This window comes from Diabrotica virgifera, chromosome 4, assembly GCF_917563875.1.
Source record: "Diabrotica virgifera virgifera chromosome 4, PGI_DIABVI_V3a".
Classification (NCBI taxonomy): domain Eukaryota; kingdom Metazoa; phylum Arthropoda; class Insecta; order Coleoptera; family Chrysomelidae; genus Diabrotica; species Diabrotica virgifera.
Window position 1 is genome coordinate 215,869,534 of NC_065446.1, and position 990,489 is coordinate 216,860,022.

At 33.1% G+C, this 990,489-nt stretch overlaps 4 protein-coding genes and 2 long non-coding RNA genes across 13 annotated transcripts; 4 read left to right on the forward strand and 2 right to left on the reverse strand.

The window, feature by feature from the left end:
• Positions 1 to 4,344: 4,344 nt before the first annotated feature.
• On the reverse strand, positions 4,345 to 5,100 carry LOC114339178 (uncharacterized). Its single transcript, XR_003653868.1, has 2 exons — positions 5,003 to 5,100; positions 4,345 to 4,704 (listed from the first exon to the last, which is right to left on the reverse strand). It is a non-coding gene; the product is annotated as an uncharacterized LOC114339178 (long non-coding RNA).
• Positions 5,101 to 83,249: 78,149 nt separating this feature from the next.
• LOC126883805 (uncharacterized) lies at positions 83,250 to 86,717 on the forward strand. Its single transcript, XM_050649475.1, has 2 exons — positions 83,250 to 84,149; positions 86,580 to 86,717. Exons 1-2 carry the CDS (start codon positions 83,250 to 83,252, stop codon positions 86,715 to 86,717), a joined length of 1,038 nt encoding a protein of 345 aa, XP_050505432.1.
• A 54,048-nt stretch (positions 86,718 to 140,765) lies between these two features.
• Positions 140,766 to 308,619, forward strand: LOC126883294 (molybdenum cofactor sulfurase 3). 6 transcript variants are annotated; one of them, XM_050648649.1, is made up of 10 exons: positions 140,766 to 141,506; positions 232,016 to 232,172; positions 245,203 to 245,829; positions 250,989 to 251,265; positions 263,848 to 263,964; positions 271,369 to 271,603; positions 282,930 to 283,226; positions 294,437 to 294,625; positions 295,006 to 295,223; positions 304,319 to 308,619. In XM_050648649.1, exons 1-10 carry the CDS (start codon positions 141,425 to 141,427, stop codon positions 304,514 to 304,516), a joined length of 2,397 nt encoding a protein of 798 aa, XP_050504606.1. In that variant the 5' UTR covers positions 140,766 to 141,424; the 3' UTR covers positions 304,517 to 308,619. The 6 variants fall into 6 exon arrangements, with proteins under 6 accessions (XP_050504606.1, XP_050504611.1, XP_050504607.1 ...); XM_050648650.1 differs by lacking the exon at positions 140,766 to 141,506 and adding an exon at positions 142,408 to 142,494; XM_050648653.1 differs by lacking the exon at positions 140,766 to 141,506 and adding an exon at positions 142,475 to 142,494 and having other exon boundaries at positions 245,213 to 245,829.
• A 9,157-nt stretch (positions 308,620 to 317,776) lies between these two features.
• Positions 317,777 to 355,552, forward strand: LOC126883297 (cysteine and histidine-rich domain-containing protein morgana). Its single transcript, XM_050648659.1, has 6 exons — positions 317,777 to 317,984; positions 328,909 to 329,159; positions 333,323 to 333,470; positions 334,481 to 334,641; positions 344,575 to 344,769; positions 355,127 to 355,552. Exons 1-6 carry the CDS (start codon positions 317,906 to 317,908, stop codon positions 355,313 to 355,315), a joined length of 1,023 nt encoding a protein of 340 aa, XP_050504616.1. The 5' UTR covers positions 317,777 to 317,905; the 3' UTR covers positions 355,316 to 355,552.
• Positions 334,668 to 337,468, forward strand: LOC126883299 (uncharacterized). The gene is made up of 2 exons (XR_007697601.1): positions 334,668 to 335,656; positions 336,598 to 337,468. It is a non-coding gene; the product is annotated as an uncharacterized LOC126883299 (long non-coding RNA).
• A 27,045-nt stretch (positions 355,553 to 382,597) lies between the features above and the next one.
• LOC126883291 (uncharacterized) lies at positions 382,598 to 914,552 on the reverse strand. 3 transcript variants are annotated; one of them, XM_050648642.1, is made up of 8 exons: positions 914,224 to 914,552; positions 757,477 to 757,704; positions 560,731 to 560,823; positions 416,150 to 416,449; positions 406,439 to 406,567; positions 403,090 to 403,442; positions 390,333 to 391,975; positions 382,598 to 385,304 (listed from the first exon to the last, which is right to left on the reverse strand). In XM_050648642.1, exons 2-8 carry the CDS (start codon positions 757,654 to 757,656, stop codon positions 382,795 to 382,797), a joined length of 5,208 nt encoding a protein of 1,735 aa, XP_050504599.1. In that variant the 5' UTR covers positions 757,657 to 757,704; positions 914,224 to 914,552; the 3' UTR covers positions 382,598 to 382,794. The 3 variants fall into 3 exon arrangements, with proteins under 3 accessions (XP_050504599.1, XP_050504601.1, XP_050504600.1); XM_050648644.1 differs by lacking the exons at positions 757,477 to 757,704; positions 914,224 to 914,552 and adding an exon at positions 580,914 to 581,077; XM_050648643.1 differs by lacking the exons at positions 560,731 to 560,823; positions 757,477 to 757,704; positions 914,224 to 914,552 and adding an exon at positions 462,406 to 462,772.
• Between the last annotated feature and the right edge of the window lie 75,937 nt (positions 914,553 to 990,489).

Here is a 990,489-nt window from a genome sequence, read left to right on the forward strand (position 1 = left end):
ATAGAGATTACCATTCATATTACCATTCTCCTCCGTCAGAGGAAAAAGTTATAATAGGAGGAGATTTCAATGCACATGTGGGCCAAGCCATGGCAGGATAGGCTTTGGAACTACAAATGAAACTGCAAATGATATGCTAGAAATTGGCAACAGCACTAGATATGGCGATTGTTAACACATTCTTTAAAAAGAGAGAAACTCATCTTATTACGTACAAAAGTAAACAACATCAATCCCAAATAGACTATTTCATGATAAGGAAAGAAGCCGTACGTGAATGCAAGGACTGCAAGGTAATAGTTAATGAGACAGTAAGGCAACAACATAAGCTGCTTGTTCTGGACATCGAAGTAAAAAGTGAATTAAACCAAAATATCGGAGAGGACAACAAAAAATCAAGTAGTGGATGCTAAAAGATGAGAAAGAAGGTCTATTCAAGGAAATAATAGTAGACAAAATATGTTGGAATATGAAAGGAAGCCCTAATACAATTTGGAGAAAGATGGCCAGTAGTGTTAGAGAGAGAGCAAAGAAAGCAAAAGATTTTAATCAGATTAGATGTATCCGAGATGAAAATAATAAAATACTTTTTCAAGAAAAGGATGTCAAAAAGAGATGAAGAGAGCACTTTGACACCTTATTAAATGAAGAATTTGACAGACAGCCTGTGGAGTTAACGGAGATAGTAGCAACAATGGTCACCAAAATAACAAACGTGGAAGTGGCTCAAGCGCTTCAAAAAATAAAGAAAGGAAAAGCAGTAGGACCAGATGATATTCTTCTGAAGCTATTTCCTTGTGGTATTTTTACAATCAACTATTTTTAATGGGAAACACGTAGTATTTTGTATTTTGACAACGAAACCCGATTTGGGCTTCGAAACGTTACTAAAATCATTTTTGGTAAAATTGTAGCTTGTTTCCCATTAAAAATAGTTGACAGATGATATTCCTGGGGAAGTATGGAGAGCATTGGGAGAGACAGGAACAAGGTGGCTAGCAGGTTTATTTAATAGAATTATGGAAGTTGGACAAATGCCAGACGAATGGAGAAGCAGTATACTACTACCTGTCTACAAAACAAGGGAGATATACAACAATGTACAAATTACAGGGCTATAAAAGTGTAATTGATAGACGGATACGTGAAGAGACCGAAATATCCGAGAATCAATTTGGCTTTATGCAGGGCAGATCAACAACAGATGCAATTTTCATTATTAGGCAGTTGATGGAAAAATACAGGAGTAAAGAAACAAACGCTCATATGGTATTTATTGATCTTGAGAAAGCATATGATAGAGTTCCTCGAGAGATTCTGTGGTGGGCACTCAATAAGAAAGGAGTCCCTTTTGGATGTGAAAGGATGTGAAAGTGGGATTGCACCAAGGCTCAGTGCTTAGTCGGTATTTATTCTCATTAGTTTTGGACCAAATAACAGCGAAACTACAGGGTAATATTCCATGGTGCTTAATGTATGCTGATGATGTCGTGTTGGTAGGAAATAGTGAAAGAGACTTAGAACAAAAACTGGAACAGTGGAGATAAGCTCTCGAGGAAAAAGGTTTAAAACTTAGTAGGACAAAGACAGAGTATTTGGAATGCTCATTTAAAGATGGAGTTACTACAAATAAAATGGTATCTTTGGATGGTGAACTGATTGTAAAAAGCAATAGTTTTAAGTACCTGGGATCGGTATTACAGAGTAATGGAGAAATAGATGGAGAAGCATGCAGTAGAATTAGGGCTGGATGGATGAAGTGGAAGGAAGCAAGTGGTGTGCTGTGTGACAGGAAAATTCCAATGAAGTTGAAGGGAAAATTCTATAAAACAGCCATAGGGCCGGCTATGATGTACGGAACTGAATGTTGGGCAGTGAAAAAGAAAGAGGAACAGCGAATGTATGTGGCGGAAATGAGAATGCTTAGATGGATGAGTGGAGTGACAAAAAAAGATAAAATTAAAAATGAGTATATTAGGGGAAATCTGGGTGTGGCACCAATTGATGCCAAAATGAGAGAGCATAGGTTGAGATGGTTTGGTCATGTTTAACGTCGAGACGGTAATCACCCAATACGAAGAATTGCTGAAGTGCAGATTCCTGGAAGAAGTAGGAGAGGAAGACCAAAAAAGACGTGGGGGGAGACGATTAGGCAGGACATATTGGTAGAGGGGATTAATATTGATCTGACCCAAGATAGAATTGTGTGGAGAAATGCAATTAGGGAAGCCGACCCCTCATAGGGATAAGGCAAAGAGAATGATGATGATTACCATTCATGTTACCTCTTCAATATTTAAATTCATTTAAATTATAATTAACAATAGGATACTGCACACCACAATTCATTCTGACAGAATCATTCAGCCATCTGGTAGTTCATATTCATTACATACTTTTAATTCTTCTGTAGTTTTATTAAAAATTATATTTTGAATCATAATCAGGTACTTTAATTAATCACTTACTACTTTAATTTTACAGAAAAGTCACCGTTCTTCCCTTTCTGATAGATATGACTACCCACTAGAATAATACATTGCTACATACTAACTTAAACCTACAACAATAGCTAGATTTCTATATCTTGTTTTTGCTCACATATTTGTTCTTAATATGTATATCCTGATTTATAATTTTATATTTCTAATTCACATGAATAGACACCAGACACCATTCCTTTTCATTCCTTTTTATTTCATTAATTTCATTCCTTTTCCTCACCATCATATTAGGCAACCAACAATACTCGTTTATTTTATTTTTATTTGTTGTTTTATAATATATTTTATAATACAGTGGAACCCCGTTAACTCGGATTAATCGGGACCGCGGCCGATCCGGGTTATCGAAAATCCGGGTTAGCCGGAGAAAATGGTAAAAATTAATAAAATATGGTATGCTTACAGATAAACTCCGTTATAATTGTCACACAGACACTGGTAAACCACGTTCGCATTCCACACAAAACCACACATACAAAGCGTCGTCAAGAGTCTCATTCTTAGCTTTATTAGCATTGCACCGATTGTCCAAACTGTCTTTTGTTATCATTTTGAAAAAAAATTCTTCGATTTTAGTTCTATTTTTCTTCCAATCCGATACTGTAGATGTACCGACACCATATAATGCTGCAAGATTCGCCTTTATCAATTCTACTTAATGCTTCTAGTTTCTTTTCCATTGTCACTACAACATTTTTACGTTTTGTTGCCCTTATAGAAAAAAAAACACGCAAACACAAAATCTGAATAGATTTACGAACGATTACAGAACGAAAGAGAATAATACGACTTTACTACACACAATACCGTCTCTGATGTTATGTTATTTAATAACAGTGATGACTAAGACCATTGTTAAAAAAAGAATTTTAATAGTCTTTTCTAAACAATGCTAAGACAGTTTCAAATAAATAAAGGATACTACAGGTGCCTGTTGTTTTCGATAACACGACAATGAATGTGGTGTGCCATGAGTCATTTTTACTATGGTATATGTAGTTCAAATTACACAAATACCCATTATCTCTCAAATATTATATTACATACATTTTTATTGTTGAAATGTTTGTCTGATAAAAATCGGTCCGGCTTAGCCGGAGTTCCGGGTTATCGGGGGCCGACTTATCGGGGTTCCACTGTATGTCTTTTCTTTTCTTTCCCTTTACAAACTATTATGTTTACAGTAAAACATAATATTTTTCATTGATTTCGTTTTAAAACTAAATTAATTTTTCATACTACCTATGATGTCATAGATTCAACCACGAATTATACTTTTAGTCCTGTCGCCAGGGGGGGTACAACGGCCTTCTTAATTCAGATGGACTTACCCAAGTTTTTTTTTATGTATTTTGGCCCGTAGAGCACGAATTTTTTGGGTAACAGTTGATCCGGATGTCGATAAGATTGTTATAAACAAAGAAGTTGAGGAATTACATAATAGCGATTTCTCGCAAAACAAAACATTTTTTTGTATTTTTTGGGTCATTCTAACCAAAAAATGTTCCTACAAGTTTTTTCGTAGGATGCATAGTTTTCGAAATGAACGCGGTTGAACTTTTAAAAAATCGAAAAATTGCAATTTTTGGTTTAAAACCTCAACTTCTTGGTTTATAACAATCTTATCGACATCCGGATCAACTGTTACCCAAAAAATTCGTGTTCTACAGGTCAAAATACATAAAAAAACTTGGGTAAGTCCATCTGAATACAGGAGGCCGTTGTACCCCCCCTGGCGACAGGATTATTTCATCAACTTAATAATTTATAAGTTCTTTCTCTAATAGAGCGTTGCATATTAAGACTTTTATAATAGATTCTAATAGTAAAATAATTTAAATTGCATTTTAAGACATTTAATAACAACCATTACAGTATAACTAAAATTTAAATCCAAAACTACAATCATTTTAAAGTCATGATCAAAAACTGACTACTTTGACATGTCATGTCACTTTTGGCAACTTGAGTTTTATTTCATACACATCAGTTGGTCTGTGTCTTTTGAACTGGCAAGAACCACGCGTACCAATCGAGCAAGGCACCATGTTGCTATTTAAGTACTAGGAAAAAATCCATTAACATCGACTTGAAGTCGCTTTACTTTATACAATTATATATTTCGATGTCACCACTTTCATTAGGATTTGACGATTGTTGAGGCTCCCGGAGGGAGGACGGTGATTTTTAATCCCAACAACTAGAACAATAAAATACATATCAACAATCAAGAAGATAAACCAACGTGTGCCGTCTGCCATTCTAATCGTCAGAGAGAGTAGCAGATGACAAGAATAGATTAAATGAAATTTAGATGAGGAGAATAGTTAAAATTTGATTACGAAACGTGCATATATGTAAATTAAATATATAATATATTTAAAACTAAAATATCAGAAACCATGCTTTTGACATTGGAGGTCAGATATAAAAAATTTTAGAAAAAACCGGTAGATTTAGAAATGTAATTACAAGAAAAAATAATAATGAATTCTTACCCCAAGAGAAAGATGATTTGAATAAAAATAATTTATTTTTCACATTACATGGTTATTTAAGAAATAACTTTTCCCTTCCATTTTGTGTTTCGGGTAGGGATGAAGTGACACTGTCATTGAAAACGACGACCAAGTATTATGAAGTAGCAGGCATGTTCCGTATTGAAAGACAGTTACTTACAGAGTAAGAATGTACGGGGTACGTTCAGTATGTTCAATCGATGATTTAAATGAAAAGAGATATAGTAAATATAAGATAATAAAAGAAATTAATAAAAGAGGATAATAAAAGAGGATAATAAAAAAATATAATAAAAGAGGATGATAAAAGAGGGCGCCAACGAGTTTTTAACGAAGAAAACAGGTAACACAAATAGAAGAAAATTAGTACTAATGAAATATTAAAGAAAATAAAGTAAAATAATTATTTAAAAATAAAATATCAAAGATGTGACGTTTGTAACGTTAAAAGGGAAAACCTACAAATAAAAGACATACAGGAAGACCATATATGAAGTACAGGTCAAAGAAGATATCAACCGATTAAAGCTACGTAGATAACAAAAGTAAAATTGACGATTTATCTAATTTTAGTAAATTGTAGTTGTTATTTGTTATTGATATTATTTTTCATTTGACTGTATGTAAGCTTTGTCCATAAAATTGTAAAAATTTTCAGTGACAATATAGCATATTTCTATTCTATTCTAAAAATAGAAAGGAATGGACCTTAATCACCAAGTGGACGGAATCACACAGCAGCCTGTGAAGTAAGATGACAGAGAACAATAAAACGAAGAAAAGACGGAGTGATACCCTGCCAAAACTGATCAGATGAGTTTATATTAATAGGCGGGTTATTAAACTTCTGTATAAAACATTACACTAGAGGAAAGGCTGTAAATATGGGCTGGTCTTGTAATATGGGCTAGGTGGGTTTCACAGCTATTCGTTGCAGATCTCTACATTTTGACTATTTCAAATGGTATTTGACGAAGTTAAACTATCACCGTAGCGATAGCACCACTGTGGTAGATATTTCCCAGTTTATAATAATTGTTTGTCGGTTGGTGCGAGTGTCAAAACTTTTTCGGGTAAGTTGATAAATTCCAGTATTTAAAAATAAACACGAATTTCAAAAAAAAGTCTGTGTCACGTTGAAGCTCTATTATTAGTCTTCGATATATGCTAATGAGTTTTCTTCAAATTGTCTGCTTTTAGACATAACTTCTTTTGTTGTGCAAAGCAAGCGTGTTTACAATATGGGCTATGCCTCTGTTTTCATTATGGGCTAGTGGCCCATATTTAGAACAATGTAGCAATGTAGGCAAAACGAAGTAGGAAAAGGCAAAGAAAAAAGAAAAGGAAAAGAAATAAAAAAAGAAAAACGTAAGCAGCTTACCAAAGTCACAAAGAACCAAAAAAAGAAATCGGTTTCTAGTAGCGAGGATGAGGAGGAATATGTGCCTGCAGATGATGAAAGCGATTACAATGAGTTTCCTTCCACACAGCCTCCACAAGACGCAGCTGACGTAACGTGTATGTTTTGCGAAGTACTTTTTTCAGAGGATAATCTTGGTGAAATATGGGTCAAGTGCTTCTGTTCCATTTGTGGGCACATAACGAGTGCGCTGGGGCCGAAAAAGAAGAATATGTGTGTGACTTTTGCAAATAGTTTTAGCCTATGAGTTATTTAATGTATTTTTTGTATTTTAGATATTAAAATATATTTGTCACGCATTTATCTCATTTCACACAAATTTAAGACACATTTTTCGGGGTAGCCCATATTTAGGATCATTATTCAAACGGCGCAAAAGTACAATTTTTCATTATTTATACATTTCAAACAGTTGTATATTTTTTAATCAATTTGCACTTTGGGCAGGTTATAAGTAACTAAATGTAGGTATTCTTGCATACCTTTGGAAATAAAATAGAATTTTTATTCTTTTTTTACAAAGAAAAATAAAATGGGTAGCCCATATTTGCATCCTTTCCTCTACCTGTGCCAATACATATATGAATTGGAAGCATGGACGATCTCTAAGGCAGACGAAAACCTTGATATTTATTTACAGATACCGAATATTCCTGAGAGACGTCTATCATCTGTTAAAACGGCATTTGTAGGAGTAGGGTCAATTATGAGAGATTATACAAATACAAACAGATATATGATGGTAAAAACGTAATATCTTTCATAAAAATAGGTAGACTAACATGAGTAGGAGATTAATCAAGATTACAGCAGAACAACCATCATGTACGAAACGAAATGCCCCACCCTTTGTAAAGTAGATGAAGAGATAGGCTTCGTCTACTGTTTAGAGACTTTCTAATTTTCAGTTTTACTAAAGCTTATTTTAGTTCGTTTTCTGGTTTTAAATCACATCGTTCTCTCTGTTGATTCCAAGTAAACATCGAGTCTAGTATTACTCTAAATCTAATCGCCCTAAATTCTTGTTTCATTTGAAGTCCATTCTGTAGCTACATTCGAAGCCTGTTGTAAAGGGTGATTCATTTAGAGGTACTTTTTTAAAAAAGAAAAAACAATGAAAAAATGGATTTTATTTAAAAATCTTTATTGTCTTAAAAAAGAACCATTCTTTACAATTACTTCTTAAAGATAATTTCTTTCAAATGTTGACCATGACTGCGGTTTAGACGGTTCATTCTGAAGGTCTAATTCTTGATGACGCGTTCAAGCTTTTCGATTGGTATTTGACTAGTGACTCGAGTAATACTGTCCTCCAATGCCTCAATCGTAGCCGGTTTATTCATGTAGACTTTGGACTTAAGGTAGCCTCAGAGGAAAACGACTAGACGTGTGATGTCACAGGATATAGGCGGCCAAGTCACTGGTCAAATAAATTGCTCACCGAACCGTTTTCTCAGTAAAGCTATGCTTTCACGGGATGTATGGCAGTTGGCGCCATATTTTTGGCACCAAATGTCACTTAAGCTACGAACTTCAATTTCTGGTACCAAATAGTTCGTTATCATGGCGCGATAATGGTCTTCATTCACCCTAACATTCTGGCTGGTCCAAAACATGGACCGACGATGACACCGGCCCATAAACCACACCATACAGTGTTTTTTTCTGAATGCATTGGCAACTCTTGAACCTCTTTGGGTTGCTCGTCAACCCAAATACGGGCATTTTGTTTATTCACTACCTCATTAAGCCAAAAACGGGCCTCATCGGAAAACATTTTTATTGCATTAAGCGCACGAAGCACATTCCTCATTGAACGCCTATTTTCGTAATACAGCTAAATAATTTCTAGACGTTGTGCCGAGTTAAGTCTTTCTAGGATGAAATGTCAAACAATACTGAATAAGAAAGAAACTTTAGGTGATACCATTCATGCACGATCTCCCAACAATTCCTCACCAAAAAAAGTACCTTTAAATGAATCACCCAATATTATACCTCGGACTCTGTCATCAACTCTGCCCAGTATATTTCTGGTGTTTCAGGTGTTCCGTTATTTTTCATTGTTTGGTTTATTTCTTTAAGATATCTTTTCCATTTATCCTAAGTAATATCTTAAGTAATTCCACTTGTTTCAAAATTTTAATTTCCCAGTTTTTTTTGTGATCGCAAACTGTTCTCGATCAAATTAAAATACCATGTAAACTGTTATGTTGTAACTAAAATTTTTGTGCCACGTGTTTCTTCTTTATTTTATTAGTTTTTATAAAATAGCTTTATGCAAATGCAGAACAAAGTATTTTTGGTATATTCTGCGTTTAATCACTTTTAGAATTAGAATAATCTTTTTAGTTTATCAATGTATAGAGAACGAAAACAATGAACTACTTAGTCGTAATATATTTATCTACTTACAAATATAAATATATGTAATTAATAATAATCAGTAATATTTGCAAATAATAATATAAACACTTGCAATTATCTGTAACGAAGCTAAAAAAATATATTAATGAGTTGTGAAATATGGAATATAAAATGGTGTTCTAAACAGTTTAATAATTAAATAAATAAGCAAAATAATTCTTGCAATAAATGTATATTTGTTGCTGCTTTGAGCAATGCCGCAGTGAACAGCGGTTGCTTACCAGACATCTAACTTTCTTAGTATTCTTAGTCAAGACATTCCTCTCCCTACACTTCTATTACCCAGAACTTTTATTAACGAATTTATTTCAGTTACTTATTATCAATGGTTTCATTTCTCATGATATTCCTAATTTTCCTCTTAAGTTTTTGAACATTCAGTTATGACATTTTTCAAGCATAATATATATCTTCATCAAAAAATACTAGTTAGATGCCGATCTTGCTGAAGGTCTTTATTTATTTAGCGTATGGCTTAAATACATCGCAGAATATATTTAGATTTATGCAATGCATCACAAACAGATGTCCAGTTTTTTTATATATTCGATTGACCCTTCGGTTGTCATTACAAAGTCTATAGGGTCGCCTGTGAATGCTCTGCGTGGGCAGTCCTGAACAATGTGACTGATCGTCTGTCTTGCAGCTCCGCAGTCACAAGAAGGCGAGGGAAGTTTACACCATCTGTAGAGGGAATCGGTGCATCTTCCACAGTTTGTTCGAATGCTGAAGGTCTTTCCCTTAATCTTCAGACCTCTGCCTTTCCTTCCACTACCAATAACTCCAAAGCCTGTTCTTCTGGTTAGGTGGCCTAAGTAATGTTGGTAAGTTCAGTTTACTTTTTTTAAAAGCCTGTCTTTATATTAATCTCTTGCAAAATTGACAGGATCTGTGTTCTTTCCAGGAGAGGCGTAGAATTCTTCTGTAGACCCACACTTCTAAAGCTTCGATCAACTTATTTCTATCGTTTTTGTAGAGTCCATGTTTCAGCCGCTTATGTAGTGAAGAGAAAAATGAGAGCATTGGTCAATCTGTACCTAGTATTCCTTGGCATTTTTCAGCATATCGCCACTGTTGGTTATCAAGGAAACTAAATTTTCAAATTTGTCCACCACTCATTCGGCTATTTACATGTGATCCATGATCTGTGTGACCAACTCCAGTTCAGTTGAATTCGGGACAAGGCTGAAAAAATACATGAAATCCGGAACTTTTCAATGAAAATCGGGCCATTTTTTTAGTGTAGAACTTATAATCAATGAAATGATAATATTAAAGAATGATAGTATTAAAGAATGATAACATCAATAAATTGATAATATTAAAGAATGATTAATCATTTTTATGTTAAGAAAGATATTTTTGATAGAATTAAGTCACAATTGGTTGTAATAATAATTACATTTTTGTTAGTTTTTGACGTTTCCACTTCCAATCTGGAAATCGTTCTCAAAAAAGGAACAATTAGAAAATCAGTTAATGTTGGATTTCCATGTAAATATAAGAGGTTAATATAAACAGTTGATTCATGTGTATACATTAATTGTCATTGTTTTTGAATCGTCTTTTCAGAAGACGATAATTAAAATATAAAAACGAAAAAAGTCCACAGTTTGAGTTTTCGTAGGACTATAATATTATGTACCACGATAGAAGAAAATGGATAATATTGTATTAGTATTAACACTCTAGAAATTGCCGACTTTTTTCGTCCCACCAATTCAATTTGATGTGAATTCTTAGAAGAATGACGTATTCAAAATTTCAAAATAAAGTTTTACCAAAACGTTGAAAATTCGAATCACCTGGAAGCCTTTTCCGGGACGCCGGGACATGACTTCGTAATTCGGGCCATGTTCCGAATTTTTCGGGCTAGTTAGTCACACTATAGTATATCCATACCATGTTGCAGATATCTAGTATTACATCTATGCCAATCTCGCTGATTACTGTTCTGTTCCTCTGATCCTATGTTTCTTCTGTTTGGGTAAATATATGCATAGTTTAAAGTTTCTTTGTATAATTCTCAGCAGCAGTTCTCTATGTATGTTTTTACTTATGGTTTTTAATACCCTATAAGTCGTGGCTTGAACTATCAGGCCAAATATTTAACTTTTTTAAATCGATTTTTTAAATAGTTCATGAACTGCCGTCTTTGTTGGAGGTATGTTCCTACTTAGCTGCGCTATTTCTTGGGTGTTATTTCCTGTTTTTGTGTTATGCTGTATCATAAATATTTTTTCTTCCACTAATTCTAAGTTTTCCCCTTACATCTAATGTTTATTATTTTGGTTTTTATACGGTGTGCACCCTTTTTCCATGTATGTATATATCTTTTATTCTGTTCCTTGTCTGTTTTATTTATGCCGTTATTTATGTCTGCTAATATTTGTAGTTTTTCCTTGTTTATCAGTTTCCTGGAGTTTTTTCCCAATATTTGCTCTTAACTTCTTGTCTCATTTATTTTTCTAGTTTTGTAGAATTTGAGCTTGCAGTTTTTTTTAACAACTTATAAACTGATCCACTGTATTGTCTACATCCAGACATACCTTTTACATTCCTTACTGAGGTCTTACATCTTTTCCGCACAAGTATGAAGTTAATTTGAATTTTGGGTTCTTTGGATTAGTCCACGTTGATGGTTTTCTTAGGTGGTTTTTATAAAGTGTATTTGTTATCACTAGATTGTTTTCACTGCAAGTAGATTTGCACAAGTTTGACTTGAATGTTTGAAGTTGACAAGTTAATTTCAAGTCAAACTTGACAACTTAATTTCAAGTCAGACTCAAGTCAATCCTTCTGACAAATAATTCAAGTCAAGTCAAACTGGTCAATGGTTACTGGTTTGAAAATTCAAACTGTTTGTCAAACTAGTTTGAAATAATTTGAAAAATAATTTAATTTTTAGATATACTTTTTGTCGAGATAGAAATGTTAGTTGCCAATTAAGATAACAAAATTAAAAATACAATGTGTCCCATATGAAAGTAACTTGATACGGGAGGCGATTAAGTCAAAATAGAAGTCATAAATTCAAGAAAATTATCTACTAACGCGTAAAATTGATTGCTGGTAAGTTTCGTTTTATCGATAATCGTTGATAATTTTATGCATTTCATTCACTTTTTATATTTTCATTTGAGTGTTACTAGATTACGACAAAAAATTCGTTGGATAGTTTTTTTATCATACCAAGTGTAATTTAATCTACTTTAACAACAATTTATGAAGAAACAACAAAATATAAATATATTTTTACAGAGTAGGTTTAATGAATTTTTTGTGACTTTGCATCAGATGTAATTTTAAAGAACTAGTTCCGGTATTTGTCACTTTATAACGCTGTTCTTTATTTTACATAATATGCACTTTGCAATTTTTATTGTTTTCAATTGCCTGTCGCAGCATCAAATTAATCAGTATATTTATTTTTCTTAATTAATTCTGTTTCGTCTACAGATTTTTTTCTCTTAATTTTTGCAGTGGGAATTCTTTCAAAATCAGATTCCATTTGTTCTGGTACGTATTCTGAGCCGAAAAAGTCGAAACTATAACTATAGCTATAACTATAACTAATTTGTGGAGTAGCAGTGTACAGGGTCAGACCTATCCAAATAAGTCAAATCAAAAAGCTCTCAATTAGAATTGGAAATAAACACGTTGCGAAATATGATATTCAAACTTCAAACTGTTTGAAAAAGTTTGATTTCAAGTCAAACCTAAAGGTATCGAAATCAAGTCAAGTCAAACTTTTTTACAAAAGAGGTTTGGTTTTCAAGTCAAGTTTGTTGAGTAAAATCAAACTAGTTTGACTTGATGCATCTCTAACTAGAAGATTCTAGGATGCGTTCTCCTTCTTCAGTTGTTTTTAATGCCCAAGCCAAATGAGCCTACATCTCTCAGATATGGTTCACTTTCAGTTTTTCCCAACTTGGCATTGTCTCAAATATTATATAGTGGTTCCTTATATGAGATTTTCTTCAAGGTGTTTACTATATTATATTGTTGTAAATATCGTCATCGTCTTGATCTGGGTATGTGTTGTGCACATACTGCATATATACTTTAATAACCTAAAGATTTTCTGGTTTGGTCTCTGTTGTTATTTTTATGAGTATATCGTTTATTATTTCATACTGCCTGATATATTTCGGCACTCTCTTATGTATTAGTATGACTATAGTTTTAAAAGAGTATAATTGATAAATGTCCATAAAATTCCCAGCTATTTTGTTTTCACCCAAAAACTTTATTTTATCGCAAATAGATCCCAATACAGGAATAAGAAAGGTCACAAATTGACAATTATTAGATATGTCAGTACTAACGGAACTTCTTCTTCTTCTTTTAGTGCCGACTCCACTAATGAAGGTTGGCTATAACCACTGCAAATTTGTCTCTATCTTCTGCTTTTCTTAAAAGCGTCTGTGTTTAGCTCGGTCGAGTCGCGAATGTTTTTAGCCAGGACATTCATAATAAGCTGCAACAACTCGTACTTATCATTTCTAAGTATATGCCCAAATATGCTGTCTTTCGCCTTTTAATTGTGGTCAAAAGTTCTCTGTTTCTTTCCATTGTGCAACACCATTTCGTTCGTAATATAATCGATCCGTGGTATTTTCAAAATTCTCCTAAAAAGCCACATCTCAAAAGCTTCCAGCTTTCTCGTTAAGTCAACATTAACAGTCAAGGTTTCGACACTATTAAGAAGAGTAGAGTGGATATAACATTTTACACTCCGATATCGGATTTGCAGATTGAATCTTTGGTTACTCAGAAATTTCCTCATCTTCAAAAAGGCTGATCTTGATTGCTCTATTCTTGATTGAATTTGATTTCGGATTTAGATCTTTCTTAATCCAGACTCCTAAGTATTTCATTCAAGTACAAAAATTAGTTAACCAAATCTACATTAATCTGAACGGTAAAAGATATTGCTCAGCAGCCTTCTTGGAAATATCACAAGCATTTGACAAAGTGTGGCATAGCGGCCTACAATTTAAACTGAAAGATCTCTTACTCTACCCCCACTATCTACTACTAAAATCCTACCTATCAGACAGACATTTCTTCGTGAAACAAGGGAGTGAACTTACTGCATTACATCCAATATTATTCTGGCGTTCCTCAGGGTAGCGTCGTGGGACCTATATTGTTCCTCATGTATACAGCTCATCTGACAAGAACAAGAACCACCATGGTAGCAACATTCGCTGATGACACAGCGGTCTTGGCATCACACACCAATCCGGTCTCAGCCTCAATTAACCTCCAGAAAAACCTTGATAAAATCCAAAACTGGCTAAAAACTTGACATATCAGAGTTGCTGAAAGAAAATCTACACAAGTGGCATTCAATTTACGCAGAGATACATGTCCACCAGTAAAAATCAATGACTGCCACCTTCCACAAGCTGACGATGCTAAATGTCTTGGCATGCATTTGGACCGAAGGCTGACTTGGAAGAAGCATATATATTCACCAAAATAAAATAGCTAAGCCTTAAATTTAGGAAAATGTATTGGCTGATTGGCAACAAAATACTTTTATATAAGGCCATTCTCAAACCTGTGTGGACCTATGATATACAACTTTGGGGAACCGCCAGTAACTCCAACATTGACATCCTTCAAAGATTCCACCACATCCATTGATGCACCATTCCACATCCCCAATAGGGTCATTCTATACGACGTCAAGCTGGAATCCATCAAGAAAGTGATCTACCAGTTCAGTGTTCGTTGCAGTGAAAGAGTGTCAGTGCACCCTAACGTGTTGGCCATTCGTCTAAATGTGTCCGATGACAATGAAGTGCCTAGACTTGGACACCTGCTGCCTGCCGACATGTCTACAGGACTCAGGTAAGTTTAAGCTTCTTTAGGAAATATAAACACGAATAAGTACACTCATTGTCAACAAAAACACTAAATTTAAACTTAGCTAGTTTTTTAAGGAGACCACTCACTGGAAGGATACTCTACATGTCAATCTCACAATTGTCAAAGCAAACGCTTATTGCCCTTCCGGCAGATTGCAGAATCCATTAGGGGTTACGAAAAAAAAGTATTTCATTTTGTCCACTTGTTCAGTATCTTCATTTTTTATCTGGATCCTTGTAATGACTTTGCCCCTCTTACTGATAACCAGGAATTTTGTTTTCTTTATGTTTATTGTTAAAACCAAACTAACGGAACAATGAACACATAATAATGTGAAACAACACGACGCTAATAGATTAAAAAGGAATGATTATTAAGAAAAGGAAAAACATTCTTGTCTACAGGATATATCGAGTATTGTGTTAAAGAAAATAAGTAACAATCAGTTAATGTCTAATCAGTTAACAATCAGTCTAAAATCCTAAATACTTCTGGCAATTTGTAAAAAATAAGAGAAATTCCAATAGTTTTCCAAACAGTTTGCTTACTGCTCAGGGCTCTACTACTGACGTACAGAAAATTTGTAACGTATTTTCTGATTACTTTGCTTCTGTTTTTGTACCTAGTAATGTTAGCAATTTTGGTAATATTTACACTAACACGCCTTTAAATATCTGTAAATATACTATTACTCGCGAAATTATTGAAAATAAACTTGAAAATTTACCTCATAAAGGGCCTGGACCAGATGAGCTACCTACTGATTTTATTAAAAACTGTAAACAATCTTTAACAGAACCTTTATTTCTGTTGTTTAATAAATCACTTAATGCCGGTCAATTTCCTGATAAATGGAAAAATGCTTTTATTATTCCAATTCATAAATCCGGAAATAAAAGCAAAGTTGAAAATTACAGACCTATTTCTAAGTTAAATATTTTTAGTAAGGTATTTGAAAGTATAATTTCTGATTTTCTTTATTATGACGTAAAAAACCTACTTAATATTGAACAACATGGCTTTATGAAAAAACGTTCAGTCGATACAAACTTATTCTTATACATTGAATACATACTTCAAAGTCTAAATGAGAGAAAAAGCGTTGATTCAGTTTATACTGATTTCAGTAAATTTTTCGATAAAATCGATCATTCGATTCTTATTTTGAAACTATCTGAAATCGGTATACATGGTAATTTATTAAGATGGTTTGACTCATACGTCAGAAATAGATCACAACAAGTAACTTTAGGAGCTTTTAAATCCAATGCTGTGATCACTACGTCAGGAGTGCCTCAGGGGTCCCATTTAGGTCCTTTACTTTTTAATTTATATGTTAATGATATTTTTGCCTGTTTTAAATTTGCTAAATTTATTATGTATGCCGACGATTTAAAGATATATCACTGTATTTCATGTCCTAATGATAGAATTCAATTTCAAGAAGACTTAAACAATTTATCTGATTATTGTGTAAGAAATAACCTGTTTTTAAATGTTTCAAAATGTAATTATATACATTTTTTCTCGCAGCAGCCCTGACTTAAACTATAACACATATGAAATTTCTAACTGTGTATTGCATGCAGTAGACAGCGTTAAAGATCTTGGTGTACTTTTGGACCGTAAGCTACTCTTTGATCAACATATCTCTAATATTACTAGAAAAGCCAATAAGCAATTGGGCTTCATATATAGAACTTGTTTTGAGTTACAAAGCCCTTTTACCATTAGAACGTTATATATGGCATATGTCAATAGTATTTTAATGTTTGGTTCTATTATTTGGAATCCGCGTTATTCGGTATACATCTCTAAAGTAGAATCCATTCAAAACAAGTTTATTTCCTATTGTAAAAGGAAATTTTATCCTGATATTGATAGACAACGCATTCGCTCTAATTTAAAAATAATTTCTCTTGAGCATAGTAGACAAATTGTGGATGTCTTATTTGTTCACAAGGTCCTAAATAATAATGTAGATTGTATTGACCTTATAAATTTCCTGAAAATTCGTACTCCAAGCCACACTACTAGAAATAATTATACTTTTGTTACGGACCAAGCATGCACAAATTACTTTTTAAATTCACCTGCTCATAGAATGACAAATACTTATAATAAATTGTCTAGCGTTGTGGATATCGATATCTTCGTTCATAAAGCGGATATGATTAAAAAACTATTGAAGAATCACTTCCTTGAAACTTAGTCTTTTGGTGTATTCAGTCTTGTTATCGCTTATTTTCTCATTTTTTTTTCTTCTCTTTTGTTCATACATAATATATCATTTTCTGTATTTATGTTCTTACTTCAATGAATATTTTTACTTTTAGTTTGTAGTTATACAGAGTGGCCCAAAAGTCTGGAAACGGCCAATTATCTCGTAAATTGCTAGTCATAATTGTACAAAATTTGAGGTACACCTATTTTCGGATACGGAGATTCCATATTTGATATTTGCAATGTTGCCAGATTTGCCGTTTTTCTTATATTATTAGTAACTTTGGTTTTTCAAATTCATCATCCTGTATATTCAGTCACTATTGGAATCTCCTATTCAATACGAGCTCAACCATATGTAACACTAATGATTTTATGTAGTCTGGAAGGTCTTAAATACATAAAACAGAAGTCTGGCAACGCCTAACTGTCTCAATAAATTTTTTAATACTATTTTCAACTACATTAAAACGTAACAATTGATAGATTACAACATTTTTTAACATAATGGTTACTTTATCAAGTGTTCAAAATATGCTCCATTTGTGAGTTGACAGTACCCGAGTACCCTAATCGATGGTAGAATGCGTCTACCACATTTCTCCATGATTGTCTAGAAATTATTCGTGATTCATCAATAATTCGTTGCCTCAGCTCTGCAAGACTTGCTGGTTTAGTTTTGTAAACTGAATTTTTCAAGTATCCCCAATAAAAATAATCTTTAGGATTGAAATCAGGTGAACGTGGAGGCCATTCAATTCTACCTCGTCTACCAATCCATCGTCCAGGAAATATCTCATCTAAATAACGCCGAACATTTACACCAAAATGAGCTGAAGCTCCATCTTGCTGAAACCATATCTGATTAAAATTGGCCCCAAACAAGTTTCTCAGTGTAGGTACAATTTCATTTCTAAGTAACATTTCGTAAGAATGGCCCAATTAACTGAGTACCTACTATACCTGACCATACAGTTAACTTTTGTGGTCTTTGAGTATGGTTTTTACGCATCCAGTGTGGATTTACGTCGTTCCAGTATCTTAAATTGTGTCGATTTACACTTCCACACAGTGTAAAGGTTGCTTCATCGGAAAAACATATTCTGTTACGAAATTTTCATCATTTTCAATTTTATCCATCATTATCTCAGTAAACTGTAATCTACGATCGAAGTCATCTTCACTTAATTCTTGCAATAAGTTAATTTTGTATGGTTTAAATTTATTCTTACGTAATACACGTAAGACTGAAGAACGACCTACATCATGTACTTACTTATGCAACCCTGCGTGAGGATGTATGTGGATCTTCAACAAAACTTTGTATTATATCTAAAGTTTTGTTGTCATTCATAACTCTTTTCGGTCTACCTGATCGGTATCTATCTTTCACTTCTCCAGATTCCTCAAATCGCTTTACAGTTTTTTGTACCGTCGCCTTATGAACAGGAGAACGGTTTGGGAAAGTATCATTGAACAAGTTGGCTACTTCACAATAAGATATTTTTCTGTCACCGTACCCTCTCATCATTAGAATAGTAATTCATTATTTTTCGTTAAGCGCCATTTTAGAGAAGCAATTTATCTTGCAGAACTTTTCAAAACATAACTACTGTCAGTTTTAGTCAATAATGTAAATGGTGAACAAATGTCAAAATCACAGCATTCTACATTTAAATATTTAAATTTATTATAATCTACATATTTTGCACTGTTTTATGTATTTAAGACCTTCCAGACTACATAAAATCATAAGTGTTACATATGGTTGAACTCGTATTGAATAGGAGATTCCAATAATGACTGAATATACAGGGTGATGAATTTGAAAAACCAAAGTTACTAATAATATACGAGAAACGGCAAATCTGGCAACATTGCAAATATCAAATATGGAATCTCCGTATCCGAAAATAGGTGTACCTCAAATTTTGTACAATTATGACTAGCAATTTACGAGATAATTGGCCGTTTCCAGACTTTTGGGCCACTCTGTATATCAGTTTGTAAAATTGTAAATGTATCTGAAATTCTGTAGTGGATACTTTTATGGGTTTGTCCTGTCTGTATCCCAAATAAAAATAAATAAAAAAAAATAAATAAATAAAAATGTATCATCCGTTTGAAATCAATTTCAGTTAATGTATCATCCGTTTGAAAACAATTTCAAGTTGGTTTCATTGCAGGAACTTTTAATTATATCCTATGTCTTTAAGAATTTACGCTTTGATAAACGCTTTGTGAGTCTGATTAAATCTGAATGAACAGTCTCATTTTTATTATCGGAAATGCCCACTACTCGAATTAAAATCTAATATAAGAGATATTAGAGAGCGAGACAAGGCAATATACACACAAACACCGATTTCGCAAAATCGGAAATCCCTTTTTCCAAGAGTTACAAGTGGAAATTTTTGAAATACACCGCTAGTCTGAATACACAATCGTAGTCGACAAATCGTATCAGAGGGGTTCAGCAACATAGAATACAAAAATCTCTGTTACTTGATGTGTTGCTATATATTATTATAAATTAAACAAATTATTATTATAGGTGGTACTTAGTAAGTATCCTTTAGAGTAGGCAATCAAACATTCTGAAGTTGATTGTTTTAGTCTAGTTCTCGCCTTCATTCTATGTCCACTACAGTTTTCGCCATCTAACAACTCAGCTCTGCACTGTAGGGATGGGAAAAACCTACCGGTTTAAACCTAAAACCGGTTTTTTTACTTTGCAATAACCGGTTTTACCGGTTGTTTTTTTGTCCCGGTTATAACCGGTTTTTTCTTTTTAAAGTAAAAACCGGTTATTAGGTTTTTACGGTGATTAGAATTAGGTTAGATATTATTTTGGATCCCAATCATAATTATTATTCTCCAGTAATTATTCCAAACAAAACCATTATTCAAATTTTATTTTATAAAATACAGAAGCAAACTGAAAGTGCAATCTTACGTCAGCCAGAAATAATTATTAAGTTTTATTATAATATTTTCTTGAAAAGGTATTTGTAATCATAATATTTACATAAGAAGTGATCTGGTTGAATTAGACCCAAACATCATCTATTTTTCACACTTAACTCTTGACATTGAAACTGGGTGAATGACTTTTTCTGATTACCAAAAATAATGCTCTGACTATGAATATCGAATTACTGATTACGAATACGAATCTCCAAGAATTTCGCTACGTTTTCAGAAAGATACACTTATACTTACAGAAAGTATTAAATGAGTTAAAATGTACCTATTCTACAAATATACAAACGTGTTAAAAGTAATACATGTTCTTTCGATAGTATTACTAATTTTGATCATATTGATATCGAGTCGAATGGAGTATCGCAAACTAAAGTGTATTGTAAATGTAACTTTGTCTAACGGATTAAAAAAACCGAAAACCGGTTTTTCCAATAACCGGTTTTTTGGCCGGTTATAACCGCCAGGTTAAACCGTAAGCAAAAAAAACCGGTATAACCGAAATCCGGTGTTTTGTCAAAAACCGCCATCCCTACTGCACTGCAACGAATTCCGTCTGATAAGTCTTATTACCCATGCAGTAAAAGTCCTATTAAAAGTCGTACATAATCGAATCTAGAGAAAGTGCGAAACAATAATCGAAGACGATCAGTTTAGATTCATAGGCGGCATGGGAACGAGAAAAGCCCTCTTCAGTTTACTAGTTCTCGCTCAAAAATGCTACGACCAACAGAAAGATATATAGACCAGGGTAAAAAAATAAATATGAGCGATTTCAGGGTAAAAATCAATACAGGTATTTGAAGGTGCTAAATGGTAGGATGAATATAGTTAATTAGAATTACATACAGAGGTACTCGTAAATCGACCTCATTTTTTTATAAAAAAAAGGCCAAAGTCAGAAAATATGGTTGTTTGCCTATAGCATTTTTAGTATCACATTTACAGCAAAAGTTGTTTTACGAAATTTGTGTATCATGAAAAGCGATTAATTTGAATTTTTATAAGTTAAAATCCATAAAGAATTAACCGAGATAATTGCAAAAAACCATGTTTTTTGCACTATTTTGTAACTGTTATTAACTTTTACCAAAAAGGCAGTAAGGAACTTATTGTACCTTTATCACGAGGCAATTAAGTGCCTTTATTAGTGTACAAAATTTCAAGAAGATCTATTCGTTAGTTTACGAGTTATGTTAAATGTTTTTCGCAGATATCGAATGTTTAAACAATCATTGTTGCCCTAGGAGTATTTTCAGAGCTTTTCGGCAAAGTGCAATGAGTTCTTAAAGACTCAAAGTACTAAGAAAGTTAAAAAAAGAATATATTTGTTTTTTAAATGTTGTTAAACAAGTCGCTAAAAAATGGTGAGTTTTTTCCTTATAAACAATTAGAATATATTTGTTATTTTTTCTGATAAATAATTATAATTGATTGTATCAAAAATCTGGTAAAAAACACACATTAAAAAAGAAAACCCAACTTCCTAGGACCAATAATAGTCAAGTTATACTTTTTTTTAAATCACATCTCTATTGTTTATAAATATTAAGATTGAAATTTTTACAGAATGATAAGAAATATCTATATTTTATATTTCAATTGATAAGTCCGGAATATCTTCTATTTAAAACGAGTAATAACCCTTTAAAGTGAAGTTACACACGCTGACTGTGCTGGGACCGTGTGATGGGGAAGATTGTCGGAGTCCAGTTTCGCGCGTCGAGATTTTGCTATAGAAAGTTCAATTTGGAGCCCTTTTTTTTAATTGGAGTAACTCGACGAAAGAACAGCAACTAGCTAATTTTCGTTTACCGGAAAAATCGGAAAATTCTGGAAAATGCACTTTTTTATTCAACATGCATTTACAACGTTAACAAATATACAGGGTGTTTGGTAAAGAGGCCATAGCTAAACCTCAGGTTCCTGAGGTTAAAATAGGCCGATTTAAGCTAACTTACCTTAGTACAAAGTTTATAATAACCGAGATACAGCGTGTCAAAGTTAAACTTTTTTTTTTATTTATTATTGAATATTTCCTCACAGGTCTGAGATAACAACATGAAATTTGGTATGTGGGTGTTTTTTGGAACGAGAAAACTAAATTTCCTACCAAAAATTATGTATTGCCCAGAGGGCGCCACATACGCCTTTCAGCATTCATTTATTACGTTCAATTTTTTTTATCCCTCACTCTGTATAATTTTGACATTAAAATTTTTATTCTCCTATTAGTTTTACTTAAAAAGGGTATACCTCTTTCATCTCCCTAAACTCAACCGTTTTCGAGATAAGCGCATTTTAAATCTGCGATACATCATCATTTTTAGCATAATATCATTGTAGTTCCACCCGAAAAATAACTTAAAACCATAATAATTGTGCCAGTTCTCAAATTTATGTCATTGCATCGCAAATTCCATTTGAAGAAATTTGCGATACATTTTTGGATAATTTTATGGTTTTAACTTATTTTTCGGGTGTAACTACAATGATATTATGCTAAAAATGATGGTGTATAGCAGATTTAAAATGCGTTTATCTCGAAAACGGTTGAGTTTAGGGAGATGAAAAAAGTATACCTTTTTTAAGTAAAACTAATAGGAGAATAAAAATTTTAATGCCAAAATTATACAGAGTGGGGGATAAAAAAAATTGAACGTAATAAATGAGTGCTGAAAGGCGTATGTGGCGCCCTCTGGGCAATACATAATTTTTGGTAGGTAATTTAGTTTTCTCGATCCAAAAAACCCCCACATACCAAATTTCATGTTGTTATCTCATACCTGTCAGGAAATATTCAATAATAAATAAAAAAAAGTTTAACTTTGACACCCTGTATCTCGGTTATTATAAACTTTGTACTAAGGTAAGTTAGCTTAAATCGGCCTATTTTAACCTCAGCAACCTGAGGTTAAGCTATGGCCCATTATTTACCAAACACCCTGTAATTTCATAAATATTGTCATAAAATATTATAAATTTGTGAATAAGTATTAAAATAAAATTATAGTATTGTCCTTTTCATGATCATTTTTCAGTGCGTAACAAATGATAGGAAAAAGGGTAAGTCCGTGATAATACACATTTATGACATTTATTCTAACATGACATTTTAGTTAAATCTGACAGTTGTCACATTTTATTTTCAATTTGGAATAAAAACACATCAAATGTGATTCTTGCATTTATAAAATGGTATTTTCTTTGATTTGTATAGTCTTATAAATTATACAGATTATATTTGTAATATTATTATCTAATTAAAAAAAAATTATTTTTTTATTATGGCGCCATCTATCGACAACTAGAATAACTAGAATAAATGTTATAAAAATGTCACCGACGAAATGTAATCACCGGCGTGCCTTTTCTTCTGTCACATACAATTTAATGCGTTAGAAAGAAATCGAAAAACTGTGACGCACTGAAAGATGATCATAAGAAATACGTTATATATCTATTTATATACAGGGTGGTTCATTTTATTCGCCTCGGTGTCTGTACGAAAAACGACTTGATTTAAAAAAAATTTAATAGAAATATTCCGGGCCATTAACACTGCAATCTAAAAATAATGTGAATTATACAGGGTGCTTCAAAAAAGAGTGGTATATCAAAGATATATTTATTTATGGAACACCATTTTTTTATCGACCTGTTCAACAACAATTAAGAAACAAATGTATTCTTTTTTAACTTTCTTAGTACTTTTAGTCTTTAAGAACTCATTGCACTTTGCCAAAAAGCTCTGAAAATACTCCTAGGGCAACAATGATTGTTTAAACATTCGACGTCTGGGATAAACATTTAACATAACTCGTAAACTGACAAACAGACCTTCTTGAAATTTTGTACACTAATACAGGCACTTAATTGCCTCATGATCAAGGTATAATAAGTTCCTTGCGACCGATTTGGTAAAAGTTATTAACATTTACAAAATAGTGCAAAAAACGTGGTTTTTTGCAATTATCTCGATTAACTCTTTATGGATTTTAACTTGTAAAAATTTAAAATAATAATTTTTCATGATACACAACTTTTATAAGAACAAATTTTGCTGTAAATATGATACTAAAAATGCTATAGTCAAAAAACAATATTTTCTGACTTTGGCCTTTGTTTATAAAAAATGAGGTCGATTTACGAGTACCTCTGTATGTATTTTTAATTAACTATATCCCCCCTACGATTTAGCACCTTCAAATACATGTATTGATTTTTCCCCGTTTTTATTTTTCGGCCCTGGACTAACATATTTGTATGCTTTATAGACATAGAAAAAGCATTTGATAGAGTAAGACACTACCTACTACTAGAACGTTTCCAAGAAGTCCGTTTAGATGGAAAAGACATCAAATTACTAAAAAACTTGTACTGAAACCAAAACGCCGGAGTTAGGATCGAAGATTCCACATCCGCAGAACTAGAAATTAGGAGGTGAGTTAGACAGGGATGTGTTCTGTCACTCCTGCTGTTTAATCTTTATTCCGAGTTTCTTTTTAAACATGCACTGGAGGATTTCAAGGATGGAGTCAAGGTTAACGGCGTAATTATCAACAGCATCAGATACGCCGATGATACGGTGTTGATTGCGGATTCCGACTTAGGTCTACAACCACTCATCGACAAGACTAACTCGACATGTGAGCAATTTCGTATGAAAATAAACATTAAAAAAACCAAAGTGATGTTAATCCGAAAAAATCAAAACGTACCACAAACTGGCACAATAAATGGGCACATTTTAGAGCAGGTCAATAGATTTAACTACCTGGGATGTTGGATCGATAGCAGCAGGCGCGGATACAGGGGGGTCAACGGGTCCATGGACCCCCCTATTGTATTTAGTCGATAAGTATTTTTTTATTATTTATTATTTTTTTCTGTTAACTCTAAACTTTAAGCCATCAGTACAACACTAAATTACACGACAACTGCTTCTAAAGAATTGAAAGAAGCCATAAAATCTAATAAAACATCCTTCTCTGAAAAATAATCTGCAGGCGCATTTGTTTGGGTACCGGTACCGGTGGAACCATAAACAACGGAAATATTTTTCTCAATTCAAAGAATATCAAAAAGATATTTTAAAATGCGAATACATTACAGTGGGTATAAACTTTATCTCATGAAAAGTCACGTTTCAAATTTGCGATACAATAAAATATAGAAATTTGTATTTTACTAGATAATCCATGCGTACCTACCCATTGATGGTAGAAAGGTTAATCTTTATGGTAAAGAACGACCAGTGAGATTAATAGTCGTGAATTGTCTATCACTCCTTTTGATACCGTAGGTATCTGGGATTATTATAGTGTATTTTATCCTTAGAGTAAGTGTGAGTCGTATGGCTAAATCTGGAAAATACATATAATATTTGTATTTTATGTCAATCTGGCTCCCCCTATTATGAATTTCTAGGTCCGCGCCTGGATAGCAGCCTAAATCTTGCTCTAGAAATAAAATCTAAAATAGAACAGGCGAGAAAATCTTTCGAAAAAATTAAAAATCTGTCTACGACATTCTGGGATATCTTCTTCCGTTTTTGACGAAGTAAGTCTACAACGCTATTATAATTTTTTATCATACATTAGGATTGAGTTCTTGTGGAAGTTTTTCCACTCTTTTTTTCATTTCCATAAGTTTATTTTGACGTTTCGATTTCCACTTCGGAAATCGTTCTCAAAATGTATTCTTGACACACAATACGACGACACACAATAAACTTAGTAACAAAATGCTTAAGTACACACAACTTATCCAAAATATAGCTTTGTCTCACACGGTCCATGGATTCTTACTAAATTACAATTGAACCTTTATAGGCGATTGAGAGGCAATGAAACCGTAAAAAGACCAAAACCTATCAAAGTACCCCGCACAAACCTTATGGAAATTAGGTCACAGTTAATTTCGTTCATACTTTGGGAAAATACTATTTTCCCAAGTACAATACCTATTGGACCATCCTGATAAAAAGTTCTCATGGGTACAACTCAATCGTATGAAAGATTTTCAAGATATAGAGGCACAAACTCGGAAAATTATAAGATTTACTGGGTATTCCAATTCCCTGAATTACTGGTTATCTGGCAACATATAGACGTTTGCATCAAGGAAAAGTACTAGTAGTCTAGGATTTTTTCCTGGCTATCTAATGGCGACCTTTACTTTGACCTTGACCTTCAACGGAAATCATCTTCTAGAGTTTCGAGGGTTTTCGACATTAAATTGATATAAACAGATTACTTATGGGTTTTAGGGATCGCTAAACACGAATATGCCATCAGAATTGACCTCCGGAGGACGTGGTGGCCAGAGCTACTGCAAGGGAGGTCATCTTTTAAAGTTTCCATGGTTTTCGGCATTAAATTGATGCAAATGAATTACTGGAGGGTTTTTTGAGGTCGCTAAACACGAATATGCCACCAGAACCGATGAAAGGCGCTCCTGGAGTTTCGAGGTTCTTTGGTACTACATTAATGCAAACGGATTAGTTATAGGTTTTTGGGGTTGCTGAACACGAATGAGTGATCTGCTCAGATACAGGAGCACCTGGTGCTTAAGACTGGTTATCTTCTGGAGTTTCGGAGAAATCAATGGAGGAATCAAATGGATTACTCTTAGGTTTTTAACTCCAGAAGATAACCTGTCTTAGACACCAGGTGCTCCTGTGTCTGTGCTGATCACGCATTCGTGTTCAGCAACCCCACAAGCCTATAACTAATCCGTTTGCATTAATGTAGTACCAAATACCCTCGAAACTCCAGGAGCGCCTTTGATTGACCTTGGAAACCAGGTACTACGGGAGTCGGTTCTGGTGGCATATTCGTATTTAGCGACCTCAAAAAATTCTCCAGTAATTCATTTGCATCAATTAAATACCGAAAACCATCTAAACTCTAGAAGATGACGTCCCTTGCAGTAGCCCTGGCCATCACGTCCTCCGGTGGTCAATTCTGATGGCATATTCGTGTTTAGCGATCCCAAAAACCCATAAGTAATCTGTTTATATCAATTTAGTGCCGAAAACCCTCGAAACTCTAGAAGATGACGTCCGTTGAAGGTCAAGATCAAAGTAAAGGTCGCCATTGGATAGCCAGGAAAAAATCCTAGACTACTAGTACTTTTCCTTGATCCAAACTTCTACATATTGCCAGATAACCAGTAACTCAAGGAATTGGAATACCCAGTAAATCTTATAATTATCCCAGTTTGTGCCTCTATATCTTGAAAATTATTCATACGATTGAGTTGTGCCCATGAGAACTTTTTATGAGGATGCTTCAAAGAGTATTTTCCCAAAGTATGAACGAAATCCACTGGGACCTAATTTCCATAAGGTTTGTGCGGGGTACTTTAATGAATCTCAGTGAAACTTCTTGCATTCGATTCATCAAAGATTTAAAATTTAACTTTAACCACGCCTTCAAAGGCAATAACTTATTCTCCAGCAAATAGGACTCAATCAACGAAATTCTGATGATCATATCTCAGCTCAAAATTCTCCCATGCTTTTTCGCAACGTTCGCAATACTGCACATGGCGAACTTGTTGGATTACATAAACACACTCAGAGCCTCTTATCTGTAAAGGAGTTCACAGCAGAAACAAATCAGCTTCAAAATAACATATTCCAATCGCCAGAAATCACTTATAGAAGAAATTACGACTGTAATTTTTTTGATAAAAAATCGCCAATCCATTTCACGACAGAATAACGGCTAACAAAACATGACACTTCTAAAACCTGCATTCTCCGGAATGAGAAACTTAAAAAATATTAATGTGAATCGAGAACGAATTACGTAATACTACAGATTTATGAGAAATGAAAAAGAATCACACATTTCCACGCAACAAACAAACACAATTTCTGAAACGGATTTACCATACAGGGTGGAGCAACAGTATCAGGAATTCGAAAACGTTAATGCCCTTTCCGCCCGTTACAGTGTTCAGCGACACCAAAAACCCTCGAGTAACGGCTTTGCTTTGATTTTGTATAAAATTTTCATAGAATTCCAGGACAGGATGCCCATCTTGGGCACCAGGTACTTCTAAGAACAACGCTGACGTGATATTAGTGTTTAGCAACCCCAGAAACCCCCAGTCAAAAGTACCAGGTGCCTCAACAACCATCGCAGGTATGATATTCGTGTTTAGCGACCGCAAAAACTTCCTGGCAGCCAAATTGAACTCATATACATCAATTATATCCGATTTTCAATATTTTGCAAAATGCCTTTTTCTTGTTTAATAGTACAATTTTCATTTCGTCATTATCATTTTTGTTCAGAAAGTTTTCTAAGGCTCTTACGAAGTGAGTGCAAAAAGTTTCATTGAGGTTCATCCAACTGCGGAAATTTGGTAGGTTTGTTGCTTCATTTCCTCGCCTAATAATGGTTACACTTAACAATAAATCACATGCAAACCACAACCCACAACCGTAAACTAGTTTACACGTTTACAATTTTATTATCTACTTCAGATTCCGTCAAGTAAACTTTATTCTAACTCTCGGATTACTTCACACTAACAAGTTTTAGCTTGGAGCAGTTCAATGTGAACATTACACGGAAATTCTATTCTACATACACGAATCTGCACGGAAAACACATCCAAAGCTGCATTCGAACGACGTTATCGAATGCTAGTGGAAATTCTCAGTGTTGGCCATTTTCGCTGATTCTTTATTTTTGGTTGTTTTGTTTTCTGTAACTCTTGCTGCCATTTAAATTAACCTTTAGTTTTATTAGTGAGTAATAGTGAGTATGTTTCTGTATCAGAATATTTTATTAATGATATTAATTAACATTATCAACGTAAGCAGTAAAAGCGTAAAAGCGTTGAAAAAATAAGTTGTTTTAGCTTTATTATTTTGTTCTCTTGTTGGAATGACGCATAATAGCCCAGTCGAGATAGCATTTGACCTTGCACTTGGAGCTGCCCCAAATTTTATTTTTCTAATCTTTAGGGAGGGTCAATATTAGCATAAATTTAAAATCTCGACTGAATTCCACAGTTGCGTTAGCCGCCATCTTGATTTTAAACGAGAACCGTTTTTGCTCAATATCTCCGCCATTTTCAATTTTTTGACAAAAAGTGTAGAAACTGAAATTGTTGAAAATGCGATTTTCTATAATTTAATTTATTATAATTTTTTTTGTGCGGTCGATATTTTCCGAGTTATGAGGGGAAAATAGTAACAGTTGTAGCATAATTATTGAATTATTAAATTATCTCATTTATTATTAGTTTTACAACAAATATATACCTATACAAAAATGAAGAGAATTAAATTTTGTACAATTTTGATGCCGTTAATTTTTTTAATAAAATCAATATTTAAGGTAGTACGTATGTGGTAAATGTGCGAGCGTAAGACCTGATTGATTTTGTAGCAATTGTTTTTGTTCAATATCTCCGCCATTTTCAACTTTTCGACAAAAAGTGTAAGAACTGAAATTGTTGCAATTACGATTTACTACAATTTTTCGAGAGAACCAGTGGCGGGTCTACAAGGGGGAGAAATGGGAAAATTCCTCCCCAACAGGGTCCAAAATTAAAAAAAAAATTGTTGAAACATCAGGATATTTTAGCTGACATAAAACTTAAAATATCGACAGAAAAATTCAACCAATAAAACCCGCTAGTTAATAAAATTAATTGAACTTATGCATATAATGTCTTTTTATGTCTTTTATATACTTAGTTTGGTTGATGTTTCATTGGAAGTTTCAAAAATTGTATAAAATATAATTCTCTTTATTTTTGTTTTTTACAATTATGTCGTAAATTTAATAATAAATGAGGCAATTCGATAATTATGCTTCCCTCCGCTTCCATTATTGTCCCCCTTAACTCTGAGAATATTGATCGTATAAAAAAATTGTGCCAAAGAAATTGTAGGAAATTGCATTTCCAACAATTTTCTTTCCCACCATTTATGTCAACAAGTTGAAAATGGCGGAAATATTAAGCAACAACAGTTCTCATTTAAAATCAATATGGCGGCTAATGCAACCGCGGAATTCAGTCGAGATTTTAAATTTACACAACTATTGATCTCTCCTAAAGGATAGAATTATAAAATTTGGGGCAGCTCGCAAACAAAATTCAATTCAATAATTATGCTCCCCCCACCACTTTTTACTATTTTCCCATGTAATTCGGAAAATATCAACCGCATGAAAAAATTTGTTAAAAATAAATTGTAGGAAATTATATTTTGAACAATTTTAGTTGAAAATGGCGTAGATATTGAACAAAAACATTTGCTATAAAATCAATCCGGTCTTACGTTCGCGCCATTACCGCATACGTACTACCTTAAATATTAATTTTAGCAAAAAAATAAAAGAAATCAAAATTGTGTAGAATTTAATTCTCTTCATTTTAGTATAGGTACATATTTGTTGTAGAACTAACAATAAACGAGATAATTCAATAATACAATAATTATGCCCAAACTGTCACTATTTTCCCCTCATAACTCGGAAAATATCGACCGCACGAAAAAAAGTATAATAAATGAAATTATAGAAAATCACATTTCCAACAATTTTAGTTTCTACATTTTTTGTCAAAAAATTGAAAATAGCGGAGATATTGAGCAAAAACGGTTCTCATTTAAAATCAAGATGGCGGCTAACGCAACGGTGGAATTCAGTCGAGATTTTAAATTTGGACTAATATTGGCCCTCATTAAAGATTAGAAAAATAAAATTTGGGGCAGCTCCTAATGCAAGGTTAGGCCTGTTATTCGTCTAACCCGACTGGACTATAAAGGATTAAAATATGTATGTCTCTTTTTTGTATGAATTTAAAAAAGAATCTAAGAAAGTACGAAAACTAATAAAAACATGTAAAAAAGGATATAGAACAAAAATAAATTAGAGTATTGGTATAAAACGGACTCGTACCCCCTCCACGTTGCCGAAGTGTCATGGCGGCCGTCGAGTCCTATTTTGCTGGCGTTTACATTATTTCTTCTTCTTGTAGTTCCTTCTCCTATCGGAGGTTGGCTATCATCACAGCTATCCGCACCTTATTGGCGGCTGCTCTGAAAAGGTCTACTGAGCTGCAACTATACCACTCTCTTAAGTTTCTTAGCCAGGAAATTCTTCTTCTACCTATAGATCTTTTACCCTTTATTTTACCTTGCATTATGAGCCTTAATATCTCATATTTCGCATCTCTGGTAATGTGGCCTAAATATTCTAGCTTCCTTGTTTTCATGTTCTTTATCACCTCGCAATCCTTTTGCAGCCTTCTTAACACTTCTGCATTTGTAACTCGTTGGATCCATGGTAATTTCAAAATTCTTCTATAGCACCACATCTCAAAGGCTTCCAACTTCTTTATATTTTCTACTTTTAGTGTCCAGCTTTCCACTCCATACAACAAAGTCGAGAACACGTAGCATCTTAAGGCTCTTATCCTCAGCTCCAGAGGAAGGTCTCGATTAACAAACATTTTTCTTATTTTTATAAATGCTTGTCTCGCAATTTCAATGCGTGTCCCGATTTCTCTACCCTGGTCATTGTTTTCACTTACCCAGGTTCCCAGATATTTGTAGTTGTTTACTCTTTCTACTTGTTTTCCCTCGATATCCAACCTTTCTACTGTATGTTGCTTAGAAATAATCATGAACTTGGTTTTCTTAACGTTTATTTGTAGTCCATAGTCCATACTGACTTGATGTAATCTATTTACTAATAGTTGCAGTGCATCTAGACTGTCTGCAAAAATAGCGGTGTCGTCTGCGAATCTTATGTTGTTTAAGATTTTTTCGTTTATTGATATACCCTGTTCTTTCTCTGATATTGCTTCCTTAAAAATAGCTTCGCTGTACAGACTGAATATCAATGGAGACAACACGCAACCCTGTCTAACACCTCTCTTGATTTTTATGGCCTCTGTTTCGACCTTTTTGATTTTAACCGTTGCTTCTTGATTCCAGTACAGATTGACAATAACCCGTATATCTCGACTGTCCACATTCTTCTCTTTTAAAAGTTTTATGAGTTTCTGATGTCGTACTCTATCAAAAGCCTTTTGATAAGCTATAAAGCAGACATAGAGATCTTGGTTCATTCAGACTTACATTATTTACATTATAGAAAAGTTCGATTTTTCAGCTAATAATGTCGTTTTCTAATGAAACAGAAGCAACTTTCTAAAAAAGTTAAATATTTTAAATGTGTTTTAATTGGATGCAACAGTAAAAGTCGTATAATTAACTACCTTATAGTTCATTTTTTGCTTCCTCCAAAATAAGGTTATGCGGTTTTAACTGATTATTTAGATAATAAAGCGGCTGCAAATAGAGGGCTGTATCGTCGCCCCCGTTAGCGAAATTATTCCGATTTGATTTTTTTGCACAAACTAACTCAAAAAGAGGTCCTTATAACAAATCCACAGGGTGACGGGAGGTGCCGCGGTTGGAAAATTGTTAAAACAATTTTAACACAATGGTACTAAACAACACTTATATTATTTACTTTTGTTTTCCATAGTGAACATATAGACACATAGACCAGTAAGGATCTGTTTTTAGGTGGATGTGAGAGGTGGCATTCAGATTTTTGCGGATAAAGTTAGGCGATAACTTCGTTAATAATAATTGATTTATGCTCCTTCTCAAATGTGCCCGGAACATTAATAAAAGAAATAAAATATTTAAAAATTTCAAAAAATTTCGTTTTTTTTCTGGGACCCAGGACCATGTTCGGGACACTTGAGCAGCCAGGTTGCAAATGAGTTTTTTGGGTACTATATACCTATACCATTATAAATACAAAAATGCCCGTCACAGTTTGGACGAGAAATTTAGTTATTAACAAATAAAAGTCAAAAATGAGAGTTTTTTCGTTTAAATCGTTACAGGTAAAAATAGGGTAATTAAGTGGCTTATTTATAATATTTTTCTTTTAGTAGATAAGCCAAGGTTTAAAATAGCGTTTTTTGAATTTTGGTCCGATTATTTGTTGCTTCGCATATTGCAAAATAAAACTAAAATTTCGAAAATAAAAAATTTGCTATAACTTTTGCGAAAATGAATTTAAGACTTTCATATTGCATGAAAAGTTGAGTAAAACAGTCCATACAATGCACAAAAAATTTTAAGACGATGCGTCAATTAGTTTAAATTTTATTCAATTTGTTTATCCCAAAGAGCTTTTTTTCGCAATATTATGTAATATTGTCATATTTATATTGTCATAAGAATAGTCATATTTTCAACGTATTTAAAAAAAATCATTAAAAAGTCATTTTTATCACTCAGAAAAGATTTTACTAAAATAGAGTCATTTTTGGCTTAAAAACAATTTGAATGACTTTCTTAATATTGACTGTAGGCTAAAACTACAATTGAATTTGAAAAAATGCTATTTTTATACGAATTTTCAAAGAAAAACTTTTCGCCTAGGTTAATTACGGTCAAAGTTGCCACTTTTTTATTTAATTGAGGGCTACTTTTTCTATAACAATTAAGCAACCTAACTAGAGACATTTTGAAGTTGAAGATGTATATGTAGGTTATGTGTAAAAGTTTGAGTAAACTTTGAACCTCAACAGAGTGGTTAATAAAGCTTTAAAAATGGCGTCCGAACGGAATTAATTCGTGGTCCGTGGAGGGGAATTACTAAAATAGGTGCACTCAAAAAATGAAACTGATTCTGCAAACATATGCTGCGATTAATATCGCTGGAACTTGTTGATGGACTGTGATCATAATTTTTTTAATTTGTATGTACTCGTAGTCTTATAGAGTACGTTATGTACACACAACCCCACCTAAAATTACAAAATGTTAGGGGAAACTCCCCTTATCACTCAGGGATATGAAAAATAGATTACGACCGATTCTAAGACCTACCGAATATACATATATAATTTCATAAAATCGGTCAAGCGGCCTCGGAGGTGTATGGAAACTAACACTGTGGCAGGAGAATTTTATAGATGTAAATATATAGATGGCTATTAACAAATAGGGGTTGGTGATATAAGAGTGAACATTAAGGGTTGTATGTATTTTTTAATTCTACATCATATAAAATTAAGGTAGATAATTTTGTCCAAAAAAATAAAAAAAATATCAGGGGGCAACCCCCCTTATAACTTATGGGTATAAAAAATAGATTAAAACCTCTTCAACGTCCTACACGATAAAGGTGTAAAATTTTATAAAAATCGGCCCAGCCGCTTCGGAGTAGTATGGTAACTAACACTGTTACAGGAGAATTTGATGTATATAGAAGTAACTGCGAATTAAATAATAAAAATGGCTAACTTTGAACCTAATTAAACTAGGCAAAAAAGTTTTTTTCCTCAAAATTCGTATAAAAATACCAGCTTTTGAAATCCCAAAGTAGATTTACTCTATAGTCAATATTAACAAAGTTATTCAAATTGTTTAGAAGCCAAAAATGACTCTATTTTACTAAACTTTTGTCGGAGTGATAAAAACGACTTTTTAATGATTTTTTTTCGATACTTTAAAAATATAACTATTATTATTGCATGTGGTTTCCACAGATATGCTATGTCATTATTATTTTCTGAACAATTGCGAAAAAAAAGCTCTTTGCGATAAACAAATTGAATAAAATTTACACTAATTGAAGAATCGTCTTAAAATTTTTTGTGTGTTATACGGAATGATTGACTCAACTTTTCGTGCAATATGAAAGTCTTAAGGCCACTTTCGCAAAAGTTATAGCATATTATTTATTTTTGAAAAGGATCGGACGAAAATTCAAAAAGTGCCATTTTAAACTTTGGCTCACCTACAAAAAGAAAAATATTCTAAATAAGATATTTAATTACCCTATTTTTACCTGTAGCGATTTAAACGCAAAAACTGCCATTTTTGACCCTTATTTGTTAATAACTAAGTTTCTCGTCCGAACTGTGACGGGCATTTTTGTATTTATAATGTATTAGGTATATAGACCAGTAAGGATCTGTGAAAAAACGTCTACTTTTGGATGTGAAAGGTGGTATTCGGATTTTTGCAGATAAAGTTAGGTGACACCTTCAGTAATAATAATAATTGACTTATGCTCCTTCTCAAATATGCCCGGAACATTAATAAAAAAATTAAATTATTTAAAAATTTCGAAGAACGTCGATTCTTTGCTTATAACTTTAAAACGATTCGTTTTGGAACAAAGTCGTACAAAAATAAAATAAAGATAATTGAATTTTGTATGATATACGACTGGTAAAAAATGTCTTACGATATTATAGGCCTTGGGCCCGCATATACAATTATTATTTATGACCACACCGTTGAAACTTTTTGTACTTGTTATTAAGGTGGAGTCGGACAAATTTTGAGCTTGGCGCATTATGGTAGTGGGGCGTTTATCTGTCAAGCGGTGACGAAGTTGTCAATTTTATGCAAGAAAAAAATTTATTACCACATTGGTCATTCTATTTTAATCAATGGATTTTATCATATAAACAACGAAAACAATTTTGTCGGACAAAAATATTGGGGCATACGACGCGTCGGACACGCTAAATATGTCAAATTTATGAAAATAATAAATTTATTACCACATGGATAATTTTAACGGTATCTACCATAAAGCATTTTTACAATAATGTGGTAACTTTGTCGGACAATTTTCACGGGGCATATGCGCAGTCGGACGCGCCGAAGATGTCAATTTCCTGAAATTTTTTTATTTACAACCATTTTTCCGACAACATTAGTAGGTTATAAGTAATTATATTCCTTATCAAAAAATCAAAGTGTCGGACAAAAATATTGGGGCAACTCGACAGTCGGACAAAAAATTTAATTTTTATTAGTAAACTATACTTTCCAATTATGCTGGGTTCGTCCATCCCTTATTTTACAACCATTTTTCCGACAAAAGTAGTAGGTTACAAGTAATTATATTCTTAAACAAAAAATGTAATTGTCTGACAAAAATGTTGGGGCAAACGAACAGAAAACTTAATTCTTTTAGGCTATCGACGAGGAGGTATTATCAAAAAAAAATTTTAAAACAGAGTTTCTCGGTTACTTTTGAATCGATTTAGCTGAAAATTGGTACACACACTAAGTAAAGCATTTAAAAGGGTATGACGTAGGTCGGAACCCAAAATTTTCTTAAAAAATTTTCCGACAAGAGGGAAAATTTTAGAAAAATTGTGATCTGATAATGTGTGTATATACTCCTTGAACAACGACAAACATCGTTCTGTATTTTTTTCTCGAATTAAAAAAAAAATTTCAGCACATGTATCAGGTTATAAGTAGTTATATTCCAAATCAAAAAATCTAAGTGCCCGACAAATAGTGGGGCACATCCAAAGTCGGACAAAAAATTTAATTTTTATTAATAAACTATACTTTTAAACTATTCTGGGTTCGTGCATCCCTTATCTTTACAACCATTTTTCCGACAAAAGTAGTAGGATACAATTAATTATACTCTTAAACAAAAAATGTAATTGTCTGACAAAAATGTTGGGGCAAACGAACAGGAAACTTAACTCTTTTAGGCTATGGACGAGGAGGTATTATCCAAAAATATTTTAAAACAGTTTTTCTCGGTTATTTTTGAATCGATTTAGCTGAAAATTGGTACACACACTAAGTAAAACATTTAAAAGGGTATGGCGTAGAGCTGTACCCAAAGTTTTCCCAAAAAAATTTCGGACAAGAGGGAAAATTTTAGAAAAATTGTGATCTGATATTTGCGTACATACTCCTTGAACAACGACAAACATCGCTCTGTTGTTTTTTTTCTCGAAATAAAAAAAAATTTCCGACACAAGTATCAGGTTATAAGTAGTTATATTCCAAATCAAAAAATCTAAGTGTCCGACAAAAATATTGGGGCAAATCCAAAGTCGCACAAAAAATTTAATTTTTATTGATAAACTATACTTTTAAATTATGCTGGGTTCGTGTACCCCTTATCTTTACAACCATTTTTCCGACAAAGGTAGTAAGTTACAAGTAATTAGATTCTTAAACAAAAAATGTAATTGTTTGACAAAAATCTTGGGGCAAACGAACAGAAAACTTAATTTTTTAGGCTATCGACGAGAAAGTAATATCAAAAAATTTTAAAAGAGTTTTCTCGGTTATTTTTGAATCGATTTAGCTCAAAATTGGTACACACACTAAGCAAAACATTTAAAATGGTATGACGTAGAGCTGTACCCAAAATTTTCTTAAAAAATTTTCTGACAAGAGGGAAAATTTTAGAAAAATTGTGATCTGATATTTGCTTACATACTCCTTGAACAACGACAAACATCGTACTGTAGTTTTTTTTCCAATTAAAAAAAATTTCCGACACAAGTATCAGGTTATAAGTAGTTATATTCTAAATCAAAAAATCTAAGTGTCCGACAAAAATATTGGGTCAAATCCAAAGTCGGACAAAAAATTTAATTTTTATTAATAAACTGTCTTTTAAAAAATACTGGGTTCGTGCAACCCTTACCTTTAAAACCATTTTTCCGACAACATTAGTGGGTTATAAGCAATTATATTCTTAATCAAAAAATCAAAGTGTCGGACAAAAATATTGGGGCAACTCGACGGTCGGACAAAAAATGTAATTTTTATTAGTAAACTATACTTTCAAATTATGCTGGGTTCGTGCATCCCTTATCTTTACAACCATTTTTCCGACAAAAGTAGTAGGTTACAAGTAATTATATTCTTAAACAAAAAATGTAATTGTCTGACAAAAATGTTGGGGTAAACGAACAGAAAACTTAATTCTTTTAGGCTATCGACGAGGAGGTATTATCAAAAAAAAATTTTAAAACAGTGTTTCTCGGTTACTTTTGAATCGATTGAGCTGAAAATTGGTACACACACTAAGTAAAGCATTTAAAAGGGTATGACGTGGGTCGGAACCCAACATTTTCTAAAAAAATTTTCCGACAAGAGGGAAAATTTTAGAAAAATTGTGATCTGATAATTTGTGTACATACTCCTTGAACAACGACAAACATCGTTCTGTATTTTTTTCTCGTATTAAAAAAAATTTCAGCACATGTATCAGGTTATAAGTAGTTATATTCCAAATCAAAAAATCTAAGTGCCCGACATAAATAGTGGGGCATATCCAAAGTCGGACAAAAAATTTAATTTTTATTAATAAACTATAATTTTAAATTATTCTGGGTTCGTGCATCCCTTATCTTTACAACCATTTTTCCGATAAAAGTAGTAGAATACAAGTAATTATACTCTTAAACAAAAAATGTAGTTGTCTGACAAAAATGTTGGGGCAAACGAACAGGAAACTTAATTCTTTTGGGCTATGGACGAGGAGGTATTATCCAAAAATATTTTAAAACAGTTTTTCTCGGTTATTTTTGAATCCATTTAGCTGAAAATTGGTACACACACTAAGTAAAACATTTAAAAGGGTATGACGTAGAGCTGTACCCAAAATTTTCCCAAAACAATTTCGGACAAGAGGGAAAATTTTAGAAAAATTGTGATCTGATATTTGCGTACATACTCCTTGAACAAAGACAAACATCGTTCTGTAGTTTTTTTTCTCGAAATAAAAAAAAATTTCCGACACAAGTATCAGGTTATAAGTAGCTATATTCCAAATAAAAAAATCTAAGGTTCCGACAAAAATATTGGGGCAAATCCAAAGTCGGACAAAAAATTTAATTTTTATTAATAAACTGTCTTTTAAAAAATACTGGGTTCGTGCCACCCTTACCTTTAAAACCATTTTTCCGACAACATTAGTAGGTTATAAGTAATTATATTCTTAATAAAAAAATCAAAGTGTCCGACAAAAATATTGGGGCAACTCGACAGTCGGACTAAAAATTTTATTTTTATTAGTAAACTATACTTTCAAATTATGCTGGGTTCGTGCATCCCTTATCTTTACAACCATTTTTCCGACAAAAGTTGTAGGTTACAAGTAATTATATTCTAAAACAAAAAATGTAATTGTCTGACAAAAATGTTGGGGCAAACGAACAGAAAACTTAATTCTTTTAGGCTATCGACGAGGAGGTATTATCAAAAAAAAATTTTAAAACAATTTTTCTCGGTTACTTTTGAATCGATTTAGCTGAAAATTGGTACATACACTAAGTAAAGCATTTCAAAGGGTATGACGTAGGTCGGAATCCCAAATTTTCTTAAAAAATTTTCCGACAAGAGGGAAAATTTTAGAAAAATTGTGATCTGATAATTTGTGTACATACTCCTTGAACAACGACAAACATCGTTCTGTATTTTTTTCTGGAATTAAAAAAAAATTTCAGCACATGTATCAGGTTTTAAATAGTTATATTAAAAAATGAAAAAATCTAAGTGCCCGACATAAATAGTGGGGCACATCCAAAGTCGGACAAAAAATTTAATTTTTATTAATAAACTATACTTTTAAACTATTCTGGGTTCGTGCATCCCTTATCTTTACAACCATTTTTCCGACAAAAGTAGTAGGATACAAGTAATTATACTCTTAAACAAAAAATGTAATTGTCTGACAAAAATGTTGGGGCAAACGAACAGGAAACTTAACTCTTTTAGGCTATGGACGAGGAGGTATTATCCAAAAATATTTTAAAACAGTTTTTCTCGGTTATTTTTGAATCGATTTAGCTGAAAATTGGTACACACACTAAGTAAAACATTTAAAAGGGTATGACGTAAAGCTGTACCCAAAATTTTCCCAAAAAAATTTCGGACAAGAGGGAAAATTTTAGAAAAATTGTGATCTGATATTTGCGTACATACTCCTTGAACAACGACAAACATCGTTCTGTAGTTTTTTTTCTCGAAATAAAAAAAAAATTTCCGACACAAGTATCAGGTTATAAGTAGTTATATTCCAAATCAAAAAATTTAAGTGTCCGACAAAAATATTAGGGCAAATCCAAAGTCGGACAAAAAATTTAATTTTTATTGATAAACTATACTTTTAAATTATGCTGGGTTCGTGTACCCCTTATCTTTACAACCATTTTTCCGACAAAAGTAGTAAGTTACAAGTAATTATACTCTTAAACAAAAAATGTAGTTGTCTGACAAAAATGTTGGGGCAAACGAACAGGAAACTTAATTCTTTTGGGCTATGGACGAGGAGGTATTATCCAAAAATATTTTAAAACAGTTTTTCTCGGTTATTTTTGAATCCATTTAGCTGAAAATTGGTACACACACTAAGTAAAACATTTAAAAGGGTATGACGTAGAGCTGTACCCAAAATTTTCCCAAAACAATTTCGGACAAGAGGGAAAATTTTAGAAAAATTGTGATCTGATATTTGCGTACATACTCCTTGAACAAAGACAAACATCGTTCTGTAGTTTTTTTTCTCGAAATAAAAAAAAATTTCCGACACAAGTATCAGGTTATAAGTAGCTATATTCCAAATAAAAAAATCTAAGGTTCCGACAAAAATATTGGGGCAAATCCAAAGTCGGACAAAAAATTTAATTTTTATTAATAAACTGTCTTTTAAAAAATACTGGGTTCGTGCCACCCTTACCTTTAAAACCATTTTTCCGACAACATTAGTAGGTTATAAGTAATTATATTCTTAATAAAAAAATCAAAGTGTCCGACAAAAATATTGGGGCAACTCGACAGTCGGACTAAAAATTTTATTTTTATTAGTAAACTATACTTTCAAATTATGCTGGGTTCGTGCATCCCTTATCTTTACAACCATTTTTCCGACAAAAGTTGTAGGTTACAAGTAATTATATTCTAAAACAAAAAATGTAATTGTCTGACAAAAATGTTGGGGCAAACGAACAGAAAACTTAATTCTTTTAGGCTATCGACGAGGAGGTATTATCAAAAAAAAATTTTAAAACAATGTTTCTCGGTTACTTTTGAATCGATTTAGCTGAAAATTGGTACATACACTAAGTAAAGCATTTCAAAGGGTATGACGTAGGTCGGAATCCCAAATTTTCTTAAAAAATTTTCCGACAAGAGGGAAAATTTTAGAAAAATTGTGATCTGATAATTTGTGTACATACTCCTTGAACAACGACAAACATCGTTCTGTATTTTTTTCTGGAATTAAAAAAAAATTTCAGCACATGTATCAGGTTTTAAATAGTTATATTAAAAAATGAAAAAATCTAAGTGCCCGACATAAATAGTGGGGCACATCCAAAGTCGGACAAAAAATTTAATTTTTATTAATAAACTATACTTTTAAACTATTCTGGGTTCGTGCATCCCTTATCTTTACAACCATTTTTCCGACAAAAGTAGTAGGATACAAGTAATTATACTCTTAAACAAAAAATGTAATTGTCTGACAAAAATGTTGGGGCAAACGAACAGGAAACTTAACTCTTTTAGGCTATGGACGAGGAGGTATTATCCAAAAATATTTTAAAACAGTTTTTCTCGGTTATTTTTGAATCGATTTAGCTGAAAATTGGTACACACACTAAGTAAAACATTTAAAAGGGTATGACGTAAAGCTGTACCCAAAATTTTCCCAAAAAAATTTCGGACAAGAGGGAAAATTTTAGAAAAATTGTGATCTGATATTTGCGTACATACTCCTTGAACAACGACAAACATCGTTCTGTAGTTTTTTTTCTCGAAATAAAAAAAAAATTTCCTACACAAGTATCAGGTTATAAGTAGTTATATTCCAAATCAAAAAATTTAAGTGTCCGACAAAAATATTAGGGCAAATCCAAAGTCGGACAAAAAATTTAATTTTTATTGATAAACTATACTTTTAAATTATGCTGGGTTCGTGTACCCCTTATCTTTACAACCATTTTTCCGACAAAAGTAGTAAGTTACAAGTAATTATACTCTTAAACAAAAAATGTAATTGTCTGACAAAAATGTTGGGGCAAACGAACAGAAAACTTAATTCTTTTAGGCTATCGACGAGGAGGTATTATCAAAAAAAAATTTTAAAACAATGTTTCTCGGTTACTTTTGAATCGATTTAGCTGAAAATTGGTATATACACTAAGTAAAGTATTTCAAAGGGTATGACGTAGGTCGGAATCCCAAATTTTCTTAAAAAATTTTCCGACAAGAGGGAAAATTTTAGAAAAATTGTGATCTGATAATTTGTGTACATACTCCTTGAACAACGACAAACATCGTTCTGTATTTTTTTCTGGAATTAAAAAAAAATTTCAGCACATGTATCAGGTTTTAAGTAGTTATATTAAAAAATGAAAAAATCTAAGTGCCCGACATAAATAGTGGGGCACATCCAAAGTCGGACAAAAAATTTAATTTTTATTAATAAACTATACTTTTAAACTATTCTGGGTTCGTGCATCCCTTATCTTTACAACCATTTTTCCGACAAAAGTAGTAGGATACAAGTAATTATACTCTTAAACAAAAAATGTAATTGTCTGACAAAAATGTTGGGGCAAACGAACAGGAAACTTAACTCTTTTAGGCTATGGACGAGGAGGTATTATCCAAAAATATTTTAAAACAGTTTTTCTCGGTTATTTTTGAATCGATTTAGCTGAAAATTGGTACACACACTAAGTAAAACATTTAAAAGGGTATGACGTAAAGCTGTACCCAAAATTTTCCCAAAAAAATTTCGGACAAGAGTTAAAATTTTAGAAAAATTGTGATTTGATATTTGCGTACATACTCATTGAACAACGACAAACATCGTTCTGTATTTTTTTTTCCAATTAAAAAAATTTCCGACACCAGTATAAGGTTATAAGTAGTTATATTTTAAATCAAAAAATTTAAGTGTCCGACAAAAATATTAGGGCAAATCCAAAGTCGGACAAAAAATTTAATTTTTATTGATAAACTATACTTTTAAATTATGCTGGGTTCGTGTACCCCTTATCTTTACAACCATTTTTCCGACAAAAGTAGTAAGTTACAAGTAATTATACTCTTAAACAAAAAATGTAATTGTCTGACAAAAATCTTGGGGCAAACGAACAGAAAACTTAATTCTTTTAGGCTATCGACGAGAAAGTAATATCAAAAAATTTTAAAAGAGTTTTCCCGGTTATTTTTGAATCGATTTAGCTCAAAATTGGTACACACACTAAGTAAAACAATTAAAAGGGTATGACGTAGAGATGTGCCCAAAATTTTCTTAAAAAACTTTCCGACAAGAGGGAAAATTTTAGAGAAATTGTGATCTGATATTTGCTTACATACTCCTTGAACAACGACAAACATCGTTCTGTATTTTTTTTTCCAATTAAAAAAATTTCCGACACCAGTATAAGGTTATAAGTAGTTATATTTTAAATCAAAAAATCTTAGTGTCCGACAAAAATATTGGGTCAAATCCAAAGTCGGACAAAAAATTTAATTTTTATTAATAAACTGTCTTTTAAAAAATACTGGGTTCGTGCAACCCTTACCTTTAAAACCATTTTTCCGACAACATTAGTAGGTTATAAGTAATTATATTCTTAATCAAAAAATCAAAGTGTCGGACAAAAATATTGGGGCAACTCGACAGTCGGACAAAAAATTTAATTTTTATTAGTAAACTAAACTTTCAAATTATGCTGGGTTCGTGCATCCCTTATCTTTACAACCATTTTTCCGACAAAAGTAGTAGGTTACAAGTAATTATATTCTTAAACAAAAAATGTAATTGTCTGACAAAAATGTTGGGGCAAACGAACAGGAAACTTAATTCTTTTAGGCTATGGACGAGGAGGTATTATCCAAAAATATTTTAAAACAGTTTTTCTCGGTTATTTTTGAATCGACTTAGCTGAAAATTGGTACACACACTAAGTAAAACATTTAAAAGGGTATGGCGTAGAGCTGTACCAAAAATTTTCCCAAAAAAATTTCGGACAAGAGTTAAAATTTTAGAAAAATTGTGATTTGATATTTGCGTACATACTCATTGAACAACGACAAACATCGTTCTGTAGTTTTTTTTCTCGAAATAAAAAAAATTTCCGATATAAGTATCAGGTTATAAGTAGTTATATTCCAAATCAAAAAATCTAAGTGTCCGACAAAAATATTGGGGCAAATCCAAAGTCGGACAAAAAATTTAATTTTTATTGATAAACTATACTTTTAAATTATGCTGGGTTCGTGTATCCCTTATCTTTACAACCATTTTTCAGACAAAGGTAGTAAGTTACAAGTAATTATATTCTTAAACAAAAAATGTAATTGTCTGACAAAAATCTTGGGGCAAACGAACAGAAAACATAATTCTTTTGGGCTATCGACGAGAAGGTATTATCAAAAAAAATTTTAAAACAGTTTTCTCGGTTATTTTTGAATCGATTTAGCTCAAAATTGGTAAACACACTAAGTAAAACATTTAAAAGGGTATGACGTAGAGCTGTACCCAAAATTTTCCCAAAAAAATTTCCGACAAGAGGGAAAATTTTAGAAAAATTGTGATCTGATATTTTGTGTATATACTCCTTGAACAACGACAAACATCGTTCTCTATTTTTTTCTGGAATTAAAAAAAAATTTCAGCACATGTATCAGGTTTTAAGTAGTTATATTAAAAAATCAAAAAATCTAAGTGTCCGACATAACTAGTGGGGCAAATCCAAAATCGGACAAAAAATTAAATTTTTATTAATAAACTATACTTTTAAACTATTCTGGGTTCGTGCATCCCTTATCTTTACAACCATTTTTCCGACAAAAGTAGTAAGTTACAAGTAATTATACTCTTGAACAAAAAATGTAATTGTCTGACAAAAATGTTGGGGCAAACGAACAGGAAACTTAATTCTTTTAGGCTATGGACGAGGAGGTATTATCCAAAAATATTTTAAAACAGTTTTCTCGGTAATTTTTGAATAGATTTAGCTGAAAATTGGTACAAACACTAAGTAGAACATTTAAAAGGGTATGACGTAGAGTTGTACCCAAAATTTTGCCAAAAAAATTTCCGACAAGAGGGAAAATTTTAGAAAAATTTTGATATGATATTTGCGTACATACTCTTTGAACAACGACAAACATGGTTCTGTAGTTTTTTTTCTCGAAATAAAAAAAATTTCCGACATAAGTATCAGGTTATAAGTAGTTATATTACAAATAAAAAAATCTAGGTGTCCGACAAAAATATTGGGGCAAATCCAAATTCGTACAAAAAATTTAATTTTTATTGATAAACTATACTTTTAAACTATGCTGGGTTCGTGTATCCCTTATCTTTACCACCATTTTTCCGACAAAAGTAGTAAGTTACAAGTAATTATACTCTTAAACAAAAAATGTAATTGTCTGACAAAAATCTTGGGGCAAACGAACAGAAAACTTAATTCTTTTAGCCTATCGACGAGAAGGTATTATCAAGAAAGTTTTTAAAACAGTTTTCTTGGTTATTTTTGAATCGATTTAGCTCAAAATTGGTACACACACTAAGTAAAACATTTAAAATGGTAGATGCAGAGCTGTACTCAAAAAATTTTTCCAAAAAAATTTCCGACAAGAGGGAAAATTTTAGAAAAATTGTGATCTGATATTTGCGTACATACTCCTTGAACAACGACAAACATAGTTCTGTAGGTTTTTTTCTCGAAATAAAAAAAATTTCCGACACAAATCGGGTTATAAATAGTTATATTTCAAATCAAAAAATCTAAGTGTCGGACAAAAATATTGGGGCAAATCCAAAGTCGGACAAAAAATTTAATGTTTATTAATAAATTATACTTTTAAATTATGCTGGGTTCGTGCATCCCTTATATTTACAACCATTTTTCCGACAAAGTAGTAAGTTACAACTAATTATATTCTTAACCAAAACATGTAACTGTCTGACAAAAATGTTGGGGCAAACGAACAGAAAACTTCATTATTTTAGGCTATCGAGCAGGAGGTATTATCAAAAAAAATTTTAAAACAGTTTTTCTCGGTTATTTTTAGATCGATTTAGCTGAAAATTGTTACACACATTAAGTAAAAAATTTAAAAGGGTATGACTTGGAGAATGGAGAAGAAGACACAATGATGAACTCCAGACAATATACGGAGATGAAAACATAGTACGCTACATTAAATCAAACAGAATACGATGGGCGGGTCACGTACTAAGATCAAGTGAGGAAAGACTTCTAAACGCCACATTCTGGGAAATGCCCGATGGAAAAAGGTCAGTTGGTCGCCCAAGAAAGAGATGGAAGGACGCAGTAGCCAGCGATCTACGCAAAATGGGAGTACAGCAATAGGAAATAGCTGCTCAGGACCGACAACAATGGAGGGAAATAGTAAACGCGGCCAAGACTCACATAGAGTTGTAGAGCCAAATGATGATGATGATGATGATGACTTAGAGTTGTACCCAAAATTAATTTTGGGTATTAACTACAGTTACATTATTAACTACAGTTAAGAATTTAATTTTCACCATTGGCGCGCATACGGGTAATATGAGCCGAAAAATACGTAATTTAATATGAAGTCAAAAATGTATAAAAATTAGTTTTTTTTTTAAATTGTACCAAAACGCCCCATTATTTTTGTCCGACAAGTGATCCAATATGCATTACACATGTAAAAAAACAGTACAAAATAAAAATAACATCTGTGGTAATAAATAAAAAATTTTCAGGAAATTGACATTTTCAGCGCGTCCGACTGCGCATATGCCCCGTGAAAATTGTCCGAAAAGGTTACCACATTATTGTAAAAAGGTTTTATGGTAGATTTCGTTAAAATTAGCTATGTGGTAATAAATTTATTATTTTCATAAATTTTAAGTTATTTTTCGGGTGTAACTACAATGATATTATGCTAAAAATGATGGTGTATCGCATATTTCAAATGCGTTTATCTCGAAAACGGTTGAGTTTAGGAAGATGAAAGAAGTATACCTTTTTTAAGTAAAACTAATAGGAAAATAAAAATTTTAATGTCAAAATTATACAGAGTGAGGGATAAAAAAAATTGAACGTAATAAATGAGTGCTGAAAGGCATATGTGGCGCCCTCTGGGCAATGCATAATTTTTGGTAAGGAATATAGATTTCCCGACCCAAGAAACCCCCAGGTATAAAATTTCATGTTGTTATCTCATACCTATCAGGAAATATTCAATAATAAATAAAAAAAAAAGTTTAACTTTGACACCCTGTATCTCGGCTATTATAAACTTTGTACTAAGGTAAGTTAGCTTAAATCGGCCTATTTTAACCTCAGGGACCTGAGGTTAAGCTATGGCCCATTCTTTACCAAACACCCTGTATGCATAAAAATTACTTTTTATTTTAATTGTACCAAAACGCCCCATTATTTTTGTCCGACAAGTGATCCAATATGCATTACACATGTAAAAGAACAGTACAAAATAAAAATGACATCTGTGGTAATAAATAAAAAAATTTCAGGAAATTGACATCTTCGGCGCGTCCGACTGCGCATATGCCCCGTGAAAATTGTCCGACAAGGTTACCACATTATTGTAAAAAGGTTTTATGATAGATACCGTTAAAATTATCGATGTGGTAATAAATTTATTATTTTCATAAATTTGACATATTTAGCGTGTCCGACGCGTCATATGCCCCAATATTTTTGTCCGACAAAATTGTTTTCGTTGTTTATATGACAAAATCCATTGATTAAAATAGAATGACCAATGTGGTAATAAATTTTTTTCTTGCATAAAATTGACAACTTCGTCACCGCTTGACAGATAAACGCCCCACTACCATAATGCGCCAAGCTCAAAATTTGTCCGACTCCACCCAAATAACAAGTACAAAAAGTTTCAACGGTGTGGTCATAAATAATAATTGTATATGCGGGCCCAAGGCCTATTACCTTTTCTGCAATATAGCAATAAATACAAAATAAGGGGGCAAAATACGCCTGTTGTTATTCAATATTTTTAACCTCTTTGGTGGCACTTAGAACCTTAGTAATTCACTTAGGAAATTTTTTGTAACATACTTAAACTGTGTACCAAATTTCATTAAAATCGACCTAATCGATTTTGCATAATAAATTTGCAATCTAAATGTTTTTAAAAAAGTTCAAAATTTTTAAAATCTTTCTGAACAAAAAGTAGACCATTTAGAAGTTGGCTAATTTTTTTACATATAAAGAGGTGCTCTACCTATCTAACACACTTTACAGAATTAAAATCGGATTATTTAAGGGGCCTCAGCAATGTTTTAAACTTATAAACAATTTTTTGGCTTATAAAAAAATAGCTTTGTTTAATAATAAAAAAAAATCATTTCTAGCAATGCAAATAATTAAAACCGGTCTAATTTGACTTAAACTTTCAAATGCTGTCAGCAGAATTGCTATTTTATTTCTTAATCAAAATTTATTCGCGTTCAAAAATTTAAATTTTTCGATTTTTTGAAAGTTCCACTGCATTTATCTCGAAAACTATGCATCCTACGAAAAAACTTGTAAGAACATTTTTTACTTAGAATTGCCCAAGAAATACAAAAAAATGTTTTATTTTGCGAAAAAACGATGTTATGTAATTCCTCAAGTTCTTTGTTTATAACAATCTTATCGACATCCGGATCAACTGTTACCCAAAAAAATCGTGTTCTACGGGTCAAAAAATACATAAAAATCTTGGGTAAGTCGATCTAAATAAAGGAGCGCGTAGCACCCCCTCCTGGCCACAGCACTAATTTGTTTATAAGCCAAAAAATTGTTTATAACTTTAAAACATTGCTGAGGATGCTTAAATAATCCGATTTGAATTCTGTAAAGTGCATTAGACAGGTGGAGTACTTCTTTATATGTAAAAAAATTGACAAATATTTGTATGTTCTAGTTTTTGTTGTGCAAGATTTTAAAAAATTTTAATTTTTAAAAAAAAGTTTGATTGCAAAATTATTATTCAAAATCTAGTACGTCAATTTTAATGAAATTTGGTGTACGGTTTTAGCACATTACAAAAATTTTCTAAGCGAATTAGGATGATTCCAAGTGTAACCTAAGTAATGGAAAATCATTGAATAATGACAGGCTTGTTTTGTCCCCTTATTTTATATTTATTGATATTTTGCAGCAAGGGTGATAAATTAAGACATTTTTAGCCAATCGCGTCTGATAGAAAATTTAATTATCTTTGTTTTATTCCTATACGACTTTGTTCCAAAATGAATCGTTTTAAAGTTATAAACAAAAAAATTAGAAAAAAATCGATGTTATTCGAAATTTTTAAATATTTGAATTTTTTTATTAATGTTCCGGGCATATTTGAGAAGGAGCATAAATCAGTTATTATTAACGAAGTTATCACCTAACTTTATCCGCAAAAATCTGAATGCCACCTCTCACATCCACCTAAAAACAGATCCTTACTGGTCTAATATAGTACAAAAAAAAATCCATTTGCAAACTGGCTGCTCAAGTGTCCCGACAAAAACCTTATTTCTCTGGACTATATAGGAATAAAACAAAGATAATTAAATTTTCTAACAGATGCGATTGGTTAAAAATGTCATAATTTATCACCCTTGCTGCAAAATAGCAATAAATAAAAAATAAGGGGGCAAAACAAGCCTGTCCTTATTCAATGATTTTCCATCACTTAGGTTACACTTGGAACCTTCCTAATTCGCGTAGAAAATTTTTGTAATGTGCTAAAACCGTACACTAAATTTAATTAAAATTGACTTACTAAATATTGAATAATAATTTTGCAATCTAAACTTTTTTAAAAAATTAAAATTTTTTAAAATCTTGTACAAGAAAAACTATAACATACAAAGATTTGTCAATTTTTTTACATATAAAGAAGCACTCCACCTATCTAATGCACTTTACTGAATTGAAATCGGATTGTTTAAGCAGCCTCGGCAATGTTTTAAAGTTATAAACAATTTTTTGGCTTATAAACAAATTAGTCCTGTGGCCAGGAGGGGGTGCTACGAGCTCCTTTATTTAGTTGGACTTACAGAAGATTTTTATGTATTTTTTGACCCGTAGAACACGATTTTTTTGGGTAACAGTTGATCCGGATGTCGATAAGATTGTTATAAACAAAGAACTTGAGGAATTACATAACATCGATTTTTCGCAAAATAAAACATTTTTTGTATTTCTTGGGTATATACTCAAAGCAAAAAATGTTCTTATAAGTTTTTTCGTAGGATGCATAGTTTTCGAGATAAACGCAGTGGAACTTTCAAAAATTTGAAAAATTGCAATTTTTGAACGCGAATAACTTTTGATTAAAAAATAAAATAGCAATTCTGCTGACAGCATTTGAAAGTTTAAGTCAAATTATACCGGTTTTAATTATTTGCATTGCTAAAAATTAATTGTTTTATTATTAAACAAAGCTATTTGTTTATAAGCCAAAAAATTGTTTATAAGTTTAAAACATTGCTGAGGCCCCTTAAATAATCCGATTTTAATTCTGTAAAGTGTATTAGATAATAGGTAGAGCACCTCTTTATATGTAAAAAGATTAAACAACTTCTAAATGGTCTACTTTTTGTTCAGAAAGATTTAAAAAAATTTTAACTTTTTTAAAAACATTTAGATTGCAAATTTAGTATGCAAAATCTATTAGGTTGATTTTAATGAAGTTTGGTAAACGATTTAAGTATATTACAAAGAATTTCTTAAGCGAACTACTAAGGTTCTAAGTGCCACCAAAGTGGTTAAAAACATTGAATAACAACAGGCGTATTTTGCCCCCTTATTTTGTATTTATTGCTATATTGCAGAAAAGGTAATACGTTAAGACATTTTTGACCAGTCGTAGATCATACGAAATTCAATTATCTTTATTTTATTTCTCTACGACTTTGTTCCAAAACGAATCGTTTTAAAGTTATAAGCAAAGAAAGCAGAAAAAAAGACGTTTTTCAAATTTTTAAATATTTTAATTTTTTTATTAATGTTCCGGGCATATTTGAGAAGGAGCATAAGTCAATTATTATTACTGAAGGTGTCACCTAACTTTATCTGCAAAAATCCGAATGCCACCTCTCACATCCAAAAATAGACGTTTTTTCTCAGATCATTACTGGTCTAACACACAATTCAGTACTATCGCTTTAAAGTATTAAACTCCTATACTAAATTTACAATTAAGATGCAGTAGAAATAAACAAACCAAGACACGTTAAATGCTACTAGGAACACTCTCGAATCATAATTTACAATGTATAAACTTTGGAAATCATGATTTCGGATTTACAATGTATATAGGGTGAGGCAGATAACTGGCCTATTAGAAATATCTCGAGAACTAAAGGCAACAGAATCATGAAAATTGGAATAAAGGGGTTTTGAGGGATGATCTATTAAATGAAAATATTTTCATCTCTTTGCAACTTCCGGTTATACCGGAAGTTGCTTATAGCTTGGTTTTTTTAAATGGGACACCCTGTATATTTTTACATTTTTGGATTCTCCTCAATATCTTCTTTCTTAAAATATGAGATTTTGTAATATTGTACAGGGCATTTTAAAAGATTTACGTTTTTTTTAATTTCGTAGCAATATTCACACCCTGTAGAATTGTAATAGTTTGACATTAAAAACTCTGCTTACGCTTCCAGTATAGTCTATTATCGTCAAGGATCATTAGTACAGCTAATTTTGAAATATTAGTATACAGGGTTGGTCGAAACTCGGAATGAATATTTTCTGAGTTTTCTTAAATAGAACACCCTGTATTTTAGTATTGTAATGAAATGATATTTCATAGTACTTTTTTATTTTATAAGTATTCCCTATACCTAACTGCTTTAATTTGTGAGTTATTGGTGATTCAAGCTAAACATTAATTGCAACAAAAAATACGTAAAATTTTATTAGGTTGGCCATGAAAATATTCAATCACAAACAATTTTTCAGAAATAAATACATATTAATCCAGACCGATCCTTAAAATTATCAATAATGGTTTAGCTATCAAAATAGCTACGTAGTTAAGATTGTTGGTGCGACTAACAATTAAGCACAAATTAAAGCAGTTAGGTATAGGGAATGCTTAAGAAATAAAAAAGTACCATATAATATCATTTCATTACAATACTAAAATACAGGGTGTTCCATTTAAGAAAACTCAGAAAATACTCATTCCGGGTTTCGACCAACCCTGTATACTAAAATTAAAAATTTAGCTATACTAATGATTCTTAACAATAGTAGACTATATTAAAAATGATTTGAACGTAAGTAGAGTTTTAGTTGTCAAACTACTACAATTCTACAGGGTGTGAATATTGCTACGAAATTAATAAACAAACGTAATTATCTTTTAAAATACCCTGTAAAACATTACAAATCCTCATATTTTAAGAAAGAAGACATCGAAGAGAATCCAAAAATGTAAAAATATACAGGGTGTCCCATTTAAAAAACGAAGTTATAAGCAACTTCCGGTATAACTGAAAGTTGCAAAGAGATGAAAATATTTTCATTTAATAGATCATCCTTCAAAACCCCTGTATTCCAATTTTCATGATTCTGCTGCTTTTGGTTCTCGAGATATTTCTAATAGGCCAGTTATCTGCCTCACCCTGTATACGTTCTAAATTATGATTCGGGAGTGTTCCTAGTAGCATTTAAAATGTCTTGGTTTGCTTATTTCTACTGCATCTTGATTGTAAATTTAATATAAGTAAACAAAATGGTATATAATTTTTCGTACTTCCGGGCCTAAAGTGACAACTTCACTCCCTTGTGACAGGTACTAAAGTGTCACATTTAATCCCTCCGGGATTAAATATTGACGAAACTCCCGGAACGATTAAATCACAAACAAACGAATTTAAGGGATATTTTATTGAAAAATATAATTAATTAGAATGGTAATTAACGTTAATATTCAAATTAATATTGTGACAGTTCGTCATATTGACCAGTCTTATTGATTTCTTAAAATTTCTGAATATAAACAAATTTCCAAATTTACCTTAAGCATTAAATATTTATCATCCGGAGCCTCCCGTAAGAACTGATCTACCTGCTCAGACGTGAGAATTCTTGACTTCTTTGGCTTAAATCCCTCATTTCTTCTCTTCAAAAAAGCTAATAATTTTGGAAATTTACTTATATCAATATCTTCTCTAATGTTAATAACCGATTTCAGCATTGAGTAATGTGCCCAGAGAGTTGAGGCACAAACCGCTTTTGATTTATCATCGAAGTAGACTAACAGCGCATTTTCAGTAGGTTGTCTCACATTTTTTAAGCGGCACCACTTTTTAAAAGCATCGTACTGCTGCTCGTATAGTTTTCTAGATTTCGGTGGTAACAATTCTTCACCTACTTCGGCTGCTCTTTTATCAATATCAGATACACCTTCTTCACTCATGATACCAATAATTATCAATAACAATGTTTCTTTACAATGACACTAGTAATGACAATGTTTCTAAATTATAACTGTCACAACGCAATGTTACTATGGTAACTTATTTTAAAGACAGTTTATTAAATGAGTTGAAGAGAGAAAAAACTGATTGAAATTATTGAAATAATTAATAAAATCATACCGGAAGTACGAAAAGTATCGTATATACCTTGCGACTGAAGTACATTTAATCCTTCAGGTAAATTATGGCCCTCCCTGCGGTCGGGCCATAAACTTTACCTTCAGGATTAAATGTACTACTTCAGTCCCGCGGTATATAATGTACTATTATGAGACATTAGAAATGTCATTACAAAATATTATGATATGACGTCACAAGGGTTCGTGAGCTTTTTCGATCGTTTGAAATTATTTAAATGCACAGAAGATTACACAGAAGATACACAAAAGATGCACAGAAATCATGATGTTTTGAGGCGTGTAATTTTGGAAATCTTATTTTTTAACGAAACCGAACATTATTATGTATTAAAACAAAAATGTGCAAGTTCCCTATTGATAGATGTCCTATTAAAAACGTATTCGTTACGGCATTGGTTCAAGGCATTTCCTGAAGTTTTGCGATAGTCGCCGGCAAAATCAAATAATAAATTCCCTATAAAGGAGACATTTTCCGCTAGGGTGCGTTTGTGTCACGCGTAATATAGCAGGGCGGCTGGGCACACAAGGTCGAGAGATGAGGGTAGAATTTGAGTAGTTACTGGTACATCATCCTCCATCGTATGATATCAAATTTCAAAGAAAGAAACTACATCACACAACAACCTCATACAAAGTCCAAAGGGTGTGTTAATAGAATTGAACCGAATTAAATTAAAAAACTTTAAAAGATAATAATAATAAAAGGTTTTGCAAAAGTATTTCATGTTTATTTAAATATTTTGTTTCATGATTTTTAATATTTTTAACATATGACCTTATCTCTTCTTCTTCTTCAAGTGCCCTATCCTCAAAAGGGATCGCTCACTACACTTGCCTGTCTTCAGCTGTTCTCATTAGCTGTTCAAAATTTTAGCCATGTCCATCTTCGAATGCTTCTTAGCCACGATAGTCTCTTCCTTCTTAGTCCTCTCTTTCCCTCGATATTTCTCTTCCCTTTCAGTTTAGCATATGTACTTATTATTTCTCAGTATATGGCATAGCTATGAAGTTTTTATAAGTTTCACTGTGTTCAAAAGTTCTCGTTCTGTGCCTATTCTATGCAGCACTTTGTAATAATATTAGAACAATCTGTATTAAATCTGTTTAAACCTCATAAAAAAGTCAATAACCAAGGTATTATAAATTCATTCGATTCAGTGACCTCGAATAATATTGAAATATCATGGTTGTTATTATCTAAAGGTGTATATGAACATTACTCTGCTGATATAGAGTGGTAGATAGTAAGTACTAACGAAAAGGCGATGTCGACACGATATTAGGCTAGGTCGCGATAGTATTATTGTAAACAAGTTGTTATGGTTTAGTCATAGATAGTGTGGATTGAAAATAAATATTGTATTTGAACAAGAAATAGAGTTTTAATTAATAAGAAGGCACATGATCCGAACCCCAACATATTTATTTATTACAACTTCTTCGTTTGAGGTATGCGATGTCCATGAAATTTTGAGGGTTCTCAGGTAGATCCACATTTCAAAGGCCTCCAATTTATTTACGGTTGATGTTTTAAATGTCCAAGTTTTAACTGCATAGAGAGGAGTCGACCAAATTTAATATTTTGATAAACACAGTCGAATTTCGAGTGTTTTTCGAGAATCAGCAGTCTTTTGCTCTTTTCGAACAATTTCCTCGCCTTTTCTATTCTAGATCTTATTTCTATGACCTTATTCAAATCGATAATTTCACATCTTTAAATTCCCACGTTAAAATTGGCTGATTTATATAGTTTTTCTTTTAATCAGGGAACCACTTGCCTAAAATTACCTATAGATCTCTGGGAGGTCATTAATTTGAATTTTATTGCTTGAGAAAACTCAAACCGCTTTTAAAAGATCGATTTTTTGAGATGTTTATATAATTTTTTGTCTCTCTCAAAAATGGGGATGCACGCGCCATTTTACACAAAAGCTTGAGATAACAAATTTAAAGATTAAAAATAATCTACAGTGCACAGATTCTAAACGTGCCCTTTACACGAGCGGGACCCCCTCAAAAAAGCGCTTAGTTTTCGAGATACTGACCACGGAGGGCCGAAGGGCTAAGTTTATTCATACTTTATATTTTCGAGGGTGCTGAAAACGAAAATGAGGTTTATTTTGAATTTTATGTGGGGGAACATTGTCAAAATCGCAATTTTAACCTAAAAATAAAAAAAATTAAATCACTTTTTTTGCGTTTACCTCGCTACAACTCTGTTCCGTTTTAATATTTTTTTCTGAAGTTTTTAAAGTATATAGCTCTAATATTTCTGAAGACAACGGTACCTGTTTCAAGCTTTTATTATTATCCTGATAAAGGTTATGGGTTTTTAAAAGGAAAGGTGCGGATTTGTGCATTGCAAAGTTTAATTGCAAAAGTTGTGTGACGAAGTTTAAAATTTAGCTTTTTAATTGCGTTTATGTTAAAATAAAGAGTACAAAGAAGTTTTCTGGAAAGTTTTAGATCAAAATGTTAGAGGTGTAGCGAGTTAAACGCAAAAAACCGTAATTTCACTTTTTTTTTATTTCTATGGTAAATTGCGATTTTGACAATATTCCCCCACCTAAAATTTAAAATAAATTTCATTTTCGTTTTTAGCACCATCAAAAACATAATTTAAGACCAAAATTAGCCATTCACCACACATGGTCAGTATCTCGAAAAATAACCGTTATATCGGGGATTTCTAATGTCGATAATAAAAGTTACACTTTTTGTTTTCTATAAAACATTTTGATCAAAAATTTTCCAGAAAACTTCTTTGTACTCTCTACTTTAACATAAACGTGATTAAAAGGCTAAATTTTAAAATTCGTCACTCAACTTTTGCGATTAAACTTTGTAATGCACAAATCCGTACCTTTCCCTTTGAAAAATTCATAACCTTTAACAGAATAAGAATTAAAGCTTAAAGCAAGTAACGTTGTCTTCAGAAATGTTAGAGCTATATACTGTAAAAATTTCAGAAAAAAATATTAAAATTGAACATAGTTGTAGCGAGGTAAACGCAAAAAAAACGTGATTTATTTTTTTTTATTTTTAGGTTAAAATTGCGATTTTGACAATGTTCCCCCACAAAAAATTCAAAATAAACCTCATTTTCGTTTTCAGCACCCTCAAAAATATAAAGTATGAATAAAATTAGCCCTTCGGCCCTCCGTGGTCAGTACCTGGTCATTTTAGGGGTATCTCCCGCTCGCCTACTTTAGGGATGGCTTCTATGCGCTGTATTTATAGGTATGGATCCCGCGTATGAAAAAAAAGTTGATTAATAGCAAGCTGAAAATTTGTTAATAGCTTAAGGGTGTTTATTCGGATAAACTTTCATATATGGGAACACTGGAACAGGGGCAGTTTTAATTGTGGAACACTTTAAAAATTTGAAACGGTCAGACCACGAAAACGGCACGTTTATTTTGTCCGACAAAAAGACTTAAACTCTCCGAACAGAGATTAAACTCTCATGCAAAAATCAGACTGCTATTTATCACCTGTCATAATTCCTGTCATTTGACATATTCTACATGTTCCACTCATTAAAACGCCCATTTGGTGATTAATAGCAGTCTGATTTTTGCATGAGAGTTTAATGATAGGGTAACAAATCAATTGGAAGTTCTGTCAAACAAAATACATGTGCCGTTTTGGTGGTCTGACCGTTCCAAATTTTTAACCTGTTCCACAATTAAAACTGCCCCTGGTCCAGTGTTCCTATATATCAAAGTTTATCCGACTAGACACCCTTAAGCTATTAACAAATTTTCAGCTTGCTATTAATTAACTTTTTTTTCATACGCGGGATCCAGACCTATTATAGACGATGTATGAGAGAGAAAGTATTCGAAATAGTGAAATAAAATTTTTTATATTATTTATTGTTTTATTATTTCAAATACTTTCTGTCTTATACACCGACTATAATACAGCGCATAGAAGCCATTCCCCATCGGCACGTTTGAATCTGTGCACTTTAACTTATTATGCCTCTTGAACAGTGGACTTGACCCAGAGTTTCTCATTTCAGAGACATTCCCAGAGTTTTTCGTCCTCACTCAGGGCCGCCGCTACCATGTGTGCAAGGTGTGCATCCAATAGTGCCAACAATAGAGGCGGCCAAAGGCAGGTCACTGATGATATGTACTTTTTTTAAAATGAAAATAAATTCAAATAATTAAATAGTAATGATTCAGATAATTCTAATTAAAAACCCTATTATTCCAAACAATAATTATTATTATTATCTGATAATACTAAAATGCATTTCATTTATCGTTTATAGTTATTTTTTCGAGAATATAATTATTTTTTTATTCTATTAGATTGTAGCCCAGATATAACGCGCGTAGAACAAACAACAAATTATATAGTAAGGTGTGTTTCCACTTCAACACCAGTTCAGATATTTGAATAGGTCTTGGGCTTTTCTCCTGTAACTGACGTAACTAGACAAGGTCTCTTTGAATTTATAGAGAATAAACTTAACCTTTAACTACACGCGCTGGCGTATTTTGTACGCCAGATATAAGAATTCTACTGCAAATATATTTAAAAACTTAATTTTTGACCTTGTTTCTCTAATTTTCTCTCTAACCTATCACTGGAATGTGCTTTACAATTTGGTTTTAGTTTCGTTATAATAGGGGAGTGCATTTAGATTTTCACTTCGGAAAAAATCAAACAAGATAAAACTTTTTGTAATTTCTACAAGAAATGTTTAATAAACAACATATCAAAAAGTTCTACTCGAGAAGTGGGTGCTTCATTTTTTATTAAACAAATGAACAGTGAAGTTAGATGTTTTTTTAAATAACTCCGAAAATATAACTTTTAGAAAAAAACTGACTTGACCATTGAAAAATTCAGAAAATTTTACAAAAAAAACCTTATATAAAGATTTTTCTAAAATTAAATCTCTAGCTTATTTAATTTTTTATTTATAACGCTAAAGTCACCCTTCTCACACACATTGTCGCACTGTAAACTAGCGTTGGAAGAATTGCACGGTTGAGTTTTTTTAATGTAATTCTTTAACTAATAGATCAAATGAAATTTTACAAATTGTACATGAAAGAAGATGAAATAAGCTATCTTATGGTTGTAATATAAAGAAATAAAATTTATGGACATAAGTACGGTGTGAGCGGAAAATGAGCCTTACATGAAGTTTGTTTAAAAATGATTTAAAAATGTGTAACTAATACAGTTTTATTTATAAAACTCCCAAATTTGCACAACTTACCTCTCAATCATCTTACTAAACGGTGTTTTATTCAAAAAAAATCTCAAAAATTTAATTCAAATAATACGATGTCTCAAAAAATGTAATTTTTGAAAACTTCGTAGTTTTACAGAATTCCCACCAACTTAAGACGGTATTACTCAAGTTTGAATAAATCTAATACAATTTTTTTGCTATTTTTTAAAGTCTGGGATGTAATCTTTAAAAATCACTGAATTATTTTAGTTCAAAAATGAAATAAAAAATTTCTTTTTGAGAAAACTAAGAATGATAACAAAAATGTAATACAAAAACCGAAAATTACCAGCTGAAAAAATGTATATACAGAGTGATCAAAACTTTTTTCTGTAAAACTCACCTAAAATACATTTAATAATAAGCTTCAAACATAATAAATGTTCAACAAAAAAATTTTTTAGCTCTTATACAGTATGTCTGCGTAACTTGGAACCTATTGATAACTTTTTTAATATCAGTTTTACGAAAAAAGTTATTCTTTATAACATACTCTGCATTGTATATAACATAAGATGCAACCATCAAATATCAAATTTTGTTAATTTTGTACGTGGTATGTCAAAAAATATGAATTTCGCTCAAGAGTAAAGTACCTTTATATTTCACAATATCGAAAATTTTTAAAAAGAAAAGTTGTTTGGAATTAAAAACTATGTTCCAATATGTAACTATACCCTTCTAATCGAAAATTTGTTTTTTTTAATATTCTTTCTAATACATTTTAATTTTTAATATTGTGAAAATTATTTGTTTATCTCTTTTTTAAGAATGAAATTCCATATTTGTTTGATTGGATTCTACTTGTTTTTCATTTAAATATCCGCCATTTTGAAATTTTAATTTTTAATCTTTAATTCAGATTCAACAACCTGTAAAAAATAAAGACAATAAATTTTTTAGAAAAATGTTCTTTTTTATGTTCTTTTTAGAAAATCCGCATTTTGGATCCGCCATTTTTTAGTTTATAATGTTAACATTTAAGTTAGGTTTATCAAAGCTCTCAAAAATAAATATATGTAGAAATAAATACATTTTGTAAAGAAATTATGATTTTATAACTGTTTTTTAAGTTATTCGCCATTTTGGACCTGCCATTTTATAACTTAAATTATCAAAATTTGATTCAGGTTCAGCAACCTCTTAAAAATATCCACATATATGTAAACAAACACGTTTTATAAAAAAAATTCGGATTTTACAACTACTTTTTAAGGATTTTTAGGAAAAAATCCGCCATTTTGAATCCGCCATTTTGAATTTGCAAATTGTAATGTCATATTCGGGTTCAGCATAATCAAAACTAAAATAAAAACATTTTTTATCAAAAAAAAAATGTTGAATTCACCCATATGCTTAACATTATTTATACAAAACAATTGTTATTGTTTAAACAGTTAATAAACAATTAGCGGCGAAATTTGTGAGTAGAACTTTTTACTTCAACATATTTATAAACTAACAAAAAAAGTTTTAGAAAAATATAACCTTGTTTGATTTTTTCCGAAACATTGTATATTTTCGTTCTAATTGCACTCCCCTATAATCGGCGTTCTGGAAAGATCGTAATTTACAGTTTATTATTTGTTGTTTCTGGTTGTGGACAATATACGCCACGATTATATTAATATAAGTAGTAATATAAGTACATATTGCAATTGTTTTTTAGTCATTATGACACAAAATATATTTTTCTTTATAAACAATACTTTTTCTCCTGTAAAAAATCACATTTCAAAAAAAAATTTATTAGTAATTTTATTTATCATGGAATCCAGTTATTCCATGATTCCAGTTATAAATCCCAATTGGCTTGCTGAGAAGGAACTCCAAGTATTCACTGATGCCGAATAAGCTTTATAACAAACAACTAAGAGTATTTTTTCAAAAAAAAAAAAGTAAACAAATCCGCTGTTTTTAAGTGTATTTTCTTGTGGCGTATAAAGTACGCCACGCGTGTAGTTGATGCGCGGGTAGTTAAAGGTTAAAGATGTCAATATAAATATGAATAATTTGCGTGGACAGGGTTACAATAATGGAGCCAATATGTGTGGTAAACACATTGGATTGCAGAAAAAAATCTTAGAGAAATATCCTCGAGGATTTTTTATTCCCTGTTCTGTTCATAGCCTTAATCTGGTGGTGAATGATACAGTAAAAATAAGTTTTGAGTCGGTAGAATTTTTTAATATGGTACAGGAACTATAGGTATGTATTTTTTTCTTCTTCGAATATTAGATGGAACATTTTATTAAAGTACCTTCCAAGGTTGACATTAAAGCATTGTCGGACACACGATGGGAGAGTCGGATCGATGCAATCGTACCATTAAAATGCCAGATAAGTAAATATGATGCTTTAGAAGAATTGTAAACTGATAACAAAAGGAATATGAATACAAGAACTTTAGCAAAATCTCTTAAAAATAAAATTTGGAAATTCAAATTCATGTGTTATGTTGTGTGGCAAGATATTTTAAGTAAAATAAAAGTGGTTAGCAAAATCCTTTAAAATCCAAAAGTTGACATAAAATCTTCACTTGATGGTTTAACTTTAACTTGATGGTTTAATTTAAAAATATATTTCATAACTAAACGTTCTGACGAACATTTTAAAAATTTTGTAATCGAATCCAGAGAGATATCTACAAAAGCTGACATTGAAGAAGATTTCCCTAGCTCCTCTACCGAACGAATTAGAAGAAAAGTGAATCGCTTATTTCAGAAACAACCTTAGTCACATTTTGGCGATTTTGAGCTTACTACACCAACATGTATTTCTGTTGGTTACACACAATTTAATGCAGAATACACCTAAGTACCGCAAGCATAGTTGATTTGATAACGATTTAAAATATTTATATATTTCTGAAACAACCCAACAAGTCCCACAGAAATACATGTTGGTGTAATAAACTCCAAATCGCCAAAATGTGACTTAGGTTGTTTCTGAAATAATTGATTCAAGTGCACTTTGAGTATGAAGGAAATGATGAACCTATATTATCTCCGGAATTGTCATTTAAAATAAATTTTTATTTTAAGATTTTGGATACTGTCATAACAGCAATTAAAGAACTGTTTCAATTACTTTAACAACACACAGACATTTTTAGTGTATGTAATATATAATATGGCATATTATTTTAATGTGTTCCTTGCCAGGAGATCTAGAGATTCTAGATTGTCTGGCTGCCTATTGTGCTAGTTCATTTAGCATTACCCAGGGTGCACCTGTAGTATTCTACTACCGACGCGAACTAGCTTTACATCCCTATAAAGTCTATAAACTGTTGGAACGCTTAATCCACAACAGAATTAGTAACACCATATTGGGGGTGATACCTATTGAGCAAGCAGGGTTCAGACCTAACCGCAGCTGCACAAATCAGATCCTATCCCTAACAACACATATTGAAGCAGGTTTTCAAAGAAAACAAAAAACATCCGTTGCTTTCATTGACCTATCAGCTGCATACGACACCGTCTGGAGACAAGGACTAATCTGCAAACTGATCCGTGCCATCCCATGCCAAAAGTTAACCAAACTCATTGATAGCATGCTCACCGACAGACCTTTTCACGTCACAATGGGCAACTTAAGAAGTGTCCAAATGAAGCTCAGCAATGGACTGCCACAGGGATCTGTTTTGGCACCCTTACTCTTTAATTTATACATCGCGGACCTACCTAGGACAACTTCGCAGAAATTTGGCTACGCTGACGATTGGACCATTGCCGCAAGACATAATAACATTAATGTTACAAAAACAATACTAACGGATGACCTTGCTGTTATGGGTGAATATTTTCGCAAATGGAGGCTACGGCCCAATGCAACGAAAACTGAAGTGTGCTGTTTCCATCTGAATAATGCCCAAGCCAACATAAAACTCTCCGTTCACTTTGAAAACAGACTACTCACTCATAACTCAACACCAAAATATCTTGGAGTGACTCTTGACAGAACCTTAAGTTTTAAGGAACACCTACAAAGAACGGCAGAAAAACTGAAGACGCGAAATAATATAATCCAAAAGCTATGTGGCACCACATGGGGGTCCTCAGCCTCCGTACTCAGATCATCCGCTCTCGGACTCGTATACTCGGCTGCTGAATATGCTTCGCCGGTATGGCTCAATAGCAAACACACGAAGATCATTGACACCCAATTAAACCAGACAATGCGAATAATCTCAGGTACAATTCGACCAACACCGAACTATTGGCTTCCCATTCTGAGTCACATTCCACCGCCGAAACTAAGAAGAAGTCATTCTCTTCTCAGAGAATATCGAAAAATCGAGGCTAACCATCAACTGCCCATCCACCATGATAAGCTTGATATCGAAATAAACAGACTGCGCTCTAAATATCCCCCATTGTTAAGGGCCACCTCCCTACATCAGGAACATTTCGACCTCACCAACTTTTGGAGAAGACAATGGGAGAGCGACTCACCACAGGAATCACACCAAATGGCCTGTATCGATCAGAAACCGCCAGGCTTTGAACTGCCCCGCAATACATGGACGGCGCTGAACAGAATAAGAACAGGTACCGGTAGATGTGCTGACAGCTTGCATAGATGGGGAAAGACCCTTACTCCTGAATGTGACTGTGGTGCGCAACGGCAGACCGTCCGCCACATTATTGAGGAATGCCCCCGAAGGCGGTACCCTGGAGTTTTCGATGAGTTCCTGAATGCGACCGAAAATGTTTTACATTATATTAATACATTAGATGTTCGTTTGTGATACTTCATGTAATGTTTTATATACTTTTTTTAAATTATGTGTTCTTATTGTATCTACACATATGTCCGGACAGAAACTATTTTCATTTATTAATTTATAATAAACGAAAAAATTCCTGACCCTAGTGGGATTCGAACTCACTACCATTCGGAACTTTCGATCCAAAGGTTAGGCGCTCTTACCACTGAGTCACAGAGGGGTTGTCCAAAAGTTTGGAATATTGCAATATTTCGTCTTTTTATTAATTTTTACATATAAACTTTTCTAAATAGTTAAACATCATTTTGTTTCAATTCTTAACAATACTAAATAAATCTCAAAACCAGATAAACGATATACAAAAAAAATATTTATTCTCTTGGAGTAAATCTTAGAAAGTACAACTTACATTTAAAAATAAATTATGCAGTAAAGAAAAAAATAATTTTTAATAAAACTAATAATTAGTATTTCCTCCATTGGCCTGTATGCATGCCTGTAGGCGATTTGGCATGCTGCCGATTAACTGGTCGAGCTGGGCTTGCGGAATTCTTTCCCATTCTTCACGAGCAACATCTTTTAGTTCGCGAAGTGTAATAGGGGGATTGTTTCGCTTTTTGATGCATGTTTTGAGAATGTCCCAAGCATGTTCAATAACGTTCATATCGGGGGAATTCGAGGGCCACTGTAATGTAGATATTCCTTCTTCTTCCAGAAAATTTTGTACTGCTGCTGTTCGATGAGGAGGTGCGTTGTCATTCATAAACACAAATTCATCACCTACTGCCCCTCGGAATAGACGTACGACAGGATTTAAAACTTCCTCGATGTACACAGCACCAGTGACACTTCTCTCCAAAACCAGCAGTGGCGTCCGTGTACCACTCATAATGCCACCCCAAACCATAATACTGCCACCTTCAAACGGAACACGCGGTTGGGCTGTTTCTAGTCGGGCTTGTCGTCCTGGGGCCCTCCAAACCAGTGTTCTTCGCAAATCAGATACCAAGCCAATTTTTGACTCATCAGAGAACATCACGCTATTACAGTTAGGACCATGTTGCACCATTTCTCTACCCCATTGCAACTTTACTATTTTGTGTTGGTAGGTTAGTCTAGGAATATATAAGGGTCTTCTACGATACAATTTTACCGCGTTTAGTCGGCGTGTTATTGTTTGCCATGAAATATTCAGTCCTTGCAGCCTAGAAATTTCTCTGGATATACGAGAATATGGATATTCCAGACGATTTCTTCGAGCTATCAATGTTATCTGCCGATCTTGTGCTGCTGTTGTACATCGACTTCTACCACTTCTGGGACGATCTTTGACGTCATTTGTCTCGGATTTTTTTTTAATTTTAGATACAGCACTCTGAGTAACATCAACAATATTCGCGATATCACTTTGACTAAAGCCCTGTTGTAACAAAGCAATTACTCTAGATCTATCAAAGTGAGATATCACGTTTCTAGGCATTTTTAAACGGCTCAATTCAAATTTTAACACAGACTGAAATAATGTGTAAATACGCTAATCAGTTGAATGTGACCAAAATGGGCAAAATGATACAAAAACGATTAAAAGTTTTTATGATTTTCATGTAAAAACGCTCTAAAATGAATATAAACAACAGTTTTGAAACCACCGTAGGCGTAGATATATTATTTGTACGTATTCCAAACTTTTGGACATGTGTGTATGTCATACGATAAATAAATAATATGGCATAACCAAAGTTAAAAACGATGATGAACTTAAAACCATTTGTGAGAAAATGTATACAGCCCTTACTTACAGATACAAACAGCTCAGAGACTGACATTTAAAGCTATTCAACCATATATTACCGCATAAAAACTCCTAGTGATATTCTTGAATACATTTACGAAAATAATTTTATATCAACATTTCTAAACTTAACTAAAATCGTACCACGATTATAGAGTTCATAACGGGACCGTGCAAGTGCGGAAAAGCGACACCCTGATTCTAAATCAAATTTCGACCAAAAACAAGTCGCTTTCAATATGGCGACTGTCGAAATTATTTGACACGGAGATGAATGAATGGCCAAAAGCGAGGTTAGGTTTAGTTTAGATGTGTTTTGTTTATTTCTTGCAAGGAAAACTAAATCAAAAGGTATTATAATATAGCTGGGTTTAATTGAAATTTGCTTGTTTTGAGGAATTAGATAGAATAGTATTAAATTAGAAATATAATAATTGAGAATGTCCACAACATGAATCATCAACTCAATGAAAGATGTGAGGTAATAATCTGGGAAAATTAGTAAAAAACAAGGAAAATTAATTATGTACCAGCTATTTTATTGCTGGACATGCTGAAATCAAATCTTAAGATTTCCTATATTAGTAATATAGCTGTGCAAAGTCCACAGAAAGTGTGCTATTTTGTTTATAAACAAATTAGCGCTCCGAAATCTTTTTTTTTATTATTGCTCTATAACTCCGAAAATTTTAACTTTAAACCAAAACACTCACATAAAAATTGACAGTAATTTAATTCTGCACATTGATAATTTATTCCAATTTCCTTCGACGGAAATTTTCTTCGGAAAATTCGGGTTTTCCAAACAAAATCTTTAATTTTCAACTAAAATTTGAGGGAAGTAATTATTTATCAATAATTAAATAATTTGGTGACAGTGACATAAATCTTTTTTGTTATGAGTGTCTTGAAGATATGAAAATTTGTATGTACAAAGAGGACCGGAATTAAAAGGTATCTAATGGTTCAAAGATTAAAATCCTGTTGTTTATAACTCTGTCGCAAATGCCGGTCAAATTTGACCGGTTATACCTGGAATCACTCCTCGCAATTCAATTTGTTTTTCTTCGAAAAGGACACAGAAGCCGTGCTCTTTTCAACAGCGTTAACTTAATTTAATTTAATCTAATATTTTCTGAGGGGTTCTATTTGTTTATAAGCCAAAAAATTGTTTCTTTATAACATTCCTGAGACCGCTCAAATGGTCCAATTTCAATCCTGTAAGGTACGTTGAATAGGTATAGTGCTTTTTTATATGAAAATCATAGTTATTCTGGTGTATCATAATCTTTCTGGTTATTATTTCGACCGAAATTTTTTAATTAATATTTTAATTATTGCTAAACTATTGGTTAGATTGTCGCCGGTCTCCTGATATACAGAGAGGGGCTAAATTATGGAATAAATTCATTTTCTCTAAAATGGACGATTTTAGAGAAAAATCCCGAAACAGGTCGATTTTTATTTTTAAATTAAATTTCTTGGCATATATTTCAAACTAGTGACGTCATCCATCCGAGCGTGATGACGTACTTATTTTTTTAAATAGGAATATGGGTTCGTGTTGTAGCTCATTTACAAAGGCGTTCAATTCTCTATTCAGTATTATAAACATTAATATCAATATTTATACAGGGAGGCCAAAAAAAATTTTGAATTAAATTAATTGACGCAAGAAGAAGAATGCATGTAATTTATTTAACTCAAAATACATTCTATTGCTGTCAGAAAATAGAAAAAAATGTTTATTTTGCAAATAAACATTGCTTTTAGCTTAAATTAAAAGTTCAAACTGCCAATAGGTAGGAGGGAGGCTGTTTGTGATTTAATTTAAGCGAAAAGAAATGTTTATTTGTGAAATAAACCTTTTTTTCTATTTTCTGACAGCAGTACAATGTATTTTGAGTTAAATAAATTACATACATTCTTCTTTTTGCGCCAATTAATTTAATTCAAAATTTTTTTTTGGCAACCCTGTATAAACACCTAATGATATTAATGTTTATATTACTGAATAGAGAATTAAACGCCCTTTCAAATGACCTACCACACGACCCCTATTCCCATTAACAAAATTATCGATTACGTCATCACGCTCAGATGGATGACGTCACTAGTATGAAATATATGCCAAAAAATTGTAATTTAAAAATAAAAATCGACCTCTTTCGGGATTTTGCTCCAAAATCGTCCGTTTTAAAGAAATGAATTTATTCCATAATTTAGCCCCTCTGTATAATCTACTATAATAAATCTTTCATGTCTTCAATTATTTAATTATTGATAAATAATTAGGTACTTCCCTAAAATTTTAATTGAAAATGGCAGATTTTTTGGGAAAACTCGGATTTTCTGAGTAAAATTTTTGTTGAAGGAAATCGGAAAAAAAATAACTTTGTGCAGAACTAAATTACGGTGAATTTTTATTTGAGTGTTTTTGGCTCAAAGGAAAAATTATAGGAGTTACAGACCACTAATTGAAAAAAAAAAGAAGATTTAGGAGTGCTAATTTGTTTATAAATAAAATAACACACTTTCTGCGGACTTGTCATACCCCATATTACTAATATATGCAATCTTAAGATTCGATTTTAGCAATAAAATAGCTGGTAAATAATTTTTCCCAAAAATGGTATTATTTCGATAATTTTCCCAGACTATCAACAAAATCCAAGAAACCGAAGCGCCAACCCAAATTCTGAGCAGTCTCAACATGATAAGGTTAATATCCCCAGTTGCTGTCATGGCGGTGTCGAAATGAAATTGCGACTGTCGAAATGAATTAGAATCAGGCCCCAGGCCCGGATGATCCCATGAACGAGTTTCCGTCTGCCGCACGCATGACGTCACTCACAGAGTAATCGCTGGCGGGATATATAGAAACGTATAGAAACCAATATAAATAACGGCCAGGTTTTCTTATTTTATTCAAATTACAAAAGGAAAAAATCTGAACTTTACACAGAAGTTTTATAATATATGTAAATACAACTTTTTGTCCAAGAAATTTCAAAATAATTGCCCACAAATTATAATTCAAAAACATATTAGAAGACAACCAAATTTGTTTAAATAACTTAAAAACTAAACAAGTAATGACAAAATATGTTCGAGCATTGTTTTATTTTTAGTTAGGTTTGAGTAGAGCTTAATACTAGAAAAATAAATATGTGCTGTTTTCGACTTAACGTTTGTTTAAATAAAATTCTTATTCCTATTTATTACTAAACTTGGCAAGTATGCTAATAAAAACGTATGAAATATGCGCATAATATGCAGTATTTTAAATAAAATATGCATGTTGTTTTCACCCAATCATGAAAAAATGTGAAAACGTTGAATTATTCACGCCCGTCTGTCCGTCCGTCCGTCCGTAGACGCAACTCCTCCGTCATTATACCAGATAGAATGACAAGTGAGGTGTCGAATGAAAGCTTATATTCCAAGGATGGTACTAAAGGTGAGAAATTTGACCTAGGACTTCCGGTTTTAGAGTTGCAACCGGAAGTACTGTTTTAAAGTCACCGGCATAGTACAAGCGATATATTATTCGATGCGCCTAAGCAAGAGGAGAACAAATATATACTTCCGGTTTCATGACTGTCTGTCCCTCTGTCCGTCCATTCGCGAATATAACTCCTACGTTACTAATACAGATATAATGACAAATGAGGTGTCGAATGAAAGCTTAAAACCCAAAGCTTATGACCCCTAAAGATCAGAAATTTGACATCGGGTTTTTTGTTTTAGAGTTGCAACCGGAAGTACCGTTTTAAAGTCACCGAAATAGTATAATCGATATATTATTCGACGTGCCTTAGCAAGAGGAGAACAAATGTAGAGATACTTTTGGTTTTTATATAATTTCCGGTTAAAAAGTTCTAACCGAAGTGCCGTATATTATAGTCGCAGAAATAGTACATGTGACATGTCAATAAAATCGTATTGAAGAGTTGAGCATGAATCTTTAGTTCCGGTTTTGAAGTAATTTCCGTTTAAACAATTTTAACTGGAAGTTTAGTAAAAACGACTCAAAATTTCAAATATCCACTTCCGGTTCTACTTTCGATCACTCTGGGTGAAAATCTAAGACTTACAAAGTCCAAATAGTTGTTTATCTAGAAAATATGCATGTACCTAATAATAAAACAATTCAAATAATATAGAAAATAATATCCATTTTGTCTACTATTTTCATATTTTACCTGTTACAGTTAGAGCTCCATTTTCCCGGCCCTTTTGATTTCCCGGGAATATGGAAATTTAAAAATAAAGAGAAATTGTTTTTTTTATTCTTTATTATTTTTCAATGCAATTAGTCTAGTATAAAAACGTATATATTTGATTAAATATTAAATATTTTCAGAAAAATTCAAAAATTTAAAAGAAAATTCAAAACTTCAAAAGGAAATTTGAAAAACAGGAAAATTATGAATTTGTGTATAATCTAAATTTTCGTTGTTTTTGTTATTGAAATAAGTTTTAAGAAAATAATTAAATTGTTCAGTGTTTGATCTTTTCGGCTGCCTCCTTTTTTATACAGAAATTTGCTGAAGTTATAAACACACATTCCCTTACTGTTGATGAAGGTCAGAAGGTCTGATGCTTTTTAGTGCAGTGAGTAATTTTTTAAATGTCCGATCAGCTGATTTGAATTGTCGTACAACGCGACCTCTTTTTTAACGACCGTTTATAATTCTTCATAAACACAAATTTAATTTAAAATAAATATTTACCTTAAGGCTGTATGACACTATGCATTTTCTTGTATCATTTCTAATATCGTTTCTGATATCGTTTCTTGTATACATTTTCTTGTATCATTTCTTATATGTACATTTGTGCCCTGTATGACACTATGCAAGTTCTTGTATCGAAAATTGTATGAAATTCGGCACGTGATTGGTCAAAATTTTGTTTGTCACCCTGTGTCACGTTATGGTAGTACTGCATCTACAGCTGATTTTAAGGATTTTATAAAATTTATAAACTTTTAATTAACATTAACATTTTAATGTTAACCAGAATGTTACGTTGACTGTTTGAGGTTGATTATTTGTGTTTCTATTTTGTTTTGATATTTATGTTAAAATATTTTCATTAGAATTATCTTCAGTCATTGATTAATAACTACATGGGTGATTTATAATCACTGCTTCAGTTCGATCCAAATCGTCTATTAAAAAATTATGCACCATGAAACCTAAATTTATAGTTTGAACTTTACTAGGAGCTAAATATATGGTTATTAGTAGAACAGTAGTCCATACCAAACGGTATATTAAGTATCAATAAAAGATTTATAAATAACACAAAAACACAAATAAATTCATCAATACATGATCCCATTTTCATTTCAGCCGCCATTATGAGTAAGTAATTATGACATTTTAGATGTTTTACCAGCAGGTTTTACGTTTTTGCTCTTTGCGCAGAAATTGGCGCAGTTCTTGTACAAAAATCTCAAATTCTTGTATCGTTTCTGATATCGTTTCTTGTATCTGTGTATGACACTATGCATTTTTTGACATATCAGAAACGATATTAGAAATGATACAAGAAAATGTATAGTGTCATACAGCCTTTATAATTCTGGACGCTTCAAAATGAATCAGATCGGTTGGATAAACAATATAATGTTTATGCTGACCGATATGGTACATTCTGATTTAACGCCAAAATTGGAAGGTTTAGCATATAATTAAAAAAGAAATATTTTAAGTGGAATACTACAGACAGAGATAATTACTTTTAAACACTTCTCATTTTATAATGGGATTCAAAAAGAAGTCACAAAAGCTCAAATAAACACAAATTTAACGAATTTATAAGTGAAAACGTATATTTACTGCACGCTAACTTTTAAAACAACTCTGTGAGTGACGTAGTTCGCGCCAAGGAGGATCCGTCCACGACTGCGCACCATCCTATCTCTGGTTAAGTGTATCGTGCAACTACCTAACATAATTAGATTCGCATAATCAAGGTGATTTTATTTCCATTTTGGAAGAAAGAAATGTAAGTAAATCAAAGAATTAAAACTTAAAAAAATAAGTATATAAAGTCATAAGGATTAGAAATACATTTCCATAGTTTAATCAGACAACAATATTGTTTTAGAAAAAAAAACATTGATTATGGTGAAAAAGTTTACTGGAGAGCTTGAACAAGAGGTAAATCAATTTTAAATTAGTGGAAAACTGATGATTTGTACGTAAAGAAGACAAAGACAAATTTAAATAAAGACAAGCCAGCTAATGAAACAGATGCAGTGGTAATTTTGTTTACATAATTATTATATGTACACAGCGATATGTACATAATCGATGGTGTCACCCCCAATCATAAAAATAAATATTGTTAAAATCAACAAAAATCCGATATGCGTATGTTTTGAATAATGAAAATATTAAGAATTATAGTTAATGAAATTGCAGTACATAGTATGTAACAGTTTATTTATTTTTTGTTTTACATTGTATGAATGAATTAAAAGTATTTTTCCACCTACCTCTACCGAAAGTATACTTTTCCGGACCTGATTGTAGGGAGCAAAGTTGTACTTTTCCTCCCTAGGGAGGAAAAGTAAAAGTGACGTCATGGTATTTCATTCGTGAAATATAACTTATTGACGCCCTGTACAATATATTTTCTATTACGTAAGTATCTATACATTTTAATGTTTATTTATAAAACACCCTGTATTTTGTAGGATGGTAAAAAACAGTAAATTTTTATTTTGATTTAACAATGTTTACATTAATAATTTGACTTATATTTGACAGTTGACAGTTATATTGTACCTACTTGTTAGTTTTAGTTCTAATAAATTTTGTTGGTTAGTTACATAAATAAATTAAGTAAAAATGAATAAATGACTTGTTAATTGAGGAAGGTGGAAAAACCATATGTATAACATGGGAGTAAAGTGCGTTTTCCTCCCTTGAATGATTACTGCCCTCCGCTACGCGTCGGGCAGTAAACTTCATTCTCGGGAGGAAAAGCAGCACTTTCCTCCCTTGTTATACAAATAGCTATTTCTCTCTCGCTTTATTAGCGGCATCTCTGAAAACAGATTTTGTATATTTTATGTTTTGTGTTGCTTCATGTTCGATAGTTAATAAACCGAGGTTATTTAGCCTTGTTTGCGTCACTGTTGCTCGCAAGTATTTCTTGATTAATTTTGGCGTATCTACTAAAACTTCTCTAACATAAAGCAACCGATTATCCAAATGGTCATAAACAATTTTAATGCGACCATTAAGTTTGCTAGGGATTCCATAAAAACACATTCCACAATGACTTTTAAAAAGTCTACGGCTAACCATTTAGAGGCTGTAGTATTGGCCGCTTGTAAATGTCTTCTGAGCCTTGGTATTTCTAGCAGGTCTGCTTCTGATACCTCTTCATAGTAAAAGTCACAAATTATTGAAACAGCTAATTTCAACTGTTCACTGTTCTTGAAAAGCAAAGTGTGTGTCTGCACAATCTCGAACAATGGAGCCGCATCATGAATGGACTTTGATCTGGTTTAGAGTTCAACATTGAATAGGTCAGAGCATTTCAACATAATTTTTTGAAGTTTGGCTTGAAGTGTGAGTCCTGTATCGGTAGCTAAGTCACCATCGATTCGTTTTTGACGTCGAATTCGTTTTGCGGTAGGAATGTCGTCTTCATATTTTTTCGTGGCAAAATCTATTGCTTCATCTATAATATATATATTTAGCACCACGTTTTTCTTCAATATAAAGACAAAATGCTCCTATTTTGGTCGCTGATTGATCAACGGTTATGCCTTTACATTGCAATTCAATTTGACAAAAATTGATTTCTCAGTACATCATTCCAAAAGAAAAGATAACAAAGAAATGTGAAATTACACACAGCGTGCATAAGTTTATGTGCAGCACCTGTGGTGTCGAAATTTTCTTGTTCATGACATAATTCCTCAATAATTGCAGCAACAACACTATCAAAATGTTCTGCCAATACGTTAACTGCAACATAGTGAGCACTCCAACTCATTGAGGAAAGTCGTTTAACAGATGCTTTGCTGTGCACTTCCCAGCAGCTAGTAGAAGCAGAAAAAAAAAATAAAAATTGCCTCTACACATCCGAAAAATCTGTTTTGTGAAAAAGAGTGCTGGCAACATAAATTAATTAAATGATCAATACATCCAAAGAAAATGGCCTTTTTGTTTGTTGCTTTGATAACAGCTTGTATTCCTCCGCTCATAACAGCTGCATTATCGTATTCCTGTGAACGACACTTAATATTATCTAAACTAAACCATCAAGCTTCTTGAGAATTTCGTTACTTAGATCAACTGCTTTTTTTCTTTTAACGGTTCAAATCCACTTTTACCTCGATTTTTCTTGGTTTCGTGTGTTCACAAAATAATATCAAATGGTATTTTGATTGCAAAGTGAGTATACGAGTAGTTACAAATTACCGATTCATTCTTTTGTGATCGGGGCGGACCGCCCCCTCCGCCCCACCCTAGCTACGCCACTGTATGTACATACATGATTATTAATATCTATTACTGTTCAATGCTGTAAAAATTTGTTAATGTGGGGAAAACTTTTATTTCAATTCAATACTATATTTCTGTAGTGTTATAGCAAAAATTTGATATTATGTCTGATTTTAGCCAGAATGAGATTATTTGCTTGATATGCTATTTAGTAACATTTCTTCAAGTTGGTAGTTTGGTATGTGTATGATAAAGGTAAAACCCCTCCTTGGTTCCACATATCTTTTGTATAAAAGATATATCCCCTTTTAACTTACAGTAGAACCCCGATTATCTGGGTGGGGATTATCCGTGCTATGATTTTCTATTACTCAAGTTGCATTTTTGAGGTTTTATCAAAATAGCGTCATTGTAAATCACTTGACGGAAACTATATGACGAAAGAGAGATAATGAAAGATTTATTTTTCTGTTATCTTTTTATGGTGAGTACATATGTGTAAGTGTATACGTATGTATTATACTTAAGAAATACATGTTCAGATTATCCGTGCTTTTTAATTATCAGTGCTACACCTTCGGTCCCGAGGAGCATGGATAATCGGGGTTCTACTGTATTAGGTAGACCAGAACGGGTTGGCAGAACATGATTTAAACTTTCAAAATGCTCTTCTGAAAAATTAGGCTAGATGTACATATCAATCATTGTCAAAACGCTACAGATTTATAATCCATCCAACTGGTATATTGAATAGTAAACTACAGTGGTGTCATGGTGTGGGAACGCGTGGGAACGCCGTTCCCACACTGGTTAAGAGAAGAAGAAAAAATAAATAGAGAATTTAGGTTTTGTAAACAAAAATTAGCAGTGCGTTCCGGCACTGCTAATTTTGCCATGACACCACTGGTAAACTAGGGATAAACCAACTATGTATATCAAAACACAATATTTTTAAAGATTGGATAATTTACATGGTAAATTGAAGAATCCCAATAACAAGAATAAAACCTAATTTTAATATTTGTTAGCAGATACCTTTCACTTTTCTAAATAAAAAAATTAGTTACAGATATGACAAACATCTAGAATATGGAATCCTGCGTTCTTAAAGAAAAAAGCTAGTTCCAGAAGTAAGCTACCAATAATAAACTAGAAAATGTACTACAAAAAAGAACAACGCTAATACTCAACATCGCTCAATTGCTTCAGATAGAAAAAGAGGAGGAAAGGGTACAACACAAGCGTGCCAGAGGAAATGAAAGCGCAGAAGCAAGACACAAAAATTTCATTGATTTATTAAATTTAAAAATTAAATTATACAAAGGACAATTAAATAAAGAATAAAAAAAATGATACATGTATATTAATGATCCTTCTATTTCCCCATAAAGCTTGTTACTGACCAGGAGGTATACTATAATAGATATATTACATCTCATATTGCTCACTATTATAATTAGTGAGCCTGCATAAACTGAACCATAATATACATTATAGTTCCGTGTATGCAGCTTCACTCATTACTATAGTGAGTGACATTATGAGATATATTTTAGTATAGCTTCCCGTCCGTGACAAGCTTAACACAAAAAATTTTTAAGGTTATTTCTGGTCTATACTTAGCAATTAATTTTCAAAATTGTCTTCATTTTCATCTCTCTATGTTATAAATATATTGCTTCAGTGTAAGATAGGACAATTGAATCAATTTAATTGTTTTGTTTTCTGCCCTATACAAAAAGGGATGTATTTGTGGACTCGTTAAAAATGGTTTCAGGGGACAAGCAGAATCTCCAAATAACAACCCATTGCTATGATCTGAATTTAAACAGCAATAATACAGAATTATTTATGTTTGGCACAAAAAATATTAGTAAGAAGTTACATATTTAAAACATATTCAGCTGGTCTGTTTCTCCAAACATAACAGTGGGTGAGTACGAGAGGAACATGGACGAGATCATGCAGGAAGTGGGAACACAGGAGGAGAATGCGTAGTGCTGGGAGACTTTAATGCAGCGGAGTGGGGATCTCCTATCACCGACACTCGCGGCAGGATACTGACCGACTGCGTGGGTAATCTGGATCTGGTAGTACTGAACACAGGTCTGGAGCCTACGTTTGTTAGGAGGGGTAAGGATATAAGATTTGTTAGTACATCGACGTGACCATAGCGACACAAGGAAGACTACACCGGAACGGAGCATCAGTACATCGGATTCCCGATAGTCGGGATGGGGACCACTAACGCGGTCCGTGTATACGAGGAGCTGATCAAATGGAGAGTGAGTATGATGCAGGGTCAATCACCGACGGTCGAAAACCTGGAGAGAGTAATACTCTGGGCTAATTAGCAAAATACAAGGAGAAGTTATTTACCAGCAATTTTATTGCTGGAATCGAATCTTATGATTGTACGCAATATAAAAGCTCTTTTCGTATAATTCCAGAAGCCCATGGAAATATAATAAACAGTTTAGCAACAATTGAATTGTTAATTAAAAATTTACGGTCGCTATAATAACCACAATAATTATGATACATAAGAATAACTATGATTTTTGTATAAAAAGACACTATACCTATCTAATGTACTTTATAGAATTGAAATTGACTATTTAAGCGGCCTCAGGAATATTTTAAAATTATAAACAATTTTTTGGCTTATAAACAATTAGAATATCTCGGGAACGGGAAATATTCAATTAAATTAAGTTATGAAAACGGTATTGAAAAAAAAAGCGGCAGGACGCTTCTTTTAAAAGAAAAAAACGTTTAATTGTGATTAGTGGTTCCTGAGATACAACCGGTCAACGTTTACCGGTATTTACGGCAAAGATATAAACAATAGGATCCTAATTTTCAAACCATCATCTTTTTAGTTTTGTCCTTTTTCTCCACACCAATTTTCATATCTTTAAAATACTCATAACATATATTATTATAATAAAAACTATCGATATTACGAGTCAAAATTGCCAAAAATAGCAAAATTTCAATCAAAAATTAGGTTGGAGAAAATGTAATCTCAAAGTTCAAAATCGGTATACGTTAAAAAAATGCATTTTCTCGGCTTCCCATGGGGCAATTTTCTTCATTCTTTTTTTGTTCCCAAGTAACTCGAGGAGAGCCATCTAACTAAACTTGCTTTTGTTTCGTTATAATAGATTAATTTATTTGTAAGAAAAGAATACTATATATTTTTTCCAGTTGTAGACTTTTTTTAGGTAAACTTACTACAAGTGTACCTTGTACCATTAAAAAAAAAACAAATATTCTCAAAAATAAACAACCATTTTCAATTTCGTTGCAAAGCGAAAATCCAGCAGCACCATATTCTAGTCCAATCAGAGAGTGCAGCAAGCATCTCTACCGGTTTCGAAACTTATTAGTCTCTCATCAGGAGGTACATATGCTGCTCTCTCCGATCCAACCAAAACAAACCCCGGCGGCGTGCAGTCCCGGATTGCAACGAACGAAATGGCATAGATGCCCTAGCGGCAACTGCTAGCAAAAGACTAAGTTTTCACTCTAATGGCATATAAAACAACATAATGTTGCTCTACATCCCACCAGACTGAAAACAATGGGAACCTTCTCTGGTTATATTAAAAATATTCTCATTTGAAAGCTGTATAATTATTTAAACAATCTTTATTTAAACAAATTAAATTTTTTTGTTATAATCAATAAATTAATTTATTATAATAAAACAAAAGCAAGTTTGACATTTAATAATGCGTTAGTTAGGTGGCTCTACTCGAGTTACTTGGGAACAAAAAAAAAAAAAGAATGAAGAAAATTGCTCCATGGGAAGCCGAGAAAATGCATTTTTTTAACGTATACCGATTTTGAACTTTGAGATTACATTTTTTCCAACCTAATTGAAGAGCTTATTTCCAAAGTGTCTTAAATCCATGTAAAGTAAAACTGAGAAATTACAGATTATCGTTCAAATTTAACATACAACTTATACAATTTTCATATGCACTTTTAAATAGTAAATAAGTCGTTTTGGTACATAAAACTTCATTCTAGACCTGAAGAAATCTAAAAAGATTAAAAAAAAATTAAAAAATCGAAATTTTGGATTTAAGACACTTTGGAAATAAGCTCTTCAATTTTTGATTGAAATTTTGCTATTTTTGACAATTTTTACTCGTAATATCGATAGTTTTTATTATAATAATATTTGTTATGAGTATTTTAAAACTATGAAAATTGGTGTGGAGAAAGAGGACAAAACTAAAAAGGTGATGGTTTGAAAATTATGATCCTATTATTTATATCTTTGCCGTAAATGCCGGTAAACTTTGACCGGTTGTATCTCAGGAACCACTAATTACAATTAAACGTTTTTTTTAAAGAAGCGTCCTGCCGCTTTTTTTCAATACCGTTTTCATGACTTAATTTAATTGAATATTTCCCGAGATATTCTAATTGTTTATAAGCCAAAAATTGTTTATAATTTTAAAATATTCCTGAGGCCGCTTAAATAGTCCAATTTTAATTCTGTAAAGTACATTAGATAGATACAGTGTCTTTATACAAAAAATCATAGTTATTCTTATGTATCATAATTATTGTGGTTATTATAGCGACCGTAAATTTTTAATTAACAATTCAATTGTTGCTAAACTGTTCATTAAATTTCCATGGGCTTCTGGAATTATTATCTATATTTATATGAAAAGAGCTTTTATATTGCCAAGTTATTTAATTATTGATAAACAATTACTTATCTAAAATTTTAGTTAAAAATTAAAGATTTTGTTTAAAAAATCCGCATATTCCGGTGAAAATTTTCGTCGAAGTAAATCGGCAAAAACACGTCTCTGTGCAGAATTTAATTACGGTGACTTTTTATTTGTGAAAATTTTGTGAAAATCAACAGAGTAAGAAAGAAAGTTCGTAAAGAAAATCTGTGCAATTTTCAGGTAGATCGGACAGGTAGTTTTTCAGTTAGAATGTCCACCGCATTTAAAAAAGCAGTTTTGATAAAAGTGCTAAAGTTTTGACAGCTGCATCTTCATCTTTTATTTGTCTACCAAATCGTAAAGTGATACACACTGAAATGTTTTTTGAATCGCGGAGTAATCTACAAAAGAAAAGGGGAACAGTTGTTTAACCGTTGATTGATAAATACGGAAGGATACGAAAGCCTATGCATTATTTTGTTGTCTTTAAAACCTGCCCGTACAGTGGCGCGCCTAGCTTAAATTTGTTGGAACTAGCCTTAGAGGAAGTGTAAAATTCTCCCTACTCAAGGAACTAGCCAAGAACACGCGGTTATTTTACGTGGCCCGTATTCAAAATTTTGACGCAGCAGTCACTATCATATTAATCTGTATTATTTTTTTTTGTTTTTGTTTTTGTTTCTGCAAAAATGTTGAAAATATAAATGACTATAAAGTTTTTTTCACTAGTCTTGACCTCACAAGTAAATACTTTTCGAGTTATTTGCGAGTAAATATATTCATTTCTCAAAAAATAGTACGTTTTTAGATGGATTTTCGCAAATAACTTAAAAAGGAAGTATTTCACCAAAAAACATTCATAGCAAAAATACAGCTTATCAAAAAGTGAAAAAAAATGTTTTATATAAATATGACATATGAAGTCGTAGACCCAGTAAAAGCAGAGCTGTAGCTAATGAAAAGTAGGTTCTTATTATTTGTCAAATTCAAAATTGAATATTTCTACATGAAATAACCAAAAAATTAAGAACTTTTCGGGGAAAACTCATCATAACTTTTTTAAAAAGTTTAAAAACAGATTTTTTTTTTGAGTTTCTAGTATCAGAAGTAAACAAGTTGATCCCTTTTTTCGTAAAAAAAAATCTAAAAATCACCTTCTAATTAGCATCTCAAATGAAATTAATCAGTAGCGCTTCATAAGTTACTTTGTTACTTTACGTATGTATGCTTATAGAGTTTCAATTTTAACTATTTATGGGAAATAAGCCACAATATTATTAAAAAATGATTTTTATTAACGTTTCGACGCCCAAATCGGGTGCCGTTGTCAAAATACAAAATACTATTGTATTTTGACAACGGCACCCGATTTGGGCGTCGAAACGTTAGTAAAAATAATTTTTTAATAATATTGTGGCTTATTTCCCATAAATAGTTAAAATTGTAAAAATGCCACAAGAAAATAGCTTCAGAACAACATTATGCTTATAGAGAATCTGTAAGTTTCATCGGTTCAAAGTGCTTATTTTTGAAAGGCTGTAGTTAAAAGGGCTTCAATGAGTTACTAATCACGAGTATATGCAAATTCGGAACAGCCATATCTTAACCAATTTTTGTATTACAGAAAAACAAAATATTCAGAAAAGCAAAACCTTTACATTTTGGGATATTTCGTATCACTGATAATTAGAAAGTTATTTAAAAAAAAGGCATTTTTTTTCAAAATAAAAAAAATACTGTAAAACTAAATTTACGATGGAACTTACAGATCATATTATAAACAATACATAAGTAAAGTCACTTGTGAAGCAGTAACAATAATTTGATTTTATTCGTCTTGAGGGGCCAAACGAAAAACACAAACAACTTTTTTTCTTTTTAAATCGTGTTCTGTTGTGATTTATAGCAAATTTATAGTATCTCTTTCGAAATAAAAATTTTATGCAAGTTCCCTTTTAGAGGGTTATTTTCACGCTTTTTTAAAACTATCTTTTACAAAAAAGGACCAACTTTATTTTCAGCGTAACGTGCTTACTTTAATGCTAGAAACTTTTTTAAAAACAAAAACAACAGTTTTTTTTAAACACTTTAAAAAAGTTGCGATGAGTCTTCCCAGAAATATGCTTTATTTTTTGGTTATTTCACGTTGAAATATTCGATTTGGAATTTGACGAATAAGAACTTAGTTGTCATTAGCTACAACTCTGCTGCTACTGAGTATAAAGATTTTATACAGACATTTTTTTTAAATTTTTTATAAACTATATTTTTATTGAATACTTTTTTCGATAAAATACTTACTTATTGTGTTATTTGCGTAAAACCGTCTAAAAACGTGTTTTTGTTTTTGTTAAAAAACGAACATATTAACTCGCAAATAACTCTAAAAGTATTAGCTTAGTGAAAAAACTCAATAGAACAAAACTTGCTACAATTAATCAGTTTATCCACTTGATAGATTCTAGATAGTATTAGACTTATTGATATTATAGCTACCTAGCCTTATACAAAGTGGATTTAGAAAGCCACATCTACATTAGACAACCTAGTGGATATTGAATCTGTAATTCATGGATCATTTGGATGTGATCAAGTATGTTTGGCTTATGGCTACCTTTTATTATAGTTTATAACGCGTGCCATTTGGGGATTAGATATAAGAATTCTATTAAGTTGGTCAATTCCAGGAAATATAAAATTTATTAGTAATTTCCTATATAGACGAAACTTATTCGAATAGATAACATTCTTTTAGACTCAAAAATCCAATTAAACGACATTCCTCAATGGTCTACTCGTTGCACTTTTCCTTATTGCCATCAATGACATCGCTAAATCACTTAACCCACTAGTCATTTAGAAATTAGAGAATTGGTCAAACACTACTGGCCTAGAATTTTCTCCCACTAAAACGAAAACTCCAAAGAAGCACATTATACTACCAAAAATCTACGTAAAGAATTGCTTCTTCTACTTTTTCTTTTATATAGGCAGTACTGCCTGTTTTTCTTCAACGGTGCCTTTCATTCTGTCACTAAATTATCATTCCACCTTTTCCTTGGGCGTCCTATACTTCTTCGGCCTAACGGTGACTTGTCCCTGGCTATTCTTACTATCCTTGATTCAGACATCCTGCTTATGTGTTGATTCCACTCTTCTTTTCTATTCTTTACCCAGGTATTTATATTGTCTACCCCACATATGCATCTGATTTCCTCACTTCTTACCCTGTCCCATAGTCCTTTTCCAGCAATCCTTCTTAAGATCTTCATTTTGTTGGTCTCCAGACGTCTTTGTATTTTGCTTGCATCTGATCTTGTTTCGGCAGTGTAAGTCATAACTGGTCTAATAACTTCAGTCAATTGACTTATATATTCGGTCCTTTGTTTCCACTCTAAGGTGTTTGTTTCTCGAAATTGTGTCGTTTAGGCATCCGGCCGTTCTACTGGCTTTAATTATTAGTCTTTAACCTCTTCTTCGATATTATTGTCGGCTGATAGATTAATTCCCAGGTATTTACTTTTATTGTCTAAGTCCAATTTGCATCTTATTGGTTCTTTGGATATTACTAAGCTTTTTGTTTTTTTGGGCTGATATTTTCATATTCATTTCTTTTGCGTTAATGTTGAATTCGTGCAGTAATCTTTGTAAGTCGTCTTCGCACCCTGCTACTAACACGGTGTCATCAGCGTAACAGAGTATTTTTATCTCTTTATCGCCCATTTTTTACCCTCTTTTTTTCTTCACTTGTTTTATTATTGCATCCAGCGTTATGTTAAACAGTAGAAGGCTTAGTGAATCACCTTGCTTGATTCCTGTGTTTGCTTCTATATGGGTTCTGTTATTATTCCGTTGACTTTCATTTCTATTTTATTTCGTACATAAATGTTTTCTATCAGTTTTATAATATCCAGTGGTCAATTTTTGTCATATAGTAGGTGTGTCACATCTTTTAATTGTATTCTATTAAACGCTTTCTCTAGGTATATAAAACAGAAAAACCCTCGGTTGTTATATTCTAATGATTTCTCCGCTATTTATCTTATCACAAAAACTGCATCGTTATGATCTTCCACTTCTAAATCCTTGTTCAACCGATATATTTATGCACGCCATTATTGTCTTCATCAGTATTTTTGTTATGAGTTTCAGTATAGTGCTCCGTAAATTTATCCCTCTATAATTACTGGGGTCTGCCCTATCACTTTTCTTAAATAACGCTATCATCTGAGTGGTACTCCATTCTTCTGGAATTCTTCCTGTAATTTATTATTTTACTTATCAGGATATTCAGTTCTTTGTGAAGTCTCTCTCCTCCGTATTTTAAAAGTTCATTAGCTATTCCATCTTTCCCTGGTGCTTTTCGATTTTTCATCTGTTTTAAGGCGTTCGTTATATATTCCTCTTTAATTTCTGTTTGCTCATCCGATTCTAATCCTGGTTTTCCAGTTCTTCATGATTAGCTGTGTTGTATTAGTTGGTAAGCTGTTCTCCTTTTTAGTTATATCTCTGATTTGTTCTTTGTAATTTTAAGTTGGTACCTACTGTTATCTTTTATAGGTTATTTTGATATTTTTATGTTGGCGACACTGAATACAAAATGACAGTCACGATGTAATAAAAATTTGTACTTTGAAGATAAAAATTAATAAAAACCATAATTAAATAAAGTAGTTTTTATTTGAAATATAAGTAAGTAAAAAAATAACACTACATGAAAGCAAAACATGGTGTCAGAAGTGATTTAAAGCCATTGGATTGAAAGGAAAAAGGCAGGGAAGTTGCAGGTTCGTTTCCCTCCAAAATTTGAGACTACAAAATCGATAAAAATATACAAAATTGCAAAACAGTACCTACAATGGAGTATTCTAAGCCTCCTGAATCCTTCAACGTGAATGAACCACAAGGTTGGACAAAGTGGAAACAAAAATTTGAAATCTTTTTGTTGGCTTCTGGAAGAAGCGAGGCTGCAGAGAAAATAAAAGTGGCATTGTTGCTGAATATCCTTGGTGAAAGTTGTCTGGATATTTTCAACACATTTCCCGAAAACAAAAGAGACAATTTTGATGATGTTATATCTTGTTTTGATAACCACTTTCTGCCCAAACAAAATATTTGTATGGAAACCTTCAAGTTTAATAATATCCAGCAAAAAGAAGGTCAGGGCATTGATTCATTTTTAACAGAACTTAAGAAGCAAGCTGCAAATTGTGGATTTATTTGTGAGAAAGACAATTGCAAGCAAAGTTATGCAGATCGAATGATTAAAGATAGGATGGTCTTGGGCGTGCTTGATAAACAAGTTCAGAGACATTTGCTGAGAGAGACAACCGTGACTCTGGACAAAATGCAAGAATATTGTAGGAGCATAGAGGTGACCTTAAAGCATGTCGAACTGTTAAATACAAAAGAAGAAACAGAAGAAATAAACGCAGTTAAATTTAAGTTTACAAGAAACTGTATACGGTGCGATACAAAGCATGAGGTGAGAAAGTGCCCTGCATATAACCAAACCTGTGAGATTTGCAATAGAAAAGGACACTTTTCTAACCTTTGTTTCTGGAAAAATAAGCAGAGAAATGATGAGCAACCAAGCTCGTCAAATGAACAGGGAAAAAAGGCATCTGAGGTACAAAAAAATGTAAAAATTCAAGAAACAAACTGTGTCGAAACTGAGGTCGATGGTTTTGATAACAATGACGAAAAGATTGAAGAAGAGTCAATATTTATTTTTGAACAAAAACAAGACTCAAATAAAGTAAGTTGGTATGAAAATATTCAGGTGAATAATATAAATATAAGATTCAAATTAGATACAGGGGCTGAATCAAGTATTTTGCCACTAAAATTTTTTAAGAACCTTAATATTAGTGAGTCAAAAATATTACCGACAACCATGACCATAATTTCATATGGCAATTTTAAATCAAAGCCTGTAGCCTGTAGGTCATATAACCTTAAAATGTTTGTATAAGGATACTTTTAAGAACATAAAATTTTTAATAGTGGATCTTGATTCAGAACCTTTATTAGGATTAAATGATTGTATAGATTTTAATATGATTTCTCGAATAAATTCTGTACATACGAAAATTTTTAATGAAAATGAACTGCTGCCTAAAAATGGAGAGGAGTTGTACTCTAACTTTAAAGATCTTTTTGGAGGTTTGGGTTGCATGCCAGGTTTAGTAGATATAAAATTAAAAGATAATGCTGTACCTGCGATCCAAACATAGAGGAAGGTCCCATTAGCCTTGCATGACAGGTTGAAAAAATCACTAGATGATCTTGAACAGAAAAGTATAATATCTAAAGTTGATTATCCTACGGAATGGGTAAATTCGCTAATGATTGTAGAAAAACCTAATGTGTCCCTTCGTCTTTGTTTGGATCCAAAACCAATAAACAAATATATTTGTAGAGAGCACTATGTTATTCCCAGATGTGACGAAATCCTCTCTAAGTTAGAAGGAAAAACAATTTTTTCAGTAATAGACATGAATGATGGTTTTTGGCAGGTCCAATTAACTGAAAAAGGTTCAGATCTCTGCACATTTAATACTCCATTCGGAAGGTACAAATTTCACAGAGTGCCCTTTGGCCTAAGTAGCATTCCAGAGATATTTCAACGTAAAAATATGGAAATTTTTGGAGATATTCCCAATGTAAGTATTTATTATGATGACATTATTATGGCTCTAATCAGCAAGATCATGATGTTGCATTTAAAAAAGTCCTTGAAAAAGCTTTAAAATATAATGTAAAATTCAATTTCGATAACAGTATAAAATGTCGGAAGTTAATTTTTTGGGTCAAAACATATCAAAACAAGGGATTAAACCTTCACAAAAAAATATAGAGGCAGTGTAAGCTATTGAAACACCATTAAATAAAAAAGATTTGTTGAGAATTCTTGGTCTTTTTAAATTTTTTTCAAAATTTATCCCTAATTTGTCACAGTTAACTTCTGGGATGAGAAATCTGACAAGAAATGACATAAATTTTGAATGGTTAGATGTTCATTAACAAGAATTGGATACTTTAAAAACTTTAGTAACAAATAAACCGATTTTGAAAATATTTGATGAAAATTTGCCTATAGAAATACAAACAGATGCTTCAAGTCAAGGTCTTGGAGTTGTCCATGTATTTGTATCAATATGTTTTACTTCTATCAATTCTTTCATCTCTGCTGTTTGACCTCTTATCATTTTCCACATTTCTTTTTGCATCCCGTATAAGTCGTGTTACATCTCTTTTGAAAATGCTTACCAATGTTCTGTTTTCTTCCTTCTTACTATTGAGTTTAACTAATTTCAAACTCTTTTATATTCTTCATATGTTTGTCTCGTTCTTTTGAATTTGTATTCTAGCTAGATTTTCTTTTTTTCTTGGCATTTTATTTTTATTTTTTTACAGATCCATGGTGTTCTCCTTTTCTTTCGTATATGTTTACTTATCTTACGTTCTCCAAGGGCGTCCGTTGTTGTCATTTTGATATTATCTCTAATCTTCCTCCAACTTTCTTCTAAGTCTTCATCTGGTGTTATGTAGTTTTCGTTGAGTACTTTTTATAGTCTTCTCTGGTATAGATCTCGTGTTGACAAGTCTTGTAGCTGTTCTACCTTTATTCTTGTCTCACATTCAATAGGGTCTTTTTTCCTGTTTTTTTTTTTGTAGATGTATTCTGATTTTTCCAAGTACTAGGTTGTGATCACTTCCGATATTAGCTGCACTTAAACATCTTATGTCTAGTACTTGAGAATGATGGATGTTTCTGTTTGTCAATATATAATCAATATCGGATCTGTGTGCTCTTGTATTTTTGAATGTATATTTTTGTTGATCTTTGTGTCTGAAGAACGTATTGTTTATTCGAAATTCGTTCTGAGAGCAAAAGTTAATAAGTAGGTCCTAAAGAGTTTACAATAAATTATTCAGAATTGATTAACTTCTTGGGAATAAAACTGGATAATCGTCTATCTTGGTAAGACAATTTACACTCACTCCGACTGTCAGCTCAAACGGGCTCAACTTAATGAAAAATATCTCTCATAAACAATGGGATGTCGACTTCCAAACTCTTATGACTGTTCACTGAAATTTGGGTTTCAACCTGAGATACAATACGCTAAAGTGTTACGTTTGGCTTGTTTTCTTGTATGGAATGAAATCATGGATAATAAAGGCCAGCTCCACTAACAAACTTGAAGTCTTTGAAATGAGGTGCCTGCACCGAATGCTTAAAATATCATGGGCATACTTAGGGACATATTGCGAGGAGAAAGATATACTTGTCGGCAACTGGAACTCGAAGAAAACATAGAGGGTAAGAGAGGTCTAGAAAAAGATGTCATGGCTGGGCAATATTCGCCAAATGATATTAATGAAATTACTCTTAATAGAATAATGTAATCGTGACTATCTAATATCTCACCTGACAATACAATGCACGGTGGACGCCTACGCAGAAATACACGGCACCTTTAAGAAGTAAAGTTAATAATAAATAATTCAATAATTATACTTAGTCACTATTTTCCCCCTAACTCGGAAAATATCGACCGCACGAAAAAACTTGGAAGAAATTGTAGGAAATCGCGATTGCAACAATTTACAAGTCCTTACCATTTTTCTCTCGAAGAGTTTAAAGTGGCCGAGCGGGTTACTAAGTCAATTTCATTTAAGTAAATACGGTTGCAATATCTCCAAACAAAATATACAATCATCAGAAGAGACTGTAATTAACGAAAATAACTACCTAATTTTTTATCGAGATTATGAGGCAAATAAGAAATGTACAATATCTAAAATCACCCAGTGAGTATTTTTCTCGTTAAATAAATTTTTTATTAAATAAATTATATTATATATATTATATAAAATTATTAAATAAACTTTAGAATATTCAATGATTTGTTTCAAGAATTCAAATTAAAATACAAATTACAACACAATTATTCTTGCTAATTTAAAAACGAGTTTAGAAAGTAATACATAGGTACACTCCAATAATTATTTTAAAGATCGCCATTGTTATCGTTGAATGAGAACTCAAATTTAAAGGCATCAAAAGAAATAAATATTTTTTACTGTAATCCGATCGACCCGACCGACCCCAAATTCCGATAACCAAAGCTACCTGAGTACGTCTCATCGTTGTCTAAGGTAAATTCAATCTCGTACCTAGAAAGCTGCTAACGCCATCTATTTCTAAAACCACTGATGTCGTACATAAACGCTCATTTAGTTTCGTATCTTCCAGTATATTTATCAGCCAACGGTTTAACGTTTCTCACTACGCTCAAGCATGCCGGCGCGAAGCCGCAGCGAAGTGAGTCGAAAGTAGTGATATTCAACATGCTGTATCTCTAGTAATTTTACTCCGATCAATCTGAAATTTTCAGAGAGTATTCTTGAAAATATGCAATTTTATTTGAAATAATAAAAATTAAATACTTCAAACCATACCCCTCCCTTAACGCGTTTGAAATGTGGACATTTAGAAGAGTGTTAAAGATTTCATGGGTAGAGTCACGAATATAGAAGTGTTAAGGAGAATAGGCAGAGAAAGAGGCAAATGAAAAACACAATAAAAGAAATGAAATTGCAATGTATCGGACATGTGACGAGAGACGAAAGATACATCTTGAGACTCATAATTTAAGGAAAAAGGGAGGGTATGAGAAACTTAGGAAGGAGACGTGTTTCTTGGTTGATGAACCTGAGAGAATTGTTTGGTTGCAGCTCAAGGCAACTGTATAGAACAACTCCCTCGAAGGTCAGAATAGCCATGATGATTGCCAACATTCGTCACGGAGTTGGCACTTAAAGAAGAAGAAGGATTGTCTGCAGTGTGCACTCTCAAATGTTTTTTTAAATTACCTGGTTGACTAAATTGCTTGGAACAAATTTCACACTTGTGAGGTTTGTCTCCACTGTGCACTAACAAATGTCTTTTTAAATTACTTGTGTGAGAAAATTGTTTAAAACAAATTTCACACTTGTGATGTTTTTCTCCAGTGTGCACTCTCAAATGTGTTTTTAAATGATTTGCTTGACTAAACTGTTTAGAACAAATTTTACACTTGTGAGGTTTTTCTCCAGTGTGCACTCTCATATGTTCTTTTAAATTACCTGCTTGACTAAACTGCGTAAAACAAATTTCACACTTGTGAGGTTTTTCTCCAGTGTGCACTCTCAAATGTTGTTTTAAATTAACTGCTAGACTAAACTGCTTCAAACAAATTTCACACTTGTGAGGTTTTTCTCCAGTGTGCACTCTCAAATGGTATTTCAAATGACTTAACGAAGTAAACTGCTCAAAACAAATTTCACACTTGTGAGGTTTTTCTCCAGTGTGCACTCTCAAATGTGTTTTTAAAGTACTTAAATCACAAAATTTCTTAAAACAAATTTCACACCTGTACGGTTTTTCTCCAGTGTGCACTCTCGAATGTACTTTTAAATTACCTACTTTACTAAACTGCTTAAAACAAATTTCACACCTGTGAGGTTTTTCCTCAGTGTGCACTCTCAAATGTATTTCTAAACGACTTGCTTCACTAAACTGCTTAAAACAAATTTCACATTTGTAAGGTCTTTCGTTCATGTATTTAGTTAATGTTTTTCCTTCAGCATGAATGTTTGCTTCGTACGATGAATGTTCAGGTAGTGCTTCCATGATTTCCATTTTGGTGTCTTGGAGATAATCTAAAAATGAAACTGACTATAATATAAATATTTCAGTACAATATTTACATTCAAAAAATGAATGTAAAGATAATCAAATTAACACCCAAGTTATTTTTTTTTTCAACTTTCTACACGTGGGAGACAATTAACGAAAGAATATTAAAAGTAGAATTGACAGGCATATACGGAGAAAACTGCACAATATTAGCTGTATATTGACCAAGCGAAGACGAGAACTCAGCAGTAAAAGATACATTTTGGGACGAGCTAACAAGAATGGCAGCTAATCTGGAAAGCTCAACGTAGGTGGCATTTGTGTAGTTGGAGGTCAAGTCAACTTACGTCAATTCGTCAAATCAATCGATGTGAAATCAATCTATGTGTGAATTTAATTTGAGAAAATAAAATGCCTCATGTGCTGTACCTTTGTGCTCATCGAGAACATCAGGACACAGGTTTCCCAAAGATATTCTGATGAGAAAAAAATTGATTGTAGCAATAAGAGGGGATAAATATGTGCCGACAATAATTGCACGTAATATAAACATTTTGTTGAAACGTATTGCGTATTGCCCCTGGATTTGTCCTCAGACGCGGGTTAGTATTCGGCCAATCAGCGCGCTGAGAACATCTCTGACCAAAACCTCAAAATGCCATTGGTTCGATTACTTGGGGAAAATCCATCTCCTACGTCATAATCCCCAGAACAAAAGAAATCTGGGTATAAAAGGAGGTGGATTTCCTATCGAAATTCTCTGCTCTCAACTACCTCTCGATACAACCCAAGACTCCTCTTCAGAAGAGCACAGGCTCTGTTGGACGGTGTCGGCGAATGGTGTTGTAAGTGGAGAGTCACGCTCAACGCGAACAAAACAACAACAATTGTGTTTCGCGCCCCTACTGTGTCAAATAGAATCATTCGCAATGAAGACGACCAATATCCTCTGAGTTTGTTGGGAGAAAGGCTTGTTGTTAGCCCGACTGTGAACTATTTGGGAGTACTGTTTACCAGGACTCTCAACTGGGACGCAGATCTAAAGGCAACTTTAGATAGGGTAAGGAACAGGGCCAGACTTCTCAACGCTCTCTCGGGAAAAATTGGCAAGACACACAAGAAGACTCTCATTCACACTTACAAGACCTTTATTCGACCCGTCATGGAGTACAAATCATGTATCTACTCTCTTTGCTCAAGACAAAAACAAGAGAGGTTGTTGAGGACGGAGCGCAGAGTCTTGCGTAGATGTAACTATGAGCACTGGCGATATCCCTCAAACGAAATCCATAACATCTCGAACATCCCCAAAATCACCGAGAGAATAAACTCTCTGAACAGGAACTTCACAATCAAAGTAATCAACGGCCCCCCTTCCGACACACAAGAATCTCTCAAATGTTCCTGTTCATCTTCCGGCCACGTACTCTACCGAAAGCCCAAACGCAAAAAGATTCACGTACCGTCCGCTCTAATGCAAACATGCATTGACGAACTCCCGGTAGAGTACGAAAACATCCTTGAGGCTACCCCGTTAGCCTTCCGTACCCACCTCTAACATTTCCTCTTCCTTACCCCGAACAGGGAGAAGTTGGTTTTTTGCGGTTTCCCAACTTCATTGCACAATTATACCTGTTCGTCCCAAGAAAATAGCCGCAACTATTTTCTCCACTCGAACGCTCACTGTCCACGCTGCGCTCAAAGCCACCTCCTGACCGCCGACGAGGGACGCAGGTTCGCCTGTCGTTGTACAATGGTTTCTAGGGAGCTTGGTCGAAAGCAAAGCACGGACAGTACACGTAAATGTCTATGGAACCAACAACAATCCATCAAACTTTCTTCTCTGTTGACTTCTGGCCTTCTGGACAACACCGTCTGGCATAACCCAGGATCCAAGAACACCAGGACACGGCGCTTGCCCCGGTGTGGTTTTCGGACTGTTTGCTTTGCTGCCAACACAATACATTCACCTCAAACCCTGAAGAGGACAAAATCCTAAACGGGGAAGCACATTGAACGCATTTCTTCTAAACATTATCTAGACAAGCAAATCAAACAATGTGGCATGGTGGCTATCGAAATTCAGTCTGAGATTTACCTCGTAATCGAAGACTTTTAGGTTCGGTGTAGCAATACATCCACCTAGAATCTGCCTTTTATTTCTTTGCTATTTTTAATGTGAGAAAGTTGATTATTGTTTGATATTTTATATATTGCTTATTTTGTGTTATTTCAGTGGTATCTCTGTCCGCAGACCAAGCACTTGAAAAATCGCATTTCTTTGCCATTTTATAGTTGCATTGTTACTGTTGGAAAATAGTCTCTTATGGTATTCCTCTTGTAGGTCAAGCATTCGAGACATTTTCCCGTTTACTTGTATCATATTATTTGATGTTTGTTTTATGTTCTGTGCTAAGTCGATTTCCTTTCGTAAGTTACGGAAAAACTTAGAATATTGCCATTTTATAGTTGCATATAATTTTTTCTCTTTTCTAAGTGTTTCTTCCATAAGTCAAGAAACACTTAGGCATTTACTTGCTATATCTGTTTATTTTTCTCTACTTTTTCTAAGTCTTTCTTCTTGTAAGAAAACACTTAGACATATTTCTTTATGCATTTATTTCTATCAACTCTACTCTTAGGCTATTGATTATGTACTATACTACTATAGAAAGGAACTACAACGTTAACGGGGTTTTATTATTTCATATGGTCAATCAATCTCTATATATGAAAAAACCGCGGAGTGCTACCATTTAAAGGGGTGCGTTTTTGAGAAATGGGTGAATTAGTCCCTGGGCACAGGTTACATTAGGGTAAGTTCTATGCACTTTTGGTACAAACACGTCTACATAAAAATTGTTCCTGGTTAAATTTCCTATCTAAATATAACTTTTTCAAGTCAAAGATACTTTTTTTTTGCAAAAATATAGTCAAAAGAAAAAGCACAAAGAAACCCAAAAGAAAGAAATTTTGTTTTTTGTCCCATAATGTTTGTCTACGGGGATATAGGTATAGGTCATTAGGATTTACAGTTTTCGAAATATGATTTTTCAAACTTCGCCACTCACAGCAATTTTGGGCAATTTTCCTTGTTATTTCGCAAATATTGTTCTGTAACTTTTTTATACGCAACTTTAGGCATATGCAATGGTACATGTAAGAGGAATAGAAATCAATTACCTTTAAAATGTTCTACTGTATAATGTTGTACGACTTCTTTTAAAGAGGTTATCTTTTTCAAGATTTTATACTTTTAACGAGTTTTTATATTTTTTACGATTATTTTTTAAATTTCCCATTATAACTTTTGTTTTCTACATTTAGGTATATATTATATAATAAAAAAGAAAGCTTATTCTGTTTACTTTAAAATGGTGTATTATAAAAAATTCTAGGATTATTTTTGAATAAGATATGCTTTTTCAAAATGTAATAAGTACATACTTGTAACGATTTTTGATTTTAGGATTATTTTTTAAATTTCTCATTATAACTTTTTTATGTGATTGTGTGTTATGATTGAATCTTATTTTTTATAGGTAATACTTTGGATCCACTTGACTCGGCCGGGCAAACTTCAAAATATGGATTAATACTTTGCTTGAAAAAATAGCATGTAAATGTACCAAAGGATGTACAAAAAACTGCGGTTGTAGGAAGATAGGAATTAGTTGTTCAATATTCTGGAAAAGGGTGCATGTGCATGGGTACTAATTGTGGGAACTCGTAAGATAACTGTGCTGTCAGAGGAAGATATTGAAGCTAATGCTAACGAAGAGATGGACTTTGATTTTGAAAATTTTTTAAATGTCAACGTTTAAATAATTTTAACTAAAGTGATTTTTTCTAAGACTAATGTTTATGTAATTTTTGTAAAAGAAATAATTTTAAATAATACAGGTAAAAAAATATCAAAGAATCACTTGGTTTCCATTATTTAAATATAGATGATACACCATTTTAAAGAACAGAAAGTAAGCCCTCTTTATTGAGCAATATATAGTATATTCATGTACAAGAAAAAAAGTTATAATGAGAAATTTAAAAAATAATCCTAAAATCAAAAATCGTTGCAAGTACTTATTACATTTTGAAAAATAATATCTGTAGTTTTTTTACATTTTTGAATTTTTTGAGGTACACCATTAAAGTAAAAAAATTAAGCTTTTTTATTATATAATATATACCTAAATGTAGAAAAAAATAGTTATAATGAGAAATTTCAAAAATAATCGTAAAAAATGATATTTTTTATATTAGGTATTATATAATATATTATAATATTATATAATATATAATATATTATATAATAATATTATATTATAAAATAAAAGTATAAAACCTTGAAAAACCATAATCTCTTTCAAAGAAAGTCGTACAACGTTATACAGTAGACCATTTTAAAGGTAATTGATTTCTATTTCTATTACGTGTACCATTGCATTTAGCTAAAGTTACGTAGAAAAAAGTTACAGAACAATATTTGCTAAATAACAAGGAAAATTCCCCAAAATTACCTCTACTAAACAACATTTTAAAGAAGAAATATGTAGTTTGTTTTTCTGTAAAGCAATGTCTATACCTATATCCTCGTGGACAAAAGTTATGGGACAAAAAACAAAATTTCTTTCTTTTGGGTTTCTTTGTGCTTTTTCTTTTGAATATATTTTTGTAAAAAAAAAGTATCATTGACTTTAAAAAATGATATTTAGATAGGAAATTTAACCAGGAACAATTTTTATGTAGGTATGTTTGTACCAAAAGTGCATAGAACTCACCCTAATGTAACCTGTGCCCAGGGACTAATTCACCCATTTCTCAAAAACGCACCCCTTTAAATGGTAGCACTCTGCGGTTTTTTCATAAATAGATATCCATTGACCATATGAAATAATAAAACCCCGTTAACGTTGTAGTTCCTTTTAGCTATCTTATTTTGAATATAATCAATAGCCTATCTTTGTTCTTCCGTAAGTCAAGAACACTGATAGAGATATTATTCTGTGCTATTTCTGATATTTTATTGACTTATCTTATTTTCTTATTTCTCGAAAAATACTAGCCTTGTGGTACTCCTTTTACAGGTTAAGCACTTGTAGTATTTTTCGCATTTCTTTACAACTCTACTCTTTGTTCTTCCGTAAGTCAAGAACACTGACAGAGACATTATTCTGTGCTATTTCTGATATTTTATTGACTTGTCTTATTTTCTTCTTTCTCGAAAAATACTAGCCTTGTGGTACTCCTTTACAGGTTAAGCACTTGTAGTATTTTTCACATCTGTGCATATATAACTTGTCTGATTCTTAATATCTGACTGCCCTAGTGATATTCCTACCTCTGTAGGTCACACACCTGAGCATCATCTCACTGAGACAGTGGTATTTTCCCTGCGAATCACGCACTTGTTCTCTGTACGCACGAGAAAAACAACAAAGCATCATGGTAGACACTAGAAACTCATCTCGGTCTAATTCTCAGGACCGAAAGGAGTCCCAGGAGTCCGGTACAGCCTATTCTGCGCAAACCAGCGACCCTAGGGAACAGATTCGGCAGTAAAATTCGAATGCTTCACTATAAAAGTGAGATCAACATAAATATTTTTATTTTGGTATGAGCTATAGAAATAAAACATTAAGACGATGATAAATGAGGCGCTCAGAGCAACAGTAGCCTAACCCCAAAAACGAAGTTTTGAGATAAATGCAATCTTTGCATTCGCATTTCCATTATGCTTATGGGATAGCGCTACATAATTTGTAGAACATTTAACCAAATATAAAGGTAGATTGTGTAGATCATTGTTAATCTGATGATTTAATGTTGCAGCTTTTATTGATATTTGAATGCTATGCTGGAACAACGTTGTAACCGCCAATAGTTTCAAATGTGGGTTTTCCATGGAATAATGTTCTAAATGTGCAAAATAATGTACTGCTGACCGTGGGGAATATTATGAGACTTAACTTGCCTGTTTTGCTAGTTTGAAAATTAGTCAATCTTCAACTTTTGGTGTAACAACGTTGTATATGTTAAAGTGGGTCATCTTTTACATCAAATTTTTTGAATTTGTTTTGTAAATTACCGTTTTCAATCGTGTAATTTGTCATTTCAAGCTAAAATGGATGTTAGTATAATCAAGTCAGTGATTACCCAAATTAATAGAGAGAAAACACGTTTCTTAATTTCACGCGTACTTCATTTTTTATTTCTAAAACTGTGTCGCGAGATTTACGAATACAATATTTTTTTACTTGTTATAATATAACATGCATTCAACCATTTTTTTAACTATTAGGTATATACCACGTTATACCAATCAATAAAGTGCCAATCCGTAATTGTTTCCTCTCTAACTGTTTTTAAAATTTTACCGACATAACTTGCGTTATGAATAGTTGCGCAAAGCGGGAGATCTTGTTACCTACCACTAGCAAAAATTTGTACATATAAGGGTGTCACGAATCTGTAAGGAGTACGTTAGTGCGTCGCTGAGTAAAAAAGGTTGAGAACCGCTGCAGTATAGTCTATCATATTACGCTCATACATATATTTTTTTTTCAAAATAATCAATTATAAAGTTGGAAATAAATCCTTTGTAAAAGGTATAAAATTTTTTTATTAAAATCCCTTAAAAGGGCTACATCACAACAAAACGTTTTCGATTTTTATAAAAACTCATCATCAGTGTTCGATAAACTGGATGCTAGCTGAGCCACAAAAGAAAAATATCTGGGTAAAAACCCTTTACATATAATATAGATGCCTTAAAAGTGCATACTTCAATAAAAAGCCCAGAGGTTTTTACCCAGATATTTTTCTTTTGTGGCTCAGCTAGCATCCAGTTTATCGAACACTGATGATGATTTTTTATAAAAATCGAAAACGTTTTGTTGTGATGTAGCCGTTTTAAGGGATTTTAATTAAAAAATTTTATACCTTTTACAAAGGATTTCTTTTCAATTTTGTAATTGATGGTATACAGCCAACTACAGGAAAAACATTTTCTTTTCCTTGTGGATTTTTTAATTATAAAGTGTTTTTTTCAATTTGTCAACAAAATGTGATTTGGCGTTTACAACGTTGTTCCAGCATAGCATTCATTTAATCTAAAAACGCTCAATCTGTGGCTTAGGCCACTGCTGCCCTGAGCGCCTCAAATATAGTTTACCTTTCGATAAGGGCTTCCTTTTTTCCAATAACTCTCGCATTCCTTCTCCACAATTCGTTTTTCAATGCACAAACAGTCCAAGATCCGTTTTTTATATCCGCATAAACAAAAACACCATACACAAACTTCAGGAATCGTCAAAACGTTGACCCCCAACTACACTAGCGCCGCAAAGGGGGAACAACTGTGTCCATAGCTGCCATTACACAAGAATGCGCAGGAAGAATATTCATCGCTGGAGACTTCAACAGCAGAGTTGTTAAACAAGATCACAAATATAACAAAGTAATCGGTGCACATGGGGAAGATACGAGGAACAATAATGGCAAGAGACTGCTTGAATACTGTCAACTACATAATCTAATATGTAATAACAAACACATTCTTCGAACATAAAACGAGACGACAACTTGAAGAAAGAAAGGCTGCTGGTGAAGTTAATTTAAGTATAAAATATCTCAATGGTGTCCCTAAAATAATAGAAACCAAACGAAAAAACTAGTCTCATGCCCATTAACAGTATATTTTCAAAATGTTGGTGGCCTTCGAACCAACATTTTTACATAATCATTTTTAATAATAATAATAATAATAATAATGACTTTTTTTTCCTGTGGGAGTTTTTTGTCAGTTCTTCTATCAGGCGCGGCCCCCTGCGAATGGGGGATGCTTTCTGGGTATTCGTAGCGCCAATACCCAGAGAGTAGCAGGAATACTTGCCGTGGAACAAAAACTGACACCTGGCAGTAGGTATAAAATGCACACCCATGAGAATGGAGATTAATAATTTATGTTTAGGATCGCTGCCTGGGGATCGTCAGGGCACGTCTGGAGCCGGCGCTGGACGTGACAGCATGCGGGACGTCGGTGGCAGGGTGTTGAGGAGGCGGGCCCCTGCCATACAATCAGCTACAGCCCAACCACAACCACAACCACAAGCGAGCCAAACAACAACAAGAGCTCCACCCGCCGAAGGTGCTGCGCTGGATCATCAGCCGGCGCTCACTCAAGCGGGACGACCGAGGCAGCGCATGAAATGGACTGTGTCCATTAATGAAAACATTTTGCGCTTCTACTACAAGGTGATAAACCTCGGTCAAGAAACAATCGGCTACCGACAACAGTTGTATGCCGAATTTTGCAGGACATACCCAGATATTCAAGTATCGGAGCAACGAGTATCAGACCAATACCGGGTAATTATAAGAAACAACCTTATCCCAGAGGCTAGACGCAATACCATCAGAAGCGAAGTCGAACGGGAGATTCAGAACGATGTTGTAATTGAAGATCAAGTCCCTGTTGAAGTTCATGAGCAGATTTCTGAGCTTGCCATACAAGAAACTCAACCTGACAATACAGAGCAGGAAAACAACGAGTTACGTGATAACCTAGTAAGCGAAATGGCACGTGCGGTACAGGAGTTTAATGGAACAAACCCACTTAGCAGACCACCGCTACCACGAATAAACTCTTGTAAGAAACTAGGTGCGCTGTTACAAATTGTGAACACTGAAGTCCTACCCAATTATGTCGCAGAAGCCCACACATTAGAATATTTGCACATGCTAATCTACTGTGCAGCAACAGCAATTGCTAATGTAATGGGCGTTAAGATCAGAACACGACGGGGTACTAATAACGAAAGAACTGGTAACAGAATTGCACCTTGGGAAAAAAGACTGCTCGGAAAGATTGAATTACTACGTAAGGATATTGGTATAATCACAGAATACATACGAGGTGTAACAAGTAGAAAAGTCATCAGGAGAGCTGAAGAAATAATGCTGAGTACCGCAAGACACTCAAGATATGATCCAAAAAACAACACAGCCCATCAGTGTCTGGATACATTAAAACAAAAACTATCCGTTTATTCAGGGCGACTAAAGAGGTACAAAGTTAGTAACAACCGCAAAAGCGACAATGCTCTTTTTGAGAGTTCTGAGAAGGCGTTCTATCGAAAACTCAATTCCACTGTAGAACGTGTCGATAAGACTTACCCAAGCCAAGAAGAAATTCATGAGTTTTGGGGAAATCAACTTTCCACACCAGCTGCTCTTAACAACAATGATGGATGGATAGAAGATACGACACAGAACTGCCAACACTACATTACTACCCTTTACGAACCCTTCACTACTGAAGAGGTCTCAAATATCATCAAAGAGCTTCATAACTGGAAATCTCCTGGACCAGATGGAGTTCAAAACTTTTGGCTCAAGAAGTTTTGGAGTGTTCATGAATGCTTATCAACATTAATTAATCATGTTATTTCTAATCCGCAGGATATACCAGCATTCCTAACTCAGGGTACCACTTATTTAATACCGAAGGATCAAAATAACACCCAAGATCCAGCCAAATACCGCCCAATTACTTGTCTTCCAACTTTGTATAAATTGGTCACATCCTGTGTAGCCCGGCGTATCTACCAACACTGTGCTCTGAACAATATCATAGAACCTCAACAGAAAGGATGCGCTAAGGGTTCCATGGGATGCAAAGAACAACTCATCATCGACTCAGTCATTTCTAACCAGGCATATTCCAAAAAGAGGAATCTTTTTACTGCCTTTATTGATTACAAGAAGGCCTTTGATTCAGTGCCGCATGAATGGCTTATAGATATATTGAGAATATATAAAGTCGATGATAATATAGTGACCTTTTTAGAGCATATAATGACAGAGTGGAAAACTAGAATTCACCTTCAAATACCTGGTGAAATTAACATCGAAACTAAAAATATCGCAATCAGCCGCGGCCTGTTTCAAGGAGATTCGTTGAGTCCTCTGTGGTTCTGTCTAGCTATGAACCCACTATCTCAACTATTGAACTCCACAGACGCAGGTTTTAGCATCAAAAATAACAACAATGTGGTGGCGAAGCTTAATCATTTATTGTACATGGATGATTTGAAATTAATGGCTTCCACTCGAAACCAACTCGATGAGATGCTAAAAACTGTAGAAACTTTTTCTAATGATATTAGTATGCACTTCGGACTAGACAAGTGCCGTATTTTAAATATAGTCAGAGGAAAAGTACAGCCCGGAGGATTCGATATGCAAAATGGCCAGAACGTCGAGGCCATGGGTGAAAACGATATGTATAAATATCTTGGAGTAAAGCAAGCGCGGAAAATTGACCATAAACAAATGAAAACAGAGATAACTACAGAGTTTATACGAAGGGTAAAACAGCTGCTTCGCTCACAACTTAACAGTAGAAATCTGTTTAAGGCACTAAACACCTACGCATGTTCCGCGCTTAGCTATTCGTTTGGCATTGTTAAGTGGACAAAAACGGATATAGAGAATATTCAGCGAAAAGTAAGAACACACCTCACAAAGGCACAAAAACACCATCCTAAAAGTGCAGTAGAAAGAACAACATTACCACGGAATCTAGGAGGAAGAGGACTTATGGATATAGGTGAGCAATTAGATAAACAAATTGCTAATTTAAGAAATTATTTTCAGTTGCAAGCTGAGACATCTACTTTACATCGCGCTATTTGCGCAGTAGATGACACAACACCGATCAAACTGAGGGAACCAGAAATGCGCATAAACCACCTCACTAAAGACGAAAAAATGCGCACCTGGATGGGTAAACCTCTGCACGGGCGACCTCCCAATGAGGTCAGCCAAGACTATGTCGACAATACAGCGTCGAACTATTGGTTGACATCAGGAAAGATGTTCCCTGAAACGGAGGGTTCATTACTGGCCATCCAGGATCAGGTTATACCAACCAGAAATTACCTGAAATATATCGTCAAAGACCCTCAGGTTCAAAACGACAGATGCCGATATGGATGTCAAGCCCAAGAAACCATCCAACATATTACAGGGGGCTGCCAGGCATTTGCTGCAACTGAATACAAGGAACGGCATGACGCAGTGGGAAAAATCCTTCATCAGGAGATAGCTTTCAAGCTGGGACTTCTCCAAACGGACCATCTCCCGTATTATCAATACGTCCCTGAGAGTATGCTTGAGGATGGCAACTACAAGCTATACTGGGACCGCACTGTGCTCACAGACCAAACAGTGGCACATAATAGACCAGATCTTGTACTAGTTAATAAATTAACAAAACAAACAACACTAATTGATGTGGCGATACCTAACAACAATAATCTACGTAGTAAATTTACTGAAAAGATCGCCAAGTACAGAGATCTGGAAATTCAAATACGAAGGCAATGGAGAATGCAAAGTACCCAGACGATACCGATTATCATGTCTACTACTGGAGTCATTCCGAAAACCCTCCTCGAAAGCATCAAAAAGCTGGGTCTGAATGAACATCTTTATAAGACCATGCAGAAAGCTGTACTACTCGCGACGGCCAGAAGTGTACGAAAATTTTTGGGAGATACACCTGCATTCCAAGTCACCTAGGGCTCGGTAACACAGAAAGAGTCCCACCAGAGCTCAATCCTTTTGATACCGTAGGTATCTGGGATGAGTCAATTTTCCCCTTAGAGGGAGTGTGAGCCGTATGGCTAAATCTGGATAATGACTTTGCTTTTTTTCAAAAAAAATACAAATTTTATTGAAAGTAACTTGAACGAAAACATAACTAACAGAGTCAGATTAAATGTAACGGTTTTAGTGTCTACAGATATGATTGATCTATGAGGACCAGTGCCAAGAAAAGTGGTGGTGGTCTTCTAGTTTTTGTCAGTAACAAACTACAATATCATTGTATCTAATTAACTTTTACTGTAACTTTTCGGTGATTATAATTTGCCTAATGCCTTATGGTCAAACGACGAATTTGGACTTGTGGTCCAGTGTCCAATGGGTGATTCTGCGTTAAATGTGGCACAAACATTTGGATATCTTAGACTATTTCAGATTAATACTGTACCTAATGATAGGAATGTTTTCTTAGATTTAGCTTTTAGTAATGAGAGATATTGTAATTACAAGGGCTTCAGATAAACTTTTTGACAGTAGTCTTCATCATATTGGATATGAGTGTTCTTTACCTATTAGCTCTTCTAAGAACGGTAATCTGGTTTATAATGAATCTTATTATGATTTTAGAAATGCTAACTATAGAGAACTTAATAGTTTCTTGGTTTCTTTTGACTGGCAAATAATTCTTAACACAAATGATGTAAATTTATCCACTAATACTTTTTATGAAATACTTGCTATAGGTATAGCTTACTTTGTTCCTTTGAAAAAGTATAGAACATCATCATTTCCAAAATGGTTTACAGTTGATTTGAGAAAATTAACACATTCTATACAGGGTGTTTCAATAATAATTGTCCATATAGTAACTGGAGAAACCTTAGCACAAAATACGAAGATTTAACATAAAACACTTAAATAAAATGTGGTTCCTTACTAAGTTACAGGGTGTTTTATCTAAAAATTTAAAATTTTTTTTTGCTAAGCATTTTAAAACTATTCGACGTATCCTTTTCATACTTGGCAGGAAGTATAGGTACTGTACAAACTACGAGATTATGCTCAACAAACGTTTCTGTCTATTACCAGACGCGTACGACGGGGGAAAGTGAATGGTTGACCCTTTCCAAATTCTACGCCACTGGCGGAATTGCTATTTTAGTTCAATTTTTGGATTCTCCAATACTTTCTATGAAAATAATATACTCTTCATTCGTAACGATAAAGTCATTAGTTTTCGAGATCTTTGAAGTTAAAAATGAAACGAAACGGTTATTTTGATTAATGTATTGTGTCGCTTCATTTTTAATTTCAAATATCTCGAAAACTAATCATTTATCGTTACGAATGAAGCGTATATTATTTACATAGAAAGTATTGAAAAATTAAAAAATTACACTAAAATAGCGATTTTGTCAGTGGCGTAGAATTTAGGAAGGGTCAACCAGCCACTATCCCCTGTCGTACGCCTCTGGTAGTAGCTAGAAAGATTTATTTATCTTAAGGGTTTACAGTACCTACACTTTCTGCCAGGATTCATTAGAATGAAAGATTCATCTCAATGATCTAGATTCATTAAGGGCCGGTTGTTCGAACGCTAATCAAGAAGTTGATTATAATCAAGTCTCCTTAACAACCATCAAATAACAAAATCCGTTGTTCGTACGCCAATCAATTGATTGTAATCAATTATGTTAATTATCATTATGATCATTAACATAATTGATTACTTAATTCATTATTAATTATTAATTAACATAACAATTGTTAACATAATTGATTAACTAATCAATTAATCTCATAATTGTACTCAATTATGTTTTCAGCAACCCAATAAAAGTTGACTTTGACAGTTGGTGATAGTAATTAAATATTTGATAATGATCAGTTGATTCCATTTTTGATTAGCGTTCGAACAACCGGCCCTTAGTCTGATACAATTATAATTACTTTGAGTTTTTTAACTTGGATATACCCAGTTATAAGATCTAACCTGTCTTAAAAATTTAACTTATGTTTTTGTACTGTTAATGGGGGTTTCCCGTAAATAAATAAAAATATTCACAAATACACACAGGAAGTTATAAGCAGAGGAGAAAAATCAATAATCGATTATGTAATAGTGGAAAACGACTACAGGGCAAACATTACCGACACCAAAATAAGAAGAGGTGCAGAAATCAATAGTGATCACTAAAGCTCGGATTTATAGACAACAAAAATTGAAGAAAAAGGCGCCTATATAGGCAAAGATTTTTATTAAAAAAGGCAGGAATATTAACATTTAGGCAAAATATAGGCAATAAAGGAATATAACTTAGGGAGCGTTCAAGTATTACGTAACGCAATTTTTGAAGATTTTTGACCCCCCCTCCCCCCCAGGTAACGCACCGTAACGTTTTTATGTACCCCCCCTCCCCCTACCTAAACGTTACGTAACACCCAAGTCACCATTTGAACCTAAATGGAAAACTAGGTTGCGAAAAGTACCGGAATTATTATTTTAATCGCATTTGAGGTAATAATAAAAACTTACAATCATCATCCAGCCTCAAAAGTCCACTGCTGAACATAGGCCTCCTCCCCTCATTTCCAACCACGTCTATCCTGCGAGGCTCTCATCCAGTTTTTATTTAGCTTTCTTACGTCGTCTGTCCATCTTGTAGGCGGTCAACCGGCGCTTCTCTTGTCTTCTCTTGGCCTCCATTCCAATAACCTTTTTGTCCATCGCCCATGTGTCATTCTCGCTATGTGTCCTGCCCATCTCCACTTCAAGTTAGCTATCCTTTTGATGACGTCAGTCACCTTTGTTCTTCTCCTGATTTCTTCGTTTCTGATTTTGTCTCGCAGAGTTATTCCTAACATTGACCGCTCCATCTTCTCTGCGTTACTCTTAGTTTGGTAGCCGAGGCTTTAAGTAAGGTAAGTGTTTCTGATCCGTACGTCAAGACTGGGAGGACGCACTGATCAAATACCTTTCTCTTTAGGCATATGAGCAACTCACTCTTAAAAGTTTCTCTCAGTTTTCCAAATGCTGCCCACCCAAGAACGATTCTTCTTTTTAGTTCATGTGTCTGGTTATCCCTGCCAATCGTAATTTCATGTCCCATGACATGAAATATGTCCAAAACTTAGAATAATAATCTTTTATTACTAATTTTACATTTACATTTACATTTTCCCTGCTTGGCCCCATCCTTACATACATTTTTGGCTTCATCCTTTATTGTTCTTCTCATGCATTCTTCTATTTGATCTTCTTTAATAAAAACTTAAAATAAAATAACATATTTATTATTTCAATACAGTGGAACCCCGATAAGTCGGCCCCCGATAACCCGGAAGTCCGGCTAACCCGGACCGATTTTCATCAGACAAAAATTTAACAAATAAACAATTTAACAATTTTATCAAATAAAAATGTATGTAGGCCAAATATTATTTGAGAGATAACCTGTCTGTATTCCTTTTCCTTTATTTATGCCAAACTGTCTTAGCATTGTTTAAAATAGACGTGACTATTTAAAAATTCCTTTTTAAAACAATGGGCTTAGTCTGTTCTTAAATAACAACATTGTTCCTTGTAACCGTATTGTGTGTAGTAGTCGTATTAATCACTTCCGTTCTGTAATCGTGCTTCAGATTGTGTTTGTGTGATTTTTGTCTACGTAATGGTAACAAAACGTAAAAATGTTGTAGTGACAATGGAAAAGAAACTAGAAACATTAGGTAGGATTGATAAAGGCGAATCTTTAAAATAAATTTATTGCAGCATCATAATATGATATTATGATACCATAGGTCTGGATCCCGCGTATGAAAAAAAAGTTGATTAATAGCAAGCTAAAAATTTGTTAATAGCTTAAGGGTGTCTAGTAGGATAAACTTTGATATATGGGAACACTGTAACAGGGGCAGTATTAATTGTGGAACAGGTCAAAAATTTGGAACGGTCAGAACACGAAAATGGCACATTTGTTTTGTCCGACAGAACAGACATAAACTCTCCGAACAGAGATTAAACTCTCATGCAAAAATCAGACTGCTATTTATCACCTGTCATAATTCCTGTCATTTGACATATTCTACATGTTCCACTCATTAAAACGCCAATTTGGTGATAAATAGCAGTCTGATTTTTGCATGACAGTTTAATCTCTGTTCGGAGAGTTTAAGTCTGTTCTGTCGGACAAAATACATGTGCCGTTTTCGTGGTCTGACCGTTCCAAAGTTTTAACCTGTTCCACAGTTAAAACTTCCCCTGTTCCAGTGTCCCCTATGTGTCCCATATATTAATGTTTGTCCGACTAGACACCCTTAAGCTAATAACAAATTTTCAGCTTGCTATTTATCAACTTTTTTTTCGTACGCTGGATCCAGACCTACCATATTATGGTGTCGGTACATCTCTACAGTATGACTGAGTTTTTTACCAAGAAATGAACAAAACTCTACACTCTATACAACTATACGTAATTTAGATGTGTACTGTGCATATGTATTTCATGTTTTTGTAATTATAATGGAGGTTATTTATTAATTTTTACTATATTCTCCGGCTAACCCGGATTTTCGATAACCCGGATCGGCCGCGGTCCCGATTAATCCGAGTTATCGAGGTTCCACTGTATTTTATTTTGCTTAGTAAAAATTTTTGTATAACAAATAATATACGATGTTGCCAGTAGTTTCGGAAAAATAGTGAAAAAAATGTGTAAAACTTTTTGTTCTTCAACGCCCTATATCGTGAAAACGCATGCCGTTACAAAAATTTTATACTAAGCAAACCCCAATTATTTTTCAGTTTTTCACCTATCTTAGAGATCGTGTTACCTTTTTCTGAAACACTCTGTATATGTAAGAAGGCACTTATGGAATAAAATTATTTCTGTCCATGTTTTAATCAATTTTAAAAAACGCTTAGACCCGTAGATTTTAATATATAAAAATGTGTGCTTTTTAAACATAAATTTAAATGTACAGGGTGATTTATGCAAGACTACCGTAGTCCATAAGCTTTATTTTTTAACACCCTGTATATTTTTATATGTTTAAAAGCTGCTTAACAATCTGAATTTATGGTCTTTATGAATAATACAGGGTGATCATTTAAAATTATAATGTATGGAAACCACTTATGGAATAAAATTGTTTTTGTCATGTGTTATTATTTTAGAAAATTATAAAAACGCTAGAATACGGCAACTTTTAAATTCAACTATGGACTATTTAAACATAAATTTGAATATACAGGTTGATTCACTCAAGTCTAGCATAGTCCATTATCTTTAATTTTAATTAAACACCCTGTATATTTTTGTTTTTAGAAGCTGCTTAACAACCTCATCTCAAAAATGAGTATTATGTAGGGTCTATTATGAATAATGCAAGGTGAAATTTTGAAATTCTGTCACTTGAAATTTTTGAAATCACACTTTAAATAAGGGTACTATTTTTTTAAATATCTATCAATTTTCTAAACTAAGCATCAATATAGTGGGTTTTGTATTTAATGCTTTTTATTTAAAGACATTTTTAAATAATTTGAAAATTTGCGTATTTAAAACATTAATGAATACCTACTGCAGAAAACGATTTCAGAAAACATACAAGATTTATTAACAAGTTCCCTTCTGCAACCTCTTAAATAACATCTGTATCTTTTAATCTTTTGTTGTGGAGACAGGTCCATCTAATTATTGGAAACAAATGTTACTGTGCTTCATCTGTGTTACAAATTTTAAGGTTTTTTCACTTGAAAACGTACTATTATGTATTGTCCTCTTGTCGGAACGAGCGTGAGAGTGCAACATAAAACAATTCAGGGGTCTATGTAAAACATAAATGAAATTCCGTAGTTTTTTTTCATTTAAGTTAAAAAAGAATCCACAAGGAAAAAGTTTTCCTGTAGTTGGCTGTATACAAAAAATAGTAAATCCTTTATAAAAGGTATATATTTACCTTAAAATATATACCTTTTATAAAGGATTTACTAATTTTTAAAAAAAGAATGTTACGTAACGCGCTGTTCGAACCCCCCTCCCCCCATGTAACGCGCTGTAACGTTTTACAAGACCCCCCTCCCCCCAAACTGCGTTACGTAATACTTGAACGCTCCCTTATTATTTATTGTACAAAGTGAATTAACGTAATATTAACTTAAGGCAGGTATATTTACACATCATAATCATAACATTAGTATAAATAAACTAGTAACTAAATAACTGTTAATTAATAATTAAACATTGTAACCACTTAAAATTTTATCATTAATGATAAAATTTATTAATAGATATTTATTAATTAATAGAAACAACTAAATGTTTTTCAATATTTTCGGTCTTAAAACTATGTCTTCGATCACTTAAAATTAATTTGTACATTGAAAACGAACGTTCGACATCGACAGATGTAATTGGAGCATATTTCAGAGCGGATAATAAATCTGGCGTAATTTGTAATTCCACGGAAAATGTCCCATTCAAAACTTTAACAACATTAGATAAAAACGAAAAACCTTCATTCTTGTCGAAAACATATTTCATTTTTTTTAAAATTAATTGACTGTTACTTCCAGGTGCCGATTTAATTTTCGTCTTTAAATTATCTATTAATTTTACTGACACATAAATTTATCTCTTGTTTTTCTAATAAGGTAATTGTGGTAACTATTAATTTATAATTGTCATTGATATACGCGAGTTCCTGTTTCAATTTGGGATTTTTTAATATTTTTTTTGCTTCTCGAATGGCTTCGGAAATATCATCATCAAATTCTGACATAACTAATTCTATTTCATTGCAGTGTTCAAAGTAAAAAAACTGCTTCGAGCCAGGTTCCCCACCTTGTAATTACTGGTTTAGGTGGCAAAGGGACATCGGGACGTCTTTCTTTATATATTTGCACCCTCAACGGAGCTTTTACAAAAACTTTTTTCATAAAATTTATAAAATTATTTACCAACGGAAACAGATTTCTTATTTCTTCAGCAATTCTATTTACCCCGTGGGCTACACAAGTGCAATAAATTAAATTAGGATAAAAAATATTTAAATTAACAGCAGCTTTTAACATATATGCCGCAGCATCTGAAAGCATTAAAACTATTTTATTCATTGGTGTAGGGTTGGGTAAAAAGAGGTTTGTTAAACTATCTTGTATAAATCGACTTATTGTTAAATTGTTTGTTTTTCCAATTCTTTAACGGCAACTAAATAAGGTTTTCTCGTAAATTTTTAACTTTAAATTAGCTATATACCTGCCGCATACATCTGTCGTTTCATCCACAATAATATACAAAAAAATAGCCCTCTAACTCCCGCTTAATTTTTGAAATACATTCCACATAACATTTTTCCACAGTATGTTTTCTCAATGTACTCTCGTCCGGTAAGGATTTATTAAGATATTTTTCGAAAAAGCATTTAAAACTAGGGTTATTAACTTTATATACAGGACATACTCTGAACGCCATAAAATCAGGGGTACCACAGGGCAGTGTACTCGGACCTATCCTGTATTTGTTGTACACAAGTGATCTTCCTACTACACCGATGGTTACAATAGCCACATTTGCGGACGATACAGCTGCTCTCTCTTCACATGAAGACCCAAAGATGGCATCAAGACAACTTTAAATCTGCCTTAACAAGATACAAAAATGGCTGTCGAAATGGCGCATGAAAGCTAACGAACTAAAATCTACACATGTAACATTTACACTCCGTAAAGAAACTTGCCCACCAGTACAACTTAACAACAACAATTTACCTCAAGCCGAAGATGTAAAATACTTGGGAATCCACCTAGACAGAAGACTAACATGGCGAAAACATATTTTCACTAAACGCAAACAGTTAGGACTAAAGCTAAGCCGTCTATATTGGATTATCGGCAGAAACTCGAAGTTGTCTCTAGAAAACAAACTACTGGTCTACAAAGCCATTATAAAGCCCATTTGGACCTACAATATCCAGCTCTGGGGAGCAGCTTCTAATAGCAACCTAAATATAATACAGAGGTTCCAAAACAAGACGATAAGGCTGATTCTTGATGCTCCATACTACGTACCCAACTACGTGATCCAACGAGACTTAGCAATTCCAACAGTGCAAGAGGTGATAAGTGAATATAGTGCAACATATCGTGAAAGAGTGTCTGAACATCCTAACGAGTTAGTCAAGCGGTTGTTTGAAGACTTACATGAACATGAAGAAAGAAGATTAAAAAAATTCAAACCAAGAGACTTAATTAATGGGTTTAAGTAATTAGTAATATACATATCTTTGTAAATAATAACATATTGTAAATATTAGAGGTAATGCCACAAAGTTAGCAATAGCTACATTATAAAACAGGGTGCTTAATGGAGCATCCTGTACATGTCATAATCATTTATCAACAAAGACGCTTATTGTCATTACTGATAGATTGCAGAATAAAGGAGTTAAAAAAAATATATATAGGAATGTTGGATGCAATCATCATCTGGCATAAATCAAATTTAAATGCGTCTTCCTCCTTTTTTTTGAACTGCTTAAACTATCCCGCAGAGATATTTGGGCTAACTTAGAGGAATTTAATTTTTCCAAATTACGTTTATGAAGTGGGGTTCCACAATGCTGGTCAATAAAGTACTTTTTTCTACTTGAAATCTGACAATTTAAAAAAAAATAATTGGAATTCTAAAACCGCTTTAGAATTTAGTTATGTTGTGGGACGAGAAAAAATAAAACTTACTGATTTGCCGCATGGTCCATCTCCTTCTAGAGAAAGTTCCGAATAAGGTGCGATTCATAGCCTTAATTTAGATGTCATCTTTTCACACAAATGTCTAAAACGTTTTAAAACATGTTCTTTGCTTTTCGGTATACGCAACAAAACTAAACTAGGATATAGCAATTTGTAACTAAACTCTGATACAGTAACCGACTGTACAACTGATAATAAACTAATAAAGCTTAGGGATTTCCAAATAGTTAACCCTTAAGTCTCGATCAGGTACATTTTCCTAGAAATCTGTTATATAAACAAACCATTGATATTTTATTATTGACCCAAAATTTTATTATAGGATGGTTTAGTAATAGAATAATATCATGGGTAGTACCACGAAATTTAAAAAAAGGCACAAATAGGCGGAAATTACGAAAAAAGGCAAAAAGTGCAAAAAACAATTATAATAGGCAAAATAGGCAAAAAAAAGGCATTTTGCCTATAATCCGAGCTTTAGTGATCACTATCTGGTGGTAACAAAAATTACACACCAATTATGAATTATGAAGAACGAGGAACAGAAAAGAAATTCTTCTTTTTCTTATGCAATCCACTAATGCAGTGGTCGGAGAACTTTTTTAATCATTACCCCAAAATAGTTTTGTGTAAGTGGATATTACCCCATGGCGAAGAGCAAAACAAACGAAATTGCCTCTTTTTAGCATCTTTCATATTATAGCCCCCCATAACAATTTAAAAGCATACACTTTTACTTACAAAAGTTTCATTTTTATCCCTAAAAATTTCATTTTACCCCATATTTGGGGTAAATTACCCCAAAATTTACCCCTGTTCCCAGATTGCTGCACTAATGGATACTCGCGATCACGTTTGACCATTTTTCTCTATCCAAAAAAAATAGAGAAAGAAAAGTAGAATTTGAATCAATAAGACCTTATACAAGTTGACAGAAGAAAATGCAAGAACTACTTAAATATGAAGAAATAATAAATCGAGAAATTGAAAAAAGGCAATTAAAATGAGAAATGAAGATGTGGATCAATTATGGAATAGTATAAAAGAAATTATTATTGAGACATCCAAGGAGGCTTGCGGCGTAAATAGAACAACTAACAACAAGAAACAGACATCATGGTGGAATGAACAAATTAAATCAGAAACAAAGGAAAAGAATAGAAGGTGGAAAATATACCTATCAAGCAAAACCACTGAAACACATGAGTAATATAAAGAACAGCAAAAAATAGTAAAAAATATGATAAAAGATGCAAAAGAAGAAAGTTGGAAACAATTCGGGCAAAAATAGAAGCAGATAGTAAAAGTAACCAAAAGCTATAAGACCATGTATAAGACCATAAAGCTATAAGTATAAGACCATGAAAACTCTAAGAAGGGGAAAAATACAGTTCAATTAAAAATTAGAGACGAAACAGGAAACATTTTGACACAGGAAGAAAAAATAATGGAAAGGTGAAAAAGGTATTTTCAAGAACTATTGTCAAAAGAAAACTAAACCCCAGAATGTACCACTAACGTGTCAAACACTGGAGAAACCATAGAAGGAATGCAAGATATTGCAATAACATGGGAAGAATTTACACAAGCACTGACAAAATTGAAGATTGAAGAGCTCTTGGGAGGTTGCCTTGTTGGATTCTTCGAAAAGATGTTCGTGGACTAAGTCATAGGTGACTGGGTATCTCATTCTTTGATTTCTCTATAAAACATCGAGTAAGCACAATACAACACAACCATAAAATATTTTCTTCATCTATAACACTGGGTCCAATAGACCGATAACTACAAATACTTAAAATACAACAACGCATCAACAGCAGTTTATATCCGTTTGGCTACAAACTGCCACTTTCTGGGAATACCTAAATTAGAAGGCCTCTAACTCCTACGCAAGCAGAAGGAACTAAAAAAATAATCTTTTTTAGTCTACTAGACAGGGTGTTACATACGAAGTCACAGTATATAGAGGTTCCAAAGTAAAATCACTCCTCTGTCGGCGCTTTGATCTCACGAAGTAATACAGGCAGTACGCAATTGGTAATTCACCAGTGGTGGATGCTGGTTTTCCCTGTTAAAATCCATACGTTTCTATGTGACTAGCAATGTGAGAGTGGGGCAAAAGCGACTAAGAACATTGCATGGTTGCCATGCACGACTACAGATTTTACTTCCAATTTTTCGGAGAGTGGTTCTACTGTCCCTCTTTATACTGTGACGAAGGGCTAAATAAAACAGGGTAATTATTTAGTGTTGACTCACCGCTCCCACAAGTCTGACAACTGTATATATGGTATCTGCCTTACCTTCTTATCATTTTAAAATTAACAATTAACTGCGCTCGGCTTTAATTTTTGTATTTATCTCATTTAAAAATGTGAAATTTTCACATCAATTTCAAATTATGGCCGCCATTACAGTATGCGCAGATCGCTTACGTATGGATTGATGACAGTTTATTTCTGCAATGTTGCCTAATTTAAAATTTTTTATAATTTCTTGTGCAAAGACGGAAGGTGCTTTATTTTTTTTAAATTTTATTAATAATTAACAAAACACTCTACACTCTAATACCCGAAAGTTAGGTTTGGACCGAAGGGTTAGGTCTTCCTCCTTTGAGAAATTGTACTGTATAATACATAATATATTAATTTTTTAATTTTATTATTTTTTTTTTTATTTTTTTTTTTATTTATTTAACGGAAAATCTCCTTTTTACAATATAAAGATATATAAATATTTTTAACACTAACCTACTAACAAGTAAATATATCATAATAACATATTACCTACATAAAATACTTAAAATATATAAAATACAAAAATTACATAAATTACACAAATACTCCCTCAGTTGGTTCCTAACAAATAAATATATCACAACATATTACATTAAATACTTCCTCAGTTGGTTCTTAAACCTGGTTTGACTAACTCCCAGCAGATCTGTAGTTTTATTAATTTCATTACCCAGTCTATGAAATCTAGGTATAGGACTATTATATCCGTAGTTGGTATAATGAAAACTAATTGAGAATAATGGTTTATCTCTAATATTTACAGTGTTTAATTTAAAGTTGATTAGCTCCAACAAATCCGGGCAAGTTATATTACCCTCCAAGATTTTATGAAGAAATAAAAGATCATTAATAATTAAAGTTTTTTCAATAGACAACAACTTTAAATGATTATTTATTCTCTGATAAGAAGAAAATTGAGGCATATGTAATCTCCACCGACAAGTTTTCAAAAACCTATTCTGGACTGCTTCCAAAGATAAAATATGTGATCGATAATGAGGTGACCACACTGGTGAAACATACAATAGGATGCTGCGTACTAAAGATAAATACAAAGTCCTGAATGTAGAAACAGAAAATTCTCTAGAGTTTCTAGTTATAAATCCTAAAGTTTTCAAAGCTCTACTAGTAATAGATCTTAAGTGTGAGATAAATGTCAAAGAACTGTCAAAAATTACTCCTAGATCCTTGATTTCCCTAATTTTCTCTAAAGGAACAGAATTAATATTATAAACAAAATTTACAGGATTTGTTGATCTTGAGAAAGTTATTGTAAAACATTTGCGTGGATTTAAAGACATGGCATTATTGGTAGCCCAATTAATAAAGCAATTTAAATCATCTTGTAACTTGAAACAGTCAGATAATTCAGAAATTTCCATAAATAATTTCAGGTCATCAGCAAATAATAAAAACTTACAATATTTAAAACATGAAGCTACATCGTTAATGAAAATATTAAATAGTAAGGGTCCCAAATGTGATCCCTGTGGGACGCCAGAACTTGCGTTTATAGGAATCGAAGTAAAATTTTTTATTTTCACATACTGAATCCTGCATTGTAGGTAACTTTCCAACCAATTCACTAAATAGTCTGGAAATCCGATTTTAATGAGTTTTTGTAAGAGTAAATCGTGGTTCACTGTATCAAATGCCTTCGAAAAGTCAGTGTAAATCGAATCAACTTGGCACCTCTTTTCAAAGGCAGAAGTGATACAATGTTGATAAAGCAGTAAGTTTGTGTTGGTAGACTTACCACTCGTAAAACCGTGCTGTTGTTCGATCAGAATATTTTTACAATACCATGACAAGGGTTTATATAACAACAGTTCAAATAATTTAGGTATTGCAGAAAGTAATACTATGGGACGATAATTAGCAATATCATTTTTCAGACCATTTTTGAATACAGGGGTAATAAAACTATCCCGCCATTTAACAGGAAATTGTTGTAATTTTAACGAAGAATTAAATAAATAATTTAGTGGTTTGGAAAGACTACATTTACAATTTATCAAAAAATAGGCAGGGATACCATCCGGACCACTAACCAGTTTACCTTTTAAAGAGCTAATTCCTTCATAAACTTCGCTTAGGGAAAATTGTATAAATGGAATGTCAGGCTGCCTAAAAATATCGTATTGCACATTTGACACATCTATATTATCACTTTTATAAACACTAGAGAAATGAGTAGCAAATAAATTACTAATGTCTGTACCACTTTCAGCAATTGTACCATTATAATGCATTTTATTGGGGATACCGTGATCTTGTTTCAATGAGTTAATGTGATTCCAGAAGTATTTTGTATTTTCACTAACCTTCAGATCAGTACTAGAAATATAATTATCATAACATGTTCTTGTCAAAGTTTTACACTGAGCTCGAAGATTAGAAAAGTTTAAATAATCACCAGCTGAGTTAGTACTTTTAAACTTAGCATGAGCTGCCTTCCTACAAGATATCAACTTTTTAAGTTCAGATGAGAACCAACGAGGATATACAGATGGTTTGTATCTTCTAATAGGTACAAACAAATCTAATGCTAATTTTAGAATCTGATAAAAAATTTCAATGCTAATGTTAATATCATCATTAGCTAAGAAATACTCCCAATTAATTGGAGCAAAATAATCATTTAAAGCTATATAATCAGCATTCTTAAAATCATAATACAGAATATCGCAAGACAAAGGATTAATATCACTAACAGTTAATTCACAGGAAAGTGCAACATGGTGGTAATTGTTTGACAATAAAGTGTCCACCGCTGTGTCAACAGTAATTGATTCCAGAGCATCATCATTACAAAAACATAAGTCAAGTAATACTCCATGCTGATTTGCAACTACATTGGCCTGCCTTAAATTCAAATATGAAAAACTTTCACAAACCGTTAATGCAGGATATTCTGCAGGGCAAGAGACAGAAAGACCATCCTCAGTAGAATAATTCCAAGTTGCATGTGGAAGATTATAGTCTCCAAAAAGATATAAGCTACTATTAGGGTTGTTTTCAACAATAAACTCTACTGCAGAGCAATGATCCACATAAATATCCTGATTTGATGATGGTGGAATGTAAACAGCTCCAATAATAACAGTTTCGTTATGGCTTGACAAAGAAACAAACAGATGTTCAACATTAATAAAGTGAGTGGTAAGATGCGTAGATTTAAACTTACTATTAACTAAAATTAAAACTCCACCACCTCTATTCTTTGAACTAGTATTTAAGTTTCTATCAGCTCTGAAAACACTATAATTGTTGAAACAAAGCTCATGATCAGTAAAATTATCTGTCAACCATGTCTCGACCAAAATAATAACATCATATACACAATGTGCAATAGCGTTACGTAGCTCAACTAGCTTTGTACGGATCCCACCAACATTCTGGTAATAAAGTAATAAAGGAGAACGTTTCAGTTTTTTGGAGCTTTTTTCACAATTGTTGGCATACCACGGATATATTTAATAGAAATATCAAGTTCACCATTATCTTTTCTTGCCTGAAGTTCAGACCGAACCATTTTTAGCTGGTCTTGCTGAAATTTAGTGTTATCGTAACTAATTTTAACTCCATCGGTAAGTTTATTTTTAGATTTCATTGCATCTTTTATTACATAAGAATTATTTGTAACAACTTTAATAGGCCTGGATCTACCATGATTTATTTTGCCAACTCGTATTACTTTAAGCACAACATTGGAATTTATACCTAGTTCATGAAGGATAGGTTCCAAACTGGCTTTATCACTATCAATCCTTTCTTGTAAATTGGTACTAGAAGACTCTTTAACATTATACACCATTAAGTTGTTTGCCCTAGTAATACGGTCCTGAACTTCATAGGATACTGTGTCTGAGTTTATGGAACTAGCGCCTGAATTTTTTAAAACTTGAACTTCCTTTTCCAAATTGGCAATCTTATCCACCAAGGAAGAAACTTTGTTCTCAAGAGCAGCAAATTTATTAATTAATTGGGGAACTTTCTTGAATGCAGATTTACAATCATCACAAAAGAAGATCAATGAACGTTTTTGAACTACAATAGCCCGCTGTTCACTGGCACACAAACTAGAACATTTTTCTTCCAAATGGAAATAAACACCACAGCTATCGCAAGGGGCCGATTTTTCATCATCAGCAATATTAAGACCGCATTTTTCACATTTCAGTGGCATTCTAACCTCAATTTATTTGCCGTTAAATAAAACTATAAAAAATGATATTTCCACTCGGAAAAATTATAACAGGATTACAAGTACACCATAAATTCAAGATCCAACAACTTTTTTTGTTTCAATTTTAGTTTAAAAACACAAAAATACAAGAATTATTACAGACAAAAATGACAAGCATGTGCACGATTTATAGGTTAGTGCAATAATATTAATAATTAATATTATATTAATTGCAGACATAAACTGTATATTATGTCAATTGCAGACATAAACATTGCAGAAATAAACTGTCATCAATCCATACGTAAGCGATCTGCGCATACTGTAATGGCGGCCATAATTTGAAATTGATGTGAAAATTTCACATTTTTAAATGAGATCAATACAAAAATTAAAGCCGAGCGCAGTTAATTGTTAATTTTAAAATGATAAGAAGGTAAGGCAGATACCATATATACAGTTGTCAGACTTGTGGGAGCGGTGAGTCAACACTAAATAATTACCTAAAACAGTATTTCAGTTCTATGAAGGATACACAAGACAGAACATCCTTAAATTGTATTTAAGATCAAAATTATATTTATACTAGGTCTAAATATGGAAGAAAGGATTAAATATAATATTTTACTAACCTGTTTCATTTTGTTGGTTTTCTTCAAATGGGTTAAGTTTATTCCCATGTTTTTCTATTTCAGTTTTTATGGAATGTTCCTCCAAGTCTAAATAATCATAGGTGTCATGTGTACTTAGCCCACTGGATTCCTCTTTAAGTTTAGGTTCACATTTGAAGCCATCCAAAACCAAAAGGTCATCATCCAAGTCATTATACTCTATTTCTACTTTACAGGATTCATCACTAATCTCTTGTTTTACCTCCATTTGATTACAATTGAGTTATGTATTTAATTAATAATTTCACACACAAAAAGTGAAATCACTACAACAAATCCCTAATGAAACTGAATGAAACACTCCATTATCTCCTGTGCAACTAAACTAAAATGACAATAACAAGAACAAAAAAAAATGCTATTAAAAATAAAATGACATTTATTATAATGACAATGACATATGACATATAACATCTGTCGTTATGACTCGTTTTTTGGTTACAGCGTTGCCAGGTCCATAAACTTATAAAATATTATGCATCGGAAAAACCGAATATCCAATAAATTAGTTTTTTTTATGCAAGCCAGATGATGCAACTGATGGAACTCGGTGGTTATGTCACTAGTCAGATTCGTTACAGCTTTGCCAAGTCCATAAACTTATAAAATATGGACCATGATATCAGATCAACGGCATATGCAATTGTCGTAATAAGGCAACTGATGGAAAAAATACTAGAATAAAGAAACGAACACTCATAATATGAGTATTATTATAACATATTATGGTATTCATTGATCTTGAGAAAGCATATTGAGTTCCTCAAAGGATTCTATAGTGGGCACTCAATAAGAAAGAAATCTCTAGGAGAGGCCCAGCCTCGCTGCTTAATCCTTATTTATTTTCTTTAGTTTTGGATCAGATAACTAGATACAGACTAACATTCCCTGGTGCTTAAAGGCCGCGTCTCACCATCAAATAATTTGATCAAACAGGGCCCTGATTCTAATTCATTTCGACAGTCGCAATTTCATTTCGACACCGGCGATTCTTAAGGCGGCTGCACAATTGACCGGGAATGGGAACGAGAACGGAAACGGGAACGAGAACGGAAACTGAAAGCATCAGCAGATTCGGTAACAGCTGTTTTGTGTCACTGTCACTTGTGCTATTAATTTATTTTTCTTCTCAAAATAAATTTTGTAGAACGATCTTTTTCTAATTTTATTAAAAGAACATGTCTGTTAACTCTAAAAATATGGATTTATTTGATGACGAGCTTTTATATTTTCGTTTTTTATAATCTTGGAACTAATTTACACAATATATGTGTGCAATCGCAAAGGTTTGTCAGCATAAAGATAAAAAGCATATCATTCAAATATTTCTATTATTATTGTATCTAATTACCATATAAGTACGTGTACTATGCTATGATCTACATCAATCATACGGATGAGGACATTTTTCCAATAAAGAAATCAATCGTTCGTCATTTATTTTAATGCAAAATGTATAAAAATGGTCACTAAAACTTGATCACACACGATCACACACTTCTAATAACAAATTTTTATTGGGCATTTGACAGTATTTTTAATACTGACTTCTGATTGGTTCCGGGAATACAACGGGAACGAGAAAGTTAAAACATGGTCAACTTTCCCGTTCCCGTTACCGGACAGCTTCTCGTTGTCGGTTATTGTGCATCTACAACATTAATTTACATAGAGGTTAACTTTTTTCCCGTTCCCGTTTCCGTTCTCGTTCCCGTTCCCGGGCAATTGTGCAGCCGCCTTTATTCATTTCGATATTAGTTACAACTGGGGATATTAATCTTATCATGTTGAGACTGCTCAGAATTTGGGTTGGCGCTCCCGTTTATTGGAACTTGTTGATAGTCTGGGAAAATTATCGAAAAAATGCCATTTTTGGGAAAAATTATTTACCAGCTATTTTATTGCTGAAATCGAATCTTAAGATTGCATATACAGTGCGTTCATAAAGTAACGCATAAATTCATTATTTCGTAAACCAGCGACATTAATGAAAAATCCTGAAACGGGTCGATTTTTATTTTTAGATTCAGATTTTTGGCATATATATCATACTAGTGACGTCATCCATCTGGGCGCGATGACGTAATCGATGATTTTTTTAAATGAGAATGGTCATGTGATAGCTCATTTAAAAGGGTATTCAATTCTCTATTCACTAATATAAACATTTATCTAATTATTTATACAAGGTGTTCAAAAAACATTTTTTTAATTAAAATAATTGAAACAAAAAGAAGAATGTACGTAATTTATTTAATTCAAAATACGTTTTACTGTTGTCAGAAAACAGGAAAAAAATGTTTATTTGAGAAATAAATATTGTTTTTTGCTTAAATTCAATGTTAAAGCTGCCACCCACCTGTCGCTTGGCAGTTTGAACATTTCGTTTAAGCGAAAATCAATGTTTATTTGTCAAATAAAATTTTTTTCTGTTTACTGACAGTAGTAAAATGTATTTTGAATTAAATAATTACATTATATTCTTCTTTTTGTCTCACTTATTTTAATTAAAAAATGTTTTTTGAACACACTGTATAAATAATTATGTTAATGTTTATATTCTTGGATAGAGAATTGAATACCCTTTTAAATGAGCTATCATATGACCAATATTCTCATTTAAAAAAATCATCGATTACGTCATCACGCCCAGATGGATGACTTCACTAGTATGATATATATGCCAAAAAACCGTAATTTAAAAATAAAAATCGACGTGTTTCGGGAATTTTCCTTAAAGTAACCAGTTTACGAAATAACGAATTTATGCGTTACTTTATTAGTAATATGGGGTATGACAAGTCCGCAGAAAGTGTGTTATTTTATTTATAAACAAATTAGCACTTCTAAATCTTCTTTATTTTTCAATTAGTGGTCTGTAACTCCTAAAAATTTTCCTTTGAGCCAAAAACACTCAAATAAAAATTCACCGTAATTTAGTTCTGCACAGTTATTTTTTTTTCCGATTTCCTTCAACAAAAATTTTACTCAGAAAATCCGAGTTTTCCCAAAAAATCTGCAATTTTCAATTAAAATTTTAGGGAAGTACCTAATTATTTATTAATAATTAAATAATTGATGACATGAAAGATTTATTATAGTAAATTATACAGAGGGGCTAAATTATGGAATAAATTCATTTCTTTAAAACGGACGATTTTGGAGCAAAATTTCGAAAGAGGTCGATTTTTATTTTTAAATTACAATTTTTTGGCATATATTTCTTACTAGTGACGTCATCCATCGGAGCGTGATGACGTAATCGATAATTTTGTTAATGGGAATAGGGGCCGTGTGGTAGGTCATTTGAAAGGGCGTTCAATTCTCTATTCAGTAATATAAACATTATTATCATTAGGTATTTATACAGGGTTGCCAAAAAAAATTTTTGAATTAAATTAATTGGCGCAAAAAGAAGAATGTATGTAATTTATTTAACTCAAAATACATTGTACTGCTGTCAGAAAATAGAAGAAAAGGTTTATTTCACAAATAAGCATTTCTTTTCGCTTAAATTAAATCACAAACAGCCTCCCTCCTACCTATTGGCAGTTTGAACATTTAATTTAAGCTAAAAGCAATGTTTATTTGCAAAATAAACATTTTTTTCTATTTTCTGACAGCAATAGAATGTATTTTGAGTTAAATAAATTACATGCATTCTTCTTCTTGCGTCAATTAATTTAATTCAAAAATTTTTTTGGCCTCCCTGTATAAATAATGATATTAATGTTTATAATACTGAATAGAGAATTGAACGCCTTTGTAAATGAGCTACAACACGAACCCCTATTCCTATTTAAAAAAATAATCGATTACGTCATCACGCTCGGATGGATGACGTCACTAGTTTGAAATATATGCCAAGAAATTTAATTTAAAAATAAAAATCGACCTGTTTCGGGATTTTTCTCTAAAATCGTCCATTTTAGAGAAAATGAATTTATTCCATAATTTAGCCCCTCTCTGTATATCAGGAGACCGGCGACAATCTAACCAATAGTTTAGCAATAATTAAAATGTTAATTAAAAAATTTCGGTCGAAATAATAACCAGAAAGATTATGATACACCAGAATAACTATGATTTTCGTATAAAAAAGCACTATACCTATTCAACGTTCCTTACAGGATTGAAATTGGACCATTTGAGCGGTCTCAGGAATGTTATAAAGAAACAATTTTTTGGCTTATAAACAAATAGAACCCCTCAGAAAATATTAGATTTAATTAAATTAAGTTAACGCTGTTGAAAAGGGCACGGCTTCTGTGTCCTTTTCGAAGAAAAACAAATTGAATTGCGAGGAGTGATTCCAGGTATAACCGGTCAAATTTGACCGGCATTTGCGACAGAGTTATAAACAACAGGATTTTAATCTTTGAACCATTAGATACCTTTTAATTCCGGTCCTCTTTGTAATTTTCATATCTTCAAGACACTTATAACAAAAAAGATTTATGTCACTGTCACCAAATTATTTAATTTTGTTCTGAAGCTATTTCCTTGTGGCATTTTTATGATTAATTATTTATATGGGAAATAAGCCACAATTAAAATGAAAAAAATAATTTTATTAACGTTTCGACGCCCAAATCGGGTGCCGTTGTCAAAATACAAAATACTGCTAATGGAAACAAAAATGTTGTTGCTTAGTAAAAAAATTCTTCTAATAATTTATTTAATTTGACTCATTTATATCGGCAATTCAGATACATATGATACATTTTAAAGTAGAAGACTTTAAAATGATATTGCCAATATTTATGAGTTGCGTTCCTGGGACGACTTTACTGAAAGATAGTTCATTCAATTACATGAAATCAACCCCAACTCAAGAATATCCGTCACAAAAAAAATCATAGCATGTGATCTGTCTTTAAAAAGACAACCACATGCAACGGTGACATTAAAATTCTAGTGTTAGAGATCTCATAGTAAATCACGAGGGAAAACCAGGAAAAACCTCGTGATACTATCCCGACATCGTAAGTATTTGGTCTTACATTTAAATTACTCTCAAAATTAATACCAAATTCTGACTTTACTATAATTTTGTTTAAATTATAAATAATATCAATAATATATGGATATATAAGTAATACTAAAATATAAAATATGTACTAACTCGACTATTGACTTATTAATTGTGGTATTTTCTTTCTATTGACTTCCTCTTTCAGTATGGGCATCCACATCCTACTGCTTTCCACCGAGGAATTTGCGACACAATTGGTTTCGTTTAGCATAATTAGAGCCGTTTCTTTGATTTTTCTCTTTTTACTATCTGTTTCTTTCAGGACTATACTTGAATCTCTCCACTGAACTCTATGTTCATTATCCCATACGTGTTGACATATTTGAGATCTATCAAACTCTCTATTTTTAATATAAGATTGATGTTCACTTATTCTAACGTTTAATGGTCTTGATGTTTCACCTATATAAAACTGTTCGCATTCACAAGGTATTTTATAAATACAATTCTTTGTCCTTTCTTGTTCATTGTTAGGTTTAGTCTTAGATAGAACAGATCTCAATGTGTTGTTTGTTTTGAATGTTGTTGAAATGTTGAATTTATTTCCTATTGTTTTAAGTTTCTCGGATAGTCCTTTTATGTATGGTATTGATATTTTCCTCGTATTATTTCTTGTGAATGTTGTAGGATCCCGTTCTATGTTGTTCTGTTCCATTCGATCCAATCTTGACAATTCCTTATTTATAAACGATAAAGGATAATCAGTTTTTAATAAAACAGATGTTAAGAATTGTTTTTCTTCTAAAAATGAATTTTCGTTAGAACAAGTAATTTTGGCTCTATCATATAAGGATTTTATGATTCCCTTTTTAACGCTGATGTTGTGATTTGATTTGTAATTGAGATATCTGTTGGTATGTGTTGGTTTTCTATACACTTGAGTCTCATATCCAGTATCCTTCTTTGAGACTAAAACATCAAGGAAAGGCAGGGTGTTATTATATTCCTTTTCCATTGTAAATTTTATTGTCTCTTCTTGATCGTTTATAATATTCAGGAATGTATCCAACAATTCTGATCTATGAGGCCATATTGAAAACACATCATCTACATATCTCCACCATACAGTGGGTTTTAAATTTTGTTTAGAAATGATATTAGTTTCGAAATCCCCCATAAATATATTAGCCAATAATGGAGATAAAGAGGAGCCCATTGCTAGACCAAAATTTTGTTTATAAAATTCATTATTTAGTTGAAAATAGGTATTATTAGTACATAATGTCAATAACTCCATTATAGCTGATACATTTAGTTTTGTCCTATTTGTCAATGTATCATCATTCTCTAATTTCGTTTTGATTATGTTTAAAGTTTTATCTAATGGCACATTTGTAAATAAACTGTTTATGTCAAAACTTACTAAAGTATTATTTGGATTAAACTCAATAGTTGATAATTTGTTTAAAAAATGTTTTGTATTTTTTATAAATGTGTCATCATTATTAGCAAATGGTTTTATAATGTTTAATAAAAATTTTGATAGTTCACTACAAGGAGAACTGATGGTACCAGCGGCGGCTCGTGGGTCAATCTTCAGGGGGGTCATTTTGGTTTGAAAACTTCAAACTGTTGATTTTTTAAAGTATTTAAAAGATCTTTTAGCATTTATATTTTAGATAAAAAATACAGACTTAGATAAAACTCAATACTATTTACCCTAGTTTTCCGAAAATTAAATTTGTCTTTTTTTAGAGTAAATCTTTTAAAAAATATAGGAAAAATGGTATGAACAGGTTATTGACTGATATATAGATAGGAATATTTATAGTATAATAAATTGTAAATTTATTAAAACGAAACTTACTTTAAATATTTTTATATTTTAAGTCAATTCTTCTATCCTTTAGTTCTGCAAAATAGTCTATGACCTTCTCATTGAAATTTGGAATGCTCTTGACAAGCGTTTTCTCGATGCTCAGCATAGACAAGGCACTAAGTCTAGGTTGTCCCATCGTATTACGCAGGAATGTTTTTACTCTTTTTAAAGTAGAAAAACATCTCTCACTTTCCACGGTTGTCATAGGGAGTGTGCACAAAATATTTAATAACTTCACTGCTTCAGAAAATGTTTCAGACAAATTCATGTTAATAAAAAGCTGAAGTATGGCTACTGCACCAGCACTATTGCGAAAATCCTCACGACAATATAAGACTTCAAGTTCCGATTTTAGTTTGGAAATATTCACTGTGGGATAATTAGCCGTCACCATTTTTAAAATATTTTGCGGAAAGTTGGTAGTGTATGCTTCAAATTTCTCTATGTAGAATAACTGTGAAATCATGAGATGATCATTGAAACTAAACCTGTGATTTATTTCAGATATAATAATATCACAAATTTCAAGTGCAGTTCGTCGCTTTGGATCCTCTGCAGTAGTTTTTCTTTTTTTTGCTGTTGATGTGCTTGGTACTTCTGATTCCAAAATAGTATTTCTAATTATTTGGATATTGTTGTTAAAAGACAGGATACAATTTTTGACAGATATAACATCAATGTCTCGCATTTGCAATTGTTTAAACAATATATCAACATGGGGCATTATTTTATGGAAAAAATTTAACCAAAATAAAAAATGCTCATCTTCCAAATGTCTTTTTAAACCAGTTGCTTGATTTATATTGTTACCATCTTGCTCCTCATCAATAATTTCCTCTAAGCAAGATTTTAAATCATCTTTATAAGTGTATACAATTTCAACACATTTTGTATTGAAAGCCCATCGAGTAGGCGCAGCTTTAGGTAGCCTTACTTTAACCACTCTATCCAGAACCATCGTACGTTTTGGAGATCGGCCGAAAAAGGACGAAAATCCGTGTAAATTTGCAAAAAATATTTTTATCGGTTTGTGTTGACTCGCCGCTTTTTGGAGGATAAGATTAAATTGATGGGCATAGCAGTGAATGAAGTGTGCATTTGGGTATATTTCTTTAATTTTTGTTTGTACTCCTCCCAGTTTACCGCTCATGACTGATGCACCATCGTAACTTTGGGCAATCAATTTTTCAGGTGCTTCATTAATTTTTAATAATTGAAGTTCTTCCAATATTACATTAGTTAAATGTTGTGCTGTAGTACCTAGGGGGTTAACAAATTTCCAAAATCTTTCATGTACAATACCAGTTAATACATATCGCAATATGATAATCATCTGCGTTTTATTGGAGCTGTCTGTGGTCTCATCTACTTGAATGGCCACAAAATTTGTCTGGCCAATCTCCTTCATGATATGAGTATGCACAATGGCTAACATTGATTCTAAAATATCGTTCTGAATTGTTTTCGATGTTCCTTTAAATACTGTACTTTTTTCAATGTGTTCTTTAAACATTAAATCCAGTTCAGAAACAAAATCGATAAGGCCCAGAAAAATTCCACGATTATTGGAGCTGTCACTTTCGTCATGACCGCGCAATGCAATTTCGAAAACTCCACAAAATTTTACACAGTCGATTAGTTTGTTTAAAATATACCTATTTTTAGATACCAATTCATTAAAGTCATGCACAGATTTACGATATACACTATCAAGTTGCTGTCTTATGTTAACACGTCCTAAACTTGCGTAACTCATTGATGAATTTATATGAGTAGTTGAAGAGGCATGTTTTGTAATTTTCACTTTTAAATGCTTAATGTCAGTTACTCCATTTTTCGCCCATACAGCGTCATTCGAAAACAGTAAACACGGATAGCAAAAAAATGCATTTCTCACACTGCAGCCACAAATCCAATCACACAAATTGTACATTGATTCTTTAAAATATCTTTGAATGTCCTTACCCCTATCCTTTGTTGTTTGTTTTAAATTCATGTTTGGTTTTGGTCGACCACTTTCTTTTTTCTCAAGCCGCCGTTCATAATTTAGTGTTCCAGCAGATTTTAAGGCAATTATTTCGTCAACAACACTCATCTTGTTTTTGTTACAATCACAAAAAAATCCAACAAAACAAAATAAATTACGCAAATACGCCGCGATCGATATAGACCTGCCGTGAAGTGCGGTCAGCAGACGGTAACTAACTAAACGTGAGGCCGTCGACTCTACTAGAGGTATACGACGGAAAGGTCACTCCCACTCTCGCCCACGAAATTGCTATCTGCCGTCTCTTTTCTATTTTACATGCATTTGTCCATAAGCCATAAGAACTGTATATAGACAATTTAAAATACGGCCCAGCCACGGGCTTGTGTATAGCGCGAGGCGCGACGTTATTATATCTATTATATTTGTTTTGCCAATGCAGACTGCTGAGAGAGAATTTTATATTTCAGAGTGAAGTTTTAGATAAAAGATATTTTTAATAAAATTGGTATTTTTATGAGATTATTTTAGGGGGGTCATTGACCAATTGACCCTAAGGAGGAGCCGCGCTTGGATGGTACTACAAATGGGTCTAAGTGGTATGTTCGCTTTATGAATTTTCGGCACTCCATAAAAATGTGGTGACTTACTGTAATGAGGTGTCATTAATTTTCTTTGATAGTATGTTAGATCATTTTTAAATTTGAATAAAGTTCTATAGATTTTGTTTTCCAGTGTTTTCGTTGGATCCTTCGTTAATTTGGTATAAGGTCCATTTGTAATTAGATCTGTAATTTTGTCCTCATATTGTATTTTATTCATTATTACAGTTGCATTGCCTTTATCCGCTGGTAGGATTGTTATGGAGTCATCATTTCTTAAAGTTTTTAAAGCTTTCATTTCCTCTTTGCTGATGTTCTGTTCAATTTGATTAGACTATTCCAATTCAAGTTTACATAGTACCCTATATTGTTCTTTTTCGTGAGTTGGTAGACACTGGGATATTTTCTCCACTGAGCTGATTATGTCTAATTTTGGAATAGATGGATGAGTAACAGCATAGTTTAAACCTTTTGACAATACCAAATTTTCCGTTGCATTTAAATGTCTATTTGATAGATTGACAAAGAATTGTATTTATAAAATACCTTGTGAATGCGAACAGTTTTATAGGTGAAACATCAAGACCATTAAACGTTAGAATAAGTGAACATCAATCTTATATTAAAAATAGAGAGTTTGATAGATCTCAAATATGTCAACACGCATGGGATAATGAACATAGAGTTCAGTGGAGAGATTCAAGTATAGTCCTGAAAGAAACAGATAGTAAAAAGAGAAAAATCAAAGAAACGGCTCTAATTATGCTAAACGAAACCAATTGTGTCGCAAATTCCTCGGTGGAATGCAGTAGGATGTGGATACACATACTGAAAGAGGAAGTCAATAGAAAGAAAATACCACAATTAATAAGTCAATAGTCGAGTACATATTTTATATTTTAGTATTACTTATATATCCATATATTATTGATATTATTTATAATTTAAACAAAATTATAGTAAAGTCAGAATTTGGTATTAATTTTGAGAGTAATTTAAATGTAAGACCAAATACTTACGATGTCGGGATAGTATCACGAGGTTTTTCCTGGTTTTCCCTCGTGATTTACTATGAGATCTCTAACACTAGAATTTTAATGTCACCGTTGCATGTGGTTGTCTTTTTAAAGACAGATCACATGCTATGATTTTTTTTGTGACGGATATTCTTGAGTTGGGGTTGATTTCATGTAATCGAATGAACTATCTTTCAGTAAAGTCGTCCCAGGAACGCAACTCATAAATATTGGCAATATCATTTTAAAGTCTTCTACTTTAAAATGTATCATATGTATCTGAATTGCCGATATAAATGAGTCAAATTAAATAAATTATTAGAAGAATTTTTTTTACTAAGCAACAACATTTTTGTTTCCATTAGTAGTATTTTGTATTTTGACAACGGCACCCGATTTGGGCGTCGAAACGTTAATAAAATTATTTTTTTCATTTTAATTGTGGCTTATTTCCCATATAAATAATTAATCAATTATTTAATTATTGATAAATAATTACTTCCCTCACATTTTAGTTGAAAATTAAAGATTTTGTTTGGAAAACCCGAATTTTCCGAGGAAAATTTCCGTCGAAGGAAATTGGAATAAATTATCAATGTGCAGAATTACTGTCAATTTTTATGTGAGTGTTTTGGTTTAAAGTTAAAATTTTCGGAGTTATAGAGCAATAATAAAAAAAGATTTCGGAGCGCTAATTTGTTTATAAACAAAATAGCACACTTTCTGTGGACTTTGCACAGCTATATTACTAATATAGGAAGTCTTAAGATTTGATTTCAGCATGTCCAGCAATAAAATAGCTGGTAATTAATTTTTCTTGTTTTTTACTAATTTTCCCAGATTATTACCTTACATCTTTCATTGAGTTGATGATTCATGTTGTGGACATTCTCAATTATTATATTTCTAATTTAATACTATTCTATCTAATTCCTCAAAACAAGCAAATTTCAATTAAACCCAGCTATATTATAATACCTTTTGCTTTAGTTTTCCTTGCAAGAAATAAACAAAACACATCTAAACTAAACCTAACCTCGCTTTTGGCCAATCATTCATCTCCGTGTCAAATAATTTCGACAGTCGAAATTATAATATCAACACCCTTTTTAAAGTCGCTATTAATTTCGATAGTCGCTATTTCATGACGTCACTTCGTTAGTTCAACTAAAATCCACAAGGCTCGCACAATCGCATTTCAACCGTCGCCATATTGAAAGCGACTTGTTTAGTGTCGAAATTTGATTTAGAATCAGGCCCAGAATTTACGTACACTCGATACGCATCGTATCCGCCATGTTTTACCGTAGGGAGTGATTACGAAACCTCTTTCCCTACGCTGTCGATGCGAGTCAACTCGAAGGCACTGCTCGATACCAACGACCCTGTCGAGTTGCCAACTCGAACTATCTATCTCTCTCTGATAGATCGCTGATCTCCTATAACGCTTTCTCTCTTGCCGATCCAAGTATAAAAATTAAGAAAAGTGAATACATAACGACATAACCTACTTACTTCATACTTTGATTTCTTCAATTTAAAAATAATGTAAATCGTTAATCAAACGATATTTAGATTATACGATTTTGATAATAATTCTCATGTTTTGAACATTAAAAAAATATATTGTTTAAATCTCCCAGTGAGGTGTTATTACACTCATTACATGGACAGAAGTTCTCTAATACTTATTCCTATTTTAAAAATATGTGAAGGAAACGTCCATGGTTAATTGTTATCCTTGTAATATTTGCAGAGTAAGATTTAATGGCGAAAAGGTAAGATAAGGAATGCTCTGAGACATAATTCGATGAAGGGAATAGGTAGTTAGCAGTGATCGACCATTACGACCTTTAGTAATATTTTTATGTAACGTCTCCCATATTTCCCTGGCCATTTAATCTTTAATAACGATAAAAAATCATAATTAATCTCAAATTCTACTCAAGTTCGAAAATCATATATTTATATATCTAGGTACACGTTATCACTGTATCATCCTTAGAATATAAAATAAACGTTTATAACAAATAAATATGTAATAAAAACTTTATTTTATATTCTATTGTAATAATTATTGAGGTTAATGAGAGAAATTCCTTGGCATTTATAACGTGCACATCATTCCATTTGTTCAAAATATTATCCCGCAGGTTCAAAAATACGATAATTGCCGATCATTTTCTGACAGTCTACTCGAACCCAGTTCGTAATCACTTTTTGGCTTCGATGCGTATTGGCATCGAGTTTGCCTACGGTTCGTTTTGCGATCTCGCATCGAGTGTTCGTGTTCGTAATCCCGCCGCTGGTTTCTTCGCTCTGCACTTTTATTCGCACTTTTAATTATATTGGCCAATCATAAGGTACTGGTTGCTGGATAATTGTCAAGGCCATAGTCCAAAAAAATAATAAGAAGAAAAAATAAGATTCAGGTTATGTTATCAAAACGTAAACAATTGTATGTAGTAAATAAAATTAGTTATTAAAATGCAGTAATGCAAGCAAAATACAATTAATTGCATTTACCTTTATATAATAATTGCATATCATATCAATATTGTGGAGCAATATATAATTTTTCTTCTTCGTTGACAGTAGATATGAAATATACGTCAATTTGACAATTTCAATTGACAATGAATTATTTAAGAAAGTTACAATATTTCTTCGCTATTCTCGCACGATCGTTTCTCGTATCGCCTCCAAGTACTTGCACACCGCGAACCACTGTAACTACTGGTGAGCGGTAGCAAACTTAAAATTATTAAAAACTATTTGCGATCCTCAATGAAGCAAGATGAAGAAGCAAGATCCTCAATGAAGATCTTCTGCTTTAGCAATGGTATCTATCGAACATGAAGTGTGTGCGACATGGGATATTAAAGACATTGTCAAAAAGTTTCCCGAAACGAAAGCCCGAAAAGTTCGTTTTAGTTTTTTATGTGTTTATGTTATATGTACAGTAGAAAGTCAATAATCCGGATTAATTGGGACCGGACCCCATCCGGATTATCAAATTATCCGGATTATCGAAATGACCCCAAAAAAGGCCAGTATACACATTAAAGTACAACGAACGTTTTAAAATTTTATGTTTTCTCTTGTACAGTAAAGTGTCTAGAGGTGAAATTAATCAAAACATTTTTTTATGTTTAAACACTGTATTGTAATTAATTTATAATAGCACCATGTGTACAGTAAAAACATCAGACACTATTTGGGCTTTTAAAAAAATGTGTAAAATATTTTTGAACTGCGGTAGAGGTTCGTTTTTCGCAGCGAAGTTCTTAATTTATTTTAAAAGAATCAGATATTTTTGCTAGATACAAATCCGGATTATTGACGGTCCGGATTTTTGACGTCCGGATTATCGACGTTCTACTGGTAGAACGTCAATACTCCGGATTAATTGGGACCGGACCCCATCCGGATTATCAAATTATCCGGATTATCGAAATTACCTCAAAAAAAGGCCAGTATACACAATAAAGTACAACAAACGTTATAAAATTTTGTGTTTTCTCTTGTACAGTAAAGTGTCTAGAGGTGAAATTAATCAAAACATTTTTTTATGTTTAAACTCTGTATTGTAATTAATTTATAATAGCACCATGTGTACAGTAAAAACATCAGACACTATTCGGGCTTTTAAAAAAATGTTTAAAATATTTTTGAACTGCGGTAGAGGTTCGTTTTTCGCAGCGAAGTTCTTAATTTATTTTAAAAGAATCAGATATTTTTGCTAGATACAAATCCGGATTATTGACGGTCCGGATTTTTGACGTCCGGATTATCGACGTTATACTGTACTGACACAATATCCATGTCAGACTGACAGAAATATCCATGTCATAAATATGTAACTTCGAGATAGAATTGTACATCATTCAACAAATACATAGCAGTAAACAAATGGGTAAAAGGAACAAACAATTAACAAAATCTAAAATCAAAAACTGGATAAAAAAGCCCTGAAATTAGTCTTCCCATTATCATAGAAAAAACCCAGTACCTACCTTCTGCTCTATCACATATACATTTATAAGATATCAACAAATATGTAGCGAAACACATAAAAAGAAAGGAATAACACCAGCTTTCAGAACTAACAACTTAAACAAATATTTTAAATAGGAAAATCGTGTGGGAAGATTGAAAACAGAAGTTTTGTGTTTATTGTTAGATATGAATTTCCACCAAGTAACCATGGAACCCATCAATTGTTTTAATTGCACCTTAAGCACACTACACTCTAAAATAAATGTGTAGTAAAGTGTTCAATCTGATAAAATAATAGCGTCTTTTCCGTTGGCATTGGTCCATTTTAATTCGTATCTACTTATCTAATCTATTTGAAAATATTTTCATTTAACCTAACCTATTTCTTTTTAGTTTAGACTTGCTTCATTTTTTTCTATCACATATTTAAATGATAAATAATTATTTAATTGAAATCTACACTAACATTTGTTTAAAAGCACATTTAGATACTATGAAAGTATGAAATCTAGTAGTTGAAAAAATAATGATATTATTTATTATCTTTTTTCTTAGCCGTGATAAGTCCACTGCAACTACACATGATTTAAATTTTGGCACTAAATTCAATATGACATTGCTTGCACATGCGCAAATAGAGGAACGAATTGGACAAATTACCGTCTTCTCATGATTTGGAGTGATCGTGAGTGGGCTATGATTTTGGCGTCAATCCATTTGACTGATGCTAGTTGGCATGACTCCAAATGGATTGACCGTGAATGCCGAGAGACTTAAAATGAAAGATATTCGTGAACCGGTATACACACTGAGCAGGGCCGCCGAGAGAGATGAGCGGGTCCCGGTATGAAGTGAAGAGCGAAAAAAATTATTTAATTTTTATAGAAATAAAATTATAAATAATAAGAAACAGTTCAAATATAATTTTTATTAAATTTTGATTATATTTTTATAATAGTGAAAATATAATACCCGAGCTTTTCCAGTTTTTGATTGGCAAAGATGTCTAAGGTTTGTTCCAACACGACCGAGAACCGTCACGAAACGGTAACGCTCCTGCGCAGTAAACAAAATCCGTTCCAACAAAAATATGATCGTCATCGAATCGTCCTTCCCACTGTTCCAACAAGAATTGTGATCTTTTAGTGACGGTTTCGTGATGATCATTTCAGTAATCGGGTAATAGGGTTTTTCTTGATTGTCATTTGTTTCGAGCTTCTGCCACGTGTCACATAATATTAATACCTATATCTACGGCATACGTCTTTGGTTTTTATCATTGGATATACCAACAACAATATACATATTGATAGATAAATCAGTTATCAGTCAGGTAACCGTTCCAAGATCGGTTTCCAAATTACCGTCATGGGACGATAATTGGGCGATACAATTACGAACATGCGCACAACAAACGATACAAGTAGTTTCGTGACGGTTTCTGGACCGTCCAAAAGTTCATGTTGAACAAACCTAATAATTTTCGAAAAATGGCATGGTTTTACCAAATCATTCTCAAGACACAACGTTGCTAGGCCAGTTAACCGACCCTGTTTCATTGTAGATCTCATAGCATTTGTTATGCGAGAAAGAAAACTAAAAGATCTTTTCCCTTCTGCGACTATCACCGGTAATGTGCAAAAGATTCTTGGCGCAATACCGACGTTAGGAAATACTGAATCTAATTTGAGATGTTTAATTTTATTAAGTAAATCTGTTGGAGAAAGTTGAGATCCACAAATATTATCCTTGTATATCGCTCTATCGTCTTCTTTATAAAACTCGCGCAATATGTCAATTTTTTTCTTAATATTGTCGTTATCTTCGTCTCGGAATGTCCATAAAATGTTAAATAGTGAATGAATGTCAATTACCGCATTAAATGTTCTGGTTAAGTTGCTTATAATTTATAATACAATCTATGACAATCTATAATATATAAAAGAAAGTCGAGTTATGTTAGTTACACCGTTAATAACTCGAGAACGGCTCAACAGATTTTTATGAAATTTTACAAGTGTATTCTACCGGACTGGGAATAGGCATAACTCTGATTTCATGCCCGTACGTCATAAGGGGGCTTGCCCCCCTGATTTTTTTTTAAATTTTTTGACAAACCGTTTTTTCTTAATTTTGTATGATGTAGAAGCAAAAGATACATACAATCCTAAATTTTCACTTTTTTATCTTCAACCGTTATTTGTTAATAGCCATTTAAATATTTTACATCTATATACAGTATGTCCCTGTAAGTTGTATCCATATGGAAAACTTTTTTATTATTAATTTACGAAAAAAAGTTATTCTTTATAAAAAGCTCTGCATGGTCCAAAGCCTAAGATTTAACCATCAAATATCAAATTTTTTGAATATTATACGAGGTATGTCAAAAAGTTTGAATTTCACTCAAGAGTAAAGTAGCTTTATTTTTCACAATATTGAAAATTGCTATTATGAAAAGTTGTCTGGAATTAAAAACTATATTCTAGTATGCAATTACATCCTTCTAATTGAAAAATTTCTTTTTGAAAAGTTATGAATAACTAACATTATTTTCAGCTATTTCAATTCAGATAACTCTTTTATTATTAATTTTGCGAAAAAAAGTGATTCTTAATAAAAAGTTCTGCATGGTCTAAAAACTAAAATACAACCATCTTATGTCAAATTTTATCAATTTTATACGAGGTATGTCAAAAAATATGAATTTCGCTCAAGAGTAAAATACGTTTATTTTTCACAATATCGAAAATTTTTATTATGAAAAGTTATTTAGAATTAAAAACATGTTTCAGTATGTAATTATATCCTTCTAAATGAAATATTCTGAACTATAAAGGTACTTTACTTTTGATCTAAAGGCTATAGCGGGATAAGATGGTCAAAAATGACCCCGCACCGATCAGTCCCGCTATTAATTTTTTCGATAAAGGATATAAAATTATGCCCTGATGCAAATTTTTAGCTTCCCAAAGGTCCTAGAACCTCTTAAATCGAAAAAAGAAGAATTTTTAGGTTTTATTTTTTTGTGAGCGCAATTTTAACTTAAAAAATCTGAAAAAATTCGAGATGATGTATATTTTGAATACAAAACAGCCTGATTTTTTTCAGATTTTTGTAGTAAAAAATGAGCTTAGGAAAAATTTTTGAAATTTTCAAAAAAATTTTAGGTTATGTAAATATCATTTGGCCAACCTGTAAATAGTATTTTTTTGTGTGTTTTTCATCGTTCTTTCGAATGGCAGAGTCAGAATTTTTAATATCTGAGCGGAAAGAACAAAAAAATTGAAAAAACCGTTTTTTGCTGTCTCGAGATGCATCTCGGGACAGCCAATTTTAGGATTTAGGATTCTGACTACAACAACTAAAAAAAGCACTAAAAGTGTGAATTTTGTCATAAAATTTGGTATGTGGGCTTATAATAATATTTGGAACAGCTTTTAGGAATAACTTTTTTCGATATCTCTAACGATAAGCAAATCGAATCGCATATCGAAAATTCACCCTGTTCGTGGATTCGCAGTAGACCGCGTTTAAAATTTAAATTTCAGTTGACCATTTTAAAAATTGTGAACCATTAACCTGTATGACTGTGCCAAATTTCAAATCTGTATATGTTTTGATTGCCGAAATATAGGGATGTCTTCATCTTAAATGCGACACACTGTATATTATCGTATATAATATCACAAGAGAGAAAATTTTGCCGGCAATATTTTCGACTGGTATGAAAGTTTGTTGCCTGGCAATTTTCGCGAATTAAATTTTGACTTAAATCACGAGACGTTAGTCGAGTGATTTTGTCAAAATTTCATAAGCGAAAATTACCAGAAGGCAACGAACTTAAATGAAACCAGGAGAAAATTTTGCCGGGAAAAATTTTCTCTCGAATGATGTTCGACAAGACTATTTCACGAGACAATTAATGCACCATATCAACGAAATATAATCTTTTTTTTACGTCTTGGCGTAGTAACGTATTTATTTTTTATTACCAGACACTTTCGTGACGGATCTGTCATAATTTTGTCGCTGAGAAATCACGTCGCTAAGGAGTTTTGTCAGTAGAAAACGATACGTTGCTATGCCGTTTTATCAGTAAAAACAGTCTAGTGAAATAGTCAATTTGATAATTTATTGCAACTAATATAGTTGTATTTTTTATACCTAGATTCAAAATATACATTCAAAATATGTACTGACTAATTCACTAATTTTATCATAAAAAGTCAAATTGATTGCATTGAAGTATTGAACCAATTAATACGTCTTAATATAATATTATTATAATAATTATAATATACAGAGTGAGTTTTATGTATAGAAACCCTCAATTATCTCGGAAACATCTTGCATAATTTTTATAGGTTTTGGTGGGTAGGGGTTTTCTAATACAGCCGATATTACAGTGATAATTACATTGTTGTCAGATCTTCCGTTTTTCTGGAAATCTAATGAACTTTCTTATTTTTTTGCGTTTTGAAGTCCTTAAGAAATACTGATTATTTTTCATGTTATATTCTCTATACCTAAATGCAATAGTTTCGGAGTTATTGCTACATGTATTTAAAAAAAAATTAAACAAATTATAAAAATCAATTTTTTTGGCCCGTGTAGTTTACATTCTTTGGATCATTGGGAAGAAAAAAGGTCTTTTGTAATTTTTCTCTAAAGTTAATGGTTTTGGAGCTCCAAACAATTTAAAACTGAAAAAAAAAAAATGAATAATGACGATTTTCAAGGTTCAAAAACACAAATAAAAAATATTATTTTTGAACTGCTGGGTAGTCAAATTCAAGCTAAGCCCTTTTTCTAGGGGCTCGCTATAAAATTTTTTGGCCCGTTTTATTCTAAAACATTGGTTTTTAATAATTGTTAGTGAAGCGCATATGAGAGGACGGGCGATTGGGGTGCATTAACAACTAAAAAACAATATTTTAGAATGAAACAAGCTTACATTACTTATTCGTAACTGATAAAATAAGGCTTGAACTTGAATTTGTGTACAGGACAGTTTCAAAAATAATATTTTTGATATGTGCTTTTGAACCTTGAAAATCGTCATTATTCGATTTTTTTCAGTTTTAAATTGTTTATAACTCGAACTCGTTTAACTTTAAAGAAAAATTACAAAAGAACTTTTTTGTTCCCAATAGTCCAAAGAACGTAAAATAATGTATACCCGGGCCGAAAAAATTGATTTTTATAATTTGTTTAATTTTTTTTAAATAAATGTAGCAATAACTCGAAATTATAGCGAAATTATAAATGAAGCGAAATTATGATCTTTAGGTATAGGGAATATAACATGAAAAATAATTAATATTTCTTATGGACTTAGAAAAGCAAAAAATAGAAAGGGTATTCCAATTGAAGTAAAAAAAATTAGATTTTTAGAAAAACGGGAGATCTGACAACAATGTAATTATCACTATAATATCGGCCGCATTAGAAAACCCCTACCCACCAAAATTTATAAAAATTGTACTAACCGATTCCGAGATATTTGAGGGTTTCCGTACATAAACCTCACTCTGTATATTATATTATTACATATTAATTGGTTCAATACTTCAATGCAATCAATTTGAACTTTTTATGATAAAATTAGTGAATTAGTCAGTATTTTGAATGTATATTTTGAATCTAGGTAGAAAAATACGACTATATCAGTTGCAATAAATTATCAAATTGATAATATACAGTGTATCGCATTTAAAATAAAGACACCCCTAATATTTCGGCTATCAAAATATATTCAGATTTGAAATTTGACACAGTCATACAGGTTGATGGTTCACAATTTTTAAAATAGTCAACTGAAATTTAAATTTTAAACGCGGTCTACTGCGAATCCACAAACAGAGTGAATTTTCGATATGCGATTCGGTTTCCTTCGCGTTAGAGATATCGAAAAAAATTATTTGGAAAAGCTGTTCTAAATATTATTATAAGCCCACATACCAAATTTTATGACAAAATTCACACTTTTAGTGCTTTTTTTAGTTGTAGTCAGGATCCTAAATCCTAAAATTGGCTGTCCCGAGATGCACCTCGAGACAGCAAAAACGGTTTTTTCAATTTTTTTGTTCTTTCCGCTCAGATATTAAAAATTCTGTCTCTGCCATTCGAAAGAACGACGAAAAACACACAAAAAAATATTATTTAAAAGTTGGCCAAATGATATTTACATAACCTAAAATTTTTTTGAAAATTTCAAAAATTTTTCCTGAGCTTATTTTTTGTTACAAAAATCTGAAAAAAATCAGGCTATTTTGTGTTCAAAATATACATCATCTCGAATTTTTTCAGATTTTTTAAGTTAAAATTGCGCTCACAAAAAAATAAAGCCTAAAAATTTTTCTTTTCTCGATTTAAGAGGTTCTAGGACATTTGGGAAGCTAAAAATTTGCATGAGGGCATAATTTTATATCCTTTATCGAAAAAATAAGTAGCAGGACTGATCGGTGCGGGGGCATTTTTGACTATCTTATCCCGCTATAGCCTTTATCTTTTTTGACATACCTCGTATAAAATTGAAAAAATTTGATAAAATATGGTTGTATTATAGTTTTTAGACCATCCAGAACTTTTTATGGAGAATCACTTTTTTTCGTAAAATTAATAATAAAAGGGTTATCAGAATTGAAATAACTGAAAATAATGTTGGCTATCCATAATTTTTCAAAAAAAAAAAATTTCAATTGGAAGGATGTAACTGAATATTAGAATATAGTTTTTAATTCCAAACAACTTTTCATAACAGCAATTTTCAATATTGTGAAAAATAAAGCTACTTTACTCTTGAGTGAAATTCAAACTTTTTGACATACCTCGTATAATATTCAAAAAATTTGATATTTGATGGTTAAATCTTAGGTTTTGGACCATGCAGAGCTTTTTATAAAGAATAACTTTTTTTCGTTAAATTAATAATAAAAAAGTTTTTCATATGGATACAACTTACAGGGACATACTGTATATAAAAGAAAGTCGAGTTATGTTAGTTTCACCGTTAATAACTCGAGAACGGCTCAACAGATTTTTATGAAATTTTACACGTGTATTCTACCGGACTGGGAATAGGCATAACTCTGATTTCATGCTCGTACGTCATAAGGGGGCTTGCCCCCCCCCTGATATATTTTTTTAATTTTTTGACAAACCGTTTTTTCTTAATTTTGTATGACGTAGAAGCAAAAGATACATACAATCCTAAATTTTCACTTTTTTATCTTCAACCGTTATTTTTTAATAGCCATTTAAATATTTTTCTTCTATTTATATAAAAGAAAGTCGAGTTATAACCCGGTCTATATAGACATTTCAAATAACAAAAATTGCCGGAGAGCCAAATTTTGGTGGAGAGCTAGGGTATACCATAACAAATAAAGTTTAAAAAGTCCCCATCGATCCCATGTGTGCGTCAAAAGTTATTCGGGGTCAAAGGTCAAAATTTGAGATTTTTTGATTTTTTTCAAAAACGGTAAGTTTTATCAAAAAAAAACCTTAAACCAAAGTTGTAGATCTTAAAATTCTCTACAAAAATAGTCCTTACTATTTTTTTCCTAAGAGTTGCCATTCCTGAGATATCGCGATTCAAAGAGTCACATTATACATGATATGCACACGTTTCCACACCACCTGTGAGGTAGTGTACTCGGCGCGTTTTTTTACCGTGGTTTCCCCTGTAGGCCTACTCCACTAACTGTTTTGACAATTTTAGGATAATTTAAGGAAACAATACCGGTCAAGTTCTAGATATTACCTTATTATTGATATTGATTATTGATATTGCTATTGATTATTAGGTTAACTATTGTTTTGATTTCTTTAGACATTTTAATCAGATTCATATTCTTGAAAGCCTACTTCAACAGTCAAGTCTTCTTCGATTTCATCTTCTTCCTCTTCCTCTTGCTGGATGGTCAAAAATTGTTCAAATGTGACTGAGTCATTGGTCTCTTCATTAAAATCACAGGAGTCTTCCTCTGTTGTACTAAACTGGACATTTGAGCAAGACTGACCTTGGCAGTTGATACACACTAGAGAACACAGCAACCCGACTTTTTTACATCCACATTTGGCACTACAACCTTTTTTGCAATTGCAAAAAATAGTGTTAAGGAGTTTTTCTGGAACAGGTGGGAGTAAGGTTTTAATCGGTTTCAGAGTATTATCTATTAATTTCCAACCCCAGTCTTCTGGATTCAGTTCATTGCCTAGCCATGTTTGAACTTGATAATATACTCGATACAAATGTTGAAAAGCAGATGCTGATGTTGGAGGAAGACATGATAGTTGTACTTGTTTCTTGTTTCGCGAATTTTTTACAAAAGTTAGGTATCGGTATTTATCAAGGCAAATAATTTTTTTTGGAGCTCCATAAACCGCAAGAAGAAAGCGAATTCCTTCCGTAATTATTGTTTGCGGTGTAGAATCAAGTTCTTTAAAAACTTTACAGCAGTCAGTCAAATCTTTTTTTTTTTTTTCGAATAATTTAAGTACTGACGTTTTGCCCCTTCTGTACATTGCGGACGTAGTGTCGCAGCCGGTTATCGCATGTAAAAATAAATTTTACTTTTGGCATTTGGGATAAGCCGAAAAACTATTCGAAGAATATATCTCTGTTCGCTGTTGAGCCCTTCCAGGTTTCAGAAATTAAATAACTTTATCTACTGGAGTCCTTGCAGTAATCAGTACCAACAAATCAACATCTTCACCAACTACAATTGTTGTGTTTGTTGCCTTAAATTTTTCAATTGCTGTCTCAATTATAAGGACATCTGCGTCATTTTTAGCTTGTTTCACTTCAATATTCAATATGTAAAAGTTTATTGCAAATAAAGCAAAACTGAGACATTTTTAAAACTATAAAATTGTACAAATAACGGTAACGGTACTAAATGGTAGACGCTTGTAATAAGTACTTATATTCACTTAAACTGAACCTTTAGCACTAAAAGAAACAGATAATATTATGAACCAGACCTATGGACAATACTGTAGCCATTGCCTATAATAGACAATCTGTTCTTTTTTAAACAATGGTATAGCCAAATGTTTTTCAAGGCCACGTGGATAGAGGAAATTCAGTTTGGGACTGATTACCTTTTGAAGAAATATTTTCAGAATAGTATAATATACTATATAAAAGAGACACAAATAGGCATTTATACTTGTCTTAAGGGCCACATATGTATATACGTGGCTTATATGTACATATAATGTATAAAGTAACTTTTAAAATCGCGATATCTCAGGAATGGTGACTCTTAGGAAAAAAATTGTAACGACAATTTTTGTAGAGAATGTTAAGATCTACAACTTTGGTTTGAGGTTTTTTTTTGATAAAACTTACCGTTTTCGAAAAAAATCCAAAAAATCTCAAATTTTGATCTTTGACCCCGAATCACTTTTGACGCACACATGGGATCGATGGGGACTTTTTAAACTTTATTTGTTATGGTATACCCTAGCTCTCCACCAAAATTTGGCTCTCCGGCAATTTTTGTTATTTGCCAAGCATTTTGATGTCTAAGTTGACCGGATTATTATGTTAGTTTCACCGTTAATAACTCGAGAACGGCTTAACAGATTTTTATGAAATTTTACACGTGTATTCTACCGGACTGGGAATAGGCATAACTCTGATTTCATGCTCGTATTAAATATTTCACAGCGAAATATTGCGTCGGGCTCAAAATTATCAGTCGCACTATTCCCTATATTTCAAAATAGAGGTAAAGGTCATGATTAAATGTAACCGAGTATTAACTAAACGCATTATGCACATAAAGTGAGGAACAAAAAAACGGAAAAAAGTACGTCTTTGGTCTGGTCGACCGACGCCGGGCCCCTTACATCGCCGGGCCCCGGTAAAATGTACCGGCTGTACCCCCCTCTCGGCGGGCCTGACACTGAGACGACCGCACTATCACATATTAAGAAATGCGGTATAATCTCACATTTATATGATAAATTTCGGCAAACAAATTTTTATATAAATTGGGATAAGCAGTCGACCTTGTATAATAAATTTTACGCTTGTGAATTCTGAAAACAGTTTCTCCACACTCAACAATACAACAACTATTAACTAACACGCGACGTAGTCTCCAATTATTGCGACAAACAAGTCTTACTTAAACAACACTATTCTTAACAACACTTTATTGACAATCGCAAGGCATTTTGAGAGTATCGCACATAAATATTTTGGATTAGCTTCGTGTCTTATCTTATTGTAGAGGTATATCCCTCATTGATGATAAAGTTATCGTTATTAATAAAATTCCCGTGATCTGGTGAAAGTGTTGTGTTTGTTATATGTACATAGTGTATAGTGGGTCATCGCGTCGACATGGAGGATTTCTTAAAATACGAAGCCGTGTATTCGAAAAAGCAAGAAGAAAATATCGCAAGTGAATTTAAAAGAATCGACAGTGAGTATTATTTTAGTACTTATATCTATAATATAGATAACATTATCATAGAATATTGTTTACTAGTAATCAGCTGGTGTAAGTTTATGTACTATTATTTGTTTAGCAAACTTGATCTAGTGAAGTGAAGCGGAGATTTTTTGCTAATTAATTGTTGCAGGTCTACGCCAAAAATAAATTTTTTGCTTCACCCCCTAACGAGCAACAATGGCTACTGCGGTTTTATACTTAAGCTACAATACCCAACACTCATATTTCTGGAACGAAAATAGGTAGAGGGTCGCTTCCGGCGGCATATTTTATTTCTAATTAATTGCGGAAAATGAGGTATACAAGAATTTACACACTCACCCCCTCCAACCCGTACCGTTATCATCATTTCCCGGATTTCGCAAAAAGTGAAAATAACCAGTTTAAATACCTAAAACCAGGTGAATATTTTTTGCTAATTTATTGCTGCAGGTCTACGCCAAAAATGAATTTCTTGCTTGATCCCCTAACGAGCAACAATGGCTATTGCGGTGTAATACTTGAGCTACACTACCCAACACTCATATTTCAGGAAGGAAAGTAGATAGAGGGTCGCATCCGGAGTTTCTGAATACCCACTTGGTTCTAGATCTTTAAACTGGTTATTTTCACTTTTTGTGAAATCCAGAGAATGATAATAACGGTAGGGGTTGGAGGGGGTGAGTTTGTAAATGCTTGTATAGCCCATTTTTCAGCAATTATTTAGCAATAAATAATGCCGCCGGAAGAGACTCTGTATCTGCTTTCGTTCCTGAAATATGAGTGGTGGGTATTGCAGCTTAAGTATTAAACCGCAGTAGCCATTGGCGCTCGTTAGGGGATGAAGCAAAAAATTCATTTTTGGCGTAGACCTGCAGCAATTAGCAAAAAATACCCGCTTGGTTTTAGATCTTTAAACTGGTTATTTTAAATTTTTGTGAAATCCGGGGAATGATGATAACGGTAGGGGTTGAAGGGGGTGAGTTTGTAAATTCTTGTATTTTTTGTAATTCTTTCAGCAATTAATTAGCAATAAAATATGTCGCCGGAAGCAACCTTCTATCTACATTCGTTTCTGAATTATGAGTGTTGGGTATGGTAGCTTAATATTAAGTTACAATATCCACCTGTTTCTCTGAAGGGGTTGAAGCAATAAATGTTTAATTTGCATAATAAATTAGCAATAAAATAGTAATAAAATATGGGGTAAGTCTCATAGCTCCCTTATGAAATAGTTATTGTAGCTTAATAGACATGTTAAATATTACATCATACATATCCCAGTTTTTACAAAATCGGCAGAAAATCTTTTCATATTCAATTTTTACTACAAAATCTTTTGTTTGTAAAGTGTCCATGTTAAAAAAGTGTTTCCTTATCAATTGCATTGTTAGTTTAAAATTATTATTTTACCTTATTTGTTCTAATAATCTAGTAACATAAAACAATGAAACTTAAACCAATCATAAATCTATTATTGTATTAGTCAACAACATTTTTTTAATTTATTTTGGGGCCTCGGTTTATACTTATGAAAAAATAAATCCCGTCTGATCAACTATTTTGTAAAAGTATTAAAAGAATTACTTTATCTAAGTTACACTTGTGACTTACGATAGTAATATAAAATAATGAAAACAAAAAAGGTTAAATTAATTGTATTTTTCTAATATAAATTCTTCTTCTTCTTGTGCCGTCTTCTAACGATGGTTGGCGATCACTTCTTTAAACGCTTCTCTGTCTTTTGCAACGTGAAATATCTGTTCAACACTGAGGTTACTCCAATCTCTGATATTCCTCAGCCAAGATTTTTTCTTGCTTCCCAACCCTTTTTTCCCCTCTACTCTTCCTTGCATGATGACGTGTAGCAGAAAGTATTTATCGTTACGAAGTATGTGGCCCAGATATGATGTTTTTCTTATTTTAATTGTGTTCATAAGCTTTCTGCCATGTCCAATTCTTCTTAACACTTCTTCGTTTGACATTTTGCAGTCCAAGGATATATAAATACATATACCAGGGGTGGCCAAACTGTGGCTCGCGGACTATTTCTGGCTCGCGGACTATTTGTGGCTCTCAATAGATGTACCTGAATTACTTTTAATTTTTGTGTTAAATGTCTTAAATTACTGAAAACAAATATAAAAGACTAAGTGTAATATCAAGTCTTAGATAAGGAGACCCCGTATCACCGTTGTTATTCAATTTGTCCTTGGAATATGTAATAATTAAAATATCATCTGAGCTGACAGGAGGATTTGCGAATCGATGATCAAAACTATTGTTTGCCTTTGCTGATGATCTAGGGGCTGTCGCTCATTCTACAAGGGACGTGAGAGAGGTGTTTTTACAACTCAAGGAAGAAGCGGGGTAGTCTGTGCCTTCGAGTAAATGAAAATAGGGCGAAATACATGCTAGTAACTAAAAACCAAGATCAAGAGTTAGGCAGAACATAACTATTATTGACGACAACTTCGATGTAGTAAAAGCGTTTAAATATCTAGGATAGCTACGTGGAGTAAGCATTATATTACTCGATATTATCATTATTAAGATCTAAGCTGCTAAAAAGACAATCTAAATTAAGATCATGCTTGCAAATTATTCGCCCAATTATTAAATTATGGAAGTGAAACATGGCCTCTCCATCAGCGGGAAATCAATATGCTGCTGGTTTTTGAAAGGAAAGTGTTCAGAATGATATTTGGCCTTCAAAGAGATGAATTGACAGGAGAGTGGAGGTTAAATACAGTAATTTTTGATGACCAGTCAGTAGAAGATGAGTAGGCCGTCCCAGAAAAAGATGAAAGGATGATGAAGTATCCTGAAATAGTAAAGGCTGCTTTTAGAATTATAATATTTGCATATTTGAAACAACAATGTTAACCATTTAAATTCGTGACCATTTAAAAACTTTAAAATGCATGAAATCCAAATCCATCTGCACTGAGAGAAAAATTTAATACATTTTTTACACTTTTTAAATAATGGTTTAATTGCGGCTCGCGAAAAATTTCAAATTTTCAAAAATTGCTCGGACTATCAAGGAATTTGGCCATCCCTGACATATAAATTTTTTATAAGAATAGAATTGTTACGAGTATGCTATAAATTAAAGACTATGACTAAATGTTTAAGAGCACAGAGATAACAAAAACAATAAAAATTCAAAAGTTACAATATTTCGGCCATGTAATGTAATGACACACCCAGATACAGGCGCGGATCTAGAAATTCATAATAGGGGGGCCAGACTTACCTCATCAAATATTATATTTTTCAGATTTAGCCGTACGACTCACAGTTACTCTAAGGATAAAATACACTATATAATCCCAGATACCTACGGTATCAAAAGGATTGATAGACAATTCACGACAGTTAATCTCACTGGTCGTTCTTTACCATAAAGATTAACCTTTCTACCATCAATGGGTAGGTACGCATGGATTGTCTAGTAAAATACAAATTTTTATATCTTTGTTGTATCGCAAATTTGAAACGTGACTTTTCATGAGATGAGGTTTATACACAGTGTAATGTATTTGCATTTTAAAATATCATTTTTGTTATACTTTGAATTGAGAAAAATAGTTCCGTTGTTTATGGTTCCACTGGTACCCAAACAAATGCGCCTGCAGATTATTTTTCAGAGAAGGGTGTTTTATTTGATTTTATGGCTCCTTTTAATACTTTGGAAGCGGTTGTCGTGTAATTTAGTGTTGTACTGATGGCTTAAAGTTTAGAGTTAACAGAAAAAAAAATAATAAGTAATAAAAAAATACTTATATACTAAATACAATAGGGGGGACATAGACCCGCAGACCTCCCCCCTGTATCCGCGCCTGCTCAGATAGGTATAACCTTCTACACCTCATAATACAGAGCAAGATCGTCGGAAGAAGGGGCCCAAGCCGAAGAAGAACATCCTGGCTCCGAAATTTTAGGGAGTGATACCAAGAGCCCACCGCTAATCTGTTTAGAGTTGCCGTGAACAAAGTGATTATTGCCAATATGATCGCCAACTTTCGATAAAGGAGCAGGGTATTGAAAACAGAAGAGATGCTATAAATTACAGGACAAGTGCATACTAAAAAGACACAGAATTAAACAAGAAAATACTCAGAAAGATTTTACAGTAAAAGATCAGAAACTCTCTAAATTTTTTCACCAAAGGGATTAAAGATATTCAAACAAACCTTTAGTACAATAAAGAGAAACCAATTATGTACTTGGAAATTAGGGGCCAAACTAGGAATTAGTAAAGATGATGCTAAATAATACCACAAAAAACGAAGTCGCGTTGAAAAAATTGAACTCTGAAATTTGAAGTAAAAGAAAATTGGTTGCACTATATTTGAAAAAGGAAATATTATTAGAAAAAATATTTACCATTTGCTTTTTGTTTTTCTGTCTTCCTAAATATTTTTATTATGATACCGATTAATTGATGACACTATATTTTCTTCTGTATTTCTGCAGTTGCTTTCCGTGAATTTTTTATTGCTTTAATGTTGACTTTTGAGCAGATTTTAAGAATTTTATCATTCAGTAAACTATTTAGATGGGAAATAAGCCACAATTAAATTGAAAAAATAATTTTATGAACGTTTCGAAGCCCAAATCGGGTTTCGTTGTCAAAATACAAAATACTACTAAATTAAACAAAAATGTTGATGCTAAGTAAAAAAATTCTTCTAATAATTTATTTAATCTGACTCATTTTTATTGGCAATTCAGACGTATATTATATATTTTAAAGTAGAAGACTTTAAAATCATATCGCCAATATTTATGAGCTGCGTTCCTGGGACGACTTTACTAAAAGATAGTTCATTCGATTACATGAAAGCAATTCCAACTCAAGAATATCCGTCACAAAAAAATTAAAGCATGTGATCTGTCTTTAAAAAGTCAACCAAATGCAACGATGACAGTCAAATTCTCGCGTTAGAGATTCCATAGTAAATCACGTGGGAAAACCAGGAAAAAACCTCGTGATACTATCCGGACATCGTAAGTATTTGGTCTTACATTTAATTTACTTTCAAAAACAAATACCAAATTCTGACTTTAATATGTTTAAATTATAAATAATATTAATAATACATAGGTATACAATAAGTAATACTAAAATATAAAATTTGTACTAACTCGATATGTTATTGACTTACTAATCGTGGTATTTTCTTTCTATTGACTTCCTCTTTTAGTATGGGTAACCACATCCTACTGCATTCTACCGAGGAATTTGCGACACAATTGGTTTCATTTAGCATAATTAGAGCCACTTCTTTGATTTTTCTCTTTTTACTATCTGATTCTTTGAGGACTATACTTGAATCTCTCCACTGAACTCTATGTTCATTATCCCATGCGTGTTGACATATTTGAGATCTATCAAATTCTCTATTTTTAATATAAGACTGATGTTCACTTATTCTAACGTTTAATGGTGTTGATGTTTCACCTAAATAAAATAAAATTGTTCGCATTCACAAGGTATTTTATAATTTCAATTCTTTGTTCTGTCTTGTTAATTGTTAGGTTTAGTTTTAGATAGAACAGATCTCAATGTGTTTGTTGTTTTGAATGTTGTTGAAATGTTGAATTTATTTCCTATTGTTTTAAGTTTCTCGGATAGTCCTTTTGTATAAATATGGTATTGATATTTTCCTCGTATTATTTCTTGTGAATGTTGTAGGATCCCGTTCTAAGTTGTTCTGTTCCATTCGATCCAATCTTGAAAATTCCTTATTTATAAACGATAAATATTAAATATATCAATATAACATAGAGTTCAGTGGAGAGATTCAAGTATAGTCCTCAAAGAATCAGATAGTAAAAAGAGAAAACTCAAAGAAGGGGCTCTAATTATGCTAAATGAAACCAATTGTGTCGCAAATTCCTCGGTAGAATGCAGTAGGATGTGGTTACCCATACTGAAAGAGGAAGTCAATAGAAAGAAAATACCACGATTAGTAAGTCGATAACATATCGAGTTAGTACAAATTTTATATTTTAGTATTAGTTATTGCATACCTATGTATTATTAATATTATTTATAATTTAAGCATATTAAAGTCAGAATTTGGTATTTGAAAGTAAATTAAATGCAAGACCAAATACTTACGATTTTCCTGGTTTTCCCTAGTGATTTACTATGGAATCTCTAACGCGAGAATTTGACTGTCATCGTTGCATTTGGTTGTCTTTTTAAAGACAGATCACATTCTATAATTTTTTTGTGACGGATATTCTTGAGTTGAGATTGATTTCATGTAATCGAGTGAACTATCTTTTAGAAAAGTCGTCCCAGGAATGCAACTCATAAATATTGGCGATATCATTTTAAAGTATTCTACTTTAAAATGTAAAATTTACGTCTGAATTGCCAATATAAATGAATCAGATTAAATAAATTATTAGAAGAATTTTTTTGCTTGGCAACAACATTTTTGTTTAATTTAGTACTATTTTGTATTTTGACAACTAAACCCGATTTGGGCTTCGAAACGTTAATAAAATTATTTTTTCGATTTCATTGTGACTTATTTTCCATCTAAATAGTTAATGATAAAAATGCCACAAGGAAATAGCTTCAGAACAACATTTATCATTCAGATTGATCGAAAAGAAAATTTGTACTGCTTTTAGATTTTACTTAATAGAACGAAGTTAGCCCCCCCCTTTTTTTAATTCATATGTTCTTGCAAAATCATTTTGCAATATTTAGAATTATTTTTTGTCATTTTTTTTAATTAAATTAATAGTGTAAATCTTCTTCTTTCATAAACTATACAAATTATTACTGTAACTTCATCATTTTCTGACTTATAGTGTTGCAAAAAAAATTAATTTGGGATAAACAAATTAAATAACCTTTAAACTATTTGACCGATTGCTTTGAAATTTAGGGTATGGTTTAAGCACCATAAATCACAGCATTTCGTGTAATAAGAAGGTTCTAAGTTAATTTTTACATAAGTTATGAATATTTATAAAAACTCAAAATTAATTATTTATTTTGCAATTTTCTAAGCAACCAATAAGGATAGACATATTCAGCGACCGCCATATTGAAGTTTTTTATACAATTTATGAATTTCTTACTCTCAAATTTGTTTGAAATGCCTAACTTTTTGGTAATAGACGAAAAAAGCGAAAATTTACTGTTTTTTTATCTTCATTTGTTTATAACTATGTATATCATCAAAATCGGCTGGAGGAAACATATAGGTTATTATTATAGTCAGTGGTTCCCAACCTTTTATGTCTGGCGACCCACCTTCTGATGTTTTTTCATATTCGCGACCCATCCCTCACCCATGATGATATAATGTACTCAGCTACTGTAAGAGCCACGCGCGCCGTAACCCACCTGAAATCTGCTTAAGACTAAGACCCACTAGTGGATCGCGACCCACCGGTTGGGAAACACTATTATAGATGTCCCTACTACTCAAAAAATTTAGCTTCGGCCTGGAGGGGGTTGTGTCACCAACAGGATATTTTTTTTCCTTATTTCTCTGAACTATAGTTTCTTCAGCTCCTTCCATCCTCTAAGTTCGGTTCGGAAAGGCCGCAACTGCACGTCGCTTACAAGTAACGCCCTACCCTCTAAATTTTTTTCCATATTCCTTTCTTCCATGGTTTTAGCAAGGTTTTTACTGCCGGATGCCCTTCATAGCGCAAACCCTCCTCCTTTATCCGGGCTTGGGACCGGCACTAATAGTTGCTGAGCTACTCAATTCACTCAGCAACTACCAGAGGGGGAGTTATATTTAAACTGATACCGTATCTAATTATTGTTTAGTTTCGCTATTTGCAAACAACATTTTCAATCGTTTTATATCCAATAATAGATGTGGAAAATGGTCGCTGAGATTTCGTCGTAATCAGTTTATACGCTATTCTGGATATCTGGAAGAAACTGGAGCACCGACAATCGCTCTGCATGTTTATAGTTACTGTTATGGTTTAGCAAACAACAATTGAGAAAAAAAGAAATATCATAAGATAGAATAAACCGCAAATTGTTTAGTAGAGGTTTTAACTTTAAATCGGTTTTATGGATCTCTTTAATCGCTATATACAGGGTTGCGAAAAAGTCTGACAACACGGTAATTTCTCGGAAACTGCTAGAACGATTTTTATGGATTTTGGTGGGTGAGGGTCTTTTAATGCGGCCGATATTATAGTGGCAATTACATTGTTGTGAAATCGTCCGTTTTTCTGGAAATCTAACGAACTTTCTTATTTCAAATGGAACTTGAATGGAAATGGAAATTTCTTGCATTTTGGAATTCTTAAGGGATAATGATTATTTTTCGGAATTGTTGCTACATTTATTTAAAAAAATTAAACAATTTATAAAAATCATTTTTTTCGGCCCGGGTAGACATCACTTTAGGTTCCTTGGTTGATTGTGAACAAAAAAGTTCTGTTGTAATTTTCTAAAGTTAATCGTTTCCGAGTTATAAATAATATAAAACTGAAAAAGTCGAAAAATGACGATTTTCTAGGTTCAAAAACACAAGTCAAAAATATTACTTTTGAAACTACGAAGTGCCTAAATTCAAGTTCAAGCCTTATTTTATCACTTACCGATAAGCAATTTGGTCTTGTTTCATTTTAAAATAATTATTTTTTAGTTGTTAATGCAGCCCGATAGCCCGTTCTCTCATATGCGCTTCATTAATAATTACATATAATAAAAACAATATTTTAGAATAAATCGTGCCAAACATGCTTATAGGTATCTGATCGAAGAAGGCTTGATCTTGAATTTAGGTATTTTGTAATTTCACAAATTATTTTTTTTACTTGTGTTTTTGAACCTAGAAAATCGTCATTTTTCGTTTTTTTTTCAGATTTAAATTGTTTATAACTCGAAAACGATTAGCTTTAGAGAAAAATTACAAAAGACCTTTTTTGTTCACAATGATCCAACGAACCTAAAATAATGCCTACCCGGGCCGAAAAAATTGATTTTAAAACGTTTTTATACACTTGGCTTCGTCTTTGTCACAATGTCCGCAAATTTTGTAATCCATTTTAAATATAGTTCTAGGCTACCTAGGCACATTAAATGTTGCCCTGTGAGACGAACCACCGTCGTTAATTAGCAATGGCAGCCCCAACAGTTACAAGACGCCCAAGAGGATGATCCATGTATAAAGAGAATATTGGATTGGATGCGTCAAGGTGAGAGACCTAGTTGGCAAAGCATTAGTGCATGTAGTCCGGAAGTCAAGGCCTACTGGAGCCAATGGAATTGCCTGGTACTAAAAGATGATCTTCTGTACAGAACCTTTGAGAACGATGGTGGTACAGAATCTAAGCTTCAGTTGATTATACCTAAAAGTAAAGTGTCAGAAGTATTGCGTCAGCTGTTGCATGACGGTACATCAGGTGGACACTTTGGTATTACGAAGACTTTGCAAAAGGTTCGAGAACGGTTCTATTGGGTGAACTGTAAAGATGATGTACGAAAATGGTGCCAGAAATGTGAACTGTGTGCATCCAGTAATGGTCCAGTTGGTAAAAAAGCACCCATGAGACAGTACAACATTGGTAGTCCTATGGAAAGAGTAACGATTGACATTGCAGGTCCATTTCCGGAAACCGATGCTGGAAATAAATATATCCTGGTAGCCATGGATTATTTTACGAAATGGACCGAGGCCTATGCATTACCGAATCAAGAAGCTGCTACCGTTCCAGAGGTACTTGTTAAAGAATTATTCAGTCGATTTAATGTTCCCTTGGAGATCCATTCCGACCAAGGGCGAAACTTTGAGTCGCCCCTTTTCCAAAACGTTTGTAAATTGATTGGTGTCAATAAGACCAGAACGACACCCCTGCATCCTCAATTAGATGGAATGGTCGAGAGGATGAACCGAACGATGGGTAAACATCCAAAGTTGTATTTGAACATCAGCGAGATTGGACCAACACATTCATTTATTCCTGATGGCCTACCGCTCGACCGTGAATGAAACTACAGGTCAGACACCAACCTGCCTGATGTTGGGTCGTAAAGTTCGTTTGCCCTGCGACCTAAAGTTTGGCTGCAGACCTTCCGACGAACATGTTGCAGGTGAAGAATAAGTCGACCGCCTGAAGTTACGAATGAACAACATTCATGAACTTGCCCGACAACACATCCAGATAGCCAGTGACAGAATAAAAGATCAATATGATTCTCGATAGAAAATCTGGATTGGAAGATTGTGAGAAGCATGCTTGAAGTGGTCTTCAGAGAAACTGGCGTACGAATTACTGTGTGCTGCATGAACCCGAAGATGTCATACCCTTCAAAGACAGTAGACTTTTACTTTTTTTCTAGGGGTGTATGTAGAGCTGGAGAGTCCTGTAGATTCCGCCATCCTGGGCCATCTAGAGTTGCTGATCGGGACGCTGAGATCTTAAAAGGGGAGCAGTGTAACAAAAGATTACTTTTGACCGACCCTCGTATAACAGGTCCCATCCCATCTTCACACACGCATTCTAAGTCGATCTTTCTAGATAAGACGCGATGTAGCGAGGCAGAAGACGAGCAGTTCTCCGAAGGTCGGGACAATAACTCGAGATGGGCAGAATCTTCGAGAAATAACGGCTGGGCTATAAATAGGAACGGATTTTGTAAATAGGTTTAGTTTAAGCTAGAGATTTGTAAAATAAACTTGTATAAATAAATTATTAAAGTCGTATATAAATACGAATCGCTCGTTTGATTGTTACAATATTTTAGGGTTTTTTAAGTGCATATTTCCCGAGCTCTAGTTATGAATAACCTGGTAAATAAAATCCAACCAACAAATAGTAGTGAGTTATATTAGAAACTACTAATATATCATTTAATCGTAAACCTATTATAGTATTCTCGTATACTAAAATTACTTCGACAGTTTTGACATCCCTTAAAAAGATCGATCTGAGGTGTCACGTACACGTGTCGTACTACAATTTACAACAGTCGACTGATTCTTAAAACTGAAAATAAAAGAGCAGTTTGAAGTTTTTGAATAATGGCGCCTATAATATTAATGGTAAATGAATTGAGCATATTATGGTGATATAAATTTTAGTAATTGAGCGTGCATAAAATAGTATATTCGTAAAAAATTGTTCTTTATTCATTTGTAAAAGGTATAATTATCACGATTTTGGCAACCCTTATACATATTTACAGAGTTTACGAGTATTACACATTTAGACAGCACGAATATCCTGTAATTGCTATGAAGCTGTGGTATGAGCTTTAAGGAAGGAGAGTAAAAATTAGTTGCCTCTAGTAGAAACAGTGGACGAGAGAAATGGCGAAAAAACTTGGTGAAGAATATCTGAATGAGGAATATAGGAGGAAAATGGAGGAATAGTGAAGGCATTGCGAGGAGATAGAACATACTGCAGGAATATCAAGACTCTATAAAGTTCTCTCAAAGCAGTCAGGTGAGTACACTCAGAATGATGAAGAGACCCTAAAATAACTTTTCAGGGTGAACTTTACTGAGCCTAAAACAAAACTGATACCACTAAATACATGGCAGCAGATTGTAGTGAAAACCTTGACTTATGGTTCTAGGAACCACTGGCGTGGTGAATGAGGACAGAATAAAATGAGCTCATTTGAGCCAGTTATCCAATACTTCTACAGAAGGGGCATAACCTTATGTACAAAACACATACCCTTATGTACAAAAAAGTATGCATTGTATTACAGGCTAACTTAAGACTGGGGTACATACCAAAAGCATGAAGGCTAATAAGACTGGCATTTATACTCAATGGCAAAACTAGACCGGAAATAGCTAAGTACTTGAGACCGATGTCTGATGTCATTCCTACTGAAAACTCTAAAGAAGTTGCTCGATAGGCACATTAGGGATTAGGGATGGACTCGAGTCTAGCCGAGCCGAGCTTTGGACAAACTTGAGCTCGTGATGGAAGCTCGGCTTGAACTTCGAGCTGCAGATTGAGCTCGTAGCTCGTGTCGGCTCGGCTAAAATTTATTCCATATTTTACGGATACACTGTATATTGAAAATACATATTTTTAGTCTGAATTACTTCTTCTTCTTCTTGTGCCACTCCTATCGGAGATTGGAAATCATCAACGCTATCCTGACTTTGTTTACAGCTGACCTAAAAAGTCCATTAATGGTGCAGCCAAACCACTCTCTCAAATTCCGCAATCATGACAATATTCTACGGCCTGGATTACGTTTTCCTTCTACTTTTTGTTGCATTATATTTTGAAGTAATGCGTATTTATGTCCTCTCATCAGGTGACCCAGATATTCGAGTTTTCTCAAATTAATTACTTATTCTCAAAAGTATTAGTTGTAGCAGAAATAAATGAATTATAAAAAGTGTTAAGTATTAGCTGAAATGTTGACAAGCTCGTTAAGGAAAGCTCGGCTTGGTTCGAAAAAAATTTGGTTCAGATCGAAGCTTGACTCAAAAGAAACAAACCGGCTTGAGCTCGAAGAGCCGAGCTAAGCTCGAGGTTGTGACCATCCCAATTAGGGATGGTGTATTAATTAGTTAAAAGTTCGATAGTATGCTTAGCGAACCGGACTCTACAGAAACGGCACTGCACTAGCTCGTACAGAGAATGGAGTACATGAAAATCAAGAGGTGATGTTATAGTGAAGAATGGGTATACAGGGTCGGCACAAGTAGCTAGAGGCTGTCCATAGGGGGAATTTTATCTCCTCCCTTGTGAAATATTTTCATGGATGGGTTGATAGGTAGGCTCATCATATCCTGAGCTATGCGAATAATAATCACAGTCAGAGATAGAATGCAACAGGCTGTGACTGTTGTTATAGAATGGACTTCAACTTTAGAGCTCAACGTAAGTTCCCAAAGTAAAAGTCCAAAATCTTGAAACATACTAGAAGGGGGAATTAAGAAGTATCGAGTTCTATAAGGCTAAATATACACATCTAAGTCTGTTACGTAAAGTACAAAGTACATATATTGGAGTAACTAGCTGACCCGGCAGACTTCGTACTGCCTCAATAGATAAAAACAAACTGTTGTATACAATAAACTTAAAATTAACAAAAGGAATTCGTAATTAATAAACAAAAATGCTCGATGTGAATGAGGTTTTATTATTATTTTTAATTAATTACACATGATGTTTGAAATAATAAAGTTTAGTTAGAAGTAACAAAATAAAGTTTGTAGTGCAACAGTTACAATCTTAAATTTGTTTATCTTATAATGAATATAACAGCTTTATTATATCTACATTCAAAACAACCATCTATTTATTATTAGGTTCGGGGAGATTCCAAGTCTATAGGTGTTGATTAAATAAAATTAAATTCAATTAAAATTAAATAAAAAGTAAATGAAGTAAATTAAAATTAAATGAAATTGAATAAACGTAAATAAAAATAAAAAAAACTGAATAAAATTAAATACAAATAAATAAAATCATATTAACTTAAATACAATTAAATAAAGTTAAAAAAGAATTAAATAAAAATAATAAATAAATTAAAAAATAATAATAAAATTAAATAAAAGAAAATATAGTCTAATAAAAATAAATAAAATTTAATAAAATGAAATAAAATAAAATAAACAAAAATAAATAAAATACTTAAACTAAATAAAATTAAACAAAATGAATTAAAATTAAATAAAATTTTATAAAATAAACAAAAATAAATAAAATACTTAAACTAAATAAAATTAAACAAAATGAATTAAAATTAAATAAAATTTTATAATTTGCTGCTTGTTCTTTTCGTGTGCTCAGAATTTTTCTCCTGCTTACGGTTCCGTTTAGAGATATTTTTTGAAAATTTCGCAAAATTAAAAAATTCATATTTTGCCCAATTTGAGTCCCAAAGTTAAACTGTGCCACTTCTCTTCTATGAAATTTGTCGCTCGTTCTTCTTCTGTCCTCAGAATATTCCTACGGCTTGAGATATTGTATTTCGGACACCGATTGTGCTAGACAAAAAATTTTAGTACGGTTCTGCTCGGAATTCAGCAAGGAGTCTACCTACTTAATTTCATATTTTTCACGTCATTATTGTGAGAGTTACGGCGTCATGGGCAACCCCCTAATGACATACGGGTATGAAATATAGACAGCAACCTACTCCCAGTACAGTCCAATATACCTGCAAAATTTCATAAAAATCGGTTAAGTCGTTTCGGAGGAGTATGGTAACAAACACTGCGACCGGCGAATTTTTATATAGATGTAAAATATTTAAATGGCTATTAAAAAATAACGGTCTGAGATAAAAAATTGAAAATTTAGGATTGTATGTATCTTTTGTTTCTACATCTCATAAAAATAGTAAAAAACGGTTTTTCCAAAAATTAAAAAAATATATCAGGGGGGGCAACACCCCTTATGACGTACGGGTATGAAACTCCATATTATCCTATTCCCAGACCGCTAGAATATACATGTAAAATTTCATAAAAATCTGTTCAGTCGTTCTCGAGTTATAAATGGTGTAACTAACACAACCTCGACTTTCTTTTATATATATAGATGTAAAATATTTAAATGGCTATTAAAAAATAACGGTCTGAGATAAAAAATTGAAAATTTAGGATTGTATGTATCTTTTGCTTCTACATCTCATAAAAATAGTAAAAAACGGTTTTTCCAAAAATTAAAAAAATATATCAAGGGGGGCAACACCCCTTATGACGTACGGGTATGAAACTCCATATTATCCTATTCCCAGACCGCTAGAATATACATGTAAAATTTCATAAAAATCTGTTCAGTCGTTCTCGAGTTATAAATGGTGTAACTAACACAACATCGACTTTCTTTTATATATATAGATGTAAAATATTTAAATGGCTATTAAAAAATAACGGTCTGAGATAAAAAATTGAAAATTTAGGATTGTATGTATCTTTTGCTTCTACATCTCATAAAAATAGTAAAAAACGGTTTTTCCAAAAATTAAAAAAATATATCAGGGGGGGCAACACCCTTTATGACGTACGGGTATGAAACTCCATATTATCCTATTCCCAGACCGCTAGAATATACATGTAAAATTTCATAAAAATCTGTTCAGTCGTTCTCGAGTTATAAATGGTGTAACTAACACAACCTCGACTTTCTTTTATATATATAGATGTAAAATATTTAAATGGCTATTAAAAAATAACGGTCTGAGATAAAAAATTGAAAATTTAGGATTGTATGTATCTCTTGCTTCTACATCTCATAAAAATAGTAAAAAACGGTTTTTCCAAAAATTAAAAAAATATATCAAGGGGGGCAACACCCCTTATGACGTACGGGTATGAAACTCCATATTATCCTATTCCCAGACCGCTAGAATATACATGTAAAATTTCATAAAAATCTGTTAAGTCGTTCTCGAGTTATAAATGGTGTAACTAACACAACATCGACTTTCTTTTATATATATAGATGTAAAATATTTAAATGGCTATTAAAAAATAACGGTCTGAGATAAAAAATTGAAAATTTAGGATTGTATGTATCTTTTGCTTCTACATCTCATAAAAATAGTAAAAAACGGTTTTTCCAAAAATTAAAAAAATATATCAGGGGGGGCAACACCCCTTATGACGTACGGGTATGAAACTCCATATTATCCTATTCCCAGACCGCTAGAATATACATGTAAAATTTCATAAAAATCTGTTCAGTCGTTCTCGAGTTATAAATGGTGTAACTAACACAACCTCGACTTTCTTTTATATATATATAGATGTAAAATATTTAAATGGCTATTAAAAAATAACGGTCTGAGATAAAAAATTGAAAATTTAGGATTGTATGTATCTTTTGCTTCTACATCTCATAAAAATAGTAAAAAACGGTTTTTCCAAAAATTAAAAAAATATATATCAGGGGGGGCAACACCCCTTATGACGTACGGGTATGAAACTCCATATTATCCTATTCCCAGACCGCTAGAATATACATGTAAAATTTCATAAAAATCTGTTCAGTCGTTCTCGAGTTATAAATGGTGTAACTAACACAACCTCGACTTTCTTTTATATATATAGATGTAAAATATTTAAATGGCTATTAAAAAATAACGGTCTGAGATAAAAAATTGAAAATTTAGGATTGTATGTATCTTTTGCTTCTACATCTCATAAAAATAATAAAAAACGGTTTTTCCAAAAATTAAAAAAATATATCAAGGGGGGCAACACCTTTTATGACGTACGGGTATGAAACTCCATATTATCCTATTCCCAGACCGCTAGAATATACATGTAAAATTTCATAAAAATCTGTTCAGTCGTTCTCGAGTTATAAATGGTGTAACTAACACAACATCGACTTTCTTTTATATATATAGATGTAAAATATTTAAATGGCTATTAAAAAATAACGGTCTGAGATAAAAAATTGAAAATTTAGGATTGTATGTATCTTTTGCTTCTACATCTCATAAAAATAGTAAAAAACGGTTTTTCCAAAAATTAAAAAAATATATCAGGGGGGGCAACACCCCTTATGACGTACGGGTATGAAACTCCATATTATCCTATTCCCAGACCGCTAGAATATACATGTAAAATTTCATAAAAATCTGTTCAGTCGTTCTCGAGAATGGTGTAACTAACACAACCTCGACTTTCTTTTATATATATAGATGTAAAATATTTAAATGGCTATTAAAAAATAACGGTCTGAGATAAAAAATTGAAAATTTAGGATTGTATGTATCTTTTGCTTCTACATCTCATAAAAATAGTAAAAAACGGTTTTTCCAAAAATTAAAAAAATATATCAAGGGGGGCAACACCCCTTATGACGTACGGGTATGAAACTCCATATTATCCTATTCCCAGACCGCTAGAATATACATGTAAAATTTCATAAAAATCTGTTCAGTCGTTCTCGAGTTATAAATGGTGTAACTAACACAACATCGACTTTCTTTTATATATATATAGATGTAAAATATTTAAATGGCTATTAAAAAATAACGATCTGAGATAAAAAATTGAAAATTTAGGATTGTATGTATCTTTTGCTTCTACATCTCATAAAAATAGTAAAAAACGGTTTTTCCAAAAATTAAAAAAATATATCAGGGGGGGCAACACCCCTTATGACGTACGGGTATGAAACTCCATATTATCCTATTCCCAGACCGCTAGAATATACATGTAAAATTTCATAAAAATCTGTTCAGTCGTTCTCGAGTTATAAATGGTGTAACTAACACAACCTCGACTTTCTTTTATATATATAGATGTAAAATATTTAAATGGCTATTAAAAAATAACGGTCTGAGATAAAAAATTGAAAATTTAGGATTGTATGTATCTTTTGCTTCTACATCTCATAAAAATAGTAAAAAACGGTTTTTCCAAAAATTAAAAAAATATATCAGGGGGGGCAACACCCCTTATGACGTACGGGTATGAAACTCCATATTATCCTATTCCCAGACCGCTAGAATATACATGTAAAATTTCATAAAAATCTGTTCAGTCGTTCTCGAGTTATAAATGGTGTAACTAACACAACCTCGACTTTCTTTTATATATATAGATGTAAAATATTTAAATGGCTATTAAAAAATAACGGTCTGAGATAAAAAATTGAAAATTTAGGATTGTATGTATCTTTTGCTTCTACATCTCATAAAAATAGTAAAAAACGGTTTTTCCAAAAATTAAAAAAATATATCAAGGGGGGCAACACCCCTTATGACGTACGGGTATGAAACTCCATATTATCCTATTCCCAGACCGCTAGAATATACATGTAAAATTTCATAAAAATCTGTTCAGTCGTTCTCGAGTTATAAATGGTGTAACTAACACAACATCGACTTTCTTTTATATATATAGATGTAAAATATTTAAATGGCTATTAAAAAATAACGGTCTGAGATAAAAAATTGAAAATTTAGGATTGTATGTATCTCTTGCTTCTACATCTCATAAAAATAGTAAAAAACGGTTTTTCCAAAAATTAAAAAAATATATCAAGGGGGGCAACACCCCTTATGACGTACGGGTATGAAACTCCATATTATCCTATTCCCAGACCGCTAGAATATACATGTAAAATTTCATAAAAATCTGTTCAGTCGTTCTCGAGTTATAAATGGTGTAACTAACACAACATCGACTTTCTTTTATATATATAGATGTAAAATATTTAAATGGCTATTAAAAAATAACGGTCTGAGATAAAAAATTGAAAATTTAGGATTGTATGTATCTTTTGCTTCTACATCTCATAAAAATAGTAAAAAACGGTTTTTCCAAAAATTAAAAAAATATATCAGGGGGGGCAACACCCCTTATGACGTACGGGTATGAAACTCCATATTATCCTATTCCCAGACCGCTAGAATATACATGTAAAATTTCATAAAAATCTGTTCAGTCGTTCTCGAGTTATAAATGGTGTAACTAACACAACCTCGACTTTCTTTTATATATATATAGATGTAAAATATTTAAATGGCTATTAAAAAATAACGGTCTGAGATAAAAAATTGAAAATTTAGGATTGTATGTATCTTTTGCTTCTACATCTCATAAAAATAGTAAAAAACGGTTTTTCCAAAAATTAAAAAAATATATCAGGGGGGGCAACACCCCTTATGACGTACGGGTATGAAACTCCATATTATCCTATTCCCAGACCGCTAGAATATACATGTAAAATTTCATAAAAATCTGTTCAGTCGTTCTCGAGTTATAAATGGTGTAACTAACACAACCTCGACTTTCTTTTATATATATAGATGTAAAATATTTAAATGGCTATTAAAAAATAACGGTCTGAGATAAAAAATTGAAAATTTAGGATTGTATGTATCTTTTGCTTCTACATCTCATAAAAATAATAAAAAACGGTTTTTCCAAAAATTAAAAAAATATATCAAGGGGGGCAACACCTTTTATGACGTACGGGTATGAAACTCCATATTATCCTATTCCCAGACCGCTAGAATATACATGTAAAATTTCATAAAAATCTGTTCAGTCGTTCTCGAGTTATAAATGGTGTAACTAACACAACATCGACTTTCTTTTATATATATAGATGTAAAATATTTAAATGGCTATTAAAAAATAACGGTCTGAGATAAAAAATTGAAAATTTAGGATTGTATGTATCTCTTGCTTCTACATCTCATAAAAATAGTAAAAAACGGTTTTTCCAAAAATTAAAAAAATATATCAAGGGGGGCAACACCCCTTATGACGTACGGGTATGAAACTCCATATTATCCTATTCCCAGACCGCTAGAATATACATGTAAAATTTCATAAAAATCTGTTCAGTCGTTCTCGAGTTATAAATGGTGTAACTAACACAACATCGACTTTCTTTTATATATATAGATGTAAAATATTTAAATGGCTATTAAAAAATAACGGTCTGAGATAAAAAATTGAAAATTTAGGATTGTATGTATCTTTTGCTTCTACATCTCATAAAAATAGTAAAAAACGGTTTTTCCAAAAATTAAAAAAATATATCAGGGGGGGCAACACCCCTTATGACGTACGGGTATGAAACTCCATATTATCCTATTCCCAGACCGCTAGAATATACATGTAAAATTTCATAAAAATCTGTTCAGTCGTTCTCGAGTTATAAATGGTGTAACTAACACAACCTCGACTTTCTTTTATATATATATATAGATGTAAAATATTTAAATGGCTATTAAAAAATAACGGTCTGAGATAAAAAATTGAAAATTTAGGATTGTATGTATCTTTTGCTTCTACATCTCATAAAAATAGTAAAAAACGGTTTTTCCAAAAATTAAAAAAATATATCAGGGGGGGCAACACCCCTTATGACGTACGGGTATGAAACTCCATATTATCCTATTCCCAGACCGCTAGAATATACATGTAAAATTTCATAAAAATCTGTTCAGTCGTTCTCGAGTTATAAATGGTGTAACTAACACAACCTCGACTTTCTTTTATATATATAGATGTAAAATATTTAAATGGCTATTAAAAAATAACGGTCTGAGATAAAAAATTGAAAATTTAGGATTGTATGTATCTTTTGCTTCTACATCTCATAAAAATAATAAAAAACGGTTTTTCCAAAAATTAAAAAAATATATCAAGGGGGGCAACACCTTTTATGACGTACGGGTATGAAACTCCATATTATCCTATTCCCAGACCGCTAGAATATACATGTAAAATTTCATAAAAATCTGTTCAGTCGTTCTCGAGTTATAAATGGTGTAACTAACACAACATCGACTTTCTTTTATATATATAGATGTAAAATATTTAAATGGCTATTAAAAAATAACGGTCTGAGATAAAAAATTGAAAATTTAGGATTGTATGTATCTTTTGCTTCTACATCTCATAAAAATAGTAAAAAACGGTTTTTCCAAAAATTAAAAAAATATATCAGGGGGGGCAACACCCCTTATGACGTACGGGTATGAAACTCCATATTATCCTATTCCCAGACCGCTAGAATATACATGTAAAATTTCATAAAAATCTGTTCAGTCGTTCTCGAGAATGGTGTAACTAACACAACCTCGACTTTCTTTTATATATATAGATGTAAAATATTTAAATGGCTATTAAAAAATAACGGTCTGAGATAAAAAATTGAAAATTTAGGATTGTATGTATCTTTTGCTTCTACATCTCATAAAAATAGTAAAAAACGGTTTTTCCAAAAATTAAAAAAATATATCAAGGGGGGCAACACCCCTTATGACGTACGGGTATGAAACTCCATATTATCCTATTCCCAGACCGCTAGAATATACATGTAAAATTTCATAAAAATCTGTTCAGTCGTTCTCGAGTTATAAATGGTGTAACTAACACAACATCGACTTTCTTTTATATATATAGATGTAAAATATTTAAATGGCTATTAAAAAATAACGATCTGAGATAAAAAATTGAAAATTTAGGATTGTATGTATCTTTTGCTTCTATATCTCATAAAAATAGTAAAAAACGGTTTTTCCAAAAATTAAAAAAATATATCAGGGGGGGCAACACCCCTTATGACGTACGGGTATGAAACTCCATATTATCCTATTCCCAGACCGCTAGAATATACATGTAAAATTTCATAAAAATCTGTTCAGTCGTTCTCGAGTTATAAATGGTGTAACTAACACAACCTCGACTTTCTTTTATATATATAGATGTAAAATATTTAAATGGCTATTAAAAAATAACGGTCTGAGATAAAAAATTGAAAATTTAGGATTGTATGTATCTTTTGCTTCTACATCTCATAAAAATAGTAAAAAACGGTTTTTCCAAAAATTAAAAAAATATATCAAGGGGGGCAACACCCCTTATGACGTACGGGTATGAAACTCCATATTATCCTATTCCCAGACCGCTAGAATATACATGTAAAATTTCATAAAAATCTGTTCAGTCGTTCTCGAGTTATAAATGGTGTAACTAACACAACATCGACTTTCTTTTATATATATAGATGTAAAATATTTAAATGGCTATTAAAAAATAACGGTCTGAGATAAAAAATTGAAAATTTAGGATTGTATGTATCTTTTGCTTCTACACCTCATAAAAATAGTAAAAAACGGTTTTTCCAAAAATTAAAAAAATATATCAGGGGGGGCAACACCCTTTATGACGTACGGGTATGAAACTCCATATTATCCTATTCCCAGACCGCTAGAATATACATGTAAAATTTCATAAAAATCTGTTCAGTCGTTCTCGAGTTATAAATGGTGTAACTAACACAACCTCGACTTTCTTTTATATATATAGATGTAAAATATTTAAATGGCTATTAAAAAATAACGGTCTGAGATAAAAAATTGAAAATTTAGGATTGTATGTATCTCTTGCTTCTACATCTCATAAAAATAGTAAAAAACGGTTTTTCCAAAAATTAAAAAAATATATCAAGGGGGGCAACACCCCTTATGACGTACGGGTATGAAACTCCATATTATCCTATTCCCAGACCGCTAGAATATACATGTAAAATTTCATAAAAATCTGTTCAGTCGTTCTCGAGTTATAAATGGTGTAACTAACACAACATCGACTTTCTTTTATATATATAGATGTAAAATATTTAAATGGCTATTAAAAAATAACGGTCTGAGATAAAAAATTGAAAATTTAGGATTGTATGTATCTTTTGCTTCTACATCTCATAAAAATAGTAAAAAACGGTTTTTCCAAAAATTAAAAAAATATATCAGGGGGGGCAACACCCCTTATGACGTACGGGTATGAAACTCCATATTATCCTATTCCCAGACCGCTAGAATATACATGTAAAATTTCATAAAAATCTGTTCAGTCGTTCTCGAGTTATAAATGGTGTAACTAACACAACCTCGACTTTCTTTTATATATATATAGATGTAAAATATTTAAATGGCTATTAAAAAATAACGGTCTGAGATAAAAAATTGAAAATTTAGGATTGTATGTATCTTTTGCTTCTACATCTCATAAAAATAGTAAAAAACGGTTTTTCCAAAAATTAAAAAAATATATCAGGGGGGGCAACACCCCTTATGACGTACGGGTATGAAACTCCATATTATCCTATTCCCAGACCGCTAGAATATACATGTAAAATTTCATAAAAATCTGTTCAGTCGTTCTCGAGTTATAAATGGTGTAACTAACACAACCTCGACTTTCTTTTATATATATAGATGTAAAATATTTAAATGGCTATTAAAAAATAACGGTCTGAGATAAAAAATTGAAAATTTAGGATTGTATGTATCTTTTGCTTCTACATCTCATAAAAATAATAAAAAACGGTTTTTCCAAAAATTAAAAAAATATATCAAGGGGGGCAACACCTTTTATGACGTACGGGTATGAAACTCCATATTATCCTATTCCCAGACCGCTAGAATATACATGTAAAATTTCATAAAAATCTGTTCAGTCGTTCTCGAGTTATAAATGGTGTAACTAACACAACATCGACTTTCTTTTATATATATAGATGTAAAATATTTAAATGGCTATTAAAAAATAACGGTCTGAGATAAAAAATTGAAAATTTAGGATTGTATGTATCTTTTGCTTCTACATCTCATAAAAATAGTAAAAAACGGTTTTTCCAAAAATTAAAAAAATATATCAGGGGGGGCAACACCCCTTATGACGTACGGGTATGAAACTCCATATTATCCTATTCCCAGACCGCTAGAATATACATGTAAAATTTCATAAAAATCTGTTCAGTCGTTCTCGAGAATGGTGTAACTAACACAACCTCGACTTTCTTTTATATATATAGATGTAAAATATTTAAATGGCTATTAAAAAATAACGGTCTGAGATAAAAAATTGAAAATTTAGGATTGTATGTATCTTTTGCTTCTACATCTCATAAAAATAGTAAAAAACGGTTTTTCCAAAAATTAAAAAAATATATCAAGGGGGGCAACACCCCTTATGACGTACGGGTATGAAACTCCATATTCTCCTATTCCCAGACCGCTAGAATATACATGTAAAATTTCATAAAAATCTGTTCAGTCGTTCTCGAGTTATAAATGGTGTAACTAACACAACCTCGACTTTCTTTTATATATATAGATGTAAAATATTTAAATGGCTATTAAAAAATAACGGTCTGAGATAAAAAATTGAAAATTTAGGATTGTATGTATCTTTTGCTTCTACATCTCATAAAAATAGTAAAAAACGGTTTTTCCAAAAATTAAAAAAATATATCAAGGGGGGCAACACCCCTTATGACGTACGGGTATGAAACTCCATATTATCCTATTCCCAGACCGCTAGAATATACATGTAAAATTTCATAAAAATCTGTTCAGTCGTTCTCGAGTTATAAATGGTGTAACTAACACAACATCGACTTTCTTTTATATATATAGATGTAAAATATTTAAATGGCTATTAAAAAATAACGGTCTGAGATAAAAAATTGAAAATTTAGGATTGTATGTATCTTTTGCTTCTACATCTCATAAAAATAGTAAAAAACGGTTTTTCCAAAAATTAAAAAAATATATCAGGGGGGGCAACACCCTTTATGACGTACGGGTATGAAACTCCATATTATCCTATTCCCAGACCGCTAGAATATACATGTAAAATTTCATAAAAATCTGTTCAGTCGTTCTCGAGTTATAAATGGTGTAACTAACACAACCTCGACTTTCTTTTATATATATAGATGTAAAATATTTAAATGGCTATTAAAAAATAACGGTCTGAGATAAAAAATTGAAAATTTAGGATTGTATGTATCTCTTGCTTCTACATCTCATAAAAATAGTAAAAAACGGTTTTTCCAAAAATTAAAAAAATATATCAAGGGGGGCAACACCCCTTATGACGTACGGGTATGAAACTCCATATTATCCTATTCCCAGACCGCTAGAATATACATGTAAAATTTCATAAAAATCTGTTCAGTCGTTCTCGAGTTATAAATGGTGTAACTAACACAACATCGACTTTCTTTTATATATATAGATGTAAAATATTTAAATGGCTATTAAAAAATAACGGTCTGAGATAAAAAATTGAAAATTTAGGATTGTATGTATCTTTTGCTTCTACATCTCATAAAAATAGTAAAAAACGGTTTTTCCAAAAATTAAAAAAATATATCAGGGGGGGCAACACCCCTTATGACGTACGGGTATGAAACTCCATATTATCCTATTCCCAGACCGCTAGAATATACATGTAAAATTTCATAAAAATCTGTTCAGTCGTTCTCGAGTTATAAATGGTGTAACTAACACAACCTCGACTTTCTTTTATATATATATAGATGTAAAATATTTAAATGGCTATTAAAAAATAACGGTCTGAGATAAAAAATTGAAAATTTAGGATTGTATGTATCTTTTGCTTCTACATCTCATAAAAATAGTAAAAAACGGTTTTTCCAAAAATTAAAAAAATATATCAGGGGGGGCAACACCCCTTATGACGTACGGGTATGAAACTCCATATTATCCTATTCCCAGACCGCTAGAATATACATGTAAAATTTCATAAAAATCTGTTCAGTCGTTCTCGAGTTATAAATGGTGTAACTAACACAACCTCGACTTTCTTTTATATATATAGATGTAAAATATTTAAATGGCTATTAAAAAATAACGGTCTGAGATAAAAAATTGAAAATTTAGGATTGTATGTATCTTTTGCTTCTACATCTCATAAAAATAATAAAAAACGGTTTTTCCAAAAATTAAAAAAATATATCAAGGGGGGCAACACCTTTTATGACGTACGGGTATGAAACTCCATATTATCCTATTCCCAGACCGCTAGAATATACATGTAAAATTTCATAAAAATCTGTTCAGTCGTTCTCGAGTTATAAATGGTGTAACTAACACAACATCGACTTTCTTTTATATATATAGATGTAAAATATTTAAATGGCTATTAAAAAATAACGGTCTGAGATAAAAAATTGAAAATTTAGGATTGTATGTATCTTTTGCTTCTACATCTCATAAAAATAGTAAAAAACGGTTTTTCCAAAAATTAAAAAAATATATCAGGGGGGGCAACACCCCTTATGACGTACGGGTATGAAACTCCATATTATCCTATTCCCAGACCGCTAGAATATACATGTAAAATTTCATAAAAATCTGTTCAGTCGTTCTCGAGAATGGTGTAACTAACACAACCTCGACTTTCTTTTATATATATAGATGTAAAATATTTAAATGGCTATTAAAAAATAACGGTCTGAGATAAAAAATTGAAAATTTAGGATTGTATGTATCTTTTGCTTCTACATCTCATAAAAATAGTAAAAAACGGTTTTTCCAAAAATTAAAAAAATATATCAAGGGGGGCAACACCCCTTATGACGTACGGGTATGAAACTCCATATTATCCTATTCCCAGACCGCTAGAATATACATGTAAAATTTCATAAAAATCTGTTCAGTCGTTCTCGAGTTATAAATGGTGTAACTAACACAACATCGACTTTCTTTTATATATATAGATGTAAAATATTTAAATGGCTATTAAAAAATAACGATCTGAGATAAAAAATTGAAAATTTAGGATTGTATGTATCTTTTGCTTCTACATCTCATAAAAATAGTAAAAAACGGTTTTTCCAAAAATTAAAAAAATATATCAGGGGGGGCAACACCCCTTATGACGTACGGGTATGAAACTCCATATTATCCTATTCCCAGACCGCTAGAATATACATGTAAAATTTCATAAAAATCTGTTCAGTCGTTCTCGAGTTATAAATGGTGTAACTAACACAACCTCGACTTTCTTTTATATATATAGATGTAAAATATTTAAATGGCTATTAAAAAATAACGGTCTGAGATAAAAAATTGAAAATTTAGGATTGTATGTATCTTTTGCTTCTACATCTCATAAAAATAGTAAAAAACGGTTTTTCCAAAAATTAAAAAAATATATCAGGGGGGGCAACACCCCTTATGACGTACGGGTATGAAACTCCATATTATCCTATTCCCAGACCGCTAGAATATACATGTAAAATTTCATAAAAATCTGTTCAGTCGTTCTCGAGTTATAAATGGTGTAACTAACACAACCTCGACTTTCTTTTATATATATAGATGTAAAATATTTAAATGGCTATTAAAAAATAACGGTCTGAGATAAAAAATTGAAAATTTAGGATTGTATGTATCTTTTGCTTCTACATCTCATAAAAATAGTAAAAAACGGTTTTTCCAAAAATTAAAAAAATATATCAAGGGGGGCAACACCCCTTATGACGTACGGGTATGAAACTCCATATTATCCTATTCCCAGACCGCTAGAATATACATGTAAAATTTCATAAAAATCTGTTCAGTCGTTCTCGAGTTATAAATGGTGTAACTAACACAACATCGACTTTCTTTTATATATATAGATGTAAAATATTTAAATGGCTATTAAAAAATAACGGTCTGAGATAAAAAATTGAAAATTTAGGATTGTATGTATCTTTTGCTTCTACATCTCATAAAAATAGTAAAAAACGGTTTTTCCAAAAATTAAAAAAATATATCAGGGGGGGCAACACCCTTTATGACGTACGGGTATGAAACTCCATATTATCCTATTCCCAGACCGCTAGAATATACATGTAAAATTTCATAAAAATCTGTTCAGTCGTTCTCGAGTTATAAATGGTGTAACTAACACAACCTCGACTTTCTTTTATATATATAGATGTAAAATATTTAAATGGCTATTAAAAAATAACGGTCTGAGATAAAAAATTGAAAATTTAGGATTGTATGTATCTCTTGCTTCTACATCTCATAAAAATAGTAAAAAACGGTTTTTCCAAAAATTAAAAAAATATATCAAGGGGGGCAACACCCCTTATGACGTACGGGTATGAAACTCCATATTATCCTATTCCCAGACCGCTAGAATATACATGTAAAATTTCATAAAAATCTGTTCAGTCGTTCTCGAGTTATAAATGGTGTAACTAACACAACATCGACTTTCTTTTATATATATAGATGTAAAATATTTAAATGGCTATTAAAAAATAACGGTCTGAGATAAAAAATTGAAAATTTAGGATTGTATGTATCTTTTGCTTCTACATCTCATAAAAATAGTAAAAAACGGTTTTTCCAAAAATTAAAAAAATATATCAGGGGGGGCAACACCCCTTATGACGTACGGGTATGAAACTCCATATTATCCTATTCCCAGACCGCTAGAATATACATGTAAAATTTCATAAAAATCTGTTCAGTCGTTCTCGAGTTATAAATGGTGTAACTAACACAACCTCGACTTTCTTTTATATATATATAGATGTAAAATATTTAAATGGCTATTAAAAAATAACGGTCTGAGATAAAAAATTGAAAATTTAGGATTGTATGTATCTTTTGCTTCTACATCTCATAAAAATAGTAAAAAACGGTTTTTCCAAAAATTAAAAAAATATATCAGGGGGGGCAACACCCCTTATGACGTACGGGTATGAAACTCCATATTATCCTATTCCCAGACCGCTAGAATATACATGTAAAATTTCATAAAAATCTGTTCAGTCGTTCTCGAGTTATAAATGGTGTAACTAACACAACCTCGACTTTCTTTTATATATATAGATGTAAAATATTTAAATGGCTATTAAAAAATAACGGTCTGAGATAAAAAATTGAAAATTTAGGATTGTATGTATCTTTTGCTTCTACATCTCATAAAAATAATAAAAAACGGTTTTTCCAAAAATTAAAAAAATATATCAAGGGGGGCAACACCTTTTATGACGTACGGGTATGAAACTCCATATTATCCTATTCCCAGACCGCTAGAATATACATGTAAAATTTCATAAAAATCTGTTCAGTCGTTCTCGAGTTATAAATGGTGTAACTAACACAACATCGACTTTCTTTTATATATATAGATGTAAAATATTTAAATGGCTATTAAAAAATAACGGTCTGAGATAAAAAATTGAAAATTTAGGATTGTATGTATCTTTTGCTTCTACATCTCATAAAAATAGTAAAAAACGGTTTTTCCAAAAATTAAAAAAATATATCAGGGGGGGCAACACCCCTTATGACGTACGGGTATGAAACTCCATATTATCCTATTCCCAGACCGCTAGAATATACATGTAAAATTTCATAAAAATCTGTTCAGTCGTTCTCGAGAATGGTGTAACTAACACAACCTCGACTTTCTTTTATATATATAGATGTAAAATATTTAAATGGCTATTAAAAAATAACGGTCTGAGATAAAAAATTGAAAATTTAGGATTGTATGTATCTTTTGCTTCTACATCTCATAAAAATAGTAAAAAACGGTTTTTCCAAAAATTAAAAAAATATATCAAGGGGGGCAACACCCCTTATGACGTACGGGTATGAAACTCCATATTATCCTATTCCCAGACCGCTAGAATATACATGTAAAATTTCATAAAAATCTGTTCAGTCGTTCTCGAGTTATAAATGGTGTAACTAACACAACATCGACTTTCTTTTATATATATAGATGTAAAATATTTAAATGGCTATTAAAAAATAACGATCTGAGATAAAAAATTGAAAATTTAGGATTGTATGTATCTTTTGCTTCTATATCTCATAAAAATAGTAAAAAACGGTTTTTCCAAAAATTAAAAAAATATATCAGGGGGGGCAACACCCCTTATGACGTACGGGTATGAAACTCCATATTATCCTATTCCCAGACCGCTAGAATATACATGTAAAATTTCATAAAAATCTGTTCAGTCGTTCTCGAGTTATAAATGGTGTAACTAACACAACCTCGACTTTCTTTTATATATATAGATGTAAAATATTTAAATGGCTATTAAAAAATAACGGTCTGAGATAAAAAATTGAAAATTTAGGATTGTATGTATCTTTTGCTTCTACATCTCATAAAAATAGTAAAAAACGGTTTTTCCAAAAATTAAAAAAATATATCAAGGGGGGCAACACCCCTTATGACGTACGGGTATGAAACTCCATATTATCCTATTCCCAGACCGCTAGAATATACATGTAAAATTTCATAAAAATCTGTTCAGTCGTTCTCGAGTTATAAATGGTGTAACTAACACAACATCGACTTTCTTTTATATATATAGATGTAAAATATTTAAATGGCTATTAAAAAATAACGGTCTGAGATAAAAAATTGAAAATTTAGGATTGTATGTATCTTTTGCTTCTACATCTCATAAAAATAGTAAAAAACGGTTTTTCCAAAAATTAAAAAAATATATCAGGGGGGGCAACACCCTTTATGACGTACGGGTATGAAACTCCATATTATCCTATTCCCAGACCGCTAGAATATACATGTAAAATTTCATAAAAATCTGTTCAGTCGTTCTCGAGTTATAAATGGTGTAACTAACACAACCTCGACTTTCTTTTATATATATAGATGTAAAATATTTAAATGGCTATTAAAAAATAACGGTCTGAGATAAAAAATTGAAAATTTAGGATTGTATGTATCTCTTGCTTCTACATCTCATAAAAATAGTAAAAAACGGTTTTTCCAAAAATTAAAAAAATATATCAAGGGGGGCAACACCCCTTATGACGTACGGGTATGAAACTCCATATTATCCTATTCCCAGACCGCTAGAATATACATGTAAAATTTCATAAAAATCTGTTCAGTCGTTCTCGAGTTATAAATGGTGTAACTAACACAACATCGACTTTCTTTTATATATATAGATGTAAAATATTTAAATGGCTATTAAAAAATAACGGTCTGAGATAAAAAATTGAAAATTTAGGATTGTATGTATCTTTTGCTTCTACATCTCATAAAAATAGTAAAAAACGGTTTTTCCAAAAATTAAAAAAATATATCAAGGGGGGCAACACCCCTTATGACGTACGGGTATGAAACTCCATATTATCCTATTCCCAGACCGCTAGAATATACATGTAAAATTTCATAAAAATCTGTTCAGTCGTTCTCGAGTTATAAATGGTGTAACTAACACAACATCGACTTTCTTTTATATATATAGATGTAAAATATTTAAATGGCTATTAAAAAATAACGGTCTGAGATAAAAAATTGAAAATTTAGGATTGTATGTATCTTTTGCTTCTACATCTCATAAAAATAGTAAAAAACGGTTTTTCCAAAAATTAAAAAAATATATCAGGGGGGGCAACACCCTTTATGACGTACGGGTATGAAACTCCATATTATCCTATTCCCAGACCGCTAGAATATACATGTAAAATTTCATAAAAATCTGTTCAGTCGTTCTCGAGTTATAAATGGTGTAACTAACACAACCTCGACTTTCTTTTATATATATAGATGTAAAATATTTAAATGGCTATTAAAAAATAACGGTCTGAGATAAAAAATTGAAAATTTAGGATTGTATGTATCTCTTGCTTCTACATCTCATAAAAATAGTAAAAAACGGTTTTTCCAAAAATTAAAAAAATATATCAAGGGGGGCAACACCCCTTATGACGTACGGGTATGAAACTCCATATTATCCTATTCCCAGACCGCTAGAATATACATGTAAAATTTCATAAAAATCTGTTCAGTCGTTCTCGAGTTATAAATGGTGTAACTAACACAACATCGACTTTCTTTTATATATATAGATGTAAAATATTTAAATGGCTATTAAAAAATAACGGTCTGAGATAAAAAATTGAAAATTTAGGATTGTATGTATCTTTTGCTTCTACATCTCATAAAAATAGTAAAAAACGGTTTTTCCAAAAATTAAAAAAATATATCAGGGGGGGCAACACCCCTTATGACGTACGGGTATGAAACTCCATATTATCCTATTCCCAGACCGCTAGAATATACATGTAAAATTTCATAAAAATCTGTTCAGTCGTTCTCGAGTTATAAATGGTGTAACTAACACAACCTCGACTTTCTTTTATATATATATAGATGTAAAATATTTAAATGGCTATTAAAAAATAACGGTCTGAGATAAAAAATTGAAAATTTAGGATTGTATGTATCTTTTGCTTCTACATCTCATAAAAATAGTAAAAAACGGTTTTTCCAAAAATTAAAAAAATATATCAGGGGGGGCAACACCCCTTATGACGTACGGGTATGAAACTCCATATTATCCTATTCCCAGACCGCTAGAATATACATGTAAAATTTCATAAAAATCTGTTCAGTCGTTCTCGAGTTATAAATGGTGTAACTAACACAACCTCGACTTTCTTTTATATATATAGATGTAAAATATTTAAATGGCTATTAAAAAATAACGGTCTGAGATAAAAAATTGAAAATTTAGGATTGTATGTATCTTTTGCTTCTACATCTCATAAAAATAATAAAAAACGGTTTTTCCAAAAATTAAAAAAATATATCAAGGGGGGCAACACCTTTTATGACGTACGGGTATGAAACTCCATATTATCCTATTCCCAGACCGCTAGAATATACATGTAAAATTTCATAAAAATCTGTTCAGTCGTTCTCGAGTTATAAATGGTGTAACTAACACAACATCGACTTTCTTTTATATATATAGATGTAAAATATTTAAATGGCTATTAAAAAATAACGGTCTGAGATAAAAAATTGAAAATTTAGGATTGTATGTATCTTTTGCTTCTACATCTCATAAAAATAGTAAAAAACGGTTTTTCCAAAAATTAAAAAAATATATCAGGGGGGGCAACACCCCTTATGACGTACGGGTATGAAACTCCATATTATCCTATTCCCAGACCGCTAGAATATACATGTAAAATTTCATAAAAATCTGTTCAGTCGTTCTCGAGTTATAAATGGTGTAACTAACACAACATCGACTTTCTTTTATATATATAGATGTAAAATATTTAAATGGCTATTAAAAAATAACGGTCTGAGATAAAAAATTGAAAATTTAGGATTGTATGTATCTTTTGCTTCTACATCTCATAAAAATAGTAAAAAACGGTTTTTCCAAAAATTAAAAAAATATATCAAGGGGGGCAACACCCCTTATGACGTACGGGTATGAAACTCCATATTATCCTATTCCCAGACCGCTAGAATATACATGTAAAATTTCATAAAAATCTGTTCAGTCGTTCTCGAGTTATAAATGGTGTAACTAACACAACATCGACTTTCTTTTATATATATAGATGTAAAATATTTAAATGGCTATTAAAAAATAACGATCTGAGATAAAAAATTGAAAATTTAGGATTGTATGTATCTTTTGCTTCTACATCTCATAAAAATAGTAAAAAACGGTTTTTCCAAAAATTAAAAAAATATATCAGGGGGGGCAACACCCCTTATGACGTACGGGTATGAAACTCCATATTATCCTATTCCCAGACCGCTAGAATATACATGTAAAATTTCATAAAAATCTGTTCAGTCGTTCTCGAGTTATAAATGGTGTAACTAACACAACCTCGACTTTCTTTTATATATATAGATGTAAAATATTTAAATGGCTATTAAAAAATAACGGTCTGAGATAAAAAATTGAAAATTTAGGATTGTATGTATCTTTTGCTTCTACATCTCATAAAAATAGTAAAAAACGGTTTTTCCAAAAATTAAAAAAATATATCAGGGGGGGCAACACCCCTTATGACGTACGGGTATGAAACTCCATATTATCCTATTCCCAGACCGCTAGAATATACATGTAAAATTTCATAAAAATCTGTTCAGTCGTTCTCGAGTTATAAATGGTGTAACTAACACAACCTCGACTTTCTTTTATATATATAGATGTAAAATATTTAAATGGCTATTAAAAAATAACGGTCTGAGATAAAAAATTGAAAATTTAGGATTGTATGTATCTTTTGCTTCTACATCTCATAAAAATAGTAAAAAACGGTTTTTCCAAAAATTAAAAAAATATATCAAGGGGGGCAACACCCCTTATGACGTACGGGTATGAAACTCCATATTATCCTATTCCCAGACCGCTAGAATATACATGTAAAATTTCATAAAAATCTGTTCAGTCGTTCTCGAGTTATAAATGGTGTAACTAACACAACATCGACTTTCTTTTATATATATAGATGTAAAATATTTAAATGGCTATTAAAAAATAACGGTCTGAGATAAAAAATTGAAAATTTAGGATTGTATGTATCTTTTGCTTCTACATCTCATAAAAATAGTAAAAAACGGTTTTTCCAAAAATTAAAAAAATATATCAGGGGGGGCAACACCCTTTATGACGTACGGGTATGAAACTCCATATTATCCTATTCCCAGACCGCTAGAATATACATGTAAAATTTCATAAAAATCTGTTCAGTCGTTCTCGAGTTATAAATGGTGTAACTAACACAACCTCGACTTTCTTTTATATATATAGATGTAAAATATTTAAATGGCTATTAAAAAATAACGGTCTGAGATAAAAAATTGAAAATTTAGGATTGTATGTATCTCTTGCTTCTACATCTCATAAAAATAGTAAAAAACGGTTTTTCCAAAAATTAAAAAAATATATCAAGGGGGGCAACACCCCTTATGACGTACGGGTATGAAACTCCATATTATCCTATTCCCAGACCGCTAGAATATACATGTAAAATTTCATAAAAATCTGTTCAGTCGTTCTCGAGTTATAAATGGTGTAACTAACACAACATCGACTTTCTTTTATATATATAGATGTAAAATATTTAAATGGCTATTAAAAAATAACGGTCTGAGATAAAAAATTGAAAATTTAGGATTGTATGTATCTTTTGCTTCTACATCTCATAAAAATAGTAAAAAACGGTTTTTCCAAAAATTAAAAAAATATATCAGGGGGGGCAACACCCCTTATGACGTACGGGTATGAAACTCCATATTATCCTATTCCCAGACCGCTAGAATATACATGTAAAATTTCATAAAAATCTGTTCAGTCGTTCTCGAGTTATAAATGGTGTAACTAACACAACCTCGACTTTCTTTTATATATATATAGATGTAAAATATTTAAATGGCTATTAAAAAATAACGGTCTGAGATAAAAAATTGAAAATTTAGGATTGTATGTATCTTTTGCTTCTACATCTCATAAAAATAGTAAAAAACGGTTTTTCCAAAAATTAAAAAAATATATCAGGGGGGGCAACACCCCTTATGACGTACGGGTATGAAACTCCATATTATCCTATTCCCAGACCGCTAGAATATACATGTAAAATTTCATAAAAATCTGTTCAGTCGTTCTCGAGTTATAAATGGTGTAACTAACACAACCTCGACTTTCTTTTATATATATAGATGTAAAATATTTAAATGGCTATTAAAAAATAACGGTCTGAGATAAAAAATTGAAAATTTAGGATTGTATGTATCTTTTGCTTCTACATCTCATAAAAATAATAAAAAACGGTTTTTCCAAAAATTAAAAAAATATATCAAGGGGGGCAACACCTTTTATGACGTACGGGTATGAAACTCCATATTATCCTATTCCCAGACCGCTAGAATATACATGTAAAATTTCATAAAAATCTGTTCAGTCGTTCTCGAGTTATAAATGGTGTAACTAACACAACATCGACTTTCTTTTATATATATAGATGTAAAATATTTAAATGGCTATTAAAAAATAACGGTCTGAGATAAAAAATTGAAAATTTAGGATTGTATGTATCTTTTGCTTCTACATCTCATAAAAATAGTAAAAAACGGTTTTTCCAAAAATTAAAAAAATATATCAGGGGGGGCAACACCCCTTATGACGTACGGGTATGAAACTCCATATTATCCTATTCCCAGACCGCTAGAATATACATGTAAAATTTCATAAAAATCTGTTCAGTCGTTCTCGAGAATGGTGTAACTAACACAACCTCGACTTTCTTTTATATATATAGATGTAAAATATTTAAATGGCTATTAAAAAATAACGGTCTGAGATAAAAAATTGAAAATTTAGGATTGTATGTATCTTTTGCTTCTACATCTCATAAAAATAGTAAAAAACGGTTTTTCCAAAAATTAAAAAAATATATCAAGGGGGGCAACACCCCTTATGACGTACGGGTATGAAACTCCATATTATCCTATTCCCAGACCGCTAGAATATACATGTAAAATTTCATAAAAATCTGTTCAGTCGTTCTCGAGTTATAAATGGTGTAACTAACACAACATCGACTTTCTTTTATATATATAGATGTAAAATATTTAAATGGCTATTAAAAAATAACGATCTGAGATAAAAAATTGAAAATTTAGGATTGTATGTATCTTTTGCTTCTACATCTCATAAAAATAGTAAAAAACGGTTTTTCCAAAAATTAAAAAAATATATCAGGGGGGGCAACACCCCTTATGACGTACGGGTATGAAACTCCATATTATCCTATTCCCAGACCGCTAGAATATACATGTAAAATTTCATAAAAATCTGTTCAGTCGTTCTCGAGTTATAAATGGTGTAACTAACACAACCTCGACTTTCTTTTATATATATAGATGTAAAATATTTAAATGGCTATTAAAAAATAACGGTCTGAGATAAAAAATTGAAAATTTAGGATTGTATGTATCTTTTGCTTCTACATCTCATAAAAATAGTAAAAAACGGTTTTTCCAAAAATTAAAAAAATATATCAAGGGGGGCAACACCCCTTATGACGTACGGGTATGAAACTCCATATTATCCTATTCCCAGACCGCTAGAATATACATGTAAAATTTCATAAAAATCTGTTCAGTCGTTCTCGAGTTATAAATGGTGTAACTAACACAACATCGACTTTCTTTTATATATATAGATGTAAAATATTTAAATGGCTATTAAAAAATAACGGTCTGAGATAAAAAATTGAAAATTTAGGATTGTATGTATCTTTTGCTTCTACATCTCATAAAAATAGTAAAAAACGGTTTTTCCAAAAATTAAAAAAATATATCAGGGGGGGCAACACCCTTTATGACGTACGGGTATGAAACTCCATATTATCCTATTCCCAGACCGCTAGAATATACATGTAAAATTTCATAAAAATCTGTTCAGTCGTTCTCGAGTTATAAATGGTGTAACTAACACAACCTCGACTTTCTTTTATATATATAGATGTAAAATATTTAAATGGCTATTAAAAAATAACGGTCTGAGATAAAAAATTGAAAATTTAGGATTGTATGTATCTCTTGCTTCTACATCTCATAAAAATAGTAAAAAACGGTTTTTCCAAAAATTAAAAAAATATATCAAGGGGGGCAACACCCCTTATGACGTACGGGTATGAAACTCCATATTATCCTATTCCCAGACCGCTAGAATATACATGTAAAATTTCATAAAAATCTGTTCAGTCGTTCTCGAGTTATAAATGGTGTAACTAACACAACATCGACTTTCTTTTATATATATAGATGTAAAATATTTAAATGGCTATTAAAAAATAACGGTCTGAGATAAAAAATTGAAAATTTAGGATTGTATGTATCTTTTGCTTCTACATCTCATAAAAATAGTAAAAAACGGTTTTTCCAAAAATTAAAAAAATATATCAAGGGGGGCAACACCCCTTATGACGTACGGGTATGAAACTCCATATTATCCTATTCCCAGACCGCTAGAATATACATGTAAAATTTCATAAAAATCTGTTCAGTCGTTCTCGAGTTATAAATGGTGTAACTAACACAACATCGACTTTCTTTTATATATATAGATGTAAAATATTTAAATGGCTATTAAAAAATAACGGTCTGAGATAAAAAATTGAAAATTTAGGATTGTATGTATCTTTTGCTTCTACATCTCATAAAAATAGTAAAAAACGGTTTTTCCAAAAATTAAAAAAATATATCAGGGGGGGCAACACCCTTTATGACGTACGGGTATGAAACTCCATATTATCCTATTCCCAGACCGCTAGAATATACATGTAAAATTTCATAAAAATCTGTTCAGTCGTTCTCGAGTTATAAATGGTGTAACTAACACAACCTCGACTTTCTTTTATATATATAGATGTAAAATATTTAAATGGCTATTAAAAAATAACGGTCTGAGATAAAAAATTGAAAATTTAGGATTGTATGTATCTCTTGCTTCTACATCTCATAAAAATAGTAAAAAACGGTTTTTCCAAAAATTAAAAAAATATATCAAGGGGGGCAACACCCCTTATGACGTACGGGTATGAAACTCCATATTATCCTATTCCCAGACCGCTAGAATATACATGTAAAATTTCATAAAAATCTGTTCAGTCGTTCTCGAGTTATAAATGGTGTAACTAACACAACATCGACTTTCTTTTATATATATAGATGTAAAATATTTAAATGGCTATTAAAAAATAACGGTCTGAGATAAAAAATTGAAAATTTAGGATTGTATGTATCTTTTGCTTCTACATCTCATAAAAATAGTAAAAAACGGTTTTTCCAAAAATTAAAAAAATATATCAGGGGGGGCAACACCCCTTATGACGTACGGGTATGAAACTCCATATTATCCTATTCCCAGACCGCTAGAATATACATGTAAAATTTCATAAAAATCTGTTCAGTCGTTCTCGAGTTATAAATGGTGTAACTAACACAACCTCGACTTTCTTTTATATATATATAGATGTAAAATATTTAAATGGCTATTAAAAAATAACGGTCTGAGATAAAAAATTGAAAATTTAGGATTGTATGTATCTTTTGCTTCTACATCTCATAAAAATAGTAAAAAACGGTTTTTCCAAAAATTAAAAAAATATATCAGGGGGGGCAACACCCCTTATGACGTACGGGTATGAAACTCCATATTATCCTATTCCCAGACCGCTAGAATATACATGTAAAATTTCATAAAAATCTGTTCAGTCGTTCTCGAGTTATAAATGGTGTAACTAACACAACCTCGACTTTCTTTTATATATATATAGATGTAAAATATTTAAATGGCTATTAAAAAATAACGGTCTGAGATAAAAAATTGAAAATTTAGGATTGTATGTATCTTTTGCTTCTACATCTCATAAAAATAATAAGAAACGGTTTTTCCAAAAATTAAAAAAATATATCAAGGGGGGCAACACCTTTTATGACGTACGGGTATGAAACTCCATATTATCCTATTCCCAGACCGCTAGAATATACATGTAAAATTTCATAAAAATCTGTTGAGTCGTTCTCGAGTTATAAATGGTGTAACTAACACAACATCGACTTTCTTTTATATATATAGATGTAAAATATTTAAATGGCTATTAAAAAATAACGGTCTGAGATAAAAAATTGAAAATTTAGGATTGTATGTATCTTTTGCTTCTACATCTCATAAAAATAGTAAAAAACGGTTTTTCCAAAAATTAAAAAAATATATCAGGGGGGGCAACACCCCTTATGACGTACGGGTATGAAACTCCATATTATCCTATTCCCAGACCGCTAGAATATACATGTAAAATTTCATAAAAATCTGTTCAGTCGTTCTCGAGAATGGTGTAACTAACACAACCTCGACTTTCTTTTATATATATAGATGTAAAATATTTAAATGGCTATTAAAAAATAACGGTCTGAGATAAAAAATTGAAAATTTAGGATTGTATGTATCTTTTGCTTCTACATCTCATAAAAATAGTAAAAAACGGTTTTTCCAAAAATTAAAAAAATATATCAAGGGGGGCAACACCCCTTATGACGTACGGGTATGAAACTCCATATTATCCTATTCCCAGACCGCTAGAATATACATGTAAAATTTCATAAAAATCTGTTCAGTCGTTCTCGAGTTATAAATGGTGTAACTAACACAACATCGACTTTCTTTTATATATATAGATGTAAAATATTTAAATGGCTATTAAAAAATAACGATCTGAGATAAAAAATTGAAAATTTAGGATTGTATGTATCTTTTGCTTCTACATCTCATAAAAATAGTAAAAAACGGTTTTTCCAAAAATTAAAAAAATATATCAGGGGGGGCAACACCCCTTATGACGTACGGGTATGAAACTCCATATTATCCTATTCCCAGACCGCTAGAATATACATGTAAAATTTCATAAAAATCTGTTCAGTCGTTCTCGAGTTATAAATGGTGTAACTAACACAACCTCGACTTTCTTTTATATATATAGATGTAAAATATTTAAATGGCTATTAAAAAATAACGGTCTGAGATAAAAAATTGAAAATTTAGGATTGTATGTATCTTTTGCTTCTACATCTCATAAAAATAGTAAAAAACGGTTTTTCCAAAAATTAAAAAAATATATCAGGGGGGGCAACACCCCTTATGACGTACGGGTATGAAACTCCATATTATCCTATTCCCAGACCGCTAGAATATACATGTAAAATTTCATAAAAATCTGTTCAGTCGTTCTCGAGTTATAAATGGTGTAACTAACACAACCTCGACTTTCTTTTATATATATAGATGTAAAATATTTAAATGGCTATTAAAAAATAACGGTCTGAGATAAAAAATTGAAAATTTAGGATTGTATGTATCTTTTGCTTCTACATCTCATAAAAATAGTAAAAAACGGTTTTTCCAAAAATTAAAAAAATATATCAAGGGGGGCAACACCCCTTATGACGTACGGGTATGAAACTCCATATTATCCTATTCCCAGACCGCTAGAATATACATGTAAAATTTCATAAAAATCTGTTCAGTCGTTCTCGAGTTATAAATGGTGTAACTAACACAACATCGACTTTCTTTTATATATATAGATGTAAAATATTTAAATGGCTATTAAAAAATAACGGTCTGAGATAAAAAATTGAAAATTTAGGATTGTATGTATCTTTTGCTTCTACATCTCATAAAAATAGTAAAAAACGGTTTTTCCAAAAATTAAAAAAATATATCAGGGGGGGCAACACCCTTTATGACGTACGGGTATGAAACTCCATATTATCCTATTCCCAGACCGCTAGAATATACATGTAAAATTTCATAAAAATCTGTTCAGTCGTTCTCGAGTTATAAATGGTGTAACTAACACAACCTCGACTTTCTTTTATATATATAGATGTAAAATATTTAAATGGCTATTAAAAAATAACGGTCTGAGATAAAAAATTGAAAATTTAGGATTGTATGTATCTCTTGCTTCTACATCTCATAAAAATAGTAAAAAACGGTTTTTCCAAAAATTAAAAAAATATATCAAGGGGGGCAACACCCCTTATGACGTACGGGTATGAAACTCCATATTATCCTATTCCCAGACCGCTAGAATATACATGTAAAATTTCATAAAAATCTGTTCAGTCGTTCTCGAGTTATAAATGGTGTAACTAACACAACATCGACTTTCTTTTATATATATAGATGTAAAATATTTAAATGGCTATTAAAAAATAACGGTCTGAGATAAAAAATTGAAAATTTAGGATTGTATGTATCTTTTGCTTCTACATCTCATAAAAATAGTAAAAAACGGTTTTTCCAAAAATTAAAAAAATATATCAGGGGGGGCAACACCCCTTATGACGTACGGGTATGAAACTCCATATTATCCTATTCCCAGACCGCTAGAATATACATGTAAAATTTCATAAAAATCTGTTCAGTCGTTCTCGAGTTATAAATGGTGTAACTAACACAACCTCGACTTTCTTTTATATATATATAGATGTAAAATATTTAAATGGCTATTAAAAAATAACGGTCTGAGATAAAAAATTGAAAATTTAGGATTGTATGTATCTTTTGCTTCTACATCTCATAAAAATAGTAAAAAACGGTTTTTCCAAAAATTAAAAAAATATATCAGGGGGGGCAACACCCCTTATGACGTACGGGTATGAAACTCCATATTATCCTATTCCCAGACCGCTAGAATATACATGTAAAATTTCATAAAAATCTGTTCAGTCGTTCTCGAGTTATAAATGGTGTAACTAACACAACCTCGACTTTCTTTTATATATATAGATGTAAAATATTTAAATGGCTATTAAAAAATAACGGTCTGAGATAAAAAATTGAAAATTTAGGATTGTATGTATCTTTTGCTTCTACATCTCATAAAAATAATAAAAAACGGTTTTTCCAAAAATTAAAAAAATATATCAAGGGGGGCAACACCTTTTATGACGTACGGGTATGAAACTCCATATTATCCTATTCCCAGACCGCTAGAATATACATGTAAAATTTCATAAAAATCTGTTCAGTCGTTCTCGAGTTATAAATGGTGTAACTAACACAACATCGACTTTCTTTTATATATATAGATGTAAAATATTTAAATGGCTATTAAAAAATAACGGTCTGAGATAAAAAATTGAAAATTTAGGATTGTATGTATCTTTTGCTTCTACATCTCATAAAAATAGTAAAAAACGGTTTTTCCAAAAATTAAAAAAATATATCAGGGGGGGCAACACCCCTTATGACGTACGGGTATGAAACTCCATATTATCCTATTCCCAGACCGCTAGAATATACATGTAAAATTTCATAAAAATCTGTTCAGTCGTTCTCGAGAATGGTGTAACTAACACAACCTCGACTTTCTTTTATATATATAGATGTAAAATATTTAAATGGCTATTAAAAAATAACGGTCTGAGATAAAAAATTGAAAATTTAGGATTGTATGTATCTTTTGCTTCTACATCTCATAAAAATAGTAAAAAACGGTTTTTCCAAAAATTAAAAAAATATATCAGGGGGGGCAACACCCCTTATGACGTACGGGTATGAAACTCCATATTATCCTATTCCCAGACCGCTAGAATATACATGTAAAATTTCATAAAAATCTGTTCAGTCGTTCTCGAGTTATAAATGGTGTAACTAACACAACCTCGACTTTCTTTTATATATATATAGATGTAAAATATTTAAATGGCTATTAAAAAATAACGGTCTGAGATAAAAAATTGAAAATTTAGGATTGTATGTATCTTTTGCTTCTACATCTCATAAAAATAGTAAAAAACGGTTTTTCCAAAAATTAAAAAAATATATCAGGGGGGGCAACACCCCTTATGACGTACGGGTATGAAACTCCATATTATCCTATTCCCAGACCGCTAGAATATACATGTAAAATTTCATAAAAATCTGTTCAGTCGTTCTCGAGTTATAAATGGTGTAACTAACACAACCTCGACTTTCTTTTATATATATAGATGTAAAATATTTAAATGGCTATTAAAAAATAACGGTCTGAGATAAAAAATTGAAAATTTAGGATTGTATGTATCTTTTGCTTCTACATCTCATAAAAATAATAAAAAACGGTTTTTCCAAAAATTAAAAAAATATATCAAGGGGGGCAACACCTTTTATGACGTACGGGTATGAAACTCCATATTATCCTATTCCCAGACCGCTAGAATATACATGTAAAATTTCATAAAAATCTGTTCAGTCGTTCTCGAGTTATAAATGGTGTAACTAACACAACATCGACTTTCAATTTTCCATATATATCAATTTATAATAAAAAACGGTTTTTCCAAAAATTAAAAAAATATATCAAGGGGGGCAACACCCCTTATGACGTACGGGTATGAAACTCCATATTATCCTATTCCCAGACCGCTAGAATATACATGTAAAATTTCATAAAAATCTGTTCAGTCGTTCTCGAGTTATAAATGGTGTAACTAACACAACATCGACTTTCTTTTATATATATAGATGTAAAATATTTAAATGGCTATTAAAAAATAACGGTCTGAGATAAAAAATTGAAAATTTAGGATTGTATGTATCTTTTGCTTCTACATCTCATAAAAATAGTAAAAAACGGTTTTTCCAAAAATTAAAAAAATATATCAGGGGGGGCAACACCCTTTATGACGTACGGGTATGAAACTCCATATTATCCTATTCCCAGACCGCTAGAATATACATGTAAAATTTCATAAAAATCTGTTCAGTCGTTCTCGAGTTATAAATGGTGTAACTAACACAACCTCGACTTTCTTTTATATATATAGATGTAAAATATTTAAATGGCTATTAAAAAATAACGGTCTGAGATAAAAAATTGAAAATTTAGGATTGTATGTATCTCTTGCTTCTACATCTCATAAAAATAGTAAAAAACGGTTTTTCCAAAAATTAAAAAAATATATCAAGGGGGGCAACACCCCTTATGACGTACGGGTATGAAACTCCATATTATCCTATTCCCAGACCGCTAGAATATACATGTAAAATTTCATAAAAATCTGTTCAGTCGTTCTCGAGTTATAAATGGTGTAACTAACACAACATCGGCTTTCTTTTATATATATAGATGTAAAATATTTAAATGGCTATTAAAAAATAACGGTCTGAGATAAAAAATTGAAAATTTAGGATTGTATGTATCTTTTGCTTCTACATCTCATAAAAATAGTAAAAAACGGTTTTTCCAAAAATTAAAAAAATATATCAGGGGGGGCAACACCCCTTATGACGTACGGGTATGAAACTCCATATTATCCTATTCCCAGACCGCTAGAATATACATGTAAAATTTCATAAAAATCTGTTCAGTCGTTCTCGAGTTATAAATGGTGTAACTAACACAACCTCGACTTTCTTTTATATATATATAGATGTAAAATATTTAAATGGCTATTAAAAAATAACGGTCTGAGATAAAAAATTGAAAATTTAGGATTGTATGTATCTTTTGCTTCTACATCTCATAAAAATAGTAAAAAACGGTTTTTCCAAAAATTAAAAAAATATATCAGGGGGGGCAACACCCCTTATGACGTACGGGTATGAAACTCCATATTATCCTATTCCCAGACCGCTAGAATATACATGTAAAATTTCATAAAAATCTGTTCAGTCGTTCTCGAGTTATAAATGGTGTAACTAACACAACCTCGACTTTCTTTTATATATATAGATGTAAAATATTTAAATGGCTATTAAAAAATAACGGTCTGAGATAAAAAATTGAAAATTTAGGATTGTATGTATCTTTTGCTTCTACATCTCATAAAAATAATAAAAAACGGTTTTTCCAAAAATTAAAAAAATATATCAAGGGGGGCAACACCTTTTATGACGTACGGGTATGAAACTCCATATTATCCTATTCCCAGACCGCTAGAATATACATGTAAAATTTCATAAAAATCTGTTCAGTCGTTCTCGAGTTATAAATGGTGTAACTAACACAACATCGACTTTCTTTTATATATATAGATGTAAAATATTTAAATGGCTATTAAAAAATAACGGTCTGAGATAAAAAATTGAAAATTTAGGATTGTATGTATCTTTTGCTTCTACATCTCATAAAAATAGTAAAAAACGGTTTTTCCAAAAATTAAAAAAATATATCAGGGGGGGCAACACCCCTTATGACGTACGGGTATGAAACTCCATATTATCCTATTCCCAGACCGCTAGAATATACATGTAAAATTTCATAAAAATCTGTTCAGTCGTTCTCGAGAATGGTGTAACTAACACAACCTCGACTTTCTTTTATATATATAGATGTAAAATATTTAAATGGCTATTAAAAAATAACGGTCTGAGATAAAAAATTGAAAATTTAGGATTGTATGTATCTTTTGCTTCTACATCTCATAAAAATAGTAAAAAACGGTTTTTCCAAAAATTAAAAAAATATATCAGGGGGGGCAACACCCCTTATGACGTACGGGTATGAAACTCCATATTATCCTATTCCCAGACCGCTAGAATATACATGTAAAATTTCATAAAAATCTGTTCAGTCGTTCTCGAGTTATAAATGGTGTAACTAACACAACCTCGACTTTCTTTTATATATATATAGATGTAAAATATTTAAATGGCTATTAAAAAATAACGGTCTGAGATAAAAAATTGAAAATTTAGGATTGTATGTATCTTTTGCTTCTACATCTCATAAAAATAGTAAAAAACGGTTTTTCCAAAAATTAAAAAAATATATCAGGGGGGGCAACACCCCTTATGACGTACGGGTATGAAACTCCATATTATCCTATTCCCAGACCGCTAGAATATACATGTAAAATTTCATAAAAATCTGTTCAGTCGTTCTCGAGTTATAAATGGTGTAACTAACACAACCTCGACTTTCTTTTATATATATAGATGTAAAATATTTAAATGGCTATTAAAAAATAACGGTCTGAGATAAAAAATTGAAAATTTAGGATTGTATGTATCTTTTGCTTCTACATCTCATAAAAATAATAAAAAACGGTTTTTCCAAAAATTAAAAAAATATATCAAGGGGGGCAACACCTTTTATGACGTACGGGTATGAAACTCCATATTATCCTATTCCCAGACCGCTAGAATATACATGTAAAATTTCATAAAAATCTGTTCAGTCGTTCTCGAGTTATAAATGGTGTAACTAACACAACATCGACTTTCTTTTATATATATAGATGTAAAATATTTAAATGGCTATTAAAAAATAACGGTCTGAGATAAAAAATTGAAAATTTAGGATTGTATGTATCTTTTGCTTCTACATCTCATAAAAATAGTAAAAAACGGTTTTTCCAAAAATTAAAAAAATATATCAGGGGGGGCAACACCCCTTATGACGTACGGGTATGAAACTCCATATTATCCTATTCCCAGACCGCTAGAATATACATGTAAAATTTCATAAAAATCTGTTCAGTCGTTCTCGAGAATGGTGTAACTAACACAACCTCGACTTTCTTTTATATATATAGATGTAAAATATTTAAATGGCTATTAAAAAATAACGGTCTGAGATAAAAAATTGAAAATTTAGGATTGTATGTATCTTTTGCTTCTACATCTCATAAAAATAGTAAAAAACGGTTTTTCCAAAAATTAAAAAAATATATCAAGGGGGGCAACACCCCTTATGACGTACGGGTATGAAACTCCATATTATCCTATTCCCAGACCGCTAGAATATACATGTAAAATTTCATAAAAATCTGTTCAGTCGTTCTCGAGTTATAAATGGTGTAACTAACACAACATCGACTTTCTTTTATATATATAGATGTAAAATATTTAAATGGCTATTAAAAAATAACGATCTGAGATAAAAAATTGAAAATTTAGGATTGTATGTATCTTTTGCTTCTACATCTCATAAAAATAGTAAAAAACGGTTTTTCCAAAAATTAAAAAAATATATCAGGGGGGGCAACACCCCTTATGACGTACGGGTATGAAACTCCATATTATCCTATTCCCAGACCGCTAGAATATACATGTAAAATTTCATAAAAATCTGTTCAGTCGTTCTCGAGTTATAAATGGTGTAACTAACACAACCTCGACTTTCTTTTATATATATAGATGTAAAATATTTAAATGGCTATTAAAAAATAACGGTCTGAGATAAAAAATTGAAAATTTAGGATTGTATGTATCTTTTGCTTCTACATCTCATAAAAATAGTAAAAAACGGTTTTTCCAAAAATTAAAAAAATATATCAGGGGGGGCAACACCCCTTATGACGTACGGGTATGAAACTCCATATTATCCTATTCCCAGACCGCTAGAATATACATGTAAAATTTCATAAAAATCTGTTCAGTCGTTCTCGAGTTATAAATGGTGTAACTAACACAACCTCGACTTTCTTTTATATATATAGATGTAAAATATTTAAATGGCTATTAAAAAATAACGGTCTGAGATAAAAAATTGAAAATTTAGGATTGTATGTATCTTTTGCTTCTACATCTCATAAAAATAGTAAAAAACGGTTTTTCCAAAAATTAAAAAAATATATCAAGGGGGGCAACACCCCTTATGACGTACGGGTATGAAACTCCATATTATCCTATTCCCAGACCGCTAGAATATACATGTAAAATTTCATAAAAATCTGTTCAGTCGTTCTCGAGTTATAAATGGTGTAACTAACACAACATCGACTTTCTTTTATATATATATAGATGTAAAATATTTAAATGGCTATTAAAAAATAACGGTCTGAGATAAAAAATTGAAAATTTAGGATTGTATGTATCTTTTGCTTCTACATCTCATAAAAATAGTAAAAAACGGTTTTTCCAAAAATTAAAAAAATATATCAGGGGGGGCAACACCCTTTATGACGTACGGGTATGAAACTCCATATTATCCTATTCCCAGACCGCTAGAATATACATGTAAAATTTCATAAAAATCTGTTCAGTCGTTCTCGAGTTATAAATGGTGTAACTAACACAACCTCGACTTTCTTTTATATATATATAGATGTAAAATATTTAAATGGCTATTAAAAAATAACGGTCTGAGATAAAAAATTGAAAATTTAGGATTGTATGTATCTCTTGCTTCTACATCTCATAAAAATAGTAAAAAACGGTTTTTCCAAAAATTAAAAAAATATATCAAGGGGGGCAACACCCCTTATGACGTACGGGTATGAAACTCCATATTATTATCCTATTCCCAGACCGCTAGAATATACATGTAAAATTTCATAAAAATCTGTTCAGTCGTTCTCGAGTTATAAATGGTGTAACTAACACAACATCGACTTTCTTTTATATATATAGATGTAAAATATTTAAATGGCTATTAAAAAATAACGGTCTGAGATAAAAAATTGAAAATTTAGGATTGTATGTATCTTTTGCTTCTACATCTCATAAAAATAGTAAAAAACGGTTTTTCCAAAAATTAAAAAAATGTATCAGGGGGGGGCAACACCCCTTATGACGTACGGGTATGAAACTCCATATTATCCTATTCCCAGACCGCTAGAATATACATGTAAAATTTCATAAAAATCTGTTCAGTCGTTCTCGAGTTATAAATGGTGTAACTAACACAACCTCGACTTTCTTTTATATATATATAGATGTAAAATATTTAAATGGCTATTAAAAAATAACGGTCTGAGATAAAAAATTGAAAATTTAGGATTGTATGTATCTTTTGCTTCTACATCTCATAAAAATAGTAAAAAACGGTTTTTCCAAAAATTAAAAAAATATATCAAGGGGGGGCAACACCCCTTATGACGTACGGGTATGAAACTCCATATTATCCTATTCCCAGACCGCTAGAATATACATGTAAAATTTCATAAAAATCTGTTCAGTCGTTCTCGAGTTATAAATGGTGTAACTAACACAACCTCGACTTTCTTTTATATATATAGATGTAAAATATTTAAATGGCTATTAAAAAATAACGGTCTGAGATAAAAAATTGAAAATTTAGGATTGTATGTATCTTTTGCTTCTACATCTCATAAAAATAATAAAAAACGGTTTTTCCAAAAATTAAAAAAAATATATCAAGGGGGGCAACACCTTTTATGACGTACGGGTATGAAACTCCATATTATCCTATTCCCAGACCGCTAGAATATACATGTAAAATTTCATAAAAATCTGTTCAGTCGTTCTCGAGTTATAAATGGTGTAACTAACACAACATCGACTTTCTTTTATATATATAGATGTAAAATATTTAAATGGCTATTAAAAAAATAACGGTCTGAGATAAAAAATTGAAAATTTAGGATTGTATGTATCTTTTGCTTCTACATCTCATAAAAATAGTAAAAAACGGTTTTTCCAAAAATTAAAAAAATATATCAGGGGGGGCAACACCCCTTATGACGTACGGGTATGAAACTCCATATTATCCTATTCCCAGACCGCTAGAATATACATGTAAAATTTCATAAAAATCTGTTCAGTCGTTCTCGAGAAGGTGTAACTAACACAACCTCGACTTTCTTTTATATATATAGATGTAAAATATTTAAATGGCTATTAAAAAATAACGGTCTGAGATAAAAAATTGAAAATTTAGGATTGTATGTATCTTTTGCTTCTACATCTCATAAAAATAGTAAAAAACGGTTTTTCCAAAAATTAAAAAAATATATCAAGGGGGGCAACACCCCTTATGACGTACGGGTATGAAACTCCATATTATCCTATTCCCAGACCGCTAGAATATACATGTAAAATTTCATAAAAATCTGTTCAGTCGTTCTCGAGTTATAAATGGTGTAACTAACACAACATCGACTTTCTTTTATATATATAGATGTAAAATATTTAAATGGCTATTAAAAAATAACGATCTGAGATAAAAAATTGAAAATTTAGGATTGTATGTATCTTTTGCTTCTACATCTCATAAAAATAGTAAAAAAACGGTTTTTCCAAAAATTAAAAAAATATATCAGGGGGGGCAACACCCCTTACGGGTATGAAACTCCATATTATCCTATTCCCAGACCGCTAGAATATACATGTAAAATTTCATAAAAATCTGTTCAGTCGTTCTCGAGTTATAAATGGTGTAACTAACACAACCTCGACTTTCTTTTATATATATAGATGTAAAATATTTAAATGGCTATTAAAAAATAACGGTCTGAGATAAAAAATTGAAAATTTAGGATTGTATGTATCTTTTGCTTCTACATCTCATAAAAATAGTAAAAAACGGTTTTTCCAAAAATTAAAAAAATATATCAAGGGGGCAACACCCCTTATGACGTACGGGTATGAAACTCCATATTATCCTATTCCCAGACCGCTAGAATATACATGTAAAATTTCATAAAAATCTGTTCAGTCGTTCTCGAGTTATAAATGGTGTAACTAACACAACATCGACTTTCTTTTATATATATAGATGTAAAATATTTAAATGGCTATTAAAAAATAACGGTCTGAGATAAAAAATTGAAAATTTAGGATTGTATGTATCTTTTGCTTCTACATCTCATAAAAATAGTAAAAAACGGTTTTTCCAAAAATTAAAAAAATATATCAGGGGGGGCAACACCCTTTATGACGTACGGGTATGAAACTCCATATTATCCTATTCCCAGACCGCTAGAATATACATGTAAAATTTCATAAAAATCTGTTCAGTCGTTCTCGAGTTATAAATGGTGTAACTAACACAACCTCGACTTTCTTTTATATATATAGATGTAAAATATTTAAATGGCTATTAAAAAATAACGGTCTGAGATAAAAAATTGAAAATTTAGGATTGTATGTATCTCTTGCTTCTACATCTCATAAAATTAGTAAAAAACGGTTTTTCCAAAAATTAAAAAAATATATCAAGGGGGGCAACACCCCTTATGACGTACGGGTATGAAACTCCATATTATCCTATTCCCAGACCGCTAGAATATACATGTAAAATTTCATAAAAATCTGTTCAGTCGTTCTCGAGTTATAAATGGTGTAACTAACACAACATCGACTTTCTTTTATATATATAGATGTAAAATATTTAAATGGCTATTAAAAAATAACGGTCTGAGATAAAAAATTGAAAATTTAGGATTGTATGTATCTTTTGCTTCTACATCTCATAAAAATAGTAAAAAACGGTTTTTCCAAAAATTAAAAAAATATATCAAGGGGGGCAACACCCCTTATGACGTACGGGTATGAAACTCCATATTATCCTATTCCCAGACCGCTAGAATATACATGTAAAATTTCATAAAAATCTGTTCAGTCGTTCTCGAGTTATAAATGGTGTAACTAACACAACATCGACTTTCTTTTATATATATAGATGTAAAATATTTAAATGGCTATTAAAAAATAACGGTCTGAGATAAAAAATTGAAAATTTAGGATTGTATGTATCTTTTGCTTCTACATCTCATAAAAATAGTAAAAAACGGTTTTTTCCAAAAATTAAAAAAATATATCAGGGGGGGCAACACCCTTTATGACGTACGGGTATGAAACTCTATATTATCCTATTCCCAGACCGCTAGAATATACATGTAAAATTTCATAAAAATCTGTTCAGTCGTTCTCGAGTTATAAATGGTGTAACTAACACAACCTCGACTTTCTTTTATATATATAGATGTAAAATATTTAAATGGCTATTAAAAAATAACGGTCTGAGATAAAAAATTGAAAATTTAGGATTGTATGTATCTCTTGCTTCTACATCTCATAAAAATAGTAAAAAACGGTTTTTCCAAAAATTAAAAAAATATATCAAGGGGGGCAACACCCCTTATGACGTACGGGTATGAAACTCCATATTATCCTATTCCCAGACCGCTAGAATATACATGTAAAATTTCATAAAAATCTGTTCAGTCGTTCTCGAGTTATAAATGGTGTAACTAACACAACATCGACTTTCTTTTATATATATAGATGTAAAATATTTAAATGGCTATTAAAAAATAACGGTCTGAGATAAAAAATTGAAAATTTAGGATTGTATGTATCTTTTGCTTCTACATCTCATAAAAATAGTAAAAAACGGTTTTTCCAAAAATTAAAAAAATATATCAGGGGGGGCAACACCCCTTATGACGTACGGGTATGAAACTCCATATTATCCTATTCCCAGACCGCTAGAATATACATGTAAAATTTCATAAAAATCTGTTCAGTCGTTCTCGAGTTATAAATGGTGTAACTAACACAACCTCGACTTTCTTTTATATATATATAGATGTAAAATATTTAAATGGCTATTAAAAAATAACGGTCTGAGATAAAAAATTGAAAATTTAGGATTGTATGTATCTTTTGCTTCTACATCTCATAAAAATAGTAAAAAACGGTTTTTCCAAAAATTAAAAAATATATCAGGGGGGGCAACACCCCTTATGACGTACGGGTATGAAACTCCATATTATCCTATTCCCAGACCGCTAGAATATACATGTAAAATTTCATAAAAATCTGTTCAGTCGTTCTCGAGTTATAAATGGTGTAACTAACACAACCTCGACTTTCTTTTATATATATAGATGTAAAATATTTAAATGGCTATTAAAAAATAACGGTCTGAGATAAAAAATTGAAAATTTAGGATTGTATGTATCTTTTGCTTCTACATCTCATAAAAATAATAAAAAACGGTTTTTCCAAAAATTAAAAAAATATATCAAGGGGGGCAACACCTTTTATGACGTACGGGTATGAAACTCCATATTATCCCTATTCCCAGACCGCTAGAATATACATGTAAAATTTCATAAAAATCTGTTCAGTCGTTCTCGAGTTATAAATGGTGTAACTAACACAACATCGACTTTCTTTTATATATATAGATGTAAAATATTTAAATGGCTATTAAAAAATAACGGTCTGAGATAAAAAATTGAAAATTTAGGATTGTATGTATCTTTTGCTTCTACATCTCATAAAAATAGTAAAAAACGGTTTTTCCAAAAATTAAAAAAATATATCAGGGGGGGCAACACCCCTTATGACGTACGGGTATGAAACTCCATATTATCCTATTCCCAGACCGCTAGAATATACATGTAAAATTTCATAAAAATCTGTTCAGTCGTTCTCGAGAATGGTGTAACTAACACAACCTCGACTTTCTTTTATATATATAGATGTAAAATATTTAAATGGCTATTAAAAAATAACGGTCTGAGATAAAAAATTGAAAATTTAGGATTGTATGTATCTTTTGCTTCTACATCTCATAAAAATAGTAAAAAACGGTTTTTCCAAAAATTAAAAAAATATATCAAGGGGGGCAACACCCCTTATGACGTACGGGTATGAAACTCCATATTATCCTATTCCCAGACCGCTAGAATATACATGTAAAATTTCATAAAAATCTGTTCAGTCGTTCTCGAGTTATAAATGGTGTAACTAACACAACATCGACTTTCTTTTATATATATAGATGTAAAATATTTAAATGGCTATTAAAAAATAACGATCTGAGATAAAAAATTGAAAATTTAGGATTGTATGTATCTTTTGCTTCTACATCTCATAAAAATAGTAAAAAACGGTTTTTCCAAAAATTAAAAAAATATATCAGGGGGGGCAACACCCCTTATGACGTACGGGTATGAAACTCCATATTATCCTATTCCCAGACCGCTAGAATATACATGTAAAATTTCATAAAAATCTGTTCAGTCGTTCTCGAGTTATAAATGGTGTAACTAACACAACATCGACTTTCTTTTATATATATAGATGTAAAATATTTAAATGGCTATTAAAAAATAACGGTCTGAGATAAAAAATTGAAAATTTAGGATTGTATGTATCTTTTGCTTCTACATCTCATAAAAATAGTAAAAAACGGTTTTTCCAAAAATTAAAAAAATATATCAGGGGGGGCAACACCCTTTATGACGTACGGGTATGAAACTCTATATTATCCTATTCCCAGACCGCTAGAATATACATGTAAAATTTCATAAAAATCTGTTCAGTCGTTCTCGAGTTATAAATGGTGTAACTAACACAACCTCGACTTTCTTTTATATATATAGATGTAAAATATTTAAATGGCTATTAAAAAATAACGGTCTGAGATAAAAAATTGAAAATTTAGGATTGTATGTATCTCTTGCTTCTACATCTCATAAAAATAGTAAAAAACGGTTTTTCCAAAAATTAAAAAAATATATCAAGGGGGGCAACACCCCTTATGACGTACGGGTATGAAACTCCATATTATCCTATTCCCAGACCGCTAGAATATACATGTAAAATTTCATAAAAATCTGTTCAGTCGTTCTCGAGTTATAAATGGTGTAACTAACACAACATCGACTTTCTTTTATATATATAGATGTAAAATATTTAAATGGCTATTAAAAAATAACGGTCTGAGATAAAAAATTGAAAATTTAGGATTGTATGTATCTTTTGCTTCTACATCTCATAAAAATAGTAAAAAACGGTTTTTCCAAAAATTAAAAAAATATATCAGGGGGGGCAACACCCCTTATGACGTACGGGTATGAAACTCCATATTATCCTATTCCCAGACCGCTAGAATATACATGTAAAATTTCATAAAAATCTGTTCAGTCGTTCTCGAGTTATAAATGGTGTAACTAACACAACCTCGACTTTCTTTTATATATATATAGATGTAAAATATTTAAATGGCTATTAAAAAATAACGGTCTGAGATAAAAAATTGAAAATTTAGGATTGTATGTATCTTTTGCTTCTACATCTCATAAAAATAGTAAAAAACGGTTTTTCCAAAAATTAAAAAAATATATCAGGGGGGGCAACACCCCTTATGACGTACGGGTATGAAACTCCATATTATCCTATTCCCAGACCGCTAGAATATACATGTAAAATTTCATAAAAATCTGTTCAGTCGTTCTCGAGTTATAAATGGTGTAACTAACACAACCTCGACTTTCTTTTATATATATAGATGTAAAATATTTAAATGGCTATTAAAAAATAACGGTCTGAGATAAAAAATTGAAAATTTAGGATTGTATGTATCTTTTGCTTCTACATCTCATAAAAATAATAAAAAACGGTTTTTCCAAAAATTAAAAAAATATATCAAGGGGGGCAACACCTTTTATGACGTACGGGTATGAAACTCCATATTATCCTATTCCCAGACCGCTAGAATATACATGTAAAATTTCATAAAAATCTGTTCAGTCGTTCTCGAGTTATAAATGGTGTAACTAACACAACATCGACTTTCTTTTATATATATAGATGTAAAATATTTAAATGGCTATTAAAAAATAACGGTCTGAGATAAAAAATTGAAAATTTAGGATTGTATGTATCTTTTGCTTCTACATCTCATAAAAATAGTAAAAAACGGTTTTTCCAAAAATTAAAAAAATATATCAGGGGGGGCAACACCCCTTATGACGTACGGGTATGAAACTCCATATTATCCTATTCCCAGACCGCTAGAATATACATGTAAAATTTCATAAAAATCTGTTCAGTCGTTCTCGAGAATGGTGTAACTAACACAACCTCGACTTTCTTTTATATATATAGATGTAAAATATTTAAATGGCTATTAAAAAATAACGGTCTGAGATAAAAAATTGAAAATTTAGGATTGTATGTATCTTTTGCTTCTACATCTCATAAAAATAGTAAAAAACGGTTTTTCCAAAAATTAAAAAAATATATCAAGGGGGGCAACACCCCTTATGACGTACGGGTATGAAACTCCATATTATCCTATTCCCAGACCGCTAGAATATACATGTAAAATTTCATAAAAATCTGTTCAGTCGTTCTCGAGTTATAAATGGTGTAACTAACACAACATCGACTTTCTTTTATATATATAGATGTAAAATATTTAAATGGCTATTAAAAAATAACGATCTGAGATAAAAAATTGAAAATTTAGGATTGTATGTATCTTTTGCTTCTACATCTCATAAAAATAGTAAAAAACGGTTTTTCCAAAAATTAAAAAAATATATCAGGGGGGGCAACACCCCTTATGACGTACGGGTATGAAACTCCATATTATCCTATTCCCAGACCGCTAGAATATACATGTAAAATTTCATAAAAATCTGTTCAGTCGTTCTCGAGTTATAAATGGTGTAACTAACACAACCTCGACTTTCTTTTATATATATAGATGTAAAATATTTAAATGGCTATTAAAAAATAACGGTCTGAGATAAAAAATTGAAAATTTAGGATTGTATGTATCTTTTGCTTCTACATCTCATAAAAATAGTAAAAAACGGTTTTTCCAAAAATTAAAAAAATATATCAGGGGGGGCAACACCCCTTATGACGTACGGGTATGAAACTCCATATTATCCTATTCCCAGACCGCTAGAATATACATGTAAAATTTCATAAAAATCTGTTCAGTCGTTCTCGAGTTATAAATGGTGTAACTAACACAACCTCGACTTTCTTTTATATATATAGATGTAAAATATTTAAATGGCTATTAAAAAATAACGGTCTGAGATAAAAAATTGAAAATTTAGGATTGTATGTATCTTTTGCTTCTACATCTCATAAAAATAGTAAAAAACGGTTTTTCCAAAAATTAAAAAAATATATCAAGGGGGGCAACACCCCTTATGACGTACGGGTATGAAACTCCATATTATCCTATTCCCAGACCGCTAGAATATACATGTAAAATTTCATAAAAATCTGTTCAGTCGTTCTCGAGTTATAAATGGTGTAACTAACACAACATCGACTTTCTTTTATATATATAGATGTAAAATATTTAAATGGCTATTAAAAAATAACGGTCTGAGATAAAAAATTGAAAATTTAGGATTGTATGTATCTTTTGCTTCTACATCTCATAAAAATAGTAAAAAACGGTTTTTCCAAAAATTAAAAAAATATATCAGGGGGGGCAACACCCTTTATGACGTACGGGTATGAAACTCCATATTATCCTATTCCCAGACCGCTAGAATATACATGTAAAATTTCATAAAAATCTGTTCAGTCGTTCTCGAGTTATAAATGGTGTAACTAACACAACCTCGACTTTCTTTTATATATATAGATGTAAAATATTTAAATGGCTATTAAAAAATAACGGTCTGAGATAAAAAATTGAAAATTTAGGATTGTATGTATCTCTTGCTTCTACATCTCATAAAAATAGTAAAAAACGGTTTTTCCAAAAATTAAAAAAATATATCAAGGGGGGCAACACCCCTTATGACGTACGGGTATGAAACTCCATATTATCCTATTCCCAGACCGCTAGAATATACATGTAAAATTTCATAAAAATCTGTTCAGTCGTTCTCGAGTTATAAATGGTGTAACTAACACAACATCGACTTTCTTTTATATATATAGATGTAAAATATTTAAATGGCTATTAAAAAATAACGGTCTGAGATAAAAAATTGAAAATTTAGGATTGTATGTATCTTTTGCTTCTACATCTCATAAAAATAGTAAAAAACGGTTTTTCCAAAAATTAAAAAAATATATCAGGGGGGGCAACACCCCTTATGACGTACGGGTATGAAACTCCATATTATCCTATTCCCAGACCGCTAGAATATACATGTAAAATTTCATAAAAATCTGTTCAGTCGTTCTCGAGTTATAAATGGTGTAACTAACACAACCTCGACTTTCTTTTATATATATATAGATGTAAAATATTTAAATGGCTATTAAAAAATAACGGTCTGAGATAAAAAATTGAAAATTTAGGATTGTATGTATCTTTTGCTTCTACATCTCATAAAAATAGTAAAAAACGGTTTTTCCAAAAATTAAAAAAATATATCAGGGGGGGCAACACCCCTTATGACGTACGGGTATGAAACTCCATATTATCCTATTCCCAGACCGCTAGAATATACATGTAAAATTTCATAAAAATCTGTTCAGTCGTTCTCGAGTTATAAATGGTGTAACTAACACAACCTCGACTTTCTTTTATATATATAGATGTAAAATATTTAAATGGCTATTAAAAAATAACGGTCTGAGATAAAAAATTGAAAATTTAGGATTGTATGTATCTTTTGCTTCTACATCTCATAAAAATAATAAAAAACGGTTTTTCCAAAAATTAAAAAAATATATCAAGGGGGGCAACACCTTTTATGACGTACGGGTATGAAACTCCATATTATCCTATTCCCAGACCGCTAGAATATACATGTAAAATTTCATAAAAATCTGTTCAGTCGTTCTCGAGTTATAAATGGTGTAACTAACACAACATCGACTTTCTTTTATATATATAGATGTAAAATATTTAAATGGCTATTAAAAAATAACGGTCTGAGATAAAAAATTGAAAATTTAGGATTGTATGTATCTTTTGCTTCTACATCTCATAAAAATAGTAAAAAACGGTTTTTCCAAAAATTAAAAAAATATATCAGGGGGGGCAACACCCCTTATGACGTACGGGTATGAAACTCCATATTATCCTATTCCCAGACCGCTAGAATATACATGTAAAATTTCATAAAAATCTGTTCAGTCGTTCTCGAGAATGGTGTAACTAACACAACCTCGACTTTCTTTTATATATATAGATGTAAAATATTTAAATGGCTATTAAAAAATAACGGTCTGAGATAAAAAATTGAAAATTTAGGATTGTATGTATCTTTTGCTTCTACATCTCATAAAAATAGTAAAAAACGGTTTTTCCAAAAATTAAAAAAATATATCAAGGGGGGCAACACCCCTTATGACGTACGGGTATGAAACTCCATATTATCCTATTCCCAGACCGCTAGAATATACATGTAAAATTTCATAAAAATCTGTTCAGTCGTTCTCGAGTTATAAATGGTGTAACTAACACAACATCGACTTTCTTTTATATATATAGATGTAAAATATTTAAATGGCTATTAAAAAATAACGATCTGAGATAAAAAATTGAAAATTTAGGATTGTATGTATCTTTTGCTTCTACATCTCATAAAAATAGTAAAAAACGGTTTTTCCAAAAATTAAAAAAATATATCAGGGGGGGCAACACCCCTTATGACGTACGGGTATGAAACTCCATATTATCCTATTCCCAGACCGCTAGAATATACATGTAAAATTTCATAAAAATCTGTTCAGTCGTTCTCGAGTTATAAATGGTGTAACTAACACAACCTCGACTTTCTTTTATATATATAGATGTAAAATATTTAAATGGCTATTAAAAAATAACGGTCTGAGATAAAAAATTGAAAATTTAGGATTGTATGTATCTTTTGCTTCTACATCTCATAAAAATAGTAAAAAACGGTTTTTCCAAAAATTAAAAAAATATATCAGGGGGGGCAACACCCCTTATGACGTACGGGTATGAAACTCCATATTATCCTATTCCCAGACCGCTAGAATATACATGTAAAATTTCATAAAAATCTGTTCAGTCGTTCTCGAGTTATAAATGGTGTAACTAACACAACCTCGACTTTCTTTTATATATATAGATGTAAAATATTTAAATGGCTATTAAAAAATAACGGTCTGAGATAAAAAATTGAAAATTTAGGATTGTATGTATCTTTTGCTTCTACATCTCATAAAAATAATAAAAAACGGTTTTTCCAAAAATTAAAAAAATATATCAAGGGGGGCAACACCCCTTATGACGTACGGGTATGAAACTCCATATTATCCTATTCCCAGACCGCTAGAATATACATGTAAAATTTCATAAAAATCTGTTCAGTCGTTCTCGAGTTATAAATGGTGTAACTAACACAACATCGACTTTCTTTTATATATATAGATGTAAAATATTTAAATGGCTATTAAAAAATAACGGTCTGAGATAAAAAATTGAAAATTTAGGATTGTATGTATCTTTTGCTTCTACATCTCATAAAAATAGTAAAAAACGGTTTTTCCAAAAATTAAAAAAATATATCAGGGGGGGCAACACCCCTTATGACGTACGGGTATGAAACTCCATATTATCCTATTCCCAGACCGCTAGAATATACATGTAAAATTTCATAAAAATCTGTTCAGTCGTTCTCGAGTTATAAATGGTGTAACTAACACAACCTCGACTTTCTTTTATATATATAGATGTAAAATATTTAAATGGCTATTAAAAAATAACGGTCTGAGATAAAAAATTGAAAATTTAGGATTGTATGTATCTTTTGCTTCTACATCTCATAAAAATAGTAAAAAACGGTTTTTCCAAAAATTAAAAAAATATATCAAGGGGGGCAACACCCCTTATGACGTACGGGTATGAAACTCCATATTATCCTATTCCCAGACCGCTAGAATATACATGTAAAATTTCATAAAAATCTGTTCAGTCGTTCTCGAGTTATAAATGGTGTAACTAACACAACATCGACTTTCTTTTATATATATAGATGTAAAATATTTAAATGGCTATTAAAAAATAACGGTCTGAGATAAAAAATTGAAAATTTAGGATTGTATGTATCTTTTGCTGCTACATCTCATAAAAATAGTAAAAAACGGTTTTTCCAAAAATTAAAAAAATATATCAGGGGGGGCAACACCCCTTATGACGTACGGGTATGAAACTCCATATTATCCTATTCCCAGACCGCTAGAATATACATGTAAAATTTCATAAAAATCTGTTCAGTCGTTCTCGAGTTATAAATGGTGTAACTAACACAACCTCGACTTTCTTTTATATATATAGATGTAAAATATTTAAATGGCTATTAAAAAATAACGGTCTGAGATAAAAAATTGAAAATTTAGGATTGTATGTATCTTTTGCTTCTACATCTCATAAAAATAGTAAAAAACGGTTTTTCCAAAAATTAAAAAAATATATCAGGGGGGGCAACACCCCTTATGACGTACGGGTATGAAACTCCATATTATCCTATTCCCAGACCGCTAGAATATACATGTAAAATTTCATAAAAATCTGTTCAGTCGTTCTCGAGTTATAAATGGTGTAACTAACACAACCTCGACTTTCTTTTATATATATAGATGTAAAATATTTAAATGGCTATTAAAAAATAACGGTCTGAGATAAAAAATTGAAAATTTAGGATTGTATGTATCTTTTGCTTCTACATCTCATAAAAATAATAAAAAACGGTTTTTCCAAAAATTAAAAAAATATATCAAGGGGGGCAACACCCCTTATGACGTACGGGTATGAAACTCCATATTATCCTATTCCCAGACCGCTAGAATATACATGTAAAATTTCATAAAAATCTGTTCAGTCGTTCTCGAGTTATAAATGGTGTAACTAACACAACATCGACTTTCTTTTATATATATAGATGTAAAATATTTAAATGGCTATTAAAAAATAACGGTCTGAGATAAAAAATTGAAAATTTAGGATTGTATGTATCTTTTGCTTCTACATCTCATAAAAATAGTAAAAAACGGTTTTTCCAAAAATTAAAAAAATATATCAGGGGGGGCAACACCCCTTATGACGTACGGGTATGAAACTCCATATTATCCTATTCCCAGACCGCTAGAATATACATGTAAAATTTCATAAAAATCTGTTCAGTCGTTCTCGAGTTATAAATGGTGTAACTAACACAACCTCGACTTTCTTTTATATATATAGATGTAAAATATTTAAATGGCTATTAAAAAATAACGGTCTGAGATAAAAAATTGAAAATTTAGGATTGTATGTATCTTTTGCTTCTACATCTCATAAAAATAGTAAAAAACGGTTTTTCCAAAAATTAAAAAAATATATCAGGGGGGGCAACACCCCTTATGACGTACGGGTATGAAACTCCATATTATCCTATTCCCAGACCGCTAGAATATACATGTAAAATTTCATAAAAATCTGTTCAGTCGTTCTCGAGTTATAAATGGTGTAACTAACACAACCTCGACTTTCTTTTATATATATAGATGTAAAATATTTAAATGGCTATTAAAAAATAACGGTCTGAGATAAAAAATTGAAAATTTAGGATTGTATGTATCTTTTGCTTCTACATCTCATAAAAATAGTAAAAAACGGTTTTTCCAAAAATTAAAAAAATATATCAAGGGGGGCAACACCCCTTATGACGTACGGGTATGAAACTCCATATTATCCTATTCCCAGACCGCTAGAATATACATGTAAAATTTCATAAAAATCTGTTCAGTCGTTCTCGAGTTATAAATGGTGTAACTAACACAACATCGACTTTCTTTTATATATATAGATGTAAAATATTTAAATGGCTATTAAAAAATAACGGTCTGAGATAAAAAATTGAAAATTTAGGATTGTATGTATCTTTTGCTTCTACATCTCATAAAAATAGTAAAAAACGGTTTTTCCAAAAATTAAAAAAATATATCAGGGGGGGCAACACCCCTTATGACGTACGGGTATGAAACTCCATATTATCCTATTCCCAGACCGCTAGAATATACATGTAAAATTTCATAAAAATCTGTTCAGTCGTTCTCGAGTTATAAATGGTGTAACTAACACAACCTCGACTTTCTTTTATATATATAGATGTAAAATATTTAAATGGCTATTAAAAAATAACGGTCTGAGATAAAAAATTGAAAATTTAGGATTGTATGTATCTTTTGCTTCTACATCTCATAAAAATAGTAAAAAACGGTTTTTCCAAAAATTAAAAAAATATATCAAGGGGGGCAACACCCCTTATGACGTACGGGTATGAAACTCCATATTATCCTATTCCCAGACCGCTAGAATATACATGTAAAATTTCATAAAAATCTGTTCAGTCGTTCTCGAGTTATAAATGGTGTAACTAACACAACATCGACTTTCTTTTATATATATAGATGTAAAATATTTAAATGGCTATTAAAAAATAACGGTCTGAGATAAAAAATTGAAAATTTAGGATTGTATGTATCTTTTGCTTCTACATCTCATAAAAATAGTAAAAAACGGTTTTTCCAAAAATTAAAAAAATATATCAGGGGGGGCAACACCCTTTATGACGTACGGGTATGAAACTCCATATTATCCTATTCCCAGACCGCTAGAATATACATGTAAAATTTCATAAAAATCTGTTCAGTCGTTCTCGAGTTATAAATGGTGTAACTAACACAACCTCGACTTTCTTTTATATATATAGATGTAAAATATTTAAATGGCTATTAAAAAATAACGGTCTGAGATAAAAAATTGAAAATTTAGGATTGTATGTATCTCTTGCTTCTACATCTCATAAAAATAGTAAAAAACGGTTTTTCCAAAAATTAAAAAAATATATCAAGGGGGGCAACACCCCTTATGACGTACGGGTATGAAACTCCATATTATCCTATTCCCAGACCGCTAGAATATACATGTAAAATTTCATAAAAATCTGTTCAGTCGTTCTCGAGTTATAAATGGTGTAACTAACACAACATCGACTTTCTTTTATATATATAGATGTAAAATATTTAAATGGCTATTAAAAAATAACGGTCTGAGATAAAAAATTGAAAATTTAGGATTGTATGTATCTTTTGCTTCTACATCTCATAAAAATAGTAAAAAACGGTTTTTCCAAAAATTAAAAAAATATATCAGGGGGGGCAACACCCCTTATGACGTACGGGTATGAAACTCCATATTATCCTATTCCCAGACCGCTAGAATATACATGTAAAATTTCATAAAAATCTGTTCAGTCGTTCTCGAGTTATAAATGGTGTAACTAACACAACCTCGACTTTCTTTTATATATATATAGATGTAAAATATTTAAATGGCTATTAAAAAATAACGGTCTGAGATAAAAAATTGAAAATTTAGGATTGTATGTATCTTTTGCTTCTACATCTCATAAAAATAGTGAAAAACGGTTTTTCCAAAAATTAAAAAAATATATCAGGGGGGGCAACACCCCTTATGACGTACGGGTATGAAACTCCATATTATCCTATTCCCAGACCGCTAGAATATACATGTAAAATTTCATAAAAATCTGTTCAGTCGTTCTCGAGTTATAAATGGTGTAACTAACACAACCTCGACTTTCTTTTATATATATAGATGTAAAATATTTAAATGGCTATTAAAAAATAACGGTCTGAGATAAAAAATTGAAAATTTAGGATTGTATGTATCTTTTGCTTCTACATCTCATAAAAATAATAAAAAACGGTTTTTCCAAAAATTAAAAAAATATATCAAGGGGGGCAACACCTTTTATGACGTACGGGTATGAAACTCCATATTATCCTATTCCCAGACCGCTAGAATATACATGTAAAATTTCATAAAAATCTGTTCAGTCGTTCTCGAGTTATAAATGGTGTAACTAACACAACATCGACTTTCTTTTATATATATAGATGTAAAATATTTAAATGGCTATTAAAAAATAACGGTCTGAGATAAAAAATTGAAAATTTAGGATTGTATGTATCTTTTGCTTCTACATCTCATAAAAATAGTAAAAAACGGTTTTTCCAAAAATTAAAAAAATATATCAGGGGGGGCAACACCCCTTATGACGTACGGGTATGAAACTCCATATTATCCTATTCCCAGACCGCTAGAATATACATGTAAAATTTCATAAAAATCTGTTCAGTCGTTCTCGAGAATGGTGTAACTAACACAACCTCGACTTTCTTTTATATATATAGATGTAAAATATTTAAATGGCTATTAAAAAATAACGGTCTGAGATAAAAAATTGAAAATTTAGGATTGTATGTATCTCTTGCTTCTACATCTCATAAAAATAGTAAAAAACGGTTTTTCCAAAAATTAAAAAAATATATCAAGGGGGGCAACACCCCTTATGACGTACGGGTATGAAACTCCATATTATCCTATTCCCAGACCGCTAGAATATACATGTAAAATTTCATAAAAATCTGTTCAGTCGTTCTCGAGTTATAAATGGTGTAACTAACACAACATCGACTTTCTTTTATATATATAGATGTAAAATATTTAAATGGCTATTAAAAAATAACGGTCTGAGATAAAAAATTGAAAATTTAGGATTGTATGTATCTTTTGCTTCTACATCTCATAAAAATAGTAAAAAACGGTTTTTCCAAAAATTAAAAAAATATATCAGGGGGGGCAACACCCCTTATGACGTACGGGTATGAAACTCCATATTATCCTATTCCCAGACCGCTAGAATATACATGTAAAATTTCATAAAAATCTGTTCAGTCGTTCTCGAGTTATAAATGGTGTAACTAACACAACCTCGACTTTCTTTTATATATATATAGATGTAAAATATTTAAATGGCTATTAAAAAATAACGGTCTGAGATAAAAAATTGAAAATTTAGGATTGTATGTATCTTTTGCTTCTACATCTCATAAAAATAGTAAAAAACGGTTTTTCCAAAAATTAAAAAAATATATCAGGGGGGGCAACACCCCTTATGACGTACGGGTATGAAACTCCATATTATCCTATTCCCAGACCGCTAGAATATACATGTAAAATTTCATAAAAATCTGTTCAGTCGTTCTCGAGTTATAAATGGTGTAACTAACACAACCTCGACTTTCTTTTATATATATAGATGTAAAATATTTAAATGGCTATTAAAAAATAACGGTCTGAGATAAAAAATTGAAAATTTAGGATTGTATGTATCTTTTGCTTCTACATCTCATAAAAATAATAAAAAACGGTTTTTCCAAAAATTAAAAAAATATATCAAGGGGGGCAACACCTTTTATGACGTACGGGTATGAAACTCCATATTATCCTATTCCCAGACCGCTAGAATATACATGTAAAATTTCATAAAAATCTGTTCAGTCGTTCTCGAGTTATAAATGGTGTAACTAACACAACATCGACTTTCTTTTATATATATAGATGTAAAATATTTAAATGGCTATTAAAAAATAACGGTCTGAGATAAAAAATTGAAAATTTAGGATTGTATGTATCTTTTGCTTCTACATCTCATAAAAATAGTAAAAAACGGTTTTTCCAAAAATTAAAAAAATATATCAGGGGGGGCAACACCCCTTATGACGTACGGGTATGAAACTCCATATTATCCTATTCCCAGACCGCTAGAATATACATGTAAAATTTCATAAAAATCTGTTCAGTCGTTCTCGAGAATGGTGTAACTAACACAACCTCGACTTTCTTTTATATATATAGATGTAAAATATTTAAATGGCTATTAAAAAATAACGGTCTGAGATAAAAAATTGAAAATTTAGGATTGTATGTATCTTTTGCTTCTACATCTCATAAAAATAGTAAAAAACGGTTTTTCCAAAAATTAAAAAAATATATCAGGGGGGGCAACACCCTTTATGACGTACGGGTATGAAACTCCATATTATCCTATTCCCAGACCGCTAGAATATACATGTAAAATTTCATAAAAATCTGTTCAGTCGTTCTCGAGTTATAAATGGTGTAACTAACACAACCTCGACTTTCTTTTATATATATAGATGTAAAATATTTAAATGGCTATTAAAAAATAACGGTCTGAGATAAAAAATTGAAAATTTAGGATTGTATGTATCTCTTGCTTCTACATCTCATAAAAATAGTAAAAAACGGTTTTTCCAAAAATTAAAAAAATATATCAAGGGGGGCAACACCCCTTATGACGTACGGGTATGAAACTCCATATTATCCTATTCCCAGACCGCTAGAATATACATGTAAAATTTCATAAAAATCTGTTCAGTCGTTCTCGAGTTATAAATGGTGTAACTAACACAACATCGACTTTCTTTTATATATATAGATGTAAAATATTTAAATGGCTATTAAAAAATAACGGTCTGAGATAAAAAATTGAAAATTTAGGATTGTATGTATCTTTTGCTTCTACATCTCATAAAAATAGTAAAAAACGGTTTTTCCAAAAATTAAAAAAATATATCAGGGGGGGCAACACCCCTTATGACGTACGGGTATGAAACTCCATATTATCCTATTCCCAGACCGCTAGAATATACATGTAAAATTTCATAAAAATCTGTTCAGTCGTTCTCGAGTTATAAATGGTGTAACTAACACAACCTCGACTTTCTTTTATATATATATAGATGTAAAATATTTAAATGGCTATTAAAAAATAACGGTCTGAGATAAAAAATTGAAAATTTAGGATTGTATGTATCTTTTGCTTCTACATCTCATAAAAATAGTAAAAAACGGTTTTTCCAAAAATTAAAAAAATATATCAGGGGGGGCAACACCCCTTATGACGTACGGGTATGAAACTCCATATTATCCTATTCCCAGACCGCTAGAATATACATGTAAAATTTCATAAAAATCTGTTCAGTCGTTCTCGAGTTATAAATGGTGTAACTAACACAACCTCGACTTTCTTTTATATATATAGATGTAAAATATTTAAATGGCTATTAAAAAATAACGGTCTGAGATAAAAAATTGAAAATTTAGGATTGTATGTATCTTTTGCTTCTACATCTCATAAAAATAATAAAAAACGGTTTTTCCAAAAATTAAAAAAATATATCAAGGGGGGCAACACCTTTTATGACGTACGGGTATGAAACTCCATATTATCCTATTCCCAGACCGCTAGAATATACATGTAAAATTTCATAAAAATCTGTTCAGTCGTTCTCGAGTTATAAATGGTGTAACTAACACAACATCGACTTTCTTTTATATATATAGATGTAAAATATTTAAATGGCTATTAAAAAATAACGGTCTGAGATAAAAAATTGAAAATTTAGGATTGTATGTATCTTTTGCTTCTACATCTCATAAAAATAGTAAAAAACGGTTTTTCCAAAAATTAAAAAAATATATCAGGGGGGGCAACACCCCTTATGACGTACGGGTATGAAACTCCATATTATCCTATTCCCAGACCGCTAGAATATACATGTAAAATTTCATAAAAATCTGTTCAGTCGTTCTCGAGAATGGTGTAACTAACACAACCTCGACTTTCTTTTATATATATAGATGTAAAATATTTAAATGGCTATTAAAAAATAACGGTCTGAGATAAAAAATTGAAAATTTAGGATTGTATGTATCTTTTGCTTCTACATCTCATAAAAATAGTAAAAAACGGTTTTTCCAAAAATTAAAAAAATATATCAAGGGGGGCAACACCCCTTATGACGTACGGGTATGAAACTCCATATTATCCTATTCCCAGACCGCTAGAATATACATGTAAAATTTCATAAAAATCTGTTCAGTCGTTCTCGAGTTATAAATGGTGTAACTAACACAACATCGACTTTCTTTTATATATATAGATGTAAAATATTTAAATGGCTATTAAAAAATAACGATCTGAGATAAAAAATTGAAAATTTAGGATTGTATGTATCTTTTGCTTCTACATCTCATAAAAATAGTAAAAAACGGTTTTTCCAAAAATTAAAAAAATATATCAGGGGGGGCAACACCCCTTATGACGTACGGGTATGAAACTCCATATTATCCTATTCCCAGACCGCTAGAATATACATGTAAAATTTCATAAAAATCTGTTCAGTCGTTCTCGAGTTATAAATGGTGTAACTAACACAACCTCGACTTTCTTTTATATATATAGATGTAAAATATTTAAATGGCTATTAAAAAATAACGGTCTGAGATAAAAAATTGAAAATTTAGGATTGTATGTATCTTTTGCTTCTACATCTCATAAAAATAGTAAAAAACGGTTTTTCCAAAAATTAAAAAAATATATCAGGGGGGGCAACACCCCTTATGACGTACGGGTATGAAACTCCATATTATCCTATTCCCAGACCGCTAGAATATACATGTAAAATTTCATAAAAATCTGTTCAGTCGTTCTCGAGTTATAAATGGTGTAACTAACACAACCTCGACTTTCTTTTATATATATAGATGTAAAATATTTAAATGGCTATTAAAAAATAACGGTCTGAGATAAAAAATTGAAAATTTAGGATTGTATGTATCTTTTGCTTCTACATCTCATAAAAATAGTAAAAAACGGTTTTTCCAAAAATTAAAAAAATATATCAAGGGGGGCAACACCCCTTATGACGTACGGGTATGAAACTCCATATTATCCTATTCCCAGACCGCTAGAATATACATGTAAAATTTCATAAAAATCTGTTCAGTCGTTCTCGAGTTATAAATGGTGTAACTAACACAACATCGACTTTCTTTTATATATATAGATGTAAAATATTTAAATGGCTATTAAAAAATAACGGTCTGAGATAAAAAATTGAAAATTTAGGATTGTATGTATCTTTTGCTTCTACATCTCATAAAAATAGTAAAAAACGGTTTTTCCAAAAATTAAAAAAATATATCAGGGGGGGCAACACCCTTTATGACGTACGGGTATGAAACTCCATATTATCCTATTCCCAGACCGCTAGAATATACATGTAAAATTTCATAAAAATCTGTTCAGTCGTTCTCGAGTTATAAATGGTGTAACTAACACAACCTCGACTTTCTTTTATATATATAGATGTAAAATATTTAAATGGCTATTAAAAAATAACGGTCTGAGATAAAAAATTGAAAATTTAGGATTGTATGTATCTCTTGCTTCTACATCTCATAAAAATAGTAAAAAACGGTTTTTCCAAAAATTAAAAAAATATATCAAGGGGGGCAACACCCCTTATGACGTACGGGTATGAAACTCCATATTATCCTATTCCCAGACCGCTAGAATATACATGTAAAATTTCATAAAAATCTGTTCAGTCGTTCTCGAGTTATAAATGGTGTAACTAACACAACATCGACTTTCTTTTATATATATAGATGTAAAATATTTAAATGGCTATTAAAAAATAACGGTCTGAGATAAAAAATTGAAAATTTAGGATTGTATGTATCTTTTGCTTCTACATCTCATAAAAATAGTAAAAAACGGTTTTTCCAAAAATTAAAAAAATATATCAGGGGGGGCAACACCCCTTATGACGTACGGGTATGAAACTCCATATTATCCTATTCCCAGACCGCTAGAATATACATGTAAAATTTCATAAAAATCTGTTCAGTCGTTCTCGAGTTATAAATGGTGTAACTAACACAACCTCGACTTTCTTTTATATATATATAGATGTAAAATATTTAAATGGCTATTAAAAAATAACGGTCTGAGATAAAAAATTGAAAATTTAGGATTGTATGTATCTTTTGCTTCTACATCTCATAAAAATAGTAAAAAACGGTTTTTCCAAAAATTAAAAAAATATATCAGGGGGGGCAACACCCCTTATGACGTACGGGTATGAAACTCCATATTATCCTATTCCCAGACCGCTAGAATATACATGTAAAATTTCATAAAAATCTGTTCAGTCGTTCTCGAGTTATAAATGGTGTAACTAACACAACCTCGACTTTCTTTTATATATATAGATGTAAAATATTTAAATGGCTATTAAAAAATAACGGTCTGAGATAAAAAATTGAAAATTTAGGATTGTATGTATCTTTTGCTTCTACATCTCATAAAAATAATAAAAAACGGTTTTTCCAAAAATTAAAAAAATATATCAAGGGGGGCAACACCTTTTATGACGTACGGGTATGAAACTCCATATTATCCTATTCCCAGACCGCTAGAATATACATGTAAAATTTCATAAAAATCTGTTCAGTCGTTCTCGAGTTATAAATGGTGTAACTAACACAACATCGACTTTCTTTTATATATATAGATGTAAAATATTTAAATGGCTATTAAAAAATAACGGTCTGAGATAAAAAATTGAAAATTTAGGATTGTATGTATCTTTTGCTTCTACATCTCATAAAAATAGTAAAAAACGGTTTTTCCAAAAATTAAAAAAATATATCAGGGGGGGCAACACCCCTTATGACGTACGGGTATGAAACTCCATATTATCCTATTCCCAGACCGCTAGAATATACATGTAAAATTTCATAAAAATCTGTTCAGTCGTTCTCGAGAATGGTGTAACTAACACAACCTCGACTTTCTTTTATATATATAGATGTAAAATATTTAAATGGCTATTAAAAAATAACGGTCTGAGATAAAAAATTGAAAATTTAGGATTGTATGTATCTTTTGCTTCTACATCTCATAAAAATAGTAAAAAACGGTTTTTCCAAAAATTAAAAAAATATATCAAGGGGGGCAACACCCCTTATGACGTACGGGTATGAAACTCCATATTATCCTATTCCCAGACCGCTAGAATATACATGTAAAATTTCATAAAAATCTGTTCAGTCGTTCTCGAGTTATAAATGGTGTAACTAACACAACATCGACTTTCTTTTATATATATAGATGTAAAATATTTAAATGGCTATTAAAAAATAACGATCTGAGATAAAAAATTGAAAATTTAGGATTGTATGTATCTTTTGCTTCTACATCTCATAAAAATAGTAAAAAACGGTTTTTCCAAAAATTAAAAAAATATATCAGGGGGGGCAACACCCCTTATGACGTACGGGTATGAAACTCCATATTATCCTATTCCCAGACCGCTAGAATATACATGTAAAATTTCATAAAAATCTGTTCAGTCGTTCTCGAGTTATAAATGGTGTAACTAACACAACCTCGACTTTCTTTTATATATATAGATGTAAAATATTTAAATGGCTATTAAAAAATAACGGTCTGAGATAAAAAATTGAAAATTTAGGATTGTATGTATCTTTTGCTTCTACATCTCATAAAAATAGTAAAAAACGGTTTTTCCAAAAATTAAAAAAATATATCAGGGGGGGCAACACCCCTTATGACGTACGGGTATGAAACTCCATATTATCCTATTCCCAGACCGCTAGAATATACATGTAAAATTTCATAAAAATCTGTTCAGTCGTTCTCGAGTTATAAATGGTGTAACTAACACAACCTCGACTTTCTTTTATATATATAGATGTAAAATATTTAAATGGCTATTAAAAAATAACGGTCTGAGATAAAAAATTGAAAATTTAGGATTGTATGTATCTTTTGCTTCTACATCTCATAAAAATAGTAAAAAACGGTTTTTCCAAAAATTAAAAAAATATATCAAGGGGGGCAACACCCCTTATGACGTACGGGTATGAAACTCCATATTATCCTATTCCCAGACCGCTAGAATATACATGTAAAATTTCATAAAAATCTGTTCAGTCGTTCTCGAGTTATAAATGGTGTAACTAACACAACATCGACTTTCTTTTATATATATAGATGTAAAATATTTAAATGGCTATTAAAAAATAACGGTCTGAGATAAAAAATTGAAAATTTAGGATTGTATGTATCTTTTGCTGCTACATCTCATAAAAATAGTAAAAAACGGTTTTTCCAAAAATTAAAAAAATATATCAGGGGGGGCAACACCCCTTATGACGTACGGGTATGAAACTCCATATTATCCTATTCCCAGACCGCTAGAATATACATGTAAAATTTCATAAAAATCTGTTCAGTCGTTCTCGAGTTATAAATGGTGTAACTAACACAACCTCGACTTTCTTTTATATATATAGATGTAAAATATTTAAATGGCTATTAAAAAATAACGGTCTGAGATAAAAAATTGAAAATTTAGGATTGTATGTATCTTTTGCTTCTACATCTCATAAAAATAGTAAAAAACGGTTTTTCCAAAAATTAAAAAAATATATCAGGGGGGGCAACACCCCTTATGACGTACGGGTATGAAACTCCATATTATCCTATTCCCAGACCGCTAGAATATACATGTAAAATTTCATAAAAATCTGTTCAGTCGTTCTCGAGTTATAAATGGTGTAACTAACACAACCTCGACTTTCTTTTATATATATAGATGTAAAATATTTAAATGGCTATTAAAAAATAACGGTCTGAGATAAAAAATTGAAAATTTAGGATTGTATGTATCTTTTGCTTCTACATCTCATAAAAATAATAAAAAACGGTTTTTCCAAAAATTAAAAAAATATATCAAGGGGGGCAACACCCCTTATGACGTACGGGTATGAAACTCCATATTATCCTATTCCCAGACCGCTAGAATATACATGTAAAATTTCATAAAAATCTGTTCAGTCGTTCTCGAGTTATAAATGGTGTAACTAACACAACATCGACTTTCTTTTATATATATAGATGTAAAATATTTAAATGGCTATTAAAAAATAACGGTCTGAGATAAAAAATTGAAAATTTAGGATTGTATGTATCTTTTGCTTCTACATCTCATAAAAATAGTAAAAAACGGTTTTTCCAAAAATTAAAAAAATATATCAGGGGGGGCAACACCCCTTATGACGTACGGGTATGAAACTCCATATTATCCTATTCCCAGACCGCTAGAATATACATGTAAAATTTCATAAAAATCTGTTCAGTCGTTCTCGAGTTATAAATGGTGTAACTAACACAACCTCGACTTTCTTTTATATATATAGATGTAAAATATTTAAATGGCTATTAAAAAATAACGGTCTGAGATAAAAAATTGAAAATTTAGGATTGTATGTATCTTTTGCTTCTACATCTCATAAAAATAGTAAAAAACGGTTTTTCCAAAAATTAAAAAAATATATCAGGGGGGGCAACACCCCTTATGACGTACGGGTATGAAACTCCATATTATCCTATTCCCAGACCGCTAGAATATACATGTAAAATTTCATAAAAATCTGTTCAGTCGTTCTCGAGTTATAAATGGTGTAACTAACACAACCTCGACTTTCTTTTATATATATAGATGTAAAATATTTAAATGGCTATTAAAAAATAACGGTCTGAGATAAAAAATTGAAAATTTAGGATTGTATGTATCTTTTGCTTCTACATCTCATAAAAATAGTAAAAAACGGTTTTTCCAAAAATTAAAAAAATATATCAAGGGGGGCAACACCCCTTATGACGTACGGGTATGAAACTCCATATTATCCTATTCCCAGACCGCTAGAATATACATGTAAAATTTCATAAAAATCTGTTCAGTCGTTCTCGAGTTATAAATGGTGTAACTAACACAACATCGACTTTCTTTTATATATATAGATGTAAAATATTTAAATGGCTATTAAAAAATAACGGTCTGAGATAAAAAATTGAAAATTTAGGATTGTATGTATCTTTTGCTTCTACATCTCATAAAAATAGTAAAAAACGGTTTTTCCAAAAATTAAAAAAATATATCAGGGGGGGCAACACCCCTTATGACGTACGGGTATGAAACTCCATATTATCCTATTCCCAGACCGCTAGAATATACATGTAAAATTTCATAAAAATCTGTTCAGTCGTTCTCGAGTTATAAATGGTGTAACTAACACAACCTCGACTTTCTTTTATATATATAGATGTAAAATATTTAAATGGCTATTAAAAAATAACGGTCTGAGATAAAAAATTGAAAATTTAGGATTGTATGTATCTTTTGCTTCTACATCTCATAAAAATAGTAAAAAACGGTTTTTCCAAAAATTAAAAAAATATATCAAGGGGGGCAACACCCCTTATGACGTACGGGTATGAAACTCCATATTATCCTATTCCCAGACCGCTAGAATATACATGTAAAATTTCATAAAAATCTGTTCAGTCGTTCTCGAGTTATAAATGGTGTAACTAACACAACATCGACTTTCTTTTATATATATAGATGTAAAATATTTAAATGGCTATTAAAAAATAACGGTCTGAGATAAAAAATTGAAAATTTAGGATTGTATGTATCTTTTGCTTCTACATCTCATAAAAATAGTAAAAAACGGTTTTTCCAAAAATTAAAAAAATATATCAGGGGGGGCAACACCCTTTATGACGTACGGGTATGAAACTCCATATTATCCTATTCCCAGACCGCTAGAATATACATGTAAAATTTCATAAAAATCTGTTCAGTCGTTCTCGAGTTATAAATGGTGTAACTAACACAACCTCGACTTTCTTTTATATATATAGATGTAAAATATTTAAATGGCTATTAAAAAATAACGGTCTGAGATAAAAAATTGAAAATTTAGGATTGTATGTATCTCTTGCTTCTACATCTCATAAAAATAGTAAAAAACGGTTTTTCCAAAAATTAAAAAAATATATCAAGGGGGGCAACACCCCTTATGACGTACGGGTATGAAACTCCATATTATCCTATTCCCAGACCGCTAGAATATACATGTAAAATTTCATAAAAATCTGTTCAGTCGTTCTCGAGTTATAAATGGTGTAACTAACACAACATCGACTTTCTTTTATATATATAGATGTAAAATATTTAAATGGCTATTAAAAAATAACGGTCTGAGATAAAAAATTGAAAATTTAGGATTGTATGTATCTTTTGCTTCTACATCTCATAAAAATAGTAAAAAACGGTTTTTCCAAAAATTAAAAAAATATATCAGGGGGGGCAACACCCCTTATGACGTACGGGTATGAAACTCCATATTATCCTATTCCCAGACCGCTAGAATATACATGTAAAATTTCATAAAAATCTGTTCAGTCGTTCTCGAGTTATAAATGGTGTAACTAACACAACCTCGACTTTCTTTTATATATATATAGATGTAAAATATTTAAATGGCTATTAAAAAATAACGGTCTGAGATAAAAAATTGAAAATTTAGGATTGTATGTATCTTTTGCTTCTACATCTCATAAAAATAGTAAAAAACGGTTTTTCCAAAAATTAAAAAAATATATCAGGGGGGGCAACACCCCTTATGACGTACGGGTATGAAACTCCATATTATCCTATTCCCAGACCGCTAGAATATACATGTAAAATTTCATAAAAATCTGTTCAGTCGTTCTCGAGTTATAAATGGTGTAACTAACACAACCTCGACTTTCTTTTATATATATAGATGTAAAATATTTAAATGGCTATTAAAAAATAACGGTCTGAGATAAAAAATTGAAAATTTAGGATTGTATGTATCTTTTGCTTCTACATCTCATAAAAATAATAAAAAACGGTTTTTCCAAAAATTAAAAAAATATATCAAGGGGGGCAACACCTTTTATGACGTACGGGTATGAAACTCCATATTATCCTATTCCCAGACCGCTAGAATATACATGTAAAATTTCATAAAAATCTGTTCAGTCGTTCTCGAGTTATAAATGGTGTAACTAACACAACATCGACTTTCTTTTATATATATAGATGTAAAATATTTAAATGGCTATTAAAAAATAACGGTCTGAGATAAAAAATTGAAAATTTAGGATTGTATGTATCTTTTGCTTCTACATCTCATAAAAATAGTAAAAAACGGTTTTTCCAAAAATTAAAAAAATATATCAGGGGGGGGCAACACCCCTTATGACGTACGGGTATGAAACTCCATATTATCCTATTCCCAGACCGCTAGAATATACATGTAAAATTTCATAAAAATCTGTTCAGTCGTTCTCGAGAATGGTGTAACTAACACAACCTCGACTTTCTTTTATATATATAGATGTAAAATATTTAAATGGCTATTAAAAAATAACGGTCTGAGATAAAAAATTGAAAATTTAGGATTGTATGTATCTCTTGCTTCTACATCTCATAAAAATAGTAAAAAACGGTTTTTCCAAAAATTAAAAAAATATATCAAGGGGGGCAACACCCCTTATGACGTACGGGTATGAAACTCCATATTATCCTATTCCCAGACCGCTAGAATATACATGTAAAATTTCATAAAAATCTGTTCAGTCGTTCTCGAGTTATAAATGGTGTAACTAACACAACATCGACTTTCTTTTATATATATAGATGTAAAATATTTAAATGGCTATTAAAAAATAACGGTCTGAGATAAAAAATTGAAAATTTAGGATTGTATGTATCTTTTGCTTCTACATCTCATAAAAATAGTAAAAAACGGTTTTTCCAAAAATTAAAAAAATATATCAGGGGGGGCAACACCCCTTATGACGTACGGGTATGAAACTCCATATTATCCTATTCCCAGACCGCTAGAATATACATGTAAAATTTCATAAAAATCTGTTCAGTCGTTCTCGAGTTATAAATGGTGTAACTAACACAACCTCGACTTTCTTTTATATATATATAGATGTAAAATATTTAAATGGCTATTAAAAAATAACGGTCTGAGATAAAAAATTGAAAATTTAGGATTGTATGTATCTTTTGCTTCTACATCTCATAAAAATAGTAAAAAACGGTTTTTCCAAAAATTAAAAAAATATATCAGGGGGGGCAACACCCCTTATGACGTACGGGTATGAAACTCCATATTATCCTATTCCCAGACCGCTAGAATATACATGTAAAATTTCATAAAAATCTGTTCAGTCGTTCTCGAGTTATAAATGGTGTAACTAACACAACCTCGACTTTCTTTTATATATATAGATGTAAAATATTTAAATGGCTATTAAAAAATAACGGTCTGAGATAAAAAATTGAAAATTTAGGATTGTATGTATCTTTTGCTTCTACATCTCATAAAAATAATAAAAAACGGTTTTTCCAAAAATTAAAAAAATATATCAAGGGGGGCAACACCTTTTATGACGTACGGGTATGAAACTCCATATTATCCTATTCCCAGACCGCTAGAATATACATGTAAAATTTCATAAAAATCTGTTCAGTCGTTCTCGAGTTATAAATGGTGTAACTAACACAACATCGACTTTCTTTTATATATATAGATGTAAAATATTTAAATGGCTATTAAAAAATAACGGTCTGAGATAAAAAATTGAAAATTTAGGATTGTATGTATCTTTTGCTTCTACATCTCATAAAAATAGTAAAAAACGGTTTTTCCAAAAATTAAAAAAATATATCAGGGGGGGCAACACCCCTTATGACGTACGGGTATGAAACTCCATATTATCCTATTCCCAGACCGCTAGAATATACATGTAAAATTTCATAAAAATCTGTTCAGTCGTTCTCGAGAATGGTGTAACTAACACAACCTCGACTTTCTTTTATATATATAGATGTAAAATATTTAAATGGCTATTAAAAAATAACGGTCTGAGATAAAAAATTGAAAATTTAGGATTGTATGTATCTTTTGCTTCTACATCTCATAAAAATAGTAAAAAACGGTTTTTCCAAAAATTAAAAAAATATATCAAGGGGGGCAACACCCCTTATGACGTACGGGTATGAAACTCCATATTATCCTATTCCCAGACCGCTAGAATATACATGTAAAATTTCATAAAAATCTGTTCAGTCGTTCTCGAGTTATAAATGGTGTAACTAACACAACATCGACTTTCTTTTATATATATAGATGTAAAATATTTAAATGGCTATTAAAAAATAACGATCTGAGATAAAAAATTGAAAATTTAGGATTGTATGTATCTTTTGCTTCTACATCTCATAAAAATAGTAAAAAACGGTTTTTCCAAAAATTAAAAAAATATATCAGGGGGGGCAACACCCCTTATGACGTACGGGTATGAAACTCCATATTATCCTATTCCCAGACCGCTAGAATATACATGTAAAATTTCATAAAAATCTGTTCAGTCGTTCTCGAGTTATAAATGGTGTAACTAACACAACCTCGACTTTCTTTTATATATATAGATGTAAAATATTTAAATGGCTATTAAAAAATAACGGTCTGAGATAAAAAATTGAAAATTTAGGATTGTATGTATCTTTTGCTTCTACATCTCATAAAAATAGTAAAAAACGGTTTTTCCAAAAATTAAAAAAATATATCAGGGGGGGCAACACCCCTTATGACGTACGGGTATGAAACTCCATATTATCCTATTCCCAGACCGCTAGAATATACATGTAAAATTTCATAAAAATCTGTTCAGTCGTTCTCGAGTTATAAATGGTGTAACTAACACAACCTCGACTTTCTTTTATATATATAGATGTAAAATATTTAAATGGCTATTAAAAAATAACGGTCTGAGATAAAAAATTGAAAATTTAGGATTGTATGTATCTTTTGCTTCTACATCTCATAAAAATAATAAAAAACGGTTTTTCCAAAAATTAAAAAAATATATCAAGGGGGGCAACACCCCTTATGACGTACGGGTATGAAACTCCATATTATCCTATTCCCAGACCGCTAGAATATACATGTAAAATTTCATAAAAATCTGTTCAGTCGTTCTCGAGTTATAAATGGTGTAACTAACACAACATCGACTTTCTTTTATATATATAGATGTAAAATATTTAAATGGCTATTAAAAAATAACGGTCTGAGATAAAAAATTGAAAATTTAGGATTGTATGTATCTTTTGCTTCTACATCTCATAAAAATAGTAAAAAACGGTTTTTCCAAAAATTAAAAAAATATATCAGGGGGGGCAACACCCCTTATGACGTACGGGTATGAAACTCCATATTATCCTATTCCCAGACCGCTAGAATATACATGTAAAATTTCATAAAAATCTGTTCAGTCGTTCTCGAGTTATAAATGGTGTAACTAACACAACCTCGACTTTCTTTTATATATATATAGATGTAAAATATTTAAATGGCTATTAAAAAATAACGGTCTGAGATAAAAAATTGAAAATTTAGGATTGTATGTATCTTTTGCTTCTACATCTCATAAAAATAGTAAAAAACGGTTTTTCCAAAAATTAAAAAAATATATCAAGGGGGGCAACACCCCTTATGACGTACGGGTATGAAACTCCATATTATCCTATTCCCAGACCGCTAGAATATACATGTAAAATTTCATAAAAATCTGTTCAGTCGTTCTCGAGTTATAAATGGTGTAACTAACACAACATCGACTTTCTTTTATATATATAGATGTAAAATATTTAAATGGCTATTAAAAAATAACGGTCTGAGATAAAAAATTGAAAATTTAGGATTGTATGTATCTTTTGCTTCTACATCTCATAAAAATAGTAAAAAACGGTTTTTCCAAAAATTAAAAAAATATATCAAGGGGGGCAACACCCCTTATGACGTACGGGTATGAAACTCCATATTATCCTATTCCCAGACCGCTAGAATATACATGTAAAATTTCATAAAAATCTGTTCAGTCGTTCTCGAGTTATAAATGGTGTAACTAACACAACATCGACTTTCTTTTATATATATAGATGTAAAATATTTAAATGGCTATTAAAAAATAACGGTCTGAGATAAAAAATTGAAAATTTAGGATTGTATGTATCTTTTGCTTCTACATCTCATAAAAATAGTAAAAAACGGTTTTTCCAAAAATTAAAAAAATATATCAGGGGGGGCAACACCCTTTATGACGTACGGGTATGAAACTCCATATTATCCTATTCCCAGACCGCTAGAATATACATGTAAAATTTCATAAAAATCTGTTCAGTCGTTCTCGAGTTATAAATGGTGTAACTAACACAACCTCGACTTTCTTTTATATATATAGATGTAAAATATTTAAATGGCTATTAAAAAATAACGGTCTGAGATAAAAAATTGAAAATTTAGGATTGTATGTATCTCTTGCTTCTACATCTCATAAAAATAGTAAAAAACGGTTTTTCCAAAAATTAAAAAAATATATCAAGGGGGGCAACACCCCTTATGACGTACGGGTATGAAACTCCATATTATCCTATTCCCAGACCGCTAGAATATACATGTAAAATTTCATAAAAATCTGTTCAGTCGTTCTCGAGTTATAAATGGTGTAACTAACACAACATCGACTTTCTTTTATATATATAGATGTAAAATATTTAAATGGCTATTAAAAAATAACGGTCTGAGATAAAAAATTGAAAATTTAGGATTGTATGTATCTTTTGCTTCTACATCTCATAAAAATAGTAAAAAACGGTTTTTCCAAAAATTAAAAAAATATATCAGGGGGGGCAACACCCCTTATGACGTACGGGTATGAAACTCCATATTATCCTATTCCCAGACCGCTAGAATATACATGTAAAATTTCATAAAAATCTGTTCAGTCGTTCTCGAGTTATAAATGGTGTAACTAACACAACCTCGACTTTCTTTTATATATATATAGATGTAAAATATTTAAATGGCTATTAAAAAATAACGGTCTGAGATAAAAAATTGAAAATTTAGGATTGTATGTATCTTTTGCTTCTACATCTCATAAAAATAGTAAAAAACGGTTTTTCCAAAAATTAAAAAAATATATCAGGGGGGGCAACACCCCTTATGACGTACGGGTATGAAACTCCATATTATCCTATTCCCAGACCGCTAGAATATACATGTAAAATTTCATAAAAATCTGTTCAGTCGTTCTCGAGTTATAAATGGTGTAACTAACACAACCTCGACTTTCTTTTATATATATAGATGTAAAATATTTAAATGGCTATTAAAAAATAACGGTCTGAGATAAAAAATTGAAAATTTAGGATTGTATGTATCTTTTGCTTCTACATCTCATAAAAATAATAAAAAACGGTTTTTCCAAAAATTAAAAAAATATATCAAGGGGGGCAACACCTTTTATGACGTACGGGTATGAAACTCCATATTATCCTATTCCCAGACCGCTAGAATATACATGTAAAATTTCATAAAAATCTGTTCAGTCGTTCTCGAGTTATAAATGGTGTAACTAACACAACATCGACTTTCTTTTATATATATAGATGTAAAATATTTAAATGGCTATTAAAAAATAACGGTCTGAGATAAAAAATTGAAAATTTAGGATTGTATGTATCTTTTGCTTCTACATCTCATAAAAATAGTAAAAAACGGTTTTTCCAAAAATTAAAAAAATATATCAGGGGGGGCAACACCCCTTATGACGTACGGGTATGAAACTCCATATTATCCTATTCCCAGACCGCTAGAATATACATGTAAAATTTCATAAAAATCTGTTCAGTCGTTCTCGAGAATGGTGTAACTAACACAACCTCGACTTTCTTTTATATATATAGATGTAAAATATTTAAATGGCTATTAAAAAATAACGGTCTGAGATAAAAAATTGAAAATTTAGGATTGTATGTATCTTTTGCTTCTACATCTCATAAAAATAGTAAAAAACGGTTTTTCCAAAAATTAAAAAAATATATCAAGGGGGGCAACACCCCTTATGACGTACGGGTATGAAACTCCATATTATCCTATTCCCAGACCGCTAGAATATACATGTAAAATTTCATAAAAATCTGTTCAGTCGTTCTCGAGTTATAAATGGTGTAACTAACACAACATCGACTTTCTTTTATATATATAGATGTAAAATATTTAAATGGCTATTAAAAAATAACGATCTGAGATAAAAAATTGAAAATTTAGGATTGTATGTATCTTTTGCTTCTACATCTCATAAAAATAGTAAAAAACGGTTTTTCCAAAAATTAAAAAAATATATCAGGGGGGGCAACACCCCTTATGACGTACGGGTATGAAACTCCATATTATCCTATTCCCAGACCGCTAGAATATACATGTAAAATTTCATAAAAATCTGTTCAGTCGTTCTCGAGTTATAAATGGTGTAACTAACACAACCACGACTTTCTTTTATATATATAGATGTAAAATATTTAAATGGCTATTAAAAAATAACGGTCTGAGATAAAAAATTGAAAATTTAGGATTGTATGTATCTTTTGCTTCTACATCTCATAAAAATAGTAAAAAACGGTTTTTCCAAAAATTAAAAAAATATATCAGGGGGGGCAACACCCCTTATGACGTACGGGTATGAAACTCCATATTATCCTATTCCCAGACCGCTAGAATATACATGTAAAATTTCATAAAAATCTGTTCAGTCGTTCTCGAGTTATAAATGGTGTAACTAACACAACCTCGACTTTCTTTTATATATATAGATGTAAAATATTTAAATGGCTATTAAAAAATAACGGTCTGAGATAAAAAATTGAAAATTTAGGATTGTATGTATCTTTTGCTTCTACATCTCATAAAAATAATAAAAAACGGTTTTTCCAAAAATTAAAAAAATATATCAAGGGGGGCAACACCCCTTATGACGTACGGGTATGAAACTCCATATTATCCTATTCCCAGACCGCTAGAATATACATGTAAAATTTCATAAAAATCTGTTCAGTCGTTCTCGAGTTATAAATGGTGTAACTAACACAACATCGACTTTCTTTTATATATATAGATGTAAAATATTTAAATGGCTATTAAAAAATAACGGTCTGAGATAAAAAATTGAAAATTTAGGATTGTATGTATCTTTTGCTTCTACATCTCATAAAAATAGTAAAAAACGGTTTTTCCAAAAATTAAAAAAATATATCAGGGGGGGCAACACCCCTTATGACGTACGGGTATGAAACTCCATATTATCCTATTCCCAGACCGCTAGAATATACATGTAAAATTTCATAAAAATCTGTTCAGTCGTTCTCGAGTTATAAATGGTGTAACTAACACAACCTCGACTTTCTTTTATATATATAGATGTAAAATATTTAAATGGCTATTAAAAAATAACGGTCTGAGATAAAAAATTGAAAATTTAGGATTGTATGTATCTTTTGCTTCTACATCTCATAAAAATAGTAAAAAACGGTTTTTCCAAAAATTAAAAAAATATATCAAGGGGGGCAACACCCCTTATGACGTACGGGTATGAAACTCCATATTATCCTATTCCCAGACCGCTAGAATATACATGTAAAATTTCATAAAAATCTGTTCAGTCGTTCTCGAGTTATAAATGGTGTAACTAACACAACATCGACTTTCTTTTATATATATAGATGTAAAATATTTAAATGGCTATTAAAAAATAACGGTCTGAGATAAAAAATTGAAAATTTAGGATTGTATGTATCTTTTGCTGCTACATCTCATAAAAATAGTAAAAAACGGTTTTTCCAAAAATTAAAAAAATATATCAGGGGGGGCAACACCCCTTATGACGTACGGGTATGAAACTCCATATTATCCTATTCCCAGACCGCTAGAATATACATGTAAAATTTCATAAAAATCTGTTCAGTCGTTCTCGAGTTATAAATGGTGTAACTAACACAACCTCGACTTTCTTTTATATATATAGATGTAAAATATTTAAATGGCTATTAAAAAATAACGGTCTGAGATAAAAAATTGAAAATTTAGGATTGTATGTATCTTTTGCTTCTACATCTCATAAAAATAGTAAAAAACGGTTTTTCCAAAAATTAAAAAAATATATCAGGGGGGGCAACACCCCTTATGACGTACGGGTATGAAACTCCATATTATCCTATTCCCAGACCGCTAGAATATACATGTAAAATTTCATAAAAATCTGTTCAGTCGTTCTCGAGTTATAAATGGTGTAACTAACACAACCTCGACTTTCTTTTATATATATAGATGTAAAATATTTAAATGGCTATTAAAAAATAACGGTCTGAGATAAAAAATTGAAAATTTAGGATTGTATGTATCTTTTGCTTCTACATCTCATAAAAATAATAAAAAACGGTTTTTCCAAAAATTAAAAAAATATATCAAGGGGGGCAACACCCCTTATGACGTACGGGTATGAAACTCCATATTATCCTATTCCCAGACCGCTAGAATATACATGTAAAATTTCATAAAAATCTGTTCAGTCGTTCTCGAGTTATAAATGGTGTAACTAACACAACATCGACTTTCTTTTATATATATAGATGTAAAATATTTAAATGGCTATTAAAAAATAACGGTCTGAGATAAAAAATTGAAAATTTAGGATTGTATGTATCTTTTGCTTCTACATCTCATAAAAATAGTAAAAAACGGTTTTTCCAAAAATTAAAAAAATATATCAGGGGGGGCAACACCCCTTATGACGTACGGGTATGAAACTCCATATTATCCTATTCCCAGACCGCTAGAATATACATGTAAAATTTCATAAAAATCTGTTCAGTCGTTCTCGAGTTATAAATGGTGTAACTAACACAACCTCGACTTTCTTTTATATATATAGATGTAAAATATTTAAATGGCTATTAAAAAATAACGGTCTGAGATAAAAAATTGAAAATTTAGGATTGTATGTATCTTTTGCTTCTACATCTCATAAAAATAGTAAAAAACGGTTTTTCCAAAAATTAAAAAAATATATCAGGGGGGGCAACACCCCTTATGACGTACGGGTATGAAACTCCATATTATCCTATTCCCAGACCGCTAGAATATACATGTAAAATTTCATAAAAATCTGTTCAGTCGTTCTCGAGTTATAAATGGTGTAACTAACACAACCTCGACTTTCTTTTATATATATAGATGTAAAATATTTAAATGGCTATTAAAAAATAACGGTCTGAGATAAAAAATTGAAAATTTAGGATTGTATGTATCTTTTGCTTCTACATCTCATAAAAATAGTAAAAAACGGTTTTTCCAAAAATTAAAAAAATATATCAAGGGGGGCAACACCCCTTATGACGTACGGGTATGAAACTCCATATTATCCTATTCCCAGACCGCTAGAATATACATGTAAAATTTCATAAAAATCTGTTCAGTCGTTCTCGAGTTATAAATGGTGTAACTAACACAACATCGACTTTCTTTTATATATATAGATGTAAAATATTTAAATGGCTATTAAAAAATAACGGTCTGAGATAAAAAATTGAAAATTTAGGATTGTATGTATCTTTTGCTTCTACATCTCATAAAAATAGTAAAAAACGGTTTTTCCAAAAATTAAAAAAATATATCAGGGGGGGCAACACCCCTTATGACGTACGGGTATGAAACTCCATATTATCCTATTCCCAGACCGCTAGAATATACATGTAAAATTTCATAAAAATCTGTTCAGTCGTTCTCGAGTTATAAATGGTGTAACTAACACAACCTCGACTTTCTTTTATATATATAGATGTAAAATATTTAAATGGCTATTAAAAAATAACGGTCTGAGATAAAAAATTGAAAATTTAGGATTGTATGTATCTTTTGCTTCTACATCTCATAAAAATAGTAAAAAACGGTTTTTCCAAAAATTAAAAAAATATATCAGGGGGGGCAACACCCCTTATGACGTACGGGTATGAAACTCCATATTATCCTATTCCCAGACCGCTAGAATATACATGTAAAATTTCATAAAAATCTGTTCAGTCGTTCTCGAGTTATAAATGGTGTAACTAACACAACCTCGACTTTCTTTTATATATATAGATGTAAAATATTTAAATGGCTATTAAAAAATAACGGTCTGAGATAAAAAATTGAAAATTTAGGATTGTATGTATCTTTTGCTTCTACATCTCATAAAAATAGTAAAAAACGGTTTTTCCAAAAATTAAAAAAATATATCAAGGGGGGCAACACCCCTTATGACGTACGGGTATGAAACTCCATATTATCCTATTCCCAGACCGCTAGAATATACATGTAAAATTTCATAAAAATCTGTTCAGTCGTTCTCGAGTTATAAATGGTGTAACTAACACAACATCGACTTTCTTTTATATATATAGATGTAAAATATTTAAATGGCTATTAAAAAATAACGGTCTGAGATAAAAAATTGAAAATTTAGGATTGTATGTATCTTTTGCTTCTACATCTCATAAAAATAGTAAAAAACGGTTTTTCCAAAAATTAAAAAAATATATCAGGGGGGGCAACACCCCTTATGACGTACGGGTATGAAACTCCATATTATCCTATTCCCAGACCGCTAGAATATACATGTAAAATTTCATAAAAATCTGTTCAGTCGTTCTCGAGTTATAAATGGTGTAACTAACACAACCTCGACTTTCTTTTATATATATAGATGTAAAATATTTAAATGGCTATTAAAAAATAACGGTCTGAGATAAAAAATTGAAAATTTAGGATTGTATGTATCTTTTGCTTCTACATCTCATAAAAATAGTAAAAAACGGTTTTTCCAAAAATTAAAAAAATATATCAAGGGGGGCAACACCCCTTATGACGTACGGGTATGAAACTCCATATTATCCTATTCCCAGACCGCTAGAATATACATGTAAAATTTCATAAAAATCTGTTCAGTCGTTCTCGAGTTATAAATGGTGTAACTAACACAACATCGACTTTCTTTTATATATATAGATATTAGACTCAAGGCTTACTTGAAATCAGCACATAGATTGAATAATCAAGAGAGCGGTAACTACGTTAATGGTAGTCAGAGGCACTCATGGAAAACATGTGGGATGATAGCTAAAGGTGTAGAGAAAAGTGCAAACGAAGCAAGGCGCAAAGACTACTTCTTCTTTCAGTAACCTGTCCGACTATAGAACGTTTGCGAGCATATTGGGAATAATAACTTTGTTTACGACAACTCAAAACAGATTAGCGGATGTCTCTTGATAGCACTCTCGGAGATTTCAAAGTCAGGATCTTCTTCGGCTGGTCCTCTTCATAGGGTTAGCTTGCCTTGTATTGAGGTGTAAAAGGTTATACCTCTTTGGATGTCTAATCAAATGATCTACAGATGCGAAGAAACACAAGATACAAATTAATATAAAGAAAAAAAAGGTATCAAAATAATCTTACCCTTTGACAGGGGTCTACTCTTATAAACACACTTAAAAATCTCTTATATTTTGACGTGTTGGTTTTGTCTACATAACGGAAAATATAAAAGAAATAAAAAAGTATGCCTTTATAGAAAAATATTTAAGTAGAAAATACACTACTTCGTGTTTTCTCTGTGGTTCCAATAGACGGCACATTTTTCGGTAAATTCTTTAGACGGATTATAACGGGTAGTTGAAGGGGTTAGTTTGAATATATGCAAACAAAAACCAACGGTGAGTTAGCCAAAACATAGCTAGAAGATCCTAACGGGGATTTATTAGCATGGCCAAAAATTATTTATTGGAAACTTTTTACGGAAATTAAAGTTATTTACAGAGTGTTGCCCGCATGCCTAAAGAGAAAGGTATTTGATCAGTGTGTCCTTCCAGTCTTGACATACGGAGCAGAAATACCCTAAAGCAAATTACCCTAACTAAAGCCTCAGCTACCAAACTAAGAGCAGTGGTGGATTTAGGGGGGGGCTAGAGGTGCTGTAGCACCGGGCCCCCAGATTGAAGGGGCCCCCAGAAGACCTACACATTTGTCTAAAATTACGTATTTGGCATTCTGACGCGCCGTCGTACTTATTATTTATTGTAAAAATTACTTTGAAATTATTGTTGTATTCACAATTTCATATAATCTTTTTTCTGAGAGAAAAGGAAAGGAACACCCGATAACCACCCTTTTATGACATGACATAAATGGCAACAGATTAGCAGGTATACTTTTACATCTCCTTTTCGGAAATCTTACAATACAATGCTTTTAAATCGCTCTGAAAGTTAAAGGTGTTTGACAAAAATAGATGTCTTTCAATGGGTGCCATAAAGTTAAGAAATGAAATATAAAATATACCTACTTTACCCTTTAAGCTTAACAACAAGTAAAGCTTTTGTTTACAACCAAGTAAAGTACCTGAAGAACGTCAAAGACGACAATTAGTAATTCACACCTACTTAGTGTCATAAAAGCATTTGTTGAAAATAAACAAAGAAAAAAAGCGTTACCATGTCTTAGCCTTGTATTTTCTGCATAATTTTAAATGTACTGAAGTTTATATTGTTTTAATTTTTAAAGTGCCTTGTCAAAAAAGAGTTGGGTAGGGCCCTATACAAGAATTAGCACCGGGCCCACTATTGAATAAATCCGCCCCTGACTAAGAGTGAGACAGAGAAGAATGGAGCGGTCCAAAATCGAAGACAAAGAGAGAACAAAGGTAACTGACGTCATCAAAAGGATTGCTAGACTTAAATGGAGTTGGGCAGGACACATAGAAAGAATGACAGATGGGCGATGGACAAAGAGGTTATTGGAATGGAGGCCAAGAAAAGACAAGAGAAGCGTCGGTTGACCGCCTACAAGATGGACCGACGATTTAAGAAGGATAAATAAAAACTGGATGAGAGCGACGCAGGATAGACAGGGTTAGAAACGAGGGGAGGAGGCCTATGTTCAGTAGTGGACTTTTGAGGCTGGATGATGACATAGTGTTTTTAATAAAATTGAACAAGATATAGTATACCGGATTTTTGACACATTACAATATAATATGTTATAGAAGGTAACATTAAGAAGTGTCTGGCCTTTTACTAGTCCAGAGAAATAAGATTTTTCTCGTGACATATCCCCCTCCAAGCCGAAACCAAATTTTTTGAGTAGTATGGATATCTATAATAATAAAAATACAAAAATAGACGGTTTAGTTTTGATTTAAATCTGTCTCCTGCCATCCCCCGATAGCGCTATTTCTAGGTCTACCTTTTGTCAAGGAGGCAATGCAAGAAGACAAATTCAAATAAAAACTTCCGTAGTTCTCGGTATACACTAAAACTATTTATACCGGAGTAAGGTTAGAACGCCCTCTAATAATAATAACAGCCTATAATGTTTAATGTAATATAATAATAGCCTATATGTTTCCTGCAGCCGATTTTGATGATATACATAGTTATAAACAAACGAAGATCAAAAAAACGGTAAATTTTCGCTTTTTTCGTCTTATACCAAAAAGTTTTAAAAGCATTTTAAACAAATTTAAGAGTAAGAAACTCATAAATCGTATAAAAAACTTCGATATGGCGTTCGCTGAATATGTCTATCCTTATTGGTTGCTTAGAAAATTGCTAAAAAAATCATAAATTCTTAGTTTTTATGAATATTCATAACTTATGTAAAAATTAACTTAAAACCTTCTTATTACACGGAATGCTGAGACTTCTGGTGCTTAAATTATACTTTATATATTTCAAAGTAATTGGTAAATAGTTTAAAAGTTATTTAATTTGTTTATCCCAAATTCATTTTTTGCAACACTATAAGCCAGAAAATTATGAGGTTACAGTAATACTTCGGACAGTTTATGAAAGAAGAACATTATTTATACTATTAACTTAATTTAAAAAAAAATGACAAAAAGTAATTTTAAACAGTGTAAAATTATTTTGCAAAAACATGTCGATTTTTTGCATACTTATAAACAATTGGAATAACTTTTTGACCGTTACCCGTAGAAAAATTATTTGTTTATATTTGGAAAGACTGAATTTTTATACACATTTAGAAAGAAAAACAATTGTCCTAGGAAAATTAGGGACGAAGGTAGCCCCCCTACCCCTTTTTTTAATTCACATGTTCTTGCAAAATAATTTTGCAATATTTATAATTATTTTTTGTCATTTCTTTTTAATTAAATTAATAGTGTAAATCTTCTTCTTTCATAAACTATCCAAAATATTACTGTAGCTTCAACATTTTCTGACTTATCGTGTTGCAAAAAAATCGAATTTGGGAAAAACAAATTAAATAACTTTTAAACTATTTTACCAATTACTTTGAAATTTAGGGTATGATTTAAGCACCAGAAGTCTCAGCATTCTGTGTAACAAGAAGGTTCTAAGTTAATTTTTACATAAGTTATTAATATTTATAAAAACTTAAAATTTATGATTTATTTTGCAATTTTCTAAGCAACCAATAAGGATAGACATATTCAGCGAACGACATGTTGAAGTTTTTTATACGATTTATGAGTTTTTTACTCTTAAATTTGTTTAAAATGCTTAACTTTTTGGTAAGAGACGAAAATTACCGTTTTTTGATCTTCATTTGTTTATAACTATGTATATCATCAAAATCGGCTGCAGGAAACATATAGGTTATTATTATATATGTCCATACTACTCAAAAATTGTGGTTTCGGCCTGGAGGGGGTTGTGTCACCAACAGGATATTTTTTCCTTATTTTTCTTATACTGAACTAGTTGCACAGCTGCTCAAATTGTACAAAAATATTTTGAATTACTTTTGTATTAATAAAACTGTTCTAAAACCAAGCAGCAGTAATTAGAGACTCTATTTTTGATTTAAATACACGTTATTTTTGTTTAAAACCAACTCATATCTGCTTCATCGATATAAATACTGTGACAGTTTCCATTTTCCGTAGATATCTGTTATCTGGATCATGCAGGAGCAGGGCTTTATTCTGAAAAACAATTGCAGCTGGTGTTCAATGACGTATGCAATAATATTTATGCCAACCCGCATTCGCTGCACTTATCAAGCAAATTGACAGAGGATAATATCGATATTATTCGGTTTAGGTAAGTGTATTAATCGTTCTGTCAACTAGTAAGGCTTGAAAATGGTCCATAATTTACTAGCATAAAAACTGTTTTCAAATCATCGCATTAACATCGCATTACATGTTTAACGGAAATTATAAACGATGCTATAATTATATGGGATTTACTGAAATTGAAATTATAATTGAAACAAACATCGAGGATCCTATGTTTGATGCATTAATCGGGTTAGGTATCAAATATTGTGTGCAAGAAAAATTACATTTTCTGTGTATATAACATTTTTCTTTATTTTGTAATAACACAAGTAGATACTAGTACAGACAAGCTAGCTACAGTTTTAGTGATTTTAGGATTAGTAGGGCCTTTATGCAATAATCATCTCAGTTTAGAACTAAAGCCGAACTCAAACGACTCGTGTACTTGGCGAATAATCGTTACTTGCGTTACTTACTATGTCTTTTGGGAGGGTTACTAGAACAATTCTTTGACAATTAATAGTAGTATTAACATTATTATTATTAGTATTTGACAAATAATACAATAATTGTACTAGTAACCCACTCACACAGCATTGCCAGTATACGCAAGTGACGATTATTCGCCAAGTACACGAGTCGTTTGAGTCCGGCGTAAGACAAAGAATGGTCAAGTGCTATGTTTGGTTCGTACTTTTGTATAGTGCAGAAGTGTGGACGCTGAAAGTATCGATCATGAACAGAATTGAAGCATTGGATATGTGGATTCATAGACGGATGCTGAAGATACCCTGGACAGCAATAAAAACTAATGAAGAAGTAATAAGGAAGGTCAACAAAGAGAGAGAACTGCTAAAGACTGTTAAACATCGAAAAATGTCTTATCTGGGACATATAGTGAGGGGAAGTCGATATAGAGTGTTACAACTGATCCTTAAAGGTAAAATAGAGGGCCGTAGAGGTGTAGGAAGAAAACAAGTTTCTTGGTTAAAAAACATTCGTGAATGGACTCAGATATCAACTGCAGGACAATTATTCCATATTGCAGAAGATCGAGAAGCCTTCGCAATGGTGATCGCCAACGTCGGATAATTCTGATATGGCACGTGAAGAAGAAGAAGAAGGGCCTTTATATGCAAATACAGTTGAACCCCGATAAGTCGGCCTCCGACAACCCGGAAGTTCGGCTAACCGGGACCGATTTTCATCAGACAAAACAAATATTTTTTTCACTTTGACGGAGATTTTACCAAGAAATAAACAATACTATACAGGGTGAGGCAGATAAAAGTCCTATTAGAAATATCTCGAGAACTAAAAGAAACAGAATCATGAAAATTGGAATGAAGGGGTTTTGAAGAGTGGTCTCTTTAATGAAAATATTTTCATCGATTTGCTACTTCCGGTTATACCGGAAGTGGCTTATAACATCGTTTTTTTAAATGGAACATCCTGTATATTTTTACATTTTTGGATTCTCCTGGATGTCTTTTTTCTTAAAATATGAGGTTTGGTAATGTTATACAGGGTAGTTTAAGAGATAATTACGTTTCTTTTCTTAATTTCCTAGCAATATTCACACCCTGTAGAATTGTAGTAGTTTGACATCAAAAACTCTATTTATGTTCAAATGATTTTTAATATAGTCTACTCTTGTTAAAAATTGTTAGTATAGATAATGTTGAATTGTACTATACAGGGTTGGTCGAAACTCGGAAAGAGTATTTTCTGAGTTTTCTTAAATGGAACACCCTATATTTTATTATTGTAATGAAATAATATTTTAGACTACTTTTTTATTTCTTAAGCATTCCCTATACCTAACTGCTTTAATTTGTGAGTTATTGGTGATTCAAGCCAAACATTAATTTCAACAAAAAATACGTGAAATTTTATTAGGTTGGCCGTGAAAATATTCAATCACAAATAATTTTTCGGAAATAAATACATATTAATCTAGACTGATCTTTAAAATTGCCAATAATGGTTGAGCTATCAAAATACCTACGTAGTTAACATCCTTGGCGCGATTAACAATTAAGCACAAATTAAAGCATTTAGGTATAGGGAATGCTTAAGAAATAAAAAAGTACCATAAAATGTCTTTTCATTGCAATACTAAAATATTATAATTATATAATTAGAGTCTAGTTCTATATTATATAATTATAATGTTCCATTTAAGAAAATTCAGAAAATCTTCATTCCGAGTTTCGACCAACCCTGTATACTAAAATTTAACATTTAGCTCTACTAATAAATTTTAATAATATTAGACTATATTAAAAATCATTTTAACATAAATAGAGTTTTTGATATTCAACTACTACAATTCTACAGGGTGTGAAAGTTGCTACGAAATTAATAAAAGAACGTAATTAGCTTTTAAACTACCCTGTATAACATACAAAACGGCATATTTTAAGAAAGAAGACATCGAGTAGAATCTAAAAATGTAAAAATATACAGGGTGTCCCATTTAAACAAACGAAATTTTAAGCAACTTCCGGTATAACCGGAAGTGGCAAATTGATAAAAATATTTTCATTAAATAGATCACCCTTCAAAACCCCTTCATTCCAATTTTCATGATTCTGTTGCCTTTAGTTCTCTAAATATTTCTAATAGGCCAGTTATCTGCCTCACCCTATATACAACTGTACGTAACTTAGATGTACTGTCCATATATATTTCATGTTTTTGCAAATATAATCGAGTTTATCTGTAAGTGTACCGTCCTATATTAATTTTTACTATTTTCTCCAGCTAACCCGGACCGGATTTTCGATAACCCGGATCGGCTGAGGTCCCGTTTAATCCGACTTATCGAGGTTCCACTGTAATCATAAAACAATTGGATATGCGGATGATTTGGTAATCATCTTACTAGGAAAGTACAATACGGTAGTCAGAGGTCGTATGAATGAGGGTCTAGATCTAATGAGACAATGAACTTATTTTGAGGGGCTAAATATAAGTCCCCACAAATTCATGATAGTCGCTTTTATACGCAGATAGATGGAAATTAACAGAATTAGGTCCTCTAAAGCTGCAGGGACAAGCAATTCAGCCAAAGGGTGAGATAAAGTATCTCGGGGTTGAACTTGAACTAGACTCTAAAGTTACCTGGAACTGGCAATTGGAAAAAATAACAAACAGTGCAGTGACAACGCTTATGAGGGTCATACGTAAGTATGGGAAGAAATAGGGATTAAAATCGGACATGATGCTGGGTATACACCATGATGATCAAACCCTCAATCACTTATGCAGCGATAATGTAGTGGACTAAAAGATACTTCAAACAGCTACAAAATCCAAACTCAAGAAGGTGCACAGACTTGCGTGTATGGGGATAACTGGTGCTATGGGTACTATTCCAACAGCAGCTATGGAGGCTCTATTAGCCCTGTCTTCCTTGCATTTGATAATACAAGATGAGGTAAGATTGGGAGCCTACAGAATAAAGCAATCATTGAAACCTCGGAATGAAGGAACAGGGAATACGTGTATCATAAGAACTGTGAAGAAAGACATCTCTAACGCGGAAGAAAGAAACCTTTAGTAACCGACGGGCTTAAGATTATCGAGGGTTTGGAACCAGGAATATACACCAAAATCCAAGAATTAGCGAAAGCTTTTCCTTGGGGAGGAACTGTGCCATTTTTTAAAGGAAGATTTATACCATACTGTAATGTGCAATGCCAAATAATAAGAGCTTAGAAGGTGTAAACCTCTGAGAAGTTATATCTTAGCGTATTAAAAAAACAATAAAAAAAAGAAAAAAAACAAATTTAAAATATAATAAAAAAAATATATACAAAAAAAATAAATATATAAAAATATTTACATCCAAAACAGTGTATTTGTTTAGATAGTAGTATGTTAGTTTCTTATGTACATATATTTAGAGATAGAAATACAGAAAAAATTCCTATGACTAAAAAAAAAATTTGTTTTTAAAATAAAATGTCTGGCTAATTGGCTCAGCCAAGGCCATCAAATTCACACAAAAAAAAACAATAAGAGGTCACTTGAAAAATAGCACTAGACCAGGCTGGTGTGTTACTGCCTCAGAAAACTGAATGAACTAAGAGACCGGAACAAAGTTGAGTTTATTTGAGTACCAGGGCATCAGGGCATCGAAGGCAACGAGAAAACAGATAAACTTGCTAAAAGAGGAACGAACGTATCAAACGGACTGGCTGTGACTCTGGGAGTACCAACAGCTTCACTACATAGAGCTGTTGTAGAAGTCTGGATCCGGAAAAGTCAAGGGAAAGTCCCAACAGATTGTAAAATTTTCATTGGTGGACATACTCACTAATATCTACTCCAACCCGCATTCGCTGCACTTATCAAGCAAATTCACAGAGGATAATATCGATGTTATTCGGTTTAGGTAAGTGTATTAATCGTTCTGTCAACTAGTAGGGCTTTAAAATGCTCCATTATTTACTGGCATAAAAACTATTTTCAAATCATCGCATGTTTAACGGAAATTATAAATGATGTTATAATTATATTAGTCCAGAAATCCACTGCTCATCCGCTAGGAAAAATATTCTGATTCAGATTTTTTGCACAATCTTACTCAAAAAGGACTCCTTTTAACAAATTTGCATGTTGCCAGGATCAAAAGGTGGTCAAAAATTTTTTAAACGTTTTTTTTTGTTTTTTCCTAAAATTATTTTTTTTGCATGGAAAAAAGTTTTTTTAGGTTTTTTGGATCATTTCAAACAGAAAAGGTATTTAGTGACTTTTCTCTAAAAATGATAGTTTTTGACATATAAGCGATTAAAAATTGAAAAATTGCGAAATCGGCCATTTTTAACCCTCAAAAACTATGTGAAAAACTGAAAATTTGAATATTGCCAAGGTAGGTAGATATTCTTTAAACATTGATTGATAAAATCCCGAAGAGTTTTTTGCAATAGAATATTCAAAACTACTTTGTTTTTTAATTGCTAATCAAGCGTGCCCGACACTATTTTCCACCGACAGTATGGTGCAAATGAAAGGAATAAATTCGTTATTTCGTAAACCGGCGACTTTAAGGAAAAATCCAGAAACAGGTCGATTTTTATTTTTAAGTTATGATATTGTGGCATATATGGTATACTAGTGACGTCATTCGTCTGGGCATGATGACGTAATCGATGATTTTTTTAAATGAGAATAGGGGTTCTTCAAACTCTAAGGTCTTCAAAGGTTCTTCAATTCTCTATTCAGTAATGTAAACATTTACATAATTATTTTTACAGGGTGTCCTTCTACTTCTTTTTTTTTTGTCAAATAATTTAATTTAATAAAAATTTTTTGAACACCCTCTATAAATAATTACGTAAATGTTTATATTACTGAATAGAGAATTGAAGAACCTTTCAAATGAGCTAGCACACGACCCCTATTCTTATTTAAAAAAATCATCGATTACGTCATCACGTCCAGATGGATGACGTCACTTGTATACCATATATGCCACAATATCATAACTTAAAAATAAAAATATCGACCTGTTTCGGTATTTTTCCTTAAAGTCGCCGGTTTACGAAATAACGAATTTATTCCTTTCATTTGCAACATACTGTCGCACAGTGGTGAATTTTGCCGGAAACCTGGCCAAAATGCAAAAATTTAAGTTTATATATTCCGAGAAATTTTATATGAATCTTGCTCGGTAGGTTTCTGAGGATCATAAACAGCCATTGAGGGTAGAACAATACAACCATATCACATATTATTATTAGTGTAAAGTTGGGATTGAACGAAAGCGGACCGAATAAAATTAAAGTGTGTTATACAATTGAGGCATTGTTAGGTTTTCGTTTAAAATTATAGACGTGTGTTATTTTGTTATTTTATAGTGGATGCTATTTCTGGAGGTAAGTGGAGTATTTCAATATACTTTTGAGATTCTTTTTCCTAACATAAACTTTATTTACAACATATTTACAAAATGATGGCAAGAATGTTCAATCGTTTTCTGTTAACCAAGTATTAAAATGGGAAAAGTAAAAAAGTCAGCTTTGGTCAGCAAAGATTTATTGCTTAATAAATAACTCAATATGTATATAAATATTCCTTAAGAAATCATCTGCAACAAGTTGCAAACTTAGCGGAATTCTTCATTTTCAAAGACTGTAACATGCTGGAGAATTTCTACATTAAGAGACTTTAATGTTATGGTCAGTTAATAAAGTAAGAACAAAATATGAAGCAGCCGATCCAGTAAATTTACAGTTTTTTTTACACAAGAACCGCCGTTTTTTGTTTTTTTTTTTGCTTTCTTCTTCTTTTTTTTTTAATCTTTAAATCCTTTTACCTTTATGTATAGGTCTATCTTGTTGCTTTCTTATTTTTATATTTTTTAATAATTTTGGTCGTGTGGGTCCAAAAATTTTGCCTTTTTTTAAATAAAATGCATAAACGATACTTTATATTAAGAAGCCAAAAATAGGTAGGTCAACTCTTAATACATTTTAATTGTTTTGTAAATGGATCCGATTAATTATATTTATTACCTATCAATGTGTGGCTTCTTAACACAAAGTTTCGTTTATGCATTTTATTTTTAAAAAGTTAAAATTTTTGGCTCACACGACCAAAATTATTAAAAAATATAAAAGTAAGGAAGTAAAAACATAGGATTATAAGAGTAAAAGGACTTAAAAGTTAAGAAAAAGAAGAAGAAAGCAAAAAAAAATAACAAAAAACGGCGGCTCTTGTGTAAAAAAACTGTAAATTTACTGGATCAGATACTTCATATTAAATTCTTACTTTATTAGCTGACCATATAACATTAAAGTCTCTTAATGTAGAAATTCTCTAGAATGTTACATTTTTTTATAAATGAAAAATTCCGCTAAGGGTGCACCTGGCTGCAGATGACTTTTTAAGGAATATTTATATACATTTTGAACTATTTATTAAGCAAAATATCTTTGCTAATCAAAGTAGACTTTTTTACTTTTCCCTTTTTAAAACTTGGAAAACTTTAAACGATTGAAGATTATTGCCAATATTTTGCAAATATGTTGTAAATAAAGTCTCTTGTAAAATAATACACGTCTATAGTTCTAAATGAAAAACCAAACAATGCCCCAATATTATTTTATAACACACTTAATTTTTATTTGGTCCGCTGTCGTTCAATCACACCTTTACATTAATATAAATATATGATCTCATAGGCGCCCATATCCATGGGTACAGCCCCGGCACCCTAGCTTTTCTGTTGCTTTAAACTACATTATATTGTCATCCAATTGTAATGTGCAACATCTTCACGTCTGGCCCCTTCCCTAAAAAATTTTTAGATGGGCGCCCATGCATGATCTGCATGTATTGTTCTACCCTTAACGGCCGTTTATGATTCTCAAAGGCCTACAGAGCAAGGTTCATATAAAATTTCTCGGGGTATACCATTAAACTTAAATATTTACATTTTGGCCAGGTTTTCGGCGAAATTCACCACTGTGTGTCGGTGGAAAATAGTGTCGCGCACGCTTGATTAGCAATTAAAAAACAAAGGAGTTTTGAATGTTGTATTGCAAAAAACTCTTCGGGATTTCATCAATCGATGTTTAAAGAATATCTAACTACCTTGGCAACATTCAAATTTTCAGTTTTTCACATAGTTTTTGAAGGTTAAAAATGGCCGATTTCGCAATTTTTCAATTTTTAATCGCTTATATGTCAAAAACTGTCATTTTTAGAGAAAAGTCACTAAAGACCTTTTCTGTTTGGAATGATCCAAAAAACCTAAAAAACTTTTTCCATGCCAAAAAAATAATTTTAGGAAAAAACAAAAAAAAAACGTTTAAAAAATTTTTGACAACCTTTTGGTCCTGGCAACATGCAAATTTGTTAAAAGGAGTCCTTTTTGATGGTAGGGGAGCCCAAGCGGGGATTTTTGCAGTTACTCGAGCGCGTCAGATTATCACATGGGGAGAAACCTTGTATCCTGTAAATGTACCTATACCATATATTGGCTCTTAACACAGGGAAGTTCGTTAAGGGGGGCCCGAAAAAGAAAATCTATCCTTAAAAAAACTCGAAATTGTCAGATTAAGATAAGGTAAGTTAAAAACATGCAAAAGAGTGTATATTTCAAAAATCTTACGATTTGTGCCGGGCGTAAGGAAATGGGTGAGTCCCAAAATTTCACAAGAAAAAAGCGAATATTTTGCGAAATAAATGACAGATCGAAAAACTAAAAAAATTGTGCTCAATATTTTTTAAAAATATATCGAATGATACTAAACACGACTTCCCACGGAGAGGGGTGGGGGTAAATTTAATATTTTAAATACGAATCCCGCGATATTTAGCGAAATGAACATCAGATCGAAAAACTGTAAAATACACTTATTCAATATTTTTGAAAAATCTATACAATGGCACCACACACGACATCCCACGGAGGTGGGGTGGGGGGTTACTTTAAAATCCTAAATAGGAGTCCCCATTTTTTATTGCAGATTTGGATTCCTTACGTAAAAATAAGTAACTTTTATTCGAAACATTTTTTCAAATTATGGATAGATGGCGTTATATTCGGAAAAAACGATTGTTGGAAATGGAAAATTAAATTAAAAAATGGCAAGCGCCCACTAAAATGGAAAACTTTACTTAACTTTTTTTGGTTTTAAGACCTACTTTTCACAACCCAATAGGTCCCCAAAGCGCTCGAGTGACTGCACATTTAGCATACTTTGCTCCCCTACCATGAGTAAGATTGTGCAGAAAATCCGAATCAGAATATTTTTCCTAGCGGATGCGCAGTGGCTTTCTGGACTATATGGGATTTACTGAAATTAAAATTATAATTGAAACAAACATCGAGGATCCAATGTTTGATGCATCAACTCGGGTTAAGTAGCAAATATAATGTGCAAGGAAAACTCCATTTTCAGTGTTGTTTATATTTTTCATTATTTTGTAATACCACAAGTAGATTAATAGTATAGACAAGCTAGTTAAAGTTTTAGCGGTTTTAGGATCAGTGGGGCTTTTAAATGCAAATAATCATAAAACAATTGGATATGCGGATGATTTGGTAATCATCTTACAAGGAAAGTACAATACGGTAGCCAGAGGTCGTACGAATGAGGGCCTAGATTTAATGACACATTGGACTTACATGGAGGGGCTAAATATAAGTCCTCACAAATCCATGATAGCCGCTTTCATACGCAGATAGACGGAAATTAATGGAATTAGATCCTCTAACGCTGCAGGTATAAGCAATTCAGCTAAACGTTGAGATAAAATATCTCGGGGCTATACTAGACTCTAAACTTACCTGGAACTGGCAATTAGAAAAAATAGCAAGCATTGAAGTGACGACGCTTATGTGGGTCATACGCATGTATAGGAAGAAATGGGGATTAAAATCATGACGCTGACATGATGCTGGGTATACACTATGGTGATCAAACCCTCGATTACTTATGCAGCGATAATGCAGTGGACTAAGATACTTCAAACAGCTGCAAAATCCAAACTCAAGAAGGTGCACAGTAGAGATGTTGAAAAAGTATCTATTCGTTACAAAGTACTCGTTACTTACGAATACCGAAAGTAACTATTACTATACAGAGAGGCAAATCGTTACTTTTATTACTGTGATTACTTCGTACCAATCGTATCAGAGCGAGTAACGACTATTGTATCTACTTTGATTACTCTGATTACTTCGTTACTTCGTGCCAATCGTATCAAAGCGGGTAACGATGATTGTATCTAATTTGATTACTCTGATTACTTCATTACTGCGTACCAATCGTATCACAGCGAGTAACGACTATTGTATCTACAACCAGTACCCTTGATTACTTTCTACCAATCGTATCCCAGCGAGTAACGGACGGGACCGGCATTTTATGAGTGTTATCGAATATCATTATCGGTATGAAGCATTTTAAGGGTGTGATTACAAAATACCTAGCTACTGAAAAATACGATTCTCGATATGATTACCAGTACTTAAATACAAAAGTAACAAAAGTAATTAAATCTGTATAAATTTCGTGGGGCTCAGTGGAGGCTGTTCTTCAGAGAGAATGGAAAGACCAAAGAGTAATGCGATAATTTATTAATGAGACCTACACTAAGGGTCGTTACCCCGGGAGAACTTTGAGTACTGACTTATGACTTATTCGCGTTTCAGTTGAGGACTCTAGGATGCTACATATTGACTGAAGTTAAAGGCACATCTTGATTGGTTGAAGTGATTCTTGAGAATGATTCTAAAGTGTGTATTCTTTCTCAGCGGTGGCACTTAGTATTGGTGTCAGGCCACGCGCTGAGTATGTTTACAAAATATTGAGAACAAAGAAATATATTCGATCATCAAATTAAATATGCAATGCCCGAATTATTGTTTACAATTTACAATTCGTGAACTAAATTAGAACTAAATAAATAACCTGCTAAATTTGTTAGATGACCTACCCCATAAAAGTAGAAAAATTTTATGCGGAGACTTTAACATTGATTATGCTGCTGCTTGTGCTACACAAATATCCTTGATCAACATATTTGAATCCTATGGTCTAACAATGCACGTTGATTCTCCTACAAGGATTACAAAAACTTCATCTACCATAATTGATTATACTGTCTCAGATTTCTCACCTCTTGATGTCCACTCTACACTTATTAATGCTGGACTATCTGATCATGATGCAGTTTATACGAAGTTTAATATCTTTAGCAAACCCTCCTCGAAAACCCGACGTTAAAGCAGGATTTTTTCTACCCGGAACTTTCGTAATTTCCAAAATTTATGCTTAACCTCTGAGTGGCGCTTTCCTGATATGGACGTGGATACTAATTTCAGTGATTTTTTAGATAAGCTTGTCTGTATCTTCAATAAAGGATTTCTTTTAATTCCAATTAAGCCAAAACATCGCAAACCCTGGACTACTAAAGGTATCCGAATATCTTCCAAGAATATGCGTTCTCTACTCTACATCAAGAAATTTACTACCAACGTCTCTATCACTAAATATATCACCAAGTACAGGGCAACCTATTTTAAACTTATAAAATCAGCTAAAAAAATCTACTACCAAAACCGCCTGGGAAGCTCTAAATATCTAAAATTCAGACCCTGAAAATCTAAATGAATACTTTGTTAATGTGAGTAAAAATATTACATCAACTATTTTGCCACAAAAAGATCCCATTTCCTATCTCCCTAATTCAGAAAGGTCTCGAATTCATTCTTTATAAAACCAGTCGATAAATCTGAACTGATCCAAACAATCAATAGTATCAAAAGCAAATCTTCCTGTAGTACTGGTGGTCTTTTTTTCTAATCTCCCAGAAAATGTGTTGGAAGTCCTCATTTCACTGATTAATGATTCTATGATTATTTTGAGAAAGGCAAATTTCCAGAGAGCCTAAAGACTGCCATCATTATTCCTCTTCATAAGGGTGGTGAAATATCTAATACCTGCAATTATAGACCTATTGCACTACTACCGATACTCTCCAAAATTATTGAGAGACTCATAAAAACCCGACTCATGTCCTTTCTCGTTGAAAACAACATTTTATCACAAAATCAGTTCGGCTTTTTAAATAATAAATGCACCACTGATGCCATGTTTTCTGTACTACATGAGTTTTTGTGACTACGCCAAAGCTCTTGATTGTGTAAATCACAACATTTTGTTAAAAAAAACCAAGTTTCTACGGAATTCGAGGTATTTCTTTAAATTGGTTCCAATCTTACTTGGATGATAGGAAACAACTGGTTAGAGCAAATGATACAGACTCTAGTCTCAAAAACATTGTATGTGGGGTACCTCAGGGATCAGTATTGGGTCCTCTACTTTTCCTTATCTTTATTAATGACATTACTAGTTTAAAAATCGATGGAAAAATCTTTCTTTTTGCTGATGATACTAGTGTCACTTGGAGCAACTCAAATATTGCATGCAACTTTTCATGCTGCTATAACTTCTGATCTCTTACAATAAAAACCTGGTCTAACTCTAACCTTACCTCTTAATAACAGCCAGATCAGTACTGTTGATTCTGTAAAATTTCTTGGTATTTTTTTAGACAGCAACCTTAAATGGTCCCTCCATATTAATTTGTTAAGGAAGAAACTATCTTCAGCTTGCTATGCTATAAGATCTGTTTCGAATGACAATTTGGCATCTTCCAAAATAACATATTTTTCTTTGTTCGAGTCACATCTTCGTTATGATCTTCCTTTTTGGGGTTCTGGTAGAGCTTCCCAATTCGAAATTATTTTCAAATTACAAAAAAGAGCAATAAGATATCTGTTTGGCCTCAGAAGAACAACATATTGTAGAAGTTACTTCAAAGATCACAGAATTTTAACCCTTCCATCTTTATATATTTTAGAAACTGTTTGCTTAATTCGTAAACATCTACATGTCTTTCCACCAAGACCTAATCATAACTACTTCACGAGAAATTCTACCTTTGACGTCTATTTGCCGACCCCGTCATCTGAGTTAGTAAAGAAATTTATATTATATTCCGCAAAAAAACTTTACAACCATCTCCCTCTACAAATTGAATCTGCAGCATCTTTCCCCAAATTCCGTAAAATTACAAAATGCCTACCTATTCGAAAGACCATATTATGCAGTAGAAGATTTTCTTAATCAATAACTAGAAATTACAGTACCCTTTGCACAAGTAGTATTTTTATTATTATTTTTCATCTATATTTGGGTGTCATATGCAGCAGTTTAACTTTTAAACTTAATTACGAGGTAGACTATGCAATTTGCAATTTATTTAAATTTTTAAAGTTTGCAATTGACTAACTGTTTAACTTCATTATTATTATTTTTTAATTTATACTGACGATTTATGTAATTTTAGTAAATTGAATTGTTATTGTTTTATTTTCTTGGCTTTTTGTAAGCTTTGTCGATAAAATTGTACAATTTTTCATGACAATAAAGCATATTTCTATTCTATTCTATTCTATAGAATATATTAAACAGGTAGCAAGTCATGTATTTATAGAAAATTTTTGAAAACACTTTATACTGATTATATAATAATATCTACAGAATTTTGCAGCATTTCAATACAACCGATGAAGAATACACCTTAATTTTTACATCTGGAGCAACCCAATCATTAAAAATAGTCGGCGAATCTTTCAATTATGGCCTAGAAGGGAAAGGATGCTTTACTTATCTAGAAAATAATCACACATCAGTTCTTGGTATGAGAAGTTATGCCAAAAGTATAAGAGAAATAAAAACTGAAGACGCCTTTAGAATATTTGCACAAAGTACAACAAATTCTAAAGTAGAATGTACGGAATTTAACAACCTTTTTATTTACCCCGCTGAATGCAACTTTTCTGGTACCAAATATCCTCTAGAATGGATAGAAAAAATCCAAAAAGGAGCACTTAATCCTTCAGTGGACTTCAAAAGTAGAAACTGGTATGTTCTGTTAGATGCCCCTTGTTTTTTGTCAACATCTACACTTGACTTATCCCAGTATAAACCTGATTTTGTTACTATATCGTTTTACAAAATTTTTGGATATCCAACTGGATTAGGAGGATTGTTGGTAAGAAAATCAAGTGAGAAAGTTTTGCATAAGAAATATTACGGTGGAGGTACTGTGGAGATGGTACTTAGTGAGCAAAATGTATCTGTTCCTAGGAAAAAATTAAGTGAAAGGTGAGTAAATTTTATAATTTTTATCATTTAGCAATTTAATTATTGTATACTGAAGGCGAAGCGAACAATGAAATCTACTGAATCTTAAAATATAGTGTTTCTTCTAAAACCTTTTTTCCCTGGGCCCATCTGATCCAAAAAATTTCCGTTATCACTGAAGCTGAAGCTCTTTGTGTTTGCTGACTGCCCATTGTAGTTTTCTACACCTAGTCTAGAATTTGTGTACCCTGTAGAAGTTGTACAGGTCTTTTGCTGGCGTGTCTTAAATATGCTTGTTATTCTAGGTCTCCTCTTGGTGTCTCATATACTTTTCGTCTTTTGCTGCCCAGCGCCTCGTAAACACATAATACATGTTTTACAGTTATTGGTTCCTTATCACAGATTCTGCAGTTAAGGCCTCCATTGTAAATGCCTATTTTATTCAGGAATTTCCTTACTGGTGCATACCAGATTAACATTCCCCTTACTATTCTCAGTTTGTTCCTCTCCGTATATGGGGTAGTACCTCTGTTCTTTTATACATGGTCTACCAATGAATATTTTCCCATATGTTTGTTTTGGGATTCTCTATCAATATCGCTCATGCCTTTCCCGGATGCAGTACGCTACATCTACACTCAAAAAAATTTAGTTCGTAATATTGATTAACAGTGATTATTGAATAGTATTTCGTTGTATTAACAACAATTTTTTTCGTTTCAACGAACTTTTAGACATTGACGAATGTATTTGGTTATTGTCACAATGATTGAATAATAATTGTGAAAATAACTAGAGTACATTAATTAATAACACTCAATTTTATTAGCCAATAACTTAGTTTCGTATATTTAATAAATAATGTTAATTCTGGCAGCAACTCACTTTCTTGATTTCGTAGATGACAAGCAATTACCTTGGTTTATCGTGACAACGTACAGATTTCATTAAAACAATGTACAAATGTTGTTAATATAGAGTAATATTATGATTATTGTATAGATGTAAACTGATTCTTGTGACAACGAATGCGTACATGGTGACAATAAACGTAGTTGTTGAGACAATAAATGTTTTGCTTGACCATTTGAAATATAACGGCTTTTCCTTATCGTGATACCCCTAGCTTCTCTGTGTTACCATTGTTTAAAAAAGAATTCTTTATTAAACAATGCTGTTACCTCTGCCGAAGTGCCGAATAATAATTTCATTTCGTTTCCAAGTGTAGTCCTTAGTAGAAGGAAGTTTTCGTGTGTCTATTATCGTGAAATTTCGGTCGAATTCTTTTTAAATTGTTTTCGAATCCTAAGAAAACTAATTTGTATTTTTAAAAATTTAAACGCAGAGTAAAATATTACAGTATTATCGAAGGTCTGAAGTCCCTGAGAACTTCTATAATGATTATTTTAATAAGTCACAGGGGTGAAAAAGAGAAAAGGACATCGCACACATCTTATGGAAAATATAATATCACTCAAATTCAATAAAACTTATACGAATAGATTCGTTTTAAAGTAACGGTCAAATCTTATCATTGCGCCAACTCTTAATTACGTATAATTACGGCGCAAATTGCAATTAAAGTTTATCGAAATCACATTTTTTGAGTCAGTAAAAGTGTCAGTTACCATCACTATTGCTCTGGGTGCTATTCAAAAGAGCTTAAAACCCCCGCTGGGCCTAAGCGGATTAGTGAAACTAATCCGCTGATTTATGGAGTACCGACAATTTGGGTGTTTTAAAATATTTTTTCTCTCTCTAACTTATGCACGTACCCATTTGATTTCAGATTTATTTATATCAATTTCTGCTCTTATTATTGAAAATACAGTAGACTCGCGATTATCCGAGGTAACTGGGACCGTGACTACCTCGGATACGGAAAAACTCGGTTAACACTGAGATTGGTTATATTGATAGAGAAACACGTAAATAATCATACTGTGGATATTTTAATGACAAAATTAATACAGTACTTTCTATAAAAGATAAAAACATTTACCTTATCAATATTACTGTTTAAAAAAGTCTTTGATTTTGCATAAGCTTTATTCCTCTTTTTGATATTGAGTCGGCGATGTTGCGCCAAGGTTGAAAATTGTAACTCACCTGTTATGACTTTTGCCTCGGTTAACCGAGGGGCTCGGATGACCGAGACTCGGATAATGGCGAGTCTACTGTATAGACTTGGCGCAATGATAAGATTTGACCGTTAATTTAAAACGAATCTATTCGTATAAATTTTATTGAATTTGAGTGACATTATATTTTCCATAAGATGTGTGCGATGTCCTTTAGTATGATTTTTAATTTTAAATATACCATTCAAAAGAAACTTTTTGTTTATTCTAAGGGACTTTCAGCCCTCGGTAATAATGTAATCTTTTATTCTGCGTTTAAATTTTTCAAAAATACATATTAGTTTTCTCAGGATTCCATAAAAAATGAATGCGTTTAAAAATAATTCGATCGAAATTTTGCACCTGCGCTCTCAAAAAGGATTAAAGTGATATACATTTTTGGAATCACTATTTCAAACGCTTTTAAATGAGCTTTCACATGATGTACTTTCCCATTTAAAAAAAATCAAAGTTATGCGTGTCACTTGAAGAGGAATCGAGTAAAGTTTGAAACATTGATGTTATAATATACAGTAAAACCTCGATATAACGGACATCTATTTAACGGACTTCGGATATAACGGACAAAAAAATCCGGTCGAGTTTGAAAAAAATTAGAAACGTCTCTGTATTTTACAAAGAATGTCAAGAACATTTTCGTTATAGCATTGTGCGGACACATTTCTAATTATAAAAATACAGCAAACTTCAAAAGTTGCTTGTTTGCAACTTAAAAAAGTAATTTGATTTATTTTAAACCTATTTTTATATAACGGACTTTCGGCATTAACGGACACCCCGTCCCCCCATTTAGTCCGTTATATCGAGGTTTTACTGTACTTTGATTATTTTAAAAATCGACCTGTCCGAGCGTTTTGCTTACGTGCTAAAAATAAATAAGTTAATAAGGGGGTGAAGTGTAACACTTATTCCAGAGCACTGTATAAGTGAAATCATAATATAATTTCTCATATTATGAGAGATCACACAGTGTAAAGTCCATTAGGTTTAGGACAAAAAAGGGGGATTTAAAAAATTATTATCAATTAATATCATGCATTGGGCTAATGCATTCAGTAATTATTAATATAAAATACGTTCACAGTAGGAATGAACGAAACTGATTGTAGGAATGAATAGAATTGCTTGTAAGAATATCCGTATTTATTGTGGGAATGAACGGAATTAATTGTAAGAATAAACGGAAATAATTGTAGAAATAAACGAAATACGTTAGGAGAAATAACACTGTTATTGGCACAACGAATAGTCTTCGTCGGTCAATTAACGACGTTGTTGTTTCAATTAATAGTGTTCGTTGACTCAATGAACAGAATTCGTAATATCAATAAAGGATATTATGGTATACATAATGAATGTTCATCCATTCAATAAACGTAATACATTGGATCAACGAACGAAAATAATGAATTGATGAACATCGCTTTGTTGTTCCAATAAATCCAAGAATTGGACAAATTTTAAGTATTGCGTTTGTTGTCTGAATTGACATTTTTATTGATATTACGTACCTTTTTCGTTGAGTGTATACGTACTGCAGCCTTTGGCGCTCTTAGAGTCACAACTGCTTTGATTGATCTGTTGGATCCTCTTTTAGCAAGTTCTTCTGCTTTTTCATTGCCTTCGATGCCCTTACGCCCTGTGACCTAGACAAGCTCAACTTTGTTCTGGTCTCCTTAATTAAGTTCTCTGATACAATCCCACGCCAGCCTGGACGTTATTTTATTGACACTTGACACACCAGTACTTTTATTGCCGCTTGGCTGTCGTATAATATATGGGTCTGCTTTTTTTCAAGAGCTCTCTCATTATTTCCCTTTGCACATTTCAGCTTCGCATAAATATCCGTTTGAAAACGGCACAATTACTCCACAATGTAGAGCTTTTGCGAATTCTTGGATTTTGGAGTATATTCCTGCTCTAACACTCTCTCTAGTCTTGGATCCGTATACCACATCCTACTCTATTGGTTGTGGTACTCCTTGTTTCTCCATATATTTCTGTCTGAAATAGACACCCTGTATAACCTCTCAAAATTGTATCTAATGCAGTTCCGCATTAAAGATGTCCTTCGTCAGAGTCCTTCTGATACTCTATGCACTGCCCCTTCATTGCGAAATTTCAGTGATAGGTTTTTATTCCGTAAGCTTCCAGTCTTGCCTCTTCTTGTATTACCAGTGCACCTTCTTTAGTTTGGATTTTGCAGCTGTTTGAAGTATCTTAGTCCACTAGATTATCGGTGCATACGTAATTGGGGTTTAATCACCATGGTGTATAACCCAGTGCACCATGTCCGGTTTCAATCCTCATTTCTTTCCATATGTGCGTCTGACTAGAGTTATCACTACATTGCTTTTTTATTTTTTCTTATTGCTTGTTCCAGGTAAGATTCGAGTCTAATACAAACCCGAGATACTTTATCTCTCCCTTAAATTTCTTGTATTTCTTATCCCTGCAGCTTTAGAGGACTTAATTCCTCTAATTTTCGTCTGCGTGTGAAAGGACATTTGACTTTTCGAAAGAAGTCCATTGTCTCGCTAGTTCTACTGCCTCGTTGAGACGATCGATCTCTTACTACCGTTTTTACTTCCCTTGCGAGATGATTACCAAATCATTTTTAAATCTTCCAATCACTATTTGCCTTTAAAATGTTTATTAGTCTGTCCATCACTAGATTCCACAGCAATGGTGACAGAACTCCTCCATGTGGGAATTCTCTGTCGACCCGGGCCAACATGGTCTCTCCCAGGATGGTGGTAGTTACAATTCTACTCCTGAGTATAGATTCTATCCAGTTCAAACAATTTTTCTCAGCTACTTTGCGACTCAGGGCATGGGTTATGGGTATTATTGAAGTGTTGTCAAAAGCCCTCTCTGTATTCAAAAAGGCTCCCATCATCACGTCTTTATTTTCAATTGTGTTATCCACTTTTTCTACAACTCTTTGGGTGCTATCTTGATTGAATTTGCATTTGAATGAAGTATTTTATTTATTTTTGGAATTGTACTTTAAGTTTAAATTAATATTATTTTTTTAAGGTTTGAAGATGGAACTCTGCCTTTTCTTTCAATACTTGCTCTAAAATATGGATTTGATACCATCAAAAGATTGAATCTATCTTTTGACTTAATATCAGAACATACATTTTCACTTGCACAATACGTTTATAAAAGACTTTTAACTTTACACCATTCAAATGGTGCACCAGTGGCTATTTTATATCACGATACGACTTTTGTTACATCACAGCATCAAGGACCGATTGTGAATTTCAATCTAGTTAGGTGCAATGGCGAACATGTCGGATATTCAGAGGTAAGTCAATATATATATACACAATGTATATATACAGAACAAATAAATAAAATTAAAATAAATATAAAACAACAAACTGTCAACAATATATTTATTTATTTCGGCAAAAAGGCGTTCCTATTTCTCGAAGAGGGTAGGTATGTTACGGACCGAGGCTTGTAAAGGACTGAACTAAAAACATTCATGTTGACACATGTGGGGAAGTTGACGGTTCGAATGCATTTAAAAAGTGATTTATTGACATAAAGAGGCTAGCTGGTCTGATACGGTAATTTATTAAATGTGGAATTTTTGTTTCCCATACATAAAATGAACAGGCCATTAACGTCTGGTTTCGTATAGATTTTATAAGCCAAAAGAAATGTGAATTTTAAATGGGACACATTATTTCGTATTAAGAGAAAAGTTATTAAAGATTAAAAATTAAAATTAGCAAAATAGTAATTGAAGCGTGTCGCCACAGTACCTACTGTGCACCCTATTAAATGATGTTAAATAAACGTTTCTTGCTACTACCAGAGGCGTACGACAAGTAAACGTTAACGATTGCCACTAACGGAATTGCTATTTTAGTATAATTTTTGGATTCTCTAATACTTTCCACGTAAATAATATACTCTTCATTCGTAAGGATAACATCCTTAGTTTTCGAGATATTTGAGGTAAAAATGAAGGGGCACGACGCATTAAATCAAAATATCTATGCCGTTTCATTTTCAACTCCAAATATCTCGAAAACGAATGACTTTATCGTTGCTAATAAAGAGTATATTATTTACATAGAAAGTAATGGAGAATCTAAATATTGCGCTAATATAGGAATTCCGCCAGTGACGCAGAATTTTAGAAGGGTCAACCATTCACTATCCCTGTCGTAGCCTCTGGTAGTAGCCAGAAACGTTTATCATAATTTCGTAGGATGGCAATATAATGATAACGTACCTACACTTTCTGCTTAGTCTGACAAGGATATTTCACATACGTTTAATGTAATGGGTAAAAATAGTTATTATATTTTTAAATAAAACACCCTGTGACTCAGTAACGAGCCATGTTTTATTTAGGTGATCTGGGTTAAATCTTAATATTTTGAGGTCTATCATCAATAACTCAGAGATTGGACATTCTTAATGAATCACCCTGTATAGAATAAACATACCGCAGGACATTTTATGATAGTACTGAAGCGGTATTTCAACAAAATCTTTGAAGGGATTAATTTCTATATTTGCAAACAAAAGCTAATGTCATGTTAGTCAGAATAGAAAGGTATACCGGAATTTTATCACAGCTCGTAAGTGGTAAATAACTTTTTAAAAAGTTTCATCGAAGGATATTTAGCGGTATTTATACAAAAAATTCGCAATACAGTCATAATATGATGAAGCAGAGAATACTTAGGTAAGAGTTACCCTGGTTACAAAACAATATAATTTCTCAGAAAATTCATGTGCAGAATAATTTTAATAAAATTTAATAAAATAAACTTAAATTTGACAAGATATAACGTAGCTACTGAATTAGACACATTACATAATTAGTAAATAATAAATATGCTTCAAGCTACACACTGTATTTATACATTTTAAATACAGGAATATAAAATGATACTTTAAAATTAAAAGCTTTATTGACTTTTGTCCAATAGCAATGACAAATAAATTAGAAAATTAATTTTAACAAATTGTCAATTATGTGACATAATAGATACGAAATGTTATATTTTACGTAAATAATTGGACAAATTACATATATTTTATAACATTTATTCAACTATTGAAATGTAAAATGATAAACATAGGACATAAATAAATAGCAGAATAAAATTATTAAAATAGAATAACGTAATGTTATTACTATAAATCTAAAATTATAGCGAAACAATAATAATTATTATGGATTTACATTATGGTTTCACTAATCTCGTAAATGACCAACATAATTCCAAAAAATTCAACTGATTATTCTCCTAAATTTACATAGTATTGTCACTAAATAACACTTTTATAAAAAAAATAATTTTTTATTTTAGCCCAGTAAATGAACGGGAAATTCGGCGATACCTTGTTATTTTCAGGGGCAACTCCGAATTGCATGAAAATTTGGATTTAGGTTCTACTTACCCTCCACTTCAAAGTTGAAATTGTGCCGTTGGTTGCTTTTACTTGGGGGGTGACAGTCACCCCTTCCCGGGGGTGAAAACACATACGTTCAAGATAAGACCGGAAATGGATAAATTGACTGATTTGAAGCAACTTTTGTTCTATAGAGTTTTTTACTTAAGTCAACACTTTTCGAGTTATTTGCCATTGAAAATGTTGATTTTTCGACAAAAAAACTACGTTTTCAGACGTTTTTTCGCAAATAACTCAAAAAGTAAATATTTTATCGAAAAAATAGCCATAGCAAAAGTGTAGCTTATAAAAAACCCAAAAAAATGGTGTATAGTCTGTTCGCTAACCTCAGACGCAACTTTCTAGATATTTAAGTCGGTAATTTTGCCAATTTTAGTAAAATTGGCAAAAAATAATTACTAAATAGTTAATAATCACTAAATAGTTAGTAATTTCGCCAATTTTTGCAAAATTGTCAAAAAACAAAAAAATTATCGACTAAAATATGCAGCCAGTTGCGTCTGAGTTTAGCGAACAGACTATATCAGTAAAGTCTATCAATCAAATAAAAACAAAGTTGTAGCTGATGAAAAATACGTTCTTATTCGTCTAATTCCAAATCGAATCTTTCAAGGTAAAATCACCGAAAAATTAAGTTTAAAGTGTTTATAAAAAGCTTTGTTTTAATTGTTAACAAAAGTTTTAGCATTAAAAATAAGCGAGTTACGCTCAAAATAAAGTTGGCCCTCTTTTTTTTTTGGTAAAAATCATGAAAATCTCGCCGTGTTTAGCTCCCCAAATGAAATTAATCGCTACCGCTTTACAAACAATTTACTTACCTATATATTTTTTATATGATCTGTCAGTCTCACCGGTTTAAAGTGTTTATTTTTGAAACTGTTATAATTGAGAAAGCTTGAATGGGTCACTAATCACGAGTGTATGCAAATTTTGAACAGCCATATATTAACCAATTTTTGTCTTACGGAGAAACAAAATGAAACTTGCATATTTATAATAGCAAAACCTACATTTTTTTACTCGTCAAGATTTTTCTTATCACTAATAATTTTTAAGTTATTTTGAAAAAATGAAATTTTTCAAAAATTTTTAGAAATTTTTTTTTTTTTACTATAAAACCAAATGTTTTCAAAACTAAGCACTTCAAACCAATCAAACTTACAGATCATATAAACGATACATATACAGTTAAAATAGATGGTAAAGCCAAACGATTAATTTCATTTAGGGTGCTAAATAGAGGGAGGTTTTCACGATTTTTTTTACCAAAAAAAAGGGGCCAACTTTTTTTTTTCACTGTAACTCGTTTATTTTTGATGCTGTAAACTTTTGTAAAAAAACAAATAATAAGCTTTTTTCGATACTTTAAAAATGTTAATAAGGTTTTCCCGAAAAACGCTTCTTTCTTCGGTGATTTCGCGTTGAATTATTCGATTTGGAATTAGACGAATAAGAACGTAATTTTCATGAGCTACAACTTTGCTTCTACTCAATTTGTAGACTTCACTGGTACACCATTTTTTCGTTTTTTATAGGCTACACTTTTGCTAAAATATCTTTTCAATAAAATATTTACTTTTTGAGTTATTTGGGAAAAACGGTCTGAAAACGTAGTTTTTTTGTCGAAAAATCAACATTTTAAATCGCGAATAACTCGAAAAGTATTGGCTTACGTAAAAAACTTGATAGAACAAAAGGTGCTTAAAATAAGTCAATTTATCCATTTCCGGCCTTATTTTAAACACGCGTTTTTCACTCCCCGAGAAGGGGTAAATGTCACCCCCCAGTAAAAGAAACCAACGGCACAAATTCAACTTTGAAGTGGGGGGTAAGTAGAACCTAAATCCAAATTTTAATGCAATTCGGAGTTGCCCCTGGAAATTACACTCCAAAACGGTCATTTATTGAGCTATTTCCACGTTTTTATTATTTATAGGAGACAATATAAACATATATTATAAGCTATTGATTATGTACTTTAGAAAGGAACTACAACGTTAACGGGGTTTTATTGTTTCATATGGTCAATGGACTTCTAAATATAAAAAAAACCGCGGAGTGCTACCATTGAAAAGGGTGCATTTTTGAGAAAGGGGTTAATTAGTCCCTAGACGCAGGGTACATTGGGGTGAGTTCTATGCACTTTTGGTACCAGCACGTCTACAGAAAAATTGTTCCAGATTAAATTTACTGTCGAAATATTACCTTTTAAAGTCAAAAATATGTTTTTTTACAAAAATATGTTCCAAAAAAAGCAAAAAAAGACACGAAAGAAAGCAATTTTGTTTTCTGCCCCAAAACTTTTTTCCACGGGGATATAGGTACACTTCGCGTCAAAAAAAACTGGTACAACTCTTATAACCGAAAATCGTGTTTTTCAAGTTGTGTAAGTTGATCTTGTCATAAGTATCATTCTAATTTCTAGGGCAACGTTGCCAGTTCAACGAAAATATTATATCAAACTAGGTAAAAACGGGGCTGAGCGACAGACCGCATTTTTTAATATACTAAAAACTAAAACAATGGTAATTTTCCGTCATCTCAATTAAGTATCCATACATTGATTCGTGTTTTATTAAAATTTATGAAAATATTTCAATTCAAAAATAATGACAGATATAAATCTTGACATGACTAAATTATTATGTTTAATGTCAAATCGAGAGGTGTGATTGGTTTCTCGTAAATTGTTGGACAAAACTGCATTAAGTTGTGTAGAATAAATAAAACACACTGGAAAAATTAAAAATTTAATTTGAAATTAATACAAAATGAATAACTTTTACGGTGAACAAGTATGGAATTTAAATATATGTATTACAATTCGAAATATACATTTTAAACGTTATTTTTTTGTATTTAGATTTAGTGCAATTCCGTTATCTGTGATGGCAACAACGAAGTGATTCACGAACAATAATTGTCAGTCTGAACACCGGTTTACATTGGGAAAAAAAGTGTACCAGTTTAATATGACGCGAAGTGTACTTATAGGCAATGCTTCAGAGAAAAAAAACTTTCATCCTTTCTCTTTAAAATGACGTTTGGTAGAACTTTCTATAATTTATAGTTTCGGAAATATGATTTTTCAAAGTTCACGGCTCACAGCATTTTTTGGCCATTTTCCCCATTATTTCGCAAACATTTTGTTCTGTAACTTTTTTCTACGCATGTCTAGGTATATGCGATGGTACATTTAGTAGGAAGAGAAGTCAGTTACCATTAAAATGATCTATTGTATAAGGTTATACCACAGGTTGTACGGCTATTTTTAAGCTGTTTTTTTAAATTTTTATACTTTTAACGATTTTTGATTTTGTTACGGTTATTTTTTAAATTTTACATTATAACTTTTTCTCTTGCACATTTAGGTAGGTATATATATTGTCGAATAAAAAAAGAAAGCTTATGTTTTTATTTTAAAATGGTGTACATATTGTTAAAAATTCCAGAAATATTTTTAAACAATATCCGTAATTTGAGAAAAATTTTGAATTTTTTTTTGTAATTAGAAGAATATAATTGCATATTAGAACATAATTTTTAACTCCAAATAACTTTTCTTAATAACACTTCTCCATATTGTAAAAAATATAAAGATACTTTACTCTTGAGCGAAATTCATATTTTTTAACATAGCTCATATACTATTAACAAAATTTGATATTTGATTATTGCATCTTAGGTTTTAGGCTATGCAGAGCATTTTATGAAGAATAATTTTTATTCATAAAATTAATAATAAAAAATGGATGAAAACCTTTGGATCGAAAGTTTCGAATGGTAGTGAGTTCGAATCCCACCAGGGTCAGGAATTTTTTCATTTATTATAAATTAATAAATGAAAATAGTTTCTGTCCTTGTGGGATCGGTACTCACCGGAGGGACCGCAGACGTTCGGATACAATTAGCGTCTCTTTGCAAAGACAATGACGTCGACTTTGCAAAGTAACAAGACACTTACTCAACACACACACTTCACATTACACCTGAGTTAGTGATAAGTTATACAATTACGTGGCTAAACGTTCTAGTTCTAAACCAAGGCCAGAATCAGAGAAAAAAAATAATAATAAAAAAGTTTTCCATTATGGTTACAACTTAGTGGGACATATTGCATGTGTATATGTCACACTTTGAAAAAGCATATCTTGTTTAAAAACAGTCCTAGAATTTGTACAATACACCATTTTTTTTTAAGTAAAGAAAATAAGTTTTCGTTTGTATTTAGCAATGTACATACTTAAATGTAGAAGAAAAAAGTTATAATGAGAAATATAAAAATAATCGTAAAACATAGCAAAAATCGTTAAAAGTATAAAACTTTGAAAACCCATATCTTGCTTAAAAATAGTCATATCACCTTCTATAGTAGACCATTTTAAAGGCAATTAACTTCTCTTCCTACTAAATGTACCTAAAGCTGCGTAGAAAAAAGTTACTGAACAATGTTTGCGAAATAATAGGGAAAATGGCCCAAAAATGCTGTGAGTGGCGAACTTTGAAAAATCATTTTTCGGAAATTATAAATCTTATATATTTCTGTCTAACTTCATTTTAAAGAGGAAGGAGAGAAGTTTTTTTCTGTGAAGAAATGCCTATACCTATATCCCCGTGAAATGTGGCAAAAAACAAAATTGCTTCCTTTCGTGTTTTTTTTGCTTTTTTTAAATATATTTTTATAAAAATTATATTTTTTACTTTAAAAGGTGATATTTCGATAGTAAATTTAATATGGAACAATTTTTCTGTAGACGTGTTTGTACCAAAAGTGTATAGAACTCATCCTAATGCACCCTGTGCCTAGAGACTAGTTCACCCCATTCTCAAAAACTCACCCCTTTGAATGGTAGCACTCCGCGGTTTTTTCATATTTAGAGATCCATTGACTATATGAAACAATAAAACCCCGTTAACATTGTAGTTAACTATTAAGTGGTGAGCGGCCGTGGAGTAACGGCATAATCGCTGGCCTCATACGCCAGTGTACGTGGGTTCGATCCCTGCCAAAGACAAACCATTTTCATTTCCAATAATGACACGAGCCGTCTCACCGTGCCTCGGAGAGTACGTTAAGCCGTCGGTCCCCCTGGGCTAGTGTACATCGACACTAGTTACTTAAAACAGGGTTAAAGATGTAATTGGCGCTGGAACTATCCAAAAGGATCTCCCCGGCAAAAATGCCATACGATATTATTATTATTATACTATTAAGTGGTTTAATAGTTAATAGCCTAATGCTTTGTAGTTAATAGCCTAATAAACTATTTTGTTGTTTCAATTCCTATGTCATGAAAGAATTTTGTAATAGATTTTTTCTACAACCGTGTTAAAAATGCAATTTTTAGCACTTCATACGAGCGTTAAAAATGCTACTTTAAGGCACTAGTGCTTTAAAAATTTTAAGGCACTGCAGTTCGTATTTGGGACCGTGCAAGTTCCGCAAAGCGACCCCTATTTCTACGCTCTGCAACTTTATTCGCACTTTTAATTATATTGTCCAATTATATTAGTCCTGGTTACTGGATAATTGTCAAGGCCATAGCCCAAAAAAATAATAAGAAGAAAAATAAGATTCAGGTTATGCTATCAAAACGTAAACAATTGTATGTAGTAAATAAAATTAGTTATTAAAATGCAGTACTGCAAGCAAAATACAATTAATTAAATTTACCTTTATATAATAATTGCATATCATATCAATATTGTGGAGCAATATATAATTTTTCTGCTTCAATGACAGAAGGTATGATATAAACGTCAATTTGACAATTTCAATTGACAATATGAATTATTTAAGATAGTTGCAATATTTCTCCGCGACTCGCGCACGGTCGTTTCTCGTTTCCCTTCCAAGTACTTGCACACCGCGATTTTGATGTAATGTCAAAAAAATATAAAAATGGAATGTCAGTCAAGTTCAAGTAAAAGTTTTTGTAGATATTGTCATGCATATATTTTTCTAGAAAAAATATTGTATGATATGCGTGTTAAAAAGTACATTTTTAAGGCACCCATGTGAACTTTCACATGCATGCCTTAAACGTGTACTTTTAACACTTATATCATAAATAACTATATAAACTGATATAAATCAAAGAAAATTTTTAAAATGGTAAAAAATAATGAAACATGTTTCGAAAGAATAATTGTGATAGTGATATACCTTTTTTTATTTATTTACGCTGCCACCACAAGGGTTATTAGCGATCCAACAAATATAACAAAAGTAAAGTTAGTAAAAATTACAATAATTGATACAGTCCAGAGTCTTTAAGATAACTTATTGTGTTATTAACGTTCATATTTACTTCTAATGCTTCCTTCATATTCTTTGGGATAGTGTACTTGTCTCTTGTTGCTTCATATGTTTTGCACTCAGTTAACAATTGTGCTTCACGGAGAGTGTTAGTTGTTTCACAGTTTTCACACATAGTTCACAGTTTCACAGTTCGCGTAAAGAGGTGTTTATGTGTTAGGTTGCTGTGTCCCAGCCGCAAACGTGTTATTCTCACTTGGTCGGGTCTGTTCGCTGTTGGTTGGAGCCACGGTTTCACTAATTGTTTGATTCCTTTGAGTTTATTTTGCGATGCACTCCACTTATTTTGTCACGCACTTAACGCTTTATACTTTATTTTTGACTTCAAGTCATCGGAAGAAACCTCGTTAATAAGAATGGAGTCCTGGCTGACGGATGCTAAGCGGGCTAGTAGATTTACTTCTTCATTTCCTTGTATACCTAAATGTAATGGGACAAACTTAAAGTCGACAGTGATCTTATTTTTATTTAGGATCGCTATTTCTGATTGGATATGTGAGGCAATTGGATTATTGGTTTGATAGTGGGAAGGAAGCTTAGTGAATCGGTTATTATGAGAGACGGGGACTGTTTCGACTCTTTTATGTGGATAAGTGCTTGTAATATTGCATACAACCCTGCAGTGAATGACGAAGTAATAGAATTGAATTTAAATTTGAATGATGTATTGAGTGTGAGGATGGCTGCACTAACACCGTCTGATGATTTGGATGCGTCAATGTATAACTTATAGTGATTTTTATGTTTCCATTTCTATTAAGAATGATTGTTTGATCAGGTCTGTTATAGTCTCACTTTTTTGTATATACTAAGGTTAGTATTAATTTTGGGAATTAGTATTAACCAAGGTGGAAAAGTTGGGAAATTTGTTGGGAGAATTTCAGGGAATTGAAGATGTTGGTCATAAAGGTTTCTTCTAACTCTTTCGTAAAATGGTGGATCTAATCTTCTTGCAGAGAAAGTTTCTTGAAATCGATCTGTGAACGTATTGGTATAAGTAGGGTGTTCTTTATTACTGGCTATTTTAGAAGCATATGAGAGAAAAAGATATTTGCATCGTAAACTTAGGGGTGGTTCACCTGTTAAGCATTGTAAACTTTCAACTGGTGTCGTTCGAAACGCACCTGTAGCTATTCGTAGAGCTGTGTTTTGAACAGTTTCTAGGGTTTTTAATACTGATACTTTGCTTGATGAATAAACTATCCCACCATAGTCGAGTTTGGATCTAACTAAAGATACATGTAATAGTTTAATTTGATCTGCTCCCCAGTTTTTGCTGGAAATAGTTTTCATAAAATTTAATCCTGCTTGGCATGATTTTTAAAACCAAACCATACCTAAAAATCGGACATTGTCTGTGAAACTGAGGGTTTGGTTATATAGCTTCAGATGTGGAGTTCGAGTGTTATGTTTTCGTGTGAATAGAATACATTTAGTTTTTGTCGGTAAGAATTGTAATCTGATAGACGTAGACCATGATTCTAACTGATTGATTGTTTGTTGTAAATGTTTTTGTACAGATGTAGAGTTTTTCCTTTGGCAAATAAAACTAAGTCATCAGCGTATAGTCTTCCTTTGACAATCGGTGCGCATTGTTGAAGTATGTCGTTTATGGCTATTAGGAAAAGGATTGAGCTTATAACTGATCCTTGTGGTACTCCGTTCTCTTGAACTTTTTTATCTGAGTTAACGTTGTCTGATCGAACTATGAAGCTGTCTTCTAAGTTTTTCGATGATAGATATATGCATATTCTACCTTTGATATACGGGATGCGAAAATTATATTTCTTGGTTCTATATGCTGACTCAATCCTTCAAAATAGTCATTAATTGTACAATTTTCTAGAGTGTTAAATAAAATAGCTTGATCTGGGATTAATATACTACGTGGTTGACTAACTGCTTTTGAGTATGATGCAATATGTGGTGGTTGACTGGAAGATGACATATTTTAATGGATTTAAATTCAAACTAAAACCGGTGCTATTTTACAGCTTTCGGTGTGATACCAGTTCATGGAAATTGGATAATATAAAAATAATTGTCGTGATTTACTTAAATATTTGAATTCAGATAGATGAAAATAATACATGTTATCTACTAACAATTCCAATATTCTGCATACAAATTACTTTCACTTAGTTTTTACTTTAATTACTTTTAAATTTGCTTTAGTAATTACTATTTAACTAGCACTATAATTGAGTGCCAAAAACACTTGTTATTTGGTCGCTGGTCAAACATCGAATCGCTGTGATATACCTTAATATAGCTAATATTATATTAACTTAATAAAATAGGAAATATGACTATGCTAATTTAAGTAAACTAAAAAAATAAAAAAAAATAGGAAGCACCAGGGTTTGAACCGGGGACTTCTCGAAGTGCAGTCGAACGCTCTACCACTGATCTATATCCGCTATTGACTTACGTACTTTACAACAGGATCTAAATGTCATTAAAATAACTTAAAAACCAAAATAAAACTCAATGCATCCATGCAAAAGCTGTTAAATATTGCATTGTCATCGAGTTCTGAGCTACTCTGACAATTTCAGATGTCTGGCTAGTCGGAAAGAATATTTAAAATCGATTAAAAAATTTTTGTGGACACAGTGGAAAAGAAACAAAGAACAAGTGAAGTATGTATTGTTATGATCTGCTTCTTATTAATTTTATATGAATTATTATTTATTTGATTAATTATTTAATTGTCGCAAATCATACATAAAAAATGAATAAAAAATCTCAGGGTGCCTTTTTATGATATTAAAAAAATGTCTAAATTAGCAACATATAAAGCAACATATAAAATAAACATACAGAATTGTCTTTTATTTATCAAAATCAATACTCTAAAAATCTATCAAATGTAAAACCTGTGGACACATATGTCCGAATGAAATTTTTACCATTTAAATTTATTCTAGTTAAAAAAAAACAATTTATCAGTTTGTTCCCTATGACTTTGGTAAAACAAACTAAACAAAACAATTTATGTATTCGCAAGATCACCTATACTTCCTATTTACTTTTTAAAATATTGGAATTTTAATTCATATGTTTTTTACTCAAGATTTTAGTTTCTGAACATAAAAATATCTTTCACATAAGTTGACTGACCTTTTGCTTCACTCACTCTGATGTCTTCTCGTGACCCAAAAACAGCTCTCCCTCGTTGACTATGTTAAAGGCTACTCATCAAAGCCCTCTCCGTTCTCCAGCTTCAAAACTATCAGCATACCAGCACCAATTCTCCAACAAGCCGGGCGTCTTTTGACACGTACTCCATTCAAACAAAACTCCAAAAATTCTCTGATCTCCTTCTCACAATAATACAGAGTCAAAGAGGTATTTCGTCTCAATTTGATCTGTCTCTCGTTCCACTTTTCAACACTATTCTCCACTATCAAACAGCCACTGGTACTTGCTAACTATCTATCCACGAAAACGTCGAACTACTCCTCAGCGATGCCAATAACATAATGACTTCTTTTTCAAACTCACTCAATCATTCAAACCACTTTTCCCCTTCCAACTTGCCAAGAATCAGAAACATTTCTCTTTTCCATTCGACAAACAAACAGTCATTTTCAAAATTATTCCGACCATCCTAATTACTTTCGGGGAACCCTACAATATTTACTCGGGTTAAAACAAAGATATTAAAATTCCAAACTTTCTTTTAAACCATTTTTCTAGAAAATGATAATTACCTCTACCTGTGGATTCTATAGTTCCCGTAATAAACAATCTTTTTCCATTTTAAATCTAAATACATCGTCCTTTTCACTTTAATTATTCACAAAAGTCTTTAATGGTTGATCGGAAAGCTCATTAAAAAAGAAATCCACTTACATCCAAACTAAATTCTAATAAATATTTACAGATCAATATACAGGGTGTATTAAATTTATGTGCCCTCGATATTTAAAAAAATTTTAATTTAATTTTCATTTTGCCTTTGATTGATAAATTGAAAACACAGTAGTATATAAAAACGTTTTAGTAAAAAAACGTGTTAATAAAAAATAGTACAAATCGATTATCTAGTATCTTTTTAATTTGCAAATTTCTTTTACTTATTAGATTACTTTCAACATGTGTGTCAAAACAATTTTGTTTTAGGTTTTACATATGGCTAATTTGCATGGAATTCATTTAAGAACCGGCTGCCATTGTAATCCTGGTGGTTGTCAAAGATTTTTAAATTTAGAAGCAGCTGATGTCATACGAAATTTTAAGGTAATTATAATTGTGATCAATGGTATTTTTTTAGTTCTAATTAGACGCAGGTAAATAATTGAAGCACTTATTATAAAGGATGCTTGAAATGCCAAAGTAGGCAAAGGGAAATGCGAACATTTGATTGGAGAGTATGGACTTGGCGAAGGCAATGAAAGAAAACAGGTTGGTGGAATTTGTCCAAGAAAAGAAATACATAGTAATAAAAACACATTATCAAGCTTCCTTGAAAACGTGTATTACGTGAGATAAAAAGAAATAAAACTAGTCGAGTTGGGAAATTTAGCGATATTAACCAATAAATTTACATTATATTGATTGTTTCCAATCTTTACACGTATCAGAAAAAGAAATCACAATCATACGACCTACGTATGCTAAAAGACCCTGACACGAAAATGAGGGTCCAAGCCACGTTAAGCGAGCAAGTGACTGCAATTAGACACGCATCGAACGAAAAACAAATGATCAAACAGATGACCGAAATAGTTCAAAATGTAAAGGATAGACACTTAAAGGCAGGTAAATTAACCAAGAAGAAATCATGGATGACAGATGAGATCCTGAAACTAATAGACGAAAGAAGAAATGCAAAATATGACCCCGACACATACAAAACAATCAATATATCAATAAGAAGGAAAATTAGAGAAGCTAAAAAAAAAGAAGCAATGGAGAGATGCCAAGAAATTGAGATTCTACAATCAAAGTACGATAGTCACAATGTACATAGGAAAGTTAAAGAACTCACAGGTGGACTAAGACGGAGACAGAGAGGAAATCTAACTGATTCTGACGGAAACATCATCTTAGATAAACAGAGTAAAATTAGAACGTGGAAAAAATATCTAGAAGAACTATTTGAAGACCAAAGAGATAACACCTTTGAGCTAGAAGAAGAGGTAAATGATGGACCAAGATTATTACAGCAGGAAGTTTATTCTGCCATAACACAGCTAAAGTATGGCAAAGCAGCAGGTCCCGATAATATACAAGCAGAACTACTCAAACTGATGGACAATGAATCAATAGCAATAATCACAAAGATATTCAACAACATATACAACTCTGGACAAATACCAACAGAATGGTTGAAGTCTGAGTTTATTGCACTTCCAAAAAAACCAGGAGCCAAAAAGTGCGAAGAATACCGTACGATAAGCCTGATGAGTCATCTCCTAAAATTGTTCCTAAAGGTAATCCATACGAGAATTTACAAGCTATGTAAAAGTCAAATTTCGCCCAACCAGTTCGGGTTCATAAATGCTTTTGGTACGAGAGAGGCTTTGTTTTCAATACAAGTCTTATTCCAGAGATGCAGAGACGTAAATTGCGACGTATACGCATGTCTGGTTAATTACGAGAAGGCGTTTGATCGAGTACAACACGCCAAGATGATGCAAATACTAAAAGAAGCAGGAATTAACAACCAAGATCTGAAAATAATTAGAAACCTTTACTGTAATCAGACTGCAAACCTCAGAGTTGACGGCGAACTCACCCAATATGTCAAAATCATGCGTGGAGTGAGGCAAGGCTGGATTTTGTCCCCCCTAATTTTCAATCTTGAAAACTGAAAAAGGTATTCTACTAAACGGGTACCGGCTAAATAATATCAGGTATGCGACTTTAATGCCAAGATAGGAAGAGATAGAGGCGACGATTTAATAGGCCCGTACGGTCTGGGAGAGAGAAATGACCGAGGCGAACGACTATATCAATTTTGCCAAGAGGAAGATATGAAAATATCTAATACCTGGTTCAAGCTACCACCTAGACGCTTATATATATGGAAAGCCCCAGCGGACCGCCCCGAGAGTATAGTTCGAAACCAGATCGATTACATAATGGTTAACAAAAGATTTGGATCATCAATAACTAGAACTTGTACATACCCTGGCGCCGATGTTCCATCAGACCATGTCCTTCTCTTAGCAGAAATAAAAATAAAAATCACTAATATGAGGAGACGCCAACCAAAACCAACAATAGACTATGCTAAACTTAAAGATGAGAATACCAGAAGAGAATTAAGTATGAAATTAAACAAAGAACTAACAAAGAATACAAAAGTAGAACTAGAAAGAGAAGTTAATTTGGATAACACATGGAGAGCCATAGAGGAAACAATGACGGATACAGTTAAAAAAGAATTAGGTTATAAACAAAAAATACAAAAGAAAAGTTGGATGACTGACGAAATCCTGGCAATGTTTGAAGAAAAAAGAAAACATAAAAACCAAGGGAACCGAGACAAATATCGAGTACAACAACAACGCATAAGAAGAGAGATAAGAACGGCAAAAAATAAGTGGCTAAAGAAACAGTGTGAGGAAATGGAACAGTTACAAAAACAACATGATGACCACAATCTACATAAGAAACTAAAGGAGGTAGCTGGAATATACAGAAAAAAGAAGTTTTTTAACTTAGAAAATGAACAAGGAAAAATGGCACAAGATGATAGAGAGGGGAAACTCATATGGGAAAAATACATCAAAAATCTCTTTGCAGACGAGAGGCCTGAGATAGAAGTCGTTCAGGAACAAGTGATAGATATTAACAACCTATCTGGTCCCGAGATCACAATTGAAGAAATTACTAGAGCAATAAATACCTCGAAAGACGGGAAAGCAGTTGGACCTGATCAAATTCCTGTTGAGTTACTCAGATTGTTAGATGAAGAGGGAATTACGATACTCCAAAGGTTTTTCAACCAAATCTATAAAAAAGGAAAATTCCCTGTCCAATGGCTTGTATCTACCTTTATTCCTTTGCCAAAAAAGAACAACGCAACAAAGTGTCAAGAGCACCGACTGATAAGTCTGATGAGTCATTCTTTAAAAATATTCCTCAAAGTTCTTCACTACAGAATCTCCACAAAATGCGATAAGGTTAATGGTTGCTCACAATTTGGATTTCGAAAGGCCTTGTTACTAGGGAAGCACTAGTTGCAACCCAAGTGCTAGCTCAGAACTGCTACGATCAAAGGAAAGATGTAATGATGTGTTTTATAGATTATGAAAAAGCCTTCGATCGAGTACATCATAAACTCGTACATATACTATAACAACTCGACATAGATCAAAAAGACATTCGAGGCATAGAGGCTCTTTACTGGAATCAAACAGCTGTCGTCAAGATGGATAATAAAACAAGGCAAGCTCAAAAAATTCTCAGAGGTGTAAGACAGGGATGCATTCTGTCCCCACTACTATTCAATCTATATTCAGAAAGTATCTTCCAGGAAGCTCTTGAGGAATGCGAAAGCGGCATCAAAGTAAATGGTACCTGGGTCAATAATATACGATATTCGGATGACTCGGTCTTAATAGCAGACAATATAGAAGACCTCCAAAACCTTCTTAATAAAATTGGAGAGCATAGCGAGAACATGGGACTTAGCATCAACATAAAAGACGAAGTTCCTTATAATCAGCCGTCAATTATGTCAACATCAAAATTCAAGACTAGCATATAACAACCAAGATGTAGAGCGCGTAAGAAAGTTTAAGTACCTGGGAACCTGGCTATGTGAAGACTGGATGTCGGATATGGAAATTAAATGTCGGACAGAAAGAGCCAGAAGTGCATTCATGAAATTCAGAAACGTCTTTACGAACTGTGAATTTGACCTAAACCTAAGACTAAGATTCACAAAATGCTATATATGGTCGGTGCTCCTATATGGCATGGAAGGATGGACTTTAAAAATAAACACAATGAATAAGCTAGAGGCATTTGAGATGTGGATCTATCGACGAATCCTTAAAGTTGCCTGGACCGCAAGAATAACAAATGAAGAAATCCTGAGAAGAATTGGTACAGAACGACAACTGATGTGCACAATTAAACAGAGAAAAACGGCATACCTGGGGCACCTAATTAAAAATAAAAGATACCAGTTTCTGCAAACCTTAATTGAAGGAAAGATCGAAGGAAGAAGTGGAGTGGACAGGAAGAAAATGTCATGGCTCCGTAATGTCAAACAATGGACAGGACTATAAAACATAGGAGACCTAATACATACTGCAAGGGATAGAGAAAAATGGTCAAACGTGATCGCGAACATCCATTAGTGGATTGCATAAGAAGAAGAAGAATGCAGATGACACCATAGTATTTGCGGACAACCTAGAAGACCTACAAGTCCTCATGGACAAAATCACGTATTACAGTCAACAATATGGACTCAATATAAACGTAAAGAAAACAAAGCTTATGATCGTCAGCAAGAAAAAGATAACAGAAGGTCAACTCTATATCAACCAAACCCCTGTAGAAAGAGTGAGGCACTACAACTATCTCGGCACCATAATAATAAATGAAGAATGGACCAATAACCAAGAAATAAGAGCGCGCATCGGAGAAGCTAGATCAATCTTCAACCGTATGGGGGCGTTTTTCAAGAGCCAGAACCTTTCTCTTGGTATAAAAGTAAGAATGCTGAGATGTTACGTCTTCTCTGTCCTTTTTTATGGTGTTGAATCATGGACTTTGAACGAGGATATGTGCCGAAAATTGGAAGCATTTGAGATGTGGCTATATCGGAGAATTCTTAAAATCCCATGGGCTGATCGGGTCACAAATGAGGAGGTTCTTAGAAGAATGGGGAAGAACCGAGAAGTACTAACCACCATCAAATCTCGAAAGTTGGAATACTTTGGACACATTATGCGAAATGAATCCAGATATGCCCTCCTACAAGCCATCCTTCAAGGAAAAATATTTGTAAAGCGAGGTCCAGGAAGAAGAAGAACATCCTGGTTAAAGAACCTCAGAACCTGGTTCAACATAACATCTCTGCAGCTTTTCCGCGTTGCTGCAGATAAAGTGAAGATTGCCATGATGATCGCCAACATTCGTCACGGATAAGCACATCAAGAAGAAGACACGTATCAGAGCAGTGTGTCAACTAAAACTGTCACTGTGACAGTGGTAGTTGCAAAACTCGTGTGATACGTCTAAAGGTAGGAAACAATCAATATAATGTAAATTTATAGGTTAATGTCGCTAAATTTTCCAACTCAATTAGTTTCATTTCCTTTTATCTCACAACTTATTACGTTTTCCATCTTTTGTGCTATTTTGCCGGTTATTAGCTCGATCATCATTGTATAGGTACCTGGAAGTCTCCTCAGGATACGAGAGAAGAACCCAGATAGGCTATATTATGATAGGAAGAAGATAGAGAAATATCGGTACTCACCGGAGGGACCGCAGACGTTCGGATACAATTAGCGTCTCTTTGCAAAGACAATGACGTCGATTTTGCAAAGTAACAAGACACTTACTCAACACATACACTTCACATTACACCTGAGTTAGTGATAAGTTACACAATTACGTGGCTAAAAGTTCTAGTTCTAAACCAAGGTCAGAATCAGAGAAAAAAAAGATAGAGAAATTCTGTTTCTATACTATGATAGGAAGAAGATATGTAAATTTTGTTAAAATCACAAAGACGTATCCAGGTTATGAAGAAGATTCTGATTAGAACTCAGTTGTTGCCGAATCCAGGTTAAATCTACAACAATTTAAACAGAGTCAAAATGAATACAAGATAAATTTCTCTAGACTATGAACCAAGAAACAAAATTTAACGTTGAAAAAAGAATCAATCAAGAACTACTGGAAGCTACAACTGATAACAGAAAAAGTCAGGATGCAAACATCAAATGGAAGAACAAAAGATACTATATTACAAATAAGTAAAGACGAACTCAATGAAAGTTGTCAGAAAAGGAAAAAATACTGGATGACTTACGAAATACTTAAGGTTATGGAGATTAGAAGGATCATAATAACTGAAGGAAAAACAAGGCAACGGAAAACTGTATCAATGAGAAATTTAGTTTGGCTGGGTATCCATTCTTTCTTTATCTTCATATATCACTTCAAAATATTGTAAGTTATTGTAATCTAGTGCAAGTAGATTCCTTGGAAACATATTGTTTACTTTCTTTAACGATTATATTCATTCCTAAATTAAAAAGTAGTGGAATTAAGCTATCTCCTTGTCAGATATCAAAGTTAATATCACTTCCGATTTCCGATGTAAGTTCATTCTCGACATTATAACGAATACTTTTTTTCGATTGTGTTTACGTTTTAGTTTTTTATGTTTTTCCAGAGAGGTCATGTTTGTGGATATCAGCGAGATCTTATCTATGGTTAACCTACAGGAACTGTTAGAATATAATTTGGTTGCATGTCCAACAAAAGAGATCATCATCATCATCTTTGGCTTAACAGTTATTTGTGAATCCTCGCCGGCTCTAAGATCCATCGCCGTTCTGTTCGGTTTCTGACTATCTGTTGCCATCTTCTGATTTTTAATATCCCTAAATCGGTTTCAACTGCGTCTAACCACCTAATTGGCGGTCAGCCTCTGCCTCTTCTTCCTACAGCTATTTCTATGCTAGCTCTTTAGCAATCGTGTTGTTTGACATTCCTATTATGTGTCCAGCCTATCTAAGTCGCTGAGCTTTAATGAATGTTACGACATCTGGTTCTTTAAAGAGTTGGTATAATTCGAAGTTATATCTTTTGCGAAAATTAAGTCATTTCTTTGCAATAATCATCTCAGTTTAGAACTAAGACAAAGAATGGTTAAGTGCTATGTTTGGTCCGTACTTTTGTATAGTGCAGAAGTGTGGACGCTAAAAGTATCGATCATGAACAGAATTAAAGCATTGGAAATGTGGATTCATAGACGGATGCTGAAGATACCATGGACAGCAAGAAAAATTAATGGAGAAGTACTAAGGAGGGTCAACAAAGATAGAGAACTGCTAAAGACTGTTAAACATCGAAAAATGTCTTATCTGGGACATATAGTGAGGGGACGTTGATATAAAATATTACAACTGATCCTTAAAGGCAAAATAGAGGGCCGTAGAGGTGTAGGAAGAAAACAGGTTGCTTGGTTAAAAACACTCGCGAATGGACTCACATATCAAATTCAGGACAATTATTCCATATTGCAGAAGATCGAGAAGCCTTCGCAATGGTGAACGCCAACGTCGGATAATTCTGATATGGCACGTGAAGAAGAAGAATATTTTGCGCCACTACCTTTGGTCGTTTATAGCTCGAAATATTTTGCGGAGTATTTTATGTTCGAATATTTCCAAAGGTCTATCATCCTTCTTTGTTAGGGTCCATATTTCTGCTCCATATGTGAGGGTTGGCCTTAGAAGTCTTTTATATATAATAATTTTAGTTCTTCTATGAATGTTTTTTGGATGGAATTGTTTTTGGAGTCCATAGTATGGACTAATTTCTGTTAACATCTCGTATAGTCCTTTAATTTGTTCGCCTGTTTTGTTAAGCAAGCCAAGGTATTTGAAGCTGACTACACTTTCGATTATATCTACGTTTTATTTTATTACATTTTTCCAGGCAGGTCACGTTTGTGGAGATCAGCGAGATCTTATCGATGGTTACCCTACAGGAACTGTTAGAATATCATTTGGTTACATGTCCACCAAAAGAGATGCCGACCAGTTTTTAAAACTTATTGAAGATTGTTTTGTAACGCAACCAATAGTACAAAAAATACCGTCCAGTTATAAATATCTGAAGGAAACCTATTTAAACCTCTTTTATTCCAAAGACTCTAATAGTAATGAGTCAGGTTAGTATTTTTATCCTAGAGTTGTTTTTAATTTTAATTTTTAATCGAAAATTAATTTATTTGCTATAGAAATTTTGCTCAAGAAATAGCTATTTTGTTCAAGAAATTCACATGAAAGCCTAATAGGTATTAAATATTAAATCAAAAGAATATACCAGTCCTAAAAGAAAGAAGTATGCGACAGCGAGGTATACTATCCCCATTATGTGTGTGTTTAGTTCGAAATATGCAAATCTATCTATCCCCATTGTCCACGGTAACGTATCTGTAACATATTTCAGTATAAAATTTAAGTTTTGTTAAATGTCTTTAAAAATCTTTATTACCTCATAAATTTCACCCTTTTGTATATATTCTGTTGTCCCTATTAAGGATCCATTAGACATTTCCTCTCAATATAAGTTAACAGGTAGAGGTGAGAATATACAACATTGTATCACTCCTCTTTTAAATTTTATTTCCTCCGACGGTTATTGTTCAACTTTTGTAAATCTTAATTGTCCAATCTAGCTGTTTCCAATATTTCTAGCATTTTGTCATGTTGGACTTTGTCAAAAAATTTTTCAAAATCTATTACGCAGATGTATACATTTTGATTTATATCTCTGCATCTCTCAATCAGTAGTTACTTAGATACTGAACAAGACTTCTCTCGTTCCCAAGCCAATCCTAGATTTGAACTGAGTACCTATTGCTGATTCTCTTTTCTAATTCTGTGTGTTTTTTTTTGGTATTGTGACAAATATCGACTTACGTTGGTAACATCCCAATGTCATAACTTCTGTTGAAAGGACCACACAGTGCTTTAATTCCATTTTCTTCCAAAAACCTTAGTATTTCGATGATGAAGAATCGAAACCTCTTATGTCACTTTTTACAACAATTATGTTATTAAATTATGTTTTTTGCATTGTAATCACTTATAGGTCTGGATCCCGCGTATGAAAAAAAGTTGATTAAAACCAAGCTGAAAATTTGTTAATAGCTTAAGGGTGTCTAGTCGGACAAACTTTGATATATGGGAACACTGGAACAGGGAAAGTTTTAATTGTGGAACAGGTTAAAAATTTGGAACGGTCTGACCACGAAAACGGCACATGTATTTTGTCCGACAGAACAGACTTAAACTCTCCGAACAGAGATTAAACTCTCATGCAAAAAGCAGACTGCTATTTGGATGTAGATATAGAACAGGGAACCAAGCATCATTAAGTAACAACTGAGAAAATCAACAAAATTTATTGTCATCAGTTAGAATCGATTATTTTGAACAACGGTTATTTTAAGATATTTTAGGTTACGCCCAATGTTAGTATAGGTAATTTATACTTTTGCTGTCTGAAAGTAGTTTCAAAAATATCATTCATAAAATAAATATGCTATTTGGTTCCTTTTAAAAAAATTAAATTTCAATATTTTTTATACAATTTTAAAAAGAACCAGTCACTTGGTTCCATGCATAAATGGGATTATTTTTTTTTATAAAGAAACATAAAATATATTGAAACGAATGGGTTTCAATGAACACAAGAAAATGTCAAGTCACCAAATAAAACAGATTTATTTTCCAACAAAGTAATGTGGTTCCTTGTACAAAATCGTAAACACAATATTTAATGCTACAAACAGGTATCAATAAAGGCAAAAGAAAATAAAAAAATAATAATTATTATTTTTGATAGAACTTTAACAAAATCTGCCTCATTATTCAGTTTCAGTTTCAAACTCAAAATCAACGTCGCCATCATAACCATCTACATCATCTATAATAGCGTCATTAGTAAGCAATGATGTAAAAAAGTTTTGCTGGTTATACGGTAACAAGTATTTTTTTGAAACTGACTATAAAGAACGGTATCTAAATATATTTTGATTTATTACAAAACACCAAAGTAATTATGTCTGACTACCTAATTTGTGTTCATCGAATAAGATGATTAGAAATATTATCGTGCAAATAGTACTTCAAAAAACATCTTAAAAAATACGGAAACATTTAGGTACATACCTATATGCACATCACTTCGGATTCCATAAATATCATATTTCTGAACAAGGAACAAATAAGAAGAGAATCCATATTATTCTTACTAGACATTTTAGAACATGGAACCAAACAACAATAAAAAGTACCAAACCCCCACATTTCACTTAACTTCATTATTGAAAAAGGAGCCAGGTAACATATTCGAGGTTATAAAATCCATATAAAAATGTAATAATTTGTAAACTTACCTGCTGTTTATTATGTGAATTGGCTTTTAAAAGATTTACATATTTGTTTCCACGCGACATTCTTATAAACTTTCAGATTATTTCGAAATCACTAAATCGTAGTCTAAAAACTGTGGATCTTTGTTCTAAAATTACTATTTCGCGAACCTGTACAAGAACATAGACCTTTGGTCAATAGATGGCGCTAGGGGTATTATTTAAGATTTATATTCTGTAGCTGGGTGCAGGGGTATTGTGTAAATCTATTTAATGACAGAAACCAATATTTCAAAATTTGGCGGTTGGTTCCCTGTTCTATATCTACATCCATTTATCACCAAATGGGCGTTTTAATGAGTGGAACATGTAGAATATGTCAAATGACAGGAATTATGACAGGTGATAAATAGCATTCTGATTTTTGCATGAGAGTTTAATCTCTGTTCGGAGAGTTTAAGTCTGTTCTGTCGGACAAAATAAATGTGCCGTTTTCGTGGTCTGACCGTTTCAAATTTTTAACCTGTTCCACAATTAAAACTGCCCCTGTTCCAGTGTTCTCATATATCAAAGTTTATCCTTCTAGACACCCTTAAGCTATTAACAAATTTTCAGCTTGCTATTAATCAACTTTTTTTTTCATACGCGGGATCCAGATCTATTAGCCATTGTACATACTTCAAAAACCAAAATTTGATTGCATTTTAAAAATAAATATGACCATATGAAGCATATATAAATTGTTAACTGTGTTTATACTTCAACAAAGCACAGAATTCAAATAAAAATTGACAATTATTCTTGAACATCGATTTATTTTTTGCCGTTTGTATTGCCTCCCTTTCTGTTATAGATGGACCTGTTATGGCCATCGTTGTACAGTGTTCTATTTTTTTATTTTTAAATAATTCAGAAATGTAATGTTTCCATCAGCGGGGTGAACTAGGTAACCCAAATCAGAATATGTAGTTCTAAATTTAACCTAGTTTAAGTATCTAGGCATCACACTATCTAGCTACGGAAGGCTCGAAACAGAAGTGGAAGATCAAGAGAATAGAGCAAACAGGGCCGCAGGTTGCCTGAATGACACAATATGGAGAAATAAACATATCGGAAAAGAAATGAAAGGCAGAATTTACAAAACAGCCATCAGACCAATAATGACATACGCAGCATAAACACGACCCGACACAGAGAGGACAAAAAGATTGCTCGAAACTGCGGAGATGAAAACCCTCCGAAGAATCGATGGTAAAACTCTATGGGACAGAGCTAGAAGTACAGATATACGACGGAGATGCAAGGTGGACAACATTAATAATTGGGTAAGAAACAGAGAATAGAATGGAATGACCACATAAGCCGAATGACAAGAAATAGAGTAGTAAGGACAGCGAGAGACGGTTCCCCAATAGGAAGACTATCAGTGGGAAGACCACGAAAACGATGGAATGACAACTTACTAGGGGCACATTGAAAAAACAGTCAGAATCATGTTTATATAAAAAGAAGAAGAAGAAATTTAACCTATATTTGATCTAAAGCCTAAACGAAGGTGGCAAGCAGGATCCTCGGGGAGGCCGAGAAAATGCCAATGCAGATGGGGAATATAAAAAAATGTAATTGTATATAATATTTTCAGGCCAATATGTGACATCATTATATTCTTTCTCATATCTCCTTTTTAAGGATGTAGTGATGTCATATAATTTGTTTGACTATTTCTGCCAGATTATCTCTCTTATGTGCGTGTTGTCTTGCTTCGGAGAATGATTAACCAGTCATGTCCACCTCAACTGAAGTAATGTCCTTTATTTGGTTCCAACATCGTACTGAAGATCATCCTTTAGATGTTTTTCCCGCTGCGTTGCCTTAAACTATCATTCGTTCCATGCCTTCTCTTCTTCTAGTTATACATCCAAAATATCTCAGTATACCTATTTTGATTGATAGTTATGGTGAGTCTAGTTTTTATGTTAAGTTCTATAGTGCAGTCACTGAAGGTGGATATGAGCTATTACCTCCGATTTCGTTGAAACTCCATCGATTTGCATGAAAATTGGTGAGTAGTTAGAGGATATCTCAAGGAACAAAGGTGACATGATGCCAACTTGCGCTTTTACCCTGGGGGTGGATGCCACCCCTCCTCGTGGGTGAAAATTATTTTATTAAAAATAACCCCGCAATTCGATAGAGAGGCAAATTATAAGCAAAATTTGTTATATAAAGTTATTAAAATAAATCAAAACTTTTTGAGTTAATAAAGACCAAAGAGTTGAATTTTTCGTGAAACAAATACATGTTTTTAACCGATTTTTCATAAATAACTCAAAAAGTTATTATTATTAAAATTGAGGCTAATAAAAAATCAAATAAACTCCTTACTAGAAAAACCTTTCAATGTTAACTAAAAGTGAGTTATAGGTAATTGAATGTATATTTCTTTCGTCGGGTACCCAAATATAAGTATTCAAGCTTAAATACCGGGAAAATGATGCATATTATAACATAAACTTATAAAACATTTGTCAAAGTTCTTAGAAATATCTATCAAATAAGCCGTCGAACAAGTTAATAGCATTAAAATTTATGCACCAAAAATGTTTCAAAATTTATCTTTTAAAAATATTTCCAAAAAATGTTATTGCTTTTTTGTAAATAACTCCGTTAATTTTTTAAGATATCAGGTTCACCTAAAAACTAGTTAAAAGTCGATTCCAATAGCTATTAAAAAACGTCAAATTTAGTCTTTTCAACTTCTTACTTTTTTAAAAATTAAAGGTCAAATTGCCCCGGTTACATGGTTCTCGCAGCAAAATTGACATTTTAAACGTTTCTATCTCGGTTATTTTTTTACTCTACGGAAATAGTAAAATGGGTAAAGTATTTGGAACAGAAAAAACTAAAATTTAGTTATATATCAGTTTTTACGTAAATTGAGTATTTTTGGAGTTATTATCAAAAGAAAATTAGAAGTACGATAGTTTTAAAAATTCTGATTTCTTAATAGACCAGGGCGCATCTGTAAAAATATTAGTACATTTGGACGTTGAGAGGTGACTCAAATTTTTTTGCAGAAATTGCTTGCAGATAAATCAGATAATAATATTTGAGTTATCCTCCCTCTCAAAAAGGTCCGGAACATTGTTTAAATAATCAAAATGTCAAAAAAGTAAGGAAAAATTCGATTTTTTTCTTGGTTTTTTGATTATAACTTTAAAAGTATTCATTTTCGAGAAAAGTTGTACTGACATAAAAGTTGCGGAATTAAATTTCCTACAAAATAGAATTAGTTAAAAATTTAAAAAATAGTCGCCATTGTTGCAAAATAGAAATAATTGTAAAAAAAACATATTTCACCCTGAAAAAATATATGATATAGTAAAACAATACTGTATATTTCATTAAGATCGGTTCCATAGATTTAGCAAATAAAGCAGCGAGCAAGTTAAAAATTTTTTTGCATATAGAAGTGTACTGTACCTTTCATTTGCAATTTTGCAAAATTAAAATCGATTAACACCACGGCGTCAGGAATTTTTTTAAATAAACATTAATTATTGGTGCTACGCGCAGGACAGCGGATAGTTTGTTTTGATTGGGCATTCCAATGACCTTTGATAATGATTGATACATTTTAATTTTTATTACATTTCGATATAAATAAATAAATTGTTTATTGCAAAATAAAAACACATACTCTATCCTTTGAAATAACACTTTTATTAGCAAAAACTTTCTTTGTTAATATATTTTAACTTAAATAATAAAAGTTTATTATTTTTAAACATATGCAATTGTTTAAACAATATTTCACAACCAATAATAAAATTAGTTTGATTTTTGTGGAATTAAAATATTAAAATACAGCAAAATATAGAGTAAGAAAATAATATATTAGATAAAGATTGGAAGAAATTTTGGTTGAAATCAACTTGTGTGAATCGAACACCGCTGTCCTGCGCGTAGCACCAAAAATTATTTTTTATTTCAAAACTTTCTGACGCCGTGGTAACTAATCGATTTTAATTTTGAAAATTGCAAATGAAAGGTACAATACACTTCTATAAGCAAAAAAAAATTCAACTTGCTATCTGCTTTATTTTCAGTCCTGTAACATTTTGAAAGAATGAATTTTTTTGCGAAAGCTGGATTGCAAAATTTATTTTGCAAAGTCTATTGAACCGATCTTAATGAAATTACAGTATTGTTTAACTGTATCATAAAGTTTTTCTGGGTGAAATATGAAGGTCCTAAGTGTAGCATAAATGGTTGAAAGACGTAAAATGCGAATACTTGTTTTTGTATGTTTTTTTCTCAATTTTTGCTATTTTGCAACTAGGGTGACTATTTTTTAAATTTTTAACCAACTCTGTATTGTAGGAAATTTAATTACGCAACTTTTATGTCAGTACAACTTTTCTCGAAAATGAATATTTTTAAAGTTATAATCAAAAAACGAAGAAAAATCGAATTTTTCCTTCAATTTTTGACATTTTGATTATTTAAACAATGTTCCGGACCTTTTTGAGAGGGAGGATAACTCAAATAATATTATTTGATTTATTTTCAAGCAATTTCTGCAAAAAAATTTGAGTCACCTCTCAACGTCCATCTCAAAACAGATGCGCCCTGGACTATAAATTATATCTTTTTTTTCAAAAATATGCATTCTAAACCAGTCAAAATTGTTGAAATCATTAACTGTATTAACCTAAAAAAATTCTTGTGAGGATTACTACAAATTTTAATTTTTGTGGAAATGGCGTGTTTTATTTTTCACTTTTTCCTGAAAAAATCGAAAGGATTCTCTTATTTTCATTACAACTTGCTTAATTTTGATGCTATTAACTTCTACTGGAGCTCATTTGATAGGTATTCCGACTTACTTTGACAAGTCCTTAATAAGTATATTCTATAAAATGCATCGTTTTCCCGTTATGTAAGCTTGAATACTTAGATTTGAGTACTCGTCGAAAAAAATATACATTCAATTACCCATAACTCACTTTAAAATAACATTAGTTTGGTTCTTTAAGTGGGGAGTGTATTAATTTTTTTATTATCTTAACTTTTGGTAATAATAACTTTTTTACAAAAACTTATAGCTTTTGAGTAAATACGTGAAAAAGAGCTTTAAAACATGTATTTTTTTTTAAGAAAGAATAAAATCTTTAAATAATTGATGGATTCGACCGTTACTTGATGGAAGTTCATTTTATCTCACAATAAAACACTGAAAAACGTTTGTTTTCTATACTTCCACAAAATTTATTACAACTATTTTATTACTACAGCTGTTTCGGCAAAGTGCCTTTCTCAAGTGATATATTTTACAATGTGTTTGTCTTTTTAAGTCTTTAACTGAAGAGGTTGAGGAGTGGGGAGCTGTTTGTCTCGAGTTGGTCATTCAGAATTATATCTGTATTTTTCAATTTATTAATTTCCATTGATTCTAAAAGTGATAGCTTAAGGCCTTTATTTTGAATATGTAGAATTTGAAACTCTTCATTGAAAGAATGATTATGATCTAGAAGGTGAAGTGCGTATGTAGAAGTGTCTGTTTTTCTATTGTTGAAAGCCCTTTTGTGTTCTGCTATCCGTTTGTCAAAAGTTCTGCCAGTTTGACCGATGTAAGTTTTTGGACAGTCACCACAAGTTAGTTTGTACACACCACTCTGTAGTTGCTTTCTCTTTCGGCTTTTATTGTTTTTAATATGTTTGCTTAAGTTGTTGTTAGTTCTGAAAGCTGGTGTTATTCCTTTCTTTTTTATGTATCTGGCTATTTTTGTTGTTATTTTGCCAGTATATGTGAGAGAGCAGAAGGTACTGGGTTTTTTCTGTGGTGATGGATACACTAATTTCAAGGCTTTCTTATGGAGTTTTTGGTTTAAAATGTTGTTAACTGTTTGTTCGTTATAGCCATTGTTTACTGCTATTTGTCTAATGATGTTTAGTTTTGTCTCGAAGTTATTTTTTGTCACATACTAGCCTGCTTTACAGGAACTAACAGACAACTTGACCAATTTCTATCATACATTAATTCACTTCATAGTAATATTGAGTTCACAATAGAAACAGAACAGAATAATTCCATAAACTTTCTAGATGTAACGATTACCAGACTACACAACAAACATGAGTTCTCCGTATATCATAAACCTACCCATACTGACACAACTATACACAATTCATCATCTCATCCTACACAACACAAATTAGCAGCCTACCATAGCATGATACATAGACTGACAGAAATTCCTATGACAAAAAATAACTTCGAGACAGAACTAAATATCATTAGACAAATAGCAGTAAACAATGGCTATAACGAACAAACAGTTAACAACATTTTAAACCAAAAACTCCATAAGAAAGCCTTGAAATTAGTGTATCCACCACCACAGAAAAAACCCAGTACCTTCTGCTCTCTCACATATACTGGCAAAATAACAACAAAAATAGCCAGATACATAAAAAAGAAAGGAATAACACTAGCTTTCAGAACTAACAACAACTTAAGCAAACATATTAAAAACAATAAAAGCCGAAAGAGAAAGCAACTACAGAGTGGTTTGTACAAACTAACTTGTGGTGACTGTCCGAAAACTTACATCGGTCAAACTGGCAGAACTTTTGACAAACGGATAGCAGAACACAAAAAGGGCTTTCAACAATAGAAAAACAGACACTTCTACATACGCACTTCACCTTCTAGATCATAATCATTCTTTCAATGAAGAGTTTCAAATTCTACATATTCAAAATAAAGGCCTTAAGCTATCACTTTTAGAATCAATGGAAATTATTAAATTGAAAAATACAGATATAATTCTGAATGACCAACTCGAGACAAACAGCTCCCCACTCCTCAACCTCTTCAGTTAAAGACTTAAAAAGACAAACACATTGTAAAATATATCACTTGAGAAAGGCACTTTGCCGAAACAGCTGTAGTAATAACATAGTTGTAATAAATTTTGTGAAAGTATGAAAAACAAACGTTTTTCAGTATTTTATTGTGAAATAAAATCTTTGATATTTAATAACTCAAAAAGTATTGATTTATGTTAATAACTTTATATAACAAATTTTGCTTAGAAGTTGACCCTCTATCGATTTCTGGTATTATTTTTAATAAAAAAAATTTCACCCCCGTGAAGGGGTGGCATCCACCCCCAGGGTAAAAGCGCAAGTTGGCATTACGTCACCTTTGTTCCTTGGAGTATCCTCTAATTACTCACCAATTTTCATGAAAATCGATGGAGGTTCAACGAAATCGGAGGTGAAAACCTTCAGTGACTCCACTACTAGTAATATTGAATTATTTGTGCGATATGCGGTCCATGGTACGCGCAACCTTGTGACGGGTAGCTCTTTCAAGACGACAGACTCAGTAAAATACATTTTAAAAACAAAATAAATATATTCAAGGTATGTCATTATATACAGATCAAAATAAAAATAAAATATATTTCTGTATATTGTCCCGTTGCATAGAAGTCCCCCCTGGATATACGTCTGCAAAAGAAAAGCAAAATTAATAACAAAACGAAATATCCTTACACCTCACTCCAGTGTAAGATACAAAACAGTCACGCGATTAAAATACTAATAATTTATCGGGAGCTCGTTCACTTCCCGGCTGCCGTTTCATTATGAGAGCGAATCACTTCAACGCGGTGCACCTCGCTGCTCAAGTGGGCCTGCCTCAGTTTGCGAGATCACGTCAGTACGGTGCACCTCGCTACTCGGATCGGTCTGCCTCGCTCACTTCGCTTGGCTGGTGTTGGAGCCCAGAGCTGTCGCTTCAAGACTGGAGAATGTCCATTCGGTGGCCTCCTTAAGTATCTCTCTGCCTGGGCTGTTTCGGAGAAGTGGAAATGAGGGGGGTATCGTGCTGCGCGGCTAGTGGAACTCCCACGGTTCTAGCTGTCGGTGCGTGCTCGCGGCGTATCATTACAACCTTCTACAGTAGATACACATTTCAAAAGCTTATACGCTTTGAATCGGCTTTTTTGGCGGTCCTAGTTTCTAAATCTAGGTGGCGACAGGAAATATTAATGCGCAAACAAAGCATAATTTTGTGTTTTTTGTAATGTTAGTGTTCTTCCATATTTTTGTGAGTTTGGCTGTTGCCGATCTGGCCATTTTGAAGTAATAAAGGAGCCTAAGTAATTAAATTGTCCGAGCCCTTCGTAACCTGTCATGTTTCTTATTTCTGTGTGGTTATTTCTGATTATATCGATGATCATTATTTAGGTTTTCTGTATATTTATTTTCCAACAATATTGCTTTGAAAAAAAATGAATAACCATTTTCAATTTCGTTGCAACACGAAACTACAGCCGCATCATTGTTCTAGTTCAATCAGAGAGTGCAGCAAGCACCTCTACCGGTTTCGAAACTTATTAGTCTCTCATCAGGAGGCACATAATATGCTGGTCTCTCTGGCCCAACTAGGACAAACCCCGGCGTGCAGTCACGGATTGCAACGAACGAAAAGGCAGGGATGCCCTAGCGGCATCTGCTAGCAAAAATCTAAGTTTTCAATCTAATAGCACATAAAACAACATCCAAAAATGTTACTCTACATCCTACCAGATTAAAAACAATGGGAATCTTCTCTGGTAACACCTCCGAGGCTTCTACAATTTGCAAGCCATAACGGATGCTGAGACTAAGGAAGATGAGGGAATTTTACAATTTATAATTCACGTCCCATCTGCTCAGCGCGGTAAAGTTCCAACGAGAATGGTTCCCTTCGTACTAATCAGAGTAAACATGTAAATCAAAAATGAATAACCATTTTCAATTTCGTTGCAACACGAAACTACAGCCGCATCATTATTCCAGTTCAATCAGAGAGTGCAGCAAGCACCTCTACCGGTTTCGAAACTTATTAGTCTCTCATCAGGAGGCACATATGCTGCTCTCTCTGACCCAACTAGGACAAACCCCGGCAAATATTGCTTTGCTTACTCACCGTGCCTAGCCTATTTATAATTTCTTCCAGTTCTTCTAGTGAAGACGCCAATATAACGGTGTAATCAGCATAACATAGGTTTTTCCTTTTTCTTCGTAAGTGTTTTAATTTTTTTAATTGTTATTTTAGAAATTCCTGGTAAAGTATTACCGAAGACCAGTGACAAACAAATTAAGCAAATGCCTCATAGCACTGACAACGCCAAAGCTACTTTAGATCAAATTATACTGTACCCAGTAAAATCCTGTGGAGCATTTGTAGTTAAAACAAATTGGATCGTAACTAAAAAAGGATTTAAATTTGACAGAGAATGGATGATTGTCAACTCATCGGATGTTTGTCTCACGCAGAAACAAAATAAGAAGATGTGCTTGATAAGACCGAGTATAAATCTAAAAAAGAATACTTTAAATTTAAATTATAACGGTAAGTTTAATATTAGGAGTCAGGGGCGTCATTTGATAGGGACAGGGGGGGCATTTGCCCCCTGATCCTGAAAATGACTGAAATTTACAAAAAATAGATCAATTTTTTATTATGTTTGCATATATAATGTATTGTATATATAATGCTTGCCCCCCCTACCAAAATTTCAAATGACGCTCCTGTTAGGAGTGCTATAAAATATACTCAACCAAACTTGTATGGAATCACTTTGTATTTGAAATCTGCAGCTTTTAAAAGCTATAGGTGTAATTATTTTAGTTGAAACGATAAGAAGAAGAGTTGCTGTGCTCAAGGACTATATAGCAGAAAAAAAATACGGGATCCCGAGTTAACCAGGCAGCACAAGGTTGATCACGTAAATTGGTGTCTTTAACACCAAATAGGGGTCGCCAAGTTCTTGAAAATTTCAAGATCTTGTCTTGATCTGGTCTTGATTTCAAGACAAGATCAAGACAAGAAGTAATTTTAGATTTCAAGACAAGACAAGAAATCGTATGACAATACCAAGATTTCTTGTCAAGAAAACAAGAAATCTTGAAATATCTTCACTAATATTGAAAGCTCTAAAACGTGTTTATTGTGAAAAAGATACTTATTTTAACACAACATATTTTAATTTATTGAACACTTTTTTTGCTAAAACGATTTACAAAAATATAAATTAAAAAACAAAAATTATTCTTAAGCGTCGATGACACGGAGCGAGTTTGCAAGCTGCTAGCGAACTAACTGGCTTGTATTTAGCTTATAAAGTAGCCTTGTGTCATCGAATTTTTTTACTAATTGCTAGTGACTATCCGATTGTAAAAAAGCTGCGAGCAAAATAGAAAACCGGTCTAATTTTTCGCTATTCGCCGGCGTGTTAGCTTGTAAGCTGGTTAACTAGCCTTGTGTCATCATTGCTGCTAGTAAACTTGTTGCCAATAGAGTGTCTGCGTGTTTGTAGCTTCAGCAAAAATGTCAACGGAATTAGTTCGCGCGGGCATACTTATTTTAGCTTATGCAGTCAAGAATGTACGAAACTAAAGAAAAACTAAAAGCAGAAAAGAAAATGGGTAAAATCATTTATAGGCAAACGCGATAAATATGGTGTTGTTCTGAAGCTATTTTCTTGTGGCATTTTTTATAATCAATTACTTTTAATGGGAAATAAGCCACAATTTTGCCAAAAAAATGATTTTATTAACGTTTCGAAGCCCAAATCAACGAAACCCGATTTGGGCTTCGAAGCGTTAATAAAATCATTTTTTTGGCAAAATTGTGGCTTATTTCCCATTAAAAGTAATTAAATAGGGTGTTTCCTAAGATTTATTGAGAGAATTGTATGACGAAGATCCTTTGGCTTATAAAAATAATGTTGAGAACAAATAGTTCAACATTTGATGATTTGATTCCATTTTGGTAGCTAGTTGGCTACTGAGCGGGTGTAAAGTTATGTTTGTCATCGACACTCGCTCATAGGCGTAACCAGGATGACCCTAAGGGGGGTTACAACTACCTGAAAGGGGGGGTTACAACTGCTGGAAGGTCTCTGAGGGCTATGGTGTTAAGCGTATAGAGCTCAAAGTACATCCCAATGGGGGGGGGTTATAACCCCCAAACCCCCTGGTTACGCCTATGCACTCGCTAAATCGCTCACTCGCTAGCTTTTAAACTCGCTTACTAGCAGCTTGTAAACTAGCCCCGTATCATCGACGCTTTACCTAATCCTGTTGAAAATAAAATTGCAAACTAGATTTTATTTTAAATAACAAATTTAGCACATTTTTAAATCGGAATTAATAAGTCATGCATTGAGGCAGAGCAACTGCACATCAATTTTGCTTTCGTCAGCAGATGCAGATCGGGGACTCCCCGGAGTCAAGAGCCAGTGGCAGTGGAGGCCGTGTTAGCCCGCAACTCAATAAAAAAGTCGCCGGGGAATCACCAGACCGGATAATCAAGAAATTTCAAGATCTTGAAATTTCTTGAGTCAAGACAAGATATAAGATATCAAGAAAACATCAAGACAAGATTTTTTTTAAATTCCTTGATTTTTTTTCAAGACAAAACAAGAAGTTGTTATCAAGACAAGAATTCTTGTCTTGTCGACCCCTAACACAAAAACTGGAACATTGGAAATTTGAAAAGTGTGCTATTTTCAAATGAAAGTAGGATCTGTAAAATGAGATTATTCACGAATTCGTGAACTTTGTGGGCGAGGAATTCAAGCAAGAACGGAAACTGACAGATTTGTTCACAAATATAAAAGACGAAGGGTCATGTTCTGGGAGGAATTATGATCGGTAAAAAATCCTTTAATTTTCATCAAACCAACTTTAATAGCTCGCAGGTATGTTGATTTGGTTCTATAACCTGCAGTTAGGCTCCGGAGATTAGCAATTATAGTCCACTCGGGTTAGACGAATTACAGGCCTAACCTTGCATTAGGAGCTGCCCCAAATTTTATTTTTCTAATCTTTAGGGGGGTCAATAGTAGTGTAAATTTAAAATCTCGATTGAATTCCGCCGTTGCGTTAGCCGCCATCTTGATTTTAAACGAGAACCGTTTTTGCTCAATAGCTCCGCCATTTTAAACTTTTCGACAAAAAGTGTAACAACCAAAATTATTGAAAATATGATTTTCTATCTTTTCTATTGTTACAAATTTTTCGTACCGTCGATATTTTCCGAGTTATGGCGGAAAATAGTGACAGTTAGAGCATAATTATTGAATTATCTCGTTTATTATTAGTTTTACGACAAAAATGTTCCTATACAAAAATAGAGAGAATTAAATTCTACATAATTTTTATTTCTTTCATTTTTTGCTAAAGTTAATATTTAAGCTAGTACGTACGCGGTAATGGCGCGAGCGTAAGACCTGGTTGATTTTGTAGCAATTGTTTTTGTTCAATATCTACGCCATTTTCAACTAAATTTGTTCCAAATATGATTTCCTACAATTTTTTTTGAACAATTTTTTTCATGCGGTTGATATTTTCCGAGTTAATTGGGAAAATAGTAAAACGGGGTGGGGGGACCATAATTACTGAATTGAATCTTGTTTCCAAGGTGCCCCAAATTTTATAATTGTATCCTTTAGGGGAGATCAATAGTTGTGTAAATTTAAAATCTCGAGTGAATTCCGCGGTTTCATTAGCCGCCATATTGATTTTAAAGGAGAACCGTTGTTGCTTAATATCTCCGCCATTTTCAACTTTTCGACAAAAACGGTAGGAACCAAAAATTGTTGGAAACGCAATTTCCTACAATTTGTTTCCCACAATTTTTTTATGCGATCAACATTCTCCGAGTTAAGGGGGAAAATAGTGGAAGGAGAGGGGAAGCATAATTATTGAATTGTCTCATTTATTATTAACTTTACGACATAATTGTACATAAAGAAAAATAAAAATAATTATATTCTATACAATTTTTGAAACTTCCAATGAAACACCAACCAAACTAAGTACATAAAAGTCATAAATAATAACTTATATGCATTAAGTTCACTTAATTTTATTAACTAGCGGGTTTTATTGGTTGAATTTAGTTGAATAATATTTCAACAATTTTTTTTAATTTTGAACCATGTTGGGGGAATATCCCTATTCCCCCCTCGTAGACCTGCCACTGGTTCTCTCGAAAAATTGTAGTAAATCGTAATTGCAACAATATCAGTCCTTACACTTTTTGTCGAAAAGTTGAAAATGGCGGAGATATTTAACAAAAACATTTGCTATAAAATCGTACTACCTTAAATATTGATTTTATCAAAAAAATTAGAGATCAAAATTGTACAAAATTTAATTCTCTTCATTTTTGTATGGGTTCAAATTTGTTGTAAAACTAGTAACAAGAATAAAAAACCGCTAAACGCCGTAAAAATGAGTGGCGCATAAAATATTCCAGCTACAAAAGATCTGATATGAATGTTACGTGGCGCTAAAATGGATTTTCATTTGATGCAAAACAAAATTGTAGTTTTATTTTAAAATATTTTTCCATAATATTTGCTAAATTTGAAGTAAACGCGCCACAAAAGAGTAACTTTGATACAGTTTGAATTTTGAAACTCTTTTTGGCGCGTTTACTTCAAATTTAGCAAATATTATGGAAAAATATTTTAAAATAAAACTAAAATTTTGTTTTGCATCAAATTAAAATCCATTTTCGCGCCACGTAACATTCATATCATAATCTTTTGTAGCTGGAATGTCTTATGCGCCACTCATTTTTACGGCGTTTAGCGGTTTTTTATTCTTGTATCAGGAGTTTTTCAAAGGTATTTATAAATTAAATGTATGAAGTTGAATGCAATGTTCCTCTATTACACGTCAAGCTTTATAAATTGTTACCTTTGTTGCATTATCTCCCAAATGATCTAGTGTCCATCGAATGTACACTAGATTTTTTTCTATTCGAAATAGATTAAAAAAAAATATATTGAGATGGCCGGTAAATGAAGTCGGATTGCCCGTTGCCAGATCAAATTTAGCGTCGTAACCACTACAACTACATAAACCATTTGGGGAATAATCGTTAATTGGATTATACTTTTGTATCTTAATAACTTCTAAACGGCTTAACCGATTTTGATCAGTAAACAGGAGTTTGAAACGTATTAACCAGTAGTATCTGATGGATCTAAGGTCAAGTATGATAACTCTGAAGCTATTACAGGAATTATTCAGCTTTCGAAACCGTTTTTCCCACAGGAAATAGATTTTATCATATTTATGAAGTTACATCGTTAGATTCGTCTTGAGTTTTTCTACAAACGCTAAGTTATTGGCGCAATTCGTACGTTGAAATGTTAAGTAATTGTCGAAAAACCAAAATTTTCGAAGTTTAGTTTTTCAGTTTTTCGGCTATACTGAGCCGTGTATATGTCTGATCCTGGCGGCTTAGACACCATTTGGAAGCTTAAGTCAACACTATTGATTTGATGTATTTGCGGTTCTCCTGCCTCTTCGTGATCCGAATATATAAAAAATATGCCGTTTTGTACCTACCAAGTCCTATAGCTGGCTTATGGGTGGTCAAAAGTAACAAACTACAACGGTTCTAAATCGGCCCTGACCCCCTCTTTAAACACAGAGAAAAATATCAAATCGGTTTAACGCGTTGGAAATTTAATGATCAGTTCTATTAGAAGCCGCAAAAGTTGGACAAATTTTTAAACTTTTTGGGAGTTTTGGTGACGAGAACGAAAAAGAGGCCCTAAATAGGAAGGGCCGTAAAATCTACACCCTTGGACCAAAATCGATATATATATAGTTTAGCTCTCCAGGCCTAGAAGGCCCATGGCTTGGTTTACTATTCCTTTCCAATCTCTCCTATTTGCTGCTTTATTTTTCCAATTTGTGATTTTCAGTTCTTCTATGTCTTTTTCAACATCTTTCTTCCATCTGGTTTTCGGTCTACCTTTCTTCTTCTTTCCTCCTATTCCTCCCGTTAGTATTTTTTTGGGAAGTCTCGTGTTTGGCATCCTTTGGATATGTCCCAACCATCTCAGTCTTTGTGATTTTACGATCCCTACTATGTTTGGTTCACCATACATCCTCTCCAATTCCACATTTGGTCTTCTTATCCACATTCCATTCCATATCTTTCCGCCAAATATTTTTCTTAGGACTTTTCTTTCCCATACTTTAAGCATGACTTGCTCGGATTTGTTCATCGTCCATGTTTCACTGGCATACAAGACTATAGGTCTTATCACTGTCTTGTATATTCTTATCTTAGCCCCTCTAGATATGTTCTTATTTCTCAATAAGTTGTTTAGAGCAAAGATACAACGATTGCCAGCCATAATTCTCGCTTGGATTTCTTCTTTTATATTTGGTCTCCTAGTGAATGTCGCTCCTAGATATTGGAATCTCTCTACTTCCTCGAATTTATATATTTTTGCCTCTGTGTTTATTGTCAGGTATTGTCCTTGTGTGTATTCTCGTTCTGTCCATTCCATATATTTAGTCTTTTCTTCGTTTATGTATATCCCTTTCTTTCTTCCTATCGCCTCTAGTCTTTTTAGTATTTCTTTTAATTCTTGTTTGCTTCTGGCTATCATTACTATGTCATCAGCGAATGCCAAGCATTGGTGTTTTCGTTGGTATACAAGTCCTGTCCTGTTAATTTCGGCTTCTCTGATGACTATTTCAAGAAGGATACTAAACAACAGTGATGACAGTGGGTCTCCTTGTCGTACCCCTTCACCGACCCTAAACTTATCTGTTTCCTTTCCATTTATTTTAACCCTGTTCTCTGTTTCTCTGAGTGTAACTTTTACCATCTTTATTAATTTTTTACTAATTCCAATTTCACATAGTGCTTTGTATATTTCTTTTCGTTTAACTCTGTCAAAAGCTTGTTTAAAGTCAATGAATAGGGCCATTGTAGATTTTCCGTATTCGTAGCTTTCCGCTTGTATCTCACGCAGCAGGAAAATTTGATCCACCGTGCTGCGTCCTCTTCTGAATCCACATTGATATTCTCCTATGTCATTATCTATCTTTTGTGTTATCTTGTCTTTTATATGTACTGCAAGTATTTTATATGCAACGTTTAGTAGGGCTACTCCCCTGTAATTATGGCATAAACTTTTGTCGCCTTTTTTGTGAATTGGACACAGTGTGGCTTCAGTCCATTCTTTTGGTATGTGTTCTTGTTCCCAAATTTCTTTTATCAGCTTTTCCAAATGCTTAATTAGTACTGGTCCTCCATATTTAAACATTTCAGCTGTTATTTCATCCTTACCTGGGCTCTTGTTTTTCTTTAGTTTTTCTATTATTTCTTTTATTTCTTTTTCATTAGGCGGTCTTTCCTGTATTTCTTCTTGATCAATATTTTCATTCGGTCCTTCTTCTTCTTCTTCTGCATATTCTGTTGTGGGAATTTCATTTAGAAGCTCTTCGAAGTATTCTCTCCATCTGCTCAGTATTTCTTCGTCGCTTACTAAATTCCTTCCATTTTTGCTTTTGTAGTGTACAGGTTTTCTTTGGAACCCCTTTTTCTCATTTTTTACTCCTTGATATAAGTTCCTGACTTCTCCATTTTTATAGTTTTCTTCTATGCATTTCAATTTATCTTCGTTGTACTTTCTTTTCTTTGCTCTTATGATTCTTTTAGTTCGTTTTCTTTGTTCGTTGTATTGTATCTCCATCTCTGGTGTTTTCACTTGCATCATTTTGAGTCTTAACTTATTTCTTTCATCCAGTTCTATTTTACATTCTTCATCAAACCATTCTTTGAATCCATCTTTTATATTTCTATTACTGACTTGCGCTGCTTTGGTCATACATACTTTTATTTGCGTCCATTTTTGTTCGATGTTTTCATTTTTTGCAATATTTTCCAGTTCTCTAGTGACTAGTCTTTCATATTTACTTTGTTCTTCTTCTGACAGTAGTCTAATAGGTTTAGTTACTTTGTACCTTTTTTTCTGTTGATTTCTAAGAACTGGTATAACCTGTTTAAGTTGTATTCCGACTATAAAGTGATCTGTGTCTGCATCCGGTCCTCTATATGTTCTTATGTTCTTTATACATTTTTCCATGTCTTTTTCGATGAGCACATGATCTATTTGATTTATGGTTTTTCCATCTGGTGATCTCCATGTTCCTTGATATATTCTTTTGTGTTGAAAGTACGTGCTCATAACGATCATGTTTTTTTCTTTTGCAAAATCTATTAAGAGGTGACCATTTTCATTCGTTGTTTCATGCAGACTATATTTTCCTATGGTGGGTGTGTATATTTCTTCTTTTCCTATTTTGGCATTAGCATCACCTAGTACTATTTTTATATCGTATTTGGGAATATTTTCGAATACTGTATCTATTTGACTGTAGAAGTCTTCCTTTATCTCTATGTTTTTCTCTTCAGTCGGTGCATGTATGTTTATAAATGTTATTTTTTGGTATTTTCCTCTTATTCTTAGTATGCATATTCTCTCTGAAATTGGTTTAAAGTCAACGATTAGATCTTTCAGCTTTTTGTTTACTACAAATCCTGTGCCTAACATTCTATTTTCGCCTCCGCTATTGAAAAATAAATAGTCATTTATTTCCATTGAGTTTTGGCCTAGTTGTTTCGTTTCTTGTAGTGCTACTATTTCGAATTTATATTTTTTACATTCATCTACTAGGTGTTTCAGTTTTCCTTCTTCGTATGTTCCTCTTACATTCCATGTTCCTACTAATATATGTTCTTTTATGGGCTGCTTTTCATTAATAATCTGTACATTTTGTCTATTTCGTGTACCTGTACTTTGCCATGTCGTCTCCGTTATTTCAGTCTGCTTTCGTTGTATTGCTAGTTTTTTGGTTGTATATTTTTCTCTTTTATGAGTTGTTGTTGGCTGTTATTCCATGTCCATATTTCACCATTAATGATTAGCTTCTGGTATCCTATTTTTACATTTTTTCCATTATGCCTCTCTACCATAGCCTTGCTTCTAATTTCTTTCTGAATAATTCTTTCTTCTTTTGACATATCATCATTAATATAGATTCTTTCGTCCTTTTTGGTTTTTAATTTACTTTTATTTTTCATTACTTCTATTTTGTTTTTCACGCTGTTGAGTTCCACTATGACAGTATTTTCTCCTATTTTCCTTGCTCCATTTACATCTACTGAAACTTGTAGCTCTTTTTCCATAAAATTCTCCATAGCCCCTCGTAAAACTTTCTGATCATTTGTATCAATTTTTATTCCTTGTATTATTACATTTTTTCTCTTTCTTTCTCTTTCCAATTTCTCTATTTTTTCATTTGCTATACTAATTTCTTTTTCTAATTGACCTATTTGATTTATAGCTTTTTCGTTTGTTTCTCGCAGCTTTTTTATTTCATCTTTGTAGCCGCTTTGTTGATCTTTCAGTTCTTTAATTTCATTCTTTAGTTGTGTGATTTCGTCTCCAGATCTATATTGTTCTTTTTTTATGTCTTTTATATCCATTGCTAATTCCCTCATCATTTTCATCATTTGTTCCATTCCACTTATGTTATCTTCATCTGTTTTTTGTGATGTTCTAGCTGTTATTTTTGATTTTTTGCTGGGATGTTCCTCCTCTTCCCTTCTCCTTTTCATTTCATCATCTAATTCGCTATCTGAACTCATTGTTCTTAATTCCTAGTTATTTTTCGTGCTAGAGTTATTAGTCAATGCGTCACGGGTGAAGTTTCGTGGAGAACTCTACTCACAGTTCAAATTCCCACCCGCACCCGCGCTAGCCGTTACTAATTTTCCAGCACTTTTATTCCTAGGTAAAATCAAAATCAAAATCCGGCCCTGGTTATCTGTTTATAATAAAATTAATTATATTATAATAAAGTTTTCTACTTACAGCTGATTCTGTTTATTAATATGCTTTATTTTCCTGTAGAAATACACCATTCACAATATTGTTTTGTTTCCACCTACTGCAAAACCTGCTTTGTTTATATTCGATATCACACAAGTTTTTATCACTTTACACAAGAATTTAATTCCTTATCGTTGGAATTACTTTTTTCCGATTTTTTCACTGTATAATTAGTTAACTAATTAGGTTGTTTATTTATGTACCTACATATATTGGTTTATAGTTACACTGCACTTTTGTATAACACAATTGTTTTATTGCTATATCTGCCCGAGAATCGAGTTAAGATACGAGCTAAACACGTGTGTTCTATTCGCTGGTCAGCGACCGACCGGACCAACCAAAATCGATGGTTGACATATAAACGGGTGAGTCTTTTCTGAACTTTAAGATGGGAGTTGGCCCAATTTTCAATTCAGTCAGATTTAGAAAATCGAAAATTTTGTGTATATATAGTGTCGCGTGTAGGGTGGTGTGGGTGTGCGCCACTGTCGAGAACTGCCGTTCTCTGGTAATGTTCAAAATTAGACATGCGTTGGAAGGTAATGATCAGTACTGTTAGAAGCCGCAAAAGTCGGACTTAAATTTTCGAAGTTTTTGGGAGTTTTGGGGACCAGAACGAAAAACAGACCCTAAATAGGAAGGTCCGTAAAATCGACACCCTTGGACCAAAATGGATGGTTGACATATGAATGAGTTAGTCTTTTTCTGAACTTGAAGATGGGAGTTGGCAAAATTTTCAATTCAGTCAGGACTAATTATACATTTGGAGCTCTATAACTTCTGAACGACTTAACTGATGTTGATCACTAAACATGAATTTGAAACGTATTGACAAGTAGTATCTGATGCATCTAAGATCGAGTATGATAACTGAACGTATTACAGGAATTATTGAGCTTGAAAAACCGTTTTTTCCCATAAGAAATAGTGATCATACTTATGAAGTATACAACTTAAAAATTCGAATTTTCCCAGATATAAGGTATACACAGTTAGACGCGTCCTGAGTCCTTCTACAAACGCTAAGTTATTGGCGAAATTCGTAGGTTGAAATTTTGAGTAATTGTCGAAAAACCAAAATTTTCAAAGTTTAATTTTTCAGTTTTTTGGTTATGGTGAGCCTTGCGTATGTCTCAGCTTGATCGCTTAGACGCCATTTGAAAGCTTAACTCAACCCTATTGATTTGGTGTATTTGCGGTTTTCCTGTCTTTTCTTGAACCTAAGATATATACGCCCAAAAATATGCTATTTTGTATTTACCTAGTCCTCTAGCTAACTTACGGGTAGTCAGAAGTCAAAAATTAGACCGGTTCTGAATCGGCCCTCACACCCTCTTGAAACACAGAAAAAAAAATTCAGATCGGTTTAACTTTTCCACACACATACATACAAACATACATACATATCCACAAACATTTTCCATTTTTTAAATAAAAATTGAATCATATTTCTGAGCTCGATAACTTTTGAATGGTATAACCGATTTTTAAAATTAAACATGCGTTGGAAAGGTAATGATCTATGCTATCAAAAGCCGCAAAGGTCGGGCTTAAATTTTTGAAATTTTTGGGAGTTTTGGGGACGAGAACGAAAAACAGGCTTTAAAAGGGAAGGGCCGTAAAATCCACACCCTTGGACCAAAATGGAGAAGTAACATATGGATGGACGAGTCTTTTCCTAAACTTTAAGATGGGATTTGGCCCAATTTTCAATTCAGTCAGGTTTAGAAAATCGAAAATTTCGTGTATATATATAGTGTCGCTTGTAGGGGTGTTGTGCGCCACTGGTGAGAACTGCCGTTCTCTGTGGATAATGCTAATATTTTTTTTATTTTAGATAAATCAAGTATCGAAATTGATATCGACGAAGCGAAGAATAAAGAACAAACATATTTATGTCAAAGTAAAGTTTGTGGAGACCGTGTAGTGGGATGGGACTGTGGAGATGACGTATCTGATTGGCTATCAGAGAATCTTGGAGTATCTGGATTAAGATTGTTGAGACAGTATGAACCAAAAGAAGAAGGTACTATTTTATACAATACTCACGGTAGATTCCTCCTCTTGCATTTACACACACACACGCACTCACACATGCACGTACACAATACAAGTTTTTCTCTTTCAGTATGTCATTATAAGTTAATTTAGACCCTATTTTTATGATAGGATCGATCTTTGAACCCTACTTTGATCAGGGAAGAGATTAACTTGTCTAGATAGGAGCTGCCTGACTACTGCCTAAGTTGCTTTAAGATACTCTTTCGTTATGAGTTTCTTTAAGATAACTGGGCACCCAATCCCTTTACTCTAAGTTTTCATATCATTAATTGACAAATGTTAATTGTCTAACAAAAAACTGTTATATATAATAAATAAAATCTTATCGTTTCAAATGATTTCCAGGTTCTCGTCATCAACTCTCCTTTGCAAACCAGGCTCAGTATTTGTTAACAAATTCAAAAAGTGTAGAATGGTTACGCAATCAGGTTCCTGAAGGAGAACTAACGGAAAATCTTGACGCCACCATTTTAAGATTTAGGCCGAATATAGTAGTAAGCCTGAGCAAGCCTTTTGAAGAAAATGAAGTAGAGGAAATTGTAATAAACAAGGTACCTTTTAAGGTAAGTGTGTACAGATTCGGCAATATTTAGCGTGTATTATGACATTTAATAGTATGAAATAATATAAGTGAAACTGTACTATGTTTTTGTTGATGGACAGTGAAAAGAAATATAGATTTCCCTCTCACTGTCTGCCAATTTAGTGACAGATTCACGGCTCATATGAAGCAAGGCAATTAAAGAAACTGTAAATTTGTTACTCCGGCTTTTGGAAATAAATTACAATGCAAAAAAACAAAAAAGTCAAGTCAAATCCACGAATTTAAAAAGTTTGGCTGTATCAATGGAAACTGTACAAATATTGGAGAAATACTAATGGGGCATTCATCTAGAAGCTGGGTCCAGGGTTTCGCAGAGGATATTGTAATAGTGATTAGGCGAATTGCCCGGTGCTGATAAGGATTAGATACGTTATGCCCTTCACTGCATAGAGAATTCGTTTCTGAAAGAGGATCTCTCTGTGAACCCTTCCAAAACTAGTTTTGTTGCTCTTTCTACATTTACTTCCTCTTTTAGGTGTATTCTTATAGGGGTCCCGGATCAGAAAAACGAATTGTAATGTTGCAATCAATCATGTCCATCCTACTACAGTGGAACCTCGATTATCCATCAGGACACAGGATCAAGGGTATGACGGATAATCGAAAAGACGGTTAACAGAACATTAAAAAAATTCATAGTATTATGGTGACACACTGAATTATGGTGACATACAGATATCGACTAATTAATGCTTATAATTATTGTGCTGTGCGTTTTCATTTTCGGCTTGCGATTCAAAAAATAGAACTCTAAAAGCACGGTATCATTTATCCTTACCTATTTAAATTGCAATTTAATCCAGAGCCCTGGATAAGAACAAAAATTATTTACATAAAAAAATGCAGTGGTGGCATAACTGTACATGTACATTTCAACGAATTTCGTTTGGCATATCGCAATGCTCAAACAAAATGAATTGATGACTAAATTTTTACTTATGTATACAGTGGTACCTCGATATACGAGCGCCCCAATATAGGAGTGTTTTGAGATACGAGCCGCCGAGCGAGCGATGTTTTGCTTTGAGATGAGAGCAAAATTTGAGATACGAGGAACCGCTTTTTATTAAAATTCATGCCTCTTTTTGACTACCTACTTCTAACTTGAAGGAGGTGATAAAGGGTATAATGCCAGCTAAGGGCGTTACAATAATTTCCAAGCTCCGGACTTCTCTCCATGAAAAGATGGAGAAACTACTGATGGTATGGGTGACAGAGAAGCAGCTTCAAGGAGGAACCTTGACACAAAGCATCATATGTGAGAAGGCACGAGCGATTTATGAAAGGGAGGAAGAAACAAACCTCTTTGGACAGTTTTTTTAAACGAGCTGCAGATGAAAATGAGCAAAGTGTGACGAAGAAAGCGAAGACCACTGACGAAAATTAAGCGCTTCCGTAAGCACCTCACTTTTACTTTTGTTTTTACAGAATATGTATGTATTTTTTGTTACTTATAAATAAATGTTTCTTCTTGTAAAAACATTTTTCTTATTTAAAAACACTTAACAAAAACAACTAAGGTGGTTTTTTGGGAATGGAACGGATTAATGACATTTCGGTTAATTTCAATGGGGAAAATTGCTTTGACATACGAGCAATTTGACATACGAGCAAGGTTACGGAACGAATTACCCTCGTATGTCGAGGTACCACTGTACAATATAACTTATATATGGATCCTGACGGTTAACAGAGGTGACGGTTAATAGAGAGAAGGATAATCGAGGTTCCACTGTATATGGGTCCCCAGTGTGGCACGAGGTCCTAGAGAGGGCCACATGTAGAGCCATGCTTCTTAGAGCACAGAGGAAACCTCTGATCAGGGTGTGCAGCGCGTACAGAACCGTTTTAACCATTGCCTTACAGGTGGTGGCTGGGTATGTACCGGTGCACATCTTGGCCAGAGTAAGGGTCTGAATGAGGAGAAAGAAAGAGGAGCTTGGAGATGTGGCAGAGGAAATGGGCAACCGAAGTCGGAAAGGCTGCCTGGACGAGATGCCTGATTCCGGATGTAGTGAGGTGGTACGAGTGCCGACATCGGTGCGTCAAATATTACTTCACACAGTTCTTAACGGGGCACGGATCGTTCAGGAACTATACTTACCGTATAAGCATTGATTATAAACTATCCACTGTTTACTAAACTGGGTAGTTTATAATCAATGGTATAAGGAAAATAGCGGACGCTCTATGTCCTGAGTGTGGGGTGGTGGATAACGCCCGGCATGTCGTATTCGTGTGCCCTGCATATCATGCGGGGCGAACAGAGCTACATCTGGGCCTGGGGTCTCCTTTAGGTGAGCCACAAGAGCTCATAGATAGAGTTATCAGGAGCAAGAGAGACTTCGACTTGGTCATTGCTTTTGTCACAAAAACCATGAAGCATAAAGAAGAAAAGAGAGATGACTACAGGCGGGATGACCCATATTATTTATTTACAAAAAGCGTTTGTGTTGTGGTTGGTAGTCAGCGGGGATGGGGACCCTATACACCCTAACCATGCTGACTGCCTATTTTATTTTATATTGTTTTACTTTTACCTGATTTTATCTATTGATTTATTATTTTATCGGATTTTATTTATTACTCTATTTAATTTTATTTTATAAGTTTTATCGTTCTTTAAACAATTATTTTCACCTGTTTTTTCCTGTTCATGTTCTCTCCCTTTTCCTTTCTCTTCGTTTCTCCTTCTTTTCTCTTTCCTCATACTTTCTCTCTGCTCTTTTCGTTTTTCTTATCTGTTTTATTCTTGTTTCTTCTTTTTATGTTATATTTGTCTGTATAGTTGTGGGGCAGTCAGTGCGGAAGGACCTTTTACATCCGACCTACACAGACTACCCATCTTAATGTCAGAATGAATGGGTGGATGAGTAATGGGTATGTAGTTGAAAGTAAGGAATGATTGGAGTTGAATGAAAGGAAGTATGAATGTGTGGATGAGAAATAACGTGCATAGATGAAAGCATGAATGACTGGAGTTGCTCGTAACTGCCAATTGATATTCTTTGGTTAGTTCCATCCTGGATTGGGGGTCATCCCGGCTGCCCTATCCGCGCACGGGTTGCGCTAGGCGGTCGCCTCACCGACCGGTCTGGTGCGGGGCGTGGGCGGTGGGGAGCGTTGGGCGGCCATCCAATCCATGGAATGCACGCTGGGATGTCAGAGGGGAGCTATGGATAAGGTCGACGGGTCAGATATTTCATGATTTAATTATCAGAGCGGTTCCAGACCCGTCGGCTGGAGAAAGAGGGGGTGGGTTTAGTCGGTAGGCGGCCCGTCAATATAAAGATAGGACGGACTTAATCCGACAAACCCGGTTCACCTTCCCAGACGGTCTTGAGAAGATTCCCACCTCCCAAAAAAAAGGTGTATTCTTGTAAAGATTGTCATATCTTCTTTTAGTTTTTTTTTATCTGTATCAATCTTTAATGTTTATAGGCCCCAGGTCGACTCAGCCTGAATAAAATGAGTACCTTTGGTAAAACCAGGGGTAATAATAGGCGGTTGAAGCGTAGCACTGGCCCTGTTACTTTCCTTGTATACCGTATGTCCTAGATATAGCAGACCACCCTGCTATACTCCCAAAGACACAGCGGTATAAAACAGGAGACTACTATATCAATCTTTAATCTAGTTAATATTGTTTCTTTTCGATTCCTTTTCTAGCCGTTACAATATATTTTCTACCTCATTTAGACGTTGCGTTGCTTTGAATTTTCTAATTCCTTTTTTATTTTCAACTCTGTTATAATTGTATTATCTATTCTTTATCTTCTCTATTTTCTTTTCTCATTTTTCTTAGCTCTTTGCTAAGAGTATATCCTCTTTTAGTATGTATGCAACATCTACGTCGTCGCTCTCAGACTCTTCTTTCTCTTTCAGCTAGCAGGGGATCTTGTTGTTTTCTTACTCTTCATAAAGAGAGATATCAAACACCTTTCTTTCCTTTTTGCATAATCTGACGCCGGCTGTTTTCATCTTTTACAAGATGCAGGATTGCGGCAGAATTTCCACCTCGATGGTTCAGAGAAATCATTCCTATCTATCCCGTCTTTTCTATAATTTTAATATATTCGTTTAGATTGATTAGCCGTGAAAAACTGTTTAAGCTCAAATGCGATATGCCCTTCATTACATAGAGAATTTGTTTCTGAAAGATAATCTGTCTGTGAACCTTTCCAAAACTAAACTAGAAGCATTTACAAGCAAGTAGTACTTACTGGACTGATTGATCTCAAATTATTTGGGGAGGAACTAGAAAGAAACAATGAGTATCCCAGTATATAGGGGTAACTCTGGATGCCAAACTCAATTGAAACAGTCAAACTAACAACATAACCAACAGGCCTACGCGACTCTTCTGGAATTGCAGAGGAGACTGCAGCATTGTAGGTAAAATGTGGGGGCTGAAACCAAAGAAAGATAATCTTTTGGTTATACACAACAGTGATACGACTATACGACCAACAGATACATATGACAGGAGCCTTGAATAGTACAGGAACAGCACCTTTAAAGGCTACCACAGGTCTTCTTTCGTTGGAGTTATACAGGGTGTCCCGAAAAGATTGGTCATAAATTATACCACACATTCTGGGGTCAAAAATAGTTCGATTTAACCTAACTTACCTTAGTACAAATGTGCTCATAAAAAAAGTTACAGCCATTTGAAGTTACAAAATGAAAATCGTTTGTTTTCAATATATCGAAAACTGTTAGAGATTTTTTACTGAAAATTGACATGTATTATTCTTATGGCAGGAACATCTTAAAACAAAATTATAGTGAAATTTGTCTACCCCATAAAAAATTTATGGGGATTTTGTTCCCTTAAACCCCCCCAAACTTTTGTGTACGTTCCAATTAATTCATTATTGTGGTACCGTTAGTTAAACACAACGTTTTTAAAACTTTTTTGCCTCCTAGCATTTTTTCGATAAGCCAGTTTTTATCGAGATGCGGCTTCTTTTTCAATATATTTACGTAAAAATTTTATGGGGGTTTTGTTCCTTTAAACCCCCTAAATGTTTGTGTACGTTCCAATTAAACTATTATTGTGGTACCATTAGTTAAACACAGTGTTTTTAAGACTTTTGCCCCTTAGTCTTTTTTTATGTCACCTTTTATCGAGATGTAGCTTCTTTTTCATAATATACCTAAAAATGTAAATTATAAATAAATTTTCAGATTATATTATATTATTAACAGGTCTCTATAACCGTACTTAACCATATACAAATATGTGGTGGATTCGACAAATATTCAAAATATCTCGATAAACACTAAGTTATCGAAAAAGTACTAAGAGGCAAAAAAGTTTTAGAAACATTGTGTTTAACCGATGGTGCCACAATAATAGTTCAATTGGAACACACACAACAGTTTGGGGGGGTTTAAGGGAACAAAATCCCATAAAATTTTTATGGGGTGCACAAATTTCACTTTAATTTTTTTTTAAGATTCTGCTGCCATAAAAATGCCACATGTCCATTTTCAATAAAAAATCTCTGAGAGTTTTCGATATATGAAAAAAAATCGATTTTCACTTTCTAATTTCAAAGGGCTGTAACTTTTTTTGTGTGCACTATTGTATATAGGTAAGTGAGGTTCAATCAATCTATTTTCGACCCCAGAATCTGTGGTATAATTTATGACCAATCTTTTTGGGACACCCTGTATATTTCAGCGGTAGCCTTTATGACCACCCTGATACTTAAAGCAAACAATACTTGGAGGTCGAATTATGTATTGAATAGTCACACAAATACTACTGGGATTATACTTGAGACATCCATCTTTAAGGTCATGATGACACCAGAACTAACCTTAGTCAGTGGCGGATCTACGGGGAGGGAAAATGGGCATATCCCCCCCTCCCCTATGAAGGTCCAACATTAACCCGGCATCTGCCACGTGGCTTTGCAAGACACCCCTTACACACACAGGGCACAGCACCCCTTAAAAATTTTCTGTGATCTACTTGTTTGTAAACAAAATAATGTGGTATCATGTTAAACATGTTTTATTAACTTTTTAGCTACTAATATATTATAAAAGTTAAAAAATAAAATTAAAAAGGTGTGTTACAAGGAACTTAGCAAGTACCAACCCATAATAAATGAAGTGAAGTAAAATATCTAAAAAAAAATAAGATTTATTAAGAGACTATATTATTAATTTAAATCAGTTATTATCATAAAAAAATGTAAATCTGGCCTGTTTATCAAAAACACAAAAAACATTTAAAACTTCAACTGCCAGATAATGACACCCCGATTCGACTTTAGAGGTACAAGTTCAGAATGATACTAAATAACCACTTCAAACGCAAACAGATCTATGCTATTTAATATTATAGAAAGCTACTATGACGCGCAGCACGGTTAACAAACTTTAAATACCAAATATTTGATGAAAATGTGTTATGGGGTGCTGGTGGCACCCCACGTGGCAGGTGCCGGGTTAAAGAAAAAATATGCTGAAACATCAAAATTAGCTGACATAAAACTTAAATCACAGATAAACAAAAAAGACGCTAGTTAGGAAAATTAAGGGAGCTTAATGCACACAAGTTATTATTTATGTCTTTTATGTAGTTTGGGTTTATCTTTTTTATGTCTTTTGGTGTTTCATTGGAAGTTTCCTCCTAAGGCAAATTTCCCCTACCAAGACAAATGTCTGGATCCGCCACTGACTTACCTGAACCCTGAACCTTACCTCAATATGTGGCTCCCTAGGGGGCGTGCCCACAGGTTACAAAGTTCTTCCTTGGATGGATAGAAAATTTAATAATGCGACAGTAGGTAAAGTTCATACCAAACCCTTCTTTCAGTGCGTCAACGATAAAATGTCGAAATATACGTACAGTCCGTCTAATTTACTTGCCGTTGCACGTCATTATTTACGTTAGAGATCTAAGTTGACATTGTTGCCCAATTACAAAAAATTCTTGAATTCATTTTAAATCAAATACATCACACAATTTTTGCGGAAGTGGATTATACAGCAAAACAAATTAATATTCAATGTAAATAAATAAAAACTTTAGAAATAGAAAACAACATTTAAGTTATAATCTTACGTTAAAGTACATAATAAAAACAGTAAATATAATGAAACAACTACTTATAGTAAAGAATATAAACAAATATGAAGTGTCATCACCGCAAATGTCAAATAAATGTTACCAATAGGGCTTTTCATCGATTGTCATTTGTTTCGAGCTTCTGTCATATGTCACATAATATTAATATATCTACGTCGTACGCCTTTGGTTTGTATCATTGGATATATCAATAACGTATGACGTAGATATATTAATATTTAGTGACACATGACAGAAGCTCGAAACAAATGACTGTGAATGAAAAGCCCTATTTATGAAAAAATATCACCTTCGTTCGATCATAGTTACAGTGTATTCCGAACAAATGTGCTTCATAAAAACGCTTTATAATCCATTTATACAAATTAAATGAAACATGTTATTGTGTATTTCTTTAAGTTAACATTAATAGAAATCTTTAAATATTATTTCTACGCGTATATAATAAAATATGCCTAGTGGCTGTAACGCCAGTGTACTCGGCAAAGTGATTCTAAAAAAGAACACACCTACCGCCTAAATATTTCGTGTTGGTATCATATGTGACGTCTCGGGCTATGACGCGGATGACGTGCAACGGTAAGTAAATTAGATGAAGTATACTAACCCTTTCAGTCACACTGTACCTCAAGAGGTACATTTATTATGTATGATTTTAAACATCAATGGGAATTGACTTATATCCAAGGAAATATTTTACAGATCAAATATCATGTCTAATTCGTAGACGCCTGCATTCTGCGCGCGATATTGTTTTTGCTTGACAGTTATAACTTGATTTAAATTAGTTCGTTTGAGTAACATTTGCAATATGTTAGGACAGTCTGTTTGTGTATGTTGTTTTTGCTGTTTATTTTCGAGAATAAACGCGGATATATGTTTGATAGGTAAGTAAACACTGTAATTTATCATAGTATGTATTAGTTTCTAAAATGTAGGTAATACAAAGTAGTAATCTGGGCACCTCAATTAGATGTACCTTATGAGGTACAAACTGCTTCTAAGGATGTTTTTGTGATAGAACGAATAATATATATTTTCGTGTAAAACATGTTATTTCCTGAAATATTTATTTTCAGATATTGCTAATATAGTAAAAAACCACTTACAAATGAGGAGTTACCATATTTCTTGAAAATGACTATGATTCAGATAATCCGAATCTTGACGAGGAAGATGATGGATGGGAGGATGATACTCAAATGGAAACTAATGATGAAATAGTTCAATTTTTGAATGAAAGTGCTCATTCAGATGAATAAGAAGCTAATTCTCAAGATGTAGAGGATGATTTGGAGCAAGAGCCAAACAACGACCAAGAAGTTATAGAAGATGAAGTAAATGGCAGAAATTGTTTTGCTGATTTTCATAATAGATAGGCTCTTAAGTAATACTCTAAACAACTACTCTTTTTTTGTATTTTGTTAGATGATAATAATAAATTTGTTTCTAGTATTAGAATAAATTAAATACTAATTAGTTGATTTTGTTTTTTTTTTTGTAACATCCTTAAAGGCAACATGTACCTTGTGAGGTGCAGGTGGTAACAAGAAAAACGGATGGAGGGGGAGTATTTTTTGTTACGTATTGTTTTAGTTACCTCTCTCAAGCATATCTACCAAATTTTATAATTTTTGGATGCCTCTTTCTAGGTGTATGACTGAAAGGGCTAACCTAGAATGACAATTGTAATTTTACCCCTTGACTTTCTGAAAGTATGCAACTATCCGTCAACGAATACATAATTTTCTGAGTTCTATGTATGTACTATGTATAATAATCACGATAGAGAGAATTCGTCAAACTATGATGCACTGAAAGAAGGGTTTGGTATGAACTTTATAGTTGTGTCTTTTGTGTATGCAAATGTCTACTTATATTTTGCTCATTTCCGAAAAATTTCCATAAATTTAAAGAAAATTTGTTAAATTAACATAAATTTATAGTTTGCAGGTAAATGCACGAGATGCCAAATGATCTGTATTGACCAATGTACTGGAGGCATTTCGAAAGAGCCGCTTCTTACCTTATCCAAAACGTTTAAGGGAAAAATTAATTTTGGAATTTATCTGAACAAAGATGACGTCAATGACGATGAAAGCAACATCAGCGTTGGCAACGAAGTATTTATAAAGAAGGCATAGAATTAATTTATTTATTAGAATTATAGAACTACAGTTTTTTACGATAAGAATGAAATGACGTCACACAGTGCTCAGGTGCGTCGTTGTCAAACTATCTTTTTATTTCCCATATTCTTCTTAAACACACATAACCTAACTTTTCGTTTTTTTTTTCTTTAAAAAACAATTTTCTGGGCATAACTTCCTAATAGTCGAGGCATTGAAGCACAAAAAAGACTTTACTGTCGATTTTTGGCGCAGTAAGACGGATTTTAATGCAGTTTGGTGCGTTGGATTCGTGAGAATGTCAGGAAATTTTGTGAACTAATGTAATGAATAAAAAATCTCAAATTGCATTTGTGCATAAGAAAAATGCATTTCGGTAAATAGTGGGAAAAATTGACTCAATTTTCTTACTCGGGGTTTTTTGGGTCGCTGAAAACGAATATGAGGTCGGCGAGAGTGTGCAAACTACCTGGTGCCTGCAGCGCGTGTAATAAACGTCTTCTTCTGGAGTATTGTGGTAATTTATCATATAATTGGCTTAAACTCATTACTAGGGCGTTTTTGGGGTCGCTGAAAATGAATATGAGGTCGGTGAGAGTGTGCAAACTACCTGGTGCCTGCCGCGGGTGTAATAAACGTCTTCTAGAGTATTGTGGTAATTTATCATATAATTGGCTTAAACTCATTACTAGTGGGTTTTTGGGGTCGCTGAAAATGAATATGAGGTCGGCGAGAGTGTGCAAACTACCTGGTGCCTGCAGCAGGTGTAATAAATGTCTTCTTCTGGACTATTATGGTAATTTGTTAAATAATTGGCCCAAGCTTTTTACTCTGGGCTCTTTGGGGTCTTATGTACTTAATGGCTATTGCCAGAAATAAAAAGATTGTCATTAGAAAAATTCTTTCATCTGTTAATGCATTTACCTAGCATTTAAAAAGGATATATTTACAAACACAAATTTAGCTGCATGGGGACCATTAAAGTATTACGTAACGCAGGTTGGGGGGAGGGGGGTTAAAAATCTTCAAAAATTACGTTACGTAATACGTAAACACCCCATTAAGACGCGTTACGTAGGGGAGGAGGGGGGGTCAAAAATCTTCAAAACCCGCGTTACGTAATACTTGAACGCTCCTATGGAGAGGACAGTAACATGAACCCAACCGATTGGGGATGGAAATTACAAAATAATGTATTAATTCCAGTTAGAATGACTCAGCCACCTGGTCCTCCAAACATTTTAAATTTAATATTCTCTAGTTGTAAGTCAGACTGCGGCAACTCATACGGGTGCAGGAAGCATGGGTTAGTTTGTAATTTATCCTGCAAAAATTGTGTAGGCTCTGATTGCACAAATATTGCATTGGGCTCGAGAGAGGAAGGCAATAATGAAGAAGAAGATGATAATGATGAAGAAAATGAATTTTAAAGGATAAATTACGATAAATTTTGTATAATGAACTTTTTTAACCATAAATATATTATAATAATAAAAATTTATGTTTATTTATAATAAAAATACCACCCTTTTCGATCACTATAATTACATCGAAGAAAATAGATTACCCCAAAAACCCCCGAGTAACAAGTTGAAACTAATTATATGATAAATTACCATAATACTTCAGAGGAAGACGTTTATTATACCCGGTGCAGGCACCAGGTACTTTGCACACTCTCGTCGACCTCATATTCATTTTCAGCGACCCCAAAAACCCCCGAGTTACAAGTTTGGGCCAATTATCTAACAAATTACCATAATACTCCAGAGGAAGACGTTTATTACACCCGCTGCAGGCACCAGGTAGTTTGCACACTCTCGCCGACCTCATATTCGTTTTCAGCGACCCCAAAAACCCCCGAGTAAGAAAATTGAGTCAATTTTCCCACTATTTACCGAAATGCATTTTTCTTATGCACAAATGCAATTTGAGATTTCTTATTTATTACATTAGTTCACAAAATTTCCTGACATTCTCACGAATCCAACGCAGCAATCCGCATTAAAATCCGTCTTACTGCAAAAAAATCGACACTTCAATCCTTCAATGCCTCGACTATAAAGCAAAGCTGTATAATAGTCCAGGGCGCATCTGTTTTGAGATGGACGTTGAGAGGTGACTCATATTTTTTTGCAGAAATTTCTTGGAATTAACTCCTATAATAATAATTGAGTTATCCTCCCACTCAAAAATGTCCGGAACATTGTTTAAATAATCAAAATGTCAAAAAATGAAGGAAAAATTCGATTATTTTCTTCGTTTTTTGATAATAACTTTCAAAATATTCACATCCGAGAAAAGTTGTACTTATATAAAAGTTGCATAATTAAATTTCCTACAATATAGGATTGGTTACAAATTTTAAAAATTGTCACCCTTGTTGTAAAATAGCAATAATTGCGAAAAACCATAAAAAACAACTATTTGCATTTTACGTTTTTCAGCCATTTGTGCTACACTTAGGACCTTCATATTTTACCCAGAAAAACTTTATGATATAATACAACAACAACAACAACAATACTGTAGATTTCATTAAGATCGGTTTAAGAGATTTTGCAAAATAAATTTTGCAATCCCGCTTTCGCAAATAAAATTTATTTTTTCAAAATGTTGCAGGACTGAAAATAAAGCAGATATCAAGTTGATTTTTTTTACATATAGAAGAATACTGTACCTTTCATTTGCAATTTTTAAAATTAAAATCCGTTGACAGCCACGGTGTCAGGAATTTTTTTTAATAAACATTAATTTTTGGTGCTACGCGCAGGACAGCGATGTTCGATTCACACAAGTTGATTTCCACCAAAATTTCTTCCAATCTTTATCCAATATATTATTTTCTTACTCTATATTTTGTTGTATTTTAATATTTTAATTCCACAAAAATCAAACTAATTCGATTATTGTTTGTGAAATATTGTTTAGTTTAAACAATAATTGCATATGTTTAAAAATAATAAACTTTTATTCTATAACTTAAAATATATGAACAAAGAAAGTGTTTGCCAAAAAAGTGTTATTTCAAACGACAGAGTATGTGATTTTATTTTGCAATAAACAAATTTATTTATTTATATCGAAATGTACTAAAAATGAAAATTTATCAATAATTATCAAAGCTCATTGGAATACCCAAGCGGTGCAAACTATCCGCTGCCCTGAGCGTAGCACCAAAAAATAATGTTTATTTAAAAAATTCCTGACGCCGTAGTGGCCAACCGATTTTAATTTTGCAAATTGCAAATGAAAGGTATTCTTCTATATGTAAAAAAATTCAACTTGCTGTCTGCTTTATTTTCAGTCCTGCAACATTTTGAAAAAATTAATTTTTTTTTTTTTTTTGTAAGCTGGATTGCAAAATTTATTTTGCAAAATCTATTGAACCAATCTTAATGAAATTGACAGTATTGATTTATCATAAAGTTTTTCTGCGTAAAATATGAAGGTCCTAAGTGTAGCATAAATGGTTGAAAAACGTAAAATGCGAATACTTGTATTTTTATCGTTTTTTCGCAATTATCGCTATTTTGCAACAAGGGTGACAATTTTTAAAAATTTTAACGAATCCTATATTGTAGGAAATTTAATTAAGTATGCAACTTTTATGTCAGTACAACTTTTCTCGGAAATGAATACTTTTAAAGTTATAATCAAAAAACGAAGAAAAAAATTGAATTTTTTCTTAATTTTTTGACATTTTGATTATTTAAGCAATGTTCCGGATCTTTTTGAGTGGGAGGGTAACTCAAATATTATTATATGAGTTATTTTCAAGCAATATCTGCAAAAAAATATAAGTCACCTTTCAACGTCCAAATTAATGTACTAATATTTTTACAGATGCGCCCTGGTCTAGTAGGCATTTTGAAAATTTATAAAGGTTTATTACTTTAATTAGTTTTTAAACGAACTTTTTTAATTTAATATGTCTGTTAAAGATTATATCAGAATCTATGCATATGGAGTTCGCTATATGGTTTGACATTTAAAAGTTACCTACTATTAGAATGACATCATTTTATTCGTATCGCAAAAAACTGTATTTTGTTTGTTAATAAAGTTGAATATATGTATATAGTTTTCAATATAATTTTGATAATACTCAGTTCAAATGCGATTTTTTCTTTCCATTAGAATGTAGGTCGCAATGTTTACTTTCTATAAGCTGTTTCACTAGGAACATGTACCTTCTGTGCAGTAGCTTAAATAAGATAAATTACTAGCTGTCTGCCTCCCATCGGACGCCTCCCCAGGTGGTCAATAGGTGCACGCTCTAACCGATCCTTGGACCAGCGGTCAGGTGGAAAATAAAATTCCACCCGTGAACCAAAACAGACTAAGGTTATCAGAAGAGTCCATGGACGTTACGACGACGACTCTGCAAACTAAAAATGGAATTGAGATGAGCAACAGAGAATACCCGGACCCTGTACCGAGCTGTAATACTCACATACAAAGTAGATGTTTTGGCACTGCAGGAAATGCCATAGACGGAAACCGACACTTTTTACAAGAAAACCCACTCCATATTATATTATAGCTGCAATGAAAATCAACACATAGATGTAGTGACAATATTGACTTTAAATCCTACAGTCAAAGAATGTGCTATTTACGCTTACACAATGCTATTACGCTTACACAATGCAATTACGTCGACTGAAACAAAGTAGATGTTTTGGCACTGCAGGAAATGCCATAACAATTCTTATTTACTCATCACAACACTTCCAAGCCTTGCTGTTTGATATGTGGAATTTGTGTGGCAGTGCCAAAAAAATTTAATCTGGAGCGCCATTATAAGCAAGTTCATGGCGATTTCACCAACAATTATCCTGTCGGATCACGCCTACGAACCGAATTCATCGCCAAGAAAAAATCTTTAGCCGGGCAACAATCTTTGTTCCAAAAAAGAAGTAATGAAATGGAAACAATGGTGAAGACTTCATATGAACTCTCGCTGTTATTAGCACGCAAGAAAAAGCCATATTCCGACGGATAAGAGGTAATTAAAAATAGTTTACTAATATTCGCTCAAAATGTCGGTGATTCAAACATAAAACATATGGTGGACCAAATCGCTTTGTCCAGAAACACCGTCATGCGCCGAATTGATGATATGGGCCAGGATGTTGAAACACAAATTATCGGCGGACTACGAGACTGCAAATATTTTTCACTGGCTTTGGATGAAAGCTGTGACATCAACAGGTAATGCGCAGTTGAGCATATTTGTACGCTTCGTGACAGATAGTTTCGATGTTGTGGAGGAGCTATTAGATTTGCGCCAACTGGTCTCCACAACAGGACAGGATGTCTTGGATCCAGTGAAAAATGTTATTGAAGGTAGCAAAGTGGAGTGGTCGAAATTGGAGTCGGTTTGTACAGATGGAGCGCCTTCCATGGTTGGTCGAATCAAAGGATTTGCAACGCTACTTGAAAACTTTTTAGGAAGAAATGTTTTCAAATTCCATTGTATAATCCACCAAGAAGCGTTATGTGCCAAGGACCTCGATCTATCCTCGGTGATTGAGCCTGTATCGCGGTGTATCAATAAAATACATGCTCGAGCTAGTAATCGAGTGCTCTCTGTTGAAAAATGAAGACTGGCTATGGGATTTAGCTTTACTTGCGGACATAATGGTACATTTGAACATATTAAATTTAAGATTACAAGGAAAAGATTGCATTTTTCCAACCTTAATTAGCCACGTAAGCTCGTTCAAAAACAAAATATCACTTTTTATTCAGATTTTAATGAAAAAAAACTCACTCATTTTAAATTCATGAAGGAATTAGCCATCAAATTAAATAATGTTCCAAATTACGATAAGTTTAAAAATTTAATGTCAAGTCTTCAAAGCTCATTTATTACGAGATTTCAGGATTTCCAGGAGGAAAATAAAAATATTCAATTTTTCACAAATCCTTTTTCCATTTCACTTAAAGACGTTGAAAATTATCCGCCGGAATTCCAAATGTAAATAATAGATTTGCAAAGTAATATTTTGTTGAAAAATAAACATAACGAGCTTGTTTCAAGTACAAGTAATTCAAATTATATTGAATTTTGGAAATACGTTTCCACAGCTGATTTTCCATATCTTCACAATTTTGCTTTGCGGTATTGTTTTCGTTTTGGTTCGACGTATGTTTGTGAAGAAATGTTTTCAATTATGAATGTTATTAAATCACAATATCGTTCAAAATTAACCAATAATCATTTGGAAAATCTAATTTTATTAGCTGTAACAAAAATTGACCCCAACATTCAAGATTTAATTAAGAAAATCCAGATTCACAAGCCACATTAACCACATCAACCATAAACATGTACTGTACTACTAGTAATAAATTAATAAACAATCTCGAGTAGTTGATAATTATATTTTTTACTATTTAAAATAAAAAAAGGTCGTAGAAAAAGTATGGTATTCTACTCGCATGTAACGGCTATTACTCACTCTGATGAATTACGACACTCGCTTTCGCTCGTCTCGCAAACTTCATCATCGTGAGTAATAGCCATCATTACATGCTCGTGGAATAATATACTATTGTAGCTACATATATTTTTTGTTATTTCATACAAATTCCACCTACCTATTGAATTTTTTGTTAGAAAATTTTTGGTGGCACGACTAACTATTCATAAACAGATAGTGGCACACTGTTAAGAAAGTTTGGCCACTCCTGGCTTACACAATGCATTTACACAATGCTATTACGCTTACACAATGCAATTACGTTGACTGAAGAAAAATTCGAAGAAATGAAAGAATAGTTCTTCGAAGACCTAGAGCAATCCTTCATAAGATCTCCTAGAAATGACACTAAGACAGTGTTAGGTGACATGAATGCAAGACAAGGGCGAAATTTCATCCCCACTATAGGAAGGTATAGCCTATACAAGGTCAGTAGCGATAATGAATTACGACTGATAAACTTAGCTGCAGCACTGAACATGACAGTCATTAGCATCAATATTGAGCACTGAGACAAGGTAACCTGGACCTCCGCCATGGGATGGAATACATCTTAATGGATTCAAGACACGGAACAGGCAATGAACTGCATAAGTTATAGAGACGCAAACATAGACTGAGATCATTCCCTAATGGTTTCAACATTGAGGTCGAAAGTTTCAAACGTCAGCAAAGAGAAATAGAATGGCTAGAAATAAATGGAATGAGCAAAAGCTGAGAGATGCAAAAGTTACAGAACAGGATCTAAAAATACATCACTATTGGCTACGGAATCAAAATGTAAATGAAGAATACTAGAAAGATATAGCCTCCTACTAAGTAGGTAAGTACCTATACCAAAATAAAGGAACATATGAAGCAGTAGCAAAAGATGAACTAGGGGCAGAAACTTGTGCCCGAAAAATCGCTTTTTGACGATGAATACAATAATGTAATAAGAGAAAAAAATTAAGCCTACAGAAAAATATGTATCCGACGAACTAGAACAACTGTAGAGAATTACCAGGCAAAGAAAAGAGAAGCAAAGACGATACACAAAAGAAAGAAATGAAACCACTTAAATGAGAAACTTAAATATATAGAAAACCTTAACAGAGAGAAAGGATTCAAAGCATTCTAAGTATAAGAAAGTAAACATCGACAAAAAAGAATTCAAGGAAACTACAAACCAATGGCTAGACGAAATCAAAGCCAAAGTAGGGAGAAACTGGCACCAAATAGCACAAAACAGAGAATAGTGGGTCCAGGGAGGCCTTTGTCCAGGAGTGGATGCAACAGGCTAAAGAATAAGAAAAAACCAATGCAGAAGTTTGAATGATAACCTATTAACAACAAGAAAAGTGTAATTGTAATTGTGTAATCGATGGGCAAAATACTTTAACTGGGTACCTAATGTAAAGGAAGAAGAAAAAGGGAAGCTAAAGAGATGAGGTAACCAACGATTTTTAAATAAAAAAGGCGCAGTTAAAATACTAGCCAGACATAAAAAATATCTGGTTATAAGTACCTAAGTCGAAGAACCAACGCACAGAAATGCGTTAGTCATGCCTGGTCAAATAACCAGGTAGGTACTACGAGCACAGAATAGGAAAGAACTGTTTAATATTCTGTGCTACGAGTGTCAAAGTTCACATATCTGGGATAGTACATAGGGCTTTTCATCTATTGTCATTTGTTTCGAGCTTCTGTCATATGTTGTATAATCTGTGTATAATATTAATATACACGGATTATACGACATATGACAGAAGCTCGAAACAAATATGACTGTGAATTAAAACCCCTATTGAACTAAAAGAGATTCTAGACAGGCACCGGGACCGTACCGCTAAAAACAGAAAACCGAACCGAAACCGATATTTTTTTAGTGGACTAGAACCGAAACTGAACCCTTATTTGATATTAAATATAATTTTCGGAACCGAACCGTAACACTTAATTTTTCAAACGGTTTTATCGGTTTTCTTCGGTTTTGTTGGTTACAATATTTTTATTTTTGTTTTTGTTATGACTTAATGCAAACAATTTTGTAGTGTTTTCTAATTTTGTTAATAAATAAAAATACATTTCAAGATTTTTTATTATTTTTAAAATCAACTCTAAAACCATAAAAAAACTATGTTATAATAATTTCTTCTTTTAATTCTGGTCAACAAATGTTTCTGAAGTTGTTGAGGAAAATAAAAATTTTTGTATTTCAGAATATTGTCAAATATTTTATTTAACTAAATTGATACCGTTTTAGCAAATTCTAAAATAATAAAATTAATCTATCCATTATTAACTGTTGCACCTGATCAGTGGTCACTAATAATTGATAATCGGTGATAAATCTTTGGAGTTGGTTGTGATGGGAAAATATAATTTTAATAATGTCAACAATTATTAGATTATGTAATGGCATACAGAGATATAACTGAATTAAGCCATATTGGTAGGGGAGCCCAAGCGGAGATTTTTGCAGTTACTCGAGCGCGTCAGAAAATCACATGAGGAGAAATCTTACACCTACTCTGTAAATGTACCCCTACCATATATTGGATCTTAATTCAGGGGAGTTCGTTAAGGGGATCCGAAAAAAAATTTACCCCGAGAATAAATCGAAATTGTCAGATTAAGATAAGTTAAGTTAAGTACATGCAGAATATATTGTATGTAGAATATAGAATAGTACATGCAGTGTATATTTAAAAAATCTGACGGTTTGAGCGGGGCGTAAGGAAATGGGTGAGTCACAAAGCTTCACAAAAAAAAAAGCGAATATTACGAGAAATAAACGTCAGATCGAAAAACTAAAAATTACGTGTTCAATATTTTTCAAAAATTTATCGAATGATACCAAACACGACCCCCCCCCCCACGGAGAGGAGTGGGAGATAAATTTAAAATTATAAATAGGAAACCCCGCGAAACGAACATCAAATCTAAAAAGTGCAAAATACACGTACCTATTTAATATTTTGACACCAAACACGACCCCCCACGGAGGTGGGTGGGGGGTTACTAATCTTAAATAGAAGTCCCCATTTTTTATTTCAGATTTGGATTTCTTACATAAGAATAAGTAACTTATATTCGAATTATATTTTCGAATTATGGATAGATGGTGCTATAATTGGAAAAAGATTGTTGGAAATGGAAAACTAAATTAAAAAATGGAAAGTCCCCACTTAAATAGAAAACTTTACTTAACTTTTTTTGGTTTTAGGACCTAATCTTCACAACCCAATAGGTCCCCATATCGCTCGAGTAACTGCAAATTTAGCATTTTTCCTCCCCTACTATATCTTACATAAACAAAATTTATATAGAGAAATTACACCATAATACATTTTTTACTTTTTTATCAGACTGTGAAATTGAAAAATTTAAAGGAACCGAAAAAAACCGTTTGGACCGAAAAAATTGGTCAGAACCGAATCTAAATATTTTAACAAAACCGGAACCGGACCGGACCTAAAATTTTGAATTTTACTAGAACCGGAACCGGACCGGAACCTTTTATTTCATTTCGGTCCGGGTCCCTGATTCTAGAAAGAGAACTAAATAAAATGGATTCACTCTCAGGAAATAAAATCCGAAATTACTTAAAATTCTGTTTCCACTTTCGGCGATTTGAAATTACATACATTCATTTTTGAAAGGATTGTACAAAGGGGTTTGTGGTACATTCTCAAGTAGCTAAACCTTCATAAAAACCATTGAATATTCATTGAATATTAAAAAAACCTAAGAAACTCAAATTACACCCAAAAGATGTTTGTTGTGTCTGCAGACGTAGGGACTATTTAAAAACAGTATATTTGAAAATATTAAGTAATGAAAAATCAATCAGACAGTTTGAAGAAAAATCAATCAGACAATACAGCATTCGGTAAAGGCACAGTATAAAGACGGACAGTAGAACCACTCTCCGAAAAATTGGAAGTAAAATCTGTAGTCGCGCATGGCGACCGCGCAATGTTCTTAGTCGCTTTTGCCCCACTCTCGCATTGCTAGTCGCATAGAAACGTACGGATTTTAACAGGGAAAACCCGCATCCACCACTGGTGAATTACCAATTGCGTACTGCCGGTATTACTTCTTGAGATCAAAGCGCCGACAGAGGAGTGGTTTTACTGTGGAACCTCTATATTCGCTCCGAGCGTTAACAAAGTGTCAAAGCAAAATCGACCGACCTGCTCATGGTGGCGGTTTTTTGAAATTTTATAAGGACGCTTTGTGTATGTTTAAATGAGACATTTAAAAAAATGTCGTGTCAGGCTAGTGATATTATGTATTAATATAAACAGAAAATAAAAACGCACTATTAATTCTTCACTTTCCAATATTGATTATCAGTTTGATTTTGTATGCATAACCTCACTATCGCAGTTTATGTCAATAAATATTTATTAACGAAAAAGAAAATATTTTGTTGCACTATAAATTACAGTACAAATTAATAACTAATGAATTCTAACAATTGTATTCGGTTATTATCACTACAAAATAAAATATTCAAGTTTAACAAAATAATCCCATAAGACTCAATGTTAAAACGTCCTTACAAAATCTGACAGCGTATCACGTGACTGTGCGTAGAGGGGAGACGCACGAAGCCAATACTGTGGTACTGTGGTAAAGGTAACTCCATAGCCACCTTTACTTTACAAGCCATGAAGTTGAAACTTGGCAACATCTAAGCGTAGACCGGTTAATTCTGACAGTTCTCATTTATTTTTAAATGTTTTTAAATAATATTCACTGTATTTACAGAAAAACTCAAACATTTTACAATATTTCGTGCTCCAAATTATAAAGAATATTAAAAGGTATGTATTAAGATGATTTTAGTTCAATATAATATATTTTTATATAATATATTTTATAGTATAATATATTTTTATATAAACTTAGTGCATATAGAAATGCGTCCACTTAAAATTTTTGTCATTTTTGATGTCTTATATTTACTAAACTTGTTGGCCGATTCAAGTGATTTTTTTAATATGTTATAGCCTGATTCTTTAACAATACCGCTGTAATAATATTGTTGCTAAGCAGTTAATTTTTTATTGTATAACGGGCATTTATAAAATAGTGAAATTAAAACTCAACTATAGCCTCAGGTTTTCTTAACATTCTGTTTTTTATTCATTCGCTTATGTTGGATAATAAAAAAAGTTAGCTACTTTAACAACTAGATAATATGTCTTTTATCAATACAGGGTGTTTCTAAATAAGTGCGACAAACTTTAAAGGGAAAGTAACAAAATTCAAAATTTTGACCCCTGTCAAAATTTTCAATGTATTTTAAATGTAATCATTTTTTTCGAATCTTGAAAAATCTAATAAGTATTTTTGAAAAATTTAAACGCAGAATGAAAGATTACTTTATCACCGAGGGCCGAAAGTCCCTTAGAATGAATATTCCATAGGGTGATGCGAACTTTGAAAAAAAAGAGACAGTTTAATTCGTACACCCTGTATATATACAATGAAAATTTACTTATTTAGCAACAATATTATTACAGGGGTATTGTTAAAGAATCAGGTTATAACATATTAAAAAATCAATTTAAATCGGCCAACAGGTTCGGGAAATACGAGACATCAAAAATGACCAAATTTTTGAGTGGGCTGATTTCTATGCACGCAAGTTTATATAAATTTCTTTAAGTTTGGTATTTTACATACGGCATACCTACTTATAATTTTTGTTTTTGTAGATGCCAAGCCGTTGCTGTGTGCCAGAGTGCAAAAGCAATTACGATAGCAGTCTTAAAAAGAATGAACAACCAGAAAGCACTTTTTTTATTTCCAAAGGATCCAAAGCTGCGAGAACTTTGGTTACAGTGTATCCACAGGAAAAATTTTGTTATTGGAACATCAGCGGTAGTATGTGCCAAACATTTTTATTCTGATGACATCGAGAGAGTTAGAGAATGGGTAGATAAGGAAGGCAACAAACATGTAGAGAAATTAACGAATCCTAAGTTAAAACCTTCTGCAGTTCCTCGCATTTTTCCAATTCAGGATGTTTCTAAATAAGTGCGAAAAACTTTAAAGGGAAAGGAACAAAATGCAAAATTTTGACGCCTGTCAAAATTTTCAGTGTATTTTAAATGCAATCATTTTTTCGAATTCTGAGAAAACTAATAAGTATTTTTGAAAAATTTAAACGCTGAATGAAAGATTACTTTATTACCGAGGGCCGAAAGTCCCTTAGAATGAATGAAAGGTTGTTTTTGAATGGCATATTTGAAACTAAAAATCACACTAAATTTTCTTAATTTTTCGCCCCTGTAACTTATTAAAATAAACATAGAAGTTTTCAGGGACTTTCGGCCCTCGGTCCTAACGTAATCTTTCATTCTGCGTTTAAATTTTTGAAAAATACTCATTAGTTTTCTTAGGATTCGAAAAAAATTAATCCCATGTATATTCTTGTTATTGTTTTTTTTTTTTGTATAATAAACGTTACTTACAAGGAAGTACTTTTAATTTTATTTTGTACAAACTTCTAATTAATAATATTTTCTTGTTCGACTCAAAAAATACTATAAATTTTACCAGAATTTCTACTTTAAAATTGTGTTTTCAAAAGCGGTAGTCCGAAAGTCGGACTACGCACGTCATCAATTGCGATGTTGCCTTTTTCTCTTCATAGCTTGTAAAGTAAAGGTGGCTATGGTAACTCGGTTAAGGTTTAACAATCACGGGACATTGGGACATTCTGTATATTGTGCGAAAAATGTTGCTAACTTCACTCACACACTCACTACTGTCACTGTCAGAATGACTCTCCAACAAACTGTCAGTATTGACAGTTCATTTGGGAATCTCACGTTTGGATGTTTATAAATTATTGTAAAAGGTTTATAAACGTATATAAAGGCTTATTCGTAAGTTAATTTAAAAATAAATAACAATGTCTAACGAAAAAGCATTGCTTCAATGTTACAATAGAGGTTGTGGTCAAAAATTCGATCCAGACAAAACTAATGAAGGTAAGTAAGGTTAGGTTCGCAAAGAATATAGGCTTTTCTAGAATTCCATATATTTATAAAACTAATATCCTTAAATTTGAGATTTGAAAACCATATATGGTAAAAAGGGCACAAGTTAAATTACAAAAATTCTTTCACAAGTCTGTCATTTAAGAATTCCTGTTCCTCCTAAAATACAATATTTTTTAGCAATTTTTTTCTGTAAAAACCTACTCTGTTAGAAGAAATAACTTTTTCCTAATTTTTGCAGAAGAAGAAATTAATACAATAATACTAATCCTTGTAGAAACTAATTTGAAATTCATATCTAATGAAATTGGCTATTTGCAAGTTGTTAAGTCTTCATACCATAGAATGCAGACTTATTTATTCCTACTTATGAACGGGTTGTCACAGCTGATAAAAAGCTGTTTAAGTGAAGTAAAAAAAGACAAACATACTCACAATCATTTAATTATCACGACGACCAGTTTCGATCTCTACAATATACAGAAAATCTTCAGGTCAGCGTCAAAAGTGATTAAATGCTACAATTAAAGAAAGCCATAGTTAGAACAGTGTCTGGTTGTACTAAAAGATGCTAATAGAAAGCCAAAATTTTTGAAAAGTATGTAAATGTTGATATTTTTGAACAAAAAACAAATACATACGCATGCACACCCATGAGCAAACAAGTACTCCTAAGCCTGCACACACATGTAAATGCATGAAGTTTATGAATATTTGTTAAAATTTGATCTACTTACATGCCGATCTGTATTGGGACCATGCAAGTTCGGCAAAGTGACACCTGCTTTCTACGCTCAGCAACATTATTCGCACTTTTAATTATATTGGCCAATTATATTAGTCCTGGTTACTGGATAATTGTCAATGCCATAGTCCAAAAAAATAATAAGAAAAAATAAGATTCAGGTTATGTTATTAAAACGTAAACAATTGTATGTAGTAAATAAAATTAGTTATTAAAATGCAGTACTGCAAGCAAAATACAGTTAATTAAATTTACCTTTATACATACAGGGTGTCCCGAAAAGATTGGTCATAAATCATACCACATATTCTGGGGTCAAAAATAGGTTGATTTAACCTAACTTACCTTAGTACAAAAATGTGCACATAAAAAAGTTACAGTCCTTTGAAGTTTCAAAATGAAAATCAATTTTTTCCCATATATCGAAAACTATTCGAGATTTTTTATTGAAAATGGACATTATTATAGCAAGAACATCTTAAAAAAAAATTATAGTGAAATTTGTGCACCCCATAAATATTTTATGGGGGTTTTGTTCCCTTAAACCCCCCCCCCCCCCCAAACTTTTGTGTACATTCCAGTTAAATTATTATTGTGCTACCATTAGTTAAACATAATGTTTTTAAAACTTTTTGCCTCTTTGTACTTTCTCGAAAAGCCAGTGTTTATCGAGATATTTTGAATATTTGTCGAATCCACCACATATTTGTATATATGGTTAATTACGATTATAGAGACCTGTTAATAATCTGAAAATGTATTTATAATTTACATTTTTAAGTATATTTTGAAAAAGAAGCTACATCTCGATAAAAGGTGACTTATGAAAAAAAGACAAGAGACAAAAGTTTTAAAAACACTGTGCTTAACTAATGGTACCACAATAATATTTTAATTGGAATGTACACAACGATTTGGGGGGTTTAAAGGAACAAAACCCCCATAAAATTTTTACATAAATATATTGAAAAAGAAGCAGCATCTCAAAAAAAACTCGCTTATCGAAAAAATACAAGAGGCAAAAAAGTTTTAAAAATGTTGTGTTTAACTAATGGTACCACAATAATGAATTAATTGGAACGTACATAAAAGTTTGGGGGGGTTTAAGGGAACAAAATCCCCATAAATTTTTTATGGGGTGGACAAATTTTACTATAATTTTGTTTTAAGATGTTCCTGCCATAAGAATCATACATGTCCATTTTCAATAAACAATCTCTAATAGTTTCCGATATATTGAAAAAAATCGATTTTCATTTTGTAACTTCAAAGGGCTGTAACTTTTTTTATGAGCACATTTGTACTAAGGTAAGTTAGGTTTAACGGAAGATCTATTAACAACATAAGATATGCAGATGACACCGTGATTATAGCAAGCTCTGCTGAACAACTCCAACTACTACTGAACAAAACAAACAATTTCTGTAAAGAATATGGACTAAAAATGAATATAAAAAAGACCAAATACATGATAATAACTAAGAAAACAAACATACAAACAAGCATACATTTGGGAAATGTACCGATAGAAAGGGTTGATAAATACAAATACCTAGGAACCTGGATTTCAGAGAAAAATGATCAAACAACAGAAATAAGGACCAGGATAGAAATAGCAAGAAATGCGTTTGTAAAAATGAAAACAGTTCTCTGCAACAAAGACCTTAGCTTAGAACTGAGAGCAAGAGCTTTGAGATGCTACGTGTTCTCGATACTACAATATGGACTTGAAAGCTGGACATTAAAGCAAGAACACATAAATAAGCTACAGTCATTTGAAATGTGGTGTTACAGAAGAATGCTTAGAATAGCATGGACACAGAGGAAAACGAACACGGAAGTACTGCGAGAAATGGGTAAAGAATGCGAAATAATAAACACAATAAAAATAAGAAAGTTACAATATCTGGGACACGTAATGAGGTGACCGCGATATGAAATGCGAAGACTGATAATACAGGGAAAGATAAGAGGCGGAAGGAGTATAGGAAGAAGGAGAGTGTCATGGTTAAAGAATTTAAGGGACTGGTTTAGATGCAGTTCTATAGAACTCTTTAGAGCAGCGGTGGATAGAGTAAAGATAGTGATGATGATATCCAACCTCCGATTAGGAGACGCACTTGAAGAAGAAGAAGAAGTTAGGTTTAATCGAACTATTTTTGACCCCAGAATGTGTGGTATAATTTATGACCAATATTTTCGGGACACCCTGTATAATAATGGCATATCATGTCAATATTGTGGAGCAATATATAATTTTTCTTCTTCAATGACAGTAGGTATGAAATATACATAAATTTGACAATTTCAATTGACAATATGAATTATTTAATACAGTTGCAATATTTCTCCTCTATTCTCGCACGATCGTTTCTTATATCCCCTCCAACTACCTGCACACCGAGAATATTGTAAAGATCGAAGCCAGTTGTCGAAGTGATAATTAAATGATTGTGAGTATGTCTGTCTTTTTTTACTTCATTTAAAATGAACTCACATATGCAACCCATTCAACATTTAAAAAGCTGTTTATTGCTGGATTTAAGGATTGATATGAGGTTCTATATAAGAGTAATATTCCACCAGTTTATACTGAAAAGTCCCATGTATTGTTCTTGATAAAATCCAATACAGAATTTCGTTATCCCTGTTTAAATCCGAAATTCAGAAGAGATGGTCTTATTATGACTATATTTTTACTGATTTTTCGAAAATTTAACACTGCATAGGTACTATACTAACAAAGAGAATTCAGGAAAACAGTTTAAATACAGTAAAACCTCGATATAACGGACTAATTGGGGGGACGGGATGTCCGTTAAAGCCGAAAGTCCGTTGTATAAAAATCGGTTTAAAATCGATCAAATTTTTTTTGAAATTATGTAGGTACATACTGTATTTAGATACAGTGTACAAATCTGTAAGTTTTGAAAAAAAGAAATAAAGTTTTGTTCGCTACTTTCTTACTTTTCTACTGCATCTAAAAACTTTCTGCAATATACTCATTTGGTTGACAAAATTCACTGATTCATGGGTTGAATAAACGATGTATTTTTTGGCAAAACCTAGAATTTATTAAAGTTGCCATCTTCTGAATTTGTTGCTGAAAAATATCCTAACAGCACAACCCGTGGAATGAGAAGACGGGGTAGACCAAAGCTGAGGTGGATGGACGGGGTAACACAAGATGCCGAGAAGATCGGAGTCGGCAACTGGAAAATGCAAGCAAGGGACAGAACAAAATGGCATAGAAAGCCTGAAAAGGTCGAGGCCCTCCAAGGGCTGTAGCACCAAGATGATATCGATGATGATGATGATCTTCTGAATTTAGAATACTTTCAGGGGGATTAGCAGGAGCTTTTTTTAAAATCGATAAACATTTAACCTCTTTAGGCGGTATTACCAGTTTCTTCTCTTGAAATTTTCTCACTGCAGGTACAAATCCTTTAAAAACTAATTTTTGAAAATATCTCTGGTGAACCAGCTCTAGCTCTATTAGAGCTATAATATGAAGCGAGCAGATGATGAATTTTGATAATTATATCTTTGACAACACTAGGTTTACGAAATTTACCAAATAAGTATTATTACAGTAGTCAATCCATGCGATCCATCGGCACAAAGCAGTGCTGAGATGTTTCCTTTTTGTTTTTCCATGTAGAATTCGATTTTTCATATTTTTTTGCATTCAATTTTTTTTTACATTTGATCTGATTTCTTGCCCGTTATACCGGAAGTCCGTTAAATAGAGGTCCTTTCTATCGAGGTTTTACTGTACCTATAAGTTACCTGATCAAAGCCACTATCCACACAGCTGAAATGCTGGCATTAAAGTTTGCTCTTCCTCACATATTTACAAAGAAAATTAAGGACTGAGTATTCTAGGCAATATCCATAAACTATCTTCTTCTTCACGTGCTATATCAGAATTATCTGACATTGGCGATCACCATTGCAAAGGCTTCTTGATCTTCTGCAATATGGAATAATTGTCCTGCATTTGATATCTTGAGTCCATTCACGAATATTTTTTAACCAAGAAACTTGTTTTCTTCCTACACCTCTACGGCCCTCTATTTTGCCTTTAAGGGTCAGTTGTAATATTTTATATCGACTTCCCCTCACTATATGTCCCAGATAAGACATTTTTCGGTGTTTAACAGTCTTTAGCAGTTCTCTATCTTTGTTGACCTTCCTTAGTACTTCTTCATTAGTTTTTCTTGTTGTCCAGGGTATCTTCAGCATCCGTCTATGAATCCACATTTCCAATGCTTCAATTATGTTCATGATCGATACTTTTAGCGTCCACACTTCTGCACTATACAAAAGTACGGACCAAACATAGCACTTGACCATTCTTTGTCTTAGTTCTAAACTGAGATGATTATTGCAAAGAAATGACTTCATTTTCATAAAAGCAGTTTTAGTCATTGCTATTCTACGTTTTATTTCTATGTCTGGATCTAGTTGGTCTGTTATCACAGTTCCCAAATATGTCATTTTGTGAACTTTCTCAACTTGGACTCCGTTTAATTGAAGCTTTGCATCGGGATGTGGGTCACGACTAAACACTAAAAATTTAGTTTTGTTTGAGTTTATTTTAATGCCCATTTCCTCTCCTACCTCGTGAATACGATCAAGCAGAATTTGGAGACCTTCAATATTATCTGACAGAATTACTGTATCGTCTGCATATCTTATCACATTAAGTAGTTCTCCGTTGATTTTTATTCCATATGGCTGTCTCTCAAGTGCCTTTTTAAGTAAATGGTCCGAGTAAACATTAAACAATGTTGGTGACAAAATGCAACCTTGTCTGACTCCTCGTTGTATGGAGATTTCATCGGTGTAGTTATCTCCAATTTTGACTGTAGCAGTTTGATTCCAGTACAAATTTTTAATGACACGAATATCTTTGTCATCTATTTCGATATTTTTCAGTATTTGCATTAATTTTACATGCTACTTTATCGAATGCCTTTTCGAAGTCCACGAAACATGCAAATACATCTACATAAGAATACATCTTCTTCTTAGCCCTCTATATTCCACATTTGGACATAGGCCTCTCCTAACTTCTTCCAGCGGTCTCTATCCTGAGCAACATATATTTCCAATTTTTTCCGGCTACTCTTTTAATATCATCAACAGTGGTAGTCTTCCTCTCGGTCGTCTACTTTTGTAAGGTTGTATTGTTGCATTCCACCGTTGGTCTTTTTGTCTAGCAGAGTAGCCTGCGAAGCTCCATTTAAGTTTGGCACTTTTGTTGTTATGTCCTTAAATTTTGTTTTTGATTTTACCCAGTCTTTCCTCTTTTTATCTGACAGTGGCATACCTAACATTGCTCTTTCTGTTGTGGCTAGTTTATTCATATTTACCATATTATTTCATATTTATTCATATTTATTTTATACATTAGTACCGTTGCCCAAAAGTCTATGAAAATGCTTGGTTTCATTAAAAGAACATCTCGTGATTTCACAGATATAAATTCAATGAAAATTTTATATTGCTCACTTTTTAGATCTCATCTTGATTTTTGTTCTTCTGTGTGGTCTCCATATTATCTAGTTCATAAAAATAAACTTGATAGAGTTCAGCATACCTTTCTCAGATACGTAGCTTTTAAACAACATATATATCGTAGCTACACAGATATTGGATTATTATTGAATATTACTTCATTAGAAACCCGTAGAAAAAGAAAAGATCTGACAATCTTATTCAATATTATTAATGGTAATAGTAGCTGTCCCGATCTTCTGTCAAAAATTTGTCTTTTTGTACCCACTCGGTCAACAAGACAAAGTCAAACTTTTCACATAAGCTTTCATAGATATAACTATACTTACAACAATTTTTTACACTAACACTTAGACTTTCGAATTCTCTAAATGACTTAAATATATTCTGCAATTCCTTGGGTAGATTTAAAAACCATTTGTTAAACATACAATGTTAGTGATATAATTTCTATCAGCAATTTTTTAAGCTTAAACTTTGTTTGTTTTTTATATTGTAATGTTCTTTTTTTTCCTTTAACTTATTAGCTTTGTTATCCAATACATATTATAATGTTTGTTCTTTGTGTTGACACTGTTTATGGTTTTGCTTTTGTCTTTGTAATATTTTTTTTGTAATAATATTTTCTGAATTGGGCTTGCCCCTAAATAAATAAATAAATAAATAATTTGCCTTGATTAGGGTCCAGATTTGACATCCATATGTCATGATAGGAAGGATGCACTGGTTGAACAATTTGGTCCTCAAGTATTGGTGTATTTTGCGGTTCTTAAGTATCCAACTAAGTTCGCCAAACCCTGTGCATGCTAGTCTTGCTCTCTTAGTAATTTCCACACTTTGGTTCTCTTTGTCAAGTTTCAGGGTTAGGCCTAGGTAGATAACGAGCGATCCACAATTATTGGGATCAAAGCTATCCGTGCAAAAAATTACGTATGTCTCGTTTTAATCTGAAAGACCGCCGGAGTGTGACGTCACGGCCAACTGCGGCTATATTCAGTGTTGTTATGATCACTTTTCCAAACAAAGAATAAAGATTGAAAACACGTTGAAAAGATACCCAATCTCAAAACCTTTCAATTCGTATAAAGTTAAAATTTTGCTTCCTCTGCAACTTTTTATGTTTAATTATAGTGTTTTTTAAGTAGACGTACGTACACTGACAAGTATCTGTCAAAGTTAACGTAAACTGGAAAGTATATCTGAATTAATAATAGAAATACACTGTTTAGCTATCTCTGTCGTTCATAGCCACCTATGGTGATAATAATTTTGGATCACACTTTATATTCCTGAATTTTTTCTATGTCACTGCCATTTATATTTATATGTCAAGGGTTGTCAGGTCCGATTTGTTTTTAATCGGTACATAAGCAAAAACAAATCGGGATTTAGGGTTGTAGATCGGGACAAATAAACAATAATAGCCCAGTAAATGACCGATTTGGAGTGTAATTTTCAGAGTCAACTCCGAATTGCATGAAAATCTGGTTTTAAGTTCTACTTACTGTCTACTTCAAAGTTGAACTTGTACCATTGGTTGCTTTTACTTGGGGGGTGACAGTTACAGTTACCCCTTCTCGGTGGTAAAAAAACGCGCGTTTAAAGGAAGTCCCAAAATGGATCAACTGACTAACTCTAAAAAACTTTTGTTCTATATAATTTTTTAACTAAGTCAATACTTTTCAAGTAATATTATCGAAAAAAATATTCTTAGCAAAAATGTAGCTTTTAAAAAAGCAAAAAAAAATTGTATGTTTAGAAAGTCTATAAAACCAGTAAAAGCGAAGTTATATGTAGCTCATCAAAAATACGTTCTAATTCATCAAATTCCAAAACGAATTTTTCAACTTGTAATAACCAAAAACTTAAGCAATTTTTGGGCAAAACGTATTAAAATTTTTTAAAGTGTTTAAAAAAATGTTTAATTTTGTTTTATATAAAAGTCTCTAGCATTAAAAGCGAGTTACGCTCAAAATAAAGTTGGCCCCTTTTTTTGATAAAAAAAATCGTGAAAACCTCCTCCTATTTAGCACCGTAAATAAAATTAATTGTTACCGCTTTACCATTTACTTTATATGTGTATTGTTTATACGATCTGTAAGGTTTACCGGTTGGGAGTGCTTAGTTTTGAAGAAAAAAAAGGTTTTATAGTAAAAAAAGATATTCCTAAAATATTGTAAAATGCCCTTTTTTCAAAATAACTTTAAAAGTATTGGGGATACTAAAAAGCTCAAGGAGTAAAAAGTAGGTAGGTTTTGCTTTTATAAATATGATAGATTTATTTTGTTTTTCTGTAAGACAAAAATTAGTTAAAATAATTCTGTTCATATTTTGCATACACTGATGATTAGTGACTCGTTCAGGCCCTTTCAATCATGTAAAAAATACATAAGTAAAGTAAATTGTTTGTAATGCGGTAACGATTTGGATGCGAAAAAAAAGGAGTCAACTTGATTTGGAGCATAACTCGCTTAGTTTTTGATGCTATAAACTTTTTTAAAACATAAAAATAAAGCTTTATTAAAAAAAGTTTTCATTGGTTTTTCCCGAAAAGTGCTTCATTTCTTGGTTATTTCACGTCGAAATATTTGATTTGGAATTTGACGAATAAGAAAGTATTTTTCATGAGCTACAACTTTGCTTTTGCTGGGTTTATAGACTTTACGAGTTCACACTTTTTTTCATTTTTTTATATTATGCTACATGTTTTTGCTAAGAATATTTTTTTCGATCAAATACTTTTGAGTTATTTGTGAAAATCGCCTGAAATCGTGATTTTTTTGTCGAAAAATAAACATTTTCAATCGTAAATAACTCGAAAAGTATTAACTAAGTTGAAATTTTATAGATCTAAAATTGCTTAGAATTAGTCAATTTATCCATCTCCGGACTTATTCTAAACGCATGGTTTTTCACCCCCCAACTAGGGGTGACTGTCACCCCAGTGTAAAAGCAACCAACGGCACAAGCCGTCCAAATTTTCATGCAATTCGGAGTTGCTCCTGAAAATTACACGGTATCGCCGTATTTCCCGTTCATCACTGGACTGCAAGGTGTTTCTATAATCTGTATTTAATCCTACATAATAATAATAATTCAGTAAATTATTTATTTTTTATTAAAATTATATTTTTCATTCGATTTTTCCAATTTTAGGAGTGCCTTGTTTTTTATAACATACATAGTTATAAAATTCACTGGAAGTCTTCCTGAAATTGGTTTTCGTGGGTGAAAATCGGGACATTTAGTGTCCTGATCAGGTACAAATCGGTACGCGTCCCCAGACCCCTGAAAATCGGGACGTCCCGCGCAAATCGGGACACCTGGTAACGCTAGTCTGGGGTCATATGTGTTTGTCTTTATTTTTGTTTTCCTCATATTCATTTTTAGGCCGATGTATTGGGAGCTGCCTGCGAGTTTCTCCATCATAATTTGCAGTTCCTTGGATGAGCTCTCTATAATCACAATGTCATCAGTGAATCTGAGGTGGTTATCTTGTTGCCATTAACGTTAATGCCATAGATTGGCTAATTTGTAGTTTTGAAGACGTCTTTTAGGACTAGGTTGAAAAGCTTTGGTGATATTACGTCTCTTTGTCTCACTCCTCTCTTAATGGGGATAGGATTTGTATTTTCGTCTAGTTGTACTATCATAGTTGCATTCTCATCAATTTTATATTATGTATTAGTTGCCTATATCTCGAATCTATTCTACAAATAACAATATTAAACGTTATTTCTGGATTTTGGTTAACACGTTGACGGACAGTGCGTCAAATGTATAAGCAAGTGTTGTGACACTATATGTATTTTGCAAAGTAGAGTAGGGAAAAACGCAACGTCTATAGACGTTGTGTCACATTACATCAATGGAAATTAGACGTCTATAGACATTCTGTCTGTCAACGTGTTAATTAACTAGGTATAAAATTTTATTTACGAATTTATATTAACAACAATAATTAATCAATAATTACTGAAAATATTCGACAGATAGGCAAAATAAAATTACATTGTATTTCCATGTAGATGAGGCCTTAGGAGGTTAATAATATAGCATACATATAAATTACTTGTTACATAATTTTAAAAGTCTTTTCTTTTTTTTTCACTGATGTTATTAATAATATTATTTTGTTGTTCTTCTTTATTTTCCTTAGAGAAAGATACTTCAGGATCTATATTTTCTACATTTACACAGATCCGTGAATACAAATTGTTCTAATTGGCAATGCCAAAGAAAATAAAAAGTATTGATATTTGCGATTTAGTAAATAATGTTATTCGTTATAGTTATTAGTAAGTACTCAGCATATTAATTTTTATAACTTTGTTCCTGGAATCTTGTAATTTTTTATTTGAATGTATTCTGACAATTAACTAACTCTGGTATAACCCGCTTATTGGAATAGCTTTCATGTCAAGCAAGCATTCCTACAACCGGAATATTCTAATAACCGATCATCAGTAGTAGAAACGTTTTGGGGCCTCAAATTTCTATTCCTTAAACCATTATATTCCTATAACTGATATTCTAATAAGCGCGTTCAACTGTAAATTTATTTTGATCTAAGAACAAATACATGTGTTAGAACTTTAAAGTGCTATTTAATTATTTATAATCTTCACCAATCTATTATTACTATAGACTCTTGCAGACATCATCCTGGTGAACCTGTATTCCATGATGCATACAAAGGATGGAGCTGTTGCAATAAGAAATGTACAGATTTTACGGAATTTTTGAACATACAAGGTTGTACACTATCCAAACATTCTAACATCAAGCCAGTAGAACCTGAAAAACCAGTAGCTAAAGATGTAGATGTAAATGAAGTCATTGAGGTTAAGCCCATAGTTCAATCAACAATGGAAAGGCCTTCCTTTAATACTCCTTTAGTAAGTATTTTAGTACCTTCTTATTTTTTTTATTATTATCCCGGTTATTTATAGCATTCTTCGGCTTCCGGTTCCCAGTTTCTAGCTTCGTCCGTCGTTGCATTCGTCAGGGTGAAGGTTCCTTTCCGACATTGCCTTCTGAATGCCACCTAGCCAGGATTGTTTCGGTCTTCCTCTCTTCCTTCTTTCCCTTTACGTCCATTTTAAAATTTGTTTTCATAGCCTGTTGTTGTCCATCCTTTCTAAATGACCGTACCAGATCAGTTGTCTTCTTTGAATTTATTTGACTCCCATTATATTTCTGATTTGGTCATTTTGTATTCTTTCAAGCGTTGATTTTCTAGCAGACATTTGTTACACCAGTCCTTTGTATCATTGTGTACTTCTGCTATTCGGCTCCTTCATCATCATCATCATCAATGGCGCTACAACTCTTCGTGAGTCTTTGCCGCGTTTACTATTGCCTTCCATGTTTGTCGGTCCTGTGCCACTAATCGGCTCCTTGGATTCACCAACTGTGTTATTTTCTTAGAACCATCATTATTCTTCAATATTTAAGCAAGCCATCTTCCACAGTAAGGGAGTCCCACTGGGCCCAATACATCTTGATCACTGAGACTAGGTTTGTTATTTCTTGGCAAGACTGACGATGGTTTTCTTTTTTCCATTTTCGAATTTCCACTAATGCTGTTAGCACTGCTGCTTTGTTGAATTCTGTTTTGTTGCAATGGAAACATTCTCTGGGCACGGCCTTCTAAAGAGAGAATCAGCGTTTCTGCAGCTAACCCTGGTCAGTGCACAATCTTGAAATCATATTCTTCTTCTTCTTAGGGTGACTGTCCGTTCCGAACGTTGGCGATCATTCTGGGTATGATGACTTTGTTAGTTGCTATACGGAATAGTTGTGTTGAGGTCTTTCTATAACATGTCTAAGGTTAGCAAGACAGGATATTCATCTTCGTCCAGGGGCCCTTTTTCCTTCAATTTTACCTTGTAAAATACACTGGAGTAGTTCGTATCTGCCTTGATTTCTCATTATATGTCCTAAGTACTGCAGCTTACGGCCCTTCACGATGTTGACTAAATCTGCGGTTGTGTTCATCCTCCGTAGTACTTCTTCATTGGTGACTTTGTCTGTCCATAGTATGTCCATATTCTTGAAGTCATTCAATCCATCGGGCTATCTGACCCTCTGAATTCTTAAACTGGTGGATTTACACCAGTTTAACCACATGAGCTTACATGAACTTCGTATGTGTCCCATTTTACCACATTTCCAACACTTCGTTTTCTTGTATATAATGGCTTTCATCAGATTAACAAATTATTCAAATTTGTCTTCATCTTCTTCCTCTGATTCATATTTGAGGGCTGTGGACAAGATCTCTGCATTTCATGATCACGAACAAAATCAATAAATGTTTGAACAGCCAACTTTTCCATCATGTCTTGAGGAGCTGTTGAATAAGCATGTCGCACTAACCTGGAAATATCTATCTCATATTCTTGAAAAACCTTATCGCATATTTATCGACTCCTCTACGGCTAGGGTCTAAAGCACATCCCAGGAATCTCTTGTAGCTGATTCGAACTGTTTCATGTAGTTATTTCATGACGTTTTTCTGTCGAAAGTTGGAATTTTCTGACCCTCTTCTTCCAGAGCATCCTTCAGCCGTTGTACTAACTTTTTGCTGACAGAATTTAATTCTCTAATTTCCAATTCTCGTCATAAATCTGTCACTAAATTTCCCTCTTTTGACACCAATGTAATGTTTATTTAGTTTATTTAAAGTCTTCTAACACCAACTAAAACATGACGAATTTATAACGTTTATTTATTTAACGAATATGATCCTTCAGATAATCAAGATTAAATTGACGAAATTAACAAAAACATAAGTAAGAACCTTCTCGAAGCCGGACTACAGGTCGCCAAAAAAACAAAGACTAAAGAAGACAAAATAAGCAACGGAGCCAAACAACTAATGACGGAAAGAAAACAACTACTAGCGCAAAACAAACGCCATACTCAAGAATACATAGAACTTAATAAAACAATTAGAAAAGAACTAAAACGCGACATACAAAAATGGAACGAGAACTTAATAGAGCGAGTCATTGAAAACAACAGAGGCTTAAAATGTCTAAGACCCGCACTGAGCGTTCAAAAAATCATCAAAATAAAAGACGCCAATAATAAGGAAGAGAAGGGCAAATATAAAATAACAAAAATAGTCGAAGACTTCTATAAAACCTTGTACAGCTCGCAAAGCCAGCCTAATGAATCAACAAAGGAGAACGTCAAAAGAAAAATAAAAAACGTGGGATCAGAAGTACTACCAAATATAAAGGGATTCGAAATAGAAAGAGCTTTAAAAGAACTAAAAAATAATAAAGCTCCAGGACACGACGGTATAATTGCCGAGCTCTTGAAAACAAGCAAAACAGTAACAATCCCCATACTATTTAATAAATGTCTCCATAACTCCCTAAAGACTGGAACGAAAGTCTAGTATGTAATACTTTTACACAAAAAGGGGACAAATGTGACCTACAGAATTATAGACCTACATCGTTGCTCAGTCAAGTATACAAACTATTTATGAGAATTATTAACAACCGGTTGACCTACAAAATGGACAGTTACCAACCAGTGGAACAGGCTGGCTTCCGCAAAGGATGTAGTACATCAGACCATCTGCTGGCAATGAGAACATTGATAGAGAAGGCAAATGAATACCAACTACCCGTATTTCTTGCTTTCTAGACTATGAAAAGGCGTTTGATAGTATAGAGATGTGGGCCATAGAACAAGCTATTAATAATTGTAGAATAGATTCGTGATATAGACAGCTTATACATAATATATATGAAAATGCAACTATGATAGTACAACTAGATGAAAATACAAATCCCATCCCCATTAAGAGAGGCGTGAGACATGGAGACGTAATACCGCCAAAGCTTTTCAACCTAGCCCTGGAAGACGTCTTCAAAACGACAAATTGGTCAACCTATGGCATTAACGTTAATGGCAAGAAGCTAAACCACCTCAGATTCGCTGACGACATTGTGATTATAGCGAGCTCATTCGAGAAACTGCAAATTATGATATGAGGAACTCACAGGCAGCTCGCAATACGTCGACCTGAAAATGAGCATGAGAAAACAAAAATAATGACAAACACGGATGACCCCAGACGTATAACTATAAATGGCAGTGAGATAGAAAAAGTCCAGGAATATATCTATCTAGGCCAAATCCTGAAACTTGACAAAGAGATCCAAAGTGCGGAAATTACTAGGAGAGCAAGATTAGCATGGACAGGATTTGGAAAAGTTAGTTGGATACTTAAGAACCGCAAAATACCCCAATACTTGAGGAGCAAAGTGTTCAACCAGTGCATCCTTCCTATCATGACATATGGATGTCAAACCTGGACCCTAACCAAGGCAAATATGAATAAATGAAAGAAGTGAAAGAAGTATATTACGTACAAAACCTATCAGTCTTTCAACTTTTTAAATATGAATAAACTAGCCACAACAGAAAGAGCAATGTTAGGTATACGACTGTTAGATAAAAAGAGGAACGACTGAGTCAGATCAAAGCAAAAGTCGAGGACATAACAACAAAAGTTGCCAAACTTAAATGGAGCTTCGCAGGCCACACTGCTAGACAAAAAGACCAACGTTGGAATGCAACAGTACAACATTGGAGACCTTACCAAAGTAAACGACCGAGAGGAAGACCACAGATGAGGTGGGTTGATGATATTAAAAGAGTAGTCGGAACAAATTGGAAATATGTTGCTCAGGATAGAGACCGATGGAAGGAGTTGAGAGATGCCTATGTCCAAACGTGGAAGATAGAAAGCTAAGAAGAAGAAGAAGAAGATTTATTTAACGGTACATATATATTTATTAGATTATTTATGAGACTCCTAAAATCTAATTGGTCTTATATAATATGTAGTCTGGTTCATTCTTCGAAATGTTTCTAGAATTTAGTGGAACTCCCTTGACGTCAGAACAGCCCCAAATCTTCTCCGATCACGTGAGTAGCAAGGGCTAGCAAAGATATAAAACAATATTTGTTTTTGAGATTATTTGAAAGTATTCAATTATTTATGTTTGGTAGTAATGAGTTCAATTCGTTGTAGGTCACAATAAAGGCACAAGTAGCACCATCTCTTCAACAACAACTCAAAATATTAGAAACCAAACAAGAGGTAAAGACAACAAACTTATCAGGAGAAATTGTTATAGGAACCACATGTAAAAATGGAGGCTGTGGAACAACATATGAAGGTAGGATTGGTTGATGTGTTTATGTTAATATGTTAAGAATTTGTATTGCATTATTTACAATAGTATTGTTAAGGAATGAGTTTTTCTTTCATAATTAGGTAATAATAGTCACCAAAATAACAAACAAGGAGGTTATTCATACACTTCACAAAATAAAGGAAGGTAAATCTATATTGGAATCAGATTTCCAATGGTAAGAGTTGATAAAAAGTACACCCAAGATATCAAAATACAGAGAGGAGTCTGCCTGGGTTGAGTGCTGTCCCCACTATTCTTCATTGTCACAGGGCGGTATTTAATGAAGCGCTCTCACATTCAATAGAAGGCATATCTATCAATGAAGAATTTTTGAAACTTTCGTGATACAGAAATAATGACCGATAACAATGATCTACAGAGCGTAATGCAACGTGTTAATGAATGCTGTCATGAATATGGACTGAAGATGAATTTGAAGAAAACTAAATGATCATTATCACTAAATCAGCAGATGCAAACATACATTTGAATATTGAAGAGACTGTATTTGAGAGTCTGGAAAGCTACAAATACTTAGTGCATCATTCATGAAACTTACAAAAGTTTCTTTGTTGTCGGGATATAAGGTTAGAACTACGTCTAAAGATGCTTCGAAACATGGATACTAAAACAAGTGCAACTGAATAAGTTGTCTTTGAATTTTGGTGTTAGAGAAGAATATTTGACTACTTAGGACATATGGCTTAGACTTAGGGGTGATAAGAGGGCAAAAATACTCATTATTACAACTTATGCTAGGCAACATTCGAGGAAAGTGAATTGTAGGAAGACAAAGAATATCTTGGCCGAAGAACCTAAGGGAATGGTTTAAATGCAGTAGTGCATTCAGAACAGGGTCTGCATCTGCAAGTGATGTATATCCACATTTAGGAAGCTCAAGCTCTGCTTGTATTGGATTACATCAATCAACTTTTCATATTCTATAAAGCATAATATCTATACCTCCCAATAATGGTTAAAATTATTTTTAGGGCCACAAACAAATGACACAACTTGTACTTATCATCCAGGAGTGCCAATATTTCACGAAGGCTTAAAGTTTTGGTCCTGTTGTCAAAAGAGAACAACTGATTTTGATGCATTTTTAAATCAAGTTGGCTGTGAAACTGGGACTCACATATGGAGTAAAGAAGTAAGTATGCAATGTATTACATTAAATATTCAGATTTTATGAGACATTGTATTTTATCTATATTAAATATAGATAAAAGTCGTTTAAAAAAAACCTGCAAGTAAAAACTTGTAGTGTAATTTGGTATAATATAGGCTGTTCAATAAGTTTTGCGGTTCGATGAGAGAGGACGTTGCTACTAAACCATTTAGTTTCGACGTGTAGTGATGTTGAAAAAGTAACTATTCGTTACAAAGTACTTGTTACTTACGAATACCGAAAGTAACGATTACTATACAGAGAGGCAAATCGTTACTTTGATTACTCTGATTACTTCGTATCAGAGCCAGAGCTAGTAACGACTATTGTGTCTACTTTGATTACTCTGATTACTTCGTTACTTCATACCAATCGTATTAGAGCGAGTAACGACTATTGTATTTACTTTGATTACTCTGATTACTTCGTACCAATCGTATCAGAGCGAGTAACGACTATTATATCTACTTTGATTACTTTCATTACTCTGATTACTTCGTACCAATCGTAACAGAGCGAGTAACGACTATTGTATCTACTTTGATTACTCTGATTACTTCGTACTTCGTTAAGGTCGTTATTATATCGGAATACCTATACACAATACCTACCTACTGAAAATACGATTCTCGATATGATTACCGGTACTCAAATGCAAAAGTAACACAAGTAATCATAGTAATCAAATCATTTTTATCCCTTAAACAGATTTTTGAAGGTCGTTGTTATATCGGAATACCTATACAAACCTACCTACTGAGAAATACGATTCTCGGTATGATTACCGGTACTCAAATACAAAAGTAATCCTAGTAATCAAATCATTTTTATCCCTTAAACAGATCGGTGAAGGTCGTTGTTATATCGGAATACCTATAACAAATACCTACTACTGAGAAATACGATTCTCGATATGATTACCGGTACTCAAATACAAAAGTAACAAAAGTAATCATAGTAATCAAATCATTTTTATCCCTTAAACAGATCGGTGAAGGTCGTTGTTATATCAGAATACGTATACAAAATAGCTACCTACTGAGAAATACGATTCTAGATATGATTACCGGTACTCAAATACAAAAGTAATCATAGTAATCAAAGTAACGAATGCTGTAAATGATTACTTTATACAAAATACCTACCTACTGAGAAATACGATTCTCGATATGATTACCGGTACTCAAATACAAAAGTAACACAAGTAATCATAGTAATCAAATCATTTTTATCCCTTAAACAGATTGGTGAAGGTCGTTGTTATATCGGAATACCTATACAAACCTACCTACTGAGGAATACGATTCTAGATATGATTACCGGTACTCAAATACAAAAGTAACAAAAGTAATCATAGTAATCAAATCATTTTTATCCCTTAAACAGATCGGTGAAGGTCGTTGTTATATCGGAATACCTATACAAAATAGCTACCTACTGAGAAATACGATTCTAGATATGATTACCGGTACTCAAATACAAAAGTAACGCAAGTAATCATAGTAATCAAATCATTTTTATCCCTTAAACAGATTGGTGAAGGTCGTTGTTATATCGGAATACCTATACAAACCTATCTACTGAGGAATACGATTCTAGATATGATTACCGGTACTCAAATACAAAAGTAACAAAAGTAATCATAGTAATCAAATCATTTTTATCCCTTAAACAGATCGGTGAAGGTCGTTGTTATATCGGAATACCTATACAAACCTACCTACTGAGAAATACGATTCTAAATATGATTACCGGTACTCAAATACAAAAGTAACAAAAGTAATCATAGTAATCAAAGTAACGAATGCTGTAAATGATTACTTTATACAAAATACCTACCTACTGAGAAATACGATTCTCGATATGATTACCGGTACTCAAATACAAAAGTAATCATAGTAATCAAATCATGTTTATCCCTTAAACAGATCGGCTAAGGTCGTTGTTATATCGGAATACCTATACAAAATAGCTACCTACTGAGAAATACGATTCTAGATATTACCGGTACTCAAATACAAAAGTAATAAAAGTAATCAGAGTAATCAAAGTAACGAATGCTGTAAATGATTACTTTATACAAAATACCTACCTACTGAGAAATACGATTCTCGATATGATTACCGGTACTCAAATACAAAAGTAACAAAAGTAATCATAGTAATCATATCATTTTTATCCCTTAAACAGATCGGTGAAGGTCGTTGTTATATCGGAATACCTATACAAAATAGCTACCTACTGAGAAATACGATTCTAGATATGATTACCGGTACTCAAATACAAAAGTAACAAAAGTAATAATAGTAATCAAAGTAACGAATACTGTAAATGATTACTTTATACAAAATACCTACCTACTGAGAAATACGATTCTCGATATGAATACCGGTACAAAAGTAATCATAGTAATCAAAGTAACGAATACTGTAAATGATTACTTTATACAAAAGTAACGATTTGTAACGAATACTCGAAAGTAACTATAATCAAGATCACTATCGACGTGTCACAATATTTTTACAATGGAAAAAGATGGCACTGGTAGTGCAGTGATTAAATGTTTATTCTTGGAAGGTATAAAAGCAAGGGAAATGTGTGAACAAATGTTGAAAGTGTATTCGCGGTGTGCAAGTACTTGGAGGGGATACGCGAAAGGATCGTGCGAGAATAGCGGAGAAATATTGTAACTTTCTTAAATAATTCATTGTCAATTGAAATTGTCAAATTGACGTATATTTCATATCTACTGTCAATAAAGAAGAAATATTATATATTGCTCCACAATATTGATATGATATGCAATTATTATATAAAGGTAAATTTAATTAATTTTATTTTGCTTGCAGTACTGCATTTTATTAACTAATTTTATTTACTACATACAATTATTGTTTACGTTTTAATAACATAACCTGAATCTTATTTTTTCTTCTTGTTATTTTTTTTTTGGACTATGGCCTTTACAATTATCCAGTAACCAGGACTAATATAATTGGCCAATATAATTAAAAGTGCGAATAATGTTGATGAGCGTAGAAACCAGGTGTCGCTTTGCCGAACTTGCACGGTCCCAATAGGTAAGGACTTTTCGCAACTCAATTAGTATAATTAGTCTTGTTTTATTAGGCAACAGAAATGTATGATTGAAAAAATTGTAAGTGATATTATTACCTTAGGATTATCAAATTCTGACAGTTTTTGTGTGTTATTTTCTGTTAATTGGTTTGTGTAGTCTGTATCCTAGATGTGATTGTTGAAATTTAGTTTTTTTTTAATTTTTGTCCATGCTTGTTACCGTGATGATTATGTGTTGCATATGTATTGTGTATGAGTTTGTCGATCATTTGTCCTTCGACTTCCTTTATTCCGCTATTGTTGGTATAGTATTATATTGTTTTCAATTCTGTTGGTTCTATTAGTACAGTAGAAAGCTGGGTTGTTTAATTTACACGTGGTCATACAAGCCTGGAAGATGATCCACGTCAAAGACGTCCAAAAACAGCAGAAATCAGAAATCGTAGAAAAAATTAAGGATGTCGTATGACTGAAAAAGATTTAGTAGAAGCCCGAGACATCTCTTTGAGTAGTGTAAGCAATATTTTGACTGGGATGTTGGGTTTCAAAAAGCTGTGTTCATAATGGGAACCGCAATCTCTAACAATGGAAGAAAAATACATTCGAATGCGACAATGCGACTTTCTCAGCAAGATTTAGAGTGTTTTCGAAAGCATAAACTGGATTTTGTGTGTCGATTCATCACTATGGATTAGACTTGAGTCTGTCACCATGATCCTAAATCAAAAGAAGAGGCTAAAGACTGGTGTGAACCTTGTTCTTTGGCTCCGAAACGAATTCGTGTCCAGAAATCTGTCAAAAAGGTGTTAGCATTAGTGTTTTGGGATGCGAGAGGAATGTTGGTTGTGGAGTACTTGCACATTGGTGAAACAATAAATTCTGGATTTTCGTAAACTTAAACACCAGCTGAAGGAAAAAATTCGTTAAAAAAGACCCGGTTTGCAGAAGAAAAAATCCTTTTTCATCGGGACAGTGTTCCGTGTCATATGAGCATTTTGACAATGGCTAAATCCATGACGTTAGAAATTTTGGAGAATCCACCGTATTCACCAGATTTGACCCTCAGCGACTTTCATCTGTTTTAATAACGTGGAGAAAGCGTTTTTTCATCAAGTGATGAGGTAATAACTGCTGGGAAGCGTATTTTACAGCACTTCTAGATTCTCACTTCAAGGATGGAATTCATAAATTGGAATCTTCTTGGAACAAATGTATTGATGTACAGGTAGACTATACTGAATAATAAAGTACAGTGGAACCTCGATAACTCGGATTAATCGGGACCGCGGCCGATCCGGGTTATCGAAAATCCGGGTTAGCCGGAGAATATGGTAAAAATTAATAAAATACGGTATACTTACAGATAAACTCCGTTAGTATTGAAATAACATGAAATATATATAAATATGCACAGTACCTACACATCTAAATTACTAAAAACACGAAAACACAAACCTAAGCCAGCAAACGGAAGCGAACAATACAATACTGTATTCATACAGTCACAATCGGAACGATGTTTTGTTATTATGTATTAAGAACAGTGAAAACTAAGACCATTTATTAAAAAAGAATTTTTTAAATAGTCTTTCTTAAACAATGCTAACACAGTTTGAAATAAAAAATAAAGGAATACTACAGACAGGTGCCTGTTGTTTCTGCCGGCTTGTGCCATGAGTCATTTTTACTATCATATAGTTCAAATTACACAAATACACATCTGTCAAATATTATATTACATACATACATTTTTATTGTTGAAATGTTTATCTGATAATTAACTATTTTGATGGGAAAGCCACAATTAAATTGAAAATATAATTTTATTAACATTTCGACGCCCAGAACGGGTGTCAGTGTCAAAATACAAAATATGTACTGAAAATCAAAATGTTTATCTGATGAAAATCGGTCCGGGTTAGCCGGACTTCCGGGTTATCGGGGGCCGACTTATCGGGGTTCCACTGTATATTTCAAACCATAAAATTGTGTTTTTCTGAACGAACTTATTGAACAGCCTATTATTTGTAAAAATTCTAAAATTATGAAAATGTTCAAAAGGGTTAAATACAATTTTCAAAATATTTTCGGTCCAATCAGACTGTCATCAGTGAAACCTGACTGTCATCAGTGAAAATGGGTGATAACATTTTGATTCTTAATATAAAAATCATGGGGTATGCTTACTTGAAATATTTACAAAAAGACACTTCCAAAACGGTATAAAAACCATTAAATTATCTTTTAAATAGGAAGAGGACTTTTTAAATGTTGTAAAAATTAGAATTAAAAGACATAACGGCGATGATTTAAGATGTAATCGAAAGAAAACATCGTAGACGTAATAAAGATGGACAAGGCATACTGAGCAAAATAGCGTAACTCGCGGGCAGTCGATCGGTGGTCTATCTATCTCTTTTAACCAAGCGATCCCGCGCATGTGACAGACAAAGATGTCTAGACCACAAGTGAATATTGACCAATGACGTCCTTGATATCGGCGTTACACGTCGATGCACAGAGCGGCCCATATCTTACCTAGTCTATTTTTATTATTTCTATGGGGAACATACTGACTCTTACTCGAAATGGCGACCACCTATAAGATACCAGCCAACTGAGTTGGAGGATCATGAAGTGAAATTAACTGTAAATAATTACACTTTTATAAAAAAAACTTTTTTATAATACTTAAAACCTTTTTATTATTTATAGGCAAGAATATAAAATACTTTAACGATAAACGATTTAACTATAACATGCTTAAAATTCTAAAAATTACACTCTAATAAAAAAATACTTTTTATAATATCACTGTTTTGTTATTGTACATATAGGACACAACATGTTTGGAAAGAATAATTAACTTATAAAATATGATTTTTTAGTAGGTGTATTAACTGTTATTTATAATTATGATTCCAAAAATTACACTAGTAGTATAAAATAGTATTTTTTATAATACCACGGTTGTTTAAAATGGTATATATAATTTTAAGTATATAAACTTTTAATTATTTATTAAAAAAATTAAAAAAGATACGCAACAGCCGGGTTTCAACTGGGGACCTCGCGATCTGCAGTCTAATGCCACTGAGGCAACATCAATTTGTAGATATCGATTTATTAACGTATTTTAAAATATCATTACATTAGTCACATTTTTAAAATAGTTTGAAATAAAAAAAAATCGATTTATCCATACAGTGTGATTGGTCAATGGGGTAAAGCTTTGTAAATCCGTTGTAAGTAGTAGATAGTAATAAAAGTTAATAACAAAAATTGTAGCAAACTTTGATTACAGATTGATAATCAGCAATCGTAAATTGTAAGTTTTAGGGCCGGTTGTTCGAACGCTAATCAAGAAGTTGATTATAATCAATCAGTTTATTGTAATCAATTTTCTTGATGGGAATCAAATCGAGACCTCAAAAATACATGTAAAACACTAATCATTCATTGATTGCAGGTAAAGCAGTAATTAAAATATAGCCGCAGCTGTTAAATGATTAAAAATTACTTATTATTATTGATTTGTAAGTAAAAACAAGATATTAACATCAGAAAGAGTTTAATTGTGGTTTATTTTAGATTAAAACCAAAATATAAAATAAATCAGTCAAAAATGTCAACACAGCCTCAAAATGTGACATCTGTCAGAAGTACGCTTAATCAAATATAATTGAAATTAAATATTTGTTAATGATCATTTTTGATTAGCGTTCGAACAACTGGCCCTTAGACAATTATTCAGTCATGGCTTACTTAAAATTTGGAAAGATTTAGACCCCTAATTATTAATAATTTTGCTCTGAAAAATGATATCTGGAAAACTAATAAATTTACGCATAGGGAATGTTATACAAAAATTATAGTATGATAATGGTACTTTTCGATAATGATATAAAATACAGGGTGTTCTATTTAAAATTACTGAGAAAATAATGTACTTGCGTTTTGACTCACCCTGTATTCAATATAAAGAAAATTAGCAAAACAACCATTTTCGAAAATTTTGACAATAAATAAAAAATATGACGTCAATAAACCATTGACCTTGTGCTTGCTTTTATTTATACAGGTAGTTAAACTTGTTACGATTTTCATATAAAATTGGTTATAACTTTGTAAATACCCCGTATAACATACCAAGCCTTTATATTTTTGTAATCGAAAAGTTACGAAGATTTCGAATATAAAATAAAATACAGGGTGTTCTATTTAAAAAAACATAAGTTTGGTCTGCCACTTTGTTATCGAACACCCTGTAACATTCTAACTAATTTTGTAATGTGAAGCTCAAAGTTCGCTACAATTTTTGTTATTAAGTTTTATCGCTATACATTACTACAACGGATCTACGGAGCTTCACCCCACTAATTATTAATCACCCTGTATAATAGCAGTGTAAACTATTGCATTGTTAGCTAGTTCTAAGCTATCCTGAAAATTTGAGGTGTCTAGGTAGCCTAGAACTATTTTTAAAATGGATTATAAAATTTGCGGAGTCCGTGACACCAACCAAGCCAAGTATATAAAAAGGTTTTAAAACGACAAAACAGTTAAGTCAAGACTTTAAGGATTGATAGTTTGTGTTTAGCCAATACAAACCAATCAATACAATTTTGAAAATTGTAATCATTTTGGATATTATCATTATTTTAGTAATATTACAAATACAGTAGACTCCCGTAAGTTAGGCCACGGTTAGTTCCGTCTCCGCTTAGTCCGGCCGGCTCTCTGCCTGTAGCGGCCACCAATTTTTTCTGCAAGATTTAAAAAATCATCGGTGACCTAAACTTCTGCCCAGAAAACCTGTGCACCCCGAAAGAAAAATCTGCTGCGTAGTTTAAAGTCAACAAAGAGATGATAACGGTCGCCTTGTGTTCAAATGCTTCGAGCATCCACAATGACCCCTATTTGTCATTGTCATCGCAGTTTTCGGCGATACTTCCTCTGGAAGCACTTAATGGCCCCTTGATCTATCGGCTGTTGAAGACTGGGAACAGCAGTTTAACTTCTTTTTCATCGTCACACTGAATATCTTCCTGGTGAGTAAGTGCGTTGTCAGGAAGCAGAAGTGCTTTGATGGGCAGTTTTAATTTTGTCAAATATTTTTTTTACTTTATGAACAAATTCCTAAACGAACTATTCCCTGAACAAATATGTGTCCACCCACGCTGATTTCTGCGACCGATAATACACTGGGAGAGTTTCCACGTTTATGTTGTTAAAATCTTGGAAAAAACTTTGGCCAAATCTAGAAGATAAGATTGACCAAGCAAACACTACAGCAGATGAGCCAAACAACATTCTTGTTAACGAACCTGATGACAATGCAGCTCTATTGCACAACCTTCAGCTACTACCCAACTGTGGTCCCATTGTTGAAGAAGATGTTTTGGAGTGGATCAAGTTTGAAAAGGAGCTACACAACGAGGTTTTGAACGAAGACGAAATCGCCGAGTGTGCCATTCGCCAGGAAAATGAGAAAGTTAACGACGCAGATGCTGCTTAGATAGAAGAGGAAGATGAAGAAAATAAAATAAGCCACGTTGAAGATAAAGCAGCTTTGCAACTGGCAGCTACCTATATCGAACAGCAAAAAGAAGCAACTGCCATCGATATAATCTTTATTAAAAAGTGGCGTGACTTTGCACATAAAAAATCATTAAAAAAGATAAAAATAGAAGATTTTTTTTAAGCGTTTACGAAGCCAAACCGCCAATGTATAATATTTTTAAATATTATTAGGCCTACTTACAATTCTGTAACTTTGTTTTGTAGTGTTTTGTAACCTTCTGTGTTTTCATATGTGTTAAATAATAATATACACCCATACCTCGCTATACGGCCGCTCTGTATACGGCATTTCGCTATAACGGCCCCATGTTGTCATTCTCGAGCAAACGCAATCTCAATGCACACTCTTTTCTATTTCCACTTGTTTATGCATAATTTGAAAATAAAATGAGATGAGGCCGCATCTAAGCAATATCTTAACATTTTAAATGGAATTATAGAAAAAGGTGGTTATAAACTTGAACAAGTGTTTAAAGTAGACAAAACAGGATTTGTTGGAAGCAAATGCCTGATAGCACGTACATTTCAAAAACCGAAAAATCTGCGCCTGGTTATAAATGGTCTAAAGAACGATTAACTTTGCTACTTGGTGCAAATGCCACTGGTGATTTTAAGCTAAAACCACTTCAAATTTGTCCAAAAATCCAAGGCCTATTACAGGACTAAATAAAAATCATTTACCCGTTATATGGAGATACAACAAGAAAGCTTGGAGTTTGTAGATTATTTTTAGTTTTTGGAATCTATTATTATTTTATATACCAGTGTATGTACTTTGTTATGTATTTTTGATTTAAATAAAATAAACAGATAAAATGAATTTTTAACGGTAAACCATGTAACATATTTAACAAATTTGGAACCGATCCCATTAATTTTTATGAATTTGTATTAGAATGATTGATTCGTTATACGGCATTTCGCTTTGCGGCCATGTTTCGTGGAACGTATCTAGGCCGTAAAGCGAGGTATGGGTGTATGTCAGAGTATCCCTCTGTGTTGTATTCTACAGAATGTGCAAGTGTTTTGTGTTTGCTAGATCCGTACACACAATAAATGGGCACTTTTTAGGTAGGCATCGGTTAGTTCGGCCACTTTTAATTTGTTCCAGTCCCGAGGTGGTCGAACTTACGGGAGTCTACTATATACCAGTTACATTAGAAGTTTTTACTTCATGCAACTTTTTTTAAAACTATAGTATACAGCCAAGCAATGGAAATTATCTCTTTACAAAATATTTTTTATTTTGTGCAGGCGGCAGGTGATGAAACTGTACAATGTCGGTGGGATTTTCATCAAACCGGCTCCCACGTGGTTGTCTCAATTTATGCCAAAGAGTATTGTCTAAAGGAGAGCATAGTTAAGCTTAATCCAGTAAGGATGTATGCCAAACTGGTCTTCCCACAACAGTCTAATGCAAGTTTTCTTCTTGATAATGAGCTAAAAGGGGTAAGTGATAGTATTTTTGTAGATCATATGTTTTTTGTTTTTATCCAACTAAGAAAGTAAAGTATGTGTATATCATATATATGTAAGTAAAATAGTATAATTGTCAGAGATTTGATCTCTAATAACGAGACCAACAAGCTGAATTGTGTTGAGAATGCCAATTTTGGTACTCCAAAAAATTTGCAAAAAGTTTGCCAGTCCTGGCCATGGGCTCCACTTTAACTCCCCTCACAGGGGAAAACGGAAAACATCGATTTACCAAGAATCTGTACGCCGTAGAAAAAAATGTTTCAAACAAAAATGCATGGACAGGTCGCTGTGGAATAGGCAAAAAAAAATTTTTCGGAAATTTCAAACGGGCTAGTAAAAAAAAGTTTTGTATGGTAGTCCTAATACTGTGTACCAAACATAGGCCGAATTAAAATATTTTTGACCGGGCCCCCGGGGGCCTAAAAAAATTATTTTTTTTTTGCTTTATTTTTGGGGCGGGCTAGTGTCCAAAATATTAATATCGATGCTACTATCTCGTAAAGAAATTTTCATCATGATCTAAAAAAATTTAACCAGCCCCCAGGACTAAAAATATAAAAGAGGGGTAAACAATTCATATGTATTTACTATTTTTGCGCTGTGAACTGTGCAGCTCTTTGCTTGAATCAATATTTGGCACGAAAGGTTGTTACATTGAACTATTATGGACATATTTAACATTATTTTGTATATTATTATTTATTTAACCCAGAACTCATCACGATGATGTAGCTGCATGGCGAATTCCACCCGCCCACTATGAGCTGTATGTAATCTTCTGCATCGAAATTGATTTAGGGATTTGGGATACTATGAAAAAGCAATTTTTTACCAGCCTTCCTATATTTTAAAATTTTTCTGGCAGCAACCTCTCTAATACGTTAACGTGAATCTGTTAACATACAAATTTGAATGACTTCCGTTTCCGCAAATTAAGCATTGTCTTGAATAACTTTATTGATAATTGATGAGACATACTTGGAAAATCTCTCGAGGCCTGTATTAATTTCCATAGATGCCTGGCACCATATTTTAATCTTGTCTGAGTTTTTATCTCAAACCTCATACAAGAATATACTTGTCTTGTAATCCAAACTCAGCTAAAATCTTATAAGCTTTCACAAGGATCAGTTGCAGCTACATAAACTCTAAGAATGCGGTCCACTGTCGTGAACCAACGTGTTTGTGCCATCTTCTCTGGACTTCTCTCTGTCAAACTTTGAGAACATATTCCATCTCAAATTATTATTACTTATTATAATAATTGAAGAAAACTATATAATTATATATTTTGAATAAATACTGTTGATCTGGACTTAGATCATTTTCGTTTACAAGAGGCAGGATAGCTTCTATGGGTTTAAATTTAATAACAGGCATTTTTCCCAATTGGGAAGAGGGGATCCAATTAGCTCAGAATATGAATAGGGATCTTTTGTGTGGGCATCTAGCTTTTGCAGCAAATATCGCAAGGCAAGTTCAGTAGCGTGCAACGGGCATACATTCCGCTGTAATGGTTTATGCACTCGCCTTTCTATAATTCCAATGATTTCACCTTCCAGCCGTATTGACAATTGTACCATCACATCTCATAACACTTAAACTGCTTAGATCTATGTTATGGCTTTGTAAGTAATAATAGATATTCCTTTGACAATATCTATGACAGGAGACTGGCTAAGATCTAAGTACCCAAAATATAAATTACCGGGTCCTTCGATTAAAGCTATATGGTCTTCAGTTTTCATGATTCGTCTCGCGTTTCCGAAGACCATGGTTTGATATTTTCTTTCATCACAGTATAGCCCTTTAATTGACTTGTTTAAATTTTTATTCTCGCTCTGGAGTTGCCGTCTGTTTTCCTTAACTCCTCTCCGAATTTTATTTTTGTCGATGACCAACGTTGTATTATCTTTGAAAATTTGCTTTAGATCTTCTAAAACGGCATTTAAAAGCTTTAGTATTTTTTCCTGTCTTTATTATCTCTTTATTATTATCTTTATTATTTATCTCTCGCTTAACAATAGAATATGACAACAGAAGCTTTTTTAATAGCCCCTAGCATTTTTTTAACAAAATAAAAATTCTTTAAGGGCCGGGGGCCCGGTTAATTACTTTTTAAGCCGGCCCAAATTTGATATAGAGTTATATAAATAGTAGTTCCAACTTTTAGCCACTAGCCTTGTACAATAAAATTTTGACCCAAAAAAAATTTTTAAGGGCCAGGGGGCCCGGTTAATTATTTTTTAAACCGGCCCAAATTTGGTATATACCGGTATATAAATACTAGTCACAACTTTTGGCAACTAGCCGTATAGAAAAAGTAGAAAAAAAATTTTTCGGCCCGGCCTACTGTGGAACTTTCCATTATTAGAGTCTAATGTTCGAAATATTATCACCAAATGAAAACTTTCACATTCATTCAAAGCGCTAAATGTGTAGAAACCCTCACCCCCCCTGGAGTCTATTCTGCTGTTATTTAGAGCTTTTTCTATCACCCATATCTCAACACTATCGAACGCTTTTTCATAGTCTACAAAGGCTAAACATAAATCTACGTTGTATAGCGATACGCTTTAATTACTATGTTTGCTAATTTTATTTTCTTAATTTTTAATAACTTTTCTCAAAACGAAACAACATTAGTCATTTAAAATTCACATGTAATACACAAACCATATGCCAACAAGGGCCGTTGATTTCGAGAAACGAAAATGTATCCCTAAACAGATTGTATAAACTTAATGTTTTTTTCAAGGAAACACTAATTGATTACGATTCCAGATTGCCACACTCTTCATGTCAACTTCTTAAAATACAAAAAGGTTCTCATCTTTTAAAAGGCAGATGCAGTAATTTACGGCCCTTCTGGCCATATAGATCTTTCGTAATCCAGACTCAGTAGTCTGTATTTCATTTTATCCACTTCTTCAACATATTCATTTTTATATTGGGATCCTTGTTATGACTTTACCCCTCTAACTGATAACGATGGTTTTTGTTTATTGTTAAACCAAACTGTTTCCCAGTATCACAAATAGTGTTTAGTAGCGTCTGCAGATCTTCTCACTTTCAGCGTTAATGACTGTATCGTCAACATAACGAATGCTATTTATATTTTCACATTTATCTTGATCCCTTCAGTACAGTTTTCACATGCTTGTATAAATAACTCTTCGAAGTACATATATTATATTAAATAGTAATGGTGAAAGTACACTGCCCTGTCTCAGTCCTCTACTTATGGACTTTATGAAATTTATTTAATCTGAATAGACTTTATTTAAACGTCAATAGAACTCAGCTGATAATTTAACAACACTAATTCTAAAGCGGTATGAGGTTTATAGAAATATAGAGAGTACTTATACCATGATATACACACACCCAAACTTATATGGAATCATCTGATATTTCTTACTATTTCGTGCGAATTTAAAAAAACAAACACACGAAGTCAAACAATATTTATTTTAAAGCAATTTAATAACAAATACATAACAATTAAATAAAACAATAAAGTATTTAACAAACAAATTGAAAGTAGTTGTTTTAAAGTCAATAGCATACAAAATTTCAATGTAAAACGAATAGTGTTTAAATTGTTTTTATCTTTTTTTTTTGTATTTTGTGGTAGTCAGTGTTATCACCTCTAGTCCTTATGCAAGCTTCAGTTTGCGTGGGCACGCTCCTAATCAAATTATCAACATTTTGTTGTGGTAGGTTGCTCCAATTTTTCTTTTAAGCATATCCCACAAATATCTTAGAGGATCAAGCTCGGGTGAGCAAGCAGGCCACTCCAAACAGGGAATACCTTCTGCTTCAATTATGTCTGTAGTTGTAGTCACTCGAATGGTATGTAGAGGTCCGTTATCATGCAATAAAATTAAAATTTTCTCCTGTTGCACCTCTCCAGAGCCTGACTACAGGTGATCAACATACCTGTGAGCAGTTAAAGTTGATTGAATGAAAATTAAAGGAGTTTTTTTACGGATCACAATTCCTCTCCAGAACATTACACTTCCCCTTGTATATTTGTGAACAGATCTGACAGTTTTCGTTCTTGCTTGTCTTCCTCGACCTCTAAGTACACGATTTCATGGGTCATCTGATTTTACACAAATACTGACTTTTTTTGAAAATAGCACATTTTGTCAATTCCAGTTTTGGTGGTGAAGGCACCAATTTAGGCGATCAATATTGTGCTGCATGGATAACTGGGGAACCCATAACTGTCTCCTGCTGTATAATTCTTGGTACGAACTCTTCTTCTTATCGTTTCAACTGAAACAGTTACACCTGTAGCTTCCAAAAGCTGCCTTTGGAGCTGCAGGTGAGAAATGGTTGGGTGTCTTGCAGCTGATTGGACAATTAAACGATCTTGGAGAGCCGTTATTACTTTTGGCGACTTTCCCTTGCTTTATTTTTGATCTTTCCTAGTTCCTGTTACCTAGCATAAGTTTTGGACAGAACTCCCTGTATTACGCCTAGCTCTACAGCTATGTCCCTCTGAGAACATTACTTTTTCCACAAGACCAGTAATATTTCCTCGTTGTAAATTCTATAACCCCACATCAGGCATAGTTTCGTTTTTGGACGCAAAAGTTAGTTTATTTATTTTCGTTCAATTTGCAACTCAAGCAAATAACCTATACCGTACCGAGCTGTACTATCCGATTGTCTTATATATTTGTTTATTTTCAATAAAAACCTTTATTCTTCGCAACAATAACAAGTTTTTTCAAAAGAAATAAATATTACTTTGAAATACATGGTGATTCCATATAAGTTTGGGTGTGTGTATAGTACGTTCCTTAAAGGTAAAATTAAATATTTATATGGGAAATAAGCCACAATTAAAATGAAAAAAATAATTTTATTAACGTTTCGACGCCCAAATCGGGTGCCGTTGTCAAAATACAAAATATTATTAAAATAATGCCAATATTTATGAGTTGCGTTCCTGGGACGACTTACTGAAAGATAGTTCATTCAATTACCTGAAATCAATCCCAACTCAAGAATATCCGTCACAAAAAAATTATAGCATGTGATCTGTCTTTAAAAAGACAACCAAATGCAACGACAGTAAAATTCTCGCGTTAGAGATTTCATAGTAAATCACAAGGGAAACCAGGAAAAACCTGCGATACTATCCCGACATCGTAAGTATTTGGTCTTACATTTAATTTACTCAAAAAAAATAATACCAAATTCTGACTTGTAACATGTTTAATTATAAATAATATTAATAATACTAGTATATAAGTACAGTAGAACGTCAATAATCCGGATTAATTGGGACTGGACCCCATCCGGATTATCAAATTATCCGGATTATCGAAATTACCTCAAAAAAGGCCAGTATACACATTAAAGTACAACATACGTTTTAAAATTTTATGCTTTCTCTTGTACAGTAAAGTGTCTAGAGGTGAAATTAATCAAAACATTTTTTTATGTTTAAACACTGTATTGTAATTAATTTATAACAGCACCATGTGTACAGTAAAAACATCGGACACTATTTGGGCTTTTAAAAAATGTGTAAAATATTTTTGAACTGCGGTAGAGGTTCGTTTTTCGCAGCGAAGTTCTTAATTTATTTTAAAAGAATCATATATTTTTGCTAGATACAAATCCGGATTATTGACGGTCCGGATTTTTGACGTCCGGATTATCGACGTTCTACTGTAATACTAAAATATAAAATATGTACTAGCTCGATATTATTGACTTACTAATCTTGGTATTTTCTTTCTATTGACATTAGTAAATCACAATACTATGAAATCTCTAACGCGAGAATTTTACTGTCGTTGCATTTGGTTGTCTTTTTAAAGACAGATCACATGCTATAATTTTTTTGTGACGGATATTCTTGAATTGGGATTGATTTCATGTAATCGAATGAACTATCTTTCAGTAAGTCGTCCCAGGAACGCAACTCATAAATATTGGCAATATCATTTTAAAGTCTTCTACTTTAAAATGTATAATATATATCTGAATTGCCAATATAAATGAGTCAGATTAAATAAATTATTAGAAGAATTTTTTTACTTAGCAACAACATTTTTGTTTATTTTAATAATATTTTGTATTTTGACAACGGCACCCGATTTGGGCGTCGAAACGTTAATAAAATTATTTTTTTCATTTTAATTGTGGCTTATTTCCCATATAAATATTTAATCATAAAAATGCCACAAGGAAATAGCTTCAGAACAACATTAAAGGTAAAATATTGCAAAACCTCTAAATTTTAAAGAACCGCCTGGATTGACATGAAATTTGGTACACGCATAGCTAACATGTCAAAGAAAAAAAGTGATATTGTGCCGATGTGTGCTTTTGCCCTAGGGGCGAGTTTCACCACCTTTTGGGGGTGAAAAATATATGTTCGAAATAAGCCCGGAAATGGATAAAATGACTAATTCTAAGCAACTTTTGTTCTATAAAGTTTTTTCGTCAAGTTAATTCTTTTCGAGTTATTTGTGAGTAAATATGTTAATTTTTCTACAAAATAACCACGTTTTCAGACGGTTTTTCGCAAATAACTCAAAAAGTAAGTATTTGGTCGAAAAAAAAAATTTTTATCAAAAATATAGCACGTAAAAAAGTGAAAAACATGGTGTATATATTAGGTCACTATACTTAGTAGAAGCAGAGTTATAGCTAACGAAAAATAGGTTCGTATCGTCAAATTCCAAATCGTATATTTTAACGTGCCATAACCAAAAAACGAAACACTTTTTTGGGGAAAACTCATTTTAACTTTTTTATGTTTAAAAAATGCTTAGTTTTTGTTTTTTAAAAAAATTTTTAGTCCAAAAAATAAACAAGTTACGCTCAAAATAAAGTTGGTAACTTTTTTTGGTAAGAAATCGGTAAAATCACCCCCTAATTAGCATTTCAAATGAACCTAATTGTTACCACTTCACAAGTTTTTTACTCACGTATGTATTGGTCATATGATCTGTAAGTTTCATCGGTTCATAGTCCTTATTTTTGAAAGAGCTGTTGTTAAAAGGGCTTGAACGAGTCACGTATCACGAGTGTGTGCAAATTTATAAACACCGAATCTCAACCAATTTTTGTCTTACCGAAAAACAAAAAAATAGAAAATATTCAGAAAAGTAATGCCGACTTTTTTTATTGTTTAAGATTTTTGGTATCTCTAACAATTTTTAATTGAAAAAAAGAATTTTTTTCAAAATTAAAATTTTTAAAAATTTTAATTTAAAACCAAATTTTTTCAAAAATAAGCACTTTGAATCGATGAAACTTACAGATCATATTTATTATAAACACAACATAAGTAAAGTAACTTGTGAAGCGGTAACGATTAATTTCATTTAAATTACTAATTGGGGAGTGATCTTCCTGATTTTTTTTTTGCCAAAACAAAAGGGACCAACTTTATTTTGAGCGTAACTTGCTTACATTTGATGCTAGAAATATTTTTTTATAATAACAGAAATAAAGCTTTTTTTAAACACTTTAAGAAAGTTGTAATGTGTTTTCTAAAAGAATGCTTCATTATTTGGATATTTTACATTGAATTATTCTATTTGGAATTTTTCGAATATGAACCTATTTTTCATTATCTATAACTCTGCTTTTGCTAGGTATAGAGACCTAATATATACACCATTTTTTTCACTTTTTTATAGGCTATAGTTTTGTTAAGAATGTTTTTTTCGACAAAATGCTTACGTTTTAAAAACCATCCAAAAACGTGGTTATTTTCTTGAAAAATGAACATATATTCACTTGCAAATAACTCGAAAAGTATGGATTTGGTGAAAAAACTCTATAGAACAAAAGTTGCTTAAAATTAGCCAGTTTATCCATTTCGGGACATATCTTGGACGTATATTTTTTCACCCCCGAGATGGGGTGAAACTCACCCCCAGGTCAAAAGCACACATCGGCACCATAACATTTTTTTTCTTTTACATGTTTGGCTATGCCTATGCTAAATGTCATGTCAATCCAAGCTGTTCTTTAAAATTTACAGCAAAATCCGTGAAAGAATGTACTAATAATAATATTATTCTTCTTCTTCAAATGCAAATCCACTAATGGATGTTGGCGATCACATTTTCCATTAACTCTCTGTTTCTTGCAATGTGTATCAGAGATTGAATGTCGTTAATCCCTGTCCATTGCCTTATGTTTCGGAGCCAGGGCATTTTCTTGCGTCCTATTCCTCTCTTGCCTTCAATTTTACCCTGGATTATAAGTTGAAGGAACTGGTATTTTTCGTTTCGCATGATGTGACCCAAATATGCCGTTTTTCTTTTCTTGATGTTTTCGAAAAGCTGACGTTCTTGGTTGATTCTTTTAAGTACATCCACATTTGTGACTTTCGCCGTCCATGGTATCTTTGGGATACGGCGATAAAGCCACATTTCGAAGGCTTCTAATCTGTTTATATCCCTCGTTTTGAGTGTCCAGCCCTCTATGCCATATAGCAGCACCGACCACACGTAGCATTTAGTAAACCTTAGTCTCAGTGTAAGGTCGAACTCTGAGCAGGTCAGTACCTTCCTGAATTTTACGAAAGCTTGTCGAGCTTGCTCAATGCGACATTTTACTTCCCTGTCCGATGCGCAGTCTTCAAAAAGCCACGTTCCTAGGTATTTGAATTTGCTCACTCTCTCAATGGAGTTAGTATTCAGTGTTATGGTGGAGTTTTCAAATGCATCCAAGTTTCTGGAGATGATCATGAATTTGGTCTTTTTGGTATTAATCTCTAATCCCATTCGCTTACTGTATTCTCCGATTATAGTGACAAGTTGTTGAAGATCTGCTATGTTGTCGCAAATTAAGACAGCATCATCAGCATATCGTATGTTGTTGATCAATACTCCATTCACTTTGATTCCCATCTCTGCATCTTCCAAAGACTCTTGAAATATGGCTTCCGAGTAAATGCTAAATAAAAGAGGGGAAAGCACACATCCCTGCCGAACACCCCTTCTTATATGTATGGATTTGGATATAGAATTGTCTATTTTTAATTGTGCTGCCTGATACCAGTACAAGTTTTCAATGCATCTTATGTCTTTTTGGTCTATATCAAGCTTCTTGAGGATCTGCATTAACTTGTGATGTTGGACACGATCAAACGCTTTCTCGTAGTCTAAAAAGCACAGGAATACGGCCTTCCTCCGATCGTAACAATTTTGGACCAACACCTGTGTTGCTACTATTGCTTCTCTTGTTCCCAAACCTTGCCTAAACCCAAACTGAGAATCACTGATGTCCCATTCACATTTTTTGTATAATCTTTGATGTAGTATTGTTAAGAATATTTTTAAAGTGTGACTCATCGGGCTAATGAGTCTGTGATCCTCACATCTTTTTGCATTGACTTTTTTGGGTAGGGGAATAAATGTAGAGAGCAACCACTGCTGAGGATAGCAACCAGTTTCATAAATAAAATTAAATATTTTATGTAGTGCTGAAATTCCCCTTTCATCTAGTAGTTTGAGTATTTCTGAAGGGATTTCATCAGGTCCAGGTGCCTTATTGTTTTTTGAATATAATATTGCCTTTTCTATTTCCTCTTTAGTGATTGAAGGGCCAGTCAGCTGGTCGTCTGTATAAACTTCACTCATGGGTCTTTCGTCATGAAAGAGCTCCTGGATATAGTTTTCCCATATATGAATTTTCTCTTTTTCACCTAGCACTACCTGGTTATCCTGATTAACTATAATAGTTGGTCTTCGTTTTCTGTATATTCCAGCAGTCTCCTTAAGCTTTTTATGTAAATTCCGATCGTCGTACTGTCGTTGTAAATGTTCTAGATCGATACATTGTTGCTTAAGCCATTCATTTTTTGCTATTCTTATCTTTGCTTTTATTTGCCTGTTAATGTTTTTATACATATTGCTGCCATCTGGGTCATTCTTGTGTCGTCGTCGTTCATCCATTAGTAATAGTATTTCTTCTGTCATACATTCTTGCTTCTTGTTCTTTGGTTTGTACCCCAAGTTGCTTTTCATGATGTCTGTTACAGCACTTGTAATCGTATTCCATGTTGGTGTTAGATCTTCGGTAATGTTTGTCGTCAATATTTGAATTTGTGTGTTTATTTCATTACTTATTTCTGCTTGTATCATTGGATCTTTCAGTTTATCCAATGCGATCTGTTGTTGAGTTTCAGGCTTGTTTTTGCATGAAAGAGCGATCTTTATGACGGCCACTAATAGTACATGGTCAGAAGGCACATCTGCTCCAGGATATGTGCACGCTCTAATTATGCATGCTAATTATTATTAGATATACCAAAAACGTAAAATCTTTTTTGTTGCAGATTATTAATGTGGAAGCTAGTCAAGTAACTATGTACGGAACAAAAGTAGAAATAAAAATGAAGAAAGCCGAAGCGGGAAGCTGGAGTAAACTAGGCACACCTGTAACTGCAGAACAGGCCCAAAAAGCAGCAAATCCAGTAGGGAAAATTACGCGTGCCGTCGACGCTGTTGATCTAGATGATTTATAACTAAAGTGTAATCTAGTTTTTTGTACTTTTTTACATCATGAATGTAGACAACCTTGTAGTGAAAAAAACTTTATTTTTGCTAACTTTTTCAAGGAGTTGAGATTTTGGAATGTTATTTTAATATTTTATCACAGTTTTTATGTTAAAAATTCAGTTTTAAAGTATTTGCGACACATGCTAAGTTAAATATTAAATGTATAAATGTTAAAGCTTGAAATAAACAATTTTTTTAAATTATTTTTATTTGCTATTTATATCGTATTTTGTCTCCTTTTGGTTTCTTATTTTTATACTTACAATGGCAAATTGCTTATTTGAAATTGACTCCATGTTATTATGACTCTGTTTAACCAAGTCTAGAAAAAATAAAAAAAAAAGATTGAATTTACGGGAAAATTATTACAGGTATATCATAGGTTTAAGTCATAGGCCGAACAGTGTTAATGAAAGATATCTATCGAGATACTATCAGGTCCGCCCATTGACGATTTAAGTCATCATGGGGCCCTAGGCGGCCATAAGAAGTGGGCCCCTTTATACAATATAAAAAATAAAGATAAAAAATGAATAACCATTTTCAAAAAATGAATAACCATTTTCAATTTCGTTGCAAAACGAAAATACAGCCGAACCATATTCCAGTCCAATCAGAGAGTGCTGCAAGCACCTCTACCGGTTTCGAAACTTATTAGTCTCTCATCAGGAGGCACATATGCTGCCCTCCCCGATCCAACCAAAACAAACCCCAGCGTGCAGTCCCGAATTGCAACGAACGAAATGGCATAGATGCCCTAGCGGCAACTGCTAGCAAAAACTAAGTTTTCACTCTAATGGCATATAGCATATCCCACCAGAATGAAAACAATGGGAACCTTCTCTGGTTACACCTCCGAGGCTTCTACAATTTGCAAGCCATACGGATGCTGAGACTAAGGAAGATGAGGGAATTCTACAATTTACAATTCACGTCCCATCTGCTCAGCGCGGTAAAGTTCCAACGAGACTGGTTCCCTTCATACTCCACACAGAGTAAATGTAAATAAAAAATGAATAACCATTTTCAATTTCGTTGCAAAACGAAAATACAGATTAAAAATAAAGATAAAGTTTGCTAAAGATTTAAGTAAAATAGCTGCATCTGATAAAGGACCCGAAAAATTTTTTTGAATTAAATTAATTGAGACAAAAAGAAGAATGTGTATAATTTATTTAATTCGAAATACATTTTGCTGTTGTCCGAAAACAGGAAAAAATGTTTAATTGATAAATAAATATTTATTATAGATAAATATTATAGATCTTAGCAGTTTGAATATTTAATTTAAGCGAAAAGCAATGTTTATTTTTCAAATTAACATTTTTTTCTGTTTTCTGACAGCAATAAAATGAATTTCGAATTAAATAAATTACAATATACATATTATACATTCTTCTTTTTGTCTCAATTAATTTAATTAAAAAATATTTTTGGGCACCCTGTATAAATAATTATGTTAATGTTTATACTAGTGAATAAAGAATTCAATAACCTTTCAAATGAGCTATAACACGACCCCTGTTCTTATTTAAAAAAATCATTGCGTCGTCACGCCCAGATGGATGACGTCACTAGTATGACATATATTCCAAAAAATTATAATTTAAGAATAAAAATCGACCTGATTCGTAATTTATCTCCAGAGTCGCCCATTCTCGAGAAAATGAATTTATTCTAACTCAAACGTCCTCACTGTACCTATAACTTCAGAGGCTTATATCTTAAAACCATGATTTTTTGGAGCTATGCGTCCAATGAGTCTTTTGTTCTACACATTAAGGACTACCAGAACTTAAAGTTTCAGAGCATTTGACAGAGAGCCATTTCCCATAAGGTTTCTGCGGGGTCCTTTATAGTTGGATTTTTTAATGTTTACTAGCAGCACTATTTTTAAAACTTTCTAAAATTTTGGTCCACATAATGGTTAAAAGAGCTATTTGATACTTACTAATTTTCCTATATAACCTTTGAACTGCTTTAGCAGCATCAAATCTAGCTGACCATCTAGTAAATTCTAGTATACCTCTTTTAACCGACATTTCGCAACAACTTGTCAATAGTCAACGTAAATTTGGCATACACATAGCTAACATACCAAAGAAAAAAGTTATATTGTGCCGATGTGTGATTTTGCCCTGGGGATAAGTGCCACCCCTTCGGGGGCGAAAAAACATACGTTCAAAACAAGTGCGGAAATGGATAAACTGATTAATTCTAAGTAACTTTTGTTCTATAGAGTTTATTCACTAAGTCAATACGTTTCGAGTTATTTGCGAGTGAATATGTTCATGTTTAACAAAATAAAACATGTTTTTGGACGGTTTTTCGGAGATAACTCAAAAAGTAATTATTGCAAAAATGTTCTTAGGAAAAATATAGCGTATACAAACGTAAAAAATATGGTGTTATGTAGACCCAGTATAAGCAGAGTTGTAGATAATGAAAAGTAGGTTCTTATTCTTAAAATTCCAAATCGAATATTTCAACGTAAATAACCAAGAAATGAAGCACTTTTCGGTGAAAACTTATCACAACTTTTTAAAGCGTTAAAAAAAGCTTTATTTTTGTGTTTTTTTTTTAGTTTCTAGTATAAAAATTAAGCAAATTAAGCCCAAAATAATGTTGGTTCCTTTTTTTTGGCAAAAAAAATCTTGTCTTGAAATTTTGAAAATCTTGAAAAAAATCATCCCCTACTTTGTACATATGTATTATTTATATGATCTTTAAAGTGAAACAATTTTTATTTTTTTTTCAAAATAACAAAAAATATTATGGTATAGTTAGACCCAAACCCAGACATCCAAAGTTAAAGTTATCCTCCAACACAAAATTTTCTATATGGTCCACATAATGTTCAGAAAAAAGTCACACCATTTTGAGCGTCGGGTTTAGGGGGGAGAAATCTGCAAATTCGTAGTTTTTTAAGGTTTTCGTCAATATTTCTAAAACTAAGCGGTTTAGCATGAACAACCCTCTACAGAAAATTGTTCTACATTAAATTTGAAATAAAAAAGGCCCTATGCATAACCCTTCTAAAATGAATGGTTCCAAAGTTACGGAGGTAGTATAGTATAATTGGTCCAAAAAAAGGCCTAACCCAGACATCCAAAGTAAAAGTTTTCCTTCAACATCAAATTGTTCTATATGGTCCACATATTGTTCAGTAAAAAGTTACACCATTTTGAGCGTCCGGTTTGGGGGGGGGAGATGGGGGAGAAGTCCGTAAATTAGTAGTTTTTTTTACGTTTTTCGTCAATATTTCTAAAACTATGCTTTAGCGTAAGGAATGTTCTATAGAAAAATGTTCTACATAAAATTTAAAACAAAAAAGGTTCTATACATAATTGTTATAAAATCAACGGTTCCAGAGTTATGGAGGGTGAAAAGTGGAGGTTTTCGATACTTTTTATATTTACCGATTTCTCCCCCCCCCCCCCAAACCCAAACCCAAACCCAAATTTTACCCCTTGCAGATTTTTTCTGATGGATCTAAAAATTTTTGAAAATGCTATTTTATGCCTCCTTTGTGATTATATGTTACGTTTATTTGTTAAAAAAAGTCTAAATTTTTGTTCATAGCATTTATGGCCATTTGTTTCAATAGACGAAAAATGCTATCAAAGTTTCTGCTTTAATAGATTATTCTTTAAAAATCTTGTATTATATTATCAAAATCACTCATTTTACCATTTTTCTCATATGTAGAGACTCCAGAAAAACACATAATGCATAATTTTTTTGTTTTTTATTGTTAACTTTATTTTTTGACTCTATTTTAAAATGACCGGTAAAAAATACCGGATATCTGTTGTTACGTGCTAATAATGGGATGTCTGTAGTTAAGGGTTAAAAAGTATTATAAACAGCGGTATTATTTTATTAAAAGATATTTCAACAAACGGATAAATTTATTAAGGGGGTAGGCGCAAAATCTTGGTCCAATGCTTTTAAATGCATTTTTTTTCGAATTCTGAGAAAACTAATAAGTATTTTGAAAAATTTAAACTCATAACGAAAGATTACATTATTACCGAGGGCCGAAAGTCCCTGAAAACTTTTATAATGTTTATAATTATAATATACAGGTGTGAAAAAAAGAGAACATTTATTGTGATTTTTAATTTCAAGTATTTAATTCAAACTAAACTTTTTGTATATTCTAAGACACTTTCGGAACTCGGTAATAATGTAGTCTTTCATTCTGCGTTTAAATTTTTCAAAAATATTTATTGGTTTTTTCAGGATTCGAAAAAATGAAAAAAATGAATTTAAATAGCATTGGACCAAGATTTTGCGCCTACCCCCTTAAAAAGTAAATGGAAACGTTTCGGGACCTCTAATTTATATTCCATAAACAGGGATATTCCTATAACGGGTACTTACATTTTTACTTGTAGGATTTTTGAGATGCAAGATTCGATTCTTGATTTGACTCTCTGCCATAATGTGTCAATAGTCAAATAACAAAGCTAGCAATATATAATAATTATTAATTAAAGTGCTTATTAAAAATGGCAAATAGCCGAAAAGAGTTTTACCGAAAAATCCAGGAATTAAAAAGTTTCTATATAAATAAATATTATAATATATTTATGTTAAATTGTTGATCGTCTTGTATGATTTTAAAATTTTTAAATACGTCCTCGTATATTGCAACACAAACTCAACGTGGTCACCATTCGAGTACCACTCGAAAATTAAACCTGCTGTCGATTAGTGGCGAGGGGACTGGCGCTACGGCGCGGCACTTCCAAAATACCACCCCTTCAAGTTCAAATCCTTTTTATAAACGTTAAAAATTGCAAATTTTTAATTTTTTTGCCAGATAGCGTGCATCCAATAATGATGTTTTCTCTTCTTTGGATTTTTAGCATTGAGGTTGGCAAACTAAAGAAATAAAAGTTAATCGGTGCTACTATATAGTACTTAGTCTACCGCGCTGTATTATAATATTACAATGCTGACAAAAAAATCTTTACAAAGTGAATAAAACACATAAATCATAAGAATTATTATTCTAATTTCACAAATTATGTATTAATTAATTACAAATAATTGAACTTTCTAAGTCCTAGGTTTTCACCCATGGGGATCGAAAGTAGAACCGGAAGTCGATATTTGAACTCTTCGTGTAACTTTGCGTTGATGGATAAAATATTTCGCTAATTTTTAGTCATTTTTGCTAAACTTTCGGTCATAATTGTTTAAACGGAAATAATTTCAAAACCGGAACCAAAGATTTAAACTCGACTTTTCAATACACTTCAATTAATGTCACATGTACCATTTCTACGAATCTGATATGGTACTTCGGTTAAGAACTTTTTAACGGGAAATGATATGAACCCAAAAAGCATCCGGTTCTTCTTCTTCTTGAAGTACCGTCTCCTATCGGAGGTTGGCTACCATCACAGCAATCTTAACTTTGTTGGCTGCAGCTCTGAACTATTGTATTTGTATAAATCGTCCTACGCCCCACATTTCTCTTTCCCGAGATATTTCCTTGGATTATGAGCCTTAGCGGGGAGTACTTTTCCCGTCTAATTATGTGGCCTAACTTCCGGTTAGAACTTTTTAACCGGAAATGAGATAAAAACCAAATATATACATTTGTTCTCATCTTGCTAAGGCACGTCGAATAATATATCTTATACTATTTCCATTTGCCACCATTTCGGTGACTTTCCAACGGTATTTTCCTATTGCAGCTCTAAAGGCGCAACTCTGAGGTCAAATTTCAAATATACCACATGTACTATTTCTGTGTCTATAATATGGAATTTCCGGTTAGAACTTTTTAACCGGAAATGATTTAAAAACCAAAAGTATACATTTGTTCCCGTCTTGCTAAGGCACGTCGAATAATACATCGCTTATACTACTTCGACGACTTTAAAACAGTACTTCCGGTTTATTCTAAAACCGGAAGTCCTAGGTCAAATTTCTCACCTTTAGTACCCATAGTAACCATATAAATAATAAATATATAAATATTACAACCAAATATTTGTTCTCATCTTACTAACGCACGTCGAATAATATATCTTATACTATTTCAGTGACTTTCCAACGGTACTTCCTATTGCAACTCTACAACCGCAACTCCGAGGTCACATTTCAAATATATCACATGTAATATTTTTGTGTCCATAATATGGCACTTCCGGTTAGAACTTTTTAACCGGAAATGATATAAAAACCAAAAGTATACATTTGTTCCCATCTTGCTAAAGCACGTCGAATAATATATCGCTTATACTACTCCGGCGACTTTAAAAAAGCACTTCCGGTTTCATTTCTAAAACCGGAAATTCTAGGTCAGATTTTTCACATTTAGTACCATCCTTGGATTATAAGCTTTCATTTGACACCTCATTTGTCATTCTACCTGGTATAATGACGGAGGAGTTATATTCTCGGTCAGACGGACCGACGTACAGCAGCCTAGGTCAAATATCTCAACTTTAGTACCGTCCTTGGATTATAAGCTTTTATTTGACACCTTATTTGTCATTCTACCTGGTATAATGACGGAGAAGTTATATTCGCGGTCGGACAGACCGACGGACAGACAGCCTAGATCAAATTTATCACCTTAAGTACCATCCTTGGATTATAATCTTTCATTTGACACATTATTTGTCATTCTACCTGGTATAATGACGGTAGAGTTATATTCGCGGTCGGAAGGACCGACGTACAGCAGCCTAGGTCAAATATCTCACCTTTAGTACCATCCTTGGATTATAAGCTTTCATTTGACACCTCATTTGTCATTCTACTCATTTGTCATTCTACCTGGTATAATGACAGAGAGGTTATATTCGCGGTCGGACAGACCGACGGACAAACAGCCTAGATCAAATTTATCACCTTTAGTACTATCCTTGGATTAGAAGCTTTCATTTGACAACTCATTTGTCATTCTACCTGGTATAATGACGGAGGAGTTATATTCGCGGTCGGACGGACCGATAACCACCCAGCCTAGGTCAAATATCCTACTTTTAGTACCATCCTTGGATTATAAGCTTTCATTTGACACCTCATTTTTTGTCATTCTACCTGGTATAATGACAGAGAAGTTATATTCGCGGTCGGACAGACCGACGGACAAACAGCCTAGATCAAATTTATCACCTTTAGTACTATCCTTGGATCATAAGCTTTCATTTGACACCTCATTTGTCATTCTACCTGGTATAATGACGGAGAAGTTATATTCGCGGTCGGACAGACCGACGGACAAACAGCCTAGATCAAATTTATCACCTTTAGTACTATCCTTGGATTATAAGCTTTCATTTGACACCACATTTGTCATTCTAGCTGATATATTGACGGAGGAGTTGTGATTACAGAGAGACAGACAGACAGACAGACAGACAGACGGACAGACGGACGTGGATAATTCAAAGTTTTCACATTTTTTCAAAATTGGGTGAAAACAACAGTAAATTTAAATAAATACTACGACCATATAAATATTACAACCACCATGTATTTTGTTAAATTTTTTTGTCATTTCAAAAAATTTTCTAACTTAGATGTATTATTTTAGTAACAATTATTATTTATATGTTCACATTAAATACCAACAACAATGCTTTTTCAAACAAAACAAACAAATATGATTTTGCTTTTCTCATATCATCTTGAAAATGTTGATTACTGAAAAATGAAAAGGTAACTGCTATATCAAAATAGCTGGTCGGAGCATCTCTAATAGTCAATACCACGCCACGGGCTACGGACATTCCACCTCAATGGGCGCTTTGCCTAATAGTCAATACCACGCCACGGGCTACGGACATTCCACCTCAATGGGCGCTTTGCCTTACAATATTACCAACTTGAGTGCGTTCCGAATACTACCTATTTGCATACATCACATCCCCCTCTTTTTATAATGACAAAATAAACATAACTTTCTTTAACAAATCTTTAAATAAACATTTATAAATTTCCACAATTGTTTCATTCACCCTTTACCCCCTTTTATTTTATAATAAAATTACTTATAAATCTAGTCTATCAGGTTTTTTAACAATTCGACCTGAAGAGGTTTGTGGAGGTAAGTTTATTGGAGAGTGATGATCAGAATGGTTATCAGAGACACTTTCAAAATTTTGTGACTCACTAGTTTCAGATTCGTTATCTGAATGTTCATCGTCAGAAGTTGCAGGAATGCGAACTAAAAATTGTCTATTTCTTGCAATTTCTGACCCAGAATCTCTTAATTTAATCGAGTAGGTTTTATCTCTTAATTTATGTGTGATAAGACCTTCTCTCAATTTGTTTTTATCTTTAATATAAACTTTTTCATTATTTTTAAGCGGTTTTAAATTTATTGTCCCTCTATCATAATAAGCTTTTTGACTGTTTTGTCTTTTCTGAAAATCGCTGATTACTATTTTAGCATTACATAATTTTGGTTTTAGAATTTTGTCAGTGGTGGGAATCTGAGTTCTAAGTACTCGTGACATTAAAAGTTGAGATGGTGATGGTAAATTTGAATCAATTGGTGTATTTCTAAGTTGTAGCAATGTTAAATATGTATCTTTACCATCTCTAAGAGATTTTCTTAGCGCTTTTTTGTAGGTTTGAATATATCTTTCACTTAGACCATTAGATCTATGATTTTCTGGGCTTGACTTTATGCTTTTAAATTCCCATTCTTGACAAAATTTAACAAATTCATTGGCTGTGTATTGTGGTCCACCATCAGAGTAAAATATTTTTGGTATTCCATGACGAGCAAATATCGATTTTAAATGTGTAATTATAGTTGAACTGGTTGTATCGTTCAACAGACAAATTTCTGGATATTTACTGTAATAATCTACCACCATTAAATAACTTTTTTGACCTATGTAAAATATATCAGAGCCAACTTCCTCCCAGGGGAGTTCTGGGATATTGTGTGGAGTCAAAGGTTCTCTCTTTGCATTTTCAAATTGTGGGCAAATTGGACAACCTTTAACTTCATTCTCAATGTCAACTGTCATGGAAGGCCAATATAATGATTGTCTGGCTAACATTTTACATTTATTTATTCCTTGATGGCCATAGTGAATTCTTTTTAACATTTCTTTTCTCATTACATGAGGAATTATAATTTGACTATTCCTCATCAACAAACTATCAAAGAAGGTTATTTCATCTTTAATCTTAAAAAATGCTTTTAAATCTTTATGTACATTATTTAATTCTTTTGGCCAACCTTTTTTTATGAAAGTCTTTAGATCAATTAAAGTTTTGTCTTTGCTAGTCTCTTCTTTGATTTTTTGCAGTTGATTGTTTGAAACATTAATGTTTAATCTTACTAAACAAATTTGTGATTCTAGTTCAATATCTAAATCATTCTTTATTACAGGCAATTCCGAACAACATCTCGATAGCGTATCAGCTATATATAGTTCTTTACCTTTTTTATACATCAGATTATAGTCATACCTCTGCAATTTAAATAACATTCTTTGAAGTCGTGGTGGCGCATTCATTAAGGGTTTCTTTACTATGGATATCAATGGTTTGTGATCAGTTTCTATATCAAACTTGGAAGCATATATATAATTATGAAATTTCTCACATGCCACCAGAACTCCAAGAAGTTCTTTTTCAATTTGTGCATAATTTTGTTGTGTTAAAGTTAAAGCCTTTGATATGTAAGCTACTGGTTGACCTTTTTGTAAGAGTACAGCTCCTATTGAGTCTTTTGAACAGTCAACCGATATTAAACACTTTTCATTTATATCAAAATGTCTTAATACTGGGCTTTTTGAAATTATTTCCTTAATTTTACTAAAACATTCATCATGTTTATGTGACCAATGCCATTCTACATTTTCTTTAATTAATTCCCTAAGAGGTGCGGTTAAGTCTGACAAATTTTTTATGTGTTTAGACAAATACGTTATCATTCCTAATAATCTCTGTATGTCTTTTTTATTTTCTGGCTTTTTCATATCTTGAATGGCTTTAATTTTATCACTATCAACACTTTGACCATCTTTATTGTAATTAAATCCTAAAAATTTTACATTTTTTACACCAAAATTACATTTTTCATAATTAAATTTGACATTATTTATCCTAGCTCTTTCTAAAACTTGATATAAACATTTATCATGTTGTTGTTTTGATGAGCCATAAACAATTAAATCATCAATATATGTTTCTACACCCTCCATATTAAATATTTTACTGAATCTTTTGTGAAACACCTCACTTGCTGAACTAATGCCATAAGGCAGTCTTAAAAATTTATATCTACCATAGCAAGTGTTAAAAGTACATAATTTACTACTTTCATCATCAAGCTTTATGCTCCAAAATGCTTTTGAGGCATCAAGCTTGCTGAAATAAACGTTACCTTTTAAATTTGCAGCTATTTCATCAATCGTAGGGAGTTGAAAGTGCTCTCTTTTGATAGCTTTATTCAAGTCTCTAGGATCTATACAAACTCTTATGGAATTACTTTTTGGTTTTCTTACCAAGACTATCGAGTTGACCCAATCTGTAGGTTCATCAACCTTCTCAATTATTCCATTTTTCTCCATTTCAGCTAATTCAAGTTTTAGTTTCTCCTTTAATTGTAGTGGAATCTTTCTTGGAGGATGTATAACTGGTTGTGTAGTTTCATTTAGCATGATTTTGTATGGCTCATCCAAGAAGCCTATACCTGAAAAAACTTCTTAAAATTTTTTTTTCACATCACAGTAATCATTTTTAAATGTAACTTCTCTAGAATTCAAATTATTTTCAATTTTTTCTATAGTATTGATTCTTTTTAAAATATTTACAGCTTTACATGTAGGAAGACCTAATACCGTTGGTGAATTAATTTCTACCACATAAAACATTATGTTGTACATGTTATCTTTATACTTGCATTCTAAACTACATTTTCCAATGACCCTAAGTGTTTCATCCGAAAATGTCGTTAACCTGCAGTTTGTTTTCTGTAGTTCAACATTAACTTCTAGAGAATTTAACTTATTTATTGATATTTCGTTTGCCATTGCCCCTGTATCTAATCTACAGCTTAATTTACGCTTGTTAACTTCAAAATTTATCATGAAATCATCATCAAAACTGCTATTTTTAGTATTTACCAAGCCTATAAACAAATCATCTGATTCTGAATCATCTACATCTACATACTTAATTTGTTTTTGAAAACATTTTTTTGCATAATGCCCTATTTTATTACATAAATTACACTTAGCTTTATATGCTTTGCATGGTTGGCCTCTGTGCTCCATTCCGCACCTACTGCACCCTGAACTGCTTCCAGATTTACCATTGAACTGGCCGTCTTGGGACTTTGAATGAGTTGGATTCACTCTTCTGTCTTCCCACTGTTCTCTATTTACATATTTCTTATTGAAGTTTCTTTTCTTTATGTAGTGCACCTCCTCTGACTTCATTTTTTCAGACTGGATTTTCGAACTTTCTATACTTTTACACAGATTGATTGCTTTTTCCAAGCTCATCTCATCTTCTTCTAATAGTCTCTGTCTCATCGTTTCATCTGCTACCCCACAAGTTATGCAAGTCTTAATCAGACTGTCCTCCAAATTCTCTAGCTCACAATTTTTTGCCTTGTTTATAATATCTGTTATAAATTTGTCTACTGACTCACCTTCTTCTTGTTTTCTGGTGAACAGGCAATACCTTGCATTTGACACGTTGCTTTTTGGCTTGAAATGTGCTTCAAATTTTTTTATTAACAGTTCTAACTTGTCTTTTTCTTCTGTTGAGAACTTAAACGTGTTATATATTTTGAACCCTTCGTCCCCTATTAACTGTAATAGCTGTGCACACTGGGTTATTTCAGGTTTCTTTGTTAATTCTGTAGCTTGTAAATAGTTTTTGAATCTTTGTATGAAGAATTGCCAATTTTCATACACGTTACCTGACATTTGCATCGAATTTATAGCTGCCTTGAATTCCATTGCACTTATATCTGTTTTTCTTCGGTTTGGTTACGGTTTCGGCACCATGTAATGTTATAATCTAACACGTGGTAGGGTTCCTAGGTTAACTTTGGAGGATAGGTTATAATGAAACAACTTGTATCTATCGTGTCTAGATTCAGAATGGTTTTATTTCCGCTTCACTGTCCTTGTCACTGTCACGTCACTCTTACAATATTACCAACTTGAGTGCGTTCCGAATACTACCTATTTGCATACATCACAAGTACAGCCATTTCATAAATAAGCACTTTATACCAATAAAACTTACAGAGCATATAAACAATACATAAGTAAAGTAGCTTGTGAAACGGTAACGATTCATTTCATTTGGGATGCCAATTAGGAGGTGATGTTCACCAGTCGAATAACAAATGGAGAACTCCTGAGAAGAATTGGTACAGAACGACAACTGATGTGCACAATTAAACAGAGAAAGACGGCATACCTGGGACACATAATTAGAAATGAAAGATATCAGTTTCTGCAAACCTAATTGAAGGAAAGATCGAAGGAAGAAGAGGAGTGGGCAGGAAGAAAATGTCATGGCTCCGTAATGTCAAACAATGGACAAGACTAAAAAACATAGGAGACCTAATACATACTGCAAGGGATAGAGAAAAATGGTCAAACGTGATCGCGATCATCCATTAGTGGATTGCATAAGAAGAAGAAGAAATTCACCAGTCTTTTTACCCAAAAAAAGACATCAACTTTTATTTTGAGCGTATCTCGCTTACTTTTTATGCTAGAAACTTTTTTACAAAACAAAAATAAAGCTAGTTTAAACACTTTAAAGAAGTTATGAGGAGTTTTCCCTGAAAAGTTTTTGGTTATTTCACGTTGAAATATTCGATTTGGAATTTGACGAATAAGAACCTACTTTTCATTAGCAACAACTCTGCTTGTACTGGGTCTAAAGACGTCACACGTACACCATTTGTTCACTTTTATACAAGGTATATTTTTACTAACAATATTTTTTTCTATAAAATACTTATTTTTTTAGTTAATTGCGAAAAACCGTCTAAAAACGTGTTTTTTACTTTATCGTACTACATACGTAGGATAATTGATAAAATTATAGGATCGTGCAAAATAAATTTCAGATTTCACTTTTTTTCGACGTTTTGAGTCCCCCTGAGTTTAAAAAGCAAATAAAAAAAAACATGTGGGAAGTATGTACGTACGTATGTCGCCACCGCCCAGCAAAAACTACTGGACAGATTTCGATGAAATTCGGTATGAGTCAGTTTAAGAGAATTTTGTCGAGAAACTAAGCTTTAAAAAAAACCTCCCAAAGGGGGCCCGAAATAGGGGGGTTATTTGGGGTCCATTTTTGCAAATTTTGACCGAAACGAATGAAATTTAACTCAAAGTTAGCTCATGGATAGGTATAAATAGAAATACGGAATTTGACATTTCCAAATTTAAAATGGCGGCCAACATGGCCGACCGCCCACCCGATACATTTCCTTACCTATCTGAAAACTTGTTTAAGATAAGTTTAATTTGAAAAAGTCATTATATAGCCTAAAGATGTGGCTATATGAAAATATTATCGTTTTTAGAAAAAGTTATGGGTTGCCTATATTTAAGGGGTGAAAAATTGACATAACTTTGAACTAAGATTTTCTCAAAAATGGCTCCAAGGAATTTGTTTGTTTTTTGATGTATTTTTGATGTCCTATCGGTTAATTCAATGACATTAGTTAGATTTTTTAACTCCCCATAGGAGGGGAGTTATAAATTTTTTATTAAAAAATATTCGAGTGCCCGTAACTTCCTCTGTAATAGAAACTAAAATTTGAAATTTGGCAGACATATATGGTACTGTATTATCTATTATCACAATAAATCTTACCTAAAATATGGCTTCCGGTTGAAACGGAAATGAAAAAAAAATCGTAATTTTTTAGATCCGCCCTATATATTTTTACATATTTTGAAATAATGCAAAATTACCTTTCCAATGACATAAAACTCGTTGCTGTAGCTCAAAAACTCGAAAAGTTACATTAAATGGAAATTTTGCTATAATCTTGTGTGTGTCCTCTGTCACGCGATCATAGCAGAGCATTATTATGGGGCACTCAATGAGGGTATTTGGCTCAGAATTCCATCCTACTACATCGATGTACTTGATATTTTCACAGTAAGTATTGAATAGCTCAAGAAACAAAATCTACCCTATATACTATGGTGCTTTTATCTTGGGGCGGTTCCCACCCCTTCAATGGGGTGAAAAATTTGTTGGCCATAATAACCACGGAAGTGGCTAGAGAACCTATTTCTAAGCAAAAACTGGTCTATACTTTTTTTTGGGAACTCGATACTTTTTGAGTTATGCGTAGTTGAAAACTGGCCATTTTCATTGAAAAATGACACCTTTTCGGACGGTTTTTTGTGAATACCTTAAAAACTATGCATCGAACTAATAACACTTTATAAAACATTTTTTAGATTATAAATAACAAAGAGATTCGTTCCTTCGTAAATCTTCTATTTATAATGCAAAAAGAGATATGGTAGTTGAAAAGAGTTTGTTTTTTGGTGCATGTTCAAATTGGTGTATTCAACTTGAAATAACAGAGGAACGGTAGGTTTTAGGTGTATAATGCTATCAACGCCTTTTGTAGTGTTTGAAAAGGCCTTTAAAACGAGCACCGTTAAATGTCGGTTACATTCAAACTAAGCGAGATATGGTGCAAAAAAATATATGACTAATGTGCTTTAAGGAAAAATACGTACATAACGTACATACATAATAAGTACATATATTTAACCCCTCATCCACCAGAATTGAAATGCATCGTTTTTCTTCTGCAATACCTTTTAATATAGAGTTATTTCTACTTTCAAAAAGTTGGACGGATTTAAAATGAAAGGTTTTTGAAAAAAAAAATAAGATCAAATTATAATGCGCATTTTTAAATTTTCTTAAAACTCTTCCTTTTTCTCCATGTAATTCGAAAATATATAAAAATGTTCCACGCCCGAGAAGGGGTGGGAACCGCCTCCATGATAAAAGCGCCATAGTATATAAGATAGACTTTGAATTAGGAGATTGGGCTTCTCCCAAAATGGCATTATAATAGATGCAGTAGGATAGAATTCGGAGGTAATATCTTGTTCTTACTCTCGCGCATTGACTGGCGTAATAGAAATAGAATGAAAATGCAAATATTGTAAACTATTAATTTCTCTGAAAAATGAACTAATTTGAAATTAAAGTATGACTAATATTCTATTGATTTATGCAATAACCATAGTATGTCCCCGAAATATAGCATCGAACATTTTCTCAAATGCAGGAATTAATGATGCGTAGAACCATAAAATATTTTCAAGTATACAAGGTGTCCCTAAAATATCAAAATAACGAGTAACTTTGTTATTTTTATAGAATGCCAGTATCTACTACGATAACGATAATAGATCGGTACGATAAAGTTCTCGGGCGGCCTTTCCGTCCAGCGTTTTTTTTTTTTTTTTTGTTGAAAAATGAATACATTCATTGGCAAATAATTCGAAAAGTATTGACTTAAAGAAAAAACTCTATTGGACAAAGGAGTTTTTCTATGGATGGTATACAATGTGTAACTTCTCTCACTACTTACAAACATTCAAAACGAATAATTCCTCATACAATAAGAAATATTTTTTCTCATTGTTCTCAAGGTTCTCCTACGGTTTTCCATACATATGGCTGTTTCCATGGTAACATGCACAATATAAACACAATTTCTTGTCAAAAAATGTGTTTAAGCAAAACTTACCAGGAATAACCTTTCAAAACTGATGACATAATTTCTCCCTCGCTTGATTTGCGGCCCTCGCCTCGTGCCAACAAACTTCTGCGCTCGTGAGAAATATGTCTTTTGTCTTTTTTCTCACTTGTTGTACAATATACTATTACAGTGTAACCTCGATTATCCGTCAGGGCACCGGACCAAGGGTATGACGGATAATCGAAAAGACGGTTAACAGAACATTAAAAAAAATAAAAATTCATAGTACATATATAACTCTCAAATTGTATTTGTACGTTTTGTTTGACAATATAAGGTGGATTTATGTTAGTACAGTCGAATCAATTTGATTTAAAATATTCCGAAATCTTTGTTTGTTTTATTGTTACTTCACATTTTGCAACGGCTGAATTTCTTAATCGACGTAAAATCATCAAATCTAATAATTTTAATTATTGTGCTGTGCGTTTTTATTTTCGGCTTGCGATTTTAAGAGCACGGTATATTAATTTATCATTACATACCTATTTAAATTGAAATGTAATCCAGAGCCCTGAATAAAAACAAAAATGATTTACATAAAAAAAATAATGTGTGTACCTTGTACGCACGTAAGAAGTTATACTTCTATTATATGATTTCAGCGAAATAAAATATTTTTGGCGGTTTATTTTTATTTTATTAAATATTAAACTGAGTTTAATAGTTACTTACCACTTTCCAAAAATTAAAAAAAAAGGCAGCAATTGTCCGCATTTGAACCCGGGACCTCTCGATTCGTAGTCGAATGCTGTACCAACGAGGCTACGAAGGCATTGTTTTGACGGTTTCTCGGACATTATGACAAACCACGGTAACAAATTGACGAAGTGAAGTATTAAATAAAAATGTTTTAATAATACGTATTACCTTACTCCCGAGGAAGACAAATCCAAAGACACAAAAATTATAATAAATATATTTACTAAAAACACTAATATATTTTTTCCACACCTTTTTTGGACTGATACATATAACTTAAAAGATTTAGCAACAACATACTGTATCTGTGCGCATGCGCGCAGAATAATAAAAATTCACTCCCTATCGCGCCTAAAGAAGTATAACTTCAAAAATGCGGTGGTGGCATAACTGCACGTGTACATTTCAACGAATTTCGTTTGGCTTGTCGCTATGCTCAAACCTCAAACAAAATGAATTGATGACTAAATTTTTACTTTTGTAGTCAATATAACTTATGTATGGACCCTGACGGTTAACAGAGGTGACGATTAATAGAGAGACGGATAATCGAGGTTCCACTGTATTCACTTTCGGACGTATTTTGACCGCATATTTTTCACTCCCGAGAAGGGGTGGACTCACCCCCATGGCAAAAGCACACATCGGCACAATATCAATTTTTTCCTTGACATGTTAGCTATATGTATGCCAAATTTCATTTCAATCCAAGCTCTTCTTTAAATTTCAAAGGTATTTAGAATCCGGAGGTTTTTCAATATTTTACCGTGAGTGAATGGACTATAAGGCCCATCGGTGGGTAGAAATTGAAAACAAAAAATATTTCTTGAACCATACCAAAATAATTAACAGCTTCTAAACAAAATGTGCTTGCCAAATTGATTACCAAATTGAGGGAATTAGAATACGGGAATAATTATTAGAACATGGAATATAGAATGCCGTAGGAGATAACTGCTTAATTTTGGCTTGAAGTCGGTTGTATTTTCCTGACATATTTGACAGAAGACAAAACAAAAACTGAGTTTGATTGGAAATCATAATTTACCATTATCTTTTTTTTTGTCTCCGTTCGCCCTATTTGATTTATTTAACATTTTACATTTTTTTTTAATTACTGCTTAAATAATTCAATATTAATTAATGCATTTGAGGTGGACTTGGGCCCCATCAAGTGCGCGGGCCCTAGGCGGCCGCCTAGTCCGCGTAATGGTTAATCCGGTGCTGGAGTCCGCCCTATTTTCAACGAAAACTTTTCGTTTATAAATTCACAGAAGTCTGTTCGTTCGTGCGTTGCAGCTCCTGCAATACTTAGAGCCGATCTAGGGATGGATTCCAATGTAGTTATTACATGTAGAATATTTCATTCCATAGGATATCTCAAGAATTTGTCATTGGCTGCTGAATTTTATTGCAGTGAATAATAGTAATCTGACAACCAATTATATATATATATATATATATATATATATATATATATATATATATATATATATATATACATATATATATATACATATATATATATATATATATATATATATATATATATATATATATATATATATATATATATATACATATATATATATACATATATATATATATATATATATATATATATATATATATATATATATATATATATATATATATATATATATATATATATATATATATGCTACTGTGTGTGACATCTAGGAAGTAATGTCTAAATTTAAAACACTTCTAGTTTAGTCATAAATACTTAGATGTCACTATGAACGAACTAAGTTTATGACATGTAATTAAAATTAGAATCTACATAATTTAAAATACAACGATATTTGTTTTAATATAAATATTTTTTTTTATTTTTTACTCAGGGAATGTCGTATTAACCATTATGATACATGCCAGTTCCTAACAGCTATGTAATTAGCAATAGCAATACACCTTAGAGTACGGAAAATTTTTGAGAGGGTAAAAAATTTTCCATACTCTAAGCAATACACTAACGTCAGTGACGACATCTAGTTAGTGCAGCTCGAATTTTTAAAAAGTAACCTAGCGCTCTCGCCAAATCTTAAACTGATAAAAGTTCTCTCGCCAAAATTGTAAATTATTGTTTATCCAAAAATATTCGAAACCCCAAAATTATTTGTTGAATTATACTACCAAGGTACTACATGTGTTTTAATATTAAATATTATTAGGTGTGATTAGCCTCCAAAGATTAACACACATCTTCAATACAACAGCCAAGAAATATAATGGGGGTCCTGTCCTGAACATGGTAACACAAACATTGTTTACATTTCAGTCCCAAAAAATCATCTTTTTTATAGTAATTTATATCCAAATAAACTTGAAAATCAGCAAAAAGTAATAGTATATAGTGCAGTTACCTTATGGAATAAAACAGTGAGTTATTATTATTTTATTTATTCAAAACATTACAAAGCATACCGTTTGTAAGGTTAAGTGACGGCCGAAAAGCCAGTTATCATAGCCACTTTACACGATGCAACTAATTGCGCAATTAATTGCATCGTGTCATACGCGAATTGCATAGAAAAGCTGCAATTTCTTGCTGCAAGAAGTTGCAGCTAAATAGAACATGTCCTATTTTTCATGCAATTTTTCTGCAATTTGGTTATATTTTTAGTAACTTTTAAGGCTACACACTGTTTGTTTTGGCATTCTGTCATCCTAAATTTCAAACTAAACAATTTTTGACAAAACTAGAGGAACTTTTTACCAATTTCACGCTTCACAGATAACATTATTTTGGCGGATAACTTTAATTATGCAACATAGGGATTAAAGAAACTGTATTCTATTTTTATTTCTTTTGTATTTAACAACTTGTTTCCTTTTGTAAATGAATAATATATTATAGGTATACTTGCATTAGGTATTAATTGATTTTGTTATACGTAATACATATTATAATTTTCTCAAATTATAATCTAACATTTTTAATCTAATATAATCTGATAACTCTACTCAAAAAATTACATTTTTAATTTATAAAAGCAATAACCTAAAATTTATGGTATGTCAAAGTTTCTGTCCATTATTACAGAAAGCTAGTTGCAACTTATTGCAGAAGTTCTTGCTGCAAGAACTTGTGCAATAAATTTCGCAATTACTTGCATCATGTAAAGTGGCTATCAGAACCAGTTTTGGTTCTACAACTGGTTCGTAATTACTAATGAGTTTAACAAATGATACCAGATCCAACCTAACAAATTTGTCAACAATCATCGACTGACTATCAACAACCTCAAAACAAAACATCATATTCCGCTGTGCTTAACAACATTTCAGTTCAGTTCCCTTCAAAGCACCAATCAATTTTATCTAATGCGCTGCCTGATACTAAAATAGAAGAGTACTTAATAGCACTTGGTGAAGTTGTTCATCCACGCAATATTTTATTTTCATCAAGACTATCAAATAACAGAATATGTATTTATCTCTCCAGCGAATCGTTGGTGGAAAAATTTATGTCCGGTCCAGCAGAAATAACAATTAAAGGCGAAAATCTAAAAGTACGAAAATTGGTAACTCCGAACGAAAGACTGTTACTATCAAATGTTTGCCCTTCTATTCCACATATTCTATGTAATAGAGAATGAGTTAACCCGATTAGGTCTTAAATTAATGTCACCTTTAACCTTCCTTAAAATCGGTAGTCAACTTCCAGAATTTCAACACGTCCTCAGTTTAAGAAGACAAACTTATATTCAACCACTTGTAGATATAGACCTTCCTTCTTCTTTCTTAATTACATATGAATAAACTTCGTATCGCATATTTTTAAGTTTAGATAAACCTTCGTGTTTTATCTGTAAGGAAACAGATGAAACACATTGCAGCAAATTGTCCAAATCATAATCAATAAAATGATTCCTCTCATATCGAACACCAACCACAACAAACAATACAACAATAACCGCAAGAATCCCCCCAGTCTAATCCATCATCCTTGGAAATGGAACCAGATCATCCAGTCAGTAATTCTGGTGCCGAACCTTCACTTAACCAACAAAAAGATACTAATTTAATACCTCCCGTATTATTTATGGAATGGAAACTAATTGTATATCTAAGGATCAGTCAACGACCAATAAGAGAACAATTTCGGAAATTAATACTACTCCATCTCCCACTGAAGAATTGAATAAATAATTTAAAATACCAACACAAACCAAAAAGAAACAAAAAAAGCAAACTGAAGCTACCACATCGATTCAAGAAATGATGATGCCAACAAAAACAATATTTCACGATATGTCAAATAGTTTTAATTTAACATATGAACAAACTGTTGATTTTTTTAAAAATTGTACTAGCTCGACTGATCCCTTGAGTTTACTACAAACATACACAACGGCTATACCCAACTTTATTGGGATGATAACAACAAATAAGCCGTATCTTACAGAAAAAAGCATGAAAACCAAATCTATATATATATATATATATATATATATATATATATATATATATATATATATATATATATATATATATATATATATACACCGGTATTTTAGGCGTCAACGCCCTTCCGGTAGGGATCTATGGGGGAGTATCACCGAGCAGCAAGCCCTTATCCCTTGCCGTACGGCTCCCTCATAGGCCGATCAGATGCCCCTATATTCCAGTCTAAGCGCCAAATTCATATTTAGAATTTTATACAGACGCGTTAGCCTTTTTTGTTTTTCCGATGGCCTGGCTCGGCTTGAACTCACATACCTCACGTCGAAGTGAAGTGCGGGTCAGCCACTAGTCGCACTGAACTATCCGATCGACATGAAAACCAAATGCACTAAACCCATATAGCACACAACGTCCGATGGACGTCCATATAACGTACATTTAAAGTCCAAACGTCCATGGACCAAAACTGGACGTACTATGTACGCCCATTACGCGACGTCCATTGGACGTTTGATTTCAACGTACATTGGACATCCATTTGTGGTCCATGGAGATTTTACACAAAATGCGACTATTATTATGAGTAATTATATATAGCTTCTTGTTTTAATCAAAGCAATATTATTAGTAGAATACAAGAAGCTTCTAATAAATGTAGTCACATATTTTTTCATCATCGAATTAAAACACTGAACCACTAAAATTATTTTAATTAAACCTATATAATATTAGATGATGATAAAACGATGGTAAACTTTTTCAGAATAACGGAGCTACATCGCGCATCGGTAATTATAGAACTTACAATAATAATTAGACACTACCAATTTAAATCTTAAATGTGCATTTTTAACTCTTAAATTTCCCGCCAAACTAAATGAGAATCTTCTTGACAACGTTGTCGCTCTTCACGCTATCGGTCGTAAAAGGTAGTACTAGACAGGTACTTTTAGGGGATTATCGCTGTTAATTGTTGTGGAATACTGAAGGAGGATTTATTTATGATAATTCACAGAATGGCAAACCAGCTTGCAATATACAACCGTAACCGTACTGACTCTCAAGTTCTAAGAAAAAATAATGTTTGGAACATTTGGTTGGAAGGAACAGAACAGAAATAAACCTCTTTTAATGTGCATGCATTATAGGACGCCATTATCTGAATTTTGTCTTTATTAAGTTATTACATACAATATAATACTGTTTATCTTTGTACTGTGTATACATACTGTGATTTCTTTGTGTTTGCTGTTTATCGTGCAAGTGCAGTCGTGCATTAATAAAGTTCCTATAATAAAGTATACATAATAAAGTTATAATAAAAAGAAATAAAAAAGGTATTTTGTGTAATACTTTACACTATAAGTTTAGTATTATAGGAACTATTTCCTATACCTAAAGGCTTTTTGCTATGTATGTATTCAAAAAATTATGGACACTAGATTGCTTTCTGAAAAGTGCCCTACAAAAATGTCCATAAGACGTACATTGAATGAACATCAGATGTACATTGAATATACATAAAATGTACATTGAAAGCTTCAACAACGTACACTGTACGTTTGTAGCGGACGTTCTATGGACGTCCAATTTTGTGAACTCTGGACGTTCGTTGGACGTCCATCGGATGTCCATTGTACCTTAGCGGGACGTCCATTGGACGTTCCAATGTACACAGATGTACGTCCATTGGATGTCCATAAAACGTACTTGTGCTATCTGGGAATGCATTTAAAACCAAATGCACTAAATTATTAAACAAAATCCACAAAATGCTAGACGATGCCGATAATCAAGAAAGTGACGGTACAACAAATTCAACTCAAGAAATAAACTAAAATCTTCGATCTGGTTCTTCAATGGAATGTTAACGGTTTCTAGCCCCCTTTAGAAAGATATCTCTCTCTCCTTAATATTTAAATCCCAAAATTTTTTGATCAGACAAACACAGTCACTTCTCCTCCCTGGACCTTTCGTCCTACAATACCCACCCATGCAACAGTTATTCAATCGTTTCTCAACATACTTGCTTCTTTCCCAGATCATTGTCATATTTATACAGATTCATCCAAAACTATTGATGGTGTGGGATCAGCAGTTATAGATTCGAACACTATATTACAATTTAAATTATCTTCCACTTGCAGTATTTACTCTGGAGAACTATATTCAATTATGCAAGCCCTCATTCATATTCTTTTTCAAAAATTTCCAAAATCTGTCATAATTACCGACTCTCTCAGGGCATTACATACGATAGAACAGTTATATAAAAGTAATCCTATAGGCATTTTAATAAAAGAACAACTACATTATTTCCTAAAGAACACGAGGCAGAAAGTAGGCTTTATATGGGTTCCATCACACATTAGACTTCAAGGAAACGAAAAAAAAAACAGTTTTTCATACAAGAGAAGCAATACACAGTGCGTTTTCAGTGTTAGTGAACTTAGTGTCTGTTTCCGACTACAAATCGTTCCTTAAAGAAAAAGTGATAAACAAACGGGAAAACACTCAATAGATACCTAACAGTCTAAAAGCAGTGTTATGACCACACTGTAAGCTTACAAAAATTATTTGAAAGACATTAATGATTTAAACAAACTGTAACCACTGTTAACATTTACTAAATCCCATTTCTAATTTGTAAATTATGATATTGTTACTTAACTGTGAACATATGTAATAATCAAAAATACTCTGTATTAGGTTTAAGTAACTATGTATTAATAATTATAGTACAGCTAATAACCCAAAGTGGTTGATACTGTTCAACCATCAATTAAAAAAAAACGAAATGGAATATGATAATATCAGCAGAAAAAAACCAAATGTATGACATCTAAATACCCACTACGATGTAAAATCGCAATTGATGGGAAAATAATAAATCAGGAAGCAAGGTTTAGATATCTGGGAATAGATATAACCAGTTAGGGAGATGTTGAAGAGGAAGTACGACAACAAAGCTTAAAAGGAAGTAAAGCGGCGGGATATCGTTAATGACACAATCTGGAAGAACAAACACAAAAGCAAGAATCTATAAAGCAGCGATTAGACCTATATTGACATACACGGCGGAGACAAGGCCTGACACATCTAAAACGAGACGACTACTAGAAACAACAGAGATGAAAATACTCCGACGAATATCAGGGAAAAGTCTGTTGGATAGGGAGAGAAGCGAAAACATAAGAAGATCATGCAATGTAGAAGACATAAATGGATGGGTGACAAAACGGAAACAGGAGTGGAACGAACACATTAGTAGAATGGCAGAGGATAGGATAGTACGAATAGCACGAGATAAGTCACCAAATGGACGAAGAAGTATTGGCAGACCAAGAAAAAGATGTTGCGATAACTTAAACAATTTAGGAGGCTAATATTGAAAAAGAAACAGATTTTAAAGCCTACATACAAGAAGGAAGAAGAAGAAGATTATGTGTGATTGATGGATCTGTGAATAATTTCTGCACTTTAATATACTTACTAGATTTTTAAATCAGACCATGGACGAAGATTTCGGAGCCTCGAATATTTCTTGCAATCAATTGTAATGACAATATTTCTTCTTAGACCAGTTGTAATGATAATTACATTTTATATTTTCGTTGACGATTCTGAGAGATGTTCTACCAACGGTTTGATATTAAATTCTGATCTTTCTGTGTTTATTGTAGTTCATTATAGATTATAGATGATGTCTATGATCTGCTTCTTCAGTATTGGTAACCAGAGCCTTCTACATTCTATTGACCAGTTTGTTCTTATTTTTCTTCATCTGTTTATGCATCTTTCCATTGGAATCTGTGTTCATTATGCCAGGCATGTTTTCATATCAAAGATGTATCAGATTATCTGTTTTTAATGTATGATTCATGATCAGTTCTTCTTCTTCTACGGCACTACAGCCTAAATTGCCTTATTATTATTTATTTTGCTCAACAAGCCATGTAGGCCCTCGGCGTGAAATACACAATTACCTACATTTTTTTACTATATACAATAATAATTTGTCTATTAAAAATACATCATATAAATATATACATAATATATAGCTCTCATTTTAAAGTTCATGGCATATTGTTGTGTTACAATTTCTCTTGCCCTCTTCTTACCACTTCTCTCCTGTCTAATACCTTGTTTCTCCAGTTATCTATTTTTAATTCTCTTAAATCTGATTGGACGCTGTCAAACCATCTTTTACGGGGTCTTTCTTTCCTTTTTTTCCCCGACTGGTTTCCTGTTCAATATCATCCTGGTCATTCTGTGATTTTTCAATCTTGCACATGTCCCAGCCATCTTATTCTATGCGCCTTTATTATTGCGGTGATTTTTGTTTCCGTATACAGCTCTTCCAACCTTTATTTGTCCTTCTTCTCCATCCCATTTGTGTATTTATGCCACCGTAAATTGATCGGATAATTTTCCTCTCCCATCTTTCTAATCTTTCTTCATCTGCCTTTCTCAAAACCCATAATTCAGCTCCATATACAGCCGTAGCTCTAATCACTGCCTTGTAAATTCTTTGTTTTGTTTTTCTTGAAACAAAAACAAACTTAGACTTTATTAGGAATCTCAGCATTCCGTATTTCTGGTTGCCTTTTGTAATTCTGGATTCTATTTCTTTATCTTCATGTCCATTTTCCTTTACTTTCACACCAAGGTAGGTAAACTCTTCCACTCTGTCACCACTGTAAATGTAATCTTTCTCCCCTTGTATTTTTATAAACTCTTCATTGTCTTGCTGTGTATCCCCCATTATCATGTACGTTTTCTCTTCACTTATCTTTAGGCCAAACCTATTTGCTTCTTTTTCTATCTTTTTCACAATTATTTTCAATTCGTTCTTTGATTTTGCTAATATTGTTAGATCATCCGCGAAAGGTATACATTGATGTTCATTTTTAAATATTGTTTCTTCCATTTTTATGCTGTAATTCCTCATTATTACTTCAAGAACAAGATTGAATAACGTGGTTGACATCGGGTCACCTTGCCCAAGTCCTTGTTTGATTTCGAAGTCCTTCGAGACTTCGTCTTTCACACTACTTCACTTTTCGTTTTTGTCAACGTCATTTCAATCGAGCTAATCAATTTTTTGGGAATTTTTAATTCTTTCAGAGCACGGTACATTTCTTTTCTATTTATACGATCATATGCCTGCTTGAAATCTATGAACAGCGCATACAGGGTAGTTTTGTACTCATAGCAATTTGCTTGTAATTCTTTTAGCGTGAAAATCTGGTCTGTTACCGAACGGTTCGATCGAAAGCCTGCGTGGTACTCCCCCACAGTATCCTCCATGAATTCGTTCAGTGTTCCACGTATGCATTGTGCTAATATCTTATACCCTGTCTCTAGGAGTGCTATTCCCCTATAATTTTCACATGTTTGTTTATCTCCTTTTTTATGTATGGGGCAGATCCTAGCCAGCCTCCAGTCATTTGGTATTTTTTCCTCTTCCCATATCTTTTTCACCAGCCCATATAGTTGCTCGTACAGTTGTTCTCCTCCTGCCTTTAACATTTCAACTGTTATTTCTGTCGCTCCTGGACTTTTGTTGTTTTTAAGTTGGCTGATTATATTCATTACCTCTTGTTTTGATGGCGTCTCCACTATCGTATCGTTTTCATCCATGTTCTGTATTATGTCCATCTCGTCCTCTTCAACATTATTTAATAGCTCTTCGAAAGAATTTTTCCATCTTTCTAGCACCTGCGCTGTTTCATTTATTAGTAATCCTTCTTCATTCTTAATATAGATGCTTCGGCTTTGATATCCTTTGCCCATTCTTTTAACCTCTTGGTAAAATGACCTTATTTCTTTAGTTTGAAATTTTTCTTCAATTTCCTTTAGCTTATTTTCTTTGGATATTCTCTTCTTTCTCCTACATTTTCTTTTCATTTCCCTTCTTGCGTCCCTATACACATTTCTAAATTGCCTTGGCCTCCTTTATTCTTTGCGTCCACCCTTGTTTGTCTGTGGCTACTCTTCTCTACATATACACCGACTCCTAAAAGTGCGTGTGCGTCGCTGCTTACTGTGTCTTCCCAGCACTTTCTTGGCTTTCTAACTGGTCTCTTTCCCTGCATCCTAGCGTTCAGTGCGCTTTTTTGGTAGCCTATCCTATCATGCTGGTAATTTCCCTATTTCATATTCTTAATGTGATTTCTCTATAATTAATGTGATTTCACTACTCCAAATTCAGTCTTGGTCTTTAATAAGTATATAAGTAATGATCATTGCCACAAGTGGTTCCTCTGTAAGTCCAGTAATTTATTTAAAAACCCATGTATGACGTATCGGTATGAAGGTAGGATTCAACTACACAGACAATTATTAAAAAGTATTTATTGATATAAAAAAATATTTTCTAAAATTATTTGTCATACAATTACATAAAACTCTTATTCTGAGCGACAATTTGAGATCTTTATATAAAAACTTAATATAAAACTTTGTAACATTTGAACAAAATATCACATTTTACAACAAAATTTACAATAACTATGTACAATTTAACAAAAAGTGTTAACTCTTCGGTTTAAACCTCGACATGTAAAACTCACAGTCTTGGCAGTACAAATTCGAAGCAGCTACGTTCTTTTTCCTACACAAATTACATTTAGTTTTGTCCGTAGGTACACTATTATTAGCATTGTTCACTATAATGGGCGTAACTACTGCCCAAGGTGTAGGAGATTCAGCACCTTTAGTTCCAGGCTCAAAACTAACAGTCTTTTTCAGATTTTTAGGCTGCGGTACATATTGGTACTGCGATGATTTGTTTACCTCCTCTGGATGATAAGGTGGTACTCGTTGATAAGGATCCGTGGGTACTCGTTGATACGCGCTGTTTTGATGATCGTACTCAGTTGGTACCCTCTGGTAGATACTATGATGTTCTGAAGGTGGAGGTACTCTCTGGTATGGCGAATTTTGAGCGTAAGCCTCGTTTGGGTACCTTGGATAGTTATCAGGTACTCTCTGATAATACTGATCATATCCATTTCTAGAGTATTGATTATAGTTTTGTGGCATTGGAGGGGATTGATAAGGAGAATGGGAATTCACTGGGCTAGGATTGGTTACTCTCTGCCCTGGACGAACTGCATGGGCATACTGAGGGGACTTCGTATTATTATAACTATAGTATGCAGCATACGCTGCTGAGTTTGGAGGAATTGGTTGGTATGGAGATTGTCTGGCAGGATTTGAGTATTGAGCAGCACTAACATACTGTTGTTCTTCAGATCCATTTTGTTGATAATGATAAGGAATATGAGAGTTGTCATGATATGGTTCTGCTGTATAAACAGACCTGTTATGTGGATTGTTTTGAGAATTTTGCCTATTTAGCTGTGGATGTTCACTTTGCACAATTTGTCTCTGTACTTGCGGAAGATCATTCTGGCTAATCTGTCTTTGTATTTGTGAATGATCGTTTTGAACCATTTGTCTTTGTACTTGTGGATGATCATTTTGGGGAATTTGTCTATGAATATGTAAATTATCGTCTTGAGAATTTTGTCTATACAACTGTGGTTCGTTTTGTGAGTTCTGTCTGTGAAGCTGTGGATGGTTTGGTAAATTTTGTCTGATGTGTGGCGGCATTTCGTTTGGAGGATGCTGCCTTTGAAGCTGCGGTGAATTTTGTACAGTGTGCTGTGGCATGTGAGTATTTTGAGGTTGTTGATTCAACATTGGTTGAGGAGATTGTCGATATCCTTCAGGTACTGGTTTGGGAACATCATTTAACGGTCTTCTATCGTAAACAGCCAGATTCTGCGCTGAAGCTTCTTCTTTCTTAAGTTCGTTTTCCCTAAGGGATATAATTTCTTGGCGTATGGCTGCAGTCTCGGGTTTATTCATAGCTGTTCTTAGAACCCTTTCCAAAATTGGATTTGGAATAAAACTGTCATCTTCCTGTTCATCGGCAGTGGCTACAAGTATGACTTGATCACAAAAAGATACGCTTTTCTTCTTTGATAATCTCCTACGATTATCTTCATTTAGCCCGGAATCAGATTGCTGATTTAGCGTTTTCTGTACCACAGCATTTAGCATCTCAACTTCTCTTAGTTCCTCAGCAATTTGTTCGGGTGCTATGGATTCAATTTCATCTCTTTTCTTCATGGATAGTACCCCGTTATTATCATTCTTCACTGGATCTAGTTTACTAGATTCAAATCTTGAAGCTAAATCTTTAACTGATTGCTTATTTTCACCTGGAGCATATCGTATTGTATTCACAACATCTATGCCTTCACTTGGTTGATCTGAATGGGTCTTTTTGTTTCTCAAAGCTGCTTGTTTGGCCTGCAACTCTTTTAACCACGTTTCTCCTGAAGCTACTGACGATTTTGGGGCTACATCAGCGACACGAATTTCAAAATCTTGAGATAAAATTTGCTGTCTTTTATTCTGGAGTTGTGTAAGAAGTGTACTGGGTTGAACTACTTGTTGTAAGTGTTCATCCAAAGCAGAGAGGTCCAAAGGCGAAGGAGGTGGAGGGAAATCTTCACTGGCTTGCCTTGAATGGACTGCAGAGTTTAAAGGACTTGGGTAAGGTGGCAGATCTAAACTCGGGGTTGCAGTATGGTTAGGAAGACAGTCAACTTCATCTACGCCGCTGTCTCCATTGTAACTTCGTGAAGATTCTTGGTGGACGTCAGCTCTTGTAATAACTGTAGTACCACTGTTAGAGAAGCTTTCATCGCTGAAAGACCCATCTTTGTAATACGGTAAGGATACAGGAGCTTGATAACGGTAGTCTTGATGTTGGTAGTATAGTTCTTGTTGTTGCTGGCTCTCTTCACTGACTTCTGCTCCGTTTAACTTAGATGTACTAAGCTGGGAAGTAGTTCTGAGAGGAGGTGGTGGGGGCACCTTGGCCATTGTTAGAATTTTACCGGCACTTCCATGAAAACTTTTTCGCATTAACTTGCTTCTCTCAAGGTTTGGATTTGGGTTGTTCCCAGCAAATTCTAAGTGGCCTTCTGACAGGTAACCGTTCATACTGGTTGGATTTTCCAAAGAACCTGAAAATAAAATTGGAATGTTAGTAATTTCTCGAATAATTATTTTTCAAATTATGTGTTTATAATTATATTGGCCATTATGAATTTAATGCTAACATACTATGTTTGATGGTACGCGATTCAGAGAAACACAAAGAATCTATCCATAAATACCATACAATAGGATTGTAATATATTAGATCTTCATGCATCCTCAGTCATTCGGAAACTATGAAACTGAATACAGTTACAAATCTTACTTATAAAGGAACTGTTAAACATGATCAAGAAAATCGCGATAATGAAACTCAGTAAACTACTAAAGAAGGTCCAGGAATTGAACAGAAGTTGCACAGAAAGGAAAAGGTTTAAGTATCTGTTATCCTCGGCGCAAAAGATACCGACAGTAAGATGGAAAATCATAGTAATCTTTGTCTTATCTGTAGCGGCGTGGAAAAGCTGCACAGATGTTATGTTGAACCAAGTTCTGAGGGTTTTTAAGCAGAATGTTCTTCTCCTTCCTGGACCCCGCTTTCCAAATATTTTTCCTTGTAGGAGGGCATATCTGGATTCATTTGGCATAATGTGGTCAGCACCTCTTGGTTCTTCTTCATTCTTTTGAGGACCTCGTCATTTTTATAATTTTCTGCACATATCTTTAAGGTCCACGATTGCACGACATTAAAAAAGGACAGAGAAGACGTAGTATCACAGTACTAAGTACTATTCTTACTGTTATATCAAGAGAGAGGTTGTGGTGTTAGAATATACAACGTTAAAAGTAGATATTATTCTATAGTTGTACGTACTCTATGTATTGACAGTATAGACAGTTATAATGTAATGTCAAGAATATATAAAATAAAAATGTCAGTCATGTTCAAGTAAAATGTTTCCTATTGTCCTGTAATTGAGTGAATTATAAATCGTTGTTGGTCATTTATATCTAACTCAATTTATAACAGGTTTAGGCCCAGCTCACGTGTGAACTGTGAACAGGTGAATAAATATGACGACCAGGAATAACGAGTATAAAATTCAAGTCGACAAACTTGAGGGTCCTGAAGACTGGGCAAAATGGAAATGGCACGTTTCGATGTTATTACAAGCGTATGCACTTGAAGACATTGTGAACGGTATGCATAAGTGTCCCGAGGTTATTGAAAATTCAACTTCATTGGAAGTAGAGAAGCAACAACATTGGTTAAAAGACGATGCAAAAGCGGCAAGTTTATTAGCAGGTACTCTAGGAAAAACTGTTGCCGAGCTCGTGTTGACATTTACTCACGCTAGCGAAATATGGGACAAATTACGTGCGCGATTTGAACGTAGCAGTACGCAACGGTTAAACATGTTAATTGAAGACTTCTTTAGAGTCCAGCGTGATGAAAAAGAAGATATTAGTACACATGTTGCGAAGTTGCAGAAACTGTTTGTAGATTTGAATGATGAATTGCAGAAGCATGATGAACATGTTTTATCCGAAGAATGTTAAATGGTCGGATCTTATAAACTTTGGGTAAGGACTTTGATAATTTCAAAGATTTGTGGGACACGATACCATCAAAGAATCTTGAGAACTTTGAATTTATTGATTGAGAAATTGTGTGTCATTGAATTACGTGACCAAAGTGCCATATAATCTTTTGCGTTTGTTGTACGCAATATCCCGACCGAAAAATGCAAACAGAGCCAAAGTACAACTACTACTAAAAAGAGAAATGTACATCGTGCAAAAGAAAAATTTCCATGTCATAAATGCAAGAAATTAGGCCATTGGGCGAGAGAGTGTCCATTGAAAGAATCGGTTGAGAATTTAGGCAAGAATGAAAGTAATGATACTTCTTTTTTGTCTGTTGTTTTAAGTGCCTCATCAACCAATAGTTGTATTGGTCACAAATCATATCACTACAGATAAGCAATATTTCTCATCTTATACAGAGTTTGCCGAACCCGAAAAGATATCACTTGGTAAGAAGGATGTATGTATGTTAGCCCATGGACAAGGAACGGTGAAAATTCAAACGCTTCTGAATAATAAATGGAAAGGTGCTGAATTGAAGAATGGTTTTTATGTTCCTGAAGCAGGCGCTCATTTGTTTTCTGTGAAAGCTGCTGCACAAAGGGGGTTCGTTACAGTACTCGACGAGAAAGGTGTAAATCTACATGATAAAAATACTCTTGAATCTGTAATGACTGGGTACTTCAGTAATGGCCTGTATGCACTTGATATACGTGTTATGAAACCGACCAATCCCATTCAAGTAAACTTAGTAGAGTCAACAGTGTGTTACAAGTGTGTCATGAAAGATTTGGTCATCAGCATAAGCAACACGTAAAGAAGGTCTTGAAGAAAATGAATATAGACATTGATGGGTGCAAAGAAAGCTTTTGCGATGGATGTGCAATTGGAAAAATGCATAGATTGCCATTTAAAACTAGGATCAATCGGCCACAAGTCACTGGTGAGCAAATACATGCAGATGTGAATGAACCCATGTCTCTAGAATCACTGGGAAGAGCACGTTATTACGTATGTTTTAAAGATGACTTTAGTAAGTTTCGGAAAGTTTTTTTATGAAACACAAAAGTGAGGTATGTACCTTCTTAGAAAAACTTTTAAATGAAGCAAATACAAATGGCCATGTTGTAAAGCAACTGAGATGCGATGGAGGGAGAGAGTTTGACAATAAAAAGGTATCTGAACTTCTTGCGAGTAGAGGTATAGAGCATTGCATCACTCCACTCTATACACCTCAGCAGAATGGTGTTGCTGAAAGGGAAAACCATTGTAGAGTGTGCTCGTTCCATGTTAAACCCATGCAAATTGCCCAAAGAATTGTGGGCAGAAGCATGCAATACTGCAGTGTATCTTCTGAATCGCAGAGGAAAGTTATCAATTGAGAATAAAAGTCCCTATGAATTGTGGTATGGAAAGCCAATTGTGAGTTTGAAAACATTTAAGAATATTTGGCAGTGAATGTTATGTTCACATAAACAAAAATTTCCGCAGTAAATTTGATGATAAGGCGACACATATGGTTTTGGTTACGTGAATGACAGGGATGGTTTTAGAATATGGATTCAATCTGAAAGAAGAATCGTATCGAGCCACGACGTACGATTTAAACCTGAGGTTACATGCAATCTGCGAATTTCTAAAGTTAAAACCGAATCAGTGAACCAAAATCAGTCGGAATGTTTTAGTGTAAATGAAAACTCCGAAGAAGTGAAAAGTGGTATCAATGAAATTGTGAAATCTGAGAATATGGAAAGTGTAGAAAGTGCGAGTCAAAATCAAGAAGTGAATAGAGAAGAAGATAGTGTTCAAGAATCTAAGCGTTACTCTACGAGTGTTAGAAATAAACCAAAATTGTTTGGCTTATCTACTTTTCACGTTGAGGGAGAGTGTTAGAATATACAACGTTAGAAGTAGATATTATTATATAGTTGTACGTACTCTATGTATTGACAGTATAGACAGTTATAATGTAATGTCAAGGATATAGAAAATAAAAATATCAGTCATGTTCAAGTAAAATGTTTTCCTATTGTCCTGTAATTGAGTGAATTATAATTATTGTTGATGGTCATTTAGTAAGTTCACCTAACTTAATTTTTAACATGTGCCTCTTGAAGAAGACCCCATCCCCGTTGAAGGTGGATCTAACTTTAGCGATTCACGCTCTTATCCCCTGGTTGTTGGTCCATTCTTCAACTTCATTTATTATCATGCCGAGGATTTGTTTGTGCGTCACTCTTTCTACTGGGGTTTTTTCTGTATGTGCCCTATACATTCTGTATTGTTTCTGTATGTGCCCCAAATAAGCTGTTTTTCTGCTTTTAATGGTGGTCAAAAGTTCTCTGTCTCTTCCCATTCTGTTCAACACCATTTCGTTCGTAATCTAATCGATCCATGGTATTTTCAAAATTCTCCTAAAAAGCCACATCTCAAACGCTTCCAGCTTTCTCATTAAGTCAACATTAACAGTCCAAGCTTCGGCACTATAAAGAAGAATAGAGTGGATATAACATTTTACCATCCGATATCGAATTTGTAGATTGAGTATATGGTTACTCGGAATTTTTCTCATCTTCAAAAAAGGCTGCTCTTCATGTAATCATTAAATAAACAAAAAATCAAAGAGGGGTCAAAAGGACCCCTTTTTCTACCATCTACAAAACATATACAGTGAACTCCCTCTATAACAGTAGACCCCCCTCTATAACGAGAATTGAAATGGCGGATTAATTACCTCGTTATAAAGCGGATCTCGTTATATCAGGTCGTTATATCGTTATATCTCTTATATCATTTCTTCACGAAATGAGGTTCTTCACCACTGAAATGATTTGATGCCTCTTAGGTAGTTTATTAGGTGTCGACGGTCGATCTTAATAATGAGGCTTCGCCATCATAAATTGTAAATTTTCTACAATATTCAATATCGGTCGATAGATAAACAGGATGTTGATTACAGGCGGTGGAGTTTATTACAGCACTGACCTCGAAAGGCACACAGATGTTGGGCATGTCTGTATACAGGCAGTTGGGGTATTTATTTATAGCTATTACTGCTCTAAAAACAGGTATAGAAACACATTCTTCGATTCCATTTTTCCTCGTTATAACCAAATGTGCCGCGTTATAGAGGTGTTATAGTTCAATAGGAATTTCATGGGACATCTAGTCTACCTCATTATAAGCGAAAACTCGTTAATACCGTGTTCGTTATAGAGAGAGTCTACTGTAGTTCCTTGGCAAATATAAAACAGGAAAACGACTGATAGTCTTAGACAAGATAAGCGTAATTTGATATTCCAATAATTTAAACTAGATGGGACAAGTGACCCTATTGATGGTAACAGAAAGTGGGAAAAGAAGTTGTTACATCAGAAATATTGAGAAATATAAGCTCAGGAAAAATTGTATGTATGTTATACTCTAACAAATGTCACAATTTACACACTGTTTTGACTGCGTTCTTTACAAAACCAATTCAAATATAAATGGAATAAATGAAAATAAAAGAGAATAAGAATATTTACCTTTTAAGCCTACGCTACTATCATCCACTGTGACAGTCGGAGCCTTGGCGGACGTTTCAACCTCAGAAGTGGTATCAGTCAAATCTGGCATGCTTCTGTTTTTGCGTTTTATCAATCCTCCCATTAAAAGCTTCCTTCTAATTTTATGTTGCTTCTTTGCTTTTCCGTCTTTGTCTTTCTTATCTTCTTCCTTCTCCTTGGCCTTTTTTAGGGTATCCTTACCATTGATAATCTCTGGTGCTATTGAGAAGTCTATTCTAGATAATTTATTTCTGTCTTCACTACGGGAACGCTTTTCCCTGCCTTTTTGATCTTTATTCTTGTTTCTTGAAAATATTGATCTTGATTCTCGAACAGGAGGTTTATCATATAACATGTATTCTTCATCTTCTACAGTGGTGTTAGATAATTTCGCTTTTAAAGCATCTTTCTTTTTTGGCAGAGTAGCATAAATCTCTATGCTTTTGGTGGCTTGATGCTTTTCTTTCTCTGGAACCAGCAGTTCTCTGCTATTTTGTCGTGAGTGGTTACTTTTATCTCTAGAATTTTGTCTAGAATGTCTTCCACTCCCACTGCTTCCTTCTCTTGTGTGTCTAATTTCTGGAGGAACATCTTTGCTTGTTGGATTAGGTACTTGAGTCATTCTCCTATGAAGGCTTCTGGCTCTCATTATACATGTGTTATGCTTCATGCGAGCTAAAGTCAATGTCTGTGGATTATTGTATGGGGCATTCATGGCTGCTCGCGCCTTCGTAGCAGCTGCATTACAGAGAGCTAAGGCGAGAACCAAATCATGTTCATCTTCTAATTGGCGAGATTTTACCAGCAGTTCATCTGCTTCGTCACAGAGGACATCACAACTTGGAGAATTCTGATTCAGACTAAGATTGTTGTAATCCTCGGGTATCTTAGCCAGATGTCCCATTTTCATCAAATGTTGTAAAGTAGTAACAGTTGAGCTGTCATTGGACGATAAAGAATAAGAATCATATCCTGCATCATATACTCCACTGCTACTACTAGAGTAATCAGTCTTGATTCTGGTGGGACTGCCAGGAACACTTCCACCATTGCTTGGTACCTTTCCAACTAAGTAAAGATAAGGATTTTCCATTGTTGTTGAAGAAGCAGAAGAAGCACTGTTGCGATCACCACTCCAATTTCCACTGTCTCGTCTTCTAGGTACGTTTAGGTGGTCTGGGATATTAATTCCTTCCATTCCAGATGAGGATCCATTACTTAGTGTTCTATGTACTTGAGGTTTTCCAAAATCCAACGATTTTCGGGTGACATATTCTGGATCTTTTCTTGTAACACAACCATCGACTACATCGACATCTTGGCACTGGGAGATGTTATTCTGAATCACCGCTAAATTCTGATAGTCATTGTAAGGTCGGGGTAATGGAGGCTTTTGATTTATCCCATTTATCCCTGAACCATCTGGATTCGGAGTTATGGCACGTCGAGTAGTTCCGATCATGGGTTTTTCTGGACTTGGTGTTACAGATCGACGAATGACAGATTGTGGCGGTTTCTTGTTTACCTTGTCGGCAAATAATGGGGTAATCTGCTTTGGAGCATTATCTGTGTTTACTGGAGTTCCGTCCGGCAGAGCGTAGAGGAGCAGCAGTGGTTGATACCTAAAAAAATAAGAGTTAAAGAGAATTTCGTAGGAAGTAAAGTTACAATAATTACAAAGAAAAGCAGTAAGTTCTTGTAGACTTAAATGTATGTTGTGTATGTATGTTGTGTACGTATGTATGTGACAACTATAACGTAACAAAGAAGACAACTATAATGTGACAAAGAAACAAAAGCACATAATATGTGCTTTTGTTTCTTGGTGTTAATTGATTTTAAGAAAGCATATGATAGAGTTCATAAGTAAGAAAAGAGTTCCTGGGGAATATGTAAAGAATGTGAGAGACATGCATGAGGGGTTAACAACTAGTGTTAGAGCAGATGTGGAAGAGTCCGGTGTTCGGTGCTTAGTCCTATTTATTCTGATGAGTGCTGTTTCAGATAACAGCGAAACTGCAGGGTAAGATTCTCTGGTGCTTAATGTATGATGATGATGTAGTGTTAGTAGAATATAGTGCAAGCGACTTGCAAACAAAAACTGGAACAGTGGAGACGAGCTTTTGAAGAAAAAGGTTTAAAACTTTTTAGGACAAAAACACAGTAGTAGTTAGAATGTTCATTTAAAGATGTGAGTTACTACAAATAAAATGGTAGATTTGGATGGTGAACTGAATTTTGGGCAGTTAAGAGGAAAGAAAGAGGAACAATGAATGCATGTGGCGGGAATGAGAATGCTAAATGAATAAGTGTAGTGCATAAAGGCAAAGAGAATGATGATCAATGTGACAACGCTTAAAGAAGATTTAGTTTTGATATAGTGTGACGCCTCACAACCCGGCCTAATTCTTCTCGATATTTCTCCAAGTTACGAGTAAACGCCAGATCTTCCACGACGATTCGGGGCGAACGCTGCCGAAGTATATATAGGACCGGAATTCGAGGACAGGCCAGTCAGTCAATGAACAAGCCGCGACGCGTAATATAATTGTACTCGATTCGGATTTAATGAAATGTATATATTAGTTATCGAAGTTATTATGTTCAGTTAATTAAATCATAAATTTGAGTTGTAAATAAATTAGATGTGTTAGTTGGTGTTATTAAAATAAATAAGTGATGTAAATAAAATATTATAAGTAAGTCTTCCTTTATTTAAATTAAACTTAGTGCCTAAAGATATAAATAAATAAAATAGTAGAGTCAATCGCGTAACAAAATGGTGCAGAAGTGAGGATACTTGAAATACATAAATTTAACGTAAATTTTCGGTTTAAATAGAGTGTGGATCATTTAAAAATAAAGAAAATATAAATCGTAATAAATAAAGTGTGTGATCATGTCTACCTTGTGTAAGCTAAAAATTGCAGACCTGAGACTTGAATTGGAAGAAAGGGATCTGAGTTCTACTGGGAAAAAGGCTGAGTTAGTCGAACGTTTAAAGAAAGCTCTTCAGGAGGAGGGTCAAGATCCAGAAACCTATTTGTTTGAAGACAAGCATGCTGCTGTGATCTCGTCGATTTCGAAAGTTTCCTCCGATGTTTCCCAAGTTTCCTCGGATGTTTCTAAAGTTTCGACAGACATTACATTGTTAGAGAACAAAGTTTCTAGTGAAATCTTCCAAGTTTCGACAGACATTACATCGCTAGAAAAAAAGGTTTCTAGTGAAATCTCCCAAGTTTCCTCGGATGTTTTGAAAGTTTCGACAGACATTGCATCGTTAGAGAAGAAAGTTTCGGGTGATATTTCATCCCTTGAAAGCAAGATGACTAACGAGATCTCTGCTAGCATCTCTAAAGTCACTTCGGATTTTGACGACAAGATATCGTCCATAAAATCTACTTTTGAAGAAAAGATCAAGGAAATAGATAAGAAAATGGAGGAAACGGAAAAGGCAGACAAAGGGATGGAACCCATCTTAACAGACATTAAAGATGATGAAACCAAATACAAATTGGAGCCACGGTCGATAGCTGAAGGGAGTGTGGGTCATGCTCGTGTTAAGGTGCCAAATTTCGACGGAAAGTCATCATGGAACAACTACATGAAACAGTTCGAATCGGCGGCCAGAGCGAACGGATGGTCCGAAAAAGAAAAGGCTGTAAACCTCACTATTGCTCTTCGAGGCGACGCTTTGGATGTCCTCCAGACCATAGCCGTAGAGGAGACAGATGACTTCGAGCAGCTTAAAAAGAGACTGAATATGCGATACGGGCACGAACATTTAGAGCATGTCTATCAGTCGCAGTTTAAAAATCGAAGACAAAAGAAAGATGAAGCTCTTCAAGAATACGAGGTCGATATTGCCAGGTTGGTACGATATGCATATCCAACAGCTCCCGAAGACATGATGGAAAAGTTGGCTGTTCAAACATTCATTGATGGCCTTCGTGATCATGAAATGCAAAGAACACTGCGATTAGCTCGTCACAAGACGCTGGTTGATGTCTTGTCTGCCGCCCTCGAATACGAATCAGCTACCCAGGCCTCTGGCGGGTACAGTAAAGTTAGGACTGTAAAAGAGGAAGAGGATGAAGACAAACTGGACCAGATTGTCAATATGATAAAGGGCATTTCATACAAGAAAACAAAGACCATAAGGTGCTGGAATTGTGGGGAAATGGGACACGTACGGAGTTCATGTAAGTACCCTAGGTACAATAACAGTCAAGAGACTCACCAGCAGGAAAACTAGAACGGGTCGGCCTTAGGGGGGCAGCTTCGACCCGCAACTTTTCCAAAGACCCTCTCATACTAATAGCTTCTTTGAAATGTCGTGAAGATAGTGTATATGTGGATGGGGAAATAAATGGTAAAAAGTATACATTGTTGGTGGATACCGGAGCGACCAGGACCATTATACGACCGTCAGTTATAAACAGTCATAAGAAGCTCTTACCAACGAGCTTGCGACTGCGGACTGCCACAGGTGAAAATGCCAACATCCACGGAGAAATCCAGATACAACTGGGGATCGGAGCAGAAAAGTTCGTCCATACTGTCATAGTTGCAGACATCGAAGATGTTATATTAGGAATGGACGTAATGAATTTGCATGGATTTCAATTGGATTTTAAGAATAGGGTAATCAAAGTTGGCAACGAGGAGGTATTTCTTCATCCACATGATGACAGAACTGTGCTAGCAGCCATTAAAGAAGATACAGTTGTGCCTGCGAGGAGTGAAACGATCATCGCAGCGCGGCTACAGGGAACTGTAGAAGAAGGAACGCCTGTTATGATGGAGCCATGGAACCACGACGAGGAGGTTGGCCGAGGAATCATAATTGGAAAGGAATTGGTTACTTCTGCTAAAGAAATTCCCGTGAGATTGATTAATGTCAATGACTACCCAGTGACCATCAAGAAGGAGACAAAAGTAGGAACTTGTGTACCCGTGACGTCCATAATCCGTCAGACGACAACATCAGATAATTCCAACAACAAGTTCGACCAAATGGTTGCAGTTGCAGGCCAGTCTCTAAACCAAGTGGAAAAAAGGAAATTAAGGGAATTTCTTCGGCAATATCGTGACATATTCGTACCGAAAGGAGGAAAGACAGGAAGAACGACAGTTGTCAAACACAAAATTGACACTGGTACCGCTAGGCCAATTCGTCAAACAGCTCGACGATTACCACAGGCGAAGAGAGAGGAAGCTGAAAGGATTGTTCAAGAAATGAAGAAAGACGGGGTGATAGAATCTTCTACGAGCCCATGGGTCTCTCCGGTGGTCCTGGTCAAGAAGAAAGATGGAACTACGAGGGTCTGTGTGGACTACCGTTTGTTGAACAATGTTACCAAGAAAGATAGTTATCCTCTGCCTCGGATCGACGACACGTTGGACACATTGGCTGGAAGTAAATTGTTTTCTACGTTGGACTTGAAGTCTGGATATTGGCAGGTAGAAATGGACCCAGTGGACAAGGAGAAGACGGCCTTTACGACAGGATCTGGATTATGGGAATTCAACGTTATGCCGTTCGGACTCTGTAATGCTCCTGCGACATTTGAGAGGCTTATGGAAAATGTGTTGAGAGGGTTATCTTGGAAGACGTGCCTAGTGTATTTAGACGACATAATCGTTTTGGGGGAGACGTTTGAAGACCACCTGAAGAATTTAGAAGACGTTTTTAATCGACTTAAAGCTGCCCAGTTAATGTTAAACCCCAAGAAATGCCAGCTATTTCAAAGTAAAGTCAATTATCTAGGCCATATAGTCAGCAAAGAAGGAGTGGCCGTGGACAAAGGAAAAATCGATTCCATTAAGGAATGGCCGGAACCAACTGATAAACATCAAGTGAGAAGTTTTCTGGGACTATGTACTTACTACCGGAGATTCATTAAAAAGTTTACAGATATCGCTAAGCCATTAACACGACTTACAGAGGAAGCAAGGGATTATTGCTGGGATGGAGACTGCCAAACGGCCTTTGAAACTTTGAAGAGGCATTTAATTACAGCGCCAATATTAGGGTATCCACTGCCAGAAGGAGAGTTCATCTTAGATAGGGATGCAAGCAATGTGGGAATTGGAGGAGTGCTGTCGCAGATCCAAGGAGGACAGGAACGAGTCCTTGGATATTTTAGTAAAGTGCTTTCAAAACCTGAACGAAATTATTGCGTCACGAGAAGAGAACTTGTAGCAGTAGTAAAATCAGTGGAACACTTCTATCAATACCTCTACGGAAGGAAGTTTCTAATCCGAACCGACCATGCCGCCCTTAAATGGTTAATGCAGTTTAAGAATCCAGAGGGTCAGATAGCCAGATGGATTGAACGACTTCAAGAATATGATTTCAAGATCGAGCATCGGGCCGGTGTTAGCCACAGGAACGCTGATTCTCTATCTAGAAGACCGTGTCCAGCAGAATGTTCCCATTGCAACAAAACAGAGTCAAAGGAAGCAGCAGTACTAAGAACAACAGTGGTCAACGACGAGTGGACGCCTACCAAGATCAAGGAAGAACAAGAAAAAGATCCAGTTTTACAGAAGATTCGAAAATGGAAAGAAGAAAATCGTCGACCATCTTGGCAAGAAATATCAAGCCTAGGCTCAGTAGTTAAGACGTATTGGGCCCAGTGGGACTCATTTATCTTGAAAGACAGCTTGCTTAAACGAGTAATAGAAAATGATGATGGTTCAGTGAGGAGAACACAGTTGGTGATTCCAAAGAGCAGAGTAGCCGAAGTACTTCGTCAGTTACACGACAGTCCATCAGGAGGGCATTTTGGTGTAAAGAAGACCCTTCAGAGAATTCGGGAACGATTTTTTGGATGAATAGTTCCGACGATGTGAAGGACTGGTGTAAGAAATGTACTACCTGTGCTACAAGTAACGGACCCTACCGGAAAAGAAAGGCTCCTATGAGACAGTACAATGTTGGAAGTCCGTTTGAAAGAATGGCTTTGGATATTGCCGGGCCATTTCCAGAAAGTGACAATGGATGCAAATACATGTTGGTGGTAATGGATTACTTCACGAAGTGGGTGGAGATCTACGCAATTCCAGACCAGAAGGCCGCCACTATTGCAGATGTGTTAATCAAAGACTGCATCAGCCGATTTGGAGTACCTCTGGAGATCCATAGTGACCAAGGAAGGAACTTTGAGAGCGATCTATTTCAAGGAATCTGTGATAAACTAGGCATGAAGAAGACAAGAACCACGGCCTATCACCCGCAATCGGATGGAATGGTGGAGCGTATGAATAGGACAGTGGGCAAGTATTTGACAAAGATGGTGTCCAATCATCAACGAGACTGGGACCAGTACCTTCCGTTCTTCGCAATGGCCTATAGATCTGCTGTTAATGAATCAACTGGCCAAACACCAGCAAAAGTCCTATTTGGACGTGAGATGCGTCTACCCTGTGATCTAGAGTTTGGATGTCGACCTGGAGAAGATGTTGCTGGTGAGGATTACGTGAATGAATTACGAAGAAGAATGGACGATATACATGAGTTGGTCCGTTCTAATCTTCAGATCGCTAGCGACCGAATGAAGAAACGATACGATACCCAAGCTGAGAAGGGATGTTTCAAGGAGAACGACAAAGTCTGGCTTTATAATCCAAAGAAGCGAACAGGTTGTTCTCCCAAGTTGCAGCAGTTCTGGGAAGGTCCGTACCTCATTGTCAAGAAAATCAATGACGTTATCTACCGAATAAGCAAGATTCCTAGGGGAAAGCCGATGATAGTCCACCATAACCGGTTGGCGCCGTACGAGGGAGACCACGACGTAGATGAAGAAGTGGAAGTCAACCAAGTTCGAGAAATACCTGACCTTACCTTTGAAGAGTTCATGGGTGCCTACGGAGGTACCGGTAAAGCAAGACATGGTGTTACCACTGAAGAAAAGCGAGATCTTCTCGCACTTCCCGATGACTATTCGCTGGCCCATACCATCCCGGCCAGTATCAAAGACGCACGAGGGTTGGCATCCGCCTTCCGAAGGAAGTTTGGTCGAGTTGCAGAACTTCAATGCCAACTGCCAGCTCCTGGCAAAGCATTGAAACTCCAAGATGCATCACGTTACCTATTCTATCTGGTAACAAAAGACACTGTCCATGACCAACCTACCTACCAAGATGTATGGGATGCATTAATTCAATTGAGAGAGCACGTGTTGGAGTCCGACGTGCCAAAGTTAGCCATGCCAAAGATAGAATGCCGCCAATTAGACTGGAGAGTTATCCGAAATATGGTAGAAGAAATTTTTAAAGACACCGAGGTCCAGGTGTTTCGCTGGCCCATACCATCCCGGCCAGTATCAAAGACGCACGAGGGTTGGCATCCGCCTTCCGAAGGAAGTTTGGTCGAGTTGCAGAACTTCAATGCCAACTGCCAGCTCCTGGCAAAGCATTGAAACTCCAAGATGCATCACGTTACCTATTCTATCTGGTAACAAAAGACACTGTCCATGACCAACCTACCTACCAAGATGTATGGGATGCATTAATTCAATTGAGAGAGCACGTGTTGGAGTCCGACGTGCCAAAGTTAGCCATGCCAAAGTTAGAATGCCGCCAATTAGACTGGAGAGTTATCCGAAATATGGTAGAAGAAATTTTTAAAGACACCGAGGTCCAGGTGTTAGTCTGTTGCAATCCGCATAGTTACTGGTGCGGAGAGAAGACCGTCCCCTGTCACTTTTATACAACTGGGAATTGTAAAAGAGGGTCCAGTTGCAGATACCAGCATCCAGTTCCAGTCCCGACAAGGTTCCATAAAAAACCATCTTTTAAGGAGGGGGCAATGTGACGCCTCACAACCCGGCCTAATTCTTCTCGATATTTCTCCAAGTTACGAGTAAACGCCAGATCTTCCACGGCGATTCGGGGCGAACGCTGCCGAAGTATATATAGGACCGGAATTCGAGGACAGGCCAGTCAGTCAATGAACAAGCCGCGACGCGTAATATAATTGTACTCGATTCGGATTTAATGAAATGTATATATTAGTTATCGAAGTTATTATGTTCAGTTAATTAAATCATAAATTTGAGTTGTAAATAAATTAGATGTGTTAGTTGGTGTTATTAAAATAAATAAGTGATGTAAATAAAATATTATAAGTAAGTCTTCCTTTATTTAAATTAAACTTAGTGCCTAAAGATATAAATAAATAAAATAGTAGAGTCAATCGCGTAACAATAGCTTTGATCTGTAGTTTTTTGTTCGACACCAATCGCCTTTGCAGCATGAAGTAAATAATATACGGGTTGTCCAGAAACTCTACCTACAAACGAAGACAGGAGATTCCTCAGATAATTTTAAGACGATTTAACCCAATTCACCTAGTCCGAAAATGCTTCCCAAGGGAGCTAGAGCTCTTTGAAGATGGCGTCTTGTAATTAGTTTTTCTTTAATACCTCCAGAACGCTTCTATTTAGAAAAACGAAAATTGGTACGCATGTTAACCTTCTAGAGATAAATCTATTCCATCCATATCGAATTTCTAGTACCAGTCATACGCGTCCGTTTTGGGTAGGGCAACGGTTATTTTATCACATAACTTTTTTGTCTTTAGCATTTTTGACTCTGTATTATTAACTTGTAAGGTATTCTAGTACTAAAAGGTACTGTTGTTTTAAGTCGGTAGGACACACCGACGATTTGAAAATTTTTCGTTTTTTGAATTAGAAAAAAAAATTGAAAAAATTTTTCAAACAAAAACGGCGTATTTTACCAACTTAAGGTAAGAGTAACTTTTAGTACTAGAATAGCCAGTGGTGCACTCAGTGGGAGGTTTTGGGGGTTAAAACCCCTCCCAGGGCATATAAAAAATATACAAAGAATAGAAAATGTAACTTGTCTTTCACAAACACAATACAAAAAAATATGGTGCCCAAGCCAACCCCCCCAGAGGAAAATTCTGGGTGCGCCACTGAGAATAGCTCTTAATTTAGTGTCAAAATGCTTAAAAATTACAGACAAAAAAGTTATGCGATAAAATAATTAATAATAAATAAAATCGATTTATCTCTTAAATATAAATAAACGTACCAGTTTTCGTTTTTCTAAATATGTAGTTGTTTTTTGATTTTTTTTTTTTGAAATTTAAAAAACGAAAAATTTTTAAATCGATTTTTCTAGAAAACGGTGCATCCTATGGACTTAAAGCAAGAGTACCTTTTAGTACTAGAATACCTCACACTTTAATAATCCAGAGTCAAAAATGGTTAAAAGTTGAAAGACAAAAAAATTATATGATAAAATAACCGTTGCCCTACCCTAAACGGACGCCTATGACCGGTACTAGAAATTCGCAATAGATGGAATCGATTTATCTTTGGAAGATAAATACGCGTACCAATTTTTATTTTTCTAAGTAGAAGCGTTCTGGGGGTATTTAGGAAAAACTAATTACAAGACGCCATCTTCAAAGAGCTCTAGCTCTTTGCCCTTAGGAAGCATTATCGGACTAGGTGAATTGAGTTAAATTATCTTAAAATTATCTGAGGAATCTCCTGTCTTTGTTTGTGGGTAGAGTTTCTGGACACCCTGTATAATTTGAAATGCTATAATTTCCTACAGGTTACACACTGAGTAACAGCATTGGTTCTTGGACTCCGTTTTATTTTTGATGTGGGTCAATGTTAGAACAATTTACACAATTCAAAATGTAGCTGTGCCTTCAAATTCCAAATCAAAAATTGGACTGGATTCTACAGAAAGGATCCAAGCCACACCTTGTTAAAACCGAGATATTAGCCAAAAACTTTACGATAAAATTTAAAATTCTCTATTAAAAATAATCATGGTTTAACATTAAAATCGTCAATATATCCATTAGATTTGATTTAACACATACTGTTTGATTCAAGAAAACCGGTTGTTTACAAAAAAAATACACTTTTGTGGCTTGGTTCCCTTCTACAAAACAACTTAACGTGAATTAAAAGTTAACAAACAATTATTTTCCATTACTGAGTTACATAATCAGGCGTATAATTTAAAAAAATGTTAATATGAATTTACTGGAATTTAACAATTTGTTCGATTTCAAAATCTGGAAGTCCCGTGACTTCAAGAAAACAGTTGTAAAAAAATCCACTTTCGTGGCTTGGTTCCCTTCTGCAAAACAACTTACAAGTTGTTGTAAGTGAATTCAAAGTTAACAAAAATTTATTGAAGTTATACTTCTTTAGGCGCGATTTCATTGAGGGTGAAATTTTATTAATCTGCGCGCATGCGCACACCTACAGTATGGTATTAGTCGTTATACGGGCTCTGATTGGGTGTTGAAATGATCTGTCAATAATTGTTCAATATGGAGGTTATCGGTAAACAAAAATATTGTATATATTAGTTTTTATTGTTGTGAGGACAGAAATAAAATCAAATTTATAATTATAGTGACTTTTTAAATAGTTTTGAAAAGCCGCAGGTACGTAATTCTAAATGTTTCAGTTGTATTCCAATAAAAAATTATCTTCATACCTATCTATTTGGAAAATGTAAAAAAAAATAATATAGTTACCTATTAGTAGGCAATGCTTTAATTTACATAATCTGATTACGAACAAACTTTCTACAAATCTTCATCTAATATATCGTTTTCTTACTCTATATTTTGCTGTATTTTAATTCGACAAAAATCAAACTAATAATTTGATTAAATTCATATAAATAAACAAAATGTTAAAAAGTTTATGGTGTAAACGTTTAGTTTGTGTATATTCCCACATGACGTGTGGTGCAGTGGGAAATCGCGTCGACACTCGTACGGCGCGATAGACGTGAAGTGAAGCCCCAAGCAAGTTGTTATTTTTTTTTTTATTTTTTTTTATAGATTTTATGATTGTAAGTATATTATTATATAATTTTTTTCAGAAAATACGTATTTAATTAAAATTTTTGGCAACAATTATTATTGTTCAGAAATCATTTGTGGCATTTTTCAATGTGTTTGTGTGTTTTATTCTTTTATTTTTTTAATTTTTGGTATTGTTTTAATCAAAATTTTTGGAAAGTAGTAGAGAAACTGTTTAAAGTATATTGATTTTGTTGAAATCATATAATAGAAGTATAACTTCTTACGTGCGTACAAAGTACACACATTCTTTTTTTCCATTATTGAGTTACATAATCAGGCGTATAATCTAAAAAATGTTAATATGAAATTACTGGGATTTAATAATTTGTTCTGGAAGTCCCGTGAATTCAAGAAAACAGTTGTTTTAAAAGACAATCCACTTGGTTCCCTTCTGCAAAATAACTTAAGTGAATTTGCATAAAGGAACCAATCCACATGGATCTGTTCTGCAGAACGCTGTTATGCTGCAACGATAATGTTGGTTGGTTCTTTCGCTCATAGAGGGCGGTATATAGTGTATAGGGCTTGGTTCTTTTCTGTACAAGTATCTACGGGGTATTTTACAAAAGACCGTTAACAGAAAAAGCACATATTTGTGGTTTGGTTCCTTTCTGCAGAATCCCGTCCAATTGATCCACAGATTTTGGGGAGTTTTTTGTTTTGGAATATAATCACGAGTTACAACATGTTGTGACATACATATAAAACTTGATATCTGTTTCAGAGCAAATGAGTTTAACTAACTTGATTCACTTTTATGAACTTGTTTACTTTACACATTATACTAAAAATAGTATGCACTAACTGCTTTTCTTTAGTTACAAGTAAGTAAAAAAGAAATGTTGAATAACAACCTACCTTCCTTTTCGGCATTTCTCAACAACCTGCTCCCATCTTGGCCCAACTTCCCGAACCGTCGCATCGTCAAAGTAAATCCATACTCGAAGTTTCGTATGGAAGAAAAATGTAGAGTAGTGTTTGCCATAGTAGGTTACAACACCTACAAGATTATGTACAGAAAGTTCAGCCCATCGGCTATCTACCACAGTGTTGAAGACATCTCCTAGTCTTAAAGTTGTGCCTATAGTTGAAAACACTTCCATGATGTGTTCCAAAGTTGGTCGTTCTGAGTTCCAAACGAGGCCGATAGATACTATTTCTGGGCGGTTCATCAGGGTCCTGCCTATTTGGATGACCGCTCCACAGGCACTCTGAAAATAAAAGATTATAATTAATATTTGTTATTAAAGGATGCAGGAAATGAAAAGGTATGAGTTTTTTTGTATAATTAAAGAGTATAAATGACATCAAAATTTGGAAGGTCAACCAAGCAAGATGGATGCACTTACAAAAAAATTAACAGTTAATGTAAACAAATGAGAAAAGAGAAAAAAACTCTTCGATGTATGACTAGGATTAACAGTTTAAAAATAAATCTATTACAGTAAGCTTAAAATCTAATTTCTTAAAACAAAATAAGGGATCATATGTACATTAAAATTATGATAAATTTAGAAGAGATCAGAATGAGTTGAGACAACCAAACAATCGAACTTAAGAGCCTAACATTCACAATAGCACACGTTATTGAAACAATAACAAATCTAAACTGGAACTGGGCAGGTCATGTAGCAAGAGCAGTTTATGATTGGTGGACAAAAATAATTTTAGAATGGAAATCCCAGATGGATATGAATATTAAGAATGTAGCAAAGTATGCAAGAAAATGTTCAAAAATATTTTATGTGATTGACCCTGGTAAGTGGTAAGATGCAGGCTCAATAGATCCCTTCATTTTCCTGAAGCTCAAAATAAGTAATAAAAAGGAATAATAAATATTTTACTACAACATGACCATCAGATTATGTTAAATAGACATCAAAAGTGACCAATATCTTGAAAATAAAACCTGTTTTGTTACAAATCGCACAATCTTTGCAAAAAGTTACAAAAAACACGAAACTTGGTAATAGAAACACCTTGAACAATTATTGTTCTATCAACATTACATTACATTGTTCAACAACTATTATAGACCAGGACTAATCTGTAAAAAAACGTGTATTTTTGGATGTGAGAGGTGGCATTCAGATTTTTGCAGATAAAGTTAGGTGACACCTTCAGTAATAATAATTGACCTATGCTCCTTCTCAAATATACCCGGAACATTAATAAAAAAAATTAAATTTTTTAAAAATTTCAAAAAACATCGATTTTTTTCTGCTTTCTTTGCTTATAACTTTAAAACGCTTTGTTTTAGAACAAAGTCGTACAGAAATAAAATAAATATAATTGAATTTTGTATGATATACGACTGGTCAAAAATGTGTTAAGGTATAACCTTTTCTGCAATATGGCAATAAATGCAAAATAAGGGGGCAAAATACCCCTGTTGTTATTCAATGTTTCTTAACCACTTTGGTGGCACTTAGAACCTTAGTAATTCGCTTAAAAAATTCTTATAACTTACTTAAATGGTCTACCAAATTTCATTAAAATCGACCTAATAGATTTTGCATAATAAATTTGCAATGTAAATGTTTTTAAAAAAGTTTTTAAAATCTTTCTGAACAAAAAGTAGACCATTTAGAAGTTGGCTAATTTTTTAGATAAAGAGGTGCTCTACCTATCTAATACACTTTACAGAATTAAAATTGTATTATTTAAGGGGCCTCAGCAATGCTTTAAAATTATGAACAATTTTTTGGCTTATAAACAAATAGCTTTGATTAATAAAAAAAAATAAATTTTTAGCAATGCAAATAATTAAAACCGGTATAATTTGACTTAAACTTTCAAATGCTGTCAGCAGAATTGCTATTTTATTTTTGAAGTTATTCTTCTTTTGGCGCGGTTGAGAGTAAAATTTCATAAATCTGCGCGCATGCGCACACAGACAGTATGGCGTTTAGTTGCTAATCTTTCAAGATAGGTATGTATGTATATTATGTATCAGCGCAAATAAGTCATTAAAAGAATATATTAGTGTTTTTAGTAAATGTATTATTTATTATAATTTTTGGATTTGTCTTTCTCTGTAGTAAGATGATAAAATATTAGTATGTGGGTATAACATTTTTATATGTCTATTTGTCACCGTGTTCTGTAATTATATCCGAAACTTACGTGTCACTTCAAGTGGCTCGCTGGCGTAGTTGGTAGAGCGGTGGGTCAGAGAACGGAAGCACACGGAAGGTCGCGAGTTTCAATCCTGGACGATCCATTTTTTTTAATTTTTGGTTGTTTTAATAAAAAAATTTTTAAAGTGGTATGAAAGTTAGTTTAATATTTAAATGAAATACAAATAACCTGCTAAGTATATTTACTTCGTTGAAATTATATAATAGAAGAATAACTTCTTACGTGCGTACAAAATACACACACATTCTTTTTTTAATCAAAAGTTATTCTCGTTCAAAAATTGCAATTTTTCGATTTTTGAATGTTCCACCGCGTTTATCTGGAAAACTATGCATCCTACGAAAAAACTTGTAAGAACATTTTTTGCTTAGAATTACCCAAGAAATACAAAAAAATGTTTTGTTTTGCGAAAAATCGATGTTATGTAATTCCTCAAGTTCTGTGTTTATAACAATCTTACCGACATCCGGAACAACTGTTACCCAAAAAATTCGTGTTCTACGGGTCAAAATACATAAAAAAACTTGTGTAAGTCCATCTAAATAAAGGAGCCCGTAGCACCCCCTCCTGGACACAGCACTAATTTGTTTATAAGCCAAAAAATTGTTTATAACTTTAAAACATTGCTGATGCTGCTTAAATAATCCGATTTCAATTCTGTAAAGTGCATTAGAAAGTTGGAGTGCTTCTTTATATGTAAAAAAATTGACAAATCTTTGTATGTTCTAGTTTTTGTTGTGCAAGATTTTAAAAAATTTTAATTTAAAAAAAAAACTAGATTGCAAAATTATTATGCAAAATCTAGTCAATTTTAATGAAATTTGGTGGACGGTTTTAGCACATTACAAAAATTTTCTAAGCGAATTAGGAAGATTCTAAGTGTAACTTAAGTGATGAAAAAACATTGAATAAGGGCAGGCTTGTTTTGCCCCCTTATTTTATATTTATTGCTATTTTGCAGCAAGGGTGTTAAATTAAGACATTTTTAACCAATCCTATCTGATAGAAAATTTAATTATCTTTGTTAACTTATTAAGGGTAACTTAGGTACTACTAACTAACTTACCGGACATGTCCGAACATCTCCCATGTTACCCGCTTTTCTTAGTAATTGCCCAAAGGGATCTGCGTTGGTTCTACCTCCATTTGCTCTCACTTGGTACACTAATGTAGATGTAGAGACGTAATGAACCATCTGAAAATACCAAAAAAAGGAATTTAAAATTACGATTCTATAAATACCATTTTAAATACATAATGTAACAGGAACGTTATTCAAATAGTTGTGATACTACTTACAAATATGTGACTATCATATTGTTTAATATAATATTAGCCGAAATTAAAAGACTACGAGATTGCACGTGCAATATGAATTTATCTTATTTGCCTTATATGTTAGGTATCTGTATGCCATCTAATATAAACAAAAAAAAGAAGGATCAGAAATTCTGATAGCGGCAATATAAGACAAGAGAGATCAACAAGATCAACGGTAAGAGTTTGAGGGTGGTTGAAAGTAACAATGGTCAAAAGGAACTTAAAAATTCAAGATAATCACTGTATCTACATTGGAAGTTTTATCTAGGTGTGGTCAATGATACGTAAATGTGTTAGTAATGCAAAGCAAAGAGCTATACGAGAGAAGAGACCTAGACCTTACTATGGCCGAGAGAAGACAGGAAAGAGAAAGGTCAATTGAAAAATTTCAAGAAGAATCTAACAAATTGGAGGATGTGGCACAGTGGACTAAGATGATGATCCCGAACATAAAAGATTGGGTGGATGTGGTCACAGGAGACTGGATTATTTCTTAACGCAGGTGCTCACAGGACACGGATGTTGGGCATACTTCTCTAGGTTCGGAAAGGCTGATACAGATGAATGACTGCACTGCGGACACAAAGACACTGTGACACATAGATGATGATGGAGTGCAACAGATGGATAGTACAAAGGAACAAAATAGAAAGAGAGACAGGTGTGAATTTTGTGAGTGAGAGAAATGATTGAGGGGAAGATTGAAAATGAAGCAGGTTGAACTAGTGTACACAAATATATCCGTGCAGTGATCAAAAAGATAGACGAGGAAGAAAGACAATGGGACTATGAGCAAAGGTAGGATAGAAATATGTGAGAAGTTGAAGGTACCTATAGGGAATAGGTTCTAGGAGTGATGAGGGTCTTCCACACGCCATCTGGAACGGTGTTCCTTCCAAAAGAAAACAGAAAGTCCAATTTATGGGATCAAAAGAGGGGAACGGGAAAAAGGGACAGGAAGCCTCCTTCTGACAATCTGTGAATAATTGAAGGTGTTCTTCAGAAGTCTTGATCCAGCTTATAGCGGTAATTCCGCTGTCGAAACCCTGGATGACACAGAAGGATCTATTTTAGCAGGTAGCGTTTTAAAGTACCTCGGGAATTATCGCTGGGACTACGAAAAATGAATCCTGCACTAAGGTCAGTGAGATGGACTCCTGGACTGAGATCTTTTGAAGATTTCAGAACCCTCTCTATAAAGACGAAAAAAACACCTAGTTAGATAAGAGTAGTTTAGTGGGCTCATGGTTAAAAAAATATTTTGCCGACTTAAATGCTTAACATTTTGGTAGTCAACATCCATTACCTTTCCACAGTCAACAATAACGGCCGGTTTCACAAAGTAAAGTTAACTTGTGGTTAAGAGATAACCTCAAAATTACCCCAAAATATGCGTTTCAGTTTCATAATTGTTACCCTCCTGGGTATACCCATAAGGGTAACCCACTCCAACCTCTGGTTAAAAATTCTGTGAGTTAACCATACTTCGCTGTTGACCTGAAACTAAAACGCATATTTTGGGGTAACCTCTGGTTATCTCTTAACCACAAGTTAACTTTACTTTGTGAAACCGGCCGTAAGAGGTAATCTTGTGGGGGTTGACATGTAGTTTTTGTGATTGTATTGTCTTTGTATGTGATAATCTTCTAATTATTAATTGGTTTAGCCATTAAAATCTCCACAAAAAGGGAACATTCAATATTATTAACTTAACGTTGATACTTTACATAAATAACTATATCAAAAGTACCTAATTTAATAATTTCAATAACAGCAATTGTAGAACTTAAACAATTCAGAAATCAATATAAAAATGAAATTAAGAAAGCCAAAGTGAGGTCAAATGACCAAATAATATTAAATTCAAAAAATCCACAGAAAACCATGTGGAACATGATAAACAAATATCGAGGAAAATCAGGGTCTTCATTAGAAGATCACAAGATCACGCCAAACCAGTTCAATGATTATTTTTCCCAAATTGCCACTAATATAGTTAAAGACATTCCAAAATTAAATATTGACTTTATTAATAAAATTAATTATGTCAATCATACAAACACCTTTTCATTTCTTGAAATTACCTTTAATCAAACGAGGGATATAATAAACAGCTTAAAGAATAAAAATAGCCATGATATATATGGATTTAATGTTAACCTTATTAAAATGATTAAAAATATTATTATAAGCCCACTCACTAAACTAATAAATCTATGCTTTAAAGAAAATAAATTTCCATCAGTCCTTAAAAAAGCAATTGTTACACCAATTTATAAAAAAGGGGACGTTAAGAATCCAGAAAACTATAGACCTGTTTCGCTGCTTCCAATAATCTCTAAAATTGTTGAAAAAGCTATGGCAGTACAAATAACCACATTTTTTGAAAATAATAACTATTTCTCAGACTCTCAGTTCGGTTTTAGAAAGGACAAATCCACAGTAATTGGCATACTGGACTTGGTCTCACATATTGTAGACTCCTTTCATAGGTTGCAGTTTAATACTGTTCTGTTTTGTGACTTGAGCAAGGCATTTGACTGTGTAGATCATGGAATGCTCTTGCAAAAACTCAAAAAATACAACTTCTGTCCTTACAGTGTAAAACTAGTTCAATCTTACTTAGAAAACAGAACACAGGTTGTGAGGGTCTCTGGGGTGTTATCGGGAAAGAGTGTTGTTAATATTGGGGTTCCCCAGGGCTCTGTTCTGGGACCCATTCTCTTTCTAATTTATATTAATGACCTTACGAGCATTAACACAAATGCAAAGTACACACTCTTCGCCGATGACACCACAGTGTCTTTTACAACTGATACACTTGGGGAGTCGCTTGAGGGTTCTATGTCTGCACAGTCAGTGACCAATGAATGGTTTTGCGTAAACCGATTACTGCTCAATGCAGCAAAAACCAACAGAGTTGTTTTTTCTCTCAGAGACACACAGAATGTAAATGATGGTATGAGCAGTGTCAGATTTCTGGGTGTATTATTAGATCCCAAGCTTCAATGGGGTGAACATATCAACAGTCTAAGTAAAAAGCTAGCAAAAAATCTGTTTGTACTCAGGAATCTGGCATCTAATGTTTCACATAAAGTCTTAATAACAGCGTACCATGCAATTTTTCAGTCTCATCTAGCCTATGCCATTTTAGTCTGGGGTCATTCAGCAGAAATGTTGACAGTCTTTGGTTGGCAGCGTAAGGCAGTTAGAGTTCTTGCTGGTCTTTGGTATAGGGATGATTGTAGGCAAGCATATAGGTCCCTAAGAATTCTCACTGTTCCATCTCTATATATACTTGAGAACCTAATGTTTATCAAGAGGGGAGGGGCGCACTTTGAAACCCATGAGAACATACACCAACATGACACCCGATATAAACACCATCTCGTGCCAGCCTACTGGAGATTGAGGAGGTGTCAAACTGGGCCAGGATACTGGACTATTAAATTTTTCAACAAACTTCCAGATAGTTTAAAGTGTCTTCCATTAAATCAATTTAAGAGTACAATTAAAGATATTTTGTTAGAAAATGTTTTTTATAGTAATGAGGAATTTCTTGCATTTAAATTTTAGGATTTTATGACTTTAAGCAATGTCCATTGTTAATGTAATCAAATTTAATGTGATTTTAATGTTAGTATTTAATGTTATTAATACTCTTAGTCGTATTGTGCATCTTTTTAATTTGTATTGCGTCCAAATCTTTGTGTAATTTTATTTGACATGTGTTAAACACTTGTGTTATTGACATGAATAAACGAATCTGAATCTGAAATAAAAGTCTGTAAAATTGATACAATAAAAACTATTTAATAAGAACAACTGTAAGAGAAATATCTTAATTAAGATTCAAGAAAAAACATGTACCTATGTATTTATTAAGAATTATAATGTATAAGAAACACGCGTAATAGATTTAATAGATTTGTTCCTCTGGATTAATGAGGCAGGTGTTATGATAAAAATAAGAATAATTCCAAGCAGCACGTAAACACCATGAAGTAATAGCAATAAATTATTACATACTTAGAATTTACTCAAGACAAAGGAATTTACTAATCAAGGCTCTATATAAATTCATACATATCTATACGATTTAGCTTCGGGCATGATTTCAAGAATATTATAACATCAAATACGAAATAGGTATTTCACGTATTCGTTTTATTCAAGTCAATATTGCAATCAACATTTTGATTTATTAAGGTTTGTTTTAAAATAATTATAGTTTGCTCCTATCAAATAAAATAATAGAAAGTGGCATACTAAATTACTATAATAATATGTATATATTATTATTACTTCTTGTCTTTCAGAGAGTGCATATCTGAAAATTCTCTCGGAGTAAACGTTGAAAAGCAAGAGGCCTGCGGCATCTCTACCGTACTGCTTATTAAATATGAAGAGCCTGTTATTCCAAACCGTCTACTAAAACTGATGTATGATTCCAATACTTTGTAATTATGCGAAAGTCTCTGCAATCCAAGTTAACGTCTCTCGGAACTTCTTCTCTTGGAAGTCAATAAAACAACAGTAAGTATATTATGTGTACAGATATATCACATCTTTGAGCAATTAGGTATTTATTAGAGATACGGCCATAGTTTTACCTTTAGAAAAATTTTCAATAAATGGCTTAACAAACTGATGGTTCTATAATCAACACGGGTTATTGCTGTTGTTTTCTTAGGCAGAGCTATGAACAATGAATTGGACCAACCGTTAGGGCGATGCCACATTATGCGTTTTGACCGGATGCGTTTCCACCACATCCAGTCAAAACGCATAGTGTGACAGGTCGGTCGGGTTGCGTTGGAAACGGATGCGTTTCCACCGCATCCGGTCAAAACGCATAATGTGACATCGCACTTAGGTAGGTATCCGCTGGTATAAATGCTATTGAAAAACGAAGTTATAGCCTCCAAAACAATGCTATCATTTATAAGCTTGTGTAATTCACTTAGAATTTCGTAGGACCTGTCGCTTTACCATTTTTTGATGACTGTATGGCTTGTATTACCTCAGAGCGTGTTATTAGGAGTCCGTCGCAGTTAGTAATATCTGCAGGTGAACTAATCTTATCATCTTTGAATAAGTTCGTAATGTAATCTTCCCATTCTTTAAGTTTGTCCTTTACTTCAAATATTACTTTACCATGTTTATTATGTAGCAGTGTAGTTTGTCATTGTACTTATTCAAATGATACTTATTAGTCCAGAAAGTCACTGCGCATCCGCTAAGAAAAATATTCTAATTCGGATTCTTTGCACAATCTTACTCAAAAAGGACTCCTTTTAACAAATTTGCATGTTGCCAGGACCAAAAAGTGGTCAAAAATTTTTTAAACGTTTTTTTTTTTGTTTTTTTTCCTAAAATTATTTTTTTTGCACGGAAAAAAGTTTTTTTAGGTTTTTTGGATCATTCCAAAGAGAAAAGGTCTTTAGTGACTTTTCTCTAAAGATGATAGTTTTTGACATATAAGCGATTAAAAATTGAAAAATTGCGAAATCGGCCATTTTTAACCCTCAAAAACTATGTGAAAAGCTGAAAATTTGAATGTTGCCAAGGTAGGAAGATATTCTTTAAACCCTTCTTTAAACCTTCTGATGAAATCCCGAAGAGTTTTTTGCAATACAATATTTAAAACTCATTTGTTTTTTAATTGCTAATCAAGCGTGCACGACACTATTTTCCACCGACAGTATGGTGCAAATGAAAGGAATAAATTCGTTATTTCGTAAACCGGCGACTTTAAAGAAAAATCCCGAAACAGGTCGATTTTTTAATTTTAAAATATGATATTGTGGCATATATGGTATACTAGTGACGTCATCCATCTGGACGTGATGACGTAATCGATTTTTTTAAATGAGAATAGGGGTCGTGTGCTAGCTCATTTGAAAGGTTCTTCAATTCTCTATTAAGTAATATAAACATTTACATAATTATTTATACAGGGTGTCCAAAAAATTTTTATTAAATTAAATTATTTGACAAAAAAAGAAGTAGAAGGACACCCTGTATAAAAAATTATGTAAATGTTTACATTACTTGATGGAGAATTGAAGAACCTTTCAAACGAGCTACCACACGACCCCTATTCTCATTTAAAAAAATCATCGATTACGTCATCACGCCCAGACGGATGACGTCACTAGTATACCATATATGCCACAATATCATAACTTAAAAATAAAAATCAACCTTTTTCGGGATTTTTCCTTAAAGTCGCCGATTTTCGAAATAACGAATTTTTCCTTTCATTTGCACCATACTGTCGGTGGAAAATAGTGTCGCGCACGCTTGATTCGCAATTAAAAAACAAAGGAGTTTTGAATATTGTATTGCAAAAAACTTACCGTGGCAACATTCAAATTTTCAGTTTTTCACATAGTTTTTGAGGGTTAAAAATGGCCGATTTCGCAATTTTTCAATTTTTAATCGCTTATATGTCAAAAACTATCATTTTTAGAAAAAAGTCACTAAAGACCTTTTCTGTTTGGAATGATCCAAAAAACCTAAAAAAAAATCCGAATTAGAATATTTTTCCTAGCGGATGCGCAGTGGCTTTCTGGACTATATGTAAGTATTCCACTTGTTTAATGATGTTATGAATTTATGTATGAACAGAATGCAGTTCAATTAAAAGTGTGCTACAAATTATGGGAACCAATAGACAACTCCTCAGTATTCTTAAAATATATATAAAAAAAGGTTGCCTACATCATATTAGATGAGGAAAATACAACCTCCTGCGTCTTATAAGGGAAGAAAAGAATGAGGGAAAACAAGTCCAAGAAGAACAAAGTTTTTCTGGTTAAAATTGTGAGAAATAGGCATATTCCATTCACTATAAATACACAATCCACTTAATATAGACGTTTTATTTAAGAGCGTAGGCACAAAATTTCGGACCAATGCTTTTTGAATGCATTTATAAATGTAGAACCTTAGTATATATTCTTCTTCTTACAGTGCCTGTCCGTTCCAGATGTTGGCGACCAGTATGGCTATCCTCACTTAGCTTGTGCTATTCTGAATAGTCCGGTTGTTGATGTATTAAACCACTTTCTCAGGCTTTGAAGCAAGATATTCTTCCTTCTGTGTGGTCCTCTCTTTCCAAATACCTTGGCCCGAAGATGAGTTGTAACAAGCCATATCTCTGTTCATTCCTCATAACATGGTAGTTTGCGCTCTTTGATGGTGTTAATAATTTCGCATTCCTTATCTATTCTACGTAGGACCTCAACATTAGTCACACGATACACCCACGAAATTCTTAAAATGCGTGTGTCGAATGACTCGAGTTTTTTTTTCTAAAGAAGCTTCGGAAATTACTTCATCATTATGAACGCTGATCTCACTTTTCCTATGCGTTGTTTTATTTCACTTGAGTGGTCTCATTAGCTGTTTATGTTGGTACCAAGGTATGTGTAGCTGTCCACTCTGTCAATTGGTTGTTGGTTAACCAAAAGCTGTGCATTTAATATTTCGCGCTTACTGACTACCATCCCTAACAACACAAAACATTCCAAGAATGTACCATCAAAGTTCTATTAATGTTTGAATGTCCTGGACATTCAAGGAACATTCGGTGAACATCTGACTAAATTATTGGTGGAATGTAACCACAATACATTCTATGAACATACTACCAATGTCCTATATTTTAAGTGAGGCCATTTACTATTCAATTTGCGTTCATTTTCAAATTTGCCGCGCGTTTTCTATGTAAGTAGGGTCGCGTGCCGCGCGCTCATCAAATTTTTACTTCACATTTCATGATAACCTACAAATTTATGATTGGATGGAAATTAGAATTTATAATTAGTGGCTTTTTTTGCTGTTCTGTATGTTTGTTTTGCTCTGGCTGGATCTCTTTTGTTTAAACAATTATGTAAGTATTATAAAATCCGTTTTCAATTTTCTTTATTCTTTATGAAACGAATTATTTAGGCATATTATTACCTGTAAATAGTACCTATTTCTTTTGATTTTCAATTGTAATGTAAAGAATAGAAAAGTTACCATTCATTTTAATTTTTTTAGAATCAGCTGAAAGTGGTCTACAAAAAAAACCAGGAAGGAAACGTATGGCTATGAAAGACAAAAAAAGATATATGTAAAAAGTGTATTGGCTAGTTGGAAGAAACTCCACATTGTCGATGCATAATAAGTTATTACTTTATAAACAAATATTAAGACCTGTATGGACTTATGGATGCCCACTATGGGGGTGTACTTACTAGACCAAGTAATATAAAAATTATACAAAGATTCCAGAACAAAATACTGAGAAATATTGTAGATGCTCCTTGGTATGTGACAAACAGTAATCTCCATAAGGACCTAATAATGGAACCTGGATATAATCATCCAAGAAGATGGCAGGAAGTCGCGAGCAACAACTTCATAAGTACGAGAATATTGAGGAAATCCAGCTCCTCGATACTACAGGGCAAACTAAAAGATTGAAGAGGACAAAGCCTTTTGAACTAGTTTGAGTGATAGGTGATAGTGAAAAGCAGAGCATAGTGCTTGTGTGCCTGTGTATGTTAAAATAGTGCACGATCTTGTTAGATTAGATAAGAGACGCTATGGGGTAAGCTCTTCATTTTAAGGAACAGTAGTACTTTAGGTTAAATTAAAATTGCTCATTGGTCAGTTATGACCAGATTGTAATTATTGTAATGTACAATTCAATACAATGAATCATCGTAGTGATGATTATGGAAAAAAATATATGACAAGATTTTGTGCAATAAAAATGTTTATATTTATCAAGGATGTATTATTTGGTATGGCCACATATTATACTTCTGGTATATCGTCGGTGATGTGACAATACCTCCTATCTGCTTTTTCATGAATTTTGTAGGAGACGAAAAACCATTTTTAGGGTCATCTCCTGTTTTCACATGTAAATTTTGACATGTTTTGTAGTAAATAGATAGTTGAATTTACTACAAAACATGTCAAAAAAATATCATATTATGAAAACAGAAGGTGACTGTAAAAAAAGTTTTTAGTCTCTCTTCAAAACTCATGAAAAAACAAATCGGAGGTATTATGTCACATCAGCGACTATATCCAGGGAATGTCTAAAAAATTGTGAATGTCCAAAGAACATTCGTAGACATTCATGGAATGTTCCAACAAGACATTCAAGGAATGTTTAAAATGCTGACACAGGACTTTCCTGGGACATGGGGACATTCTTGTGCTGTTGAGGACATTCCAGGAATGTTTTCAATGTCCTGTGTGTACATTCTAGGATCATATATGGAATGTTTGGTGTTATTAGGGATGTAATTTGTTTTTTTTTTTCGTATTGAGATCAAGTCCGTTTTCTCTACTTATATCTAATATGCGTGGCATTATTGTTTCTATATCTATATATCTTATATATCTTGGTATATATTATGCTTTCATAAATTATTAACGAATTACTAACCTGTGTATACGAAAGAGGCTCCGAAGTAGCACCACAGGAGGCACAAACACTTTGCTCCACAAGCGTCATCGCGAATTTTTGATGTGGAATACAATGCCTTGCACTGCACATATCCTCGGCCTCGCCTTGGGCAATATGCGTATGGATACGCAAAAGCATATTTTCGAAGCATTCAGCTGCATCGTCCATAAAGCCTAGCTGGAAGCGATTTTGGTCGAAGAAACTTTCGGCAAGCGCCCTGCGCAGCGTGTCTGGGGGAAGGGCAGTTTCGGTCGAAAATTGTAGTTGCGAGAAAAGCTCCTGTAACAAAAAATAACCTTATAAATAAATGCATAAATAATTCGTTCGATATTTTTAATACAATAAAATTGTAATGCTTCGCTAATGAAGATATTGTAATGTACACATAAAAATCTAGAAGGGTTGAGCTATTACTTTCGTTAATGAAGCATTAATCGTAAATCCGTAAAGGCCGTTCTTAGTGGACATCATCCCACTAAAAACCGAAAAACCAATTCACGTGGAAGAATCTTACCTTTGGTGACCAATTCTAACTTAGTGCTATGTGTTATGCTGTAGAATATTGAACCATGCATCACTATTGTTTTTTTTTTGTTAGGCATAATAATTTATTATTCTATTTTTAAATTTAGTATGGGCCATTGTGACCATATATGGGCCATGTTTCATTTAGGGCCATTGTGATTAATTTGATTAGTTATTTTTGATGAAATTATGGTCTTCTATAAGCTATATCTGTCAATTAAGTCATAGAATTGCTTGTGTTTTTTTTATTTAGCTAATGCCTCGACAACTAATGGCCGTTGACATGGTAGGTACGGTGAATTTTTGCAGTTAGGTACCTAGTGTCATGTGTAGTGTGTGTGTTGAGTAAGTGTCTGGTTAGTTTGCAAAGTCGACGTCATTGTCTTTGCAAAGAGACGCTAATTGTATCCGAACGTCTGCGGTCCCTCCTGATTGCTTGTGTTGTTCAATAATATAATGCAATATTTTGCAAGTAACTATTGTGTAATCATTGTTTTTTCGTGAAAATTTAATTGATGATTGATCTTCCTTTCCTAAAACCTCTATTTTCTAATATAAATCACAATAAACTTAAAATAATGCATATCCTGTATTTTCAATTATAAACGGCATTAATAGGGATGCAGTTAAACTATGCTGGTGGTATAATTATGCACTTATATGCTACGCTTATTTATAACATAGCGCTTGCAAACGATAACTCCAGTAATTCAATTTTGTATTAGACAATACTATTTAACGGATGTTTCTTCCTTTTTTATTAGTCTAGGTCTAGACCAAAAAACACCAAACACCGTCCTAAGAATATGGGTGAGTCATCAATTTAATTATCGACTTGGATTTCTTACCTAAAAGAACATTTCTGGTCTAGTACCCACAGCTTTAAACATTCGTTGCGTCATTGTTTCTCTTAGAACCATTGTTGGTTCTTCACACAAAGAACGTGCTAAATCATTAATGTACTTAAGAGTATTCATTCTAAATTAATAAAATGTTTGCCCTTTTAACAGTACACGCTGAAAAAGGCATGATTTGAAAGACAACATGTGTAATTTCAAAGTAATAGGTATTAGGCCAGGGTAATAAGACAAAAATATACCCTGTTCGTGACACTTCAGCAGCCAGGGTACTGAAGCGTTTTTTCGACAATTAATACCTATAGGAACAAATTGTAACTATTTCCTGCGTAGGATCTGGCGGCCATTTTTATTTATAAACAATTAACTGTCAAAAAATGGCATTTTTCCCTTTTTTTTTCAAATCAATGGAAAACAGTGAAACTTATGACTTTTTTAGTACAAATATCTTTGAGGTTATGGAAATAGCTTTAAAATGACATATTACAAAGTGTGATATACTCATTTATTGTTAATATAATTGCGAAAAAAGGTCGGAATTGCAAAAAAAATTATTTTCGCAATAACTGTTGTAAAAATTAGTGTACATGTTTGGAATTTTTGTCAAATGAGGGTTTTTTGGTGCTTAATATGTGATAAAAATTTCAAAGCGATTCATTCAATTGTTTAAATTTTATTTGAATTGTTTATCTCGGAGAGCATTTTTTTTGCAATAACATAAGTCAGAAAAAAATGACGTTAGAACCATCCCACAGGTGTCAAATGGAAGCATGAGCTATATTTTCAATTTGGTTTAAAAAAAGCGAATAAAAAATGCATTAATTAGTAATAAATAATTATGCAAAAGTATCGTAAATCGTTCCTTATAAACTTTTTGCATAACTTTTTCCAAAAAAATTAACTTTTTTTACCCTGTTTTAAGTCCACAACTACCAAGTAATGTTATTTATATCAAAATTGATAAAAAATTGTAACAAATATATATGACTTCTTATATAACAAAATAAAAAGTTTATAAGGAAAGATTTACGATACTTTTGCATAATTATTTATTACTAATAAATGCATTTTTTATCCGCTTTTCTTAAACCACGTTGAAAATATAGCTCATGCTCTTTCATTTGACCTCTGTGGAATGGTTCTAACTTCATTTTTTTCTGACTTATGTTATTGCAAAAAAAATGCTCTCTGGGATAAACAATTTAAATAAACTTTAAACAATTGAATGAATCGCGTTGAAATTTTTATCACATATTAAGCACCAAAGAACCCTTATATGACAAAAATTTCAAAGTTGTACACTAATTTTTACATAGATATTGCGAAATTAATTTTTTTTGCAATTCCGACCTTTTTTCGCAATTATGTTAACAATAAATGAGTATATCAAACTTTGTAATACGTCATTTTAAAGCTTTTTCCATAATCTCAAAGATATTTGCACTAAAAAAAACCATAAGTTTCCCTGTTTTCCATTGATTTGAAAAAAAGGGAAAATGCCATTTTTTGACACTTATTGTTTATAAATAAAAATGCCGCCAGATCCTACGCAGGAAATAGTTACAATTTGCTCTTATAGGTATTAACTGTCGAAAAAACGCTTCAGTACCCTGGCTGCTCGAGTGTCATGGGAAAAACCTTATTACCCTGGACTATATACATAACGTTCGTCGTGACTATCTAATTTATTTTATTTCTTTATACGTTCCCAGTTATTATTTTCGACGCTTACCCTTTTATTTATTTTTAATAAACTTACTAAATGCCCTTTACCTAAGACGACAACTACCTCTACTAGTGATGTTCTTCGCTAGAGCTGCAGAAAATCCCACAAACCCCTCAAGAAATTTCATCTATAATAGGCAACTGCCCTTTACAAATAATTCTAGAATGGTACCGTCCACAATACAGATGCTAATTCCTCATCTATCATCACATCCTCATGTGAACGGTCTTAAGTAAAATATATGTAGTATGTAGTTGTAATAACTTGTATAACTTTATTCTTTGTACTTCGATTTTCAATATTCTTACATCAGTTTGTAGGTACATGTATTGATGTCGTTTGTCATCATTCCGATAATAAATTTTTTTTACTTAGTTGGCATTATACGGGGGTGAATGGAAGCGTTGTTTTTTCTCCTAATTTTAAAAAATTCTGTGGAAAAATTGGAGGGCTGATTTTGATTCATACTCTTTTTGTATTATCTTGAAGGTATCACTAAGGTTCTGTTTTTTGAATTATCCGAATATCCCTTTTCTTGTAAGAGCTGTAAATAAAAACACTACTTTGAAGGTTTATTTAATTAAAAATATCAAATGCACTATAACTAACAAAACAAAACAAAATTAACAGTAAAACAAAAGAATTCAATAGCGGGTATATCCGCCTCTTGCAGCAACGACTGCTCGCAATCTGTTTAGCATCGAATAAAGATGTGTTATCCTTGCCTGGGGAATAGCCCGATATTCCTATACCAGGGCTATAACTGTACCAAATTTGCTGGAGGCCTAGGATGATGCCGAATAGCTTTTTTCATTTCATCCCATAAATTCTCAATAGGATTGAGACCTGGACTGCATGCGGGCCATTCTAATCTTATCTATCCAACCTCTATTTTATGAGTCAATCAGTGTTTTTATTTACAAAAAATGGTACAGCTCTTACAAAAAAAGAGATATTCGGATAATTCAAAAAACAAAATTTTAGTAATACCTCAGGGATAATATGACAGGACTATGAAACAAAGTCAGCTATTCCATTTTTCCACGGAAGTTTTTAAAGTTAGGAGAAAATACAACGCTTCCATTCTCCCCTGTGTAATGCCATGCCAGCAAATTTGTTTTGTTACCGGAATAATGCCAAATAATATCAATACATGTACCTACAAACTGGTGTAAGAATCTTGAAAATCAGAGAACAAATAATAAAGTTATAAATTGTCAAACTTAATCAAAAATTTTGGGTGACGGAATTTTGTGCCGGTGAGTGTATATTATATAACCTAAATCAGCGGTTCTCAATCTGTGGTACATGTACCACTGGTGGTACATAAAATTATTTGCGGTGGTACACAAAACACAAAAACTTAAAATAGTAGTACATAGTAAATCTTGATTATACAATCTAAAAATATAGAAATACAATAAAATAAACTTTAGATGGTACATGACTCATAAAGATTGAGAACCGCTGACCTAAATAATATTATTATCTCAAACAAGAGCAACTATAAAAATGTATTAAAATTTTTAAAAACACAAAGTTATACAATTTAATTTAAAAGAAAAATATATTCCACAAAGTGTATCGTAAGTAATATTGTACCCAATTTAAAAGTATTTAAAATGTAAAAGATGTAAATATTGTACCTGTGTCAATGGCCATTAGCAGTCAAGACAGATATTTCGAAATAAAAAAAATGCTACTCTGAACTGTACATGAATAATAAAACAAGTAGCCCAAAAACAACATTATTGTCGTATAGGTAAACCGTGGAATGTTACGTATAATACCACGGATAGAGCGTATTACAAATAAAGAAGCGTTGCAAAGAATGAACACATAACAGGAATAAATTTAAGGATAAAATTTAACAAATTTTTAGTGAAAATTATTCGTTGTTAAATCCTTTATAATAAAGCTTTGATGTCATTTTATTGTAAAATGACTAGAAAAAATTACCCAAAAGATTTGTTCCCAAATTTCTAATTATTTTTGTTTATAACTTTTTTGTTTTCCATTTTACGATAAAAAGTAATACGAATAAAGTTGTGGTCAATCTAATTTCCTACAAATAATGTGGGATAAAATTTCCTATAGGATTTGCTAGTTTACGTGTTTACGAGATACGGCTAGAAAACCCTTTTTCCAAGGGTGGCGACCCCATAAACTTGATCTTAAGATTATACTTATCCTCCCACCGACAACACATCAAAAAAATAAAATACCGTCTTCTAAAAAATGCAAGAAGCTAAGGCCTAAAAATGTAACATTTCAATGGACTGACAGAAATATATCTTGGGAGACTTTTTGAGATTTTGACTGCCGGGTGAAATCTTCAGATAGTGCGGTCTATGTAGACAAGATTTGAAAGTAAAATTTACGGTGTATGGTTCTCTTAAGATTTTTTAGACATGGCTGCCGACTACCAGTCGCCAACCTCGAAAAATACACAAGAAACTGTATGAAGTAACACGCCTATATTTTCTATTTTGCTCATATCTCTCGTCTAATGCATTGTGAAAGGTTTACTTATATACATGCAGAAATAAAAGGTAAATGTCTACAGCTGATTGTTTTCTTGCTAGTTGTTATGCTTGGTGATTGTGTGGTCTATTTTAAGTGATCATATAGTTTTTGTTGTCGTGTAATGGATATAATAAATGTATTATATTTTAGTTTTTGAATAATATGCTGCAAATATTTTTTGTACATCTTTATAAATTTTACAATCAGTCAAGGACCAGTAAGTAACTATTACCTAAATATAACATACCTTCTACGTATCTATTTAAAATTTAGTAACTTAGATTGAGGTCATCGTAGTTTTTTTATAACTAAAAACGTGATACAGCTGAAGAAGTTAGGTTCTGTTCTGTTATGGTTGTCATTATCTAAGAGCTGAAAAAATGCACTCTCCACGATTTTTTGTCCTACTCCAGTTGTATATAGTTATAAGTTATAATATTCTTCATGTTAAATATAACGAAAAGATCGCGAAGTAGTGGAAGATGCGGAAATCCAAATACTTAGAATTAATTGTACACAGACAACACCTTTTATTCGCTCTACTACTTAAACTTAACTAATTCCGAAGAACCTCCTAGAAAACAAAAAAACGCTTGGTCTGAATGAATCTCTCTATAAAGGGTCGTTTTCACGCTACGTCTTATTGTACGTTTTGTGTGTCATACAAAACGTACGACAAAACGTACGTTTTGTTTAGTGTATAATGTGGCGTGTAAACAGCAAAACGTACGTCCTGTCGAATCGAAAAATGTATAGGATTTGTCCTATCATACAAAACGTACAATAAGACGTAGCGTGAAAACAGCAAAACGTACGTCTTGTCGAATCGAAAAAATTAAATCCGCTTATTACGTACAATAAAGGTAGACTTCCGCACCAAGCGATCGAGACAGGAGACCGCGACAGGCGACAGATAGGCGAGGTCTCCCCACGACTGCTCTCAATGCAATTATATCAGGGTAGTTCTGCAGCCCGTGACCGAGACCAGCGACCAACTATCGTCTATCGCGACCTATCTGTCGCCTGTCGCGGTCTTCTGTCTCGGTCGCTTGGTGCGGAAGTCTACCTTAAGACGTAGCGTGAAAACGACCCTTAAGACCATGCAGAAAGCTGTACCACTGCCGACGCGCGACGTCCAGATGTCTACGAACATTTTTGGGAGATACTCCAGCATACCAAGACACCAAGGACTCCTTAAAAAAAGGCTCGTTTTCACGCCACGTCTTATTGTACGTTATGTGTGTCATGCAAAACGTACGACAAAACGTACGTTTTGTCCAGTGTATAATGTGGCGTGTGGCGTGAAAACAGCAAAAGGTACGTCTTGTCTAATCGAAAAAATTAAATCTGCTTATTGACAAAACCTACGTTTTGTCGTACGTTTTGCATGGCACACAAAACGTACAATAAGACGTAGCGTGAAAACGACGCTTTTTAACACTGAAAGAGAACCAAAACTCAATCCCTTTGTTAACGTAATCTGAAATGGGTGAATTTTCTCTTAGGGGTAGTGACAGTCGTATAGCTAAATCTGGATAGAAATACTATTTGTTATTCTTATTTAAATTATCATAATACGCTAGAAAACAACATTTTTAATCAAAATGACTGAACATATGAGTATATACGCCTGTTTCTGCGGAATAAAATGTAAATAAGTTTCCCATTAAGTAATTCTCAAGAATGAGCAAGTTCAAAGGTGTGGGAACTTTTTACACAAGCCATTATAATAGAAGTAATTAAAAGTAGTATCCGTAACAAAGACGCTTGAATCCATTCATAACATCCGTTTGTTTCGTTTCCTTCCGAAAGTGTTTTAACTAAGTAAGCTATGCAATGCACTTGTAGGTAGTGAATCAGTGCTCATTCATATTTGTTACTTTAATATTTCTTAATTTTTACTACAATGGGAATCTTATATGTATAAAACTAACATCTTTTTACTCCTATGAAGTAGAACTGTCTATCCCATATTGTTATGTGAATACATATTTACTGACTTTCTTCTTAAACAAATTGATGACAATTATATTTCTAGTGACAGATACATCTAATTCAATGTTATTCAAAATATGTATATTAGATGATTACATAGGTACATATTAACATTCAAAGTTTAGAAAGAACTAGATTACCAAATAGGTTGAAGGACCTCCTTTTAACTCCTGCAATATGTTTTCAAGACATTACATTCCTAAAAAATTGACATGCGTTACGTAAAAATGTTCCGCGTTCCATGTCATATGTCAGAAAATTGTTCCATATTCTGTCACGTTTTATGTCAAATGTCACGTTCCATGTCAAATGTCACAAATTACGTAAGGTTTTATGTCAGATCTCACGTTACATATCAAACGTCACATATTATGTAACGTTCTATGTCAAATGTCACTTAAATGCCATATATTATGTCACGTTCTATGTCAAATTGTAAATTAATTTTGAATGAAAAATGAAAGAATTCACGAATTTCTGACCATGACTGTATATAAATATATATTGTTCTCATTCTTGTACATGTGACGTAACCATAAAAGTTACACCTCTTTCACACATTGATTTCCCTATACCTATAGTGAGGACTGAACAAACTACAGCTACGGGCAGTAATAGTTTCTTTAAAAGATCAGAATACATCAAAATGCTAGAGAAGTGCAGAGAAAGTAACTTCTCAATATATGGAGCAGTACTGTATGACCAGATTCGTAACAGTGTTGGTTTGAGTGCGATGGATAAATAAAATATGATGGCCTAGGAATGCGGACAATAATTACATGATGAGAGGAAATAGAGGGCAACCGGGAAACTTGAGTAAAACCAAGCATTTACCAACTTAAAAATCCAAGCAAGAGACATATCAGATTGGCTCAGAAAGATTGAGAAGGTCGAAGGGGCTGTACCACCCTGGTGATGATGATGATGAATGATGATGATATAGTGATGAAAGAGAAAAAGCCTAAAGAGAGGGCGGAAGAAATCAGCGAGTAACGTAGATGCGACTAACAATGGCTGGAAGATCCAAAGGTTGTGTAAAGTAAACAAAGAATTTTCAGCAAGTCCTTCTCCACGAATTAAGCTTTTAGTAATAAAGTCAAAAATTATAACACCTTTGGTGGTATTAGAAGAAATATTTTAATGCCTTCTAAACTAATTAATAAAAATAACAAAATAAAGAAACCATAAGGAAAAGTAGGAAATTATACAGGAACAGTCTGATTGGTCTGACGAATTTGAATATATGTGAACGATGTACCTTTGGATACTTCATCATAGTTACTTAAATAATTATGTTGCTAAGTTCATCAGATTTTAAATATTATAATTACCTCGTGGATAATGTTCAGTTTAATGGTTCAATTTTCCTATTAATTTAACTCTCAGGTGTAAAATTAGTTAATACTAAACTGTCTAGAAGAGGCAATTTAAAGCCAATTTCCATTTAATAAAATAGACAAATTACACCTGCATATTTTTTATAGGTACTCAGTAAAACAACTTTCTTTTTGTATATTAAGAATATGCATGAATCGGATGCTACGTTTTGAACATTCACAAGAAGATTCTCCGTTATATCTCAACCTACTTCCTACACTAAAGATTTTACCATGCGCTGTTGCCGATCTTTTCCGAAAATGTATAAAAAGTCTTATTAAGGTTTATAGGAAATAGTCTAGGCGCCAGAGGGGTCACCGTGTCCTTTTTAATTGTGATGGACAAACTCAACGGTTTCTTATGGATTTTTGGCTGCTGATTACGAATTTCGAGGGTGGATTTCGATCCGATTGGTCAAAAAATTGTTATAAACAGTTTAATTGTTTATAAATTGTTTATAAGGCTCTGGCTCATAAACTAAAAGAGATAAAAAATAATGTTTCAAATAAAATTTGTTCGTTAATAAAAAACGAAGAAAAAAAGTTTACTCAACTTAAATTTAACAGTTAGAACTCAAGATATTGTAAAATAAGTGCACAATGCAAATTGCAAAATAAGTGTTTCTCGAAGCTTTATCGATCGTAACTCAGCTTTTGCGCATGCAAATAAGCCTTAGAAGGTCTCATTTTAAAGATTTAATAATAGGCTTCCAAAGAAAGTTTGTTAAATTACTGTATCTTCATTTGTTTTAAAGTTATACATGTTTGAAGTTATAATTTTCTTAAAAAAATTGTACAATAATTTGTTTATAAGGCTTTCAACTAAATTTGAGCTGTAAACATTTATATTTTAATTGACAATAATGATAGAAGAACTCGAAAGGAACATTTTGAGCTTTTTAAAATGTTCGTAAGTTTATTTTTGGTCAAGATATCGATATTTTAATGGCGCGCTATGAGGCGCAAAATCGGCTCACAGTTAAGTATGTAAGTATTTTTCGACGCTTTATCGATCGTAACTCGGCTTCTACACATGCAAATGAGCCAATATGTGATATCCATATTATAAAAATTGATCGAGTTCTTTTACAGCATCATCACTGCATAAAAACGAGCATTTATGTTGTGGCGGCATACACACAATTGACGTGCCTTGATGATGTTGCAAAAGAACTAGATCCACTTTATATGGATATCATATAGATAATTAGACACTGAAGCCACAGAAAGTTTTAGTTTTACGGCCTACAAGAACAGACTACTTAGTACCACCATGTAACTGTAAAATTGCTCTAAGAACTTATGCAGATGTAAAAAAGCTGAGATTCTCTGTATATTTCGATGCAGATGCATGAAAGATAATGTTTGTAAAAATAGTATTAACAAATAATATCAACTTACTTGTTAGTTATATTTCTGAAATATTAGTTTTTAATGCTTTTTTTTCTCATTTAGTACAAAAAATAAAAGACAATAAAATTAAATAGAATGAAAGGTGATACGAGGTACAGTATGATGATTTAATTATAAGAATTATATGATCAAATTTTATTAGGATCTTCAAAAATGAAAAATGAAGATAACACATATATATATAATATAAATTATAATTTGCATCGAGAAGTTAGCGCGTGAACCTTTACGCGGTGAGCCACTCTTGCGCCTCAGAGCGCGCTACTAAAATATTGATAACGTGTGATCCAAAATTATTGTCACCATAGGTGGCTCTGAACGACAGAGATATATATACAGTGCATTTCTATTATTAATTCAGATATACTTTCCAGTTTACGTCAGATGTGACAGATACTTGTCAGTGTACGTATGTCAACTTAAAAAAACACTATAATTGAACATAAAAAGTAGCAGAGGAAGCAAAATTTTAACTTTATACGAATAAGGTCTTGAGATTGGGTATCTTTTCAACGTGTTTTCAATCTTTATTCTTTGTTTGGAAAAGTGATCATAACAACACTGAATATAGCCGCAATTGGCCGTGACGTCACACTCCGGCGGTCTTTCAGATTAAAACAAGACATACGTAATTTTTTCCACGGATAGCTTTGATCCCAATAATTGTGGATCGCTCGTTATCTTGGCCAAAAATAAACATACGAACATTTTCTAAGCTCAAAATGTTCCTTTTGAGTTCTTCTATCATTATTATTAATTAAAGTATAAATGTTTATAGCTCAAATTTGCTTGAAACCCTTATAAACAAATTAATGTACATTTTTTTTTAAGAAAATTTTAACTTCAAACGGATATAACTTTAAAGCAAATGAAGACAAGGTAATTTAACAAACTTTGTTTGGAAGCATATTCATTAAACTTTAAAATGAGACCTTCTAAGGCTCATTTTCATGCGTAGAAGCCGAGTCACGATCGATAAAGCTTCGAAAAATACTTATTTTGCAATTTACAATTTGCATTGTGCACTAATTTTACAATATCTTGAGTTCTAATTGTTGGATTTAAGTTTAGTAAACGTTTTTTTCTTTGTTTTTCATTAACGAATAAATTTTATTTTAAACATTCTTTTTTATTTCGTTTAGTTTATGAGCCAGAGACTTATAAACAATTTATAAACAATTAAATTGTTTATAACAATTTTTTTACCACTCAGATCAAAATCCACCCTCGAAATTCGTAATCAGCAGCCAAAAATCCATAAGAAATCGTTGAGTTTGTCATCAGTATTGAAAAGGACACGGTGACCTCTATTTGGCGCCTAGACTAAAAAGTAACTAGGCTTTTTAGTACCACTGCCAATAGCTCAAGTAATTATGATATAAAACAAAAGATTTATGAAACATAAAATATAAGTCAAGGTATAAGTAAAACGTTCTCGTTTGCCTCCTTCAGAGACAAATGTAGCTTGTTCTTGTGGGATCTGTGGTAAAAGTATTGATTTTAATCTCTCGTTAATTATAGTCCGAAGAACTTTATTTGCGTTGGAGATTAGGGCTATAGTGAGGTGGTTACTACAGCCAGTTAGTGAACTTTTCTTGTAGATGGGTATGACAGTAGGCTTACACCAATCATCTGGCCATTTTCCTGTGTTCCAGATTTAATTCCTTCTGCCATTCATTCTGCCCCATTCCTTGTGCAATATAAGAGCCTTGGATCCTAAACATATTCTTCTTCTAGCACTCCGTATGCTCTATAAGAGCATCGGAGACCTTGTTGGCATCTATCCATCTTGACCCATTTCTTCCAGACCTTCCGGTCTTCTGCCATTTCCCTCATCTGTTACACTGTTTTGCCTCTCTTGGTTCCGATTTATTGGATTTGTTCCATCCATCCCTTTCCAGGTCTACCCTTTCTTCTTCCAAAAGATATTAAATACTGAAATTAATGAATTGCAAAAACAATTGCAATGCAAAAACGGCATGATGCAGCCAGTTCCGAAAGACATGTCTTCGAATGGTATTATTTTCGATATGACCCAATGTAAAACGTATAGATATAGAAGGAAGTCGAAATAACATAGGGCTAAGAGAAAAGAGAATCATGATTAGAAAAAATTGTACATCAGAATGAATGATTGTTGGATTGGTTGGAGAACTGATTCGGATTCTAAGCACATCAAATCAGGCTGAAAAAAAAAATATATCAAAAAATCCTCTGTACAAATTATATATGCCGACAAGCCTGGGACCCAGAAAACGGAGTATACTTTCCCGAAGGATTTTGATGTGCTAAGTACTAATATGAGCTCCAATATATGAGCTAATATAAGCTCCAAAATTAGCTGTTTTTGGCCATTGTTGAGGACGCAATTTAGATTTGAGAGTTAGTTCACAATATAAACTTGTACGGTTTAATAAATAAATGTTATAAATTAATCGTGTTTTAGTATTAGTATTAAAAGGCTTTAAACAAACATTACGTTGGTGTCAGAATTGGGTTATTTAAACAAATTCTGTAAAAAATGGCGACGAGAATGAGTTAAAACTAAATGCTATCAGCAAAAAGGCTGAATTAGTACAGAGACTAAAGGACGGTCTAAAAGAAGAGGGTCCTCATTCGGAAACGTATGTGTTGAGGACAAGCATTCGATTGCTGCTATAATTCCGTCGATTTAAAAAGTTTCTACCGATATTGCCAAAGTTTCAAGGTGACATTCTTAGAATGCAAAGTTGTTTATGATGTTTCGTAAGTTTCTGCTGATATTTACAAAGTTGTACGGACATTGTTTCTTTAGAAAATAAAGTTTCTTACGAGATTTCTTCTCTGGAAAGCAAAATTTCTGTCAACATCTCTTTGGAAATCTCTAAAATCACTTCTGAGATTTGTTCTATTGGCGATAAAATATCTTCGTTGAAAAACAAATAGGTCTGGATCCCGCGTATGAAAAAAAAAGTTGATTAATAGCAAGCTGAAAATATGTTAATAGCTTAAGGGTCTCTAGTCGGACAAACTTTGGTATATAGGAACACTGGACAGGGGAAGTTTTAATTGTGGAACAGGTTAAAAATTTGGAACGGTCAGACCACGAAAACGTCCCATGTATTTTGTCCCACAGAACTTCCGATTAATTTGTTATCCTTTCATTAAACTCTCATGCAAAAATCAGAATGCTATTTATCACCTGTCATAATTCCTGTCATTTTACATGTTCTACGTGTTCCACTCATTATAATGCCCATTTGGTGATAAATAGCATCCTGATTTTTGCATGAGAGTTTAATGAAAGGAAAGGGTAACAAATCAATGGGAAGTTGTGTCGGACAAAATACATGTGACGTTTTCGTGTTCTGACCGTTACAAATTTTTAACCTGTTCCACAATTCAAACTTCCCCTGTTCCAGTGTTCCCATATATCAAAGTTTGTCCGACTAGACACCCTTAAGCTATTAACAAATTTTCAGCTTGAGATTAATCAACTTTTTGTTCATACGCGGGATCCAGACCTAAAAGTTGCTGCAGATATTTTGTCTTTTAAAGAACAGATAGAGATTGAAAAGATTTCCTCTTTTGAACAGAAAGTTTACAACTTTCATTAGATGAAATAGTTCAAAAGCAGCTCCAAGAGCGAATAGAAGATCAGAAAAAAGGCTGTAGACCTGATTTTTGCTCTTCGAGGAGATGCCTTCGAGGAGACAGATGATTTAGAACAATTTAATAAGGGATTAAACATGCTAAATGGTTACGACAAGGACTCAAAATTCTTGTCAAGTGGCGCATAACTTGGTGACAAAATATGGATTGTTCATTATGATGCTGAAATCAAGCGGAAATCCACATAGTGGAAGACTCATCGCGAAAAGGGGTTCGAAATGTGGAAAGGAACTTCTGAATTCTGGATCCTTCATCACGACAATCCTTTGTTAAGGCTTATTAGCCCAGTAAATGACCGTTTTGGAGTGTAATTTTCAGGGGCAACTCCGAATTGCATGAAAATTTGGATTTAAATTCTACTTACCCTCCACTTCAAAGTTGAATTTGTGCCGTTGGTTGCTTTTACTTGGGGGGTGACAGTTACCCCTTCTCGGGGGGTGAAAAACGCGTGTTTAAAATAAGCCCGGAAATGGATAAATTGACAGATTATAAGCAACTTTCGTTCTATAAAGTTTTTTACGTAAGTCGATACTTTTTGAGTTATTCTCGATTGAAAATGTTGATTTTTCGACAGAAAAACTACGTTTTCAGACCATTTTTCGCAAATTACTCAAAAAGTAAATATTTTATCGAAAAAAATATTCTTAGAAAAAATGTAACTTATAAAAAAACGAAAGAAATGGTGTATCAGTAAAGTCTATAAATTGGGTAGAAGCAAAGTTGTAGCTCATGAAAAATACGTTCTTATTCGTCTAATTCCAAAACGAATAATTCAACGCGAAATCACTGAAAAATTAAGCACTTTTCGGGAAAAACTTATTAGCATTTTTAAAGTATCTAAAAAACGCTTCATATTTGTTTTTTACAAAAGTTTCTAGCATCAAAAATAAACGAGTTACACTAAAAAAAAAGTTTGCCCCTTTTTTTTGGTAGAAAAAATCGTAAAAACCTCCCTCTATATAGCACCCTAAATAAAATTAATCGTTACCGCTTTACCATTTATTTTAACTGTATGTGTATTGTTTATATGATCTATATGTTCGATTGATTTGAAGTGCTTCTTTTTAAAAAAAATATGGTTTTATAGTAAAAAATAATTTTCCAAAAATTTTTGAAAAATTTCCTTTTTTTCAAAATAACTCAAAAAGTATTAGTGATAATAAAAACCTTAAAGAGTAAAAAAATGTAGGTTTTGCTTTTATAAATATTTTGGCTTTATTTTGTTTTTCTGTAAGACAAAAATTGGTTATGGCTGTTTAAAATTTGCGTATATTCGTGATTAGTGACTCGTTCAAGCTCTTTCAACTAGAACCCTTTCAAAAATAAGCACTTTGAGCCGGTACAACTTTGAGCCTATGAAACAAGTCATATAAAAAAGTTAAGAAATTTGTAAAGCGATAATGATTAGGTTCATTTCGGATGCTAAATAGGTGAGCTTTTCACAATTTTTTCACCAAAAAATGGGATTAACTGTATTTTGAGCGTAACTGGCTTAGTTTTGACGCTAGAAACTTTTGTAAAAAATAAAAATAAAATTTTTTTTTGAACACTTTAAAAAAGTTCTAATGAGGTGTCCCCGAAAAGTATTTTATTTTTTGGTTATTTCACGTTGAAATATTAGATTTGAAATTTGACCAATAAGAAAAACTTTTCATGAGCTACAGCTTTTCTTTTACTGGATCGATAGACCCCATTTCAATTAGCTGGGGTAGCCTATCATCTTTTTTGTTTCAGTGTCATTACACTACATGGCCGAAATATTGAAACTTTTGAATTTTTATTGTTTTTGTTATCTCTGTGCTCTTTAACATTGGTCATACATAGTCTTTAATTTATAGCATACTCCTAACAATTTTACTCTTATAAAAATGTATATGTATTTATATACCCTTGGACTGCAAAAGTCTCAAACGAAGAAATGTTAAGACGAATTGGACATGGCAGAAATCTTCTGAACACAATTAAAATAAAAAAACATCGTACCTGGGCCACATACTTCGAAACGATAAATACTCTCTGCTACACGTCATCATGCAAGGAAGAGTAGAGGGGAAAAAGGGAAAAAAAAAGTTTGCCCCTTTTTTTTGGTAGAAAAAATCGTAAAAACCTCCCTCTATATAGCACCCTAAATAAAATTAATCGTTACCGCTTTACCATTTATTTTAACTGTATGTGTATTGTTTATATGATCTATATGTTTGATTGATTTGAAGTTTGTTTTATAGTAAAAAAAATTTTTTGAAAAATTTCCTTTTTTTCAAAATAACTCAAAAAGTATTAGTGATAATAAAAATCTTAAAGAGTAAAAAAATGTAGGTTTTACTATTATAAATATGCTAGTTTTATGTTGTTTTTCAGTAAGACAAAAATTGGTTAAGATATGGCTGTTCAAAATTTGCATACACTCGTGCTAAATGACCCGTTCAAACTTTTTCAACTATAACCCTTTCAAAAATAAGCACTTTAAATCCGTGAAACTAACAGATCATATAAAAAATAGATAAGTAAGTAAATTGTTTGTAAAGCGGTAGCGATTAATTTCATTTGGGGAGCTAAACACGGGGAGATTTTCAAGATTTTTTTACCAAAAAAAGGGCTAACTTTTTTTTTGAGCGTAGCTCCCTTATTTTTAATGCTAGAAACTTTTATAAACAATGCTAACTTTTTTTGAGCGTAACTCCCTTATTTTTAATGCTAGAAACTTTAATAAACAATTAGAATAAAGCTTTTTATGAACACTTTAAAAAATTTTGAATGGGTTTTTCCCGAAAAGTGCTTAATTTTTCGGTGACTTCACCTTAAAATATTCGATTTGGAATTAGACGAATAAGAACGTATTTTTCATGAGCTACAACTTTGTTTTTACTCGAGTGATAGACTTTACTGATACACCATTTTTTTCGGTGTTTTATAAGCTATACTTTTGCTAAGGATATTTTTTTCGATCAAATATTTACTTCTTGAGTTATTTGCGAAAAACCGTTTGAAAACGTAGTTTTTTTTGTCGAAAAATAAACATTTTCAATCGCAAACAACTCGAAAAGTATTGACTTACATAAAAAACTCTATATAACAAAAGTTGTTTAAAATCTCAGTCAATTTGTCCATTTCCGGTCTTATCTTCAACGTATGTTTTTTCACCCCCGAGAAGGGGTGACTGTCACCCCCAAGTGAAAGCAACCAACGGCACAATTTCAACTTTGAAGTGGACGGTAAGTAGAACTTAAATCCAAATTTTCACGCAATTCGGAGTTGCCCCTGAAAATTACACGGTATTGCCGTAATTCCTTCATTCATTTACTGAGCTATATTTGGTCAAAAACCACGTCACAGTCTTGGGGGGGCCACCCTATTCACCAGATTTTTGTCATAGCAGTGCATGGATGCGTAGAGTTATTGAAGCAGAAAAATGATAAAAACTTGATAAACAAAGATGTTATAAGTACCATAGAGTTATTGAAGCAGAAAAATGATAAAAACTTGATAAACAAAGATGTTATAAGTACCAACAGTCTTAATTTCCAGACCTCGTATACTTTTCACTTTTAATTAGAGAAGTTACTCAAGAAATCAAACGGATATTGCTTACCAATCATTTGACCATTTAGAGAAAGAAGCCCTTTTTAAGATCTGGTATCTCCATATTAAAGAAACCGGTCACATGTCACCATTCAAAATTGGTAACCAATTTATTAATTAAATGATTAAAGAAGTTATTTCGTTAATTGGCAACGTTGTAATATGTACCTGTTCAATATCCCCTGAGGCTGTGTCTGAGGATCTAGACCCACATAATCGACAAACTCACTGGTGTAACCGTAAACTCAATTCTAAAATATTGAGGTAATTAGTTTATATTTTAAGTAATAAACAACGCTTTGGGCAGTAAGAGTGAGATTCAAGTGAATGTGCCCTCAGGAAAATTAAATTTCAAAACAGGTTCTTTCCACGAAGAGCTGAGACTCTTAATATGTGACTTGTGTGTGTTCTGAAAAACTTATTTTCTTTCTTCTTTCTTTTGCACTGCGCATTACAGAATGCTTTAGTATAGCAAGCAAATTAAGATATTTTTAAGACTAGGTATTGGTTCTTAAAAATGTAGACATAGAATAACAGTTTTATAAAATTATAGATATTATAATATTCTTTAACCTACTTCACCTACACTAGACTCCGTTTCCAAATTATTGATAGCACAATTTTTATGACAGAGCTCAAAAGTCTATTTTATGTTGATTTAGTTTTTCTGCTTTGACTAGTCATTTCTGTATAATCACAAAATCTAATATATCTATAATACTAGGCTACTAGGCTTGTTCAATTTTAACGCATCTTTGCTAACTAGCAAATAGTGCAGACATAAATTATAAATTGTTTTTAAGTAATGTTTATATAATTAAAGTGATTATTGAAAATGGAGAAGATGGTCGAAACTTATAAGCAATAATAAAATGTTCTATTTATAACAGACCGATAAACCCATAAACTAAAAAAGTTTCTATTTAAGAATTCACGGTCAGAAAATAACAAACAATATAGTCCAGGACGCATCTGTTTTGAGGTGGACGTTGAGAGGTGACTCTAATTTTTTTGCAGAAATTGCTTGGAATTAACTCATATAATAATTGAGTTATCCTCCCACTCAGAAAGGTCCGGAACATTGTTTAAATAATCAAAATGTCAAAAAATGAGGAAAAAATTTGATTTTTTTCTTCGTTTTTCGATTATAACTTTTAAAGTATTCACTTCCGAGAAAAGTTGTACATACTGACATAAAAGTTGCGTAATTAAAATTCATACAATACAGGATTGGTTAGAAGTTTTAAAAAATGTCACCCTTGTTGCAAAATAGCAATAATTGTGAAAAAACCATAAAAAAACAAGTAGTAGCATTTTATGTTTTTCACGCATTTATGCTACACTTAGGACCTTCATATTTTACACAAAAAAACTTTATGATATAGTCAAACAATAAAGTAAATTTGATTAAGATCGGTTCAAAATATTTTGCAAAATAAATTTTGCAATCCAGCTTTCGCAAAAAAAAATCATATTTTCAAAATGTTGCAGGACTGAAAATAAAGCAGATAGCAAGTTGACATTTTTTTACATATAGAAGAATACTGTACTTTCATTTGCAATTTGCAAAATTAAAATCGATTAACTACCACGTAATTCACCAGTAATTTTTTTAAATAAACATTAAATTTTGGTGCTGCGCGCGAGACAGCGGTGTTTCACACAAGTTGATTTCCACCAAAATTTCTTCCAATCTTTATCTAATATATTATTTTCTTATTCTATATTTTGTTGTATTTTAATATTTTAATTTCACAAAAATCAAACTAATTTGATTATTTTTTGTGAAATATTGTTTAAACAATTGCATATGTTTAAAAATAATAGACTTTTATTCTCTAAGTTAAAATATATGAACAAAGAAAGTTTTTGCTAAAAGTGTTATTTCAAAGAACAGAGTATGTGTTTTTATTATGCGATAAACAAAATTATTTATTTATATTGAAATGTACTAAAACTTAAAATTTATCAATCATTATCAAAGGTAATTGAAATGCCCAATCAGAGCAAACTATCCACTGTTCTGCGCGTAGGACCAAAAGTGTATTTAAAAAGTTCCTGACGCCGCGTGGTGGTTAACTATTTTAATTTTGCAAATTGAAAATGAAAGGTACAGTATTCTTCTATATGTAAAAAAATTCAACTTGCTGTCTGCTTTATTTTCAGTCCTGTAACATTTTGAAAAAATGATTTTTTTGCGAAAGCTGGATTGCAAAATTTATTTTGCAAAATCTATTGAACCGATCTTAATGAAATTCACAGTAATGTTTTACTATATATCATAAAGTTTTTCTGGTTAAAAGATGAAGGTCCTGTGTATCGCAAATGGTTGAAAAACGTAAAATGCGAATACTTGTTTTTTTATGTTTTATTCACAATTATTGCTATTTTTCAACAAGTGTGACAATTTTTAAAATATGTAACCAATCCTATATTGTAGAAAATTTAATTACGCAACTTTTATGTCAGTGCAACTTTTCTCGGAAATGAATACTTTTAAAGTTATAATCAAAAAATGAAGAAAAAAATTGAATTTTTCTTCATTTTTTGACATTTTGATTATTTAAACAATGTTCCGGACCTTTTTGAATGGGAGGATAACTCATTAATAGATGAGTTATTTTCAAGCAATTTCTGTAAAAAAATATGAGTCACCTCTCAACGTCCAAATGTACTAATATTTTTACAGATGCGCCATGGTCTAGTATAACAAAAGAGAACAAAGATCTATCCGTGCTTATAACGAATATAATGTGTATTACTACAATGTTGTGAGTTTAGTGAAAAATTTAAATTAAGTTTGATTTTATACGCACTAAATCAAAATCGAGCATGGTATTATACAAGCAGGTATGCCTGACAACATAACAGCTTCAAAAAAATGAGTTTGGAATGTGAGACAGGGCCTTAGTCATATAGTGTTTGTGGCATACCTTCAGACCGACTCATCTTCGAAGAATTTCATTCTTCATTATGTATTTTATAGTGGGTTAGTAAATCTAATTATGCAATAGATTGTGAAGGTAATACTTTGTAGCTTTATGCTATTCTGATGAGTGTGGCATACGTTTTGTGTATGAATATATAGATTTCTAATGTTTTATTGTAAGTTTAGAAAAGAAATTTGCAAAATTTATCTATACAAAAATTGTTCGAGTGAAAATAAAAGTTCAATAATGCTCTGAAGATGAGAAAGAAATGAAAAAAGGCTATAATAGCATCAAACACTCGCAAATTAACCAAATATAGCCTGAGCCCTCTATTATTTATAATAATCATAGATAGATTAATGAATAATACGATATCTAGACCGAGGATCCTCCAAACAACAGTTGGATACAATCGACTTACCACTATTCAAATTGAAACGCTTCTCTACGCAGACGAAATAATACTTTTATAGTGGACAATCACAATGGAGAATCAAAAATGAATAACCATTTTCAATTTAATTGCAACACGAAACTACAGCCGCATCATTATTCCAGTTCAATCAGAGAGTGCAGCAAGCACCTCTACCGGTTTCGAAACTTATTAGTCTCTCATCAGGAGGCACATATACTGCTCTCTCTGACCCAACTAGGACAAACACCGGCGTGCAGTCACGGTTTGGGTTTGCAACGAACGAAATGGCAGGAATAGCACATAAAACAACATCCAAAAATGTTACTCTACATTCTACCAGATTGAAAACAATGGGAACCCTCTCTGGTAACACCTCCGAGGCTTCTGCAATTTGCAAGCCATAACGGATGCTGAGACTAAGGAAGATGAGGAAACTTTACAATTTATAATTCACGTTCCATCTGCTCAGCGCGGTAAAGGTCCAACGTTAAAGTTCAACGTTCCAAGTTCCCTCCGTACTCCAATCAGAGTAAACATGTAAATAAAAAATGAATAACCATTTTCAATTTCAATGTTTTCAATCTGGTAGGATGTACACTAACATTTTTGGATGTTGTTTTATGTGCTATTATATTGAAAACTTAGTTTTTTGCACAGTTGCCGCTAGAGCATCCCTGCCATTTCGTTCGTTGCAAACCGTGACTGCACCGGTGTTTGTCCTAGTTGGGTCAGAGAGAGCAGCATATGTGCCTCCTGATGAGAGACTAATAAGTTTTGAAAACGGTAGAGGTGCTTGTTGCACTCTCTTATTGAACTGGAATAATGATACGGCTGTAGTTTCGTGTTGCAACGAAATTGAAAATGGTTATTCATTTTTTATTTACATGTATACTCTGATTGGAGTACGAAGGGAACCATTCTCGTTGGAACTTTACCACGCTGAGCAGATGGGGCGTGAATTATAAATTGTAAAATTCCCTCATATTCCTTAGTCTCAGCATCCGTTATGGCTTGCAAATTGTAGAAGCCTCGGAGGTGTTACCAGAGAAGGTTCCCATTGTTTTCAATTTGATAGGATGTAGAGTAACATTTTTGAATGTTGTTTTATGTGCTATTAGATTGAAAACTTAGTTTTATTTTTCACAATGGAGAAGCTGAAGATGATAGTAAATATCCAGAAAAGCAAGATAATGAGCTTTAATGAAAAAAATGCAAAGAAAATAAGATACAAAGGCAAGATATAGAGCAGTGATACTCAACCTGCGGCCCCCTAGTGTTTTTTATGCGGCCCGAAAACTGACTAAAGGGCCCTGTGATCAAATTATTTGTCAAATTTCACGTGTTTTTCAAATTATTTGATAGTTTGGGGTGCCGATGTGTTTGAGGCGTGTTTGGGCGTGTGGCAGACAATTTAATGACTTTAATTTTAAATTATATTGACATTTTTAAGAACTCTGATTAAAAAGCAAGGTATTATTAACTTTTAATAATAAATTATTAAAGTTAATGAACAAATACTCATTTTAAAAATAATCAATACTTATTTACTACATTGCAACGACCTTTTTAGTAATCACAAAAAAAATTCAGGTCAAAAGAATTAACAAAAACTTTTTTTTAAAAAGTGTGACCTTGAAACAATGCCCTGTATATTAAAATTTTCAAAATTCGTTTGCCATTTGAAAAGAGCACAAAAAACTAAGTTTAATTGCTTGCTTCAATTTTTTGCCCAGATAATTTAATGACATTTATTTTGAAATTATATCGAAATTTTTGTTTTGAAAGTTCGAGTTCTTAAAAATTTCGATATAATTTCAAAATTAAAGTCATTGAATTGTCTGCGCAAAAAAATGGAAGCTCCATTAAAGATCTTTTTAAATGTGCAAACGGGTTTTGAAAATTTCAATATACAGAATGTTGTTTCAAGGTCACAATGGATTTATAATTTTGCTTAATCTGGACCTGGATTTTTCTTGTGATTAGTAGTTAGGTGGTTTGGGTTCTAAATGTGACATATGTGTACCAGATATCAAAAAAATATACAAGGTAGTTCTAAAGTTATGGGTCCAGAAAACAATGGGCAAAATCGATAAAACACCCTGTAACTCGGTTATAAAGTCGGTGGGGCAATAAATTTAGTATGTCTAGAACCGCCTCATTTACCTCTATTCACTATTCAAGTATTTTCGTTTCCTAATGAAACGCCCTGTATACTACCTCATCTTGATTGCGGCCCGCAAGCTGTGGCAATAGCTACTATGTGGCCCAGAAAGGAAAAAGGTTGAGTATCGCTGATCTAGAGGTTTCAACATTTGTATATTTAGGAAGTATCTTTTCGAATGATACAAAATTCGATCTGGAGATAACTGATAAACAGAAAAAGCCAAAAACCAACAAAATCTGCTATGCCCTAAACAAAACAATAAAAGGACTATATATAATTAAATAAACAACAAAACTAAAAACAGAATCAGAAATTATCAAATAAGAAACCAACTAGAGTAAGAATCCATAATAAGTAAAATAATCAGAAAACAATTGGAATGGTTTGGAATGGTTTTGGTACAAAGTATAGGAGACGAAAGATGGTCAAAGAGGATGTTAGAAACTAAAAGAGTAAAGAAATGAAGTTGAGAACGATGATAATAAACAATAAATGATAAGCGGGAAACGCCCAAGAAAAAATCGAATAAATGAATTTATGAAAGCAGTTGAAGACAAGGATGAACTACACAGAAATGAAAATGATATCGAAAATTAAAAAAGATTGAAATAAAAAAGAATTGATACCTACACAACAGAAAATTCGACAATCTAAATCTAAGGGGTAAAGGAAGTTAAAGACAAGAAGAAGAACAATAAAAACTTGCAAATACAAGAGCCACATTAATTATGTACCACTAAATATTTTTCCCCAGTTGCAGCTGGAAAAATTGATATACATAATTGATTTCCATAATTAAATGTGGTATGATATAAGGATATAGCCAAAAATTAATTAAAAATCCATGAATTAATTACTGTTCTGGTGATTTTATTGTATTATAGTTAATTAAAAAATCTTTTAAAGATGTAGGAAGAGATAGGTAGTTTTCAATATTTTATCTGTGTGAAATGTGAAAGGTGAGACGTTTCACTCATTGGTCAGTATTTCAAATTCGTTTGGTATAAATAATTCTAAAATATCCTTCATTTAGTTGCACACCTTGTGTTCATACAGAAGAAACAACGATATTATCTTCTTCCATTTAATTTATTTTGCAACTTTGAACATTTATGATTACATAATCTATTCAATTTTAAATGCCTCATTCCTCATTATAATAATCCTCTCTTTAGATTTATTATAATGGTTAGACAGTTAAAACCCATAATTAAATTAAAAACCTTAAGATTTTTCTATTTTTGTACAAAAATCGTCTCTATATTTAAGATTCAAGGTTCTTCGATCACAGATCATGTTCGTGCTTTGTCTGAATCTTTACCAATATGTATATTTTTCTTCATAATTTCTTTAGAAATCTGCCTGCGAGAGTGTTTCAAGTTACAATCCGGTGAGAATATTCGAAGAAATCTCAACCGGAAATATCTGAGTGAGTCAGAAGTTTTATACAAGAGCCCGTAGCATGTTCTCAGAACTTATGCGATAACTTTTTTACCTAACGTGTTACTTATCGATTTTACCGGTAGAACTCGAAAATTTAATTGGTACATAAGACAAGATTAAATTTTAATTTAAGTTTTGTATGTCTGTTTGATTTTAAACAAAAAAAATGGTTATTAGGTATTTGTAACACAGATTTTTTTATTTAGAACAGAGTTTTTCTATGGATGCTATACAATGTGCCACTTCTCTCACTACTTACATACATTCAAAATGAAACATTTCTCATGCAGTGAGAAAAGTCGGGCATTGTCGGTTTTGAAATAGGTCCAGATGCGGTCAAGGTAATTTTCGTTGCAAAAGTGGTCAATCCAAAATATTTTGGCAGGTAACGTTGCACTTGCGATCAGACATTTTACTTAGTGCTGATTCACATTATAGCTCAGGTCACGGTACGCTCACGCTCAGCTCAAGGTTCGGTCAACTATTCTTACACGCATTTTAATCATGCTATCCGCACTAAACACGACGGTCAAGTTCCATCCCTTTTTTTGGACCGCGTGGTTTCTCCGAGAGAATATTTTGATCGTGGCTTGAGCTGACCGTGAGCGGAGCGTGACTTGAGCTATAATGTGAATCAGCCTTAAAGGCTGATTCACATTATAGCTCAAGTCACGCTCCGCTCACGGTCAGCTCAAGCCACGATCAAAATATTCTCTCGGAGAAACCACGCGGTCCAAAAAAAGGGATGGAACTTGACCGTCGTGTTTAGTGCGGATAGCATGATTAAAATGCGTGTAAGAATAGTTGACCGAACCTTGAGCTGAGCGTGAGCGTACCGTGACCTGAGCTATAATGTGAATCACTAAAGGCTGATTCACATAATAGCTCAGGTCACGCTCCGCTCACGGTCAGCTCAAGCCACGATCAAAATATTCTCTCGGAGAAACCCTGCGATCAAAAAAAAAAGGATCGGAACTTGACCGTCGTGTTTAGTGCGGATAGCATGATTAAGATGCGTGTAAGAATAGTTGACCGAACCTTGAGCTGAGCGTGAGCGGACCGTGACCTGAGCTATAATGTGAATCAGACATAAGGCTAGAAATGTAAGAAGGTCGTAAATTAGTAACCACCCGAGTTATTAGCAGGCCAGGTCGACCCTATTGAAATATTTTAATCCGCTTATCTATATTTCGAACAATAGGTAATGAAAACAGTAATGACTAAACCACAATAATCCCCTCATTACGGATTTTTGGAAAGTTTGTATTTGCCTAATTATAAAGGTTGGGGGAGAATTACCAAAATCTAAATATAAAAACAAATGCATATTATTTGTATATTGTTAGTTTGAGAGATTGTTTATTGCAGTAAGTAACAACTTTAAATAATTGAAAATTTTGAAGTGATTGAAACCACCAAGGGAAAACCTTCTGCTCTTCACGCTGGATATCCATTTTTAATTTTTTAATACTTTTTAACATTTGACACAAACAGTAAGGAAGCCAATTTATATAGAAATAATCAACAATTCGCTAATATTTTATTTATGTGACACTAAGGTTTAGTAAATCAACTATCTTCATTTTTTTTAATTAGTGCAGATAATCTCACTAAACTCTCAAAAGAAGCAAGTTTTTTTATATCAAAATACTTTTTGCCGCAATAAAATTATTAGTAAGCATTTTCTCCTCTTATCAACGTCTGTGATAAATATTATTTAAATCATACAAAAATTTGGTTATAGAATTATTCATGTGATAGTGGTAGAAAAAGGTAAAAATAATATTTGTTTATTAGGCAATGACCGCACATGCAACGATAAAATTAACATATTTTTGTATCACCGCAAATGCAACGATAATAGCCGTGATCGCAAATGCTACGACCGCATCTGCAACGACACCGCCGGTTTTCACAGGATCGCCGTTTCCAAGGTAACATGCACAATACAAACACAATTATTTTTGTCAAACAAAATGTGTATTAGATGTAAATGTGTCAAATTGTAAATATAATAAATGCTTTCTCTTTAATAACTGCGTCTTAGTGCCATCGCCAATTAGAGTAAACAAAATCAAATCATTTATTGACATTGAAAAAAAAAGCCGATGCTGTCTGAGATCCAAGGTTGCGTCAACCTTGAGGTCAAATTTTTTAAAAATTAAGGTTAAAATGATGAGTTTTAGGGCACCATTGACACACTTTTTAGTGCTACGAAAACATTTAAAACTTCGTTATTAAAGTATTTTTATTTGTCTATCAACAAAAAATCAGCAATATTTTTTAAATTCTCGGGGGTGCGGGGTACGGCCCTCTCTAGATCCGCCCTGGTACGTCAAAATTAGAAATCGAAATATTTAACCGACCCGAGATATCGTTAGTTATATATAAAATTTCATGAAAATTATAAAATCAAGATTTTTTGCTTTTTTCTTGTTTATTTACATGTTCTCCCACTCCAATCAAAAAACTGTAGGCAGATTTTTCTAACAAACATTTTGATACCAAATTTGCACGGTTACCAGTGACTTGCACGGGTTTATCGAAAACTAAATCACTTTCGAAGGGTTCGCCGCTCACGTAATTGGAATCACAGCATATTTTTTCGGTGATAATACGCCTCTGTCGTTCAAACACTTTTATCGTTAATTTAAAAAACAAACAAGGATAAAAATAGAGAAAACGAGTATAATCTTAGCACACCTGCATTAAATGTTTCATAAGAATCGCCGAGGTGTTAACAAACAAAAACCTATTTGTTTACAGCGATAATGGCAGCACGCCCGTTAAAGTGCATCTAAAAAGAGCAAATAAATACTTAAAAAACACGACCACAGTTGACTAACGTTCGAAAAATGTGATACATTTATTGAAATGACTACAAAAAAATAAATAATGAGTAGGTACATGAAAATTTATAAACTGAATTTTACCATTCTATACATCTCAGAGAACGGCAGCTCTCGCCATTGGCGCACAACCCCCCTACATGCGACACTATAAAAATATACACGAAATTTTCGATTGTCTAAATCTAACAGAATTGAAAATTGGACCAAATCCCAAATTAAAGTTTAGGAAAAGACTCGCCCATCCATATGTCAACCATCCATTTTGGTCCAAGGGTGTGGATTTTACTGCCCTTCCCATTTAGGGTCTGTTTTTCGTTCTCGTCCCCAAAACTCCCATAAATTTCGTAAATTTAAGTCCGACCTTTGCGGCTTCTGATAGTAGTGATCATTACCTTTCCAACGCATGTCTCTTCATTCAAAAGTTACCGAGCTGAGAAGTATGACTCAATTTTTATTAAAAAGGGGAAAATGTTTGTGGGTATGTACATATGTATGTATGTGGGTGTGTGGAAAAGTTACACAGATCTGAATTTTTTTTCTGTGTTTCAAGAGGGGGTCTGGGCAGATTTAGAACCGTTATAGTTTGTGACTTTTGACCACCCATAAGCCAGCAATAGAATAATATAAAGAAAGAAAGAACTAGAAAAATAGAACGAAAACGGAATCCAGGCCGTAGAAGAATGTCATGGTTGCGGAATTTTAGAGAGTGGTTTGGCTGCACCACTAATGAACTTTTTAGGTCAGCTGTAAACAAGGTCAGGGTAGCCTTGATGATTTCCAATCTCCGATAGGAGTGGCATAAAAAGAAGAAGCCAGGTATAGGACTGGGTAGATACAAAACGGCATATTTTTTGGGGGTAAATATCTTAGGTTCTACGAAAAACAGGAAAACCGCAAATACACCAAAGTCATAGCGTTGAGTTAAGCTTTCAAACAGTGCCTAAGTGGTCAGGATCAGATATACACACGGCTCAGTATAGCCGAAAAACTAAAACTAAACTAAACTTTGAAAATTTTTGTTTATTGACAACTATTACTCAAAGTTACAACCAACGAATTGCGCCAATAACAGCGTTTGTAGGAGGACTCTAGACGGGTCTACGGTGTATACCATACCTCATATCTGGGAAATTTCGAATTTTTAAGTTATAGGATTCATAATTATGATCAAATTTATTTTATAAAAGAAAAAACGGTTTTTCAAGCTCAATAATTCCTGTAATACCTTCAGTTATCATACTTAACCTTGGATGCATCAAATTCTATTTATTTGTCAATACGTTTCAAACTCATGTTTAATGATCAAAACCAGTTAAGTCGGTTAGAAGTTATCGAGTTCCAAAAGAATAATCCATTTAACCATTATCGCCGAAATGGTTTATGTAGTTGTCGTGGTTACGACGCTAAATTTGATCGGGCAATACGAGTTCATTTGCCGGCCAACCCAATAGTTTTTTAAATCTATTTTAAAGAGAAAAAAATCCAGTGTACATTCGATGGACACAATTGTCCTATCACAAGTTTAGTGTCGTAATCACTGGATTATTTGGTAGATAATACGACAAAAGCGATCATTTTTAACGCGTTTTTAACGTGTAATCGAGGAGTATTACATTCAACTTCATACATTTAATTTATAAAATACTTTGAAAAACTCATGACACAAGAATTAAAAACCGCTGAACGCCGTAAAAATGAGTAGCGCACACGGTATTCCAGATACAAAAGAGCTGACATGAATATTACGTGGCGCAAAAATAGATTTTCATTTTTATTGAAAATAAAATTCTAGTTTTATTTTGAAAGATTTTTCCATATTTGCTAAATTTGAAGTAAAACATACCACAAAAGTGCTTTAAAATGCAAACTGTATCAAAGTTACTCTTTTATGGCGCGTTTTACTTTAAATTTAGCAAATATTATGGAAAAATCTTTCAAAATAAAACTAGAATTTTATTTTCCAGCAAAACGAAAATACATTTTTGTGTCACGTAATATTCATATCAGCTCTTTTGTAGCTGGAATATTGTGTGCGCCACTCATTTTTACGGCGTTTAGCAGATTTTTATTCTTGTAGGTATTATGCAAATGTATTATACAGGGGGAAACTTTGTTTTTTGAATAATGATATGTAATATAACTACTTGAAGTTATGGCAACTATTGAGTTATTAAAGTGAAATAAATCTCAGTTAGACCAACCATATAGTTTGTAAGTTATTCAGTAAGTTATTCAATTTCTTGATCCCGGAGAGCGAGTATTTGAAAAACTGTATTCAGCCCTATTCTGTAACTTTTAACAAATCGAATAGAAATGACCAAGTCGAATCGTAATTACCCAAAATCGGAATGTTTGATATCTATCGCGTCATTTTTGTGTTTGGATCGGTATTCTGTAACTCATATCGTAATCGGAATCTCTGACTTCTATTTCACGCGGTTCTGAGGAGGTGGCAGCCGCGCAGTAACCAGCGAAATTGTGTTCTGTGACCTATTTTGTTACTTGAGATATGACACCGTTGCCATTTCCTCAATGTTTTCATACTTTCTTCATACTATCCTCAAAGTTTTGAGAAGTAAATAAAATATTCGTGTAAATACTGGATGCAAAAAGCTTAAAAGAGGATAAATGGTTTTAAATTAAAGTTAATTAAAATTGATATAAAAAAGAAGATAAACTGATAAATAAAAAAGATAAGTGAAGATAAGAAGTATAAATGCTTTTAAATCAAAGATATTTAAATTGATGTTATTAATTCATTATTATTAATAAATTATTTAAAATTGATATTACTAATAATATGCAATCTTTAAGATTCGATTTCAGTTGAAATAACTGCTAAACAACTTTTCCCAAAAATGGCATCTTTTCTATAATTTGTTCAGGCTATGAGCGTTGACTGATAAATATACAAGTATACTGGTATAATATTTATTTATCAAGCTATTCTTGTGCATTATACCATTGATTGCAATTGTACAAGAAATATACGAACAAAATATGGCAACAATGTGAATGGGAAACATTCAGACGCCAAGTAGCAAATAAATAAGGTTAGGTCCAATTATTCATACTCGTACAACATGTCTAAATGAAATATATATAGTTCTCTAAACAAATAACACCACAGACTAAAAATTAAGCAGCTAAAAAAAGGTACAAATACTATAAATAATTATAAATAAGTAGTATGTAATTAATTATTTTTATATATAAAATATAAACGTCAAAACAAAACAAAATGCGCTTGCGTCAACCACAATTCCGATAATCGGAATCTCATCTCGACAGGGTAAATGCTGTCGAAGTGATTTCTATTCACATTACGATTGTAGAGATTCCGAAGTAGTTATGGAATACGGATTTGGACTATTTCTATTCGACTTGGTCACTTCTATTCGATTTTACTGACTTCTATCATCGAAATGAGTTACAGAATAGGTATGATTAAGGGGTGACTCATAGAGGTATTTAGCAGATCGCAATCTATTCTTTGAGGTTTCAATTTGAAGATACCTACAGTACAAAACGCTCTCTGTAAATTGTAACATATAAACAAACTTAATTCAAATGTAGGTAATAGTAACAATATTAAAAGAAGATCAAAACAGTTAAATCTAAACTACGAGTATTACCTCGAGCAAACCACTTCCGCTAATAAAGGTATACCTGAAGTCTACCATTAACGACAGTCCGCTTTGTCCTACGTTGCACGAGTTTGAACTTAATTTAAAGCAAAACATTGTTCCGTTGTTCTTGATAAGTACTTTCATTTAGTTTAGGTACCACTTAAACGCTGAAGGCCAAACTTGCCTGCTATGACGTATGCTACACTGCCATTGTTTCAGACTAATAAATCTGAGGTGTTCATTTATATTATAATATGTAGTATCATATGAGATTATAATAGTGATTTATTATATCTGAGTTATATGTTGAAATTGAATAATAATATGCACATTAAATGATTAATGTTGATTGTTGTCGTTCGGAGAAAAATAATAGATTTGAAAAGTTCGAACGATATTCAAGGAAAGTTACCCCTCAAGAAATATAATATATTATACAATTGATGCCGACTGTAATTTACTACATAGGTAAGTTCTTACCGTATAGTTATAGTTCCTCAAATTAGGCCCATAACGAAAAAAAAAATACAACTGAAAAATTTTTTTACAGTTTTTTATATTTATATAATCGGTTTAAAACGTCCTCCGACGTCTTCCTATGCCCAATCTCCATGCATCTCTATCTTCCCAAAGGTCTTCGTCTAAACCTCTCTCTCGGATCTCTCTGTCTATTCCTTCTCTCCAGTTCTTTCTGGGTCGGCCTCTTTTTCTCTTTCCATGTGGTGACCAATCTAGAATCTGTTTGGGCAGACGGTGTTCTGGCATTCTCTGCACATGTCCATACCACTTTAGTTGTTGTACCCTTATATCTTCGACATTCGTATGTGTGACTCCCATAATCTCTCGTATACGTTCGTTATTAATTCTTTCGAGTTTTGATTTTCCTGCGGCACGTCTCCAGTAGTCATCTCCGTGGCTTGTAGTGTTCTTTCAGTAGTTGTCTTTAACTGCCACACGTCACTTCCATACATTACTAAGCTCTTTATAATAGTGTTGTATATTCGATGTTTATTTTTTTTTTGGATATATGTATGTTGATTCCAAATAATACTATTTAGTTGAGATATGGCCCTTCTACCTTGAATGTTTCGTTTTTTATAGCCTGATCTGATTTGCCGTCATCCGTGATTTTTACTCCTAAATAAGAATATTTATTGTTGTACTTAATGTGTTGTCCGTCGTTTAAAACTAGATTCTGTTCGTTGCCACCGATGTTGTTCATGTACATTGTTTTATCTATGTTAACTTCTAATCCCCATTTTTTGTATTCTTCGATTAATTTTCGAGTCATGTATTACAGATCGTCTTATTAGTTAGCAATCACAATTTGATCATCAGCAAAACATAGAGTGTTCAGGTTGTTATTATTTAATGTATAATGTATACCCATGCCGCTGCACTTCCGCTTCCAAAGTTTTAATGCTTGTTCCAGATATATTTTGAAAAGTGTCGGCGCTAGGCAGCATCCCTGCTTCAGTCCTTTGTCTACTACAAAACCTTTGGAAACATTCGTTCCTATTTTAACTTTGGCGTTGGCGTTATCATCTAGTTTTTCCACTGCTGTTATGAGATTTGAGTTGATGTTCGTTTGTCTTAGAGTGTTCCATAACTTATTTTGGGGGATGCTATCGTAGGCTTTTTTTAGATCAACAAACAAAAAGTGGACGTCTTGATCTACAGCAACCTTTTTTTCTATAAGTTGAGTGATACAAAAAAGGTGGTCTATGGTCGATCTACCAGCTCTAAAACCCGCCTGTTTTTCTGCCTCCATATCATGTATTCTCTTTCTATTCTATTTTTGATCATTTTCCCATAGATTTTACTAATGGTACTAGTAACTGCAATTCCACGGTAATTGTCGAAATTTTATTTGTTTCCTTTTTTATGTAAAGTTGAAATGGTAGAGGTTTTAAATTCGGCTGTAACCTCTACTTTGTTTATGCAGTTTTGAAAGAGTATTGTCAGGTGCTCACATAGTTTTTCAGTTCCATATTTTATTAGTTCTGAGGGTATATTGCCAGGTTCGGGTGCTTTTTTGTTTTTGAATGAAGTAGATATCCTTTACTTACTTCCTTTTTCGTGATTCTTATAGAAGATGCTTCAACGCGTATTACAGTTTTTTGAAGGTTCTAAATGGTATATTATGAATAGTGTGACCAACTAGTCCGAAAAATCCGGGACATGGCCCGAATTACGAAGTCGTGCCTCGGCGTCCCGGACAAGGCTTCCGGGCCATCCGAATTTTCAACGTTTTGGTAAAACGCAATTTTGAAATTTTGAATATGTTATTCTTTTAAGAATTCACATCAAATTGAATTGGTGAGACGAAAAAAAGTCGACAATTTCTAGAGTGTTAATACTAATACCGCATGCATTTTATATCGTAGTATGATAGTTCTAGTTCTACGCAAACTCAAACTGTGGACGATTCAAAAACATGGCTTAATCCCATCAAAAATATCATTATTAACATAATAATGTTAAATAATCAATAAAAGGATGATATTAAATTTCTGTATTTAAAACAAATGGCCCGGTTTTCATTGAAAAGTCCCGGATTTTAGGTATATTCTTCAGCCATGACCCGGATTTGACAGATTGGGCGTTGGTCACACTAATTATGAGGGATAGCTAATGAGAATCCTTGAAGACGTACTTTCTGCGAAAGACAGGTATTGACGACAAGGATATTCGGATTGTGGCAAACCTATACTGACGTTAAAACATTGGCAACGAACTTACTGAGAGTGTGGAGATCAAAAGAGGTGTCCTAATGGCAGGGGTGTATCTTATCTCCACTCCTTATCAAAAGAGGGCATACAAATAAACGGTGAGTTAACCAACAATATAAGATATGCTGATGACACGGTGATCCTTGCCAGTAGCATAGATGAATTACAACAGGCAATGGAAAGAGTTAATTCAGTTAGTGACGATTATGGCCTCAGCCTCAACTTCAAGAAGACAAAATGGGTGCTACAAGCAAAAAACAACAACCTACTCGACAGTTACGGATAAACAACATACTAATTGACCATGGAGAATCTAATGTATACCTTGACAATATGAAAAAGATCCTCATGAGCAAAGATTTGTCTTTTTTCCTAAAACTACGTCTGGTTAAATGCTGCATTTTTCCGATCTTACTATGTATATGGTGTGTAGACCAGGATGCTGACGCCGGCAAGATACTCACGAAAAAACTAGAAGCATTCGAAATGTGGGTGTACCGACGCATTCTTCGTATATCCTGGACCGAACATGTCACCAACATAGAGGTAATCCACAGAATCGGAAAAGAGAAAAGAAATCATAAGCACAAGTAAACAAAAAAAAGCTTGAATATCTAGGCCACATATTAAGACATGATAAGTACCGTCTACTGCAATTGATTATCCAGGAGAAATTAGACAGTAATCGAGGGCCAGGCAGGAGAAGACACTCGTTGCTCCAAAATCTGCGGAAGTGGTTCAGGCTCACATCGGTCGAATTATTCAGAAGTGCCGTAAGCAAGATCAGAATTGCCATGTTAATAGCCAACGCTTGCAACGGACAAGACACTTGACGAAGATAGATCTCTTATTATTTCTTATTTAGTTTTTTATAACACCTAATTAAAATCAGGAATTAAACAGTTTTCCAATATTTTTAATAATTAATATAAATTTCAAGTTTTTCCGCCACTTCAATCTCAGACCATTCATTCTAATTACAAGTAAACGTCTAATTTGATCTAAGCTTACAGTCTTGCAGAGTAATTTCTGGTTTCCTTTTGCGTGTAATTATGCACTTGTTTTAATGAAGAGAACTGCACATTTATACAAATCAATTGCAACTAACGAGAATGAAATAACCAGTTGTTCTTATTTGGTAATTAAACAATTGCTCCTTTTTACCTGTTACGGTAATTTAATAACCGGAAATTTATATTATGTTCTTATAGAAAATATTTTGTTTTTTTATTTTTATGAGTACTCTTCTAAAGAAAGAATATGAAAAATGGGGCCTGAATATGAATATGTCAAAGACAGAGTATCTTGAAATACGGGATGATGAAGAAGATCCAGATTTAGAAATTAGAACCACAAAAACATGTAAAGAATATAAATATCTCAGATCTATAAGATCTAAAGAAGGCACTACCAAAAGAGACATCGAAAACAGAACGCAACAGGGCAAAGAAGCGGTAAACATTCTAAGCTCTCTACTATGGTCTAAGGATATAAGACAAAAAATGAAATTGACAATCTATCGTACCTTGGTAGAGCAGAGCCTATTATGACTTATGGGGCAGAAGTTTAACAAATCACGAAAAAAGATAGAAAAAGGATAGAAGTAGTAGAAATGGATTATCTAAGGAGAGCGTGTGGTATATCCAAAAAATATAACATCAGGAATGAAGATATTAGGAGACAAATATCGTATATTCCAGTGTAGATAGAATTGAAACGAGACAACTAGTGTGGTATAGTCACGTGAAACAAATGAATGAAGATAGATTGCCAAAGAAAGCTTTAAATTACATACCACAACAAAAAAGAAGAAGGGGGAGGCCTTCAGTTGCATAGGAAGAAAATGTACGGCACATCATGAGAGATAGAGCCATCAAAGAAGACGAATGGATGGACAGAAAAAGATGGCGGTCGTTACAACTTCCGGTGGAACTGTCATTTCTGTGATGTCATCGTTCGGAAGAAGTCTCTAACCATTTCATTGTCACTTGCTGCCATACTTTCACCATACATGTGAACAAGTCAAACCACAGCTCAGATGTTACCTTGGGCATATTAGTAAAATGCTTTAAACATCCATGCTTAAGTTAGCATTTTCAACCGATGGTTCCTTAACGGATTACTTGTACAGGGCTTTGACCCACATATTTTTGTAAAATCATAACTTGGTGGTTAGCATGTAAATTTCACGTGAGTACCTACAACCTACAACTTTTCTTAACCGTAGTCAAAATTTCAAAATCTTTGCATTATTTTACCAGGTTATATTCATTTTAGGTAAGCACTGCACTGATGATGATTGGTAAACCAATCGAAAACTAGTTATGTGATTGTGAAGTAGCCCTTTTTAGGAATTTTAAATATATACCTTTTATAAAGGATTTTACTGTTTTTTCTTCTGAAGAGCTTCAAATACGAAGAGAAGTAAGGCAGGGCTGCATTTTATCCCAACTAATATGAAGAAACGGTTATATCGAAACAATATTACTTTGAGTCTGAAACTACAACTACTGAAGACTGAAGAGTCTCTAGGGGTATGGTGTTAAGCGTATAGAGCTTAAAGTTCTTCCCAATGGGGGAGGGGTTATAACCTCCAACCCCCCCCCCCCTGGTTCGTCTATGTTCGTAAACAGTAGGTCGATTTTGCTTCTCTCTATCTAATATGTCCCAACTATCTAAATATCTGCACTATAATAGATCTAACTATATCTTCAGCCTTCATAGGAGGGGTTATAACCCCAACCCCCCTTGGTTCGTCTATGTTCGTAAACAGTAGGTCGATTTTGCTTCTCTCTATCTAATATATCCCAACTATCTAAATATCTGGGCTATAATAAATCTACAGCCTTCATAATGCCGCTTATTTTATATTAATATTATCACTCATTTAATCAATCATTCTTTTCAATATTGAAGTATATTTTGTAACTCTTTCCATAATATATCTCGTCACAATAATAAGATATAAAAATATGTAGAATTTGACGTGGGAAAGATAAAACTACACAAAATTGTGTAGATTTTTATATTCATTGAACTTTTCCTAACTGATTCCGTATGTAAAACATCTACCAGCTTAATTGGGTATCTGGTTCAAGGTTCTGGTTTCCATTCTTATGCCCGAGGCCAATTAAACAAAATCACTGCGATGATAAATTACCTAATAATATTATATGGCAGGTTTCAATCAAAACACCCACATACTGTTCTGGTTAATCAAATTTATTTATACTACAAATAAACCTTTGTTGCAGAGTTAATAAATTTGTTGAAAAAACGCGTTACACTTACTGCATTTATGTAAATTAGAATTAATTAAAAAGAGGTGTAATTATTTATCTGACGGTGACGGTAAACCAGGTCAGTCTTTTATTTGATCCGGAATTTACAAAATAATTATGCCGAATGGATTATGTAGATGAAAACAAATCAGATTGTAAAGTAACGTTTACACGTATCCAGTAACTGGCGCCAGTCTCACTGGAATGCGAGTGCTTGACTAAGACAGCGCTGGATAGGTTCGTTTACACGTATCCAGTAACTGGCGCCAATCTCACTGGCACTCTTATTAAAAATCCTAATACGGCCACTGAAACCACAGGTACGACAGCGCCAGCGACTGGAACGCTGTGTTTACACGTGTCTACAACCACTGGCACGGGGTTAGAGGGGACGCGGACGAGTGCCACTGGCACGAAAAATAGACCAGCCTTCTATTCGAGACAGCGCTGGACTGGAACAAAAAAGCGTTTACATGATGCCAGCACTGTCGTTCCAGTGCGACTGGCGCCAGTTACTGGATACATGTAAACGCGCCTTAAGGCCAGCGCTGTCTCGAATAGAAGGCTGGTCTATTTTTCGTGCCAGTGGCACTCGTCCGCGTCCCCTCTAACCCCGTGCCAGTGGTTGTAGACACGTGTAAATACAGCGTTCCAGTCGCTGGCGCTGTCGTACCTGTGGTTTCAGTGCCGTATTAGGATTTTTAATAAGAGTGCCAGTGAGATTGGCGCCAGTTACTGGATACGTGTAAACGAACCTATCCAGCGCTGTCTTAGTCAAGCACTCGCATTCCAGTGAGACTGGCGCCAGTTACTGGATACGTGTAAACGTTACTTTAATGTCAAACTCTTCGGTCCAGCACCCAACGCGCAACTGTTTTAAAATCGGTCTGAAACCGATTGCACTTGCAAATATTTTGTTATCTCGGCCTCGGCACCGTAAAAACACGGGGATTCGCCCACGAGGCCATCCGCCTGAAACTGGTTTCCAACTAGTTGTCAACTAGTTTTTCCAGATATTTTAAAACAATTGCGTTGTGGGCGCTGGATCTTAGTTACATTATCAGCTACTATTATATCTTCACAAATGATTCTGAATAGCCGGGTTCTGAGTAGCTGAAAGCAAAGCTTTACCTTGATAGAATTTAAAATTTTTATTACCTCCCTGAGCACGTCATTTAAATCAAAAGATTTACTACCTTAGCAGCAAGAGCCTGTCGATGAAGAAAACAGTGTGTCCAGGATATGTTTGGCATTGTCGTTTTTATTTTGCAATGAGTCCGCTACTTTTGCCAGTGATACCTCCAGCGCCATGCATCGCTACAAATAGCGATACATTTTTTCCAATCACTACTTATTGTAGTCGCAAGTGCTTTCTAAAAACATATCGTACAAACACTGGTCAGTAGTGATTGCAGATTTCTTCCATGATATTGTCATCTGCTTCAAAGTGCACAAATACTACAAACTGTGCACAGTCGGGAACATTTAAAGATTCGTCAAGCAGCAAAGCAAAATGTTGGCTGTTCTTTAATTGTTAGCCCGCGAGAATAAAAGCTAAATGTACCAAAATAGGAAAAAAATATTACCTAACGTATGTAGTTTTTAATTCATTTATTTCTTTGGTTTTCTATGACACCAGGGGGTCGCCAGAATATTTCAACCTGTAAAGAGGTCGCGAAATCAAAAAGATTGAAAAACACTGATTTAGAGTGTCACCAAGCCGTGACAGGGCTCAAGGAATGAGGAAGATGTATTCAAGCATACAATTCAGCATGTGATAGAACTGACAAACATTGGCTGTCTTATCTTTATGTAAACAATGATTGTGACCTGTGTTTGCGTGACGTTGTGTTTGCAGGACGAAGAAGAACTTGCGAGATTGGTATGGTGTTGATACAAGCATGCTATTTAGGCTGGCAGTGAATAAAACTAAGATAGCAATGATGGTAACCAACGTTCTGAAAGGACATGGTACATGAAGAAGAAAGAAGAATGATGTGACCAGAATGTTTTCCGATATCAAATCCAAAAATTATTTGAACATTTGCCCCAAGCAGTAACGGTATTACCTTAGTACCATTCAACAAAACTCACTTTTCACTGCCACATGTTACCAGCATTATTCTAACTTTATAAAAATTACGTAGGCGGCAACACTGTACGCTCCAATTAACCTGATCAATCGCTTGATCTTCTCACGATATTATTTATTTATGTTTTAAATCTTCCCATTTTCATCATTACAACTTTCTTATATGGAAACAATAGAAATGCGGGAAAATTACGCTCTACTACTAATTGAAGGTTATGCTCTTTAATTAGAGACAGAATAAGAGTACCTGTAATTTCATATTTGTTACGGAGTCTTAGATTTTTATATGTATGCAGTGCTCTTCATTAAGACAAGTGTATTAATTACACGCAAAAGGAAACTAGAGATTAATCGGTCGTTAAAGCTCATGATACACCATGGGCAGTGGTACTTAGTTAATTAATCCTAATAAATAGTCCTTTTGTTTAGGATGAGTTAACTTAGATATCTTTAAAACCACCTCGATGCTTTTCCGGTACGGAAATATAAAGTTCCATACTGCTCTGCTTATTCGACGTTGTGCTCTAAATGTTTAGGTACTGTAAGTAGAGGTAATTAAATAATAAATTAAAAGCAAACGTGGATTTGTGGACTTAATTGTAAATTCGCGAATTAATCGGGTAGATCCATGAATGAGTAGTACGGTAAAGGATACAAGGTCTCATGGCTTGGTGAACTTCGCGCACTGATCCTGCCAAAAACCGAAAATTGCTAAGAAATGGAGCAATTTACTAATGTTTAGGGGATGTTTAACCTGTTTATGGATTCACATAATTTTAATGGATGAACGAGGGCAGAACATGAATAATTGCCTGGAGGCCATGAATTGCCATAGAGGCTACCAAAGAAATATGGAGGAGAAAACCAATTCCATCACTCCACAGTGAATTCGGAGATGATGTGGAGAACTCTATTTCTCTCTCTCTCGAGAGAGAGAGAGAGAGAGAGAGAGAGAGAGAGAGAGAGAGAGAGAGAGAGAGAGAGAGAGAGAGAGAGAGAGAATGTGCATTGAATCATCACCGAGATGAAGATATTGACTTTATCGAAGAACCACAAGCAGATGTGCTAGAAGATCAATCACACCAACATCTCCCGTGAGTTAATCAGGAAAAACTCGCCAAAAAAAGCATCAGACCGGACAAAACAACAAACAGAGCTTTAAAGTATCTCTAAATCAAAGCAATAGTTGATATAAAAATAGGTACAGTAAAACCTCGATATAACGGACTAATTGGGGGGACAGGATGTCCATTAAAGCCGAAAGTCCGTTGTATAAAAATAGGTTTAAAATCAATCAATTTTTTTTTGAAATTATATAAGTACTGTATTTAGATACAGTGTACAAAGTTTTGAAAAAAAAAAGAATAAAGTTTTGTTCGCTACTTTTTTACTTTTCTACTTCATCTAAAAACTTTCTGCAATATACTCATTTCGTTTTGCAATATACTCATTTCGACAAAATTACTCACTGATTCATGGGTTGAATAAACGGGGTAGTTTTTGGCAAAACATACAATTTATTAAAGTTGCCATCTTCTGAATTTGTTGCTGAAAAATATTCTAACAGCCCGACCCGTGGGAATGAGAAGAAGGGGTAGATCAAAGCTGAGCTGGATGGACGGGGTAACACAAGATGCCGAGAATATCGGAGTCAACTGGAAAATGCAAGCAAGGGACAGCACAGAATGGCGTAGGAAGCTTGAGAAGGTCGAGGCTCTCTAAGAGCTTTAGCACCAATATGATGATGGTCTTCTGAATTTAGGATACTTTCAGGGGGATTAGCAGGAGCTTTTTCTAAAATCGATAAACATTTCACCTCTTTAGACGGTATTACCAGTTTCTTCTCTTAAAATTTTCTCACTGCAGGTACAAATCCTTTAAAAACCAATTTTTGAAAATATCTCTGGTGAACCATGCCCTATTACAGCTATAATATGAAGCGGACAGATGATGCCTTTTGATAATTATATCTTTGACAACACAAGGTTTACGAGATTTACCAACAATAACTATTATTAAAGTAGTCAATCCATGCGATTCATCGGCGTTAGCACAAAGCAGTGCTGAGATGTTTCCTTTTTGTTTTTCCTTGTAGAATTCGATTTTTCATATTTTTTGTATTCAATTTTTTTTTACATTTGATCTGATATCTTGTCCGTTATATCGGAAGTCCGTTAAATAGAGGTCCGTTCTATCGAGGTTTTACTGTACTACAAATGCAATATTTAGATATGCAAATCGATGGAAAGAAGCCCATATGATAATGATTCACAAACCAGGGAAGGAAGAGCAGCATTTCCCGCAATATTACACGCTAATTAGCTTCCTTCCAGAAGTCAACAAAATAGTCGAAAAACTCATACAAACCAGACACCAAAAAGAGACAGACCAACTTGGGATAATTCCTAGAGCTCAATTTTCAGATTCAGAGCACAACACTCCAGCGAACAGCAAGTACTTCTCCATTGCAACTGGATTCAACGATAAACAATATACAGGAGCTGTGTTCCTGGATGTAAGCAAAGCCTTTGAAAGAGTATGGCATGAAGGACCAGTATATACAATGAGAGAATATGGATACAACGGGGCCATAACAACAATAGTGACCTCGTACTTTGGAGACCAGAGGTTCAGGGTCCGAATGGGACAAGTTCTCTTCGAACAAGGAGCCTCGGAGGCCAGAGTGCTACAGGAGGCAGTATTGTCACCCCTACTATACAGAATATAACACGCTGACGTTCCAAGAACACCCGTAACTCATCCTATATGAAGACGACACTGCTATAGCATTGAAACAGATACCTGGATGTAGCCGTGAGAAACCTACAGATGGCAATGGATACCATAGAAGACTAGTGGATCCAATGGAAAATAGCAATAAATCCAGAGAAGACCCAAGCGGTGATCTTCAAAAAGAGAAGGGATAACCCAGAAAAACAACTAATAGTAAAAACAGACCCATCTAAAGGAAAAACGAAGCCAACAACCTAGGAGTCACATTGGATAAAAGCCTAACATTTACACCACATGTAAACGCATCAGAGGACTCGTAGGATGAAAACGCAAATTAACAACAAAAACAAAGATCGTAGGTACCTATAATCACATACGCATCGCTCGCATGGGAACCTGAACCTAGATAATGGAAGAAAAAGCCAGGGAAAAAATCACCCAAACCAGATCCCGCGAGAACCAATAGGGAATGATGTTTTCCATAGATGGAAATACAGAAGCCCAAAGCAAAATAACCAAGCCAGCTCTATCTGCAGGACTCATGAAGTTCAAATCGCACTAAAAAAACATTTTAACTAGAGTTAGGCATGAGGAAAATAAATAGATTTAGAAACCCCTCCTCATCTGATGAATTGTAACACCTACTACATGTCATTTTCGGAGGGTTTGCATATGTCTCACAGGTGGGTTCGATTCTACTGCTTGCTTGTTCATATAATTTTAAGCTATTGTTTCTTTATGCTGTCGTATAATCTAAGACTATACTTCGTTCGCTTCTAAGTTAAGCTCCGACGTCTGTTTCAGGTGTCTGAAATGTTTCATGGTTTTCTTTCCAAAACTGATTGGTACTAGTCACAAATTTTTTATTTTTTGAATACTAGAATCGCATATGGTTGTATCTACTAACTGTAATCAAATAAAAGTGACAACATAACAACAGCGGTTAATATGTAAGTAACCGTTTATTGAGTAACAATTCATCGCTCCATCTGAGTTCATTAAAACACGATTCCAATGTCAAAGACAAATTCACTATTTTCTCTTTGATCCTACGATACTTTCTATGTATGGAAAAGAAAATAAGATAAAAATGTCTTCATTTGGTCACGTTAATTAATCAGCCAAAACGATTCTTCCGGTTCTCAAACAAAACGACGCTCAATTAAAGATTCAGATTAAAATCAACACATGTCAACTACCCACTTATCCACCTGTATATTAGCCACATCGACCATATGTTAGTAGGTAACTTTCCTTTGTTGATTCTCTCAGATCGAATTACCATAAACACAAATCTTTAATCGCAAACAACTTTTTATATTGACGAATCTTAATTGGATGAGTTTTGTTCTTACGTCTGTCATACATTACGTTAAATGCAGGTTTTGTAAGAGACTGAATCAACTAATACGTCAGTCAAACATCCATTATATCTGTAATTTTTCATGCTTACTATTCAATAATAGGGCTTCATCCAATGGCAGATTTGTGTAAGCCATTTTAAACATGCACTAATGACTGTAATAGAAATATCTGAACTTAAAAATGACAACAGATCAATATTTCTGGCAGCCTCTAGACACGATAATGGGAGAAACAGATAAAGAAAAGAAGACAATTTCATACTAATAGACAGAAGAAAATACATGCATGTTCAAGAGTTTCAGAATTTACTTACCTGAGTGTAAGACTAAATGAAAGGGGACATGGGGAAGAAGAGTTATAGGCAAGAGTATCAAAAGAACACAAAAAGTATTGAGCATTGCGATATTAATGAAATCCAAATATCCATATCTCAAGAAAAACAAAAATTAGAGTCTACAAAACAGCTATCAAGACTACAGCGAATCAAATATGCATGCGAAAAATATGGGTACGTATTTAACAAATCAGAAATAGACCTTTTAGAAAGATGGGAGAGGAAAATACAAAGAGCAATAGAGGGAGGTGTGAATCACCTATACAAACTAGGTAAGGTGAATGAACCATGGTGCAGAAAGTGTGAAATGGAAGCAGAGACTGCCGTACACATAATATGCCATTGCAGTGTGCTAGGTGATATAAGACAGGACTTCACTGGTCAAATGAGGTTTGAACCAGAAGAGATCCTAAAACTACCAATACGAAAACTGTTGGCCTTCGTTGAGGCCACAGAACATATTAGAGTTTAAGGGAGAAAAACAACGTTAGGTACAAAGGTCTTATGACCAAGTACCAGAGACTAACTAGTCTCGCCTGAGTTAAGAAGAAGAAGTGGGAGGTGTGAAAATAGATCGTCAATGTAGAAGAACGAAGAATAAAGAACCTGCAAAAATAACGACGGAAATCAAAGCACATAGAATAACAATAATTATTTAGGACACATTGAAAGAATGGCTGGACTAAGAAATCAAAATCTCCGATGACCGAGACCGATAAGAAAGTACAACGTTGGGTAGAATACACTGAATACATCTTTGAACTGTTCGATGATGAAAGAGGGTACCTGGAACACATAGAACTTCTTCAGGAGAAATAGGTCCAAATATTACAAAGGAAGAAATAATACATGCGTTAAAAACAATGAAGAACAGGAAAAGCCCAGGACCTGACATGCTTCCTATCGACCTTTTAGAAATTATAGATGAGCAGCATATTGATGTTTTAGTGGTACTCTTGAACAAAATTTATAGCTCAGGCACATTACCCAAAGAATGGTTGACGTCAATCTTTATTTGCCTCCCTAAAAAGAAAAACGCAAGAGAATGCGGCGCGACGACCGCACCATTAGTTTGATGTCCCTTGTGCTAAAGTTGCTACTGAAAGTCATATATCATAACCGAATATATCATAAACTGGACATAGACATTAATGATACGCAATTTGGGTTTCGCAAAGGCCTGGGAACTCGTGAAGCTCTTTTTTCACTTAACATACTTATACAAAGGTACCTGGACGTCAATCAAGATATATATGCGTGTTTTATTGACTATAATAAAGCATTCGACAAAGTACGACATGAACAATTAATGCACGTCCTGGAATCAAAGAAGCTGGACTACAATGACCTCAGGATTATATCGAATTTATACTATAAGCAACGAGCAAAAGTACGTGTTAACGACCAGCTGTCGAGCTGTCAGAGGAAATTGAAATCAGACGTGGAGTGAGACAGGGATGCGTGTTGTCGCCAATTCTTTTTAATTGCTACTCGGAAGAGATCTTGAAAAAAGCTCTTGAGGGTGAAACAGCTGGAATAAAGGTAAATGGAGTTCCCATTAACAACATTAGATATGCGGATGACACTGTCATCTTAGCTGAAAATATTGGGGATCTTCAGAGGCTGGTGACCAGAAGAGCAGAGTTTGGACAAGAATACGGGCTAACAATGAATGTCAAGAAACAAAGTTTATGAGAATATCGAAAACTCAAAGAAATAACGAAAATCTCTTCATAAACGGATCCAATATCGAACGAGTCGACCAATATGCATACCTTGGAACAATGATCAACTCCACAGGAGATTACTTACAGGAAATCAAAGTCAGAATAGAAAAGGCTGGAGCAAATTTTAACAAAACGAGAAAAGTGCTCTAGAGATTTGAAGTTGCAGGGAAAGATTCAAGGAAAGAGAAGCATAGGGAGACGCAGAATATCGTGGCTGTGGCAACGTGAGAGAGTGGTACGGATGTACATCAAATGAACTTTTCAGAGCAGCCGTCTCTAAAATACGAATAGCTATGATGATTGCCGACCTCCGTCGCGGAGATGGCACTTAATGAAGAAGAAGAAAGAATGGGAAAGAATAGAATGCCGAAAATGGTACTATCACGAAAGCCAATACAAAAAAGAAGAAAATGTAGACCAAGAAAGAGATGGAAGGATAGAGTACATGAAGACTTTCAAAGAAGTAATACATATTGAGAATCTGAAAGAAAAAGCATTTGACAGAAAACAATGGAAGAAGTGGAACAAGAAGAAACATTAAATCCTAGGCCTATGCCTCCAAGGCCTGTTGTGCTTTATAAATAAATATATTGATGAATTGATGTAGGCAAAACCGTAACGATTGAAAACTATACTAGCAGATTGGCGAGATTGGTTGCTATTTAGCAGCGTCAAGTTGCTACCAGATTACCAGATAAGTAGAACACTATTGTCTTAACGGAAGATAAACAATGATTTTAATTACTGTAATGTAAATATCATTAATTATTTGTTTAAAAAACGGCATTCAGGATTACCGAATGTGTGCTAAAGGACAACACTTTACTGTTTGTATTTTTTAATAAGTCCTGGCACTGTTTTCGTTTTTGATGTAAAATTTAATGACTTACATGTAGTTCCTGCTTAGTTTGTTGGTCTAAAACACCAACAGAGTTTCCTTCTTCCTTCATCCTATTTCTTTTCAAACTATCAGTATTTCTTTTCAAACTATCAGTACTTCTATTCAAACTATCATTGTCCTTAGTGTCTTTCACTTTGCCATCTTTAAGGCCACTTTTAATCCGTTTCAGCGTATCATTGTCACTCACTGTATTCACACCAGCCATATCCTTATTGGGAGGCTTCTTGTACCGAAACTTGTTGATCATTATTTTTTAAATCGCGCACCAAGAGGAAGAACCAAACAAAAAAGAAGAAAATGGCGCGCATTACACGATTGATGACCTCCTCAGCCAGCAGCACGGTGAGACTAACAACCGTGCGTTGCAGAAGAGTGGCTAGAGAGAGAAAGGTGTTAACAACGTTGCCAGGTAAATGTCGATAGGTGCACGCTTGTTTACAGGGTTATTTAAAAGGTAAAAGGTTGGTTTAAATGTTCGTGGAATATTATTATATAAATGCTCATTTGAAATTATTATTTGATAACGATTTCTTAATGGAATATTATTTGAAATGTATTAAGGAGATATTAGAAGTTTGCTATATACAAGTGACATTACTGAAAGCATTATTGCAGAAAGCTTAATAATAAATTATCTAAATTATCTATAATAATAATAAAATATCTAACGATTATTAAAAAGACACCAAGTTATTAATTACAAAATAAAGAAACTTTATAAAAGCTTTCTAATCAATATTTTGATAAGGTTTAAAGAACCGCATAAAAGATGACTATTTTTAATGTGTGTGAAATGTTAAATTGTTACCTGAGGGGTTTCAAGTTTAATCCAGAATTATTGCGTCGGCTTACTGCCAAAACCAACTAACTCCACTTTTTGTCGATTCTGAGTTAAGTACGCCTTTGTACTTAATAATTATCAAAGAATGTACTGATGAAACCAGACACTTCAAAGCAGATTTTAAATGTGGGAAACAGAAGGGTCTCAAAACAACTAATTCCAATGATGACATTTTTATTCAGCCAAAAACAGATATGTGCAGTTGTCTGCACATCTCTGTTTAAATAAAATAGTATTTTATCATTTACAATATTCTAGTTCTGCCAAAACAAGACAAGTGCCTAATATGGAGGACAGTAATGTTCAAAGTTACCTAGAAGTTGACTAACTTTGTACAGCCAAAACCCGACAAGTGCCGAAAAAAAATGTTTTTTGTACTTTTTTTTAACTTTCACTTCATTTTAATAATTTTTTAAACAAAATGTTTCGTTTATAATGTTATTTACTTTAATATTTTTCAGTCATTAAATCATTTTTAAATTCAAACGATTTTTCATTTCAAATTAAAGTTTAAAACGTTGATTCCTCAAAACTTTAAAAAGTGGAGTTAGTTGGTTTTGGCAGTAAGCCGACGATGGAGCTTTAATCTTACTACCTTACTCCGTGGCGTTACAACCCTTCGTGGGTTTTAGCCTACTCGACAACATGCCTACACTGTTTTCTGTCTTGAGCAACCTCCATCCAATTCTCCACGCCCATAGTGCTTAGGTCTCCTGCTATATTATCTCGCTACCGGAGTCGAGGGCGTCCGCGTGGTCTCCTCCCAGTTGGGACTTCCCCCCACACCAGTCTTACTGTTCTTTGGTCAGAATGTCTTCTGAGGAATCTTGCCCATTGGAGTCTTCTGGACTTTATTTATTTTATGATGTTAAAGGCGTCTGGGTAAAGTTCTTCGAGCTCTTTGTTAGTTCTTATCCTATATTGTCCTGATGCTTCATCCAGCACAGGACCAAATATCTTCCTTGGGATTCTTCTTTCCCAAACAAGTAGTCTCTCTTCGTTTGCCTTTGTTATCGTCCACGTTTCGCTTCCATACATCACAACAGGTCGTATAATTGTTTTATAGACTTGTATCTTCGTACGTCTTGTTAGTTGTTTTGATTTTATAAGGTTTTGGAGGGCAAAAAGACATCTGTTGCCGGCCTGTATCCAGTTGTTTATTTCTTGTGATCCGTTATTGTCTTCAGTTATTGTTGTTCCAAGATACTTGAATTCTCTAACGCGATCAAAGTTAAAGTCATCAATGGTGATGTTCTGACCAATTCTGTCTCTGCTTTAGTTATTACGGCTCATATACATATATTTCGTCTTGTTTTCGTTGATTTGGAGCCCCATCTTCTCTGCTTCCTTCTCGAACCTCAAGAAAGTCTCCTTTATCCTTAATCGTGTGTTACCTATTAGATCGATATCGTCTGCAAATGCCAGTAGTAAGTTTGGTCCTTCTCGATGAAATACTGTATTGGGTTTTTCGATTCTTGCACTTCTGATTATGTGCTCCAGAGCTAAAGTAAAGAGTTGTGGTGAAAGTGCATCTCCCTGTTTTAGTCCATTGTTTATTTCAAATGTTTTCGAGTATTGTTGTCCAACTCTCACCTTACATCGTAACTGTTCCATACACATCTGTATCAACCTGACTAGTGGAAAGCCAAGTTCCTGCATCGCTGCCCACAGTCTAGTCCTGCATACTCTATCAAATGCTTGTTTAAAATCTATGAACATCTGATGAAGCTCACGATCAAATTCCCAGCATTTTTCTATTATGTTTTATTGTGAATATCTGGTCAATAGTAGAGTCTTCTTCTTCTTCAAGTGCCGTCTCCTAATCGGAGGTTGGATATCATCATCACTATCTTTACTCTATCCACCGCTGCTCTAAAGAGTTCTATAGAACTGCATCTAAACCAGTCCCTTAAATTCTTTAACCATGACACTCTCCTTCTTCCTATACTCCTTCCGCCTCTTATCTTTCCCTTTATTATCAGTCTTAGCATTTCATATCGCGGTCCCCTCATTACGTGTCCCAGATATTGTAACTTTCTTATTTTTATTGTGTTTATTATTTCGCATTCTTTACCCATTTCTCGCAGTACTTCCGTGTTCGTTTTCCTCTGTGTCCCTTCTGTAACACCACATTTCAAATGACTAGCTTATTTATGTGTTCTTGCTTTAATGTCCAGCTTTCAAGTCCATATTGTAGTATCGAGAACACGTAGCATCTCAAAGCTCTTGCTCTCAGTTCTAAGCTAAGGTCTTTGTTGCAGAGAACTGTTTTCATTTTTACAAACGCATTTCTTGCTATTTCTATCCTGGTCCTTATTTCTGTTGTTTGATCATTTTTCTCTGAAATCCAGGTTCCTAGGTATTTGTATTTATCAACCCTTTCTATCGGTACATTTCCCAAATATATGCTTGTTTGTATGTTTGTTTTCTTAGTTATTATCATGTATTTGGTCTTTTTTATATTCAGTTTTAGTCCATATTCTTTACAGAAATTGTTTGTTTTGTTCAGTAGTAGTTGGAGTTGTTCAGCAGAGCTTGCTATAATCACGGTGTCATCTGCATATCTTAATGGAGACATAATACATCCCTGCCGAACTCCTCTCCTGATTTCAATTTCTGGACTGGGTTCGTCATCTATTACAATTTGTGCTCTTTGATTCCAGTAAAGGTTTGTTATTATTCGTAAGTCCCTTTTGTCTATGTAGTAGAGTCTCTAATAGTAGAGTGGCCCGGTCTAAATCCGCATTGATAATCTCGAACGATTTCTTCTGTGTATTTTTTGGTTCTTTCTAGCAGGATGTTTCCAAGGATTTTATATGTGGTGTTTAGGAGTGTTATTCCCCGGTAGTTAATACATTGCCTTTTGTTTCCTTTTTTGTGTATTGGTACAATAACTCCTTTTTCCATTCATCTGGCATTGTTTCTTCTCGCCAAATGTTTTGAGTTAGCTTGTATATAGAACTGTACAACGCTTCTCCTCCATGTTTTAAGCACTCTACGGGTATACCATCGCTACCTGGTTTAATCTAGTTTACCCAAAACCATAATCTTAATCTTTGCAATGAGTCTTTACAATATCTTCTTCTTAAGTGCCGTCTCCCAATCTGAGGTTAGATATCATCATCCCTATCTTCACTCTATCTACCGTTGCTCTGAAGAGTTATATTGAACTTTATTTAAACCAGACCCTTAAATTTTTAAACCATGACAGTCTCCTTCGTCCTATACTCCTTCCTCCTCTTATCTTTCCCTGTATTATCAGTGTTAGTATTTCATATCGCTGTCCCCTCATTACGTGTCCCAGATATTGGAACTTTCTTATTTTTATTGTGTATTATTTCGTATTCTTTGCCCATGTCTCGCATAATTTCCGTATTCGTGTTGTTTTTGTCCATTAAGCATACTTCTGTAAAACCACATTTCAAATGATTGTAGCTATTTATGTGTTCTTGCTTCAATGTCCAGCTTTCAAGTCCATATTGTAGTATCGAAAACACGTAACATCCCAGAGCTCTCACTCCCAGTTCTAATCTAAGGTCTTTATTGCAGAGAATTTGTTGCATTTTTACGCACGCATTTCTTGATATTTCTATCCTAGATCCTAGTCCTCATGTTGTTTGATCAAACTTTTCTGAAACTGCTTGTTTTGTCTAGTAGTAGTTAGAATTGTTCGGCAGAGCTTGCTATAATGACGATATCATCAACATAATCTTATATTGTTAATAGTACTTCCTTTAATTATTATTCCTTCTTTCTTAAATAGTAATGCTTCTTTAAAAATGAATTCACTATACAAGTTGAATAGTAGTGGACACAGAATACATCCCTGCCTGACTCCTTTCCGGATTTCAGTTTCTGAACTGGGAACGTGATCCAGTACAATTTGTGCCCTTTGATTCCAGTAAAAGTTTATTATTATTCTTAAGTTCCTTTTGTGTATGTTTCTGTCTCTAGAATTTGGACTAATTTTTCGTGTCTTACTTTGTGAATTGATTTTTTAAAGCACTGTAAAATGCACATCCACATTCATATTAATGCATCTTGAGCTAACGAGCGATCCACAATTATTGGGATCAAAGCTAGCCGTGCAAAAAAATGTCTTGTTTTAATCTGAATTTATATCATTAGTTTATCAATTAATTTTGATTAGCATTATAAAACATAAAAAATCAGTCAAAACCGGTGACACAGAACTTTAATCAAAAATAAAAAGAATTAACAAAATTATAAGTAACAATAATCAATAAAATCAAATAATATGCTGTATATATGTCCACCACCAACATCTCTACATAACCCAACTTTTCTTGTTAAGTTGACGTACACTGCAAAGTTGACGTAAACTGGATAGTATATCTGAATCTGAATTAAGAATTGACATGCACTGTATAGCTTATCTCTGTCGTTCAGAGCCACCTATGGTGACAATAATTTTGGATCACACGTTATCACAAAAAAGAAATAACGCTTCTCTGGTTCCTAGTCTGTTTCTGAATCCAAACGGACTATTATCTATTCCTTCTTCCAGTTTTGTATTTATTTATATGACCATGTCAGAATAATTTAAGAACATGACTTCTTAATGATATTGTACTTCATGCACTGCAGTCTTTAACGTTTAAATTTTTAGGGATAGCGCAAAAGGTGAAGTGTTAAAGTCTACTATAATGTCTAAAGTTTCATCATTTATGCATTTTAAGCTTTCTACTGGGCCTGGACGTGGACATACTGCTTTGCCATTTATCGGTTTTTTAATGCCATTTTAACAAGCAGACATTAATTAAAGCAAAAAAGAACAACTTCATAATTTAAGGAAGCACAGCAACAAAACCTTTGGACTAGATTCCTGTTGGAGCACTGTCCGCTTAACGACATAACCCAAGTCAACTCGCACATACCAGGTTTTCGAGATGTTTCCAAACAGCAAAACCACTATCATTAAGACCAAATCAAGAATTTAAAAGACCGGCTGTAAGCCCTTATGACATATAATGTGGCAACTAAAGCGGTGACATCAAAAACGAAAAAATATAAATGAAACACTTCGTAGAATAGCTGGAAATACATTACTAGATAGAAAAATAGAGAAAAACATAAAACGCACATGCAAATGACTTAGCAACAACATCTCAACATCTCTTTGATAAATGGGTATTAAAATAAAAAAAACAGATTAGAAATTGGAACGTCCCTAGAATAGGTGACTAAAGATTAAAGAGCTAATTTGATAAAAATTAAGAAGGAAGAAAACTATATATAAGAAAATCATTATTAACCAAAACCTGATAGATCGAAGATCGAAGGGGCTTGAAATGAGTCGATAGAGTGATAAATTGGTTTTCACTTGTTTGTCTTTTGTTAATACTATAGCGCGCGACTGTGACTGTCACGCTAAACATCAAAATACATACTGTTGCTATAGCATTACTATTCTTTTCCATAAATAATTTTTCATATTCTTTTCCTAATAATAGCATTACCATAACTTTTCCAAAGACATTTCTATTCATTTCAACTCAACTAGTCCTTGTAAGTTATAACTCACATTCAGATACAAAAAACAAAACACTAAAGAATCTTTAGACATAATATAGCTGTTGTGGTAAGGAGTTCTATACTGATAGAGTTGTAATGTTGTTGCACAAAGGATCTCACGAGATTAAAGAGTGAGAAGGTATAAAAAATGAGTAAAATGACCAAATCCATTATAAATCTAAATAAATGTTTATTTTGGGAACAAAACAAAAATGGGAATGGTCAAACTTGAACCTGAGTAAATATAGAAAAAGTTTTTCCCAACTTCCGATATCAAAACAAAGATGTTTAACTTTTGTAGAAAAACTAGAGTTCCCTGAATAAAAGCAAAAAAAATTTGTGTTGAAAACAAAAAACACTGATATTAAACTCCCTAAGTACTCACGATTTATAACATTCATTCAGAAATAGCTTCTTGTCGATAAAATATAGGAGAAATGAGATATATTATGTAGTTTAAATTTTTAACACACATCTTCAATACAATAGCCAAGAAATACAATATGATACTATCAGCAGAAAAAACCAAATGTATGACAACATCTAAATACCCACTACGATGTAAAATCGAAATTGATGGGAAAATAATAAAACAAGAAGCAAGGTTTAGATATCTGGGAATAGATATAACCAGTTACGGAGATGTTGAAGAGGAAGTACGACAACAAAGCTTAAAAGCAAGTAAAGCGGCGGAATCTCTTAATGACACAATCTGGAAGAACAAACACCTAAGACAAGACACAAAGGCAAGAATCTATAAAGCAGTACTTAGACCTATATTGACATACACGGCGGAGACAAGACCTGACACATCTAAAACGAGACGACTACTAGAAACAACAGAGATGAAAATACTACTACGAATATCAGGGAAAAGTCTGTTGGAGAGGGAGAGAAGCGAAAACATAAGAAGATCATGTAATGTAGAAGACATTAATGGATGGGTGACAAAACGGAAACAGGAGTGGAACGAACACATTAGTAGAATGGCAGAGGATAGGATAGTAGATAGGAATGGCACGAGATAAGTCACCAAATGAACGAAGAAGTATTGGCAGACCAAGAAAAAGATGGTACGTTAATTTAAACAATTTAGGAGGCTAATATTGAACAAGAAACAGGCTTTAAAGCCTACATACAAGAAGGAAGAAGAAGAAATTTTTATCTTTGTCACAAATGAGAAGGTCCCCAGATGAATCAAGAAGAACTGACAGGTACTGACCACCATGAAATCTCGAAAGTAAGAATACTGCGGACATATAACGCGAAATGAATCCACATATGCCCTCCTACAAGCCATCGTGTAAGGAAAAATATTTGGAAAGCGAGGTCCAGGAAGAAGAAGAACATGCTGGTTAAAGAACCTCAGAATCTAGTTCAACACAACATAATATGTGCAGCTTTTCCGCGCTGATGCAGATGAGATAAATATTGCCATGATGATCGCCGACATTCGCCACGGAGAGACATCAAGAAATCGAAGAATCCTTCAGAAACCGTCAGTTTGTTATTTACAAATTTCGATAAAGATTACTTATTAAAAAAATTATTCTCTTTTGGGATTTGGCAACACTGCTTCATCTTAACACTTTGCCATTTGCGAACCGTAAGTTTGATTCCAGGTAAAAATAGGTGTTCTGGTTCCAAAAAAATCTTGGGTTTATTATATATGTGAGGTTTATGTAAACAATGTGGTTTTTTTCAGTATGGAGGAGTTTAATCTTTATTGGTTTTAGGAGTGTTTTATTATACTCTAGTGTGGGAAAACATAAATTCTATTCATATAAATATATTAGACATAATCTTATATTACATGTACCTATATAAAAAATGAAAATGCGAATCTAATTGTCTAACCATAAAACTAATGGTTCTTGTAATAAAACTTTACTTATAGTTAAATATTACGACAATATAAAATAAACAAGACAATAATTACTGACATAAAACAAGAAAAAAAACTATTAAGATCCAAAATTAGAACAGCATGCATATAATAAAAAAGAAATATAAAATATGTGCATAAAATTCAAGTGACAAATAATAATATAAGGATCAAATATGAAATATAACAACAAAGATACTACATTAAAACTAAAAATCAAAAATAAAATCAAAACAGAAATAGAAAAAAAGATTATATGAAGAACAAACAAAAATTTAATACAGGTTAGTTAGATTAATTGAATAAGGGAGAACTGTGAAAAATAAAACAAATCCAATAGTACATGAATTATAAAAAAAAAATTAAGTAATGCGAAAGAGGATACTAATAGAAACAGTACTAAGGAACAAGGGGTGGTTTGATAAAGAAGGCCCTTGTTCGGTAATGATATATAACCAATGCTTAGAAATGTTAAAAATAAGTGACACACAGTAAAAAAGAAAAAGAACAGGTAAGAGAATGTAAAAAAATCATAGGAAAAAAGAACAACATGACAACATTTTAAATAAAGAAACTGAACATAAAAATCAGAATAAAGAACTTCGCATAAAAAGTAGATTCATCACAAATATCAACCAAAATATACTGAGATATTTTGGACATATAACTAGAAGAAGAGAAGGCATGGAACGATGATAGTTGAAGGCAACGTAATTGTGAGACACCCGGTATAAACATACCAGTTAAATTTTAAAATATTTTCTGAATTTAATATGACTACAAAGTAAACAAGAAGTGTAGAACGTAAGACGCAATCTTTTGCATTAGAAACCAGCGTCTTGAGGTTTACTAGTTTACCTACTATCTATGAATTCATGACCTATCTAAGGTCATGAGTTAACGAGTCTCCAAAGGATGCTAGTGACCAGTTTGCTATTTGCTATATCTCGGAGGATCCAATAATTTTATGGAGGTCTATAAAGTGATGAGTTCATACACGGTGTTCTTTAATAATGCTTTCACTATTAGGTTCACAACATCTTTATTCAGTGTTATCCTTAATCCGTCTTTGATTATACAATACACCACCTCCATTTGTTTACAGGTGTTTCAGTTTGTTGCCGTGTAACTGGAAGTAATTATTTGCTTTCGTCTGAATACCTCAGGTGGTTGCCATGGTCCAATCTTATTTTTTACCTTCTGAAGCTTTGATGGTGTGGATTTCATTTGTTGTTCCACTTCTCGAACAGGTGCTTTATAAAATAGCTTTTTAAATTCATACTTACATGTTGCGCTGAGGTGGGGATACAGTCATCGTTTGTGGCTTTTTTGATGTTGCTTCATTATCTTCTATTCCAACATGTGATGGAACCCAGAGAGACAATGCTTATATCTTCAGTATGTAATTTATTTAGTTCTTCTTTTATTCTAATGAATGCTGCGTGTACCTATACTTTCCTAATTAATTATGTGTAGTGATGACATATCTGTTACGATTAATATTTCTGCATTTTGCATCTCTGAAGTGCCGCATCATCAGATTAGAGTTGGTGCTATTTTTTTGGAATTATAATAAGACTGCAATTGAGTGTTGGAATTTTTACAATCCAAGGTTTTTATTTTTGTTCGTCCTATTAATGTGTATTTGCCGTGTTGATGTTTATTCACATTAGCGGTGATGTCAATTACTGCAACTCGTTCTCCATTGTTTTTATTTTTGAAAAGATGCAGGATTGTTTAGTAAATGCATTCATGCCTGTCTTGTTAGATAAAATTGCTCAAATATATATTAGATTTTTAAAAGTTTACGAAAAGGTACCCAGACCAATCAAGTTATTTGCAATTCCACGATTTGAAACCATCAAAAAGTTAAGATCGTTACACTCAAAGACGACAGACACGTCTTAAAAGCAATAATAAAACTGAGGAAAACTAAAATTATACATTTCTATAGATATTTCTTAACTACCATCTTGGCTCCAGAGGGTCACTACGCTTTGTTGGATTTTTTCTCTTTATTACCTGCGAATACCTGTTAAAGCTTTTGTTAATACCTGTAGGAAGTATGGTTTTCAATTGTTAAGGAGTAGATAAACATAAATCAGAGTAATCGTAAAATAAGGTAAACAGCGTGGGATAGTAAAAGGAAAAGATACAGTTGCTTTAAGTAATACATACATTACATAGATGTGGGTATAATAGGCAAAAGATCTCTATTTTGACAAGAATACTTAATTATTATTTTTTGTTTAATACATCACTTTGGACAAGTCTCTTGGAAGTCAAGAAATATCTTCATAATCGTTTTTATCTTTAAAAACTGATAGTCCAGTCGACAGAAATTTGATCTCTACAAACAAGACTAACAAGTATGGATAACAAGACTATAAAGCTGGATTTTGCTGTGGATGTTAATTTTGGAACTCCAAAAAAGATGCAAAAAAGTTTGTCACTACTGCCCCCGGGCTTCCCCCTGAAAACCTCATAACCTTATGGTAGGGGAGCAAAGTATGCAGTCACTCGAGCGTTATGGGGACCTATTGGGTTGTGATTATTAGGTCCTAAAACCAAAAAAAGGTAAGTAAAATTTTTCATTTTAGTGGGGACTTTCCATTTTTTAATTTAATTTTCCATTTCCAACAAACGTTTTTCCGATTATAGCGCCATCTATCCATAATTCGAAAAAATGTCTCGAATAAAAGTTGCTTATTTTTACGTAAAGAATCCAAATCTGTAATAAAAATGTGGGGGTCCCATTTAAGATTTTAAAGTAACCCCCAATCCTACCTCCATGGGGATAGATTTTTCAAAAACATTTTGAAAGTGTATTTTGCGGTTTTTCGATCTGATGTTTATTTTACGAAATATCGCGGGGTTTGTATTTAAAATTTTAAATTTATGCCCCCCCCCCACCCCTTTTATTGGTGGGTCATGTTTAGTACCATTGGATAGATTTTTGAAAAATATTGACGACGTATTTTTTAGTTTTTCGATCTGACGTTCATTTCGCGAAATATTCGCTTTTTTGTGTGAAACTTTTATAGACTCACCCATTTCCTTACGCCCCGCTCAAATCGTCAGATTTTTGAAACATACACTCTTTTGCATGTACTTAACTTACCTTATCTTAATCTGACAATTTCGAGTATTTTTAAGGATAGATTTTTTTTTCGGGCCCCTCTTAACGAACTTCCCTGTGTTAAGAGCCAAAATATGGTAGAGGTACATCTGCAGGATACCAGGTTTCTTCCCATATGATAATCTGATGTGCTCGAGTAACTGCAAAAATCCCCGCTTGGGCTCCCCTACCATTATAGAGGAAAACGGAAAACTGGAAAACATCGCTTTCGTAAAAATTTTTTAAATAAAATTTGTTTTAACTCCATGGTAAAAATTCCATATCTTTTGATCAGAATGTCCTACGGGCAAAAATCAAAATGCGTGCATTGCGTATATATAATTTTTGCATTTGCTGCAAACGGAGTTTCTATAAAGCTGTCAAATAGTGTCAAATACATGAATATGGCGCGATTTTTTCCCATTTTTTACGATTCTCATGATATCCATAAAATTTATCATTTCCATTGGCCAATCACTATAGAATTTCCATTGTTAGAATCGTTTGTAATGTAGAGAAAGTTTAACTCAGCTTTTTTAGGCTTAATTCTAATGGCTCCATTTCTAACAATGGAGGCATTAGAATTATGCCTAAACAAGTTGAAAATGCGAGCATTATCATAACGAAAACTTTGTTTATTTACGTATTTAAATTCATAATATGGAAAATTGCTATTATGAAAAGTTGTTTAGAAAAAACTATGTTTTAATGTGCAATTATGAATTCTATTATCATTCTAATTTAAACGTTGTGAACTATACAGATACTTTACTCTGGATCGAAATTCATATTTTTTATATACCTCGTATAAAATTAATAAAATTTGATATAACATGATCTTAAATCTTAGAGCATGAAGAGCTTTTTCTTCGTCAAATTAAAAATAAAGGAGTTAGAAATGAAAATGATGTTGGTATCAGTAATTTGAGAAAAATCTTTAAATATTTTTTTTCATTAGGATGTAATTGCATATACGGGGTGTGTCCAGAAACTCTCCCGACAAACGAAAACTGGAGATTGCTCAGATGATTTTGAGACAATTTGACCCAATTCACTTAGTCCGAAAATGTCAAGGGAGCTTTACGGCCAAATTTGACCCTCTTATGTATTTCTAGTGCGATTAGCTAGTAATTTGAAATGACTGGGTGCAATCGCAATACACGTGCTCTGACAGAGAAGGAACTTAAAGCAGAGAAGCTAAAAATTATAGACAATAAACTACATATGGTGGCAGTAAATTTTTAGACCAGGCCAGTAAACACAGTAATCACGAAATAGACAATGAAGAGGAATGGGACGATGACCACGAAAAAATTAGAAAATTAATAATAAAGTTCCGAAAGTGGCAATGAAACTTCTGGTAAAGTCAGTGATAAGTCAAAAACCAATAGGGTCAAATGTGACCCTGCCATGATGTTACTATTTTTGTCCATGGTAGCTAAGGGTTAATCATAGTGAATATTGTTCATAACCTATCTAACCTAACTTAACTAAGAGTTTTGATTATTTCTTTTGACTCTCTTTAAGGAACACTTTATTTAAGAACAACTACTTCTTTAAACACAATTTAATTATGTTTCAAACAAAATCCAAAATTAAAACATAACCTTCAATGTACTACCGTCTACGGTTATCCGTTCTACACCATACATACTAATATCCTATAAAAGGTAATTGCTAAAACCAATGTGTACAACATCAGTATTTTCGCATTATACTGCTTTTTATATCATGCATACTGATTAATACTTCTTACCGTCTATTGGTATTTCAAATGCATGGGCATTTTCCAAGAAACCGTACCATTAACTACACAGCAATGGTGTTTTACATTCAATACTAACAGTTATGTAACGTTTAGCACATACGATTAAATGCAGAACGATGTAGTCTTAAAATGCAAACTGAATGGAATAATATTGATATAAAATTAATAAGTACCTACGTAACTAATAACATACAGCATGGTCCCTGTTCTCAATAAAAAAGGAAAAAGGGATATTTTCTACTTTGAGACATTATTATCAACTTATCTTAATTGAATATTAAGCAAAATTGTTGTAAAAACAATAGAAATCCGAAAGATTTCTTACGTTTGAAATCAATACGGAGTAATGGAAAACAGGGTGGATATTTCCTATTCTAAAGCAAGGTGACACCACACAATGCGACAACTACAGAGGAGTAACATTCCTAAATAGATGCTACACAATATTGACATCATTAATCAGACAAGGACTCTCAAAATACATTGAAACTTAAATGCAGACTACCAGCAGGGATTTAGAGAGGAAAGGTCAACATAATAGACGCAATACACATAGTCACACAGTCAATTGAGAAGTGTTAGGAACATGATATTGACTTACACATCCTTTTCATAAATTTCAAGCTAGCGTTTAACAGCTTAATAAGTTAATAAGACCCGACCTAATAGAAGGCATATAAAACATATCCCAATGAAACTCGAAGCTTACGAAAATGAAAATGGAAGGATCGACGGCAGCAATAATAATAGATGATGGCATCTCCAAAAATAAACAAATAGGAACAATAAGAGCTACCGAAATAAAAGGTACAATTATAAAAGCGTCGTCGCAACTTGAGACAACATTGATTAGCAGAAACTTAAACAGTTTAAAGGAAGAATTTGAAAACTCTTTGATTAAACTCTCATGCAAACGTCAGACTGCTATTTATCACCAACATAATTCCTGTCATTTGACATGTTCTACGTGTCTGAGTCTGACTTATTAAAATGCCCAACATATTTGTCGGACAAACATTTTTTCATATATTATACAGGGTGTCCCTAAAAGATTGGTCATAAATTATACCACACATTCTGGGGTCAAAAATAGTTCGATTGAACCTAACTTACCTTATTACAAATGTGCTCGTAAAAAAAGTTACAGCCCTTTGAAGTTACAAAATGAAAATCGATTTTTTTTTCAATAATTCGAAAACTGTTAGATATTTTTTATTGAAAATGGACATGTATCATTCTTATGGCAGGAACATCTTAAAACAAAATTATAGTGAAATTTGTCCACCCCATAAAAAATTTATGGGGATTTTGGATTTTGTTCCCTTAAACCCCCCCAAACTTTTGTGTACGTTCCAAGTAATTCATTATTGTGCTACCATTAGTTAAACACAACGTTTTTAAAACTTTTTTGCCTCTTTGTATTTTTTCGATAAGCCAGTTTTTATTGAGATGCGGCTTCTTTTTCAATATATTTACGTAAAAATTTTATGGGGGTTTTGTTCCTTTAAACCCCCCAAATGTTTGTGTACGTTCCAATTAAACTATTATTGTGGTATCATTAGTTAAACACAGTATTTTTTAAAACTTTTGCCTCTTAGTCTTTTTTTCATGTCACCTTTTATCGAGATGTAGCTTCTTTTTCAAAATATATCTAAAAATGTAAATTATAAATAAATTTTCAGATTATTAACAGGTCTCTACAAATCGTACTTAACCATATACAAATATGTGGTGGATTCGACAAATATTGTAAATATCTCGATAAACACTGGCTTATCGAAAAAGTACTAAGAGGCAAAAAGTTTTAAAAATAATGTGTTTAACTAATGGTGCCACAATAATAATTTAATTGGAACGTACACAAAAGTTTGGGGGGGTTTAAGGGAACAAAACCCCCATAAAATTTTTATGGGGTGCACAAATTTTACTTAAATTTTTTTTAAGATGTTGCTGCCATAAAAATGCCACATGTCCATTTACAATCAAAAATCTCTGAGAGTTTTCGATATATGAAAAAAAATCGATTTCCATTTTGTATCTTCAAAGGGCTGTAACGTTTTTTGTGTGCACTATTGTATATAGGTAAGTGAGGTTGAATCAACCTATTTTTGGCCCCAAAATCTGTGGTATAATTTATGAACAATCTTTTCGGGACACCCTGTATAAAGTTTCCTATTGAATAAACAACCTGCTAGTTTTCACGATCATAAACTTGTCAGGATGACACGTTCCACAATTAAAACTTCTTCTGTTCCAGTGTTCCCATACATCAAAGTTTGTCCGATTAGACACCGTTAAGCTATTAACAAATTTTCAGCTTGCTATTAATAAACTTGTTTTTTTGGTACGCGGCATCCAGGCCTATACGAAATAAAAGTTAAAACAAGTAAATAATTGTGTAACAATTTACGCAGAAATAATATTACAATGTATTTATAATTTAGTGTGTAGACAGACAACAGAATGTAACCACTTCGTATATATTAATTTTTTTTGTTATTATGACCATGGAATTTAAATCTTGCCCGACTCTGCTAATGGTTTTGAAAGGTTAAACGTCATTCTATTAAACAACTTTTCGACACCGTTCAAACTATAATCTCTTTGGGTCCATCCTTTTGGTTCATCAGCAATGACAAAGTTTCATTTTTAATGCGTTTGTGGTGACTAAGATATTAATCAAAATAAATCCATGTCAGAAGATGGTCACTTCTAAGAAACAGATTAATGGAAGACTTAATATATTGCCCCAGTCAAGGAAAAAAAAATGAAAAAATCTACATTGTATATTTGAAGATTCTAAATAGTCCAGGGTAATAAGGTTTTTTCCATGACACTCGAGCAGCCAGGGTACTGAAGCGTTTTTCGACAGGTAATACCTATAAGAGCAAACTGTAACTATTTCCTGCGTAGGATCTGGCGGCCAGTTTTATTTATAAACAATTAAGTGTCAAAAAATGGCATTTTTCCCTTTTTTTTCAAATCAATGGAAAACAGTGAAACTTATGGCTTTTTAGTACAAATATCTTTGAGATTATGGAAAAAGCTTTAAAATGACGTATTACACAGTTTGATTTATTGATTTATTGTTAATATAATTGCGAAAAAAGGTCGGAATTGCAAAAAAAATTAATTTCGCAATATCTATTGTAAAAATTAGTGTACAGCTTTGAAATTTTTGTCATATAAAGGCGGACACAGATATCCGCGCCGCGAACTCCGCGCCGTGTGTGCGCCGCGCGTTCGTGGCGCGGTTATTGTTCGTTAAAATTTTTCATTTTGACGATCCAGAGGAAACTTACGAACGTTTAGTAATTGTAGATAATCATGTCTCTGTCCTGTACTTCTACTACATCTTATTTTGGTATTGTTCTGAAACTATTTTCTTGTGTAATCTTATGCAATTTACTATTTTATGTGGAATAAGCCACAGTTTGGGAACATTTCGGGAACTGCCTTTTTCGCTTCCTGGCAACACAAATATAATGGTAGGGGAGCCCAAGCGGGGATTTTTGCAGTTACTCGAGCGCGTCAGATTATCATATGGGGAGAAACGTGGTACCCTGCAGATGTACCTCCACCATATATTGGCTCTTAACACAGGGGAGTTCGTTCAGGGGGGCCCGAAAAAAAATCTATCCTTAAAATACTCGAAATTGTCAGATTAAGATAAGGTAAGTTAAGTACATGCAAAAGAGTCTATATTTCAAAAATATGACGATTTGAGCGGGGCGTACGGAAATGGGTGAGTCAAAAAGTTTCACAAAAAAAAGCGAATATTTCGCGAAATGAACGTCAGATTGAAAAACTAAAAACTACGTGTTCAATATTTTTCAAAAATCTATCGAAAAATACCAAACTTGACCCCCACGGAGAGGGGTGGGGGGTAAATTTAAAATTTTAAATACAAATCCTGCGATCTTTCGCTAAATAAACATCATATCGAAAAACTGCAAAATACACTTTATCAATGTTTTTGAAAAATCTATCGAATGGTTCCAAACACGACCCCCCACGGAGGTGAGGTGGGGGGTTACTTTAAAATCTTAAATGGTAGACCCCGTTTCTTATTGCAGATTTGGATTGTTTGTATAAAAATAAACAACTTTTATTCGAAACATTTTTTTGAATTATGGATAGATGGCGCTATAATCGGAAAAAAGATTGTTGGAAATGGAAAATTAAATTAAAAAATGGGAAGTCTCCACTAAAATGGAAAATTTTACTTAACTTTTTTGGTTTTAGGACCTAATAATCACAACCCAATAGGTCCCCAAAGCGCTCGAGTGACTGCACATTTAGCATACTTTGCTCCCCTACCATAATATATCTGCTTGTTCCTACAACCAGAAACAAAATTAGAGAACTATAGGTAGGTACTTCCAAGTCATGCGATACCTTTTTCGTTTTCCGGTGACACAATTGTAATGTATCTGCTTGTTTCAACTGCGTAGCTTCACTAGAAACGAAATTAGAGAACTATAGGTTCTTCCAAGCCCTGTGTTAACTTTTTCGCTTTCCGGTGACCCAATTATAATATATCTGCTTGTTCCAACTCAGTTGCTTCACCAGAAGCAAAGTTAGGAAACTATAGGCTCTTCCAAGATGTGCGTTACCTTTTTCGCTTTCCGACGACACAATTATAACATATCTATTTGTTCCAACTCCGTTGCTTCACCAGAAGCGAAGTTAGGAAACTATAGGCTCTTCCAAGTTGTGCGTTACCTTTTTCGTTTTCCGGTGACCCAATTATAATATATATGCTTGTTCCAACTACGTTGCTTCACCAGAAGCGAAGTTAGAAAACTATTGGGTCTTCCAAGTTGTGCGTTACCTTTTTGGCTTTCCGGTGACCCAATTATAATATATCTGCTTGTTCCAACTCCGTTGCTTCACCAGAAGCGAAGTTAGAAAACTATTGGGTCTTCCAAGTTGTGCGTTACCTTTTTGGCTTTCCGGTGACCCAATTATAATATATCTGCTTGTTCCAACTCAGTTGCTTCACCAGAAGCGAAGTTAGGAAACTATAGGCTCTTCCAAGATGTGCGTTACCTTTTTCGCTTTCCGACGACACAATTATAACATATCTATTTGTTCCAACTCCGTTGCTTCACCAGAAGCGAAGTTAGGAAACTATAGGCTCTTCCAAGTTGTGCGTTACCTTTTTCGTTTTCCGGTGACCCAATTATAATATATATGCTTGTTCCAACTACGTTGCTTCACCAGAAGCGAAGTTAGAAAACTATTGGGTCTTCCAAGTTGTGCGTTACCTTTTTGGCTTTCCGGTGACCCAATTATAATATATCTGCTTGTTCCAACTCCGTTGCTTCACCAGAAGCGAAGTTAGAAAACTATTGGGTCTTCCAAGTTGTGCGTTACCTTTTTGGCTTTCCGGTGACCCAATTATAATATATCTGCTTGTTCCAACTCAGTTGCTTCACCAGAAGCGAAGTTAGGAAACTATAGGCTCTTCCAAGATGTGCGTTACCTTTTTCGCTTTCCGACGACACAATTATAACATATCTACTTGTTCCAACTCCGTTGCTTCACCAGAAGCGAAGTTGGGAAACTATAGGCTCTTCCAAGTTGTGCGTTACCTTTTTCGTTTTCCGGTGACATAATTATAATATATCTGCTTGTTCCAACTCCGTTGCTTCACCAGAAGCGAAGTTAGAAAACTATTGGGTCTTCCAAGTTGTGCGTTACCTTTTTGGCTTTCCGGTGACCCAATTATAATATATCTGCTTGTTCCAACTCTGTTGTTTCACCAGAAGCGAAGTTAGAAAACTATTGGGTCTTCCAAGTTGTGCCTTACCTTTTTCGCTTTCCGGTGACACAATTATAATATATCCGCTTGTTTCAACTGCGTTGCTTCACCAGACACGAAGTTGGAAAACTATAGGTTCTCCAAGTCGTGCATTACCTATTTCGCTTTCCGGTGACACATAATATATATCTGCTTATGAATGTTTGTTTGATATTGATAACTATTTCCGAAGTGAAAGTCGAAACGTCAAGTAAACTTGATTTCAAACTCGAATTGTGGCTTATGCACAAATAAATAGTAAATCTTATTTTTAATACATGTTATTTTTAGTACAACAATGAACTAACATTTTTTAAAAAGGTCCGCATGTACATTTTTTTATTTCAGCTTCTATTTCCGTTCAGATCGGATTTAAGTTGTTTCTTTAAATTAAATGGTTCTTTATTGAGGATCCCACAATAATGATTTTCCACGGTAAACATCAATTTCCTTCCGACAGTTCCGACTATTCCATTACTAACAAATATTCAACTCATGCGCGCCAAAACCAACAAACCACTCGCAAACCCGTCCAAATACGTATTGCGAACCATCAAAGCGTTTGTTGAAAAACCGACAGAATTTAGATCGTGGTGCGCCGTGTGCGTGCCGTTTGTGCGTCACTTGAAAACACGTACTAATCTGACGAATACGCTGCGCGCGAGCGGCTCGCACACCGAGCAGAGCGCATATGTATCTCCGCCTTAAGGGTTCTTTGGTGCTTAATATGTGATAAAAATTTCAATGCGATTCATTCAATTGTTTAAATTTTATTCAAATTGTTTATCCCAGAGAGCATTTTTTTTTGAAATAACATAAGTCAGAAAAAAATGACGTTAGGACCATTCTACAGGTGTCAAATGAAAGAGCATGAACTATATTTTTAACTTGGTTTAAAAAAAGCGAATAAAAAATGCATTTATTAGTAATAAATAATTATGCAAAAGTATCGTAAATCTTTCCTTATAAACTTTTTATTTTGTTATATAAGAAATTATATATATTTATTACAATTTTTTATCAATTATTATATAAATAACATTACTTAGTAGTTGTGCACTTAAAACAGGGTAAAAAAGTTAATTTTTTTGGAAAAAGTTATTCAAAAAGTTTATAAGGAAAGATTTACGATACTTTTGCATAATTATTTATTACTAATAAATGCATTTTTTATTCGCTTTTTTTAAACCAAGTTGAAAACATAGCTCATGCTCTTTCATTTGACATCTGTGGAATGGTTCTAACATCATTTTTTTCTGACTTATGTTATTGCAAAAAAATGCTCTCTGAGATAAACAATTCGAATAAAATTTAAACAATTGAATAAATCGCTTTGAAATTTTTATCTCATATTAAGCACCAAAGAACCCTCATTTGACAAAAATTTCAAACCTGTACACTAATTTTTACAGCAGTTATTGCAAAAATATTTTTTTTTGCAATTCCGACCTTTTTTTGATAATTATATTAACAATAAATGAGTATATCAAACTTTGTAATATGTCAAAGCTTTTTCCATAATCTCAAAGATATTTGTACTAAAAACATAAGTTTTACTGTTTTCCATTGATTTGAAAAAGAAGGGAAAATGCCATTTTTTGACAGTTAATTTTTTATAAATAAAAATGGCCGCCAGATCCTACGCAGGAAATAGTTACAATTTGTTCCTATAAGTATTAATTGTCGAAAAAACGCTTCAGTACCCTGGCTGCTGAAGTGTCACGAACAGGGTATATTTTTGTCTTATTACCCTGGCCCAAAATTAAAAGTCAAACAATTAGGCATGAACGTTATAGATTTAATGACATCATAACCCACCTATACAAACTTACGCCAAACAAATTCAACAAAATTTTCCTCATATATTAGTTTTTTCATTACCGTCAAGTTTAACAGGAAAGCGCTATCGCCAAATAAAAACATATATGTCTTTACCAAAACAGCTACCGGCTATATGGTTTCTCTTTGTCTTTAAATAAGAGTGTGAAACAAAGAAACTAACTGTACTATAAGTGTCAAATTGACATTGTACTATAGAAGGTTATGTAAGATTCTTGTTTGTTTATTTTTTTTTCTTCTTTTTTTATGGCCTTTGGGAGCTGTGCCCATTTAACCAGCAATATTTCTTAAAATTAACACCTAACTAAACCTACCATACAACAAGACTAGGATAGGGAAGGGAAAGTGAAGTTGGTTTAACAATAAACAGTAATTTGACATTATATTTAACCTTTAATATTATGACAAACGTCAGTTACCATTTCCAATCTCACCAAATATAATAATGACGTCATATAAACTCGTCACCAATTCTAGACAATGAAATGCTTGCTGTAAGAGGAATGGCATGTCAAAAAATCTGATTATTCCCTATATATTTTTTCAAATTTAAAATAAATATGTAAACAAGGGGAAAATTACGTACATTCCTTATTGTTTGACTTTTGCTATAAAAGGTATATTAGTATATTATGACGGGTAGCTGATAAAAAATCCGTGAACGTTTTGCTTTTTTTTCTTAAATAATATTAAAAAGTGAAAAACATATTTTTTGCCTATAAAGATAGTGTTCCTCTCAAGAAGATAGTATGTACTTCTTTTTAGCCATCGCTTCATTCCCATATGGAAATTAAAGTCGTTGAAAATTTTTAGATCTGCAAAATGTAGCACAAGCCCTAAAAAGTAGCAAACGTGCTAGAATGAATACAACATAGGAAGCACTGTAAATCGGATTACTATTGCAGATATTCATCGAGAATTATTGACATCGTAAACTGAGATTAAAAACTAATACTAACTTGAGAATAATTAAGTAAGCTGTAATAAGTGAATTGTTTAAATGCGAAAAAAATGAAAACGTTACAACAGTTAATGTACAGAAAATTAATGGTTTTTGAAATGTTCTGTATCAAATGCATTTGCAGCATTAAAAATCTCAGTTGAATAATATGTTTTGAAACTCTTTATAATGTATGTTCAATTTTATGAGTACATATTATAAAATGATTATGAAAAGAATATTACACAAGCTATTTTTGATGCTGTGGCGACTACTAATTTTCGATAAAGTCCGATAAAAATTTTCCAAAGGTTCTCAGGAATTGATTCTAACAAAAAATATCAACATGTTCCTCGATAAATTTGTATTATGTATTCTATGTCTATGCATAAAAGCATTTATATCTTGAATAATACTTCCATATCACCAATCAACAAGCAGTAGGGTAGAACTTATTACAAAAAAAAAAAAATCAAAATATATGGCTATTAGTAAACTATAAATGCTTTCCAAATGTAGCATTTCAAATGCTTTCATATTAACGAATCATAAACATCTGGAATACCTTAAAACAGAAGTATTCGACCAATGCGTCCTACCAGTGATGACATACGGGATGTCAAACATGGACAAAGACAAGGTCTAACATGTATAAATTAGCGAAGACCCAGAGAACGAAGGAAGGATAAATGTTGTCAATATGCTTGAAAGACGAAACGTAACCAGAGGATACAGAAATTTACAGGACAGACGGTCAAAGTTAGTTAAGATCGGAACTGATGACGTCCTAGTCGTTGCGAACTTTTCTGCACAATATCGGATAATGATAAGAGAATACGATTAGACAAAAAAATCACAGATAGCAGCATGCAGAAAGGACACATGGACGTATCTTTGCTTCTACTGGTCTGGTGGTGACTTGAACGATGTCATGTGATAGGTTTTGACGAATAGAATATTATGCACAGTACCTAAAGGCGGGTTGACACGATCCAAGTGTACTTGGTCCATGTTTACTTGAAACTTCATTTTTAGGAATAACTTTTTTTTTTCTGATTTTGGCCTTGGTTTAGAACGAGAACCTTTAGCCACGTAATTATATAACTTATCACTAAGTCAGGGGAGTAATGTGTAGTGTGTGTGTTGAGTAAGTGTCGTTGTTACTTTGCAAAGTCGACGTCATTGTCTTTGCAAAGAGACGCTAATTGTATCCGAACGTCTGCGGTCCCTCCGGTGAGTACCGATCCCACAAGGACAGAAACTATATTCATTTATTAATTTATAATAATTGGAAAATTTCTGACCCTGGTGAGATTCGAACCCACAACCTTTCGGATTTTTTCGATCCAAAGGCAGGCGCTCTTACCACTGAGCCACGGAAAGATTAGGAATACCTTAATTAATTTAAGTAAATTTAAAGATAATACGTAACACGAATGTTTATATTTTTGACAATTATTAGACCGTAATATCATACAATGACATTTTCTAACTACATTTTTTGTTTTACAATCGATTTGCTGTACATTATGCAAAGACTATGACACAATGACACCTAGGTGATATAGGACATCCTTATACCATTCAAATGAGGAAACTTTGTTTAATATTAACATTGATGTATACATGCTGTTCCATTTAAAATAAACCTCATACTACCTACACATTCAATAATGCAATACTGAAACTGTAAATTGTACACCCTGTAAAGGTAAAGATATCGTTAATAGTGAAATAGGGAATACATTCAAAGAATATCCAACTATTTAGATGTAAAGATGTAGGAGTTAATTTGTTAGATTTGCTTAGATAAGTTGTGAATAAGTCTTTTGAAAAGCCGGTTACTGCTTTTTATCAAAAATGAAATTTTTATATTTCTATATAGACCAGAGCATTTTAAGTCTGTTTACTATACATATTATACCTACTTTAGAGTGGTATAAATATTTTATTTTAAATAAAACTGCAATTTTTTTATCTACACATTATAATTAAAATACTGCCATTTAGTTGCAAATAATGTCAGCATATCAGGAACCACTCACTTCCGCCATCTTTGCAATAGTTATTTGACATTCAAGTCATTTAACTGTGGTAACCACAAGTACACTTGTACAAGTGTACTTGGTCCAAGTTGGAATCCAAGTATACTTGGATTCAACCCGCTTTAAACGGTTTAACGTAGCCAACGAAATACGTAGCCAATACCCTTATGAAATATAATATGTACTAATTAAAAGTTAAAGACAATGCATAGAGGGTTGCAATTTCTAGTACGCAATTATTTCGCAAAACGTAAGATAATTAACTGTTATAAGTAACTTGTTCCAATTGAATGTACCAGTTTTCAATAATTTAAATAATACATTTTGAAGATTTTGTCCTTTGGATTTGTTCATCAAATGTCTCACACATTTAAAATAAATTATAAGTATTTCAACAATGACAACAATAAATAAACACAAGATAACATCTAGTTTCTACCGATTGACACACTACTGTTATTTTTATTTCAATTACATAACGATAAATCAATACAGTTCCTTCTTTATAAGGATACATATTATTAATACATTCATTCCGGCCTGTAGTGGGCGCCTTCTGAAATTTTTAAACGGCCCATAGGCGCCTAAATTACAGATTTATAGCGCACTTACGGATCTGGTGTAGGTGTTTTCCTTGCTGAACATTGTAGTAAATCATTTACAAACTTTCCATCACAATTCATTAATGGAGTGTCGGTAATTGTTAGATAATTTCAAAGAATGCGTGAAGTCATTAACAGTGCAGGCCTTTATAGAAAAGTTCCAGAAAATGCCATTAGCAAGTAATTACCATTAAACATGTATAATAAGCAATAATTATCGTCAAAGTCTTTAAACCACTTTAGAGCAGGGATGTATTTTATTTGTGTTATATCTGTTGTATTATACATATATTATATAGCTGATATTTTTCTTTTTGTCTGTTGTTGCAGTTTTTCCGAGATCTGGATTTTTTATGATATCATTGCATCATCTTTTTTATTGGTTTATGGTTTTTACATCAAACTTTTCTCTACATATCTATAATTTTCATTGTTTTGTTTTAGTCCTATTTTATGTCGATAGGGTTTAATATATCTCAGAAGACTTTTGTAAATGTGGGTTTCCCGCACTAGACCGTTCGAATTCTCTTCAACCTGAACACAGCGTTACCGTTTCTTTTTGTTTGTCTCCGGAAAATTGTTTCCTCTATCATGTATATTCAGTAATGCAACAACGGAATAAATATATACTCGAGCCTGTCAGATTATCATATGGGGAGAAACTTGGTGCCCTGCAGATGTACTACGAGCCCCACCATATATTGGCTCTTAACACAGGTGAGTTCGTTAAGGGGGGCTCGAAAAAAAATCTATCCTTAAAAATACTCGAAATTGTCAGATAAGGATAAGGTAAGTTAAGTACATGCAAAAGAGTGTATATTTCAAAAAGCAGACGATTTGATCGGGGCGTAAGAAAATGGGTGAGTTAAAAAGCTTCACAAAAAAAGCGAATAATTCGCGAAATGAACGTTAGATCGAAAAACTAAAAAATACGTTTTCAATATTTTTCAAAAATCTATCGAATGATACCAAACATGACCCCCCACGGAGAGAAGGGGGTGGTAAAAAAATTTAAAATAAAAAATCCCGCAATATTTCGCAAAATAAATATTAGATCAAAAAAATGCAAAATACAAGTAATCAATATTTTTGAAAAATCTATCGAATGGTACCAAACACGACCCTCGACGGAGATGCGGTGGGGGGTTACTGTAAAATCTTAAATAGGAGCCCCAAATTTTTATTCCAGATTTGGATTGTTTACGTAAAAATAAGCAACTTTTATAGGAGACATTTTTTCGAATTATGGATAGATGGCGCTATAATCTGAACAACCGATTGTTGGAAATGGAAAATTAAATTAAAAAATGACAAGCGCCCACTAAAATGAAAAACTTTACCTAACTTTTTTTGGTTTTAGGAGCTACTCTTCACAACCCAATAAGTCCTCAAAGCGCTCGAGTGACTGCACATTTAGCATACTTTGCTCCTCTACTATAATAATTCGATAATATATTGCAATAAGTTCTTTGAATAGTTGCAAATTTTCAAATCGATACCTACCTACACTCCAAAACCTCTGAACTGTGTTTGATCGTTTTTCATATTTTGGCCTTTTTTATGTATCAGAACTCCTGAGACCTTTTTTTCATACATTCTGCATGAAGTTAAGACCTTAATAAAACAAAAAAGAAATACATTTTCTTCGCCAAGTTACTGCTATAAATAGTTTTTTGTCCATAAAGTACAATTGAAGATTTTCAGTTGAGAGGTTTTGGAGTTTAGGTATCGAAATGTTCTTTTCATTTGTTCAATTACTAGGGAGTACCCACCCACTTTTTCAAAAATTACATTTTTTCAGTGTTTTTGTAATGAAAATTATGACAGAAACTTTTAAAATTATCGTAGAAAAGCATAGGAAGGGAAGTAACGGATAGTCTGAACCTGGAACAGGAGACAATTGCAAGAAAACATTATACATGTAGAAAGAATAGTAAATGGAAGATAGGATAGGTACTGTGGCAAAACAGTATAAGAACAGAAAATAAAAAACGAATTTACAAAACAATATTAAAACCACTATTAACATATGGAGCTGAAGTCTGACAATTAACCAAGAAGTACAACGCTGAATGACTAGCCACTGAGATGGATTTTTGGAGGAGGCCAGCAAAAACATCTAGACTTGAACACATAAGAAACGACATTCGACAACAAATGGGAATAGAAATATCAATCATAAATGGCATCTAAAGGCAACAGTTAGTATGGTACGTAAGACAATGGAGGAAAGAAAATTCCCAAAAAAGTATTAGAATGAAAACTCACAAAAAACGAGAACGAGGAACATCAGCACCCAGATGAATAGAAAGCGTCACCAAGGCGATGTCGGAAAGAAATTTAAGAGATGAAAATTCTGAAAAACTCGACAATCTTTTTATTTTGTTCCTATTTAATTGCGACAAATTAATAGTTTCGCTATTCTACTCAGCATAGCACAAAAGTTTTGTTTTTACATACAGAGTCAGTGTGATTCGATTATGACTGACTAGAAGTGAAAAAACCCATTAAACCTGGTTTAAATATCAAATTATAAGTCGAGTAACTTTGATTTCATTATCTTAATTATGTCTTATATTTTTTCCAGTTTCCCACGGACTTCACATATGCTACGATTCTTAGTTTTGTGCTAGCTCCAATTAAAATCACGTTTTAATTATTGAGAATTATGTGCATAATGCATTATTTGAATGGGGAGAGAAGCAGAATTATGAAATTAATTAGAATGTTGACTTTTATTATTGCTGATGTGAGTTATTATGCGTAATTAGTGAACACGAAGATTTTGTTGTTTTTCCTGGGGATAAAAGAGAGCCTGGGAAAAAGTATTGTATAATTTATGGCCCCAGACAAGCGCCACACCGGCCTATTATATTTTTTCTATATATGGATAGTTATGTATAATGATAATGCTTGATATTCTCTTAATATTGTACAGATTAGGAAAAAGTCAAAAACATATTGACTTATTGACAAGAGAGAAAAGAAGCAGAAATCGAAGAACTATCGACATAATAGGGTGTTCAATAAGTTTTGCGGTTCGATAAGACAGGGCTCTGCTAATAGCCTATTTTTTTTTGTCGTGTTTGTACACTCTTCATATGAACGTATGTGAAGTTTTATTTTATTCTTTCTGTCAATTGATTCTTTGTTTACAAGCAGTTTAGTATAGACATAGACGTGTATCAGTATTTTTTTGAAGGTTTAAAAGCAAAGAAAAATGAACGAATGTTGAAAGTGTACAGTAATCCCTCTTCAACCGCGGGGGTTACGTTCCGAAGAGAAAGGTGTGGTTGGTGAAACCGTGGTTGGCGAGGGATCTATGATCCAAAGAAGAATATGACATATAATCCCAATTTGGATACGTATATTAGTACATAGAAAGAAATATGATGAAATTATGTAAATAATATATAAATGAAACAATAAAATAAGCAGTTAGTCATATCAACAAAAATAAAGACGCACAGATCAGCGTCTACATTCACCGGTATTTTAAACCTTCTGAACTATAAACTAATTGCCGTAGTATTACTACTAAAAACAAGCGCCAGTGGCGTATCATGAGTAATTTAATGCGACTTATCAAATTATAAAAAATATATAAAAACAATAAAATATTCTCATTAAAGATTCAACAAATATCGCAACCGCGGATAAGCGAAACCGCGGTTGATGAGTCCGCGGATAACGAGGGATTACTGTATAAGGACTCTTCGCCTTTAATTAGTACAGTAGAAAGATGGGTATAATCGGTTCGCAAAACTCAGACACAACTGGCTATTGATTTTAGTAAGTAATTTAGCCAATTTAGTAAAATTGGCAAATAAATAATTACTAAATAGTTAATAATTACTAAATAGTTATACTAAATAGTTAGCAAAAACAAAAAAAATACCAACTAAAATCACTAGCCAGTTGTGTATGAGTTTAGCGAACAGACTATAGCTGAATTTAAACGTGGTCGTACAAGGCTTGAAGACGATCCACGTCAAGGGCGTACAAAAACAGCGACAACACCAGAAGACTAAAAGACATTTAGTAGAAGCCCTAGGCATCGCATTGGACAGTGTAAGCAATATTTTGACTAAAGTATTGGGTTTCAGAAAGCTGTGTTCACAATGGGTCGGCATTCGCTAACAATGGAACAAAATCACATTCGATTGCAACTTTCTCAACAACATTTAGAGCGATTTCGAAAGGATAAAGTGGATTTTGTGCATCAATCTATCACTATGCATGCGACTTGGATCTATCACCATGATCCTAAATCAAACCAAGAGGATAAAGAGTGGTGTGAACCTAGTTCTTCGGCTCCCAAACGAGTCCATGTTTAGAAATCGGCCAAGAAGATGTTAGCATAAGTTTTTTGGGATGCGAAAGGAATCTTGTTTGTGGATTACTTGCAAACTGGTATTAAAACAATAAATTCTGAATATTATCGTAACCTTCTAGACAAGCGAAGGCAAAAATTGGTGAAAAAAGACCTGATTCGCAGAAGAAAAAATTATTTTTTATCAGGATAATGCACCGTGTCGTATGAACATTTTGACAATGGCTAAAATCAATGAATTAAAGTTCGAATTTCTGGAGCACCCACCATATTCACAAGATTTGGCCCTTAGCGAGTTCCATCGTTTATTGATTTGTCACTTGCTATCTTAATAAGTCTGGTCAAGATAGTAAGGGCCACTTCCATTCTATACGTGATTACTCCATTCTTTTGTCTGTTTTTCGAGTCAATCTCGGCAGCTTCCAATAGCACATCTGCTTTGTCTGTGTCGGGTGTTGCTATCAACACTGCCTGGGGTAATTGCGGGGTGGATAGAGTAGCTCTGCGGTTACCACAGCCGGTCCCAAGCCCGGATAAAATGTGGAGGGTGATTGGCAAGGTTAGCAACCTACCAATCGGAAAAACTAATACTGCTCAAAGAAACAATGTGAAGCCTCGGAACCGGATTGATAATATGAGGACGACCACGGCAAGAAATAAGGACACGAGAAAAACCTCCAAAACCCAGATGAGAATAACCACTTGGAACATAAGATCGCTCAACACTAGAGATCAAGAAATAACCCAAGAGCTAAAAGAGAAAAAAAATAGATATATGCGCTCTACAGGAGACCAAAAAGAAAAGGCCAGTCAAAATTTGGCGAATATATACTAATCTACAGTGGAGTAGCAAAAGAAAACAGGGCCAAAGAGGGTGTACCCTTACTAATACACCAAAGATACCAAAATAACATCAATGAGTGTCAATATGTATCAGAAAGGGTTGTCACAGCAAAAATTAGAATGGAGAAAGAAGACCTGAACATCATCGGAGTATACGGCCCAGAAAATAATAAGTCCCAAACAACAAGGGAAATATTCTATGATCAATTGCAACAAGTAGTAGATCAAGTTAGAGGAAAGTTAATAATACTGGGGGATTTTAACGCTCGAATAGACAACCAAGTAATACCTGGAATTAAACAAAAACGTAATGAGAATGTCAAAAACGAAAATGGAGAACTGATGATAAACTTCTGCACAAATAACGAACTTCGAATAAACAACCCTTTTTTTGACCACAAAGACCAACACAAATATACATTCAATAATACCCGTGGACAAAGATCTATGGTAGATTATGTTGTAACTAACAGAGATATACATCCATCAAAAATAATTGACGTAAGATGCTTCAACTCAGCAGATGTAGGTAGTGACCACAGCCTAGTATTATGTAAAATTAGAATCACCATGAAATGCTTCAAACCTAAGAGAGTGGCACCAACACAAACAAAAATCAAAGTCGAAGGACTAAGTACGGAATCCACGGAGTACTTATATAGAAAAAGAATATCAGAGAAGATTGCTGATAATGAAATACTAGACAACGATAACATCGAGGAAAACTGGGAAAAACTCAAAAGTAACATAATTAACGCAGCAACAGAATCACTTGGAGAGAGGAAAGTAACGAATACCAATATATCAAAAACCCCATGGTGGAGGAAGTGAAGATAAAATGTGAAGAAAAGAAGAAAGCCTTTTTACAATACAGAACACAACAAACACAACAGGCATACAACCACTATAAAAGAATTAGAAACGAAACAAACACTCTAGTCAGACAAATAAAAAGAGAACACTGGGAGAGTTTCTCAAAACAGATGGAACACGACTTCTACGGAACACAAAAGGAAACATGGAGAATGATCAGAGGACAAAGAAAAGAGATGAACGAACTAATAAAAACGAAACACATTCAGAAGGAAACTTGGGCAGACTATTTTCGATCTCTGTTTGCTAAAGATAACGATAACGAACCACCAACACCTGAAGTGACAACAAACGAAGAAACAACTATTGAAGAAGCAGAGGTAACGGAAGCATTAAGGAAATTAAAAAATAGAAAATCACCAGGAGAGGACAGAATATCGAATGAACTCCTAAAGTATGGAGGACAAGACCTGACCAAACAATTATTAAAACTAATCCAAAAAATAATAGAACAAAATAGAATACCACAAGAATGGAGATCAAGCATCCTAATACCTCTCTTCAAAAAGGGAGAAAAATCGGACCCGGAGAATTACAGAGGAATTAATTTATTAAACACAACACTAAAATTAACGACCAAAGTGATAACAAACAAACTGAATAAAATTATAACATTAGCGGAAGAACAACAAGGTTTTAGGTCGGGAAGATCATGCACCGACGATATATTTATAATGAGGCAGATTCAAGAAAAATCGTTAGAATACAACAAACCGGCATACTTATGTTTCGTGGACCTTAAGAAGGCATTCGACAGGGTCAAATTAAAGGACGTTATCCATTTATTGTACGCAAGAGAGGTACCTCTAGGAATAATTAAAACGATCGAAAATATCTACCAGAACAACACAATAAAAGTAAAAGTAGATGAAGAACTAACTGACCCAATTGAAGCTGACAATGGGATAAGACAGGGAGATTCCCTAAGTTCTCTGTTGTTCAACCTGATCATGGACGAAATAATAAAAAAAGTAGGAACAAAAAAAGGATACCAAATGGGAGAAAAACAACTTAAAATAATCTGCTATGCAGACGACGCAATACTAATGTCTCAAAGTGAAGATGATTTACAACGTATGCTGCACGAATTTAATATAACCGCTAGAAAATTTAACATGTTAATTTCCCCAAAAAAGACTAAATGCATGGTTATAACAGCAGATCTAATAAGGTGTAAATTAGAGGTGGAGGGTCAAATAATAGAACAACTCATGGAGTTTAACCCTTAATTTGGCAAGCCTTAATATAACAGTAATTTTTGTGAAATTGTTGTTTAGGTAGTGTGATATAGTGTATCACAAGGCATTTTGACCATTTTTATATTATTCTTTTTATAAATAAGGGAGATATGGAGTGTATCCCATAAGATACATAGTCAAATATCCAAATTTATTGTAAAAGTTCATTATGTATCTTATAAGAAACATAGTTTAAGATCGTGGGTGAAACATCACAATAGAAGCAGAAACTAAAAGTACTAATAATAATAATAATGGAAGCGAAAAGTAATAAACTAAGATATTAATTTTTCATTCTAGTCAAAAACAACCAAAACTGTTGTAAAACTTACTTATGTGCTATTATGAAAAGAATTAAAACAATTTCTATCCTTTACTAAACACAATCTAAGAGAACATTTTGAACATGACCAGTGTCTCTCTCCTGATTTACAATACCTGCCTTTGGTATCATAAATAGGAAAGTGATCAACTTTATCAATTTGTATTTGCTCTGATGGTCTCGGCAGAACGCACTTTTATTTTTTTTTAATTTCTTCGTTTCGCTCGGCACTCTCTTATTTTTTTCTGCCCTTTGCTCTTAGAGTCTCTGCTATGCACTGTCTAAAATATTTGAGAGTATAATCTTTGGACGTGTGTTGTAAAACATTTTTATCCCTTCTATACAGAATCCATGCGTTATTTATACAAATATCTAGCATTTGTGCAAATATGGAGAGGTACCAGCGACGAGTTTCTAGGGGAATTCTCTAAAGTTTTACCAGCATGTCCATCAGATCTACTCCACCCATGTGAGAATTGTAGTATTTTATGAGAGAGGGACAAGGGATTTCAATTTTTGCTCGCTGATTTTTATCATACCTCTTAATTGTTTGGACAGGTGTAGAAGATATATATGTACTAGCAAGGAAAACAGGTTTGTTGTCAAACCATTTCACAACATTTATTTTATTAATGCTGTCACTTCTTGAACAAAACGACCCTGTTCCTTTTTTCTTCAGAGTTATCATCTTCTAAAACACAATTTTTTAATCGATACTTTCTCATTGTTCCCAGGGCTAAAATTCCATAATCATGGCGAATAATGTAAAACAAATCAAAACTTGAAAAGAAATTGTCGACATAGATAACATTGAGCGCCGGTGATATCATTGATTTTGTTAGAGCAAGAACAACTTTATCAATCCTAAGGATTCTTCTTTTTGTGAAAAAGTATGCTGCCTAAAAGTATCATACTCAAAAGTATCATAAACTATGAAATCGTACACAAACCCTGAAATGCCGGCTCTAACAAATATTTTAAAACCCCATTTTTTGGTTTTGATTTTATGTACTGTCGTCTTGAACCAGTCTTTTTCCTTTTATAAGGGACCATAATCTCATAGATACTCTGGCGTTTCTCTTCTTCTATAGTACAACAATTTCTTCTCATTATGTCCAAAACTGGGCCAATTCGGTAGTACTGATGGTTGTTTATATGATCGTTATTAGGGAAGTGAATACACCGGCGAATTTTCTAATATTGTTTGAGAGGCATTATTTTTGATATTTTATCGTATGTGAAGTTTTCACTCTAGTAGTCCAAGTATGATGGCATACCTACTATACCCATCAAAATCTGTATCGCTATAAAGTCACTTATCTCATTTTTAGTAACGCTTATCGACTTGCCTGTTTGCTGAACAGAATAAAGGTTTGTATTGTTGACAATCAACTCTAATAGATCGTTTGAAAAAAACATTTTGAAATATTCTAATGGTGACTTTAATTCATCCACCTCAGAAAAGTTATTTTCGGGAATGTTCACAGGATATTGCAATTCTTCTTTCGTCCAGTGGTATTCCACCAACTTCTGTCGTTTCGTGCGTTTACTTTGTAGGTTGCCTTTAGGTTGGTTAGTATTGTTGTTAATCTCTTTAGATGGTCCAGATATCTGATGTTGTGATCGTGTTTTTAGAGAACTTAAAGCAGATTTAGGTATACTCCAAATAGATTTAGGCGTACTATAAGCAGATTAATGTGTTGATAGCTCTAGTTTTGAATGTTCAGTTTCGGATGCTGAATCTTTATCTGATAATGTATCAAAAATCTCTTGAACTTCAGAAGGTAAATTTTAGACTTCAGAACTTTCATCAGTTTCAAAACTTTGAATTCTAGATGGTTTAATATAACTTTCATTTTCTTCATCGCTCGAATCATCCATATCAGATGAAGGTGGTGGAAGTACTGCCAAAATTTTTTCGGACCTTGATGATGTCATATTGGTATTTCTCTGAAAGTAAGTTCCTATGTACACTATATAACTAAATGAATTCATTTTGAAACGTTACATTAAAACAAATTCTATTAATGTAATTGGAAATGAAGTGTGGGATAGGTACAAAACAAAAATATTTCACTATACTGAATATATGGCAAAGTAAACTATAAGATACATAACAAAAAAGTTCCATTAAGCTATATCTTTGGCAGAATAGATTATAGGATACAAAACAAAAATGCTCTTTTATGCTGTATCTTTGGCAAAGTAGATTATAGGATACAGCTTAAAAATGGTTCGGTATTGTCACTTTTGGATATTTATATATAAATATTCATATATGTATGATCACAACACATCATCATACTACAACTTCACCTCCTGCATTAAAACAACATACTTATTTTTACACTAATACTGAATAAAACTTACCAGCCTTTTTCTAATCGGCGTTCACTAGGCAACCATCTTATAAACAATTGTGACTTACTTTGAACGATCACTATAGATGGCAGTATTATTAGCTTTCTGAGTTTAGTAGACGTATAGGCAAAGCAATTAACAGACAATAGTGAGTAAATGATTTAAGAGGTAGACAATTTGAATATTTGAAAATGACGTAGACTATAAGATACAAATCCAAATTAAGGGTTAAATATCTAGGCATCACACTATGCAGCTACGGAAAGCTCGAAACAGAAGTGGAAGATCAGGTGAATAAAGCAAACAGAGCCGCAGGTTGCCTGAATGAAACAATATGGAGAAATAAAAACATTGGAAAACAAGTGAAAGGCAGAATTTACAAAACAGTCATCAGACCAACAATGACATACGCGGCAGAAACACGACCTGATACAGAAAGGACAAAAAGAATGCTAGAAACAGCAGAGATGAAAACATTGCGAAAAATCGATGGTAAGACGATGTGGGATAGAGCTAGAAGTGCAGATATACGAAGGAGATGCGAAGTGCAGATATACGAAGGAGATGCAAGGTGCACAACATTAATAACTGGGTGAAAAGCAGAAGAGTAGAATGGAACGACCACATAAGCCGAATGACAACAAATAGAGTAGTAAGGACGGCGAGAGACGGTTCCCCAATAGGAAGATGATCAGTGGGAAGACCACGAAAAAGATGGAATGACAACTTACTGGAGGCACATTGAAAAACAGACAGAGTAATGTCTATATAAAAAGAAGAAGAAGAAGGGTGTTGCTATCAGATGAATACGTCATTATTGGTGTCATAGCGAGTTTAAAAATTCTTCATTTTATCTCAATATTAATGTGTTGGTTTCGTCATATTCTGGCAATATAATAGCATTTTGTACTTGATCTCATAAAATTGTGAAGTTATTTAGATCTAACAACACAAAATACATGCATTTGTTATTTATGCATTTATTTGTTATTATTCAGATAAACTAAATTTTATGGAGATCTGGTCCCTAAACGTGTTTAATACTTTACTATATGTTGTTATTTTTAGTTCTGTATACCTACTGAGGTTGGGCCTGGAAATCCCACATAAAAAGGCAATAATTTGCTTATGCTACGTAGCTACGTGATATATGAGAATAGGACTACTTTTATTAAACGCTTGTCTTTTTTTAAATCTTGTTGTTTGGGGATACTTAGAGGGTTTAATGTTTTCGACTTTCAATATTTATAGCACAGAATCCCAATATGTATCTTCATCTTTTCGAGTTCTTTGTATGTTTTTCGATTGCAGTAAAATAAATAAGAAAAAAGTTTTTGCCGTCTGTCAGTCCAGGATTACTACAGCTAAAACTATACTGATAACTGACTGATTTGACTTTAGAATTAAAGCTTATATGGGGGAAAATTATGACACATTTATAAATAAAATAGTATATTATGCAACGAGCATTTAAATTATGAAGCGAGTATGAGGGTTACGAAACGAGCCGTATGCGGCGAGTTCCGTATAGAGTACGAGCTTCATAATGATAATTAAATGCAAGTTGTATACACTATTTTTTCTATGATAAATCCCAACAAAAAATATATTCAAATTTATTTATTTTGTAACACAAATAAATTCAGTAGTTTGTCAGTTTGACGGTTTGTTTACGTATTGAGAACTGTCAAAGCGTATGTATTTGACTCGCCATTGGTCACTGCGCGTGTACCACCTTTATCGCGAATGCCATATCGCGATTCTATTGGTTAAAAATCTGTATCTTAATGAAAATATGTATCATAATGAAGTTCATTATGATACAGGTAGTGACATCATAATTGATATATGTATTATAGTATGAGAATAGAAAATAGTTATTTATGATATAAGTGTTAAAAGTACACGTTTAAGGCACGCATGTGAAAGTTTGCAGAATGAGCGATAGCGAGTTCTGCAATTCACATGAGTGCCTTAAAAATGTACTTTTTAACACGCATATCATACAATATTTTTTCTACAAACGTAATTACAGTACAATATCTACAAAAACTTTTACTTGAACTTGACTGACATTCCATTTTTATATTTTTTTGACATTACATCAAAATTGCCTATACGGTCAATACGAATTGCAGTGCCATAAAAATTTTAAAGCACTAGTGCCTTAAGAGTAAACAGTAGCGATCAACAGGTAGCAAAAACGCGTTCCAAGATTGCGGCCGTAATTTTGAATATTTTTTCGATATATTTGGCACACGTATTCGTAATATAATAGAGAATGGCGGTACAGAGCTAAATTTGAAAAATATATTAATATGTGGAAATTACTCTGTAATTAAATACAATATTAAAAAAACGAGCCTGTACCGCCATTAAGAAGAACAAAAAAATACACTTTCTTCAAATAAACTTTTTTATCCGATGTCTAGATTTTGTGTCATTTTGGAATTACTAAATTCCAAAATGACACAAAATATAGGCATCGGATAAAAAAGTTTATTTGAAAAAAGTTTATTATTTTGTTCATCTTAATGGCGGTACAGGCTCGTTTTTTTAATATTGTATTTAATGGCAGAGTAATTTCCACATAATAATATATTTTTCAAATTTAGCTCTGTACCGCCATTCTCTATTATATTACGAATACGTGTGCCAAATATCTCGAAAAAATATTCAAAATTACGGCCGCAATCTTGGAATGCGTTTTTGCTACCTGTTGATCGCTACTGTTCCCTCTTAAAGTATCACTTTTAACGCTCGTATGGAGTGCTAAAAATTGCATTTTTAACACGGTTGTAGAAAAAATAATAAAAACGATTTATTATTTTTTTGGTTTCTGTCGTGACTGAGCGTTGAACTCATTGATATCATATTCGAAAACTGTTCAGGATATTGTCAAAAATGACTAAAAGAACTGGGCAAGGATAGATGCAAACAGTTCAGGACATAGATTGGACGGAATAATGCGAGGCCTGCTAGTTAACAGATACGATACCACTCCCATTATCACTCCTGCCAATAATTTTAAAGATGTATGGAAGACTACCGGATTGTCGTCGCAGACATATTAATATCAACAATAAGTGTGGTTTCGCAAATGGGTTCAGTTCCACCAGTCATCACAAAGGAAGGAAAAAAATCAATAATCGAGAGCAACAAATCGGATTCCTTCACATCAGTGTGGTTTCAGAAATAAACACTCAACTATTGAAGTCCACAGGACAATTGACATAATTGAGAAAGAATACCAGAAAAAAACTTATATGCTTTGGTATATTCCTTGACACTGCCCAGACATTTGGCAAAGTCTGGCAAGCGCTTATTAAAAAGCTACAATAAATTCTCCTGATACTTATCCGATCTTACCTAGAAGGAAGAATATTTAGAATTAAGCACGAAGTGTACTTTGAAATGAGGGAAATTAAAGAGGGTGTTCCTCAAGGTAGTGTACTGAGACAAGTTCTTTATTTTTTACACATGATATACCTGAACAGGGAAATACTAAAATCGCTACCTTTGCTGGTGATACAGCTATACTGGCAGTGGGTAAAAATAATAGAGAACGTAGAGAAAAACTTCTGACATTGATGCAACAAGAAAACCAATAGAGGGAAGAGTGAAAAAAAATCAATGAAAGCAAATCAGTTTCTGTTGATTGTGCCTATTTGAAAAATGATTAGGTATACATAGTAATAAACAACAAAGTGATCCCATGCTACAACTCAGCTGCACTGCATAATTTGCACTTGGATGGATGTTCGTTTAACCCTTTGATTGAATGAACATATTAAAAAGAAAAGGAAAAACTTGACCTCAAATTCAAAAAAAAAGTATTGGGTGTTTGGACGTAAATCTAAACTGTTAATATATAATAAAATACTACTATATAAACAAATCCCAAAGCCCGTCTGGGTGTATGGCATGCAACTCTGGTGTTGTGCAGACAAAAGCAATATAGTTATTAAAAGATTTCAAAATAAGATCCTAAGATACAGATTGGATGCACCATGGGTTTTATAGGAATAACTCACAGAGATCTGAAGATATTCTAAGAAGTAGTCAAGAGGTTTGCAAAGAAGCACAAAGAAAGACTCAACCTCCACGTTCAACGAGAGAGAAAGTGCTGCAGCTTCTTGACAATATTAACCAATAGAAGGTTTAAAAGAAGGAAGACTTTTCATCTAGTGCAATATTTTACTCTAGAGTTATTAAACATCAGAAAATGACAACAGGTCGACAGAAACTGAAGAGAGTGAGCGACGAAACTTAGAGCAGGCCAGGATCCACAAAGGATCAGTGGCGGCCGGTCAGGGTCGGCAGTGCCGACCCACACATTTATGGACACATTGTAGATTTTCTAAATATTTAATTTAATCTGAGTTGATGATATTTGTTTCCGTAAAATAAAAAAAGATCTGTGAGATAATACAGACTAAATTTTATTCATTGTTTTTAAAAGAATTCGATCAATCCGATACGTTAAAAGTGATCCCTACGCGTAAGAAACTTTTCAAATTAATAATCCCAGCCATGCATCCGATTGCGATTGTGTGAATTCTTTTTTAGGGACGGCGAGCCGTCCCTAGATTTACGATTTAAACCTTATCAGCCTACTTGTAAGAAGCGCTGTGGAATATTAGCCGATAGGCAATCAATTATACATTTCACCACAATTTCACCCGTATTTGAATGGCAGAGTCCGGCAGATCAATCTGCCGATCGGTGATGGGCAGACACCAGCAAGGCTTGTACCAAGGCACATACCCTGCTAATAGTGCGCTCGGGATGAAATTAATTATGAAACAACGTAGCTTTTGAAATTTTAAATCTCGGTTAGTTTTCACTGTAGCAGATTTTCGTAAACAGCTTTTGGAAGTTTTCAATTTTATTAATAAAGGCGACAATTCTGCAAGTGATGATATCTCGATCCGTGAAGCAATCGGTTTGAAAACTTTACTAAATGATTATTCTTTTAATATTTTTTTACATAAGAAAGTGTTTACCCAAACTGATGTGATATTCAATGTTGTTCAAAATCAGTCAACTGACATTATTTATTCCAAAAATAGAATAACAAAGCTGGTAAAAAATCTCAGAGATAGTAATTTTCCATATATACGCAGTGACGTTTTGGATTCGCTTGATATTTCCGAACACCCCCACAAAAGACAAAAGTATGACACAGATCTCGAAAAACAAGTATATTTTGAAATTTTTGATACTATTATTATTTGTGCAATTAGATAGGTACTCATTTTTTCAAATTTTGAAGATTTGCAAAAATTTAAAAGTTACGCCAAAGAATTTTCAAAATATCTATTAGACAAGTGTATTAAAACTATCCATAATTCTTTAATCAAATAAACTAAAATTAATTAAAAGTTTTATATGCTGATCCAAATATTTTCGGAAGATGGGATAAGTTACAAAATATGTATAATTTTATATACTGCAATTCATTGCAACCAACTGTTCCCGAAATTAATAAATTATTATCATGAATTCTCTCATTGCTACCAACTTTTGCCTTAAATGAACGGGATTTCTCTTGTCTCAAAAGTGTCAAAACGTATTGTCGAAACACCATGAAACAAAAGAGAATGTCAAGCTTTTCTCAAATGTCAATAGAAATAAAAAAATATGAAAAAAAATTTTTTTTAAGAAACGCTTTTCTTTAGTTACGAGTGACTAAAATTAAAAATATAAAAGAATCAAGTAAAAAGCAAAAAAAATAAAAAAAATTGAAAAAATCTAACACATTCGTCAAAGAAAAGCGTGGCGCGTCTTCATCGAATAAACAGTTTTCGCCCCACGCTTTTCTTTAACGAATGTGTTAGATTTTTTAATTTTTTTTTATTTTTTGCTTTTTACTTGATTCTTTTATATTTTTAATTTTAGTCACTCGTAACTAAAGAAAAGCGTTTCTTATTTTTTTTTCATATTTTTTTATTTTTTATTAGTCTTACACTTTTCAAACATTAAAATATATCGTCATGTTTATTAAAATATGTATAGGTAAAACATGTTATGATGTACTAACATAAACAGTAGTCGGAATCGGCAAAAAATTTGAAACTTTATTGTTTATTTATGAAGCATAACGTAAACAATTAACGTAAAAAGTGAAATTATGTATAGTTCATATCATTAGCTAGAATTTTGTAAAAGTTTCAAGTTTTTACATTGTAAAAAACAAGAGAATTTAAGCATTTTCCATTAAAATAGTTTTTTTTATTTAAACAATTAATAAACATAAAATTTTTATTTTTATTGACTATTCGTGTATTGTTCCCACGAATGCATATGTCTGCAAATTTCCATTCATTTGAATTGGAGAAAAGGCAGTCAATAACGTCTAAAGATTTGACACAAACTATTGAACTAAATAAAAGCGTTTAAAAACTAATAAAATCTCTCCAACACATTAATAAATTTTACGATGATGTTATTACCCATTTTGCTACGTGCAAACAACATAGACTAAAGTTAATTTATAAACATGTTTAGCTTCTAAATCTATGTGAAAAAAAAAACAAAAAAAAATAAAACAAAAAACAAAAACCAAAAATCTTCTATGATGATTGAAGCCTTTTAATTAGATGGTATACCTATCTGAGGAGACAAAAACCTTGCCGACCCTGTCCCTAAAGCCACGAGCCGCCACTGCAAAGGATTGTCGAACCGAAAATGATGAAGATGAATAGTGTGGTTCTAATGCAATAATCAGTGTAGTTCAAATTTTATACATCACTTGACATAATTCTTTTTTACAGTTATACATGCAACAAATCAAGTTTATTTGGCACAATATTCCAACTGTCAGAACAATCATCCTGGGTGGAACTACAATTAGATTCGAACAAAATCAAAACGTGAAGGACCAACATGGTAATCAATCACCACAGTTGAAAGCAAGTTGATTGGTAATATCCTCTATAAAAGAATTGCCTGTCTCAAAATTTATGCAGCCCTTGTAAAAGAATGTACAAGTACAAGTAAAAGAATGTATAAGGTTTCAATGGTTAAAAATACTATCATTTTTAAAATCTGGTGTAATGAGCTTTCCTCAAGTCTAGAAGTATCGTTTTTAAGATAAACAACAACTATTATTTAGAAATTATCTACAGAAAGGAATCTCCAGGTGTGGTACAAAAACTTGAAGCATTAAAAATCATTTATCACTAAGAAAAATGTACAAAAAAACCTGGCTCGTGCTATAAAATTATCAAATCTCGACCACACCAATAAATTGTAACGCGTTTCGTAGTGTGAAGCCGGCTTTGTTTGACTGATTGATGATAATCCAGCATTAAAATTCTCGATATAAGAGAAGAAAGCTTCTACGGTCAAGGCTACAAAGAAAATGGCGCTGATTTACTATCGTGTCTCTTCTTCTTGTATGTTCGTGACTTGAAGTTTATTGAGAATAGTACCAGAGGTGGTTCTGAAAACTGTTTGCTTTATTTTTCCTTTATTTTTGTTGATATACGCTACGGATGTTGATCTTATTGTAGCCTTAAATATTATAATAACCAGTTTAATTATTACTCGTTGGTTAAATTAATGTAGAATTATGGTATAGCATGTGTCACTGCCATTTTATCATTAAAAGATGATCTCAGAGTTATGTGGTGCACGTTGGACACGCACCATTTACTAGGTGCTCGTAAGATATTCTTTTCTATCTAATCTTTGACAAGCTCATTCCATCTGTAGTGTTTTCTGCAGCTACTCGCCATTTTGTTGAGGACGTTGGGTACATACAAATTCACTTTCAGAAATTATTCATGATATACAGGGTGTAACAAAAATACAGGTCATAAATTAAATCACATATTCTGGGACCAAAAATAGTTCTAATGAACCTAACTTACCTTAGTACAAATATGCACATAAAAAAGTTACAGCCTTTTGAAGTTACATGCAAAATGAAAATCGATTTTTTCGAATATATCGAAAACTATTGCAGATTTTTTTACTGAAAATGGACATGTGGCATTCTTATGGCAGGAAAATCTTAAAGAAAAATTATAGTCAAATTTGTCCACCCCATAAAAATTTTATGGGGATTTTGTTCCCTTAAACCCCTCCCCAAACTTTTGTGTACGTCTCAATTAAATTATTATTGTGGTACCACCATTAGTTAAATTCAATATCCTTAAAATTTTTTGTCTCTTAGTATTTTTTTGAGAAGGCACCTTTTATCGAGATGTGGCTTCTTTTTTAATATGGTTCAAAATATACCTAAAATGTAAATCATAAATAAATTTTCATATTATTAATAAGTCTCCATATAGACCAGGAAGGATCTGTTTTTAGGTGGATGTGAGAGGTGGCATTCGGGTTTTTGTGGATAAAGTTGGGTGATAACGTCGTTAATAATAATTGACGTATGCTCCTTCTCAAATATGCCCGGAACATTAATAAAAAAAAAATAAAATACACTCGGGTGCAAAATTAACCGGACACCTTAAAAATGGGTAATTTTTGATGTCTCGCAATTCCTAAACCTGTTGTCCGATTTAAGTGATTTTTTAATATGTTATAGCCTTATTCTTTAACAATACCGTTTTAATAATATTGTTGCTAAACAGGTAAATTTTCATTGTATACCGGGTGTACCAATGAAACTGTGTTTTTTTCTCAAACTTCGCATCGCCCTGTGGAGTATTCTAACATTTACAAAATACTCAAATTTAAACCCAACTATAGCCTCATGTTTTCTCAACATTCTGTTTTTTGAGTCATTCACTTATGTTGGACCGTTAAAAAGTTAGGTACTTTAACAGTTAGCCATGTTTTTTATCAAAACAGTATGTTTTTAAATAAACATGGCAAACTTTATGGAGTTATTCTACATGAAAAAATAATGACGGTTTGCTTTATAAACCTATGTCCGCAAATGCTTAATTCCTAAGATAGAGGGTGTTGAAATTTTTCTTATAAACTGACGATTTATTTATTGCTTTAAAACCGGTTGAGATATGCCAATGAAATTTGGTGGGTTTTAAGACGTAGTTATTATACAACTTTTGACATACAAGTTAGAATTTAATATTCACCATTGGCGCGCATACGGGTAATATGAGCTGTCATATTACCCGTATGCGGGCCAATGGTGAATATTAAATTCTCAGTTGAATGTAAAAAAATGTGCAATAACTACGTCTTAAAACCCACCAAATTTCATTTGCATATCTCAACCGGTTTTAAAGCAATAAATAAATCATCAGTTTGTAAGAAAAATTTCAACACCCCCTATCTCAGAAACGAAGCAATTGCGGACATACCGTTTATAAAGCAAACTGTCATTATTTTTTCATGCAGAATTACCCTTTAAAGGTTGCCATACTTATTTGAAAAGACCCCGTATTGATGAAAAACATGGCTAGTTGTTAAATTACCTAACTTTTTTATGGTCCAATGTACGCGAATGAATCAAAAAGCAAAATGTTTAGAAAACATGAGGCTATAGTTAGATTTCAATTTCAGTATTTTGTAAATGCTAGAATATTCCACAGGGTGATGCGAAGTTTAAGAAAAAAACACAGTTTCATTGGTACACCTCGTATACAATGAAAATTTACCTGTTTAGCAACAGTATTATTAAAACGGTATTGTTAAAGAATAAGGCTATAACATACTAAAAAATCACTTAAATCGGACAACAGGTTTAGGAATTGCGAGACATCAAAAATTACCCATTTTTAAGGTGTCCGGTTAATTTTGCACCCGAGTGTATTTAAAAATTTCAAAAAATTTCGTTTTTTTTCTACTTTCTTTGCTTATAACTTTAAAACGATTCATTTTGGAACAAAGTCGTATAGGAATAAAACAAAGATAATTAAATTTTCTATCAGATACGATTGGTTAAAAATGTCTAAATTTATCACCCTTGCTGCAAAATAGCAATAAATATAAAATAAGGGAGCAAAATAAGCCTGTCCTTATTCAATGTTTTTCCATCACTTAGGTTACACTTGGAACCCTCCTAATTCGCTTAGAAAATTTTTGTAATGTGCTAAAACCGTCCACCAAATTTCATTAAAATTGACTTGCACTAGATGTTGCATAATAATTTTGCAATCTAAACTTTTTTTAAAAAAATAAAAATTTTTAAAATCTTGCACAACAAAAACTAGAACATACAAAGATTTTTCAATTTTTTTACATATAAAGAACCACTCCACATATCTAATGCACTACAGAATTGAAATCGGATTATTTAAGCAGCCTCAGCAATGTTTTAAAGTTATAAACAATTTTTGGCTTATAAACAAATTAGTGCTGTGGCCAGGAGGGGGTGCTACGGGCTCCTTTATTTAGATGGACTTACCCAAGTTTTTTTATGTATTTTGACCCGTAAAACACGAATTTTTTGGGTAACAGCTGATCCGGATGTCGATAAGATTGTTATAAACAAAGAACTTGAGGAATTACATAACATCGATTTTTCGCAAAATAAAACATTTTTTTGTATTTCTCTAAGCAAAAAATGTTCTTAGAAGTTTTTTCGTAGGATGCATAGTTTTCGAGATAAACGCGGTGGAACTTTCAAAAAATCGAAAAATTGCAATTTTTGAACGCGAGTAACTTTTGATTAAAAAATAAAATAGCAATTCTGCTGAAAGCATTTGAAAGTTTAAGTCAAATTATACCGGTTTTAATTATTTGCATTGCTAAAAATTAATTTTTTTATTATTAAACAAAGCTATTTGTTTATAAGCCAAAAAATTGTTTATAATTTTAAAACATTGCTGAGGCCCCCTAAATAATCCGATTTTAATTCTGTAAAGTGTATTAGATAGGTAGAGCACCTCTTTATATATAAAAAAATTATCCAACTTCTAAATGGTCTACTTTTTGTTCAGAAAGATTTAAAAAAAATTGAACTTTTTAAAAACATTTAGATTTCAAATTTATTACGCAAAAGCTATTAGGTCGATTTTAATGAAATTTGGTAGACCGTTTAAGTAAGTTATAAGAATTTTCTAAGCGAATTACTAATTGAGGTTCTAGGTGCCACCAAGGTGGTTAAGAAACATTGAATAACAACAGGCGTATTTTGCCCCCTTATTTTGTATTTATTGCTATATTGCAGAAAAGCTAATACCTTAAGACATTTTTGACCAGTCTTATATCATACAAAATTCAATTATCTTTATTTTATTTCTGTTCGACGTTGTTCCAAAACGAATCGTTTTAAAGTTATAAGCAAAGAAAGCAGAAAAAAATCGATGTTTTTCGAAATTTTTAAATATTTTAATTTTTTATTAATGTTCCGGGCATATTTGAGAAGGAGCATAAATCAATTATTATTAACGAAGTTATCACCTAACTTTATCTGCAAAAATCCGAATGCCACCTCTCACATCCAAAAATAGACGTTTTTTTACAGATTATTCCTAGTCTAATAATCGTACTTTACAAATAATGTGGTGGATTTGACAAATATTCAAAATATCTCGATAAAAACGGACTTTTCGAAAAAGTACTAAGAGGCAAAAAAGTCTTAGAAACATTGTGTTTAACTAATGTTACTACATTAATAATTTAATTGGAACGTACACAAAAGTTTGGGGGGTTTAAAGGACCAAAACCCCCATAAAATTTTTATGGGGTGTCCAAATTTCACTATAATTTTTTCTTAAGATGCAACTGTCATAAGAATGCCACATGTTCATTTTCAATAAAAAATCTCTTTTTCTATATATGTATGTATTGGAAAAAATCAATTTTCATTTTGTAACTTCAAAGGGCTGTAACTTTTTTTATGTGCACATTTGTACTAAGGTAAGTTAGGTTCAATCAAACTATTTTTGGTCTCAGAATATGTGAATAAATTTATGACCTGTATTTTTGTTACCCCCGGATTAATTAGTCCAGTCATTGGACAGAAAATGCGACAAACATTTTGGTTCAAAATTATCTCAGTTACATTTCTTATTTGAAACATTTTTCTCTATGGTATACAGATTTTCGGTAGTCCTAAAATTCAAATTTTCAGCAAAATTCAGCTTGTTCGCCTCATTTTTATCTCGTTCGAGATCAAATTTGTCTTAGATAATAATGATAACTACGGAAATATTGATTCTTTTATAATTTTACAAATGAATCAATATTTGATTTCGGACATTTTTGTTAACCTTCGGATGACCAAGGGGGTAAATTTTGACCCCAATGTATGTTTTTATTTAATAAATTCAAAAATATTTTCAATCTTAATTTCATTATTTTTTTATTTAACTTTAATATCATTCTAGATACCCTCATATTTTGTAATAAAAAAAATTCTCGATATTTTACGAAAAAAAAAAATTTGCTGAATTTAGGGTCAAAGACGAACTCCCTTGGCCTTCCATGTTCCAATTTTATATTAAGTAAATACCGTCTATTATGTGGAATTGTTTGTAAGAAACATTCCAATATTGAAAAAAAGTTGTTTGTTAAACCTGTGGCGACGTAAATTAGTGTATATTTTAAATTTTTTTTAGATCTATGTTCAGAATGATGATTCCTGTTTTGGTTCAGTTGTGATTGGAATATGTTTTACTAATGTTTATTTATCATTTATTGATACAATACTGATATTAAAATTACGAATACATTATTTTATTTCTTAAAACAACTTATTTCTTTTGTTAATTGTCATTTTTGACTTGGGGTTATTTTTTACCCCCGTTCGTCATCCGTGTAACAAAAAAAGGTTGGTCATCGAAGGTTAATATACAAGAAAAAAACATTCCTATGTGCAAATAAAATAAAATACAGTCAAACCTGCCATATCCGGATCAATGTGGCGACAGACCGATCCGGGTATGAAAAAATCCGGATATCAAGATCACTACTTCTTTTGTAGTCTCTGAAACGTTTTCTCCTTCATACAATCCAGTAATCAACGCCGCCAATAACTTTCGTCGATAGACACGTTTTATAGATTCTATAATACATTATTTCGCCATCTTTTAGTTCTTCTTTTAGTGCGTTGTCCAACAGCAGGACTGCCTTTCTCGGTAGATTTCGGTAGATCCAGACGGCGCAGAACCGTCCGGATATGGGGAGGTCCGGATATGGCAGGTTGTACTGTATATGCTAAACAATGTCTACTTACGAAAAAAATAATGGAGAGAAAGACGGTATCCATACCTGAAAGAAAATAAAAAAGTTAAATTTTTATAAACTTTTTATTCATTTTTAATTAGGTGAATGACAACTTTATAAAAACAAAAAAACTGTGGTCTCGCAAAAAACCGAGCAAATTATAATTAAAAAGGGGGATTTTCCTTAGGTAGGCCTAACCATATACACACACCGGCAAAATTAGCCGAACACCTTAAAAATGGGACGTTTGAGGTCTCGAATTTCCTAAACCAATGGTCCGATTTGAGTGATTTTTTTAGTATGTTATAGCCCTATTATTTAAGAATATCGTTGTAATAATATTGTTGCTAGACAGCTAAATATCATTTTATACCGGGTGCACCAATCATGCTGTGTTTTTTCTTAAAGTTTGGAACACCCTGTGGAATATTCTAGCATATGTAAAATATTAAAATTAATACTCGATTGTAGACTTAGGCTTTCTTAACATTTTCCTTTTTGATTCATTTACTTATGTGAGATAATAAAAAAGTTATGTGCGTTAACAATTATCCATGTTTTTCATCAATAAATCCTCATAGTAGGGAAGGAAAGTATACTAAATTTGCAGTTACTCGAACGTTATGGAGACCTATTGGATTGTGAAGAGTATGTGCTAAAATCAAAAAAAAAGTTAAGTTGAGTTTTCCATAAAGTGGGGGACTTTTCATTCTTTAATTTAATTGTCCATTTGAAACAATCATTTTTCTCCGATTATAGCGTTATCTATTCATTAATTCGCAAAAATGTGTTGAATAAAAGTTGCTTATTTTTACGTAAAAAATCCAAATCTGCAATAAAAATTGGGGGATAATATTTAAGATTTTAAATTAAATCGCTAACCCCACCTCCGTGGGGGCTCGTGACACCCCACGGAGAGGGGTGATGGGTAAATTAAAAATTTTAAATACGAACCCTGCGATATTTCGCGAAATGAACATCAGATCGTAAAACTGCAAAATACACCTATTCAATATTTTTCAAAAATCTACCGAATGCCCCAAACACGACCCCCCACGGAGGTGGGGTGGGTGGTTACTTTAAAATATTAAATAGGAGCCCCCAATTTTTATTGCAGATTTGGATCCGTGACGTAAAAATAAGCAACATTTATTCGCAACATTTTTTCCAATTATGGATAGATGGCGCTATAATCGGAAAAAACGATTGGTGGAAATGGAAAATTAAATTAAAAAATGGAGAGTCCCACACTTTATGGAAAACTTAACTTGACTTTTTTTGGTTTTAGCACCCACTCTTCACAATCCAATAGGTCCCCATAACGCTCGAGTAACTGCAAATTTAGCATACTTTCCTCCCCTACTATGAGGATTTATTGATAAAAAACATGGCTAGTTGTTAAAGCTCATAGCTTTTTTATTTTTCAACATAAGCAAATGAATCAAAAAAGAAAATGTTAAGAAAGCCTACGTCTATAATCGAGTTTTAATCTCAATATTTTATATATTCTAGAATATCCCACAGGGTGTTCCGAACTTTAAGAAAAAAACACAGTATGATTGTTACACCCGGTATAAAATGACATTTACCTGTCTAGCAACAATATTATTACACCGATATTCTTAAATAATAAGGCTATAACATACTAAAAGAATCACTCAAATCGGACAACAGGTTTAGGAAATTCGAGACATCAAACATGTCCCATTTTTAAGGTGTTCGGCTAATTTTGCCGGTGTGTGTAGTTAAAAAACTCTAACATGAAGTAAAAACCACTTCTATGTAATAGGTATATTTATTAAAAATTTTAAAAATCCCAATGGATTGAATAAAATATGTCCAATTCTGAACGTTTTCGGACCTATCAGTCCATCATCAGTGAATTCAAATACTTGCTAAATAGCCGCAGATCCAAACAATGGTTGAAATTATAATTCAATCAACATTATGTTTGAAGTAATATTGATCAGGCTATTAGCCAACTATGAATTCACTGATGATGGACTGATAGGTCCGAAAACGTTCAGAATTGGACATATTTTATTCAATCCATTGGGATTTCTAAAATTTTTAATAAATGTACCTATTACATAGAAGCGGTTTTTACTTCAAGTTTTTCACATTATAATTATTCTAGACTGTATTGATGAACACCCAGAAATGATCAAGAGATTGATATCTGCTGAATTAGTGGAATGGGTCGTATGCAAGTGTGTGGAACAGTTAAGGAACAATGATTGCTTGATGTCCATCCATGTTACAACAGTTCAAGAATTACTTCCCCAAGACCAAAACCATCCCTAATGTAAAGGATTTTGTAATTGGCTTTTAGAAGAAAATATACGTAACGTAAACTTTAGATTTAAAAAAAAATATCTGTCTCTTCTTTTTGGAACATACACCGTTAGCGTTCAGACATATGCTATTGTATTTTGTACATTGTATATTTTGTACATTGTAAGTATGTTATTTTTGCAGGACGGTGCTCCATGACATTATAGCGACAAAGTAATCGTATTTTTATGGTGTAATTTATGACTATTCTTTTGTAACACCCTGTATAAAAATGACATATATCAGATTCATGTAACTTGCATTTTATTTACAATTATTATAAAAACAGAAATTTGAAAGATGAAAGTCACGATGAAGCGATTTTTACCATTTTTAAACAGATTTGGGTCAGGTAAATATCTAGGCAATTAAATAAGTATGTACAACATAAACGTGTGGAATGTAGAATTTTCTTATCAACCACTTTAGAAATACAAGTAATCTTAAAACGGATTCCAACGGAACGTGGCGTGGCACACCTAGCAAAATGGAAAATATGTAACAGAAAAAGATAAAAATTGAAGACGGGAATCAACGCAACTGAAAATAGCGTAATTTCGCTCAGAATTTTGTGAGTTACGATCCTTGGACAAAATAGTATAGTATAGTTGATCCAAAAGATGGCATAACCCAGACATCCAAAGTGAAAGTTATTCTTTAACACCAAATTGTTCTATATGGTCCACACAATGTCCAGAAAAAAGTCACACCATTTTGAGCGTCGGGTTTGGGGGGGAGAGGGGGGAGAAATCGGTAAATTCGTAGTTTTTCGCCAATATTTCTAAAACTATGCGGTTTAGCATGAACAACCCTCTATACAAAATTGTTCTACATTAAATTTGAAATAAAAAAGGTCCTATGCATAATCTTTCTAAAATGAATTGTTCAAAAGTTACGGAGGTAGTATAGTATAACTGGTCCAAAAAAAGGCCTAACCCAAACATCCAAAGTAAAAGTTTTCCTCCAACACCAAAAAGTTCTATGTAGTCCACATATTGTTCAGTAAAAAGTTACACCATTTTGAGCGTCCGGTTTGGAAGGGAGATGGGAGAGAAGCCGGTAAATTAGTAGTTTTTTTACGTTTTTCGTCAATATTTCTAAAACTATGCTTTAGCGTAAACAATTTTATATACAAGATTGTTCTACATGAAATTTAAAAAAAAAATATTCTACACATATTTGTTATAAAATCAACGGTTCCAGAGTTACGGAGGGTGAAAAGTCGAGGTTTTCGGTATTTTTTATATTTTTTGGGCAATATTTATGATATAACTATACCAAAAACCCAGACATTTAAAGTGAAAGTTATCCTTTAACACCAAATTGTTCTATATGGTCCACGTAATGTTCAGAAAAAAGTCACACCATTTTCAGCGTCGGGTTTAAGGGGGGAGAAATCGGTAAATATAAAAAATATCGAAAACCTCCACTTTTCACCCTCCGTAACTTTGGAACCGTTGATTTTATAACAATTATTTATATAACCTTTTTTGTTTTAAATTTTATGTAGAACATTTTTCTATAGAACATTCCTTACGCTAAAGCATAGTTTTAGAAATATTGACGAAAAACTTAAAAAAACTACTAATTTACCGACTTCTCCCCTATCTCGCCCCCAAACCGGACGCTCAAAATGGTGTAACTTTTTACTGAACAATATGTGGACCATATAGAACAATTTGGTGTTGAAGGAAAACTTTTACTTTGGATGTCTGGGTTAGGCCTTTTTTGGACCAATTATACTATACTACCTCCGTAACTTTTGAACCATTCATTTTAGAAAGATTATGCATAGGACCTTTTTTATTTCAAATTTAATGTAGAACAATTTTGTATAGAGGGTTGTTCATGCTAAACCGCATAGTTTTAGAAATATTGACGAAAACCTTAAAAAACTACGAATTTACCGATTTCTCCCCCCTCTCCCCCCAAACCCGACGCTCAAAATGGTGTGACTTTTTTCTGAACATTATGTGGACCATATAGAACAATTTGGTGTTAGAGGATAACTTTCACTTTGGATGTCTGGGTTTGGGTCTAACTATGCCATACTAAAAAGTAAACCCCCTATTTATGGCTAGCGCGGAGTGGCTTGGTTTGTCCGGTTGTTTGTCGGTAAACATGCATAGTTCAAAGAAAATCAGAAGCTAAAACAGGACCCCTTCAACTCGGCTATAACTGTACGGTCAGTGCCGTGGTAATTTTGTGTCTAACGACGTTGTGTTTTAATTTTTATCATTGTGTGAATTAATCAACCTACTAATATTTTTAACGCCATAACTGGTGGTGTACGATCGATCTTATCACAAAGTAAATATTTTTTAAATGTTGAATGGGTTACATGTAAGAGTTCATTTTGAATGAAGTAAAAAACATACGTACTCTCCATCATTTATTGTAACTTCCGACGACCGGTTTCGCTCTCGACAGTATGCAGTATGCAGAGCATCTTCAGGTCAACGGTTACAAGTCACTAAATGTTACAAATAAAAACCAGAGTTAGAACAATGTCTGGTTGTAAAAGATGCTAAAGATCCATAAGATCAAGCCAATATTGAACAACATACATAAAAGTAGTTAAGACAGCAGACAAATACATATGCATGTACACTCTGGCTCTGGGGCGGCAACAAACGTCCCCAAGCTGACAAGCACATGCAGATGTATGTCGTCTGTAATCATGCAATGATAACGTGTCGTACTTACATTCGGCTACAAGGAGCTACTTCCTCAGTATTCATTAACATGATATCTTGCTAAAGTTATGCTAACGGGATAAAACCCGTTAGCATAACTTAAGCAAGATACACGGGATAAAACCCGTTAGCATAACTTAAGCAAGATATTATGTTAATGAATACTGAGGAAGTAGCTCCTTGTAGCCGAATGTAAGTACGACACGTTATCATTGCATGATTACAGACGACATACATCTGCATGTGCTTGTCAGCTTGGAGACGTTTGTTGCCGCCCCCCGAGTGTACATATATATGTATTTGTCTGCTGTTTTAACTACTTTTATGTATGATGTTCAATATTGGCTTGATCTTATGGATCTTTAGCATCTTTTACAACCAGACATTGTTCTAGCTCTGGTTTTTATTTGTAGCAGTTAGTGACTTGTAACCGTTGACCTGAAGATGCTCTGCATACTGTAGAGAGCGGAACCGGTCGTCGGAAGTTACAATAAATAAGAGTACGTCTGTTTTTTACTTCATTTAAATATTTTTTATTTTGCAGTAACGTGGGATGCAAACTGTGCTCTCTTTTCTTTTATTGTTACATATTTGCTATTTCTCTTTACCCTAAATTGGTAAACTGGTGAAGCGTGCCTCACCACACCCCGTTGGAAGCCGCCTTTAGAGTATAACAGATATGTATGTATTTTACGAAAATTATATGAACCTTCATATTTATCTGCAGCGACCACGCAAAATGGAAGTGGGTAAAGGTAACAAATGACGTGGGCGTTAATATTTGATATTACTAGAGTAATAAAATGTAGTAACAGTCGTAAAGAAACAAATGTTATTATTAGTATTAGTAAGTCAATATATTCCCAGTACGGTGATTTCATACCTTTGTTTTGTAATAAATTCTCATTATCCTTAAAAAGTATCAATTTATTTTGAAATTTAAATGACTTAAATAACTTAAATGACTTTAATCTTCTACATCTGATCATACATACTCTAGAAAGGATTACCCAAAGCCTACATAATCAGTGTAACGTCATAAACGTCACATATTTTTTATTTTCATTCAAATAATTAGTTTATTTTAATTTCCAACTTGATTGACTCATGTGTGCACCTACTATCTGTTTTGTTTTACTATTTTTATTCTAGAAATAGATGGCCCTCAACTATTCTATCAACTAAATATTCTATCTCAATCTGGCTTTCTGTGGGAAGGGATCACAAATGGGCCCTGCTCCGATCTACCATAACCATACCCCTAAATAGAAATTGGACAAAGTCCAGTAATATTTGTTTTTTCATCATCATTGGTGCTACAGCACATTCCCAAGTCTATTTTACCAGTCAGTCCTATCCATAGTCAACCATTGCCAGTTTGCTGCACCACTTTTTCCAGCATCATCATCCATACCGTCCTTCCAAGTTTTGGCCTACCTTTTCTTCTACTTTCGACTGATTGTGAGATAAGGATTAGTCAAGGAGGGTTATTCTGCTGTGATCTTGATAAAAATGTCCTGTCCATCTGTCTTCCTATATTTATGAGAGATATTACGTCTTTATCGCCAGATATCTGTTTGTATTTGTGGTACATCTAATAGATGTAACTCCTCGTCCAAGTACCGTTTTCACAGATGCCACCAACTATCCCTCTCAGGATTATTGATTCAAATATCTTCTTCTTCTTCCTCTTTATAAGCAATTCTGCTTGTTCATTGGCGGATTGATACCTTTATGGAAGGTTGTCACTTAATCTTTTGCGCGGTCGGCCGATACTTCTTCTGCCGATTGGTGATTTATCTCGTGCTATTTTGACCACACGTGTCTCCCCCATTCTGGTTATGTGGTTGTTCCATTCTTTTTTTCTATTTAGTGTCCATTCGTTTAGTACGTTACATTGTCTTCTAATATCTTCGCTCCTCTTTCGATACCTCAGTGTATTTCCTGTAATTCTTCTCAGTACTCTCATCTCTGCCGTTTCCAGTAGTCTTTGTGTTGTGGCTGTATCGGGTCTGTTTCTGATGCATATGTCATTATTGGTCTTACACTGGCTTTATAAATTCTTGACTTCATCTCAGTGTTAATATGTCGGTTTCGCCATATGGTGTTATTAAGGCATCCTGCCAATCTATTTGCTTTTTGTACTTGATTTCTCACTTCTTTGTCTAGGTCTCCGTAACTTGACAATTTAATTCCAAGGTATTTTACTTCCATTACTTGTTCAATATTGATACCATCAATTTCTATTTTGCATCTGATTGGTTCTTTACTGATTACTATTGTTTTGGTTTTCTGAGATGAAATTGTCATATTGAATTCTTTTGCTCTTATGTTAAATCTGTGGACTAATCTTTGCAGACTATCTTCATCTTGGGCTATCAATATTGCGTCGTCTGCGTAGCAGAGTATTTTTACTTCTTTGTTTCCCATTCTATATCCTCTTCCTTTGTTGACGTTTTTGATGATTTCATCCATGATTAAATTGAAAAGCATAGGACTCAATGAGTCTTATTCCGCTGCCTATATCTATAGGTTCTGTAAGTTGTCCATCTATTCTGACTTCCATTTTATTGTTTTGGTAGATGTTCTCAATAGTTTTTATGATATCTAGAGGAACTTCTCTATTATACAGAAGATGCATTACATCTTTGAGTCTTATTCTGTCAAATGCTTTCTTTAAGTCTATGAGACATAGAAATGCTGGTATATAATAGCATTCATATATGAGCAAGAGATTTTCATCTGTCTTTGAAATGGTCTACGTTTCCGATACATATGTCAGCACTGGCAGTGTAAGGGTATTTTTTTTCTGGTTAAGTTTCCACTTTTCCTATGTCTACACAGCCCAAAATAGCATTTGTTTGCCAGAATTATTATACTCACGTTTGAAGTCTTCCATTATGTAGTTGTCATTGGTCACTTCAAAGGTAGAATTATTAAGAGTGAATTGGGACCAATGTTTCTGGCTTTATTGTTGGATATTTATTTGTAAGCCTGTGTTTTTTGAGACATTTCAGAAAGTGGTGTACATTTCTTCTATAGCTTGTATGAGCAATTAGATCATTAGGCCATAATTTGTGAGGATTTGTTAAAAACATTTCGTCTGTTGTCATTCTGGCGTCTCTAACTGCCTTTTTTAACACTATGTTAAAAAAAGCACGCCAGTGCATGCATATCTCTGTCCCAATCTGTATTTCTACTTTGCAAACAACTGTGTCCATTAACTATGTAGATGGGAAATAATGGGAAATGTCAGAAGGAAATAGCTTCAGAACAACATTAAGAAACTGTGTCCATGGTTTCATACGATTTGTGCAACATTTTTTAATGGTTTAAGATTAGGACAAAGGTATGGAGGATTAGTGAACAGTCAAAAATAAATAACTAATTTAATCTTGAACTCCTTTACATTCTATAAAATAATATGCTGCATTTGCAACTTGGTTCCAAATGCTTAATGATTATCTTTTGTGATATATGTGACTTGAAGAAGATTAACCTTCTTCTCCTTCGTTTTCTTTTTATTGGCTTCCATACTTTAAGATTAACCTTATATTTCAATAACACTTTTTTTTTTATTTAAAAATATGAATTTTATTTAACCATCCCACATTCGATTGCACTACCAATCATAATTTATTATAGATTCCTTAATTATAAAATTTAAAATCAAATTTTTCGTGCGTGAGCCGCAAACCCACATAGGCGTGACGTTTAGAACAAGACACCTACCTTTCGACAGATATATCGCAACCAAAAATGTATTGTAATCAACCACCAATTACTTTTAGGGCCAATAATAACACTGTCGCCAGGTTTTGACCGGTTGAATGAGTTACACTTGAGTTGGTCTGCCTTTTTATGGAAGTGCATCGTCGTTTGTAACGATTTTAAGTGCTGTTATGAATATATCTACGTCCGGTCTGTCAAGTCAACAGGCCTATCACTGCAATCCGGTTATTTTTGTTTGTTTTGGTTGTTTGGCCTACGTTGTTTCCTTTCAAAAGAGGATAAAGGAGTCTTTGCACAGTAATGGCACGCGAGTGACGCCAGACTCGTCATTATCTCGACAGCATTGCTGGCTGCAAAACCATTAGCTTGTTTAGGAACAAAAGATAAAATTTGATTTGAGATGTCAAAATGTTGGACATGAAAAATGTTTCATTTAAGTGCAGGTAGTATGGCGCATCTCCTGCCTCCTGCTGACTATATTTCCACAGAAGAATTTTAAAGATTTGTTATCAACAGTGCTGTTCCGTGGTTACTTTTTTTTTTAATTTTCTAATGCTAACAATGATCAAGTTTCTTAGCCTAAAAAGCTATTTTGATTACTGAGTGATACAACAAGCAAAACTTTATAGATATATTCTATTCTATTCATATTGAAAAAAGTGGAGAAAGCATGATTCTTCATTTGAAAATTATTCTTTTCTTCTTTAATAAACCTATGAAATAAACTTTTGTATTGGTTTCTAAATTACCAGCAATTTTATTGCTGGAATCGAATCTTATGATTGTAGTATATATTAACAATATAGGTATGCAAAGTCCGCAGATAGTTTATAAGCTACTTTTTTTATAAACAAAATGGCCCGAAAATCGTGTTTTTTTCAATTTTTGCCCTATAACTCCAAAGATTTTAACTTTACACCAAAAGCACCCAAATAAAAATTCACCGCAATTAAATTCTGCATAGAGACGTGTTTTTCCCGATTTACTTCGAAGAAAATTTTCCCCGGAAAATGCGGGTTTTTCCAACAAAATCTTTAATTTGCCACTAAAATTTTAGATAAATAATTGTTTATCAATAATTAAATAACTCGGTAACATAAAATCTCTTTTCGTGTTGATTATAATTCCAGAATCCGAAGGAAATTGAATGAACAGTTTAGCAACAATTGAGTTGTTAATTAAAAATTTACGGTAGCTATAATAAACACAATAATTAGGATACATAAGAATAACAATGTTTTTTGTATAAAAAGGCACTGTACCTCTCTAATGCACTTTACAGAATTAAAATTGGACTATTTAAGCGGCCTCAGGAATATTTTAAAATTATAAACAATTTTTTGGCTTATAAACAAATAAAATACCTCGGAAAATATTAAATTAAATTAAATCATGAAAACGGTATTGGAAGAAAGCAGCAAGGCGCTTCTTTTAAAAGAAAAAACGTTTAATTGTGATGAGTGGTTCCTGAGATAAAACCGGTCAAAGTTGACCGGCATTTACGGCAAAGATATAAATAATAGGATCGTAATTTTCGAACCATATCCTTTTTTATTTTTGTCCTCTTTCTCCAAACCAATTGTCATATCTGTAAAATACTCATAACATATATTATTATAATAAAAACTATCGATATTACGAGTAAAAATTGACAAAAATGGCAAAATTCCAATCAAAAATTAGGTTGAAGAAAATGTTATCTCTTTTTTTTCCACTTTTTTTCCAATACCGTTTTCATTATTTAATTTAATTTAATATTTCCAGAGATATTCTATTTGTTTATAAGCCAAAAATTACCACTGCTGAAAGCAGCTTCGGCTAGTCCACCCATAGGACCTTGACTTCTTATCAGTGCCAAAAAACTTGACTATGACTGTAATTATTTTACTGTTAGTAGTTAAAATATAATTTTATTAAAACTAGGTTAGATTAATAATGTATGGATCTTACTTTCAATATTCTTTTTAAATTTACACTGTAAGTTTCTTAACTCACTTATTTACACTTTGCAAATAATTTGGTGATTTTTCTGCTCGCAAAGTTTCAGTATTTGAAGTTTTTTGCGGAGCGGATTTAAATATACCTCACTGTCTCTTTACCAGAACCGGTATTAATAAATTGATTTAATTATAATTAAGGTACTTCGGTATCTATCAATCGAAAAATACAGAGTCGGCTTTCTGAACGAAAACAAGAAGATATTGAAGAATAAGAAGATATTGAAGAATAAGAAGATATCGAAGAATAAGAAGATATTGAAGATAAGAAGAAGACATTGTTGATAAATCTAATTTATTCAAGTGAACATTAATTGTTGATATAAATAAATAAATAAGATATTAAATGGTATTTAAATAGTTTCATAATTAAAGTAAAAAATTGAATAATATATAAATATTTTGTAATTAAAGTAAAAAATTTAATTAATTTGATTTAATCAAGTAGGTTTAATTTGATTTAATATTTGTATTTATAAATACATACCTACTTTAATAATTTGAATAGGAAGAAAGATGGCGGATGGTAATGATAGCATTAATGAGGACGGTAAAAGAAAAAGCAAAGAGGAGCCAGATATATTTAGCAGGAGTAGAAAAGTGAACCGAACACCAGACAGGTCGAAACCATCAACGAATGAAACCAGCAGCCAGAACGAAATGATGGAACTAATGAGACAATTAGCAAGCGATAACAAAAAGAAAAACAAGGACCTGGAAGATATAAAAAATACAATGGGTAATATGATTGAGGAACTAAAAGAAATTAGGAAGGAAAATAATGAATATAAATTGCAAATGAAAGAAATAATAAGAGAAAATGAAAATCTAAAGAAAGAAATAGCTACGATGAAACAAAAAATAGATAAAATAGAAATAACCTTGGAAGCATGTCAGAAAGAAAAGAAGAAAAATAACCTAATAATGAGAGGCTTACCACTAGACACAATAGGAACAGAGCAAATAGAGAACTTCATAGAAGCAAAAATGGGAGTAAAATCAGAAATAAATAGGGTACAAAAGATAAATGAAACAATGTGTGTTATAGAATGTAAAAAATTCGAAGATAAAATGAAAATACTGAAAGCCAAGGGTAAACTAATGAGCTATAAACAACATAGAGTATATATAGAATGTGACCTAACATTAAAAGAGATAGAAATACAAAGAAACCTTAGGAAGATAGCAGCAGAGGAAAAGACTAATGGGAAAAGGACAAAAATTGGATATGGATTCATAATTATTGAAGGCATTAAGTGGAAATGGAACCAAAAAACAAGCCGGATAGAAAAAGTAACATACAATACAGAACCAACTTGTTCAAAAAACTAGCTGTAGAAAACACGATGGACCGAGAAACAAAACAGGCAAAGAACAGGGACATGACCAGATTTAAAGATAATAACACAAACGTAAGGAAAAACAAACTGAAGTACAACTTAAACATAGAAAAGAACAGAACAATTTTGAAAATGGCATCATGGAATGTAAGAGGTATAAATGGGAAAGAAATAGAACTGGGGGAAGAAATTAGAGATAAGAACATTGAAATAGTAGCTATAACAGAGACAAAGAAAAAAGGAAGAGGATCAATAATATTAGAAAACGGAATGTTACTAATATACAGTGGAGTGGAAGAAACGAAGAGAGCTCAGGCAGGAGTAGCGTGCCTGATTAAGAAAGAGAGTATCAACAAAGTAAAAAATTGGATATATTACAACGAACGTATACTAAGAGTAGACATATATATGGATACAGAGGAAACCAATACAAACCTAATCATATGCTATGGACCAGATGAAGACGCAACAAAAAACGAAAAGAATGAGTTCTGGGACAAATTACAAGAAGTGATAAATGATTGTACAGAGAAAATGGTGATCACAGGAGACATGAACAGTAGAGTGGGGAAAGAAGCAGAAAAATGGAACAATGTCATCGGACCGTATGGGGAGGAAAAAATAAACAAAAATGGAAAATTACTACTTGAATTCTGTCTAGACAATAACCTGGTGATTATGAACACACACTTCCAACATAAAAGGATACACAAGATCACAAGAGAAGTCAAATCAAGAGACGAACAATCAATTATAGACTATACTATAGTGCAAAAAACAGAGAAGAACTGGATAAGAGACGTAAGGGTGAAAAGGAGTTATGAAATTGGTAGTGACCACTATCTACTAGAAACCACATTCAAAAGCAAAAGAAAAGAAATAAAAAGAAATGAGAACATAAACAGAGAACACAAAGAAATAATAAAAATTTATAAACTAAGGGAAGAAACAACGAAAATAAGATACACAGAAGGGCTAGAGAAAGAAATAGACAATGAACATATAATAACAGAAACAATAGAAGAAGAATGGGGAAAATTTAAAAATGCGATGATAAAAACAGCTAAATCAACATGTGGAACCACAAGAAATAACAACAGAGGGAAACGAACGTCTTGGTGGAACGATGAAGTGAAAAGAGAAATAAAAGAAAAGAAGAAATTATGGAAAGAATACATACAAGACAAAACACAACAAAAATATGAAAATTATAAGAGAAAAAGAACAAAAGTTAAAGAGATAGTTAGGAAAGAGAAAAAGAAAAGTTGGGAAAAATTCGGAGAAAAAATGGAAGAAAACAGCACAGAAAACGTAAAATTATTTTATAGAACACTGAAAAACCTAAGAAGCAACAAAGAAACGAAACTGAAACAAATAATGAACAAGGAAGGAATAATAATAAATGACGATAAAACAATAATGGAAAGATGGAGGGAACATTTCCAGCTGTTACTGAATGGAAATCAAGTGAACACAATGGAGAAGGAAAGCCACATAAAGAGAGTATCCATAAGAAACACGGAAAATCCAGAAACTATAGAAAAAGAAGAACTAGAAGAAGCAATAAGAAAGATAAAGATTGGAAAAGCACCAGGAAGCGATGAAGTAGCACCAGAAATGATGAAATATATAGGAATAAAAGCAAAAGAAAAATTGTTATACATATATAACCTAATATGGAAGAGAAAAGTAATACCCAGAGAATGGACAAATGCAGTAATTATACCTATATACAAAAAAGGAAACACAAGAGACTGTAAGAACTATAGAGGTATATCACTACTATGTGTAGCAGCAAAAGTATACGAAACCATAATAGAAAGGAAAATCAGAAAAGAAATAGAACATAAATTAGAGGACGTACAAAGTGGATTCAGGAAAGGACACAACACACAAGACCATATATTTACCATGCAACAAGTAATAGAAAAAGCATTAAAGAAAAATAGAGAAATATACCTGAGCTTTATAGACATGGAAAAAGCCTTCGACTCAGTCAAAAGAAAAGATATATGGGAAAGCCTAAAGAAGAAGGAAGTAAGCGAAGAACTGATAGAAGCAACAAAGAGTATATACATGAAAACAACAAATACAGTAAGAATGTTAAATATACAGTCAGAACCATTTGAAACAACTCAAGGAGTTAGACAAGGGGGAAGTCTCAGCCCAGTGCTATTCATAAATGTAATAGATGAGATAGTGAAAGAATGTAAGAAAACTTTCAAGAAATACTGCATCGGTTGGAACAGAATGCAAATGATAAACGCTGAGATGTGTATATTTGCAGACGACATAGTATTAATTGCGGAAACAGCAGAAAAACTGAAATACAACTTAGAGAAATGGAACCTAGAAGCAAGCAAATACAACTTAAACGTAAACAAAGAGAAGACTCAGATAATGAAAATATCAAGGAAACAAGGGACGGAAGATCAAATAGAAATAATGATAGACCAACATCAATTAATACAGACAAATTCATACAAATACTTAGGAACAGTAATCAACAACAAAGGAGACATAGAGGACGATCTTAACAAAAGAATGGAAAACACAGGAAAACTATTCCAAGCACTAAATAGAGGATTCCTTAATAATAAAGAAATATCAACAAAGACCAAGATGACAATATACAAAACAATATATAGACCTACGGTGACATATGGAGCAGAAAATTGGATATTAAACAAAAGACACCAGAGCAGAATACAGGCAGCAGAGATGAAATACCTCAGAAGAACGATAGGAGTAAAAAGAACAGATAGAATCAGAAATGAAGAAATAAGAGAAAGACTCAAAATCAAGCCGATACTCGACACAATCAAGAAGAAAAAATTGGCATGGTTCGGACATCTAACCCGGATGGACAATGATAGACAAGTGAAAAGAGTATGGGAAGCCAAACCAATAGGTAAGAATAGAAGAGGAAGGCCCATCAAAGAATGGAACAGTGACATTTCGCAGATACTGCAGAGTAAGGGTAAGACTTGGCAGGAAGCAACACAGATGGCATCCAATAGGAAGGAATGGAGAAAGTTCGTTAAGAGCTAGGACAATTCAGAAGATTGTAAAATATTGTAATTTATTGAATTGTAATTTAATGAATTGTATTATAAATGACCCTACACCGAAAGGTACTAATGGGTCTACTGATTAAGTAAAGTAAGTAAGTTATAAGCCAAAAAATTGTTTATAATTTTAAAATATTTCTGAGGCCGCTTAAATAGTAAAATTTCAATTCAGTAAAGTGCATTAGATAGGTACAGTGTCTTTTTATACAAAAATCATAGTTATTCTTATGTATCGTAATTATTGTGGTTATTGTTATTATAGCGACCGTAAATTTTTAATTAACAATTCAATTTTTGCTAAACTGTTCATTCAATTTCCTTCGGCTTTTGGAATTATAATCTATACAAAAAAAGATTTTATATTACCAAGTTATTTAATTATTGATAAACAATTACTTATCGAAAATTTTAGTTGAAAATTAAAGATCTTGTTGGAAAAACCCGCATTTTCCAGGGAAAATTTTCGTCGAAGTAAATCGGTAAAAACACGCCTCTATGCAGAATTTATTACGGTGAATTTTTATTTAGGTGTTTTTGGTGTAAAGTTAAAATCTTTGGAGTTATAGAGCAAAAATTGAAAAAAAAACACGATTTTCTGGCGTTATTTTGTTTATAAAAAAAGTAGCACACTATCTGCGGACTTTGTATACCTATATTATTAATATATGTATACAATCATAAGATTCGATTCCAGCAATAAAATTGATGGTAAATAACTTTTCCTTGTATTTTGCTAATAAGCCCAGAGTAAAATTGTTATCATTAATTACGCATATATCAGTAATACCTTCAAATCGGGGATTAGAAAGGCTTCAATAGGTCGTTTTATGATCGTATCAAGATTATTAATTTATTAATATGTATAAATGACTTACTAATTTACTATTTTTCTTCTTTAAATAAACAATCGTTTGTCATGTTGTTAAGAATTGATGTTGTCATGATAAAAGATGATAGAATTTTTCAGTTGATTTTTTTTTTGTTTTGTCGATAGCTTGTATATACCAACCAAATTGTTGTATATTATTCAACGACATGTTTTCTCCTTCATAGGAGTGGTTGTGAAATGTTCCGTATAGCCCAGGAAAGAGACCATCTTTCTTAGCAACTCTTCGAATAACTTTTATGGGATTCAATTTCTCAAAAAAAAAAATAAAAGGTAAATGCCAAATATTATAGTTGTTTATCTTAATCTCGAGTGCTATTTCCATTAACGGTGGTTAGTGATTATCTACTCTATCTATATCCTTGTTTGTTCCTCGAAGCCTATCCCAGTCCATTATCTGATGTTTCCCATCAAATACACTTCTTCCTTCTTATTTTCTATATAATTAAATAGTTTTAGAAACAAGATCTAAATATAGTAGACCAGAGCAATGATGTCGAAAGGCTCTGGCAACAAATAGAAAAATCAACTACAGAGTCACCTAAACTGTAAATTGTGTTTGATAAATAATGCCAAGAAAACTAATAGGCCTGGATCCCGCGTACCAAAAAAAGTTAATTAATAGCAAGCTAAAACGGTGTATAGTCTGACAATATTTGATGTAGCTACGGGAATGCTGGAACAGGGGAAGTTTTAATTATGGAACAGGTTATAGGTTTCGAACGTCAAACTACAAAAACTGCCCATGTATTTTGTCGGACAGAACTTCCAATTGATTTGTTACCGATTTGTTAAACTCTCATGCAAAAATAAGACTGCTATTTACCACCAACATAATTCCTGTCATTTGACATGTTCTACGTGTCGAACTTGTTAAAATGGCCAACATATTTGTCGGACAAACATTTTTTCACATATTAAATATACAGTTTGCTATTGAATAAACTTAAAAACAAACTGCTAGTTTCAGGGCCGCGCCAAGGCTTTCAAGCGCCCAGGGGTAAGTAATTTTAGGCGCCCCTTTCCTCCTCCCCTTGTAAGTAGTTTTTTGCAACTTAGTGAATAAGTCCATTTACTCACGGTTTTTGCTCCGGATTTTAAAGCACCGCTTGGATTGAAATGAAATTTGGCATAAGCGTAGCATGTCAAAGAAAAAAAGTGATATTGTGCCGATGTGTGGCTTTTACTCTGAGGGTTAGTTTTACCCCTTCTTGGGAGTGAAAAACTATACGTTTAAAAGAAGTACGGAAATGGATAAACTGAATAATTCTAAGTCACTTTTGTTCTATAGAGTTTTTTCACTAAGTCAATACTTTTCGATTATTTGCGAGTGAATATGTCCATTTTTCAACAAAAAAAACACGTTTTTCGTAAAAAACTCAAAAAGTATTTTATCGAAAACACATTCCTAGCAAAAATATAGCTTATAAAAAAGTGAAAAAAATGGTTTATGCATGAAGTCAGTAGACCCAGATGAAGCAGAATGGTAACTAATGAAAACTAGGTTCTTATTCGTCAAATTCCAAATCAAATACCTATTTCAACGAGAAATAAACAAAAAATGAAGCACTTTTCGGGGTAAACTCATTACAACTAAGTTTCATCGGTTCAAAGTGCTTTAAAAAAAATGGTTTTAAAGTATTTTTTTTAATTTTAAAAAAATTACATTTTTTTCAAAAAAATTTAAAAATTATTAGTGATAAGTACCAAAAATCCCAAAGAGTAAAAAAATGTACGTTTTGCTTTCCTGAATATTTTGGATTTTTTGTTTTTCTTTAAGACAAAAATTGGTTAATCAGCGGTAAAAAAATGTAAAACCGTGGAATTTTGAGAACCAACACCGATTTTAATGAAAATTTGGATGTAAGCTCGGTTGATCCTCTTCTTCAAAATCTACCCTATGCCGAACCGGGCTTTTGCCCGGGGGGTGAAAACAACCCCATCTACAGATTGAACTATAAGATATGGCTGTTCAAAATTTGCATACTCTCGTGATTAGGGACTCGTTCAAGCCGTTTCAACTACAGCCCTTTCAAAAATAAGCACTTTGAACCGACGAAACTTACAGATAATAGAAATATTACATAAGTAAAGTAACTTGTGACGCGGTAACGGTTAATTTCATTTAGTATGTTAATTAGGGGGTGATTTTCACGATTTTTTACCAAAAAAAGGGACCAACTTTATTTTGAGTGTAACTTGCTTACTTTTAATGGTAGAAACTTTTTTAAAAAACAAAAATAAACAAGTTATGATGAGTTTTCCCCGAAAAGTGCTTTTCGTGGGTTTCTAAACGTGTTTTTGTTTGTTGAAAAATGGACATATGCACTCGCAAATAACTCGAAAAGTATTGACTTAGTGAAAAAACTCTATACAACAAAAGTTGCTTAGAATTTGTCAGTTTATTAATTTCCGGACTTGTTTTAAACGTATACTTTTTCACACCCGAGAAGGGGTGAAACTCACCCCTAGGGCAAAAGCACATATCAGCACAATATCACTTTTTTATTTGGCAGGTAAGCTATGTGTATGCCAAACTTCATGTCAAGCCAAGCGGTTCTTTAAAATTCGGAAGTTTTGCAATATTTTATTGTGAGTGAATGGACTAGAATCGGTATTCGGTATTCGCTCCGTGCGTCACCATGGTGGGGGTACCTAGAAAGGATGTCAGCGTGAGTGGTGGCGAAAATGACATTATTGGAGCTATCTTTGTAATGTCATTGGCATTGTTGGTATAACAAATTTTATAAAAAATTGTAAATTAATGTTATCTATTTCTCATATGCTTAACGTCAATTTGTGAGATCTAAAAAGGTCAGGACCTCGGTTTTTGACCCTTCGCTTCGTTATCGAACGTATTCACTTCTTATCTGTTTAGTGTACAGATAGCGAATGATCGATAACGAAGCGAATGGTAAAAAATCGAGGTCCTGGTGAAGCTAGGTGTTGCGTCAGTCATGCACGGAGCGAATACCTACAAACTATTTGTTATGTGTTTAGGAAACTAATATACCTACCGATAAATTATTATGAATACTATAAATATTTACAAAACACAACGATTACACCATCAGAGAACAAATATGGTTGGTTCAGTTTAATAAGAGAAATAAGGGTTTGTACAATTATGGAATCAAAGTAATACTTACTGCCATTTTTATACCTACCTACGATTGGTAAGTTTTAAATTTTATAAGATAATAAAATATTACTAATATTTCTGGTAATTTCGGTCTTGTAAAAAATTTTTTCCGGCTCCTACTGGCGCCTTTTGAATGCGGCGCCGGGGGCTCCGCCCCCCTTCGCCCTTATGGACAGCGCGAGCCTGGCTAGTTTTTACAATCGTAAACTTGTCAGGATGGCACGTTCCACAATTAAAATCGAGTTTCACAATTAAAACTTCCCCTGTTCCAGTGTTCCCATACATCAAAGTTTGTCCGACTAGACACCGTTATGCTATTAACAAATTTTCAGCTTGCTATTAATAAACTTTTTTTAAACAAAATCAATGGGAAAATACCCAGTAGCTGGCTGTATACCATAATTAAAAATCATACAGAAGTAAAAAACTTCATTTGTACAATGGTATAAAAAGTTTATTAAAAACTATTAAAAGTCATCCAAAAGGATCTGCAAAACGTTTTCGATCTAGATCAGATCATCTTCAGTGCGTTCTGGAAAACTTTTTTTGGTACCCGGGATCCAAACCTAAGATAGACAATAAAAGCGAAAGCGAAACAATTTGTTTCAATAAGAAACAATATAAAGTAAAGTAAATAAAACCATTCGAAATCACGACGAGAAATAAGAAAAACTAATGAGAGACAAAAAGGAAATATGAACAACAGCAATACGAAGAAATGTAAAGTAATAGAAAAAAAGCAAATAGTCGAGCATTTTACAAATCGGTTAGAGTTGCACAAGTTTGACTTGAATGTTTGAACTTGACTTGAGTTTGACTTAATTTCAAGTCAAACTCAAGTCAATCCTTCTGACAAATAATTCAAGTCAATCGTACAGGTTTGAAAATTCAAACTGTTTGTCAAACTAGTTTGAAAGAGTTTGAAAAATAATTTATTTAGTAGATATACTTTTTTGTCGATATTGACATTTTAGTTGCCAATTAAGATAAGAAAATTAATAATACAATGAGTGCCACATAAAAGTATCTTGATACAGGCAGCGATTATAATAAAAATAGGGAAAATTTTTGGAAAATGATTCCTGTATGCTTAAAATTGCTTGCTGGCAAGTTTCGTTGTATCGATATAACTTTTTTATGTTTGAGTGTTACTAGATTAAAACAAAGAATTCGTTGGATAGTTTTTTTATCATACCAAGTGTAATTTAATCTACTTTGGAAGCTTTCAAGTATTACGTAACGCAAGTTGGCTGGTGGGGGGCATGTAAAACGTTACGGTGCGTTATACGGGGGAAGGGGGTTCGAACAGCTCGTTACGTAACATTGTTTTATAACTTAAATAAAAAAAAACTACGGAATGACAATCTCCCAACTTTTCAAATTTCTTTTATATCTTACATAGAACCCCTGGATTGTACTATATTGCCCCCTCACGCTCAACAATAGTATTCAAGTGAAAAAATCTTAAAATTTGTATTAACCAGATCAAGCACATTGACACGTGTTTGCAATAAATAGCTGGACCTTTCTTCGCAACAAAAGATGAACAAATACAGATGGGATATAGAGGTTGTAAGAGCTTCAAAAATTGCGTTTCGTAATACTTGAACCCTTTAACAAAAATTTATGAAGGAACAACAAAATATTATAATATGTTTGATAGAGTAGGTTTAATGAATTTTTTGCGACTTTGCAATGTTGTCTTAAAGAATTAGTTCACTATTTGTCATTTTATAACGCTGTTGTTTATTTTTACATAATACAAGTATGCAGATTCTTTTTTCTTAATTTTTGCACTGGGAATTCCTTCAAAATCAGACTCAATTTGATCTGGTACTTATTCTGAGCCGAAAAAGATTCATGTTCAGATATTATTTCACAAAGCACACACTTCAAAACGAACGTAATAAAGAAGCCAAGCATATACTTCTTAATAATATGAACTACAAACTAATTTTAGCGGAGTAGCAGATTCAGACCTATCCAAATAAGTCAAAACAAAAGTCGGTACGCTCTCAATTAGAATTGGAAATCAACACGTTGCGCAATATGATATTCAAACTTCAAACTGTTTGAAGAAGTTTGATTTCAAGTCAAACCTAAAGATATTGAAATCAAGTCAAGTCAAACTTTTTTACAAAAAAAAGTTTGGCTTTCAAGTCAAGTCAAGTTTGTAGAAGAAAATCAAACTAGTTTGACTTGATGCATCTCTAAAATCGGTATTAAATGAAAAGAGAGGCTTCAGACCGAACTGCGTGTCTGAACTGAGGAAAGATAATGAAATGATCAACGAAGAGGACCTGCTCCAAAAATGTCAAGAATATTTCAAAAATTTCCTATACATACATCAAGAAGAAGAATATGGAGAGGATCTATATCTTGTGGTAAACGTACCAGTAAATGACTCGAAAAACATTGCAAGCAATTAACAAATTGAAGAGCGCAAAAGCTTCAGCCTCCGACAATATACCGACCGAATTCCTTCTGTACGAGGCGAAACTTTACATAGATAATTATACAAACACTTATATCGAACAGAAAATACCAACAAAATGGCATGAAAGTGTAATGATCTCTATCCATAAAACGGAGACAAACCAAGTAGATACCTACCCTAATAATTACAGAAGCATCTCCTTACTTAATACGGCCTACAAAATCTTATCAAGCATCCTATTAACCTTCCGATGACCAACCTTTTTTTGTTACATGATGACATAATGACCTGGAATGAATGTTTTCAGCATTTAAATCTTCATCTAACAATACATCCTCGTTTTCTGATACTATGTCAGCTTCTATATCATCATAAAAATCGTCACCAGTAACAATTTCCTGTAACTCAGCCCCAGTAAGATATTTGCGGACACGAATGCCATGATTCGTACATAACAGGCACCACAGTCTAAAAATAGATTTTGATAACGCGCAGTGTAAAACTACTTGGAATTCCACATAATAGACGGTATTTTACTAACATCAACTTCAGAATATATTTTTTATTCATAAAATATAAGGAATTTTTTATTTCAAAATATGAGGATATCTAGAATGATATTAAAGTCAAATAAAAAATAATGAGATAAAAATTGAAAATACTTTTCAATTTATTAAATAAAAACATATGCTGGGGTCCAAATTTACCCCCCTTGGTCATCCGAAGGCTAAGTAGCCCAACACCTTTTGTAGAAAATTTCATGAAGGAATATCAAGCCGGATTCAGACAACATAGATCGATGACGGATCAGATTTTTACTCTAAGACAGCTACTTGAAAAAGGATGGAATTTCAATAGAACTATTTCTTCATGTATTTATGACAATCATACGACAGCATTAAGAAGGATCAGATGTGGAAATAGAATCTGAACTAAGCCATATAATGCTTAATGATACGACATACTTCGGGCCATACTTCTCTTCTCTTCCTCTATCTTTCCTCCATCTTAAGGAGGTAGTGGCATCATGTAATTTGTTTGACTGTTTCTGTTCAATTATCTCCCTCCTGCGCATATTGTTTTGTTTAGGAGAATGAGCAACCAGTCATGTGGCATATTTGGTCCGACCATCGTACTAGAAATCTTCCTCTGGATCTTTTGCCTGCTATGTTGCCTTCAATTATCATTCGGTCCCTGCCTTTTCTTCTTCTAGTTATATGTCCAAAATATCTCAGTATACTTTGGTAGACAGTTGTATTAGCGCGTCTTATCCAAGTTATACAAAATTTCCTCGCTCTTATGTACAGAACAAAAACAGCAGCGGCTGATTTTAAAAAATCTGGCAAAAAATGGAATTTCTACAATAATTATATCGGAACCAAATTCGTATGAGTTATTAGACATATAAACTATGTTATACGAATATAGGAAACTTTTTTAAACTGTCTCGGGAAAAAGAGTTTTTTAAACTTATATATTTTATGGTTCATTAATATGTAAAACGTTATTTCAACGGGTGTTCAGTGAAGTCATGCCATTTTCTTATGGTAATGCCCAGCTCTAGTTTACAATGTATTTAAGATAAAGTACTGAATACTAAAATTATGCAATATCCGTTGTAAAAGTGATTCATTTAAAAGAGACAGCCAACCTAACTGTTATATCCTTATACGAATCAGTTCCTTTTAATTTACGAAAGTTTTTTGAATCATCGTTTGACACACTTAGTTCTAGGTCTATTCACACCTTTCAAATTGTGGTATCCACCTTAGCAAAAAAACCAATATTTTGTAATAATTACGGATTAATCTGGTTTATGCTATATGTAAAATTAGGATTTACTATAAATAATTTTCCCATCGCTATATTATTTATAGTGAAGATGAGATTATGAGAATTTACTGTTACTCTTGCATCTGCTTCTTTCGCTGGCTGATGTTTTATCATTGTGTATATTCTCTTATGATTATTTTGTGGTTTTAGTCCTATTTTACATATGTGGTGAATAAAAATGATCTATGTTACCCTTTCTTCTATTATTAATTACTGTGACTCTGCCATAACTTTTATCCAGTTTTACTGTAACAATAAAACTCCAACTAACGTTGAAAACCAATTGTTTTAGTTTTGACTAGCTCTAGTCTGTCAACTGTAAGTCTTCTCTTTTGCAAAACTGAAAAATGAGTTGGATTGAGACAAATAAAAGACGACATTAACTAATCATATTAGAGCTTAATGGTGTCTAGTCGGACAAACTTTGATGTACGGGAGCACTGGAACAGGGTACGTTTTAATTGTGGAACAAGTTATAGGTTTCGAATGTCAGACTACGAAAACGTCCCATGTATTTTGCAGGACAGAACTTCCAATTGATTTGTTACCCTTTCATTAAACTCTCATGCAAAAATCAGACTGCTATTTTACAATCAACATAATTCCTGTCGGACTTATTAAAATGCCCAACATATTTGTCGGACAAACATTTTGTCATATATTATTATATTAAGTTTACTATGGAATAAACTAGTTTCCACAATCATAAAGTTGTCAGGATGACAAGTTCCACAATTAAAACTTCCCCTACTCCAGTGTTCCCGTACATCAAAGTTTGTCAGACTAGACACCGTTAAGCTATTAACAAATTTTCAGCTTGCTATTAATAAACTTTTTTTGGTATTATTGAACCTTGCTATTTGAACCTTTAGAATATGTGCAGTATATATGTGGTCCAAATTATCTACTTCTATCATTAAATGCACAATTGTTTCACATATCGCCTGCACTATATAGATCACCCTGTATTTTGCAGAATGGTAAAAACAGTAAATTGGTATTTTGATTTAACAATGTTTACATTAATAATTTGACTTATATTTGACAGTTGACAGTTATACTGTACCTATTTGTTAGTTTTAGTGCTCTAATAAATTTTGTCAGTTAGTCACATAAATAAATGATTTAAAAATGAAAAAATTACTTAATATTTGAGGAAGGTGAAAAAATCATATGTATAACATGGGAGTAAAGTGCCTTTTCCTCCCTCGAATGATTACTTACTGTAAACTTCAGTTTTCAGTAAACTTCATTCTCGGGAGGAAAAGCAGCACTTTCCTCCCTTGTTATACAAATAGCTATAATTTTACAAATTAATATTTTATCATATCAATTTACTATTTTAGTTGGGAATAAGCCACAAAATTGGCTTATTTTACACACTACATATAATAAATAAGGACAGGTAGACTGCATACTATAGTAGAACCGTCAGTGGTGTCATGGCAAAATTAGCAGTGCGGGAACGCAGTGCGGGAACGCAGTGCCGGAACGCACTGCTAATTTTTGTTTACAAAACCTAAATTCTCTATTATTTTTTTTCTTTTCTTAACCAGTGCGGAAACGGCGTTCCCACACGATGACACCACTGAGAACCGTATATTTTATAATAGTGCTTTACTTTTTACTTCGATATTCAAGGCAAATAGTGTCCCGATAACCGAAAAAATGAAGGTAAACTTCCTTTGAAATCGCATTTGAATATCAAAGAAAACAAAAACAAATAAAATAACAATCAGATGCTATTAGGTAGTTTTGAAAACTCCAATGTCGAGACTGTGTCATTTTTTGCATAATATATACAATTTACGTACTTTCACATATTTTTAGTTTCACTTCTAAAATTTAAAAACAATATTCAAATTAATAATGCAGCCGATTTTTCCTTTTGTAGTCAAGCATAACAGAATACGCTTCGTTTCTTACCCGCCAAAGCTATCTCTTATACTCGCGCCATCTATAGTCGCTCCGTCCAACTTCGCGTTCCTTTTCTTTGGCTGCAGCGCTTCAGCTTCTTTTAAACCACCTTAGGCTATGACCGGTTGACCTCCATCGCTATTGGCTCAAAGATTACCTAAGAAGGCATACAAATAGCTTTGCAGTTGACCAGACAAATTGTTGAAAAAGAAGTAAGCGGTGTTGTCAAGTCTCAAAATATTTACAAATACATCATACAAACGAAAATAATTTAATAAGAATTTTTTTTCATTCAGACTCCTATTGTTTTTTGTTTGTGCAATTTATTTAGTTCAATTTGTCCTTTGTTTTATTTGTTTTTTTTTTTGAGTTCTTACCTATAAAAACTATTTTAATTACCATGCCAATATAAGTTTCTCTCTTTAATCTTTTAAGTTTCTGTTATTTTTATATGTTACTGCTAACATCAATAGTTCATTAAATTATGAAATGAAGTTAGCATACTTATTTACTACTAATTCTTACTTTGATTAGGAGTGGTTGGCAATTAAGCACGCGTGCTCATAGCCAATGTTAATTTTAACTTACAGTAAAAATAAAAAAAACACAAAAAAATAGTGGTTGGACAAAGATTGTGAACAAAGCTTGCCATGAAAAGCCAATAAAAAATTTAAGTTACTAACAAGACCTACAAAAGAGAATAGGGAAGAATACAATAGAATTTAAGCACAAACGAGAAAACTCTTGACAAGAAAGAAAAAACAATATTGAGAAACACGAATACACCAATTGAGAAAGAAGGAACACAGAATAAGTCAGTCTCGGCACTTTTACATGGACTTAAAATAGGTCAATAGGGTAAATAGCCAAAGATTTATAGAAGATGAGACAGGACAATAGCTTACAGGTGATGGGGAGGTAGGTCGTCAACGAAGGGAATACTTCCTGCAAATATTAAATACGGAGATACCAACAATGCGAACAAAGACACTATCAGTCAGCTAAACCCGAGATAGCAATACCGGAGGGCAACACCAACGCTGGACGAGCAATGACAGCAATTTTATCTCTAAAAAATCATAAGGACTCTGACTCAGATGGCAAACAACCAGAATTACTTCGAAAAGGGGGAACATTTTGATCTTGAAATATCTGTCACACAAGTTAAGTCTGACAAAAAGAGAAATTGCCGAAATAGTGACATGAAAGCCGTAGTAACCATATACAAAAAGGAAGGTCAACACATTATATAGCAATTATACTTTCTTTAGATAATACATACATATAAAGTAATGTCTATAATATTACCGAGAAAATGATTTCCCTACGCAGAAGACATATTAAGTAATCATTACTAGTGTTGCTGACAAACAACAGAAGAGAATGGAGAAGAACTTATACTGCAGCGCCACGATAAAAGAGTCATAATTAATTTTTAGATTTTAATTATGTAGGCTGTATGTAGTTATTCTATAAGTTTATATTTATTTTTGAAATGTAAAATTTGAGTTTTGACACTGGCGTCAGCCGGTAAAAGAAATAAAGATTATGTTATGTATATATGTATGTACTAGCGTTGCTTCAAACCTGAACTGATCCACACAGATTGCCAAAAACACATCAGAGGAATTTTTTATTGACGCTGGTCTTAGTCAAGGTGATCCTCTTGCCCCTTTGTTGTTCAACGTCGCCTTGGAATATAAGAAGAGCTCAGTCATAGGTAACGAACGAATTTGCTGTCCAGATATTAAAAATACTATTGGCTTTTGCTGACGATGATTATACAATTGCACAAATCAAAAGCACAAATTTGCAAAGAAAGACCCAATTTATAAAACAAGGCCAAGGAAATTGGTCTTAAGGTTAATGAGGATATGGCCAAGTACATGGTGGTTACAGAAACCCAAGACCAAGAGGTAGACAAAATTATCCCATAAATCAATACAACGTCGAAGTCCTTAAACAATACTTCAAATACTCGAGAGCGACCATAACAGCCGAAAACAGTATAGTGGAAGCTAGGGTCTTTTCAGAAAATAAGGTATTTCCTAGCTAGGCTATTAAATCAAATATACTCTCCAGAGCCGTATAAATAAGAGTATAAAAAATATAACGCTACATCAAGACAAATCAAATACGAAGGAGGGATCTGTAGAACAACTTTCTGCTGATTACGCAATATTCGTAGGAGCTTCAGAAAACTGAAAGAGTAATCACTCAGACACTATATCTGTAAAATAGGCAAAGTGGGCAGAACTTCATTCCGCGAAAATGCAGAGGAAGCAGACAGACATATTGGAACATTTCTTTCTAGAGCCTGACTAGGTAACAAATATCTTTCCTAAAAGGATAATAGGTTCCCTGGAAGCCTAAGTCTGTTTGATTGAATATGGATGTAGAGTACTTACACACAAAAGATCGTATAGGTCGCAGTCTGGAAAGATATGTAATGGCAAATCAGTGAATTTAAAACCTACAATTTACTAAAATTTTTAAAAAATAGAAAATGATAACTATACGGAAGTAAACTTAAAATTTCAAACAATGGAAGAACGGTGAAGAAATAAATATGAAGAAAATTCATGACATACGAAATTTTATCCATGATTATGTTGTAATATTGTAAACAATAGATATAATTTCCTTATTGTAAAAAGCATTGGAAGAGCTACATTAATTTTGTTCATTGAATTTTGCAAACAGATGATTTATAAAGACTTTTATAAAAATGGCAACTATGTAAGAACTTTGTTTGGTTGACTGGTTTAAATCGCCTTAGCCGGCTTCATGGCCAACTTTGAATATATTTAAGAAACTCGAATGGCTATCATGCAAATGAACAAGGTGTGAACTTTATGTTGTAAATAAAAATGTCAATTAACTAGTAGAGATAACGATAGGTAAGCGAAACTATGAATAGGCTAGCGGTAGAATATACTGGGACAATGGTTTTCTTGTAATCTCGAAATTAGTTAACGTTTAACAATAGTTAGAACAAAGACAGACAGAAAGCAAAGCATCATTCGAAAGTTGACCTTTGACAGCTCTAGTGGAGTTCTATGAAGATTAGGCCTTATATTTTCGTTAGGTCTAGAGTCTAGATCTAGATGGAAGCTGTTTCCATTCCACCAGTGGTTAATTTTGTGGCAATTAACTGAATTAACAACATAAAAACTAATATAGGTATTAAAATGATAGTGGAATAACCTGTTCTGAATAACCCATTTTTTTTAAATTGCACTTTGGCACTATAATATTTATTTTGAGTTTCTTATTAAAAATAGAGTTTGATTCAAAATCGGAGCTCTTTAACTTCCATGTCTTTTTTGGAGTTACATATTTTCAACGGAAGATTTTTCCCTTGTGGTACCACCAAGAATTAACATATTGGATATCCCCTCCCCTTTCATTTAACGCCTCAAGCGTAGCAATCGGACTAATAACAATTAAGATACGATAAAGTGCCGTTTTGGCAATCTTTTTGTGGTTAATTTTTCTATGTCTTTGTATTCGTCATCTCCTCGCTTTCCAACGCGCCCTCTTACGTCACGATCCGACGAGCAAAAGCGCATCCACCACAAAACGAGACAAAAATGACCAGAATGGACCTTAGCAATTTTATTCGTTTTTCCATAAGATATAACATGGGACGCCTCCACCAAATAGGCCGTTCTGCCCTATCACTTTTTATTCTGATGCCACAAGAGTGAGGCAAATTAAGTATACATTATCAAAAATTGATTTACCGCCAATTGACAGAAAAGCAATATTTATTGCCACCATTGCCTTTCAACTTCCAGTCCGGAAATCGTTAATAAAAACGTATATAAACAAAAGAGGTCTGGATCCCGCGTACCAAAAAAAAGTTGATTAAGAGCAAGCTGAAAATTTGTTAATAGCTTAACGGTGTCTAGTCGGACAAACTTTGATATACGGGAACACTGGAACAGGGGAAGTTTTAATTGTGGAACAGGTTAAAAATTTGTAACGTCAGACTGCGAAAACGTCCCATGTATTTTGTCGGACAGAACTTCCAATTGATTTGATACCCTTTCATTAAACTCTCATGCAAAAATCAAACTGCTATTTATCACCTGTCATAATTCCTGTCATTTGACATGTTCTACGTGTCGGACTTATTAAAATGCCCAGTTGGTGATAAATACCAATCTGATGTTTGGATGAGAGTTTAATGAAAGGGTAACAAATTCACTGGAAGTTCTGTCCGACAAAATACATGGGACGTTTTCGTAGTCTGACGTTCTAAATTTTTAACCTGTTCCACAATTAAAACTTCCCCTGTTCCAGTGTTCCCGACAAAGTTTGTCCGACTAGACACCGTTAAGCTAGTAACAAATTTTCAGCTTGCTATTAATCAACTTTTTTTTGGTACGCGGGATCCAGGCCTATTTTGTTTACATACGTTTTTTTTAAACGTTTTCCTTAACACTTAATTTTTATTAACTTTAATAGGTCTGGATCCCGCGTATGAAAAAAAAGTTGATTAATAGCAAGCTGAAAATTTGTTAATAGCTTAAGGGTGTCTAGTCGAACAAACTTTGATATATGGGAACACTGGAACAGGGGCAGTTTTAATTGTGGAACATGTTAAAAATTTGGAACGGCCACACTACGAAAACGGCACATTTATTTTGTCCGACAGAACAGACTTAAACTCTCCGAACAGAGATTAAACTCTCATGCAAAAATCAGACTGCTATTTATCACTAAATGGGCGTTTTAATGAGTGGAACATGTAGAATATGTCAAATGACAGGAATTATGACAGGTGATAAATAGCAGTCTGATTTTTGCATGAGAGTTTAATCTCTGTTCGGAGAGTTTAAGTCTGTTCTGTCGGACAAAATAAATGTGCCGTTTTCGTGGTGTTACCGTTTAAAATTTTTAACCTGTTCCACAATTAAAACTGCCCCTGTTCCAGTGTTCCCATATATCAAAGTTTATCCAACTAGACACTCTTAAGCTATTAACAAATTTTCAGCTTGCTATTAATCAACTTTTTTTTCATACGCGGGATCCAGACCTATAACTGAAAGTGGTTAGTAAGTAAAATATGAAAACAAAGTATCAGTGAAATTATCGAGAACTGATCGCCTAGTTTGAGAATAACATCCGTATTACAAGAAAATATTAATTCATGTGGTAAACAACCTAATGAAGCACAAAATGTTTTCTGCTCCAATAAGCAATCTGATGATATTAAATATTTTATATTCTGATTGGAAGAGGTAAAATATGTATGGGCTATAATTTAGAAACTACTGGTCGTAGATATGTTTTCTGATCGTGTGTTTAAATTATGTTATCTATTGAAAATATTATCGGTATTTGGATGGTTAAATGAGGCCAGTTGTTGGTCCTTTCCCTATATCACCAACACCGATGAGCTCACAAGTACGCTGAATGAATTATATCAAGTATCTAAGCATATGGCACTCAAAATTAGTCACTGGAAACTTATCTGGAAATGATACACTCTGGAAGAGTGGGGTTGGAAACGCATTTAATGCATTTGAAACGTTTGGGTCTAGTATTTCATATTTGGCTAGTCTTGACATCCAGTCTTCACAGAATGGAATTCTCACCTAAATCCGCAAACAAGTTCCAAACACAACATAACAGCTTGTTATATTGCAGCATATTGGGAAAATAAAACGGCAATGGGCTGATCACAAATTGCTAAAGCCTTCGGATAAGTCGACACATACATATATATATATATATATATATATATATATATATATATATATATATATATATATATATATATATATATATATATATATATATATATATATATATAGATTCTTATTTTGGTGGAAGTGTGATTGATGTACTAAAAATCTTCGAGAGACGACACTTCGAATATTTTTCAATCCGTATGTATGGATTTTAGTTCTACTTCTATATCTAATTGGGAGACGTGCTTACAATGTTTTTTGTTATGGTATAATCTGAAAAATGGTTTTGGTGCAAAACACGGTCATATCTAGTGATGTCCAACTGAGTGTGTTTGTAACATTTACGTATGCATTTTACGTATGTATTTTAAGTCCTAAATTTTGTATTTTCAATATCTTAAATGAAGTTCTGAATATTCGAGCTGACTTACGATATGGTCCACTAAACCGATTTTTTGAAGTTTCAATCTGTTTTTAATTGTTTCACTTGGTGCTTTTGATGTTCTACTTTTTTTAAATTTAAACTTGGTATTCCTCGTTCATATCTAGCTTTTGTTGAGCATCATCATCAATGGTGCTATAGCCCTATGAAAGAGACTCGACCTTCCCAAGTCTATTACGCCAGTCAATCCTATCAATTGCCAGTTTGCTGCGCCTATTTTTCTCCCATTCTCATCTACACCATTCTTCAATCTTAGTTTTGGCCTACCCTTATTTCTACTTCCCACATGCTGTGACATAAGGATTCTTCTAGAAGGGTTATTCTGCAGTGATTTTGCTAGATATCCTGCCCATCTTAGTCTTCCTATTCTTATAAGAGATGCTACATCTTTACCACCAAATATATGTTTATATCTGTGGTATACCTCGTAGTTGTACCTCCTCCTCCAAACACCATTTTGACAGATGCCACCGAATATTCCTCTCAGGATCCTTCGTTCAAATACAAGCACAAGGTTTTTATCTGCCTTGGAGATGGTCCATGTCTCCGATCCATATGCCAACACTGGTTGTATAAGGGTTTTGTATATGGTTATTTTTGTTTTTTTGGCTTTTCTTTTTTGTTTTTTGAAGTTTTTGCTTGTCATATGTCTACTCAGTCCAAAATAGCATTTGTTTGTTAGGGTTATCCTTTGCTTGATTTCTTCCGCCATGACGTTCTCCTTGGTGGTCAGGGAGCCTAAGTATGTGAATTTGTCCACCACTTCAAAGGTAGAGTTATCAACCGTGAATTGGTGACCGATGTTTCTGGCTCTATTGTTGGGTGTTGATGCCATCATCTTAGTTTTCTCCTCGTTAGTTGCAGGCCCATATTTTTTGAGGCATTTGAGAAGGTGGTATACATTTCTTCCAGCTTGCTTGTTGTGCGGGCAACTAGGTCCTAGGTCCACATACCACATCATCTGCATATGCCAAAATTTGGGATGATTTATTAAAAATATTTCCCCTGTTGTCTATTGGGGCACCTGATTAGTCCGATGCCTAACTTCCACGTCTTTCTATCATCCCATTGGCCATCTCTAAGATCCCTTGCACTCATTGCTTTGGTTACCCCTTCTTTCCATGTCTTTTTGGGTCTTCCTCGTTTTTTGCGGTTTGGTGGTACCCACTGCATGATCATTTTGGGCAATCTTGTGTCTTCCATTCTTTGAACATGACCATACCAAATCAACTGTTTCCTCTCAATGTCTGTTGTTAAGTAGCCAACTATTCCAATTCGTCGTCTTACTTCCTCATTTCGAACTCTTTCCCTACGGGATATACCTAACGATCTTCTAAACACATCCATTTCTACAGCTTCTAATTTTTTCCTGTTGTTCTCGGTTATTCTCCAAGTTTCTGCTCCGTAAAGTAGGCTGCTTTTAATAAGTGTTTCATAGTTATTGTATTCGTTAATTCGCTGTATTCCTATTTCGGAGCTCCAAAGTATTGGAGCTTTGTTGTTGTCCCAATTGTTCTTCTAGCTTGTGTTACCCTTTTCTTTATTTCCTCATCGTCTTTTCCTGTTCTATCGAAGATTACTCCCAGGTACATGTATTCACTACAGGATGTGATTTGTTCATTATTCTTTAGTTCGATATTGAATAACTCAGCTCCTATGGGTAGGTATTTAGTTATTTCCACATTAATTTCCAAGCCTCCAAGTTCATATTCCTCCTTTAGTTTTCTTGCCATATACTGTAGGTCGTCTTTATCATTAGCTGTGATCACTTGGTCATCAGAAAATTGTAAGGTATATAAACAAACCTCTCCGAGGTCTATACCCATACCGTGGCATTTACGTTTCCACTGGTTTAGTGGAACCAGAACCTACAACCATTTTTATGAATTTTACATTTTATGTATATTGTGGAATTTTCGTTGGCTGTATGTGGTATTTAAAAAAACTGAGATACCATAGACAAACAGCTTTCAATTAAAACAATAAATAATTCATGTTGTGATTCACAAATTGTCGCTATTTCACTTTATATTCAGTAATAACCTAAATTAATATTAACCAAAGTAAGCTGGAAAAGTGTAGAATGTTAATTTCCTTCAGCGCATTCTCTATATATCTGTGTTACTTTACTTTATACGGTATTTAAGACATCAAGAATTCATCCGTAATAAATAATTGATGGTGGATAGTTGTTTTAGTAGCACAATCCAATCACCGACTTCCGCAGACAGCTGAAGGTAATTGTAGAATTAGAACTTGGTAATTATGAAACAATGCATTTTTGAAATATCGGTATTAATACTTATGTTTATGTAAATATATGTAGTTCGAGTAGTAAGTAGTAAAAGTCAAGGCTACTATAAGTTGCTTTATGAAAATATGCAAAAAATTAATGAGACGACTGAGATTATAGGAAAAACAACATATTACATAATTTACTATCTCGTATTATTGTCATAAGTAGGTACATACAGGGTAGCGAGAAAGTATGGAAACACGGTAATTTCTCGGAAACCGCTTGAACGATTGTTATAAATTTTGGTGGGTAAGGGTATTCTAATACCGCCGATATTATAGTGGCAATTACAGTGTTGTCAAGTCTTCCGTTTTTCTAGAAATCTAATGAACTTTCTTATTTTAAATGGAACACCCTGTATATTTTTTGCGTTTCTAAGTCCTTAAGAAATACTGATTCTTTTTCATGTTATGTTCCCTATACCTAAATGCCATAATTTCGGAGTTATTGCTACATTTATTAAAAAAAAATTTAACAAATTATACAAATTTATTTTTTGGACCGGGTAGGTATTATTTTAGGTTATTTGGGTCATTGGGAACAAAAAAGGTTTTTTGTAATTTTCCTTAAAAGTTAATTGTTTCCGAGTTATAAACAATTTAAAATTAAAAAAAACCGAAAAATGACGATTTTCTGGGTTTAAAAACATAAGTAAAAAATATTATTTTTGAAACTATGAAGCGCCTAAATTCAAGTTCAAACCTTATTTTATCAGATGCACATAAGTGATTTGGTCTGATTTCATTCTAAAACATTATTTTTTAGTTGTTAATGTAGCCCGATAGCCCGTCCTCTCATATAAGCTTTATTAACAATTAAAAAAACAATGTTTTAGAATAAAATATGCCAAAAATTCTTATAGGGATCTGACAGAAAAAGGTTTGAGCTTGACTTTAGGTACTTCGTAATTTTAAAAATGATTTTTTTACTTGTGTTTTTGAACCTTGAAAAACGTCATTTTTCGATTTTTTTCAGTTTTAAATTGTTTATAACTCGGAAACGATTAACTTTTGAGGAAAATTACAAAAGACCTTTTTTGTTCCCACTGATCCAAAGAACATAAAATAATGTCTCCATGGGCCGAAAAAAATGATTTTTATAAATTGTTAAAATATATATTTTTTTAATTAATGTAGCAATAACTCCGAAATTATTGCATTTAGATATAGGGAACATAATATGAAAAATAATCAGTATTTCTTAAGGACTCCAAAACGCAAAAAATATACAGGGTGTTCTATTTAAAATAAGAAAGTTTATTAGATTTCCAGAAAAACGGAAGATTTGACAACAATGTAATTACCACTATAATATCGGCCGCATTAGGACACCCCTACCCACTAAAATTTATAAAAATCGTTCTAGCGGTTTCCGAGAAATCACCGTGTTTCCATACTTTCTCGCTACCCTGTATAGAATAAAGACAGAAGCAACACTTAACGAAATAAACTGGGGAGAGATATAGTTTCTATAATAACGATATAAAAAAAGGGACAAGTTACAATTTTTGGACACACATAGAGAACAAATTAGTAATAATTCAGATAGCTTAGTGGCTATGTGGTGCGATCCTCGGTACAGATACCAGAAATTGTTCAATCTTTCAGAAAGTTACATGAATGGAAGATGTACAATAAGCGAATTAGCTGCAGTATGACCGATTTTAATAACAAAAATGGCTTCTGAAAAAGAATCAACTCATATAGCTTATAGGCAGCTATATTTGTTCGTTTCCTGCACATCCTCCCACATTTTCCGTGGACTCTCTTTTGGTCTTGCTCTCTGCATTTTACATAGCGTTATTTTTTAAGGATTAATTATCAATCATCATCATCATCCAGTCCTTTGCGTCCACGGCTGGACATAGGTCTCCCTCATTTTTGTCCATTGTGCCCTATTTTGAGCACTTTGCATCCATTTTCTTGACATTTTCTTGAGATCGTCAGTCCAACGAGTAGGTTGCATCAATGCCATCAATAAATTAATTAAGTGTACTAATTAAATAGTTAATCAAGTGTATCATCATACATTTTAAAAGCAGTGATGATATTTTTTCTGATGTTTCATATAAAATTAAATGAATGATATCTAGTTAAAATATAATTAAGACAAATAATATTAAAAATAATAGTTACAATTATTGAGGTTTTAAAAGGCAAATCAAATTACAGATAAAAGATTCATACGATTTAAGTGCGCCAATAATAATTTAGCAATTTCTTGCTTAGAAGAAAGCCATCATCAATTACGTACAGTCGGTTTCTTTAGTACATCCATTTGCAATAATATCTATGTAATTCTGTTATCACCGCTAATAAAATAGAAATTAAATTAAAAGCACTAATATTCTAGATAATAGCACTTATAATAGTACTCATGTGAGACTGTTGACAAAAAAATTGTAAAACAATGTTATTGTTTATAAAGATGGATGTTGTTTTAAAAACAACAACATAAATTTAAGATTAACCTTCAGGGTATAGTTAATTATAATGTATACCAAATAATGAAATAGGATGGCGAAAAAAAAAATATAGGGAATAAGTCTATAAAATAATGTGATCGAGAACAGTTTTTAGAATGTTTAAAAAAATTGCATAAATTGGGAATATTGAAAGGAAAAAAGAACACGACATAATAATAAAAGTGGAAAAGAAGGTTTTGTAGTTCAACTGTTTTTGACTGAGAACAAAGCACATAACCCGTTTAAAGCTTCTTCTTCTTGTTGTTCTTCTTTTTGTGTAGACTCTGTCTGTTTTTTCAATGTGCCTCTAGTAAGTTGTCGTTCCATCGTTTTCGTGGTGTTCCCACTGATCGTCTTCCTATTGGGGAACCATTCGGCTTATGTGGTCATTCCATTCTATTCTTCTGTTTCTTACCCAGTTATTAATGTTGTCCACCTTGCATCTCCGTCGTATATCTGCACTACTAGCTCTATCCCATAGTGACTTACCATCGATTTTTCGAAGGGTTTTCATCTTGTTGTTTCTAGTATTCTTTTTGTCCTTTCTGTATGATGTCGTGTTTCTTCTGCGTATGTCATTATTGGTCTGATAAGTGTATTGTAAATTCTGCCTTTCACTTCTTTTCCGGTATTTTTGTTTCTCCATATTGTTTCATTCAGGCAACCTGCGACACTGTTTGCTTTATTCACTTTTATCTTCCACTTCTGTTTCGAGCTTTTCGTAGTTAAATACATAGTGTGATCTAACAATAAAACACTGAAAACGTTTGTTTTCTATACTTCCATGAAATTTATTACAACTATGTGACTACAGCTGTTTCGGCAGAGTGCCTTTCTCAAGTGATTTAGATTACTATGGGTTTGCCTTTTTAAAGTCTTTAACTGAAGAGGTTGAGGAGTGGGGAGCTGTTTGTCTCGAGTTGATATACTATACGATATACTATACTATACGAGTGGATGATATACTAGTATGCTTTACAGGAACTAACAGGCAACTTGACCAATTTCTATCATACATTAATTCACATCAGGGTCAATCCAAGTCAAGTGGCCCAAAGGTAGTTGCTTGACTATTTTTAATATTTTTTATTTTTCTACCTTTTAAACTTCAGTCTGTAGAGAGTACAAAATTGCATTCATTTTATTTTTAAAAAATTTAGTTTGCCGATGACGGCCATTTTTGTTAAAGCGTGTGGATCATTTTCACGGAAAACATGGCTTCGCTCTTTAGCCAATATTTTTTCTGAGGTTTGTCCTAGAACAATAAATCAAAAAACAAACTTTTTAGAAAAGTATGCTCTAAAAAACAGCTTATAGCATTATTTAATTTCAAACTACCCTTAAGGCCTTAAGTGAACCTCAAAGTTTGAATAGGTAAACTGATAAAATTCCATTTTCAGCATTTTTTAACAGCATAAGGCAAGCCGATATTGGTTTGTAATTTTTTTCTGGAAAAGACGTACGTACATACTTTAAATAAAAAAAGTTTGAGCTTTGAGACTAGAGTAAATTTTTTCAAAAAAAATCTCAAACACGTAATTTTTTGAAAAATCTCAAAGTTTGACCCCTTATATCTCTGATGGGCACGGATTAAAAAATTTGAAATTGGGCTGAATGGTAGCCCCTAGTAAGTAGAATAAGGAGTAAAAATTTTAAGTTGCAGACTTACGTCATATAGGAGTTACAGACCTGAAAAAATGGTCAAAAATCAAAATGGTCAAAATTTGAGCGTTTGCGGGCAGGGTAATTAAAATTAAAATAAACTGTCTAATGAAATAAAAATTAATCTACTTTCACCAGATTTCACAATGAATATAAATTTATACAGGGTGGGCCAAAGAAAAGAGTCCACCTCGATAATTTGGCAATAGTTACCTATTAGATTTTAAGGAAATGCCGAAATAGGTCCATTTTTATTTTTATTATATTGCAACTTTTTGGGAATTATTTCATACTACGTGACGTCATCCATCAGAGCGTCATGACGTAATCGATGCTTTTTTAAATGGGAATAGGGGTCTTGTGGCAACTAAAAATACATTGTACTGCTGTCAGAAAATAAGAAAAATGTTTATTTCACAAATAAACATATCTTTTCGCTTAAATTAAATCACAAACAGCCTCCCACTTACCTCTTGACAGTTTGAACATTTAATTTAAGCTAAAAGCAATGTTTATTTGCCAAATAATAACCTTTTTTCTATTTTATGATAGCAATAAAATGTATTTTGAGTTAAATAAATTACATACATTCTACTTTTTGTGTCAATTAATTAAATTTAAAAATTATTTTTTGGCCACCCTGTATAAATAATTATATTATTGTTTATACTACTGAACAGATAATTGAACACTCTTTTAAATGAGATAACATACGACCCCTATTTATTACCATTAAAACAATAATCGATTACGTCATCACGCCCAGGTGGATGACGTCACTGACGATGACACGTCATGGAGACGTATGAAATATATATAAAAAAATTGTAATTTAAAAATAAAAATCGACCTGTTTCGGCATTCCCTTAAAACCTAATAACTGCCAAATATCAAGGTGAACTCTTTTCTTTGGCTCACCCTGTATAAATTTGTATTCATTGTGAAATCTGGTGAAAATAGATTAATTTTTATTTCATTAGGCAGTTTATTTGAATTTTAATTACCCTGCCCACAAACGCTCAAATTTTGATCATTTTGATTTTTGACCATTTTTTCAGGCCTGTAACTCCTATATGACGTAATTCTGCAACTCCAAATTTTTACTTCTTATTCTACTTGCTAGGGGCTAACATTCAGCCAAATTCAAATTTTTTCATCCGTGCCCATCAGAGATATAAGGTGTCAAACTTTGAGATTTTTCAAAAAATTACGTTTTTGAGATTTTTTTTGAAAAAATTTACTCAAGTCTCAAAGCTCAAACTTTTTTTATTTAAAGTATGTACGTATGTCTTTTGCAGAAAAAAATTACAAACCATTATCGGCTTGCCTTATGCTGTTAAAAAAATGCTGAAAATGGAATTTTATCAGTTTACCTCTTCAAACTTTGAGGTTCATTTAAGGCCTTAAGGGTAGTTTAAAATTAAATAATGCTTAGGCCGTTTTTTAGAGCATTCTTTTCTAAAAAGTTTGGTTTTTGAGTTATTGTTCTAGGACAAACCTCCGTGAAAATACTGGCTAAAGAACGAAGCCATGTTTTCCGTGAAAATGATCGATACGCTTTAATAAAAATGGCCGTCATCGGCAAACTAAATTTTTTAAAAATAAAATAACTGGAATTCTGTACTCTCTATGGACTGAAGTTTAAAAGGTGGAAAAATAAAAAATATTAAAAATAGTCAAGCAACAAACTTAATTTATATTGGACCACTTGGCATGGATTGAAAATGGAATTTTATCAGTTTACCTCTTCAAACATTCAGGTTCATTTAAGGCCTTAAGGGTAGTTTAAAATTAAATAATGCTTAGGCCGTTTTTTAGAGCATTCTTTTCTAAAAAGTTTGGTTTTTGAGTTATTGTTCTAGGACAAACCTCAGTGAAAATACTGGCTAAAGAACGAAGCCATGTTTTCCGTGAAAATGATCGATACGCTTTAATAAAAATGGCCGTCATCGGCAAACTAAATTTTTTAAAAATAAAATAACTGGAAGTCTGTACTCTCTATGGACTGAAGTTTAAAAGGTGGAAAAATAAAAAATATTAATAATAGTCAAGCAACCAACTTAATTTATATTGGACCACTTGGCATGGATTGACCCTTCATAGTAATATTGAGTTTACAATAGAAACCAAACAGAATAAGTTCATAAACTTTCTAGATGTAACAATTACCAGACTACACAACAAACATGAGTTCTCCGTATATCATAAACCTACCCATACTGACACAACTATACACAATTCATCATCCCATCCTACACAACACAAATTAGCAGCCTACCATAGCATGATACATAGACTGACAGAAATTCTCATGTCAAAAAATAACTTCGAGATAGAACTGAACATCATTAAACAAATAGCAGTAAACAATGGCTATAACGAACAAACAATTAACAAAATTTTAAACCAAAAACTCCATAAGAAAGCCCTGAAATTAGTCTACCCACCACCACAGAAAGAACCCTGTACCTTCTGCTCTATCACATATACTGGCAAGATAACAACAAAAATAGCCAGATACATAAAAAAGAAAGGAATAACACCAGCTTTCAGAACTAACAACAACTTAACCAAATATATTAAGAACAATAAGAGCCGAAAGAGAAAACAACTACAGAGTGGTGTTTACAGACTAACTTGTGGTGACTGTCCGAAAACTTACATCGGTCAAACTGGCAGAACCTTTGACAAACGGATAGCAGCACACAAAAGGGCTTTCAACAATAGAAAAACAGACATTTCTACATACGCACTTCACCTTCTAGATCATAATCATTCTTTTAATGAACAGTTTCAAATTCTGCATATTCAAAATAAAGGCCTTATGCTATCTTTATTAGAATCTATGGAAATTAATAAATTGAAAAAAACAGATATAATTCTGAATGACCAACTCGAGACAAACAGCCCCCCACTCCTCAACCTCTTCAGTTAAAGACTTTAAAAAGGCAAACCCATAGTAATCTAAATCCCTTGAGAAAGGCACTCTGCCGAAACAGCTGTAGTCACATAGTTGAAATAAATTTTGTGGAAGTATAGAAAACAAACGTTTTCAGTGTTTTTATTGTTAGATAAAATGAACTTCCATCAAGTAACATAACGGTCGAATCCATCAATTACATAGTGTGATGCTTAGATATTTAAACTCCATCACTTGTTCTATTATCTGACCCTCCAGCTCTAATTTACATCTTATTAGATTTGCTGTCAATCATGCATTTGGTCTTTTTGTGGGGAAATTAACATGTTAAATTTTCTAGCGGTTATATTAAAATAGAGGACTCATGGAGTCTCCCTGTGTTATCCCATTAACAGCTTCAGTTGGGTCAGTTAGTTCTTCTACCTTTACTTTTATTGTGTTTTTCTGGTAGAATGTTCCGTTTAAAACATTACTGTTTAATAGACGACCACTTTTGATTATATTAATTTTACCAAGGTTTACATTATTAGTGTCCCTCTCTATACAGACATACACAAAAAAACAAAATATTTATATTTGAAAAAGTTCGATCGTGTCATTATGAAATCGACTTTACGTGCAACTCATAATAAATAACAGGACCGTTAAAATATTTCGTAATGTTATATAGGTATGAATAGACCGGAAAACATCTAAAAGTAAAAAACAAAATTGTAAACGCATTGTTCCGTATATAGTTTAGCAATGCAACGATGGAATGTGCTTCCTGTTCATTTTTAAAAACAAAATTTTAGTAAAGTATTGGAAAAAATGGTGGCTAACATACACCACGGATAAGCAAATGAAAGAATAGTTGCAGAAATAGAATAAGTGTGTACTTAAAATGATCTGACCATAAATATAGTGCAGTCACTGAAGGTGGATATGAGCTATTACCTCCGATTTCGTTGAACCTCCATCGATTTGCATGAAAATTGGTGAGTGGTTAGAGGATATCTCAAGGAACAAAGGTGACATGGTGCCAACTTGCGCTTTTACCCTGGGGGTGGATGCCACCCCTCCTCGGGGTTGAAAATTATTTTATTAAAAATAATCCCACAATTCGATAGAGGGACAAATTATAAGCAAAATTTGTTATATAAAGTTATTAAAATAAATCAAAATTTTTTGAGTTATTAAAGACCAAACATTTTAATTTTTCGTGAGAAAATGCATGTTTTTAATTTTAACCGATTTTTCATAAATAACTCAAAAACTATAAGTTTTTACAAAAAAGTTGTTATTATTAAAATTTAGTCTAATAAAAAATCAAATAAACTCCTTACTAGAAAAACCTTTCAACGTTAACTAAAAGTGAGTTATAGGTAATTAAATGTATATTTCTTTCGTCGAGTACCCAAATCTAAGTATTCAAGCTTAAATACCGGGAAAATGATGCATTTTGTAACAAACTTATTAAACATTTGTCAAAGTTCTTAGAAATATCTATCAAATAAGCCCTCGAACATGTTGATAGCATTAAAATTTATGTACCAAAAAAGTTTCAAAATTTATCTTTTAAAATTTTTTTAAAAAAATGTTATTGTTTTTTTGTAAATAACTCCGTCAATTTTTAAGATATCAGGTTCACCTAAAAACTAATTAAAAATAGATTCCAAGAGCTATTAAAAAACGTCGAATTTAGTCCTTTATACCTCTTACTTTTTTAAAAATAAAAGGTTAAATGGCCCCGGTTACATAGTTCTCGCAGCAAAATTGAAATTTTAAACGTTTCTATCTTGGTTATTTTTTACTCTACGGAAATAGCAAAATGGGTAAAGTATTTGGAACGGAAAAAACTAAAATTTAGTTAAATATCATTTTTTACGTATATTGAGTATTTTTGGAGTTATTATCAAAAGAAAATGAAAAGTACGATAATTTTAAAAATTCTGATTTTTTTAAATTATATCTTTTTTTTCAAAGATATGCATTCTAAACCGGTCAAAATTGTTGAAATCATTAACTATGTTAACCTAAAGAAATTCTTGTGAGGATTACTACCAATTTTAATTTTTGTGGAAATGGCGTATGTTTTATTTTTCACTTTTTCCTAAAAAAATCGAAAGGGTTCTCTTATTTTCATCATAACTTGCTTAATTTTGATGCTACCGGAGCTCATTTGATAGGTATTCCAAAGTACTTTGACAAGTGCTTAACAAGTAGGTATATTCTATAAAATGCATCGTTTTACCGTTATGTAAGCTTGAATACTTAGATTTGAGTACTCGTCGAAAAAAATATACATTCAATTACCCATAACTCACTTTGAAATAACATCAGTTTAGTTCTTTAAGTGGGGAGTGTATTAAAATTTTTATTATCTTTAATTTTGGTAATAATAATTTTTTTACAAAAGCTTATAGTTTTTGAGTAATACGTGAAAAACAGCTTTAAAAGATGCATATTTTTTAAGAAAAAATAAAATCTTTGATATTTAATAACTCAAAAAGTATTGATTTATGTTAATAACTTTATAAAACAAATTTTGCTTAGACGTTGCCCCTCTACCGATTTCTGGTATTATTTTTAATAAAAAAAATTTCACCTCTGAGAAGGGGTGGCATCCACCCCCAGGGTAAAAGCGAAAGTTGGCATCATGTCACCTTTGTTCCTTGAAATATCTTCTAACTACTCACCAATTTTCATAAAAATCGATGAAGGTTCAACGAAATCGCAGGTGAAAACCTTCAGTGACCTTACTAATAATGGAAATATAATATCGAAGAATTAGCTAAAACAATAAAATGCTCGACACGGCAAATGTCAACGCTGCCTGTGCGCAAAATTATTGACGAATGTGATACAATGATGTGGTGATACATCGGGAAGAAGTCCTTACTGACCACAATTCAATATATTCTGCAAGAAAAATTGTGTGTCTACAAATTAGATCCTCTTTTAATACTGCATCTGTTGACCAAAGAACAGAATATAGCGAATTGATGTCAAAAACTCTAGATTGCTTAAATGCAGAAAACTAAAAAAACGAGTGTATGATTTACTCAAATGAACCACCGTTTGGGTGTTTCAAAGTAGAGAAAAGTCGACGGTTCTGTCAATAAAAGTCATCGCTGAGCTTGAAAAAACCAAACCAAAATTGCGGATCACCCTCCATCAAGGTAATGCAAATTCGCAAACAGCTCACAAGTTCGTTGTATTATTAGATCATCTTCCCTGCAGTCCCGACCTATGTAAGTCTCAATATTTTTACTTTTACGAAAATCAAGGACCGAATACGAGTCATATCATTCAGTCGTCAGAAGGTACAGTCAATGTCTTCAAAAGTCTTAATAGCTTTTAGATCTGTTTTAATTTAGCTGTATACAGTTGAGTCCCTGAATCTTTACCCGTGCGTCATCATTTAAAGCAGTGGTTCTCAATATTTTTGAGTCATGTACCACAAAATACTTTTTAATATTTTTGGTACCACCTAACTGAAATAACTACCTATCTAGATAGGTAATCTAATTAACTGTAATAGTGGTGATTTTGACAGTTTTGCGTTTTGTGTACCACCGCAAATAATGATATGTACCACCAGTGGTACATGTACCACAGATTGAGAACCGCTGATTTAAAGCATACGAAATAAGTCGATGATAAGTCGGAAATTGAAATTTCAACGAAAAACGAGTAGAAAATAAATGAAAATATATAAAAACATTCTCAATAAGGGCATTTTAATTTGGTGGTTTTGATCACATTAGTAATTCATTCTTCCCCTCCAGCCCTCCAGAAGTAGAAAAAAAGCTTTTAAAAGCGAAGTGTTGTGTGCCTTTCGGTATCCTGTGATCTGCTGATCTCTACAAGCTAGGATGGCGTTCATCCACTGAAAGATTAAGTCATCTGGGACACGATCATTGTCTCGAGGAATTAAAGTGTCAAATTACAGGCATATGTGGCTTTATATTAAAAAAAATAAATCTGAATACTAAATGGGGGAAATTGGGGTCACTGCGTAGACAATAGTTTTAGAAACAGGCAATTCGCATTTCGTAAAATATTTGGGGATCTTCTTACACAGCAATTGATCCTATTGCCTCAAGCTGCAATTAATGCTGCTGGAGGAAATTAGTTATTTATGATATAAGTGTTAAAAGTACACGTTTAAGGCACGCATGTGAAAGTTTGCAGAATAGTCCAGAAAGCCACTGCGCATCCGCTAGGAAAAATATTCTGATTCGGACTTTTTGCACAATCTTACACAAAAAGGACTCCTTTTAACAAATTTGCATGTTGCCAGGACCAAAAGGTGGTCAAAATAAACGTTTTTTTTTTTGTTTTTTTCCTAAAATTACTTTTTTGCATGGAAAAAGTTTTTTTTAGGTTTTTTGGATCATTCCAAACAGAAAAGGTCTTTAGTGACTTTTCTCTAAAAATGATAGTTTTTGACATATAAGCGATTAAAAATTTGAAACATTGCGAAATCGGTCACTTTTAACCCTCAAAAACTATGTGAAAAACTGAAAATTTGAATGTTTCCAAGGTAGGTAGATATTCTTTAAACATCGATTGATGAAATCCCGAAGAGTTTTTTGCAATACAATATTCAAAACTCCTTTGTTTTTTAATTGCTAATCAAGCGTGCGCGGCACTATTTTCCACCGACAGTATGGTGCAAATGAAAGGAATAAATTCGTTATTTCGTAAACCGTCGACTTTAAGGAAAAATCCCGAAACAGGTCGATTTTTATTTTTAAGTTATGATATTGTGGCATATATGGTATACTAGTGACGTCATCCATCTGGGCGTGATGACGTAATCGATGATTTTTTTAAATGAGAATAGGGGTCGTGTGCTAGCTCATTTGAAAGGTTCTTCAATTCTCTATTCAGTAATATAAACATTTACATAATTATTTGTACAGGGTGTCCAAAAATTTTTTATTAAATTAAATTATTTTTAACAAAAAAAGAAGTAGAAGGACACCCTGTATAAATAATTATGTAAATGTTTACATTACTGAATAGATAATTGAAGAACCTTTCAAATGAGCTACCACACGACCCCTATTCTCATTTAAAAAAATCATCGATTACGTCATCACGCCCAGATGGATGACGTCACTAGTATACCATATATGCCACAATATCATAACTTAAAAATAAAAATCGACCTGTTTCGGGATTTTTCCTTAAAATCGCCGGTTTACGAAATAACGAATTTATTCCTTTCATTTGCACCATACTGTCGGTGGAAAATAGTGTCGCGCAAGCTTGATTAGCAATTAAAAAACAAAGGAGTTTTGAATATTGTATTGCAAAAAACTCTTCGGGATTTCATCAAGCGATGTTTAAAGAATATCTACCTACCTTGGCAACATTCAAATTTTCAGTTTTTCACATAGTTTTTGAGGGTTAAAAATGGCCGATTTCGCCGATCATTTTTAGAGAAAAGTCACTAAAGACCTTTTCTGTTTGGAATGATCCAAAAAACCTAAAAAAAACTTTTTTCCATGCAAAAAAATAATTTTAGGAAAAAACAAAAAAAAACGTTTAAAAAATTTTTGACCACCCTTTGGTCCTGGCAACATGCAAATTTGTTAAAAGGAGTCCTTTTTGTGTAAGATTGTGCAAAAAATCCGAATCAGAATATTTTTATGCGCAGTGGCTTTCTGAACTAGAATGAGCGAAGCGAGTTCTGCAATTCACATGAGTGCCTTCAAAATGTACTTTTTAACACGCATATCATACAATATTTTTTCTACGAACGTAATTACAGGACAATATCTACGAAAACTTTTACTTGAAGTTGACTGACATACCATTTTTATATTTTTTTGACATTACATCAAAATTGCCTATACGGTCAATACGAACTGCAGTGCCATAAAAATTTTAAAGCACTAGTGCCTTAAAGTAGCATTTTTAACACGGTTGTAGAAAAAGATTATTAAAAACATTTGTTATTAGATTTTTATGTTTTATATTGACTTTTATGTTAAACATTTCCATTAATGCAGTTCACTTGTTAACTTTTATTTGATTATTTTATAAAAAAGAAATCATATTACACTGAAATTATTAAGCGGGCTCCACACTCTCGGCGAAGTTACCTCGCCAAAGTTGACCGAAGTCCGAAGTACCTCTCTACTCTCTACACACTCGTTCTACTTCGCGAGAAACACATTCAAGCGGTGCGATACCGACAAAGATCATGGTACAATAAAGTTTCAGCTTCAATTTCAAGGGAAATTTATTGTACCATGGACAAAGATCCGTTTGACTCGGACACGCCAGACCGACAGAGAAAGTAGAACGAAGCGAGGCAAAGTCTCACAAGGTGGCCGTCTACACTCTCGTACTTGTTGACCCTCGTTCGACTTCGGCGAGAGTGTGGAGCTCACATTAAGATGAGTTCATTGCTGACTAATCAAGCATTATAACGGTATGTTACATTTTACAATCCGTTCCTAAATCGGGCTCCACACTCTCGGCGAAGTTACTTCGCCAAAGTTGACCGAAGTCCGAAGTACCTCTCTACACACTCGTTCTACTTCGCGAGGGACACATTCAAGCGGTGCGACACCGACAAAGATCCCTTTGACTCGGACGCGCCAGACCGACAGAGAACGGAAGTAGAACGAAGCGAGGCAAAGTTGCACAAGGTGGCCGTCTACACTCTCGTACTTGTTGAACCTTGATCGACTTCGGCGAGAGTGTGCAGCTCACATTAGACATTTTCGATGTGTTTGTGTTTACATGCCACCTATCTTGATACTATGCCTCCATGCACTGCCTGAACCAAGATTTTTCGTGAAATCAGCTAAAAAGTGCACTTTAATGTTCATATTGGAATCTAGCAATTTGGAAAATTTCAGCGCCATTCGTTCGTATCTTTCCAAGAAAGTTTTTAACAAGAAAGTTTTAGTTTTTTTGAAAAACCACCAAACATTATTTTCAATTTCTTAATAAGCTACTGAAATTATTGTGGACTATTAACCCTCGAACAGCACAGTTCGTTCATCTAATGTAGACTGCACAGTGGGGTCTCGAAAACCCTAATAATTGTCGTTTTTAGTAATAAATGTTATTTATTTATTTTTTCTGCGGTATGTTTTACAAAACAATAAACAACAATATCTTATTTTCAAAATGTGTTTATTTCAAAAGAAACATTTCTCATTGGATCTGATAAACGTGAAAAAACATAATATAGTGCTTTTATTACATTTTTTTAAAAATATGGAGATATGACCAAAAAAATTAAACAAAATTCCAGTGAAATAAAACTTGTCTCTTAAAAATAAAACATAAATGTTGTTAAAAGATAATTATTTTTTAAGCTTAGCCAGGCACTTCAACTTTGGTTCTGACACACAACAATTGAGCTCGATGTTCTAAACAGTACGATGTTCTGATGTTCTAAACAATTTTTCCCAGTATGCTGGCGATATTTATTTGCGAGGTATTGGGTTCTGTTTGTTCTTCTTCATTATCGTCGTCACTTTGTTCGTTATCAGTGTCTGATGTTCAGGAACATAATCATCGTCTTCATCTGATGAGTCTCCAAAATTAATGGTCTCAGGTTCATCTTCATTCGCCCACAGGTTTTCAGCATCCTACTCTAATTCTTTTGTTGTCAGTGGACGCTAATATTTTCTCTTATAATCTGTCATACTAACATATAACAGAAAATCACCTCAAAATTTTAACAACCTTTAACTGCACACTGGGGTTCGAAGTATCCACAATTCCACTAAAAGCGTCACAGCAAACTATAAAATAAACTCACGCGGCGCACCGAGTGTCTCTCAACGTAGTCGGCTGTTAACTGAATTTACGTGCAAGGGATCGCCAGCGTTGCCACATTTTATTTACGAAATCTACTGCATGTTTGGCCAAAATCTACTAAAATCTACTAAATCAAAAACTAAAATCTACTAAATAAAAACTAAAGTATACTAAAACTTTATTAACATATTTGTATAAATAATTTATGATTTTTTTTTATAATAAAAACAACTTCTATACTAGTAATTTATGTGAATTTGATGGCAGTAATCGATTATTTATTTGAGTGAACTTAAATTTTTTTTTGTTAATTATTAAAAATATTGTACAAAATGAACATAATTATTAATTAAATTTATGTCAAAAAGTGAAATTCCGTAGTATTTTGTAATTATATCCATATAAAACAAATCAAAACTTTACCGATTTAGTAATTATTCAATATTGATAACTATCGATTAAAAATCGAAAGCGGCCATCATGTAAAAGTTATCTGTCATTTGTCATATGAATTTTTCATTTTGGCTATAATTTAAAAAATCTTAAATTGTAAATTACAAATGTAAGTAAATTCTACTTATGCAATAATTTTACAGCACCGAATAAATATAATAATATTGACCTATTGACCTCTATTGAATAGAGGTTATGTTTATATTTATATGTTTACTAACAAACAAACAACCCAGACGAGTACAAGGCACAAATTGGAATTGGAGACTGGAGAGGAAGTAAAAAGTAAAGTAAGTAAGAGCCGAAGACGAAGGAAGTCTGTTTGTTGTTTCCTGTTTCACATGTGCTCATGACGATGAAAGAAAAGCGACGTTGTCAGCTTTTTTTGGAACAAGAAAGCTTTAAAATTAATTTAAAAATGTGATAAATACATGATAAATAATAAAAAAAGCAAATTTCATTTTATTCATAACAAAATGTTGAAATCTACCAAAAATCTACTAAAAAATATTGCCTACTAGAATTCTTACAGAAATGTCAAAAATCTACCAAAAAAGTAGAAATCTACTAAATGTGGTAACGGGATCGCCAAAAGACGCAGACATGTGCAAGTTACATTGAACGATTCATGTGCCTGGGTTTTGCAGACCCCAGTGTGCTGTTCCAGGGTTAAAAACACCGGCCTTTATTTTTTCAAATTATAGGCTGGAAATGCTGAAATGAGATGCTTGAAAAGTCTCCTATAATTGGCAAAGTTTGAAATTGTTCCATGAGACCCAATTTTATATGTAAGGGTGGAAATATAATGTTCTTTTTGTCAACAAGTGGTTGATGTATTTTACAATGTTTGGATCACCAGGTTTTAGATCAGCTCTTGGCAGCTAATTCGACTGTACCCAATGTTTCTCACGAGATCTGCTATCGCAGATACATGGAAAAGCAAGGATACTTTTTATAAGGGGGATAAGCTAAGCAAGGTCGACACAAATAATCCATTGGTGCACGTGATACTGGAACAGATCAAGACTTTATGTCCTCATATTTTCACTCCAACGAACTGAACGGCCTACCGTGACTGAACCAAATAAATTTCCATTGTAAAGCAGAACACATTTCAAGCTTATCTTTGAGCTATCGGCAAACAGTTGCCATTGAGTTGTATTATAGGCTGAAATTCCCAACTCTTTCATTAAACCACGTGCATTATAGTAATACACAAATCGACCATCACGTCAAAAGTATTGTAGAAACGAACTTTCTTTTTATGGAAAATAGGTTACCTTAGCTCCCTTTTTAGGCAAGTTTCTCTCACGTAGTCTTGGTGCTAAGACCTCCAAACTTTTTTGGATAACCCTAAATTTTGTACTAAATCATTCAACTATTTCTAAGCAAATCCAATCCAGTGAGAAGGTTAGCTTTCAATGATCCATGCTAAATTTTGGGATAGAGAAAAAAATTCACGTGATAGAGACAAACTAATATAAAGTTTTGAAAACAACGTAACTGAATAACTATCAAACAGATCGAAAATCAAAGTCAACAGAGTTGGTTCCACTGTTATTGGTGATAGGTATTTTGATATGAACAAAGATGCTTATTTTTGTAATAATTTAACTTTTAGCTTCCTGTGTAATGAAGTAAATTTACTTTGAAGGTTTCTGTAGTGATATCATGCGAAAGGCATAATGCCATGTTTCATAATTAATTCTGATACATTCGACCCCCATCTCCCCTACTGTTCAACTTCCTAACTAAACTTACCTTAAGAGCACAAAATATACAAGATTCCGCCATACATGCATGGCCCGAGAGGTCCCGGAAACTCCTTCTGAAGATATCCAGATGCCACAGCACCTGCAAAAAAGCCACGCGTTAAACATATGTTGCTCGACTCATAAAATATCTTCTTCCTTTTATAATATAAAAAATATTAAACTGAGTGTTATGCGGATCGTTAATGGTAGGTTGTGTGTGACAATGGTGCACGTGGCCTGGTAATCACAGCTTACGTTGTGAGGAACAAGTGCTTTTTTATTGGGGTATTAGTAGTAAAGAGTTGTATTATTGAGGTGCAATGGCTTTTGTCAAGTAATAACACCATTTTTTCAACAACAAGAGAAAGATGAAGAATAAAAAATATGTTGATGCTTTTATTAACTTTCCTATTAGGCGAGGAAATGAAGTGTTAAATAGCACCAAACCTACCAATTTTCCACAGATCATCAAGTGCCATCTTCGCGACGGACGTCGGCAATCATCATAGCTATTCAGACTTTGGAGACGGCTGCTCTGTAAAGTTCATTTGAGCACCTCTCAGGTTGCGCAGCCACGATATTCTGCGTCTTCCTATGCTTCTTTTTCCTTGAATCTTGACCTGCATAATCAATTGGAGCAAGTTGTATCTCTCTCCACGTGTAATATGTCCCAGATATTTCAATTTTATGGTTTTGATTGTATTTAAGACTTCCATTTCTTTATTCATCTTTCTCAGAACCTCTTTGTTTATGACGTGTTCTGTCCATGTTATTTCCAGAATTCTTCTATATAACCACAACTCAAATGATTCCAGTTTTTTCATTGATGCCGCATTCAAGGTCCAAGCTTCCATTCCGTAAAACAGAGTCGAGAAAACGTAGCACCTAGCCAACCTTACTCTTAGCTCTAGTTTTAGATCTCTTGTGCAGAGCACTTTTCTCATTTTGATAAAATTCGCTCTAACCTTTTCTATTCTAATTTTAATCTCCTGGAAGTAATCATTTGTGGAGTTGATCATTGTTCCAAGATATGCATATTGGTCTACTCGTTCGACAATGGTTCCGTTTATGAGGAGATTCTCGTTATTTCTTTGAGTTTTAGATATTCTCATAAATTTTGTCTTCTTGATGTTCATTTGTTAGACGGTATTCTTGGCTATATTATATCGCTATTCTGTTAAAGATCTTCAATATTTTCGGCTAAGACGACAGTGTCATCCGCATTCGCATATCTAATGTTGTTAATGGGAACTCCGTTCACCTTTATTCCAGCTGTTTCACCCTCAAGAGCTTTTTAGAACTAGCATTAAATACGCATCCCTGTCTCACCCCACGTCTAATTTCAATTTCCTCTGACAGCTATTCGTTAACACGTACTTTTGCTCGCTGCTTATAGTATAAATTAGATACGATCCTGAGGTCATTTTAGTCTATCTTCTTTAATTTCAGGACATTCATTAATTGTTCATGTCGTACTTACCTCCACAGATAATCACCCAATATTATACCCAATAAGATGAATCGCTGTAAAACTTTTTTTATTCGATTGGGGAAAATGTCACGAAAGTTTGTTTCGGGCTTGTAAAATGAAAATTTTATTTTGTGCAGAAGGAAAAGGCATCTCCAAAGAGCATAGAAAAAAATTTGAAAAAACAATTTCAGAACCTTATTATTTTTAAGATTTCAATCAAAAATTATTTGACTAAATTAAAGTTGATGAATTATGTTTAAACTTTTTAATCATATGCTTGCATAAACCTCTGCATTCCTGTAGTTCTATTTTTTTTCGTTTGTTAGGTAATAATTACTAATATTTCTGATCCGTCTGGACATAACTTTTCACACTCATAAATTTCAAGAATAGAAAACAGAAGTAAGTATTTATACATACACGTCGATTTTTAAACAATCGTCCGTTTCTATAAATATGCAAGGAATGTTTACAAAATCAATCGGATTTAATTTCAGGCTGATCTTGAAAATAAACCAATCAACCACAGAAATAGACTGCCAGAGCCGGTTCATGGGAAATCTTTTTCTTACCGCACTGTGTTTCATATTGCTCTCTCATCATACAATTCGTTTTAGAAATTATGTAGTAGCTTTTTCACATAGTGCTTTCTTGAATGTTTTTACATAATCTTCTTTAGGAAGTTTTTTCACAGCGCTAACTCGATATATGGAGGTAAACGGTAAACTACTTTTTAAATTAATGTTAAATTACTGGTTTATTTTGGTTTCTTTTGTAATGAAACTCTTTCGAATATTTGGAAAAGTATTTTTAATGTTTCATCATCATCAATGGTGCTACAGCCCTATGAAAGAGCCTCGACCTTCCCAAGTCTATTACGCCAGTCAGTCCTATCCATTGCCAACCGTTGCCAGTTTGCTGCGCCTATATTTCTTCCATCCTCATCTACACCATCCTCCATCTGAGTTTTGGCCTACCCCTCTTTCTACTTCCCACAGGTTGTGACATAAGGATTCTTCTAGGAGGGTTGTTCTGCTCTGATCTTGCTAATGTCCTGCCCATCTTAGTCTTCCTATTCTTATAAGAGATACTACGTCTTTACCACCAAATATATTATTATCTTTATATCTGTGGTATACCTCGTAGTTGTACCTCCTCCTCCAAACACAATTTTCACAGATGCCACCGAATATTCCTTTCACGATCCTTCGTTCAAATATAAGCAGAAGGTTTTCATCTGCCTTGGAGATGGTCCATGTCTCCGATCCATATGTCAACACGGGTTTTGTATATGGTTATTTTTGTTTTTTGGCTTAAGTTTCTGCTTCTCATATGTCTACTCGGTCCAAAATAGCATTTGTTTGCGAGAATTATCCTTCGCTTGATTTTTTCCGTCATGAGGTTCTCCTTGGTGATCAGGGAGCCTAAGTATGTGAATTTGTCCACCACTTCAAAGGTAGAGTTATCAACCGTGAATTGGTGACCGATGTTTCTGGTTCTATTGTTGGGTGTTGATGCCATCATCTTAGTTTTCTCCTCGTTTATGAAACGGGCCTAAAGTTTATGAAAAAAATGAAATTTTACCTTTTCTTCGGAAATTTTTATTTATCCTCCATGTACGTTTTATTTATCGCTATAGTAAAATTTATTTACAGTTTGCATGGTTAAGTAATAAACACAACAGTTTTACGCATCTAACGAATATCTTCCGATCCCGCAAGGTCAATCAAAATCTATAAATATTTGAATTTTTCGATGATTTTGATAAATTAAAAAACATTTAGTTATCTCATTTTTCTCCTACATTGTGAAGTTTTTTGCTTGTTTATATATTGTATGACAATACTTAAACAACCCAGAACTCACAACGAGGAGGTGGTTGCACTTTTAGCTCCACACACACCCTTCTCTCCAACCAACCAATGAGTGTGATTTTTACATTATTTACTTAGTAAATTTCGTTTTCATGCTTGTATCCAGCTTTCAAACGTCAACTTTGTATTGCGATTTGGTGGTAGAATCTGGCAGCATGGACCTTGATTTAAGTGTTGCCATTATGAATCCACCTCTTGATTGGAGCCCACATACATTAGACCAGGGGTGACCAACTTAATCGGACTCGAGATCTACTGTCTGCCTTTCTAATTCTCTGGGATCTACGGACTAGGAATTTTTGTAATATTTAGGACTGGAATAAATAAGTAGGTAGATAATTTTTTCTTGCCGTCAATCGACTGACCTAGATGCTTCCGTGACCAACTTTAGGCACCTCTCATCAGCTTGCGTATGTCAGGGATAGTTTTGTACATTCTAGTCTGGTATGTCGCCCGATGTAATGCAAGAACTTATATCTTCATTTGACACTTCGAAGAAGTGGTGGAGAAGATGGTTTTGCAACAATCTGCAATAGTTTTGCAACATTATATTCCAGTCTATTATTTCAGTTTAGTCCCGTGCTTCAAAATTTCAAGTAGTAAGGAGAAAGGAAACACATTAGAGAGCTAGGGCTAAGGAGAGTGTTAAAAGCCGGATAGACTAAAGCCAAGGGCAAACGTATTAGAAATTTCATCCCTCCAACTTTAAATTTTGAAGCACAGGACTACACTGAAATATTAGATTGGAATGTTGCAAAACTATCTTCTCCACCAGTTCTTCAAAGCGTTTCAAATCAAGATATTCTACATTATATCAGGCAACACGACAGACTGCAATGTACAAAACCATCCCTGTCATACGCAAGCTGTCTAGCGGTACGTAGAGTTGGTCACGGAAGTATCGTCTAATGTATGTGGGACCCAATCAAGAGATGGATTCATCAAGGCAACACTTAAATCAAGGTCCATGCTGCCAGATTTTACCACCAAATCAAAATTCAAAGTTGACGTTTAAAAGCTGGATACAAACAAATGAAAAAGAAATGTACTATGTAAATAATGTAAAAACCACACACTCATTGGTTGTATGGAGAGAAGGGTGTGGGTGGAGTAAAAAGTGCAACCACCTTTTTGTTGTGAGTTCTGGGTCGTTTAACCCTGCTGTCCCGTTCGAGTCAACTACACAAATGTACTGTTCGGGTCAATAAGACCCAACTATGGTTTATGCTCCTTAATCGAAATAAAATAGGCTAATGGTGATAAATAAAATTTTATTAACAAGAAATTATGGTTAATTAAACAAAAATTGTGTGGTTAATGTAAATTAAACCTTATTAACAAAAATAAAAGGGATTTTTTTCTTTCAAAATAGCCTAATAACAAATATCTAAAAAAATTTAATTCAGTTTAAAACTGGGACAGTAATAAAAAGAATGGATTTTACAAATATGTTTATGATAAATATAGTCAGTTCGCTAAACTCAGACACAACTGGCTAGTGATTTTAGAAGGACATTTTTTTTGTTTTTTTGGCCAAGTTTGCCAGCATTGGCAAGTTTTCTAACTATTTAGTAATTATTTTTTTTGATAATTATACCAAATTGGCAAAATTACTTACTAAAATCACTAGCCAAATGTGTCTGAGTCTAGGGAACCGACTATACAACATAATAATTAGTCTTGTTATCGTCTTTAGGGCAAGTTTACAGAGTGCTCGTTTAGCAGGCGGAGTTAGATTGTCCATAGATGGTTCACTAGCATTTCCATTTTGTCTACTTGTTTCTGCTCGTGTCCTTTTTACCAGTTCGTGAGAGCCTTTAGTTATTGGTATATTTTTTCTGGAAATGATGACAGGTTTCATAAGTTTTTTCCCAATTCCTCAAGAAAATTAGCCGCTTTGCCAGTTTATTAATATTCCATTGGATTTTTATTGATGCCCGTAACACGAACACGTTGTAGGCAGAAATGTCCAGCAGATTATAAAAACAATCATTGGCAAGCGATTTATCTCTTCTTATATGTATACGTGCCAACAAGCTAATCTAGAATATCCACTGCTCCCTTATTAGAATTGTAATCTAAAATAACTTGGGGCTTTTTCATTTGATGAAAGTGATGCATGTTGCATAGATTCATGATACAAATTACTCATAAGAACGACATTTTTATTATTTTTAGGAATATTTTCAACAACAGTCTTGCGAAAAGCAAAAAAGACGAACTATGAACTTCTTTATTCACGATTACTGAAAGCTCCGGTTTAATTTACTTATAATTCCCGGAATTTTATATACTTTGTTTTAGAAGAAATTTTTCTAAATTTTACGATGTAAAAAAGTTATTACACGTAATATTGTGGCCTTACAAATTACTACTCAAGTCACACATCACACGCATTCCTGTATAGATCTGCAATATTAGAGCATAAGAAATTTTACTGTTCATAATTACATAAAACCTAAACGTTTGTGCCATATTTCGCTTGCTTGCTTGAAATGTACCATTTGAAGGGAGAGCGTCCTCTAAAGGCAACTAGTTGCTTATCAATGGTAACATTTTCATCAGGGTTAAAAAATTTTTGTACATTTTCTACCTGTTTCACAAATTTCACGTATTGCAGCAAGTTTTTCAAAACGTATCCTGTCTAGTAGTTTTGTTATCAAAACGTTTACTTCAAAACTTGCGTTACAAAACGCAAACTTTTTGTAAATATATAATGCGACATTGTTGATTGAAATATACTACGACCCGTTTCATCATTCCACAAACTTTTAGTTGATTCACTATGGGACTTATAAACTCGAGATAAAAATAAAAGACCAATGTATGCTTGGAAACCAACTTTTGTCATGTCTTTCCAGTTGGTTCCAAAGACCATGTTGGTCCGTCCATATTGGTCATATTTATAATTTGGTTTGCAACATCGTCTAGCCATACTACAGTTTATTTTACAAGTTCTAGCTTGCAGAAACCTGTTTTAATTTACAGACGTATCCGGCTGACAAACACACAGGTACTGCCAATATACAATACTGCAACTAAACACACATACACAGGCAATTTTTAACGGTTTAAATACGCGGGTCATATTGACCCGAACGTACCCTAGGTAACAATTTCATTTTTATCAAAAAAATCAGGAAGTTGATAGTTTATCTCATATGCAATTGAAAGACCTCATATTAGGTAATAAAGTCACGAAACACTAAATCGTTACGCCGCGTAATAATTTGTAAAATAAGAAATAAATTATTTTTTGGGTCAAATAGACCCGAACAGGACAGCAGGGTTAAATATTATTATACAATATATAAACAAGCGAAGAGCTTCACAATGTAACAGAAAAATGAGATAACTAAATGTTTTTTAATTTATCAAAATCATCAACAATTTCAAATTTTTATAGATTTTGATTGACCTTGCGGGATCGGAAGATATTCGTTAAGTGCGTAAAACTATTGTTTTTATTACTCAACCATGCAAACTGTAAATAAATTTTACTATAGCGATAAATAAAATGTACATGGAGAATAAATAAAAATTTCCGAAAAAACGGTATAATTTCATTTTTTCATAATCTTTAGGCCCGTTGCGGGATCGGAAGATAAATTCCGATTTGAATAATTTTTGTTTTGTTTTTCTTGTAATTACCAATCGCAACTTTTCCGCACTATAGCGATACTGGATTATCAACTTGACTTTTTTCGCATCACCCTAATATATATGCTTCATAGACTTTAGAACGGCCTTTAACCGAGTACAACATATGAAACTAATGGATAAACTAATACGACACATAATGTGTAATTAAAAATACAGTCTAATGCAGTATAGAGTAGAGGGAAAAGGGGAATAAGTAAAAGAAAAGTCATGGCTGGAAAATGTTCGGAACTGGGCAAACATGGATATAGAAGAATTATTCCACGCTGCTAAGGACAGAGAAACTTCCGTACAAACATCCTGAATATCTTGACCACATCAATCTACTACATACAAACAACTCTACGCTGAGTTCAGTTTTCTGAAGCTTTTAGTGTATTTTAGGTATCACACGGGAGGTCCTTTTGCAACCTTTTTGTCTGCCTGTCAAGTTATGAGGAAAAAAGGAAAAGTAGAAGAAGGATAAGTACAAGGCAGGAAAGAATTTCCTGGCTCTCTAGTCATAGAAAGTCCTACAAATGGTTTTCCCATTTTCGGACATCTTCACTATGCGGCTCTTTGGTTTTTCTTTCTAGATGTTGTCTGTTATAAACCTATCGTACTCCAGCCAATCGGCATATTCTACATCTTCCATTCCATCATGAATCTATTCTAGGATCCTGGAACCCTGTACCAGTTTACACAGGTCTAGTGGATGAGTACCATACATTTTTGGAGTCACATGGTTATCTACAAAAAGTTTTTGTCACCTGCTATCTAATACCTCACAATCATGCAAGATATGGTTGAATATTTAACTATTTATTATAGTAGAGTCAATATACTGAAGTCTTCATGAAACAATCCTATTGTATGAAGGTGTCCCTTGATTGGTGAATGACAAGTAAGGAAACCTGTTATGACTCTGGAGCTGATTTCTACTTGTTTTCCGTAGTACTTCAGCCTATTAGCTATTTGACCTTGTATATTTTCCCAGTATGAGTTATGTTGCCTTCGGATTTAGGGTTTTATCGATCTTCTAGCGAGTTATTAGCTCTTTCGTTGCTGTTTATTCCACGGTGACTTAGACTCCATACCTGTCTGTAGGGTTGGTTTCCGCATTCGCATACTAGCCTAAACTCCGCCTTAGGGCTTATGAATGCCCTTATGACTGCTTGGTTATCTGGGCATATAGTGGTCCGCTTTAGTTCGAAGACCCTTATGTTAATTTCTCTTGCACACTGCAATATTGCAAAAATCTCTGCCTCAAATACAGAAGAAGGCTCTTTGGTTTACCTTAGAATGGTTTTGCCGACAAAAGGAGTTCTGGCACCACGTGTAGCAGGACTATTACAAATTTTATGCATTACATTGCTGTACTACACAAGTTGCTTAAGGAACTATTTGAATATCCAAGCTGTTAGGAACTCACAAGTTGTAGATTTCACCATCAGTCATTGTTAGTCAATGAGTTTCGAATTAAGGTGTTTTTTCAGGCACTCTTGAATACAAAAATCTATCACAATTATTCATAGAGACATGGTAATCAAAAACAATATCCATAACTAAATTAATTATTTAGTCATATATTTTATATTATTATCTTAATTATGTTCAGATTGATTCGCTTTTTTAATCTCTTACACTAATTGATTTCATAGTTGCATGTCAAATGTATGTAATTGTGAGAAATCAGCTGATTGAATACATAAACTTTTAGTAAGTACGCAGATGTTTAAAGCCGGTCCTACTTTCTTGTAATTTGTATTAAGGTATGTTGAACTTTTTTGTTGGTATCCATCCGTGAGAAGTTCATCGGGGAGTCTAACTTGTCAAAAATAAAGCAAAATTAACAATGGAGATTTTGCATTAGTTACACATGTTTGTAAAGCATTTATTTATTTAAGTAGTGGACTGGTGATTGGGTCAAGAACCTTCTGACACGAAATTTGAATTAGACTTTTGAATTTGGATAAAATAAAGATTAAAACTGTGGTTTGGGAATTGTTAGGTGTTTTACATACAAAAAGATTATTTAATATTAAAGTTCCGGGATGTTACTGTTTTTATGTTTCTGTTAAAGCAGAGTAATTTATTGTTAGAATGTTAGATATTTTCCTGTAGGTAATATACGGTTATTAAGTTAACAATCATCTTAATTATTGATCTTTTACACCGATTTTTAATACGCCTGCAAAGTTTGCACTTGAACATGAACATACTTAATATATTGATAGCAACTAGTTGGAACGTATCTATGAAGAGGCAAAAGTAGTGAAACAAGTCATGTATATGTGAAAGGTAAACTTAAGTGCAGTGGCGGCTCGTCAGAGGAGGCTTAGCCTCCCCATAAATTTTTTACACACGCTACACTGTTTTGTTTATCTTGAATCGCGAAAAACAACAAGCACCCTCACTATTATACAACGTGTAAATTCCATTATCACCAAATATCCATACGCACGGAGCATTAGCATTAGAACGCTGATTACTTCTCAGTTTTTTTAATTATTATTGTAAGCAGGACCCTGGGTTATCCCGAGATGCATGAACGGAGCCAAGAAGCCGGCCAGCCTCCGTTGCTAATGCTCCGCGCAGCGCAGCAGGCGTTTAAGGAGACCCGGTCTCCTAACAGTGGCATCTACGGTTTACCAACAGAGGCTAACTAGCTTCTAGGCTCCGTTGCCGTTGCGTGCATCTCGGGACAACGAATTTTAGGGTCCTGACTAAAAATAATGAAAAAACTAAAAGTGCGAATTTTGTTATGAAATTTGGTATTTGGTGTTAGAATAACATTTGGAACAACTTGTTAAAATAACTTTTTCCCATATTTGTAACGCAAAGCAAAATATCGGTAATTTATCATGTTTTTGGATTCGCAGCAGGCCGCGTTTAGAATTAAAAAAATTCAGTTGAGTATCTTAAAAAATGTAAACCTTCAACCTGTATGGACTGCAAAACTTCAAATCTGTATTTATTTTGATATGCATATCTACTTACAAAGATGGAATTGTTAACAAATAAACGACACAAACTTTGGTATTAAACTTTTACAATTAGACTAATTACACTAGTCAACAAAAAAACAAAAAAAATTGCGACTGATGTTAAAATGGCTGTACCGGGGAGTTTAAAGCGTCCTGAATGCGAATTCAAACATTAAAATTTTCCACCACGTATAGATTTTGAATTATCTTCTTCTTAAGGTGCCGTGCATTTCTGCGTAGGGGTCCACGCATACACTGTCTTGTCCGGTGAAATGTTAGATGTTGAGTTATAGAATGCATTAAATATTGCTGTTTATTATAAAAATTGTTTTATACTATATACACATAAGTTCAGAACTAGAAACAAAAACCATAGTAAGTCTTTTGTACACAATTTTCTGCCTATCCCAATTTTCTCATAACACTATGTGGATTAATACAAACACACATTTTATCGTGCATAGTAAAAAACTAGGATAGCTCCTGGTTACGGTTCCTAAATATTGTAAGTTTTACTGGCTAGTAAATTCCATTAAAAAAATCCATTATTGTAATGTAGAACCTAGAGTTTGTTAAGCATGTCCTTTGGGCAAGTGAAGGTCTCGAACTAAATCATGTAATTCGGCTTGTTGACTGCAAAACGGTGCCTTTTCTTCGGTTTCGGGAAAATAAGAACAAGTCTTTTCTGATACATCATCGGGTTTACTTTTATCGCCATACATTTCCAAATCTTCTTCCCAATTTGCCGGGGGTCCTGGAACTGGTAAATCTTCTCCATGGAAAACCGGTTTTATTGCTGAGATAATATCTGGATATTCAATTTTATGGTTGCCTTTCCTTGGAAACCCAGACACTTTTGTCATGCAGAAGTAACAACAGTCGTTAAAACGGTTTTGAACTAATAAGTTTAAATGAGTAGGTTTACTGATTAAGGATTACCTTTGGTTTATTCTTTATTTAAATGTTAATGTGTTATTCGTAGACATTAGATATCCCAGTGTTGTCAAATTATGCACAATTTTTAGGAAAAACGTTATTTTGATAACATCACTCACCGATATATTACAAATGAAAAAAATTTTAGTAAAATACTCATAATTCAAAAATCGTAACTCATTTGTTTTTTAAAATCATAACTCAAAAATCTTACGTGTTAGAAACTTTTTATTAGCCGTGTTGAGCTGCCCCCCCCCCCACTTGCAAAAATTAAAAAACAAATAGCCCTGATTTATGAGCTATTTATGAGCTCTCATATTCCGCAAACTAAAAATTTTGAGCTCGTTCCACTGAGCAGGAATTTAATACCCTAGTGGGGGGGGGGGCTGAGTCAGCCCCCCCACTACTTAAAAATAGGAATATTGAATCGGTTTTTGCGGCAGAATTACGAGCTATTTATGAGCTCTTGAAATTATATAGTTTCGATTTTTGAGCTCACCCCCTTCACCCCCAAACAACCCTTGAATTGATTTAACTTAAGAGAAAGATGCTGAGAAAACTTAAAATATATCGTATTGCGGATATAATTCCTATAGCTTATATACTCTAAGAATAAACTATTAAATCAAGGGCATTTCGATTATTGAGCTACAACCCCTTCGCAAGAAAACCACCCTATCTTCCCGGCTTAAGAGAAAGTTGTACTTAAAATGCGTCAAACTAATTATTTGGCGACTACATATCATTTAATAATTTATAGGCTTCCAAATTACGCGCATTTAGATCAGTAAATTGCAATTTATTTTGTATAGTGCAGTCACTGAAGGTAAAAATCAACGATTACCTTCAATTTCGGTGAACCTTCATCGATTTTCACGAAAATTGGTCAGTGGTTAGAGGATACGTCAAGAAACAAAGGTGACATGGTGCCACCTTGCGCCTTTACCCTGAGGGTGGATACCGCCCCTTCTCGGGGGTGAAAATTATTTTATAAAAAATAACTGCACAAATCAATAAAAGAACAAATTAAAAGCAAAATTTATTATATAAAGTTAATAAAATAAGTCAATACTTTTTAAGTTATTAAAGATCAAAGATTTTAATTATTTGTGAAAAAAATGCATGTTTTGAAGAGGTTTTTTGTAAATCACTGAAAAACTGTAAGTTTTTACAAAAAAGTTAATAGTAGTTTAATTCGTATAGCTTATATTCTAAGAATAAACTCTTAAATCACGCACCTTTCGATTATGTAGCTACAACCCCTTCGCAAGAAAACGACCCCATTTTCCCGGCTTAAGAGAGAGTTGTTCTTAAAATAATTTAAATTGATTATTTGGCGACTACATATCGTTTAATAATTTATTAGCTTGCAAAATATACGCATCTTAATTATTGAATTGCCATTTTCTTTCTATAGTGCAGTCACTGAAGGTAAAAATCAACTATTACCTACGATTTCGGTAAATCTCCATTTATTTTCACGAATTGACAATAACAACTTTGGGTTTTAGCATGGGGTATATGTCACCCCTTCTCGGGAGTGAAAATTACTTTATTAAAAATAACCCCACAAATCGAGAGAGGGACAAATTGTTAGCAAAATTTGTTATATAATGTGATTAAAATAAATCAATACTTTTTGAGTTATTAAAGATCAAATATTTTAATTTTTGGAAAAAAAATGCATGCTTTAGAGCGATTTTTCATAAATGACTCAAAAACTGTAAGTTTTTACAAAAAAGTTTTCATCACTAAAATTGAAGCTAATAAAAAATATAATAAATTGCTTACTTGAAAAACCTTTAATGTTAATTTAAAGTAAGTTATTGGTAATTAAATGTATATTTTTTTCCGCGACTGTTCAAATCTAAGGGTTCAAGCTTAAATGACGGGAAAAAGATGCATTTTATAACACTTAGGTACTAAATACTTGTCAAAGTACTTAGAAATACCCATCAAAAATAAGATCCAGAAAAAGTTGATAGTATCAAAATCCGCTCACCAATTTTCGTGAAAATGAATGGAGATTTACCGAAATCGAAGGTCATAGTTGATTTTTACCTTCAGTGACTGCACTATAGAAAGAAAATGGCAATTCAATAATTGAGATGCGTATATTTTGCGAGCTCATAAATTATTAAACAATATATCGCACCCTCAGTAATATAAGGACTTAACTCAAAATTTGTGTTACCTGTGATTTTAAATGATAAGGGCACAAAATGAAATTCTCTACCGGTTAGCGTTGACAGAGGGAGAAGAAGTACATGAATGAATCGGTAAATATATTTGTGCCTCTCTCTCACTCTCCATGGCCACCTCTGGTTTTTATTGCTACAAGGGAGCAATCAGTAACATGTCTTTCTATGACGAAAATCCTGGTTAGTTTGTGTTTTAACATTTCGTATTATATAGAATAGTTTTTAGTTGAGCAGTTATATTATGCAAAATATAATAAATAAATGGGTCTAATTCATAATAGATCGCTATTTTACATACACAGTGACAGGGCATTAATAATATAAGGGATCAAACTTAAACAGTTCCTTATTTCTGTTATGTTTTTTTGTACTATATGGGACTAACTTGAAAGTATTTTTTTTTTCAAATACATGTAATTAATGGAATTTATTTATATTATTTTTTTTTTCTCATTGTTATTTATAGTGCAAGTATCAAACAACACATCTGCTAAATTTCACATTTATAACTTAAATAATAAACATGTTATTTGAAAAAATAGCTGTAATTTTTGAAACCAGAATCTTTAAACGCGATTTCCCAAAAATCTGCTTTTTTGAATTGTGCCTCTATATTACTGAGGGTGCGATATAGTCGACAAATAATTAATTTAAATTATTTTAAGTACAACCCTCTCTTAAGCCGGGAATATGGGATGGTTTTCTTTCGAAGGGGTTGTAGCTCAATAATCGAAAGGCGCGTGATTTTAGAGTTTATTCTTAGAATATAAGCTATACGAATTAAACTACTATTAACTTTTTTGTAAAAACTTACAGTTTTTCAGTGATTTACAAAAAACCTCTTCAAACCATGCATTTTTTTCACAAATAATTAAAATCTTTGATCTTTAATAACTTAAAAAGTATTGACTTATTTTATTAACTTTATATAATAAATTTTGCTTTTAATTTGTTCTTTTATTGATTTGTGCAGTTATTTTTTATAAAATAATTTTCACCCCCGAGAAGGGGCGGTATCCACCCTCAGGGTAAAGGCGCAAGGTGGTACCATGTCACCTTTGTTTCTTGACGTATCCTCTAACCACTGACCAATTTTCGTGAAAATCGATGAAGGTTCACCGAAATTGAAGGTAATCGTTGATTTTTACCTTCAGTGACTGCACTATACAAAATAAATTGCAATTTACTGATCTAAATGCGCGTAATTTGGAAGCTTATAAATTATTAAATGATATGTAGTCGCCAAATAATTAGTTTAACGCATTTTAAGTACAACTTTCTCTTAAGCCGGGAAGATAGGGTGGTTTTCTTGCGAAGGGGTTGTAGCTCAATAATCGAAATGCCCTTGATTTAATAGTTTATTCTTAGAGTATATAAGCTATAGGAATTATATCCGCAATACGATATATTTTAAGTTTTCTCAGCATCTTTCTCTTAAGTTAAATCAATTCAAGGGTTGTTTGGGGGTGAAGGGGATGAGCTCAAAAATCGAAACTATATAATTTCAAGAGCTCATAAATAGCTCGTAATTCTGCCGCAAAAACCGATTCAATATTCCTATTTTTAAGTAGTGGGGGGGGGGGCTGACTCAGCCCCCCCCCACTAGGGTATTAAATTCCTGCTCAGTGGAACGAGCTCAAAATTTTTAGTTTGCGGAATATGAGAGCTCATAAATATCTCATAAATCAGGGCTATTTGTTTTTTAATTTTTGCAAGTGGGGGGGGGCCAGCTCAACACGGGTCTTTTTATTATCATATTCATATTCAGAGAGCAAAAATTAACAAAAAACAGCATTTTGCATTCCAGTCGCAAATTGGTTGTAAACTAGTGTTATTTTTAAAATGATATGATATTTGAAATTATGAATTATGATGATATTATGAAATGTAAATAAAAAATGGTCAAAAAATGGGGCCTTACATTACATTTTTTGGCGCATTTTTTTGCTAGTGCAAATTTGTCTAGATATTTTAGAGTTAGGTATAGCGTATAGCCTCCCCTATTGTAAACATCACAAGCCGCCACTGCTTAAGTGTATGATGTTTTTGCCGCCTTATCCTGAAAATGAAGTTGTTCCTCTTTGGTTTTTTTATTTCAATACATAAAATACAACCATACTACATCAAACTAGCAATTATTGTAGTGTTAGGGTACCTATTAATTGCAATTAATTATAACCTTTTTTTTCGTCTTAAAAATGATGGGTTGCTGCATTTATATAAATTTATATCTACAGTGTTAGCCAAAAGTCCCCTCCCACTCCCTCGTATCTTTTGGTGAAAAAAGTTGACGTTGACATAAAAACAACTAGAGAATTGAAAAACCGCTATCATACGCTAAAACCTTGGGGGTGGTTGCCACCCCATCTCGGGGGTGGGAATAACTCTAAAAATATTCTATATATTTTTGGCGATAAAAAGTTTCTTCAAAAATGATTTTGTAGGATTTTTAAAGAGCTATAAGACTGTGTAAATTAAATTCCGTAAGATCCCTTAGTTTTTAATTGGGGCGGGTTTAAAGGGCTCGAATAAGGGGGTGTTTGCTGGTAAATAGAGGTTTTAAACAGCTATATCTGGCTAACTATTCACTGTAATGAAAACCTCTGCACAGGGTAATTTTAGTCATTAAAAAAGCTACAATTTAGTAGTTTATAATTTTTTTCGTATCTTCATTATTTTCGGAGATATTTTGAAGTAAAAGGTAAAAAAATACCAAATTGCAAAAAATCAATTTTTTCTTTAGGCATTTTAAATAGGTCAAACTCCTTGAGTGTATTGATAATATAAATATAAAAGGAACTACAGAAAGGTGAAGACCAATTTTGAATTAGGAAGGTAGTTAGGGGGTTGTTTTCACTGATTTTTTCGTAGAGAAAAGCAGGTACCGACATTTTTTTTATTATAAGTAGCTTAATTTTCATGTTAGAAACTTTTTATTATTGTTTTATGAAAGGTCTTATTGTATACTTGAAAAAATGTTATTTAAGTTTTCCTCGAAAAATGCAATTTTTCCCATTATTTGGCTTTGAATATTTCAAATTATGCATTTGACGAAAAAAGCTAACCTTTAACATGCCGTATCTCGGTTTGTATCGGTCTTAAAGATATTATAGAAAAAGAATTTGGTTTGTGTTACTAAAAGATACAATTTCGATTACTAAAATTTTTTTGATTAAATGCATATTTTTCGAGGTATTCTCAAAAAACCCTCTAAAATAGTCGATTTTTTCGTCGAAAAACTGTTATTTTCGAGCGCGAATAACTTGAAAAATATTAGTTTTACGAAGAAAATGTAAAACACATTTTTTTCTTAGAATCACTTTTTTCATCGAATTACATGGTTAATATGTAATAAAAAATTCCCACCCCCCGAGATAGGGTGGCAACCTGCCCCAAGGTTTTAACATATGATAGCGGCATGATATATAAAATGATCCTTGGACTATTCCCTACCTTCTGTGAAAATTTCAAGTAAATCCATGCTGGAAGAAAAAATTGCGAGCCAAAATGCTTCATTTCCTCAATCGACTATTGGGGCCGACCGACCGGCTCTGTCCCGTCATACAGCTGACCGACTATAATAACTTATTTATATTTAATTTAGAATGTGTGTACTGATTTTCAGCCTTAGTAAATGGAAATAATTACCTTCGTAGGAAAGCAACTTTCGATACCCTCTCAGTAACCCCTGCTCTACGTTTCGCTTGACCGACCGCAGTATGTTTCTCTGCACACTCACAGTAATCAACTGTGAAAAATCTAGCTTTAGTAAATTCAAAGAGATTTTTCAGCGCTGCCTCTTCGTCTATAGTTGGGGCCTAATATCAGTACGGCCAAGTGTCACCGTATATTTGACTAACTAGCAAGTATCTGACTACTACTGAATTCTATCTGAACACTACTAAAATAAGAAAAATTTCATACCTCCAACCTCCATAGCATTCTTCTAGTGTCTCAATTGCAAATAACTTAAGATATTAATTTTTATTGACGTCAAAGCTTATTGTGTGACTTTCAGGTAGAATCTCACGGTGATTTTCACAGTTAACATTGTTTATATAAAATACTTAAAACTATCAAATTAAACGTATTATAAGAATGATATGAACAAATTATGGATCTAGATCGAAAACCAGAAATAACAGTTTAAAATTAACTTCTAAACCTATATTTTTAAATTAAGAAAGTGGATCAATAATCATTTATATATAGTTTATTTTTAGTAGTCTCTGATATAAATAAGTACAGGTTTTATACAATGCAGTTCAGAATATGTGTAATAAATCATTTTATTACATTAACGCTGTAACACTGCACGTGTTTTATTTCTAAACATTAAAATGGTAAACACATTATTTGTATTATTATTTTGAACTATATTTACCAGGAGAGTTAAATGTCAAATACAATATGAGTTGTTTACGTGGTTCGATATTTGGTCCATTGCACATAGTTGTTCCATTATATCTTTGCACAAACGTCATGATTTATTTGTAAACAAATTAAATCAAAACATTAAGTGAGACGTACGTCGATATGTAATTATCATTGATATAAATTATACTGTCAATATAACAATGAGAAAATAGCTATTATCGTTGGACGTATTTTATAAAGTTATATTGTACATTTTTATATTTATGTAACTATGTTATAATATATTTACGATCCCTGCCAAAGACAAACCATTTTCATTTCCAATAATGACACGAGCCGTCTCACCGTGCCTCGGAGAGCACGTTAAGCCGTCGGTCCCCCTGGGCTAGTGTACACCCGCACTAATTACTTAAAACAGGGTTAAAGATGTAAATGGCGCCGGAACTGTCCGAAAGGATCTCCCCGGCAAAAATGCCATACGATATTATTGTTATTATAATATTTTTAACACAATATAATTTTATAAAATAAACACACTATAAGTTATAAATTAAAATAAACACAACAAATGCGCCAATGTCACTGTCACTGACAATGATAAACGTCAAAATTCATAGTAAACAAGGTATCAAAGACATGCCGTATTGTTTATCCTTGTTTAACATAATATTGTGGTTTCTGTTATATACTAGGTCTCTAAACATACCTAGTATAAAAAGTAATTCCTGAATAATTTCATGCATTTGCAAAGATATAATGGAAGAACTATATGTGCCACTGAAAACTTTTCATAAAATTTTGCAAAAAAATACACAGAAAATTGAACGAAGACACAAAAGATTCAAAGATGTAAATAATCGGCAGATGGCTCCAGTGCATCCGTGACATTTCTTTCCTTGCAATTCGGAAAGGTCCAAAGTATGATGAATGAAAAACTAATAGTATTCTTTAAGAGATATAACAGGGAACCACTTTGGTGGTACAACGAAGAGCGTTAACTCTCTGAATAGGTAGACATACTGGTAAATATTGAAGTGAACGAAAAAGCGGACCTACTTGCCAGGGAAGGAGCAAAAGAAAACATTCATAGCCCAGAAACTTTCGTTGTGATAGCAAGAAGAACAGCCAAAAGAACAATATCGGACTGGGTGGAACGGATTAAACGTAAACCACTGGTACGAACAAGTGGATCTTAAATATTTGAAGGCTCTTTTATACATGAATCTTCGAAGAAGAGATCAAAAAACCACTAGACTTGAAAATAGCTATGATCTGCGAATTATCTTAGGTCTCCTAACAGAACACCGTCGCCGTAAGGGGCGCATGAATAAAATAGGACTGACAGAAAGTGTGGACATTTTGTCAGGGTGAAAACTGAATATACTTTGTGTGCAACTGCCCAGTTGTACATCTGGAATGACCATCTTTGGCCGCAGGAAATCTCCTGAGTCGATCTTGGAGCATAATGGCTACAAACTGTAGCAAATGGAAAGGTTTCCTGAAGGTGGCAATCGCGATGGCTCGAATTGAGCTGTAGAGCCAAAGGATCGATGGATCTTTATAAACAACATGGAAGGGTTACAACATTAACTACAACATATTATGTACCACACCTGTGATACTTACGAGTAAAAAAAAACAGATGATTCTTAAAACAACCAATAAATGTAGATAACCTGGTCATAAACAACCATAGCTATGAAAAAATAGTAACAACACATACATTATTAGTTACGTGGTTAACTGAAAATGGAGGTAACACAATTGACGTTACAATAGAAACTGCAAGAATCAAGTTCATAATGGTGAAGAACTTACTTTGCAACCGTAATCTTTACATATGGATTTGTACAAGAAGTCTATGTTCTTCCATACTGCTGCATAACATGGAACATGAAACATGACCAATGAAATTATCTGAAACCAAAAGACTAAACTCTTTTGGTTGATTTGATTGGGCTGGTTTAGATGCACTATAGGAGAATACAAACAATGAGAAACTAATAACTGTAGTTATTATAAATGTATAGGTAAGTCTCATTATTACCAAAAAATGCAATTTTGAAAGGCACATAACCTATTGAAAACTGTTGTACCCTCGTTGTACCATTTTAATAATTTAGAGTTCTTTCTTCGGGTGGCTAATGCTTTCTTTTCACTGATGGAAGTCACAAGTAATGTTTAGTTCATGATGGTATTTGTGATGTATCATTTTAAGTGTTGTACTCACATTTTTTTTTTCAACATAATATGCTTTACAGTCAATTTTTTTTTATATTACAGGCCCAATTGATAAAAATATTCACGCTTTCTTTGATATTATTTATTGAGATGCTACAAATTGATATTGCCGTTGAGCGTAGAACTGGACAATATGGTTAGGTTAATACATTGGACCAGATGCAAATCCAGATTAATTTATCAAGCAACAAATTATGTTTTTACGAGTTTAAAACAAAGTGTTTTATGCACGACTGCAACTGTCATTAATAAAATGTTTACAATGTTTACAAGATTAGTGTTAAGTATGACAAGTTGTTTACGTACAAAATCATAAAATAAACTTGCTAATGAAATTTACATAACGTGTAAATATAGTATTTCCATTACAACCAACTCCCGGCTACTTTCACCATTTAAAACCCCGTATCTTAAGTCAAGATGGCCGGCCACCTGACAACAGTAAACAAACAAATCACAGTTACCTTAGAAACCTGGTACAGCGCCTTGGGCCGATGAGTTTTCCCCTTGGTCATCTTTTCACTGGCACATTTTCTCAAGAAATAATCCAAAAACACAAAGTTTAACTGCACTTTTTGGCGGAAAATCGTCAAAATCAAGCAGCGCGCGCAATATGTGTATGTTCGATTCGAAAAGTTGGTTGAGTCAGTTTCGTTGGTTGTTGGTCTTACCTGGTGCGGTGCACACAGGTGTAGCGGACCGCTGAAGGGGAACGCGTGGGGAGAAGGGGACAGGATTCGTGACCAAGAAAGTGCCGTTTGGTTTTCTATTGGATTTGACTGATTTATAGCTCATCTAATATTACATTAAGCAGCAATATATTATGTCTCCCGGTATACTATTGAATATTTATGAGTCACATCAATTGTAATATAATATGCAACATGGTCCATACAATCAAACTTCTAAGGAATCATCTGAGGTTTCTTATTATTTCGAGTGAATTTTAAAAAATCAACATTCGGAGTCAAAAAATATTTATTTTAATAGTTATTTATGATATAAGTGTTACAATTTTAAGGCACGCATGTGAAAGTTTGCAGAATGAGCGAATAGGTCTGGATCCCGCGTATGAAAAAAAGTTGATTAATAGCAAGCTGAAAATGTGTTAATAGCTTAAGGGTCTCTAGTCTGATAAACTTTGATATATGGGAACACTGGAACAGGGGCAGTTTTAATTGTGGAACAGGTTAAAAATTTGGAACGGTCAGACCACGAAAACGGCACATTTATTTTGTCCGACAGAATAGACTTAAACTCTCCGAACAGAGATTAAACTCTCATGCAAAAATCAGACTGCTATTTATCACCTGTCATAATTCCTGTCATTTGACATATTCTACATGTTCCACTCATTAAAACGCCCATTTGGTGATAAATAACAGTCTGATTTTTGCATGAGAGTTTAATCTCTGTTCGGAGAGTTTAAGTCTATTCTGTCGGACAAAATAAATGTGCCGTTTTCGTGGTCCGACCGTAGCAAATTTTTAACCTGTTCCACAATTAAAACTGCCCCTGTTCCAGTGTTCCCATTTATCAAAGTTTATCCGACTAGACACCCTTAAGCTATTAACAAATTTTGAGCTTGCTATTAATCAACTTTTTTTTCATACGCGGGATCCAGACCTAGAAGCGAATTCTGCAATTCACATGAATGCCTTAAAAATGTACTTTTTAACACGTATATCGTACAATATTTTTTCTACAAACGTTATAAATTTATAAAATACAATATTTTGGTTAATTGCTGAAACCATGAAACCTATGACCCGTAAAAGTTAGAACTGGTTGTCTACACTCGAGGGGAATGTCTAAAAATTCTTAGCGAAAATATTATATCGTTACATAAACTTGTTTTTTTTACAAACGTGTTAAAAATGCAATAATACAGTTTAAATTAAATTTTAAATTTTCAAATTGCGCAAGTTGTACTATTAATATTAATGTTAATAAATGAAATATAAATATTTTGACGTTTCACAATTTGACAATTCACTTTTAACTGCAGTGCCTTAAAATTTTTAAAGCACTAGTGCTTTAAAGTAGCATTTTTAACGCTCCTATGGAGTGCTAAAAATTGCATTTTTAACACGGTTGTAGAAAAAATAATTTAATCACCCATACATAATAATCAAAAGAAACTAATAAAGTTTTAAAATTTCAAATTGCAACTATTTGTTTTAAACTCAATAGCATAAAAAATTTCAATGTAACACGTATAATGTTTTAATTATTTTTATTTATTTATATTTTTTAGTAGTCACTCTTACCACCCCTAGCCCTTATGCAAGCTTAAATTTGCACGGGCACGCTCCTAATCAAATTGTCAACTAAGTTGTTCCATTCTTCAAGAGCAGCTTGTACTGACCGTGTATTGTTTTGTGGATTATCTCGGCGAGCTCTAATTTTTCTGTTAAGTATATCTCACAAATATTCTATAGGGTTCAGGTCGGGTAAGTAAGCAGGCCACTCCAGAACAGTGATATCTTCTACTTCAAGGAAGTATGTAATCATTCTGCTGGTATGAGGATTTGCATTATCATGCATTAAAATAAAATTTTCTTCCATTGCACCTCTCCAGAGCCTAACAACAGATTCTAGAAACCAATCAACATACCTGCGAGCTGTTAAAGTTGGTTGAGTCAGTTTCGTTGGTTGTTGGTCTTACCTGGCGCGGTGCACACAGGTGTAGCGGACCGCTGAAGGGGAACGCGTGGGGAGAAGAGGACAGGATTCGTGACCAAGAAAGTGCCGTTTGGTTTTCGATTGAATTTGACTGATTTATGGCACATCTAATACATTAAGCAGCAATATATGTCTCCCGGTATATTACTGAATATTTATGAGTCACATCAATTGTAATATAATATGCAACATGGTATTGCAGTAAGCCGAGTAAGCACATATTAAAGAAGAAAGTTTTAAGATAAAATATGAATCTTTTGACATCCTGGCACATTCTGGAATTACTTGTTATTAGAACACCAGCCCAGAGGTATTATTAAAATACCATTCACAGTATATTTTCATTTCGTATTACAATAGTGATGGATTTTATCGATGTTATTGTTCATATTGACCATTCATCTCTTAGAAAATAAAAAATATTTAAAAACAGAACATAAAATGCCAAAAGGGATCAGCACTATAAGGTAACATGTGATGGAAATCCACGTCAGAGTGTAATTAGAACAGTAGATTAACAACAAACCATGTTGAGATATTTTTCTGGCTAGCATCTGATTCGAACTAATCAATCCAGTAAACTGCATACTAGCACTGGCTGATATTAAGCCGACCATTCAACTTGATATAGGTACCGGGACACACAGGTGCGGAAGGGGCTGACGCCCTGACAAGACTGGGCTCATTAATTCTGCTTTTGAGCCGCGAACCTGAGGTGGGAGTGCCCTTCAGTACTGGTCGTGGTAGTCTCAATGATCTTCCTTTACGGAGGTTCCAGGACTCCTGGGCCAGTTGTTGAGGTATGAGAATTCTAGGCTCCACTTGTGTTACAGCCCAACTTCTCGTTCTAGACCGTAGAACATGCTCTCTGGTGGTTAGTTTGCTTACCGCCCACTGTATATTCAGGCATCATCTGCATCTGTTTGGATTGGCGGATGGCTCACGATGCCGTCTATGTGATGAGGAGGAGGTAGTTTCCCCAGTTTTCCTCTGGAAGCGCCCGGCGCTGGCCAGAGGAAGAAAACCTGGGTTCGGCCGTTATGCAACCGAGCCAAATGAAGGAGTTATTCCTAAAGAGACTTGTGGCATTCTGTCTTTCTAACTTGAGGCCACAAGGTTACTAAAGGATTATGAGTAAATATCCGGAACGACAGGAAGAGATTGATCAGATTTGAAGCCCTTGTTGATTTCGATTCTAGCAGATAGCAGATGGGAGCCCGGAATAGCCTGGGCCCCAGAAATTCCGAAGACCAGGTCCTTATGGGTCTAGTTGGTATGATAGGAGTGATACATTGGACCCACCTTATGAAGTCAATATGTCTGAAGGGCTTACAAATGGACCCCATGCCGATCTACCATAGCTATAACCAAACTGCACACCAAACTGCAGAGTGTGTATTCTAGCCTACTGAGCTATAAAGCCGATATTTTTTAGCATCTATTGAAGTTGTATCAGTATGTGTATATTATGTTTAACAATAGTTTCGCTTTGGTATTATCTTGAGGTTGAGCAATTGTTTCTAAAGGTACACCTTAAGGTGTTTATGGACCAATTTGTTGTTTAAGTTAAAACAGTAGTGATGTTGAAAAAGTAACTATTCGTTACAAAGTACTCATTGCTTACGAATACCGAAAGTAACTATTACTATACAGAGAGGCAAATCGTTACTTTGATTCCTCTAATTACTTGGTTACTTCGTACCAATCGTATCAGAGCGAGTAACGACTATTGTATCTACTTCGATTACTTTGATTGCTCTGATTACTTCGTTACTTCATACCAATCGTATTAGAGCGAGTAACGACTATTGTATCTACTTTGATTACTCTGATTACTTCGTTACTTCGTACCAATCGTATCAGAGCGAGTAGTGACTATTGTATCTACTTTGATTACTTTGATTACTCTGATTACTTCGTACCAATTGTATCAGAATGAGTAACGACTATTGTATCTACTTTGATTACTCTGATTACTTCGTAATTCGTGAAGGTCGCTATTATATCGGAATCCCTATACAAAATACCTATCTACTGAGAAATGCGATTCTCGATATGATTACCGGTACTCAAATACAAAAGTAATCATAGTAATCAAATCATTTTTATCCCTTAAGCCTTAAACAGATCGGCGAAGGTCGTTGTTGTATCGGAATACAGTAAAACCTCCGTTAACCGAAATAATTGGGGGGAAGGGCGTTTCGGATAACAAGGATTTCGGTTAAAAATAACATTGCATTTTGTATTCTTCTTATATCAAATTACATACATAGTTCTTGGTCAAAGTTGGTATTTAAACATACTATGAGGTGATTTCGTAATGTTTTCTTTATTGTAAAATAGAACAAAGCAATAAAATTAAGGAAAATTAACACGTTTGAAATGTTTTTAAAAAAAATTTTTTCTTTTCCTTTGTGTTTTCCTTTGACAATGATGTATTGCAGCTATGTTTATTACTTATATAGACGTTTCGGTTAAACGATGTTTCGGTTAAAAGGTTTCGGTTAACGAAAGTTTTACTGTACCTATATAAAATACCTACCTACTGAGTAATACGGTTCTCGATATGATTACCGGTACTCAAATAAAAAAGTAGCAAAAGTAATCATAGTAATCAAATCATTTTTATCCCTTAAACAGATCGGCGAAGGTCGTTGTTATATCGGAATACCTATACAAAATACCTACCTACTGAGAAATACGATTCTCTATATGATTACCGGTACTCAAATACAAAAGTAATCATAGTAATCAAAGTAACGAATACTATAAATGATTACTTTATACAAAAGTAACGATTTGTAACGAATACTCGAAAGTAACTATAATCAAAATCACTAGAAAACAGTAAATGTTACTCTTATTAGGATTAGGATTAAGTCTCCATTGTTTAAAGTACTTTATGATATACAGTCGTTAAAGAAGACAAAATGCATGGTTATAACAGCAAATTCAATAAGATGTAAATTGGAGCTGGAGAGTCAGATAATAGAACAAGTGATGGAGTTTAAATATCTAGGCATCACACTATCTGGCTACGGACGGCTCGAAACATAAGTGAAAAATCAAGTGAATAGAGCAAACAGAGCCGCAGGTTGCCTGAATGACACAAAATGAAGAAATAAAAATATCGGAAAAGAAATGAAAGGCAGAATTTACAAAACAGTCATCAGACCAATAATGACATACGCGGCAGAAACACGACCCGACACAGAAAGGACAAAAAGATTGCTCGAAACAGCGGAGATGAAAACCCTTGGAAAAATCGATGGTAAGACTCGATATGGGACAGAGCTAGAAGTACAGATATACGACGGAGATGCAAGGTGGACAACATTAATAACTGAGTAAGAAACAGAAGAATAGAATGGAATGACCATATAAGCCGAATTACAACAAATGAGGAGGTTTCAAGCAAAACCGAATAAATCCACTTTTTACGAAAATTTCGTTAGTGGCCAATACCGGTTCATTTTGTTAAATTACACCATATATAAAAATATATATGTATGTGCAAAAACGAATAAATCCTACTGAATTTTAGTGGTGATATTAATGTTTTCATGCAAAACCGAATAAATCCACTTTTTCTTCAAAACCAAATAAATCCAAAAATACGCATTTTTTACTTTATCTTCTTATGCAAATATTTCATTCGACCAATAGATGTTACTAGGGAGTTATTAGAGATGCGACGATGTAATATGGGTGGTCAGATATTTTGTCGTTGATTGATTCGCCTCTGCAAAATTACCTTAACAAGATTGTTGGAATATGAGACTTAACAAGAATCTGTTTGGAAAAGAAACAAATTAAAAAAACTAAATAAATTAAAATTTTAATTTCATGCTTTCAGCATTATCGATTTGAAGCCCAATCTGAACTTACGCGCGCAATTTACAAAAAGGAAAAGTCTTTAAACAAATTTTTGCTATCCGAAGTCAACTTGCGAATTGCCATTCCACCAGGGTTCAACAACTTATGGAAAAACAATTTGGACAGGAGTGGAAAAGTGACGAAACTTTACTTTCACTTTTATGTGAAAATAATAAAGTTGAACATACTAAGGAAGTACCTCGGGAAGAAGAAGGGCTAAGAAATGAGTAACTGTCTAGAAGAAGAGTTTGTACTTCACTTTTAAATGCACTATTGGATGTGCTGTTAGTCTACTAAACGCCATATGCTTTTGATTTATGTATTAGTAATAAAAATAGTACTTTTGTTAATTCTTGCTGATAAAGTTGTAAGCAAAATGAAATAAATCCAGTAATTTGAAGCAAAACCAAGTAAATCCACTTTTGTTTAAATTTTCTTTCGTACTAAATATCACTTTTTTAAATTTATATTGTAGGAAAAGTTTTATTATGACTTCTCTAATAGTATTTGCGAACAAGGTAAACAAAAACATAATTACTTTTTGCGTCCCAGAAAAATCCTATTCTTCCAAAAATCGTTGTTAGTGGATTTATTCGGTTTTGTTTTAAACCTCCTCAAATAAAGTAGTAAGGAGAGCGAGAGACGGTTCCCCAATAGGAAGTCGATCAGTGGGAAGACCACGAAAACGATGGAACGACAACTTACTAGAATAACAGAGTCTTGTCTATAAAAAAAGAAGAAGAAGAAGAAGAAGAAGATGTACAGTTTTATGCATATTAAAATTTTTTGAATCTAGTATAGTCATATCTCTAGTATAGTCATATTTCTTCTTTTTATGGTGTCGAAGCTTGGACTGTTAATGTTGACTTAATGAGAAAGCTAGAAGCTTTTGAGTTGTGGCTTTTCAGGAGAAGTCTCAATCAAGTATCGTGTCTCAATATGTGGCCTCAGTGGCGTAACAGAGGCCTCCGCAGCATGAAGCTTGCGGGGGGGGCCCAATCGGTCAGGGGCCCCAATCGGTCATGGGCCCCATCTTGTCGTCTGATATTAGGTAAACATCTGTTATTGTTATATTATTTTACGTTGTGTGTTTAAATTTAAGAACGTAAATTTCTCAATAGGCTTGTTCGGCAAGTGAATCACCTTAAATCTATAAATTTAATAGGTCTGGATCCCGCGTATGAAAAAAAGTTGATTAATAGCAAGCTGAAAATTTGTTAATAGCTTAAGGGTGTCTAGTCGGACAAACTTTGATATATGGGAACACTGGAACAGGGGAAGTTTTAATTGTGGAACAGGTTAAAAATTTGGAACGGTCAGACCACGAAAACGGCACATGTATTTTGTCCGACAGAACAGACTTAAAGTCTCCGAACAGAGATTAAACTCTGTTGCAAAAATCAGACTGCTATTTATCACTAAATGGGCGTTTTAATGAGTGGAACATGTAGAATATGTCAAATGACAGCAATTATGACAGGTGATAAATAGCAGTCTGATTTTTGCATGAGAGTTTAATTTCTATTCGGAGAGTTTAAGTCTATTCTGTCGGACAAAATAAATGTGCCGTTTTCGTGGTCTGACCGTTCCAAATTTTTAACCTGTTCCACAATTAAAACTGCCCCTGTTCCAGTGTTCCCATATATCAAAGTTTATTCGACTAGACACCCTTAAGCTATTAACAAATTTTCAGCTTGCTATTCATCAACTTTTTTTTCATACGCGGGATCCAGACCTATATTGCTTTCCGGTCTTACGAAACTTTTATGGTGACGACAATAAACTATATTGCTTTGTACGTGACCATTGAAAGATTTGAGAATTGCAATTTGCCAATTTTTAGAACAATATTTCTAAATCTAGAAATGAGCTTTCTCTTTACATTAAATGCTAAATTTTAGTATTTCGATACAATTATTATCGGTAGTAGTTTCCAGAGGCGTAACAGAGGCCCCCGCAGCAAGGTCTATCAATATTGCGTCGGCTGCATAACAGAGTATTTTTACTTCTTTGTTTCCCACTCTGTATCCTCTTCCGTTGTTGATGCTGTTGGCGATTTAATTCATGATTACATTGAAAAGACTTGGGCTCAATGAGTCCCCTGCCTTATTCCATAACGCATGTCTATAGGTTCTGTAAGTTGTCCATCTATTCTACAGGAACTTCTCTATTAATCTATTATACAGGAGATGGATTACATGTTTAAGTCTTGAAGCTTGCGGGGGGCCCCATCTTGTCGTCTAAGATATGTAAAAATTTGTCATTTTTATATTATTTTACGCATACATACGCAACATTTTTTTAAGCAGTGTAGTATTGAAAATAAAGTTGTCCATCAGATAGATATGTATTAATAAAATTGTAGATATATTCGCTGATAGTAGTGCACGACGAAAGTTGTTCCTTTTATCAATATCAACTATACCAATAAAGATGAAAAATGTAAGTGGTCATAAACAGTACAGTATACACCGATAGCCCAGTAAATGACCGATTTGGAGTGTAATTTTATCAGCGTCACGACAGATTTGCTTGAAAATTTGGATTTTGATTCTACTTACCCTCCACTTGGGAGGTAAAAACATAATTTTAAAATAAGTCCGGAAATTGTTAAATTGACTAATTATAATCAATAGTCCACAGTACATCGTCGTTGTTGGAAAATGACTACAAAAGTCTTAATTATCTTAACTGACTAACTAAATATCGTTTAGCGCTGTAGAAAACTCTTAATTTTCAATTTAAAATAATATATTAAATTAATAAAGATTGTCGATCTCTTGTTCGACAAATTTACAGCCGAGTTTCGTTAGTCCGACAACGTAAATATTATGTTAATGACGCGGGACGCGGAAACGCGCCCAACTTGCACTCTAAAATTTTTCAGAAAGTGGTAGACTCGCTTAAACGAAGCAGTTAAGAACATTTTTAAGACTTTTCTAATCATCTTCCAAAAAAAAAACCGATGTATGTACTGTGGACTGCAACTTTTGTTCAATATTTTTCGAGTTAGTGCGAGTGAAATTGTTTACTTTTCAACAAAAAAAAAAAACAAAATTTTTCTCGAATTAAATATTATCAAAAAATATTTTTAGTAAAAATGTAGTTTATAAAAAAATGGTCTATTCATGAAGTCAATCGATACAGTAAAAGCGAAGTTAAAGCTCATAAAAATTGTTCTTATTCGTCAAAATAACCAAAAAATTAAGACTTTTCGGGGAAAACTCATTAAAATTTTTTTAAATTTTTAAAAAAAGCTTTATTTTTATTTTTTTATAAACGTTTCTAGGATCAAAACTAAGCGAGTTACGCTCAAAATAAAGATGGCCCGTTTTTTGGTAAAAAAAATCGTGAAAATCTCCCCCTGTTTAGCACCTCAAATAAAATTTATCGTTAGCGCTTTACCATTTACTTTGTATATGTATTGTTTTTATGATCTGTAAGTTTGACCGGTTTGTACACAAGTCGTATTTAGTAACTTTTTAATGGGGGCCCCATTTCCAATCCTGCGCTGGGGCCCCGACGGAGTTTGTTACGCCACTGTGTGGCCTAGATATTCAAGTTTTTTTGTTTAATAATTCTTCTGACCATCAGTTACCTAATATTCTAAAATATTAAAATATACCAGGTGTTAATTTTAAAGTTTTTAGGTCTGTGATTTTATTACGGTTCTCTGTAGAAAACGGAAATAAATAAAAGGAAGTTCTTCTAACACAAACTTCAATGCAGCTGTTTTGTTTGCAAACGACCAATCTTCTGTTTTCTTAAACACTGCTTTCAAAGAAGATCACCGACATCCGTACAAAGTGCATAATAAAATCTGCTAATATCGTTTTAATAATTGTGCTACTCAGCAAAATTCCTAGAAAACAAGATTAGGAAATGCAGATTCAACTTCCTCAGCGTTCAGGATGCGACAAACAACAAAACGTACCATCTGACTTAATTACTATGCCCTTTAACAATACCAAGCAAAAATTCTCAAATAGCGTTATGATCGTCGGATATTACTATTGTTTAGCTATGTAATAATCAACTTTCTTTTGTTTGATAGTAAGATGGACGTGAACATTTTGTCTCTATCTCTTTCTTTGATCTTGTAGCTGTTTCGCTTTTACATTATGCCATGGCAGCCATGGTGAGTGGTTATATTCTTGGAGACTTGGTAGATTCGAGGGTCTGTAGACGCGCCATGTTCTTGGTGCCGTTTGTACCATGATTTCTAAATAGGAATTATATCAAAGTAAAGTTAGTAAATATGTTTAGCAGGCCTTGTATAAATTCTTAGGTTGGCCTTTAAGAAAAAGAGTTTTTTATATACATTTTATTCAGCTTCTGCTTCGGTTTGAATTGATTTTTTCTTCTAGTTATAGTAGGGGAGGAAAGTATGCTAAATGTGCAGTCACTCAAGCGCTTTGGGGACCTATTGGGTTGTGAAGAGTAGGTTCTAAAACCAAAAAAAGTTTAAGTAAAGTTTTTCATTTTAGGGGACTTTCCATTTTTAATTTAATTTTCCATTTCCAACAATCGTTTTTTACGATTATAGCGACATCTATTCATAATTTGAAAGAATGTTTCAAATAAAAGTTATATCATATTTAGGCATATCGTACTAGTGACGTCATCCATATGGGCGTTATGACGTAATCAATGATTTTTTAAATGAGAATAAGGGTCGTGTGCTAGCTCATTTGAAAGGGTATTCAATTCTCTATTCAGTAATATAAACTTTTTTTGAATTAACTTAATTGACACAAAAAGAAGAATGTGTGTAATTTATTTAATTTGAAATACATTTTACTGCTGTCAGAAAACAGATGTTTATTTCACAAATCAACATTGCTTAAATTAAATGTTCAAACTGCCACTCACCTGCCTCTTGGCAGTTTGAACATGTAATTTAAGCTAAACGTATGTTTATTTATCAAATCAACATTTTTTTTCTGACAGCAATAAAATATATTTTGAATTAAATAAATTACATAAGTATGTATTGTTCTTTTTGTGTCAAATAATTTAATACAAAAAAAAATTTTCGACACCTTATATAAATAATTATGTTAATATTTATATCTGTTTTCTGACAAAATATTCTGTTTTCTGACAGCAGTAATAGTTATTTTCCTAACTAGTGCGGAAAGTAATACTTTCACGCACGACACTGCCGTTGACCCGAACGACGCGATAGCGGAGTTCGGGCAAGCAGTCGAGTGCGGGGAAGACACTTTCCGCATGAGTTAGGAACAATATTTTTTCTAGGGCTGTACGTTTGGAAAAAAGCCACAAAAAATAGAAATATATCAATTTTTATTTAGGCGTGAAAATACGACGACGATATTGGTTTCCATGAGGACGATTCAAAACCAATTGTCTACTGATCTGACTTTTAAATATTATGTCAAAATAATTTTATCTACTCTATGTCATATTATGTATAAGTTTTTAGTTTGTGAAAACTGACATTATAGATAGCAGTGCGTGAAGGGATTAAAGTGTGCGTGAAGTAACAATGTATTTTAAATGGGATTTACTTTTTCGTACACTTTCAATGGGTTTTTTGGCACACTTTCATATAATCAAATATCCTTAACTTTCGCGTTGTCATGGTGATGACAATATGAGCAATGACTTACAACAAAATTTTGACAGTTTTGTGGTTTGAAAATAGTTAGGATTTTTAAATGTCAAAGTTCTAAAAATTGTAGAATAGAAATGAATTCCAGTGACGAAGAGTTACAGTTTTTTTATTTGTTTATCGTAGATAAAATATTGTATGAAACTGCGTGAAGTACTTTTTGCGAACTTACGCGATGTATAGCACTCGCTCCGTTGTCGCTCGTGCTCTAAAAATCGCGTGCGTTCGCAAAAAGCATACTTCACGAACTGTTTCATAAATAACTATTTTCTACCACCGTGTTAAAAATGCAATTTTTAGCACTCCATGTGAGCGTTAAAAATGCTACTTTAAAGCACTAGTGCTTTAAAAATTTTAAAGCACTGCAGTTAAAAGTGAATGGTCAAATTGTGCAACGTCAAAATATTTATATTTAATATATTAACATTAATATTAATAGTACAACTTGCGCAATTTGAAAAAGGTGGTTTAAAATGTTTTTTAAAATTTAACTTAAACTGTATTATTGCATTTTTAACACGTTTGTAGAAAAAAACTATTAAAATTTGTTAGAATATACAACAATAAAGATAAGATGTTATTCTATAGTTGTTATGATTTACGTATTGACAGTATAGGCAGTTTTGATGTAATGTCAAGAAAAATATAAAAATGGAATGTCAGTCAAGTTCAAGTAAAAGTTTTTGTAGATATTGTCCTTAATTGAGAATGAATAAATTATAATTGTTGATATATAAGACGTTTGTAGAAAAAATATTAAATGATATACGTGTTAAAAAGTACATTTTTAAGGCACTCGCCTTTCACATGCGTGCCTTAAAATTGTACTTTTAACACTTATATCACAAATAACTATTATTTCATCGAATTATCAGTAGTAATTGCACAAGAGCTCTAAAATTATTGAATTTTTCCCGAGTGACACTTTGACAGTTTTAATTTCAAGAGCCGAAGGCGAGTGAAATTATGAAGGCTCGTGAAATTATGTCAAAGTGTCACGAGGGCAAAAATTCTATATTAACTTTAGAGATCGAGTGCAATTTGTTGCGATTATTTCATGAATAAAACTGTTCAAAACCAAAATTTTATTGTAATTTATTTATGTAAGTACAAATTAGTACAATTAAACAAACAAGTTGTTATAAATATTAATTTGACGGTTGAAAGTCATCACTTTTATAATTTTTAAAACATTAATTGTCATTAATGTCACTGAATGTATTTTTTCGTAGCAACGAAGGGCATCTGACGTAATATACTTGACGATGGGAAATTATCAAAAATTATCGATTTAATTTAGATTTCTGTAGCTTTCTATTGGTCAGAATCCCCTATGAATGAAATAATCGCGCTAATTTCATTAAAACATGAACACAGTAAGATAAATTTGAAATAAATTATTAAATAATATCTAAATATTAGTTTATTGCATGTATTATAATATATTATAGAGCCATATTACAAGGTATTTTACTTCCACGCACGCCATGCGGGAAAGTGCAACTTTCGGAAACGAAATGCGTGCGTGAAAGTGGCCCTTTTAGCACGGCCGTAGAAAAAATGTATTTCAAATTAAATAAATTACAAACATTCTTCTTTTTGTGTCAATTAAGTTGATTCAAAAAATGTTTATTACTGAATAGAGAACTGAATACCCTTTCAAATGAGCTAGCACACGACCCTTATTCTCATTTAAAAAATCATTGATTACGTCATAACGCAAAGATGGATGGCGTCACTAGTATCATATAAATATGCCAAAAAATCATAATTTAAAAATAAAAATCGACATAATTCGAGATTTATTTGAATGAATCTAAAAAATGAATTTATTCCATAATTTTGTCCCTCCCCTATAATGTAGTCAATTACTAAATCATAAAAATGCTATAATAATCTGCTAAGTTGTATATAGTGTTACAAAAAATTAAATTTTACATTAAACAGCCCCTAAACAGTAATAATGTTTGAGGATTTCTTTATTAAAAAACTGTGTTATTGTTTGGGGTCAGTGTTTGCACATCTGCTTTAGCAACCTGTGCCCGAGAGAGTACAGCCCATTTAGATTTAGAAACATGTGATCGCATGTCCAATCATTCATTGAATGACTCATCATCCGAATATAGCGCAGGTGTTAATTTAAAGTAAATTTTCACCTGGATAAGCACCAGACAGACCCAGACGCAATTAGAGTATTTACACAGACATTAAATTAGTGAACCAATTTCAGGTAATTAAATATTTAAATTGGTACATGCCGTTACAACGGAGATTTTTACTGCTTTTTAGTTATGTAGATTAATGATTGATTAATTAAAGTCATCGTTTTTTTTTAGCAGTGGTTAGTTGTTTTAACTACATCTCTGGGAACAATAAAGAAGAAATCAATTTTATAAATGATTATAATTTGAATAACCACGAATAGATAGTGGTAGAAACGATGACTATGACTATTATGAAGACATATTGTAACGAAAGTACAATAGCAAATTGAAGATCGACGAAAGAGCCAAGAAATAACTACAGATAATAACTTGAGTATAACTATATTATTGAGTATAACTAAATGGATCTTAATCGAGCTCATCAGATACATATATGTAGCTTGGCAATAATGCCGATTTAGGTTTAGGCTTAATTCAATCACTGAATTCAGCAAGTATTGCTAAACGTACGTCAATTACAGCTTATATGCAATATGCCACACACATAGAACAAAACATCTTAAGAAAGTAAAAAACGTAAAGACTTTTTCTGCTTTCTCGGTTTTAATAAACAGCTCTCGGGCAGGCACAGACTTCGTAATGAAAGGCTCAAAGATATCCACAAGAAGCGGCAATCAACGGGACGAATAACTTGGTCCGTGATGGTTCTTGTCGATGTGAGAACCCGTCCTGCCTCGGGATACAAACTAGCTCTTGAGATAGGCTGTAGTAAAAAATCGTAATTTAAACTTACCTTTACGTTGTTTACTACAAGACCGGTTTAGATTTACACCTCGCGCGTGGATACATCTCCTAGCTTTAACTATTTTCCCGCGTTTTGTACATATTTCAGAAACAATCATGATATAGTAATGCTATATCAGAAAAACTCAGAAATAAAAAAAAGTAGAAAAGTCTTTGTTTTTTGTAGAAAAGTGAATTGGTTTTCTTTTCAAAATCCATGAAAAAGAAGAAGAAACTACATACATATCGCACATTCCGTTCTAAACCGTAACAACAAAAAACGTTGAAATTTTACAGGAGATGGAAAACAAAATCAAAGTCAAAGTTTTAAAGTTTTCAACCTAATAGTCCATTCTTTCACGGTTTTTGCTCTAAATTTTAAAGAACCGCTTGGATTGACATGAAATTTGGCATACGCATAGCTTACATGTCAAAGAAAAAAAGTGATACAGTAAAACCTCGATATAACGGACTAATTGTATAAACCGTATTGGCCGTTGTATAAAAATAGAGTTAAAATCAATCAAAAAAGCTTTTTTCGAAATAATGTGGGCACTGTATTTAGATATAGTGTACAAATCAGTAAGTTAAAAAAGGAATAAAGTTTTGTTCGCTACTTTTTTACTTTTCTACTTCATCTAAAACTTTTTGCAATATACTGATTTGGTTGACAAAATTACTCACTGATTCATGGGTTGAATAAGCGTACGCGATGTATTTTTTGGCAAAACATACAATAGTTGACATCTTCTGAATTTAGAATACTTTCAGGGGATTAGCATGAGCTTTGTCTAAAATCACATTTCACCTCTTTAGGCAGTATTACCAGTTTCTTCTCCTGAAATTTTCTCACTGCAGGTACTTTAAAAACCAATTTTTGAAAAATATCTCTGGTGAACCGTGTCCTATTAGAGCTATAATATGAAACGGGCAGATGATGCCTTTTGATGATTATATCTTTGACAACACTAGGTTTACGAGATTTACCAACAATTATAATAGTCAATCCATGCAATCGATCGGTGTTAGCACAAAGCAGTGCCGAGATCCTGTCGTTGTTGTTTTTCCTTCTAAAATTCGATTTGTCATATTTTTTGCATTCAAATTTTTTTACATTTGATCTGATTTCTTGTCCGTTATATCCGAAGTCCGTTAAATAGAGGTCCGTTCTATCGAGGTTTTACTGTATTGTGCCGATGTGTGCTTTTGCCCTGGGGGTGACTTTCACCCCCTGTTGGGGATGAAAAAATATAAGTCTAAAATAAGTCCGGAAATGGATAAACTGACTAATTTTAAGTAACTTTTGTTCTATAGAGCTTTTTCGCCAAGTCAACACTTTTCGAGTTATTTGCGAGTGAATATGTTCATTTTTCAACAAAATAGTTACATTTTTAGACGGTTTTTCGCAAATAACTCAAATATAATACTTCGAAGTGAAATATCCAAAAAATTGAGCACTTTTTGGGGAAAACCCATTATGTATAACTTTTTTAAAGTGTTTAAAAAAAGCTTTATGTATTTCTATTTTTATAGAAAGTTTCTAGCATTAAATTTAAGCAAGTTACGCTCAAAATAAAGTTGGTCGCTTTTGTTTTGGCAAAAAAAATCGGGAGGATCACCCCCTAATTAGCACCTTCTTAAATGAAATTAATCGTTACCGCTCCGCAAATTATTTTACTTATGTTGTGTTTATATGATCTGTAAGTTTCATCGATTCAAAGTGCTTATTAGGGAAAAATTTGGTTTTAAATTAAAATTTTTAAAAATTTTAATTTTGAAAAAAATTCTTTGTTTCAAAATAACTTAAAAATTGGTAGAGATACCAAAAATCTCGAAAGACAAAAAAAGTCAGCATTGCTTTTCTGAATATCATGTATTTTTTTGTTTTTCTGTTAGACCAAAATTGATTGAGATTTGGTGTTTCTAAATTTGCATAGGTACATTTGTGATCAGTGACTCTTTCAACCCCTTTTAACTACAGCCCTTTCAAAAATAAGGACTTTGAACCGATGAAACTTACAGATCATATAAACAATACATACACGAGTCATCAAACTTGTGAAGTCATAACGATTAAGTTCATTTGAGATACTAATTAGGGGGTGATTTTCCCGATTTTTTTTACCAAAAAAAAGTGACTAACTTTATTTTGAGCGTAACTTGTTTACTTTTGATGCTAGAAATTTTTTTATAAAACAAAAATGAAGCTTTTTTTAAACCCTTTAAATAAGTTGTAATGAGTTTTCCCCGAAATGTGCTTCATTTTTGGTTATTTCACGTTAAAGTATTCCATTTGGAATTTGACGAATATAAACCTATTTTTAATTAGCTATAACTCTGCTTCTACTAGGTATAGAAACGTGATATATACACCATTTTTTTTAAATTTTTTACAGGCTATATTTTTGCTACGAATGTTTTTTCGACAAAATACGTACTATTTGAGTTATTTGCAAAAAACCGTCTAAAAGTGTGGTTATTTTGTTGAAAAAATGAACATATTCACTGGCAAATAACTCGAAAAGTATTGACTTACTGAAAAAACTGTATAGAACAAAAGTTACTTAAAATTAGTCAGTTTATCAATTTCCGGACTTACTTTGGACGAATAGTTTTTCACTCCCAAGAGGGGGTGAAAAGCACCCCCGGGGCAAAAGCACATATCGGCACAGTAACACTTTTTTTCTTTGACTTGTTAGCCATGTGTGTGCCAAATTTCATGTCAATCCAAGCGGTTCTTTAAAATTTAGAGGTTTTGCAATATTTTACCGTTAAAGAACGTACTATAATAGAAATATTAAAAATATTCCTAAAAGATATTTATTTGAAAACTTATTGGTCCATTTCCCTATAACACCTCCATGACTTCTAAAAATTGCAAGCCAGATGGATGCTGAAGCGAAGAAGACAAGAGGGAATTCAAAAAACTTACAATTCACGACCCCGTCTGTTCAGCTGATAAATTCCAACGGAAAATGACCTAGTTACTCAAAGGAGTAAAACTAATATAAAATGAAATGAAAATTTATACAATTTTTATTCAGTTGCAATGCGAAGGCAAAACTGTCTTATTTTTCACTTAGAACAGACAGCGCAAACCAGCACTCTAAATCGACGATTTTCGACTCTATTTGAAGTCATCATCAGAGAGGCGTAGGTTTGCTGCTCTCTGCCCCAAGTGACGAAACTCCGTGAGCTTATCCCCGAAAAACAAAATATTTGACGAGAGACAGCTTAAGATTTAATTTGTTTCAGAGGTCACCTTTTTGAAAAAGCGTTTGACAGAGTACGCCACGATAGGCTAAGAGATATTCTTGAAAGAAAAGACATATATAATAAAGATCTGCGAATAATTCTCAACTTATATTGGAATCAGAAAGCTAACATCAAAATAGAAAATGAGATATCAAAAGCAATAGAAATACGTAAAGGAGTAAGACAGGGATGCATTTTGTCACCACTGCTATTTAATGTATATAGTGAAAGCATCTGTCAGGAAGCCCTTTTGCAAGCAAATGAAGGAATCGTAATCAATGGAGAGGTTGTAAATAATATTCGATACGCAGACGACACTGTACTAGTTGCAAGAACAGTAGAAGAATTACAACGATTACTTACAAACATAAATATTGCTTGCAACAATTATGGCATAAACATTAATATCAAAAAAACCAAGTATATGGTCTTCAGTAAAATCATGACACAACCAGCACATATTTGTATAAACGGCATTCAAATTGAAAAAGTATCAAGTTACAAATACTTGGGAACTTTAATAAACGAAACTGGAGACCAAAACAATGAAATAAAAAGACGTATCGAAATTGCCAGGACCACCTTCATAAAGATGAGAAAATTCTTCTGCAACAGAGATATAAGCATCCCTCTACGATTAAGAATGCTAAGAGGATACGTATTTAACACGCTATTATACGGTGTAGAGGCCTGGACTCTCAAACAGAACAACATAAAAAATATTGAAAGTTTCGAGATGTGGTGCTACCGTCTAATGCTGAAGATAAGTTGGGTTGAAAGAATCACAAATCTTGAAGTAATACGAAGAATAGGAAGAGACCCAGAAATTTTGTTAACGATAAAACGAAGAAAACTCGAGTATTTGGGTCACCTGATGAGGTCATAAATATGCATTACTTCAAAATATAATGCAAGGAAAAATAGAAGGAAAACCGAATCCAGGCCGTAGAAGAATGTCATGGTTGCGGAATCTGAGAGAGTGGTTTGGCTGCACCAGTAATGAACTGTTTAGGTCAGCTGTAAACAAAGTCAGGGTAGCCTTGATGATTTCCAATCTCCGATAGGAGTGGCACAAGAAGAAGAAGAGGTCACCACCATCCGTTGACGTACGTTTCTTCCTTTTGGAGTCCTTAGAACGGTTTGCGTTGCACCCTGAACCAAAACTAAACCCCGCTTTTTAACTGGAACGAGTAAATTCAAAAGACAGATTCACACCAAGTAATTTGATTTGTGGCGACAGATGAACAGACATGGATTTCTGACTACGATCGGTGGAAATATCTAGACGCGGGAGGGTAACAAATGTGAGTTCGAGAAATCATTGGAATTAAACACAAGATAATCGATTTTAAGCTGATACAGGCACATACGGAGAATACCAGAGAATAAAATACCAAGACCAGCTCTGGAATGGAAATCAAGAGGAAGTCGTACATCAGAAAAGTCAAGAAGACGAAATGAGAAACAAATGGAAGTAGTTAGGGAACAAAACTGGTGGATACGGTGGATGCTCTAGCAATTCGAACTTTAATTCATGGATTGTCAAAATGCTCATATGGTACAGTGCATTATCCTGGCGAAAAAGGATTGTTTTCTTCTGCAGAGGTCTTTTTTCACAAATTGTTTCCTTCAGCTGGTCTGAAAAGCTACTCTCTCTCTCTTGTCGTTTCCCCATTACTGAGGATCGTGATTTCTTCCAATATTCCTAACAATGTTTCTCCATTGGTCTCTATCTTCAGCTGCTCTAAGAGCTTCGCAGAATGAGTTTCTAGCTGAATTCTTAATTTGGTTGGACCATCTAGTTGGTGATCGTCCTCTTGATCTTCTCGTTTCCAGAAACAATTAATCTCTCAAAACTGTCGTCACCTCTGCGAACCACGTGACCACAGAATTGCAGTATTCGTTGCAGACATATTGTGGACAGCCTTTTTTTAATATTGAGTTGGTTTAGAATGGAAACGTTTGTCCTATGAGCTGTCCAAGGTATGCCCAGCATTATTGTCCAGCACCACATCTCAAAGGCATCAATTTTTTGGCGCTCGCATGCGCGAAAAGTCCAAGTCTCTGCTCCGTATAGAAATATTAAGAATACAAGAGCATTCACCAGTCTCATCTTGATATTTTGAGAGATAGATCTGTCTTTCCAAACTTTAGTTAGGCGACTCATCGCATTTTTTGCCATACCAATATGTCTCCGAACTTCTGCTTCACAGTTACCATCGTTAGTTATACTAGACCAGAGACAAAGGTGTTTACTATCTGGTATTCCTGCAACATGTTAGTCAGTTGAATAGTGTCGAATCTGTCGACCACCATTATTTTTGTCTTGGCTTAATTGATTTTCAGACCAACTTTATTGCTTTCGTACTCAACTCTTCGCAGGAGATCAAACATTTCTTGCTCACAGAAAAGCTACAATAATATTCAAAATGTATTCAAATGTTGAATGGGTTGAATGGGAAGAATAACGATCGGTTTCGCTCTCAACAATTTGCAGAACATCATCGGTCAACGGTTGCAAATAAACTAGATGATGCCGATACAAGGAATGATTTCTAAATTCTGCACTAGCATAACTTCTTGTTCAATTTTTACTAATAGGGAACTAATAGGATGGATTATGTTGCATAGATTAGCACATCTTTGGGCAAGTTCTTGTGGGTGGGGAGAAGAGAGATCTTGAGAGATCTTTCGCCACTTTCTCCCCACCCGCAAAATTTGCCCAAAGATGTGCTAATCTTCTTTAATCAGACTTTAGAAATCATTCCTTGTATCCGCATCATTTAGTTTACTTGTAACCGTTGACCTGAAGATGCTCTGCATATTTTAGAGAGCGAAACCGGACGAGTACGTCTCTCTTTTATTTCATTTAAAATTTATTTTGATGAACACCTTCTTGGCTGGTTACTGGAAATAAACACGTTTCAGAGCCGAAAAACCAGGTTCATACCACTCTTTAGTCTCTTGTTTTGATTCAGAATCATGGTGATAGAATGCTCTAAATCTTGCTGATAAAGTTACATTCGAATGTGTTTTTATTCCATTGTTAGCGAATGCGGACTCATTGTGAACACAGCTTTCTAAAACCCAATAATTCAGTCAAAATATTGCTTACACTGCCCAATGAGACACCTAGGGCTTCTTCTAAATCTCTTTCAGTTATTCGACCATTCTCCTATACGATATCCTGTATTTTTTCTACGATTTCTTGTGTTGTTGCTGTTTTTGGACGTCCTTGACATGGATCGTCTTCAAGGCTTGTACGACCGCGTTTAAATTCAGCAACCCATCGTTCTACTGTACTAATTGAAGGCGAAGAAGTCGTTATTATACTTTTAATATTCGTTTATAAATTTCCCTTGCTTTTAACCTTCCGTGACTAACATTGGGTCTGTAAGACCGACCAGTTACGAGTTTTTACGATTATATCCAAATCGGTCGTTATGAATCTTCGCCGCCATCAATAGCTGCCTGATTCAGGTGCCTGTTTTTAGTGTTGAAGTTTGAGTCTTCAGTGTCAACCAATTTTGCAATTATCGGCAAATCTTGTCTCAGAGACCCATGTTGGACCCATGATCTACTCGATGAAAAAAAAATGTTTAGATTAACGAAAGACCGTGCAAACAAGTGCTGATAATTTAGTAACCCAATTGTCAGGAGTAAAAAGTGAACCTAGGTACAAGAACACAGCAATGGAAATATTGAGGTTGTTTTTGACAAATCAGATGTTATGTGATTGTTTTTTTTTTGTTTGGTACTTTGCTAATGTTTAGCAGAAGAGGTTTAATAATTTAAAAATAGGTATCATTTATGTTTAATTTTACTCCTTCAGGGAGTAAAACACAATCCTACGCTTGAAAGTGTGTCAATAAAAACGGTACCCCGTCAAAATAGCCCCGTCAAAAAAGCTCCGACAAAATAGCCCCGACATAATATCCCGCACACAAAATAGCTCCGACAAAATAGCCTGCAGACAAAATAGCCGCGGAATAATAGCCCGCCGACAAAACAGCTCCGACAATATAGCCCCGAAAAAAAAGCTTCCTTCAGAATTCATCATGAAATAATTCCTTAAAAATACATTTTTTTACATCAGAGTGAGTAATAGCCATTACATGCGAGTAGAATACTATACTTTTTCTACGACCTTTTCTTTATTTAATTAGTAAAAAATGTAATTATCAACTTCTCGAGATTTAAATTATAATAATTTACAAAAATACCTAAATGCTATTTACCCCTATTACGTTGCTGAATAATTGGTTGCCTACTGTTACCAAATTCTTATTTATTGTAACAATACAACTAGAAATAGTCAATACAAGTTCTATTCGTTTCCGAAAAATTATAAGCTTAAATTTGTACCTACTGTCAGTGAATCTAATAAATAGGAAATGGCTGATGTCGGTGGACATATTTCATATAAAATATAGTTATATTGTATATTTACATTTAACTATAATATATAATATAATAATATAACTATACTAATATGTTATAACATATTTAACACAATATAACTTGAAAAATAAACACAATATTAGTTATAAATTCCAATTAACATAAACAAAATGCGCTAATGTCACTGTCACTAAAATAAATGATAAACGTCAAAATTTGTAGTAAACAAGATATAAACGTAAAAAATATACTGACATTGTTACAGTTAAAATTACTTTAAAAATTTTTCGAAGTTAATTATTGATATAAATTACAATAATTATTGTATTAAATAAACAAGTTTAAGTAATTTTATATGCAGTTTATATACGATTAATATTAAAAGTGGCATGCGCCCTTGAATCTAACTTCAGCCAGTGAGTAATGGCCCGTGAGTAACTTCAGCCCATGAGTAATGAATTATTACTCACGGGTACAGTGATGGGTGCTATTATCTATGAAAAAATAGCGAATAATGAGCATGTTATTAAACGGTCGTAGAAAAAAAATTTTTTTTCTGTTATCGGGCAACAGTAAAATGCATTTTAAATTAAATAAATTGAATACGTTCTTCCTTTTTGTCAAATAATTTAAATTTAAAAAAAGTTTTTGGACACCTTGTATAAATAATTATGTAATTGTTTATAAGAGGCTGTTTTAGCAGGGGCTGTTTTGACCGGGGCTATTTTGTGTGCGATCTATTTTGTCGGGGCTATTTTGTTTGCGGGCTATTTTGTCGAGGCTATTTTGTGTTCGGGCTATTTTGACGGGGCTTTTTTGACGGGGCTGTTTTGACCGGGCTATTTTGACGGGTCACGAATAAAAACATTTTTTCCACCTACCTCTATCGAAAGTATACTTTTCCTGACCTGACTGTAGGGAGCAAAGTCGTACTTTTCCTCCCTAGGGAGGGAAAGTACTTTTCCTCACTAGGGAGAAAAAGTAAAAGTGACGTCATGGTATGTCATTGATGAAATAACTTATTGACGCCCTATACAATATTCTATTATCTATTACGAAAGTATCTATACATTTTAACGTTTATTTATAGAGCACCCTGTATGTTGCAGAATGGTAAAAACAGTAAATTCTTATTTTGATTTAACAATGTTTACATTAATAATTTGACTTATATTTGACAGTTGACAGTTATACTGTAGGTACCTACTTGTTAGTTTTAGCGCTCTAATAAATTTTGTCAGTTAGTTACATAAATAAATTAGTAAATTATTTAAAAATGAAAAAATTACTTGATATTTGAGGAAGGTGGAAAAATCATATGTATAACATGGGAGTAAAGTGCCTTTTCCTCCCTCGAATGATTACTGCAGTAAACTTCATTATCGGGAGGAAAAGTAGCACTTTCCTCCCTTGTTATACAAATAGCTATTTTATGTCGGTCTCTGAGACCCGATGTTAGGTTTAATGTTCAGAAAACCTATGTTAGTTGCGGAAGGTTAAACATTCCAAAAAGAAAAATTCAATCACTACACTGTACTTGATTTTTCCATTGCGAAAAACTATGACACGTTGATCCTAAATGGCTGACAAAGAATGAATTGGCAGATTGAAATGAAACTTCACACTTCACATACCTTCATATGAAGAATTTACCAACATAACGAAAAGAAGTTAGGCTATTGCAACACCCTCTCTTATCGAACCGCAAAACTTATTGAACACCCTATTACATAGATACAATGCTATTATTGTCTAAATAGAAATAGTTTTTGCTTTCTATAAAAGTCACATTAACGAAGCACTTTTAAACAGAACTTAGTCATTCAGCCATATATGTATCAGCGCAAAACGAATATAAAATAGGTAAACAACAAAATCGAGACCATAATAAATTCATGAATCGTGTGGCAGACGATCTCGACACAAGAGTTGCAAATGCTACATCAACAAATCAGTGAAGTAGAAGAAGAGCGAGGGGGTATGCGTGGGAGATTGTTACACAAAGAACTGAAGGAAGAATCGGAAAGGTAACGAATTTATAAATAACAACTGACGATTGAGTTAGTTTTTTTTTTAATTTGCATTTAGATGAAACTTTTGTGTCGATTTCTATCACTTTAAAATTATTCATGAAAAATACATGTAATATTTTTGTGGGATACATTTAGGACTAAAGCAACAACCTACTTTTAAAAAATAACAGAAAAACGGTAATGAGTAAATAAATTCTTTCGTTATTGAGCAACACATTTTTAATTATTATTGTACACATAGGAACACTACAAAAGTATAGGAATGTTTTAATGTTTATTATTATTCAGAATTATGTTATGAGTATCTTATATTCTAATGGAAGTTGATTTAAAATTTATAGTAACAACACAATAAAAGTAAAAGTAGAAGAAGAACTAACTGACCCAATTGAAGCTGGCCCAATTGAAGCTGGGATAAGAAAGGGGGGTTCCCTGAACCATCTGTTATACCAAATACCACGGATACCAAATGGGAAAAAAACAACTTAAAATAATATGCCATGCAGATGACCAGATAATCTACAATACGAGATGACAAAAGACACAAAATACATGGTAGTTACACAAAATCTATTAAGACCTAAACAAGAACTAGGGCTTCAGGTAATAGAACAAGTTTAAATATCTATGCATCACACTGTCTTGCTACGAGAAGATCGAAACAGAGTGAAAAATCAAGTCAATAGAGCACACAAAGCCGCACTGCCGCAGGATGCCTGAATGAAACAATATGGAGAAATAAAAAATTTGGGAAAGAAATGAAAGGCAGAAATTACAAAACCGTCATCAGAACAATAATGTCATACGAGGCAGACACACGATCCGACACAGAACAAAAAGAATGCTAGAAAGAGCAAATGTGAAAACCCTTAGAAAACTCGATGGTAAACTATGGGACAGAGCTAGAAGTACAGATTTACGACGGAAATGTAAAGACGAGAACATTACGACTGGGCAAGAAAGAGGAGAGTAGAATGGAACGGTCATAAAGACTGAATGACAACAAATATAGTAGCAATGACGTTGAAAAACCATTCCACAATACCAAGACGATCAGTTGGAAGACCACGAAAACGAGGGAATGACAATTTACTGGCACATTGAAAACAGGCCGTCATATCTACACAAAAAGAAGAAGAAGAGGAGGAAGAAGGAGAGAAATTATGGCTTATGCAAATGATCCAGACCTAATTGCTCGTACAGGCAAGCTAGAACAAATTTACACCAATTTCTCAAAACCCTCAATAAATATGGGCCTACAAATAAATGAGAAAAACCAAAATGACGGCGTCAGCACCCAATAAACAGAGCACGAAAATTGTTCACCAGTTCAGTGTTTATAACATTAGCTTTGAAATAGAGGGCAAATTTACATAGTTACTTAGGCTTCCTGATGACCAATGACAACTCTATAATGGGAGAAATAAAACGAAGAATAAAATTGTAGTTAACGTGTGTTATTTTGGACTGCGTAGACATGGACCATCTCCACGACACTATTAAAACCCTATGCTTAAATACCCGATGGAGAGAAGATTGGGAAAGTAGGACAGATCCGCATTACCATAATCTACCGGACATCATAGGGAAACCTGGCGAATTTGAACGTCCCCGTAAGATTTGGGTAGCCCTTAATCGAATTCGAACAAACTGTGTAAGATGCGCCGACTCCCTCTACAGATGGGGTAAACTTCCCTCGCCCTCTTGTGACTGCGGCGCTACAAGACAGACGATCAGTCACATTGTTCAGGACTGCCCACGCAGAGCATACACAGGCGACCCTATGAACTTTGTAATGGCAACCGAAGGGGGCAATCGAATATATAAAAAAATTGGACATCTGTTTGTGATGCATTGTATAATGCATAGATAAATCTAAATATATTCTGTGATGTACTTAAGCCATACGCTAAATAAAAAAAAATAAATATTAAAACCCCTTGGTCATATTTGAACAAAGAATTCTTTTGCAGGAATTTATGGGGATAGTATTGTTGGACCATTCTTTTAGCAGCAAAAGTTGAACGGAGAACCACATCTAGAATTATTAGACGACACATTAATCCTATTTTGACAGATATAACCGAAGATGATAACAAGTACTCCGAAGATGATTTGTTTACTTTATAGCAATAGAGGATAAACATAAGGGGTTACCTTAACGAACGGTTTAGTAGGCAATGTCCAAAACGAACTATTAAATATTTTTAAACAGTGAAAAATCTCATAATTATGTCATATCTAAGAAGCAACAAATGCCAAATTTTCATTGCAAAAGGTCCAGTTTGTCTCCGTTTAGACACTTGACACATCACAACCTAGAGGGCATACCTGATTTCAGGACAATAACAAACGGGAGTTAAAAAGGATCTCTGCACATTCTCAATCCAGTATGAACTAGTAGACAGTTCATACCATATAAGGTATCAGAAGAATCTTCATGGCTGGTTAAATAATTTTACGTATTGGATTTCCGCTCTAGCCGTATTATACTACTTTTCCATTGAACTAGGAAGGCAAAATGTACTGTTCCTCTAGTAATCCAGCAACTTAACTACATAAAGCGCATTGCAATTATTGGTAACAGCTTACCATACGAAAAATTCGATTAATTTATTAAGTAAATAAGAATCAATTTCGTCCATTTTGGGGTAGCTCTGAAGCATTTGCTTAAGAGTGAAATCGAGCTTCAGCATCAGTCGATGTCAAAATTGGACAGCAGGTATTAAATATGAGAGCGCGTTCAACGTAGAAATATCAACCACTCAATACGAAAAACCTCTTGAGACTCTAGTCCTCGAAAGAGTAAAACAGGAAAATAGAAGATATCTATGAGGGATCAATATTGGTACAATCCCAAGATATAAATATTGAAGACATGTTATTAGAAAATTCGACCCTTAAAGGTGATCTAGGTGAAGAAAAAATAATGACGAAAATGTGTATCCATAAGAAAAATAAATAAAGAAGAAATTAATAATTCAACGGATGCTCCACTAAAATATATATTTTTAATAGTTCCTGAGTATCCATAAGATCCCCTGTATAGTAGACCATATGTTGCTCTCATATGGCAACACTACTTAATCTTCCTTTTCTATCTACTACGAGTACTACAAAGTATACAGCATCACCAGTTGGCGGGATTTTTTCCCGCGTCTAGCTACAACTACCTACCCCTTTCCCTCCGGTCCAGTACGACTCGTGAAGATGAAAGCCACTAGTCTATTTAGGTATAGGTACTCTCAGGTAAGTGGTTTCAGCCATAAGAAGAAAGAAGACGCTTCTTCGGCCGGTACTACATGTCGTACTATAAAAAAGGAAACAAAAACAGTTGAAGTACCACGAAGAACCGGTCTCGCTTGTAGGATTGGTTCGAGATGCAGTGTTGCCGAGTATTTCGAAGAAAAAGTTTTTAAAGTAGGTATAATAAATGCTTTTAAGATTTTGTAACAAATTGGTAATTTTATTTTGTATAGTCTTTAAAGGAAAAAAGCATCAATTTAAGGGATGATTTAAAATCATTTTTGTATTTTTGAACTTAGATTTTTATTATTGTTCCTATATTTAATAAAAGAAATGAAATATGAATTATGCGAACAGAATTATTGTTTATTCCTGCAATCAAAGAATGAAAATAAATACTAGAAAAACTTTTACCAGGGATACAAAATACTAGGAGTCTTCTATATAAATATAAAAAATATTTTTCATATAATTTTATTATTTTTTATATTCTGTTATTATTAAAGTAATATTCTATTACTTAAGTAATGTTAAAATATTCCTTCCTTCAAATGAAATAGAGAATGTGGAGAAATCCCCTTACGAATAATTCACACATCCATCATTTTGGGTTGGGAAAATTTTTGAATAGAATTAAATATCCAAACACATTCTCTATTTCATTTGATTGATTTCGTACGAGTGGTCGTTGAACCAATAACTTCTACATCTTTTGTTTTAAACATATAGTTTACTTTAAGTTATTAGGGAATTAAAACTTGAGATTGTCATTGTCAGATTTTGCGTAGATCTACACGCTTCTACTATGTCTAGGTCTCGAATGTTGTTTTTGAGTGGAATGTGTCTAAAGATATTCAACCTCTCATCTTTACTGATGAGCCCAGAGAGGTTGAAGAGGGCGAAACACATTTCTAACAACTAGTGTTTGGATCTTTAATTCTATTCAAAAATTTTCCCAACCCAAAATGGTGGATGTGTGAATTATTCGTAAGGGGATTTCTCCACATTCTCTATTTCATTTGATTGATTTCGTACGAGTGGTCGTTGAACCAATAACTTCTATATTCTTTCCTGTTTATGAAATATCAGGGATACAGGAAATATATATCAGAAAAATATTTGGTGTTTAGAAACAATTTAGGCAATTTTTTTAGTATTCAAGATTTAGCATACACCGATGAAGTTGTATGAATAAACCTGTAATAATATGCTTATTAGGCTACTACAAGGTACATTAGAAGTGTTACACCCAGAAGGAAGCATTTCTGGAATATTGGCAAGACTTTTTATTGACATGTAATAAAAAAAATGAATAATGTGTTTGGCGACCCCGTAGCTGAATACACTCCTGTACACGTCTAGGCATTGACAAAATGAGATGATCGATGTCTGCTTGTGGCACCTCGTTCCTCGTGAATTTCATGGATAACTGTGCCAGAGTCTGTGGAGGATGGTGAAAAAGTGGAGAGTCGCTTCCCCATCATATCCCACACATGTTCGATAGGATTTGAACCCAGTAAACGAGTTAACCACAACAAAAAATTAACACCAGCTTCCTGGAGAAAGTCTTCCTGAAAAGGGAGTTTCGACGGCCGTCTAGATAAGGCAGTAAAGTGGTTTGTAAGATGTCATCAACATAACGCGCATCTGTCATACTGACTCGAATAAATAAAAGTGGTGATCGGCTACCATAGGCAATAGCCCCCCAAACAATTACTCCAACTGTCCTGTGCAGTTGCCTCGTCAACAGCAACCCGATATCTCGTCGTTCTCCACGGCGGCGTCTTATCATCATACGACCATCATGCATACCTAAACAAAATCGCGATTCATCCCTGAATGCTGCATTATGCCATTCTGCCACCCAATGCTGCCGTTCTATGCACCAATTCAAACGTTGATGACAGCAGTGGCGGCCCGTGAGGTAGTGCCATAGAGCCATGGCCAGCGTTGCCAGGCCCAAAAAATTTATTTCCCCAAATTGTGTTTTAAAAGTTGCCAGATTTTTAACAGAATTCCCCAGATTTAAAGGTTTGTTACGCACATGCGCAATAACGAAAATTTCTGCGCAGTTACACATTTTCCGTTACTGCGCATACTCGTAACCGTTCATGAACGGTTTTGTATCGAGTTGGATAAACCTAGTTACAGTTGAGTCCGCGAGTCTTTACCCGTGCGTCTTCATTTAAACCATACGAAATAAGTCGGAAATCTATTTCACGTAACAACAACTGACAGAAAGTGGCTACTGTTCCGATTACGGGTTTTATTTTAAAATTTGACTTTATCAAATATATAGAATGTCAAATGTAAGTTTTGCTTAAAATTTTTTGTGCAGAATTACAGCTACATTTGAAGTAGCTTAATAAATTCTTTTATTATTACTAATTAATAAATAAATAAACAATTTATAAAAAACTCAATAACATATTTTATTTTTGTTATTTTATTCACTTTGACGGAAATCTACACACAATCATTTCTTTACTGTGTGAATGACGTTAGCTTTGTATGTTTTAAATATTAATTGCCAAAATATAATTATTTACCTTAAAATTTCAGATCCCAATATAAAATTAGTTGTGAAAACAACTGTTTGTGTAATATAAAGAAACTTCAAAACGCAAAAATTAGACAAAAACCGCAAAAAATTCAACTGACTGACAGCCACAAAAATAAACAAAGCAGAAACGTCAAACAAATTGTGCTTAAAATATGAAAACATACCGAATCGTCTTTTTTTGTAGCTATCTCTTTTCAATGCACTGAGTCTAGATGGTTCATAAAAATAACATGTGTTTTTACTTAATAACAAACGGCAGCTGGTTTGTCATGAGTTTCATGCGTGGAAGAGAATGATGCTAGATAAAAAGTTTGTGTTTTATCTCGCCAGGTATTAATGACGCACGGGTAAAGACTCGCGGACTCAACTGTAGTTAAATTTTTAACAATTCTTCTCCTACATGTATGCAACCCGTGTTGCGGTGTGTGTTGCCTGCCATGTAGGCACTAATTCACAGATGTAAGTCGGGAACCCCGGACCTACACAGGTGTTCATAATATGTAGATGAGAGAGTCAGGAACCCCAGGCAATATCATTGTTCGCGGTAGTCACAATTCACCAAACTGTATTGAGTGTGGCCTATATGTGGAATCAGTCACCACGATCTTGTCGTTGTAAAACATTTAATATTCACATAATTACTGGACTTTCTAAAATAACTCTTTTTTACTAAATTTAATAACATATTTTAGCCAATTTGATTTCCCCAGATATTAGTCATTTTAAAAAAGTTTTTCCCCAGTCCCCAAAGTTTATCAATTTTCCCCAGTTCTGGAGAAAAATCCCCAGACCTGGCATCCCTGGCCATGGCACTACCTTGCTAACTATGCAGAAACATATTTTTTATCTTAAAAACATTTTAATGCCTGTTTATTTTTTTTTTGTGAATATTTCTCTTTATTTTTATAAATTATTTCAAATCTGGCAACTGTGTAGCGCAATGCAAATCTACCGACTCTGGCCACCCACAGCTGACCGGATAAAGGATGAAAATCATAAAAATCCCAGTGCCGAACGGCATAGTGGCTCGTGAGAAAAAAGAAAGATTGTATGAGCATCCTGTGTAAGTGACAGAGAGAGAGAGCGGTATTGCACTTTTAACATACGTTTAAATTGGAGTCTCCGTGCCACGCTCGAAATCTCGAAAAGGAAGTTAGTGGATCTTAATATACAATGTTTTAGATCTACATATTTCTAGTTTCTTTACGCGTTCGCTTGACGCTATTGTGTTTATTGTCTACTACTGTATTGTATATTTGTGTTTATACTCTAATATATTTTTTAATTTGTAATTATTAGTTAGTGCGTTGTGATCGTGGGTGTCGTAGCTATAAAAATAATATTTTGATTATTTTCTACGTTTAATTTATTTATTGACAATGAATCAAATTAGTATATTAAAAAACTCTTTTGGTGGTTTTTCGTTAGAAAAAAAAACTGCAAATTAAAGAACTCGGTCGGCCTTTACCCGATTTAAAAATTGAAAAACAAAGTGGAAATGGACAAAAACTTCGCTGTCGTAAGTTTAATAAAATTATTTATGATAAAAATAGCTGGTTGTGTGGTTGCGAACAAACTAATAAACTGTTTTGTATGCGTTTTGTTTGGAGGTGACGAGACTTGGTCAAACAAAGGCACCGATGATCTTGTACATATATGGGAGAAATTGAAATCCCATGAAAAATCTAAAGTGCACATGAATAACGTTTTTAGCTTTTCAATGCTTGGTAAGTTAAATATAAAAACCCAATTAAATTCAGCTTATCGTGATACTCTATTTATATTTTATATCCTTTTTGACCATATCGTAAAACCGCCACAAAAAATTTAGGCAGTTGCCCGGATTCTGGCACTACCTTCCTAAAGTTATACGAGCCGCCACTGGATGACAGTGGTCCGCAGTCAAAGGAAGCACTCGCCGTGGACGGAATGAAACCAGTCCAAAGGCTCGAATGCTTTGAGCAACTCGCAGAGCCAGGAGTCTAAAGCGCCTATCTTGACGCCCTGTGGTACGTCTCGGTTGACCAGTTGGTCTTCTTGGCGTTCCTCTACCTTCGTTTGTCCACACACGACACACTCGCATAACTGTCATTGCCATACAATTAACACGACGGCCAATTTCGCGATACGACAAATCCATATCTCTATAGGTTATAATTATATCCCTGTCAAAATCGCTAAAATGGTGGTAATTTTGGTGTCTTCGAACTCGGGGCATATTATTGCACTAAATACAATTAGACTGAGGAATAATAACTAAAAATTTCTGTACCAACCGGTCTTCATAAATTGGTCTTTTCACACAAAAATTTGAAGATAAAACTTAAATTTATACAAAAACTATAAAAGATACAACATTGATATTGTTATCATCATAGCATGCTTTAAATATAGTCATTGTGCTGCCAAAAAATTAAGTTCAAGAAATGATTCCTGCTGGATTTAACACTTCTAATTTCACTGAGTATATTTTTCAGACACACCAAGATTACATACTCGTGTTTACTCTCGGTAAGCTAACTTCCCATGTTCAACCTAAGTAAAGGAGTCCAACTCTACAGGAGAATACTGAATGGAAAATCTCATCTATTAACGTCCAATGGAAAACTTGATGCATTAACATTTTTTTTTATAAAATATAAATTTATTAAATTTTATCGCAACTTGTAGTAGGCATACCATGGAGTATAATGTCGGTAAAAACCGGTAGGTGGATGCGACACATCACTTTTAATAATAAAAAGGCATTTTCCAATATAAAATAAATTATTTCCCAATAAACGTCTTCTTCACTTGATTTCTGTTAAAGAAGAATAATACTAGTTTTTATTCATTTATAAATACATAATATCTATTACAATTTACAATCTTCCTTTTTTATTGAGCTTCCACCATATTGGCGCGTTTACATGTATCCAGTGACTAGCGCCAGTTGCACTGGAACGACAGTGCTGGCATGGTAGTGGCATCATGTAAACGCTTTTTTGTTCCAGTCCAGCGCTGTCTCGAATAGAAAGGTGTTCTATTTTTCATGCCACTGGCATTCCAGTGAGACTGGCGCCAGTTACTGGATACGTGTAAACGTTACTTATAAGGAGGCGTTAATACTCGAGCGACAAAGATAAGCGATATATCGTAAGCGATATATCGTAAGCGATATCCGGTAGGCGATACACACAAACAAATACTTAACATCTAAATAGAGACGATAAAAGAGGTTCACTTCCGCGCGATTGCACAACATATCGCAAGTGATATATCGTTCGAAGTGCTACTCATGTCGGTCACCCTCGCGATTTGTTGCCTACGATATTCCAAACTGTTAACATGTCGGGAAGAAAAGAAGACATTTCTGTGATTCTTTTCATTAATTTAGTGAAAGCTAGGCGGAGCATTTGGAACTATTCCCTTCCTGCTTACAGTAAGACAGATGTGACGAGCACTGTATGAAGGGAAATTGCATCAGAAATAAAAGATACAGGTCTTTGAACTTTAATAATTCGTGTTGATACAGCTCTCTTGAAACAACAGCTGAGCTATGGTGAGCGTTGATCAGATTATAAAGATGTACCCAGTATTTTTTTTCTTCCCATTCTACGCCTAAACCAATAAGCCACTACAACGTCTTCGTCATTTGAGGTCATAATTTTAACTGAAATAAATTGTGCTGGCATCATCATCGCATGGATTTATCGTCCGTTATATTTGAACCTTCCTAGCAATATATCGTGGAGATAAAATATCGGCTATCGTCTGAGTATGAACACCACCTAAGGTTTTGTCCAACACCATCTGAGAGTTTGTTTCTGTAGCCCTATATTTTTCCCTCATCTGCCTTATCCTGAAAATTGCATCTGCAAGTATTCAAACTGATTTCCGGCTATTTCGGTTTCTTTAATAATTAGCTGTCTATCAGTTACTCTCCCCATATTCTTAGGGTATGACTAAATACTTTTATGGACTTGTAATTTGTGAATTACTCAACATTTTTGTAAAGAGATACTAATAAACTGGCCTACGTTCGTCTGGCATTTCTGCCAATTCCATAATTCTATTAAACAAAATTATTAGACAACTTCTTTCTATCTCTTCTAAAGCTGTCCCATGTATTCTTTTACTATTACTTTTACTGTATCCCATGTTGTTACTCTATCATTCCTGATGATTATGAATATGTTGAACTAAATCAAAATAAACAACGTATATATTAAAAAAAGTAAAGCGAGCATACCTGAATTACTTGGGCCACATAGACAGAAGAATGGAGACTATGGAACTCAGTGGCGGCTCGTCAGGGTCGGCAGTGCCGATCCACACATTTATGGGCACATTATAGATTTTTTTAAATATTTAATTTAATCAGAGTTGGTGATATTCGTTTCTGTGAAATAAAAAAATATCTGTGAGATAATACAGACTAAATTTTATTCATTGTTTTTAAAAGAATTCGATCGATCCGATACGTTAAGGGATCCCTGTGCGCTGTGAGTAAGAGATTTTTCAAATTAATGATCCTATAGCCATGCACCCGATTGCGATTGTGTGAATTCTTATAAGGCCTGCTTTGGCAAGCCGTCCCCAGATTGACGATTTGCTTGTAATAAGAAGCTATGGAATATTAGCCGATAGGCAACCAATTATACATTTCCCGTATTTATTTGAATGGCAAGTACGGCAGATACCAATCTGCCGAGCGGTGATCTGCAAACGGCAGCAAGGCACATATCTAGCCACGTACCTTGCTGGCGCGCCCGGGATAAAATTATGAAAAAGGAAGTAGTTTTACATCGTTTAATTATTGATATTGTAATTTTTTAAGTTGTTAAGAATTACCATTAAGGGGACAGGATGAATCGGAGTATTCTTTAAATCAAATTAATTATAGAGAACAAATAAAAATAGTTTAACAAATACGATCTGGAATTTTCTAAGTTACTTCCTGACTCGGAAGACATTTAGCGGCGTACCTAAAACAGCACAGAATGAAAGAATCAATTAGTAGTTACATTTTGATCCTTTTCGTAGAAGTAGACGAAACTACTGATAGAGGTAACATGTCATTCACAAGTATCAATTGTTCTTCGGCCATAAGACAGAATATATTTTTGGTGTTTTAAAGGACAGATTAAAATTTTTTGATATCAAAAATAAATTAGTAAGGCAAATTTATGACGGCGCTGCCTTGATGTCCGGTGAATTGTACAGTCTCCAGGCAAAAGTTAAAACTATTGCACCAGGCAAAACTATTATTTACCTCTTTGACGATTCAAAATTTAAAAGTTACGCCAAAGAATTTTCAAAATATCTATTAGACAAGTTCATTAAAAATTATCCATAATTCTTTAATCAAATAAAATAAGAAAATGGATTAACAGTTTTTATGCTGATCCAAATATTTTCGGAAGGTGGGATAAGTTACAAAACATGTATAATTTTTTATACTGCAATTCATTAGGTACAACAAACTGTTCCCGAAATTAATAAATTATTGTGCTCAAATGTGGGCAAATTCTGCCTCAAATGAACGGGATTTCTCTTGTCTCAAAAGACAAGACAAAACAAGAGAGAATGTCAAACTTGTCTCAAATGTCAATAGAAAAAAACTTTTAAAATCTCTCCAAAACAATAATAAATTTTACAATGACGTTATAACCCATTTTGCTACTTCGAAACAACATAGACTAGAGTTAATTTATAAACAGGTTTATATTCTAAATTTATAGGAAAAAAAAACAAAAAAAATGGCATACCTATCTGTGGAGACAAAACGTTGCCGACCCTGTCCCTAAAGCCACGAGCCGCTACTGATGGAACTATTGGTAGTAGAACTAGAAGGAAGGGTAGAAGGCCGAAGACCAAGATCAAGATCGACAAACTCGATGACAGACCAAATGAAGACTGTGGTAGGAAAATCTCCACATGAGTCCGTCCATCTAACACAGAATGGAAGCCAACCGAGACAGTAAGGAATGACAAGGGCTCAAGGAATGAGGAGGAGAAAACAATATATATTCTAAAAGATCTGCCTAATCCGCCTCTGCCTTGAGCCATATTTCTTTGAACTCGTTTACAATTTTTTAACTTGGCAACGTTGTTAAAGTACGGCTGGCCGAAGTGAACAAAGAATAAATCTGTGCTTCTGGTTGTAAGTATGTCTGTCGCGTGCCACTAAAAAAATATTGTGTTACACATTTCACAATCCCGTCACATTCTGTAAGTAAGTTCTTAGACAAACAAAAGCATGTGATAGACAAAAAATGAAAGCTGTGGCAATCGTAAAAAGTTATTACTTAAAAAAATATATATAAAGGAGTGTTATAGAAAGGCTTACTTACTAACAGACAATTATTGTGATATGAAAGTTGTAAAAAATACCAAATTAATGTTTATGCTAATTTAATTTTTATAGGAAAAGAAACCGTTTTATTTCAAATATTCCTTTCCGTTGTACAACTTGGCATGTCAAACATGGATTTTAACAAAAGGAAGTACATAAATGAATTAAACCAATTTGTGGCCTTTTGTTTATTCTACTAAAATTATTAGTTTACCAATAATTCTTTCTGTTTCGTTTTTTAAGTTGGCACATAGGCTATTGTATTTGTACTTAGATGCAACAACGCAAAAGAAAGGGCAATGGAACGAAACATGCTTGGAATATTACTGAGAGACAAAATTAGAAACACCGAGATAAGATGCAAAACGAAGATCAGGGATATCATGGAAGAAATTACAAAAAATCCACAAGGAAAAAGTTTTCCTGTAGTGGGCTGTATACCATGTAATACAAAAAACAGTAAAATCCTGTATAAAAGGTATATTTAAAATCCCTCAAAAGGGCCACATCAAAATCACATAACTAGTTTTCGACTGGTTTACCAGTCATCATCAGTGCTTACCTAAAATGAATATAACCTGATAAAATAATGCAAAGATATTGAAATTTGGACTACGGTTAAAAAATTATCGGTTATACTCACGTGCAATGTACATGCTAACCACCTAGATATTATTTAACAAAAATATGTGGGTCAAAGCCCAGTTAAAGTAGTCCGTCAAGGAAACATTGGTTTAAAATGCTACATTAAGCGTGGATGTTTAAAATATTCGCTAATCTGCCCCAGGTAACATCTGAGCTGTGGATTTGACTTGTTCACATGTTGAAAGTATGACGGCAAGTGACAATGAAATGGATAGAGACCTCCGAACGATGACAAGACAGAAATGACAGTTCCACAGGAAGTTGAACATTAACCTGTCATATTTAAAGACTATGGTTACAGCTTGTTAAAATTAGAAATGATGTAACAACACACTCCATTGTGAAAATTATCATTTAAAATTCAAAATTACAAAAATGAAATGGCACTGGCCAGGACACATAGGATATGATGACAACAAGTGGACACGAAGAATTCTAGAATGGAGACCAAGGAAGACGACAAGAAGCATGGGAAGCATGGGAAAAAAGTTGGAGGTGGCCCTGGAGGTGGTTTTCACCCCCTCTTGGGGGTGAAAAAATATTCGTCCAAAGAAAGTCAGGAAATGGATAAACTGGCTAATTTTAAGTAACTTTTCTTCTATATAGTTTTTTCACTAAGTCAATACTTTTCGAGTTATTTGTCAGTGAATATGTTCATTTTTTCAACAAAATAACCACGATTTTACTTCAGAAGAGATGGGCAGATGACATAGGAACAGTGGCATGCAAACAGTGGATTAGATAGGCGGAAGATAGAGAAAGATGGTAGCAATTGGGAGAGACCTACATTCAGGGCTGGGTGGAAAATGGTCGACAAAGAAGAAAACCATTAAATTCATTTTTCAAAAAGTTCTGAAAAGAAGACCATTAAATTCATTGAATAGAAGGTTTTCTTGTGGAATTTCTGAGTATTATGTTTATATTGGATTAAGCCACAATAGTCCGTTCTTTAACGGTAAAATATTGCAAAACCTCTAAATTTTAAAGAACCGCTTGTATTGACATGAAATTTGGCATACACATAGCTAACAAGTCAAAGAAAAAAAGTGATATTGTGCCGATATGTGCTTTTGCCCTTGAGGTGGTTTTCACCCCCTCTTGGGGGTGAAAAAATATTCGTCCAAAGAAAGTCAGGAAATGGATAAACTGGCTAATTTTAAGTAACTTTTCTTCTATATAGTTTTTTCACTAAGTCAATACTTTTCGAGTTATCAGTGAATATGTTCATTTTTTCAACAGAATAACCACGATTTTAGACGGTTTTTCGTAAATAACTCAAATAGTAAGTATTTTGTCGAAAAGACATTCTTAGCAAAAACATATCCTGTAAAAAATTTAAAAAAAATGGTGTATATATCACGTCTCTACACCTAGAAAAAGCAGAGTTATAGCTGCTAATAAAAAATAGGTTCATATTCGTCAAATTCCAAATGTAATACTTTAACGTGAAATAACCAAAAATTAAACACATTTCGGGGAAAATTCATTACAACTGATTTAAAGTGTTAAAAAAAAGCTTCATTTTTGTTTTATAAAAAAAATTCTAACATCAAAATTAAACAAGTTAGGCTCAAAATAAAGTTAGTCCCTTTTGGTTTGGTAAAAAAATCTAGAAAATCACCCCCTAATTAGTATCTTAAATGAACTTAATCGTTACGACTTCACAAGTTTCTTGACTCGTGTATATATTGTTTATATGATCTGTAAGTTTCATCGGTTCAAAGTCCTTATTATTGAAAGGGCTGTAGTTAAAAGGGGTTGAACGAGTCACTGATCACGAATGTATGCAAATTTAGAAACAACAAATCTTAATCAATTTTTGTCTAACAGAAAAACAAAAAAATATATGATATTCAGAAAAGCAAATCTGACTTTTTTTGTTTTTAGAGATTTTTGGTATCTCTAACAATTTTTAAGTTATTTTGAAAAAAAAACATATTTTTCAAAATTTAAATTTTTAAAAATTTTACTTTGACACCAAATTTTTTCAAAAATTAGCACTTTGACTCGATTAAACTTACAGATCATATAAACACAACATAAGTAAAATAATTTGTGGAGCGGTAACGATTAATTTCATTTAAGTTGCTAATTAGGGGGTGGTCTTTCCGATTTTTTTTTGCAAAAACAAAAGGAACCAACTTTATTTTGAGCGTAACTTACTTAAATTTAATGCTAGGAACTTTTTGTAAAAACAGAAATAAAGCCTTTTTTAAACACTTTAACCCGGCACCTGCCACGTGGCTTTGCAAGGCGTCAACTGCCACGTGGGGTGCTCACAGCACCCCTTAAAAATTTTCTGTGATCTACTTGTTTATAAACAAAATAATGTCTTGAGTTACACAAGTAATGTTTTATTAACTTAGTAGCTAACTTATTAGCTACTAATTATTATAAAAGTTAAAAAATAAAATTAAAAAGGTGTTATAAGCAAATTAGCGAGTACTAACCCATAAAAAATGAAGTGCAGTAAAATATCTAAGATAATTAAGATTTATTGAGTATAGAGACTATATTAATAATTTAAATCTTATATAGGCAGTTTATAACTTAATCTGCCAGATAATGACACCCCGATTCGACTTTAGAGCTACAAGTTCAGAATGACACTAAATAACCACTTCAAACGCAAACAGATCTATGCTATATAATATTATAGAAAGCTACTATGACGCACAGCACGGTTAACAAACTTGAAATACCAAATATTTGATGAAAATGTGTTATGGGGTGCTGGTAGCACCCCACATGGCAGGTGCCGGGTTAAAAAAGTTCTATTGGATTTTCCCCAAAAAGTGCTTAATTTTTTGGATATTTCACGTCGAAATATTCTATTTGAAATTTGGTGAATATGAATCTATTTTTCATTGGCTATAGATCAGGGCCTATCTGTAAAAATATTAGTACATTTGGACGTTGAGAGGTGACTCAAATTTTTTTGCAGAAATTGCTTGGAAATATATCAAATAATAATATTTCAGTTATCCTCCCTCTCAAAAAGGTCCGGAACATTGTTTAAATAATCGAAATGTCAAAAAATTAAGGAAAAATTCGATTTTTTTCTTGGTTTTTTGATTATAACTTTAAAAGTATTCATTTCCGAGAAAAATTGTACTAAGATAAAAGTTGCGTAATTAAATTTCCTACAATAATGAATTAGATAAAAGTTTAAAAAATAGTTACCCTTGTTGAAAAATAGCAATAATTGCGAAAAAAACCATACAAAAACAAGTATTCGCATTTTACGTTTTTCAATCATTTATGCTACACTTAGGACCTTCATATTTCATCCAAAAAAACTTTATGATACAGTAAAACAATAACGTAAATTTCATTAAGATCGGTTTAATAGATTTTGCAAAATAAATTGTGCAATCCAGCTTTCGCAAAAAAGTTTCATTTTTTCAAAATGTTACAGGACTGAAAATAAAGCAGATAGCAAGTTGAAAGTTTTTTTACGTATAGAAGTGTACTGTACCTTTCATTTCCAATTTTGCAAAATTAAAATCAATTAACACCACGGCGTCAGGAATTTTTTTAAATAAACATTAATTATTGGTGCTACGCGCAGGACACCGGATAGTTTGCTCTGATTGGGCATTCCAATGACCTTTGATAATGATTGATACATTTTAATTATTATTACATTTCGATATAAATAAATAAATTTGTTTATTGCAAAATAAAAACACATACTTTGTCATTTGAAATAACACTTTTATTAGCAAAAACTTACTTTGTTCATATATTTTAACTTAGAGAATAAAAGTTTATTATTTTTAAACATATGCAATTGTTTAAACAATATTTCACAAACAATAATAAAATTAGTTTGATTTTTGTGGAATTAAAATATTAAAATACAACAAAATATAGAGTAAGAAAATAATATGTTAGATAAAAATTGTACGAAATTTTGGTGGAAATCAACTTGTGTGAATCGAACACCGCGCTCCTGCGCGTAGCACCAAAAATCAATGTTTATTTAAAAAATTTCCTGACGCCGTGGTTATTAATCGATTTTAATTTTGCAAATTGCAAATAAAAGGTACAGTATACTTCTATAAGCAAAAAAAAATTCAACTTTATATCTGCTTTATTTTCAGTCCTGTAACATTTTGAAAAAATGAATTTTTTTGCGAAAGATGGATTGCAAAATTTATTTTGCAAAATCTATTAAACCGATCTTAATGAAATTTACAGTATTGTTTTAATGTATCATAAAGTTTTTCTGGGTGAAATATGAAGGTCCTAAGTGTAGCATAAATGGTTGAAAAACGTAAAATTCGAATACTTGTTTTTGTATGGTTTTTTCGCAATTATTGCTATTTTGCAACTAGGATGACTATTTTTTAAATTTTTAACCAATTTTATATGGTAGGAAATTTAATTACGCAACTTATATGTCAGTACAACTTTTCTCGGAAATGAATACTTTTAAAGTTATAATCAAAAAACGAAGAAAAATATCGAATTTTTCCTTCATTTTTTGACATTTTGATTATTTAAACAATGTTCCGGACCTTTTTGAGAGGGAGGATAACTCAAATATTATTGTTTGATTTATTTTCAAGCAATTTCTGCAAAAAAATTTGAGTCACCTCTCAACGTCCATCTCAAAACAGATGCGCTCTGGACTACTATAACTCTGGTTCTATGAGATCCAGAGACCTAACGCGTACACCATTTTTTTTTACTTTTCTATGTGCTATATTTTTGCTAAGAACATTTTTTTCGACAAAATACTAACTTTTTGAGTTATTTGCGAAAAACCGTCCAAAAATGTGGTTATTTTGTTGAAAAATGAACATATTCACTCGCAAATAACTCGAAAAGTGTTGACTTGGCGAAAAAGCTCTATAGAACAAAAGTTACTTAAAATTAGTCTGTTTACCCATTTTTGTACTTATTTTGGACATATATTTTTTCACCCCCAAGAGTATGCAGAAATTCCTCTATAATTAAATAAAATATTACAAAAACGAGTCTGTACCGCCATTAAAAAGAACAAAAAATATACTTTCTTCAAATAAACTTTTTTCCCATGCCTAGATTTTGTGTCACATTGATAAGATGGAAGCCCTCCCCATTTCTAAATATCTAGTAAACGTGATTAAAAGCTATCTATCCAATAGGCATATTACGATAAACAAAAGTACAAGTATGAAGCTCACGGCAGGTGTTCCACAAGGATCGGTCCTTGGACCGATACTTTGGAATATCCTATACGACGGGGTGCTGCGAATAGATTGTGGGCGCGATTGCGAAGCGGTCGCGTACGCCGACGATTTAGCCATACTAGTGCCCACGAATATCACTGGGAACTAGTGGATAGTGTCGAACGATGCTTTAGATGCGTGAATGACTGGATGACCGAGCAGGATCTTGAGCTTGCAGGCAGTAAGACAGAGGTGGTGATTCTTAAGTCTTAAGGCACCGAGAAGTGGACCAGACCTGTTGTTCCGTCTTGGAATCAACGCGGTCAAGCCCTCCTCATGCGCCAAGTATCTTGGAATAGACCTCCAACGGGGACTGAGATTTACTAAACACCTAGTAAGGGTGGTAGGGAAGGCCGAGGCACAAACTACGGCCCTTCGAAAAATAAGTTCGCAGAACTTTCGAAAAAAAATATTGATGACGCGCTGATATAGCCTCTTAAGATTAAGTTTGAATAACATTTAGTTCTTTTGCTAATTAACCATGTTAATTTTTTTCTCAAATTGTATATCTCATGTGTCCTTTTAGTATACCACCCATTATATTTCCGTCTATTACGTGTGCACTGTATTCAAATTCGTTCTTGTACAGTCGTATCCATAATTTCCTGTTAATCAGCCTAGACATGTTCTTGAAACGTCAAATTCGCGTCTAAAAAGCGCCTACCAGTACATTACTCACATCAACTAACAATGCGTTCAAAAGAACCGAAACCGCAGATAATCTTGAAATAAAAATCCTTAGTGAAAGTTCTCAGCTTCTATACGTTTATCTGAATTATAATTTCAATGACGTAATGCCCATTGCAAATTCAGATATTAACTAGGGACAGATGATTAGCAATAACAATAGTATAACCGCGATTATCTGTGTTTTAAGTAGCACAAGAATGAGATTTTGCAATTGAATTCATTGTTTCTCGCTATTGGGGGTCTAATTATTATTGACAGATCAGATAAGGGTCTGTTTTGTTTACAAAATTAGAGGAATTAGTAGATCATGGAGAGAGATATGTCAACAATAAGAACTGAGAATTGAAAAATTCGGTTGTTTGTGTTAAAATTAAGGGAAACACGTTCCTAATTTAGACGTCATGGGAACTATGCCAAGTATAGAGTATAGTGTATTCAATAAATTTACGACTTTAAGGATTAAGTATAAAAACAATGGATTAAAGGGTACACTGTGCTAAAACGAATAATAATAGATTCTCGCAATATTTAAGGCATTGTTAAGCTGTGGCCAAGCTGCTGATACTCCGAAAAATATTTATTGAACATACAGTGCTCTTCAGATAAAACTATCCACCTTAAATAACTTTTGAACCACTGATTTAAAAAAAAAGAATGTGTGTGTAGTGTGTACTTTGTACGCACGTAAGAAGTTATACTTCTATTATATGATTTAAACGAAATTAATATACTTTTTATTTATATTTTATTTAAATATTAAACTAATTTATACTTACTACTTCTCAAACATTTTTATTAAAACAGTGCCAAAAATTAAAATAATAAAAGAATAAAACACACACAAACACATTAAAAATGCCACAAATGATTTCTGAACATTAATTTAAATTTTTTTAACTAAATACGTATTTTCTGAAAATAAAATTATATAATAAATATACTTACAATCATAAGATGTATAAAAAAAAAAAATAAAAGTTTTTATTGGGATTCGAACCAGCTATCAGCGCGGTTGGTATATTGGGGTTCATTCGCCTTAAACGCTTCGCCACGGAGGCAATGTGTCATTATGTGCGAAGATCGACTAACTAAACGGATTAAGCTTTTGACATTTTTGAATTAAATTAAATTATTTTGATTTTGAATTGACATGATTTAGAATTGAAAAAATACAACAAAACATAGAGTAAGAAAACAATATATTAGGTGAACATTGATAGAAATTTTGATGGTAATCAAATTATGTAAATAAAAGTATTACATACTATGTATTTTGGTAGGTTCAAATAGGTAGGTACCTATGATACATTTACAATTATTACGTACCTGTTGCTTTTAAAAACTATTTAAATGTCACTACAATTATAAACTTTTTTGTTTCTGTCCTCACAACAATAAAACTAATATATTATACATTTGTTTACCTTCATATTGAACAATTATTTATTATTGACAGATCATTTCAACACCCAATCAGAGCCCGTATAACGACTAATACCATACTGTCGGTGTGCGCATGCGCGCAGATCAATATAAATTCACCCTCAATCTCAATCGCGCCTAAAGAAGTATAACTTCAAAAAACAAAAAGGCGTCAAATAATACCTGAAGGGGGAGACATTATGCCATACTTCAGCTTGCCCGGAAAGGCACCCTCTCACCCCCAGTAGCATCCCTTAATTTTTTTAAATAACTTCAACTTTTTTATTTTATATTTGTATTCTCCTCTTTGTACTGATTTCAAAAATGTGTAACACATGATGCTTAAAGTGATTAGTTTATGAGAAAAATAAATACAAAAGCAAGAAAACTGGATTGAAAAAAATTATTTTTTTAACAATTGAAGGGCTTAATGTGAAACAATGACAAGCCTCAAAAAGGTAAAAGTGAAATATTTGACTTTGAATGTTAAAAATAATATTAAAAAATCCAGTAACAACTTTTATTGTTTTAGTTTAGATATTTCGATGCATCATGCCCTATCTACGGGACTATGGTTGACAACAATATTAATCCTTTATTTAACAAAAAACAGCCTTTATTAAAAAAAATGTGGCTTGTTACATTATTTCATTAATAATAAATACCCAAATTTTAGATATTACGTAGATTCAGAATTTTCTATTTTTGACTGAGGTCGGGGTGGTTTCAACCCTACAGGTGTTAAACAGTGTTTATCTCTTTGTCTCCATCAACTTTTTGGAATTTTTGGCGAGTGTGTTTGGTTTTGTCCTTTTTATTGACGGACCTTGTTCATTATCCTACAACCAAATGCAATAATATAACAAGCCACGTCACAAGCCACTACATTAATCTTGAATGGTAATAATGTGACAAGCCACATTTAGGAAAAAATTACATATCGCTGGATTTTCATTACTTGAGTCACTTCTAGATTGTACATAGTCAGGGTCACGGTCACTGTCATCGAATGTCAAGTCAACTTTACTATTTTTCTTTCTAAAATCGTCAGAACTCAATAATTATCCGAAACGCTTCCGCCCATTTTGATGTGGCTTGTCATTATGTCGAGTAGATACTAGAGACAAACTAGGCCTATACAATAGTGTGACCATAGATTTATCCGGCCATCTATTAACGAAGAGCTGAGATAATTTGTTAGTGGCTTATTATACTATTACTTTAACCAAGAATAACACTAACTCTTTTTGAACTCATGTGTGGCTTATCATTGTTTCACATTAAGCCCTTCAATTGCAGATTTAAACTGCATATAGGAGAGCCTACAACAAAACCAAATTGCTGACAGACCGATTTGGTCCTGTCGATGAGACGTTGTAGACCCACAATTAACACCGTATCATCGGCGTAGCTGATGCTGTTGATATTTAGGTCATTTACCTTGACTCCGTACTTGGAATTCTACAGTGCTTCTTTAAATAGAAACTCGAATTGTTCAGAAGTGCGGCTAATAAAGTTAAAATAGCGATGATGATTTCCAACCTCCGATAGGGGAAGGAACCTGAAGAAGAAGAAGGCTTACAGAAGGAATTCGTTGCAGTGTTGTGGGTATCTTTTTCGGTAGTTGGATAAATCTAAATTACAAAGGATCTCGTATTTTTTTTAGTTGGATAAATATTGATTCTGTTCAGTGTGTGGTATTTATTCTGTATCATAAATGTGATTGAATAAAAGAACAAAAATTTAATATCATTGATTTTCGCTAATTAATTTTAACGTTTCTGGTTATATTCCATCTCAACCTGGGGTCTTATTTGTTTTGGGTTCATTAGTAGCATTTATAATTTCAGTTTTAAAAATGTTTGATCCATGGACCAATTTCTTATATTTTTGGAATGTTTGAATCTTACCAGTCGCTCATTTGATATATGGAGTATATTTATAGTATGATTTAGTATAATTTAAATCTCATTCGAAATGAGCTTTTCTGGAATGAGTGAATAATGGTAACCAATGTTCGAACAAAATTGTATGTCTTATTGTTTTGAGATACCCCCACATACTAGATCACACACACTACTATCATCCCATTACGTTTTGTTCCATTCTACTACGTTTTGTAGCAGCATTTTTGATATAATTCTAACATGATCAGGTAATGTTCCTTAAGCCCACCATTAAAATAGTTATTTACCTATGTACCAAGTCAGTAAAGTTACTCTTCATGGAACGAGTCTGATATTATGAGCAAAGCGAGCGAGGCGAATAACAGACGAGTTCGATAAAGAGTCTTTACTGACGTGGTGCATACAAAATTTTATCGCCAACAATTTGATATTGGTTTTAACACTTACTTACAATTTAAAATCTTTTTAAATTATAGACGTCATAATAATTTCATGACAGTGATGACAGATAACTTTTGCAAGATGGCCGCTTTCGATTTTTAATCGATAGTTATCAATATTGAATAATTAATAAATCGGTAAAGTTTTAATTTATTTTATATGAATATAAAAACTTTCGTTAAATTTGACCGAAACCACTTTTCCATAGGAGTGTTGCGGGGTCCTTTAAGTATAACAGAAAAAACCGTTTTGTATTGTTCAGTTCAAAAATGAATAAATCTTGTTGATCCATTTATTTTTCAAATTTCATAATCTCCTTTTTTGAGAATAAATGTATTCGAAATTTTTAAAATGTAATGACATAATGTAGATCAGTGAATTCAATTAATTTGTTTATAATCGCTATATACTACACTGTGTACTCACTACAATCTACAAACAATTTTTGGAATTATATAATCCGAAAGAATTTATTAATTGAACGACCAAACATCGTCAATTTCACCTAATGATTGACCATCATGGTCTATTGTGTGTACTAGATGAATTTAATGAAGATCAATTACAAAATTCTCGATTAATTAGAGCCTGCAGTAAAAAAAGTATCATTACAGAAGAACTAACTTTAAACAACCAGTTGTGGTTCTCTTGGGTGTCTTTAACTAATGATTAGAGATAATTAGATAAATGTCCAAGGGAAATTACTCGATCGCTTTTATAGAACATGTTCGATGATTCCGATTTAAGAAAATCTGAAAGAGAACATCTCAGTGAAAAACAAGATGAAGTTGTCTTTAAAATTTTATAATATAAAAAATATATAATAGAAGTAATAGAAATAATCGAAGTAATAAAAATAATAGAAATAATAATAAGTAATAAGAAGTAATAGAAATGTAACAGAAATAATATTTATTTTCTTGTCGACGTATTTATTTAAATCGTATCTTAAAAGCTTATTAAAAGTATTCATTTTAATTAATTAGTAAAATGTAGTAAACTTCTGGCATCCTTTTTGTGCACCAGTATTTTATTGATATCGTCTCAGATACATCTAATCTGATTAAAGTAATTTTTTTCTTTGCTTTATGGTTTACACAGTGGTCTTTTTCATCCTCTTTGGTGTAAAGAAACAATACCTATACATATTTCACTCTTCTGTTTTAGAAACTGGTGCCCAATTTCAGGCTATCCAAATATCTTGGAAATGCCCCAACTATCTTTCAGCCAGAAACACATACTTTAAAAATTAGTTCCCAAAAATATCAGTATCTCAACCGAGATATTGATACAAGTAGGTCAAAAGTTAGCCTGTAGATCAGACAGCTAAGCCGTCTTAAAGGCTCTAACTAAAGTCATTTACTTGTGAGTTAAAGTTGGTTTGGGACTATAAACAAGATCTCAAAAAGCTGGCGGAACGCACCAAATAACTTTGATGTGGATGCCAAAGGAATTGCAGGAAATGTGAAAGCTGACAACCTCGCAAAAGAAGGAACTAATACCCCATTCCAAAGTCCAGAATCCTTCTGTGGACTATCGAAAAGCTACATCAGAGAGGAACTCCGGACCTGGGAATTGACTCAACTACCACTACATTGGTCTAACACACCAGGGCAAAGGCAAGCAAAAAGGCTCGTAAAAGTGTCGCTTACTGCAACAAACCGCCTGATATAGGCAACAAATCACCTAGGAAGCTAATCAACTTTATCAAAAGTATTGGCATCCTAGAGTTTAACTAGATCAAGGTATGCATAAAAGATCTCTTATAAGTCGAAGTGCGGAGAGGCTGCATGGCCTTAACGATCTCACATAATCTAATCTAAAAATAAGGAAAAAGTTTTCCTGTATTTGGCTGTATACCATATATTACAAAAAACGACTAAAATCCTTTATAAAAGGCATATTTTTAAAAATCCCTGAAAAGGGATCAACGAACTAGTTTTCGATTGGATAACCAATCATCATCAGTGCTTACGTGATCTAACATGCTAACCACCTAAATACAATATTATAAAAATATATGGGTAAAAACCGTTTAAAATTAATCCTCTTCTTTTTATACTTGTTGTAGATCTGTCGATCTGTTAATTCCCACGTTGAAGTATCTCTTTAGAGGTAGACTGCCAGCTATCTCTCCATCTTTTTGGTGGTCTCCCCGGTGGACGTTTGCCTGCTGGTTTTCCTTCTAGAGCAATTCTTGGTGGTCTATGCTCCTCCATTCTTTTTAAATGACTGAACCATTCTCTTCGTCTTTGCCTGCCCCATCTGACTACATCTTGCACGCCATATTGTTCCCTGATGATGTTGTTTCGTATTCTATATCTTCTTGTCTTCCCTGCTATTGCTCTTAGTGTCTTCATTTCAGCTGTTCGTAGCATGCTTTTGGTTTTATTGGTGTCTTCTCTTGATTCAATGCCATAGATAGATCATAACAGGTCTGATGCAAGTTTTATAAATTCTAACTTTGCTGTCCATTCTCATATATGGGTTATTCCAGACCACATCTCTCAAGCATCCGGACAAGACAGCGGCCTTGTTAATTTGTCCTCTTAGGTCTCTGGCTGGGTCATGATAACTTGATAACTCTACACCTAGATATTTGAACTAGTTTAGCTGTTCTATGGTTTTCCCCTCTACCACGAGCTTGCATCTAATTGGGTCTTTCGCAATGGTAATGCATTTTGTTTTCGGCGTGGATATGTTCATGTTGAATCGTCGACATGCTTGATAGAATCGATAAAGTTGTCTTTGTAGGTCATCTTCGTCCTCTGCAATCAGGGCTGCATCATCCGCATAGCACACTATACTGATTCTACTGTGGCCGAGCCTGTATCCTAGTTGTAGCGATTCCACATCTCCTATTATTTCATCCATTAGCCTATTGAATAGAAATGGACTGAGGCTGTCTCCCTGCCTGATTCCTCCTGGTGTTGGTATGTTGGCCATAGTGGTGCCGTTTGTTTTAATTTTTGTCGTGTTGTTATTGTTCATTTATTTTATGACTTCAACAATGTTTGCCGGTATCCTTTTTTGCTTTAATTTTCTTTATTATATCGCTAAGTCTGACTCTGTCAAATGTTTTAAAATTAATCCGTCATGGAAACATAGATGAAATATGTGAACTTAAACATGGATGTTCAAAATATTCCATGAAAATATTCCTGAGCTCTAAATCGACTTGTTCACATCGTCCCTACCATTTCCAACTATCGAATGTGAAAAATCGGGTTTTTCAGATTCGATACCTTATCCTCGCAATATAGGGTGAGGCAGATAACTGGCCTATTAGAAATATCTCGGGAACTAAAGGCAACAGAATCATGAAAATTGGAATAAAGGGGTTTTGAGGGATGATCTATTAAATGAAAATATTTTCATCTCTTTGCAACTTCCGGTTATAACGGAAGTTGCTTATAACTTGGTATTTTTAAATGGGACACCCTGTATATTTTTACATTTTTGGATTATCTTCGATGTCTTCTTTCTTAAAATACGAGATTTTGTAATATTATACAGGGTATTTTAAAAGATATTCCTTTTTTTTTATTAATTTCGTAGCAATATTCACACCCTGTAGAATTGTAATAGTTTAACATTAAAAACTCTACTTACGTTCAAGTGATTTTTAATATAGTCTATTATCGTTAAGAATCATTAGTATAGCTAATTTTGAAATTTTAGTATACAGGGTTGGTCGAAACTCGGAATGAATATTTTCTGAGTTTTCTTAAATAGAACACCCTGTATTTTAGTATTGTAATGAAATGATATATCACAGTACTTTTTTCTTTTATAAGTATTCCCTATACCTAGGGTTACCATAATTTATTAAGGCCAAATCCGGACAGGGGTAGTACAAGGAGTTGTAGAAAATGTAAAATGTGAATTTGACCCTACCTCTACATTGTATATGCGAAATGCTTAGTCTGTATTGGGCCAAGGGATAGGATGTTTTTCATCTGTTCTTCTTTCGTACTTTTGAGAAGACATACATTTTCTCAAAAGTGGCTTGTCATTTTTTATTTTCTCATGGAATTCGGAACATGACATTACAGAATTTGCTTTAATATTGAGAAGCTCCTTTACAACAGGCAGAGATAATCTTCCTCTTTCAGCCGTCCATACGTTCCATAAGGAAACGTTGCTTTTAGAAAATGCTTCATATATTTCTTGCCATTTGTAATGAGTGCTTTTGGTTTCTTCTTTAGGTAGTAAAGTTCATTTAGGTTTCAGCTTTTTTAGAACTTCAAGAAGTGACGAGCGCTCATCAAATAATTCATCCACATTGACAGAATTCGGTACAACGCTGACTATAGTTAAAGCGCTCTCTTCCATCTCTTTCCAGGTAGCCTTGTAGCCTTAACCATTTGATTTAGCGCAGAATGAAATTTTCCACCGTGGGTTTCCCACCGTTGGGACAAGTATTTTCAATTTTTTTAGTAACGAAAAAAATCCGGACACATCTCATATCCGGACGCCAATCCGGACATGTCTTTCAAATCCGGACTGTCCGGACGAAATCCGGACGTATGGTAACCCTAGCTATACCTAACTGCTTTAATTTGTGAGTTATTGGTGATTCAAGCTAAACATTAATTGCAACAAAAAATAGGTAAAATTTTATTAGGTTGGCCTTGAAAATATTCAATCACAAATAATTTTTTAGAAATAAATACATATTAATCCAGACTGATCCTTAAAATTACCAATAATGGTTTAGCTATCAAAGAACCTACGTAGGTAAGATTGTTGGTGCGATTAACAATTAAGCACAAATTAAGACAGTTAGGTATAGGGAATACTTAAGAAATAAAAAAGTACCATAAAATATCATTTCATTATAATACTAAAATACAGGGTGTTCCATTTAAGGAAACTCAGAAAATACTCATTCCGAGTTTCGACCAACCCTGTATACTACAATTAAAAATTTAGCTATACTAATGGTTCTTAACAATAGTACACTATAATAAAAATCATTTGAACGTAAGTAGAATTTTAGTTGTAAAACTACTACAATTCTACAGGGTGTGAATATTGCTACGAAATTAATAAAAAAACGTAATTATCTTTTAAAATACCCTGTATAACATTAAAAATCCTCATATTTTAAGAAAGAAGACATCGAAGAGAATCCAAAAATGTAAAAATATACAGGGTGTTCCATTAAAAAAAACGAAGTTATAATCAACTTCCGGTATAACCGGAAGTTGCAGAGAGATGAAAATATTTTCATTTAATAGATCATCCTTCAAAACCGCTGTATTCCAATTTTCATGATCCTGTTGCCTTTAGTTCTCGAGATATTTCTAATAGGCCAGTTATCTGCCTCACCCTGTATACGTCATACATCTTGTGGCAGATTCTCGTTATTGTAGCTTGATTATGAGCGCGGGAAATATGATGTTTAAACTATCGAATGACCATTTTTCCATTTTTTTGACTGCAAACTGACGAAAATTGTATATTCGATACTTTTGTTTTGTATAGTATAAATATAACTAAAGGTATATATTTCTACAACGCTAAATGTCGAATATGTCACATTCGTTAGTTTGTGTTGTAATTTAAACAGTTATTCAATTATACTCTGTAAACTGTCGAAAATGCAAAATTGCTAAGAAGAACAAAATACACGTGTTTACAATTTGTCTGAATTTTGTTTCAGTATCGCTTCCAAGAAATTCTTGTGAGGCAGTTTATGATTTCATTTTAACGGATTTTCATTATTTGATTATACTGTTATTCGCTATTATACATTCGCTACTTTGAAACATCGGACCGAAACAAATATTTGATTAATACAAAAAGCAAAGTAACGAATGTGCTTTTTTGGAAAGAAAAAAATAATAAGCAGTTTAAATTTGTCATCAATCTAACAAGGAATAAATAATAATAACAATCTAATATAATCATAATAATAATAACAATCTAATAAACATTACATACAAAAAATATAAAAATTTTCCCATTTGTCAATGCGCTTTTTAGCTTTTAGGACTCTGTAAAAAAAGTTATTTTGCTCTCCTGAAAAGTACCACTTTTCATATTCGATAGTTGGAAATGGGACGACATGTTGACTGTTGTATGGTGGCAAAGGTATAAAAATATACCTTTTATAAAGGATTTTAGTCGTTTTTTTTAATCTAATCTAATCTAGCTTCTGCTACAGTTTCCGTTTTGGTAACGTTGTAATTTTGAAGATGTGTATTGTACCTTTTTCTTGCGACTTATACCAAGAAATTATATTCAAAATATTTTCTATAGAAAAATCTTAATACATAAAAAATCTACAATAGAAGACCGAGAAAAGACAAGACATCGGAAAGTTAATTCTTAGTAAGATTGCCGTTGTAGAATAATCGTCTCAAAGAGCAGTTATTTGCAGCGATTACATTAGATTTCATTTTTAAACTGTAATGAGGAACACAATGTTTTTTGTAATCTAACCATCATCAATAAAAATAAGATGAAGAACTTGTTTCATCTTGAATTAACTGTACCATAACGTTATCAGCATTTTACCAAGAGTGCTCTTGAAGTGTTAACGTAACAGTTCCAGCACTGTTTGCTCTAATTGCCATTTCTTTCAGCTATTCACTTACCTACACCTTTTAATGACACTTGGCGTAGACACTTTTATATAAAAATTACTGTACTCAAGTCATCGACCCATCACAACGTAACCATTATGTATGTTAAATAGAAAAGTTTCTCATAATATACCAAAACGTTAAAACATCTTGAAACTCTTGAGGGCCATTCCAAACCCGGCCACTTATCTTAGAGGCTCGTATTAATCACTACACATCTAATTTACCAATATAATGTTAATGTTCACCGACTGTTAATAAAATTTAACGACATTATTTAGAACGAAGTCTAAAATGTGTGAGAAGAATCATTTGCAGGTGGTCAAGGTACACTAGGAGAAATACTTTCTTAAAAAAGAATGTGTGTGTACGTTGTACGCACGTAAGAAGTTATACTTCTACTACATATTATGTGATTTTTAAGACAATACCAAAAATTTAAAAAAATAAAAGAATAAAACGCACACAAACACATTGAAAAATGCCACAAAGAAAAAATGATTTCTGAACAATAATAATTGTTGGCAAAAATTTTAAATACGCATTTTCTGAAAAAAAAATTATATAACAAATATACTTACAATCATAACATGCATAAAAAAATAAAACTTGCATCGGGAATTGAACCCGTGAATTTCGTGGCGCTTTGATTCTTAATCGAAGCGTAGACTCACTCGTCCAATCCCACATTATTTATCATGTGGAAAAATACGGTAACTGAACGTTTTACTGTTTGACAGTTGTTTCGAAAATTAAATTATGTAGTTTAAATTTTGTGGAAGAAAATATAAAAATATAACAAAACAGTAAGAAAACAATATATTAGATGAAGATTGGTAGAACTTTTGTTGGTAATCAAATTAAGTATGTAAATCAAAGCATTACATACCTACTAGATAAATAAATCTACGCCAAAAAATCATAATTTAAAAATAAAAATCGAACCTAATTTGGGATTTCTCTCTAAAATCCGCATTCTTGAGAAAATAAATGTATGTATTTCAACCTAATCCAAATGTATAATTACAATATGATTATAATAAAAACTACTTACCAAATTAGAATGAGTTTTCCTTGTCCAAAATAGTCCAAAAGTCCAAAAATATAGGTATATGAAAACTATTTAAAAAGGCAGTATAACTATTAACTAACTTTTGTTTGTTGTTTCTTTTCACACAAATTTTAAAACGCAACAACCATAAATAATCTAACTACAGCTGTGCCACAGCCGCCATATTGAATAATTTTTGACATGTCATTTGAACATCCAATCAGAACAAAGTTATAATGCGCATGCGAACGGTCGCTAGGTTTTACCATATAAAAATTCACCCTCTATCGCCGGTAAAGAAGTATAACTTCAAAAACTAATTAAAAATGCTTAATACCTATATTATATGTAATATATTTATATACTATTGGTTTATAACGTTATCCGTCTTCCGATACCCATTCGCCATTCCTCTCTGCCCGCACACTGATCTACTTGCAGACCTCTTTCATCCATGGCTTTGTCTATTCCTGCCTGCCAACTTTTCCTCGGTCTATTTCTTCTTCTTCTACCTTGCGGTTTCCAGTTTTGTACTTTTTTTGAGATTCTGTCCTAATGCATTATATGTACGTGACCAAACCATCTTAGTTGTACTTCGTTGATTTTGTCATTTATTGTATGCGTTACCTTCATTATTTTTCTCGTATCCCTTTATTGGTGACAAAATCCTTTATAAAAGGTATATTTGTATAAAAAAATCCTCTCGGGGTACATCACAAAAGGTTTCCTGAATGACAATTCCATCATCGGTTCAGTTTACAGATATACATACATGCTTTGAACCACTAAAAATATCTAGGTGAAATCTGAGAAAGCCCTTTAAATCGTATAAAGTTATAATTTTGTATAAAATATTAGTGAGGTTTGAACTTTTCCTTGATTTTACATAACGGCAACTAGTTCAGAGAAATAAGGAAAAAAAATATCCTGTTGGTGACACAACCCCCTCCAGGCCGAAACCAAATTTTTTGATTAGTATGGACATTTATATTAATAACCTATATGTTTCCTGCAGCCGATTTTGATGATATACATAGTTATAAACAAATGAAGATCAAAAAACGGTAAGTTTTCGCTTTTTTCGTCTATTACCAAAAAGTTAGGTATTTTAAACAAATTTAAGCGTGAGAAACTCATAAATCGTATAAAAAACTTCAATATGGTGTTCGCTGAATATATCTATCCTTATTGGTTGCTTGGAAAATTGCAAAATAAATCATAAATTTTGAGTTTTTATAAATATTCATAAATTATATAAAAATTAACTTAGAACGTTCTTATTACACGGAATGCTGATACTTCTGGTGCTTAAATCATATCCTAAATTTCAAAGCAATTGGTCAAATAGTTTAAAAGGTATTTAATTTGTTTTTCCCAAATTAATTTTTTTTGCAACGCTATAAGTCAGAAAATGATGAAATTACACTAATACTTTGGATAGTTTATGTAAGAAGAAGATTTATACTATTAATTTAATTTAAAAAAATGACAAAAAATAATTCTAAATACTGCAAAATTATTTTGCAAAAACATGTAAATTAAAAAAAAGGGGGGCTAACTTCGTCCCTAATTGTCCTAGGACAATTGTTTTTCTTTCTAAATGTGTATAAAAATTCAGTCTTTCCAAATATGAAAAAATAATTTTTCTACGGGTAACGGTTAAAAAGATATTCTAATTGTTTATAAGTAAGCAAAAAATCGACGTGTTTTTGCAAAATAATTTTACACTGTTTAAAATTACTTTTTGTCATTTTTTTTAATTAAGTCAATAGTATAAATGTTCTTCTTCCATAAACTGTCAGAAGTCTTACTGTAACCTCATAATTTTCTGACTTATAGTGTTGCAAAAAAAAAAGAATTTGGGATAAACAAATTAAATAACTTTTAAATTAATTTACCAATTGCTTTGAAATTTAAAATATAATTTAACCCTTTCGCTGCGGAGCTACTGAGAGTATTTGCATCTCGTCACTGCGGCGCTAATAGACGTCTCCCGCAGTGAAGCAAATATTTTTGGCTTTTAGGTTACAGTTGACTTAATTGTTGGAATTCTATCATTTGTTTTACTTTATTATTTTATTTCAACTATTTATTGCCAATTCTAGAACTATTATAATATATATAATAAATAATGTAGTAAAACAAATGATAGGGTTCATTTGTTCTTATGGTTCTTCCAATTCCGCCATCGAATAATGTTTACCCCTTTTTTGTGGCAGCGGCATGATGTAATAGTTATTACCAGTATTTTTTATCTCAAACAAAACGTAATAATTAGCGACAATTTCACTTTACGGTACTAACGCATTCGCAATACTAGACACCTTCTCAGTTACCCCTCCTACCAGAGTTGCCAGATGCGATTTTCTAAATCCCCCACTTTTAAACTCAAATTCCCCCAAATTGTAGCTCAAATCCCCCAAATTTAAATTTTTGCCGCATTTTAATAGCTTTGTTCGCGGAGACAGTCCATGACTGGTTTCTGACTGATACGCATGCGCAGTTCCGTTTTCAAGCCCTTAAAAACGGAACTGCGCATGCGAATCAGTCACAAACCAGTCATGGGCTGTCTCCGCAAATAAAGCTAATGAATTAGTAGTACGAGTAATACACGGTAGTACTCAAATGTAGAAAACAGTAAACCAAAATTAAACTACTTATCAACAGAGGGCGCTGAAATAATTCATATGTTCTATCATCTTCGATTATATGAGAGAAGAATATACAGTTCTTTCTATGTACATTCACAAATTTAATTTACCATGACCGTTAAAATTATCCATAATTCTTCCCCCAAAAATCCCCCAACCATTAATTCTTCCCCCAAAGAATCCCCCAACCATTTCTGCTTATAAAAATTCCCCCAGACGCTTTCAAATTACCCCAAAAATGGGGGGAAATACCCCAATCTGGCAACTCTGCCTCCTACTCATCCCGCTCGAGGCACTTTAGGTGGGCGGTTCACGCCCATTCATAAGAAAACATCTGATGACATTATATTTTATATTTTGTTTACGTTATTTTTTGTCTATCCGCAAATAATCGCTAACCGCAGCGAAGCGGTTAACCCTGTCGCATAAATGCGTTTCTCGCACATCTCGTGCACTACTGAAATTACGCAAATATGCGGTTTCCGCAGTCAAAGGGTTAAACACCAGAAGTCTCAGCAATTCGTGTAATAAGAAGGTTCTGAGTTAATTTTTACATAAGTTATGAATATTTATAAAAACTCAAAATTTATGATTTATTTTGCAATTTTTTAAGCAACCAATAAGGATAGACATATTCAGCGAACGCCATATTGAAATTTTTTAGACGAATTATGAGTTTCTTACTTCAAATTTGTTTAAAATGCTTATCTTTTTGGTTATAGACGAAAAAACCGAAAATTTACCGTTTTTTGATCTTCATTTGTTTCTAACTATGTATATCATCAAAATCGGCTGCAGGAAACATAAAGGTTATTAATATAGATGTCCATACTACTCAAAAAATTTGGTTTCGGCCTGGAGGGGGATGTGTCACGATAAAAATCTTATTTCTCTGGACTAAACGTAGAAGAAAATTATAAACGCATGCATAATATTAAAAAAATGGTGTAGATTCTTACAAAATCCTTTAGAACTGGATTACAAAAAAACTAGCATTGGCAACTAAAAAATAGTAAAATAAAGTTGAAAGTATGTACTTGAAAGTAGGACAACTGGATGAACTTGCTGCCATAGTAATAGCGACAGAATACTGAATGGACTGCTTTTAACTATAGAAACTTAAATACTGACATGCGGTAGATACCGCAAGAAAACTTTACGTCAAAGTAGCTCAAAGATTGAACCATACAAAAATTGCAGAAGTTAGGAGCAGGTACAACTACACACCACTTGACGGAACACAGATGGTTTTTTAGGAATCTTTTATAAAACAAGTTTTACAACAAAATATATTTTCGGCGGGTATGGCATACCGCATGTTAGTAGTTAAGGGTTAAGTTAGCATGACTTTTTACAAAATTATTATAGCATTCAGAGAGTACAAAGAGTATAATGCAGTGTTTAAAGTGCATCGTCTTGAATGATATTAAAGCTTATGGATTTAAATTAAAATTAATCTTAAAAAAAAATACTTTACGTGAATTAGGCTTTAAAAAAGTTGATTTAATCTTTCAGTTCCGCTGTAATATTTCCAACCTTAGCTCCTGTGCCGGTAGAAATAATCTCATATTCATAGAAATAATCTCATAGTCATATAATTCACACGAAGCGCGATTACGCGTCCAACGACACTAGTTAAAAAGCTTAGGATGATGATTCTGACGCCTTTCGTTTAAAGTTAAGGTTAACACTTTTTTGAGCCAGTCCGGCCCTTAATTATTTATTGTAAAGTCAGTATATTATCGAAATAGGTGTTGTATGTCCAAATGAATATTTACCCTACATACGAACTCCATACATTTTTCTCCGTGTAGTTTATCAAAGAACTCGAGTAACGTTACCTAATTCCTCCAGTTCTGGAGCAAACTGAAGAACTTGACCATATAAATTATTTTATATTCAGTTTAATTAATTGAGTTCATTTTTGAAGTCTTTCTTGAGATTTCATAAATCTTATTTTTTTAGTAGTGACTTTTGTAGGTTACAGTTTATCTTACACTATTTTAATAATTTTCACATTAATGTCTTGTTTGGTATTTAAAAATGTATACTTAATATAGTTTAGCATTGTCTAATGATTTAAAATTGGGTTATTTAATTGACATAATACAAAAAAACATACACATTTAAAAGAACCAATTTTAAGTTACTGTTTGTGTTAGCTAGATCAAATTAATCTTTTGTATTTCTTACTACAATAATTTTGGTTTGTTGTTTTCAGTAATTTTACAACATTAAAATGTAAAAACCTTGCATTATCCATGTCTGTCTGTCTGTCCGTCTGTAGACCTAATTCTTTCGTTTAATTCATTTTTTAAAATCATTTTTGAAGTTATACTTCTTTAGGCGCGATTGAGATTGAGGGTGAATTTATATTGATCTGCGCGCATGCGCACACCGACAGTTTGGTATTAGTCTTTATACGGGCTCTGAATGGGTGTTGAAATGATCTGTCAATAATTGTTCAATATGGAGGTTATCGGTATACAAAAATGTTGTATAATATATTAGTTTTTATTGTTGTAAGGACAGAAATAAAATCAAATTTATAATTATAGTGACTTTTTAAATAGTTTTGAAAAGCCACAGGTACGCAATTCTAAATGTTTCGGTTGTATTCCAGTAAAAAATTATCTTCATACCTATTTGGAAAATGTAAAAAAAATAATGTACTTACCTAGTACTTGCTATGCTATACCCCTAGTAGGCAATGCTTTAATTTACATAATCTGATTACGAACAAACTTTCTACAAATTTTCATCTAATGTATCGTTTTCTTACTCTATATATTGTTGTATTTTAATTCGACAAAAATCAAACTAATAAAAATTCATATAAACAAAATGTCAAAAAGTTGTTTAGTTTGTGTATATTCCCACATGACGTATACGCGAAGGTGGTGCAGTTTGAAATCGCTTCGACTCTCGTACGGCGAAATACACGGGAAGTAGGTTCAAGCCCACTGCAAGTTATATCATTTTTTTTTATAGATTTTATGATTGTAAGTATATTATTATATAATTTTTTTCAGAAAATACGTATTTAATTAAAATTTTTGGCAACAATTATTGTTCAGAAATCATTTGTGGCATTTTTCAATGTGTTTGTGTATGTTTTATTCTTTTATTTTTTAATTTTTGGTATTGTTTTAATAAAAATTTTTGGAAAGTAGTAGAGAAACTGTTTAAAGTATATTGATTTCGTTGAAATCATATAATAGAAGTATAACTTCTTACGTGCGTAAAGTCGGACAAACATAAGTTTGGGATTGCGACGTAGCGTTTCGCGCAGACAAGCAAACCATTTCTACCAGTGGCGGACGAAAACAGGCAGATTTGAAATAAATTTTTATAAGTAAATTATAATAGTACCTAAATTATATTTAATTAAAGCGAAGAATGAATTTGTTTATTTTTATTTTCATAGTTTTTAATAATTATGAAACTTATAATCAGTTGCATTTTATAAAATAATGAGCAAAATGTTCGTTTTAAACGAACGTCATAACTTTCCATTAGGACACTCCATCAGGGTTGCCAGATGAAATTTCAGAATATCCCTAGACGGGGGCTTCAATTTCCCCTAGAAATCCCTAAATCGTATTAATTCGACCTAAAAAAGAAGAAATTGACAAATGACAGCTGTCAATTTAATTTAGAACCTATTAAACACTATGTTTAATCCACTTTAATCATTGATTAGGTAATGTTTTAATGTTTACTTAGGAATATTTATGTCAGGGAACAATAAATAATGACAATAATAATAATATTTGAACAAAAAGATATTTAATAACAACAAAAAATGGCGCCAGCACAGTTTAATAAATCCCTAGATTTCAAAAAAAATCCCTCCAGAGCTCCAAAAGCTTCAAAAAATCCCTAGATTCGGGGAAAATCCCTAGACATGGTAACCAACAAAATTTTAAATTCTCTCTGTCAACATTTTTGCAATCAAGTAATCAAGTACTCCTATTATCTTCGGTTTTTCTCCACCTGTAATTTGTTCGAGATAATTTGAAAAATATCTTTTCAAAAGTATGATGGTTTAAATTTTAAATGTTTCAAATATACAGACGTGAGAACAATTCATTTGAGAAAAATAAAAAATTATGTAGAATCGTATGTAACCTTGGAGAGATTTATTTTTCGTTTACAGTTTTTCGGAAATCGAAATCTAAACAAATTATCGATTATAAATACTTGGTACTTTTGAAAAAACATTCTTCATAACCGTAAATTGTAGAAAGTTGAACTAAAACGATGTCAACAAAATATCAATTTAAAATACATTATCCATTATATAATTTTATTTTTTAAGCTGAATAATTACTTTTACTATGTTACCTAAAGCAATAAAGCCTAATCCAATTATCGTTTTCCTTAATGTTTCCTTTGACCCTGGAAATTCCATTTGTTTGTTCTTTAGTTTTTGATAGATATCTTAAATAACTAGAAATCGTTAAAATATTTGGAAAGTAAATCTTCTTTTATACTTTAAGTAAATAAAATCGTAAAAGAATTGTATCTATCTACCATTTTTGTTAAAAATATATCTATATATCAGTGTGTTTACGAAAAAACTTTTATTTCGTTCTAAACGGGTACAAAAAATTGTTTTATAATTTTACTTACTCTATTTTATTTACCATAAAAAATATAGGTATCAATTTCCCATTAACTAATAATTTTTTAACTTTTATACTATTTACCATTAATTGTAGGGGATCTTTTCTCGATGGTGTAGAAGTCGTATATAATATTTTTGATGGTTTTCACTTGTCCACTGCTCAATTCAATTTTTTTGGAACGACAACGTTTTCTTTTTGGACTTTTAAGAGATAAACTAGTCGCTCCATTTTTATTTACGTCTCTACCTTCTTTTCTTATTTTGGTTAAGGTGTTTTTGCTTATACCCGTCGCTGCTAGGATCCTATCCCTACAATTACCAATGTTAAATGTTACTAAACGAAAATATTGCGAAAACAATTTCAAAAGATTGGCGTGAAAGAAGAAACAGTGCCTAAAAACTTGTGTATTTGATCAGAGCATCCTTCCTGTTAGGACGTATGGCTCATAAACATGGACATTAACAAAGGCCAAAATAAACAAAATAGAAAGGACTCACAGAAAATATCTATTGTATTAATTCATGTTTTATTCCATGTTGGGAGTAACACTTCAAGACAGAAAACCAAACAAATGGATAAGAGAGAAAACAAACGTAAAAAATGTAACTCAGCATATTCAGGGTTAAAGTGGAGATTTGCAGGCCACAATGCGAGACAGGAAGATAAAAGATGGAATGCTGAAATACAAAACAGGAGACCGTGGACGCAGCTGCAGGAACTCACTGGAAAAGCGCAGCCAAGGACAGACAGATATTGAAAGATTTGGGGAAAGCCTATGTCCAAAGGTGGATAGAAATGGGCTAAAGAAGAAGAAGAAGAATCTGATGAAACTTCATAAATACAATTATAATAAGAAAGTAAGAATAATAGTAACTTCAATATCAAGAAAATAAAATGTCATTAACAATACTTACGTCAATTTACTTAAAGGTATTAACAGGTTTTCGGTTGTTTTGAAATGTGCTGCCTCTTGTTCCATAAATGTAGTAACATTATAAATGATTGCCTTTACTTGGCTATTCAATCCCAGCCCTTTGATTCCTATCTTTTTATGACGCATATTGTTAAATAACTAATGACTTAACTTAACGCACTAGAGATACACTAAATGTCTGAATACACTAATTACTACTACTAATATACCAAACACTAAGCTAAAAACTATTAATAAAATATCCAACACGATCAAACCAATAAGTTAAACACTCTCTGCGATACGTAATGCACTTCTAACTACGACACTGGCGATCAGCAAACTGGCCGTTTCCATGGTAACGCTAGTAAACAAGAACCACTGCGCATCATCGAGTTTTGAATCATATTCCCAAACTTATGTTTGTCCGAGTCTACAAAGTACACACATTCTTTTTTTATTTAAATTGTTGCTTATTTCCCATTTAGAATAGTTAATTCTACTTTAAACTTTTGTCCATTCCTGAAATGACCATCTGTCCACTTCATACATTTTGTTTTAGTTTCATTTCTGTACAGTCCCATTTTCTTCACTGCTTTTACTATTCTCTGTACTATCTATCTCCTGTAGCTCTTTTTTTCCTCTTGCCAGCACCACATCATCCGCAAATTCCAAAAATTGGTGTCTTTTTTGATATAGGAGTCCTTATCTATTGATTTTCGCTTCTCGCAGGATTTTTTCTTGGCAAAAGTTGAAGAGTAATGATGACAAACGATCGCCCTGCCTTAATCTTTGTAATAATATTGACGATTTATGTAATTTCAGTAAACTGTATTTATTATTGTTTTTTTTACTCTCTGTAAGCTTTGTCCATAACATTGTAAAATTTTCAGTGACAATAAAGCATGTGTCTATACTATTCTATACAAGCGTTTTTGCTTCTTTTGTTGAACATTTATTTAGCACTATCCCATATCAGTCGTGGAAGAGGGTCTCGCGACAAACTTTGATATGGGGCCCCTGTGGGACTAGCTACGCCACTGTTTGTGACGTCAGCAATATAATTCGATTTTCCGTGCTCCCACTACTGGTGTATTAGAATAGAATAGAATAGAATAGAAATATGCTTTATTGCCACTGAAAATTTTTACAATTTTATGGACAAAGCTTATATACAGTCAAAAGAAAAACATAATATAAATAACAAATAACAACTACAATTTACTAAAATTAGATAAATCGTCAATAATGTACAGTATAAAATATAAAAGCCAAGACAAAAACAATTTATTGCAAAATTTATATAAATTGCAAATTGAACATACAACAAATAAAACAAAATAGGTACAACATAAGGAACTGTCAAATTTATGCTACTGCATATGAAACCAAATTTTCTTAGTTATTCATTGAGAAATTCTTCTATTGAATAATATGGTCTTTTGGATAAATAGGCTTTTGTCATTTTACGGAACTTAGGGAAAGATGTTGCAGATTTAAGTTGTAACGGAAGATGATTGTACAGTTTCTTTGCGGAATATAATATAGATTTCTTTACTAACTCCGTGGATGGAATCGGTAAATAAATATCAAAGATTGAATTTCTGGTGGAGTAAAGGTGATTGAGCCTTGATGGAAAGACATGAAGGTGTTTACGAATTAAACAAACCGTTTCTAGAATATATAAAGATGGAAGTGTTAAAATTTCGTGATCTCTGAAGTAACTTGTGCAATGTGTAGATCTTCTGAGGCCAAACAGATATCTTATTGCCCTTTTTTGCAATCTAAAAATGACATCAAATTGAGCAGCTGTACTAGAACCCCAAAAAGGAAGACCATATCGAAGATGAGACTCGAACAACGAAAAATATGTTATTTTAGAAGATGCTAAATTGAGTTCCCTTGAGACAGATCTTATTGCATAGCAAGCTGAGGAGAGTCTCTTACTTAACGAATCGATATGAATTGACCATTTGAGGTTGCTGTCTAAAAAAATACCAAGAAATTTTACAGAATCAACGGTACTGATCTGGCTGTTATTAAGAGGCAAATGTTGAAGAGCTCCTTTATAGGATAATGCTACTGTTTTATTTACGTTAAAAGAGAGTAAATTAGAGTCAGACCAGGTCTTTATCGTCAGTAGATCCGAAGTTATAGTTTCATGAAGAGATGCAATAGTTGTGTTGCTTTAAGTGATACTGGTATCATCAGCAAAAAGAAAAAAAAAAGAAAAAAAAAAGAAAAAAAAAGAAAAGAAAAAAAGAAAAAAAAAGAAACAGAAAAAGAAAAAAGAAAAATTTTCCCATTGATTCTCTGCTTGGATCTTCCATAAATAATAAACAATAAATAACTTTTCATAAATTTCACGTCTTAAATCAATTATTTATCAAATACACGATCAATATATTATTTAATAAACAACTCAAAATATTCCTGAAGCCATGTCAAATATTTAGTAGCCTTGTTTGTCACTGTCTTGTCACCACATTCTATTCAACTGAGTGCATTGTATGAAAAAGATAGCGAATGTTCGATTTGGAAAATATCACCACGGATATGGTGTTCATTTTTTTTCGAATCCTGGAAAAACAAATAAATATTTTTGAAAAATTTAAACACAGAATGAAATATTAGATCGTCACCGAGGGTATTAGAGAGCCCCTTAGAATAAACAAAAAGTTTCTTTTGAACAAAATATTTAAAATTAAAAATCATACTAAATTTTGTGTTCTTTTTCAGCCCTGTAACTTATTAAAATAAACATTATAGAAGTTTTCACTGACTTTATACCCTCGGTAATGATAACATCTTTCATTCTGCGTTTAAATTTTTCAAAAATACCTATTAGTTTTCTAAGGATTCGAAAAAAAAAAGAATGCATTTAAATAGCATTGGAGCCGAAACTTTGCGCCTATCCCCTTAATTAAATTCTCTTATGTATGTCTTATCAATAATAAAACTCTTTATCATCAATAAACTTTTTTGCGTTCATTTATTATATTTCTTAAATCTCATTCATTGCTTTAGTACGTTTTTCTTTTTATGTTTTCCATCATCTTCAATAGTCATTAATAATACAAATATCTCTAATTTGTTACACTCAACTTTTAAGATGTACAGTTACTCACAATATTCAGCTCCTGGTAAATCTAAGGTGGGTCTGGCGATTAAAATTCTCTACTAATGCTGGTGTGATTACAAGTGTATCTAAACACATTATAGCGTGAAAGAAGAAGCATAATTATACACGAGCTTTCCTACTAATTGCGGTGAACTTAAAAGTAAATTATTAGTGTCGTTTAAACGAAGATCTATTAATATGCTGGTCATTGTTGGTTTTTAACTATTGTGCATTGTGGAATGGGTTCAATAAATTATAGCATAAATGGTTCCGCGATGACGAAGATGGCATTATGTAATTTTTTAAATGACTTTAAATCAATTCGTTTGAAATTGATGATCGTTGATTAGAAGAAGTTGAATAGTTTGGTGTTCTGTCTGTTGGTGTTCTATTAGAAAGTTTGGGAATGTTGTTTTCTGTCATTGATTGTAATGAGAATTATATTTTACTTTATGCTATGCAACAGATATTTCCAAGTGATCATGGGCGATAAGACTATTATAGTACGATAGTATCCAAATGAAATTGAACAATGGCCTCCTGAACAAAGCATCGGTGCTGGCCCCTTTACTCTTTAGCATTTATATAGCAGACATGCCGGAAATCACATCAAAGAAGTTGACATAAAGACGACTGGGCGCTTGCTACTGTACTGATTCATAAATAATTGGAGACTACTAAGTAAATATCGAAGGTTCCACATCCGCAGAAGTAGAAATTAGGAGGGGAGTTAGACAGGGATGTGTTCTGTCGCCTCTGCTGTTTAATCTTTACTCCGAGTTTCTATTTAAAGAGGCACTGGAGGACCCCAAGGATGGAGTCAAGGTGAATGGCGTAAATATCAACAGCATCAGATACGCCGATGATACGGTGTTGATTGCGGATTCCGACTTGGGTCTACAACGACTCATCGACAAGACTAACTCCACCTGTGAGCAATTTGGTATGGAAATAAATATTAAAAAAACCAAAGTGATGTCAATCCGAAAAAACCAAAACGTACCTCAACCTTGCACAATAAATGGACACATTTTAGAACAAGTCAATAGATTTAAGTATTTGGGATGTTGCATCGATAGCAGCCTAAATCCTGATCTAGAAATAAGATCGAGAATAGAACAGGCCTGGTTTAGCAGGTAGGCATTCGGCGTAGCCTCGGCGACGAGAGAGCGTTTTAAAGTACCTCGGGAACTATCGCTGGTACTACGAAGAATGAATCCTGCACTAAGGTCAGTCAGGCGGCGTTCTGGACTGAGGTGTCTTTTGAAGATTCCAGACCCCCCCCTCTTTAAAGATGAAAAAAAAGTGACTCAACATACTTATTGTATTGTAACTATTAGTTTGATATGTTAAAGTTTGTCTTACGTTTGAACTTACTACAAATGATAATCATATATTTTAAGAGCATGAGTGCGACAAGGGATAAAGACGAGATGGTATGGAAATAAATATTAAAAAAACCAAAGTGATGTCAATCCGAAAAAAACCAAAACGTACCTCAACCTTGCACAATAAATGGACACATTTTAGAACAAGTCAATAGATTTAAGTATTTGGGATGTTGCATCGATAGCAGCCTAAATCCTGATCTAGAAATAAGATCGAGAATAGAACAGGCCATCTTTCGAAAAAATAAAAAAACTGCTTTGTGATTCTCGAATAAAACTCGAAATTCGACTACGTTTGTCCAAATGCTACGTCTGATCGGCTTTTCTCTATGCAGTTGAAACATGGACCCTTAAAAGATCAACCGTAAATAAGTTGGAGGCCTTTGAAATGTGAATCTACCGGAGAATCTTCAAAATTTCATGTACATCGCATACCTCAAACGAAGAAGTGCTGCATAGAATAGACAAGGCAAGAGAACTTTTAAACACAGTGAAAGTTAGAAAAACTTCATATCTAGGCCACATACTGAGAAATAATAAGTACCAATATGCTCAACTTATACTGAAAGAAAAGATCAAAGGAAGGAGTGGACTAGGAATGAAAAGACTATCGTGGCTCAGTAACATTCGACAATGGACAGGTCTAAATTTTAAACAGCTAATAAGAACAGCTGAAGACAGAGAAGATTTTGCAATTGTAGTAACCAACCTCAATTGAGGAGACGGCACTTTAAGAAGAAAAAGAGTAAATATTAACAAACGACCTGGTTACCTTCAGAAGATATTTCCCAGCTGAAGATTGCAGCCCAATGCCGCCAAAACGGAAGTATCGTGCTTTTATAATTTAAAAACAGTGTGGCCAACTATGCCAATTAAAAGTTCATTTTGAAGACGGATTAGGTGTGATACTCGGTAGAACGCTGGGTTTTAAAGAACATCTTACAAAGACGACTGCAAAACTTAGAATACGAAATAATATTCGACAAAAGTTATCTACACTTAGGCCAGAGGGTTTCGACCAACCAAGACGAATCTAGGCCACACTGAGCATAATGAGAACAAACTGTGGCAGGTGCTCCGACTCACTTTTCAGGTGAGGGAAAATCATAAGACATATTAACAATAGACCAGGCTAGGGATATGCCACTCAATGCATCGGGGTGTAACGCCAATATCAAGTACGGTGGTGTAGCTATCTTTGTCTGTCGTAAGAGTGTGAGCGTATCTACCAAGAGGTGGGAGTAATGGAACGACACAGAAACAGAGGCAGCGTCATCATATGCTAGAGAGAGAAAGCTAAGCGCCGGTAGAGAGAGATAGATAGACCACCGACCCGAATTGCTCCGCGTTACGCTATTTTTCGGACCTTGCCTAATCTATATGTTATTATATCTATGGGGAAAATACCGTCTCCAAATTGTGATTGAGGTGCTACAAGACGAACGATTAAACATCTAGTGGAGATCTGATCCTACGGTGGCAATCCGTTCGACTTCTTAGTTGAGACCAAAGAGCCAATTGAATATATTTGCAAACTAAATTTATGTTTGTAAAAATTAATTACAAACATAAATTTAAAAAAAATTAAAAAAAAAATTAATTCAACTCCCTCTGTGGCTCACAGTGGTAAGAGCGCCTAGCCTTTGGATCGAAAGTTCCGAATGGTAGTGAGTTCGAATCTCACCAGGGTCAGGGATTTTTTCATTTATTATAAATTAATAAATGAAAATAGTTCGGTACTCACCGGAGGGACCGCAGACGTTCGGATACAATTAGCGACTCTTTGCAAAGACAATGACGTCGACTTTGCAAAGTAACAAGACACTTACTCAACACACACACTACACCTGAGTTAGTGATAAGTTATACAATTACTTAGCTAAAGGTTCTAGTTCTAAACCAAGGCCAGAATCAGAGAAAATAATTTATTATTGATATTTACTGTTTATAATATTTTGTCCTCTGTAATGTAGCCATACGTAAAATAAATAAAATTAGACTAAAGCAACATACAACATACCCTTTAATTATAAAGCCAGAGCACCAAGACGGATTTTGGTTAGTAGAATCCTGAAGTAAGCAGTTGTAGTCTGCTCGTAGTAGTCTGCAAGTACTAAAATCGACCAATTATAATTGACGATATAATTCTCATAACCGACGATACATCAAGATTGGTAAATTGAAAAAATTGTTCACAAGTTTGTCTTACTGAAATAGAAAATACAGTTTCATCTTATTAACGAACTGCACTGTTTCCTTGGGAACTTCTGGTGTCTATCTTATTGGATATGTTACAGTGCGTGTCCTTATTACGCATGAATTCATGTAAAACTACGAGATATGAATCATATGCGTTTTTATATTTTTATTAATAAGAAGGCTTCTATCACACGGAGATCTCTTTGCTTTTGATTGAGAAAAACATACTGAATAGAACTGAACCATGAACTTGTACCTAGTGACGATAATCGAGGAATCGATAGGGATAGATATCTCTTTTCATCTTTACTGTTAGGATATATCGGATTAAAATAATATAAAAATAAATTATATTCATGTCAGTGTGATTCAAATTTCAAGATCTCTTAATAATAAATAAAATTTGGAAGCTGGTTATTCTCTTAGTTAGGTTTAGCTTATCAGATCTTGTAGTGGTGGTCCATCTCGCAAACAAGTATTTTAGTGTTATTTTACTGTTTCTCAAATCATCTTGATCCGAATCGCAATCATTATGAATCGCAATCAACATGAATCATAACAATGTTACATGTCACGGAGTTACTTTATGATCAAGGACGAAAATTTGAAATATAATTTAAGAAAGTCAACGAATTTAAAAAGTCTGCTCGTAAAAGTTTATAGGCCTGGATCCCGCGTACCAAAAAAAGTTTATTAATAGCAAGCTGAAAATTTGTTAATTGCTTAACGGTGTCTAGTCGGACAAACTTTGATATCTGGGAACACTGGAACAGGGGAAGTTTTAATTGTGGAACAAGTTAAAAATATGGAACGTCAGACTACGAAAACGTCCCATGTATTTTGTCGGACAGAACTTCCAATTGATTTGTTACCCTTTCATTAAACTCTCATACAAAAATCAGACTGGTGTTTATCACCAACTGGGCATTTCAATAAGTCCTACACGTAGAACATGTCAAATGACAGGAATTATGACAGTTGACGAACAGCAGTCTGATTTTTGTATGAGAGTTTATTGAAAGGGTAAGAAATCAATTGGAAGTTCTGTTCGACAAAATACATGGGACGTATTCGTAGTCTGACGTTCCAAATTTTTAACCTGTTCCACAATTAAAACTTCCCCTGTTTCAGTGTTCCCGTGCATCAAAGTTTGTCCGACTAAACACCGTTAAGCTATTAACAAATTTTCAGCTTGCTATTAATCAACTTTTTTTTGGTACACGGGATCCAGGCCTATTAAATCTTCAGTGTGATAAAGCCCAGACCAGGCTCGATATGCATGCTAAAGGGACAACTTTAGAAAGAGGTGACTCAGTATGTTTATACAATCTCAAACGTAAAAAAGCATTTTGCCGGAACCTTCAACGATACTGTGAGGGCCAGTACATCGTCATGCAGAAAATAAATGATCTAATCTACCCCATCCAGTTTCCGTTAGAAGTAAACCCAAGGAAGTCGAGACATTACCTCAATGCCATGGACCTGATTCATTCTGTTGGTTTCAATCGACCCCGGATAAACCAGTTATTCGAGACGAATAACTATAAAGGAATGAGCAGTGTTAGGACTGTTCCGTCAGACTTCCATATAGAAAAAGAAGAAGAATTAAAAAACTAGAAAATTCTTGAATAGTCATCGAACTATCCCGAAATGTCTCGTAAGGTTTGGAAAGTCATAAAATGTATGGAAACAGGAAGTTAAAATTTCAATAAGTAGTTGAATTATGTAATTACCATTAATTTCCAAGTAAAATCTAAAATAGTGCAAACCATTGAGTTATTGGGTCTATAAAGAAAGATACTAGCAAGATTAATGTTGTTCTGAAGCTATTTCCTTGTGGCATTTTTATAATTAACTATTTAGATAAGAAATAAGCCACAATTAAATTGAAAAAAATAATTTTATTAACGTTTTGACGCCTAAATCGGGTGTGGTTGTCAAAATACAAAATATGTACTACTAAATTAAACAAAAATGTTGTTGCTTAGTAAAAAATTCTTCTAATAGTTTATTTTATCGTCAACCGTCACTAAATTCATTCATTATTGTACTCATTTGCCCTCATTTGCGGCAATAAAGTAGCACTTTATTGTACTGAAAGAAGAATTTTACTTTACCTGCCGCGATTAATCAAATTAACCGAGTTGAATGTAAGTGGTCGATGGCAGTAATCGAATGGAGAGTATTTGAGTGGACTTAAAATTTATTTACTTTAATTATTAAAAAAATTGTACGCAATTTGCTATATTATCAATTAAATTTATGTCAAAAAGTTAAATTCTGTAGTATTTTGTAATTATATTCATATACAATAAATTAAAACTTTACCGATTTAGTAATTATTCAATATTGATAACTATCGATTAAAAATCGAAAGTGGTCATCTTGCCAATTATCTGTCATCAATGTCATGAAATTATTTATTATGACGTCTAAAATTTAAAAAGTTCTTAAATTGTAAATTGCAAGTAAATGTTAAAACCAATATCAAATTATGTTGGCAAATATTATTTTATATCAATGAAACATATTATCCTAAACGATTGTGAAATATACCTACCAGCAAACGAGAAGTAAACTCAACCTTCTCAGGGACATATCTGAGCTTCTTAGAGACAATACAAATATCAACAATATCATAATACAGTTTTTGGGCAGATTGCAATTGCGCGCAGCGGTCAGGGTTCTCAACAGGGTGTCTAAGTTTTATTTACTTCTTCGTTTTGAACGGAAATTTTGCCAATTTTAAAAAATTAATTAATTAAAAAATTAATATATTATATATATATTATATATTATACAGTACAATTTTCAAAGGAGGAAGACCTAACCCTTCGGTCCAAACCTAAGGCTACGGCTCCACGGGCGAGAAATTGACGCTAGCAGTAGCAGTAAAATGAACTTAAGGTTCCGCGGAACGGAATGGGAATAGCCGAACTGAACCGACTACGCACAAGTCCTGTAGTCGGTACAGTTCGGCTACTCCTATTCCGTTCCGCGGAACCTTAAGTTCATTTTACTGCTACTGCTAGCGTCAATTTCTCGCCCGTGGAGCCGTAGCCTAACTTTCGGGTATTAGTCGGCGCACACAGTGGAGGCGGTTTCCGCTAGCGGGCAACGCTAGCGGGACCCGCTTTTAAACGTTTTCAAAAAGAATGCACGTCTTTAAATGTACACGAACATAGTCAAAGCAGGTCCGCGCGGCCAACCGCCTCAACCCGCCTGACCGCTTTTGCTAGAATGAGAATTTAGTTTTTTCCGCGCGGTTTTAATGTTTACTGCAATGATAATTTAGTTTATTCGCTCTTTTATAATAAGAATTAATAGTTCTCCATGGATTAGTTTTATAAATAATTGTACATTATAATAAACAAAAGTAATAAAGTCAATCTTATTGAAACCGTAATTTTGTGTGACTTAGGTATTTCTAAAACCATTCCAGTATTAACTATTAACTAAATCAGTACTTGAAAAATAAATTTACAACAAAACTACTTACCTCAATGTTATAACAAGCCTTTCTTCCGGAAGGATAGCCTGCTTATGTAAATTACACCAGTTTTTAATTAAACGATACTCCTTCTTCTTCTTAAAGTGCCCATCCGTTCCGGATGTTGGCGATCATCATGGCTATCTTGACTTTGTCTACCGCAGCGCGGAACAGTTCAGTGGTAGTGGTATTATACCACTTTTGTAAATTTTGAAGCCAGGAAATGCGTCTTCTTCCCGGTCCTCTTTTACCATTTACATACCTTCCCTTGGAGAATCAGTTGGAGAAGGCCGTAACGTTCTTGATTTCTCATTACATGTCCTAGATATTCTAATTTTTTTGTTTTGATGGTTATGAGAAATTCACACTCTTTCCCCATTCTACGCAGGAATTCCACGTTAGTAATTCGGTCAACGCAGGATACACGTAAGATGCTCCTATAACACCACATTTCGAAAGCTTCGAGCCGATTCATAGATGTAACAGTTAGTGTCCAAGCTTCCATTCCGTAGAGCAAAACTGTGAATATATAGCATTTCAACAGACGGTATTTTGTTTTTAATGATATGTCTCGACTGTTGAAAATGGGTCTCATTCTAAAGTATGCTGCTTTCGCTTTTATTATTCGCTGTTTAATTTCTGAGTAGTCCCATTCGCTATTTAAATTCGTACCCAGATATGTATATTCTCAACTCTTTCGATATTCTGTTGGTTGACTGTAAGTTGAGCGTTTAATATTGTTTTTAACGATACTCCACTTTCTCCAAAATATATTTAAAAGTCTCTTGAGTTATTCTCATATACTGGAAGAATCGTTCATTATCTTTTAATTTTTGAAATAGATGATATTCTCCATAAATTAATCTTTCTCGATTAATAGGATGTACATCAACTCTCTTTCTTTTCAGTTTATTGAAAACAGAATCTAAAGCAATTATATCATCATCGGAAGACGACATTTTGCTACAAGTAGTAGACGCAACTGCCAGATTTGAACGATCTCTCTCGCTTTTACCCGTCTTCACTGTGTTACCATACCCGCGCGCGAGAACCGCGCGGTTTGCCCGCTAGCGGAAACCACTTTCACTATGTGTGCCGCCTTAGAGTGTAGAGTACCCCAGGAGGTATTTGACCGCTGCGCGCAATCACAATATACCGCAGTTTTTAACGGAAATAGGAATAAAAAGCATTAAATTGTATCACAAATTTTTCAGGTATACTTTTTGTTAGTACATTGTGTATTTACTTAATATTATAATCTCTTTTTGATTTTAATATGTATTTTCCATTGTTGTCGTTTATAACCCCAGTGGTTCGGACGACATTAAATTAAAAAAATATATGTTGGCGATAAAATTTTGTATGCACCACGTCAGTAAAGACTTCTTATCGAACTCGTCTGTTACTCGCCTCGCTCTCGTAATATCAGACTCGTTCGATAAAGAGTCACTTTACTGACTTGGTACATAAATAATTATAATCTGACTCATTTATATCATTTATAATAATTAAAATAAAAAAGTATAAAAGTTAATAAAATTATTTTTAATTTAATTGTGGCTTATTTCCATTCTAAATAGTTAATTACTAGCAAGATTACTAGTAGGTAAAAAGTAAAGTAGTTAATTACTGCAAATAGGTAAAAAGTTTAGTAACAGTTACTTTTTATAAAAAATGTATCTACATACAGCTCTCCAGTATCTTCTCGTATTTAATTCCTTAACAGCATGCCGACTTACCTGAAAAATAAAAAAAAATTTAAGTAAATTAAGCTTTTACAGTTTATGTATTACGTATGAGTATTTAATAATAGAAGAAAAACTAAGAAATCTTAAAAAAATTATTTTGGACAAACAGCAACAACTGTTTTAACACGCATACGTACTTACTTGCGAGGAAAAAATAAATATGTCAATTTAATTGCATATTTGTCCAATTTGTAAAATTCTCATTTTTAGACTTTTTTAAAAACCGTATACAGGTTAAAAATTTTTCTATGAACAAAACGAACTAATTATTTAAAACTGGGCCTGATTTTTTCTAGTTTGAATAAATCAGTTGATTAGGTGATAGACTGCAACAAACGTAAGTTTAGGAATGTGACAGTATCTCGCGCAGCGGAATGGGACGTTTCATCGCCGCCGGTTCATCGCCGCCGTTTCGATGCCGCCGGTTCATCGCCAGTCCATTTCATCGCCGGCCGTTTCATCGCCAGTTAGTCAATTGATCTTGTATTATGGGAGATGACACGACACGACGTTAAATTTAGTTCAAAATTTATGACAAATAAATAGATAAAAAATATTATTATATTAATTTACTGTTCTATTTTTACTTCCCCTAAATTTGATACTAAACAGTATTAAATTTGTAGTGTTAAATTATATTTTATATTATATAAAAGTTTAAAAGTCTATTAACCCTTACACGCCCAACCTTTTTTAGGTTCCATGTACGCCCAAGGGTGGGTAAAAAATGTCCACCTCGAAAATAGCTAATATATTTATTGAGAGTTGTTGAAAATGGATTAAATTTAAGAATCTTATGCTTAATAAACATAGCATCTTCTAAAATATTAATATAAACAATTTACAAACCTTACAACAAAATTACAATGTACATCAAAATTAACATACCAGTAAAAGCCATTAATTCAGATTTGTCGGTTTTCTCTACATTTTTTCCTTTCAGCCTCCTCATTGGCGGATAATTATATCGAGAATGTAATTATACGTCGATAATTATATGGATCATGTTCCTACCAACGAGAAATTATAGAGAAACCTTTAGTAACAAGTTTTACCAAGGGTGTACTTTTTATGTCCACCCATATTTAACTCAAGATATTACTTTTATTTTCAAAAATATCGGTAAAACCAAATTAACATTCGACAATAATAAATTATTTTAACAATAAATAATTTTTGAAAAATTTTTAAACACGTAACAAATATGTTACAAGGCAATACGCATTAGGTGGACATTTTTTACCCACCCTTGGGCGTTTAAGGGTTAAAAGATTAAGTATGGCAACGGGAATGGTCATATCTCGCATTTCCTAGAATTCCTAATTAATACTAAAAATAAATAATAAATGTAACTGTCGAAAATTGGTCGAAAATTCGGAAATATATCAGTTAGCGATTAACTGACTGGCGATGAACCGGCGGCATCGTAACGGCCGGCGATGAATCGGCCGGCGATGAACTGGCGGCGATGAAACGTCCTAGACCCCTCGCGCAGTTGGACACAGGCTGCAAGTGGCGAAAGGAAACAGGTAGATTTAAAATAATTTTTCATATATTATTGTGTATTGTGATTGTGTTACACGGAGCACCAACGAAATGGATACGTGCCTTAATACTCAAAACACTCATCAGGATATTCTTTTAGTTTGTACCCCCTTTGTAAAAGAACAAATTTTATTAGAATACGGTGAATCCACCATTTCTGTTGCTTTTTAAGCCTACGTTGACGGCGCATTGCCAAAATTAATGTTTAACTTTTGTTGTAATGATAGATTATTAATACTATATTATCGGTATGAATTTATTTTATTTTATTTATTTTATTTACTTTATCTGCAATATACACGCACTAGAACGTTGTGCGCACGTCATACTATAGCTCATGAAGCTACTACAAGACCAAGACTAGGCGCTATGAGCGCTGTAAATTGCCGCTTATCATAGAGCCATGATTTTACTGCTGCACTGCCGCCGTTTGACTGCTTCTGCTAGCGTCAATCTGTAGCTCATCGAGCCCTAGCCTAAGAGAACGGTTCATTCTACACAAAAAGTGCTATTAGTTTGAAATTATTTCAGCTACATTTTTCGTCTGAAACATTTTTTCTACGTCGGCGTCGTACAAATTCTTGGTAAATCTATGTTTTCCACCCTACGGCCGATGCCGCACTGCAGAAAGTTTGGTAGGATGGTGCATGGTAGATACCTGCCTGGCGACCATCCAGCTTCAGCTACTTATACCACGAATAACAAAACGACGGTAGCCGCAGTGGCTTCCCACTACCATCTAACCATCCGGTGGGTCGCCAGGCGTCTATCCACCCATACATTGTTTGATATTCCATCCGGGTAGCCTGGCTACGGAGGAAAGCGTAATAAGTGCTGTGTATAAAAGAAGGGAAATTTGGGACCCAGCAGACCCACTATGTGACGAACCATGGCTTAAAATATCTGTTTTATTTATTCCTTGCAGTTGCATTAAAAAAATCCAATATTTAAGTCAGGTGAATTTAAAAAACAATGTGTACCTTTAAGCATCCTTTAAGTCAGTTTTTCTCCACTTTCTGAAAAGTGTAGTTAGTGAGTTTTACCTCTAATAGATATGCTAAAAAACAAACCGAATTTAACGTAACAAATGAAACAAACGATTCCTTGGCAGTCAGTTGAATACTGATTTCTGACTTCATTTCACTCTTTCACTGCGTCCAGGACGCAGCGCCCCTTTAAAATCCACCCTCCAAGCGACCATCTATAGCATCCTGCAGTGTGGCATCGGCCTAAGAGTGGGTTTTAGGGGCAAACCTTGGAGTAGGAGTGGCAAAATTTAGTGCTTCTTTTTTGGGGACCAAAAGGCCATTCTCAGCAAAACGCAGCTTGTTTATTTGTTTTTTAGAGGTTAAGTGGCATTTTCGTCCCTCACTCGTCTCTTTATTTTATTCTATCACTTTGTTAGAACTTAGAACAACATGTATGGAATTTTAAATCCATAAGGATTTTTTTAAAGACTTATTTTTAATAATTACTAACTTTATCCCGATTCTTTTTAAAAGGTAATCAATCATTTTTTGGTGCCAAGCACTGATTAGTTCTAATCGCCTACACTATAAATTAGAGAAGAAAAGCAGTCAAAATTTAAAGCTCATCATTAACAATCATCAACAACAAACATTTTGCCCTTATATGACTACTTAGGGTCAAAGTGAGCGTAAAAGACAAATGAAAATAGACGTGTGGGAATGCTCACCTGAGCGTGTCTACTCCACTTCCCCCTCAAGATCGTGTGAACGCTGCCAAAAGACTTTTGTGCCTTGTTCTTGGGAACACCTGATCTTATTATTTATTCTAGAGCGAAACAATAAGACGGAATCGGTCAAATCTAATTATAATTATCGGTAGTTCATGACAACGGTGGCTATATGGAGAACAATAAAAAAATGAAATGTTTTTTTATTGTAATTCGAAGTATTGGAGTTGGATATACGAAATTTTTTCGAATGGTAGGGGAGCCCAAGCAGGGATTTTTGCAGTTACTCGAGCGCGTCAGATTATTACATGGGGAGAAAAATTGTACCCTGAAAATGTACTTCTACCATATATTGGTTCTTAATGCAGGGGAGTTCGTTAAGGGTGAGCCGAAAAAAAATCTATCCCTAGAAAAACTCGAAATCGTCAGATTAAGATAAGGTCTGTTAAGTGCATGCAAAACAGTGTAAGTATATTTCAAAAATCTGACGATTTTTAAGAAAATGGGTGACCAGAGTCCCACAGTTGCACAAGAAAAAAGCGAATATTTCGCGAAATGAATGGCAGATCGAAAAACTAAAAAATACGTGCTCAATATTTTTCAAAAATCTATCGAATGATACCAAACACGACTTCCCACGGAGAGGGGTGGGGCGTAAATTTAATATTTTAAATACGAATCCCGCGATATTTCGCGAAATGAACATCAGATCGAAAAACTGCAAAATACACTAATTCAATATTTTTGAAAAATCTATCGAATGGCACCAAACACGACCCCCCGCGTAGGTGGGGTGAGGGGTTACTTAAAATCTTAAATAAGAGCCCCCATTTTTTATTGCAGATTTGGATTCCTTACGTAAAAATAAGTAACCTTTAGTCGAGGCATTTTTTCGAATTATAGATTCTTCTTCTTTGAGTGCCTCTCCTATCGGAGATTGTATATCATTAGGGCGATTCTAATTTTATTTACTACTGTTTTGAACAATTCGTTAGTGGTACAGCCAAACCACTCTCTCAAATTTCTCATCCAGGACATTCTTCTACGGCCTGGATTTCTTCGTCCTTGGATTTTTCCTTGCATTATGTTTTGTAGGAATGTGCACTTTTGTCCCCTCATCAGGTGGCCTAAGTATTCAATTTATAGATAGATTGCGCTATAATCTAAAAAAACGATTGTTGGAAATGGAAAATTAAATTAAAAATGGAAAGTCTCCACTAAAATGGAAAACTTAACTTAACTTTTTTTGGTTTTAGGACCTAATAATCACAACCCAATAGGTCACCATAACGCTCGAGTGACTGCACATTTAGCATACTTTGCTCTCCTACCATAATTCTCTCCGTATCATTTTTCTTTGTTTTCTCAGAAAATTACATAAATGCACTTCTTTTTGTGTGATTATGACGTCTGTTTTTTCAATGTGTCTCCAGTAAATTGTCATTCTATCGTTTTCGTGGTGTTCGCACTGATCGTCTCTATTGGGTTCAGTCTTTCATCTGAGACACCTGGGACAGGGAATTCCCTGTATCCCATTGCCAGCTTTAATTGGGTCAGTTAGTTCTTCTTCTACTTTTATTTTTTTGTGTTGTCCATGAAACCCAAAAAATAGTTATTTATGATGGAAGTGTTAAAAATACAATTTTAAGGCACGCATCTGAAGGTTTGCAGAATGAGCTAAGCGAATTCTGCAATTCACATGAGTGCCTTAAAAATGTAATTTTAACACGTATATCATACAATATTTTTTCTACAAAGGTCTTATATATCAACAAATATAATTTATTCATTCTCAATCACAGGACAATACCTACAAAAACTTTTACTTAAACTTGACTGACATTCCATTTTATATTTTTCTTGACATTACATCAAAACTGCCTATACTGTCAATACGTAAATCATAAAAACTATAGAATAACATCTACTTTTATTGTTGTATATTCTAACAAATTTTAATAGTTTTTTTTCTACAAACGTGTTTTAAAACGTCAGTTTAAATTAAATTTTAAAAAACCTTCTAAAAACCTTTTTTAAATTGCGCAAGTTGTACTGTTAATATCAATGCTAATAAATGAAATATAAAAAATATTTTGACGTTTGTTTTCAATTTTAACTGCAGTGCCTTAAAATTTTTAAAGCACTAGTCTTTAAAGTAACATTTTTAACGCTCCTAAGGAGTGCTAAAAGTTGCATTATTAACACGTTTGTAGAAAAAATCTATTATGAGTACCTACAATACAAAATACCAAACACAGCAAACTAAACGAACAAGAACAAAAAAATCAGATTGAAGGGCAATTGGACCTACAAGCAACACAATACTGCCTGCGGAGCCAGGAATGAACTGCAAATAACTGCTAAAAACAGGGTTGCCAGATGAAGTGAAGCAAAAATCGTGAAACTCGACTACTGAAAATCGTGTAAAGTCGGAAAATGCTTAATAAACCGTCCTTGAATGGTTACGAGTCTGCGCAGTAACGAAAACTGTGTTACTGCGCATAATTATTCGCTATCGCGCATGCGCGTAACTATTCAAGAACGGTTGGTGACTGGCTAATATTTATACCTTCCTAATATTTTCAGGGGATTCCCCTATATTTTACTTTAGTGTAAATGAGTACTTAACTTGAGACTCTTCCAATGATGTTTATGTTATCATTATGGTATGTTATGATTAGGTATGAAAGTATAGATTACAAATATCCGAGGATTTCTCTTTCTTTGCAAAATAATTTTTAAACAATACAGGGAAGTATTAACCCGCCATTACACGCGCTATGAGGGAATCCCTCACCATATTTGTTTATAAGCAATGAAATTGTGTAAACTAATACGATAACCTTAAGCACCCAGGAATGCCTTTAGCATGGTTCATGAGAGGGTATGAAAAAGTTATAGAATATTTCAGGCGGTCAGTGTGCTGTGTGATAGTTGAAAGAAGAGACATCCCTCTTCAAGTGAGGGAATTCCTCACTGCGCGTGCAATCACGGTGAAATCACTTTTCTGTTATCTCAAAGAAACTTTTAGGTTTTTATTTAATATTTAGGTTGGTTTAATTAAAATATTATTGTTTGGATTAGGTTAGGAACAGTGGCACACCGAGGGGGGGTTTGGGGGTTAAAATCCCACCCAGAGCATATAGAAATATATATAAAAGAAGGTAGGAAAATGTAACTTATCTTTCACAAATAATACAAAAAACTTTCGGTGCCCAAGCAAACCCCCCTCCCCTCAGAGGAAAATTCTAGGTGCGCCACTGGTTAAGAACCCATTTTTAAATTTACTTATTCTAATTGGGAAATAAGCCACAATTTAACTTGAAAAATTGATTTTATTGACGTTTCGAATTCCACCTCGGACGTCGTTATCAAAATATAAAATATTAATAGTTAATTACATAAATGCCACAAAAAAATAGCTTCAGAACAGTTGTTAATTTTAATTTGTATTTTTAGTAAAATGAATTCGCGTAAAGAACGTTAATTTCTTCAGTGGCTTGCTGAAATTGAAAATTAAGAAAACTTGCTTTTGATCTATATTATTTTTAGTTTTGTTTTGTTAAATTAATAAAAAAAATTGGTTTACGAGATTTTCTATAATATGTGAGTACAACCAATTTTATATTTATACATGTTGACATTCATTCTTTCTCGAAATAAGTCGAATTTATGTAGGTGAGGGCGACGCTCATACGCGTGCAACCACGTCACAATAGAAGACGCGTGTAACGGCGGGTTAAGTGAACTTTAATAAAAATGTATTAAAAATACTACTGAAAATTTTTAATGGTAAAAATCGTAAGATTTCGTACTTGATTCGTGTAATCGTGTAAAATAGGAACACATCGTGTAATTACACGATAATTCGTGTAATATGGCAAAAAAATAGATCTGGACTCTGGACTTGGACCTATACGTCTGCGACATGACCTTGACGATGCCCCTCATTCCCCTCTGGAGCGACAATATACAGCTCAGTGGAGCCGCACAGCGCACAGTATTATCGCTTTTGTATTCATTTCAATTCCATGTCAATATGTAGCTCGTGGAGACCTACTCGTGCTCGTGCACGAAATCAATTTTTTAAATGAAAGGGCTAGCCGGGTAAGATGATGAAAACTGCCCCCAACTCGATTCGAATTCCATATAGGCCACCGTTTAGCATATACAGGGTGTTTCATTGGGAAAGTAACATACGTTAACTGTAGAAAGAGGACACTTAGGCAGTCTCAAAAATACCATGCTTAATGGGTCTTACTCCATTAATAACAAACATACTGGGTGTTTTATCTATTTTGCCATTTTTTTAATTGGTTGATAACTTTTTAACCACACTGTATATGTATTTTATATTTGGCACGCAAATATCATTTTAGGTGTACAATAAATTAATTTATTTACAATTGTAAAAAATCCAGGTCCGGATTAAAAAATATTGGAAAAATGTTCCGACCACAAAACAACACCCTGTACATTAAATTTTTTTAAAATGGATTCTTCAGTTGAATAGAGGATAAAAAAATAAATTCAGTGGTATACTTTGAATTTTCGGCAAAATGATTTTTCTGGTGAAATTTTGAATTTGAATTCTGAAATTAAGTGAATTACGAGAGCTCTAAGTAGAAAAAAATTGAAATACAACTTACAATTTGTCAAACACACTGTATATTGATTTTATATTTAACACTCGAATATTCTTTTAGGTGACTAGTCAATTAATTTATTTACAATTATAAAAAATCCAGGTCCGGATTAAATAATATTGTGTAAATGTTCCGACCCAAAAAAACACCGTGTATATTAAATTTTTTTAAAATGGATTTTGCATTTGAAAAGGGGATGAAAAACAAAATTAGTGGTATACTTTGAATTTTCGGCAAAATGATTTTTCTGATAAAATTTTGAATTTGAATTCTGAAATTATGTCAATTGCGAGAGCTCTAAGTAGAAAAAATTAAAATGCGACTTAATTTTAATATATATATATATAATCGGTTTATAACGTTCTACGACGTCTTCCGATTCCCAATCGCCATTGCTCTCGATCGTAGCACATGTCTTCGTTCAAGCCTCTTTCTCCGATTTCCCTATGGATTCCTTCTATCCAGCTTTTCCTAGGTCTTCCTCTCTTCCGCCGTCCTTTTGGTGCCCATCGTAGCACTTGCTTGGGTAATCTGTCTTCTTCCATACGTTGTACGTGGCCAAACCATCTTAGTTGCTTTGTTTTTATATCGTCCATTATTGTATGCTTTACATCCATTATCTCCAATATTCTTGTATTTCTGATTTTTTGTATTCTTGATATACCAGCAGATCTTCTCCAGAAGTCCATTTCAGTTGTTCTGAGCATATTTTCGGATTTTTCTTTAAGTGGCCAAACTTCGCTGCTGTATGTTATAATGCTCTTAACAATGCTGTTATAGATGTTACGTTTATTTTCTTTGGAGATACTTTGGTCCCATAGGATTTTGTTCAATAATGCGATAGCTTTCCTTCCTTGTGTGCACCTTTCTTGGATATTCTTGTCCAACGTTCCATCTTGTGTAATTGTAAGACCCAAGTATTTATATTCCTGACAGTGATTAATAGTTATTTCATTTTCCAACGCTAGATCCTGCTGTATACCTCCAACGCACATATATTCCGTTTTCTTGGTATTCACTTCTAAACCCCAGTTCCGGTACTCTTCTATGATTTTTCGGGTCATATATTCAATATCGTGATAATCCTGGGCCATAAGAATCTGATCATCCGCAAAACATATAGTGTATAGCATGTTATCATCATTTAGCGGTATACCCATATTCTTACATTTCCTTTTCCAGGATTTCAAAAGTTGCTCTAAATATATTTTAAATAGTGTCGGCGATAGACAGCAGCCCTGTCTATTAATTAATACCATTATTTAATCTAAATTGGTAAAATGTTAATATTTTAGTGTTTTTTATTATGTGTGAAAAATAGTTTTTGGCGAATGCATCTTTAAATAATGAATAAATAATAAAGGGTCGATAAAGAATACATCACTTTAATCAACAAAATAGCTAAAAATTATAACAAAACAGCGAAAATTTGCAGCATAATAACTATTCAAAACTAAACTACTTATTCAAAATTACCACCATCAACAATTTTTGTAGTTAGATACCTAGTGTCATGTGTACTGTGTGTGTTGAGTAAGTGTCTTGTTACTTTGCAAAGGCAACGTCATTGTCTTTGCAAAGAGACGCTAATTGTATCCGAACGTCTGCGGTCCCTCCGGTGTGTACCGATCTCACAAGGACAGAAACTATTTTCATTTATTAATTTATAATAAACGAAAATTTTCTGACCCTGGTGAGATTCGAACTCACGACCATTCGGATCTTTCGATCCAAAGGTAGGCGCTCTTACCACTGAGCCACAGAGGGGGCCATCAAAAATTATTGTTATGTGTGCAAATTTTAATATTTTACCAATTTAGATTAAATAATGGTATTAATTAAAATTAAGTCATATTTTAATTTATTTTACTTTGAGCTTCGCAATTCACATAATTTCAGAATTCAAATTCAAAATTTTATCAGAAAAATCATTTTGCCGAAAATTCAAAGTATACCACTAATTTTGTTTTTCATCCTCTTTTCAAATGCAAAATCCATTTTAAAAAAATTTAATATACAAGGTGTTTTTTTGGGTCTGAACCTTTACACAATATTTTTTAATCCGGACCTGGATTTTTTTATAATTGTAAATAAATTAATTGACTGGTCACCTAAAAGAATATTTGCCTGTTAAAAATAAAATCAATATACAGTGTGGTTGACAAGTTGTAAGCTGTATTTCAATTTTTTTCTACTTAGAGCTCTCGCATTTCACTTAATTTCAGAATTCAAATTCAAAATTTCACCAGAAAAATCATTTTGCCGAAAATTCAAAGTATACCACTGAATTTAGTTTTTTATCCTCTTTTCAACTGCAAAATCCATTTTAAAAAAAATTAATGTACAGGGTGTTGTTTTGGGGCCGAAATATTTTTCCAATATTTTTTAATCCGGACCTGGATTTTTTACAATCGTAAATAAATTAATTTATTGTACGCCTTAAATGATATTTGCGTGCCAAATATAAAATAAATATACAGTGTGGTTAAAAAGTTATAAACCAATTAAGAAAATTGCAAAATAGATAAAACACCCAGTATCTTTGTTATTAATGGAGTAAGACCCATTACGTATGGTATTTTTGAGATTGTCTAAGTGTCCTCTTTCTACAGTTAACGTATGTTACTTTCCCAATAAAACACCCTGTATAGTGAAAATAACTTTCTGAAATTTTTAGCCCCCTAGGTGGTCATGTGACCCACCTAGAGCCTAATTATAGTTTTTATGTTTTTATTTTTATCTCAGCCGCATCAAGAACTAGCGAAAAACTTTAAATAAAAAAGTTGTAAGTTTTAAAAAGTTCAGTCCGAAAAAAAATTTTTATTTTTTTTTAATTTTGAATGAGTATAAAAAAATAACTAAGACATTCGTTTTCACGAAATAATTTTGAATGAGTATAAAAAAATAACTAAGACATTCGTTTTCACGAAAAAAATATATAACGTGTATTTTTGCATAATATTTCACCCTGCATTTTTTTCAAATTTTTAAAATTGGCGAAACGTACCTTTAAAAATAAAAAAACCGCATTTTCTTGGTTTTTTTTTCGTTTTTTTGATACAATTTTATAAATATTTTTTAAAAAAGGTAACACCGTCACTAAAATAGGTAAAAAACTGAAAATAATTGGGGTTTGCTTAATAAAAATTTTTCGTAATGCCATCCATTTTCAAGATACAGTTGAAGAAAACAAAATTTTACACATTTTTTACGATTTTGCCGAAACTAGTGGCAACATTGTAATAAAATTTGGCGAGTTTTAAGAGGTAGTTGTTGTGCATTTTTTGACATACAATTAAGAATTTTATATTTATCATTGGCGCGCATAGGGGTAATGGTCTGAACTTTTTAAAGAAAAAAGATAGTACGCCACTGACATATTTCAAATTAACAATCGTTTCTGAATTCAAAAAACCATAAAATCCTTTATAAAAGGTATATTTGGTAAAATCCTTATACAGGGCTACATCAAGAACATAACTAGTTTTCAATCGGTTGACCGATCATCATCAGCGTTTGCCTAAAATGTGTATGTATAACCTGATAAAATGATGCAAAGTATTTAAAATTTTGACTACGATTTTAAAAGTTATAGGTTATACTCACTCAGAATTTAACATGCTAACCAAAAAAGTAAAAAATATTTGGGTAAAAACCCTTTACAAATAATCCGCCCCGTCATAGGAACATAGAAAAATGATGTGTATTTAAACATGGATGTTTAAAATATCCAATGTTTCCTGCTCTAGGTACCATTGGGCTCGAATTTGACTTGTTCACATCATGACTGTATGGTAGCAAGTGACTTTGATAGCGGAAATTCTGAATGATGACATGACAGAAATGACAGTTCCACAGGATGTCATGTCATCATTCAGAATTTCCGCTATCAAAGTTACTTGCTAGCATACAGTCATGATGAAAACAAGTCAAATTCGAGCTCAATGGTACCTAGAGCATGAAACATTGGATATTTTAAACATCCATGTTTAAATTCACATCATTTTTCTATGTTCCTATGAAGGATTACTTGTAAAGGGTTTTTACCCAAAGATTTTTTACTTTGGTGGTCAGCATGTTGGATTCTGAGTGAGTATAACCTATAACTTTTTAAATCGTAGTCATTTTATCAGGTTATACACATTTTAGGCAAACACTGATGATGATGATCGGTCAACCGATTGAAATCTAGTTATGTTCTTGATGTAGCCCTGTATAGGGATTTTAACAAATATGTATACCTTTTATAAAGGATTTTATGGTTTTTTGTAATAAATGGTATACAGCCAACTACAGGAAATTTTTCCTCGTTGAATTGTTTTTGAATTCCTCGTTCAATTTGTGACAAAAAATCTATCTTTCTATTTTTTCATACGACGCGCCATGTTTATTCGAAAAATAAAACATCTTAACTCTTACAAAGTATTCGAACGTCTAGTAGTTTCTACATCTACATAAACTCGTACATCCATTATAAAAACTAATTCGAATACTTTGGAAGCGTTAAGATATTTTATTTTTTGCAGCAAAACGGCGCGTCGTATGAAAAAGCGAGAAGATAGTGAAGATAGTTTTTTTATCGCAAATTGAACGAGGAATTAAAAAATGATTGTTAATTTGAAATATGTCAGTGTCGTACTATCTTTTTTTCTTTGAAAAGTTCAGACCATTACCCCTATGCGCGCCAATGATGAATATCAAATCCTTAATTGTATGTCAAAACATGCACAATAGCACTCTTAAAACCCGCCAAGTTTTATTACAATGTTGCCAGTAGTTTCGACAAAATCGTAAAAAATGTGTAAAATTTTGTTTTCTTCAACGCCCTCTATCTTGAAAATGGATGGCGTTACAAAAAAATTTTTTTTAAGCAAACCCCAATTATTTTTTAGTTTTTTACCTATTCTAGTGACGGTGTTACCTTTTTTGAAAAGTATGTATAAAATTAAATCAAAAAACGAAAAAAACAACCGAAAAAATGCGGTTTTCTATTTAAGGTGCGTTTCACCAATTTTAAAAATTTGAAAAAATTCAGGGTGAAACCTTATGCAAAAATACACGTTATATATTTTTTTCGTAAAAACGAATGTCTTAGTTATTTTTTATACTCATTTAAAATTTTAAAATCGTTCTAAAATTTAAATTTCCCGCCCAAAATTAAAAAAAAAAAATTCGGACAGATCTTTTTAAAGCTTTCAACTTTTTTATTTAAAGTTTTTCGCTAGTTCTCGATGCGGCTGAGATAAAAAATAAAAACATAAAAGCCGTTATTAGGCTCTAGGTGGGTCACATGACCACTTAGGGCTTAGGGGGCTAAAAATTTCAGAAAGTGAGTTTCACTATATATGCTAAACGGTGACCTATATGGAATTCGAATCGAGTTGGGGACAGTTTTCATCATCTTACCCAGCTAGGCCCTTTATATCATGTTGGTAGTTAGTTACTATATACACACACATTAATTCCAGAAGGTTACTGACGATTTAAGTTATTTGAACATAAAAATGAAACATTTTTATTTTATACATAACTGGTTTTTTTACGTCATAAAACGAACAATGGCTTCCCTAGTTCTTGACCACATATTTTGGTTCAAACTTTAAGCGTTGTAGAGAACGACTGAAAATAAAACTTTGGCATGACATTCAACCGGTATCTATTAGAACAAGCTAGTTTCGACGTCTAAAGATATCCATCTTGATTTTAGAAAAACCTAACATCTCTTGAGACGTTAAAAGTCATCTTTATCTTTATATTATTCAGTCACAAAAACCATAGACTCGGCTGTATCTTTTATAGAATATTGATACAATTTAAAATGTAAACTACAGAGATGGACTGAACATACATGTGTAAAAATTATTAATGTGCAGAGACTAAATGGGCTGGACACATTGCTAGGATGAGGATGTCAGATAATAAGTACAGGAATAGATTGCCATTATAAAACCCAGAGAGCAGAAAAAGTACAGGACGACCGCGTGGAAGATGTATCAATGATGTGGAAGAAAACCTTAAGATTATAAGGGTCAAAAGATGGAAGTAAGTTGCTAGGAATAACGGGAGGAGCGACGTCTCTGCGAGCAGGCCAAGATCCACAAAAGATTGTCAAGCCAATTATGATGATGAGGGTGACATTCCAGTATTTAATAATAAGCTGTCATACATCTACAGGAAACCCTTTTTACTTACTTAACTAGTACAAAGTACAGATGCAAATATGTACTTATTGTCATCAATTTGATCAATTTTTTGTTTACGTTAACAGCTTTTATTACATTACGCCTAAAACAAGATGTCCTACAGTATTAATAATTACACACCGTTATGTCCGCAAAGTTCTATAATACTTGACAAAAATATGTCACATTCTTGAATAATTATATACCTCAATTAATTACACCTTAGGTAGGGTGATCGTGTAGCCAAAAGACTATTACAAACAGATATTAGGTATCCGAAAACTAATATATAAATTCTTCCGTTCTTGATAGTAATTATTATTATCCACAGCATCCTCGAAAATAATCTCTGCGGCTGCTGTCTTGGAAAATGTAAGCTCAGGGAGAGAGGTGAGTCAGTTACGAAAGGAATATTCAAGAAGAATGGTAGATTGAATGAGTCGGAATCGAATGAATCCATTTCGATTTTTAACAGTTATTGTTTTTATTTACTTTTAAAATGAACGCATTGGTAAATCGTTGAAAATACTCAAAAAATAAGGTGCAGATACTCTTACACGTTTTGAACATCTATGAGGAGGAGGTTAAAACTAAAAATCGTGATAAATATTCAGAAAACCATGATAAAAAATAAACAGTCACCTAGATGACTACAATTTTACTAACAAAAGAGAACAACATATCCCAGTCAGTATAAATAGAAACTAAATACCTTATGTATGCTCCTTTAGTATCTGCAAAATATTTGGGTATGACATTAGATTCAAAGCTAGTACGTTGGAAAGCACATGTTAAGAAAAAAAAAAGAATAATTAGAAATTAAGTTCAGAAATATGTAACAATAAAAAACTGAAAACGTTTGTTTTCTATACTTCCACAAAATTTATTATATCTAAGTGACTACAGCTGTTTCGGCGGAGTGCCTTTCTCAAGTAATATAGTTTACAGATATATTTATGAACCAACTTGAAACAACAATTTCTAATCATCCCGTATTTAAACAGTTCTTATATTGGTGGAGATACGTGGATGATATACTAGTATGCTTTACAGGAACTAACAGACAACTTGACCAATTTCTATCATATATTAATTCACTTCATAATAATATTGAGTTTACAGTAGAAACAGAACAGAATAACTCTATAAACTTTCTAGATGTAACGATTTCCAGACTACACAACAAACATGAGTTCTCCATATATCATAAACCTACCCATACTGACACAACTATACACAATTCATCATCCCATCCTACACAACACAAATTAGCAGCCTACCACAGCATGATACATAGACTGACAGAAATTCCCATGACAAAAAATAACTTCGAAATAGAACTAAACATCATTAAACAAATAGCAGTAAACAACGGCTATAACGAACAAACAGTTAACAAAATTTTAAACCAAAAACTCCATAAGAAAGTCCTGAAATTAGTGTATCCACCACCACAGAAAGAACCCAGTACCTTCTGCTCTCTCACATATACTGGCAAGATAACAACAACAATAGCCAGATACATAAAAAAGAAAGGAATAACACCAGCTTTCAGAACTAACAACAACTTAAGCAAATATATTAAGAACAATAAAAGCCGAAAGAGAAAGCAACTACAGAGTGGTGTGTACAAACTAACTTGTGGTGACTGTCCGAAAACGTACATCGGTCAAACTGGCAGAACTTTTGACAAACGGATAGCAGAACACAAAAGGGCATTCAACAATAGAAAAACAGACACTTCTACATACGCACTTCACCTTCTAGATCATAATCATTCTTTCAATGAAGAGTTTAAAATTCTACATATTCAAAATAAAGGCCTTAAGCTACCTTTTTTAGAATCTATGGAAATTAATAAACTGAAAAATACAGATATAATTCTGAATGACCAACTCGAGACAAACAGCTCCCCACTCCTCAACCTCTTCAGTTGAAGATTAAAAAGGCAAACACATTGTAAACTATATTACTTGAGAAAGGCACTCCGCCGAAACAGCTGTAGTCACTTAGATATAATAAATTTTGTGGAAGTATAGAAAACAAACGTTTTCAGTTTTTTATTGTTAGATAAAATGAACTTCCATCAAGTAACGGTCGAATCCATCAATTATTTTCAGAAATATGTATAGGGCAGTCAATGAGGGTATTTGGTTCCGAATTCCATCCTACTACATCGATTTACTTGATATTTTTAAAGTAAGTAGGGAATAACTTAAGAAACAAAGTCTACCCTATGCCGATGTGCGCTTTTATCTTGGGGGTGGTTCCCACCCCTTCTCAGGGATGAAAACTGTTTTGGTTAAAATAGCCACGAAAGAGGCTAGGAAACCTAATGTTAAGCAAAAACTGTTCTATAATTATTTTTCGAAAACTCAATACTTTTTTTTTTTATTCGTGGTTGAAAATTGGCTATTTTCATTGAAAAATGACACCTTTTCGAACGGATTTTTGCGAATACCTTAAAAACTAAGCATCTGACAAAAAAACTATATAAAATATTTCTGTAAGTTATAAAAAAACAAAGAGATTCGTTCCTTCATAAATCTTCTAGTTAAAATAAAAAGAGGGATATGGTAGGTAAAAAGAGTTTGTTTTTTTGCTGCATGCTCAAATCGATGTATTCAAGTTTAAATAACAGAGAAACTATCGATTTTAGGTGTATAATGATACTAATAACTTTTGTAGTGCTTGAAAAGACCTTTAAAATGAGCAATATTAAATGTCGATTACATTCAAACTAAGCGAGATATTCTGCAAAAAAGTTGATGACTAATGTATTTTAAGAAGAAATGGGAAGTATATTTAACCCCTCATCCATCAGAATTTAAATACATCATTTTCCTTCTACAATACTTTTTATTATAGTGTTATTTCTATGTTCAAATAGTTGGACTGGATTAAAATAAATGGTTTTTAAAAACTAAAATTATAAAGAGCATTTTTAAATTTTCTTAAAAATCTTCCTTTTCCTTCATGTAACTCGAAAAAGATAAGCGATACGAAAAAAAAAATACCACACAAAAATGTAGGGATTTTTCAGATAAAAATTTCCTTTTTATTTTTCATTACTGTATCTCTTATCATTTTCAAGTTACATGGAGAAAAAGGAAGATTTTTAAGAAATTTTAAAAATGCGTTCTATAATTTGCCCTTTTTTTTCAAAAACCATTTATTTTAAACCCGTCCAACTTTTTGAACATAGAAATAACACTATAAAAAAAGGTATTGTAGAAGGAAAACGATGCATTTACATTTTGGTGGATGGGGGTTAAAATTACTTCTCATTTTTTCTTAAAATACATTAGTTATCAATTTTGTTTGCAGCATATCTCGCTTAGTTTTAATGTAATGGAACTTTAATATAGCTCATTTTGAAGTCTTTTCAAGCACTACAAAAAGTATTAATAGCATTATACACCTAAAATCGATCGTTTCTCTGTTATTTCAAGTTGAAAACACCAATTTGAGAATGTACCAAAAAGAAACTATTTTCACCTACCATATCTCTTTTTATGTTATAACTAGAAGATTTATGAGGGCAAGTGTCTCTTTGTTTTTTTATAACCTACAAAAATGTTTAATATAGTTTTTTAGGTAGATGCATAATTTTTAAGCTATTCGCAAAAAACCGTTCGAAAAGGTATTATGTTTCAATGAAAATGGTTAATTTTCAACCACGAATATCTCAAAAAGTATTGAGTTTTCAAAAAAAAAATTATAGAACAATGTTTGCTTAGAATTAGATTCTCTAGCGAATTCCGTGGTCATTTTAACCATAAATTTTTCCACCCCTAATAAGGGGTGGGAACCACCCCCAAGATAAAAGCACACATCGGCATAGGGTAGACTTTGAATTAGGAGATAAGTAGAGGCTATTCCCAAAATTTCATTAAAATCCATGCAGTAGGATAGAATTCGGAGGTAATATCCTATTCTTGATCCCATTGACTGGCGTAGTACTGGTTGATGGGAAAAATTCCACTCTGTCTACTCTACTACCACAAATTGCTATTGTATAAGCAATTCCTTAAACCGATATGGACATATATGGGATGCTGGTATGGGGCTGTACAAAAGAAAGTAACATTCCAAATTATACAACGATATCAGAATAAAGCAACATCGTCAACGTTCCATGGTACTTCAGAAACTGTTATCTTCATCAAGACCTCCAGACAATAAGTTTGCCGAAAGTCATGAACAAAGGCTCTCCAACGATGTGAATGTCGAGGCCATCAAACTCCTAAACAACGCCAACCAGATAAGAAGACTTAAGAAAATGAAGCCGTTTAATTTAGTGCTATAAGTTAAATAAATGCGTTAAGAGGATCGGTACGTATTTTCGGCTGCAAAGCTATTCAAATGGGGATTCATTTTTTTCAAATCCTGGGAAAACTAATAAGTATTTTTGAAAAATTTAATCGCAGAATGAAAGATTACGTTATTAGCGAGGGCCGAAAGTCCCTGAGAACTTCTATAATGTTGATTTTAATAAGTTACAGGGGTGAAAAACTAAGAGAAAATTTAGTGTGATTTTTAATTTCAAATATATCATTCAAAATAAACTTTTTATTTATTCTAATGGACTTTCGGCCCTCGGTAATAATTTAGTCTTTCATTCTGCGTTTAAATTTTTCAAAAATATTTATTGGTTTTTTCAGGATTCGAAAAAAATGAACACAATGCCGTGGTAATATTTTCCAAATCTATCTTTGTCTTACAACGCACTCAGCCGAATATAATATTGTCAGTTGTCAGTCAGCATATATTGTCAGTCAGACACTGACAAACAGTGACAATTTTAAATATTTGACATTGCATCGGGAATATGTTGAGTTATTGATTAAATATTATTGATATATAGTGTATTTGATAAATAATTGATTTAAGACGTGAACTTAATAAAAAGTTATTTATTGTGTATTATTTGTGGAAGATCCAAGCAGAGAATACATCAGGATAATATATTCTGTGATCCAAGTATTTTGTTGTTAAATATGTTCAAAATTGTAAGCGTTCCATAACAATATATTATTAAAAAATCACTTTAACACTTTTCCTCTTTTCTCGACTGAGTATTAGTCTTTGTTGTACAAATAAATTATTACAATCACTGAATACATAGTTATCGAAAAAATTATCACATTTATTAACTGAATTAATAATTTGCCATTATAAAAATAACAGTTAGCCAAGAACATTCAAAACCCATCTCTTTAAATTAATGATGACATTTTCAAGTAGAATGACATTCTAGTAATTTTTACATATCCATACCAGTGTGAATTTTACTACACGTAATTTGCCGTGTAAAGACAGAAAAAGTAGGGATACACGTAAAATATTTGCGAATTATGTACCCATAGCCTATAGTGAAAAAGCAGAGTAAAGTGCGGCTAAAGTGTACACGTTAGTTGTACTATTCTGTATTAGAGCCTAAGGATTATTGGTGAATATGACCTTAGATAAGTTATTTGTAGTATTTTGTAGATAGAAAACTTGCTTATTGATCATAGTAAATGATCAGATAGCAAAAATCATAAGATTCCTGCTGGAGTTTTATTAAATAAAAAAAACTAGATGACTACGATAGATGCTAAATAAAACATAAAAGATAATAGCGGCGTAAATTGTAATTAAGGTTTATGGACATGAAATGATATGAAATGATTGCAATTTCGAGAAGAATCTAATTATGTAAATGTTATTGTATTTGAGTGCTTACTTATTATGTATTGTATACTCCTTCGTATTGGTTTTTTAATTGTATTGTAAAATTAGCATCAAATTAATAAAAGAATCGGATCCCACAAATTGAGTTGAATACCGAGGAATCGATTCACTAAAAGGAGCGGCCTGGCCAACTCTATCCCAGAGCTTCTTCTTCGTTGATACCTCCACATCATTATCTGACGACCGATTTGTTTTTGTTTTGGTTATTATCGCAGGAATGCGGATAAACACCTTTTGATAGATATATAACAACTATAAGCCGTATAAGATGGGAAGTCGGGAGTGGACGAAGTAGATTGTTCCAAAGGTGGAATTATTAAAAGTTCAAGGTAGGACGGACGGGTAGTCAGATTACATAGTATTTGAGTTTCAGAAGTTGTCTGTCACTGTGTTATTTATTAGTGCAATCATGTTAATCAGACCATGACAATCATCTGTAATAAAATATTATTTCTTGGCTTCAAAAAAATCGATCTCTTAAAATTCTAAAAATAGCACAATGATAATACACACAGGTGCAAAAAAATCGATCCACTTAAAAATTTGGTCTTTTTGAGGTCTCGAATTTCCTAAACCTGTTAACTCAGTTGTTCGAATATATTTTCCTAATTTAAACTCGTGCCCCAGATATTTACAGAGATACACTTGTTAAATTTACGTGCCATTTGCCATTAGTTGAGATGTGTTTTTGGCCAATACAAGGTCATGTATTGGGTTTTGGAAAAATTAATTTTAAGATCAGCTCATATACAAGAGCTGTGAAGGTCTTGAAGAAGATGGCAGGCATTTGGTTGGAAGTTCTAGACAACCTCAAGTTGTTCAGAAACTCCCCATTTATGTTGATAATATATTATACTCCCCGATATTTTCCCAATTATTGTTCCTCATAGCACTCTGGAACCTTTCTGTAACAAATGAGTGAATAGTTTAGGAGATATGGTGTCTTCCTGCCTGATACCCCTCTTCAAGGGAAGAAGTAAATTATGCTATGCTGAAAAAACTGCACAAAACAATTCTGCTGTAAGAACAAAAAATACTAGATAACAGTTTACGAATACGAGAAGATAAAAACAGAGAATACTGAAATAAAAAGTAGGCCTAGTAATCCTGTTGAAATACCCCTGAACCTTCGTATACAAGCGGCATCTAAAGGTGCGTATCGATTACGTTGGTGCTCCGTGTGGATACGGCATGCGCTTTTCTTCTTCTTCATGTATCATGTCCTTTCAGAACGTTGGTTACCATCATAGCTATCTTAATTTGATTCACTGCCACCCTAAATAGCATGCTTGTATCAACACCATACCAACCTCGCAAGTTCTTCAACCATGAGGTTCTTCTGCTATTTTTCCTTACATGATATTTTGTAGCAACCTATATTTGGGACCTCTCATTACATGTCCGAAATACTCCAGCTTTCTCTGCTTGATGCTTTTTATGATCTCAGTAGTCTTGCTGAGACGTTCTAGTATTGTGGAGTTTCGAATCTTCTCCACCCAGGAAACTTTTTAAAATTCTTCTATAGCACCACATTTCGAAAGCGTCATAGCGATTTAGATCGATTTTATTCACAGTCCAGGACTCGACACCATAAAGTAAGACCGAGAACACGTAGCAGCGAAGTAGGCGGATCCTCAATGCCAATTTTAGGTCTCTGTTACATAACACCTTGGACATCCTTCTAACTCTAGCCTGCTCTATCCTAGATCTAATTTCGCCGTGACTTTCTGCGTTACAATTTAGTAGTTGCTGTCCAAGGTAAACGATTTTATCAACTTGCTCAAGTTTGGTATTATTTACATATATAGACGGTTTTATATGCTGTTGTTTACTTATTACGAGTATTTTGGTTTTCCGTATGTTCAGATCCAGACCTGCCTCCCTACAACTCTCAACTACTATCAAGTAGTGTTTGCAGATCTTCTTGACTAGAAGCTAGGAGTACTGTATCGTCCGCATATCGCAAATTATTGATGACTTCACCGTTCACAAGTATTCCTTCTTGTTTTTCAGAAAGTGCTTTTCTGAAAATTCTTTCGGAGTAAACGTTGAAAAGCAGGGGTGACAAGAGGCATCCCTGCCGTACTCGTCTTTTAATATTAAGAGCCTGTGATTTCACACCATCTACTAAAACTGATGTTTGATTCCAGTATAAATTTGCAATTATTCGAACATCTCTGCCGTCCAAGCTCAATGTCTTTTAGAGCTTCGATCAATATGGAGTGCTTTACACGATCAAATGCCTTTTGGAAGTCAATAAAACAACAGTATATGTCTACAGATATATCTCGACATCTTTGAGCAAGTACGTTCATTCCAAACAATGCCTCTCTCGTTCCAAACCCAAACTGTTACGGAACCCAAACTGTGTGTCATGTGCTCCTCTACATATAAACCTCCACAGATTGGATCGCCGAAGGTCAAGATCGCCCGGTTGAATCGGTGGCGGTTTTTATGTAGAGGAGCGCATGCCGTATCCACACGGAGCACGGAGCTCCAACGTAATGGATACGTACCTTAATATTTTCTGTAAATAGTATTGTAACAGCACTTGCATCATGATTGATAGTTTCGTAAGGTAATAAATAATTAGCGTACATCCGGAATTCACTATGAATACGGTTAGATGTCTAGTTAACATTTAAATTGAGATTATAGGAAATGTCAAATTAAACTTTCGTAATCTCCGTAATGCTTGTTTGCATTAAAGATAATAACTAAGCTCAATAGGTCAATGTATATTTTACCATATTAAAATCTTTTTATACAAACTACATACTCGTGAGCGATAGAGTAAAAGGTGTTTTACACCTTTATGCATTAAAAAGCTTGTCTTATATACGGGTGTTTGTAAACAAAGTACGACAAACTCCAAGGGGTTGATTATGCATGAAAAAATAATGACAGCTTGTTTCCCGTATACGGGATAATAAAATTTTGTTTACAAACTGACGATTTATTATTACTCTGTAAACGGTGCGGTGGTTACTGCAAGGTGGCGCACTTATTTACTAACACCCCTAATAAAAAAAAGAATGTCTATTTTGCATCTACAGTTCAGGGATTAGGTACCTTAATTGCTAGAGTTGCAGGGTGTTTCTTATGCGTACAGTTATTAAGGCAGGTATTAGTCGAGGAAATGAAGCTGGAAAAATGGCAAAACCTCGCAATTTTTTCGTCCAACATCGATTTGTACAAATATTTGGGATTAGGCTCATTTCACCCTCTAGTTCATTTTCTATATTGAGCCGTTGTACCCTTTTGGTTTTTTAAGGGTGAAAACCACCCCTATTTGTAAAAAATTATAAAATAACATTTTAAACTTTAATATTGTCAACATTTGCTTCTTATTAGTTACATAATGATTGTTTTGTGCTTTAAGAAATAATACCACGATATTTCAACCCTTAAAACCACCCTTGTTGGAGCTATATATGAAAAGTTTACTTATTATAAAAGAATAACTTCGGCTTGGATCAATTTACATAAAAATTTGGGGTTAGGATCATCTTACCCTGTACTTCATATTCTATATCATGCTCAAGGGCGTTGATTATTTTTAGGAGTGTAAACTACCCTTATTGTCAAAAATTATATAAAAACATTGTAAACTTTAATATAGGTAAAATTTGGTTTTGACTGGTTAAATAATGATTGTGTTATGCTTTAGGATATAATACCATAATATTTCAACCCTTAAAAACCACCCTTAATAACACTGCAATTTTTATAAGTAGACAAATTAATAGATCTATACGGAAAAAAAGTAGAATTAAAGAATTACAAAAACATTTACTTACACAAAAATACGAATTTACAAATAAATAAAAATACACATACAAATAGTTTTTTAGTCATCCAGTATACGAACCGGCTCTGTGGTATTATATAGGTACATTGAAAATGCTCTATAAAGGGACTACTCGAATTTTTCGAAAAAAAAAATTAGTTTTATAAACATAGCTTCTTCATTTTTGGCGATAAAAAGTTTTTTCAATAACAGTTTTGTAGTATTTTTGAAGGGTAATAAGACTGTGTAAATTAAATTCCATAAGATCCCTTAATTTTTAATTGAGGTGGGTTTAAAGGGCTCGACTAAGGGATGTTTGCTCGTAAATAGATGTTTTAAACAGTTATATCTCGCTAACTGTTTACTGTAATGAAAAGGAAATTTTAGCTATTAAAAAAGCTACAATTTAGTAATCTATCATTTTTTTCGTATCTCCAGTATTTTCTGAGATATTTTGAAGAAAATGATAAAAAATGCAAAATTGCAAAAAATCAATTTTTCTTTATACTCCAATTTTTCTAAAATTAGGCCTTTTAAATAGGTCAAACTTCTTGGGTGTATTGATAATATAAATATAAACGGAATTACAGAAAGGCGAAGATCAATTTTTAGTTACAAGGGTAGTTAGGGGGTTGTTTTCACTGTTTTTTTCGTAGAGAAAAACAGGTACCGACTTTTTTTTTATCATAAGTTGCTCAATTTTTATGCTAGAAAGTTTTTATTATTTTTTTTTAAATCTTATTGTATGCTTGAAAAAACATCATGTATGTTTTCCACGAAAAATGCAAAGTTTTCCCGTTATTTTTCTTTGATTATTTCAAATTATGCATTTGACGAAAAAAGCTAACCTTTAACATGCCGTATCTCGGTTTGTATTGGTCGTAAAAATATTATAGAAAAAGAATTTCGTTTGTGTTAATAAAAGATACAATTTTGATATCTACAGTTTCTTTGATTAAATGCATATTTTTCGAGTTATTCTCAAAAAACCTTCTAAAAAAGTCGATTTTCCGTCGAAAAACTGTTACTTTCAACCAGGAATGACTCAAAAAATATTAGTTTTACGAAGAAAATGTAAAAAATATTTTTTTCTTAAAATTACTTTTTACATCGATTTACATGGTTATAATGTAATAAAAAATTCCCACCCCCGAGATGGGGTGGCAACTACCCCCAAGGTGCTAGCGTACAGCAGCATGATATAGAAAACGATCCTTGGACTATTTCCTACCTTCTGTGAAAATTTCAAGTAAATCCATGCTGGACGAAAAAATTGCGAGCCAAAATGCTTCATTTCCTCGACTATATAGCTTGAAATCAACATTTCAAGCACATTTTTGTGAATTTGAAAAGGAAATCTGGTAGAATTTAAATTAAATAAACATATTATTCAGTATAATTTAAAGAGTATTCAAAATAATGTTCAAGGCAAAATATTGAAAAATAAACCAACGCTGGCAAATTTTTACAGACACCATCAAAAAAATGGATTTTGCGGTGGGCATTAGAACTCATCACTGCATCGTGTGAAATAAAAAATTCAAAAATATTTTATTAGCTTAGCGTTTCTCGAGGTAAAGCTGTCGCGTTTTTTAGTTTTACCAATTTTTGCGTTTTTGGTATCAGTCAGAAGTCAAAATAACGAATTTTGTTGTAAAAAAGTGTGAAACTTAACATATTTATTATTCTTAAACAAAGAATAAGCATAGAACAAGAAATATGTCGACAGCGTTACCTCACGAAAAAGCAATGCAAAATTTCAGTTTTTTTCCACTGGCGTTGAAAAAGTAGTTTTGAGAAAAATGCTGTTAAAGTTTTGACAACTTTCATTTTCAATTTCTTTTGTATCTATCAAATTGTAGAGTGATGCACACCGGAATATGGTTTTGAATCGAGGAGTAACAAAAGTTACAAAGTTACAAAAGAGAAGGGGAACAGCTGGCAGGGTCGAAGGCAGGGACATTCATTCAATATATGGAATTTCCGATAATTTTCCTTCGATTAATCTGAAATTTTCAGCGAGTATTCTGGAAGTGATGTATTTTCATTTAAAATAATAAAAAAAATCGAAAATTTCAAAATTTTTAAAGTATACCCCTCTCCTCCTTGTAGTTCATTCCAAGCTGTTCGATACAAAGAATGACTTCGGAAACAATGGTAAATGGGAGAGAGCTTGATTTTTTGAAGTTTCAACTGCAGTGGTACTCTTGATGTGCTGTACATTTTCTTCCCAGGCAACTGAAGGCCTTCTCCTTCTTCTTCTTTGTTGTGGTATGTAATTTAAAGCTTTCTTTGGCCATCTATCTTCATTCATTCGTTTCACGTGACCATACCACACTAGTTGTCTCGTTTCAATTCTCTATCTACACTAGAATATATATAGGCGAGCGGGAGATACCCCTAAAATGACCAGGTACTGACCATGGAGGGCCGAAGGGCTAATTTTATTCATACTTTATATTTTCGAGGGTGCTGAAAACGAAAATTAGGTTTATTTTGAATTTTATGTGGAGGAACATTGTCAAAATCGCAATTTTAACCTAAAAATTAAAAAAAAAATAAATAACGATTTTTTGTGTTTACCTCGCTACAACTCTGTTCAATTTTAATATTTTTTTCTGAAATTTTTACAGTAGGTATATAGCTCTAACATTTCTGAAGACAACGGGACTTGTTTTAAGCTTTAATTCTTATTCTGATAAAGGTTATGAATTTTTCAAAGGGAAAGGTACGGATTTGTGCATTGCAAAGTTTAATCGCAAAAGTTGAGTGACGAAATTAAAAATTTAGCCTTTTTATCACGTTTATGTTAAAGTAGAGAGTACAAAGAATTTTTTTGGAAAATTTTTGATCAAAATGTTTTATAGAAAAAAAATAGTGCAACTTTTATTATCGACATTAGAAATCCCCGATATAACGGTTATTTTTCGAGATACTGACCAATTTTACCACAGAAATAAAAAAAAAGTGAAATCACGTTTTTTTGCGTTTAACTCGCTACAACTCTGGTCCATTTTAATATTTTTATCTAAGGTTTGTACACTATATGTTGCTCACTTTTTTGAAGACAACGGTATCTGCTTTAAGATTTTAGACTTATTCTAGTAAAAGTTATGAATTTTTTAAAGTACAAGGTACAGATTCTTGAATTGCAAAGTTTAATCGCAAAAGTTAAGAGGCAAAATTTAAAATTTATCTTATTAATTACGTTTATGTTAAAACATAGAGTACAAAGAAGTTTTCTGAAAAGTTTTAGTTACAAATGTTTAATAGAACAAAAATTGCGCCACTTTTCATATAGACGTTATACGTCCCCAAAATAGCGCTTATTTTTCGACATACTGACCATGGGAGGTGAAGGGCTAATTTTGGCCTTATTTTATGTTTTCGATTGTGCTGACAATGAAAAAGAGGTTTATTTTGAATTTTATGTGACGGAACATTGTCAAAATCGCAATTTTAACCTAAAAATGAAAAAAAAAGTGAAGTCACGAATTTTTACGTTTAACTCGCTACAACTCCGTTCCATTTTAATATTTTTTTTTCTAAAATTTCTACGGCATATATTTCTTACCTTTGTGAAGACTATGAAAATAACTGTAGTCTTTCGGTCTTTTTTTGTAAAAGTTATGAATTTTAAAAAATTAAAGGTGCAGATTCGTGAATTGCAGAGTTAAATCGCAAAAATTAAGTGACCAAATTTAAAATTTATCTATTTGATTACGTTTTTGTTAAACCATAGAGTTCAAAGAAGTTTTATGGGGAGTTTTAGGTCTAGATGTGTTATAGAAAAAATATGGTGTAACTTTTAATTTTAAGAAAAACGTGGTTAAACTTTTTTTTATTTTTAGGGCAAAATAGCGATTTTGACAATTTTCTCCCACCTAAAATTCAAAATAAACTTGATTTTCGTTTTCGGCACCATCAAAAACATAAAGTAAGACCAAAATTAGCCATTTACCACCAATGATCAGTATCTCGAAAAATTAGCGTTATTTTGGGGATTTATAACGTAGATGTTAAACGTTGCACCATTTGTTTTCTATAAAACATTTTGATCCAAAACTTTCCAGAAAACTTTTTTGTACTCATTTTGTATTTTTGAATTTGATTTAAAAGCTATATTTCAAATTTTGTCAGTCAAATTATGCGATTAAACTTTGCAATTCACGAATCTGCACCTTGTACTTTAAAAGATTCATAACTTTTACTAGAATAAGACTAAAAGCTTAAAGCAGAAACCATTGTCTTCAAAAAAAGTGAGTGGTATATAGTGTAGAAACTTTAGAAAAAAATATTAAAACGGACCAGAGTTGTAGCGAGCTAAACGCAAAAAACGTGATTTATTTTTTTTTTATTTTTAGGGTACAATTACAATTTTGACAATATTCCCCCACCTAAAATTTAAAATGAGTTTTATTTTCGTTTTCATCACGGTCAAAAACATAATCTAAGTCCAAAATTAGCCATTCTCCACCCATGGTCAGTACCTCGAAAAATAAGCGTTATATTGGGCATTTCTAATGTCGACATTAAAAGTTGCACCATTTTTTTTTTTCTATAAAACATTTTGATCTAAAACTTTCCAGAAAACTTCTTTGTACTCTTTATTTTAACATAAACGTAATTAAAAAGCTAAATTTTAAACTTCGTCACACAACTTTTGCAATTAAACTTTGCAATGCACAAATCCGCACCTTTTCCTTTGAAAAATTCATAACCATTATCAGGATAAGAATAAAAGCTTGAAACAGGTACCGTTGTCTTCAGAAATATTAGAGCTATATACCTACTGTAAAAATTTCAGAAAAAAATATTAAAACGGAACAGAGTTGTAGCGAGGTAAACGCTAAAAACGTGATTTCATTTTTTTTTATTTTTATAATAAAATTGCGATTTTGACAATGTTCCCCCACATAAAATTCAAAATAAACGTCATTTTCGTTTTCAGCACCCTCTAAAATATAAAGTATGAATAAACTTAGCCCTTCGGCTCTCCGTGGTCAGTATCTCGAAAACTAAGCGCTTTTTTGAGGGTGTCCCGCTCGTGTAACAGTATTTGTCCTCCGTCTAATATGTTCATTCCTGATGCGCTCTTTTTTGGATATACCACACGCTCTCCTTAGATAATCCATTTCTACTACTTCTATTCTTTTTCTATCTTTTTTCGTGATCTGCCAAATTTCTACCCCATAAGTCATAATAGGCTCTCTACCAAGGTACGATAGATTGTCAATTTCGTTTTTTGTCTTATCTCTACTTTAGACCATAGTAGAGAGCTTAGAATGTTTACCTCTTTTTTGCCCTGCTGCGTTCTCTTTTCGATGTCTCTTTTGGTAGTGCCTTCTTAGATATTACAGATCCGAGATATTTATATTCATTACATGTTTTTGTGGTTCTAATTTCTAACTCTGGATATTTAATTACTATTCTATGAAATGAAACAAATTACATCTCGTCTCTCAGTAGAACATATTAGAATCTTCTTCAAAAGTTTAGGTCAGGTTAGTTTAGGTGATGTTTTGGTGGAGCTTTAGAAGGTTTCTTTAGCATTAGAATTAGTTTAGCATTAGTGAGCTTTAGAATGCTATTAATTGTTATGTGGCAAGGAGATTTAGGGGCACAAAATTATTTTTCAAATTGGTTAGTGTGAGATATGTTTGAGGTATAAATATCTACTAAATTATAACTTCAGCACTAAATTATATTTTTCAGAAAAACTATAACACCTAATTTTAATATTGTATCCATAAGTACGGCCTCAAATTATCTTTTTCTACAGATTATATATTCAAATTGACCACAGAGTTGAAAATATAATTCTTCAAAACCACACAGAGAATGCATTTTTTCTACTACTCGTAAGAATAGTATTTTTATCTAAATTATAATTATGGCCTCACTGCTAAAAAAACAACACTTTTTGTGTCTGACGGCTATCAGTAAATACCGAGAAAGGCTCACGAAAGACCTAAAATTACTATAATCATCAGGGATGCATTACATGATGATCTTCTCTCGAAATCAGCCGGACTGACGAGGAACTCTTCTTTCTTTCTTAAGTTTTGGTTTTGTATTGTTATTTGCGTATAAGTAAACTATGGGTTTTAAAACCAGTCTACAAAAACTATTGTGTTTTATGGTTTTCAAAAAGAAGAGAAGTGATATTATTAAAGTGACAAAGCGTCAAATAATATACATAACATAACGATCACAATATATCGGGCATTGAAGAATCTTTATTACCTTTCTTAAAAGTTCTATTACTTATTTTTCAGTATCATCACTACAATATTCACCTCTTTATTACAGATTACAGAGTGCAATGAGAAACAATAATTGGGAAAATATTGGAGTCAACATAAATGGAGACATAAAAAGAGACACTGTCATGATGGGGAGGATTGTTCAGCTAGTATAAGAAGTGTTATTTTTTGTATGAGCGAATGTATTTACATTTTTTACACTAGAACAAGAAGTAAACCGATGTAATATTTCCTAAAACTGATCACCTCACTGTCCTAGCCTTTCACATATTGCATTTGACTTTTTTACTTTTGCTTAGACACTCACTGAGAGCAACTAACAATAACTTTAGATTTTTTAACACTAAAGAAATTATTCTCCTCACCTCTTTCATTATTTAATTCATTTTCCATTCTAAATCATTCTCTGCTATATTTGGAGAGATATAGCAGCAAATGAGACTCATTCTCTCCAACCTTACATACATGAAGCCCATGTGAGCTTCGATCTCTTCCATTCGTAACTTAAGATCCCGGATCCACACAGTTTCGTTTAGTTCCGACGTCACAAGGATGTCGACGAACATTCCCTCAGCGATGGGAGCAACTGCTAGGTCGTGCGTCAAGATATCGATTTGTATGCGCCATCCGAGCAGTGAGCCCATGTCTATTGCACCGCGTTCACAGACCTACGCCTGACCTCTTTGATCAAGTGCCTGAACTTCGGGCACTCCCTACTCTCAATCATATGACTTTTTACATTGCAGTTCACGCACCACGGTTTGTTTTCGTTACATTCTTGGACGATGTGACCTTCCTTGTTACACCCCCAACAACCCTTAATCTCTCTACCTGCCTTGAATTCTACCATTAGCTGTCCAAATGTCCGACGCCTGTGAAACCTCGCAGTGAAGATCCATTCTTTTACTAGGAAGGGTATTAATCCCACCACGCAAAATATTTTTCCAGAGTATTTGTACTTTCTCCTTGTGGAGGCCTCTATCGCATACACCACATTTTCGTTTGGTAGCATGTGTTGCCCGAGGAGACGATCCTCCTGACCTCTTCAGTCATCCCTCTTCCATCATTCAGTTCCAAAACCATACCCCCATTCTTAATCTTCCTCATCCACTTTACCACTACATCCTTCTTCTCTACCAGTATCGTGCAGAGTTCTCGTACCGTATCGGCAAAGGATTTGTCCTTGGCTTTACATATACTACTCCTTTCTTAACGGCAGGTCCTCTAACACCGTCTTTCCCTCCGAATAGGTCACCGTCAGGCTCCTGCTCTCACTTATCACTCCGATAGCTTGCAGGACATCTTCATCCCCAAGGCTGCGGGAGCCCACAAATCTACGCTGCTCCTGCCATTCTCCCCGTCAACAATATCAGCGATGACGCCGTCAGATTCCTTACCCTTACTGAGGATGAGTTTGTGGGCGCACCTTTGGGTGGAAACTCAACCCCCTCATTGACATGCTGGACCTTTACATATACCGTCCCAAAGCCTGCGACCATGTTACCGGATACAGGAGACCGTCTTGGCAACTCAATATAGAGTTTCTTGAGCTTATCAATCCCCCGCATCGTTAGCGTCAACGGTTATGACCTTATGACCAAGGTCATACGATCATAAGGTTACGTCACTCCTGGATACAAAGAGACTTCTTTCTTTTCGGATGATCCTCTTGAACAGAGCCGCCCGCCAATCCTCACTAATTACCCTAATGATGCCCAACTAAGAAAAACTTAAGATGTTTTAGCACTAAAAAGATTATGGTTATGGATCTATTTAGCTAAAATATAGCTTATTAAAATTGTTTGAATATATTTAAGTAACATCGTTCTCAAAAAACTTTTAACTCCTCATACAAGTTTTTCGCTAGTTTTGAGTATCTTCATTGTCTCTTTGTCAGAGTACGAGTATTAGAAATTATACTTTAGTCAACATAAAGCCGGGCTCAAACGACTCGTGTACTTGGCGAATAATCGTTACTTGCGTTACTTACTATGTCTTTTGGAGGGTTACTAGGACAATTTTTTGTCAATTAATAGTAGTATTAAATAGTACAATAATTGTACTAGTAACCCACTCACACAGCATTGCCAGTATACGCAAGTGACGATTATTCGCTAAGTACACGAGTCGTTCGAGTCCGGCTTAATACTTTCAAACAATTCCAACTACTACAATAATTGCACTAGATAAAAACCTATGAAATTATTAGCAAAGATCGTGTGCTAAAGTGATAATAAGAGACAGATGGGTGCACCTGTAAGACTAAAAACACCTGTGCAGATGATTCGAGCATTTATTATCTAACACTAATGATGTTGATAATGATGAGACAATCCATTGCAACATTAAATAGAATCTTTGGCATTCAGAACTTGAAGATATACATTTAGTTATTATGCGTTACACAGCCTTGGCATGTCAACTTTGAAATAAAAATAAATGAAGTGTGAGAGTATTAATATTACTCTCTATTATGTTATGTATATATATATATTATGTATGTAAAATTTTGGCAACAATTAATAATAATAATTATGGTACATCTCTCCATAAAGATAATTTATAATATGCATCACGTTTTGAAATGGTGTAAAAGGTGAAGCAACTGTACAAATGGATTAGTATTATCTGACGTCAATAATAGTATTTTTCTAAAATCCATTAAAGGAGACTTTTGGTTGTCAATGACATAGAAAAGAAAAATCTATTATTTTTCGTTCTTAATGCATAAATAACTAAAATATGTTTTTGATTTGTTATTAAATCGTAAGAAATTTGAAGCCTTAATGGGTTCACTACACCTTAGTATTTGAGTACCTACCTACTATCAAATTTATCGATAAGATTAGTATTAAACAAACCAGAATGCTAATTTAATTGAGTTGATAATCTCAACTCTAGGGAAATACATATATTTTAAGAAGACTAACATAATGGCGTAGTAAACCATGGTTACAGAACCTTAGTTACATAATGGTATCTGAACTCAAGACAATTTATGTAAACTATAATTTTCTTTAGTTAGTTTTTAACTTTTATAACTATATATCAAATGAGTATGTATGGTATGTTAAACAGTAAATGGTTTAAGTTCAATTAGTTACCACTATAAACAGCCCGGATTAACCCATAATAGTATAAAAGGCCCGGTTTCAGGTAAAATTTATTTTAGGCTTTATTATGGGAGTACCGTCTAGTCAGTGTTAATTGCAAAAGACCAACTCTGTCTACCTCGGTGGCTTATCGCTCCGGGTGGGTCTTAACAATGGGCCAGGTCAGATAAATTTAATAATATTTACGACCGCACTAATTGAACTCAAACCATTTACTGTTGAACAAACCATAGCTTATAAATTAAACCCCGTATTCTGATGTCAAAATAGCTCGGTTGAAGTGAAATTGATTCCAATATCTAATGAATGTTACAAACCGCTTAAAAAAGTTAGGGCACCCATGAATTCTACAAGGACAGGAAACCCATAGAGACCTAACTGCAGCGAGACCGAAAATCTCAGGAAAGAAACTTATTCCAGAGATACCACACAATAAGCATGGGAGCGCGGTATTTGTGAAAACTCAAACCATAATCTCATCTGTGGGAACAACGAACGTAAAACATTATAAAGATTATGACCATTCAGATTGGAAAATGCACAATAACCTCGGTACATAAACCTCCAGTTCAGCCCGTTATATTTCTAGCCCCATCTAACTTCAAATCACAACTCAGCTTATACTGGGAGACATTGACAGTCACAGTTTACTCTGGGGCTACGCAGATTCGGACGCAAAGGGAGACGCAGTAGAAGTATGTGCTGAAACGAGTGGTCTCGCATTAATCCATGATCCTAAACCTCCACCATCCTTTCAGAGCAAAGTTTGGAAAAGAGTACGACCTTGCAAGGTTACAGCAAACCAAGTCGCTACTCAACTTCTTGTGAATATAAAAACTAAGAAACGACATGGAGAACCAAACACTACAAGACTATGAAGAAGACACCAAAGCAGTGAAAGAAAATCTATAATGAAAGAAATAGATGATATTAGAGCATCCACCCTACAGTTCCGATTTATTGCCTTGTGATTTTCACATCTTTGGACCACTGAAAAAGGTGTTAAAAGGTAACGGTTTTCAGTCGGATAAAGAAGTACAACTTGCCGCAAAAGAATTCTTTGAACAACAACCACAAGAATTCTTTAAGCAGAGTATAGATCGGTTCGTGAAACAATGGCTTATGTGTCTTAAGTTTAGTGGTAATTATTTGTTGATATATTTGCCAATCTATCTATCTACCCAGTCCATAGAATAACAGATATAATAGAGAGGTCGCTGGAAGGAAAGAAAGTTTGCTCCGCTGTCTTCCTCGACGTGGCGCAAGCTTTTGATAAAGTATGGCACGAAGGATTTAAACACAAATTAAGCATGATTTTGCCAAAACAATACACAGAATTATTGGAATCTTATATATCATGGAGAGTTTTTAGGGTTAAGCAAGAAATCAATGCAGGTGTACCACAAGGTAGTGTGATAAGACCGGTCCTATACCTATTATACACTAGTGATATCCCTGGAGTAGATCATAATAAAATAGCTACCTTTGCTGATGATACTGCTGTCTTGGCCATAGGTGAAGACCATGAAGAAGCAGCATGAAAGTCTGTGTTAGCAGACTTAACAACTGGACTAAATTCTGGCGAATTAAATTAAATCAAATAAAGTCAGTGCATATTAATTTTACAAACAAGAAAAAACAATACAAAAAAATACATGCCTTTTAACGTAAACAATACTCAGATACCATATTATGCCGATATCGCAAAATATTTGGGTATTACATTAGGCTACGCTGGAGAGCCCATGTTAAAAAGAAACGAGAACAGGTTAATATAAAGTATTAAAAAAATGTATTGGCTATTGGGAAGACAATCCACTCTGTCAATCTACAACAAAATACTTTTGTATAAACAGATTCTAAAACCTATACGGACATATGGCATCCAGTTATGGGGCTGCGCTAGTAACAGTAATTTAGACAGCATCTAGCGATTCCAAAACAAAGTGCTAAGGAGCATTGTCAACACTCGTTGGTACTATAGGAACAGTGACCTCCATAGGGACCTAGACATGGATACTGCTAACAAGACCATTGAAAAATTTGCCAAGAGTCACAAACAACCACTTCTTCAACACGTCAATGCTGAGACCATCCAGCTCCTCGACAACACGGATCTAGCTAACAGGCTCAAGAGGAAGAAACCCTTCTAGTTAGTTAAGTGAAAAGTAGAGCACGGTGCAAGTGATGGTACAGCTTAATATTTGTGCAATAAATTAACAGAACCTAAGGGGTACTAGTGAATTTGTCCTTAGTCGTAAGTTTTTAGTAGTAATTTAGGTTAGAAATAAGTTGCTCAATGATCATATTATTTGATCAGATTGTAATGTTCTTAAGCATCTTATTGGTGTTTAATAATAATAATAAAAAAATATGTGCCAATAAATTTTTTCTGGACCAAAGATGGGGTTCAATTGAACAAGCCTCGTATATAGGTATATAACTATGTTTATATTGTATGAAAAAAAAATTTCAAATAATCACTACGATACAACTTTTTCATCACGATAATCATCTTATCTTATGTTATTAAATTCAAACTATATGAGACTCTAAAAGCATTTCCTTGTAAGAAATGTTTGCAACTGAAACCTCGCCGAACGAGTTTTAAAAAAGAGTTTGGTACTTAGTATATTGAAAGATGAAACTGGTATTCGCAGTTGCACTGAAAGAGAAGAAGAGATGAGCGCACGAGCCTTGGTGAAGAGGAAGAGGCCCTCCGGCATCATACTTGAGGCCACTGCGGTTCTATTTGTGGTTCGTTCAACTCCAGAAGATCCTTATTTATAGAATATACATGGAAATTAGTCATTATGCAATTAACTACCTGATGTTCAGTGATTAAATGTGTTTATGGCCGAATAAAATGATAAAAAGGGCTTGGGATATTTACATATGAATGATAATCGCTGGAAGTTTGTAAACATCAACAAAGAGATTCCTTCGTTTTCTATGTAATTTTGAAATTTACATCTGTCTAAGTTATATAAATTGGAAAAGTTATAAATCAGTATTAGTTTGTCAAAATTCTGTCACCAAATAAATATTCCTATCGAATATGAGGAAACAAGAACATCAAATGCATGTGCATTTTCCGCAGCCAGGAAACTTAATGCTGGTAGCATTTAGTTGATGTTTTTTCCAGTGAATAAATAGCACTTAAGTGGGATGAGACTTGAAATTTTCCATAAAATTGACCTAAATGAAACAAACATACAGTATATTTGCGACTGTTTTGGATTATCACTAGACACTCGATAGTCAATGGACCACTCTACTGCACAGCATAAGAAGTCCGAAAATAAATTGCTCTAGTAATGACAATATGAAACAAATAATTTCTATTTTGAATTTATAAAAATTCTTTTATAATCTTTTTACAGTATTAATAAGAAGTTACTTACAGTAAATCCTTGTGATACCGTGTGTTTACATTTAAATTAGACATAGGAGTACACCCAATACATGGCAACACTGCTTCACCGCTTCCCACATCCGAGTCGCGCGGATTTATTAGTCATTCGTCGATTCTACAGTGGCAATGCACCTCATTCTCATAAGCAATGTTGCCGATTTTAGCGTTTCATTCAGTCGCCTATCTCTAATCGCAAACTAAACGTATGGTATAAGTATAATCCATGTGTTGGGATTTTTTCAACATTAAGGAAGAATTTTCGCTGGTTTTGAATCTCGTTGGAAGCTAGGAATAACTAAGGCACTTTTCACAAATAAACTTTATTACACTAACACAAACTTTTGGTATTAAAGTAATAATTAATGTGGGATCGGACACAAGCCCTACTTCCCGTTCTTATATTTTTTTTATTATATATCAACAAAACCTTAGTAACGAACTTTCTTTTTTTTAATATTGCGCCCTTGTGTAAACTTTGAATCATAGAACAAAAAAACATAGAAAAACTTTGTGACGTGTACACAAGGCGCAAACCACTAAACAAAATGTTTAAATAAAGTATAGTTTTACTAAATATTAGTGTTAGGAACTTATTTCTCCAACAACATGTGTACTGCACATTTTACGCGGAAATGTTTGTTTGCCTATCAGTTTTGCTTTTTTTGCTCAACATTAGAGACAGTCCCATCTTAACAAGGCTATGAAAAGATTTAGATTTTCGAAACATATTTTTATTTTATATTTACCTGCAATTATTTGTTACAATCAGATTAGTTATTACCTAGGATTTAATACCTAGGTTCTAATCAGTGAGCTCTGGTTCGTTCCGGGAGCTGTAGATGTTTATTGAATCCCTAATCCCTCATAGCCTCTACTTGGATTTTAGACCATTCGGAAAAACTGCTACCTTACTTTAACGATACTCCCAAACCGGTTACAAATTAATGGTACTCTAATAAGCTTGTCATAATAGTATGTACTTGTGATTGGAAAGCATTTGTGTATTGACAGCGAAAATGGCGAGTTTTAGATTTAAATCAATTAATAATGCCGAAAAAGAAATGGAGGCCCTTTGTGACGTATTCAATCCGTACACAAACGTGTGTGCGATGCATTGTGTATTAGTGAGACAAAACTCAAGTCAGTTTTGAAAAATAGAAAAAGTGTAAATAGTGAAGTAGGGGTCGCACAATATAAATTTTGACCATACTCTAATACTAAAGATTTTTTGAGGGTTATAACTTTAAAATTCAAGAAATTATATATAAAATGCGTGAAAAGGAAGAACATGTTTCTGTAAAGACGTTATTAAAAAATTTAAAAAACAAAATTTGATTCTAAATTTCCAGAGTAAGTGTCTGGAGAGTTTTCAAGCTCTAGTTTTCAAGCTCTGGAGTTTTCAAGCTCTCTTTTCAAGTTCATTCACAAAGGAATCGTGTTTTAAGAAACTATAATAATATTAAAAAAGAACACGCTTCATTTGTTTATGTAGACGAAACGTGGATTTTTGTTAAGAGTGGAATAAACGGATTTGGCAGGACTCGATTATAAAGTCCATAAAATATACCGATACTGAGGGAAAGAGACATCATATATTGCAAATTTTAAATGCGCAGCTAACAAATTGCTGGACAGTACAGAAAAAGAATGTGTGTATACTTTGTACGCACGTAAGAAGTTATACTTCTATTATATGATTTAAACGAAATTAATATACTTTTTATTTATATTTTATTTAAATATTAAACTAATTTATACTTACTACTTCTCAAACATTTTTATTAAAACAGTGCCCAAAAATTAAAATAAAAGAATAAAACACACACAAACACATTAAAAATGCCACAAATGATTTCTGAATATTAATTGTCGGAAATTTTTTTAACTAAATACGTATTTTCTGAAAATAAAATTATATAATAAATATACTTACAATCATAAAATGTATAAAAAAATAAAAGTTTTTATTGGGATTCGAACCAGCTATCAGCGCGTTGGGTATATTGGGGTTCATTCGCCTTAAACGCTTCGCCACGGAGGCAATGTGTCATTATGTGCGAAGATCGACTAACTAAACGGATTAAGCTTTTGACATTTTTGAATTAAATTAAATTATTTTGATTTTGAATTGAAATGATTTAGAATTGAAAAAATACAACAAAACATAGAGTAAGAAAACAATATATTAGGTGAACATTGATAGAAATTTTGATGGTAATCAAATTATGTAAATAAAAGTATTACATACTATGTATTTTGGTAGGTTCAAATAGGTAGGTACACTTCGCGTCATATAAAACTGGTACACTTTTTTTCCCAATGTAAACCTGTGTTCAGACTGACAATTATTGTTCGTGAAGCACTTCGTTGTTGCCATCACAGATAACGGAATTGCACTAAATCTAAATACAAAAAAATAACGTTTAAAATGTATACATATTTCGAATTATAATACATATATTTAAATTACACATTTGTTCACTGTAAAAGTTATTCATTTTGTATTAATTTCAAATTAAATTTTTAATTTTTCCAGTGTGTTTTATTTATTCTACACAACTTAATGCAGTTTTGTCCTACAATTTACGAGAAACCAATAACACCTCTCGATTTGACATTAAACATAATAATTTAAAGTCATGTCAAGATTTATTATCTATCACTATTTTTGAATTGAAATATTTTCATAAATTATAATAAAACACGAATCAATGTATGGATACTTAATTGAGATGACGGAAAATTACAATAATTGTTTTAGTTTTTAGTATATTAAAAAATGCGGTCTGTCACACAGCCCCGTTTTTACCTAGTTTGATATAATATTTTCGTTGAACTGGCAACGTTGCCCTAGAAATTGGAATGACACTTGTGACAAGATCAACTTACACAACTTGAAAAACACGATTTTCGGTTATAAGAGTGGTACCAGTTTTTTTTGACGCGAAGTGTACCTATGATACATTTACAATTATTACGTACCTGTTGCTTTTAAAAACTATTTAAATGTCACTACAATTATAAACTTTTTTGTTTCTGTCCTCACAACAATAAAACTAATATATTATACATTTGTTTACCTTCATATTGAACAATTATTTATTATTGACAGAGCATTTCAACACCCAATCAGAGCCCGTATAACGACTAATACCATACTGTCGGTGTGCGCTTGCGCGCAGATCAATATAAATTCACCCTCAATCTCAATCGCGCCTAAAGAAGTATAACTTCAAAAATAAAAGAATTGTTAAGGAATGAAAATATTTCATTTTCTCGGGATTCTTTCAAACAGGAATTACTGTACTGAGCCAAAAGGAATGAAAAACCAAAAATATTTATAGTAGACAAGATTATAAATAGTTTTGGACATAATGTGTTAAAACTGTCCCTTGCCTTGACCATTGCGAGTTCAATCCTCCTGAACATATATTGTTTGGGGAATATACAAAACTTACTACGAAACTATATTGGACGTAAAAGTTTCAGTGACGCAGCACTCGCAGCAGTTTTGGAAACATTGCAAGAAGCATTAAATACTGGTGCCTACTGCTGCAATTTGGAAAAAAAAGTGTGGGGAAGTGTGAAAAAGTTAATAGAAGAATGTTGGATGCGTAAAAATTTCATCGGAGCAATTACCCCAGTCATCATTAAATGATATAAATGAAAATACCTACGAGAGTGATAATGAGTAATGAGCATGGATCTAATTCTTGATTACACTGTAAGGTAATATGTTTTCATTTTCTCATTAAGAAAATTTTTGAGTGTTTTGTTATTATTTTATCTACATACTACATACTACAATTTAGAAAAAATAGAATTAGGTAGTAATGTTCTTCTATTTTTACACTAATAATAATTATTGATATTGTATATTTCTCTAAATGAATGAAAAATAGATTATCAGTTAAAACCGCAACTTTGTTTGTCTTCGACAGTGCTAGGAGAATTTGCTATTAACTTTCTCAGCACAATGGATTATTTAAGTCACAGTTTTCATTCCTATTCCAAAATCAAGTCAGTTTTGACCACACCCTAAAGATCTTCCTGAAGTTTGTAAGTTTTAATGCGTGAAACGAAAGAACACGTTTCTGTAGAGACGCTGTGTTGAGAGAAAATGCTATTACCTTTCTCAGCACAGCGGATCGTTTAAGTCAAAACTTTCTTTCCAAATCCAAAATAGTCGTAAATTTATGAAATATACTTTAGCCTCTAAGGCTTGTTTAAACCTAACATTTCAAAAATAATAAGGTGTATAATATGTCTGTATTTAGTTTCTGTCAAAAAGACATGCTTATTGTACCAATTTAGAAAACAATTTCTGATTATAAAATGAATTATCATCACCTCTTGTATTGGTTGATGCCATAAATCATTTTTCTAACTCTTTGTACATTTCAAGTTTTAATATCCCTGCGTACTCTTTAATTGGCTTTTAATTAATTATACAGTTATAAATTAAGTAATCATCACTTACAAGTCAGCATTAATTCAACAAGCTTTTTTTGTCCGTGACAAAATTAAATGTACTAATAAATAAGCATCTTAATCAACGGCATCTTGATGTTGTTAATTAATTTTGATCTTAGATGAAAGACATTCTTTACCTGTCAACCAAGCCCAGAAACAACGAAATAATCAACAAATAAATTTTCTTTATACGTCGGATAATTTTTTAAAACAGACTCGGACTTTTTTAATTTTACTGTTGTATATTTGGTGTTAAAGAATAGATCTTGTTGAATATGACTTCTAATTAACTCGGTAAATTAATCACATTGGAATTTCTTCACTTTAATACAGACGGTATAATATAAGGCATATAGGTCAATTTTCAATAGACTTTTTTTATTACTGTACAGACATGCTATGTCTATGTATGCTATGCATGCATTACTTAGGCAGGCCTATTTAACGCATACATCAACGCTCTAGCAAACATGTCCATAAATGCAAAAAGTGCCGTTAAAATAGAGAATAAAATTTTAGACGCATTTCCTGTCACAAAGGGCTTAAGACAAGGATGTTCTTTGTCCCCACCCCTATTCAAAATGTATATTCATTAAGCGTTTAACAACTGGAGGAGAAAATGCAAAGGAATGGGAATAAAACTTGGAAACAAGTACATAACAAATCTTTTCTTCGCAGACGATCAAGTGATTATGGCAAACGATGAGGAAGACATGAATTTACGATAATAGAGGAATCATAAATAAAACGATAGGAATATCTTAGAATAAAGGACGAAGAAGGAGACTCACAACTCTCGGTTAGAGATATAAAAAAATGCGGAGAAATTAAATACCTAGGGACAATGATAGCGAAGGAAGGAACATCGAAACGGGAGATCACGCAGAAAATACAACAGAGCCGAAATGTAGTACAAGCACTAAACTCGTTACTTTGGTCTCCTAAAATTAGTTTACCAACATAAATGACAAGCTACAAATCGGTTGTAGAACCAATTTTGACGTACGGATCTAAATGTTGGCAAATGACAATGTTGAAATAAGAATTGCAAAATTTTGAGCAAATGCTTTTTAAATGCATTCATTTTTTTCGAATCCTTAAAAATTTAAACGCAGAATGAAATATTACATTATTACCGAGGGCCGAAAGTCCCTTAGAATAAACAAAAAGTATCTTTTGAATGAGATATTTGAAATTAAAAATCACACTCGATTTTCTCTTCTTCTTCACCCCTGTAACTTATTAAAATAAACATTATACAGAAGTTTTCAGGGACTTTCGGCCCTCGGTAATAATGTAATCTTTCATTCTACGTTTAAATTTTTAAAAAGTTATTAGTTTTCTTAGAGTTCGAAAAAAAAAATGAATGCATTTAAAAAGCATTGTCACGAAATTTTGCACCTATGCTCTTATAATATTAATTGCATTGACTAGTTTCTATTGCAACTCATTTTCGAATTTTTATATTCTTTGTCTAATTGCTTTTAAATTGCACTAGAACATAATTGAAGACATCCGCTGAAAAAAAATCGCCATAATAAAATTTGCCTAATCGATCTTTCTTTTACGAAAATAAGATGAAATGAAAGTTGAAGCCTTGAGGTCTTAAGTAATTAAGTTTTTATTGGATAATTTTATGGGTAGATATCTAATAATCTTTATAGTTTTACTAGTAATTTCCAGGAAATTGTTCCAAGTTTGCTAATTATTATTATATTAATGTTTCCATTAATGGACGCTGAAAACTAAAGCAATATAATCAAGACAAAAAGGCTAATTACACAATAATGCATTAGTGCTTCACTACGCTAGGCAGAATAAGATAATCAGAAAGAAGTGTTAAAAATATCGGCGTTATCGAAATGCCTCCAACTTTTTCAGGTAAATATTTTCATACATGAAATGCCTCCCAGGTACAATCGAAATGCCTCCGTTTCGTTAATCATTTAAGCTGATATTTTGTATATTTAATCTCTGTATAATGACACAATGTTGCCAAATCATAATTTAAATAGGTAGTATCTATTTATTTTGATTTTTCTAATTCTTAATGCAGTGTTCATAAAATTTGTTTCACATAAATAATTCATAGTACGACATACATATTTCTTTTTAGAAAAGAAAGTTGTTACCCGACAATCTAATATCCAGCTTTTCTGGGTAATTCCAATTGCGATTCTAATCTCTTCTTAACGATTCCATGAATAGGTACTTTTACCTTAATCTTTTTATTTGTTTATATTCTCTTTTGTAAATTGTGCTAATGGGCTAAATGTTGTAAAAATACTTGAAAGATTAGTTCCTGCATCAGTCAGTTTGTCTATTTCAAGCTTGTCAGTTCGTCGATTTCAAGATCAAATTGTGTTTAAGTTATAACATCCGAAATAATGGAATCAACGATAAGTGTCAGTCAAAAGGGTAAACCTTTACTATGTATCAATTGATGGTTTTACATTCGGTTTTCAAAAAATGTTGGCCAAAGGTACAGTAAAACGGTGAACATGTGCTAAAAAAAATCTGCAAAGCATTTGTGAAAACACGGGGATGTGAAAATACGATAATTGAATCAATATTAGATCATAACCACGAGAAGTTGTCTGCCGAACTTTACAATAGAAAAGTCGTAAGCAATTCAATAAAAAGAGCAGCCGTGGAAGATCTCAGTGAAAAACCAATGAAACTCATCTGTAAAGAACTTAAGAAGATAAATATAGAGACATTTACTATCAATGATATTAATAGGGTGAGACAAAATTTATATTATGCTAGAACCACAAATTCTTTAATTAAACTTAGCAAAAATATATCTGAATTTCATAAGGCTCTCGATTCATCTTCTATTATTACAAATAGAAATGAAAATTTTATAATTAAAAATGACAAAGAAAATCATATTGTTATATTAACATGTTTTTTAAATCTTCGTTTTCTTTCGACTGTTTCCAATTGGTATGTTGACGGAACTTTTGAATACTGTCCTCGTTTTTTCACTGAATTGTTTAGTATACAAGATAAAATGTCATCTTCATATATTATCTCGCTTTTAAATATATCATAGAAGATGTTTTAAAATTAATTGTCCTGTATCCCCTAAAGTAATAACTTCAGACTTTGAAATTTCCATTCATAATGGTATTCGTATGGCATTACCTGAAGCAGATCTTCATGGATGTCGTTTTCATTTGGGTCAGGCATGGTATAGAAAGGTCAAGCACTAAGCACTGGGATTAGCTCCAGAATACCAGAAAAAAGGTGTTGACTCAACCGATATTACACATGTTCTTATTTATATTTTTGGTCTTTCATTATTACATCCTGAAGATGTTAGTGATTTTTTTGCTATAGATTTGGCAGAAATTAAACCAGTCGATGAAAGAGTAACCCAGTTTTGGTATTTACTTTGTTGATAATTACATATCTGAAAATTCGACATTTCCTCCACATCTTAGGGCTTAGCACTGTGGTCCTTACAAAGAACCACAAACCCATGCGAAAGTTTTCATTTCAAGTAGGTATAATGCTTCTTTCTACTGCCTTATCCTAACATTAATAATTTTATTGATATAATTTTACACCAAAAAAAATGTTGCTGAAAGTACAGCAAAAATAAATTTTCTAAATGAAAAAATTTTAGAATTAAGAGAATGTAAAATAGGTAAATAGATTAGAATTTGTCAAAGTAGTATCATATAAATTTAGGAAAAATATTTTGTAATTTTATATTTCTACACAGTTCTTTATTTTTTGTTAAATTATTAATAATAAAAAATAATGGTTATTATAAAATATATATTATAATGGTTATAAAACTAATTATATATTATGTATAAGTTAGTTGAAATAATAATATACAGTGTGTCAATTTTAAAACTTACAATGGCTATATCTCACGAACAAAAGCTGAAAACGAAAAATGCTTGAAACCGTTTCTAGGATAGTAAGGGGGAACTAAAATGACATGAAAGAGAACTCACCACCATCAACCCCCTAGGCCCCACCCACCACAACCAAAAAAGTTTAAATTACAAACCCCTACTTGTGACACATCATTGAAAAGGCTATAAAAAATGCTATCCAATGGTATGAATAATAATTATACAGGGTGAAGCAATAATTGTGAAACTTTGGCTTAAATGAAAAATTTAATGAGGTTTTGTTGAACTACAAATTTGATAAAAATGTCAATTAAGTAAATGTTCAAAGTGGGTTCCGTTGTTTTGTAAACAATAATACAGTCTATTTTCAAATTTTGCACGAAATTTGACAAATGCTTTTTCTAGTAATAGGGCGACATGCTTTAGTAATTATTTCTCGCAATTTCCCAAGTGACGCAAGTTAAGTTTTATAAACAACTGATTTAAGGCAAAAATGGCAAATTAAGTTTTAATTAACAAAAAAAAGTACGAGCGGACACTTATTATTTAAAATAATAGTCCCGGAGATAGCATTACAAATACAAAAGTCATAGTAAGCCAGCTGATATTAACACCCTGTATAATTATTATTTATACCATTGGATAGTACTTTTTATAGTAGGATAGTATATTACTTTTTTCTATGGGGTTACCCTAAATCAGTTGTTTATACAACTCAACTTGCTTAACTTGGGGAATTGCGAGAAAGAATTACTCAAGCATGTGGCACTATTACTAGAACATTTGCTAAATTTCGTGCAGAATTTGAAAATAGGCTGTATTATTGTTTACCAAACAACGGAATTCACATTAAATATTTACTTAATTGACATTTTTAATAAATTTGTAATTCAACAAAACCTTATTAAATTTTTCATTTAAGCCAAAGTTTCACAATTATTGCTTCACCCTGTATAATTATTATTTATACCATTGAATAGTATTTTTTATAGCCTTTTCAATGATGTATCACAAGTAGGGGTTTGCAATTTAAACTTTTTTGGTTGTGATGGGTGGGGCCTAGGGGGTTGATGGGGGTGAGTTCTCTTTCATGTCATTTTAGTTCCCCCTTACTATCCTAGAAACGGTTTCAAGCATTTTTCGATATCAGCTTTTGTTCGTGAGATATAGCCATTGTAAGTTTTAAAATTGACACACTGTATAAATACCGCCTAGTGTCAATAATGTTTAATACATAAAGGTTGAAAATAAAATAAATTAAATAACAAAATACCAATTTTGCCAAAAATTTACAAAGGGACGAAGATGTGGCAACGTCTCACCTTCACATAAAGATTAGAAGCGTGTAATTTATTTAAAGCTTGGGAGGCAATTCGTATGTGACCATTTTAGCGACAGGTAAGAAATCCTATTTCGGGAGGCAATTCATATGCGGCCAAAAATATTGCACCCAACTTCATTAGTGCCATAACACTGAAATCGCAAACTGTTCAGGAGAGTAACAATAAGATGTTATGTGAACTCTTTATTTTTTTCTCTACAACTTCCTTATCTAAGTTAACCGAATTCTGCACTCGTGTTGATTATGTGTGTAGCTATCTAATGCTAGTACTTACATATGTTTAGTAATTGATATTGCTTTACCCTGGAATTCACCCTTAAAATATGATAAGGCACTATTCCGAAGGCACCCATATTCAAAATTCGATGCTTAGGGTGTATTAACCACAGGTTGTGGCACTAGAGGAGTTTTGAGTATTCTTTCTTGGCGAACAAATGCATTATCACATGTTAGGGCAATATTTGAAAATGAACGGTACTTAGGTATGACACATGCATTCTTGACTACAGAGCATAGCGTAAATTGTCTTGTGGCGCGCTTGCTAATGCTGAGAGAGCCAAAATCGGAAAAGGTAATAACGACACCAGCGGCCCTGATTCTAAATCAAATTTCGACACTAAACAAGTCGCTTTCAATATGGCGACGTCGAAATGCGACTGTGCGAGCCTTGTGGATTTTCGTTGAAATAACGAAATGATGTCATCAAATTGCGACCTATCGAAATTAATAGCGACTTTAAAAAATGGTCGCTATTATAATTTCGATGTCGAAATTATTTGACACGGAGATGAATGAATGGCCAAAAGCGAGGTTAGGTTTAGTTTAGATGTGCTTTGTTTATTTCTTGCAAGGAAAACTAAAGCAAAAGGTATTAATATTAATATGGATGGGTTTAACTGAAATTTGCTTGTTTTGAGGAATTAGATAGAATAGTATTAAATTAGAAATATAATAATTGAGAATGTCCACAACATGAATCATCAACTCAATGAAAAATGTAAGGTAATAATCTGGGAAAATTAGTAAAAAACAAGGAAAATTAATTACCAGCTATTTTCTTGCTGGACATGCTGAAATCAAATCTTAAGATTTCCTATATTAGTAATATAGCTGTGCAAAGTCCACAGAAAGTGTGCTATTTTGTTTATAAACAAATTAGCGTTCCGAAATCTTTTTTTTTTTAATTATTGCTCTATAACTCCGAAAATTTTAACTTTAAACCAAAACACTCGCATAAAAATTGACAATAATTTAATTCTGCACATTGATAATTTATTCCAATTTCCTTCGACGGAAATTTTCCTCGGAAAATTCGGGTTTTCCAAACAAAATCTTTAATTTTCAACTAAAATTTGAGGGAAGTAATTATTTATCAATAATTAAATAATTTGGTGACAGTGACATAAATCTTTTTTGTTATGAGTGTGTTGAAGATATGAAAATTTGTATGTACAAAGAGGACCGGAATTAAGAGGTATCCAATGGTTCAAAGATTAAAATCCTGTTGTTTATAACTCTGTCGCAAATGCCGGTCAAATTTGACCGGTTATACCTGGAATCACTCCTCGCAATTCAATTTTTTTTCTTCGAAAAGGGCACAGAAGCCGTGCCCTTTTCAACAGCGTTAACTTAATTTAATTTAATCTAATATTTTCTGAGGGGTTCTATTTGTTTATAAGCCAAAAAAATGTTTCTTTATAACATTCCTGAGACCGCTCAAATGGTCCAATTTCAATCCTGTAAGGTACGTTGAATAGGTATAGTGCTTTTTATACGAAAATCATAGTTATTCTGGTGTATCATAATCTTTCTGGTTATTATTTCGACCGAAATTTTTTAATTAACATTTTAATTATTGCTAAACTATTGGTTAGATTGTTGCCGGTCTCCTGATATACAGAGAGGGGCTAAATTATGGAATAAATTCATTTACTCTAAAAGGGACAATTTTAGAGAATAATCCCGAAACAGGTCGATTTTTATTTTTAAATTAAATTTTTTTGGCATATATTTCAAACTAGTGACGTCATCCATCCGAGCGTGATGACGTAATCGATTATTTTTTTAAATAGGAATAGGGGTTCGTGTTGTAGCTCATTTACAAAGGCGTTCAATTCTCTATTTAGTATTATAAACATTAATATCATTTTTATACAGGGAGGTCAAAAAAATTTTTGAATTAAATTAACTGACGCAAGAAGAAGAATGCATGTAATTTATTTAACTCAAAATACATTCAATTGCTGTCAGAAAATAGAAAAAAATGTTTATTTTGCAAATAAACATTGCTTTTAGCTTAAATTAAATGTTCAAACTGCCAATAGGTAGGAGAGAGGCTGTTTGTGATTTAATTTAAGCGAAAAGAAATGTTTATTTGTGAAATAAACCTTTTTTTCTATTTTCTGACAGCAGTACAATGTATTTTGAGTTAAATAAATTACATACATTCTTCTTTTTGCGCCAATTAATTCAATTCAAAAATTATTTTTTGGCAACCCTGTATAAATACCTAATGATATTAATGTTTATATTACTGAATAGAGAATTGAACGCCCTTTCAAATGACCTACCACACGACCCCTATTCCCCTTAACAAAATTATCGATTACGTCATCACGCTCAGATGGATTACGTCACTAGTATGAAATATATGCCAAAAAATTGTAATTTAAAAATAAAAATCGACCTCTTTCGGGATTTTGCTCCAAAATCGTCCGTTTTAAAGAAATGAATTTATTCCATAATTTAGCCCCTCTGTATAATCTACTATAATAAATCTTTCATGTCATCAATTATTTAATTATTGATAAATAATTAGGTACTTCCCTAAAATTTTAATTGAAAATTGCAGATTTTTTGGGAAAACTCGGATTTTCTGAGTAAAATATTGTTGAAGGAAATCGGAAAAAAATAACTTTGTGCAGAACTAAATTACGGTGAATTTTTATTTGAGTGTTTTTGGCTTAAAGGAAAAATCTTAGGAGTTACAGAGCACTAATTGAAAAAAAAAGAAGATTTAGGAGTGCTAATTTGTTTATAAATAAAATAACACACTTTCTGCGGACTTGTCATACCCCATATTACTAATATATGCAATCTTAAGATTCGATTTTAGCAATAAAATAGCTGGTAAATATTTTTTTCCCAAAAATGGCATTTTTTCGATAATTTTCCCAGACTATCAACAAATTCCAATAAACCGGAGCGCAACCCAAATTCTGAGCAGTGTCAACATGATAAGGTTAATATCCCCAGTTGTAACTAATATCGAAATGAATAAGAATCGCTATACTCTGCGGCTGTCATGGCGGTGTCGAAATGAAATTGCGACTGTCGAAATGAATTAGAATCAGGCCCCAGCACGCTATGCAGATTCTAGGATAACTAAATTATACGACATTATTATTTACCTATTATTTACCTATAAAAAACGAATTTACAACACAATATTAAAACCAATGTTAACACTGTTAATCTATGGAGCTGAAGTCTGGCAATAGGGAACTTGCATAAATTTTTAAATATTAAAAAACATAAGATAACATGATCTTAAAACGCTTGCATGCAAAAAAAAACAAATATTTTTAACCCATACGTTTATTACGAGGCTTTGAAAATGCTATGAAATTCAAATTTCTTAGGAGGCGCTTGAACGTGCTTCTATTGGTCTGACGTCACGGACCACGGTCAACCGGGCTAGGAGTCGAAAACAACGCGATTAGAGACCTATTACGGGAATTGTATATTACATTTTAATCGCATTTAATTGGAAATTACCAGGTAGTATTTGTATTCTTGAATAGTTCTACAATCAGTTGTATAGTTTCAACGTGAAATTTATAAATCATTAGAAATTGCTACTTTTCTAAAGGGTTTAAAACGCATAAGTACTATTACTCATGAGGGTTTGTCAAAACAAAGCGATTAGGTTATTCTGGGGATTGTATAGTACAGCGGTTCTCAATCTGTGGTACATGTACCACTGGTGGTACATATCAATATTTGAGGTGGTACACAAAACGCAAAAACAACCAAAATCAGCACCACTATTATAGTTAATTAAAACCTAGCTAAATAGGTATTTCAGTTAGGTGGTACCAAAAATAATAAAAGTTTTTGGTGGTACATGACTCAAAAAGATTGAGAACCGCTGGTATAGTACATTTTAATCGTCTTTAATTAATAATTGAACTGCTAAGGGTAAATTTAGTTTAATTGAACCGTATTGAACTAACTTGGGGATTAAAAATACAAGATCTTAAATATTTACTAATTAATTGAACAGATTTTGCAAATATTCTCAAAGCATTTCTTTCGCTTATGGCGAAATCATCATAAATGTGTGTCCTGTTCTTATCTTTTTTAGAGTTAAAAATAGATGCATTGTTTGTGTTTTATTTCCATTAACTAAAACGTATAAAATGAAACGTATACAATCTAGGTCTGTATTGAAACTTCATTACTGTACAATTCAGAGACAAACTTTTAAATTGTTTTGCTTCCTCTTCTTTCGCATCTTCATCACAAGATACAGAATCACTTTCATTGTACCAATAGTCATCACTACCACTATATTCACTATTATCTTCAAATACAGAACTTCCTGATTCATTTTTGTATCTTCAAATAATGTTTCAAGTCTTTTATAGGTGAAGTTCCTCCTTATTATGTATTTGCAATGGTGACAACCCGACTGTAACACTCCTTTGAAATTTACACTGAATACCTTTATTGAGTTACCGTTTTTGAGGTAAAGCTGGTTGGCTTAATTCAGGTCGTGATTCAACTAAGTTTGTGAAATTAGGATCACACTGTCTCTTATCATCATTGTCCTCTAGAACAGACTTAGATGTAGAAGCGGCATCTTCAAGAAGCTGTCGTTTAGACCTTTTAAGGGCTGCTTCCCTCACAGGCTGAGAAAAAGCTCGTTTTCTATCTGGTTGACAATCAAATATGTGCGGGACAACACCTGACTTAATAATTTCGGGACCACCCACAATCTTGAATTATATATAGTTATCCATGTCTTGTTCCAACTGTAACCAATAAACAAGTTTCAGTAGGCACATTTCATGAAACGACAACTAATATTTTTTCTTGAAATAGAAAATGTCTTATTAGGTACCTAATTAGATAAATACTCACATCGAAATGATCCTCACAGAAATAAAGACCTTTGCTACTTTGTAAAATCTTTTTATCTCGCAAGTCTGCCTTTAGCCATTTTAATCGACGTTTTTGGTTCTGCTAGTAGAGTAAAAAAATGTTTGTTGGATATTCTGACAGTTGTGCTTTGACATTCCGGCACTATATAGTACTTATATTACGCAGATTTGTTTTCAATTTTGATAAAGTATATTATACACTAAATACACTAAATACAATAATATAAACACTGAGCAAACAACACAGTTATTCGACACGCACAACTAGCAATGGCAAAATGCATTCAATGCAATAGCTCACCGAACAGGCAAACGAGAACAGTGGTTGGTGACGTCAGACCCCAGCTCGCACTTTGGAAGTTGTTTGAAACGGAAATTTTGGACGCGGAACTTTGATCAGTTGTTGTAAGTACACTATTCATTGTTAAGACGTAATATTTTGAATATAACATTTTTAAACATAAATTAACAATTTTATGCAAACATATTTTTATGTGCAAGTTCCCTATTAACCAAAAAAGTACAAAGATAAATTACTAGCCAGTGAAATGGATTTTTCGAGGTCAGCAAGAAGATCTAGACTAGAACACATAAGAAACGACGACATTAGACAACAAATGGAAATAGAAAAGACAATCATAGATCATAGATGACATAGAAAAACAACAGCTAGTATGGTACGGACATTGACGAAAGGAGAATCCCCAAAAAGTGTTAGAATGGACCCCCACAGAAAAACGAAAACGAGGAAGACCAGCAACTACATGGATAAAAGGCATCTCCAAGGCGATGTCTGAAAGAAGTCTAAGATAAGAAGACTGCCACAATAGAAAGGAGTGGCGATTAGGAACGGAAAGGCGTAGAACGCTATAAAACCGATTTATTATAAATATACAGGGTGTAACGAAAATAGAGGTCATAAATTAAATCACATATTCTGAGACCAAAAATAGTTCGAATGAACCTAATTTACCTTAGTACAAATTATATGCACATAAAAAAAGTTACAGCCCTTTGAAATTACAAAATGAAAATCGATTTTTTCGAATATATCAAAAACTATTAGATATTTTTTATTGAAAATGGACATGTGGCATTCTTATGGCAGAAACATCTTAAAAAAGAATTATAGTGAAATTTGTGCACCCCATAAAAATTTTATGGGGGTTTTGTTCCCTTAAACCCCCCAAACTTTTGTGTACGTTCCAATTAATTTATTTAAAAAACAAACAAAAAAGAAGTCAATCTTTGAACACACTCAGTGATCAAAAGATACAAAGTTGGTTCACCGACCAATCGTAACAAAATCAACAAATGAAATAGAGAATGTGGAAAAATCCCCTTACGAATAACTCACACATCCACTATTTCGGGCTGGGAAAAATTTTTTGAATAGAATCAAAGATCCAAACACCAGTTCTCAGAAATGTGTTTCGCCCTCTTCAACCTCCCTGGGCTCATCGGTAAAGATGAGAGGTTGAATATCTTTAGACACATTCCATCAAAAAACAACATCCGAGACATAGAACATAACAGGAGCGTATATCTACGCATCATCTGACAATGACAGTCTCAAGTTTTAATTCCCTAATTACTTAAAGTAAAATATATGTTTAAAAAACAAACAAAAAAGGATCTTTGATTCTATTCAGAAAATTTTTCCCAGCCCGAAATAGTGGATGTGTAAGTTATTCGTAAGGGGATTTTTCCACATTCTCTATTTCATTTGTTAATTAATTTATTATTGTGGTACCATTAGTTAAATTCAATATTTCTAAAACTTTTTTGCCTCTTAGTATTTTTTCGATAAGGCAGTTTTTATCGAGTTGCAGCTTCTTTTTTAATATGTTTACATAAAAATTCTATGGGGGTTTTGTTCCTTTAAACCCCCCAAATGTTTGTGTATGTTCCAATTAAACTTTTACTGCGGTACCATTAGTTAAACACAGTGTTTTTAAAACTTTTTTGCCTCTTTGTATTTTTTCGAGAAGGCACTTTTTGTCGAGATATTACTTCTTTTTTAATATGGTTCAAAATATACCTAAAAATGTAAATCATAAATAAATTTTCATATTATTACCAAGTCTCCTACCATAATCGTTCTTAGCCATAATATACAAAATATGTGGTGGATTTGACAAATATTCAAAATATCTCGATAAAAACTGACTTTTCGAAAAAGTACTGAGAGGCAAAAAAGTTTTTAAAATATTGTGTTTAACTAATGGTACTACAATAATAATTAAATTGGAACGTACACAAAAGTTTGGGGGGGTTTAAAGGAACAAAACCCCCATAAAATTTTTATGGGGTGTCCAAATTTTACTATATTTTTTTCTTAAGATGTTACTGCCATAAGAGTACCACATGTCCATTTTCAATAAAAAATCTCTAATAGTTTTCGACATATTGGAAAAAATCGATTTTCATTTTGTAACTTCAAAGGGCTGTAACTTTTTTTATGTGCACATTTGTACTAAGGTAAGTTAGGTTCAATCGAACTATTTTTGGTCCCAGAATATGTGATTAAATTTATGACCTGTATTTTTGTTACACCCTGACTAGAGTATGATATGCTATACTTCCCTGTCGAGAATCTCTATTGATTGCGATTTCTTTTATGGGATTACGGTTTTTATCCTGGCTCAATTTTCCTCCGTGCTTTTTGTGTGGGTTTGTTTTTCTTATTGTTATAATTATATAATTAAACTGAATGTAGAGGCATTCGTATTCATTGTTGTTGTGATTACTTTTGCGGATTTCTTTATTGGCGTCTGGATGTTTTTTTATTATGTGATTTTCTTTGTTGGCCCTGGGTGTTTGAAGCTTCTGTTCTCTAATACACGAGTTTTGCCTTCTAGACCAGGGCGCATCTGTAAACATATTAGTACATTTGGACGTTGAGAGGTGACTCAAATTTTTTTGCAGAAATTGCTTGAAAATAAATCAAATAATAATATTTGAGTTATCCTCCCTCTCAAAAAGGTCCGGAACATTGTTTAAATAATCAAAATGTCAAAAAATTAAATAAAAATTCGATTTTTTTCTTGGTTTTTTGATTATAACTTTAAAAGTATTCATTTTCTTCGAGAAAAGTTGTACTGACATAAAAGTTGCGTAATTAAATTTCCTACAATATATAATTGGTTAAAAGTTTAAAAAATAGTCACCCTTGCTGCAAAATAGCAATAATTTTGAAAAAAACATACAAAAACAAGTATTCGCATTTTACGTTTTTCAACCATTTATGCTACACTTAGGACCTTCATATTTCACCCTGAAAAACTTTATGATACAGTAAAACAATGCTGTAAATTTCATTAAGATCGGTTCAATAGATTTTGCAAAATAAATTTTGCAATCCAGCTTTCGTAAAAAAAATTCATTTTTTCAAAATGTTACAGGACTGAAAATAAAGCAGATAGCAAGTTGAAAATTTTTTTGCATATAGAAGTGTACTGTACCTTTCATTTACAATTTTCAAAAATTTACAATTTTTTTTAAATAAACATTAATTATTGGTGCTACGCTAGGACAGCTGATAGTTTGCTCTGATTGGGCATTCCAATGACCTTTGATAATGATTGATACATTTTAATTTTTATTACATTTCAATATAAATAAATAAATTTGTTTATTGCAAAATAAAAACACATACTCTATCCTTTGAAATGACACTTTTATTAGCAAAAACTTTCTTTGTTCATATATTTTAACTTAAATAATGAAAGTTTATTATTTTTAAACATATGCAATTGTTTAAACAATATTTCACAAAAAAATAATAAAATTAGTTTGATTTTTGTGGAATTAAAATATTAAAATACAACAAAATATAGAGTAAGAAAATAATATATTAGATAAAGATTGGAAGAAATTTTGGTGGAAATCAACTTGTGTGAATCGAACACCGCTGTCCTGCGCGTAGCACCAAAAATTATTGTTTATTTCAAAAATTTTCTGACGCCGTGGTAATTAATCGATTTTAATTTTGAAAATTACAAATGAAAGGTACAGTACACTTCTATAAGCAAAAAAAAATTTAACTTGCTATCTGCTTTATTTTCAGTCCTGTAACATTTTGAAAAAATAAATTTTGGATTGCAAAATTTATTTTGCAAAATCTATTGAACCGATCTTAATCAAATTTACAGTATTGTTTTACTGTATCGTAAAGTTTTTCTGAGTGAAACATGAAGGTCCTTCTTCTTCTTCTTGTGCCACTCCTATCGGAGATTGGAAATCATCAAGGCTACCCTGACTTTGTTTACAGCTGACCTAAAAAGTTCATTAGTGGTGCAGCCAAACCACTCTCTCAAATTCCGCATCCACGACATTCTTCTACGGCCTGGATTCCGTTTTCCTTCTATTTTTCCTTGCATTATATTTTGAAGTAATGCGTATTTATGACCTCTCATCAGGTGACCCAAATACTCGAGTTTTCTTCGTTTTATCGTTAATAAAATTTCTGGGTCTCTTCCTATCCTTCGTATTACTTCAAGATTTGTGATTCTTTCAACCCAACTTATCTTCAGCATTCGACGGTAGCACCACATCTCGAAACATTCAATATTTTTTATGTTGTTCTGTTTGAGAGTCCAGGCCTCTACACCGTATAATAGCGTGTTAAATACGTAGCCACTTAGCATTCTTAATCGTAGAGGGATGCTTATATCTCTGTTGCAGAAGAATTTTCCCATCTTTATGAAGGTGGCCCTGGCAATTTCGATACGTCTTTTATTTCATTGTTTTGGTCTCCAGTTTCGTTTATTAAAGTTCCCAAGTATTTATAACTTGATACTTTTTCAATTTGAATGCCGTTTATACTAATATGTGCTGGTTGTGTCATGATTTTACTGAAGACCATATACTTGGTTTTTTTGATATTAATGTTTATGCCATAATTGTTGCAAGCACTATTTATGTTTGTAAGTAATCGTTGTAATTCTTCTACTGTTCTTGCAACTAGTACAGTGTCGTCTGCGCATCGAATATTATTTACAACCTCTCCTAAGAAGGTCCTAAGTGTAGCATAAATGGTTGAAAAACGTAAAATGCAAATACTTGTTTTTGTATGTTTTTTTCGCAATTATTGCTATTTTGCAACTAGAGTGACTATTTTTTAAATTTTTAACCAATTCTATATTGTAGAAAATTTAATTACGCAACTTTTATGTCAGTACAACTTTTCTCGGAAATGAATACTTTTAAAGTTATAATCAAAAAACGAATAAAAAAATCGAATTTTTCCTTCAATTTTTGACATTTTGATTATTTAAACAATGTTCCGGACCTTTTTGAGAGGGAGGATAACTCAAATATTATTATTTGATTTATTTTCAAGCAATTTCTGCAAAAAAAATTGAGTCACCTCTCAACGTCCATCTCAAAACAGATGCGCCCTGGACTATTCGTTTCGATGTCCTTCGTGAGTCTTGGTCTTCGAAAAGTTAAATTAGATTGTTTTTTAAACTGCTCATATTTATCAAAAATAGACATTACCCAAATACGTCCAATGCTGTCAGTCCCTACCATTTTTGTGATCTACCTCTCGTATGTATATCAATCGAGAGAGACGATTTTGAGTATTACATTTTCATGTTTTACATGTTGTTTGACGTTTTGCGTTGTGTTCAACGAATCTATTCTTTGTAGTTTCCTGTTTTATCTTATTTTTGACTTCCGTTATTGCCGGATGTAATATATTTACTATTTTGTAGATTTCAAGCATCCCTTCATTCAAGAACCTACGTTTTCTATCCAGTCATCTTTGTTTTATCTATTTTATTACTGCTGTTGACTTTTCCCATAACTAAGACTATAATACATGTCAAACTCTTAAATATGTATGTTCTAATATTACCATAGGGTTTTCATAAAAATGTAAAATACTGCAGTAAGCCCAACACTGTTTGAACAAAGGTACAAAACAAGCAATAAATAATTGACCATAAAAGGTCGATAAATTTTTTTCTCGACAACTTCTATGCATGCCATTATTGAAACAACGGTGACCCGCTTGTGCGGGAATGTGTGTTTAGATTAAGAAAACTAGTTTTGATTTGACCTCAGAGGTTAATATTTTCCTTTCGTTTTGGTGCTATACGGATTTTAAAACTTTCTATGGTCCTCACTTTACATATATTATGTATAATGTTATCTCAGCGTGTAGCCCATTGATTCCACCAACAAAATAACAATTTTTTAAATAACATCACGAAAAAACGTTGCAAAATTGATAGTTTGTAACAGCAAAATAATAAGTCATCCCTAAAACATATTATTTTACTATTCTACTTGTCGTTATCATCATCTTTCTTTTCGGATTTAATCATATGCGGGGTAGGGCTGTAAGGGATAGTGACGCAACGTATAGTCTCTCCTCTCACCTGCCCGTGAGACAATCTCAATCCTGATCATCCGGTACATCCTGCTAGTCTAGATGACAAACGAGGCTCTGACGTCCGACTGATTGAAGTTAGAAGTAATTACCCACTTACTGGCCAACAGCTTCGGGTGGAAGAGTCAGTAAATGAAAGGGCACCGTCTTATCCTAGAAATGGAAAATCATTTCTAAAGGCGGACGAATCAGATATCAGGAAGGACTATGGGAAGAAAGAGAGTGTCATTGTTGAAAAATAGCGACAGAAAGATAGTGATGATTGGCACTTAAAGAAGAAGAAGGAGGATAGGGTAACTATCAGGGACATGTCTGATTTAACTATCTCCTACCAGGTTTACCTCTTCCATTCCTTCAATCATTAACCAAAATATATTAAGATATTTTGGATACATAACCAGGGGAAGTGAAGGTACGGGGTGAAGAATCTTCACTGAAGATTGGTGGTTGAAAAAAAAGTAGATGGTAAAAAACTGAAGGAAGATCGCCTCTTCAAATGTTAAACCGTTTACTCTCTCTCTCTCTCTCTCTGAAGCAGCACACCAGTCGCAGAAGACAGAAGAATGTATAGTAACCATACGTCGAATACCATAACGTCACCGCATCCTGTCGTGATAAAGGACAAAGGAAGAGTGTGGACAGTAAACAAGTACCTATTTGCAGAAAGAATTAAATGCAATGGATAAATGATGAAATGGTTGGAAGTGTGAGTCCATGATGCAAAGAGTTATGAAAGAAGGCAAGGGCGGATCCAGGACCGATTTTCGGGAGGGGCCATAAACTTTTTTTGAGGAGTACCAAAAGTACGGGGGGTAATTTTTAAAAATTAGGGTTACAATGATGAGTTTTAAGTCACTTTTCACACACTTTGAGAAGTGCCTTAAAACTCACCATTCCTGCCATAGTACCGATTCCTACACATTTTTTCGGATCCAAGTGCAGTTCTTTCAACAAGTTTAATACTATTATTTCCAATGCTTCTCCTGTCAGACCTTGTTCTTTCCCTCTTTCTTGATTTTCACTAATTATTTTTAGGTTCTCATAAGCGTCAATGAATTTGGCAAAGTCTTCACGAATGTTGTTATTGTGTATGTATCCCAAATTTAGAGAAAGCTGTTCCACGTGGGATACGGCAGTCGTTTCGTCAAATATTATTTGTTCAATTATTTCTTCACCACAACATGTTATTAATTGATTTTGACTGCTGATACTAATGCATGTTGCTCAGGAAGATGCTGTGGATAGGTGTTAGTTAAGAGTCTTATCTCCTGATGTGATTTTAAACCTTATGTGGTGCTAAGGCAAAACCCGATATGTCAAAAAACGTGATTTTGCAAGCAGATGAGTTTAAAAGTTCGCGGTGTTGTTGTAATAGTGGACATATCGGAAACAATTTTATTATCTACTGGTTACATGGATGCGTTTAGCCATGTAGGGTTTTGTCATCACATTTTTCATCGCTCAATGTACATATTGGCATTATAAATGAAAAATCGATAATTTTTGACATATCGGGTTTTGCCATAGTACCACAGCAATTCTCCTCATTCCTAGGTCCAGCATCTTCGTCCAGAAGCATAAGGCCACCATCACGATGGTCTCTTAGAGGAATATTTTGTCGACCTAAGAACACTATAGACTCTATTATTGGTCGTAGTCTTTCTTTATTTTTTGTTTCTGTTTAGACATCTGAGAGTCTATCTGGTTAATGACTGACTTTTGAGGGTTGCTATAACTTTTTAGAAAAATCCAGCTCAACCTGAACGCACTCCTTGTGGTATGATGTTTTTTCATGGGTTTATATGACTCCGTCTTTGCTCATGAGTTTGGCGAAAGATGTTAAAGGTTTCGTGAAAAGGCTTTGGGCTGTCATCCCGTTCTTGTGACCATATTTTTCATTAGAAAAATGAAACGCAATATTTTTAAAACAATTCCTTTTGACTGTGCGAAAATACCAACCAACTCCTTTGTTTTAAGTTCTAGTGACCCAAGTAACGCTTCACTTCTTTTTTATTCTTTGTGTGTATAGAATATGGAAATTTATACGATTTTGATGGCTGTCAAGATCGTTCTAACAATTCGCACTCTGTAAAATTATCAACATTTTGATTTATAAAAAACCCAAAAGTCATTCTTGAAGCTTCTCCGTTACTTCTTTTTTTCAATTATAGTCCAGAAAACGTATTTATCCCCTGTTTTGTACATATATATGTGTTTGAAATTAAAAACATTTGAACTGCAAATATTTAAATTTATATTATTCTAAATTCTCGGAGGGGGCCATGGCCCCCTCCCTGGATCCGCCCTTGAAAGAAGGTCAATACTCACAATCTTATACTGGATTTATTTGTTGGTAAAAAAGGCTACCTTTTTCGTGCACTTACAGTTTATGTCCCATCATCAGGCCACCAATACAGAAGTTTGTTTATTTTCAAACAAACTTTTTGAGTATAAATCTGTCTGTGAGTAAATGACTTTTTTTCATAACTCTTTGCAATGGATAAAGGTCTTTGTGAAGAGGTGGCTGACACACATCACAAGATCACCTAAGAATGAACAAAATAAAAGTAATGTGGACATATATCAGCTAAAAATACCATAAAAAACAACTGACCGTTTTGGGCAGTAAGAGAAGAATGTCATGTAATTTGTAATTGACTAAAAATAAAAACTAAAAAAATATACAATGGTAGTTAGATATTGTTTTGTTGTTTGTTTGGATTTATATGACTGCGGACAATAAATCTATTCGCCAAAGTTAGATATTAGTGAAGCAATGAATTCGAAACAAAAAAAACAACGATTTCAATTTTTAAAAATATTTTTTATTTTATTTATCTTCACTATGTTTTTCATACTGTTTGTCTCACAAACAATATTTATCTACAATTGTACAATCACACAATACAATTATTATTTGTTGGGGAGGAAATTAGAAAATTCCTACATAACCTCTGTTAAAACAAAAAGTGCCTTTGTTCGTTACATCCACACATCTTTAGCGTGAGTAGCATATTTAATCAAAAACCAACGAGATGTACATAAAAAATTAAAATTACCGTCCAATTGTGAACAAAATTACCATATTAAGATTAAGCATAGAATGCTAATATATTGTTCCTGTTTACATTATGATCCCGCCAGTGTCGTTTTGAAGGTGGTTCGATTGTGTATTTACATTATTTATTGCTTTTATTCAGTATTTATTGCTTTTATTTTATGGTTATATTACTACATCTGAACAATATTCAATATTTTTAAAATTCTATTCAACCTCTCTCGAAGCTGAGGTAACGTTCAAGAATGGTATAAGTGGTATTTTACAACATTATTTTTTGAAGATTTCTCGTAGCGTATGTTAATAGCAAGTGGCGCTGGCGCCTGATAATTTGTTTTTCTACGAGCGTGCAAAAATGTCTACTTTCGCGCACGCGTTTTACTTTTCCGCACGCGTGTAGATATTTTAGTATGGCCTTAAAATAATTATAGTACATGCAATAAACTAATATTTAGATATTATTTACTATTTTATTTCAAATGTATCTTATTGTGTTCCTGTTTTAATGAAATTAACGCGGCAATTCGATGAAATAAAATTATTTTGACATAATATTCGAAAGTCAAATCGGTAGAAGTGCGTTCGCGGGTACCGTGGACAAATTGTCGCCGACAATTTCTAACCTCACTTAATATAAATAATACCGTTAATAGATAAATATACAAGGTATATTTACTTTTAATTAATATTAATAACTAATTATTAAATTATACTAGGTAAATATACCTTGTATATTTTATCTATTAACGATATTATTTATATCATTTTAAAGTGCGCATGCGTCTTGCTGCTAATTTGTCGCCGACTAGTCGCCGACAGGCACCCTCGAACGCACTTAACAGTCGTTTTGAATCATCGTCATGGAAACCAAGATCGTCGTCATGCCAACTAATTATATTGAAAGTTTGGTTTTGACAACCTTGTCAAAGAATTAATTTGTGTATGTATTTTCATATTAATTAAATTAACTGATTAATATTTGGTCATTTTTTAAAGACTCGTAGAAAAAATATTGTTCCTAACTCTTGCAGAAAGTCTCTTTTCCGCACTCGACTGCTAGCAGAACTCCCGCTTCGCGTCGTTCGGCAAACTGCAGTCGCGTGCGGAAATGTATGACTTTCTACACTTGTTAAGGCCAAACTAGTTTGGCCTAGTGTATGTTTTTATATCAGGATAAACTAGTTTAGCCTAGTCTAAACCAATTTAATCTAGTCGAAAGTAATTGATTACAGATAGGTTGCTGATTTAAACATAAGTTTAGAAGACACTATTAAGAGTTGTAAGATTTTTAAGTATTTAGGGTAAATCATAAACCGAGATGACACTTGTATGAAAGATATAGAAATAAAAATTGTGCGGGGAAAACAAGCCACGAAAGCACTCCATGAAGTGATATAGAAGAACACTCTAACTAAAGAAAACAAAAAAGGATTTTGTATGGCATATTGCTGAATATTAAGAGCGGAAGAATTGCCAGTGACAACAATAATACGAAATAAAATACGAACAGTTGAATTGGAGTTTATGGCCTAGGCCAAACTAGTTTGTCCTGAAATCGGGTTTGGCCGGTAACAGATACTCTTAAAAAATATAAATCAGGAAGAAAAACATTACAAATAAAAAACATTTTGAGTGTTTTGAAGTGGATAAATGAGGGAAATAATGTTGGTCGGCTTTTGGAAAACTGGGCTTTATACTTAGGACTCGGGAAGTAAAAATGTTAAACAATCTCACTCAAATGACCATTAAGCTTAAGAGAAGAAATTAACATAACATGGGGAATAGAGAAAAAATAAGTCATCGAAGCAAAAAAAAAGAAGGAATTAAAAACGGAAAAGCTTGACGAGAAAACGAAAAAGAACCAGATGTGATGAAATGGATAGTATATGTAATGAAGCACTGAAGCAAAATGAATCAAATGAAGCAAAATTGAAACAGTCTGCGCAGACGGCATAACCCTTATAGCGGACAATCACAAGATGCAAAAATTCTTTGCAACTTCTTCTATTTCATAAAACATACATAGTGTAAGGCCTATTTTGGCAATCGTTCATGATTCATTCGAATTACAAAAGAAGCATGAAAGTAAACTAAATGCTCTTGAATTAAAGTATTGAGGAAAATAAGACTCAAAATCAGGAAGGACATAATCAGAAATGATCAAATAACAAAACCAACTTTTCTAATTGGGAAATAAGCCAGAATTTAACTTGAAAAATGATTTAATTGACGTTTCGATTTCCACTTAGGACTTAAGAGATCATTAGGAAACATTAGGTCCACAGGAAAAAACCTCAGTTTACTCTCAAAACTAACACCAAATTCTGATTTTATATGGATGTTTTTTTAAATTATAAATAATAGTAATAATACATAGATATATAAATAATACTAAAATATAAATTATGTACTATCCTCGATAATATTTTACTGACTTACTAATCCTGGTATTTTCTTTCTATTGATTTCCTCTTTTAATACGATTTTTCCTCGTGATTTACTATGGAATTACTAACACGAGAATTTTACTGTCACCATTGCATGTGGTTGTCTTTTTAAAGACAAGTCACATGCTATGATTTTTTGTGACGGATATTCTTATTCTTTAGTAAAAGTTGATTTCATGTAATCGAATGAACTATCTTTTAATAAAGTCGTCCCAGGAGCGCAACTCATAAATATTGGCAATATCATTTTAAAGTCTTCTACTTTAAAACTATAATATGCTTGAATTGCCGATATGAACGAGTAAGATTAAATTAAATTATTAGAAGAATTTTTTTACTAAGCAACAAAATTTGTTTAATTTATTAATATTTTGTATTTCGATAACGACCTCCGAATTGGAAGTCGAAACGTCAATAAAATCATTTTTCAAGTTAAGTTGTGGCTTCTTTCCAAATTAGAATAGTAAATTACATAAATTCCACAAAGAAATAGCTTCAGAACAATATTAAGAAACCAACCAAACTAACCAGAAAACAATAGGAACGGTTTGGGCAGGTACAGAGGATGGAAACGAAAGATGGCCAAAGAGAATCTATCTAAAAGAGTAAAGAAACGAAAGAGATAAAAACCAAGGAAAAGTTGGATAAATGAAACTATAAAAGTAGAAACAACCAGAGGGATGAACTACGCAGAAATGGAAATGATATATTATCGAGAATTAAAAAAGAATAGAAAAAGAGAACAGACACCAACTCAACAAACAATCCGATCCCTTAGGGTCAAAGGGGTTAGGAGAAAAAGAATAAGAAATAAAAAAAATACTTCAAAACAAACAATACTTATTTACATGCAAAAGATTTTGTGCAAAAATGTGAAAACATTATAAAAATGGCAGTTAAAAAATGAAATGAACTTCTGTGTAAAAAATCGTGTATAATTTTCATTAATAGTAACGTCCAACACCTTATCTTCTAATCTAAAATCCACTTGACTCAGTCTACTATCAAGTGTCTAACAACCTGTTCCTCCTAAACCACGAGACGTTACCGGTTACCGGAAGGAGTTCGATTGTGCAGAACTAACTCTCTTACATATAATAATTAGTCCTTCCGGTCTACGCACTGACCCGTGAAAGATACCAAACAATGGTTCCAACTCAAACTCTGACCCGCGCTGAGCCTTGAACCGTCGCCCGTCGTGGTCTACGCACTTGCTTGTGTTAAAAAGAAAAAGAAGGATTAGTAATGCCCTCCTCCGTAACGGAAAATTGTTGGATTCAAACTTATGGAAATGTTTAAGGTGATTTGTCAGAATTGTTAATTACACTCAATCTCATACAGTTTTTCAGACGAGTCATTCGATATTAAAAGTGAATGTTATCTACTCTTTGTCATATTATGTATAAGTTTTTAGTTTGTGAAAACTGTCATTATAGATAGCAGTGCGTGAAGGGTTTAAAGTGTGCGTGAAGTAACAATTTATGTTAAATGGGATTTACTTTTTCGCACTGTTTGTAACTTTCGAGTTGTCATGGTGACAATCCTTAACTTTCGCGTTGTCATGGTGATGACAATATGAGCAATGAATTACAACAAAAATTTTGACAGTTTTGTGGTTTGAAAGTAGTTAGAATTTTAAATGTCAAAGTTCTAAAAATTGTAGAATAGAATTGAATTCCAGTGACGAAGAGTTACAGCTTTTTTTTTACTTATGTATCGTAGATAAAATATTGTATGAAACTGTGCGTGAAGTACTTTTTGCGAACTTACGTGATTTATAGCACTCGCTCTGTTGTCGCTCGTGCTCTAAAAATTGCGTTCTTTCGCAAAAAGCATATTTCACGAACTGTTTCATAAATAACTATTTTCTACGGCCGTGCTAAAAGAGCCACTTTCACGCACGCATTTCGTTTCCGAAAGTTACACTTTCCCGCACGGCGTCCGTGAAAGTAAATTTTCCCGCACGGTGTGCGGGAAAGTAAAATACCTTGTAATATAGCATTATAATATATTATAATACATGCAATAAATATTTAAATATTATTTACCAATTTATTTCAAATTTATCTTATTGTGTTCATGTCTTAATGAAATTAGCGCCATAGTTCGATGAAATAAAATTACTTTGACATAATATTTAAAAGTCAGATCAGTAGACAACTACAATGGTTTTGAATCGTCGTCATGGAAATCAATATCGTCGTCGTGGTAACCCAATATATTGAAAGTTTGGTTTTGACAACTTTGTCAAAGAATTAATTTGTGTATTTTCACTTCTAAATAAAAATTGATATAACTCTATTTTTTGTGGCTTTTTTCCAAACGTTTTCCCTAGAAAAAATATTGTTCCTAACTCATGCGGAAAGTGTCTTCCCCGCACTCGACTGCTTGCTCGAACTCCGCTATCGCGTCGTTCGGGTCAACGGCAGTCTCGTGCGTGAAAGTATCACTTTCCGCACTAGTTAGGAAAATAAATATTTTCTTACTACTGTACTTTGCTTGCATACGTTTGATTAAAAAAAAATTAGGTACCCATATTTTTTTATTATTATTATATTTTTTTCATTATTCTGTCTCCTGCCATTGTCCATAATGTAGACTCAAGTCTACATTATAATAGTAAGCATGATAGTAGTAATAAGTAATCAAGAATAATTACTTATTTTAAACTGTTTTGTCCTTTTGTCGAGTTTGTTATTTGTATAATTGTATGTGAATGTTACGACGACATTTCTGCATATGCTGGATGGCCCCGAGTTTTTTTATTCTGTCTAAATCCCGAGCCGAGGATTAGCGGCGTGTAATTTGGGTTGCCTATATAAACTTGAATCAACGAAATGGGCCTTGAGTGTTATTTAAAACGCTGAAAAGACCGTTTAGTGATAATAAAAAGGGTGGGTTGTGATTGCGCGCAGCGGTCAAATACCTCCTGCCCTGCGGTTCTCTCACTCTAATACCCGTAAGTTAGGTTTGGACCGAAGGGTTAGGTCTTCCTCCTTTCAGGCAAAAACCGATATTTACTGCGGTTGCATGATATTTAATATTAAAATAGTATTGGATGTGGTAGAATGTAGACTCTTTGTATAATTATCAATTGAACAGTGAAGCTGTTAGATCAATTTTCCGATTCAATCATTTCTACTGTTCACAGTTCTGTGTTTGTGTTTGCTTTTGAGTAGGTATTTCATTTTCTTGACAACGAAAATGTTCGGTGTGGAAATAATTAATAAGTGCTTGGAATGCGGAAACGTGTATAAACGTAAACATGATTTAAAAAGACATGTAAAAAGTTCGCATCCCGACAAATTGGATGCAATTGCCCCTTTAAAAGTGCTTAAAGGCAACGTCTATAAATTTAGACATAAGCCAAGTTTAAACTTTCATGCCAAAAAAATGCACACAAATGTCATTGATTTGTACAGTTGTAATTTTTTGAATAATAAACATTCGCGATTCAAGTTTATATAGGCAACACAAATTACACGCCGCTAATCCTCGGCTCGGGATCTAGACTCGAGTTATTTTTTGGTGAAATGCCTCTGAAGATGGCTCTGCCAGCGTAATAGTCGAGGAAATGAAGCTGAAAAAATGGCAAAACCTCGCAATTTTTTCGTCCAGCATCGATTTGTACAAAAATTTGGGATTAGGCTCATTACACCCTCTAGTTGATTTTTCTATATTGAGCCGTTGTACGCTTTTGGTTTTTTAAGGGTGAAAACTACCCCTAATTGTAAAAAATTATAAAATAACATTTTAAACTGTAATATTGTCAACATTTGGTTCTTATTAGTTACATAATGATTGTTTTATGCTTTAAGATATAATATCATAATATTTTAACCCTTAAAACCACCCTTGTTGGAGCTATATATAAAAAATTTAATTATCCTAAAAGAATAATTTCGGCTTGCATCGATTTACATAAACATTTGGTATTAGGATCATCTCACCCTGTACTTTATATTCTATATCATGCTTAAGGGCGTTGATAATTTTTAGGGGTGTAAACTACCCCTTATTGTCAAAAATTATATAAAAACATTGTAAACTTTAATATGGGTAAAATTTTGTTTTGATTGGTTAAATAATGATTGTTTTGTACTTTAGGATATAATATCATACTATTTCAACCCTTAAAAACCACCCTTAATAACATTACAGTTTTTATAAGTAGATATATTAATAGATCGCTACAGGAAAAAAAGTAGAATTAAAGAATTACAAAAACATTTATTTACACAAAAATACGAATTTACAAAATATGTACAAATACAAATACAAATAGTTTTTTAGTCATCTTCCAGTATACGAACCGGTTCTGTGGTATTATACATATGTACAATGAAAATTATCCAAAGCGGACTATCCGAATTTTTCGAAAAAAAAAATCGTTTTATAACCAAAGCTCCTTCATTTTTGGCGATAAAAAATTTTCTCAAAAATGACTAGGATTTTTGAAGAGTTATAAGACTGTGTAAACTAAATTCTTTAAGATCCCTTAGTTTTTAATTAGTGTGGGTTTAAAGGGCTCGAATAAGGGGGTGTTTGCTCGTAAATAGAGGTTTTAAACAACTATATCTCGCTAGCTGTTCACTGTAATGAAAATCTATGTACAAGGAATTTTAGTTATTAAAAAAGCTACAATTTAGTAGTCTATCATTTTTTTTGTATCTCCAGTATTTTCGGAGACATTTTGAAGTAAAAGGTAAAAAATGGGAAATTCCAAAAAATTAATTTTTCTTTAAACTCCAATGTTTCTAAAATTAGGCCTTTTAAATAGGTTAAACTTCTTGGGTGTATTGATAATACAAATATAAAAGGAATTGCAGAAAGGTGAAGACCAATTTTTAATTAGGAGGGTAGTTAGAGATTTGTTATCACTGATTTTTTCGATAAATCGCTTAATTTTCAGTCTAGAAACTTTTTATTATTTTTTTAAAGGCATAACTGTATACTTGAATAAAGATTATTTAAGTTTTCCTTGAAAAATGCAAAGTACTTCCGTTATTTTACTTTGAATATTTCAAATTATGCATTTGACGAAAAAAGCTAACTTTTAACATGCCGTATCTCGGTTTGTCTTGGCCTTAAAGATGTTACAGAAAAATAATTTGGTTTGTGCTACTAAAAGATACAATTTTGATATCTATAGTATTCTTAAAAAACCCTGTCGAACAGTCGAACCCTGTTCTTAAAAAAGTCGATTTTTTCATCGAAAAACTGTTACTTTCAAGCGCGAATAACTCAAAAAATATTAGTTTACGAAGAAAATGTAAAAAGCATTTTTTTCTTAGAATTACTGTTTACATAGATATACAAGGTTAAAATGTAATAAAAAAATTCCCGCCCCCGATATGGGGTGGCAACCACCCCAAGGTTTTAGCGTACAGCGGCATGATATAGAAAATGATCCTTGGACTAGTCCCTACCTTCTGTGAAAATTTCAAGTAAATCCATGCTGGACGAAAAAATTGCGAGCCAAAATGCTTCATTTCCTCGACTATAAGTACTTGGGCAATATTTAATAAAGAAATGTGCTTGATATCTGTCTTTTATTTGTAAAATTCATATATTCGGGCATTCAACCCTATCTTATTTTAAATAATAGGTCAGATTAAAGTCGACACTTTTTGAATTATTTGAGAGTGAAAATGTTCATTTTTCAACAAAAAAAAAACATGTTTTTTAACGGTTTTTCGCAAATAACTCAAAAATTAAGTATTTTATCGAAAAAAATATTTAGTCTTAGCAAAAATGTATCTAGCTTATAAAAAACAAAAAAAATGGTGTATGTATGAAATCTGTAGACTCAGTGGAAGCAGAGTTGTAGCTCATGAAAAGTAGGTTGTTATTCGTCAAATTCCAAAGTAAATATTTCAACGTGAAATAGATAACCAAAAAATGTAGTACTTTTCGGGGAAAACTCATCAAAACTTTTTTAAATTATTGTTAAAAAAAAGCTTCCAAAGTTGAAGGACAAGGTTATTCGACAAAATGATGATGGCATTATAAGAGAGGGAGTAGAAAACTTAAAATACGATGAGCGATGATTTGACGAGTCATGATAAAACAAGATGTATGGAAAGAGCACTGGATAGATCTGTGTGAGGGAAAAGAGACTTATGTTTAAAAATAGCTGAAATGAAATTAAATCTACATAGACAGATAGAAAGATCATCACATACAATAAAACTGATCATCCTCATCGATTTTGCTTATCCAGCTGTAACGTTTTTAAAATTAGTTGAAAAACATTGAAATTAATCATTGAAAGAACAACCTTATTTCAGGGGTCATCGTTCTACTGTGTATTAGTTTAATAGTTTTAGTAAGTAACAGGGATATTCCACAAAAGAAAAACTAGTAGTAGTGTTCTGCGCTTTTGTTACTTTATGTATGGAGGCAGTTTATGTGCGTTGAGTTATACCATAATCATAGAAATCTCTCCATTATTGTATTCATATTTTAAACAAACATTTTAAATCCGAACGCTATAAATAAATTGATTTGGAATAGTTATTCATGTAATTATTATTTCGATCAATTAATAAAACTATTAAATGAGACCAGTAAATAATTTGTCTTTTAAAATCATCAACATTTTTTATATCAGAAAAAATTTCTTTGTATCTCATTTAAACTAGTTTTTATACAAATGAGGATTTGATGTAAATGATACCACCCGTTGGTATAAAATATTACCGTTGTGGGAGAATTGTAGGATTATTAATAATGTTTAATAATAATCAAAATATCTATTAAACCGTTTAAAAGATACGCTTCTGTGACGTGGGTACTTCCAAAAGAGATAAATGATGTGGCGATGGTTGAATTTATCTATCAGACAAGAACCCCATAAAGTTTTTTAACTTAGTTGATACTTAACTTCTGTGAATGTCACAAGTACCTCTCTATACAAAAAATCTTCTTATTTCGTCTATGAAAGTGGAGACAATAAAAAAGAATTTTACAAATTAGCGTAGACAGTGGTACTTGGTTCGATCAGTAGGTGTTGCTCGTTCTGACATACGGAACTGAAGCTTGGGCTTTTAACAACAACGTGTATTATAAAATAGGACATTCTGTATAACATATGCTTAAAACTCATTCAACTGTCATTAATCGATGTAGTATCTGTTCTTGGATTCAATAACCGCGAGTAACATTGGATTGTCATGTTTGTTATTATTTAAAGGTGTATATAAACATTAACTCGGGCGAGAAAGATATCATGATTATTGTTGTATCGGTGCTGGATTAACCATTAGGCGGACTAGGCGGCCGCCTAGGGCCCGGGCACTTGATGGGGCCCGCATCCCACACAAATGCATTAATTAATATTTAATTATTTAAGCAGTTATTTAAAAAAAAATAAAATGTTAAAAACATCAAATAGGGCTAAGTGAGACAAAAAAAAAAGAAAATGGTTAATTTATGATTTCCAATCAAACTCAGTTTTTTGCTTTGTCTTTTGTCAAATATCAGAAAAATACAACCGACTTCAAGACAAATTAAGCAGTTATCTTCAAAGGCATTTTTATATTCCATGTTCTAATCATTCCCTCAAAATCAATTCTGCAAGCAAATTTTGATAAAAGCTGGTAATTATTTTGGTATGGCATGTTTTTTTTTTCAATTTCTACCCACCGATGGGCCTTAATAGTCCATTCATTCACGGTAAAATATTGCAAAACCTCCGGATTTTAAAGAACCTTTGGATTTGAAACAAGAGCTTGGATTGACATGAAATTTGGTATAAGCATAGCTAACATGTCAAATAAAAAAGTGATATTGTGCCAATGTATGTTTTTGCTCTACGGTTGAGTCCATCCCTTCTCGGGGGTGAAAAATATACCGTAAAATACGTCCGGAAGTGGATAAACTGACTAATTCTAAGCAACTTCTGTTCAGTAGAGTTTTTTCATCAAGTCAATAAATACATTTCGAATTATTTGCAAGTGAATATCTTCATATTTCAACAAAAAATAACACGTTTTTAGACGGTTTTTCGCAAATAACTCAAAAAGTAAGTATTTTATCGAAAAAATATACTTAGCAAAAATATAGCTTTAAAAAATTGAAAAAAATGGTGTATGTGTACAGGTACAGTCTGTAGACCCAGTAGAAGCAGAGTTGTAGCTAATGAAAAGTAGGCTCTTATTCGTCAAATTCCAAATCGAATATTTCAACGTTAAATAATCAAAAAATGAACTTTTCATGGAAAACTCATCCTAACGTGTTTAAATGTTTTAAAAAAGCATTATTCTTGTTTTATAAAAAAATTTCTATAATAAAAAGTAAGCAAGATACGCTCAGAATAAAGTTGATTCCATTTTTTGGGTAAAAAAAACTGATGAAAATACCCCCTAATTAGCATCCCAAATGAACTGAATCCTTACCGCTTCACAAGCTACGTTACTTATGTATTGTTTATATGCTCTGTAAGTTTTATCGGTATAAAGTGCTTATTTATAAAAGGGCTGTAGTAGAAAGGGCTTGAACAAGTCACTAATCACGAGTGTATTCAATTTTTTTTTATTTAGCTTAATGCCTCGACAACTAATGGCCATTGGCATGGTACAGTGGATTTTTCCAATCAGGTACCTAGTGTAGTGGGTAGTGTGTGTGTTGAGTAAATGTCTTGTTATTTAGCAAAGTCGTCATTGTTTTTGCAAAGAGACGCTAATTGTATCCGAACGTCTGCGGTCCCTCCGGTGAGTACCGATTCCACAAGAATAGAAACTATTTTCATTTATTAATCTTTAATAAATGAAAAACTATCTACCCAGGGTATGCAAATTTTGAACAGTCATATCTTAACCAATTTTTATCTTCCAAAAAAGCAAAAATCTGAAATATTCAGAAAATCAAAACCTATATTTTTTACTCTTTAAGATTTTTGGTACCACTAATAATTTTAAGTTATTTTGAAAAAAAGACATTTTTTTTTCAAAATTTCAAAAAATTTGTTTTAGTTTAAATCCCAATGTTTTGAAATATAAGCACTCTAAACCGGTGAAACTTACAGATCATATAAATAATATACTTATAAGTTTTTTCAAGATTTTCATAAAGTTTCAAGATTTTTGTGCCAAAAAAAGGAATCAACAGTATTTTAAGCTTTACTTGCTTAATTTTGATACTTGAAACTTGTTATAAAAAACAAAAATAAAACTGTTTTAACACTTTAAGAAAGTTGTGATGATTTTTCACAGAAAAATGCTTCATTTTTTGGTAATTTACGTTGAAATATTTGATTTGGAATTTGTTGAATAAGAATCTACTTTTCACTAGCTCCAGTTCTGCTTATACTGGGTATATATATACTTCATACTTCAATTTGTATACGCTATATCTTTTCTAAGAATATTTTTTCGATAAAGTACTTAATTTTGGAGTTATTTGCGAAAAACCGTCTAAAAATATGTTTTTTTTTGTTGAAAAATGAACAAATTCACTAGCAAATAACTCAAAAAGTATTGATTTAGTTTAAAAACTCGATAGAACAAAAGTTACTTAGAATTAATCAGTTATCCATTATTTTGAAAGTATGTTTTTTCACCCCAGAAGGGGTGGCACTCATACCCAGGACAAAATCACATATCGACACAATATCCCGTTTTTTCTTTGGCATATTAGCTATGGAATATTAATGAGAAGTTGTTGCGAAATGTAAAAAAAAGAAAAATGATCTTTTTTACATTGTCGTAATTTATTTTTGGAGTAACTACTTCCCAAAACAACATAAATATCTGTAAATTTGTTTTAAGTAAATGGTCAATATAAAGGGGCCTACTACTTATGGCCGCCTAGGGCCCCATGATGCCTTAAACCGTCATTGGTTGTAGTTAGCAAGTATTCACGGTTATGATAGGTCGCGTCTTTATTGTAAATAACTTATGGTTGAATCACCGAGAGTTCGATTTAAATATAATGTTATCGAATAAACTTAGTTTTAATTAACTGGGACCAGAAGGCATCCAGAACGAAGAACGCTCAACATTAAGCTCAATGATCGCAAGTCCAAAAAAGATAGAGATAAGAAGACGATGAAAAGTAGCAGATGGGATCCAGAAGATTGCCATGTTAAAATAGATCTGGGCAGGACACATAGGAAGAATGGAAGACAACCGTTGGACAAAGCGACTTCTCGAATGGCGACCAAGGGCAAGCAAAAGAAGTAAAAGCAGATCTCAAACAAGATGGAATGATGACATCAAGCGAATCGCTGGCCACGAATGGATGCAAAAAACAGCAAACAGATATGAATGGACACACCTAAAATGGATGGAATAGCTGTTGATGATAATGAATAAACAGAAGAGTAGAATGGAACGACCACATAAACCGAAAAAAAAAATGGAATAGTAAAGACGGCGAGGGACCACGAAAACCACGAAAGAGTAATGTCTATGTTACAGTTCAAGTTGATTATCCAGTTGGAGTTAACTATTCCTAGTTCGAGTCAACTCAAACGGCTGGTTTCAGTAAAAGTTGATTATAAATATAAAATGAAGATTTTTATTCAACATTTACTAGTAAAAGTAGACACTCCAACTAGTTAAAGTATACTCTTCCCAATGCCATTTAGTAAAAGTTGTTTCACACAAACAACCGATTCTAGAAATTAAATAATGTTTTTGGATATTAGGCCAGGAAGCATGGAGTTACTTGAAATTTTCACAGAAGGTAGGGAATAGTCCAAGGATCAGTTTCCATATCATGCCGCTGTACGCTAAAAGCTTAGGGGTGGTTGCCACCCCATCTCGAGGGCGGAAATTTTTCATTACATTTTGACCATGGAAATCGATAAAAAATGCAATTCTAAGAAAAAAATATTCTTTACGCTTTCTTTATAAAACTAATATTTTTCGAGTTATTCCCGGTTGACGGTAACAGTTTTTCGACGAGGAGATCGACTTTTTTAAAGGGGTGAGAATAACTCAAAAAATATACATTTAATCAAAAAACTGTAGCTTTAAAAATTTTATCTTTTAAAAACACGAACAAAATCCTTTTTTTATAATTTTTCTGCAACCAATACAAACTGAGATATAGCATGTTAAAGGTTAGCTTTTTCGATAAATGCATAATTTGAAATATTCAATGCCAAATAACGGAAAAACTTTGCATTTTTCCCATTTTGCAAACGGAATTAGACTTTAATGCCCATCTTAAAGTTTACAATGTTTTTATATAATTGTTGAACATGAGGGGTACTTTACACCCCTAAAAATAATAAACGCCCTTGAGCATAATATAGAATATAAAGTACAGGGTGAGATGATCCTAATCCCAAATTTTTATGCAAATCGGTGCAAGCCGAAATCATTTTTTTAGGATAAATAAACTTTTTATATATAGCTCCAACAAGGGTGGTTTTAAAAGTTCAAATATGATATTATATCCTAAAGCATAAATTAATCATTATTTAACTAATAAAAACCAAATGTTGACCATATTAAAGTTTAAAATGTTATTTTATATTTTTTTACAATTAGAGATAGTTATCACCCTTAAAAAACCAAAAGCGTACAACGGCTCAATATCAAAAATGAACTAGAGGGTAAAATGAGCCTAATCCCAATTTTTTTTGTACAAATCGATGCTGGACGAAAAAATTGAGAGCTTTTGCCATTTTTTCAGCTTCATTTCCTGGCCAATATGTTTAAATCATGAAAAGTAGTTGAAACGGTCAAAACAAAAAGATGCACAGTGATCAAAAAAGCACGTGAGATTATACTCGCATAATCAACATTTACTGAATCGATTCAGGAATAGTCAACTCAAACTAGTAAAAGTTGAATCAAATATTTAAAATCAACTTTTACTGCTCGTTTTAGTTGGAGTTGACTCGAACTAGGAATAGTCAACTCTAACTGAGAATCAACTTGAACTGTAACATCTACACAAAAAGAAGAACAGTAAAACACTATTATTTTATGGTTTTTCTGTTTGACTGTAAATTGTAGATTTCAATGAAGTCGTAAACTTTTTCACATCAACACATGTTTTCTTTACCTTAATAATTTTTCGTAAATATATACCCAATATACTCATATTTTTCATGATATAAAACAAAAAAATTATAAAGAAATAACACGCTCTGTGAATTAAAAAATGTCTCAAACATTTAACTAGATAAGTGACAATAACCATCATTAGTGATTTAAAAATAGACCAATTTTCATATCTAATATGTAGTATTGTTGGTAAGCATTAGATCTTACATAACAATAACATGCCTCTAATAACGGACTTTTTGTACCTTTAGTAACGCTCCTTTTATGTTCTAACAGTACTCTTTGGAATATGTAATAATAATAATACATACGACTAACAATTCTCTCGCTTGTGCTCGAATGTTCAATTATATCTTGAATATTGATACACTATTATAATTATAATTACAATAATTCTAATTCTTGATGTAACAACAGCAGGTGGAAAATAGGTTGAGATTTTTTGATATTTTCTCACGTTGTATTAATTAATATTTTTGGTTAAGAGCAAACAGTAGCGATCAACAGGTAGCAACAAACGCGTTCCAAGATTGCGGCTCTAATTTTGAATATTTTGTCGAGATATTTGGCACACATATTCGTAATATAATAAATAGAGACTGGAAAATATGCACTAAAAAATGTCTAAAATATGCATGCAATATGCATTTTAAAACAAGCTGAATATGCACAATTAACATGCAAATATGCATTTATATATGCACTTATTTTTATATGAATAATTTTATGGTTTACGTTAAATACATAAATAAATAAAAAATAATAAAAATAAATAAATAGGTTTGAATTTAAACCAAATTGTATTATTATTTCTTAATATATTTTTTTAACTTCAGGTTTTGTGACAAATAAAACGGCAAAATATTTTATTTTGACCACAAGATAAATAAGAGTACAATAAAATAAATGTACATATTTTTATTGTTACAATATTGATTCATATTTTCTAAACTAATATTATAAAAAGAGTACAATAAAACAAATTTACATATTTTTATTGTTACAATAAATAATCATATATTGATTCATATTTTCTAAACTAATATTATGTCTTCTATCTGTTAATATTTGTTTATAGGCAGAAAAAGATCTCTCAACGTCACAAGATGTAATTGGGGCATATTTAAACTTTGCTATTAGAGACGGATCCATATTAATATTTTCATCGAAGTTTCCAAAATTGATTATATTATTTATTGAACGCAATACAGTGAAACCCTCATTTTTGTTTAAAACGTCATCAAGTTTATCTTTAATTTTTACTCCAATTTCCCCATTCAGATTTGTTATTTTCTGTTTAACCGAATCAACAATAGACATACTATTGTGAAGACATAAATTTTGAGCCTCTAATTTTGTAATTGAACTTTCAATGATATCGAAATTCGATTTTATATACAACAATTGATTTTTAATAGACTTTTCTTTAAAAATATTTTGACAGTTATCAATAGCGGTACAAGTCGGATCAAAACTTGAAATAACGCTTTTGATGTCGTCGTAGTGTTCAGATAAAAATATAGCACTTTTAAGCCAAGTTCCCCATCTGGTTAATACTGGTTCTGGTGGTAAAGGAATATCGGGAAGCATCTCCCTATATACCTGTACACGTAGTGGTGCTTTCAGAAATACTTTTTTTACATTATTTATTAAGGTGTTTACATTGGGAAATTCAATTCTAACTTTCTCTGCAACTCTGTTTAGGCCGTGCGCCAAACATGTACAGTGAATTAAATTAGGGAAAAAGATTTTAAGATTGGATGCAGCTTTCATCATATATGAGGCGGCATCACTAAGCATTAATAATATTTTTTCAAATGGTACTTGATCAGGTAAAAAAAAATTTGTTAGGGATTCGTTAACAAATCTAGCTATTGTAGCATAGTTTGTTTTTTCCAAACATTTTACACTAATTAAGTATGAGTTTTTAAAATCGCCAGAGTCGTTAAGAACTCCAACAATTAGATTCGCAATTTGTCGACCCTTTGTATCCGTTGTTTCGTCGACGGAAATCCAAAGATATTCGGCTTTTAACTGATTTTTAATACTCGTCATCACATCTTTGTAACATGCACTGACATATTTTTTCCGAAGAGTTGAAGAACTTGGTATTTGAGCTGGTTTATCTTTAATCTTGCAATAAGTTTTTAAAAAGTTTTGACACGATTTATGTTCTAACTTGTGCAGAGGGATATTGCAGTTCAAAAAAAAATGGCATAAATCCTTTGCAAAGGTTTCTTGCCCAACTGACGTATTCTGAATCTGCAAACTGTTCTGTAGAATCTGCTGGCGAGGTTTATTATCATTTTTTGATAGCTTAGTTTGGTGAAGTGAAGTTTTTATGTGTTGAACTACTTGGAATTTCTTTTGACATGGAATCTGGAATATAATGATAATGATGTTTTAGATGTTTTCGTAAATAGATACCTACATTAAAATGATCAAACTTTTTAAACCTCCCCCAATTTTTTTTTATTTCTCAAAGTGAAATTGAAATCGTCAAACAATAAAGTACAGTCAGTGTACCGTAGTATACAGGGTGGGCCACTCTCAACACCTCGCTCTGTATAAGCCAAACCGTTGCGAACTTTAAAAAACAGTTTTTGAAGAAATGGGACGGTTTGTCATTTTAGAATAGACAGACACATAGATGTGCAAAGAAGTTTGATAAGTTTAAAAATCTATTGAAGTGGAGAACTTACCTTTTTATCACAAATGGTGCAAAACATACTTTCACTGTCGATAACTTTTAGATGATTGTTACTTCCAATCCAACTTCTGAGAAGACTTGATTTTTCCCTTGCTACTTTAGGCATTTTCACAATAATAATAAAATGATTTTTTTACACAGTATAGTCAATAACTTGCAATCACAAAAGTTGAATAATCGGCGATTGATTTAAGACTAACCATTCATAAAATAAAATAATCTATCCTACCCTTAAAATGCTTAAAATTTCGTTTTGGTTGGTTTTCCCAGAATAATTCATAGTTGGCCGACACCAGCAGAAAGTACAGGTAATATTTGTAATGTTATTCAAAATATAATCGGTATTTACTTAGGTAATTTGTAAATTCTGAGAAGTCTATAAATCTTAAATATCCGGATAATGATACCTGCAGCTATAAATAACGCCCATTATGTTTATGGGTACAACAACAAAGGAGCTTAACAGCAAAATATTTACTTTCACATTTTATTTTAATGGATGTTGATGTTACTAATATATACCTTATTTTTAAATGGGGTAGAGTAAATTCCCATCAAAATATGCATTTATATGCTCTTAAATCTCCAAATATGCAAGGCATATGCATTTATGAAAAACATGAGAAATATGCAGCATATATATGCATATGCATTTTGCATATAATCCAGTCTTTAATAATAAAGAATGGCGGTACAGAGCCCAATTTCAGAAATATGTTAGTATGTGGAAATAACTCTATAACTAAATAAAATATTGAAAAAAGGAGCCTGTACCGCCATTAAGAAAGACAAAAAAATACACTTTCTTCAAATAAGCTTTTTTATTCCGTGCCTAGATTTTGTGTCATATTGGAACTACTAAAAATCGATTTTTTTATAACAAGAAATCGAACGTCACTTGCTTGGCAACATTTCGCGCCTACGTCTATAAAAATTATTTTTTCTACGACCGTTTAATAATGTGCTCATTATTCACTATTTTTGAATAGATAATGACACCCATTACTTTACCCGTGAGTAATATTTCATTACTCACGGGCTGAAGTTACACACGGGTCATTACTCACGGGTTGAAGTTAGATTCAAGTGGTGTATGGCACTTTTGATGTACTTATTATTAACAAATAAAATTACTTAAACTTGTTTATTTAATAAAATAATCATTGTAATTTATATCAACAATTAACTTCGAAAAATGTTTAAAGGATTTTTAACTGTAAAAAAGGTGCTGGAAAATTTGACAGGCCGTGTAATTTCAGTTGCCTATATCAACTTAAATCGGGGAAGTAGACCTCATATTTTTTAAATTTTATTAACTTAATTTTTAAATACTGCCTATCAGCCCTGCATAGGGATTACGAACACTCGATACGAATCGTATCCGCCATGTTTTACCATAAGGCGCTATGGTAAAACATGGCGGATACGATTCGTATCGAGTGTTCGAAATCCCACTGCTGATACCAAGTTAAAAAAATATGAGGTCCATTTCCCCGATTTAAGTTGATATAGGCAACTGAAATTACACGGCCTGTCAAAATTTCAAGCACCTTCTCTGTCTCTCTCTAGGACCTCTCTCTTGTATGTTGGTGGCAATCTCGCTTCACTATTTGTATGGGACAGGGCCATTTCATCCGTATTGACAGTTCATTGGTACTAATTCCGTAAAAGGGTTTACGGACATGAAATTTATATTAATGAACTACTGTTGATTGCACAATAGATTTTTATTGGGAGCAAATGTTCCTTTTCATGTAATTGCCTTAAAATATGTCATATTTTTAAAAACCACACCATTATATACCACGCATGACATTATTGACAACTACTGTTTCGTAAGCTCAAGAAAGGTAATTCTAACAGTGTTGCCATAGTTATATAAAATATGTTTTCCTATGAAAAATAAAATCATTTGATTTTAAAAAATAATGTTAGTAGTTGATAATTATATTTTTTACTAATCCAAATAAAAAAGGTCGTAGAAAAAGTATAGTACTTTACTCGCATGTAATGGCTATTACTCACTCTGATGAATTACGACACTCGCCTACGGCTCGTGTCGCAAACTTCATCATCGTGAGTAATAGCCATCATTACATGCTCGTTAAATAATATACTAGTTTTTGATAGTATAAACGCCACTGTCAGTGTCGAATTACCGACGCAATGTTGCCTCACTTTTGAAAGTTCGCAGAACTTTCGCAATCTTGGACCGCGTTTGTTGCTACCTGTTGATCGCTACTGTGTGCTCTTAATGTCCGATTTACATTTAAACGGGTTACATACACTTATTATATGTATAATAAATATATAAACTAAGTTAGTATCAATATCTATAATAGAAGGTAAACGTTTTCGTTATAATATGTATTATAAACGTTATAGATTATAGAGTGTAAACGAGACCAAAAAAATTCTGCACATGGACACGAAAAAGAGGGAAGCATCACTGAGAACAAGTTTTTAAGAAATAACGGAGAAACTCTAATCCAAACGAAAGATTCAGAGAATTACAGGAAAATGACCAAAATCTTAGAAGACTACAACAAAAAAAATCAATAGAATGGATTACATAACTTGCAAAGTTCTCATCAGAGGCCTACCGGATAATTTTACACCGCCAAAAAAGCCTCTGCCAATATTCATAACACAGGTGGATAAAGAAAACAAGGAGAAGCTATCCAAGGTACAATTCCTCTGTAATATGAAAGTCACAATAGAGGACTAAAGAAGAACTGGAGGCGCAACCCAATACTACATCTGGGGTTCAGGGTTTCCTTGTCCGGGATTTCCACCATGGACAAGGTGCCTGCAAGAAGCTACCAAAATGCGTAAAATACTGAAAGGAACATCGCAACTATGAATGCAAGATGGAGAAAGAAATAAAAGCGAAGTGCGCTAATTGCAATGGAGAGCATCCGGCCAGCTTCAGAGGATGCCCTAGGCCCTAGAGTACCAACTTGGGGAAGAGAGAGATAACCATGCCAACGTACACCCAGACCTCCAGGATACCCACCACTGCCACCACCACTCATTCAGGTAATGTAAATACTAATAATATATTCACTTTACAGATTCCACACCCACCCAAGATTACAGGCATCCCAGAAGGCAGAGAGGCAGAATTTCATGTATGTTCCTGAAAAAATGAGCACCAACGAAATAAGGGGATGTCTGAGGATAGGCCCATGGAACCCAGGCGGACTAATAACAAGAAAGAACATTATAGACCACATAATAAACGGGATTGAAAAGCTCTATAAGGTCATAAACAAAAAGTTCTCTGTATACTACATTTACAAGAATGAATACAGAGCAAACTCGGGGGAACAGCAATACTTACTGATAAAGAAAGGTATAAAATACACGCACCTGCCGAAACCAGCTGGACTCGACACCATGGAAGCAACTTCGATCTCAGTTCAAATGAAACAAACCAGAATAAGGATCACGTCAGCATACGTCACACTCAGCTTATTCGACGAAGACCTGGTCGCATTCTTTAACACAGAAGAATCAACAATTATAATTGGCGACCTTAATGGCAGATCCCCTAACTGGAATGATAGAGCTACTAACAGAATCGGGAGAAAACTAGTCAACTATCTCGAAAACAGAGATGGAACAGAGATGGACAGGAGATCACAATCCCAATATACTAGAGATTTGCACTTAGGAAGAAGTCCACCCCTCAACTTACAAAAAGAAAAAAAAATGTGGCCAACCTTTAAAAGATTAGTCAGCGAAGCAGTCTAACAACATCTTAAGCATCTGCTGAGGAGAGCATGGTGGAGAACCTAGGTGATAATCACCATAATCCCCCAAGATCTGATGATAGCTGATATTGCAACAAACGTTACCTCATATTCCATGCTCTGGATATCAAGCCTTTTCAAGGAAAAGCAAGATGCAGAAGATATGAGTATAAGCATCCTTCAAAGCTCTTTTGAAAGATGCTGTTGTCTAAGTATCTCCCAGAAACCGACTATCAAGATCTTGACGATCCATCGAGGAGGACATGGCGGAAACCCTAGGTGGTATTTCTTCACCATGCCCCCACTTCCATGGCGAAACCTATTATCACCGGGCAGCAAAAATAACCAATATTTACTTACAGTACATAATGTTAAACAGTATTTTATGGGACCAACACATCAGCAAAAAAAACAAAAAAGGATATATGAGACTATTAGTGGAGTCACTGAAGGTGGATATGAGCTATTACCTCCGATTTCGTTGAACCTCCATCGATTTGCATGAAAATTGGTGAGTGGTTAGAGGATACCTCAAGGAACAAAGGTGACATGGTGCCAACTTGCGCATTTACCATGGGGGTGGATTCCACCCCTTCCCGCGGGTGAAAATTATTTTATTAAAAATAACCCCATATTTCGATAGAGGGACAAATTTCAAGCAACATTTGTTATAGAAAGTTTTTAAAATAAATCAAAACTTTTTCAGTTATTAAAGATCAAAGATTTTAATTTTTCTTGAGAAAAATGCATGTTTTTAACCAATTTTTCATCAATAACTCAAAAAGTGTAAGTTTTTACAAAAAAGTTATAATGATCAAAATTGAAGCTAATAAAAAATGAAATAAGCCGCTTACTACAAAAATCTTTTTATGTTAACTAAAAGTGAGTTATAGGTAATTTAATATATTTTTTTTTCGGCGAGTAAAAAACTCTAAGTATTTAAGCTGAAATAACGGGAAATTGATGCATTTTATAACATAAACTTATTAAACATTTGTCAAAGTACTTAAAAATATCTATTAAATGAGCCCCCGAATATGTTGATAGCGTTAAAATTTATGCTCCAAAATTTTTTCAAAATTTATCTTTTAACTCCGTTCGTGCTTACAATATCAGGTTCATATAAAAACTGTGAGAAAGTTAATTCCAAGTGCTATTTAAGCACGTTGAACCTAATCTTCTAAGCCCCTTACTTTTTTAAAAAGTAAAGGTTCAATAACCCCGGTTGCATGGTTCCCACAGAAAAATTTAAGATTTAAACGTTTCTATCTCGGTTATTTTTTACCTTATGGAAATAGTAAAACAGGTAAAATATTTGGCATAGAAAAAACAAAAATTTAGTTGTATATAATTTGTTACGTATATTGAGTATTTTTGGAGTTATTATCAAAAGAATATGAGAATTACAGTAATTTTAAAAATTATGATTTTTTTAAATTATAACTTTTTTTCAAAAATATGCATTCTAAACCGGCCAAAATTATGAAAAACATTACTTATGCAAATATAAAGAAGTTGTTGTAAGGATTACTATAAATTTTAATTTTTGTGGAAATGGCATATGTTTTATTTTTCACTTTTTCCTAAAAAATTCGAAACGGTTCTTTTATTTTCATTATAACTTGCTTAATTTTGACGCTATTACTAAAGACTGGATTATATGCAAAATGCATATGCATATATATGCTGCATATTTCTCATGTTTTTCATAAATGCATATGCCTTGCATATTTGGAGATTTAAGAGCATATAAATGCATATTTTGATGGGAATTTACTCTACCCCATTTAAAAATAAGGTATATATTAGTAACATCAACATCCATTAAAATAAAATGTGAAAGTAAATATTTTGCTGTTAAGCTCCTTTGTTGTTGTACCCATAAACATAATGGGCGTTATTTATAGCTGCAGGTATCATTATCCGGATATTTAAGATTTATAGACTTCTCAGAATTTACAAATTACCTAAGTAAATACCGATTATATTTTGAATAACATTACAAATATTACCTGTACTTTCTGCTGGTGTCGGCCAACTATGAATTATTCTGGGAAAACCAACCAAAACGAAATTTTAAGCATTTTAAGGGTAGGATAGATTATTTTATTTTATGAATGGTTAGTCTTAAATCAATCGCCGATTATTCAACTTTTGTGATTGCAAGTTATTGACTATACTGTGTAAAAAAATCATTTTATTATTATTGTGAAAATGCCTAAAGTAGCAAGGGAAAAATCAAGTCTTCTCAGAAGTTGGATTGGAAGTAACAATCATCTAAAAGTTATCGACAGTGAAAGTATGTTTTGCACCATTTGTGATAAAAAGGTAAGTTCTCCACTTCAATAGATTTTTAAACTTATCAAACTTCTTTGCACATCTATGTGTCTGTCTATTCTAAAATGACAAACCGTCCCATTTCTTCAAAAACTGTTTTTTAAAGTTCGCAACGGTTTGGCTTATACAGAGCGAGGTGTTGAGAGTGGCCCACCCTGTATACTACGGTACACTGACTGTACTTTATTGTTTGACGATTTCAATTTCACTTTGAGAAATAAAAAAAAATTGGGGGAGGTTTAAAAAGTTTGATCATTTTAATGTAGGTATCTATTTACGAAAACATCTAAAACATCATTATCATTATATTCCAGATTCCATGTCAAAAGAAATTCCAAGTAGTTCAACACATAAAAACTTCACTTCACCAAACTAAGCTATCAAAAAATGATAATAAACCTCGCCAGCAGATTCTACAGAACAGTTTGCAGATTCAGAATACGTCAGTTGGGCAAGAAACCTTTGCAAAGGATTTATGCCATTTTTTTTTGAACTGCAATATCCCTCTGCACAAGTTAGAACATAAATCGTGTCAAAACTTTTTAAAAACTTATTGCAAGATTAAAGATAAACCAGCTCAAATACCAAGTTCTTCAACTCTTCGGAAAAAATATGTCAGTGCATGTTACAAAGATGTGATGACGAGTATTAAAAATCAGTTAAAAGCCGAATATCTTTGGATTTCCGTCGACGAAACAACGGATACAAAGGGTCGACAAATTGCGAATCTAATTGTTGGAGTTCTTAACGACTCTGGCGATTTTAAAAACTCATACTTAATTAGTGTAAAATGTTTGGAAAAAACAAACTATGCTACAATAGCTAGATTTGTTAACGAATCCCTAACAAATTTTTTTTTACCTGATCAAGTACCATTTGAAAAAATATTATTAATGCTTAGTGATGCCGCCTCATATATGATGAAAGCTGCATCCAATCTTAAAATCTTTTTCCCTAATTTAATTCACTGTACATGTTTGGCGCACGGCCTAAACAGAGTTGCAGAGAAAGTTAGAATTGAATTTCCCAATGTAAACACCTTAATAAATAATGTAAAAAAAGTATTTCTGAAAGCACCACTACGTGTACAGGTATATAGGGAGATGCTTCCCGATATTCCTTTACCACCAGAACCAGTATTAACCAGATGGGGAACTTGGCTTAAAAGTGCTATATTTTTATCTGAACACTACGACGACATCAAAAGCGTTATTTCAAGTTTTGATCCGACTTGTACCGCTATTGATAACTGTCAAAATATTTTTAAAGAAAAGTCTATTAAAAATCAATTGTTGTATATAAAATCGAATTTCGATATCATTGAAAGTTCAATTACAAAATTAGAGGCTCAAAATTTATGTCTTCACAATAGTATGTCTATTGTTGATTCGGTTAAACAGAAAATAACAAATCTGAATGGGGAAATTGGAGTAAAAATTAAAGATAAACTTGATGACGTTTTAAACAAAAATGAGGGTTTCACTGTATTGCGTTCAATAAATAATATAATCAATTTTGGAAACTTCGATGAAAATATTAATATGGATCCGTCTCTAATAGCAAAGTTTAAATATGCCCCAATTACATCTTGTGACGTTGAGAGATCTTTTTCTGCCTATAAACAAATATTAACAGATAGAAGACATAATATTAGTTTAGAAAATATGAATCAATATATGATTATTTATTGTAACAATAAAAATATGTAAATTTGTTTTATTGTACTCTTTTTATAATATTAGTTTAGAAAATATGAATCAATATTGTAACAATAAAAATATGTACATTTATTTTATTGTACTCTTATTTATCTTGTGGTCAAAATAAAATATTTTGCCGTTTTATTTGTCACAAAACCTGAAGTTAAAAAAATATATTAAGAAATAATAATACAATTTGGTTTAAATTCAAACCTATTTATTTATTTTTATTATTTTTTATTTATTTATGTATTTAACGTAAACCATAAAATTATTCATATAAAAATAAGTGCATATATAAATGCATATTTGCATGTTAATTGTGCATATTCAGCTTGTTTTAAAATGCATATTGCATGCATATTTTAGACATTTTTTAGTGCATATTTTCCAGTCTCTAGCTATTACTTGTTATGAAGCTCATTAAATAGGTATTCCGAAGTACTTTGGCAAATGTTTAGCAGGAATATTTTATACATTGCATCGTTTTCCCGTTATTTAAGCATGAATACTTAGATTTGAGTACTCGTCGAAAAAAATACACATTTAATTGCCAATAACTCACTTTGAACTAGCATTAGTTTAGTTATTTATGTGAGAAATGTATTCAATTTTTTATTACCTTCAATTTCAGTAATAATAACTTTTTTGTAAAAGCTTATAGTTTTTGATTTATACGTGAAAAACCGATTTAAAACATACATTTTTTTACGAAAAAATAAAATTTTTGGTCTTTAAAAACTCAAAGTGTTGATTTATGTTAATAACTTTATATAACAAATTTTGCTTATAATTTATCCCTCTATCGACCTATGGTATTATTTTTAATAAAATAAGTTTCACCCCCGAGAAGGGGTGGCATGCACCCCCAGGGTAAAAGCGCAAGTTGGCATCATGTCACCTTTGTTCCTTGAGGTATCCTCTAATTACACACCAATTTTCATGAAAATCGATGGAGGTTCAACGAAATCGGAGGTGAAAACCTTCAGTGACTGCACTATATAGTGAAAAGCATCACTCTATACAGCTGTGAGGTATAATAAGCCTGGATCCCGCGTACCAAAAAAAGTTGATTATAATAGCAAGCTGAAAATTTGTTAATAGCTTAACGGTGTCTAGTCGGACAAACTTTGATGTACGGGAACACTGGAATAGGAGAAGTTTTAATTGTGGAACAGTTTAAAAATTTGGAACGTCAGATTACGAAAACGTCCCATGTATGTTGTCGGACAGAACATCCAATTGATTTGTAACCCTTTCATTAAACTCTCATGATAAAATCAGGCTGCTATTACTAACCAACATGATTCCTGTATTTGACATGTTCTTCGTGTTCCACTCATTAAAATGCCCAGTTGGTGATAAACACCAGTCTGATTTTTGCATTAGAGTTTAATGAAAGGGTAACAAATCAATAGGGATGTTCACTAATTTTTAAATATAGTTAAATTCAATAGATTACAAGGTATATAAAAACGTAACAATCATAAAACTGTTTAAAAATGTATATTTTTTAAGATAAATGAGCATCCGTCAAAATAACTGTCAAAGTCGTGTTCGTTTTTTGGAGTTCGTCCCAAAGAATTATTAATTTTGGCAGTTTTTTGGTACATTCCGGCCTTGTTTCCACGTGCAGAGTTTTATCAGTAGTTTCTGTTTTGTGGTACTTTGCTGAAAACTAGAGTTTTGAAGACAGATTTGCTGTATAGAAAATGTCAGGTAACGGGGGCGGTCCTGGTCCGCCCTCGGTTAATTTAAATACTAATATTCAAATAATTAATAATGATAATCAAATTAATGTTTCTTCAATGGATACAGTATCCTCAGGTTTCGAAAAATATGACTTTGATAATAAATATCAACCAACGGATGCAGGTCCGTATCAGGTATTTTTGGAACATACCGATAAGAATCTTGGTCGTCTTTTTCCTATCAGAATTGGCTTTTATTTACAACAAGTAATTGAATTTAGAAATGATGTTATTGATATTCATTCTGTAGGTTTAAAACGTGTTAAGGTAATTTTTAGAACATACAAAATCGCTAATTTATTAATTAATCACGAAATACTAACAAAAAATAAGTTGATTGCTTATATTCCAAAATTTTTCACGCATAAACGAGGCATAATACGTGGCGTTGATACCTTTTTTACTGAAGAATACTTGAAAAAAGCAATTAATTCTATAGTTCCAGTGGCGGAAGTGCGAAGAATGAAACGAAAAATTATAAACCCTGAAACCAAACAAGAAGAATTTGTCAATAGACAATTGGTAGTAATAAATTTTAAAGGTAATAAAATTCCGTCCTTTATTAATATAAATATGGTTAATTTCCCTGTAGAACCATACATCCATCCAGTTGTCCAATGTGGAAAATGTTTACGTTACGGACACAATATCGTTCAATGTAAAGGCAAATATCGTTGTTCTCGATGTGCAAATGAGCATTCTTCCGCTGAATGTAATTCCGAGTTGCAAATGTGCGTTCACTGTAAATCTTCTGATCATCCTTCAATTTCAAGAGATTGCCCAATGTACAAAAAACAACACGACATAAAAAAAGTAATGGCTTTCGAAAATAAAAGTTTTAAGGATGCCGAATTATCGATTAACAATCCAGCTTATGCCAAAATTAATACCAACAATAGGTTTGATATATTAAATAATCTTGAAAATTTTCCCGATTTAGCACCAGCAAACAAAACAATTTATTATGCTCCTTTAAATAAACCAAAATCAAATTCAACCGCATTAGAATCAAAAACAATTAAAAGGCGAAGAACTGACACTTCTTCTCAGATTCCAAGCACTAGTAATTCAGATTTAGAAAATTCCCATCAAAAAAGACAAACTTCTCTTCCTCCATATACACCCGCTCCACAACAGAATAATTTCATGTTTCGTCGAGATAAACTTATCTCACAGATATATTCATTAATTACAAATATAATTAATAATCAAGGAAAATTTGAATTACATAAAATCAGGGACAATATCATTACAATATTCGATAATAATGAAGATAATTTAGAATCCATTCTCACAGATAGTGAAAATGGCTACTAAAAATATTACAGAAAAACTAACTATATTACAATGGAATTGTAGATCCATTTATAGTAACAAAGGCAGTCTTATGCATCATATTAACAACTACCATACAGATATAATAGTTCTATCAGAAATATGGCTCACATCCGGTCATCATTTTAGACTTAACGGATATAACTTTATCAATAAATGTCGTGAAGATGGTTACGGTGGCGTAGGTATTTTCATCAGACAGGGAATAGATTACCAAGAATCCGAAATTAATAATAATTTCGATGACAGTATAGAAGCATGCGCAGTTTTTTTGAACAAAATTAATCTTTCATTAGTATCAATCTATAGATCATCAGATGTTAGAATAGAAATAAATGACTGGATCAACCTATTCCTTCAGTTTAATATTGCAAAAACTATTTTTCTGGGAGATTTTAATGCTCACCACGGTATGTGGGGGCCAATTGCAGACGACATAAATGGTAGAATATTAGTGGAGGCCATGGATTATTGTGAAATAATTACATTAAATGACGGAACACCAACAAGAATATCCCCAACTAGTAATCATTCAGCCGTTGACTTAACTCTAACATCTCCCCTTTTAGCCGACCGTATAGCTTGGTCAGTATATTCAGATTCATTAGGTTCAGATCACTACCCAATCAATATAGAAATTCAAATCAATCCCTCCTCCTTTGTCATCAACCCATCAACAAAATGGAATGACTCTCGTGCTGACTGGTCTGTTTTTGGAAATATTTTTGAATTAGAAATTAGTAAGCTCAATAATTTAGATAGGAATTCAACTTCGGTAGACAAAATCGAATTTTTCCTCAATGCAATCACGGTCGCAGCATCGAAATCTATGCCTATTAAGAAATCTTTCACACCTTCTGTACCAAGACCTTATTGGTGGGATGAGGAATGTTCTGCGATTGTTAAAAAACGAAAAGAAGCTCTCAGCGAGTTTAAAAAACAAGGTAATTTTATCAATTATCTACAATATCAAGACATTTCTGCTAATGTCAAACGTACGTTCAAACTTAAACAAAAAAACAGTTGGAAAATGTTTTTGAATAAATTAAATAAAAACACTCCTCTGACTGAGATATGGAACACTGTAAGATCTATTTGCAATAAACACCATCAAAAAAGAAAACCACAATTAGACGAAAGCCTTATTCTAAAAGTTCTTGATACATTGGCTCCTTCATCTGCTGCAGGTCCAATTTTTAACGACAACATTAATCAATTTCACTTCCATCAAGACTCAGACACCTTCTCAAAAAATTTTAGCTTTTCGGAATTAGAATTAGCCTTAAAAAAATAAAAAATACTGCACCTGGACTTGACGGGTTTACTTATACGATAATAAATAAATTGCCTGAAAGTGGTAAACTTCTTCTCTTAGAAATTTTTAATGATTGGTGGTTGAAACAAAAGTACTCAGACAGTCTTAAAAATATAATTGTGTGTCTTCTAGCGAAACCTAAGAAACCACCTGACTTACCTTCGTCCTACCGACCTATTTCATTGTTATCGTGTATTACAAAAACTTTCGAAAGGCTTATAAAATTTAGACTCGAACATTTTGTCGAAAACAGATCAATTTTACCAAAAAATCAGTATGGATTTCGTAGAGGTATAGGCACAATTGATGCAATATCCCATTTAGTTACAGATGCTCAATTGTGTCTATCAAAAAATAATTACATGTTGTGTCTTTTTGTGGACCTTAAAGGGGCTTATGATGTGGTAGATTTGGAAATATTATATTCAAAAATGGTAACGTTTGGCATCAATAAAAGAGTCTCTATAAATATTTTAAATTTGTTTGCTAAAAGAAAAGTATTTTTGCGAGATAGTCATAACGTTTTACATGGTCCAAGAGTACTTTACAACGGGCTTCCGCAAGGCTCTATTTTAAGTCCCCTTTTGTTTAACTTATACACTGCAGACTTGCATGATTTGATGAGCGATGGCATACAAATTATTCAATACGCGGACGATTTATGCATTTATGTCACCCATAATACCTACGATCGCTGCATGATAGACTTAAGACGTACTTTTGACAGGTTACAAAACTGGTTCGACGATATGGGTTTTAGTGTTTCACCAGAAAAGACAGCTGTGATGTGTTTCACAAGGCACAGATATCAGTTAGTCGATAATTTCTCTATAGGTAAATACACTATTCCTATCGTAAAAGAATATAAATATTTAGGTATAATTATAGATAGTAAACTTCTATGGACCAGTCACATTAAGTATGTCAAACAAAGATGTGAAAAGGGAATTAATCTTCTGCGCTTCCTCTCCAAACAGAGCTGGGGCGCGGATCAACAAATTTCCTTAATGTTCTACAAGTCTTATATTCGCTCGATTTTGGATTATGGGTGTACTCTCTATGGTTCTACCTCCAATACGAACCAACTTACCCTTGATCGAATACAATATAGAGCTCTGAAAATATGTTTGGGAGCAATGGCATCTTCACCAAATCATGCCATTCTGGCAGAGTCTCAAGAACTTCCTCTTAGTTTTCGAAGACAGTTTTTAGCAAATAAAAGTCTATTAAAATATAGATGTTACAACAGTGATTTGATCGCAAAAATTAACTTTCTTGTAATTGAGAATTTGACAAATCATTATTGGAAAAAGAAAAACTCTCCTCCTTTGGCAGATGCATTTATTGATACAAACTTATTTCAAAATGATATTGTTAAACTTAATAAAATACCATTGTATGCACACAGTTTCGATTCTATAATTGACAAACCTATCACCATATTCCCTCGGTATTCAGATTGTAATATCTTAAACCAAGCCATGATAAAATCCATTGTAAATGGTCTCGGGTCGAACTTAACTAAAATATATACAGATGGGTCAAAAACGGAGCTAAACACAGGTTCGGCATTTTTTGTTTCAAAAAACATAAATCATATTGAAAAGTACAGAATCTCAAATTATTGTTCCATTTTTACCGCCGAGGCCTTTGCTTTTGAAAAGGCATTAAAATGGTGTGCAACTCAAACATGCACGAATGTGGCAATAATTTCAGACTCAAAATCAGCATTGCAAGCTATTAGCGGTCACCCAATAAACCAATTCCGAAATGCCTTAATTTTTAACATTAAAAAATTAATTATGGATCTTAAACAAAATAATGTAACTGTTTCGTTTATTTGGACGAAAGGACATTGCGGAGTCGAAGGTAATGAAATTGCGGATATAGCCGCAAAAAGTAGTCACAGTTGCCACCATATGGACAAAGTATTTGATTTAAAAGATTTGAATAATGCTCTCCAACCTAATATCAGAAGGAAATGGGAAACTGATTACAAAAGAATTGCAAATAAATCTACAAACCCTTATTTCAGAATTCACCCTACACTTCCAAAAGACATTCCTCATTTCACCTTTAATTATAATAGAGCACAAATGTCAGTATTGACTCGTTTAAAATTGAATCATGCTCGCTTTCCATCTCACTTATATAAAATTGGAATACTTAACTCTCCTGTCTGTAGTTGTGACAATGTATCCATTGGTGATCTAAATCATATATTTCTAGAATGTTCTCTGAACTCTCAATCTTCTTCAATTCTGTATCAAGAACTAATTCATCACGAGTGTCCATTGCCACTAAATATTACAGCTCTCCTTTCTTCCCCAGATAAAGCGCTACTAGATTCCATCATTAATTTTATCAGAAATTCAAAAATAGCGGTATAGTTTAGAAATAGACAATATGAAATCATTTAATGTAATTAAGAATTTACATGTTTTGTGGCAAATAGATTTTGTCTGATGCCAGGATCTCTCACACACACACAAGATAAATGAGTTCATAATGTTGATTTTCTTGGAGGCTAGAAAAACGGTACCCTGCAGCGAGGCTACGGTCTGTGACGTCAGCAGTCGTAACGTCTTTGATCGACGACTAGTTTTGTATACTTATTTACTCAGTGTATTTGAATGTGCGCAGTTTTTTACTTATTTAATTATTAAAAATAAAGCCAAATAAGTGGTGTTTTGTTCCTGGGTGTGTAAATACATGTGTAAATACAAAAAACAGTTCTGACAAGATTTTTATTACCGTTCCAGCCAATTTAAAACAGAAAAAGAAATGGTTTGTTGCAGCTAGAACTTAAAATAACTAACTTAAAGAACTAACTTAATAAAATAAACATTATAGAAGTTTTCGAGAGACTTTCGGCCCTTGGTAATAATGTAATTGTTCTTTCTGCATTTACATTTTTCAAAAATACTTATTAGTTTTCTCAGGATTCGAAAAAAATGAATGAATTTGAATAGCATTGGACCAAGATTTTGCACCTACCCCCTTAAAGAGTAAATGAAAAAGTTTCGGGACCTCAAATTTGTATTCCTTAAACTGGGATATTCCTAAAAACGGGATTCTAATAATACATACAGTAAAAGTAAACCTTGAAATAACTACATGTGGATGTAGGTATGACTTTATATTATATTAAGGTGGTATGACACAATGTTAAAATTTATATAGTTTTTAGGTACAGTTACCGTCACTATTTCAAAACCAATCTTCAACTTAGGGGTATGTACGTGAACTGTAGACTTTCTATTTTAATAGTATCTAGTTAAAATTTCCAAAGAAAGTAGTGTATTTTTTATAACTGTACTTAAAGGAGTCCATGTCATAACTTACTTAGTAACTTGTTGTAAAAATTCGTTTTGCATAATAATTTTTGAACTTCGGTAGAAAATAACTATCAGAAACGATTAACTACGCAAAAAGCTTTATTTTAAACAAAATTTCATTGTCCGTACTGCCATAATTTTTAAATTAACTGTACCTAAAGGTAAAAATTATTGTTAAAAGCTGCAATCTGGGGATTTTGTTCATATTACAGCATTAAGTTGGCATTTTTCTAGTGATAAATTAGTTCCGCTGTCACTTAATAGATGAGAAGATGAGTTCACGTGTCATTTAGTAGATGGCAGCAGTGATTTATTAAATGCCGACAGATGCGCGTTTGCCGGATTTTAAGAAAATCTGCAAACAATTGAAAACGAGTTTTGTAACCACGGAAATACGATGAATCACGCGGTTTTGTTTAGAAAAGTGGCCCCACCCCCTCTCAGTACACATTTCACATTTTGGGCCTTGTTTGACTTTCAATCATGATTGTATAACGTCTCAGTGCCTTAACAATACAAATATACATATTTTATGCTTGAAACCGTGACGTTATACAAATGGTTGAAAGTTAAACGAGGCTCAAAATGTCTTGAAGTGTTTACTGGGGGATTATACCAGTTTTGACATAATACATAGATAACCTAAGCTCTAGTATGTAATGGGGGGCGTATCTAAAAACAATTTAAGTTTTATTCACTTTCTGGCAAAATTTAATTTGTATAATAACGCAAATAATGCATTGTTCGGATACAATTAGCTTTTTGTAAAGACGATGACATCGACATTTTTACACACATTACACATGCCAATGGCCATTAGTATTTGTTGAGGCATTATCCTAATAAAAAAATTGTAGACAAAACAATATTGTATAATCATTGATTAAATTATGTCAAAAATTTCCGTAAGTGAAAAAAAAATATTGAAATTTACTGGAGTAATAATTAGATAAACCGATATGCAGACGATACAGTTGTGGTTGCTAGCAGTATTGATGAACTTCAGCATCTTATGGACAGGATACCTACAAAGAGCGAGTGAAAAAAGAGAATTTAACCTTCAACATAAATAAAACAAAAATAGACACTGGTGAGCAAAACTCAAAAATCTGCCAGACAATTGAAAATAAAAAACCAATTCAACACTTAGAATTATATGTATACCTTGGAACAGTCGTCAACTCGAAATGGGATCAAAAAACCGAAATATATTCAGAGTATAACCAGAGCTACATTTAACATGAGAAATATATTCAATCATTGCGACATATCTGTCCCACTAAAAATATGGCTGCTAAAATGCTATGTATTTCCAGTCTTGTTGTATGGAGCAGAGCTGGACAATAACGTAAACATTATCGAAAAGGCTAGATGTATTCGAAATGTGGGTGTACCGACGTATCCTCAAAATATTCTGGACGACTCACACCACCAACGAATAGGTATTGCGCCGAATGGGAAAACAAAAAGAAATATCTTTCACAATTAAAAAACGAAAACGTGAACACCTCGGTCATATATTATGAGACATGATAAATATCGTATACTGCAGCTGATAATATAGGGTAAAATAGAGAGTAAACGTGGACCCGGAAGAAGAAGACACTCATGGCTTCAAAACTTACGCCAATGGTTTGGACTAACATCGATCGAGTTATAGACACGCTGTAAACAAAATTAAAATTGCTATGATGATAGCCAACTTCCACAACGGACAAGGCACATGAAGAACAAGAATTAGAAATGAGTTGAAAATGTAAAATTTTCCGAGGAAAAAAACTTCCCGTGTTGACATTCCAACATACAAATCAATGGTATCACCCTTCAGAGCTCCCAAAGCTTCATATACCTGGGCACAGAGCTAAACAGTCAGCTATATCACTCAAAAAAATTAGAAGACGCATTGAAATAGCAAGATCTGGCTTCACGAACATGCTTAAAATGCTCTGTAACCCCAAGCTATCAGTCACAATAAGATTGAGAACACTAAAGTGTTATGTGTGGTCTCTATTACTATATGGCTGTGAGACCTGGACATTAAAACAGTATGATGTCAACAAACTGAATTCATTCGAAATGTGGATGTACCGCCGAATGCTAAGAATAAGCTGGACCACCAAAACTACAAATGAAGAAGTACTGGAACTATATTTTGAGCATTTGCTTAGTTTTGATGCTACAAACTAAAAAAAAAACAAAAATAAATATTTTTTAAACACTTTAAAAAAGTTGTAATGAGTTTTCCCCAAAAAAGTGCATCATTTTTTGGTTATTTCACTTTGAAATTTGGCGGATATGAAACTATTTTTTATTAGCTACAACTTTGTTTCAACTGGATCCATAGAGTTCATAATATATAGATCTGGATCCCGCGTACCTAAAAAAAGTTGATTAATAGCAAGCTGAAAATTTGTTAATAGCTTAACGGTGTCTAGTCGGACAAACTTTGATGTATGGTAACACTGGAACAGGGGAAGTTTTATTTGTGGAACAGCTTAAAAATTTGGAACGTCAGACTACGAAAACGTTCCATGTATTTTGTCGGACAGAACTTCCAATTGATTTGTTAGCATTTCATTAAACTTTCATGTAAAAATCAGACTGGTGTTTATCACCAACTGTGTATTTTAATGAGTGGAACACGAAGAACATGTCAAATGACAGTAATCAAGTCGGTTGTTTAGCAGTCTGATGTTTGCATGAGAGTTTAATGAAAGGGTAACAAATCAATTGGATGTTCTGTCCGACAAAATACCTGGGACGTTTTCGTAACCCCCTGTTACGAAGTTCCCCTGTTCCAGTGTTCCCTCCCGTACATCAAAGTTTGTCCGACTAGACACCGTTAAGCTATTAACAAATTTTCAGCTTGCTATTAATCAAGTTTTTTTGGTACGCGGGATCCAGGTCTAATACACCATTTTTTTATACTTTTTTAGAAGCTACATATTTTTGCTAAGAATGTTTTTTTCGGATAAAATACTTATTTTTTGAGTTATTTGTAAAAGCCGCCTAATAACGTGTTTTTTACTCGCAAATAACTCGAATATTAATTTAGTGAAAAAATCCTATAGAACAAAAGTTGCTTAGAATTAGTCAGTTTATCCATTTTCAGACTTATTTTGAACGTATATTTTTTCACCCCCGAGATGGAATAAAACGGTGCCACTTCGGTATGCGGTCTACCGTCTAATATGTGGTCTACGGCAATTTAGCTGATTCGGCATGCGGTCTACGTACAAAAACAAATTAGAGAAACTATTACAAACATTACTATTTTATTATTACTAACAGCTTCACTGTTCAATTGGTAATTATACAAAGAGTCTACATTCTACCACATCCAATACTATTTTAATATTAAATATCATGCAACCGCAGTAAATATCGGTTTTTGCCTGAAAGGAGGAAGACCTAACCCTTCGGTCCAAACCCAACTTACAGGTATTAGAGTGAGAGAACCGCAGGGCAGGAGGTATTTGACCGCTGCGCGCAATCACAACCCACCCTTTTTATTATCACTAAACGGTCTTTTCAGCGTTTTAAATTAACACTCAAGGCCCATTTCGTTGATTCAAGTTTATATAGGCAACCCAAATTACACGCCGCTAATCCTCGGTTCGGGATTTAGACAGAATAACACGTGAAGTGTGAAGTAAAGCACAAGTATGACAAGTAAAGTATAAATATAAATAATAAATAAAAAGTTTGTAATAGTTTCTCTAATTTGTTTTTGTACGTAGACCGCATGCCGAATCAGCTAAACTGCCGTAGATCGCATATCAGACGGTAGACCGAATACCAAACTAGAAACTCTGCCGTAGACCGCATACCGAAGTAGCACCAATAAAACTCACCCTCAGGGCAAAATCTTACATCGGCACACTATCACTTTTCTTGGTTGACATGTTACCTATCTGTATGCCAAATTTCATGTTAATCCAAGCGATTATTTAAAATTGAGAGCAAAAAGTGTGATTCAATGTATATATCAGTGGCGGCTCGTCAGAGGAGGCAAGGGAGGCTCAGCCTCCCCATAAATTTTTTACACACTCTATACTGTTTTGTTTATCATGAATCGCGAAAACAACAATTACTCTCACTATTATACAACGTGTAAATTCCATATTATCACTAATTATCCATACGTACGGAGCATTAGCATTAGAACGCATGATCGCGTCTCAGTTTTATTACATATTATTGTAGGCAGGACCCTGGGTTATCCCGAGATGCACGAACGGAGCCGAGAAGCCCAGCTTTCTCCGTTGCTAATGCTCCGTGCAGCGCAGCAGGCGTTTAAGGAGACCCGGTCTCCTAACAGTGGCATCTACGGCGCCATCACACGTTGCCCGGAGATATACCAAGGGAGGCAGTGTAGCTTCTCAGCTCCGTTGGGTGGTTGGGTGCGTCTCAGGACAACGAATTTTAGGGTCCTGACTAAATATAATGAAAAATCTAAAAGTGCGAATTTTGTTATGAAATTTGGTATGTGGGGTTATAATAATATTTGGAACAACTTGCTCAAATAACTTTTTCCGATATCTCTAACTCAAAGCAAAATATCGGTAATTTATCGTGTTTTTGAATTCGCAGTAGGCCGCGTTTAGAATTAAAAAAATTCAGTTGAGTATCTTAAAAATTTGAAGCTTCATTATGTATGGACTGCAAGACTTCAAATCTGTATTTATTTTGATATGCATAGGTATCTATTTACAAATAGATGGAATTGTTAACAAATAAACGACACAAACTTTGGTATTAAACTTTTACTATTAGACTAACTATTTTTAAAATGATGATATCATGAAATTATGAATTAGGATGATATTATGAAATGTAAATAAAAAATGGTCAAAAGATGGGGCCTTAAATTACATTTTTTGGCGCATTTTTTTGCTAGTGCAAATTTGTCTAGATATTTTACAGTTAGGTATAGCCTCCCCTATTGTAAAAATCACGAGCCGCCACTGATATTATATTAGTCTAGTAAAATAAGATTACACTACATGTAAATCAAAATGTAAATTCGTTCAGGTCGGAACAAATTGTATCTATTTCAAAGTTTAGGTGAGCACAAAAGATATTTTCAAGAAAGTATCCAAATCAGATAAGGGGATAATTGTTTAAATAATTAAAAAGGAGTCATTTTTGCACAATATTTACTTTTTTAACTGCTGAGGCAATTTACATTTTAACGAAGGGTTTTTGTTCTACAAAGCTGAATTACAAATCTTTCACCTAAGACTTACTAAATTAAATTTCACCCCATATTTATTTAAATAATTATATATAAAATTTAAAAATCAAATTTGCAAAAAAAAATTTTTTGCGTTTTAAATAAGCACTCTAAATTATTTTATTTAATAGGAGCAGTTCCGCTATGTTACCAGTATTAAGCAAAAAAAATTGATTAAAAAATATTTAATAATTTATGAGATATTTAATTTGTTTATTAAATGTTACTATATTTTCAATTGCAAAAACGCGGTTGTTATCAAAAGAATATAAACCTGTTTAAAATATCATTACTTTTATTTTTATGTATGTTTTCCATAAATGTATTGATAAATTCAACTTTCAATTTATCTCCCCTCTAAAATGACATTTGAAAGTTGTTTTAGACTCTCAAAGAATTAAGATTTAACTAAAATCACTTAAATAAAATATGGCTCCTTATTGAGTTACAGGGTGTTTTATTTAAAAATTTAAAAATTATTTTTGCTTAGTATTTTAAAACTATTCGACGTATCCTTTTCATACTTGGTAGAAAGTGTAGGTACTTTACACCCTATGAAATTATGTTAAATACAGGTTTCCGGCTATTACCAGAGGCGTACGACAGGGGATAGCAAATGGTTGACCCTTCCCAAATTCTGGTATATATTTATATCTGGTATATATACCGCCACTGGTATATATTTACTACATACTTGTATTTCAAACAATTGCAAATTTCTTTATCAGTTTAAAATAAAAATTTTTTACCAGGTAAAGAATTAATAATTGTCACAAAATTACAAATAAGTGATAAAATATTTCCAAACGAAACGTTTTGTATCTATTAGCATTGTTTAAAAAAAGATAAAAATTTGTCTAGTTATACAATGCTATCTATTAATAGTAAGAATTTACCATTTCCAGGTAAAGAATTAAACACCCTCATCACTGTAAATACAATACAAGTACGATTGAAGGCGAACAGTACCGATCGATCGGTAACGATCATAAGTTCTATTTAGTACGTGGCAACAACGCCGTCGTTAATAGAATTAAAATTCGTCGTTATTAAAATGTTCCAATATATATACGTGTTGCCATCTACTGAAAGAATTGTTAAACGTTTAGTTCCTATGATCACCAACCATTTTGACTGTGGCGTTTACATACCCCCTTAAAATCATTAATAATCTAGTGAAAAGATTGGTTGAAATGAAAATGTATAATACCCAAGTTCAAAAATATTTTTTACCTTGGAACAGTTGTCAACTCGAAATACGAAACAACCGAAATAAGACCTAGAGTTGAAAAGGACATAGCAACATTTAACAACATGCATGAGAAATATTTTCACCCATTGCGACATAATATCTCTCCCACTAAAAATGCGGCTGCTAAAATGTTATTATTTCCGGTCTTGCTATATGGCGCAGAGGCCTGGACAATAATGGAAACATTAATGAAAAAGCTAGAGGCATTCGAGATGTGGGTGTACCCACGTATCCTCAAAATATTGCGTCGAATGGGAAAACAAAAAGAAATCTCTTTTACAATTAAGAAACGAAATCTTAAATATTTCGGTCATATCATGAGGCATGATAAATATCGTATACTCCAACTGACAACGCAAGGTAAAATAGAGAGCAAACGCGGACCCGGAAGAAAAGACACTCATGACTTAAAAACTTACGCCAATGATTTGGACAAAAATCGATCGAGTTATTCAGAAACGCCTCAAATGAAATTAAAATTGACATGATGATAGCCAACGTCCACAACGGACAAGGCACATGAAGAAGAATAAAAATATTTTTAATACACCTAACCAAGGTAAAGTAATAACCAGCCAATGTATGTATACAATATGCATGCGTACAATGCATGCATACAACTTTCTCTATTTTTTTTTTGTGGAGTATTAAGCATTTATTTTTTTAGCCTAAAGAAGACATGGAAAATTATATGGAATATACACTCAGTAAAGCTGTGGGAGATTTATTTTTTTGCAAGATGCCAATAAATCATAAACCATTGTTACATTTACACTACAGTCGGTAGTTTATACGAATCGGCTTTCTGAAAACCTTCTTCCATTTTATTTGTTTATTTTTGTAAAACCCAAAATATGTTCTTACAAACAGTCTATCCATTTTAAACTAAACAAATTCACTATAAAACTCCACTTTAACCCTGATAAAACAAGAAGAGAACAAAATAAAATGACCTGAAACGTCAAACAGGTAAACAGTAACACTATGAGAATGGCGCGCGCTTGGGGTATGCAACTAGTGACGTCAGGCCAATAGAGAAGCGTTCTTGAAATTTAAAATGATGCTAGATTTCTAATAAAGATTTTTTATAGAAAGGCTTTTTCAATTTTGTTGAAATTTTGGACAATTATTCCTAGGGTGTTTCTTAATCGTTTTACATGTTTGAAATGACTTTTTAATTTTTCGTGAACATCCCTATTGGATGTTCTGTCCGACAAAATACATGGAACGTTTTATTTTAACCTGTTCCACAATTAAAACTTCCCCTGTTCCAGTGTTCCCATACATTAAAGTTTGTCCGACTAGACACCGTTAAGATATTAACAAATTTTCAGCTTGCTATTAATCAGCTTTTTTTGGTACGCAGGATCCAGGTCTATAACGCTACGAGCAACCGAAATGGATTTTTGGAGAAGAGCAGCAGGAAGATCTAGAAGAGAAAGGATTACCAACGAACGCATTAGAGAAATAATGGGAATCAAACGAAAAATCACGGATGGCTTAACGACAAAACAAATTATCTGGTTCGGTCATACAAAGAATGGATGAACAACGAATACCAAAGGAAATACTATAATGGCAAGCAGAAAGAAAACGAGGCAGACCGAGAAAAAGTCGAAGCGAAGGAATTGACAAAGAGCTGAGAGAGAGAGCCATAGAAGAGGATCTATGGAACAACCGGACGATTGGAAGTCGGAAACAGCGGAGAACGTTATAAACCGACATGTAGTAGTAGTAGCAAAAAATTCGGAATATAATTAGATATCATAAAAAAACTGATCCCTCAGAAGTTGTGTTTCAATAACCTATACCACAGATGAGGAAATGGTTCTCCACAAAAACAACTAATCTATTTAAAGCATCAGTTAATAAAACAATTATAGCCAGCATGATCGCCAATATTCGAAACGAATAGGCACCAAAAGAAGAAGATACCACAGATACACGATCTTAATAAATACTACCGACTCATATATTTGCCGTAATAAACAATTTACATATTTATAAAAACGTTTCAAAGATTTATAAAAAGTCTTACCTGTACGGCGCTATTCAAAAAGCAATTATTTTGTCCCGGTCCATTAAGCAGACCTTTCGTACTCGTAAATGTCATCGAATCGCGAGAGGGCGTCGCTATCGATATCGGCAGCGTCGTCGGAAGCGGATGATGCGGATGCACCGGATGCGGATGGTGAACTGTGACGGACGGTGACGCCATTGTCGATTTGGCGAGTTTTTAATTTACACCGTGAAGCGCTCCATTTTCCTGAAAAAGAATAAAACATTAGTAAAGTGTGAAAAAGAGTTATTAATTCATTTAATCAAACTTAACTACTCTTTTTGTATGTTATTAAAATTGGTGTAAATAAAAGAAGTTGTTCGTTCTAAAATCAGAAGTGTTGATATCTAAAGGTAATTCGATATTAACACGTTGGCTGCCATAGTAGTGCGGCAGATTCGTGCAAATATTATAAGTAGAGAGCGGAATATATGCAAAGTGCATATAGATGCATATATTGCATATTTTCAGACAACAAACACAACATTGCATATTTAAGCTAAACACGATTTATTTTGCTATTTTAAAAATAAATTATGTAAAAGTTTAAAATTTTCCTCTCTTAGTTGGAATTTTATAACTTCGATATGAACGAACTCGTTATTTATCTATCTATCGCTCATTATTATCTATCTGGACTTTCCCATTACTACCTGAATTTAACAATTATGGGTGTTCCCAGAAAAATATTATTTTATTAGCGTAGCAAGTCGTAGGTACCTACCTGCTTTTAAGGGTCTAATATTTATTTTGTCAGTTTCCGGCCAACATTTGTTTAAAGTAAACGTTGTATCGTATTTAGTGTTTTTGAAGTGATTGGTATATATTAAATTTAAATATGTTTCAAAAAAGTGCTTGGATAAAGTGTTTTCCCGAGTTAAAGCTAAGTGGAGACAAAGTATTTTGCAAGGTCTGTTCCAAAATCGTAAGTTACATTCATTTTCACATTTCATTTTTTAAATGAGGAACTGACAAACAAAAGCATCATGTCCCACAAAAGAAATTTTTCTGGAAAGAGTGTTTTATCCGACAAATTCGCTTTTACTTCTATAAAGACGGACATAGAGAGAAGCATCAAAATACAAAAATCCATCAAATTGTAGGCAATTCCGCTTTTGTTCTTCAGCTTCTCGTATGAAAATTTATTTCTTTTTGGTGCTTGAACATTTTTTTTCTTTTACAGATTTTCTGTGAGAAGAAGTTTCAAATCGACCAACATTTAAAAACTGCTACTCATAAGTTGAAGCTAAAAAAGATTGCATTAGGACCCGTTCAGCAGTCCATTCATACATCTCTTCAAAATGTTCAAGATCAAGATGAATCAAAAAAAGAAAAACGTTTGTTTAATCAAGACCTGTGTAAAGCTTTGTTGGCAGCAAACATTCCGTTAAAAAAATTACAAAATATACATTTTAGGCAATTTTTGCAAAAATATTGTAACTTCAATATTCCTAACGAGGCAACGCTAAGAAAGGGCAATGTGAATGCATTGTATGATGGAGTAATTGAGGAAATTAAAGTTTCTTTAAGCGATAACACCTTTTACGTAATTGTCGATGAAAGTACAGATGCATGTGGTCGATATTATGGTGCATCTTATAATCGGCGCCTTAAAAGAGGATGAACCAGGAAAACCTTATTTAATAGCTGCAAAACAACTGGAGAAAACCAATAATGTGACTGTAAGCCGTTTCATTCAGCAAACACTCTCTGCTTTCTTTTTGCCAACAGAAATAAAAAGTGAACATTTTCTAATATTTTTATCAGATGCCGCTCCGTATATGGTAAAGGTAGGACAAAATTTGAAAATATTTTACCCAAATATGGTACACGTCACTTGTCTTCTACATGGCACAAACAGAGTAGCAGAAGTTCTTAGAGGTGAATTTGATTTAGTCAATAAATTAATTTCAAACGTTAAAAAAGTATTTTTGAAAGCACCTTTACTTGTGCAAATGTATAAAGAAAAATTACCAGGTGTAAACTTACCTCCAGAGCCCGTAATTACAAGATGGGGAACATGGATTAAAGCAGCAATTTTCTACGCAAATCATTTTGATGCCATAAAAGACGTTTAGTATAGTATAGTTGATCCAAAAGATGGCATAACCCAGACATCCAAAGTGAAAGTTATCCTTCAACACCAAATTGTTCTATATGGTCCACACAATGTCCAGAAAAAAGTCACACCATTTTGAGCGTCGGGTTTGGGGGGGAGAGGGGGGAGAAATCGGTAAATTCGTAGTTTTTTAAGTTTTTCGCCAATATTTCTAAAACTATGCGGTTTAGCATGAACAACCTTCTATACAAAATTGTTCTACATTAAATTTGAAATAAAAAAGGCCTCATGCATAATCTTTCTAAAATGAATGGTTCCAAAGTTACGGAGGTAGTATAGTATAACTGGTCCAAAAAAAGGCCTAACCCAGACATCCAAAGTGAAAGTTATCCTCCAACACCAAATGGTTCTATATGGTCCACATAATGTCCAGAAAAAAGTCACACCATTTTGAGCGTCGGGTTTGGGGGGGAGAGGGGGGAGAAATCGGTAAATTCGTAGTTTTTTAAGTTTTTCGCCAATATTTCTAAAACTATGCGGTTTAGCATGAACAACCTTCTATACAAAATTGTTCTACATTAAATTTGAAATAAAAAAGGCCTCATGCATAATCTTTCTAAAATGAATGGTTCCAAAGTTACGGAGGTAGTATAGTATAACTGGTCCAAAAAAAGGCCTAACCCAAACATCCAAAGTAAAAGTTTTCCTCAACACCAAAATGTTCTATATGGTCCACATATTGTTCAGTAAAAAGTTACACCATTTTGAGCGTCCGGTATGGGAGGGAGATGGGAGAGAAGCCGGTAAATTAGTAGTTTTTTTACGTTTTTCGTCAATATTTCTAAAACTATGCTTTAGCGTAAACAATGTTATATAAAAAAATGTTCTACATGAAATTTAAAACAAAAAATATTCTATACATAATTGTTATAAAAGCAACGGTTCCAGAGTTACGGAGGGTGAAAAGTCGAGGTTTTCGATGCTTTTTATATTTTTTGGGCAATATTTATGATTTAACTATACCAAAAACCCAGACATATAAAGTGAAAGTTATCCTCCAACACCAAATTGTTCTATATGGTCCACATAATGTTCAGAAAAAAGTCACACCATTTTGAGCGTTGGGTTTGGGAGGGAGGGGGGGGGGGGGGAGAAATCGGTAAATATAAAAAGTATCGAAAACCTCAAATTTTCACCCTCCGTAACTCTGGAACCGTGGATTTTATAACAATTATGTATAAACCTTTTTTGTTTTAAATTTTATGTAGAACATTTTTCTGTAGAACATTCCTTACGCTAAAGCATAGTTTTAGAAATATTGACGAAAAACTTAAAAAAAAGAACTACTAATTTACCGACTTCTCCCCCATCTCCCTCCAAACCAGACGTTCAAAATGGTGTAACTTTTTACTGAACAATATGTGGACCATATAGAAAAATTTGGTGTTGAAGGAAAACTTTTACTTTGGATGTCTGGGTTAGGCCTTTTTTTGGACCAACTATACTATACTACCTCCGTAACTTTGGAACCGTTCATTTTAGAAGGGTTATGCATAGGGCCTTTTTTATTTCAAATTTAATGTAGAACAATTTTGTGTAGAGGGTTGTTCATGCTAAACCGCTTAGTTTTAGAAATAGTGACGAAAAACGTAAAAAACTACGAATTTGCAGATTTCTCCCCCCTCTCCCCCCCAAACCCGACGCTAAAAATGGTGTGACATTTTTCAGAACATTATGTGGACCATATAGAAAAATTTGGTGTTGGAGGATAACTTTCACTTTGGATGTCTGGGTTTGGGTCTAACTATACCATACTAGTTGTGTTACGATATTCAAAATGACTCGCAGTGTGTAACTGAAAGTCAAGAACTTTTAAGTAACGTACAAATTGCTAAAGAACTTATGTTCATAAAAGTTAATTTTAGTTTTTTACCAGATCTAATAAAGTCATTAGAACAAAGGAATTTACAATTAAGTGATTCGGTTAATCTTGTTAACACTTTTTCTGCTCATTGTCAAAAAATTCCCGGAAATACAGGGATTACAATTAGAAATAAATTAAAAAATGTTTTAGAAAAAAATGAGGGCTTCCATTGTTTGAGGAAAGTTGTACGTATTTTTGAAGGCAACTTTTCTGAAGATCTTACGACTTGGCAAATTAGTTTACTGCCTAAATTAAAATATTGTCCTATAACATCAGTAGATGTAGAACGAACTTTTTCTGTGTCCAAACACGTTGTTAGTGATAGAAGGCAAAAGTTGCTAGTTGAAAATTTTGAAAAATATTTGATTATAAATTCATACTATAATTTAGATTCTTAATTTAATTATAATATGTATCAGTTTTTGTGTGTCATTTCATTTGTTTTTATGTGAAAAATAAATATGTATTAAACATAAATGTAGGTTGAATTTTTTAAACATAAATGTTTATATTTAATATATTGTTTTATTTTTGAGTATTTTTAATATGCATTTGCATATTTAGACAAATTTAGAAAAAATACCTGCATATTTGTAGTAAAAGTAATGCATATATATGCGCATATTTTGGTAATGTTGTGTTGCATATATTCCGCTCTCTAATTATAAGAATTGTGCATTTAATGATAGAAGCATATAATTTGGACCACATATACTACACATAAGTATAAGGTTCAAAATTAGATATGAGGCCATCTCAGATTTTACCTTTTACAAAAATGGCGGGCATTCAAAATAGCGACGATACATATATTTGATTAATAGAACGATAGCTATTAAACGAAAAGTCCGACTTCAACCAAATTTGGTATATGGGTTCTTTTTTTGACGTATAAGATCGAGCTCCTGAACCGGAAGAATCGGTTTACCAGAAGTTGTGTTTCTCCTGATTTTTTATGTAAAAATATATGTTGTTTTTTTTTTCAATTCTTTCACCTGTATACCTATATTAATTTTTCAAAAAGGTAATACCGGCATTGAAAAGAGCGTAAAAATATTTTTCAGGAAATATGTTGAACTTTTTAGTTATGTTAATTACCATGTAATAAATGCATATCTTAATCTTCACATGTACCTATGTGCGGCAGATTCGTGCAAATATTATAAGAATTATTGTGCATTTAATGGTAGGAGCATATAATTTGGACCACATATACTACACATACACATACTTTGACTTTCATTTAATTTTAAAATAATTCTGTTAGGTTATAATATTCCTTGAGATAAAAAGTTGTTCAAATAGATTCAGGATAGCCAATATAAATGATAAATTATACTAATACATAAGAAATTGACACGTTAAGCTTAATCTACCTTCTAGTGTTCAGAATATCCTTTCAGTTCTTGTTAGCCTGATTGATATTTGCCATCTTTAATTAGTGATTTATATTCCAAATTTTTTTAGCATACTAATAGTTTTCAAATTGTCGACATGACAAGAGCAAAATTTACATAGCAATTATTCATATATTCATTACCCATTTGGGTGGCACCTAGAAATATATTTGTTTTTAATTATATAATGTATTCTAATAGAGGTTGATTGTATTATAATTAACTGGGTACGTTTTAACGAGTACCAGGCAAGCCTATGTCGTTTATACTGTGAGATGAGGAGAGAATTTTTGTAGTCCTTATTTCAGAATACATATTTACTTTGGATAAATAATGCAGAAGAAAGTTGTCACACTTTTCCTACTCTATTTGTTTGGTTGCGAACATTTAAATCTTTGTTATTTATTTAAAAAAGAAGAAAAGAGACGTTATTTAAATTACTAATAGGCAACGTCTTATATTAATAAAAAATAAATCTGGTGGTGCTAGACATTGAAGAGAAAAGCAAAACGAATCTAAAATATCGGAGAGCACCTCAAAATATCAAATCGTGGATGTTGAAATGTATATTCAGAGCAATAAAAGAAAAGTAAAAACTGTATAAAGAGTGGCGAAACAATAAACCTAATTTATTTTGACAAATCGTCAAAATTACAAGGTTATCAAAAATCAAAGAAATTTACCTATGGCCAAAGAAATTTTAAAATTGTGTGTATGAAGTATATGAAAATTTACACTCTGAGTTAACACCAAGATGTTGAAACGGAGATACATATTATCAAATACAAAAACATAAAACAAATAAACCAAAAAGTTTGTGCACTGAAAAGATACCAAAGGAGCTGAGAGAAATAAAATCCAAAGGGGAATTAAATTCCTAATAAATCATAAAAAATTATAATATAATGTAATTCATTTATAAATTTAAAACAACTTAAGTGATTTTACCCATATACAGTGCAGTACTTTAAGGAAAAATCCCGAAACAGTTCGATTTTTATTTTTACATCACGATTTTTTGGCATAATATATCATACTAGTGACGTCATCCATCTGGGCGTGATGACGAAATCGATGTATTTTTTTTTAAATAAGAATAGGGGTCATGTGATAGCTCATTTGAAAGGGTATTTAATTCTCTATTTACTAATATAAACAATAACATAATTATTTATACAGTGTGTTCAACTTTTTTTAAATTAAATTAATTGATACAAAAAGATTAATGTATGTAATTCGTTTAATTTTAAATACATTTTACTGCTATCAGAAAACATAAAAATGTTTTATTTAAAAAATAAACATTGATTTTCGCTTAAACGAAATGTTCAAATTGCCAAGAGGCAGGTGGGTGGCAGCTTTAACATTGAATTTAAGCGAAAATCAATAGGTATTTATTTTATCATTCTCTTTTCCTTATCCCTATGCGGGGTCGGCTTCCCTAATTGCATTTCTCCACACAATTCTATCTTGGGTCATATCAATATTAATCCCCTTTACCAACATGTCCTGCCTTATCGTCTGCCCCCAGGTCTTCTTTGGTCTTCCTCTCCTACTCCTTCCAGGAATCTGCACTTCAGCTATTCTTCGTATTGAGTGATTAACGTCTCGACGTTGAACATGACCAAACCATCTTAACCTATGCTCTCTCATTTTGGCATCAATTGGTGCCACACCTAGACTTCCCCTAATATACTCATTTCTAATTTTATCCGTCTTTGTCACTCCACTCATCCATCTAAGCATTCTCATTTCCGCCACATGCATTCGTTGTTCCTCTTTCTTTTTCACTGCCCAACATTCAGTTCCATGCATCATAGCCGGTCTTATGGCTTGTTTTATAGAATTTTCCCTTCAGCTTCATTGGAATTTTTCTGTCACACAACACACCACTCGCTTCTTTTCACTTCATCCATACAGCCCTAATTCTACTGCATGCATCTCCATCTATTTCTCCATTACTCCGTAATACCGATCCTAGGTACTTAAAACTATTGCTTTTCACAATCATTTCACCATCCAAAGATATCCTTTTGTATTTGTAGTAACTCCATCCTTAAATGAACATTCCAAATACTCTGTTTTTGTTTTACTAAGTTTTAAACGTTTTTCCTCCAGAGCTTGTCTCCACTGTTCCAGTTTTTGTTCTAAGTCTCTTTCACTATTTCCTATTAAGACTACATCATCAGCATACATTAGGCACCATGGAATACTACCCTGTAGTTTCGCTGTTATCTGGTCCAAAACTAATGAGAATAAATAAGGACTAAGCACCGAGCCTTGGTGCAGTCCTACTTTCACCTGAAATTTATCAGTCTCTGAAATTTATAGTCGTTACTCCCTCATACATATCTCTCACAATCTTTACATATTAGCCAGGGCCTCCTTTCTTATTGAGAGCCCACCACAATCAATATTTTATTTGTCAAATAAATATGTTTTTCCTGTTTTCTGACAACAGGAAAACATATTTTGATTTAAATAAATTACATATATTCTTCTTTTTGACTCAATTAATTTAATTTAAAAAAATATTTTTGAAAACCGTGTATAAATAATTAGGTTAATGTTTATATTAGTGAATAAAGAATTGCATAGCCTTTCAAATGAACTATCACATGACCCCTATTCTCATTAAAAAAATCATCGATAACGTCATCAAGCCCAGACGGATGACGTCACTAGTATGATATATATGACAAGAAATTGTAATTTAAAAATGAAAATCGACCTTTTTCGGGATTTTTCCTTTGAAGTCGCCGGTTTACGAAATAATGAATTTATGCGTTAATTTATGGACGCACTGTATTTTGGTGGTTTAAAGTTTAAAACATGTAATGTGACCTATAAAGTATAACCATCTTGTATTTTTTTTAACCTTAGTCAAAATTTAACTTCACGTTTGCTTTAACTTAAAAGGTTTATACTCGCTACAAATAGGAAGTTTATTATTTTTCTGAGAGAAATACTTTGGAAATTTATTACACGGAAAATTTGACACAAGATCAGTAGAACCAGCGAAGACAGTAACACCAATAAAAGCTACCATTCCTCAAGCAATACAAAAAAAGAAAGGTAATCAGACCATGAATACCTATATGGGAAAGAGCAGTCTTGAACAAACCGAAATATTCAAAAAGCAGTTTGGATTTATGCAAGGCAAATGCAATGTCGTCGACCTAATCTGTAAACTGCGTAACTAACTCCCTTTATCTAAATTTTACAGGTGACACAAAAAACTATCTTTCTAAATATGACTAATGCGAATACTGCGTATCTTCCATTTTAAAAGATAGGATGGTAAAACGGAAATATTTTGTAGATACACATATCACTAACATTTGTATATTGTTTAATAAGTATTTAATATTACTTATTACCAACTTTTTCTTGAAAATATCACTTTCTAAACAGACGTGAGGTATGACAAACTAGGGACTTACGTATTTTTCGTACTAAATTTGGCGGCAAGGGAGATACGGAGTATATGAAAAGGTCATTTATTGCCATTTACTCATCTGGAAAAAATATGCACGTGCGTCCTTTTTTAAACGATAAGTAGGGACTTTTTGAAACAGATGGAAGTATTAACTTATTTTCAGAGAATTAAGGAGTTGCGCAGTTTACAGATTAGGACGACGATGTTTATTCTAAGGCAGCTAATGTAAAAATATTGTAATATAGAAACAATCGTCCTTCTGGAAAATTGATTTATTTGCTGGTGACCTAGCATCCATTCCAGTGTAACACTCTTATAACCCGCTAATCTGTTAAGTTCCTTTCGGTATTGCCACACTAGCCTAGATTCCACTTTAGGGTTTATAGGAACCCCTATGACTGTTTGGCTATCTTTGTATATGTATATTGGGATGGTCGACTTACAATGACGCCTATTGGCGACCACCAACAGAACAAATAGAAAAGACTTTAGAAGAAAAGAAAATGAATTAAAATCGGATGAGAGCGACATAATATGATAGATGGGATTGGAAACCAACCAGAGGAGGAGGCTTATGTTTATCCGTGGACATTTTAGACTGGATGATGATGACCTAAATTTTCTGTTATTTTATGTCTCTCCGTTTTATTTGTATGAGAATTTATACCAGTATGTGTGTATTTTATGTTAAATTAATTTTATAGCTGCTCTTCGCAACTAAAAAACGAACCTACATTGTTTTTTTTATAACCTGTACCAAACTTAATCACAAGATACATTACATCAAAATGAATCGTTATATAAAAGTAAAACTTTTATCTTAACCGACTAAACATAATTAATGAAAACTAATATGCATAAAAATGACCATGTCTAATAGCGAACTATTTGAAATACTTTTAGGCGTGTCAACTTTCTTAGAAAAACCTATCGGACCAGTCATCTAAACAGCGAAGGAACAACATTTTACAGATGATCTCATATTTTAAAACATAATATAATATATTTGTTAACCGTGTAGTGTAGAGTGTAGACTGTAGAACTGTTCAGACGTTATACTGAAGCGACAATCGAAAATTATAATGTCGTTCACTATGAAAGAACTTTGTTTTTAATTCAAAAAATTAACTGTTGAGAGAGAAGAAAAAATAGTACACCATAGCTATCAACTCAAACAAGAAAGAGCATATAGAGTCGTCCTAAGGAGAAAATAAAAGCTGAATTATTAAGGCAAGGCCACACAGTCAGAAATGTTTTAAACATCCGGCACAGAGTAACAAAAGAACCCCTACCATTATTTTTCGTTGATTTGGAACCAAAAAACAACAATAATAAAGTTTTTAATGTGGAATTTATATACAATACCAGAATTAGAGTAGAAGCTCCGAAACACAAGAACATCATTGTGCAATGCACTCGATGTCAGGCATACGAACACTCTAAGTCATACTGTTATAAACCTTATAAATGTGTTAAATGTGGAGGACCACACGACACCAAAAGTTGCACAAAACCGAAAGACACACCTGCAACGTGTACTCTTTGCAAGGGCAACCACCCAGCGATCTATAAAAGCTGCACTGTTTATCGAGACCTATTAAAAGCAAAGAACATGAATAACGACATAACTAGACCTAGAAACACACAAGGATATATAAATCCCAATCTAACACTGCATCAAATGACACAACAATATGCGCAAAATGGAATCAATTATGCTCAAGTAACCTCAGGAAACATCAACAGACCAAAATGGTGAAGATTTAACACACATGATGACAAGCTTCTTAAATGAATTCAAAAATCTATTCAATCAACTTCTGAACCAAAATAGCATGATCCTGAACATGCTAACAACAGTCATTAGTAAAATAACGAATTAATGGCTCCATCAATTAGAATAGCCGCCTGGAACACCAACGGGCTACCAAACCATGTACAGGAACTCATAGCATTTTTAAAAGTATGTAAATAAATTAGATGTTCTTCTTATCTCAGAATCACACTCAAAATTACGCCACACCTAAAATACAAGGAACCATACTAAAAATAGAACATTTATATGGCCACTTGGCATTGCACCAATTTACTGTCCTCCTAGACACTCCATATCAATTAAAGAATACGATACCTTTTTTCAAGAACTAGGACCCCGATTTATAGCAGCTGGAGACTGGAACGTCAAACACATGGTATGGGGATCGAGGCTTATAACACCAAAGGGTCGAAATTTATTGGCGTGCTCGCAGAACAGATCAGAACGGGATTCCTGACCTGCTAGACGTTGCCGTTATCAAAGGTATCTCAAATATACATTACAAAATAGAACCCAGTCTCGATTTAAGTAAGTTCAGATCACATTGTAATAATCATAACACTAAGTACAACTATAATATGGAAGGATTAAAACATCGAATTAAAGAACCCCATGCAATAGAAAAAGTAGTGCAACATTTAACAGAAGTAATACAAGATGCTGCATGGAAGTCAACTCCAGATGATAAAAAAATTACCACCCATGATCATAACATTCCTTTACAAATAAAAGAAATTTTAAATGAAAAAAGAAGAGCTAGAGCCAAATGGCAGCGGACAAGGAATCCTCTGGATAAAACACAATTAAATCGGTTAACACATCAACTGCGTACATCTTTAATCCAGGCCCGTAATGATACTTTTAAATATTGCATCTCCAACCTAACACCTAATGTCCATTCATTATGGCAAGCGACCAAAAAATTCAAGAGACCAATAGCATCTATTCCACCAATTAGAAAATCTGATCTAAGCTGGGCAAAAACTGATGAAGAAAAATCAAACACATTAGCACAACACCTCGCCCAGGTATTTAGTCTACATAGAGAAGTCAATGTTGAAGATGAAGAAGTATACACATTTCTCGACGCTCCTTGTCAATTATCATTACCACTGAAACCATGTACACCAACAGAGATCTGGAAGGCGATAAATAAAATAAACCCTCATAAGGCTCCAGGTTATGACTTAATTAATGGTGATGTACTAAAGCATTTGCCTAGAAAAGCGATAGTCCTGCTAACTATATTATATATATATACTATTATATATACTAACTATATTCATATGTATAAAAAAAAAAAAAAAGTCCTGCTAACTATTGTATATAACAGCATAAGACTGTGTCACTTTCCTATTCAATGGAAATATGCACAAATCATTATGATTGCGAAACCGGGCAAACCGCCTACAGAACCCTCCTCCTATCGTCCTATAAGCCTTCTACCAATAATGTCAAAAATTTTCGAAAGACTTCTCTTAGACCGAATTTTCGAAAGAATAAATATAAATAACATAATACCTGACCATCAATTTGGCTTTCGACAGAACCACTCAACAATACAGCAGTGCCATAGGATTGTAAAGTATATAAAAGAAACTTTAGAGGGAAAGAAAATGTGTGCAGCAGTATTCCTTGATGTGGAAAAGGCGTTTGATAAGGTGTGGCATAAAGGCCTGTTGTATAAAGTGAAAAAGAATATGCCTAATGAAATATACCTGATATTAAAATCATATCTCAGCGAGCGATTTTTCCAAATCAAAGTAAATACCTCACTTTCCAAATATCATCCTATACAATCCGGAGTACCTCAAGGTAGTGTCCTCGGTCCCTTCCTTTATCTCCTTTACACTGCTGATATACCTGCTGATGATGACATTACTATGGCCACATTTGCCGACGATACAGGAATCCTTACATCAGTCGATAACCCCGATAGAGCTTGTAACAAACTGCAAAACTATTTAAATTCACTTCAAACATGGTTAACAAAATGGAAGATTAAAGTAAACGGTGAAAAGTCGTCACAAATTACGTTCACAACAAGAAGGATCGACTGTCCACAGGTTCATATTAACAACATTCCTATCCCCTTAAAATCAGATGCCAAGTACCTGGGACTCGATTTGGACCGAAAGCTGACATGGAAGAACCATATCAAAACCAAGAAAGCTCAACTAAATTTAAAAGTCAGACAAATGTATTGGCTGCTAGGAAAAAATACCCAGTTATCATTAGAAAACAAAGTATTATTATACAAAATTATACTAAAGCCGATATGTAGTTATGGTATAGAGTTATGGGGCTGCAGCAAACCGAGCAACACTAAAATATTGCAAACTGTTCAATCAAAGTCGCTGCGAATGATAGCGAATGCACCATGGTACGTTTCCAAAACTATCCATAATGACCTTGGGATACCATTCATCGAAGATGTTATTAAACTACAGGCACAGGCAAACAAAGCCAAGAAAGAAATTCCGAAAAATACATTTTATTTAGTTAGACATAATAGACCTCTAAGAAGACAAGCTTTGAAACGGAATGTATTACCTACCGACTATTTTTTTGCAATACACACACAACCTTTTTTTATTTGATTTTATATATTATGTACTCTTCAAAGTTCAAAGTGGTCCAGAAATTGTTATTTAACAAATAATAAAAAATTTGATATAGTAATTGAGTCAATACTCGCAATCTTTAGTTTGTATTTTTTTTTATTGGTTGTTATATAATCATGGGGCAACCGGTTTCGAGTCTTACAATATATGACTCATCATCAGGCCCAGTACAAAAAGTCTTCTCAATACAAACTACAAGCTAAAAAACACAAAACGAGAGACATGTACACATATACATATTAGTGATGTAACGAATGTCATTTTTTGAACATTCGCGAATACGAATGCGAATGCGAATATCTGCTACCGACATTCGCGAATGCGGATGCGAATGCGAATATTCAGTTTTTTTTAATTTGTTTCTATTTTTGTAATGTTTCCTAAATTTATAATGAAAAGTTAATTGATATTTAGTGTAAATCAATCTGAATCTTAAGCTTTATTACATAATACCAAATAATAAAAAAGTGAAGGCTGATAATGTGATTATACAAGGTTAAGTTCTATCTATCTATTGCCCTTCATTTGTCCAAAGTTGAACGTAGGCCTTCCCCTTATTTTTCCACTCTTGTTGGTTCAGTGCTAATCTTGTCCATCTGGTCCCTGCGTATCTTTTTAGGTCATCCAACCATCTCATCTGTGGTCTGCCCTTTCTCTTTTATGGTCCCAAGGTCTCCAGTGGGTTATTGATTCATTCCATCTTCCATCTCTTTGTCTGCTGTTATGTCCTGCATATTTTCATTTGAGAGTAGCTGCATGTTTGAGGTTAAGTTACCTTTTCTTAATAAAAAAAGAGAAGTGAATAGATTTTGATTTTATTAACCTAATATTATCTTAAAATTATTTTTTTCTGGTTTTCATATTCGCAAAACATTCGCACAAATTTCGCGAATGCGGATGCGAATGCGAATATGCAAAAACATGCGAATATTCGCGAATGCGAATGCGAATACGAATATTCGTTACATCACTAAATACATATATAAAACATGAAAAACAACTTTGTCTTGGTCTTAATCACATACAATAAAGCCAAGCAACTGTTTAGTATTGAACTGAACAGTCTATATCAGAGGTTCCCAAACTATTTTTTCTCGTAGACCCCTTTAAAAATTTACTGGTTTCGGTGGACCCCCTGCTGCTACATTTTTACCATATTCCCAAAACTCGTCCGAAATGTGAAGATATAACGATGGAAATTGGCGTAACGGGTGAGCTCCAGCTCTAAAATCATCATCATTCATCATCACCCAGCTCTTTGCGTCCACTGCTGGACATAGGCCTCCCTCATTTTTGTCCATTGTGCTCTATTTTGAGCACTTTGCATCCAATTTCTTGACATTTTCTTGAGATCGTCAGTCCAATGAGTAGGTGGTCTTCCTCTACTTTTTTTTTCTAATCTCGGCCTCCACTCAAGTAATGTCTTCGTCCACCTCGCATCACTGATTCGGGCGACGTGTCCGACCCAGTTCCATTTCAGGGTGGCAATTCGATAAATTACATCGCTAACTCCTGTTCTCCGTCTTCGAAAATAGTGCTAAATTCGGAGTGATAAAAATAAAGAAAAAATAGTAGGTATATTTTCTTACGATCTATTTATTAAAATGATAATGATAACAGACTTAAAAGAATTAAAATAAAACACTAATAACGTTACGTAACTTTAAATATGCAAAGCAACAATAAAAAAAATCCCAATAATTTTAATGGGAGGGATGTACTGGATGGATTGACAGCAAATTATCAATATTTGGCTTTAGTTTTGTTAGGATTCCTTTTGTTGGTGTTCCTTTTTTTTTGTCAATAGGTTTGTAACTACACTAAACCTTTTTTCGACAAGATATGACGAGGGAAACGCTATGAAAAGTTTTCTCGCAATTTCCCAAAGCCCAGGATATTTTTCAGGTATTTCTGCCTGCAGCCAAAATGTTTGATAGCCTTTTTTAAATTGCACCTTCAGCTCTTCATTGGTGCTGAGCTCTAGTAGTTCCTCTTGTAATACCACATCCGCCACTTCCATTTCATCAAATGGATTTATGACCCGTGGTGGTATTTCCATCATCAAAATATCTTCAGATCTGTTTTTGAAGTCATCATGCAGCGCATTTAAATGTTGAAGTATGTCTGAATATCTTCATCAAGACATGCTGTACGTAACAAGCACAGGACTTACACATTGTAAGCACAGGATTGTGGAATCACAATCAGTAGAATTGCATATGCAAGCAATTTGCAGCAAAATAGAATTCTACTCATCGTGGCAGTGGCGGAGTGATTTGGAATTTATTTAAACAAATTTGAATTTTTTATCGTAAAGTATCAATGGAACAAATAATGTTTTAATAGAAGGGACTCAAAAATGTGATTATTAGGCATTAAAATAAGTTTTTTGATTTAAGATGTTTTTGATCAAATTTTAGTGTAGAAAACATTAAAATACTGTTTTTACATTTACCCCCATTCCTAAAATACATGTTCTTCTATTTGGCTAATAATTTGCCCACAGATAGCCAAAACACAGGACTTTAAGTGGTTAAAAGAATTTGTGTAGTTTTACAATATAAGAAAAGTTACATGCAATAATATCTGAGTCAAAATTATATAGTCCAGTCGGGTTAGCATTTGATCTTGCATGTCGAGCTACCCCAGCAAGATTCTATTCTGTTTTGACTGAAATTGTTAAAAATATGGTTTCAATAATTTCTTTTATTATAAATTTTTTGTGCCGTCGATATTTTCCGAGTTATGGGGCGAAAATAGTGACAGTTAGAGCAGAATTATTGAATTATCTCGTTTATTATTAGTTTTTGAACAAAAATATACTTATACAAAAGTGGAAAGAATTAAATTTTATACAATTTTGATTTTTTTCATTTTTTGCTAAAATCAATATTTCAGGTAGTACGTATGCAGTAAAGGCGCGATCATAAGACCTGATTGGTTTGAGAGCAGCGGTTTTTGTTCAATATCTCCTCCATTTTCAACTTTTCGACAAAAATGGTAGAAATTGAAATTTTTCCAATTAAATCGTCTTTACAATAATTACTACAATTTTTTTAACCATTATTTTCATAGGGCCGATATTTTCCGAGTTAATTGTACCTAATTACAGTAGCCGCCTATATTTTTGACACTTTAATTATTCCACGTATTTCTGTTGTGCTGTAAAACTATACAAATTCTTTTAACATTTAAAGTCCTGTGTTTTGGTTATCTGTGGGCAAATTTTCAGTCAAATCGAAAGACATGTATTTTGGGAATGGAGGAGAATGTAAAAAACGGCATTTTAAAGTTTTCTAGACCTAAATTCCATCAAAAACTTATTATATAATCTAAAAATAAACTTTTTAATCAGAATAACTTGTTATAATATATTTTAATGCTATTTTAAGCCCCTACTGTTAAAACATTATTTTTTCCCATTGATATTTTACGATAAAAAAATGCAAATTTTGTTTAAATAAATACCAAATCACTATAAAGTGTTCGTGGACCCCCAATTACAACTTGTGCACCCCCATTTTTATTTCACGCCAACGTAGACCCCCGTTGAGTCCCTCGTGGACCCCTGGGGGTCCACCTGGACCACTTTGGGAACCACTGGTCTATATCATGTAAAAATGAGACATTATATCATTGGGAGCGACCAATCTGATGAAAAGTGCTTGGTATATAATTTGATATATATACTACCATCAATCCTTAACTAGTCAAGGGTTGATGGAGTCCTGGTAAGATAGTATGCGACTAAAAGACATAATACAAAATTTCTTTAGTAATCGGTATCTACTTACATAACAGTCATAGAAATTGTTCCACAGCTAAAGATGTACCTGGAAGTCACCAGCCCCATAAGAAGAGTTGACCAATCAAACAGCTCTCAGTCTCTTAAATTGGTGACTTCCAGGTAAATCTTTAGCTGTGGAACAATTTCTATGGCTGTTATGTAAGTAGATACCGATTACTAAAGAAATTTTTGTATTATGTCTTTTAGTCGCATACTATCTTACCAGGACTCCATCAACCCTTGACTAGTTAAGGATTGATGGTAGTATATATATCAAATTATATACCAAGCACTTTTCATCAGATTGGTCGCTCCCAATCAGGGTTGCAAAAAAACATGATTTTTTAATTTTAAACAAAACAAACGTTTTTTTTTATTTTAAACGTTTTTTTTGTTTTAAACATGTTTTTTTTGTTTTTAAATTGCATGTTTTAAACAAATAAAACTTGTTTAAAACACATGTTTTTTTGTTTTAAACGTTTTTTTTGCTTTAAAAATGTTTTTGTTTTTAAATTTTATATTTTAAACAAATAAAACTTAGAAGAAAACATTGTTTAAATCATATTTTCCTAAACATGATATTAATTGAAAGTGTTTGATCTATTATTATTTTCTACTAAATAATAGATAAGAAAACCAATTGCAAAATTAGGAGCTATTGCCTGGGGAACCCCAGACTATTTACTATTAATTTATAAATCCGCATTACAAGTTGGCTATTGCAATAACGTCCATTCTCAGTTATTTTGTGCTGTTTCTGGTGGTGCTTAGTGTTTTTTTTAAACATGCAAATGATGTGGTGACCCCAGCTCATTTTTTGGCAAATTTGCTTGATCATCGCTTTATTGAAAATAAACTTATCATCCATCCATTCAGTGCCGGTTTATCCACTGGGCGCATAAGGCGGGCGCCCAGGGGCCCGGACCCCGGAGGGGCCCGAAAGGCCCCTTTCCTTTTAATTATAAAAAATTAAATTCGCTAAATAATTTACATATTTTCCGAAAATAATCTCATACGCAGATACGCCAATACACTGCAAACGCCTATGTTCTATTGTTACATCTCTTCACGCCTATACACACTGGCGTAGCCTAGCCCCACAGGGGCCCCGTGTCAATGTTTGTGGCTGGGCCCTTTTCCAAAAACTACAGAAAGTTGTGAGAAAGATGTCTCGAATTGTAGTGAATTTTGCATGTGAATCCAGCTTGGTTGAAGCAACTACATATTTATTTCAGAACTGTTCAAAGTATCTACACGTTTTTTTCGGCTTCTCCTCAAAGATGGAATTTACTGCAAGAAAGCGGCAAATGTTGTGTAAAAAGATTAATTGAAACTAGATGGTCCGCCGATTTGACGCTGTAAATGCATTATTTAAAAACTGCGGATCCATCAAACATATTTTATCCAGTTAAGCAATAATAGAGATGAAAAATCAGCAGATAGAAGTGAAGCCAAGGCACTGTACAATAAAATGGAGACAGCTCTATTGACACTGATATGGGCAAGAATTTTGGAACGAGTGAATGCAACAAGCAAAACGTTAGAAACTGTGGACTTAAATGTAGAATGTGTCAATTGGGGTAGAATTAATGGCATCTCTTTTGAGCTGTGTTAGAGACGTAAGAAATAAGTTTAGCGAAATTGAACAAGAAGCGGAAACTTTCTTTTGCGAAGATGAGGATATATCAAACATCTACTATACAACTGACCTTCAAAGAATAAAGAAAATATAAACATTTTTCGAAGAAGCAGGTGAAAGTCAAATCATTTTAAAGGGACAAGAGATATTCAGAATTGAAGCATTTAATGTTATATGCCACAATATTACTCAAGATCTTTTAAAGAGAATTGAATGCTACAAGGATGTAACATCAGCTTTTAGATGTGCTTTTACGCTAGATAAAGAAGAAGTCAAGACGTCAGTTTATGCGAGAAATATAAAAAAGATGTTGATGAAACCAGAGAGAACTTGCATAATGAAATTACCCATTTTGTAACGTTATGCCAAAATTTAAATAAACATACATTTTATCAAAAATTTGATGTCATCCAGGATGTAAAGGCAACTTTTCCCAATATTTTAAAATAAAAACATATTTAAGGTCAAATTTCTGTTTTTGATTTATGTTTTTAAATGTATTTTTTGGATTATTTTTTATAATAATAGTCTCCCGTTTTATACCGCTGACGCGGCTTTGGGATTATAGCAAGATAGTCTGCTATACCTAGGGCCTACGGTATAAAAGGAGGGTAACAGGGTCAGTGCTACGCTTCAACCGCCTATTATTACCCCTGGTTTTACCCAAGGTACCTACTCATTTTATTCAGGCTGAGTCGACCTGAGGCCTATAGATATTTGCTATTCTTCTTGCTTGTTAAAAAAAATTATTTTATGGATTTTAGAATTAACCTTAATAGTTAATAATGCATGTGTCTTCTTCTTAAAAAACTGACAACGAATAGCAATGATGGGGCCCCTAAACCTCCAGCGCCCAGGGCCCGAAGTTAGCTTAAACCGGCACTGCATCCATTATAAATTATCATCCAGAAGCATTTTAGATTATTATTATTACCAGGCAAAGTGTGTACCCTTTACTCCATATGTTTTCTAAACACCTATATTGAGAATGTAAAACTATTGGCATGGTGGCGTTCTAAGAAAAATATAAATACGTATACTACAGCATTGAAACTTGCTCAACAGCTTCACACAGCTGTTGCATCGTCAGCCAACATAGAAAGACTCTTCTCATCATAAGGTTTACCATTCCAAACTACGTAATCGGCTAGGCAATGTCAAAGCTGCTAAGTTGGTTTCAATTTTTAAAGAGCTTAATTCCATAAGTGATGACGTGACTGATTTAAATTACAAGATTACTATGAGTCTGAAACAGTTTTGAGAAATTGATTAACTCTTCTTTGCAAAATATTTTCAGTTTTCCAATTTTTTTTTGTGTTCAGATTATTAATAAATAAATAATATATATGTTAAAAAGTTTATATAATGTATTTGAGAATTTTTTTGATGTTATATTAATAAAGAAAATGAAAAAAGCACTTGTTCAATTTAAGTGTTTTAAATAAAAACTGTTTTAAACATAAGCAAACGTTTAAAACATGTTTAAAACAGTTGATTAAAACAAAATGTTTAAAACAAAACAACCCTGCTCCCAATGATATAATGTCTCATTTTTACATGATATAGACTGTTGAGTTCAATACTAAACAGTTTCTTGGCTTTATTGTATGTGATTAAGACCAAGACAAAGTTGTTTTTCATGTTTTATATATGTATATGTGTACATGTCTCTCGTTTTGTGTTTTTTAGCTTGTAGTTTGTATTGAGAAGACTTTTTGTACTGGGCCTGATGATGAGTCATATATTGTAAGACTCGAAACCGGTTGCCCCATGATTATATAACAACTAATAAAAAAAAATACAAACTAAAGATTGCGAGTATTGACTCAATTACTATATCCAATTGTATAATGGACTCGCATTGGCAACCCTTTCATCATTTAAAAAAACAATTTTCCGAATCGCTTTGAACAAAATGTTTTTATGCGTATTTTTGGACAATTTATCCTTGTCAAAATATTCTTACTTGTAATTTAAGGTTAAAGGATTATAAAACAAAAGAAATAATTTTTCAAAAAATTACCAAGAGAGGAAGAAACATTGTGTTCGTAGCGATTCGGTAATTGTTTTTTTTTGTTATAAGTTATTTGTTTGTTCGGTGCCCGGCTCACTAAAAAAATTAAAATAAATATACAGTCGGAAAAATGGAAAGAATGCTCATGAAAAATCACATCAATCACTTATTTTGTATTTGCTGTCTTTTTCTATAAATAACAAACTTTTGTTATAGAAAAAGATAGCAAATACAAAATAAGTGATTGATGTGATTGTTCATGGGTATTCTTTCATTTTTCCAACTTGTATTTGAACTTCAAAAAATATTGCTGAATGCAAAAAAAAATAGCCGGTTTATCCTTTGTGCTCTCCTTATCGGGTTAAAATGTTTTTTAAAAATAGGGAACTTGCATATATTTTTAAATATTAAAATAATATTAAAAAATATAAGGTAACATGATCATAAAACGCATGCATGCAAAAAAAAACAAATATTGTTAACCCATAGGCTTATTACGAGACATTGAAAAGCTATAAAATTCAAATTTCTTCAGAGGCGCGTAAACGGGTCTGACGTCACGACCCACGTCTACCTGCTAGATTTCTATGAGTCGACAACAAAACCGCTAGGATATTTTGACATTATTTACAAATTCATTCACGTTTACTTAAAACTCTCATGTAGAAGTTGATTGTAAATAAAAGTTCAAAAAAGGTTGTTTTGGGGATTGTATTAATTCCATTTTAATCATATTATTTAATTGGAAATTCCAAGGTACAATGTATTTGTATTTAATTGTATGTATTTAATTGTATTTGTGTTCTTGTATAGTTCCATAATGAGTATATTTAGTTTCAAACTGAAATTGATCATTTTGAGTGCTACTTTATAAAGTAGTGTTTTTAAATGTATAATATGACTGACTAGGGTTTTTCAAAAAGTTAATCTGACAATCTACAGTAGTTGATTTCTTCATGGTGGCAATTTTTATAAAAAACAGTGGAAGTTATTCTATTGGAGAAATGCGAGAAGGCAAATAAGTAGGTACCTATTATAAGTACTATTAATAAACACGTTTAAATTGTTTATAACAATAGTTTTTAGTTACTCTGACTTTTATTACTAAAAGTTTTGTTTATTTTTAAGTTATTTTTATTTTCTTTCTTCTTTGTTATGAATTTAAAATATTTATAAATTATAGGTTTTAGTTTTGTTTATTACAAAATATTACGACCAGAAGTACATATATTTGGAACATTTAATAACCAATAGACAACCAAATAACCAATGTTACAATGTACAATGCAAAAGTACAGTTGCAATAATGTTTCTATTTGAAAAAAAAGTGTTGATTTTGCGTACCAGATACACACTTTAAAAATAATTCAAAATTTACATATATTTGGATAGAATATGACGCAGGTCTTACTGACAGTTTGATTAGTATAGCACAAGACTTTTGGAGTGTAAATATTTTCCCGCATCTATTTGGATCTGATAATTATTAAAAATAAATGGAATAAAAATTTGATAAAATAAAGTTTCATCCATAAAATATTTTTTATTTCTTTACGTGAGAATGAAATTCATATTTTAAACTAAATATATTGTTATATTCCTATTTGATATAAGAAATAAAAGTCTATAGTTATATTCTTTGAAGCCACGAAAGTAAGTAATTTATATTATAATTTAGCCCTGAGATTGACACTATATTGGTATTTGATCTGTTTGATTAATGAGATAATTATTGATTAATTAATTAAGATAAATTACATCTGAGAACATCATTAGATTTCAAAAGCACAGATCACAACAATATATTTATATATTATAATAAAACATTCTTTCTTTTTCTTTTTATAAGTAATTTTTTAGTAGTATTTATGTACTTACATCTTTTAAGAAATATGATATTAATGTAGGTATTTAATTTTGTTCAAACTTTATAATATAATTTGGCATTTGAGATACCTATGTTGTAAAATAAAAATGTATTTCCCTAAACTAAAAATAATATTATGAATGCATGAAAATCTTTACAAGATATTATCTGCAGAGTGCAAGTCTGGCACTAGGCAGTAGCCAAACGAGAACAGTGGTAAATATCATGGTTGGTGACGTCAGACACAAGCGCGCGCTTTTAAAGTTGTTTGAAACGGTAATTTCGGGCGCGGAATTATAATCAGTTGTTGTACGTACACTATTAATTGTTAAGACGTAATATTTTGAATTTATCACTTTTTAACATAAATTAACAATTTTATGCAAAAATATTTTTATGTGCAAGTTCCCTATTGTCTGCCCGCATTAGTCCTCTTGTCTAAAAATTCATAACAAAATTCTGCTCGTCTATCAGGATATTCTTCTCTTAGTTATTAATGACGTTGAAATTTAAAGGAACGGAATTTATTTCTCTGGGAGAGTTGAAATGGAGGAGATATGACATGTCGACAGTGCTTCTCATAGTGGTATAATTTGTAAGCTGTTCCGCACGGACGATAAATTCAGTTCTTTTTCTTTACTGTATATTCTTACCTTAGTAATGAAATCCACCTCTTCTTTTCAACCAGATCCTTTGAAACACACAAAGAATCTACATATACCTCTTTCGCTATAAGTACTGTATTTACAAACCAGGGCAAAGCACATCACCATTTTTATTATACGAAATACAATGGTTCACAAAAGTTCGTAACTTTTCCTTGGTGAATATTATTAAAAATCTATATTTCATAGAAATATACACATGGATGTGGCGGAAATGATAATGCTTAGATGGATGAGTGGAGTGACAAGGAAGATCATTAGGACAAGAATAGTATATTAGAGAAAGTCTAGGGATGGCACCAATTTATGCCAAAATGAGAGAACATAGGAACATTGATCATGTCGGTCACCCAATACGAAGAATTTTTGAACTGCACGTTCCTGGAAAAAGTAGGAGAGGAAGACCAAAGAAGACCTGAGGAGACGCTTAGGCAGGACATATCGGTAAAGGGGATTAATATTAAAATGACCCAAGATAGAAACTTATGGGGAAATCCAATTAGGGAAGCCGACCCAGCATAGGGATAAAGGCAAAGAGAATGATGATGATGTACATGAACAGCAATATTGTTTGTACAGATAAAATTACAAACCATGGTCCTGAATTTTAAAAATTGTTTCATTCGTTGCATGTCTTGGAATTGGCCTATTGGGATATCTATCTTACATTAAATAAAAAATTGACAGTGCGCGTACGATTGTCTGAATAAAACATCTTTATTATTACTAATATTATATTCTCAACTAAGTACATTTTGTCAACTTTGTTTTTTAAACAGTAAACCATAAGATAAAAAAAATTGAAAATTCGAATAGTGTTAATATCTAACTTCATTGTTACCAAAGGCAACCCGTTATACATATTCTGCACTAAGTGTGGCTTAATGTTTACAACAATACTCTGGCAAATGTATATTTTTGCAAATTTTTGAAATATGTTTAATTCGTAGAACAAACATTTCAATACAGATTTCAGGTATCTACAAATTTGTAGTTTCTCATGACTTTTCATGTAAAATAATTATTCCTGTCGCATGTCGCCAGGAGGGGTACCTACAACGGCCTTCTTAATTCAGATGAACCTAAGTTTTTTTATGTATTTTGATCCGTACAACACGAATTTTTTGGCTGACAGTTGATCCGGATGTTGATAAGATTGTTATAAACAAAGAACTTGAGTAATCACATAACAGCGATTTTTCGCAAAACAAAACATTTTTTTCTATTTTTTGGGTCATTCTAAGCATAAAATGTTTTTACAAGTTTTTTCGTAGGATGCATAGTTTTCGACATAAACGCGGTTGAACTTTCAAAAAATCGAAAAATTGCAATTTAACTTTTGATTAAAAAATAAAATAGCAATTCTGCTTACCGCATTTGAAAGTTCAAGTCAAATTCTATCGGTTTTGATTATTTTCATCGCAAAAAATTAATTTTTTTATTGTTAAACAAAGCTATAAATACATAGTGCTTAAATGATGTTTTCAATGTATTTCTCGTTTAAAATCGAACGAGTAGGTGCGCATACAGACAATTTCTACGAAGATAACGTACATTAAAACGCATCCATTGGGCACGGAAACACTATGTGTTTATAGCTTTGTTTAACAATAAAAAAATAATTTTTAGCAATGCAAAACCGATAGAATTTGACTTGTACTTTCAAATGCAGTAAGCAGAATTGCTATTTTATTTTTTAATCAAAAGTTATTCGGGTTCAAAAATTGCAATTTTTCGATTTTTTGAAAGTTCAACCGCGTTTATCTCGAAAAAACTTGGAAGAACATTTGTTGCTTAGAATCACCAAAAAATACAAAAAAATGTTTTGTTTTGCAAAATATCGCTGTTATGTAATTCCTCAAGTTCTTTGTTTATAAAAATCTTTCGACATTCGGATCAACTGTTATTAAAAAATTCGTGTTCTACGGGTCAAAATACATAAACAAAACTTGGGTAAGCCCATCTGAATTAAGGAGGCCGTTGTACCCCCCTGGCGACAGGACTAAATTAAAAAAGCAGGAATTCAGCAGTTTAGAATTTTCTACAGATTCACCATTAGCTATTACAATGCGTTGTACACATAAACAAGCAGATTTTTATACATTTCAATCACAAATTGTAACATTACTTTCCTTATAAACGAAATAATAAAATTATATTGAGCTGAACATAGTCTGCATATCCGTCAGATACTCGTAAACATAAAATGATTGTTTGACTTGAATCTGTCGTCATAGCGATTGGAAACAGATCTCTTGTAAATATAATGTTCGCTTTTGAAGTTTGACGAAATATAAATGCACCTATTTTTAGAATTATGATGCCTTTATATACATCAGAAATATACCAGGCAACATAGCAATTTATAGAGTATTTTTAGAAATTTATGATAAATGCAAACATCTAATAATTTCAAATCGATTATTGATTTATGGTAGGAAGTAAATGTTTTGAGAGAGTGAATGTGCTGATTCTATTTTTGAATGTATGCTGATTAGTTTCATAAATAAATAGTCCGTGATCAAAATAAATTATATAATATAAATATATAGGTTATCCTTTTAGGTGTCAGTGGTAGCTATGTTTACCACTGTTGTTAATTTGTTAAAGGTTATTTTTCTAAACTCTAGCCATAATTACTAGAAGGTTAAGCTAAGCAGGATCATTTAAATAATATTTCAATTTCTGAAACAAAAAAGTACAAAAACGTCAACGAGGATTAGTTATATTTTTTTTTTATAAAAAACGATTTAAATACACATTTACATACTACTCCTCCCCTGGTTTATTGTTTACGTCATTTATGTTATTACGTATGTTTGATGATACTACGTAGACCTAGTACTACCGTGAGAAATTCGATATGTCATGCTTTATAAACGGTTTCTAATCAATTACAAATTATGTTGATTTCAACACAAATTTGAAACTTGAGTATTATGTCATTTAAGCATAAATCTTGTTCAGTATGATTTGGTTTCATTATGTAGCTAAGAATAATAATTATTAGAAACGAAGACAGAATCTTGCCAATGCACAATGCATTACTCATTTTTTGTATTTTTATTATTAGTCCAAGTAATGAAGTTTAAAGTAGGACAAAATCTCGCAATTTTTACAGAATGGATCGATTTGCTTCAAAATTTGAGAATAAGTAGTGGATAGTCCGAGGATCAAAATCTATATCATGAAGGCGCTTTTACCACGGGGGTGGTTGTCACCCATGAGCGCCCATACCCATGGGCAGGGGGGCCGTGGCCCCCCTTGCCTTTCGGGTGCTTTAAACTAGGTATATATTGTCATCTAACTAAAGTATACAAAATTAAGCAATATCTACACGTCTACCCCCTAAAAATTTTTATATGGGCGCCCATGTAATGTCACCCCATCTCGGGCGTGGAAATTTTTATTATATTTTGACCGCAAGAGTTGGTGAAAACTTTCATTATAAGCAAAAAACGTTCTATACATTTTTTTGATAAAATTAATAGTTTTCAATTTATTCGTTATCGAAAGTGTTAGTTTTATATAAAAAAAATCAATGTTTTTAATCAGTTTTCTGCTAATAACTCAAAAAGTTTTCGTTTTATCAAAACAACTTTACTTAACAAAAATGTACCTTCTGAAAAAATAAACAAAACCGTTTTTTTTATTCTTTTTAAGACCAATAGTAATCGAGCTATACTTTATTATATGTTGGCTCTTCCTCGTCAAATGCTAAATATTGTAGTTTGAAAGTCAAAAGACGGGAAAACTATACATTTTTTTAAGATAACTTGTTAAAACTAATTTAAAGTATTTAAAAATATGTATCTCCAGAAATAAAAAAATCTCTAGCTAAAAAAATTAAGTGACATAATGAAAATAATGTCAATCCCTATTTTTTTCAGCAAAAAAGTGATCGTAAACAACCCCCTAATCACCACCCTAATTAAAATTTGTCATTGACCTGATTTAGTTTTCTTAATTTATGTATTGTTAATAGGTTCTAGAAGTTTGATCGGCTTAGAATGATTTGTTTTAAAGAAAATGAAGTTAAAAACGAATGACGAGTTTTTGTAGTTTGGTAAAAAATGCCTTTTTATTCATAACAGAAAGATTAGCATCAGAGATACGAAAAAATATATCGATATGAAATTGTAGCTTATTTAATTCCCAAGAACTGGGTTTGCAAAAATGTTTTTACGGCAAAAATTGAGTGAGCTATTGACAATTAAAACTTGTAATATCATGCAAAAACCACCTTTACCAACCCTTTCAATGCCACCTCTTTTTGTGACTGAGATTTTTAAAAGGATTTAATATGAATAGCCTTATAGATCTTGTAAAAACCTACAAAATTCTTTTTTAAAGAACTTTCTAAGATAAAAAATAAAAAAGTTACGGTTAAAAAATCAATATATTTTTTTGAAAAAAAAAGAGAAATCCAATTGGAAGCATATAATAATGTAAGTTAGCGGTGTTTTTAGTCATTGGCCGTATTTATTCTTCTTTATTTATGTATTATTAATAGATTCTAGAACTTTGACTGGCTTATATGATTAGTTTTTAAAAACCTGAAAATTTAAAGCGAATAACGAATGGTTGCAATTTGGTAAAAAATGCCATTTTCTTCAGAATAGAAAGATTAGCATCAGAGATACGAAAAAATGTTTAAATATGAAATTGTACGTAATTTAATTCCCAAGAACTTGGTTTGATAAAATTTGTTCTGCGGCAAAAATAGAGTGAATAGTAAATGAGTATACCATCGAAAAACATTGATTTTTTAGATATAAAACTAACACTTTCGATAGCGAATAAATCAAAAACTATTAATTTTATCAAAAAAATGTATAGAATATTTTTTGCTTAGAATGAATGTTTTTATTAAATTTTGCAGCAAAAATATAATAAAAAATTTCCACCCTCGAGATGTGGTGGCAACCACCCCCATGGTAAAAGCGCCTGTCGGCATCATATAGATTTTGATGCATGGAGTATCCACTACGTATTCTCAAATTTTCAAGCAAATTGATCCATTCTGTAAAAATTGCGAGGTGAAAAGCTTTAGTTCCTGGACTATATTAAGTATATCAGATAATACTAATAAAGCCAGAATAAAACGTCTTCAGTTTAACAACATTATACAGTCGGAAAAATGAAAGAATACCCATGAACGAACATATAAAACACGCTGTATTTTCCTGTCACCGTGTCACAAAGAAAATTGCCCAGCGCAAGTACATGTAATAATAATTATTACATATACGTGCGCTGGCCAATTTTTTGTATGACACGGTGACAGGAAAATACAGCGTGTTTTATATGTTCGTTCATGGGTATTCTTTCATTTTTCCTACTGTATTTATAATAAATACGGTGGCGAACCACAACTATCAACAAATAACAATAGTGATATATCTAATAATACTGATTTACAGGGAAAAGTAGAAGGAAAACGTGGACCAGGAAGGCGAAGGGTTTCCTGGTTGAACCACAACTCTTTTCAGAGCAGCAGTATGAGAAGTACAGATTGTCTGGTCGCCAAAATTCGAAACGGATAGGCACTAGAAAGACAAGAAGATCTATCTAACACTGTTTCTACATATTCACGTCTAATAAAAATACTAAGTATTTACTCCTATATTTTTGTGCGATATTTCTCTTCAGTGATTAAGGTTAAAAACCTTACTACATCACCCTTTTTAGGAGAAAAAATTTATATCCACAGATTGTATACTCTCCCTTCTTAACCTTAAGCTCCTTTGGGAACTAAAGCGCTCAAGAAATGAAGTATGTTGTATATTTTTTTCCTTAGAATGATAGGAACGTAAATAATATGATTTTGTAATAGTTTAAGTGAATTACTTAATAGTAAATATACACAATTTGTAGATCTTATCATTTAATCGACCATCAACAAAATTAACAAAACTTTGTTAGTGCATTTCAATTATCTATCCGGGAGTCTGACATTAAGACACTATCTCGAAGACGCAAAGTCATATGCCTACCTGAAAATTATTAAATTGCGATGTTATCTACAAAAATTAAGATCCTCATGCGACAAGACCGTCTTCAAATTGTTAATTAACAAGTTATAATTTTCTGGGCTTCTAAAATTAGATTTGAGATAAGTTTTTTTTACCTAAGCGCTACATAGCCAGAAGGTCTGATTGATAAGGAATTAAAATAAAAATATTTTTTATTTTGATTTATGTTTTTTAATCGTATATCTAATATCTAATATTTGATGATAAATATTCCTAGCGTGGTTTTTATAGCATATTTATGTGGTATGGCTAAATATTCGTTACATAACAGAAAAACAAGGTTGCTGTTGTGGTTAAGTAATAAAACAAACAAGAATCCCTTGTTTTTAAAAGTACATAATATATATGTATTTACAATTTAGACCAATAAATATAGCCCAGAAAGCCACTGCGCATGCGCGAGGAAAAATATTCCGATTCGGATTTTTTGCACAATCTTACTCAAAAAGGACCCTTTTTAACAAATTTGCGTGTTGGCAGGTCCAAAAGTGGGTCAAATTGTTTTCTTCCTAAAAATTATTTTTTTTTACATCGAACAAAGTTTTTTTAGGTTTTTTGGATCATTCCAAACAGAAAAGGCCTTGAGTGACTTTTCTCTAAAGTTGATAGTTTTTGACATATAAGCGATTAAAAATGTATAAATTGCGAAATCTGCCATTTTTAACCCTCATAAACTATGTGAAAATCTGAAAATTTCAATGTTGCCAAGGAAGGTAGATATTCTTTAAAACATCGATTGATAAAATCCCGAAGATTTTTTTGCAATACGATTTCGAAAACCCCTTTGTGTTTTAATTGCTAATCAAGCGGGCGCGACACTATTTTCAACCGTTGCATGTATATTATGTAATATGCGTAAATAAATTTGCTGAAAAATATTCTGATTTAATTTTTTGCTTGCTTGAAAAGGTTCCCTATTAACAAATTTGCATGTTGCCAGTCAAAAATGGGTCAAAAAATTTTTTAAACAATTTTTTTTAAACTTCAAGTGTTTTCCGATTACATCTACAAACATGCAACGGTTGAAAATAGTGTCGCTCTGGCTTGATTAACAATTAAAAAGCAAAGGGGTTTTCGATAAGGTATTGCAAAAAGCTCTTCGGGATTTCATCAATCGATGCTCATAGAATATCTACGTACCTTGGTAACATTGGAATTTTCAGTTTTTCACATAGTTATTGAGGGTTAAAAATGGCCGATTTTGCAATTTTTAAATTTTCAATCGCTTATCTATCACATTTAGAGAAAAGTGACTTGATATCTTTTCTATTTGGAATGATCCAAAAAACCTAAAAAAAATTTGTCCAAGTTATCTGTTACTAAAGACAGTTTCAGGTACATACTCAAATCTGAGTAAAGATGAAAAAGATAAAGGCAGGTTTTGTTTTTATTTGATTCAGAGTTAAATCACCATCTACATATAGCTATTTCAGCATATATGCATCCTCAGTGAAGCTATGCAATCACAACTCTAAAACAAAAATCAACAATCCTGCCTATTTAAGGGAAAACATCGCGATGCAATGTTTCCACCTGTCTTTCGGTCCTTTTCCTAGACGAAAAGAAGGTAAATACGTGGTTAGTGTCCTTTATTTGCTTTCTTCTATATTCGTCGTCTCTTGTGCTTATATATTGTAAAAGCCGGAGATACAGGATTAAAATATTGTTTATTATATTTTTATTTCAATTATTCTAATTGTGTAAAAAAGTAGTAAACTTTGTATCTACGGCTTTTCATCTTCCTCGTATTAAAGAATCATGTTTTAAAGTACAAGACCTTATTTAAATAATAAGTATTTGAAAATGCTGTATTATCGAGCTCAACATCGAGAAGGAAAACTCAAAAAGTGATTTTATTATACTTAAAATTTTTTATCGATCCCGTAATAAAAGTTTTATAATCTTCTACTGTAAGTACATTTTTATTGACCCCATAAAATTTTAAATTCGACTCTTCTTCCACTGCCTACTTTTATGACGTAATTAACAGAAGAAAGATACCGCTTCTACGTGATCTTCGTTTATATATGGCCGGTATCTTGAGGGCGAAGGCGTGTCCCAATACATTCTTTCTCTTGATTGAATGTATGACATACAAAATATTAATAATGTATGAGGAGGGATTACTATGTAATACTGTTTTATAATAAATAAAACTCATTATTATCACGCTACGTATAATCAAAATGGTGGGTTTCTAATACGATTTTAATCGTTATTAATAGTCTCTTATTCTCAAAATGAATTTAATTAGTTACGTAATTTTGGAGATTATTATGGAGATTATTATTATGGAGTGGCATATTTTGAAATTAACATAAAAATGGAATTTTGGTGCTTACGAAACTATTCTTATAATGAAATAATTTTAAGAATCATATCGTCCCTGCCATTTCCAACTATCGAATGTGAAAAGTGGTACTTTTCAGGAGAGCAAAATAACTCTTTTTTAGAGACTTCTAAATCAGCGCATTACAAAAATAGGAAAATTTTTATATTTTTTGTATGCAATGTTTAATCCTTGTTAGATTGATAACAAATTTGAACTGCTTATCATTTTTTTCTTTCCATAAAATCACATTCGTTACTTTGCTTTTTGTATTAATCAAAGATTTGTTTTGGTCCGATGATTCAAAGTAGCGAATGTATAATAGCGAATAACTGTATAATCAAATAATGAAAATCCGTTAAAATGAAATCATAAACTGCCTCACAAGAATTTCTTGGAAGCGATACTGAAACAAAATACGCACAAATTGTAAACACGTGCATTTTATTCTCCTCAGCAGTTTAGCATTTTCGACAGTTTACAGATTATGATTGAATAACTGTTGAATAAATTACAACCAGTGCCGCGTTTAGGTCAATTGACGCCCTAGGCAATTCTCTAGTAGCCGCCCTTCAAGCATGTACCATTTTTGCGAAAAAAAAATTGTAAGCAGATTTTTTTATTTAAATACGAATATATAAAAATTGTCATTCCAGTTCGATCACATCAGATTTCTTTCTTGATTTTTCTTTGGAAAAATCATCTATAATGTCGTCATAATTTATTGCCTTTGTTACGTCACTTTCTATGGACCAAATCGGCAAATTGATAAGACGTTCTTGCGTCATACTTGATCGGAAATTATTTTCATGACTAATGTAAATTCTTGACATTTTCGAAAATGACTTTTCAGCGGACACGTTGGTTGGCAACTGGGAGGCACAAATAAATGCGCAAAGCAATATCAAAATTAGGGAAAATATCTTTCAATCCACTCTTCTTTAAATATTTAGATATGTCAATTATTGGTGATTGGTGATTTTATTGTGGTATCCAAATGAACCTTTAAGTGAATGCATTCATGTATGAATGATGTAGGTATCTATTAGTGCAGTTAGTGAGGGTATTTGGCTCCGAATTCCATCCTACTGCATCAATTTACTTGATATTTTCACTCTAAGTAGTGAATAGCTCAAGAAAATAAGTCTACGGTATATCCTATGACGCTTTTAATTTAGGGGTGGTTCCCACCCATTCTCGGGGGTGAAAATTTTTTTTATCAAACTAACACCGGAAGTGGCCAGAGAACCTAATTCTAAGCAATAACTGTTTTAAAAATTTTTTTTAAAACTCAATACTTTTTGAGTTATTCGTGGTTAAAAATTTGCCATTTTCATTGAAAAATGCCACTCTTCGGAGACTTTTTTGGGAATACCATAAAAATTGTGCATCTAACGAAAAAAACTATATAAAACATTTTTGTAGTTTATGAAAAATCAGAGAGATTCATTTTTTCATAAATCTTCTAGTTTTAATAAAAAAAGAGATGGTAGGTGAAAAAAGATTTTATTTGGTGCATGCTCAAATCGGTGTATTCAACTTAAAATAACAGAAAAATTGTCCTTTTGTAGTGCTTGAAAAGACCTTTAAAACGAGAACTGTTAAATGTCGGTTACATTCAAACTAAGCGAGATATGGTGCAAAAAAAACTTATGAGTAATGTATTTTAAGGAAAAATGATAAGTATATTTTAACCCCTCATCCACCAGAATTTAAATGCATCGTTTTTTCTTCTAGAATACCTTCTACGATAGTGTTATTTCTATATTCAAAAAGTTGGACGGGTTTAAAATGAATGGTTTTTGAAAAGAATAAGATCAAATTATAGAGCACATTTTTAAATTTTCTTAAAAATCTTCCTTTTTCTCCACGTAATTCGAAAGTTATAAGAGGTACGTAAAGAAATACCTTACAGAAATGTAGGTTTTCTTTTAGATAACAATTTTATTTTTCTTTCATTACTGTATCTCATTATCATTTTCGAGTTACATGGAGAAAAAGGAAAATGAAAAAAAATGCTCTCTATGATTTGATCTTATTTTTTCAAAAACAATACATTTTAAACTAAAAACTTGTTAGAAATAACACTATAGTAAAAGATATTGTAGAAGCAAAACGATGCATTTAAATCTGGTGGATGAGGGGTTAAAATAGAAATACTTCGCATTTTATCTTAAAATAAATTAGTCATCCTTTTTTGTTGCACCATATCTCATTTAGTTTTAATGTAATCGAAATTTAACAGTGCGGTAGTTTTAAAGGTCTTTTCAGGCAGTACTTACAAAAGATATAGCATTATACCCTTAAAATCAACCATTTCTCTGTTATTAAGTTAAACACACCCATTTGAGCATGCACAAAAAAATTTCTTTTCACCTACCATATCTCTTTTTATGTTATCACTAGAAGGCTTATGAAGGAACGAATCTCTTTGATTTTTCATAAGCTACAAAAATGTTTTATATAGTTTTTTTCGTTAGATGCATAATTTTTAAGGTATTCACAAAAAACCGTCCGAAAAGGCGACATTTTTCAATGAAAATGGCAAATTTTCAACCACGAATAACCCAAAAGGATTCAGTCTAAAAAAAAATTATAGAACAATGCGCCCACCGCCTTTGCGGTGCTGCCGACAGCCCAATAATAACTAAATTTACGACTTCTGTCCTTTTTGAATGAATAGTGTTAAGAAAATGCAATTTGTTTTCTAGAAATGAATGTCCACTTATATTCCGTTGATGGATGTACAGTCCTATGTACTTTAATGTTATTCGATTTTAATTTTTATATACAAATATTTTTTGTACAGTATTTTTGCCGCCCTCTCATAATTTGCCGCCCCAGGAAACTGCCTATATTGCCTAATGGATAAAGCAGCCCTGATTACAACACAAACTAACGAATGTGACACATTCGACATTTAGCGTTGTACAAATATACCTTTAGTTATATTTATAAAAAACAAAAGTATCGAATAAACCATATTCGTCAGTTTGCAGTCAACCAAATGAAAAAATGTTCATATTCGATGGTTTAAACAGCATATTTCCCGCGCTCCTAATCAAGATACAATAACGAGAATTTGCCACAAGATGTAAGTATGACGTATATTGCGAGGGCAAGGCATCGAATCTGAAAAACCCGATTTTTCACATTCGATAGTTGGAAATGGTAGGGACGATATAAGTACCGTTTTTTTTGGTAACAAATTTAAAATATCATCTTATCTGCTCCAGAAAATGTGTTTTTAGGTTTTCAGAAAATGAGCGAACTTGGACCCAACAAGGCCGTGAAATGCATTCTCTAGTTCTACCTAGTCATAGAAAGTTCAGGATTCAGATATGAAAAGTCCGGTCTGAAGCCAGAACGATCGTGGCTGGAGTGCCACAGAGAGGACACATACTTTCTGGATACCATAGAGTATAGAGCAACCACGTGCTCTAATTATAGAGGCATCTCCTTACTTAATACGGCGTATAAAATCTTATCGAACATCCTATTAAGTAGGCTAACACCGTTTGTAGAAGATTTCATAGGGGAATACCAAGCCGGCTTCAGAAAAAATAGATCGACCGTAGATCAGATTTTTACTCTAAGACGGCTGCTTGAAAAAGGATGGGAATTCGATAGAACTATAAATAATCTTTTCATGGATTTTTTACAAACGTACGAAAGCATTAAAAGGGATCAGATGTGGAATGCAAATGCAATGGCAGAACTTTCAGTTGCAAAAAAACTTATCCAGCTTGTTAAGATATGCGTAAATGGCTGTAGATCAAGAGTACGAATAGATAACAAACTCTCAGAATCGTTCGAAATAAGCAGTGGCCTGAAACAAGGAGATGCGCTGTCACCTCTCCCTTTTAATATAATCCTGGAGAAAGTAGTAAGAATAGAACAAATTAGAACAGAATTACTGAGAGTAAATGGACCAAAATTACTACTAGCATAGGCGAATGACATTGACATTGTGGGAAACACAGTCACCAATGTGAAAGAGACTTTCAATAAATTGGAGGTAGAGGTAAAGAAAACTGGTAACAGGTTGACTGCCAGGCGGTCGTATACGACCGACAATTCAATAAGTACTTCATGCCACGGCCACAGTATATAGAGGTTCCACAGTAAAATCACTCTTCTGTCGGCGCTTTGATCTCAGGAAGTAATACCGGCAGTACGCAATTGGTAATTCACCAGTGGTGGGTGCGGGTTTTCCCTGTTAAAAACCGTACGTTTCTATGCGAATAGCAATACGAGAGTGGGGCAAAAGCGACTGCCAACATTGCGCGGTCGCCATGCGCGACTACAGATTTTACTTCCAATTTTTCGGAGAGTGGTTCTACTGTCCCTCTTTATACTGTGCCACGGCGGTCGTATACGACCGATTTGATACGGTCTGTGATATAGTTCCTGTTTTGCCAGAGGTCGTGTAGAGAAGCGGATTTATTGCAGTGTTCGACCGCTGTGGCATACACAGTCGTCGCATATTGTATACAGATCAGAATAGGGGAGACTGAAATGATATCGAAATTTTGACATGACAATTTGAGTAAACAATATAAATATGTAAAAAATATTAATTATTCCAAACTAAATAACATACAAAAGTTAAATAGAACATGAAAGAAATTAAAAATTATCAGTTATTTGGAATGTTTGTTGAAACAATCTAAACAATGGTGTGGTTGACCTTTACAAGTGTCACAGTAAGTTATTACTTTTTTGGGTCCCGGTGAATTCGTAACTATTTTAATCCCCATCCTAATTACAGGCCAATTGGTAACTCTGACCCTCCGGTAATTTTTCGGTAACCAATCAACTACCGGTGAATTCGTAACTAAATAAAGGTATATTCTTTTAGACTTGAAATAAACATACGGAAAATCTCTTTGCTTTTAAATTATCAGATGGATTTAAATAATTTATCATTGCTAAACATCTAAATATAAAATTTACAATTACTTGATAAAAACCAAGCTCGTGCTATATAATATACAGAGAGAGTCTGTAAAGTGGAATAAATTCAATATCTCAAATACTAATTGTTTTTTTTGGAAAATGCTCAGACCCGTCGATTAGTATTTCAAATTGTCCTTTTTGACATTCAATAATAATGTATACAGGGTGTCCCAATTTAGAGATATGACGTCATCGTCGATTTTCTTAAATGGCAACACTGTCATTTTGATAGCTAATTTGATAGGGTTTGTAAAGTTATACATAACTGCAAAATATCAAATTTTTATTCTCTACCATTTACAAGATAATAGAAAATAACAAAGTTATATCTGTAATATACTAACTGTTTTTTTGAAAAATGCTCAGACCCGTCGATTAGTATATCAAATTGTCATTTTTGACATATAATAATAATGTATACCCATATAATGTCCCAATTTAGAGATATGACGTCATCGTTGATTTTCTTAAATGGCAACACTATCATTTTGATAGCTATTTTGATAGCGTGTGTAAAGTTATACACATCTGAAAAATTTCAAAATTTTATTCCCTACCATTTACAAGATAATAAAAAATAACAAAGTTATGAAGAACAAGAAGTAATCAAATAATAATTGAATTTATTTATTTCAATTAAGCAAATGCTCATAACGTTGCCCATTGACAATTTGACAATAATTGAGGGCAACATTATGAGTTTTTGCTTAATTTATTGAAATAATTAAATTCAATTATTAGTTGATTACTTCTTTTTCATAACTTTGTTATTTTTTATTATCATCTAAATGGTAGAGAATACAAATTTGAAATTTTGCAGTTGTGTATAACTTTACACACCCTATCAAAATAGCTATCAAAATGACAGTGTTGCCATTTAAGAAAATCAACGATGACGTCATATCTCTAAATTGGGACACCCTGTATACATTATTATTATATGTCAAAAAGGACAATTTGATATACTAATCGACGGGTCTGAGCATTTTTCAACAAAACAGTTAGTATTTTAATTATTGAATATATTCCAAATTACAGATATAACTTTGTTATTTTCTATTATCTTGTAAATGGTAGAGAATAAAAATTTGATATTTTGCAGTTATGTATAACTTTATAAACCCTATCAAATTAGCTATCAAAATGACAGTGTTGCCATTTAAGAAAATCGACGATGACGTCATATCTCTAAATTGGGACACCCTGTATACATTATTATTGAATGTCAAAAAGGACAATTTGAAATACTAATCGACGGGTCTGAGCATTTTCCAAAAAAAACAATTAGTATTTGAGATATTGAATTTATTCCACTTTACAGACTCTCTCTGTATACTTGATGGAAATAATATTTATAACACGTGTTAATGAAACACTATAACTATAATATTGTTTCAATTATTTTATTAAGATATTTCAACTTTTGCTATTTTTTATAGGTACATACATACATATAATACAAATATAATGTTTTTAAGCAAACCAAGAAACATTCTAGATTTTTAAGGTATTAGGTTTAATCAATGGTTTCGAATTCACCTGAAGAAATTTTCGAGTTGGCAGGTCAGGTAATAAAAAAGTTACGAATTGGCCGGTGTACATTTTGATTTGAAAATTTTTGTCATTAAAAGTTACTGAGTTGGCGCGTGTCCACTTTTTTGACCCGATTTTTTGTTACGTTTCCCCGAATCTTCTCTTTATAACAACCTTTACTGTATTTTTTCATTTTATCATATGGATTTTTCACCAAAGTATGAATTTGCATAGATCTCGAACAGAACAGAACGACCGCTGAAAGACCGCTTGGCACCACGGGAATAAGTATGTCGGCTAGGATCCCGGCGAATTCGTAACTATTTTAATCCCCCATCCTAATTACAGGCCAATTGGTAACTCTGGCCCTCAGTTAATTTTTCGGTAACCAATCAACTACCGGTGAATTCGTAACTAAATAAGGGTATAATTTTTTAGACTTGAAATAAAAATATGGAAAATCTCATTGCTAAACATCTAAATATTGAATTTACAATTACTTGTGTAGAGCTATACTTGATGGAAATAATTTTTATAACACGTGTTAATGAAACACTATATTATTGTTTCAATTATTTTATTAAGATATTTCAATTTTTGCTATTTTTTTATAGGTACGTAACGAGCGATCCACAATTATTGGGATCAAAGCTAGCCGTGCAAAAAATTACGTATGTCTTGTTTTACTCTTAATTTATATCATTGGTTTATCAATTAATTTTGATTAACATTATAAAACATAAAAAAATCAGTCAAAGCCTAACACAGAACTTTAATCAGAAATAAAAAGAATTAACAAAATTATAAGTAACAATAATAAATAAAATCAAACAAACTACATAACCTAACTTTTCTTGTTTACTTGACGTACACTGCAAAGTTGACGTAAACTGGAAAGTATATCTGAATTAAGAATAGACATGCACTGTATAGCTATCTCTGTCGTTCAAAGCCACCTATAGTGACAATAATTTTGGATCACACGTTATAATTAGAGACTGGAAAATATGCACTAAAAAATGTCTAAAATATGCATGCAATATGCATTTTAAAACAAGCTGAATATGCACAATTAACATGCAAATATGCATTTATATATGCACTTATTTTTATATGAATAATTTTATGGTTTACGTTAAATACATAAATAAATAAAAAATAATAAAAATAAATAAATAGGTTTGAATTTAAACCAAATTGTATTATTATTTCTTAATATATTTTTTTAACTTCAGGTTTTGTGACAAATAAAACGGCAAAATATTTTATTTTGACCACAAGATAAATAAGAGTACAATAAAATAAATGTACATATTTTTATTGTTACAATATTGATTCATATTTTCTAAACTAATATTATAAAAAGAGTACAATAAAACAAATTTACATATTTTTATTGTTACAATAAATAATCATATATTGATTCATATTTTCTAAACTAATATTATGTCTTCTATCTGTTAATATTTGTTTATAGGCAGAAAAAGATCTCTCAACGTCACAAGATGTAATTGGGGCATATTTAAACTTTGCTATTAGAGACGGATCCATATTAATATTTTCATCGAAGTTTCCAAAATTGATTATATTATTTATTGAACGCAATAAAGTGAAACCCTCATTTTTGTTTAAAACGTCATCAAGTTTATCTTTAATTTTTACTCCAATTTCCCCATTCAGATTTGTTATTTTCTGTTTAACCGAATCAACAATAGACATACTATTGTGAAGACATAAATTTTGAGCCTCTAATTTTGTAATTGAACTTTCAATGATATCGAAATTCGATTTTATATACAACAATTGATTTTTAATAGACTTTTCTTTAAAAATATTTTGACAGTTATCAATAGCGGTACAAGTCGGATCAAAACTTGAAATAACGCTTTTGATGTCGTCGTAGTGTTCAGATAAAAATATAGCACTTTTAAGCCAAGTTCCCCATCTGGTTAATACTGGTTCTGGTGGTAAAGGAATATCGGGAAGCATCTCCCTATATACCTGTACACGTAGTGGTGCTTTCAGAAATACTTTTTTTACATTATTTATTAAGGTGTTTACATTGGGAAATTCAATTCTAACTTTCTCTGCAACTCTGTTTAGGCCGTGCGCCAAACATGTACAGTGAATTAAATTAGGGAAAAAGATTTTAAGATTGGATGCAGCTTTCATCATATATGAGGCGGCATCACTAAGCATTAATAATATTTTTTCAAATGGTACTTGATCAGGTAAAAAAAAATTTGTTAGGGATTCGTTAACAAATCTAGCTATTGTAGCATAGTTTGTTTTTTCCAAACATTTTACACTAATTAAGTATGAGTTTTTAAAATCGCCAGAGTCGTTAAGAACTCCAACAATTAGATTCGCAATTTGTCGACCCTTTGTATCCGTTGTTTCGTCGACGGAAATCCAAAGATATTCGGCTTTTAACTGATTTTTAATACTCGTCATCACATCTTTGTAACATGCACTGACATATTTTTTCCGAAGAGTTGAAGAACTTGGTATTTGAGCTGGTTTATCTTTAATCTTGCAATAAGTTTTTAAAAAGTTTTGACACGATTTATGTTCTAACTTGTGCAGAGGGATATTGCAGTTCAAAAAAAAATGGCATAAATCCTTTGCAAAGGTTTCTTGCCCAACTGACGTATTCTGAATCTGCAAACTGTTCTGTAGAATCTGCTGGCGAGGTTTATTATCATTTTTTGATAGCTTAGTTTGGTGAAGTGAAGTTTTTATGTGTTGAACTACTTGGAATTTCTTTTGACATGGAATCTGGAATATAATGATAATGATGTTTTAGATGTTTTCGTAAATAGATACCTACATTAAAATGATCAAACTTTTTAAACCTCCCCCAATTTTTTTTATTTCTCAAAGTGAAATTGAAATCGTCAAACAATAAAGTACAGTCAGTGTACCGTAGTATACAGGGTGGGCCACTCTCAACACCTCGCTCTGTATAAGCCAAACCGTTGCGAACTTTAAAAAACAGTTTTTGAAGAAATGGGACGGTTTGTCATTTTAGAATAGACAGACACATAGATGTGCAAAGAAGTTTGATAAGTTTAAAAATCTATTGAAGTGGAGAACTTACCTTTTTATCACAAATGGTGCAAAACATACTTTCACTGTCGATAACTTTTAGATGATTGTTACTTCCAATCCAACTTCTGAGAAGACTTGATTTTTCCCTTGCTACTTTAGGCATTTTCACAATAATAATAAAATGATTTTTTTACACAGTATAGCCAATAACTTGCAATCACAAAAGTTGAATAATCGGCGATTGATTTAAGACTAACCATTCATAAAATAAAATAATCTATCCTACCCTTAAAATGCTTAAAATTTCGTTTTGGTTGGTTTTCCCAGAATAATTCATAGTTGGCCGACACCAGCAGAAAGTACAGGTAATATTTGTAATGTTATTCAAAATATAATCGGTATTTACTTAGGTAATTTGTAAATTCTGAGAAGTCTATAAATCTTAAATATCCGGATAATGATACCTGCAGCTATAAATAACGCCCATTATGTTTATGGGTACAACAACAAAGGAGCTTAACAGCAAAATATTTACTTTCACATTTTATTTTAATGGATGTTGATGTTACTAATATATACCTTATTTTTAAATGGGGTAGAGTAAATTCCCATCAAAATATGCATTTATATGCTCTTAAATCTCCAAATATGCAAGGCATATGCATTTATGAAAAACATGAGAAATATGCAGCATATATATGCATATGCATTTTGCATATAATCCAGTCTTTAGTTATAATACAAATAGTATAATGTTTCTAAGCAAACCAAGAAACATTCGGTTTAGATTTAAGGTATTAGATTTAATCAATGGTTTCGAATTCATCTGAAGAAAGTTTTGAGTTGGCAGGTAAAAGTTACGAATTGGCCGGTGTACATTTTGATTTGAAAATTTTCGTCATTAAAAGTTACGAGTTGGCGCGTGTCCGTCGGCTACACCCCGGGCGGCGGTCGTATTCGACCGCTGACATATTTTTTCAAAAATTGGAACTAATAAATAAAATTGGTGAAACATTAATAATGTAACACAATTAAAACTTCCCCTGTTCCAGTGTTCCCATACATCAAAGTTTGTCCGACTAGACACCGTTAAGCTATTAACAAATTTTCAGCTTGCTATTAATCAACTTTTTTTGGTACGCGGGATCCAGGCCTTTATGTTATATATTTGTTATGAAAGAAATTTTAAAAAATTCGCAAGTAAGTCAAAGGTTTTTGTGAGAAAGACTAATATAGAGATGGTTTAAGTTAGAAATGTTTTCCTACACTTAGTAATTTTTCACATGAATAACAACGAAAACTAGTTGTCTGATTTACTAAAAAGTTTCAAACTTTTGTATGTCGGATTTTGCAGACACAGCGACGTCAGGTTTTTTGACCAACTCTGTGTAAAATCTGGCACTGGCGTAGAAATGTGTCAAATTTTGCAATCAAATCTTTCTAAATTAAATGAGAGGTTATAAAAGCCTCAAAAATAAAATATTAAAAATCTAATACGGCCTTTAAGCGTCATTGTTCTCTTTAAATACCCACTAAACAACAATGTAGCGCTTTCTCATGCGGCTCCATTAAAAACATCATTTTAATTTAAATCAAGTTTAAATTGTGGTTGGCTGTGCCATTCAAGTTTCAGCGATTTGCAATTCAGATTCGTGTCTCAGGACAACCCTGTTGTCTTTTGTATGCTAATTTCGTCTTAGGAAATTATAAACCTTTGTAACATAGGAATTAATAATCAACTGAGCTCGGCTATTAGTTCGTTTATGGTATAAATCATTAGAGATTAGATGCATTTTTCGTGCATACAACAGTGTTATGCAAAGGACCGCGAAGGCTTCTGCTTCTCTTGTAATTTGCCGTAAATCTTTCGTAGAATGCAGCTCGTCTTTATATTACAATAAATATGTACATATTTACGTGAAAGGGTCAACAGGGTACTGAAAAACAACTAGAAATAATAGAATACGACTGTAGAAAATTGTCTTTTCTACAATAGTTTCTGTCATTCTAATATTTTAATAATAACTATTCTAATATTTTTCTATCCTCCTAAACTAAAACCCTACGCTCTCCGCATACATGCTGTCTTTCTTCCTATTTTATTTACCCAAAATCGTATACCTAACTTCCTTTAGTTCCCTTTGCCCCTAAAACAAAGACTTCATCGCCAACTTCTGACCGAAGAACATGTAAAAAGTGCGTTCCTCGCTTCCCACTTGAAGCACGCTCAATCTGACGCTTTTCTAATAAAAGCGAGTTATTATTATTCAATTTATCATCATCATGCAACCTCATCTGTCCACTGCTGGACATAGGTCTCTCCCATTCTTCGCCACTCTTCACGGTTCTGTGGTTCTTGTTGCCATTTCTTGGATATTCGGTTAATGTCGTCCATCCAGCGTGTTGGTGGTCGTCCTCTGCTGCGTTTGTCTTCTCTTGGGCGCCAGTCAATTAGTCTTCTGGTCGATCTTGAGTCTTTCAGTCGCGCTATGTGACCTGCCCAATTCCATTTCAGCTTGGCTATATGTTCAACGACATCAGTGATACCTGTTTAAGTTAAGTTTATTCAAGTTAAGTATGTATTAAATTCAGTGCTTGTGCATCTAAACTGTAAGTACCTACATTATACAATAGGAAACTTGCACATAAAAATATTTTTACATAAAATTGTTAATTTATGTTTAAAAGTGATAAATTCAAAATATTACGTCTTAACAATTAATAGTGTACGTACAACAACTGATTATAATTACGCGCCCGAAAATACCGTTTCAAACAACTTTAAAAGCGCGCGCTTGGGTCTGACGTCACCAACCATGATATTTACCACTGTTTTCGTTTGGCTACTGCCTAGTGCCAGACGTGCACTCTGCAGATAATATCTTGTAAAGATTTTCATGCATTCATAATATTATTTTTAGTTTAGGGAAATACATTTTTATTTTACAACATAGGTATCTCAAATGCCAAATTATATTATAAAGTTTGAACAAAATTAAATACCTACATTAACATCATATTTCTTAAAAATGTAAGTACATAGATACTACTAAAGAATTACTTATAAAAAGAAAAAGAAAGAATGTTTTATTACAATGTATAAATATATATTTAGTTTAAAATATGAATTTCATTATCACGTAAAGAGATAAAAAGTATTTTATGGATGAAACTTTATTTTATCAAAGTTTTATTCCATTTATTTTTAATAATTATCAGATCCAAATAGATATATATATATATATATATATATATATATATATATATATATATATATATATATATATCCCGTTCACAGCGTAATACGCCTTTGGGTTCCCGTTCGCCAAGCCTGTCTATTCTGCCAGTCTTCTTCAGATAGATTTCTTGCTGACATTGCTTTTGAGATTCCTTGGATCCATGTTGTTGGTGGTCGTCCTCGTTTTCTTTTCTCTGGTGGTACCCATTCTAATATCTTTTTGGGTAGTCTTTCTTCCCCCATACGTCTAACATGTCCGTACCATATTAGTTGTTGTTTTTCGATGTCTTCTATAATTGATCTTTGTACTTTCATTTGTCTCCTGATGTCCTCATTTTTCACATGTTCTAATCTAGACTTTCCCGCTGCTCTCCTCCAAAAATCCATTTCAACTGCCAATAGGTTACCTTTAAGTTTTTGTGATAACTGCCACACTTCTGAGCCATAGGCGATTACTGGTTTTAATATGGTATTATATATTCGTTTTTTCGTTTCCGGTCTTATATTTTTTTGCCATAATACTGAATTCAACGCACCTATAACTTGTTTTCCTTTGGTTATTCTGTCTTTTATGGCTTCATCACTTCGTCCTGTCTTTGTCAGTTTTACCCCCAAATATGTACATTGGTCACATTTCTTAATAGTTTCCTAATCCATTCTTAATCCAAATAGATGCGGGAAAATATTTACACTCCAAAAGTCTTGTGCTATACTAATCAAACTGTCAGTAAGACCTGCGTCATATTCTATCCAAATATATGTAAATTTTGAATTATTTTTAAAGTGTGTATCTGGTACGCAAAATCAACACTTTTTTTTCAAATAGAAACATTATTTGCAACTGTACTTTTGCATTGTACATTGTAACATTGGTTATTTGGTTGTCTATTGGTTACTAAATGTTCCAAATATATGTACTTCTGGTCGTAATATTTTGTAATAAACAAAACTAAAACCTATATTATAAATATTTTAAATTCAAAACAAAGAAGAAAGAAAATAAAAATAACTTAAAAATAAACAAAACTTTTAGTAATAAAAGTCAGAGTAACTAAAAACTATTGTTATAAACAATTTAAACGTGTTTATTAATAATACTTATAATAGGTACCTACTTATTTGCCTCCTTGCATTTCTCCAATAGAATAACTTTCACTGCTTTTTATAAAATTTGCCACCATGAAGAAATCAACTACTGTAGATTGTCAGATTAACTTTTTGAAAAACCCTAGTCAGTCATATTATACATTTAAAAACACTACTTTATAAAGTAGCACTCAAAATGATCAATTTCAGTTTGAAACTAAATATACTCATTATGGAACTATACAAGAACACAAATACCTTGGAATTTCCAATTAAATAATATGATTAAAATGGAATTAATACAATCCCCAAAACAACCTTTTTTTGAACTTTTATTTACAATCAACTTCTACATGAGAGTTTTAAGTATTAAACGTGAATGAATTTGTAAATAATTTCGAAATATCCTAGCGGTTTTGTTGTCGACTCATAGAAATCTAGCAGGTAGACGTGGGTCGTGACGTCAGACCCGTTTACGCGAGTCTGAAGAAATTTGAATTTTATAGCTTTTTCAATGTCTCGTAATAAGCCTATGGGTTAACAATATTTGTTTTTTTTTGCATGCATGCGTTTTATGATCATGTTACCTTATATTTTTAATATTATTTTAATATTTAAAAATATATGCAAGTTCCCTATTAAAATAGAAGAAGTTACTATTGTTGCTGATCACCTGTACAAAAAATACCGGCTCCAGCATAGCAGGGTTGCCGGATTTATAATTAAACTTTTTAGTTTTATCGCATGTAAATATAGTTTGGTTTAGGAACATTTGTATAAAATTAGGTATAGGTGATTAGTAGGCAAAAAATTTTTATTACTATTAATTTCTCATTAATTTCTTCTTTATCACATCAGTCTCCTCCTGTAACTTATATTACTTATCCTAACTTCAACACTATTTGATATCAGACTTCCATATATTACAGACTCAACAACCCCCCTTTTTAATCCTTAGTAAATTAAATTTTCATCAACACAGTTGGACTCACTCAAATTTTGAATAAAAACCACAATCATCAACCTATTCATATAAATTAAAACATCTTAGCAAAAATATTTTACACTTAATTATTTGGTCCCAGATGTTCCTTAACATAAATGGATCCAGTATTCGCTAATTTATTCGACTACATTTGAATTATGTATAGATGGCTGCATACATTCTGGCTAATTCTCTATTTGCATTATAAAAATCATTTTATACTCTACCTACATCTTTCATAATCAAAGTACTCAAATGTAATTATAGCCACAACTTTGTTGATGTTTGTTATTACTGTTGAAATTTTAAAAAAAAATCTTTTATTACAATTAGCTGGCTGTGGTAATACAGGGTAACTTATACGTCACGTTGTCGGTCTGTCCTTTGACACCTTTCAGAAACATCACTCATTTCATTTTGAATTCATTTGCCATTAAGTCATCGGTATGTAAACAAGTAAATGTTGGATCCCACGTGTTGGGAGATACATTACCTTAGGGCATTATCCCAGTTGCCATGTAACCATCACAAGGCAATTTTTCAAAGTATGCACTTATAACGCATCAATGTGATATTTAAAGGGTGTTTACCCTAATATTTTTCTTTTGTGGCTCAGCTAGCAGCAAGTTTGTAAGTATAACCAACTTGCTATTATAACCCTAGTCAAAATTTAACGACGTTCTACACCTTCGTTGCGGGGTATGCCTCTCAGAGGAAAGGGGGGGAAACTTATATGCAAGCGAAACAGTATTTTCGAAACAGTATTTTCACTTTTATTTAATAATGGTACGGTAAACAATCCTCATTTTTTAATATGTTATTCCTTACAAAAAAACCTTTAATTTAAGCACAAATAATTAAAAATCGTAAATTTGGGTCAAAAGTTATTAACTTTTTAAGAGCGAAACATGATTTCGAAACAGTATTTTCACTTTTATTTAATAATGGTACGGTAAACAATCCTCATTTTTTAATATGTTATTCCTTACAAAAAAATCTTTAATTTAAGCACAAATAATTAAAAATCGTAAATTTGGGTCAAAAGTTATTAATTTTTTAAGAGCAAAACAGTATTTTCGAAACAGTATTTTCTATTTTATTTAATAAAGGTACGGTAAACAATCCTCATTTTTTAATATGTTATTCCTTACAAAAAAACCTTTAATTTAAGCACAAATAATTAAAAATCGTAAATTTGGGTCAAAAGTTATTAACTTTTTAAGAATTCCCATAAGAGCCCATGTTAAAACTTAACTTTGAACCTTAATATTAATTAAACGGCACGGTAAAAATTTTTAAAAAAATCAAGTCTTAGTTTTTTGAAGTAAACTATAACATACTAAAATTTCATGCAAATCCTTAATTCTTTGCCGAAGGTGTAGTTTATACCTTTTACAAAGGATTTTTTTCCAATTTTTCCAATTTTATTAATTTCTCATTATTTACTGTTATTGTCTATTTTATTTACTTCTTACTTATTTACTTCTAAAAATAAACTATGTCAATTTAAACCTTCTAATTATCCTACTAGCTGTTCCCTATTGTTACTAACTTATAATTTTGCAATCAATTGGTTGCTGGTCCTTCGAAGTCTTATATATTTTTGATCTACCAAATGTAGGAAGGTGAGAATATTATTCTTTTTACAACTATTTTCTGTTTACAAACTTATAGAACCAGCCCCTCTCATCTTCCTTCCCCCTACAACGACTATGGTCAAAAAGGAGTTAGAAATGTTTATCAAGTAGTAAAAAGACATAAGTGACATAAAATAAAAGCACAATGTTTTGCAGAAATAAAGATGGTTTGTTACTAGGAGTAGGAGACAAGACAGAAAAATTAAACAGATGAGCAGAGTATTTCGATGAATTATTAAACGATAAAGAGAAAACTCTCTTTTATGTCGGAATGCAGAATTCTTGGTGACAATCTATAATCTGAGCTTTTAAAAAAAGAAATCGAAATCTGAATCGAATTTAATCTAAAGCTGTCTCTCCTTAAACGATAAAGACCAAACAGAAACAGAAATACAACAATGAATACAAGAATCAGAACAACAACAAACACAGGAGCCCACAAAGAAGGAGGTAATAGAAGTAATAAGAGTAAATAATACTAAGTAATAATAAGTAAATAAGTAAAAAAAAATAAAAGTGCGGAAGAAAGCGGAATGCCAGCAGAAATATTAAAAGTAGGAAATATACTGCAGCAAAAGATAGCTCGGCTTGTAGGGAATACGAAAAAATGCCAGAGCAATGGAAAACACCACTCATCTGCCCAATTCACAAAAAAATTGTCTTCGCACTGTTAAAAGTAGTATATAAGGTATTAGCAAAAATTCTAATAAATACAATAAAAACCTACGGAACAGAGATAATAGGAGAATACCAGGCTGGTTTCAGACAGGAAGGAACAACAACGGACCAAATTTTTATGCTCAAATTATTACAAAACAATAGTTATGAACAAAATCTAGATTCTTTACAGAACTTTACAGATTCTAGATATATAAAGATAGATAAATAAACGGTTGTTAAAATGTAACAAAGCAGTAGGATCATTAAACGCAACGTTGAACGCAAAAACCTGTCCAGGGCAGCGAAGATTCGATCTATGAAACAATAGTGAGACCAACGGTATGCATGTGAAATTTGGACAATGAATCGGAAAGAAGATAAAGTTTTGACAGATCCGGAAGAGGAAAATCTTAAGAAAAGTTTTGGATAGTATAAAGGAGCTAAAAAGGAACATGAGCTAATGGAGATGTACAAGAGACTCAAAATAACACAGAAAATTAAGGCAAAGAAGGTTAGACGAAGCTAGGACAAATAATCCCGGACAAAAAATCCCCACAAATTATACCTGGACAAAAAATCCCCGGACAAATAATCCCCAAATTTTTTTGGACAAAATATTCCCACAAAATATCCCGGACAAAATATCTCCACAAAAAATCCCGGACAAAATATCCCCAAGAAATATTTGCTGCCAAATAATTCTCTAAAAGTTTTCCCGTGAATGCAATCGACGCAAATGTTTTTCAGCCCCAGTGCATGAGAGTTATAGATAGCAATCGCCATGAAACCGCTTTTCGGTACGAAAATAATGAATAGTAATTAAGATTAAGCATGAATTGTAATTTTGATTACCAAATTTCTCATTCCAATTCCGTGCCGAAAACTTCAAATTTTACTTGACAAAAGAGTGAGTTTTTTCAAAAATCGTGGAAGATATGGGGAAAAAGGCTGTGGGAATCATGTTGTAATTATTCACTTAAATCGTTTGCTCACTCGACTTTGAATAACTATGTTCGAAACATTGCGTATTCGCGATGATAACTGCTGGTATTGAAAACGATAATCTTGATTGTAATGCAAAAAAAACCTGTTCCTTTTCCGCTGGCCTCAAAAACGATAATCTTGATTGTAATACAAAAAACCTGTTCCTTTTTGTAAATTTAACGTCAAAAATATTTAGCCATCATCATCATCAATGTCGTTATAACTCTTCGAGAGTCTTTGCCGCATTTACTATTGCCTTCTATGTTTATCGGTCCTGTGCCACTATTTCCCATTGTCTCACTCTCATTTTTTCCAGATCCTCTCTGACTGCATCTTTCCACCTTTTTCTAGGCCGTCCTACAGACTTTCTCCCATCTGACCTCTCCCTGAGCAGCTATGAAAGATTTTTGAAAAAACTCACATTTTTTGTCATGTAAAATTTGAAGTTTTCGGCATGGAATTGGAATTCGAAATTTGGTAAAATTTCGGGAGAATTTTTAGGGAACTATTCCGGCAGCAAATATTTCTTGGTGTTGTCCGGGATTTTTTGTGGGTATATTTTGTCCAATAAATTTGTGTGGATTATTTGTCCGGGATTTTTTGTGGGGATTTTTTCTCCGGGGATTATTTGTCCGGGGATTTTTTGTCTGAGGATTTTTTGTCCAGGGATAATTTGTGGGGATTTTTTGTCCGGGATTATTTGTCCGGGGATTATTTGTCCGGACCCGGTTAGACAGTTAGGATATATTTTACGAATGTCAAAAGAAAGAAACGTCCTGTGTAAGCAGGAGAACAAGGACAGAAAAGAAGAGAAAGATCACGAAGGAAGTGGTTTGATGCCGTCCGGATTCACACAGAAGTAATGAAAACAAAGAACTGGAGAGAACAAATGAAGGATCGGAAAAAGTAAAAACAATTAGCCAAGACTATGAAAGCCAAGGGCGTCTAAGGTCTGTAGTGCTGTTCATGTACAGAAACTTATTCGTAAAATGAACCCTACCACAAATAAAAAAAGATAAAGTTGGACCGAAGACATTCCCTGAGAAGTATGATCATCGTTAGGTGAAATAGGAACTTGTAGAATTTGGCTAGCAGCTTTATTTAATAGAATTAAAGTAGAGCAGTACCTGTATACAAAAACAAATGAAATGCTCAACATGAACAATGCACAAACTAAAGTGTCATAAAACTGCTACATATCAGAGATATGTCAGGAAACCGAAAAATCCAAAAATCGGTAGAGCAAAATTATACAAGGCAGATCAACAGCAGCTATCATCTGCTTTATCAGGCGCTATTAGAAAAATGTAGGAAGAAGACTCATATGGTATCCATTAAGATTGTAAGACTAACCAACAAATTAAAAACTGTTTTTACAACTAAATGTTTTTACAACTTACTAAATCCCTGAAACGACGCCTACTTACATTGGAAATGGACTTCTGGAGAAGATCAGCCAGAAAATCAAGGCTTGAAAGAACACAAAATGACTGAATCAGAAATATATGGGAGTAAGTCAATAATAGTAATAAATCAAATTCAAAAGAAAACAACTGATCTGGTATATGGTCATGTAGAACGAATGGACGACGCCAGGCTACCAAAACAAATTTTAAAATGGATGCCAAGGGAAAGAAGGAAAAGAAGAAGACCGAAACAATCATGGCTAAAAGGCATTCAGAAGGCACTGTCAGAGAGGAAACTTCACCCAGGTGAATGGAACGACCGATGAAGCTGGAAACTAGGAACCGGAAACAGGAAAACGCTATAAAAATCCGGGATAATAATAATAATAAAATCTAAATGTATAAGGACTACAGACACGTATTTCGATGTCTTTCTGACACACAACTAATTTTTTTAACAACTCTATGTCAAATTACGTTTTTCATATTATCTTTGTTAAGAATCCTCTTTTAACTGCAGCATAAAAAATAATCTCAAATTAACGGTTTTTAGAAAATAGTACATTCTTTCACGGTTTTTGCTCTAAATTTTAAAGAACCGCTTGTATTGACATGAAATTTGGCATACGCATAGCTTACATGTCAAAAAAAAAAGTGATAGTGACGATGTGTGCTTTTGCCCTGGGGGTGACTTTCACCCCGTCTTGGGGGTGAAAAAATATATATGTCCAAAATAAGTCCGGAAATGGGTAAACTGACTAATTTTAAGTATCTTTTGTTCTATAGAGGTTTTTAGCCAAGCAAGTCAACACTTTTCGAGTTATTTGCGAGTGAATATGTTCATTTTTCAACAAAATAACCACATTTTTAGACGGTTTTTCGCAAATAACTCAAAAAGTAAATATTTTGTCGAAAAAAACGTTCTTAGCAAAAATATAGCCTGTCATCATTATCTTTGCCTTATCCCTATGCGGGGTCAGCTTCCCTAATTGCATTTCTCCACACAATGATATCCTGGGTCATATCAATATTAATCCCCTTTACCAACATGTCCTGCCTAATCGTCTCCCACCACGTCTTCTTTGGTCTTCCTCTCCTACTCCTTCCAGGAATCTGCACTTCAGCTACTCTTCGTATTGGATGATTAACGTCTCGACGTTGAACATGACCAAACCATCTCAACCTATGCTCTCATTTTGGCATCAATTGGTGCCACACCTAGACTTCCCCTAATATACTCATTTTTAATTTTATCCTTTCTTGTCACTCCACTCATCCATCTAAGCATGCTCATCTCCGCCACATGCATTCGTTGTTCCTCTTTCTTTTTCACTGCCCAACATTCAGTTCCGTACATCATAGCCGGTCTTATGGCATATAGAATTATAGAATTTTCCTTTCAGCTTCATTGGAACCTTTCTGTCACACAACACACCACTCGCTTCCTTCCACTTCATCCATCCAGCCCTAATTCTACTGCATGCATCTCCATCTATTTCTCCATTACTCTGTAATACCGCTCCCAGGTACTTAAAACTATTGCTTTTTACAATCAGTTCACCATCCAAAGATACCACTTTATTTGTAGTAACTCCATCTTTAAATGAACATTCCAAATACTCTTTGTCCTACTAAGTTTTAAACCTTTTTCCTCCAGAGCTCGTGTCCACTGTTCCAGTTTTTGTTGTAAGTCTCTTTCACTATTTCCTACTAACACGACATCATCAGCATACATTAAGTACCATGGAATGTTACCCTGTAGTTTCACTGTTATCTGGTCCAAAACTAATGAGAATAAATACGGACTAAGCACCGAGCCTTGGTGCAATCCTACTTTCACATGAAATTTATCAGTCTCTCCCACACCTGTCCTAACACTAGTTACTCCCTCATACATATCCCTCACAATCTTTACATATGCACCAGGGACTCCTTTCTTATTGAGTGCCCACCACAGAATCTCTCGAGGAACTCTATCATATGCTTTCTCAAGATCAATGAATATCACATGAGCGTTTGTTTCTTTACTCCTGTATTTTTCCATCAACTGCCTTATAATGAAAATTGCGTCTGTTGTTGATCTGCCCTGCATAAAGCCAAATTGATTCTCGGATATGTCGGTCTCTGCACGTAGCCGTCTATCAATTATTCTCTCCCATATTTTTATGGCGTGGCTAAGCAGTTTTATAGCCCTGAAGTTTGTACACTGCTGTATATCTCCCTTGTTTTTGTAGACAGGTACTGTAAGAAAGTAAAAAAAAATGGTGTACGCGTTAGGTCTCTGGACCTCGTAGAACCAGAGTTATAGCCAATGAAAAATAGATTTAAATTCACCAAATTTCAAGTAGAATATTTCGACGTGAAATATCCAAAAAATTAGGCACTTTTTGGGGAAAACCCGTTATAACTTTTTTAAAGTGTTTAAAAAAATCTTTATTTCTGTTTTTATAAAAAGTTTCTATAAAAAAAATAGCATTAAATTTAAGCAAGTTACACTCAAAATAAAGTTGGTCCTTTTTGTTTTGGCAAAAAAAATCGGGAAGACCACCCCACAATTAGCAACTTAAATGAAATTAATCGGTACCGCTCCACAAATTATTTTACTTATATTGTGTTTATAAATATGATCTGTAAGTTTCATCGGGGATTCCCATCTCTAGTGTGGGCAGATCAACACGTGAAAAATCAGGCTCTCTAAAAATTCAATTTTTTGGCGAATAAGAAATAGTTTCTAAAGTGATTTTAGTTACAGTGTGTCAAAGACGATTAGTGTTAAGTGAAGTTATAGAAATAAACTTTTGAAACAGACTGTAAGTACAATAATATTAAATACAATACATAAACTTAAAACAACAAATACAATTTAATTCAACATCAAGCCAAAAAAGTAGATCATTAGAACGTTGATTACAAGCTCCAGAAACTGGAATTTTGAAAGTTAAAGGTGGGAACTGTTGAATCGAACTGCTCCAAAATAACGTAAAATAATTTAATTTAATTTAATTCAATTTAGGGGTAACACATTCGAAAGAGAAACATATTACTTGAGAAAATCATCTTCCTCCGGCGCGATAGGTGGGGAGGGTGATTTTATCGCGAGCAATTTCGGTAAGAAAATGAACCCCGACGATTACACATCCGACGATAATCGGAAAAGATATAGAGAAAATGAAGAGCAGTCTTTTTCGAAAAGCAAAAAAGTATCAAGAACCCCAGATAAAAGGAACACAGAGGAAGACAAACTAGACCAAATATTAAATATGATGGCAAACTTAACGAAAGAGACACAAGATCTGAAAATTCACGTAAAAGAAATTAAAGAGGAGCAAAGGCAATACAGAGAAGAAATGAGGGAACTCCGAGTTGAATTAGAAGAATTAAGACAAGAGAATGGTGAAGTGCGAAGAGAAAATGAACATATGAAAAAGGAACTGGAAGATGTAAAAGTGCGCCTTGAAAGACTCGATAGAGCAAGAAAAGAAAATAATGTTATAGTACAGGGAATGACAATAGATACGGGAGATAGAAGATTACTAAAAGAAACAATGGAGAACTTTATGAAAAAAGAACTAGATATTAATATAAAGATAGAAGAAGCTGTGAAATTAGGAAACAAAACATGTTTAGTCAGATTGCCAAACAAAGAGGAAAAAATAAAAGTAATGGAAAATAAAAGAAAACTTAAAGAAGTAAAAGAAGAAAGAATATATATAAACAATGATTTAACGAAAGAGGAATTACAAATACAAAAAGAAATAGTCAAAATAGCAAATGATGAAATAAAGAAAGGAAAACGCGTCCAAATTTAAGAACAAGAATCAGTTGGATGAGGTTTTTCAAAACGTTTCAAAAAACTAGCAACTGATGAGAGAATACAAGACAATACTTATTTGGCGACGGACGAGGCAAATAAAAAGGAAATGAGTGCAGATAAATTGATGTATCACAAAAAAGAAATAAATAAGAGCAGACAAGGAAACAAAAATACAAGACGAAAACAAAAAAATAAAAAACATAAAGAACTGAAAATAAGCACATGGAATATAAGAACGATGTTGGCACCAGGAAAAATGCTAGAAATAAGCAAAGAACTAGCAAAGTATAAAATAGATATTGCAGCACTGCAAGAGATACGGTGGGAGGGACAAGGACAGATTGATAAACAAGACTTTACACTATTATACTCAGGAGGAAAGAAGCAAGGACAAAAAGGAGTGGGATTCATGATTCTAGGACAGCTAAGAGAAAAAGTCATAAACTTTAAACCGATATGTGAAAGAATTGCGTATGTAAGAATAAATAATAAACCATTCAATATATCACTATTAAACCTATACGCACCTACAGAAACAAGCAACACAGACGATAAAGACAATTTTTATGATAAGATAGAAGAAGAGATGGAAAAAATACCCAAAGAAGATGTTATAATTATACTAGGAGACCTCAATGCCCAGATTGGAAAAGAAGATTTTTTACAGCAAATTGCAGGAAAACACACCGTACACAAAAACACTAATGATAATGGTCTAAGACTATGTAACCTAGCAACAAGAACAAACATGATAATAAGCTCAACAAAATTTGAACACCCTAAAATGCATAAAGTAACATGGAGGTCACCTGATCAGAAAACGTATAGCCAAATTGATCACATACTAATAAACAAAAGAAAACAATCTTCAATGAAGGACGTGAGAACTTTCAGAGGTGCGTGTGCGGATTCAGACCACTATATGGTCGCAGCCACCATAAGACAAAAAGTTAAAATCCAAACTAAACAGAAAAATCAACAGAAAAAATGGAATGTCAATAAATTGCAGAATGCAGATATTAGAAAAAAATATGAAGAAGAAGTAACAGTGCAAATAAGAGAGAAATATAAAGCAGAGGACATCAAATCAGAATGGGACATGATCAAAAAGTCAATAGAAGAAGCTGCAAAAAAGCAGGTAGGCAAACACCAGAAGAAAACAAAAAACGAATGGTATAACAACGAATGTAAAGAACTAACAGCACAAAAGGTGCAAGCAAGAATTAAATGGCTGAGAACGGATAAAGAGGAAGACAGAGAAAGTTATGAAAAATTAAGAAAGGACGCTAAGAAAATTATAAGACAAAATAAAAGAAGATGGGCAGATGAAAAGATGCAAGAAATAGAACAGGAAAGAACAAATAGAAACACGAAACATTTCTATAAAAATATTAAAGAACAAACCAAAAAATACAAAGGTAAAACAAACGGAGTAAAAAATAAAGAGGGAATAGTCATTGTAGAAGACAATGAATATAGGCAGGTATGGGCAGATCACTACAGAGAACTCTTGACGGAGGAATACACTGGAGAAGAAAGGTACGAAGAAGAGGAAACGGTGGACGAAGAAGCAGACGAAATACACATTGCAGTCTCAAAAGAGCCAACAATAGATGAACTCGAGGAAATAATACAGAAGAGCAAAAATGGAAAAGCTCCAGGAAAAGACGAAATTAACATGGAACTTATAAAATATGGAGGAAAGGAACTGAAGGAAAAAATACTATCACTATTGAAAAATATATGGAAGGAAGAGAAGATGCCAGAGGACTGGGAGATAGGGCAGGTAATAACAATACATAAAAAGGGAGACCAACAAATTTGTGAAAATTATAGAGGAATAACACTACTAAGCACAACATATAAAATATTGACTTCGATAATAAGAAAAAGATTGTCAAAGATCACGAAGAAGAGAGTGGGACAGTACCAATGTGGATTCACAGAAGGAAGATCAACAATAGATGCTATACACACAATAAAACAAATAATGGAAAAAGCAAATGAATACAAACTGCAATTAGAAATGCTATTCATCGATTTCAAACAGGCATTTGATTCGATTAAGAGAAAACAACTAATGATTGCCCTGGAAAAATTAAAAATCCCACATAAACTCAGAAAATTAATAAATATGACAATGAGAACTACCAAAATTAGCATAAAGACGCAAAGAGGCGAGACAGATGAATTCATTATAAATAAAGGAGTGAAACAAGGGGATGCCTTATCCACGACACTGTTTAATCTAGCTTTAGAATATGTACTACGAAATATAAACAAAGGAAACCTAAGAACAAGAGGTGGACAAATAATTGCATATGCAGACGACATTGTTATTATTGCAAAAAATAGAAACATAATGAAAGAAATGCTAGAAGAAATAAAAGAGAAAGGGGAGACAATGGGACTCACATTAAATGAAGAAAAGACGAAAATATTAAGACTAGGGAAACCAGCAATAAAAGGAAAAACCAAAATAGGAAATTCAGAGTTTGAAGATGTAGAACATTTCAAATACCTAGGAGTGACAATAAGCAAAACGGGTGAAAGAATACCAGAAATAAAAGAAAAAATATTGGCAGCGAATAAAGCTTATTTTGCAAATAAAACACTACTTAAAAGCAAAATACTGTCTATTAAAACCAAGATGAGAATGTATAACACTATAATTAGACCAATATTATTATACGCAGCAGAAACAATGACGATGACTAAAAAAGATGAAGAAAACTTAAGAATAGTGGAGAGAAAGATCATGAGAACCATACTGGGACCAATCAGAACAGAGCAAAATGAATATCGAAGCCGAACAAATGCAGAGATTAAGAAAGTACTAAAAGAAGATATCGTGACCAAAATAAAGCAATGCAGAGTTAGATGGTTAGGTCACATCTGGCGGGCAGGAGATGAAGCAGTGACATATGCTATGATAGAATGGAATCCAGGAGGAAGAAAGAAAAGAGGAAGACCAAGATCAAAGTGGTTGCAAGAAGTTGAAGAAGACTTAAAAAACGCAGGAGTCAGAGAATGGCGGGGAAAAACTAGAGATAGGAAAAAATGGAGAGAAATCGTTAAGAAGATAACATAAGCAAAAGGGACTGATCCTCCCTAAGAAATAGGATCTAGAAAGCTTACGCGACTTAGCCCCATATCGGGGTGTACAGTCACTATATATATATAAGTTTCATCGACTCAAAGTGCTTATTTTTGAAAAAATTTGGTTTTAAAGTAAAATTTTTAAAAATTTTAATTTTGAAAAATATGCTTTTTTTTTTCAAAATAACTTAAAAATTGTTAGATACCAAAAATCTCGAAAAACAAAAAATAGTCAGCATTGCTTTTCTGAATATCATGTAGACAAAAATTGATTTGGTGTTTCTAAATTTGCATACATTCGTGATCAGTGACTCGTTCAACCCCTTTTAATTACAGCCCTTTCAAAAATAAGTACTTTAAACCGATGAAACTTACAGATCATATAAACAATACATACACGATTCAAGAAACTTGTGAAGTCGTAACGATTAAGTTTATTTGAGATACTAATTAGGGGGTGATTTTCCCGATTTTTTTAGCAAAAAAAAGGGACTAACTTTATTTTGAACGTAACTTGTTTACTTTTGATGCTAGAATTTTTTTATAAAACAAAATGAAGCTTTTTTTTAAACACTTTAAATAAGTTGTAATGAGTTTTCCCCGAAATGTGCTTCATTTTTGGTTATTTCACGTTAAAGTATTCCATTTGGAATTTGACGAATATGAACCTATTTTTCATTAGCTATAACTCTGCTTCTATTAGGTATAGAGGCGTGATATATACACCATTTTTTTAAATTTTTTACAGGCTATATTTCTGCTAAGAATGTTTTTTCGACAAAATACTTACTATTTGAGTTATTTGCGAAAAACTGTCTAAAATCGTGGTTATTTTGTTGAAAGAATGAACATATTCACTGGCAAATAACTCGAAAAGTATTGACTCTATAGAAGAAAAGTTGCTTAAAATTAGTCAGTTTATCCATTTCCGGACTTACTTTGGACGAATATTTGGGTGAAAACCACGCCCAGGGCAAAAGCACATATCGGCACAATATCACTTTTTTTCTTTGATTTGTTCTATGTGTATGCCAAATTTCATGTCAATCCAAGCGGTTCTTTAAAATTTAGAGGTTTTGCAATATTTTACCGTTAAAGAACGTACTAAAAAGTATTTAGAACAAAACAGTTAATGAATATCCTCATTATTTACTCTTTTTATAAACGTCTAAAAAATCCTTGATTTGCGTTCAATTAGGAAATAATTCCTCATTCCTTGTAAGAGCTTAATCAAAAGCAGTAAATTTTCTTTATACGGCGCGCTGAAGCCGAAGCCTGGGTCACACAACAAACACATTCAAGGCAAGTCACTGAAAGTATGCAATGCCAAAGAAAAATTAGAATGCCAAAGGCAATCAAGAGTATACGAGGTTAAGGTTTTGAGATGATACTAATAAGAAACATTTAGTCTCGACCAGTTACATATGGATAATTGTACGACTTTATACAGGACAGAACCGAAAATATATTGAACAAAGAAATGTTTACGGTTAAATAGATGACAAACAACAGAACCTTTGATATATAACAGTTTTTCCTGTAGTTTAACTAAATTGATCGTTTGTTCTATCAATCGATTGTTCTTTCGTTACTCTTTTGTTGCTCTAGTTTTCTCTATGAAAACATATGTATTAGGTATTCCCCAAACCAGGGTAGTCATCATCCCTCACTCTCGTTTAGAGTTTTTAAATAATTACCAAACTGGAGATAATTTTGTTTTTGATAATGTTAAAAAAATAGAATTTTATAAAAGCAGATTACATTCATGCGTACCTACATGTGCAATCGATTTGTTGAAATGAACTGGAATACACTACCTACAGTTAACAAAAGCTCCAAAAAATGCTTGTTCAACTTTTTACAATATTTCATATATTATGATACTTTAAAGTAATTTTTCTACCTTTATACAGCACTAATGACAAAAAAACCATCCAAGAAATATAAGAAAGCTACGTCCAGTTCCAGCTCAGAACAATTTAAAAAACTCTAAATGTTACAATAATCAAAGTTAATTTAACGGTTAATCTAGTTAATTTAAGGGTGACGGGTAGACACTTTTCTACAATCTCGGTAGAGAATAGTTCTACTTCAGAGAAGCGAAACACGCGAGCCATGGAGAAATTCCTTAATGAGAGAAATCATGTCCAATCCTTTAACCCTTATAAAATCTAGTTCCAAAACCCATTTCCTATCCCTTCCCAGTGAAGGGCAGCAGAGATTATCAATACCAGGTCAAAGCGCAAAGGAAATGATCCTGACCTGCTTGTATCTGGACTACCAACTACCCCAAGAATGACTAGAGCAGTTTGAATGGTTGTGTTACTGCGATGGAGAAAGCAACGGGAAAACCACCCGATTATAATGTCCCACAAATCTAAATAGCAGACGAAGATAAGAAAATGGCCGTCAGACCGGGCACTACTTAAATGGGGAAGGGGTAAGAAGAATTTTCTCTAGATTCTTAGATCTCAATAGTAGAAGAACTACTATATTGAGACCCAAGGATGTGGACAGAGAATCCAACTATATGACGTAATAGTACGCATTGCCACCAGGGACATACGCAGCTTATTTATGCGATATTCAGCAAAAAACAAAAGATGGATAAATTTATTATTCAGGTGGAACCGACCCAGAACATCAATAGGAAACGGCTATATCAGTATAGGACAAAATTGCGCCGTCAGTTACAGACTTCATCCCTCTAAAAATGATAGAGTAGCAACTTAGAAATTACGAACAACCCATGGAAACCTAAATATTATTCCGGTCTATGCTGAAACAAGCGACAAGTCAGGTCAGAGGAAGAAATCGAAAAATGTTTTAACAATATAGATGAAATAATGTGACTGATAAAAAGAGGCAAGATAACGATGATCATAGGTGATTTTAACGCCAAAATTGGTCGTAGTACTGAAGGAGAAAATACAAGGACAAGGGTATACAGTCTCGGTGCCCGGAACAATAGGGGAGATAGACTTGTACAATTTTGCGTAGAGAACAACCTGTTAATAGCCAACACCTTGTTCTAAGAACATTCTAGAAGGCTATGTACTTGGAAATCACCTGCAGACAGAGAAGATAGAATTGTTAGGAATCAAATTGACTTTATTTTGCTCGATATCAACACGTTAACCTTTAACTACACGCGCTGGCGTATTTTGTACGCCAGATATAAGAATTCTACTGTAAATATATTTAAAAAAATTAATTTTTGAACTTGTTTATCTCTCTAACCTATCACTGGAATGTGCTTTACAATTTGGTTTTAGTTTCGTTATAATCGTCGTTCTGGGAAGATCGTAATTTACAGTTTATTATTTGTTGTTTCCGGTGGTGGACAATATATGCCACGATTATATTAATATAAGTAGTAATGTAAGTACATATTTCAATTGTGTTTTAGTCATTATGGCACAAAATATATTTTTCTTTATAAACAATACTTTTTCTTCTGTAAAAAATCACATTTCAAAAAATTTTCTATTAGTAGTTTTATTTATCATGGAATCCAGTTATTCCATGATTCCAGTTATAAATCCCAATTGGCTAAGATACAAGAAGAAGAAATCGGCTTCACAAAAAACAACAGAAACCAAGAAGGGGTACCTAACGCAAGAAATCATAGACCTCATGGACGTAAGAGGAAAACATAAAACAAAGTCATTAGAATGCAAACGAATCAATAAAATTACGCATTTAAATCAGCATTAAAAATCATTTCAATAGTTTCTAAAAACCGATTACATCAGTGTCACAAAAGTGTCGAAGTGAAGAACAACGAGACGAACTGTAAATAATAGGGATTTGTTTTATAAAATAAAACACACATTACATTTAGAACGGGAAACGCAAATGCTAACATCGATATTTCCGATGGCACGTGTCGAATAAACACGCATTCCGTTACAAAAGTTGCATATTTTGAACACTAAGCTAAAATATAAATGGCTATTCCGCCCAACATTATTAGTTATTAGTCTACTACGATTCTTAAATTTGAAACAGTCATTGATCATAATAAGTACTAAAAAATTTCATATGTTACAAAAATAGTTTTGAATACATAATATCGATGGTTAAGAGCACAGATATAGTATGTCCACTTTTTGCTCATTTTAAGATAACATTATAAAAATATTCAGTAGGGTCATATGAATGTTCTGCATAATTATTGCAAGTCCAGAATGATTGTAAATGGGTTAAACGGCCTTGCCAAAATATAGTATTTCCCATTTGTACTAAAAACCGACTTGCACAGATATTTTATGTCCGTTTGGAAGTCCACAAACATTAGTATGTTTTGGGACATACAATATTAGTGCTCACGCGATCAAACTTATCATGGCTGTAAATACTGTTTGTCCGGACATGCAGTAACATACCTTATGTTGTATGTCCATACACATTTTCAAAAAAAATATTTTTTAACCCAATAATACATAATATTTTAAAAAATATGTACATTAAGCTAATAATGATACCCGAACTTATTAGCCAAACATTATAATATATCGGTATATCAGCAGTATCAAACAAAAAGTAACGCGAAAACTTCAAAACGTTCTCCTCAACAATTAAGATATTTGGACATACTATATCTGCGCTCTTAACCATCGATATACTAGGAACGAAAAGTGGATTTTTTATAAATTTAATAAACAGAAATAATCGGAAAGTACCTCGAAAGAGTCGAAAGTGGACTGAACGACAATTTTGCACTCAGAAAAATAAGCAGACTCGATCAAACATGACTTTATCAAAAAAATCGTGTAATTGTCCGTTTCCTTTCAAAATTTCCATTCCTCCAGGTAAGTTAATTGAGGCTGTCTCGGCACGTTTCTTTGGACACCAAGTTTGCCTCTTATTTTTGTACAAACATTAGTCAAAATGAAAACGTGACTATTTTGACATCAAAATTAAGAGAAGCTATAACTTCAGGGAAAAACTATAAAATACAACCTAATTTATTGTTTACAAACAGTCAAAATACGTGCCAAACAAGCGGCTCGAATCTCTGAATAGTCCCCCTGAAATTTTGTGGTGCACTGTACCTTCACCTTCCACCATCTACTTACAGGTGAGCAGGTGGGTACCACTCGCAAGGTAAGATATTAGGGCTACTTTGTTCATGAGCGCTTCTAGATTGGTTATCTCAAGGAGCTAAGGAAAAGGGGCGGCCAAATCTGTTTTTTATGGTTTATCTTCACTGTTTGATGATTGTTTTTTTAATTTCCAATTATAAATTTTAACTTAGCATTGACTGTTACAAGCATTAGCATTTTTCTTGTGGCATTTTAATTTTTTAATTAATTGATATATAACCGAAATTAACTACAATTACTACATCGGAACTCTATTATTTGACTGTTATCCATATCGGAAGACCGTTTTCAAAATAAAAAAATTTGGAAAATGAAATAACTTATTTTGTTGTTTCAAGAAATTTCTCCAATTATTTCATTTTAGCTGCGTGTACATTTTTTTGGGAATCAGGCACAATAATTTTAATTAAAATTACATATTTTTGACATGTTGGTATTTTCTTCTTACTGACTTCTTTCATTATCAGTACCAGACCTTGTTGCATTCTATTGATGAATTATTTAGTTTGGTAGATTCTTCTACGTCCTTGATGTCCAGCAGGATTTTGGTAAATGATTCTAGTCCATGAGGCTAGCGCTAGACCGAATGATGTATTCCTCAAATGTGAAATCAAACAGATGAAATAGAGAATGTGGAAAAATCCCCTTACGAACAATTCACACATCCACCATTTCGGGTTGGGAAAAATTTTTTGAATAGAATCAAAGATCCAAACACCAGTTCTTAGAAATGTGTTTCGCCCTCTTCAACCTCTCTGGGCTTATCAATAAAGATGAGAGGTTGAATATCTTTAGACACATTCCAATCAAAAAACAACATTCGAGACCTAGACATAGAAAAAACCATTAACCTTGGATCTTTTGATCACTGAGTGTGTTTCAAGGATCTACATCTCATGTCCTCAAATGTGAGTTGTAGATCTTATTTGTACACATTATTGTTTCAAATTTTCAAGTTTTGTTTGTATAACATACATAGTAGGTATTGGTAGGTTTTTTCTAGGTATTAATTTTTGTGGTCAAAGGTCCTTCTCTAGTTTGATTTTTATTATTATATAGGGGTCCCTAAACCTATTTTGTTTTTCAAAGATTTATTTGGATTTATTCAGTAGTTTAGTGTACGCTCCAGTTGTGATTAGTTCTTGAATTTTCTACCGATCAAAATGGACCGTGTACAATCCGACAAACGAGAGCTGGCGGGTGACCTTGAGCGAAAATACACAGCGACAAAAACACAATACGAGAGAAGGTCACCCGCAAGGTCTCACTTGTCGGATTGTACCAAACTACAGAAGAATCCAACGAAATCTTTGGAGAGTTCTTCACTTAGTTTTGTAATTTGTACCAGATCATCATCATGATCATTAATTAGCCAATCGCGTCCACTGCTGGACATAGGCTTCCCTCATTTCTTTCCAGTATTTCTCTTCACTGGACCGCTTGTAGCCAGTTTCTCGCTACTCTTTACACTTAAGCGTCGTGATTCTTTCGATGACATCTTGAACTCCTGATCTTTGCCTGATTTGTTGGTTTGTTATGTGGTTTCGAAGGCTCACGTCCAGCATTGCACGTTCTATGGCTCGTTGTGTAACTCTTGAGTTTATTCGCAGAATTTTGCGTCAGTGTTAAAGTATCTACTCCATAAGTTTGTACAAGCAAAACAAATTGGTAATATACCTTTCGCTAGAGACACATGGGAATTGATTTTTTTTTAATATAGCTTAGTTTGCCAAATGTTGCCCATGTCAGGCCTATTCGCCTCTGTATTTCATGTATTTCAATTATATCTATCTTTTGTTTTGATCTCATGTCCCAGATATTTGCAAGTGTCTGTTTGTTGTATGGTATTATGTATCTCCAATAGTTATATTTCCACTCATTACGAGAGTTGTCATAAGTTTAGTTTTCTCAAAGTTTATTTTTAATCCTGCTCTCTCAGACAGAGTTTTAAGCGAATGTATCATAGAAACTGTATCTTGTAAGTTGTCTGCGATTAATACAACATCATCATGAAGACGATATTGCACCAGATACATGCATTCAATTAGTTGTTTTGTGTTTATTCTACTACAATAATTGTTAGGTCTTCTTAGTTTTCATGGTTTTTGTTTTGTCACAAATCATTAGAACCGTCTATCCTTATCCATCTAATAATCAGATAATTTACTGTTTTATATTACATAATATACATTAGATAGGAAGACAATGTTGCATTTTTCTACCAAAAAGCTACATTAATTTAACAATTTTTTTACTCTATTAAAAAGTCCACGCGGCTTTAGGCCAGGGCGAGGTACAACCGATCTCATATTCACGGTGAGACAGTTATCAGAAACAGCCCTACAACATAACAGTAAGTTGTTTCTATGTTTTGTGGACTTAGAAAAAGCATTTGATCGGGCGCCACGTAACAAGATCTGGGAAATATTAAACCGTAGAAATGTGAAACCGAAGTTAATCCAAGCAATAAAGAGTATATATCGCACCCTCAGTGCAAGACTGCAGTACGTCAAAATAAGTAAGTTTCGAGATAAAGACGATTTTGTTTATTTTCGTGCTAATATCAGTGAAATAAGACAAAGTTTTAAGAAAAATAAACATTTGATTATGATTTTGCATGCTTTTCAGCCTGTATTACATTAACCAAAAATAGAAATTTAAATAAAATAATATTAATGCAAAAAATTAGGAATTTCAAAGTTTAAACACTTTTGCACGGAAAAAATTGTTAATCACTACACATTTAGTATTAGAATTTCAAAGTTACAACAGTTTTGCACGGAGAAAATTGTAAAAAGTGTATACACATTTACTTTTACAGTAAAACCTGTGTTACCGGCCACCTGCCAACATCGGCCACCTGTACTAACGGCCAGTTTAAAAATTCCCCAAACCAATTATGTATATCTAGACTACAAAAACTGGCAATACCGGCCACCTTTCTATATCGGCCAATAGTTCTTTCATTTTTATTGGCCGTTGCTGACAGGTTTTACCGTAGTTGTTGTCCTCTTCTCGTACATCATCTTGTGCCAAAATATTTTTATAAAAACTATGGTGGGCTTCTGGTATCATACCCGAATGGCATAAGTATACCAAATCTTTCTTTTTGGCCATTTGAATTTTTGGCTGTTCTTTGGCCAGTTTTCTGAGAATAGATATTTTTGACCTCTCAGTATTGTCAATACACAAGTTTTAAGATAACTGTTTTACCTTTCATGAGAAAAAATACTTTTTGGTCGTAAATAATTATTACTTTATGTGGTTTTAATCCAATCTAACAAATAAATGGTCAAACGACATCGCACACATCTTATGGAAAATAAATATAATATCACACAAAGGACATAAAATTTACATGAATAGATTGGTCTCGAAAATCTTTGTTTATTGTCTCAGCCATTAATGGATTACGTAGACGCGCTGTATATTAAAATTAAACACCACATATATAGATATTACAATAACAAATATCTTACTTTTTTCATTGCTTGTTATCGAATCCGTTGCAATATTCCGTGCAAAACTGTTGTAACTCTGTTACATTAGAGTTACAACAGTTTTGCACGGAACTTATGTTCAAAAACGCAAAATAGTTAAACTGTTGTTGTTGTAATATTTAGCCCATTAAGCATTTGAAAGTTACTAAAGTTTTACAGGGGATAGATATGCATCTTTACAATTCATGATTACTTCATTTTCATAAAATTTTGAGTTACTGCAGTCTTGCACTGAGGGTGCGATATAAATGTACACGTAATAATGTAAGAACGAAAAATCGCTCATCTCTAGAATTCTACACAAGGACAGGTGTAGGACAAGGTGGTGTTCTGAGTCCTTTGTTATTCATCACTCTAATGGACGAAATTGCAAAAGACTGCAGGGGTAAGGTAAAAAGAACTAGGGTAGGGGTGTATAAACTTCAACAAGTTCACGTGTCAGAGTTGATATATGCCGATGACCTGGTAATTGTGGCAAAATCAGAAAAAGACTTGCAAGTGAATGTAAATGTTTGGAATGAAGCCTTTAAGAAATTTGGGATGAAAATAAGTATTGAAAAAACAGAAGCTTTAGTAATATCGAAAACTCAAGAAAATATAAATGTAAAGCTGAATAATGAGACCATTACACAAGTAGAGGACTTCAAGTATTTAGGATCAACAATGAATGGACAAGGAAATATAGAACTAGAAATAAACAGCAGGATAATGAGTGCAACAAAACTATACTATGCGCTAAATAAAAGTTTTATTAGGAAGAAAGAAGTAAGCCTGAAAACAAAAATGAAAGTGTTTCAAACTGTATACGAGCCGGTGCTACTCTACGGTAGTGAAACGTGGACAATGAATGGCAACATCCGCAGTAAAATTCAAGCATGCGAAATGCGATATTTACGTGCGGTATCCGGTGTGACCAGACGTGATCGTATAAGAAATGAAGACATACGTGAAAGGTGCGGTATTGGAAGGACCTTAGACAGACTTGAAACGAAACAGTTATCGTGGTTCGGACATATGGCGAGAATGGGTGAAGGTAGAACTGTAAAGAGGGTATGGCAAGCGGCATCCGACAACAAACGAAGAAGAGGCAGGCCAGCAAAAACGTGGAACGCAGATATTGGAAAGGCTTGCGTAAAAAGGAATATTGGGTGGAGAGAAGCAGAAAGACTAGCTACTGACCGAAAGGCATGGAGACATCTGATTTCTCCACTTACCTCGACACCGTAAGGTACAAGAGGACGGCTTAACTAAGTAAGTAAGTAAAAAGTCCACGAGGAAAATAAACTTCCTGTACCTGGCTGTATACCATAAATCACAAAAATACTAGATTTGTTGTAAAAGGAATATTTTAAAATACCCTAAATAAGGGTCACAATAAGACAAAACGTTTTCGGATTAATAAATCCATCATCAGGGTTCTAAAAGCCCTAAAATTAAGTATAACCTAATTAATTGAGAAAAAGTTAAAAAATTGACAGAGGTTTTAAAAAACAAGAGGCCATACTTAAAAAAATAGCACGCCTGAGCCACCAAAATGTTGTGTTGGGTAAAAATCCTTTAAATGTGAAGATTATGGTATGTTACGTATTTATATTATATATATAAACTTGGCTTGTTTTTTAAAACATCTGCTAATTTTTTAACTTTTTCTCAATTAATTAGGTTATACTTAATTTTAGGTCTTTTAGAACACTGATGATGGATTTCTTAATCCGAAAATATTTTGTCTTATTGTGACCCTTATTTATGGTATTTTAAAATATTCCTTTTACAACAAATCTAGTATTTTTTATTAATCTATTAAGTTAAATTATATTTCATTTAATTCAATTGTGTGTTACGCTTATGTCTTTTTGGTCGAAGGTCAAGATCCCCTGTTTAATGCTCCGCAAGTGAGGAAGAACACGTCCATATACTTTTCTTTCTATACTTTATTCACGCACCTGCGACCTGCACTTTTACCTGTCGTCTTTTTTTTGACAAGGCCCAATCACATCAGATTAAGACTTTACAACGCTCGCACAGTTTTTACAAAAAATACTTGGACTATGGATATCATGGAGCACTTTGTTAGAAATACATAGTAGAAAAAGAAGTAAAAAAAAACTGAAACATTCCCACCTCCTACAATTCTACAACTTGGGAGTTTATCAGAAGATACCAGACAAGTAATAGGAAAAAATCTTCTTCTTTTTGTATATGACTGTCTGCTTTTTGAATGTGCCTCTAGTAAGTTCTCGTTCCATCGTTTTCGTGGTCTTCCCACTGATCGTCTTCCTATTGGGGAACCGTCTCTCGCTGTCCTGACTACTCTATTTGTTGTCATTCGGCTTATGTGGTCATTCCGTTCTATTTTTCTGTTTCTTACCCAGTTATTAATGTTATCCACCTTGCATCTCCGTCGTATATCTATACTTCTAGCTCTGTCCCATAGTCTTACCATCGATTTTTCGAAGGGTTTTCATCTCCGCTGTTTCGAGCAATCTTTTTGTCCTCTCTGTGTCGGGTCGTGTTTCTGCCGCGTAGGTATATCATTATTGGTCTGATGACTGTTTTATAAATTCTGCTTTTCATTTCTTTTCCGATATTTTTATTTCTCCATATTGTGTCAGGCAACCTGCGGCTGTTTGCTCTATTCACTTGATCTTCCACTTCTGTTTCGAGCCTTCCGTAGCTTGATAGTGTGATGCCTAGGTATTTAAACTCCATCACTTGTTCTATTATCTGACCTTCCAACTCAAATTTACATCTTTTTTGGATCTGCTGTTATAACCATGCATTTTGTCTTTTGTGAGGAAATTAACATGTTAAATTTTCTGGCGATTATGTTGAATTGGTGCAGCATACGTTGTAAATCATCTTCACTTTGAGAGATTAGTATTGCATCGTCCGCATAGCAGACAGGGATGGGCGGTGTCGATAATGTCATGTCGACAATTCGATTGTCGACATGTCGACAATCATGTCGATGTCGAGTGATTTAAAGTTGTTGCCAATGTCGAGTATGTCGACAATTAGCAAACGATCAGAATGACGTTCCGTGCGCACTAATTTGAAATTTTAGGTTAATCTGGCTGCGCTGACTTATTGAAAAAGTATGCATTAATGTTTCAACAAGTTGCAAAGAGACCAAATAATCTTAAACTTTTGAAACTTTTAACCTCACTATTAACTTGCGATTGTCAAATTCATAGGATATTCCATAATTGTTTGATTGCAGGTTTTTCAAGTGTAAATGAATTTTAAATAGATTCATATCTCTCTCTCGTTCCATCCCTCCTTGTGGAGTATTGGGCGCTTATGCGTTTCTTGGCCAAAAGTGTAAGATTGCTGTCTGGCCGGGACAGCGCATCTTCTTTTGTTTTTATTCTCTGGATAAATTGTGAACTAATTCCCTCCACTCTCTTCTATCTTTTGCTCTCTTTTTGACTTCGCCCCATCTTAGTCCAATTTTTTCGTGTTCTCTCGTTGTTGTTCTTTTCCAGCTGTTGTCTGGTCTGCCCCTCTTTCTTTTTCCCTCTGGTTGGTATTCAAGTGCTTGTCTTGCTATGCTGCTTTGGTCTTTCCTTAAAGTGTGGCCGATCCATTTCCATTTTTTTTCCTTGACTGTAGTAGATACGTTAGTTTGCTTTGTCCTTTCCCATAGTTCTGTATTAGTTATTTTATTTGGCCAGTATATTTTTAGGATTTTTCTTAGAGATTTGTTTACAAATGTTTGTAGTTTTTTAGTTGTATTTTCGTCCTGTTTCCATGTTTCTGCTCCATAGAGCAGTATACTTTTAATGCAACTGTTAAAGATTTTAATTTTTGTTGTTTCCGATATTTCGTTTGTTTGCCAAATTTTATTTAAAGCGTTGAATGCGTGTTGCGCCTTTGTTATTCTCGTCTGTATATCCTTTTTACACCCCCCGCTCCTTTCCATGACAGATCCCAGATATGTGAACTTGTCTACCTCTTCTACTTCTTTACCGTTTATCATTATTTTATTATTTGGATGGTTATTATTTTTTAGAAGTTTAGTTTTTTCTGTGTTTATTCGAAGTCCGATCGTGTCGGAGTACTGTGCCAATTTGTCAATTTTTGCTTGCATATGATTTCGGTGTTCAGTTATAAGGCAGATGTCATCTGCAAATTCGAGATCTTCTAGCTGTTTGAAAAGGTTCCACCTGATGCCTGTTCGATCGTCGATTACTTTCCTCATTACCCAATCTATCATAATAAGAAATAGGGTAGGGGATAGTACACAACCCTGTTTGACTCCACTTTCTATGGATATCTCTTCTGTTACTTCACCTGAATGTTCTAGTTTGGCTTTGTATCCTTCGTAGAAGAGTTTAATAAAGTTTATGATTTTTTGTGGTATCCCATATAATCTAAGGATTTTCCACATCTGTGCCCTATTTACACGGTCAAAGGCCTTTTCGAAGTCGATAAAACTCACATCTATATCTTTATTCCATTCATTTGTTTGTTCCAAGATAATTCTAAGGGTGCAAATGTGATCAATAGTGGAATGGTTGGAACGGAAGCCTGCTTGGTTGTTTCTCAGTTTTTTATCTAGTTCCGGCTTCAATCTTTCCAAAATGATTTTGGTCAGCACTTTGGATGTGGCACTTAGTAGTGTTATTGCACGCCAATTGTTGCATTTGCTCAGGTCTCCTTTTTTGGGTATTTTTATAATCAATCCCTCTTTCCACTCCTTTGGCAATTCTTCGTCCGTCCATATTTTATTCAAAAGTGTATGTAGCATCTCTACTGACTGCTCGGTGTCTGCTTTTATTATGTCAATGGGTATATTGTCGATTCCTGCGGCTTTGCCATTTTTTAGTAGTTTTAGAGTGTTTCCAATTTCTTCCATTGTAATTTCTCCAATATTCACTTCTAGCTCTGGTGATTCTACTTCATCTTCTATGATTTGAGTTATTTCATGCTTAGCATATATCTCTTCGAAGTATTCCTTCCATCTTTGTATTATTTCTTTCTCATTTTTTATTCTATTTCCTTGTTTATCCTTTACTTCTCGTATATTTCGTTGTGCTTTTCCTGTTAAGTTTCGTATGATTGTATATTGTGTTCGTAAGTCGTTTTCTTTCGCTGCTTCTTCTGATATATTTAGCATCTCATTTATATAGTTTCTTTTATCTTTTCTGGCTTGTTTTTTTACTTCTGCGTTTTTTGCCTTGTATTTCCTTTCAAGTGCCCTCTCTTCTTCCGATCCTTCCTTTTGTAGAATTTCTTCTTTGATCTTTTTTCTTTCTTCTATCAGTAGTAGAGTGTCTTTGGTAATCCATTTTTTATTTTGTCTTCTTTTTAATCCGATTGTTTCTTTTGCTGTATTCATCATCACTTCTTTAAAATATTTCCATGTTTCTTCGACTGACTCTCCAGTTTGTTGTGATACTGTTCGGTTAATTGCCAGTTTCTCACTAAATTTATTTCTTATACATTCTTGTTTTAGGGCATCAACGTTGTACTTGTTCCTTCTGCTGATTTTTTGGTTTTTATCTCTGGCTAATTTCATTTTTAGTCTCGCTTTGAGTAGCATGTGGTCTGATCCCACATCAGCACCTCTTAAGCTCCTGACATCTTGCAGCCAGCTTCTCCATTTATATTCAATTATTATGTGGTCTATTTGATTCTTGTATCTCCCTCCCGGTGATTTCCATGTTTCCTTATGTATCCGCTTATGTTTAAAGATGCTTCCGCCTATTAAAAGTTCATTTTGCTCACAAAATTCGATTAATCGATTTCCATTGTCGTTTCTCTCTCCGATTCCCTCCTTTCCCATCACATGTTCATGTCCTTTATTATCATTTCCTATTTTTGCATTAAAGTCTCCGATTACTATTTTTATATCTCTTCTATATTTATTATTAATCTTATTAAACGTTGTTTGTAGTTGCTCGTAAAATTCTTCCTTCTCATTTTCGTCGTTTTTATTTGTGGGAGCATATACATTTATTACTATTATGTTATAATATCTTGCCTTCAGTCTCGCCCAAATAATCCTTTCTGACACTGGTTCCCACTCTACTAGAGCCTTTCTCCCCTTTTGGGCTAGCAGTATTGCCACTCCCTTTTCGTGTTTGTCATTTACATCCGTATTCCCAGAATATATCATTAGCTGTTGGTCACCTACTCGGGTTGATCCACTACCATTCCATCTTGTTTCGCTTAGTCCGACAATGTCTAATTTGTACTTATCAATCTCTTGGCTTACCTGCTCCAATTTGCCGGTTTCGTGTAGGGTTCTTACATTCCATGCACCTATAAATATGTTCTCTCTTATGTCTATTTCATGTTTATCTTTCGTTTTTGCTCTATTTCTATTTTCGTCCTTACTCAATTCCTTTTTCTGTGCCTTGTCTGTCGTGATTTGTGCTTTTGTTTGTGTATTTTCATCTTCTGTTAGTTTTTTGGATTTCCCTGGTCTTCTTCTAGCTGGTTGCTGTATTGATTCCATTTGTGTGTTTTTCCATCTATTATTAATTTATTATATTTTATTGTAACACTTTTACCCTTATTAATTTCTTCATTTGCGACTTGTCTTATTTTTTTCTGTGTTTGTAGTTCTTCTTTTGTTATGTCATTATTTATATATACTTTATTGCCTTTTATGTGTTTTAGTTTAGCTTTATTTTGCATGATCTTTTCTTTTTCAAACTTGTTCTGTAGTTTGACCAAACATGTTTTTTCTCCCAGTTTGATAACTTCTTCGATTTGAACATTGATATTCATTTCTTTTTCCATGAAGTTTCCTACAGTTTGTTTCAGTGCATTTCTATCGATTGTATCTATTGGCAAGCCTTGTATTACAACATTATTTACTTTTCTTTCCTTTTCTAGTCTTTGTACACGTATTTTCATATAGTTTAGTTCTTTTTTCATTTCTTCCTTCTCCTTGTGTTTAGTTTGGTTTTCTTGTTTAACTTTCTCCAATTCTGTTTTCAGGTCGTTTAATTCCTCCCAGTACTTTCTCTGTTCATTCTTTATCTCTTTTACTTCCGTTGTTAAATTTTTTGTTTCTGTGGTTAAGTCATGCATCATTTTAATAATTTGATCGAGCTTATTATCTTCGTTACGGGTTTTGTTAGGCGATCTAGACACTTTTTTACTTTTTTGGAACAATTCTTCCTCTTCTTCTCTGTTCCTCTTTCTATGGTCTTCTGATGTGTCGTCGTCCGAATCCACTTTGTATCTATCCATTATTTTTACCGGTGTTAACAAATTCGAAGCCATTTTTTGTGGCGCAGCGTGCATGTATTACTCACTCCCGTTACTTAATAGTCCAATCGGTGTTTTGTCACTGTTCGGTTTGCGAAAAAGTGCCGAGCCCGCCTCAAAAGCGCGGAGGCTCTTCACCTTATCAAACCTAAATAGTTACTGTTATTTATAGTTCGTTAATTTGCATACGATATTTTTGTTCTTTCCCAATAAATATAAGAAATTGTACACATACAGATTATTTTCACTTACTTATATTCACTCCCGTTACTTAATAGTCCAATCGTTATTTTGTAACAGTTTGGTTTGCGAAAAAGTGGCGAGCCCGCCTCGATGGCTCAAAATCAAGTCACCTTATCAGAACTAATTAGTTTCTGGTTTTTATAGTTCTTTAATTTGCAAGCGATATTTTTGTTCTATTCAATAAATGTAAATTTTTCGAAGGGTTTTCATCTCCGCTGTTTCGAGCAATCTTTTTGTCCTCTCTGTGTCGGGTCGTGTTTCTGCCGCGTAGGTATATCATTATTGGTCTGATGACTGTTTTATAAATTCTGCTTTTCATTTCTTTTCCGATATTTTTATTTCTCCATATTGTGTCAGGCAACCTGCGGCTGTTTGCTCTATTCACTTGATCTTCCACTTCTGTTTCGAGCCTTCCGTAGCTTGATAGTGTGATGCCTAGGTATTTAAACTCCATCACTTGTTCTATTATCTGACCTTCCAACTCAAATTTACATCTTTTTTGGATCTGCTGTTATAACCATGCATTTTGTCTTTTGTGAGGAAATTAACATGTTAAATTTTCTGGCGATTATGTTGAATTGGTGCAGCATACGTTGTAAATCATCTTCACTTTGAGAGATTAGTATTGCATCGTCCGCATAGCAGACAGGGATGGGCGGTGTCGATAATGTCATGTCGACAATTCGATTGTCGACATGTCGACAATCATGTCGATGTCGAGTGATTTAAAGTTGTTGCCAATGTCGAGTATGTCGACAATTAGCAAACGATCAGAATGACGTTCCGTGCGCACTAATTTGAAATTTTAGGTTAATCTGGCTGCGCTGACTTATTGAAAAAGTATGCATTAATGTTTCAACAAGTTGCAAAGAGACCAAATAATCTTAAACTTTTGAAACTTTTAACCTCACTATTAACTTGCGATTGTCAAATTCATAGGATATTCCATAATTGTTTGATTGCAGGTTTTTCAAGTGTAAATGAATTTTAAATAGATTCATATAGAGACAATTTATTATGTGCAAACCTCATGATAGAGTAATGCAATGTAATGAATCTAAAATATTACCATATAGATGCAAAACCAGAAAAAACCAGCAAAAAAAATTTTCATAGATTTTTAATTTTCTATCGTTACTCGTAAACTCGTAACATTTACAGAAAGGTTTAAAAAAATTAAAAAGAAACGTAAACCTAAACGTCAGTAAACGAGGTAAGATTCAAAACCACAATCAAACATATCTCAGTACATTGAAACCTTACCTTGTTTCCTAATATTTCGTTTACTTTTTTTTTAAATTTTACTAACTCTTTATTATAATAATTATAGTATAATAATTACTGAAACAGTGTTGAATCTCTTCGTGCTTTGGCAGAGACTGCATAATAAAAACATTACAACATTTTGCGGTTTTGCTAATTTTTAACCAAAGAAAACATTTAACCAATAATACATCAAATAGTTGTACTTTCCCCGTCCATATCTACAATTTCTTCCTCGTCCAGGTCATAACTATTTTTATCAGGATACTCTCCCTTTAATGAAACATAAATATGTACCAATTTCTTGGAATTAGTGAACGTTAATCTATTTCTTATCAGACTGTGAATGTGTCCCCAATTTGAAAAGAGTCTCTCGATTTGAGCTGAGGAGGCTGGCATTTTTAGAAGTCTGAGAGCCATTTTAGCAAGAATTGGGCATTCCAGTTTGACCACTCGCCAAAATACTAGAGGCTTTTCAACTCCTTTTTCCCAAAGTGTTGAGAATATTCCTGAAATTGTAAACCTAATATATTAAAAATCAAAAGAGCGATAATTTTGTCTGAAAGACTTACCCGATTTAGTGTTAAATTTGTCCCATTCTTCTATGCCCTGATTGCACAACTTTCTGAGTAAGAACTGAGTTATTATACCAGTGTGCTCTGACGTAAGCTTGGAATTTTCATATTTCGGATGCAGATAGTACGCAGTTAATGCGTACACGTTTAACGCCATTTGTTGTCTGTGTTTCAATTTTTCTTTAAGGTTATCTGGCAGATTCAAATTGAGCCACAGATGAACGGCATCTGCTACAGATGTGTCAGATTTCTGACAAACATTGATCAGATTACAAATGGGTTCATAAATTTCTATGTTCTGTTGAATCTCATCCACAAATTCATCGTTGAAGATTAATTCCTTGACTTTCGGCTTAATCTTTTTTTTCGTTACAGCGGCTACTTGTTTCATATATACCAGATTTTCTAGGAGACTTTCGAAAGAATCTCGGTAAGAGCACCATCTTGTTTCGGCCGGCAATTTGATTCTGCGCCCTCCCTTATCAACTATCATTTTTTCTAAATCTGGTTGCTTAAATTCTTTGAGGACAATGACCACATTGTCGACTAACTTTTTATCCAGCACGTTTTTGGCTAAAAGATTGCCGGTGTGGCTACTGCACGTAGAGTGCCACATGTTGTGCTTGAGGAGGGATCCCATTTTAATCATTGCACTAGCATTATCCGAAACTATACCGTACGCATCTACATCGTATTTTTCTTTTGCAATTTTTTTAGATTCTGTTATTATTTCGGCAAGTTTTTCTCCAGTCTCAGACTCCGTGGTTAAATCCCAAGCATCAAGAAAGGCATTTTTTCCGTCTGCACTATGCAACATTGTCACAACCGTTTTAGAATTAGTAGATGAGTTTTTCCAACCGTCACACAAAATGACTGACTCGGTTTCCACTTTTTTACGTGAAATCTCAATACAGTCTTCATAGCACTTATTTAAAAGCGATGTACAAAGTTTTTTCCGGCCAGGAATTTTGTCTAAATAAGCAGGACGGATCGTTTTTATAAAATTTTTAAAGAGAGGTGATTCTACCACAGTAAATGGTAAGTTACAGCCGAATATAAATTTGGCTAGTGCAGTGCTTATCTTCTCCTCTTCATACTCTTGTAATATGTCCATATAGTCGGTGATTTTCTTTGATTTTTTGGCTGGTCTAGCTTGAGATGTAGCGAATAAATTTCTTTTATTCGTGCTTGTGTAGCTTGTGCTGGAGGAAGTTGGAGTACTTAAGTTAGTCAAATTACTACTCTCAGTATCAGTAGTTGATAACATCATATTTTCAACAATACTATGAGTGCCTTGAATTGCTACACCATTGTTTTCTTCCAATTCCAATAAGGCGGCATCGGTATCTAATGAATTTTCTATAATTCCATCTAGCATGTTTTCAGGTGAAGTTCCAGTCACAATAGCTAGCGAACCATCTTCCATAACTTCGTAACTACCGTTCGTTGTATTCTAAAATTCAAAATAAAAAGAAACTCTAAGGTGACTAAATATGAAGGGCGGATCTACGGACACCCTGTATACAGAAGTTGGCATAGATACAGCGTTTTGTACTTAATTCAATAGGCCAATCCGTTTTTTGCCGTAAAATACTAAACTTGGTGTTTTTTAAATGGGACACCCTGTATATAGAGATGCAACAACGTGAAAACCTCAGAATACAAATTCTGGGGTGAAAACTGATGCAATTTATGTCCCCTTCCGAATTCGAATTAAATAGTAATCAAGAAATCTACAATAATATATAGTGCGTTATTTTCACTTCTTTGCCGTTAGATGGCTATACGGTTTTTGACGCCATGTTTTCTCCAATATACTACTACCGAAATGGTGATCCATGCGTTGTTGAGTTATGCGGCTCCGAACACATTTTACGATTCATTTTTATATTATAGATAAATGTAATTTCAAAAAGTTCCCCCCAAAATTTTTTCTAGATCCGCCCCTGCTAAATATGTAGTAGAACATACGTCCTATATACTCACTTGTGGATTAACTGTAGGTGTAAAACCTGTGTCTGAGCCAGTATTTTCGTATATCGAAACATGCGACATTTCATTATTGGATTGATTACCATTGCCACGATCTAACTTGCAGACGTTTCTTAAAATGAAAGTACGGGACGGGGTTAGTTATCAGCCGATACAAATATCAATTTCAGAGAATAAATCTCTATAGCTATCCAGCTAAAATTAATTAAAATATTTCTTCTTACCTGTGACTTTGCAATCTTGCTGCAGCTGTATTTTTTATCACATTTCCACATACACAACATTTAGCCGCGTGCTTTCCTTCTATCTTTAATACTTTGAATGATAATATATCATAGTTTTTATTCAGTTTTCTGCCACTCATTTTGATTCTGATCAGATCAGATCACATTCAAAGTTTACAACTGAATAATTTCATAACATAACCTCACTTTTTTCCATTATGGACACGTTGCTGACATTGTCGACATTGTTGACACGTTCTCGACATTGTCGACACGTCTGTGTCGACAATTAAAGTCGACGTGTCGATGCCCATCTCTGATAGCAGATTAGTTGTTTTTCTCCCATTTGGTATACTTTTTTAGTTCTTACTTTTTATTATTTCGTCCACGATCAGGTTAAACAATAAAGGACTCAAGGAATCCCCCTGTCTTATCCCATTGCCAGCTTCAATTGGAAAAAATGAAACAACGTAAGAAAATAAAAATACGAAAAATATAGCTACAACAACCCTAATTAAACAATAAGATAGGAAGGATATCCTGTACAATAAATAAATTTAATTTTTAAGTGTATTTTTGTTTATAAGTGTTTGTACACAAAAAATAATTTTGATCATTTCCTTAAAATAAGTAGATATTATTCAAATATGCGTAATATAGCCAAGGCTAAGAATCAGGAAACTAATCTATATCGGTTATCTGATTGTAAGTTGTAATAATTACATACTCTGTTGAACATCGTGATCAAAGTTTCTTATATAAGTAAACATTTCATATGGAAACGACTATGTGGATTAACTAATCAGTTTTGAAAGATGAATGTTTTTTAGATAAAGAGCAGATTAAGAGGAAACAGTAGCGATCAACAGGTACCGAAAACGCGTTCCAAGATTGCGGCTGTAATTTTGAATATTTTTTTGAGATATTTGGCACACGTATTCGTAATATAATAAAGAATGGCGATACAGAGCCCAATTTAAAAAATATATTAATATGTGGAAATTACTCTGTAATTAAATACAATATTAAAAAAACGAGCCTGTACCGCCATTAAGAATAACAAAAAAATACACTTTCTTCAAATAAACTTTTTTATCCGATGCCTAGATTTTGTGTCATTTTGGAACTACTAATGAAATAAAAAATTTTAGTAGTTCCAAAATGACACAAAATCTAGGCAACGGATAAAAAAGTTTATTTGAAGAAAGTGTATTTTTTTGTTCTTCTTAATAGCGGTACAGGCTCGTTTTTTTAATATTGTATTTAATTACAGAGTAATTTCCACATATTAATATATTTTTCAAATTGGGCTCTGTACCGCCATTCTTTATTTTATTACGAATATGTGTGCCAAATATCTCGAAAAAATATTCAAAATTACAGCTGCAATCTTGGAACGCGTTTTCGCTACCTGTTGATCGCTACTGTATCACCTTAACAAAAACAGACTAAATGGTTGTCTCTGACGATATTAAGGCTTTGTAAGTACATATAAGTCGAATGTTGATATTATGTTGAATGAACGACAGTTCATAGGCAATCATAGACAAGAACTATTAGACAACCAATAGCCAATATGACTAATGATTGACTTATTGTGCTGTATTATGTATGCTGTGATGGAATGAGATTATACCCTAATAGGCTATTGATGATGTACTTTAGAAAGGAACTACAACTTTACCGGAGTTTTATTGTTTCATATTATGTTCAATGCACTCCCAAATATAAAAAAAAACCGCGGAGTGCTACTATTAACAGACGTGCGTTTTTGAGAAAGCGGTGGATTAGTCCCTATGCATTAGGGTGGATGATATTATGCACTTTATGAACTTATACGTCTACAAAAAAGTTGTTCAAAATTCAAAATTAAATTTCCTATCGAAATGTCACTTTCTAAAGTCAAAAAAGGTATAGTAAAAACTTTTTTCCAAAGGGGTATAGGTAAATAATTAGTAGGCATTGCTTCTTGGACAAAAAACTAATATTCTTCTTCTATAAAATTACGTTTGGTAGAAGTCTGTACTGTCTGTAGGATTTATAGTATCCAATATAAGATTTTTTAAAGTTTGCCACTCACACAATTTTTGAGAAATTATTCCTATTTTTTGGTAAACTTTTTCTATGCAGTTTTAGATACATGCAAAGTACATTTAGTCGGAGAGATAGAAGCGGATTTTGTGCGTGATAAGTAATATGGAAAAACTATACGGGGATATGTTGAATTAGTTGTTTACATGACTTTCACCAACTACCGGAAACCAGAGTTGGGGCCGAGGGTAGTTATAAGGGGTCAAAGTCGCGGATTTTATAATTTTTTTTATGACGCTCATGATCGAGATAGTGCACCAAAATTTGGGAATAAGTAGGTCATGACGTAACTAAGTAAAATCTCTAGGGGCGGAACGCTGCGTGGCCGACAAAGGGGTGGGGGTAGGGGTGAATATAAAAAATATAAAGGTTTTTTTGCGACGTTCGTGATTGAGATAGTGGACCAAGATTTGGGAATAAGTAGATCATGACATTACTAAGTAAAATCCCCAGAGCCGGAAACCAGAGTTGGGGGTGAGGGTAGTTATAAGGGGTCAAAGTCGCCGTTTTTATTATTTTTTTTGTGACGCTCATGATCGAGATGGCGCGCCAAAATTTGGGAATAAGTAGGTCATGACGTAACTAAGTAAAATATTCAGGCGTGGCACGCTGCGTGGCCGACAAAGGGGTGGGGCAGGGGTGAATACAAAAAATATAAGGGGTTTTTTTGCGACGTTCGTGATTGAGAGAGTGTACCAAAATTTGGGAATAAGTAGACCATGACATAACTAAGTAAAATCCTCAGAGCCGGAAACCAGAGTTGGGCATGAGGGTAGTTATAAGGGGTCAAAATCGCCGATTTTATTATTTTTTTTGTGACGCTCATGATCGAGATAGTGCATCAAAATTTGGGAATAAGTAGGTCATGAGGTAACTAAATACAGTCTCCAGGGGTGGAACGCTGCGTGGCCGATAAAGGGGTGGAGGTAGGTGTGAATATAAAAAATATAAGGGGTTTTTTGCGACGTGCTAGATTGTGATAGTTCACCAAAATTTGGAAATGAGTAGACCATGATTTAGCTAAGTAAAATCCCCAGAGCCGGAAACCAGAGTTGGGGATGAGGGTAGTTTTAAGGGGTCAAAGTCGCAGTGTGTATTATTTTTTTTGTGACCCAGCACAACATTTGTCCCCCACGCAGCGTTCCGACCCTGGAGATTTTACTTAGCAATGTCATGATCTACTTATTCCCAAATTTTGGTGCACTATCTCGATCACGAACGGCAAAAAAACCCGCATATATTTTTATACTCACCCCTGCCTACCACCCCTTTGTACCCCAAGCAGCGTTCCGCCCCTGAAGATTTTACTTAGTTACGTCATAACCTACTTACTCCCAAATTTTGGTGCACTATCTCCATCATGAGCGCCACAAAAAAAATAATAAAAACCGCGACTTTTACCCCTTATAACTACCCTCGTCCGCCACTCTGGTTTCTGCCACTGGGAATATTACTTACTTATGTCGTGGTCTACTTATTACCAAATTTTGGTGCACTATCTTAATCACGAACGTCGCAAAAAACCCCTTAAATTTTTTTATATTCACCCCTGCCCCATCCCTTTGTCGGCCACGCAACGTTCCACTCCTGGAGATTTTACTTAGTTACGTCATGGCCTACTTATTCCCAAATTTTGGCGCGCTATCTCGATCATGAGCGTTACAAAAAAAAATAATAAAAAACGGAACTTTGACCCCTTATAACTACCTTCCTTCCCCACTCTGGTTTCCGGCTCTGGGGATTTTAATTATTTATGTCATGGTCTACTTATACCCCAATTTTGGTGCACTATCTCAATCACGAACGTCGGAAAAAAACCCTTATATTTTTTATATTGACCCCTACCCTCACCCCTTTGTCGGCCACTCAGCGATGAGCCCCTAGAGATTTTACTTAGGTATGTCATGACCTACTTATTCCCAAATTTTGGTGCACTATCTCGATCATGAGCGTCATAAAAAAAATTATAAAATCCGCGACTTTGACCCCTTATAACTACCCTCGGCCCCAACTCTGGTTTCCGGCCGTTGGTGAAAGTCATGTACACAACTAATTCAACATATCCTTGTATAGTTTTTCCATATTACTTATCACGCACAAAATCCGCTCCCAGCTCTTAGACTAATTTGCTAGAAATAAAAATCAATTACTTTTAAAACAATCTATTGTAGTAGATTCTAGGAATAATTTTAAGCAAGAGACGGTTTTTCAAAGTTTTCTATTTTTTACGATTTTCATTTTCTGATCTGTGAATTTCAAATATAATGTACCATTATTTCGGCACCAAAATAAAAATTTGTATTTTGAGAATGAGTTGCCAGTGGAAATCGGAACGTGAAAATAAACTTATTATAACTGAAATTGTTTGGAATAAACTGAAATATCGTTTGATTCCGGGACATCTCGTTTATCGAGGTCAAAAAGATACACTGCATTTTTCATGTTTTATTTTAATTATATTTAACCGCTTAACATTTATTTCCAAAAATACGTAAAAAAATTACCTATTTATTTTATTACAGTAAAATAAACTACGAACAAGACTATTGTCACTAGATATAATCTAAAGTAAAAAAACACATATTTTATTAGAAAAATATAAAAAAAAAAACAAATACCCTCATGCGCTCACCCGAGTTAACTCGGTCGTAACTTTTTACATACAAAATACTACAAGTAAGAGAAGAAAATCGCAATTATTCAAGTATAATAATGTTAAATATTGCTAACAGTGTGATACACTCTACTAAGACAAGGGGTTGCACACAGAGGTACATACGTCACAGTCCGGGTAGAACGTGACGTCAGCAAAATAGAATTCTACTCATCGTGATCCCACCCCAGTCGGCAGTCGATCGTAAAAAGTTTAAAATTGGAAACGAGAAAGTGGGCACGGACGCCCATATAAAAATTTTTAGGGGGGCCCGACGTGAAGATGTTGCAGATTACATTTCGTATACTTTGGATAACCATTTATAGTTTAAAGCACCCGAAAAGCTAGGGGGCACCGGGCCCCCTGCCGATTGGTATGGGCGCTCATGCAAGTGGGGATACCGTTATTTAACTCTAGAGGAGTTAACACGCGTAGGCGCCTTATTATATGTATATCGTACAAATATTTTAAACACGAGTTAACTCGGCTAACGAAACTAGAAACGTAGTTTAAAACCGAGTTAACTCGGGTAAGCACGTTAAGCGGTTAAACATTTTATTATCACGTAATATGTATAATACTGATTTTTCCTATTTTCAATTTTATTAAATTTGCTTGTGACGTCACTGGCAATACCATTTTTGGATAGTTAAACAGTAATAAAATTAATTAACTTGTAAGTAAACGATTATTCCAAGAATAGCCAATTTGCTGTAGTCGGCTGTTAAGGCATTATCTATTTAATCTCTTCTAAAAATTTACCTGCCCAATTCCTATAACACTATAATAGTTGTAAAACGTGATTTTGATACAGGTATACAACAGTATAAATGCCTTATTGTAAAGCTTGACTTATTCTATTAGTCTTATCATTCTTTATACCTTCTACTTGCATATCTGAGAAATAATGTTTCTTTTCAATCAGTTGGTAGAAAATTTAAAAGAAACAAGAAATGAGAAAGTCGGTAAGAATTATGAAAGGTTATTAGGAAAAATTACTTAAAATGTGACGTAGCTTTAGGGGGTATTCCGGGAGACATATCTTAAAAAACGACTATTAGACAGACAATGATATATGCTAATAATAAATGCAACATTTCTGAATAAGATTGGTCTGGGCATCATTCCGAAAACTGCCTTATATTCTAAAGAACAGAAAATACTCCCAATACCTAAACAAGAGTCTTCAATCAATGTATACTCCCTGTCCTCATATAATATGACTCTCAGACATGGACGTTGACAAAGGAAAATATGGAAAAAATCGCAAAGACCGAAATATCCATGGAAAGACAAATGCTGATCATTAAGCGATCAGAGGAAAATAAACGAATGGATCCGTAACAAAACAAACGTGAAATATGTCTCAACCCAAGTAGCAAAGCTTAAATGGAAGTTCGCCGGACACACCCTAACAGCTTGTTTACATGGGCGGTTTGCCAACGTTTGACGCCGCGGTTTACCTGAAAAACCCAACCGCCGCGGTTCGTACACATGAGAGCGATTGACTGGCGGTCTCATTCCTCCCCTAGTAAAAACAACCGCCGCGATTTGACGACGGAAAGGTTGCATGTGTACGATGTTGAGCGGTTGCATTTGTTTCTGTGTTAAACTTGAACCGCGGCGGTTGGGTTTTTCAGGTAAACCGCGGCGTCAAACGTTGGCAAACCGCCCATGTAAACAAAGCGTAAGGCAGAAGGATGAAAATGAACTAAGAGATGATTTTTCATTGGAGACCGTGGAACCACAAACGACAAAGGAGAAGGCCACAAATTGCCAAAGATAGAGATGCATGGAAGAAGGAAGAGGAGTCCTATATCTAAGGATGGATGTTTAGGGATGATTAGATAGATAGAAAATTTCTCATTAGATTGAATGCATAAACGAATTAAATATAGCTTTGTTTTTTTGCTATATTTACAAATGTACAAACAAATCATAGTGCATATTATGTGATATATCATAAATCATCCGGTAATCCTGATATTATTTTAGATAGAATTATTGAAATCTGAAATAAACAGACATGGCAGTCGTCACCACTATTAATCTATTAATAAGTAAAGGAAGGAGGATAGTCAAACGATTGAAAATTTACGTAATTTGTCATATTTTTGCCAACATCTTTATTTTGAGAAAAGTTAATGCGAAAAGTAAACTTAACCTTCCAAAGGTTGTTTTAAAATAGATTATGGAGTGTCGTGAAAAACAACACATGATAATGATATTGAAAAACCATAAAGACGACTGGGATAACTGGGAAGGTAGCCAGCCAATCATACAATTTAAGTAATGAATTTATTAATATCTAAAACCCAGCGATAAAAAAAAACAAAAAATACAAACTTTTTTCTAGTTGACATAAGTTTTTAAATTTGTTGCTTTTTGTAGCTCCAGCAAAAAGAAATCAACTTATATGTACTTTTGTGATTGCTTTTCATTTCTATATACAGAGTTGGGATAAAGTATGGAACCAAGTAAATATCTTTGAAACGAAAAGAACAATATTTATGAAACTTTGCATGCAAGTACAGTGACGCAAAAGGCATCTGATGCCATATTTTTTGTTACTACTGCACTTCCTGTTTCACCGGAAATACCCTTACTTATTTACTTTAAATGGGACACCCTGTATATTTTTGCAGATTTTAAAAGAACTTGTTATTTTTAATTCTTACATACCAAGTTTGCAAGAAAAAACTATAAAAACAAGAAATAAATCTCTTTACTTTAAAAAAATAGGTTAATTTATTTACGTTAGACCAATGATATTAAAAATAAAAAAATAATTTCAAATGTTGAAAATGTTTGCTGTCCACCTCCTGACAACGTGCAAGTCTATAAATAGATTCGTGAGTAACTTTTTGCAAGATTTCTCCACGTATTAGTTCACATTCATCAATAATTCTTTGTCTCAAATCCTGCAGGCATGTTGGTCGCCTAACGTAAGTAAGCACGTGATTTTAGATAACTCCAAAGAAAAAAAATCTAACGGGTTAAGGTCCGGAGAATCATTAAGGTCCGGGCCACTCTATGAATCATCTACGTCCAATCTATCGATTTGGAAAATTCACTTTGTAATGGACCATTTTTAATACAAATTATTTCTGTCAATTAATTCAGTAACAGTTTTATCTACTATACTAAATTCAAATAAGTCATGCAGTGCATGCAAACCACAATTTTAGTCTACAGTATAGAGTATAAATGGTAATACTCGTTTATTTCCTACTACGTTGTATTAATACAAAAAATTATCTACAGACACTTTTTAACAAATTCTTTCTACCAAATTTGGTATGTATGAATTAGAAATAACATTTCTTTTAAAATCCGCAAAAATAATACAGGGTGTCCCATTTAAATAAAATAAGTTAAGGGTATTTCCGGTGAAACCGGAAGTGGAGTAGTAACAATAAATATGGCATCAGATGCCTTTTGCGTCACTGTACTTGCATGCAAAGTTTCATAAATATTGCTCTTTGCGTTTCAAGATATTTGCTTGGTTCCATACTTTATCCCAACCCAGTGTTTCATACAAGTACCATCTCGGCTGATCATTGAACTAAATACTTAAAATCTATAGGAATAAAAGGCAGGTTCGAGCATCTCTAGTTTATTAAATCTGGCCCAAGTATACTTTCGCTAACTTAGCATCATTAGGGGCATTTCGTCAAATTAGGAAGATATCCCAACAAAGTGCAACATTGGCAAGAAATTTAAAAAATTTGAAACTAATAAATACATATAACACACATTGGACAAAGGACAAACAGATCAAAATTAATTAAATAAAAATTATGCTACATCTCAGCAAGTCAAAATGAAAGAACTTTCAAGTTCTTAGCAAGGTTCTTTCATTTTGACTTGCTAAGATGTAGCATAATTTATATTTGATTAATTTTGATCTGTTTGTCCTTTGTCCAGTGTGTTATATGTATTTATCAGTTTCAAAAAATTTCTAAAATTTCTTGCCAATGTTGCACTTTGCTGGGATATCTTCCTAATTTGACGAAATGCCCCTGATGATGCTAAGTTAGCGAAACTATACTTGAGCCAGATTTAATAAACTAGATGCTCGAAATCTGCCTTTTATTCCTATAGATTCCATATATTTGAGCATTCAACCTACTTCTAAAATACTTAAAAGTCTTACAACCCTTAATATAATCTTTTCTAAACTTAAGTTAAAATCTTCAGCATCGGATCCAATAAATAAGTATTCGGTCTTACATATATTTATCTTATGAGTCCCCATAGCTCATTATACTCTTCCTTTAATTTCCCTGTCATATTTCACGACAACTCTCTGTCTTGTCCAAAAATTACTTGGTCATCGGCGAAAAGTAGTGATTGTAACATATTAGTATCTTATGCTATTTTTAATAGGCCTGAATCCCGTGTACCAAAAAAGTTTATTAATAGCAAGCTGAAAATTTGTTAATAGCTTGACGGTGTCTAGTAGGACAAACTTTGATGTATGGGAAGAGAGGAAGTTACAGGAATTATATTGGTGGTAAATAGCAGTCTGATTTTTGCATGAGAGTTTAATGAAAGGGTAACAAATCAATTGAAAATTCTGTCCGACAAAATACATGGGACGTTTTCGTAGTCTTACGTTCGAAACTTATAACCTGTTCCACAATTAAAACTTCCCCTGTTCTAGTGTTCCCCTTCATCAAAGTTTGTCCGACTAGACACCGTTAAGATATTAACAAATTTTCAGCTTGCTATTAATAAACTTTTTTTGGTACGCGGGATCCAGGCCTATAACGTTAGGGTCTTTTATGTTTAACGTCTAAAAAATTACCAAGTGGCGCACACCCACACCCCCCTACACGCGACACTATATATATATATATATATATATATATATATATATATATATATATATATATATATATATATATATATATACACGAAATTTTCGATTTTCTAAATCTGACGGAATTGAAAATTGTGCCAACTCCCATCTTAAAGTTCAGGAAAAGACTCACCTATTCATATGTCAACCATCCATTTTGGTCCAACGGTGTGGATTTTACGGCCCTTCCTATTTAGGGTCTGTTTTTCGTTCTCGTCCCCAAAACTTCCAAAAACTTCGAAAATTTAAGGGCTTATAATAGTACTGATCATTACCTTTCCAACGCATGTCTAATTTTCAAAATCGGTTATACCATTCAAAAGTTACCGAGCTCAGACATATGACTCAATTTCTATTTAAAAAAGGGAAAATGTTTGCGGATATGTAAGTATGTGACTGGAAAACTTAAACCGATCTGATTTTTTTTCTGTGGTTGAAGAGGGGGTCAGGGCCGATTCAGACCCGGTGTAGTTTGTGACTTTTGACCACTCATAAGCCAGCTATAGGACTTGGTAGGTACAAAACGGCATATTTTTTGGGGGTATATATCTTCGGTCCAAGAAGATACAGGAGAACCGCAAATATACCAAATTAATAGCGTTGAGTTAAGCTTTCAAATGGTGTCTAAGCCGTCAGGATCAGACATACACACGGCTCAGTATCGCCGAAAAAATGAAAAACTAAACTTTGAAAATTTTGGTTTTTCGACAATTACTCAAAATTTCAACCTACGAATTGCGCCAATAACTGAGTGTTTGTGGAAGGACTCTAGACGAATATGATGGTGTATACCTCATATCCGGGAAAATTCGAATTTTTAAGTTATAGGCTTCATAAGTATGATCATATCTATTTCCTATGGGAAAAACGGTTTTTCAATCTCAATAATTCCTGTAATAGCTTCAGTTATCATAGCACCTTAGATGCATCAGATACTACTTGTCAATACGTTTCAAACTCATATTTAGTAATCAAATTCGGTTAAGCCGTTTAGAAGTTATTAAGCTACAAAAGTATAATAAAATTAACGATTATTCCCGAAATGGTTTATGTAGTTGTAGTGGTTACAAGGGGTGTTGGGGTGTTTTATAGAGGTAGTACCTTTTATGAGAACGGCCACATCGAGCGTAATATACGGGAGATGGTTCGAAGTAACTGGTCCTCATAAGACATCCAACTGTCACTTATGGCTCCACGTGCCACACCCTGGGCAACTGCATTGGTCTGTAGGCTAAACTAAGTGAGGGTAACCACCGAGCGATTGCCGGTATAAGCAATCTCCACTTACTAGCCAACAGCTTCGGGTGGATGAGCTAGTAAGTGTTAGGGCACTCTTTTGTCCTGAGACTGAGAAATCGATCTCGAAGGCGGATGAACCCTACAGAATGGTCAACGGCATAAGGATGCAGAAGGCAACGGGGAACCACTGCATTAAGGACTCATAGCGTACCCCTAGTAGTGATCATCATGGTGGACATGCAAAAAAGAAGTACTGATCATGGACATCGGATACCAAGATCCGGCAGAGGAAGACAAATAGATAAGTACAAGGCTTCCTCGGTCGTAAACCTGCGAAACCCTTGTAATAAGAAAAAGACAACCATAAAAATTGCTACGTGGAATGTGAGGAGCTTATTCTCTTCGGGAAAATTAGATAACGCCGTGTTGGAAATGGATCGTTTGGGTATAGACATATTAGGCATAAGCGATACACAATGGCCAGGAAATTGCAAATGCCCCACAACTAATCATGGTATGTTTTATTATGCCGGAAGTGACACCACAACCCATCGATACGGAGTTGGAGTCATCATCTCAAAAAAATGGAAAGATGCTGTAGCAAATTTTACTCCATTCTCAGAGCGCGTGATGTTAATACAACTGAAAGATAAGAAGAACATAATAAACATCATACAAGTGTACGCTCCTACAGCAGACAAAGACGAAGAGGAAATAGAACAATTCTATAATAACTTAGAAGAGGTGATGAGAACAACAAAGAGACAACACATTAACATAGTAATGGGCGATCTGAAAGTCCAAGGTAGGTCAGGGTAAAGTTGGAGAAAATGTCGGTGAATACGGCTTAGGTAATAGAAATGAAAGGGGTGATCGTTTAGTTCAGTTTTGTCAAAGCGAAGATTTAATAATAACTAATACATTCTTTAAATTACCCCCAAGGAGACTGTATACGTGGACGTCACCTCAACACACACAAGAAAAAGTAATCAGAAACCAAATAGATTACATAATGGTGACAAAAAGATACCGTAATGCCGTGAAATCTACTAAAACTTACCCTGGAACTGATATCGGTTCGGATCATAATCCAGTAGTATCTGTGTTAGAAGCTAGACCAAAGAAAATGAGAAAAACCATCATCCCAACGTTAGACTTAAGTCAGCTTAAAAGTGAACACCGACGACAAACAGTGCGCGAAGAAATCAACACCGACCTCAGTGTAGCAGAAAACCAAATCCGCAGAACAGACATAGTGTAGGAAACAGAGGTTGAACCTTGCAAAATGGACACAAGTCCGGTTTTATTTTTTTTCTGGCATATCAAGGAGTGCTTATTATAAGACTAACTTTTTCTGAAAAAATTTCGCCCCGGAACCCCCCTTTTCACCCCTTTAAAGGGGGTAATTTGTGGTTTTTGCAGAACGTAACCCTTCCTGTACCTTTTACAAAAAATTTCTTTTATAGAAATATGAAGAGGACTATACTTTCTACGATTTATTTCCGACAGCATCTCTCTATCATCCACCGTTTAGCAAGGGTGGCGCCCCAAGGTTGACAAGTTTTTAAAAAAGATGTTTTTAAAAAAAATATATTTTTCCCTAACTGTAACGGAAATTAAAAATAAATTCTGCGGAGATTATTCACAAATAGATGATTGATTTTTTGGTATAGGCTTCACTTAAGGGTAATTGCCCTTTTTTTAATTACAGGGTGTTACATTTTAAAAAACCCCTTTTTATACCATCTGAACCGTTTATGCTAGAGTAAAAAGACTTTCAGCGATTACCCATGTACTGGTGTTATTTACAAATTTGTATAATGCACCCCCATTTTTTCCCCGGAATCACCAAAAAAAAAGAAGAATTAATAAATAAAGTGATTTTCTTGGAATCCTTCACACACAATGCCCTTCATTAATATGCTTCATATATCATTTTGTGCAAGTTATTATTACCCATGCATGGACACTAAAAGCGATTTCCTAGTGCAACCCCTGTAGCCAAAAACAATAAATAAAATGGGGGGTTGAAATTTTTTTTTTGTTTTTTGCTTTTTGATCCATATGGGCATATGCTTCATCAATAGTGCTTTTCAAAAATATATATGGTTATTGCAACATCCCTCCGCAAACCACCCCTATCCTTGAAAATATACTGCAGAAACTACCCCTATACCTTATCCAGCATGTTTTTACGATTTTCTCATTACCTATTCATTTTCTTTAAACAAAACTTATACAAGGTTAAAGACCACTATTTACTCTAAAAATTAGGTCCTATTCATTTTTTTCGTTTAAGCAACCGTTACGGCACAGTGGCGCCGTAAACCTCATATATGCTTTGACGGGCTCCAGTTTTTGTTTATTTTTTCGTCATCTGTTTGTTTTATTGATAAAGTACTTATGTAAAATAAAACAACACAGTGTAACCTACAAATCATGACCTATGCACATTTTACATTCTTTGCTCCCCAAAGCTACAGTGGTGGCCCAAAATAAATTTTTTCATATTTTCGCAACCTACACGCATTTTATTGCGTTAATGCTACCTTAATAGCACACTATTCACCCCTAAGTGGTCGCTAAGCAGTGGCGGATCCAGGGAGGGGTGATGGGGGCGATCACCCCCCACCCCTCTCAAACCAAGTGATATTATATTTGAAGATTATAAAAATATTCATTTATTTTTATGGAAATACTTATATTATATTAATATTATTTTTATAAGAATGACTTTTTATGCTTTAGCGACAGTGGCGGATCCAGCATCGTTAAGAGGGGGGTGCCAATTGGTTAAATTTCTATAAAAATAAATGAATATTTTTATAATCTTTGAATATAATATCACTTGGTTTGAGAGGGGGGGGAGGTGATCACCCCATCACCCCTCCCTGGATCCGCCACTGCGTAGCGACCACCTAAGGGTAAATATTGTGCTGTTAAGGTAGCATTAATGCAATAAAATGCATGTAGGTGGCGAAAATATGCAAAAATTTATTTTGGGCCACCACTGTGGCTTTGGGGAGCAAAGAATGTAAAATGTGCATAAATCATAATTTGTAGGTTACACTATGTTGTTTTATTTTGCATAAGTACTTTATCAATAAAACGAACAGATGACGAAAAAAAAAACAAAAATTGGAGCCCGCCAAAGCATATATGAGGTTTACGGCGCCACTGTGCCGTAACGGTTGCTTATACGAAAAAATGAATAGGACATAATTTTTAGAGTAAATAGTGGTCTTTAACCTTGTATAAGTTTTGTTTAAAAAGAATACATAGGTAATGAGAAAATCGTAAAAACATGCTCGCCAAGGGATAGGGGTAGCTTCTGCAGTATATTTTCAAGGATAGGGGTGGTTTTCGCAGAGATGTTGCAATAACCATATATATTTTTGAAAAGCACTATTGATGAAGCATATGCCCATATGGATCAAAAAGCAAAAAACAAAAAAAAATTTTCAACCCCCCACTTTATTTATTTTTTTTTGCTACAGGGGTTGTACTAGGAAATTGCTTTTGGTGTCCATGCATGGGTAATAATAACGTCCACAAAATGATATATGAAGCATATTAATAAAGGGCATTGTGTGTGAAGGATTCCAAGAAAATCAATTTATTTATTAATTCTTCTTTTTTTTGGGGTGGTTCCGGGGAAAAAATGGGGGTACATTATACAAATTTGTAAATAGCACCAGTACATGGGTAATCGCTGAAAGTCTTTTTACTCTAGCATAAACAGTTCAGATGGTATAAAAAGGGGTTTTTTAAAATGTAACACCCTGTACTTAAAAAAAGGGCAATTACCCTTAAGTGAAACCTATACCAAAAAATCAGTCAATTATTTGTGAATAATTGCCGCAGGATTTCTTCTTAATTTCCGTTACAGTTAGGGAAAAATATATTTTTTTTAAAAACATCTTTTTTAAAAACTTGTCAACTTTAGGACGCCACCCCCGCTAAACGGTGGATGATAGAGAGATGGTGTTGGAAATAAATCGTAGAAAATATAGTCCTCTTCATATTTCTATAAAATAAATTTTTTGTTAAAGTTACAGGAAGGGCTACGTTCCGCAAAAACCACAAATTACCCCCTTTAAAGGGGTGAAAAGGGAGGTTCCGGGGCGAAATTTTTTCAGAAAAAGTTAGTCTTATAATAAGCACCCCTTGATATACCAGAAAAAAAATAAAACCGGACTTGTGTCCATTTTGCAAGGTTCAACCTTTGTTTCCTACACTAACAACATAGATGAAAAACTGAAGTATATAAACACTATAATAAGAACTACGGGAAAGAAACACCTAGCCAAATCTCCAAAGAAACATAAGGTGTGGATGACACCAGACATACTAGAACTAATGGATGAAAGACGCAAATTGAAGAATAATTCAGAAAAATACAGAGAGGTTGATAAGAACATAAAGCAAATAATAAAGAAGGCCAAAGAATCATGGATTAAAGAACAATGTGTAGAAATGGAAGACTATGAAAGAAAGTATGACATTCAATATACATAAAAAAGTAAAAGAACTTACAGGGACCCAAAGAAGACATCAAATAAGTTTGCTTAAGGACAAAGACGGAAATATTATTGTAGACTTTCTAACAGAAAAAATTAATAGATGGAGTGAATACATAAGAGAATTGTTTGAGGACAACAGAAATAACATTGACAAGGTAAATGGTGAAACGGGACCTGAAATCCTAAAATGTGAAGTAGAAATGGCACTTAGAAATTCCAAAACTGGAAAGGCAAATGGACCCGATGAGGTTCCTACTGAATTACTAAAGCTCTTGAATGATGAATCAATAGGTATAATATTGCACTTATTTAACACAGTATACAATACTGGTATTATACCTCAAGAGTGGCTGCTGTCTACATTCGTTACACTGCCAAAGAAATCCAATGCAAAAGAATGTTCAGAACATCGAACAATATCTTTAATGAGCCATCTACTAAAGATATTTCTAAAAATCATCCACAACCGAGTTTATCAAAAGTTGGAGTCAGATATTAGTAATACACAGATGGGGTTCAGAAACAGACTAGGTACTCGAGAAGCTCTCTTCGTTAATCAAGAAGTACAAGCATGTTTTATCGATTTTGAAAAAGCGTTTGACAGAGTACGCCACGATAGGCTAAGAGACATTCTTGAAAGAAAAGACATAGATAATAAAGATCTGCGAATAATTCTCAACTTATATTGGAATCAGAAAGCTAACATCAAAATAGAAAACGAGATATCAAAAGCAATAGAAATACGTAGAGGAGTAAGACAGGGATGCATTTTGTCACCACTGCTATTTAATGTATATAGTGAAAGCATTTGTCAGGAAGCCCTTTTGCAAGCAAATGAAGGAATCGTAATCAATGGAGAGGTTGTAAATAATATTCGATACGCAGACGACACTGTACTAGTTGCAAGAACAGTAGAAGAATTACAGCGATTACTTACAAACATAAATATTGCTTGCAACAATTATGGCATAAACATTAATATCAAAAAAACCAAGTATATGGTCTTCAGTAAAATCATGACACAACCACCACATATTAGTATAAACGGCATTCAAATTGAAAAAGTATCAAGTTATAAATACTTGGGAACTTTAATAAACGAAACTGGAGACCAAAACAATGAAATAAAAAGACGTATCGAAATTGCCAGGGCCACCTTCATAAAGATGAGAAAATTCTTCTGCAACAGAGATATAAGCATCCCTCTACGATTAAGAATGCTAAGTGGCTACGTATTTAACACGCTATTATACGGTGTAGAGGCCTGGACTCTCAAACAGAACAACATAAAAAATATCGAAAGTTTCGAGATGTGGTGCTACCGTCGAATGCTGAAGATAAGTTGGGTTGAAAGAATCACAAATCTTGAAGTAATACGAAGGATAGGAAGAGACCCAGAAATTTTATTAACGATAAAACAATTCTCGAGTATTCTCGAGTATTTGGGTCACCTGATGAGAGGTCATAAATACGCATTACTTCAAAATATAATGCAAGGAAAAATAGAAGGAAAACGGAATCCAGGCCGTAGAAGAATGTCGTGGATGCGGAATTTGAGAGTGGTTTGGCTGCACCACTAATGAACTTTTTAGGTCAGCTGTAAACAAAGTCAGGGTAGCCTTGATGATTTCCAATCTCCGATAGGAGTGGCACAAGAAGAAGAAGAAGTGGTTACGACGCTAAATTTGATCTGGCAACGGGCAATCCGAGTTCATTAACCGGCCATCCCAATATTTTTTTTCAATCTATTTCGAATAGAAAAAAAATCTAGTGTACATTCGATGGACACTAGATCATTTGGGAGATAATGCGATAAAGGCGACCATTTATAAAGCTTAACGTGTAATCGAGAAAAATTGCATTCAACTTCATACATTAAATTTATAAAAAAACTTTGAAAAACTCCTGATACAAGAATAAAAATCCGCTAAACGCCGTAAAAATGAGACAAGAATCTACAGGTCGAGCAAGTCTCGTAAATTTCACGATTGCGAGCCACGCTTCACGCAACCGTGTTTGCGTACTTGTATTTCGAGTTGCGTGGTCGTGCGGAGTTATATTTATCAATTCGCGCAATCGTACTTGAGACGCTGTGTCAGGTGAGGTGTTTGAAAATTTGTGTAACTTGATTGCTTGATTCGGTGGTGTGAAGGTGGTTAAACTTTTGTTTTATTTTTTTTTGTTTTGTGTTTTTTGAAGATAACACAGAAAATACAAGAGGGCAGCATACTTTGCAAAACAACTGTTACAATTTGAAATCAACAATTTGTTAAGTTGTTGTCTTGCAGGTAAAAAGAGTGACTTTTTAAAAAAATTATATCTTGGAAACTAAAAATTATTTTTATTTATAATTGAAACATGTAAAAGTATAGTACTCTCAAAAAAATTTTAGCCAAAAATATTCATTTTTGTAGAGTTGACTGCAATTTTTCGACAACAGCCCTTTTTTGCGGTGAGCAGCATAACAAGTCCAGTCTCATCTGAAATCAAAGTTTCTTGTAGTTTTTACCTCTGGCTAGTGAATGAACAAAGGATTTTTTATTAGATGAGGTCATTTTTGTTTTATAAAAAAAACTACTTTAAAAATGAGAAAAATTGGGGTCAAAAATGTGTTTAAACTTATGTAAAATCTTCAAATTTCATTTTTTTTAATTCCTTCGTTCATATTCTAGCCAGAGGTATAAACTACAAGAAACTTTTTGATTTCAGATGAGACTGGACTTAGTTATGCTGCCAACGCAAAAAAAACTTAAACTCTACAAAAATGAATATTTTTGGCTGAAACTTTTTTTGAGACTACCTTAAGTACTATACTTTTACATGTTCCAATTATAAATAAAAATAAATTTTAGTTTTCGAGATATAATTTTTTTAAAAAGTCACTTTTTTACCCACAAGACCTATGTAACTCCTTAAAAAAATGTTTGGAAGAATATGTTTGATGGCCAAGATGCATACATATATTTAGAAGGAAAGTTCCTGATTTCTGTAGTATAATACATAATACCGAAGAGGAAGTAGCCCTAAGCGCCGGACTCCAGTTGCGATTTGTAGTTGTGAAGATTGAACACATTCTTTCAAATAGAAGTCAATCCATGATTATTTAGTCACAAATGGATTGACTTGTATTTGAAACAATGTGTTCAATCTTCCTGATTACAAATCGCAAGTGGAGTGCGGCGGTAATAACACCAAAATATTCCATAGAAGGTACACAGACATTGAAAAATTACTGGAATATCTCCGAAAACATGTTCCCTGAACATCCCAGGAAAATCCTGTGTCAGCATTTTAAACATTACCTGAATGTCTTATTGGAACATTCCATGAATGTCCACGAATGTTCTCTGGACATTCAAAATATATTTTGTAGACATTCCCTGGATATACCAGAAATACAGTGATGAGCGCTCTAATAACCGGCAAAATAGCACAAAAGATGTATTAAGTAGTGAGATAAAAAGACATGAAACTAGTCGAGCTGGGAAATTTAGCGATATTAACTTATACATTTAGATTGTATTGATTGTGTACCACCTTCAGACGAGTTTGGAAACTACCACTGTCACAGTGACAGTTTTAGTTGACATACTCCTCCGATATGTGTAAAGGTGGGATCAATATAACGTAAATTTAAAGGTTAATTTCGCTAAATTTCCCAGCTCGACTAGTTTCATTTCTTTTTATCTCACAACTAAATATGTTGCCCATATTTTGCCGGTTATTAGGGCACTCATCACTGTACATCCTTGCTGATGTGACAATACCTCCTATCTGTTTTTTCATGAGTTTTGTATGAGAGATGGAAAAACATGTTTTAAGGTCACCTCCTGTGTTCATATGTAAGTTTTGACTTGTTTTGTAGTTCATAGATAGTTTAATTTACTACAAAACAAGTCAAAAAATATCATATGAAAACAGGAGGTGACCCTAAGATAAGTTTTTAGTCTCTCTTACAAAACTCATGAAAAAACAGATAGGATGTATTATTACATCACTGACGATATGTGGCCATACCAAATAATACATCCTTGATAAATATAAACATTTTTATTGAACAAAATCTTTTCATACATTTTTTTAATGCAATTTACTGATATTCCTAAATATTTCAAAAAAATGTGTCACATTTGCTTTGTAAACCTTTCTTTTGCCTTTCGTAGCCACATATTCCGTTTCCTTCCTGGTTTTTTGTAGACCACTTCTCTCAGCTGATTCTAAAAAAAATAAAATAAATGGTAATTTTTCTATTCTTTACAATTAACAATCAGAAGAAATATTATTTACAGATAATGATATGCATAATAATAATAGGTTTGTTCTAGCATCAGTTTGAAACCATCAGCGAATAGTGGACCAGCGCGAGTAGAGGGGATCGCACTGGTGACTGTATTATGTTCTTTTACTGACCAACTGTTTGCTGATGGTTTTTGACTAGTTTGACTGTTTGCTAGAACAAACCTAATAATAATGAATATTTTGTATTTTGACAATGACATCTGATGTGGAAGTCAAAACATTAATAAAATTATTTTTTCAAGTTAACTTTCACATGCGCGTCTTAAAATTGTACTTTTAATACTTATATCATAAATAACTATTAAACCAATCTTAAGAGGAAACAGTATCGATCAACAGGTAGCGAAAATGTGTTCCAAGATTGCGGCTGTAATTTTGAATATTTTTTCGAGATATTTGGCACACATATTCGTAATATAATAAAGAATGGCGGTACAGAGCCCAATTTGAAAAATATATTAATATGTGGAAATTACTCTGTAATTAAATACAATATAAAAAAAACGAGCTTGTACCGCCATTAAGAAGAACAAAAAAATACACTTTCTTCAAATACAACTTTTTTATCCGATTTTGTGTTATTTTGGAACTACTAAAATTTTTTATTTCATTAGTAGTTCCAAAATTACACAAAATCTAGGCATCGGATAAAAAAGTTTATTTGAAGAAAGTGTATTTTTTTGTTCTTCTTAATGACGGTACAGGCTCGTTTTTTTAAATATTGTATAATTACAGAGTAATTTCCACATATTAATATATTTTTCAAATTGGGCTCTGTACCGCCATTCTTTATTATTTTACGAATACGTGTGCCAAATGCCTCGAAAAAATATTCAAAATTACAGTGACAATCTTGGAACACGTTTTGGCTACCTGTTTATCGCTACTGTATTACCTTAAAACATTGTAATTTGCTAAACCAGTATATTTTACTCTACTACTACTCTACTAGCTACCTCATTTTCCACTGTTTCTAAAGACTTGTTTACATGGGTAGAGTTTTGAGGAGAGTAGAGTAGCGGTAGTACTCTACCAAAAATGGCTTGATACCATTCACATGAGGAGAGTACAAGTATAGTACTGATGCTAGTATAGTGAAACCGATTTTTGTATTTTTAAACACTCTTGATTATAAGTGCACCTTAAATTCTTAATTTTTTGCTTAAGCTCGTTTACTCCAAAGCCCCCTTTGCCATTCTTTCGACGATTTCATCCTCCGCAGCTTGCTGCAAACTTTTATTTCTGTAGTATACACTACCTAAATTCCATAAACACTGGTATTCGCCGTATTATAGCTCTACAAGTTTTAAAGTTTCATCTTCGGTGAACCTCATTTTCACTATTTACACAAAACACAATTCCAGCCAGAATGACAGCGCCCCCATGTACTCTCCTACCTACTCTATTCTGCCATAATTGAGCGTGTTCCATGGGTAGAGTGTGCAGCCGAGTAGACATTTTGGCAGTAGTGGTGGTCATAGAGTAGTTACTTTGCCATAGGTTGCTAGTCACTCTACTTTAACTCCAACTATACACTCTACCAGCTATTCTACTGTGCTGAGCATTTTTACAGGTAGAGTTACTCTACTCTATCAAGTACTTGCATCATTACTCTACCCGTGTAAACAAGTCTTAAATCTACTGAATGAAAATCTACTTAATCTTAATCTACTCTTAATGAAAAATGTCTAAAATCATTTACCCACCTAGTATTATTGTAGAATTTAAGACAGTCCAGTGCCTTATAAATAATTTCAATATGAATATTTTTTCCTTTAATTCTCCTTTGATACCACTCCATTTTAGATTTTGGGGAACTTATTTCATTGTGTTTATAGCCCATATTTATTGAAGGAACCCAATCTGGAGATTGTTATTATCGATTAAGTCGGCTGGTTTTCCTATAAGATTAAAATGTTAACATCTTCAAAAATCGTTACTGTTGTAATTGTAACTTACCAGATATAAAATGATTACAGCAGACAGGACAGGAAAATTTTCATTTCGCTAGTAAAACCTGTAAATTGTATTGCATTTAACCATTGTTGTCTCTCAGATACCTTATTTAGAATTTATTTATTTAATCTAAGTTTAAAAGTGAACTTTATCTTGACTTTATCACAATTACTTTGCATTTCACACTTCAAAACACAACACCATTGAAGCATATTATCTTTCTAAATTAATACTTCCAGAGAAAATGTTAAATTAATCTTTGTACAACACAAAATTACAAAGAAATACAACTAAAATTATCTAAAACTCATTAAGAACAGATAAAATAAGATTTATCTTTTACACCCAGTAGCCATATTGACATATATTATGAATCAGTAGAAACGATTATATTTAAATTTGGTAAATATAACTCCGCACGACCACGCAACTCGAAACACAAGTACGCAAAGACGGTTGCGTGAAGCGTGGCTCGCAATCGTGAAATTTACGAGACTTGCTCGACTTGTAGATTCTTGTAAAAATGAGTGGCGCATACAATACTCCAGCTACAAAAGATCTAATATGATTACGTGGCGCGAAAATGTATTTTCCTTTTGATGCAAAATAAAATTTTAGTTTTATTTTAAACGATTTTTCCATAATATTTCAAACTGTATCAAAGTTACTCTTTTGTGGCGCGTTTTACTTCAAATTTAGCAAACCTTATTGAAACATTTTTCAAAATAAAACTAGAATTTTATTTTCCATCAAAATGAAAATACATTTTCGCGCCATGTAATATTCATATCAGATCTTTTGTAGCTGGAATATTGTATGCGTCACTCATTTTTACGGCGTTTAGCGGATTTTTATTCTTGTTAGAATAACGTTTAAACTATTTTACTTAAAATATGTAGGTATTATGACCACATGTATGGAAATAAGACGTAAATTATAGCTATAATAAAAAACAATGACAAATGTAACCAGTAAAGTACAAAAAATAAATAATAAAAAATAAGCCAAAGGAAATAAATTATTTTAATCAACACCTTCATTTTAATGAATTCTTGCAACAAAACATGGCCTTATGACAGTTTTATATTTCAAGACTAGCTCTTTCTAGACCACAAATGCTAAGGTTTTTTTATTTATTATTTGGTTCGAAATACCATCAAGTATAACCAAATACGTCTTGATTTATATGAAACACTAGTTGAAATATTACGAAATTCTGAAAAAAAAATACTATTTGGTCACGTTTATTAATTCTGAAAGCGTTTCTGTCTTACTAAGCACCCACATGATTGGTCTTATGAGGATATTGACCGTTTGAAAAATCAGCATATTATGCTCATCTCCAGACTATGTACTATTTGGTAACTTGCGTCTGCCTACTTATATTTACAATTGTCGGTAAAAGAAGGCGTATGCCTACATCGTGGAGCCAAATAAACCGAGTGATAAAATAACCATACCAAAAGACAAAAATGTAGACGGTAATTAGTTAAATAAGCTTTCCCACGTAAGTCGATGATCAAATAACCGTGAAGACAAGTTGAAATTTATACGCGAAAATTCAAATACATACACAAAATATCAATTTTTATGGAGAATATTAATCATTTTTGATGTGGCGCAACAAGTATTTATTCAGGAAATAATAATTATTATGTAGAGAGTCCCAACAATAAGTATTATACGATTAAAATAATGCCATGTATGTTCAAAACCGAACCACATTATTTGAAAACACTTCGGAATTTAATAAAAAGTAAATGTATCAGCGGAAAATATTAAAAGAAAATCAGTTAAAAGGGCTTACAAACCGAATGAAACAGTCACAATGTCACAAAAAAACAAGCACATGCTCAAGACATAACAAGTTGCAAAACATTAATGAATATAGAACCAGAAAATTTTTTCATAGTTGCCGTAAACATTTTGTTTTCCTTATTTTTCCACTTATAATTTCAATTATTTAAAACCTACAAAGAAATTATATCTATACAAGAAGAATATATCTATTTTTTATATAGATGAAAAGTGTATCTACTCTGGGCTAATTAGCAAAATACAAAGAAAAGTTATTTACCAACAATTTTATTGCTGGAATCGAATCTTATGATTATATGTAATAATAATATAGGTATGCAAAGTCCGCAGATAGTGTGGCTACTTTTTTTATAAACAAAATGGCGCCCGAAAATCGTGTTATTTTTCAATTTTTGCTCTATATCTTCAAAGATTTTAACTTTACACCAAAAACACCCAAATAAAAATTCACCGTAATTAAATTCTGCATGGAGACGTGTTTTTCCTGATTTACTTCGACGAAGATTTTCCCCGGAAAATGCAAGTTTTTCCAACAAAATCTTTAATTTTCAACCAAAATTTTAGATAAGTAATTGTTTATCAATAATTAAATAATTGGTAATATAAAAGCTCTTTTCGTATAGATTACAATCAGTGGTGTCATGGCAAAATTAGCAGTGCGGGAACGCAGTGCCGGAACGCACTGCTAATTTTTGTTTACAAAACCTAAATTCTCTATTATTTTTTTTTCTTTTCTTAACCAGTGCGGGAACGGCGTTCCCACGCGTTCCCACACCATGACACCACTGATTACAATTCCATAAGCCGATGGAAATTGAATGAACAGTTTAGCAACAATTGAATTGTTAATTAAAAATTTACGGTCTCTATAATAACCACAATAATTATGATACATAAGAATAACTATGATTTTTGTACAAAAAGACACACTATCTATCTAATGTACTTTACAGAATTGAAATTGGACTATTTAAGCGGCCTCAGGAATATTTTAAAATTATAAACAATTTTTTGGCTTATAAACAAATAGAATATCTCGGGAAATATTAAATTACATTAAATCATGAAAACGGTATTGGAAAAAAAGCGGCAGAACGCTTCTTTTAAAAGAAAAAACGTTTAATTGTGATGAGTGAATCTTGAGATACAACCGGTCAAATTTGACCGGCATTTATGGCAAATATATAAATAATAGGATCATAATTTTCGAGCCATCACCTATGTTTGTTCTCTTTCTCCACACCAATTTTCATATCTTGAAAATACTCATAACATGTATGATTATAATAAAAACTATCGATATTACGATAGCAAAATTCCCATTAAAAATTAGGTTGGAGAAAATTGTAATCTCCAAGTTCAAAATCGGTATACGTTAAAAAATGCATTTTCTCGGCTTCCCATGGAGCAATTTTTTTCATGTTTTTTTGTTCCCAAGTAACTCGAGTAGAGCCATCTAACTAACGCATTATTAAATGTCAAACTTGCTTTTGTTTTGTTATAATAAATTAATTTATATATTATAACAAAAATTTTTAATTTGTTTAAATAATTATACAGCTTTCAAATGAGAATATTTGTGTTTTTAACGTTAAAAGGTTCACTTGTAGTAAGTTTATCTAAAAAAGGCTACAACTGGAAAAATTGTGCAGTTTTCTTTTCTTATAATTAAATTAATCTACTATAACAAAACAAAAGCAAATTTGACATTAATTTAATAATGCGTTAGTTAGATGGCTCTACTCGAGTTACTTGGGAACAAAAAAAGAATGAAGAAAATTGGTCCATGGGAAGCCGAGTAAATGCATTTTTTTAACGTATACTGATTTTGAACTTTGAGATTACATTTTCTCCAACCTAATTTTTGATTGGAATTTTGCTATTTTTGGCAATTTTCACTCGTAATATCCATAGTTTTTATTATAATAATATATGTTATGAGTATTTTAAAGATATGAAAACTGGTGTGGAGAAAGAGGACAAAAATAAAAAGGAGATGGTTCGAAAATTATGATCTTATTGTTTATATATTTGCCACAAATGTCGGTCAACTTTGACCTGTTATCTGTATCTTAAGAACCACTCATCACAATTAAACGTTTTTTCTTTTAAAAGAAGTGTCCTGCCGCTTTTTTTACAATACCGTTTTCATGATTTATTGTAATTTAATATTTCCCGAGATATTCTATTTGTTTATAAGCCAAAAAATTGTTTATAATTTTAAAATATTCCTGAAGCCGCTTAAATAGTCCAACTTCAATTCTGTGAAGTACATTAGATGGGTACTGTGTCTTTTTATACAAAAATCATAGTTATTCTTATTTATCATAATTATTATGGTTATTATAGCGACCGTAAATTTTTAATTAACAATTAATTGTTGCTAAACTGTTCATTCAATTTCCATCGGCTTCTGTAATTATAATCTATACGAAAAAAGCTTTTACATTACCAATTTATTTAATTATTGATAAACAATTACTTATCTAAAATTTTAATTGAAAATTAAAGATTTTGTTGGAAAAACCCGCATTTTCCGGGGAAAATTTTCGTCGAAGTAAATCGGGAAAAACACGTCTCTATGCAGAATTTAATTGCGGTGAATTTTTATGTGGGTGTTTTTAGTGTAAAGTTGAAATTGTAGAGCAAAAATTGATAAAAACACGTTTTTCGGGCGCCATTTTGTTTATAAAAAAGTAGCACACTATCTGCGGAATTTGCATACTTATATTATTAATATATAAAGATTCGATTCCAGCAATAAAATTGCTGGTAAATAACTTTTCCCAAAAATGCCATTTCTGCGATAACCTGCCCAGACTAATCATACATTCTCAAAGTTTGGCAGCACAAAACTGTTAAAGAGGAAAGGCAAGCAATATAATATGTTTATGTAAGCAAAACAGTGTGATGATAATGATTATTTAGATTTTTGATTAATAGAAAAATCAATCAAAAGTAGCACCCACTTCGGAATAAAATAAAAGTAAAGCATTAAAAGTAAAGTACATCGAAAAGTATAAAGCGAATCAAGAAAAATCAGTTAAAATGGCTTACAAACCGAATGAAACAATCACAAAGGAAATATATGGTGATATCACGCAACCGAGATGAAGCACATACCAAAAGATGGAACAAGTAGAAATATACAGGGTTCCACAAAAAAGTTGTGTCATTAATAATTATACAACGATTTTAAGAGATGAAAATAAGTCGATTTGGCCTAACTTACGTATAAATACACCCACAAAAAGTTACAAATAAAATCGAATTTTTTAATATTGCTCCAAAACGATTTAAAACTTTTTATGATACTTAATTTATGTTATATTATAGATGTTAGCATACCATGTCTAATAAAACCGAAGTAGTGAACATTATTTCTTCCTCGATTTTTCTAGATGTTTAGGGGTCTCCGAATCTCAATAAGCTTTATTCATTAATCAGTTTGTTATAAAATAATTACAATTTCCAATAAATAGTTAATTATTAAGATAAATAAAAAAAATACAGTCCAATAAGAGAATACACTCTTAATATACAATACACTGTGTATGTGAAAGTCTCATTTCAGGCACTGATCACCGTAAAGATGAAGCATAACAGTCGTTTACTACTTCAAGAACCTCCCAAAAGATGCTGATAGCGTAGACAATGTATATTACAGGAAATCACACTTTAAAAAATAAAGTCTAATAAATATCAAAAATATATAAAAAGACAATGTAGAAGCCCAAATATTGGATTAACATAAAACAGTAGTACCTACAAGTACAAAATTCAACCACCCACTGTATACACCTCATTACTACTTTAAAAAATTTACATAATACGCTTACAAATATAGAAAGTTCACGGTAGTGTAAGAGGCTAATGATCATAATAAAACAATTTAACATTCCTGACTAGGTGCTAAGCTTTTAATCGTTTGATCGAGCTGATAACGAATCCTGCCTTACCGATAAAAACGTAAATTTTATGGTTTTCTTTCATATTATAGTTACTGTATTAGTCATAAAGTTGTTAGAAGGTAGCATTACATGAAAATAAATGACAATACCAAGAAGTAAAAATATATAAAAACGTATTTATATCTTAAGAAATATGGACAAGAAAATGAAAGGTATGAAGAAATTGAGCAAACAATTGAAAATATCAAGGCACAAATTAAAGAAGATGCAAAATAATTGTAAATTGTAGAAGAAGAAAGAGGACGTTTCGCCCTGTAGACTGAGTTAAAAGATTTTTGTTTAGATCCTACGTCTATCTTAGTGACTTCCGTAGTGCCTGCTGCTGATTATCTTTTGGAGCAAGGCATTGTTTAGCTGTTTAGCGGTAGACTGTCCTACTCATCTCCGGTTCATCATCATCATCATCATTTGGCTCTACAACTCTATGTAAGTCTTGGCCGCGTTTACTATTTCCCTCCACCATTGTTGTCGGTCCTTAAGATTTGTGAAAAGTCAAAGACTGTCATGGCTGGGACATGTTCAGCGACAAGAAGACACGAAGACGACAAAGAAGTTACAGTGGAAGCCGGTAGGAAGGCGGAAAAAAGGAAGGCCCAGGACGAGATGGTTGGATGACGTGGAAGACGACCTGAAAACCATGAATATAAGACAATGGAGGGGAAGGGCCCAAGAGAGATCTGAATGGAAGGACGTAGCCAGACAGGCAAAGACCCATCCAGGGTTATGATGCCAAAAGAAGAAGAAGAAGAATTGTTGTCGGTCCTGAGCAGCTATTTCCCATTTCTGTAGTCCCATTTTGCGTAGATCACTGGCTACTGCGTCCTTCCATCTCTTTCTTGGACGACCAACTGACCTTTTACCATCGGGCCTTTCCCAGAATGTGTCGTTCAGAAGTCTTTCGTCACTCGATCTTAGCACGTGGGCCCATCTTATTCGCTTTGCTTTAATGTAAGGTTTCGGTTTACTTATCTCCGGTTGCTAGACCTTTTACCCTTTCTTCTGAGCTATATCACAGTTTTCCTGATATTACATTTTCATAAATTCCCGAAGACTAAGGCTGCTTTGTTCGTCTTTATTCTTTGTTTTGTTTATTCCTGGTCGACTTTTATCCTACTGGAATCTAGGTAATGGATGGTCACTACCAGCAAAGCACAGCATGCTGTGAGAAGGCTAATAAAATCTGGATATCTTCTAATACCAGAAATTAATCATTTTTAGATTCCACTCGATCGTGATCATCTTAAGCATAAGAAAGCAGGAAAAGCGCCTGTATAGTACCTATCAAGATATTCTAGAAAACTTTAATCTTAAGCTTATTACAAAGTCATTTGTCTTTGAATGGTGTGGTTAAGTTTTCGGCCCAGGTAGAAATTAATAAATTTTAATCTATTGTACTCTTATTTATTATAGCTGCTTTTCAGTATGTTCACCTCCAGAAATTTAACGATACAACTCAAATACAAATGACTTTGTAATAGGATTAAGATCGGTTTTCTAAAATTAGTCCAGGGTAATAAGGTTTTTCCTAGACACTTGAACAGCCAGGGTACTGAAGCGTTTTTTCGACAGGTAATACCTATAAGAGCAAATTGTAACTATTTCCTGCGTAGGATCTGGCGGCCATTTTTATTTATAAACAATTAAGTGTCAAAAAATGGCATTTTTCACTTTTTTTTCAAATCAATGGAAAACAGGGAAACTTATGGTTTTCTTAGTACAAATATCTTCGAGATTATGGAAAAAGCTTTAAAATGACGTATTATAAAGTTTTATACATATACTCATTTATTGTTAATATAATTGCGAAAAAAGGTCGGAATTGCAAAAAAAAATATTTTCGCAATAACTTGTAAAAATTAGTGTACAGCTCTGAAATTTTTGTCAAAGAGTTCTTTGGTGCTTAATATGTGATAAAAATTTCAAAGCGATTCATTTAATTGTTTAAATCTTATTCAAATTGTTTATCCCAGAGAGCATTTTTTTGCAATAACATAAGTCAGAAAAAAATGACGTTAGAACCATTCCACAGGTGTCAAATGAAAGAGTATGAGCTATATTTTCAACTTGGTCTAAAAAAAGTGAATAAAAAAATGCATTTATTAGTAATAAATAATTATGCAAAAGTATCGTAAATCTTTCCTTATAAACTTTTTATTTTTTATATAAGAAATTAGATATATTTATTACAATTTTTTATCAATTATGATATAAATAACATTACTCGGTAGTTGTACACTTAAAACAGGGTAAAAAAGTTAATTTTTTGGAAAAAGTTATTCAAAAAGTTTATAAAGAAAAATTGACTTTTGCATAATTATTTATTACTAATAAACTTTTATTCACTTTTTTAAACCATGTTGAAAATGTAGCTCATGCTCTTTCATTTGACACCTGTGGAATGGTCCTAACGTCATTTTTTTCTGACTTATGTTATTGCAAAAAAAATGTTCTCTGGGATAAACAATTTGAGTAAAATTTAAACAATTGAATGAATCGCTTTGAAATTTTTATCACATATTAAGCCCCAAAGAACCCTCATTTGACAAAAATTTCAGAGCTGTACACTAATTTTTACAATAGTTTCCGACCTTTTTTCGCAATTATATTAACAATAAATGAGTATATCAAACTTTGCAATACGTCATTTTAAAGCTCTTTCCATCATCTCGAAGATATTTGTACTAAAAAAATCATAAGTTTCATTCCGACAAAAAGTAAAAAAACATCTACAATAACTACTATTTCAACATGTCCTTTCTTTTGCAATTGACAACACCTTTTTTTAACCGAACGTTTTTAAACTTATTATTCACCCATATTAAGCTGCACCCCCCACCATGGCGAATAAAGTTCGGACTAGGCAAAAAATTTAGTGCTATTTATGTGCTAATTAGTTGCTCTATTCCGAATTTTGTTGCTCAAACCGTTTACCAGGAAATCGCGTTGAAAGTGGGGGGGTGCAGGTTAATGTAAAGCTGCACCCACCCACACCGAAAAAAGCTCAAACTTCTTGATTTTTTTTGGTGATAAATTTAGTGCTATTTATGTGCTAATTAGTTGCTCTATTCCGAATTTTGTTGCTCAAACCGTTTACCAGTAAATCGCGTTGAAAGTGGGGGAGTGCAGGTTAATGTAAAGCTGCACCCACCCACACCGAAAAAAGCTCAAACTTCTTGATTTTTTTTGGTGATAAATTTAGTGCTATTTATGTGCTAATTAGTTGCTCTATTCCGAATTTTGTTGCTCAAACCGTTTACCAGGAAATCGCGTTGAAAATGGGGGGGTGCAGGTTAATGTAAAGCTGCACCCACCCACACCGAAAAAAGCTCAAACTTTTTGATTTTTTTTGGTGATAAATTTAGTGCTATTTATGTGCTAATTAGTTGCTCTATTCCGAATTTTGTTGCTCAAACCGTTTACCAGGAAATCGCGTTGAAAGTGGGGGGGTGCAGGTTAATGTAAAGCTGCACCCACCCACACCGAAAAAAGCTCAAACTTCTTGATTTTTTTTGGTGATAAATTTAGTGCTATTTATGTGCTAATTAGTTGCTCTATTCCGAATTTTGTTGCTCAAACCGTTGACCAGGAAATCGCGTTCAAATTGGGGGGTCCAGCTTAATGGCAAGCTGCACCCACACCGAAAAGAGTTCATACTTATTGATTTTTTTTGGTGATAAATTTAGTGCTATTTATGTGCTAATTAGTTGCTCTAATCCGAATTTTGTTGCTCAAACCGTTGACCAGGAAATCGCGTTGAAATTGGGGGGTGCAGTTTAATGGCCATCCTGACCCACCCACACCGAAACAAACTCAAATTTCTTGATTTTTTTGGTGAAAAATTTAGTGCTATTTATGTGCTAATTAATTGCTCTATTCCGAATTTTGTTGCTCAAACCGTTGACTAGGAAATCGCGTCGAAAATGGGGGGGGGTGCAAGTTAATGGCAAGCCTGCATCCACCCATACCGAAACAAGCTCAAACTTCTTGATTTTTTTGGTGAAAAATTTAGTGCTATTTATGTGCTAATTAGTTGCTCTAGTCTAAATTTTGTTGCTCAAACCGTTGACCAGGAAATCGCGTTCAAAGTGGGGCGGTGCCAGCTTCTCATTAGACGCACAACGAAACACTTGTATGTTCACTAAAACAATGAGAAATAAAATCAGATAGAAGTATAATTTGATGGTACGTGTTCCCTAAATTATTTTAGTACCAAATAATATGTACGAGTAACTTATTTATTTAACATAGAACAGAGACACATATGTATAGCGCGGAGCCAGGTCGGGTGGGATTAACTAATGCATTTGCAAGTTCTACGGTTAGCAACAAAATCGGATACCGATATATTTCGATAGTACGTATCATTATCATCATCATACAGCCCTTTTCGTTCACCGCTGAACATAGGCCTCCCTCATTTTTGTCCATTGTGCTCTATTTTGAGCACTTTGCATCCAATTTCTTGACATTTTCTTGAGTTCATCAGTCCAACGAGTAGATGGTCTTTCTCTACTTCTTTTGTCTAATCTTGGCCTGCACTCTTCGTCCACTCCCCATCACTGATTCGGGCGACGTGTCCGGCCAAGTTCCATTTCAGGGTGGCAATTCGGGAAATTACATCGGTAACTCTTGTTCTTCGCCTTAAGTCTTCATTTCTAACTCGGTCACGAAGCGACATACTCAGCATTGACCTTTCCATTTTCCTCTGGGCTATTTGCAGCATTTTAGAAGCTGTGGCTGTCAATGTCAAAGTTTCGGCACCATAAGTCATCATAGGCAACACAAATTGGTCAAATGTTTTACGTTTTAGAGAAATTGGTATGTCGCTTTTAAATAGGTCTTTGAGTTTTCCATAGGCTACCTATGGTAGGTTTATTCTTCTTCGTAGTTTGCATATTTGTTTGTCTCTTGTGATCTTTATTTCGTGTCCAAGGTATATGTATTTTTCCACTAGCTCTACTTCGTTTTCTCCAATATTGATATTTCCGCTAGGTACTAGGTTTGTCATGAATTTTGTTTTGGAGATGTTTATTTTGAGACACCTACACTGGCGTACACTAACTAAAGTTCATGTAGCATGGTACATATCTTCTTGAGGTTGTCAGAGAACAAAACTATGTCGTCTGCGAATTTCAAATTTGTTAATCTTCTACCGTCAATATTCAGGCCTCGCTCTTCCCAGTTAAGTTATTTACAAGCATATTCTAGTACTGCGGTAAAGAGTTTAGGCGATAAGTTATCGTCCTGTCGGACTCCTCTGCCGATTGGGATATGGTCCGTGTTTTTATGTAGTTTCACCGACATAGTTGCGTTCTTTTATGTATTGTAAATTAACCTTGTGTATCGGTAGTCAATGCGGCATGCTTGTAGTACTTCCAGAATTTTGTCACATTCTACCGTGTCAAAGGCTTTATGGAAATCTACAAAAGCCAAAACGAGTGGTCGATTGTATTCAATAGTCTTTTCTATTACCGTTTTAATGCTCTGTGGGTGACCATTTGTTCCAAATTGGCTGGTAGAAATCCAGTTTTTTCTCAAGACGATTCGTTACTATTCTTGTAAGGAGTTTGTATAAGTGACTAAGAAGACTTATAGGTCTGTAATTTTCTAATTCATGGGGATCTCCTTTTTTGTACAATAGAATTACTTGAGCATTATGCCATTTGTCGGGTATATTGCTATCTAAAAGGCACATATTAAAAAGGTCTTTTATTTTCTTAAGAAGACAAGTGCCTCCGATGTTTATTGCATCAGTAATTACACAATCTTCGCCTGGAGATTTTTTATTCTTATCTTTTCTTAGGGCTAGTTTACAATCTAGAAATATATGTTCCAGGGCAAAAAAGGTGGTCTTTTGTATTTGTTTAAAAAAATTGTTTAAACAATTTCTGCCCAAAAATTCCGCCATATATCCTTCTTCTCCTTCTTAAAGTGCCTATCCGTTTCGGATGTTGGCGATCATCATGGCTATCTTGACTTTGTTTACCGCAACGCGGAACAGTTCAGTGGTAGTGGTGTTATACCACTTTCGTAAATTTTGAAGCCAGGAAATGCGTCTTCTTCCCGGCCCTCTTTTACCATTTACCTTCCCTTGGAGAATCAGTTGGAGAAGGCCGTAACGTTCTTGATTTCTCATTACATGTCCTAGATATTCTAATTTTTTTGTTTTGATGGTTATGAGAATTTCACAGTCTTTCCCCATTCTACGCAGCACTTTTACATTATTAATTCGTTCAACCCAGGATATACGTAATGGAGAATTCTCACGACGAGGTCGAGGCGCGTGTTGAAGCGAGATTCAAGTGGGTCCTAATTTAAACGTCGGCAAAGAGAGATATAATATATATAATAGTGGAAAAGAAAGAGAACGCAGATACCCTACAAGACGGTAAAATTAGTAATATTTACACTTTGTGATAAAATGTCCCGAAGAATACCGGCAACCAAAAAGTTGACCGCTCTCAGTGGTGGAGATAAAAATATTAGTTGGTTTTTTTAATTCTCACAATGATAAAAATTAGAACAAAACGTAGTTTGACCATAAAATTACCACGCCACTGATCATACCCTCGGCTGACGAGACATCCACACTATCTACAGGCTAATAAATTTTACCATTTGGTGTTATTTTAAGGGTCATAAATACCAACTTTTGACAGAAATTTCTCTATCTCTTCTTACGTTTAATCTTTTTCACGTTGGGTTGAATTCCGTCTTCAGTTTTTATCTTTTTCTGTTACATTTTTTTATTTCACTCATAATGTCGCAACACGCTCTGTCAGTTTTCCTCTTAAGATGCGCCTATAACACCACATTTCGAAAGCTTCGATCCGATTCATAGATGCAACAGTTAGTGTCCACCTTCCATTCCGTAGAGCAGAACTGTGAATATGTAGCTTTTCAACAGACGGTATTTTATTTTTAATGATATGTCTCGACTGTTGAAAATTGGTCTCATTCTAAAGTATGCTGCTTTCGCTTTTATTATTCGCTGTTTAATTTCTGTCGAGTGGTCCCATTGGCTATTTAAATTCGTACCCAGATATGTATATTGCTCAACTCTTTCGATATTCTGTTGGTTGACTCTAAGTTGAGCGTTTAATATTGGTTTTTTACTAATTGTCATAAATTTGGTCTTCTTCTGTTGCTGACTTCTGTTATACGATTTGTTAATATCTGTAAATCATTCAGATTATCGTCGAAAACTATGGTGTCATCTGCATATCTAATGTTATTCAACCATTCACCATTTATTAATACTCCCTTCGCACAACCGTCTAAAGCTTTAGTCCTGTCGCCAGGGGGGGTACAACGGCCTCCTGTATTCAGATGGACTTACCCAAGTTTTTTTTTATGTATTTTGACTTGTAGAACACGAATTTTTTGGGTAACAGTTGATCCGGATGTCGATAAGATTGTTATAAACCAAGAAGTTGAGGAATCACATAACAGCGATTTCTCGCAAAACAAAACATTTTTTTTGTATTTTTTGGGCCATTCTTACCAAAAAATGATCCTACAAATTTTTTCGTAGGATGCATAGTTTTCGAGATAAACGCGGTTGAACTTTCAAAAAATCGAAAAATTACAATTTTTGAACCCGAATAACTTTTGATTCTTCTTCTTCTTCTTAGCCTTCTATCGTCCACGTTTGGACATAGGCCTCTCCCAACTCCTTCCATCGGTCTCTATCCTGAGCAACATATTTCCAATTCGTTCCGGCCACTCTTTTAATATCAAACTATTATTAAATATTATAAAATAAAATAGCAATTCTGCTTACCGCATTTGAAAGTTCAAGTCAAATTATATCGGTTTTAATTATTTGTATTGCTAAAAATTTATTATTTTATTGTTAAAACAAAGCTATAAACACCTAGTGCTTGAGTGATGTTTTCAATGATTTCTCATTTAAAATCGAACGAGTAGATAGAGGAGGTAAAAGTGCAAGCGGGGCTATTTCTACGTAGCATACGTTAAAACGCATGTATTAGGCACGGGAAACACTATGTGTGTTTATAGATTTTTTTAGCAATCAAAAAATAAATTTTTAGCAATGCAAATATTCAAAACGGATATAATTTTACTCAAACTTTTAAAGGCGGTAAGCAGAATTACTATTTTATTTTTTATTCAAAGGTTATTCGGGTTCAAAAATTGCAATTTTTCGATTTTTTGAAAGTTCAACCGCATTTATCTCGAAAACTATGCATCATACGAAAAAACTTGCAGGAACATTTTTTGGTAAGAATGGCCCAAAAAATACAAAAAAAATGTTTTGTTTTGCGAGAAATCGCTGTTATGTGATTCCTCAACTTCTTGGTTTATAACAATCTTATCGACATCCGGATCAACTGTTACCCAAAAAATTCGTGTTCTACGGGCCAAAATACATAAAAAAAACTTGGGTAAGTCCATCTGAATTAAGAAGGCCGTTGTACCCCCCCTGGCGACAGGACTACTTCTTTAAATATCCATTCAGAGTAAATATTGAATAGTAGTGGAGATAAAATACAGCCCTGTCGTACTCCTCGTTCTATTGCAATTTTATCAGTTAACTGGTCTTCTATTTTGATTTCTGCCGTTTGATTGTAATATTTGTTTCTGATAATCGATACCCTTCAGATTTGTTTAAAGGGGACATTTTTTAATAGGAATCCCCAAAGAAACCGAATCAGAAATGTTTTCAGACTCACCATATGGACTATATGGAACGGTCTCACCATATGGACTATATACATACTTCCACATTTTGTAATAAACATACAAACTTTCACCAAGTAACCATCATGTTGATGTAAGATACGAATACGAGTGTGAATTATAAATTTCTAAAAAAAATACAAAATCTTTGTGGCTTGTGAATGTTTTAAAAATAAAACAATTGAATATTAGTCTTAAAGGTGGTGTTGAAGCGGCTGAAGTTTCATTCTTCGGTGAGGTATCTTACAGTCTGACTAGATTCACTTTGTATTTGAGATTTGGATGCGCATTGTTGTTGACTTTCGGATTTTCCAAATTTTGTGATTTTTATTTTGATAACATCTCGTCAAGTAAAATACCTGCACGGTACCAAAATAAAATTCAGAAAATGTGGAAAACCCGAACGCCAAACATTAGTGCACATCCAAAATCTCAAATACACACTGAATCTGGCCCGACTGTACACTGGTGAGTGTTTTATAGAAATCACTAATATAGTTTTAAAATTTTTTATTACAAAATCTAATACAATATTTTACATTTATTAATTATTATATTAACAGAAATAAAATACATTTTGATATAGCACAAATTATTTGCGGTAAAACTCAAGCAAATCTATTAAATTTTTTCTACAATCACTTGATAAAGAAGAGTTTTTCGCTTGTCAATGGCAACGAAAAGTTAACGTTTACTGAGTACCGTCACTTTATAGCGCTAGCGCGTTAAAGTTTGATTACCGCGCGTCGTCCGTAGCAACCGTACAACCATACAATACTCGTACAATTTGAAAATTCAAATTGAATAGTTATTTATGTATTAAGAACGAAAAGTGATACATTATTCCTTGAGAGTAAGAGTTACCACTCGACCGTAGCGGAGAGCGGTAATTACTCGAAAGAAATAATGTCACTTTGCGCTTGTAATACATACAACATTTTTTCTACAATCACTTAATAAAATGAAACTATTTTTAAATCACTAACTTTATTGTAACTATTTTATATCTGTCGTTATAATGTCATAACATTAACTTTTATATCTTTCAGTTTGAATGTTCAATGTGATTGTATTGTATGGTTGTACGGTTGCTACGGACGACGAGCGTAAAATCAAACTACGCGCTAGAGCAGCGTTTCCCAAATGGTGGGTCGCGACCCGGTACCGAGCCACGAAAGCAAAATGCCGGGTCGCCTCGCCGTTTCACATGAACATCTTCTTTTAGACTGCGAAGTGCGTTGACTATCAAAAGGGAATGTTTAAAGAAAACTTTTTTTGAATTAATTGAATAATTCAAGGAAGAAATTTCAATATTCTTAGAACAACATCCACCAACGGCTAGGGATGCAATATTTCAATTTAAAGACAGTTTTCATGATGCCAATCGGTTAATCAAGGTAGCGTATATTTGTTATATTTTTGACTTCTTCAAGAATTTAAATATGACATTACAAGGTAGCAATGTAGTACAAGAGAAGCTGGAAGCTGCAATAAAGTTTGCAAGTTTGCCATACTTATTTAAAAACACCCTGTATCGATAAAAAATAAGGCGAGTTGTTAAATTATTACCTAACTTTTTTACTATCCAACATAAGCGAATGAATCGAAAAACAGAATGTTAAGAACACATGAGGCTATAGTTGGGTTTTAATTTCAGTATTTTATAAATGCAAGAATATTCCACAGGGTGTGGTGACTTTGAGAAAAAATTACTTTTTGATTGGTACACTACCTGTTTAGCAACAATATTATTAAACGAAAATGTTCAAAAATATATCGAAAACAGGTTTAGGAAATATGAGACATAAAAAATGACCAATTTTTAAGGTGATACGTTAATTTCTTTTGGAGAAATGTAGATATACATAAATACAATAAAGATAAAGACAGATTATACGAACATACATAATATACCCGAACAATACATACTGTTTCAAATATTCAAAGATAAAGCGATTACAAAAATTGCAATTCGGCATTCTTCAATATACATTATACAATAACTCACACACAGCCAACGGAATTGACAATGAGAGATACCTTGAAAACAATAAAGCTCTGTTGTTATGGGGCAGAGAATAGATAATAGGTAAATATGATTTATATAGGTATATATAAAGAATCCACTACACCAAAATGTTGATATCCAAACAACATACACTGTTTCAAAGCGTTTTAATAGTGAAATGCCTGTAGAATATTTAGTTCGATCTTTGCAAATGGAATTTTGTTTCGACATGCCGCGATGGGGCCCTTGAATGTCGGGGGCCCCTTGAATGTCGGGGGCCCCGTATAATTGATACGGCTGATACGACGGTAGCTACGCCCCTGGCGTTAAGTAACAATGTATTTTAAATGGGATTTACTTTTTCGCACTGTTTGTAACTTTCGAGTTGTCATGGTGACAATCCTTAATTTTCGCGTTGTCATGGTGATGACAATATGAGCAATGAATTATAACAAGAGTTTTGACAGCTTTGTGGTTTGAAAGTAGTTGTAATTTTTAAATTTCAAAGTTCTAAAAATTGTAGAATAGAAGAGTTACAGCTTTTTTTATTTATTTATCGTAGATAAATAAATATTGTATGAAACTGTGCGTGAAGTACTTTTTGCGAACTCGCTCCGTTGTCGCTCGTGCTCTAAAAATCGCGTGCGATCGCAAAAAGCATACTTCACGAACTGTTTCATTAATAACTATTTTAGCACTCCATTGGAGCGTTAAAAATGCTACTTTATAGCACTAGTGCTTTAAAATTTTTAAGGCACTGCAGTTAAAAGTGAATTGTCAAATTGTGAAAAGTCAAAATATTTATATTTCATTTACTAACATTAATATTCATAGTAAAACTTGCACAATTTGAAAACGGTGGTTTAAAAGGTTTTTTAAAATTTAATTTAAACTCTATTATTGCATTTTTAACACGTTTGTAGAAAAAACAAGTTTATATAACGGTATAATATTTTCGCTAAGAATTTTAAGATATTCCCCTCGAGTGTAGACAACCAGTTCTATCTTTTACGGGTGATAGGTTTCATGGTTTCAGCAATTAACAAAAATATTGTATTTTATATGTTTATAACGTTTGTAGAAAAAATATTGTATGATATACGTGTTAAAAAGTACATTTTTAAGGCACTCATGTGAATTTCAGAATTCGCTTCGCTCATTCCGACTAAATATATTCTTTATATGCCAAAAATTTGAATGAATTTTGAATTAATTCGTTTTCAAGTAAGTACATTTATCAGCAATAGTCGTAACGTAAGTGTTGTAAACCATAGTTTTATTACTAATTAGCTAATTAGCACATAAATGACACTAAATTCTTCACCAAAAAAATCAAGCAGTTTGAGCTTTTTTCGGTTTGGGTGGGTGCAGCTTGCCATTAACCTGCACCCCCCCAATTTCAACGCGATTTCTTGGTCAACGGTTTGAGCAACAAAATTCGGATTAGAGCAACTAATTAGCACATAAATAACACTAAATTTATCACCACAAAAAAATCAATAAGATTGAACTTTTTTCGGTGTGGGTGGGTGCAGCTTGCCATTAAGCTGGACGCCCCCATTTTGACCGAGATTTCCTGGTCAACGGTTTGAGCAACAAAATTCGGAATAGAGCAACTAATTAGCACATAAACAGCACTAAATTTTTCATCAAAAAATCAAGAAATTTGAGCTTTTTTCGGTGTGAGTGTGTGCAGCTTGCCATTAAGCTGGACCCCCCACTTTGAACGCGATTTCCTGGTCAACGGTTTGAGCAACAAAATTCGGAATAGAGCAACTAATTAGCACATGAATAGCACTAAATTTATCATAAGAAAAAATCAAGAAATTTGAGCTTTTTTCGGTGTGGGTGGGTGCAGCTTGCCATTAACCTGCACCCCCCCCCACTTTCAACGCGATTTCCTGGTAAATGGTTTGAGCAACAAATTTAGGAATAGAGCAACTAATTAGCACATAAATAGCACTAAATTTATCACCAAAAAAATCAAGAAGTTTGAGCTTTCTTCGGTGTGAGTGAGTGCAGCTTGCCATTAACTTGCACCCCCCCACTTTCAACGCGATTTCTTGGTCAACGGTTTGAGCAACAAAATTCGAATTAGAGCAACTAATTAGCACATAAATAGCACTAAATCACTAAATTTTTCACCAAAAAAACCAAGAAGCTTGAGCTTTTTTCGGTGTGAGTGGGTGCAGCTTGCCATTAAGCTTTGAACGCGATATCCTGGTAAAGGGTTTGAGCAACAAAATTCGAAATAGAGCAAGTAATTAGCACATAAATAGCACTAAATTTTTCACCAAAAAAGTCAAGAAGTTTGAGCTTTTTTCGGTGTGGGTGGGTGCAACTTGCCATTAACTTGCACCGCCCCAATTTCAACGCGATTTCTTGGTCAACGGTTTGAGCAACAAAATTTGGATTGTAGCAACTAATTAGCACATAAATAGCACTAAATTTATCACCAAAAAAAATCAATAAGTTTGAACTTTTTTCGGTGTGAGCGGGTGCAGCTTGCCATTAAGCTGGACCCCCCCACTTTGAACGCGATTTCCTGGTCAACTGTTTCAGCAACAAAATTCGGAATAGAGCAACTAATTAGCACATAAATAGCACTAAATTTTCACCAAAAAAATCAAGAAGTTTGAGATTTTTTCGGTGTGGGTAGGTGCAACTTGCCATTAACTTGCACCCTCCAATTTCAACGCGATTTCTTGGTCAACGGTTTGAGCAACAAAATTCGGATTAGAGCAACTAATTAGCATATAAATAGCACTAAATTTATCACCAAAAAAATCAATAAGTTTGAAGTTTTTTCGGTGTGGGTGGGTGCAGTTTGCCATTAAGCTTGACCCCCCCAATTTGAACGCGATTTGCTGGTAAACGGTTTGAGCAACAAAATTCGGAATAGAGCAACTAATTAGCACATAAATAGCACTAAATTTTCACCAAAAAAATCAAGAAGTTTGAGCTTTTTTCGGTGTGGGTGGGTGCAACTTGCCATTAACTTGCACCCTCCACTTTCAACGCGATTTCTTGGTCAACGGTTTGAGCAACAAAATTCGGATTAGAGCAACTAATTAGCATATAAATAGCACTAAATTTATCACCAAAAAAATCAGTAAGTTTGAAGTATTTTCGGTGTGAGTGGGTGCAGCTTGCCATTAAGCTGGACCCCCCACTTTGAACGCGATTTCCTGGTCAACGGTTTGAGCAACAACATTCGGAATAGAGCAACTAATTAGCACATAAATAGCACTAAATTTATCACCAAACAAAAACAAGAAGTTTGAGCTTTTTTCGTTGTGGGTGGGTGCAGCTTGCCATTAACCTGCACCCCCCCAATTTCAACGCGATTTCCTGGTAAACGGTTTGAGCAACAAAATTCAGAATAGAGCAACTAATTAGCACATAAATAGCACTAAATTTATCACCAAAAAAAATCAAGAAGTTTGAGCTTTTTTCGGTGTGGGTGGGTGCAGCTTTCCATTAACCTGCACCCCCCCACTTTCAACGCGATTTCCTGGTAAACGGTTTGAGCAACAAAATTCGGAATAGAGCAACTAATTAGCACATAAATAGCACTAAATTTATCACCAAAAAAAATCAAGAAGTTTGAGCTTTTTTCGGTGTGGGTGGGTGCAGCTTTACATTAACCTGCACCCCCCCACTTTCAACGCGATTTCCTGGTAAACGGTTTGAGCAACAAAATTCGGAATAGAGCAACTAATTAGCACATAAATAGCACTAAATTTATCACCAAAAAAATCAAGAAGTTTGAGCTTTTTTCGGTGTGGGTGGGTGCAGCTTTACATTAACCTGCACCCACCCACTTTCAACGCGATTTCCTGGTAAACGGTTTGAGCAACAAAATTCGGAATAGAGCAACTAATTAGCACATAAATAGCACTAAATTTTTTGCCTAGTCCGAACTTTATTCGCGATGGTGGGGGGTGCAGCTTAATATGGGTGAATATTCGCAAAGACAATGGCTGTACAAAATAATAAATACAATCAAGAATGATTACCGAACGATTCTTATGTGTTTCTAAGAAAGCTGAATCCACTTTATAAATAAATAAAAGGCAAAGGTCAATATACCTTGATCTCGCTGTAGAGAGTTCACAATCGAGAACAGTTAACACAAATCCTTATTGTTTAACTAAATTTGCAAATAACAGAATTTTTCAAGTTTATGGTGAATTTCCCAAGACTTGCTTAGTTTCTTTGTTTCTGGGTAATGCCATAAAGCACAATAAGGCACTGTTTTACCCACTCACTTAAATCTAATAGTTTTCTACTATTTCAATGGATGTGCAGTTCGTTCAATACGTACATTTTTGTTATCTTTTAGACGAACTTTAGTTGATGCTGAGTGTTAATTTGATTAGTAATTTTTGTAGCTAATTTTTATACAGTGTATAATTTGGAATTTGAAAGAAGCAAAGGCCGCATATGAAATGCCTCCCGAAATAGGATTTCTTACCTGTCGCTAAAATGGTCACATACGAATTGCCTCCCAAGGTTTAAATAAATTACATGGTTCTAATCTTTATGTGAAGGTGAGACGTTGCCGCATCTTCGTCTCTTTGTAAATTTTTGTCAAAATTGGTATTTTGTTATTTAATTTATTTTATTTTCAACCTTTATGTATTAAACATTATTGACACTAGGCGGTATTTATAAATTTTAACTAACTTATACATATATACAGTCGGAAAAATGAAAGAATACCCATGAACGAACACATAAAACACGCTGTATTTTCCTGTCACCGTGTCACAAAGAAAATTGTCCAGTGCAAGTACATGTAACAATAATTATTACATGTACTTGCGCTGGCCAATTTTTTGTGTGACACGGTGACAGGAAAATACAGCGTGTTTTATATGTTCTTTCATGGGTATTCTTTCATTTTTCCTACTGTAACTAGTTTTATAACCATTATAATATATATTTTATTATAACCATTATTTTTTATAATTAATAATTTAACAAAAAATACAAAAACAAATTAAGTATTTTATAAATTTATTAAAAATAACATAACAAAAAATCTTATTTGGAAAATATTACAAAATGAGTATAGAAATATAAAATTACAAAATATTTTTCCTAAATTTATATGATACTACTTTGACAAATTATAATCTATTTATTTTACATTCTCTTAATTCTAAAATTTTTTCATTTAGAAAATTTATTTTTGCTGTACTTTCCGCAACAATTTTTTTTGGTGTCGAAACAGAATTAATTTTAATGTAGGTATTTATTTGAAATTGTAAAATTACATCAATAAAATTATTAATGTTAGGATGAGGGCAGTATAAAGAAGAATTATACTTGGAATGAAAACTTTCGCATGGGTTTGTGGTTCTTTGTAAGGATGAAGAGTGTTCAGCCCAAAGATGTGGAGGAAATGTCGAATTTTCAGATATGTAATTATCAACAAGATAATCACAAAACTGGGTGACTCTTTCATCGACTGGTTTAATTTCTGCCAAATCTATATAAAAAAAATCGCTACCATCTTTAGGATGTAAGAATGAAAGACCAAAATATAAATAAGAAAATGCGTAATTTCGGTTGAGTCAACACCTTCTTTCTGGTATTCTGGAGCTAATCCCAGTGCTTGAACCTTTCTATACCATGCCTGACCTAAATGAAAACGACATCCATGAAGATCTGCTTCAGGAAATCCCATACGAATACCATTATGAATGGAAATTTCAAAGTCTGAAGTTATTACTTTAGGGGATACAGGACAATTAATTTTAAAACATTCTTCTATGAAATAGTTAAAAGCGAGATAATATGAAGATGACTTTTTATCTTGAAGTAAACAAAAGACAAGAGGAATATAATATAATGTCCACTTTTCAAGCCATGTATACTAAACAATTGAGTGAAAAAACGAGGACAGTATTCAAAAGTTCCGTCAACATATAAATTGGAAACAGTCGAAAGAAAACGAAGATTTGAAAAACATGTTAATATAACAATATGATTATCTTTGTCATTTTTAATTATAAAATTTTCATTTCTATTTGTAATAATAGAAGATGAATCGAGAGCTTTATGAAATTCAAATATATTTTTGGGAAGTTTAATTAAAGAATTTGTGGTTCTAGCATAATATAAATTTTGTCTCACCCTATTGATATCATTGATAGTAAATGTCTCTATATTTGTCTTCTTAAGTTCTTTACAGATGAGCTTCATTGGTTTTTCGCTGAGATCTTCCACGGCTGCTCTTTTTATTGAATTGCTTACGGCTTTTCTATTGTAAACTTCGGCAGACAACTTCTCGTGGTTATGATCTAATATTGATTCAATTATCGTATATTCACATCCCTGTTTTCACAAAAATGCTTTGCAGGTTTTTTTAATACATGTCCACCGTTTTACTGTATCTTTGGCCAACATTTAAAAAGATCAAGGTAAAAGTACCTATTCATGGAATCGTTAAGAAGAGATTAGAATCGCAATTGGAATTACCCAGAAAATACCCAGAGAATATAAACAAACAAAAAGATTAAGGTAAAAGTACCTATTTATGGAATTATAAAATGGAATTATAAATATGGAAGAGATTAGAATCGGAATTGGAATTACCGAGAAAAGCTGGATATTAGATTGTCGGGTAACAACTTTCTTTTCTAAAAAGAAATGTGTATGTCGTACTGTGAAATATTTATGTGAAACAAATTTTATGTAGGTACACTGCAATAAGAATTAGAAAAATCAAAATAAATATAGATACTACCTATTTAAATTATGATTTGGCAACATTCTGTCATTATACAGAGATTAAATAAACAAAATATCAGCCTAAATGATTAACGAAACGGAGGCAATTCGATTGTACCTTGGAGGCATTTCATGTATGAAAATATTTACCTGAAAAAGTGGGAGGCATTTCGATAACGCCGGAAGCAAATTGGTCAAACTCCAGAAGACAGCTAAAAGATAAATGGACATAAAGAAAGAATTCGAATCCACAGATGAAATAGAAAGAAAAATAGAAGAAAAAGTTATAAGAAAATAGAAACAGAAGAGCATACCAAAGGAGAAGAAGAATTATCTGAAGAAATAAGGACAATAAGTACTTAGAAGCCTCACGGAAAATGAATGGCACAATAACATTTGAAGGGCAAAAGAAAACAACGGAAATGTAAGGAAAGTGCTAAAAGCTAAGACGAGAGTGAAACAGAAGATGAAGATGCCACAAATATTCGACGAAGAAGGAACGAACTACGAAACTCAGGAAAAAGTGAATAAATTAATTAATTCCGTAACCTACCAACCGGAATAGAATGTTGAGGTTTGCATGAAGGGTTTGGTGTGACACGTACCATGGGGCTTTAGCTAAAATACGACTAGTCTTTGACTGAAATGTCTGTAGTATTTTGGTGTTGGATGGTTTGCTACAGCCCCACAGCTCGATTCTGTATGTCCACACTGGTTTGAGTATTGTTTTATAGATGGTCAGTTTGTTTTCTAATGAAAGTTGCGATTTTCTGTTGATTAGCCAGCTCATAGTTTGAACTTTTAGGTCGAGGTGTCGTCGTTTGGCTACAATATGTGATTTCCAAGTAAGTTTTTCGTCTAGATGAAGGCCCAGGTACTTTACTTCTGTTTTTATTGGTATAGGACAGGTGAATTATTTTTTAGGTGTACTTGTGAACATTTAATTCTTCGATTTGTGAAATTGACTTGACAAGATTTGTTTGTGTTGACGTTTATTTTTCAGCATTTAAGCCAGTTTTTTAGTTCATTGAGATGATTTTGCAATTTGTTAAATGCTAATAATTCGTTGATGTCTGATGCTAGTATACCAGTGTCATCCGCAAATGTTACCATTAGTGTATTTTCGCTATAAATTAAATAAGAATATCCGCAGTGAAAATTTGGTAAAGGAATGGGCCAAGTACCACTGTCTTGAGGTACTCCGGATTTTATTTGGTGGTAGTTGGATAGGGTTCCTTCGTATTTAACTTGGAAACTTCGAATTGAACATATTATAAAACAATAAAACTCCTTTACCGTTGTCGTTCATTTTAGCCACTTTTTTTAGACACAATCAATAGCTTTTTGAGCACAATCAAATTTACCACTGGACATCATAAAACTGATAGAAAAAATTTATGTAAAAAATAAAATAGAAATGAAAGTCAATGGAATAATAACAGAACCCATAGAAACAAACACAGGAATGAGGCAAGGAGATTCACTAAGCCCACTACTGTTTAACATAATTTTGGATGCAATAATAAAACAAGTGAAGAAAAAAAGAGGGTGCAAAATGTGCAATAGAGAGATAAAAATACTCTGTTACGCTGATGACACCGTGTTAGTAGCAGAGTGCGAGGACGACTTACAAAGATTATTGCACGAGTTCAACATTAACGCAAAAGAAATGAATATGAAAATATCAGCCCAAAAAACAAAAAGCTTAGTAATTAGAGATGCATCAAGTCAAACTAGTTTGATTTTATTCAACAAACTTGACTTGACTTGAAAATCAAACTTTTTTTGTAAAAAAGTTTGACTTGACTTGATTTCGATATCTTTAGGTTTGACTTGAAATCAAACTTCTTCAAACAGTTTGAAGTTTGAATGTCATATTGGCAACGTGTTTATTTCCAATTCTAATTGAGAGCGTATGGATTTTGTTGTGACTTATTTGGATAGGTCTGAATCTGTATTCTGCTACTCCGCAAATTAGTTTGTAGTTCATATTTAGACGTCCATGTTTGGCTTGTTTATTACGTTCGTTTTGAAGTGTGTGGCTTTGGAAGATAATAGGTTTGTTCTAGCATCAGTTTCAAACGGTTTGAAACCATCAGCGAATAGTGGACCAGCGCGAGTAGAGGGGATATCACTGGTGACTGTATTATGTTCTCTCACTGACCAACTGTTTGCTGACGGTTTCTGACTAGTTTGACTGTTTGCTAGAACAAACCTAATATCTGGATGAGGATATTTTTCGGTTCAGAATAAGTACCAGAACAAATTGAGTCTGATATTGAAGGTATTCTCACTGCAAAAATTAACAGAAACAATCTGTAGTCGAAACAGTATTAATTAAGAACAATAAATATACTGATTTATTTGATGTTGCGGCAGGTGATTTCAAAACAATGAAAATTGCAAAGTGCATACATATTTCTATTATGTAAAAATAAAGAAGAGCGTTATAAAATCACAAACAGTGAACTAATTCTTTAAAAGGACAGCGTTATGCATAACTCGACCAAGCGCCATTTCTTTAAAATCGAGATAACAGCGGATTCTGGTGACACATAGCTAAAACTATCTTGGAAAAATCCCTGTTATTGTCACGTTAACGGTTACTAAGAAAAACAAAAATAAACCAAGCGACATTCTGTCTATTAAGGGTTTTTAGTTTTGCATAACAAGACTATATTCATAACTGCCATTCTTAACTGCCACTCATAACTGCCATTCATAACAGTTTCGCAATTGTAGACTAAGCGCCGACTTTGACTAAGCGTTTGGCCAGAATAACAGTCTTGTCCCCATTAATGTACACATTAATTTTGAAGTTTCCGTCAAAAAATGAATTTTTTTAAAGTGAAAATGTTGTGTTTATATATATGTTATTAAATTGAAAAATACAAATAATCTATATAAAATCTTTATATTATGTCTAACGTGCTATGTACTAAGAATATCGTATAAGTCATAAAATGAACCTTTCGGGATTCTTCTATATTTTGAATTTAGAATGTTTATTAATCATTTCTGTACTAAGAGTATAAATCAATAGCTTGTTTTTCATGTATAATATTGATTTTATTCCAACCGTACAACTTTTAATTTCAAAAGTCTGCTTTGTAAGGTACAGGTCAACTTCTACTGTTTTATTAGTACCTTCTGCTAAACGCAGCTTGACTTACTACTTACTTTTAGTACACAAAACGTGTTATGAGATTCTGGGGCATTTGTATTGAAAAAGTGTAGATAATCCAAATTTGACCATAAAATTTCAAGGAACTAGGCCTTAACATCCTTAAAAAGGGGTTGGTACGAAAACAGATTTTTGAGGTTCTTTGTTTTCTTCCTTTTTAACTTTCACTTTTTTTATGACTTTCGTTCTGTCGTTGAAGACGGAGCCAGTGTTTATTGTTATCGGTTATAAAAGCAGAAAATTATAAAAATAGCTAGATCCCCTTTTTAAACCAAAAACTGTTCATTTAGTATTTTTTATTTAATTTTGTTGTGCGTGCTAAAAAATAGTTTAGTGTGAAAGTCAGTGTTCTATTGTACATGATTTTTAAAAATGAGTAGAAGGAAACAAATACTAAAATTATTGGAACTAAAAGATGATTTATATGCCACTCAATGTATTATTAAATTTCTTATCTTAATTGGCAACTGACATGTCTATCTCAACAAAAAAGTATATAAAATAATAAAAAAAAAAAATACAGGATCGTTTGTAAAAGTTAAATTTAAAAGACCCTAATAATGGTTACATCACAAAACAAAACGTTTTCGGATTAACAAGTAATCCATCATCAATGTTAAGCCAATAACATGCATGCGTGAGCCACCAAAAAGTTATGGGTAAAAACCCTTTAAAAGATATAGTTGACACTCAATTTTCAATATGTGAGGTTCATCCCTTTCATATCACATCCACGTGGGTTAGAGTCCTGTGTTGCCCTGGGTAATATCCAGGCAACATCTAACTATTTTAAACATAATATGTAGTATAAGATAAGGTCTTATACCTTTTAAAGGGTTTTTACCCATAACTTCTTGGTGGCTCACGCTTGCATGTTATTGGCTTAACACTGATGATGGATTACTTGTTAATCCGAAAACGTTTTGTTTTGTGATGCAACCCTTATTAGGGTCTTTTAAATATACCTTTTACGAAGGATCCTGTATTTTTTGTGATTTATGGTATACAGCCAGCTACAGGAATTTTATTTTCCTCGTGGATTGTTAAAAAAGTATATCTACGAAATAAATTATTTTTCAAACTCTTTCAAACTAGTTTGACAAACAGTTTGAATTTTCAAACCTGTACGATTGACCAGTTTGGCTTGACTTGAATTATTTGTCAGAAGGATTGACTTGAGTTTGATTTGAAATTAAGTCAAACTCAAGTCAAGTTCAAACATTCAAGTCAAACTTGTGCAACTCTATTAGTAATTGCCAAAGAACCAATAAGATGCAAACTGGAGTTAGACAATCAAATTATACAACAAGTAATGACTTTCAAATATCTGGGAATTAATCTATCAGCCGACAACAATATCGAAGAAGAGGTAAAAGACCAAATACATAATTAAAGCCAGTAGAACGGCCGGATGCCTAAACGACACAATTTGGAAAAACAAACACCTAAGATTGGAAACAAAGGCCCGACCGAATATATAAGTCAGTTATTAGGCCAGTTATGACTTACACGGTGGAAACAAGACCAGATACAAGCAAAACACGAAGACATCTGGAAACCAACGAAATGAAGATCTTAAGAAGGATTGCTGGAAAAGGACTACAGGATAGGGTAAGAAGTGAGGAAATCAGACGCATATGTGGAGTAGAAAATATAAATACCTGGGTAAAGAACAGAAAAGAAGAGTGGAATGAGCACATAAGCAGGATGTCTGAATCAAGGATAGTAAGAATAGCCAGGGACAAGTCACCGTTAGGCAGGAGAAGTATAGGACGCCCAAGGAAAAGATGGAATGACAACTTAGGGGCAGAATGAAAGGCACCGTTGAAGAAAAACAGGCAGTACTGCCTATATAAAAGAAGAAGAAGAAGAATAAATAGCCTAAGTTGCCAACAGCAATATGTAGAAAAAATAATAAATAACAAATATGAAGTTCAGCTTTAATATTTTCTTCTCACGATGTTATATCAGTCAGTAACATCTAATATATCATTATTTTTTATACTTAGCGAGTTGCATTACACGCAATGACTGCGTAAAATCAATTTTAAACTTGGGGTTTTAAAAAATTTACATTAAAGAATACATCATTCCTTAGTTACATAATTAAGTTTACAATATACTGCATACTAATACAATATTTCATTCATTTATGCAAATAATTGTCATTCTCAAATAGGGATATCCCACAAACATTTCAAGAATGTAATACAAAATCAGCACGCTGTTTACAGTTGTTTAATTCATGGGTAAAATGACACAGAAACGCACAGAAAATTCGATTTCTTGGTTTCTTCAAGGTGTCATGTCTCGCTGTGTGTCGATCGTCCACAAGATTGTGTTTTGATGAAAGGAGAACGGATGTAGAAACTTAACAAACGTGAAACTCACTCGTACCTTCGAGCTTGTGAAAAGTTTCGATTAAGTGGTAAATTATTCTTGTTAAATTACAACAGTTCCAAGAAGGTATTTGTAAATTATAGACTCACATTAAAAAAATGTGTTATATACGTAATGATTATTTAGGACTTTAGTATCCCATGCTATCAAATAAACACACATAATATGGTTCCAAAACATGTAATTGTATATTTAGCGCTTATTATGTTGCTAATATAAAAGATGCTAATTTTATCTATCTTTACTGCTGAACTTTATGCTGTTGAAATAGCTCTAACTTACGCGGTTGAACAGAACTTTAGAGATACAGTTATACGTTGGACATGTTAACGCTGAGATAAATAGCATCCCTTGAACCCCAAGTGATTATGCAGAGGAATATTGGGAGGTAAGCGCAGCATAGGAAGGAGAAAAATGTATTGGTTTAGAATACTTTAGGGAATGGTCCGCTTGTAGTTCTAGCTACACTCACTTGAGCATCAAGTTAGCTAAACACCTATCACAAATCGATTCGAAAGTAGGTGGATAATTTGCCGCTAATTAGTCGTTAATTAGTTGTGAAAATACCGATTTTGTCGTTTCTTTTTTTTTATTTTTTTAGGTGCTTTGCTAACTTGATATAAAGTTAGCAAAGCACACCTCCGAAAAATGACTTTAGAGCGTTCGTAGGAGAATCGGAATAGGATTAGTTTTTGCCGCTAATTAGTCGCTAATTAGTTGTGAAAAAATTAATTTTCTAAATTAATTTTTTTTTTGTTTTTTTTTGAGCTTTGCTGACTTGATATAAAGTTGGCAAAGCACGCTTCCATAAAATGATTTTAGGGATTTCGTAAAAGAATGAAAATAGAATGAGAATTTGCCGCTAATTAGTCGCTAATTAGTTGTGAAGAAATGAATTTTCTAAATTAATTTTTTTTTGTTTTTTTGGGTGCTTTGCTAACTCGATATAAAGTTGGCGAAGCACGCCGCTATAAAATGATTTCAGAGTTTTCGTAAGGGAATGAGAATAAAATGAGAATTTGCCGCTAATTAGTCGCTAATTATTTGTGAAGGAATTTTATTCAGAAAAAAATTTTTTTTTTGTTTTTCACGGTGCTCCGCTTACTCGATATAAAGTTGGCAAAGCACGACTCCATACAATCATTTTAGGGTTTCCGTAGAAGAATAGCAATGGAATAAGAATTCTTTGCTAATTAGTCGTGCATTAGTTGTGAGAATACCAATTTTGTCGTTTTTTCGTTTTTGACGGTTGTGGCAATAAAATGGAAAGGAGAAAAAATTGTCAACACATATGGGATGAACGAAGGCTCCGTTGCTCAGAATCGGTTAGAGGTGTGGGGTGGTTCTTTATAGTTTCTTATTAGCTGGGAAATATATGAATAATAGACAAAAAAATTAAAAAAAGGAAAATAGCTACTAGAGCTAAATTAGTACACAATGGACAAAAGGATTAAATAAACAATGAATCAATATTAAGCCAAAAGGGCGCCACTTTGATCTTTTAGTTTTAAAAGGGAAGACAAAGAAAAACTCTTTAGATAAAACAAACAACAAATTAAAAGGCAACTAAATAAAAATAATCTTTTCAAGATAAATATAAAGTATATAAAGAAAAAAAGATAAATAAAACCTACCTGGTTGTTTCTTACTCACTTGACCAGAGAGAAGGGAGATGGATAATTATTTACAAGCCAACATTATTGAAAATTAATACTATTTATTAAACAAAAAATTATAAAAAAAGAAGTTAAAGTTGACCTCTTTCTGGTTTTACATTTAAGAGGTATTGTCCACAAATACAAATAAATACAACATTAATTAGGTACCTTTGTGTCTCCGCTTTAATGTCCTGCAGCTTCCAACGCAAAGTCCAGGTATACGGTCGTAGCACTTTTCACTTTACTACCACAAAAATACAATACTGATGTGGTACATTTTCGAATTTACAAAAGTATTTAGTTTGAAAAGTTCAGCAATGCTTTACTGGTTTTAATAACTTAAGTAACTTGTTGTGACGTAAATACACGACTTCATTTCACCATGGTTATTAATAAGAACTGCTTAAATGATTAATATGAAATGTGTTCCAAAAGGAACAGGGGGTGTCCTCTAGACGAAAATAAAGGTCGTTGACTGCCGACATCAAACTCTGCAGCCAAATTCACAATCTCCATATTTGCACCTAAATGCAAACTCTCCCAGTGTTTTTTGAAGACATCACTGGACACTACATCATCAGAAGTTCGACCTCTCTCACCCGTTAGCTAATCGATAATCCTCATCTTAGCTACCTCCTCATCGCTCCTATCCTAGAAAACATACCACCCCTCCTTCAGCTCACACACCATGATCCGACCAACCAATCAAGCAAATATTGTCCTTTGCATGACGAAATAATTGACGAATCACGCAACCAATTACAGAAACATGAACAACCCTGAAAAGCACCATTTCTCCCAAAATATCACAAAACGTTAGTCCAGCCAATCAAAAATGAGATACCGTGATTTCAGATGACAAATATTAACCAATGCTAAGCCCTGTGGTTTTGCATGACACAATGTTTAGCAAATCAGAACAAAATACGACGATTTATATTTTTGCGTCGTCATTCTTTTTCGTCAAATCCTGAGTATGCGACTATTAGTTTGGAAAATAAATAAGTTTTAAAGTGTTTACATTTGCAAGATGTTTCCATTAGATCACGCCAAAAGATTGATCATAATTCATTCCTAATTAAGCTGACTTAAGTAATAAGAACAATAATGACCCACTCAAAGTTCAGTCGTATTTTTTTTTTACCGCAAGGGAACAGACACTTGTGTAAACACCTAAATTTTCGAATAGTCTATATCGCATAAACATTTTATGAAATGAAACTAGAGTGTTTTTTTTTTACCTCGAAGAGCCTTTTATCTTTGAGACTGTAAGAAAAATGACACATAAATCAATCTACGCTAAAGCGCAGGAACATTACGATTCTACTTGGGAACTTTTTCACGGCGAAATTTCACTCATACAGGGTGATACGAGACTTTTTCTTCTCCAAGTGAGATGGAATTCTTTTAAGAATTTAACGTGTTTCTGCATCGTTACACAGCCTCCCCACGATTTTAACTTGGGGTAAACCACAGCTTGAAATCGGAATAGACACCACAAAAATAAAATGGAACGATACCATAAAAGAAGAAGACTAACATCTGTAGTCTCATAACACAAAGTTAAACTGGATGTTCGACTTGAAGAGTAGACACCAGGTAAGGTTCGTTGGCTTTTAAGCACAACGACCAATGGCAGATTTTTATGAAAATGGCTCTAGCCTAACCAAAAGGTGGAACAGACCAGTGCTGAAGTTTCTGGAAACGGAAAAGATAAGTGCTTCCAGCTCAGCATAGGCGGGTGGCCAACAAATCAGTATATTCAATAATCAAAATAAAATTCATCAAGCTTCCAACCAGCAATCGGAATACTTCCAACTGCAAGTCGAAACTCATTAATAAAAAAAAGAAGAAGAAAGGATGGCCAAAGTTCCTTGAAAATCTTCCGGGATTAATCTCATCGGAAAATCTCCCATGTTAGGAAACTCCCAGTAAGACAAGAGATGAATTTAAAACCAAAACGTTAAAACAAAAATATAATTTTGAAAAAAAAGGTAGATGTCAAGAACACCTTTAGTAATATCTACCCAATAAAAATATAATCAACACAAGTAGACCTAACCTACTGTAACCTATATTAACCTAACCTAACTAAGATAGAATCAACAAAAGCAAACTCAAAAAAAAAAGCAAACTAAATTAAAAAAATTGTTATAGTGCGTCCACTAATAACAAAAAAAACTCAAACCGAATCAACTATATACAAAAGTACCAATGGACTTTTCATCCAGGACTTATATAAACAAACTCCAAAAACAAAGATATACACACTAACCAAAGATAGTGGTGTAGATCTCACCTCACTTTGTCTGGCCACGACGAAGGAAGTATCAAGTTTCACTCAATAAATAAAATCGAAAATTAAACGCAATGATGTCAAAGAAAATTTTACCTGGACTTACTCAATGTCAAAATTTTCAAAAATCTACATCAACAATGTCACGGATTTTCAGTCCGAGACATACATACCAACGGTATGCAAATTCAACACAATCAACACAAACAATGTCCAATGTCACGGATTTATTTTAGTATCCGGGACAGACATACCAGCGGTATGCGAATCAATAAAATCAACAACTTGGATCCAAGACTTAAATAAAAACACACGCACTAGTCAAAGCTAGTAGTATGCTGACTTGATTTACTTTGTCCTTGCAGGACGAAGCATTTTTTAATCAAGTACAATCAACAATAAAGTGAACTTACTGTATAACAAGTACAAGTATGTACGTTCAAATATTTTAATGCGAATTTGTTACCAGTAACTCCAAATAAAGGGAGTATTCCCAACAACACCACTTGTACGGGAACAAATAAAATAAAGGGTACACTCCCACCAACACCACTTGTATGGGAATAACCAAAATAAACTCAAGTGAACTACGTATAACGAAGAGATGAACGCTTAAACATTTGAATGCGAATTCGTTACACGCAATTAAAAACTTACTGAAATGGCCTAAACCAATAGTCGAAGAGACGGCGAAACAAAAAAAGGTAAAAATAGTTTTTTTTTAGGGTATTAATAAAAAAATATTGCCATCTCCTATCGAATCAAACAAATTAACTCATTGTGGACCATTTGTCCAAAAAAAAAAGGAAACGATTAAATTAGCTGAAATATGCCCCAAATGAAACCAAATAGAAAAATTCAAATTAATTGACATAAAACAACTCAATATGGGTTCGGTTCAACTAACCAATCTAAATAAAAAGTTAGTCTCAAGATGGTAACCAATAAATAATAAACTTAACTAAAATTTTCTCCTAAACATTAGAATTATTTACACAAGGAATATTTAGAGATTAGTGGATGTATTTTAATTGAACTAATCTTCAAAGTTATTATCAGAATCATCTTCTGATTCTTCTTCAGGGACATAAGGTTTTAAATCCTTTATGTGCCAATTTCCGGCGTTGGAACCATCAGGATTCCTTAAAGAATAAACCAATGGGGACAGTTTTTTAACAACTGTACACAAGACATATTTAGGAGATAATTTAGACATAAAATGTTTCGGTGCACTAGAGAGAACTTTATTTCTTCTCCACACCTTGTCTCCAACTTTAAATTGAATGTCTCTCTTTCGTAAATTATAAGTCCTTGCATTGCGCTCGTAGGCTTTATTTAAATTTTTACGAACTGTTGAGAAGACATCTGTTAGTCCGTTAACTTCAGAAGCGTAATTATTACGATCTCCTGGTGTTATTTCCAAATCTGCCGGGACGGCAGGTATTTGACCATAATAATTACCCGAAATGGGCACATGACGTGCAAAGTTAAGGAAAGCAGGGGTAAATTGAGTCACTTCGTGTTTGGCCGTATTAATGGCTTGACGAATCTTATACAAGTTCTTATCCCAATCTGAATGATCTTCAATATAACTACGAATGGCGGTAACGACTGTCCTATTATTTCTTTCTACAAAGTTGCACTGCGGCGAGTAAACAGCGTTAAACCATATTTTCTGAACCTGATATTGGGCACATAACTCCTCCATAGCCTTGCAATTAAGATTTGACGCATTGTCACAAATTACATGTTGTGGCACTCCAAACATTAGAAAAACTTGGTTTTCCAAAAAATCACAAATATTCTTAGACGTAGCTGTTAGGACTTTTAACCTTTATAAAAAATGGCAACGGTGGCAACACCGCGCGCGCCTCAGTGACACCTAAAAACTAGAATTCGGGAACTAATGTCGTTAAGAGTGTAGACAAGACAAGAAAACAGACTACAGACGAATACGCGAACCAAGAAGTGTATTTTATGTAATTTGTACCTCTTTCAATTAATTACAAGTATCATACAGTCCACTAGTGTTTATTTCGATTATCAGCGACAGGAAACGAGTAAATTCCAAACATTTTGGTCAAAAGAGCCGAATTTATTATCTATTAGCCGGCATGAGGCAATATTAGCGCCAAAAACTAGTAGACGCTAACCAAGTTAATAGTTCCAAGTTCTAGTGTCATTTCCAGTGGCCCAATTCAGCGAAAGAGAAGTACGTACAGCAAGGTACGCGACAAGCGACAGCTATTCATCAGGACCACTGCAAATAAAGGTCAGATCCTTCCATTTTTACATATTTCATTCTTAACCGATCATTTTATAATTAGTTGGTTTATTTGACAATAATTATAAACGATTTTATGCAATTCTATCAATATCAATCTAGTTAAATGATATTACCTTCTGTTTGCGATATTTGTGTACAATTATATATGTGTTTTCATATTTAATTTCAATAATAATCCATAGTTAAATTATAAGTACCCATTTGTCGAGTTTATCAATTTTATTTACTAAGATGGCGACCTCAAATGAAGTAGTAGCACGTAGTAGTAGCACCGAACACCGTTGTTCGGTGGTAGTAGTAGACGATTTAAAAGATTTAGTTAGACTTCGTGGAACAAATAAACAAAAGTTAACTTTGCTAGAGAAATTCATTACTAAAACAAAAGACAAGGGTGACTTTGATATTCAAGATGTTCAATTTAGATATGATAATCATATAAACTTACTAAATGATTTTGATATAGTTCAAACAGAGATAGAAAAGAAATGTTCTGAGGGTCAATTACCGGAGCACTATTCAGAAAGAGAGGAGTTTGAAAATCGATTTTATGCGGCACAAGCATATTTAAAAACCATTTTAAGACCGGTAGCGGTAAACAGTAATAACGTACAATACGGTCAATTAGGTCAATCTAGTGAATTTAAAGCAGTGAGTGATCCCCTGCAAAATGTCCTATTACCGAGAATAAAATTGCAAACGTTCTCTGGGGAGTTTCAATTTTGGGTTAGTTTCAAAAATAGCTTCAATGCGACCATTGCGAATAATGCATCCCTTAGTGATGGGCAGAAGTTTCATTTCTTGAAGGCTTCCTTGCAAGGGTACGCAGCCAGTTGTATTGAAGGTTTAGAGAGCGTAGATCAACCATTTCAGAAAGCCTGGGATTTATTATGCGATAGGTTCGATAAAAAACAGTTTTTAATAGACAGCCACTTTAAATCATTACTAAATTTAACCATGATGCAAAAAGATAATTATAATTATGCTAGTTTTCGAAATATGTTAGACGAGATATCCAAACATTTAACTTCCTTGGAAGGTATAGACGTACCAAAAGAAAAGTTATATGATTCATTTATGATACATATCTTAATCAACAAGTTCCAGAAAAATACTATACGCGAATGGAAAGAAACTAAGGTTGCAAACGATTTGCCTACTTTAGAACATTTTATCAATTTTTTAAAAAATAAGGCTAAATCACAGTCTTCAAGTTCAAATAAGTATCATAACAGATCTAACAATCTAGTGCACTTTGCGGTTAAAAACCGATGTAATTTTTGTAGAAAGGAACATTCAATTTATAAATGTCCCACCTTTAAAGCGTTATCAGTCGAAGAGAGGTTTCGGGAAGTTAGAAAACTTAAATTATGCGAAAATTGTTTATTAAGTGGTCATGATAAGAGAAATTGTAAATTTGGTCCATGTCCTGTTTGTAAGACTCACAAACATAACACGTTGCTTCATAAAGATTATGCAGAAGTTTCAATTCGTGACACTAATCATCAAGTAAGTTCACCTAGTACTTTTGATCATAGAAATGATGGTGTAGAACAGCAAATAAGTATAAATTTTGCAAAAAATGAGAGTCAAGTTTTATTAGCTACAGTTATGTGTAATATTAAAGACCAAGATGGTAAGTTTCATAAGTGCCGAGCATTACTTGATTGCGGTGCACAAATGAATTTAATCACCGAACGCTTTTGCAATAAATTAAAACTACAATTAACTGATACAAACTGTTCAATTACTGGTATTAGTCAGCGTTCTTCTAACATTAGTAAAAAATGTTCATTAAAAATATTTTCACAATTTTCAGATTTCAATTCTAGTATATCATGTCTTGTAGTACCCGTTATTTCAAGTAGATTACCTGCTTATCCTATTGATATGAATAATATTCGATTACCTCACAATATTAATTTAGCAGATCCAGAATTCAATTGTCCTAAAGAAATTGACTTGTTATTAGGCGCTCACATTTTTTGGGATCTTATATTGCAAGATAAAATATCATTAGGTAAAAATCTTCCATTACTAATCAATACTCATTTAGGTTGGGTTGTAACAGGTACAGTTCCAATTAATTCAGATAAATATGTATGCAATTTTGTTGAAGTACACATCCCTGAAGATGATCAATTAAAAAAGTTTTGGGAACTAGAGGATGTTCAAACCAAGAATGAATTTCTGTCTCAAGACGATCTCATTTGCGAATCTTTATTTAAACAAGACACATCTCGTAATGAGAATGGACAATTCGTGGTAAAATTACCATTAAAATATTCTCCTAGTCTATTAGGTGATTCAAAGCAAACAGCTATTAAAAGATTTAAGTCATTAGAATCAAAATTCTCCAATTCCTATTTTAAACAACTCTATTTTGAATTTATTCATGAATATGAAAACCTAGGTCATATGAGTAAAATTTCTATTAATTCAGAATATTCCTATTTTTTACCACATCATGGTATATTAAAAGAGTCTAGTGTAACTACAAAACTTAGAACTGTCTTTGATGGAAGCTGCCAGAGCTCATCAGGATATTCTCTTAATGACCTTCAATATGTAGGTCCTAAAGTGCAAAACGATATTTTAAACATTTTGCTAAGATTCAGAATTTATAAATATGTTGTATCAGCAGATATTTCTAAAATGTACAGACAGATACTCATACATCCAGAACATAAATATTTACAACAAATTCTTTGGCGTGAAAATAATAATGAAGAATTTTCTATTTATCAACTGAATACTGTCACATATGGCACTAGATCAGCACCTTATTTAGCAATTAAATGTATCAGAACATTAGCTGAAGACAATTTAGACAAGTTTCCATTAGCTTCTAGCACAATTTTAAATGATATGTATGTTGATGATTTATTAACAGGATCTAATGATCTAAGCGAACTACAAGAAAGATGCAAATCTATTTACAATATGCTCAAATCAGCTCATTTTATTCTGAGAAAATGGATTTCAAATGATCAGCAAGTAATTACAGATTTTCAAGAATCCGATGTCTCAAATTCAGTATTAAATTTGGGAGATCACGATAGTTGTAAAACATTAGGTGTCCAGTGGCTAAATTCTTCTGATTCGTTTACCTTTAACATAAACAAATTACGTAGTCACGAACCATTTACTAAAAGACATATTCTATCGAATATTGCGCAAATATATGACCCTCTAGGTCTGTTAAGCCCGTCTATTATTATTGCAAAAATGCTCATTCAGCAATTATGGACTCTTCATATTTCGTGGGACACTCCAATCCCTTTGGATTTGCAACAGACTTGGTTACAATTTCAAAATAATATTAATATTTTTAATCAGATATCTACTCCTCGTAAAGTTGTCTCGAATACTTTACTTGACATTCATTGTTTTTGTGATGCATCAAAAGCTGCATATGCTGCGTGCATTTACCTTCGAAGCATCGATGATTCAAATCAATATCACATTAATCTCTTGTGTTCAAAAACTAAAGTTGCACCAATCAAACTTGTAACTATTCCGAAACTAGAACTCTGTGCTTGTTTATTAGGTGCACAACTAATAAACACCGTAACAGAAGCCATTCAAGTCAATGTTCCTATTTTCATGTGGTCTGATTCTCAGGTAGCACTAAGTTGGATTCATACGGATCCTAGTAAATTACAAGTTTTCGTTGCTAATCGAGTATCCAAAATTCAATCGTTGTCCAACACATTTACCTGGAATTATGTTAACAGTTCAAGTAACCCAGCAGATATTGCATCTCGTGGTATTATGCCTGAAAAATTAATTTCCAATACAATTTGGTGGAACGGACCACTGTTTTTGCAATTGCCACAGTCAGAATGGCCTAATGTGGATTTTAAGTTAAAAACTTCAGAACTGACAGAGTTGAAAAAGACTTCTAAAGTGTTTCAAGTTATATCAGTACAATTGTCAGATTTAATCACTAGATACTCAGATTTTATTACACTTCAAAGAATAACAGCCTATTGTTTACGTTTCATTTACAATTTAAGAAATAAATCTAATAAACGTACGGGTAATTTATCTATTGCAGAATTAGATGAAGCCCATATTAGTATCGTCAAACAAGCTCAATTAGAGTCATTTGCTGACGAATTATCCTTTTTCAAAAGGGGCAAGCAACTTCCAAAAAATAATAAACTTTCTTCATTAACTCCATTTTTGGATAATAAAGGAATTCTTCGAGTAGGTGGAAGACTCAACAATACGTATTTATCGTTCAATACTAGACATCCTATTCTTCTGTTATCCAAACACTATTTTACTAAGTTAATTTTCGAGTATAAACATAAGCAACTATTTCATCCAGGTCCTCAATTATTGCTTGCATCAGTAAGACAACGTTACTGGCCTATAGCAGGACGTGTCTTAGCAAAACAAACTGTCAAAAATTGTTTGACTTGTTTCAAGTTTAATCCTACACCCTTTTTAAGTCCAATGTCAAATCTACCAAATAATCGAATTAAACCTAATTTTCCATTTGATGTGACTGGTATAGATTATGCAGGTCCTTTTAATATTCTTAGTAAAAAGGGGCGCGGAGCTAAACTATTAAAATGTTATTTGGCATTATTCATTTGCTTTTGCACAAAAGCTGTCCATTTAGAAGTTGTGTCGGACCTCACAAAAGAGAATTTTTTAGCAAGTTTAAAAAGATTTACCGCTCGACGTGGTATACCTAGTACTATTTATTCAGACAACGGCAGTACCTTTGTAGGAGCCAACAATTATCTGAAACAGTTAGGACATTTTTTACAGAAAAATTACAATTCTATTGAAACGGCTACAAGCGAGCTACGAATAAAATGGATCTTCATTCCTCCTTATACACCTAATCATGGGGGGCTGTGGGAAGCAGCTGTTAAAAGCACTAAGCATCATTTGAAACGAATATTAATTAATAATAATGTAACATTTGAAGAATTTAACACCCTTATCGTACAGATAGAAGGTATATTAAATTCACGACCATTGTTTGACATGTCAAATAATCCTAATGACTTATCTCCTATTACACCTTCCCATTTCCTAATTGGTAGACGTCTTACGTCATTGCCAGAGTATGACGTTCACAATATAGCCAGCTGTCGCTTAACCAGATTCCAACATGTGCAGCAGCTGTACCAGCAATTTTGGGGTCAATTTTCCAAACAATATATGTCTCAATTACATCAACAGTACAAATGGAAGGATCCAGCTAGCAAAATTCGATTAGGAACCCTGGTTCTTATTAAAAATGATTCTGTTCCTCCTTGTCAATGGATTACTGGACGAATCACTAAGTTATGTCAAGGTAGAGATGGAGAAACCAGAGTAGCAGAAGTAACCACCATGAAGGGATCAGTTACTCGTTCAGTAAGACATTTGTGTCCTTTACCAATGCAAGAAGACATCAACAATTGACAATTATCTGTGTTTGTTTTATTTTTTGTGTATTTAGATATTTTACTATTCAATATTTTATGTATATATTTTTGAAGGTGCCCTTCAAAAGGGGGGCTATGTTAGGACTTTTAACCTTTATAAAAAATGGCAACGGTGGCAACACCGCGCGCGCCTCAGTGACACCTAAAAACTAGAATTCGGGAACTAATGTCGTTAAGAGTGTAGACAAGACAAGAAAACAGACTACAGACGAATACGCGAACCAAGAAGTGTATTTTATGTAATTTGTACCTCTTTCAATTAATTACAAGTATCATACAGTCCACTAGTGTTTATTTCGATTATCAGCGACAGGAAACGAGTAAATTCCAAACAGTAGCCTTCCTCATAGGGTGTAATAAAGTATATTTTGAAAACCAATCTGCAACAACTAACAACCAAGAATAACCTCGTTTACTACGAGTTAATGGACCGATAAGATCTACAGCGATGACTTGCCAAGGGAAATCAACTTTTTTTTGTTTTCCCATTTGCCCCATCTGAGCAGTATTTGGAGCTTTCTGAGCACCACAAATTTTGCAAGAGCGAACATACTTGACAATATCCTGCCTCATTTTAGGCCAATAGAAACGTTCCTGAATACGAGCGAGGGTTTTATAACAACCCATGTGAGCACAAACAGGTGGTTCATGACAAGAACGAATAACTTCTATTCGCTGAGGTTTAGGTACTAGAATTTTCCATTCAACTGAATTGGTGTTAAAAGGAAGACAAGCAGGAATGAATTTATATACAAAATCATGTTCAACTTTCCATTGTGTATATCGATCAGGATCAGCAGTTATTTTTGACCGAAGATTGTCATACCATGGGTCAATTCTATCAACGTCTACGTCCAAATAAGCAACGTCCACCTTCTCTATATCGATCTTGTTTTCATGCATTCTACTTAATGCATCAGGGACCTTATGAAAAGCACCTTTTCTATGAACAAGATCGAAATCATGCTGTTTTAATCGCATGGCCCAACGGGAAAGACGTCCTGTGGGGTTTTTAAGGGTAGTTAGCCATAACAGTGAATAATGATCGGTGATGACAGTGAATTTGACACCATCGACATAGGGACGGAATTTCTCTACTGCAAAAATCACAGCCAAACATTCACGTTCCGTGACCGAGTAGTTTCTCTCAGCTCTACTTAGAGAACGACTGGCATAAGAAATTACTTTCTCACCATCGTCAAATTCCTGGGTAAGTACTGCACCAAGACCGGTGTCACTAGCATCGCATTGAACTGTAAATGGTCGGGCGAAATCAGGCTGAACTAGCACAGCAGCCGAAACTAGGGCCTCTTTAATAGAAATAAAAGCATTTTCTGCCTCGGCATTCCAAGAAATAGGCTCCTTTTTCTTTTTGCCTTTGAGAAGATCATTAATCGGAGCCACTAATGAAGAAAAATTCTTAACAAAACGACGGTACCAAGAACAAAGTCCTATAAAACGTTTAATTTCTGTGGTATTGGTAGGTCGCGGATAATTAATCATTGCCGCTATTTTATCTGGATCTGAACGCAGACAATTATCACCAACAATATAGCCAAGATACTTTAATTGGGTCCTAAAAAACTCGCATTTCTCAACATTTATGGTAAGATTGGCCTCTTTGAGTTTTTCTTTTACTTGATGAAGAAGCGAAATATGCTCTTCAAACGTATTAGTACAGATGATTATATCATCAAGATAACAAAAAATATAAGGTTCAAATTCGGGACCAAAGATTGCATCTACCAACCTTTGTTGGGTTTGTGCAGAATTACATAAGCCAAATGGAACTACTGTGAATTGGAACGATCCTCGCCCAATTACAGCAAAAGCAGTCTTCTCTCGTGAAGCAGGGTCCAAAGGAATTTGCCAAAACGCCTTTTTGAGATCAATAGAACTAATATATTTTGCACCTCTAAGCAAAGACAATATACGATCTATATTAGGTAGAGGATAAGCATCGTGACGAGTAACTTCATTCAAAGATCTACCGTCGAAACAAAATCTGTATTCACCAGTTTTCTTTTTAACAAGGAGGACTGGCGAGCACCAAGGACTATTAGAAATTTCAACAACACCAAGACGTAACATCTCGTCCAATTCATCATTTAAAATTTTTGACATATAGGGTGACATTGGGAATGGCCGTTTTTTGAAGGGTTTTGCATCACCGGTATCAATTGTTAACATGATTTTGTCAGTGCGACCTATTCCTGAACCATTATTTACCTCATCGAAACTAAGAACAACGTGATCTGCAAATTCTCTCTGCTCGGGACCAAAAGAATCCACTGAACACAAAGAAGGAAATGAATCAACTAAAGAAGCGGATGCCAAGCTATCACTGCTGTTATCGACACTCCATGTATTCTGTTTGAAATCCATTTGGAGGGAAAATTTCGAAGCGAAATTACCACCAAGCATAAAAGTAAGAGGTATCGATGGGACTACAATACAACTAATGATATGACAAATTCCACTGGCCTCTATAGGCAAATCTACAATTCCAATTATCTCCCTCTTCGAATCGTCTGCCAGAATGACTTCTTTGTACTCACATTTATTAATTTTTACCTTATTTTTCTTAAGAAACTCCAATCCCAACGAACCAACTAATGTAGTAGAACAACCTGTATCTAGCAGCAATGTAAACCATTGAGAGAATATTCGTACCTTAAGATGAGGCCTTTTATCACCCTTTTTGGAAAGAATAACAGGAGAAACCTGTACACTAGAATTACTGACTTTAGACTTATTTTTATTAGGTTTCGATTGAGTGAATAAGCGAGAACGTTCGGGTTTGAACTTAGAACTAGAAACACAACCACCGAACATGAAGGTTTCATCGTTCAGTTTTTTGAGCACCTTGGACAAGAAGGTTTTGTGAACCCTTCCTTTCCACATCCAAAACAAAATCTATGCAACGGTTGCCTACATTCAGGGAACGTATGATTTATTTTTCTACAGTTCCAACATATTACATTAGATCTATTATTAGCAGAGTTGCTAACGGAAGGCAAAGGAGATTTATCACGATTTTGGGTTGGGGGTTTAGAAAATTTCTTTTTATTCTTGTTAGATACATTGCGGTCCTGATCAACAAAAGAGACACTAGAAGAATGTTCCTTTTTTCCTTGGGGCAATAATTGCGCATTGTTTTCTAGTTTTCTTATTACCGAAGATAATTCATCTATTGTATTGGTATCTATTAAAGCGATCAAAGGAATATACTCGGGCAATATATTTTGTCTAAGATGTTTAATAAGAGTCTTCTCCAAAGGAGCAACCGTGAGACGTCTGGACAAAGCCAAAATTTGTGCCTGGAAGAGTGCAAAGGACTCGTTCCTTTTTTGCTTTTTAATTTTATCTGATTCCACAACTCTTCATCGAAGTCATGGGGTAAAAATGTAGCTTTAACAAGGGTTGTTAGCTCTTGCCAATTAGACACAGTACCACGGATACTTCTAAACCAAATAGCTGCACTACCTGTAAAAAGTTCCACTGCAGAACGGAAAAGAACTTCTTTAGAGATATTTCTCGAATCAGCCATGTCCTGTATTTTTTCGAGAAAAGAAAACACGGCCTTAGGATCACCATTAAACTTTATATTCCAGTCTGTTAAGTTAATTGGGTGTGAAACATTTACAATAGGCGGGAGCGGTTGAACTACCGACTGAGCAGTTGAAGTGCTAGGCAAAGAAACTGACTGAGCAGTCACTACTGCCTCATCAAGTCTACCTTCCAGTAATAAACAAGTTGAAGAAACTTCATCCCTATACTCTATCTCATCATTTACACTACTATCGACTGGTAATCGCCCAATCCTCAAAGATAGGTGACACAAACGCGCTTTCGCCCTTCTATAAACAGAATCATTAATATTACCATCAAACTCATCAACTAAAGAAGAAATGTCACTCAAAATTTTATCAATATCAACTTTTTCCGTATCAAATACTAGAACATTTGTAAGAAGATTAATTTCACCTTCTTTCCTAAGAAGTTTTCTAAGCATAGTTTTCTTGTCGGAAAGAGATTTCTTGGTCTTGACTCCTCTAATATAGAGTTCATAGTCAATCTCGTCAACTTTCAGGAATTGAACAACTGAAGAATCCATTTTCTCCGCTCAAAACAAAGAAAATCAAACCAAATAACGAACAAAACAAACACAGACAAGAAAACGTCGATATAAGTCGAATTAAGGTGGATATCTTTTCAGTTAGATCCTAAATATATACTAGAAAAATTAATAGCAAATAAAAATAAAATAAAATAAAAAAATTAATAGCAGTCTTTCGCAATCAAATTTTACGTTATCTATTTAGAGTGAAATTGCTGAAATTTTCATTACGTTATTTACATAACATTTTCTTTTACAAAACAATCTACAAAAGTCTTTTTTTTTTATATATACAATCAATTGAAAAACAATGAAAACAGTTATTTGTACGACACCGTACAAGCAAAGATTTATGAGGTACTATTAAAAACAAAATATTTATTATCCCTTCTCCTGGTCGTAAGAACTAAGTAATTAAGGTAGGATTAAAAAAGCAATAAATTTTGAAAACACTAGTCATTATTTGCTCTAACAGAAAGCAAAGGGGTAGACGAAACATGAGATTTTTTTTTGATGAATAAAATTCAACGAAAATGTCTAACTCTCAGTTATCCCCTCGTAACATAAGAGACAGGAATGTGGATGGAAAATTAACTACGAAAAGGCTAATAATAAAATCGATCTAGAAGAAGAAAATAGATCTTGTCCCACGTTGGTCAGCGTCATTTTTATGTGTGGCAATAAAATGGAAAGGAGAAAAAATTGTCAACACATATGGGATGAACGAAGGCTCCGTTGCTCAGAATCGGTTAGAGGTGTGGGGTGGTTCTTTATAGTTTCTTATTAGCTGGGAAATATATGAATAATAGACAAAAAAATTAAAAAAAGGAAAATAGCTACTAGAGCTAAATTAGTACACAATGGACAAAAGGATTAAATAAACAATGAATCAATATTAAGCCAAAAGGGCGCCACTTTGATCTTTTAGTTTTAAAAGGGAAGACAAAGAAAAACTCTTTAGATAAAACAAACAACAAATTAAAAGGCAACTAAATAAAAATAATCTTTTCAAGATAAATATAAAGTATATAAAGAAAAAAAGATAAATAAAACCTACCTGGTTGTTTCTTACTCACTTGACCAGAGAGAAGGGAGATGGATAATTATTTACAAGCCAACATTATTGAAAATTAATACTATTTATTAAACAAAAAATTATAAAAAAAGAAGTTAAAGTTGACCTCTTTCTGGTTTTACATTTAAGAGGTATTGTCCACAAATACAAATAAATACAACATTAATTAGGTACCTTTGTGTCTCCGCTTTAATGTCCTGCAGCTTCCAACGCAAAGTCCAGGTATACGGTCGTAGCACTTTTCACTTTACTACCACAAAAATACAATACTGATGTGGTACATTTTCGAATTTACAAAAGTATTTAGTTTGAAAAGTTCAGCAATGCTTTACTGGTTTTAATAACTTAAGTAACTTGTTGTGACGTAAATACACGACTTCATTTCACCATGGTTATTAATAAGAACTGCTTAAATGATTAATATGAAATGTGTTCCAAAAGGAACAGGGGGTGTCCTCTAGACGAAAATAAAGGTCGTTGACTGCCGACATCAAACTCTGCAGCCAAATTCACAATCTCCATATTTGCACCTAAATGCAAACTCTCCCAGTGTTTTTTGAAGACATCACTGGACACTACATCATCAGAAGTTCGACCTCTCTCACCCGTTAGCTAATCGATAATCCTCATCTTAGCTACCTCCTCATCGCTCCTATCCTAGAAAACATACCACCCCTCCTTCAGCTCACACACCATGATCCGACCAACCAATCAAGCAAATATTGTCCTTTGCATGACGAAATAATTGACGAATCACGCAACCAATTACAGAAACATGAACAACCCTGAAAAGCACCATTTCTCCCAAAATATCACAAAACGTTAGTCCAGCCAATCAAAAATGAGATACCGTGATTTCAGATGACAAATATTAACCAATGCTAAGCCCTGTGGTTTTGCATGACACAATGTTTAGCAAATCAGAACAAAATACGACGATTTATATTTTTGCGTCGTCATTCTTTTTCGTCAAATCCTGAGTATGCGACTATTAGTTTGGAAAATAAATAAGTTTTAAAGTGTTTACATTTGCAAGATGTTTCCATTAGATCACGCCAAAAGATTGATCATAATTCATTCCTAATTAAGCTGACTTAAGTAATAAGAACAATAATGACCCACTCAAAGTTCAGTCGTATTTTTTTTTACCGCAAGGGAACAGACACTTGTGTAAACACCTAAATTTTCGAATAGTCTATATCGCATAAACATTTTATGAAATGAAACTAGAGTGTTTTTTTTTTACCTCGAAGAGCCTTTTATCTTTGAGACTGTAAGAAAAATGACACATAAATCAATCTACGCTAAAGCGCAGGAACATTACGATTCTACTTGGGAACTTTTTCACGGCGAAATTTCACTCATACAGGGTGATACGAGACTTTTTCTTCTCCAAGTGAGATGGAATTCTTTTAAGAATTTAACGTGTTTCTGCATCGTTACACGGTTCTTTGCTGACTTGATATAAAGTTCGCAAAGCATGCATCCATAAAATGATTTAGGTTTTTTTTAAGAAGCATGGAAATAGGATCAGAATTTGCCGCTAATTAGTCGCTAATTAGTTGTGAAGAAATTAATTTTCTAAATTAATTTTTTTTTTGTTTTTTCGGGTTCTTTGCTAACTTGATATAAAGTTGGCAAGCACACCTCCGAAAAATCATTTTAGGGTTTTCGTAGAAGAATAGGAATAGAAAAAAAATTTGCCGCTAATTAGTCGTGAATTAGTTGTGAGAATACCGATTTTGTCGTTTATTTTTTATTTTTTATTTTTAGGTGCTTTGCTAACTTGATATAAGGTTAGCAAAGCACACCTGCAAAAAATGACTTTCGAGCGTTCGTAGAAGAATGGGAATAGAATGAGAATTTGCCGCTAATTAGTCGCTAATTAGTTCTGAAAAAAATAATTTTTTTAATTAATTTTTTTTTTGTTTTTTTGGGTGTTTTGCTAACTTGATATAAAGTTGGCAAAGCACGCCTCAATCAAATGATTTAAGGGTTTTCGTAAAAAAATGAGAATAGAATGAGAATTTGCCGCTAATTAGTCGCTAATTAGTTGTGAAAAAATGAATTTTCTAAATGATTTTTTTTTTCGTTTTTTTGGATGCTTTGCTAACTTGATATAAAGTTGGCAAAGCACGCCCCCATAAAATGATTTTATGGGTTTCGTAAAAGAATGAAAATATAATATGAATTTGCCGCTAATTAGTCGCTACTTAGTTGTGAAGAAATGTATTTTCTAAATTAATTTTTTTTTTGTTTTTTTGGGTGCTTCGCTAACTTGATATAAAGTTGGCGAAGCACGCCTCCCTAAAATGATTTTAGTGTTTTCGTAAAAGAATGAAAATAGAATCAGAATTTGCCGCTAATTAATCGCTAATTAGTTGTGAAGGTATTTCATCCATAAATTCTGTTTTTTTTTTTGGTTTTTACGGTGCTTCGCTTACTCAACATTAAGTAGGCAAAAAATCTTTAAAATGATTTAAGTTTTTTCGTAAAAGCATGGAAATAGGATGAGAATTTGTCGCTTATTAGTCGCTAATTAGTTGTGGACGAATTTTTTTAGCAATTTTGTTGATATTATTTTTGTTGTTTCAGGTGCTCCGCTAACTCGATGTAAAGTTAGTAAAGTACACGTTCAAAAAATGACTTCAGAGCGTTCGTAGGAGAATGGGAATAGGATTAGTTTTTGCCGCTAATTAGTCGCTAATTAGTTGTGAAAAAATTAATTTTCTAAATTAATTTTTTTTTTGTTTTTTCGGGTGCTTTGCTAACTTGATATAAAGTTGGCAAAGCACGCTTCCATAAAATGATTTTAGGTATTTTGTAAAAGAATAAAAATAGAATGAGAATTTGCCGCTAATTAGTCGCTAATTAGTTGTGAAGGAATGAATTTTCTAAATGAATTTTTTTTTTTTTTTGGTGTTTTGCTAACTTGATATAAAGTTGGCAAAGCACGCCTCAATAAAATGATTTAAGGGTTTTCGTAAAAAAATGAGAATAGAATGAGATTTTGCCGCTAATTAGTTGCGAAGGAACTTCATTCAGAACATTTTTTGTTTTGTTTTTTACGGTGCTTCGCTTACTCGATATAAAGTTGGTAAAGCACGCCCTGATACAATCTTTTCAGGGTTTTCGTAAAAGAATATGAATAGAATAAGAATTTGTCGCTAATTAGTCGTGCAATAGTTGTGAGAATACCAATTTTGTCGTTGTTTTTTTGTTTTTTACGGTTCTTTGCTGACTTCATATAAAGTTTGCCCGACCGCCCGCCTTTTTACCACTCATATATAAAAGTTATTCTACAGTAGTAATTTTTAAAAATGAATAGATTTTGACTTCGATGGTCATCGACCACCAAATTCTTATTATGTGTAATTTCCAATCTAATCTCAAAGTCCCAAGGAAAAACAAAGAGTAAAATAACAAAATAGTTATAAATGAAATTTAGTGGAACGTATTTCATTATAAACAATTTACCATTTTTGACAATAAAAAGTTAAAAACTTTTATTTTCTCTGATATTGTGTTGCATTTTTTAAAAAAACACGAAATGGTTCAAAAAAAATTTTAGTTGACTGATGTTTAGTATAAGAAAATAGTTGTTTACAACAAAATAAAGTTGTAGACATTGTCTCTACTCAATATAGTAGTCATACGAGTCCTTGGAAGAACACGAATGGATGATTCTCTGAACTATTTTACGTGTAGGATTATATCTGACTATCCCGAACGGAAATTCTGGATTATTCTTTTGTATGTATCTCTGAAAATGCATGGTCAACGACCCAGTGAGCCCGCTGCTCCCTGAGGCAAATTTTTTTTCTATTTCCATTCTTTTACGATAACCCTAAAATGATTTTTCGGAGGTGTGCTTGCCAACTTTGTATCAAGTTAACAAAGCACCCAAAAACAAAAACAAAATTAATTTAGAAAATCAATTTGTTCACAACTAATTGGCGACTAATTAGCGGCAAATTCTGATCCTATTTTCATGCTACTACAAAAAAACCTAAATCATTTTATGGATGCGTGCTTTGCGAACTTTATATCAAGTCAGCAAAGAACCGTCAAAAACAAAAAAACGACAAAATTGGTATTCTCACAACTAATGCACGACTAATTAGCAAAGAATTCTTATTCCATTGCTATTCTTCTCCGGAAACCCTAGAATGATTGTATGGAGTCGTGCTTTGCCAACTTTATATCGAGTAAGCGGAGCACCGTGAAAAACAAAAAAAAAATTTTTTGTGAATAAAATTCCTTTACAAATAATTAGCGACTAATTAGCGGCAAATTCTCATTTTATTCTCATTCCCTTACGAAAACTCTGAAATCATTTTATAGCGGCGTGCTTCGCCAACTTTATATCGAGTTAGCAAAGCACCCAAAAAAACAAAAAAAAAATTAATTTAGAAAATTCATTTCTTCACAACTAATTAGCGACTAATTAGCGGCAAATTCTCATTCTATTTTCATTCTTTTACGAAATCCCTAAAATCATTTTATGGAAGCGTGCTTTGCCAACTTTATATCAAGTTAGCAAAGCACCCAAAAAAACAAAAAAAAAATTAATTTAGAAAATTAATTTTTTCACAACTAATTAGCGACTAATTAGCGGCAAAAACTAATCCTATTCCGATTCTCCTACGAACGCTCTAAAGTCATTTTTCGGAGGTGTGCTTTGCTAACTTTATATCAAGTTAGCAAAGCACCTAAAAAAATAAAAAAAAAAAGAAACGACAAAATCGGTATTTTCACAACTAATTAACGACTAATTAGCGGCAAATTATCCACCTACTTTCGAATCGATTTGTGATAGGTGTTTAGCTAACTTGATGCTCATTCTATTCACCTGTTCAGAGCAGTAGCCTCCAGTATCAGAATTGCCATAATGATAGCCAACCTTCGTAGCGGAGACGGCACATGCAGAAGAAGTACACTGTACCTACTTCCATCACTTTCTTGGTCTACATTTTCTTCTTTTTTGTATTGGCTTTCGTGATATGTAATGGCTTTCGACCATTTTTGGCATTCTTTCCTTTCCCATTCTTTGAATGTGTACTAAATATCGTATTCTATATATATGCTTTGATTGTCGTCATTGTTGTTTGTATTTTCCTCTCTCATCTTCTCCTCTCATATTTTTGTATTTTGCTCTCTCATCTCTTTCTAAAAGGTAAGCATATTTCTGATATTTTCAACCACCCATGTTTCGCTTGCATATGTAGCTGTATGCCTTATCTGATAACTGTTTTGTAGATTCTAATTTTTGTTTTTTTTTATTTGTATTTCATTAATGATCGCTATGCTCCATACTTTTTGTTTCCTTTTGCTATTCTTCCTCATGTCTCTTTTTATCTAATGTTACACCTATAAATTCTAAAACTCTCTTGAGCATGCTTGTATTTTGTATTTTCTCCTTGTATCTCCAATGTGAAATTGTCTTTTGCTTTTTTTCTAATTTGATGGGGTCATTTTGCACTACACAAGTACACAATAGAAAATGTAACTTCTTAATAAATTTTTATTTTTGTGTAGGTACTTACAAATAAAAACGCAGAATACCTATTTATCAAAAAATTTGAAAACAAAATTAAATTTATTAATAGACACAGGTAAAACTTTGTTAAGGTTCTGTACTTGTTTTACCTGCTAAAACCGAAGCCCTGGTTTCAACACATGTAAAGAATTACCGCCTGTACCTTCTGACTCAAAAACTTATATTTATATCAGCACGTTTCATGGATTAGTTGTAAACTAGAAAATTTTAAAAATTTGGAAATTGACAGTCAGTGCAAGTTTTATATAGAGAGGGTTATAAAAATAATCCCAAGACAATAAACTCAACGAAAGATACTTCTTTTGTTTGTATTTATAGCAGTGTTGCCAATCGGCGGATAATTATCCGATTTGCGTACCTTTTTGAGAGTTGTCGTATCTTCTTCGTATCTTTAAATAAATCGGATATTTGCGTGGCGTATATTTTTCAGTGTATCTACTAAAACTTTCTCATCCATATATTCCCAACACCAACAACACATTAATTTTCTTTGGTTCGACCCAAATTTTTATACTGGATGAATGTTAGTGACATCCGATACTTTTCATCTTTTGACAAAAGGGACATGTGCCAATTCTTTTGTTTAGAATTTAAATGCACAAGTGCGTCCACTTAAGGCATACTAATCCAATTCAAATTTCAAAAACCGTCTGCCGTCCGATGTTGTTTATGAGTTTTTAGTTTTAAGTCTTTAAACCAGTGCCGATTTAACCTAACTTCGGGCCCTGGGCGCTGAATATTTAGGGGCCCCCTTAATTGATATTCGTTGTCAGTTTTTTAACAAGGAAACACATGTATTTATTGTAAAATCCATACTTTTTTAAACCAAACAAGAAGAATAGGAAACGTAAAAAATATTCCAAAAAATACATTTAAAAATATATAAAAAAAACAGAAATTTACACAAAACAACACATGACGAACAAAATAATATATTCTAAAAAATACATACTTACGACAAAAATTAGATCATTTTTTTTTGACTAGGCATTAGCAATCTGTCATAATATAATACTATCACAATTCAGTTGCTCCAGGTCTTCATTTTCTATAATAAAATAGTGATAAGCGTCTAGATTTTCTTGAGCCTAATTTGGCATTAAATATATTTTTATTCTTTTTAAAGCCGAAGAAGACCGCTTGCCTGACGCATTAGAAGTTGGTATCGTGAAATAAACTTGCAGTAAAGGTAAAATATTTTGAATTGTTGCCTTTACAATCTTTACATCCTAGATGACACCAAATTTTATAAAGGTTTATTTAACTTTTGGCATAATGGTATAGAATGAGTAATTTCATTATGCAAGTTCTCTTTGGTTTCATCAATATCTTTTTTTGGCGTAAAAAACATCTAACAGCTGATGTAACACCTTTGTAGCATTTAATTCTCTTTAAAAGATCTTGAGTTATTATACTGGCTATAACATTAAATACATACATACTTCAATTCCAAATCTTTCTTGTCCCTTTAATTGTTTCACTTTCACCTGCTTCATCGAAAAATGTTTTCCCTTCTTTGTTCTTTGAGAACAGAGAATATGTTTGTGATATCGTCGTCTTCGTAAAAAATATTTTTGGCTTCTACTCAATTTTGCTTATCATATTTCTTACGTCTCCAACAAATCTCAAAATAGGTGTCGTTAATTCCACTCCAATTGACACAAGTCCACAGGTTCTTCACGTTTACGTTTTGCTTGTTGCATTAACTCGTTCCAAAGTTTTTGTCCAAATGATTGTTAATGTCTGCTAATGAGCTGTCTCAAAGGTATTTATTTTATTCTGCAATGTCTTGGCTTCATTTTTAATTGCTAATTTTTCGTCTCTGTTATTGCTTAACTGAAAAAACAGGTTTGATGGATCCCTAGTTTTTAACTAAAGCATTTACAGCGTCAAAAGTTTCTACAAGCTTTGATTTTATTACTTCCAAGAACTCATTGCGAATTTGGTGAGACAAATAGCTAACTGAACCCTTTCATTTATTCGCATTCCTTTGTAAATGCTTAGCCAAGAAGTAATCAAATTTACCTAGTATACAAATTCCTTTACGACGACTCGTTAAATCGTCATTGGATCAATGGAAAGCTAGTTCTTGAGAAGCAAGTAATTTAGCAGTAACAGCAACTCTTCTTAGGACGTTTATCCAATAGTCAGCTTCGCGTTCTACTTGCTCTTTCAAGGCAGCGTCTGTAACTCCAATTATTGATGATCTTGTTATTAATGTAACCATAAAGTTCAAATTTACTTTCTTCGTGAGATTTGAGCAAACTATTCAAATGTTACCAGTGGGTCCATACAAAATCAGTTAAACTATTTTTCAATTGAAAATAATTTGTACGGGTAACAATAAACAGCTTTAGTAGCACGTGCGTCGTGTATTAGCCAATCTCTCTTTTCTTTGCCTCCATTGAGTTTTCCTCAAAGTTGCTTTCATTTAATCTTCTATAATAAGCTTTGTCTTCATCTTGACACACTTTTTTACAATTTTCTAAGGAATCACTCTTTGGTTTAAAAGTTCATAGTTTTTATAAAGTCATCAGTCTTAAAATCAGACCATTTCGAAATCGCATGTATTTCGTCGTCGTTTTTTCTATTTTGGAAAATATGTAGATTATTTACTGGAGTTTACATTTTTATTAATAAAAGGAATGGGTCCCTACGGGCCCCTCTGGGGCCCGGGCCCCTGGGCGCCCGCCCCAAGCGCCCAGTGCATAAACCGGCACTGCTTTAAACTTATGAAATCTAATTCACGCACGATTTAGTTTTATTTTTATTTTATGTAGTGCAGTGATTAAGTAAACGTCTGTTGAAATAAGTTTTGGTTTGTGAAAATACTTTCCGGCACAGAAACGTCACTTTTCGGCACACTACTCAGTTATTCTGTGAGAAAATATTAAGTTTGTTAACATAAAATTGTGCAGAAAAATGCATTTGGAATACCTAGTGGTTGTAGAAAAATCTACTTATTTGAAACTAGTAAAATCTAGATATCTACTAATTAACTCAAAAATTCTTCAAATTTTTTGCCTATAAAAATGATTTAGTCGGGAATTAAACGTTGAACGCACCACGGGTATTATGGATAACCTTGATATCTTAATAACGACAAGACTGTCAAATACATTTCTATTGTTTTAGTTGTAATAAATCTTTAGTTGTTAAAAGAGCGTAGGCGCAAAATTTTGGACCAATAATCTTTAAACGTATTCATTTTTTTCGAATCCTGAGAAAACTAATAAATATTTTTTGAAAAATTTTAACGCAGAATGAAAGATTACATTATTACCGAGGGCCGAAAGTCCCTTAGAATAAACAAAATGTTTGTTTTGAATGACATATTTGAAATTAAAAATCACACTCAATATTATCTTTTCATTTCACCCCTGTAACTTTTAGAATAAAAATTATAGAAGTCTTCAGGGACTTTCGGCCCTCGGTAATAATGTAATATTTCATTCTGCGTTTAAATTTTTAAATAATATTTATTAGCTTTCTCAGGACTCGAAAGAAATAATGCATTTTAAAAGCAATGACCAGAAATTTATAAATAATTATAATAAATATAACGATCCAAATAATGAAATATTTAGATTTATTTATTTATTAAGAATTTAACACTTACGATAATACAAAATACGAATAATATAATAATAGTAAGTAAATAGTATTTACATATACATGAATTAGGTAATCAGCTACGATATGAGGTTTTCATCTATAAACGAAAATTTTTAAACTGTGAAACAGAGAATCCAGTAGATTAAAGGGTCGGTTGTTCGAACGCTACTCAGAAATGGAATCAACTAATCATTATCAAATATTTAATTAGGTACTGTCAATGTCAACTTTGATTGGGTTGCTGAAAACATAATTGATTACAATTATGAGATTAATTGATTAATTAATCAATTATGATAAATATTGTTACGTTAATTGATAATTATTAATTAATGAATTAATTATGTTAATTTGCATAATGATAAGTGATTACAATCAACTGATTGGCGTACGAACAACAGATTTTGTTATTTGATGGTTGTAAAGGGGACTAAAAGAATAACATTGGCAACATTGATTATAATAACAGAATAATTTTTGACCTAGCGTACCTTTTCGTGACAAATTGGATATTTTTTCGAGAGATCATCGGATAATCTAGAGAAATGCGATTGGCAACACTGATTTATAGCATCATCATTCTTTAGCTCTTACTTGTAATTCCTGATAACTACTGAAATAAATAAACAAAAGTCAGGACAACTGAACTAACAGGTATCTACGTATCAGAACTTCCGTCCTTCCTGTGTGTGGACGAATAAATACTTATAATAGAATAGAACAAAGAATAAATATATGCAATTTGAGAATATATTTTGTTGATGTAATTTGCATTCTAATATCCATTTTATCCATTCTCATTCTAATATCCATTTTTGACATAAGTGTTAAAAGTACACGTTTAAGGCACGCATGTGAAAGTTTGCAGAATGAGCGATAGCGAGTTCTGCAATTCACATGAGTGCCTTAAAAATGTACTTTTTAACACGCATATCATACAATATTTTTTCTACAAACGTAATTACAGGACAATATCTACAAAAACTTTTACTTGAACTTGACTGACATTCCATTTTTATATTTTTTTGACATTACATCAAAATTGCCTATACGGTTAATACGAATTGCAGTGCCATAAAATTTTTAAAGCACTAGTGCCTTAAAGTAACACTTTTAACGCTCGTATGGAGTGCTAAAAATTGCATTTTTAACACGGTTGTAGACAAAAGCTGTTTTAGTTTTTCGATATTAAGGTTTTTTATTATGACTAGAGATTTAGATGTAGAAAATTTCTGATTTTCATTATAAAAACTGCTGGAGTAAAGTAATCAATTATGTTAGTATGAAAAATTATAGGATTAATATTAATTTCTGTTTTCAATTAGCTTGAGTTTTTATAAATATAATATGTATGATGATTATATTTAATATTTATTCAAAACTTTTACTATACAATGTATGTTTTTATTGGGCGGGGGGGCCGCATCCCAACTGGAACCAGGGCCCGCTGATCTATCAGTACGCTACTGACATGGAGGACCATTTTTAAAAATCGTTTCCTTCATATTATATTTATTTTACTTTGTTTGATTATTCCTTCCAGTATCAGATTAAAAAGCAAATTCCTTATCATCCTTTCAAAACTTCAATCCTTTGTTTCAAAATTGTTTGATTTTGATTTAATATGATCCTTCCATGTTATTTCGTTTCTGGTGTTTGGTAATATCCATAAAGTCATTTTTACCATCCAACTTTCGTAGGTATATACATTTACGAACATTCAAAGCTTTGTTTAAAACAACATTTTTACTGCAAAAGTCCTGCTATTGGCTGCTAAATCAAAACAGTTTTAAATCTATGTAATATACGCATTTCAAAAATATAAAATTAGGGTTTAAGCTAGATTTCAAAAGTAGGTACCTACAAGGAATATAAAAAATAAAATAAACTGTAGTCAGCTGTAGAGCCAAAAACTTGTTGAAGATTATATTAAGCAAAATAACATGTGTTTCTATTTTTATTGACATTATTTATTAGAAAATAATTGATTCGAATTCAAATGAACTTAAAAAATATATCAAATCAATCAATAAACTTACTCAAAAGTGTCAGCAACGTAATCCAAAATCGGCTATTCAGAATCACTTGTCACTATAATATAACCCCTGCGAATCTACCAAAATCCGATCAACAGGTTCAAAACAACCAAAAAGTCCCAGGAAACACTTGATCAAACTCGTAAATCGTTTTCGACTGTCACACAGATCTACCCCACAAACGGAATACATACACCAGCAAAAAATTAAACATCTCTGTTGGGATTTCTTTGAAAAACCCGGCAAATAACGATGTAAATAAACAAACAGGCGTCACTTGGTCCGTTTTAATCACTCGAGTAGAACTTCGCTAAAGTAAAACACAACGTGCTATGGCCACGGTCGCGGCTTTTCGGATTTCGGAGCGAACTTCTCAAGATTGTGTAGAGGTGTTAGTAAAGGTCTTCTACGGTTACTTTGGAACGGTCTGCAGATTTTAAAGCGGGAAAGGTAAAGGTGAGAAGTAGTAGGTTGTTAAACGGGATTTTAAACATCATTAAAGTTTTTTAATCACATTATTTCACGTATTTTTCTTTTTAGAATGTGTATATGTATAAGTTAAGTGCATCGTCAAAAATTCTAGCTTTTAAGATAGTCGATAAATTCCTTGTATCAAATGAGTACCTTTCAAAGAACTTTAGCAAAGCAAGAGTGTCATTCTAACAAAAAATGGTAAATACATATTTTAGGCTGGATCTGTTTTGGAATGGGCAATTTTCATAGAAGTCTATTTTTTGCTGAAATCACGAATCACTTCAGGGCGTATCTTCTATCAACAATAAAAATATGCGCCAGTCGCATAAAAACTTGTGCTTAATTTTTTATTTAACGAAATCTGAAAAAAATCGGTAATTTTTGCTTTTTGCGCTCATATTTTCGCTTATAACTCGAGAGATATTGCTCCTACAAAAAAATTATAAAAGGTAAAAATTTTGTTTTTAAATCTTACATATGTCTAGCTAGAAACTGAAAATTTAATGATTATTGTTTAAAAAATAGCAATCATTGGGAAAAAGTGCAAAAATGGAGCCTTCATATTACCTACGTCTAGAAAAACATTATAATACGACTGAAACCTGTGCTTTTCGTTAGTTTCAATAGATATTTAGTTTAATAGATTTTACATAATAATTTTGCAATCCAGGGCCCGCAAAAAATTGCAAATTTGCAAAATTATGCTGGGCCCAAGATCTGGGCTCTCTCAAATAGGTCAGAAAAATTAATAAAAAGATTAAAACATTTAAAATTACTAAAAACATCGACATTTTCTACTTTTCTTGCTTATAACGTTAAAACGATTTATTTTGGAGCCAAGTCGTAAGGAAAGATAAAGATAATTGAATTTTCTATGAGATATGACTGGTTAAACATGTTCTAATTAGTTACCCTTACTACAAAATAGCGATAAATACAAAAAAGGGGGAGAAACAAGCCTTTTCTTATTCAGTGATCTTCAAAAACTTAAATTACCTTCAATTCAAACTTCGCCTAGAAAATTTTTATAGCAATAAAACAGCACAGACATGAAATTGCATTAGAAATTTGAATTTAAAATTGAATTTTAAAAAAATCTTGAATAACAAAAACTAGACCATTTAGAAGTTTAATTAAAATCCTTTATAAAAGGTATAAAAGGTATATTTATAATTGATTCTTTCGGGTTACATCTCAGAACGTTTTCAGAATAATAATTCCATACCTACATGCTTTGAGCCACCAAAATATTTGGATGAAAACCCTTTAATTGTTATAAAGTTGTTACGGACTCTAGATAGCAACTGAGTTGCTAAAGACTAAGAGCTAAAGGTCCTAAAAGACAATAATATAGGTAATGATTCAAAGATTACCATGATCCTATTATTTATAACTTCGTCGTAAATGTCGGTCACTTTTGACCAGTTGTATCTCAGGGACCACTTCTCGAAATTCAACTTTTTTTCTTTTAAAAGAAGCGTCTTATCGAGTCTTTTTCAACTCCATTTTCTGAGGTTAGTTTAATCTAATGCTTACTGAGCTGAGATATTCTACTTGTTTATAAGCCAAAAAATTGTTTACAACTTTGATGCCTGGTTGCACCAACAGATCTTAAGTTGCAGATTAGCTAAGCTCTACTTATAAATAGGGCCTCCTTGAATATCACTTGAATTGCACCATAATTTTAGATTCTTACCTTATTATCAATTATATCTCTTATTATATTATGGTATTCTTATTGTAATATATTATAACTATATTATATTAATTCTTATGATAGTCTCGACTTAAGCTTAAGATCTGTTGGTGCAACCGGGCATAAAACATTCATGAGGCCGCCCAAACAGTCAGATTTTAATTCTGTAAAGTTCGTTAGATAAACGAAGTGCTTTTTATATGTAAAAAGTTGGCTTACTTTACTTTTTCGTGTCTGGATCCGACTACAGTTTTTCTGCCCAATATCGGGCTACGTCTAAAACCTTTGTATTTGCGAGTCATAAATCATCGAGGGTGCACTATGATGGGCAAAGTCTGCATACTCTCAGATGCTCCACGCTCTGTATAAACATTCACAAAGTGCGTCGTTATCTGTCTTGATGCCCCATTTAATAAGGTTCTGTTTTACAGGGGCAACACCTGTGCTTATTCGGTTGAGTGTCCGCCAGGTTCTGCAGTCCAGGTTCTCCAGGCCAGGTTCATTCCATTAGGTCGTTCTGGATGTAGAGGGAACAGTTCGGATGGTTCGACGCTGACATTTCTCATAAACCTTTTCCTTGATTTAAGTCGGCTGATTCCTGGCGGTTCGTCAAACCCGTATAATTGGTGCCTTTCATCGAAAGTTTGCCTGAACTTCTCCACATATTGTGAGGCGCGTCTACGGTCGTCTGGTGATGCGAATCCAGCTGCCCGGTACAGTAATCGTAGAGGGGTAGGCTGCATACAACCGGTAATTATTCTACATGTTTCATTTAACGCCGTGGTGAGTTGTTGGGCGTGTCTAGATCTACCCCAGACGGGACAAGCATATTCCCCTATTGAAAAACATAAGGCCTCAGCTGTTGACTTTAAGACCTGGGGGTTTGCACCCCACTTACTCCCTACAAGTTTCCGGAGAAGGTTGTTTCTTGTAGAAATCTTTTGTCTTGTGCTCTGACAGTGGAATTTATACGTTAGTGACCGGTCTAGTATCACTCCAAGATATTTGGGCCTATCAGTATGTTCCAAGCGTTGTCCCTCCCAGGAAACATTTAGTTTTGCATGCGCGAGATGGTTGTTGAGGTGGAATGCAAATACTTGGGTTTTAGTAGGGTTTGGCTTTAATGAGTTTTGTTTGTAGTAAGTTGACATCGTGTTTAAAGCCTCTTCCATTGTCGACTCTACTTGTGTGAGTGTTTTCTCCTTTACGGCGATACCAAGGTCGTCAGCGTACACAAAACTCTCAGTCCGAGGGTGCATTGGTTGGTCATTGGTGTAGATGTTAAATAGGGACGGCGCCAGGACGCTTCCTTGAGGTAGGCCATTTTTTTTGGTTCTCCATCTGCTCTTCTTTCCATTTAGCACAACGTGAAGCGTCTATTACACAACAGTGATCTAATGATATTTACCAGGTCATAGTCAAGCACAGTGTTATAGATCTTAGTTAGCAAGGTTCTGTGGTTTATCGTATCGTAGGCCGCTGTGAAGTCTATCCGCTATATGGGAGGCTACTCCCACTATCTCCCTCTGCTCAAATCCCTCCTTAAAAAGTTGGCAAACAAGATTTTAAAAATTTCAATTTTTGAACAAAAATTTATAGATTGCAAAATTATTACGCGAAATCTATTAAAACGTTTTTAGTGAAATTTTATGTACTGTTGATTATGGTATAAATATTTTCTAGGCGAAATATGAAGGTCCTAAGTGTAATCTATTAAGTGGTTGAAAAACACTGAATAATAATAGTCTTGTTTCCCACCTTTTTGTATTTATTTCTATTTTGCAGCAAGGGTAACAAATTAAAACATTTTTAACCATTCGTATCTCATAGAAAATTCAATATTATCTTTATTTTGTTTCTGTACGAAGGAAAGTAGATAAAGAATAGACGTTTTTAGTAACGTAGTAATTTTGAAATTAATTAATTTTTTTATTTCTTCCCGAACTATTTTACCGTTATCAGAAAACAGAAAAAAAATGTTCATTTGAAAAATTAACATTGGTTTTAGCTTAAATTCAATGTTCAAGCTAGCTGCCGCTAGGCACCTGCTTTTTGGAAGTATGAACAATTAATTTAAGCGAAAAGCAATGTTAATTTTTCGAATAAACTTTTTTTTCATGATTTCTGACAGTAGTAAATGTATTTTGAATTAAATAAGTTACATACATTCTTCTTTTTTTTGTCAATTAATTTAATATAAAAAAAACTGTTTTTGGACACCCTGTATAAATAACGAGGTTAATGTTTATATTTCTGAATAGAGAATTGAATAACCTTTCAAATGAGCTAGAACACGACCCCTATTCTCATTTAAAAAATTCATCGATTACGTCATCACGCGAAGATGGATGACGTAACTTGTGTGATATATATAACAAAATATCATAATTTAAAAATAAAAATCGACCTGTTTCGGGGTTTTTCCATAAAGTCGCCAGTTTACGAAATAACGAATTTATTCCTTTCATTTGTACCATATCACTGAATGTAGGTACGTACCAAAGAGGCGATGGGACAGAGAAATTTGGAGGATAATTTCAGGAATGATAAAGATAAAGATAAAAATAATGGCGTAACGTAAGGGATGCAATAAACGGTCAAGTTAGCTGTAAATAATCTCTAGAATATAATATGTATATCTGTTGATACAGTATTTCGATACGTCTGAAAACACTAATTTATTAAAATGAATTTCGACTCAATTCAAGCTTTCTGCTTAACCCAGGTATAACATACCAAAAGGCACCGCCAGGAAAAAATATTCCACTTTGCGGTTCAGAAAGCCCATATGAAACGAGTCTTTGTACTCTATGCAGAGTATGGCATTAACAAAATAAGAAAATCTACGGTTTCGTTTTGATTAAAATCTGTCTTCCTCCATCCCCCGATAGCACTATTTCTAGGTCTACCTGTTGTCAAGGAGGCTCTAAGGAAGACAGATTTTTACCATTCCGACCGTAGATTGTCGATATAAATTAAAATAATTTATATCGCAGTATGGATAGAACGCCCTCTAACGGGGAATAAGCGAAATGAATTTCGACTCAATTCAAGCTTTCTGCTTAACCCAGGTATAACATACCAAAAGGCACCGCCAGGAAAACATTCCACTTTGCGGTTCAGAGAGCCCATATGAAACGAATCTTTGTACTCTATGCAGAGTATGGCATTAACAAAATAAGAAAATCTACGGTTTCGTTTTGATTAAAAACGACCAAAATAATATTTAGCGTTAGGCTAAATACCGAGACGCGTGCAGTAACCTTTAAGTATACAGTGTATACAGAGTGTTTCATTAAGAATTGTACATATCGTAACTGGAGAAACCTTAGCACAAAATACGAAGATTTAAACCAAAACAATTAAAAGTTAACAACTAATTTATTACTGTAAAATTACTAAAAATAAATTGGTATACAGAGTTGATCATAAAATGAACTACGATAAATATATCACAGGAAATTTTTGATCTGCTTACAATTAGCAGCTCACAGTGGCATAACGACTCAGTGGGGTTCCTACGGTCTCCTCCTCATCCCACATTTCGTTCGCCATCGTTTTCTATCCATCCACTCGTTCTCTTCTATAGCTTTATCTTCCGTAGACTGTTATATGCCTTTCTTCCATGTTTCTGTAGGCCTTCCTCTTCTTTTTCTATTTATAGGCGTGTAATTTAATGCTCTTTTTGGCCATCTTCCCTCTGGCATTCTCATAACATGACCATACCATAGCAATTTCTTTGTTTCTATTTGGTCAACCGTGGAATATACACTCTTTGTCCGTCGTCTTATTTCCTAATTTCGTACGTGTTCTAATCTAAGTACCCTGCATGCTCTACGTAAATAATCCATTTCCGCTACTTCTATATTTTTTCTTTCCTTTTCTGTGAGTTGCCAACACTCTTCCCCATAGTTAAAATACATAGGTTCCGTAATTGTTCTGTAGATTGTTAATTTTGTATTCAGCTTCACCTTTTTAGACCATAGTAGACCATTTAAAATACGAGTTGCTTTCCTTCCTTGCTATATCCTATGCTGTATGTCTCTCTTGGTAGTTCCTTATTCTAATATTATGCTTCCTAAATATCTATATTCGTTACATTTTCTTATACTTTTTAACTCTAATTCCGGATCTTCGATTTCTTCTCCTATTCTCAAATATTCCGTTTTCTCCATGTTTATACATAGGCCCCATTTTTTCATATTTGATCTATAATTTTCTTAGCATATAATCGATATCATGTTCATCGTTGGCAAGAATTACTTGGTCATCAGCAAACAACAAAGTTGTTAAGCAGTTTTCTTCAATAATTCATTATTAATTAATCATTAATTTTGATATTGTTTAATAATCATTGATCCTAAGGAATGTGGGGCAACAGGAGAGAACATAAAAGTATACTCTGCGTCAAAGCGATTTTGGCGGTTAACCAGCTCATCATCATATTATATGAAATATGAGGACGCATATGAACCTATAGAGCTCTAATTTCTTAGCTTCATCAACGCGTTAACAAAGGAGTTAAAGCACAAATCACGGTCAAGTATCGGCTTACGTACTCGATAATATACAGTGGCTATAACCAAAGGCAGGGCAGTCTTACATAGAATAACATATCAGTGTTGCCAAATTGCAACAGAAGTGGCTCTAAAAAGAATCACTCGGTTCTCTAGTGTTAACTATATAGGAGAATTGTTTAATGATCAATAATTGAATAATTCACTAGAGTAAGTCGAACAATGGGCATATCAATATAAACTCACATTTGTACACGCACCAAAACTACCTTTTTCTAGTAAGATTTGAAAAAATTAATTTTAGCAATTAGAACCCCTAATATTCCATATAGTAGAAAATTTAATTCCGGCAAGGCCAGATGAGCCCAATTTTGTAAAGAACTAAATAGTTAAGTTACAACAATCGACGTAATCCCTAAGAACTACGATAATCCCGACGATAGTTAAGAAGATATTCAGAAACATATACTTATCTATCCAGAGGCTGTAAACAACGATATATATCTGTTAGTAAAAAAAAAGAAATACTTATAAAATAATACAAAAACCGATTCGAAAAAGATTCTTTTAGCGAGAGGACTGTAGAATGCGGCACAAAAATTGTTATAGGCATTAAGCAAAGCAGGAGGAAAATGACAAAGAAAGAACTAAACTAAAAATGCAAAATATTGAAATAATGGATAAGAAGACAAATAAGTGAATTACAGGAATAATTTAGTAAGAGAGGTCGTAGGGGAAAGAGCAAAACTAAAACAAAAATCTGCGAAATATATGAAGATATAGAAGAATTTACTAATAAAAGTAGAGACCTTAGCAAACAGAAGAGCCCAAGAAAGACCACAAATATAATAGGTACACTATTTCAAGAAGACTTGAAGTAACAGAAGAACAACAAACATTAGGTGAACACGAAGACCTAGAAATACTAAAGGTGAAGTACGGCATGGTATAAAGTTGGCAAAGAAGAAGAAAGCTGTTGACCCTGTTAACATCCCGGCAGATATGTTAAAACTAATTAACGAAGAGAAAATTGAGATTTTGGTTAAGATTTTCTATCATGTGTACTTACTGGCGAAATTGCAGAGGACTGGTTGAGGTCTGAATTGATAGCTTTACCAAAAAGATAACATCCGAAATACTGTAGCCAATATAAACTTATAAGTCTTATCAGTCATAGAATAGAATAGAATAGAATAGAATAGAAATATGCTTTATTGTCATGAAAAATTGTACAATTTTATCGACAAAGCTTATAAAAAGTCAAGACAACAAAACAATAACAATTCAATTTACTAAAATTACATAAATCGTCAATATATTTACAATAATAACAATAATAATGAAGTTAAACAGAAGTAGTCAATTGCAAAATTTAAGTAAATTGCAAATGCATAGTCTACCTAGTAATTAATAAGTTTAAAAGTTAAGCTGCTGCATATGACACCCAAATATAGACAAAAAAAAATGATAATAAAAATACTACTTGTGCAAAGGGTACTGTAATTTCTTAGTTATTGATTAAGAAAATCTTCTACTGAATAATATGGTCTTTCAGATAGGTAGGCTTTTGTCAGTTTACGGAATTTGGGGAAAGATGCTGCAGATTTAAGTTGTAGAGGGAGATGGTTGTAAAGTTTTTTTGCGGAATATAATATAGATTTCTTTACTAACTCAGAGGACGGGGTCGGCATATAGACGTCAAACGTGGAATTTCTCGTGAAGTAGTCATGATTAGGTCTTGGTGGAAAGACATGTAGATGTTTACGAATTAAGCAAACAGTTTCTAAAATATACAAAGATGGAAGGGTTAAAATTCTGTGATCTTTGAAGTAACTTCTGCAATGTGTTGTTCTTCTGAGGCCAAACAGATATCTAATTACTCTTTTTTGTAATTTGAAAATAACATCGAATTGGGCAGCTGTACCAGAACCCCAAAAAGGAAGACCATAACGAAGATGTGACTCGAACAAAGAAAAATATGTTATTTTGGAAGATGCTAAATTGAGTTCATTCGAAACAGATCTTATAGCATAGCAAGCTGAGGATAGTTTCTTCCTTAACAAATCGATATGGTGGGACCATTTAAGATTGCTGTCTAAAAAAATACCAAGAAATTTCACAGAATCAACGGTACTGATCTGGCTGTTATTAAGAGGTAAGGGTTGAAGGACTCCTTTATAAGACAATGCTACTGTTTTATCTACGTTAAACGAGAGTAAATTAGAGTCAGACCAGGTTTTTATTGTAAGTAGATCAGAAGTTATAGTAGCATGAAGAGTTGCAATATTTGAGTTGCTCCAAGTGATACTCGTATCATCAGCAAAAAGAAAGATTTTTCCATCGATTTTTAAACTAGTGATGTCATTAATAAAGATAAGGAAAAGTAGAGGACCCAATACTGAACCTTGAGGTACCCCACATACAATGTTTTTGAGACTAGAGTCTGTATCGTTTGCTCTAACCAGTTGTTTCCTATCATCCAAGTAAGATTGGAACCAATCTAAAGAAACACCTCGAATTCCGTAGAAATTTAGTTTTCTTATCAAAATGTTATGATTTACACAATCAAAAGCTTTGGCGTAGTCACAAAAAACGGTGGCAGTGTGAAGATTATTGTTCAGTGCTTGATAAACCTCATGTAGTACAGAAAAGATGGCATCAGTGGTGCATTTATTATTTAAAAAGCCGAACTGATCTTGTGATAAAATGTTGTTTTCAACTAGAAAGGACATAAGTCGGGCTTTTATGAGTCTCTCAATAATTTTGGAGAGTACCGGTAGTAGTGCAATAGGTCTATAATTGCAGGTATTAGATATTTCACCACCCTTATGAAGAGGAATAATGATGGCTGTCTTCAGGCACTCTGGAAATTTACCTTTCTCAAAGGAATCATTAATTAGTGAGATGAGGACTTCTAACACATTTTCTGGGAGATTAGAAAAAATTTTTATCGATAGACCATCAGTACTACAGGAGGATTTGCTTTTGATACTATTGATTGTTTGGATCAGTTCAGATTTATCGACTGGTTTTATAAAGAATGAATTCGAGACCTTTCTTGAATTAGGGAGATAAGCAATGGGATCTTGTTGTGGCCAAATAGTTGATGTAATATTTTTACTCACATTAACAAAGTATTCATTTAGATTTTCAGGGTCTGGAAGGGAAATTGTTTTAGCAGTGTGGGTTTTATTTCGAAGATCGTTTATTATGGACCAAGTTTCTTTTGCAACACTTTTTGAGCTTCCCAAACGGTTATGGTAGTAGTCTTTTTTAGCTGATTTTATAAGTTTAAGATAGGTTGCCCTGTACTTGGTGATATATTCAGTGATAGAAACGTTGGTAGTAAATTTCCTGATATAGAGAAGAGAACGCATATTCTTGGAAGATATTCGGATACCTTTAGTAGTCCAGGGTTTGCGATGTTTTGGCTTAATTGCAATTAAAGGAAATGCTTTATTGAAGATACGGACAAGCTTATCCAAAAAAGCACTGAAATTATTATCCACGTCCATAGCAGGAAAGCGCCACTCAGAGGTTAAGCATAAATTTTGGAAATTACGAAAGTTCCGGGTGGAAAAAATCCTGCCTAAACGTCGGGTTTTCGAGGAGGGTTTGCTCAAGATATTAAACTTCGTATAAACTGCTTCATGATCAGATATTCCAGCATTAATAATTGTAGAGTGGACATCAAGGGGTGAAAAATCTGAGACAGTATAATCAATTATGGTAGATGAAGTATTTGTTATCCTTGTAGGAGAATCAACGTGCATTGTTAGACCATAAGATTCAAATATGTTGACCAAGGATATTTGTGTAGCACTAGCAGCAGCATAATCAATGTTAAAGTCCCCGCATAAAATTTTTCTACTTTTATGGGGCAGGTCATCTAACAAATTTAGCATACTTTTGAGTTATTTTTAGGTATCAGCAACAGTAGAATAAAGAATAAGTGTGAATAAGATCAACATAAAACGCAGTTTGGATTTAGAGATGAAATGGGAACTATGTAGAGAATAGAGAAGCATTTTGCACTGAATGTTTTGCTCCAGAAATATCGAGATCAACGTAAATATGTCTTTGCCGTTTTTATTGACTATGAAGAGGCATTTGATAAAGTACATCATGTACTTAATGTTTTTCCACCTTTCAATATATCCTATCCCTATCTATTGTCTCTGAACAGCAAAAATATGTATGATTGTTAAATGAAATTTATCTGTGAAACTAAAATTAACCTCTAAATTTATTAATCCTGATAATGTGATATATTATGTACATATGGAAAAAGAAGAAGAAGAAGATGTATAATGGAAAAATGTGGTGAGCAACTTGGATAGTCCATAGCGGCCAGCTGCAGCTTTTGAACTGAGTAGAGAGCTGTGGAAGAGTTTGCTATGGAACTCTAAGGACCTCATTGCCTTCTTTATGTATGAATAGAAAACAAAAAAGTTGTGACTGGCTAATTGACACCCAAGTTTATGCCATAAAAAAATTTAAATAAAATATTAAAAGATAAAGGAGGTGATAGCCGCGACTTCAGTATTATTGAAAAATTATATTGGCGTCAAACAGCGACCATTCAGACATATTATATTGGAGTCAGGCAGGGTTTGGTGCTGTCTCCACTGTTGTTTAATTTGCATTCAGATATAATATTTAAAAGTGCTTTGGACAACTTTAAATATGGTGTAAAAATGAATGGAAAACTAATAAATATCATCAGACACGCAGATGACACAGTTATATTGAGCGGTGACTTAAATGGATTGCAATGTCTTTTAAAGTCCATTAACACGGTGATACGAGAAATGAGATTAAAAATAAAGGCTCTAAAACAAAATACACGGTATTTACTCGCTTACCTTATCAAAATACACAATAATTACAAATAGATGGACTACCAATGCCAAATGTATGCAACTTCTAGTCTAGGTTGTTATATTATCAAACAATTAGATCATGATAAAGAGATAAAATGTAGAATAGAGATGGCTTGTACACCTTTTTAAAAATCAGGTCACTTTTCCTGTAACGATAACTTTTGAAACTTCGGAAACGCATGATAAAATGTTACATATAGTCAGTGGACCTATATGGTGTCGAAGAATGGACCTTGAAAGGATCTACTATTAACAGCTTAAAGGCTTTGCAAATGTGGTTATATAGATGAAAACTAAAAATACTGAGGACGGCTTATTAAGAAAAATTAAGCAGTTCTCAACATAGCAGAAGCAACTTGTCAGCTGATTGATATCGTCAAATACAGGAAAATAGTATATCTTGCACATATAATATTCTTCGACTAATTCTGATGCGTAAAACCGAAGTACGAAGGGGAATTGGTAGAACACAAGAGTCTTCACAAGAAACGTGAAGAATGTCAATGAATGGACCGGAATATGGACAGTTAACCAACTTTTTAGAATAGGTCAAGACAGAGAGAGTCTTGACAGAAAACACTAACAATACTGAGGACGGCTAATCAAGAAAAATGAAGCAGATCTCAACAGAGCAGAAGCAACTTGTCAGCTGATTGATAGCGTCAAATACAGGAAAATAGTATATCTTGGACATATTATATAATGCGGGGAAAACAGTATAATATTCTTCGAGTAATTATGATGCGTAAAACCGAAGTACGCAGGGGAATTGGTAGAACACAAGCGTCGTGGTTGAAGAATGTCAATGAATGGACCGGAATATGGACAGTTAAACAACTTTTTAGAATAGCTCAAGACAGAGAGTCGTGCTATGTTATTCGCCAACGTCAAGGGGGCTTAATAAAGTACGTTAAAAATAATAGTTAAAAAAATGTGACCAGTCGTTGATCCCGATATTATATACCTATAACGCGCCCTAACACTGCTTCAAACCTGTCCAATCTCTATGTTTTTAAATTACGAATATTTGCGTCTTCCCAGTCCTGTTTTCGAACGAGCATGAGCGTCGTTCACTAGCATGAACCAAATTTTTTACCTCTCAACTATAATTTACTATTATATAATTTATTTAACAGTAAATATAGAGTACTTCAGCTAATTATATATCCAAGGGAAAAATGGCAGCAGAAAGAGTCCAGGGAGGAGGACACACTCATGGCTTCAAAACTTGCAGCAATGGTTCGGATTGTTAGCTGCCGAACTATTCAGATATGCCGTAAACAAAGTCAGTATATCCATAATTACCAACATTCGGAACGGAAAGGGCATGTGAAGAACTCCTGTTTTGCCTTATATTTTCCCTATAAAATAATACTACATTTATAAATATAATCATGCCTACTAGGTTCGGCCCTGCATGGAGATAAGTAATGTTGTTCCTAACACGGATGCGTAAAATTGTTATTTTTAAGCGGTAAAACAAAGTTATAAATTGTGAATTTGTGCCTAATTATAGTCGATAACTGCAAGTGTACAAGATTTAATTAATTTCTTTGTAAGAACGTTCTGAATTTATTATATTGGGACAGTTTGTTATTTCTATTATAAACAATTTCTCGTTATCAGTGGTTTCACGTTAATTACACCTGTCTTGATACAGACCCATATACCTGTTTTTGCAGGTGGTCAGGGTCGGATCCTTTTTATTGGCAAATAGTGTTTAATGAAATTAATTAACAATGGAAAATAATGTTACCACAATGCAATCCAATATCCAATATCAACAAAATGTCTCACAAACATATTCTTTAGAAACTTCAAAAGTTTAGTTTCCTTCTAAAGAGAACGCGATCATTTTTAATGCACTAGCTAATACCAAACTCCAAGAATACCTTATCTCCTTGGGAAATATAATCCAATCCAAAAATATTATATTCTGCTCTCGACTGTCTAACAATCGCATCTGTATGTACGTATCTAGCAAACAACTGGTAGAAGATTTCATGACCAACAGAGGATACATTGAAATTCAAGGCGAAATTGTTTGAGCTAGGAAATTAATAACACCAGCAGAGAGGATTGTCCTCTCCAACGTATGCCCCTCCATACCTCATGAAATACTAATCAACGAATTACAAAATATTGGTTTAGTACCGGCTTCACCTATGACATTCCTTAAAATTAGTGCGACCTTACCTGAATATAACCGTATTCTCAGCTTTGGGAGACAAATATACATCAATCCCCACAATTTAACACTTCCGGAATCATTTCTACTTAAGTTTGATAATACCTTTCATAGGATTTTCATATCACAAGATAGTTTGGTATGCTACAATTGCAAGAAGCCTGGCCACAAAGCATCTCAGTGTTCCGAATCAACATTTCTATAAGGTGAACATTCAAATAATAAAAACTCTTTACCCAGCCTAGATAATGCAGTTTCAAAACAAACACATACACTATCAGAAGCAATGTTAATCTCCCACGTTCCCAGCAATGCAGATTCTCAACATGAACATCAACTTTTAGAAGAACCGATGTTAGCATCCCACGATTCAAACACAACAACCACAATAACAAACATTGCTCAAGAATCCAACCCTCATAATAGCACCGTTGATGATATAACTTCACCTGAAGTCGAGTCTTCTTCAGCAGAATGTAAGTTGTTCCGTGAGCCTAAAATTCGGCAAAAAAATCAAGAAAACTAAAACTTTTTCAACGGAAAGTAGTAGTAACTCTGTATCACTGCTACTAGAACCCGCAAAAACGTTTATTGAAAATCATTCTCCATCTTTCGTTCTTGATTACAACCAACTGGATATGCTTCTAATTAACATTACCGGTTCTTCTGATCTCTTGAGTATCATTCAAGAATGCACAAAAGATTACGTCAGTCTAACTGATATGTTCACAAAAGTATATCCCCACTTAAAAGATAGAATTATAAAGCGCAAATTAACGTCTATTAAGAAGAAAATGTATCTTTAGATTGGTAAAGAAATTTCTTACTCTGACAGTGACAGTGACACTTCTCAATTAGGTCAAAAATAACATTCACATGTAAGTGCTCGCGATTCTATCGGTAATGACGAATCGGAGGTCGAATATCGGAGTGTGGCAAGTGATTTAAAAGCCTTTTTCAAAAATAAATTGTTAAGTGCGTGGAACCTGGAGTGGTAAAATTCTGTTTCGAAACTAAAACTGATTAAAAGTGACATTTCTCCGTGGCAATCGACAGCAATAAGCAGAAAATCCCAAATAATCTCAACACGTCTGAGACTAGGCCATAGTAGGACACGCACACCTATTTACAAACAGCGAAGCTCCAAAATGTTCCGTTTGTAATGTAGCAGACAGTACAGATCATTTCTTAATTGATTGTCCTAAATATACTATTGAAAGACGTCTATATAGCATCTCAAACACCTTGCAAACATTACTGGGAAAGAACTTTGTTTACAGAAAACTAATAGGTTATAAATATATCTTGTTATATATATGTTGTACAAAATGTAATCATGTAAGTACTAGGTATTACCATTGTTATATTACTAATATTTGTATACATTGTAAATTACAACGGCTATGTCGCTAATATCCTTCGGGAGGATGCGGCTTTGTTTTGAATATAAAAAAAATCATGCCTACTATTACAATAAAATATTATTGTTGTTTTTATTTATAGGTAAGATACGGCAACGGTGTTGTGGCTCGGTCCATTGCCCAGGTAGCAAGATCACAAATCTTGGTGTGGTGCGTACACCCGCATATGTGATGAATATCAACCAGTGAAATAGGCGGTTCTTTGTCTTGCTTTTTTATACTTTCTCGTCTGTATATATCTCCAATAACTACGTACTATCTATTATCTAAATCATTTCATAACTGTGCACACAAGCGCAACCCAGGGAGGAGCCGGAAGAGAGTGTCCGAATTAATTAAACAAATTACTTACCAACCAACTTGTAACATCATTCACACCATTTAATAATTCAATCTTAAATATAGAGGCTACCCGAAAAAATTTTAATAGAACACAATGGAATGTTCACACAATTTAATAATGTAATCTTAAAAACATCTAAAGGTTATCTAGAGCGGGCTGTATCGTCATCCCCGTTAGCGAAATTATTCTGATTCGGTTTTTTTTGCACAAACTTACTAAAAAATGGGTCCTTATAGTAAATTCACAGGGTACCAGGCGGTGCCGAGGTGGTCGAAAACTATTTTTAACTTTTTAAACTATTTTTTAAAACAAATTCACAAAAATATTTTTTTTATTTCCATCAATTTTTTCTATATAATTTGGATCATTCTGAACACAAAAGTTATCTTGTAATTTTTCTCTAAAATTGATTGTTGTCGAGTTATACGCGATTTAAAATTTGAAAAATGCGAAAATGGCCATTTTCAAGCCTTAATAACTCGATTAAAAATTTATTAGGAAAGTCAAAAAGTGACCAATAAAAATACAAATCAAAGTTTAAAAGCCCTCGTTCAAGATCCTGAAGAAATTTTTGTCATTATTTTATTACAAATCTGATATTTAATAATTATGAACAATTAGGGCTATTGTCCAGGGTGTCTCGTCGCCCCCGTTAGCGAAATTATTTCGATTAGATTTTTTTACACAAAGTTACTCAAAAGGAGGTCCTTATTCCTTATAACAAATTCACAGGGTGCCAGGCGGTACCTTGGTCGAAAAATTGTTTAAACAATTTTTTTAAACAAATTCATAAACATAATTTTTCCAAAAGAAAAGAAAAGATGGTTCAGATTTGATTACAGTACAGAGCCTCTACTATGTGCTTATACGTATTTCGGAATAACCGTTTCCTCATCGGAGCACCTGGGTAGAGGCACTGAACTGAAATCAAGTCCTTTCATCCTTTCCGGGTAATTATCAAAATAATTACCAAAGATGCTACTAGCACCATATATGAATCTAAAGTCAAATAAGTCAGGAAATAAAATTCGAAATTATTAATATGTGATCAGTACAGATACAGGAGCACCTGGTGCCTAAGACAGGTAATCTTCTGGAGTTTCGGAGAAATCAAATGGAGGAATCAAATGGATTACTCTTAGGTCTTTAACTCCAGAAGATAACCTGTCTTAGGCACCAGGTGCTCCTGTGTCTGTGCTGATCACGCATTCGTGTTCAGCAACCCCAAAAATCTATAACTAATCTGTTTGCATTAATGCAGTACAAAAGACCGTCGAAACTCCAGGATCGCCTTTCATTGACCGTGGAAACTAGGTGCTCCGGAAGTCGGTTCTGGTGGCATTTTCGTGTTTAACGACCTCAAAAAACCCTCCAGTAATTCATTTGCATCAATTAAATGCCGAAAACCATCGAAACTCTAGAAGATGACGTCCCTTGCAGTAGACCTGGCCACCACGTCCTCCGGAGGTTAATTCTAATGGCATATTCGTGTTTAGCGATCCCAAAAATCCATGAGTAATCTGTTTATATTAATTTAATGCCGAAAACCCTCGAAACTCTACAAGATGACGTCCGTTGAAGGTCAAGGTTAAAGTAAAGGTCGCCATTGGATAACCAGGAAAAAATCCTAGACTACTAGTACTTTTCTTTGATCCAAAATTCTACATGTTGCCAGATAACCAGTAACTCAGGAAATTGGAATACCCAGTAAATCTTACAATTTTTCGAGTTTGTGCCTCTATATCTTGAAAATCCTTCATAAGATTGAGTTGTGCCCATGAGAACTTTTTATCAGGATGCTTCAAAGAGCATCCACTGGGACCTAATTTCCTTAAGGTTTGTGCGGGGTACTTTCTATCAATAGTACCCCGCTGAGCTGAATATTAATGACTCTCTTAGTTTGCTAGCACAACTATAAGATCCAAGACAGGTGAATTACTTACAATTTACAACAACAGATGATCAAGTAGAAAGATGGAAAGAATATTTCCATGAGATGCTAGGGATAACGTAGAGAAAGTTATTGAAGTCTCTAACTTGCAAACCCCTTCTTTAGACCCATATTGACCCCGAACTGACCCGATTATATGAAACAAATCATTCCAACACCAAACTTCCTAAAAATGACGAGCCCACACTGTGCAGAAACTGGAGAGGAATAACCTTGCTTATCGTTATAAATAAAATTCTAACTACCACCACATTGAAAATATCAATAGAAAAAATCAAAGTTAGTTATTGAATTTCGAACCAAACAAACAGGATTTAGACGAAAATACTCCTTCCTACATCAGATCTGCGAGAGTAATAATGGAACAATAAGTCGAATGAAACTTATACTAGTATGATACAAAATAATTGATCCAAAAGATGGCATAACCCAGACATCCAAAGTGAAAGTCATTCTTCAACACCAAATTGTTCTATATGGTCCACATAATGTTCAGAAAAAAGTCACACCATTTTGATCGTCGGGTGTGGGAGGGGGGGAGAGAAATCGGTAAATTTGTAGTTTTTTACGTTTTTCGTTAATATTTCTAAAACTATGCGGTTTAGCATGAATAACCTCCTATACAAAAATGTTCTACATTAAATTTGAAATAAAAAAGGTTGTATGCATAATCTTTCTAAAATGAACGGATCCAAAGTTACGGAGGTAGTATAGTATAATTGGTCCAAAAAAAGGCCCAACCCAGACATCCAAAGAAAGTAAAAGTTTTCCTCCAACACCAAATTGTTCTTTATGGTCCACATATTCAGTAAAAAGTTACACCATTTTTAGCGTCCGGTTTAGGGGGGAGATGGGGGAGAAGTCAGTAAATGAGTAGTTTTTTACGTTTTTCGTCAATATTTCTAAAACTATGCTTTAGCGTAAACAATGTTCTATACAAAAATGTTCTACATACAATTTAAAACAACAAAGGTCCTTTACATAATTGTTATAAAATGAACGGTTCCAGAGTTACGGAGTTATAATGTTATTACTGATGAAAAAAAATTTCTTTTAACAGAATTGTGTTTTGTAAATAAAATTTGCTATTTCAGTGGCCGATGGTATGGTAGTGATAAGCTCTTGAAGCAACGTCAAACCTCACCACCCAAAATCATCATCAATTGCCCAAAAAATATAAACAATATCGAAAACCTCCACTTTTCACCCTCCGTAACTCTGGAACCGTTGATTTTATAACAATTATGTCATACGACCTTTTTTGTTTTTAATTTTTTGTAGAACATTTTCGTATAGAACATTGTTTACGCTAAAGCATAATTTTAGAAATATTGACGACAAACTTAAAAAACCTACTAATTTACCGCCTTCTCTCCCATCCCCCCCCCCCCCCAAACCTGACGCTCAAAATGGTGTAACTTTTTACTGAACAATGTGTGGACCATATAGAACAATTTGGTGTTGGAGGAAAACTTTTACTTTGGATGTTTGGGTTAGGCCTTTTTTTGGACCAATTATATTTTACTACCTCCGTAACTTTGGAACCGCTCATTTTAGAACGATTATGCATAGGACCTTTTTTATTTCAAATTTAATGTAAAACATTTTTGTATGGAAGGTTGTACATGCTAAACCGCATAGTTTTAGAAATATTGACGTAAAACATAAAAAACTACGAGTTTACAGATTTTTCCCCTCTCCCCCCAAACCCGACGCTCAAAATGGTGTGAATTTTTTCTGAACATTAAGTCTTTGTCATGTTTTTTGTCATTTTCGAGCGAGCGTTTGATAGCTTATCCTTATCACATGTTGCTGCTCGAAAAATTTTGTAGCTAAAAACATCCCGCAAAAAATAGTCTCTATTATAAAGTCACTTTGCACTGAGGCGAAATGCAGCGTGGTACACAATGGGATCAATACGACATAAGAGGAATACAATGGACGTTAACCACACACCTAAAAGATCTAGAATACGCAAATGATAAGTACCTCTTTACCAACACTAAAATTTGGAAATCAATATTAATAAAACCTAATCCGTGAAAATCAAAGTTACTAATAAGAATAATTATATTAATGCTAAAGCGTACCTTACACGGTCAGTATTATTGATGTAATATTATTGACGCAATATATATGGTAAAAAAACGGTAGTCCTCAGACGACTCAATAATATTGATCAATAAATTGTCTGTCAGTTTCAATTGTGCAGTCAAGCATGATGGAGATCTAGCGTTTCTAATTGAAAATGAACGCTGCTTCTGATTTGGTTCTCAAGAAGAAGAAAAAAAGGAGCCAAACAATAGTCTGGATAAAAAAGTGGTTAAATAGACGTTCGAGTAATGGATATGGGGAATTGCTTCGAGGACTCCACAATGAGCCAGATGACTTGTTGAACTGAAATGTTTTAATATATGTACAACTGTTTTAACACCTAGTTGCACTCGTTTCACCATTGATAATAAAGCAGAATACGATTATGAGGAAAGCCATTTCACCGGCGGATCGACTGGCAGTCACAGTCGGGCTTTCTAGCAACTGGCAACAGCTTTGAAGATTTGAAATTTTCATCTTAAATGGCTGCAACAACTATAAGTGAAATAGTTGAAGAGACCTGTGATGAATTGATGATCTTCAAGTGTAAGGTTGGGTAAGGAGTTAACAGCAGTTTAGAGACACATCATCTATAAACAACAAGAACACGACAAATAACCAACAATACGCACAGGAAAAAATAGAATTTTATATCAACCCATAGTATAATAACACCTTTTAAAACGTTGGCTCAAAAAGTTCAAACGTAGGTAATGGATACCTGATGCCTCCAAGACCGAGATGAAAAAAGTTTAACTGATAAGTTTCTTTGACCGCTAATTAAAAATAACATTTACAGTTTGTATCAAGTTTTCAAACTTGTATTTTAGGATTTTATTAACACGATTCTTCCGGATTCGAAATCGAAACGTCAAACAAACCTAAAGTGCAATTTTTATTACAATCCATTATCGTTTATTATCATGTATAAAATATTCAATGATAAATATGGCATAAGAAAATAGTTTAGTAACCCTATCAATTTTAGATATTAAAACACAACGAAATATTGAAATTACATAAAGTATGTATTATTTTTTTAAAATGTTAATGTAGTTTTTAAAAGGATGCTTTATTGTATAATTAAATTCTTGTGTTTCTACCTGCTGTTATTAAAACGACTAACAATAATTAATGATGAACAAGCAAACTAGCATGTCTAAGATTTATTATAACGGTTCCAGGTATAATGAAGCAATATCATTTCTGTTGACTTAACTATAATATAATAATATTTTCTTTTTGTCACGTTATACCAAGTATGATTCGTAAAACGAAATGATTCCATTTTGTGGCATTGGTAGTCCATTTATTACAGACAGATCATGATTAAATCAACTTTTTGAAGTAAACAAAAATCAACTTTTCAACCTATACACGGATCAAATTAATTTCTAGAACTATTAAAAGAGTACACTGAAGGTATCAAGATTAATGGCGTACCAATAAGTAGGTAATCTTCGATATGTTGTAGGTAGGGTTCTAACCACGTGGGTTACCCATAGGCGTAACCAGGATGCTCCTAAGGGGGGGTTACATCTACCTGAAAGGGGGGGGTTACAACTACTGGAAATATCTGAGGGATATGATGTTAAGCGTATAGAGCTGAAAGTACATCCCAATGGGGGGGGTTACAACCCCCAAAACCCCCCCTGGTTACGCCTATGGGGTTACCTACACCTTTTTAAAAGTCACGATTGACTTAGGATCCTGAAGAGGTCAACCTTAAAAAAAGTGTCTCCTCTTCACCACCACAAAGACAATCATGGAGATTTCTACAAATCATAAGACAAATAATGTTTGCAAGAACGAACACAAAGGAGATCAAAGCATAAGACAAAAAATAAAATCAACATTTTTTTAAGAAATAAGCAGTGCTGTTTTTGTGACGGTACGTGCCCGGCACCTCTTAGAACAAAAAAAGAATGTGTGTGTACTTTGTACGCACGTAAGAAGTTATACTTCTATTACATATTATGTATTTTTAACGAAATTGATATAATGTACTTTAAACAGTTTATTTATATTTTATTTAAATATTAAACTAATTTTAATACTTACTACTTTCCAAAAATTTTTATTAAGACAATACCAAAAATTTAAAAAAATAAAAGAATAAAACGCACACAAACACATTGAAAAATGCCACAAAGAAAAAATGATTTCTGAACGATAATAATTGTTGGCAAAAATTTTAAATACGCATTTTCTGGAAAAAAAATTACATAATAAATATACTTATAAATATACACAATCATAAAATGCATAAAAAAATAAAAAAATAAAAACTTGCATCGGGATTCGAACCCGCGAATTTGGGGACGCTTTGATTCGTAATCGAAGCCTAGACTCACTCATCCAATTACTCATTATTTGTCATGTGGAAAAATAGGGCAACTGAACGTTTTACTGTTTGACAGTTATTCTGAATTTAAATCAAATTATGTAGTTTGATTTTTGTGGAAGATAATATTAAAATATAACAAAACAGTAAGAAAACAATATATTAGATGAAGATTGGTAGAACTTTTGTTGGTAATCAAATTAAGCATGTAAATCAAAGCATTACATACCTACTAGATAAATAAATCTACGCCAAAAAATCATAATTTAAAAATAAAAATCGGACCTAATTTCGGATTTCTCTCTAAAATCCCCATTCTTGAGAAAATAAATTTATTCCAACCTAATCCAAATGTATAATTACAATATGATTATAATAAAAACTACTCACCAAATTAGAATGAGTCCTTGTCCAAAATAGTCCAAAAGTCCAAAAATATATATGAAAACTATTTAAAAAGGCAGTATAACCATGTATAACTATTAACTAACTTTTGTTTGTTGTTTCTTTTCACACAAATTTCAAAACGCAACAACCATAAATAATCAAACCACAGCTTTGCCACAGCCGACATATTGAATAATTTTTGACATGTCATTTGAACATCCAATCAGAACAAAGTTATAATGCGCATGCGCCCGGATCGTAGGTTTTAACATATAAAAATTCACCCTCATATCGCCCGTAAAGAAGTATAACTTCAAAAATAAAAAAACAACAAAGATATTGACAAATTCCTAAATTTGTAAAAAAAAATGAATAACCATTTTCAATTTCGTTGCAAAACGAAAATACAGCCGAACCATATTCCAGTCCAATCAGAGAGTGCTGCAAGCACCTCTACCGGTTTCGAAACTTATTAGTCTCTCATCAGGAGGCACATATGCTGCTCTCCCTGATCCAACCAAAACAAACTCCAGCGTGCAGTCCCGAATTGCAACGAACGAAATGGCATAGATGCCCTAGCGGCAACTGCTAGCAAAAGACTAAGTTTTCACTCTAATGGCACACAACATATCCCACCAGAATGAAAACAATGGGAACCTTCTCTGGTTACACCTCCGAGGCTTCTACAATTTGCAAGCCATACGGATGCTGAGACTAATGAAGATGAGGGAATTCTACAATTTACAATTCACGTCACATCTGCTCAGCGCGGTAAAGTTCCAACGAGACTGGTTCCCTTCATACTCCACACAGAGTAAATGTAAATAAAAAATGAATAACCATTTTCAATTTCGTTGCAAAACGAAAATACAGCCTGGAATATGGTTCTGCTGTATTTTCGTTTTGCAACGAAATTGAAAATGGTTATTCATTTTTTATTTACATTTACTCTGTGTGGAGTATGAAGGGAACCAGTCTCGTTGGAACTTTACCGCGCTGAGCAGATGTGACGTGAATTGTAAATTGCAGAATTCCCTCATCTTCCTTAGTCTCAGCATCCGTATGGCTTGCAAATTGTAGAAGCCTCGGAGGTGTAACCAGAGAAGGTTCCCATTGTTTTCATTCTGGTGGGATATGTTGTGTGCCATTAGAGTGAAAACTTAGTCTTTTGCTAGCAGTTGCCGCTAGGGCATCTATGCCATTTCGTTCGTTGCAATTCGGGACTGCACGCTGGAGTTTGTTTTGGTTGGATCAGGGAGAGCAGCATATGTGCCTCCTGATGAGAGACTAATAAGTTTCGAAACCGGTAGAGGTGCTTGCAGCACTCTCTGATTGGACTGGAATATGGTTCGGCTGTATTTTCGTTTTGCAACGAAATTGAAAATGGTTATTCATTTTTTATTTACATTTACTCTGTGTGGAGTATGGAGGGAACCAGTCTCGTTGGAACTTTACCGCGCTGAGCAGATGTGACGTGAATTGTAAATTGTAGAATTCCCTCATCTTCCTTAGTCTCAGCATCCGTATGGCTTGCAAATTGTAGAAGCCTCGGAGGTGTAACCAGAGAAGGTTCCCATTGTTTTCATTCTGGTGGGATATGTTGTGTGCCATTAGAGTGAAAACTTAGTCTTTTGCTAGCAGTTGCCGCTAGGGCATCTATGCCATTTCGTTCGTTGCAATTCGGGACTGCACGCTGGAGTTTGTTTTGGTTGGATCAGGGAGAGCAGCATATGTGCCTCCTGATGAGAGACTAATAAGTTTCGAAACCGGTAGAGGTGCTTGCAGCACTCTCTGATTGGACTGGAATATGGTTCGGCTGTATTTTCGTTTTGCAACGAAATTGAAAATGGTTATTCATTTTTTATTTACATTTACTCTGTGTGGAGTATGAAGGGAACCAGTCTCGTTGGAACTTTACCGCGCTGAGCAGATGTGACGTGAATTGTAAATTGTAGAATTCCCTCATCTTCCTTAGTCTCAGTATCCGTATGGCTTGCAAATTGTAGAAGCCTCGGAGGTGTAACCAGAGAAGGTTCCCATTGTTTTCATTCTGGTGGGATATGTTGTGTGCCATTAGAGTGAAAACTTAGTCTTTTGCTAGCAGTTGCCGCTAGGGCATCTATGCCATTTCGTTCGTTGCAATTCGGGACTGCACGCTGGAGTTTGTTTTGGTTGGATCAGGGAGAGCAGCATATGTGCCTCCTGATGAGAGACTAATAAGTTTCGAAACCGGTAGAGGTGCTTGCAGCACTCTCTGATTGGACTGGAATATGGTTCGGCTGTATTTTCGTTTTGCAACAAAATTGAAAATGGTTATTCATTTTTTATTTACATTTACTCTGTGTGGAGTATGGAGGGAACCAGTCTCGTTGGAACTTTACCGCGCTGAGCAGATGTGACGTGAATTGTAAATTGTAGAATTCCCTCATCTTCCTTAGTCTCAGCATCCGTATGGCTTGCAAATTGTAGAAGCCTCGGAGGTGTAACCAGAGAAGGTTCCCATTGTTTTCATTCTGGTGGGATATGTTGTGTGCCATTAGAGTGAAAACTTAGTCTTTTGCTAGCAGTTGCCGCTAGGGCATCTATGCCATTTCGTTCGTTGCAATTCGGGACTGCACGCTGGAGTTTGTTTTGGTTGGATCAGGGAGAGCAGCATATGTGCCTCCTGATGAGAGACTAATAAGTTTCGAAACCGGTAGAGGTGCTTGCAGCACTCTCTGATTGGACTGGAATATGGTTCGGCTGTATTTTCGTTTTGCAACGAAATTGAAAATGGTTATTCATTTTTTATTTACATTTACTCTATGTGGAGTATGAAGGGAACCAGTCTCGTTGGAACTTTACCGCGCTGAGCAGATGTGACGTGAATTGTAAATTGTAGAATTCCCTCATCTTCCTTAGTCTCAGCATCCGTATGGCTTGCAAATTGTAGAAGCCTCGGACGTGTAACCAGAGAAGGTTCCCATTGTTTTCATTCTGGTGGGATATGTTGTGTGCCATTAGAGTGAAAACTTAGTCTTTTGCTAGCAGTTGCCGCTAGGGCATCTATGCCATTTCGTTCGTTGCAATTCGGGACTGCACGCTGGAGTTTGTTTTGGTTGGATCAGGGAGAGCAGCATATGTGCCTCCTGATGAGAGACTAATAAGTTTCGAAACCGGTAGAGGTGCTTGCAGCACTCTCTGATTGGACTGGAATATGGTTCGGCTGTATTTTCGTTTTGCAACGAAATTGAAAATGGTTATTCATTTTTTATTTACATTTACTCTGTGTGGAGTATGAAGGGAACCAGTCTCGTTGGAACTTTACCGCGCTGATGTGACGTGAATTGTAAATTGTAGAATTCCCTCATCTTCCTTAGTCTCAGCATCCGTATGGCTTGCAAATTGTAGAAGCCTCGGAGGTGTAACCAGAGAAGGTTCCCATTGTTTTCATTCTGGTGGGATATGTTGCGTGCCATTAGAGTGAAAACTTAGTCTTTTCCTAAATTTGTCTATAAAATAGCTCCTTGCTCCCAAATAGCTTTAAAACGCCCTTACTGAGGCTAAATTTAAAAAGTTTTCGCCGGGGCGGACTCCCCTTATGAACACTCCCCAGATCCCCTGGAGCATTGCGTACCGGAACCTATATTGTTACTAAAACAACACTGGAAATAAGTATACCTACTTGCCTCTACGTTACAGCAAGCCATGTACAAAATGGCTGAATGCCTAAAAAAGGTGACTGAAGGAAGGCCCAAAGGTACAAAGGTGGCTGAAGGCCCTAATATTGAAAGAAAAATATCCTTATAAAACACTTAACTTGCATTTCCCTATAGAGCTTCTGGAAGGAAAGTTGACGGTGTTCCAGATCTGGAATGCAGCCCGTGGAATGGTGGGTTTATTGCCAGTCCATATAAGACGAAGAGCCGGCTAGCCGGTAGAATGCAGGCTTTATCGTTGGTTCATTTTCAGAATACGACGAGGAGCCGGAATATGTACAAGCTTTATAGCTGGTTCATTTTTATATTTAAGACGAGAAAAACCCGAAAGACGAGGAAGACCTAAGTCACAGTAGGACGAAAAAGATGTCGATTTATAGTTGGACCATGTTGTTGGAAGAAATGTTAATGACGAAAAAGGCCTATTCTGTTCGCAACGAAATATTTAAAGATTCGAAGTTGCAAGAAGTAGGTGGGGTTATCGATAAGAAAATTAATTAGGTACTGTATGTATATTTGTTGAAATTTTGAAATAGCAGGTTATGGTGGCTCCCGCCTTCTGAGCCACCCTGGATACTGAGGGGTGGTTACCCCGACTATGAGGGTTGATGTAGTAAATATAGTTCGTTGTTAAGACATTTATTTACACGTTAAATATATCACAGAAAATAACTGGTGGTATATTATTTGCTTGAAATCGATGTTATCCCGTCGAATCTCAACTGCTAATTGATTTATCTGTTCTCGTAAAAATATAATTAAAGTCGGTTATTGTTTATTTACTGTTTTGGTAAGCCGAGGTGACCGTGATTTAAAGTGCTGACTGTTAATAAACACCCACTGAATATTATTGCAACTCGACCTTGTATCAAATACTAGCATGCAAAACTAGGTTACTCGTATTTATTAAACAAACATTACCACGGGCATTTAATTATTAAAAGGTTTATTTGTAATATGATATTTATTGAGATGCTGTGTATCCCAATTCATCTTCCCCTTCCCCCGAAAATTTTCTGACTACGGAAAAGGAAGAAAATTTTTCTAATAGGACCACTAATTGCTTGCTGCGTTTTACGAAGTACAATATATACATTTTTCCTATAAATACTAATTAGATACAAAAAATAAAAGTGAAAATGTTCGTTATCTAGACTGTTCCCGTTTCACTTGTCACTCACGGTGTTCTCGGATTGTAAGCATATAGTCTATTCTTATGTATTTCCTTGATTTTATTGTTTTCCGATCTGATCTTACAATTAACATTATTTACCTCTGTTATTGTGAAAGGGCCTACATAAAGACTATCAAACTTACCATTCTCTTCCCTTTTTACCAGGACTAGGTCTCCTATTTTAAATTGTTGTGGTGTTGCTTTGAGCTTATTCTTTTCTTGTCGCTCTTTTTTGTGCTTTAGTAAGAAGGTTCTAGCTCTCTCGTGTGCGCTTTGTAGTTTGTAACGTAACTCATTGTAGTAAGCATCTATATTGTAACATGGTTGAACCTCCTGTGTAAGGTCTTCTGGTAGGTTAACCTTCCTGCCATATAATAGTTCAAACGGTGTGTAACCATGGTACGCGTTAGGGGTTGTATTGTAGCAGTATGTGAACATCCTGCAACACACATCCCAATTTTCTCTGTCTTCATCTATGAATGCTCTTACGTACTCGTTTAATGTTCTGTGTAGTTTTTCGCAACTTCCAATGGACTGTGGATGGTATGCCGTTGAGAAGTTGTGCTCTATTTTTAATAGCTTTGTTAATTCCTGCATTACTTCATTTTTATATTCTGTGCCTTGGTCTGTTCTTATTTGCTTCATGAGTCCGTATGTTGGTATGAAATGATCAAAAATTCCTCGGGCTATTGTATCTGCTTCTTTATTGCACACGGGTATGCTGACCGCGTATTTAGTAAGTTCACATAACATTGTTATACAGTATCTATTACCTTCGTTACTTTTAGTGAATGGACCTATCGTATCTATATATACTATGTCCCATGGTTTGGAAGAAGTGTCCGATATCACGAATTCTTCGACATGTGTTTTTTTCGGTTTATTAATTTGACATTTATGACATTGTTTAACGTATTTTCTTACGTCTTTTTCCAAATTTTTCCATCTAAATCTTGCTTTTAGCTTCTTTATGAGTCTGTTATTTCCTACGTGTCCTCCAAACATCGGATGATTGTGACATTCTTCTATTAGCCTGTGTTTTTCTTTGTCTTATTCTATTGTTTCTGGTACTTCACATATGTATATTTCAACATTCTTTAATATTTTGTTTCCTTGTTTACTAAATTCCTCAATTGTGCACACTTTAAAAATAATATCGTTTACGTATATTTTTACTTTACGTACTGCATTCTCTACCGCCAGCTTATCAAGCTGTGCCAACATTTGGTTTAAATCGAAATGATTGAATCCTGTGGCTATGCTCTTGCTGCACTTTATTTTGTTTTTGACCCTAATGCTCAGCCTTGGTGAGATTAGTTCTGCTCCAAAAGACAAAATTGGTAGTCTATGCGCCTCTAAATTATTTAGTACCTTTCTTACTGTCTGTTTGTGGGCTTCTGGCTGTAGTGCGAGTTCGCTTTCTGCCTTCGTTTGCCTTGCTTCCTTCTTATTTTCTCTTGCTTGAGCTCGTGTTATAGCTAATATATGGGTATTGTCTATGTATAGGTTCTGTAGTTGATGTAATGTTATTCTTGAAAGACTATCTGCATAGTTATTTTTCCCTGTTATGTATTCTATTTCGAAATCGTATTCCTCTAAATCTAATCTGATTCTTGTAAGTTTCGAAGTTGGTTCTTTCATTGCAAATAAATGTGTTAGTGGTTTATGATCCGTTTTTACTAAAAATGTTGGTGCTCCATATAAATAACATTTGAAATGATTAATTCCCCAATGAATCGCTAGTAATTCCTTAACGATTATAGGTTTATTACATTCTCCTTTATTAAAACTTCTTGATGCGTATGCTATAGGTAGGTCTATTCCGTTATAATCTTGACTTAAAATTGCTGAACAACTCTCGTTGGATGCGTCTGTTGTTAGGATGAATTGTTTATTGAAATCTGGATATTTTAGGATCGGTGGCTTCATCAGAGATGATTTAAGCTTATTGAATGCTTTTTCACATTCTTCTGACCAAAAAAATTCTACTCCTTTTCTTGATAATCTGTTGAGTGGTCTGCATATTTCAGCAAAATTTTGAATAAAACGTCTATAATAGTTACAAAATGCTACGAATCTTTTTGTTTCTTCCGCTGTCTTAGGTGTCGGGTATTGTTCAATCGTTGCATATTTTGCTTTGTCTGGTGATACTCCTTCCTGAGAAAGATCATGTCCTAAATATGTTACTTCTCTTCTAAAAAATTGACATTTTCCTGGGTTAAGTTTCAAATTGAATTTTCGACATGTCTCAAATGTCTTTTTCAGGTTGTCTAGGTGATGTTTTTCAGATATTCCTATCACTACTATATCGTCCATGTAAAGAAATGCTTTGTCTGGTGTTAATCCCGAAAATGCTATTGACATCATCCTTGAAAAGCTATTTGGGCTTACATTTAATCCAAAAGGTAATCTGGTAAATTGAAATGCTCCATTTTCTGTGCTAAACGATGTGTATTTTCTCGATGATTTTTCTAATGGTATCTGGTGAAAACCTGACATTAAGTCTATAACTGAAAACCATTTTGCTCTTCCTAGTTGATCTAGTATCGAGTCTATTCTTGGTAAAGGAAATTTGTCTGTGACTATTTTCTTGTTCAGTTGTCTAAAATCTATGCATAATCTCCATGCTTTATTTCCATCTATCGCCTTTTTCGGTACCAGTACTACTGGGCTGTTGTATTCTGATGTAGACGGTTCTATTATTCCTTGGTCTCTCAGTTTTTGCACTTGCCGGTTTAATTCCTCTGTTTGTGCATGAGGTGTCCTATAGTTTTTAATGTATACCGGAGTTTGGTCTTTAACTCTCAGTTTCTGCTCGTAGAAGTTGTTACATGTTAGCATGTCGTGCCTTAGGGCGAATATATCTGAATAATCTTCACATAAAGATACTAACTTATCGCGTATGTATTCTGGAATGTCTAACTTCAATGATTCCCGTAATTCCTTTTTCCTATCCTTGCTGTCGTTGATCAGTCTATATATGTTGAATAATTTAATGTCTAATGTTTTGATTTCGTTTGTCTCTACTTTTACTGTTTCGTAGGTTGTGTTCAAAATTTTGATGTACGGATTATTACTTGAAATAATTGCTCTCGCTATGAATATTCCTGGTTGTATTTCTTGTTGTTCCACTATCCTGTCGTTCTTCAGCGTTTGAAAAATTTTTACGATTCTGTAAATTTCACATCTGGGCGGTATTATTATCGTGTCATTATCTATATTATCCAAAATGTTTGTACTAATGTAACAATCGTTGTCCTCTTTAATGTGCATTTTAAGGTTAGCATAGTCTAGTATGCATTGAAAATTTGAAATGAAGTCTCTCCCAATGATTCCGTCGGTTGGAATAGGAAAGCTAGGTTCCACTAATTGAAAGATATGCTCAAATCGAGATCCTTTTACTTCTAGTGTTGTTTCAACTTCTCCCATTGTTTGTAATTCTCCTTTAGTAACTCCTTTTATTTTCGCTTTTGTGTTTGGTTTCACATGTTCCTTCATAAAATCTTGTGAACATTTCAGTATTGAAATATCAGCTCCTGTGTCTATGATAAAGGTATTTGTGTTTTCTAGGATTCCTGTTTTCATTCGTACAAAATTCGTTAGGTTTAAGTCGAAGTTGTAAATATTATATTCCACTTCTGACTGTGTACTTTCCTTGTTTCGTTCATTCAAAACCCCAACTGCTGGTTTTCTGTTTCCTCTTGGCTGTCTTCTAACTCAAGTAGCCTTACGTTTCTGTTTCGTCCTCCTCTCTGGTTTCCTCTGTACGTTTGGTTGTTGAATTGTCTATATCCTCTGTTGGAATAATTCCGTTGGTTTCCTGTTTCTTCTCCTTCGTTCCGTTGTCCGAAGTTATTTCTTCTTCCTCTGTCGTATTTGTTGTGGTATCCTCTTCGGTATTGCTGTTGTCCTCTCCTATTTTCATAATTCGTCCTATAATTGAACACTCTTCTCTGTGTGTTCTCCTCTGTCGTATCAATCGATAAAAATTTAGATACTACTTCCTGCGGTGTTGTGAAATTACCTGCCTCCAGTATTAACTTTGCTCTATCCGTATTAACGTTTCGCTTCATTGTTGCTACAACTGTTTCCGTTGTGTATTTTTTCGCTAGCTCCAATGGCATTCCTTCCGCTATGTATGCTACTTTCAACTGTTCCGCTAATTCCTCTACTTCGGATGCGTACACTGCTGCATCTTTGTTTCCTTGCCTTTTCTTTGTTAACTTGTCTATTATCGTTTTCGGATTGTCACCTCTTAATTCTTTCTTCAGTGCCGCTGCTATAAGTGGGATCGTATCCTCTGTAGTTATCAGATTTCTAGCCTTATTAGTCAATCTTGTTTTTATTAATGTTATTGCTGTTTCTTCATGTCCTTCTGCTATTTTTCCAAGTAACTCTAATGCGTCTAAAAATGGTTGTAATTTCCCTGCGCTTCCATCAAACTCGTTGGGCAATACCTTGCTTGCAATATTCAAAAATTCGTTGATTGTCAGAGCCATGTTTAATATTTTTATCTCTTGTTTTATGTCGCTTTTTCCCTCTTTTATTTCCTCGTCAATTTTTTCCTCTATCTCCTCGTCACTTTTTTCCTCTTCTACTTCTTCGTCGCTTTGTTCTTCCTCTATTTCCTTGTCGATTAGTTGATGTATTGAACTTGGAACTACTGTCCTTAAGTTTACAGCTTGAAATGAGCGTATAACTTTGTCTCTTATTTTTCCGAAATATTTGTTGCACGCTTCTCTTTGTTTGTCCGATAGCGCTTCCCAATTTTTCTTCGTTAAATGTGTGAATTTGTTATACAATTTAATTAGCTGTGTCGTTACTTCTTCTTGTATATCCTTAGATTTAGGTACTTTCTTCTTCAAGACCCTTCTACTTTGTCTTGTTACTTCTTGCGTAATCTCCTCAACTATTTTGATGAAATCTTCCCAAGTAACTTTGTTGCTACTCATTTATTCATAATTTTCTTATTCCTGTACCCGTAACGAACGCATAAATTTGACAGTCTTACGAGGTATAGTAAATATATATGAAAAATATTATGTCAAAAATAGTAAAAATATAGTAAATTGCCATAAAAATCAGTATATCACTCAATATAAATCACCATTAAAAAGGGGTCTACTGCTTAGCCAATACAAATGTAATAAAAATCAGTAGTCAAATAATAAATGGATAAGAATCAGCAAAGATAAAATATGTTGGTAAATATATAAAAAATCATATAAAAATCAGTATCAAATAAAATGTATCATTACGTCTTATAATAACTAATATCAGGGTTAAAAAAAATTCTGTATATTTTGATAAATATTGGTATCATAAGGAAATTAAAATAGAATAATTAAGTAAAAATAGGTAAAACTTAAAAGGTAATGTGCGTCTTAAATGATAATTACGTTAATATTACTTTATACTTTATATTTTATATTATACGAATCAGGAAATACCATAAAAATAGATAATATGGACTTACCACTTTAAACGTCTTTGTTCGTATCACCCAAAAGTTCTCGCTGCACGTTCCATAGCATTGTCCCACGATGTTCCATATGGTAGTTCCGTCTCCATTCCATTCCATTCAGCTCCGCGTCGGCCTGATGTCTCCATTATTTCCATGTAGGTACCACACTGTTGTCTAGGGTGGTCGAGGTGCCGGAACATTGACGTTTTTCTCCATTTCTATACTCGTCCCGTCTACCAGTCCTGAGTTCTTCTCTGGTCTTGGATCGCCATATGGTGGCTCCCGCCTTCTGAGCCACCCTGGATACTGAGGGGTGGTTACCCCGACTATGAGGGTTGATGTAGTAAATATAGTTCGTTGTTAAGACATTTATTTACACGTTAAATATATCACAGAAAATAACTGGTGGTATATTATTTACTTGAAATCGATGTTACCCCGTCGAATCTCAACTGCTAATTGATTTATCTGTTCTCGTAAAAATATAATTAAAATCGGTTATTGTTTATTTACTGTTTTGGTAAGCCGAGGTGACCGTGATTTAAAGTGCTGACTGTTAATAAACACCCACTGAATATTATTGCAACTCGACCTTGTATCAAATACTAGCATGCAAAACTAGGTTACTCGTATTTATTAAACAAACATTACCACGGGCATTTAATTATTAAAAGGTTTATTTGTAATATGATATTTATTGAGATGCTGTGTATCCCAATTCAAGGTACATACATCGAAAAGTTAATAGACAAGACAGAAATTAAAAAGGAAAAATTGAGCGGCAATTATTTTATTTTGAGAATAAAAACAAAACAATAAATAAAAATAAAGGGTCGTTATATTAATATAAATTATTTAAAAACAGGAAGAGAGAATAATCGATAGGAAATTAGGCAAATATAAAATAAAGAAGCTGTTACGTTATAATATATCTTCTTCTTCTTGTGCCACTCCTATCGGAGATTGGAAATCATCAAGGCTACCCTGACTTTGTTTACAGCTGACTTAAAAGTTCATTAGTGGTGCAGCCAAACCACTCTCTCAAATTCCGCATCCACGACATTCTTCTACGGCCTGGATTCCGTTTTCCTTCTATTTTTCCTTGCATTATATTTTGAAGTAATGCGTATTTATGACCCCTCATCAGGTGACCCAAATACTCGAGTTTTCTTCGTTTTATCGTTAACAAAATTTCTGGGTCTCTTCCTATCCTTCGTATTACTTCAAGATTTGTGATTTTTTCAACCCAACTTATCTTCAGCATTCGACGGTAGCACCACATCTCGAAACTTTCAATATTTTTTATGTTGTTCTGTTTGAGAGTCCAGGCCTCTACACCGTATAATAGCGTGTTAAATACGTAGCCTCTTAGCATTCTAAATCGTAGAGGGATGCTTATATCTCTGTTGCAGAAGAATTTTCTCATCTTTATGAAGGTGGCCCTGGCAATTTCGATACGTCTTTTTATTTCATTGTTTTGGTCTCCAGTTTCGTTTATTAAAGTTCCGAAGTATTTGTAACTTGATACTTTTTCAATTTGAATGCCATTTATACTAATATGTGCTGGTTATGTCATGTTTTTACTGAAGACCATACACTTGGTTTTTTTGATATTGATGTTTATGCCATAATTGTTGCAAGCAATATTTATGTTTGTAAGTAATCCTTGTAATTCTTCTACTGTTCTTGCAACCAGTACAGTGTCGTCCGCGTATCGAATATTATTTACAACCTCTCCATTGGTTACGATTCCTTCATTTGCTTGCAAAAGGGCTTCCTGACAGATGCTTTCACTGTATACATTAAATAGCAGTGGTGACAAAATGCATCCCTGTCTTACTCCTCTACGTATTTCTATTGCTTTTGATATCTCATTTTCTATTTTGATGTTAGCTTTCTGATTCCAATATAAGTTGAGAATTATTAGCAGATCTTTATTATCTATGTCTTTTCTTTCAAGAATATATCTTAGCATATCGTGGCCGTGGCGTACTCTGTCAAACGCTTTTTCAAAATCGATAAAACATGCATGTACTTCTTGATTAACGTCTAGGCATCTTTGTGTAAGAACATTCAAACCGAAGAGAGCTTCTCGAGTACCTAGTCCTTTTCTGAACCCCATCTGCGTATTACTAATATCTGACTCCAACTTTTGATAAACTCGGTTGTGGATGATTTTTAGAAATATATTTAGTAGATGGCTCATTAAAGATATTGTTCGATGTTCTGAACATTCTTTTGCATTGGATTTCTTTGGCAGTGTAACGAATGTAGACAGCAGCCACTCTTGAGGTATAATACCAGTATTGTATACTGTGTTAAATGTAGTAAGTGTAATATATAACCTACCCTTTATATACCTACGTAGAAAGTAACAATGTAGATGTAGATGATACTGATTCTGATACAGCAGAAATAGATTACAATTTCAACAAGTTAGTTTCGATATCACACCAATGTGCCATTGGAGAAATTTTCAAAATAATAAGAGTCAAAGTAGAGATGGATGGATACATCGACAACAAAAACAAAAACCAAACTGAATGTATCAGTTATCATGGAGCTACTAACACTTTGCATAGACTACACCTATTTTCAACTAGATAATTATATACTAAAATTTAAGAGTTTAAGAGTTTTTATTTACTAACATTTAGAGGTAAAATCCCTGGCTCCCTGTATTTTCGTTTGTGTATTCAGTATTTCCGTTTTCTTAGAGTCCATGTATCAAACCATCAGTTAGTGTTATATATCGATTTTTTATGTATTGTCGTTTCATTAGCCCTATTCGCATATCATTTTTTATTCATTTAACATCTTTTATTGCAACAGAAGCCTAACCCCAAAGAACCACGCCCACATCTCTTCCGACTGAGCAGCGTGATCTTCGTATCGTCAATGTAAGCGATTGGAGCTTTCCATCTTCGGTCATTCCTTATTCCATCTAAGGATAATATCGTCCTGACCCTTTTGGTTCAGTTTCCATGACCTCTTGTCCATACGATCGTTATAAGGTACATCCTAGTGGATGGGTAGGTCATGGAGTTCATGATTCTATTGTATTCTACTACTAGTACTTCTTATCCGCACAGAGAGGAATAGCTGAAAGGTAGGGTCCTGTATAAAATGACTAGAAGGTATTTTGGATGCTTTTGGTGTTTAAGTGCAGAATTATTGAAAGAGAGTTTCAGTTGGTGTACTTATTCATAGTGGACAGTTAAAGCTGTCTTGGTAGCTTCAAAGTTCTTATATTTAGCAGATAAAGGTAGATCAGGGTATCCGAATTTCCTTTCAGATGTGTTGAGAAGGTCTAATATAAAAATGTTAAATAAAGTGGATGCCAAAACATATCCATATGGTGGTCAGTTATATGACTTCCATAGGGATCATCTCCGATAAATCAGAAGAATTGAGTTTCAGTGAATCAGAAATTTTGTTCAGGGGACGGTGACTTTATATAAGTCACCGCCCCCCTGAACAAAATTATCACCAACCACTACTGGAAGTAACCCCAATTATAATTGAAAATTTCTCTAGAAATCAAATGTAGGATAGAAAAACCAAGTTCTGCATTTAAAAAAATGGCAAGCTATTCAAATATCATGATTTGTCAATACATATAGCCCGGGAGGTAGCGTCAAATTTAACCGGAGCATTTTAGCATGGCTGTTTTCTTTTTATTTAGTTATGTGCCAAAGCTTAAACAAATGATGTGTCAGTTGGCCCAAAACCGGGGATTTTAGGCAAGAAAAGGTAAAATGTGAAACTTGATGGAAAAACGCTACAACTTATTCGACACTCCCATCGAACAAGGTTGTAACTCAAGTTACATATTTATTCAGATTTTAACACAGGCGAATTCAGCAAAAAATTGCGCACACGTCAATATAAACGACATAGTTTAATTCTCAATAGTTTGGCTAATACTCCATTGAAAAAAGTTGTATTTTAACTTATGTGTGCCATTCTAGCGTGAAAAAGGCAGTAACACTGGATACTCCCTATGTTAAATATTTACTTTCTTTATAGTTGACGATTAACAAGGTTTATGAGTTACAACTTTGTTGCATGTATGTTTAATTTATAAAGTATTCAAACATATGGTGCATCTCATAAGTCAATTTATCGAAATAAAATTAAAAAAGGATCTACGGACTTTTTTTCCTTTTTGATAGTTGCGGTGGACAAAATAAGTATAGAATAGTGTTTGCTACGTACTTCTATGTAGCGAAAAAGTTTAATTTAATTTAATTAACATTACACATGTATTTTTTGAAATAGCACATTCACAAAATGAGGGTGATTCAATGTATGCCCTTATAGAAAAACCGAAAAATATTAAGTCGTATATGCTCCACACCTATGGATAACCATGATACGATATGCCAAAGCATCAGGCAAGCCTAAATCCGTAACTGAAATAAATCAGAAGCAGATTCTAAATTTTAACCTATTTAAGGACACACGTGTTAATTTTGAAGTAGATATTAATAGTAAAAGAGTAAAGTAATTAAGTAAAATTGTTTAAAATTAAATATTTACAGATACGCAATAAGAATACGAAAACTTTGAGATATTTTATAACATTTTTTTTTCATAGTGATAGAATAATAATGTTATTGTAAAATTTATAAGTTTTAATTAAAATTGTGTAAACTGTGAGTTGATATTTTGTTTAAATATACCATAAAAACTAATTTTCTCCTAGCTATATTGCAAATAACACAAAACATACAACCTTTTAATAGTTAAACGGGAAAAATAATTAACACGAAGGGTGTAAAATGGTTGTTAGGTGAGTTACAACCATTTTCTACGGATACTCATGTTTAATCTCAAGGTTGTATCTCAATCAAACTCAAGATTTTCAATAGCTAATAAAATTACAAAGCATACATCTCACAGTAATCCCTTATGATGTTATAAATATCATATCACATTAGTGTAAAAGAGTCTAATCATTTCGCTACAAATTTTTAAAAATTCATGTTTTCGTTTTTTGCCTCTCCTGTAAAATCGCTAAAAATGAGTTACAACCTTGTTCGATGGGGGTGTCGAATGTCAAATATTTATCTCCGTGACTTACATGTATAACAGCCAAGAATTCCTAGCTATGGGCCATTCCACGAATATACGACTGTCTTGGATTATCGCAACAACGAATATTTTAGTGTGCAACATAAGAAGTGCGAAAGTAAATGACTCTAATAATTGTTCCAATAAACAACAATGTATTTTGCAATTTACTTTCGTTCTTCATAATTTGCACAGTAAAATATTCGTTGTCGAGATAATCCACAACAGTCGTATGTTCGTGGAATAGGGTATATTGGCTTTCACCCAGACGACTCGGGTTTAATTCCTGGCAATGAAATTTTTTTTTGTTTTTAAAATTGACATTTTGATTTGAAAAATAATTATTTTTTGATAATACCACGTTTTTATTATTTATACGACACAATATAAAAAAGTCTGTATGTCTTTTATAGAATCGTAAACTATGGATTTGATCATAATATGATAATATCATAATATTATTATGATTGACCTCCTTTATAAACAAAGTTTACATGATCCCCTGAAGCTTCCTGAGTTAGTACGACCAATCTAAGTGAAAAAGGGGGTTGCCCCCCCTCGACGTTCTTTTTTATTTTTTTGGACCCTAATTTTCCATTTTTTTATCAACAACCCCTTATTAATCGAAATATTTCCTTGTTCTCTATAATATATAAAAATGAATGTTTGTCTGTATGCCTCTTATCGAATCGTAAACTATGCATTTGATCATAATATGATGACCTCGAGCAAAGTTGTTGTACATGAACCCGGGAAGGTTTCTGAGTTAATACGACCAATCTAAGTAATCATTATTTACGCAGACACCACAAAAACAATATTGTTTATTAGAAAAAAGTATACGCAATATTTTTGAGTATTTTTTGGCCTTCTGGTAATTTTTAGGTATTTAACTTTTAAACATTATTTTTTAGTTCTAAGGCGGTATGAAGTTTGCCGGGTCAGCTAGTTAATAATAAAAAAAATATTGTTGAACTATGTATAGTTTGGCAAAGATTAAAAACTATAAATCATTAATTTATGAATTTTAGATTGTAAGAAAAAAGCGTCAGCTGAATATATATGATCAAATGCAAAGTTTACGATTCTATAAAAGACATACAGACTTTTTTTATATTGTGTCGAATAAATAATAAAAACGTGGTATTATCAAAAAATAATTATTTTTCAAATCAAAATGTCAATTTTAAAAACAAAAAAAATTTTAAGGCCAGGAATTGAACCCGAGTCGTCTGGGTGAAAGCCAGTAGCTAGGTATTCTTGGCTATTATACACGTAAGTCACGGAGATAAATATTTGACATATAAGTTGTAGCGTTTTTCCATCAAGTTTCACATTTTACCTTTTCTTGTCTAAAATCCCCGGTTCTGGGCCAGCTGACACATCATTTGCTAATAAGCTTTGGAACACATAACTAAATAAAAAGAAAACAGCCATGCTAAAATGCTCCGGTTAAATACACTACCTCCCGGACTAATATAAAAATCAGGTTACTACGATACTATATCTTTCCTATACTGTTGTACGGAGTTGAATCGTGGACTTTCACAGAAGCCACCTGCAAGAAAATTGAGGCGTTCGAAATGTGGCTTTATTATCGACTCCTGAAGATATCTTTTACCGATCACGTTACTAATCAGCGTGTTTCATCAACATGTTCGCTGCCACTATATTCAGTCACTTTCGTATGGAGCCAATACTCTAAAGATCCCTGTTTAATTCCACATGTTATGAACGTCAAAAGGCGTCGGTGGCACCTGACTCACGGACTCAAACGCCCTTTGGCGTCAGTGACAGCGAATGTGTTAAGAATAGAATAGAATAGAATAGAAATATACTTTATTGTCACTGAAAATTATACAAATTTTATGAACAAAGCTTAATATAAAGTCAGAAAAAATAAATAAATAATAACAATAACAAATACAATTTTCTGAAATTTGATAAATCGTCAATAAAAAAAAATCGATATACATATTGCAACAATTGATAGAAATAGTCCTGTCGCCAGGGGGGGTACAACTGCCTCCTTTATTCAGATGGACTTACCCAAGTTTTTTTTTATGTATTTTGACCCGTAGAACACGAATTTTTTGGGTAACAGTTGATCCGGATGTCGATAAGATTGTTATAAACAAAGAACTTGAGGAATTACATAACAGCGATTTCTCGCAAAACAAAACATTTTTTCGTATTTTTTGGGTCATTCTAAGCAAAAAATGTTTCAACAAGTTTTTTCGTAGGATTCATAGTTTTCGAGATAACCGCTGTTAAAATTTCAAAAAATCGAAAAATTGCAATTTTTGAACCCGAATAACTTTTGATTTAAATATAAAATAGCAATTCTGCTTACCGTATTTAAAAGTTCAAGTTAAATTATATCGGTTTTGATTATTTTCATTGCTAAAAATTTATTTTTTTATTGTCAAACAAAGCTATAAACACATAGTGTTTCCCGTACCTAATACATGCGTTTTAATACATCCTACGTAGATATTGCCTCGCTTACACTAGTACCTGCTCTACCTACTTGTTCGATTTTAAATGAGAAATCATTGAAAACATCACTCACGCACTAGGTGTTTATTACTGTTTATAGCTTTGTTTAAGAATAAAAAAATTAGTTTGTAGCAATGCAAATAATCAAAACCGATAGAATTTGACTTGAACTTTCAAATGCAGTAAGCAGAATTGCTATTTTATTTTTTAATCAAAAGTTATTCTGGTTCAAAAATTGCAATTTTTCGATTTTTTGGAAGTTCAACCGCGCTTATCTCGAAAAATATGCATCCTACGAAAAAACTTGCCAGAACATTTTTTGCTTAGAATGACCCAGAAAATACGAAAAAATATTTTGTTTTGCGAGAAATCGCTGTTATGTAATTCCTCAAGTTCTTTGTCTATAACAATCTTATCGACATCCGGATCAACTGTTACCCAAAAAATTCGTATTCTACGGGTCAAAATACATGAAAAAAACTTATGTAAGTCCATCTGAATTAAGGAGGCCGTTGTACCCCCCCTGGCGACAGGACTAAAATTCCAAAGTGAACATACAACTAAGGAAACTATAGACATACATAGGAACTAATAAGTTTAAGCTGCTGCATGTGACACCCAAATATAGATAAGTTTGGTTACTTGTACATTACTGTAATTTCTTAGTTAGTCATTAAGAAACTCTTCTACTGAATAATATGGTCTTTTAGATAGATGTGCTTTTGTCATTTTACGGAACTTGGGGAAAGATGTTGCAGATTTGAGTTGTAAAGGAAGATGGTTGTATAGTTTTTTTGCGGAATATAATATAGATTTCTTTACTAACTCAGAGGACGGGATCGGTAAATAGACATCAAAAGTTGCATTTCTGGTGGAGTAGTCATGAAGAGGCCTTGCTGGAAAGACATGCATGTGTTTACGAATTAAGCAAACAGTTTCTAAAATATATAAAGATGGAAGGGATAAAATTCCGTGATCTTTGAAGTAACTTCTGCAATGTGTTGTTCTTCTGAGGCCAAACAGATACCTTATTGCTCTTTTTTGTAATTTAAAAATAACATCTAATTGGGCAGCTGTACTAGAACGCCAAAAAGGAAGACCATATCGAAGATGAGACTCGAACAAGGAAAAATATGTTAGTTTAGAAGATGCTAAATTGAGTTCTTTCGAAACAAATCTTATAGCATAGCAGGTTGAGGCGAGTTTCTTACTTAACAAATCGATATGAAGGGACCATTTGAGGTTGCTGTCTAAAAAATACGAAGAAATTTTACAGAATCAACGGTAGAGATCTGGCTGTTATTAACAAGTAGGGGTTGAAAAGCACTTTTATAGGATAATGCTACTGTCTTATCCACGTTAAAAGAGAGTAAATTAGAGTCAGACCAGATAGTTGCATGAAGAGATGCAATAGTTGAGTTGCTCCAAGTGATACTGGTATCATCAGCAAAAAGGAAGATTTTTCCATCGATTTTTAAATTAGTGATGTCATTTATAAAGATAAGGAACAGTATAGGACCCAATACTGAACCTTGTGGTACTCCAGATACAATGTTTTTGAGACTAGAGTCAGTATCATTTGCTCTAACTAGTTGTTTCCTATTATTCAAGTAAGATTGGAACCAATTCGAAGAAATACCTCGAATTCCATAGAAATTTAGTTTTTTAATCAAAATGTCGTGATTTACACAATCAAAAGCTTTGGCATAGTCACAGAAAACAGTGGCAGTATAAAGATTATTGTTTAGTGCTTGGTAAACCTCATGTCATGAAGCACAGAAAACATGGCATCAGTGGTACATTTATTAGTTAAATAGCCGAACTGATTTTGGGATAAGATGTTGTTATCTATGAGAAAGGACATAAGTCGGGTTTTTATGAGTCTCTCAATAATTTTGGAGAGTACCGGTAGTAAGTCAATAGGTCTATAGTTGCAAGCATTAGATTTTTCACCACCCTTATGAAGAGGAATAATAATGGCTATCTTTAGGCACTCTGGGAATTTGCCTCTTTCAAAAGAATCATTAATTAGTGAGACGAGGATTTCCAACACATTTTCTGTGAGATTTGAGAAGATTTTTATGGATAGTCCATCAGTACTACAGGATGATTTGCTTTTGATACTATTGATCGTTTGGATCAGTTCAGATTTATCGATTGGTCTTATACAGAATGAATTCGAGAACACTCCTGAATTAGGGAGATAGGAAATGGGATCTTTTTGCGGCAAAATAGTAGAAGTTATATTTTTACTCACATTAACGAAGTATTCGTTTAGATTTTCAGGGTCTGGAAGGACAAATGTTTGAACTGCGTGAGTTCTATTTCGAAGATCGTTTATTATTATTATGGACCAAGTTTCTTTTGCAACACTTTTAGAGCTTTCCAGACGATTTTGATAGTAGACTTTTTTAGCTGATTTGATGAGTTTTAGATAGGTTAACCTGTACTTTATAATATATTGAGTGACAGAGACGTTGGTAGCAAACTTCTTGATATACAATAGTGAGCGCATATTTTTGGCTGATATGCGGATACCTTTGGTAGCCCAGGGTTTGTGACGTTTTGGCTTAATTGAAATTAAAGGAAATGCCTCATTGAAGATAGAGACAAGCTTTTCTAAAAAAATCGTTGAAATTATAGTCCACGTCCGCAGAAGGAAAATGCCACTCAGAAGTTAAGCATAAATTTTGAAATTTATGAAAATTCCTAGCAGAAAAAATCCTACCTAAACGTCGGGTTTTCGAGGAGGGTTTGCTGAAGATGTTAAACTTCGTATATACTGCTTCATGATCTGATAATCCCGCATTAATAATTGTAGAGCAGACATCAAGGGGTGAGAAATCTGATACAATATAGTCAATTATGGTAGATGAAGTTTTTGTAATCCTTGTAGGAAAATTAACATGCATTGAGAGACCATACGATTCAAATATGTTGACCAAGGACATTTGGATAGCACAAGCTGAATACAAAAAGAAAAAGAGCTGTTAAATACCTCGGTCACATCATGAGGAACAGCGAGAGATATGGACTGCTGCGCAACTAATTTTACAGGGAAAAGTAGAATGAAAACGAGGACCAGGAAGGCGAAGGACCTCCTGGCTGAAAAATCTACGTATATATGTGGTTCAACACAATAACCACAAAACAATATTTTCAGAGCAGCAGTGTTCGAAGTACAGATTGCCATGATGGTCGTCAACATTCGAAACGGATAGGCACTACAAGCAGGCCCGCCGAGAGGGCGGTACAGCCGGTACATTTTACCGGGGCCCGGCGATATAAGGGGCCCGGCGTCGACAAGACCAAAGACGTAATTTTTTGTAAAATCAGAAATTCATGGTTTTCCATTGTTGAATAATCTAAATTAGTTGCCAGCATTTATGAAATAAATCCAGAATTTACATTAAATAAAAGGAAAACGACGCAAGAAGCCTGCGAGATTTTTTGATGATTTGCTTGGGCCTAGTGGTCACTGATAATTTTGAGCCCGACACAATAGTTGGCTGTGAAATATTTGGCATTTAATAATTGTCATTGATTGCATAATAAGAAACAAGAATAAAAAACCGCTAAACGCCGTAAAAATGAGTGGCGCATACAATATTCCAGCTACAAAAGATCTGATATGAATATTACGTGGCGCGAAAATGTATTTTCATTTTGATGCAAAACAAAATTATAGTTTTTTTTTAAGATTTTTTCATAATATTTTCTAAATTTGAAGTAAATGCGCCACAAAAGAGTTTCAAAATTCAAATTGTATCAAAGTTACTCTTTTGTGGCGCGTTTTACTTCAAATTTAGCAAATATTATGGAAAAATCTTTTAAAATAAAACTAGAATTTTGTTTTGCATCAAAATGAAAATACATTTTCGCTCCACGTAATATTCATATCAGATCTTTTGTAGGTTTTGATTTAATAACTTCTAAACGGCTTAACCGATTTTGATCACTAAACATGAGTTTGAAACTTATTGACAAGTAGTATCTGAAGCATTCAAGGTCAAGTATGGTAACTGAAGCTATTACAGGAATTATTGAGCTTGAAAACCCGTTTTTTCCCATAGGAAATAGATTTGATCATACTTATGAAGCCTATAACTTAAAAATTCGAATTTTCCTGGATATGAGGTATACACCGTTAGATTCGTCTAGAGTCCTTCTAAAAACGCTTAGTTATTGGCGCAATTCGTAGGTTGAAATTTTGAGTAATTGTCGAAAAACCAAAATTTTCAAAGTTTAGTTTTTCAAAAATGAATAACCATTTTCAATTTCGTTGCAAAACGAAAATACAGCCGAACCATTCGTTTTGCAACGAAATTGAAAATGGTTATTCATTTTTGATTTACATTTACTCTGATTGGAGTACGAAGGGAACCATTCTCGTTGGAACTTTACCGCGCTGAGAAGATGGGACGTGAATTGTAAATTGTAGAATTCCCTCATCTTCCTTAGTCTCAGCATCCGTATGGCTTGCATATTGTAGAAGCCTCGGAGGTGTATCCAGAGAAGGTTCCCATTGTTTTCATTCTGGTGGGATGTAGAATAGCGTTGTAGAATATTGTTTTATGTGCCATTAGAGTGAAAACTTAGTTTTTTTAGTTTTGCAGTTTTTCGGATATACTGAGCCGTGTGTATGTCTTAGCTTGATCGCTTAGGCACCATTTGAAACCTTAACTCAACCCTATTGATTTGGTGTATTTGCGGTTTTTCTGTCTCTCTTTGAACCTAAGATATATACGCCCAAAAATTATGCCATTTTGTATCTACCTAGCCCTATAGCTGGCTTACGGGTATTCAGAAGTCAAAAATTACACCGGTTCTGAATCGGCCCTCACACCCTCTTGAAACACAGAAAAAAAATTCAGATCGGTGTAACTTTTCCACACGCATACGGCATACATACATACATACATATCCACAAACATTTTCCCATTTTTAAATAAAAATTGTGTCATACTTCTGAGCTTGGTAACTTTTGAATGGTATAACCGATTTTAAAAATTAGACATGCGTTGGAAAGGTCATGATCTGTACTATCACAAGCCGTAAAGGTCGGACTTATGTTTTTGAAATTTTTGGGAGTTTTGGAGACGAGAACAAAAAACTGACCCTAAATGGGAAGGGCCGTAAAATCCACACCCTTGGACCAAAATCGAGAGATAACATATGGATGGACGAGTCTTTTCCTAAACTTTAAGATGGGATTTGGCTTAATTTTCAATTCAGTCAGGTTTAGAAAATCTAAAATTTCGTGTATAATAATACGCAATATTATACAATATATATACAATATATAATAATATACAATAAATAATAATATACAGTGTATATAGTGTCACATGTAGGGGTGTTGTGCGCCACTGACGAGAACTGCCGTTCTCTGGTAATTTTACCAAAAGATTTAATGCAGCAATGAAATTTATTCGCTATTTAAGATTTTATGGACATTCCGAAATGAAGATGACGACAATATTAAGAAAGAAAATTGATATACATATTGCGAGAGTTTTATAAATAAGACATCCGTGAAGAATAAATTGATAGATGAAATTTTTCATTTGAGAGCGATATTCAAGGATAATATTGGTGAATCTTTAGAAATTTCACCAATAGATTTACATAAAGTTGAACATCTCAAATTGGATTCATTATTTCCTAAGCGTCGGAGTCGTTATTGCGTTAAAAGAATATTTTGCACCTAAAAGAATATATTACCCGTGACAGTCGCAAAGCAAAAAGATGCTTTTGTTGTCTTCCTCTCATAAAAAAGGCTAAGAGATCTACAATGAAACAGGATCGGTTAACTGGCATAGCAATTTGTGCATTGAGAATGATTTGGTAAAATTATGCCATTTTTAGAAAATTATAGACATCTTTGCGAATAATTAGAAAACTCCAAAAACATTTGTATTCTAAATATTTTCACTATTATAAATATAGTCAGTTCGCTAAACTCAGACACAACTGACTAGTGATTTTAATTGATAAATTTTTTGTTTTTGGCCAATTTTGCCAAATTGGCAAAATTACTAACTATTTAGTAATTATTAACTATTTAGTACCTAATTATTTTTTCGCCAATTTCACCAAATTGGCAGAACTACTTACTAAAATCACTAGCCAGTTGTGTCTGAATTTAGCGAACCGACTATATAATCAAAACTTAATAAAATTTGTATTTGAAATGTTTCTTATTATTATTGACAATTTTATTTCTATAAAAATTAAACAATAAATTATTATTGATAATTTTATTTCTATAAAAATAATTAAACAATAATTATTGTTTTCGCTCTTCACTTTTTCCCGAGGGCCCGCTCTTTACTTCTTACCGGAGCCCGCTCATTTCTCTCGGCGACCCTGACTACAAGAAGAATAAAATAATTGAAAATACGTTTATTTTGACGTATTATTATCAAATTAAACGTATTTCCAATTGTAATGGCTACTGTTTCCCATTAAAGATGGTAGAGAGAGAGAGAGAGAGAGAGAGAGAGAGAGAGAGAGAGAGAGAGAGAGAGAGAGAGAGAGAAATGAGAAGTCAAAGATCTAAACAAAAAATCTGAAACTTCTCCTGGAACCACTTTGACGAATAACCACTGGACGAATAAAGAACACGAAAGGGACTCTACAATATGCAGTCACATTCCGTCTATTCGTCTAGGAATATTCGTCATGTAGCCCCACTGAAGACGTCTGGAGAGACATAAACGTAGGTATGGGGATGGTGCATCACCTCTGAACCGAATTGAAACATAGGCCGTTTTTTAATTTTTCATTTTACTCATATTTTGAGTACATGGAACAAACATTCGTTGGAATTATTTCCTAGACGAACGGACGGAATGTGTCTGCATATTGTAGCGTCTCTTTCGTCTTCTTTATTCGTCGTCTCCTTGCCTTATAAATGGTAGAAGGCAGTTACCAGAAAGTGGTTCCAACATAAGCTGTTTTTTAATTTAAAGATAGCAGATAAATAAGACATGAGGTTGCCACTGCCACAAGAAAATAGTTTCAAAACTTGAAAATATAGCACACACATTTTGTAGGTATAGCCTAATAAAATTAAAAAAAATCAAAATATAATTCCGTATAGGTTGGAATAAATTTTATATCAAAGTTTAGGTGAATACAAAAGATATTTACAAAAAAGTATCCAAACCATATCAGGGGATCATTGTTTAAATAATTAAAAAGGGGTCTTTTTACACAATATTTACTTTTTTAACTGCTGAGGTAATTTACATTTTAATGAAGGTCTTTAGGATTTTTGAAGTTATACTTCTTTACCGGCGATAGAGGGTAAATTTTTATATGGGAAAACCTAGCGACCGGGCGCATGCGCATTATAACTTTGTTCTGATTGGATGTTCAAATGACATGTCAAAAATTATTCAATATGGTGGCTGTGGCACAGCTGTAGTTAGATTATTTATGGTTGTTGCGTTTTAAAATTTGTGTGAAAAGAAACAACAAACAAAAGTTAGTTAATAGTTATACTGCCTTTTTAAATAGTTTTCATATACCTATATTTTTGGACTTTTGGACTATTTTGGACAAGGAAAACTCATTCTAATTTGGTAAGTACCTAGTTTTTATTATAATCATATTGTAATTATACATTTGGATTAGGTTGAAATACATACATTTATTTTCTCAAGAATGCGGATTTTAGAGAGAAATCCCAAATTAGGTTCGATTTTTATTTTTAAATTATGAGTTTTTGGCGTAGATTTATTTATCTAGTAGGTATGTAATGCTTTGATTTACATACTTAATTTGATTACCAACAAAAGTTCTACCAATCTTCATCTAATATATTGTTTTCTTACTGTTTTGTTATATTTTTATATTTTCTTCCACAAAATTTAAACTACATAATTTTCAAAACAAGTGTCAAACAGTAAAACGTTCAGTTACCGTATTTTTCCACATGATAAATAATGTGCGATTGGACGAGTGAGTCTACGCTTCGATTACGAGTCAAAGCGGCACGAAATTCAAGGGTTCAATTCCCGATGCAAGTTTTATTTTTTTATTTTTTTATGCATATTATGATTGTAAGAATATTTGTTATATAATTTTTTTTTTCAGCAAATGCGTATTTAAAATTTTTGCCAACAATTATTATCGTCCAGAAATCATTTTTTCTTTGTGGCATTTTTCAATGTGTTTGTGTGCGTTTTATTCTTTTATTTTTTTAAATTTTTGGTATAGTCTTAAAAATCACATAATATGTAGTAGAAGTATAACTTCTTACGTGCGTACAAAGTACACACACATTCTTGTTTTCTACAAAGCTGAAGAATAAATCTTTTTATTTAAAAATTAAAAAAAATATTTTTGCTCAGCATTTTAAAACTATTCGACTTATACTTTTCATACTTGGTAGAAAGTGTAAGTACTATACGCCCTATGAAATTATGTTAAATACAAGTTTCCGGCTATTACTAGATGCGTACGACAGGGGACAGTAAATGGTTGACCCTTTCCAAATTCTACGTCACTGGTGAAATTGTCATTTTAGCACCATTTTTAGATTCTCCAATACTCTCTATGTAAATAACATCCTCTTTACTCGTAACGATAAAGCCATTAGTTTTCGAGATATTTAAAGTTAAACATGTAACAGTTATTTAGTTATTTTGATTAATATATTGTGTTGCTTAATTTTTAGTTTCAAATATCTCGAAAACTAATGATTTTATCGTTAAGAATGAATAGTATACTCTTCAGTCTTAACGATAAAATTATTATTTAACGACAAAACATTAATCAAAATAACTGTGCCGTTACATGTTTAACATCAAATATCTCAAAAACTAATGACTTTATCGTTTCGAGTGAAGAGTATGTTATTCACATAGAGAGTATTGGAGAATCAAAAAATTGCGCTAAAAGGGCAATTTCTCCAGTGACGTAGAATTTGGGAAGGGTCAACCATTTGCTATCCCCTGTCGTACGCCTCTGGTAATAGCCGGAAACCTGTATTTAACATAATTTCATAGGGTGTAAAGTACCTACACTTTCTACCAAGTATGAAAAGGATACGTCGAATAGTTTTAAAATACTAAGCAAAAATAATTTTTAAATTTTTAAATAAAACACCCTGTAACTCAATAAGGAGCCATATTTTATTTAAGTGATTTTAGTTAAATCTTAATTCTTTGAGAGTCTAAAACAACTTTCAAATGTCATTTTAGAGGGGAGATAAATTGAAAGTTGAATTTATCAATACATTTATGGAAAACATACATAAAAATAAAAGTAATGATATTTTAAACAGGTTTATATTCTTTTGATAACAACCGCGTTTTTGCAATTGAAAATATAGTAACATTTAATAAACAAATTAAATATCTCATAAATTATTAAATATTTTTTAATCAATTTTTTTTGCTTAATACTGGTAACATAGCGGAACTGCTCCTATTAAATAAAATAATTTAGAGTGCTTATTTAAAACGCAAAAAATTTTTTTTTGCAAATTTGATTTTTAAATTTTATATATAATTATTTAAATAAATATGGGGTGAAATTTAATTTAGTAAGTCTTAGGTGAAAGATTTGTAATTCAGCTTTGTAGAACAAAAACCCTTCGTTAAAATGTAAATTGCCTCAGCAGTTAAAAAAGTAAATATTGTGCAAAAATGACTCCTTTTTAATTATTTAAACAATTATCCCCTTATCTGATTTGGATACTTTCTTGAAAATATCTTTTGTGCTCACCTAAACTTTGAAATAGATACAATTTGTTCCGACCTGAACGAATTTACATTTTGATTTACATGTAGTGTAATCTTATTTTACTAGACTAATATAATATCAGTGGCGGCTCGTGATTTTTACAATAGGGGAGGCTATACCTAACTGTAAAATATCTAGACAAATTTGCACTAGCAAAAAAATGCGCAAAAAAATGTAATTTAAGGCCCCATCTTTTGACCATTTTTTATTTACATTTCATAATATCATCCTAATTCATAATTTCATAATATCATATCATTTTAAAAATAGTTAGTCTAATAGTAAAAGTTTAATACCAAAGTTTGTGTAGTTTATTTGTTAACAATTACATCTATTTGTAAATAGATACCTATGCATATCAAAATAAATACAGATTTAAAGTTTTGCAGTCCTACATAATGAAGCTTCAAATTTTTTAAGATACTCAACTGAATTTTTTAAATTCTAAACGCGGCCCACTGCGAAATCAAAAACACGATAAATTACCGATATTTTGCTTTGAGTTAGAGATATCGGAAAAAGTTATTTGAGCAAGTTGTTCCAAATATTATTATAACCCCACATACCAAATTTCATAACAAAATTCGCACTTTTAGATTTTTCATTATTTTTAGTCAGGACCCTGAAATTCGTTGTCCCGAGACGCACCCAACCACCCAACGGAGCTGAGAAAGTACTCTGCCTCCCTTGGTATATCTCCGGGCAGCGTGTGATGCCGCCGTAGATGCCACTGTTAGGAGACCGGGTCTCCTTAAACGCCTGCTGCGCTGCACGGAGCATTAGCAACGGAGAATGCTGGTCTTCTCGGCTCCGTTCATGCATCTCGGGATAACCCAGGGTCCTGCCTACAATAATATGTAATAAAACTGAGACGTGATCATACGTACGTATGGATAATTAGTGATAATATGGAATTTACACGTTGTATAATAGTGAGAGTAATTGTTGTTTTCGCGATTCATGATAAACAAAACAGTATAGAGTGTGTAAAAAATTTATGGGGAGGCTGAGCCTCCCTTGCCTCCTCTGACGAGCCGCCACTGTATAATATAAATGCAGGAATATACAAACAAAAATAAACAATCCGTCTTTAAAAACCGTTTATTTTTGCAGATATGATTTTCCTAGAAGTTGCCATTTATTTTATGCAACAATAAAAATAATAGCATATACACAATACGTAATCATAGCATAAGCGTAGTTGTCTCCGCTCTCCGCTAACAAAGCAACAACGAACAACGAACCAGATTTTTTTGTAGAACGCGCAAAACTGACAAAGCGCAGAGATTAAAACGGTTGATGTTGTAATATTGCTCTATGACCACATTTGTTTTTATTGCAGTAATGAAACAGTTAATATCTGAAAAAATCGTGACCAGACACACGACACAAAATTATGGAGGCGAAGCCGTGACGGGCGGAAAACTAATTAGATTGCCAGGGTCGGACTCGTAGTACCTACTTACCTACAAATAAATATACGTATTAATAAGTCTAAAGGCCGGTTTTCACGCTACGTCTTATTGTATGTTTTGTTGTATTAGGACAAATCCTATACGTTTTGTATGACCCACAAAACGTACCGGGTGTCCCAATAAGAATGGCTCTCGGCCATAACTCAGGAACCGTTTATAGCAGAGCTTTGAAATAAAAAATTTTATAACAAAAGTTGCCTCAGGAAAAGCCTGGAAATTATTTTCATAATTGTGGGACCACCGCTAGAGGGCGTAATTGAATATCAAAAATTAAAAAATCTAAATTTTACAAAATTTTCCTAATGAAGGGGCACTGAAAATCCGATCGTCGTATTCTTCATAAAATTCTACGTATATTTGATTTGACAAGTTTAGGTCTACCTTTGGAAATAAGAGGTGGGGGTGAGTGGGAACCTTGTTATGAAAAACTGGCTGTGAGTCCGGTTCTGCTTAATCAAATTTTGCAAACTTGGTCTTGTTGAAGACAGATCTTCTTCGTCAATGTAAAAGTTATGATTTCGAACCAACTTACTGAGTAATATGCCAGCTAGAGGGCGTTATTTAATTTTTTTCAGAAATCTAGTGTTCCTTGGAAAATATTAAATACAAACATGCATTTTTAATACCATATTACAAAATTAGACAAAATTAGCAACAGAATAGCAAAAACCGCATGTTAAGACCTTTTTTCTATCTCGAGATATCTTACAAAACGTGTGAATTTAAAAACATAAGTGTTACTGTCACCGGTAAACGAAATTCATTAAAAGTAGTGTGCTATGGAAACAACAAAGAAACATTTTCCAGCTGTCAACGTATATTAGGTCTTTTCAACGCTTCTCATTTGTTTCGAGCCTCGTTCATATCTCGTATATTAATATTATACACGGATTATACGGCATATGACAGAGGCTCGAAACAAATGAGAAGCGTTGAAAAGCCCTATTACAAAGAAATAAAAACAACTATTTAGTGATGACATAAACGTTCAAATTTTTGCTTATCATTTTCGTTGCAAACATTTACTCTTTTAAGAGTAGATTGAACAGCAGTCTCAATTTCTGCTCTCGATATGCTTTGAATGGCGTTTAGTATTCTCTGGATAATGTATTCTAGAGCAGTGTATGATGGGCAACAATTTGAATATTTAGGTCGTCACTAAGTAGTTCTTTTTGTTCTGTGTTATATTTAATTTTAATAGTATTGTTTTTCTTTATATTGTTGTTTTAATTAATTATATTTTTATACGTTGACATCTGGAAAATGTTATTTTGTTTTTTTCCACAGCACACTACTTTTCATTAACTTAGTTTACCGGTGATAGTAACAGTTATGTCACCAAATGGGCGTTTTAATGAGTGGAACATGTGGAATATGTCAAATGACAGGAATTATGACAGGTGGTAAATAGCAGTCTGATTTTTGCATGAGAGTTTAATCTCTGTTCGGAGAGTTTAAGTCTGTTCTGTCGGACAAAATAAATGTGCCGTTTTCGTGGTGTGACCGTTCCAAATTTTTAACGTGTTCCACAATTAAAACTGCCCCTGTTCCAGTGTTCCCATATATCAAAGTTTATCCGACTAGACACCCTTAAGCTAGTAACAAATTTTCAGCTTGCTATTAATCAACTTTTTTTTCATACGCGGGATCCAGACCTAGTAGCATTATTTTACTGGCATGTGATATAAGAGAAATAGTTCTATAATTGTCGCATTTATGGAAGCTGCCTTTTTATGAATTGTTGTTATTGTAAATTTTGTCCAGTCTTCAGGCCATTGTTTAGAATGCCATTTTTGGTTACAGAGTAGATGAAGTAATTTTACGCCAGTTTCTTCTGTGGCTTTGAGCATTTCTGCTGTTATCATATCTGCACCTAGTGCTTTATTATATTTTTGAGCTTAATGATCGCGAGTCTTACTTCATTTTCAAGTATATCAGGTTCTTCTTCTACCTCGTCAGAGATTTGGTTAACAGGTTCTTGGCATTGATCATCTTTATATAGGTCCCTGCAATACGATCTCTATGTCTCTGCTATATCTTCTCTGTTTGTTCTCAGAGTTCCAGTGTTGTCTTCAATGGCCTAAGTTCTGGCTTTGAAGTCTCTTGTTAAGTAGCGTATTTTTCTAAATAGATCTCTCGGCTGATTATTCTGATCATGTCTCTCAATTTCTTTGCATATACTTTGATAGTACAGTTTTTTATCTGTCTTCTTGCATCTTCGTTTTATTTCTTTATTGAGGTTTCTTAAACTAGCTTTTTACCTTTCACTATGCACACCACTTTGACAAAGATTTCTTCTATTCTCAATGATTTGAAAGGTTTCATCTGATATCCAGTGTTTCCGTTTCACAGGATTATTTATCTTTGCATGATCAATTGGTGTTGTTACACAATGTTTAAAAGTCTCCCACATTTCTTGTGATGTTTCGTTACGAATAGAGGGCATTATTTTGTGTACTTCCTGGAGAAGGTCGTCCTGCTTTCTGGTTCTATCCTATTTGTCTCTTTTCGTTTGTTGGGCGCTTAAAGTTAAACTTTACCTTAGCTACGAGGAGAGTATGATCGGATCCGCATATCGCCCCTGGATATGATCTAACTGTTTGAATTGACGATCTCCAGCGAATATTGGTAAGGATGTAATCTATTTGATTTCTAGACCTATCTCCAGGACTTTTCCAAGTATAAAGTCGACGTACATGGTGTTTAAATCGAATATTCATGATAGAATAATTGCTTGTGATAGCAAACTCGATTAAACGATCTCCTCTTTCGTTTCTCTGGCCTATGCCGAACTTCCCCAGTACATTTTTTATGTCGTCATTATGTGTAGTTTTGCCAACTTTTGCATTGAAGTCGCCACATATTAAAGTAAGCTCTTTATTTGGTATCTTGGCGATTGTCGTTTCCAGTTTTTCGTAGAACTCCTCGATCTTTATGTCATCTGATGTGCGGGTGGAGCATAAACTTGTATGATATTAAGTTTATGTGGTTTGCCTTCCAGTTTAAGGAGAACTATCCTATCGATCACAGCTTTAAATTCGACGACAGACTTTTGTAATCTTGGTGAGACCAGAATGGCAACACCTGTATAGTTCTGGGTCTCAGCGCCAGAGAAGTAAATATAATTGCCATTATGTCTTCTGAAATGGCCCTCTCCTAACCAATGAGTTTCAGCTAGTCCAGAGATTTCTATATTGTATCTTGCTAGCTCGTTTTCAATAATTGCTAGCTTACCTGTGATCGTCTTTAGCCCTTGCACGTTCCATGCACCGACCTTCAATATCTGTCTGAGTTTCAGTTTTTCTTTTTGTAGACCGGCAGCTGAATTTCCACACGATGCCTGGTAATTAACATTTGCGTGGCCAGTGGCCAATTTTGCACTACTTGACCCGGACTCAAGATAGCGCCGGTCGTCAACCGAGCTGCGTGACAACATCCGAGGCATTTCATTCGACGACATTACGCATAACTTTCTTGGGAATGATTATGCAATGGTTTCCCCTGCCCTATTGCATCGCAGTATCACAACCTTTCTGCTGGTACAGCTCCGCTTGTGAAAATCCAATGATAAGCCGGTTCAGGATAATTTCCTATACGCCCTAACTTGGTACTGGCGGTCGCTGCTGCGCTCCGCCAGGAACGTTTATCGACCTTCCGGTCAAAGTTTGAGGAAATTAGGAGTGTGTGAATGGTAGAGGCGTAAGTTACGCAGTTTGTGTGTAGGGTGCGCGACATGTATATGCCACACACACCCCCCTCGCAAAATGGACCCCATCCACTCAAACACGGTCAAAAGGACTCATCCAACACTCGGGGTGTGGTTGAGAGAGGTTTTAGGTAAAGAGGTAGGTAAAGGACGAGATGGAATTTTAAGTAGTTACAACGGTCAGTTGCTCCTGCAGTCGCTTTTTACGACAAGGAGGAGATCCTGTGGGTGTATTCTTCTTAGTGGCCCGCATCCCACACGGGGAACACAACAAATAAGCACTCTGCTAAAACACCCGAATATAAAAGAAGAGCTTGCGTTGAAAATTAACGAGGAGTTAAGCAACAAAATGCTCATTAAAAATGAAGATTCCAACGGAAAATGGGAAACATTTAAAGACACATTAATGAGACCAATTAAAGAAGCTGAGTAATCACAAAATCGATGAAGCTAAGACTCCATGGAGACAGACGATATCCGGCAACTAATGGACAAAAGAAGATCACACAAAAATAAAAATGTAAACGAATACAAAAACACGCACAAGGAGATCAGGATAAAAATACGGGCAGCTGGCAGCTAAGCTAAAGAGAAGTGGTATTGGTAACAACAAATGTTCAGAAATAGAAGAACTACAGAGAAATCATAATAGTCTTGAATTACACAAAAAAATTAGAATTAGCAGGTACATATAAGACGATCCACCAATAGTAACACCCTGGTTGATACGACGAATGGTAAAATAATATCTGACATCAAAGGTAAACTAAACAGGTGGAGAGAATACGTTCAAGAATTGTTTGAGGACGACAGGACACAACAAGATAGCATGAACGATTGCGAGGAACATGATTACATGATATAGGTCCAAATATAACTAAGGCTAAGGCTGAAATAATGCATGCAATAAATCTGGCAAAATCATAACAGAGTGGCGAAATACTCAACAAGGGAAATCTAAAATTGCATTTCACGTCCTGTCGTTCACCATGATAATAATTTTAGCGAACTATTTCCTTTAATATCCACAAAAGTGAATAAAGTATAAACTAAAAGAAAAGAAAAGATGGTTCAGATTTGATTACAGTACAGAGCCTCCACTATGTGCGCTTATACGTATTTCGGAATAGCCGTTTTCTCATCGGAGCACCTGGGTAGAGACACTTTGGTAATTATTTTGATTATTTCATTCATAGGAGATTCTGACCAATAGAAAGCTACAGAAATCTAAATTAAATCGATAATTTTTGATAATTTCCTGTCGTCAAGTATATTACGTCAGATGCCCTTCGTTGCTACGAAAAAATAGATTCAGTGACATTAATGACAATTAATGTTTTAAAAATTATAAAAGTGATGACTTTCAACCGTGAAATATTTATAACAACTGTGTGTTTAATTGTACTAACTTGTACTTACATAAATAAATTACAATAAAATTTTGGTTTTGAACAGTTTTATTCATGAAATAATCGCAACAAATTGCACTCGAACTCTAAAATTAATATAGAATTTTTGCCCTCGTGACACTTTGACATAATTTCACTCGCCTTCGGCTCGTGAAATTAAAATTGTCAAAGTGACACTCGGGAAAAATTCAATAATTTTAGAGCTCTTGTGCAATTACTACTGATAATTACCCGGGAAGGATGAAATAAGTATTTGATTTCAGTTCAGTGCCTCTACCCAGGTTCTCCGATGAGGAAACGGCTATTCCTAAATACGTATTAGCACATAGTAGAAGCTCTGTACTGTAATAAAATCTGAACCATCTTTTCTTTTCTTTTAGTTTCTACTTTATTCACTTTTGTGGATATTAAAAGAAATAGTTCGCTAAAATTATTATCATGGTGAATGACAGGACGTGAAATTTAGATTTCCCTTGTCGAGTATTTCGCCACTCTGTTATGCTTTATTTTTCCAACTTAAAAAGCTCAAAGGATAAATAATTTCGAATTTTATTTCCTGACTTACTTGACTTTTGAAATAATTAAATTAATATCAGAAGATCAGATCGATGTATTAGTAGACTTATATAATAATATATAAATACAATACGGGTATTATTCCGAGAGATTGGCTCAAATCAACCATTTATTACATTACCAAAAAAACCTAACGCAAGAGAATGTAATGACCATCGTATATAGGCTATTGATTATATTCAAAATAAGATAGCTAAAAGGAACTACAACGTTAACGGGGTTTTATTATTTGTTCTGTAACTTTTTTCTACGTAATTTTAGTAGGTAATATGCAATGGTACACGTAGTAGAAATAGAAATCAATTACCTTTAAAATGGTCTACTGTATAACGTTGTACGACTTTTTTTAAAGAGATTATGGTTTTTCAAGATTTTATATACTTTTAACGATTTTTTATAATATAATATAAAAGTAAAATAATATTATTTTATAATATATTATATATTATATAATATTATATTATATTATATATTATTATATTATATATTATTATATTATATATTATATAATACCTAATAAAAAAAATATTATTTTTTACATTTTTACGATTATTTTTGATATTTCTCATTATAACTTTTTTTTCTTGTACATGAATATACTATATATTGCTCAATAAAGAGGGCTTACTTTCTGTTCTTTAAAATGGTGTATCATCTATATTTGTATAATGGAAACCGAGTGATTCTTTGATATTTTTTTACCTGTATTATTTAAAATAATTTCTTTAACAAAAATTACATAAACATTAGTCTTAGAAAACATCACTTTAGTTAAAATTATTTAAACGTTGACATTTAGAAAATTTTCAAAATCAAAGTCCATCTCTTTGTTAGCATTAGCTTCAGTATCTTCCTCTGACACCTCAGTTATCTTTGAGTTCCGACAATTAGTACCCATGCACATGCACCCTTTGCAGAATATTGAACAACTAATTCCTATCTTCCTACTACCGCAGTTTTTTGTACATCCTTTAGTACATTTACATGCTATCTTAAATCTTAAGCAAAGCTTGTGGTGCAGGAGCTTTGACAGTAAATATTGGAATTAATCCATATTTTTAAGTTTGCCCGGCCGAGTCAAGTCGATCCAAAGTATCACCTATAAAAAATAAGATTCAATCATAACACACAATCACATAAAAAAGTTATAATGAGAAATTTAAAAAATAATCCTAAAATCAAAAATCGTTGAAAGTACTTATTACATGTTGTTCTGAAGCTAGTTCCTTGTGGCATTTTTATAATTAACTATTTTCTATGGGAAATAAGCCACAATTTTACTAAAAAAATGAATTTATTAACGTTTCGAAGCCCAAATCGGGTTTCGTTGTCAAAATACAAAATACTTCTAAAATAAACAAAAATGTTGTTGCTAAGTAAAAAAATTCTTCTTATTAAATACTTATTACATTTTGAAAAAGCATATTTATCTTATTCAAAAATGATCCTAGATAAGAATTTTTTATAATACACCATTGTAAAGTAAACAGAATAAGCTTTCTTTTTTATTATATAATATATACCTAAATGTAGAAAAAAAAAGTTATAATGGGAAATTTAAAAAATAATCGTAAAAAATATAAAAACTCGTTAAAAGTATAAAATCTTGAAAAAGATAACCTCTTTAACAGAAGTCGTACAACATTATACAGTAGAACATTTTAAAGGTAATTGATTTCTATTCCTCTTAAATGTACCATTGCATATTATGCCTAAAGTTACGTAGAAAAAAGTTACAGAACAATATTTGCGAAATAACAAGGAAAATTGCCCATAATTGCTGTGAGTGGCGAACTTTGAAAAATCATATTTCGAAAACTGTAAATCCTAATGACCTCTACTAAACATAATTTTAAAGAGAAAATATGTAAGTTTTTTTTCTATGAAGAAATGTCTATACCTATATCCCCGTGAACAAAAGTTATGGGACAAAAATCAAAATTTCTTTCTTTTGGGTTTCTTTGTGCTTTTTCTTTTGAATATATTTTTGTAAAAAAACTATCTTTGACTTTAAAAAGTTATATTTAGATAGGAAATTTAACCGGGAACAATTTTTATGTAGACGTGTTTGTACCAAAAGTGCATAGAACTCACCCTAATGTAACCTGTGCCCAGGGACTAATTCATCCATTGCTCAAAAAACGCACCCCTTTAAATGGTAGCACTCCGCGGATTTTTCATATATAGAGAAGAGATTCATTGACCATATGAAATAATAAAACCCCGTTAACGTTGTAGTTCCTTTCTATAGTACATAATCAATAGCCTAATAATTAGTCTAATGATTCACACACTAAAAATATTCTTAAAAATTATCCATTTAAGAATTTTCAGAAAAGTGGAACAAGACATCACTGAAACCCAATTAGATTTAGGAATTACATGGGTACACGAGAGGCATTATTTGGATTTAACATCCTCATGCAAAGATGTATGGATATAAACCAACCACTCTATGTTTGTTTTATTGATTACAATAAGGCGTTCGATAAGGTCCGACACAACCATCTCATACAGTTGCTTAAAGATAAACACATTGATAATAAAGACTTAAGAATAATAACTCATCTCTACTTTAACCAAAGAGCAAAAGTCAGAGTAGGTAAAGAACTTTCGGAGGAAGTAGAGATATAAAGAGGCGTAAGACAAGGTTGCATACTCTCCCCCTTATTGTTCAATCTATACTCGGAAGAAATAATTAAAAAATCACTCGAAAATGTAACAATTGGAATAAAAGTCAACGGCAGACCCATCAACAATATCAGATATGCCGATTATTGCTGATGATACTATACTAATTGCAGAGAATATACAAGACCTACAGGCACTCTTAGATAATGTAGAAAATGCTAGTGAGGAAAGCGGACTATCGCTTAACGCAAATAAAACAAAATTTATGACCATTTCCAAAACACAACAACAAGACAGTTTAAACATAAGAGGGGTGCCAATCGAAAAAGTAAAAAAATACAGATATCTTGGTACAATTATTAATGAGAATAACGAGTATACAGAAGAAATAAAAATGAGAATTGGACAAGCTAGAGCAACATTTAACAAGATGAGAAGAGTATTATGCAGTAGCAGTGGCGACGCTTGACTTTTTCTAAAGTGTTATCAAAACCAGATGTAAAAAATCTTATTTAAAAAAAATATTTTGAACCTCCCAAATATAAGTTTTTGTTTAATTTATTGGCAAAAATGTCAATAACAGTATCGTATAAAGAGGGTTTTGTCATTAATCCATTTAAAAAGAGATTCTCAATGGAAATTAAAGAAAATGACGACATTCGATCTTGCAACTGGGTATTTATTTGGCATGTTTTAATACACTTCATTGTTGAAAAACTTCTTTCAACGGATGCACGTTATAGCCGGGGTTGTTAAAAATAGGTTTGCCAATTTAAAAACTTCCTAAAATGTATTATTAAGTCCTGAAGGCTTTAATATTGATACAATTCTTGTACATTTTTTTAATATAATCTGGAATATTATAGAGAACTTTCAATTCTGTTTTTAACTTTACTGTGTCAAATTGTTGTCCATATAGCTTTACAAATAATTGATGAAAGGCCCTATCTGGGAATTTTTTGGGCAAGTTGGGCTGTAGTGCCGTAGAAGAAACTTAAAATAATCTGATATGCAGACGAAACAATACTAACCTCTCAAAGTGAAGATGATTTTTTACAATGTACATAATATGCTGTTGTTTATCACGTTAATTTCCTCAAAAAATATCTTCACATCTAAAACCTTGTTGTTCTTCTACTAGTGTTATAATTTCGTCGTTTGTTTATCACTTTGGTTTTTAATTAGTGTTGTGTTTAATAAATTAATTCCTCTATAATTCTCGCCGGGTCCAATTTGTCTCCCTTTTTGAAGAGGTATTAGGATGCTTGATCTCCATCCTTGTGGTATTCTGTTTTGTTCTATTTTTTTTATAAGTTTTAATAGTTGTTTGGTCAGATCTGGTCCTCCGTACTTTAGGAGTTCATATGGTATTCTTCCTCTCCTGACGATTTTTGAATTTCCTTAAATGTTTGCTTTACCTCTCCCTCGTCAATGTTTATTTCTTCGTTTGTGGTCACTTTTGGTGTTGGTGGTTCATTATCATCCCATTTAGTAAAATATTGATCGAAAATAGTCTGCCCAAGTTCGTTTTCTTAGGCCGAAGTCGTGCTCCATCTGTTTTGAGAAGCTCTGCCGCGGTGTTACCTTTTTATTTGCCTGACTAAAATATTCGTTTATAGTGGTTGCAACTTATTGTGTTCTATATGGTAAAATGCACATTTTATCGTAACTTCTTCTCTAAACCATGGGGTTTTCTGTTTTGATCCGTTAGTGTTCGTTACTTTCCTTGCTCCAAGTTGTTCTGTTGCTGACTTAATTGTTATTTTTTACTTTTCTCCAGCTTTCCTCGATGTTAGTGTTTTCTAATAGTTCATTCTCACCTAACAGAAATAGAATATCAGAGAAGGATGCTGACTTTCAGTGTAAATGGTATTGTTATAAAACTGACTTTTTACGCGGTTGACTTTACTATTTTATTATTTATGTTTTTTTAGGCACTAATTTTAATTTGAGTTGACTTTATTTATTTTTAGTAACTTACAACTAAACAAATGAAAAACAATGAATTTATACCTTTTATTTTACAAACTAAGATAAACACTTAACATTAATTAATTTATTAGAAAATACTACACTAATTTTATACGTTACAAAATAACCACGGCTTTATTATAATTTATTTAGAATTTATTTCGCGACGGCTACAAATTTATGACTAAACTCTAATTACAAAAATGTCTCTTTATATAGTTATAAAATTAATCTACTGATTTCCAGAAAAATCGAAAGGTAAGTATTATTTACAGAGCAATAAATAAAAGGTGTATTCGATCTTTCTAAATCGTAAACAAGTGTCTCGCCAACGGAAAAGGCTCAGACACTCCGTCGCCAGAATCTTTGGGACTTGACAATGCCGGCCTGGAACCGTGACATTGCCCCCTCCTTAAGAGATGGTTCCACCTGGAACCTTGTGGGGACTCGAACTGGATGCTGGTATTTGCAACTGGACCCTCTTGTACAACTCCCAGTTTTATAAAAGTGACAGGGGACGGTCTTCGCTCCGCACCAGTAACTATGCGGATTGCAACAGACTAACACCTGGACCTCGGTGTCTTTAAAAATTTCTTCTGCCATATTTCGGATAACTCTCCAGTCTAATTGGCTGCATTCTAACTTTGGCATGCCTAACTTTTGCACGTCGGACTCCAACACGTGCTCTCTCAATTGAATTAATGCATCCCATACATCTTGGTAGGTAGGTTGGTCATGGACAGTGTCTTTTGTTACCAGATAGAAACTTCCTTCGGAAGGCGGATGCCAACCCTCGTGCGTCTGTGATACTGGCCGGGATGGTATGGGCCAGTGAATAGTCATCGGGAAGTGAGAGTAGATCTCGCTTTTCTTCAGTGGTAACCCCATGTCTCGCTTTACCTGTACCTCCATAGGCCCCATGAGCTCCTCAAACGTGAGGTCAGGTATTTCTCGAACTTGATTTACTTCCACCTCTTCATCTACGTTGTTGTCTCCCTCGTACCGCGCCAACCGGTTATGGTGGACTATCATCGGCTTTCCCCTAGGAATCTTGCTTATTCGGTAGATAACGTCATTCATTTTCTTGACAATGAGGTACGGGCCTTCCCAGAACTGCTGCAACTTGGGAGAACAACCGGTTCGCTTCTTTGGATTAGAAAGCCAGACTTTGTCGTTCTCCTTGAAACATCCCTTCTCGGCTTGGGTATCATATCGTTTCTTCATTCGGTCGCTAGCGATCTGAAGATTAGAACGGACTAACTCGTGTACATCGTCCATTCTTCTTCGCAATTCATTCACATAATCCTCACCAGCCACATCTTCTCCAGGTCTACATCCAAACTCTAAATCACAGGGTAGACGCATCTCGCGTCCAAATAGGACTTTTGCTGGTGTTTGGCCTGTTGATTCATTAACAGCAGATCTATAGACCATTGCGAAGAACGGAAGGTACTGGTCCCAGTCTCGCTGATGATTGGACACCATCTTTGTCAAATACTTGCCGACTGTCTTATTCATACGCTCCACTATTCCATCCGATTGCGGGTGATAGGCCGTGGTTCTTGTCTTCTTCATGCCTAGTATATCACAGATTCCCTGAAATAGATTGCTCGCAAAGTTCCTTCCTTGATCACTATGGATCTCCAGGGGCACTCCAAATCGACTGATACAGTCTTCGATTAGCACATCTGCAATAGTGGCGGCCTTCTGGTCCGGAATTGCGTAGATCTCAACCCATTTCGTGAAGTAATCCATTACGACCAACATGTATTTGCATCCATTTTCACTTTCGGGAAATGGCCCGGCAATATCCAAAGCTATTCTTTCAAACGGACTTCCTACATTGTACTGTCCTATAGGAGCCTTTCTTTTCCGGTAGGGTCCGTTACTTGTAGCACAGGTAGTACATTTCTTACACCAGTCCTTCACATCGTCGGAACTATTCATCCAATAAAATCGTTCCCGAATTCTCTGAAGGGTTTTTTTACACCAAAATGCCCTCCTGATGGACTGTCGTGTAACTGACGAAGTACTTCGGCTACTCTGCTCTTTGGAATCACCAACTGTGTTTTCCTCGCTGAACCATCATCATTTTCCGTTACTCGTTTAAGCAAGCTGTCTTCCAAGATAAATGAGTCCCACTGGGCCCAATACGCCTTAACTACTGATCCTAGATTTGATATTTCTTGCCAAGATGATCGACGATTTTCTTCTTTCCATTTTCGAATCTTCTGTAAAACTGGATCTTTCTCTTGTTCTTCCTTGATCTTGGTAGGCGTCCACTCGTCATTGACCACTGTTGTTCTTAGTACTGCTGCTTCCTTTGACTCTGTTTTGTTGCAATGGGAACACTCTGCTGGACACGGCCTTCTAGATAGAGAATCAGCGTTCCTGTGGCTAACTCCGGCTCGATGCTCGATCTTGAAATCATATTCTTGAAGTCGTTCAATCTTGAAGTTCTGGCTATCTGACCCTCTGGATCCTTAAACTGCATTAACCATTTAAGGGCGGCATGGTCGGTTCTTATTAGAAACTTTCTTCCATAGAGGTGTTGATAGAAGTGTTCCACTGATTTCACTACTGACAGAAGTTCTCTTCTCGTGACGCAGTAATTTCGTTCAGGTTTTGAAAGTACTTTACTAAAATATCCCAGAACTCGTTCCTGTCCTCTTTAAATCCGAGACAGCACTCCTCCAATTCCCACATTGCTTGCATCCGTATCTAATATGACCTCTCCTTCTGGCTATGGATACCCTAGTATTGGTGCTGTAATTAAATGCTTCTTCAAAGTTTCAAAGGCCGTTTGGCAGTCTCCACCTCAGCAATATTCCCTTGCTTCCTCTGTAAGTCGCGTTAATGGCTTAGCGATTAGCAATTTTATGTTTGACAACTGTTGTTCTTCCTGTCTTTCCTCCTTTCGGTACGAATATCTCACGATATTGCAGACATTCCGTCGCCAGAATCTTCGGGACTTAACAGGGCCGGCCTGGGACTGTGACAGTATATTTATAAAATTACTAAAATAATGAAAATATTCGAAAAGGTTACAATTTTCATCAGAACGTTTTTCATATTATCAGACCATCATCAAAAGTTTTTACTTCATTGTAAGTTTTTTTCTATATTTGTTTTACTTGACTTTGGGTGGTCTTTCGTTTTTCATCCTGTACAAATTTTGTCTCAATTTATCGTTATAATTAGGCCTTGTCTTTTATAACGTAGAGGAAAGTCGCCAATTATGGAATACCATTTTGTTTTGGGATATATTAGTTCAAACTAGTATCAACATTTTTTCAAGTCGTAATGTTTTAATTTCAGAAGGTCATAAAATATCAAAATAAAGGTACTATTGATATACGCAATAGCATAACAAGTCTGTATTCATGCATAATAACCATTAATACTCGTTGAATATATTGTAACAAAATAATTATTGACCTACCCTCGTATACCAGCTCCCGTCTCCGCACAGACAGAACACTATCGATGTTTCGAGATACGCCGATGCAGCGCCGATGACGTGCAAGCGGTCACATGGACATAGCTGGAGATATATAGATATTTCTGGAATATCTGTATCGCATATATAAATAGGACATATTTGTAAATAGAGTTAGTCTTAAGCTAAAGTTTGTAAAGTAAACTTGTATAAATAAAAAATAAAGTCGTATATAAATTACGAACCGCTAGTTTTATTGTAATTAGAAGTAATTACACTAATCACGCTACAGTGGTGTTAACGGTGTGGAGTGTAAATAAATGAAAAGTGAAAAAAAGACTTTTGAACTTTATTCGTCGGGAATAACCGGAGTGCGTTAATTGTTCGGTATTCGGAAAGACTTTAAAATACTTTTGGACTTTATTCGTCGGGAATAGTTAAAGTGCGTTGATTGTTCGGTATTCGGAAAGACTGTTAAAAGACATTTTGGAAAGTACGTGTGTGCCGACCAAAGATGTTGCTACAAGAACTTACAGTAAAACAGCTCCGTGAACAGCTCGAGGAACGGGATCTGGACAGCAGTGGGCTCAAGATAGTCCTACAAGCACGACTCGAGGATGTCCTCACGAAGAACGGAGAAGACCCAAAGACGTTCCACTTCCAGTCAGCAGAACAAGTAATCTTATCGAAATTAAAAACTGTTTCTGAAACGATCGATGAAACTTCTAGAAGAAGCGACGAGAAACTTGAAGAAGTTAGTAGAAGAAGCGACGAGAAACTTGAAGAAGTTAGTAGACAGAACAACGAGAAATTTGAAAGTGTTTCTCAAAAGATCGATGAAACTTCTAGAAGAAGCGACGAGAAACTTGAAGAAGTTAGTAGACAGAACAACGAGAAATTTGAAAGTGTTTCTCAAAAGATCGATGAAACTTCTAGAAAAAGCGACGAGAAATTTGAAAGTGTTTCTCAAGTAATTAAAGACGTTTGTAGACAGAATGACGAGAAATTTGAAGAAGTTTCTAGAACATTCGATAAGATGCAGAAAAGTGTAGAGACCGTAGAAGAAAAGATCAAACAACTAGAGAGCATGATAACCGATACAAAAGTACAACCATCAGTTAATGCAGCAACGTTAGATCCTTTAGTGAAAGATGAACTACCGAGAGACGAAACGTCGCATAATATGAGATTCAAATTACCACCATTTGATGGAAAGTCCTCTTGGTCCATATATCTTAGACAGTTTGAAGCTATTTCGACCGCCAATCATTGGACCGAACAAGAAAAGGCTGTTTCCTTGACTGCTGCTTTACGAGGTGATGCTGCAGATATATTAAGGTCAATTCCCAAGGGTCAAGAAAATTGTTACCAGACCTTGTACACTCGTCTAGAAAAACGCTATGGAGATGCCCATCTACAACAAGTATACAAAGCCCAACTGCGAAGTAGAAGTCAACGAGCAAGTGAGAATCTGCAAGAATTTGAAGCAGATGTGGCTCGTGTAGTGCGGTTGGCTTATCCGGAGGTGCCAGACAGCGTTTTAGAAGAAATTGCGGTAGATACCTTTGTCAATGGGCTGAAAGATAGTGAACTACAGAAATCTTTACGACTAGCAAGACCGAAAGTTTTAGATGAAGCACTTGCTATTGCCTTGGAACACGAAGCAGCTAGCCAAGCTTCACGAAACAATCGAGTAATAACCGTGGAAAAAGGCGATAAGAGAAAAGATGAACGTTTGGTGGAAATGGTACGGAGGGTGATTCGTGACACGATGCCGAAGAGACGCATGAAGAGGGCTGGAAGAGTTGGTTCAAATACAGATGCTTCCTCGATACGGCCATGCAGTGAAAGTTGTAATCACCGGCTTAAAGTAGATGAACAGCTTTGCCCTGTGAGACGAACTACCGTCGTTAATGAGCAATGGCAGCCACAACAGTTACAAGAAGCCCAAGAAGACGATCCATGTATAAAAAGAGTATTGGATTGGATGCGTCGAGGTGAGAGACCTAGTTGGCAAAACATTAGTGTATGTAGTCCGGAAGTCAAGGCCTACTGGAGCCAATGGAATTGCCTGATACTAAAAGATGATCTTCTGTACAGAACCTTTGAGAACGATGATGGTACAGAATCTAAGCTTCAGTTGATTGTACCTAAAAGTAAAGTGTCAGAAGTATTGCGTCAGTTGCATGACGGTACATCAGGTGGACACTTTGGTATTACGAAGACTCTGCAAAAGGTTCGAGAACGGTTCTATTGGGTGAACTGTAAAGATGATGTAAGAAGATGGTGCCAGAAATGTGAACTGTGTGCATCCGGTAATGGTCCAGTTGGTAAAAAGAGAGCACCCATGAGACAGTACAATGTTGGCAGTCCTATGGAAAGAGTAGCAATCGACATTGCAGGTCCATTTCCAGAAACTGATGCTGGACATAAATACATCCTGGTAGCCATGGATTATTTTACGAAATGGACCGAGGCCTATGCATTACCAAATCAAGAAGCTGCTACCGTTGCAGAGGTACTTGTTAAAGAATTCTTCAGCCGATTTGGTGTTCCCTTGGAGATCCACTCCGACCAAGGGCGAAACTTTGAGTCAGCTCTTTTCCAAAACGTTTGTAAATTGATTGGTGTCAATAAGACCAGAACAACACCCCTGCATCCTCAATCAGATGGGATGGTCGAGAGGATGAACCGAACGATGGGTAAACACTTGTCCAAAGTTGTATCTGAACATCAGCGAGATTGGGACCAACACATTCATTTATTCCTGATGGCCTACCGCTCGGCCGTGAATGAAACTACAGGTCAAACACCAACTTGCCTGATGTTGGGTCGTGAAGTTCGTTTGCCCTGCGACCTAGAGTTTGGCTGCAGACCTTCCGAGGAATATGTTGCAGGCGAAGAATACGTAGACCGCCTGAAGTTACGAATGAACAACATTCATGAACTTGCCCGACAACACATCCAGATAGCCAGTGACAGAATGAAAGATCAATATGATTCTCGCTGCAAGAATGAAAGCTTCGAAGTAGGTGATCTTGTCTGGCTTTATAATCCACAACGTCGTCGAGGCCTGTGTCCTAAACTGCAAAGACAATGGGAAGGTCCGTATGAAGTTAAGAAGAAAATAAATGACGTAATATACAGAATTAAGAAGTTGCCAAACGGTAAACCAAAAGTTATTCACATAAATCGTCTTGCACCATATGCTGGCTCCAATGAAACAGAAGAAGCCCGAGTCCTCCAACAGGAAATGAAAGATGCCGCACAGCCAAGTTTTAAGGAATTTATGTCAAATTACGCAGAAAGAAAGAGTGCTAGATTCGGCGTGACCACAGAAGTTCAGCAAGATCTGTTTGGTGTTCCAGGAAACGTCTCTCTAGCCCACTGTGTTGCCCAAGACCTCGAGATGACTAAAGGAATCTCGTCCGTATTCAATAGAAAGTTCGGCCGCCTGGACGAGTTACGAAATCAGCAGCCTAAAATTGGAACAGTACTGCGATTGGAAGATGGTCCTCGATCTTTGCTGTATATGGTGACCAGGAAGTCTTATACGGACACGCCAAGCTATGAGAACATATGGCGTGCTCTATGTAATTTGAAGAAAATCGTGTGTAATTATGACATCAAAGATTTGGCTTTACCAAAAATAGGCCATGCAGTAGAAAATCTGGATTGGAAGATTGTGAGAAGCATGCTGGAAGTGATCTTCAGAGAAACTGGCGTACGGATTACTGTGTGTTGCATGAACCCGAAGATGTCATACCCTTCAAAGACAGTAGACTGTTACTTCTTTTCTAGGGGTGTATGCAGAGCTGGAGAATCCTGTAGATTCCGCCATCCTGGGCCATCTAGAGTTGCTGATCGGGACGCTCAGATCTTAAGAGGGGAGCAGTGTAACAAAATAATTATTGACCTACCCTCGTATACCAGCTCCCGTCTCCGCACAGACAGAACACTATCGATGTTTCGAGATACTCCGATGCAGCGCCGATGACGTGCAAGCGGTCACATGGACATAGCTGGAGATATATAGATATTTCTGGAATATCTGTATCGCATATATAAATAGGACATATTTGTAAATAGAGTTAGTCTTAAGCTAAAGTTTGTAAAGTAAACTTGTATAAATAAAAAATAAAGTCGTATATAAATTACGAACCGCTAGTTTTATTGTAATTAGAAGTAATTACACTAATCACGCTACAATATTTACCTTTGAAATTTTCTGCGAGACGATAAAACAAAACGCGCCTGCCAGACACGTATCGTTCGCGCATCTGACACAGAGGTGTGGATACGATAATAAAGAGAGCGACTGAAATAGAGGATGGTCTTGTAGTGCGCTTCCAACTTATATTTTCGGAGAAATCAAGGAATTCCATATTAGGGCACTATTCCATATTTGGTTACTTTCCTCTATATATTTAGCTTTTTACTCATGTCTTTATTTATCACTAGATCTTTCTAAAAGCAGTTCTTTTTATTACAAATTTCTCATATAGGTATTTTATATCCTTTATAAAATCATCGTAGTGTTAGTGAATGTAATAATTGTTGTGTACGTGTTACATGTAACACATAAAAAAATTGTAAATATTATCAACGCGTCGTCAGATTAAGAGCCCGTTCACATGAGAGGCGCTTAACGCGCGATTACAACTCATACATTTTACTTGAGACCGTTCACATGCTAACGCGCGTTATGCGCCTGTCATGTGAACGGGCTCTAATTTGTAACACGATATAGTTCTTGTTTGTAATAAAATAATTGATTTCGTTATGGTAGGGGAGCAAAGTATGCTAAATGTGCAGTCACTCGAGCGCTTTGGGGACCTATTGGGTTGTGAAGAGTAGGTCCTAAAACCAAAAAAAGTTAAATTAAGTTTTCCATTTTAGTGGAGACTTTCCATTTTTAATTTAATTTTCCATTTCCAACAATCGTATTTTTAGGTTATAGCGCCATCTATCCATAATTCGAAAAAATGTCTCGAATAAAAGTTACTTATTTTTACGTTAGGAATCCAAATCTGCAATAAAAAAAATGGGGGCTCCCATTTAAGATTTTAAAGTAACCCCCCACCCCACCTCCGTGGAGGGTCGTGTTTGGTGCCATTCGATAGATTTTTCAAAAATATTGAATAGGTGTGTATTTCGGTTTTTCGATCTGATGTTCATTTCATGAAATATCGCGGGATTCATATTTAAAATATTCCACACCCCTCTCCGTGGGAAGTCGTGTTTGGTATCATTCGATAGACTTTGGAAAAAAATTGAGTACGTATTTTTAAGTTTTTTGATCTGTCATTCATTTCGCTAAATATTCGCTTTTTTCTTGTGAAACTTTGGTACTCACCCATTTCCTCACGCCCAGCTCAAATCGTCAGATTTTTGAAATATGCACCACTGTTTTGCATGTACTTCACTAACCTTATCTTAATCTGACGATTTTGAGTTTTTCTAATGATAGATTTTTTTTCGGCCCCCCCCTTAAAGAACTCCCGTGCATTAAGAGCCAATATATGGTAGAGGTACATTATCAGGGTACAAGGTTTCTCCCCATGTAATAATCTGACGCGCTCGAGTAACTTCAAAAATCCCCGCTTAGGCTCCCCTACCATTAAGGGTGTTACTATCTGGTCTTTTCCATGCTTACTTTCTGTGTAGCTTTTTATAGAAAATAAATACATAATCTAATAAGTACCTACTTATCTGCAAAGATTTCATATAAAAGAACTCATATCACGTTAGTGATCTCTCTCTGCAGTCCTGACCTCCTGGAGGGAGTGTAGTGGTCATCGTGGTGTCATGTATAGTCCGTCTCCAAAGATATTTGACTCTGGTCATTTCTTTTAACTCATACTCATACATAGGTATTTTTCATATGAATTTTACAAAGTGAGGCAGATATCGAGCACTGAATTTAATTTAATCTTGCCCAAGTATACTTTCGCTTCCTAGAGCATCTTCAGGGGCATTTCATCAATAAAATCAAGGTATCCTCGAATGTCATATTCAGTAGAATGTTCATTCTACTTCCATCTTGTAACAAAGTAGAATTTTATCGATTCCCGGCACTCAAATTTATCTGTTTGTCCTTTGTTTAGTGTATTCATAGTTATGTGTTAATTTAGTTGCCATCAATCTAATTTCATAATAAATGACATTCGAGGATACCTTCATTTTATTGACGAAATGCCCCTGAAGATGCTCTAGGAAGCGAAAGTATACTTGGGCAAGATTAAATTAAATTCAGTGCTCGATATCTGCCTTTCACTTTGTAAAATTCATATATTCGAGCATTCAACCATTTCCTATTTTACATATTCCTGTAATTTGGTCGATCCACCTTGTTGGTATTTTCCTTGTGATCTTAGGCCTTCTACCTTTCCTTGGATAATAAGTCTTTCCATGTATTCTGTGTCTGCTCTCATAAGATGCCCCAATGTATTTTAATTGTTGCAGAGCTGTTTGCTAACCTTTAGCTCATTTGAAATTGAATTATTTGACCAGTGGTCGGTCCACGGAATTCGTAACCATTTTCTCTAACAGTGTGGCATCTATATTTTAGTGATGTTGATTATAATTATTTTGGAGTATTCGTTACAAATCGTTACTTTTGTACAAAGTAATCATTTACAGTATTCGCTACTTTGATTACTTTTGTATTCGAGTACCCGTAATCATATCGAGAATCGTATTTCTCAATAGGTAGGAATGGACATCTTTGATATTAAAGCACCCTAATATGTATGTGTAAGATATTGACATTGGAGCGATAACACCGTTGCCGTATCCTCTATTTTTTCATACTACCACGTTACAATTTTTTGTGATATTATATTTGTGTGTGAAATGTATCATTTTTGTGTATTTTAGGTATGTTCTAATATGTTATGTATATATAGGTTTTTACTTGATTATTTTAAATTATTGTGACGTTTAACTTGCTAGAAACCTTGTAATATTGTGTAATGTGTTAAAAGTAAGTAGTTTTGAAACACCAATTAAGTAAAGTTTATTATGTTGTTGTTTTCACCAATTTTGAAAAAATGTGAAAACATTGAATTGTCCACGTCCGTCTTGTCTGTCTGTTTGCAAACTCAACTCTTCCGTCATTATACCAGGTAGAATGACAAATTAGGTGTCAAATAAAAGCTTATCCAAGGATATACTACTAATTAATATTAATAATTAATTATTTATATCAAAGTGCAACTTTGCGTCGATTAATTTACGATTTTACTAATTTTGAGTCATATTTACTAAACTTTGGTCATCATTGCTTAAACAGAAATGACTTCAAAACCGGAACTAAAGATTCAAACTCAACTTTCAATACGTTTCGATTGATGTGTTACATGTACTATTTCTGCGATTATAATGGCACTTCTGGTTAGAACTTTTTAACCGGAAATGAAATAAAAAACAAAATTTTACATCTTGCTAGGGTACGTCGAATGATATACCGCTTATACAATGTCGGTGACTTTACAACAGTACTTACGGTTGCGACTCTAAAACCGGATGTCCGATGTCAAATTTCTCATCTTTAATACCAACCTTGGGTTGTAAGCATTCATTCGACACCTCATTTGTCATTCTAGCTGTATTAATAACGAAGAAAGTTGTATTCGCGGACGGACAGACAATCTAGGTCTAATTTCTCGCCTTTAGTACTATCCTTGGATTATAAGCTTTAATTTGACACCTCATTTGTCATTCTAGCTGGTATAGTGACGGAGGAGTTATATTCGCGGTCAGACAGACAACCTAGGTCTAATTTCTCACCTTTAGTACTATTCTTGGATTATAAGCTTTAATTTGACACCTCATTTGTCATTATACCTAGTATAATGACGGAGAAGTAAATATTATTATTCTTGTAGGTACATTTAAAATTGATTGAAATTATGAAAGAAATATATAGAGAACAGCATGGCAACACTGCGACGCATAAACATAAAAATTCAGCATCATTCAGCTGTGCCGGCTGTGCGTTACATAGGGTGCTTTAATATCCAAGATGTCCGGTATTTTGTATAGGTATTCCGATATAACAAGATCTACATCGGCAAATGGCGTAGATCTAGATACAAATATAGGGTTCTCGCATTCGATCTTTGTTAATGACATACATTACATATTTTACGTATACCATTATACCTCCCTCTGTTTTATCTTCTACCTTCTCCTCACTCTCATACCCTTATTCGTGTATATTAATCTTATACACAGATTATACAACATATGACAGGAGATCGCAACAAATGACTGTGAATGAAAAGCCCTATACGCTATGAGCTTGTACGTAGAGGGGATATTTATAAAATCGCGAGCGCCAGTAGTGACAAGTCTGTAAACGTTTACCGGAAATTTGACACAAATGTCAAAGTGATTAATTTAAAATTAAAATTAAAACATTAATTATAAAAAATATTAGTTCGCCAAAGCTGTGGTATATATTTTTACCTTAAATATACTTACGTTTTTAATACTGAATTTACGTTTTTTAGTGTTCGGTAATATGTAATTATAAATTAATATTAGCGCCATCTACACGATATATGTGAAAGTAGCCGAAGTAAGAAATTAATATTTCATCAATAGAACGTCAAAATGATTAGCAAAATCTTTAAAAAATCTATTACAATTTAATTACTTTTTAGCGTTGTAAATATTAAGCGATAACAATTAAATAATAAATTTAAAAATTACCGGTGAAAGTTGAATAGTAATCCACTAGGATCGACACCAGCGAAGCTCAGAGCGTATAGTCGTTACTCGCTCTGATACGATTGGTACGAAGTAATCAAAGTAACGATTTGACTCTCTCTATAGTAATCGTTACTTTCGGTATTCGTAAGTAACGAGTACATACTTTTTCAACATCTCCACTATATTTCTTCTGTCCGCTGGCCTTAGGTCTTAGATTTATCACGTCAGTGATATGATTGATTTGTATTCTATCCTGCTTCTAGAATATTCACCCAAAGGATATAACTATTTACGAAAAAATGAACTTCAAAAATCACAATACAAACATTTTCTGGTGTAAAACAATGTGACGCACCAATAATAAAATCAGGATATCTACTTTGTAGGATGTTTATTGCTCAATATAAAATTTTGTTACATTTCTTATTTATTTTACAAGAATTAAATCCATTTATTCATAGCTATATACAAATAACTTACGTTTATTAGATAGCGAACAAATAGTCACATCTAGCTTATGATCAATATTGATAACTCTTGAATTTTGCCTGACATAAAATGTCTGCTCTCACAGTCTAAACTCTAAACAATACTCGTCAAATATATCAAAAGATTTACCGAAAAATTTATTCTATGAATTTATATAATTTGGCATTTATGTGAACATTTAACATTTATTTATGCATTATTTAACATTATGTTTCAACATTTTTACAGGCAAGTCAATTTTTATAGGTACTACAATTTATTAATTAAATAATCGATAATCCACGATGATCGATAATTTGTAATGATTTAACTTATCATTATTCTCATTATTAAACATGGTTTTAACTCAAAGATGTAACTGTGAAAATATGAGCTATAAAAAAATCATAATTTTAGAAATTTTGTTTATACGGATCAATAGTAGCATAGTAGTCAACATGCTAGATGACGTGATTTCTTGATATTGTCAATGTACAGATGATCCCAAACCCTTTTTCAGTGTGTCATAGTTTGTCGAATTCGCTCTAACGCACTAAGCTCGAAGACACAGAAAAAAATCGTGTACGTCCCTGATTATCATACATAGAACTTCGAAAATTATGTATTTGTTCAAGAGTATTTCCATATTAAAGCGACTTATACTAAGATAATTGGTTGACAATAGTACTCTAAATATATATCCAATCCATAATGCGAATAAAGATAATTTGAAACAAAAGTAATCTATCGCGACAGTACTTTTACAATTTTAACAAATAAAATGACAATTTTGTAATTCTAGGTTAGAAATTTGTCAACGACCTAAATATAAATATTTTGTGTCATTGGTATATTCGGACATTAGTGAAATTGTATTCTATATTCTACATTTATTTATTTTTTCCTTAAAATATTTTAAATTTTGACAGATATTTATATAAATATTGATATTTATATAAACATAAATAATATAAATATTCTGACAACTGTCAGATTTAACTAAAATGTCATGCAGCGATTCTCGACATTTTTAAAACCATATGATATCAAAATTAATGACACATAGAAAAACGGGTTTGGGATCAACTGTAAAGATTGGTTAGACCCATATTTGTCACAAATAGTTTTTGGTAACATTAAAAAACAAATTACCACAATAATAATTAACGACCGTTACTTCTATTTGTAACAAATAAAAATGTTATTAGGTATCGGTAATTTGAAAATTATTCGTAAATTTTTGAAACTATACATCTTTAGGCGCGATTAGGAAAAAATGTCGAGAATGAATTTTTATAAAAACAACAGTATGAACTACACGTACACAGACAGTATGAAGTTAGTTGCTAAATCTTTCAAGCTATGTATGTATCAGTGTCACACATCTCTATCAACAGTGATACAGGTAAACGTGTTTGGAAATAGCTCCGTGATATCACTCAATTTTTGGGCTATCACAAGCAAAATTTCAAATTCAGTGGTGTCTAGTGAAAACAGGTGGCCACAGTGCATAGAAAGAGGCAAAAAATTAAGGATTCGTAATTATATTACTGTAAGTAGACTTTAGACAATATCATTATGCTTAACCTATACAGTTAAAACCTAAATTAGCGTAAAAACTGGAACTGACAATTTGGTCTTTTGAAAGATAGAAGTGGGACCTAACGTTCTAAAATAATAGTGAAATAATATATTTTTTTAAAATTTCAAATACGGTAAATTTCAACAACACTGAGAAAGAACACGTCTCTGAAGGGTCGACCTGGACGGGGCTCTTAGCGCGTTGTATGTATAACGCACAATTAAAAAAGAACTGGTATTGATAGGTGGGTAAGAGTTTCGTCTCTGAGCGGATGAAGCAGAATATACTTTCTACGCTAGTTTCGATAAACGACTTATTACTGGGGGAAA

Bases quoted from the DNA above. Each gene is read 5' to 3' on its own strand.
- LOC126883805 (XM_050649475.1), top strand. From the start codon at position 83,250: ATGGAGTATTCTAAGCCTCCTGAATCCTTCAACGTGAATGAACCACAA. The intron at 84,150-86,579 runs GTAAGTTGGTAT...TGGATAATAAAG, and splicing joins AAAAACAAGACTCAAATAAA to GCCAGCTCCACTAACAAACT.
- LOC126883294 (XM_050648649.1), top strand. From the start codon at position 141,425: ATGGAGGATTTCTTAAAATACGAAGCCGTGTATTCGAAAAAGCAAGAA. The intron at 245,830-250,988 runs GTGAGTAAATTT...TATTTTTTTAAG, and splicing joins AGGAAAAAATTAAGTGAAAG to GTTTGAAGATGGAACTCTGC. The intron at 295,224-304,318 runs GTAAGTGTGTAC...ATAAATTTATAG, and splicing joins TAAACAAGGTACCTTTTAAG to TTTGCAGGTAAATGCACGAG.
- LOC126883297 (XM_050648659.1), top strand. From the start codon at position 317,906: ATGTCTAACGAAAAAGCATTGCTTCAATGTTACAATAGAGGTTGTGGT. The intron at 333,471-334,480 runs GTAGGATTGGTT...AATTATTTTTAG, and splicing joins CTGTGGAACAACATATGAAG to GGCCACAAACAAATGACACA. The intron at 334,642-344,574 runs GTAAGTATGCAA...TATTTTGTGCAG, and splicing joins CTCACATATGGAGTAAAGAA to GCGGCAGGTGATGAAACTGT.
- LOC126883291 (XM_050648642.1), bottom strand. From the start codon at position 757,656: ATGGCGTCACCGTCCGTCACAGTTCACCATCCGCATCCGGTGCATCCG. The intron at 416,450-560,730 runs GTAAGTTTAGTT...TTTTTGTTACAG, and splicing joins GTATATTTTGTGCTCTTAAG to GAGCTTTTCTCGCAACTACA. The intron at 391,976-403,089 runs GTAGGTTGTTAT...TTATTTTTTTAG, and splicing joins GAGAAATGCCGAAAAGGAAG to GTATCAACCACTGCTGCTCC.